The sequence below is a fragment of the Anas platyrhynchos genome, chromosome 7 (genome assembly GCF_047663525.1).
Source record: "Anas platyrhynchos isolate ZD024472 breed Pekin duck chromosome 7, IASCAAS_PekinDuck_T2T, whole genome shotgun sequence".
Lineage (NCBI taxonomy): Eukaryota > Metazoa > Chordata > Aves > Anseriformes > Anatidae > Anas > Anas platyrhynchos.
The window spans coordinates 23,637,004-24,777,444 of record NC_092593.1 but is presented as its reverse complement, the minus strand read 5'-3'; the positions used below and the strand labels follow the sequence as shown (position 1 = coordinate 24,777,444).

The following is a 1,140,441-nucleotide window of genomic DNA, read 5'->3' as shown; positions in this document are numbered from 1 at the left end:
CAGATCACATACATATTGAATGTTATATTCGGTTTTGAAAATTACTCATAATGCTAATTAGATAAAGTGCATTCTTTTAACCTAAGAGTATGATGTTTATTTAATTTACTTAAGGCTGCAATAACATAACTTTTCTTAACGTTTTAATGCAGGAAATAATCTAAAATAGCTTAGCACGTCAGCCACCTAATAAATAAGGAAGCTAGGGTGGACTCTTTTGTTAAGCTCTGGGTGCAATTTAAGAGCCTCCCTATCATTATATTTTTACAGTGTTATGAAAATGAAGAAAGATGCTATTTCATCTTCATTGACTATTCTTAAACTACTTTGAATTATACTTCAATATTAAGGAAATGTGCCTAAGCAGAAGGCTAATTTTCTTGGAGAATTTAAAAAAGCAGGAATCCATTATGTCAACAGAGACAATTGACTTCAGTTACTCTAATAACGTGCAGCGAACAGGGAGGCTTGTCCTTCAATATATTTTCAATTAGAGAAACTAGTATTACTTTTAAAAACTTTTTATTAGTCAAAATATTTTTCTAAGAAATGGAGTCAAAATGCAAAACAAGGGACCATTTTAATTAAAACCACATAACGCATGTATTACAAGGTTAAAAGTGGCATAAGCAAAATATTGCTTTATACATTGGAAAAACAAGGTCACTTGGAGATGCTTTGGTTTTTATATTTAGTTTTCTCTTGCATATTTTCCTCAAGCAAGTCTATAATTTGGCTGTGACTGGAGTTAGAAATATTCTTTTCTACTCCTTATAACTATCATTAAGCACTTTCTTCTAACTTCTTTTAACAAAAAAAAAAGGGGGGGGAAGGGAAAGACAAATTAAAACCTTGCACTGTGTTGGCAAACCGGTTTGTTAAACTGTAAACAGACAAGTCCATTAAGAAAAAAAAAAAATAACTTGCCACATGTTGACTCTATTTTTAAACTCTGTCCTTTGTATGTTCTCTTTTTTTTTTTTTTTCCACTCTTCTATAAAATAAAGTGGGGACTGTAACTTTTTGTCATGAGGAAAATAAGCTGCACCATTTCTATGAAGTAGGGGCTGGGAGAGGAGGCTCCAGTTCCCTGGAGAAGTGGTGATCAATGGCAGTGTGCTGGTGGCAGAGTAAGGCCTGTGCTGTGCTCACTGGGGGTGCTGCTGCCATAGAGGTGTGGGTGCAATGCTGATGGGCCTTGGCTTGTTGGTTCTTCAGTGGCCCCAAAGGAACAAGATGTAAGGTTGTCTTCTGGGTGGTTCTGGCCACCAGAGCAGCACCTCAGAGGCCATGTCTGTCAGCACACCCATAACCACCTCAGGGCAGACAGAGGCTATGTTACCTCATGTTTCGGTTTCAGAAGACAGTATGTGTTACCTTGGCAGGGGTGGATCTGTGTTCAACCCAAGAGAGGTCCTTAGGGAAGTGCAATGGCTGGCTGAAAAGGCCTATGGTTGGCCAAGTGGCATGGCTAACTTTTTGTGTAGCATAAAGTGAGACGCTGTGCCAAGGACATGGACCTGTTAGAACTAGTCCAGAGGAGAGCCCCAAGGATGATCAGAGGCCTGGAGCACCCTCTCCTATGAAGACAGGGTGAGGGAGCCGGGGTTGTTCAGCCTGGAGAATGGAAGGCTCTGTGGAGATCATATTGTGGCCTTCCAGTACATAGTGGGGGCCTACAGGAAAGCTGGACAGGGACTCTTCGTCATGGAGTGTAGTGATAGGGCAGGGGGCAGTGGCTTTAAACTGAAAGAGGGTGGATTTAGACTAGATACTGGGAAGATACTTTTTACTGTGAAGATGGTAAGGCACTAGAACAGAGAAGCTGTGGATGTCCCATTCTTGGAAGTGTTCAACGCCAGGCTGGATGGGCCTTTGAGCAACGTGGTCTAGTGGGAGGTGGCCAGGGGAGTTGGAACTTTAAGGTCCCTTCCAACCCAAACCATTCTATGGTTCTACGTGTCCCTGCACCCTGCTCTCCTCTGCTAGCCTGTGTGAATGCTTGTCAGTGTCAGGGGACTTGGATGGTGGACAGAAAGTTGCATTAATCTTGGCAAAGAAATAGCCAGTTGAAAGATTTCTTAACATTTTATCTCATTATGCAGGGGTGCAGTCAGCTTTTGTGGCTCCGTGGGAGGAAAGAATACTGAAGAGAGGACTACCTCAAAGGGGACACGTACTTGTAATGAATGTGCTTCCTTTGTTCAGGCATTGAGGTTGGGTGTCTGGTCTGCAGGCTGCCGCTCTTTGAGGTTCACAGGGCACCTTCTTCTGGTGCTGCACACTCTATTGTGAGTCACCAGAGGTGAGACACAAAAGTGCTTAAGAAAAATTGGAGCCAAATGACTTACTTGATCAGTAATTGAAATGAGAGACTGAAAAAGTGCATTTAGAAAAGAAAAAAAAAATGCCCATTTTGCAGCTCTGTTCCTTCCTGTCCTCTCTTCCACTCACAGGAAAAAAAAATAAAAAAATAAAAAGTGTTATAATTCTTTGTAGAAGAAAGGTGGTGCATCAGCCTGTTTTGATCATTGTACCTGTTTGAAACAGCAATTCTTTGAGATGCCATCCAGAAGTGCTTCACAGCCCATCATTTCCTCCTCTCTTGCTGAGCCCATTTATATGATTATGGCTATGTAGAGAAAGTGGGAGGATCAGTCAGCTACTATGCCCATTGCAGGGAAGGACCCAGCCGCAGTGTTCCTCAGGCTAAATTCATCCCTGGTTACACCAAGTCAGTTTGTTTCATTTTAGCAAAGTGATTCTTTCCTCTCATTTCATTTTTAGTGCTCTATTTACGGAGAGGCAAATAAAAAAATACTGGAAAAATGTGTTTTGGTTTTTAGTTTTGTATGTATGCATAAATACACACAGGTGCATACCAAGTCTTCTATTTTCATTCTCTTTTTATATAAGAGCTTAAGATGAGTTGTATGTGTCAATTAAGACAGTTCACTGCAATAAATTTCACCTATTTATAAAGAGCTTCATCGCCATACTATCTGAATAGATCCCAAATGGTATTTTTTATCTATACTGTGTTAGTGCAAAATATTCATAATTTTTAATATTGCAAAGTCCACCTGGGGAAAACAAAGTGCATGTGGTACATTAGCTATGGTTTTTCTGTGATGTATGATATAACATAATGCTGCTAAATTGGAAAGTTGTTTATTTTTATTGTACTTAATGACAGACATTTCAACAGGTGGGATTACAGATACCAGCAATGTTAGTGTATGTTTTAGTCATGTTCTGACATTGTATGTGTGTGTGTGTGTGTATATATATATGCAATTATACTTTCCTTTCCAGGAGTTATTTAAGTTTAAGCTTAACCAGAACAGCATGCTCAAGACAAGGCTGCTGGGGAGAGGCGATGGCTGACGGGTGGCGCATCCTGTGGTCTGCATGGCTGGGACCGCAGATGTGGTAAGCAGCTCTGCCTGTTTTTAGTGCAGAGGGCAGAAACCTATGGCTCAAGGTCTGCCTTGCAGGCGCATACGTAATCAAACACTTTCTTCATTTCACAGTATTTATAGGAAGGCTTTATTTCCATAATTACAGTTTTACTGTAGTTTATGAAGAAAATACAGTGAAGACCAATCATTTTAATGATCCATATATCAGTTGAAGGAGACCTTTTCAAGGTTACTTGCATGGCAGCTGTCATCAGTCTGAAATTCTCATTTTGCATGACAAATTTAATTTGCACTTGAACCCTATCGTTGGCTTTTACTCCATCTTCTTCCTTGTTCCTAATGACTCCAGTCTCTCCTTGTTCTTTTAAGGCCATTATAATCTTCTTCTATGAAAATAAAGGGGGAAGGAAGGATGTCTCCCATTGCTAGCAGGACCCTTTTATTTATATTAACGCACTTTCTGCTCCACCCTGTTTTGAATTACTTCTGAAATATTTAGTTCATTATGGGCCAGTGTTTCAGAAGAAGATGCCACAAATCTCTCAGACTATTATTATGGGATCATCCACAACATTAAGAGAAAAAAAGCTGCAATCTGTTTTAAATGTGTTTTCATTTTCATTGAGTGTTTCTCCTGTTAAGAAATAGGGTAAGAAGTGCTCATTTTTTCTTCTGTATAATATTCATTATTGTAGATGTCCAGTGCTAAGTGCATTTCTATTCATCTGTTCTATAAACACTTCTTCACAGCTCCCTTCCCTTCAGAGGGAAAGCCTCTACAGCCTATTATCAGTTTTATTTCTTCTCCTTTCTTTCACTCTGGCCTTTGTGATTCTGCTGCATTCTCTAGGGTCATCAAACGTGGCATTCCAGTTGACGGGACCATACCACTAATTTTCAAAATGACATTGTATTTTCAGTCTTTTTTTTTTTCCTTGTACTTTGTGGCAGTCTGTGTATTTGCTTGCTGCCAGTCACTGCATGTTGGCCAGGGACGTTCACTGAGCTGTCCACAGTGAAACTCTGGTATTTCTTCCACAGTTGCTACCCAGAAATGTGTATGACTAATTCACCAGATTGCTTCTAATGTTCATTACTATGTTGTTGTCAACAAAGACTTTCAGCTGTCAATGTGGTCTCCTTTCAACTAATTCAGGCTCTTTCGTTTCCTATCACTTTCTCTTGTCAGTAATCTGAATGGTCGCACATGGTGTGAGGAAACACATTTATAATTGCTCAAAATACAGCCTGATTTCACATGGAGAGGGGGACATGTCCACCAGTAAGGAACAGTTTTCTCTTATAGGAGGAGGCAGAACAATGATTATGCTTTGAAATGCTTTGCCTTTGCGAAGTTCTAAAGAGATTGGGGTAGGAGGTTATTTTGTTAAGGACCTATATTATTCAATGGGAAGGGAGCACATGGTGCTAGGTTCACACACAGACACCCCTCACTTCCATAACCACCAACCCACGCAGCAAGAGCTGCCAGTGGGCAGCTACAAAGAGCTCTTGATAAAATTGCTTTTTACTTGCTCATTTAGTATTCCTCATTCTACTGCAGAGGCAGACTAAAGGCAGGCTATCGTGGTGAGCCACTCTCCACACTGAGTCTGCTGACTAGATTTAAAGTTTCAAAAGGAATGAGTGAGGGTTGTGCAGTTTTATGGCATGATAGCTGACAGTTGAGACAGCCGTGTCATACATCATTTCATTTGCTGAGACAAAACAGCCTGTCTGTGCCATGCAGTTGCTAGATTGCCATGTATTTCCAAAACAGTCTATTTCCTGTGACTGTTGGGAAAAGAAATATGGAAAGTTGTCCCTAATGATCTAAAATTGTGTGAGAGGGACTTTGTGTAGGTGTAGCTCAAAGTAGAACACATTGTCTTCCTCTCAGTCTGAGATGAATATTCATTCATTCTTCTCTGCATTTGTTTCAAATACGGATTTCTTGTTACTAGGAAATGGGACTACACAGTATTTTCCTTCTTTCCTAGTTGTCTGTGCTGTACAAATGTCAGAAATCCTACTCATAATATATTTGGACTGTTTGTGCAAGGAAGGCTGTTTTTCATTTCTGCTGAGCACTGCTGCAGCTGCAATTGCTGGTATCCTGATCAACTTAATCATTCATTTCACCTTTACAATGAAGTGGAGAGGGGAAGCATGAGTGCATGTGAATCATCTGATAAAATAGCCTGTAAGTTAATAGCTCATTTCCCTGAAGTCATTCACATTCCATTCAATTTATTTCTTAATATAATGACCAACTTTGATAAAACCTCCTTATTATGTAAACTGTATTTATAGTTTTGTAGTTTTACCTATGTGGAAAGCAGAATATTAGTTCGTGTCCCCTCAGAGTTTCCATGGAATGGGCATGGCAGGAGCTCAGGGAGAATTTATTCCCCCCTTTCTAGCACAAGCAGTAAATCTGTTACCGAAATCTCTGAATCGTGTAATAGGTCTTGAAAAGCCACCAGAGATCCCTGTGACCCATTATTATACCTGGGAATACTGCTGTGTTTCCTTATAGCCTGACACTGGCTCACACAGCACCCAGGAGAGAGATTTACTCTACAGTCCACAGAGGCCTCATGAGATAGAAACACCACCATGTATTTTTTTACTAGCTGTGAAGTGAAACAGTATCTGGCACATGGCATATGCAAGTGCCTCAGGCCCCTGTGCCCTGCAGCAAGCCTTGACCACAGGGAGGGCTGGGACAGGGATGGGAAGGATGTCACAGAGTCCTCCCTGCTCCAGCCGTGGCACTGCTATACGAGGAGCTTGGAGCGCAGAAGTCCACCAGAACAAAATGAGGTATGACTTTTTTTGCAGCTGTAATCCAAGCACTTCCCTTCTGAGAGCTGAGAGTGCCCTTTCTGTGTTTTCTTCTGACTGTGCTGAAGCTGTGCTTTTTTGGGGGCACATTAAGCCTCCCTCTTAAAGAGAAGGAAGATCTCGTGGTAGTGCAGATTGTACCATACACATGAGGTTTGATGTGCTCCTCTGTGGTTACAGCTGATGTAGTTTGGTTTGGTGGCTACTATTTTGGTGACTGTTCTTTTTTTGAACTGTGTAATCATAGAGAGGCAGCTTTTGATCTGTTAAGCATATAATTAAGCAGTATCTATTGCTGCCTTTTTATACAGAATGAATGAGTAAGTGAATGAAAGAAAATGTGCTGGGAAAAAATAAAACTATCAACTTTTTTTTTTTTTTTTTCAGCTGGGTTAGAAACCATGGGAAAATCAGATGCAAAATTGGAGTGTTGCTCCAATTTCTAGACGGAATTAATCTCCTCTTAACATCATAATGCACAGGACCCATACAGACATCCTAAGGAAAGACTTATTATTTAAAAATTATTGTGGGATTTAGTGGCAAATAAGGTAGTTATAAGGGTATAATTTTGTAAATCTGTGGGGCTGTGCATTTAATAGTTAATTACTTAATTATACATTACATTTTTTTCTTTTTTTTTTTCTTTCTTTTAAATATACAATGTAATTACAAGGCTGTGTATTAAAATTAATCGTTAAAATACCGAACTCATTCAAGTTTCCCAAACTTATTTTCTGTATTATCTGCCAAGTAAAATTCAGTAATTGCAGTATTAGTCGTTAACCAATAACATAACCCAGACTCAATGCTTCATGAAATCCCTGTGTATTTCAAAAATTGTTTGTCCACATAATATATCCATTCCTTCTACTAGTTAAGCGCAAATAACTTTCTGGGACTCAACTGAATACATATGTGCAGGCCAAAAAAAATAAAAAAAAAATCTATGAAAATGGTAAATCCAAATAAACAAAGTCTTGTTCTTGGTCACCCTAATTTCTCATCCCATGCCATTCTTATGGCACAAGCATTCCCTTGCAGGTGTCCAAGTACTGTGCCCTGCAGACTGAACCATATGAATCATGCAGAGGCTCTATGAGACATCCACCCCACTGATATAATTTGTCACATCTTTGCTGAAATTAGAGGAGCACAGCTGCAGCTTGTCCTTTAAATATTCTTAGGCCTGGTTTGCATTCAGATTTTGTGTGGAGGAAGCTATTTAAGTTAAGTTCAGGTTTTGTCCTGTATTTTAAAAAAGGTTTAGTGTGGAAACAGAGAAGTTTCTACATGAGAAAGAAGTCTCAATATGCAACCCCTTGTTGGTGTGGGGGGAAAAAACCAACAAACCAGCAGTCAAATACTCACAATTTTTCAGACAGAAGAGCATGTCTAAAAGAGTATGTCATCAGAGACAGTGTCAGTATGTCATAAAAGACACAGCTGGTGCAAACTTCCAGAGTTTGCTGGCAAAAGCTTCCAGTGTGTACCTTTTATGGCATGCTATACCAGTTTAGTTTAGTATCACCTGTGCTGCCAAGGGTGCACTGCTAGGCTTGTTGAAGATACCGACAGAGCTATAGTTAGAGTCAAATCCTGTTATTCATGTTGAAGTCACTAGAGAAGTTTTCTCCAGAGATTAAGTAGAAGGCCTGTTATTTACTTTGTGATTCTGGATGGTGCACTGAGATTTCATATTGAGTAGTACTAATTCAGGTATTTGCAATCAGGGTTTGTAATGCATTTTCATATCACTTTCTTTTATTCTCATCTTTCAGAGAAGGTCCTGAGGCTGTTGTAAAGAAAGGAGCCTGTCACTCACCATCACTCTTACTGTTTTATGCCAGACTATCTCTTCCAATGAAAGCTTTAGCTATGTAAAGAATAAAAGATTACTCTTATTCTTTGTACTTTTTTCAGTCCACAGCACAAGATGGAAGATGACTAGTTTCTAAACTACTGGCATTTACACTGTATTTTGTATCTTGTACTTTTTCTTCATGGGACAAGAGGCAAAGTGGCAAAGCTATGCTATATATGCTTGGCTTATTGCCTGTCCTTGAACTGGCAGATCTCCTAGAGAGGAGACTGCCCTTTAGCTGAAGAATGATCTTTTTAAATTCAGAGTTTCTTGGAATCATAGTTCATTGCACTATTTTTATACTAATAAAAAACTTCCAATACATGAGCATGCATGATATATCCTTTTTTTTTTAAAAAAAATATTATTATTATTTACTGACACAGAAGAAAAAACATACTAACTCAAGTTTCTTTTGCTGTCTTTCTCACAGCTTCTAATCTCTTACTTGTATGCTGTGCAGGTAGTATTATTTTTAAAAACAGATGGGAACTCAGGAGGTGATTCTGATCTTTCACCTGTACTTTAAAAGAGAAACTGCATAGCTCTTATCTGTAAATCCCTGGTGATTTTTAATGGAGGCTGCTTTAGGAACACTGAGGGAAAGAAATATTCTAATTGGTTTTGTTTTTCAGCTGAAGAACAGTTTGTCTCCATGTTAAATGAAGTAGTGAAAACAAATAATATGCCATCTGGCTAGCCTACCTGGATACTTTACCAGGAGATTTTCAGATGTTCCCTCTGCTGGTTTTCAACTCCTTAAGTCCTATGTCACTAGTGTACTTTCTTTACCCAATTGTTCTTCCTTGTCTAGGAGTTTTCTTATTCCCTGAACTGAAATAGAATTTAAAGCATCTGAAACTCTTTTGCAAATATTTTTCCTGTGTATTACTGGAATTATTCTCTAAATTATGAACTCTCTAGGTTTCCAGCATTCACAGTAAATCACTTATTCAGAGGAATAAGTTTCCATGTTATCTGTGAAGCTGATATTCTCTGGGGACAGGATAACATTGAATAGTCTTAATATGTATCACTGAGCCCTTATTCTTAGAACAGATTGTGACTGAAAGGAAGGGTTTAGTTGTTTTCAAGTGCTTGGTAAGATGTCATATGTTTTTGTTTAGATCACTTTTTTTCTACTTCATTTTCTCAAAGGAAGAATGTACTGCAAAAAGATAAAAACATTTCACATAGCTGGGAAAGTAATGAAGTACAGATGCAACTTTCAGTAAAGCAAAATATTTATTGCTGATTTGTAACTTTTATACTGTTTTGACGTAGTACAAAACATGAATGTTTGTTCACAAGTGATTTTGAAAAGAATTGTGAATATGTAAATGAAGCCAGAAAGTTCTGTGAAGAAGCATTTACAACTGTCCTGAGATGTGTGTTATTTATTATTGATATTGAATGTGTGCAGACAACTCTAAAAATAGCTCATTTTTCTAAGCAGTATGTAGACAGATAATAAACAATTCCTTGTGCCAAACACCTTACAGTCTAAATCCATGTAATTTTACTCAATATGCAACAAGAAAATAGAAATAGTATCATAGGAACTAACTGATCTCTGACACTGTATGAACAGCATAGTTATGTATGATTGAATAATTTGCAGGTAATTCATGGACTAAAGTATAATCATATAAGCAATTTATCACTCACATAATTTTGAATAACGCAGATAATTTGAAAGCACCCTCCCAAAGCTAAATTAATCAGATACTGGAGTCCCTAGAGCTAGCAGACACAAGTTGAAAAAAGGGGTATCTTTGAGAAGCTAAGTGTACAATTGGGAGCTTTAAACATACTTTTAAGACACCAGGAATTTGGAATTCTGTGAGGAAAATAAAGAAGACAGAGCAGTAAAGAGTTAATAGTGAGTTGCAGAAAGAATCAAGTAACAAGGACTGCATCAAATATGGATGTGTATCAATATGGTAGAAAAGAATAACAAACTAAATCATTGCCCTACTTAAAAAACAAAGATAGATTGGTGAGGAAGTAGGAAGGTGGCTAAGTAGTTGCTTTGTCTGTTTTACAGGAGAAGCAGATGGAGATCTGACTAAATCTGGGATTGTATCCCCAGAGGCAGTAACAGGGAAGCTACAGAATAGCCATATAAGATATCTAGTTATAAAATGTCAGCTTCGCTTAGAGGAACCTACCTCAAGACGTATATACAGCTGTGCTCTTTAAATTGAGTAAGGAAATCAAGGAAGTTCCGAAAGTCTTAAAAAAATAAAAACAAAAAATGCTTGATCCAGAACCAACTAAAACAAAAACAAAAACTTAAATGAGAAACAAATAATCAGGAGACAAACAAGGAACTGCATGCCAGTAGGGAAAAATCTTAGTCTTTTGAAGCAACATTGTGAGAAAAAACACCAGAAGACCTCAGTGTGATTAGCAACAGAGGCATGGATTCAGGCACAGCAGTTCATGTTTGTCATCAGAGGGTCTTTCTTCACCATACTTTTCCAAGCAGGGAAGATGGTGGTCATACTTTTCACTATGTTTTCATAAAACTCCAATAAACATTAATTTTGGAGATCACAGGAACGAGGTGGAAATCATCAGGAAAAAATATATATTTTTTTTTAAATTAAAGATGGGTATAAATAAGAAGCTTTACAATATCATTACAATTATTTTCTGGTTTTGCCAAATTCTAGAGTTATTGTGGTAGATGTTTTAAAATAATGACTAAAGACATATGATAACCATGAAAATTAACATAGTTGTTGCATTCCAACAAATAAAAAATTTGGATGAAAGGCTCAAAGACAAGTAATAAACATTCACACTGTTAAAAAGTGTAAAACTAAAATAATTAAGGGAAGACAGTGCTTATTTCAAATTTGCATTGTGTTGTTTCCTAGGGAAGTATGCATACACACCAATAAATGGCAGGTATGTTGCTTAACATAGGCACACATACCATCCACCATCTTGAAGAACTTGGTGAAGAAATAAGGTTTAAAAATAACAATCCAGTATCTTGATTTTGAATATGCTGTTGAGACCATTAATATGGCAAACACAAGCAAAACCAAGCAATAAACAGGGCTAACATGTTGCAGCACAACAATCCGAAAGTGAAGAGCAAACTCGCAGTTAAGTTTTTCTTCACCTCTACGTGGCAACAAGGCTAGTGCTGTCTTGGAACTGGAGAGTGCAAAGCAAACACTGAAGGCTGCTCATCATCAGTTACAGTCAAGAGAAAATGAATTTGGAGAGCTTAGGCCAATTAGCCTGGAAAAGATGATGTTGAGGTAAACACTTAGAAACTTTTCTCATTATACATGTATGAAAAGTTAGTACTTAACAGAGAAGAAATACCAAACTGACTCTGTGTTCTTTGTTTCTACGGTTAGTCTCCCTGTTTCTGAAATCTCTTTTACTCAAACAGTTCCCACAAAGGCTAACGTTGATTAGGTTATTGGAAAGGGCACTTGAAAAGGAGAATTGGAAACACTTGGGTGTATTTCTGAAGAGGGAGACTTATAGAATGTGGAAAATTTTCTTCTTCCTTTCATTGGCCTTATGAAAGACCAAAGAGGCAAATCCCCATCTGGAGAATTAGGACACTAATTTCATATTTTGCCAAGACTGCCAATAACATAAAGCCTACGTTCATACTTAAAATGCCCTGTGGTACTTAGATGCAACTTATTTGCAAAATGGATGAGAATAAAAAATTATTGAACCTTAATTCTCACAAAAAAAAGTACAATGGTCAAATAAAGGAAGGTTTGCTCATAATAATTAGCAGGTCTTTAATATATGCAAAATGGCTTAGGGTAGAGAGCTCAGCAGCTGTCTTTTTATTTTTGTGTTTGTTTGTTTGTTTTCTGGAGAAAAGAGAAAATGTTACTTGGATTTCTTACACTATAGTTTTTGCAGGGTATATCATGCCTGTAAGGGTTGCTCTAAATTTCCCAGTGGTGACCTCTCCCTGTAATCTGCTACAGATTGGTGTTGGCCTTTAATATTACTGTTTGGTTTGGCAGGAAATATTTTCCAGCTTTTGGGATTTCCCTAGCCAATTTTGTGTTGAAGGCATCCCTAAGAGGTTTGTTTGCATGCACCATTCTGCATGGATCCAGTCCCTTAAGCGACACACTCATGTTGTATCAAATCTATTCTGAATGATAAATGATTTTTAAAAAACCAGCAGATTTTCAGTTTGTTTTGGTAGAACAGCAATTTTATGTTCTGAATAAATTGAAATGATAAAATGTAATTCTAATTCCACTCACAAATGTCCTCTTCCTCCTCTGCACATTCTCATGCTACTCAGGATAGGAGCCCACCCTCTTTTTCCCCCTGGCCTCCTTCTGTAGTTGGGTCATGCAGCTCTTCAGTGGGAATGGAGCAACACTTGCCTCCTCCTTCTTGGGGGGCTCCTCTGGCTTCAGGCCAGGTACCTCCACACCAGCTCTCCTGTGTTAAAGAGTCTTTTTGCTGCTCATAACACTTTTACAACTGGTTGGTGTTCTTCAACTCCTAAGAAATACTAATTGTGCAACAGTTCTGTCATTTCATAACTTCTAGCATGATTTCAGCATTTGACAAAGGTGACACTTCGATACTACAGATCACATAGAGTTTAAAACTTTCCATCCTTACCTCTTTGCCATCTTCTAAAGTAGAGCATTTGATAGGAAGCTGGAGTCTACTTCAAACAACTGGGGAAAGGCTTAAACAAAATGCTTTATAAAGGGCCTTACAATCATGGGTTAAATGATGCTGTTTCTGAAGAGAGCTGTTCATTCAAAGAGATCCAAGATATACTTTCACATAAACTGTTCAAAGCTATATACAATTATCTATCTGCCATTACATCTCTCTGTAGGTGGTTGATGGCTAGCTTTCTCTGAAATGTCATTTAAAAAAAAAATAAAAATAAAAAACCGCAGGGCTACTAAATGGAAGTACATTTGTTCTGAAGAATGTTACAGAATTCACACAGGTTCTTAAACATTTTCGTCTTAACAGGGAATATGATGCATGGCCATTGTAGACCACCTTCCAATTTGAGATTGAATAACATCTCTATGGCAACCACAACAGCTGCTTATATAGAAAAATAATATTTCATGAACATAATATTCCTTGTTCTTTACAATAGGATTTAACAGTTGGATATGAAGGGAAATTTTCTGATTTTTACAGTTTGATAGATATTTGGAGCTTTCTGAAAACATTTTGGAGACTCTTGCTCTAGATTACAGCGAATTTGTCTTGAAAAGGGCAAAAAGATAGATAAAAATTAAACAAATATTAAAATGTTGCATATTGCTAGTGCGTGATCATATGTAGATGTTCCTTTCGTGGATCATCTGTGATGGATAATCAGTTTAGCATTTGATTTATCCCAAATCCTGCCAGCCTGGATCTTTTTGTCTGTTAGCTGAGCTACTGAAGGGGTTGCATACACTGGCAGTTCCTCTCTAAGCAGTCCAGTGTTCCCAGTTTCAGAACTGGGTTCTTCCCACTGTGTCATCTGTTCTTCCATTAGAGATTCAGACAAACTCAGAATTTCTGGAGTATTTAAAAAAAAAAAAAAAAAGTATGTGTCCTGGTCTCAGCTTCTGTTCCTCTCTGTAGGAGATACCAGCAAACGTTCAAAAACACCTAGTGATGCTTAGTGTTCAGATCTCTTCTAAGCCAGAAATTCAAACTCTGAACATTTCCTGAATTATGAAGTAATTTATTGAATATGGGACCGTAAACAAGGTATGATGCAATTCTTAACAGTATCGAGTGGCACTGCTGTTCTCCAAAAGCTGAAATTAAGATACAGCAAGCAAGTTTTCTCTAATCAATGTTAAATGTTTTTGTTTTCCTTTCTGAAGAGAAACAAACAGATTAAGTATTGAGGATTTCCCTCGCCATTTGGATCACGTTCTCCTGAAGGGATATATAAAAGGCACAATTATAGAAGTACTTATACTGAAGTCTGTGTTTATTTTCATGTGTCTGTCATTTGTTGTGATTTGTGTTAGATACTTGCAAAAGGGGTGCTTTCTAAGGTAATTTAAGACACGGCTTTGCACGGTTTATGAACCACAAGTTACTGCTCACGTTAGCCGCTTTGCACAGCCCACAGGTGGGCTTCCGGCTCCTAAGATCTGTCAGAATTTAGGAAGCAAACGCACAGCCCTGACGGGCAGGAGCCGGAGGGCGGCAGGAGGAGCGGGCGGCACGGTGTTTCCGCGGGTTTTATGGACAGCTGGTGCTGCCGGGGCACAGCCGTGGGCCCTTCCGACAGGAGAAGCCCCGACTCGGGGCGCTTCGCCCCTCAGCAGAGCCGCGGGGCCGGGTCTCCTCCCTCAGCGCCGCCGCGGGCCGTGGCCAGCCCTTCCCCTCACCGCACCTGAGCCCGCTGAGGCGGGGCGGCGGGGCCGGGCCGGACGCATGCGCTGGGGCGGCGGCAGCGGGCGAGCCGCCGGGGTCCGGCGGAGTTGGGACGAGCTCGGCTCAGCCCGGGCGGAGCGGGGCTGCCCCGCCGCATCCCTCTCGTCGGCGGCGGAGGTAAGGGCCGGGCGCGGCGGGGCAGGGACCTTGCTCAATGTCACCGCTGGGGCTGGGGCTGGGGCGGGCGGAGCCGCAGGTGAGGGGCGGCGGCTGCGGCTCCCCGCAGCCCCAAATCCGCCGCTAGCAAATGCCGGGCGCGCCGCGAAACGGGTCGGGGTGTGAGCGGGGCGAGTATTTTCGCCTTTGGGACCGGGGCGTTTCTTTAGCGAAGGCGGAATCAGCCCGCAGCCAGGAGTCACCCTGGATGAGCTCGCTGCCCGCGGTCAGTTTCCAGGTGTCTTCTCCGCAAGCCCCTGCGGGGTGGCGGCGTGCTTGCAGCGCGAAGTCCGGGGTCCTGCGCGCTCCGTCCCGCGGCACGGACGGGAGGGGGGCGCGGGGCTGTGCCCGGAGTAGGGTCGCTGTGAACGGTCCTGTGCTGCGTGCTGGCCCCGAAAGAAGCGAGGGAGCTCTGCTGGCGGGGTTTAAGGGTAGGTCTTTGCAGCTGAGCTAGAGAAGGAAAGTGTAAATAGGAAAGTTTGGATGCTAGGAAAGTCTGGTGCTTCTAAAGCTGGGAGCACTCGTAACTTTAAATCTTCAAAGCAAAAGTTTAGCTGCAGCAAACCACTGAATGTACAGGGAGAAGATAGCAAATAGTTTTGTTTCCATCCTCTTTGCTGCTATGTCAGCGATGTCTTTCACAGAGTATAAAAACGAGGTGCAAAACAAGCCCTCTGCTACTGTCAGGAGCCCGCACGTTTTCATGCCCAAATGAAAAGTAGCTGGACGCGGTGCAGCATCCTCGCAGCAGGCAGGTGGGACGTGTCGCTGGGTTGCTGCTTAAGGCCCACGCTGGGTGCTGTGGCCAGAGCCCGTAGGGAGCGCGGGCAGCTGAGGACAGGCAGGGCGTGCTCGTCGCTGCTCTCAGGGCAGCAGCCCTGCTGGCCTTCCCTTCCCAAACGGGGGCAGCTGAGGAGGAGAACGAGCTGCCTCTCTGTGCAGTTCGGAGCTAGCACTAGGCTGGTGTGAATGGGTTATGCAGCTTCTCCTTTCCCAAGTAAGTCATTTTGCTGCTCTTTCCGGCTCACCGGGTCAGTAGACTGCTTAGATAGAGGAGCGAGGGGATGTGTTTTTTTCCTCTTCTGCTTTTTGGATGCTAGAGTGTCCTTCCATGAACACAGACTTGTTCCTAACCCTTCTGGTGTTCAGTTTCTTTGAATGGCTTTTCTGTATCTTACACCTTCTCCAGTGAGTGGGGTTTGGTGTGATTCTTTTCAGGCAGGCAGAAGTGAAATTGGGAATTGTGAAATTGGCGATGCTAACGTTTTCTTTCTGTTGTTTTGTTAAATAATCCATAAAGTGGTAAGGAATCAGAAAAGAAACAATCTTCTTACATATCTTCATTAAGCTATCTAGGTCCTCTGCTTTTTTTTTTTTTTTTTCCCCTCCCCCGATGAATAATATAATGGATGCGCAGTCAAACTTTAAAGTATTACCAAAAACCAGACAGTGTCAAGAGACTTTGTCATCCTGCCTACTTACGCCATGGCGGGAGCTGTCCCTTGCCGCTCTGTTCTGTCTGCACTGGGCTTTGCGCTGGTGGCAATGGCTATGATCGCTCCAATGGGAGCCTCTCCTGAGCAACTGCTCTTAGCTGTTCCTATCATTTTCCTCTCTTGGATTTCTTCAGTGAAGTTTTAATTGAGAGGATGTCTTCCTACTTGACTACATTTGCTAAGGGATAAGATGGTATAAAAGCAGGAAAAAGCCTAGTGGAAGATAATCTTCTGGGGGAGTGTAGGTTTCTTAGCTAATTAGCTTGGAAGTCCTTAGTTTTCGAACAGCAGTGAGGATTGCTGCATAAAACATAACAGATGCTTAAGCGTCACTGCAGTCTTTGCTCTTCAGGTTATCACAAGGGACTGTGGCTTGAGAATATTTGCTCAAAGAGGTTGAGAATCTATGAAATGAGACATTAGTGTTATTTTAAAAATGAACATATGGAACAGCTGTGGTAGCCTTGAATTCTGAAACATCTGACAGGCTGTGCTGGGATGTAACAGAGACAAAAGTTAAGTGCAAGGTTGGCTCTAGTGTGCTGAAATACATTGCAAAACTTAAGTCATTTGTAGTTAATACAAAGAAGAGATGACTTTGCAATCTGAATAGCTTGCGTTCTGAAATCCTGTTGTCACTTTTGTTACATGGTTTAAACCTGATAACTTTCCTTGAATATGAACTTGTAGCAGATAAATAGTTCTGTAACTTTTGTATTTGCTTTAGAAAGTCAGTACTTAACGTCTGTCATCCATCATGATACAAATGGGAATATCTTATCAGATGTGAGCCTATATTGCCTCTGATGCAATGAAGGCAGAGGCAGATGCTAAGTGCTACCATATTACAGCTACTGAAAGGGGAATTTGTACAGTGAGCTGAAAGAATTGCAGGAACTTCACTCTCCTGTGTGATTGCAACGTCCCACTAGCTGGTTGGTGGATTTTCACCAGAAGCTCTGCTTGCCTAGCTTTACAGAAGCAATTTGGGTATTAGTTGAAGGGCTGTTTTCTTTCTTTATTTTCTTTGCAAGTGTAAAATGCCCTGAGTCTCCTCAGAGGTGAAATTTATCTTTGTACTGCAGCTCCAGAGACTATGCTTAATCTTCCTATGGGAAGTTTGTTTTTGTATTTACTTAACACATGAAAATGTTTTTAAATAAAAATCTTTGGAGAAAGGAAAAAACAAACAAACATCTAGAACACCTTGAAAAACTGTATTGTCTTTTTTTTTTAATGTAATGTACAGAGCAAACTAGGAAATTATGGCAAAATCACATCTCACAGTGCAGTCATTTGACTGCATTCCACATTGTTGGAGAAAGAACGCCAGCTACTGTTTTGCAGCACGAATACTGTTGCACACAGTGGAAGTCAGTGTTATTAAGTAAACAGTGCTTAATTCTTGGCATCAACAGTAAGTTTATGAACTATGGGATAACACAACACTTAGTGTTTTGTTTCAGTATAATGTGTTGTTTTTTAACGACAGGACATTGGGGGGGGGGGATGCCCTTCCCTCTCCCAAACCACCACTCCCTCCCCCCCCCCCAAAAACAAACAAACAAACAAAAAAAAAAAAAAACACTTTTTTTAATGCCCTGCAACATGTCATATTTCTTGATGCTGACATATTGGCAAGAGTGATGAATCATGCCCATTAACTTCCACAACTTTATTGTTCCTTTTCTAGATACATTCTCTCAGATTGTCTGCAATAATTCTTTTCAGTATCTCTGTCTAGTGAAATGTAGCCTCTTAACACGTATGTTGTACATTCTGCATGCAACTGTGATTTTTCTTGTGTATGAGTTAAAGCTGACGTTGCTTTGTATAAACATATTAATTGACATGTTAAAAATTCATTAGAGAACCTGAGCTGCCAAGGCTTGTAAATATAGAAGACTTGTAAACTAATCTAACTATATCAGTGCAGTTCCAATCCTTCACTTATCAATATTGGCACCTTCCTGTTTTGCTGCTGTTGGACTGCCAGGCAAGATCTTGGAAGGACAGGTGATGCTAATGCACATCTAGTTAAACTGCACTGTTTACTTTATTGATGATTATTTGGGTATGAGTAAGGTAAGCTGTTATGGAAGCATTGATAATTGCTTAATTCCTCAGTCAAATCACCCTATAATGCTTTCTTTATTGGCAACAACATTTTTTGGTGTTAAATGTTTATAATATGGGAATGTAAGGGGAGGAGGTTAGCAAAAATATATTTCTTTTTTGCCTTTGCTTGTACTAATGCTAGACACACAAAGTCCTTTTCACCTTATGTTACAACCTGAAGTCTTCTCATTTAAGCTACATTTTGTAGGTTTTAAAATGTTGCAGTTCTATCTTGAGCAGGGAGTAAACAGGTTTCAATTTTCAAACAAGTGCAATGTGTGTTCAGTGATGAAATGCAGGATCTGCATTTACCCATCTTGGTTCATTTTTCTCAAGACCTTCTTCCAGGTTATTTTACCTCATGACAGGATGATAGGTTGTGTTTTGGTAAAATTCTCTAGTTCTAGAATACACTGGAGAGTGTTTCATTACTCTTGGCTTTCTATTGGAGAACTGTTTGGTGCAGAGATGCCAGTGCTGAAAATGGGGGGGCTTGAGGCATATCTGCAACCAAGTCATTCATTCTGCATGTGAAGCAGTGTGACTGCATCTCCTACAGCTGGGTGAATTGTACTCACAGAGACATCTCACAGTTTCCTCTTGCAAATAAACCACAAATCCCAAAGCCAGCCCACTCTGTGATAATACGACGATGACATTCACCCCATCACTTGCAGCTGTGTGGCAGGGAAGGTGATCTTGATAAGGCTAAGGTAATCCTTGAGTGTAAAGGAAGGCAACATAACTGCTTAGGGCAGGTACCAAGGAACAATTCTCTATCTGATAGAAATGACAGGGGAAGGTCAGGAAAGCAAGGTAAAATTATGTAAAGCTTGAATTATAATATAACATTAAATCTTTTTTTTCTTTTTTTTTTTTAAGGTACCGTGGTATTTTTTCTTATTTGTGTGGTTTTTGGTGTGGCATGGCAGCCAAAATGCTGCCGGTGTAGAACCAGTCTTGTAATACTGAGTGCTTTATAGTTGTTTTACTTAATGGTGGCTGGTGGTGTGCTTATTCCCAGCAGAGGATGCCACCTACTGAATCTTTAACACTGCTCACCATTACCAAACTTGTATGATCGCGTGAGTTTATAGCATGTGTGATTATGGCTGTAGGCCACGTTGTTCTTTGTGTATGTACTTGCACAGGTACTGGGAAGTTCAGTGTATGGTCAGAGACTTTGCTTAACAGTTCATGGTGTTGAGTTTTAATTTCACACTTCTCAGTACATCCTATTTGAATACTGTAGGCTATCAGGTCTCTTTAGTCTTATAATCTGATACGATTTCAAACATTAATTAGTTCAAGGACAAATGATGTGACAGACAGCATTACCATGGTATGCTTCAAAATGGGAAAAAAGAAAAATACTATAATGCGATTTTTATGTAACTTGGCTTACTTTTTTGCAGTGTTCATTTGTTTCTACCACAATTATGAGCTTTGAAAATGAGCTTGTTTTCCAAAGTCAGGGGAAAAACAATAATTTTGAGCATAGAGACTCATTACCAGGACTTATTACAGAGAAGATGAGTTTGAGGAGGATATTAAGTAAACACTCTTAAAGTGCCTGTACTCTGCCCTGGTCAGCAAGACTTCCAAGGAATGTATAGGATCCTCCTAATGGGCTTTTATAATGGAAATGCTAATATAAGACAGCAGAAGAATATAAGCCACCTAGTCTCCATCTTTGCATGACTGCATATGACAAAGAAAAAAATTGCTTAATTTTTCTTCCTTTGGCCACCTGCTAATAATTGGATGGTGAATCTTTGACTTGAAATTGCAGGTGCATGTGAGTGCCTAGATGCACTTCATTTTTCTTTTAAAATGAGATTATTTAATGGATGTTACTAAGTAAGAAAATCCCTTATAAATCAATGTCAAAGCTTTATGTAAGAAGATACTACCTCTGTCCATTACTGCAGTCTTTTCAGCAGTGCTAGTGCACTGTGTGCCAGAACTTCATGCTGGGTAGACTGGGGGGGTTTCTGCATCGTCAGAACCATGTCTGATGCTTCACCCACTCCCTTGCTAATCAGTGAAATGAGCATACCTGTATTTTAGACATAAAACATCATTAACAGAATTTAGAAGTTGCTAAGTTAGCTATTTGAAAATAAGGAAATACCAGAAATGTATGTACAACCTTAACTGAGCCTGTTGGTGCATATACTCAAGAATCATTTTTGCTTTTTTCTGTGGGGCTCTCACCAGGCTTTGTGAGCAGGATAGCTAATACTGGATTACTGACAAATGGCTGGGTCTCTTGGTGTGTGGTTTGTCAATCAAATGTCATTTTTGAAATGTGTTATTTTCACTGATGTAGTAGTAGTTGTGTGCTTTGCAAAGAGTAAAAATAAATAAATAATATTTGCAACACTTTGATGATGTAAATGGGTGGCCTTCCCCCTGTGTGGACAGGGAGTTTTGGCACAGAGAGGTCTTCAGGCAGCATTAGATGCTCTGTTGGAGAATTGTGGGAGCTGGTATGTCAACGCTTGGAGTGATGTAGTGCGTGTTCATGGCAGCACTTCTGTTGCCTTGCATTGAAGTGCAAACATAGAGCTCTTAGGAAGTTTGGCTTGTAGGAAAGGCATGCACAATTAGTGATGGTGGAAGGCTTGATTTAAATGACTTGCTTAGCATTGCTAGCAGCTCTGTGGTAGAGGCCAGGCTACAGACAGATTCTGCACTGCAGCGTTCAGGTGCCTTAACCTTGGGAGAATCTCTTCTCTTGTGATCCCCTGCTTCCACCACCACCAAAACGAGGCAGTTTACACCAAATGAGGCAGTTTTTTTTTTTTTTTTTTTTTTTTGTTGTTGTTGTTTTTGTTTGTTTTTGTTTTTTGGGGAGTAGCTGTTCTCATGACTTAAGTTGATTGTCTTGATTCATCTCTGGTCTGTAAGAGGAGGAAAGATGTGGTCTTGTAATTTAAAAAGCCTATTTGATGCTTTTTATTTTTATTTTTTATTTTTTTTTTGAGCAAATTACACAATCCCTAAATTCAGTCCTAAGGATTCTTGGTAAGTCTTGCATTGTTCAGTGCATTTCAAATGGTTGAGAGTGTAGCTTCTGGATGTTTTGGAATGACTGAAGCAATGGAGAAATCAACTTCATGCTACTGTATGGAGAAGCATTAAAGGCTAGGCTTGACATGCTTTGTCTGATTGCTGGTATTTTCTCCTATTTCATTAGATCCCAGCATGGAAAACTTCAGCATGTTCTTTTAGACAAAATGTTTTTTTCAGAAGTAGCAGAATCTTATTAGAGATAAAAAGTTTGGGGCAGTCAAAGTGAGATGATGACATTCCCAGTCCCATAGGTAATACAGAAGAACATGGAATGCTTTAACAATAGAGGTAGTGACATTTGGTGGTGTTGTCTTATTTTATATTGCATTAAACTGCTCAAAGTTAATGTTTTCTGCAAACAAATAACTTTTTTTTTAGATAGAAATTGCTCTTCTCATAGAAGTATTTGAGCCTGCTGTAATTTTACTGATCTAGTTTGAGCAAGTCTAATACCACTGTACATGGAGCCTATTCACAGCAGGCAGGTGGCAGATGCTCTTGAGCAGAGATGTTCTTGAAAGGCTAGACAACAGCCGCCCACACTAGCATTTTCTTTCCCTTTCAACCAGATTTGAGAAAACATTTCAAGTCAAATTCTGCTGTCTCTCCTCAGTGTGTAGGTTAGTCTACTAGTCAAGAGTAGTACAAAAATAGCTTAAGAAACCAGAAAAATAAAGCTTTTTGAACTTTGGCAAACATTAAAGAAAGTTGCACTGATCAGTAATAAATGTTGACAGAATTAATGTCATAATTTGATTATATATTTAACTTCATAGTTTGGTTATATTTTCAACACTATTGTAATGCTGTGTGTTAACTCTGTAAATGTGATGAGTGCCACTTGTCCCCTCATAATTACAGTTTATTGTGTTGCACATAGGATGGGGAAGAAGAGTGAGACAAAACAGGAATGCTGTAACTATTGTTTTTAACTCTTTAAGTGAGTTCACATCAGCCAGTATTTGTTCATATAACCTAGTGGTGGTTTGTTGCAGTTTAAAAGCCTGAAAAGCCTCTGCCCTTGGAGGAACACTGTGGATCTTTATTATGTGTTGTCTGTAGCTCTCAAAAGCTTTTCATTTTTCTTCCCTAACTGTAAATTAGAATATTGATCAAGTTTCTGTATAGTAGTTTTTTAGAAAGGAATTGATTTTTTTTCCCCTCCATGTTTAAAATGGATATCTAGGTATGGATAGGGACAGGAAAACTTTGACCTTGTTCAGAGGAAAGCTTTATCCTAATCTGATTTAGAATTTTTTTGTTGTTTTGTTTTTTAAAAAAAGTCTAGCACAAAAACCTGCATGCTGGTCTTAAGCACTAGATGACATGACACAGAAGAAGTCTGTGGCCGAAAGGAACGTGTGGGGTTTGTAATCTCTGCATGCAGCACTGCGGCCGCTTCCTGCTCCATGTGCTGTACGCAGTTAATCAGAGGCTTATTTTACCATGTGGTTATGATAACTGTGGGAACTGTAATGAGGAATTTGGAGTCAACAGCTTGTTTCATGCTGAGCGTTGGGGGTCTTGGCAGATTTGCTTTCATGCACTACTACTGTATAAATATGCTTGTAATATTAATGTGGTTTTCTATGGAGTGGCTCCTGTCTTCGCAGAGTTTGAGATCATGTTTTGTGTGATGCTGCATCAAAGTTTTGCGTTTCTGATTATGTACGTTTGACTATATGTGTTGAATCCACTGGTGTTGTGTATTATTATGCTGCTGTCATTCTTATTCTTCCATCTTGACAGGTTGTGCAAACCCTCAAATTCTTTTCATGACAATGACTTATTGCAACAAATAGCATCTTCAACCTTTAAAGATATTTTAAAGTATATCTGGCATTGGACCAAAGGATTATTTTATGCTATTTAAGCTGATCACTTCAGCTTGCATTTCTGAATGGGCTAGTTTTCAAAAAAGGACAGTAACTTATTTTTAAGCAGTGTCACACTCTTGCCTCCAGGATGTTTGTTACTGGGATTTGTATTTCATGGTATTTCCAAAAAGCTTTCAGTGGAACTCAGTTCACTTACCAGAGTACTGTCAAACACATGCTAGAGCTATTAGGATAGTGTGAATCTGAGAAACTTCCTCGAGGATGCTTGGGATCCTGAAGACTTGAAGGTCACCCTTGGCCTGTAATCAATTGGAGCAGAAGGACAGAGTTGCTCCATTCTGCTGGGTGGGGAAGCTAGGGAGGGGAGCAGGGCATCTGTGAGATCCTTAGCTTCCATGAGGTCTTCCTGTTGGGGAATGTTGTCTTTGAGGAAACATCACACCTGCCAAGCCTTTTCTGGATGAACTTGTTGCAGTCAGGCATGGGGAATTAGGCCTGGGAAAAACAAGGTGAAGGCCTGTGACTGGGTGTTTTGTTCTACCTGTCAGGCACGGGAGTCGGGTCCCATGAGTTCTTGAAGACTGTGCAGCAGTCTCCAGGCTGTTGGGGTAGCCTAGACTCATGTTTCCTGGGGCAGAGGCAAGGCAGGATGGGTTGGGCTGGAGATGGGGCTGGATTTGCCCTCCTTTTGGCTCAGGCTGGGGTCAGAGTGGGCAGCAAGAAGAGGGGTGCCAACAGACATCAACAGCAGGAGATGCGAGAGGTGCTGGGGCAGGCACTAAGGAGCATGGGAGAGCAAGTGGTGGCTTGGCAGCCTGGTTCGGCCTGGGGGCACTGCTGCTGCAGCCTGTGCCCTCCTCGGTCCCTTTCCCTTCCATTCCTGGTCCTGGCCACCCTCCAAGCTTGCCTCTTTGTCATCCCACCACACAGCTTAATGCATTGGTCTGTGGCCTTTCCTTCAGTTGTTGTATTTCTTGACTTTTCTAATTTCCTCCCACCTGTGATGGCTTGTTGACCTTAGCATTTGGCCTAGTTGTGTATCTGATACATGTCACCCTTCCTCGTTGAAACCCATCTCTAAAAATTAGAAGAGTGGCCAGACAGTCACTAGGATATTAGGGTAAAATGCAAATATTCAGATGGATGCTGCCCCATATTTAATAAAAATGTCTGTGAGCCCCATTTCCAGTCATTTAAACCTGAAATAAAACTATTTCTGAAACATTTCTAATACATGGTTTTTATTCAGTCGAATAAAAGAATGGCCTTTATTTTTTAGTTGCAAATCCTGTGTACATATTCAGAGTGGAAAAATATTTGATCTTCCTTATTTTAAAGTATTTGATGGGAAAGCAAATTTATGAAAACAGATAAGATTGCTATATAAGCACTTGACTATGCCTTGCAGTTATGCATTATTGTGATTGATGAATATATTTATTTTGAAAACCTGTGAAATGAATTTTCTTGCATTTGATGATGATGAATTTCTTCAGTAGCTGCAATTATTATATCATTAAAGAGAAAATGGAGAAGGAATAAAAATAAAACATATATCCATACCTATATAAAAATCCCCTGAGGAAAATGCTTTCTGGTTTGGAGGATCATCCTCATGCTCTATTTTTATGTGACCCTGGTATAATGAGTTTCTTACCCACTAACAGAGGCTCTAGGTGCTACAGTAATATTATGCATACTTAAAAGCCCTCTTGGGTTGTTACTTTTTTCTTTCAGTTAACATGTCTCCAATAGATTTACCTCTAACCTTCAAAGAAAATGTTGTATCACGTACTTGTATTGACTTAGAAATCTGGTCTCAGGAAATAGACTGTTTTTCTGAAATAAACCATAGCTTGTAGGCAAAGGAATTCTGTAAATAGCCTGAAGTGTTCACAGTTAAGTTTAACTGCTAGATTTAGGTGCGTTTGATTAATGCTTTGCATTAGTACATGTATAGATTTCTTGGATTTTGAATTTCTCTTTTCAAAAGCAGAAGAGCTTGGTCTAACAGGAAAAAAAAAGACTGCATTCAAACACTGTTTTCAAGACTTACCACTACACGTGTGTGAGGCAGAGTTAAGTCTGTTATTAAAAAAGGAGCAAAAGGTTGACTTGGAGTTTCATGGTGCTTCCATGCTAGGAAATTAAATATTGATGTTTTTTATATAGTAGTGCCCATTTATTAGGGGGAGGGAAGGAAAAAAAAAAAAAACTATCTGCTTGAAATGTCTTGTAATATTTGATAATATTTTACAGAAAATATGGCCAATTTTAAAGCTCTCTGATGTGCAACACTGCAAAATTATATGCTTAGCTGATCCTTGAATTAGTTCTCATTCTGTCTCACATGATTTATAGCTCTCTGACTCCTATGTAAAAATGGTATATGACTTAATGAACTGGAAGACCAGGCTGGGTTCACACCTCCAATTGTTTAATGCCTTCCCTAGCTAGGTGACTAGTATGTTGGGGAGGAGGAGAAAGCAACTGTAAGCATTTTCTCATTTATTATGACAAGGATGTAAAAGTCCATGTCGCTGTGACTTACGGTTGTTTGCTTCCTTGTCACATATCCAATTCATTGGAGTGAGGAGGGAATGTGGCCCTTCCATAAAGCACAAAAATAGCCAATAGGAATAGAAACGAACATGTAGTCTTGCTTGCTCAAACTTAGTTTAATGTAGTTGTTACATGTATTCTCAATCTAGCTCTAACTTTTTCTTAATCTGAGAGAAATAATATTCTAGCATGACTTGTGATATTGTGACTGGAATAGTATTCTAGTATGGCTTGTATATTGTGAATTCCAGTAATAGGGTGGAATACCCTTAACAGACCAACAGCTTTTGTTAGCTGAGGGCTTTTGAGGAGTTTTTTTTTTCTTTTTTTTTTTTTTTTTTTCCCCTCCATTCGCCAGGTGGCTGCTTTGTCTACTTCAGTAACTTTTGTGACAAAAGAAGTTGTGTGCTCTGTTACCCTTATGCCAGAAGTTTCTCTAATTATGTTTCTATTAGTTTTGGAATATTTGCCTTTACAACATCTTTGTTATGGTGTTTCTGATGTTCTTAACTACAATTCTGTAAATTCAAATCAGTTAATTCTGGATTTTTTTTTATAGTTTTAATGGTTTTGGTAATTCTAAAAATGAATTACAGAATTTCAGAGGCTTTCCCAGCACTTGTGAATTTGTTACTTCACATGGGAAATCTCTAACAAGCTGTAATATTTGCTAGGCCTTTTCCAGAAGGCAGTTGCATGATATCTAATAGGGATCTTGTCCCAAGTAAAAGATATGTCAAAAGGGCCATTTCCAAAGTAGAATAAGGTATGCACCATTTGCAGAGTAATCCTGTAAGTACTCTTTGCTGAATGGCAAATTTCATGCTGCAGTCTGTCTCGTGCTCTACATTTTGCTGTACAAGATTTGCATCACTCCTTTCAAATGTGGATGGAGGTTTTTTAAAGGTTTACTTGTCAGGCTCACATCTTGGCAGTAAAATTTTGACAGTGGTGGTAATTCCTACTTCTCTGCATGTATTTGTTTACTCTTTGCTACAGGGTAGGCTGAAGTTACTGCTGAGAACCAATTTGCTTATGAGTGGGATATCAGAAGAAACTTGTCTTTCTCTTCTTAGTTTAGTCCATCAACTAGGAAACAGTATTTAGCTGAAATGAAATAAAAGTAACCTGTGTTGAGGTATTATAAGTAATCATGTTTAGATTTATGTAAGGTACTAGCTATGATGCTGTACACATCTTCCAGCATTTTAATTTTTTATTGGGAAATTTTTATCCAATTCTCAGGTACACTTATCCCTGCCTAATTTGGCAATCAATTATTTTAGAAAATGATTTTCTCTAGTAACCCATTTTTCTATGTTAAAAAAAAATAAAATAAAATGTTAGCGGTTGTGTGAATATGATAGGGTAACACTGATAATCTTTATATACTGAGGTGTTTGCATACTTGCTGTCCCCAGGAGGCTATTACTGAACTGTTGTATTTTTCTTACCAACTCTGGCATTTTTTGAGGTTACAGATACACTGATGTACCTGGTTCCAATCATGGAAAAGTATTTGCATCTGTGGGTTCCACCTTTTCTAGGAAGTTTGTCACATGTTCGTTGATCCACCTGCATGAGATCAGAGCCTAAGCGTATTACTGGCAAATATAATTGGATGTTAGACTCTCATTGTAGTGCAATTTATTTCAAGCGTCACTCAAGATTAACTGAAGAACACAAATGATAGGGGACATTTTAACTGCTGAATCCTCAGAAAAGTGTTCTGGAGAAGGAGGGCTTTTTAAATTGAGAGCTGGGGGCTGTGGGCAGCACATGTAATGTCTTTGCTCAGCAAGAAGTTCTAAAATATTTCTCATTGCTTAGTCTACTTTTAAAGAATAAATTTTTTTGTGTGTGTGAAATGACTTGATCAAAACGTAGTGCCTCAGTATCAGTATAATGATTATTTGCTGGTGATTTTGTAAATTTGAGTGTTCTTTTTTGCTGATAATTCTTCTTTGTCTGTAAAAGAAAGCTGGAACAAACATCTAAAATGCAAGGTCAGTACAATCAAATCAAACATTTTCCAATTTGAATGAAACACTCCATTAAAACTGCAGACACTGAATGTCATACTGGCAATGTTTAGGCTTGCAATGTTTTAGGAACCTTGGGATTAGTGTTTATCTGTCCCATAAAGGACACAAATCATTTAGATTAGAAGTAATCTGATTGTATTGAAGTACAAATTATAGCACAAAGGCCATTCAAGTGGGTTAAGTGACCAGGGTTGGTAAACACCATATGACTGCTGATTGGTTGGTGAAAGAGTATTAACTGAAAGATAATGATGGATTTTAATCCAAATCTCTAAAGCACAACAGCTGTACTTCCCAAATGAGTTCACTCTCTGACAGAGTTTTAGGACATTGATTTATTTGTTCCCAACTATTTTTCTTGCACAAGAATTAATTTGGAATATAATTCATTACTTCTATGTAGAATATAGTTCTTCCATATGGTTTTCTTTGATTAGATTTCTATCCTACTTTCAGTAAATGAGTTCACTATGATTTTTATGGGCATAGGAGAAATTGCTATGTTTTTCTTTCAGTGTTCTGCAGTAAATTGTTAGTATGAATTGGCTTAGGAAAGTCAGCTGATGATTACACAGTTCCAGGTTCTCTGTTAAGTCTTCCCTGCAGAATTTGTGCAAACCCTGAAATAAGCATGTTCATTAAAGGAATCACATGAATGACCGCAGAAGGAAAGTAATCTGGCTTTGTTGTTCTCTGGTCCATCTGTCTGTTTGGTTTGGGAAGGTCAACAACAGAAAGGATCAAATGGTCATAAATGACTGTTTACATTGCAAGTACTCAGACATAGGAAGAAGAGTTTAGGTCCTTTAAAATGATAGTTACATACCTAATTTTGTATCTAAAAAAATCTGCATGGTTAAACCATTTCTCTAGTGTTCAGGATTCATCCAGATAATCTAGATAACCTATGCCCTCAGGGCAGGAGCTGGCAGTATGCTACAGGTTGTTTTGAGAGTAAAAATGCAGTTGTTAGTACCTGAGCCTTTTGATGTAGTCTTAAATCCAGAAGCATGCTTAATGGTGTAGCAAGTTTAAGTAGGTATGGACCTTGTCCCTTGGATTTACAGTGTAATTCAAAATATAGTCTGGAAACCTTTAGCTGGTGCTTTTGCAGAACCATGAAGATATTGTTTGCTGCACATTTAAAGGAGACCTTGAACACCGCTGTTATAGCAGTCTGAAATGTCTTTAGAAAATCATGACAAAGAACTTATGAGTTACCTCTTCTTGGGTCTGGACCCTGTGAAGTCTCTTACTTCAGTTTATTCTCATATAAATGTAGAAGTCACTGCTTAGTGTTTGAAATGCAAGGTGGTTTTTTTTGTTGTTTTTGGTTTTGTTTTGTTTTTTATCTACTGAAAGTCTGGATAAAACAGGTTCCTAGTAAATGGTAACTAAACTGCAGATGCCATCTTCACAGATGAAACTATATGAGTATTATTTAAGGATTAGTTTGTGCATTAGGGTAACTTTTATGGGAAGGGTAGAGTGAGAGAATCTGACAAGGTGCCTGTATGTTGTTTATATATTATATATGCGCGTGCTTGTATATGCTTTGTCCAGCTGTAGCAATGTGCTGTAATGGTGTGTTGTGCTTGCTCAGGAGTTCTGCAAGAACTTTGTTTCTGTGTCAAGACAGGGTAGACTAATCTGCTATATTCTGTTTCTTGTGTTGACCAAGTTGAACATATGTTATGGCTTTTGACATCTTGACTGCGATTAATCTATAGGTGATTAGGTGTGTAAATTGTTTGGTCATTGGCATTTATAAAGCTGAGCAAACACAAAGGTGGACTTGAGCCTGCTGCCATTCTTCACACACTGATTATCTTTGAGAATTTTTGCAGTGTTAGGAATGTAAAATTGGGCAACAATTACACAATGGAAAACTTAATAGCATGCAAATGGTGTCTGTTCTGTGATTTTCTCCTGCAAATTTGTCATGGTCCAATGTGAACCTTGAATATTTTTAATGGCCAAGACCTCACGGTTGATCAGTGTCAGGATATAGTTGTACTGTATCTGAAGGCTCTGCTATAGTTTCTACAACTGTGTTGAGTTAGCTCTTAGCGTGCTTCTTTCTCCCTATTGCTTGGTGTCTTTTTCTTTGTTGTCATTGTTGTTTTACGTTTCCTTTGTTATTCTTGGGGAAGGGATTTTTCATATATCAAAGAGAGAGAGCAAGGTTTAGGGTACAGTCCCATTTCCTGAAAAGGACCTGTTGATCATCGCCAGCACAGCTAGCTAGAACTGTTGCTGGAGCCAATGACCCAGCTTAAAATTTTAACAGGATTGAGGAGACTTTGGCAATATCAGCCTAGTTCAAGAATGATCTCTGAATGACAGACCTTGTTGGTTAAAAGTATTGAGAAACCAAAACTGCCATCTCGCTTAACTTCTCAGTGTCAGTTTCGTTTCTTACTTTAAATTTGTGCGAAAGTCTTTAAAAGCAAATGGGAAAACAAACAACAACAACAACAAAAAGCTCAAAAGTTACTTCTGTAAAATTTAGAGTTATTTCTCATCTTTGCATTTGTGATGCTTGTTTGAAAATATTGAAGCAGGTTGTCAGGATGCCATTTAATGGCTGTGTAATTTCTGAAAAATAAATATGTTGACTAAATGGATTCACTTCTAGAGAAAACTGGCTACAAACCAGGATTTTCAGGGGAGGTATTTGGATTATTTTTTTTCCTCTGGAAGCTACATCTGCAATATCCTTTCCTTTGCAAGGATATTTTGTTGAGTCTTAGAACTCGAGTTGCTTTCCCATGTGGTTTCCTGTGAAAAATGGCAGTCTTTTTCTGCTGATGGTTGAATTGGACTTTGTTTGTGCATCTTAGCTAAAGGACTGATAAATATTTAAAACCAAAGTGTCATTTAATTGACAGTTTGGTTACTGATTGAATCAGCCATTTAGCATAAGCTGAATGAATTACAATAGCTGAGAACTCTCACTGATACTTGACAATTATTTAATTGCTACACCTAATGAATTGTGATTAAACAAATCAAAAGTTGATTTGTGTATTGTTTACAACTATGTTGGTAAATGAACTGATGATGCTTGAACTTCCTGCTTTTTAGGGATAAGGAAGCACTAATTTGGAATTGCAGTATTGATGAGCCCTTATCTGGAATTTAGGGAGCAGATGTGATTGCTGCTGTTAATGAGTTTAGGTGGGTGCAGAGAGTGATTCTGGTCAGGGAAAGTGAGATCGTATTTTTTTTATGGGGAGATTTCCTTAGCTTTAGAGTAAAGGCTAAGAGAATGGGGAGGTTGTGGTAACATGAGGGAAGAGGAAACACGTGCTTTTTTTTTTTTTTTTTTTTTAATAAAGTACATCAGAGAATATTATTTATTTTCCTGCACATAGCAGGGTAGGAGGAACCTTAAACCAGCAATCATTGCTGGCCCAGAACAAGCATCAGGGGATGACCCATGAAAACCTTGTATGACCAGACTGATCTGATTGTCAGAGCTTTGCCAATTTGGAGCAGTTTACTAGTGGGAATAAGGGAAGCTAACATCCCAGTACAGGAGAATTGGCTTTATACATGATGCTAAATGATAAAGGCTGAGGTTTAAGAGGACTGGACTTGAAGGTATTTTTTAAGTCTTGTGTGTTTGACAGCAATAAAATACAGCAACAATAGGGGACCTGATCAAGTGCATGGCTAAGAGGACAGCAAAACTTCTGCTTAACTGCAAGAAACATTGTCACTTCTGAACACTCAAATCTTGTGTCTGGTCCTAGGAGAAAACTAAAATTGGTTTCTCTTTAATTCCCTTCTAGTTTTTGAGCCTTTAGGGTTTATGTTTCCAGTCTTCTCTGCAAGGATTAGAGGGATATTTAAAAAAAAAAAAAAAAAAAAAAGAGTTCCCAGGGGTTTTTATGACTGCCTGAGCCAGGCTTAAGAAAAATTGCTAATGCTGCAGTTTTGAGAATTTTTGAATAATGAGAATTTTGAGAGCTAGCAGCCATGGACTGGCTAGTGTAGTGTCAGAAGTAAGAGAGGCATCAGACTGATGAATTAGTTTTTCTTAAGTGAACCTTTCCAAATGTCTGGTGTTTCAAAATACCGTATTGGTGATGTCAGCACAGGAGGTGTATTTACTCCACTGGATCTTTTAAGGCAATAAAACTATGTTTAAAGATTTTTTTTTCCAGAAATTGTGTTCAGTTCCTTATTATCAGTTATTTATCGAAGTGCACCTGCAGTACAGGTGAATTAGGTAAGCTAGTGTGAGAGCAAGGTCTTCATCAGTTGCGTGATCTATAGGAGGAATTCTTTATCATAAGGATGTATTGTAAGTCTACTGTCTATACATCACAAAAAGAGTATTCTCTTTATTTCTTAATTAAGTGTTGAGGAAACTGAAAAAACACCAAATGTCTCCAAGGAATGAAACAGATTGGATGAGGGAGAAAAAGCTACTGAAACGGTATAAAAGTCAGCTTTACTGCAATCTTAAAGTTGCAAAAGGCTTTGAAAAGTGAATGACTGGAGAGAAATATCTCATGAGAGTAAAATGGGCTTTTGAAGGATAACTTCAGCTGTAAGCGCTAAAGTGAAAGCTTCTTATTGCGCACCTCAGCATTTTCAAGTGTAAAAAATATATATTCTGCTCACACTTCCATCTTTCTGGGGGTTATATTTATTTAGAGGAGATTAACGGCCAATTTCCAGTGTGACTGCCCTCATCAAAAGTTTATCCCCTTTCAAAATGACATTTTTACTTTTTATGGGAGCAGTATGCATGAATTTCTGGAGACTTCGGATACATAGTGGTAATGTGATAGGTGGAAAAATATTTATATCCCTAAGGAGATGACAGAATTTTGTTCTTGGCAGGATGTATAAAACTAACTGTAAATTGTGTAATTTTATTTGTCAGATTTTTTTGTTAGATAACTTTATTGTGGAATTGAGTTTTAATCACACTATGATTACGCGGCAACTTTATTAAGTCGTGTGTTGCACGTTCATCCACAATAGGATGCATAAATGGGTGTTTGAGGTCCCTGAAGTGGAGGAAGCAGTCTGATTCAAAGGTGTGATTTCAGGTGGTGCCGGACTGACACCTATGCAAACAGTAATTTCAAGGAGTTAAGCAAAGTTTCTGGTGGGGGCATGGAGAAATTCCACCCTGTGCCCCCTTTGCATTTGGTTGCTTGCGTGGGGGGAGAGGAGTGACATGACCTTCTCTTTACATGTACTAGTCCAGATTTTATGTCTTCAGAGGGCCTCTACTTAAGAGCTAAGCTGCAACTTGAAGGTGACCATTTGGTGCGTTTTCTTCTGTCCTGCCTTTGCCCTGTGTGATGTGGATGCTGGAGGCAGTGATGTGCTTGTGCTGGCTGGAGGCACCTGCCTGCAGTACCTGCTGCTGGGCTTCCTGAAGCATCCCTGCTGATGCTGGCGTGGGCTGTAGCGCAAGGGGGTCTCACAGCCTTGGGCTCCCGCAGAGACCTCTGCAACCCGTAGTTCTCATTACTGTGCAGTACTGACCTTTATTTTCCATCTCCTTTGTGTCCCGTTTTTCTGATTTTAACGACTTACAGGCAATTTGGCTGTGTTTTGAAATTCTTGCTCCTAAGGGGTGAGCTGAGGCACTGCTTTCTTCTCCATCTGTACAGACGGTGATATAACCTGTACGCTGCAGAATTCCCTGCCACAGTGAAAGGTTTTCATGTACCTAGTGGCTTCAATATGTTACAAAAAATGCACTGGTTGATGTTGTTTTTCCCCATTTGCTTTACTTTCTTTAGGTCTTGATTATTTATTAGTGTGAAATGAGACTTAATGAGGTGATTGAAGGAGAATGTGTAGCATTATTTTATGTAGTTTGAATGTTTAATGGTCCCAGATTGGGGAAATTGCTGTGTTCTCTGTTAACCATCCATAAATAGATGTGACAGATGACGGGAGTAAGAGGAAGTTTGTAAAGCAGGCAGAAGATGTCACAATGGTTCTGCTTTTTAATTAACTTTTCTTTCTACTATGTGTATATAGTGTGACAGCACATGAGCAGGAGGATGAGACGAGTCTACAGAGATATGAGGGTAAGAGAAGAATAGGAAAGAAATCGTAAGGTGGAGAACAGCTGTCAAAATGACAGCAGTAGAGAGATGCAAGGAAACATCCTGTCAGCAAGAATGAGAATATCTAAAAATTTCTTGAGGCAAAAGACGTCTAAGTTCTGCAGAACTTAATCTTGTTTTTTGGTCTCAGTTTCTCTCCAATTCCCTCTGAGCTCGTGGGCTGTCTGAGCCTTTTGCCACTGAGGACAGTGAGAATCCATTGCTGCTCAGCTCCACAACACCTTGTAACTTGTTCTTGAGATTTACTGCATGTCTGTTACAGCACAGCTCACCCTTCTTTTACGGGGCATTTGGAGAGCGATAGCCTCCTGACCTGTCTGATCTAAAATAAACTAACCTAGCAGGTCACAAAAAGTCTTACAAACTTGGCAGCAGATGGCACTTGCTTTTGTTTAGCCCTGCATATACTGTCTTGGTGGGTGGTAACTGCCTCAGGACAAAATCAGCATCCCACCAGTCACCATCTGGGATGGCAGATGATATGTGGGACTGTCGTGAATAAGCATTCTGATGTTTGTAAATGTCCGAAGGAAGACACTGCTTGTTAGTACAGTAGTTAGTATGCAGTCAGCACTGCAAAAACCTTATGTTATGCTGTATTCAGCAAAAAACAAATTTGTGTGTCCTGGGTTTCTCTCTGGTGTATGGGTGGGTGTGAGGTGGTTCTTCCGTAGTTTGTTAGTTTTGATGGTGAACTTGCACGGCACTTTTGGTAGGTCTTTAGTGTTTATTGGTTCTTCTGAGATTAGACTAATTCTTCTCACTCTTAGCCACTCTGTCAGAGGAGGTATTTAGATGCCTCTTGTCGGATCATACCTGATGCTTTAATAAGCGTAAATTTTCAGAATAAAACGTGTCCTTGCTTTGACAGTATAATTTGTGTGGACGGGTGAAGGAAGGGGATGACTTCATTCAATCATAGAATTTGGACCCAAAGGTGTAAAATTATTTGAGAAAGAGCCTGCTTTGCTGCTGCAGATGCAAGAGTGGAGTTGCACACATCTGGTGCTCGTGTCTGTGCATCCCCCTCTGTGAGAAGGGGAAACTGTGAGTAGACAAAGGCAAACTATGAAGATGCACACATTTCAACTTTTCCTCATTCAGCTTCTTCCTGCCTCTATGTATTAAACCTCTTTGTCCTGACATGCATGCTTTGAGAAATACTATTTAGACCAGTTTTGGTTGGAAGGGTCCCCTGTCACTTATGTGACAAGTTCTTTACTTGGACTTCGATAGTGAAGCCAGTAGGAAGCTCTGGGTTGCATTGAGTATAAACATCTTTGAAAAGAAGAAACCTGCATCTGCTGTGTAACTTGCTTTATACTGCAGTTAAGATGTGTGTGGTGTTTTTTTTTTTTTGTGTGTGTGTGTTAAAGCATGTTTTATTCACACTTCACCAGTCTATGTATTTGCTGAAGTGAGTATGAAGTTCAACAGAATGGCATTTTCTGTGCTGATTCAAATAGCTGACCTGACTATTCTTGTTTTTCAGTACTTCCAGGATACTTGGTGTACCTAATCTAATTAGATCTTGGAGTATCTAATGAATTCACACTAATGAATAATAAAAGGGAAGAAAACCAAACAAAAACTCACATGAACACTAAATTCAAGTAGTACCTTTCAGCTTAAAAATAAAAAGTAAAGGTTAGAGTTACGCAAAAAAGATTATAAACTGCTGATTAAACTAATGCAACAGTTTTGTTACGCTTGCAGATATGTAAAAAAAATAAGGAGGGCTTGTCTTTCAAATTTGTATGAGCAAATGCACGCAAACAGGTGGTTCAAAGAATTGAAGGGAGAGCACAGTGGCTTATCTGAAGCATGGAAGTGCGCACACATGCTAATTCAGCAAAACCAGTAGAAGGCTGTCTCATTCCTTATAAATTGAAGCATGTATTTTAGTGTGGACTAGGATAGGTAGTGAGAATAGATGTTGCAAGCAGCAGTTGCTAAGCCCGAGGTGACCGACAGTTCAAGTTTAGGAGATGCTTGTTCAAGCCTCTTCCTGCCCAGCAGGCGGAATTAGGGAGCGATCCGTATCTGCAGCACTGCCGGGGGCCTCTCTGTGCTGGATGAACCACATGTGCTTAGCTGTGGTTCATTCAAACACAGAAAATGGAAAGTGCAGGGGTACATTCAAGGCAGAGCCAACCTGAACCTTGCCATGCCCTGCAGATGGCTTCAAACTAGGTAAGACCTCAGCTTTTTTACAGGCTGTCACTTTCCTGGCTGGGTGGTTCTCTTATAACTTGATCATAACTCTTAAGTAGTTTAAGACAAAACATGTCATGTCCCTTTGTCATTACATTGCTTCTAATATCTCTTCCGTTCCAAAAGAGAATCAATGGTTTACATGGAAGTTGACAGTCTCTTCAGGGTGACTCAGTTGGGACCATCCCTTGAGGAGTGCATTGGGACAGGCCTTCACTGCCACAGGTCACGCTTCCTGTTCTGAGCAGGGTTTTCTCTTGCTCATCGTCTTAGTACAGTCAGACAAATTGACGTGTCTCAGTCTCACGCTATTTTTGAATGTTGCTTGTTCTCTGTTCATGCACAGCTATTCTTTCCACACAGGCCTCAAAGTTCTTGCATTTGTGTCCAGGAGCCCTTTTGCAGCATTGCTGGGCTTTATGTGGAATTAATGGTTTTCAGTACAAATTACACTCAGCTCCTGCCATTGCCAGATTTCTGCTATATGAACACAAAGGCAGCCTACTCTTCCTGGCTTTCTGTTGTGTCTTCCTTATATGCTCAGGTGAATTCTTGATATTTTTAAGAAAGGTAGGAAATAATTTGCTTTCTGTGACCAAAGTTTTGCGTATGCCTCAAATGTGATTATGCTCTAGCAAGATAAAGTAACAGCCAGGTACAAACACCCAGTGGGAATCCCATTATGTCACTGGGTTTTGATCTTTATTCCCACAAGTTCTTGCCTAAAATTAACTTTAAAATAGAAATACGCTTCACCAGAAGTACTGTGTATCTTGTAGCAACTCTCCAATTAATTAACTTGTTAAGTTGGGGGTATTAAGTTATCTTTGTGTTAAGATATGATTCTAAAACATCTTAAAGCAATTTGTTCTTAATTTTTGTGGTCCTTCTGATTACTGCTGAGGGCAGATTCAAACTATATATTCTTTATTTTTCTTTAAGCTTATTTTTGGGTCTTTTGAGTTGTAAAATCTGTATCTAACGTTTTATGCTATTCAGTGTAGATGCTTTATATGTGGGATATATCTGTTTAGGAATACAAGAGGAGTCCTTTGATTTAAAAGAGTATTTGGATGCAATACTTGTTAACATGCAAGCAAACGCTTCAAACCAGCAATTTCATAAAATTCTAAAGATATAGGAAATGATCTTAGAAAATCTGTGGAGACAATATGATACAATTTATCAATTACCAATTTAATAAAATAAGATGTTCCCTAGTTTCATGTAAGCAGACCGTGAAAACAGGCAAAACTGGGGAGTACATTTAAGAAAATCATTTCTGCTTGGGGAAAAATAAGCAATTTTGTTACTTTGATCTACTTTTGAGGAAGCAGCATTGTTATTAAAATGACTTGTACTTTTCAGATGTTTACCCTTTTAAGAGCATCCTATTTTTTTTATTATTTTTCTTGGCTGCTGAGCATTTTGGTATGCAAGATCCTGGCTTAGGCCAACGAGGAAGTGATTTCATTTAATTTTATTGAGTCTTATTTATTTTTTTCCCCTCCTTCCTGGGTGTTGCATCACAATTTCAGAGTATTTATGTTTTGGATAGAAAAAAAAAAAAAGATAAAAACTTAGAATTCTTAGATGAAATATGACCTGATACTGACAACCAGTGTTGTTTGGTAAAGAAATCTAAAGGAGCTGAGTAGCCTTTTTACTAGTAGGTCTACCCTCTGTAGTGGATTTATGCACTTGGAAGGGGAGGATAAAAGCCTAGGATACAACCACAGGTTAGACTCTTTGAGTATTTACATATTCTTGTACAATTAGGTAAAGGTACTTAATACAGATGTAGTAAAAACATCACTGTTTAATAACAGGGTTCCAACAAGGAGATATCAACTTGTCAAATGGTTCATCGAGCAAAATCGTGATACAGTGAGCTGGAAAACTATCTGTTCTTCATGAAGCGTAATCCAAGATAGCTGCCTAGACTTAAAACTTGATTAACCTTCTTGGCAGCAGTCAGCTATATCATTTCAGGGCAGGATACATCTCTTTGGCAAATAAATCCATATGTAAATCTATTATAGTTAATGTCAAGAAGGCCAGAAATCTGTTGAGTATGGGTGCTGAAGAGGAACCCTTGTAATTAGAGGTAGCTACAGACATGGATACATGCAACTGCAGTCTGTGATAATCTAAATCCAGAGTGATTTTATTTCCAGTTTAGCGAAGCTCCCAGTCTAGTACAGCAGGTCTAATTTTAGGCTTCCTTGAAGTGGACAATTTCAGGGCTGGTAAAGCAGAGCAAAATACTAGCTACTTGAATGTTTTCAATTTTATGAATTACCTTGTACTGAACAGCTAATGTTTGTGTTGAGAAACAACCATCTGTTTTTGTACTTTAAAGAGATTCTTGTTCAAATGTTAAATATTCTGAAATGTGTTAGTGAGGAGGCTGTCAGCCATTTGTCATACTACACCATTCAAAACTTTTCATGTACAGGAATAGCAAGCTGACTTCCTATCCCCATTGATAAACAAGTACCAAAATACGTGCAGGCTAAAACCTTATTTAACTGTGCTTGGGCGATGTGCATGATTAACTGGTTACTCTTTATCTTGCACAAGGAATAAAACATTACTTCCTTTCCTGACCCATTCAGTTGTTATTGTAACTTTGAAACCAAGCATTGTATGCTTTGTGAGCAGATGAAGGAAGTAGGGAAGAGTTGATAGGTTGTATATGATGGGGTAATAAATAGCTTGACAGGTGGCGACATCGCAGAATACGATGCCTCCTTGAGGAATTTCAGAGCAAGACAAAGATTAAACATGGCAGTTCTCTGTTTTGATTTGTACCAAAAGAAAAAGGAACATATTCTTAAAGGAAACTGGTCCCTTAAACATATGGGGATTTTTCAAGGTTGGCTTCAAAATAGTCTCTAGTGCTTTTTTAACACTGTAGGATACTGAGCACAAGGCACTATGCATATGCTGTTCACCACAGTATCCCAATAGAACTTGTTGCCCAGATGGTGCAAACCATATGCCTCTTGATAGTTTATCTATGTTTGGGAAATACTGTCTAAAAATGTAAGAGAGGTCATAAGACTTCTCAAAAGCAGCTCTAGTGAATTTCTTTTAGACAGTGCTTTGGAGGTATTTGAACATTTTGTTTTTGAGTGTTATATGGCAGATTTGAGGAGCTATTATGGAATCATACTTGCTCCACTATGAGATAGCAGCTCCTTAGGCACACAGGCTTCATCGGTCCATCTGCATGCACAGTTTTTTCTCCATAGGAAGTGCCTAAGAGGTGTACAGCACAAGACTGTCTTAGGTCTCTCCTTTTTTCTCTTTTCCTTTTTTTTTTTCCCTTCCCAGTTGTCTGAATGAACCTTTTTGGAAAAGTAGCAATATAAAAAGCCAATTAATTTTTGTATTTGTTCCTGAATCTTCCATAACTCATTTGACTATTTGCAAAGGGTAATAAAGAAAATTTTCTCTGCCTGTATGCAAGTTGTTAAAGTACGTTTTCTGTTTTGCTTACCTGGCATAGATCCACAGACAAATGGCATTCTCATTACATTTCCAGCATAGTGGTTCTTTGAAGTATGAGCTAATTAGGAATAGGCATTGCAAAAGTTTAGACCAGCACTCAGGAAAAGAATGCTTCATGTAACCATCACTAATTCATTAGGATAACCAAAAGCTTATTTCCTTTGAGTAAAGATTTGCACATTCTCACCTACAGCAGTGTACTATATTTAATACTTCTTTGTAGCTCCTCTGAAAGCACAACTCTGCTTAAAAAGTAAATTAGCTAAATTGAAAGGCTAATTGCCTTGAGCTTCAAATACAAAGGATGTCCATGCTTAGATTTCTTTGCCAGCTGCAAGAGGCTGAGAAGATGTGGTTTCAGAAATCCAAACAGGGTATCTCATGACACCTAAGAATTTTAATGTGGTGTCATAAGTCACTAATTTATTCTTGCTGTGGTATTGCTTGCAGAATCTATTGGATGGATCTGTACACAGAGGATGAAATGTGAGGGGAAGGACTTCAGTCTGGCAACAATGTACTTCAAGTACCTAAAAGCTCTTATACTCACATTTCTTCCTTGCGTGACCTCAATCAGAGTAAAAATTAATCCAGTTTGAGATTGTACTTAGATTCATAGAATATCCTAAGTTGGAGGACACCAAAAACCCTTAGTTTTGCAAGAGAAAGAAGCAGACTTTGAAGGAAATGTGAAAAATGAGTATGCCTTGCAGTCCATTTATGGACTTAAGATTTTTTTTTTTTTGGATTTCAGCTGGATGTTTCCTAACATACATAGGTGTTCTTTGTTTCTTCTTCTTTTTTTTTTTTTTCTCCTGTTTTCCGGCTATTGCTTTTCAATTTTTACTTGGGTCTAGTCATCTAAGTAACTGAGTAAATACAGCTACAGTGCTATGACACTGCCTCTGCAATACGTGTGCCACTCCAGTGTGCTTTTTGTATGGAACATTTTAATTTGTGGTTGTAATCCATTGGTTGCTGCTGAGACTTGGCCTATACCGTGCTATATCCAGGTTACACAAATGTGGGACCTCACAGAAGCAAATTAAATTTGTTAGCCTTAAACAGGTAGCATTAACGGCTTGTTCAGTAAATAATAAAGGCCAAAAATATATGTCTACGACTGAGCTATAGCCCTTTGCTTCTAAAACGAAGGTACTCCATTGCCTTACACAGAGCAAAGAATTTAAGACCCAGTTACAGGCAAAAGGAGGGCTTGGTAAGTAAGGGGTTGAGGCAAGTAGCAGGTATTGTGGCAACAATAACGGAGCAAAAGGTGCCTTCTGCTGTGTTTGGGGCCAAAACCCTTTTGTTTCTTTTTCATCTAGGAAAAGTACCCAAAATGCTGGCCTCTTTGAGGGCAGGAATAAATATGTCTCCTGATCTACAGTCTTGATGTAAATTATTACAGTGGTGGTGGTTGTTGTTTTTTTCTTTTGTGCATGTATACTTCAGGTTTAGAAGCTCACTACTTTGATGTGTTTTTGTCCGAATTGTGGAGTTGTGCAGATCTGTCTTCATGTGTGTTCAGAAAGAACAGTGATTTCTGTGGCTTCTAAGTGAAGATTATGCATACATATTGCAAGTTACACATGGAAATTGGTGATCTTTCACATGTAGTAGGAACAACATATTTGCATTACAGAAGAGTTTTTCTCACTTAAATTACTGTTAAATTAATTTTATGTTCAGCTCTAATAAAACCCATTAGTATGAAAACATTTATAGATATATCCTGTCTTAATTATGGGCTTACTCTTTTTTTAATCACAGGTTCACCAAGTATCTATAGAATCTTTTCTATAAAACTTGAATTTTCAATAGCTATTTATGTTGAATTAAATGTGAACATAAGCAACTGTGTTGGTTTAAGTCTAGCCAGATTTACTAGAAGTCCTGATCTATTGTTGTATTTTCCCCATATGATAATTTCCATCCTTCACTACATAATTTCCTATGTAGTGATATCATAGTTTTCTGTTTAGTCTTAAAGCTGCTTCTAAAAACATCACAATCTCATATATAGCAATTACTCTAAATGGACTTTTTTGATTTCACAGAGTATAAAGATCATGTAACTTCTCGTAATTCTCAGTTCACTGACTGCAGTCTCAAGTAGCTGTTCCTGTTACATGATAATGTTAGTGAGCTGTGTGTTAGTGTGCTGAGTTCCTCAGCTTAGCCTGAGGAACTAGTTGGCCCCATTTCATATCTGACTCCTGCTGAGTGAGAACAAATACTATCCAGAACTCCTCAAAGTCTGTCTGCAGTAAAAGGCTTTTTTTTTTTTTTCTCTTTTTTTTTTTTTTAAGGAAAATAAAACTTGCCGATGCTTGCTTGCATAAATTCAAGTGACTAGGAAATTTAGAGGGTAGAAAGAATACTCAAGTCTTATGTTTGTGCATTTTGTTTTGTGTGTTTTTTTTTTTTTTTTTTTTTTAATGTACAAGTTTATTTCAGAGAAGTGCAAAACATTCAGGTGACCTTTATCTAGAAGGCTATCTCTTGGGAAATACATCTGCATTCATGCTGAGATTCTTATGCTGACCCAATGCAGAACTGTACATGTGCTACGTACTCAAGAGCCAGGGTGTTTCAGCAGAGATTTTTAAAGGTGTTTTTCCAACCCTCAATTTAAAGAAGAAAGGAGACAGACTCTTAAAGACAGGACCTTTCATGTGATAACTTTTTCTAGGCAAATATATACACCATAGAAACTGTTTAGTTATGAACAGTTTCAGTAGAAACTTTATTACTGCAGTAAAATCCTAGTGGATGTTTGTCACCAACAATTTCTTCTTATCCCATCACTTCAAGTGTTCAAGGTTTTTCAAGTACAGATCATCCCTGTCTGTATTTTAAATGTAATTGTAAGTGGCCTTTTACAAATGCCAACTACTTGATGGGACCTACAGAAATGGGCAAGACCTCAGCAGTTCTCTCTGATAAGAGCAATTTGAGAGAGGAAGGGAAGGTGTTTTGTGACTGTGCCTGCATGTTCATAGTGTGTTGAACCACCCTTGGCTGTAGGACAGGTTGGGAAGATGGCTGCATCAGTTTCTGGAGGTGCAGTGTTTCCCCAGTTAGTCATTGAAGCCAGCTGTCCAGTGGGGCAGCAACCTGTCTGCTCATTCAGGGCATGCATGGGGTCCCCTAAGCTCATTGCAGCAGGCAGGAGCACAGCTTTGCCTCTGCCTATGTAATACCTTATTTGAAGTGCTTTGCTGTGACAAATGTTCAGGTCTCAAATCCCAGGAAAACAAAGGCTGGGATTTCTGCGTGAGAACAGACCGACTTCTGAGGGCTGGCAGGGTTTAGTATCTGGCTGCACATATGGGTCCTCTCCAGGATCGGACCCAAGCATGCAGCTGCTTGCCCTTCTGAAGCTGAGGCTGGAGATGCTTGGTGCAGGTATTGGTTCTGAAGTGCTCTGCATCTGCTGCGCCCAGCAGCTGTTGGGAGGCCAGTACTACCTGCAGTCAAGTCACATTTTAACTTACACATGTAGCTCTAGGCAGCCCAGGTTATTTTAAAACTTCAGCTTGTAGTTTTTAATTCTTAAATTAGTAGAAATGTATTGCTTCCAGTATAACTTGTTTGTCCTGTGTTAATGTAGCTATGACAGTAGTCTGTAGAAGAAAAAAAAAAAAGTGAGTTTATAACCTTTTTTTAAAAAAGAAAATACAGATAGAATAAAATTGGACAGTGGCTGGTTTTTTTTTTTTTTTTTTTTGTTTGTTTGTTTGGTCTGAAGATTATTTTTCTTGCTTGTCTGGCAGCTGGGGTGCTGCCCTAGGGTGTAGGTGCGGTGTTCAAGTCCTTGCTGCTCTTGGTTGTTCTTCCTGGGTGTGTCTACATGAAAAACAGTTTGGGTCACGTCAGGAGTGCACTTTTAAGGGAAGACTTCAAATCTTCCCCACTTGCTTTGCTTTGGTTATATTGCAGAGCAGTCTCAGATTTTACCAACTGAAAGGCTTCATTGTTCTGTGTGAAATTAAACCAAAACATACAGTCCGGGAGTGTGTGCATCCCCTGCTCCAGTGACTGTGGGCTAGTTCAGTGCCAGGCTGCTGCTTTCCAAAATAACCTCCTTGAAAGGTGGTGCTGCTGCTGCAGGCACCTCGCACCAGCTGTCTGCTCTGTGAATCTGTCCTCCAGTCCCTGCCGCTTCCTAATGCAGACATTAGCCTCTGCCAGTTTTAAATGCAACCCCACTAATGGAGTTTCATAAAGAGCTTAAACTTCACTGAATTACCAAGATAATTACTGAATTACATATTGAATTACCATTTGCTTTCTGCAATCAAACTTATGAGAAATCTGACAAGCTGAGAGCTGAGATTTTTGTTATCTATTTTATTAAATCATTGTCTGTATGTTAGTAGCATCTAAAAATATACATATAAGCTTTTTTTTTTTTCCAGAACCATTTTCTCCAGAGAGAGAAACTACAGCAGTGCTTTAGAAATAATATTAATTAAAAAAAAAAAAAGAAAACAGAACAAAGGGAGTAGGGGGAAAGTTATTTATGGTTTAAAAATACATTGAAAAGTAACAAATAACAAAGCTCTGAGCAGATTAAATTTTCAGATGAAAATGTCATTTAAGCTCAGCTGAGTTGAGGATCTTGGTTGCTTGCCTTGAAATATGATACTTATGCTTAAATGATTTAGTGTGACAGCATCTAGCCTAGGTTTTCAGGATCCACTCGTATTTGTTTTAAAAAGCAATTAGGTACCTGGAACCTGCAATAATGGTTCTTGGTTTTAATATTTGATGTACATCTTAATGAATGTATTGTTTATATTTTATTTGTTTAATGGCAGAACTGTGAGCTGTATGAAACAGATACGTGACTATGAGCTCTGTTTACTTGGAATACTGGATGAGTGACTCATGCCTGGGGAGGAGTTAGTACAAATACTAACATTTTAAGCATGGACTAGAGTAAGGAATGTGATGAAATACTCCATCCCTCCATAGAAATGATCCTTTAAATGACCATAAAGAAATAAACCTGCTGCACCCCCCCACCCCCACTCCTCTACTGGTTTAGTATAAACTATATATAAACTTTATATAAACTATTATTTGTGCAACTTGGTTAATTTATCATGATGAGGATTTACTCTCTAGGGACAAGTGAATATTCCAGGCTCTTGGGTTGTTGTCCAGGGACTGTCACTTACTGTGCATTTGTTTAGCTTCCACAGAACAACCTTTGAGCTGGCATTTCTTTGTGTAACAGCTTTAGTAGCAAAGGAGTTGAAAGTGTGTAACAGGCATCTTAAGTGGCCTATTATAGACATCTTAATGTTCATATGAAGGCTGAAGATTTGGGTGTAGGTAACAGTGGAAAGTATGCATTAGTCTTACTTAACAATATGCTGTCTTCCAAACAATGTTTCAAGAAAATCTATTGTTGGCATTGCTTTGGTCGAATGACTGTATTCGGGCAGCAGTTACAGGCACTGGCAAGTGAAAATCTCTGGAACCAGTTTGTAGTGAGGCAGTTGAAATAAATTTGAAGATGATCTTAACCTCTTCTAGGGAGGCAGTAATAAACCTGTTTTAAAATAGCTTACAGAACAGAGTACATGAATTGTCATTGGCACAGTGTGAGATACTGCTCACCTTCTTATTTCTGAGCTCTGAGGTGTCACGATGCATGCTTTTCTCTCTGAAGAGATACTTTTGTAACATGGAACCTTGTTTGTTGGAACTGGTCTTTGGTTCATGCATTTTGAAAACAGAAATGCTAATTTTTGGTATTAAGCATTACTAGTCGGTTTCCAGTAACAATGTTGTCTATTTTGTAGGAATGAAGCGTCCGTTAAGTCCTGACCATGTCTTTGAAGATGGGATTATGAATCAGCCAGCTGTTCTGTGGGGCTTTGAAGAAAAGGGACTGAGGAACGACAGACAGGACTATCAGTTAAACAAAGAAAAGAAGAAGATACTATTTTCATTCTGTGAAGTGTGCAATATACAGCTGAACTCTGCAGCACAAGCTCAAGTTCATTACAATGGGAAGTCTCACCTGAAAAGAGTGAAGCAGTTAAATAATGGAAAACTCCCTACAAGTACAGCTCCTGGCACCTTGTTTGCAAGTACAAGCACAGGTAAATGATCAGTAGGAGATGCTGGGTGTTTCGGTCAAGAAATTTGAAGAAGCTTTTAAGCTTGATTTTTCCCAACCCAGAATAACCGTTATGCTTAATACAGATTAACACTAGTAATTAATATTTTGTCATGTTCAGCATTACTACTATTATTTTTTCTTGTGAAGCCAATTTTGCTTAGGCAGTATTACATCACTGCATGATTGATGACTGGGTTGGGCCATATGTAGTTGAGATTATAGCCTATTTAAAAGTAGCTCTCCTGGCTTCTAATAGTCAAGCATTTGTCATCTATCTTTGTTCAAAAAACAAATTTCTGGAAGGATGCTATATGTGCAGGAGAAACGTTTAAAGGAATATAGTGGTGGGAAGAGGAGGGGAAAGCTATATCTTGGCCTGGTCCTTTCATCATTTTTGCTTCTACTGTCCTGAATTTTAATTGCTCTCATTCAAGTAAAAAAGTAATATGAAATAGTATTTATCTTCTGGGCAAAGCAAAGGTCCCAAATGCTTGGCAAAATACACCTAGTGTGTAGTATGTAAAGGTGTACATAACATCTTAAAAGTTTTTTTTAAGTGTTAGACTTAGCTGTTATCACTGTTATCTATTCTGATAAAAATGTAGTATTTCCATGCTTCTCTAGGCATGTAGGAGTTTGAACACATCAAACAAATAACTTGAAGTTGTACAGTTGTAAGGGAAAGGGTGCTGGAACTCTCCTTCGCTTTTTATAAAGGGTCCTGGTATGCCAGATGGTCAGTTGCTTTGATGTTCTGTGTTTAAGGATTTTGTTGCAGGATTATCCTTTTTCTGCGATGCTCTAAAAACACTGAAGAAAATTTGTTAGAGCATTTTAAGGATGCTTTTCTTACTGATAGTTGAAGTAGATATTTTTTCCCTTTCTGTTATTCTGTTAAACAAATATCAAGTGTGTTTTTTCTTTTTTTTCTTTAAAATCCCAAAGTGCCAAAGTTGATCTTAAAAAGCATTCCTTACATGTCACATTAAAAGAGGTATAGCAAATCATACTGTTTCTGAGACAAGAAAACGCTGCCGCTCTAAGGAATTGTTGTCTCGAAGAAGCAAATGCTGCTGCATATTAACTGTTAGTACATTAGTTTTGATAAGTAACAGACCTCAAATATTCACGAAAAGTTGTATTTTTTTTAATTAGTGAGATTTACTTTGATTTTTTTTGTGTGTGTATTGATACAATCAAACTTCAGTACAGGGTAAGAAAAAAAGAAAATGCAAAATGTCTCATTTTCCTTTATTTTGATTTTTTAAGTGGGTTTTTGTTTACACTTTCTTTTTTTGCTTTGTTTAGAACCAAGTAGTGTAAGGGTATCACTTATACAAATCCCGTGGCCCCCAAAATGTCTACTGAAAAACACCTAAATGATGTAGTTCTGTGCATTCTTAAAGTATCTTAATTTTGAATGAGACATTCTCAATTAATTTATTTTGTGTTGACAGAAAACAAAATGTTTGGACTGTATATTTTCTGTTGCTTTTTTGTTAGTTTGACACCTGTACCTGATGTCTTTCCAGTCATTCCTGGGGATTGTAGCTGATTTTCTTGCACTGCTGCCCAGAGAACGCTCTGAAGCTGAGAACATTTTAAGTTTGCTGGAACACACGTTTTGGGGTTACCATATGGCATAGGAGTTAAACTCGTGTGTTTTTTGTTTTTTTTTTTTTTTTTTTTTTTTAGCAGTGTGCTTTGTTTCCTGATCTGTATATTTGACTGCATCCCACTTACTTTCTAGCTATGCTGTTTTGCCCAGTGCATGTTGAAATAGGCATGCTGTTTTCATAGCTGAGGGATGTTAGTTCCGTAAGTGTTTAGAGGAAAAAAAATGCCTTGCATAGGCAGTTTTCTATAATTGCATAGACAGTTTAATATAATGCTTAAGAGACATTAGGGGAACGATGTTTACCAAAATGTCATTCTCAAAGAACACTTCTCAAAAAAAAAAAAAAGTAAGAAATTTATTTTCTTATAAATTTATGTTATCCAGGCTTAGTTTTAATCCATGTCCTCTGGAGTGTTATTAGCCCTTGTAATGGGAGTCTGCCTCTCCCATTTCTTTGGCTAACACTGTAAACAATTAATTGTGCAGATGGTAAGAGAACAATTCTGTTCATCTCACTTCACCAATGAACAGACTTTATTACTTGTGTGAAGAAAGCAAATAGCCCTTCTCATACCTCACTGTTACAACTAAGTATCCTTCTAATGAACCAGTTGGTGAGCAGTTCTGCAAGCCGCAGGAAGCTTTCTGCAAAGGTTCCTACTAATCTATGGGGAGGGGAGGGGGGTTCTTTTGTCTTCACAAAATGAAAGTGAAATGAATAATATTTCTGTTGAAAATAAAGTACTTCTGAATATGTGCCTGTAAATGTATGCTGACAATACAGAGACCAGGATTATAGACCTGCCAGAACTGGTTTGAACATATGCAACAGAACTGATCTCTGCCATGTGCAACAGAACTGATCTCTGCACCACTGCTGCCCTCCAGCCTCCCTGGCTCCTGGTGGGCTTCCTTCCAAACAGGGATGGACATGAAGGAGTCATGCAGCATGTTTTCATATTCCTCCTCTTCAAAGGTCCTCTCTGTGATGGGTGGCCTCAGGATGTTATAAAGCATCCTTTTAATTGTTGACCTCCACTGTGTTTCATGGATTTAATCCCAATTCACTGCTTTTAACTTTCAGTAACAGGTAATGGTCCTTGTGGAAAAACTTACTAACTGGAATTCCAGGTCCTGGCAATAATACTGTACAGTGTATAAATGATGGGGTCTATATACTTAAAGTCCAAATATCTCTTTAGAGAGAACTTAAGTTACTCTCTATAATAAGGGTAAAATTGTCATAAAAAATCAAAAGGTATTTAGTAACATGTATTTACAAAAAGTATGATCTGTTTCTGTAGCCCGTTTACTTTGACTCTGTCTCTCCCCATTACTGAATCTAGAAATAGCTTCACTACCCTGCCTGTACAAGTCAATAACTCCACAGCATTTTAAAATTAAAACAATCAAAAGCAAGTTCAACAGTTACTTTTCTTTATGTTGCACACAAATTAAAGTTTACCATTTCCTTGATTTGACCAAATCAAGAACTTCATTGACTAAATTAAAGGTTTGGGTGACTTGATGCACTAATCTAGCTACTCATTTTCATTAGCTTGGTGATAGAAGTGAGGGGCTAGGCTACCACAATGTCACTTTGCTGGGGATTAGAACCTCTGCTGCTCTCCTTGCCACTGACAATTCCTACCCATTTGTAAAGAATGGTGTTAAATCCATCTTGTGACCGGGCACAAGTGGTGTTCCCCTGGGTATCGATGCCTACCCTTTTTACTATATTTATCGATGCCTACCCTTTTTACTATATTTATCGATGCCTACCCTTTTTACTATATTTATCGATGATTTGGATGAGCGAATTGAGTGCATCTTAAGTGTGCATACAACACCAAGTTGGGGGGAAACATTGACCTGCCAGACAGTAGGAAGGCCCTGCAGAGGGACCTGGACAGGTTGGACCGATGGGCAGAGGCCAGTGGGTGAGGTTCAATATGGTGAAGGGCTGGGTCCTGCACTTTGGCCACAACAACCCCAAGCAGTGCTACAGGCTATGGGCAGAGTGGCTTGAAGGCTGTGCAAAAGACAAGGATCTAGGGGTGTTGGTTGACGCTTGCCTGAATATGAGCCAGCAGCGTGCCCAGGTGGCCAAGAAGGCCAACGGCATCCTGGCTTGTATCAGGAATAGTGTGGCCAGCAGGACCAGGGAGGTGATTGTTCCCCTGTACTCTCTGCTGTGGGTAGGCCTCACCTCGAGTACTGCGTTCAGTTTTGGGTGTCTCAGTACAAGAAAGGCATCGAGGCCCTGGAGTGTGTCTGGAGAAGGGCTACAAAGCTGGTGAAAGGCCTGGAACACAAGTTCTTACGTATAACTAGTAATAGGACTAGAGGCAATGCCCTCCGGTTGTGCCAGGGGAGGTTCAGATTGGAAAGGAGGAGACATTTCTTCTCAAGAAGAGTAGCCAAGCATTGGGACAGGTTGCTCAAGGAAGTGGTGGAGTCACCATCCGTGGGGCTGTTTAGGGAAAGGCTCAGTGTCGTATTTGGGATGTGTTTTGGTGGGTCATGTTCGTGGTAGGGGTATGGTTGGACCAGATGATCTTGCAAGTCTTTTCCAACCTGAATAATTCTGATACCCCTCCTGTCTTGCCTGAGCAGGGGCAGTACCCTGCAGTACCATGCCAAAGGCCTTTCTCTGTCCTCTGACACCCTGCCAGCTTTCTGCCAGAAGGCAATAAATCAAGCGTCCACCTGCTGGTGCAGCTTGGACCTGGAGTCCCTTCACTGATTTCCTACGGGCGGAGAAGGAAGCGCTGTGTTTTTGGGGCAGCCTCGGGCTACGGCCCGCTGCTGCCGCGCAGCTGGCCCCGGCGGCAGCCCCGCGGTGGACGGGGGAGCCCTCAGGGGTCGCGGCGCGGCCTCGGCCGCTTCGGGTCACCCCCTCCAGGCCACGGCGGGCCGGCTGCAGGGCTCGGGGGGGGGCTGGATGCCGGGCCGGGTCTTCTCCCTCCGCCGGCGGCGGCCGGGCCCGCGGCCAGCAGGGGGGGCTGCAGCCTGCGCCATACTCGGCGCCTGTCCTTAACATCAGCCGCTGTTTGTAAGGGAGAGAGATCCGCTTAAGAGCGGCGAGCTGCCGGCAGTGCCCGCTTTGTGGGGGGGCACCTCTGTGTTCCTGAGCGCTGCTTTTGCTCCCCCAGCGCCGCTCCTGACCCCCGTAGGTCGGACCCCTGGGCTTCTCCCAGCTGCAGCCGTGGCACGGGAGGAGAATAGTGGAGAGGTCGGGTGTTGGGTCCCCCCCACCACACACATACACGCTTTTGGCAATAGAGAATAGATCTGCTTTGCCTCCTTGTGTAGTGCCGTGTTAAGTGGGAAGTCTGGGCATCGTTTCCGTTTAATGGAGGCAGCGAGGCTCACAGCTAAAGTACTCTGAATTATCCTTTAAAGGATCCATGGGCTATACAGGTAACTTGCAGGAAGCGCCCTCAGCTACTTCAAATGAAAAGCACCTTCTTAAAGAGCTCGTTTAAATTAATAACTAATTTTCTAAGCATCTGACTCTTTTTATCTGAAAATAAATAAATAAATAAATAATAAAATTGGCTATTGGTGAACCTCAAGAAATGGCTCTTAAATATTCTAGGTAGCCATACATCCACATACTCATATTTGCACAGATGCCTGTGAGAAAGACTCTGCTTTATGAAACTGTAGAGAAATCACTTTGACCATGTCAATGCAACTTCGTGATCAGTGATGAGTATCAGAAATCAAAGATTAAACTCTGGGATGTTACAACCGAATGAACCTGCATTGGGTTCTCTTATCTCAGTGAAATTTTTCATTGATTTTAATTGTCAGTGGAACCTGATCTTAAAGGTCTGCCTTTTTATGTAGATTTGAATCCTGAGCTGAGCCCAGACTAGCTTTTTGCCGTGTAGATTATTTGCCGTATAAAATTTGTGTGAACTTAACAGAGAACAAAATTTTTGTTTGCTTTAAGCCTCTTGATCTAGGTTCTCAAATTCCTTGTCAGCATTTACCTGTCCTTTTTCCTAAATAAAATAAAATAAAATAATAATAATCTGATTTTTATTACACAATATTTTTATTAATTATTCTAGTGAGTACTCAGAAGAATGCTAAGCAGCAACCAAAGTAACTTGAAAAAGTTGGTGAGCTGAGTCCTCCTAAATTTCTTCATATATAGCTATATAGTTAGTGTGTAGAGGAGGATATTAGTGTGTAGAAGAGGAAGCACTGTGAGTTTACTCTTTCTTGTTTTATTCACAAACCTGTTTTAGACTTGTCTAAGGCCAGCCTTGTTCTGCATTCTCTGTCTGCTGCCAACAGCCCAATCTGTTGGGAAGGAGTGTGAAGAAAGCTGCTGAGAGACTGCTCAGCTGCTGGAGACACAAAATGGGGTGGCATCTGGGGGCTTTGTACCTATGCTTCCTCTGTGAAAGAGAGGTGCCCTCCGGAGCTCCTTCCCCTCTTTGCTGTCCTACTCTGGGCAAAATCTGTCTGTTTGGAAAATATTAGGGTCTCAATAGAAAGCAAGACTATTTCCTCCCTCTGCTTTTTTTTTTAATAAAAAAAAAAGGGGTGGGGGGGTAGAATGTCTCTTGTAATGTTAACTTAGATTCGTGAGCTGTTGAGAAACTGTTAGTATTCCCTTTCTCACTGCCATGTGTATTGACTTCTTTACCTATTCAGTGTTCCAAATAGATTGCATTTGGTAGACGGTATCTCCCACCTTGAGTATCTCCCACAATTTCCTTAGGAAATATGTGTTATTATGCAAGTTATCATTTTTCTTACAGTATGAAATACATTTATGGTATCTGACTGATATTTTTCTTTCATAACTGTTCTAATTAGTTGCTCTGAAACTAGGGGCCTTTACTGTATTGTTTTGATGCTCTTGATACTTCTTAGAAAATGATGATGGGACTGAGTACCAAGGGACAGAGCTGATGTGAAAGATAGTCTCTTGTTTGCTAATAGCTGGAAACTGTATCTATGATACTTTGTTCTGTGTTTGAATAGTTGCGCTGTGACAAGTACAGGTAAAGGTAATAAAAAAAGACTAGTACCACTGTCATCAAGAAAATTCTATTTTTTCATTGAGGTATTTCTTTTTTTTTTTTTTAAGTAATTGGTAAATTGATTTAAAGTGAGATATTCAAAAATGCTCTAATAAAGGAAAAAAAAATCTTTTTTTAAGTTGTTAATGGGTATCAGACCAATTATCCATCTGTAGTCTCTACATTATTCTCTTGGAGGCAGTAAGCACATAATTGACCCTCGTAAGCAAGCTGGTTATATGACTAGTATAGACCAAAAATGGTTTGGGGGGCGGGGGGGATTTGTTTTGGGTGGAATGGGTAGTGAAGTGTTTCAAAATAAAATTGGCTACTATAGTCATCACTTGTTGCTCTAGTCCCTGATACATGAGTGTGCATAAATGTATTAAAATTCTCTGCAGAATTCCTTTCTGGATAGTTTAACCTCTCTTCAGGAAGTAATTACGTTGTAGTAAAGAAACAGCTTTTAGATGTTTGATAATCAGATGTTCTAGAGTTTAGGACTTAAAAAAAAAAAAAAAAAAAGATTGGTCACTTGTCATGGTTTCTTTATGTGTGGAGTTGTCATTTTTGTTCAGTGTGTATATCCAACAGTGATTTTATACAAGCATGACTGAAACAATAAAATGAAGTCAGAGGCGTGTGTGTATTTTTTAATTAATATATATATATTTTTTTACTGGTTTTATCTTGGAAAAGTAAATCAGATACTCTGTACGGTAAGTATCTCAATCTGGGAACAGGTCCTGCCAAAATTTCTCTCATAGTTGTCTCATGACACAGTAGTATATTTGGATAACTATACAGGTATTGTAATAAAAACTCCTGTGTCTTTCTATTTCTTTGTAAACTTAACCTCTTCATGGTTACATCTGATTCTTATTACAATGTGCATTTAAAATCTTTGTGGGTGGGAGCGTGTACATTGGTACATGCCCTCTTACCTTTTTTGGAAAAGAAAATGCATGAAGTACCTGAAAAGACAAGGATTTACACTCTGGGAGGGCTCTGTGGGAGTAGGAAGAACATTAATTTAATAAGCCATGGAGATTTTTCATAGTAAGTAATTAAAAAATATTGTTGTTTTTCAAAAGCAAAGGCAATGTTCATGTAATGCTTTTAGTTGCTGATTTTTTTGTACAAATACTTGATCTGCCAGATTGTATGGATGGGTCGGTATTCTGAAATTCTTCATCTAGGTATATGTGCTTCTCCTTAGATATAAACAAATATGATATTTGCTAATAGACTTTGTCAGTTACATGGTTAAAAAGTACTTGTTTGTTCATCTGTGTAATTGTAAATTAATCTTACTTACAGAAGCTGTAAGGAATCATTAATTTTTACTGCTAGATTTTTTCCCAGTAATGAAGCTCACCACAATACAGGCTACTGCTTCTCCTCTGTCTCCTGTTCATTGTAGAAAAGACAGAGCTATTTTTAACATTTACACAGGCTAGATAGATGATTCTGCTTTCTGTATGGTTCAGAGCTGAATCTGTAGAGCCTTTCATAATCATGCCTCTTTTTATGGTTTGTTTGAATTTGATCACTAGCTGATTTCATGCATTGATAATGACGGCTTAGGTTGCCTGTTTCTCAGCATAAATTCACCTCAGACTTCTACTTTGACAGTGCTCTGTGTTTCTGTACGCGTGAAGATACAGAACTGAAATTGCTTTGCTTTCTTTACAAAATGACTCAGAGTGTGCTTGTCCTTCCCTAAAATGTTGCCAGCGTGTGAAGGATTTTCAATGAGCAATGCAATAAGCCAGCATCTGGGAAGGTTTGGAGCAGCACTGGTGTACCGGTGCACTGTCACAGAGGAGCAGAGCTGGAGCAAAGGCTCTGTAGCACCGTAGATCATATTGGTCACATATTGGAAGTTCTGTTTACGTAACTTGGTTGCTATTTGAGCTGGTTAAATAGTATTGCCATAATGTGGAGTGGACTTCCCAGTAGAGGTGAGCATGATTTTTATTATTAAACTTCACTGAATTGCTTTGTGATGTGATATTAGTAGTGGATGATTACATGTTTGGCAGTATTTCTGTGTGCATGTCATTTGTATTTTAGTTACTCCAATGGAAAGGATAAGAAAAATGGCAAAATATACAAAAATATACATAGTTTAGTTCTCTTCTTATTTCAGTATTCAAAGTAACTCTAAATATGTGGCAAGCTCCCTTTCCTTGCTTGCTGTTTGCAGAGGGCATCTTTCCAGTAGGTGACTTCCTATGCATTTTAAATGTTTTTGGAACACGTCAGTGATGCTGTATTATTGTTACAGAAAGAAGCTAATTAACAGTGTGACTAACTGCCTGTTACGAGAGCTTGCTTTCTGGCTTGTTAAATATCAAATTATAGTTATAACGATATGTAAAGCATAAGAGCTGCTGAATTCTCCCAGATAAACTATGGAAGTGAAGAAGGAAATAAATTGTATACTGGATTCAAAGTGTTGTATATGTCTGTCACTGTTAATATTAAAAGTTATGACTTGTCATGCCCAGGATAGCTTCCAATAATTCATTCACTGACAGCTTGCTTTGAGAAGGGTATAAAATTACTGTCACTTCTCCCTAACCAGTTAAATTTGAGATTTAGTGCAGTAAGTTTTATTTAAGGGAACAGATAGTGTGCTAAAGGTAGCCTGTGAAGTTCTAGTAGTAAATCTTTTAAGTTTTAAAGAAGCATTATCAAAATCTAAATGGACTTCATACCTGTTTAATTTTATTTTTTTAAAATTTCATCTGTAGAACACACATAATTATTAAACTCATTTTCTTGTTAAGCATTATTGTTCTGTTAATGTTTTTAGTTTGTCATGAGACCAGCTATGATTATATTTGCATCTGCTGATAGTAATTATTTTAATAAAAGTAGGGAAGATGCTAAAAAATATTTTATTTCCTTGCTAAAAATGTCTATGCTTACTGTGTAAAGACTGCTGTGTTTTTTAGTTGTTTTCCTTTTTTTTTTTTTTTTGAGGAACTAGGACAGCTCATGCATTTTCCTGCTAAATATATTTATGAGGCAGCTGTTTTATAGCTTTCAGCTCTAAAGTTATAGATAAGTGTGTATTTGTTTGACAGAAGATTCGAGAATTTCCATTTACTGCCAGTACATGTAAAGCTTGGCTAAGCAGACTGCATCAGGAGCACACACCATTTGTATTAGCCAATCTGTCTTTGCAAGTCCCAGGGCCACTATCTTGCTAGAAGCCACTGTGTGCTTTTGAAAGCATGAAATTAGTTTTATACTGAGCACATGGTTTCTCATTTAGCAGTTCTTTTTATGGTAATGGTCAATTTATGGTTCACTGCCAGAATTTTGGTGTTCTGTCAAAGCTGATAGCTCCTGCTAAGGTGTTCTTTGGAGATTAAGAAAATTTAAAACTACCCCACACTCCCCTGCCCTCTAAAAAAAAAGACAAAACAAAAACCAACAAAAGTGGGTCGTGATGGAGATCTAGAGAGACTTTAATAAAGGGTAACTGTCCCTAGTGACCTAAACTACTCACATTCCTGTTAGCATTTTGGACTTTATAGTTTTATAGATAACATTCCTAAGCATATGCTTGTCAACCGTGACATAAAGATATTAAATTGTCACCTTCTTACACTTCATACAGTGGTTTTTAATCATTTTGCAATAAACTTTTTCATGATATGGAAAATTTATTATCCCTTAATGTTGTTTTGCTCTGTGTGCTTATTCAGTTATCAGGGACAAAATACAGTTGTCAAAAGTGTATGAAACACCCTAAACATTCAGGAGAGACTTTTTTTTTTTTTTTTTTACAATGCATGTGTAGAACATGTTAGTTTATTTGGAAACTTGTAGGAGTCTCAAGAAGTTGTTAGTAAACACTTTTAAAAAATGTTCCTTAATACATGTAATTTGTAAACTGATGAGGTAAAATTTTTAGCCATATTCCATTCTTGGGAGAGTCTAACCCTGTGAGATTACAGACTATTCTCTCAATAGCAGCTACCCACAGTAAAAGATTAAGGTGATTAACATTGTACAATGTTAGACTTCACTTGGGTTGCTTTGTCCAGTTTACATTAATCTCTGCTGCATATCAGGTAACTTTAGACTGCGCTGCTTTTATATGGATTTACATAATTTTGATTTCCTGTACTTTTATCCTGTAATGAGCATTTTTTTACGATACAATATTGCTTTTGTGCCAATTTGTTGACCCTGGGTAAAATCTGACTGCACTTTGTATGGAAGGTCCCGTGGGCTCTAGAAGTGGTAGACTTCTTCTCTAAGTGCTGAGGAAAGATTATGACTTATCACTTACTGATACAACTTTCTGGGAAAGGAGGAGCTGGAAGCTGTACCTGATAAAAAGTGAATTTAAGTGGGTGTAGCAGTTTTTGATCCTTCCATCATCATGGAGAAAGAAGAAAAGCGGAAACTATGGAGACTACTTCTCTTTGCAGAAGTCACTTGGAAGGTGCAGCAGAGTATCAGCTCAACAGAGCTCCTCCTTTCTCAAAGCCGTGTTGACTTGGAGCATCCTGCAGTCATGAAATAGAGGCAGACTGACAGTTTCTTTTTTATACAGCTTTAAAAAATATGGTTGCTGTCATTTTAGGACCTTTGAATAAATTTGCTTGCTATTCTCTAGCACGTGTTTCGAGGCTAGAGGCATCAAATATTGTTATGAACATTTCGAAAACGATGTGTGACATGTCACTACCATGACATATAAAACTTGTTTTATTTAAGTACTTCAGCTAGAATGCCTTTCCTTGTCCTTTTATTTTTTGTGGAATTCTTTTATCCATGCTTTTTTCACTATAAATATATGCTTGTCACATTTCAAGCTGGCTAGTTCTGTTCCAAGACTTTGTTGCATGTAAGGTGCTTTTAGCTTCAGAGATCTTGCATCCTCTTCCAAGTGCCTTTATTGGTGCACATTTCCTCTCCTGACATTTCACATTGGTAAGTAATGAGAGAAGTGAGATCCAGAGTGCTGGTTACACTGGATGAAGCTACTTAACTTCTTGGTAGGGTGCCCTACTGCTTAAAGGGAGCATTTCTGTATCAGATTGCCAATTTTCTCATGGCACCATAGCTTCAATTTCTTCTCCTTTGGAAGACATGAATGTTAATGTATGGGATCCTTTACAGTTTGAGACAGTTTAGGGGATAGCAGCTTCACTACTGCATTTTTACTTACAAGGAAACTGAAGGAGAAGAGGATACTGTCAAAATGACTGGGGAAGTGGTTTGGAGTTGTAAGCAATACCATGTTTTGACTTGACTTTGGGACTTGAAACTAGGCAAGCACATTGTGGAAATCTTGATTTTGCCTTTTTTTTAGTGAAGGTCATCAATGATGCCGGCCAGAGGAGAAGAGTAAACTGAGAACTGTAGCTCACTGTGTCAGCCCTGTTGAAGCCTACTGCTGAAGCTGGAGTTTATGAATGTTGTTCCCTGCCGATAGGCTGGGGAGCCAGGTGGGAGTTGAGATGTTCTGGAGGTCTCATCCAGAATGTTCAGCCAAGAAACTGTGTGCTTTTTTCACATGCTTTCTGAGCTGCTGGATTCTGGGCAGTGCTCATAACATGTCTTTCATGGGAAAATGAACTGAATAACTTTCCTTTCATGTATGTCTTTTGTTCCTGTAAGGATTTTGTTTTCTTTTCTGAAGTGAGGAAAGCAGGGTACTTTTTGATCTGTAAGGGTTTAAGAAGGGTGCTTTTGTATTGACACCAGCAGTTGGGACAGATAAAAGGCAAAATTCCTTAGCTTTGGGTAGGTCTTGGACCTACCCCAAGGAAAGTTTTTGACAGCGAATGATCAGTGCAGATGTTCAGAGGGGATGATAAAGGTGGTGGTTTTTTTTGTTTTTTTTTTGTTTTGTTTTGTTTATTATTTTTTTTTTTGGAGTGGGAGGGGGATTGAGGAGAGGAGGAGATTGTTTTTATCTCTGAATAGAGAAATATATTTTCTTCAAATTAAGGACTCAGATTTTTCAGATCCATACAGTGTGTTTTAGGAGGTAGGTGAGTGAAAAGATATGACTGAAAGCATATCGGTGGGTAAACTTTTCTTGCTAAGCAACGTGAGAATGTCAGACTTCTGGCTGGATAAGAATTCTTGGCACGATGCATTTGGTGATACCACTTGCTCATTTCTGCAGTTGCTTTGGACAGCATATGAAATCTGTGTTTGGCTCAATATGTGTGAGCTTGAACTCCTGCTCTTGAGAGACTGGTGGTTAAAAGGTGTTTACAGGTCCAGGGAATTCTGAGCTGTTCTTGTCTGTGGGTGTTGGTTGTGTGTTTTTTTTTGTTGTTTTTTTTTTTTTTTTTTTGTTTTTTTTTTTTTGTTTTTGTTTTTGTTTTTCTTCTGGTATGGTAGAGCTGTTCCGTTGGGTGATATTTGTACTCTTACTGAGTTAGAGGAAGAGACATAAGACAAGTCCCTAGTGTACTGGCTAGAACCTGTTCTTGAGCCAAGAACCTACCCAGGAGCTCTTCCCTGCCTTCATTTTTATTTATTTATTTATACATAAAATTTAGCTTATGTAGTTCTCTGTAGTGGGATTTAATACAAGACAACATTACTGTTGTTTCTCCTCTGCTTTTGTCAAGCATTCTGTAAGAACATGATTCAGAAGTCAGAACTTATCATATGGAAGCTTGTGATTTCCACCCAGGGGCCTCCATTTCCTTTCTTTAGGATATTTCATACGAGGGGAAACAGAGAGGAAGGCAAGGGTAGAAATCAATGAAGGTTGTTCTAAAAATTTTTTTCATTTTGTTCAAACTGGATTCTAAATTTTCACATATGTGCAGTCTCTTCTCACTCAGTGTAGAGTGTTCCCAATGATGATATACTGAAACATTTTGTTTCATAATATGTAGAATTAAATCATATTTCTCGGACTGAGTAGAAAAGGCGGCATTTATTTATTTATTTATTTATTTATTAATCAGCAGAGAATGCTTAAATAGACCATGGAGAAAATAAAGAGGTGAGGAAGATTTCTAGGCTTTAGAGTGGCACATCTGGATAAAGAGTCACAGAAATCACTTCATCAAGAAAAAGCAGACTAGTTGGAAAGCACTGAAGTTTATTGTTAGGAATTGCAATTAGTGTATTGTGGCCAGCTTTGTTAGTGGTACCACTGAAGCCTGATACGTCTCTGGTAAGGTCCTGAATAGTAAAAATTAATCCTATATTAAGTGATCATTGTAGCAATTTCTTTAAGGAAAAAAAAAAAAAGTAAACTGGGCACCTACATGCCCGGTTTACTTCTGAAATATTCAAGCTTTTCAGTCACTCTAGCTGGTGAGCAGGGTGCAGACTTTCAGAAAAGCCAAAACTTGAGCACCAGAAGTTTGTAATACCGGATTTTTTGTTCAGAACTATTGATAGAAACAAGTTATGATTTGGCAGAAACAAGCAAAAATATTGTAGTCCCTTTTTCATTCTGTTTAAGATATGCTAGCATTTGCTCATTTTAATAATTTATCTTCTCTATCAAGCATTTCTCTTTCCAGGGAAGAAATTTCTTTCTTTCTTCCTCAAGACAAACAAGTCAAATGACTTTCCTTTAGAGATTCCTTCAGATTACTTTTGTTGGGGAAAAAAAAAAAAGATTTCAGTTGATATTGTTCTCTTAATTACATAGCAGACTTCTACACTGAAACCATTGTTACAGCATGGTATTTGTGCTGTTAGAATCATTCTGTGGGTAATGTTTCTGAATTGGATAATCAATGAAGTTTAAAATCCAAATCAAAGAAGTAATAATTTAGCAACTACTAATGAATGGACTGTTAGCTAGTTATGCTTTGTAAGAGAATATTCACCCAGGACTATTTGCGTAACAGTTATTTATCTAAATGTTTTATAAATTCCCAAAGTCTACAAGATTTTTGTTGCAAATTGGCAGTGTTTGGAATTTAGGATTTTTCATATTATTCATTAGTGGTTACTCAGTTGAGGCAGAGACATCCTGTTGCTCTCAAGTGTATCAAGATACCCACTGGCAAAGAAGTGAAGTGATAAAATGAGTAAAAATTAACTTGGAGAACAATTCGTTTGAAAGTATGTATTCAAACTATTAGGTAATTATTAAAAAACCTTTAAATTGATATAATTTATTAAGTGATTTATTATATGATTGTGTTTTCTAGTTTATGAACAGGTATCAATTCAGAAGAATTTTACAAATGGTTTGATCAGATTTTACTCAAAACTATTGTGATCACAGAATCACACAGAATTGTCTAGGTTGGAAGAGACCTCAAGATCATAGAGTCCAACCTCTGACCTAACACTAACAAGTCCTCCACTAAACCATATCGCGAAGTTCAACATCTAAACGTCTTTTAAAGACCTCCAGGGATGGTGGCTCCACCACTTCCCTGGGCAGCCCATTCCAATGCCTAACAACCCTCTTGGTAAGAAGTTCTTCCTAATATCCAACCTAAAACACCCCTGGTGCAACTTTAGCCCATTCCCCCTCGTCCTGTCTCCAGGCATGTGGGAGAACAGACCAACCCCCACCTCTCTACAGACTCCTTTAAGGTACTTATAAAGAGCGATAAGGTCGCCCCTGAGCCTCCTTTTCTCCAGGCTGAACTAACCCAGCTCCCTCAGCTGCTCCTTGTCAGACTTTTATTCCAGACCCCTCACCAGCTTCATCGCCCTTCTCTGGACTCACTCGAGCACCTCCATGTCCTTCTTGTAGCCAGAGGCCCAAAACTGAACACAGTACTCGAGGTGCGGCCTCACCAGAGCCGAGTACAGGGGGACAATCACCTCCCTAGCCCTGCTGGCCACACTGCTTCTTATGCAAGCCAGGATGCTGTTGGCCTTCTTGGCCACCTGAGCACACTGCTGGCTCATATTCAGCCGACTATCCACCAATACTCCCAGGTCCTTCTCCGCCAGGCAGCTTTCCAACCATTCCTCTCCCAGCCTGTAGCTCTGCTTGGGGTTATTGCGCCCCAGGTGCAGGACCCGGCACTCAGCCTTGTTGAACTTCATACAGTTAATGTATGAATATATCAATGTTCAGAGAAATATTCAATGATCAGGTCCAAGTTTATGAGAGTCTTCTGAGAAGGGACCGAATGATCTATGGCAAGAATGGATTATAAACAGTAGGGCTTTCTGTGCTCTTGTGCTCTGCAATCTGAACGCGTGGCTCCTCATGTTTTTGATACTTATGCTCACTTGTTGGAAAGATGTTAATGTGCATGGTGGTGAAGAGGGAGAAATTTAGAGTAGAGCTTTTCCTTATAATGTAGCAGTTAAGAAGTAAATTAAAATAAGAAGACACTTGTGAGAGCAGAAGGCATTGCTGCATCCTGATGCATGAAATGAAACAGCAGCTCCACTTGAGTCAGGGTGCTCCAAACTTCTAAAGCCACCTACACTCCCACTCATGCTTGACCTGAGACATTAGTGGTGAGTATTCTTGCTTTTAACATTATATATTTGTGTTAGTGTTCACAGAATGTTGGGTATTTTTCATGAATAGGAGTTTGAATTAGGTCAGAAGAAGATACAGCTTCTGGTCACTGATAATTCCACCTTTGAATTTTTACATGATATCAAGATGCAAAGTAACATGGTATTTGGGGGGATAGGTGTAAAGAAATACTAAAGAGATATGCACTGTTGTTTTGTTTGTTTTTTTTCTTCACTTCCTGGCTGCTAGCTTGATCTGGTCTCTCATCTTTCTGTCTGCAGAAAGTGAAGCTAATGTGAGGGGTGCAACAGTGCAGCATTCTACCCCATGAGGTGAGGGATGCATCCTCACGTTTTGTCTCCATTCACTGTGTTTGTAAGCTAGAAATGAAGTTGATCACAGCTGACTAGGCAAATGGCTGGAAAACATGAATTTTGCAGTGTATTTTTTGTTTTGGTTAGATTTAAATACATATTTTTAAGAAATCTGGGAAACTTCTTTGTAGAGAAAGTTAAAATTTGTTTTGAGGAAGTGTACAACTTAACAGAAAAATAATTCTAAAGAAAAACAAGTGTTTTGATTTTAAGTATTTTGTATTGTTTTATATTTGTACAGCAAAAGACTAGTATTTGAATAAACATGATGTACTTCACATTCTTATCTGTGTTATGAAATGCAATTTAATGTACTAAATTGATCTGTTTTCTTTAGAAGTCCATTTTGTGCCTAATAGGTATGTTTTTAAATAGAACAATATTCAAAAGGTTAAGAATAGCTTACTAAATAATAATTTTGTCAGATGATTTAACTTTTATTATTATTGTTTCAAGTAGAACTTCAAGCCACCTTCACTGAAAAATTGTATACTTTCAGAGAGAAGCTTTGTGGAGTTCTCTGATTGTTAGTATAGGTTTTTCTAGGTGGTAGTCTTTTATATACAGGAAATACATTTAAACGACTGTTAATTTATTGAAAACTGAGCATCACTGTGAAATTCATGGACCTATATGAAGCTAAAATTATAGATTTCACTCACACTTCATGTCGAGACTCCAATGGCAAAAGGAAAGAGCAGGTTTTAGTAGATAATGATCCTGTCTTTTGCACTTAATTGCACTGGGCTATCTACTCTGGCAAAGACAAGCCGTGTTTATGATCATAATATTCATCCCTTTTGCATAAATACCTAACAGAACGCATATATCTATCATTCCATAACCTGTCTTAGACTAACTACAGTCATTTTTTGTTTATTTTTGTTGTTGTTGTTGTTTTGCTTTGGTTATGTTATGATTTTCCAGGCTTGAAGTGGCTAAACTGTGCAAATAAAGTTCAATTCTAGTATTTGTACTTCTACTACTCTCCCCGTTTGAAAACCTGGGGTTACATTGATAGTGAGCACATTACCCGGGTTGCTTCAAGTATTCCTTTTGCAATATTGATGCAATGCATCAAAGTTACTTTAACTGTTTTAAATATACTAAGATAGGAATGCAAATCACAAGAATTGTCATGAATTAATTGAATAACTACAGAGTGGAGAGCAGCAGGAGCGTGTTCTTTCTGCTGGTTACTGATTAGCAGCCTGTTCGACTGCTCTAAGCCTGATCCCTCCTGCACCAGGGGTTTTCATTCTCACGACTGACAGCTGTGTACTGTGTGGAAGGGAACTGATTCAGCCCCTCTGAAAGAGGATATGCCTCATTTATTCAGTGCTGATCTCTCTGTGGCAAAGACACGCTGCTGGAAAAATGTCAGGGGTTTGGAAAGACTGGGCGAGGTGCCTATGTATAAGATAGAGAGCATGTGTGGAACATGGGTGAAAAAATAGCAATTTTTATCTTGAATGGTCACAAAATGTAGCTAGAAATGATGCATCATAAAATATATCAAAATAGCAACTTGGTGAGTGGTGATAATCTGCAAGAAACTAATGTCCTATTGGAAATATGCTACCTATCCTGAAACTGAAATCTCTTTACCTCACTATGTTGTTTTCTAGACCATTTGCATGAACACATTGTTTATTACCTACCTTTAATAGAGTTCTGGGGTCAGTAGAAATTGTTTTGCAAACTCAAGTTTCAGGTGTTGGAGCAAAACCAAGTAACAGCGCAGACACACAGTACCATTTGTAGAACCACTGTCTTCAAGAAACAGGACAATCTTTTTTTGTCCTTGTTGCTGAATGCTTGTGGAGCAATTTTCTGCCAGAGCCAAGTGAAGTCTGAAGGGACATATACCAATTAACTGAGAATAATGAGGAAAAGATTCCTGTTACACGGATCAAAGTGAGCTTGTTACAAAGATATTTGGAAGTCAAAGAATTTGTATCCCATGTACGGTCTAGCCTGGTTCTTCTGGTATAAGTAAAATCAGAACCAAATGCATAATGGGGCTGGAAGATTTTGAGGATCAAAGGAATCACCTAGCCATACCTCTCGTACAGTAACAGACAAAATAATCGCAAACATTAATTTCTTCAATTGAAGAAATTGCTTTCCCTAGTATGTGAATGCTTGGTGTTAAGTCCAATAACTCTGCAACTGAAGTAGAACGTATTGAACTTGAATGTGTCTCTAAATAACTTGAGGACTTTAGGACTTGATGAATTTATCTGTTACACTGCTAAATTGTTTAAAGAATCCTTTACCCTTGTAGCTGAGAATTTAATTTTAATTCTAATTCAAATTTTCTAATTATAAGGTGTGAAGTGCCTTTTCTTCCCTACTATTAAATCGCTTATTAGATACATTCTCCTTTTAAAATGCCCAGGTAGCTTGATTTAAAGTCCAGCACTGTTTATATTAAGTATACAATTACAAACACGAATCATGCAACATCTGGAAAGAGTATCTATTACCTTTTTTTTTTTTTTAATAACATGGTTTTCATCTGTGGTCTCAGGGACTCTCCAGTGAATCAAAATGACAGTTTTGCCTCCACAATAGCAGGATGGTGGGTCCTGATTTTTGAAGTCTTCACATTGTACTCTTACCCATAATATTCTTTCAGTCAGAACTGCGTGCATAAAGCTCTTTTTCTTAGTATCAAGTTAGTGGCATGTTACCAGTTTTTCGTAAGATTTTTCTGGACTTCTGCTATTCTTTCCTCTCCTGCAGTTAATTTTCAGCTGGTAGGCTCAAGCTTTTCTCAGAGAGCACTTGTGAAAGGACAGTTGTTTTCCAGGTTGAATCCCCCACCTGTGGTATACCCAGTCTATTTTGCTCTTCTGTAGAGGTTAGCCTCCATTCTAGCCCTGTATATTAAGTAGGGAATGACAACTATGCAGCAGTTGTACGACCATTTCTTGATACCACCTAGGATGGTGTTTATGCATGATTATGCAGTGACTTTTGTCACCTAAACTTATGCTAACCATTGTTTCATCTTTGTGTTTTTTGGTTTGTTTTTTTTTTAGACACATGAAGCTTAATATCAAAAAAGGGATTTCAGTTTTAGTTGGATTTCCATTATATCACATTTAATATTTCACATAATTTTATCAGTATTAATTTAAAAGACTTTTATCTAAAGCATATCTTCAGTAAAGACACAGAAAATAGGGAGTATAGAATCTTCTGCCTATTTCCTAGGCAGTTTGTAAAGACACAGCATGTGATTCACCTGACAGAAGTTTTGCGTATATTTTTACCTGAAGTTTTGAAACCAAGAATATCCACAATCCAACCATGTAAACAGCTTCATAGAGTCTGTCTTTTTCAGTACACCAGTACTAGTATCTGGCCTGTTATCTTGTCTTTTCCTGTTTCATCTGTATTGTTTAGGAACAATACCATGCTGTGTGATATTCAGACTATTATCCTTGCGATGTCTTCAACTTGTTTGGAGTGTGTCCACAGCACCCGCATCCATCCATCTACAAAGCTTTCTTTCTGTAGTTTTTGGGAGGAGTGGAGGCACAGCGTAAGCATACTAATTTATTTGGATGACTAATTCCTTCCTGTTTCACTTAAAGTAGTGCTTACAGTTTAATTGCAAAAAACTGCCTGGACAACATGTCCCCGTTAACAGGCTTACTCTTAAGCCTATGACTGTAATGTGTAATGCTAATCTCTCTGTACCTTACAAATTGTTGTTCAGGATTTTTGACTCCAAAGGGCCTGCTGACAGAATATGGCCTTTTTCTGTTACCAAATTTTCTCCCACAGAAGTAGAAGTGAAAAGGCTCTGTAAATTTAAACATTGCTAGGAATTTATTTCTGTGAATTCTGTATTGCTTGCAAACTTCACCTTTTAATGTAATAAGCTGCTGTTTATCTAAGCCCATGCTTTGGTGTCAGGATGACCCCTGATCCCTGATCCATATGTGTTCCTCTATTCATTCAGGGTGGAAGGATTTTGAGACTACAGGCCATGAATAGATCCAAAATGATGTTGCAATTTGTTGTTTTAAAAGAAAAAATCACAGTTAGTTTTTTTTTTTTTTTTTTTTTTTTTTTTTTTTTTTTTTAAAAAAGGAAGTTGCTTTATAGCATTCTCTAGTGTGGAGCCACTCAAACTAAAATAGAAGCAGAGTTCTCTCTTCTGCATGTCATTGACTGGTAAAAATTGGTCACTTCTGAATTGCTTCCTTTTTTCCTGCCATAGGAGCACTCCCTCTGGTTCCCCCTGCTGTGGTTAAGTAGTTACCCAAGGCCAGTTTTTTTCTGAAACATCTTCTTATGCTTTTATAGTCTAAACTGAGAACTAAATGTTTTCTTTTTGTGATCACTTGCTAGTATCTCCTCCCCTTTTCTTATATTTTATTTTGCGTCAAATTTTAGAACTGTTTTTTCTCTACAATGAAGTCAAAATGTGGAATGTTTTCCTGTGATGTACATTCCTTTAGCTGTAGAATTAACTCAAGTTTAGCATGTATAAAACTTTTTGTAAATAGCTACTTACTTTATTATTATTATTATTATTGTTATTATTTTTAATGGCAAAGATAATGACCTAATTTTACCTGTTATGCTTTCATGTTTCAGCTCTGAGATTATCTGAGTATTTTGAAATACACAGTTTTGGAAGTTGCTAGTAACTGCTGAACAAAAAGACTTGTTTTATTTACAAAAAAAAAAAAAATAATGATAATAAATAAAATAAACTATAGAACGTGAGAAGTTGGAAAGAAAATATTTTCATCTCAGGTAGTGAGATTGGCTTGCTTTCTCTAAAATGACAACACACAGAAGTGTTTTTCCTCTTTGTCATCCATCAGCCAGAAGTACATCTGAGGTTTCTGGTCTTTGGTTTAAAATATTGTTAAGTTTTCATTATAAATGTGCCACCTACTACAGCAAAAGGCCCGTCAGCAAATATTTATTAATGTTATCTTTTCCCAGACACATTTGCATAGTAATTTCTTGCTAGATTTCTGTGCTTCTGGTTGTCACATCAACAGTGCTTCTTGTCAGCTTCACCATAGGGTATCAAAATGGTAATAAGAATTGGTGAGGATGTGGAGCATGGAGGCTTAATAAAATGCCTTTAAATTGAAACAAAACAAAACCAACCAGAACAGATATTATAAATGATAACGCAAAATACCTGTGAGTGAATGTCAATTAAGGGAATCTTACATATGGAGGTACTGTATATCTTGATTTCAAGATGGAAAAAAAAAATATAATTCTTCATATAGCCTTGTGGCAAAAATAACAACAACAACAAAAACACTTTACAAAAGATTTTATACTTCTTTGTGATATTCGTATTTCTTAAAATGTGTTCAGGATTGTCTTGGCATAGGACCAGTCATGATCATCATTATGAGATGCATTTTACTCAGAGCTTGTTGTCTTTTATGCCATAAGAATCAAGTGAATGGTTATTTATATTGCAAGCGTGTCTTAAAATCAACAGTTTTGTTATGCTAGACTTGTACAAAATTATGGGAAAGACTTTTATCCCCCAAACTTTAAAATCTACTTTGAAATATAATGCATGAAGACACTATAGCAAGTAGGAGAAAAAATAAATCTAAAAACGATCACTCTGCTAAAGTCAAGTGATTTTCTTGCTATGAAGAATGTAAGAGGAAAAAATCGGAGACCTTCTAACTCCCTGTCTTGGGTTGTGGTGTCTGGGCTATGTTGCTCATGCCCAGGTTTTCAGCATCTTGATTCCAGTTCCTCAGAGATAAATGCACAGAGTCCAAATTTTATGCTTCCTGAATCTTAATTTTCTGTACTTCAGTTGAAATATAAACATAAAATTGCATATATTTTAAGGGTTTTTAAAACATGTCTGTAAGCTGATCATTGCAATCAGTGTCCTTGTACACTGTCTGTTCGTTCTTTTCATCTGTCAAATGCTGTTAAAGTGCTTTTTGACCATGAGATGTTGGGATGGTGTTAAATATTTTGTCCATATGTCTTAGAATGTAAGTACCTACAAGAGTATCAAGAAAGTTGGAGTGACTGCTGATAGGTCTACACAGTCTGTCTGTGAAGCCACAGTAATTGGAAGGAGCTAGCAGCAGGATAGTTTCCCTCAGGTTTGTCACCTCTTTCTCATTGCTTAAGGGAAGAATCAAATTTCTTAGTCACAGGTATTTGTTGCATGAATTTTCATTTCTGTTGTTTATTCATTGATGATTCAATGGCCAGTTTTATATTGCTGGACAAAGGAAATTTAGCATTGTTAGGGTGTTTTACAATGTGTGCAACTGAACCATTTCCAAAACATGCATTTTTTTAATCTTTTTTTTCTTGGTTTTATGCATGTCAGATTTGTGAGCAAAGGCTTGCATATTGATTTTTTTCATTGCTATGTGAACAAAGAAATGATGTGTTAGAAGGCTAAGTGAATTAATGTCTTTACATGACTTGGGGATCCTTAAATGAAAGGCTTCATGGAAATACTCTTTCAGATTTTTATTTTAATGTTACTGAACTGTCTTTGCCTTTAGCCACTTGCTTGGAGACAATAAGCCTTTTTTTTTTCCTTCTGACATCTCTCCTGGTTTTATGTTGAATAGTCCTGCTCATGGAAAATATAAATGACTTCTCTTTCTTTGTTAGGTGACTGAGTATAGTCTTTTACAGTCTTGTGAAACAGGCCAGGGTATATATTTGGTGTTGCTCCAGGTAGTGAGCACTTGGAGTGAGCTGGGGCAGTGCTTCAGGAAACATGCCGCTTGCAGGAGCAGGGCTCACATTTCCATTGGCTGGAAAAGTAGAAACATCAGCTGGAGTCATTAACATCGTTGTCTTTAGGGGTGCATGTAGCTGATCTGCCTACTTTCCCAGAATGGGCCACTGAAGCCAGTAAATAAGGCAATAAAATATGTCGCAGGTAGTAAATCTTAAACACCAAAAGAAAATAAGATCTAAACAGTTTGAAGAAGAACACGGTTCTTTCAAACATTAGGAGATTGAGGTTGTGTGGAAAGGGTAAGGATAAAGAAAAACTGTGCTATTTTTATAGGAGTCGGCAAAGATTGTATCACAGGAAACTTCTGAAATGCTTTTAAACATTTCAATAATGAAAAAAACAGAAAAGGGAAGCAAGTCCTGAGTAATTTCTGAAAGTGAAAACACTTAAAGTACGTGAATGTAACTCAAGGAAATACCTGAGTGCAAGAACATATCCCAAGGAGATATTGGAAATAAGCAGAGTACAGTATTACAGAACTTAAAAATAAGAAATCAAGTTCTGCACGCAGTTTTATGGGCATGTGGAATTGATTCGAAGTGTATTTCTTCATAACTGGGCTTTCAAGGATAAAGGCATGACCTAATCTATTACTGAAGCCATTGTTCAAAGCATGATTTGATTTTCAGAATGATTTGGTTATTAGTCTTTTGTCCAATGGGTTAAAACAGCAGTGTTTCAATTTATACTTTTATAGGCATATATATACTTGTGTGTAATATACACACATGTAGAATTCAAAAATAACTAAAGTTAATTCCAGACTACGAAACGGAGGCTGGCAGAGAAGTACTGTGCTAGTCATCTAAGCAATGATAGATGACTTCAGTGAATTGCAATTAGTTCAGAGTTGTGCATATTCATAATGAGGGCATAAATTATTTGGCTCTCATTTCAATTTATTTCCTTTTATATGCTTGGGAATTCAGGACTACAGCATCTAGCAAAAGTGGAAAAGACATACTAGTTCAAGTCACTGAGAGATATGTATTACTTAAATGTCTTTCATAATGTAATTGCAGCGCTTTAATTACAGCTGTTCAAAAATATGGCAAGCTTATTGTGGCATTGACATAAATTACTAAAATCTTACTGGAGAAACATCTGGAAGTATTCGGAAGTCCATAGCTTGGGTTTTCAGCTAACTCAAATCTTGATGCTTTTCTAGGGTAACCTCAGAATAATCATTTTTCTCAGTTGTTTGTTGTAACCATAAATAAGACTAAAATTGTTTTTGTCTGCTTTTTTAGAATTGTTTGCTATTTACCTTTGGGTTGTTAATATGTAAGGTAAACAACTGTGCATAAAATTATAATATGTTGTATTTATTATATTATACACTTATCACTGTCATACTGAATGCCCTCAGAATTACTTTGAGTTGTGTTGACCTTATGTTGCATGCAGTTCTTCCTTTCTGCAAACAGAAGGAAATTGCAAGGAAGGAAGGTTTTATGAACTAAATACATAGTGGTGTATGTATTGGGGTACGTATGTAGTGGTGTATTCTGGGGTGCCTGGCAAGAGGAATCACAGGCTTTAGGAATAACAAGTTTAAGTATCTGTGTCTTGTACTTGTGACACTGGGGTTGAGTTGTGTTGTTGTTTGCTTGGTTGGTTTTGTCCTTTTGTTATTTTTTAGCCCAGTAAACTTTATGGCTTTTTTTTTTTTTTTTTTTTTTTTTTTTTCCAACTACTGTGTTTACTCTTATTTTTGTCAGTTGAGAATGATGAAATGGCCATGGTTGTCAGCATCTTGGAGGAGAACAGTTCAGATCTGTATATGCCATTAGGAAAACTCCTTCCAGACAGTATCCCTTGTGAATGAAGATGTCTTCAGTGGAGGGAGTGGATATTCACTGGCAGTTTTGGGGTGTATTATTGATCCAAAGGACAGAGATGATTCTCAACTGTATTTGTAAAGGCAGTTACTGCCTTCATTGTTTAGTTTATTAGATAAAGACCTTTCTCCTTCTACAAAGAGCAAGAGATAGAAGCAACACTGCATAGTTCAAAAAAAGAAAGTTTGATTTATTTTTTCCTTTTGTCTTTTTCAGATGTTGAAAACAGAAGCTAGATAGGCTAATTTGGCATCCATAGTAGGTATTACTGTCTATTCCTCACATTCTTTTTCTGGCATGTCATTAAGCTTAGCCTGTCAATGGCTGTGCAAGGATATTCATGATTAGCACACCATGATGGTATTGCCCCTAATGTGAGGGCATTGATCATTTGTAGTCCATTTATGGGGAATACTGCTATACTGAGTCTGTTAAAGAAGATGGGTTGCTCTTGTTGTCATAGCTTATTTGTATTTTTAATGTGTCCTATGTAGTTGATTTCAGATATTCTCTGTCCTTCAATTATCTTCTCAACTTAGCAACCGATCAAAGGAGAATTATCACTTACAAAATTAGATCTGTGAAAAAATGTACTGTTGTAGCTGCAATCAAGTCGCACTTCATGAAACTCAAGCTGAATCACAGTGTGTTTGTCATCGAAAAGTATTGTGCGCAGTTTAGCTATTGCACAAGAATAAACAAAAAGTTTTACCAACTACTACTATTAATTAGTTTCTAAAATATGTCTCTGAAGCAGTTACAGATTGTTGTGCCACAAATCTAGAATTGTGCATTTGATCCTCTGAGATTTGAAAGGTTTGTGAAGTTTTATGTTGCCAAACTGCTTTCTACTGAGCACTCTTCAGGGAAGGTTTCTGCGGCTCACTTACTTTATCCAGTAGGAGTCTTGAAACAATTTCCATTCCAGAAATGTGTTCCTGATTTCCCTGTTCAAGGTGGTAGTGTACAAAGAATTGAGTTGAGGATCTTGAAACTTCTGCTTTTAGACAGGTCATACTGTCTTCAAACACCTGTGGAAAACATTAAACTATCTTAGTATATGAATATTAAATTGGCAGAAACCTATGTAATAATGCAAAATTATGGTTCATGGCTGAATTAAGTCCTGATTTTTCAATTACTAGCTACATTTATTTGTGATAGACCCCAGGAATGACTAATATGATAATATTATCAGAAAAAAATAAAATAAAATAAAATGATACCACAGGGCAAGTTGGCTTACAATTTATGCTAAAAAAAAAAAAAAATAATAAACCCACCATCGCTTCTTGCATAATAATGTGAGCCTCTATTCATCTACTAATGTGAAGTGCTCTTGTTGCTACTTTTTTTTTTATTTTTTTCCTCTGAAAACTCTGCTTTGGGCTATTGTTGAGGAAAAAAAACAGTATTATTATTATTTTTTTAAATATCAATATTGCTGATACGAAGCAAAATTAGCAAAGCTAGGAAAACTCAAGGCAAACTTGTATTCTACTTCATCCTGTGCATATCAGCTTAATGGTTAAACTAAATGGCATACGTTTTGGTGTCAGCAAGGTGTTGAGTTTGCAGTCCAACAGAGCACTTGAGTATGTGCTTAAGTTTTTAAGTAACTGTCTTGAAGCTTTGTAATTAAACACAAGTTTCTCTTCAGTGGCTCAGTAAAACCAATGCAACCTCTGAAACCCTGGAGTTTCACCACTGATACGGAATACCACTCAGATGGTATATTACAGCAAGGTCAAACAGTCAGGAGCATTCTGTGAGATGAGTCAAGTACTCCAGCTGTTTTTTTGGCAAATCTTGAGCTACATGTGGAAAATTTGAGGTCCAGTGTGCCATAATTGGAGACTTCTTGGAATTTGTTTAATTTTATTTGAATTCAGATGATATCACCCACATCCTTTTATTTGTGAGCTTTTTTTCTTTCTTTTTTTTTTTTTTATTACTTTGGTAGATTATTTTCATTTTAAAGTAAACTTCCAATGTGATTTTATTGAAATGTGCTGTCTTCAAAAATTATAAAAAGCAGTATTGATGTTACAAAACTCTACACAATTGATGGAGAACTACTTTTAATGTGTTTCTAGACTTTGTCTATTTTTAATCTGTAAGAGTTGCTTAATTAAATAAAACAGATTGTGTTTCTACAGTAAAGTAGAAAAGTTTGTATATTTAACACCTAATAAACCTCAACTTGTATTACTGTGCCTAAACATATTAGCAGTACTACTCAAATTCAGTCAGTATATTCTCTTCTTTAGTTACATTCAAATTTCAAATGTAGCTGATAAAAAGAAAGATTTATCTAATTTTATTCTTTAGTGACAGACTTGTGGTTGTACCTGATCTTAATGTTGAATAATTTCAAAAAAAATAATGGAACTTCAGAGCTAAATTTTTCATGTTGAACTAACAAGTCTTATGTCTGCACTGCTGCGTGCTTTGTTTATCATTGCACATACAGTAAGATACACCAAAATTACATTGTGTGAGAAATTGTGTCTGCACCCTTCCTAGAATATTTCTTAGTAATTCTCTTTTCTCCATAAATAATATTCACAAGTATACCTTTCTTAGATTAACTGCTTTTTTTTTTTTTTTTTTTTTTTGAATCAAGAGCATTCATAAGGCTGCAAATCCTCACAATATTAGATGTGCAGTTATTTTGGAAATTTCATATTGTTTATGAACATTTTCAGACTTTATGATTATGGCACTGAAATTTAACTCATTACCTCTGTAAGATTTATGTAGTCAGTGAATATGTGGCTGATCAGTTTTATAACATTTAGAAATTCTTTGCTCTTATTCCTAAAATAAATAAATCTACAACACATTAATCCAGGTAAACTAAAGGGGAGTGGCTGAAAAGTTCTGTATAGTACTAATTTACTTAAATATTTTTAAGTAAATTTTTAATATTTTCATTTTTGAGTTATAAATATGGGTAGGGTATTTTCATTATTTAACCATATTTATGACTCTGAGCTTTAGAGTTTTACATATCATAGGTTTGTCATTTTTCCAGCCACATGTGTGATATGTGCCTGTCACTGAATTGGAACAAATAGCTAAATTTAATCCGTAATTACGAAATAAATTTTGAATACATATTGTCTTTTAATATGATTTCAGTGGTATCCAAATACCTATTTTTATTTTTTTCCATTGCAGTTGTTGCTGTTGAAAAACAGTTTATTCGTTGATAAACCAGCTGGGTTTTTTTATCATGCTATATACTTTCCCATATAAGTTAAATGTGAATTTATTCATATGCATTATGCTTTGTTTCATTTGAATTTCCATAGTTTATTAGTATACACTTTTAGCATACTTTCTTAACTCTTTTAGAAGCACTCAAGTAAATGAGATTAAATTAAGTAAGCACTACATTGTTACAGGCTATGCCCATTTAAAAAGTTAGAAGAACGCTGAGGGTAAAGATAACAACTTGGAGTTAAATAATGTAAAGTTTTACACCTGACTATTAAGTCTTCCTCATTTTTTCCCCAAAATTCTTGCTTTGGTTTATTATGTTTGTAACAGTAACTCCAGTATCCTGATGAAAATGTATATATTTTTGCATGTGTCCCCTCTGTGCATATTGGTGGTGTTTTGGTAGGCTCCCCAAGGTAAAGTGCCCAAGATGATACTGATTTCCAGATCTGCAGGGTACTGCACAACCAGACGTGGGAAGCATGGGTTTACAGATAAAGGCAATGAACAAGGTTATAGGCCAAAATAAACAAGTTGATGTAGAAAATAGCTGATATATAACCCAGAAATGTATCGCTGTTGCTATTTCAAAAGCTGTACAATATAAATAGGTTAAATATTAATTCTCTCCCAAACTATCTACTTAGCTACTAGAAGATGACAGTTTGTTTAAAATAATCCTTTATAAAGTTCATGATGGTGAACAGGGTGGCCATTGGACAGGAATTTCCAAGGTAAGGGGTGGCATAAGGTATTATCTGCTTGCAAGACAAATTAGTTGATGCTCACATTATTTGTGGAAGGATTGGTGGGAGAGAGACCTAATTGCAAAGGGCCTTAGAAGTTTCTGTTCAACACCTAAACATACATGTAAGCTATGCTGATACTCCTTGTTGCCTGATGAGAGCTCTTCCACTAGCAGCTGATGCAAGCGAGCTGTGGTGGCTCTGGTCAGCCATATGGAGTCCAGTCCCTGCCTCATGCTGGAGTTGTTGTCTGTTGAGTTTCAAGATAGTTTTGTTTCTGCTACTACGTTCAATGAATAACATCAAATTTAACATAGACTTTCATTTCAGCTTATAATGGTGGTCATAAATAACTTCAATATCCGAGTACTATCTTCTGTTAGCGTGAAGATCATGTTTTTCATTCTCTTCAGCAAGCTGCGGGTTACCTCGGCTCAATTTAGTTTGTGATGTGTATAGGCCATACAGCAGTTCAGTCCCCCTTGATGTGAGAAATTGTGCTAGAGACAAAACCAGAACACTGACACCTTACAAAACAAACTATAGGTTAAATTACAACCAAGGTAAATATTTGAATAAAAAGGAACCAGTGTGGAGAAGAAAGTGCTGTAGGGACTTCCTAGCCATATCTGAAATGAGCCCAGAAGGACAATCCCATTGATTTTGTTCTTATCCTGATGACCTTGTAGCTTAAGTTAATGGTTTCTAAACTTGACTGAAGAGTTTTCAGGACAGTCCTGTTTGTCTCTGTTCAAGGAGAAAGAAGAGTAAAGTGGAGCTGAAATACAAGACTAAGATTTTTTTTGTTCTCTAAGTATTTAATATGTATTTTAATTTGCATGGGTGTAGAATCAATGAAACTGTATTCTTGCGATCTGATCAAGACTGAAATGCAGTTCATTTGTGTTAAGTTATATATTTTCTTTTTAAAGATCTGGAAGTCATCTGCAACTATAATAAGCTTACCTAACACAAATTCTTGGTGAAAGTGCATTTTGGGGAGGAGCAGGGGAAAGCAGAGTGGCCTCATAATGATATAAAACCCAGGCTATTTCACACTGAGGTATGCATCGTGTGGCTTCTGAGCCTGAACACGTTTAAGCATATCTGCAGATACATCTATCTGGCAAGGAACCCGTTCCACTTTTCGGAAACTAGGGTTGCAGAGTCATCTGAGGAAATGATCTTTGTGACAGATCCTTAATTGATTTCAAAATTGTCACAGCTTATGTGACTTCAGACATAAAAATGAATATGCTGTATTTCCTGTAGTTAATGTTAAGATACATTTCAGTTTTTCAGTTCCCATGTGGAATGCTGAACTTCACCTTCGTACACAATGCTGTTAATAGAAGTTGGATACTGGGCATTTTACAGCTGAAAACACTGTTGTGCTCTCTTAAATGTTAACTGTCATAGTAATCTGTAAAATCAAGAAGCACCAAGGGATAATGTAATTGCAATTCTCAAACAATTGTATCTGTTTTATAATGAAGAATTGTGATAAAAACAAACAAACAAACAAAAAAACTCACAATTATGATAAAAATGTGGACTTTGCCAGTGGCTGCTATGTGAAAAGTTTTTTAAATTTTACTCTTAGCATTTCAAAATATTTGATGTTAAATGAGCAGAATTGTTATTCAGCTGTTCCGTTATTTAGTGAAAGCAGCTCTGATTCTCGAACATATAGCTGACAAAAAGGACCAGACCAGGAATTACCCATTTTGGGAGGGTTTTCTCAAGGAATGCTTTTCAAAACAAGGGGGAAATTATGTTAAAGCACAAACTGTTTTGTTCTTGTTAAAAAGTTGAGAAAAAACAGAAATTACATAATACATAATAACAATTTGAAAATAAATATATATAATGTGGTTTGAGCTTTCTCCTTTAATTTTAATGAATTTAAGTTATGAAAATGTCTGCTCTTGGGATCTTAAGCATTAATGTCCTTTTGAGTAAGGTAGCTGTGCATGCTTAAACATATCCTCTATTGTGCATGCAAGGAAGAGAAATGAAAAAAATATATAAAAAAAAAAATAAAAATATTTATAGAAGGTAGAAAGGAGGAAAAAAAAAAGCATGTTTTCTTTATAATTTGTTTCTCTTTAGTCCAAGTGAATTTAATGATCTAATTACAATATGAGATGGCTTCTTTTAAAAAACAAATCCATTTATTATGAGCAATATTAAAGCTCATAAATATTAACATCTGGTCAATGTATTTAAAACAGTAAATGCTTCACCCTTAGTACATGCGTGTCATTTGTGCAAAGATGTTTGAAAGGATCTTATCAACATCCAACTAGTTTATTTCTTGAAGATGTCTGAGATGTCTGAATTTTAAGTTAGTTTCTTGTATTGATCAGCCAGTCTCTCATTTCCTGAACAAATGTTTAGCAGAACTTATTTTTCTGTTTTTAATTTGAGTGTTAGTGATGTTAAGCAGAGGTGAAGTGGCAGGTGTGATTAAAGTGAATACTCACTTTAATAAATAAATATGTAAATAATAAACTGTTTTTTCTTCAATATTCTTTATCCAGGGACTTGTGAGTTGATGCATATTTCAGGTTTTTCTTGATAGGTCCAATGCTTGCTTTGCTTATGAACTCCTAACATAAAATTGTTCATTTGAGGTTCAGCTGCAATTTTCTTCTGGTCTGTCTTATGTGTTGCTTTATCTTAACATGTAAAAAAGGGAAAATTATTTAAGTTAAAATGGTAACTAAAATTGCAGTAATAAAGTTCCTTTCCAGTAAGGTAGGGAGGAGGAAAAATTGTGGCATAGTGATACCAAAAATTGATATGACTTCTTTCTAGAGAGTTAAATTTTCACTGGATGACACAGAAGTAGGAGGTACAAGATGAGTAAAGGATTTAGGATTTTACCTAATTGTAAATCTAATGAGTAAGTTTCATAATAAGACACTAGTCTTATGTGAGGTGGTAATGATCCCATTTCAAGATCAGTGTGAACAGGTTATTGTTATCTGCTACAGCAAATGCTTTGTCTGAAGAAGAGGAGCAGAGGGTATGTAGTCTGAGGTGCTATTTCAGGGGTTTACAGTCTACAAGCACTTTTTTTTCCATGTTATAAGAAGAGGAGAGAAAATAAAACATGACAAGCCATAGTGTTTTTTGTTGTTGTTTTTTGATTCCCTTCCTGTTTCACCAACTGAAGAAGACTAGACGTTTTTCATATTTACCTTTCCAAAGCATTATGTTACACATCTTATTTCTATAATTTGAAAATAGAAGTGGATTTCCTATAATTTTCAAACTAGAGCATCAAGAAATACTTGAAAGAGTAAAGGTCTTTAAAAGGCCTCTTAACTGGATCATTCTCAGATTTTGTTTATTTATTTATTTATTTATTTTCTGGAAAGTTTTAAGTCACAATGTTTCAAATTTTGATTAGTTAGTCATAAGAACCAATAGTTTTAATGTCTCAGAGATCTGTACCAAAAATGGACTCTTAATCATTTCACATGGTCTGCAGCTGTTAGCAACATAGGAGGCAACTTTGTCTTCTAGGTTGATACTTACAAATTTCATGAGATATCTTGATCTTGTTTTTATGTTATCGAATGTTATGTTTAGGTCTTCCATACATTGCTAGGCAAAATGTCTCTTTTCCTATGGACTATATATGGACTATATGGATATATAGTGGGAGTGACTTGGAATTTAAGCAAGAAACTCTGTACACGCTGAACTGTGGAAGTCATTGCAGAGTTCCAATAGCTGTTTTGAAAAAGGGTGAACAGGAGATAAGGTCTTTGATCTGGTTAATTTACTGTTCTTGTGACTTTTTAGCACATTTTTCTCATGATCAGCAGATGTATGTATACTTATAAACTTTATTATATGTTGTTGCAAAACTGGTTAAGATTAAGCATGTTTTTGCTTCATACTGAAATTTCAGAAAGTAGTTGAAATGACCAGGGCTGGTTATGCGGTTCTTCAGTCTTTGTGTTTGGATTCACGGCCGGTCTTTTCAGACATGGTTGCTGTTTTCTCTTCCTTTATGCATATGTTCTTGTTGGGAAAAATAATAATTAAAAAAAAAAAAAAGTCCATTTATCTGTGAGGAAAAAGTAGGATAAGAGTCTACCTCAAAATGGAGATGTGAGGTTGGAAAATAAATTTTGATGCCAGTCTTTATTTAACTATATAGTCTGGTCAGCCTTTCCAATGAAAATAAAAGGCTACATGAAGGATTGAGATAAAGCTGCTCTGGCATTTCTTTGCATCTCAAGTTTCCGTACAGATCTAAATCTGACTCTGGTATAGATGCAACGCTTGTCTCATTAGTCAGTTTTTGTCTTGTCAAGGGCCAGTAATGCTGACTGATACAAATGGATGTGAACTGTCCAGGAGGTACAGACAGGAGTTTACTTGTGTTATTCTGTTCAGAGTAGTCCAGAAATAAAATACATTTTTGTTTAGCTGATTTCTTAGTGTTGAAATATTTGTATTTCACAGTTCCATTATTGTTATTCTTTGCTTACAATGATGGGAGAAAGTTGCTTGGCTGCAGGTCCAATTCATTTCTGAAGAGCACAAAGATTTTATGTAAGGGTCCATTCTGATTTTCAGGAGAGACCTATCTCTGTCTCGTGATATGTTCGAGAATGGCGACAGTTGCAAGCTAACCCACTGCAGAGAGAATATGCTCTGTGACAAGATGGATATTGGTCTGTCTTCTCTCTGATTTTGAAGGACTAGAAGTTCTAGACTTGTAGGATTTTAAGAACAATCTGAGTAATTACACAAACTTTATTTTTTTGCACCACTTTTTGTATAGATTATTTTTGCCTTGTATACATCTTTTATCCTATACATCTTCCTGAGATAATTATTTTCTTGTATACAAAATATAACTACTTGTAATGACTCAAGATAAAAAATGAAATGCTTGTTTACCTGTATGCCCTTCTTTAGACTTTCTCTAGAGGTCCCATTTTTTTTTTTTTAAGTATGAAACCAAAGTCAGTCTTTCGATTATTGAGTTTCTCTCTTAAGAAGTGAATTTTTGGAAGAACATTGTAAAGAAAGATGTTATTTTTACCTACAGAATGTGAAACTGAGAAGAGAAAATCTTAGTCTGAGTTACCCTAAGGTAACTCAACCATTTCTGCTCATCTCTCATAAAGTCTGCTTAACTACTGTGTACCAGTTAAATTTTCCTTAGAAACTGATAAAATGAAAGAAGGTATGACATGCTCAGTAGAGCAACAGGCATGGACAAAAATGCAGGAATAGTAAAATTATATCCTTCTTCTTAAATAAGTGCAGATCAGTCAGGAGCGAGGAAGCTCCTTTCTCCCACTGCCCTTCGCTGAGTGCAGGCACTTCTTAAAGCACTTACTTTAACTGGCACTACTGCAGTCAGCAAGCCTGAACCACTTAGCTAATCCATTCCCAGCAAAACATACTTTTGTATATTGCAAGAGGAAGTGAAAATGAGATTTAAAAGTACAGACCACCATTATTCATCTACCTTTGAAAGGAGACAGGGTGCCCTAGCCTTGCAGGCTGCTCTGTGCAGCCCTATTGCTAGATGCTCATGTCTTCCTTGGATCTGAAAGAGAACATCCCAGGTAACGTACAAATCCACTGAAGTAGTGACCTGGAGTTGCCATGAAATAGTGTAAAGCCCAGAATAGCAGGGCTGAGGTACAGAGAGTCACTACACCAGTCAGAAAGTCTGGGGAGATGAGAAGCAGGTGACTTTTCAGGCCCAAATTCATATGCTGGAAGCGCTCTTAACTACTTTGCCAGCCTGACTCACAGGGCAAATTTAGACAAGTGAATGTAGGGCTTTAATGTTCCTCTGTTAGGCTTGTAGGTAGGTGCTGGCTCCATCTGCTGCCTGATACAGCATTTAACAGGTCCCGTAGACTTGTTTATCTAGCATCATGGTCTTGGTGCAAGAACTGATTTGCATTTGATGGATGGGGGTGTGCATAAAAGAAGAACCCTCCACTGTGATCCTATCAGATGCTTGATGCTGGACCAAAGAATTTTGAAGCAGTTAGGAAGAATGATATGGAAGTTTTTTTGATATAAATAAAGAGGGGTAGGGCATTTTGTCATCATTATTTGATTGCTAGAGTAGACATGGAAGGTAATTTACTGTTACCTCAGAAATAATAATAACAATAATTACGGTGCAAGTTATCTTTTTAAGGTGCAGTTTTACAGCTGTCAAGATGAGCAGGCTTTAAACACTGACTCAGGCACAGAAAGTGGTCCTCTGCTTAAGACAAAATTTACTTCTCTAAAATTAAGCTTTATATTAAAAAAAAAAAAAAAAAGGAAAAATATTGAGTAATATCAATTTTTTACGGAGCCCATGAGGCCAGATGTTACTGGAGAAAGCAACCTGGGAATAATTGGGTGTGTTTGGAAAGAGAGGACTGATGACAAGCCTTCCTCTGAAGGTTTGATTTATCTTGAGTACTTCAAGGAAAGTGTCCAAAACTGCTTCACATGCTTTAAAGAAAATGTATTTGTCTCTAATTTCCATTAAACTGTCTTTATCCTGTTAGGTGCCTAAATGCTGTCTGGCTAAAGGAGGTAATGGACTGTAGTGTGGAGTCCATGTCGATCAGCTCTTCTTAGTTCCTCTGTTCCTATACAGTTATTATCTGTGTTTCATTCTGTGTAGGGAAGTATAATGCTTCCCTAGGGAACTGACTAGCTAAACAAAATCTGTCTTGTAGTATCATTTCAAGTAGGACATATGAAATCCTCATCCATATTAGAAGGTTTTGCCCATATTTTGTTTAGGACTGGACTATCACGGTACGTGGAATTAGTACTGGATAAGCAGGCAAAACTGCAATTGCACTGCTTCAGTAACATTTGCTTAAAGAAGCTTGAGTAGTTATTATTTATTTTATTTTATTTTTATTTTTATTTTTATTTTTATTTTTATTTTTATTTTTATTTTTATTTTTATTTTTATTTTTATTTTTATTTTTATTTTTATTTTTATTTTTAAGGGTTCAAGTCCCAGACAGATATGACCCAGTTATCCAAGGACACAGTATCTGCAATTTCTCTCTGCTTCTGTGTAGCTTCAGAGCCTTTTTGAAACTGGTCTGAATGGTAGATAATATTGAAATAGCCCTCAGGAATGATCACCAGATTAGGAAAAAATTAGTCAGCCTTACAGTTCTATTTTTATTTAGATAACAACACTACTGAACTAAGGGAATTTGAATGAGATATAGATGGAAAAAATGAATATTCATGCTTGTTGCATTAAAAAAAAAAATGTGGTGCTTATCTGTTTTTCTCTATGACAATTAAAAACTCAATTATATTTTTATGGGCATAAATTTGTCCTGTCATGGATTGCAATATGCTGGTACTTTGCCAAAGAGGTGGCAGACTGCAGTGCTAATCTGTTGAAGAACACAGCAATTCATTTTAAGAAATTGGTGAAAATGTATGCCATTCCAATTGAGCAAACTCAGATGACTAATTAAATTAGATTGCTCAGAAATTCTTAACAGGTATCTGGAATGACCTTACTGCTATCAGTGCTTTAAATGTCTTTGGAGAACTTGGATTAGCCGAGTAAATACTCTGATGAAGGAAGGGCGTCTTCTGTGAGCAGGTTGTCCCAAACGGATAAAGCAAGTATGTCTCCTATTCCCTGGAGGAAATAATCATACCTAAATGCATGCAGGAAAAGGCAGCTAAGGTATCAATAAGAAGCTCAGATGTTAGCATTGTAAGATTAGTGTTTTATCCAGACTGGAAAGAGAGGACGTCATCGATATATTGCAAATAACCTTCTGGGCAAAAAGCTTACTGAATATAACGTGATTCAGAGAGAAGGCAATTACTTCATTTTGAAATACTGAGCTTTTGGGCTGGTAGCAACATACCTTACACAAAAATCATGTGATGCTTTTAGAAGTGTAAGCTTTGGATGCCAAAGTGCAAACTGATGGAATTTTCCATCAGAAGTGCAGGGGTGGAGGTCTGATAGTGAGTCCAGGTCTGTGGTGCTGTTTTCTGTTCCCATCCAAAGCCTGGAAATTTTCAGCCAACCTTCTGTACATCTCACACTTGTTCATACACAGCCTTAGGAGCATATGTTTGTATTCGTATTAGATATAAATACTTATGGAGTCTCACAGACATTCAAATAACCATGTGCATCTGTGAACCTGCAAACCTTTGGGGATGGATTTTAACAGGTGTAAATCTGCTTCTAGTTCTGATGCGTCTGTACAGATGCCATCTCTGGAAAGCTCATGCACAATTTGATGGCTTTGTAGAAAGAGAAGGCTGGCTGCCAAGAAAAATTAACTCAGTGTCTTGTGTCAGTTAAGCAGTTTAATTGGCTTTCACACCTAAGGCTGAAATAAAAACGAGCTACTACTTGTCACCATGCTCTGGGGGAGACTGTTCTTTTTGTAGAGTAGCACACATCTGTCTGTTTCAGAGGGAACTCATTACAACAGACCCTGTCCTATCATACTGGCATTCAGCTGCCTAAGCCCAGAAACTTTCCCCCACCTTGCAGTGCAGAGCCCTTGGTCTACTTCTCAGTCACATCTTCCACTTCCAAAATACACTGACATAGATTTTCATGTGCTGGATGTCTCCGTTCCTTGCAGCTTTCTCCCTTCCCATGACCTGCAAAGCACCTGTGCCGGGACAGGAGTGTGCTTTCACTCCAGCCAGCTCTGCAGTAGGTATCACTGCTCTGGTGGACTGCAGAAATACTTTAAGGTTTCAGTATGAGATCCAGTGCAAACCCAGAAAAAATAGCTGCTAACTTGAGCATCACCAAAGAGGAAAAGGATTCATTGTACAAGAAGAGCAAACAAAGAGGCCAGTATCATCATAGCTGCACATAATGCAATTAAGTGCTAATTAAGTAGAGAAATGATAGATGGAAAGACAAAGAACAGGAAAACAGAGAAAGTGGCAAATGGAGAGGAAGGATTGAAGGGAAGGGAGTTTGGGGAATATGCAGTTCTCTTTTAATTTGGAGAGGCTGTGTGGGAGAAGATTGGAGCCAATACACAGTCCACGGAAGAACAGACATCTTGCTTCACATTTACAGAGCAGGGGTGGAAATTGTGCTGCTCAGATTGTGCCAGTTAAGCAACTCAGCCCCTGAAAGCAGGAGACTTTTCTCAGCATCTGTTTTACAACTATAGCTTAACACAAATTCTGAGTGAGTTGCACTCTGTCATACTTGAATCCTTTTGAAACACCCGGATTAGGATGAGACTGCATAGCCTTCCAGCCCTGTATTTTATCAGAAGTGTTTTCATGTGTGGAAATTTCCTGTTGTGCCCTGTCATTAAATGAGAATGTCCATTTGGGGAGGGCTTGGGAGGGGGAGTGGAGTAAAATCTGAGCAGAAACAGACATTAATGTCTCAGATAAGTCTGTCAATAAATTCCCCTAATGAGTGAACCTGTGAATTAGGGATGGTAGTTCCTTACATGGTTTCATTTATCTTCTGTTCCTTCTTGCATCAGGATGTTGTTTTCATAACCCAGCACTCAAACATCACAAAGTAATTTTGAGTCATTACTAGTACAAATTTGAACAAGTCATTGGCTTGCTCTATCCACTCTGAGTGTTATTTATGAAAAAGGCCAGTTCTGCCAAAAATATGAACTTTAAACTGATCAATATGCCATTATCTGCTTAAAAAATGTAAATATAAAATAAAATAAATCAGTGCCTCAGCTGTTTTTATTTATTTATTTTTTACATTTGCTATGCTGTTGCTTCTAATTTAAAATTTTGTTTTGAAATGCTACAGAGAGGTGAAAAAAGGGCAAATGAGCAGCTTTTATGAGATTGTCTTTAAAATGGGATTAATGGAGTTTAAACTATTAGCCCTGAGTATAGTACACCTGGATGTGTCATTCATTTTTTTTATGACTTCATAAGAAACTGCCTTTTGATACTTCTTCTCTATGTTAAACTTTTTGGCATATTTGTACTGAGAAACAATATGTTTTTTTCTTTTCTTTTCTTTTCTTTTTTTTTTTTTTTTTAATTCCTAAGCTGCTTACAGTCATTGGAAGGATTTGAATGTATTTTCAAACTAAATAATTACTCAGAAGGCTGTATTAAACTTACATTTTCATGTCAGTATAAATGTCTTTCTCATTTTTTATCATCAATCTGACATTTCTGTGACTGCAACCTACTCTGCTTCCATTTATGCCATGAATTGATGATTGGTTTGCTAAAGTCCATTATCCCTTAACAACAGAGAGAAGCATGCTGATTAAAAAAAATCATGAGCATACTCATCTCCCAGAGCCTTTACCATATTTTCATATTTCTGGTGTCAAATGAAAGGGGGGCTCTCAAGATAGAGTTCCTTTCAAGGTATTCTTGATAGCAGAGTCAAATACTTTCAGTACAAATGAGACAGTATCTCTTTCTGGTATCACTATATGCCACAATATGCCTGCCCTTGTACAAGTTGTAGGAGGTACTTTCAGTAGTCTGAATCCCTGTCCCCTATTGCCTTTTCCTATTTTCTTTTGCCCTGAAAGCACTCGTGCTTTCATTCAAGCGCAAAAATATTCCCCAACTTGACCATGAAATTCTTTGCACCACAATTTGAAATCTCTAGGGCATGAGAGTTGCTTCTTCCTCAGCAACAAAGTGCTTTGCAAATGGCATAGGAATGGTTAAGCCTTTGGTGGTGGTTGTGTATTTTTTCTTTCTTTAAATGTTGTGTGATCACTTTCTAAAAAAGCTGATTATGTTTAAGGAACAATGTCACTGGCATTTATCTGTTGTGATGGGATAACTGCTTTCTAGCTCTAGTAAAGATGTCTGAACAGGTCATTTAAAATAAAATCAGAATAAAACATAGCAAAGAAGATTTGGTATTATATAGCAGGGCATATCAAGCACTTTCTTTTTGATTTTGGGAAAGTCACAGATGCTTTAATTCACTACATAGAAAACCTGATGTACTTGTCATCTGTATCCTTTTTGGTACTGCTTACTTACATTGAAATCTCTTAGGTCAGGAATTCTTGTATGCAGAGCTCTTAGTACTGTGAAGCTTAATGTCACTTGACACCTCTCAGCATCACTGTAATACATAAAATTAAAAATCATCAAGGGATGTTTTACAGAATTTTGTATAGACTAGCTTGCAGCTAGTTAAGCTCTGTGATTCTCCTCTATTCACATTATTTATGAACTCTTTTTATCATTAACATTATGATGAATATATATCTATTTGAATTTTAGAAGCAAAAGCTGGGGAAGATATATGTACGACTTAAAATTTTGCTGTTTTTAAGTATAACCTTTTTTTCTATTCTAAACCTTTCTGAAGGTTATAGAGGAATCCAGTGCAAACTGAGTTGGAGAACTGGAAGGCTACAAGTCTTTCAGAATCTGTGCTTATTGCAATAAGGAGGGGGTAAGAGGATCTGATGTACTGCACGTGAAAGTTTGTTTTCCAGTGGTGCCTGGTAGCACAAGATCCAAAGCAGAAAATAAATTTGTTATTCTTGTTTTCTGATTGCAGTGAAGTACTTACTTATTGGAATGACTCTGAAATGTCTGCTGTCATCTGGACCTTATAATGACAAATATTTATCTTAGGTCAAAATTTCATCTGTACTTGACAGTGTCTCCTGCATGTTCCTGTGTGTCTGTACAGTAGGATCATGTTATTCTACCAGTCTCCTGACTTCTGTTTTGCTCCTTCAAATTGAGATGATTCTTAGGGATTGCATAAAATGCATTGGACAAAAATGGTGCTTGAATGTGACCTTCAGAAACCCATGCATGTGTGACAGGTTTGCACTGTTGCCTGGTGAAGCTACCTTCCTTGCTTTTGTTTTGAATCCTGCCTTGAATTTTAAAAACAAAATGTGCGTGATTTGGTACTTCCTGTATTTAGCAGAATTTGGAGCATGGGTGTGAATCCTTTATTACAAGAGGTAGGATAGCTGTGTTTTTCATTGAACAAAGGTCTTTTATTCATATACTAGCTGCTGGTTTAAGTCAGTCTCTCTGGAGAGTACTTGCAGTTCATTGGTGTGCATTGCAATATTCCATCTATCTGTCTTCATTATGAATTCATCAAGATCTTAACACTAACATTCTTCTATTCAACATATATATATGAAAATATTCGGTGGACAGAAATGAAGGTTAAGAATCATTATGGGGAGTACAATAATAATATGGTCAAAAACTTAGCATAAAACCAGAACTTACTAGCTATTACAAGATGTAGTAGTTATAGTCAATTTTTTTTTTTGTGAAAAACTTCTGCAACACTTCTATATGCAATTAGTAGATGTTGCACTGAAGATACAACCCTGAGAACAAGTACAACAAACCTGAAGAATTATTCGTGCACAGAAAGCAAAGGACTAAACCTAAAGGATCTAAGCACAGTCATGCAGAGAAGCCTCTTACGGGTTTGACAGCAGGATGCCATTATTACTGTTTGACACTAATCTCTATGGAAGTCCCGAGTGCTAAATTTTGGAATTCTGGAAGGATGACTTTCTCTGTGCTCAAGCTGAAAATAAAGTACATCTACATATACTGTTCATTTTGCTTCAGTCACATCCTGACAGTACAATTCTCCAGGTTTCTAAGAATCAGCCAAAATATAAGCCTGTTATATCACAGCCTGCTAGGGAGACTTGTCTGTATCAAAGCAGCAGGAAGAATGGAAGTCCAAACACCATGTTTTATGTAGATATTGTTGGATTCTAAGTTACTTTTATTATTAAAACTTGTTAGCCAAAGATAATAAATGACATTACAAATGCTCAAGTATCACTTCTCTAGCCTTGACACATGAGAGATGGCAGAAAAACACAGGGTGTGTATGGAAATTTAAAGCATTAACTTTGGTAAAAAGATACCACCCGAGGATCTTACCAGTTGAGCTGTCTGTCAGCTTTTCATTCTTGGCTATGGGAGCTGCTTGTGAGCAAGTCCTGAGTGTACTGGCCCTCAGATAAGCGGCTCAACAACTGCTTATCTTCTTGCTGCTCTGCAGTCCCAGCGTGCATGCTCTTGTGCATGCTTTATTTCCTTTAATTAGGTTTGTGGTGGTAGGTACCAGGCTTGCAGTGAATGTTGTACCACCTTATCTTCTGGAATGTCGGCACCTGATAGCTAGCTGGGAAAAAATGCATTCATTTTTGTCATATTTCATTTACTGTTGTTCTTTGCCTTTTTTATTTTGATTTCTCCCTAATGTTTTTAGTTTCTTTTCAGTTCTCCCTATCTGCCTTTCGATATCTTAAAACAGCATTTTGCCTTGCCTTTTATTCCATTCTTCTCTCACATACTATGCTGTGCGTTTTTTTTTTGTAAGCCCTTTTCCCCTCATCTTTATCCTCTGTATTCCACTGTTTCTCTCTCTAGTTTCTTTTCCAGCACCTTCCCTAACCTTTATTCCTTCTTTAGCTCTTTAGCACCATCTATAATGCAGTAGCTGCATGACAACTTCAGTCTGGTGCTTGAATGGAGTGTTGTCCTCTGGCTTCCCTCCTCACCCCCGTCCTCTCAGTTGGGCCTGCACATGCATTTGGTGAGCCCTCGTGGCCCAGCAGGCCAACGCGCTCACAGGGTGGAGGAGCCATGGCAGTACTGGCACTGTCTGGGTATCTCCAAAGGGGCCTCATCAGGCCCAAAAATAATCAAGGGACCTCCACAATCGTGGGACAGTGGGCCCTGGTAGAAGTAGATGGGAGTTAATGTGTTTTAAATGGGAGGGAAGGGAGATTTGGAGTTAAAACTTGGACTGTCTAGTCCCAGAAATCACATTTTTAATGTGAGCCAAAACCCTGAAACTGTGTTTAGTGAGTCCTGAAAGCATGCCTGCAACTGAAGGCTAGTCTCTGTGAGACCAGCTGCTGTGTGCTGTTGAGGGAAATAGAAGGGAGCTACAGTGCATTGAAGCAGCTACATGGTTGGACCAGAGCATGCCAGTGCATTGTAATGGCTTTAACAAGAAGCTATCAAGCATTGCCAAAAAGGAGATGTTACAGATATTGAACAAATGGAGGGAGTCAGGGAAGCATGCCTGCTGGTTCAGGGGCATATAGTCCTTGCCATTTCATCGTCTTATAATGCACAAATATACAACATGCTTATGGAACGTATGAAACACTTTTGCAGTTTACAGTGTACTTAAAAAAAAAAACAACTTTCAGACTTCACAGAAAATACAAGTAGTAGTATAATTGTCAGCATGAGAGAATGTAGTTTTTACTTGGGAATACTGGTCATCTTGCTAAGTCATCTGAGTCTATATAAAACCCACATAAAGTTTCATAGTGTTTTGGTGCTGCCAATACCAAGTGCGCAATAAGAATGAGTCACATCTTCCAAGATCACAAGATTTACTTAGAATCAGAGGGGTTTATTTTTAATTGGGTTTCATTTTTATTTGCCTTTTTATGTCAGAACTGATTCATTTTTTCCACTTTTTTTTTTTTTTTTCTTCTGAGATTGTTACTACTAGCAATGTCCCTCCTTTTAAATAAAAATAAAAATAAAAATTGAGGGGACTCTTAAGAGTACCGAATAGTTCAGGACATGTAACAAAATCAAGTAATTGCTGCCAATTCATATTGGCAGGTAATTATTGAAGTAAACTGCTTTTTAGTAGAGAGGATGAGGAGTGGTAGGCTCTAGAATACAATAAGAAGATTAGGCTGAAGTTTCATGTGTGCTGCTTTGAGTAACCAATAGTCACACCCTAAAGAAGGGTGTTGTCACTGGAACAATGTTTTATGAAGGACTGAATACAAAATTAATCTGTTCAGAAACATTTTGTCTATTATTTCTAGGTTTGAGGAAATTTGTTTCAAGTAGTTTGCTTTTAAAAATACTATTCTCCCCCTCCTCCCATCCTCTTATTTTTATAAAAGCAAACAGGGAAATTAAGTAGTTCTTATCTCTGTACATCTAAGGCAAAGCACTGAAGTTGGAGGGTTCTACACAAAGTTTGTTTCATAATCCTCAGTTTGACTATGAGGGATTGTCTGACTTTACTACAACTGCACAAATTTGCATCAGATAAAGAACTGTCCCTAATGCTCTTGGACTTCCTGGTGATGCATGAGTGTGTATGTTTGTTTTGATAAACTTTTTTTTTTTCAAGCATCCTGATTTAGTTGTTCTTGGAAGCATTCTTCTGAGGCGTCAGAAGTTCTGTACAGACTGTATGTGCTGCAACAGCACATCCCAAAGCAAGGTGATCCAGGGCATGGACACCTCTTTCCTTTAGCAATTTATTGTTCCAGTCCCAGCTTTCATGTGTCTTGTCTTTTGCTTTTGCAATAAGGGGTTAACTGTGATTGCACAGAACCAGTCTGACATGGGGTTTAATGGACTTGCGGTACTTACCATGTAGCATTCTAAACATTTCTATTCCATGTTCAGATTAGGGTTGGAGGTGATTTTTGAGCCATGCTATTCCAGGTTTAAAAAATCTCAAACCAGCTCACTGCTGATATTTCTTTAAAAGAAGTATCTTGTATCTAATGAGACAAATTCAGCTGTGAGGTAATCAAGCACTGTGGTAACATCAGACATTCTCTTTTACAGAACCTGAATTTAGCCTACTGTTGAGACACTTAGTTTTGTGTAAATAAACACCCTGTGTAACACAGGAGTTCTGCAAGGAGTCTTTGCCTTGCTCAAAGATTAGGCAACTAAAAGCAGTTTCAGGGCAGCTTTATTAAAATATACCACTTTAAAACTTTAGAGTAGTGTCTACTTGCTTTTTTCTTTCTCTTGTGGTTTTGTTTCCTCAAATTAAAGTGGCACCAGCTACTGACTGTCTGCATCACTTCGGTGTAGTCTGAAGAGGTGTCATTCACCAATGAGAGTGAAGTAAAGTATCCCTGTGGCTTTATGGGGCAAGGCATATTTCTCAGCAGCTCGAGTTCAAACCCTGCTCAAAACTCAACCCGAGTCAAAAAAGGAGTTTGTGGGAACATTCCCTTTGCTAGATCTATTGTGCAGAGCTTCATATTCTGCTGAACTAACTGTAGATGAGAAACATGCTTCTGGGTAAGTAATACCATGTGGAGGTTGAAAGCTGTCTCACCTAGCTGCATAATACAACACTGTATGCTTGCTCCGGTTGAACGGAAGCAAAAACGCACGCAGTGTTTCTGCTGATTTATTTTTTAATAGCAACCCATTAGTGAAAGCTGTAATTGTGTGCTATAGTTTAGGAGCTGAGTAGTTGAATTAGGAAATATTAACTTTGTGAGTGTCTATGATCTATTTTTCTAGATACTTTTTCATCTTTAGGTAAACTACATCAGAGAAATACAAATGCCAAAATCAGCATTTGAACTTTCTTTCTCTTTTTTTCCCTTGTTAAGATGGTAATCATGACATTTTCTGAAGGAAAGATATAAATGAAAATTCTTGTTAGTAAGCCCATTGGAAGAATATATTAAATATTAAAATAAATTTGTTTCTTACTTGTGAACATGCTGATAGTTGAGCGTAAAAATTTAATGCCTGATTATTGAATGTATTTAATTTCCTTTTAGTATTATGCTGCTAAATCCTGTTGACTGATACAGTGTTATATGAGAGTTCCAACAACCATAAATAGTAATAACATTTGAAATAGGGAATGCCTTCTTTTAAAGAACAACTTCAAATTATTGAGCTTATGAAATGTTAATATGTTGCAGATTTCATAGTACTGCTTAACACCAATGTTAAATATCTGCATGATGCTTTCAGAAAGTTCCTCTTAGGATGTCTTGTTAGGTTGAAAACAGATAAATTCTCTCCTTCTATCCTCAAAGTCCTGCTTGTAGTTAAAAGATTACCTTGTAGAAAACATTTTTATGTCATACAAGGCAACCTTATTGGGAGGAATGCAGTTGGAATTTTTTTCTGATATCAAAATAAATACTGATGAAATGCTCATTTGCAGTGAATTGAACATTATAAAACTCTCTCTGCTCTGTGTATCATCATCTCTGGGCTGTGGAAAATTTAGCTTCATAGGCTTTCATTGTTTTTAAAACATTTTTTTTTCTTTTAGTTTACCGAGAAAGACATGTATCCATTGACCATCATTTTTGGTTACCATCTCCTTGTTTTAATATTCTAAAGGCAAGAAAATGCCCTAGGGAGATGATTTTGTTGAGAGTTTAGGATTCGTGTAGTTTTTAGATTGGTCAGATTTAAGCAAAGTAAGTTGCATATTTGTAGGTGCTTCAGGATTGCAAGTACAGCTATTTTGTAAGCCTTGCCCGGTCTCTCTCCGTATGTGCCCGAGACATTGTGCTCGTGTTTCATTTGATGACCACAGTATTGCAGGTTGGGTGCTGAAGTGTTTGTGGTAGGTAAATGCCCTCTGATTTTTCTAGACCTTTGCTTCCCTGTCTCATGTTTTGTATTCAGTCACAGTCATGATGATAATTTGCTGTGTTGTGAAGAAATGTGTGCTATGGAAGGTTTTAACAGCAAAGTCTGAGAGAAATCTGCCTCTTTGGTTGTTCTTACTGCTTGCTCAGTGATTTCAGCATTCTGTATTAGAAATGTATTTGTTCTCTCTGAACTTGGAGCCTCCCATGCCTTCTTCAGGATGCTTATCTAAGATCACTGGTCAGAACTTCCCTGCTTACTACCAGACAGCAAGGTAACAGCAAGATTCATGTTTACCTGCAGTTTCTCACTGGCTCAAGTGACGAGCAAGACGAGCAAGGCTGCTGCGTGTCACTTGCAGCAAAGGGCTGCTGGGCAGTGTAGACAGCCCCAAATCTCAGTTCTGCCTGCTCCCAGGAGATAAGGTCTAGGTGCTGGGTGGTCTGTGTTTCGGCCAGGCAGTGGCTGTCTGTTGCTCTTGGCCGAGAGCTGGTGAGCCCAAGGTGACACTGTCCTGGCAACGTGGCTTGCAAGCAGAGGGAGAGAAGTGAGAGTCCCAGAGTTGGTATCAAGCCTTAGGGGACAGTTACAATGTAATGAAAACTGCAGAGAAAATTCTGTCTGTGCAGAAAGTTTAAAGAACAAACAAACAAACAGAGCAAAAGGGTTGTTTTAACTTATCAAAACTGCTTTATACAGAACATACAGCTCTATTAAACTGAGACCCAAATGAAAGAGGAAACCCAATAGAATGTGGAAACTTGTGAATGGAAGATAATGTGAGTTTTAGCAAGGGTAGGAGCACGAAGCAGCAGTGAGAGCAGAAAAGGGTGTGTTTGAACAGGACCCTGGGCTTATGGTGGGTGTCTGGATAGCAAGAGCAATCCAGAAGTACAGAAGTACTCCACTGTCACTTTGCCAATGATATTTCTTAATAACAATAACTTTAAAAAGCTCTCTCTATAGGAAAGATGAAGCCAGCTTTACTGTTAAGCAGGATGTTCAGTGATGGGAAGTGAAGGACAGCGTGCATATAAAATTTGTGTCATATGTTTGTGTTTAGATAGGTGAATATTCCAGGTGCACCTACAGATTTCTTGTTTTCTGCAAGTAGATAGTTGGCTTTGTTTAATACTTGAGAATTTGGCCTTTGGGGAAAAGATGATTTTGTATGCTCTACTACTAAAGTGCTTCCAGCAAACTTTAAAATCATCATGTTCTGGAGTTGCAGAGAACATTGAGATCTTTTGGATTGACTTATTCAAATATCCTTATAGCTGATGGTGTGCTCTCTTTTGAATAAATTCAGGAGATTCATCCTAAGCTGTTTCTATCCAGTACTGCTTTAAAGAAACAGGAAAATATAATCATTTCGTCACTTAAAGCAGCTTAAACCTTCAGGGGAAATAGGGTTACTACTTAAATTTCAGATGAAAGGAGCGTTTTGTGAATTCATCTGTGTCATGTATTCATACCTGAATTAAAATGAGCCGTGATGTACTGCTGTTTCTCTGGAACATTACATAAACTTCCCTGTTCTGAACCACGCACACGTTTGAAATGTGCAAACAGAACTGAAAGAAACTTTGCAGTAGTTTCTCCACAAGCAGGAAGCCTAATATTTACACTACAATCAATAGGGTAGTAGACACAAAGACAAGCAGTACTCTCTCCTACAAAACTTGGTTTAGCTGGTAAAAGAAGGTAGGATCCCTGTGAACAACAACTTTCTTTATAGTTCAAGATGGGTACGGTTGCGGATGGGTTTGGCTTGAATTCTGTAGAACCTTTTGGCTGAGATTTGGAGTTGTGCAATTAAAGCAAGGGATTGTTTAAAAATGTATTTGAAACAGATTTCTCCTGGCTTAATTCCTGGGATTTTGATCAGGTCTTTCACTTGCATTTTTGTGAGACTCCATATATTAGTTATGGAACAATCTGGTTCTGATATGGCTTAGCATAATTTCTTTCTGTATGATATACAGAATATAAATCTTCCTGCAATCTTTGTTGTGATATTTATTTCTGTTTGTGCTGGGTGCCTTCAGGGGCATGTTCTCAGGCTTGTAGGCAAGGGAAGCAAGAACACAGCCTACCTCAGTGCAACCAGAAAGGGGCAAGAGGGGACAGCATACTTAATACTTGTAATTGTCTCAACTGTAGGGCTGATTATATTAACTGACAATTAAGATGAAATTTTTCAATTCTAGAGGAAGGTTGCTGCATCCAGGAACTTTTCTGAAGTCAAACCTGTCTTGGTTCCTTTTCTTTCCAATATACTTATTGTGAGGACTCTGAAAAATTTTGTTCCCTAAATTCTGTGGCTAAGAATGATTGTGAACGGCATGTGCTATGTGCAAAGAATTATTGAGAGAAAGACCTGCCTGCCCCCTTACTCCTTGTGGAGAACTGCTTATTGGAGGGAGGGCAGGTAGCTGAAGTATTGAGACACTTTGCTAAATTTCAGTTTTGAGAGTGGATATTTTGTTCACTACCCTGGTGTTCTTTTTTACTGCTCCAACTGTTGTAGGGGAACAAGTGTGTGGAGGTTGAAGGTATGACACGAGCTTTTATATAACAGGATTGTTTCTGAGATTAGTTGGAGTTCTTGGAAAGTCGTTGAAGTCTCTGTGGGATAATGGTGAGGGTAAGAACTGATGATTTTTAACTCTTCAGAAGTTTTGTCAATAGATAAAAGATCAGGCGGACAGACACAAGAGATTCTTCAAATATCTGTAGTCAATAGAAGTGTGAGTAGTCCTCCGCAAAAGGTTTAAGAATTCTAAACAATGGAGATTATCAGGTAATCATAACTGGATGATATCTATCATTTTTTCTCTCTCTCTCTTTTTTTTTTTTTTTTTTTTAAGCATATATGCCCTCTAGTTTATTTTTATTGTGTTCTCAGAAGAGAGTTAAAATTTAAAATGATAACAGAAATTTAAACTAGACAAGGAAAATTTCAGCTGTCAGACTGACAGATTATAGGCTACTGAAAAAACATGGTCTTAATAATAAAAAGTATCCTGCAACCCCCCTAGTTATTCTAAGTGTGTTACCTATTGTAATAATACAAGCCAGTAAGTGAAGTTCAGCTCACATTACGAAACCCAATTTAATTGTCTAGTCTTTGCGATTGAAGTTTTTGTTTGGTGATTTCATTAAACATTGTTACCAATGAGAAATGAAGCTCAGATATATATTTCAAAGGGCAATGTTACCCAGAGAACTGTTATATATGTTCTTTGGGCACAGATCCAAATTGGTGTCCAGGGTTACCTGATAAAGCAAGTTCCTTCACTTAAAGAGATAATAATTGTTATAACATTGATAAATGCAATTATCCACAAGAGATGAAGCATCTCAGCAGCATTTACAAGGTACTTGTTAATGTTATTTTCAAAAAAAAACCACAACAACAGTGTTTGGCCAACTCAGATCTTCATGTCTCTATCTGGTATTGCTTTCTTGCTTAGCATACTGCTTATATGGTTGTGCTTGTGTGGTACTAGGAAAAAAAGGAAAAAAGGAAAAACTAGGAAGGAAAAAGGAAAACTAGGAAAAAAGAGAGAGAGAATGTACATTGAGGTTTTCATGTTTAGCTAAATTAGATTCTAAGCATTTTTTCCCTCTACTTTTACAAGTATTTAGACTAAAATACATGTCCTCAGAGAAGCTGTGCTTTGTACTAAACTGAAGGTTATGGCTAAAGAATTAGATGGTTCCTTCCAAATTTTATTGGGAACCTGAAGAAAGAGAGTTCTCATAATGGAGTAAAGAAAATTTCTTTTTGAACTCTTACTCTTCGTAATTCTTCAACAATACATGTATTGTTAAACGTCAAGGCATTTGCTCAACACAAACGAATGCTCAAGTTCATCCTACTATATTTTGCTCCTTCTTACCAGCATTTCTTGTTCTTGCTCATGAAAGCATTCAGTCATACACTTTACGATATTACACTAAAACACCATATTGCTTAATAACTTGGATGGTGTCTGTTTTAATCTTATAGAATAAAATATTGAATAATCTGTTTTAATCTTATACAATAACCTATCCTGATTGAGAAAAGCCTAAGCAAAACCACTTTTCTTACTGCTCAAATTTCAATTTATACTTGTCATAATAATCAGATTGGCTTCTTATGTGAGATTTCATAGTAATATTAAACAGGTATTAGAAGTTGTTTTAAACCATACCTTAGTAAGGGTGTGGTCATTTCCAAACATTTCACGAATATTATCATAGAAGGCTGGAGGTTCTGGAGTGGTCAGCATCATTTTCATCTATCTCTGTCATCTGCATTTAGGAAGTATCATGGTAATTTGGTAAATGAAAAGATGGCTTCATATATAGACTACCTGAAGCTTTAGTAATACAAGTTTTGTCAGTGTCTGACATGGTGAGACACCATGCTAGATGAAAAGGAATACTCTCATGTTACCTCTGTCTCTCTGTTGTGGTAATAGCACAACATAACATTGTGGCTGCCCGTGTGTTTGTGAAATGCCTTTGCATTAGCAGCTGACTTCAGGAGAAAAAAAAAAAAAAAGAGGTGGTGAAATTGGCTGCTTAGTGTTGTTTTAGAGAGTGGACCGAAAGTAAAGACCGGCATATGCAAGGAGGTGTGAAAGGCTTAGGCATTTAATTGGCACAAATCAGCCAATAGGTTTCTTGCACTTTTTTTCCTCAGACTTAATTAAATTCTAAATGGAAGATTAAACCACAGTGGGGATCATTAATAATTTAGCTGCTATACTTGTTATATACAGTCTTGAAGGAAAAATATCTTGCAACTTTCATAAGGACACTAAATACCAGTCAACTCTGGTGATTGTATTTCTGAAAACAAAAAATTTTATCAAAGACTAAACAGTAAGAAGTATTTGACCAAGCTGCTGGATATAACAAACACTTTCAAATTTCTCTTCTGGAATTTAATAGTAAACATTCAATTTCATAACTTGCATTTGGATACAGGCTGATAATGATTTCTGTGGAAAAAGTAGTTCCCTGATACAAAGTTGTACTGCTGAAGATGAAATATTAGCTGTAGTTCAAAGATTAAGAATATATTTTCAGAATCAATTATCAAACATACTTGTAATGATAGACCAGGACCCTCATTTTTGCTTGTTGTACTTGAATTGAAAGGCTCTTTCTTTTCACCACCACTGGGGATGCACAAGGGCTGACCTTTCAATCTTATGTGGTTCAGGTTTCTTGTTTAGCAGTCTGTTTGGTGGGTCTTTCCAAAATGAGGTGCTTCATGAAACCAGACTTAGACTAAATGATATAATTATGTCAAGAGGCTAATGAGTTAGCCCTGGAAAATGTGATATAAAATACAACATCCAAAGTTACCTTAAAAGAAAGATAGGAAAACATATGCAGTTCTATGTTTCTTGATTTTTTGTAGCATAAATCTTAGATGCTTAATCCAATATTAGAATTATGAATAGACATCTAATTCTTAATCCCAGAAAAATAGCTAAAATATCAAAAGAATTATGCTTTTCCCAGAAATCTTAAAGCATTTTTTCCCATCTATTTTGGAAGTTCTGTGCTATTTAAGAATAAATATTAAATCTTTTTATTTCTGTTTTACTTGAATTTAGGAGAATTATATAGATTATAGAGGTTGTTTGATGATAACTTCCAGGCCTTTTCTTTGGTTGATTCACGTGCTTTGTCCTGTGATTAAAAATTAATCAGTTTGTTGACATCAACAGCTGCTCTTTAGTGACTTGAGTTACAGTATATTAATGACTGTCAGCATGTCATGGTGGCACAGCTGAAACTTAGGTAGAGATGTCAGTAATAGATCTAAAAATAGTTCTGAAAAGTTCTTTGAAAAGTTACTGTCAGCTTTCTTGCATGACAGATAGTAGCACAATAGGACAAGAAAGCAGCCCTGTGATATTGGTGAGTTTATCTCCTGACAGAGAGCCAAAGAACTGTGTGTATGAGTAAATCATAGAAAAATTGGCCCTGACTAGAAATCAGGTTTTGTCTGCTTTGATGTATGAATATTAATTTAACTATAAGACATTAATTTAGGAACTTAGATTTATTCACTTATTAAAAAAGAAAAAAAGCTGTAAGTCCTAAAGAAATAATAATAATAATAATAATAATTAAAAACTCATAGGAATTCATTAATTTGTCCTGAAAGAAAACATCCAGAGCTAAAGCTCTCCATAAATCCCTGTTGTCTCCCATCCCATGTTCTGGCAAAGCAAAGAAACTTCATTTAGTTTAATACAAATGCCAGACTATTTTCTTTCAGGTAGCCCAAAGTTCTAGAATTAAGGGAAACTTAGTAAAATGCTGCTTTATAAATAGGGGATTTGTTAGTTACAGTGTTTGGAATATGCCTTTTAAAACTTAGCTTTCAAGATGCCGATGAGAGTGAATCAATGGCTGGGGCTGATAAGAAACTCTGTATGGGTGAAGTGTGTGTTTTGTAAGAATCATCCCTTTGCAACTCCTGTTTTTTATTTATTTATTTGTTCACTTTTGTTGGTTTTGCTTTTTAACTGTGCTGTCAAAAACTGAAGAACAGAAGAGACATCAGAACAAGTATCAACAGTATTATGGTAGAGAGAATTACAGAAGCAGTGAGGCTGCTGAACTGAAAACAAAATACAGTCAAGAGCAGAGTAAGGATATCACTGAAGGTGGGAAGTGAGATTTGACTCCAGGTGTGTTTAGAGCTATAGGAAACTAAGGGCACTATAGACATAAAAGGAGACTAATTCAAATTGTTTAAAGGTTTTGAAAAGATTGAGGAATAAGGATAGAGATTCAATCTTATAGTTTTACTGAAAAAGTAATTTCTGTGCCTGTGGGATTTTGATGGCACTGACAGGGTAGCTGTTCAAACAATAAAAGATACAGGGAATATTTGGAGACAGAGTGAAGTGGTGAAGTGTCCCTTTTTACCAGTGTCCTTATAATTTGTGCTGTGACAGGCTATGAAGTAGAAGCACTGTGTATTCTATTTTCCTGTAAATGTTATTCCTAAGCATTGAATTGTTAGCTTCTAATTATGGTTTTGCTGGCATTTTTGCCACTTATTACAGTGGAATGAGGAGTTGGTTCCTGAAATTATGTATTGCAGCTCTGATGTGCTGATTAGCATGTCCGTGGGGTATCAGGTGCCTTATGTAGTGCAGATCAGTGTGGTGTGGGACACAGACTTCACTTGAAACTGTCTTCTGACTGGCTTGTTCTGTCTCTTTCTCTCGTGTATTTTTTTGTTTTATTTTGCTTTATTTTGTTTTGTTTTAATTAATTAGTTTTTTTTTTTTTTTTTTTATTGTTGGGCATCCTGTGAGGTTAATGAAATTAATCTCATTGATGTGAGCATATGTGAGAACAGAAATAGGCTCAGAAATCTTTAAGATCTGGTATTTATCTGATTTAAATGAGAGAGAAGTAAAATCTTAGAAGGGAGGTCATTTTCCATTTGGTTCCGCATCTTGAGTGCAGTCATCCACCAGGAGTGATGTGTAGTTTCTGATGAAGTTCAACTCCAGCTGTAGAACAAAATCAATCAGCTTTTCACTGAATGCACTCAATAGTGAAATATATACTTCAAAATCAGCAATTTTAGAGACTACAAGATTACTCCATGGCTCTGTGCTCTTAAAATTTTAAAATTACAGTAATTATCACATTGAAAACTCATCTGATAGTTGAATACTAAAAATAAAATTGGAACATTAGTGAAATTGATATTAAAATATCTGAAAATCGGCTACACTCACCATCTTCATTATTTTCTGAGCTTCTTGCAGAGGTACTATGCCATTTGGCTTTCCCACCTTTCTCATGGGATGCTCTCCTTTTGCTTTATTGGTCAAGTTGCCCTGCTGGTTTTCCCAGTATTCATCCTTAGGAATACCATTCATTTCCTTCTTCAATCTTATCACTCATGGTTATGTCCCAGTGCATCAAGTTAAGGAATATTCTTTGCTTACAATATTTACTCCTCAAACATTTGTGCTACAGTGAGGAATACATATACTATTTCCTTCTAAACTAATCATAGTAGCAGCATTAGAAATGGTGTTCTCTGCTTGTGTTTAAGGATCTCACATCATTAAAATATTTTATTTCAAAATTGTCTTTATTTAGAGAACTTGTAAATACTTTTTGAATATCACTTTCCCTGTGATCATGTTAGTCTGTGGTTCCTATCCTGGGTGCCGGGTTCATAAAGGTGATGTTTGGTGTTCTGTCACTTGATTATTGATGTTTCTTTTGTATGCAGTAATCTTGCAGTTACTTTTAGTGGCATACTCTGTATATATGGTGTTTGAAATATTTTTTTAGATCACATAGAAGTTCTTTAAGCCAAATACTTACTTCCAACAGCTGTAAATGGTGTCAACTTACTTTTTTTAGCTGTCTGCTGTTGGGATATTTATAACAGTATCATTTTACTTTTTGAGTCCCTGTTCAAGTTTGGCCATTGAGAAATGGTATGAGATAATGAAAGGGATGGAATTCTATTAAGACTTAATAATAGTGAAAGAAACAAGCAAACAAAAAAAAAATTCATCTGGATTCCTGGATAGGAATAAGAAGATTTAAATAAAAGTAAAAGCTGTTACTAGCTTCCCCAGTATCACTACAGTATAGTAATAGTCTTTATTTCAAAGATAGGTTACAAGATCTGAATAGATCTTAGAGTTTAAAAGAATTAGCAGCATTTGTGGAAGAAGAGAGTGGGCTGTTTACAGGAAAACTAACCACAGAACAAAAAAAAAAAAAAAAAAACAAAACAAAACAAAAAAAAAACTTTCTAATTCTTGGTCTACATAGAAAACGTTCATCCATATACATTTAACATGCTGAGTCTATAAAGCACAGGGATTTATTTTGCTCTTAGAGGACTAGCTGTAAGATTTGGGAAATCCTTCTGTTACAGATATTTGAGAAGTGCTTTGAGAGGTAGTTATGCAAGTTTAACAAAAATGAGGATTTCAGCACTGTCTTTGCTTTTTAAAATTAAACAAAGGAAAGACTTCTACATGAAAGAGAGGAATTATTAGTTGTAAATCCAAACATCAGGGATTGAAATCTTAGACCCTTAGAGCAAGGAAAGTGTAAGAAATATTAAGAAGCATAACAAAGTTGCTATAAAGTCAGTGTTTCATATCCAATTCTGAGTCATTCTGTACTTAAAAATTATATAATACTGCCAATTATGAATACAATTCCAGGTGGAATTTTAAAACCTTTCATAAGAATTTTGAAAATCCTCTTGATGCTGTCATACCCTAAGGAACCAGAAACATAAATAACCCAGTACCTGATGCTGACCTCTGAAGAAATATGCAAACTCCCATTAAACTGCATCTGGAATGATTGCACCATGAGAAACAAAGGTGGACTTACTGGAAAGGCAGCAGTTTCTTAACGTGAGGTGCTACAAGGTCATTGCATGGATGTTCTAATCACCTTACCAGCTTCTTCCCAGAGCCCCTTGCTGTGAGTAGCAGTGTGGCTCCTCTCTGCCAAACCTCTAGACAGAAAGGCTTCCCAGGTCTATACCTGAACACCAAGGAGTCACTCATTTCATTGACTAAGGCCTAGATAGAAAGTACTAAACTAATATGGCAAGAAAACTGTTAATTCCTTTTTGTCTTTATTGCTAGAAGTTTCCCAATGATCTTTGTTAGTTTGCCAATTTCTTCACTGTTCTTCATTCTCATAATTTGATTGGATCCTTTCTAATACTATATGCATTTGCCCTCCACTTGTTTTGTTTTAAACATTTTTCTTCCTCTGCACTTGAGTAGTCTGAGTACCCTTCTCCCACACCCCTAGCTAGCCCAGTCATTGTCCTTCTTTAAGATATTTAAAATACAAATATAGGAGCTGAAATCTTAGGCAAACCTTTACCACTACAAGGTAACTGTCTATAATTTATCTCAGGGCACTGATTTTATTTTTTCATACATAGTTGTCATGCCTGAGGTGAAAGAACACCTCTCACTTTGAGTAAGTTATGTCCCCCCCATGTCCCCAGTTTCCTTAAACAAAGTGAATTAAGCTAGACTTCACATAGATGCTACACCAGCATGTCTCACAAATTATGTGAATAGCTATTATACTTTAAATGCTCATTCTCTCATATTCCTCATAATTTCTGAATATATGTCAGTCCTCAAATAAAGTGTAACCCTAAAGTTATCAGTTTCCTCTTTTATTTCTTTTTGAATTCCATATGGATTTTTTTCACAGAACAAACTTTTCTGAAAGTCTTCCTCATATAGCATGGTCTTTCCATATAACCTTTTAAATTGAAGCCCTTCTATTTTGTGCACTGTCACACATTTCTTTAAATTGTGTTTCAGAGAATATCTTCTTCCAAGATGGGAACAATTCCAAATATTTTTGATAAAAATGCTAATAGGATTAAGCTGACGCTGCCAGTCTTTCCTCTTCTCTTTGAATTTTACCTTGTTTCATGGTGAGTGAACTTCCTTCCCTTCCATCAGATCAGAAACCACATTATTTTGTTAGCAGATTTATTTTCTGCCTCCATCTCTGAGAGGTGTGGGATTGGTCCTGTCAGACGTGATGTGCTGGGCTCTATTTTTCTGCCTGGAGCCCAAGACCAGTGGGATCGCTCAGGCCCCTTGGGAATCAGCAGCTGCTGCAGTGTTGGTGGGGTGATTGATGCCCAGGTCCTGCTCCCCTGGGAGCTCTCCCAGAGTGGATCTGCACTCTGTCCTTGGGCTGTTGATGCCTATGAACTGCTTGTTGTAAGAACAGAGTTCCTTTCTCACTGGATGTCTGTAAATATGTACTGTGTAGGCTGTGTTTAGAACAAGGATCTGCTTAAGAAAAACTGAGGCTGGAATAATGAAACTCTGAGGAGTGGGCCAGGAGTGTATGTGAAGTGTGGTTTCGCTCTCTTTTTGATGAAGTTGCTCTTAATGTTTTCATTCCTCTTTGTTGTTTTGATCATTTGCATCATGTCCCTTAGGTCTTAGCATTACAGGCAAGTGTCTGAGATGTTAAACAACTGTGAGAATTTATTTCCTCATTGTCTCCCCTCTTCCCTCTAAAGTAATAAAAAAGTATTGGCTCAAAAGAACTAAACAAGTGCTACTTCAGAATTTTATTTCCACTTTAAACACCTTTGCTATGGATCACAGAATTTGTAAAACCAGAATCAACCTGTGTTTAATTCAGTTTATCAATAGAAGGTTCTCACTCAGCTGGAAATTCCCAAGCTAGAGAAACAACCCCCTGCTCTCAGAGCCTGCATGTTCTTTCATGTATTAACATTTAATGCTTTTGCTTCCCTGAGCTCCAGAGTCAATTCAAGGCTTCTTAGCTAAAGCAGTTTTTGTCCAACCCAAGTAAAAGATCATAATCCTCGGTGTGAAGAGATCTTCCAGATGTCAGCAGAATGCATCTTGACATAGAGATGGCATTGTTGAAAGCTGTGGGTTTTTACAGGAAGGTTTCTGTAAAAGCTAGAGGAGCAACAAGTGTGGAGTCAGGGCTGTGGGCAGCAAAGGCAGAGATGATTCAGTGACTGGGAAAGGGAGTGCAGCCATCTTTCTGCCGGGATGTCTGGTGAAGAAAGATAAACATTTTTCATCTCAGTCTTCCTCATCGTCTCCTCTAGCACTTGCTCCCCTGCTAGAATATTTCTTCCTGACTATTATCCTGTACATCATGGGAAAGGGAAAGTCAGTCCTCAGTCTTCACGGGGCCAAAGCTTGAGGAGCCAAAGCTGCTTCTGCTACTGGGAGAGGATCACCCTGCAGTCCCTGGGGGCAGGGTTTGCATTCTTGTTGCCATTGAGGTCTTGGGAGAGGGGCAGCAGTGCCAAGTGCTAGCTGTCAGCAGGGTGAGGGGAAAGCTCTTGTGTAGGAAAATATTCATTCAGCTGTCTCTGACAGCTGCACGTTGCCTACTGGTTGGCTTTGCAGAGCAAGACTCTGCTGTATTGCATGTTGTCTCTGTACCAAACCAGTCATATTCTGCTGCTTATAATCACCTCTAGAAATTCTCTGACTGATTAACAACAGGATTTAAGGTAGAAGAGGCTTCAGGTGATACTCATGTTGATCCCTTATGTTCTGTCTGCTCAGCAGCTGTGGGGAGATGAGAGGAATTGGGCGTCTAGGACAGGAATCTGAAATGTGCCAAGTATCCATGGGCTGAGTGCGCTCAGTTCCCATCAGTGGCAAGTTGTACAGTTATGTGAGTTCGTGGATTATGGGCAGATAGCAGCAGGACTCAGCTGTTAGTCTGAGCTTCCTACTCTGTGTAGGAAGGATTGCGCTAGAGAAAGAAGAGAACTGTGTGGCTAAGAGAATTAATTCAAGGAGACGATCCTTGATATTTTCATAGCTTGTGTTGTGTTTCTGTGGATGTAGCAGCAATTTACCTGAGTTGGTGAGGAAGATGAAATACGGAATTTTCTTATTCTTTTCCATTTTGAGATTACTTGCAACATAGAGACACTTGGAGAGAAAAGGTAAGCACTGTTTCTCTGTGCAGCAACTGTTGTCTACTTCAGAATACGGGGCAGGACTCTCCTGTGTTGATGCATTGTGTCACAGCAGGGAGATCTCTGCATCAGTTCATTATTAGTAGAACTAAGGCGGGTAGGAAGAAACACAAGTCTCTTTTTTTGGCTTTTGCCTTTTTTTTTTTTTTTTTGAGTAAGGCTTTGATTCAAAAGTTACTATTTATAATAGCTTCCATTAAACCCTGAGAGTCCATACTGGCAAGTAGCATCCTATTACTAAAGAATAAGCATTTCTCAAGCATTAAAATTGCTATTCAACTGTTCTTTTGTTTCCATGGCAACTTAAAGAGTAACAACAAAGAAGTAGGTGATGTTATCCGCCAAATAAATAAATAAATAAATAAATAAAAATCTGTAATGCTCAAGTGATTGTTGATAACAACAAAATGGATGCCAGTGCAGGGTCACATACAGTCAGTAATAGATATTGCACCTATGACAGAAGTATTGCATGTGACATTTTAAAGCAGAAAGCATATTACAAAGTAAGGTTGATGCAATCAGCAGATTTTATAAATTATGCATGAGGTACTGTTTCAAAATTCAACAGAAAGCTGTGGTTTGCCTTCTGTAATGGCATGAGTTGCATGCTCATTGTATATACATTATATGCCACCTCAAGAGGAGAACTCAAGGTTTCTGCTTGGTTTGTCAATGGAATAGAGAACAAAGCTCCTAAATAGGGTAAAAGTTAAAGGTTAATGTTCTCATCTAGTTTCAGTGTTGATCTGAAAAAGGAAGCATGTAAAAAAAAAGTCAATGCTTTTCTTACAGATAAATAAAAGGGGGCTATTGCCACTTTTGATCTCAATCCCATGGTCCCAGGGGCTTGGATATTTTACTGACATGTAGAATTGAAAATCATTCTTGGAGAAAAAGCCTTGAGTAAATCAGACTGAGACTAGTGCTGGAAACCAGCTGTGAGAGGCGAATGATTTTAAGAAAGATGCTTGGTGTTAGAGCTGGGAGAATTGGAATTAAAGTAGTTTTTATGTAGTTGAGAGGTAATGAATGAGGAAATCTGTTCATAAACAAAAGTAATGATGGATGAGTCAATGAAAATAAAACTGTATTCTTTTAAGTAATTTTTGTCCAATATTTGACAATTCTCTTTAAACTATTGGCAATGAGATGTACTGTGGAAATTCTGCCTCTTAATATATATGTATCCTATCAATACAGCATGTACCAAAATATCTTCTGGAGTATTAAATTAGCTGAATTCAAATGCTACTTTCTCCAATAAATGTGTTGTTAGTGCTCTGTATTTTGTAAAGGTGTCACTTCATTTCTTGAATCCAAGGCTCCTGATTTGAGCTGTCTGTTATCAAAGAAGGCTTTTCTACTCTACAGGAAAGATGGAAGGTGGAGATTGCAACCAGGTGTTTTTCAGACTTGACAGCATCACACAAGCCCTCATTTGACACAGATAAACAGAACAACTTCGTTCAGTAACAAAAGTACAAGACACCATCTGATGTCTGTTCTAGACTTCAGAGAACTGGACAGATATTCATGTGGTCCTTGGTTACTCATGGCTTCAGTTACACCTGTTTCTACCCCTCCTGAATAAAGGCAACAGTGTTTTTTTTTTTTTTTTTTTTAGTTTTCTTTTATTCAGATACTTGTTTGCATTAAGAAATATGTCCAGCTCTCACTGTCTCCTTGCCTTATGCGTAGAAAAAAATATTCTTGCCTTTTGTTTGTTTGTTTTGTTTTTATTTTTTTGGAGGGTGTGGTGGGGGTAATAGAGGGGATATTCATAAAACAAAACTTCAAAGCTTTCAGGGCTGCTAGTGCCTCATCTCCCACTCAAGAAGCTCAGTTTCCTTATTTGTTTTCATTTGTCTCTATTCCAAAAGCTTTCTGAACCGACCTCTGGTTTTCAAGGTCTGTAGATAAACCTGAATCATATATGTAATATGTAAAAGAAGCATATATGTAATATATGCTAATATATGTAATATATAAAAGAAACAAGACAGAATGGAGGGAATCTAAATGAAACTGAAATAAATGTAGGCAAATGTACTCGGGTGTTTTTGATGAGATTAATTGGTATGAGTTGATGGAATTGCAGGACTGTAGTCAATTAGAAAAATTAACTTTATTTTTATGAGAGACAAGAGAGCAGCAACACTTGAGATTGACAGGCTCCATTTGCAATAACTTGAGTAATAGAGGCTTCTTTATACCTGTTTTGTTTCCTGAGAAAGACAACTACATATGTAACAATGCCAAATATGCCTGCATGTCTGTCTTGTGTACACCAGGAGGAACTGAAGGCCACCAGCTGACTCCAGACTGGCCCCAAGCCGAGCAGTGCCTGCTTTAAATCATTATCACTTCAGGCTTAGTTCTGTACCTTGTCTTACGGTGACATTTTTTATCCTGTTGCCATCCTATCCCCTCTTTGAATCTTCCAGGGAGTATTTCCCTTCTGATATGTTCTCTGTTAAATCTAACAACGTTGCTTAACCTATAAAACAAAGTTGCTATTTTTCTAAATCCATCTCTATAAACACTTTTGAAAACTAAAGGTTGCATACAATTTGTTTTTGTGTGATCTATCACCAGTGGAATATTTTTGCAAGTCAAAAATGTATTTATACTTTTGAAACTAACTTTTTCAGTGTGAGAAAAACTTTGAGAAGTGGGATTCCAGAGTCTCAAGGAAAGGTGGACCACATGTCTAAATTGCTTTCACTGGTATTAGAACAGATCTCTCAATATCTAGAATCACAGAAACATTATTAAGTTTGGAAAAGGCCTCCAAGATCATCCGGTCCAACTGTCCCCCAGATGCCAACATTACCCACTAAACCATATCCCCAATCTCAACGTCCAACCTTTCCTTAAACACCACCAGGGACAGTGCCTCCGCCACCTCCCTCAGCAACCTGTTCCAGTGCCTGACTACATTGTTAATCTAGTTGCTATCAAAGGATGAACATTGAAATGCCTAAACAGTTGTTATAACTCCATCAATTAATCTGTATAATTAATAAAAATAATCACTCTGATAATTTTCCTCCAAATTTTCTATCAAGAAATTGAAGTTCCAGTCTTTAAGCAAGATCTTGATGCTTCTCATTATGTAATATATGCAAAGTAAGTAGCAAGTAATCTTGCTGACCATTCTTTTAAATGTGAGACATCTTACAGATAGTTGTAGTTTTTAATGGATATCTCTTTAGAGTTCACTAAGATCTGTCTCAAAGATCTGATTTTAACTTTTTGAGCTATGCACGTGCACAGGAATCTCACTAAATACCATGAAGCCAGTAGCAGACTTTTTCTTCTGCCAGCTTTTTTCTTACCTTTACTTATTTTCCCTGTGTTTTGAGTCCTTTTTATAGTAAAGGGATTTTCAAATAGCATAGAGCTAGACAGATGCCATAGATTTAAAAGTAGAATTCTTTCCAGATTATCAAGAGGTTTCATTTTATGTAGATGGATTGGATGACTTCTTTAGATTCTGTGTAGTCCTATTTTGCAGTGATTGTTGATGCATCTAGTAATAATGGATGAAAGTCGTTAGTCACCCTAGAAAATAAAAATAAAATAAAGAAAATAAATGCTTTAATAAATATCTTTCTTTGTAACTTGCACAAACCCTAATGTCCCTAAATGCAAGCTGTCTGTCCTTTTCACTGATTGAGCTCTCAGCAACTTGCGTGCAAACAAATTGTTACAGTGGGTATAAGGCAATGAGCAGCAGTGCTTACGATGTGTTATCATGAACTTTTCTAGAAATGTCTTATAGAAAAATAACATTTAAAAACAGATGCAAATTATATTTGTGAATAAAACTGTAATTTTTATATATTTATTGCACAGATACGAAACCCTGTTCTTGACTACGATATGTTAGTCCTTAATGAAAATATGAAAATAAAAGTGTTCCATGAACAAAAGTTCCCAGTTTCATTACAGCTATGGAACTTTCCATTTCATGTATGGTGGTAGCAGGACTCTGTACAAATTGCTTTGACAAAAATAGTATTATATAAAGTGGAAAATTCCACCTTCGGAGTGAGAGGGAATTTTAGCAACCTTCTTTTCCCAGAATTTGCAAGTAGTGTGTTGGGCACTATAAACTATTCAGTTGTCAACAATCATATTTGACAGAAGTCTAGATGTGAAATTTTTTTTGTTCGCTTTAATTTTCTGCAGGAATTGATATATAACTCTAAGAGTGATTCTGTTACTGTTTATACTGTTCTCTCAAATTAAAATGCAAGAACGTGCAAGTACAACAGGAAAACAAAAACGCAAATTTCAGATACAAAATAAGTGAATTACTTTAAACATTACATGAAAGTTTCTTATTTCTTTATACAACAAAAAAGTAGATGTTTCTATATGCTTTCATGTTATGATGTTAAGATTTTGACAATCCTGTTTGTGCAGGAAGGCTGTGGTCTGCACAGGATAAAATCCACTGCACTTGTGACGTCACTGATGCAAATTGTAGGATATGTTTGTGTTTTTGTTTTCTTCTGTTAAATTTTGTTGTATCTATCTATTACCTAGAATTTGTGATAAAACTATCTCTGAAAGACACGGTCTCCTTGAAATCAAGAAAGGCCATGTTTATACTACAAAAAAAGAAAAGTATATGACACTGGCTGTAAATATCTTTATTGTAATTTGTCTTTAATGTCTGCAGTGACTGTATCCATTGGTGATCATTTAATTCTTTAGTTGCCCATATAGCTTTGCTTCTGCTGTATGTATAACACTATTTTATTGTCTTGATACTGATGTGTGTGCTGCTGAGACTCCAAAATTCTCTTGGGAGGTTATTTCCACAGTCTGGTTCAGCTCAGAGAGTGCCACCATGAACATTAAATGTCACTGAGCGTAATCTTGGTGTTGAGAAACTTTCCCCAATGTTCAGACCCATGTGTATGTGTGTCTTTTTATTTATTTTATTTTTATTTATTTTTATTTTTATTTCAAAATATTTGAAAAATATTTTTATTTTTCAAACCTTTCCACAATTCTTTACTAGTCTTATACCCAGTCTACTCCCTTGCCTCTCTGTCTGTTGTGTATTGTTACTAGCACATACATATGTAACTCTTTATATATGCTAGACTTTCCACAGCTTGCTTCTTATATCAGTCTCTTCAATTTGTAAATCCTTTTCAATTTGAAAGGTACCCACTGCTTAACACAGTAAGCATTGTCAGTAAGGGACCAATAATTCCTTGCTTCATGGAAAATGTATATTGATTCTTTGAGCTTTGTCCCTCATGCTGTGGTCAGGTTATTGGCTTCAAACATGGTAGTTTTATGTGGAAGAGGGAACTGGGCTTTTCCCTCATTAACCTTAATTGCTACTCTGGCAGGTTAGTCCCTCACTCTTGCAACTCAAGTATTATTTGGAAACATATCAGATGTTTTTATTGTGTGTACCTTTTCATATTTCTTGCTATGTAACCAAGGTTATCTTTAGAAGGATAAACAAACAAATAATAATAATAAACGTTTCAGATAGAACATCCAGATATTTTTCTTTTCTGTAACTTTTTGTCTGCCTTATTTTTGCTATACAGCTGCCTAATAGATTGATTTGTCAATCTATGATCTGTACCTGTCCCTCCATATGAAGACCGCATGGTCTTATATTGATTTACAGATTTACTCTACTGTTATGATTGAATATGCACATACAGAAATGGAAATATTGGACAAAGCTCATCAGGTTCATACCCCTGTTAATGTAGACATAGTGGTTTACAATCTCAAATCTTGTTGAAGTTTCCTTCTTCTGACCACAGTGGAGTCCAGCTGCGCTTAGAAATTCTTATTTCCAGCTTGAGTTCATTCTCCCTTTACTTCATCATGGATGCTAAGACTTCAATACTGTGAGATCCTACCCCATAAGATGAACATTTCGCAGTAAATATTGGAAAATAATTTAAAATATGCCAGAAGACATTTTTCCTTAAGTTTTGTTGTAAAATGATGGTTATGTTCATTGTTGAAATCAATGCTGTTAAATCTGGGGGAAAAAAATGGTGAGATTTATTTTATTTTATTTTATTTTATTTTATTTTATTTTATTTTATTTTATTTTATTTTATTTTATTTTATCTCCCTATTCTGGCTGCATTGTGGTTTAAAAACAAGGGGTTTTTGTTTCTTTTTTTTTTTAATTGAGGTATCGGTCACTGATCTGTATTCAAATGTGTGTTTCAGTTTTAAAATATGCTACATACATTTCTGTTTTTCTGTTATAGAAAAGACATCTGAGGATTAAGTTTCACTTTGCATGACTCATTTTTGTTTTGTGTAATTTTCAGAAGTGTGTAATAGAAGATGTTTGAGATTCTTGTCCAGGGAAAAAGTGTCGTAGAGGTAGGCATTTCTGTGTTGGAAGTAAGCTGTAAGATAGAAACTGTCTTTGCAAAACAAAACTAGTGAAATAGACATTCAATTAAAACAAAAAAGGCAAAATAAGCAAAAATCTTAATATGTGTAACTTAAAGGGTAGATGTAGATTACTTCTCTCTATTGTAAATATTCTACTACTGGAAAAAAAAATAAAAAAATAAAAAAAAGATTTATTCTTCTCTTTCCAGTTCTCTTCTGCACTCTGGCTATAATTAAATACCTAAGGACGTTTTTTCCATTTTGAAGCAACTTAGGCCATCCCGATCTTTCTGATTAGAGTACATAAAAGCAGATTAATGGTAAGTTCAGTTGCCTGATTTCTTCCTGTGCTTAAAGGCATATACTATAGTTATGGATGAGTTTCAAGCAGACTCTAATATCAAATCCTTCCAGAGAATGGTTTTGAAAATTCTGGAAAAAGAGACAAATTATAAGGGTGTACTTACTACCAGTGGAGGCAGAGGGAGATTACTCATGTTATCTGTTGGGGATGACCATGTTAAAAGTACGGGCTCTTCCTGTAGGTGGTTGACCTCCAGGGAATACCTCTGAAAATGCAAGTTCAGAGCCTAGTTCTTAATTACCTTAATCAACCCTGGCTCCTGAATTAGTGACTCTGTTTAGATTGGTTAGCTTCCCTAGATTATACAGCAGTGAGCGTATTCTGGAGTATGCTTTCACTCTGAAAGGCTGTTCTATTGCAGAAATATATGGCATATTTTAAACCCATTCTGGAATGTAGGCGACTGTGAAAACATGATTGCTGTATCCACAGGAATATATAAACCTGGGCCTTAACTAAGGAACCAGTCTTTCATCTCTATCTTTGCAAACTTCTCTTGCCCAATTTAGCATGCTACTGTGGCAATAATTAGTGCAAGGAGATGTGATTCAGGATGTTTGCAAAGCAATGGAAAGAGAGTGTTTGTGATGAGGAAGCTGCAGCATGTGGTACAGAATATGTGGTGGTAGATAGAGGGGTATAAGCTGTGATCACCTCCTCAGGCTACAGGTCGTTCTGCATGGCTTGTTGCTCTGGTCCTCCTGATGCAGATGCTGTGATCTCTGTGGTATCATAGTTGTTTCCCTTTTTCCATTCAGCGTTCGTGTATCCCACGCATTTACTGGGTGTCTTTGTGCAGCAGCTTAGGAAGTATTAGCCAATGAATAGCATGCAGCAGTTTTTGTTAATGTATAAGTGCGTTAACAAATGCCCTAGTACCTCCTCTTGTTACTCCTTTGCACTGCAAAATGCTAGCTATAGCATCTGGCCTGTCAGCTGGTGTGTCTACACAGAGCTCCTTCTGCTCAAGTTAACTGGCCAAATTTCACTCTTGTACTGCTGCTAATTCCAGTGAGTCTGGGGACTTAAAAGGAACTATGGATTCACACCAGGGTAACGCGTGCAGGTTTGGACCATTTGCTGGAGTTTTGTACATTGCACATTATACCTCCAGGTACACAAGTAGTTTTACTTCCCTCAGTATTTCTCAATAGCAAATATATGTAATTAAAAGGAAAAGAGCAGAACTATGTTATAGATTTTTTTCCTGTGTCTAATGTGTATTGCCTTTCAGTCAGCTAAGCCTCCATTACTTCAGTCTTGCCAAGAACTAAGTATGAAGCAATAGCAAATGTGCATGGCACTCAAGAGAGTTAAGGAAAAGGTTCAAACAAGAATTTAAAGACCAGTGATTGGAAACATGGTCTATTTCTTAATACAGGAGAAGTAAAGTTCAGAGCAGAGAAAAATGCATGGAAGATTGTGCATTGCTTCATTCTTACTTCTCAAAATCATAGGCTTAATCTTTACTTCGGTAAATAGTCAGGGGGTTAAAAAGAGAATGGACAAGGCAAATATTTCTACCCATTCCAGGATGCAGGCCAAAGCCTGTATGCTGCTTAGATCTGTCCAGTTTATTAGCACTGAGGAAACTAAATGTTAAATAAAGATTACTGCTTTTAAAAACAGAGTAAAATATTACATTTTAAGATAGTGAAAATATGTTTTAGAGATAAGAGGGAGTTATATTCTTAATAGGCATAAGTACAGGATAGGCATCTTACCTAATTTTCTTTCCTGTTAAGTTATGCACCAAAATGCTACTATTTGTTAATAGAAAAAATGTAGCACCTGAAATGACCAGTAGTGAAAGGACTTCTGCACAGAGGATTGAGTGTTATTTTTCTTCAAGACTCACTTATCTGACTACTTCTTTTATCAAACTTACTGTGAGAGTTTGCAAGTTCCTTTAAAGACATCTAATAAGAGCACAAGTGCAAATTGTCAGGAAGTGCAGCAAGGATAATTTGACTAAAATATAAGCTCTTTGTGTACTAAAGCACAAAGACTGTACGTATAGATAGGAAATGGAAAGTAGTTCAAATTACAAAGGATAATAAAGAAAGAGTAATATAAATATATAGGACAAAATTAAAACAGAAACAACAAACAAAAAAAGAGCAAGAAATGAAACTGGAATAAGCATCAAACTTTAAGAAGTTTTTCTGTAAATGCACTTACAATGCTTACAAAACACCAGGGAAAAAGCTGGATTGTTATTATATGGATGTCAGGAAGTCAAGAAGCTGGGATTGTGTGGTGCCATTTTTGCATTATTGGTGTTAGATCAATTGTTTTAACATGATGATCATCTTAATAAGTGAAGAGGGGAAGTTAAGTGAAAGGGGGAGATTGCAATGTAAGAACGAGTTAGTGTTTTGCTGAACTGGGATCTTCAAAATGCTGGATCTGACAAATGCTGTACAGGGACATTTGTGCTAGTGGAATTCTGGAGCTCTTACCACTTGTGAGGAGAAGAGGAAGTCCCAGAGCATTAAAAGAGACCAGATGGGTCACAGTGTTTGTGAAAGCAGAGAAGGACCAAACTGAGTTTAAGAACTAATGTGTTATCTTCCCTTTGAAAAAGCAGACAAATGAATTTGTGCCAAAGCATACGAAGGAGAACAGGATCTGAGTAAAAAGCACTAGGGTACACAAGCAGGGATCGCTGCTCTGTGAATGCAGAAAAGGATTGCTGCATATCACAAGCTGATTTTGAGTTAACATTGACACATTCGACAGATGCTGTCGAATGAGAGAGAGAAAACCAGAAACACTTTGGCAGGCATTAAATTTGTCTGCTATGTTGCCAGGAAGCTGAGGGATGGTTCAGGTGAGTCTGGGTAGGAGTGAGAAACAGCACTGGTCACAACACTTCTCATTTTTCGTACACCCCCATCTCAGTACTCTCCATTGCATTATCGTGGATTCAGTTTAATCAGCTCATGGGTCTGGTTGAAAGGAAATTTCTCTTCTGTTGTTTTGTTGCTGGTTTGTTTCCAGGTGGCCTGACTCACTGTGCTAGCTCAAGGGAAGAGTTGGGAATGGAGGGGTAGTGGGGCTGCCCAGTCTGCTCAAGTGTGGTCATGGAAAGTAGATTAGATGCATGCTGCATGGAAGTTTTCATAAAACTCCTTTCATGCTGTTTTCACATCGACTATTACCTTCTGTTTATTTCCATATTATTTGATTAATTAGATTTAATTTATGAAATGTGATATTAAAGTGATACTAACTATTCTTTGAGAAATTAGGGGTGACTTTTTTTTCCAAGAGTTACACTATCTGAAGTTCTGTTGAAAGTCAATGAATATATTAAAGTGGTTTTTTTTGTTGTTTATTTGTTTGTTTGTTTGTTTTGGTCCAATTTCAATTTAATTTTACAGAAACTTTCTGTTAAGTACATTTTTTTATATTTGTTTTTTGACTGTGAATGCAAGTAAGGGTAGGGTTGCCCAAGTTCTTGTCATGCAGTCTGAAAACATAACAGCATTGAAACTCTTTATGATATATCCCTGGTAGAGCTGGTGCACTGCTGCTTCCATAAGCGAAAATGTTTCTAGTTCAATGCCAGTCATTAATCAATGTTCAATAACACTACTAATGTGGTGATCTGTGCTACCAGATCAATTAGTTTTAAATCTATTTATTCATTCCTTCCCATGTAAGAGAGGGTACATACCATGTATTATAATTTTATAGATTTTTAATTTTTTACTTATTCATCAATCCCAACATTGAGAATACATAAATCACTACTCCTTAATTCGCATTTGAGGACTTGAGGACTCTGTTCTTCTGAATCTCATGACCCTGAAGTGTCTCTGTAACCCTGCACTCCAAGGTCCCCTTTTATTAACTTTTTCAAAAATTCAGACACCATCCCTTTTGAAAATAAAAATATAAAATAAAGTATAAAATAAAGTATAAAATAAAAAGAACCTATTTAAAAGATACAGCTCTGTAGCAGCGAGCTAGCCATCTAAAACAGTAACCTCTAACTTTAATTACAAGAATAATAATGGGAAAGGTGCCACTGTGTGGTGATGTCAAATAGTAGGCTGCCCTCCCTCTGGAGTCATGTTGCAAACACTGTCCTCAAGGGTAATTAAAGTAAAGCACACAATTACAGAAGCCCTGATTTGTTTGGACTTGTTGGTTGCCCACTGTCTCATAGCACCTAACATCACAAATGCACTATGTTGAAATGAAAGGATTATTTATTTCTGAGTCTCACACTGTGCGTATGTTTAAATGCTGTGGTGGAGGTGGACTGTAGCCCTGGGTACTAAGGTAAGCATCATGACACCGATTAGCAGTGGGAACTGGGACTGCATGGTCTGTTTTATGCTTTTGTTTTGCTAAAATGTTTCACGGTTGTGTGATCTTAGCTAACCTCTGCAGCTTCTGAATACTCTAAGGCACTGGTGATCTATAGCACTTCTATTTTCTGAAACATTGACAATTTTTTATTAGACAGAAAGCTAAACTTTATTAATCAGTGAACCTGGTTTCCATGGCAGACAGTTTCAGTAGAGCACTTTCAAAAACCTGTATTGCCTGTTGATACAATCTTTTTATCTGATGGACATTTAGGGAGTAATGCCAAAAGAAGATCTTAGAAAAGGAAAATGAGAAACAACTTGTGTAACCGAGTTTTCCAGAGGTGACTGTGTAGAAAGTGGGAAAAGCAAATGAAGCATGAAATTATCTGAGCCATGACGACTTTTAAGAGAGTTGATAATTGTCTAATTGGTTAAATGGTTAGACACATCTGTGAGGTTGTGTCTGGGTCTAGACTCACTTTTAACTTTGTGTACACTGCTGCCAAGCTGCTGTGTTGGGGTATTGAAGTGGAATAAGGAGAAAGAAGCCAAGTGCAGACATAAATGCTCCAAATGTAAAAGATAAGGTGTGATGGCTTTATGTGAGAATTAACAAAATGGTAACCCATCAGCATTCTCTTTGATATACTTGTTTGTTGTTAGTGGATAGCAACTCAGGACGTCCTGAAGGAAAGGCTGTGTTGAGCTTCACTAAAAATTAGATGATGAGCTCAGTTGTGTCAGAATTTGGGATAAAAGGACTAGATATTGAGAAACATCTTATCATATGAGAAGTGTAGGGGAAATTCACTCTCTAGAAAGCAAAGTGCAACCAGGTTCTATCCCCAGTATTATGGAACTTTTAAGGTGGTGTAAATTGAGTCTTTTTTTTTTTTTTACAGCTGTTCCTTAGTAGGGACACTTCAGTTTGTAAGGAAACACTATGTTAAATCAAAGGATACTTTTATACTCTCCCCTAATAATTTTTCCATTTTCTAGATAAAGGTACTTATTTTAAGAAGTTGCTCATCACTATACAGCAGTTCCCTAAAGGGGAAAAAGCGCTTGCGCTTGTACTGGCATGGTAATAAACTGTTGGCACAGTTACTGTGTTGAGATCCTGAGATAGTTACTGTGCTTCATCCTGGGACGCTAACTGTTTCAATGTCCAGGACCCAAGAACACGCATTTAAGACAAAACAAAACAAAAAACAATAAAAACAAACATGGGATGTAAGTTGTCCTATGCTCTGGACAAGATTGTGGCTTCAGTAGGCTGGTGGTGATATTTTTTCTTTTCATTAGAGATGACAGCATAAAAGCAAATAGTGCTTTCTCATTGCACCTTTGCATTGGGAGAGTGGAAAACACAAGGGGGGGGGGGGCAGATGATTTGAGTAAAACAACAAAAGAGATCCTTAGGATTTCAGAAAGATCTCTGTATAAATGGCAAGAGAGCTGAAAAAGAAACAGCTGTTTTCGCTGTGTTTTATATATTATTTTTTTTCTGTCATATTTGGACAACTTCAAAAGAGAAAACCACTCCAAAGCAGCATTTCCCAGAACCAGGTGGGAACAGAGGAGAGGGCAGAGTTGCTCAGGCTGTGGGTACCAGAGGAAGAGGTCTGAACAAGCCAGGAGTTTCCAAGAAAAAGAAGCTGGAGTGGACTGCAAAACTAGCTGACCTCAATGCAGGCAGGAGTATTGCATTTATTAATAGTTGTCACTGTTTGTTTAGATTAAAATCCAACTTACTGAACTAGATGGTGTTAAGATGTAACAAGCCGCTCTGCTTTTCAGTCAACCAAATCATCTTGTTTAGTTTAGAAAATTATAAGAAAATTAGCTCTTTAAATTACTAATGACAAATATTTCCATACTGCCTATACATAATAAGAAATTGTGGTTCTGCTGCAGCCAGAATGTTTCTTCTGAATACATGTATTAGTGAAGAATGGTCCTCATTTTACCTAATTGCTTAAGCTTGAGAAGGAGCCAGTACCAACAGATATGTATTAATACTAGTATAATACTTCTAGAGTTTGTTTGACTTGGGAATATAAATATTGCAAAAAGTGTGTGGAGCAATGTAGCATGATTGCTGTAAAATTCAATCTGGGTATTGCACTAGTGTGCACTGGATTCTCTGCTGCAAGAATCCAGGCAAGACTGGAGGCAAAAGGAGAAAGAATGCTGATGTGGGTCACATTCTGTAAACCTGGGAAGGGATGGAGCTCTCCCAAAAGTTAGGAGCAGATAATTGTAAGTTATTTAAGGAAAATGTAAGGTTGTCTGTTCAATTTCTAATTATTGGACTATTCTGCATATTCCATCTTTGTGCTATCTTATATATAAAACCTACAGCGATTCTAGTTATTTCAAACTACTAGAAATGCAGTACAACTGCAAGGAGAGTAAGAATTTCTTGATCAATGTTTTGATCTACGTGTCTCTAGAATAATGAAATTACAGTTTTCTGTAGTTATCCATCTATGCTCCCACCCCCTACTATTGATAGACATCGCTATTTGTTCTCCATGATTTTGGTGTACAAAGTGTTGAGATTAGGAGAAGAAATATTATTGTATTTCTCTCTATATATTATTATTATTACAGTAAAGATTTTCTGATTGCCTTCATATCAAATGTATGTATGGTATTTACAATATTTAGTCTGCATAAAACATTGGAGAAAGAATATTAAAAAATCATAGAAATTAGCGATTCCAAGTCAGTCAGATTTATGTTTTTATTTCAGAATCCTTTTAAGAAATACATGCAATATATAGCTATACTTCTCTATACTTCTTTTCTTTCTGATTGTAAATAAGCTATATATAATCATCAACACTAGGTAAGTAAGTAATGGTCGACTTTTTGGATTGATGAAATGGCAGAAATTCCATTAATTTCAGCAGCATCAAGTTTCAATTAATTTTTGGTATTGACTTAGTCAGTGGAATCCTACATGTATTTGAAAAGTAGAAATACTTCATTTCATGGTATCTGATTTTATACAAAAAGAGAATATGGAATTCTGTTAACATGTCTTAATAATACATTTATTTCTAGATGATAATGGAAATAGTAACTTAAAGCATACTGTAAATCACATTTTAATTTGCAGGGACAGAATTATTTTCATCATCTGACGTGTTTTTTAGATAGTTCATACTTGAGCACAAAGATCTTAAACTGCACATTATATAGGTTATTTGTACATTGCAGTGAAGTTACATCAAATGCCTCTGGCTTTTTTGAAACAACCACTGAAAAAATAAATACAAAATAAATTTTGTATGCGTATGTTGCTTTGCAACATAGGCCTGGGCTAATGCTTTCTCATAACTTGTGTTAAGATGCTTATGCAGAGTGCTTCTTGCTCAAGAATGCTGTTGAATAGTTGTAAGCTCTGTAACAGTTCTTGCTGTCTCTCCTTGTGGCTTCTGAAAGAAAAACAAAACAAAACAAAACAAAAAAAAACACACAAAAAAACATCTTTGAGGATTGTATCCATTTTTAGTTGTCAGACTGATGAGGGTGTACATGTATGATTTGTGCTGTTTAAGTCAGTTAACATCTCAGTGGAAGGTCTGATTGGTCCTTTGGTTTCTGAATAACATTTGAAGAATGAATTCAGTGCATCCCAAGTTTTAAAAGACGTGTAAGTTACTAGCTCTGGTGATAACCATATTAACCCTCAAAGGACCTGCATCCTCGTTCATTAATGAATTAGTTTGCATGGTGCCCTGGGGACACAGAAGTTCTTAGTATTTTTCCTATTGTCAACTGGGGGCTGTGTCATATCTCACACATACTGAGGTTTTGTTTCAAGGTATTTTTAAAAACAAGTTACATTGTCTGGATAGAGAATATATTTTCGGATCATGTTAATTTGCTGTTAGGGAAGCTGCTGAAGGAATGGCCTTCTCTCTTCTTTACTACTTTACTTTCAACACAATGCAATTTATGGATATCATAAATCTCATTTATCATAATTTTATATTATAAGGAATCAATGTTTTGCTGATTGAATTCTAAAAAAAAAAAAATGCTTTATTTCTTCACATTGTTTTGTATTTAAGAGGCGAGAATGTCTTAAACTTCATGAATATTAATGAATATCCTTGAATAGCTTTTACCTTAAGCATTTTGATATCAGCACCTGCTTTTCAGAAACTCAGAAGTATTTTACTTGGAATCCACTTTTTTTTTTTTTAGCAGATTATCTTATGTGTGAAAAGGAGCACATGACATTCTGTAATGCCCATGTATAGCAATATACAACAAGCAATATTAGAAGATTCTTAAATCATGTAAGCTTTGAGAAAGAAAAAAGACTAGTATTCTATTGCTCAATATAGAGAGATATGGTAGGTGCTCTGGTGACAGATGTCATATGAATACCAAAATTAAAAAATTTAGTAACATTCAAGTGACTAATTTTGCCTCTAATTTATGGTGAAAAAAATCATGCTATTGAGTGTAGCTAGGTCTGCGACATGATGAAATGGAGGTATTGGAACCTTGGCAAGATACCTATTGATTTTTATTTATTTTTTTTTAATGGGGTGCTTTTCTGTAGTTAGGTGTTGATTTCTTTTTTTAAACATAATGTAATTATACCAATTTTCCCATAAAGGTGCATAAAAGCAAGTGTAGGCTTGTCTGTGTTTTTCTTTTTTTCTTTTTTTTTTTTTTTTTCCTGTGTTTGTTTTGTTTTACGTCACAGGCAATAGAGCTGAAGATAGTTTTATAGTTATGAAAGCCTAGGTACTACCTCTGGCTCTAACCTGTTTATAGAACAGTTTTTGAGGCACATGCTGAAATAAATGTTTCTGACAACATTCAAAGCTTCCACTGACAAAATTAATAAATTTAACTGAAAGCCGTGGAGACTCAGATAAAGGTTATGGGTGAATGCATGCAGAATTCTTTCAGAATCGTTCCATGAAACATTTCAAACATGTTCTGCCTGGTCTTAAGGCTGCTTGAACTTTGAAGGAAAAAGCTGTAAATTGAAATGACAGTGTGAAGTGTAAAGGCAGGGTGACTGTGCATACTGTGGTTGCAATCCGTAACAAATTCAGCCAACGTGCAAAACAAAAGGGACAAGTTGTCACCCCCTGTCCCTTGAAGGGATACTTTTGGTTCAAGCAGTGTCTGAAAAATGCCTCACTAAAAAGGTCAAGGGAGGAGAAAACCCAGGATTCACCCATCCCATCAGTTGTTCACATGTTGCTACGGTTCCCTGACTGGGTGAGACAACTAAACGTTGCTCTAGAGAGTGATGGCTCCTTATAGCCAGAAATGGTCAGACAATTCAAGGATGAGAAAGCCAGCATGTCCTCTCCCTAAACTGAAACTTTGATGTAACTGGTGGTGGGTGTCGATAACTCAGATGAGGCCCCTTTAATGTTTTACCCAATACTGTGTTGGGCACAAGTTAAACAAAGATGACCACATGCAGTGTGAAGTGGATGCAGATTATCCAGTCCATAGAAATTTTTTTACAGGATACTTTAATTCAGTCCTGATAGCACTTCAGTTACTCTTCCACTTACTCCTGGCTTGACTGTGGACTTCTTCCTTGGATGTGAAGACCGTCGTGTTGTGTTAACATCTTTAAGTAATTAAAAATGGGAAGGAATTGAATATGGCTCTAGATTTCTCTACAGTGACCTTTAGTGAAAGCTTTCCAAGACCATGCTCTCAACTTTGAAAAGAGTAATTTGTTTCTTTAAATATGCTGAAATTTTTCACAAAATGTCTTAGATGAGTAATTTATGATTTTGTATGTGTGCATATGTGTAATATGCACACATACAAAAATACTGACACAAATTAGAGGAATTAACGTGCAGGCATTACATGTTTTTGTGTGTTTGTATGTGATAGAAAATGGTCTTCAAGAGAAAATCAGAGGTAATATTTTCACAAGTAGTTTTCAGAGGGGTGCAAAGGGAGCAGCTGTGTGCTTGGATTTCACTGGACTTGACACCTCTCTTGAGCTAGCTGTGTTTGCCTCTGCCTCGACTGTGATCTTGCCAGTTGTGCCTTCTGCAGTTCTGTGGAGGAGGAAAAGAAGAGCAGGGGAGTTGCTGGAGACTTGTGGAGTCCCTTTGCCACCTGCCAGGCTGTCTGTAACACATCTTTCACTGGTACTGCCATGGGAGAGACTGGTACAAAACTTTCCAAATGCTCCCTCCAAAATATTGCTTTAATTGCTTAATTATGTGCCTTTATTGTTAGACACAGATCAAGTTTGGATAAAGACAACAAAGTCTGATCTTTGTAAAGCCTTCAGTGGCCCAATGAGTTTCAGAGTGCATGAAGCCATGTGTACATGGTAAAGACAAGCAGAACACATTACACAGGGACTTGCTTTTGAGATGTGTAGGAGGAAGAAAAGTTTTTTTTTTTTTAAATGAGACATTCTGTTGCTTTCATCCCCTGTGCTTAGGTAGCTCCCACAGTGGTAGACACAAATGAAGTTTTTGTTTGTTTGTTTGTTTGTTTGTTTTTAAGGTTAGAAATTACAAATTTGAAATGAGCAAATGAATTTACAAGAAAGATCAGTTATATTTATGCCAAAGACTAGTAGTTTAAAACAATCTGTGTTTGACATGGTAAATTGTCTTTATCATTAAAATGCTAATGAAATGGTAAACATCTGTTAAATTTATGATAATGAAGCTTGTCAGCTACATCTTTCTTATGCCAGTATTCCTGCTTAGCTCAGGTCTGCATACAGACCTGGTGTAGTGATGGCAAAAATCTATTTGACTTTTTGAAGAAATGCCAGTGGAAAAGTATGCCCTGTTCTGTTGGATCAGATCATTGTCCTGAAGTGCTTCCTCCTCTAGTTTGGGTCATCCTTGCCTGATCATTCTTCCAGAGGCTTTCAGACGTGAGTCTGAAAATCGAACTTCAGTCAAACAGGACCACTGGTATATGGTCGGCAACAGTAGGAGTAGTAAACAGCAAAACAGAAGTGAACAAATTTATTATTAATGCCTACACTAATCAATCTGGTAGGTGTGTATGTTTTCTATTCCACAGGGGCTCTGAATGTATCCTAATCTAGTGATCATGCATTATGCTGGCAGCAGAAACACCATGGGCTGCTAAACTGTGGGCAGATTTCAGATGTATTTTAAATGATCTGTACTCAGTTGAGGCATACAATGAAGATTGCATTGTTTAGCAGAGGATGCTAATAGATTTTTAATTTTTTAAATTTTTAGGCCAAATGTTTTCTATACCTCGGTTATATATAGCATCACAAACCTCGCTTAGTTCTGATTTTAAATACAAGTCACAATTTAACTCTATTCTGTTGTCTTTTTTTCTGTAAAATTTAGTTAAAAGATGTAACCATATTTAGCTTCATTGCTTCATATTTAGCTTCATAGCTTAATTGAAGTGTGTATATGCAAAGAGAGGACAGATCTTTTTTAACTCCGTGCATCTTTAATTGCTTCTGAACTTCAAAGAGAAACTTGTAGAAGTTTGATGATGATGGCACTTTATGGAGTTTGGGTAATTGAATACAGTGTAGCTGCTGTTGGAGTACAACTCTGAAATCTAAATTATGTAAAGCTACTGTTTCAGAACCAGCGAGTAGAAATAATCATCATTTTTGCAGTCAAAGATATTTTCTTTGGTTAAATCCTCTGAGATGTTGCTTTCCTGTTGATGCATTATGTTTTTTTCCATTATGGATATGAAGTAGAAACTATGGGCATGTTAGACAGCCTTTAGTTTTTTGACATTTGTGACTCCACTTGAATAAGCTTTGACTTAAATAAGCACAAGTGTCAATGAGTTACAGGGGCTCATGCAGAATGCAGGGTTTAACTGACTTAAAGATCTGAAAAAAACTTGCATCTATGAAAGTATTGGGGTAGGAGAAGAGATAAAATATTCTGGAATATTTTCTCAATATCTCAAGCATATTTTTCCTTTCAAGTTGTGCAGCTCAGTTGGGATGGAGTCCTAATAGTTTTCTCTCTGTAGTTGTCAATGACCCATCTTTCTGCTATCCTCACCCTTTGCCTGTAGAAGGAACAGAGAATAGATTATAGCCTGTTACTCATCTGCTAGGCCATAATACAATGTTTACTATGCTGCAGCTGTGATCAAATTGACTGTGTCTCCAACATCTACAAAATTTGAGCTCAGGGCTAGTTTCAAGTGTTTGGCCATCCAATAAATTCAGGCAGCCCCATCTGGCTTCTGAACTCTGCTTTCCTCTCAGATACTATAGAATGAAGAAACTACAGGTTTGAAGTCATGTCTGTGGATGCAAAGCGAAGAGATGAAGAAGGAGTAAAATTTCTCTGCCTGGAATTTTGCATGTCCCTAATAGGGAGATGCAAATTATTTGATTTTGTGGGAGAAGAGAGGGAAAACTGCTTGGTTTACTTTTCTCCTTTTTTCCCCTCCTGAGTTTAAAAAGCTCTGACAACTTCGATGAGAGAGAGAGGAAAAAAAAAAAGTTTAGTTACTGTGTCAGCTCTGTTTGAGACCAAAGAAGCTCCCTAGAGAACTGTTACACTCCTGGCTGATGTGCTGGCCTCTGGTGAGCAGGAGAGGGAAGTAATGATGGAGAAATTCTGGCAGAAGGGACCTAGAAGAGAGGCAGAGAATGACTCACCCTCCTGTAAAGACATGGGACACTTGTGGCTTGACATAAGGAGGGGGTTCTTCACAGAGAGGGTGGTTGCACACTGGAACAGGCTCCCCAGGGAAGTGGTCACTGCACCGAGCCTGTCTGAATTTAAGAAGAGATTGGACTGTGCACTTAGTCACATGGTCTGAACTTTTGGGTAGACCTGTGCGGTGTCAAGAGTTGGACTTGATGATCCTTAAGGGTCCCTTCCAACTCAGGATATTCTATGATTCTATGATGGTATGATTCTATGATTGTGTTCCAGTGCCTGCTCAAGTCTGTGTTGAATTATTTATTCAACCCAGGAAGGAGCATCTGAATTTTGTTGTTTATTTTTTAGTTAATTTTTGATTTCAGTGAATGGAAATATTGTTTGAAATCTATTTTGTATGATTTCAGGGGGGAAAAATTACTCCCACAGGCATAGCTGGAAGCAGTGTGCTAGGCATGCTGTCGTGTGGGTAGGGCAAACAGTTAGTTACAAATGAATGTTTGGACATCTGTGCCTTCACATTCCTTTGGGGTCTTGTTGGGGAGTGATTCTCAAGTGTATACAGCAACAATTCCAGTATGTGCATTTCTGGAAAGCCCACTTTTGGGGAGAAAGATTTGTGCTCCAATTAAGAAAATGTTGATTTGCATTGCATGTAGAGAGTTTGTGTATGTGCAAGCTGATTATCTGTTGTCCATTTTCTAATATTTGCATTGCACTGTAAAACAGAAGGAATTAAATATATATATATATATATATATACATATATATATAAAATATGAAATGATGTTTGTACAGCACCTAATAGTTACAGAAGCTGCTGGAAGAAGAAAAAACAAACACACAGCTCACTGTTTGGAAACAGACCTCTGGATTTCAGCTTGCATGTACTGCCTGTGCTAGCTGATCTAATACGCAACCATGAATTGCAAAAGCATCTGACTTCCATGGGCGCCCATCCTGGCCTTTTTGGCACAGAAGATTTTTTCAGCTTTAGGAGGATTTATTCTACCTGCCAGGGTGATTTATATACCATATGTCTCCTCTTCAGCTTCCGAGTATGCATGGCCATAGGGAAGTGTTCTGCCTCATCGCTAGTGTGTGGAAATAGGTTTCTTTTAATGATATTAACTCCTGCAGAGCCACTTCATTACCTCCATGCATTATTTGTTCTTGGCGGTTGTGTCAGCAAGAGATAGCTATGCTGTGTGTAACGTGAAAAGGAGAATACTATGAATTCCTGGTTTTGTTTGCTCTTGGCAGGCACTACTACACTTCCCACCCTTGTGCGCACACCTGCCTTGATGATGCAGCCTTCCCTGGATATCAAACCCTTTATGCCCTTCCCCGTGGACAGCAGTTCTGCTGTTGGATTCTTCCCAAATTTTAACACAGTAAGTAAAGGTGCTTCTGCATTTAGTTTCACTGTAATGTTTTCCAAGCCAGTTAAAATATGCAGTATTGAAACAAGCCTAGTTTTAGTAGAACCCTGTTTTTTGTCTGTGCTGTGATTGTTACTGTTCCCTCGTGTGAAAGTCTCAGGCTGTTACCCAACCTTCTTACTGCAAATGGGCCCCATCTTTTTTTTTTTTTTTTTTAAACTTGGTATGTGAGGGCATTGTTTGCACACAGAAAAGGCCCATGGTAGAGCTTTAATGAGTAATGGCATAATTTTGAGTGTTTACCTGAGTGTATATGTTTCCATGAGTTGGGAAAAAAAAAATAATAAAAAAGAAAAAGAACAAGAAAGAGAAAAAGCTAACGGAAAAACCAGACTGGCAGGTAAGGCCTAGATCCTCCACTGACTTAAACATGTTGAGTGCACTGAAACTAGTATTTTGCATGCTGCCACTCAGTTTTGCTTGTGGAGCTAATTCAGCATAGAACAAATCGGCAAACAGTAAGTTAATAGCAACAGGAAGAAACTGCTCCAGGTAATTTCTGCTGAGTCAGCAAATATGCTTTGCTCATCCATGACCGTTGCCTCACGGTTGTCACTGTTGCTGTGGAGGGACGGGAAGGGGAGCACTGTCACTGCCAGCAGGCAGGGATCAACTGAGCCACCACCAAACATTTCCTTTGCAAATTTTCCTTCTGTCTGAAGTTAATACAGCAAGAGGATTTATTCTTCTTCCTGACTTGCAAATAAATCTTGCTGACAGGCCTTGTGTTTGAGCACACAGTACTGTGGGATGGTTATAAGGTAACATATATCCAGCTTCTTTCAAATGTTTGCAGCCCAACTTATTTTATAAACTGTAGCAAATATTATTAATTCATTACAAAACAGGCATGTAAAGTTTGTGTGTTTGTGGGAGATGTGAGGTTATTCATGTGTACCGATCTGGAGGGTACACACACATACTTGTGTACAAAGAGAGAAAAGATGAAAATTCAGGTATTTTTAAAGTGCAGGAGTCAAAACTTAATACAATTTAAGATAGCAGTATGTCATGCTCATCTCCGGGGCATGATGCAATTCATATTCATTTTCATTCGTCTAATACATTTGAGAATTTTGTTATTGATTTTTCTGTTTTCCAGTTGCACTGGTATTATAGCTGAGCTTTGTCACAGAAGTGTACATAAGTCTTAGAGAACCTTTTCTTTAGGGCTGCTCTGGTTGTAGTCAACCATTATTTGCTTGCCAGTGTTTTTATTGAATTTCTGAGCTGCTGTAGCCTCTAGAGGCAGATTAATTTGTATATTTAGACTGTTTTTGCCTATGTACACTAGCTTACATTTATCTAGGTTACATTCTATTTGCCTAATTGCCAGAGTGTTTATCCTTCACACCTGCCATTTCTCTCCAAACTTCTATGAGTTTTATTAAAAGAGAAGCCTGGGGTCATCAGCAAATATCTTCTATTCCTCCCTTGGAATTCTTGATAATTATCTAAAATCACACTGTCATGCACCACAGACACCACATTCTTAAATGTTCCTTTTGGAGGATCAGTATTTCAGCACTACACTATTTCTAATTCATAGACTTTGCCATTTATCTTGTATGTATTGATTTTCCTTAATAGCCTTTTATAATGGACTTTAAAGCTCATTGGAAAACTAAATCATTCATAGTTATCTTCTGACAGGCACAGTGAACACCAGTTGTCATACATTTCCCTTCTTTTTAACTTAGCACAACCTTTGCAAATGTACATTTCTATGCTTTTTTTTCTTCTTTTTATCAAAGTAAATACAAATGGGGGGAGCGGGGAGAGGGAAGATGTGTAAATAAATAAATATAATAAAGTCTAAATCCTTTTTCCAGAAGATCAAATTTGAGTAAACATAACCAAAATTCAGTTCACTCATGATGTATGCATCTTCAAAAGTTCCTTAATTTTTCTTCTCATGCAGTACCAGAGTATTGGAAGAGCTTTTGCCACATACATGCACATACGCACCATCATTTGCCTTACAAATTAATCACTCACAAGAGGACTTGTCAAAGGCTGTGGTCAGTGACACCTCTGGCATGCAACTCTGAATCTCTTTGCATTTGGTAGGACTGAGGGAACCGCCAGCACATGCCAGGGCCACTGTTCATCCTTTCATATGTTCACTGAAGGTAGGAAAAAGAAATGTGGTCTCGAGAGAAAACTTCTCTGCATCAACCTGTTTATTTTTCAGTGGCAGACAGATACAGAAGTGTTTTTTCTAAATCCTGTCAGGAGGTGATTTCTAACTTAATTTCAGTGGCCTGAAAAATAAAAGTTTCTTGTTTCTTCTCTTTGAAGAGCTTGATACTGCCACTACCAGGTCACAAAGAATAAGGTAAATTATATTAAATAGAAACATGTTTAAAGGAATACCCCCTACCGTGTTTCCAAAATAACTTCCTTTATTTATGGAAATATATTTAAAATCTGAGGTAAATCCTCTTTTTATATAGGTAACTTTGACAGTTTTCAATTCTGAAAACATCTGTGGTGCTACAGATGAAACATCAGTGTTCCCATTTCCTTTGTGAACATTTTCTGATCACATGCTTCTCTCCACATGGGGTACTTTCAGACAAAATGCTGAGCAGACCCTGATTTTTTAAAAGGAAAGAATACCCTATGTATATCTTATTTTCTTGACAGAATTGTGTGATTTAGTTTAAGATACCTCTCTGCTGTTTCTCATAAATCAGCAGTAGTTCTAAAAATAATGTGGGTGTGTGCATAGTACTTAGCAATTCATGCTCCAAATGGTTTTTTCTTTGTTCCTTAGGACTTGGCCTTATTATGTAGGCCAAATTAGTTGGGGATGCTGGTACTGACTCTTTTGGATACATGCCTTTATTCCTCAGCTAGGGAGCTTTTTTTTTATTATTTATTTCAATGCATCAGCCAGAAAGGGATCTTCTGAGTGCAGAATAAAGGACTCCAAGCAGCAAGGTGTTGCAGAACAGGTGCACTGTTCTTTCCTGGACTTCTCGGAGCAGTGGCAACTAGTTTTGTCATTTTAGGACAAGTGTGATCAGGTTGTCACAGCCTGAACATGGGCTGGTGCATGGAAGGACAGGAGTGCTCTCAGAAGTGCTGCAGCAACAGGGGACAGCATGTTAGTCCTGGCATCAAGTTCTGTAAACTCTTACTCAGTTACTTGTACCCCTCTGTATGAAATGCATAACTTGAATCAAATTTTTGGCTAGTATGACTTAGAATATTTTTTATTTATAGTAGAATGGCATCCAGGAGGTTCCCAAATTGGTACCTCCAGTTTGGAACAGAAGCTGTGCAAAAAGGTATTGTTTAAATACAGATGCTCTTAAAAAGACTAATGATTCCTTAACATGTAAGATCTTGCATGTTGATTACATTTTAAGATCTGAGAGACTTCAAAGTATATAATGTTAGTGAAAATCAAAAGTAAGATTATCACAAGTTTTAATTATGTCCCCTTTGTGCATCTATTATAATGCAATCTTTGGATTTTATCTCACCAGCTTTCACCACAAAGCTTCATCTTCCGTACCAGTCTTTCTCTGCACATTCTTGATGCATTTTATTATGTCATCTGTTCTGTGGACTGTATGAGGAAAATATGCTTTGTGGTCACATCACAGAAGGTTATATCTATGCATGAGCTAAAATGGATGAAAGCAAAGTTTTATCTTACAAAGCAAACTGAATGATCACCGCCTGCATCTCCCTGTAAGGGATGTATAGTCCCCAGGAAAAAAAAAAAAAAAAAAAAACACTGAAAACTCCAGCGCATTCTACCTTGTCCTGAAATGAGAGCAGCACTGCTTGATTCAAATTTAGTTGAAGTGGTGTAGCCAGGGACCTGTCGATCTGCACAAAAGCAGTATCAAAAGCAGTATCAGCAATTTCTGAGATTCCATCATCATAGAAAATAATCAGCAATTCATATGCTTCCTTCCAAGTTTGTTATGGCCTCAGGGGTAATCAACAATTATAGTATCTCTTGTAGCATTCACATTAGTGAGATATTTTCCATCTAACTATACGACAATTGGTTTCTAAATGCTGGTTTGTGCCTTCATAGTTTAGAGGACTCAGGGGTTAATGTGGCCTGGTTGCTGCCTCAGAGTCTATTTCTCTTCCAGTAGGTTATGCTGAGTCTTTGCATTAGAGTTCAGATCTCCCCTTGCAAAGCAGACCAGAAGTATTTTACATTTGCCAGGGAAGGTGAGCCAGCTGGAATAGGCTACAGGAAGGGAAAGAGGAGCTGACTGGTAACGTAGTCAGATATCTCTATCTTTTCTCCATCATTAGCCTTGCCTGGACTAAGTATCTCTGGCCTGTACCCAACAAGACTACCGGCAGGGACTAATTTGCTCTTTCCTCTTCTGCATTTTCAATTATGTTCCTCATTTTTAGATGCTACTTCTCTGGTTCTCGTTTGCTCTCCCTCAAAATTGAAGGGCCCCCTAATCAAGCAGATCAGAGCGCTGTGCCTCGTATCGCCGGCTACTCACCCTGCGTGCCAAGAGCCTCTCCTGCTTTTGGCACTGCTCTGCAGTGCAGGAGCTTTCTGTTTCCTTCGCAGAATCTGAATTTCAGCCACTTAGCTCTGCTGCCATGCCAAAGTACACACTGGAGCTCAGGCTTGTATACAGGAGGAGTGGATTCCAGATGCAGCCAACTGGATGGTGCCAGGCTATTACCTACTGTCCCCTGTCCCATGCAGCCTGTCCTTGTGCTCTCATTTCCCCTTCTCCCTTCTGCACAGTGCCAAGGGAACAGAACCTGCTCTGTTCGTCTCCCTCAGAAATATTCTGCTCCTGAGAACAGGTGAAGTTTCATAAGGGCATACCTTGATCTCATTACCTAACAACACAGGAAAAAAAAATGAAGCAAATAATTTAAAAGCAGTGTTTTGTAGAGTAGCTGGATATTTGGTTTGGCCTGGTTTGATTATGCTTTGATTTTTTTTGTCTTAAAAAAAAAAAAAAAGCAAGTTTTTTGTTTTTTGTTTTTTGCTTTTTTTGTTGTTTTTTTTTTGTTTGTTTGTTTGTTTGTTTGTTTTTTTACAGGCCTCTTATGTGCCCTTTTTTATAGTTAGTGCAGGCACACAGATCTCCTCAGGTTTTCCTCTGGTGCACTTCATGGAGCACTTCAAAGTTACCCTCCTTTACCTTTAGTTATTCTGCAGTTTTCCAGAGCATAGCCAAAATCATCCAAACTACAATATGAGGAATTGAGGGATACCTTTTATGAATGACAGAGGGGAAAAAAAAAGAGAGAGAGAGCATAATGCATATTTTCCCAGTTGTTTACAAAAGAGAAAAGATGTTCAGGAACCCCATAATAAAGCCTGAACTGTGGAAGCACAGGCTGCTGCTGCTGTGTTCATAGGCTAATTCTTGCTGCTGTGACACAGTTTTCCTCTGGCAGTGTCTGTCCCTTCCCTTTGTGTCCTTAGTCTTTTCACACCAAGCCAGGGAATCCTCCTTGTCCTTCTATGGCTCTGATGCAAATCATCAGAAACCTCTTTCAAACGTGGCATGAATTTCTGGAAAGATTCTTAGTCTTTGGAGGCCCTGAAAAATGTTTATTCAAAGCATTGTATTTTTCCCACAAAGTACTTGAGCTATTTCTGTTGAAACTTTCAAAAAAGATTGAGCTTGAAGCACACACCTGGTAAGATGCACTGAGTCTGTGGAAAGGGAGGTGGAAAGGGAACACTGGAGGGAGAAGTGCTGCCAAAAGCAGGGAGTTGTCACTCACTCTTTGACAGGTTTTACAGTTGTGGTATTTCAGTTTAAAGATGTAGGTTCCTTAGCTCCTGTCAGAAATCTCTTCAAAGAACAACTCTCTGTTAAATAAGAGTCTAAATAAATATTTTTCTGACTTGTTTCTAGTCTCTAACGCATTTTATTCTTGGGGGGGTGGGAGAAGGGGGGGTGGGGAAACAACTCTAAAATAATAGACTGTCTTTACAGGTGATTCTCCTCAAACAATAATTGTTTGAAGATTCCCATTATCTTACATTTTCTCTAGCAGGATCTGGATGGATAAGCCTGGTTCTTTAACTTCCCAGTTTCAGCAGCCAGATAGGAAGCCCTGTCTCTAAGGAGCAAATGCATTGCCACACGCCAGCAAGAAGCAGATGTCTCCCAGCACACTGGCTTTCTACTGCCTTAACAGAATTCAGTGTTGATGGTGTGGTTTTTGAAAAATGGTTCCTGAATTGTTCCACTGTTTCTGTTATTGTCCATACAAGTAATTAGGTCACCAGCCTAATTCCTTAAAGAACTACAGTTTCTGCATACAAATTCTAACATTTCCTGAGTCCTTCAGAAGATCAATTCCTTGGCTGCCTGTTTCATCTGTCTTTACAGAAAGCTGGGAATCAGTCTCCCTGACACTTCCACAGTACATATTCCTTCTCCTTGTCAGCACACGGAGTAGCCGAAAAGCTTTTATCTTCATTGAATTGCTTTCTTAAGTTAGTAGTGTCTTCATGACAAGGAAGATATTTAAAGGAAGAAGATTATTAACCATAAATATTTCAGACATTAGACCACAGAAAGATGGACTATGAGGCAAATGTCTCCTCTCACAGCAGGCAGTTGCAAAATTGCAGTCTAAGACAAACAGGGAGCGTGTGTTTCACCACTGAGCTTATAGAGATTTCAGTAGTTTCTAATTACAAGATCTCTTGTCCTAAGAAAGAATCCAGAGCACCTTTAGAAAAGTCTCAATTAGTGATGTGTCAGCTGAATGCAGAAGCACCTGCTTGTGTGGCATGCTGCCTGTACCTGCTCAGCATTCCTGCCCTCACTTACAGCTTGCTTGCATCCCACCATGAGAAAGTAAAAATTACTGAAGTGATTAATTAATAAATGACAAGAATTAGCCAAGAATTAATGGCTGTTGTACTCTCTCTTTTTGAATGTGGATATAGCTGCTGGTCTTTTAATTTAAATGCACTCAGTTTTACAGGAATTTAAGAATAGCATATGGCAATTTATAGTCATAGTGTGGAAGCTGTCTTTTGTTGGCGTTCCTGAAAACTGATGGTACACAGGTCTGAGGTCCTGACCAGCCCATTTCAACTACCTGAGCGGGGCTCATTTCAAGATCTGTAGTTTTCAACCTGGTCTTCTCTGTACACAATCTGTCTGATCCCACAGTGGATATGTACAAACTTCATATGCTACCCCAAGTTAATGCTATGGAAAGAGAATGAGATGTGTTAGAAAAGACCAGTTTTTCCCTTTGCCTACTCTGTATCTCATTTACTTAGATTTACAAACAAATACAAACAATCAGATTTTGATTATGCATTAATTTTCAGGGCAGGTTTGATTAGAAATGGAATTCTCTTTTAGAGATTCTTATACGAATATAGTGTTTTTCTTTTATTTTAATCACAAGCATTTTAAAAACTGCTTGTGTAGTGTGTGGTACTGATAAGAAAACAAACAGAAACATTATCATGTTGTTTGTGTGAAGAAAGCCTTATCCATTACTGGGGAGAGTAGATGATGGTTGTCAGCTAACATAAGAAATTTTCAGTTCTGACTTGATTCTAATTTATATTCATCTATTTTATACAATTATGCTAAAATGCATATATACATATAATTTATCAATTTTTAGATACATATTTTTAGTATGTGAAAGGTAACAAAGCTAATTAATTTCAGAAGACTAGGTTTCCCGCGTCCTTATTCTTTCCTTTTCAAAGAATTGATTTGAGGCCATGAATTTGGCTCTAACTTCTCTTAACATGGTTCAGAAATGTGGAAGAAATTCATATCTACCTAAGAGGATACCTCTTATGTGCATGTGATATTGGTGTTCTGGAACAGGCTGGGAGCAAGAGAACTGCCAGCAAAACTTAAAGCAGACCCTCAAAAATAAAATTGTGAGGTCTAAAGGCATCCTTAAAGAGGAAAGCAAGAATTAGGAATCTTCCTCACCCCACACATTATCTAAGTTTTTCTGACTAGTACCTCCTCGGCTTGAGTCTTCTGTCAGGATTCTACTGAAAGGTAATTTTTCATATTAGTTTACCCATTAGTATTTTTTTTATTGTCAGATGGTAATAGACAGTGTAAAAAGAAGAGCTGTGCTCTCGGCATATGCTATTGGTTTGATTTCCAGCTTGTCTCATACAGTAGTATGTTTTTATTTTTTTCTTCATCTGAAGGGAAGATATTACTGGTAGTGTTTTTCATTTAACTTAACACAGCCAAGTGTTCTGAATAACAGCAGCCTTAATAATAAATAGCAGCTATATAGCATTTTCCATCAGAGGATTTTGAAGAGTTGTAAACATGTTATTTAGACCTTTCAACTTTTTTTTTTTTTTCCCAAGATTGCAAATATATTTTTCCACATTTTTGAGATGAATAATACAAGTACAGTTAAACTTTGGAGCCACTAGAATCACAAATGGAAGGGAAATTTTAATATCACTTAAGTATTGCTTTAGCCTTTGGGGTTTTACTTTGTTTTTCTCAATTTTAGTCTGTCATGGTCCTCAAAACTCATCATACAGATGCAAAGTCTTGTATGGTAGTAAAGGAGTAATCTGCATGCTTTGAAAATGAAGCTGCTGATTTCTTTTAGCTGGTTCAGTTTAGTATAAAACAAAGCATTAAACCTTCGGTATTTACTTTTTTCCTTGTTTTCCATTTGCAAAGGGGGGGGGAATTCTCCTTTGTCCCAGCTTTTGTCCCAAAACATTTTGAGCAGCTTTCTGTTTATTTATTTTAACTACAAGAATCTCCACTCCTGTCAAGAGCAGAAAATTTAACCTTTCTTTTTTTTTTTTTTCCTCCGTAAGTTTAACCTATTTTAAATGGAGGCATCCTCTGTTTAAATGATACCAGCAGCATAATTTGGTGTTCACATTTGCAAACTCGGTCCTTTTATGTACCTGTATCCTCACTTGTGGATAAGCCTTATATGAAACTGAGACCAAATTCAGAAGTTTTTACTGTGGTGCCTTGCCAATTCTTTGTTTTGTTGGGTTGTCTTTCTATAGACATCAAATATTATAATATATATATATATATATATTTAATTACTACAATTTCTAAAACAGCAGTGGAATTTAATTTTTAGAACAGTTTTTTTTTTTTTTAAGGCTCTCCTAATGATTTTCTAAACCAGTATTTATTTTTAATGTACAATAAATATATCCATGGGTGAAAGGAAGGGAGGGCAGAGGGAATAAGAGGGAATAGTCTTAGCAATGGAAAAAAAAAAAAAAAAAAAAGAGAGAGATAATAAAAAAAAAGCATTAAAAGATGTTTTTTTCATTTCTCTTTTGATCTCTATGCTTAATCATACCCTATTATATAGGGAGAAAGGAAGGGAGAGATTAAAATAATTACATTTTTACATTATTTATTTAATATTTGATTTTCTTGATTTAAGTCAAATGCAAAGATAGGGTTAACAGAAGAGCAAAAGATCGGGAAATCCCTGGTTTTAATTCAGTCAGACAGTGTAGAACATTTTTACTTTCGTTTATGTTATTCTAAGCAACTATTTTGCACTGGTTTAGGAGAGAAAAAGTTTTGCTGAGAAGACCAGGATTCACACTTGGCCTCCTGAGCTCAGTCAGACAAGTTCTTGTGAATTAGACTTTCTAAATGAAACCCCAACTGAAAGCAGCCTCTGCTCCGACAGAAGACTCCCAGGCTGGTGGTGTTTCAGCCAGCTCTGTTCCTCTGACTAGGTCAAAATACAGCAAAATTGTTTGTGCTAGACTACAAGATGAATAAATGGGCCTGTCAGTAAAGATGTAGGGCTATGCTTCCCAAGTTGAGAAAAGAAGATGAGTGCATTTCTTGTTAAAAGAAATAAGATTTAATTAAGTAGGTAAAGAGAGAGTGTATTTGAGCATACTGTTGTCACTTCTAGTACCTATAGTTCAATGGCATATTGAAAATCTGAAGAGGAGTCAGAGGAAAAACTATTGAATGGATCAAGGCTTTTATAACGAGAGGCTTAAGGAATTCAGCTTATTTAATTTACCCAAGAGACGGTTAAGAGCTGATCTGATTGCAGTGTATACAAGTGTCTACACATTCAGACATTAGGGTGCCCTTTAATCTAATTGAGTGAGGCACAACTAGATTGAGTGGTTTGTAACAGACACAGTGTGGATGTTAGCTGTGGGAATAGTTGATCATTAGCATTGCCTCCCCAGTGATGGTGTAAATTTATCTTAGTTGGAAACTTTTAAATCAAGGTCACGTTCCCTCCTTCCCCCCCAAAAAAAATAAATTAGATTCTGGTTGACCACACATTATTAGACTTTGTAATAGGAAGGACTGAAGCTCTCCAGTGTATGAGAAACTGTCATGCATTTTTCAGGAAATCAGAGGTAATGGTTTCTTCTAACTTAAAACAAATCTGTAAATTGCTGTAGATGTTGCTTTCAGTATTCTGTGTGATTGCAGATACAGGTACAAAGAGAGAATCACCCTTTTTCATTTTCCTGTGCAGGCTGGACTTCAAAAGGGGAACAAGCAAGATGATAGTACACTAAGGGACTCTGCATTATGCTGTAGGAGTGGACATAAAGCAGGGAGGGGAGCCTAACTGCCGCTGGCAGGAGACAGAAAATCAATGTCCCGAGCCCAGGGTTCCAGCCCTGCAGCTATTTTGGCAGAAATAATGTAGAATTTTCAAAAATGAAATTAGCTCAACACTAACCTCTAAAAGGAAAATGATGAAGCTGAATTTATTAATATTTCATCTCTTTTAACACATAAAAGGTTGTTCCCAGCTCTGGGTGTGCTTGTGGTTGTCTTGTACTAAAAATGATGTCGAAATGTAAACTCCAAAGCTTTCTCTTTCCTTTTTATTTATTTTTTATTTTTAAGTACTCACTGTTATTTCAAGAACTCTTTCTGGGTATCTGTAGTGTCTGACATGTTAGCAACTGAATTACAGCAAGATTTTTGTTTTGCTTTAAAATGTCTTCAGGCTGATTTCCCTTACTAGTAGTAGTGTGCGGAGGTCACAGCTATCACAGCCACTGTTTTCCTTGGGGAAGCTAGAGCTTGCTGCCAAATTGATCAAGAGGGGAAGAGGCAAACACAGTGAGGAGTTGTACTCGGGGACATTTGTGTTCAGAGCACAATGCTGTTCCTGTATTTTGGGAACCATGTGGGAGGGAAGGGAGATATTAGTCCCTGCAGCCTGCCTTGCCTCAGTGAATGCAAGAATGCTTACGTATTTCTGAACTTGGGAAAATGCACTTACTCAGACTTTTAAAAAGAACAAAATGGAGAGATGCTGCTCCAAAGACACTCATGGTAAAGTTATGGACTTAATGCAGCCTGAATATGGTCCGGTTTGACTCAGTAAGATCCAAATTTCATGCTATATGTGAATACATGATGTGCAAGTACAAAGAGATGTAATTAAACAACAAAATATGATAAGAGCAATCCTCAGTTAGACCATAGGATTATGGCAAAAAACTATAATGTCACAAGTTCATTACTCTTTCTATTCTAATTAAATATTTGCACGAATCTTTGAATCAGCTGCAGACAATCTGGAAGGACTTCTCCCCTGGCTCACCTACTAGCCATTTACGTCTGCTGGCTCACCTACTAGCCATTTACATGTCTGATTTTTTGAACCCCAAAACATTGCAATGAGCATTGAGATAGAAATGTGGGGAGGTTGGGTTGGAGACCTGCATGTTTACTGTGTAGAAGCACTTCTCTGGGGATGTGCTCTGTGCTAGCCGAGCAGGGCCAATACATGGGCATTGATGACAGAGCTGCCTCAAAAAAAGTGAGAGGTGTGCCTTAGTAGATGTTCCTGGTATTGTAAAATAACCAAGGAAATGTGAAATGGTGTAGTGTCCACTTGAACAGTATATTATTCCTAGCATTAGCCCAATGAGAAATATGTTCTCTCTTGTGACAAAAGCATCACGAACATGGAGAGAACAGATTATTGACAGTCTGGGCTTGCTAATCATGTCAAATGTTGCATCACAGTGATGAATTTTTTGATTTTGTGCAAGACATTTTAAATGTTTTGATTTTGTGCAAGACATTTTAACTATGTGCTCTGTTGAGTATGGCTATTCACTTCCATAACTGATTTGGCCATTGTTATATGTACGGTTGTGGTAGAAGGCTGTGTGTATCTGGCAGAATTAACAATAAACTTCAGCATATCACCACTTTCCATGATAGCAGCATGCTCAGCTTTCTTGACACTTCGAGCTCAAGCACAGAATGAGCCCATGTCAGCACACAGCTTCATGATCAAGAAGGATGTTGAGAAGATCTGATCTGCAGGATGTTTGTTGCTGTTTGCGTTGGTACTTGCTTATAATATTTTTTAAAAGGCACACTCGTAAAGAGGGTAGCCCAGCAGTTTAGAAAATACGAGGATTTATTTTAGATGCTGCCCTGCATTGGTAATTTATATATGTCACCTTTTGCTCCCCTTGATTGCCGGAGGTAAGCACTGGATTGTATTATCAGTTTGTTCCATATACGGTTAAAAATTTTATTTTATCAGAGTAAAACAGCACAGTATGCCTTAGAGCCACTGTCAGTGTTTGTACAGAAGTTTCTTAAGTGATACTTCATTAAATTTCTCATAGCCACCTATCAATATTCTGTTTACAAATATTTTTCTGACAGACAATTTTAGATTTGACCTGAGAGTTGTCATGATAGAAAGTAACTGAGTGGAGGGCATAAATTACCAGTCACAATTTTAAACTTTGATTTGGAGATCCTTGGTTCCACTGACATGAAGCAGAGGCTTTATTGCTGCTGTTATGAGAAGATAGCTTTTGGGTGTAGATTTTCATTGAAGTGGTGGCAATAGTATGTATGACACTTGCTTACCATGTATTGATAGATAAATAGATCAGGAACAGAATGAAAGTTTAGAGTACGTCATTAGGTAGAAATGGCAAATATAGATCAATGCACCATCACAAGTGTAGATGTCTAATGAGCAATTTAGCCTTGCTACTTTATCAGCAGCTTGCGTTGTTATTAACTAGATACTAGGCAAGCACCAAAAGCTTCAGTTCAGATAAATATCTACGTTTATCCAAACTTTTAAATTGAGGATCACACCTGAGCAAAAAATAATGAAAGTATTCTGGGTTTCCAATATCACAAAAAGCAGCTCTTCTTGCAGTGTAGGTTCAATTTATTCAATCAAAAGGCTTAGAAATGTTATCCAGCCTTTTTGTTTGTTTGTTTGCAGCAGCTTACGTCTTAACAGGATCACTACAGTTATTTCTGAGGCCTACAAGCTGTTGTTTGTGCTGTCTGCCATGTGTAGAGACATGCTAAAATAACAAGAACTTCAGTTTAATGGAAGAAGTTCTCCTGATGCCCTTGCTCAATTTTTTCCCCTCCTTCTTGTACCTATTTTGATGTCTCTTAGTATACATGTAGTCTGGATTGCTTCCTAAAGGGCACAAAAGAAGAATCTGTGGTACCGTGAAAAAAAAAAAAAATAGGGCAGGGAGAGTTTCTGTTAGCAAGTGTTATAACAGAACTCAAGGATAAAATGAATTACTGATGATAGTGTGTAACAGGTCATATAAACTACTTTTGTACCTGAGGGCTGAATTGTGTGAAATGTAATGCAAGTTCTTAAAATGCATTCTGTGGAAAATGTAAGCTATTAGATGACATATTTTTGCCAAGCAAATTAATAGGAACCTTAGTAAGAATAGTATGAGGGGACACATCATACTGTAAACTGTTTGGAAATTGTCATCATAAATTACTTTTTAAAGGGAAACTTTCTTTACAAGCATGTTCAAAAGGGATCAACAAATATGTAAGGATGTTTTGACTGAGATATTTTGAATTATCATAAGATTTTTTACAAAGCCCCTTAGCAAAGATTTTGAAGAAACCTGGCATAAGAGGATTACTGCAAGCCAAAAAGGTACTTGAGCGGTGAGTTGAGGAAGTTTTCTAATGGGGAAATTGTTTTTCAAGGTAGTAAGAACAAAGATAAGACAAAAAAAAAAAAAAGTGAAAGATTGTAACAAGACTGAGAGTGTACACAAGACAAATGGCTGGTGAAATTCCATCGAGATAAATATAAAGTGATGTACAGGAAATGATGAAGGAAAGTTCACAAAACTTCACATGCAACATAATGTGCTATGAGTTGGCCATTCTCACTTGGGAGTGGAAACTTGGGTTTATGATATAGAATTCTGTGAAAAACATCTGCTCAGAGTTCAGCTCTGATCCACCCTGAGTAATATATGAAGCATTTTGAGAAGTTAGATAGAATTTGTACCAATTTCTTAGAATTGAGAAGGGCAGCAAGGATGGTCCAAGGACGGGACAACTTCTAAGTGCAGAATGATCAAGCAATGCAGATACAATTTTGTATGGGGTACAGACCTTAGAAAAATGAGTTGTATGGAGTCAGGCTTAAAGAAGAAAAATTGTTTCTTGACACAGCAGGTTGTAGGGAATGGAGCTCAGTTCTGCAAAATTTCAGATAGGAAAAAATACATAGATCAAATGCAAATATATCTGGGGGAAATGCCATGTATGTTTGTGCTGCTCTTGTTTTTCTCTTGATGACTGCATATGGCTGTTTGCAGGGGGCAAAATGAGGTGGAGGTGCAGTAGAGTTTAGCTCCTGTGTTCTTCTATGCTTTTTGATTGTCTGTTGCTGCATTAACATTTCAGAAGTGCTTCAAAAGTCACTGTCACCAACCTCAGTGGTTGTAGATGTCTCTTATATTTACATATTCTGAAACAGGAGAAAAAGAAGTACTAGTGGGAGATTACTGCTGAAACCAGTACAGATTCCTTGCTCACTGTAATAATAATCCTTGCACATTGTAATAGTTCAGATGGGTTTAGGAAGACTCATTGCAAAACAATAGTATATCCAACTTTGTTAGAAAGATGGTTTTTAATTTAACTTTTTATTAAATGAACTGAAATAAGAGAGCAAGACTAAAAGGTTGTTAAACTTGTTTATGGCTACCAGAATCAATTATTTATTCACTTATTCTGTAGCATAAACAGCATAGTGCAAGTTTTTATTTGAATTTGTGGTAGCTATGTAGTTACTATTTTTTTTTAATATAGAACTGTTTTTTAAATACTGGTGCTCCCAACTGCGCGAACTGCGCTGCGTCGTTTCCTAATATATACCTCAATAAATAATTTGCTCCCTCTTCCCCACGCCCTTCCTCCCTGCAATGAAGAGGATAATTTTGTTTAGTAATCTGAGATCAGTTTACCCTGCAGCATTAATCTTCCAACAGAGAGATACTATTTTATTTTTTTTCCAGGATGCTGTAATCTACCCCGGTTTCTGATATGTGTAAAACCTGTTAATTGTTAATAGGTTGTGCTTCTTGAATTCTAATTGTGACTACATGTGGGGCTCTGGTTTGGGGAAGGATCAGTGACTGCTCCCAGGGGAGCCCGAGTGGTACTTTCTGGAGGCAGCACAGGCTCTGCTATTTGTGAGAGTTTGTCCTTGTGCTGCTGCATCTGTCTGAAACTGGGACTCTGTGCATAGTCTGCCTTGTATGTTTTTGGACTGATGACTGCTAATGTTAGCACTGTGGATTGCTATCTGGAACACACAGAGGGATCATTGAGCAATGCTTCTTTTTCCTTTTTTTTTTTTTTTTAATGGGACTGCAGACACTAGTGGGTATTTTTGCTATTACTTCTCTCTGAACTCAGACGCTTCAAATGGTTGAGGTACTTTTCAGCATTACTTTTTAGTTGTAGATTACCAGATCTATTAGTTAAGTTGAAAAGTAAAACATATGCGCCATTAAAAATAATAAATAAATAAATGCTGTTCCCTAATGATACAGCAATCTTTTAATATATTATAAATGTGATAATGTGTATCAAGTAGCATATATATTATAAAATGAATGTTAAAAAAAACTTTTAATCTGCATGTATAATTGTGGTATATTATGTGGGGGGATGCAAAAAGTGGAACAAGACAGAAACAGGGTTTTTGTTTTATTTTAAACTATTAAACTTTAAACTGTTATTGTAGTCCATAAGGAAACACGAAATAAGGATGTTTATTTCAATTTTTATTTTAGACTTTATCACATTTGTTGTAGCAACACTATAGTGTCATTTAATAATCCGCTATTTCATTCTAAATGATGTTTTTACTTTTGTAGCTGTTTGTATTAACATAGAACCGCCGTGGCAATGAAATCCAGAATTTAATAGCAAAAGCTGATTAAAAATGGTATTATCTCCAGAAAATTAGATAGCAATAACATCTACAAAACCATGCATTTGGTTTAAGAGGAATCTAGCAAGAAACCACTGTAGCTTTAGTCCCAAAAATGAAAATAAAATTGCTTAGTAGGAGTTGAATGTTAGGTAATGGATTATTAGAGAATCTATTTTTAGGCAAATATGATGCAAAAGGTTTTTCTTACATTTTTGAGTTTGTAGATGTGCATATATGCAGAGCAAATCCTTGTTAATGCAGGTTTCTCTGGAAGCATGGTTTTGTTCTAAGGAAAAATTACAATCTTTATTCTCAGGTTTGGAAACTCTGGAAACAGCTAACTTGAAATTATAATTCTTTAATTAATAAATCATTAACTTCAACTTCCTTTTTTCCTTTTATAAGTCAGTTTACTATCTGATATGTGATGTGTATCATCCAAGATTAAACAGCCAGGTTTCATTTCTTAAAATAGTACTGTAAAGGAAAAATCATCACTGTGACTGCAAAACAAGCTTCAGAAAAATGTAACTTTCAAGCAAATTGAACTATTTTCTCCTGTGCTGGTTTAAAGACAAGGTTGGGAAATGAGCATTTATCTTTTCTTGTAGATCACCGTTTTCTTCCTCTCCTTTTCAGAATCTATTTCATATCTTAATTTAAAAATTGAGACCATGCATGTACAAGTGCTCATAGGATGATGGAGGTTGGAAGGGGCCTCAGAGGTCATCTGGTCCAACCTCCTGCTCAGAGCAGTGTCAGCTGTGAGATCACTCCAAATATACTATTTTATACGAATTGATAAAATGACTGAATCTTTGAATCAATAAATTCATTTTAATCTGTATCTATACTGCATTATGAACAAGACATTATGCTTAACTGAGACCTTAATGCAGTAGCAGTTATTACCCTTTAACTTCCAGTGCTGTTCCCCCATGCCGGTAGAGTTAACAACAGAGCTCTCTGCAGACTTCTCAACTAGATATTCTCAACTAGTGTTCAGCAGTGGTCCTGGAATTTAGCATAGATGTAATCATTTCCAAATCGTGAAAATGATCAAATTTAGGATTATTATAGTCAGTGCTTTACTTATCTCCAATTTTCAGAGTGTCAAAATGTTTTTTGAACTGTGTTAACTTTGGTTACTTTTTCCTGGTGCAAACATACCCTGCCTGCTCCTCTGAACCTGAGTCTTACCACAGGCTCTGTCACTCACCAGTTCTACATAGAAATGTTTGGAGATTGCGACCATTTTCTAAGCAAATGATGTTTCTAATGGAGCCTGCAAAGGCTTTCTCTGACAAAGAAATCTCCAGGAGATAATATATTCCAAATAACTGATGATATCTATCACTGAACAGAAAAACAAATAGAGACAAATGTCATGGATTTGTTAGGGGGCAAAACTGATTTTCACAATGCCTGCTGAATAACATGGGGAGGCTTTTGGGGCCTCTTTGCAATTTAGATGTGACTGTCAGGTGCTGAGAATGTGGAGGATGTGTAGGGTTTGGGGAGAGGTTATTTGGTAGCCTGGGGGTGGCAGCAGTGATGGAGCTGCCAGTTGTTTTTATAAGCTCTGGCAGGCTACAAAATCCCCAAACTGTGTTAAATCTAATTATTATGAGGTTATGAGGACTGAAATATTATTTCCCTTTGTTTATCTCAAAAAAAAAAAAGAATAGACTTCCAGTAGAAAGCTACTTTTTATTTATTTTTCTTTACTGTATATTGCCCGGAGAAGTTGTAAATGGATCGTTGTTTGTTCTCCAGATGGATCCTGTGCAAAAAGCAGTCATAAACCATACCTTTGGAGTGTCCATTCCCCCAAAGAAGAAACAAGTCATTTCCTGTAATGTCTGCCAGCTTCGCTTTAACTCTGATGTGAGTATTGGTTGTTTTCATCCCTTCCACCCCACCCCTTGTCTATTTCATTTGGTAACAATTTCAATAATTAATCCAAGGCTCTTTTTTTTTTTTTTTTTTTTTTTTTTTTTTTTTTCTTCCCAAAGTCAGTCATAGTTCTGCATACATGTTGCTCAACCTGCTGGGCTGTTGCCTTGCCCACTCAGAGTGGAAGTCTGTAGTGGTACATTGTTCTTCATTTTTCTTGAAAGTATCTGGAAAGTAGTGGTCTTCACACATAACCTTAACTAACTGATTGAGAGTGATACTGCCAAGGCAAACAGACCAGCTGAGTGACTGGTGCTGATTGCTACCATGCACCTTTGTTCTTGGATTTGAGGACTACACTATACTTTTTTTCTCAAGTTCCAGACAGTAAATCTTTAGGCATGATTTTCAGTAAAAACATACAATGAAACAGCACCTCTGTATTTCTCTGTACTTGCTCTCAAGTGTAAGAACTATTACTTAAGTGATGCATGATTAAATATTTTGCTATCATAATTTCAGTCTATAATAGTTTGAAGACAGCTCCTCAAGGCTATTGAGTGGTTGGAACTACTGGAGTTTCACAATAAAGTATTGGTACCTTTTGCTCTGCTTTTCTTGCTCTTGCCTCTACCATTCTATTTTGAAGTGACTTTGTAATGTGATTTTCCCAGTTTGACTTTCTTGTCTACGCTGGCGAGGATTTTGAAGCATTGCAGTCTTACCTTCAAATTGATTTCTGAATCAAAAATCTGTCATCGTTTCACAAGCTTATTAAACTTTCTTTGAAGTGGTTAATATCTACTTAACAGATTTCAAAAGTATTTTTTTCTTTTTTTTTTTTTCTTTTTTTTTTTTAAACTTAGTTCACTTGTCATTTCTCTTTAAGGTTAAGGTTTAAGTTTAAAAAATCTTTTTGCTCTGATTATTGGTCCAAATACCTACTTCTACTGATTAGAACAAGGAACCAATAAAGTTCTGCTTCTGAGTTCAACCTTCTTTTGTCACAGGCTGGCTCAGCCTGTTCCTTCTCTTCCCTCTCTTTCTGAGGTCAGGGTCCTGCCTGCTCATGGGTCAGGCCCCTAGAGGAGTTGTTCCTTTTGTCTACAGTGACATTTGGATGGACAAACAGTACTTCAAGGCAGATAGCTTATATCGCAACTCAGTGGCACAAAACAAAAAAAGAGATGAAATAGTGTATCATTTTGTACATCTGCCAACTGAGCAATTTTTCCTATCTAGACTTGCTGACAAGGTAGAACAAACAATGCATATTGTATTCTGCTTTAAATGGTGACATCAGAAGAGCATGTCAGATTACAGCCTTGTTCCCTCTTCTGGGGTGGCTGTATTCGTACTCTGTCATACTCCTTTCTTTCTCAACATGCTCAAAATGCTCTGTTCTAGCTACTAGGAGATAAAATCCTTTTGTAATGGATGGTTTTAAGAATGGATGAGGCATCAAGACCATGTTGCTGGTAGTGATAAAAAGCAGTTCCTTACTTTCTACAGCAGCTTGTTTTAACAGGGCTTTCAAAAGCAACCTGGAAATTTGATTTTAGAATGTGCTGAGACTCTAGTAGTGTTATTAATACTAGAAAATTCTTAAAGTTTCAAAAACATTTCATAACCAGAGCATACAAAAATATTTGGAAAACAAGTTTTCATAGAATAGCACTACTACTGTAAAATCTGTGTAGCCTTTCATCACATTATTCAGCTTCTCCTGGGAAGCTTACATAAGATTTTAAACCTTTTCTCCAGGTTCAGTCTTCTAACCTTGAGAGTTATTCATCTGTGTGTGTGTTGCCTTTTTTTTTTTTCCTTGTGTGTGATTTTATTTTATTTAAATATTATTCCTTCCCCACAGCCTGTGGTAATCTGCATTATCATAATTTCAGAGATAATGCCCTTTCCAATCAGCTCTGCAGACTCCTTTGTAATCTCTTGATTATTATTTTTTTTTTTTTTTACATGCATGCATACAAGGATTTTCTTGTGTCTGTTACTCCTTGAAATGATGATGCATAGTTCCTTCTTAGCTTGTAACCTCCTTCATAAAAATAAAAACCTGGTCTCTTTGCTTGTATTTTTCTTTTTGGACCTTTATAATGTGAAATTTTATTTGGGGTGCGGAACAGTCTTTATATCTGTTGAATCTTTCAGTGGATCTGTTCTACTGTGCAACATTCGAAGGATGTTTTGAAACCCTTTCTGGCGGCATCAAATTATAACTTTCATCAAACTCTTGAGTGTAGCACATTGCAGAATGAAATTTGCAGTTCATCCACTTCATAGTTACAATTCCTTCTTCTAGCTCTACAAGGCTGACATGCTCCTTGTAGTTGATGGGCATTTTGTTCCTTTGAACTTCCTTTGACCTAAATTATGCAAGCAAATGAAATAAAAATGACAAAAAATAGCTATTAAGTAGTTTTCTTACTTTTTTTTTCCTCCTAAATGAATTTCAGCTGCATAGTGTTTGAAGCTTCTGACCTGATTCCGGTAGTGCTCTATCTACTGCCTGAGTATTGGATATTTGTCTGTGAGAAGAAAATTGGTTTCCTTGCCTGTAATCTTTTTTTCACACTGTGGGTACTCACTGGTCTGGATCAATAGACCAAAATATTTCTGACTTAGTCAATTTATTGTTTTCCAGCCTCCCATTAAATTAACGCAGTAAATTGCAAAGGTTTCAGATTTCTTTTCATCCGTTAGTGTGTTTGTTGGTTTAGCTTTGTTAAGAGTGTCCTGACATCAGATACAGAAGCAGGGATCTGCAGCTATCTGCAGGAGGATAAAGTCTAATATCAGGGATGGAACACTTTTTAAAATAATTTGTCTTCACTCCAGGAGTAAACATACCTAATGTTGAAGTGATGGTTTCTTTATTTTGAGAAGCAAAATTTTCTGGGAGTTTTTAGTTTCCTAAAGAGTTTCTAACTGAATTCTTTAGGATCTTTCAATCTTCTGTAATTTTAAAACATTTTTTAAAAGCAAAACCGAGGAAAGATCCGCATGCAAACTTAGTCTAGTTTTAGTCTGACCAGTTTATCCTCCTTCAAGACAGAAATTAATTTTGACTCATACTCTTCAAACTATACTCTTTTTAAGCATTGGAGTCTGATCTGTCAATACATGTGGGAAATAAATATGTCTCTTCAAGATGTTCTCTTCCTTATCTTGTCTCTGCTTTGTAAATCTCAAAAGGTAATTTAGGGAACAACCATATGGAGTTTGGAGGGGGGAGTGAGGGGTGAGGTTATTCTTTCCCTGTTCTTTTCTGAAACAGGATAATAATTTGGTTAGCAAAGAAAATATCTATGATCTTTAAAACTCTTCAGGACATAATATTTTGACTTTGGAATAGCAGATTTCAGAGGTCAAAAGTGACCTCTGTCAGTAGTACTTCTGTCCTTCATCTTGTTTCTTCTTCACAGTCATATTGGATTTCTTTTTGTTGTTAATCATGCGTTGTTTTTCAAACATGCATTGTTTTTCATGCAAAACAATCATGCATTGTTTTTCTTTGTGTTTCAAAGAAGCAAAGCCTAAATAGCAAAAATAGGAAAATAGGTTGCAAGGAAAAATAGGAAAAAGGTTGCAAGGTGGTCAGCATTATTTTTTTAATTAAGCTCTGTTACAAATCATTTGTATAACAGGGCATTGATAATAAGAACCAAGATACCAAGAACCTGACTCCAGTTTCTACTACTTATGCCTATTATAATGTATCAAGTATGCAGGAACAATATATGCAATTTTTATTTGTCATACAGTATATGGTTGAAAGGGTACTTATGAAAAGATTGAGGTGAGTCCAAACTGTTAACTGTTTGCCTACAGAGTTGAAAACCAAAGAGTTTAGTTCCAATGATTTATAAATAAAATAATTTATAGGTTTTAGACTTAGAGAGGGAACAAAAGGGTATATTACACTGTAAGACTGGTTTAGTAAAAGCAGAATAAGGAGAAATCCTTAGTTGCTCACTACTTATGCTGTTTTGCTTGTGTAAGCTCATGAAGAAAATGTGAATGAAATGTGAAATAGTATGAAGAGACTTGGTAGGCAAGGTTTGTGTAGAAAATATGAAAAACAAATGTAGTTCATCTTTTCTAGAAAGATGCTATAGCTTGAATATATAATTAATTTAAGGAAGATTCTATATGTTACCAATGACTGTCAGTGCAACTCTATGTCCCCTTTGTCCTTTTTTCCATCATCCCTGCTATGTACCATTACTAGAAGGCACAGGGTATACGTTTTACTTGTACAACACTTATGCAAATGCACTAATACTAATCACGAACATTTCCGAAATGAACCTTTAGAAATGAATGCAGTTAACTTTGCCAGTAGGCAGACCATTGAGTTAAGGAACACCATGTTTTTCTCAATTAAAGAGAATCAAATTTACATACCTGTTTTTCTGTTGGTATACATTCAGGCACTCAGTATTATTCCTTCAGAGAACAGAAGTTGTTTGCAGATGCAGTTTTTGTAGAGAGATGCTCAGGTATTTGTCACACAGTATAAAAGTACTACTTAAAGTTCTTTTGTTAATACCAGACAGTTAAAACTATACTGCAGCACAAGACACTCGCATGGCACAGTGGGCCTAACAGTGTGTCTGATAGTTCAGCTTTATTCTAATATATTGTAAAGAAAATTTGCAAAAGTAAAATACAAGAACACATACATTTTTCTGAATGAATTATGATTTTTTCTTCATGAATTATTTAATCATTTGTATAGAGCAACATTTGTAGATATGTTTTGAACTACTTTAACTGGGGACTGTGGCTAATATATTTGGGTTTGGTATGATTTTCATAAAAGTGAAAATAAGGAAACTAAAATAGAATGGAATGGTATTTTACAAAATCAAATATTTTGTTTGAATATTTTTTATTTATTTTATTTTATAAAAACGGAGCTGATGTGGAAAGAGAGACCTGCAATTATAGGAGAAATGTAAATAATTCCACACGGATGAGGGGGCAGCAGAGTTCCACACTTTGAGTGTAGAGAGCTTTTTTTTGTTAGAAACTTTAAAATCTGTTCTAAGATTTTCAGCTTGTTAACTGTGCTTATTTATTTTTCCTTTTTCAGTGGAGGTGGGGAGCAGAATTTAGTTATGAGAGAAGCATTTAAAGAAATAGCAGAAAGTTAATTGACCTAAAGAATATGATTCCAGGGGAGAAGAAGAAGAAAAAAAAAGTAAAGGAAGTTAGTAGGGTTGTCTACCATGAAGTGAAGTGAAATGAGAAAAAAAAGGAGGACAAAATAGAGCAAGAAGCTTTTTCCTAAACAAACTCTTATGATGGTCAGTACTGGAAGTCAAATAGCATTGGATTAAGTTAAATATCAATTTAAAAGGGATATCAATGTCAGGATTAGTAGTTGATGAGACTGATTAATCAGAGTAGTCAGAATTGAGATATAGATTTCTTCCTGCATAAACTTTATTCTGTTATGCCTTTTTTAGAAAACTGCTTAAAATAAAATAATATTTATTAATTGTTGCTGTTGTATTCACTTCAGTATGTTATAATAGACATAGGTGTTTCCATCTTTGCATTAAAACCTTTGTTACCACCATTTTTATTGTTTAATTTCTACACGATGATGAAACAGTATGTGTTCCAACACAGCAAAATCTAGTATTTGAGTAAAGTTCAAGTTCTGGTTTTGTGTTAATAATCTAGCTCAGAAAAATTGTGAAATATCTCAGTTACATTTGCTACCAGCAGACACTATCCAGCAGAAGAGAAAGAGTCCTCTTCATGGAACAGATTGTAGTGGTGAGTCAGATCTTACTCGTATGTAAAGGCCAGCAGAGCAAGGGATGAAATTAGTCCACCAAGAGCAAGCAGATGTATCTTAACCTTTGAAAAATGGTGATTTTTTTTTTCACTTTTTTTGTTTGTGTGTTTGTTTGTTTTGTTTAGTTTTCCTTCCCTTTTAAGAATTCTGGGATTCTTTCCAAACCTGTGGTGTATCTATATAGGCTATAGATAAGCTTTGCTAAATAAGTTTTCATATTAACCTTATAGGTCTGGTTTGTAGATATTAATTATTTATATTGCAGACATTCTAGCAGAAACAAAAAGCAGTTCAAATAAGGTTTGCTGTATCTTTATGGTATCTATAAAAGGTCCAGAGGCAACAGGGCAAGGGAAAGATGGCTGTTTACTATCCCCATAGATTTCTTCTCTGCCTACACTTGGCTCATTCTTCCTCTTCCCTTTGGCCACCAGGCAAGTCTGCAGCATCTCCTGTAGCTGCTGTGTGGCAGTAAGTCCCTTCAGCAGCTGTGGAGCTTTGGCCAGACTGTACCCAAGTTTTCTGTTATGCTCTTTTCTAGTGTCTGGCACTGCAAATTGCAGCAGTAAGAGAAAAGTAAGTCATGCTTGCAAGGGTACTTGTTAGGCTTTGGCAAAATTGTTTTTCTTTGTGCATAGAAATCAAGAAGCTTTCCTCTGCTCTATTCTCGTTATTTGCATTGATATTCCCCAGAGTCTCAGGAGCCTGGGCACTAGCTGATACTGTCAGTGCTAATCCAGTCCCTTTCCTCACCATCTGTACTCCAAATTCACAAATATTACACCAGCAGTCCACATGGTTTGTTTGTTTGCTGTTTTGGTTGTTGTTTTCCTTTTGAAAAAGTTTTAACATCTGTTGATCACATCTAAAAGAAGTATGTGCTTCCCTCAATGCACACTTTCCCTTTCTTGTAGAAAGGTCCCTGGCTGTGATGCAGCCAGTTAGGTAACACCTTGTTGATAAGATATCATTTCATTGACATAAACATGTGTTTGTATAACATGTTGTGCTCTCTGATTTATGACTCTAAATCAGTGCTGCTGTTTGTTATTGCCTGCAAAGGCTCAGAAACCAAGGAAAAAAACACCTTGTGGGCAGATCAGAAAAAGCAGATGTAACAGTTGGGCATTAAGAGATGCTGACAGACAACTTATTGAATGCTTTTATAGCTAATAAAAATGATGTGATGACTGTGATCTTCTTTTAAAAAAACAAACAAAAACAGAAGGAAAGTTTTTGAAATTTAGGCTACTGTTACCAAACGTTAACTTTGCAAATTTGAATGGATTACTTGTACTATCAAAAAGATAACACACAAAATAATCAATAGCATCAAATAAAAATCTGCATAATTGTTATAATCTTTTGTCAAATGTTTTATATTTTTCCTATAAATAAACTATTTATATCGATTCTTTGGGTTTGAAGAGTAGTGAAGCAAAAAGGAGGTAATTAAAAGCATAAATCTTAGGAACTTGTGAAGGTAATTTTCTGTTTTGAAGGCAGAAATGACAAAATGATGAAAGTTGTTAGCTTCAACATGACAGAAATATTGCATGATTACAGAGTGCAGGGTTATAATGTGCTGAAAGTTCTGTTCAAAAACAGCTGTTTAACAGAGCTTTAAACTAAGTTTGACTAGTTGCTTTCTTATGACATAACTGATTTTCACAGCTTTTGCATTTTCTCCATGTCTGTTTCAATAGTAACTTACCTTACTATTTGGAGCAATTAGATTTTGGAGATATATTGAAAACAAAATTTTAAAAATAACACACAGCTTTGGTGTAACAAAAGCATGAATACTTCGGTGTTACAGGTTTCTTCAATTACATCTATTCTTAATATCAGATGAGATAAAATTTTTCAACACCGTTTCAGGTGCATCAGGTTGTCATTGAAGAGATCTGATAGGTTAATATTCCTTCTCTATGTAGTAATAAATTCACTTAATTAGTCATTCACACAGCAAATAGATTCTCAAACTCACTCAGTTGTGAACTGTCAAAATGAATAGCGCTGATTTCAAATATACTGTCAGTCACTGCTCCAGACAGGTAATTTTCTGTCATCTTTTGTACTGCATTTTGTACTTTTGTACTTAGCAGAATTTTAATAGGTTCTTGAAGGTAATATGGCTTTCAATGAATCTATATGATCTGTGTTCTCCCTGGTTATCTTTATACATCTTTATATTTCTATATACATCTCTCTATATATGCATACATTTAAGTTTATGCAAAGTAAAGCTACTTGTGATATTACTTGCTAATGATAGTCACACTTTCTTAGGAAGCATGTTTATGTGTAGAAGATGAAGATTTGCATTGTTGATGTTCTATTAGATTCTATTAGAATCTAGTATATAAGGCAATACATCATAGCAAATGTATTGCATGTAGTCTTGAAGATGAATGTCCTGATGTTTAGATTTTAAACTTAAGAACTGACAGCTGAAAGCAGCAATTTACAAGTAACTTCAGATTCTGAGTAAAATGTGACATTTGGATGATTTGTATGTCTCAAATGGAATATATTTTTATATATTTTTGAGAGGAAGAGCTTGTCCATACAACCAAGTCATTAACCTTTATAGCTAGTGTTTTAGCCTTGTAAGCCTGTTTTTTTGTTTGTTTGTTTGTTTGTTTTAAAAAAGGCTTAACAGTCTGTTTGTTTTTGCATACTATTTAATGGGTTTGAATGGAGATAATCAATATTGCTTAAAGAGTGGACAGGCAAATATTTTAAGGTACAGAAATTTGAAAAAAAAAAAAGCAAAAACTGCGTATTTTTGTCTTTGTTGAGTATATTCTAAGCTATTTGCAAAGGATCTCAAAACATGTCTTTTTCACTACACAATGATATTCTAAAAACAGACATTTGTTTAGTGTCTTATAATAGGCATTCTGTTGATCAAATACTAATGCCAGACAAATGCATGAACAATTTTGTGGAATTTGGCCTATATCAGTACAAAGACATATTTTGCATTCTCTTATTTAATTCCACATTTATTGTAGCTTGACACTCCTCTTGTTCATTAAACTTCCTAACCAGTACCCAGTGGGTTCCTATAATTTCTAATAACGAGGAGGATTCCATTTTAAAATGGAGAAATGTGTATATATCAAGCTAGTAGACCACATTCAGCTTTAGAAACAAGTGAAAATTAGATTTTCATTTTAGATAGGGAGCTCTTTCATAAGAAATATTTTATTCCAGTTTTTCAAAACACAAAAACCAAGCAGACAAAACCCAAAACTGAACAAACAAAAACCCCTGCCCTTCTTGACCTAGCAAGCATTTCATTTAAAATGATAATAGTAATGCAAGTTCAATGATGACATTTAGTTTTGATAATATAAGGAACAGAAGTAATGATCTTTTTAAATGAAAAAATAAATATTCCAATAATATTGAATTGTGGCACAATGACATCAACAAAATTATTCTCCTTCATTGATTCATCTCTATAGTAAATGCAGGCCTATATACAGTAATAAATTATTATGCAGTTAAAAAGCATCATAGTACGTGAGTACAGTGAGATCCATTAAAGTTATGGTATTTTGACTTTTCCTAATTTTAGAGCTCTCGTTTTCAGAAACTAAATAACACTTCTGTTGTTTTCAACATTTTTTGTTTCACAGATAGATATAGTTTTGATTATAAAGAATTTTCATGAGTTAGTTACTAATATAGTGTTAATATTTATAAAAAATGTACATTCACTATCTATTTAAAATATTATATTCCAAAGATAGTAATTTATAATTTTGCTCTTTTTGTATCATTAAAATTTTTAAGTTACCTTTCTTTTATACAGCACGTGTCTTTTAAAACTTATGTGTCCTAAACTTCTGGACTGTCAAATAAATTAAAAATAAAAGTTCAGCTTCTTGTCTTAACTGAAAATAAATAAATAAATGTCATGGCTTGTTTCAAAGATACATTTAATATTTCAGTCACATGTTACAGAAGCTTGTTGCCTGTAATATATTGCTGTATTGTGCCAGAAACAAGTTTTAAATGGGACGTTGAGCAAATAAGTTTGCCTATAATGTGGTAGCTGTGTAAATATGTTACAAAACTAGGATTAGTAATGCCCAGGACATTAATAATCAGTATGATTGATACCAGAAATAATTAGAACTTGCTTTCCAACTTCAGATTCCCATGTCTGTCCTTTTCTTTTGTTTACTATGACTCCAGAAAACTCTGAAGAGCAATAAAGTCTGTAATTCAGTAACAGGAAACACCATTAATGTTGATTCTGCATTTTAGTTACCAGAAAGCAATGGAATACAATGATTCATCTCACAGTGGATAATAAGCAAGTTCTGAACTTCAGGTGCCTCTGGAGGGGTTAGAAAATGTTGCTTCAGTACCTCAAGGGATGCTCTTCTAACTTCACGTTTGAAAAGAGTATCTGTGTGTTACCATGCACAGTGCCATGGAAATACACATGCATTTAAAAAGCCTAAAACCCAAAGGTTTAACAAAATCTAATTTGTTAGATTTTAGAATCTTACAAATTCTAAATACACAACTTTTGTTGTGTATTTACAACAAAAGAATACACAACTTCAGTGTAAAAATAAATAGCATGTACTTAACTGATGAGATGAACTATTGAAACAATTTAGCTGAGGTAGTTATTTCATCCCTAGCAACTTTAAAACAGAGATGGACTCCCTGCTCCACTCTGGAGGATGATTGGCTTGTTTAAAAAGTTCTGGGAAAGGCAGGTGTTTTCAGAAGCTAGATTTAGATGGTCACTGCTCTACCTTCGGTCCTTATAATAAACAACTATGAAACTGATAATGTAAATATCATAATTATGAAATTTAAATCAAAAGTGAAGCCAATCACCACATTCCATGAGGCTTCATTTGTGTTTGTGAAAATCTAAATTTTAATCCTGCTTGGGCTTGCTTGTTTTCAACAGGTCTCATGTACACTATATGAGGATTGAATGAAAGGAATCAAAGACTGTAGTAGGTTCTAACTGATATTGCTGGCACTATTATTGCAAATATCAGCAGAAAGGCTTATTATCAAGAATTTGACTTACTAAGCCTTTCTCTTGAGTGCACCTATGTCTTCTATGTTGTAGCTTTGGTCTCAGGGAGTACAACAGCACACATATGCACAAAGCATAGAGTTTGGGTATTTAAAGGGACATCATCAACTTGAGAGCACTGGAGTGGAAAATCTTGTACGTACTGTTTTTTTTCTAAAGTTGAAAGTATCAGAATGAAAAGGGTATACATACACCTCAATTTTTAGCTTCAATTTCTGTACATATGTACAAGCATGTGCATATGTGCAAAACATGAATAGTTGATGTAATTTTTTTGGTGGTTGACACTCCTAGTGCATCATGTGTCAACAGCAAAATGAAGAGAAATGAACAAAGCTCAGCAAGGGTGGAGAGAGACAGGGTGATGGTACTTTGCTCCTGTTCATGCTTAAGGCACATGGATGTAACAGGATGCGAACAATTTGTACTTCTCTACCTCATCAGGAGCCAAGAAGCTCCAACCCAGAAGTTGACAAGTGTCCCTTTAAGTAGTGCACGTAGTAGTAGTGGTATAGCCATGTAGTTTTTCTTTATACTACATTGTGTTTGTACATGTATTAATAGTTCAAAGACTTTTAAATCATGATATAGTTCAATAGCGACTGATGAGTAGAACCTTTACTGTTTTTTAACGAAGATTAGAAATCCCAATTTCAAAGGAAATCAAAGTAAAACTTACATATGAGCTTTTCTTACTCAATGCTTGCTTTCTGAAACCTACTGGGAAAAAAAATGCAGCCACAACGTCCTTTTGAGTTAGAAAGCACTGTGTTCCACAGGGTATATAATCACAAAGGTTCAGTATGTAAGAACTTAACTCCTATGTTTTAACAGCAGTTCTCCATCACTTTTAATGGTGCATATAATTTTTGTGAAGACTCTACGAAATTGTCTATCCTATTGTCTGGTCTATTCCAGCTGTTTCTGCTGTTCGCTCACTCCTTTGTATAAAATATATATATATATATATATATATATTACATGCTGTCCCAAGGTGACTGTACTGTAATGCCTATTTCTGCGGACCTTACGACAATTTCCTCATTATGACAGCACTCTTTATAACCTCTAAGAAGTCTGGATTCCATAGTTGCTTTTTATAAAGCATGTAATTTGTTTCATTTAACACAATGAACTAAATAACATAGTGAGAATGTGGTTTTGCATGAACATAGTAAAAGTTTCCTTGCACTGATGTTGTTATATGCCAGGTGCCAAGGTGTGGTCATCTTACATGAAGCATGCTTTCTCTGACCATTTTACATTGAAATGAACTACAATATTAACTTTTATAGTTAATATGTAACCTTCAATAGAGGCACATAGTAGTATGTCTCAAATCATTAAATAAACCTTGTTTGGTAATAGTAAAAATACAAACCTATTGCTAAATAGTAGTATGAAAACGTTATAGCAATATATAAAATGTTATGAAAATATATTAGGCTTTGTATGAAACTGTGTTCTTTATCCATTTTTAGTGAATTGATTTCTTAGCAAATGAGAAAAGTGTTGAAAAGTCATTTGCAAATATTTCCAAACTTTTGGGTTTGGCTTAAGCATGCAGTTCATTAGTTTGCACCTAGTGATGTGGCCTGACTTGTCAAAGTAGCTGGTAATATGCACTCAGGAAGAATAATAGGGAACTAAAATCACTGAAAAAACAGGCATTTATTTATGTGTCTAGTTTTAGCTGTGCAGTTTCAAAAACACTGACCTAGTTTCTACAGATAGTTTGATGACAAAGGAGAAGTAAACATTGCATCTTAGTACATATTTCTGCTGTTCTGTTTCGTCAGCCTGTAAATATACATATACAACACTTCGCTAGAGAGAAAATAATAAATATCAGCTTACCTACTTCATGTCCTTCTGGTTCCAATTTTCTTAGTGTTTGGAAAAAACTATGGAAGGCAATTTATAAAACAATCAAGACTGATAAATATTTCTTATGTTTTACTTGGGCCTATTGAAGTTTAGAAGTACGGTGTTTCTTCTTTTTACCCCTTTCTGCTTGATCTAATAGTGAAGTCATTTTTATTAATGCCTGTTTCAATTGGTGTTGGTGTAATGATGAAAATACTTTGACTTTTGTACTAGATCAAACAGAAGAAAAAAATGGATTATTTAATCGTGTTACAGCATGGTACATCTACACACTACAAGCTATTAAGACTAGGGAACGGTACATGAAAATTGAGGAGCATCTTTCTCAATTGGTCTTGTTTACATTTGTATAGTTATGTAAATCTTCAAGCAGCATAGAAACAAAGAATTACATTAGAAGTGGCAGAGCTTTATCTAATCCTGAGGCCTCTTTTTCCTAGTTAGTGAAAACACAAACTGTTCATTAAAATCCTGTCATCTGAATATATGAGAAAATACATCTAGGAAAACTACTAATATAAAGATGCTAAAACTTTCTAAGTGGAATAATATGGTGCCTACTATTGAAAGTGTCACTTTTCTGCCTTGTTGTCCACTGTGTTATACAGAAGTACAGAAAAAAAAGTGAGCCTGATTTGTTCTCCTTTGTAGAGCCAGGCCGAGGCCCACTACAAAGGAAGTAAACATGCCAAGAAGGTCAAAGCACTAGAGGCAACGAAAAATAAACCAAAAGTTGGGTCTTCCAAGGACAGCGCAAAGGCTAACACAAGCTGCTCTACGCCAGTCACAGCCAACATCTCTGACAAATCAGGTCAATGAAAACTTTTTGTCCTATACATTGTTTATTTTCTACTTTTTGGTGTTTGTATGAGAATCTGATTGCATGATACTGATCCATGACTTGTCTTTTCTAAACTATTTGCTATGTTTTCTTGTACAGAATTGATTGTTTTTGATGCCATCAAAGCTTTTTTTTTCCCCACATCTGTGATATATGGTGTCTCTGAATGCTGATGTCTGGTGTTTCTTATTAACTGTGAAGACCCTCTTATCAAATTTATTCATATAAGCTTTGTTCATGTGAGAATAGTAATAGATGGACATGGGTGGGGAATCCATCTGAGATGTACATTTCTTGCTGAAGTACAAAAAATCTCTCCCCATTTTTTTTCCTTTCTGAGTAGAATAGTACTACTCCAATCAGAAACACACCCATGGAAATGTAGTGAAGCCTTATGGCACAGATGTTGCCTGACTTCCACAGTTCATTATCTCTTTGACATCACGATTTTTTTCCCCCCATGCCAGTAATTTGAGGAAGGTCAGTAACACTAATTGCAGTAGAGTTGAGTCACTTTCTGCACTGTCAGTGTTGTGTTACTGAGTGAAACAGGAGAATTTCCTGAACTTGCTGACAGTCTGAAATACTGTACTTGTCATCCAGAAGAAAGCACCTACTGTGGGTTACCCAAATGTTGGTCTGATATCTGGTTGTGATAGACTTGCTGCTGCCTTGATATCCATTTATCTTCAGCAGAGCTGAGCTTGATTTGGATGCCATAGGATGATTGGCACAGACAGTTTTCTGACCAAAAAAAATAAAAAAAAAAAGAGAGAGAGAGAAAGAAGGGACCAAAACTATTTCCACACCCATGGGTATTTGTTGTCCTGTTCTCCCCACAGCAACAAAACTGCATTTGGTTCCTTAACAATGAGCTAAATTTTGCATTGAATCACCTAGAAAATCACATGTTAGATTTGAGTGAGATAGTGTGAATGCAATGATATGTGTTCAGGGAAACATGCCAATTTACTATAAAACAGTTGCAAGGTACCATTTGCTCTAAATAAAATGTGCATTATCGAATAGGAAGAGATTTAAAACATTTGGTAAATAATTTACACTGTGAAACACCGAAAATAGCTTTAGTTAAAACAACTTACCACTCCAGATGTACACTAAAACCTCAGACAATTGTTTAATAAGATTTTAGTTAAAACTTCAGAGGAATTAACTGTTGTGTAGGAATGCCTGCTATGCAGTTGTGTTATGCGCTGCCTGCCCTGCTTGTGCCAAAGGCTGATGGCCAAGTAACACAAGTTGCAGCATCTTTACCAACTCTATTATTTTCCTTTTCAATGTTTTCTCTAAGTCTAGAGCTGTCTCATGTGTTTCTTAGTCCAGCCTGTAAGATCTGTCTGTGACTTAATTTTCTTCTTCTCTGTGCAATATATCTAAAATCATTTACTCCTCTACTTCCAGTTTTTGAGAGAGGATAAAATAATCTAAGCAACAAGAGAAACCTGCTCCTGATATTGTTATAATGCCCCTGTTTTGACAGTATGTTGTTACATGTTATTAATTACTCAACACAAATTAGACAGATTGCCATCTGTGTCTGTTGGACTACACCACTAAAAGTGTTTCTACATTCAAAATAAATTTCTGTGGTGATTTAGTTATATGCTTTCTTCCAGTCTGGGGAACAGCAGAGTTGCCTGTGAAGAGCAGGCTGCTCAAAGCCTGTTGCTGCTCTTTGTAAGACTGAAGGTGAGATGTTTAGGAGGACAAAACTCTAAACTTGGAGTGACAAACTCTCCACATCCAAATGGAGTGCTGCTAGCAGAGACAGGAAATGTCTTGGAGACAGGAATTTTTAGTGAACTAGACAAGAAACAAACAAACAAAAAAAAATGGACAAGAAACCAAACCATAATTTTGTTTAGCTGCACATGAACAATAGCCTCTGTAAGGGAAAGCGTTCTTGAACATGTTTAGCTCTTTAACATAATGCTTATTTCAGCAAGAAGAATCACTGTGTTGCTGCTGGGAATCAATGCTATGGTGGATGTTTTTTTGTCCTTGTCAGTGGTGTTTTTGTTTTGTTTTGTGTGTGTGTTTTTCCATTAATTTATTTCTGAATATTCTAACACAGCTTTCGTTCTTTGAGAAATGGATTACCAAATATTCACTGTATAGGTATATTTCATTTTTCCTTAAAAACAAAAATAATATCTAATACTAAGAGTTTAATTTCTGTTTGTGGCCGTGACATTTTCATCCTGATTTCCTAAGGAAATGAAACTTAGTCATATCATCTATTCTTATCTTTGTCATGCTCTGCAGAGTTTTCACAACTATTGCCTCATGTAAAAAAGTTAATGAGATGAATGTGTGTTAAAGAAGTAGAAGTATGTTAAATAGAAGTATGGTGAAAATTGGCAACTTGGTAGAATAGAAGATTTAACATATACTCCATCCTGAGAGAAGCTGCAGAGAGCTCTGTTTTGTTTGGCCTACTGGCTGGCCTGGCACTGTTTGCCTTAAACTGGGTGATTTCAGTTTGGATTATTTGGGTGTGGCGTAGGCCTGAAAAAAATGCATTATAAGTATAGGAAGAAGATGGGGGCTAAATGGAATCAAGGAAAGGAATTAAATCCCACCACTTGTGAAACTGTTTTAACTGTTGTATTTTGAAGCATTGCTATGTTCCTCAGAAATGTTCATCAAGAAATGTTGTTCCTGGTGTCCATTCACTGAGTATGGAAGAGGAGAATAAGAAGCTAAGAAGAGAAGAGACTTAAGTTCCAGTGTTCCTTTGTTGCCTATTGTACTTCTACTGGTATTAATGCAGAATGGGTAGAGAGTGTCATGGTACCCTGATAAACTGAATTTACTGTTACGTTACATAGGTCTGCTAATAAAAGGGCACTAACAGCTTTTTTGATTTGCTATCATTTTGAGTGACTTGTTGGCATCTGACCCAAAGCTCTCCAGACAGAACAGATACTATATACTGAAATAAAATGTCAAATTTGCTAAAGAGCCACCTCTTCTGTAGGACAGACGTAACTATTTTAGATGTCATGCTATTTTTCAGAAGCAGTAGTAATCAGAAAAATAATTTCAGTGTTAGCTCATCTTGTGTGATGGATCTATCACAGGCAAGACCCCAATTCATCCAGTTCTTATTTTTCACATCTTATGATGCAGTGGTCTCTCTACAACTGTTCCTTTCAACTTGAGAAGTGTGGCTGCTGTTAGAGCTACAACGATTAAACTAATTTTTAAGGTATTTTGAGGAGTTTTCAGGAAAATGTGGGCTCCTGCAGAGACATGGACAGGGGCAACTCTGGAACTTGGTCTCAGTGTGATGATTCCTAATGTGTGTGAAAGAGATGTTTGCCACTGTTATTAATACAATACGATTCAGAAATAACTTCTGTAAACTGATCATCAGCAAATGTAGTGATAAAGCCATAGTATTTGAATGCAGAATCTGCTGCATCTTCAGGTAAGTGGATATATTGATGGGTTGGATTGCACGAGTTTTGCATTCTGGTGCGATCAGACTGTTATGTGATCTAATTTTCTAAGCACAAAACTCTTCACCATTTAGAAAATACTTGTTTACTACTAGTTTGGAGTACCACTGTTTTATCCTTTTCATTGTTTCAGCAGAGAAAAATAAAAAGTCATAAATGATGGGTGCAATGTGGTTGTTCCCACACCTCTTATTAGGCTATACCTACTTGTCCTGATGGGTACTTTCAAACAGGAGCTGTCCATAGGGTATCCTTTCTGAACTTGTCTCCCAATTTCTCTAAACACCCCAAGAAAGTATAGTAACAGCTATGGAACAGCTTCATATGCTAGAAGATGAGTGCTGTGATACTGCAAGCTTTTTTGTGGCTGCTTTGAGAGAGAGTTACAGGATGGCAGCATTAACAAGCCTGTGAACTGCTCTTTCATGTGGGGCAAAGATCACCTTCCCTCCCTGTGGGACCCCATGATTTTCAGGATGGCTTCCAACAGAAATATATGTGTATAAGGGAGAAACTTTATAAAAAGTCTGCACTGTTCAGTAGTTTGTCAAGCCCTTTAGGCTGAAAGATGTTGTGTTAATGTAATGTACAACGTGTGCGCATAGGTATTTCCAGTGAAATGCATCCCTTTAGAAAGGGGCAGGGGTAGCTACAAGTACATAGAATATGTTTAGAATATGCAGAGTGCATTTTAAATATAGCTCTGAGAATGCAACAGAAGATGGGTGTCTGTGATTCCAGTCTAGCATATTCTAGATGCTTATAGTGATGAGTCCTTCAGGAATGCTTATGATAATAAATGGACTAAAATGCCACTATTTACTTATCAAATGAAGAGGAATTCTTTGATTACACTTCTAAATTGAAATAAATTGTTCAAAATGAAGGAGACATGATGCAGAATCACTTTCTTAAAAATCTGCTTTGATATACAAATCAAGAATTAAATGCAATGGTTATAACCTATTAAAAAGTCAAAAACAGGTTTCAGAATTAAAAAATAAAGCCTTTTTTTTTTTTTCTTTGAGCCATTCTGTATATGAACTCTCTCCTCTTCAGTGAGAGCTGTTTGTGAATTATACATATATGTGTCTGTGTATCTGTATATATATACAGATATATATGGGCATTTCAAGTTCAGTTCTTGTTCAAATAAGATCAGCAGGCTCTGCTACCTGGGACTTGTTACAGATGCACCCTTTGGATGTTTTATGAAAAGTCCTTTTTGTTCAGCTGGTACATCTGCAATACCAGGCACCTAACCAGGCCAAATTCTGGATCCTGTTTCAAATTCTGGCCCCTCTTACTACCATTTTGTTCTGTAACTGCATCTCAGAGCAGCTAAATGTTCAGTGTCATGCTGATTATATTCCATCATATAAGCAGTCCTGTGCTGGTCTGTTGTGTATGGCGAGGAAAGCAGGAAAAAGATGTGACTGGAAACCTCTTTTGCCAGTTTCTTGATCCAGCTGGGTCTTTTAGGAGTTAGTCCAGTTATTACAGCATGCTAAAACATGGTATAGTGTCTGCTGCCCAAGTGGGCTAGCTCAGATTTTCAAAACAGCCCAGACAGACCGATAGACGTAAGTGCTACTTTGTCATGTAGACATATGGTAATAAGTTAGTCCATTAAGTAGCACCAGTAACTACAAGCTTCATTAGACCAAAAAACAAACAAAAAAAAAGTTGAGCTTGAGGTCTTGTCAGTGATTTTAGTTCATTGAGGGCTTTCTGTGGGCACTTTGAAAATAAACCTGTATATTTTATTCCTTTTATTCCGTAGTAGAGTGCTACATATTGAATCACACTTACTCAGGCACGTTACGACGGGTTGGATTTCTTCAGTGTCCTGATTACCAGTGCTATTTATTCATCAACTATGAATGAGACATGATGTCCCATGGGATGGCTTAGTTCATATTTCACAAGCCAACCATCAGGACACTCCCTTGGTCATGTTGCTTGAGTTGCCAAACTAAACTTTTCCATATGCATCTCTGTGCTTAGAGTATCCTAAAAATGATATCCAATTCTGAAAAACCCTCTTAATATTTATTTTTAATTCATCACTTTATTTTAAAGGAATAAACTTTTTCTTTGTTTGTTTTAAATCACAATAATCTCATCGAAAGAACAAGGAGATAAGGCAGCTTCCACAGCTATCTGTAGTATATCTGTTCTGGGGGATTCTAGGCTATTGTCATGGAGATGTCATTATAAGAACTTCAAAGTTTAGGATGTTTCTAGGGTATTTATTCTTAAATCCTTTGTAAAGTTTCCAAGTCATCCAGACCTCAAAGTCTATGCTGCTTATATTGTGATGAAGTTGAATTTTGTGGAAAAGAGGCTGTAGAAGCAGAGGAACATGACAATGATTTCTTTGGCTTGCTGTACATCAACGTTAACAAGTCATATTTAGAGGGTTTTTTTTGTATGCCGGTCTGAGATGATTGTCATTATGTCTAGTCTCCATCAAAAGCTACTGAAAAACCTCATCAGTTTTTCACATTTATGCTTATATAAAGAATTCTACTGAAATTATATGCTACAAAATAATAATGCATCTGTGTTTATGTGTATTCAGATAGTGCCTGCTAAGCACAGACGTATTTATGTTAAAGAAGTTAGTTTATGGTCAGCTCTAAGAGGTAAATTCAATCAGATTCATCCACCAAGGAGAGTCATTCCAGTGGTATTTTTCTGTGAAGGTCTCTGAGGATGGTAGGGTTTGTCCTCTTTTCATTAAGCATTTTACAGCCCTCAGAAAAATGCTCTATATTGCTCTATACTGCCACCTGTTGAAACTCCATCCCTAAAATAGATATAAAGGCACTATATGGAATCTGCTGCTTGACCACAGTGCTTTTTTGGTGGATAATCTAAAACAGAATTCAGGAATTCTCATAAATTCATCACATGTATGCTTTTGTTTCATGTGCAAGTACCATGCATGCATTTACATGAACATTTTATTATCAGTATTGATATGTAAAATATGCTGTCAGTAATGCAATGTTGATATTGGATTTAGTAGCAAATAGTCTCTGGGCATGTACTGGTGGGTTATTTCAGCACCTACATTAGGATGTTGCTCTTTGGTTTATGCCCTTAGGATGAAAGTTTAATCAGAAAGATTATTAGCAAATCAAAGTCTATTAACAAGAAATCATTTTATTAGGTTTGAACTTTTGAAACACTTTCTTCCCTGTCATTCTTACTGGTCATACTTTTTCAAAATGGGATTTTCAAGCCTCATCTTTCCCACATGTGTCTTCTAACAAGCTAAATGGGAAAGCAGTTGTTCTGCATGGTTTGGTGTTGATGACTTCCAGGAGCTCCAAGGAATTCTTCAGGTGTTTCCTCAGCCTGCCTATAATATTAACTAGCACAGATCAAATTCTGCACCTCTACTGCAAACCGATTATAGGAAATTAACTGAAAAAAAATATGTTCTGTGACTGACACAATTACATTGTTAAGCTTTTCCAATTCCTGTTCAAATTGGAAAAGGTCAATCTTTTCTTTCTCCAGTCATTATATAAATCAGAAGTACATGTAAGCACAAGATTGTTTTGAAGAAATGGTAACCTTTTTCTCCTGTATTTATTTAAAAGCAGAAGCTCTGCATTAAAAATATACTGTCGTGGTTTAACCCGGCCGGCAGCTAAACACCACGCAGCCGTTCGCTCACCCTCCCCCCTCCCTCTCTGGGACGGGGGAGAGAAATGGAAAATGAAGCCCGTGAGTTGAGATAAAGACAGTTTAATAAGACAGGAAAATAATAATAACAAAAATAATAATAACAATAATAATAATACAATGGTGATAATAGGAAAGTAATAATAATATGTACAAACAAGTGATGCACAATGCAATTGCTCACCACTCGCTGACTGATGCCCAGCCTAACCCCGAGCAGTCCGGCCCCCTTCTCCCGGCTAGCCACCCCTATATATTGTTTAGCATGACGTCAGATGGTATGGAATACCCCTTTGGCTAGTTTGGGTCACCTGTCCTGGGTCTGTCCCCTCCCAGCTCTTACTGCACCCCCAGCCTGCCCGTTGGCAGGACAGAGCAAAAGGCTGAGATGTCCTTGGCTTAGTTTAAGCACTGCTCTGCAACAATTAAAGCATCGGGGTGTTATCAGCACTCTTCTCATCCTAAGCCAAAACACAGCATTTCATCAGCTACTAGGAAGAAAATTAATTCTAACTGAAACCAGGACAAAGATTAAATACTACTCTGTGCTTTGCTGTGTGCCAGAACATTCATGTGCCCTAGATCACTAAAGCAGTATACTACTATAAATTATTCCAGTTGTAAAAACTGGAAATTTGTTGCATATTTTTTCACTAGCATCTTTAAAATTATGCACTTTTTTCTTACTTTGGGTAGAGGTAAAGATAGGCATTGGGCTAAGCAAGAGTGACTACAGATATAGCTGGTCATTGGAGCAGAGCCCAGGGATGTTCTCAGCTACTTTTTTGTTTATTTCTTTTTATCTATATGTATACAGTCATTTAAAGAATCCACTTACATACATTGAATCTCTTGGCAACTCTTTTCTTGTTATATTGGGCATCTGTTTTTCTTGCTTGTTCTGCTAATGATGTGCCTGTTGAATATCCAATTTTTTTTGGATGATAACTGAATGAAAAAATAAATATGGAATGTCACAATATACTAGCAAATGATTAAATACATATTTCCATAGAGGAAGCCAGAGGTGGCACAATGTCCCTAACCTAGCAGAACTAGTATGTATGACATCATTCTTTATTCATAATTGGTTATGCAACGTATTACAAGAGTTCTCAAGTCTTCAGGTATGGAAGTGGAGAAGGAGGGAAAATGAGAATAAAAGAAGCAGCTAGCAAAAAATGAGTGTAACATTGAGATACCAATGTCACTCATCTGCTTTGCAATTTTCTAGTAGGAAGAAAGAAGATCCAGAAGAATCTTAAAAAGTGAAGGTTTTTGAATGAGATTTTGTAAAAATTTCAAAAGAGAGAAATGATATATCCTTTTTTGTCACCTCAAGATAGTTATTCTGATGGCAAATGACAGTATTATTTGCATAAGAAAAAAATTCATTTGTGATCCAAGAATGAGGTTTGTTTTTAGATGACTAAGAAATTCAAATCAGTGGATGTTCTCATATTCTCAGCAGGACTTAAATTAGACCTTTAAATTCATTAGAATGGATAATTCCCAATAAAGATATCTGCAGGTTTTTTGTTTGTTTGTTTGTTTGTTGTTTTGTTTTTATAACAAGTCTGGGATGGAGTTGCTTTATCTGTATCTATAATTCCCCAAAGCTTATTGAAGATATTGCTGAAGAAGTAAGACTGTTCATCTGATGCCAGACATTTAGCTTTCCCACATAATCAGAGAATAAATAACAGAGTGCTTATGATAACTCGTGCAATTAGTAGTTGAATGGAGTTTCGTCTGTGTCTAGTTGTGCCAAAGTTGGAGGTTGTGTCAAATCTCTAAAATTTGAGAATTAAAGGTCTTTCTTTTTCTCAGGCTTTGAGTGATCTTAGTCTCCACATGTAAAACAATGGGTAAGACCCAATACTGTTTCTTCAGGATGCTTTGGTTTGGCCTCTAAATGAAGTAAATGTTCTATTTTTGAACCTTTTTTTCCTGGAAAACATGCACTTACAAGTGAGAAAAATAGTTTTGCTGGTGGCCTTTTTTTCCCCCCTGTATTTTTTCACCAACTATTTAAGTAAAGGAAAAGACTTCAAAGAGTACAAGCCAGTCTAGTCCAGTAGCAACTTCCATACATCAATACTGTGTCTAGATTTTTTTTTTGGTAAATGTTGTTTTTACTCATCTTTATATTCGTCATATTTATTTTTTTATGCAGCATAAAAGTAGGCAACATTTCGAATACAATGCTCAAGAAAAAATGCTTGTTGCTAGGGCCTGACAGACAACTGAGACCATGAAGTTTGTGAGTCGGTTTTGATACAAAATAGTTCATAAATCCAGAATTGAAAACAAAAGCAAAAATATCCCTGGCTGGTACATCAGACATTTAAATAGGTCTTTTGAAAATTTACTTTATTATCCTTTCAGCCTTAATTCTACAGCTTCTGCATTACTGAATTGGTGTGAGAAACATGCTACATTTCCTATAGCATAAATATGTATATATGGTCAATAGGTTGTGTTTTATTTCTTTTTTTTTTTTTTTTTTTTTCTTTCAAGGCGAGTAAGTCAACTTGCATGTCTGTTAGGCAAGTTATATGCAATTTATTGGTCAAATCTTGAGGACGTGACTACATACTTGCAGTCTTCAGGCAAACCTGCCACTGAAATCAGTAAGAATGCACAATTACAGATGTCATTTAACTGAAATGAAGATGAGTGTTTCATAGTCAGCTTCAATGGCAGATCTGCTCAGGCAAGTACTGAGTCAGTAGTTCAGACACAGGACTGTGAAAATGTACTTGCATGTACGTACTTGAATGTCCATTCTTCTTGATTAATTTATTTAGACGCCCATAAATTTTGTATTGTGTTCCAAATCACTTTAGAAGCTGTGGGTAGAATTTTAAGATTATTTAAGCACAAACTGCAAGTAAAATGTGTTTCTAGTAATGTATTTCAGATTCATAGATGGAGGACATAACATTAATTTTATGGTTGAGGAGAGGACCCAAAGCATTTTTAAGAAGTTGAAGGATGTCTGGATAGAATACGCTGTTATAATTTTTGAATAATATTTTTCTAAATATTCCTATATTATTAAAATGTTTAAAAGACAATAAAATACTGTGGAAAACTTGCATTCCTGTATTAGTGAAATAAATGTGGCAGTCTGTAATAGGAGTATAAAATATTTACAAAACACAATAGTGTCTGGTGTTAGAGAAAGATAAGTCTTACCAGTAAAACTTTTTTTCTTTATCCTGGGTGTCACTTTTTTATTATTATTATTATCATGTCATGTACTATATTTCAAACTTTTCCCAAACTATATAATAGTTCTCCAAGTCTGTTTTAATTTTTTACATTCCAGCCAGTATAGACTGGCATACCTTAGAAAACATGAAAGATTAAGATAGTTTTAAAATAAATTTACCAAGTCATAGAGCAACAGTACTGAAGAATGCAAAGTGTGGGATATTCTCACTTAAGAATACTGCTGTAACTGAGGAATGTTTGAAATGTGAGTCTTCCTTGTTGATCCATAACTTTTACACAGTTACTTCAATATAAGCTTTTATGTATGGAAAAATGTCTGCAAGTATGCAAATAATTGACTAAAAACTGTAGGTGACGCTGTAGGGTTATCTCAAAGGCACCAAGTAGTTGGAACAGCAGGCGTTCTCTGTTGAAGAAGTTGTACAAGTAGGTGCAGAAATAAATATTTCAGGTCAAGATTTTGCAGTGGCAGAACTATGTGGACTTCTGAGTATTTTCTGATTGTCAGCAATCTACTTTCATAAGAATTAGGAGCATCCAAATTTTCTAAAACAAACCTTTATAACATTTAATCCAATTAGTTGCAAATTTATTTCATACTCTGAAAAAGAGACAGGTTCCTTTGTAAAAGAATTCCCTAGAGTCTTTGCTATGCCAATTCAGAAATAAAATATCTAAGAAATTAAGTATCAACATCACTGTTGTACCATAGCCAAGCAAGCAATACTTCTGAAATGAAAATGATCCTTCAGTTAAGCCAATTGGAGAGTAGTGATGCAGTTAATCAAATAATCAGTCTAGCTAAGGAGCTCACCCAATATTGCAGAGCCATCCAAACGTTTCCTGATGTAGCTTCAGTATCTTGACAAAATGTGTTGTAGCTTATTTCAGTGCACATATGTGCTTGAGATGAAAAGCTTCATATTTATAGCTTCCATTTGTTTCTCATCTTTGTATGGAAACAAAATTGGTTTTCTTTAGAATGTGTCAACCATTTATTTCATGTAAGTACCTTTCATTATATAACACCTAGCCATTTTTTTTTTTCAGACAGGCCTGAGGTACAAGGAAGAGCGTTTTACAAAAGCTAAAGGTAACCAGAGGGTTAATGGATACTCTGTGCTGCCTGATTTGCATGTAGGTTTGCAGTGGAATTTTTCTAGAACAGAGCCCTACGGGTTTTTCAGCCTCATTTCTCAGTAGACTGCACAACTAGTGAGAAAGTAGATATTTTGTCTGACAGCCATTAGAGTCTCATTAGTCAGCAAATGTGGAGATAAAACAAAAAAGATTTCAAAATCCCTTATCAAAGTTAGCTAACTCTGTCTTAATGAGTGTCAAGAAATAATCTAATGCTCTTTTTATTTTTTTTATTTTTTTTTTTTGGGTGATGATGAGATGCAGGATGGAGTGCTTACAAATGCTGTAAAGGTTGTGACCACCAGTGACTTAATTGCTTTCCTTCTATTGGCTTCATGGCATATATTACTCAGTGTTCATCTTTTTGTTCATGAAAAGGATAATTAATTGTTTAAATGCATCCTTTATTCCTTTGTAACAGTGTGAGCCAGCAGAAGATAAGACTTTCTGTGAAGAACAATGGTTTGATGCTTTTCTTTTTTTTTTTTTTTTTATTTTTATTTTTTTTTTTTACTGGAACTATTGTCTGCATTTCTATTCAGTTATTCAGTAGAGTTTTTCTTCTGATAGATTGAGAAAGGCCCTTTTTGTCCTCCTATTAATTCAGTCATTGATCCTCTTCTCCCTCTGTATCTTGTTTCAGGGCAAACAGAACTAAACTAAATATTTCAGCTAAAATATCTATTTATATTTATATAAATATAAAATATTTATATATGTATAAATATATAATTATTTATATTTATATATTATATATATAAGCTAAATATTTAAGCTAAAAATTTCAGACAGCCTTGCAACCTCTTTGGTTATCTCTCTACTACTGTATTTTTGACTTAAATACTGTGAATTTTGTTATGGTATTTCTATGTGCAGCTTTTAATATCCAGTTCTTTCTTCCCTGTACTATTTCTTATTACTATTTTTCACAGTTTTCCTTTTTCATAATGGCATTATTGTCTTTGACAAATGCAGCTAGGTCAAAGCCAGGTATGTTCAGAAGCAATGCTGCAGGGATACTCCTGGACTCTCAGTGGGAGGAGAGCAGTAGCTTTTCTATGTTATTTCACCGTTTTATGGTGAAATGAACTAAAGCAGCTGATTTTCTCTCTCCAAATTCTTCAAATCCGTCACTTTCAAAGCTCTCTGTGCATTGTTTCCCTGTTATAGTGTGCTTTTAAGGTGCTGACTTGCACTTACCACCCCTCAGCCATTGTGACCACCTTCACACCTTTTCTGGTTCTTCTGTTTGTGAAGATCTTCCTACAAACAGCTGCCACACTTACTTTTGTTACCATCACCTGAGATATATTTTTTTTCCGTGATGGAGTGAAAAACAGAAGAAAGCTTATGAAAAGTTTGGCTGCCACACCAATGCGTATGTTGGTGACCTGTTCTGTCTCCTGTGATTTCATATATGTCTGTCTGCAGCTGTGATCTCTGCTTTTAAACTGTTGATCATTTGGTCTGGTGACCGTCTTGCTGTTATGTGCAGAAAGCTCAGAATGGCAAGGTCAAATGAAAAGCTGCAGTAATACCAACTAACTGGCCTCTTTTCAGCATTGTCAGTGGCTTTATAAAGGAGAGTAGGAAGAAACTAAGTTTCACTTAGTTTTGTGTCAGACATGCCAACAATCTAAAATACCGAGTTTTAACTGAGTTAGAATTTTATCTTTCAATAAATACATTTTTACTCTGCCTTTAGTGAGACCAATTTAACAACAATTATTAGTTTTTCAGCAAAATTTCTTGGATTCTATATGGATGTAATTAATATAATTTAGTTTACCTTTGCTATGCACTTGATAAGGTTGTATAACTTGTTGTATAAATATTTATACAACAGTCTAACAACGTGATTGATCTCCTTGTCTCATTCTGCAGTCACTGAATGCTTTAAAGGTTGTTTAATGCAGCCCAATTGTCATAATCATATTTGGAGCTGTTGAAATTACAGGGAGAACCTGAAAGCTGGTTTCCCTCAGTACAGCTCTGCTTGTTTGGGAGATATGCCTGCTTTACCTCAGAGTCTCAAATAGTCTAAAAAATAAGCACTTCAGGTTAATACTGGTGCCCAGTCACACAGTCCATGTGAACTCAGGGCTGTCATACCTCTTTGCACTTCATTTCTAGTGACAACCTAAAGCTATTCAAAGTTGTAAAACCCATAAATAAAACAGAAACTCTTCCTTTCAGAAATCACTTTCGTTATTGTTGTTACCATAGGAAACTCCATAGTCAGAAATTAATATGAGGTGGTCAGAATCATCAAGCTATCCAAGTTCTTAAAAGCTGTTCCATCAGCAGTGATGTGGTGTAGCACAGAGCTGTAAATAAGGCTGATACTGCCAGACGCTTTGCACTTAACCATGCATCATCTGTTCTCTGGTAGCATGGCACTGATAACTATTCAGTGATCAAGCTGTGCTTTAGTTTGTTCCTTGTGGGTCTCCTAACATAGCTTGAGGCTGGAAGTTACACTGGAAATTGCACAACTGTTTCTTTTAGGTTCTTCAAGATGAAAGGGACCATAAGTATTTCAGGTATTTACTGTTTTCTTACTTTTATAAAAGAGAATCAAAAATATCTAGACTACCAGAAACAGTTTTTCCATTATGCTCTTTTCCAGGCTGGAAGTACGTTTTGTTCTTTGAGAAGGTGAAAACTATATAATAATAATATAATCTTTCATAAAATCTAATCTCAATTTGTGGGATGAGAAATTAGCAAATTCCTCAAAAGAGCTCTGGTGCAGGGCCGTGTAGAGCAGCAGTGGCCACTTTACAACTGGTGTACTGTGTTTTGGTTGTAAGTAGTTTGTGTAAGGCTACTGCTCAGCTGGGTGATGCGAGGTATGACCAAGTAACAAAGATAAGTGTGAAGCATACATACACACACACGCAGAAATGTATTCTCAGTAAATAGTACATTGTTACTTCTGAGCAGATTTATTTAAGTATAGGTAGAAAATGTACATGACAGTTCTGTAAGGGTTATTAGGATTGTAGCAGTACTCTCTACCTAAAAGCTTTTGGTATATGTGATGGAAAGGGCTTCTGCAGGTGTATCCCATACATAATCTAAATCTTGGATAACCTGTAAATTTTATTTCGGTTGCTATTTGAACAAGCTTGTGAAGCAGAAGTTTATTGCAAAGATATGTTATGTACATCTTCAGTGATAAAAACTGTAGGTAGGCATGTTGTAGGATGTAAGTAGAAATAGCTATTATTGATACATAAAACTGGTATCATTTGAATTTCTAGGTTTATACACGAGTTTTATAATTCTGCTTGTTTTTATTTTTATTAGGAATCTGGATTAAGAAACATGAATTTTAATTTATTTCTCCATTAAAAACAGCACGTATATTTTCATCATAAATTCCAAGTGAAAACTTCTATCTATTGTGTATGGAAATCATCACTCACACTCTAGAGAAAAAAATAAAATTATATATACATACATATATATATATGTGTACATATATATATATATATATATATATATATATATATAGTGATTTCCTGGCTGTAAAAAGCAAGACCTATTCAGTACATTTTCATATGGTAAGAGACCATTTTAAAATATAAAAATCTAAGGTACAGATATATATATATTATAAAATTATAAACACTTGACACAAATTACAAAGTAAGCAAAGTGATTTCTCTTAAAAGTACCTTGTTAACTAAACTGCTTAATTAAATGATGAAATGGTTAGGGGAAAAAAATTGTGTTGTTTGCTGTATGGCCTGCACTGATGGTCAGTCTGTGCATGGGGATGGAGCATTGACATGCCATTATTAGGAACCAGGAGAGGATACAACTGCACAAAGGAAATGCAGGTTGAGTGTCACAGGGAAGAAGTTGTATGGTAGTGGCTTTGCCCCTTCTTGAGCTCTGTAACAGCAACAGTAGTGAGAGAAACATGAACTACACAGGGCGGGCGGTACGTCACTTGGACTGGCAGGGAGCTAGAACCGGTTAGATTTAAGGCTGTCAGATGTTATCCTATGCTGTTTTCTAACTTGGATACATAAAGCCAAAATGAGGTACTACTAATTAAATAAATAAGTCTTGAATTCTAACGGTGCTGACGCAGACATGAGGCAAACAACCACGAATATATGAAAACAACTTCAAAGCAGAATTGAAACAATGTAAGTAGGCAACAAGAGCATTGGTATTACTAAGCCCAAAGCAATACTTAATTAGCTTGCTTTATTTTTTCCTTGGGCTCTATTTCAAAATAAATTCAGGCTTCAGTAAGAGCTCAAAATGAAACACTGATTTATTTCTCTGGAGTCCTGAGGAAAAGGCAGACTTAATTAAAAGACAGAAATTTAACACAGATGAAGTATGGCCTTCTGTGTGGAAAACAAACATAGTCCAGTACAGTGCAACAGTACAAATTAGATTTTCGATGGACTCCTTGCATGTGAGTTGTGATGTGGGCATTTCAAGTTAACCCTGGGTCAGACTGAGTCACAGCTGCAGCTTGCTGGGAGGAGACTGTCACCGTCTGGGTCTTCTGATTCCAGTTCCCTTCTGAGGAGCTGTAGGATGGTGATCTTCCTGCTTTCTATATGTATATGATCTGCGTTTCCTGTGCTTTGCATAGTTGAATACTTGGTAGGCATTTGTCTCAAACAAAACTGTAGGTAATGGTGTTTTGAATTCTGTAGACTGAAAACAATAAGTTAGTATCCAAAGCCCATTTGGGGAAGTGCAATTTTCTGATTTAGAAGGCAGGAAAAAAAAATCTTGTCCCACTGCAGTGATAAATATGTACTTAGCTCACTGAACTTTCTGTGTGAGTTAAACTGTCTAATAACCTTCCAATTACGACTTTTGAAGATGTTCTGCATTAAACACTTAAAACGGTGGAAGGAAACATCAACTTATATAGAGGCATGTATCTCTCCACATAAACACACAGGCACATGGAGCTGATCAGTGTGAGGAAGCTCTCCAAATGATACAATTACTATGTGAACTGTAGTTCTTTCCAAAAGCCCAGACAGTGGCAGAATTTTGCCCAGCTGGATGCTGCTAACTTCTCTCTAGCTTTCCAGAAGTTTTCTTGTCATCGCGTTACGCATTATATACTCTAGAATTGCTTTGTATTATGAAGAGTGAAAACGCTGTAAACCTTGGGAATATTTTAAATATTGACATACTACATCTGCTGGCATTTGAGCCTCGGAACTAAATATCCCTTAATGGTGGCTGGCGAAGTGAGGAGAAATGGGAAATGAAATCTAGCATTTTTCAATCAGCTTTTAAATTCAGCAATGGAAAGCTGTCATTCTCTGATGGTGATTGGTGACCTGTGTAAAATGGATCTTTCTCCATTGTTTAGGATCCTACTTTACAGGTGCTTAATGGCAAAATCCACAACTGGAAATCTGTTCCTCTATGTAACAGAGGGGTTGGAGAACAGACCTGTGCAGTGCCTGCACGTGGGGCAGTGAGGGCCACCCCTCTCTGCTGGGCTCCTCTGTCCAGAGCAAGCCCATCTCAGTCTCCAGGGAGTGTTTCAAAACCACCAAGCACCAAGCTTACATCAATAAATAAATAAATAAATAAATAAATAATGGGAAACAATATAAGACAGACCAAGTAGAAGTATAGTTTATATATACACTAACATAAGACTTGCAGTTCTGTAGGTGTATTTTTCTTTTATGGCCTGAAAGGCAAAATACCAAAGAACCTTCCTCTGCTCGAGCCAGGCCCCCACACATTTGGACATGATGCCTCTTGCAGTCTGGCAGTTTATCACATAGAACAACAACAAGAAGTCTATTATCCTGTAATGTGAACTCACAAATGGCAGCAGTTCAGAACACTTTCCCTGTAGATATTAGCACTGCTGAGAACTTTCCATACTGAAAACTCTTTAATTTAGCATGTTAGCAGATGTAATTTATCAAAACCCTTTATTTTATGTATGCTCACAAGTCATATGCTGTTTGAGGTTTTTGCAGATGTAACTGATTACTACAGTGACATTAAAATTGAATAGTCTATGAACTGTGATTTAACATCGCTTTCTTTTGTCATACATTATCAATCAAAATACTTTCAGAATCTGGCTTTATCATATATTCAGTCCTAATAGCAGGCTTCATACTTGATCATTTTATGTCCTGTATATTTCATATTGTGTAATTTCAAAGTATTTTTATAGCTATTTTAAAAAATAATCAATTCTTTTATTAGAATTTCCTTTCTGCTGTTTTTTAACAATTTAAAATTGATGTACTGCAATGCACTTCTGGGAAATATGCCAAAACCCATGCAGTTTGAGTATCAAAATGCCTGTTCACAGTTCACACGTGCTCTCAATTTCTTGTAGGGGGTACAATCCTGTTTTCAGAATTCTTGGTAATGCAGCATTGGGAGGATGCGCAGAGTGATGTTACAACAGAGTGTAGTAGCTGTAAACATATTTCAAGGAGCAGTATTTAAAAATAACTGAGTGTTCAAAATAGAACCTAGCTTTTAAATTGGTTCAACACATTTTAAACTATGCCATAGGTTTCATATGGGATATAAGTAATTTTGAAGAGGTTGCTGTTAAGTGATTGTACTTAGACATTGGTTCCTGTTGCAGTTACTTAATACTTTAGCTTTCTTTTGAATCTGAAGGACATCAAAACGTCACATCTTAACCAGAAAAAACTGTCATGAAAGTCAAGACAGAATCTAGCAGTGGTCATAAAGAATGACTAAGGACATTATTTATACAAGCCATTTAAATATTAATTGCAGTGGGTGAATGAATAAGAAATGCTCTTCTCATCCCTTTCCAGATTTTCTTCTCTGAAGTAGAGGGAACAGTCATCTTGTGGACTTAAAGAAATGACAGTACTAATAAATTTGTGGTATTCCTCACTAGAGATTAAGTGTTTTGAAGTATAAAGTATAAATGATGTGCATGGAAAAAAAAAAATACAATGTAAAAGTAGCTATATGAGTTTCTAATTTGTTCTGATAAAACAAGAAAGAAACATTAATTTTGAGAAGATGCTAATCTGCATCATCATATACATATTACTTTATGCACTTTATCCCATATGTTTTGTATCATGTCCTATTTGGGCTTGTGCTGCAAGTGATGGAACTATGATTAATCCTAAATGTAGAGCTGGCCTTTGATACTGCATAAATCTCAGAGATATAGAAATGTCTAGGCTGATATTGGTTGGTCTTTAATAAAATTAGATCTATAGTCCTTTTCTATATATTTAAAAAATAAAAAAAAAAAAAAAAAAATCTTAAAATGCAAACTGGCAGATGCCACCGTTATTTAATAGAATTGAAGCTTTGTGATCTTTTGTTCCACTGATGGTGGCATTTTTTTCAGTGACAACAGGTCTCAGTCTGAGGCTTTCATTTCATGTGTCCATTTTGTCAGGGCTGCTCATACCAGCAACACTGCACTTTTTCCCCCTCTCATCACTTGTACTTTATAGGTGAGCTGGTACCAGTATAGCTTGTGGTCAGGAGGACTGCAACTGAATAACTTAAAATGCAATGAGTTCTTGTAGACAACACGTACGCAAGGACAATTTGAATATTGGCTCTGGTTCAAAGTTCCTCTTTAGACACATTTAAGACATTTAATCTCTCTGCCTTGTGATTACCATCTGTAAAATGAAGTAATACCTGCCTACCTGTCTCATAAGAGCACAGATTATTGATTCATGGTTGTGAAGTGATAAAGGAATATGCTGAATGCACATCAGAGCCATCAAATCTCCGGATGTGTGGGGAATAGTTCTTGGAAAAATCTAAAAATATTAACAGCTGTGCTCATGTGTATAGTATAGCACCATACTCTAGCTGAATGGAGGGATATCATGTGTCAAGACAGTGCTGGAGCCTTTGAGTGTCCTCCCAGTGACTTTGAGAAATTCGAGCCATTCCAAAGACAATATATTGCTTTTTGGGAGTATTTTTGTAATCCCCAGTACAAAGCCTCATGAGTTTCTAAGCACTCTTCACTCTTTAACCCTGGCTGCCTTTGAGGTTTCTTGGGCTCCTTTCAGCTGGCCAGAGCTGCAGCATGACAGCAACAGCAGCTGGCATGACTTTGTTGAAGTCATTGGTAATGGTAAACTTAAAAGCAGGAAAGTCATTACACACATTTTGTGGTTGGATTTTAACAAGATTTCAAGGATGCTGCTGGCCTGTATAAAATTGGATGACTTAGGCGCCTGTTGTGTTAGCTTCACTAAAACCACAGGACTATTGCTGTATGATTGTTTGTGCGCAGCATATTTGACAGATATTTTGCTTCTTTTAGAAGACAAAGGGAAAGCAAAAACCAATAGTGCAAGTCAGAATTCCAGTACAGAAGCGGGTGCTTTTCTTCCAAAGCCTGGAGCAGCAGCAGCAGCACCTGTAACACCTGCATCATCCTCCAAGAGCACAAATGGGGCTCCTAGCACAGCGTCTGAGTCAGAAGAGGAAAAAGCCAAAAAACTACTTTACTGTTCATTATGCAAAGTGGCTGTAAATTCTCTGTCACAACTAGAAGCGCACAATACAGGTGAGTAGGTTAACAACGTGAGTTTTGTGTTAATTTCCAAAAATTCAAGGTAAAAACTGGCTTTCTGATACCATGGTAGCCAGAATTCACTGAAGAGTCTTTTAGTTAAAACTTACAATGGCAAGTTGCTAAAACTTTTGTGTTAATGGCAATTTGATGTGTGATGTTTGATATTTTATTAAAGCTCTCTATAAATTTTGGAACTGTCTGTCAAGTACTCTATAAGCTTTTAGCTGACAATATCCCTACAGTTCATGTTACTTTGTCATATTCCATGATATCTCCATTGTGGTTTCTGTAGCACCAAGGTTTCTAAAATGTCAGTTCTGTGTCTCTTTCATATTTGAGCTGTCTGTCTCTGGTGTCTGCTTTTTGCTGGCACAATTTTTAGTAACTTTTGTTATTTGATATTTTTGCTATTTTTAGTGTGGACTCCTTAAATTTCCTAGATGTCCTAGAATCTTTGGATTATTGAGAATCAGATATGCTCTCCTCATTCCCCTCATAAATCTTTTAAAAGGCCACAAGCAGCAATCTCTAATGTACTCTGGCTGCTCTGTGATGTGCTGGTGATGTAAAGCTTGTTAACAAACCATTGAAGCTGGTTTTACAGCTGTAATCCATTTTTGAAATGGCAAAAGCAGCCACTTCTTCCAAATCAGGGATACTTATTGCAGTCTCCATCACCGCCACCACCTCTGATGACAAGCTGTGGTAATAACTGTGTGCCTGTACAGTCTCTCATTTTACACCTTCCTGGATGGTCCCACAGTCACCATTCTGTTTTAATTATTAAAATTCTTAGAAATATGTGCTGCTCTTAAATCTGCCTTCCTCCACTTCAGCAGAAGTCAGTATAGATTTATTTCTGAGGCACCTGTACTAGAGAAATTGCTATGATGGCCTGTGCATAAAAGTTTTCTCAAAGAGATTAATCCAGAAAACTCCTGTCTCTGGTTAGTATAGTCTTTCTTTACACCTCAAGTTTCAGGGTGACCAGGACCTCCAAAATCATCTAGATTCAGGGGAAATCTTTAAGTATTTCCTCATTGACCGTTTATCAGTTCCCACATTTAAAGCCAAAGGTTGAATTCTGGCCCTGGGTAAATCCTTGGAAAAAAAATGAATCCAAGTAACAGAGACAATATACCATGCAGTCTCTTTTCTTCCACATATCATCCATCTGTATTGTGGCTGCTGGCTTAGTCACAAATTCACAGATTTTGAATGATCCCTCTGGTTTTTCTCTTGGCTAATGCCCTTTTCATGCTGTGATCCACTAGCTTCTGGATTTTGTTCAAAGGGTTTTGGCAAACCAGGTCATGCAGCCACACACTGCCCCCACACAGGAGCCAGCAGCCCAGCATCCCTGCAACTCCTTTCTGTACAAATGCTTCTTCTGTTGTGCTTCCCCTTGGACTGAGGAAGTGGGAACAATGCTGACCAAAAGCAAGGTCTTTGTTAATCCTGACCTGTGGTAGTTCTGACTATTCTGTCTTGAAAATAAATGTGTTACAAGAAGTGCCATGGCTAATGGACAAGGATGTATGATGCTGGTCATTAATTCATCTTCAATCTGTGTGTCCATTAGGCTCCAAGCACAAGACAATGGTCGAGGCTCGAAATGGTGCTGGCCCCATTAAGTCTTACCCTAGACCTGGATCCCGGCTGAAGGTTCAGAATGGCAATAAAGGCTCAGGACTGCAGAACAAGACATTTCATTGTGAAATCTGCGATGTCCATGTTAATTCAGAAATTCAACTTAAACAGGTAGTTTGTGTGTGTCTGAGGCTTAAATCTCTTGTTGTTAGTTATGTTGCAATATTATAGGTGGGATATAGATCTGTGTGAAGATGTTTTGCCATAAAATGAACTTCTACAAAGTATTTCTTTTCCATCACCCCACAAATATGTCTAAATATCCATTGAATTCACCTAATTGTTACAACTGAGAAAAAAAAAAGTGTGTGTGTGTGTGGGGGGGGGGGGGGGGGGAAGGTGACTCGAGAGTTGTAAAGCAGAGGTGGACAAAATGTCAGTATCAATTAATAGCACAGTAGATCTAGTTTAAAAGTTTTCTGTGGCTCAATAAATTTGAACTTAGGTCCCCCAACAACCAGAAATCCTGGGCCAAGGTTCTCTGAATTCCTGTTTTGGTTCTGTTTTAATCTGTTGGGATATTTTTTAATAATCTTTGAATCCAAGAGGGAGAATGTGACTTGAATCTATTGGTTTAGGACAATCAGTGGGAGGGTAATACCGGGGATATGTCTCAACTGTGTGGAGCACTCCTATCATTAGCACTGCAATATCAGCATAGCTGCATGAAGATGCAGCTCTGCCCTGACCAAGCCAATGAGCCCTGGGTTCAGAGCAATGCAATACAAATTTGTTGTTTCTGATACCCAAACTGGAATCTCCAACTGGATGGTGCTGTGCTGTGTGAACCTGTGCTCTCCTTCACAGTTACTTCAGTTATCTCTAAGACAGTATTAAATTGCATGGTGTACACATACCCCTGGGTACTGGTTCTTCCTTCAGTTAATATTGAATTATTTATGCAACTGAACAGTATTAGAGAGACGGAAGTTCGCCTCCTATGTCTGAATATCCTTATGACCTAGTGATTACCACTCGGCCTGGTTCAAAGCTTCTCAAGTAGAAAACGGAAGTACTAACCAAAATACCAATAATTTGCAGAGCCTTTCTTGGATCACAGAATTCACTGTATTTGATTAGTTTCTCATTTTCTGTTTGATGTGCTCCAAATGGTTATGTTTAATTTAGCAAAACTCATCTTTGCTCTCTCTAAAGAACCTACTGTATGTTACAAACAGGGGCTTAGGCATACCCTGCCGATAAATCAGTCTGAAACTCAAAGTTGAGAAATGTTTAACCAGTTAATTAAATGTGAGAATATTTATTTCAGCACATTTCCAGCCGAAGGCATAAGGACAGAGTTGCAGGAAAGCCTATGAAACCTAAATATAGTCCTTACAACAAACTGCAGCGCAGCCCAAGTATTTTAGCAGTAAGTATTTTTTTTTTCTCATCATTGTCTGTATGAATTTGTGACCTTGGGAACTCCCGCCACACAGAGACAGGAGCATGACAGACCTGACACTTGCACAGAGCTTCTCCCCCTGCAGGCTCGCTCTGTGCTGGGATCAGATTTGAAGATAGTTATGTATGCTGTCTGCCCCATCAAAAGCATGCAGATGACTCTGGGAGTGTTATTTACCTCTAGGAAGGAGGGAATTATCAGTGGGATGTGGAATGTGAACCACATGCCCTGTGGAAAGGTATCAGCTCTGTTGCATTGGTGCACTTCTTGAAGTCTGAAACATATATTCTGTCTTTCCAGGCACCTGAGATAACTCTCAGTTATGATGGATGCAATCAGGGAAAAGGACGTATGATGTTAAGATATAAAAATACTAATGCTCATTCTCTCTATGTAGCAAAGCAGAGGGCTGAGCAGATGTATTATGTTGCTGAAAAAGAGTTATCAGTTCTTTAGGAGAATCGATTGCCTATCAGCATGCTTGGGCAGTGTCTATCACTATCAAAACACCTTGCCTCCCTCTGTGCCCCCTGCTGTTCCCCTCTCACACCCACCTGCATTTCCAAGAATTCCCCAAGCTGGCTCTGCCAGTCCAATGCAGCCTAAGTTCAGGCTGTCTGCAGCACAACACAGATTGTATGTTTATTTGCTCGTTCATGACTCAGCCTGTATTTTATTCATTAAGGGAAAGTGCATGTCATCTATGGTGCAAAAACAAGTCATAGGCTGGAAAGAGAGACATGCAAATGTGTGTGCGCAAGAGTAAGCATTGAAAAGCCTTTAAAAGCTAAACTACTAATGGGTCTCTCTAATTGTATAGAGGCAAATGAAAATGCTGAGGGCTTTTTGTGAGTCTCCCTATTCAATAACCTTCCCCATTTGTGTGCACTGTTTTATAATGTATCAGGTATGCAGAGGCCTCCACTAACAAAGGAAAGATTTGAGCATCTTTGCCCCACAAACATGTATGTGTTGTGATACCTGCCATTTTCAGTGAAACTGTATTGTATGTGTTTCTGGTTAGCTTTTTCACCACAAGATAGTTCTGAGTGATAAGTTTCACCACAAGCTAAGCTGAGTGATAATTTTTTTCAGAAAAATTTATGGTATTGATCTTAAAATATGTGTGTGTGTGTGTGTGTGTGTTGATAAGAACAGCTCTGCATCAGCAGGTAAAAAGATGGCTGAACTAGTATCAGCTTTCCAATCTGACCACTGGACATTTCTACAATTTATTTTTGCAAGTGAAAAACTTGACTTTTTACATTGATGTCTTAGTTGTGGTTTATATATATATATATATTTTTTTTTTTTTTCAAACAATAATGATTTATATAATTTACTCTTGCTCACTTGCAAATGGCGCTCCCTTCTAAACCTGCCTGACTGCCCTACTCTTGAGATTTGTGTGTTGTGGAATATAGTTTAGTTGCTTTAATTGCCTCAAGAGCAAGAGGGTAATGTGGGTGTTACCCCTGAGCAGCCAACACCAGGCTCTGTGCATCAGGGTTTGTTCTTCCCCTATGAATGAATGGTCGTGGGGAGAAATGTACTTCACTGCCCTTTTTGTTTGCTTTATTCCAGGCAAAACTTGCATTCCAGAAGGATATGATCAAGCCTCTGGCACCTGCATTTCTCTCCTCTCCGCTGGCGGCGGCTGCAGCAGTGTCATCTGCTCTGTCCCTCCCTCCTCGTCCCTCTGCTTCCCTCTTCCAGGCACCAGCGATACCCCCAGCTCTCCTCCGGCCGGGCCACGGGCCCATCCGTGCAACACCCGCCTCGATACTTTTTGCACCGTACTGATTTGATCAATGTAAACAAGAGATAGCTATGGCCAGTAGAAAGGGTGAAAGAAAAGCAAGCAAGGGGTCTTTCTCTTTTGAAATGCCATTTGGTGTGACACCTCAACCCACTGCACCATAAAAGTCATCACTGATGGTACTGCATTTGGAGTCTAGACAGCTCTCTTTCTCAGTCTCTCTCTCTCTCTCTTTTAATCCAAATAGACAGTGATTTACTAAAAATTTAAACGCTCATAAAATTATATCATTAAAGATTCATGTATCTATTAATTATTATTTTTTGCAATGTGTATGACACACCTTGGAAACAAGGAACATAAAGTATTTTCCTGGCAGACTTGAAAACTAGGGTCTTCCTCGCTCACACTTATGTAAATAGCTCTCTGGAAACCAATGGGTTACAATCTAGCATGGAAAAAGATAGATGAGCCAAGTGCTTGATTGTGGGTAACATCTCAAAAATGAACTGTGTCCTTTTCTTTTCAATGTGCTCTTGTTGACAGGGATTGTATACTGTCCTAGGCCCCAGTACTGGTGTATCTTGTGTAGTACTGAAGATGTATCACATGTCTGATTTTAAGGTTTTTAGTTTCTGTGCAGATGTTTGAACGCAATGCAGCGCTAAAGTTTTTTTTGTTTTTTTTTTGTTTGTTTGTTTGTTTTAATTCTTTTGTGTCACACTTTATTTAGAGAGATTAAAACTAGAAAGCCATATAACATATAGTTAAGATTACTACTTGTTTGCTACTTTTATTTAACTTATTTTTGTTGTTTCCTCACTGGTGTTGCTAAGCAATGTTTAAAGAGAAAAAAAAAAAAAAAAAAAGCTTTTCAATTGCACATTACCAGAGCTCACATGCATTGTTCAAGAAGACAATGGATCCATGTATTTGTACGTAAATATCCTTTTTCTTCATTTCTAACTAGTTTCCTTTGTAACGATGCTGCATAACGTTGTGGCTCCCTAATGCAATAATGTACAGAACATGAAATATTTATAATTGACTGTCTTATCTGTTTACTTATTATATTGCAGTAATGCCCCTCCTCTCTTCTTACCTCCCCAACCCTTTTATAAAGGTGATATCAATATGCAGTACTCAGACTGAAGTCATTATGTGACAATAGGGGAAAACATGGAAGAAAGGAACAAAAAAATATATAGAGAATTAACTTTTAGAGCATCTTTATCTGCAATCCATAATAGTAAAATGTCTGTGTATTTTTTTAAATGTATCTTTTCAATAAAATAATAAGGAAAATATACATGCTTCTTGTGTTTATTTGTTGGTACAGAAGAAAACACTTGGAACAAACAAATTTAGCTTAAGGAGTCTTTAGGAGCAAGCAAAGCATTCAAGTTGCAATAAAGTATAATTACAGAACCTGTATTTACTTCCCTAATATCTTAATTTCTTTGCCTTGCTACATCCTGTTACATCCTTTTCTGGGGCTTTTTTGCAGTAAGACTGTAAACATTCAGTATATCTGAGAGTTGGAGAAAGAGGCAGGAGAGCCAGGTGGGCGGTAATGGTTTTTATTATTGCACCACCAATGTACTGTGACATGGTAATGCCTTCTCTTGATGAGGTTAAGGATTAACTTTAAAGCCAGCCTGGGCATACCTGAGGCTGCAAGCAGGTTGCTTTGCAGCCAGAACTTGCTCTGAAGCATGGGCAGAGCTTGCCACAGCAGGCTGTTGAAGACAGGTGTTTGGGGAAGCTTTGAAATGATCCTTTTCCCTGCTGAAAAGCTTCATCTGCCCTGTAAAAATCCTTTCTTCATAACAACAAAGTGAAAAGTAAGGAGTTCAAGAGTAAAAAGACTTAACTATTGGTCCGACAGTACCACTGCAACTCCACAAAGGCCAAGGAGTAAAAATGTCAGGTACTTTGCAATACAGAGTTTACAACCAATATATACCTCATAGTTGCAACATATTAGAGAGCATTTTCTGCAAATGTAATTCTGCCCAGTTTCCATTATTCAGTGGAGCAGTCAACTGTGGTGTGAGAGGATAACTGGCTGGAGAACAACCTACAAATGGATAGGAAAGGGAGCCCAGGCTTTTACCATCCTCTGGGGAAGCAGCCATGGCTGTATTAATCTTGTAGTCAGTGAGAATTACAAGGTGGTACAGAGACACTCCTCCTTGTGCACCTGTTTGTGTCTGATTTTGTAACTCATGCTCGGATGGAGTCAGGTTCAACCACTTGGCACTTCCAGAGGAGTGCCTTGCATGAGGAGCTGACTTCTGTTCAACATGAGGTACATTTACAGCAGCATGCATTTTAGTTGGATGTTCAGGAAACAGATGTTGTCCATGAATTAAAACATTATTTTGTCTGCTTTTTATAGCTTACTATTGTTCATAAGAAATCAAAAATAATTACTAGTTTCTGCCATTGGAATTGTTACCATATGAAATACAGAAAACCTGTGCTAAGGAGGGGACTGGTCAGTGATATGCAGATTTGTTGTAAAATTGATTTTTTCCAAGAATATGTTTCATGGGAGGAATATTTAGGTCACTGGGAATGAAACGCTCTGTCACATCATCCAGCAATGAGTGGAATTATTTAACCTGTGCAACACAAGGAGCTAAAAGACTGCAACTGTGACCCAAGGAGGACTGGTGTTCAGAGCCATATTCAAAGCCCTTTGTACTCTTTGCTGTGTTAACTTACATTTTGTGCACTGTAGCTCCTTTTGCCACTAAAGTGTTGTCCATGACACACAGGATTGAGCATTTGAGATAATAATTAGACGATAAATGGCAAAGCCTCCCCTTATGCCTGCTGAGGTCTTTAATTTTGGAAATGAGCTCTAAATGAAGATTTTGTGTCATACTTGTACAAAGGCCATCATCTGCTTTTTTGATCCATTAGGATGTTTTTTCCTGAGGTGAAATTTCACAGGTAGCTGGCTATGTTTATTTATTTATTTATTTTAGCCAAGAACAGTTCTGAAATGTGTATTTACAGTGCAGTTGCCATTTTGAATAAATACACTGAATGCACAAACCACGAGCTGATTGTTTCAGTAACAGGGTCTGATCCCCTCATAGGTCTGTTACTTCAGGTCTGTTCACCGCAGGAATGGTCACAGTGTGAAGGGACACTAATGCTGGGTGCTTGCTCTACCTCTGCCTTGCAAATTGTTCCTGTGCACGAAGCCAAGTTTGTGCCACCAGAAGAAGGCTTACAGTGAGCACTGTGTCAGCCAGGGATTGTCACCTAGCACTGCCATCTTCCTGCAACAGAAGGAGGATCCAGACTAGGCACAGGCACATCAGATGGGTTTCTTTGCTGCTGATGCATGTGGCTGGACCACAGTCCCTGTATTGCAAAAGATTTCTAGAAAGGCTATCAAATAGAGGATACAGATAAATGCTTTTAGGACAAATAAATAAGATTGTTTATGACTGCTGCAGGATACTTGTGTGCCTCTCGTTGCTGCAGTTCAGAAAACTAACAAAAATCTTTCCTTCTCAGTTTGGTCAGATGGCAGAAGAAAGAAGACAGAAGCTAGTGTACACACTACTCTGACCATATCACCACCTGAACCCCTATGATAACATTACACTGGGAATTAATTTCCATGTTCTGATGACCTAATAAACATTTCCTGTAAGAAGAAATTATTTTATTAAAAACAAAATTATCTTATTTTTACACCTTTACTCTTGACCTATAAATTTTATGCTCAGAAGTTTTTCAAAGGATTTGTCACCTTTGTGTCTAAAAAGGACATGGCTGTTTTAAGCTCTCCAGAAAGTATTTCACTATCTTTATGCACCTGGCAGCAACCCAGTGGGCCCCACTGGATGTTTTTGTACATCACCTTGAATAAGTGAGGTACTGTCCTGTTTATTCATGCTTGGTTGGAGAGTAAATCTCCACAGCTGTCACCTTCTGGTCACAGTGATCGTGATGATTTTCTTATGATGCCTAGTATATTTTTTAACTGTTTTTCTTTCTTTTTTTTTTCTTTCTTCTTCTTATTGTTGTTTCAAGTGGCATCCTAAATATTCCCAAGTATTTATTGAAAAGAGCAGCATTTCAGGTGAAAGTGTATATTTTTAAGTATTTCAAATTCTTATATATAATGTTTGGGGATTAAAGTAAGATTGAGATACAAATGTTTCTCTTTGGTTTAGCATCCTAGTTATATTTATCTGTATTGCTGCAGTGTGGTGCTAGGCACTGTGCAGACCCAGTGAACCTGCACGTGCTGCAGAATGCTGACAGTGAACTGGTGCTGAACATGAGGCATGGAGGAGGCTGTATCCAGCCTGTCACCTTTGACAGGTTGCCATTGAGGGAGGTCCCCAGTGACCACAAAATGTTATACCCATCTTCAATAAAGTCAACAAGGAGGATCCAAGGATCTAGGCCTATGAAGACAAATAGTTTGGGACTAGCTGACATAGGTTTACCAAAGGCAAAATCATGCCAGGGCAGTCTGATGTTGTCCGTGATGAGATGACCGTTGAGGGGAGAGCTGGGGATGCCACTACTTTGCCTTCAGGAAGGCACAACATGCTCATCAGCGACCTGTGCAATGGGATGGAGACCACCCTCAACAAATGTGTGGGTCATACCGTACAGGGGAGCCTGCTCTCCCAGGCAGAGGGCTGGGAGGGAAGACTGCCGTCCAGAGGGATCTGTGCAAGCTGTAGGAACAGTTGGACAAAAGCCAGGTCCTACATCAGAGAAAGCTTCACCCCTGCAATACAGCAGCCCAGGGACCCCTCACCACAGCAGCTTTGCAGGACAGGGCCGGGGGTGGGGGTACACCCAAATTTTATGGTGGACAACTTGAACACAAGTCTGCACTGCACCCTTGTGGCAGTAGGGCTTAACTGAAAACTGTGCTGCGTTAGCAAAACCATGGCCGGCTGGTTAAGGGACATGGTAACTCTCGTGTTGGTTACTTTTGAAGCTGCGCCTGGTTTCATTGTCCAGTTTGGGGCCCCTGACACAAGAGAGATGTTGCCAAATAGGAGCAAGTATAAGAGGTTAGGACAATGGTTAGGATATGCACGCGTGGCTTACAAGAGAGTGAGGTGAGATGGGTTTGCTGGGGATGGCAGTTCTCACTGCTGTCCCCAGGTGTCCAGTTGGTGGTTGTAGAGAAGAGAGACAGATTTCTCAGAGCAGCCCATAAAGGGTGAGAGGTGATGGTCACAAGCAGCAGGAAGGGATGTTCTGGCTGTACAGAGGTAACAAGTTTTCACAGTAGAAGTGGAGCATGATGTCCAGGCAGGTTATTGCCGTGTCCAACCCTGGGGAAGCTCAGAGTGCAGCAGGTCACAAACCCTTGTACTTTGTGGTGCTGAATATACTGAGCATTCACAGCACAGTGGGACTGGCTATGAAACGTTGACAAAATTAAGACAAGCATCTTATCTCTAATGGGATGAAAAAGGGGAGATGAAAAGCGGGTGCATATGGAAAGGTAAGAGTGAAAGTTACAGGGTTGGGAAATTATTTTTACTACAGGTTTGTGGCTACGTTCTGGAGGTTCTGAGGTTGTATTTTTCAATCTAGAAGAAGGGATATTGCAGTAATTGCAGTGTGGTGTTTTTTGGGGCCTGGTGAGTTTTGCTAAAACAAATATGTTTTCACAGAGCTTAATTTGTTTAGGTGATATGAAACACTTTAACCTGAAATATTTTTTGCTGAAAAATTTCTTGCCAGTCTTGGCCACTTCATGTGTTTGCAGCCAAGCGACTTCCATTATTGCATCAAGTACCAGGACTAACACTGGTTCTGTGTTTATTTCTCAGTAAGTGTGTTCTGGAGCAATTGTCTGTTTTGTTTTTGAATTGTGTATTTATTTCTCGTTCTATCAGACCTAATAATAAAAGATTTATATAAAAATTAGTCACTTTTCTTTTAGGCATGGTCTATTAAAGGATGTGTTGGCAATGTAGCCAAGTAGAAGCAAGAGGATGGATTATAATAGGACACTGCAACAGGCAGTAAGGCCACAGCTAGCTGAACCTGATGAATATGCACTGGTTTATGCAGGTAATATTTTGAATTATGCAGATAAGATTCTGAATTGCAACAGAAGGGCTACAGAAGCTAGAGACAGCTTTCTGTGTCTGGAGTTTCTGGTCAGCAATATCTGCAGGACATAGATGTTCTTTTTAATGTAAATGTACTTCTCAGAAATGTTCTCTCTGAAAACAAATCCAGAGCTGTATAACCATATAAACAGAAATGATTCTTTTCTTCCCCCTGAAATAAATGTAGGCATATATTGTGATTTTATTGTGCAAAACAGATGAAAATGGAACAAAAATGGAAGTTGGCGTTCACACCTTAGCCACCTAGTTATACTTGTCTAAGTTACATGCAATGTAATGGCAAAGGTGATGTGTTAACATCGCAGCTTAGGTTGGAGGTACAGCGATTCCTATGAAATTGAAATAAACAGTAGTAAAAGAAATCCCATCAACCAAATCATATGTTGTTTGAAGAGGCAGAATCAGTCTATCCCCTTTACTTGAGGCTGGGTATGTGCAGGGCTCTGCTGTGTCTTTGTTAAATGAGAAAGCAGTGAGAAACCAGATACCACTTCCACTTGCACAGAAGCCCTTCTCCACCAGCTGTACTGAGGAGAGGAACAGGCATAGACAGGCTTGCAGCTGCACAACACGGGCAGCACAAGCGGCAGGATGGCCACGTCTAGCTTGATGAAGTCTCTTGCAACAGGAAGGGTGCTGCCAAGTTTAGATCAGTCTTACATAAAATTGTTTGTCTGCAGTGGTGTTGGAAGATGCATTGGTAAGGAGGTGTTAACTGCTGTTATCTCCTTCCCTGGGCTAGGTGCAGCCAGTGTTACCAGGGCACACAGACTTCTTCAGAGACTGCAGTTTATACTTTAGCTATACAATGTAATTTTGGCAGATTTAAATGCTCAACAGGGACATCAGCCTGTTGGTACTGTCAGACCACTAAATCTGATCCTTGTTTTTCAGGATATTTCTGGCAATGAGCCCCCCTCCTGTGTTGCAGACCCCAAAATAGTTCTTCTTAAGCAAGAAATATTTACATTTCTTTTCCTTGGGATTTTGTGTTTCCTTCAGTAACTCTCATGCTCATAAGAAGATGCCATTTTTGGTTAAGCTTTCTCCACTGAGCAATCCATCCAAGTTATTTTTCTGTTCAGACACTTCCTCCACTCCAGCTGTAAAAGGGAGGTTTTTCCCACTGTTCAAGGACCGGTTTCTGCTAGCCAAGATCTCACCATCTTACGTCACAAGCTATTGCAGCAGCATCCTGCTTAGCCTTCTGATTGCATCAGATGACTCTGATCCTCTCTCCAGCTCCTTTCTTGACCACATCAAACCGCGTCACTTGTTTCTCCTGAGTATCAGCTCTCTTGTCTCCCAACAAAGCTCCATCCTCCATTTTGTGACTGAAACCCATCTTCATTTTCTAGCAAGTTGTGAGGTTTTGTTCCATTCTGCATTTGAACTTGAAAGTCGGTCCCTAAATAACAAAGTAACCAAAGAGTCAATCTTCAAAATCCTCCCTACAGCCCACTTACAGAAGCAAAAACCCACCTCCCATCTCTCCCTTAGCTCCCTGTATGCACACACACACACACACACACACACACACACACCAATAATAAATAAAGAACCACCACAACTTTAGGGAGATTTTGTGATGTCAATTTTAGTACATAAGAACACCTAAGAATAGGGGACAATACAGCCATGACCCTTCTCTTTTCATCTAAGCTCTGTCAGCCTTGACTGCATTAAGCACATTTTCTGCCAGATCTGATGCTTGCTTTAGAGGTCCAGTGATGCCTGCAAACCCTTCCTTTTTGGGATATATTATCTCCTCAGGAAGGCAGGTGGCAGCTTCATTCAAAGTTAATTCTTGGTTTCAACTGTGCCAGATCAGGTTTTCACAAGCAATTCAAATTTTAAAATCTTCTCTAACATCTTCTGCAGAGGCTGAGTGAAAAATGGGTCTTCACTGCCTGACTTCACGGGAGCTGCTTAGAGGGCTGACATGATTGAACAGCATGAGCCTACCTCTTGCCAAACAGGGCAAAGAAAATGGTAGGGGTTTGGATGATGTAAGAGGGACAAGAGGTCTGTCTCCTCTTGCCTGTCTGCCACCAAGACAAGACTACAGCAATCCCCTTTCGTATCTTGAAAAGTTGATTCTTTGGAGCACCTGAGTCTAGGCCTTGCTTCTTCCCTAGGGCAGAAGTGCCCTTCTTGTGTCTGGGCTTCCTGCCTCCTTCCCCAAGCAAAGAGGCAACCAGAGTTCCTTGTAAAAATGAGAGTGGGCAGGGTGGGCCACAAAAGGAAAGGGAGCTCTCATAACACTGGTGTGGTTTGTGAGCTGCTAGGAGGTACAACGCGCTCACATAGTTAAGGAGGAAAATGTGCTTGTGAAGGTGTGTTTTCACATTGCTAATATTTGTTTTACATTCTGAGTAATCAAGATTTCAGCTGTGATTTGCAGTGCACTTCTGTGTTGTGACTTAAAGAATATCTAAAGAAATAAAACAAAAAGTTGTTTGATAGATCTTATTAAGTGGGCCATCAAGGAGAGGACTTTACTCAGCTCTAGCCTACCTGTCTGTAGGCTTCCAACAAGCAATTCTTACAACAATGCATTTCAACAGATGACCCACTTTCTTTCTAATTTCATTTAAAATAAAAAAAAAAAAATCAGCTCTGTGAGCATCTCATTTGTATATAATTGTGATACAGGGAGTTTTTATTATTGTCTGCTGATTAAAAGAAAGACCACAGCCTTAAAAACAGCTGATGATTCTTTGCAAAGGGGAAACCATGGGCATTTCTACTAGGACTGAATCAAAACAGCCTGTGAAACCAGTTGCCAAGCCACTCTGCTGATGGGAAATTAGCCTCACCCACTGTTTGTTATTAAATGGAAGAGCTAGAAGAGCAAAATGGTGATCACATCACTTTTTAAAATTATGATGATGTTTGGAGGTGGCTTTACAATGACAATAAGGAAAGGGTGAAACCTCTAACCAGCTGAGTCATGATTCCTAGAAACCTCGAATGTTTGTTGTTTTTTTTTTGAGCTTTGGAAATGATCCCAAAATTTGTGACTCTTCAGCTGGCCTGCATGGGGCTGTTTCCTTCTGGTGAAGAACCTGGAGCCATGCAGAAGCTGATCTCTGGGAAGTATGTGCAGGTATTGTAAAGAGAAAAATCCACTTTTCAAAGTTATTTGTATCTCGACAAAACAGAAGACCAGAGTGATTCATGTGCTTGTTTCTGTATACTGTTAAGAAGGCATGATACTTGGCTTGTATACGTTACTGATGGTGATATTATCTATTTATTAATTCTGAATTAATAAGAAGAATCTTCTTCTTTCTAGCAGCATTAAAACAATAAGTAACCAAAACACTTTTTTTACTTTGTTTTACTGTTGCAAGTCAATAGAATTGTTTGCCACAGAACTTAACAAGACACTTCGAAAATACAGTATAGAGTAAAAAGTTGCATCTTGTAACAGCATCTTGTAAAGACCTTAAAAACTGCTATACTTTATTAGTCATAGACTGGAAACTTAAAAAAAAGAATCCTAAAATCCTTAACTTTTTAATTATATATCTTAATCTGGATCCAAACTACACTGGGATAAAGTCTCTGAACAATGGAGATACATATATATATAATGATGAAAATAGGAAATATTTATACTTCACAATACTAAGAATTTCTGTTGAAAATGTTCTGAGCTGAATGTAATCACTGTAATTTGGAAAAAAAAAAAAGGGGGGGGAGGTGCAAACCTAGAGAACCTCTAACTGGAGAATTAGTTAGATGTAAGATTAAAACCTATAATAATCTAATTAGGGATGCTATTTCAACATGAATTCAAAACATAACTCATAGAGTTGATGACTAAAGGGGAATAAAATTTGAAGCAGCCTGTACAATGTTTGTTACATCCCAGTTGTTTGTTTGTTTGTTTGTTTGTTTTTCTTGAAGAAAGCACCCTAGAGAGATGCAACACAGCAGAAATGGAACCGCTGCGATTGCAAAAGTTGATCACCCATTGCAGAGCACATCTAACATAGCAGCAAACATATCTTTTGGAAACAGCCCAATGATCCCTCTGCCAAATCCAGGCTTTGAGTGTTTGCCCAAGTAAGAAAGAAGCAGGTATGTGTCCACTGAGCCGCAATCTTTTGAGCTATCCATAACATCTGGTAGTACTTCCTGCCCATTGTGTTCTTGAGCCTCAAAGAGGATGTAAATGTGTTCATCTCTCTCAATATGTTTGCTATATGCCAATTTAGACTCATCAGCCAGTACCCAATTATGCCTAATTTCACAACACTTCTGAACTTGGTCCATTAAGAAAACTTAAAGTAGTATAACTCATGTTCTCTAAGGCAGCAAGAATCTGACTTTAAATGAACTGAATAGGAAATTGCCTGGTGACTTATTCTTCAATTTAATTATTTTTTACTTTAGAAGTTAAATGTAGCACTTTGCAGGCTACTGAATCTAGGTCAAATATATGTGATGTTAATAATAACCAGTTCTGTGTGAAATCTATGGGTTATATTTAACAGAAAGTTCATTCTGTAGAATCCTGCAATGCCTGATTTTTTTTATTTTATTTTTTTGTAAGTCTGGCATAGGTCAAAGCCAGAATTGCCTGGAATTCTGTAGATTTTGGAAACTTCCCCCAAATCATCCTTCTCTGGTGTGCTTGCCTCCTCTATGAGCAATTCTGGGCATCACAGGCACAGAAAGGAGAGGGTCTCTAGGTTGCAATTTTCCTTATCCTTTTGTAATTTATTTTCTTTCTACCTATTATTTAATAAGTGAAATTACCTATTATTTAATAAGTTAAAAAGACCCTGCAAACTGCCTCACAGAAAAATAACCACAAGTGAAGACATGAGTGCTTCCCTCAGATCCAGGAAGAAAACAGAATCTTTGCTGACCTGGGCAGGAGGCAGCTGAGCTGAACGGCACTGGGTAACATCCAGTCCAGCCTAGCTCCCTCAAAAGGTATGGAGAAAAAAAAAAAAGGCCTTTCCAGAAAGGCAGATCAATGAAAAGGTTTTGTCTTGTGTGAGCTGAAACAAAGTAACAGACTGGGAAATACATAACTTATTTACTTACTGGATCTGATTTGCTTTTTGGAAAGATACTGGAAGCTTTGGTGGCACAATTTTTTGTTGCAATGTGTAATTTGCTGTATTTGCTGATAAATGATGTGCACACTTTGGGCTGGGTTTGTTCTCCCCCAAGTACACAGCAAGTACTACCATCCCTGTGGGATTTCAGGGTACGTTTATTTCTACATTTGACAGGTAATGATTTTGTACCAGGGATCTGATTAACAGCCCTGGTGACTGCCTGTAATTTATTCAAGCTTCTGGTCCAGATGGCTTAAAAAATAAAATAAAATCGCCTGCATCTCAAATGAGTATAGAAATGAAGAACTGGACAAATGACAGAAAGGGACGTTTAGACTGTGACTCGTAGAAACAGCACTTAAAATTTTTGTTGAAAATGCAAAGATTTGGGGAGGTAGAGGTGGAGGACATAAACAAAGAGTTGTGGGGTTTTAATTTTTGTTTGTTTTGTTTTCTTTTTAAGTGAAACCTGAATAAATATGTTCCTTCTGGTGCCTCTTCAATTCACACCTTTTTCCACCCCGTAGATGCAGTGTAATTGGGAACTCTGACACCTTGTTGAAACGTGAGGACAGCTGGACACAAAGAAAACTTTTTCTAGGCTTGATGGTGAGCACTGTGTGTCCAGACAGGCTTTGGAGAAAATCGTAACAAATGCCAGGTGAGCTGATGCTAACTACTCAAGGGTGCATGTTTGGAGGGTGCTGTTTGCATCTTGTTGCTCTGATACAAACATTAGCAAAACAGAGAACGGTGTGGGGAAATCTGAAAAATGGCCCTCTTACTGTTGTGTGAATTTGTTGGCAGCTAACGAGGATTTCACTTCCCCACCCCCCCCCAAAAAAAAAAATGGGGGGGGGGGGGGAATCCCAAATCCTGCAGTAAGCAGAGCCACGTTGCTGGTGGGAGGTTTGATGACACCTGGTGGCAAACGGGGATAATGCGGCAGGGAGGACACATGGGTGACATGGGGGTCACTGACACTAAAGGAAAACGAGGTCCAGGGGGAGTATAATATGAGCTGGAGCCTGACAGCAAGAAGTAGAAAATAATATGTTGTGAATGGGGTAGAGAAGCTTAACGACATTATTTTTAGTAGCAAAACCAGTTCTAATAAATGTGTTGCGTATCTTTATAAAATATTCTGTATAAAGAAACTGTAATGGGCTCTCTGGGATCAGTTACTGTCGATTTAGAAGCAAGTGCAGATAGCAATAAGATATGACCAATTAGCTTAGCTGTGTAAAGTTGCATCCTTGGATACCATTCAAGTGACTTCAAGCATTGCTCATGCAATATAACCGGGAATATGAGCTTCAGGGTAATAAATAGGGTGTTCTAGATAATGCTTCATGAAGTGAATCTGGCGAGGAAAAAACCCTGTTCAGAGCAGAAGTTGCAAGGCTTACCAGTGCTGGTGCATGCCTTGCAGAAGGGGAGGGAGCCAGCCCCAAACCTGCAGTGCAGCGCTGGGGAGGAGACCACAGCCTCCGCGGGCAGCCCTAGTGAGCTGGGGGAGGCTCTTGGAGGATGCTCCCCTTCGCTTCTTGTATTGCCAGGCTGCATCTGTCAGGCTGCTAGGGCAGTATGTCAGCAGTTCCGTTCTCAGGCATGATCCCCAAGAAAGTCCTTTTACTGAAGACATGTGTTAATGGTTTTTTTAGTTTCTTTATTCTTCAAAAATAATTGTTGTGTTTTGTGAATGAATTCTGTAGAGAAGTCTGCCACCATTGTTACACACCTGCCAAACACTCTAGTTTTCTATCCTACCTCACAAAGAACAATTTCTTTCACTATAAAGGGTTTTGGCACCTTTCAGTAGCTTGTCTGTTTTGCACACTGCATTTGTATGCTATTTTCTGTTGGCTTGATAGAAACAGCCCTGAAATCACCTCAGAAGTTTCACTTCAGCTCCTAGTTCCCATGTGATGTCTGCTAATAGATTGTATAAATAGGGAGATGTTTACACAGAAATGGAGGCTGTTGTAACCCTGCCATGAGTATCATCCTCTCCATCTCTTGTCATGTATCTTGTAATGGAAACACTGGGGTTGCATTCAGCCTGCTATCCTTAGGGCTAAGGGCACAACTGAGCTATCAGTTTGAGATTCCTCAGTTGATTGAACATTCATTTAAAAAATGTAATGGCTTATACTTCATGGAGAGGTGAAATTTAAGTTGTTTTTCTCTTTTATATCTCTGAAATTTTCATCTTTCCCCATTCCATACTTTCTATTACCTTAAATTGTGTGATAGTGTTGGTTTTTTTTTTTGTCTATTTGTTCTTGTTCAACTTGTTTGTTTTAAGAAGTTAGACTCTTCATCTAAATTATGGGTCTCTAAATTTAAATATCTAGTAATTTGAGGGCACTGGTAATAATACAACTTGCACACAGTGGCACACACAGCTCCATTTTTCTGTCAGAATGTCCTCATTTTCACTTTGCAGTATCACAGTTAGAGGTCAGCATTTGCTCCACTTTCAGGACTCGCTAGAAAAGAAAGCAAGCAGAAAACTTTCACTTTCTGCCCCCAGCAACTTCTCAGTATTTTTTCTCCTGTTAGAGCAATAATCCCAATCTTTAAAAGCCAGATATGAGATGTTCTTTTGTGTTATTTAAAATTTGTCTTGATAATGTTTGTGGGTTTGTTTTTCCAAATTGTGTAATTTAAATAGGTCAAACAAATTTGTGAAGAAGAAATAAAATATCAATATACTCACAATATGCAAGTGAAGACTGTACACGAAAGTGGCCAAGCTCTAGCTTAGGCAGGTTGGACAAGCTCTAGCCAAAGCAAGAGTTATTTTTGCTTACAAGGAGAGAATTAAGCATGTATTTCCAACTTAGAGTCATATTTAAGCCCAATACATTATCAAGCCTCAACAACAGCAATTCTGGTTTCCAGTGCTCTCATCTATGGAAATAAACAAGAGTCCCTGCGGAGGCTTGGGTAGCAGGGATGGGATTTACAATGATTTGTGGCTCCAGGGCTGATTTAGCTCTTTACATCACTGGACGTGGTACGGATCCCACACAGACCTGCTGACACTTGCAGTGGGAGCTGTGTGCACCACACAGGAAGGGGGTCCCTTCACTCCAGCCCCTGCACACTCTGCGCTTACAGGTAGAGTCTGTAGCAGGCTGCAACAGAAAGGGAGGGAAGAAAGTGCTCTTCATATTGACTGAGGCTAGCAGGACAGGTAACAAGCTTAAATTTGAGGAAGGAAGATTTAAATTAGACATTAGGGGAAAAAAATCTCATAGTTCAGGTGAATAAGCATTGGCATTGATTGCTTAGGCTTTGTTCTGAAAACCTACATCAGAGATTTCATAACCTCTCAGCAAACTTTTGCCAAAAATGACTCACTGAAGAGTAATGTGTTGACTGGTACTTTAAGATCCCTTGCCACCACAGATTTTAAGTCTGTATATGCACAGTTCATTGATTTGCTGGTTTGTTCAATCATTTGACATCTTAGGCCCAGTAATTAAATCAAAAGTCCCATATCAGCCACTAGTACGGTTGTATTACAGAGAGCTTTGATGCACTTTTACTAATTGGCTGCTTCTATATTATTATTTAGTGTGGGTTAACTTGTAGCCTGACTCATAGAGAACACTTCAAGTGCAAACAATAATTAATGCTGTTAAAAATACTCTGCAGCAAAAAGCAGAAACTGAGAGCACTGAGTCAAATATCTGTTCCCTTTTCCCCTCAAAGGCTCTAGAATTAAAGATTTTCCAATGTCAACTGCTTGCATAATGACAAGGGCTTGTGGCCTTCCTAGTAGATGAATGCATTTCCATCAAGGATACACTTTTTCTTGGAAAATCTTAGTTATTCAAGATTTCAGAGAACTAAACTTAACATTACCTCTTGAAGTCTTTCTGTTGCTTTTCTTGCCACATACCCGGCAGTGCAGAATGGATGTGGGCTTGTGGGCAGCAACTGCTGAGAGCGGCTCTTCACTTGTGGGGGTGGCTCTCTGACAGAGACAGAAGTCACACTGATATCAAAAGCTATGTTCATTTTGTCTCCAGAGGCAATTTGAACATCTGGCTAGCTCGTGTTGTGCAATGTGTCAGGAAAGCCACTGGGACACAGTTTTAAGAAACTTGGTCCCACTTTCCCACTACCTCTAAATTAATAAAGACCATGAGATGTCCCCACTGCTCGTTTTGCAGCTGCTACAAGTGTTAATCACAAATACATTTTCAGCCTCAGCCACAGGTCTGTCTGATGGATAGGGAAACATAAACTGGGAAATAAATATTTATGATGTATAGTCTCCCACATTCCTTTATTTATAGATTGTTCAGTGCAGATGCCTATCACAACAGTAAAACTAAAGCTGAGCTAGATTTCAGCATTTATGATTCATTTGCCATGGAAGGCTTAAATCACCAGTCTACTAAATGGAATGGCTCTGAACTAAATTGTGAAGTCTTTATAAATGTCAGCTTTGGAAAGAAAATAAATTTGTTACATAGTTTTTTGCACTGACTGAAAAGGCTATCTGGAATGCAGGGAACTTAACTATCCCTTGAACGCTAACAGCAAAACTGAGAACAACACTAGAAGAGTAGCTGCTGAAGCTGATGTTTTTCCAAGAAGACCATAGGGTTCATCAGCAATCCCATCTGGCTGTATACCAAAGAGTTTCCAAAAGTCACTTTTGCTTTGAGAAATGCAGTATCTGTTCCAGATACAGTGAAATGTTGTTATGCTAAGTAAGAGGAATGGACAGTCAATTAAAAGCATACTCCTCCAGACATTTTACTTCTTTGAAACCCTAGGTATGTATTTTTCATGCAGTTTAACATTGCTGAGAGAAACGTTCATGTCTGGAGCTCAGAACTTCCTTATGAGTCCACAGTTCTCACCTTTACAGGCACTGATGGCAGCTAAAACACCATCAAGGAGATGTTTCTCTGTGCCTGTGAAAAAGCATCTGAGCCTAGCAGGGACAAGGGCCTTCATCAGCCTCTCAAGTGAAAGGGTGAATGCTTTGGATCTAGCCAATCTTAAACAGATAAGAAATGTGGTTTAAGTTAAGCAAAACATATAAAATGGTTGAAAATAGGTTCAGTGTTAACTTAGTCTTGTTTTTATTGTATAACACTGGGTAAGCAGAACTTCCGTGCAAGACTCAAGCACCCATTGTCATCTTTTATGTGCTGATAGGTAACCCTTCATCTACCCCAGCATTTCTTGTTGGGTATTTATATTGTAAGTCACATTAGCCAGCAATCAGGCATCCACTGTGCTTGTTACTGCTCATGCATATCAGAAATGATGATCTTGCTCCAGAAAACCTACAGCTTAGGTATATAGCAAGACAAAAAGAAAAAAAAAAGGGAGGGGGAATAGGACAAACAGAGAATAATAGTAATAGAAGTGGCATTCTCGTTCCATTCTGTTGTTAGCATGTAGCTATTATGCTATGACTGCATCTCTCTTCCAGAGAAAGATCAGTCTGCTTTTGCCCATCCAGCTTTTGGGGATAAGTGTTCTTTTTGTGGCTTCTATAGTGATCAGATCTTGTCATCTTTACCCCTTAGTTCATATTGGTGCCACTTGCTTTTAGGTGTCATTCACTCTAGGACTTTTTCTGCTCAGGTTACTTTAAGAGATGCTGGTCCTTAGCCTGGGTAGGTGTTTTCTCTGACTCAGCACCTTGCTCTCACTTGTTTAGAAAGCCCACTAAGCCCACTCACTAAGCTTTCCAGCACTGTGCTTTTAAAGAAAAAAAAAAAAAGGCAAAGGATTGTATTTCCCACATGATGCCTTCCTTTGAACCCTCACTCACTTGTCTCAAGATGTATCTTCCTCACTGAAACTGTGAACCATTTTTTAGCATTTACCTTTTTTTTTTTTTTTTTTTTTCTTTCAGTTCTAAAGAGGATCTCTTACCTTTCAAGGCTGGTGTTAGGTTTCAAAATCAGATTTATTTCAATACTTGATTTTTTGAAGAACAGATCCTCTGTTGCTCCCTTGCTACCTTTCCAAACAGGACTTCATTTGCAGGTATGGACTGTCACTTACAGGTAACAGGAACAATCTTCTATCAAGAGCTTTATTACCTCTAAAGATGGATATTTACTAAGCAAGGTAGAGCTTCTGCATTTTTGTAACGCATATTTAAAGAGTAGTTAAGCAAGTCATGTTTCTTTGAGTTGAACTGACATGAGATCTCTAACACTTCACCCAGGCACAGTGCCTATTGCAGAAAGCAGTTTGATCAGTACAATGTCTTTCATAGATAGCATTCTATGTTGTCAGTACTGATTCTACTGTTTTGGTGCCTAGTCAATCTAAAGAGTGATTCTTGTTCTAAAGACTTTGAAAACTAAAACTTAAGATAGCCAGTCCTGTGGATAGACCTCTGCCTGAACACCTGCAAGCCTTTGTGCTATACAAAAAGTTGGTTCTTGAAGCCTGTTCTGGTTTGAAGTGCAGTCAGTGCTGGTTAAAAATTAAACAGCACATCTGATAACAAAGCTCAAGAGTTGTCCTTCTGCTGATTCTTTGGTAAATAGTCTACTTTGTTACTTGTTTGGGTTTTGGTCCAAATCAATCTGTTTGGACACATCTCTCACTGTGATAATTCACATGTGATTTCAGGTTTCTTGACTTAATGAAGCTGAAATCGCATCATTTGTCTTTGAATGTACATGTATATACTTCTTGGGTAGCAAAGCTCTACCAAATTTTTATACATTTAGTTGGTAACTTACACTAACAGGCTGCAATATCATGCTTATCTTGTGTGTTTCTTTGTTTTGATTTTTTTTTTTTTTTTTTTTTTTATTTTTATTCAGAAGCAAATAGCACAGAAATAGATTGGCTTGACTGAAGGAGACAAGCCTGTTCTGGTGCCTAGAAACTAGCTTTGGCTGCTGCTTGAATACAGATATTTGTCTAGGTGATAGGCTTAAAGTTCTGTGTCTTCCTACTTAAGGCCTCACAGAGAATTTTTTTTTTTCCCTAAGGAGACAAAGTAAGCCTGTCTTGGTCTGTTTTCTTGCCATCTTTCTGTTTTGAACACTTAGTGGGGTTTAGAAGCAATAAGCTTCCCAAAAAGCAGGAGTTAATACGGACAGTCCCTCCACCCACACAGTTCAAAGAGGAGCCGTGTTTTGTCCTGCATTCCCTGCAGCATGGTGCAGCCACCTCAGTATGGCCACAGGTAACTATGAACCTGGTCCCATGCTTCAAAAGGTCACTTTAATCCATTCCTGATGACAGACGCCAGCCTGTTTAGCTAATTTAGCTGTTCTCAGAGTTACTTCCTCTATAAGCAAGTCTCCCTAATGTGGTGAATCACTGAAAGTGAAGAAGCAAGTCTAAAATAGGGGAGTTTAAAAAACTATTGTATCCTTCTCTTAATTAAAGGTTTGGAGTGAGGCATGTAGATGGAAAGAAGAGATAATGAACTTCTCATTTTAAAGGGGGAAGGAAAATCAGCTACATGTAATCTTGGGTTTAAACATGTCTGGCAGAATCCCAGCCTGGAACTGCAAGCCTCCTGTGTGCTCCATGAGCCCAGGGAGGGCACCTGGTCCACACCAGGATGCTGATATTCATTTATCTGTTTACATGGATGTCTATTTCTATTTTCTTTTGAATTGCATACAGTTGAATTTCAGGCTTTCCAGGATTCATATAGAAAACTTAATTTAGCTGCAAGTAACAAAACAAGAAACTAGAAATTCTTCAAAATAGTCCTGTGACTATCCTACTGGAAGGACATTGAAGGTGTAATATGAATAAAGAAACAATCATAAGAAAGATCTCTCTCTCAAGTGTCAAGAGGTCTATAGGACTACGATCACCACGGAAATTCAATCTGCCTGCTGCTGCTTCTGCAGTGGAGGAGTCGAGCTGTCTCGTTCAGGCTGGTAGCAACAATATCACATTTGCCATGGCCATAGAGAATGTGCAGTAGCTTTTCAGATCTATGCTAACAGAGTGGCAATTCTTGCAGTGTTTGAAAGGCTGAAAAAAAGAGAAGGCTATGCATTGATACCCATTTGAGCCTCTTAAAATTCTTGTGTCTTCAGTTAAGCTTTCGCAGCCCTGTTTGACTCTGCTGTAAGTCAGAACTTCCCACTTCACCACAGGTTTTTATGGCTTACCTTGCCTTCTTGGACAAGCTGCAGAGAAATCTGTGACTTATCACATTGAGAAGCAAGGAGAGCCTCTTTTGGCAGTGACAGACTAGGCTAAAAGCAGCAAGAAGACACTGATACTGGTACTTCCTTGTTGAGAAGATCCTTCTACCAAGCACGGGTGAAAATGAAAATGTACATCAGGCTGGTTGCACAGAGCCAAAACGAAGCCAGCTCTTATACTGCTCATCATTAAACAATAAAATACGTCCTTGCTTGGGAATGTTTGGAAACAGCAAGAGGGGAATCTTACCCTGCAGAAACTGGAGATGTGGTGTGTCATGGGTGTTCTGCACTGAGATCCCAAAAACCCCATTGATGAATTTGTTGTTCAGGAAGAAGCTCATAGGCAAGGTGAGGTAGCATCCTGCAAGTGCACAAAATGCTTGAATTGCAGAAATTGCCCAGCATGCTGAAAGCTGAGTTACTGTAGGGTAGGTTTCCTTTGGATCAGTTGTCTCACTTAGTGCTCAGAGCAAAGAAGCTCCGGTGTCTTATCTGCTCCTCATGGCACCTTCATGCCCTTCACAAAGCCTACAGTCATCTCAGGTCTGCTGAAACTGGTGTACCTACCTCTGACAGCCACAACTCCACTTGTGCTGTAAAAGAAAGTGGCCTGCATAAGAAAGGTCAAACACTGTGCAAAACAAACAAAATAAAATATTTGTTGTACAAGGAAGGGATACCAAATACAAGAAATCAGTGAGAAACAGGCTTCAGTAAAGAGATGCTGCAATTGTGGTCCTGGTGGCCACCACTCACCATAGCCTTTCCCTTAGGCCTTTTACAAAAGTGGATACTTAACTGAAAATTCAGATTAACAAGGCCCAAGTGCACAACCCCTTCTCTTTCTTTGATGCTTTGCAAAAAATTCTTTAATTTCTCCTGAGTTTGACTTGTTTTATAGAAATATAAAATATTATGGTGGCAGACCTGTGCCACCTCTAACGCTGTGGAAGAACAGGTTGGATTTTTTTTCTAGTGTTTTCAGTGGGGAAAAAAAAATAATATATATATATATATATGTATACACACACACATATTAACAGAGTTTGGAGGGATTTCATCCTGAAATGATTTTACCTGCAAGTAAATAAGAAAACAAAAGCCCACTGAGTTTTTAGTTTTTATTGGCAAAAAGTATTTCAGTGGGAAACACCAGGTAAAATACTATTGTATTTTGATCAACACTTTCCATAGAAAATGTTCAATAAATGCTAACTGCTAATATCTTTGCTCAAATGTACCATAAAAAAACAATGTAATAATTAAGTACTGAATGGAATGTTGGTCTCTGGTATTTTATACTTAAGACTCTTATTGCCTTGGAAGGTAATATATATATATATATAATAGCATCCTGATGAAACCCTGCTGTGTTATAGAGAAAGCTGCAGTGTTAAATTTTCAAAACTATCATAAATGTAATTACCTCCTGCTGAGAATCTAAATGCTTATTCATAGCACCATTACTTTCAGTAATTAAGTCTGTAATTTCCTTCAGACTATGATTCGTTCCTTCCTAAATCATAAAAGCCAGGCAAAAAAAAAAAATTATATTTGATCAGTTAATGTATAGAAATTTCATTAAGTTTGCTCCATGCCAGAATGTACATTAAATCTTCACTGTTTGAAGTGAATCAAAGCAACTTTTAAATTCTGCCTGAGGTGGTAGGGAGCAGTGAGGAAGGAGGATGACCCACTCAAGGGAGGGGTGTGTGTGTGTATTTCTGTCTGTCTATCTGTCCCAGTGGTTTTTAACACCTGCTAGCCAGCTAGGGCAGGGTGCACAGACATGCTTTTCCTCTTCCTTATGCAACAGCCAGTTTCCAGCTCAGCAAAAGGCACAGGCAGGTTCCTGGTGGTTCTTGCTGCCCGCAGAACTCTGCTCCAGGTGAGGCTGCCTTCCCTGGGCAGTGCAAGGAACCGTGCTTGCCGATGGAAATTTCAGTCATCATGACACTTGTCTTTTTTCTGCCTCTTTCGGCGTGTAATATGATACAGGTAAAAGAATGTAGTCAGAAGATGGTAGATAATGCTTCTTAATGATAGAAAAACATAAACTAGATTGGACCTTGATTTTAAACGTGTAGGTTGAGTTAATGCTGTGCAGCAATTGCTGGTTCAAACAGCAGAAACATACCCAGATCATTATGCCTGCTGAATGTTAATACAGTATTTCCTTTTTTTTTTTTTTTTTATTCAACTCAATTTGTTTCCAATTTTTCTCTTCCTTTACATGATATCATTTTTTTTTCCCTGTCCTGTCAGGAAAGAAAAATCTTACTGGTTGCTAAGTAACTGTTGCAGTATTGCTGCAGATGTGCAGTAGGCATATCTGTTACTACAACGCTGTTTAGTTTTTGAGTAAAAAATATTTTTCAATAACATCAATGTAATTTTGAAAATAATGATGGCCTGATAAAAGAGGATGCTTCTTATCCCAGATGTTTCCAGCCACATATTTATTATATCAGCTGACTGTAGAAAAAGGCTTTTGGAGGGAACTGGATTAGCCTACAGTGTTATTCTCCGAAGTTTTATGGGAATGCAGTGTAGGTGGCTAACATGGCAAAATGAACTCCCACCAACTCATTTGCACAGCTCCTTGTAGGAAGCCCATCTGCTATTTGAGTAAATCATTTCTCTGAGCACTGCAGTCCTGTTTGAGCTCCAGGAGGCCCCACACTAAGCAAAATTCCCCCATTCACCACCAGCACTTCAATCTGTGGCCCATGGGATGGAAAGGGTTTGTTTCCCAACTGGTCCATGTGGAGGACAGCAACCACCTCTGCCATCTTTTGCTCCTCTGCATCAGAGCACTGTGCTGATGCACACAAAGAATAAAAGCTAAAATCACATTGATCATTTATTTGGGAGGAAAATACCAGAATGCATGCATAATAGAGAATGATTGCACTACTGATAGATTTCATTTTAGCATTTACTAATTCTGGCATGTTTGACTTTGTACCTACAGCAAGCATTCAGTGTAGATTCTTTTTAGCAGTAATTATGTATATATAGACTCTCCTCTTAGTGTGGGAGGAACAAAATAGTTGTAATAGCTGACATTATTCAACATTAATGCATGGTATTTTAAAGACGTGTGTATTGTGTTAATATTTCATTTATTGTAGCTGGGTTAGGAGGTTTCCATGTATGTATGTATTTATTTATTGTATTCATTTTAATCAGATATGTCCATTAAATGTAGGATGTGGCATTTGGATTTTTTTAGCGTACGCTTTCAGGAGATTGATTTTTGCCTGTGTTTGCAGAGAGTGAAGGAGTTTGCCCATGTAATCTCCAAAAAGGTCAAATCTTGACTTAATAAATGTATGATTCAGGAACATAATGCTTGTTCTTTAGGACATCACATTAATATTTATTGGGGTCTGGATTCTACAAAGACCTGCTAATTAGTTACAGAGTCTTTTGTGTATTGGTTAAACTGGCTTAAATCCAGTTTTGCTCAAGAGGGATTAAAATTGCTCCTGTTATGATAACTCTGCTAAGCAGAGGACTCATTCCCATTAATTCCTATGGCTCAGATTAGTGTATTGGTACATCTTTCTGCCCCAATTAATAGCTAGTGGTAGCCAACATTTTTAATAAACTCAGTGAAGAATATTTCCAAGGAAAAGTACCCCATAATGCTGATCTTGGAGTGAGAACCAGGTGGCCTTCCAGATATATTAGTTCAAATGTTAATAGAATAATAAATAAATAAATGAAGATGGTTACCCTATTGAGACAACTACAGAAAAGCAGAGACCAGGGTCTGCTGTCCAAGTAAAGGACTTCAAGGCACAGCTATCATTGCAGTATTGCATGGGCAAGGGAGGACTTACCTATATATCATGCAAGATGGTGTGGCACAAACTTCAGCAGGCTGAACTGAGCCTGTAAATCCCCCAGACTTGCTCTGGATGAGTCAGCTATATCTGCATAGCACTAACTAATCAAATATACCCTGCTTCTGGAGTCAGATAGTTGTTTCTCAGACACCTTTGATTATAGAGCTGAGTGAGTAGGAAAAGGTAAGATTAGACAAAGCAACTAGTAATCTCAGTGTGTTTGTGGAGAAGGAAAGAGAACGTACATAATGTAACATCTGAAAAAGTGTGTGCCCTGGTAGAAAAATCCCTACAATTACTGAATTTAAGACAGGCTTACAACATAAAACTTATGCCTTATGTTGAGGGAAGAAGCTACAGAGTCAAAATTGGTTTGAAAAAATAAGAGTGGAAAAGATCTAAAAAAGAATCGTGTGGCACAGGACACTAAATAGAATCCCTAGAATCATCTAGGTGTTTTTTGTTTACTTGTGTTTTGTTTTCGTTTAAAAACAAAACAAAGAACTGTCCACAGTTACACCTCTAAAAGGAGCAAAGCAATGGGGGAATAAGAGTATCTTTCGTCAGCCCAGGATGCCCCAGGTGATTCTGCTTCTTGACACTGAAAGCTGGTGATATGGACCTATGTGGGGTGAATTTTGAGGAGCAGGTTCATGTCTCTTGGAGATGCTGAAGCAGGGGAAGGAAATTAGGTACATATTCCAGAGGAAATTAGGTACATATTCCAAGAGGAAACTGAAGAAAGTGTGCTCAGTCATAAGTAACTTCAGTAGACCAGTGCAAATCTTAAAGGCACTTTCTGGACCAAAGGTAGGTACAGTGGGACTTGCCTGACCTTGAATCAACAGAAACTTCTTTGTTTTCATAGTGAGCATAACATCTGATAACAGTGACTCAGCTGAAGAACTTTGCACCTCTGTGAAGTATCACCAACACTGTGGTAAGTCTGGAATGATAATGAGATAAAAAAAAAAAAAAAAAAAAAAAAAACCACCACTGGGATATGCCTGTGGTAATCTTAACTCCTGTAATTGTTTTGGTTTTTGTTTTTTTTCTCCTTATGACAGGTATTATTCTAGAATAGAAAAATATTATTTCATAAAACCTCATTTAAGCCCCACGGCCTGAATCTTTAGGAATTTCATCTCTAGGTGAATGGGAAAATAATGGGCAGGGAGCTAACCCATCTGCATAAACTATTTACCCAAGCTCCTAATGGGGTAAAACCACAGAAAATATTGGCACACAGGGAAAAGTCAGCCATCAGAAAGCTTCATTTGCATCAGCTTTGAGATCAGCACTCCCCCACTGATGATTTTGAGCCAACGTAAGAGGAAGCAAATTAAAACTTAGTCTGGATAGTTAAGCTGAACTTAAATGTAGGGTTCAGTTCAGAGTCCTCCCTCTTTGTGAGCCCTTGTGGAGTGTCCCACACTAAGAGCACCTCACCTCTGCTCCAAAGTGGTGGCTGGCTGCTTGTATTCCTGCTGTAAGAGAGGTATCAAAATAATGACCTACCTCTAATACTAGCTTAAGGGAATATATTATGTATCATCTGAAACACATTGCCAACGACAGTGTTCACGCTGAAGCTGTGTTTCTCTAATAATAATCTCTCTCTTGCTCATCCTCCCCACTGTTCAAGAATCCAGTGCTTGGAAGAGGGGAATAATTTTTAAGGGCTCTCAGAGAATATATAAGTGGTTCCAGAAATTCTGGCTGAGAGCTTAAAGATACATGCTAAAGACGCTGAAATGCGCTGAACTGGTCTTTTTCTGGTTATTTCAATCAGCTAAGAGAGGGCTTATATACTGTGAAGCTTCTGGTCTTTGCTAACACATGCTCACACACACAATGGCATTCTGTTGAATTGTATCCAGAAAGTTAATTATTCTTCAGAAGGATTTTGGCTTTCTCTGAGGACAATCTGCATCCACTCCCCGCCTCTTTTTTTTTTTTTTTTTTTTTTTTTTTTTCATTGGAGTAATCTTTTGCCTTTGTTAAACAAATAGATGCAGTGGGGAAATACTTGCCTGGGAAATTTCTGCAGGGAATGAGACGCACAAAGATTTTGATGCTGCAGTCCAAGATAAATAAGACATTTTAATACTCTTAGCAAATGAAAATGCAAATCACAGAAAAGTAGAGGCAAAAATGTATTCCCTGGCCTGAATGTTCAGAGAAAGGGAGCAGGACTGGGAGGTGTCTGACAAGCACATTATTTGCAGTCTCCTACTAATTGAGTGTTATCTGCATTGCTTGCAGCTGTCATTCCATGACCAAATGTATTTGTAAAAATGCCAGTAGATTCAGAGAGATGATGCATTTACCAGAGAAAATTCTGAGCACTGTAAGGAGACTGCAAGCCAATTGATGGATTGAAGGGATGTCCAGAAGGATTCTTTGCACTGTTCAGGAACCAGTCCTTAAAACCTAATTAGTGTGGTGTTAAATTATCTGTTACAACCAAAGACTGTAATTGTAGTTTTCTTTGTTTGTATACATGAGTTCAACTTACCAGCATGCAGTACCTCTCTACCACCTAAGAAAGAACTGCTGCCTAAGCAGTGAGATTTAGGTGAGGCCCAAAGGTAGCTAGCAAAGAAGGAAATATTGTTAAAGGGATTTGAGAAAGAGGTGACAACTCTGAGGTTTGGGAAGCAGAGAAATAAAGGAGAAAAAAATGTAGTGTCAGGGAAGAATAGATGTGATAATGATGACAGCAGATACTTGAGAAAAGATGTGAAAAAAAAAAAAAAGAGGAATAGGAGTGAAAGAAGGAAGAATTGTGCAACAGTGGGAAAGACTGGATCGTAGAGGAATAGAAATTAGGCAGAGGAGAAAGAGAGAGTATCTTGATTTAACAGATATAACAAGTATAATTTAACAAGTCTTCTGACGCATGTTAATATACTCTTTGCAAATTATAGAAATTATTATGTACATTTTTAATCCTTTCAATTGTAATACAATATATGTTAATGTTCACTTTCAACTAGAGATCAGAACACATTTCATTTCCACTGTTTCAACTTTGGGGGAAAATGTGTTTTTATGGAGATGGAGCAATACAAATGACTGCATCTAACAAATTCTCTAATTTCTGTTGTGCAGATACCTAATAGAGGCTTTGAAAAATAAATCTCCAAACATTCCAAAGTTTCTAAAATCAGATCTGCATCAAGGCATCCCACTGCTAGCAATGCCACTTGCCAGCTGTCAAATCCCCTGATATATTGTATAGGTTGTGACATTTTTTGCCATGGATTATTGACTGGACCCTGCGGTCAGCACAGCATTGGTGATGCTGCTCCTGCCTGCAGGCATGCAGTAGGCACCTGCCTGCTCTAGCCGTACCAGTGCCTCTCTGTTTTCAACAGCATTCATCATTGCAGAAGAGCAAGAGGGATAACTGAAGTCCTGTGGGCATTTGAAATAGTTCAGCACCACTCTATTCTGTGAAGTATGCCAAGCTTTATATGTTAGAAGACAAGTCAAAATTGCTGTTTGAACTAAGTGTGCAGGGAGAAACAGATTAAAAGCACATAGCACCTCTTTCAAAGTTCTGACCAGCAATTCATGTTTAGACAGTATTTTGGGTCTGAGAGGATAATTTCAGAGCTATTCCTACCTGTCTCTGGCCAGTGTGAGGGTGTACAGAAAGGAGATTTTGCTACCAACTGCCTTCATGGCTCTCCTGCTTTCCAGTGGTGCTAAGGCCTGAGGATATTCAGGGACACATATGCCAAGTTTAAGATAAAGAGCCAAAACAAGATTGGACTCAAAAGGGTTATTTTTCTCCAAATTACGTTTGTTTGTTTGTTTGTTTTTCCCTTTTTACGCTCTTGTAAATGAGGTACATTTTAGGACATTATCTCACTCTCAAGGACTACTGGCATGTACTGTTGGTGAGGACTTGTTTGGAAGATGGCTTCTAGCATAGGCTTACACAGATAAATTCAATAATGTAAAAACCCCAGCAGGGACTGCTGCATACAGCTCTGTGTGCTTTAGATGATCCCAGAACAGTGCTGCTTACTAGCTGCTATGGATGTACAGTGTCTCCCAGATAAGATGCTAATAAAAATGGTAAAGTACTCCCATTCTAATGATGCCGTATCTCAAAACCAACCAACCAAATGAAGTCCCACAAAAAGTAAAAACAAACAAAAAAAATCCTACAGGGGAGAATGATTTCTAAAGGGAAAAATAGAATTTTTTTTGAGTGCTAGCAAGAATGAGGGAAAGAGCTGTTTATATCTTCAGAGTTGATGAACATTGAGAAGAAGGAGAGAACTGAAAAAGTATCTGTCAGAGATTTGAGAAATTTTGCTTTAGTTAACATATTTGTCCTTTTGAAACAAGGAGACGTTCTATAATCACACTGGAAACAGTTATAGATCACAATTTGGTCACTGCAGGAATGAAAACAACAGAAGTGGAAGGGTATGGTGCAGTTCAGATATATATACCCTGAAGCTATGACCGGTTTAAATCACGCTGGAATACATGCACAATTCAGCTTAGAAAGAATTGCCCTGTTCCTGTAAATACAGCAGAAAATGTCCATTAAAAGAAATGAAATGTAATGATAAGCTCTTCCTACTATTATGACCAAACTGACTTTTTAATCTACGCTGCAATTTATGTTCTTATAGGGTTTCAGTCAAGCCATTTATTTTATCTCTTATTTTGCTGTTTCAAGAGAGAGCAGGAAGATCAGCTGTAATCTTCTCTCATTTTAGACAAATGAAATCCTGATGGCTGTGGCCTTAAGGGCAGAGCTGCCCTCATTGTGGAGGTGAAGGAGGAAGACATCGACATCTGGTGGTAAGACAAGAACAAAGGGTGGGCTCCAAGACCTGCAGTTTGCTGCTGATGGTACAGGTGAGATACTTTGTGTAATAAACGGGTATAGAATAATGCAAGATAAATTGTGTAGCTGCAATACTGAGCATAAGTCCAGACAACTTAGCTCACATAAATGTGCCTTAGTGAACAAAAGGTATGGACTCACAAGGCAGGACAGGAAGTCTGTTTAATGACTCCTTTGGTTAGCCAAGCCCTGTGCACAGTCCAGCTGGAGAGCAGAAGGGGCTGAGGAGCAGGAGCCATTAGCAGAGCTACAGTGACTACGTACATGAATTTGGAACTGCAAAGGCCTTTTGGGGCCATGGGTAGCTGAGGTAAGCACCAGCACAATCAGTACAGGACAATGTGTTTGAACCCACAGAGCTTCAGGAGCTGTGGCCTTGCTCCCCAGCAGTGTGGGCAACACCATCCCCTCTCCTGATAACTATAATGTGACCAAGGTGTTACTATAAAATGACAGAAAGAGCTGCAGGACCCAGCGCCAGAAACAAAAGAAAAGGACTTTATATTCTCTGCTTGCACTTCTGGAAAGGAGTGGCTACAGGTTGTGTTACACCATCACCCAGTTCCTACTTCTTCCTTCCCCCTTCCATGACTTCCGTGGAATACTGTTCTAATACTTGAGTTCATCTGTCAATTACACCTGGGAATATTTAGCTCCCTTTGTTTTATATATGTTTTATATAGGTTTCAGGGTATATCTTATATGGTCTTTATTTGAAACTCCTAAAATATCAATCTATTCTTTTTTTTTTTCTTTTTTTGTCAGGAAAAATCTGACAGGGGGCTGTATTCCCCCATCTTTGTAAGTATAGTATTTCCTGAAATATTCTGTGGTTCATATTTGGATATTAAGCACTAGTAAATGCTCAGAAAAGTGGGAGAAGTTCCTTATGCCGCTATGTACTTCCATAGACTGCAGGGTATCACTGAATCTTCAAATTTGTTCTTGTTTAAATTATATATGTCAACACCACTCTTTTTATTACAGCCTGAACAAGTGCTCTAGCTATTTATAATAAACAGGAGGTCATCAATTGCCTAGCAGTTGTTTACAGCACCCACCATTACATTAAACGTCTCTGCAGTCCTTAAAACTGTTTTGTTTTTTAGTGATGACTTCATACTGTCTACTGTGAGGCACCAGGAGGATAACAAGTGACTCGTGGCCAAAGACCAGTTTGTGTGAGGAGGCAGCATCCTCTCCCTCCCTCCTTCCTCATTTCTCCCTCCACGCAGTGAGGGGTGGAAATGGCAGAGATGTTCATGCTGTGCCCTCCTTGGGCCAAGCATGGGGGCGTGGCAGGATATTCTTCACTGGGACCTCTAATATCTTTTACATGCTTTCTTGCTCTTGTTCTGAAATGCTCTGGAGTTACTCAATTTATGGATGTAAGGCCTTGCTCATTTGTTTCAAATTTCCTTTAAAGAAGGGAAGGAAGCATGAAATGTAGGTCCCTGTATCTACCCTGGATATCAGTAACTGCTTGTAGGAGAAATAAAATAGATTGTGTTTTCATTTTTGTAACTTGAAATGGCTGACTGGTGAGGTATTTGTATATCATAGTTAAGTTCCTGAACTACACTAAACTTCAAAAAACAAACAAACAAACAAACAAACAAAAAAAAAAACAGGAGAAAAACCTGTAGCTTAATGTAGCTTAATGTAAGTTACTGGTAGTTTGGTTATGATTTTGAAGTCAATCTGTAGTCTCTGCATACTTTAGATTTAGACTTTGCCAGAGAACAATGAACCTCACTTTGCAAAGCTCCTGATGACCTTCATAACAAGTAAAGTTGTACTTCTGTAATGGCCTCTTCTGTGTGCTAATTTCACATCAGAGAATGCTTGTCTGTTATTTAGATCACTATACTTTTCTAGCCCATTTTCCAGTGTCGAAGTTACTAAGTAATCATCTGTTACTTCAAATAATATAAAAATAGCATGTCATTACCATTAAGCACTAACTGCAAGGATTTAATTTTAAACCATTTCTCCTTTCCCTGACTGAAGAAATGGCTCTGCGATCATTTTTAACCTTTCATCAGCATAATTGCCAAATAATTAACAATAGTTAAATGATGAGAACCTGAGAGAATTGAAAATTATTATTGAAATATATATTTCACTGGAGCAATGACCTACATGAATGTTTCAAAATAAAAGCAATGTATATTTGGCAGCAGAGGCAACACACACTCTATATGTGCTAGATGTTCTTTATATGTGCTTATGCCTTAGTAACCTATAGCCATATAGGCACAAAGACACATCTCACTGAAGAAAACTGCTCCTCCAAGGTTATTTTACCATGCTTTGCAATGTCTTCATTTCCACTAACACAAATTACTTATTCCACAGAATAAGCAGTGGAAACCAGCATAAAGACTCTATAATCCCTTTCTAATTTTTGTATCAGATACTGCTTCCGTGCTTCTGCTAGCAGAGCAGATTAGTCTGCTGAGTTTTTCCTGCAGTTTCTTCATTTTCCTCAACGAGCTCCATGTGTTGACTTTATTTTTTTTTCTATACACCCTTTAGGAGCTGACAGTTGTCAGCCTCTCCGTCCTGTCCCATCTCTGTGAGTCATCAGGATTTACTCACTCCCCTTTGCCTTCTAACTTGTTTAGAAGCTGCTTGGATCCTGAAGAGCTGCTCATCTAGGTACTACCAGCACATCCTTTCCTGCTCTTTGTTCCAGGCACTCCTATCTATGATCCACTTACACAAATCTTAACATTTCTACTCCAACTGTCTGCATAGAAAGGTAGGAAGATGTGAAGGTACTGGTGGTATTTACTGGTGTCTGGAGGAGATCACAGGTAGGAGAAACCAAGGGGGCACAAATGTGTCAGAAGCTTGGCTGCTCCCAAAAGGAATAATTTTTCCCTCATCCCCTCCCCCCCCCCCCCCCCCCATTTTTTTCAAAAGTTCGGGCACTTATCAGTGCACAATGCTATGATGGCACTATTAGAAATCCTAAATAAAACCTCTCTCTGGATTTTCATCAGCTCCTTCTTAAGTTCATCCTTCTTGTAGACAAGTTTGTCTTTCCAATAGTTTTTTGGTAAAATCATGGAAATTTCTCTGCGGCTTTCACTCCCCTTTTTAAGGGTGTGGATATATTGTATATGTAATCATACTTTCTGCAATATTCTTCTCTTCAGTTGCATCATGTACTTTTAGTGGTGGATGTGATCCTGCAGCCAGTGGCTGATGCAACTACCCTTTTAATTGCAGTTCCTTCTGGGTTCACTCAAGCCTCTCATAGCCACTTCTTTCTCTCTGCTTGCTTTCATCTATTGCCACACCATTTATATTGAGTCCAAGTTTATTTAATTTTCTGACTGAGGTTTTGGGGAAGTAGTGGTAGAAAGCATGTTATATTTTGTTTTTCTGCTAGTGGTTCCAAGGTACATTGCTGAAGTACCAGTAGTGCCTATACAACCCTAGTGATCCTTCAACTCCTGTCCTGTATTTATGCCCTTGAGCTGTTTAAATCCAGAGCACCTGGCTGGAAACAAAGGCAAGGGGTTGTCTGAGTGTTCTCACAAATAAAAGTAATGTGTCTCCTGCTTCAGCTACATCCCCGCCACTTCCTCATGGACTATTTAGCACAAGGGTGTTCAGCAGGCTTTGCTTTTGTTTGACACCTGCTCAGAAAAGCTTGTTGAGTACCAGAGTCCATTGGAGTATGCAGCCCATTAATGCTTGCTTTTGAAAATGCAGGTCTAACACTAGCACAGCAGTTGTGGGAAAGTGCTCCAAATGCAAATTTTAATCAATGCTATTTCCTTATAAAATCAGTCCCTCCAGCTCCCTAATTATCAGTGCCAGGCTATGAATTGCCATTATACCTCTCATATTGAGGTCCAGATTGAAAATGATATCTTCCTGTGCTGCACAGGAAAAGATTATCACCCTGCTGCTCTACCAGGGATGGGAGCATACGTCAAGCTGATTAGAACATTTTCCTCTTTCCTGTGCATAAGGTTCCACCATTGCAGCTCTCTTACTGTAAAGCTACTTATCTTTATTCTTCTTATAAAAAAATAAAATAATAAAAAACCCTACATGATGCTTCTGTGTATTGTCATTTATAGCTATTTTTAAGAAATAGGAAAATCAAGGTTGAGCCAACATTAAGCTTATTTTTTTATGCAGTTCATAAGTACTGTGACCACACCTGCTGTTTCCCTTTCCTCCTATGCTAACATTTTTGCAGCCTTCTGCTTTCTCTGAACAACCAAAAGCCTCTAGATCAATAAAAGAAAGTAAATGTTCAACAGAATGGCTTACGGATACCTGAACTTTCAAAACCACTGTGAAATAATTTCCCTCCCATTAAAATAAATGTGAAACTCTTTGGCAAGCGAGTGCATGTTCTGCTTTGTTATGTGTAAATAGAATAAAAAAGAAAGCATGATTCCTACATTTGAATTGTTTGGAAAATAATTGTATGCTACCTGTTTCTATTACCAACAAGAAGAGCTACTTTTTTCATTTAATAATATAAAAATCATCATATGCTTTTATTAGGTTGCTTAGTTTCCTTGTGGTTGGATATAACGTTGTTATACTTTACTATATATATAATTTATTATTGGTAATATTTATTGCTAATAAAATAGTCCATGAAAATACAAATGCTATATTAAAAAAAAAAAAAGTTGAATCCTTTTGCTGCAACAAACTGTTTTTGCACATTTTAGAACTTCTTTGTAGATTCTTTAAATGGAGAGTCTTAAGAGATTTTTGCAAAGCTTTGAGGAAAGTCTTTCTTTTTGCAATTAAACCTGAAATTATAAATGCAGATTATATTTTTACAAGATTTTGCAGCAGCTCAGAACTTGGGATATTGTAGTTTATTGATGACTTCTGGGGACATGCTCTGTCAGGGAAGCCTGAAAATGTAATTGAAAAAAAAAAAAAAAAAGCATAGTGGTCACAGATAAAAATAAGGATAATAACGAATATACAGAATAGAAAAAAAAATTGAAGGGTGAAAATTTTGAGGCATAATCTAGATTAAACCCAAATGCAATGTTTTATTTACCAACTACAACAAAGACAGTAGGCTTTTGTTTGCTTCTTATTTTGCTGTGCTGCAGATTAGCTGCTGCAAACGTTTAAAACTGTGTACCTGTGTCCTGCTCTGAGAGGGAAACAAAGGGATGCTGTGTGTTTGCAGTTGTGATCTGGGAAGTATCCAGTACATTCCAGCTCTGGGAGGGAAGCAGTGTTTGTGAGGAGTAACTTGGGTCTGGCCTCTAATGGCTGCTTTACAGAACAGAGGAATCCAAAGGTTTGTCAGTTTGACTATTATTTTCTGCAGCTAAACACTCTCTGTGTGCTTATTCCAAAGGATTTCTGGTAATTAGAAATCTGATTTTGTATCTTATATCATCCATATACTTAAATGGTTTATAGGTGATCTAAAGTCTAATCCACAGCCCTGCAAACAGAGCTACAGAAACGTCTGAAATGAACAGGGCTTCTTGTTGGCAGTGGCTGCCTATATGGATCCAAGCATGAGATGTGCACTCTGGTGCTAAATACTTAATTCTGCAGATATTTTACTCACATAAGCAACTTTATATGTGTGAGTAGTCACCTTGAATTATAAATATATTGAACTAATTACATTTCTGAGGCCTAGCAAGACTGGAACAGGAATTATTAAAGTTTTTTCTTCCTATTCTATCAAAACTGGTTTAATTTCTTACAATGAATGGAAATTTAAAAAAGAATGAAGGAAGAAGTCATACATGACAGCCTGAGGAATTGTTGTGCAGTATACAAATACTGACTGATTTCAAAGCTTCTCTGTATTACCAAACATCTCAGCGTCTGTGTGATCTGCCACAGGGTGTGATGTTCATTCAAAACCAGTAAGCTTGGAAGACACCAAACTTGGGCTGGTTCCACTCAACCTTCATTGCAAAAATGAAGCTTAGAAAAGCCTGACAATTCAAATCAGTTGGACAAGAGAAAAGTCTTTGAAGAGGAGGCTGGCAAAGTCAAGGACTGATACTAGGCAAAGGACTCAGAGTACTCACATGCATCACTGAACAGGAGGCAATTGCTTTATACCTTCAGATGGAGTTTGTCGAGTGTGTCCTTGGTGAAGGCGCTGGCTGAATCAGCTGCAGGGGGCAGAAAAGGAGCTATTTCTGACTTTGGTCTCCATCCTGGCTCACCATGCAGCTGCACAAACCAAAATACTCCATGAAAAGGAAGGGGCAAGAGGGGCAGCTGCAAATGAAGCAAGGGCACATCAAATCTGGCCTGACATGAACACCTGCAGAGGAGAGACTGCTAGAGAAAGCCGTGCCATCCTTCAAGTTCCAGAGATACGGGTGGGCAGGTAGCTTGGGCACAGCGAGAAGAGTTTAACCTAAATCCAAAATGTGTTTAGAGCAGGGAGAAAATCAGAGAAATACACAACCAGGTTTCTACTGTTAGCTAAGGCAAAGCTGAGAAGGCCATTTATTTCTGCTGTGGCATGGTACTGATGGGGTAATCGCTGGGCACTGAACAGGCCAGTGAGCCCAGAGAAGGGTTTTGTGTGAGCTGGTGAGGAAGGTGAAGGGGAAGAGTTGCCACTAGTGTTAGTGCTGGTAACAGCAACCAGCAGGCATAAGAACATGTTTCTGGGAAGAGTAATAGGTGGCCTGGGTAGCAAGGAAGCCAGTGAAAACAGATGGGCCCTGTTTAGCCTAAGGAAGGTTTAAATCCATGCTGCCTCTGATGACACAACCTCGGTATGCTCGTGAATTTTAAGTGGGAAGGTTCATTAGGACAATTTGCTGCAATACAGACAACTCAAATGCTTTTTGCCAGTCCTGAGAACTATATTTTTTTTATTTTTTTCCTACAAGCTTCATAGTTTTTATTATTTACTTATTATTTATTATAAAATTATTATTTGTTATATATTTACTTATTTATTATGTTATTATTTACATAATATTTATTAATTTACATAATATGGTAAAAGAAATATAAACAAAATATTTGCATTTAGGATAAAAGGCAAATAGCAGTCTGGATCCAGTCACTGATTATTGCTAGAGGACACAGGTGTTCTTAATGATAAAGCATGGAAGATATCCACAGCCAGTTAAAAGAGAGGGTTTAGAAGAATGAAAAACAATTACTTCATAAAATAAGGTGAATTCAGCAGAGTCCTTGTAAAATTTTTAAGCAAAAGAATCCCACATCCCTGCCTTTATTGTGTTACTTCAAATCCATCTGTATTTGAAAAGTACTTCTGATTCAGTTAAAGCAAGCATTTCAGAAAACCTCAAATACAAGGCCATGTAGAGATAACCAATAAATGTCAGTAACAGTTTCAAACTCTGAGAAAGCAATGCATCTGTTGAAGAAACACAGAGCCTGAGAAGCCAGATTTCATTCAGTATAAATTCTGCTTCCCTCTCCATCTCAAACCTTGCAATACCTGAAAAGGAATAGAACTACCACAGTTTTGTTGAAAAGCTTAAGTGTACGATGTTGCAAATAGCTTTTCTGTGCAGTCTGAGGACAAACACAGCAGCCTGGATAGCTCACCCTAAAAGGATATAGAAGCCAGGCAGATCAGCGGGCCAGATCTGTTGGGTGGGCACAGGCAGGCTGGCAGGAGCGCTGTGAGTCAGCTGCTGCACGCCCTGCACCAGGAGGGGGAGGAAGGTGTCTAGCCAGCTCCCTGAAGCCAAACCAGCTACATGTAAGAAATAACAAGACCTTAGCTCTTATTCCTGAAACATGAAACGGATTTAAATGCCTTTATTCACAAGAAAGATGCTATTGAAGCAATAAGGTACCCATAGATATTTGTTACTGTGTAAGGAATCTGTTCGTACACATGCAAAAGGACAAATTTAAAATTTCTTGCTTAATGAAAGAACAGAAATGTTTTCTCACAGTGCCATGCCTTAGAGGCGGAGTTGTGTACGTGTACATGAGCTGTCTCTGGCTGTGCTCCCTGAGAATCCTTTTCCTTTATCTGCATGCACATGGTAAATTTCCTTAGAATTTATAAAACCAAAAGTTATTGGGAAGATATAATTCATGGTACATTGGGTTTTCAACCTGCTCACTGACTCACAGGAAGAATACGAGGACTTTCAATGGTCTTATCTTTAGAAAGGATCATTTGGTGAAGTAATATATGCTATGAGTCTGTAAGATTTTTTTTTATTCTTTTTTTCCTTTACACACAGAAATGCACATTTTATACGTTTTGTGAAATTTTGTTATGTACTGTTTTATACTATATATACATATATGTGCAGTGATTCAGTGCAGGATAACATTCTTTGATAACCTTTCTTTTTATGGAAATTTTTATGTGTTACCTTATTAAGTAAAAATTGTTGCATGACTTCGTTCATCTCTGCCCTATTTTTCCCATCTCTCAGTATGAGCTGTTCTGAAATTATGTTCATGTACTAGAAGACAAAGTGCCAAGTACCTAATTTAGTACTCAACAGTTCCATCCAAATTTCAGTTGTTGTTTAACACCAAATACTGTAAAGCCAAAAAGCTCAAGAAATCCTTGCCTCAGACTTGAAAATTATCAGCACTTTGGTTTAGACAGTACTACTGATACTCTGCTTAAATAGTACCTTATTACCAAAGTGGCCTGAGTGACTTTAACAACCTACTTGTAATGCCTGTGACCTCCTTGAATGACGTCAGCATTGCCACCTGATTTGCATGACTTCTGATGCATGTGTGCAGAGAAGTGACACAGGAAGCCCTAGGGTTACAAAATACTTGGAAACAGTGCAAAACAACGACCAATGAGTGGGATTTTAAAACACTTATGTGGATTAGAAACAAGTCCTGTGATTAGCTTCCAAGAGTTTTGGATGTGTTTGAAAATCCTGGCCATTCTGACTAAGCTTACAGAAACATTTTAAGGTTAAAGATCAAAACAATGAATTATATTTGAGACCACTTTTTCAAAAAGTATTAAGTTTGCACACAACAATGTTGATAAAGCAATGAGAAATTACTTCCACACGTTCCAAAATAATTTACTTCTCAATTATAATTACAGATGTAATTCCTTTCTTTGGTGAAATTGTTATTTTTTTAGCCATGAAATTCTGTCCTTCTTGAAGAGGATTTCTGACACATGGGGTGAACACCATATACTGAGTAACGGAACACCAAGTAACACCTTATTGCTGTAAAATGACCACTCTTCTACACCAAAGGTTGCACTGGTTGCATTTAAGACTCATAAATGCTTAATAAATATAATAAACTATGAAGCAAGGAAGCTTTAAGACTATCCATAGACTAGCAGACACAGTGATGAATTTTAAACAGCCTAGGCATTTACTCTTAAGAATGGCTTTTTTTTTTTTTTTTAAGAGAGAGAGAAAGAAAGAGAGCAAGAGCAAGACAGCAAGGAGTTCTGAGTTATTGCCTCTAAAAATAATTCATATTTTTTATCCTCTTTCGATTCACTGTGTCTCACAATGATTGTGATTAGTGTTAGTATACACCCTGGAAGCCAATTGCTGTTTATAAAGTTAGAAATCCAGCCTGTAAGAAGATGAAACTATTTAAAAATATGTATCTAAACTCTGTAACTGACCAGTTCTTAGATCATAGGTAGATCTGCTATTTTTACACTACAGAAAAAAAACTGTTATTGAGACTCTCCTTTCAATATATTCCCTTTCCAAATGATCCCAGTTTGATCCACATAGGAAAAGCAAAGATTTGTGGTTTTTTTTTGTTGTTTTTTTTTTTTTTTTTTTTTTTTTTTGTTTGTTTTTGTTTTTTCTCAGGAACACACTTGTTAACTCTTCCTGGTGAGAACTGTGCCAGACTCCAGAATCACCCAATATGGGGAATGTGCCCAAAAGTGTAAAGCCATCTAAGACTACACTGCAAAAATCCTGTTCCTTGATTTTTGACTTTTGTCATCATCTAACCACCTTTATCCTGTCAACATTTTGCTATACTTGCTAGCAGTTCATTTTGAAGCTGGAAATTATATGTAAATCTAATGTAAACAAAAGAAAAGTTGGTGGTACTGCATATAGTTTTTTCAATAGGCAAATGCTAATAAACCCCATGGCCAAAGAGTGAGCAAGCTGCAGGGAGTCAGTAAGTAATCAAGCTTCCTGAGAAAAGTCTTTATTTCTTTATTTATTATTCTTGTATGCAAGCAGAAGAAGCAAGCAGTGCGGTTCTGGCACTGCTTGAGAGAGCATTAGGCACTTCGTCTAAGAGTCATTCAAAAGCATCACTGATGACCAGTGCTCTCTCTACTACTTCCAGAGTTAGCACTTCAGAGTCCTGTTTTTATTCAGAACTGTTATGCCTTGTATGATAACCGGTATGGTGAGCACAGTAGTTTCTCTTCTTCAGCAAGCACCACAGCAGTAATCCCTGATCATCCTGAGCCATCCATCACCAGAGTAAGCTGTAGACAACCCACCAAACCTGCTCTGTGGGATGGCACAAGCACCTAACAGGACAGGTAGGTTGGTGCTCATCTCCTTCCCCAGCAGGCACAAAGGTGACCTGAGGCATGCCCATCTCTGTTCTGCTGTCAGGTGCCTTCCCACTGAACCTACAGAGACCAGCTCAAGATCCATACCGTTGTTATGTCACATGGAGACTCAAGCCAGAGCTGGTAGACCATTTTTCTGCATAGAAAGGAGCATGTTCCCCTTGTACTATGGGGGCTCAGGGTCTGTTGACAGGCAGAAACTATTTCTTCTTTGCAAGCTGTAATAAATTCCCGAGGAAACTGTGTTGAAGGAATGTGTGCAGCAGGACACTGACCACAGATAGCTTTTCTTCCCATGAAACATTTCTGACATTTCTCAGGTAGCTAACCCAAGTAATGCAGCTTTTAGGCTTCTATTTTATTTTTCTCAAGAAAGACCTTACTTCCTCAGTAGAAAGGAAAGGACAAGTTATGAAGTATTTTTAGAAGATAAAAAGTAATTAAACAAAGTAATAAGTCACTGCAGAGCTTGCTGTGGGACGTGCAATCCAACAGCTGATAATAGTACTTAGAAGGATACAATGAGATCAATGTCTTATTGTTTCCACCTGAGCACAAAGCATATGAAAAAAAGACACAAAATACAGTTTCTTCGGAACCTTGCAAAGATTCATACTACTGTCTCATTACAGATATGTCACTCATGCAAAGACCTTTGTAAAACAAAGGTTTTATCTTTAAAAACAAAATAATTTTAAGTGATGAACTTCAAAGTTATTGCCAACATGAGATAGCTATTTACAACATTGTTTTATACACTCTTTGTGAAGTATGATCATAATGAAATTTAGGTGCTTCAAAGCCTGTTGCCCCCACAGAGTGCCAGCCTGTGTTGGTCATTAAATGCAATCTCACTAGTTTGGGCTACCTGGGAACTTGAGTGTGGTTTCCATTATGAGTGTGATTTAAGGCTTTGTTGCAATTGTTTCAGAAGATCCAATCTCTCCTTGGTTCACGATTAAAAACTATCATTTGTGTTTAAAAGAACATTGCAAATTTTTATGCTAATAGCAGGTGAATGTGCTACCTTCAGAATTCATTGAGTGGTAGTTCACGTATTGAATACTGTAGCAGATCTTTTGTTTGTTTCTGTGATGTTTTGAATGTGTTCTGAATGCTTATGTTTCTGTCAGTTTCACTTACGAAGCCTTCTAATATTTATCAACATAGGAGGGACTTTTCCCACTGTTTTGCCAACATGAATCTGCCCGTATGACAAACATGTAAGGCTTTAAAGTAGTAGATAACTTTGCTGCTTACCCGTGAATACAACGATACCATCTTGTTATGATCATAAAATGCCACATAGAAAACATTCACCGTTTTTTATTTACAATTCATCATTGCCAGCCTACACTAACTGTAGTGCCTAAGGTTATTTACTGACTTACAATATGTACAATTTATGAAATGCAATGGTCTGCAACGTATATCTCTGGTTACTTATGCTAGATAGTGCTAGCTTGTGCTAATTAACTCTTCACAGTCATTTTTGACCTGCAGGTAAAAACAATTGTCTATCTACTGCATGGAGATGTAGAAGCAAATAGCAAGCAAGGCAGCAGAGTAAATCATTGCAGCTGGAGGATTTCCAGCCTGCCTGGTGCAAGGCTGTGCCCAGCAACACTAAGTGGAGCAAGAGAAAGCTGTGGGAGGCTCCTCTGAGTGTGGCATGGGGTGCTGCGCAGGATGGCCACCATCACACCTGGTGGCACCTGGGACCAGTGTCATGGTGAGGAGCTGCTGCCCACTAGAAGTGTGTGTGGGGGTTGGTTTGGTTTTCTTTGATGACTGATTTTTCTGGAAGTGCAGCAGCTGAAGCTGGAAGCAGTAACTCCATTGTGAGAGCACGGCTCTGCCTGTAACAAAGGCTCTGTTGTGCTGGCACACAGCACAGCTCCCAAGGCTCAGGATGTTTTCAGCCTATTTACTTCTATTCATAGTTGAGTAAATCTGGCATGGCTGCTGGAAAATTATAACATATATGCAGGCTTGTTTTGATCAGATTGATCCTTGATACAAAAATACACTGTGAGTTCTTTTTACTGGCAGTTTGCATGGCACAGGCCACTAACTACAACTCTGAACTTCCAGTATAACTTCAAACAAAATTATTCATCTCAGAGTCTATCCTAGCAAATCCCTCAGTGGAGGAGACATGGACAATTCTTTATCTTCAGCTCTCATACGTCCGATGGGTTGTGTTCTCTGAGAGAGGGACAGCTTTGTGACTCAGCGGAGGCCAGGGATGAGGTCAGTACCACAGATGTGCTCCAACTGGGACGCTGAGGGCAAGTCCTACAGCAGATGTTGACTGGCAGCTACAGGGAAAGCAGTGGTGCTTTTGCAAACTGTTTTAAAGGGAGAAACCAAGCAGTTGGAGCCTCTGTTAGATACAGTTCTCATACTTGGATTGAGATATAGTAATAGTCAATCATTCTGCAAATAACAAGAGCAAGATTATTGTTAGGATGAAGTTTGTAGATACTATTTTTTATTATGAGCAATTACGTTGCCCAAAAATGATGTCTTCAGCAGGAGATTTAAGACTGACAGCAACTTGACCTAGGGCAGTTAGACTGAAAGCAAGACGAGTCCCGGCTGGTTTTCTTCGGATTCCTTTCCAGCTTGCACATTTGTGCTTGAATTATTTTAGTCTTGGCATCATGTAGTTTCAGGATGTGCATCCAGGATTGGGTCAAGATGAGAGGTTATCAGCTGCAGTCCGGGGAAACAGATCATTAGCTGTGTGGTGATGGAAACACCGCTGTCAAAAGGTCACAACAGGTGGAGGTAGCAGATAACGGCTCTGCCCACGCCTTTATCAAAGACCACTTCTCACCTGCGATCACCCCGATCAGCTGGCGTCCAACACCCCGCCCGCAGGCTGGCTCCTTACAGGGGCCCTCAGTAATTAACGAGAAAGGGGCAGCACCCCTGGCGGCACCTCGTTTACCGCAGGGTGCCGGGCCCCCTCAGCCGGCCGCGAAGGGCCGGGGCCAGCGCTCGGCACCCCCTAGCGGGGCGGCGGCCGCGCATTGTCTGCCGCCGGGGCGGGGTGGGGCTTCTCCTCGCCGGCTCGCGGCCGGGCCGGGACCCGCGCAGCGGCTCGGAGGGAGGGAAAGAAGGAGGCAGGGAAAGAAGGAGGCAGGGGCGGGCGGCTCCGCGCCCCGCAGGCGGGGGCTGCAGCGGCGCGGGGGCGGCCCCGGCAAGCCGCCGTCTCCTTGCTGGCAGGGGAGGGGTCGGAGCCGCCCGCCCCTCGCCGGGGGCCGCCGCCGGGCCAGCGAGGCGCTGCGAGCCCGGCCGGAGCGGGCGGGTGGGTCCCGGCTCCGCCCCGCGTCCGCCCTGCCGCCGGCCTCCAGCCTCCAGCCCGGCCGGGCCCCCGGAGCGCCGCAGCCCGGTGAGTAGGCGCCCGGGCGGAGGCTCTTCCCCCGCCGCAGCCCCGAGCGCGGCGCAGGCCCCGCGGCCAGGCCGCGCTTTGTTCCCTGGGCGGCGGCGGAGCTGCACGGGGCGGCGGCGGCGGCGGCTGGCCGGCTGCCTCGCGGCCCTGCCGGGCACCGAGCGGCGGCGGCCGGGCCCGGCGGCGGTGGCCGGGGGCAGTGCGCGCCCGGCCTCCCCGCGCGGCGCCGCCTCCTCGCCCGCCGCGGGCGGGCTGCCGGCTGCCTGGCCGCTCGCTGCCCTGGCCCCTCGCGGGTCTCCGGCCGGGGGAACCGCAACAGGTCCGGGCATTGTTCGCCCCGGCGGCGGGGTGGGGGTGCGTGGGGATGGGGGGGCTCCTGGGGGACCACCGCCTTTGTGTGGGCGCCGCAGGGCGGCGGCTCCCTGCCGGCCCCGGGCTCCGGGGAGCTCCGTCGGGGCTCGCCCCGGGAGCCGCGGCCCGGGCGCTGCCTCGGCGTGGAAGCGCTGCCTGGTCGGGAGAGGTGATTCACGGCCAAAGCAGGGGCTGCTCAGAGCCGTGGCTGCCGTTTCTTTGGGTTTTTGGCAAGTCTATTGTCTAGCGATTTTGCCTTTTCTCCCTCCGTAACCGTAGCGTCTCTTGATACCCGCTAACAGAGCCTTTCAGGCAGATGGTTGTGGGCAGGAGATGCTCTGAAGTGCTCTTAAACAGTGTGTCACTGCGTGGATGCAACTGTTTAAGACGTGTGGATTGCTGCAGTGTGGCACTGTGCTTCATGAATTTCTTTCTTCCTCTCAGTAAGCAAAACTGGCAGTACTTACACAGATTGGTGTTAATAGATGCTCTCGTCATTTGGTCTTTCATCTTCATCCCAAAGGAAATACTGGTCTGCTGCCTTCTTAGCACTGCGGTGCCTGCATTGTCCTAACGATTGGATGCTGACTCTGTTCCCTCATTAAAATTCACTGTCACAAGGAAGCACTGCTTTTTCCCCTTCCCTGTTCCGTGATATCTGATAAGGTTCAGTGCATAGTAAATAACAAATACCATGATTACATTACGGGACAGCTATGGGGATGAACTTGTGTGCTAGTAAGTGCTCTAATTTTTCTGAATGTATGTCTCTTTATAGTCCTAGTGACATTGTCCGTGCCAAGCACAAACTTAATAATGATGGAAGGGGGAAGGTGGACCACAGAGTAGAACTGAAGCTTGGTCAGAGAGGCCTGCTGCTTGTGCTTTGTTTTGTGAGGAAGAGCAAAACAAACAGAACTAGAGACAATTACAGTGTTGCTTCTAGTGATGGCTCTGGGGGGTTTGCACAATTCTTTATAGCATAAAATGTTGCATCTTGAAGAATCCGGTGAAATCATCCTAGCCAACTGTTTTTCTTAAAGTAACACGGTTGATGTTTTATTCAGTTTAGATTATCTGTAACATTGCTTTTCCGAGAAATGGAAATTAAGAAAACTTCGAGTGTCTTATAGGAAACAGTACCCTGATGTCTCCTTGCATCATAAGCTCTAATTCTCAATTAGCTTTGGAATCATATTGCTCAGTAAAGCTTACAGTAAGAAGGGAAATGCACATGTTTTTGGTGTTGATTGCTGTTTTCCAGCAGCAGGGGTAAGGTAAATTTCAGGTCAGTGTCAGTTTGCTGCTGCTGGAGAGGGAGGGGAATGGGAGGTACTTGTGGAAGATACTAAATCTGTCAGTGGTGAGCTTACTCATGATGATGATGCTATATGACTGGCAAAGTTTTTAGGAGTAGAGCGTGAAGAGGAATAATTTTATCCCCTGAGTGATAATGACTCCTTGGGGAAATAAGGCACACTTATAGTAGGCAGCTCCTGATAAAGTAGGCAAAGCCTGCACAAGGATCTAGCAGTGGCACAGGTCTTCCCCAGCATCTTTGCTCAAGTTGTCTTGGGCACTTACTATTGATATTATTGTTCCTGATCTATGGGTGTGTACTATTGCTTTCTGTCTATCTTTCTGGTGTATTTGCCTGACTGGCAAATTTCTGGTAATATCTCTCTTTATGAACTTAAAACTTGTTTTGAGAGAGTGCTGTAATAGCTGCTGCTGCTGAATAAATACCTGTGAAATGTGTTCAATGTATTGGCTTCACCTGTGATACAATAAACACAGATCTGCGTTGTTGGATTTTATTGTTGGGTGGAGTTTGATCATGGCTGCAAAATTTCATGCAAGTCTTGAAGCATTTGCTAAGGTTTTTCATTTAATGCTGATCTCTTAATTCTGCATTTTCTAATACATAGAGGGATTATATCGAGTTCAATTTCTAATTTACTTTTTTAGTATTAGTTAACTTAATTTGTCGGAATACATTCATCTTCTTTTCACAAAAAAAAAAAAACAACAAGCAAACAACAACAACAACAGTGTTTTCATTTTGGCTAAAACATTGTGTAGATTACCTCCGCTAGAAAGCGTGCTGCAGGGATTCTGGTTCTTGTTGCTTTCCCACTGCTTCTGGTGCTGCCTCAGGAGCATTGCCTGCTAATTATAAACAATGTTGATGTCTACCATATGTTTTGGTAGAAAATATGGGATTCCTGCTGTCCTACTCAAGTTGGATGCATATAAGTATTTGTGAATGTGTAGTGGAGAAGTTGTTTTCCTTATCACATAACTTTCTAATAAACCCTTGTTTTCAGTCCCAAAGGAAATAAAATTTTAGTTTCAGGATTCGTGTTGAAAAATATGGTCAAATAAAAATGTATTTTTTAAATTTAAACTTGCAGTATCCAGGATCTGGAGCTCAAACTTTAACGCCTACAGAAAGTGGTGTATTCCAGTACCAATGGTAAGAAAGATCAATCTGTTCTGAAAAGTAGATTGTTAAAAACTTCATGTGACTTACTTGGGTCTTATGAAGCTGATGAATATGCTGTGTTGAAAACTCTTTGCAGCTGGTGTTACACGAACTTCTTTTTAAGCTGTTACTTTTGTGTTTAACTTACCTACTTGTTTTTTCATCTTGTGATGTTTTAAAATCTTTAAAACCTGATATAACTAAACTGAAACTTGAGATACTGAAGTTATGCTCGCAGTTTGTCTTTGGCATTATAAAGTAGTGCAATTATTGTCTCATAGTGTTAGTGTTTCTGAGCAGTGCTCTCAAATGTAGAGGATGCTTACTCAAGAGAATGGAGACACCTGCATTCTAAAGAGAGCTGTGATTGTGGGTGAGAATAAGGACAGGAGTTCTAAAAGCATCAAGGTAAATTGTTTCTGCTCTGCTAATGATAAGCCTGTGTACAGAAGAAAAATAAGAGACTTGAGCAAGTAGAATAACCCTCTGGCAAGACTTCTTAGTCTTAGACTAAATGAGAATGAGAGATCTTGAAGTGAAGATATCCTTATGGGAGACACTAAACTCAACAGGAAACAAATAAAAATGAATATGGAGTGTTGTTTTCCTGTTTCGAAGAGAGAAGACAAGCTGCAGCGTTTTTGGACAAGCTGAAGTTTGGAATGCTAGGACATAACGTGTTAAGGAAATTACAATAGTTAAGAGGTGTTGAAGGTGTGACTTAGGGCTTTGCAGCAGCAATGATTCCAGGGAGATAGATGTAGTAGGCACATGAGAATGCAGAGACAAACTCTGCGTTCTCATGTGTTGGCAGAGTTGACTTTGAGATGTGTTCTTAGAAAGGTATCATTAAAGGATAAATATATACCAGACAAAATAAGGTAAAAAAAGGGAATCATAGGATAAATGGATTTGATGTTAACATACTGTTTTGGTCATTAAATTGCCTATATGGCTGAACGAAAATAAATGGACATTCTTAAGGGAGCGGGTCAGAAATAACATCAAATACATAGATGAATGGTGCTGTGGCTTATACGGTATTGTGTATTGATGAAAACAATAGTTTCTAATCAGTATAAACTTAATGTATACTCATACTCTTGTCAGTTTTTCCCTATGCTAGCATAGTATTCGCAAATTCTTTCATGATATGTTCTAATTCAGCCCTAGTTCATGTGTTTTACACAGATACTTGTTACATCTATGCTTCAGGTAGCAGTTTTGAGCTTGGTTTTCATGTTCTCTGAAATGTGTGACCATCTGTTTATGATGGTGGAATACTGTATGTTTTATTGTGAAGGAATGGAAGAGAGGTGCTGCGGTTACTGCAGGTGGTTGCTGTGGCCAGGTTCTCTTGTGGTTTGGAGCTGGAACATTCAGGATTTTTCATATGAGAACAAAATTGAAGATAACTGTTCAACTTAAGGAAAGATTTAAGATTTATTTCTTTCACACAGTAACTTAAGGCCAGCACAGTTATTTTGTATAGCAATGAATCTGTAGTTCTGAAATATTTTGAAACTTACAAATGTGCATGGAAGCTATTTATGGCCCAGCTCTGGAATATTTCAATCATCTATTTTACTTTCATGTTTGGTTAAGATTAGCAAAGTTCTCAAATTATTTATTCCTTCTGTAGGGATTTTAATTGTCTTCATTGTGTCTACCTTCTGTGCTGTGCAGTGGGGCTTGAGGAAGGAGGCCACTCCCATATATATTATTTGTAAATACAGAGGAAATTATTCATGGTGCTTTGAGGCCCACATGCAGATTTATTTTGGAGCTAGTAACTTTGTTTGTCAGATATCAAACATGAAGTTTTAGAGATGCATAAACAGTCTCTTTGTTAGCCTCTCATTTCTTTCTGTTTAGGCTTAGTTTTCTCCACCTAAAAAGGCTAACTGCTTTTGTCTGCTCTGCTTATGTCTGTGTTCCCCACTCGACTTCCCTCTCAAACAACCCCTTGGCCCCTGCCCCAGACTCTATCTGGCTTTCAGTTTAGAAGAGCATTTCTTTTTGCTTCCATGTAATTGCAGTGACATTATACTGGGCTGAGAAGTGATTCTGAGGGCCTGAGCTGCACGTACTTGTAACCAATGCCAAGTATGTGTATTGTTATGAAGTTGTAGAACTAGATTGTTTTCTTGCACAAATGTGATAAAAGGAACAAGAAGTTCTAATCTGGCACCCCCAGAGAAAAGTTATTTTTCATTTGCTCTAGACTGCCAACAGTTGCACTCATCGGTGCAGCTGTTTGTCTTTTGACTTTGTCTTTTGATACAGCTGTTTATGGTATTGTCCAACCCCTTTCCTCCTACTGTCTATTTAGTTAGCTTTATAAAGTACTGAAGGCATAAGAGCTCTCTGATCTTTCATCACTAACTGGTTTTGGCCAGTTATTTAAAGAACTAGTGATAAGGGATTTGTTTTGGCCAGCTCTTTCATGCAAGCTTTTATGGTGGTTGGTTTGTTTTTCTCTTTTTCAGTAGAGGGAGCTAGAGGAGTCTGTCAGTTTATTCTATTATTCTATGATTTATTTTTTTACAACCTGAAATTCAAACCATCTCTGTGTGGGAGTTTACAATCTACATGATTTCTGTTATGTTTCCACGTGGTTTCCAACTAAGTAACATTTTAAGAGCTGAACCTGTGTTTTTTATGGTAATTAGCGAAGTGTCATGAGGGAGGAAAAAAATGTTTGTGCTATGCTTTGAACATAACATTTCAACTGACCTATTGGGAAGTAGGAAGGAATGGAAGAAGCCATCCCCCAAACTGCCTCGCTTCGCTTATTCTATGGTGCTCTGAAGTGAGTTGGGACTGTTGCAGATGACTGCAGCTTCTACTGCATTGGCTGCCTGTTGCAAGGGAGGGAATAAGGTAGACCAGAGTCTTTTGCTGCTTGGGGAAACATCCTAAAAGAGCCAACTATGGAGTTCTACAGAAAGGTGAACACCAGGCTGCATAGTCCTGTGCTTGCCCTTATTCTGTGAGATGATTGAGGTATAGGTACCCTGTGTCCTAACTGTGGGTTGCTTGTTAAATTGTTTGTGCTCTTCCTCTTCTTTCTCTCTGACACTTCCTCCAAGTCTGAGGAAAAGCTCTCATTCTGTGAAATGAATGGGTGACAGAGATCAAAGTTAAAACTTAGGAGCACCTCTTCTCAGATTGCATAGTTGCTCTTACTCACTTGTTCTCCATTTGCTTGCTCACCATTCATTAAATTGCTCATCACTTCGTTTTGCCACTCATCGTTCATTTCACTGCTCACAGAATGTTGAGGGGGAGGAAGAGGGTGGGAAACGAATATTGAAGATGGATTAAATAGAGGAAGTAGTTGTTAGATGCAGCTCTTCTAAATTTTGTTGCTAGCTGTAGTTAATTGACGAAGTGTGTAAGTTAGGACTTCAATGTCCAGATGAAAATGGGGCAGGAGAAATTGAGTACTCGTTCCCAGTACATTTGATATGTCTGCGACAATGTGCTTTTTGATGGCTTGGCAAACTGTTAACACAAATTTAAACAAAAGTTGGGCATGTTTTCCAATTGGCATTCATCTGCTGTCACGAGTTGCTGAGTTAAAGTACTAATTGCGTGTCTGTAATGTAACTGGCATTGTATGATTGTGTTTTGCTTTCAAAGTAAATACATTTAAATACTGATGAAATCTGAGTCTATAGTTTTTATTTTTTAACCCCTTAGTGTGAATTAACAGTTTGTGGAAGATCGGGAGTATTTTCTTTCGGTACAATTTGAAAATCGGGCACAATGTAAAATTTTAGTATGCCTTCTCTTTTCCTCTGATTTGGTCAAGAAGAATAATCATTTTATGACTGAACAAAATGGTTGGAAACAAAAATTATCTCAAAATGCAGGTTTTTTCTTTTTCTGATATCTTAAAAGACTCTGACACTTAAAAATAAATGAATAAGTAGTTGCTCCTAATATGCTAGTTATCTGCATTTGAGTACCTAAGCTGATGTTCATCTACCAGGTTTTATGGTGAATTTGAAACTGTCCAGCTGAGTGACCCAGTTCTGTGTGCTCTTTAATTAGAGACAAAGGTAACGAATGTTTACAGTCTTCTCTAACTCTTTGGGTAGGTTTAGTGTTCTCAAATTTCCCTGAGGTATCAGTGCTGGAGATACTGTGTCCTTCTCGACTTTTTGCCACTTATGATGTTGTCTCGCCCATAGCTTTAAAGGAAGGTGGAATAATAATCTATGTAGATGATTGTGATATTCAGTTTTCTCTCTCGCACATGAGGTTTGTGTTGAATGTATGAACTTTCTTTTAAAATCTTATCCAGGTTGTTTGGGCTAATACTTTGTGGGTTGAAGTTAATGTCTGAAAGAACTTGCATGCTGGTTTCAGGGAATGAAGCTGTTAATTTTGAAGGCCTGCAATTCTGAAGTTGATTTAAAAAAAAAAAAAAAAAAAACACACCTTCGCCCTATACGATTGAGGCTTTTTTTTTTTTTTTGCAGTACTTCAGAATATCTATTGTTATTTGTGCTATTGTTTGTGCCTGGACTTGCAAGCTGCTACAGTTTTGAATGTAGCTGCCCATCTGCTCCTTGGTTATTTATAGGCAAATCTATGGAACTCCTTATAATCTCCCAAGTCTGCAAAATGTTAATGAATTAAACATCACAATACTCCTGTAAAAAGGGAACTAATGTATAACATCTCCATTTTACAGATGGGGAGATTAAATGAAGACTAAAAAGGATAAATGACTTGCTGAAAGCCATATGTATATTTCATAGCAGAACAAGGAATGGGAACCAGATTTTTTTCTGAGTTTTGGTCCTGTTTAGCAGACCAGCCATGTTGCATTGTCTGATACGTGAAGAGAAAATGATGAAATTACCTGTTCTTTGAAACTTGCAGTAGATACTCATGAACAGACTAATCCATTTAAGGATCTTGCTCTGTGTACTATGCTGAACATTTCAATTCTAACAACTCTGAGTAATTGTGTGTGTATTAATTCTCTGTGATCCTGAATTCATCTTGATTGTTGATGTTTTTACCAGTGGTTCCCATTGGATTGCTTAGAAAGAAAATATGTTAATTGCAGAGTCAGGTTTGCTGTAGCATCCTCAAGGCATCTTACTTCCAGTCATCAGGTTGGTGCAAGACCTTCAGCGTCATCTGCCCTCTCTCTTCAGCAGACTTTTTTAAAATCATTTTAAACGGTGTCTGATTATTGGTTCTTATTTGATTAGTTTTATTGTAGAAGATTGAAGATATATGCAGAGCAAACAATATTCTTCATCAGAATTACACACTTTAACTGTATTTGTAGGCCCTTTTTGTGAATTTGTTTCAATTTTTTAAAAGAATTTTTAGAATTTCAAACTGCTTTAAATTTACAAAAAAAAAAAAGTAATTTACAGTCTTTCCAGAGCTTAGCTTTCCAGAGCTTAGAAATGACAGGAAATGCAGTCTGCCTAGTCGTGATTTGATTTCACATTGGAGTACAGCCTAAAATAGTTTGCATTTTTTATGTTCTATATTTTTTTTGACAACTTAGTGTCTCTCCAGTCCTTCTTCCTACCCCTAAACTATATCTATTTAATTCAAGTATGTCTTCAAGAGAATTTTATTCTCAGGTAGAATTAGTTTATGCTTTGTGGTGTGACGGGAAGAGATTTCTTTTCTTCTTTTTCTCTGGAACACCTTTCAAATGTTTAGGTCTTAAATACAGATATTGTCCGGATTTAATCTTGCTGTATTTCCATAGAAATCTAAAAATGAACAAATATGTTGTTGGAGGTGAACATTCATGTATTGATTTAAAAACCTGAAAGCCCAGGTCATTCTAAACAAGTTCAGTGAGATTCTTTGGTGTGTTTCTTTTATTTTTAGCATGTTTCCTGTGTACACAAGTTTTATAACTTAGCCAATTAAAATACCATATGCCACGTAGAAGGGAGGTAGGCATACAGCACTCTAGATTGTTTCTGACCTTGAGCAAATGGATTTAATCTCTTTAACTCGTTTCATATCTGTATAACGAAGGATTATAAAAGTTAGTCTTTGTTTTGGAATGGTAAAATGCAGCCTCTTGAAGCACTTATCTTTTTGCAAGTGAAATCTGTTCTCTTCACTGTACTTGTTTTTCCTCTAGCTTTTTTCCCTGAGTCCAAATCCCTTTTTAATTATTTCTTTTTAATTTTCTTCTAATTTTTAAAGTAGGCAGGGGGTCTGCAGCTTTCAGCTAGACAGTGTTACAATACTGAGCATCACATCATTCATTCCTCATACTAAATAAAAAGCGTGATGGTCAGTTTAAGACTGCCATTTTGTCTTCTTCCAAACAAGTTAAAGACTTTTTTTTTAATAGTACTAAATATACTTTTTTTTTTAACATCATACTTTAAAAAAAATAATACCTTTGACAGCTGCCAGTGGAAAGTAGATGACAACTCTCTTGAAACTGTTTCACTTTCCAGTAGAAAAATATCATTTAGTTTTAATTCAACCTGAGATTCTCTCGTGGGCTAAGAATAGTGAGAGACAGTAAACATTAGTTCTGGAGGTTTTTATCTGGCTTGTTGTGGTAGTCTTCTGTTGCAAGAGCTCTCTTCTAGATAGAACAAATCAGAGCTCTCACAGAAGAGAGGTAATTGATAACTTCCAGAGGTTCTGGAACAAAGGCTAGGTGTTTGAAATTATCATAGCTCTGACTCACCTCCCTCCACTCTCAGTGAACAAAATGCTTCCGTTGGTTCCAGGAAATGCTGAACAAATGAGCTATTTTAATCTGTGGACAGTACCACTATTGTGGCAGAAAACCAAGCAGCACTTGAATATGAAATAAATCTGTGTTTTTACAACAGCAAAGTAATGTGTTCCCTAAAGTCACTAAGCTGATGCAAGCTTTTGTTCATATGTGAAAGTATGGAAATTCTGAAGTGTGAGTGTGCAAATTTGCCTTCTTTGTTGATTATAATACAGAGCCATTTGTAATAAGTTTGAAATCCCTCTTGGGGAAAAAAAAAAGGAAAAATCATTACCAGGTGTGTGTTCCACATGTTAAGAAAGAAAAATGAATAGTGTCAAAGCTAAATCACTCACACAGCATGGTTTGAGCATGGTTGTAGTGGAGAGGCAAAAATGTCTGCTTGAGTCATTCTTGAGTTTGCTATTTTATGCAACAAATAGCCCACAATTTTTTGCCTGAATCATGCAGGAAGCTTTAATAGGATGCTTATCTGAGTAATTGTTTAAAGTGCAAGCTGTCTTGAGACTCAGTTTCCTGAAAGAGCCAGAACTTGTTTTTTTTTTCTTTCTGTAATGTGTGAAATGTTTTATATAATTGATGAAAAAGACAATTAAATATGGAGATTTTGAATTAAGGGATGGAATGAACATTGTGAATCTTTACACATTAAAATAGGGAAGTAGAGTAAAAAGTTATTGAGTTATTTTTGTTTCCTGATAAAAAACAGTCATTTGGCTTCTTTCTGTTTGCAACGAAGCTTATTGCTTTAACAAAAAAGAACTAATGTATTTTGCCTTGGGTGTTCAGTTTGAGGCTTTTTTTCCCCCCTTCCACTAGATTACTTAGTCTTGATTCTCTTACCTGTTCCTTTTCCAAGGAAAAATGTTATTTGTATACATAAATACAGTATTGCCCAGCAAGCTTCAGGTCTCAGTCTGAAGCCCTGTGCCTGGACATGGTTTGGTGTATGTTTCTTTTCCTTCTGGTTTGAGATGGAAATGAACTTAATCACGTAAGGATTGAGTTAATTTTGTATGTTGTTTGAAATCAGAAATGCTTAGGAGCTCTGGGTCTTGCTTTATCCTTTCAGCTATAGCAAAAAGACAATCTTCCCCACTGGGGTGGTGATCGTGAGCTACACAGTAGGAGTTAATGTAAAATAACAGTCACACTATCTCAGTGGGAACATCATGAGAAATGTATGGAAATAAAGTATTAGTGAAGTTTTCTCCTTGATCAGCATTGTGTTTCTTTTCTTAGGTCTCTCTTCCATGGCTTTCATGTTTCCTTAAAAAGCTAGGGAAGAAAGTCAGCATGCTGTTTGTCAACTGCTGCCGAGATGAATGTCTGTAGTTCTTATTCTCTGTAGGGCTGGGGTGGAATTCAGGTGCAAGATAATTGCATTGTGCTACTGTGCACTATGAGATGGTAAATATTTTTTCTTTATTTGTGTTATAAGGAGTGGGTGGTCATTCTTTCAGGATGGAAGTCGTGTGATAAAGATGTGCAGTGACAGTCATTTGTTGTTGTGCTTGCATGTTACTGTAGGAGTGCTGTTTTGCTTGGGGTTGAGTGAAACTAAGTGCATGGCACAAGTACAGAAAGAAAAGAGTCTGACAAAATATATGGCAGCAATTTTAATCTTCAAATAGAGATATATACGTAGAAACATATAAAGTAGTAAATTGACAGGGTTGTCAAATACTGGGAAAGTGTAAATTGACAAAATAATGGACAGTTTTTCTTGGCATAGTGAATGCCACCTGAAATATTTTTGGCACCATTTTATCCAAGAAGCACTATGGCCCCCCAGTTTGAATGTTAGCAACAAAAAGCTAATCTGATGCTAAATCTTGGTGATCATATCCTAGCCTTTTGTCTGTTTTGACTGGTGGACTGGAGTGTACCTTCCCAGACATAGATCCAGACTTAGAGGAGGTTGGTGGAGCTGCCATGGAGTCCGTGATCTGTGGAGCCCATATATCATTCATCCAAGGTGATTAAAAGCCACTCAGTCAAGAGTCCTGTCTAAAACATACATGTATCTTTTTGGGTACTCGTCACCATCTCTGGCATGTTTGGAAAAAATGCAGATTTAGATTTTTTTTTAAAGTTGTTTCTCATTTACCATTTGTATTCTTAAAGATACTTTTTTTTCTTCATCATCTTCTTTTTCCTAAAAGTTTCTGCTCTTTTGCAGCTTGTCATTTACTAGTGTTCAGGCTGCAGTTTTTGGCATGGCGATGACCCTAGTCAGTCTGTGTCAAAATTTATCCTTCTATTTCTGTGAACTTACTCTACCTAGTTTGTCTAAGTTAATACTGTATCCTGATGTTCAGAGTTCGCTCCTGCTCTACTTCCTTCAGCTGCTTAGCTTACTCAATATATATCATGACCTGTATTGGGTTATTGATAGTTTCAGTTGTCTCTGTGTCACTGAAACTTAACATTTCATGCAACTGCTTAGCAAACAATCATCAGTAGGAGTCACTTGTAATATAGTTATTCTATATAATTTTGGTTATATGTTGCCACAAGAAAATGTATCTGTTTACTTCAGCACTGAGATTTTTATGAAAACCAGTAAACTTAATACACTAGTAACTAGTTTATGCCTAGTAAATGAAATGTTTCTCTGTGCTTTTAACTACAAATAAATTTCATGAACTTGCATGCCATTTTTGTGACACTTAAAATAGAGGGGGGGTGGAAAGTAGTGTTTGAGCATCAAACCAATTTCTAAAGAAACAGTGTGCTTTAGTGATTTTCTTGGGAATGTGAGCAAGTTGTCTTAATTATTTCACAACTGGATTTTCAGTTGTGTCAGGAAGAGTTGTCTTTACATGCTTCTCTGAAGAAAGTTTGTCTATTTGGGAAGAACAAATGAATCTGAAAATTGTGATGCTGATCTTGGTGCAGGGGTAATGGGAGGGTATGAATGATGAAAGCTGGATGAAGTAAATTTGTTACCAGGAAAGCACTGTACGTGGTGCTGCATAGTACAATAGGACATACATGTAGTAAAAACAAGCATGAACTCAGAGATACTTAGGGGAAGATGGCAGTTGATGTTTTGTGTGGGCTAGAAGAGGAGCTTGTAGTTCTAGCATGCTGCTGATAGCCAATAAAACACTGAGGAATAATCACAATGAAAAGTGATTTATAACACAATGGAAATGAGATGAAGGTAAGAAGGGAGTTGGAGACAAAAAGAGCAGAAGCGTTTCCATTTGTAGGCTAGACTTGCTCATTTTGGCTGTTGGTTGTTTTTTCTTTAATTGAAGACTTTCTAATGGCATGCTAGTGACAGTGGCATAAGGTGTTTAATGATAATATACATGGTAATTTAAGGTAGACTACCCAAAAGTGGGTGAGAGTACCAATCTTATTCACACTTTCTATATCTGAATGATAGAGCAAAAAGATGATTTATGTGTAAATTAATTGTACTTTAGTGGACTTGGGGAAATAAGGCTTTTATGTGAATTATTTCTGTATCCTTGGTTGAGATTTCATTTTGATTTCTTTATTTTTTTATGAGGAGGAGGAAGATATACTTGTTTATCATCTTATGCATTTTTCATGTAGATATTTATTTTTTCCTTGTTTTTTACAGTGCTTTGAATTTATTATGTGTAATGACCTGATTTGTGATTTTGGCGTTCTGTACTTTCTAAAAGTGCTTTGGCCAGTGTGCTTTCTAGTGAAATGTTGCAATTGATTTTCCCTGCTTGGTGACTTCAATTTCTTGTGTTTCAGAGCTGTGGAAATTAGCTGCAGTAGAATGGAAGCGTCAGTAATATTACCCATTCTGAAGAAAAAATTGGCATTTCTTTCAGGTACAGTTTGTTTTCCTCAATCTGTTCCTTTCTGCATTATATGGATGGGATTTTTAGTTTGCTTTCTTCTATTTATTGGATGTTTGTAATGGAAATGAATTATAGGCCAGCATATTATCATATTTCAAAAGCATCTGTGTACATTTATTATCTAGTAGCCAAGCTATTGTAGTTGGCATTTAGCACTTGTTTACACTGTAGCCCGTAACTCAACTCCATGAAGCTGATGTCATGAAGTTGCAGCACATAAGTAAAAGAATGATAATTTAGCAGATGTCCAAGAATAACACTTTTTGTTTTGTAAGTGGTATTAAAAATGCAGGTGGTTAGTTTCAGGATTTCCTTTAGAAAATTTTTCCTTCCTTGTCATCCTTGTCTTTTTTCCAGTGTAGATGGAAGCAGAATTAGCCAGGCATTGCGACACTTGGATTTTTTTTTTTTTTTTACTACCTAGTTAATTCAGGCAAGGTTGAAATGACTGTTCTTTTATGTATTCTAACTTCTTGAGTCTTGAATTAAATGTAACTTTCTCATCTCCACAAGCAAAATAAAAACAAAAGGGAATGCTTGAAATGATGAATGATACTCTTTTCCTGATTTCTATGCTGTTACAGATAACTGTCTTAGTTGTTGGTGTTTGAATGTCTGCTTTAGGGAAGGTAGTTAATTTGTAGAAAACACCTCAACTTTACAAATTGACAAGTATTGCAATAACTAAATCTTCTGTTTTATTTTAGCCAGTCTATTTTAACCTGCCAATTCACTTGAGAAGGGAAGGGTATTCCTTTTTAAGTAGTTTTTAATTGAATTTGCTCACTGTCCGAAGGAACTTGAAATCAAACAACTAATTTAAAAAAAAAAAATCAGCATATATTTGCAGTCTGGAATAGCAGGTAACTTCTTCAATAGTATCAGTAGATGCATAGTATGGTTGGTTGTTCAGCATTGTACTACAAGGAAATTCTCATTAACTAGAGTGCCTTTGCAGCTTGGCCATTAAAGCTGCCTGATCCACCTTGAAATATAGATATACTTAGGTGAAAAGTAATTTATTGAGTACCAGGTAAATGCTAGCAACCTTTCTGAACTTATGTAATAGGCTTGACCTCTTTGGAATTGCATAGTATTAATGAATGTTTTAATTTAATAAATGGTAAAGATTCATGCATTAGTTCTTTTAAGCATTCTGTAGTGTAAGTAAAGGAACACAGCAGACAAACCAGTTTATTGTGTCTCTAAAGCAATATTATTCACTATAGTTTCATAAATAAAGCCATGATTTAAAATCAAAAAAATTATACTTTAGGGAAAAGTTCTCCGGTGTTTGTATGTTGAAGCCTCTTATTTTTAAATTATGTGGATACAAATGTTGGCACTGACTTCTTTTTCTGGAAGCAGAACACAGTTTCTAGTGGAACAGTGTCTCATCAGGTTTGGAATTCATGATGATGTGCAGACAAAAACAACAAAACAAAAAACACCACCAACAAAAAGAACCACTTCGGTGCAAACTAAATTATGGAATTTCACTTTTCTCTTTCTTTAGCTTACATGTATTTTTTTTTTTCAGTTTTCAGTTTGTAAACTGTACCACTTCTAAGTTAAGACGCACGTCATGGTGATTTGCCATGGTGGTTTTTTTTGGTTTTAGTTCTAAGCCTAAGGACTTAGCCTGAGAGTAGTGCTTCTTTGTAAGACAAATTCCAAGTTTATTATGACTAAAATCATAATTGGATTTTGTGTTTCTCTCTTAGCGTTGTATTCTGAATGTGGTAGTGAATGCTTATGGAATCAAATATTTAGAAGGATGTTAAATGTCATACAGCTAAGATAAAAGAGCAATTTACTTTTATTCAATTTAATAGTTTGTGTTAATATGGGCAAATGTAGACTGTATGATAACCATAATTTCTTAACTGGTACTTTTAGGGTAATATTTCTTTAAATCCTCAGTTTTTCAGTATTTCTTTTAAAACTAAAATTTTGAGTCAAAATGATTTTTATATGGGTAAAAATGAGTTAGCTTTTATATAAATCACTGGCTATCCTACACTGAACAAAAGAAGTGTTTTTTCTGGGCTCATCAAATGCTGTTTTAATCTAGGTATAAGAGTAAAAATTTCTGGGTGGCTAATATTTTACACAAGTAGACTTCATGTGATAATTCTAAATTTTGATTTGTAAGGCCTTTTTCAACACTGGAGTCTTTCAAGTCTGTAAACTAAATATGAACTACTATTAATTGTTAACTTTCTTTGCGTGGGTTGGTGCTAGTCTCGTGAATCCAGAAATAGCATGGAGAAGAGCAAGTCTTTCAGCTGTGAATCAGCAATGACAAGACTAACTTTGCATAAATGCAAGAACATGTTTCTGCAAACCATCCCAGTCCCCACTGCATATAACTTCAATGAAATGAACATCTTTAGGCCTCCACCTCAAGATCACTCATAAGTTCATGGGAGGTGGTGAAGAGGGAGCATTAGATACCATACCTACAAATCCAGAGCTGCTGCCATGGCATGCATTGCTCAGCGTGTAGTTTCTGACTCTGGAGGTCAGATCAAGGCCAACTTTCAGTTGTTCCTTACGGAAATGCCTTCATAACTTCTGGTGTTATTACTTTTCTTATCATGAGCTCATTCAGTTTGATCACCAGCTTCTGTCCATTCTGTGTTTTTAATCTTTATGGTTATTTGTGAAGTTTTTCTTTACTGTGTTAGTTTTTCATATTTTTCCATCTTGATGCACCTGAGCTGTTTATGAAATTAGCTGTTGCAATTTACAGCTTTTAGTTTCAACCATTTTTTTCCAATTTCTTAAAAATTGCTGTCCTCCTGCCTTTCAGAACTTTAAAAAAAAAAAAAAAAATCACAGCTTTTTGGATAAGGAGAGACCAAACGATGCCCAACCACACAGGGCAAGGCTTCATTCTTCATTTTAATGTTCTGTTTTTTTTTCTTGTTGTTGAAATAGCTATCAAGCTATTGTTGAATCAGTATGGCTTCTGAGGTATTGTTTTACATCCACATAGCATTTTCCTCTAATTTGTTGGATTTAATGTGGGTTCACTGACCAGTGTAGGCAATGAGGAGAAATCATTTTTTCCACTCCAAGTGTGCAGATGAGAACAAATCTCCATTTTCTTTTAAGGATTGAGTTACTTTTCCTTCCTTTTTTTCTTCCCCTCCCCCTATCCTTTTTTCAGGCTTTCTGACTGAAAAGGCTTTTGGCCTGAAACAGACGAGGATGAACAGTCTGTAAACAACTGTTCCTTTAAACTTTGAACTCCTTCATGGATTCTGGAGAAAGGATCTGCCTGTTTATCCTGTCTAATGTAGTACTACTCTTTAACTCTTATGTTTAGAAATACTTATTAAAATCTGTGTTATTGGTTTGCCAACAATTCCTCCCCTCCCTTGATTTCCCCATTTTCCCCCACCCTCCCCCCCCCCCCCCACACACGCACAAAAGAAGGGGAGGGGGAAAGGACACAACTGTTGGAATAGACCACCTATAAAGCAGTAATTTTGAAGATGTGGAATATACTCACCTGAATAGCAGTAGATCTTCAATACTCTTTGTGGAGCTCGGGCAGCTTTGGAAGCAACGAAAACATTGCAATTAAGATGCCAACGTATATTGTGCAAACAAACTTTTCATTATCACACTTGCATCTCTAACATTTTGGGGGGAATTCTCAAATTACACCAATTTAGATATATACATATGCAGGCATTACTGTGCTGTACTTGTGTGCTTTGTCTTATTTCTCCACAGCTGTTGCTCTTTTTTTTAAAAAGTTCTGCTTTTTTAAAAAAAAGTCCTGATTTTGGGGGGAGAGGGGAAGGCAAAACCATGATTTAATGGCTTTAACAACATAAACAGCACATTCATAATTTGAGAATAAAATTTTGCCCCCCCTCAGGACACAGGAAAAATTACTTTTCTTTGTCATCCCTGATGAAGCTGAGATTGTAACAAGGTCATGACAATTACATATTTAAAATCTGAAGTTACTAGCTGCCTCCTTGTATGTACTGAAACGGTTCCATGCTTTTGGACTGATTTTTTAATATACGTTAATTTTTTTTAAAGTTTTGAATAAAATGGAAAAGCCTTTAAAATGATCCAGACTGTGAGAAACTTACTTTGAAGCTGGTTTAATCTAGAGATGGGTATTAGTGTTTAAGTACAAACACCTGGTAATTAAAGCAAAACTGTAGTAAGCTATGGAGTCAAGCAGTAGGCCCTTCTGAAGTCTGTTCACATTCATTCGTGTTTTTTATTTCATGTGTGAGTTCCCTTCTCCACTTCTCCTTTACTTTTTATCCTGTTTCCCTTTGAACAACAAATTTAATAAAAATAGTTGGAGTCTGAAATGACGTTTTTTTTAGCTGATTATAGACATTAAAAGATTTAAGGCTAGAGAGAAAAAAGTAGATAAGCTGATTTGCTCAAACTAGCAAATACATAAACTAGATAGGAGCTGCTCCAGATTATGTGGAAAGATATAGCGCAGCTACCTCTGGCCCATTACTGAATTTAATTCTTTAACTTAACAGCTATTTACGACAAATTTTTTGATCCCAAGGCCTTGTGCATTCAGAAGATCACCAGCCCAATCCCTGTACGTGGAGATGCAGTGAATATGGAAGAGTCTGCTGCATACCTGACTGGTTCCCTTCACACTACAAGATTTTCTGGCTGACTTTTCTGATAGAATAGAAGCACATAGCAGGGAGCTGTGTCAGTATTTATTTTTCATGTGATCTTGTTCTATTAAGTATTTTTGGCTTAACTTCCACTTTAAACTATGATAAAACCGAGTCCAAATCAATTTTGGTTGCTGGTTTATAGACATGTGACTCAAAAGTCAGTTTTTTAGAGCAATCACAGAATATCGGAGTTGGAATGGACCCACAAGGATCATTGAGTCCGATTTCTGTCTCTCCAAAGGACCATCACAAAAAAAAAGAAAGGAGAGGACCAAAGAGAAAATTTCAGCTCTTTGAAAACAAAAACAAACAAACAAAAAAAAACCCCACAACTCTTTTTCCATTTAAACTATACTTTCCAGAGACTTTCTGGATCCTGTGTAATCAAAAATGACCCAACCCACAGCTGTAGAACATTCTACTTAATCTACTTAAATGTAGTACTTCAGCATCATTTAACAATTGATCTTACTAGATCTTGTCATAGAAGTAAAAATGTGAGGCTAGCACTTTCCCTGCTGTTTTCCTGTATTTTTGTGGCTGTTACTGCCTGTATAACTTCTATTAGAAGGGTTTAAAACACACAAAGATTAAAGCAACTGGCTTGAAGTATTTATCTTAATTGTGAGGTGATTGTTACATGTTTGTAAGTAGGTATGGAAATCTTACAAGTTTGATGCTTGAATTATCAAATCAGAATATATTCCAGGGGCAGCCTGTGTGGTAAAAAGATCCACATATTTGTATAATGGGTGTTCCAGGAGGTCCTATGTTACATTTAGAGCTGCAGTGTGCTCACTCATCTTAGAAGCTTACCATGTCTCTGTCAGGCTGGTAGTGTAGACAGTTTAGGAAATGCTTTTTGGAAAAAGGAATCTAGATATGAAAAAATAATGCTTCTATAAAACTTGATGTAGGCTGCTGTTTATGTTGAAAGCACTAGATGAAAGACTAACCGGTATGAATGGGATCTATGCTCTGAAGCTTTGGTGATGCATTAAATGTTAGTGAGGTGAATGAATCGTCAAGTCTGAGGAGAAACTTCACTTGTGATTTTCACAGCAACTTGAAATACTAGATTTATGGTGTGTTTTGAGACCGTATAGCTACTAAGTTTTTTGGTTTTGTTGTTTTTGTTTTTAAATTAACTTTTTAATGACTTTTTCATCCCCCAAATAGGAGGGAAGGACAGAAGAAGTGGCCTCATTCTGACAATTCCATTATGCCTTGAGCAGACGAGTATGGATGAGCTGAGTGTCACGCTAGACTACCTGCTAAGCATTCCAAGGTGATTTCAAAGGTGTTTGGCTCAGGGCTACGTGCTTTTCCAGTGATAGGAGGGGTCTCTTGTTGTTTTTCGTTTTTTTTTTTTTCGATGTGACTTTCAATACAAAATAAATTTTATGTAAGTGTTTAAAATGTGATACAATTTGATTTAATTAGAAACATATGTTTGAAAAAAACATCTATTAAGGCTTGTCAAAGTTCTTTCATTCTGCATATCTGGCTTTGGTTGTATTGTTTTTTTGGTTTGTTTTCCTTATGTATTTCCTCACTCCTTTCTTTGTATATCTTTGGTTATCTATTTCTAATGACAGTACATTTGAATTGTGTTCTAAATTGAGCCACCATTGAAATTCTTAAGCTTACAAAGGTAGCATTGCAGTTGCTGAATTTACCCACAGTAAATTTTCTCCTCTTTTTTTATTTTGCTATATGCATACTCTCGCTAATCTCTAGAGCTTAACCATGCGCTGAGTTTAAAAATAGATGAAATCTCACTGAAGTTAATGAGTTTATGGAAATGTTTAAAGTTAATACCGCTTAAATGTGCTGAATTATGACTTGAGTGTTGTTCAGTCCTCACTGTAAAATAATTATGTTCTGCTTATATAACTCTGTAAATTTATGACAGTTTTTGGCCCTAGCTTAGCTGCATTTTGTTTTTTAAAATGTAGAGACTGGTCTTTACAGTTGCTTTGTATTTATCTAAAAGGAAAGAAGCCCGTCAACTAAATATTTGTATCCCTTTAAGTATGTTTTTTTTTGGAAATAAGAATAACTGAAGAATGTTTAGTGCACTTTGCTTATTGGAATCTACAAATGTGTTAAAAACATGGTTAAATAATCCAACTTCTTTTTGTATTTAAGGCTGTTGGGGAAAAATAAAAAAGCTCTGGTTAGGTAGAGAGTGTCAAAGAATAAGTTCAGTGTGTTTACAGGTAAAACATCAAAACGTGTATGTTGAACAGCGTTTTAGCTGTGGAAGCCTTAGGGTTTTTCAAACAGCTGGTCTTTTTTTTAAAGTCATGAAAATCCCAAGTTGTCATCCATGCAAGTCATCTCATTGACTTAAGGACTTGGCCACGTTTATGGAACAGATGCAGGCATTGTTGTTCTCACAAGCATTAATTATTCTGCAGTCTCATCCTGCTATATGTTTTTACATATATTAGCGTAAAAATAACTGTCTGAAAATTCAACCAAAGCACTCTTTGTACAAACTTGGAAATCTGTTTGAAAGAAAGGTTCAGTGTTGCCACTTTGAATGTTCTGTTTTTCAGTCATGTGGAAAAAATGACCTCTCTTTTATGGTGGCAGTATGGAAAGATTGTTGTCATTTTTGTTTGCATTTTGTTTGTTTAGTGGGAAGTGTGTACTTTTTGGCCAAAGCTCATGCCTTTTGTGTTCTGGAAAGAGTTGTTGAACAGTGTTTGAAAAGGAGGAATGTTGTCCCAACCCTGGATAGCTGTCCAAGAAACATTAATGATACTTTTTTCCCCAAAGTTCTATCTATAAAGTAACCTAATGTGTTCAACTTTGAATTTAGTTGTGCATTCTATATATTATAATTGTAACTGTTTTGTAAGGCAGTTTCTTTTTTTAGCATTAGTGGTTAGTTGCTTCCAAATTTAAGAGGCGTAACTGTTTAGTGTCTCGGGTAACATTCTGTGTGTGAGTAACACACCTAGATCTTCAGAAATCACTTTTCTAAAGTTTCAAGTCAACTGTTATACTTTGCTTTGACGGAATTGAAAATTAGAGCCCTATTAAGAATATAAGAAAAGCAAAAGCAGCAGTGTTATTCTATTGTCTGTGCTGGTAAAAGGTTGCTTGCTTTGTTGTGTTCTTTGTACTGTAGTTCAAATCACTGAATTTTATTTTTTTCTTAAGTTTTCCTGTAAACATTTGTTTGGTTGCTGAATATTTCATAAGTAGTAGCTTACTTCTGGATTTGATTTTTATTTTTTTTTTATGGGGGGGAATGGATTTAGTAGTTGTAGAGAACAGGTATGGATACCTGCAATACCTCAAGATGTTATAGTGCCACTATTCATCTTGTTCTTGAAAGTACTGGTAGTCAGTCTTTGAGTTCATTCTGAACAAATATTGCATGCACAAGGTATGATTATTTTTTTTTCAGAGTGCTTCCAGGAAAATCACATTTGATTTTACAGGTTCCTTAAGCAAAATCAAAAGGACTTAAGGATTGGCAGCCAACTTTGTAATTAATGTTCTCCTAAATAGACATGTGAAACTTAATGCTTACTGTTAAAAGCAAGGTATGTTGCTTTTTGTAAGCTAAGGAGAAATGGCTTTGTTTTATAATCACAGGTTTGAGAACCTGGTCTCTAAAGAGACTGCACAATGCTTTTCTATCTTGTGTAAATGTCATGTTTTTTTAGTTACTTATAACTTTGCCAGATATCATTTCTCAGGTTGAAATTTTTCTATCTTATGTGGTAACTTATGTCAAAAAATACAAACACCTTTCCCTGACCTCTTCTGGCTGCTGCTGTGCTGATGGTCATATCCAGGGGTTGCTGCCACCTTTGAACTCTGAGCTGTTCTTGTTGGGCACCTTGCTGCCTGCTTCAGTTAGGAATGAGCTGGCCATCAGCTTGTGTTAATGTACTGAGAGCAAGGAAAGTTTTCACTGTTTTTTTCTCATTCAGTACTTAAAAATTCAAAAGCTATTACCACTTGTCTTTGCAACTGGTTTTTAAGCAGAGCTTTTGTATGTAGTATGCCCAGACTCAAACCTTCTTATTAGAAAATATGTTTGTTTAAAATATTGTTTTCTAGATCTGTAGGCAAAGCCTCTGTCCTTGTAGAGATTTTTTTGTCTCTTCCCTGAACATTTAGACAATTTGTTCAGGGAAGAAATTCAAGGACGCTTAGATGACTTCCTGCTTCGACATGCATCAAATGATATATAGCTCTGTCCTCAAATCTGCACCAATTCACAGTGACCTCGTGAAAACTGGCATCCCTTTGCCTTTCATAGGAAAGTTTGATTTACAGTTTCATGTCTTTCTGAGGATTTTGTGAAGCTTATAGCAAAGTGGTGAAGTTTATGGTGTAGTTACGAAACCTTTTCAGAGATGCTAAAGTTTAAACAAATACTTTTTTTGTCATATCTATTATAATTTTTAATAATTATTGTGCATCAATATTGAAAATTACTCCTAAGTGAGCAAACCTAAGTTTTGTAAATAGTATTTTCAGAAGTAAACTATATAGCTGTATTTTTCAGTATATTTAAATCCAAAGTCATTGTGGTCTGACACTTGATGATGATTTTTTTTAACTTTTTCCTAAGCATTTTTCTTCTTTTTAGTGAAAAATGCAAAGCTAGAGGATTTACTGTGATTGTGGATGGTAGAAAATCTCAGTGGAACGTGGTGAAGACGGTTGTGTTAATGCTGCAGGTAAATCAATTTTTATACATTCATAGTTGACAGATTAGGTCTGTAGATGTAAACCTAGTAACAGTTTTACTGTAGAGGTAATAATTTCTTAATAGAGAAAGACAATTTATGGCCTTTTACAGTCACAGAATATGTGCTCTGTACAGGAAGAAACAATCTGAAAAGGGAATGATTTCTTCACTCAAGTGAATGTCAAGTTCATTACCAGCTCAAAACATGAGTTTGTAGATCTTTTTCTAAAACAGAGTTTTAGTTTAAAGAATACAGAAGTATGCTCCTCTCAACAGCTATGAGTGGTAGGAATGTCTGCAGGGGACAGTTGGCACTGATAGTGTATCTAAGTAGGCTTTGATGCAATATGCTGTACTAATTGGCTTCCATTGGAATTGACTGTAGTAGTTGATTTTGTTGTATGTAATAGTTTCAGTCAAATTATATCCTGGATGCTATTCAAAATAGAGAGGGGAAAAAGTGCAAATTCCTAGATAGAGAAGTTCATAATATATTATTTTATCTCTTCAGAATGGTGGGTTAATGAAAAAGTCTTATTTCTGCTAAACAGTGTAGGTTATTTTCTGGTCTCAGTGGTCGAAGAAAATGTAAGATACAGCACACTGAAACAGAGTAGAGAACTTGGACTTTCATACTGCAATTTTAGTTAAGCCAATCATTCATGTTTTTCTGTATTAGTACGGCATGGTGTAGTGGTTGGACTTCAGGACTGGGAGTAAAGAGGTTAGATTTGCTTTTCAGTTCTGACACTTTTGCTATGCAGTTTAATGAAATCTAACATGGGACATAGATGCAGAAAATTTTGTTTAATTTCTATCTGCAAATGTGAGTTTTTGAATAGATGGTGACACTTGAATGGAATTCAGTTCTGTGGAACAAGAAAGCTAAATCTTGAATGTTTTACTGGTTTCTTCCCCCTATCACCCCAATTTTTTTTTACAGAATGTTGTTCCAGCTGAAGTATCGCTTGTTTGTGTAGTAAAGCCAGATGAGTTTTGGGATAAGAAGGTTACACACTTCTGTTTTTGGAAAGAGAAAGATAGACTTGGCTTTGAGGTATGTAGAGTTTTGTTTTCTTCAGTCAGAAATACTATTTTTGGAATACTAGATAAATGGATGCAAATGAATGTCATCTTAAAATAGTTTTATTTTAGATGCTCAGTGTATATTCTTAATAAACCACTGTTTTCTTGTTTTCTACTTGAAAAGAATATTAAATATAGTAATTTCAAATTAGAAATCTTTTCCTCAGCAAGAGGATAAAACTGTATGATACATTTGGCTGATGTTTTGACGGAGAAATTGCTACAGTGTTTAGTGTGAATTTTGTTCACGACTTTTGTACGAGATTGTATAGTGTTACCATTTTGCAGAACATCTTATTGCTGCTGAATACCTCTCTCACCTTTGATTTTTTTCTGACATTAGCAACAAAGGTTACAGGGTCTTTCAGCTTTCCAAAAATAAGCTGATAGTATTACCTCATGAGGCAGAGTGTGTACAAGAGATTACAGCCTAATGTTATCAGTTCCATTTTTTATCTTTTTGGGAAGTTAATGGAAACTTCAGTTTTCCCTATTTTTAGGAAATTACCCGTATCATCAATCTTTCCAACTGTTTTTGAAGCTAATTTGTTTGAACTATGACAGGTTTGCTGTGTTTGCCAAATACTAAAATGCCTGCTTGTTTTGTACAAGGCACTATGAAAGCATTTTTTTTTTTTTTTTATGACAGAGGTTGAAAAGAAAAGATTTTTTGCAGCCTTATCTTACACTGGTAAATTCTCTCAGATTGTAAGATTATAATGTTCTTGAATACTCCTGTTGAAAAGTTATTCAGGGAAAATGAGACTTGGAAATTGGCAGCTAAAGGTTATGTAACTAATAAGTAATATAGTCCTATATTAGGAAAGAGACTATAATCCAGATAAAACACTATTAAGTTGTATGATTTTTGTTCTCTTAAGTCTTTTATTATCAGACTTTACATAGAATAAGTGGCTTTGTTTCATTTTTTAGAAACATTTCCTGCATGTCAAAGTGGTGTGCAGCAGTGGAACAGATGGCATGGGTTCCTATTTTCAGTCAAGTGGCCAATCCCTTTTTTTTTTTTCATTTTTTTTTTCATTGCATTACTTCATTTTCATTCTTGTAATGTGCTTTAGAGCCTTATAAGTAAGGAAGTCCTACATCTTTGTCTTCAGGATGTTTACCTTACAGAATAAGGTCGTATTTTCAAATAGTTCGTTAAAGACACTTTGAAAAGTAGCCCAAATACAGTAGAGCAATGCAAAGAACCTTGGAAGACCTGTCTATGTTTCAGATAGCTAGGTGTTTGTTAATAAAGGTAATAAGGTAATAAAGGTAATTAAGTGCCTGAAGTTAAGGGCTGGAAGTGGTTCCAACTGTGATAATATTGTGACTTAGGTACAGTTGCGTTCTCCTGGGTTTCACAGATAGACTTGGCTTTGAGGTATGTAGAGTTTTGTTTTTGGGTTTTTGTTTTGGGTTTTTTTGTTTTAGAGTTTTTGGGTTTCTGTTTACCTTCACCTAAATCCCTTGAGGGGACTGACAAGGGGGTGTAGTCAAGGTTTCTGTCTTGAAGTTCAGCAATTAGCAGCTCAGCATAGTCACAAACAAGATTACCAGAGCAAAAAGAGATGAGTAGGTGATATCCACCTATTACATGCTAGTCAATTGTTCGTGGCACATCCAAGATGAGCATTAAAAAAGCAACTGAAGCAACCATCTGTACTAAGAAGTTTATTATTTTAATGCTAGGGCACCAGAATTCATATTTTTCATGCATTTTACCAAAAACGGATATAGCAGTTATACATTTTTTAAATAATCAAAATGGCATTTATTTAAATGCATCTTTCTTCCTCTGCACATATCTTTTTTTTTTTTTTTTTTTTTAATTTAAACTGGAGCTGATGGGTCCTATGCTTTAAAAACCCGTGCCAAATCAGAGAATTGTCCCTGTGGAGCTAGGGTACATAAGCCTGTGTTTAGTTCACTTTCTGAATTCAGTTCTAAAGGAAGGTATGTTGAAAAATACCAGGTTTTGTGTGTCTATTAGTCTCTTCTCTAGGATGCAAAAAAGGTAATGTGTTATTGCCATGAGCCCAGAAGGGCAATGAGTAGGCAAAACTGTTTGTGCTGGAAAGCGAAGGAGAGGGTTATTGGGAGTGGAGCTGACATTCTGGTGGGTATCTAGGTTCTGCTTTCTGCTATTGGGTTTCTAGTATTCCAGATTTTCTGTATGATACTGACCAGATAAATATTTAACTTGTATTTCTTTACCTTAATGCTTAATCAAATAGTGTTTCAAACAATGTTTATCATGAAACAGTAGGAATTTTGTTCTTAAGAGGAGAAGTCTTTTTCTTTACAATTGTGGCAATGAATTGCCACAGACCTGGTAGGTGGGTAGTTATGTTTAGTCTGTTTAAAGTGCCATAGTTATTCTTGAAAAACCACCAGGAGAATAGTTGAATCCTTATTTCATTTTTCTGCAGGAGCTGAATTTGCTGAGGAATGAGCACAGCTAACTTGGGGGTGAGGGGGCAAAGATGAATCGGATTATTTGGAAAACAAGTAGGATTCATATTTGCTTTTCAAACAACAACAACAAAAAAAGAAAAACAAGAAACGCATTACTGCTTTTTACACAAAGGCTGCCTTCAGCATATTGTGAAAAATGAAAATAGGAGTTCTTTGGTTTAGATTTTTCCACGGGTTGAAGTGCAAAGTTATGCTCGCAATCTCTGCCTTGTTCATTGAAGATTCCTCTGTGTTTTCCAAAGCTGTTTGGGTATGTAAGCTGTTGGCATAATAGATCATCAAGAATCCATCCACTAATGGTGAATCACAGAATCCTAGAATATCCTGGGTTGGAATAGATTCACAAGGATCATCAAGTCCAACTCATAAGTGCATAGGACGTTACCAATGCTTGGCGATAATCAAACAGGCTGTGACAGGGGATGAGCTTTCTGGTCTTCTGAGTGTTTCCTGGCAGAATTCTTGAAACATGGACAAAAACCCCTCTACTTAGGCCTCTTTGAATGGAATATGTCCAAAATTACCAACCTGTGGCCAGATAAATATGACCAGCTTTTTGCATGCATTAATAATGTTCTTTTAAAATGAAATCATACGTTTTAAGAATGATAGATTATTTTGATGTGCATTTATATACCTTCATATACTTTTGGAGAAGCTACATTTGTAGTCAGCTTCCTTGTAATATAACAAATTGGAACAAAGAAACGTTACCATACATATTTAAAATTCTGTGCATAAGTGTTCTGGCTGTTGCATTTCTATCGCTTTCACATAACACCAAATCGCTATGTCTATTCTCTGTGAAATTCAGCGTGTTTTTAGATTTACGGTTTTATATAAATGTCTTTTAGTAATAAGAATACTTTTTTTAAGGGATGACACCAACTATTCTTTTAAACTAAATCTAATTTTTAAGAACTCTTAACTTTTAAGAACTGAGATTAAAAGGGGTTAATCCCTTTACAGTGCTTCTATATCTATTCCTCAGTATAATTTTTTTGCCCTGATGATAGGTATAGAATATTATTATTCAATTTGTTTAGATAATTTTCTTAATTTATCCCAGAACTGGAAAGTATTATTCATTGATATGAAGCTATGAAGATCAATACAGATACTTACTCCATTCAGAATATCATATCCTTGGATCACATTAGTTTAAATATTGTATTCTCAAGGAATATGTTTATGTTTTTTGAAATGTCACCATTTCATTTTAGATTCAGTAGCATAGCTGTTGTGATGTCATATGCTTCAGTTGCAAGTAACTTGTAACTGAAATACTACACCAGCTTGTCTTCCAGTAGTTTTTGGTTTTGACTCTGTAAATGGCATTTGTATTAAGGAGCTTTTTTATTCCCTAAAGGAAGCTTACATGGATGTTTCTATCATTTGGGGGGATCCTTTTGCACGTCCTATTGAATATTCAGAAGTTTCCGTTGCTGATTTTGACATCTGCCTCCATCTGGTTGCAGACAATTGATGAAAACAGTTGGAAAAAAAAAAAAAGGAAATGACGTAGAGGGAGAGGTCAGCTTTGTACAAACAGTATTCAGAGCTCTTGCATTATTAGAGATTAGTGTTAATGGCACTGTTGCATCAATCAAAATCATGCTACTAGAAAAAAGTTACTGTAGTGTCCAGAGGAATAAAATACAGCACTTCTACTTTTCCCCAAACAATTGTCTATATTATTTCTGAAAAGGCTTTAACAATGTTTTGGCAGGCCAATATTGTCGATTAGAGTAGAACAATGATGAGAGGTGTCACCACTCTTACAGATTATAAAAAGAAGCGAGTACAGATGGTGATCAGTACCAAACAGGACACACTTGAAACCTGTTACCAGTCACCTTACTAGCTGTCACTTTGTCAGAAAGGGTGGGCCGAGTGGGAAAGGAAACAAAGACTTAAGGATTCAATAGGTAGTACTTTTCCCAGTCTTTGAAAGATCTTGTCTTACCATCTGTACAGACGTATTCATTTTTCCCTTAGGAGATTTAAGCTGTTCACATTATAGTCTGCTGTCCAAAGGTTTTTGCTTGAGATTGAAAAAAAAATTTCTAAAGCCAACATAATAAGATCATTTTGGAAAAGGAAAATCAGTCAAGTTGCAAGCAAATAGTGGGATACTTCTATTTTTATAAATGTAAATTGTCTTCGTTTATACCTGTGTCTTAATCAGTATTCAGAGCTGGCAATAGAGATGATAGCAATGAGAAGTCATCACAGAGAATGGCAGTCTTCACAGAGGAAAGAAATTAATGAAGATGTTCTTTGTGTTCTTTATGTTAAATCGTGAAATACAGATGCAAAGAGGATAGAATGCTAATTCATAAAGAAAAATAGTCAGAATGTGGTGATCTGCTATTAATTTTCACAGAAGGCCAAAGACAATTACTGTGATCAGATTTTGAAAAAGTTTTAGGGATCTGACAGCAACAGTTTGTATGCTCTAAGTGCTGGCCTTACAGTAGAATTATCTAGAATAATAAGTAAAGATAGTCTAAGACAATATTCTATTAGTGTGTCTTTGAGAAGGGTCTTATCTGTTCTACAACATCACACCTTCCAGTTTTTAACTTTTTTTTTTTTTCTTCCCTCTTAGCCCATGTTCAAGTAGAGGTCTGTGGTAGCTAACTAAAAGAGTAATTCAGAGAAAGTTACTAATGTAAAGCAAATGGAGGGAGTTAACATTAACACTGTCACTAGTCTAATTCAGTACAAGAGCTAAATTCTGTTGAGGAACCTCCCTTCCATTTCTACTTCATTAAAATTTCAAATGATTGCTTTCCTTTTTTTGAAGTTTTCAAACAGGCTTACTGCAGTTGTCTGAAATAAGCCAATAACTCCGTTAGCTCAAAGTTTTTGAACTGTAGAGAATAAATGTTTTTTGGAGCAACAACATAAGTTACAACAAGACTTCTTATTGGAAATTTTGTCATCTTCAAAATTTTGCTAATAAGATGCACGTGAAGTTTGTGTTCTTTGATCAAATCCTACTTGTGGGGGGTGGATGGGGAGAAAGATTTTTATCTCATGTTGCTAATATTTGTTACATGGAGGTTTTGCTTTGCTAGAAAAGATTTTTTTTAATGTCTCCATGGAACAAGTTTGTAAAGTGTATCCCCTGGTCTTACCCCTCCTTTGAAGTATTTCAATAAAATACTCAGACATAAGCAGTCTCAGTGCAGTCCATCCTTTTATTGAGGCAGTTTTCTTTTTTTAGAAGTGATATTTCAGTGGTATGAACCAGCCACTTTATTTACATTTGTTTCACTTCTGAGATGTCCTGAATGAGTAAATTAATTTTATTTTTTTATTAACTGAGAGGCATGGAAACAGAATGTAAAAATTACTTAAACTATATGTTCAGCACATTTGCACAGTAAATAGTGGTGCTTAACTTGTGTGGCATAAAGGACTGCAAGAGTGTGCTGCAAATACTTTTACTGCAAGAGAATACTGCAAACACTTCTAAGTACTTTGCAGCGTAATATCCTGCTACTAAGTTCACTAAAAATAGATCATGTGAAGTATGGCTTAAGATGCATCAGTTACCACAAAGAAAACAGCCAGGAACTATGTTGATTTCTCCTGCTGTACATAAACAAGCTGGTACAGGTGATTCTGGTAAAGGATTATGCATGAGATGTAAGCTGCATATAAAAACTACATGCCTGGTTTAGGTCCCAGTTAAATGCAAGCAGTCATAATTGATATAAGTGTTTAGCAGTAAGAGGGTCCCTTCTTGTGAATCACAGAGAAGTTCTGTTCAGTACCTCTGGACACTTAGCACAACTTGTCAAGTACTTAAGTATAAACATTGCCTACACCTGTACCCAAAATTTCTTCTGTTGTTGCAGGTTATTCTGGTATCTGCTAACAAACTGACTCGTTATATTGAACCATGCCAACTAACAGAAGATTTTGGAGGAACTCTCACCTATGATCACATGGATTGGTTGAATAAGAGGCTGGTTAGTTTTCTCTTTCTTTCAAATGTCTCATTCTTGATCTATGAATTTTTATTTGTGTAGGAACTGTTCAGCACATAGATTTTTCCTATGCATAGAATTGCAGTTCAAATGGATGAATGTATGTAATTACTAACACTGGATTTTACTCAAGGGTAATTAAGCTAAAGTAATCAATTTATTGAATTAGCTTGTTCCTTATTGAAGCTCTCTTACACCATCAGAGCCTGAATGTATGGTATAGTGGCTGCAAAGGGAAACTTTCTGCCTACTCATAGGAGAAATCCCAAGCGAGGAGGAAATATTTGGACTCTGCAGGTGTTTTAAAGTTTTCTTATTCCTCAGTTACTGCGGACTGAGAGCCTGTCTATATGCTGCCCTACACTGAAATCTTTGTCAGTGCTGTGGATACAGGGATGCAATAAACGTCTAGGAGCAAATACGCACCTAAATCATTAATATACACAAATTGTTACAGCGACTGTAGGTGCACATAGCACTGCAGAACGTTTCTAATCAGTTCTCCACTGTTACTTGTTTTCCAGTTACTTGAATCTTCAATACAACATTTAATCTTGAAAGAAACTGTTCTCCTGTGCAATGTGTTCTTCAAATGTGTATCCCCCTCTAGGATCTATAGGTGGGATTCTGGACACAAATTCTCCACAATGCTTTCCAACTCCAACTGCCCAAAGCCTTCAAAAGTACCATGCAGCCAATCTCATAGCAGAACTTCCCCTGAAAAAGTCTGAGGGCTATACCTTTTTCCCCATCTGGATCTTAGTAAATTGAAATGTAAGTGTTCAGACCCAAGGGCAGAAGGACAATCTACTGTGCCGCTGTTTTCTGTTAGTCTTTCATGAGGAGCAGTATGTGTGCATAGACTAGGGCAAGGCAGCTTGTTTCTGCTCTTCCTGAAACCAAGAGAGTCTGGACACATGTTGGGGCAGAGGGAGGGGAAGGGATATTGAATATCTTCGTGGTCTTTCATTTTTTTTGTCTGGTATCTACAAATGTGGCTTCTACTTACTTCTGACGTTCACAGAGTTGATAAGCACAGTATTTTCACTGTAGCTGGGACTTCTGTTTTAGTTCTGTGGATTTTTGTTTTATAAACCACTATCTTATAAATAAGCTTTTAAGAGCTGTCCACCTCTTGTCCTTCTTGTTTTTTCCTAAAATTTAACTGGTCTTACATCAGTTAAGGAAACTTCAGCTCTAGACCATGAATTAATAAATTATGAACATGAGAAAGACCTGAAAGTTACTGCCTATGTCAGTTCTGGTACCAGATCGTGTCTGGTTCTGTTAAAGCTCTGTTCTAGAGGAGTCATGTGAGCAGTACCCAATGTCTTACTAAACAGGTCCTGCTATCTATACGTACTCCTACACGTGAAGCAACTGATTAGGAGCATTTTTTAATTCATAACTACTCCTTCTTTTATATCAGTTATTTATTACACTATAGCTCCTATTTGTAGCAGTGAAAAACTGTCATCTTCACAAAGGTGGTTATTTTAATCCGTTCAAGCGAACTGTCAGATGTTTTTGTAACATTCATTCAGAATTATTCTTAAGATTTACTTAAAGATTGAGGCTTAAATCAAATGGTGGAATATATATGTCCATAAGGGCTTCCAGGTTTTGCAAAAATTAAAGATTTGTCAGTGTTTCAGAATTTAGCCCTTTTTCATTATATTCAGTGTTCTATTTCTTATTTTCTTAAGGAATCTTAGCGCTCCTAAGTGTTCCATGAACAAATCTTTTTATTTTCAGCCATTTTTACTGTGCCATCTGAATGCTGGGCAATAATATAAAGGTTGAAGTATATTATCAGAACTAGCAGATAAATTTGTAGTGATGCCTTCAAATACTGTCACTTAAAATTGTTTTTCTAAATGTAAAACATGTTTTATTTAGGTATTTGAAAAATTCACAAAAGAATCAACATCCTTACTAGATGAGCTTGCTCTAATTAACAATGGAAGTGATAAAGGAACTCAAGAAAAAGAGAGGTGTGTGGTTAGCTTCTTGAAATTAATGTTTTTGATATAAAATTTCATTGGAATTCAAAATGATATTGAAAATGTAATGTCTTAAATGTCATACAAAATATGTAAGGAAATTTTCAAAGTTTAAAATACAGACTACAAAATTTGTGATGTATGGATGCTCGCTTGGCTATTGATTGCATATAGCTGCACTTCTGATTTGATAAAAATGAGTACAAAAAGTGAGAATTTTGACTGGCTGTTTTTGCTGATACTTAGAATCAAGATGGGGGAGAGGGATTTACTCCCAGTACTTTGCTTTCTAATAAGTAGTTGTGTACCAGATGTAAACAGGCTCCAAAAGAAACTAAAGGACTATAAGATTTTTTTAACATGTGTGTTACAAAACATATCTATACAATGTCAAAGGCAAGCTGATGTTTTCAGTTATTTCCTATGACTTTGATAAATGATAGCTCTTTCTATAGATTTACAAAGAGCTTGTTTAGTTAAGGAATTAGGCTGGGATGCAGGATATTTGTATTTCATTTTATACTTTGTTGGAAGTCTCTTACGACAGACAGTGCACAAGCCGGTGGGGCTATGGTCTTGTTCAGTTATCCTTGCTGGCAGGCCACATTTAAGTACAAAGCTGCTGCCTCTGTTACGCAGTTCTGTAAACTATGAATGCAGCTGTTTATCACTTGATCTGTTCTTTACCTATTTTGTAGTATATGATGTATTAGTTCTTTGGGGTATGAAGGAAGGAGAGGTGTGGAGGAAAGTAACATACAGTCTCTTAATGCTTTGTGGTAGCTCCAGTGTTGGTTGAAGCCTTGTAGTGCTACTGTATTAGAAATGAATGATTAATAACGTGTTTATTACTTTATTCAAGATCAGTAGATTTGAACTTCCTTCCATCAGTTGATCCTGAGATGGTACTGCAGACAGGTAAGTTGAAAAATGATCATGTTGGTTAATAAAGTTCATTATTCATTTTCATGCCCCACATGAAAGCACAGAGGGCGTGATAACTATCTTAACAAACATCTCAATGTAATGAGTTTATCAATTAATGTAATCTTTAGATTAAAAAAGAAATCTTAGCAAATACATGGAAGAACTCCAAATGATTTGTCTGTTTAAAATAGGTTTTAGTAGTGCTGATACCATCTTCATGGTGTTACCATAAATTAATAGGTTTAATTTGAGAATACATTGCTTCTAGATGAATCTAGTATGTTGACCTTATGTAATGAATTAATCTCAGTAGCTACCAAATGGCTACAACACACATAGCATATTACACAACTCAGATAATTTGCATCAGCCTTGTTCTGAGTTGGCGATCTGTAGAAGTGAAACATAGTCTTCTGACTCTTCACTGCTTGGAATCTCCCCTGAACCTTAAACAATTACTTTTGTTCCTTTCTGGAGTCTTTAAAGCTTTTAAAATACAACGTGTCTATAGACAATGTCAGTATATTTTAGTCTGATTATATATTCTCCTCTAATGGTAAGATGTTTGGACAAAGCATTTCAATTTGTTGAATAGGTGGCTCCTAAGGAAGTTTGGAAACACTGTCTATTTTCTTAATTATTGCATAAAAAATTGTTGGAGCTTTTAAAATTTAGTAACTTTTGTCAAGTCATGGGAGTTCCCCACAGATAACTGTACTTTCTTTTTTTTTTTTTGTCAGTTCCACTATATTGAAAGTTAGATAATATATTTTTTTCCGATTAGTTTTCTGTCTCATAAATGCAAATATGAACAAACCAAATGAAAAGAAGGAAAAATTGTAAGATTTGTTGGGGTGATGTTCTAAGGTTTTAAATAAAAGCCTTGCCTTCCATAATGTTAAGAACTGTTGCTTTCGCAGGCTCCAAATCAAAATAAAAACTGCAGTTCTTAGTTTGATAAGAATCTAGTTTAAAAAAAAACAACAACAAAAAAACTTTTTACCTTGAAAATATTATTTACTGCTGAAAAAATACAGTAGAAATCAAAATTATCCTAGTATAACTGACTTGTAAAAACCTTATACTGCTTGCACTGCAGCTATCTGTGCCTTGTAGTGTTTTATAAGATGGAATAAAGGATGTTTATTTCCATAGCATGGCAAAATGTATTTGAATTCTTAAAGCTACGTTCATCTCACAATCAGAAATGCAGAGTAATTTATAGTTGCATGCTGCAATCTCCAAAGCCTTTGGCATTTTGATTGTCTAGATGATACTAGTTGAATTTAGAGTCTATTTTTCTGCATTTTTCTTGAGGTACTGTAATTACTATTCCAGTGTCAATTTTTTTATTTGTTTGCTTGTTTTGGTGAACTGGCATGTTACCATTTTAAGTTCTGAATGGCTGATGTAGGTTTGGCAGATTTTTACTTGTATGCCAATACTTCTTTACTGACCACTGTTTTATTTGTTAACTTGTTCATCGAGCTTTTGGGAGTACAAATAGGTTATCTGAGTTGAGTAGTACATGTAGTATAGTATTTATATGCAGAAATTTTTACCACAACTTAGCAATAACTTACATTCATTAAACAGTTTAATTGGAAGAATAAATAGCCAACCATGCTATTTTCATATATATGACAGTCTTTACACTGCTGGGATTCTGTACCATAATATGGTGTTTAAAAGCACAAATTAAAACGTGAGGACAGCAAGAAAATACTTTTGATCAAAATACTTTGGATTCTTTTACGCGCTTTCGTAGAAACTTACGAGCATTTTATAAAATCTTGTCAGCTAACAGAATTGATATGTTTAATTTGTTAGTGCTTTTACATTGTTCATTTATTCTAAGAATACAAATGGTATGAGAGAAATACTTTGGATGCTACACGATATTTTGAAGTAAAAAAGAATACTTACAGTTGTTTCTGACTCAGCATTGTGCTTTGCAAGTGTTTTCTTATGTTAATATTATTGTCAGTGAATGTTAAATTCATGGTATCTCTGTTATATGTCTTATATATACCACCTTTCTGCCCTATTTTATGACTAGTACAGCGCCACAGACTGCCCTGTGCTCTGCATGTTAATAAAATTACATCATTAAATGTGCACAATGTATGAAAGATTAGCTACAGAAATGTACTGCTGGGCGGTCTAAAAATACATTTGCTGACTCGTCATTGTGTGCTTTTTTTGTATCCAAATTAACCATACCATTATACATTCTTTTAAAGGCCATGAGTTGCTATCTGAGCTACAACAGCGTCGATTTAATGGTTCAGATGGAGGAGTATCATGGTCTCCAATGGATGATGAACTACTTGCTCAGCCACAAGTCATGAAGCTACTAGACTCACTCCGAGAGCAATATACCCGCTACCAGGAAGTTTGTAGACAACGTAGCAAGAGAACTCAACTAGAGGAGATTCAGCAGAAGGTAATGCAGGTAAGGACGAAGTTGTTCTTGAATAAGATGGGGAAGAAGGCTTGAGCTCAAATCCCAGACTGTGTTCTCTGCAAAACTAAGAATCAAATGAGGAGCTTCTTGCTATTCTTCGTGATTTTTTTCACTCCAGAAACTGCAGCATGCTAGTTTGACCGGATGCTTTATATTTTGGCTACTAGGAGGGACTTTCTAAAGATTCCTCTGATACATGGAGGGGGTAAGAATGCAGAGCTCAGCTCAACCTGCTTTCACCCCCACACTGAATAACCTTCACATTGTCCCGTTGTTGTCTACTATGGCAATGTACTCTTACGTTGTTAGAGGGTAGAAACCTGACATGTTAGCAAAAGAAAGAACGTTAACAAATGAGACAGTTGACTGTAGTTTTGCTTAAGAGTTGGAAAACTTCCCTGACACATTGGCTGTTACTGTTACCTAAAGTTACTGAAAGTTCCAGTTACTGAAGGTAAGCCATGATTCCTTTACTTGTCTAACACTGTATTTTGAGGTTACTCTGACCAGAATGAACAGAAATCATCCTAATCAATTGTGTTAAAGGTCATAATGAATTGATCTGGTCCTTTGGAAACAGGCTTGTAATTGGCACTTCCAATATTTTATCATCATAGTCTTAGTAGAGATAAATTAATTCAATTTCTTTGATTATTTCTCAAGTGTTCGTTACTTGAAATTAGATTTATATGTTTTTAAGTTTCTGTGAAGCTTGACTATGGAGAAAATTGAATAATGCTTTTAACCTTTACACACTGACATTTCTAAAGCACGGCGAGTGCAAATCAAGTGCTGACACTTCAGTGTTCCAGGTATGGGAAGATAAAAACTAATCAATCTTGTTTTTATTTCTAGGAGTAAAAATATTAACCTACTGAGAGGAATCTTTTTCACTTGTGTAGTCATTCAGATAATAAAAAATTTTTTAAAAAAAGCGAACTTCTGATATTTTTGCGTTGGAAATTCAAAAAATATATGCAAAGGTTTCACCCTTCGTACTGTATAGAACACATTAGCATGGCAGTGTATGCATGTATAATGGGGTGATGAGAATTTTATTCCCTGTGGTAAAGTTATAGTGGCTGAACAAGATGTGCTGATTGAAAAAAGAAATTTATAACTAGCTTGGCCAACTGCCATTGTTAATGCATTTAAATAACTTGTTTACTGTGGCATCAGCCTCATTTTGCAATATTTTTATTAGAAATAGTCTTTTCTTTGCTCTGTCTACAGTACGGATGCTGCATAATAAGTGAACTGAGTCTCAGCAAGAATGTGCTTTAATATTTTACTGAATTAATCTATTTTATAAAGTGCATTTTAAAGCTTTCTAAATGCTATACAAACAAAAAATTACTAAATCTATAAACTGATGCAGTTTCTTTTTGGCTTGTGGGGAAAAATTGATCTAATGGAGAAAAGTAAAGAAGGTAATGATGGACTGTTGGAGATAAACTGAAGTGGAATTTATTTTGTCAAAACAAACAACTTATGGTATAACATGCAGTATTTTCAGTTGGAATGAGTGTGTGCAGAGAAAAGTTACTTGCTGTGTTGCTAATTTTTTCTGTTTTGATTTCCTGTTATTTTCATTGCAATTGCATCTCTAGTCATTAACATATGTTTTACAAAAATAACATTGCTGCCTTCCTCCAGCTCCTTTGGTGACTTTTCTCAGATCAAATATTTTTCACACAAGGAAAAATCAAGAACAGTAGGGGCTTAATATGACAACCGAGGGTTACTAGAAGTGATAAAAGTAGGGAAACCCCAGGATGCTTTTGGAACAAATATGGTGTGTTCTGAAATGGTGCTGCTTATAGGAAGGAGGCTGGGGGGGAAACCACAGACATAATGACTAAACATGAAGTGAATTGAGTTACCTTCGGTATGGATAATGGCATTTCTTTCCTACTGTTACAAAGTGGCCTAGCAGCACTAGAAAAATTGCCCGGTTGTCTCCTGAGTGTGTTTCATTTTTCTTTATAGTTACAGTGTTGCACTGTTACTGTATTTTTCCTGAAAAACTTTGGAGCTGTTCTGTTGTCTTTGTTTAAACAAAAGATGCAGTAAAAATTCATAGAATCATGGAATCATTAAAGCTGGAAAAGACCACCAAGGTCATCTGGTCCAACCATCCTCCTTCCACTAACATTACCCACTAAACCATGTCCCTAAATGCCACATCCAACCTTTGCTTAAAGACCCCCAGGGACGGTGACTCCAACACCTCCCTGGGCAACCCATTCCAAAGCCTAACCAAAGAAGCTGGCTTCCGATGTTCTTTCATTAAAGTTCAAAATATGAGGGTATTCATAGATTTCAGTAGGATAGAGGACTCAGTAAGAGTCCTGAAGTAAGTCTCTGTAAGAGATTTTCTTTAGGTTTCATTATGGCTGTATACATCCTGGAAATTTAAAGCTTTATTTTCCCTTAAGGTATAATCTGGTAATTCAGATGTGTATAAATTGAGATGCTCTGCTTTAATTTAAATAATAGCAAAAATGAGAATAGTTTTTAATAATAATAAAATCTCATGTCATAATCCAAAACTATCACCAGGACCCTGCAGAGTTCTGCCAGGGCAGATCCAATAAGATGATGCCATTAAAACTCTGTAAGAGGCTTCTGTAGTTTGAATGGAGCAAGTTGAACAAAATAAACATATAAAATACTAAAGGTATAAATTTTAATTTTGGAATAAATACATATAATGTACTTGTGTGTTAAGATATTCAACAAAACAGAGAGAAAACTCTCAGATGTGAGGTTGAATACAGCTGTACATTGTAATTCAGTTAAAAAAAAAAAAAAAGTCTTGTTTAAGTGTCCTTATCAAAAGAATCATGTTTTAACTTGTTATAGACAGATACAAAGTGACACCAATCTTTGCTAGATCCCACCTGCATTTATGGAGATGACAGGCTAAGGTTAATGAAAAGTAACTCCTACATAATGCTTTTGAAGATATGAATGGATTGAACAAGATAACTTCCATAGATTATATATTTCTGCTTATGTTAGAATTATTTTTATCCCAGTTTTCATGTAATTGATCTGCTGTTTTATTCTTTGTCATCTTTATCTTGTTTACAGGTAGTCAATTGGCTTGAAGGACCTGGATCAGAACAGCTAAGGACCCAGTGGGGAATAGGTGACTCAATTAGAGCTTCACAAGCATTGCAACAGAAGCATGAAGAGATTGAGAGTCAGCACAGTGTGAGAATTCCACTGTCCTTTTCAAGTAGCAAAACAGTTTTAAGTGCTTGTCGTTACATGCAATGTTTTTTGGTTAGAGTACCTAGAAATTTAGTGAATGATCTTATGGTTTACTATCTAAGCAATGTAGGAACTTATGTTCACTGTATGTAGATGTTATTTATTTTCTTTTCCAGTGTGGAAAAATAATGATTTCTATTCATGTTTTTATTTTATTTTATTTTATTATGGTAGAGCATTTTTTTAAGGTTTCATATAGAACAGGTGGAGTGAATTTTTTTTTTCCTCCCTGCCTCTGGTTGGGCAGGCAAGGGTTGAAAAATCCTATACTTCTTGGGTGAATAAGTTAACAATTTTCTTTATTAAACTACGTTTACCAGAAGCTGAAACTGGCTTAATGCTTTCATTGATCAAGATTTAAAATATACCTTTTGCTCATCATGAAATATTTAAGAGACTGTTTTGTAGGTGTACTGAATGTCTTTGCTTCTAAGTTCCAAGGCTGCCTAAGGTTCAGTGATTTTTTTCCATATATTATTAATAATTATAATTTATTATTAAACTTTAATAATTTAATAATAATAATTTATTATTGAACCAGGATGTGAATTTTCAGTGTTCTCAAAAGGCAACTCACCCACAGTGGATTTCCTCTTGTCTGACTTTTTGAATGTAGCCACTGAAAACTAAGCCCACTTTTCCGAAGTTCCCTTTACAGCTGTGGAATAAAAAATCACGGTTGGACTACAGCTTTTCCAATTTAGAGGAGAATAAAAAAAGCACACAGTAGTCTGAGAAACTGTGCCCTAGACTACATTGCTTCTGTTGGCTACGTCCTTTACTATGCTTTTGTTGCTCAGATGAAGGTGCATTGTAGGTATTCGTCTGTTTTGGTCAAGTGATCTCATCTCCTTTGTGTTTTCAGTGCTTTAAGCTCTTTGAGCAATGTTCTATGTTGAAAAACAGTATCTTCTGAAGTTTAAACCATCTTATACTTAGAATCCTAATTTGAAAAAAAAAAATCCACTGCATTCTTTATTGACAAAAGTAATTGTGAAAACCTTTTAAACATACTAGCACTTCAGACTAACAAGTTAGTGTAGACTTTGTTCTCACTGTCTGTAGCATAGAGAACTATGCTTTAGCTGTGGCTAAATACAGTCTTTGAAGTCAGTGAAATCCCAGTGAAGTTTACAGTATGACCTACAGCTTGCTCATCACTGTAAGGCACAGAAAATGCCAAATATTTCCTGGTTCTCTTGTTGTGGCAGGATTTTGTAGAAACAGAAAAGTTATTTTCCATTTTTATACCAACAGTAATTATTAGGATTTCCGTTTATAAATTCAAACAATTTTTTGAAAACAGCAATGGAATGTGGTTGGCCTTTTTCTCTCATTTCTAAGCATCTCACAATAGCTGAGTATTTTCTCTCCTAAAATTGATTTGACAGCTTGTTTTCTTTTTCGTTCATCTCTCTCATTTATTGCTGATTATATTGCTTGTATGTTAAAGACAATTCCAAAGATGCAAACAAGATTTGTTATCTTGTTAGACTTGTTATCAAAGTAGCCTTTTTTGCTTCAGTTTACTTTGAAAGTGGGAAAAAAAAAAAGGTATTTGTTTGTTATGTTTGGGGGTATCCCCATTTCCTGCCTGTTTTATTGATGGGCTCTATACTTGAGCTGTTATTTTTGTATGAGTGATGGCCTTTTTTTACATGGTTGAGGTGTCATGAACATCTTCGATATGTCCCTAGTGGAAAATAGGAGAAATACACATTTTATGTTTATTTTATATTATATTTTATTTTGTATCCATTTTAATTATATTATAAATATTATATAATTATAAGTATTTTATAATTATTAATTATTATAAACCATATTGTATGGTTTACCAGTCTCTTAATTGCACTGATAGCTTACTGAAAATCAATTACTGCAAACATTTTACTTTCTTTAATGATGAAAATAAATTGTTGACCTAGATTTTTTGTTTGACTTGCAATGCTATGTTTGATTTGTCATGCTTGGTAAGCTTGATTTGTACGTTCAATATCTAAAGGTAATAACAGGTGTTGTGTAAACTGAGTTAATGAGCTTGTGTATCTATGTATCTATAGCACAAGTGTGATGATGGAAGATTTTTCACTAGCTGGCTCTTTTGGGGTAGATGAAAGATTTATTCTGCTCTTAAAATTTTGGTTGATTGCTAATTTAACTTTTTTGTGACTTTTTTTTTCCTAATTGCATCTTATATTCTTTCTTCCTGTGAGCAGATGGTAGAGAAAGCTTTGGGTAAAAAAAAAAAAAAAAAAAAACAACAAGAACATGAATATTTATATTCTGTATTTTACATGCTTTGTAAATAAATGAAGCAAAAGCTGAAGGCATAACTTTAAAAAAAAAAAAAAAAAAAAGACAAACATCCTCACTGGAGATTGACAAGAATACTAATTCATTCAGATATTTTAGGCCAATAGATGGTGCTGTTCAATGTTGTTAGAAATACATAGGGCATTTGAATGTCATTTTACTGTTGGCTAAAATAAAAGCTTCCAGGCAAATGTTTTATTTTTCAGGCATCTAAATAATGCAAGATGCATTATAATTATTATAATGCATGTGATCTTGACATATCAAGTGATTTTTAAATCTCCCGGAATTGTTAAATATTTGAAGTACTTTCTTTTGCAAATATACCACCATGACAACATTAACTCCTGTATATGCATTCAGTAATCATAGCACTTGAAAATGAAGTTTTCAAGTTTTCTGCGCATTTTGAATTGAGTAGTATAAAGCTTTCCTTAAATAAGGAAGAAGGGTCATTTGGAAGTTCCAATATACAGAAAGCCCAATATATTTAAAAGATGATGATTACTTTCACTTTGTGAACAGTAGTAGTTTTTTTTCTAAAGGTTTAGGAAAATTACTGCTGGTTTCAGTTGTGTCACTGAAAGTAACATCTAGATAGTCTTTTGAACACCCTTTGGAATGCTTTACTACTTGTCAAAAATTGCTTTATTCAATAAAGCACTATAGACATGTAAGTATTAGAAGTTTGTTTAAAAATGGTGGAATTCTTCTGTTGGTTCAGTAAAGTAGTTCGAGTGGGAGTTTGTGCTGGGAGATAGTAATTATGCTGCTTATGGTTTGTTATCTTCCCATCTTTCTACACCATTTTTTTTATATTGCAGTATATGTGTTATTTAAAATGTGCTAAGCACTTTTTGAGTTGATTTAAAACTACAAAAGTTCTCCTCTCCTGTGAGATTTCATAATTATAGTGTAAGCTGTAATAAAATCATTTTAAAATCTGATTATTTATTAATCTGGAGTTAAGATGCATGCCATATTAAGAGAAAAATGTTTGGTATTATTTTAATAGTATTTTTTGTGTCTGTAGGAGTGGTTTGCTGTTTATGTTGAGCTTAATCAGCAGATTGCAGCTCTTCTAAATGCAGGGGATGAGGAGGACCTTGTGGAATTAAAAGCATTACAGCAACAGCTGAGTGATGTGTGTTACCGGCAGGCCAGTCAGCTGGAATTCAGGCAGAATCTATTACAAGCAGCACTTGAATTTCACAGTGTTGCCCAAGATGTAAGTTGTTCTTCCTAACTTTTCACGGGTTCACCTGCCAATGTGTTATTACTGTATTATTGTAAGCTTTCAGTTCATTGGAAAAGATTTAAGGAGGGAAGACAGAATGTCACTTGGAAAATGCCCTCAGTCTTCATTTACTGATTGAAACACTGGGAAGATGAATTTTTGGGAGAAAAGTTCATTGCAATATATCTTACATTTCAATAGCATTTGAAACGGAATGGCTAGTAAATAAAAAAAATCACAGAATCACAGAATTTCTAGGTTGGAAGAGACCTCAAGATCATCGAGTCCAACCTCTAACCTAACACTAACAGTCGCCACTAAACCATATCCCTAAGCTCTACATCTAAACGTCTTTTGAAGACTTCCAGGGATGGTGACTCCACCACCCACAAAAAATATATAGTTTTGCTCTTGCTTTTTTATTAGAATCATGTGCGTTACCCATACCACGATGATATCTTTTTATTTTAAAGATTATTGGATATACACTTCTTAGTTCCTTTTAAGAATTGTTTATTCCTTTTCTGTATTTGTTTAAAGAATCTTGGCTTTTTTTCCCCCACCTAGGGATGTATGCTTATAAGCAGGTGGGACATTTATCTCTCATCTTGAATTGATTTCCTAAAGATGTGAAAAGACACATATGAAATTACAGATTCCTAAACATTTAGGAAATAGATTGCAGACCCAAGCATCTCAAGCTCCAAACTTCTTTTTAAACAGCGATACTTGTTTTTTGTTTTAGTTGTCTCAGCAATTGGATGGCTTACTAGGAATGTTGTGTGTAGATGTAGCACCAGCAGATGGAGCATCGATTCAACAAACTTTAAAACTACTGGAAGAGAAATTGAAAAGCGTTGGTAAGCATAATATTTCTGCATTTCAGACTGATGCATTCTAATGAATGCATTATAGGAAAAAAGTGTCCTTGCTCCCCAAATGCCGTTTGAAAAGGACAGCAGATAAAGGAGTATCTGTCTCTTCAGATTTCTAGCTAAGTAAAGTTCCACCTAACTACCTTTGACTTGCTGGTGCTATCTAGTCTGGGGAAGTGTTCTGGAGTTGTCTTTTAAATGTTTTACTAATTAATTTACCGATTTACTAATTAATTTACTAATTTAATAATTAATTTACTAATTTACTAATTTATGTATTGGTTATATACCATTACTATGCATTTCATCTGTTAACAGACTTTTTCCCACTAATCATTCTTAATACCTTGAGAATATAGTGCTTAAATTGTTCCCTTCTTTTTGTTCCAAGAACTGACCTTTAATGACTAAGATTGTCTTTCACTTGGTTTTAGAATGTTTGTTTCTAACAAGTGTTTTGGAATGTGTATGTTAATAAACGCAACGCTTAAGCTTGTTACACTGTCAAGCTTATGTGGAAGAAGAATTGTAAAGCAAAATTGCATGTGGTAGAAATAATCATTCTTAGACTGTAACAGTGACTTATACGTGAAACAGATATTCCTTTAGGAGAATGAAGAGTAGACCTGCCAAATATAAATGCGATAGCAGATTGTAACTGTTAGCATATTTCAGTATTGAGAAATGTATCAACCATATCAGATGCATTATAAAATACTAACTTCTGCCATGGTGGAGCGTTTAGGTTACAACTGCCTAGCAGTGATGAACATTAGAGGTATTCTGAAACTGTGTGGATGAAAGATGTTAATTAGCTTTTTGTGTGCTGAAAATTTAACACTCACTGTCAGCTTTTATTCCTTTTCTTTTTATCTGCTAGATCATAAAATAGCAAAGACTTAGCTCTTTGTTCATCTGGAAGAATACTTGTGCAAACTTAGAAATTGGAAAGGGTAGAGAAATAGATGTAGTAACGTCCTTTTCACTTTCCAGCCACCCATCTCAGAGTTTCTATTTAATTTCTTCTCTTGACTTGAGGAAAAAAAAGCACAAATGAGAAAGTTAAATTTTTGTTTTTTACTTTTTCTGTTTTCTTTTTTTTTCTTTAGACTTAGGCCTGCAAGGCTTGCGTGAGAAAGGTCAAAGTCTTCTTGATCAGATATCTAATCAGGCATCCTGGGCGTATGGAAAAGATGTGACTATTGAAAACAAAGAAAATGTGGACCACATCCAAGGAGTGATGGAAGATATGCAACTTAGAAAACAAAGGTAATAACAGTCATAGTCACTAAGATTTTCATAAGCCATCTTAAAATACCTCTTTTTAAAAAGTCATCCTTAAAAAATCTCTTTTTAGAGAGACCATTTTGCTTTTTTTTCAGTGAAGAGATCTATTACAATTCATAATTCATAATATATTCATAATATATTTTTTAAAAAGACAAGTTTCCATGTCTGGTCTACTGGAGCGTATTCCTAAATCCAGGCACCTTGGCATTTCAGTATTTGTTGGGAGAATTTGAATACTTTCCTATGCTTGTTCCTTTTATATGCAGTTATGGAACAGATGCAGGAGATCTTCTAAACATTATCTGTTTGAGATAATAACACCAATATACCAATACTACAGTAGTGATCGTGGCTCTAAAAGTATGCACTGGTAATGTTCCAAATTTTCTACTTTCCTTCTCCAACCTCTACCCTTTTAGCTCTGTCCCCCCTGACCAGCAAAAGGGGAGGCACAGAGTTCAGCTTTGAAAACATGTTCGGTGTTTTATGTAAGTTTAAAAAAAAAAAAAAAAAAAAAAAACTTACATAAAAAGTTTTTTTAAAAAAAACTTACATAAAAACTTATGTAAGTTTTGGAAAAACTTACATAGGGTGGGGGATGAAATTTTAGCAGAGGAAAATACTGGGGAGAACTGTGAGAAGGATGGATTTTTCCACCCCTCACTTCATCCAAACTTTCCATTGATATATAATAATACTGTGGATTGGCTATATTACTGCCTTCTGCTCTATCTCCAGTCTGAGAGAATCAGATGATGATGCTCATCATTTCTGTTGTAACATCTGAGACAATGAAGTACTCTCCATAGAAAGTGCCTGAACTTTGTGGATGATGGTTGAACAAAAAGGGGCAGCTAGGGAGCAATAAGGTTTAATGCATGTCAAGTTGCTCATTTTAGGAATGACTTCTAAATACAAATTGTTTTCTTAGGGAACTCAGTGTAAGGAACCACATAGTTTGATATCACTTAAAGAACATCCTGTCTTAAGTATGTCCCCTGAATCCTGTTTACTTGCGTAGTACTGTTGTTTAGAGGGCCAACTGCACAAAGTTTTAGAGGACCATGCGTCACTGCAGTAAAACAGCACTTGGAATTCAGAAGTAAGAAAAGAAAAGTACATAGGAAAGGGAAAAACTTGATATATGTAGTGATGAACTCTGAACTAGCTGCTACTTCCAAAGATCAAAGTTGGAGAAGTTTTTTCAAAGAAGTGTTTTGTCATACTGTGAGAAGCAAGTAGAATGCTAAGTATTATTAGGAAAGGAGTTGAAAACTAAAAAGAAAACATCTTGGTGCCGCTGTATAGGTGTGTGGTGCATTTGTGTTTGAAGCATTCCATAATTCTTGTCCCTCTCCTCAGAAGGGATATAGAAATGTAGCAAGTCAGAGGACAAAAAAAAAAAAGGCAATAAAATGCTCAGACAAAGGTATGAAACGGTTTTCAGATAATAAATGATTAAACTGAGTATCTTCAGCCTGGAAGGGAGACAAAAAGTAAGATAAAGGTCTGCAAGAAAGAGTGAGCCAAGGAAAAGATAGGGATAGGTTTTGTTTTTTTTTTTCATTGCCTCTTTCTGTACAAAAGCTGAAGACATCAAATGGAACTGGCTTAAACACTGAAAATTAAAGCTGGTAATTAGGTATGTAAATAAGGTGTGGAACTCTTTGCCACAAGATTGTTTAAGCTTAACTAGTTTCAGGAAGAGTTTGGACAAATTGTGGGAGGATACACATATCAAAGATCTTTAAATACAGATGCAACCTGTGCCTCAAAGTCAGTGGACTAGAATTGCTGGAAGCAAGCACATTTGCATTACTGTAAAATATTGCTGTATACTTAATCTGTTTGGATGCTCTTTCCTAAGCATCTGTTATGCCTATATGCTTAAATAGGTCTTTAAATGCTGCCTCAGCTCTCTAAGTCAGTTAAAGTCAGACATTACATGCCTGTAATTCTTACAGTTGTATGAAGTGATTTGTGAATCCCTAGGTTGAGAAGAAAGTCCTGTGCATTGATATTTATGAGAGAGCAGATAAAGGCAGCAACTATTTAGATGATGTACTTCTTGATTAAAACGTTGAAGGACACTGTTTTAGCTCACATTTTCTCTGTTTCAGTCTTTCTACTTTAGCTTCAGCAAAGATCTTATAACCTCATGAATGTGTTCAACTTGACAAGGTTTCTAAACTAGCAGGAACTTTCATTCTGGCACATTCTGAATCTGACTTAATTGTCAGTATCCATAATCGTAACCCAGTTGCCCTAGATTAACCATAGCTTCTTGCACCTGTTGTAGTGATTGTTGGAACTTTTCTTGGTTTTGTGTTCAGTTTGTGAACTAGATTTTTTTATGTAATATTCCAGTATATCAAGTGAAACTAAATGAAATTCAAATCAAGACTGAATAGAATCTGTATATTTTATTAGTTTTATTAGTGTAGTATCCTTCAGATGGTGAAAAGAAATGGGAGTTAGAATTTTAGAATGGGAAATTAAGTTTTTATTAGGTTTATGTAACTAAACAGCATAGCTTATTCCAGCTAACAAGATAAGCTTAACCAGGCGTGTAATACATCTTATCACAACACCAGAGGTTTCTTGGTTAAGTACATACAAGAGAGCAGGGTTTAGCAGTAGTCTTTTCTCATCAAAAAGATGTTTGTAGAGAGAAATAGAAAATAAGTGGTTGGGAAATTAATGTAATTTATTTCTGCCTTCTGACATTTGTTTGCAAAAGAATCAGACTTAACTTAGACTGAAAATAAAATTCTTTTTTTTATAACTTTTATTAATTTAATTACCAAATTGTCATTGTCCGATGAAAAATACAGAAGGGTACTTTTAGAAAGTACAGAATACATAGTGTTCAGCGGTATTTTTTTGATGTTTAATTTTCCTCAAATTCAGTGGAATGTTTCTTGCTTACATATACATACAAGTAGTGTAATGTGTATTTCTAGGGACATTTTTCTGCCTTATTTATGCTTTCAGAACACACAAACTCTTTCCTTGCATTATTAGAGCAATAAATTTCCTTTCTGTAAGCATTACAGCACTGCAAAGCACTTAACAAAAACACAGGATTATAAGGAACTGTTCTTTGGAAGTGCTTATGTGTTTGCAACCAGTTTGAAAAAGAGATGTGCATGCGGTCTTTAGCATTTGCTTATAGTGCTAACTGTTGTTGACACTAGTCATTTGGCTTGCTGTGTGAGACAGGAGTCTGAATTTTGCTGTTTACTTAGGCTCTGAAATTGAAGCAGAAAGGTCATTCTGCTAAATGTTTTAACGTTTAGCTCTCACAGTTAAAGGAAAATGGGTTTCAATACTTGTTAATTCTGGCTACACAAAACTGCAAAATGTTCTTAATTCAGAGCAAGAGAATTGGAATTAGTTTTTATATGAATTAGAATCGTAAGGGTTCAACTGCTGCAATCTTTAGCTTAAAAAAAAAAGTATACTGTGATTTTAAACAGTTTACGTTTTATTCACCAATAAAGCTTTGTCACCAGCTGACAGAACGAATCGCAATTATGGCAGGTTCAAGACAGCTTTTGCCTAAATATTTCAGCAGAAAAAGTCTGTCTTAGCCATGAAAGCCTCTGGCCTGCAAATCACACCAGTGCAACAGCGTAAGGAATCTGAAATGCAGCTGGAAGGTCATCTATCTACTACTGGCACTACTTTCTGTAGCATAACCATGTCTAGACTCTTTAAGATTATGATGTCTGTGGGTTGTAGTGCTCAGTTCTTTTTATTGCTTACTTGTTTCTTCTTATTATGGCAGGCAGTATTAATTTTGATCATTCTAAGCAGCACAAGAATGCTTTGGTCACCTTTCCATGGACACTTGCATTTTAATGTTGCTCCTTGAAAACATTATTGTCAAACTCAGAGTGTATTTTGTCTACTATGTATGTATGTGCTACTGTTAAAGGTGTGAGGATATGGTAGATGTGCGACGACTGAAGATGCTTCAGATGGTACAATTATTTAAATGTGAAGAAGATGCCGCTCAGGTATGGAAATGGCTACAGAATTTCATCATTCTGGTCTTTGTAATCCTCTAGCTAAATTTAGGGGGGATTGATAGTTGTACAGCATTATTTTTTGTCGCTTTCAGATGCTTTATCTAATGAATTTCTACGGTGAAAATAAAGGATATGGCAGTGACTGAAAATAGTGGTTTGAGGGATTTCATGCACCGTCTACTAGTTTAACTGATACCTTAACTTTTTCCAAATCAAAAGTATACACTAGTGTTGTAGTTAATTCACCCTGCTGGATGAATGTCATTTTAATTTCCTAGCTTTTATTCTTCTAATTTTTTTATATGTATTTTTAAGGCAGTAGAATGGTTAAGTGAACTGTTGGATGCTCTGCTGAAGACACATATCCGACTGGGAGATGATTCACAAGAAACAAAAGTTTTGCTGGAGAAACATCGAAAATTTGTTGATGTTGCACAGGTAAAATGAACTACCTGTAGCAGTAGTATGGGTTTGGTACAGTTTCAGAAAATGTCTTAAATAGGATTGCCATCTATATGTGCAGTAATAGAAGAGCTGTTCCTCGTTTTCATGTTTTGTCTTAATGCTTGAACAAATAAATCATGATTCCTGAAATAGTTATGAATCTAATGAGATTTTGAAGTGAAGATTTTGGTGATCCATCACCAGTAGTGATGCTGCAGTTCTACTACAGCAGTTTACTGGCTATGCACAGGCAGTACAAACCACAGAACTTGAATTTCACATTGACCTTTTAAAAGTGTGTATTTTAAACAGCTTTGTAATGATTTTTGAAGGACTCCTAACAAAATAATGAAATGTTGGTGAGCAACATAATTTCAGTCTATTTTGTGCTGTACTTCATGAAATGGAGACTGATTTTCCAGGTAGTTTATTATTGGTTTATGATAGTCCTGCTCAAGGAATATCTGTTTGGTAAGTTTAGATCAGCTGTCCTGGTAATGTTCCCTCCCCAACTCTTGCCAGCCTCTAGCCTACTGGCTTTGGGGGGCTTTGGAGGGAATCCTGGTGCTGTGCCAGCACCAGACAGCAATAGACAAAATAGCTAGCAATAGACAAAACACTGGTGTGATACCAGTGTTGCAGCTCCAAGTGCAGAGCACAGCACTGTATGGGCTGCTGCAGGAAAAATGAATTCCATCCCAGCCAGACCCAGTACCCAGGTACATGTGAATTTCACCTAAAAGTAGAATATGTAAAAGCTATGCCTTTTTTATGTGCCATTTTAGATATATACTGTTTTCAGGAATGTCTAAATCACTGTTGCTAATTAACAGATGTAATATTTTGCAGTTACACCAGTTACACTAGAACTGATACTCTCTTTTGGTGAATGGAGACTATGTAAGGAGGAACTAGAGGAATTAGAACTAGAGGAATTAGAACTGACCATGACAAGGGGATAGCTTGTTGTCATAATTGTGTGCTACAAAGCACCTCGATGCTGTGTGACCAGAAACATGGTGATGGTGGTATCAGTGAGACGGTCATCTTGGCAGTAGATACCAAGCATACAGTGCAAAATACAAGCAGCTATTCTCTGTTTTCCAGAAGGTCTGCCCTTTTGCCTAGACACTGATATTTTTTCATTATTTTCTGGGGAGCATATTTTTATAGAACAAAGAACTGTTTGTGGTCATGACAATTTTATGCATGCTTCAGCAGCATTTTCTAGTAGACCGGATTTGTTCAATGTACTCCGTGGATCTAAGTTGAGGTTTCACAAATGTGTCTGCTGTCATTTTAAGATAACTTGCTCTTAAGTTAAATGCAGAGTTCTTATGTGTATCTTCCTGTCCTCCAACTTTTAGAGTACTTATGATTATGGAAGACAGTTACTACAGGCAACTGTTGTGCTGTGCCAGTCCCTACGATGCACTTCAAGGTCCTCAGGGGACACACTTCCAAGATTGAACAGAGTGTGGAAACAGTTTACATTAACTTCTGAAGAAAGAGTACAGAGGCTGGAAACGGCTGTTGCATTTCATTCAAGTGCTGAAAAGGTGAGTTGTTTTTGAGAAAAAAATCTATCTGAATTTAAGGAAAAATATAAGAAAAATGAAGTTCTCAGCATTTAAAACAACTTTTTTTTTTTTTAACTCCCTAAATATAAAAATAAAAGATTTAGAATCTTTTATTAGTTAACTTCAGTACTTAAGGAAAAAAAAAAAAAGCCAACCTAAGACATGGTAAAAGAAAAAAATTCAGTCTGTCATTGAAGGAAGGCATGGGCTACAAAGCAGGTTGGTATGCTCCTTGCTTGTATTCATTTCTTGTTTGTATAAATGGAAGATGTTTTGGATCCATAGGCATTGGGAGTTGCTGGTGATTCATGAAAGCAGAAGTATATCATCTGTGCTGCCACAGATGGCTGGAAAAAGTTTTACCTGATATCAAATTAGAATTCAGTGGTTCGTAAACTTAAAGTTATCTCAGCCCATATTATGGATGTTCTTTCATTATTTCAATAGTTTAATTGCCTGACAATATAGCAATTAAAGTAAAAGCAAGTAAGTGGATGGCTGAAAAAAAATAATCTGTTCATAAGCATGATTTTTCTAGCATTGTTGTGGCATTATTAATGAGACTGATGAAATTAAGCTGCTAATGCCTATGCTTCATAGGAAAAAATAGGAAGTGTCAGAGGGAAAAGTGGAAGAAAATATAGAATTAAGTACAAATATTGGGTTCCAATACAGTCTAGAGACTTATATTCATATTTTATAAACCAGTCTGAGTTTTCTGCCAGATACAGGTTTTTGTTTTGAAGCAGCTTGTAGCAGGCCCTTCAAAATTGTTTTTTTCCATTTTATGTGACTGTCTTGCAAGTCGCTTGATGCGGGCTACCATACCCACGCATTTTGAATTTGTTGTTGGAATGTTAGCTAGCAAGACTTACTTTTTTAGTTCTTTGTTCTCACTTAACAGTACCATAAAACATACCAGTACAGAATATTGGTAGCCCCAACCTATCTTCTTGCTCAGTGGTAGCTTAACTGATGTTTTTGTTCTGGAATTTTATAAATATTTTCATTGAGCTCATTTAAATGTGGCAGTGAAGATGCTGAAAGAACATTCACTCTGCCCTGTAATGGCACTTAATAAATAAATAAATTACATTCTATGCCTTGTCTACCTTATTATATTTTGGGGGCGGTTGTTTTTTATTACAGATACTGCAAGAATGTCCAGAGCAGCCTGAAGCTTTTAATGAAATGGAGCAATTTGATGAAATTGAAGCAGTTGGGAAATCGTTGTTGGACAGATTAACAGTGCCTGTAGTTTATCCCGACGGGTATGGAAAATATTATTGTAATGCCTTTTGAATATGTTTTCGGTAAATTTTCATAATGCTTTCAATATGCAGAAGAATCCTGAATGCTTATTGCTGAAAATAAAAAGATAATGCACTTATCCTCATTAATTTTTCCCATCTTTTCACAGAAAGCAGGCAGATCTGATTTCAGACTTTCCAAAGACATGTCCACTATTCTCACACAGTAATTGTTAGATATACGCAGTCATTATACCAGCAAAGTATTATGTAGAAGCAACAAAAGTGACCAGTCCCAGTGTCTTTCCCTGAAAAAAAAAACACATTTGAATTATGATATTTGATTTATTCAGACTTCTAGCCATCTAAAGACTTAAGCCAATACATTGAAGATATATTTACATTTGATTTATTCAGCTAATAAAACATTACTTCCCTCATGATCTACTCATACTAATTTAAAATTGGTGGTTGTATCAGGCTACAAAACAAAACTGAATTTGGAATTTCAACCACAATAACTATTCTGTTCAGCAAACTACAGTTGTCTGTTGCAATGCTGAGCTTGTGGTTAATTTCTTCCACCTTAGTGGAAGAAATTCCTCTAGTCCTGGAACTAGTCTCTGGGTATGTAAGAGCACACCGTAATGAATGGGATTTGAAATCTGTGTTTTGAGTACTTTGAAATGATATCAAGCAACTTCATTATAGGCTACTTGAAGTTGATCTGAAAAATAGTTAAAAGAAGGTGGTCATGAAAATTCGTTTTGTCATATTGCCAAAATATTGTGTTCCCTGTGTGCTGTAGTTTTCTTTGGCAAGGACTATTTAAAGGCAGACCAGCAGCTGAACTAGTAGTAGTTTGAATTCCTTTCCAGTAGTGTATTTGAACAAGTGGAGTATTTAACAGCTGTGAGAAAAGAAAAGCAAAGAAATGTGTTGTTTGAAGCATTTTGGTTTAACTTTCATATAGCAGTTGTAGATGTATGATAAATGACCTGGTAAATACAGTAACTTAAAACTGCTGTAATTTGCAGATAGACTACTCAAGTGTAAATGGTAATGTTACTGTTTCATTAAATTTGCATGGCACATGTTAGAACCTGGGAAAGCTCTCCATGAAAGAAGGCACTTACTGCACTTTGTGATTTGAGTTATAACAGAGTGCTCTTATAATTCTAGATGTATACAACTATGTATTAGTTTGACTAATCCTGAATATTACTTATGTCCTCTCTGGCATTTCAGATGGGTTCTGCTTGTCCCCCTTTTCAAAGATGGGTGGTATCTTAGCTGTCCCAGATCCCAAGATACCCTGCTGATCTGCCCACAGCATTCTATTTTTAAAGCTAAATATAAACGATTGCAAAGGGTTCAGCCATTAGTACAAATAGTTTTTAAAATGTAGGTATAATAAAAATGTCATAAAATGCCTGCAGGCATACTTCTTTAGTCATCAGCTTCCTCACCATTTTGGACTTAGGTCAGTGTCTTCTTGCAAGTCCAGGTCACTGTTCCCTGTCCTATTCATGGCTTTTAATCTGCATCAGACAAAATGTCTGCCCTCATTTGTGATCACATTTGCAGCTGTGCAGTCTGTTGTATTTGTGGATATCCCAAGTCAAACTAGTCAGCTTCCATATGAAATAACTTTTCTGTCTGCTTATGTCCATACCTCATTCAATCCCAAGTCCTTTGTCCTGCCACCATTTCCTCTATGCTTCATAATATTAGATTTGATACCTACTCTTCTGAAAGATTTCTTCTGTTCAAACCCTGGCTTTGCTGACAGCTCAGTTAGTGGTTTCCCTAACATTTCAGCTCTCTTTTGTTATATTTAAATAGGAGAAATCTGATTTAACAGCCGTATGTTCTTTACAATTTGAGAGAGAGATGATATGACTGTCAGCATGTGGCTGACTTTATATACAGAGTCCATCAATAAAGCAGCAATTGAATGACCTCAGTCAGAATTCATGTATAGACAGATTTCCTTGATTGTCATAGTATTCAAAATTGCAAGACTGGTTTGGAGAATGGAGGTGAAAATAGTGTTGGGAAGTCTCTAGTTGAGCTTACAGAACAGTGCCCTGCTGTTTAGAGAATATTTTGGATGTAAGAGGGTCATTTGCTATTTATAATAATTTCATCAGGATTGCCAGACAAGTCTCATCACTGCATTTACAAAACTTTTTAAAGGTGGCTTTTAAATTTCAAGACAAAAAGTGCCTATTTTTCTTATGTTTCTTGTTATATAGATTGTCATTCACATGTATATTTGCACAGTCTAACTTGTCACTGATTTTCTTTTTTGTCTTTTTTTTTTTTTTTTTTTTAGTTCTGAGCAGTATTTCGGGAGCCCAAGTGATATGGCTTCTGCAGCAGAACACATTAGAGAGAAGATGAAGCTAGTTAGCCTGAAAAAGCAGCAACTGAGACAACCAGAAGTCGCTACCCCAGAGAGCTAATACTGACCCTTGTCTGTCAATTCGTAATAGGACTTCAGTTTGTAATCCAGCATGTTGTTTGCATATTACAGATTTTGGCATAATATATTAAAATGCATCTCACAGCCATTACGTCTCATCTTTTTTTTCAAAGTAAATGTTCTCAGCATCTTAACACTGTGCATCTATCAAGCCATAATTATTTAACATGCTATGAAACCATAGATTCCAAGTATCTTATGAAAAGGAACTGTAAACTTTGCACTGAAATTTGCTGTAAAGCTTTACCTGACCTGTCAGCTGCTTCTTAGTTAAACAGCTGATGCAAGCTTTGAATGGTGCTAATGAAAGTGTTAGGAGTTCCATATTACAAAATTGTAGTTCTTTGCTTCCCCCTATGCCCAGTTGATGTGGTAATTTTAGACTGTAGGTAAGGTACCTGCAGTGTAGACAGTGGTGACCCTATAATTTTAATTTGAAATACTTTAAAATAAGAGATTGTTTTTTTTATTGTGCCAGTATGCAACCTACCCATAAAATCTTTGATATATCAGATTCATTAAACAGATGTTTTCCTATTTGTATTGATAATGTATTAAAAGCTGTTTGTGCTTAATAAAAATCATCTTTTTAAAATCTAATAGAAATCTGTTCTGGCCTGTGTTTCCAAATGTTATTGCTATATTTTGTGATAAGTGGCAGTAAACACCCTCACTTCCCTAATATATTTATGCCTTGTTTTTGTTATAAACCACACTCTTTAACACTGTAGCTGTAAGAGGAACTGCTCTAAACGATTATTATACAGGAGTGAGACGCTGTGTCTTTTTTTTTCTGATAGTATCTTACCTTTGTATGAGTTCTTCTATGTGCCTAAGTCAGTGTTTTATTAACAATAGTTGTCTTCCCAGGTAAGACTGATATACATCTGTTGTGCTTTATTTTTAGGTCTTGTTTCTTTTTGAATTGGGAACCTTGAATAATGTAAATGTGAATAATGTGAATGCCCTTGGTAGTACCTTTGTCTAATATGAAATTGTTGACATGAAGTTTGTAAACATTGTGAAACCATGAGATTAAGTGAAATTTATTAAGGAAAGGGAACTGGGTTGAAACAAAATCAGCCATGTGCTTAATTTAGCTAACTTCTTACTCTTCGCGACTTAATTAGCATAAATTGAATATTACATGTATATTTGCTGGAAGGTGGTGTGGCATCTGACCATTTTAGAATACCGTGAGGAACAAAGAACTAGATCTAAGTGTTCTGTGTTGTCATCTAACTATATTGTGCTCACAGTAAAGATCAGTGCCTGCAGGAAAAGAACATTTTATTGCTCACTAGGTTTTCTTGATGCATCTGTCATTCAATGTTATATTTACTTCTCTCAGTTTTTTCCATATTTTCTCCACAGGAAAGTGATGCATCAAATAAAGCAATTTCTCTTCAAACACAAAAAGAAAACATTAAAAATCAATGGTTTCTCTTTGATAAAGTGATAAAGGTATTTTTTTTCCCCTCTCAGGGTATTTTGGCAGAGGAAATCCAATTATTCTTTTGATGCATTTGATGTAGTGCTGCAGTATTACATTAATACTAGCTTAAAATCAACTGAAGTTTCACAGACCTTTTTTATATAGACTTTTTCAATGTAATAATTTAAAATTGGATTTGGTTGCTCAATTCTCTTTGAGAAAGCTGCTGACACTATTGCTAATATTTGGATGAGATAACTTTATTTTGAAACATCCAAAACAAGAAAAATCTGATATTTAATACAAAATGCAAAGACAAAAGTAAACTAAGACAATAGTCATTAATAAGCACTATGTCTCCAATTCTGCATCACTTGTTTATAAACTGAATTAGTTAAATTTAATTAATGGTCTGCAGTATGAAATCTTGTTGAAATAGTAGCTTATAATGAGTACGTATTACAAATTATATTTGCAAGGTTTTTATCTTTATTCTGTCAAGGGGCATAACATATGCAAAAGGAGAGCAATATCAGGGGCTTCTGACTCATTCATGTGACTGCTGTGCTTAAAATGTCTGAGTAGACCTAATGTAAATATCCTTGGCTTCTAACGCTTGATATGTAATAGTGTTTCTCTGGCAAGGCTGATTTAGCTTCAGATCATCTCTAAGTCTTCTATAGTAAACCATACCACTATCTTGATATGACCGAAATGATCTGTATGACTGCTTTGCACAGCTAGCTAACATAGTTTCTTCTATGGAAGTGCAAATATACTGAGCTCCACTGAGGATCCAGACATCACATATCCCAATCTTGTTCTGTCTGTTCTGCTGCAATTACTGTCAGTATTGGAAAGCAACATGTATGTTAAGCAAATTAAAAAAAAAAATAATCAAAAAGTGGTCTCATGGTAGCTGTGGGTCCTGGAACAGGCACAGTAAGCAGATGCTTGGGCAGTTCACTATTGGTATATATCACATGTTAAAATAAGGCTGTGACAGCTCAGTGCAGAAGAGGCTCAAGGCTTTGTGAAGTACTGAGAACCACTGGCTCCATATGAATGGATATAAATGCTCACTAAGAGTGTACCTATAGGTTGGGCCTTAAAAACTTTCAGTTCGTTCCCACATCTTAAACCAAACATTAATTCTAATTATCTATGCCCAAGATGTTTATAGGAAAAGAGAGAGTGAATAATCAGTGCAACAGATTATCTTCCAATTCTATTTTCTTTTCCTAATGGAATTCAATAAGGGTAAGTAGAGATCTCAGATACACACATGAGCAAATAGTGCAAGACCTGAGGTGATTCAGGCTAACGGAAAGGTTTTGATGTCATGGAGATATGTAACAGCATATGTAGAAAGATGTTGCCCAGGGAAAAATAATGATCTTGGTGGTGATGATGATTAGGAATGGGATTGACATGGAAGATTCTCAAACAGCAGTAATTATTAAGTTCTGGATTCAATAGTCTGGAAACACGGGGATCTCCATTGCTAGCAATCTTGAAGAACAGTTAGGACTTAAATATGCCAAGAAAATTGCAGGGTTGGTGTAGTTGGGTCCCTCCTGAATCTAGCCCTGTTTGTGACTTTGATTCTGTACTGAAGGAACTAACTGGTAGATCATTCTTGCATTAATTAAAAGTGCAATTTCTACTCTGATTTGTAAATGATAGCATCAGTTTTAGATGCTCTCACCAACCCCAAGTTTTATGTTCAAAAACAGCTAACAACTCAACTTCCAGCTACACAGAACCCAAAAGGAAGTGTCACTCAGCTGTTTCACTGGTATGATGGTAAAAATTAAATTATAGAAATGAGTGAAATTTATCTTAACTGTAAGAACAGCTTCTTACAGACACTGATGGGAGACCCATTACTCAAGACACTTTACATCAGAACAAAGTATGAACAAATACTTCACCTCTTTGTTACTGTTATCTTTTTTTTTTCAGAATTAGTCAATGCATTAATTTCAGTGGTGTCACTTTTAGACATATTTCACTTATGCAAGTTTTGTAATGTATGGTTTATGATCTCATTTGACGGGATTTACTTTCCATGTTCACTGTTCATTTTCTAAATAACAGTTGCAGATGCTGGGCAAGTGACAGCACATTCCCATGTCATTGTTGACTTTCCAAGCATGCATGGATTGCTGATGTTCCCTATGCCTCACGGGACTGGAGGTTGCAGAGCTCTGGTAGGTTGGAGAGCTCCATTAAGACATTTTTCTAAAGTATAATGCCAGGATTTATTTTTATTAAAGCCATTGGCGAGTGGTAAGTAACACTTGATGTTCCATTCTCTTAAGGATTTTTGGACTGCTAGGAAAAAGAGTAGCTTTCATGGTGTTTTGAGCATTTTCGCAGACATACACAGCATGGTTACTGGATATTTATTATGTTTGTGTGGTGGTGTGGGCCTGACTCAGAGAGACTTGGGGACAAGCCATGTTCTAAAACTGGTACTAAGTGCAGACTGTTCTTTCTGAACACTTGTATGCAGCTCTGCATGCCTCTATTGGATGATAGATATGTGCAAGCTAGGCTCAGCAGGGTGAAGATTGCACAATGTATTCAACACATCTGACTGCTACTCCACTTATCTGTGGTGATGATGTGAATGTGATGCCCCACTGTCTGTTTTATATCGCTTGCTGCCTCTTGGAGCACGGCCTTCCTCTCCAAAACAAATGTATAGAAAGACACACAGTAAGGCGGTCAGCTGTAGCCAGGGTTTTTATTACTGCTTTTCTTGAAATGGCATAAAAAGGCTGCTGTGAGCTATGTGCTCAATGAGCCTTGTAAGGTTTTCATTTTCCCCCATCATATATGGCCAATTTGTTGGGTGGCAGCCATTTGCAGACATCATTTCATGCTGTGTTACCTCTGCAGGACCAATCATTTCTGAAGAAGCCGTGGCTTTTGCTCCTGCAGGTAACAGAAATGTGAATTTCTGGGGTTCATCTTGGTATTGTTGGTTGTGGCCCCTTCTCTAAGTATTGCTTTGTTTCCTGGGCCTGATCAGAGAGATGTCCACATTTCTACCACTAAACTTTCTTCTCTGCTAACGGTTTTGCAAAAGACCTTGCAAGTGATCCAATGTGTATTTCAAAGTGTTCCTTCATTGTTCCCAAGGAAGAATTGGTTGCTACTTCCAGTGAGTGTGCGCGTGCGCATGCCTGTGTTGGGAGGGGGTGACAGCTGAGTTCCGTGCTTTACAGGGGTGCTAGAAAGGAAGTCTCATTAATGTTTGGTAGTGGGTGAGATGATATAGTTATGGAAGTCACGTATGTGCACACAGGATATAAAAACTACAGCTGGAATCATTTTCATCTTAGAGCAATGAAGTGATGGGTTTTTTATCCTTTATATGGTAGTGAGACCTGAGGAGCAGTAGTTAGCAAAAAGAAAGGAGGGAAAAAACATGCACATGTAATAAAACCAATTATCGAAATGAAGGGCTTTATCTGCAATGAAAACATTTGTACAAAACATACGGTGTCAAACAGGTGGGCTGTAAGGATGTTTGGGAAGATCAAGCTTCTCCCTTAAATGCGGTTAATCAAATATCCTGCAAATAGAACAGATCTAGCACAGCAAGAAAGAGTAACTCAGAGAAAGGGATTTAATTACAGAATATTTAGTAAATATCGAATCAAGTGTTCAAAAAAATTATGAAGCTTATTAAGTAGTCCTGCATGCCGTTTTCGTGCCTGGAACACATCAGGCAAAGTTCTGCAGTTCTGCAGTAAAACATGCAGTTCCTGCAGATCCTGCTGCGTTGACTAGGTACGTCATCTAGCTCTGCCTTCTGAAAAGACTTCCATATAATGAAAGGATGACAGAGGAATTTTCAAGTGTTCAAATTAATTTAGGCTAAGTTCTGGGTTTCTTCACTGAAGTGAGGCTTTTAATCTTTTGATTCCTGGGACTGCTTATGTTTGATGAAAGCTCTGTCTTGGAGTTCAAAAATGAAGACAGTGAAATTTATTTTTTAACTTCCTCTTGATTTAGCTAAGAAGTAGAAAGCTCACAGTAGTTGTATAGCTGGAAAGAAAATAAATCTTTCTAAATGTGATATTCTATCTTGCCATTTTGGCTATGAGGATGATTACTTTTTTTTTTTTTTTGTCAAATCAGAAGTATAACTCATTGCATGATTTTCAAGACACTGCAAAAATAGACAAATATGAAACATTAGGAATTCGCAAATACATTAGCATTATTACTATTTTAAATTTACTTAGCATAAATCTCTTTTACCTCAGGGCCTGACAAGATGTCTCTTAAGAGTAAAAGCCTGTTTTATGGCCATTTGCAGAGTAGAGAATAGAAACAGACCAGAGCAAAACCTGCTGCACAGACGGTGGTATCTACTATAAGCCCTGTAGATATTCTTGATATCTCCTAAAAACCCTCTGTAAAATGTCAGTGGAGTTTTAATGCAACCAGTCAAAACCTTGATATAAAAGTTATTTTGCATGATGTGAACTTTACCTCAGCACTCTGGCAATGCTGTTGTTGCCAGTGGGGACACAGTACTGTTCTCAGGCCGTAACATTCAAGTAAATTAATGTGTCATCTGAGATTGTATTCCCCAGTATTCTGTCTCAAACGGTCTAATATTGAAAATGGGTTAAGGTTAAAAACAAATCAATCACCTCTGTGCAAATTTAAACATGCAAGGCTTTTTTACATTTGTACTTGATTTGACACTTCCTTCCTGCCCCCAACCCTACCACATATAGAGGATATCCAGTGCTGCTTTGTGTCAGGCTGCAAATTCTGTTTCATGTATAGAGCCTTGCATATACATTGCCTGCCTTTTGTCACCATACTGTGAGGAAGATCACAGGAGGTTACGCCAGAAAATCTTGCAACTACCATATCTTTAAACTTCAGTTTGTATCCTTTTTCAAACACAGCGATTATTGTCCTGTGCAAACCTGTTTTCAGGGTTGAAATTCAAGGTAATTAAGCAATTCTTGATCAAGGCAGCTGACTGCAGAGCTCATTAGTGGACTGTCAATTCAGAAGATACTTGTTTGAGAAACTGGAAAAAGTAGACAAAAATAAAATATTCAGTGATTCATGGGACAAGACTTTTATCAGGACAAAAGGATCCTGGTGACATTACTGGATGCTGTAAGAAGATTAAAGCTCTTGGAAAAGATACTCTCGAGTAAATGATTTGTTTGATCAATGCTGATGACCTAAGGTGAAAAGGGTCATAGCTAGAACTTCTGTCTCACAGGTCTAACACCAACAGAAGGGTCAGAGTAAATTTACTGATCTGGTTTGCAGCAATAGTGTAGTTTTGTAGTGAATTTCTGACTCCTTTCACTGCATGTTAGGCTATCAGAGCACTGTTACGATGTATACAATTTATTTTTCAGAAGGAAATCTGGAAGCTGAAATCCAAATATGATCTAAATTGTTCCAACAATTAGGTGTTTGACTAACCTGTGTGTCACCTCCCCACAAAGTCCTTCAGATTATTTCTGACATGGTTCTCTTGCTACAAAGGGCAAAGTGCTGTGTACGCCCTTGCACTTACTGTTGGTTATCAACCTCTAATTCATTCCTGAAGTTCTCAGCTTCTCCTTTGAAACAGCCTTCTCCTGTTTCAAAATGTTTTCCAGTCTTTTCTGTTTCCCATCCCTGCTTATGTTCCTTCTTCTCATCACTTTTATTCTTTAAATTGTTCTTTTTTTTCCTGGTTTTAAACTATTTTACCATGGTGAGAACTATGACTTCTGTCTCCTGCTGAATTCCAAGAGGAGAAACCTGAGATCCAAAGGTGGCTAATCATTTATTTGTGTGTGTTGAGAGATGAAGTCTTTTAGAAACACAATTAGCTGACTCCTACTGCTTTCCAAACTATTGTCAATTTATCTTTTTACAGCTGTGGCTGCTCCTTAAACAACTATTCCCAAGCTTGCTTTCCCCTACCCTGTCTCACAGAAGCTTTTATCAGATCAAGTGAGCTAACTCCTTTTAATCTTCCCTTTCTTCAGTCAGTTTCTACCTGAGCAGGAAACGGTCACAGGCTCTCATCTCCACCCTCTCCACTCCAGTGGCAGAGGGCAGGCAGAGATGACATCTTCCAGTAGCCAAGACCTATGGAGCCATTGGACACCCCTCAGGAGAAAGGAGAGGAAAAAATATTCTTGAGGTTCTGGAGGAAGATATCAAAACCACTAGCTAAGATACAGGAAAGGTGATGCTGTCCTAAGGATCATACAATCTCACCAGCTAGCCCTCAGTTTTCCAGGCCCAGAGCCTTTGGTAGACCACAGGCAAAAATAACAATAATAATAAATAAAAAAAATAATAAAATTGTTGCCATGCGGACAGCTTGGTTGCTGTAGTATCATTTGGCACCAACATGAAGAGCTGAGAAGAGGGTTGGGAAGAGAGAGAGAAAAGGAGTCTTGTTACCAAGTTTGTCTATTGAACCAATCTTTTTGCACTGGCCCACCTGCTACTGCATCCAGCAGCGTTCATATTCAATGAACTCTGAGCACACAGTCCCAGAACAAGGAACAAATCACCTTCTTCTACTGGCATACTACAGTAGTTTTTGCTATGGATGGCACACAGTGATTCTGTAGTGTGATAATCCACCTTAACTTTAGTTAGCACTGAAAGGGGGGGGGGGTATTATAGGCAATGCTTCCTAATTTTATGTGGGACTTAAATTACGCAGTGTAACGTGCCACCCTTTGTAGGGCATAGGGCATGAAGGGTCACTTGGATAACCTGGGAAGAAAGGGGGCTGATTCTCATGTACTGTAGTCACACCCCAGCTACATTAGGTGTCAGCAGTGAGCGCACATTTGTTTAACAACCTAGTGTCAGGCAAAGAAGCAGGGGGTGGGGGAAGGAGAGCTCAATTCTTCCTGCTGTTTTACCTCAAGTAGATCGCACAATTCAGCACTTAAGTGATAGGGACAACAAGGACCTGTTATGTGCTTGCTGTATGAGGTAATGATTTGGAAGATGGAAATGTATGACTAGAACATATAGAGGAATGCTCAGCAGCATGAACCTTCAAGTAGCAGAGTTGCGCTATATGGAGTTACCACATTAAAACAAAACAAAGTGCTCCTATTTATAACTTCACTGATAAATGACTTTTTAAAAAGCCTTCTAAAGTCTCATGGTTCTTAACACTTGAAATTCAGCTACCCCGTTGAATCTAGCTTTTCTAGATAAATTCTTCCTAATATTAGACGTCTAAAGCAATGTGTTATTAGAAGTGGGGCTGTGTAACATATTTTGCTTTTTGCTCTAAATTGAGCTTTCTGAAATTTGTGCCTATTTAAATCAACTCTTCCAAACAATAGAAACAACATGGTTTGACTTTTTTCTTTGTGTGTGTGTGTGGTTAGTATGTTTATTATCTATTTAATTAGTCTTGTTAAATGAATGACTCACACAAATCTTTTTGGTATCATTGCTCACTGACTACTTTTGAAGAGGTTAAACAGATGTCTCACTCTTAAATGGTAGACCCCAGACCTAGTTACCCTGATGGTATATTTTCAAGCAGTCCATGTGTGTTTTTAACAGCTGGTTTTATTTTGAGCGTAATATATGCATCTATGTGTATAAACATTGAAAAATAAAGGGAAATAGTTTTTTAATACAGTTAAATTATAAATATAAACCAGAAATTGGCAACATGGAGCAAAACTGTTATTTACTGTTATTGTGTAATTACCTTATTAGCTGGACAGTTTGTAGCTGCCTTCAGACCAGACCTAGGATACAATCTGCATCTTAATTTTTTTATTTATTTATTTTTTTCAGGGAGAAAGCGTAGCCTGGCTGACATCTATATTTGGTGCAGGATGCATACTCCTCTGCACTAACACACCACATCAGGAAGGAATTTCAAATGCTCCCAAGGAATTTAGTAACAAAAGTCCTGCTGACTACATGCATGGATGAGGGAAAACACTAATAATGTTTAATAAACTGTTCTTTTTCTCCTGCTGTTCGTGAAGGACAAACAACAGATTAATGAGCTATCTAATATCTTTGTTCTCCTGATAGAATTGAATGCACTGGGCCACAGTTTAATTGTGCTTTTTTTTTTCTTTTTTTTTTCTTTTTTTCTTTTGACAGGCTTGTACCTGTGAGCTAACTGTTAAAACTGCTGCATTTCTGTATTCTACAGAGTATGGGTGTTTTGGACAACTCCTGGTGAGATACATATGTTGAGCTTCCCCTCTGGTGCTGTTGTAGAAAGCCTAGTTTCCTCAGAATCACATGGAGAGTGAAGGTGGTCTCTACTATTTCTTCAGTAAACTTAAGAGGACACACAGGTTGCTCTCTCCCACATCCCAGGTGGAATGAGATGTGATTGTTTCATGTTTCACACGTGGTAGGTTTTTTTTTGTTTAATCTTGTCACCCTATTCAACAGTTAACATTTTCCTTATTTATGTTTTGCCATTACATTGACATCTGAGAAGTCATCAAGTCACTCTTTTCTTTCAGTCTTTCCTGTAGCTGTTATTTTAAGGAAAGTTATAAATCCAGATTGTGTTTATTATTTTTTTTCTATTGGCTGTGACAGTAGAAATAAAATTAAGCTTTCAAAGAAAGATGATACTGAGTAATTAATGTGTTTGGATTTGGAGACATCTGTTCAGATGAGTTAGTTTAGAGATGCATCTGTTAATCAGTCACAGCTGCCAATGTCCTCAGAATTATTGCAGAGACCTGTGTTGCTTGTCTCCCACCCCCTCTGTGATGCCTAGTGAATAAAAATGTAATCGGTCCTTATTTGTCAGTATTCCTTTTTACCCTGTATATGAGTCAAGTAAAGAACAGCAAGACCGCCCTTTTTAAAAAAATAAAAAAAATAAAAATGTTAGCAATAATGGTCTATTACACAAAATTTAGGAGCTGGACTTTTAAATATAAAGGTTATAGAGCTTCCTTAAAATAAGCATGGAGGCTGAAGTGATATAACGTGGCTGTAAGCCCTAGTTAAATTTGGTGGATCTTTTCTATCATTGAGGAAATAGTGAGGACTTAGGTACTATTTTGACAAATGCCAAGTACAAATAGTATGTATACTTTGTGGAAGTCAACTAGGGTCCAGTAAGAGGGTAACAAGGAAGAGAGTGCTGTGGGATGAAAGAGGAGCATGAAAAATTAATGACTAATGGATTGAAAAGCATCAGCTGTCACTGCTTTCCAGGTCTGTTTACTCTATGGGTTGTTTTAAATGTTGTTCTTGGAAGAACATAAATAAAGATTGTGCTCATATACACAGAATTAGCTTAAACTGTTTGCCAGTTTCTTGATCTCTGGTACACTCTGATTTTACACAGCAGATTGTTTTTCTTTCACAGAGACATTCAGTACATCAGGGATCAACCAGGATAACTCGTTTTTGGTCTTTTCTCTGCTTCATGTGACAGTGCTTTTCAAGTAGCTTTTTCTCAATGTGCTGCTTTTTCTGGGTGGCATGAAGCATCCTCGGGACTGGTGATAATCTAGCACGAGTAGAAGGGTTTTCATTAGGGTGATGACTAGGATGAGTGGAAAGATACAAGCTATAATGCTTAAATATGCTAATATGATTTTAAATAAGATAAATCTGTGAAGTGTAAAACATTAATTCATACATGGATGATGGTTCTTTCTCTACACTTTTTGCTGGGGGTTGTCTTTTACTCCTTGGGCACTCTTTCACAGTCATTTCCTAGTCCTTTACTGGGATTTCTGTGCCTTCTCTTTTTGTAGTATGCAAGTATGGCAAAAAAAAAATAAATAAATAAAATAAATAAAATAAAATAAAAATGGGGGAGCCACTGGGGTCACTATTTTACACATGCCTTTCCTTAAGCTGGTGGACTCATCACTGACAGGGAAATGGCTTCTGCCCATACTTCAACCATTATCCACCTAAAATTAATCTCATTTACCTGGGCTGGCTCTTCAACTCCCTTACTCATAATAGTAACCCTGTTTTGGGTGTGGGGAGGTAATGCTCATTTGCTTGTTCCCCCCCTCCCCCCCCCCCCCCGCCTTGGTGTAGGGCACCTGCCCTTTCTCAGGAGTTCTGACAGCAGTCTGGGTGCCCTGAGGTACCTGTGGGTCTGCAGCTGCTGTGGTAATATGGGATGGGTGTCCCTCTCCCACCAGTTCTGCTGAGGGGAGCAAGGCCACACCAGGCTGAGCTGCCCTTCACCTGGGCCATGGTCTGTGTCATAATCATACAGCCCTTGTGGTAGCATTGGGGTAACTTGTTCTCCTCATTGCTCTGCCTTCTGGGCACTGGGGCGACATTTTATGCCCAGCACCCTCTTGTCCTGTCTCTCTGGCCCTGAGTAACAGCTGAGGGTAATGTCTGCAAGTGCTTCCATTTCCTTCTGTTTTCTTGCAGCCTTCATAGCACGGGTCTCTCCAAGAAGCACTTATTTCAGCGTTTTCCCTATACGCATGTCAATATGACTTATGACATGACTTATTATAAAGGTTTAAATGCTCTGAGTCAGTGGAAGAATTATGTTAAACAGATGTATTCAGTAACTAGCAAACAAGTTTGTTTGTTTGTTTGTTTGTTTGTTTTTTAACCTGTAGAATGTGAAAATTTAGATTGTATAGTTGCATGCTTTGAAACCTCAGAACACCATATTTGTCTGTAGAGCCTCAGTAGTAAAATTGCTTCTAGCTCTTTTAATTTAAGAAACTTTTTTTCTTTGGTTAGTCAGTGCCAGATGAGGTTCATGGTTGCTGCACTTGACACTTCAGATGGTGACAAAAAAGAACAGACAGCTTAATGCTACCAAACTAGGGGTGTGTCAAATCTCTCTCTCAAGAATGATAAACTCAATGGAGTTGTCTATTTTTAACCTCCTGTTCTTTCCTTTTGGCAGAGTAATCAGTGTTAGCTGAGCTCTTTCACTGAATGAATCCAAGAAGCCCTGTTTGTTGCTTTCTGAAATGAGCAGCGGACCTTGTAAGAGCATTTCCAAGACTGCTTTAATGTATGAAGTCCCATTTTGAAACACAATGTCAAATGAAGCCAGTTCGGGGCAGAAGCTTTCTACAACAACTGTCAGTTCGGTTGCTGTTCATGCCGGGAATGCCAGTATCGTTATAGCTGTACTTAAGGTAAGGCAGCAACTGCTAGCACTTTGTTAAATATTCTGCACAAATGAATAGTTAGTACAAAATGACAAGGCAAGGTAATTTAGTTAATATCTGATAGAGATTCCTTGGACATAAACACTGTTTCTGTCCCTATTTTTTATTTTTAAATAGAATAAATCATTTGCCCAAAATATGTAGGCTCCTGGAAGCAAGTAATTCCTTTTTTTTTTTTTTTTTTTTTTTCATTTTAAAAGTAAGAGTGCCTTGAAAACGTGTTTATAAACATATATTACTTCTTGAGGAGACTCAGCTACAATAGTTGTAATTTTTAAGTAAGGCTGCTTGTTATGTAAAATTATTGCTACCAACTCTGTAAATGCAGATTGCATTTATCTGTTTTGGAGTGTTTGCTGGAAATAACTACTCATTATCAATTATAGTACTTTTTTATTTTTGAAAACTGTGAATTCATATTCACCCATGTACTTACAGAAGTCCTGATGTGTGTATATAATTTTACTTATGAGAACCTAAAGGCCTGTTTATGAGCTGGAATCTGCACCTTCATCTCACACAAAATTTTGGTACATGGCATAAAGTAAACCTGGAGGTCTATGTACTGCATCCAAGCTGAAGTTTTTTGGCAGTTTAATTATTCATTTTCCAGGCAACTTGGAAAGCACCCTATCCTCAGCCACTGGAGTTTGTCTATAATGCAGAATAAGGTGATAATGTGTTAAGGCTGTCACCAAATTCGGGTGATTATTCAGTATGGGGTTACTTCAGTTGTGCCAGTGGCAATGTTCCATCTTCAGTTCTGACCCTTTCTGGGAGACTCCATTTGCTGTCACAGGGCAGTGATTTTGTTTCAAAGATGCTTAAGTGTAGGATGAAGACACTAATTTTTCCTTTGAGTGCTGTGGGTTCCTTGTGTGCTAGCTTTCAGTGGCAACACCGCTTCATTCCTGGTCATCATCCTCTATGACTTGTATTTCTCAGACTGTAGCAGTTCTGCAGCACAGGGAGGAAAGAATTAGTTATGCTTTGGGTTGCTGTCATGCATCCTTTCTTTGTATATCCTCCAGGACAGTGTGAGAGATAGCTGTTGGAATAGGAACCCAAACAGCTATTAATTGTCCCTGCTGCTTTGTGGAATCTCTGTATACCCAGTATTCAGGTATGTTGGATTTGTGTGCTAGAAATAAAATGTGGTATTAGAACTACTATATCTGCAGAAAAATATTTGTTCCTTCCCAATCTGAGTTTCCTTAACTGCACAGTCTTCAGCTGAAAGGGGAGATGAGTTGGTGGTAAGTTTTTGATTCATTGTGATAATCCTACTCTTCATAGGCAAAAGCAAAATCCCATGAGAGACTGGATAACTGGAGTCCATCATTTTGATAGCTGCTTCAAATAAAGCTAGGTTTATATTGTAACCTCTGTCTTTGTTCTACAACTGAGGACGTCTATGTGTCCCTGTGATCCTATTACCATGGAAAGTATGTGTGAACTGAGAGTCTGTGTGAGTAAATAAATAAAGAAAATCCTGTGTTTTCTGAAGCCCGTAATTTTAATTTATTACAGTGTGGAAAATGGGTGAAGCTTCAGCTGGCTGAATCAACACCAAATTTATTAGAAATTGGCAGCAACCAAGATGAGACTAAAAAACTACTACAAGATCACGAACTCCTCCTAACTAAACTTAAGGTAAGATCTGATAAGGCAACACAAAAGTATATTGAATCGTTATGTTTCAGATTCAGTTGACATAGTTGCTCAGGCCTCCTGTTGTGATGTGTTTGTTAGGTAACTCCACATAGAAAAAATATTTCAACAGTTGTCAGTATAGCAGATCGATCTTAGGTCTCTGCATTGAAAAAATATGATCAATGATAATTAATATTCTGACAACAGAAGTAAAGGTGCATTGTTTTTTTCTGCTTTATGCATTACTGTCAAGTGAAAAATTCCTGCAGTCTTCAGTAACTGCTAAATATAAAATAATGTCATTATTATTATTATCGCTCCAATAGTGTGAAAAGTTTGGTTGTGTTTGCAACTTACTAGAAATTAATCAAGCTCTTCACAAGTGTGAAGTGGATATTCCAGGCACATTTTTATTGAATATTAATTGCTGTAAATTATGGTAAGAATGGTACTGTAACATTGAGTATTGCTTGTCTTGAGATAGGAAAATTTTAGCTAAGTAACAGAACTGAAATTAAATTTTAGCAGTCTTGAGAGCAGGATATAACAATTACATTTGGACACAGTGACATGCTTGCATGAAAAAGCTGATGTATCTTAAATATGAATGCTTGATATGGAGAAGAATGTAAGTCTTACAAGAAGGAAATACATTTTCCTGATTTAAAAAGGCAGATTGCTTTTATATGTGTAGACAAATTCATTTAAATTCTTAGAGCTATGCACAGTAAATTATCTGTAGACAAATAAATTCCTCTAAAATTTTTGATCTGTGTGCAGTGATTTATCTAACTGGGTTCTATCTATTTTATTTATTAACTTATTTATTGAGATTAGATAAAAAATCAGAGCTGACTGAGCAAACATGATCTGGATAGGTGTTCACTTGATTTAATATTAGTGACCACAGTCACATGTAAAACACATTTAAGGTAATTTAATATGGTATACAGAGAATGTAATATAATATAGTGTATAGTATAGAATTTGAACAACATGAATAGCATTAAAAAACAAAGAGTGGTTCTGCTGTCTTTGCTTGTGGAAGTGTCTCATCTTTATTGCCATCAGTGTTAGACTTGGGCATTTTTGGAACAAAATGCTGTATCCTGTTTGAACAATTCAGAATTAGCTGAGTTCTTTACACACCGACAACATGAAGCTGAATTTTGTCTTCTAATACTCAGAAATTGTAAAGTGTGGAAAAAGAAAACATAATAAAAATCTTTAAAAGAAAAACAGATGTTCAAATAACATTTTACTGATGAGTCAAACCTTAAAACTTTATATATTCCTATTAAATATTGTTTGCTGAGGGGAAAAACTACTGTAAATATTGTTCTAAGAGATCTTGTGGTGTTACTGAAACTTATAAGGACATGAACAATGACAGTAAACAATAGAATCCTCCCTCTGGACTTCAACTTGAAATTACTGTATTATAGAAAACAGAAAACTTTTTTTTTTTTTTCCCTAAAGTATGTTTTGATTGGTCCCTAGATGCATCCCCAAGTTATACTTTTTTCTATTTTTTTTTTTTTAATCTTGAAACTAAAGTTAAGTTTTGGATGTTTCTTTTCATTACAATTTGCTTAAATACTGAGAATCAAATAATTCAAAAGCATTTCATGCTCTCTGATGCTAATTCAGATGTTTGACTAGTATAATCTTTCTATTCCAGTTAGTTTAGATGCATGGAGCCTTAAGTTCATTTTTAATTTAGCAGCACTTACTTTTCCTACTCACATCAAGCAGTAGGATAATAATAAAAAAAAAAAAATCACAGATATTTTAGTTAATATTAATGAAAATACTAACATTTTTCACTCCCATTTTTGAATCCTTATGACTGGCTGTTTGAACCCAGATGACCCATCTTTATATGGGTTTGAAAAGCATGGTAGATTGGATCAGAAAGGGTATTGTGCATAAACAGTTAAAGAATCCTAATTGGTAAAAACCTAATAAACACAACAAAACAACAACAACAAAAACTCATGATTTCATATTTTATACCTGTTATCCTATCAAAATTCAGGATTGATTAATGAACATTCTACAAAAAGATTAAACGTAAAATGAGTGTTTTTCTCTGTAATTTAAGAGCTGCAGTAAAACAAAACTACAATGTCATTATAATTCTTACTGACTGTGCATTATCAGAGATGACTCTGTCTTACAATAATCTGTTAACTCTTGCCAGTACTTATTGAGCCATGAGTTACTAAATCCACTCATCAAAAGTTTCATAAGAATGATTCTTAGTCTTGGAAGTATTGACAACTTTTTCCCCTGAACATTTGTTCATGATTTATGCATAAGTTATGTGAAGAAGGATAAAGAGGTATTAATGTTTCAGTCTTCAAAATCTATGAACATAAAGTTTTGATTTATGAAAGGATGAAAAAGAATTTAGAAATGTTAGTAGGAAAGAGGTTAAAAAGATGATATATTAGGAAAGAGGTTAAAAAGACACAAAATTGCAGTTGTCAGATGACACATTTCGATGTAGTCCAGTAATTCTGTTTGGTCTTTTACCTTTAGTGAGAAACACAATTTTATGAAACTTAACAATAAAGAATTATGCATAAACAAGGCTTTAGCTGCGATCGTATCCAATGTAGCTTTTAATGCTTTCCTTTGGACTACAAGTTGTTACAGTAATTCACTGTCTTGTTCCAGCTGACTCTATCAATGTGGTCTACAGCAGTTTGTAACTTTTGCTCTTAATTAAATCTTGTAATTCGGAATGTATTATAATTAATCTAAAAAAGATAAAGTTAAGGTCTTGTGCTCGGGTACAGCTAGCCTTACTACATTTTCATATAGTAAATCATAAATATCTTGTTAGAACAGCATGTTTATGAAAATGAAAGGTTTCCAAGAAATAACTCATGAATATCTTCCAAAAAGTTTTAGTTAAAAACAGTAAATTTATTGCACTTGCTATTATATTGATTATGATTAGAATTGCATCAAATATTAAACTTAATTGAATATGAAAATTTGGTAGGGAACTTATTAGCTTCAATGCTTTTCATGATCCTTAAACTTTTTAAAAATATATTAGAAAGTTACAGTATAGCAAGAGTGGAAAAAAGTTTTTTCTACCATACTTCATTAAAAAGAAGGATGCAATCCTATTTTTGAATTCTGGAGCTGGAAATAGTTTACAATGTAAACTATGTCAAAAAAAAAAACAAAAACAAACAAACAAAAAAACACTATAAAAATAGTGTAATTAAAAATGTCTCCATTTAGATCCTGAGGAAATAGTTGCAATTCTGTAAGTTGTACAATTTTTCAGTCACTGGAATTTAAAGTACAACACTGAGTCATCTTTGATTTTTTTTTTCTTTCAGTTTCTCTTTTATGTTGTATTAAAAAAGATTGTGAAATGATCTGGGTTTTGATTCATCCTTTTGATTTTTAGTTTTATTAGTCTCATCCCAATATAAAAGTATTGTAAGTTATAATCAAAATATTCTGTCCAAATTCTTTTGTCAGCTTTAAAAGTTGAGCTTTTGCAGGTATAAGGAAGGATAAAATTTGGCATGGTAGTCTGTAATCAGTTTATAGTAAGCCTGATGGTACAGGAAAAGGAATATAATCCAGCTTGCCATTACAGGGAACTGACTCAGCAATGCCAACATGTTAAATAAATAAGAAAATAAGTAACCAGTTCAACATACAGGCATAGAGAATGGGGTACATTAAACTATGTTAGGAGAAGACCTGATGACTGAGAAGTAATTTCTGGAAAATTTATTTTCTGCTTTTGATTATCAGAATTAATGCGATAAAAATTGTGTGTGCCTTAGGATATTAGGAATTAAAAAACACCATATATAGTATAAACACCATAAATAGTATACTTTGGGAGAAAGTACTCAGTTACACTCATTACTGATTTAAACTTCTTCCATTTAATTTGGGAGTGGAAACACTCTACTTTTCATGAAAAGTAAAATAAAACTTTTCAAAAGGTCCACATTTCAAATGCTTATGGATTAGGAAAGACATATATTGCTAATAATGTGAAAGAAAAAATGCTGAGCAGGAAATATGTACATGGTCTTTACAGTATCTACTTAAAATTTCTTTATGTTCTACAGATCTCATTTTACTTGTGTGATGAGGATGTCCTTTAGAGTGCAATTATTCTGTTTTGCTAAATTGTCGTATTTACTAATAGCGTCCCAGAAGGTTAATGAAACTTGTTTAGCAACAGACATCTAAAAGATAAACTATAGTTCAGTTGCCTTATTTTGTTCATTGATGCCTAACTGATCAGGAAAACCTATATATACTCATCCTTTTCCCTTCTTTTTAGACAAACATTGTTTGTTTGTTTGTTTTGTGGACATAAATTTACTGTTTGTATGTGTTAAAGAACTGAAATAAAATGTCTCTTATGAACAAGGTTAAGAATAATCATAAATGTTTTTAGATTTGGAACCAGAGCCTTTTCTTTGTGATTTGACCATTCAGTATTGTGATCTTATATATTCTGATTTAAAACTAGTATGTTCTATTGTTTTTTGGTAAATTAGACCATATCAGAAAAAGCAGTTTTGTAGGAAACATCAATTTCTGTATACCTCATTTTTGACAGTTTCAAAAATGTGAGCAGAATCAACCCCCCAAAAGCTTGGGAGACCAAAATTCTGGGGGTAAAATAATATCAATTACAGTGCATATACCTACTTTCTTCCATTCTCCATAATTCAGTTGTTTCTAACAGAAGCTCTACTGGGAGCTTCTCAGCTGTCTCAGTGGATGCTGTCTCAGTGTTTAAATCTCTCAATACTAATGTTTTCTGGATCATTAAAAAAGTGTGTGCACATGTATTGCCATGCTTTTGGCTATGACAATGTTAAAATCCCCAATAAAACAAACAGCAGCATTCTTGATTTGTCTCCAAAGTTCTGGTTTTTATTATGAAGCAGACTTGCAGAAGTGCTACAAAACACAAACAAATCAATTCTATAAACTTTAGCATCATCTCAGGGAGGAGGGCAGTTTACAACACTGCAAATTTTAAGTTACAATATTCACTGTAAGAATCTGAAGCTAGGCTTCTTTGTATGATTTTGACCTTTTGTACTATCTGATGCATTAAAAGGACTGCCTGAAATTACTGTTTCTAGGATGCAGGCACCTGATTTTTGTGACCCAGGTGTTGTTGTAATCTTAACACAGGATGAAAATTCAAGGACCTATGTTTTATTTGAGTTCACCTTCACTTCTGAGATCCTAATTATACTATAACTAATAATACCTATTGTTCGCATTGGCATAAACTACTGCAAATTGTAATTTCATTGTTGTTAGTTTGTTTTTTGTTTGTTATACCTTAGATTGGATCAAGAACTGAGTTAGGAGCTGTTACCTGTCTAAAAATAAATATCAGGTAGTATTTAAGGGCAAAGCATATTTTATGATAATCCTGTTGCACAGATGAATGGCTTCGGGAAACAAAAGGTAAATGTTTTACTGACATACAATTTTAGATTTTTTGAGATGCAAAGCAGTAAGGAATTTTAAGAAGAATGGGAGTAGTCCTACTTAAATTCTAACTGTACCTGACTGCGAACACTGCCATTCAGTGACTAATTTCAAATTACATGCCATGCTTGCATTACCAAAGCATAAATTCATATCTGATATTAGCAGCCTTCTGGCGTAGGCCAAAGTGTCAGGAACACTGTTAAATCCCTTTTATTCAGGAAATTTTAGTAATCCAAATTGTTGGTAATGCCTGGAGGCCCCAGTCATAACATAACTGAACCTGTGGGATTGATTCACTTTTTTTTTTTTCACTGGTTAAACAAATAAAAAGATATTTTCATGCAATGGAAACTTGTATTCATTTTTTAAATAATTTGAGCCATTTTTTAACATAAACTGGGTTATGTTCTTTTTGTAATGGGATGGGTAGAACAAAGTTTCACAAATGTCTGCCACTCATGAATAGTAAGAGTGAAAACACTGAATTTGACCTATTTTTAATTTATTTTCTATTGCTCTGTTTGTTTCAGTTGTATGGTACGTTAATTATGATTCTGTGGTATGCTACATCTGCATTCTTAATTTTAGCTAGACGTGGAATATAAACTTATTCTAATAATAATAATAATAATTCATCAATAACATTATTAATAATAATTATTTGAATTATTAATTTATAATAATATTATTTTCAATTATATATAATATATGAGGTGTTAATAAATTATAATCATATAATACATTATAATATATATAATATATATGAAGAGAACAATATTATTAATAATATTAATTATTCATAATAATATTAAACTTTGTACTGAAATAAAGTGGCTCCATCATGCTTTAGTACTGCAGTAAGTAAACAATTGCTAAATTATACATATTATCCATTACTGTTACACCTTGTATTGCAGTACAGAAAACACAAGGACTGCAAAGCATTTAGTGTTGACTTCCAAAGCACTCAGAACTGAAAAAAGTAGTTTTAATCCTGTGCTCCATCAGTCTTACAGGGTCCTCCAGCCTCTGAAGCCCATTCATACGCCTCATGCTAGAGCTCCTCAGCAAAGTATACTGTAATGTTGGATTTTTCCTTCCTCTTCTTTTTAGAAATGATCTACTGTTTGTTTTAGTTGAAACTTTCCAGAAAAAAAAAAACAAAAACAAAAACAAACAAACAAAAAAGCTTGGCTCAGATCCTGTTACATGAAATTTGATTCTGAACACTTACTTTTTTAAATTCACAAGCAACAAGAGTCTTAAAATGACGGTGTCATAATTACAAGCATTAGTCTGTCTTAGGACTCCATGACCATAAAGCTTCAGAATGCTTAAACACCATGACATTGAACTTTTCTTCAAATGAACATACCAACAGAAAGGTTCTATAGAACTCTCTTCTGTTGTAAATTTATTGGCCTTCTAAATCAATCTTACTCCAACTTGTCCTCATAAATACTGTCTTTTCCTTTAGTTTTGCCCTGAGGTCAACAGCTCCATGCATCTTTTTGGATTGCAACATACTCTATGCTATCCACTCTGGGTCCCTGGGATGTTAAAGGCATATCTAGAATCTAGTCCTTATTTTAATCAGGAGTTTGCCAGTTTCTGACAGTACTTCAAGCTCCATAATAATTAGTTATCTTGCTCTGTCTGCTCTGCTTCCCAATCAAGAAGCTTTCTCAATGCACAGTAAGGGTGTTCTGAAATGTTCACTCAGGAAGGCAGAATTTTGCATCCCTCCAGAGAGGGACAATTTTCTCATTTCTTCAAAAAAATACAAAAGCTGTACTATCCTATCCATCACAGCTTGCATAAAAAAAATGTTAACACAAGTTACTAGACCTTCAGCTATTTTCTTGTATTTCCTTGGTATGGTATCAGGCTAAATGGAATGCCCTGAGAATGAGAGGGGTGAGCGCTGTGTGGTTGCACAACTGCTGCATTTTGTGACAATGGTCATATATACCACAAGCCTGGGTTTGTGGTAAATCTTAATCAGAACATTGTTCCTTTCAAGCAACCAGTGTTCCTTTTATAGTATGGTGAATACAACAGTGTGGAAATGGAGAGGAAAAATAGCACTTCACAATTAAATTGAATTTGCCCTGTAGTTTTTAAAACAATGTTTTTCTGATGTGGTTTTATTGAGAACAGCAGAAGCTGCATGTTTGTACAAACTCCATTTTGATTACATGCCAGGCATTGCTTATATTGGCGAGCTTCATGCCAGCTTATCTGAGTTCAGAGAAACAGTTCTATTTTGGGGGCTTTAAAGTGCAAGATCACAAAAGGAAAAAAATAGTATATGAAGTGAAAAGTACTCTAGATGTGTTCATATCCCATAATTGTTAATCTGAGAAATAACAACATCACGTAATCAGAGCTGTGTTTCTTTTCTTTCCCCCAACATTAATTGTTAAAAAAAACAAACAAACAAAAAAAACTTTTCCAGGAAATAAAATCTTCACAGATTTGTTTCATTGAAACAATAAGTATATCAAAATGTATGGTTCTGATTTTTCTTTCTGTTATTTTAGAGATAGAAAACCAAACCAAACCAGAAAATTAAAACATCTGATTCCAAAATAATTGAAATAAATTTAAGGCTTCATTGGAATGCTCTGTAAAGTTAAATCAATTAAAATGACAAAAAATACCTCCCCCAAACAAACAAAAATAAAACAACTCCATCAAAATTCAGGTTACTGTGAAATATTTTGCTTTCCATGAGTCAATTTTTTGAATGGAAAAAAATCTGGAAATTGGGGGGAAAACAAAACAAAGTGAAAGTGGTTTAACTGATATTACTTGAGTGTGGAAAAAACTCATGTGATTAAATTCAGTTTAGAGTCATAGCTACTCCTGATGAAGGAAATTCAGATCCTGGGTCTTAAATAGTTGTAAGTCTGATGGGAGAAGGTCTGATGTCAAGTCTGATGTCCTTCCTAAAGGACATCACCTTTCCAAGGATGTGTGGAAATATTCTGAATTTCCTCAGCAGGGCCTAACAATATGTTTTTTCTATGGCCCAGACACAATAAAATGTTGCCTTTTTTCCTGTTTTTTTTTTTTTTTTTTTTTTTTTTCAAAATAGCCTGTCAAAAGACACCATAAATTCCATCTGCCTGTTGCTGTTTTGCCTTTTTTTTTTTTTTTGGCGCAGGTTCTAGTCTGAAAATTTTCAATAAAATTAATAAACCTAATGAACAGAGCAGATCACAATGCTTCAAGGCATTAGATTATTCTAGGTTCTGTAGAAAAAAGTGGAAAAGTAGGAGCTGATTTCCTTACACTGTAAGGGTCAATGCAAATATTGGGAGGTAGAGGAAGAAGAGTGAATTTTCATATGTTTCTAATCATTGTTAATTGGCTATGTTCTGTAAAATAAAAATACTACTTGTAAGGCTGAAAAAAGCATGTATGGACCATAAAGCTATACATACAAACAGTGATTTTTCAGCTATCATGATCAAATTCCAAATCATACATTTCTGCAAATAGTCACAGTAACTATGATGGGATTAAAAAAAAAGTTTTATTTTTATTCATCAATTGATTTAGCTCACATAAGCAATACTGAATTGAAAGTATTTGTTGATATAGCATTCCAAATTGTTGCTCGGTTTGAGAGATTCACAGACTATCCTCCTAACAAAAGCCACCACATTTGTGCTGGAAAAATGATTATTTGTGTGGATTCTACTACAGCAGTTTATATCCGAAAAAGAGATGCCCAGGAGCAACCGTCCATGGGTTATCCAAATGACTCTGCCATTGCTGTTTTAACAGTGTTCTGGAGTTGTCGGTATAGGAATGGAGTGCTTCATTCTGCCTGCTCATCCAACCCTCGATGCTTTTTTAATCTAGCATGAAGTTCTGCTGTCTCAAGAAAAACAGAAATGAACAATGTATGTTTTTGGTTAGGAAGGTGAAGATGCGATTCACTGCACAACTTCTATTATTATTATTAATTATTATTATTATTCAGAACATTTTTGGCTTGGGAAAAGCTGTTGGATATTTTTAAAGAGCTATTTAAGTTAAACTCTGAGTGAATTGAACATTGGAAGACTTAACTGTAGGCCATTTTACCTGCAAAATGTATTGTTCCTCCTTATCCCACACTCATTGCTGTACTGTCTTTGACAGTTTTCAAATATTTCTTAAACATGCTATACAAAGGTTAAAGCAAAGCACTTCCTTGGCCCCAGAGCCAAGTAAACATTTTTCTTCACTTCTCTTCTCTTAATAATATATATTGTCTGAAAAACATTTTGTCTGCTGTGCAGGGAGCATGGAGCTGGCAACACCTGACATATAACACTATTTCACGCACTATTTTTTTAAGACTAAATTTAATTTTAGTTTATGAATTAAAATTCAAATTGTACTGAAAGTATAAAGAGATCCAATTACCCTGTATTATATGTTATATACCCTTTATTATATATTATATACTTAAATATGGGATTTGGCATTTGGGGGATTTATATATATATCATTCATTATATTTATTATTATATATTTATTATTTTAAATATTTGTATATATTGTTATATATACTATATATTATTTTATATAATATATATTGCATACTTAAATATGGGATCTGGTGGATTTGATCTTTTTCTATACTATGAGGCTATTGGGAAAGGGATTCAGCAGAACAAAAAGAGCTAGTTTTACTGAGACATTAGAAAACAGTATTCTCCCTTCCTGGTATTCAGAAAATAAAATTGAATGTTTGTATTTTTCTCTAAAACACTGGGTTTTTATTAGGTGCTCTTTATCACGGGTTTCTCACTAAACATTAAGTGTATTTCATTAGCGTAATTCGAGCTGCTGCTAATAATGACTTTTCCATGTACTTCAGGAAAAAGAAGGTTTGTTTGGTGCCTTTTTGCCACTTATAGTATGACAGATGCATCTTTCATACATCACATTTTGGGTAAAGCCAACAAAAATTATTTTTTTTTTTTCTGAGTTAATCAGTATGTGAAGGTTAGTTAATTTCTTTCTTTTTTTTTTCAGTAAAAGAATAAAAAATCCATATTTTTATACCACTCTTACAGTACTGCTTTTAGAAGCAGCTGATGAGCCTCTTCAAGCTGACAGTTTGAACTGTCAAGAGATTTTTGAGTTTTCCAATTTCTTAGTCTTCATCAGTTTGTGTCATGAGGATGATTTATCATGGACTTTAATTTGCCTAATATAGATCTCTTTTACCATTACAAATTCATGTGATAGCACTTGTAATAACAGCAGAAATTGATACTTTTAGTCATGCATATGATGAAGACCTGAGATAGGAAAAAACAAACAAAAAGGCCAACAAACACTAATCAATTTTCTTGATACTAAACATTTAAATATAAGCTGGAAATGGCCCAGCTTATACCTCTTTAACAAAGTTACCTTTGTTGTGCTGAAATTACTAAAGGGAATGAAACACAATAGAATGGTTGTTTTGACCAGAGAATATTTATTATTTGGTGGCCAGCCTTGGCAATATGCAGTAAGTTGATCCTTGAAACATTGCATGTATTTGGTGTTTTCTGGAGAATGCATGCTGTGTTCAAACTACTCTTTTCTGGATAGCATTGAACTAATCACAGATTTATTAGAAAGTTACAAGATAAAAAAATGACCAAAGCTTTAAAAATGTTCTTTCTCATTTAATATCAATAGAGCATGACAGCATGTGGAAGAAGATCCAAAATATTTGTATTGCTACTACTTCCAGGAATGTTCCTGTGCTTAAACTGATGTAAAAGTAAATGAGTCTAAATTTTAGAGAGAGGATGATAAATACCCTTAACACTTGTTTTCATATGAATTTTCATAAAAATGTTTCCTCTTAAGAACAGAAGAAAATCAGAATTTCACAATGAAACAAGCATTAACAGCTACACTCATATCTTTAGGAGCTGGAAATAGAGCATGAGTGAGAGATTTGTGGGTAGTTTCAGACCGACTGAAAAAGTATCCTGGTGCCAGTATTAGCACTGCATTTTGGGTTCTGTTTACAGAATTCGTTATCTTTTTCTTCCCAGGCTTTGGAAGACCAAGTATGGAACCTGCTGCATGAGGCAGACAAGGCTGCAGATGAGAACAAAGACAAGAGTCAGGTGTATGATGCCATGGCAGAGACACTCGGAGATGCATGGGATGCTCTCATCATTATGTTAGAGAAGCGACAGGCACTTCTGGAACTTACTTCAGTGTTCTTTGAAAATGCTCTGGAGGTTTGTTTTTAAATCAAATGTCTCTTAACTGGAAGCATTTCATGTCTTACAGAAACTCTTTCCATTGTATTTTTACTCTGTTATACATGTTAATGTTAATTATACATGTTAATACATGTTAATGAACAATGTTATGCATGTTAATGTTTTATGTTACATTAACATGTTACATGTTAACATGTTAACGGTTTATTGCATTCCTAAGGGTTGAAGTGATCAAGAGATTATTATTTTCTTAATGTATCCTTTCTTTTCCTCCTACTCTGTAGTTCAGGATGAAATGGAACAAAAATTAAAAAAAAAAAAAAAAAGATCTTAGTCATGATTTCTCCAAGATTTGTACTTGATAGAAAAGTAACAGTGAAAAATGGAACTGGAGCAAAACCTAAAATGCATAATTCGGTGAATGTGGACATTCTCCAGAGTTTGTTTCATTCATTGTGATTCAAATTATTTGGCACTGGAAGAGCTGAATTCTCAGATGTCTTCACTAATGATTATTGATGATTGGCCACAGAAGGTTTTACACTATAATATACATACAGTTATTGTAATTATGGTTGCAAACAGTAGTCTAACTTGCCAGTCCTTTACTCAAGACTTCCATGTCCTTTGCTCAAGACTTCCATTTGCATAAATACACAAAAAGGTATTTGTGTGAGTCCAGAAGACAGATTTTAGAATGTTGTTCTTTCCCCTGCTAATTAATTTCTGTGTCTCTCACCCTTGTCAAAGTGGTGATAATTTCTGTAGCTCCCTGCCTTCAATTTTCCTATCATCTCTGGAACTTATAATAATTGTTTAATAATTTAACTTGATAAATTTCCTTCTACAATGGCTAAGGTTTACATATAAATTACCAAAGCAACCATTCAAATGCTAACTGTCCCAAGAGCTCCAAATGAAGGATCTGTAAGATCAACAGACTACTACTAATTGTTGTGTCCTGACCGTGTGTATTATATGAAGAAATGAGTACAAAGTTGGTAAATAAATTCTGATATGATTCTATCATATTGATATGATTCTGATCATATTCCGTATGATAAATTCTGTACCACAAAATGTTGACCTAGTGCAAATTAAATCCTTTAAGGGGTAGTTGAATTTTTCAAGCAACAGGTTTATATCATTAAAGCACAGGGCAGCAGCTGAATCGTAGCACAAATCATATCTGTTATGTACAGATGGAAATTAAAAAACAAACAACAAAACACAATATTTATTTAAATAGGAATAACTGAAAATTCTTAGGGAAAGGCTTTTCTTTATATGACAACCAGTGATTATGGAAATCTTTGTTTTATTGTGATAGAACACAAACATTACCTCAAGAATTCTCTTTAACGAAAATCAGAAATCAAATCCCAAATGTTGATAAATAATACATTTCTTTTAGAGCAAAAGGGAAGGAAATCTGGAAAAATAGAAAAGGGAGAATAAGCAGACAGGTTTTCATCTTCCTTAATTTCATCATAGGTTTCAACATCTTTTATTACAGTGAAATGCAAATATGAACTCTATTGGTTTCTTCATTCTTGAAATGAAGCAATAGAATTATAAAGGTTAACTAAGATACATTATATGTGCCTAGGCTCTGAGGTACTCATACTTGGAGTTGTGCCTACACACTTTGAGTTGTGCCTACAAAGGTGCAAGCTGAAGAATTTCAATCCTATTTTTAACAATCTTAGCAGATTACCAGACCTGTTCCAAGAAACCTAGCATGTTACAATATTTAATATATGAAACCTACGGCAGAATGATTTGTAAGGAGTAACCTAACTTTAGGCTTCATTACAGAGATGCTGCTTCCCAATACAGGCAATCAATATGTTTACCATAATATAGCTTAAATTTTCTACTTATTACTACCTTCAAAATATTGCTTTGAAGATTGTATCTGTCTGATGTTTCCCTCAAATGTTTCTTTCCATCAACACATTAACGTGGGAAATAATTTCTGGGTAACATGGGAAATAATTTCTGGGAAGGAGATCTAAGTTAAATGTTTAATTCCTGTTAAATGAGATTTTACTGAAAGTTTTAAAATTAACAGATATTTCCGTTAAGACTATCTTTGCAGTGTGTTTGAAGTCTATATTGAAAAGATGATTGACATCAACTGAAACTGTAGTTTCAGAGTGTTACAACTGAATTTTGGGTCCTCTTAGTCAATGCAAACCTCAAAAGAAGATACACTGAAAAACTGTATCAGTCATTAAGAATGCTTTTTTTCAAGAACTTACAAATTCTAATGATTTTGCCCTATAATACGGAAATGAGGATTGAGTTCTGTAAAATACAGTTATATTGTATTTCCTCCCACTCTTTGTTTTCCTAATGCAGTTTGCTGTTAAAATTGACCAAGTTGAAGATTTCTTAAAAAATACTCAAGAATTTGACAATATTGACACTTTGAAAGAACTCCTTCTGCAACAAGAGCATCACACAAAAGGTACAAACAATATTCTGCTCCTGGCGGTGTGAGTGTGTGCTGACTCCTTGGATAGTTTTTGTTTTCCCCTGAATAATTTTTTGAAAAATATCTCAGAACAAATATGATATTTTTTTCTAATATGCTGTTGAAAGAATTTAACTCTAGCAGTTTTTTCTTGTGTTAAATGAAAATGTATTATGCTTGTGTATGTTAATAGGTATACCATTTTAAAAATATTTGAGTAACATTTGAAAAATGGTATTAGATTTATAAATTATTATTTTTTCCTTGTGAAATTCTTTTCTTACAGAGCTCTTGGAAAAGTCGCTTACACTTCTAAACAAAAGCCAAGAACTAACTGAATTTATAGAAGGATTCAAATGTGAAGGGCCAAATGCAAATCCTGAGCTAATTCAGGGAGCCCATAGCAGCTGCTTGAAAATTGACAATCTCCTTGAACTGCTACAAGACAGGCGGCGGCAACTGGACAGATTTCTTAAACATCAGCGTCAAGGACTGGAGCAGGTTCTGCAAATTTTTTTGTGGCATCAACAAGAGAACAAGGTAAGACATAACAGTAAGGAAAACCACAGTTTAAAAAAAAATAAAATAAAACAATAAAAAAAAATCATGGACTGTTTCACAGTAAACTATGGTAGAAAAGGAGCTTAAGTATATTTATTAGGGTAACATCCCTGGCTCGTTTTTTTTTTTTTTTCTGTGAGATCCTAACTTGAATATTTGACTTTATATATAACATCTTCATAATTTATTTTAATATGTTTAATGCCTTCAAAGCAATATTTACATAGTGTAAGTTTCTTCTGTATTATTTCTGAAAAATATATCCTTCTCTAAGTTATCAAATGTGGTGCTTCAAAACAAACCAGATTCCCTTCAAATCAGATTCCCAGAACACTAACTAAATGAGCTATAGCAGCAACTGATAGCTGCAGAACGCTGTTTTTGGACCAGTCAGTTAAAGAGAAGATATAGCATAGTTAGCAAATTCGTGTGACTAAAAGTCTGACTGATTATTGTGTTCTTGGAGTCAAATCAAAAGTTTTTTCTGTATTGTTCTGTATTGTAAGGTTTCTGTATAGTTTAAAGGTTTTACATGCCTGCAATCTCTTTTTCTTCTTTCTCCCAGCTTAGCTCCCATCTCTTATTGAATCTCTCAAATACATCTTGCTTTTGTACCTTCCTTTCAAAGCCTAGGTATATCTGAATCTTACTCTTTCTTTTCCTCTTTCCAGTCCTACTGCCCTTTTCACTCTTCATCTCCCAGTGTTCAGATCAGATAACTTTTCTCTGTTTGTGGTGTGCATTATCTGATGAACTTCTGCAATAGCAGACTCTTGTGTGTCATTTTTATGGAGAGACACCACAGACTTTACCAGAGAAAAGATACAGGGAGAGTCCTGCTCTGCCGCCATGTCTTTGGATAGAAAGCGTGCTCTGAGAAGGGGGAACATATGCAAATTTAACCGCCGAAGTCTAATAAGATTAAAGCTGAGTTATTTTAAGTGTTTTGTTAATAGGTTAAATTTTTGTATGGACCACAAACAGTACAGTTCTGATTGTAATGCCTCTGTATTCATTCCTTGCCTCCAAAATAGTTCCCCATTATATCAGTGGAAAATGCCAACCTATGAACCATAATCCATTCTGTAGGCACCTGCTCTGCACGTGAGGTTGCTTAAACTGAGAAGCACCTTACTCAACAAACAAAACTACTTGCAGTTTTGCATAGAGACAACATAATTGTTAAGGTACACAAGCAAACTGACAGCCTTATTTCTGGAGCACTCAACAGCAGTAGCTGCAAGAAACAGAGCAAGAATTATTTATTGATTAGATAGAACAGATAAAAATAGTGTTGTCTTTATGCAAATGCCCTAATCTCAATATCTAATTATAAAATAGCTGAAAAAAAAGCCCTTGATCTTATATGCTTACATGGAAATAATGAAAAATGAATGACAGTATTAGAAGGCTTTATCAATTTCTACACAAACGATTAAAAAAATATCTAGTGCCTGCTTAGAGATGCATATTGCTGTTACTGTTTTTCATGGCACTTTTTTTTTTTTTCCAGTACTACCACATAGCTATCGCATAAAAGAAAGATCTTAAGTTTAGTGAATTCTAATAAATTTACAACAGCAAGAATTGAACTGTCAGTATCAGTCTAACTCAGTAGATTGGAACTGTGTTGTTTTTCATCTAGAATTAAAAAAAAAATCCTTTTTTAAAAAAGGATTAGATATAACTACAATTACTTCATTATCCCTGTGTTGTCACATAGTATTCAAATATACACGAACGCTCAAATGGAAGCATTTTTGCTATTGAAGAGTAAGAGAGAAATATGTGTTTGTTTGTTTGTTTTGACTCAAGCACACTTTTCAAAAACAATTCACATTACCTGAGATGGTAAAGGCCACACAATTTCATAAATTTTGCCAAAGATTTCTACCTGTCCTCATTGTGCAAGGGCTAAATACTTGGGAGTAACCAAACAGCAGGTAGATAACCAGATAGGTATTTGGGAGCAACCAGACTGACCCTAATTTAAGCATAATTGAAAGAGGGGCTAGTATTTAACTACCTGTTAGCTCATACCTGCATCCAGTTTGAAGCTCGTATACACAAGGAATGACAAATTCAAATAGTTTTTAGAATCATGCTTTTTAGAATATACTTGTGCTTAGCCATTCAATCATGATTCATTACCAATCAAGCCTGGTGTAATGTCTGCATCATTTACAAGTAATATATTCATATTTAAATACAAACACTGGAAAATTAACTTTTAGAGACTTTATGTAAAATGTCTCCCTCTGGTCTCTAAGACATTATGCATATATTTCTGTGCTGACAAATTCAATTCTTAAAGCCTCTCAGCAGATCTGAAATCTAATATTTTAGTCTCTGTACAGGACTGAACTCCGACTGATGTCAAATGTTGCTACATATGTAAGAAGAGCATATTGAACTCCCATTGATGTTAATGAGAGTTCAGGGGATACAGAGGAAGTGGTGTACTGGAGATGAGCTCTGCTGTGCAAGATACGAGTGGGTTTTTGCTCCTCTGTTTTGCTATGCACAATTACTAATGCAGATTTGTTTGTTTGTTTTTTTAAAAAAGCTGTAAAGTTTAAGTTTAAAGTTTAAAAATGCAGCACCTTCCTTTGATCTCCAATTGGAATGTGATGATAAGATGATTGCAACATGTTTCTTTATCAGTATTTTCATATGTGTAAGTGTACTTGTTATACCTTTAGAGAAGGGTGTCTAGCCTTCCTTTTTGGAAGTGTCAGCATACTATTTTCTGATAATCTCATTAATGAAAATCAAAGTCAGATTAGACTATTTTGTGCATAATTAATTATCTTTGGAAGTAGATTTATGAATGTTTTTTTTTTTTCAATCATGCATATATGAGACAATTAAAATTATTTCTGGTCCTTGGTAGCATCAAGGGCAGACATAAGAACTGAGTAAAATTCAGAGTACAGGTTAGTACACCCATATCAACTATCCAGACAGATATATAGGAAACAAACTATCTTGGTGTAAGTCACAACTTCTTAAGGTATCTTTATCTTGGTGAATTATTCAGGGTGTTCTTCCCTTTTAATCTTTGCATAATAAATAGGTTTATGATCTTGACTAAAAGTATTTATATATGTCAGGATATAGAAAGGTTCTGCCGTTTCTTTACTTGAAATCAAATTTCCATTATGATAAATTGATATTTGCATTCTAACATCTAGTAAATATGATCTGGAAATACATACATGAACGTGCACATACATGAGAAGAAATCTGAAGCGGTATTTAATGCACCAACACTGCTGTAGAGAATCATCTAAACATGGCCTACATCTGCTGGCAGTGTGCTCTTTGCTGATTTTTTCTGATAGCTGTGCCCAGCATTGTGGTGCTTCAATAGCTAGAATGAAAGCATCAAGTTTAGCTTGGACAATTTGGAGGCAAATATAACCATTGTCTTTTAATGTTTAGAACTATTTGAATCATTAAGATGTTGTATGAAGTTCATCTGTGAACTTTAGAGTTCACATATGATTCCAGCACATTCTGCAAAAACCATTTTTCATAAATATCAAAAATTATGTTTTACAATGAGTGCTGTCATGTAGACCTGAATATAGTTAAGTTATTCCAAATTCTATAATCAAATCAAATTAAGGCTACTCCTCTGCTAGCTGCTAGTGGTGAAATCATGGCACCAGTGAATTTAGCTGTAGTTTTTCCATTGCCTTTGTTATGGTCAAGACTTCTCCCCTTTTGTATTTCCAAATGTCTGATCCCCAGTGCTGTTTTTTCTTAAAGTGGTAATTTAGTTCCTCTTACTATTTTTATATATGTGTGCCAACTTCATATGGTTCCTAGACTTTCATTCTACAAAGAACCAAAAAAAACCAACACCTCTAAACAAAATGAATTTCTGACATCCTACCAAATGAATCCCATTGTTGGTGAGACATCTTTCCAGAGAATATAGGCATTCCTAGTAAAGTATCATGCACCTACATGGGTTATTTGGTCTTAATATTTCACAGTTGCAAACACCTGTTGGAAAATCACCTGTTGGTAGAGAAATGCACACAACTGGCACTGCAAGTAAAAAATACATTAAAAAAAAAAAAAGGTATAAAAAGTTATTTAACAGTAGTCAATTAATTGTGAATATAGTAGAGAAATTAATTTGAGAATAGCTCATCCACATGAAAACATGATGCTTGCAGTTCAGCATTACTATGTCAGAATATATTTTACAAGCTGCTCAAGTTCAAACTTCCTGAATTAAGCTGTCAGACTTAATTTATGTTGTGTATACATGTGTACTTTAATACATACTGGAAGAAAGGGAGTGAAAAACAAAGTTTTTCCAGATGTGAATAATTTTTAGAAAGAAAAGTGTGTTACTTAATTTACGTTCACTAGTGTATTTGCAATCTCACACAGTGTCTGACTGTACAAGAGCTTCAGCATGGCATGGGACAGTATATGTGTGTATAGGCTTTGAATTAACACGTGTAAGAATTCCCCTCCTTAAAATACCCCCAGTTTCACAAGTGTACTGGGTCTGGAAGCCAGTGGCTGCAGAGCAGCCACTGTGCGGAGAGCCTGGGGTGTTTCAGCAAGTTCCAAGGGTGCCGTGACAGAACTTGGCTGAGCTCTCTTTTAGTGAAGCTGTTGGTGCCTCAGTGAAAGTACAGTTGAGAAAGGAAAAAGGGCTGCACCAGCTGTGTGAAGAGTGAGGGTGGGGCAAAAACCTGTGAGGAACAGCCCTGTGAACACCAAGGTCAGTGAAGAAGGAGGAGGTAGTCCCGCAGGTGTCTCAGAAGGACACCTGCAGCCCATGAAGAGAAGCAATATAGGAGTAGCTACCCAAACTGTGGAGAAGGTGTGTCAATTGAGTAATCCCTGACAGAAGTGTAGCCACAGAGAGCCCATTTTGGAGCAGGGTATCCTGACAGGAACTGCAGCCCCTGGAGATCCCATGCTGGAGGAGGATAAAAGTGTGAGGAGGAAGCTGCAGCACAGAAAAGCTGTTATGTACAGACTGTAACGCCCTGGCCCCCCTGTGCTGCTTTGTGAGGGGAGAGATGTAGAAGAATTGGGACTGAAGGAATGTGGTTGAGCCTGGAGAAATCCAAATCCACCATCTAAATCTGCAACTGGCAACAAATTAAATGAATTTTTCTGATATAGAGTCTGTTTTGCCAGTGATGGTAACTGTTAAGTTGATACCTTTATTTCATTTGAAGAGCTTTTTTATCCTGTTTTCTCCCCCTGTTCTGTGAAAAATTGCTTCCAGAAAAAAAAAAAAAAAAGTCAGTAAATACACATCTGGAGGATATGCTCAAGAAATTGAAGGCTTAGCAGCAACATAAATTGTTTACCTTCCAGGCTCTGTTGAGTAATTTGATAATTTGCTCTATCCTTTGTTTTTTATTTTTTAGATGTGTTGGAAACATTTTCAGTTTTAAGGTTCTTTCATTCTTAGAATCCTTTCTTTTTATTTAAAATAGCTTCTACATGAACAGGTAGGAAAAAAATCTGGAGCATGCTTTAAAAATACATAGTACCTGCAGTACAAAGTAATTCTGAGTATGCTATTAATTATTTAATTATGGTGGTGATTTTCCAGACTTTGAAAAGGTTGAAAGAAGTCTACTTGATAATACTATTTTAAAATACAAAGCTTCACTCAGGAATTCCTGCCATGTGCAGTTTACAATGAAAGTGAGAGGTACATAAAATTAATCAAGTAGAAATAAATGCAAGTCATTCTGTGCAGTTTACAACAGTTTGACTAATGAAAGTGTTTGTTATTTGGACTTTAGCAAATGTCAATCTGTGAGATGTAGGATTTTTTTCATTTTGAAAGCTATTAAAGCTGTCTTGTTATATATATATTCCAGTATGTGTTTATTTTGATCACAATCCTTTTATTCTGTATTTATTAACTTTAAAATAGTACTAATGCAAACATTTGAATAAAAGTATCAACATTAGGAATGAAAAATTAAAAGAATGAAAATTAGGGCTGCTTTTTTAGATGAAACCATCTTGTACGTATTCAAAGAACGGACAGGCATTTTTTAAGTTTTCATTGACTGAGAATTCTTTATATTATTTATGTAGGTAACATCTTGGTACAAGAAGAACATCAGAGATTATGTACACAAGCAAAACCTAGGCTCGTCTTTATTGGAAAATGAAGAGTTACTTCAAGAGCATAAAGAAATGGAAGTCAAAGTGAAAGTAAGAAATATGATAACTGAATAGTGAAATAACTTTAAAAATAAATATCAAAACATGAACTTATGAGTTTAATATATGAGTTTAATACACTCGGTATGTGTGGTATATATTTGTCTGAATTAGTGTGTTGTTTTTTTTTTTTCATTTTACTTCTTTTAACAAAAACTTTCATGTTTGACAGTATTTTTCACGTTTAAAACTTTAAAAGCTATTTACAAGGCAAAGGAAAAGTAATCCGTTATGCTGTTTAATTTGTTTTTCAATGTAGTGGCAATTTTCTATATTGGTAGTTTATGTATTAAACAACATTGCAAATACTAAAGAAAAACAATTTAATAAAATGTATCAAAATTAAAATTTTGATAGAGCATAAAAAGCCCGCCACTACTACCATAATCCATTCTTACTGAACTGCATATGTGATTGAAACAGGTGCATATCAATTTATTTATTAGGTACAAAAGTAATTGAAATTTTATTTTCAATGTGAATAGCAGTTTTCTAGAGAATAATCTTTTACCATGGCTCATAAAAGCAAGATGGTATCTAAGAAAATGTTGATATCAAAAAAAATTTTTTAATGTAAATTGCATATAATTTAGAACATTTCTTTAGGTGCTCAATTGTGCTCTCATCAGGTAAGTGCTGTTGCTGGGTCAAGATAAATCATCATGATATCATTTCTAACAGTTGTGTTTGGAGAACTCATGTGACCACACAGCCTGTTTTCATCCAAAGACCATTCCTATAGGAACAAATACAGCATGTCAGAAAACAGATTTTCTTAATTTAGAGAAGTTTGTGTATGAAAAACTAAATTCTTCTGCAGTGCTTGCACAAGCAAAGCAGGAGAAAAAAAAAAAAAAGCACACAAAAAAATACATGAGTATGGTACGATTCCATATCGTTTGGAAAATCTAGGAGCAGAAACTAAAAGTTTCTTTATAAAACTATTACAATAATGAACTGAATTAGTGCTTTAAAATTCCTCTTCTACAATTTTACTGTGTAATTTTATTACCTCTGATTCTTCAACATCTTGTCAAGGTAAAAGCAGACAACTTTTGCTGTATATATATTGAAAGAAGAGCTTAGGAGAGCTTAGGGATATGGTTTAGTGGGGACTGTTAGCGTTAGGTCAGAAGTTGGACTCGATGATCTTGAGGTTTCTTCCAACCTAGAAATTCTGTGATTCTGTGAAAGCAATCTCTTGAGTAATAGCAAAAATACAGTATCAGATTTTTCTGGTAACACAAAAACTACAGTTAGAGTTGTCCTCCCTTCAGGAATCCCTTTAGCATCTTATATGCTAATTAAGAAGTAAATTGTTAATATTCTACATTAATTTCATAGAATCATAGAATCATAGAATATCCTGAGTTGGAAGGGACCCTTAAGGATCATCAAGTCCAACTCTTGACACCGCACAGGTCTACCCAAGTTTAGACCATGTGACTAAGTGCACAGTCCAATCTCTTCTTAAATTCAGTCAGGCTCGGTGCAGTGACCACTTCCCTGGGGAGCCTGTTCCAGTGTGCAACCACTCTCTCTGTGAAGAACCCCTTCCTGATGTCCAGCCTAAACTTCCCCTGCCTCAGCTTAACTCCATTCCCACGGGTCCTGTCGCTGGTGTTAATGGAGAAAAGGTCTCCTGCCTCTCGACACCCCCTTACGAGGAAGTTGTAGACTGCGATGAGGTCTCCCCTCAGCCTCCTCTTCTCCAGGCTGAACAGGCCCAGTGCCCTCAGCCGTTCCTCGTACGTCTTCCCCTCCAGGCCTTTCACCATCTTCGTAGCCCTCCTCTGGACACTCTCCAACAGTTTCATGTCCTTTTTATACTGTGGTGCCCAGAACTGCACACAGTACTCGAGGTGAGGCCGCACCAGCGCAGAGTAGAGCGGGACAATCACCTCCCTCGACCTACTAGCGATGCCGTGCTTGATGCACCCCAGGACACGGTTGGCCCTTATTGAACTTCATGCGGTTGGCGATCGCCCAGCTCTCTAACCTATCCAGATCCCTCTGCAAGGCCTTTCCACCCTCATTTGAGTCCACAACTCCTCCAAGTTTGGTGTCATCAGCAAACTTGCTCAAAATGCCTTCTATTCCTACATCCAGATCGTTTATAAAAATATTGAAAAGTACCGGCCCTAAAATGGAGCCTTGAGGGACCCCACTGGTGACCGCCCGCCAGCCTGACGCAGCCCCATTCACCATAACCCTTTGGGCCCTGCCCGTTAGCCAATTGCTCACCCATCGTATGATGTTTTTATTTAGCTGTATGCTGGACATTTTGTCCAGTAGGATCCTATGGGAAACCGTGTCAAAAGCCTTGCTGAAGTCCAAAAAAATCACATCAGCTGGTTTCCCTTGGTCCACCATACGGGTGATCTTATCATAAAAGGAAATCAGGTTAGTTAGGCAGGACCTACCCTTCACAAACCCATGCTGGCTGGGACCAATGACTGCTTTGTCCCCCAGGTGCGCCTCAATACGTTCGAGAACCATCTTCTCCATGATTTTACCAGGCACTGATGTGAGACTGACAGGCCTGTAATTGCTAGGGTCTTCTTTCTGACCCTTCTTGAAAATCGGCACAACATTTGCCAGCTTCCAGTCTACCGGGACCTCTCCAGACTCCCAGGATCGTTGAAAAATAATTGAGAGAGGTTCCGCGATGACGTCCGCCAGCTCCTTCAGCACCCGGGGATGAATCCCATCCGGACCCATGGACTTGTAGGGATCCAGGTGGAGTAGCAGATCCCGCACACGTTCAGGGTCGGTCGGGAGTTTGTCATCCCCACCGTCCCGGTCCTCCAGCTCGGGGCACCCTGGGTCCCGAAGCCCATCATCGGCATTGAAGACAGAGGCAAAGAAGGCGTTAAGCGTCTCTGCTTTGCCTATGTCATCGTCTGTGAGAAGACCTTCCCTGTCAAGGAGCGGCCCTATGTATTCTTTAGTTCTCCTTTTTCCATTCACATATCTAAAAAAACCCTTTTTATTTTCTCTCACAGACACAGCCAGCTTCAACTCTAGGTGTGCTTTAGCCACACGAATTTTCTTCCTACAGACACGAGCAGCATCCCTGTATTCTTTCCATGTCACCCGGCCCTCCTTCCAGTAGCGAAACACTCTCTGTTTCCGCCTAATCTCCATTAGAATGTTCCTGGTCAGCCACACCGGCCTCCTGCCCCGCCTGCCTGACTTGCGATATTTAGGAATCGCCTGATCTTGTGCTTCTAGGAGGCATCGCTTAAAGAGTGACCAGCACTGGTGGACATCAAGGCCTTCAAGAGCAGCTTCCCAGGGGACCTTGCTGACTAGTTCCCCGAGCAGCCTGAAGTCCGCCTTCCCCATATCTAGGGATGAGGTTTTGGTGGCACTTTTCCTTCTGTCACCGTAAATTTTGAACTCAACCACTTCATGGTCGCTATGACCGAGGCGGCCACCAATCACCACATCTCCCACCAGACCCTCTCTGTTTTCTAGCAACAGGTCTAGGAGGGCACCTTTCCTAGTTGGCTCCGTTAGCACCTGCACCAAAAAGTTATCATCTAGGTGCTTCATGAACCTCCTGGACTTGCTCGTGTCAGCCGTGTGGCACTCCCAGTTAACGTCTGGCAAGTTGAAGTCCCCCATAAGGACAAGGGGAGTTAATCTCGAGGCCTCTCTTAGTTCTGTAAAGAATAAGTTATCGGCGCTATCGTCCTGGCCAGGCGGTCTGTAATAGACTCCCACAACGACATCCCCTTTATTCGTTCGTCCCTTGATCCTTACCCAGAGGCTCTCAACTTTGCCATCGCCGACCTGAAGTTCCACACAGTCCAGCCCCTGCTTTCTGAGTGAAATGTAGTTTCCAGAAGGCTTCAGAAGTTTTATTAGATCAAACAGCTAACTGTTTTATCAGTTCATGTGAGCAAATATGAAAACAGTTGTGAAGAACTTCTCAGTTTATTTGCAGGCATAACTCCGAGGAGGACCTTACACAAAACTTGGCCAATTAATTAATTACATGGTTTCTGTGGCTTGGTGATTGCTTAGAGCATAGCTGATGTCTGTTGTAATTTATGGCTAGTTCCCTGATTCCATAAACTGTGAATGTTTCCAAAAAGCAATTAGTAGCTTTAAAATATTTTATTTACCCCACTGCAATAATCTTGATTAGTGTCTTTCCCATACTGTCTGAATGGCCACTACGATTTCTAATAACATTCTATCAGAAATAATAAGGACTGATAAAATAAATTTTCAGATTTCTGTATTAGGTCTTACAGTGGTATAAATGCATCTTTTCAAGTAACATTTCATATGTATATTGTAGTTTTGAGAGTGTGGTGAAAAGTTGCTGTCATACAGACAAGTGTTAAGTGTTCCCATAGGGAGTAAGATAATGGAAAGAATTGAAACTGTGTTGTGAACAGTTTCAAACAGAAAATACGCTTTCGTTTACTTGCATGTATTTTTGCATTAAGATTGTCAGGGCACATGATTTGTTTAAATTGCTCAGAGGCAAGACTAAAAAGGATTTAGACCTTTATTTGTGTGACTGGGCTGACAGAAGATAGGAGAATGGTTTATTACGTTCTTAAGTTGGTATCTTCTCTTGACCTTGTTGAGAGGTGAAACGATTGAACATTAGTTCTATCTTGTGCAATAACCAAGAGCAAAAACAATGATTCATAAAAAGAGGAAAAACAAAACAATACAAACATTAAATGGGCCCCCTACACACTCCCACACCAGGTAAGATTTGAGAATAGAGGAGAGACAGATTGAAGGAAGAGTGATTCTAGTTCTTTCTGAGTTCATGCCTGGAATTCATATTTCAGTGGGACTATGCTGGCACTAATTAACAACTTTCTGTCACAGTTCTGTGGGTTGCTTGACATGGTAGGAAAGAACCACTAGCAGTGCTTTGTGGCCAAATAGCGTTAGAGATAAAGGAGTAAAGGGTGCTGGAATCAGTCCCCCTTTTAATAAGGATTATTTGGAGAGCACGTCTTTCCTGTATCTGCATGGTTATTGAGTCTGTCATAGCTATCATAGGTATTAACATGCTCTATCCTGAAACCAGTGTTTCAGAATAGTTCTTAATGGCAAAATTCAGTATCACCATCACTGTTATCAACCATGTTTTTTGACATTTCATCCATCAGTTATAACCCTCTTGAAAAATACCTGATCAATCAAATAACCTAGGAAGAGCGGAAGAGCTCTTTTTTTTTTTTTTTCTGAGATGGAATAGTGAAACCAAATGTTTAAAAGGCTTACTACTGTGAGGAAAAAAAGGGAATAGTGATATAAGCTAAGGAGACACATTGAATATAGGCACATAATAGTGCTTTGCCGCCTCAGTAGGTCAGAGGAATTCACGCGCGTTTCTTGTCAAAAAAAAAAAAAAAAGTCAAAGTAATAGTAGCCTTTGTGTTCTTTACAGGGGATATGAGTAACAAATATTTTAGTGCTGACAAGCAGACTGTTACAAATTTAACATGTTGGGTGATAAAGTACAGAAAGAACAAAGATTTTTCTGCTGAGTTTGTATGTCCTTATTGACAGGAAGTATAGGCTTTTTATGTGTAGAAATCTTTCCTTGCAGATAGAAAGCTGGAAATACTAGAAATTCTCCAGCTATTTTATAGAAAGTTGAACTGGTTTTGAGTGGTGATGAAATAGCTTTTAGAGAGATCAAAATATTTTAAGAGTGTGCAAGGTTGTCATTTCCATACTTTAAAAAAAAAAAAAACAAAAAACAAACAAACAAAAAAAAACACTATAAATTATTGCAATAAATTATGTTGTTTTATTTTGTTTTTAATATGTGTGTGAGAAAGGTTATGAAAGAAGTTTGGCTGAGTATTAAAGAGACAGTTTAACCTTTGCTTCAAGATTATTTGAAAACTGCTATTGGGTAATATATACCCAATGGATTTGTGAATGTTTTTACAATGAAATCCTCTTGCAACTCTACAAGTTGAGTCAATTTCTTACAATTAGTCTTGCCTGCTGTAATGATGATTTACACATTGCAATACACTGAAACAATTCAGAACTTTTTTCTCTTTTTCTTTATCTGCTTCTAAGCTAACTCTAGAAAATTGCCCTTTTTGTTGCATTAAAATACTCTTTTTTCATTCTTGCATAAAATATTATTAATTATGATATGAATAGCATAAGAAATGAGGATGCACATATCCACCTGCACTTTCCTGGCCTTTTTTCAGTTTATTCATCCCAGTTAAAAGCTTCCAACTGTAATGTTTTCTAATTCTCATTATGTTTTAATGTAAACAAAGCTTTTTCTAATATGACCTCAGAATACATTTGGTACCACTCATTCCAGTCACATGTGCTGGAACGTGGTGCTGATATTGTGGTGCTGATACAGTTGTATGTCAGGGGTCCAATTTAGCATGATTTGCTCATAACTAGGTCAATTAAAGTTGTGTGTATGGAGAGAGATCCTGTGCTATTTCCAACATAGACACTTAAGGTAAACGGGAATAAACATAGCACATTAGACCATAATTAACCTCAAAAGCCTTATTCTTGCTCAACATTACTTAGAGCAGAGAGACAAAGAATTTTGTGAAAGGGGAGTTGTGCATTAAGGAATAGTGTATGATTTCACTTGATTAGAAGTGCAGACTGAAAATTTTTGCATCCAGAATTCATAAGTGGTCATTATTTTTTGTTTCAAATTAATATTAAAAAAAAAAAAAGGAGTTTGCTACAGCTGTTTGTCAGTAACAGACAAAATGAAAGTATTTCAAAAGTAACAATAATAATTTGCTTTTATCGTGTCCCCGATTAATCTCTCTTTATTTCTCTAGGAAAATGGAGGTGTTCAGTTCAGGTTCTTAAGGAATACTTATATAGAATTAGAGGGTTTTCTTGGAAAAAAATGCAATTTCTTTGTGCACATTTCAGAGAGTTTGCATGGAAAAAATGCTCTCATATCTTTTAGATTTTTTTCTGTCTGAGTTACCAGACATTTGATACAATTCTGTGGAAGGAAATGCTAAATGAATGTTTTAAAGTTTGTCTTATTTCAAAATACATTTAATTCATTACCAGAAAATGTGGAAGAAAGATGCTACCTAAGGCACTGGAAATTGCAGAATAGCAGATGCTCCTTTTGTTTTGAATAGCATGATAAGACACCAATTCTAAGTGCTGACAAACACAGCAGGGTCAAAGTACATAATGCAACTGTTACGGTAATTTATCATTTTCTCTATAAAAATGCAGCAAAATCAAATGACTAAAAACCAAAGCAGTAGTTGTAAGACAGGAAAAGGTGAAATTACTCTTAAAGTAAAACTCTTTTCCATTTGAGCTACCTAGTCTGATATGTCTATATGGTTAAGTCATAGCCTAGAAAAGATAATGGGACTGAATACTGTAATAGTATTTACCATAGGTTTAGGAAAAAAATAAAAAGTTTGGTGCATGAAGGCTTAACCCCTAAATTTTAGGGATTTAGGGTCAACGCACTAGAAACACAAGTCAGTTCAGTGTGAGTAACTGAAAAAAGAAGTAGGAGTAAACATAAACAATCAGTTCTGATTAGATGCATCCACCTGGTGCAATGTATACAAAGGGTATGTAAACTTGTACTGATTCAACTGAATCCATTTTAAAGCACCTCGGTTTTACAGGACCTACCTCAATTAAGTGTCAGTAATGCTTTTGATTCTGTGGCTTGAATTCCAAATTATGGTCTTCCTTTCTAAAGTACCTTTCCTTCTGTCTGTCACTGCTACTAGGAAGGTTCAAGATCAGGTAAGGCTTTGAATGGACTTGTATTTTGTCCATCAGGAAATCAGGGCAAATGTACAACTGATAGTTTTAGGGGTGATACCACAATTCACTGTAAAGGGTAGTCATCTGATTTAATTGATTACCAGACAGTTCTCAGCAAACGTTGTCTTAATGGAAGCAGCTGTTATCCAGGCAATATTTTAATTTGTTCTTTGATGAACAGTTGGTTTTAAGGGGATGTTTGTCATAAAAGTTTTTTTTTGTTGTTTTTATGTTGTCCAGGCCATCTTGCCTGTGAAACTCTGTAAAGGAATGTAGGATGCCACCACTGACAGCTGTTACAAAGAAGACATAATTTGCTGAGAATTCATCCTAAAAGAAATAGCTTCAAACAGTGATAAATTTCAGGCTTGTAAACAAAATGTATGTTTTCAAGTATGAATAAGATCTTTGTGTAGGTATATTGTTTTCCTCCTGGTAGTTGATTAAAACGGAATTTTTCCTATCAGGAATGGAACTCCACTGTGGAACAATTAGAGGCTGAAGCACTTAAGATTTTGCTTTCGGAGGACTATACAGAAAAAGAACATCTAAACCTCACAAATCAGAAAATCTGTTTGTTGCAAGAAGAAGTGTGCTGCCATATGGAAGAAAGGAAAGCCCTGCTACAAGAGGCCAATAACTTTTTTAATGCTGCTGGCAAGGTTGGTAAAAAGCCAAGCTTGTAATAATGTGATCATAACATTAGTGTACATTTGTGGGATGATAGGTGTGGGATTATGCAAACAGTTTTCTAAACAATTTTGAATGGAGAATTGCTAATCTGATTACCCTTTAATATGATCTCTTTTCTGAAACTTCTATCCAAAATGGCAGATGTATTTTTAAAAAGCATTAAAAATATGTATATATTGAGAAGAACACTCAGTTTCCCAAAAAAGTATTTGGGAAACATAGTTTGCGAAAATCTGAATTTAAAGGTCATTGTCTCTGCTATGATATCATTAAGCTGTATGAAGAGACAGAAGCTGTTATGTAATACTCAAACTATTACAGGCTAGTTTGGATACCAGAAATGGTATATGTTTACTTGCAGTGTTCTCCACAGGGGCTAATGTATAATCAGACATGAGGAAAATCAAGAACAACATACAATTCCTCATATAGGGCATACCATACAGTACATGCTCTATACATGACATAATAAAAAAGCAGTCAGTTAAGACACAGAACTCCCATAATCACAGTGCTAATGATGAGACAAGGCCCACACTTGGGGTCCTTGCTTGACGCTGAGGTCAGCAAGATAATGTGTAGGTAGTAATTTCCATCAAAGATGTCCTCATCTGCAGACAGTGATTCAGGTTTGTGGTGGTTTTACTCAGGTGGGCAGCCAAGCTCCACCACAGCCGCTCTCTCACCCCCCCTCCACTGACCAGTTGCTCTTGGTATAAGGAAAGTGGTTGTAATCCAGTTTCTAGTGGATGTGTGCTCATATAATAAAAATCAAAACTCTCTTTAAACGCTAATTTGACACTAGCTTGTACTGTCTTCTAGAAACTCATCAGAGGTGAAAATAAAGTTGAATAAGACAATTTTTCCCCTTTCAAGTACTACTTGAGAAGTCTTGATAACTTCCAGTTTCACCCCAAACTGTTAGAACACCAGTGTTGTTCTAGCATTTAAAATTCTGGGGAGGGGAGGATGGTGCAACGTGTCTGCCAAAAATACAACAAAACTATTTTCTAGTATTAATATGCAACAATTTGTTAAATGAACTCTGATTTAGAGTAGAAGGATTAAGCAAGGAACCCTCTATCAGATTGGTGAGCTCTCTTTTTAAAAACAGTTTGTCAATTTTGTTGCCTTGATTTGGGGCATTAAGCTTTTGAGACATAAGGTGTTTAGCCAGCAGTGCTGGACCAAGTGCATATTACACTGAAGTTACACAAAACAAGGACTTGTGTACCCTTTTTGTAGATACTAGGTGCTTAGAATCTGCTATCTGAAGATATCCCATAGTCCAATTGATTTTTAAGTCCTTCAGAGCCTTGAAAATCTATTGCTACCTTTGAAAATTTTCTACTGCAAAGCAGGACCTCAAAATTAATGACCAGACTTAAATTGTGAAAGCTCTTTATTTCTTTTTTACAATAAACCTGTTCTTCATGGGCACATACAGCAAGTAGTATTAGCTATGCATGTTTTTCCAAAACTTTTTAGTTAGAAACTAGTTAGAAAAGTTCCTAATTCAAGGTGGCCAAACACCAAGCGGTCTTCTGTAATTTTTAAGGCATGTTCTTTGTAGATCACTTAATGAAACTTTATAAGCAGATAACTTCCAGGGATAGCTCCAACAAACTTGATATATCTATTATACATGCTGAAAAAAATAAGCAACAGCTTGCACTGGTTTTTGTTTTGAGCACCAGGTGGGGCTCTAACCATGTGTCTTTTAACCTATGATATATTCCTTCAGTATTTTTTTATTAAACGACATGTAAACATCACTTAGTATTGAAATTAGTTGTAGACCCTTGAAGTGACAAAGATCTTTTCTTCCAGTAACTATGATCTTTCTTGATCTCATTTACAATACAGAAACAGAGAAGGTTAGGTGGAAAAAGTGCAAAAACTGTCCTTGATAGTGAATCCCCTTCTAATTTGAACAATGAGCTACATGAATTATAGGTCTGTTGCTTTGAGAGCAAAGGTAGCATCTTTTCATAATACAGGGCTGTGCTTTGTGAATGTACTTGATGAAAACAGGACTAGTTCTTGTGTCTGCTCAGCATGCCGCTGTTCCTGTTATGTGTAAGAGTGAATAAAACAGGATCTGCTACTCCTGTGGTGCACTGAAACTGAATCACTATAGTTCAGAAAAGACACATTTTCTATTTATTCTGAGGGCATATCTGAACCTTTGGACTATTTACATCTAATGAACAAATGAACAAAGTAGTTCAACAAAATTAGTTGTTTTGATGCTACTTTTCAGGTCACTGGAAAGCATAATACTTGCATTGTGTTTATGTTCATAATTTCCGGTGTGCATTTGACCATTTCTATTTTTACTGAAATTACTATTTACTAACTTTACTAATGGAGTATTTAAATGTTGCCTTCATTCAGCATTAAAAGGCAGTTGTTGTCACTTCTGTTGTTTGAATGAGAACCTTCTTGTGTTAAAGAAAAATGGAGAACAAGTATAAGAAAACAGAAGTGCATGTCTGCAAAATCAAAGAATGTTTATAATAAAAATAGATTTAATTATAATTTACTTGTTGAATATGTTTGATACATTTAAAACATTAAAATAATAATGGTGAAACTCCTTGGTTGTGCTTCAACAAACCTGCTAACGCTGTCAATTGTATTAATCGTATTAGTGTTGCTATTTTGGTTCTGCTTCAGTATCCAATTTGTTTGACTATTTCTGAAAATTGAATAGTTTTAAATTCAGAGTAATTATGATTTTGCATGCCCATACTTGCATAAACTTTTGTTGAATTATACCTCTTTTCTTCTGTGACCTGCAAAATCAGTATCAGACCCTAAATTAAAATGTTGTTGTTCTGAGAAATGGGGAAACTGAAGAAATGGGCAATGTTAATTGCCCGTTGGTCATCAGTTTATGTAAAAGAATTTATGCTTGCATTTTAAATAGAAATATTGACAACAGTGTTTTTTTTTTTTTTTTTTTTTTTTACAGGCACTTGATGCACTTGAAGATATTGAGAATTACTTTAGAATCCTTAATTCGGAAGGCTTAAGTCTGCCTATCTTGGCAATGAAGTACGAGGAATTAAAGGAAGAAATTAAAAGCTGCACAGCAAGTACTTTGCAAAAAGGACAAACTTTAGTTAATAAAGCAGATTCTCACAGGTATTCCCTCTATTTTTCATATTTGCTGTGTTTCTCCATATCTACCTGTAGCTTTACTGCTGTACTAGTTAACTAAGTGTGGTTCTAAATGACCATTTCAGCCATGCTTACCTTTCGTATCTCACTGCTGGCATTAATACAAACCTGTCTATTTAACAAAAATGTTTAGGAACACTACATTCTACTTTCAAGAGTGGTGTCAAATAGGGCATGGTTCAGAAATGGTGGTTTAGTTAACACTTTGGGAAAAAAACATGTAAAAGAAAATGTAAACAGCTGCAAACTCTTCCTGCAGCCCTTTTAGACCTTTTTTTCTGCTTCTAAAGGTATATATATATATATTTATATATATTATATAAATATATATATATATATATATATATATATATATATATAAATGTCTGCTTGCATCATAAAAATAAGTCCTGTTGTAAGAAAACAAACATAATATGACTTTTCAATGCTTCCTTGCTGTCATTAGACCTCATGTGGAACACTTTACATGCCTAGGTATGGGCAATAGTTAAGGATTACAATCATGGAATAATTTATATTGGCAAGGAACTTTGGAGATCATTTAGTGCAATTTCTTGTTCAAAACGTTCAACTTAGATCAGGTTACTCTGGGCCAGGGTTTGAATATCTCCAAGGACAGACTTCACAGCCTCTTGGGCATCCTGTTTTAGTGCTTATGCCTTTTCCTTATGAAAAGTGTTTTCCTTTTATCTAGCCAAAATTTTCCTTGCTGTAATTTGTGAGCATTGCCTCTTGACCTTTTGCTGTACACCTGTGAAAAGACTCTGATCCTGCCTTTTGTGTAACCCCACTTCCTCATAGATAATGGAAAACAACATTTAGATCACCTCTCTACCTTCTTGTCTTTACTCTACACAGTTTTGTCAGCTTGCCAATGTACATCATGTGCTCCAACCCCCAACCATCTTGGTGGCCTCTGTTGAGTTCAGCTCAGTTCTGCTCCAGGTTGTCTATGTCTTTCTTGTACTGTGGGGACTCAAACTGGCCTCCAGATGCAGCTTCTTAAGCCCTTAATGGAAGGGAGTGACCTGCTGGCTAGGCTCTCCCCAGTGCTAGTTTTCAATGCCACAATGATCCTGACTCACAGTCAATTTTTTGTACACGAAGACTAGTTTCTTTTTTTTTGTTGTTTTTTTTTTTTTTTTTTCCCAATCCACAGCTTTTGGAGATATCGCAAATATTTCCAGCCAACTCATAAGCCTTCATTGCTTCATTGCTTTATGGCTGAAGCGATGAGTTCTGTCTGCAAATGTGCTAAAGTGTTTATATTGCAGAACAGTAATTTTCCCCAGAAACATTCATGTTTTGAAAGAGGGAAAACAGAGACCTTTGTCATGTATAAACTAGTATGCTGTCCATTAATACTGGCCAGTATTTAGCTCAGTGATTAACCCAATGGGACAACAAGATTTGTATAAACAGTTAAGGCCAAAGGAGGAAGATTTGTACAGGAAACAGGACTCCTATGAAGACTAAATCCTGATACTGTTCTGTTCCCATTATTGTACAGTTCACTGATAGCCTTAACTGCCTTCACAAACTTCCCTTTTCCTACTTCCCTGGGACTGGAAATCCTGACAAATATTGGCAGATGCCATTTGAAGGCAGAGAAATGGGTGAATCTGAAAAAATTATTTTATTCACTGTAATTACTTTTACAAAAAAAGAAAACAAAACACTGTTATTCCATAGGACAGATGTTTATAGTAGCTGGACTGTGTTTTAGGATGGTGCATTGACTTCAGTGGCATAATTGTAAAGCCAAATCACAGTATAAATGAAGACATAAGATTTTATTTCTGTATTATTTTCAAATCTTCTTAAAGCACATTACAACCCTATGCTAAAGTTGGAATTAGATGATCTTCAACATCCCTTGCAACTCAAACCATTCTATGATTCTAAAAGATAATACCAAGTAAGCTAAAACACTGAAAATATTCACATTGCAAGAGGAACGGAAAAGGACAGAATTCCTCCTGATATTAAATGTTATAAATTACATAACAAGCAATTGTTTTGTCATCTTTTCTTCTGTTAAAACATCATCCTTTAAAAAAATGTTGACTTAGAATGTATGAGACATTCATTGTCTACCTAATGTAATGACACTGAAGTACTTGAAAGTCCAAAGAAAACATTCTTTTTTAAAGTAGAAATTATGTTGTATAATTTTGCTCTTTTTATGGCCATTCTGCTTGTGGTCTCAGTCTTTAGATTAACTAAGGTCGTCAGTACTATTTGTAAAATTAAATATTTCTCAGTGGATATGGATATACGACAAGTGAATCTGATTTATGAAACTGGCAATAAATGATTTTTTTTTGAAATGTCTTGTCTGAGTGCTACTTGTTGTCAGTTTTGTTGGCATTCAGGTTAATATTTTTCTTGATTAATTTTCTTGTAAGTGTCACAGCTTAAAGTTCTTGTGAAATTACTTATAAAAATAATCATAAATGTTGTTTTGTTTTTTAAGTCATTAAAAGCCTGATTGCTGAGCAAAACTGAGAAATGCTAATAGTTGCACTTTTCCATTTTAGCTCTTGGGTAACAGGAATTCAGAAAATCATAGAGTATGTTCAAAAAAAAGTGGATCAATTACTGAGGCAGTGTCCAGATTATAAAGAACTTACTTTGAAGAAACAACAATGGAGTACCTCACTTGAAGAACATCTAAATATGGTACATCGTAACATGCCTTCTTGTTAATATGTTAGCAATGCACTGCATATCCATAGTTTAACTATGTGAATATTAAGCTTAACTCAAATAACACAAATTACAAATAACACTGATTTGTTAGAGAGCACACAGTTTTAGTTAGAATGCTGAATGTTATCAGAACCAGTGAACCTAAAACTGTTCTGAGAAATGTTTCCATGAGAACATTTTACCAACCATCTTTTAATAAAGCAATGCTTTGCTTAGATAATGAGCTATTATGTAAGTTATTCTTTGGGAAATGAAGTGAATAATTAGTATTGTGACCCTCATACATGTTTGCTATACTGTTTCTGTCTTCTGTTTCATCGTGCTGCAGATAAAAGTAGAATTATGGCAAAGTTGGGGGTTAATAAGCATGGTGGCTGAACTGCAGTAAATTTTTCAGTTAGGCTGAAGAAGAGTGGATTCTCTTCACTGAAATAATTCCTTTAATTCAATAAGATATGCTTTAAGGAAATCACAGCTTTTTTAAAGTGTTTGAATGTTCTGTAATAGTGCGGACTTTTTAATAATTTGTCAGAGATGAAGTAGACCCATGACTCCTAATTAAGGTTCCATATGTGAATTAAAAACAAATTAAAAAACTTACAATCTTTTAACAAAGTTCATACTAAGGAAATCCCAGAGTGTAGAAAAAAAGAAAAAGAAGTACTCAAACTTGATGACTGAATAATTAAGAATGTAATCTGATATTTCATATTTCTATGATGTTTATAATGAACTACTTTGAATCAAATGGCAAGGCAATTTGCAATACATTGGTCCCATAGCACGTTTTCAACGGAAGAGGCCTTAATAATATTAGAATACAATGCAAATATTGTTGAGTTTGGTTGAAAGTATATTTGCTGATAGCTCCTCTTGGTATTGTAGCAATGATGTCACTAGCATACCATCGATCTTAAGCTAAAGCTACAATAATGAAGGTAATTTTTACTCAAAAGGTAGACCCTAATATTTACATGGTTTCATTCTGCACAGTTTGTTCTAATAACTTTATTCCCAGTCTTCCATTAGACAACATTTTGGAGATTTAAGTCATAATACATGATCATTCATACAAGGAACAGTGCTCGTTGTTATATTCCTACCAAGCAAAGCATTTCTAATCTTCTGCTAATACAAAGTATCCCAAAGAACATGGTGCTAAATTCAGCTGCCCTGAGATTTACTTCATGTCACATCTTACAGTGACAATGAAATTGGAAAATGGAATTGTGTATGTGTATTGAAAAATGAAAATAGGTCTTCCATCTTGGCAGAGAAGCCTTAAATGAACTTTCTGAAAAAAAGAATGTGTAGTCTTTTCATAGAATGGAGCATCACAAAAGTACTTATGCCAATATTACCATACCTAGATATTAATATAGCTGTGCCTTATTGAAATAACAAGCATGGAGTACTTAGCATAAAGGAAAAGCATTTCAGCAAAATGAGAGCAGACAGGAGTTTTTTCTTCAGTTTCTGACTGTACCTGTTAAATGTGCAATAGTAGAAATTTATTCTTTGGTCTTCTCATTTCTTAATTTCTCTGATTATAAAAAGTAAATATTTTAAACAGTGACAGCCAAGTGTTACTTCCTTTTTTTCTCTGCAAAATGATTTATTATACTGTCTACTCATTTAAATTAACTATATAAATAATGCTTTCAAATAAAGGTATCACAGTTGATTAAAAAAATCACCCCGAAGATTGCAGTTGCTTTGGAGATTGATTCCTGTTTGTCTGAGTCAGAAAGAATTTTGAACGAACACCTGGAACTGGCTAATCAAATAAAGGTAAAAAAACAAACAAACAAAAACCCACAATAATGTTAATTAGTCTTAAAGACAAATGCATACTGTATGTACTTCTAAGTAGGGTGAGGGCCTGAACATTTTCTTGTATATTCTTGGAAAGAAAATAGGTCTATAGTTCTGTTTAAACACACAGATAACGTTGCAAGTGAGTCCTTGCCCATGTTGTCTCTTCATCTCTTGTTGTTTGTTTCTGCGTCAAGACTCTAATGCTGATAGGATCCAAGTGTCACTACCTCAAGATCCTAGTGTCAGCCCTTGAAAGAACAGCTCCAGATGTATATTCCTGCTCCCTCCTGAGGCACAAAATTTAAATATCGTGTATATAGAGGCACAGTAAACTATTCCTTTGTATTGTGGTGGTTGTGCCAAATAAAGGAGATGAATAAGGAAAAAAAAAAAGGGGGGGGGGGGGAGGAGGGGATTTTCCTCCTGAAAAAGTAGTTGCCAGGTAGAGGAACAGCAAAGAGGGCTGTAAAGCTACCATCTGATGTATCCATTGGTCATGTAGGGAATGCAGGCACTACATGAAAGCACTGCAGTACTCAGATCTGTACAAAGATAAGTTTGTTTTCAAGTTACATCTAGGGCCTTTCCAGTTCCTCTAGCAATGCTGCAGTATCTAGAAGTGGGTTAAAGCCACTCCACATTTCGTTCCCTCTGTGCTCTTGACAAAGGTGCTTTTATTGTGGTTAAGCTGAACAGCATTGCGGTGTATATTTTAGCTGTATCCCATGTTTTAGGAGCTCTTAAAAAACGCGTTACTCCTATGGAGGTGTCTTTTGTTTCAGGCAACTTTTCAGTAGATCAGCAAGAGCCCATTTTTGTAGCACATGACGGTATAATAGTTTTTACTGTCTTTGTCAAATTGTTATTTGGAGGTAAGTCTAGGGTATTATCTCTTTTGCAGTGTACTATCTGCCTTGACAGCAGTAACCCATCACCTACCTATTCCTTCTATGGATTGTGATATGCTAGAGTTTGTGCACTTGGCTGAGTGACAGAAACAGATATGCTAAGTGGTTTGAGTTAAATATATAGAAGTAGATAAGCAAATCATTATAGATATGCAGTGATTCTTATTATCAAGAGGTGAGACAACATTGTTAAAGGATCTTACAAGACAGTGTCTTACAATTTATGAGGTAATAATTCTGTAAAAATCTATTTTAAATAGGTATTGAATATCTTGGTTTCCGAAGTGATTTCCTGTTTCCCAGTTTTCTCATGTTTGACTGAAACCTGTTTACTTTGGCCTAAGCTGGATGTCATTCTTTCTTTATGTTCTTCATACGCAGTTGAGAACAAATGTTTTCTAGAAGTTCTATTTTGGTGTACGATTTCAAGGTAATGTTCAATAAGGGAAAATGTACATGTGCTTTATGTATGGTTAGGTTAGTATGATGCAATGGAAAAAGTTGCAAGTAAAATGAAGCCTTCATTCCTTGAATGAAGCTATGAGTTAAAACAAAGCAGCTGAAAACTATAATCCCAGCTGAACCATGGAAAATATTAGTAATTCCCAGTGTATCTGCATGACCACATACTGTGACTTTCTTCCGGGTTTGAGCAGTTGATGCTGTACAGATATGACCTACTTTTTGATCCCAATCTGATTTCAACAGGTTTGCCCCATGCAAGAAAATGTAGCTTGGCAGGTAAGGACTAATCTGGAGCAAGGAAACAATTATTGATTCAACAGTGAAATCAGGGGTGGAAGTCAATTAATAAACCAAAGGGCTACAGGGACAGACCTTGAAACAATTACAGCAGTAGACTTCTGAAGACCCATAGTCACACTCTAGAGTGTGATTAGAGAAAGAGGAGAAAAAAAAAAAAAGGAATGAGTTAGAAACATCTAAGGGGCATTTAGCCATAAGGAATCAGTTCAGATGATTGGGCTGTGTACCATTTATTCAAGGTAGCATATCAATTCTGGATGGCTGTGTTCGCATATTCTTGCACTGTGAAGTGGTTTACTTGATCTGAATATGGAGATTCCTATTTTTTGTCCATTTAAAATGGCTATTTTGATAACTAAATGGATAGTTTTTAGGTTTAAAATGTTGCAGGAAAGAAATGGTGTATTTCAGCACACAATGGACGTTACGAGCTCTTCAAATAAGTAATTGAATTATACAGAATAAAGTAATACTACTGAGAATTACAAATGTGTTATCAATATTCACAAGTTCATTGTGGTCATTATACATTTTGTTCTGTGTTTATGCCCTAAAAGGAAGCTTCACATGAACTGGAAGCAGCTAATGGAATCATCAAAGATATAGAAGAGTTTGAACCCAAGCAAATGGCAGCTTTTTCTAGCAAAACTGACTTTCTGAATGAAGAACTGAAAAAAATTGAAAGAAATATTAATTCAAAACTGGAAATCCTAACAACTTATGTGAACTTTTTAAAGTCAACAGTGGAGGTACAGATTTTTTACCTATTCTCTGACTAAGCAGTGCAAAAATCTTAGAAGGGAAAACATGTTTTAATTAGCTAAGACAAGTATCCTGTATACCATGAGATCCTCTATGAGAAGTATGCCTTGGAAGCTCCAAAAGTCTTGGTAAGCTTCTTTCTGCATTAAAGGAGAACTGTTCCATCAGGACAAACAGCCCTGATCATTGAACTTGCATCACCATAATGATTAGCCTACGTACAGATTTTCTACTGATCTATATCACCATAATAAGAAGTAATATCACTGGATTTTTGCTTTTCTCTTGTGTGTGTGTTCTCTCTTGTTCTCTCATTCTACATATAATAAAAATGCTTACATGTATGTACTCTGGCTTATAAATTTACCGGTTTTGTTTCATATATTTAAAAAAATATTTCTCATAACATATTTCTGCAATATGTTGATATGGATATTTATCACAGTCTTGCACTTCCACTGAAGGACTGATATTTCTGAATGGACTTAAAAATGAAATATAAACTAGTTCTAGCTGAGATCATAATCCATTAATACCATTAAAATTTTATCTGTGCTAATGATGCCCAGCGAAATTATTTTTCATTTTGATGTAATGTTTGTTTTAATATTTTACAGCACTGTTCTTGTTCTTTTATATCTATAAAGAAATTGATGATGGAATGGAACCTATCAGATAAAATTAGGCATAAGATTTATTTGGTACCTTGAGTTTAAAAAAAGTCAAAAAATTGGATCACATCTACTTCTGATTCTTTCTAATACCATTTACTTGATATTAAACAGATCTGTGAAAATAATTGCATGGGTATCATGTTATATAATATTTATGTAATGATATGTGACAAATTGAATTAATTACTGTTCTCTGCTTGCCATCTACTGGTATACAGGTTATTTGAAACATTGTTTATTGTTTAGTGTTTGTATAGGTCTTAGGGAGGAAGATAGATTTAAAAACCTGTAAAAGATTCAGTATAACATTAATTTTACCTTCAATTTTATAATGTCTATATACCTTCTGATTATAGCTATTCATTTTTTTTAATGTTTATTTTATATCTTTCATAGGTGAATGACCATATTCAAAATCTGAAGGATTTTTTTCAAGCAGAACCACTACAAACAAGCAGAGAGGTTGAAAATAGAAGTGCAATAGAGTCAGCTAATACCAAGTGGCAAAAGACTATAAAGATGATTTTTTCCACTGAAAATTTGGGTCACAATTTCCTTAATTTAGCAAGTATGGTGAGTTTTTTTTTCATGGAGTTATCACTTTTCTCAAGGAACAAACTGAAATGATGACAGATAGGTGTAGTGGTTCTGCTACCCTTCATCAAAGAACTTGTCTAAGGCAAAGTGTATTTGTTCTTTGTTTCAGTAAGGAGGGTAGGGAGTTGAGAAGATAAAATGACTGTGATGTTTCTATGGAATCACAGTTAAAACAGAATAATTCTGTAAATTTCGCATTCCTAGTTCATGAGAAATTTTTCAGAATGAGAAACTTAATATCCATACTTTCACAGTATGGAGTTGTTAAAAAAAAAAAAAACACTTTGATTTGAAAATGTCAAAATGTTTACAAAATCAAAGTGAGGTAAAGTTTTAACCTGAAATAAGGTGATCAAACATTTTATACCACCATTTATACACAAGTATGTATAATATATGGCATGACTTTGCAGGTAGAACTTATCTCCCAAAGTTCTGAAGTATAAATTTCTCTTGCTCTGCACAGAATTGTTAGCTGTATCATGGTATTATTCACTGTTCTTTTGCATTTATGAAGTGCCCTTTGCAGGCTTGGTACTTACAGAAAGGGCAAAAATGTGGAGATGTAGACCAGGAAGCCAAGTTGTAAGTCTGAATAAGCCAATCCTATGCAGTTTAGGCAACAAAGGTTATACAGCTAGCAATGCTATTTGTTTTGATGCTGAAAACCTGAAATTTCACTGAAATCAGAGCCTGCAAATTTTTTGTAATGGAAATTTGCCTTTTGTTAGTATTAGCTGCACTGTACAAAATCTGTATAGATAAACGACCCCTGTGTAGAAATTCTGCAGCAAATGGTCAAATGCATGGGTTAATTGAGCATCCTATCCTGGTTGATGTGTAGGAAAGCTCATATTAAAAGTGTAAAAATCAAAGGAAGAATTCTGGAGGTTTTCATCAAGAAAATCTGCTGTGTGCCTTTTCGCTAGCAGGAGAGAATTGGCTTCTTGTTTTCTGTGTAAATTATCATAATCTGATAAACTGTAATGAGTATTTGATGTTTGCCTGTGATGAGGTTTAATCCTAATTCTGTGGCTGATGGTTTGTGACTTCTCCAGTACCTGTCCTTAAAGGGAGTAATTCTGCTATATATTTGTAAGATATGAAAGTGTAAGTGCTAATGGCATTATAACTAATATAAAAAAAAAAATCTTGATTGGCAATGAAGTAATCCTTAATAAGTGACCCTGTACATACACATAAATATAATCCATGGACATATCAATTTTGCTCATATTGGAAAGAAGCATATATGTAAGTGCAGGATTTGGTTTATTTTACTTCCACTGAGAGTTATTCTTTACCAATGTAGTGTATGAAGTTCTAAGAAAATGGATGCTAGAGCTGCTTCCTTATAGATAATCTTTCCTGGTGTTACATTCTTTCTTGGGCTCAGCTGGATTGCCTGGGCATCCTTATCTAATTTTCCAACACCTCTTCATGATTGATTGGTTGAGATTTGCATACAATCATTCCCTAAACCATGCCTCCTGAACTGATTTCAGTTAATGTGGATAGCTTAGATACCCAGCTGTTATTTCTGTTTTCATTGGAGACATTAGAGAGCAATTACAATGAGCTGAGAGGGTGAGAAGGGGGAGATGGTCATGATAACATACAGGAGCAAGTAAGATGAGCTGGAAAAACCTACTCAGGGAAGGTATTCAGGCAGTTAGTGTGGGCTAAAGTGTGTGCTGTCACAACTGGATACAGGCAGGCACAGATAGTGTAAAGTCAAGCTGAATATGTCTCAATGTGCCACTTAAAATCTAAATGTGTATTCGGATGTTTTCTCTCTAAAGACCTTGAAGTGTGTTACCACCACAGAAAATACTGCTACTCTCTTCTCATGATACTCTTAGGTTGTAGATTTAAGTGTCTGGAAGGATACAGATCATACTAGTAATCTACAAACACTTTTCTTAAAAGAGAAACTCTGAAATGAGAAAAGCAGAAAGGGCATTACTAGATTTCCTACAGTGTTTCTGATATATGCTGTGCTAAAAAGAGGAAAACTCACCAATATTCAAATGCTGAACATGTTATCTCTCCCATGCTCCAGCGCTGCTTTGGTTATCAGCACAGAGTGGTCTGTTCTTCATACCCTTCACTTTCCAGCTGCTACTCCCCAGAAGTAGGTTTTTGGGTAGTTCTGTGTATTCAGAAATTATTTAAAGACACCTGGAGTATCAGAAATTTTCAATGAAAGTATTCTAGAATAATTGCTTTTTATTAAGTTCTGTTGGGACTTTAATGATTTTTTATTGTATTTTTTTGTTTAATTCAAATGTGGGAAAATGTGTGTTTATTTTCCAGGCAAATGAGAGCTTAATATTGAAAGCAGAAAATAGTGTACAAGTAACAGAAGATACCATTATTAATCTGAGTAAAGGAAAGAAAGAGCTGACCGATCTTTGGGCAGTCTGGAATTTTAAAATTAATCAAGTAAAACCTATCAAGCAACAGTGCTTGATATTTGAAGAACAACTAACTAAGGTAAGTAAAAAAGCAAGAAAACAACTGCGACAAGCATTTCTAGATTGTTACTGGTTTGTCTGTGACTCTCTCATCAACTGTTATAGGTATCATTTAAGAAAGAGAAATCATCAGTAAGATAATTCTCCATAGTCTATTCCACCACACAGTCACTGAAGCACGAACAGTTTTTGATTTTTTTTTTTGCCTTTATTCAAATACATACAAGTACTCATTTCAAATTTTCAGTTTTAGTCAGTTTTCTGTACTATAGCAAAAGTGCTTTTTTATATGTTTTTCCTTTTTTTTTGTAGCAACATCTTGTTCTAATTTAAGTTACCAAATTAATCTGTGTCCTATTAGTTACTGAAGTCAAGTCCAACAACCTCTATGGCAGATGTGCAGTGTGCAGTGTTCCTTAAAAGCAATGCTAGCTGTGTTAGTAGCAGAACCAGAGGCTTATGGGCACTGTGTCCAGTGTGACTTAACACTAAACCACCACAACCACCACCACATCATCTGTTTTCACAAAGAATGCACTGTGTGCATGGGTCCTCCCATCTCAGTGTGTGAATCATTTTTGTGCACTATCAAGATCTCTTGTCACCCTTTTCAAAGTCAGAGGGTTTGAGGCAGAGGTTTATAGCTGGGGAAAAAAAAAGTTAGACTACATTAAAAATACAACAATCAACTTCAGAATATCCTCCTCATTATCCCTCCCCCCCCCCCCTTTTCCTCCTAAACTGTTTAAGGAAATTTACTGACAGCTTTTATATCTGGCTTGGGAAAGGTTCTTGTTACAAATTTAGATTGGGTTTAACTATTTTTTTATTTACTAAAGAAATACTGAAATGTCTGATTATCTTTTAGACTACTCATGGGCTAAAGATTCTTCAAGAGGCTCTTAGGCTTATATCAACAATTGATCTTGGAAGTGACCTTTGTATTGGCTTAGAACTGCAAAAGCTTAACAAAATGAAACCACAGTTTCAGGTGAGAAACTGGAATAGTGGAGTGTATGGTGGGTCAAAACCTTTTCTTTTTTTTTTTTTCTTTTTTTTTAAATCTCGAGTAAATAATAACTCACATTGCTTTTAGACAGTGCCTGGGGTCTGTTCTACACTGTATATTGATTTTCCAGAAGGCAGGTTTTGTCTGTGTTGATGAGATAAGGGAGAAGATGTTTTACCTTCAGCATCCACAGAATATCTTGTGGAATGCTAACTGTGTATTGAAGTGACGCACAGGCATTGTAGGTGAGGAGAGTACAAGGAGATCATCAGCTTTACTCTTTGGAGTCAGAGATGGTCAGAGGCTGAGGTATATCATACTGAGTGTCCTGCATCCTCTGAATACTGTTACTAAGTTTTAGCAAGTAGGACAGTCTCTTGTTCCCCTAAGCATCAGAGCTTGACACTATTGTTTTGATTAAGGACTGTATCTGGGTAATAGTTGATAATTCAACCTAGCAAAAGAGTAAAGAATATGGAGAGTGTTTTAAAGAGGCATTTATTTTTCCCTAAGATCATTTACTTTTCATAGGTTGTTTTATTTCATAAAATGTAAGGGAAATCGTGGAAACATATTTCTGTAATTTCTGCTCCTTTTTGCTAGCAACTGAATGCTGAAATGGAGTACATGATAAAAGTATTAGAATCGCCAAGTCAGAAAGGATTTCCTGTGAAAGAGAATTCTGAGAGAATGAGTGAGCTTATACATCTATATCAAATGGTAAAGAACACGATGACAGAATATGATGAAATTTTCAACAAAACAGTTAAATTCCATCACGTTAAAAAAGAAGTGAGTATAATCTTTTAAAATTCATCTTCCTTTTGTAGCCAGCCTCTTTTTTTATGTTGGTGTCTGTCATCTTTCCTTTTTCACCCAAATAAACAACATTCCCCTGCCTGGTGATCAGAAATTTTGGATCTAAAACTGCATGAAATTTGGAGAATTTAAAATAAAAATCTGAAATTTAATTACTCAAAATTTAGGTTAACAAGTTATGAATATGAAAGGAATAGTAAGCTTCCGCTCACATTCAAAACACACGCTGATTTTCAGTTTAATATATTGTAGCTGGAATGTCTATCAAAATCAGGAGAACTGGGTATTCCTGAAATAACTGAGGGCCCTGAAGATGTGCACCATGCTAAAGCCTACCTTTTGAATGCTCAGAAGAAACATGCGCATATCAGACAGCTTTATAAACTGTTTATTACCCGGGGAGTGGATATCTTGTCTGCAGTGCAGCAAACTGTGAGTAAAATTAGAATGATCTGTGAAAACAGGGATAAATATGAAATAAGATTATAGAGCTATCTTACTGGCTTTTAAATGTACAAAAATGTATTAATACAGTGAAAAAAATAAATACAGAGCTTTGAGAATACTTTCAAAAGAAAACAAAACATAGAATCCATAGTAGTTAATAATTTGAAGATTTATGCTTTTAGAGTTTGCTGATATACAGCCAACAAATTAAACAAAACATCTCGGAATTATATTTATTCTTCATTAGTTACTCTCACATTATAAACTGGTTTTGCTAAGAAGAAAAAAAAATGGCATTTTTCAAACCTTGTTTTAATTTTTTAATGATCTAATGAACAGATCTTACATTGGAAAGCCTCAAAATAGGTTTGAGATCAGGAGGAAATTTTAAAAATATAAGCATTGGGGCAGGGAGAGAGAAAGCACGACTTTCTGTTCTCTAGTAATTTTTGTGCAGGTCAAGGCCCTGTTGGTTGTTTCTTGAATGCCACACCTATGTATGAGACTCCTGATACTTTTTAAAGGTTATTTTGCATATTTATTCTCCTATTAGCAAAGGATAACAAAAGAACAAAAAGGAAATATAACGCATTACCTTATTAGTGGATTCCAGACTTGCTTGTATTGTGAAATGGATATAATTTAGAAAGGAGTTATATATTTAGGGCAGGATCGTTATTGCTCTGTATTCATTTACTATGCAGAAAACAAGACATTCCCTTCTGACCTGCTTAGGTTATCCATATTGCCAGCCTGTTCTTCATGCTCCATGGCCTGGTTGGCAGCAGAAATGAGCTAACATCCAAATGATAAAGACTTAGAGTATTCTCATTTCTCTCGGCTCAGAGAAGATACCATATGTGAGTTGTGATTTCGTTTCCTGGAAATAACCCCCCAGAATACCAGTGAATGAAATGCCTGTGTACTTGCTTTTGTTACAGGGGAGGTATAATAGTTTAATCTAACCCATTGTTACTATTTATGCATGCTTTGCCTCAAAACAATTTCCATTTTAGATTGATTGAATTAGTGTATGCCCTGAATTTCATTTGTTCTTTTTCAGAATTGCTTGAATGTTTCTGTAAAGAATCTGAAGCAAGAACTTGCTAGACTTGAGTGCGACAGCATTAACTGGAGTTCCAAAGCAGATAAATATGAGGAAGAACTGTCACAGCATTTCCAATACTGTACCAATCAAGAGGAGATAAATGAGGTAAATGATATAAATACACATTAAAAAGGCTATTGTATTCTATATGTATATATTACATATATATACATTACTGTTTACTGTTACAGGCTCTGGCAGCTTCATCTGAAATGTAAGGATCTTCAGATGTCTTCCTTCTAAAGTTTGAAACAAAAGTAGAATTTACATCTCTTGCAGTTGTTAAGGCTGTTTCTTGTACTATTAAGAAGTTTCAGTCTTTTAATGAGTTCACAATAATTTACTGCTTGACGTTTTGTCAGAAATCCAAGATGTGATGCTCAGAAAAATTGTTAGAGGAGAAATTTCCATGACATAATATTTTTTTATTATTTATTTATTATTTATAGAACATAGAACATAGAATATAGAATAAATTTATAGAATTTATTATTGTAGAACATAGATTAGGAAAAAATGCTTAGTTAATATGATCATTAATTTAACATCTTAGTAGGCCAAATATAAATCCACTCACAACTTAGCAAGTAAAATGTAAAGACATTTATCTGCAAAAATCAGTTCAGGAGAAATATCCTATAGAATTAATCTTCCTAAAGTGATCTATTAAAATGAGAGGTTGAAGGCATTAGCAACTGCACTTGATGTTCTGTAGATGGCACGTCTGGGCGTCCAAAAAGTACAGAAACTCTTATCTGGAGATTCTTACCTGGAAAGATTTCATAGAATCATTTCATAGAATCATAGAATTATTCAGGTTGGAAAAGACCTCTAAGGTCATCTAGTCCAACTTTTAACGTCGTGCTGAAGTCCACCACTGAATTTCACACTAATGTTCCCAGAAGTGTGAAACATATGTAGAAGATACACAGGAGGTGGTGTTTTTTGGAAACAAAGGCATTGAAAGTTGTTTTTTCTTACTTTATCTTTCAGCAAGTAAATCCATACCTGAATAAAGCAAGACTATATTTTCTCAGAATCACCAACAATGAGGTGACTGAGATTTCTATCCCAATTATTTTAGTGAGAAAAATGTTTTTATTTTCTTTTACAAAACGTTTGTGAAAAAAATGTAAAAGGTGAGAGAACATATGCAACGATATATATATTATACGATTACGTATCGATTAAATATATATATTTAATCTCAGTGGCTGTTCTACTCCATTGTCAGTTATAATCTGAACGTGTTGCACCCTGTGATGATCTGTGCTTCAGTCTCCTGTGATGTAAATTCTTGGGTGATGGTATAAGGTGAATGTCAGGTGATAAAGTAGAAGCACTCAGGCTGAGGAGCCATGCTGTAGAAATGAATGGAAGCATGAATTACCTAAAAAATAGGTCCCATTATGCTTTGCAGTGACAGAGCAGATTGAGAATATTTGAAATTTGAATTTAACTATTCTCATTTTGTTGTTGTTGTTGTTGTTTTTTGTATAGGTTAATAGGCTGTATAGGTTAATACATGTTACATCCAGACCTACATGAATGTTGAGTGTAATCTAACAGAAATACAACTTGCCCTGTGAATATCTTTTTATGTAATTATATTCCATTTCTACTGAAAGTTAGCATAGAAGATATTTCCTAAACAAAGCTAAGCTAGTATACCTGTATATACTTTAATCTGCTGCTATTATGCTTCATTTTTCATTAATTATTTATAACTAAGTCTGTTTAGAGATAAAGAGCAAAGACATTGCAACAAACTAAAAGTTATGCGTATTCACTTAATTTATATTGTTAATTTTAACATCAGAAGTTAGCCTGAATATTGCTAGTATCTGATAGAATTATTTAAAATAATTATTTCTTTACCCTCTACTACATCGAAGAAAATAAATATTTCATTTTATGTGCCAGCAGCAAGCAGCAGCTGCTCATAGCTGTCACAGAGTAAACAGACAGCCAGATAACTTAGTTGTGATTTACCAGTATACAGAAACTTTAAAATTGACAGAAAATATTTAAAATTGTGATGTAAATATATAAATTCACATACATTTAATGTGTTGAATTTCAGTACATCCAAATAAGACATTTGGCGATTGGGACTCACCGGTGTTTGAAAATACCATACTTAAGTCAGACTACTTTACTAGCTCTGTGTGTTTGTAACATATTAGTACTTTCATGAGAAACACAGAAACAAAAAAAATTATAGCATAGGATATATAGAGTTGATTTAAAAAAAGTCTAGGAGGACAGAACAGTAAAATGTACATCTTTTGTGTGCTTTTGCTAACTTAAAGAAAATTTATAAAGGCCAAAAATGGATTTATGCCTTCTACATCCTGGTAAATATAAAGAAAGCTCGTATGACCTTTGAGATCTGCATTTGTAAATTTGGGCTTCCTGCTTCACTAACTAGCTTGAGTAGCAGCCTCTGAAGAGCCACAACTCTACACAACATTACACAGCAATGATTGGTGAAAAAGATGAATCAAGCATGTAGTTTAATACTGCATTGAATCTGCTAATAAGATTAACAGTTTCTTATAACCCTTTTATAACATCTTATAACCTTTTAATACGGTAACCCTCAAACTTCAAAACCCTTTTCACAAAAAACATTTATGTGTGGCTGCACAAAACTTGTAACAGAAGAGTGACGGATCCTGAAATAGGTTCTCTGCTCTCCCCAGCCATCTCAATTTTTTCCTTTCCACTTCTTTATAAACTTATGGAAAGGTATGACTGAAGATATGAATTTTAACCATGGAGAGTAGTAAGCTATCTTAGTTCATTAGGCAGTAGGAGCTGATATTTCTTAGAGTAGTTCACCACTTGTAATTTATAAATGCTTGTGGTCCCAGAATTAAATAGACATTAATTAGACTTAATTAGACTTGAACAGCACTTTTTTTCTTACTTTCCACCTCCTGGCTGGCTTTACTTCAGCCTGTTAATCTTTGCCGTGTTGAAAATCTGTTTTTAGCAACTTACTTTCATGGGCTATTTTGATTCCTAGTGCTATTAAAAGTTCTGTGTGTAAATAAAAAGGGAAGAATAACTGGTTAATGACAGTGAAATACCTTCTGGAAAGACTTACACAGAAATCAAAATGTTTTAGTGGAATTTTACTATTAACGAAAATGAAAACATTTAAAGCAGTTTTATAGCTTGCTTTTTCATTTATTTCATGATCGTGTGATAAATCTTAGCAATTGGCATCTAAACCCCTCTCCACCCGTGTTAGTCCAACTATAGTTAGGAACAGCTGCTGGATTAATGACTATGACACAATGGAGAAGTCACAAAGTTCCATTAAACTTGGCTGAAGTCACTGAAGCATATTAGTATGTATATAGACTTAAGTTACTCTCATTGTATTTTTCAGGAAATAGTGAAAAATTAAGATATGATCAGGTTTCTGTTTTCTAAAAATTGAGCTATATCGCCTTGGTACAGTTGCCGCTGTTAACAGGCATTAGGTACACGCACTCAGAGGATAATATACAAGTCTGAGCTGAAACTGGTTTTCCACTGAGGCTAAAAGAGAAAAGTGACAGCAGCTGCAGACCTTTGACACATGAGCTATCATATCTGAAACAAGGCGATCTGATTTCACATACTTCTTTGAGGAGAGCTTCTGTCCTTATAACCAGTCGCTAGCTTATGTATGTGCTTAAGCCAGTGAATAATCTAAAATAAACTCTCACTCATCTCTTGTTTTCCTCAAAATTAAATCAGCAAATAAGGCATTTGTGCTCTGAATACAAAATACTGTTCTATAGAGGTGGTTTTATTAACAGATTACTGTTAGGTAGATTTTATTATTCTGCATACTTAGGTGGGATAAAGAGTTTAAACGAATTGGAGACCACAGTGTAGGTGATAGAATTCCCTTCCTTTCCATTACACTGAGTGAATACCATCTGTCTGTTCAGTGCTGAAATAATATGAGAGAATCCCACTAGATGAAATGAAAATGAAAAGAATATCCCTTGATGGATTAACATTAGTATGTAATGATAATGATGAATTGCTAGCTCTCCCAATAACAGCAACTGCAAAATGAGCATTCATTACTCTCTGGAGGGGGGGAAAAGGAGGGTAGGGGAAGAGAGATCTTTATATTGTGCTTCAAATATTTTAACTAAATATCAAATTGTGGGTGTCACCTAAACTTTTTAACATTAATCAAGTAAGTGAAGTTATTTTAATTAATTTTTATCTGGAAGAAAAAATCCTAAAGTAATAGAACTGCTGCATTTCTTTTATATTGGTTCCTTTGGATAAATACCACTTTACAGAGTTTATTCTACGTTCTTCTAAATGCAAAAGATTGTCAATCTGAAAGAAGTGAAAATCTCAAAAAACAAACAAACAAAACCAAACAAACAAAAAAACGAAAAACAACTTTCAGTCCTTTTTATATTCTTCCATTTCAAATGCTATAAATTAACACTTCCAAATTTTTTGTAATTATGGAATTGAAAAGTAATTAAAATAGTACCTTTTCTAAGGTATCAGCACCATATTTTAAGCAGGTATGTTTTTTTTTGCTGTTTGTTTTGTCTGGTTCTTTTCCTTGCTCATTAAAGGCATTTAAAAATAACTGTAATATATAAAAATGCATTTTACAGACGTAAATGAAATTAAAATTATATAACTTCTAAAGAAAAATAATTCTGAAAAAAAACTTTTATACTTAAAGATATGTATGTATAGTGCTATAAAGATATTTTACCTGAGTATGTTTGATATCGTTCTTTGTAGATCATTACTAATACATAGAATAAGATATGGTTGTATGGTTTATTAAGTGTATATGGTGTACACACCCATACAATGACAATTAAGCAAACAGATACTTAGAGTTTGGAGAAAAAAAAAAAAAAAAGGAAATAAAAGAAAATGCAAATATGCTGTGTGTTATGGTAAAGAAATAGAGTTAAAGCTCCCATGGTAAATAATACTGTCTTTACAAGTACTGATCGTGTATAACCCTTCTTTTTGGTGTGTTTTAAAATAATCCTGGTAAATTGTCTAGCAAAGAAAGTGTAGTTTCCTAGAACTTCATCAGTATTATTTCTATCAATCTGAATTTTTAAAATATTTCATAGATTGAAGAAAATATAGAAAACAGAAAAGTTCTTCAGAAAAAATAGCAGAACTATATGTAATATTAATTATCTCATAGACTTATAGAATGGTTTGGGTTGGAAGGGACCTTAAAGATCATTTAATTCCAACCCCCCTGCCATGGGCAAGGATAGCTCCCACTAGATCAGGTTACTCAAAACCCCATCCAACCTGGTCTTAAACACTCCTAGGGGTGGGGCATCCACAGTTTCTCTGAGGAAGTCTCAGCTGATAGGTCCCCCTGAAAAGTCTAGAAAGGCACTAGTAGTTCATTATCAGAGCTACTAGTTCATAATTTATATTATTACAGTAATCATTTCCACTTATGTTGAATTTGCTTTACCAAGCCAGTGCTAACTGGTAAAAATACTGTCATAGTACCATGTTTATGTAGTGGTAATAGATTTTATTTGGGTGTCTGTTAGGTGGAGTCACTCTGCTACCATACGGAACAGTTACTTAAAATGTAGGTGCTCATATAATCTACATTCTGATTCTGCAAAGAACCAGATTCATCTTTGTATGCTGTGAATAATTGTGCTGAAATGTTTGGACATTGTAAAATTGAGCACCTGTGTAACCTCTTCAGAAGCAAGGTTTCCAGTCTTATTCATTGCTAATAACTGTTATTTATTTCCATCTTATTTCCCCACAAATTTTATTACATATTTGTCCATAGTTGCTGTAGTATAAGGATTATAGAATCACTGAACAATTTATTTTGGGAGAGACTTCATCTAGTCTTTAAATAAGTCCTAATAAATATATCAACTTTTCTGACTACTGAATATTAGTTCCCAGTATAGTGATAAATTCCTATTTGGGGAAAAAGAAAAAAAAAAAAAAGACATAAATGAAATATTGTACTGCAGGAGAAAGATACTATTTGTAAATACAAATATACTTGCCCAAACCCAGTAAAATGATATTTTTCTGCAAACTAAATGTGTGTATACATTTACACAGCTACCATTTCCACCAAATGTACTACTGTTTGTATAAGTCACCTGTCTGTAGTTGAAGTCATTGAAAGCTCTAGAACAGGATTGTCTGAGCAAGGATCTCAACCTTTGAGTCAAACCTTTTTAACTCAGACAGTCTGGAAACAATACTCAGTAGTCAGACTGCAAAAATTTTGATGTAGCAAGATTGAGTTTCCACTACTAGAAAAAAAATCTGAGGAAATAAGGATGTTTTATGAGATGGCACAGTGTTAATAATTTCTGTATTAAATTCTCAGTGTTCAGATTGTGGACAAGAAGCTCATGGAAAAAATACATGGAAGTGTGCTGATTTCTTTTTTTACTGACAAATATGCTTACTTTTTCAGCTCAGAGAATCATTTAAGGATCTCAAAAAGAAATTCAACAATTTGAAGTTTAACTATACCAAGAAAACTGAAAAAGCTCGAAATTTGAAATCCCTTAAAATACATATTCAGCAAGTTGATACATATGCTGATAAAATACAGGTAATACTAGAAATATCAGTCTTGATAAAGGCTTGACTGGTTGAATTGAAATGGCTTGTGCTCTGCAGTAAGAGATAACACAAAATGTATTGAGTTTCCCTTTCACTGTTTGGTATCATCCCCCTGTCTCAGTCACTGACATATTTCATTGTTCTGTTCCTTTAATTCTTCAGTATAATGATCTCATCCCAATTGCTAACTTCCTAAAGTTCAGTCCTTTTAAATCCTGTTTATCCTGTTGTTTTTTTCTGCATAAGTTTTTATTCTTCCTGCCTCTGTTCCATCACAGTGTGTGACCTCGTTTTCCTTCTCCTTAAAATAAATAACCAAATCATACATCCTATCAAAATTCTGAACAAATTAGCACATTCCCTTTTGTATCCGTTTTCCTTTCTCATTTCATCATGTAAACTTTCAGAGCCCTTCTCTGAATCCATTGCCTAGAGTTGATCATGCTTATGGCACCTAAGAGCCCTTCTCACTGGAAACTCCTCTTCCAAATCCTCCAGTGACCATTTTAGTAACCAAATTATCCTTTTAGTATCCGGAGCTAGCACTGCCAGTGTCCTCCTTCATAGTTTTTCTCAAGGTTTCAGTAGCTTCTATGATTCTATTCTTGCTATTTATTTTGTTATTACTTTTAAAAACTTTTCTTTCTCCTTTCTTGGTGATTTTATCTACAAATGTAAATTCAGATCACAGAATCAGTGGGGTTGAAATGGACTTCTGGAGATCATTTAGTCCAAACTCCTTGGACAGAACAGGATCAACCACAGCACATTGCTCTGTATAATGTCCAATATCAGATTCTTGTGCAATATGCTAATATTGTGGGGCAAAAAATGACTTGGTTTAAATTGACTTGTATTCAGTTGAAGTAAGTCTGAAGGATTCGTAATATTTTTTTTTTTTTACTTTGCAGATTCAGTCAGTGTTATTTTATTCAAGATCCCATGTTTTATTACCAGAGATATTTGTCTATAAACTGAAAATTCAATTCAATTCCATATTTAACAAATAATTATATTGATTTCAATCACATTGTAGATTTGCTTTGCTTTTGGAAATGCACATTATACTTGTCATTTTAAAACTTGGAAAGAGAATTAGATTTGTATATTTTTCGTACTCTTTTAACTTATTTCTAAAAATAGAAATATTTTTTTGTGGTGTTTAACATTGCTACATCTTTAAACAGGTTCTTAAAAAGAAGATGGATAATTTAGAGAAGAAATTCATTGACTCTGCAGGAAATGATGGTAGAGTCCTCTTGGGGTCAATTAGTGAGTTACAAAAACAGCTGAGTGACTTTGGCAGAGTTGTGGAGGATTACAGTCAAAATCTGAATCTCATGGAACAACTGCAACAGATAATGGAAGAGGTACTAGTAAACCTGACATCCTCACTATGGCTGTAATAGCGATCCAGGACTGGGGTAAATAAGTACTTATAAATACAGGTAGAATTTGTGACTTCCAAAGGTTTGGAAAGTTCCAAAGTATTGCTAAAAATCTAGATTTTCTTTTTTTTTTTTTTTTTTGTAACTTTGTAGAAAAAAAGGAAAAACATGTAACTTGACTATATTCTTGCACTGCTGCGCATAAGACCAGGTTGTGGTCTTAGCTGTGATCATACTTTTGAGCTCATTTACTGTAGGTGTATTGTGGGGCATTCTTTGATAGCAGCCAAATGACAAGAGACAGGTTATCACAATATCCAGTTGTCAGGAAGAGCTGTCTGTGAAGTGTGCAATTTTGGAATTGAAATTTAAAATATTCAATCAATTAACAAAAATGTAAAATGTTCAAAATCTTAACACCCTTTTTTTTTAATACTCATGCTTGGTAAACATATATTTATTTATTTATTTATTTTTGACATGTAGCACAGTCTAAGTCTTTGAGGGGAATTCTCTAACTTAATATTGCCATATATTTTTTTAAAGTTTGTAACAGCATTTTCCCTTGCACCACACTGCATTGGTGCATCTGTTGTGAGTCGAGCACATTCCTGTCATCACTGTTTATATTTAGAAATAACACTGGTCAAATCTCCAAATTCATCAAAATGGCTGATGAATAAAATCCCTTAATTATGGGTCACAACACTAAAGTACGTTTTAAAACATGTTTTCATTGTCTAGTGATCACATAAGTGTGTCAGCTGTTGTTAGCAAAGAAATTTAAGTTATGCATTTTCATTGTTTAACATATGCCTTGCCCAGTCTTAAATTTGGAGAGCAGAACTTACTTTCCAGAGATAAACTTCAAGATTTTTTTTACTCATTGTGAAGTAGCACCTTTTACTTGTTTTCTTTCAGATGATAGGCACAGTCTTAAATGATTTTAATGGTAATTAAGTATACTGATAGCTGCTTGCCATAATGGTGTAATGCAGGTGATACTGAGTGAGTACCAGATTCAATTCTCTTGGTATTGTTAACCAAAACTTGTTAACCAAACTTGTTATTGTTAACCAAATTGTTTATTAGGGGTACATTCTAAAGACCTTTATTGTAAATAGAAAGATTCTCAGCATCTTTAATGGCTGCTGAAAGTAACTTTGTTTGCCAGCAGGCTAAATCTAAGCAATCTTGCTGCCCTTACACAGGTATAACTGTGGCCATGATATGAAGTCTGTGAAATTAGACAGTAGATGCACAAAATAGAAAGAACTCAGAAATAAAACGTGTTGCAAAAGCTTTAACTAATAACTTCATGGATCTAATGATTAAAGAAAATGTAGCAGCTATTAATACTTACAACAGTATTTGTATTGAAAAAAATGTTTTCCAGGTTAAATTGTAATCACAGTATTTAAGGCATAGTATATGCCACTGAAAACAAAAAAAGTCTAAAAATAGTCCACTCTATTCTACAAAAGCTTGAACTGCTGATAATTATTCATTATAATAGTGTTTTATCCTTCTCAATCTACTTTAGTGTCAATTTTGCTTTGAAGATGTGAGTGCAACAGTCATTAGAGTTGGCAAGTATTCTGCAGAATGCAAAACAAGAGAAGCAATAGAGACTCTCTACAAGCAATTCATTAAGTTTATTGAGTCTACAGTGCCTCAGCAAGAAGAAAAAGTTCAGCAGATTATAGACCTGGCTAAACAGTTATATGGTGAGGAGCTGTCTGCAAATGTTGAAAAAATAAAAATAGAAACAGTAGCTTAGGACAGAAGGAAGAGGATTCCTGGATTTGTTATTTAAGAAGAAAAGGTGTTTTAAAGTATTGACTAGAAGAGGTGAAAGACTTCAAAACAAACACCTAAAATATAGAAATATGGAAGTACTAAATAGTCTGGTAGCTATTTGTGTTTCCATATACAGACTGAGTTCGCCCTGAAATTTAAATGTGGATGTCCATGTAATATTTTGGGGCTTGGAATCAAGGCTTCGTGGCTTATGGTAATCCATAATAGACCAACCCTTTGAAGTCAAAATATATGAGAGAGTTATACTTCAATGTTGGGTGAATTTTTACATGAATATTGTAAATAGCTAGTGGAATGTGATTGCCAACTTTATTAGCAAAAAAAAAAAAAAAAGTGGATTTTTCTGTAAATATTGAATTTGCAATTGTATTGATTTGTAATGTTGACTTGATTGAAAAGAATGAAGGTCAGCCAGCTTCAGTTTCCTTTTTTTTTTTTTTTTTCCCCAGCTCAAAATCTTTTTACACTGTTGAAGTTAACTTTATCCAAAAATAAGGTATCCATCCAGATGTGAAAGGATGGATAGCTACACATTAGTGTAGCCTAGAAAGTCAAGTAGTAAATATAATATATTTTCAATGCTGTGTTTTTAAATTCCTCTATTTTTATGTCAAAAAGACTATTTAGAGAACTGATCACCTTTTCTCCTTCCTTCCCTCCTTCCTTCCCTCCCCTACTCTTACCTTCCCTCCTCTCATACTCTCTTCTCCATTCTATCTTTTGTTATAGCAGGGATCTAGGTGTCTTCTGGCTATATAATTGGTCTAATAGTTTAGGAGATGCTTTGAGGGCAGTGGGTTTTTTAAACAATGTCACTTATCAGACAGTAGTAAGATCAAGGAGAAGCCCAACAGAAGGCATGCGGATACTGTGAGGTCCAATCTCAAGTAATAGGTAGGAAAACACATTGTTCTGCATCATAGAACTCCAGCAAAAATAAGCACAGAGAAAAATAAAATTATTGCATTATATGGAGGATATAATGTATATTGACTGTTATACTTGTGTTTGAGGCATTTGGGGTTTTGTTTTTCATAAAAGAACTTTTATGTTATTTTGCCTTTTCAGGTTTTGAAGAAGGAAAGAAGTATGTTGAAAAAGCTGTATCAAAGTACAAAGAAATTCTTAATTCTGTTGATGAGTTGTGTAGATCTCTGAGAGAATTTAAGCAGATTCAGGTATTTTTCTTTTATGTGGAGAATATATTCCATCTGCATGAACATACCAGGTTTATTGTCATCTATTATGGGAGTGTGAGACATTTCTTGGTTCACTTTTCCATTACCTGAAGTAATGATTATAACTCAATGAAATAATACTTCTTTGGACACTAAATACTCATTGTGTGCCTTTTTTCATTTGTGGTTGTTGTTGTTTGTTCTGTTTTGTTTTGTTTCCTGGACTTCTTTCAGACCTGTTACTGCTTTCAAGTAACCTTTAGGGGAAAGTGTCACAATTTCTTTCTTTCAATACCTAGACAAATACTTTCTTCATATTTCTTTTCCCTTGGTACTGAAATACAGATAACTGCCAGATCTATAGAATGCAAAATGATGTATTTTATTACATAATAGGAAAAAGTATCATGTTAATATATTGCAAATACAAATCATGTTAAAACCAAAGTCATTTAAATTTAAAAAGCCTGACTTATAAAGACAACAACAAATGTATTAGTTTGTATTCTGCTATGCTTCTTTAAGCATATCTAGGTAAAATGTATCAGCTAAGCCAGAATTATGGAAGACAGTTGGAGGGATAGATTTCTGAAATAATGACTCAGTCTACTCCATCCCGCAGTCTCAAAGTAATGCGTCAAACCACATTCAGCAATAGATGTTGGGGTAACTGTGTGAAGTTAGAAGAGTTAGAGGCTTAAATATCCTTGTTTTGTTTATGTTGAATGCTGTTTCACTTTTATTTTGTGGAATTTTTCATTATTTCTTATAATATAAAAACCGATCAACATTCGAATTATCCTTTAATACACTTAAAAGCAGTAAGAGATGCCAAAAGTACAAATGAGTTTCAAAAATCATTAAATGAATGGAAAGAAACTTTGCCCTTCATTACTAGCATAAAGAAAAATGAATATAAATAACAATTAGCTTCTTTGAGGTTCTCCTTCTGGTTCACATATACATAATGGTACAAAATGGTATCTTGTGCAGAGCAGTAGCACCTGGTTCTGTCAGAACAGGGCTTCATCTTTTGATCTGTTTTGTTAGCTGAATACAATGTAATACTTCAATTGATTTTGATAAATGTAAAGTTATCCCTTTAACAGAGGTTTTTGGAGAACATTTTCTTTTTCCTCACACACAATCATTCATAAACTATTTACTGACTGCTTTAACCTTTCATTTATGTGATACTTGGAGATGAATAAAAAATACTTATTGAATATTATCAAAAGGGAATTTTCTGCAATAGAGAGTAGTTATGCAACTTATTTCAGATGAAAGATTTTTTTGTACTATGTAGAGTATTCTGAGATTCTAAAACTAATATTTTTTTATTGTTTTCCACTGCATCTCAATAATTGATGTCTGAATCTTATGAGAAATCATTCAGCAAATTATCCAGACAAATTGACACCATGAGTATGCAATGCCATGGTTAGTAATTCAATTTCCTGTCATTTTTAAACTAACAAATTGAAAGAAAAATGTCATATTGCCTATCCCTTATTATCCTTTCCTTATATCAGGTACAAATGGGTTCCTCAGATTCTTGGCTATGTACTTGAGTTCCTCAGTCTTTAGTGTCCTATGCTTTCCCTACCTTGAAAAAGATCCCCTCAGCTTTGAAAAATGCTTTTTTTTTTTTTTTTTTTCTTATGCAGGAATGAATAAATCAGGTTTTGTGGCATATTTTTCCATAAGCCATATACAGCTGCCCTGATGAAAGGACAGGTCTATTTTTATTGTTTAACTACACCACTGTACAGAGCATGAGTACTAAGTACTTTCTTCTGTTGTGTATAACCTTAATTTTCTTTTCACATGGCAGAAAGATGAGTGTGTTGAAGAGTTGGTTACCGTGCAAAAAGAAGAAAGAAATAGCCAAGATGCATGTAAGACTGTTATAGATGAAGCAGAGGAAAAAAAGCAGCAGGTCAGTTCGATTTTTTTTTTTTAATTATTGTTGTATTTGTTTTTACCAGAACTATATTTCTTCAAAGATTTTGTGTATTACTGGAAACTTTACTACTTATCAGGCTTGAGCTTCCCTGAAATTGAATGCTGTCAGTGTACTCTTGGTATTTTAATTTCTATTTCAATTTTTTTTAGATGCCCCTTTGCCTTCCATCCAATGCATATATTCTTCCTTACTCACTTTATTATTTTTTTTAGCCTTTTTACTCATCTATGCATCTTCTCATCCTCCTCTAACAGAAGAAACAGTTTTATTTTTTTGAAAATCTTCTTTTCATACTCTTTTACCAGTTTTCCAATGTGGTACTATTGCCACAGTATTCATAACAAAGACATCTTATGTTTGACCATTCTCTTGAGGAAGGAGGAATGCACTCCCCTTAAGGGAAACTTAAGGGAGTATAGGAAGTAATAAAGGAGACTGTTGTTAGCATTTCTCAGAAACCTAACAGGCTTATAACCTCTATTAACAAGGTATGGAAGTATTTGAATTATAAGTAATATGCTATAATAGAAGACTCATAGCTTAGAACTTGAGCAAATAATGGTGGGAATTAAGATACTTTGAATCACTGAGGTCTTCATCAGAAAAAAAAAAAAATTAAACATTTTCATTTCAGACGGGATCAGATATATTGCTTACAACTTCAAAAAACATTACTGAGAAGAGAAACATGACTCCTACCAACACTAAGCAGGTATCTGCTTTTCATGTTGAGATTTATTTATTTTAAAATCATATTGATGGGCATTCTTGTGCATTCTCAAAGGAATTTTACTCCTCGTTTCATTGCTTGTCAGAAATAACACATTTTTACAGACATTAATGAGCTTAGATTCTCTTAATTACAGTATTAGAAATCCAATACAAAGCCAGAATTGCCTCACTTTTTCAGCAGTCTGAATAATAGAAAAGCAGTCATAGCAAAAACATGATGGGACAAAACTACAGCTGTCAGTAGTTCAGTATGATGACATCATACAATCTGCTGTATTCTTAGTATGACATTATACCTCAACTAAACAGCAGAAATCAACATCAAATAGTTTACTTCACTCTCACATCAAAACACTTTAGTTACATTTCAGTTGCCAAAATTCCATGCAACAGAGATCATAAGTTCTGAAGTATGAATTGCATGTTGAAGATCATGCAGAAAAACAAATTAGGTATGTATTAGAATGGTAAAAGTTCTAGAAGACAAATGTCTTATTTACAAATACATGGTAAATGAATGTGAAAGATTTCAGATTGTCAATGAATAAATGTAGTCTTAGGCTTTACAAAAATAAAAATAAAAAATATAATTGACTTTAATTCCTTTATCTTATAGAACATTTTGATGCCTTGGGGTCTTGGTCTGCAAAAGTAAATAATTCACTATGTGAAATCTTTCATGAGCATATGAATGGATGGTAGTGTATATATAAGTCTTTTCAAAGGTAGGATGCATTAGCAATTGATTTAGAGCCCTAAAATTTCTATTTTGCAAGCTGATAATGTAGACCAATATTACAAGACATTAAACTATGTATAATAGAGATTCAACTAACATTAGCATTCCCTTCAGTTCAATACAGAATACCCTCTGCTGATGAGACAAAACTGAGTTTAATTAACTTTGTCACCTCTGTTTCAAGCCAATGAGAGTTTCACCTTTGACTTGTAACCTAGATTTTACTCAGAATTTTGTGTCTGTTTCAAAAAAGCCACCCTCCGGAAAATCACCTCACCCAGCAGATGGCCATAGCTCTATTTCCTATTTTGCAAGGCCACAACCCTGTCAGTCCTTGTCAGACTGTGCATCAGCTGTCAATGGAAGAAGTGAAGGGTATGCAGAACAGCAAATATCAGATGTGAAGTATGGCAACTACGATACCTCCGATCTTTTCATCACTCCATACTTCACTTAAAGAAGTAGTAGCTTCTTCTTACTAGAGCTTTTCTGTCTTCCATTTTCATCCCTTCTGAGAAAAGACCTGGCCCACTCTCAGCCTCTCCTCCAGTGAGACAACAGTATATACTTTTGTCTGCACTTCTGCAAGCTATTTTTGCAGTATTATTTTGCTTCAGTAATAAGTAGCACCCTCTAGAAAGTGGGTGCTTCTCGTGCTTATTTAATTGCAGGTATCACACAAGGACTGAAAGACCTCATGCTGCCTGTCTGACAGTTGGCTCACTGCCCACCTGCAATTTTTTTCATCAGCACAAAAGCAGTTTCCCTAGGGTCATTTTGCAGCAGTGTTTCGAATAACTCTGCTCTATTCTGTAGTCCGCCCCCTAGGTGTGTTGACCATGAAACTGGCAGCACAGCCCTGCACTAGGATACTAGATTAGTTAGTGGAGGACTCCAACATTGTTTTGGCTTTCCCATAGTTGCCCAAACATATGCCAATGTGTGCACATATGCATATGCTCTTCAATAGGATGGATCTGGATCATTAACTTCATTCAGACAATAGAAACTGTCAATTCGGACATTTTGACCCATGCTTTTTACTTATACCTGCTCAGAATGTAATATTCTTGAGACTCCTAACTTAATATTTAATTAGGTTTGGTTTATTAAACTTGTTACTGCAATTCAAACTATAATAGCCTGATTTTTGCTGCCGAAGTGTCTATTAAAACTTAATTTAAGAAAGACTTGCAAATCTGGTCAGGCTTATGACTGACATGGTTACTTAGAACAATACTGGTAAGGATAAAAGAGCTGGGTGACAAATTTGCAAACCCAAGAAATTTTTATAAGCAAAATGAAATCTATTTCTAAAAATAACTACTTCCTAGGAATAGTTGACAATTATTTAGAAACCCGGTAAAAATTTTGAATACATACCAAGTGAAGAAGCAACTCAAGTGTTTATATTTTTTTCTTAGTAATTGGAAAGGTGAAAAAATGACATATTTCGCTAAACTGGAAAGAGAATTATTATGTTTATGTCCATGATGTATTCCTTTTCAGAGATATTTTGGGAGTTGGTGCTCATCAGAGCATGCATGTGGAAAGCATTTAATACACAAACTTGAGTTTCATCTTATAAGTGAAATGAATGTTTTAGATAAAATAGACACTGTAAAAAAAAAAAAAAACAACTTTCTTCAATTCATTCATTTGCATATTTGGCAAGGGTCACCTGGGTTTTAAATAATTATTTTATTAACTTAGAAAAAAATCTGTATTAATTTTACCATATCTACAGATATGGGTGCATACATACAGATCAAGTGTGCATGTAAGGTTCTGCTTCTTTTTTCTTTTACTGTGGTAATTAGTGCTCCAATGATTAGGTTCTATTATAAAGCAATAAAACAAAACAAAAGTCCAAAGAACTGTGCTGCTGCAGTTGTGTACTGGGTACTGCCAAAGAGGTCTGGTTTGGAGAGCAAAGACACCTGGTGTACCACACCATACCTTTGACTGAACAGTTTATAGGTGACAGAAATATTGCTTATTGGATTAAATATGTTTTTAAGAGAACAACAAGAGTACATAAGAAACATTGTGAACAACTTTGCTGTGAGCCATGACACAAACGAAGCCTGATAGGCCAGACTATGTGGTTACACACTAAACAAAACTCAAGAGGCAGGCAGTAATTAATCAAATGTCTTTGATGTTTTGCAATTGAAGTGAATGCACTCATGATAAATCCAATTACTTGTAAAATATGATGGGTTCAAGGAAATAAAAAAATAATTTTACAATTAATTTTGTGTTAATATCTGAACAAGGTCTTGTAACAACTGTCACAAAATAAGGAAAAGATAAAATGCTTGAAAAAAATGTCTTAAAGATTTAATTTTAAATTTTGAATATGACCAATGACTCAAATAACAGAAGTCCAGTTACTTAGCTGTTAATCTATTTTTGTTATGTAACCGTTTTCCATTGAGACGTCATTGTGCCATCTCCTTTCACACTCACACACTACAAATGCTCTTGTAAAAAGAGCAGGAAATCCACGTTGTCATTTGTTTACAGGAAGAGGTACTTTTATTGTTACTGCTGTATTAAGTTCTTCTACTATGTTTTCTGCTAGTCCATCCAAACAGAAATTCCAGTTAACTTCTGCAAACTTTTCTAATGACTATCCTTTCCTCGTGTTTCTTCCTGTTTCTCAGAATAATTAAGCTTAATTAGAGGAAATATTCCAAATATTGTTGATAGCTTCTACATGAAAAGGTGATGCTTAGTAACTCATTCTTTCTCTCTGTTTTTCTTCTTTCGCTTCTCTTCTGTCCACTCCTAATTTAAGGAGAGGAATAAATTGGCTGATATTCCAATTATCTGCCCAGCTGGTAAGGATCTTGTTTCACAGGATACAGAGCTGTTATCTTCGGCCAAAGAGAAGAGCTTACAGACTGAGTTCCTGGCAGAAGAAATACCCTCTGGAGATGAATATGAGTGTATATCACCTGATGATATCTCTTTGCCACTGCTTTCTGAGACACCAGAATCAAATGTCTTATTTTCTGAAACGGAGCTAGAAGAGCAGTGCTATTGTAGTTCGCACAATCTGCATGCCAGTTCCTATAGCTTGCAAATACAAAAAAAACACTATTGGTAAAAAGTTGATGGAAGCATCTGATCTCTTAACAAATTCTACTTATGCTGATGCTACAAAAATTAGAATGGAAATTCCATCTGATCAGTTTGAGAAGTTTTATATCTCTTCAGCAGATTCTGATCCAAAAGTCAGAGTAGAAGCTCCTTTAGCTTATAGTTTACAAGCAATATCTGAGGCTAGCACTGCTTCCTGCACAGTGAATGCCAAACCAGTATATAGCATGAGAAGTGTGCAAAACACATTTGCAACACCTTGAACTTCGTAAAAGCATGGCAGAAGCACAAGAACAATTGCATGACTTGAATAACTGTAATAAAACCCAGGACAGGCTGCATGCTTTGCCTGATGCATTCTCAGGTTTCATGTTTCAATCAGACGCCACCAGAAGCTGTCAGAGGCAGATGGTTACCCGAGAAGAGATTAAAAGTGCATCAGAAAAGAACAGCATGGCCAGCCTAACTGGACAGGCGCCTAACTTCTCCCAGCTTCTGTCTAATGTAACCGTCATGGAAGGTTCTCCAGTAACCTTGGAAGTAGAAGTAACAGGATTCCCAGAGCCTACACTGACATGGTGGGTAGCTTATAACAAGAAAAACTAAATATACCTATTAGTGAAGCACATTGAATCACTTATATCTATATTCATTAATCTATAGACTAGAATAAATGGCTTGTATCCTTACCACTCCACAGTTCTGCATGTTTCCCACTTTAAAAATTGTTTTGACAATTAACCTACTTGAAATAATCTCTCTGTACTTAATTATATGAATAATGAGAGTTTCAAACACATGCAAGCATATCCAACATTCTTAAGTAATTCATCTTCGTTGTTTCAGGAACTTGCCACAATATACAGACAGACACAAATATTTATAGTCACTGTGTATAGGTGTGCACAAATTTATACAGAAGTGAAAGAGTTGTCAAAACCAGGAGAGGTTACAGGTTAAAAAAACAAAACCCTAGTGTCTACGCTGTGAGTAACCATTTTATATGAAATACTTGCTCTCTCTGTTTCTCACTTTGAATTGCTACATGTCTAATTAGATTTCTTTATACTCTATTGTGAGAAATACAGATATTGTTATACAAACATTTTTTAATATGACTTTTTAAAAGTTCCATGCAAAGATAGACAGGGACTGAAAGAGGAGGCAGGATTGCAAGACTTCAGTGTTAGTCCTGTATTTGCTGGCCTATTTTTCATAAACTTTTACCTTGTTTGCCGTTCTGTCACTTATTCCATTAGACTTTCACAGTGGAGGCCTTCCTTTAATGAATTAAAGTAAGGTATGCCTCTTAATAATCTTAACTTGAAGACATTTCTAATAGTACACATGTAAAATATATATATTGCGTAGAGGGCAAAACAAGTAAACTATAAGCTCTTAGTAAGCAGAATTTTATTCTATAGCACTGAGAAAAATACTGGACTGTGCAGCCTTGGCAGTATACTCTCTTGGTATCAATAAATTTAATTTAAATCCAATTATTCTACACTTTGAGGAGTATTGCTGGTGAAACAAGGTACCTTCAATTTTGTTTTATCATAAGAAAGCATTAATTTAGCTCAAAAGTATGTATACCGATGACACATGGTCTTTTTAAGAATAACATTCAACTGAAAGCATTTTGCAAACAATAAAGTTATGAAAATAGAAAATTAATCTTTGTGAGAAAAAAATAAGTATGGTAACACCAATACCATGTATGTTGTACTGATGTACACACTGTTGGATATATAGTTGGAAAATCACGTTTGCATTTGAATTAGGTTAAAAGCAGCATATACTGAAACACTATCAGGCAAGAAGAGCCAGAAGTTTCTCTCACTTCCAATTCGTAAATCAGGAGTCAATACCAATACTTGGTGACTGATTCTCAAGTGATCACCAATTTTCTGAAATAAATCAGGTTATGTTGTTCTATCCTGTCTATTATGTGAACTAAGTAAACGTAAGTGGGCTCAGGTGGAGGAATAAGTCCCTGACTGTTCTTTATGTAGTTCTTTGTAAGACAGAAAGTTTGTATGTTGCTTGTGCATTTAAGATGCTATTTCCCCTGATTTGAATATGGATTGACTGAACACTTTATTGGCAACAATGTTTCAGCACAAAATTGAGGGGACAGGTCTTCGTGCTACTCTCCTTGATAACTGCAGTGCGATAACTGGGTGACTTGTCCATGGAAAAACATTTTCAGAGCCACATTTTCTAGTGTTAAGATTGTCTTTTCCAACAATTTGAGTAATTTAAATATGCATCTATATTCATATATAACTTGGAAAAATGAGGATTGAGAGCATGACAGTGAACTCTCTCTTGCTGCCAACTTTGTGTTGTAGAGGTTTTCTTAATTTGGAAGTTTCTGCTTGACATACATGATACAAATCTGACGTGAAAACTGACTCTCTGCTTCAGGTACAAGAAGGGCCAGAAAGTGACTGCAGATGAGCACTTAAAGCTTTTACAAAAGGAGAAAAAGCATACTTTACTCATTCAGAAGGTGTGTGATAAAGATGCTGGGCTCTATGTTGTTCGGGCTAAAAATTCTAGTGGCACCATATCATCAAGTGCCATTCTCCACGTGAAAGGTAACAGGCCACCTATTACAAGAATAGACTGGATAATGCTGTGTGTCATCTATATTAGCATATCACTAATGTACTGGCTGTTCACAAAAGTACAATATTGACTGCACTGTACTTAATTCTCACATGCTAAAGCAACATGAAATTTATTGTCCTACACTGAATCTTTCGCCATCTGTACCAAACTACTTTTGTGTCACACTTGATATATTGCTTGTTTCTCAATACCAGTATTATAGGATTGTTTTTCTTTCTCATAGTGATGTTGAGATAAAAATAAGTTACAAAGATTTTCTAAAATTTAAGACCCTGTTTTGTATTCTAAATATGTTGGCAATATGAAGTGTTGAAAACAGTTTTAATGGCTATTACATGTCAAAATACACCCAGATAGTGCACTCAGATCAACATACTTTCTATGATACAATTTTTGTTGGGGATGGAGGAGGGCATATAATTTTATTTTAAACATAAGATTTATTATTTCCAATGATGTTTTTCTCATTTACCTTTTATTTATTTATTTATTTATTTATTATTTATCTGTAAGGTAAAGCTTAGTATAAAATGGTAATATTCATGATTGTACTGCCATAGATCAGATTTAGATTTCAGTTTTATTCCAAAGAGTCATCTCCACAAATAAAAGCTGCAGTAGTTCCAACAGAGATGTGATAATCTGCACTACAGAGATTTGACCCAGAATTGTCAGGATTTGTGTAAGCAATGCTTAGCATAAAGTAGAACAAAACCTGCAGATGTTTACAAAATGAGACCTTCCAACATATCCATCTGCTTAGAGAGATGCTTGTGATCATTCTCTGCCTTCTTATAAAATTAAAATTATAAATATTTATGATAGTTTTCTATACTGTTAATATAGAGAAAAAGAAAATTAATAGTTTATGAAATTAGCTTTTATGCACATTTAAAAATTTTAATGCATTTATTTCAAACAATCACATTGTAGAAATACTCAAAAGTACACTCACACCAAAAAATAAAGTAATTTAAAAAATCAGTCAAATAGAATTCTTCTGTAACTTGAAAGTAGTTAATCCAGAACAGAAATTTATCAACATATTGCATTTCATTCTTGACTAGGACAGCCGTAGATCTTATTTATTAAGTACTTTGCTTAAATATTTGATAAAAGCAACATAACTGCTAGTGGAAAAATTAATTCATAAATCCTTAAATGTCATTTGAATCCTTCTTTACTCCTAGTATTTGTTTAAGTATGATAAAACCAATTGAGAGAAAGACACATGATTTTTCCTGCATCTTTGATTTTCGTCTTTCATATTATGATTATGGTGGTGTGGAAAATTTAGAGGAAATATTTACTTTCTCTTCCACATATTGCTGAAAGAAAATAAGCCTTCTACTGTGAAGCATGCTGTGAGCAGAATACATATTGCAAATTGCAGGGCGTCAATGAAATTGAACACTGACATTTAGATATGTGAGTGTAACTTTATTAAAATTCCTGTACCCTTGAAGCAGGAGAAGTTCTTAAGGGAGTACAACCGCACAATTATAAGAGGGAGCTGGAGGAAGAGGAGAGGAGGTAGTGAGCAAATGATAAAACAAAATATTTAACTAAACCCTGAACGAGCAATTTTCTGAGTTCAGTCATCTCCTGAAAAGGTCGGTCCATTCTCCCAGCTATAAAAATCACCTCTTCTGTAAAAGTTTGTTACATTAAGTAGTATTATGGTAAGAACAAACTCCACATGACTCTCCTACACACTATAAAGCTTTGTCTGCTACACAGCTGCCAGTATAACTGTATCCTGTTTATAACACTTATTTTGTGTTTGGAAAAAAAAAAAAAAATCTTAGGTAATGGCTGCCTTCGGTGCTCTGTTTTTACTGAGAATTGTGACTCTTCCTGAAGCCCATCATTCAAAAATTAAAAGTACTCATGGATGTTTTGATTTGCTTTCTAGTTAACTTTATAGGACACTCAGATCACTTTCCCAGGCATTTTTGCCTTCAATCTTGAGGCTAAGTTTATGTACCAAGGAAGGAAAAAAAAAAAAGGGGGGGGGGGGGGGAGCAAAAAAACAGGAGAGAAAGCAAAGATGTTCTCTTCTGCCTTGCCACTTCCTGAATCAGGCCTTTAAATTAATCATTAACTGTCCTAAAGCTAGTACCAGAGTCAGTTCTGTAGAGGCTGCACTCAAAGCTGCATCATTTAACGTGTGGATGCTTCATCTTGAAAACCACAGAAAGTTCAATGCTAGAATAATCATTGTTCTGTCATCTTTATATGGTGAGTGGGTGAGTTCAGCACAAAGTTGACCTTTTGGTTGGAGGAAAGCCACTTGTGGATCAAAACAGCAATGCAGGGTGAGCTTCTGTCCTTCAGGAGTCAAGGATTCTAATTCTGTTCAGAAAATCTTGTCACAACCCCACTTGTAGTTCTATCAAAATGAAAAACTTGAACATTTCATCTTGTAATGGAGCAGAAACCAGAGGTAGCTTGGATATAGACTGGTAGTCAGATCCAGTTGCTTGATAGCACTTCAAGAAAGACTATTTACTATTTACAATAATCAGCCCTATGAGTTGAAAAGGCAACAGAAAACTCCTAGAGGGGTGTTCTTTCTCATTCCTCATGTACATCCAGACTGAGGAATTACAAGGGAGCTGCTATGTAGACCTTATCTCTCATACACATTTACATTAAATCTGTATCTGCTCTTGTTCTTAATGTTACTTAAAAGGCTTTAGAACAAGCAGAAGAGATCTCAGTTACTTGGTTCATGTGAGATTTGACAGACAATATCTGAAGCTAGTTTGCAAAATTGGGTGAGAGTAAGCTTTGAACCCAAGTGGGATTTATTCAGTCTTTTCACTATTATTATTATTAGAAACTAACCAGTAATGTTATCTGCTGTTGGAGTTTGGGTTACACACACACTCTCAAGCATAGCAAGGAAGACTGTAATCTTTGCTCTAAGAGAAGAAGAGATTAAAAGATGCTTCAGAGCAGGAGAGTAGATTTTGTTCAAACTGTTGAAAATCTATGTTCTATATGCTTATGAAGTATATTCTACCCTTTACAGTAAAACTCTGCATATGTATCATGCTTCATATTTCTAGTCTTGTATGCTTAACTTTTTGTACCCCTTTGCAGAAATACAATTAAAATCTGATTTTGTTCTTCTGAGTTATAGTTTAAATAATTCATGAAATGAGGATTGTTGCTAAAGATTGTATTTTCCTTATTTATTTTTATCTTTTTATAATAATATTTTGAAAGTCTTATTGGTAGTTCATATACTGAACAAGATATGGAAAAGTAGTTTATCTTAATGGACTTTTTTAAGGCATTGCTGTTTGAGTCTTGATTTAGGATGATAGTCCGGAAGACGTTGTAGAAGAGGAAGCTGCATTGATGAAATGTTCCTGTAGATGATCACTGCTACAATATGGTGTTGAAACACCATCCATGCTCAATTTTGTTGGCTAGAGAAGGACATTCTTAATCTACTTCTGTCTAAGAAGTCACTAAAGAAAAGCTGCCCTCTGACTGCAAAACTACCAAGGAAGAATGGTAGTGAAAGTCCACGCTTGGTGAGGTTAACACTCCTTTTCCAACTTGAACCATAAATGCCAGTTCTAACTGAAAAAATCCATACCTCAGATTTCAACAGATCCTCATCAAAGGAAAAAAACAAAAAGTCAATGTCTTGTCTCCAGCTACATCGAGCAAAGCCAAAACAAAAATTATTCCCATGGGGATCACTAGAATGCTGATATAACAGTCTTTGAACACTGAGTAAAATTATATGCATCCAAAGATTATATGGAAGACCCCAGTAGATTACCTGTCACCCAGGGAAGCCAGCTGCCTTTCTAAAGAAAGTAAGCATTAGTTTTACTGTTCAGTTCAAAAGCAGATGAAGTGGCTTATAATCTGTGCTCTTGCCAGCACATCCACTCTCATTTTTACTCAAACATGTTTTTTGTGAAAGAATAAGTTTTCTACCATTGGATTAAGTCCAAGAATTAAGCTTCTATTTAAATATTAAATGACATCTTTCAAGTTGTGAAAAGAGATTGAGATGCAAAGGAATCTAACTTTCAATATCTAAGTATACAATTGTATTTAAGGGTGCACAAAAGTATTACATTCATGCTGTTACTATGTTGACACACTGAAATAGTAAACATAGACCAACTCTGTACAAGTACCTTAAAGGAGGCTGTAGCGAGGTGGGGGTGCCTGGTGACAGGACGTGCCTGGTGACTGGTGACAGGACGAGGGGGAACGGACAAAGTTGCATCAGGGGAGTTTTAGGTTGGATGTTAGGAAGAACTTCTTTACCGAAAGGGTTGTTAGGCATTGGAATGGGCTGCCCAGGGAAGTGGTTGAGTCACCATCCCTGGAGGTCTGAAAAAGATGTTTAGATGTAGAGCTTAGTGATATGGTTTAGTGGAGGACTTGTTAGTGTTAGGTCAGAGGTTGGACTCGATGGTCTTGAGGTCTCTTCCAACCTAGAAATTCTGTGATTCTGTAAATCAGTGCAGAAGTTTTTAATCTCATTTTTCATTAAAACATTCCTCAGAGAATTTGGAAATTTCTGTGAATTTTAGATTAACTAAACTTGGTTTTCACTTGTCTCAGAGTGAGTACCGTATTGCATTGAACTTTAATCAGAAATATTTTTAATAGTTATGTGGATATCAGACACATTTTTAATAGCTGCAAGAATTAAATTTAAAAAGGAAGAGGTTAGAGATACTGACTACACAGCGAGATACTTGAAAGCGTCCTGGTTTTTAATGCTTCACTTTCTAAACAACAGTGTAGTCAATACTGAGTACTGCTTTGTTGGTAGTCTGGTTTAAATACTCTTGTTTTGATGACTCCGATGAGTTCCACAAAAAAATTGCTGGAAAATTCCTGCCAGGCTTCCTTCCCCCTCCTCTCTCCCCACCCCTATTTTTTTTCTCTTTGTAGTTCGTGTTGTGTATACCTTGCTTCCTTCTTTTAACTATTCTGTACAAGCAGAGTAGTACACATGGGTGTTTTGAATTCCATTTTTTCTGCATTCTTGTTTTACCATACTGAGCTCCCACGGCCACAGTTTTGAACCTACAATTAATGTAAGATCCAAGAATATTTATATCTTACTGACCGCTCTTTTAAGGAGCAGTTTTAGATATCTCTTCAGACTCACAACAAAAATATTCTGCTTAGGTACTTTACTAACCTAACTTCTCTTCCTCCTTCCCCGTATACAGGCACCCGTTTAAAAAGAAAGTGGTGAACGAGATTGCATGACTAGAAGAAGTGGAATTATGTGAAAGGGTGCTTACACAAGGTGTACAAATTTGGAGGGGAAAGGGGAAATTCTTTTTATTTTTCAAAAGAAGCAGCTGATTGTGGGTCTAGGTGTGAGTCAATAAGCAAAGGGAGGCTGAGGCATTCCTCTGGTTGGCTTTGGATCAAACGTGGATGGAGCTGCAGTGGAGAAGGTGGCTTCCTCTCAAATGACTGGTAAGGTATGCCTATTTCTGCTCCTTTTTCTGGAGACTTTGGTAGACTAAGGTAGTATTATTTTGTGTGTGCGGGGGAGTCTTTAAAAATTACAGCTCAGTTTCCTTTTTTGAGGCATGTTATTCAATGAGACTTGAGCTCTGGATATGGTTATTTCTGATCAGCTGGGATCATTGGCCCACTTGATTTTTCTTAATAAAATTCCTTCTGAGTGTGTTAGTAGCTTGACTAAAACAAAAATCGCCAAACAATAAAATACAGTTTCAAGTAAGAGTAATGCTGAGAGTAATCCAAATTCTCTGAGCAGCATGGTATGAATCTCAGTCTAGTCTAAATTTTTGTAGACAATACAGTTAGACGTTGGTAAAATTTCCTAACATCGCATTTCAAGACATTCAGAGGTTTGAAAATTACATGCGCAGAGTAAACAGATTAAGAATAACCATGAATCATAGTAATAAAAACTGGCTGCTGAAAACAATTTGGCTTGATCTGGTACCACCTGTGTTTGAGCATCAGTGGGGGTGGTAAAAAACACGTGATGAAGTCAAACCCAGGTTTCTCCCCACCTGCAGTTTTTGCAGACCTCTGAGTTTTCCTTTTCATGCTTGCCAGTTCCCCAGTTTACAGCAGAATTGTACTGTTTCCAACATATATATAACATTTAATATTATGAATTGAATAGGCAAATTTCTTGGATGAAGTTGACAGAGTGGGTTTTCAGTAGCCCTGACAACCTGAAATTTGGTTTCTTCCATAAGGCAGGGAAAAAAATCTGTTCCTGCTAAACTTTGTGGTTCATACGATGTCTATCCTAGGAATCATTTTTAATTGGCAAGTTGTTTTAGCTTATTCTAGCATTTCATTATGTTATCATGGGCAAATCATTGGTGAAATATAATCATATATTTCCTTTTGAAGGTTGCTGTCAGAGGAAGATCTCTCCTTTTTACATCAGAATGTTCCTTTGTTGGGTACTGTAGCATGTTCCTCAAAGAGTTACTGCCACTTCATGTTGTGTTTTTTTTTTTTTTTGTTGTTGTTGGTTTTTTTTTTCTTCCACATACTTTTCACTTTGCTGTCTAGAAACTGGTCATCTTAGTTTCCGTGTTCTGCTGATTTAATGATCCAAAATCAAGATGTGATCTGATTGATCATTGTCACAGTTCCATTCAAATCTTTTATTCTTTGGTTGCTTGGTTGTTTCTCCTGTTGAAGTGAAGCTGCAAGTGAAGCTGCAGATTCCAAATCTCTGCAATGTAACAATGGTGGCAGCTTGTGTATGCTAGCTTTCAACAGCTGAGAGCTCAGCTGTTGATCTACTGAGCTATCTTAGGTTAGCAAGAGTATGAGAGTAAAAGTCACATACTTCTGCTTTGTGTTGTGGCCTCAGACCTACAGGATGGGAAGAATGTTATGCAGCTAAGACTTTATTGAAAGCTTCTTTTGAGTAATAGCTTACCTAAGCAAAGAATGTATTAATACAGGAGGTGAAAATGTCTGCCTCACCATGTTGACAGTCCCACGTTAGGCAAATACATCCAAAGGAGAGTGGCTAGTAATCCATATATTATGGATTTAAATGTTGCTGGCAACGTTTGTGACATATGCTGGTTTTTGTTTCACAATAACATAAAGCAAAAGTATTTATTGTAATACAATGGGGTGATGCTGGCATAGTTCGTAGTACATTTCAGTAACCTTCAATTTCTGAAAAGACTGATTAGTTTTGCTCAATATTACAGAGATATATTATAGTTTATCATAAAGAGGAATAAGAAATAGGGAAGCAAAATGTTTATATTTGTTACAGTATTTATCTTTCTGTGTATTCTGTGTGTTAGCATCAGAGCTGCTCTGAATTCCCTGTGTCATAAATACTTATTCTGAATTCTGAAGTCTTATTCTTCTTTTAATGTGGCCATGGAGGTAGAATTTAAGTGGAACTTTGGGTAGAAGTATGATGCTTCAGTACATCCAGCTTTACAGCTCATTAAAGTTATTGTCACATAAAGCAAAGCTCTGATTCAGTACAAACTGACTCAGATGACTGAAATTTCTTCAAATATTTCTGATGAGTTAATTTGTATTGGCCAGACTTTGTGCTCTGGTATTGGCTCAGGTATCATCTGTCCTCCTACAGTTGGCACGAAACCAATACAAACTCTACCTCATGTGCTCTGGTTATTGCAAAATAAATGCAATTATGTGTCCATGCTTCATCTAAATCAAATATGTACTGCATAATCTCATAGTGTGTGGCCTCAGTGTTAATGATGGCCAAAATATTGGTCTTGATGATAGTAGTACAGAGGCCGTGTTCTGGCTGTAATCATTGCTGTAAATATAGAACAATATATTTTTTTTTCAACAACATTTTAGACTGGAACATTGGAATAAAAAGAAGTAAAGTGTGATGTATGACAGTACACTAAATGCAAGTTAGCTGTCTTAACTTTTTTCCTTTAAACTTGTGTGAGATATTTATTTACTCTTCACTGAAACACAGTAATCCACATATATTTACCTATTACTACACAAAGAATGTGATTCGCTATCATTACGTGAATCTAATATCACTCCTGATGCATGAAATTCTTGGATGCTTTATATCTACGTGTTTCAGCAAACTTTATATTATGTAGATAAATGATGTCTGCCTACTCCTGTCTTGCAAACAAGTTATCCTGAGTTCCAGGTATCAGTGAAGGCTCTCTTTGTCATGGAATGTGGTAACGTTCTAACTATGAGAATGGATTTTTGCTTCAGTTGCTTTAGTTGTGCCATCTAAAGTAGAGTGAATAATTTTTTTTTTTTTTTTTTTCAGTACAGGGAAAACAGCCAAGCTTCATACAAAAATTTGGACATACAACTTTACAGGAAGGAGAAGATTTAATCCTACATTGCACTATACATGGAAAGCCCAAACCCCATGTCTGCTGGACTAAGGATGATATCCAAGTGGTAGCTGGAGATATCAGTGTATGTTCTAAAGTTCTTAAAATATTTCTTGGAGAGAGATAATACATTTTGCTTTATGCTCCTTATAATTTCCTATGTGTGTTCTATTGTTTTACAGGTTGAGAAATTAGGAGATACCTATTACCTCTTAAAAAGAAATGTAGTCCTTGCTGATACTGGGAAATATATCTGTGTTGCCAGCAATGAAGTTGGAAAGGCACACTGTTCTGCTGTTGTAACAGTGATAGGTGACTCACCCTGGCCAGCTGCATGCTTTAAGGCACATTGCCATATTACTTGAGAACCTAATTTCCACTTACTGATGTACATGTCTTGTTTCAGAGAAAAATAAAACCCCAGAAATTTCCACTGTAACTCAGACTAAATCAGAATGGAAAGATGGATATTTTTCAGAAAAAGTGCATGTCACCACAGGTGAACTACTACAAACCCAGGACACATTTTATGTGAGAGATCAAAGGCCAGTCACTAAACATCTCCCATTAAGGTAATTTGCAGCTTACTCTGTGCTACATCTTGTAATACTCAAATAGCTCTAAAAACTAATTTATGAAGCACCCATCAAACACTCTTTCTGTTCCTATGAATTTTTGCATAATGTAAACGAAGCACATACTGTGACCGCCTTTTGCATTTAATCCTGCATTAAAAGGTATTAAATTTTATTAGTTTAAAGACCTTGTAATACAATAGAAAAGTGAATTTATGTGGAACAAGATATTTAGTTTGGTGATTTATTTTTTATATCTAGCTATATTAATCTACGTATTAACCTACAACTGAAAAACTCAAAGGTAAAAAGTATTCCAGAAATTAAGGTTGATATGACTTAAGTATTTGTCCTTTGTTGTGCAGATGGGCTTTTGACATGGCATTAGAGTATACCAATTTTTAGCCCATTAGCATTTCCTTTTTAAAGGAGAAAGTAGTTGCTAAATCTAACTTTTGTATTTAACATTTGCAGAACACCATTGGATATCTTGCAAAAGCCTTGAATCGTTTTCTTTGCAAGAGCATGTTGCCCAAGTAGAGCAGTTCACATTTTCTATATGTGCATACATATATGCATAGACACTAATTCTCTTGTTTTACTGCAGTATATTCATTATTATTGTTGTTTATTAAAATGCTAAAAGCAACATGCACAAAAACCTCTAGTAGCAATTATTTCTTATTATATGAAAGATCATCCAAATATTAACCAACTATTGAATCTGTAAGTAATTGTAATACACAGGTAACATTTGACTGTACTGAAGGAGTATTTGTCTGCAAAATAATCCCATGATATGTGGTCTACATTTAAAAATTGTGATGTATTAATTAATAAAATAGTTGCAGCCTCCAGGACAAAGTTGATATAGGAGCTCCTTGTCTGCTGTGCCATGCAGAAATTTGTAATATTTTGGACCTTTAATAAGCAAAAGGAAAATGATCCTTATGAGAGTAGACCTCATTTTAATGTCATACATCTAGAACATGAAGTCTCAATAAACGAATATGCAAGCAAAGTTTTCTACTAGGTAAGCATCTTTGTAGAAGTATTAGTAACAATCCTACTAGCACAGGAGCAATCATTACTTGTTAACTGATTTAAGATGCCAAAGCCTTCCATTATGCACCTTGAAGAGATTAAGTGAGGTATTTAAAGTCAATAGTCTTTGTGTTGACTTCCTGCACAAGGTTATATCTTGCCTTCTGAATTTAGGCTCTGATAGCCAACTGTAGCTTATAATGCTAGAACTTCATGTGCTTTGTTGTAACGTGTTCAGGGGTGAGTTTTTATATCTTGGGACTGTTACTAATCTGGTTTACTCCATTGTCAGTTCATTGTTTCATTGCAAGCATCAGGTAAGATGACATAAGATTGGGACTTGAGTGTTGGGAAAAGATTTATATTCACAGTTTTGCTGTCAGAGGTTTTCAACAGAAAATAACTGAACAATTCTACTAATAATGTATATTACATGACTGAAACTAGTAAGAGTTTCACTGTTTTACAGTGAAAAGATGTTTTCACTAGGTATGGTAAAATAGCTTTCTTTCTTGAAGTTATTTGGAGCAATATAATGGAAAAGAGGCCCGGTGGGTCTCAAGAAGTAATGGTTAACATAACTTTGAAAAGTGGTTGACAACCTGTGGGACTGCTGTCAGGCTTCTCCTTCATGGTCTTCTCAAAATATTAATTTTACACTGGTCATGTAAAAATGCATTTGCTTCCTGAAAATATCTAAATATATATATTTCTTTTCATACATAGTGAGTATTATGCCAAAAGGTCATAGAAAAGAGCAACATTTTTTTTTTCTTTCATCAGTTCTTGAGGCTTGCCTTATCTAGTTGTAGAGCACCATGCAAATGGAAAGTTATTCTATATGCTGATTGAAAAAGCTGTTCACATTTCATCAGAAGCTGCCTGCATGCTTTCTCTCATGGACGGCAGATCAAGCACTGGTCCCTTGTGTTTTGATCTGTGTTTTCTATATCACTGTATCACGGTGAGGTGACGGGTATTCCAAAGCAATGAAATCAAATGCAAGATCGTGTTAATTTTATGTGGTGCTAATATAGAATTCAATATGATTAAAACATGTAGATCATGCAGAAAGATTGAAATTCTTCTTTAAAAGATAATAATAATAATAATCTCTTATGTTTGTTATACCTAAAGTACTCTCTGATTATTTATCGTCAGTAAGATAGTGTTAGGATAACTTATGTTCTGTCTTGTCACTCTGCTTTTGCTCTTTGATCTCTTAGTGCCTTAAGACCAACAACTTATGTTACCTACTATGGTGCTGATTATGAAAGGAAATGATGCAACAGCCACCATTTTAAAATATAGGCAATATTAACTGACTTTTTTTTTTTTTTTAATAGGTTTAAAGAGAAACTCTGGCTTCAAGGAGTGTATGTTGAACTTGTGAGGCCAACAGAGGTTAGCTTCAGTTTGGAACATGATCCTGTTCTTCTGCGTGCTTCAGAGGATCAGATGGACTGAACTACAAAATACCTGATTCATGAGAGCGTTCGTTTTGTTTGCTGTGTCCATTATTGGGTGTTGACCATGTGTGAGGAGAAAATGAGTCTTTGAGTGCTATTTGGTTTATATGTAGGTTACAATTTGTATTTTGGTTTCTCTGTAACTCATCATTAATAAAAATCCATCTGTGCACAGCATTTATTAGACTGGGATTTCTATTTCTTTTGTTTTTCTTTGTGGTTTGTTAGACAAATCTAATAGAAAAAAATGATGGGAAAAGGGAAACATTATAAACAATGCGTACCTCCTTGCTGATTCAGCAGTACCAACTGTTTTGTACTAATTCAGTCAATGACAATCAATTCCATCAACAGTTCTTCCTACTACCTTATATAGAGAATTCAGATGTAAACTCAGCTTGCAGAATGAGGAATTATGAGTTTATACTGTTTAAAGTAAAAAGCTCATAAACTGTATTACAGTTTATAATGTACTACTTTACTGTTTATATCTATTCCTGTATATTAAATACTGTGTTACCGTATTTCTAACAGTATTGAGACATTTCCAGAAGGGGCTGGGCTTCTAAAGAACTGGTAGCTAATTATTGCAAACGTTGTCTAATGCCTACTTAGTACCAATAATGTCCTCAGGGAACAAGGAATCTCTTTAAGGCAGCATAACGGAGAATTACATAGCTTCTGTTTTCAGGATTGGATTGCTGTGACAAAGCAGTCCATTTCCAGTTGATGTATGTCATTGTGATCCAAAGGAGTGCATTTATGAAGCAATACCCTAGCTAGTTTGTAAGCTCATCCTTAGTTTAGCCAAGGGGATTCTTCCCCAGTGGTAAAATTGCTAAAGACATGCAGCATCCATTCAGGATACAGACAAAACCTGAACTGAAAAGTCATTTGGATAGTAGGGCAATCATTGGCAAGATGAAATTTTTGTTTTCATCTCTTGAATTCAGAGACTAGGTGTCTTTTTGAGTTGGAAAGCTCCCTGCAGAGAAAGAGGAGGACATTTGGAGTGTCATCCACTTGCAGCATTAAAACAATTGGCTGAGGAAAAGACCTGTTTTGGCTGGCTGTTTGACTGGCACAGAACATCTAGTTAGACTTGGGGCTATCTGTTCTTCACCTTGGTCCTTCTGATTCACATTTTCAAAGTCATAGTTAGCAAATGATTCCTGTTACTCATTTATCTATTTAGTGTACTGCATGTGGCTTGTATAATACAACAGATGCATGTGTTTTTTCTCCAACTGCCTATTGTGCAACAATTTGTCATTCTTTTTATAAACATTGATTAGTCCTACACTGGATTTATATATGACAACAATGCACTCACACTTCCCAGAGGGAGCATACAAGAGTTTAAGAAGCACAACATCTTTGTGCTACATCCAAGTAGATGTCATCTGTGCAAAATAAAGAATAAAATATTTTGACAGTTGCTTCAATCATAATGCCAAAACATTAAACATGTTTCCAACAGTGTGCAAGTTGGCTGGTAGTAACCTAGATTTCTCTCCAAATAAAAGCACAGGCCTAGAGAGGAAATGAGCTGAAAAAATATCATGTACATGTCTTCACCTGATCACATAAATCACTTGTTTGAAATTATAGAAAAGTCAATGGCATTCTGCCCATGAAAGAGTCACAAGGCTGTGTATGTGTGCATGTAAATATAGTAACTAAGGACTGATGTTCTTGCTCTTTTTAATTACACTGTATCTTTCACCAAAAGGAGTTTTTTCCAAGATGGAATGGAGACAAATATTAAACAACCAGTGGATCCCATACAACTATGTTTCTGCTAACCGTTTCTTCCTCTGCATATGTTGTTTAAAGATTTCAAAGGATATATTGTTTCTAACTGTAATAGCATGCAGAGGACTGAGAATATGTATCAGATATCTCAAAAAAATGAAATCAACTCACCCTATAATAAATGTCCTTTTATCAGTGGAACTTTTAAGTATGGCTTATAAGATTTCCTGTTTAAAAAGCCATTCTGTAAAAATGAAAGTAGAATTCAGTGCCTTCTGATCTTAATATCTCAGCAAAGTTGCCTAATGTGTTGGGTGGTTCTTGCTTTCCTTCTTGATTGTCAGCCTGTAGAAATAAATTGAACTTTGTTATATGTGAGATGGGCTTTTTTTCCCTGATGCATATAGCATGACTTAATAAATACATAATTTTCTTAAAACTTTTCTAAATAATACACAAGGCAGAACAGAAATCTGTGCATCTGTTCTGTCATATGGTTTTCTTACAAAACAGTAGAAACCTTTGTTTACAAACAGATAAAGAAAAGAACTGCCAACATTTTGTCAATGAGTAGCACAGATATTGCTCCAAATGATCCCATGGAATTTATCAGTTATGAAACACGTTAATTTTGTCTTTGTTTCTTGGTTTGTTTGCTTTTTTGCTTATCTTTTTATAAATTGTTGATGCCCAAGCTGCTGATAAAAGGTATGAAAAACTTGATGGGGCACATGCATCTATTAAATTCTAAGGAGTGTCTCTGTGCAAGTTAATATTTGTCCCCACTATTAAGATTTTAATTGTTATTTTGTGAAAAGAAATAGAATAGTTAGACATCAGTAAATATATTCTTGGTGTCTCAGGCATTGTTGGTAGGACGTTTTCTCAGGTGAAGAGCTAAGTATTTTTTTATATGCCTTCCTTGCATATATGCCTTACATATGTAAACATGTGTATGAAATTGAAAAAAAAAAAAGGGAAAACTTGGTAAGTATGAGCTCTAAAGTGATGTCTGTAAATCTTGTTCTTAGATATTTCCAAGGATATGATAAGTGACAACTATCAACATGAAGTTATTGTATATGGATCCTGATAACTATTCCACACCCTTTCAAATCTAGTCACAGTTCTCAGTAAGTTGTTCACGCATTAAATAAATAGAGTAGTTTGAAAAGTTGCTTAGTGCCTTAGTTATCTTTTCTATGGTGGGAGCAACTGACAGTACCTTTTTCACTAGTAAGTAAAGCTATTTTCTTCAAGCAAAATTAGTTCATGTTGAAAAGGATTAATAGATCTTGCATAAACATGTAAAATATCTCGGATAAGAGATGTTAGCATTTGAAAATGTAGCAGCTTTTGAGAAGCCAGCTGCAGTACACAAACATGGTTCTTAATATTATGCAGTTTATAGTGTGTATTTAAGGTTCCCTACGTTTCATTACAAAGCACTGGGTAAAGGGGGTTGATGAGGGTAGTGGAATTTTTGTGAGTTGATTTCAGGTAAGAATTTAATGGTTTAATGGTTATGAATTTTTTAGTCATTTCTAAGATTAAAGAAGGAAGGACTGTGAGGGGGAGGAACTGAAACCAATAGTTTTTTCAGAAGTAGGCTTTAGAAAATGGGAAATTCAGCAAGGATATAAGATATAACTACATTTCTAGTTGTGTTTTACCAGTCCTGTAAGGATTTAGGACAGCTTCTTATAGGTGAGAAATTTTATTTAAAATAACCAAATGATTTTTTTCATGGCACATTTGGTTTTGTATATTCAGTTTGGAGGCAGAATGACATGAAAATAGTATACAGAAGGAGGTATAAAACGCATCGTGTAGGAAAGGACAAAAATTATGAAAGAACCAAGGGAAAACAGAAGTAGAGAAGGAAATGAGAGAGATACTGGTTCTTTCCATGCAGTTTGCAAATTAACCTGTAGACAAATGAACAGAACCCTAGGAAAGAAAGCAGGGTTTATGTCATATTGGCTTTGCAGCTACAGCACATAGCAAACCACTGCTGATTAAGAAATTATGAAGAAAAGTTTGTGGTTTTTTTTTTTTTGTTGTTGTTGTTGTTTTAAAGCAAATTATGAATTTTCATTTCATTAAAACTGAAGTACATTGAAAACTTGCCCAAGCAGCTGTTTGAAGCTTTCAATATTTTAGAAAGAAAGATTTTGTTTCTAAGTGCTATTATTATTATTTCTAGTACTGAGCTTTCAAGCTATCTTCATGTGGGCCTACTCAAGTAATTGTTTCTTTTGAGTAGCTACGCTCATCAAGTCAATGGCATTGTTAGAGCTGAACAAGGTGAATCACATACAAAGTGGTTGTTGGTATCGATGCCACAATGTTTCATTATTATGTTACATTACCTGCTATTTCTCAAGTGTATTGCTGGCTTACAGTATAATATATATCCTGTAGTAACATTGACAATAGATAGTTTCTACTTAAAGTAATAGCAGCTTGAAGCAAATGCTGAAACTTGAATAATAATCCCCAGTTTTTCTGTCTGCCTGAAAAAAAATATCTTTGTTGTTATCTTGATCTATTTTTTCCTTGATCCTGAAGCAAAGAAATAATGTCATGTTTTTGCTAGCAATGTCTTTGCTACACAGTGTGAACACTGAACTTGTCCTTCTCCTTTGTATTGTAGATACACTATGTGACACTAAGCATGCAGAAATCACACTGGGCTGACCGTCTGTTAAAGCATGGGATGTAAATTATTCCTATTTCCTTAAGAGCATGAAAGAAATATTTCACTGATTTCATTTCTGAATCCACCAGCAAAAGAAAAAGTTGAGGAAGTACAAACTTTTATTCAGATGCAGGTAGATATAGTAGTGATCAAAGGCAATGTAAACCTTCTGGGAAAAAAAAAGGGGGTGGGGGGGGAGGACTTGTATTAAAAATCTAGAATATTCTGTTTATATATTTGAATACAGCAGAATGTTTTTTCTTGTAAATTTCTATTTTTAGCAATTGTTGAATTGTTGCTGACTTGACTGAAATTGCAAAAATTGAACTTCTGGCTATCTCATCTTCAAAAGTGACAGTTTTCACGTTTCTCTCATTTAGAAATTATCACAATTTCATAAAAGTTTTCATTGTTTATTTGACTTAGACATCATCAATAAGCTGCCTTTTTTCTTTTTTTAATTGCTAAATTTGCAGATTTTAGACAGTGCGTTTTCTCCAAGTTGATTTTTTCACTGAATATTTGAGTGTTCAAGTACAGAAAAAATTGCCATTTGCTATTTTAGCAAGTCTCTATTTAGAATCAGACCTTTACACAGATTTCTTCAGACATTCTGTATCCTTTAGTAGAAGATAAGTTTTCCTCTCTGCTAATAAGGTGCATTTGTTACCGTGCTAAGTCTTATGCAGAAAAATTAGGTTCTCTGACATCTACTTGCACCAGAAGTCAAATATGAAGCATAGTACTCTGACTTTCAACTTCTGCAAGACTCTAGATGGTACCAGTATAAGAGACTATTCCAGTTTCTGTTGCTGTTGTTACTGCTGCATGCTAGGTGTAGCGGTAAAGTTGATGTTATGGGATGGATAATTTAAAGGGCAGAGACCACCATAGTACAGATGGATAAACTGAAGTACAGAGTACTTCAGTACAGGCAGCAGTATGACCTTTCTTGTTTAGTTCAGATCTGTTAGCCATAGTGTAACAACCCTCACAAGAACTATAGTAGTGGTGGTCTCTCTTGGCAGTTTCCGGAGCTCTTGCTGAAAGTTCCTTCAGATCGTTTTCAAACACAACTTCAGCTGGTATTACAAAACTCCAACCTGTGTTTAATTTTCTAAGTATTCTTTTTAAACTGCCTTTCCCAGTTGTACTTTTCTTAATGTTTGGCGTTTGGCACTACTAGAGCCTTTTGGTTGAGATGGAATTGGTACTATGAAGCTGTTGGTCTCCTTCCTCCCTTAGTGGGAGCAAACCTATTATAAGGACAGCTCTCAGGGATGTGCTCAGGGGATCATTTTCAGTGCAGATCTTGGTAACAGCACACAGCCCCTTACCAAAAAGGCTAAGCACAAGCTTGACTTTAACCACATAAATAGTCTTATGAGACAATTATGTGCTTAAAGAGTTTGCCACATATGAGTTTTTAAGCAATTACAGTAGTTATCTATGTTAAATTATGCTCACCAAGTTTATACTTCTGCACTCTGCATACTAGTGTTTAAGCTCAACTGCTTGGAATATCCAACAGAAAAAACCATAAAGGAAACAAAAAGAATCAGTAGTCAAATCTATACATCCACAAATACAATTTTACAATTTACTGCTATGGGGAAAAAACAAACATACATACATTTTAACAGTATATTCTAATAGCATGTCTGAGATCAGTATACTTATTTAGTCTGGTGATTGACAGATGCATTTGGTAGCTTCTTGTACATTTTATAAGGCAAGAAAGTAAGGCTAAATCTCACTGATGACTACTGCTGACTTGCCTATGTCCTCTGCTAAAGTTCTTACTAATTTTTCCTCTTTTGCTTCTAACTTAGGAAATCTGCAATGGCTTCTAAATTGTATATTATAAACCAAACTGAATTATAAACCAAAATCTTTGGAACAGATGCTGTTTCCTCGGTGAATCCCTTCTGTGCTTCTAAAATTAGTATTGTCAATCAAACCAACAGGTGGTGTATGGTTACATAGAGTGGGTCCTCTCTCACAGGATACTTTCTTTTAGGAAACCAATCAGAATTGTCACTGGTATGGTGATGTAGACCTGTCAGCAGAGCTGGGGTATATAAAGTAAAACAACCATGTTAGCACTTCTGAGCAGTCGTGCATTCCCCGCCTCGCCTCGGGTGTAGGGATTGCAAAAACAAAACTACACTGTCAAGACTGTGTAGTTTTGTTTTTATGGTTAGAGGCTCTAAAATTCTCATGCTGGGATTGTCTAAAAAACCCTTACTCTGGATAAGGACGTCGTTCAAGAAGATTTCGTTGGGCTTAGCCCACTCCTACAGGCACTTTGAGAGATCAGGTTAGTAACACATTTCTCCTAATGTAACAAATATTTTATCAGTCAATAAGCCTAATGTGGTCTATTATCTATGTTTGCTCTTATGGGGTATAGACTTCAGACTATGGACATGGATCAAATAAATTGTCTAAAAAGATTATGTTTTAAATTTCAGGGGGTAAATTTTGATAATGCTCAGTAAAAAGGTTTTTACAGTATATTGTTAAAGTTGATTTAAATTAAGGTTTGAAAAGTGCATGGAAACATCTGCTTAAATTAAAAACTCCTTTCTGGTCTGAGTATTCAAGGTTATGCCATCAAGAGATAAACTGAGAAGCTCCAAGAATAGCTCTGATAAAATGCATATGGTATCAGCTAAGCACTGATGACTTTTTAAGGGAATCAACTGCTAAGGTATCAATTACATGGCAGCTCTGGAACACTTGTCTGTTGTCATTCATATCTGGGAAGGTTATTTCTGGAACATGACATTTCAGATGCATACTTTCAATCCTAATTGTATGAAAAGCCTTATAAGATCAGATCTTCATCACCAAAATTTGCCTAGACAATGAAATACATAAATTTTATGTGAACTCAATGACAATTATACTTAAATGATTTCTAATCTATTCTAATGTCTTCAAATTTATGTATAAGCTTTCATAATGTTTATTTATATTGTAAGCTAATTTCCATGTATTTTAGCTGAGGTTCAAAACCTACAGTTGTAACTGAAGTAGATCTCAGTTAATTACATGTGAGAGGTATTTTTTTTTCACCTTCCTTTCAGAAAACTGCTGTTGTGCTAGGACAAACTGTTGGCCATTTCTGTCTAATTTGAACACATTTTCTCCCATGAAGCTGAGAAGTTTGATAGGAGTCTGTTTTCTGTCAAGCTTGAACAAGCATCCAGATAACTAGCAGGGGCAATAAAAAGCAGGTCTAAATCCTAAAATTATATCCATTGATTTCAATGAGAGAACTTGTCATGAAGAATTTTCACCCCTTTGAAAAGCTGCATAAATGTGGCTTGTTGTGAACTTCACCTTCTCGTTAATCTTGAAGTGTGGAACTGTCACAGAATCAGGCAGAAAAGTCAAAGTAAACACCAGTAAATGTGTGGGATTAATTTGAAAAGATAATGAGGTTAATCCTTTTTAGTAAAACATGATATGCTCAGAGGAGTATTTTTTTTAATGAGAAAAATGTAACTTAGATACATGATATTATTAAGATAAGTTTTAAAAAACTGAAAATTTAAAACCTTGAGTTTAACGTCACTGAATAAATATATTCATGCAAATGTAAAATACTTCTGATAGAAACTTTTTCAGTAGCAGTATGCTATTTCAAAGTAGGATCTAGTGGCATAAGAGAAGGCAAACTATTTTTCTTTCAGATTTCACATAGGTCTGCAGTTGTCCAAACCATCAGTGTCAGTGGCTACCTTATACCCTAGCTCACATTTCGAAGGTGGTTGTCTCCCCATATTCAAAATTCCACTGAGATACTCTCTAAGAAAGAACAGTTTTATCTGTATCTGTAATGCCAGTATGGTTCTGTGTAAAATGAAATTATTAATTCCTTACAGGCTGCATTTCAAAGAGAGCCTGCTGGCAACTTTTTAATTATTAAAAGCCAAAATAGATTTTAGACCTTCACATGTTAAGTTGCTGCTTACTGACCTAGTTCTCTTCCCACTGCAGAATGCAAATAATTTACACTAACAAAATATTTTCAGATCATATCAAAGAACTTTTACATAGAGATTGTTTTCTCTTTAGATAAAGGAGAATAATGGAGAAATAGAGACTAGATGACCTTCACAAGGTCACACAATGATTCAGGCAGAACTTCTGCAACACATTTGTAATGCCAATTCACAGCTTTACTAAATATAAGTTTCACATCCAGCTCAGCTAAACGTGCCCTAAGATTAACTTGTTATACAACTTTTCAAAACCTACATTTTCCCCTTTCACCAGGTCAATGTGATTTAAAACTCTTAAGTGTGAATTATTATGAGTACAGACACTCCTAATATCTAGCAAGAAGAATGTGTGCATAGTAGTAATATGACCAGTGATATCTAATTATGTTTTTGTTGCTTTCAGAGTGCCTGTAAAGATGACGACAAAAGCACCAACATTTACGCAGCCGTTACAAAGTGTTGTGGCACTGGAGGGTAGTGCCGCAACCTTTGAGGCTCATATTAGTGGTAAGGTTTTGCTTCATTCTTGCAAGATTAATTTTTATTATTATTGTGATTGATAACATTTATGCTGTGGAAGACAAATGAAAACACTTATCATAGCTCATAATCTGAATGGGTAAAGATCAGTTGAAATATGTTGAAATATGAATGCATCCCCTCAGAGGTTGTGAGGTGCTGTCAGGTTTCCACAAACATACTGTACAAAATTACAATGGTTTCCAGTCAATAGCCAATCATCCTGCCAATGAGACTGGTATTGCAAGTTCTCATGTATGTTACAGTTGTCAAAACTGGGGGAAAATAGCATAAAAAATATATATACAGAAAAATGGATACTGTTCAAATCAGGGCCATTCATATCAGTGCAGAGAGTACTCTTATTTGGGTGATAATGAGAAACCAGGGTGCAAAAGTGAGGGCAAGTGCCAGTTCTTCATTGACCTAGTGCTAAGCCTCATTTTGGTTAAGGCATGCTTCTCCTTCTGTGTCCTTAAGTTTAGTTATAGAAGCACAAAATCTAGGTTCACATGGCCAATGAAGAGAGTAGCAAACTCTAATTTGCTAGGCAGTAGAGTTTTATATTGATCATGATAGTACAATGCTGAATTAATATAATCTAAGTTGTTATCGCAATTTGAAGATGCATCATCACTTTATAGGATAATTCTTTTTGCCAATCCCCACAAAATGAAAACACCTTAGCATGTGGAAAAAACAAACAAACATGCAAACCCTGAGACAACGTTACCAGATAACCAACATGGTGTTCTAAGTGTGTCTCTGACCTCAGCAATGACTAAGTAAAAAAGGCACATGTTCTTGCTGGGGAATTATACTGTCTTACAGGCATTAGCAATGTGATGATCCACATACCATAAAACACTCTTCTGAGTCTGGAACTACACAGATGCTCTGTGACAGGTGCAAACACATGATCTGTCCAAACTATAAACCACTGACATCTATGGTCCACTATGATTCATCACTTGGACCCTTTGGCCAGCACTGGTTCGCACAAGGTGTTTGAACACCTTCATTTTCTGAAGACTAAATCTGTGATATTTTTTCATGTCATTTTTTGCTGTTTGGTCCTCTATACTTCAGTTAATTGTCTCTCTTGTTGTCTGTACATTTATGTGAAAAAGTTTTATCAAATAAATCCATTGTCCATTACAAAAAAATATATAAATATGCCATCAGAAACAGTTAGGATGCTAATATTATGGCTCAATGTGTGATTTCAGCTCTTTTCATTTGTGTAATATCATGGAGTACTTAGGGAGCTTGATTTTCCTACAGAAGATACTGTATTTTTTCTAACTGTATATACCATATTTACCATATTTTTATTTTAGTTCCAAATCTCATGTGAGGATATCTCTTATTAGCTCTTACACACACTGTGGGATTTTGGAATACTTCTGCACAAACAGCATTTACCAAGATTGACGAATTTGACAGTGGTTTAGTTTCTAATGCATAAGAAGTGTCAGTTTTCTTTCTTTAACTAATTGCATTAATAATGGGCTACACAACTTTATTTCTGCTGCATTATTCTGTCCTTCCCCCAAGTCATGAATTATTATGAACTTGAAATTCAAACTTTTGGTTTATCTCTGATGACTCATATATAACGGGCAATGTTAAGTATTAATACAGAGCTGCCGTTTGAATGTGGAAAGCCCGGTTAATCTAGGAGTACCATGAAGAGTTTAGCAACTGCCTGAGATGCAGTTTTATAGTCTGTAAGGTGAAACTGTACTGTATTGTATCAGACTGTGCATTAAGTACCATATTGTAGAATATTGATACCTGATAAAAATACCCAGTCTTTCTCTGTGCACTCAAAAAGTACATCACCCTCAAGCCCCATGATTCAGAAGCAGTAAATGCTGGAGCAGCTGGTGCATAATCATAGGGATAGCTCTACTAGGTGAGTAGTGGCTGAGGGGAAACGAGACAGCATGTCACTGTCAAGAAGGTCTGCAGTGCAGCAGGTGTTAGAACTGTGCCCATCCTCATGTCTTCATAGTACTGATCAAGAAGTTCTGCTTATTTGTTTGTTTTGTTTTTGCTGTTTAAAGAATTAATGAGTACTTTTCTTGACTTTCTTTGAACCAATATATTGTTGTATTACCCAATGCAAGCAATCTTTACATTCGACATATTGTTGAAAGCAGTACATATATATGTAGGTTATAGGTTGGCAATTCCCATCACTTACATCATTGTCAGGACAATTTAATAGAATTAAACTTCTTAAACAGTAAAGCTGAGACACTTCATGCTCATATTCTTCTCTTTATCAATAAATCTCAAAAAACTTAAGTCGTAGTGTAATATGGTATGTACAAAAGTAAATCCCTACTCCATATAAACCAGGCAAAAATAGCAATAATCTGAAGTTGATTGTATCTTTTAGTACCCAAGCTTTGTGGCATTGAACTCAGGTTCAGAGTTTCATAATAGCTTCTTACTTTGGATCCCTTGAATATGACACTTTGAGAAATCAAAATTGCCTCGTTTTTAAAAAATATTTCCCTTGTTTGATTTACCACACAAACCCTTGTGTTCACTAATCATGATGTCACATAAAGAAAATAAAAGTATTGGCAATATTTCAAGAAATTCACTACCTTAATTTCTAATCTCCTCTAATATTAGCTGCATTTTCTCATTCAGTGTATGTGAATTTATATTTTACATGTGTGTAAAAATGTTTTTTTACACAAGTAGAACTTTCATCAAGTAAAACTAATCATCTAGTGTGACTACAGTCCTTCCTCAACAGGATTGCCAGAAACTGCAGTCCACTCTATTCAAGCAGTTCCCTGAATGCAGTTGCCAGTGCCCTTATCCTAATGTTCTATGTATTTTAAAGTCTTTCCTAAAAAAGAATTTCCTTTACTATTGTGTCACTGGAGGTATAATCATAGATCTGTGCCTATGCCATTGCTGTAACTGTGTATGCATGATCAAGTATTTTGGTGGGTTTGGATGTACAGTATTTCATAGAATCTTAATCTCATTTTCTCTTAGGTTTCCCAGTTCCTGAGGTGAGCTGGTATCGGGATGGCCAGGTTCTCTCTTCTGCAACTCTGCCTGGTGTGCAGATCTCGTTTAGTGATGGCCGCGCTAAACTGGTGATCCCCACCGTGACAGAAGCAAACAGTGGAAGATACACCATACAAGCCACCAATGGATCTGGGCAAGCCACTAGTACTGCTGAGCTACTTGTAACAGGTATCAGGCAGCTAAAAAAAAAGATGTTTGTCTCTGCTAGTAATGTGAGAAAGGGAGCAATAGCAGAAGTGTCACAGATGATGAAAAAGGTTGGATAATCAGCAAAGAAATAAAGATTTTTTTCCTCAAGCAGCCTAGACTTCAGCATATATCCTCAACAAAAATTTATAATAGCATCCTTCACATGTTGACCGTATAATCTTCATTTTGTAAACTCTTAATCAGAATAACAAACATCTGTCCTACCCTACTCATCTGACCTGTCATATTGGTTACATTCAAACCAGTCATAGAAGAAGGATGAAGTTCTGCAGAATGGAGCCCTCAATGATATTTAGAAGAGTAACTCACTTACAGAGTCAGACACCCTCTGTGGTTATAATCAATGTACTTCTAATTCTGCAAACATTTCTAATCATGGACATAATCAAAAATGACAGAAATGTAAAACATATGGAAAAAAGGGTGCTTGTGCTTTGGAAAATCAACTTCTAATGTTTTGAATATTTGAGAAGGTCTCTGTCAGTACCACATGAAGGAGAAATAGACCGTGTATGCGTATAGTAAAGTAAATACCTAGCCCTTATAATTCTTTTAAATTTAAACTATTATTTTCTACTTATTTCTTCAATAAAACTGCAGCTGCAACAGCACCACCAAACTTCTCACAACGACTACAGAGCATGACTGCAAGGCAGGGAAGTCAAGTCCGTCTTGACGTGAGAGTGACTGGAATCCCTACACCTGTGGTGAAGTTTTATCGGGATGGAGTAGAAATTCAAAGCTCCCCCGATTTTCAAATTTTACAAGAAGGAGACCTTTACAGCCTAATAATTGCAGAAGCATATCCTGAAGACTCCGGTACCTATTCAGTAAATGCCACAAATAACGTGGGACGTGCTACTTCAACAGCTGAATTGCTGATTCAAGGTAATTAAACTGAGATTACAAGCCATAAAAATAAGAGTATTTGTTGTTTTAATGGTACAATATGCACCACTACATCAAAGTTAATTTATAACTTCTTTCTCAAGAGTTACTAATTTCTAATAAAAAAGCATTCTCTGGTGAAATTTGCCAAAGGTTGCTGTCTGAGAATTTAAAAGGATCCTTTATCCAACGTAGGTCTTCTATAATCTGAGGGATATAGACAGTAGAGAGAATCAAGTGTAGAATAGTTTCTGTTGTTCTTGCTTTCTTCAGCATATTTATCAAGGTTATATTTTTAATCTGGCTTTGGTAAAATAGACATATTACCCTACATAACTGTACATGGTCTTGTAAGTAAGCTAGGTAAAATTGACAAATGTTCTTAGAGGAGAATTATAACACTGAATCATTCTACCCAGAGAAGCCTCTCTTGGATTTCATCTTTGTTAGACTTCCAAATTGCCTGTGTAGTCATTTGGGGTCCAGAACTGATTCTGAAGAATCTGCAATAAATGTATTTTCATTTATGTATGTTCTAATGACATAGTAATGCAGAAAGACAAATATTTTGACTCTTATCACAATTATCATTATATGGCTATTGCAGGAAAAACAGATGACTGCTTTATTCTTTCTCCATTGTTTATATACATTTTTATATAAGTTAAACTGACCGTTCATTTATTTTTGCAAATATTTATTGTTGCCATATGCAATTCTCCTGACCATATTTTCTCTTCCAAAAGGTGAGGAAGAAGCCGTTCCTGCTAAAAAGACAAAGACAATCGTTTCGACTGCTCAGATTTCACAAACAAGACAAGCCAGAATTGAAAAGGTATACTTTTTAAAAACAAAGGAGGTAAAGCTTAAATATGAATGATTATGTCTGCAGTATCTCAGACTTTTTTCTTGGTTTCATTGCAGAAGATTGAAACCCACTTTGATGCCAGATCACTTACAAGTGTTGAAATGGTCATAGAAGGTGCAACAGCCCAACAGCTCCCACACAAAGCACCTCCACGAATGCCTCCCAGACCTACATCAAAATCACCAACCCCACCAATAATTGCTGCAAAAGCTCAAATGGCACGACAGCAATCACCGTCACCTGTAAGACAATCACCGTCACCTGTAAGACATGTCAGAGCACCAACACCCTCACCAGTAAGGTAAACCTCATTAATCTTTCAAATAATATTAGGTTTTGAATCAGTTCTACCTATAGCAGAAATGCAGATTGAGAGAAATGAAAATGCACTGACTTAATATCAACTATGAGTTTATTCTGACTGTGAGATATAAAATGCTGTATTTGACACTGCTACAAAAGAAGTATGTACCTCCCTTCTGTAAATTTTCAGTCACATATGGAAGAAGAAATTTGTTTAGAGAATAAATCCCTTTTGACTATTTTACATACAACTGAAGTAGCGCACACAGCTCCAGGCTCATGATGAAAGAAGAAAACAGTTGGTCAGTTGTCCCTTGATGATTATTTTATACAAACAGAGAAAAGAGCAATAACACTGAGTGGCAAACAGAATGGAAGAATATACTTAAAATGTTATATGTACGTGCTCATAATGACTGCAGAAATCATGTTTGGAATGTAGGCAGGGTGAATGTGGTTATGGAAAATGAAATCTAGCTCTGCTGTATAAAGGGTCTTGAGGAGGAAGGTGAGTGATTTGAAGAGCAGGACCTGTGATCTGGGAGACCTGGGTAGGTCTATGCTGAGAGACAGGTAAAGAGATAATTGTTTCAGAAGTCCTGTAGTCCCAGCATCCCAAAGCAATATCTCCAAGCTCAGCAGAACCCCATCTAAATTGCCAATACTAGATGTGCTGATGAATTTTGCCCCAGCGAGAATAACTTGCAAGTACAGACAAAAATGAATTGATGCTAACAAGGACTAAAACGCTAGGTGAAAGAATAACTCAATAGTGCCATCTAGAGTGCATGTGTAACTAGAAGTCCCGTTCTGCTATGCTAGTCAAACCACTCGTAGATCAACATTACATTCGAAAATGAATCTAAAAGTTAATGTGATGCTGCTGCCCCCTACTGCTGTAATAGTGCAACATTAATGAACGTTATTTGGGAAATGAGACATACATGTATCTCCAAAAAAATGTAAGCTAGACAGCCTGTGAAAGCATTTTGTAAAGGCCTTTTATATCATTCCTATTAGGAAAACAAAGACAGAGGACATAGAGACTAATTATATATTTAGATATTTAAATATATATGCTTGTGCAAAATGCACTTTGACATTTGCCCTTATTTCAACTTGGAAATCTAAGCTACTGAAATGATGTGTTACAGTGATGAGTAGGAAAAGAATACACATTAAGTATAATTTTAAAAATAGATGTATGTAATTTTCAAGTGTAACACCCCAAAAGCTTAATTTATTACACTACATTAATACTACATCTTGTCATTAGGTCCGTTTCTCCTGCTGGAAGAATCTCCACCTCTCCTATTAGACCAGTGAAATCTCCATCTCCAATCCGTAAAACACAGGTAGTGACAACAGCTGGGGCTGAAGTCCTTCCTCCTTGGAAGCAGGAAGGATACAGTGCAACTACTGAAGCCCAGGTGAAGGAAACCAGATTATCTACAAGTGCTACCCAAATAAGAACAGAAGAAAGATGGGAGGGGAGATATGGGGTCCAAGAACAAGTTACCTTTAGTGGTGCCACCGCTGGTGAGGTTGCAACTGGTGCTAAAGAGGTAAAGTCTATTTTTGGAAAGAACATTGTTTTTGCTCTGTGTGTGGACTCACTACTGCTGAATCTGAGAGGCTGTGCATAAAGACTTGGGTGTAACTGCTGTTGAGAGATTCCTGCTGCAAACCTTTGTTTAATTGCAAAGTTCTTTCTATGTATTTGTCTTGTGCTTCTTTTGAGTGTATGCAAAACACAAAGAAATGTCTTTTGATGTGACTAATTTAGGTAAGAAAGGACAGTGAAAAAACAGCAGCTGTTGCTACAGTTGTTGCTGCTGTGGATCAAGCCATGGTGAGAGAGCCAGCTCCAAGTATTGTAGAACAAACTGCTAAAAGGACAGCAGCGACTGCAGTACATGTTCAGGCTGTTCAGGAGCAGGTAGAAGTAGAGCACAGACATTTGATGATTTCCCCTTTATCCCTTCATCCAACATGCAAATAAAGCATGTGAAGAATTAACAAGCCATTACCATAAAAGCATGCATACTCATATAGAGCATCTGGACTGTAAAGGAATGCTTATGGATCACTTATTCCATCACTTCCCTTCATAGCAGGATTGAACTAATTATTCTTAAACTTTTTCTAAGTTTAAGAATGCCTTCTATGAAAGTGATCCTGTATTTTCCCTTATCAGTTATTTTCTAACATTTTTCATACCCTGATGAAGTCTTTCCTCTAATGTCTTATTTATACTTTCCCCACTAGAAATAAAATAATTCTCCCTTAGTATTTTCCCTTCACTTGCATTCCTATCTTCTTTTTCCTTCTTTTCATGATCAATTTGTTAAAATTAATTTTAAGGCTTTGGTTTTTTGTTTGTCTGTTACTACAAAAATCAGATGAGAAAGGAGGCAACGGTAGTACTTACCAGTGATAGAGCTACAAAACAAACAGTAATATCAAGATCTAGAGAAGGAATTGTTACTTCACAAGAACAAAGGCACATCTCTCATGAAAAGGTGAATACAGATGTTATCCACAATTCTTATACCCTATCTTATTTGAAAAAATCAAATCTGAAGAAGACAAGCCTATGAACAATGAAAATGACATCCAGTGAAATTATTTTCTCCTTTGATATTTTTCCATTCTTCTAGTTTACATTGCTATCGTTCTCTTGCCCCTCCTTGGTGATGCCTTTCTTTTTTTTTTTTTCTTTTCTAAATTTTATTTCCACAGTTAATATTTAAGAATGTGATATATAACTTTCTGAAAATTTAACTTAGAAAAAAAAAGCTATTGTTTATGTTAAATTTTCATACGTTTCTGTTTCTAAGCTTGTAGCCTGCTTTGTTTATTGGCAGCACAAAGGGTCAAAATAAAGAGGAAAAACTCATTCTGCATTGAAATCTGTTTTGACAATATTAGCAAGTAATTTGGGATTCAGGTTATTTTAGCATGTGTTTTATAAGATAAATTGATTTGATGGAATAGCAGCTTTTGCAGAGAAATGTTACATTTGCATTCTGAAATGCTGAAATGTGAGGAAGGAACTGTAATCCATGAGTACTGAAACAAAAACCCACCTGGACAGAAAATTACATGCTTGTGTTCAGGTTACATCTGGACTTCTTTGCAAAATGAAACTTACCTAAAACTTACTTTAAATATCCTACACTTTTTAAAGTGACTATGATGCAGAACAGTTTTTCTCTGATCCACTTTCTTTTATTACTGCTTTCAGTAGCAAAACAAGCATTTTTTCAATGTTTTATGATTTTTATGTTAAATGCATATACGTTTTATAAAAAGGTTGTTTATGTTGTTGGCATTGTTTCCAGACTAGATGACTTTGAAATCCAGATTTGGACATTTTTCCTGTCTTTTTTTTTTTTTTTGTGCTTTTTTGTTTGTTTGTTTGTTTTTTCTTTTGTATCCTTTTCCACTTTTACAGAAAATCACATACCTTATATTTTGAACAATATATAATTTTGAATTCCATATTTGTAAACATCCAGGTAAGAAAAGAACCAGAGAAAACTCCAGTGCCCACAGTAATAATTGCCACAGACAAAGCCAAAGAACAAGAAAGAATATCAAGAGCTAGAGAAGAAGTATCTTCCAGACATGAGCAAGTGCACATTGCTCATGAAAAGGTGAGTAAAGATGTTATAGATTTTTATACTCTAACAAGATTATAATACATCATTCCTCATCAGATGTCCCCTGCTTCTTTATGAAGATGAAGAGGAAATTACAAAGTGAAAACTTATAAAACAACCTATCCAGTATTGCTGCTGCAGATCTACTGAATTCATATCAGCTCTGTCTACAGAGGAAGAATGTAGCTGTAGGTCCTGTGAGGATTATAGCTTTTATTGCCAATTTCATTTGATGATTAATGACCTTTGCTTTTCATCTGAAGGCAGATTTATGAAGATAATTGTAAAGGTCATCCTATCATGATAGGATAATCCTTATTTATATGTGCAGATTGTTTTAATGAAGTTCATATTTGTGTGAGGACTGAATGCACCTGCTAGATCATATTCTGGAACTATTGTTCATTGAAGTAACCAATGAAATAGTTCCATCTACTGATGGAAATAAATTAAGTCAATAATACTCATTTTTATTCAAACTTTTTCTGCAAAACATAGTAATAATATAGTACAATTGACTAAGAAGTGGGAAGATTCTTCTGTAATTCACACACAGATTAATGCAATATATTAATGGTTTTGAATAGAGTTGGTTCAGCTAGCATGTAAGATAGGCTACAACTGGGACTGTACAAAGGAATTATTCCATTTCAGCAGTAATGTTTTCTTATTGATATACATTCTGAAATCTTGTCCCAATTTCATGAAAAACTGTAATTTTGATGACAGACATTATTGATTACTATTATTTTTCTTTACCATAAAAACTAGATAAGAAAGGAAGATGTGAAACCTTCTGTACCTAAGGTAGTAATTACCACTGATAAACCTAAAACACCGGCCATAATATCGAAAAGTAAAGAAGGAATTGCTACCAAACAAGAACAAGTGAGCATAACCCATGAAAAGGTGAATAGCACTATAAAAACCTTATTTGTTTTGTTATCCTCTAGTCTTTGCAAATAGTTTCTTTCCCTGAACAAATACTAACTATACATTTACATCTCATTTTTTTCTAAGATTTATTCCACTTACAAACTTTTGGGATTGCCGTTAATTAGATTATATAATTCCACCTCCCATGCTCTCCTAAATGTCTTCATTAATAGGATGCCCATAATTATTTTTGACTGACTTGTGGAATGGACTGACTGACTCCTGAATTTTAACTTCTTTTTTTTTTTTTTTTTTTTTTTAAATCATGACTTTTACTTAAATAGGTGTCAGGGAGTAACAATACTTATCAGTATACATTTAATACAGAGCTATCTGCACTGCACAAGGTTATAACCCCTTAATTCACCTTCCCTGTTCCCATACCAAAAATGTTTTCCATTGTTCAAGTATCTTCCAAGATAACTGAAACTTTTATTTCTGCTGTAATAATTAGATTAAAAAGGAAGCTAAGAAAACTACTGTAGTTCCGAAAATAATTGCCACTGATAAAACCAGTGCACCAGTCACAGTGTCCAGAACTAGAGAAGAAATTACAGCCAAGAAAGAACAAATTCATCTAGCTTATGATCAGGTGAATACAGCTGTTGCAGATGTGAAATGCGCTGTTACAACTTGTCTTATCTGCAAAACTCACCTTTTAAGATCTACTTGAGTACAATAGAATGTATTTAAATTAATTCTTGTTAATATGCCTGTTAAGTGGGTTGATGTCAAGTAATAGAACCAGTGTGATTAAATAAGTTTCTAGTGATACCAAGATTGATGCCTCACCTACATTCAGGTGAGGCATCATTCATGACTACATTCAGATATCTCTGTGAAAGCTTACTGACTACCAAAGTCTTTCAAGTAGTGTTTACTTGTCCAAATTTCTGACTCAGCAATCTTTTTTTCTACAAGCAGATTCCTTGCAAATTTATAGTTGTCAGATGAAACAACTTATCTATATTAAGGCTGGGATTATGTTGTTCTTTGTACAATGAAAACTTTAACATCAATTCAGTTCTGTTCAGTTGATTATTTCTGACAGTAAGACACTTGTTGACACTGTTTTATTCCAGTAGGATTACCATAGTAGAAAAGCTTTGCTATTGTAGTATAGCTAGGAACTCTTATCTATGGCAGAAACTACAGCTGCAAATAGCTTTTACTTAAAGTCTATCTACTTTGTTAGAAACAGTATGGCACATTCATGCAGTATTGTTATAAAATACAATTTAAAGATCATGGCATTTGAAAATGACTAAAAGGAATCAGAATGCAAAGAGATCACAACTAATTGGTAGAAGATGTTTATACCAGCTTAAATTTGGTCCTCAATTCACAACAATTTTGAAATTGGCAGCAAACTGAACTGAGGTCTCTGTTACCTTAACACTAATTAAATAATTAAACAACATGTTTGTAAACAATCATATTTTGGCCTTGTTTAAGTCAATTTATTTTAATGCAATAATAATTTTGAAATCAACATTAGATTATAAATTAGTTTTGGAGGGTTTTTTTTGTCACCCAAAAGGCATATGTTTCATATGCTGTGTTGCTGCAGAGGACATCTGGATCAGTTACAGCAATAATACAGTAGGACCAATCATCCTAATATCTACTGTTCAATGACTGGACAGAAGTTTGGACCCTGATAACATTGAAGCTGACGTTATCCATCGGTTATTAGAAAAAAAAAGGTCCCGATAAAAGTACATTATTTCCAATTTCTCAGAAAGCATAGATTTCATTCTTTAGTAAAGTATTTTAAAATAGATTAGCATCTGAATTTACATATATGCTTGCAGTAGCTATTTCTATGGATATATTCCTTTGTAAATACATTTGCATCAGATGCCAGACATTTCACACATTTTTAGTAGCATCTAACAGTAGTATGGTGTTGATGAGCATACTGACTTGAAAATTGTGTATACAATTATATAGCTGTTGTACTCACAGACAAGTAATCATAAATTTGACTAAAGTATTAAAAATGCAATTGCATAGAAATATTGATATGCATAAAGCATTCAAGCATAGTTATGTTCTAAATTTCTGTAGACAGAGCTTGGAAAAAAATATGTCTATATTTGAATCTACTGATTCTGAAGTGTATGGGTGAACATATTTGATGTTTGTTATTACTTTTGCACATCTATGTATGGAATGCACTATCTCTGTTTTGAATATACTTTACTGAGCAGTGTGTGCCCAGTAAAATACAAGTATTTGCCAAATATGCTAGCTGTTAGTATAATGATGAGTATCTGTATAAATTCTGTCCATGTTATTTGTAGATTGAAGCTGGAAAAAGGGCTGAAGCTGTAGCTACAGTTGTTGCAGCTGTTGATCAGGCACGTGTTAGATCACCCTGGGAACCAGAGCAAGCAGATGAAGCTTATGTCAAGCAGAAAGGTTTGGAATACAGCTATAAAGAGCATGCTGTAAGAGAACATGTTTCTGAGGTGCCAGCAGAACATCATGTTGTCACTAAAGAAGTTAAAACTGTCTATGTTCCTCCTGAGAAACATATTTCAGCTGCTGAAAAGAAGGAAGTTCATGTATCAACAGAGGTTAGATTCTTTTTATGTTGTATTCTTTTCCAAAAACTATGTCCTGATTAAATCTGTTTCAGTTTGGAGAACAGCATCACATTCTCAACATTTTCTTTGCTTCATGTAGATTAAAAGAGACACAGAAACCAAGATAGAGAAAACAATTCATATAGAACACCCGCGACCCCGCACAGCAAGTCCTCACTTCACAGTCTCCAAAATTGCTGTTCCGAAACCAGATCATACATATGAGGTAAGAAGTGAAAACAGGAGAACAGCATGCTCGTTTATAATAACCACTAGCCACCCATTTTGTTCTTCCTCCAAGTCGAGTATGGTACTTTCTCAAGAAGGGTTGTATGTTCTCTACAGTTGTTTTTGTCGTCATCTTTGACTAATAAAGAGTAATGCTGTAAACAAACACACAAACCGCTAAAATGCGATGTGTAACTATTACTGGTTTAAACAAGATTATAGCATATTTAAGGATTCTGCCTCAATATTTTGCCTTGCAGTGAAACCATAAACACTTTTCATACAACTTACATTTTTTAGAGCAGAAATATACCTTTTCAAGATTACTATTTGCATCACTTCACTAGCATATTGATAACAGTGCTTTCTTCTTTGCAGATTACCATGTTCTAAGCTATTTAAAAAAAAAAAAAAACAGACTGCATTATATGACACTGTTTTTAGTGTTGTGTTTTCCATTCTTCTGACTCCTTCACATAATATTAAAAGTTCACAATTAATTCTCTCATTCAAACAAACCTTTTCTCCTCATCTTGACTTTGAGAATGAGCTTTTTTTTTTTTTTCTCAAACATAATTAAAGACTAGAAACTTAATAAATACTTATCTATAGATTTATGCGTGTTTTCCAAATTCATTACACCTGCAATAACATTCAAAAATCTCTTTAGGTATTTTAATGCATGCCATTTATATAATTAGAGGTATAGTTGGATGTAGAATCTATCAAACTGATAAAATGAAAAGCTAAGGCCTAAAGTGAATAAATCTAGAGGACTTTTTACAAGTTTCACTTAAGAGTTTCTTGACTGTTCAAAGATCAAATTCTAAAGTAAAAACTGAGAAAATATTTGAATATTAGCCAAATAGTAATAGTAATGCAGGCATTTTACATCTCCATTACTCTACTGCTGCAATCCAAACCTTCAAGTTGTTTCTATAGATATAGCTTTTGCAGCATCGACAAAGTAACAAGGGGAGCGACCATTACATATACAACCTGCTGAAGAAATACACTATGCTTTCGCTGGAAATAAGAAAACTACTAACTGCAACCCTTTTTCTTCTATTCTGTAGGTTTCAATAGCAGGGTCTGCCATGGCTACTCTGGAAAAAGAGCTATCAGCTACTTCTGCTGTGCAAAAGATCACCAAGCCTGTGAAACCACCTCAGCTAAAGCCACATGAAGTCAGGATGAAAGTAGAGCCAGTTGCTCCTCCACAGTTCCCCTTTGCAGAGGCTACTGAGGCCTATAAGAGTCATTATGATGTTGAGACTAAAAAAGAGACAGGTGTAAGCATTAAAGGTGAAGCAGCGCGGGAAGATCACTTGGTGTTGCGGAAAGAAGGAGAAGCAAAGGTATGTCATTAAGCAAATTTCAATCACTCTGACTTAAATCTTTAAAAATGAAGTATTGCTTATTTTCTATTTCCTCCTTGCAGTTTTCTCACTTTTACAAGATTTGACTGACTTTTATTCCTTTGCTGTTTAGCTCAAAATCTTCTAAAGACCTAATATTTACCTTTCTAATTTATTTTCTTACCTAATTCTGCTGTTTACTTCCTTGGCCTTATTAATTATGTTTTAAAAAACCTAGGTGACAGAAACTGCCAGAGTTCCTGTGCCTACAGAAACCCCCGCTACTCCACCCACCTTAGTCTGGGTAAGGAATTTTTATGTAGATAAGGGTGTTATACTATGTTTACAATCATTTTGTACTGTGATTTTCTATTTTAATCTTTGAAAACTTGACTGTGAAAATTTGGTTTTATTTAATCTTTTTACCCTGTATTAGACTTACTCAACCATATACTTAATCTCTTATACAAACTATCCTGAATGAGTGTTATGTGGGTGAGTGTTCACAATCACGTAACACAGTAGGTTGACCTTTGCTGTTCTGAAAAAATTCTCACCATCATCTGGAATAAATATCAAGCTACTTTTTCATTTTCTTTTTAATGATAATAATGTTCAAAGATCCCAAATCCAGTTTCAAATACTTCCCTTTTAAAAATGCCTTTTTTTTTTTTTTTTTTTTTATGGATACACTGCTGAACAGAACACTTTTTTGTAGTAGTCATTAAATTTTCCATTTAAAGAGGTTTTAGTTGTTTAAATGTCTGTTTTCTAGTGAAAATGTGTATTGACTGTGATACTTATTTTTTGTTATACAGGGTCTCAAAAATAAGACTGTGACTGAAGGCGAGTCTGTCACTCTGGAGTGCCATATCTCTGGTCATCCTCCACCTACTGTGACATGGTACAGGGAAGACTACAAGATTGAGAGCTCAATGGACTTCCAGATCACTTTCAAAGCAGGACTTGCTCGCCTTGTGATTCGTGAAGCCTTTGCAGAAGACAGTGGAAGATTTACCTGCACTGCTACCAACAAGGCTGGGAGCGTCAGCACATCTTGCCACTTACATGTGAAGGGTAAGTATATGTATCACTTTAGAATGATTATTATTTTATTAACATTTATTGTTTTATTAATTTACTTATAATGTAACTTTGATATTTTGTCAGTTGTCAAGTAGAACACGTGCCTTGATTTATACTCCAGGGTAGTTAGGAAACAGAACTGGAAGAATATAAGAAGAAGAAAAAAAAAAAAAAAGGCTGACACTATTAATTTGTACTCTGTACAAGTTCATGGTCCTCTGACCAACTAACCAACTAGCTACTTAGCCTTCTTCTTTCTCTTTGTGTTAGCTAAACTCATTTCTTAAGCATTATTCTAAAGTATTCTACCATTCACTATATCATATTTGCCTTGCAGTTTCAGAAGAAACTGAAGCTCGAGAAACCGTATTTGAGAAGGCTGTTACAGAAGAGAAACGGTAAAGTTACTTCCTAAACAGATTGGTCCTACTGTGCTCATTAGTTTCCTGCACTATATTTATGAGAGCCTCAGACATCAGATCACTTACCTGCACTTTAATCTTGTTTCAGCTATGTGGAGACAAAGGATGTTGTAATGGAAGATGTCTCTGCTGCAGCAGAGGAAGTATCGGGAGAACCCATACCTCCTTTCTTCATAAGAAAACCTGTAGTACACAAATTAATTGAAGGTGGGAGCATTATTTTTGAGTGCCAAGTAGGGGGCAACCCAAAGCCACATGTCTACTGGAAAAAAGGTGGAGTTCCTCTTACGACTGGCTACAGGTATCTTAAATACAATGCACAAAAACTCTTTAAACACATTTTTAATACATGTTTAATTGGCAACTGAGCTGAATTAACCTGTCTTTTCACTCATTTCTGTGAAAATGATAGGATCTTGATGTGTAACTTGAGGTCTGCTGATTTTAGAAATATAAATATTCAAAAGATCATAAAATGAGAAATGCTACATAACTTTAAAAAAAATCTGGAAGAAATTTTGCATTTGTTATACTGTCTGTGCAATGTTTTCATTCTGTCTATGCAAGTGTCTGTAGAAAGCAATACACTTTCTAGCAGAAAAAATATGCTTCTGTAGTATTGACTTATATATTGACTCATTTAATGACCCGTATTAGAACAAACTATATGCACACTGCATGTAATGTTTTACCATGTCTAATAAGTAGATCTCTGATACTTCAATTCTGCTTTTGTATTTCATTTTTTAGTGACAACAAAAAGAAAATAGGCCTGTGCTCTAGTTTCAGTATGGTTACTTTTCCTGTGCTTTTTCTGCCGATTCATTCAGTTAGAATTGTCTGCAAAAGTTTCTCTTTAGTTGTACAACTAATCAGAATCACTGTTAAAATGAATTCATGAAAAATTCTGCTCAGAAGAATTATGGAGATACTGTACTTTTATGTTTTCTATAGATACAAAGTGAGTTACAAACGAGAAACTGGGGAATGCAAACTTGAAATTTCCATGACTTTTGCCGACGATGCCGGAGAATATACTATTATTGTTCGTAATAAATACGGAGAAGCTTCTGCAACGGTCTCCTTACTAGAAGAAGGTACATTGTAAATTAAAGGAATGAGGAAAATACTTTTTACAATTAATTTTAAAAAGAGAAAAACATTCTAAACTGTGCTGCAAATTCTTTGCAGTTTAGTTTGTTCAGTTCAAGAAACATAATGAAAATGTGCTGATACCTGTACTAACTGCTGGCTCTATTTCTGCTAGGTAGTGTTTGACATCAGTTTCTTGATGGATTTATGTTCTTTTCTAGAATGTGTAGCTATAGAAACGTTCTGTATGTTATAAGTGTATGTAACACATTTGCAGAGTTATGTGGGGAAAGGAGGTTAAAAAAGTATCAGGCTTTTCTATTACAGGAAAAGAAGTTAGCTTAGATCCACACAATATCCTTTTCTCTAAATTGAAGAGAGATGGGTTTGAAAGGTGGACTGTCTGGTGGATAAGGGTTTGGCTGGATGGCTGCAGCCAGAGAGTTGTGGTCAACAACTCTATGCCCAGTTGGAGGCCAGTGAAAAGTGGTGTCCCTCAGGGCTCTGTCTTAGGACTGGTGCTGTTTGGTATCTTTATCAATGACATAGACAGTGGGATCCAGTGAACCCTCAGCAAGTTTGTAAATGACACCAAGCTGAGTAGGTGCAGTTGATAGAACAGAAGAAAGGGATGCCACCCAAAGGGAGATGGACAGGCTTGAAAAGTGGGCCCATGTGAACATAATGAGGTTCAGGTGCAAGGTGTTGCACCTGGGTTGGTGCAATCCCAGACATGAGTAGAGACAGAATGGGAGAACTCATTGAGAGCAGCCCTGCAAAGAAGAACTTAGGGGCTCTGGTGAACAAAAAGCTTGACATGAGCCAGCAATGTGCACTTGCAGCCCAGAAGGCCCTTTGCATCCTGGGCTGCATCAACAGAGGAATGGCCAACAGGTTGAGGGAGGTGATAGTCCCCTTCTACTCTGTCCTCATGAGGCCACACTTCTTGGAGTACTACATCCAGGTCTGGGACCCCCAACATAAGAAGGACGTGAACCCATTGGAGCAAGTCCAGAGGAAGTCCTTGAAGATGGTCAGAGAGCTTAAGCACCCTTTCTATGAAGAAAGACTGAGAGAGATGGGGATGTTCAGCCAGGAGTTAGAGTAGGCTCTGGGAAGACCTCACTGTGGGCTTTCAGTACATAAAAGGGGCTTATAAAAAGAGGTGGAGATTGACATTTTACATGGGCAGATGATGATAGGAGAAGGGGGAATAGTTTTATATTAAAAGAGGGGAGATTTAGATTAGGTGTTAGGAGGAAATTCTTCACCCAGAGGGTAGTGAAGCACTAGAACAGGTTGCCCAGAGAAGTAGTGGATGCCTCATTCCTGAAAGTGATCAGTTCTATGTTGGATGGGTCTGTGGGCAACCTGATCTAGCAGGTGTCATCCCTACACATTGCATTGGGGTTGAAATTAAGTGATCTTTAAGGTCCCTTACAACCCAAGCCATTCTATGATAAAATTTGATGGTTATTTTCAGTTGTCCATGTAAAAAGCATGAGACCCAGTTAGGTTGGAAAAGACCTCTAAGATCATCAAATCCAAACATTAACCCAGCAGTGTCATATCTACCACTAAAAGAGGTTGCAGGAGACAGAGCTGTGGGTAAAGAAGTAAATATAGTCACTTAAAGTGCTTCCACTTAAAGAACTAGAATACCTATAATGCAGAATAAAACTTTTACCTGTTTATAAAACTAGAGGGCACTAGTCTACATTTTATTAGTAGTTTCATTTTATTGCCTAGGCAGACAGAATCTCTGCTCAAATCACAAACCTTTCCCCTCCCCACACCCCATTGTACAAAATAACATTAGTTTTACTATTGCACAAAAGCAACAATAAATTAAGTTTGTACTTCTTTTTTATTTCAATCCAGTGAAAATCACAAACACTTAATGTTTTGTTAATTCTTAGCTGATTACGAGGCCTACATAAAATCGCAACAAGAATTAATGTACCAAACTCAAGCGGCTGCATATGTACAGGAACCTAAAGTGGCTGAGGTAGCCCCACCTATTTCATATGGTGACTTTGAAAAAGAATATGAAAAAGAACAAGCCCTAATTAGGAAGAAAATGGCAAAAGATACAGTGGTGGTCAGAACTTTTGTGGAAGATGAGGTATGTCTACCACTCCATGCTCATTTTGTATCCTGATGAAAGAAACTGTTTAAAATCTTTTTTAATTTTACCAGTACAAGTCATTTCTTCTCAAGGTCATTACCTGGTATATGGAACTAATGGTCTTGCTTTTCTGTACAGGAATTCCATATTTCTTCTTTTGAAGAAAGACTTATCAAGGAAATTGAACTCAGAATTATTAAGACCACCTTAGATGAACTCCTCGAGGAAGATGGAGAGGAGATGATGGTTGATATTTCTGAATCTGAAGCTATTGAGGCAGGATTTGATTTAAGATTAAAGAATTACAGATCCTTTGAAGGCACAGGAGTTACTTTCCATTGCAAGACAACTGGATATCCATTGCCAAAGGTACTCCAAACCTGTATGACATTTTTGTATTTAAAAAAACCTCTGGTGCTCTACTTGAAAACACCCTTAACCATCTCACTGTCATAAATTCTACATTCTACACAGAAAATGGCAAATCTCAAAAGAAATGCCATCTTTTGTTTTGATATCAGCCTGAATTTTTCATTTGTCCCTTAATACAGCAGTGTTAGATTGGTTAGCTATTTCAAAGGTAGGTTAGGTTTAACTGTTAAGTAGGTCTTGCTTCTGAGTTTCTATGAATTAGCACTCACAAGTGGGGAGCACAGCAACAAGTCTGGTCTAGGTCACTTTGCTCTCCCTCAAAAAAAAAAAAAAAAGACTTAAAAGACTTTGTTTCTAGCTCAAGAATATCAAAATTTATGTTTCAGGCTACTGTGGAAACATATTATTTTAGTCTAACATTTTAAACTAAGAAAATGTTAATACCTCTAGAGCAACAATGCATCAGCTGAAAAAACAGAAAGTTGTAATTGTTGTATGTACAGGCCATTACTGGATATTTGTCTTTAGCAGGGTTCACTTAGCATTCCTGTTTCTTTCCATGCAGATTGCATGGTACAAAGATGGTAAGCGCATAAGGCACGGAGAGCGCTACCACATGGAAGTTCTGCAAGATGGCAGTGCCAGTCTGCGTTTGCCTGTTGTTTTACCTGAAGATGAAGGAATTTATACTGTCTTTGCCAGTAATATGAAAGGAAATGCCATTTGCTCAGCAAAGCTCTATGTTGAGCCAGTTGCACCCACGGCAACTCCAGGTTATATGCCAGGACCAGAAATTATGAGAAGATATAGGTAGGTACACACTAATACACATTTCTTGAGACTTCACTCCTCTGCAATAGACTGTCCAAAACCTCATTATACAGAGGCTAAACCACTTAGGTTGTCAAAGCTTTCATGCTTCTGAAGTTCTTAATGCTGTTTCCATGGCTTGCACTGATTTATATGCCAACTTAATGTCTGATTTGCCTTTTTAGTGAGCACTGCATTTCTCAGAGTACTATCTTTCACATGCATATCCATCCACAGTGTCAGATTTACAACCTCAATAGCCATATCTTTCTTAAAGTGGTTATATTTCACCAAAAATAAATAAATAAATAAATAAAATAAAATATTTATTTGGAAGTTTAGTACTGTATGCAACTCTTATTTCTACTCTTGAAATAGCTGTATTTCTATAACAGAAAAAAAAATCCAATGTTGCCATATTCTATGTAAATATACATATATGCACACGCATGCAAAAAGCATACACTGGATTACATTTGTGTCTGTACAGTGTCTGAAAAAAAATAAATTTCACTGACTGTGTTGTATCCTAATATGATTTGTCAATACAAATTGCTGTCAAAAAGAAAGAAAACTGACTACACAATTTCTCACATAGACAAATTTAAACTCTTTAAAAAATATCTTGTTAAAGGCAAAATTTGAGCTTTGATTATCACGTCAGCCCACAGCTGCATGACATTGCCATATCTTTTCGTATCCTTCCAGATCTATTTCTCCACGCTCTCCAAGCCGTTCTCCTGCCCGCAGCTCTCCTTCTCGTTCTCCTGCCCGCAGATTAGAAGAAACTGATGAAGGACAATTAGAGAGACTATATAAGCCAGTTTTTGTGCTGAAACCTACATCATTCAAATGTTCACAGGGGCAGACAGCAAGATTTGACTTAAAAGTTGTTGGCAGACCTATGCCGGAGACATACTGGTTCCATAATGGTACATCAGTTTCATTTTCTTCAAAGAATAATTAAAAAAATAATATTTTACATCTTGTTTGGACACATTCTGAGTGCATTCTTTTTTGTTCATTTATTTCTGCAGGTCAACAAGTGGTTAATGATTACACCCACAAAATAGTGATAAAAGAAGATGGCACCCAGTCATTGATCATTGTTCCTGCTATGCCCGAAGACTCTGGTGAATGGGCTGTAATTGCTCAGAACAGGGCAGGCAAAGCTTCAGTATCAATGACGTTGACTGTGGAAGGTATCTATTGTGCATGCTATTTTTAGGTGGCTGGGCAATGTTTTCTATTAAAAAATGTAGTTATATCAATTCCTCTTGTGGTAACCTTCCTTTGCTCTTTCAGCTAAGGAAGACCTAGTCAGACCACACTTTGTGGAAAGGCTGAAAAATGTTAGTGTAAAAGAGGGCTCTAGACTGGAGATGGCTGTGAAAGCTACTGGTAACCCTAATCCTGACATTGTTTGGCTGAAGAACAGTGACATCATTGTACCTCATAAATATCCCAAAATAAAGTAAGCAGTTGTGTTTTTTATTTGTTTGTTGGTTGGTTGGTTTTGTTTGTAATAGTAAATGAGTTAATAATCACAGTCTTGTAAAGCACTGATTTCTCAATACTCTGCAGGCAAAACTGACATTGAATTAAAGGCTTCGTATTACCTTCATTATCTGCTTGATTTGAAGGCATTGCATTCATAAACATGAATAAATGTAAGCAGCATGTCTAATTGCTCCAGTGAATTTCCTTTGGAGGCTTTGATCTCATTTTGGAGGAGTGCAAAAATAAGTAACAAGAAAGTGCAAAAATGGATAACAATGAAGTACTAAAACATTTTTTTACAAATTGTTTTAATATTTCAGGATTGAAGGAACAAAAGGGGCCGCTGCCCTTAAAATTGAATCTACTGCCAGGCAAGATGCTGCATGGTATACAGCTACTGCTATCAATAAAGCTGGGCGGGACACTACTCGGTGCAAAGTGAATGTTGAAGTTGAACATGCTGAACCAGAACCAGAAAGGAGGTTAATCATTCCAAAAGGGACTTACAAAGCCAAGGAAATTGCTGCACCAGAGTTAGAACCTCTCCATTTGCGTTATGGTCAAGAGCAATGGGAGGAGGGAGATCTTTATGACAAAGAAAAACAACAAAAACCTTTTTTTAAGAAGAAGCTCACATCATTAAGACTCAAGCAATTTGGACCAGCACACTTTGAGTGCAGGCTTACACCAATTGGTGATCCAACCATGGTGGTGGAATGGTTGCATGATGGCAAACCCTTGGAAGCAGCTAACAGGCTCCGCATGATCAATGAGTTTGGGTACTGTAGCCTGGACTATGGAGTAGCCTATTCTAGAGATAGTGGTGTGATCACTTGCAGGGCAACTAACAAATATGGTACAGACCATACATCTGCTACCCTTATTGTGAAGGATGAGAAAAGCCTTGTGGAAGAATCCCAATTGCCAGAAGGCAGAAGAGGACTGCAGCGAATTGAAGAGTTAGAAAGAATGGCACATGAAGGTGCTCTTCCTACAGTTGCAGTGGATCAAAAGGAAAAACAAAAACCAGAACTTGTTTTGGTTCCTGAGCCTGCAAGAGTCCTGGAAGGTGAAACAGCTCGATTCCGCTGCCGTGTGACTGGTTATCCTCTACCCAAGGTCAACTGGTACCTCAATGGACAGCTCATTCGTAAGAGCAAAAGGTTTAGACTCCGTTATGATGGGATTTACTACCTGGATATTGTAGACTGCAAATCATATGACACAGGAGAGGTGAAAGTCACTGCAGAGAATCCAGAAGGCTTTATTGAGCATAAGGTGAGAGTTGAGATCCAGCAGAGGGAAGACTTTAGATCAGTTCTTCGTCGGGCTCCTGAACCCAAACATGAACCTGTAGTGACAGAGCCTGGAAAACTTCTATTTGAGGTACAGAAGGTAGACAAACCTGCAGAGACAACAACCAAAGAGGTGGTGAAGCTTAAAAGGGCTGAAAGAATCACTCATGAGAAACTTTCAGAGGAATCTGAGGAGCTGCGCAGTAAATTCAAGAGAAGGACAGAAGAGGGCTATTATGAAGCCATTACTGCTGTGGAACTTAAGTCTCGCAAAAAAGATGAATCATATGAGGAAATGTTAAAAAAGACAAAAGAAGAACTTCTTCACTGGACCAAAGAGATCCCAGAGGAAGAAAAGAAAGCACTTCCTCCTGAAGGCAAAGTCACCATTCCAACATTCAAACCAGAGAAGGTTGAGCTTAGTCCAAGCATGGAGGCTCCCAAGATATTTGAACGGATTCAAAGCCAGACTGTAGCCCAGGGGTCAGATGCCCACTTCCGTGTGAGAGTGGTGGGGAAACCAGACCCTGAGTGCCAGTGGTTCAAAAATGGTGTGCAGATTGAAAGGACTGATCGTGTATATTGGTACTGGCCTGAAGATAATGTTTGTGAACTGGTCATCAGAGATGTGACTTCTGATGATTCTGCCAGCATCATGGTGAAAGCAGTCAATATAGCTGGCGAAACTTCTAGCCACGCTTTCCTGTTAGTACAAGGTAATTTTAAATCTCTTACTTTTATTCTGCTGCCTCTCATATTTCCTATTATATTTAAGTGTATATGGCCAGTGCACTGTTGATTCATTGCATATTGTTTTGCAGCCAAACAGTTAATAAGCTTCACCCAGAAGTTACAAGATATTGTTGCTAAAGAGAGGGACTCCATGGCAACATTTGAATGTGAGACATCAGAACCCTTTGTCAAAGTGAAATGGTTTAAGGATGGAATTGAGATTCATTCTGGAGACAAATACAGGATGCACTCAGACAGAAAGGCTCACTTTCTTTCTGTACTAGCTATTGAAATGTCTGATGCTGATGACTACAGCTGTGCACTGGTAGAAGATGAATCCATAAAAACTACTGCTAAGCTTAATGTTGAAGGTAAGAAGCACACAGCTCCATACCATGGAGTACTTTTAACGTGAAATTTGCTTCAGGAAGAAATAAAACAATTTAGACTACTGTCTGATGCACGAAGAAGTGTTCAAGCTACTTTCATAGTTTAGAAATCCACTATGAAAGTTTATGTTTACAAGTGGTTACATTTTGTGTATATTTTTGTGTATATATTTCCTTAGGCTCGGTTTCATAAGAAATGGTTTCATCATGGGTGTTTAATCAACCTCATTCAGGAATGTAATTGTTTTTACCTGTAGGTGCTGTGGTTGAGTTTATTAAAGAACTTGAAGATGTTGAAGTCCCAGAATCCTTCTCAGGTGAACTTGAATGTGAGGTTTCCCCAGAAGATGTTGAGGGAAAATGGTATCATGGTGATATCGAACTCACTTCTAATCATAAATATGTGATTGCATCCCGCCGTGGTCGTCAAATCCTCACTATTAAAGATGTTAATAAAGATGATCAGGGAGAGTATAGCTTTGTTGTTGATGGGAAAAGAACTCACTGCAAGCTAAAGATGAAGCGTAAGTATTTCTAATATTTATATCATCTATATTAATATGTTTTATATTATGTATTGTTATATCTCACACTCTCTTAATATTCAATATTCTGATTATCTGTTTTGAGGATTAATTAACCATTTCATTCCATAGCTCGTCCCATGATTATTCTTCAAGGACTTACTGATCAAAAAGTATGTGAGGGAGATATTGTGCAACTTGAAGTAAAAGTCTCTCTAGAAAATGCAGAAGGTGTCTGGATGAAAGATGGACATGAAATTCAATCAAGTGATCGCATTCATATTGTGTTGGATAAACAGTCACACATGTTATTGATAGAAGATGCAACAAAGGAAGATAGTGGAACTTACTCTTTTAGTGTTCCTGGTCTTGGTCTATCCACCACTGGACAGGTCACTGTGTACAGTAAGTCATTTTGTGCTTGATTTTTTGGGTTCTTTATGATAACTCTTTAAAAGTATAGCTTTTTCATGATGTTTATGTTTGTGACTTGGCAGGTGTGGAGATAATAGTGCCCCTCAAAGATGTTCATGTAGTTGAAGGAACAAAAGCTGTCCTTGAATGCAAAGTTTCAGCCCCTGATGTATCTTCATCCAAATGGTACCTAAATGATCATCAGATAAAGCCTGATGAACGTGTACAAGCTGTGTGTAAAGGCACTAAACAGAGGCTAGTGGTTACCAGAACCCATGCATCAGATGAAGGGCATTACAAGTTGATGGTTGGCAAAGTTGAAACAAGTTGCAATGTCACCGTTGAAAGTAGGTTTTGTTTATGGTGCAGTTATTTTTGAAATAATTTCTTTAAATACAAAGTAGTGGAAGCAACTAATATATTTGTAATGTGCTCTTTTCTGTAGAAATTCAGATTATCAGAGGTCTTCGTGACATTACCTGCACTGAAACACAGAATGTATCTTTCGAGGTTGAGCTTTCCCATTCGGGGATTGATGTAATTTGGCATTTCAAAGGGCAAGAGATCAAGGCTGGTCCTAAATATAAAATTGAAGCACATGGCAAAATATACAAACTGACAGTGGTGAAAATGATGAAAGATGATGAAGGAGAATATGTATTCTATGCTGGAGAGAAGAAAACATCTGGAAAGCTGATAGTAGCAGGTTAGTAGGCTTTAAGTCCAAGATTATTTTACTGTGATTTAGAAACAATGCTCAGTGTACTGTAGTTTGTACATGTAGCAATTGTGTTGTTTCTATACTTTCTTTGCCTTTATTTTATCTTTTATTCTATGTTTTCCTTGATCTTCCCCTTATCATTTCTAATCCATAAAATATGAATTCAACAGAGCTTTTAAATAAGTGCTTATACATTTTGCTAAATTAGAGTCATAGTAACAAACACTATAGTATGCTTTTGATAAAATTAATGTAAGAAAGAAGTTTGTTGTTTGTTTGTTTGTTTGTTTTCTTAAATGTTGTGCCTGTGTTGATAGCAAAAATAATAAATTAGAATAACTAGAATAGAAGTAAGAAACATTTTTTATGATGTTTAGGTCAGATTCTATTCTTGATTTTTCACAGAACTCAGAATGACTAAGGGCACGCTGAAAACTAGGGCAGAGAATTTTATTCAGCACCTGCTTTTCATGTGGTTGCATTTCCATATAGGGGCAAGTTGAACAGATGTGCAACAGCAACAAATGTGCTTTTGCTTTCCAACAGGTGGTGCCATTTCAAAACCTCTCACTGACTTGACAGTGGCTGAGTCCCAGAGAGCTATTTTTGAATGTGAGGTAGCAAATCCTGAATCAGACGGCCAGTGGCTAAAAAATGGTAAACCATTACCTATGACAGATCAGTACCGTGCTGAATCTGATGGTATAAAGAGGAGGCTTAATATCCCTGCCACAAAACTGGATGATATGGGTGAATATACCTATGAAATAGCAAGTTCAAAGACGTCTGCTAAACTCAAAGTCGAAGGTCAGTATTTAGTGGTTTTATTTGTAAAACTATCTGATGCCTTTAAGACAGTCTAACATCACTCACTGTGTCTTAGATCAGGTCCTGAGTTACAAACATATTTTATTTCATATTTTGAAAATAATTTTGTATTACGACATGCTTTGTGAGGTAGTGAAATTTTCTGTATTTCAGGCTGTCCATATTTGGAATTTAGCATATTTTAATAAAAACATTTTATTTGTGGTACTGGCAGATAGAAATAATTGCTAGTTGTGTAGTAAACATATCAAATAAATAAAATCTGTTTCTCATGGATAGTACAAGTAAATGTTCTTTTTTTGTGTTCCAAGCACATTGCTTTGGTGGAAACTATATAAATTAATATATACATAATAGATTTTAAAATGAAGTGCCATAATTCCATTTTATTATTCTATTTACTACAATTTTAAATTTTGGTCTCTTTTATCAATATTTTATTTTCTTCCCAGCTGTTAAGATAAAGAAAACTCTAAAGAACTTGACTGTGACAGAAACACAAGAGGCAGTTTTCAGTGTAGAACTGACTCACCCTGATGTGAAAGGAGCTCTGTGGATTAAAAACGGTGTTGAACTTGAATCAAATGACAAATACGAAATTTCAGTGAAAGGAACTGTTCACACACTGAAAATCAAACACTGTGTTGTCACTGATGAGTCTGTTTATAGCTTTAAGCTTGGAAAAATAGGAGCAAATGCCAGACTTCATGTGGAAAGTAAGTCAATCTATTTTGAAAATTTCCTTTAATGTGTGGTTTGAAATACAATTCAAGCACATTGATGAAATCTTGCTAACTTTCTTCCTTAAGCTGTCAAGATCATCAAAAAACCAAAGGATGTGACTGCTTTGGAAAATGCTGTTGTCTCCTTTGAACTAAGTGTATCCCATGATACTGTACCAGTTCGGTGGTTCCACAAAAATGTTGAGCTTAAACAAAGTGATAAATACAAGATGATCTCTCAAAGGAAAGTTCACAAGCTGATGCTGCATAACATATCTCCTGATGATGCTGGAGAATATACAGCTCTTGTCGGACAACTTGAGTGTAAAGCTAAACTGTTTGTGGAAAGTAAGTGTTTTAAGTTTGTGAGAAAGTAATTATATGAGTTGCTATGCCAACTCATATAGAACAACTTGATCTCACACTTCATAGTCTTTACTCTTGTTTTGTGCTGTCTTGCACACATACTCACTTAATTTTTTTTTTCTTTTTTTTAACTTACAGCTATACATATCACAAAGACCATGAAAAATATTGAAATCCCTGAGACCAAAACTGCCTCTTTTCAATGTGAAGTTTCTCATTTCAATGTACCTGCTGTCTGGTTGAAAAATGGCGTGGAGATTGAAATGAGTGAAAAGTTCAAAATAGTGGTCCAGGGGAAACTTCATCAGCTGAACATCATGAACACAAGCAGTGAAGATTCTGCAGAATACACATTTGTCTGTGGAAATGACAGAGTCAGTGCAACGCTGACTGTAAAACGTATGTAAATATTAAGTTAACCAGAATATTTTACAGTTAGCAATAAGAATTTATTTTAATACAGATACTTGGTACAATTCAGACAAAAACAGCAGTCTTGTGGAGATATTTTCAAATAACTGTGTGCTACATAAGTCACATTTTAAAAAGAGATATAGAAGCTGTGCGCTTGAAAGTCAGGTCCTTGACCCTTCTGTTTATACCAACATCCCTAAGCACCAGGTCACTATAGGAGACAGATTTGGGATTCCTATGTAATACAGAAGTTTTAGGAAATTTAACTGTAGTATTGATTCTGGACACAGAGACCCAGGCTTTCATTTTCATATTTCCAAAAATCAGGATCTGTCTAAAAGAATTTTAAACATCTCTAAGTTAAAGTGTGTTTAAAACAAAACAAAACAAAACCCCAAACCCTAAACCAGGTTCATTTATTTTCTTTTAGCTATCCTAATTACCTCCATGCTAAAGGACATCAATGCTGAAGAGAAAGATACAATAACATTTGAAGTTACTGTTAACTATGAAGGTATCTCATATAAATGGCTCAAGAATGGGGTAGAAATAAAATCAACTGACAAATGCCAGATACGAACAAAGAAGCTCACACACTCCCTCTCAATAAGGAACGTGCATTTCGGTGACGCTGCAGAATACACTTTTGTTGCTGGAAAAGCAGCTTCATCAGCCACTTTATATGTGGAAGGTATTTGCTCTCTTGATTTGTATATTTAGTGACTTACAGTGGCTTAAATAGAAGTATGGCTCTCATTCTATTCCACCTTTCCACAGCTCGTCACATTGAATTTAGGAAGCATATTAAAGACATTAAGGTTGTGGAGAAGAAGAGGGCTATTTTTGAATGTGAGATTTCAGAACCTGACATCCAGGTTCAGTGGATGAAGGATGGACAAGAACTTCAGATTGGTGACAGGTAAATGATTACTTCTACACCATATTGCCTTTTGTTATATATTTTCTCCCAGGAAATAACTTGTTCACTTTTTTTTTCCTGATTTCATTAGGATGAAAATTCAGCGTGAGAGATATGTCCACCGTCTCATCATTCCTTCCACAAGAATGTCTGATGCTGGTCAATACACTGTAGTAGCAGGTGGAAACACATCCAGTGCCAATTTGCTAGTGGAAGGTCGTGACATTCGTATCAGAAGCATCCGTAAAGACATTCAGGTACAGCACACACAGGAGAATAAATATTTCATAACTTTATCATTCTACTCAAATAATCATGCAAAGGAAGAGCAACAATATCTAACCTGCAAAAGTCCTAGGAGGACAAACTGTAAATGTAAGGTCAGAGCATTCCTCTAGGAAGGTTTAGTGAAGTGTGAGAGCATCTGTAAATACAAATGTTATTTGTAATATTTCTAATACTTGTTCTTAGGTCATTGAGAGACAAAGAGCTGAAATAGAATTTGAAGTTAATGAAGATGACATTGAACCACAGTGGTACAAGGATGGTATTGAGATCAACTTCCAGTATGAGGAAAGATACAGTTACGTGGTGGAACGGAGAGTTCATCGAATGAGCATCTTTGAAACCACTTACTCTGATGCTGGAGAATATACTTTTGTTGCAGGACGTAATAGGAGTTCTGTTATTCTCTATGTGAATGGTACGTATATCCAAAACCAATATTTTGACTTCATTTACTACCCTTTATTTTTCTGATATTTATATAGCTTTTCTCAAATTCTAACCTTGGAAATAAAAAATAAATCCAAAGGGAATCTTGTCTACGGAACGCTGCCAAAATCCTCATGTACCTGGATGTTTCTTGCTCTACTGAAATAGCTGTTTAGCTGCTGAAATGCAGTGACAGTTCTTTTTCCCTCTGTATTTGTTTAGACCAGGAAAGTCTGAGGTCCAAATAAAACTAATTTGCTCATATGGACAAATACACCTTGACAGAGGGACCAAACAAGCAATCATTGGAAGCATTTTGCCAAAAAAAAAAAAAAAAAAAAAGATTAAAAAAAACCAATAAGATTAAAATTGGGGATTTCCTTGCTAATATTTTTGAAGCCTCAGTAAATATAATTAATAAGATTTTTCTGTCTTTTTCTCCCTCTCTCACCTCCCCTTCCCCTTGCCTCCCAATTTGCAGCTCCAGAGCCACCCCGGATTATTCAGGAGCTAGAGCCAACCACTGTGGAGTCTGGTAAACCTGCTCGCTTCAGTGCTATGATATCAGGCAAACCCCAGCCAAAAATTTCCTGGTACAAAGACGATCAACAGCTTTCTCCAGGTTTCAAATGCAAATTTCTTCATGATGCACAAGAATATACTCTATTGCTGATCGAGACTTTCCCTGAAGATTCAGCAGTGTACACCTGTGAAGCAAAAAATGACTATGGAGTTGCTACAACTTCAGCTTCGCTTTCAGTGGAAAGTGAGTTTCCTATGCTCACAATGAGCATGTCTATGAAATGACATTGTCAGTAATTAGTTGTATCTGATCTTCATCTTGAAAAATGGCTTCTTTTTCTTATCCTTTAGTCCCAGAAGTTGTTTCTCCTGAGCTAGAGGTGCCAGTGTATCCACCTGCTGTCATAATACCACTTCGTGATGCTGTTACATCTGAGGGACAATCTGCTCGTTTTCAGTGCAGAGTTACAGGGACAGGTGGGCTTAATGAAATACTGTACAACTTTTCATCTCAGAATTTTTTGTCTTCTTCTCAGAAGAGATGCTGTGCTATATATGCTGAAATCAGTCTTTCCCTAGAGGTACAGTTGTCTGATAAATACACACTGCAAATTGTTACTCATTGACGACTAGCTGTTAAGCAAGTTATACATCATAGGTGGTAGCAAGCATGGAAATTATATTCTGTCTTAAAAAATAAGTATTTCTAAAAAGAATATCTAGCACATCTGATTAAAAAAATAAATGTGTCTTGGAAACTTCGGTGTTTCAAATGCTACCTGAAGTTGCAAAACTTTGTCACTGCAATAACATGCAGACTTTCTAAACAGAATATCAAGAGAGAAAGCCATTATCCTGTTACATGAACATGGCAAAGTTTCTGATGTCACACAGCATCACATCAATTATCTAAAGAAACAGACCAAAATTGTACTTTGATCATCCTATTATTGCTGAGTACTTTTACAAACTCTAAACTGCCATTGCATTATTTTCCTAGCTTTAAAAGGATTTCTAAATCTTTATTCATTGTCTTCTTAAGTGTAGAATTTTCCTTAAATAAGTTTTCTACTTTTAAGTAAATAGGATATCATCTTAAAATTTAAATAATTCCAAGATAATTAAAAAACAAATCAAACTACATTCCTTCACTTCAACAAATGGTCTTGAGTATGATTAGTAATAAAATTTTCACATGGCAAAGTGTAGAATAAGATCTAGGTCCAATCCCAAAGAATTTGCAATGATTTTACTATTTTAAAGATAAATAAAATTCCAAGTTAAGAAATAATATTGAGTGATATCTGCATAAAAATCCACAATAAATTGTTAGCACATGTGTATGTATATATACATACATATATACATATATATATATACAGGCAAATATATAAAAGTTGCATTTCCATCACTTAAAGTCAAAATTCAGTTTTGATTTGTTTCTCCTTTTAAAAAGGCTGGAAAAATCTGTTTCTGCCATAAAAGTGATGATAAACTCAGAAAATACATATTCAAAAGACTGATCTGCCCTCTATGCTAAGCATGCTGGTTTAACTTTTTTTGAAAGAACTATATTTATGTGAAAGTTGTAGCACAGAGCATAAGGAACCTTTCATCTAACTCCCCTTTATTGAATACCCAAATGGATTTGCATACTGCTCACTTGTGTTATGAAAAATATTTCTATTACCTTTAGTAATACACTATTAAGAAACATTGTTTAATGGTGCATGCTGCAGCTGGCTATTGAAAACACTGCCTTTTTCTTCTAATGACAGTAATCACACTATTTGTGTGGAAAAAAAAAAAAAAAGAGAAAAAGAAAAAAAAAAGATTCATAATGTAATATAGTGCCAGGTAAAGAAGCAAACTTCAAAGTCTGTTTCATTCCTTTTCTTTTCCAAGTCTATGAAATCTATAGAAGTAACACTTCTTATTTAGGACTGTTACAAAGAATCAAAGACAGGATATTTCTGGAGAGGTATGATATGTAAAACTTACAATATTTGCAATAAAAAAGGCAATATATTATTCTTCTTAGTAAAAACAAATACATAAATAAATAAAACAGTTTTAATTTCTTCAAACAGTTCAGCATAACCTACTGATTTTATAACCTGTTTAATCAGGCAATTGTAGCATGATCCCTTTTAAAAAATGTGACTCACTAATTTTAGCAGTAGAAAAATATTTTTAAATGTATACTTTAAGAGAGGAAAGAGAAAACATGACTTTTATTCAGGACTATAGCCACACTAGAATAAGTTTTCCCATACAAATATTTTCAGGGTAGAAATCAAAACTTAAAAACCACATAGGCCATTTTCCAGTGACCGTATGTTATCAGTATAATGCAAGGCATATTCAAACTGATACTTGAGATTGAGACTTCTCTTACAAATAGAAATATAAAAATAGTATTTATTTACAAGTCTCTCATCATAACTTACAGATTTTTTTTTTCTTTCTGTTGGTTGAGCAGATCTGAAAGTCTCTTGGTATAGCAAAGACAAAGAGATCAAGCCATCACGTTTCTTTAGGATGACTCAGTTTGAAGACACTTACCAGCTGGAGATTGCTGAAGCTTATCCAGAGGATGAAGGAATCTATACTTTTGTGGCTAGTAATTCTGTAGGCCAAGTGACAAGCACTGCCACATTGAAGTTAGAAGGTACAGTGTACAATTAAAGATGTCTTGTTTAGGTCATGTTCCAATACTAATCTTAATATACACTGATGATATTTGAGTCAGTCTGTTGTCTTTTAACTCAACTAATTGCTACCTTTTACAGTATCCACAATATATGCATTATGCAAAGGAAAAAGTATTTCACAATTTTGCAATGTTCCATTCACATGACCTTTTCTTTCTCTCCAGTATTGTAATCTGGCATGCACCAAACATGGTAGTAATCTTATCTCTAATGGAAGTGCGTTGTTTACACATTCCTGCTTTTGATTGTGAGGAGGACCTAAGAAGAGATTTTGTGTAAAATACATTACTTCAAAAATTTTGAAAAGGATGTGTACCAGCCTTGGGAAGCTGAAAAGATGTAGTTTGCATTGATACATAGAATGGTTTGGGTTGGAAGGGACCTTAAAATCATCTAGAAATACAAATTGATAAAACATTCATCAAAGTTTTAGAGCAGAAATATTGTTGGGAGAATCTGATATTTAAATTTTATATTGTCCTTGATATTACTTAACCATAAGCATTTTCTATGTTTTTGTTTTTTGTTTTTGACAGATTTTTTAAATGATGCATTAGAATAATTAATGTTGTTAAGTTGCAAGTTAGAAAACAAAAAATCTTGAATGAAAGAGAAAACATAGCATAGAGTAAGAAATTAAAAGTTGGCATGCTTCTTTTCAGGATTTAAAAGGGTTGAAGAACTTACAACAAAGTCCCATTGGCATGTTTCTTCATCTATTTCACTTAAGGAGGAATTTATTGGCCAAAGGCCCACCTTTATCCAGCCTATTTCAAGCTGCAGGGTATGCAGTGGGGAAACAGTCAGATTTCAAGCTAGAGTCTCTGGCATGCCCAAACCAGAAATCCAGTGGTTTCATAATCAACACCTCATGTTACCAACAAAAGACTTAGTTTTCCACTTTGATGAGTCTACAGGTGCAGCTATGCTCATAATAGTAGATGCTTTCTTAGAGCATTCTGGCCAATACTCTTGCAAGGCAAGAAATAGTGCTGGAGAAACAACTTGTACAGCTACACTTACAGTGACTGAAGAAGGTAAAGCCCCATTTTTATTTCAGAGAGAATCAGTTTGTTGTATACCACACTTCTACACTGTTACTAACGTTCTTTCTTCATTTCACAACTTTTCTTTAGCAGCTAATGTTATTAGTACCTACTACCTGTAACCCAGACACTCTTATTTCTTCTGTTTAAACTATAACATATTTGAAGATTTTCAAATTTCTATCTTGATGTAGATCAAGAAATAGAATCATTTTGCTGAAAGGGTTCAGATTTTTTAAAATGGAATTATGTAATGGCTATAGCATTGACTGAGGTATTTTGCATTATCCTGTAGAAAATAAAAAAAAAAAAAAGGAAAGAAAGAAAAAGAAAATACCTCCTTTAAAAGTTCCATACTAAGTTATCTAATACTGAAATTCACAAGTGAAAGAAGAAACAAGCATCAACTGTGTATCAACTGCATGACTAGACTAGTCATCATTTGTCATTCACATCTGTGAATAGATATTCTTTCTGTCAAGAGCATAGTACATCTGGCATGCTGAGTTTTCAAGTGAAGATCATTCATTTTCATCCTCCGTGCTGTATGATTTTGTTCACATCATGGCCCAGAAGTTCTTTAGATACTAATATTGTTATTTTTTGTTACTTGATTACACAGTGCAAGCCCTAGATAGGAAAAGTTCTGGGAAAGATGTAAAAGAGTCTATGCGGTCGCAGGCTATATCAGAACATCATGTTGCTCCTTTCACAAAGAAGAACGTTAAAGCTTTTCAAAAAGAATTTAAATCAGTGCAACAACCATCACAGGAATTGAGTGTACAGGTTTATGAAAGCATATCTGAAAGTTTGACCATGAAATCTACATCACTTGAAGAAACAGAAGCTATGCACAAAACAATCTTTTCCCAAACATCTCAGGACACCCGAATCGCTATGGCCACTGCTCAGGAATTGAAAGATGTTCCTCCAAAGATTCTTCTGCAACTCAAAGACTTAACAGTGAAATCTGGTGACATTGCTCAGTTCATATGTGCCTTAGAAAATGAATTCTTCTCCGAGTTTCTTTGGGCTCATGAAGGTGAAAGGATAGAAGTGTCTGAAAAACTGAAGATATCACAAAATGGAAGTGTCCTACTGCTCACGATCTTAAATGCCCAGCTGACGGATCAAGGACTGTACAGTTGTACTGTATATAATAATCACGGAGGGACAACAACTACTGCAATACTAACAGTCAAAGGTGGTTATTTGACTTTAAAAATTATGACTTACCTTTTGCAACTTCATTGTCACAGCCTATAGGTCACTAATATTTCTTTAATTATCAGCATTTAATTGAGAAAGCTCTAGTAATAATTCTTTGGGTTCCCAAACGCACATACATTTATGGCTCTATTCATAAGTGTTGTAACTTCACACTTCTTCCCAGTATGTAACAGAAGTCTGTGGCTTTTCATTCCTCATATCCTTCATGATGTGCAATGAGACGTAAGGTAGAACAGGCTGGTAGGAAATTTTCTATTTTGAGAATTCCTGAAGATGGAGTTTAAGGGAGATAGGGATGTCAGGTAAGCAATATTAAACTACTGACCATCATTTCAGATTGTAGGGGTCCAACTTGTTTCACATGAATCAGGATTGTAATTTGCTTGAAAGGATTAGTGGGTGCAGGTTCTCTATGACTGCACTAATGGATTGTCTTTTTCCTTTCACTTGCTCTGATCTAAGTATTTATTTTTGCCAAGGTTCCTTTCACTTCTTCCTGACATCAGCATATTAAAGTGTTAGTTATTAGCAAAAACTCAAAAATGTGTTATTACTACAATAGACAGGTTATAGTATTTCTGAGCTTGAAGGAATCAAGAGCAGAAAAATAATGAGGAAATTATTGATGCAGTAACATTGATTTGGCTCTTACATACTGACATTTCTTTAATCATTGCTGAACTGTGTGTAGTAGTTTACGTAATTTTCTGCTGCTACTTTTCTGCAGCTACATCTGCTGCTACATTGAAGCTCTAAAAAAGTGAAGATAGGTGTGTATTAGGCCTTATGGACCCAATCTTGGTCCCATGAAAGTCACATAGACTCAAGTGGGACCTCAGCTTAGCAGGAAAAGAGCTCTTAAATGTGTAATCAGTCATATTTAATAGCCTTGTGACACTAATATGTTAGACATTCTTTTCAGTACTAATTAATGCTTGTTTTTCTTCCCCACCTAAATATAAGGATGCTTTTTATTCCTGCAAAACATCTGACCTAATCCTTTTCCTAACTTTATTCTTACCTAGCTAAAGAAGCACAAGCCAAAGCAGTAACAAAAATTACCCTTGAATCAGATACTAAAAGCTTTAAAGCAGCCAAAGATTGTCAGTTTAAAGCATCTGAAGTTAAGCAAGAATCATCCAAGAAAACCTCAAGCTTATTTGTATCTACCTCCCAAAGACTACATGAAGCTGAGAAGCAAAGAAGCAGAGTCTACTATCCTGATGTTGTGCCATGTGAAGACATTGCAGAAACTGATGCTAGAGCACCAAAGTTTCTTGAAACTCTTCCTTCAGAAACCATTGTAAAAGAAGGAGATGATGTTTTACTCTTTTGTATAATGAAGGGTGTGCCTACACCTTGTGTGGTCTGGCTGTTCAATCAGCTAATAGTTGAGGAGTCTGCATTGTGTTCCTTAAAACATGATGGGCCACTGTGCAGTTTAAGATTGTTGAAAGTTGGTCAGAACCACAAGGGTATATACAAGTGCAGAATAGTTAATCCTGCAGGACAAGCCGAGTGCAGCACCCATCTGAGAGTGACAGGTTGGCAACTGCATGCTCCTTCCAAGTATCATTTCCTCTTTCATAACATCATTGCATTACAGTACATTCATTCCCTGGGAGATGATAAAGAACGAGAAACATCTCATAAGCCTGTGGGTTGCTGAATGTTTTCTTCAGGAATTTAAGGCATGACAAAGGCATGTTACATTAGAAACCTTCTCCCACCCTTCCAAAAAACAAGCAAATCTTGTAGAGAAGTATACATTGCAAACAAATTTGAAAGCATTCAATTACTCTGTTCTCAAAGTTTATCAAATATTTGAGTTGTTTGGCATGCATTTATGTGTATTCGTGTGTGAATTTCTGTATCGTTGCAAGAGAGAGTGAATGTTTTTACTTCCTAAAATGTTGGCTCGTACATTCAGCAATTTTAGCTCAAAAAAAAAATTTTTTTTTCCTAGCTCCTGAAAAAATTATTCATGAGAAGCTAGAGGAAGAGATTGAAATGGAAGTGAAAGGTACAGTCACTAATAATGTTACACTGAATAAGTAGTTACCAGTATTTAGTAACACTCTGAAAAGCGTTTATCTGCTTCTGTGTAGTGTCTGATGGGGAAAAACAGACACATTTTAAAGCATATTGGAACATGTTGCATGTTTGTTTTGATATGCAAAGATTACCTGCATTATAAAGTTATTTAAGTTTTAAATTGTTTAAAACTTCAAATTTATAATTTTGCAGCTATATTCTGAACTTTTACTTCATGCTTTGCAGCTATTCACAGAGCTTTTATTTGTTCAATTTCCTTTTGAACGCATGGAATAGTTTACTTCAGAAGGAAGCTATATAAATTTTAATCATATTATTTTTAAGCAAGTTATCAACCTAATCTTAATCAGTTCAGTGGACATTATCAGATGGATGAATTCTACTAGAAAGCATTTGTTTAGGATATGTGAAAGCTATACGTTCCCATTGATTCCTTGCACTTCATCTACGTACATTAATTCATCATTATACATCTCTTACCCTGGCTTGCAGATAGCATATGTGGTTCATGTTGCTTGCCTTTTTTTTTTTTTTCTTCCCTGTGCATAACACTGTGAAGTTAGTGGCTGTATTAGTTCGAATAAACGCCTTCTCATTTCATGTTAGCTAATTACTTATGTTTTTTGTATATCTTTCAAAATATTTTTTCTCAATTGTTTGAACATTTAATCTATAAACAGAAGGGTCAGAAAGGGCGTTTATTCTACTGTCTGCAAGTCAGGTAAGATTTTCTTCTTTGCTACCCAAAGACACACAGCTTTTCCAGGCAGCAAAAACATACACACAGAAGAACGTGTTATTTTGAAATTCATTTTTGCTTGTTCAAGAAGAAATTTCCACAGTCTGAAGAAAGAAAAGACAACGAACGATTTTCGTGTCAATCTTTTAAACAGAGCAAGGCATTGCGTTTATTCGAACAAATATGGTGAGTGAATTACTTTTTTTTTCCTGGGTGTGTGATGAAATGTTGCATGCCCATTTTTTAATTCAATATATTGCTATTTAATTTTTTCAATCAGATAGCAGGCAGAGTGGGGCATGCTATAATCCAATCTCATTTTCTTGCAGGGCAGCACAGCAAGTTGAACCTCGAGGAACCTGAGGCAGCGGCAGTGTTGGACTGTCCCCAGAACTGCAAACCCACCTTCATGCAGGGCCTCAAGTGTAGGTCTGTTTTGGAGGGGGACCCTGCTGTCTTCCAGTGCAAGCTGGTGGCCTGCCCGCCACCCCATATGGCATGGTTTCACAACAACAGGCCAGTCCGCCAGGACTGCCGCAAAGTGATTCGCACTGAGAGTGAGGAGCACATGCATAGTGCCAGCCTGGAGGTGCGGGACGTGCGAGAACATGATGCTGGCAGCTACAGGGTATTTGCCATTAACAGTGAGGGCTCAGCTGAATCCACTGCCTCACTGCTAGTGGCACGTAGTGGTGAGCTTCAGGGCTTGGGTTGCAGGGGGAAAGTGGAGTTGATGCAGGAGAGCTGGGAGTGTCTGCTACAGCAGCGGCAGCAGGACCGGCTGCGGGTAGTGCTTCGTTGCACTGGTTCACCCTTTGACAAGGGGCAGGAGGCTGAGCAGCTGCTCCAGAACCTCTCCCCAGCCCAGGGCAGGGTACGAACCATCCGTTTCCAGAGGTTGCCACTAGTGGGATCTCATCGTCTGAGGCCAGCATGTGGTGGAGAGCAGAGAGACACAGTGGTGAATGCTGATGAGCTGTTGGATGAGGAAATCCGCTGGAAGCTGCAGCGGCTGCGGGAGGCAAAAAGGGCAGCACTGAAAAAGAAGCAGGAATCCTTTGTGTCTGTGCCCCAGGAGGTCCCTCCTGGGAAGCTCAGCCCACCTGAGGCACCTGGCAAGATGGATGGCTCTGAGTCCTTCAAGGTACAGGTGATGGAAGGGTATGGTAGGCCCAAGGCAGCAGGGAAGCAATGGCAGGCACCAGGTGGGCTCCTGGAGCCCTGCCCACCTCTCTTCGTCCAGGAGGTCAAACCCCAGGAGGCTGTTGAGGGGCACAGTGTTACCTTCTCCTGCCTCTTCCATGGCCGCCCGCAGCCAACAGTCACTTGGTACAACAATGCTGAGCCTGTGGGGCGCATCCGGGGTACTGCAGTTCACACCACGGGATGCCGTTCTACACTGACCTTCCCATCTCTGCTCCCACAGCATGGTGGCACAGTCACCTGCGTGATCTTCAACCCACTGGGCACAGTCAGCACCTCAGCTGCACTTCATGTGAGGCGGCGGATGCCAGCCTATGAGGCCATTAAGGAGAGGGAGAAAGAGGAAGAGAAGAAAGAGGAGGAGGAAAAAGAAAAAGAAGAAGAGGAGGAGGAAAAAGAAGAGGAAGAAGAGGAGGAGAAGGAGAAAGAAGGGGAGAAAGAGAATGAGGAGGAGGAAGAACAAGAAGAGGAGGAAGTCAGCCTGGCTTTTGCAGTGGAGCAGGGATTGCCAAATACCATTCCAGACTCAGACCTACTGTCACTGCCTGTGGAAATCAAAATCACTGCCCCCACTCCAACACCAGAGCAAGACACAGACACGAGGGAGACCACACAGCCCTCTCCAAATCAGGCTGCACCTGCCATAAAGCACAAGTTCAAGTTTTCATTTGATGTGGGAAATGAGCCACCCCAAATTGTGGCAGAAGCCCCAGCACACATCCATTGCTACGAAGGGGAGGCAGTTGTGCTGGAGTGTACTGTGTCTGGGCAGCCTCCACCTGCTGTGGCCTGGTCCCAGAACAGCCAGCATCTCTCTGCAAGTGAGAGGTTTATGTTTGAGGAGGGTGACAACGGCACTCATCGCTTACACATCCGAGGGGTCTCTGTCTCAGATGCTGGGCTGTATTGTTGTGTAGCCAAGAATGTGGCTGGAACAGCCCAGACTGTCTCTGAGCTGACAGTGCAGCCTAGTGCACACAAGTTGTATAGCAAGAATGGAGGTACTGAGGAACTGCCTGGCATGAACCATACCCTGCAACTCCAAGGCCTCAACAAACTTGGGAAGGAGGAAGAGGAACAAATCACATGCTCTAAGGAGGAAGAATCCCATCTGCTCTGGCCCTTGCAGTGGTCTCCATCTTCTCGTGAACAGGTGGAAAAGGATTTCAGGGAAAGTAAGATGGAGGAAACAGTGGTGCTGGATATCATGGAGGTTTGTTCGAGGCAGGAAATGGGTTATACAGAAGAGTGTGTGAGGGATACAGATGATATTTCTAAGATGAGGCAGCATAGGGGAAAAGCAGTCTCTGAGGAACATGGCTTTGGAATTGATGCCACTGTCCTGCACCCAAGTATGTCCAGGGAAGAGCATGAACTTGTGGCCAAGGATTCAGGTCACTTTTCAGAGGAGCTGGAGGTTGAAGGAGACAAGCTGGCACAACATACAGACAGTCTGTCCTGGGAATTCTTGAAGTCACCATTTATAGAAGTGAAAGGGCAAATGCCTGCCTCTGAGCAGTCTGCTCTGACAAGTGAGTGTGAGGATCCACAGTTTTTCATTCCTGTATCACCACTGGTGCAAGAGGAGAGTGACAGCTACTTGGAGGAGAGCAATGCACCTGCCTGGGAGGCAATACCTTCTGATGGATCTCCTGTAGATGCGCCAAGTGTGCCCAACCTACAGGACAATATTTCAAGCACACCCACAAAAGAGCCATTAGGCTTTTATAACTTCTGTGCAGAAGAGCAGCAGGAGGAAAAGGCTAAGCAGCAGGAGAGATCAGTAGATATTGAACAGAACATTGAGGTTGATGACCGTCTTCATAAAGAAGAAATGATTGGTGTTGGGGATGCTGCACACTGGGAAATATACAATGATAGACAAGTGCTGCAGGAAACAGAGCCTGACACAGGCAACTACTCTTTGGATCTAATTCTTACTCCTCCTGGCATAGAAAACACTGGTCAGGATTTTACTGAGGAAGCTGAAGTTCAACCAGAAACTCATTTCAAAGAGCAATTACTGTCATCTGAGACCAATGATACCAGTACCATATTTGATTTGAAGAAGTTTGTGGAGCCTTTGCCAGATAAAGAATCTGTGGACACAGAACAGGCACAACCCCCTGCAGGTTTGGAGAGTGTGCAGCTGGGAGAAACTGGGCCCATCTCTCCTGTGCACAAACATGAAGTGCTTGTGGAAGAGATTTCTCTAAGTGAGGAGCTGTGTCAGAGCTATAGGATGCAGCAGGAGGAGGTCAGTGCCCAGGAAGAAGAGCAGCCAACAGAAATTAGGCAGCCTCATTTGCGAATCCCCAGTGGGAACCTTGGCAGCATTGCAGTATTTGCTGAAGAGAGGACTTCTGCTGAAGAAATTAATGAGTCAGAGGCAAATGTCTGTGAAGAGGATTCACTTGAGGGACAAAATCATAGTTTTCTGGTGCAGCCCACAACAGGGTTCCAAAGGACAGTACAGAAAACACATGTGAGAGAGACTGGGGAGAGGCTGGAGTCAACAGACACTCAGACTGACAGCTTCATCAGTGACTTGAAAAAAGCTGCACTTGAGAGGAAACCCCAACCTGGGCATAAAATAGATGAGGAAGATGGCTCTGGGGTAGAAAAGATCTTTGAGAAAGTAGTCAGCAGTTCCAATTGTGAAATAGAAAGCGCAAGTTACCCTGAGGAAACAGTCAGAGACATCCATCTAGAACCAAACACAACTAAGGGTTTCTCATTTGGGCAACTCCAACTTGGTTCAATAATGGATGATTCTGTGTCACGGAAGGAGCAAAGGAAGGAGTGTGGGGACAAGAAGAGGACTCCAACTAAGAAAACCTCTGAGAACAGCTTGGATGGTGAAGGACTATGGGAAGATGTTTCTGCAGGTCCAGAGCCCAGTGCTGTTCAAGCCATAGAGTTGCAGCCTGACTTCTCCCTGGCCAAGTATTTAAGGTCAGCAGGGATGCAGGAAGTGCCAGATGTCAAAGGCACAGCTCAAAAGAAACAGCGAGAAACCATCACTTCCCTGGAAGTAGAGGAGGTTACCTTCAGCATGGTTTATGACTATTACAACAACCAGCAGGAGCAGGCCCGGCCCTTCTCTCCTGAGTCAGAAATGTCCATAGAGCTAGAGAGTGGGAACGGAGAGGAGTCACCTGATTCAGACCACTTCTACACACCTCCCTCTTCAGTGGAGATCTTCGAAACTGCTTCATCAGCATCCTACCACACACCACTCAGCACACCTGAGCGCTACTCCACTCCATCTGAGGGCTCAGAGTATGGCACACCACCCGAGCAGTACTCTACACCATCTGAGGGATCAGAGTACAGCATGCCACCTGAGCACTACTCCACACCATCTGAGGGATCAGAGTACAGCACACCACCTGAGCGCTACTCCACACCCTCTGAGGGTTCAAAGTGCAACACACCCTCTGAGCGCTACTTCACACCCTTCGAGGGACCCAGCTCTGCGTTAGGGGACAGAACACCACCAGAGCATTACCGGACACCCACTGGAGAGTATATGGATGCCCTGGCAATGTTTACTCCCTGTGAGGAAAGCTGTCAGACTCCAGACCACTCATGGGCTGAGGTGTTTAGGACCCCCCGTGAAGCCCTAGAGCCATCAGGCAATGAGATGCCACCTGCATTCCTCAAGGCATTGAGCAGGAGGAGGCTGTACAAGGGCAGCACGCTTAGTTTTGTGGCTGAGGTGGTGGGTGTGCCTGAGCCAGGGGTGAAGTGGTATCATAATAAATCTCTTCTGGAGATGGATAAGAGAGTGCGGATAGAGAAGGATGGGAACAAGTGCATTCTGGAGATCATGAACATCCAGAAAGACAATGAAGGACAGTATCTGTGCCATGCAGTGAACATTGTTGGGGAAGCTAAAAGCATTGCCCAGGTGGAAGTTTTGTCTGAAGATGGGCGATCACTAGCACTGCCACCCCCTGTCACTCACCAGCATGTTATACACTTTGACCTGGACCAAAACACATCCTCACGGTCACCTTCACCACAGGAAATCCTTCTGGAGGTGGAGCTGGATGAAAATGAGGTGAAGGAGTTTGAGAAGCAGGTCAAAATCATAACTAATCCTGAGTTTAGCCCAGATAAGAAGAGCATGGTGGTTTCCCTGGATGTTCTTCCACTTGCCCTGTTGGAGCAAGTTTCAGGCTTGGCTTCAGAGGAGAGTGAGGATGTGAAAATTGATTTCCAAGTGACAGAAATGCCTCCCCGCTTTGTTGTGCCCTTTGCAGATGTGGAAGTTACAGAAGGTTCGGAGGTAGTCTTTGAGTGTGTGGTTACTGGTACTCCTGTCCCAGTAGTGCAGTGGTTTAAAGGTGACACCTGTGTGACAACCACCTCAGGGAAGTATGTTGTAAGTCAGAAAGAGGGACTTCACAGTTTGAAGGTCCTTAATGTAGATTCTTCTGATGGTGGCTCGTATCACTGCCAAGCGATCAATAGGCTGGGAGAAGCAATGTGTAAAGGCTCCCTCATAGTCAGAGCTCAGCAGGGAGCAAGTGCTAAGTTAAGCAGTGAGGCAGACATGAGCAGTGAAACAGAGAGGCCCCAGAAGTGTGATTTGCTTATGAGTAAGACTGTGTCCCCAGGAAACTGGTCAGAAGTAGAGCTGGAATTTAAACCACACATGGAGAACTCTGAGAGAGCAATACAGCTGCTTGCAGTGACTGAACAGGAGCAAGAGGTGGAAGGGCAGAAACGTGTCGATACTAGTTTTGATGTGTTTGGAGAGACATCCCAAGAAGAACAGATTGATTTTAAAGCAGAGGACTCAGAGAGCTGCAGTTTTGAGTTCCAGGCCACAGAAACCCCTCCCAAATTTCTGAGGCTCATTTCTGACTACAGTACATTTGTAGGTGCCTCAGTTTGTTTCCAGTGTCTTGTGACTGGTTCCCCTTACCCAAGTGTTCATTGGTACAAGGATGAGATATTGCTGGAAGGAGACAGGTACTATGTGCAGGAAGAGCAGGGGGGTTCTCATAGCCTTACTATTGAAAATTTGATGCAAAGTGACAGTGGGAAGTACAAGTGTATAGCTATTAACAGGGCAGGAACTGCTGAGACTTGTGCAGTGTTAACACTATACTAAATGTCCGTAACTTAGAGTCTATTCTGAAACACGAAATGTTGTACACTGTTGTTCGCTACAGGTAAAAATGCAACAATCATTTTAGGGGCATTGATTTTTGTCTCTTTAGGGGTGAAATTCACTCCACATGGGCATGTTTCTATCTCACTTAAATTTACTTTCACTGGGGAATTTAAGTGAGATTTATGGTGTGCATAAGTTTTACACACACTTTCTGTACTGAGGTGCATTTCAGATTCCTCCCAAGCTCCTTACTCATTCTTGTAAAGATATTTTAATTGACATTCATATATATAGGAATCATTTGTATAGTGTACATACCCCTGTGTGTCTGTAGCCATGCAATTATTATTTTACGTAGGCTAGAAATCACCTAAAAATGCTGGATTTACTTTTATCTTGTAATCTAACAGTATAGAATACTGACTTAGGCTTACTTTTTAGTTTGGACATAATTCCATGAAATAACTCCTTAAACTGGTATTTCCCCTTCTCACAATGTTGTGTCAGAAAATGTGAGTCTCTCTGATTCAAATCCTGTGTCTACAGTTTCTGTCATTGCAAAACTCTTATATCCATTTGTCTCACTCTGTTGACTCATGGAATCCTATGATTTTTTATTTATTTTTTTAATTCAGTCAAAGAAATTATTCTGTTGCAAAGAAAAGTGATACAATGGGAAGAGAATAAAAGTTTTGCTTTAGTAGAGACTGGACAGGATTTTTACTCTATTACCAAGTAATAAACATAAAAATCTATTTTGTACTGTATCTTTAAAAGTTAAAGAGAAAGGAGAGGGAGCTTAATAAATCCATGATGTAACTGTAAATTCATTAATATAATTTTTTTGGCCCCATATGCCAGTGTCATTCATAGGAAATACATAGTAGTAAAAAATAAATAAATAATTTAAAAAAATGCAGTATTCTTGTTTCACATTAGAACTAAATCTCTACAAATTCTTTTTTTTCCATTTCTTTTTTTTTTTTTTTATTAGTAAAAGTTATGTGTGCTGTTTCAATATGACCAGAAGTAAATAGAATACATTCAATTGTTACCTGTGGCATTTTCTCAGCATAAAACATTTTTACATTAATGTTCTTGGTGTGAGGATATAATTTTGTATTTAAAAATAATATTTAGGAGGAGGAATCAGCTGTAGCTGACATAATTAAATCAAAGCTAAATTAATCTGTCTTACATAAACAATGATAATTTGATTAAGCATGTTAAAAGTATAAGTTATTAATATTTATCAGAAGTTAAATAACTGTAATGCATGTGCCAGCTTTCCAGTTGCAAATGTTCCAAAGTGAAACCCTAAACAACCCTTAGCAAAAATTACTTTTACTTTAATTATTTGTTTATGATGTTCACCACATTATTTACAAATTGCTATCTGTTGCCTTGCAAACTTCTTTAAGGAGAATGGTGATTTTAAGTGTGAGGGAACTATTACTACAGTACAGCCAGCTATGTTCATGCATGTTCTTGTTTCTGAGTTTGACATATCCTCACAATGAGGTCAGTATGCCTCAAAAACTCGATCTTTTAAGATAATCTCATCACTTACTTTGAATAGTCATTTTTGTTCAAAAGATACACATTCCCCAATTCTGCTGCCCAGTATAAACTCAAATTGTAGGAGAGGCAACTTCTAGTGACCCAGTATGTGGGCAAAATGACTGGAGTGGTTAGGTTAATGCCATTATGTCACTTTGGTTTCTTCCCAGTCATGACCCCATAAAGAATATTTAAGTATATTGTTAATAGGTGGAGAAAATTTTAATTTTTTTTAGGTAACAGTGGTAGGAAAGAGAAGTGGGAGTGTCTGACCCAACATTGTGATGGGAGTTAATTGCTTCTTCATCTGTCCTTATCCATTCCTTGTGCAGATGTGTAACACTAACTGATTCATTAGGCAGCAGAGGTCCCTAGGGAAGTTGAAAAGAATCGTTCTATGCTATGCATTAGCTGTGACATGAGTCTTTTAGGTACAAAGTCAATGAGGCCAGAAAGCCTTTGGTTCGGCCCTAAGCAGTTATGACCTGGGTTTAATTTGCACATAAATTAACTGATTTTTTTTAGTAGAAATATGTCTACTTCAAAGCCTTGTATCCAAACAGGTCCAAGTTCATAATCACACCTGAAATATATGGCCAGGCATATTTATCTATATCTGTGCAGCAGTGTTTGTGTTTTTCTGTAAGCTTAAAAGTCTGATTTTAAGTTTCATACGTTAGCCAGGAGCACTATGTTGTGCGTGTAAAGATAGAAAGCCTTACCTAAGATACAACAGTATAAATCTGGAATAATTCTAGTTTAAATAAACTTCCTCTGGGGCAACTGGTATAGCGTTAAGCCATGTTTGATCATCTCCCTTCAAAATGTTTTGCTTTCAAAGGAATTTAAAATATCACAATTTTATTCTCAGGTTTAATGTCTTCAATTTTACAAGTCATGTATCTTTAAAAAAAAAAAAAAGGTGAATTATGTTTGTCACCAATGTGTACATGTTAGCATGTATGGATAATTTGTGAAATAAATATGTAAAATATTTAAGTCCATCGCTTCTTGTACTTTATTCATTTCACAGACATAGCTACAATATAAAATAATCTGTATTTTTTGTCATAAATATGACAAACATGAACACAAAAAAGTGCATTAATTTGTACTCCATGCCTGTATAATGTCTTCCCATGTCTGTTATCATAAGTTCCTTTCTGCAATTTTTATACCTTCTTATGGGCCCTATTTCAATTGATCATCCTCAAGTTCACTAGCACATTATATTTCTGAGGAAGTTGCTCTACTGGTTTAATGAGGCTGTTAGTTAATACTAAGGGACAGATGTAATTTATTTTTTTTTCCCTAAGTGTCTCTTCTGTGCAGGTGATCACTGTACGCACTGTGCTATGTCAAGTACACTATGATGTTTGTTTTTAGCAATTACGAATCTTTCTACAATGAGAAATAATTACGTATGGCATATTCTGTTCTTCTCCATAGCTGTGAGGACAACAGGATTTGATTTCCAAAAGTTTTATTTGTGTTGTGCTTTTTCTGGATAGCTTGTTTTGTTCTGGGAAATCTCAGAATTCACTGATGTTTCTAGTGTCCAGGATCTGCAGAGGACAGACAACATGTTCTTTCCATGATGTCTGTTTCCTCACATTTCAAAATCACCATTAGAACAAAGTGGTTCATCATATAACTGTCCAAGTTCACAAAGGCAAGAAGAAAAACTTTGAAGTGCTCTAATGTATTTTTCTTGGGTATAATACTGGTTTTAATATGCAGGATAGTGCTAGGGAGGGGTTTAAAAGCAGAAAGGAAAATCAATGACATTAAATCAAGAATGTAAACTCATGGTTTTAGTAATAATGGTGTTGTAACTGCAAGGGTCTACTGTTAAAAAAAAAAGGGGGGGGGGGAGAGGGGCAGGATAAAGGTGGTAAGGGAGTGGAAATATCTTGTGTTAGACAAAAAATAGAGATGAAAGTAGTGAAGTAACTGCACCAGAAGAAAGTCTGGTGTGCTGTAAATTTTGTCATATTTTTCCAGAACTAAATCTAACAATCTGCTTTTTTCTTGGTGTTTTAAATTAAAACAGCCTTAGCACTGTTCTCCTGTACTTGTTTGTATGACTGCACATATAAGTATCTACGGTGCATACCACTTTAATTATATTTTTGAAATGTACCAATGTTGTGTAACTGTTACTTGTAGCATACATTGAATACTACAAGAGGTTATGACTAACCCATACTGTGATGTTAGTTTTAAAGAGAAGCCCATGTTGATCAAGATGGCAAGTTCATAAGTAACCTAACAGCACAATGTGTGTGGTTATTTATGGTAAGTGTGTATTTAACAGAAGGAGGACCTCATGTTCATTGCTACCTACTGCACAGTATTAAGAAAACCTCCACATATACCAAAATAGTTGCACTAACAGAGTTGTATTTTACTCTTTGCAGTTTATTGCTACCTTCAAGTGGTCACTTCAACATTCCAGTAAAACTAAACTAATTTTTTTCCCATACAGACTTCTCTAGTTCTCTTACTGTGTCTTCTGAGGAGGGAAGAAGTGAAGGCTACAGCAGCAGCTTTCAGTTGCCTGATAGAGAAAAAACACTTGAATTTGAGCCTGAAAAAACAGTTTATTCCAGTCAAACAAAGATGAAAATGGAGGAGGGGGGCAGTGCACCAGTTTTCCTCAAACAGGTCTCAGATGTTGAAGTCTGGCAGGGAGATGTAGCTAGGCTTTCTGTTACTGTTACTGGAAGTCCCACACCCAAAATCTTGTGGTTTTTCAATGGTGTCAAACTAACCCCATCCGCAGACCGTAAGTTAGTGTTTGCTGGAAATGACCACAGTCTCATCCTCCCATATGTGAGCATGCAGGATGAAGGCAAGTACACATGTATGGCCAGCAATGTACATGGTGAGGCTGAATGCAGTGCCCACCTCCATGTGCAGCAGCGGGTACCTGGGGCTCCTTGTTTTGCCAGGACACCAGACAGTGTGCAGTGTGCTCCAGGTTTCACCGCTGTCTTTGAGTATATCGTGGCTGGGGAGCCATGCCCTAATGTGGAATGGTTCAAGGGGACCAAGCAACTTTTCTCTGATGCACGTCATTCTGTGGCTCACCACCCTGATGGCTCGGGCTCCCTGACGGTGTGGGAGTGCATGGAGGAAGACACTGGTCTGTACACATGCAGGGCAGTGAGCACCTTGGGTGAGGCTGCATGCTCTGTTGAGCTCCTTGTGCTGCCCAAGGAACGTGCTGTGTGTAGGCAGAGCCCAGCCTTGCAGCACTCTGCAGTGGCAGAGGACCAAAGCCCCCTCTCCTACGAGGAGGCCAGCGAGCTTCCCACTGTGAAAGAAGCACTCAGTCTTGAGGCCATGAGGGAGCCCAGGGCTTTCTTCCAGCTCCAAGTAAGCCAGGTGGAGCACATGCTGCCCAAGGAGAACATCTTGCCTAGCCTGCCACCAGCCTGCCTCGCTGTGCAGAGTGTTGAAGAGATGCTGGCCCAAGCAGCCACAACACAAGAGAACAGCAGACTCCTGGCAGAGTCACTGCAAAACCTTCCTACTGGCCCCCAAGGTGCAGTGCCTGGAGCAGCAATTGAAACACAACTGCCAGGCTGCCTTGGGACTGTGGCTGCACAGATGCTCTTGCCCAAAGAGCGAGTCATCCCTGAGGAGGAGGAGCAGATAGCTGTCCTGGAGACAGAAGTTTCCCAAGCCCTTCTGCAGGTGTCAAGCACCACCGAGAGTTGCGCTATAGATGGTGACCACTTAAAAGTCCTAGAGGGCTTCCAGGCAATGAAAGGTGAGCTAAAGGCTGAACCCGGATTTCCCTCTGAATTGGCCTGCACTGGGAGTCAAGCTGTCCCCTTGGAGAACGTTTCTGCCCTGGAAACAGCAGAGGAAGATTTTGCTTCAAGAATTTGTGAGGGACAAGCTATAAGATTTCCCTTACTGCTAGAAGAAAAACAGTCATTGGAGGAAGAACATGTTGTCGATCTTGCCAGCCCACTTAGGCAGTGTCCAAGGGTAGAGAGACAACCCCGTGAAACAATGTACACTCACCAGCTCCAGGCAAGCCAAGTCCTTACCAAAGAGAGCCAGCTCACTGATCAGGTTCCCAAGAGCTGCAACCTCGACATAAAGTCCCAAATTAGGGATGCACTAAAAGCTGCAGTTGTAAGTGAGCAAAATGTCTTGTTTACAGAATGGTTGGCTGATAAAGTAAGCATTGAAGTACAGACAATTAATATCACCAAGGAACATAAACACACTTTGTGCACCTATGTTGTGACCACAGGAGGACTCACTCCCATAGAAGTCCCAATCTCCCTGGCAGAAGTCAGCATTGAGACAGCTGACCAGAAAAAAGTCTTGAAGGAGGCTTTCTATTCTCTTATTTATGAAGAAAAACATCTCTTAACAGATGAAAAATTCAAAGCATTGCCAGTCCATCTCCATTCACTTAACTCAGGAAAATCCTGTGATGTAACCTCTGAGCTGGAGCAACAGCAGGCCGAGAGAACTATGGAGGCAGAAATACCCCTGGAGCAGCCTTTGCATGCAAAAGTAATCAATACTGTGACTGAACACAATCAAATCAAGGATGTAGGGGCAGCTGCAGCCACTGCTGATGTAGCCTCTGCAGGTGTTCCTGTTGAGAAACCCACAGAAATACTGAAAAGGAAGGAGAAAAGGGAAGAAATATGTGAGGAAGAGGGCAGAGGGGGTCTGGAAAACAAAGGTGGGAGTCTAGAGGATGAGTTGGGCAAAGAGAATTTCCCTATTATACACAGCACACTGGTCGATACTACTGTGGAGGAAGGGGAGAGTGTCAATCTAGTGTCTGTCATAACAAATGTCAGAGAGGTGAATTGGTACTTTGAGGGTAAACTGGTGTCTTCAGGCAACAAATTCAAGTGTTTGCAGGATCAAGATACATACACGCTAGTAATCAGCCAAGTGTGTGGGGACATCCACCAAGGAGAATACACATGTGAGGCACTGAATCAAGGTGGAAAAAGAGCAACAACAGCAAAAGTCACAGTTGTTAAAAGAGGTTGGATGATGGGGATAAAATTCTGCCTTTCTAATACACTGTTGTGCTAATGAAACTGCCCTACTCTGTCTGTCTGAATACAGATACAATACTAATATAATCACAACACTAATCAGAGGGTCCCCTTTCTCTCTGGATTTATGGTCTCCTTTTATCACATTGCAGTCTCTTAGTCTTGCATCACACAAGCAAGGTCAGGACAAGTTATACTGCAGTCCTGACTGCTTCATCCCATGATGAAGTTCACCTATACTTGCCACTTTTCTCACTTCTGCATCCAGTCTTCAGAGTCATTGCACTGTTTCAGCACAATTTCTTATCCACACCACCATTTCTTGCAGCTCTAAGATAATGTGTATATGTTTATATTGTAATATTACCACATTGCTATTAAACATTGTTTTCCAGTTTCATCACTGTGTTTTCTGATGTCATTATGCACCATGACACTGTCTGTCCACAGTTGTTTTTTGCCTTTACAATCACTTAATGTGGATTGCAAATAAATAATGTTTTGTTTCAATTAGTCACTTCACTGTTACTTTCTAGAATGCCAGTATGCATTGCTTTGAATTACTCTCTGCTTCTGATTTCAGTTGCACCAATCCTGAGAAGGCGGCTTGAACCTCTGGAGGTGGCCGTAAACCATGTGGCCAAGTTTACCTGTGAGGTAGAGACTGCTCCCAATGTCAGATTCCAGTGGTACAAAGCTGGCCGAGAGATATACGATGGGGACAAATATTCTATTCACACCTCCAACTACCTTTCTACACTGGAGATTCCGAGGCCTCAGGTTGTTGACTGTGGAGAATATAGCTGCAAAGCCTCCAACCAGCATGGCAGTGTAAGCTCTACAGCCCTTTTAACAGTAACTGGTAAGTACAGAGTCAAAAGCACTTCAAAAAATGTCTTGGTATATTGTAATGCTTTCTGTGGGTTACCTACAAACATTTCTGGTAGTGCTATTGTCATTGTTATACATAACGCATACCTAATTTTGATGAGCACAAGCACAGAGAAGGAATAATTTTTGAAAATGCTGCTTCTAGGCATTTTCTGTACCTAGTATGAAAAGTTTCAGGAGGAAAGAAAAATAGGAAAAGACTGGGAAGAACTATGTTGTCTATAGAATGGGATTGCTTTGTGAAAACATTCTTGAAGAGAGTTTATTTTACTTCCAGACAACAAGCAAATGTACAGTTTTAAATCTGATTTATTTGGTGTAGTAATCACTGTGCAATTACCCGACCATCTTACATTTATTCTTCAGTTATACTTCTGCGGCAGGCTGTGTGGCTATGCTTACCTAAACATCTGTGTACCAGAGGAAACTCTGTGTGATGGGGGAATAGATCATCTCAAGCAAACAAAAGACAGTTCAAAAGTTATTTCATTTTACAAAACTTTTTTTTGGTCTATTGATAACTATGCAATTATCTTCTTTTTTTCTTCCTTTTTTTTTTTTTTTTTTTTTTTTCTTTTAAATATCTTTTGGACCTTTGTGGGTGCATTTTTATTTTTTTCATTCCTATTTTTCGTTCTGTGGGAAGAGTCTTTATGTAGTCTTTGCTAAATGCCAGATGCTAGAGACTAAAGAAGGATACTCAAACTGTGCAGCATATGCAAACCTGTCTATCTTAAGGGAATCCTACACAAACATGTCACTCTTGGGAAAGGAAATTCTGTCTTTTGGTTTATTTTCCTTTGGTTTGTACATTGTTCCAGAGTCAACATGCCTTCAAGCTCTAGAGCAATATACAGACTCAAGAAGTACAAAACAAAAAGCCAAAATTCATAATCTTTTAACATCTCTTTTCTCCGTCACTGCTCTGGCCTCTTTTGCTTAAAAGTGTCTGCACCCTCCTGCTCTCTGTCCTTGGGAAACTTGGAGAAACAGCATAAGCTCTATTCTCCACCTCCAGATAACAATGAACCCCTTTATTTTGCAGAAGCACTTCCACCAACATTTCTTACCAGACCTGAATCTATCACCACTTTTGTGGGCAAAAGCGCCAAGTTCCTGTGTACTGTTTCGGGCACTCCAGTCATTGACGTCGCCTGGCAGAAAGATGGCACGACCATTTCACCTTCGGACCACTACAAGATCTCCAAAGTGGAAAATAAACATGTGTTAGAAATTTCCCTTCTCACCACCAGTGACAGAGGGGTTTATACTTGCAAAGCTTCCAACAAGTTTGGGGCTGACATTTGCCAGGCTGAAATGGTCATTATAGACAAGCCCCACTTTATTAAAGTTTTGCAGTCAGTGCAGTCAGCAGTCAATAAAAAAATACGTCTTGAATGCCAGGTAGATGAAGACAGGAAAGTTACAGTAGGCTGGACGAAAGATGGAAACAAAATCCCTCCAGGCAAAGATTATAAGATTTTCTTTGAAGACAAAATAGCCTCGCTTGAGATTCCTCTGGCTAAACTCAAGGATTCAGGCCATTATGTATGCACTATCTCAAATGAGGCAGGAAGCAGCTCCTCTTCTGCCAGTGTCACAGTCAGAGGTAAGATTGTCCTAGGTACTGTTTACCTTTGCTCTTCTTCGGTTTCTGCTTTTTTCTTTTGCAGGTGAAGTCTTCTCTGGGGTGAAATCACACTGTGAAGTCTTCTGAGATCTTCCATCAGCTCCATTCACCTCTTGCTTTTTACCCAACTGTCTTCCAAAGCACTGTGTATTGCTTCAATATTTCTTCTGTTAGCCACATCCAAGAGTCACTCCTGCGTGTAGGGGAGATGGTGGGAGAGGGCAAGAGAGACCACAAGAACTGCAGCTCAGCGAATATTATGCTGATCTTTTCTAAAGTCATGTTTTGTTTTTGCACTAGGAACCATTGTCTTAAAACTTTGTATTTCAGACTGCTTTTCTTTCCCTCTCCTTTTTACCCTTTTCCCTTCCCTTCCCTTCCCTTCCCTTCCCTTCCCTTCCCTTCCCTTCCCTTCCCTTCCCTTCCCTTCCCTTCCCTTCCCTTCCCTTCCCTTCCCTTTTTTCCTTTTCTTCTGTTTTCTTCCCATTTTTAGAACCACCATCTTTTGTGAAGAAGGTCGATCCGTCTTACTTACTGACCCCAGGTGACTCTGCACGCCTTCAGTGCAAAGTCAAAGGGTCTCCTGAAATCCAAGTTACTTGGTTCAAGGACAATAAGGAAATCCGTGAAACCAAGACACACAAGATGTCTTTTATCAATTCTGTGGCTGTGTTAGATATTTTGGAGATGAAAGTTGATGACAGTGGAAGCTACTCATGTGAAGCTGTAAATGAGGTTGGAAGTGACAGCTGCACCACAGAAGTAGTTGTCAAAGGTCTGTTCTTCTTGCTACTGCCAGTCACACTTTTGAGGAAAAACCTTTTTTTTTTTTTTTTCCTGGGCAATTAATTCTTTCTTGCTGCTTTTATAGAGCCTCCATCTTTCATCCGAACACTCGAACCAGCAGAGGTAGTGAAGGGAACAAACACCATTCTTCAGTGTGAGGTTGCTGGCACTGGACCGTTTGAGATTAGTTGGTACAAAGACAAGAAACAGATTCGCAGTAGTAAAAAATACAGGCTGACCTCTCAGAAAACTGTTATTTCCCTGGAGGTGTCATCATTTAATAGCGCGGATGTTGGTGAATATGAGTGTGTGGTAGCTAACGAAGTTGGAAAGTGCATTTGCAGTGCAACATACGTCTTGAAAGGTCAGTGGGAGAGAGAACACTCCACTTACTGCAGGGAACCTCTTATTTCTTATAATGTATTTTCTCTGAATTTCTGTGTAGCTAGGGTGGTTGGGGATGGAGGGTATCTTCTTCTCTTAAAAAATTTGTATGTATCTTAACTCTTACCTGTCATCAAACCCATGAATTTGAAGAACATTGGGCTTAAAGGACTATTACTCTTATGCTTAAAAGCATTACTCTTTTAGCTGGATAATGAAGCTCTTCCCTTTTCCTGCTCTTTAGCTGAATTGTGCCATGTACTGTGTATGTTGTCTCATATAACTATCTTTGAGCATTAGCATGAAAAGGTGTTACAGCAGATGCGTATTTCTTTATGTCTCTTTTCTTTGAACTAGAACCACCATCTTTCATTAAAAAAATCGAAAATGTGACAGCTCTGGCTGGAGACAATATTACATTACAAGCTGTGGTGAAAGGGTCAGAACCTATTTCTGTGACGTGGATGAAAGGCAAAGACATTATTCAAGATGATAACAAAGTGAGAGTGACATTTGAACATGGGCTAGCAACACTGCAAATTATTGGTGTCCAGCTGAGCTCTGGTGGCAAATACACCTGTGTAGCTGAGAATGATGCAGGAAGTCAGTCCTGCTTTGGTGAACTAGCAGTTAAAGGTCAGTGGAGGAGTGCTGCGACTTCTGCATTGTCTCCCACCTAAGAAGAGCAATTTACTTTTGTTCTTAACACTGATTGTTTAATTTTGTTGTAGAACCTGCCAAAATCATTGAAAAATCTGAAGTGATTCAGGTGACAGCAGGGGATCCGGCCATTTTGGAGTACACTGTCACAGGCACTCCAGAGTTGAAAACCAAATGGTTCAAAGATGGAAGGCCACTACCTGCCAGCAAAAAATACAGGATCAGCTTTAAAAATAACATTGCCCAGCTCAAGTTTTATGCCACTGAAATGCAGGACAGTGGAGAGTACACCTTTGAGATATCCAATGATGTGGGGACCAGTTCTTTTACTACCAGCTTTACTGTGCTAGGTTGGTACTGACCCTTGGCAAAGAGGCCTGTTATTCTGCTCTGAGCCCAGCAAAGCCAGAAGCAGAACTGTATTCTCTTTTGTTCATGTGTTGGTTTATTTTATTTTTTTTTCATACCCAACAGATCGCACTCTCCCTCCCTTCTTTACCAAACCACTGAAGAATATTGACAGCATCATTAACACCTCATGCCATCTAGACTGCAAAATTTCTGGCTCTCTTCCAATGACCGTCTCTTGGTTTAAGCAGGACACTGAAATCACTTCAAGTGCCAAGTACACAATACACTTTGCAGAAGGCTCTGCATCTTTGGAAATAAAACACCTAGACGCAAGTGATGCTGGAGTTTACATTTGCAGAGCCACAAACTCTGCTGGTAGCAAGGACAGCAGTAGTACTTTGTTTATAAAAGGTTTGGCAATTTGTTTCAAAATTCTTGTCTTTTTTTTTTTTTTTTTTTTCGTGTGATAATACTTTTCTTCCCCACAGTGCAAGCTGTGTGTCTTATTCTTGGCAATTGTTTCCTTTCAATGCAATCTAGAACCACCCAGCTTCATTGTAGAACCAGAGTCTCAAGATGTGCTGCCAGCATCAACTGTACGTTTCAAGGGCACATTTAAAGGCACAACACCACTGACAGTGAAATGGTTTAAAGAAGATACTGAGATGGTGACAGGAGGAGCTTGCTACATTATGACAGAGGCACTAGCAAGTTACTTGGAGCTTTATGCAGTCAAACCAAACGACTCGGGAAAATATATCTGCAAAGTCTCCAATGTTGCTGGTTCAGTAACATGCAGTGCAAACTTGTTTGTAAAAGGTTTGCATTCTTACTCTCTTTTCAACTTTCAGCTACTGGATTGACCCAGTGGCACTTTTTGCTGCCTTGTTGATACTGAAAGCTTTTCTTAAATCCACAGAACCTGCTGCCTTTAAGGAGAAGCTAGAGCCAACTCACCTGGTCAAGAAAGGTGGATATGCTGAGCTGACCTGTAAAGTCACTGGCACTCCTGAGATTAAAATCACGTGGTTCAAGGATGACAGGGAACTGAAGGAGAGTGACAAATACAGGATGTCTTTTACAAAATCTTTGGCAGTACTCCATCTTTCAGAGGTTGAGACTGAAGACAGTGGGGAATATATTTGTGAGGCCAAAAATGATGCTGGGAAAGATACTTGCAGTAGTGTTGTTACAATCAAAGGTGTGTGTGCCATCCAAGCACTCAACCAGTTTTTCTCTTTAAATGCAGTGCAACTTTCCAGGCTTCCAAAGTGTGATTAATAAAAACTACACTCTCTCTTTTGCACTGTAGAGTCACCTTATTTTAGCAAGGAGTTTCAATCGATGGAAGTCTTGAAGGATTCTGACGTGGTTTTGGAGTGTGAGGTGCTTGGCACACCTCCCTTTGAAGTGTTTTGGGTGAAGGATGATAAGCCTGTGCGGAGCAGTAAGAAGCACAGAATAAGCACTGAGAAATCTTTAATTAGCCTCCATGTCTTCAGATTTGATGCTTCTGATGTTGGCGAGTATCAGTGTAGAGTAACAAATGATGTTGGAAGCTGCCTCTGCAGTTCGGAGGTCACACTGAAAGGTTAGTACAAGGTGGAGAATGCCACTAGCATGATCTTATGCTGATGTGGGTTTCATGCCACATGGTCATGTACCAAACCTGTACTTACTTAGCCACTTTCTTCCTGCTAGAACCCCCACAGTTTTTGAAGAGGATAGAAAACATTAGCTCCCTTCGAGGGGGCACAGTCGTGTTTCAGGCTGCTGTTAAAGGCTCTTTGCCCATCACTGTATCCTGGCTGAAAGACAATGATGAAGTGATTGAAGACAATAATATCAAAATGACCTTTGTGAACAACATTGCCACTCTTCTGGTGAGGTCTATTGAGTTGAAACATGGTGGAAAATATTTCTGTCAAGCTAAAAATGAGGCAGGAATTCAGAGGTGCTCTGCTCTGCTGACTGTCAAAGGTTGGTCTTACACTGAGTGCTGGCAGTGATCTCAGACAGTTCTCTTGTTTTGGTTTGGTTTGTTTGTTTGGTTTGGTTTGGTTTTACAGATGCTCCTAACTCCCTTCTCTATATCTCTGTTTAAAACAGAGCCTGCTACAATCACAGACAAGGCTGTGTCCATAGATGTGACTGAGGGAGACCCAGCAACCTTGCAATGTAAATTTTCAGGAACAAAAGACATTACAGCCAAATGGTTCAAAGATGGCAATGAACTGACTTTAGGCCCAAAATATAAGATCAGTGTTACAGATACCGTCTCAGTCCTAAAGGTGCTCCATGCGGAAAAGAAAGATAGTGGGGAGTACGTCTTTGAGGTTCACAATGATGTTGGGAGCAGTAGATGTTCTGCCAGCATCAATGTCCTAGGTGTGTATGAGCTATCTTTTAGTATTTGTTTTTACTTACAAAATCTCTTCTCTTGACTTTGCGTCTACTACAATCATGGTTGAATTTCATATTTTATCTTTTCACTCTGTCTTGGATAGATCTCATTATACCACCTAAATTCACCAAAAAGCTCAAGAAAATGGACAGCATTAAGGGGTCTTTTGTTCACCTGGAATGCATAGTGTCTGGTTCACATCCTATAAGTATCCAGTGGTACAAGGATGGACAAGAAATAACAGCGAGTGAAAAGCACAAATACTCTTTCCATGATAACACTGCCTTTCTGGAAATCAATAAACTGGAAGGCACAGACAGTGGCTCTTACACCTGTGAAGCAACAAATAAGGCAGGAAGCAACCAATGCAGTGGGTTCTTAACAGTCAAAGGTTTGAAATTCTTCTTCTTCTCTTGTGTTAGGTCGCTTATTCATAATTTGGAAATTCACCTATCCTTGAGTAATCCTCTTTCTTCTTTTTAACATGTTATAGAACCGCCATATTTTGTGGAAAAGCCCCAGTCCCAAGAGGTTGTGCCCCATGCTAGGGTTCAGTTCAAAGCAATGGTGAAAGGCTCTACTCCTCTGCAGATAAAGTGGTTTAAAGACAGCCAAGAGCTCCTTTCTGGTGCCAATCGCTCTGTTTGGAAGGATGACACATCTAGTGTGCTGGAGCTCTTCTCAGCAAGGATGTCTGACTCTGGGAACTACACTTGTCAGATAAGCAATGATGTGGGGACTGCCACTTGCAAAGCAGCTCTGTTTGTAAAAGGTGTGAAGCCCAGTGTTCTTCGCATTGTTGTGTTTCTGATTTTTCTGTGCAATTTGGGGGGAGGAGTTAAGAAATGCTTGTATTTCCACAAACTACCATGAATATTATAAAGCCTCACCTTTTTTGTCTATCTTCTAGAGCCTCCAAGGTTTGTTCAGATGCCAACTCCTATAGTAGCTTTGCGTGAAGGACAGTCCACCACTTTTGAGTGCCAGATAGTAGGCACACCAGAGATCCATGTAACATGGTACCTTGATGGGAATGAAGTGACTGATGGAGCTAAGTATGGCATCTCTTTCATAGATGGTCTAGCCACTTTGAAAGTCACTCAAGCCAGAGTATCGGATAGTGGGATTTATGTTTGTGAAGCCCACAATGATGCAGGTAGTGAGAGCTGCAGCATCGAGTTGAAAGTAAAAGGTTGGTCTTGAACATTTGTCACCACCCAGCTATGCCATGAAGCTGGGGTAATGCAATAAAGGAGACCTCTTCTTCCCTAATAACCATCAAGGTTACTATCTACTTTTCCCTTCTTTTTTGTAGAGCCTCCAACATTTGTTCGGGAGTTGAGACCTACAGAGGTAGTAAAGGGATTGGAGGCCACACTTGAGTGTGAGGTGACTGGTACTCCTCCATTTGAGGTGAAGTGGCTGAAGAACAATAAGGAGATGTTCAGCAGCAAGAAATATGCCATCTCCACCAAAGAATCAATATTTACCCTTAATGTGACCAACTGTGATGTCTCAGATGTTGGTGAATATCAGTGCATTATATCAAATGAAGGTGGGAGTTGTTCTTGTAGTACAAGGCTGAGCTTGAAAGGTCAGTCACTAAGAAGTGTATCCCAAACATTGTATCCCCCAGATGAAATGTAGTGACTAGGATGACCTTATATGATCTCTTCTCCTTCTTCCCTTTCCTTCTCTTCTGTGACTTCTAAACAAACAAAACCTCACACCACAGAACCACCATCTTTTGTCAAGAAGCTGGAGAATGTCACTAGCATTTTGAAAGGCACCGCATTATTCCAGTGTGTTGTAGCAGGTGCTCAACCCTTATCTGTGTCATGGATAAAAGATGAGAAAATACTGGAAGATGATGATTACCACCATATTACCTTTGAGAACAATGTGGCTGCACTGAAACTTACGAGTGTTGACCTCAGCCACAGAGGGAGATACACCTGCCAGGCAAAGAATGAGTCTGGAGTGGAGAAGTGCTTTGCTTTGCTTTTTGTGCAAGGTGTGTAGAAGTCCCTTCATCCTGGATGAGTGCTTGGGAATTCAGTCACCTCTCTGTAGCTAACAACCATTTTTATACACTTTGTACCCCAGAACCAGCACGGATCACAGAAAAGGCTAAATCACTTAAAGTCACTGAAAGAGACCCCGTAACTTTGGAGTGTACTGTGGAGGGGACACCAGAACTCCGAATAAGATGGTACAAAGACGGCAAACAGCTTCTGCCCAGTAGATACTACACGATGAGCTTTGAAAACAATGTGGCCAGTTTCAGGATTGAACCTGTATCAAAGGAGGATAGTGGTACATACAGTTTTAAGGTTGAAAATGACTTTGGAAGTAGCACCTGCGAAGCTGTCCTGACTGTGTTAGGTTTGTATTTGGCAAACTCATGAAGCCAGCAGGGAGGGATTAAAAACAAACTAACAAACAAAACAAAGAAACAACTAAAAATAAAAAGTGTTTCTGGAAGATAAGGTAACCATTATGTTTTTGCCATGTTTTGTGTTGGGCAGATCAATCAATTCCACCCACATTTATCAAAAGGCTAACCAAAAAGGATACTGTTCTGGGATCTTCTATCAGAATGGAGTGCAAAGTCTCTGGATCACTTCCCATTACTGCAAAATGGTTTAAGGATGGAAAGGAGATAACTGACAGTGCCAAATGTAGAAGCCTGTGCCATGAGAACACCATGTCACTCGAGATTGCTAATCTAGAGCTGTCAGACAGTGCAAATTACACATGCAATATCTCTAACATTGCCGGAAATGATTCTTGCAGTGCTGTCCTGACAGTGAAAGGTTTGAAACTCTTTGCTACTTCTTATTGGTGATGAATGCTGGGAGAATATATTATATCTTGTGCTAACATAACCCTCTTATACTTCTTAATACTAATGCTGAAAGTCTGGTCTCCCTTTTCTTACTGTGTATCTTGAACCTCTTACATATTCATTGCCTCTGCTTGCCTCACTAACTTTCTTCATTCTTAGGCATTCATGATGTAACTGAACATTTCTTTTTCTTAAAAACTGCAGAGCCTCCAAGCTTCTTAGTAAAACCTGAAAGCCAGCAAGCCATCCCAGATTCCACGGTGGAGTTTAAGGCCACACTAAAAGGAACGCTGCCATTTACAGTAAAGTGGTTCAAAGAGGACTTAGAACTTGTATCTGGTCCAACTTGTTTCATTGGGATTGAAGGGTCAACTGTGTTCTTAACCCTCTATTCAGTGGATGCTTCTAGGAGTGGGCACTACACTTGCCATGTTTCAAATGATGTTGGCAGTGACTCTTGCACTACAATGTTGATGGTAACAGGTGTGCACACTTTCTAGATGTTTGGCAGTCTTTTTATCTATTTGTTTTCTTTCCTTTCTAACAAGCCTCCCTTAGTGATCTTTGATACCCTGTCAAGTGAATTCCCTGCCCTATATTTGCAACCAACTCTTGCTTGTTTTGCTCTTTTCCCTCCTTTCCTTTCTAGTATTAATTCAGACCTTCTGATACCACTTTTCTGGTTTTTTAGAACCACCCAAGTTTGCTAAGAAGCTAGAGATGGCAAGAGTAGTCAAGCAGGGTGATTCAGCCCGACTTGAGTGCAAAGTCAGTGGTTCTCCAGAAATGAAAATAGTGTGGTTCAGAAATGACCATGAAATTATTGCCAGTGAAAAATTCCGGACCTCATTCATCGACTCTGTGGCTGTGCTTGAAATGAATCATCTGAGTACTGATGAGAGTGGTGACTATATCTGTGAAGCTCACAACCCCGCTGGCAAGGCCAGTTGCAGCACCAAAGTCACAGTGAAAGGTCAGCTGTTCTCTTGTTCTCCAGTTACACCTTTTTTTTTTTTTTTGTGGTTTTCTTCCTTGGAAATCCATAGGAACATGAAATTAATTCCTTATTTCAGGGAATGCCTTTTTCTTCACATTCTGTTTGTTTTTTGATGACCCCTTACCCCCTTTGCTAGGGTCTGAACAAGGCAGTTGTTGTTCTTAATACAAACATGTCCTAGGTTAGGTGTTCCCCAGTTCTGTGATTGCAGGGTCCAAGACAGGTAGATCTGATATACCATGAAGCCAAAATATGAAGTAAAATAATAGACCCTAACTGGTCAGTGCCAGCTTTACACCCTGAATGTGAGACTACTGACAGCTAAATGGGACCTATATCCTCTCTATCAATCTTCTGTTTACCTTTTATACAGAGGAGCTCAGAGCTCCTCTGTATAAAAGGTGTATGTTCACCTGCCTGTTTGATCATTTCATTATATGTGCAGAAAACAAGGAAAAACGTCCCATTCAGTTAGTTTTCCCAGCAATCTTGTGGAATAGCTGATATCAGTAAACTGTTGGTCAAATGCCTCAAGACTCCTTTCTAAAAATGCTCCTTTCTTCCCTTGGTAGAACCTCCCGTCTTTAGCAGGAAGCCCTCTCCGGTAGACATGCTCAGAGGAACTGAGGTTAGCCTGGAATGTGAGATTTCAGGAACACCACCATTTGATGTTACCTGGTACAAAGACAGGAGACAAATCCGCAGTAGTAAGAAGTATAAGGTTACAGCCAAAAACTACCATACAAGCATTCACATTCTTAACGTTGAAGCTGCAGATGTTGGTGAATATCAGTGCAAAGCTCAGAACGACGTAGGAAGTGACACTTGTTTTTGCACTGTTAAGCTGAAAGGTAAGGTATTGGCACATATGCCTTCTTTAGTGCTCCCCGTGGCACTGCATTGCTCTTAATTTACGTGGATACCATAAGAATTTACTACAACTGCATGTTTCCTATCCAGAACCACCAAAATTTCTGACAAAAATAAACAGTGTGACTGTTGTGGTTGGCGAACCAGTAGAGTTACAAGCAAGAGTGGAAGGCTCACAGCCAATTTCTGTACAGTGGCTTAAAGACAAGGAGGAAGTTATTAGAGAAAGTGAAAACACAAAGATCACATTTATGGAAAACACTGCAACTTTACAACTTGTACACACAGAAACAAGCAGTGCTGGAAAATACATCTGTCAGATCAGAAATGATGCTGGAAGTCGGGAATGCATGGCTACCTTAACTATTCTAGGTTGGTAAAAAGCATATATTTTTTATGTTTTTTGTTTGTTTTTTTTTTTTTTTTTAAGTTAGGAACTTGTTAATTTAGTATCAGCTGCATGCTTTGCTTATACCCCTAAGTTCAAATAATCAAAACAGAATCCTTGTTTCTCCTTTAAATCTTATTTGGTTTCCTTTTTTTCCAATTGTGTAGGGGTTGTAGTGGAAAAAAATAATACAGGCCTTTACATTACGATGGAATTCAGTTGACTGTATTCACAGTCACATCTTCTGCTTGGAGGAGGACAGATAGTTGTATTTCACTCCTAGTAATTCCAAAATATTTTTACTTTATTTTGGAGAGCATCTGAAATCTCCAGATTAGGGTGGAATAAAAGGTGGAAAAAGCAGAGCTGAAAAAATTCCCAAACCCAATGAACTGAGATATCCTTAGTATCAAATGTATAAACCCCATCTTATAATGCAATAATACTTACAGCTAGTAGTAATCAAATCCAGTTTTCACCATCCTTGTTACTTGTCTCTTCTTCCAGAGCCTGCAGTCATTGTAGAGAAGGCAGAACCAATGAGGGTTACTATAGGAGATGCCTGTACTTTGGAATGCAAAGTGTCAGGTACACCAGAGCTTTCCACTGGGTGGTTTAAAGATGGCAAAGAGCTGACCAGCAGCCAAAAATACAGAATTACTTTCCTCAACAAAGTATCTACACTTAAAATTATGGATGCAGAGAAGGAAGATGGTGGATTGTACACTTTTGCAGTGCAGAACGACGTGGGCAAAAGCAGTTGCACAGCATCGGTTGATGTTTTAGGTTGGTTGGGTAGTTTTTCTTCCATCTTTTATCAGAACTTTCTTTTGGCCATGTTCTCTTTCTTTCCTTCCATTCCTTTACTCCTTTTCTCTCTAACAATGGATGTATTATATTTTCTTATGCAGATCGAATCATTCCTCCTTCTTTCACAAGAAAACTAAAGGAAACACCTGGTGTACTGGGTTCCTCAGCACTGCTGGAATGCAAAGTGTTGGGTTCACCTCCTATTTCTATTGCCTGGTTCCAGAATGGACTTAAGTTAGTTAGTGGGGAAAAACATCATATCACCTTTTCGGATAACCTATGTATTTTAGAAGTGAATTCACTGAGCAACTCAGATACTGGAACGTATACCTGCAAAGCTACCAACATAGCTGGTTCAGATGAATGCAGTGCTGTATTGACCGTACAAGGTCAGTATATGATGGTCAGCAACTTCTCTGAGCTACTCTTTTTCTCTTTCCCTCTTGAAATTCCCTGTGGTCTTTTGTAAGTATACTGAGGAAAATGTACTGACTAGAAAGTAAAGGCTTTGTTCTTTATCTTTGGTAGGTGTGTGGAAATGCCAGAGATATGCTGTATTGGTCTGTCTTATCTCTCCTTTTCTCTTGTGTGTTTAGAACCACCTTCTTTTGAGAGAACACCTGAACCTTTGGATGTTTTGCCAGGCACAAGCATAACTTTCACAGGTGTTATCAGAGGAACCCCTCCTTTTAAGGTGAACTGGTTTAGAGGGGCCAATGAGCTTGTGCCAGGGGACAAATGTAATATCTACTTGGAGGACTCTGTTGTGGAGCTTGAGTTATTTGATGTAACCCCTCTCCAAAGTGGAGAGTATACTTGTCTAGTGACTAATGAAGCTGGCAGGGCAAATTGTACGACACACCTTACAGTAAAAGGTTTGTAAAAATTGCATCCCTATATTTACCCTAAAATGTTGTTGCCTTCCCTCCATTTGTACTGCTGTGCTCAACATTTGTGACTTCTCACCCTTCATTAGAGCCGGCTGTCTTTGTGAAGAAACTGAGTGATCAGTATGTGGAACCTGGCAAGCCCATCGTCCTGGAGGGCACTTACTCAGGCAGCTTGCCCATTTCTGTGACATGGAAGAAGAATGGCCACATACTTGCTCAGTCTCAGAAATGTAGCATCACCACCACAGAGAAATCCTGCATCCTGGAGATCCTTGACAGCACCAAAGAGGATGCAGGAGAATACACTTGCCATGTTGAAAATGAGGCAGGAAGAGATGTTTGTGAGGCTGTAGTCTCTACTCTAGGTGTGTGCTCCCTTTGCTTCTATTTTTTTCTTGCCTGTTCTTTTGAATGTATGCTTTCCAAGGCCTGGCACTATGATGAGCCTTTCTAATTTCTTCCTTTTTTAGAACCTCCATATTTTGTTACACACTTGGAACCTCTTGAGGTGTCAGTTGGGGATTATACAACATTGCAATGCCACGTTGCTGGAACACCAGAAATTACTGTGTCTTGGTACAAAGGTGATACAAAACTCAGGTCTACTCCTGAGTACAAAGTGTTCTTTAAAGACAACGTTGCTACGCTCATTTTCAACAAAGTGGTTAGCAATGACAGCGGCGAGTATATCTGCAAGGCAGAAAACAGTGTAGGAACTGCATCTACAAAGGCTCTCCTAACAGTTCAAGGTGATGATTTATATTGTTGCAAATTCTTCTTTACAGTACTTTTTCTCTTGAAAAAATATATTTAAAAAAATCTTCCTGGTGCATATTTATCCTTCACTTGTTTTCTTCCAGAGCGCAAACGACCACCTTCCTTTGCAAGAAAATTAAGGGACATCGAACACCCTGCTGGCTTACCCCTAAAATTTATGTGTCGACTCAATGGTTCAGAGCCCATTACTGTGACTTGGCATAAAGATGGTGTGCTGCTTAGTGATGACCACAATGTGCACACATCCTTTGTAGATAATGTAGCAGTGCTACAACTGGCACGAACTGAGATGAATCACACTGGACAGTACACCTGCACAGCCACCAATGCTGTGGGCACTGCCACCTCAAGTGCTAAACTCACAGTGGCAGGTGTGTTGGCTTACAGAACTTTTGCCCAGATCATAGGCACCCCCATCCCTTTCTATGTGTGCAATGGTATTTGTATGCTGGATTAAATTATTTTTATTATTATTATTATTTTGAGATATGAGTATTATTTTGTTTTCTTGTGTTTCTAGAACCCAAGCAGGCACCTATCTTTGATGCCAAACCAGAATCTATTGATGTGCCTTTGGGAGAAAGTGCTGACCTTGAATGCCATGTTACTGGAGCCCAGCCAATACACATCACCTGGTCCAAGGATGGTCGGGAGATACGAACTGGAGGAAACTACAATATTACATTTGTAGCTAACACAGCTCACCTTCGAGTGCTCAGAGTGGGTAAAGGAGACTCTGGCCAATATACTTGCCAAGCTAGTAATGAAGCTGGGAAAGACTTTTGCTCAGCCCAACTCAGTGTCAAAGGTATTGAGATTAAGTCACCTTCATTTCTTGTTTTTCTTTCTCTTGGATAAAAAAGGCCTCTTTGTTACTGAGCTTTGTCTTCCACCCATTCCAGCTTGGACATATACAGAAAGTAGCTTTTCAAAAAGCAGACATACCATGAGGTAACTCTCTGCTCCTATAATACTGCATGACAGTAGAAGCCTTGTGTACCTGCAAACTCTACAAGGGGACAGGTCTTCTTGCTAAGCTGTTTGTTGGTATGGATAAATGCACACAACACTTTCCTGCTTTTTACTTTATCATTAGTGCTTAAACTACAATTGCAGGGGTATTGATACGTATCATTACTATATGGAACAAGAGTAATAGGGTAAATACAATCACTTTGCATTTGTAGGCCAGCATTGGTGTCTCTTTCAACTTTTCTGAATGTTTCAGTTGGAGTAATGAAATGCTGATTTAATCTAGGCTCTAAATCATTTAAGTTCTTCAAGTAGAAATACTCATTAACGATGTGCAAACAAGTGAAACTGTACATACCATGTTTCTGCTGCTCCTGGGATAAGATCTTGGGGGTGATGGGATTATGGATGCTTTCATGCTGGCTTGGGGACATTTTTGCCCCCCAAACGAAACCGCAAAAAAAAAAGTCTCCTGGGTGGAGCAATCATCCTTCATGTGTCTTTTACAACCACAGATGCCTCAAGCAGCAGGCTCCAGAGTTGATAGAACCTAGTTGTAGTTGTTTTTGCTGTTTCCTCCTTGCATCTTTTCTTGAGAGGAAGCTCTTGGAGATACAGCCAGCTGCTGTAGCAAATTCACCTTGTTGCAGCCCAATATTCTTGCGCTCTCTATGACTCTTGCTCAGCACTGTAGATTTCACATGGCAAACGTGTGTTGTCACATGCTTATTTGTTCTGCAGAACCTCCTAAGTTCATCAAGAAACCTGAAGCTTTGCGATTCGTGAAGCACGGAGATGCAGTTCAACTTGAATGTAAAATCAGTGGCACGCCAGAGATCAGGACTGTGTGGTACAAGAACGATCAGGCACTCCAAGCAAGCAACAGGCTCCACATGTCTTTTGTAGACTCCATAGCGGTGCTAACTATCTTGGATGCCAGCACTGAGGATGGTGGTGATTACATATGTGAAGCCCAAAATTCTGCCGGCACTGCCAGCTGTAGCACTTCAGTAGCAGTGAAAGGTTAGCAGCACAGCTCTGCACACAACTAGAATCCCTGGCTCCTGGTCCTGGTCCTGCTCTCAGCTACACAGCCCCCATGCCCCCCCCCAAACAGGAAGCTGCTGCTGTGGCAGTCAGTGGCTGCTGGTGCAGTTTCTTTCCAGCTGCTCTCAGATTAATATGCTGATGCGTTGTAGACATCAGAGAGACTAGGCAGGAACTGGTAGTGGGTGTTGAGTGCTGTGCAGCCACTCCCTTGCCTTCCTATTTAAGCCAATTGTAAGCTGAATAAGGCAAGGTTGTTGGGTTACACAGGATGTGTGAACTAGATGAAGCACCAGCTGTGGTGAGAGAGATGGACACACTTTGTAGACATCCCTCTGCCTGTTTTTTTATATACAGTGATTCTGTCAGGAGTGAAATTTAAGAAGCAAGAGAGGGCTGTTGTACTGAGCCTCACTGGTGGTAGCTTTCATGATTGGAAAGAGGTGGGGAAAATTGGAATATGGTCCTGAAGAAAGGGGAGGGTGGCTTTTGGGAGGGGCACTAAGTACTAACTCCAAACAGGTGCAGAAATGTCATATTTTCTGCCCTTGGGAGTGCTTGGGATGGCTTTCTGGAAGGTGCCGGAGGCTCAGCATTTTTTAGAGATGAGACCACATATGATGAGGATGCTAAATATAGGTTTACAAGAAGAAGTGTAGGCCCCCTTCCTGAGTATGTTGTGTCTTGCTACTATCCAGAAACCTACTCAGGGAAGCAGTCTCAAATGTATGATGTGATTCTTTTTTTTATAGAACCACCTGTTTTTAGCAAGGTGCCGAGTCCTGTGGACACACTTAAAGGCTCGGATATTATTCTCCAGTGTGAGATAGCAGGGACTCCACCCTTTGAGGTGGCTTGGTTCAAGGACCGGAGGCAGGTCCGGAGCAGCAAGAAGTTCAAGGTGACAGCAAAGCACTCCATTGCCAGTCTTCACATCCTCAATCTGGAATCTCAGGATACTGGAGAATATCAGTGCAAAGCAATGAATGAGGTGGGAAGTGACACTTGCACCTGCCCAGTAAAATTCAAAGGTTTGTATGGTAGAAGACCAACAGCATCAGTGCCTTCTTCTCTTGATCTTCTGGCTGTACCTCTTCCAAGCAGGCATGCATCATTAACCTTCCTCTGCCACCTTGTTTTTGCCATCAGAGCCCCCACGCTTTGTCAAGAAGCTGAGTGACACTGCAATCTTCGTTGGAGAGCCAACAGCTCTACAGGCAGTGGTGGAAGGATCCCCACCGATTTCTGTTGTCTGGCTGAAGGACAAGGGTGAAATTATTAGGGAGAGTGAAAATGTCCAAATGTGGTTTATGGACAACATTGCAACTCTTGAGATTGCCAGTGCAGAAGGAGCTGATATTGGAAAGTATATCTGCCAGATCAAAAATGATGCTGGCATGCGGGAGTGCTCTGCTTTTCTACAAGTCCTAGGTGGGTATAGCCTGTTCCACAAGTATTCTATCTTGCGGCTCTCACAGTTGTCTCTGCCACCCCTTGTTTGCTGCTTGTATCCTATGCTCACTGGTTTGCAGGTGGATTTCCTGGTGACACACTGTCCCCTCCGTTCCTATTTCAGAACCAGCAGTAATATTAGAGAAGACTGAGCCAATCACAGTGATGGCTGGAAACCCTTTTACCTTGGAGTGCAAAGTAGGAGGAACACCTGAACTTATCACCAAGTGGTACAAAGATGGCAGAGAACTAAGGAGTGATCGCAAATACCAAATTACCTTTTTCAACAATATCTCCACTCTGAAAGTCTTTTCTGCAGAGAGGGGAGACAGGGGCTTATATACTTTTGAGGTGCACAATGAGGTGGGGGACAGCAGCTGCACTTCTTCAGTTGATGTTTCAGGTCAGCTCTATACCTTGTCTTTAAAAGCAGTGTTGTTGTTGTTTTTTGCTTTGTATTTGTTTTCCTTTGCACTGGAAACAAACAAACAAAACATTTTTCTTATTCTTCTTCTGCCTTGTCTTACTTAGATCGCCTTGTTCCTCCTTCATTCTCAAGAAAATTAAAGGAAACAAATGGGGTGCTGGGATCTTCAGTGCTGCTGGAATGCAAAGTGTCCGGCACATCCCCCATATCAGTGGCCTGGTTTCAGGATGGGAATGAGATTGTTAGTGGGGAAAAATATGAAATTTCATTCTTGGATAACATTTGTGCTTTGAGGCTCAATGCCCTGGATGTCACAGATACCGGGCCATATACATGTGTAGCAGCAAATGTGGCTGGATCTGATGAATGTAGTGCCTTCTTGACTGTACGAGGTCAGTGGAAAGATATAACAGCCCCTTCTACAGAACACTTCTTCCCTCTTTCTTTCTTATCTTTGATTTCCCATGGCTTCTTTTTCATAGTTTCTTTTTCTGTTTTCTGCCGTGTTATTTTTATTTCTAACCTGCTTCAGTTTTCATCCCCAACAGGAACTCTCCTATTAACATCTTTCTCCTTCCTCACTTCTTTGTGTGACACTTAGAACCACCTTCTTTTGTGAAGACACCTGATCCCCAGGAAGTTTTGCCCGGATCAAGTGTGACATTCACCAGCTACATCAAGGGCAGCACCCCCTTCAAAGTCACCTGGTTCCGAGGCATCAGGGAGCTGGTGCCAGACAGTACCTGCTCCATTTCTCTGGATGAGTCTGTGGCACAGCTGCAGCTGCACAACGTGGAGCTGGGCCACAGTGGAGATTATGCTTGTGTGGTCACAAATGATGCTGGCAGCATCTCGTGCACAACTCAACTCTTTGTGAAAGGTGTGTGTGTGTGTGTATGTGTAGGTATCTCTCTCTTCATGGTCTGCCTGCAGCCCTGCCACATTTGTCCCTCTCAATTTGACCTTTGCCTCCACACAGAGCCTGCAGTCTTCGTGAAGAAATTAAGTGATTTCAGTGTGGAGCAGGGGAAGTCCATTGTTCTGGAAAGCACCTACATGGGCACCCCTCCCATTTCTGTCACCTGGAAAAGACATGGAATGCCTATTGCTCAGTCTCCACGCTGCAGTGTTACAACTACTGACAGATCTGGCATTCTCGAAATCTTCAACAGCACTAAGAGTGATGAAGGCGAATACACCTGTGAGGTGGCAAATGAGGCGGGTGGGGATGTTTGCCACAGCCTTGTATCCATCTTAGGTATGCATCACCCCTGATCCCCAAGGGGACCCCAGTGATGCTCTGTCTCTGCTCACTATGCTCTTTCCTCCCCTAGAACCACCCTATTTTGTCACGCACCTGGACCGTGTGGAGGTGAAGGTTGGCGAGCCTTTGATTTTAAAATGCCAGATAGGTGGTGCACCAGAAATCAAGGTGTCTTGGTACAAAGAAGACACCAAGCTCAGATCAACACAAGCTTACAAAATGCACTTCAAGAATAACGTGGCAACACTGGCATTCTCTACTGTGGAGGACAGTGACATTGGAGAATATATCTGCAAAGCAGAAAATAGTGTTGGCTTTGCTACCACCACAGCTTTGCTTGTCATTAAAGGTGATGGTCGTGGGGCCACTCTTTCCTGGGGTAGTTTGTAGGCACTCTTTGTTGTCTACAGAAAGGGGTTCTTATTAAGTTCCGTGTCAATTAAATCTAGGTTGACAAGGTAGCTTTCTACTTATGGTGATGATTATTATTATTTTGCAGAACGTCAGCTTCCCCCTACATTTGCCAGGAAACTGAAAGATATTCAAGAGACAGTTGGTGCTCCAGTGACTTTTGATTGTCGCATAAATGGCTCAGAGCCTATCCAGGTCTCCTGGTATAAGGATGGGGTTCTTTTAAGAGACAGTGATAACGTGCAGACAACCTTCTTAAATAATGTTGCAGCTCTTCAGATCTTGCAAACTAGCATGGCTTACTGTGGCCAATATACTTGCTCAGCGCAAAATGCTCTGGGGACTGCATCTTCCAGTGCCAAGCTTCTCCTCACAGGTTTGTAGCTCACACTTAGAGATATTTTGTACCTATTTGCTGTCTTATTCTTTTACTCTTTCTCCTATTCTACCCATTACATGGTGGCAAGGGAGTGTGGGCATGACATGGTCAGGTGTGTGTTTAAAGGGAGCTTAGTGGTGAGCTCTGCCGTGCTTTCCTCTTTGCAGAACATCTACAACCTCCTTTCTTTGATGTCAAGCCAGTATCTATTGATGTGGCACTAGGCGAAAGTGCAACCTTTAAGTGCCATGTGACTGGCTCTGTACCTATGAGAATTACATGGACCAGAGACAACAGAGAAATCCGCCCAGGTGGCAACTACAAGATGACACTGGTGGAAAACACGGCCAGCTTGATGGTCCTAAAAGTGGGTAAAGGAGATGCTGGACTCTACACATGTACTGCTAGCAACAGCATTGGAAAGGATGCATGTGCAGCTCAGCTGGCTGTGCAAGGTATTGCTGGGATCTTTACTGTTCATCAGGCATTTCTTTGCAAGGCAGACACCCACAAAAAGCCCTAAATAGTTCAGACACATGAGACTAACAATCTTTACAAGAGGTCATGTTGAGATCTTTCATTTAATGTAAATGTTATTTTAAAACTTAAATGCTTGTCCATCTTTCTTCTGGTCTGGTATAGTGAGTCTTATCAAGGGAATTCTGTCACTGAAATATTAACTCTGACGTAGTACCCCGTTGTGCTTTTATTAATAACTGTTGGCCAGCAAAATCTGTCTGCCTTAAACTCTTTCTCTAGTAGTGTCATTTGCTAAATTGTCCAGGAGAGAGAAAGGTAGCTGAAAAAAGCAAGTCCACTTACAAGGCTTAAATGTATTTTTAACAGGTGTGCAGTTCCAGAAAATATTTGAAAACTCCTGTTGTTGAATAGGAAGAATTGAAGGATCTGAGGGCAGACTTGGTGACAAATATCTGCTCTGCCAACACTTTACTTCTCTACATAGTGTGTGAATCTTATGATTTTCAAAGGTCTAAATTTATAACTGGATTAAACTGTCCTGGTACAAGTGACACTTGTACCTTACTGTAATTTCCTTAATGTAGGTGGGAACCTTGGATTTATAAATAGCTGTTCCGGATACTTTATTCCTACTGATTTTATTAAAGGACAAATGTGAAATACACTACTGAAATGATGCATGAGTTTAAATGTCCTTGTTGTTTCAGGGCATTCTTCTTTTCTCTCTCTGTCTTTTTTTTTCTTTTTTTTTTTTTCCCTCTGTATAAGTTTGGAGGGGAAATCAAACATGTTACAAGAATATAATTGAATTATAATCGAGTCTTGTGGACTCAATGGCAAATAGGGATGCTGTTATTACACAGTTTGACTTTAAAAATAAATAAAAAAAAAAATTGAAATACTGTAAGAAGAAATCTAAGCTCTTTTAAAGATTTCAAGCTTATTTCCACAACAATCATAATTCTGTTTATTATTAACGATAAAAGTACTAATAGGTTAATTTGACTGGAATTATTCTACATAAAATGATCCTAACTGACCTTATTCCTTTTCTTACTCTTCAACTCTTTAGTCTTCAACTCTTTATTCATAAAATTGTAAATTATTCTTTTATTATTTTTTCAAGGATTATTTTTCCTTTAATTCTTCAGATTTTGTACAGCTTTCCCAACGATGTAAAATTAATTTTGCTCATTGCTTGTCAGCCTATTCCTACAAAACTTGGAAGTGCAAGCTCATATGTGCATCGATTTGCATGTTTTTAATTTCAGAAGATGCTGTCTTATCTCTGATATAGTCTTTTGTTTGTAGAATCAAGATCTTATGTCCAATTGACTTTCAACACCTCCCTACTTCCCACTTTTTTTTTTTTTTTTTTTTAATCTAGTGTTCCCAATCTGGTTTTTAACACCTGCCTTAGGTTCTAGAAACTACCTAACATTCTAAGTACTTTACTAACATATACTCACATTTTTGGAAAGGAATGGAATTAGTGTGTGACTAGTCAGCAACTGTTAGTATGCAGATAGGAAATCAACTGTTTATCAAAATGAAATCTGATAACAAAGTAATGAGATTCCAAGAGTTGTTGTGTTAACAAGACGTAACTTTTATTTTTAGAAACTCTAAGGAAGTTTTGTTACTAACAACATAGGATGTTCTGCAAATGTCCCACAGATTGAAGTGACCCACAGTAAAATAGATATTCTTCCTACAAGTTACAGATACACAAAAAGGCAATTCATCCTGTTCTGTAGAGAGATTTGTTACTTGTTCCCACATTACCACCTCTTGGTTTTACTGCTTTTATCTTTGATCCATGAACATTCAGTCTTGTGAATCTGAATTGTCTGCATGGTACTTGTGATGTAAAGTGTCAAACCTCCCTTTCTTTCTCTCCTTACAGAGTAAAATGTAACCATCTGGTTTACTTTCCAGTCATATGACCTTTAAACCCAATTTCACTAATACCAACCATCTCATAATTCTTCCCAGCATGACTGTTTTGAACTTCTCCTATTTGCTACCTGTGATCCTTGACTTTTAGTCCTTATATGCACCTTTATGTTTGGCTTTGCAATAAACGTGCAGAGGATTATAACTCAAATACACTTATCAACTGTATCAATTCTTAATGACATATTAAGTTATAAAGCAGTTGCTATAAGTTATTAAGTTATAGAGCAGTTGCTCAGCCTAAATTATCTAAACAATAGCTCTTAGATGAACAGTTTGGATTCTTGAATTTCCATCAGGCATTTTTATTACCCATGTACAGCAAGAGGATATTACTTAAAGAAAACCACACGTGTCAGCTGAACATAGAGAAGTAGAATGAGAAAACAAAATAAGGAGAAACTATCTAAAATGCAAATAGAGAACTTGTTTGCTGCCTATTTTGGACAAATTTCAAATCTAAATAAAAAAGAAAAAAAAGCAACAACAAAAAAAAACAGCAATTACAAAATTAGAATGTTTGCATAAGTCCTCAAAGTTTATATTTTCTGTTAGATATTTACCTGTTTATTCAAAGAATCTGTGCAGTTAAAAACATCATTTTCCATTTTTGGCTTTCCAGAACCGCCAAGGTTTATTAAGAAACTAGACTCCTCAAGACTTGTGAAAGAGCATGAGTCCACTAGGTACGAATGCAAAGTAGGGGGATCTCCAGAAATCAAAGTCATGTGGTACAAAGGTGAAACTGAGATCCACCCCAGTGAAAAGTACCGAATGTCATTTGTGGATTCAGTGGCAATCATTGAAATGCACAACCTCAGAGTTGAAGACAGCGGTGACTACAGTTGTGAAGCTCAGAATCCAGCTGGTAGTGCTAGTACCAGTACCTCACTGAAAGTTAAAGGTCAGAATCCCAGCTCTTCCCTTGCCTTTCTATCTGTATGAGTACTCTTGTGTGGAAAAGCTGTTAAATCCCACTTTCTTTAATCAGACAGACCAAAGCCTGTCTGAAAAGATGGCAAGCCTGCTTGTTATATCGTGGGAGATCTCTCACTTACAGTGTTCCTTTGCTGCTCACTATCAGTTTGGCTACTTGAATACTCTCCTCTTTAATATCATCAGCTCAAATAACACAAAATTTAACTCCTTTGTTTCAGCACCCCCTATTTTTATCAAGAGGCCCCATCCAGTCCAGACCTTGAAAGGGTCTGATATTCGTCTGGAATGTGAGCTTCAGGGCACTCCTCCGTTCCAGATTTCATGGTATAAAGACAAACGAGAAATTCGGAGCAGCAAGAAGTACAAGGTCATGTCTGAGAACTACCTTGCTAGCATTCACATTCTCAGTGTGGATACTGCAGATGTTGGTGAATATCACTGTAAAGCTGTAAATGATGTGGGAAGTGACTCCTGTGTTGGCTCTGTAACACTGAGAGGTTTGTATAAGGACTGTCGCCTTCTTGGAATTTCATTTTTCCAGTTAATATCCTCCTACATTTCCTCTCCTGGAGTGTTTTTTACTGTTAAATATCTTCTCTTAAATAGCACCACCAACCTTTGTGAAGAAGCTGAGTGATCTCACTGTTGTAGCTGGGGAGTCGATTGAACTGCAGGCTGCAGTTGAAGGATCACAGCCCATTTCTGTTCTGTGGTTAAAAGAGAAAGGGGAGATCATTAGAGAAAGTGAAAATCTTTGGATTTCCTATTCAGAAAACATTGCAACTATGCGGATTGGAAACACAGAACCAGCCAATGCTGGGAAATATGTTTGTCAGATAAAAAATGATGCTGGAGTTCAGGAGTGCTTTGCCACACTTACAGTGCTTGGTGGGTAACGTCGTATAAAAAATATAATATGTTTTTATGGTGCTAATTACTATTGCATTGTTGTTTTTAAAAATGTTGTGACTTGCGTCTCATTGCAGAACCTGCAATCATTGTAGAGAAGCCAGGCCCCGTGAAAGTTACAGCTGGAGACTCTTGTACTCTGGAATGCGCAGTAGACGGCACACCAGAGCTTACTGCTAGATGGTTTAAAGATGGGAATGAATTGTCTACTGACCATAAATATAAAATCAGCTTCTTCAACAAAGTATCTGGGCTTAAGATCCTCAATACAGGACTAGAAGATAGTGGAGAATATACTTTTGAGGTGAAAAACAGTGTTGGTAAAAGCAGCTGCACAGCTTCAGTGCATGTTTCAGGTTAGTTGACTACTCGTTTTGAGTCACATCTGATCCAAATTTCTTTTATAATGCCTTTAGATAGCATACTGTTTCCCATGATTAGCAGTCTGGGGGACTCACTGCTTGTATAATCTTTGACTGCTTGGCACTCCATTGTCACAAGCATCAGGAACAGATGCCTACCTAGCATCTGAGGGGCAGGAGTTATAGCAAGGGTTTGATTTCTTCAACTTTAATCCATTTGTCTTTTCCATACAACTGGTGCAATATTGTTTCATATGAAAAAGAACTGCAAAAAGCAAAGGTATTCCTGAAGTTGATTCCTTAACCATCAACTATTTTTCAGTGTTTTACACAAGCAGGAGCAGATTGCTAATGCAGATACATCAAAATAAATGGGTTTCATTACACACTGAGAACCCTCTGTATTTTAAACTCCTGTACTGAAAGGTTTTTGTTGTTGTTGTTGTTGTTTGTTTTATGTTTAAACAACTGCAGATCGTATTATACCTCCTTCTTTCACAAGAAAACTGAAAGAAACGTATGGTCAGCTGGGTTCTTCTGCTGTACTGGAGTGCAAAGTTTATGGGTCACCACCTATTCTTGTTTCCTGGTTTCATGATGGACAGGAGATTACCAGTGGAGACAAGTATCAGGCTACCCTTACAGACAACACCTGTTCTCTGAAAGTGAATCTACTTCAGGAATCTGATATGGGAACTTATCTGTGCACAGCTACTAATGTAGCTGGATCTGATGAATGCAGTGCATTTTTGAGTGTTAGAGGTCAGTATCAATAAGAAGCCAGAGCTGGATGACTCAAATTTGTTTTCAAAAAGACTTAATTCTTGGTTTTGTTATATATTTCTGATTATTATGCTCTTCATCAGAAGCTGAATGTACTTCTTCTCTGTTTTATTTATATGCTTAGAACCACCATCTTTCATGAAGAAACCTGAACCGCTGAATGTTTTCTCTGGGACAAACATAACATTTACGAGTATCATCAAAGGCTCCCCTCCACTGGAAGTTAAATGGTTTAGAGGTAGTGTTGAGCTAGTACCAGGGCACAAATGTAGTATAACCTTGCAAGACTCACTTGCAGAGCTGGAGCTGTTTGATGTACACCCACTTCAGAGTGGGGACTACACCTGCCAAGTCTCTAATGAGGCAGGGAAGATTTCTTGCACAACACATCTTTTTGTCAAAGGTTTGTCCAGACTACTGTTTCTTATGCTTCTTTAAAAAAAAAAAATATATATATATATATATCCTGGCTTTATTTAATTTATCTTTTTGTATTGTTCATTATAGAACCAGCAAAATTTGTGAAGAAGGTGAATGATTTAAGTGTAGAGAAAGGGAAAAATTTACTCCTGGAATGCACATATACAGGTACTCCACCAATTTCAGTAACATGGAAGAAAAATGGAGTAATATTAAAACACTCTGAGAAGTGTAGCATCACCACTACAGAAACATCTGCCATACTGGAAATCCCTAGTAGCAAACTAGAAGATCAAGGGCAATATTCTTGTCATATCGAAAATGACTCTGGACAAGATAATTGTCACGGTGCAATCACAATACTAGGTGCGTCATCAAGCCACCATTATTTCATCAAGTGTTATTTCAACTACTTGTGGTCATTGTGCAATACCTTTTTTGTGCTGTTTGTTCTTCAGAACCACCTTATTTCATTACACCCTTGGAGCCAGTGCAGGTGACTGTTGGGGATTCAGCATCCTTACAGTGCCGGGTTGCTGGAACACCAGAAATGATTGTGTCATGGTACAAAGGCGATACAAAGCTGAGGGGAACGGCTACTGTGAAAATGCACTTTAAGAACCAAGTTGCCACTCTGGTTTTCAGTCAGGTGGACAGTAGTGACAGTGGGGAGTACATCTGCAAAGTAGAAAACAGTGTTGGAGAGGCTGCTTCATCATCTTTGCTCACAGTTCAAGGTGAATCATTCTTTCCTAAAAATTAGGAAAATGGCCTATGTTTGTTCTTTCAAATACAAAGATTGTCTTTTAATTTTTAAAAGCTCTATTCTTTTCTGACCAGTAAGATAACCTGTGGTAATGTGTTCTATTAACAAAGGTCTAACAGTAAATCTAACTTAAATATATCTCTTACTGACCACATTTCTTCTGTAGTGATAGAAGCTTCTGCATGTTCATTCCCCGTTTAGGATATTGCTTTGACTGTTTCTGCAGTTCAAGAGTCCTGAGATCATAAGCTAGCTAGTCAGTCCTGAGGGTTAAATAGTCTCACTGGGTGTAAACAAGGGCAGAATGGTTATATATTTTCTTGCATCCATATGCACCGTGTTCTTTTCACTTGAGCTCCCAAATTAAATGATGTACATTTAAATGTAACATTTTTTAATAAGTTAAAAGCAAAAATCCATCATACTCTACAGTATTGATGAGTACAACAATAGGTGCATAGCTTTTGAAAGACCTCATGGTACAATACCTGTTTTCTTACAGAGCGTAAACTTCCTCCTTCTTTTACCCAAAAAGTAAGAGATGTTCATGAAACCATTGGCTTACCAGTTACGTTTGATTGTGGCATTGCTGGTTCAGAACCTATTGAAGTATCTTGGTTTAAAGACGGTGTACATGTAAAAGAGGACTACAATGTTCACACAACCTTCATAGATAATGTAGCAACTCTGCGGATTTTGAAGACGGACAGGAGCCTTATTGGGCAATATACCTGCACAGCAACCAATGCTATTGGAACTGCTTCTTCTAGTGGCAGGCTTGTCCTTACAGGTTGGTGGGCTGTGAAACATTCAATTGAAGTATCTTAAAACTTGCTTTTACTTTATATGTGTATTAAATATTGTACAAATAATATTTATTTTGAAAAGATTTAAAGCAAATTGTGATGTTAAAGTGATGCTTTTTAATTTCTTTCACTCTTTAGAAGGGAAGACTCCTCCATTCTTTGATACTCCAATTACATCTTTGGATGGTATCATTGGAGAAAGTGCTGACTTTGAGTGTCACATTTCTGGAACACAGCCTATTAGAGTCACATGGGCAAAAGATAACCAGGAGATTAGAACAGGAGGAAACTATCAAGTCAGTTATGTAGAAAATACAGCCCATTTGACCATCTTGAGAGTTGACAGGGAAGATTCTGGAAAGTATACATGCTATGCTAGCAATGAAGTTGGAAAGGATTCTTGCACAGCTCAACTGAATGTTAAAGGTACTGAACAAATAATACATTGTGTGTAATTTTTCTTTTCATTGTAAAGGAAGTTGGCATTATTGCTGCAAGAAAAGTTTGAGAAAAAACTTTAAACATAACTTTTGAGGTATAGCTCAAAAATATCTATCTGGATGGTATAATACACATGGATCTTTAAAGAGAAATTGAAAGGACCATTAACAATGAAAGAAAGGATATTTTCTTCAGCCTAATTTCTTTATAGCCTTTGTGCTATAAAGAAAAAAAAAATTTCTTTATAGCCTTTGTGCTTATACAGGCCTATTTCTTCCTTGATAACTCATCAAAAAATCTTGTGTTTTTAAAGGCATTTGACTTAGATCAATCATCAATTAATCAAATAAGTGTGTTTTTTTTCCTGTCGTTTTTCACAAATAAGAAAATCCACTAACACAGTGACTGTACAAGTAAGACACTTGCCATTGATCTTGGAGTATTTTCACTAAAACAAACAAACAAACAAAAATCCTATGTAAATGACAGCAACTATTGATTCCCCAATGTTTTTTTTTTTTTTCTTCAAACACTTTCCTTAGAATTTTTTATTTCAGTTTTGGTGCATATGTTCTTTTTTCACAGAACGAAAAACTCCACCTACTTTTACTAAGAAATTGTCTGAAGCAGTAGAAGAAACAGAAGGGAATGAACTTAAACTTGAGGGCCGTGTTGCTGGCTCTCAACCTTTGACTGCTGCTTGGTATAAAAACAATCAGGAAGTTCACTCAAGTCCTCATTGTGAAATATCATTCAAAAACAATACCTTACTTTTGCATATTAAGAGTGTAGAGCAATCAGATGCTGGTTTATATACCTGTAAAGTGTCCAATGAAGCAGGAAGCGTGTTGTGTACATCTTCTGTTGTTATCAGAGGTTAGTAGAAATCATGCTTTTCTTTACTTCTTGATTTTCTTTCTGTGTTAGCTGCAAATAGCTTCTGTCTTATGACTTCGTACAGCCAGTAAACTAATTGTGTTGTGCTTAATTGTTTTTGTTTGCCTTAATATTAATAATTTGTACTGAGATGGACATGATAAAACTGGGTTAAACCACAAAATCAATAAATTATTTTGATTTTGTGATTTAAATTTGTGTGTGTGTAGGAGCTTCTTTTTCAGTATGTGCTATGACTGATCTAGAGTAAACACTGAAATCTGAAATCTTTAATGTGATGTTTTTTTCTTCTTTTTTTATTTTGCCTTTTTTAATTTTATTTATTTGTTTATTGAAAAACAGTTTTTCTGTGCAATTACAACTAAGCTTGTGCAGCTTTGATGATGTGTTGTGGCAGCATGGCACATCATCCTAATACTATTGTAGGAGATTGCATATTTGATTCTGTACAGGTGTCTATGTAGTTTTGCAGCCTAATAAGTGTTTTAGTTATTCTAATATTTTTGCATGCTACTGTCCTTATTTTGTGGAGAAAACGTATTATATAAAACATTTCTTGCATGTTTGCATACAAAACATATACTGTCTTGTTATTAATTCTATTTTCTAAAACTGACTCATATTCTCAGACTTATGCTTATCCTTGTTCATTGCTTTCCTATGTCTTAAGAACTGCGTGTGTTTCTTTTTCTCCGATGTTCTTCATATTTTCCTTCCTTGAATCATAGAATTATTAAGGTTGGAAAAGACCTCCAAGACCATCTGATCCAACCATCCCCGTACCACCAATATTACCCACTAAACGATGTCCATAAGCACCAGATCCAACCTTTCCCTAAACACCCCTTGGGACGGTGACTCCACCACCTCCCTAGGCAATCCATTCCAATACCTGACTACTCTTTCTGAGAAGAAATTTCTTATTTCCAACCAACCTGAACCTCCCATGGTGCAACTTGAGTCCATTCCCTATAGTCCTATCGCCAGTTATCTATGAGAAGAGGCTGACCTCCAGCTCCGCACACCTTCCTTTCAGGTAGTACATAGAGAGCAATAAGGTCTCCCCTGAGCCTCTTCTTCTCCAGACTAAACAATGCCAGTTTCCTCAGCCACTCCTCAGAGGACTCATGTTCCAGGCCCTTCACCAGCTTCATAGCCCTTTCTCTGGACATGCTCTAGAGCCTCAATATCTTTCTTGTAGTGAGAGGCCCAAAACTGAATGCAGTTCTCAAGGTGTAGCCTCACCAGAGCTGACTACAGAGGGATGATCACCTCCCTGGTCCTCCTGGTCACACTATCCCTGATACAAGACAGGACCCCATTGGCCTTCTTGGCCACCTGGGCACACCACCGGCTCATGTTCAGTCAAGCATCGACCAGCACCTCCAGGTCCTTTTCCTCCGCACAGCTTTCCAGCCACTCTGGACCCAGCCTGTAGAGTTGCATGGGGTTGTTGTGACCAAAGTGCAGGACCTGAGACTTAGGCATATTGAACCTCTTCCCATTGGCCTCTGTCCATCAATCCAACTTGTCCAGGTCCCTCTGCAGGGCCTTTCTACCCTCTGGCAGATCAACACTTCCCCGTAACTTGGTGTTGTCTGCAAACTTACTGAGAGTACACTCAATTACCTCATCCAAATCATCAATAAAGATATTAAAGAGGATAAAGAGAATTCACTGAAGCACTTTCACCTTCCAGAACCTAAAAAGCCTCCACGTTTTGACCAGCCCCTTCAGCCAGCAACAGCAGAGGAAGGTGGTAACATACAGCTCAGCTGCCATGTCCAAGGATCACAGCCAATCCGGATTCAGTGGCTGAAGGCAGGAAGAGAAATAAGAGCTTCAGACAGATGCAACTTCAGCTTTGCTAATGGAGTAGCTCTTCTGGAACTTGCTGCAGTTACCAAATCTGATTCAGGAGAATATGTGTGCAAAGCTTCAAATATGGCTGGCACTGACACTTGCAGATCTAAAGTGACTGTTAAAGGTACAGTAACATGAACAAAATCAAGGATTGTGGTGGAGATTTAAAACTCCTTCCTACTTCATTTTGTGTGGAACAAAGACACTAACATTGTAATAGCAAGCAATTAGTATCTTTTAGTTCTTTTCAAAACTGTAGAAAACAGTACATTTAACAATAATTTATATATAAATAGAAACATAAACAATGGAATATCACTGTCAAATCAATAGCATATTCTTACCAACAAGATTAAGAATTTAGTTCCTATAGCTAATCACAGAATTTAAGAAAAATGCAATTAAGTGAAAATTACTTGTGTCTGCATATTTTATGGGAATAGTGGTGTTTATTTAAGAAAGTACAAAAATAATTTTATTGATAGTGTGGCCTTAGAGGTTAGCTGTTTCAAAATTATTACAGCTTCAACACGTTTTGGACTTTTAGCTAGAAGTAAATGTTGCTGAAGCATGAGAGCTTCCATGTAGAGTCTTGTATTTTTGCATTCAAGATATGCAGGTTCAGTAATATGTAGAAGCAGCATCTTTTTCACTACATGGGTGGCAGCAGAGCTAAGAACTAGTCAAAGGAAAAAAAAAAGGGGGAGGGGGGGAAATAACAGATCAGTGTTACAAAAAGTTCAAATAACTCTGAGGGTGAGATTTCCAGAAGCAGAAAAGAGAACACCTCACTAGAAAAAATGACTAATTTTAGAAAATTCTTATTTTTATGAATTTGCATATCTATGCAGAATAAAAATGACCTGACTGATGTTAGTGGAAAGCATAACATGTCCTACAATGCTCAGTTTCATTTGCAATGTAAAATACAAGTTACTTAAAATATGAAAATATTTTACATTTTTTTGTATTTCACATAATATTTTGTTTCATCTTGTAACTCATTCCTTTTCACACAGGTAATTTTGGAGATTTTCAAAAGCCATCTAGACATGGTCCTGGGCAAACAGCTTTAGGTGTCTCTGCTTGATTGGTTGGAAAATATGACCTTCAGAGGTCCCTTCCAACCTCATCCATTCTGTGATTCTGATAAAACAGTCTGTTTAATTATTTGACTCTTTTTACTTATTTATTTTAGAAAAAACAACAGCTGCACCAGCAGCTAAGAAAGCAGAAGTGGAGGGAAAACTTTATTTTGTGTCAGAGCCTCAGAGTATCAAAGTCATGGAAAGTAAGAACTCTTTTTCAAAAAATTATATGTCTTCTATTTGTCTATACCTGTTGCTTGAGATTATGTCCTGTTGTCATAGAAACATCTGCAAAGACTTATCTTCCTCATTTGCATCTTTCCGTAGAGACTGTTGCAACATTTATTGCAAAAGTTGGAGGAGAGCCAATTCCAAATGTTAAATGGATGAAAGGGAAATGGAGACAACTCAACCAGGGAGGTCGTATTTTCATCCAGCAGAGAGGAGATGAAGCCAAACTAGAAATAAAGGACACAACAAAAACGGATTCTGGCATGTACAAATGTGTAGCTTTTAACCAACATGGGGAAATTGAGAGGAGTGTCAACCTACAAGTTGAAGAAAGGAAGCAAGAAGTCATAGAAGGGGATGTCAGGGGGAAACTAAAAAGGTATATGCAAAGATTTTATAATTACTTTGCAATCAACACAGAAAAACTTTCTGATTAAACCTCTCAGATCAAGATATAATATTTTGATATTCATGATAAAAGTATAACTGTGTACTTAAAATAGAAGCACCTAACTAGGTTACACTAAAGGAGTGCACTACAGTAGTTCTGTGTTGATTCATTTTTTCATTGACCATCTTTCTAGAAATGAAGTATTGTATATTTAACTTATGTCATTGATTTGAATAGAACTCCAACAAAAAGAAAGGAAGATGAGGAAGATCAAACTATTGATATCTTGGAACTTCTCAAAAATGTTGATCCTAAAGAATATGAGAAATACGCTCGCATGTATGGAATTACTGATTTCCGTGGCCTCCTGCAAGCCTTTGAGTTACTAAAGCAAACCCGAGAGGAAGAAAGCCATAGATTGGTAAGATACAGTGTGACTACAGCATTGGCTTTAAGAGTAACACAGCCCCTGTGAACAGACTTGGTGTCCATGATGTGATATTACTGTGTGAACAGGATTTTCTGGTATCTGTTTAGATCTTTTAGTTCTCAAATTCTTGCATGCTCAAACTGAAAAAGAAGGAATGGCCCTTCTGGCCAGGTATGTTGTCTTGACAAATTGGTTGCTATTTTTTAAGATGAGAAGATAGGCTAGATACAGTATGGCTACAGCAAGCGTAAGAACTAGTTTTATGTTGGATAAAAATGACAGCTTGACATTTAGGATCCTTTAATCTTTAAGTACATTCTGTCTTATTACAGGAAATTGAGCTTACAGAAAAGGCTCAAAGAGAAGAACAGGAGTTCGATGAACTTGTATCATTTATTCAGCAACGACTATCACAGACAGAGGTAACTTATTTTTGTCCTGATTTGTGAAATATTCAAACCCATAACAGGGAACTTGAAACTAATTTAAATTAATATTTTTCAGCCTATTACTCTGGTCAGAGACATTGAAAATCAGACGGTTTTAACAGATGAGGATGCTATCTTTGAATGTGAAATTAAAATTAACTATCCAGAAATTAAACTTTCATGGTACAAAGGAACACAGAAACTGGACTCCAGTGACAAATATGAAATTAGAATTGAAGGTGATCGCCACATACTTAGGATCAAGAACTGCCAGCTTGAAGATCAGGGAAATTTCAGAATAGTGTGTGGACCACACATTGCCAGTGCTAGGCTAACTGTGATTGGTAAGCCTACTTTTGAACTAAGTATTTGAATTCTTTGATTATTTTATTGTCTGATGTCTGCTAAAAATATATATATATTTTAACATGCTAATAGAACCTGCAGTTGAACGGCATCTTCATGACACTACTTTCAAGGAAGGAAACATATGCACGCTCTCTTGTCAGTTTTCTATCCCAAATGCCAAGTCTCAGTGGTATAGAAACGGGAGGCCCATTAAGATAGGAGGGAGATACTCAACACAAGTCTCCGACAAAGTACACAAACTCATCATCAAGGATGTTAGAACAGAAGACCAGGGACAGTATACCTGCAAGCTTGAGAATCTAGAAACAACTGCAGATCTGGCCATTGAAGGTTTGTAAAAAGATGTAGAATCTCTTTATTACATTAGTGGTAAAGAGTTGCTGGATGTTCCATTAACAGAACAAATGAAAATAAAATGGATTTCTTAAAGAAATATCCTTGAACTTGGAAATGGATTAAACAAGAAATTTTGTTGTTCTTTCTCTTTGAACATTATGTGACATATTCATGTAAGTTAGTATTTTTAACTAAATTATCATTACTAATGGCCCCTTGCTCTCAAATTGTTTGTCATACTTTCTTTTAACTTCTTTTATCCTATTACTCTCCTGTTTTCCTCATATTTCCTCTTTTTCCATAATTATTCTTTACCTTCGCTTGATTTCCCTAATGGCTTCTCTTGTATATTTTCTGTACAACAATCTTATGTTTTTATTCTTACATCTTCTAATCTTCATTCTTATGTATAATACTTCATAGTAGATGGAATTCCTTTTCTCTTATTTGTTATTACATCTCATTATAGTGTAGCTATTTTTATGAAAACAGTGAGAAGGAATTAGTTAAACTAAATGACCTGGTCTTAGTTAATAACAGATTTTTTTTTTTGTTGTCCCTGAAACAGCTGAACCAATTCAGTTCACAAAGAGCATACAGAACATTGTCGTGAGTGAACACCAATCTGCAACCTTCGAGTGTGAGGTATCTTTTGATGATGCAGTTGTGACTTGGTATAAAGGCCCCATTGAACTGAAAGAGAGTCCTAAGTACAGCTTCAGAAGTGAAGGTCGTTGTCATTATATGACTATTCACAATGTTACTGCAGAAGATGAAGGTAAAAAATCATGGCGTATTTTGGCCAATGTCATTCTTTTCCGTGATTTTATGTTCTTTTTTTTCTAATGATACAAGCATATAAATATGAAAATTTGTGCCTGCTGCAGGTGTATATTCTGTAATTGCTCGTCTTGAACCAAGGGGAGAAGCAAGAAGCACTGCAGAGCTCTATCTGGTAACCAAAGGTTAGTGAATTTTCTAAACAAATTTATGATCCTAGCTACATATAAATTTGTGAGTTTGAAACATGATTCTGGAAAAACAAATAGTTCTAAAAGAAATGTATTACTCTTTTGCAGAAATCAAACTGGAGTTGAAGCCACCAGGTAAAGATAATGCACAAGATTACCACAAGATCATGTCTGTTATCTGTCATAGATATATTGCATTGTTCTGCTTTATCCTTTTCCCCTGGCTATAGAAAGTGAAACCTACAGTCTGAAAAAATATTCCTCAGCCATGCATATGAGGAACTATTTATTCTTATACATAGTGGCAATGACTACTTTGATAACTCTGAAAGCAGTGATTATTTTTGGGTCTGGGTCTTATTTTGTTCTGGTTGTGTCTGGTCTTATTTTGTACAATATGGGAAGCCACATTCTATTAAAACAAACAAGTATATTTTTATTTAAATGACTGAGGAACAATGAAGAGGTACCAATGAATACATTCAACATCACCTGCACAGCTGAACAGTTAAACAAGGAAGAAAAATGGGTAGCAATCATCTCCTTATGATATATAATGACCTTCCTTTCTGAATGTTCTTAAGAAAGAGCCTACTCCAAAATGACGCAAATCTATCTATCTATCTATCTATCTATCTATCTATCTATCTATCTATAAATAAAATGAAACGGTGCAAAGTTGGCCAGATAAAAAGATTAATTAAAGTAATTATCTATACATGGGATTGCTTATGCTTGAGGAGCAAGTTACAATAATTGTGTGCTAAAATATAAACAAATAAAGGCCCATGAACTAATCTTGGGGATAGAAAATTCAGATCTGTATTTTGATTCAGTTAAACATTTTGACTTTCCAGATGTTCCTGATGCCAAGGTTGCAGTTCCACCTCAAAAAACAGCTGAAGGTAGGATAAAAAACAAGCAAAAAAATACTTGTTGCATAGTGCTTTTTTATATCATCACTGAAGCAGCAGAGTCATGGGTACCTCAGAGAAAAATCTTAGACAGCTCCAGTGATAAAATCTAGTTGATTCTCCCTGTAGAAATGTTATAAGAGAAAGCATTGGTGTGAATAGACTTCTTTTGCAGCATCAAAGATAAAAATTATACACAGAAAAGAATGAAGCTATGTCTCTTAAAAAGAAAAAAAAAATGCCCATCATTCCAGCTTGTTTTTCTGTCAGTCTGCTGTTAACTCCACTTTCCCTTTATTTCTGTTTTCCTGTTATAATCATTCTTCATTTTTACCATATAAATACCTTTTAAACAAACTCTCTGAACTGTGATTTTGAAAAATAAAATAAAATCTAGCAATAATAATAATTGGAAAATAAACAACAAAGTCTTTTGAAGACAGAATAAACAGTTTGCATGTGTATTGTCAGTGGACTTCTCTACCCAGGCTCTGTTATTCTTCTACAGACTACAAACATTACAAATGTTTCTGCTAGATTCAATCATTTAGTATAGATTGAGAAATGCAGTCTTCTAAGTTACATTTCCATGCCAATTTTGTAAATGCTTGGAGTGACAGCAGGAGGGAAAAGATTGATATTTAGATGAATTACTATCAGAAAAGATAGGAGAATGATGGCAGGAAAGAAAACAAAGCTGTGAAGGGTTGGGGTTCAAATAACAGTAGACTGGAGATTCGCATTCAAAATATATTGTTCCAGATACAGTGGATGGTCAGAATGAGCACCATTTTTCCTTTTATTCATAGTTGCAATAAAATAATCTCCTCTGCCTGTTTTCCAAATGCACTAAGATATTTCTTCAAGAAGACTTGAAGAAATACTTCCACGGCTTTATTCTAAATATTTTGTTTTTCTCATAAGCTACCCCTATTCCTATTCTTCTGCCTCTTGTTCCAACACCAGAGGAGAAGAAGCCAGGTAAGAATATTTAAAGTACTTGGATAGCATGTATATGTTTAATTATAACTGCATTGTTTTGGTTTGTTTTAATTAAAATTTTACTTTTTTTTTTTTTTTTTTTTTTTTTTTTTAAGCAGAAAAGAAGGTTTCAGTAAAGAAAGTCACCAAAAAGGTGGTTAAAAAGGGTCCTGAAGACGTCCAACAACCTAAAGGTAAATTCAAAAAACAAACAACAAAAAAAGTATCTTAAGAATAGTAAATTTACCTTCTGGAACAGACGTCTGTTTGATTTCTTTCTATATGTTAAACACATACGCATTTAAAATCCAAGCTGATTAGGACTGCTGGGGGAAAAAAAAAAAGGGGCGAAGAGGCACTTAAACTGTCTGTAAGGGAGAAATCATTTCATTAACTGTGATCATCCAATACACCTTGCAGATTCCAAGCTATATTTTATTTATTTGTTTATTTGTTAAGTTCCTGAGGTTCTGCCAGAGAAGCCCAAAGAGGTCAAAATAACATCTATGGCAAGGAAAGAAGAGATTCATGAAGAAAAAAAGGAAATATATGAAAAGTCCAAAGAGCCTTATGAAGAATGGGAAGAAGATTATGGAGAAGAGCATGATTATTATTTCAAGGAAGAAGGTTATGATGAAGGGGAAGAGGAATGGGAAGAAGCTTATGAGAAAAGAGAAGTGGCTTATGAAGAAACACGAGTCATTCATGAAGAAGGTATAAAAGAGTTTTTATTATCTTACAGTTTGAACTTTAATATGCTGCCAAGTTGTGATTGCTACTTGACAATACAAGGAGCGTGGTATGGCAAGATATAGGTGCAGATAGAAAGTGATACATTATAATATGATTACCAGTGGACTTCGCAGATTGGAGCATCTTTAAAACTTAATGTGAATTTCTAGTTTGTAAGGTTATGTGTTATTTTTAGTTATTTCTCCTATCATTTTCATGCATTCTACATATACTTGATTTAGGTTACATGTTTCAGATATCAATTTTTTGATGTTAATAACTGGATAATTTTGCAAATCCTTGTATGCTTTAACTGTCTAAGGTGGTAGTAGGTGACAGGACGAGGGGGAATGGGCTAAAGTTACGCCAGGGGAGTTTTAGGTTAGATGTTAGGAAGAATTTCTTTACTGAAAGGGTTGTGAGGCACTGGAACGGGCTGCCCAGGGAGGTGGTGGAGTCACCATCCCTGGAAGTCTTCAAAAGACGTTTAGATGTAGAGCTTAGGGATATGGTTTAGTGGGGACTGTTAGTGTTAGGTTAGAGGTTGGACTCGATGATCTTGAGGTCTCTTCCAACCTAGAAATTCTGTGTGATTCTGTGTGAATGTGTATGCCTCTAGGACCAGAAAATGGTTCTGATGAGAAAATGTCAAACACAGAAATGAACGAAAAATTTTACTGCTACAGTTAGATCTTCAAAACTCAGTGTATGTTTCAACTTCATAATCATATAATTGCATAACTAATTACTTCTGTCCTTAGTAAGCCCTTAGACAATGCATTTTGCATCATTAAGAATTGTTTTTATTTTTAAAGTGGTTGAAGTTCCTAAGATGCCTGTTCCTGAGCAGAAGCCTCCAGCAATTACAGCAGAAAAGAAAGAAAAGAAAGAAGTAACAGTTCATAAAGGTATGACTTTCCTGCAAAACTAACAGCAACATTCAAATTTCTCTCTCTAATGCATTCCCTTCAAGCTGAACTGTGATTGCTATTCAGATTTCCTTGAATAGAAATTTTCCTCATGTTGGACAGTTACATGACCAAGGGGCATGGCAAACCTTCCTCTTCTTCCACCTCAGATTTTCCAGCAGAGAGAGAATACTGGCAAGGGTGGTTGAAGCAAACCAAGAATTGCTAGCAAAATCAATCTAAGCTTCGGTTGTCTTTCCTCCTCACTATATATTAGCCTTGGCCCTGGGTGGTGCTTTCTAGCCAGTGAAAGCTGCACTTCTGAGAAGCATCCTCCAATCACTGCATATCTCTCAGGGAAAGTGGGCCATATCACCTGTTTCACATGTACCTTTACCATTATTGTAGCAAACAAAGCAAACAATACCCTAAGTAATGTATTGGATACACAAAGTTTATCACATCTTAAGCAGAGGAGGGAGAAGGGGGAGATATCCAGTTCTACCTGTTTTATGCTATGCCTAGAAAATAATTTGCAAGATGATTTAAATGATAAATATATATTAATCACTTACAGTTGTCAAGAAACCTGTTGAAGAAAAAGTTGAGATTACCACTCAGAGGGTTGCAGAAGAAAAAGTCAAACGGGCTGAGGGTAACTACTGTTTAACTGTGATACTGTTTAGTGTCATCTTTACATGAAAGTTGCAGTTGTTGTTACTTAGGTGATCTGCATATGCTTTGTCTTCAGTTAACATGGATCTGAACAATTTTTCAGCCTGAAACAGCTCTAGTAAAAGCTTCTGCTGAATTGTGTAAAAGGAAGACACACAAAAAAAAAAGGGGGGGGGGGGGGTGGAATAGAAAATGTAGATATTAACATTGAATGCTTTAAAACAGGAAGGGAGTGTAGATTTACATCAAGTGACAAAATACGTTCCACTCTGAGCTCAAGATGTGAAATCCCCGTCTTCCTCAGCTTTCCACCTTGACTTGTCTGTCAGGGTGTCTTGAATAAATGTTTGAAATAAGGATGCATCCTTATTCTCTTTGTAACTCACTCTTCTTGTATAGCATTTACCATTCTGCAGCTGGAGTCTGTTGAATAGAATTCAGAATATATCAGAATATGACCTTGTGTCATAACCTGAGCTACCCACCCCCTTTAGAAGGCAGCAATAAAATCAGTGAAGCAAACACATTCATTCTGTTGCTTTGCACAGTTCTGAAGAGCCTGGCTTAGGTGCTGAGCTTGATTATGTTTGTCAAGTGTTTTTTTTTTGTTTGTTTGTTTTTGTTTTGTTTTGTATTTTCAGCATTATTCCTAAATAGCTGTAGATTTATTTTTATCTTGTTGACAAATATATGACTGATTAACCAAATCTAATGTCAACAGTAACAAAGAAAATTCCACCACCAAAACCTTCAATGATCATTGAAGAAAAAGTTATGAAAAAGGAAGGTACAGATCAACATCTTTCAACTGCTTTGTTTTCATCAGCACCTTGAGTATTCTTGCATCTCTTGTGATTTTGTATGGCTGTTTATGTACCTGAATTTTTTGTACTGGTCATGCTGTGACTAGTTGCATTGTTTAAAGCATTTGTGATTGTGATTGTGATTCATCTTTAAATAACTGGCAGGATATTGCAGTGTGACTTAGTTTTTTCTCTTCGTATTCTCTGCCTGCTGACATATGCTTACATAGTAATGGCCCTGTGTCCCAACACTTCTTTGAAGAAACGCCTTTGGTGTTATTCTGATACACCAGTTCTGAAAGTCTGTGCATGCATATATTTTAAATTCTGGGGATAAAAGCGTCTGTTTCTTTACACTTAATAGATACTACATTTTTACTTGTTATGCTTGTTTTGTGTTCAGTATTTTAGAATGTGAATACTGACTGTCTAAATATGTCTAAGATTTAAGTACATAATACAGATAGAGATTTTGTAAAAACTCAAATGCTCTCTACCACTACTGTGGATCTAGGATATAAAATACTAAACCAAAATCCTATCTTTAAAGTACCGACAGTAGAAACATGGACTGTTTCAGAAGAAAAGATGTCGGTTTCTGTCCACAGAGAAGAAGAGTACTCATTTGTCACAGGTACGTACAAAACCAAAAAGCTGTACACCCCCCAATAAATAAATAAAATTAAATACAATGAAAAATAACACTAAACAAAAAAATCTACCTTGCTATACTTTCTTTAAATCTATTTTTATATGTGGCAAATTACATATTTAGACATATTGTACATTTACATTTCAATATGCATTGCTTCTTTTTGTTTGTTGTGTTATGTAGCCTGTTTTCTTTAGATTAACAGACGTTAACATCTAAGCTATTTTACCTTGTTAAAATGCTTTTCTTTGAAGAGCCAACAGAACATGAGAAGACAGTTGAAGAAAGATTCTTTGAAGCTGTTTACCCAACTGAAGGTAGATAATGAGAAGTTAATATTTAAGATTTTAAAAACATTTTGAATTCATTTGACAATCAAAACTCACTGTCAGATTTGCACATGCTGTTAATTTTCTGGCTGCCTTTTTTTAAACATATTAATGTATGTGTTTCAGTGGACCTTGGAATACTGGATACACATAGTATCTTCCTAAAATATTTCAGATTTACTACAGATGTTGACATTTCATATCTCCAAATTTAACATCTTTCAAATTCCTATTGCAGCACGTAAGGAAGTCACAGAGGAGGAAGAAGAAGAAGAGATCATTTCTGCAGAACCAGAGATCCCTCATGATGAAGGTGAACAATATCATCATCACGTGGCTAATTTTTTGGAGCTTTCATCTTATTTGGCTGTACTACTCTTTACCAAAGAACAGCATATTAGAATTCAGATCATTCCATTTCACTATGGGTCTACTCCCAAAAGTTCTATACCTACTGTATTTCTAACCTCTGCTTCTTCATGACTGCTTTAATTAATTGTTTGAATTTTTTTTTTTACATGAGACTGTTGCATCTGTCTGATAAAACAACATATTTTTTGACATACTGTGTTTGCTTACCCAGCATGTTGAAGGCAGCCTACAGTGATTTACTAAATATTTTCAGTCTTCTAAATGTTCACCACTTCTCTCTTCAAAGTGCCTGAGATACCAGAGAGGCATGTCCCAGAAGAAAGAAAGCCTGTTCCTGTCCCAAAAGAAGTTTCACCAGCTAAAGGTATTTCTACTGCCCTAGACACAAACAAACAAAAGAAAAAAAAAAAGTTATTTTCTTTCATTATATGTGTTTTAAGTTGTCTTGAATGTATTTATGAATTTAATGTTTATGTGGTTTTGGCTCTGCACTATCTCCTTTCTCTTTTTTTTGCTTTGTTCTATAACGTTATTTACAGTGCTTAGGTGTCTCAGTATCCTTTCCTAACAATTTTGTGCTTGTTTGTATTTAGATTGTGTGGCTTTTGCAAATAAGTGTAGAGTGTTTTTCCTTCAATACAGTGCCATGAAAGATGATAGTACATTAATATTAATGTTGATATTTTATACTGTATTTTATTGTCTCTCCTAAGTAAAGACAATACATGCTGCATGTCCAAAAGGTTGTACAATGTATTGTGCTGTGGTGCTCAGCTGCTTGTCCAGATATTATGCTTTATAAAGCAATTTCGTCACTGAAATCTGGATAAGTGTTACAAAAACTAAAGTTCTCTCACTTTGACAATGCTTTCTAAAGTGCCTGAGGTACCTAAGAAACACGTTCCAGAAAAGAAAGTTGCTGTTACTAGAAAGGAAGTGTCTCCCCCAGCAAAAGGTACAGCATCTTTTGAAAGTGGACTTTTACCAGTCCTGTACTATTGTTCTAACTTCTAAATATAAGTGTATGTAGACTTTGTGTGCTATGTTATATGTCTGTTCTTACCTAAGACAAACGCAAAAACATTGGAAAGATTACTGAAACACATTTTAATATCTTTAAAGTGCCTGAAGTGCCTAAAATACCTGTTCCTGAAGAAAAAGTACATGTTCCTGCTCCTAGAGAAGAACTTCCACCTGCGAAAGGTATACTTGGTGATGGACTATACTTAAATATCTGTTTCTGTTGTTGTTTTTGTCGCTGTTCTTAACCTACCTGTGTCAGAAAAGTATATATATATATATATATATTTAAACTATAATTGTTTGTACATATATAACACTTTTTAAGGTCAGGTAACATACTTGAACAGCTCTTTCTTCAGTTAATAAATCTGTTTCAAAACACTTTCCAGTGAATAGTTTAATATTTTTTTTCAAATATTTGTTGATCATCTTATATCTTTCCATGTTAAGTGTATTATTTATGTGTTCTGTGGTGTTTCTTGGTATCCTTCTAAACAAATGCCTTTCTATAAGGCATCTTTCAAAAGCAGAATCTTTCAAAAGCAGTAGATCTTTCAAAAAGTAGATCTTTCAAAAGCAGAATTCAGTTGTCTTATATTTTATCTTTTTTAAGTGCCAGAGGTGCCCAAGAGAGCTCCCCCAGAGAAAAAAATTGCTGTTCCAAAAAGAGAAGAAGCTCCACCACCTAAAGGTATACCTAAATAAAATATCACTCTTTTCTTGTTATCTTAAACATCTTGATTGTGTGGGTTAAATTTCATTTTGATTGTTAAGTAAATCTGGTTTTGGTTGTACTTCAGTTATATTAGCTATGTACCTTTTGTGTCAGTTTTGTCAGTCCTTTAGATGTAGTCTTAAAACACCTGTAATTTGATTTATTTAATATTATTTTAATTAATATACCTGAAGTGCCAGAAGTACCCAAGAAAACAGCTCCAGAAGAAAAACTACCATATGCTCCCAAAGTAGAAAAGGCTCCACCTGCAAAAGGTACAATATTGTTTATTGTAGTCTTCAGAACTTCAATATTTCCTTCAATTTGCTCAGATGTTGTGTTTTATAAACAGAATATGTCCATGTGCAATCTTCTTTTTCAATAATACATTTCTGTTATATGTTTCCTTTGCCAGTTTTGCACTTTCTAAATCCTAAAACTGAACGCTTTTTTTTTTTTTTTTAAGTGCCTGCAGTTCCTAAAAAACCTGTCCCTAAAGAAAAAGTACTTCCTGCTGTTCCTAAGAAAGTTGAAGCTCCTCAAGCTAAAGGTATGCTTTCCAGTAGAATGAAAGAATATGCTGTTTCTCAACTTCTCTGTGGTGTATGTTCTGTGTTGTTTTCAGTCATTGATTTGTGCTTGCTCTGTGAATTGTGCTGTACTGATTTTGTGACAATTCATCAATGGATTATTTTGTATGTGTTGTTCAGTACTTACAAAAATATTATTTGTAAATGTTGAATCTCTGTTATATGTTATTTGCTCGATGTCCTGAAACAATTCTTTGGAAACTTAGATTTAGCATCTTGCAACATTGCTTCCACACTGGGATTAGAAATTCATCCATTTAATGTTATTGTCTTTCAAAGTGCCTGAAGTGCAGAAGAAAGCAACTTTTGAAGAAAGAATATTCACAACAGAAGAAAGAATATCTGTAGCCATTCCAGAGGAAATTCCACCACCTGAAGGTATTCTATAAACAAACACTAGTGAGAAACTTGTACTAGAAGTCTGTTGTTCTAAAACCAAGATCAAAATAAAAAAATAATAAAAAAAAGGATTTGTTACTTACCTTGAATAAGTTTTCTAGTGAAATACTTTATGGACTTGCAGGCAGTTAAGATCCTCTGAGTGCCACTTACCATTTCAGTCCTGAATGCCAGGATCCCACCCCACTGACATGAATGGAAACTCTACCACCAAACACAATGATCTTAGGATCAAGTTCTCATGAAATCATAGTAAGATGTATGTGTAGGTGTATAGTGTTGAGGTTAGACTCCACTACTTAGGACTGTACCTATGAATTTCTTATAATCCCTACAATGTTCTCTGGAGCCCTGCAGATAGGTAGCAGTACTATGCTCTCTTCAGCTTTAGCTTCTCACTAGCTCTTTTAGGTCAGATTCTCATATGCAAAGGAGGTTGAGATCACTTATTTTAAGTTGGCATAATTCCAACAAAGATCTGTTCCAAGATATCCAATATCAACATTGTGACTGTTTTCCTATCCCATTAATGACTTGCCAGTCAATACAATTTACATATTCTCTTGAAAAATAAAAATAATTTTTAAAAAGAGTTACGGAAGTTTAGTGGAGGACTTAGTGTTAAGTCAGAGGTTGGACTTGGTGATCTTGGAGGTCTCTTTCAACCTAGATGATTATCTGATTCTGTGAAGTTATCCCTGTCAAATATGAACATGCAAGTACATATATTCATATGGATAGATATACTGTTAATTTCTGTTCCCTGCTTGTCAACCTTTTACACTCAAACAAGTTGATGTTTTCCCCCATACAGTCATATTTGTAGATATATGTATGCCAGGTTTTCCTTTCAATATTTTACCTATCCTTATGATCTTGGTTTTGTCCCTCTTACTTTTATGTAGCAGGGTCAATCTAATTCTTTGGCCCTTGTCTCCCCACATCAGTTGTTGTGATGGAGAGGTTTGGGTAGTTAAGGCATTCTGATGTACTGACCATTGACCAGTGAAAGATATTTGAGACAGATAACACCACACAATAGGGTACACGGGGCATGCATAACAGACATCATTTAGTGCAAGTCATACTTATGTGTGTGCATGGCAGTTTCATAGAATGAATCATAGAATGGCCTAGGTTGAAACGGACCTTAAAGATCATCTAATTTCAACCCACCTGCTCTGGTCAGGGTTGCCAGCCACTAGAGCAGGCTGCCCAGAGCCGCATCAAGCCTGGCCTTGAATGAGAGTGAGCTTCTGTATAGTATGCATAGTTTTTGTATAGTTTCTGAAACTTCTGCAAGTTTCTGTATAGTATGCATATCTGCCAGTGTCATGCAGAACTTGTCTTGATCTTCTTGCCCATCCACTGATACATCCACCAAAAACCCTAAAACTAAGTATTTTCTTTAAAGAACCAACAGTTGAAGAATGGGCTGAAGAAGAAATAGAGGAAGTATCTATTTCCATTCACAGAGAGGAGATCTCTGAAGGTATGACCACAATTCAAGAATACTAGGCAGAAGCAAACAGAGATTTTTATTTTTTATCAAAAATATCATAGATTCTAATTTAGTCTAATTAGAAGGAAAATGTACTACTGAATAAATACGCCTTAAGTTTCATATCTTACAAACTTTAACACTATGAATGTCTACAATTTCTTTGACTTGCTTCTGAAAACTGTGGTTAATCCTGTTTTAATATGGTGAAAATAATAAGTTATCTCTTGGGTGTTGAGAATTATCAGCCTTTCGCTATTTTTTACAAGAAAAATCTCTATTGAAAATTACTTTTTCACCTTGTTTCTCAAATGAAGTAAAGTCTCTTCAGAATATCATGATGTACTGTTTCCTCAGGCTGTTTCATGGCAAAATGACTAAATTGTTTCCACCTGTAAATTTATTGGTGGTAACATATACTGATTGTCTCAATTACCTTTACAGGTGACACCATAGAAAGTATTTGCAAAGGATGGCTTTAGCCAAAAAAATTTCTCAATATCTGGGAGAGAGAGTTTCTCAAAATAGACAAATTCTAATATTAGTGAACTAGTGAGCAGAGGAATGGAAAGTGCTGATCTGGCATTTTAAATGCTGAACATTTTCAAATTCCACAGAAATACAAGATAGGAGCTCAGTCTCAGTTGTGTTTAAATTGCTTGGACTTGTTTCATTGGCTTCAGAGGAAGCAGGAGGGTTTGAATCTAGTTTTTGTAACCTAGTAATTCCAGGGGTGTCTTTTAGTAATGCACACTGCTTATTCTTGTCTTATCAAATATTTTATTACTTACAAAGGCTATAAAGACAGTAATAAATGTCAAATACTGAAATTCAAGTATCTTTATTTTACTATTTTCAAGTGACCGAAGAAGAGTCTTACTACATAGAGGAGAAGGTAACTCTTCCTAAAAGAGAGGAGGTCCCACCCACTAAAGGTACACATTAATTTCATTTACAAAATACTGATTGTTTCAGTGTTCCTTGTTTCATCAGTCTGAGTGTTGTCACTACATGTTTCTCTAGTTGTTTTTTTGTGTGTGTGTGTGTATTGTTTTTAATATATTAAGGAAAGCATGCATGTTTAAGTGGTACTATTCCTCTTTGTAAAACTATGTATTGTAATCTCTTAAAGTGACTGAGAAGCCTAGGAGAGTGGTCCCTGAACCAAAAATTCCAGCTGCCCCTCAGGAAGCTCCAGCAGTTAAAGGTATAAAACAGTTCCTCATCTGGGTCATGTATTCTTGTTTCCTCCAAGGGGGTATTGTTTGCCTTACTGTCTTTCTGCGTTGACATGTGCAATGTCTGCTTTCAGTGATGAATGGTTGTCTCAAATTCCATCTTGTACTATGAAAAGTTTGTGATAACTCAGTAAAATTTTACTAGTTTAAAAAAAGAAAAAGGTAATAGACAATTACAAATAAAGCAGTTTAATATTATTTCTCAACTTTCCATCTTACTTATTTTTCTGAAGTACCTGAAGTTCATAAGAAAGCAGCTCCTAAAGAGAAAGTACTGATCCCTGTTCCTAAGAAAGTGGAGGCTCCACCAGCAAGAGGTATATCAGTGGTTTGCTCCTGTTGGAAAAAAAAAAAATAATAATAATAATGACTTTACTGCTGCATTCTTTCTTTGACATATATCATGATATATATCTATAAATAGATATATCATACCAATTTTCTTCAACATCAATATCAAATTTCTTCAACATTAAACATGTACTTATGTCTGTTTGTCTACAATGTGGACTGTGTTCTCTGTCTTGCTAATGGAATTTATAAGCTATTTCATCTTTTATGTTATGCCTTTTGGTGAGATCAATCCAATTTTCTAAAGTTGCACAATCTTTTTTAAGAACCTCCAGAAGAACAAGTGTCCATTTTCGAGAGAGATTTTGAAGTAACTCCCTCAACCAAAGGTAAACAGAGAATGACATCATGGAGTATTTTTGGTCAGTCTTGTAGTACTTGTATTTAGGCATTTTACATAGATAAATTTGTTTTTATTAGTATCTGAAATCTGTCTGCATCTTCCAGTTCTTTTGGTTATTTACTGTGCTTTGTTTGCACTGTGCCTGTAAAGTACGCTCTTTTTCAGTGTCTTATTTTTGTTATTGAAGTTTCTTTAGCATTTTCTTTTACAAAAAAAAAAAAAAAAGGCAGATGAAGTAGAAAAATCAAATATATCTGCATTTAAAATACTACAATTAAATATTCTTATTCTTTTTAAGTGACTGAAGTGCACAAGAAAATTATCACAGAAGAAAAAGTTGCAGTTGCTAAAAAAGATGAGGCTCCACCCAAAAGAGGTATATAATTTTTCAGAGCTACACAAGAGAAGTCTTGTTTCAGAATACTGATTTATATTTGTAATGTCTGATTGTAACAAAACAAATTGTTTCAATGTTTGCTGTCATTTCTTTATTTGACTTAAAGAATTGTCACGTCTCTGGTTTTGTGTTTTGTCATCTGATCATGTTAGCAAACTGTGATTAATTCAAAATCTTTTAAAATAAACATTTGTTTAATAAATAAATTTAATGCCAGCAGTGCCCAAGAAGACTCTGCCAGAAGAGAAAGTTCGTGTTCCAGTTTCACAGAAAGTGGCAGTTCCACCAGCTAAAGGTATATAAGTTCTTTTGAATGTAGAGAAGGCTTCTAAATATCAGATGTATGCATGCATCATATTCAACATCTGCCTGGTAATACAAGGCTCTCCCCAGGCTCTCCCAACTTGATTTTAAATTAAACACAGTTTTGTCATCTCCCTTGCAAAAAAAAATGCAGAAGGTAATAGAGAACAGTCACACACCTGCATTCCTTGCATTTTCTAAGCTACTAGTAACTTAATTGATTACACTATCTGCTTAAGAGCTTTGGAAAGCTGAATGAAGACATTTGCTCAGCGAAGACAATTTATTCAATAAATATCAACACATCCTAGGAAAAAACAATCAATATTTTATAACATTTTCAATATTCAAAGTGGAGGGTTTCAGACTTAGAAATACGTCTTCTGCTTCTGTGATTTTCTTGTATTTGAAAAGCTATTTTGTAATGTATACTTTATATGTTGTCTTTTGTGATTAAATAATGTTTCTGACGAGCCTGGAGACATCTCACCTTCATCTCCATCTTTGTATCTTCATGTTGTGTCAATATGCTGTTTGCTTTATGATGCGATTTGCATTTCTATTCTGTCTCTGTATTTCTTATTCTAATATTTTATGTATTATTTTAGTATCTTATAATATTAACACTTGATGATATTTTTGCTGTTACTAAACTTGCAAGGTCTTTCAAAGCATCAAATTTACCTAGGGAATTTTTTCTTGGAAAAAAAAAACAAACTAATCCTATACAAAATACTTAATGCATATATAGCTACTATGCATTAAAATTTCAGCTGATCATTTTCTCTGTGAATTAAATGTCTTTATCTTTGTATGTTCAGTGTAATTGTTGTGTTTATTGTAAGAGAAGTATCCTTGATATGTAAACATGCGCTATTTCCCCATAATTGTTTGCCCTTAATTCTTTTATATGAACTTTGTATGGAAGCGTGTTACTCCTTTTAGAATTTAGTATTCTTACAACTACTCTTTCTTAAAGTGCCAGAAGAGCCAAAGAAAATTATCAGAGAAGAAAGAGTATCCATTGCAGTTCCAAAAAGAAAAGTGTCACCACCACCAGAAGGTATTCCTGCCTATGGATTAATCTATGAACTAAAAGCTCAGAGCTTTAAACCTGCCACTGGCACGTTACTTAGAGTTCTACTGCCTCAGTATCGTCCCAAATGAACCTTAACAGTGCCTTTGAAAAACACTAGATTTTCCCCAATTACCCTGGGTGTGGGAGGTGTCATGAAATAATAATTAGTTTTCTAAGAAACACTTAATGGGGTATTTATTATTGTACACAATATTGCACCAGAGAAAAAAATGTTAAAGTTGGACTCTGTCTTTGAAGTACCAACAGAAGAAGAACACTGGGCTATGTCAGAGGAAGTATCCATTTCTCTTCACACAGAAGAGGAGATTTCATACACAGGTATGAACAGACTAAAAAGATTCTGTGTCCAAATTTACAAATTTTCAACTACTTAGCAAAACATCCCCCCAACCCCCCCAAAAAAAGAAAAAAAATAAAATAAAAACAGCCAATCATAAATTTTTGTCCTATGCAGATCACCAGTAACTGGTTTATCCCAAAGGTGTATCGTGTAGAGTACTAAAGGTACCCAAGGGATTCCAGAATAGCATTCCATTCTCACAAAAGTCTGAAATTTTCCCTCTTGGCTTATTGCTTTTGTCATAGTTGAAGACCAACCCTTTCACTAGCCCATCCTTTGCAAATCTTGCCACCTCTCAGACCTTTGAGGAAAAACAGGGCAGCCTTTTTCTTATTTAAATTAACATGCTTTCCTCTTCTGAAAAGAAAGTGTGTGTTTTCCTCTTCTGTGACAGCAATTTCCAACCTAAATCTGAAAGTCAAAGCAGCAGCCTTTACCTTTGCTCTGTTTACCAACTGGCTAAGACACTTAGCACAATCCCATGTATTGGACATACCAGTTCAATGGCTTTGAAGAAAGTCTCTTAATTCATTATCCTATTACTTTGGGTAACAGTCTATTGATTTATGGAAAATGAGTCACAAGATTCCTCATATTTACTACTTTCAGTCCTGTTGTTGGTGGTAAACATTATCAATCACTCTGAACATCGTCACACCAATGTGAAGTTAAATAATTTATTTAGTCTCTCTGTTGGAGATTTATGAAGGTAAAGGCAGATCATGATTATTATAAGGATAAAAGGGGAACTTTGTCTATAAGGCAGGAATAATATTCTAGTTCCTCTTGGAATAGAAGGATCAAAGCAAAAGGACATCAGATTCAACAGTTCTCCCATGGGATGCCAAAGAGAGGTGGTGTAGCAGGGACAAAACAATCAAAAAAATACATGACTTTCCTGACAAGGATACTGATGCACAATGCAGGTTTTGTAATCAAATCAACTGAAGTTACCAGGTCCAATCAGTTTTAGTTTAAGATTTCAAATGCACAAGTACCTGACCTTTACAATTATACATCAAGAGGGATTTTGCAAGAAAATCTTTAAGGTGGTGGTCAGTGTTCACATTGCCTTTAAAACTAACACCTTTTCTTCTGTTAAGAAAAGGCCAAAGTTATTATCTTAGCAAGCCCAGCTGTCTCCCAGATATTAAAATGCTAGAGTCATTTTTTTGTTCAGTTTCCTTTGATATTGGTCACAAAATCCCATGAGACCTGCCTCAGAAGACAAAACCTATGCACTGCTGCTCTAAAAAAAAAAGAATATGCTGCTTGAATATAGTGTGCATTCTTTCCTGAATAAATCTTACAAACTAAACATATTTGTATCAATCTTTTGGAAATTTTTCTGCCATTATAGGCAATGGTTGCTTGTCATGCCTGAATAAAGAGTCATTGTATAAAGCAATTGACAGAAGACAAACAATGCCTTCCCCATTGAACAATGAATTCTTTTGCCTTTAATTAGGTCAGAGCTCTTATCCATTGTCATCAACTCACACAGCATTTTTTTTCTATATGCTCCTTTTTCTTCATTTGGAGTTTCCTTTGCAAATTTTTTGTTGGCAGTGATTGAGACCTTGCTCTATTGCTGAGGGTAGTATAAGATGTCACTGTTGTGGATAATGGCAGCCACAGAGGACACACATGGAATTTAGTGATTTTGTAGCTGTTTGAATTTGGATTTTGAGTTCTGCACATCAGGAACCTTAAATCCACTGCTGGCAGCAGAGGATGAACAGGAATCATCTCTGATACTTACGTTGGAACCTTGAAATGTTTGCTGTTGTTTTATTGAATAGCAGTCTAATTGATTCCATAATTACAAGTCCAGTGTCAATATATGTGGTTGTCTTCTATGTATCAGCCATGTATTTGTAAGATATTTTTAATGTGTTTTGACAATAATATTTTTGCTCTTAAACACCACTTTTTCAAGTTATTAAATATAAATGTACTGTATTTTTTAAGTGCCTGATGTACCAGAGAGGGCTATCATTGAAGAAAGAGTACCAATTTCTCCTCCTAAAAAAATGCCAAGAGCACCAACCAAAGGTATACTGGATAGAGTACTGAAATATGATTTAAATGTTTTTTTGTGTCTTATATGTTCCATGTACAGAGAATAATACTGATTTGTTTTCTAAGGAATGTTTGTCCTTTAGTGTAATTCTTACTTGACAATGCTTGTGATCCTTAGCGTCAGTAAGATCTACATGCTAAATTTTAAGATTCTTTTCATTAATGTCTTTTTAAGTGCCTGAAGCACGCAAGACAGTTGTCCGAAAAGAAAAAGTGTATGTTGAAGTTCCTCAGGATGAAGAGGAAGAAGTTCCACAATATGAAGAAGTAACCAGATACGAGAAGGAAGTAATCCATTACAAGGAGGAAGTCCACCATTATGAAGAAGTTAGTCCCTATGAAGAAGTTCCTCAGTATGAAGTTTCTCAATATGAAGGGGAAGAAGTCACTCATTACGAAGAAGAAGCTGCTTTTTATGAAGAGGAAGTTCCTCCATATGAAGAGGAGGAGGTGGAAGCTCCCCAGTATGAACAGGAGGCTCCCCCACCAGTTAGAGGTATACTTTAATTTTAGAACTGTGTGAAGAAAAAATAGTATCTGTTCCTTCAGTTAATGTATCCAAGTTTTGTTTCATATGTTCCAGTTTGTTTACATCTTACTTTTTCCAAGGCATTTTATGAATAGAATATACTGTAGAAAACAAGCTGGGCTGCTATATGCCTACTCTTCACTTCTACATATTTAAATGTTCTATGTCATAAATGTTAGTTCCTCTTTACATAAATTCTGTATAATCCACTAAGAAAAAATAATTTAAATTTATCTTTTCCTTGTCTGAGATCAAATTTTGCTATCAGCCTCTGAAATATTTAGAATTGTGTATAAGAACTGTGTGCCATGAACAAAATTATTTGTATTGAGAAAATATGTGGGGTATTTGAAAATAAGTGATTTTGGAACACTAGTCTTTTTTACTTGCTCTCAGAAATGTTTGAGAAAATCTATAGTTGTTAGTATATTTATTTTTGAAAGGGAACAATATATTGTCATGGAACACAATAAAAGTTCTATTAAATCTAGTTTAAATCTCTTACATTTAGATGTTTTCCTTAAGGTTAATGTATATAGTGATGGTGTTAATTTTCACTACTTAGAGAGGACAACTAGCTTTGGTCTAGGTCTTGCTAATAAAGTTTTGCTTCATAAAGAGATAGGCTAACTATATCTATTTTTCCAAAATTATATAATCATCTAAGAGTACATAAAAGAGTATATTTTCCAGTCCTGATTCAAATCACATAGTGCTTCTTCTCCAAAGGGAAGTTCAGGATTTCTTTTGACTAACTAATGAATTTCAAAACTATTTTTAACATTGTTTGTACTAGAATTTTGATACATTGATTAGCACATTTTCATAGTAAAGAACAGGCCATGCTGCACACAGCAAAAGTGAAGTTTATCCCAAACAGGAAATATTAGGATTGGCTAAAGTTTTCTTGACTTTATTCTAGCAGTTAAGTTTAATTCGTACGTGCATCAATCTCTCTCCAGTATGCTCAGATCAAATGATTACTCTCCTATCATCATAAAACTTGTATGGATATTTGGGCATTTTGGAGGACAAAAACTGTTAAGATAAAGTTTAGTTGAAATTTTTGCCTCACTGTAATTAAAGGGAAAAAATCTACTTATTTCAGCATTCAGGATTTTATTTTATTTTATTTTAATTGAAGTACACCACTCATATACAATGTCCGTACCCACCAAATTGTGGTATAAACTGCTGGGTACTTGTCATATATTTATAGTTGTGTGTTAGAGTTAAATCAATTGATAAACTTGATCTGCTTGCTTTTTATATGTAGATAGCACTTGGAAAAATCTGAAAAATAAAATGTAATCAGCAATATATATTCAATATATACACAAAACCAGCTTATTCAACCTGATCAGATTAGCACATTACATGCCTGAGAAGTGCTAGGATCATAGCTCTGGGGGAAAATAAGGAGAAAAATAGTGAAACCATAAAGTATTTAATAAAATAAAGTATTTAATATAATTCAAGTAGGCTTTTATTGCAATCTTTGTTTTCATCCACTGTTAGCATTTTAATTTGCTCCAAAAATTAGAGGAAAAAATTAAATTTGTATTTTTGCAAGTTTCCCTGCTATAATTCTTCCTGATCTTCTTTAATAGCTGGTTCTAAAAAGTCACTCTCTGTCTTCTTACTCTAAGCAACAGATAAACCCTTGAAATTAAAACTTTTTTTTTTTTTTTTTTTTTTTTATGGTATTAGTGGCTGAGCAGGAAGAATGGGGTTACAAGCAGTAACCTGTTTTCTGTTTTATTTTGTCTTAGGGCTCAAACCATTTTAAATCATAACTGTATGTTTTGGTTATGTACTTGGGATTTGTGCTAGGGGTGCTTGCTTGCATTTATGTTCCTGTTGTTTTCCAAGTAAATACCTAAGATATTAATGGTATCTTTCAAGTGCCTGACGTGCCCAAGAAGGCTGTTCCAGAGGAAAAAATACCAATTCTGAAGAAAAAAGAAGCTCCTCCAGCAAAAGGTATATAATCTCTTGATGTTAGCAGACATTCTCTGAATTTGTAATTCACACTATATCTTAGATGCATTACTTTTTCTGTTCTTTTTGGAGGGGGCTCCGCATATGAAATATTTGTTCTGCTGTCTTTTTTGTTTTATTTCTGTTTTGAATAGTTTGTGGATTATGTTTTAATTAAAATAATGTTTTTGAAGTGACTGAGGTGCCGAAGAAACCTGCACCTGAAAAGAAGGTCCAAGTGCCAAAGAAAAAGGAAGCTCCCCCAGCTAAAGGTATAGCAACTTGTATTAGCTGTGATCAAAAAGGTCTTCTAGACTTTATTTATCTTCACTTATGTTAAACAATATGAAAGCAAAAGGATTATTGATCTTAAGAATGGTGGTCCTATGTGTTTGTGTTAAATTGTTTTGTGTCACTGGCTTTTATGTAAAGGTGTTTTAGCTGCTTATTCTAAACTCATTTTACAATAATATCTTTAAAGTTCCTGAAGTGTCAAAGAAACCTATGCAAGAAGAGCAGGTTCCTGTCCTTGTAAAGAAAAAGAAGGATATACCACCAGCTAAAGGTATATCAGCTCTTGCCTAAATGTTTGAAAAAAACAAAATGTTCTTTGTTCACCCTTCCTCTTTAATGTAATATGAAGAGTCTATTCTTGTTAGTTCATTTTGTCATTCCATTATATTGATTCGTGCCATTCATATTGATTCATTCAATTTTTATCAATTCTTTACACTGTGGTTCAAAAATGAAATTCTTAAACTGCAACTCTATTTTTAAAGTGCCTGAAGTACCAAAGAAACCTGTGCCAGAAGAGAAGGTACTTGTCCCAGTAACAAAAAAAGTGCAAGAGCCTCCACCAGCCAAAGGTATACCAATTTCTGATTCAACCAAGTCATTCTAATTTTATTTCTTTGGCTTTAGAAGACAGCAAGTAACAAACCCATTCCTCTTCACTGTATTGTGACTGTTATGAGCATTTCTTTTTGTCATGGGTGATGCACACTTATTCTGTGCTTTGAAAATGTCTGTATCTGTGTCTTACTATTGTCTGTCTTTTTTTGGAGAGGAACAAAAGATAATTGTTATTTACATATCTGAATTATTTAAATGTACATGCTGTTTCAAAAACAGCTGCTCCAGAAGATAAACAATATTTATCTTCCAGAGATAAACATTAAACAGCTATTCTCTTCTCATAAGTGAACCCGTGGACAATGTTTCTTGTTGTTTCTGTATGATTGTTATTAGAATTTCACTGAAGTATCATAGCAGTTTGTGATGAATGTACTTGATAATTTAAACTCTTCATCTTCTGTGTAAATCATCCGTCTGCTTAATCTTCTTACAACTAAATACTATCTTTGAAATGACAGAAGTATCGAGACCTCCCCCTGAAGAGGTACCTGTTTTTGTTCCTGAGGAGGAGGAAGAAGAGGAAGCTATTCCAGAGATACCAGCAAAAGGTATAGCATTTCTTCCTGAAAATTACCAAAGAGCTCTGTCCAGTTTATTAAAAGACCTTCATCTCTGTTAGTTGTTTTAAGATGGATGTAAATCTTAATTATCTTTTTGAAGTGAGTTTTCTTCGTCTTACGGGTTTTTGTGATCATTTTCCACTTTTTTAGTAGTTTTGATGCTCTAAATATAATTGAAATTTTCTTATCAAAACAATATCTTTAAAGTGCCAGAGGTGCCCAAGACAGCTGTCCCTGAAGAAAAAGTGCATGTTGCAGTTCCCAAAGTAAAGAAAATTCCTCCAGCTAAAGGTATATCACTTTACAGTGTGTACAGATAATTCTGCTTCCTTATATTTTCATATTTCAAAGAAATCTCCTTTTAAAGATCAATTTATAGTCATTCAAAGTCAGATCCTTGGTTCTAGCACAGTTTTGCTTCCCAGCAAGCAGTACTAGATTGCAGATAGGGCTTGATTTTTCATTTTGTTCTAGACTTTAATCAGAACTCATGTTCCCAAGGAACAATGATTAAATGACGTTCCTGGAATAATGTCCTATGGTACTTTATCTCAAAATTCTTCAATTCAGAGAGATCTTTCCGACATGCACCTTGAGAATGCATGTTAAAATTTCAAGCCTATTAGCTAAATTTATACAAAATAAAATGAAAGCACATTGGACTCTGTAAATAACCAGAAAATGGACCCTGTCAGCAAACACTGACAAGTTTTTACGTTAAAAAATTAGACTAAAAATCTTCAACAACCTCTCATTTGTAGTATATGTTGGTTATACAGTTGCCAATGATTATATGTAATTAAGAATTGGGCAAAAGAGCTAACCCTCATGTAATTCTTATAACCCAATCGCATTTTGCTATTCTTAAGGAAAGAATGAAAAATAATGAATTTAGTTTGCCTCATGTTTATTAGTGTTGTTAGTTTAAAGTTGGTGTCCTTGTGTTTTGTGTTGTGATGTTTTCTTTGGGATGTTGCACGAGTAAGTTTTTTAATATCTTTAAAGTGCATGAGGTGCCACAGAAAGTTGTGCCTGAAGAAGAGGAAGCTTTTCCAGAGGAAACTGTACCAGGAAAAGGTACAACATCTCTTCCAAGTTACCCATGTAATCTTTTGAGTTGATTAAAATGCTTCTTTATTTCTTTTTCTGTGTAAACCTTGATGATCTTATCAGGGTGTTTGTGATCTTGTTTCATGTTTTTTAATGTTTTTGGTGCTCTGAAGTTTTAAAATTTGTTTGCAAAATAATATCTTTAAAGAGCTGGAGATTCCTAAGAAACCAGTCCCAAAAGAAAAAATACCTGTACCCACTCCTGAGAAGCTGGAGCTTCCTCCATCAAAAGGTACATAAATTAATAACTAAGAAAACAATCTGTGCTGTTAGTCTCATTCTCTAGCTATATTTATTTTATATTGTTTGTTAATGTTATTTTTGTGTCCCTGCTGTCTTTCTGTATTGATGTCTCAGAATACCTGTCTGATTCCTGGCAAAAATTAATTTCTGAAATGCTTTGACTTGCTCATGAAGTCTCACATTGATATAAAATGTCTTTTTATTTCAATTTCTTTTTAAAATACTTTAAATACGTTCTTCAAATCAGTTGTTTCATTATGTATGTATGTATGTTGTCTTCTGTTGTCTTTCTAATATTACTGGTAAAGGACATTCTAAAAAGAAAATAATATCTTTAAAGTGCCTGAGATGCCTAAGAAACCTGTTTCTGAAGAGAAAGTACCTGTTCCTAAAAAGGTGCCAGCTCCACCAGCCAAAGGTATTTCAGTTTGTAAATGCTGTGTCATTAATAGATAATACTCTTCATACAAGTTGACCTTAGCACGAGCCTTAGTATGTCTGTCTTGCATTATATTTGTCACAACACTGTAAGTTTTTGTTCTGCTGTTGGTAAGCTTCTTGGTTTGTGTTTATTTAAAAACTATGCAACAAGTACACTGAAGTCAGTCATATCTTTAAAGTATCCAAGGTGCCTAAGAAAGTTGTTCCTGAAGAGAAGGTAACTGTTGCTCCCCCTAAAAAAGTGGAAGTTCCTGCTGCAAAAGGTACATATGTTCCATAATGTTGTTAATATATATGCTAAAATACTTTTAACCTTCTTCGTTCTGACTTTTGTCATTGTTATATAAGATTTCTGCTCTAATTTATGTCAAAAATCTTCAGTATCAATGTTTGCATTGTAAAACCATAACACTGCTTATTGTGTTTGTTTTTGTTTTTACTTATACTGCTTTAAGTTTTCATTTTAATTGCTAAAAGAAAACCATATCTTTAAGTCCCTGAGGTGCATAAAAGAGCTGTTGCAGAAGATAAAGTACCTGCTGTTGTCCCAAAACCCAAAGAACCAGCACTAAGTAAAGGTACAAATATTTTTCTTAATCACATTTTTTTTTTCCTCTTCACTCCTCAAATCTTTTAGAATATATATACTGTTTCAGTAGCACGTTCTTATATTTTAAAGTAACTTATGCTTGTGGTTATCAATCACATTTTCTGTTCTCTGTGGATGGTCTTGAACAACTGTAAAGAATATTATTGTAAAGTTATTAACAATAATACTGTCTCTAAAGTGCCTGAAATATCCAAGAAACTCATCCAGAAAGTCCCTGCTCCTGCAGTGGAGAAGTATGAATATACATATGAGGAGTATGAGAAGTATGAGACATACGAAAGTATTGAAGAGTTTGAGAAGGTTGAGGAATATGAAGAAATTGAAGCATATGAGGAACCTGAAGAACCTGAGGGATATAAGGAGATTCAGGAACAGGAGTATGAAGAGGAAGCTGAGGAGAAGGAAGATATCTATGAGAAGTATGAGTTTAAGGAGAAGGAAGAGATCTATGAGAAACATGAGGAGGTTTACGAGGAGACTTACAAAATCCCACCAGCTATAGGTACATCATGTCATGATTTCTTTATTCTTATCATTGTTTGTTGAGTTTCCAGATGCTGCTTAAGCCTCCGTCTTTATATATTTCCCCATTTATACACCCACGTATGTCTGCTGCTGGTGATGATACATCCATTCAAAAGTTGTTTCCTACGCTTTCCTAAGGAATTCTTCCCTTCAAAGTGGAATAGAAAGATTCCCCATCTGACTGACAGAGCTAGTGTAGATATGATACAAGCAAAGTAAGTTATAATTTTCTGGTGCAGTTGAGATTCAGTCTGGATTCAACACTTTCACGTGTCAATGTGTTTCTTTTTCCCAGTTTAGCTCCAATGAGTTACAGAGATGTTAAAACTCATGTAGGGCCTTCCTTCTTATCATTTTTACGATTACAGCATCATAGGATCCCTCATGCCAAACAGAAATTGCATCCAAAATGCACCAGAAATATGTACACTGAAATTTCTTAGCTTTTGTTGCTCAAGATCTGAGTCAAATGTCTGTTCTTCTGGCTCTGCATATATTAGTTGATTCTTCTAAAATGAGTGATTGCTCTGCTTGATGTCTTTGCGTCTGTTGTAATTCCTCATAAATAACTTAAAATCCATAATTAAATATTTCTTAAAGTGCCTGAGGCGCCTAAAAGACCTCTGCCAGAAGAAAAAGTACCTGTTCCAGTTGCTAAAAAAGAAGCTCCTCCAGCTAAAGGTATGCAAGCTATAAGATAAATTTGAAAACACAGCCCTCTGTCTTCTCAGAACACTCAATCTAGTAGTCAAATCAAAATAGATTTGACTACTAGACCCTTAACTTTCTTTTCCAATGCAGTGAAAGACTGGGATTAACATACTAAAAAGAGAAGTAAATACTTCTTAAATGAATCAAAATTTGGACAAATTACATGCATTGTGATGGCAAAGGAATTGTGAGAAGGACCTCCACTATTTAGTAGTTTACATGAGAATGTAAATTACATTTTTTATCTAATGATTGAAAACAAGCAGATGTAAAAATTAATAAAAGTCCATTGAGTTCAAAGTCTATGTCAGTTAAAATCTAGTTTCCCATCAAATCCCCAAAACCAAGGACTTTCTTCACCCTAATTACAGGCTGGAGCATGCAATTAGGGTGAAGAAAGAACACATATAATGTTAATATGTGTTCACTGTATCAGTCTTTATAAAAGCTAAGGGTCATGAATATAAATTGTCAGTGTATGTTAGTAGAGTTCCTGTACTAGTCCAGAGTTCTGTAGTTTTCTTTTCAGAGCACTTAATTTGCCAGAAACTCATCTTGCACTCATTTTTTTTAGCTGTTTCTCATTCGAATTGACAGAATGAAATCAGTGGGAAGGGGCTTAATTTTTACATGATGACTTCGAGTTAATTTATAGGAAATGATAACTTTACCATATTCCCAGATGGTATTAATACAGCTGACAGTCCATAAAGCCTGATTATTAAGGCGTATCCTGCTCAAATGTTCGCCAAACAATGAGTGTGAATCCAAGCAAAATAGCTGAGATGTGTGGCCTTCAAGGTCACCACCCAATAGCAATGGCAATACAGCGTATTTTGTATTTTTCTAACTTCTGTGGCTCTTTGCATTGCTTGCTTCTTGTTTACCTTTTATTCTTACCTAATATTAATACTGCAAAAATTCTTAAAAACACAACAATATTTTTAAAGTGCCAGCAGTGGTGAAGAAGCCTGTTCCAAAGGAAAAAGTACTACCTGCTGTTCCTAAAAAGGAAATGATTCCACCAGCTAAAGGTATATACTTCCTCTGCGTTGTCCTCACAAATCATGAACTCTGATTTCAGTCTTTTGTCCTCATTATTTGTTGAGAAACATGTGTCTGTTTTATGTCTTCATGGTGCTTTTTCAGCTGTTTGTGATTGAGTCTTTTTTGCCTGTTTATGTCATTTTTTGAAAATATGTAAGTTGGGTTGAAAAATGTGTGTTCTGTCTTTAAGATACATATGAAAGAAGTTCAGAAAGAAAGAATATCTTTGGTCATTGTGAAAAGGAAGCAGTTTCCATCATCCAAGACTATGGCTGTCTTTCACTAAAATGTTTTTAATGTAATTCTTCAGTCTAATCTTCAAAATTAACATAGATATTCTTTCAGGAAGCATTTAATCCGTTGTTGCTTCATCAATCTGTCTTAGATTTGTTAGATTTGTTCTTCTTTCTAACTTCTTCCAAGAGATTTAAAAGCCCTAAAAGCAAACAATGTCTTAAAGGGCTGGCTGTTCTCAAAAGACCTGTTCCTGAAGAAAAGAAACCTACGCATGCAGCTGAAATAGAAGTTCCACCAAAGAAAGGTAGAACCTTTGATATGAGATTTTACAGAAAGGAAATATTTGCATTGTTTACCCCAACTAACACCTTCTAAAAGAATCCTAAAATTCTTTAGGCCATGACAAGGATATAATCTAGTCTCTAACTGCAGATTCAGCTCTGAGTGATAAATTGAATGCTCTTAGGCAAACATTTCATACATGTGCTATACATGTGCTAGATGGTAAATACACTGATTTATGAAAGAAAATGTGATGAGAACGTATTGCTACTTACACCATCTGTACATAAAAGCTTCAGTGCTTTTATTTTTGTGATGTAGTTGTAAATTCAATTTAAACTGGGAGTTGGAAGCAAGTATAATGGTCATGATATTCTGAGAATTAATACAGCAAGAGCAAGTAAGTTTAAACCAAAAAAGCTGTTATAAATACCAGAAGGAAATATCAGCATGAAAATGCAGAGAGAAAAGCAAATGGCTTATTCTCTTTTAGAGCAAAAACAATGAATTTTCTACATAATTCATTGTTCTAGACTGTATATCTTTCATCAAAATGCACAGTATTTGGGCCATTAAAAAACCTTAGTTTTCTAGGTTTATTTCTGTTTGAGATTTTAGAAGTTGAAAAATATTTTGAGGTTACTAAAAAAGGGATAATATCTTTTCAAGTTCCTGAGGTTCATAAGAGAGCTGTCCTTGAAGATAAAGTATCCACCTTTATCGTTGAAGATGAACCTACTTTGTATGAAGGTACATCAGTGAAATACCTACCAAGAAGTAAACTGCAGAGATTCATGTTCTAGGTTGTTTTTTAAAACATGAGACGTTTTCAGTGTGTGTATTTTTTTTAGTTATTTAAAAGTAATTTCTATGCATGTTTTTGAGACCTTCTAACCCCAACATTTATAGTTTAACATTTTTTTAGATGTTCATTTCTTTCTTCTTGTTGGGTGAAAAAAGCATAAGAGAGAAACTAAATTTCTGATCCAGGAAAACACTTCAGCCATATTAGAACAAAAAAATGGACTAAAGTAGATGTTGGCTTAAAAACCATCCTGAGTATGTCTTAGTTCTCCATGTTACATGGGACATTGTATTTGAATTGAGATTCCCATTTCCCCATCTGGAGTTAATTATCTATATCCCAACTCAAAATTAATTAAGACAACTAACTAGAAAATTAAATGAAATATTTTTGAAAAATTGTATTATACTAATTGAGAATGATCACTTCTAGCAATAGTAGGTAAATGATCAGGCTGAAATGAGATATTTATGTTCAAACAGGTCTTTGTCCATATACATGTCTGTGCATTATAAGTTGTCTTTCTAATTTTGTCTTGTAAATAATATTAAAATCTGTAAAATAAACTAATATCTTTAAAGAGCCTGAAGTTTATGAAGATCTTCCAACAGAAGAAAAACTCCCTGTTGTTATTCCTTGTAAACCAGAAGCTCCAGCAGCTAAAGGTACAGCAACTATTCAAACAATATATAAAGTGATGTGTACCCTACAAATCAGTTATTCATTGTCATCATTCCATCTGTGCTCCAGTCAGCTATTTAATGTGTTCATTCTAATGTTTCCTTAGATACTATGTGCTTATCATTGCTTCTTTGTTTTGTTACTTACATTTTGTTATATGATAATGTTCTTAAAAATGTAATATCTTTGAAGAACCTGCAGTGACAAAGAAAACTGTCCCATTTAAGAAAATACCTGCTGCTGTCCCTAAAGAAGCTCCTCCAACTAAAGGTAGATGATCTCCAAATGATTTTTTTTCTATTCTCACAAAATTGAGGTACTAAGAGGTACCTCATGCTTGATTTTTCTGAACAGCATTATAAAGTGCTTTATACATACTGTTTTCTCCCCTTTGATTTCCTATTATAAAAGTAATTTATTTGTCTGAGGAGAGAGCATGTATACAGGGAGGTCAGAGATGAAAAACGTATAATCATTTTGCAAATACAAAGAAATCCAAATATTTCATCAGCTTTCTTCGTATGTTAAACTAATGAATGAGCATCATTCAGTAAAACAAATGAATGTTTGTGTAAATTCTTATTTTTGGCTTGTGTGAGGGACTGCTCAAACATTAATACATTTTGCATCAAGAATTTAAAATTTAAACAGACAAATTTATGCAACTACTCCCCCCTCTCAATAAATAAATAAATAAATAAATGAAAATTAGTAGACAGGTAATTCATTACAGGCCCAGGGATTAACCTTATATTTTTTAACTTCTTGTCATATTCCATTTCCCAAACTACATTCTCTGTTGCTATTAAAAAAAAAAAAAAAAGCCATTACAGAGCTTGTTCCTGAAGCACTTTTTCCAGTCATGTCAGGGGTTCTGATAAAGATTAGGTTAAGACTTCAATTCAAAAAAAAAAAAAAAAAATTCAAAAACCCCACAAAATAATTTTATAGAAACATAATTTTGTAATATACAATTCCAGTGTTGAAAAACTATGACAAAATATTTGATTAACTTCACTGGAGTTTTGCTTTGCCTTTTTTAGGTAATTTTGAATTTTCAAAAAAATAAAAACATTTTAATTGACAAAATTCCTAAAGGTTATTTGATAACAACAACAACAAAAATTATTATCCTTTCAGAGAAGAGAAAATTCAGACCTGTAAATGTTAGGAGTTCCAAAAACAGAGAAATGCATGAAGTTAAGTTGCCAAGTTGTATTCACAGTTTAATAACATATATTTTAATATTTTTCTAGTAGCATTTTTTATGGTTTTACAAAACTGTAATACTTATTTCCTACTGCAAATTTGTAAAATAAACCAATGTTTTTAAGTTCCTGAAGTACCAAAGAAAGATGTCCGCAAAGAAAAAATACCTCCTGCTCTATCAAAAGAAGCTACGCACCTTAAAGGTACAAGACATTCTGACTGGGGTTTGAATGATAAAAGATATGTTTTCATGTGTATATCTTTAATGATTTTGAGAAAATTCTACGTATCATAACCTAAAGTGTAGTTAGCAGCCACTGTATAAAATTAATAAATAAATTATAAAATATAATATAATTTAAAATATAATATAAAATATATAATTATATATATTATATTATATATATTATATATATAATTATATATTTTATTATATAATTTATATAATAAAATATAATTTAAAATATATCACCTGGAGTTGTCCTTGAGGGGAAAAATTTGTTTAGATTTAGGGTCAAAAAGCAAGGGACCCTGCTGTATGAGATCAGTCCAAGGAAACAGACAAATTGAAAAACTGATAGAGAGTAGTTAGAGAAGTCCATTTCTCAGCACTCAAGAAGTAGCTCAGTTTAGAACATAACAAAAATCTTTCTTCTCGCAACCTGCAGAGGTCAGATCATACAAGCTTATTTCTTCCCTCATTTATAACAAGACTAAATTTTAGGGTTGATACAAAACAGACCTGTGTGTCTTAAGCGGCGCCTGAACATTTGATTTTCTCTGTTATTTTCATATCGTCTTGTTGTATGAAGATATTACTCTGAGTTAATTTAAATATTTAAACTAATATCTTTCAAGTACATGAAGTTTATGAGGAAGTGTACATAGAAGAAGAAATTTCTACTGTTCATAGAGAAGAGGAGGCACCACCACATAAAGGTATATGATCTTCTTGATCATCTTTCCTGAAACTTGCAAAGTAATGACCTCCAAAAAATTAAATTAATACTGTTCATACTTTATGTATTGTTCAGTATAACTAATATTTGTGTGCATTCTTTTTGTTCTTTACTTACATTTCTTTTTTTTTTTATGTATGACTTGTCTTTCTGTTCTATATAAATTCTTAAAATGAACTAATATCTTTAAAGTGCCTACAGTAGTTAAGAAAGATGCTTCAGAAGAAAAAGTGCCTATTGCTGTGCCTAAAACAACAGAACCTACACCAATGTCTAAAAGGCCAGAACCTCCACTATCTAAAGGTACTTTAGTAGCCCAATAAATCTGAGGTTGTCTTCTTTTGATGATAATATATATTTTGTGTTTCTTACGTCACTACTCATTTAATAGTTTATAATCCATGTCAGTTTTGTGATACTCATGTTACACATGCCTGTTCCTCTGTTTCTTTACTAGTCTTATTTGTATGTTTACTTTAAATAATAAAATTTAAAATCAATAAATATCTTTATAGTGAAGGAAGTGCCCACAAAAGGTATCCCTGAAGAAACACCTGTTCTTCAAACTTCAATTTGTTTTTTGCTGAGACTTTTTTGAACATGTAACTGTTGTCAGACTGTCTTTTAACATCTACTTGTTTTGTCTTACTTCTCTGTATTCCATGTTTTATATTTCTATTTCTAAAAAGTACATATCTTTAAAATTTCCAAGCTACCTAAGGAATCTGTCTCAGAAGAGAAAGTACCTTTTGCTGTACTTAAAAAGACAGGAGTACCACCTGAAGGTTATATGTCAATAAAGGTGACACTCTTTCTCTTGGGCAGAAGGGTTAACATTAAAATAAAAAAATACCCTTCATTTCTCATTTATAAAAATTCCTAGTGCTGTGTAGTACTATACAAACCTTTTGCATTACATATTTCTTTTCATGTCTGATCTTATGAATCTTGACAATATTCTTCTTGTGACACTCTTTCTTCTTAATATCACACATCTTTAAATGCCTTACATATAACAAAAACTAATGTTGTTTTCTTTAAAGTGCCAGAAGTGCCCAAGAAAATTCCAGAAGAGAAACTACCTACTACTGTGCCTAAAAAACTGGAACCAACGCCAGCCAAAGGTATGTTTCATTACATATAACTAAAACTTGGAAGAGAAAAAAAAACTCTACCCTGATTTGGTGAATTAGTTTTTGATTGCTTGTACGTGTTGTACTATTATATTCATTTTCTGTGGCCACAGTTTGTATATGTTACTGCTTTAGAAACTCTCTTAGAAACTCTCTTTCTTGAGCGATAGCTGTAAATAGCATATCAGTGAGTTAGAAATACTCATGAAACTGGTCAGAGATGAGACCAATACTCAAGGACTACTGAAGAAATCTTACAGTAAAAAATTAGCTGCAAAAGAGCATTTAAGAATCTCAAAATACACAGTGATACAGTCGTCTAACACAGGGGAAAAGCCTCCATGAAGAGACAAATTGATAGAGATGACATCATCATGCACAGAAGGATGTGACAAGGAAGGCAGAACGGACAACGGCAGCCTTTAGTTGAATGCAGGAGGTCATTGACTTAAATGGAAAAATAATTTGATAGGGATTAAATAGAAGGATGTGTTTAAGTCAGCCACCTTGTTGATCTGCATGTGACTAAGGCTTTAAAAGGCTCTGAGGTTTTACCTCAGACTTTACAGGGGCATAAAGGAATGTAAAGTCAATAAACATATTAGATCAATGGTTGCATTAATTTTCAGTTTGTACTCCAAAGTTTTGAATATAGCTGTAAAATCCTACATACTGATTGAAAATATTTTTTGTCCTCAAAGAGCCTGAAGTACCCAAGGAAGTAGTTCTAGAAGAGAAAATCAAAGTTCCTGTGCCTAAAAAGCCAGAAGTACCACCAGCTAAAGGTACTTGTCGTTAATAAATCTATAACAATAATTTGTTTTCCTTCACTGATAAAATGTTTTGATACTATTTCCCCATCTTTTCTATCTCCTAAACTGTGATTTATATACTTCATTTTTGAAGCAGACTCTTTTTCCCCTTGATACTCTCAAATGTCTATCAATCTTGATTGAGAGCAAAACGCATATTTGGTAAAGGATATTATCTCTAATTCATCCTACTTGGTGTCCTTTTGTTTGTTTCTTTTTCTAATTTAATGCTATTTAAATTTCTTTATATTCTTTGTATTAACATAAGTATTAATTTTAAAGTGCAAGAAGAGCCCAGGAAAGTCCCAGACAAGAAAATACCAGTCATGGAGCCTAAAAAACCAGAAGTTCCACCACCTAAAGGTATTTGTCATTATGGAGAAAAATAAAATAATAAAAAACAAAATGGAAAATATTACTCTATTGTTTTGACACCGTAGAAGACAATACCCAAGTCCCTTGTGGAGATTTTCTTCTGTTGTCTGAGGTTTTTCAAGTGAACAAACGTGTTGTTTTCCAACGTGGAAAAAGATAATCCTTGTAACTGGAGTACTCACTAACACTATTCTGCTGTTGTTCTTTAATGCTGCTCATGAAATTCTTATAGTAAAAGTTATTAATATTTTTCAAGTGCCTGAGGTACCAAAGAAAGTGGTCACAGAAGAGATTTCAGTCAAAGTACCGAAGAAGCCAGAACCTCCACCAGCTAAAGGTAACTGCTGTAAACAATGAATGACAGAAAACCCTTTGTGTATAATTTTAATAAATTAGTGTATTATTTTAATAAATGGTTATTTTCTTGTATTATAATGTTCTATATTTGTTGTTGTTTAAATTGTACCTTTTATATGTGTGAGAGAGAGAAACAGAGAAGCTAACCTATTTGTAGCCCGTAAAAGACCATTACCTCAGAGAATATTTTCTGTAGGAATACAAAAAAAGTCGATATTACATCCAAAACCACTGATGTTGTTATGTCCCTGAGTTTTACTTTTTATGTCCCAAGTGCTAAAGACACTCTGTTTGAATTTCATACAAATAACAGAAATTACTTTTTTTAAAGTGCCTGAAGTGCCCAAGAAAGTGGTTCCGGAAGAAAAAGTACACACTGAAGTTCCTAAAAAAACAGAACCTCCACCACCTAAAGGTACATTTTCAGTACTGATAAAATCACACAACATTTTAATTGGTTTATCTGAATATAATCTTTTTTTTAATTCTGTGTTATCCTCTTTGTTATATTCTAATATTTGTAGGTGTTACAGTTTGAGTTGCCATTCCTTGTGAATAACTTATTTAGCAACAACGGCTATTATTGGTGCATGTTGCGCAATATTAAAAACAAATAGACTATTTATGAGGGGCATTTTTTTTTGATGTTGTCTGATAATTTTCTCTTTGGAGCCCCTTTTTAAGTCCAATTCTTCAAATTCCTGAAAGTAAAACAAATAAATATTTTTAAAGAACCTGAAGTGTCAAGGAAGCTTGTTCCAGAGAAGAAATTACCTGTTCCTAAAACACCAGAACCTGAGATTTTGCCTAAAGAACCAGAACCTGTGGTTGTCCCAGAACCAGAGGCTGTACCTGAAGAACCGAAACCTCTACTAGAGAAAGGTAAATGTCAACATTAACAAAGTAATAAGAGCAATATTTTCCTCTTTTCTTAAACACTGTGGTTTTCCAGGTCTTCTGTCTTCTGAGAGACTGGACTGTATTTGTTCTATGTATCTGCATATCTGTGTGAAATAGGCATACATGGGTCTTTTTGACGAATAGCAACAAATTCAGCATGTCTGAATTACCTGCATTTTTCACTTCAATTCTTCTTACTGTTTTAGATTATTCTTACCATTCTACTATTCTTACCATTACTACATGCTTTGGTTCATGAAAACGACCATAACTAATATTTTTCAAGCTACAGTAGTAAAAGAGGAGAAACTCTCCATTATAATAGCTAGGAACAGAACATACCAATATACTTGAAATATCAGAAGCTCCACCAAGAAAAGCTGGATGCCATCACTGATAATTCTTGAGTCTTCAGCTTATTACCTGCAAAATTATTAATATCTTTTGTCCTGTCTACTTTGTTTGTAAATGTTGTGAATTCTACATAGAGCTTAAGATATACTGTCAGTGCACGTGCATGCTTACATGTGTGGGGGCATGAGGTATGTATGTGTGTGTATTTGAAGTAAGAAAAGCCAAAATGTGTAGTCTCCATCCTTAAAAAGGCTAACATAAATGCTTGGTACCTCATACGTTTTTAATGTTTCCATTCCAATTGTCTTTTTATGTTTTATGATTTACTTAAAGTAGGTATATGTGTCTGAGCAACTGTTAATTTAGAACTAATATCTTTTATGTACATGAAGTGGTCAAGACAACTGTTCTAGAAAAGAAACTACCTGTTGCAGTTTCACGAAAACCAAAGGACATTGCAGGACCCCCCAAAATAAAACACTTTGTGGAACCTCAAGAACCAGAACCTGTGACAGTGGCCCAAAAAACAGTGCATGCTGTGTCACGTGAGGTTACAAAGTCTGTTGTGGCACCCCAAGAAACAGAGAGTTCTGTGGCATCTGAGGAGCCTAAGACTGTCTTGGCACACCGAAAAGCAGAAACTGTTGCAGCACCTGAGGAAACAGAGCCAGTTGTGGCAGCCCAAAAAACATTACGTGTTGTGGTGCCTGAGAAAACAGACCTTGCTGTGGTACCTGAGGAACCTAAGCATGATATGGCACCCCAAGAACTAAAGCATGGTGTGATATCCCCAAAACAAAAGCCTGTTATGGTAGCCAAAAAAACAGAGCATGTTGATTTACCTGAGAAACGAGACCTTGCTGTGGTACCTGAGAAACCCATTCCTGATGTGGCACCCCAAAAAATAAAGCATGGTGTGATGCACTCAAAACAAAAGGCTACTGTGGAACCCCCCAAACTGGAGCCATTCATGGTCCCTGAGGAACCTGAGATCACTGTGGTACCTGATGACTCAGAGGCAGCTGCAGCACCCCCAAAAACAGAGCACATTGTGATGCTCCCCAAAACAAAATTTCTTGTGGCACCCCAAAAAGCAGAGCTTGTTGTGGCAGCTGAAGAAACAGAGTTTGTTGGAGATTTCCAAAAATCAAAGCCTACTGCAGTGTCACAAAAATCAAAGCCTGTTGCAGTGCAAGACAAGCCAGAACCTGCTATGGTGCCTAAGGAATCAGAACAAATTTTGGCACCCAGAAAACCAAAGAATTTTATAGCACTTCAAAAACCGAAGCCTGAAGTGGCACCTGAGAAGCCAGAGCCTGTTTTGTCACCTGAACCACCACTGGCCAAGACGGCTGAAAAGCCGGAGATTGTTGCCATACATAAAAAACAAGCAGCTCCACAAGCTAAAGGTACATTTTATGAATAGGATGTCTATTCTTTCTCTCAAGTATAGTATGTTTCACTGCTCACACGAAAGCTTAATACGAATAACTAAAATATACTAATATCTTTAAAGAGCCAGTAATGCCTGAGAAGGCTGTCCCAGAAGAGAAAATTCCTGTAGCTGTTCCTGAAAAATCAGAACCTCCATCAGCCAGAGGTACATATTATCATGAATATATGGTAGACACATCTAATCTTCTTAAATATGATTTTAACCTCTTTTGTCATTTTGAACCTTAGATTTTAAGTTGTGCTTGCCGCTACAAATCACAATGAGCATGTTTGTGACAGATTGTTATTTCACAAGATTTCACATCTTCTATGTTTCAGTCTGTGTACTTATGGTTAAATGTATTTGAATTGTAAAATGAATTACACTAATATCTTTGAAGTGTCTGAGAGGGCTGTCCCAAAGGAGAAATTTTCCAATGGTGTACCTAAAAAACCAGGAGCTCCACTTGCTAAAGGTACATGTCATCATGAGCACCATCATAGGGATGGTGTTTTTTTTGTTACTGTCTGTCTGTTTGTGTATTTGTCTTATTTATTTTTATTTTTTTTTAATGAATCCCATTTTAAATTGATCTTTTATTGTCATACTCTAGCACTGAAAATGTGTGAGAGATGTACCGGATATGAATTAATATGCAAGGTTGTCAAATGAGGACTTTATTTTCTCAGAATACTAAGCTGAAAGATGTTAGAGTTGAAATACTCAAAACCTGTATGCATAACAAACTGATGCACTGCTTCACTATTTCATTACATTTAGAAAGTCCCAAATATTGTCTAGAAAAGTAAACATTTTCTCAGGCACCAGATTCCGTCCATCCAAAACACAAGGATATAATTCAAGTGAAGTGCTATTTGCCTCTGATGATGTTGAGAGTATTTAAATATTATAAATATTTTAAAAGAATATTACATGAAATAGCTATAAGCAGCATATAGTGTATACTGAAAAAAGAAATGAAAAGATGACAATGAAAGCATACCAAGCCAATAGCAAACAGTCATGAATGCTATGCAACAGACCTTCAAAGTACAGTTGTATTCCATAAATGAGTTTCTGACCAGCTGTTAGAAAGATGGGGTGTGTTTTCTGCATTTTCACCTTGCCTCAAAAACTGAAACTAAACAAAGACTTCCCACCTCCTGCATGACATCTTTGACACCCTTGGCATTCCATGTGTGTGAAGCAAAGCATAACTGGTGACTGAGTGTAAGCACAGCGCTTTCTCAGGGAAGACTGTGTGCGCATATTATTGATTGTCTTATTGTTTCATATACATCTGTACAGCCCACAAAACTAAAATATACTGATATCTTTGAAGTGCCCAAGGTACCCAAGAAGGCTGTTCTGGAAGAACCCATACCTGTAGCTGTGCCAAAAAAGCCAGAACCTGCACCAGCTCGAGGTACTTGTTACCCTGCACATAGACCCAAACAAGACTGTTTCTTACTATCAAAACAAGACTGTTTCTTACTATGTTTCTTACTGTTACAACTTCCTCGTAAGGGGGTGTCGAGAGGCAGGAGACCTTTTCTCCATTAACACCAGTGACAGGACCCGCGGGAATGGAGTTAAGCTGAGGCAGGGGAAGGGGACATCAGGAAGGGGTTCTTCACAGAGAGAGTGGTTGCACACTGGAACAGGCTCCCCAGGGAAGTGGTCACTGCACCGAGCCTGACTGAATTTAAGAAGAGATTGGACTGTGCACTTAGTCACATGGTCTGAACTTGGGTAGACGTGTGCGGTGTCAAGAGTTGGACTTGATGATCCTTAAGGGTCCCTTCCAACTCAGGATATTCTATGATTCTATGATTCTATGATTCTATCTGAAATGTTACTTCTGAAATCTGATATCCTGTCCATTTATGATTACCTGAAATTTCCAAGTTCTGTGTGTGAATTGGGAATTCAATCTATTTAGTATTTTTTATGAACAACCCAAAAGATATTTTGAATGCACTGTTTCACTTTCATATTCTAAATCTTCAGACACAAAAATTTGATTTTAAAAATTTGGTTTTTTTTTTTTTTTTTTAGAGTATTGCCTAACAATATCTAAAATTGACAACGCAAATGTCCCCATGGCTATTTTGACAGCCTCAGTGACTGTGTATTATAAGCATGAGTCTTTCAGAATTTAAAAAACAAAACAAGTTACTCAGAAACGCACATACGAAGGGAGTTATAAGAACTGATAGCATATTAGTGCTTAAAGAAATATCTGATCTTTTCAGAGAACGTAGTGAAGAAGGAATGGTTATAAAATCCAGTGACCCATGTTAGCTGTGGGAGTTGCCACAGTGAGAGGAGAACTGAGGGATGAGAACTACTCAAGATAAGAAAATAAACCAGTGAAGTGGAAAGCATAAACAAAGAATGGAAACAGAGAAGGGCAGGAATAGAGATGAAGGAAAACCAGTGGGATTTCTGTTCCTCTCTTTATCAATGACTGTATGAGGAATGACAATAGATAAGGTATGGGCTGAGGTTGTTCCCAGAGAACCATCAGATCCCAGCAGGGCTGAGAATGACAGTGTCTCTGCTGGAGGGAAAGCTGCTGAGTACATGGAGGGGTACCCTTATTCTCACCTTGCCCTTGAGTTGTACATAAATACAGGCACTCCGTATCTGTTTGTGTTTTTGTGAGCAAGTGAGGGAGAGATGAGGTTGATACCATGAGACCAGTTTGGTTATTTTCTTGAGGGCACCTTTCATTTACGTTTCACCGTTCATCATTCTTTTCAGTGTATAAAACTGACTGTTACTAATATCTTTAAAGCGCCTGAAGTGCCCAGGAAGGCTATTCGTGAGGAAAAAATACCTGTGGCCATTGCCAAAGCTCCAGAGCCTCCAGCACCAAGAGGTACCTGACTTCATGGATAGCTTGACAAAGAAGATACTTTATCTCCTTCTCTTAAGTGTTGTCCTACCCTCTCTTGGCCTGTCTTTGTCTTAAATCTGAGACTTGCAAAATTATGCATGCTGGGCATACTGTGCAGTGCGTGTCAGGTTTTGAACAGGCTTTTGTGGTGTTCAGCGTCTGCGCTGCCCTGTTTTTTGTTCCTACTTGGCATGTCTTTTCAGCAATGTAAAATGAAACACACTAATATCTTTGAAGTGCATGAGATGCCGGAGGCAGAGGTCTCAGAAGAGGAAGAGGTGGAAGAAGTACCAGAGGAAGCGGTAGCAGTTGCTGAGCCTGGAGAGCCGGAAGCTCCTCCAGCTGAAGGTATATGGTGGTGTCCCAAAGCGCCTGCCGTGCTCTCGGTGTTGACACAGTACTGACTGCTCTTTGCCCCTCTGCCCCCTAGGGAGGGGTGTGAGCAGCATTTAGCCATGCTGTGTTTGGATGAGCCTGTATGGGCCTGTGGCAGAGGGTGGGGCTGGTTGGCAAACGCTCTGTCATAAGCCCCCACTCGTGCTCTTTGTTGCAAGTAGTCTACCTGAAGGAAGTGGTGGTGTCTGAAAAGGACTCTTCCTTTCCTGCTTCATTGCTTGCCATTAAGCTGTTTGCTGATCTTTGTCCCTGTCAAGTAAAACGAACTAATATCTTTAAAGTGCCTGATGTGGTTGAGGAGGAAGAGCCAGAAGAGGAGGTGTCGGTGGTTGTTCCCCAAAAGCCTGTGGCTGTGCCTAAGAAGCCTGTGGCTGTGCCAAAGAAACCAGATGTTCCAGAAGCTAAAGGTACATTTTTGAGAAGAGCTGCTTTATATTTTAGTCTCTTGATTGGTACTTTATAATTTCTTATTACCCTCTATTTTTGTGTAAGATTTCTTATGCGTGTCCATCCCCAGCTTCTACTGTGCATAAAGCTGCATATGTAATTAACCAACCAGTCACTAGATGAAACTCAATTTTTAGAAATAGCTAATCTCTTTGATTCTGTCATCAGTTTTATGATTTTTGTATTTTTTCTAAACTGCGAATTTAAGAGAAAATATCTTTAAAGTGCTTAAGGTGCCCAAGAAAGCTGTCCCACAAGAAAAAACACCTGTTGCTGAACCCAAAAAACCAGAACTACTGCCAGCCAAAGGTATATATCATCATTATAGTATCATCATTAGAAATAAACATAATGCTCTTCTGCAGTTAAATTGAACTAACTTTATGAATTATGTTCTGAGATACATGCTTAATTAATATGAAGTGGAGGGGCAAAAATGTGGCATGCATTACAGATAAATCTAGTTCATTTAAGAATATCATCAGCTTTCTGATCTTCTTGTAAACTTTAAAAATGAAGATTTTCAGAATGATTACTTTAAAGAGTATAAAATGTTGTTCTGAAAAACAGTCTGAAAATGTGGCTTCAGTTTAAAATACATAATTTAGCACCCCAGAATCTCTCAATAATCATTACTAATGGATGAGAGCAGCTGTATCAGTTCTCTATCTCTTTAAGGGTGAGTAAATTCCACTAAACTGGAGGTAGACTTGCTACTGAAAGAATGGGTATATCTGCTGATTATTCTGTTAGCACATGAAAGGGCCATTCATTAATATCAGCCAACAGAGAGGAGAGAAAGTACACATTTCTGTAGGAAGAGGGATCTGCAAAGACAGAACTGTGGAAAACAGAAAATGAAAAGGAGATAAAACTAATGGAAGTAACAGAGGAAAAAGGAGATTAATAGTTAAAACAAATGAAAGTTTTGTTAACAGTTGAAACAGTTGACAAAGCAGTCATGAATGCTATGCAACAGACCTTCAAAGTACATTTGGATTCCATAAATGAGTTTCTGACCAGCTGTTAGAAAGATGGGGTGTGTTTTCTGCATTTTCACCTTGCCTCAAAAACTGAAACTAAACAAAGACTTCCCACCTCCTGCATGACATCTTTGACACCCTTGGCATTCCATGTGTGTGAAGCAAAGCATAACTGGTGACTGAGTGTAAGCACAGCGCTTTCTCAGGGAAGACTGTGTGCGCATATTATTGATTGTCTTATTGTTTCATATACATCTGTACAGCCCACAAAACTAAAATATACTGATATCTTTGAAGTGCCCAAGGTACCCAAGAAGGCTGTTCTGGAAGAACCCATACCTGTAGCTGTGCCAAAAAAGCCAGAACCTGCACCAGCTCGAGGTACTTGTTACCCTGCACATAGACCCAAACAAGACTGTTTCTTACTATCTGAAATGTTACTTCTGAAATCTGATATCCTGTCCATTTATGATTACCTGAAATTTCCAAGTTCTGTGTGTGAATTGGGAATTCAATCTATTTAGTATTTTTTATGAACAACCCAAAAGATATTTTGAATGCACTGTTTCACTTTCATATTCTAAATCTTCAGACACAAAAATTTGATTTTAAAAATTTGTTTTTTTTTTTTTTTTTTTTTAGAGTATTGCCTAACAATATCTAAAATTGACAACGCAAATGTCCCCATGACTATTTTGACAGCCTCAGTGACTGTGTATTATAAGCATGAGTCTTTCAGAATTTAAAAAACAAAACAAGTTACTCAGAAACGCACATACGAAGGAAGTTATAAGAACTGATAGTATATTAGTGCTTAAAGAAATATCTGATCTTTTCAGAGAACGTAGTGAAGAAGGAATGGTTATAAAATCCAGTGACCCATGTTAGCTGTGGGAGTTGCCACAGTGAGAGGAGAACTGAGGGATGAGAACTACTCAAGATAAGAAAATAAACCAGTGAAGTGGAAAGCATAAACAAAGAATGGAAACAGAGAAGGGCAGGAATAGAGATGAAGGAAAACCAGTGGGATTTCTGTTCCTCTCTTTATCAATGACTGTATGAGGAATGACAATAGATAAGGTATGGGCTGAGGTTGTTCCCAGAGAACCATCAGATCCCAGCAGGGCTGAGAATGACAGTGTCTCTGCTGGAGGGAAAGCTGCTGAGTACATGGAGGGGTACCCTTATTCTCACCTTGCCCTTGAGTTGTACATAAATACAGGCACTCCGTATCTGTTTGTGTTTTTGTGAGCAAGTGAGGGAGAGATGAGGTTGATACCATGAGACCAGTTTGGTTATTTTCTTGAGGGCACCTTTCATTTACGTTTCACCGTTCATCATTCTTTTCAGTGTATAAAACTGACTGTTACTAATATCTTTAAAGCGCCTGAAGTGCCCAGGAAGGCTATTCGTGAGGAAAAAATACCTGTGGCCATTGCCAAAGCTCCAGAGCCTCCAGCACCAAGAGGTACCTGACTTCATGGATAGCTTGACAAAGAAGATACTTTATCTCCTTCTCTTAAGTGTTGTCCTACCCTCTCTTGGCCTGTCTTTGTCTTAAATCTGAGACTTGCAAAATTATGCATGCTGGGCATACTGTGCAGTGCGTGTCAGGTTTTGAACAGGCTTTTGTGGTGTTCAGCGTCTGCGCTGCCCTGTTTTTTGTTCCTACTTGGCATGTCTTTTCAGCAATGTAAAATGAAACACACTAATATCTTTGAAGTGCATGAGATGCCGGAGGCAGAGGTCTCAGAAGAGGAAGAGGTGGAAGAAGTACCAGAGGAAGCGGTAGCAGTTGCTGAGCCTGGAGAGCCGGAAGCTCCTCCAGCTGAAGGTATATGGTGGTGTCCCAAAGCGCCTGCCGTGCTCTCGGTGTTGACACAGTACTGACTGCTCTTTGCCCCTCTGCCCCCTAGGGAGGGGTGTGAGCAGCATTTAGCCATGCTGTGTTTGGATGAGCCTGTATGGGCCTGTGGCAGAGGGTGGGGCTGGTTGGCAAACGCTCTGTCATAAGCCCCCACTCGTGCTCTTTGTTGCAAGTAGTCTACCTGAAGGAAGTGGTGGTGTCTGAAAAGGACTCTTCCTTTCCTGCTTCATTGCTTGCCATTAAGCTGTTTGCTGATCTTTGTCCCTGTCAAGTAAAACGAACTAATATCTTTAAAGTGCCTGATGTGGTTGAGGAGGAAGAGCCAGAAGAGGAGGTGTCGGTGGTTGTTCCCCAAAAGCCTGTGGCTGTGCCTAAGCCGCCTGTGGCTGTGCCCAAGAAGCCTGTGGCTGTGCCCAAGAAGCCTGTGGCTGTGCCTAAGAAGCCTTTTGCTGTGCCAAAAGTAACGGAACCTATGCCTGTTCTTAAAAAACATGAAGTTCTTCCAGTTAAAGGTACATATATCAGTGACTGAGGCCATCCTTTTCTCTATTCTCTCCATTCAACTTTATAGGCAGTACATAAATATCTGAGTGTGTAATGTTACTGAAGCTTTTATTCTTCATATGTTGAATCTCTTCCTCATCATTGAACTTTTCATCATTGTGCATATATATGCATTTTATATTCACAAAAATGAAAATTAACTAATGTTTTTAAAGCCCCTGAAGTGACACAGAAAACTGTCCCAGAAGAGAAGGTGATTCTTGCAACACCTAAAAAGCCAGAATTTAAACAACCAGAGCCTCCTGCAACCAAAGGTACATATTGCTGGGAGATGCCTCCTGAAAATACATCCTTTCTTTTCTATTCCCTTTTCTTTGCTTATAACTCAGTATATAAAATGTGTCAGTTATATTACCTTGTTGACTACCCAGGGAAAGATCTTCTGTAGCATAAACACTCCTTAATTTTTATGGACTCTTATTCATTGTGATTTTCTGTGTTCTAGTTATCTTTGTCTTTCTAATGTTTCGTACATATCTTTGTATACATGCATGTAAAACAACCTAATATTTTTTAAAGTGCCTGTGGTGCCCAAGAAAGCTGTCCCAGAGGAGGAAATACCCATCACTGTTCCTAAAATACCTGAACCACTACCAAGTGAAGGTATAGGCCATCAAGGCTATTATCATAAAGATAATCATTTTTCCAGTTCTTCCAAACATAAGCTTTAAAAATAATTTGTCCTCTTTTTTGCCATTCTAGTGTTTGTAAGTTTTGTAAGTTTTTCACTTCATGTTTTAGATTATATCAGTCTGTTTCTTACATCTAATATTATATTCTCATATATGAGAGTAAAATATAGTTTTTTAAATTAAGTATTTTCACATGATTCTACATGGGATATTCTTAAGAATGAGTATCCTATATTATTCTCTTTTATACAATAATCAATTCTCACTAAATTCAAGTCTCTTGCAACCTACTGTTTGGTATTTTATTCATGTTATAATCTAGAATGAACTGAGAACATATACCATTTTTATTCTTTCCAGTAACAAATACTCATCCACAAATTTAATATTTAATTTATGTTGTACGCATAAAAAGCACTATTCTTCACACAACATTTAGTTAAACTTACATATAAATAGTTTTCTCAAGGCATGCACTAACTGCAGAGGTAACAGTATGAACAGATTCTGAGTGAAGGAATCCTAATGTGTTATTTGTCTGTGTATATTGAAGTAGCGTTCTTTTTAGTGATATTTGCATGTTCGTGTGAAATGATCTTATCATTGGAAACTTACACCAGTTATCAATGTTCTTTAAAGAATATGAAATCTCAAAGGAAGTTGAACTTGAAGAAACAGAAGAAATTTCAGTTGCAGAAGTAGAGGCTTTGCCAGTTGAAGGTATACAAAGTACCTAGAGGCTTTCAGACACCTTTTATTTTTGTGCATTATTATTTTTTTCTTGCTGTGTTGTATGTGTACCTGTATGCTCTTATTTTAGTTGCTTTCTCTTTGTTTCCTGTCAACTGGAGTCTTATCATTTTGTTTCCCATGTTTGTTCTCATGTTATTAATGTGGGGTTTTTTTATATCAACTTGAATATTTGTGTTGTGTGCAAGCTACAAAGCAATAGCTCTTTTATACTCCAATTAATTCTGTGTGATTTTTTCATTAACCTAATTGGAAATGGAAAATTACCATCTTTATATTTGCACTCTTCACACACCTACTGTGGTAGTGAGTTTATATTAAATCTACCTAATATTACTTAAAGCGCCGGAACCTGAAAAGAAGCTTCCTGAAAAGCGAAAACCAGCAGCACCTACTCCACCAACAGAAGATATTAAATTGGCAAAAGAACTACTTAAAGGTATAAGCATCTGAATCCACCATTAACAATGGGAATTCAAGCATATAATCCTTTTTTAATTATACTGATGAATCTTGAAAAGCGTGCTTTAAAACATATCACCGTGGTTCATTTTTTTTAATTTTTTATTATTCTAATGGTTCGTCTTACTAATGCTAAAGCCTGTATGAATTTTCACCATATTTTGCATATATATTTTTTACTTCACCAGTGTCATGCCAAGTCAGTTTGCGTGGGTTCTTTTCAAAACTTATTGATTAAATCCATGTATTTTAAAAAAATATATTTTGAAAGTTAACACATTCTTCTATTCTTAACATAATTCTGCTATCTATAACACAGTCTTGCAAATGAAAAGAACTACCAGCAATAATTTACTGGTGCTACTTTGTGAACATGGTTTTCAGATCAACTGTGATTCATCATACTTCTTCTAAACAGTTAATCAGCCAGAATCTTAACTTTGTAGTTCTTGTCTTTCTACTAGGTCAACAGTATTAATCAGTTGTTTGAATTTTTTGGAAAGTTTGAGGTTCTTTTGTTTTTTGTTTTTTGTTTTTTTTAATCTAATGATGTATATGATAAAATTCAAATAATTTTCTTTAAAGCTCCTGAATCAAAGAAGAAAGTTGTCACTGCAAAACCTGTTGAGTCTCCAAAACTGGAACCCCCACCTGCTAAAGGTACCTACCTAATAGAAGCATCTTACTTCATTGAAGCCTCTTTTGAGCCCAGAGTTGTAGTTTTCAGTATCCTCTTCAATTTGCTTAGAAATACCAAATGTTGTCTTTATTAGGTTGTAATTCGAGTGGACTCCAGTCTTGAATATATATGTTCATGTTATTGTATTTATGTTCACTTTAATTTCCCATCTTGATATTAACAAACTGCAAAAAAAATGGTAATCACAGAAGAGTAAGAAAGAGAGTGGTTTTATGAGTTTGTCTCTTGTGTAGATGTTCATTTCAGTTCTCTGCTTAAGGAGAAATAAAAAGTACTATACTATTTAAATGTGTATGGCATAGTTCAACCATTTGTCTGAAATGTAACTTAATTTTGTGAGAAGACAAATTAGAGTTGGCAATGAATTATGAATTGACCAAGCAGCTTTACAAGTATTCCCTTATATTTTTCATATGTACTGGACCTTTAGACAAGCTGCTAAGCAGCACAGTAAACATATCTTTTTAATGCTGCTCAAAGTTTAGCAATTAAACTGACTATATCTTTATGAGTATCGTAGATAGTGCAGATGAGTTACATAAACATGTAATTCAAGAGAAAAAGGTGATTAAAATGTAACTATAACTCTTTGAATACATAACTTTTCTAGTCTTGTTAAACCATATTTCTCTTTTGTTGTTTTGTATGAAAATTTACCTTTATGTATAAGTCTGTAAGGCAACTGAAAACAAATAATATGGAAAAAGGATTAAAAATAATCCTTTTATTAAAAATAATCCAGTTTTACCTTTGCTTTGAATGTTCAGTAGTTGACCATCATTTTCTTTGTGTGTGTTTGGAGTGGTTAGTTGTTGATTAGCTCTCACTACTGTTATGAACCTGTAATAAAATCTGGAATAATATTCTTTTAAGTTCCTGGACTTGTAAAGAAACCTCGCAAAGTAATTCCTGAAGTTACCCCACCACCAAAAGAAGAAGTTGTTTTGAAAAGAGGTATAGTAGCTTGTAGTGGTATAAAAGCCCAGCATATTAACATCGCTCAGTGTATTCCCCTAAATAACTTTGTATGGTGTGAAAAATTACATGAACAAAGTACTACTTCATGTATGTGTATTGGGGAAAGAGTTTATAGCTGCAGAGATGAAGCAAGAGTATCCCAAAGTCTAACAAATCCAAAGGATGTATGCTGAAAACAGGCAAGACACTGAAAACTGCTTCCCTATTATAGTTTTCTTCTGTTTTCCTGTTCCATGTAAAGCTTATGGAAAATTTCCACTGTCTTCAGCTTGTGGACACTTAAATATTTTCCAGCAATAGTGTAAATGTTCTTAAAAATCACATAAGCAAAACTGTATTCTCTTTTATGGTTTTCTTAAAAGTACTGCACCATTCCCAAGGGTTAGTTGGACTGTTGGACATCAGTGCTGTTTTCTGCAAAGTCTGGGGTCTTATGAATTACTTTGTGCTCAGTTACTGCTTAAAAAATAGGTAGCACTAATTCCCATTCTCTTTGAAACATGGGCAGGGATCATTATTCATGCCCATGCACCTTGCAGCTCACCTTCTAATTTCAGACAGTCTAGTAAAACATAATGTTCATTTTTCTGACATGTCTCATCAGATGCCCAAAATGAATATCTGAGAGGACAATTATAAGTAAAATGAAAAACAGCCACAATAAAAATTTTTCTCCAAACACAACAAATTATTTAGCCTTCTTCCATCACTGATGTCAATAGGAGTTTAATCCATAATCCTGTGTTTTGTCCCCTAAAATTGCCTGTAACTTCAATTATTAAGGCATGATTATGTACACTAATTCATCATTCAAATGTACTACATGACATTTTTGGCAGAAGAAGGCAAGGGACTGACAAGTCATTCAAGTATTCTATACAGGCACTTGTCTGCTAACCAGAGCTTCAAAGAATAAATCCAATATTTACTCAACGTAGATGCAAAAATACATTAAGAACAGTTCCTAAAATGTATTGAAAAGCAAGCATTAGGAAACTGAAGTGATGTTATTTAATCTAACACAGTTTTAATCTCATACTGGTTATGAGTTTGTAGATTAAAAATAACTTGACATGAAATGTCATTATTAACTAACCTACTTTACGCATATACGTGTGAATAGATCATGTTATTTTTTAAATCTCAGTATTATAATAATATCTTTTACTATTTTTCCAAAATATATACACACCATATCTTTTCCATGAAGGTTCTACAATAAGAAATTTTATTCTATCATTGGCAGTTAACACTCACATCTTTTCTCTCAGAGGGATTGGTCTTAAATAAGCATCTTTTTGCTCTAGATGACTTTGAATTTTAAAATGCTTTCATAACAGTATCTTACTAAGTATTTTATGTGCTTAGTTCTTTATTGTTGTTTACATATGTTTAGTCTTCTGTCCTGCTCACTATACTATTATTTTGTTTATCTGTGCTTTACAAACTGAAATTCCTTTTCTTTTAAAGTTCTTAAAAAGAAGCCAGAAGAGGAAGAAATTAAACCAGAGAAAGAACCTAAGCCTGAAGTTAAACCAGTACCTACACCAGTAGAAAAAATTAAGAAACCTGAAGGTATTAGTTTTCATTCAAATCTATCTGCTAAAACATAATGCCAAAAATAAATAAAAAATAAATAAATCCCACAATATTCTCTGAAATTCAGAGTTCAAAATTCTCTGATTTTTTAAATTCGTATTTTAATGGGTGGCTGTTATAAACCTAATTGTGTGAATTAAAGCTTTGCTGGAAGCATATTCAAATTTGTCATCCACATTTCCATATTTGGATCTGGTTTCTGCATCATGTGATTACTTCTCATCTTCACTGTGTATAGTAGAGAACTTTACAAGTAATTTATAACACTGATAAAAATATAACTATGGTGAAATAGTTAATCCAAATATTCTTTGGTTAAGGTCTTGCAAATATTTGTCCTTTTGCCCCCTTAGCGTTTCTATTCAAGTCCTTGTCTTAAAGATAGATTACAAAAATCTAAAACTCAAAGTCTAAAAAGAATGAAAACTTTTAAATATATTAGAGAAATTTGTATTTGGGGATGCAAGATGTTTCAAAATATCTTACAAAATAATATTTTAAAGTCCCAGAAGTTCCTAAGAAGAAAATTGAGATACCTGTCATAAAAAAGGAGGAGAAACATGTGCCTGAACCACCAAAAGGTACAGATGCGTGGTGCTATATACCTTATTGCAGCAACTAAATTATATTCCTTGCTGTATTTCATGCTATATTATACATATGCATAATATGCATTACTGTCATCCAGTCTGTCTGTGACATATACTGATTAACCACTTTGTGTTCTTCTGGATTTCTTTTTGTCTTTGATTCTTCAGTGCTTGAAAAATTCATCTTTTTTTCTCTCCCCCCCTCCCCCTCCCATTGTATCTGGCATTACAAGAATTCATCCCAAGTAAATTTCTTGCTTTTTGGCTAAATAAGATACAAATTCTGTCTTCTATTAACTTTCTCTGTAGTGTTGCTTCTAACTTTAATATTCAATGAGATTTTAAAACATGTACATTAACCTATTTGTAATCATTGTGTTTGAAATGCCAGAACCTAAGCAAGCAGCTATCCCAGTTCCTGGGCCTGAATCTAAGCCTGCAGTAGGTAAGTCGTCTTTAGTCATGAATACCAGTGTAGCCTTTCCTGTGTATCTTTTTTATTTTCCATTCAGAACTTTAAATTCAGAGATTTCTGGTTAAAAGGACATTAAAAATACATCTTAGCTTTAGTACTATAAAGACTGGAACATTCGTACATTCTGCAGACCATCTTAGAGAACACGGTGTCTAAACCAATATTATTTATTGAAATAAATAAATGAAAATAAATAAATGAGAACTCCTTTTTTTTTTCCCCCTACAGCTTTAAAATCTCCAAAACCAGTAGCAGAACCAACGCCAGCTATTACTACTCCAGTGACAGTCCCTGTGGTTGGAAAGAAAGCAGGTATTTATGTTAGTTCTATTCTATTTATAGGGATTTTCTCTGTTAGATACATAAATACCTTCAAGATAAAGAGAATTACAAGCTGTACAATCATACAACTCATTCATTACAAGGAGATTTGAGATCCTATCCCAGTATCGTGTTATTCTTGATACTGCCACCTAATGTAAAAGAAGCTTGTGTCTGTGAGAAACCATTGAGATAAATCTGTACTCTTGTTTCTGGATAGTTAAATGTTTGTTTTTATTAATTGTCAAAAATTAATATGAAACTATGAAATTTGTGTTTTCTGTTGATTCCTTTATGCAGTTCTGTGTTTTGATGTATGTCTTACGACTCACATCTTAAGTTTTCTGTGTAGCAAATGGAGGTTTACACATAATTCTAAACAATTCCTGCATTATTTGGATTTCTGTTTTATAAATTGTTATTGAAATCATGAGGAACAGTAGCAGTAGTCTTGAAAAACTAGAGTATTGCTAGTTTCCTATTATATGCTTAGGATCCTAGGTTGTATCCACTGTGGAAAAAAGAGTCCTTTCTCCTGGAAGCACTCCAAGTCTGAAGTCTGTCAATAGAGCTGATGTACATGCTGCTTGCCCATCATTCAGAGAGCCTTATCTTAAAGCACAGCTCAGACCTTGGGCACTTGAGAAGCCCTCTCATGAATGTCTCATGGTCATTGATTTGGTGATGTAGCCAGACCTGCAGTGGCACCACTGAACCATTTTATATAGAAGGCCATGTCTTAGAGAACCATTATTTTCTGGTACTTTCAACTTAGATTGGATTTGGATTGGCATACTAGTGGGATGATGCTCTGCACCATAACAGAGGTTTACTTAGGTCTGTTTGTCTGTGCCTTTCTTATCTTTTCTGTGTGTGTGTTGCGTTATAAATTTTGTGTTATATGAAGATAGTGTTCTATGTTCACTTTATTTCAGGTATAGCTGGAAATTTTGTCTTAAAATTTATGATGCTTATTCTTATGGATTTTAACTCTCTAAATTACCTGTGAAACCTTTGTAGCTGCAGAAAAGCCTGATGCACCATCTGTACTAAAGCATAAAGGTAAAATGCCCCCAGTGGAAGAAGACAAGAGTGAGTCAATTGTGTTAAAGAAGATTTCAGTTGAGAAACACATACATGTCAAAGAGAGAGTAAGTCCTAAGGAGACAGTTCTGGATGTTCAAATGGTAGAGCCACTTGAGTTGAAAATCTCACTGGAAACAGCTGATGGAATACTGAAGCTAGAGAGAGATGATCAAGCGGCCCTTAAATATTTTGTGCTGGCTCCTGAAGGAGGGGAGCCAGAAATGACACAAACAGGTTCAAGAAAAACTCCTACCCCTACAGGTGAGAAAAGAGAAGTTACAATAGATCACATTATTTATGAAAAAGATGAACCACTACTACCTGATGGGGAATTAAAGTTGATCTATATGTCATCTGAATATGAGGAAAGTGATTCCAGAGAAGAAAAGGGGGGTGGAACTAAATTGGCTGTTCATAAGAAACGTGCTATAGAGAGAGTCTCTGACAAGTCTAGGGTTCTTCAGGAAAGAAAGATTCCTGTGCATGAAAAAGGAGAGGAAACTGAGTCAGCTTCTGTACCTAAACGTATACTCAGAGAGCCTTATGAGCCCGGAGACCAGAAAATACTAAGAAAAGGGAGAAAATCAAAAATAAGTTTGCAGCCCGAGGAATCTCCCATTATGGATGAAACTTTGTTTGTAAAGAGTATCACAGAAACAAAAATAACTGAAATTCCTCTGATTAGAAGTGAGGATAGAGAAGGATTTACTCTAGAGAAATCTGAAGTTCCTCTTCAAGAATCCATGAAAGACAGTGACATACAGAAGAAAACTCAACAGATGAAATATGGTACTACAGTAGCTGAAATTCCTATTGATGAGATTCTTAGTAAAGAAGCAAATAAAATGAAAACTATTCAAGATGATGAGAAAATGGACCTTACATCAGCAGAACCATATTCCTTAGAACTATATTCCTTAGAACTGTTGAATAAGACTACTGAGCCAGCATTGAAAAAAGGTGTTGATCTAGAATACCCCACTGAAGAAGAGGAGATTCCCAGAGAAAAATTTTACAGAATCTTTGAACAGTCTATTCCTAAGCCACAAGTAGTGGAAATGAAACCAGGAGCTAAATATTCTGCACAGGAAGGAGAACCCACTGAAGTTCATTATGCAGAGGGTTCAGAAATATTGACTGAGAAAGCACTACTAAGTGATAGAAAAATCAGCAAGAAGATAACATCAGGGAATGAAGACAAAACTACTTCCAGCACCCACTTAAAAGACAAATTTAGACAGTCAAATGCCCCTGAAAAGTTGCCTGTGGAGAAAGAATTTGATACAGTGATTACAGGAGGAGGAATAGAAGGTGAAGTTTCCATAGGAGAACATGAAAAAGGAGTCACAGATGAAATAGCTGACAGAACTGACTCCATAAAGAAAGCTCTTATTCAGCCACCAAAAAGCCAAGATAAAAACCAATTCCATAAACTTCATACCTCTCCAGATGAAAGTGAAGAAGCTCCAGCCCTTAAAGGCAGCAAAGCTAAAACTGAAGAAGAGAAAGACTCTTTGACTGTGGAAGAAGTGAAGATTTCTAGAAGACAGCTTCAAGGTACAGAACCTACTTCAGATGAAAAAACAGCAGCTAAAAATGGCATTAGAAAAAGCACATCTCTTAGCAAGAAAAAACAGAAGGAAAACCTTCCAGACAAAATACCATCAAGCAAAGGAATATCTGCAAGTGAAACAATCACTCACTCCTCAAGCATAGGTAAGATAATCACTCCGAAGAATGTAGGAAAGAAGGAGTACTGGAAATCAGAACCCACTCACATGAATGAGCAGGCCGGTAGCCTTTTAAGTGAGGGCAGGAATTTGGATGCACCTGGAGAATCACATCAATTTCTGGACGTTCCTGCAAAGTCTCATGCAAAGCGAGGTGAGGAAGACTGCTGCCAAATTCTTCCACAAAGTGCTCTTACTATTTGCTTCAAGAGAAAATACCGTTTTCCATTGTGATGTTTGTTTCTCTTCTTTAACACCATTCACATTTCCATCCAGTGTATTAGCTGGCTGCATTGGCATTCAGCCACTCTTGATATGTTTGTCTTACTCTATGTATGTATATCCATGTAGTTTATGTTCGTTGTCTGAGCTTTACATTTTTGTAAGACAGCATAAATCATGTTACATGCCATTATCGCCTCAGAAAAACTAAACCATTTCTTCTAGTATTCATTTTTCCATCCACTGCAATAAAATCTGTCCTGCATTTCATTCACATCATTCTGGCATTAAAAGTATATTTTATATTTCCTTTCACAAAATGATGATGAGAAGCAGTATAGTGGGTGAAATATTTTCAAAAGTTTTAGATGTGTCATCACAATTTGGGCAACTGATGGAAATTATAAGAATGTCACATTGTACCAAAACATATATTTAATTTTTACAACTTATATTTTTGTTGTCTTCATTAGTAAAAGTGTGTGTTTTTCTCAATTAACATGTATTTTTTAATAGATACTTGAACTATTGTGGTTGATGGGTGAGTATTGATCAAGAGTTTAATTGTGAGAAAAGTGTCAGGGAATGGCAGAATTTTACAAAATAAGGGACAAGACTGAGGAACTAGGAGTTCCTAAGCTGCCTTTCAGTCCCCATTGCTGAATATATGGCTTTTCCACCCTTGAAGATACTGAACTTACCATTCAGATATAGACTGTATAAGCTGTATAGACATATATGTATGTCTATATCTTCCTTCCCTTGTATGTGTATATAACTAAAAAAAGAGAAAATCTCATTTATAAAAAAAAAAAAAAAAAAAAAAAAAAAAAAACGCTTGTCTTAATTTTCATATGTAAGTCTATTAAACTCCATTCCTAATGCTATTGCTGTTCTGCTTCAGAGGCCAAGCCATCAAAAGAAGAAACTCCGAAGGGTATCAGCCCAGTCAAAGGTAAAAGTTGTTATGTGATGGAGAATGGCTGTTAACCTTCTGTGCTTGTTTCAATAGCTAGACATTATGAGAATATTAGATAGGTCCAGAGTCAGATATAGTATGTATGTAGTTAGAGGTTGTGCTGGAGAATGGCTGTTAACCTTCTGTGCTTGTTTCAATAGCTAGACATTATGAGAATATTAGATAGGTCCAGAGTCAGATATAGTATGTATGTAGTTAGAGGTTGTGCAGCCTCCCAGCACAGCTTCATCATGTAAGCAAGGCAATGCATTCCCCTTCAGGGCACGACTAGTCCACTCGGGGCAAAGAAAAGACAGTGGGAGAACTACTCCACCTCCTTTGAAATATATAAAAATCAAATAGTTTTTATGTTTAAGTTTAAACACAGTTTAAACACAGTTTCCATCAAAATACTTATCCCTTCAGATTCAAGACATAAATGCATGATTCTGTTCTCCCATGTTTTGATCTCAGTAGATGAGATTTGGTAATCAGGCATAAATTTTTGAAAGATTACATAGTAAAACGTGGTCAGCACAATTGTACTGAGACCCAGTTATTTCAGTTCAGGTAATATAACTCAAAAATTTAATATTACTCGCTAGCTCTGTTGAAATTCTATTAAAGGGTCCAGCAACACTCTGAAATGCATCAGTGAAATAGGTGGGTCACAAACCCATTCCAGTTTGGCTCTGCAGAATACTTACAATAAAAGCAGTAAATCAGGGTTAGATTATTAATTTCTGCATCTGAATTACAGCCAAGAAGACACCTTCACCAGCAGATGCAGAAAGAAGGAAACTCAGGCCCGGCAGTGGTGGTGAAAAACCTCCTGAAGAGCCTCCATTCACTTATCAACTTAAGGCTGTGCCACTGAAGTTTGTCAAGGAGATGAAAGATATAGTCCTGACAGAAGCAGAGTCTGTTGGGTCTTCTGCAATCTTTGAAGTTCTTATTTCACCATCCACTGCAATTACCAGCTGGATGAAAGATGGAAGTAACATCCGAGAGAGCCCAAAGCACAAGTTTATCGCAGATGGAAAAGATAGGAAGCTGCATATTATTGATGTCCAGCTATCAGATGCTGGTGAATATACTTGTGTGTTACGATTGGGTAACAAAGAGAAGACCTCTACAGCCAAACTCATTGTTGAAGGTAATCCCTGTTTCAGATCTGTCAATAATTTAAAGGTTAGCTACTCCTAAAGCTAGTAATACTGTTACATTCTGAATTTACAGTGATTGTTAGATGCATTCTTTAATTTTCATTGATCACTACACAATTTGATATGTAAGATATTCTGCATGACACATTCTGTGTACAAATGAGACAAATCAAAACGTGTTTCCCACAGAACTCCCAGTGCGGTTTGTGAAAACACTTGAAGAAGAAGTCACTGTGATTAAAGGCCAGCCACTGTACTTGACCTGTGAGCTTAATAAAGAAAGAAGTGTGGTTTGGAGAAAGGATGGGAAGATCATCAAAGACAAGCCTGGGAAATTTGCTCTGGGTATTATTGGTTTGTCGCATTCCCTCACCATCACTGATTCAGATGATGCTGATACTGGCACCTATACTGTTACTGTGGAAGACTCTGAGTTGTCGTGCTCATCTTGTGTTAAAGTAGTAGGTAAGAAATCAAAATCAGGTTCTCCTTTCTCTGTGGGATATTGGGGCTGGTTTAAAATTAGTATTTTCCACATAGCATTACAGTATAAACTGGCAGATAACATTTTACAGATATTAAAAGCTTGTTTTAATATAAAATCTCTAAGTTCTGTTTCTTCTATTTTATTTATGTTAAAAGTCCATTAATCTGTATCTTGTGTAACTTTTTATGCAGAAGTGATAAGAGACTGGTTAGTAAAGCCTATAAGAGACCAGCATGTGAAACCAAAAGGAACAGCTACTTTCACCTGTGATATTGTCAAGGATACACCAAACATTAAGTGGTTTAAAGGAGATGAGGAAATTCCTGCTGAACCAACCGATAAGACAGAAATCTTGAAAGAAGGAAATAAAATTTTCCTGAAAATCAAGAATGCTGGCCCTGCTGATATTGGAGAATATTCAGTGGAAGTTGAAGGTCGCAGATACCCAGCTAAACTAACCCTTGGGGGTAAGGAACCTTTTATTTGCTTTATATTCAAAAATGAAAAGTCAAAATTCAAAAATCTCTAAACAAACAGGAAAAAAAAAAAAAGGGTAACGACTTCCTATAAAGTTCTATCAAAACTTGCCTAATTATTTATGTGCTAATTTGTATATTCTAGAACGTGAAGTTGAACTTCTGAAGCCATTAGAGGATGTCACAGTTTATGAGAAAGAAACAGCAAACTTTGATACAGAAATATCTGAGGAAGATATTCCTGGTGAATGGAAGTTGAAAGGTGAAACCCTGAGACCCTCACCTGTAAGCATCCTTGATTTAACATAGTTTACTTAAAATTAAACACTGTGATCAGGTTCGCTTCAGTCATTGTGGTATGATCTTTGCAGGCATGCCAATTTTACTCAGCCCAGAATGTAGAAAGTTTACATATTTTTGTTATTAAAAAAAATGTTTATTGAAATAAGAGTTATGTACCTTAAAGGCAATTTTTTTGAACTGTTTTGTTTTCTCACAGAATTACAGCATTTTATTATGACAATAATAAAAACATCTTACGTAGATTGCAGAGGACCATACTGACATTTAAAAAAACTCTGGAAGGCTGAAGAAATGTGCTCTTTTTTATTGTTATTATAATTTTTGAGTTAAATGTGTTACTTTTAACCTTTGAATAAGTTTGGTCTTCTTTCTGACTGACTCATTACTGTGTATCAAATATTTACAGAATTCCTTTATTAAAAATGTATAGCAGCAAGGAATCTGCATTTATTTACCAAAGTTTGTCATCCCTGCAGACATGTGAAATCAAAGCTGAAGGAGGGAAACGCTTCCTAACCTTGCACAAAGTCAAGTTAGACCAAGCTGGTGAAGTCCTTTACCAAGCTCTTAATGCAGTTACTACAGCTATCCTGACAGTGAAAGGTACAATGCAGCATGAAATGGAGTACAACAACAACTTAAAAAGTGTTCACTTTGAGTATGTTACAAACTACATGTTCCATTTTGTTTTCAGAAATTGAACTGGACTTTGCTGTTCCCCTAAAAGATGTCACTGTCCCTGAGAGACGCCAAGCAAGGTTTGAATGTGTCCTTACCAGGGAAGCCAATGTTATATGGTCTAAGGGCACTGATATACTGAAAATTGGAGAAAAATTCGACATCATTGCAGATGGAAAGAAACATATTCTTGTAATCAATGATTCTCAGTTTGATGATGAGGGAGAATACACTGCTGAAGTTGATGGCAAGAAGAGCACAGCAAGATTGTTTGTGGAAGGCAAGTATCTTATTACGTACAAATTAACAGATAATAAATATGTAAATAAGTATCTTTTAAAATCACATTAGCCTTTTTTCCAGTGGTACTTACATATGCCTTCTTTCTATGCTATAGGTGTGAGGCTGAAGTTCATTTCACCTCTACAGGATCAAACAGTGAAAGAAGGAGAAACAGCTCACTTTCAGTTTGAGCTTTCTCATGAAGACATGCCAGTGAAATGGTACAAAAATGATAAGAGACTCCACACAAGCAGAACAGTCGTAATTACTTCAGAAGGCAAAGTTCATAAACTAGAAATGAGAGAAGTAACACTTGATGATATCTCTGAAATAAAGGCTGTAGTCAAGGACTTGAACACACAAGCAAACCTCAAAGTCTTAGGTAATTATGGAAACAATATAAAACACACTATAGCATAAGTATAAGCAATGTTAATAAGTGGAGCGTGACAAAATATTGATCTTTTAGTAAATTTATATTACTAACTTAATGTTTCATATCCAATATGCCTTTTGTAGAGGCTGATCCATACTTCACTGTGAAATTACAAGACTACAGTGCTGTGGAGAAAGATGATATTACACTGGAGTGTGAGCTTAGCAAAGATGTTCCAGTAAAATGGTACAAAGATGGTGAAGAACTAGTTGCTTCAAACAGAATTTCCATAAAAACAGATGGTTTGCGCCGTATCCTAACGATTAAGAAGGCTACAGAGAGTGATAAGGGTGTTTATGAGTGTGACTGTGGAACAGACAAGACAAATGCTAATGTTGGCGTTGAGCGTAAGTCATCATGCCTTGGCTAAGGGAAAGTACTGCAACCTTTGTAAAACATTGTAGGCAAACAGACACTCTATAGAGTACAGCAGCAAAAAAATGTGCCTTTAGAAAACATGTTGTTATGATGAGTAGTTGAAATATCTAAATTTACAATTGTCAAATATATTTATGAGAAGAGACAATATATCTTAAGATATATAAATGGCTGTTTTAATGATAACAATGGTCATTTTTTTCCCTATGTCCATTTACAGTCAAGAAAACAAAATCAATTTATTTAACTGTAACATATAAGTGAATTACATGGAAAAATATTCTTACTGAAGCTAACTGAACTTTCAGACATATTACAGAAGGAGGTTATATACTGCCCAAACTTGAACTTTTTAAAAAAGAAGTTAGATACTTATTGGTGACAGTATATGAATTTCCTAAAGAAGGGATAATAAGAGAGCTGAAATCCTTTCCAGTCATGCATTTCTGTGTTACAGAATGAATAAATAGATGTGAACTTTTTTTTTTTTCTTTTAGCTCGCTTAATTAAAGTGGAACGCCCACTGTATGGAGTGGAAGTATTTGTTGGTGAAACAGCACGTTTTGAAATTGAAATTTCTGAGCCTGATGTCCATCCTATATGGAAGTTGAAGGGGGAGACCCTAACACCTTCACCTGTGAGACTGCTGCTCTATTTTTAGATCATAATTCACACTAGAAAAACATATTTGATAATAATGTTTGCTGAGTAGTTTCCTAGAATACTCATATTTTGATGGGTTCTTTTTTCTTTATCACCAGGAGTGTGAAATCATTGAGGATGGGAAGAAGCATATTCTTGTCCTTCATAACTGCAAACTGGATATGACTGGAGAAGTGTCTTTCCAAGCTGCTAATGCTAAAAGCGCTGCCAATCTGAAAGTGAAAGGTACAGTATGCACTTTGCCAACATTTCCATGTGTGTCTCAGGGCACTAGAACAAATCTAAGAGCAGAATGATCTATATAAACCTATTACTGAACTGAAAGTGCTCTTCTTTGATTTCAGAATTGCCTCTCATATTTATCACTCCACTAAGTGATGTGAAGGTCTTTGAGAAGGATGAGGCCAAGTTTGAATGTGAAGTGTCTAGAGAACCCAAGACTTTCCGTTGGTTAAAAGGAACACAAGAGATCACTCCTGATGAAAGATTTGAAATTATTTCAGATGGAACAAAACATGCTCTGATTATTAAATCTGTTGTGTTTGACGATGAAGCTAAATATATGTTTGAAGCTGAAGATAAGAGAACAAGCGCAAAACTAATTATTGAAGGTTTGTCTGACTTTGCCTTTCTAGGAAAGAGTTACACCAAAGTTGTCCTTGAACAGTTTTTATTGGTAGCATTATTATTAATGAAATGTGTTGTTAATATAGGTATTCGCCTGAAATTCATTACTCCTCTCAAGGATATAACAAAAAAGGAGCGAGAAACTGCAGTGTTCACAGTGGAACTCTCACATGAAAATATTCCTGTTGTCTGGTTCAAGAATGACCAGCGACTACATACCAGTAAAGTGGTTTCAATGACAGATGATGGAAAATTTCATACACTCACAATCAAAGATCTTACTATTGATGATACTTCTCAGATTAGAGTGGAAGCTATGGGCAAATCCTCAGAAGCTAAACTCACTGTTCTTGGTAAGCATACCCAAAAGAATTCACATGAAGTATATTATCAGAAGTATTAATGAAAAATGAATAGATCATCAGAAAGTCTTGGGATTTGATTTGTTTTTTTTGTTTGTTTGGTTGGTTTGGTTCGGTTTGGGGGTTTGGCCTAAACCTCCTTGGTGATTTTTGACAATTTGACAATTTGCTTGTCTTCCTTGGGGCTCCACTTTCCAGAAGGATAATTAAAATCACTTCAAAATTTCATCCAAGTGTGGTGAAAATAGCTATAAAATACTTATATGTTGCTCTGAATATCCTAGAACAGCAAAATCATGTCGTCAATAGCATTAGTAGTACACTGAATTTTTTCTTAGCTATTTGTTGTTTTCTCTTTTTGCAACATAACTATGCAATAATTATAAGGACTGTATTTAATCCCCCTTGCAGGGCATAAGCATGAAATGTATCTTATGGTAAGAACCCTTTTCCTTTCTGAAAGACGTAATCTTCATATTAAAAGATGTCTTAACTTTTACTTGCAGAGGGAGACCCTTACTTCACTGGGAAGCTTCAGGATTATACTGCTGTAGAGAAAGATGAAGTGATTTTACAATGTGAAATCAGCAAAGCAGATGCCCCAGTGAAATGGATGAAGGATGGAAAACCAATTACTCCATCAAAGAATGTTGTTATTAAGGCTGATGGTAAAAAGAGAATACTTATCCTCAAGAAAGCCTTGAAGAAAGACATTGGAAAATATATTTGTGATTGTGGTACTGATCAAACCTCTGCTAACCTCAATATTGAAGGTATGGTTATTTTACTGGGTTGCTATGTCAAAGAGAACTTTTGGAGGTTCATTAGCAACTAAGGTAATCAATCATTTTTTTCCCACCTGCCTCCCCAGACAGGGATATTGAAATTATACGTCCGCTATACAGTGTGGAGGTGATTGAGACAGAGACTGCCCGTTTTGATATTGAAATCTCTGAGGAAGGTGTCCATGGCAATTGGAAACTAAAAGGAGAACCCCTGACTGAATCACCTGTAAGCAGATATTTTAAGATGTTTCTTATGTGTGGCTTAACAGATTGCATGGAACTGGGATGTGAAGGAGAAGCAGACAGCTGCAGAAATTAAGTGAAAATTCTTTCTGCTTTCTATTATCATGTGTCTGAAGTGCTAAGGCCACATAGAATTCTCTTAAACGTAATGGCATTTAAGAATTGAAACTTTGGATTTGGTGCATTTACCTTTTGTTTTTTTGTTATGTTTGTTTTAGATATATGTGGATGACATTTTCAAACTCTTCACTATTGCTGTAGTAGCTAAAATTTGTTTAAAATGGCATAATGCTTAGTTAAATATTCTTAAGTCCTAGCTGGTAGGATGTGGAAATTAAAAAAATGCTACAATCATGACTAACTGTAATTTGGCAATGCTTTGATGTTACAGTACTGATGTGAAAAATACACAAAGATAAAAAGTTCCATGAAAATCAGTGTAAGGGTAAAAGAAAAAGACCCTTCTCAAGGAAAAGGGACAACAAAAGCTTAGTATTTCCTATTTCTTCTCAGCCTTCTGACTGGTCTGTATCTGCATATATTGGCTAGCCAATCAGCTAATGCATGCTACCCTCATTAATGCATTGCTTCTTGCCATTTCTTTTTAAGAGGAAGTAGATTGTATTAGAACAGAGGAGACTGAAAGAAAAGGGCCTAAACTATGGATGAAAATTTAGAGGGCATATTAGGGAGTTTGGGTCTGAGTTTTGTGGAGGAAATAACAGATCCGTAGTATGAAGCTCTTATGCTGAGCATGGAAAAGATACTGAAAAAATTTGCTTCACTTTTCTTTTTGAAGGACTGTGAAATCAAAGAAGAAGGCAAAAAACACTTCCTTACACTGTATAATGTACGCTTAGATCAAGCTGGTGGAGTAGATTTCCAAGCAGCAAATGCTAAATCTGGTGCTCACCTTCGAGTGAAACGTAAGTGTCTTTGAAATTACCTAAATGAAAACAAGGTGGAAAAATCTCTATACTATACTCAACCCAGAGCAATTATTTCTAGAACAGCAACTCAAATATTAATTACTCAAGCTGTCTTCTCTTTAAGTTAAGGAATGTTCTCTCTTTCTCCATTTACTTATTTATTTATAATTTATGTAATTTATTCATATGGGAAAAGAAAAAGTAAGGAGATGGCGTTGAATGCTTCTTCATGGTCTGGCATCATATGCACTTATGAAATCAAAGTATCATAAGCAGAGGCTTTACAGCATTGAAATATCATGTTAACCTGAGAGGATGGGATCACAGTGATATTTGGGGATAGGGTTAAGAATGTGATGGACAGGGACAGACCACATGGTTGAAGACCACTTGTTTCTCACTCCAATCCTAGCCCTCGCTATTTTGGAAAACACATGCCTTATCTAGGCATGCAGGGCTTGGCTGAGAGACAGATGCACAGCAACTTTCCTGCTGACCTTGTTCAATTTAAAGAAACGCGCTCTGCAAATAGGAAATTTTCGGTCACTAGCCCTCCCCCTAAAACCCCAGGGTGGCCCCTTCTATTTAGGGAATTAAACAAGCAGCACTGCGATGTCTGTTTCTCTTGAGGGAAGCCACCATGGAGATTAGTACATAAGGACAGTGGTTCTCTCTTGGGTAGAAGTGACTAATCTGAAAATAATGTTGTCTTCTTACCAAGCTCGAGTAATAGGCTTGCTGAGACCCCTCAAGGATGTAACAGTGACAGCTGGAGAATCAGCAACCTTTGACTGCGAACTCTCTTATGAAGGAATCCCAGTAGAGTGGTTCTTGCAAGGAAAGAAACTGGAGCCCAGTGATAAGGTAAGGAGACTAACCTTTATCTTCCCTCATATTTGTGCCTCCTTCCTCTCTTTCGCTTTTCTTCTCCGTATTATTTCTCATTTACTTTCTGCCAGTAAAATTACTAAGTCACAAGAATATAATAGTGCTACTGTGTTGAATGGTAAAAATGGTAAATCCTCACTGAATCAGACGTCTTTTTTTTTTTTTTTTTTTTTCCTGGAGAAGTTGGAGGATCTGGAATGCTATAAGTTTTTATTGTACAAAGGGAAACTATGACTTAAGTGCCTGATAACTGTGGGAGACTGAGCTACAGAGATACTGAAAGATTTTTTTTTTTTTTCTCAGATTAATTGCAGTAACAGTGAGGGGGGTTTGAAAGGTGCTATCAGGAAATGCTTTTTTTCTACTGAATGCTGAGTTGCAGTCCAATTCTGCGTATAAGGGGATTAAGAGGATTCAAATTCCATTTCAGGCATTTGTTCTGGCTCTCCAGATAACTTTCTAAACAGATTTGCTTGTCAAGCACTTCTCACTAACTATTTTTAACCCTTCATCAAGTGCTGGCTCTTAGCTTTGAGATCTGGGTAGTCTGGAATGCAGCCAACTTAATATTTAAAGTTAATGGAAGAGGAGATACTATAAAAAGATAAAATTAAAAAAAGAAAAAAAGAAAAAAAAGATTTTAAGACTGGTTTTAAGACTTCTTTTTTCTTTTTCTTTTTTTTTTTAATATTAGCCCTAAGAGAAGTAATGCAAATTAAAGTATCAGTTGTAAACCTCATACAAAGTAAACTTTAAAGGCATTATATGACGTAGCAAAGTTTAAGAACCTGTAATAATGTGGCTGACAATACTTCAGTCCATATTTTTTACCTTAAGATATAATTTTAACAGTTTGTTTTCAATATTGGAAAATAGATCTTTCAAAGCTTCACCAGATTTGCTTAAATTAAAACTATTTCCTACAAAAAATAGAATATAGAAATCAGAAAAAAAAATCATCAAAGAAGTAGCAACTCTATTACTATGTTTAAAGATTGATAGGCAAAACTGAAAATCAACAGAAGAGACATTTAATAAATCAAGGTAATCACTTCTCAGCCTAGCTATAAAAATATGGAAAGGTATTAATCACTACAGTGATTTGTTGGTTATTACTGCCTCACAAGATACTACAAGTTCTATAGTTCTGTATGATGGAGCATAATTTTTTTCTTGTCTTTGCTGTCATTTGAATTACATGGAAAAAAAAAAAAATTCCTTCAGCTTACATATACACTCAAAACTGTCATTTGTCTTCACCTGAAATTTTGTGAAGTGGTGTTTATGTAGGAGTACCATGTTAAAATGCATCGTTGCAAAGAATCATGTATTTTAATCATGCAAAGAAAACAAACAAACAAAACAGAAATGTTCCTTTACACAGAACCTTCTACCAAAACTTAATAATAGAAAGCGAATTTAGTATTTGAAAAAGGGTATATGGGGAGGGTGCCAAACCCCTTTAAATTTCTCTAAAAGTTTTTACTTTGATGTAGACAGGAATAACACATTTTCCCATAAAGTTATAAACTAATTAATTGGTGTTTATTAGTATATGTTCAAAATGAACATGATCTCAAGGTTCATTCTGAATTTGATAGTAAACTCAGGTTTTCTAATATAAAGACACAAGTAAAATGTGTGGGAACATGAAATTCCAGCTTCTCATGAGTGAAAGAACAAAACAGAAATGATTCTCAAAATCCTCACAACATTTGTATCTTGAGATATATCTAGTGTATACAAAAGGAAATAATCCAAACTTCATATAAAAGTAAACAAAAAACTCCACAGGTAACAATTAACAATTTCAGTAAATATTCCTCAAATATTTATTCTAGATATTTACACAGGTATTTTTTTATGTACTTTTTAAGGTTGTCACACGTGCTGAAGGGAGAGTTCACTCACTCACTCTTAGAGATGTCAAGTTAACTGATGCAGGAGAAGTTTCACTGACTGCAAAGGATTTCAGAACTCAAGCAAATCTTTTTGTGAAAGGTAAGTCAGTCATTTTAATTATACCATAGTCTCTATTAATAGTCTGTTCATGATTCACCCTGCAAAAGGACATAATATGTGTATATTATATGTACACCATATATCGGATTAGGAGGTTCATACATGCAATAGTGGACTGGTAGACAACTTTCATGATTAAAATATCCACTTAGTTAAAATGTTTATGCTTCACAGAAGATCTGGGGAAACAAAGAAATACTGGAAACATGTCAGATACGGGAGTTGAATTAAGGTTTCCAGGGCTTCACTGCAGATTTGAACATTCAGCTGGCCTCAACATGACCCATGAATGCTGGCCACTATATCTCCTCACAGCTTGCTTCTGATTCTTGCATTAGAGTATCTAGAAACCTGAGAGTACAACTATGACACCAGTCAAGTGACATAATATTGGCTAGATTTCTTAGCTGTGTGAAGCTAAGTCAAAAAAACTGCACACGCTTTTAATTTAGCTATTAATAAAAAAAAAAAAGTTCCTAAAGTTCAGGATAGAACTTCAGAGTTGCTGAGCTCACATGGCTGTAGTGTGGCTAAAGAAGCTGAGTTGCAATAATGTGATAATGGCTTTGTGGTAATGATTTGCGAGTAAAATCTTCTTGGACAAGGAGATCATTGAAACTATTTTTACAGTAAGCTGAAAATGAGTAAATTGGCTGAATTAACTGAGTATTATTAGGGATTAAAATAATAAAAAACTTCAGTAGAGAAGTCTAAGAACATTGTTAATTATTCAGTCAAAAAAAAAAAAAAAAAAAAAAAAAGGGTTAGTAAACCACATGGGAGAGTTCTGTATTAGTAAAAGGCCAGAAAAAATTTGCATCTTTTCTATCGAAAATCTATCTCCCCCTTTCAGAACCTCCAGTTGAATTTACTAAACCACTCGAGGACCAGACTGTTGAAGAGGAGGCCACTGCAGTACTGGAATGTGAAGTTTCCAGGGAAAATGCAAAAGTGAAATGGTTCAAAAATGGAGAAGAAATTCACAAAACAAAGAAGTATGAAATAATTTCTGATGGCAGGGTCAGAAAACTCATTATCCATGGCTGCACACTGGATGACGCAAAAACATACACCTGTGATGCTAAAGATTTTAAGACATCATGTTTTCTCAATGTAGAACGTGAGTCATTTATGAATTTCTAGAAAATATCTAAGTACTACAGACACTATGTACATTGTCTATGTATATAGATACTATGTACTATATAGATACTATGTACTAGTATCTATGAATAGCAATAAATAATAATATCAGGTGCAGCAATTTATCTTTTTTTTGTTGTTTGTTTGTTTTTGTAGCAATTCGTGTTGAGTTCCTGAAACCACTAACTGACCTTGAAGTAAAAGAAAAAGAATCTGCTCGGTTTGAATGTGAAATTTCTCGTCCAGGTGTTAAGGTCAATAATAATAATTCTTAATCTGAGTAATTTTTTTTACTACACATTGTTGTGTTTTTTGTTTTGTTTTGTTTTTAATTCACAAGTTCATAGTGTTGTTGCAAAACAACACACAACTGAAATCTATTGTAAGTATATTAACGTTAATAAGCATGTCAATTTGTTCTAAAACAGGTGAAGTGGTTTAAGGATGGCATTGAAATTAGAAAAGGCAAGAAATACGACATAATTTCCAGAGGCACAGAACACATTCTTGTTATCAGTAAATGTGTCCTTGATGATGAAGCTGAATATGCCTGTGAAGCAAAAACAGCTCGAACTTCTGGCCTACTTACAGTGTTAGGTGAACACAGCTTTTTAATAACCTAATATATGAAGAAGAAAGAAATTTATTTTGATGAAAGTTTTTAATTGTTTTTCCAAATTCTTGTTGCAGAGGAAGAGGCTGTTTTCACAAAAAATCTTCCTGATCTTGAAGTAAATGAAAATGACACTGTAAAATTGATCTGTGAAATCTCAAAGCCTAATGCTGAAGTTACTTGGTTTAAAGGAGATGAGGAAGTGCCTGATGGTGGTAGATTTGAATACATTTCTGATGGTAGAAAGCGAATTCTTGTCATACGTAATGCTCATCCTGAGGATGCTAGCAAATACACTTGCAAGCTCCCAAGCTCTAGTACAACAGGAAAACTTACTGTACATGGTAAGAGAGTTACTTTTGTGTCTTTGTTTTCTGAAAAAAAAAAAAGTTCAATAAGAATACACTATTTGATTTATTCTCTTCATAAATAGAAAGTAAAATGTTTACCTAAAAAAATATTTTCTTTCAGAACTTGCAGCCGAATTTCTTACCAGACCACAAAATCTTGAGGTTCTTGAAGGAGACAAAGCTGAATTTGTGTGTTCAGTATCCAAAGAGGCAATTACAGTACAGTGGCTTTGGGGTGACACAGTTCTGGAGTCTGGTGATAAGTATGACATAATTTCAGATGGCAAAAAGAGGACGCTTGTGATAAAAGACTCTACTCTAGGAGATGCAGGAAAGTACATTGTCATGGTTGGTGAAGCTAAAGCTACAGCACGCTTAACAGTGATTGGTAAGCTTTATTTTATCAACATACAGGTACATATTTTACTGTATTCCTTCTACTACATGATGTCATATTTCTTCTGTTTTCTGAATTTCAGAAAAACTCAGGATTATAACTCCACTTAAGGACCAAGAAGTTAACGAGGGTCAAGAAATTATCTTCAATTGTGAAGTCAATAAAGAAGGTGCCAAAGAGAAATGGTACAAAAATGATGAGGCAATATTTGATAGTGCAAAATATATTATTGTCCAGAAGAATTTAGTTTACACTCTCAGAATCAGGGATGCACAGTTGAAAGATCAAGCTACCTATACTATCTCACTATCAAACCAGAGAGGAGAACAAGTCAAGAGCTCAGCTGCATTAACAGTATTAGGTAAATAGCTTCCACTGTATTAAAGCTGTTTAATCATCCTGTATTCAATTTCATGTAAGGATAATGAGGATATAAATTAATCACATTTTATTTTTTGTCCTAACAGAGGAGGATCTCAGAATTGTTGAGCCCCTTGAAGATATTGAGACCATGGAAAAGAAAACTGTCACATTCTGGTGCAAAGTCAATCGCCTTAATGCAACTCTCAAATGGACAAAGAATGGTGAAGAGATCACTTTCAACAAGCGCATTTTGTATAAAATTGATAAATACAAACACTCTCTCATCATTAAAGATTGTGGCTTTATAGATGAAGGTGAATACACTGTAACTGCTGGACAAGACAAATCTGTTGCAGAGCTTCTCATCACAGAAGCACCAGCAGACTTCATTGAACATCTCCGGGACCAGACTGTCACTGAATTTGATGATGCTGTCTTCACCTGCCAACTTTCCAAGGAGAAAGCTAGTGTGAGATGGTACAGAAATGGCAGAGAAATCAAAGAAGGCAAAAAGTATGCATGTTTTATTATGCTTGTTAATATGCTAAACACACTTGCTTTACTTTGTATCTTTATCTGGGTGTTATAATGCTGCTTACTTATTTTCTCCCCATAAAGATATCAGTTTGAAAAGGATGGAAACCTGCACAGATTAATCATAAAAGACTGTAGACTAGATGATGAGTGTGAATATTCCTGTGGAGTGGATGACAGGAAGTCTAGGGCAAGACTTTTTGTTGAAGGTATGTATAAAATTAAATAGGATTAATTTCTTCATTATTTAGTGATAGTAGAAATGATACACTAATACCGTCAAATGAATTGATGTTTATTTCAGAAATCCCTGTTGAGATTATCCGACCGCCACAAGATATCTATGAAGCTCCTGGTGCAGATGTCATCTTCATGGCTGAGTTGAACAAAGACGGTGTGGAAGTCAAGTGGCTGAGAAACAACATGATTATTGTTCAAGGTGACAAACATCAGATGATGAGTGAAGGAAAGGTCCATAGGCTGCAGGTGTGCGATATAAAGCCCCGTGACCAAGGGGAATACAGATTTATTGCTAAAGATAAAGAAGCTAGAGCTAAACTTGAATTAGCAGGTAAGTTGCTTTCTATTTATTTCATAAAGTTTGAGATCGGAGAATTAACTCTTCAAGTAAAGTTTTTAAAATGAATATGAAATCAGGCTGAGACTAGTGCAAGTCTGTTAAACTGTATGAATTACAATTCAGACAACAAATATTTTTTATTATACCATGCTTGTCCAGCTGTCAAGGAAATTATAGGTCGCTTTTCAGTGTCTACAGTAAAGAGCATAAATTGAGCTTACAGGATAAAAAATCTTTTCATTACATCACTGCAGATGAAAATTATTGCATTTCATTAGGTCATTGCAGATGCAATGCAGTATGCAAATTATTTGACCTACTAATTTCAGTCATATAAGACAATTAGTTCTTCATTTGTCATTTACGGTATCAGACCAATAAAATTAATGGTCAAAAAGCAGCTTCCTCTTCCCTCATTTTATAGGAGAGCACGGTACATAATGTCTGAGTTTCTTGCTCTCTGGAGCAATCCAATAAATATATAAAGGAATTTGTTTAGAATTGACACAACAGTTCCTTTTACTTTTCTGTGTGTGCTTCTTAGATGACTTCGCACATATATCATTCTTATAATTTGTAAGCACTCACTTGTTATATTGATCTTCCTTAGCTGCTCCTAGAATCAAGACTGGTGATCAAAACCTTGTTGTTGATGTTGGGAAGCCTTTAACTATGACTGTTCCATACGATGCCTACCCAAGAGCAGAAGCAGAATGGTTGAAAGGGGAGGAAGGTCTGCCAACAACAACTGTTGATACAACAACTGACTGTACTACCTTCAAAATTTATGAAGCAAAGAAATCAGATAAGGGAAGGTACAAGATTATACTTCGAAACAAACATGGCCAGGCAGAAGCATTCATCAATGTAGAGGTCATTGGTAAGTGCTCCCATTGTTAAAACCTTGAATACCTTTTTTTAGGCCAAAACAAATAAAAGATGCAATGCTCTAAATTATTGTTGTATGTTTCTTAGATGTTCCAGGTCCAGTTAGAAACTTGGAAGTCACTGAAACTTATGATGGTGAAGTTGGCCTTGCCTGGCAGGAACCAGAAAGTGATGGTGGAAGCAAAATCATTGGCTATGTCATTGAAAGACGTGATATCAAACGTAAGACCTGGATTATGGTCACTGATCGTGCGGAAAATTGTGAATACACAGTTACTGGACTTCAAAAGGGAGGGGTTGAGTACCTCTTTCGTGTTAGTGCACGGAACCGAGTGGGTACCGGTGAGCCAGTGGAAACAGAGAGACCAGTGGAAGCTAAGAGCAAATTTGGTGAGTAGAAGTTATGAAAAACTCACTGTTTTATGACTGTGAAAAAAAAATATAACTAACTCTAGAGAACAGATAGAGAAACACATACCTTGTTTTTCCTTTTTCTTTTTAAAATAAAATTTAGAAGTTCCTGGTCCTCCTCAAAATGTAGAAGTTACTGATGTGAACAGGTTTGGTGCTACACTTACCTGGGAAGTACCTGAGTATGATGGAGGAACTCCAATTACTGGCTACATAATTGAACTGCGTAACAGAGCTTCCATCAAATGGGAGCCAGCTATGACCACTGGAGCTGATGAACTGTCAGCTGTCCTGACTGATGTTGTGGAAAATGAAGAATATTTTTTCAGAGTAAGAGCTCAAAATATGGTTGGAGTTGGCAAACCAAGTCCTGCTACACGTGCAGTAAAAATTATGGACCCAGTTGGTAAGTTCTATTGTGATTGCATTACAACTTAAGGACATTTTGGCTATTTAAATACTAAGTGTACAGGAATGTTCCCAAAAGCAATCAGAGAAATGGGTGCTGAAAATAATGGGTATAGCTAAACTTCTCCTGACTTTAGTATTTCACAGAATTTCACAGAATTTCTAGGTTGGAAGAGACCTCAAGATCATCGAGTCCAACCTCTGACCTAACACTAACAAGTCCTCCACTAAACCATATCACTAAGCTCTACATCTAAACGTCTTTTAAAGACCTCCAGGGATGGTGACTGAACCACTTCCCTGGGCAGCCCATTCCAATGCCTAACAACCCTTTCAATAAAGAAGTTCTTCCTAACATCCAGCCTAAAACTCCCCTGGTGCAACTTAAGCCCATTCCCCCTCGTCCTGTCACCAGGCACGTGGGAGAACAGACCAACCCCCACCTTGCTACAGCCTCTTTAAGGTACCTGTAGAGAGCAATAAGGTCAACCCCGAGCCTCCTCTTCTCCAGGCTGAACAAGCCCAGCTCCCTCAGCCGCTCCGTGTAGGACTTGTTCTCCAGACCCCTCACCAGCTTCGTCGCCCTTCTCTGGACTCACTCAAGCACCTCCATGTCCTTCTTGTAGCCGGGGGCCCAAAACTGAACACAGTACTCGAGGTGCGGCCTCACCAGAGCCGAGTACAGGGGGACAATCACTTCCCTAGCCCTGCTGGCCATACTGCTTCTTATACAATCCAGGATGCTGTTGGCCTTCTTGGCCACCTGTGCACACTGCTGGCTCATATTCAGCCGACTGTCCACCATCACTCCCAGGTCCTTCTCTGCCTGGCAGCTTTCCAACCACTCATCTCCCAGCCTGTAGCTCTGCTTGGGGTTATTGCGCCCCAGGTGCAGGACCTGGCACTTGGCCTTATTGAACGTCATGCAGTTGACCTCAGCCCATCGGTGCAGCCTATCCAGATCCTCCTGCAGAGCCTTCCTACCCTCAAGCAGATCGACACACACACCTAACTTGGTGTCATCTTCAAACTTACTGAGGGTGCAGTCAATGCCCTCATCCAGATCATCGATAAAGATATTAAAGAGGACTGGCCCCAGTACCGGCCAGTACTTAAACAGTCTTTAAACATAGAAGAAGTACCTTACTATTATTTGACACAATAAGAACTTCCAATATTTCTGCTCTGAAATTAGGACCAAACCCCAATTTAAAAAAACAGTTTGGAAAAATCTCTGCATAGGCTTTAAAACTAGTACTTAAATATACAGACAGCTGATATGCAGAGATACAGTCCTCTACCAGTTGCCAATATTTGTTTCTCTCAAATTATTTTCAGAGAGACCAAGTCCTCCCATTAACCTTGATCATTCAGATCAAACTAAGACATCAGTGCAGCTCACATGGGAACCTCCCCTCAAAGACGGTGGAAGCCCAATCTTAGGGTATATTATTGAAAGGCAGGAAGAAGGAACAGACAAATGGATCCGCTGTAACCCAAAGCTAGTACCAGCTCTTACTTTTAAGGTAAGATGTTTGATTTATCAACAAAGTACTCAAAATGTGTAGATCATCTTTAATATGAGTTAATAAATAATTATATGTGCTTTTTAGGTAACTGGATTGAAACCAGGATCCCGCTATTACTACAGAGTCTCAGCAGAAAATGCAGCTGGTGTGTCTGACCCAGCTGAGGCTATTGGGCCATTAACTGCAGATGATACTTTTGGTAAGCCATATGCTATGTATCAAAGATATTTTATCAGAAAAAGATGCACAATGAAAGTGCATCACGTGGCTAAGATGCATATCTTTCACCATCGGTGATGCCAACTAGCAAAAACAGCCTTAGACCTTTGAGATTCCGAGTTATTTCTCCTTCGTCTCCTTTGTTTCTTCCTGAAGGAGGAAAAGGCAGAGAAGACTAAAAAAATAAAAAACAAACAAACAAACAAACAAACAAAAAAAGCCATAAAGTTTTTATATTAAAGGATAGATTAATCTCCTATCTATTGATATATTGGTATCTCCTACCTATGATCTATTTCTTAAAAAAAAAAATAAAAAAAAAATTAGCTAAAAAACTAGCTGGGAGAGCTAATTAGCTGGGAGAGCTACAGCTGCAACCTGCTGGCAGAGATACAGTCAGAATAAGCCAGAAATCGTTAGCCATATTCAGAACATCTGAAAATATTTCATGGAATCAATTTTTCACTTTTTCAGTTGGACCTACAATGGACCTTAGTGCATTTAAAGATGGATTGGAAGTTATTGTTCCAGAGCCAATCAAGATCCGTGTTCCTATCACTGGCTACCCTGTGCCAACTGCCACATGGTGTTTTGGTGATCAAGTCTTAGAAGAGGGTGATCGTGTAACAATAAAGACCACTGCCTCCTTTGCAGAACTTGTAATTACTCCAAGTGAACGTCCAGACAAGGGAATTTATACCTTAACATTAGAAAACCCTGTGTCGTCTGTTTCAGGAGAAATTAATGTTAACGTTATTGGTAAGTGGATGGATACATATATTCCAACAGTAACATTTTTAGATTAATAATGTGAAATCACACAACTTCCAGTAAACCAAGAATATTAAGACATAACTAAAAACTAGAAATCCATCCCATAAAAGATTTTTCTTGTTTTCAACATCCAGCTGTTTGTTGTTTTAGGAAGAATAACTAAGTACAGTAAGTCTTTTGATGGGTAAATGAAATAGAGATGATCTGACAAGTTCTGATTACAGAATTAATATATTTTTTTTATTTCTAGCTCGCCCAAGTGCACCAAGAGAACTTAAAGTTTTAGACATAATCAGGAACACAGTACAGCTGTCATGGGAACCACCAGAAGATGATGGTGGAAGTCCGGTTACTGGCTATATCATTGAAAAACGTGAAGTAAGCCGGAAAACATGGATCAAAGTAAGTTCATTTTTTCTCACTTCTGCTTCTGTTTGCTATATTGTTTCCACACATGCTACTGAATTTTATGTCATACTTTTGTGATTGTTCTTTGGAAATAAATTTTAGAAGCACAGTGGATTCTTCCTTCTCTTTAGGTTATGGATCAGGTCGTTGACCAAGAATTCACTGTTCCTGATCTCATCCAAGGAAAAGAATATTTATTTAGAGTTTCTGCATGCAATAAATGTGGCCCAGGAGAACCTGCATATATTGATGAACCTGTAAATATGTCAGCACCAGCAAGTGAGTCACCTTTATCATACTGTTGGTGATTTTCTTGCTGTTTCTAAAAACATTGCTGATTTTCTTTATGATAAGACAGGAAAAAAATCTCCCTTACATGGTATCTTAGAAACCGGTCTGTATTTAATTTTCAATAGCGGTGCCTGATCCACCAGAGAATCTTAAATGGAGAAATCCAACATCAAAAGGAATCTTCCTAACATGGGAACCTCCCAAATATGATGGTGGTGCCCGCATCAAGGGCTATCTGGTAGAAAAATCACAACGTGGCACAGATAAGTGGGAGACATGCGGGGAGCCTGTTATTGAAACAAAGTAAGTAAATTAACATCCTGTCTTATCACTATTTATCTGAAAGAAGAGGCTGACCCCCAGCTTGCCACAACTTCATGAGTTGTAGAGAGCAGTAAGGTTTCCCCTGAGTCTCCTCTCCTCCACACTAAACCCCAGTTGCTCCTCATAAGACTTGTGTTCCAGGCCCTTCAACAGATTCAGAGTCCTTCTCTGAACACACTCCAAGGACCTCGATGTCTTTCTTGTAATAAGGGTCCCAAAACTGAACACAGTATTTGAGGCGCTGCCTCACCAGAGCTGAGCACAGGGGGACAATCACCTCCCTGGTCCTGCTGGCCACATTGTTCCCAATACAAGACAGGATGCCATTGGCCTTCTTGGCCACCTGGGCACACTGCTGGCTCATGTTCAGGCGAGTATTCATGGTGGAAATTAGAAGAAATTTCTTCTCATTTCTTCTCTTTCGAGTGGTCAGCCATTGGAACAGATTGCCCAGGGAGGTGGTGGAGTCACCATCACTGGGGTGTTTAAAGAAAGACTGGATGTGGTACTCAGGGACATGGTTTAGTGGGTAACATTGTTGGTAGGCAGACATTTGGACTAGATAGTCTTGGAGGCCTTTTCCAACCTTAAGGGTTCTATGATTCTATGATATCCCTTCAATTAACTGTATCATCTGCAACGCTTTAAATATTTGTTTGTTGTTCTTTTTAACAACCAGAATGGAAGTAACAAAACTGAAGGAAGGAGAGTGGTATGCATATCGGGTTAAGGCTTTGAACAGAATAGGAGCTAGTAAGCCAAGCAAGCCAACAGATGATATTCAGGCCATTGATGCAAAAGGTAATTGCATATATCACTGAATTACAATAGACACTATTTTTACTTTTATCACTTTATGATGTGATATATGGTTTCTATAACAATGGCTTACTTTTCTCCTAAATCAGAGGCTCCAGAAATTTTCTTAGATGTGAAACTGCTTGCTGGACTCACTGTGAAAGCTGGAACTAAAATTGAGCTGCCAGCTAAAGTAACTGGAAAGCCAGAGCCCCAGATTACTTGGACAAAGGCTGACAAAATTCTAAGACCTGATGACAGAATCACCATTGAAACCAAACCTAATCATTCTACAGTCACTATTACAGACAGCAAAAGGAGTGACAGTGGAACCTATATTATAGAAGCTGTAAATTCCAGTGGACGTGCTACTGCTGTTGTTGAAGTCAATGTTCTCGGTATGCCTGTATTTCATATTGTTTATAAAAATCATCAGTAACATACTGAGGTATGCAAGCAGAAGATTAACATCTGAATCTTGTCCACTACAGATAAACCTGGTCCACCTGCTGCATTTGATGTATCAGAAATCACAAATGAATCCTGCCTTCTGACATGGAATCCTCCCCGGGATGATGGGGGTTCTAAAATTACAAACTATGTCCTTGAGAAAAGAGCTACAGACAGCGAAATATGGCATAAGTTGTCATCAACTATCAAAGACACAAAATTCAGAGCTACAAATTTAACTCCTCATAAAGAATATGTTTTCCGAGTCAGTGCTGAGAACATGTATGGTATCGGGGAGCCAGCACAGTGTAGCCCCATCATTGCAAAATATTCATTTGGTTAGTGAATTAAATTAATGTTTACTTTTGACAGTATTTTAACAGAGATAAAAACACTTGTGATGGTTTTGATTTTGTTGTTTTTAATTTGTTAATTTATACAGACCCACCAGGGCCTCCAACAGGTCTCAAGCCTATAGAGGTCACTAAAGATTCAGTGACCCTAACGTGGAATGAACCAGATGAAGATGGTGGCAGTCCCATAACTGGCTACTGGGTTGAACGATATGATCCTGAACAGGATAAATGGATAAAATGCAATAAAATGCCAGTGAAAGATACAACATTCAAGTAAGATATAGTCACTTTAGACTGAAATAGGTAACAGAGACATATGAAAGTAGCCTTTTAAGCAGTTCTTACATTATTCTTTTTTTCTTGCTTCAGTAAGTTGAGATCCAACTAGCATCCAGTGACATGCTTCATTTCATAGTTAGTTTTTAAAAAGAAGAATGTCTTTACAGAAGACTGAATCATTCTTTTTTAAAAAAAAAAAAAAAAATTAAATAAAAAACTAACTAACTTTAAAAAAAGAAACTTTAAAATTTAAAAACTTTTTAAAAACTTTTTAAACTATTTTTAGAAAACTTATTAAACTTTTTTTTTATTTTTTTAAAAACTTTTTAAAATATCCAACTAAACTTTTAAAAGATCCAGCATCTAATGATATGCTTCATTTCATAATTAGTTTTAAGAAGAGTGTGTTTACAGAAGACTGAATCATTCTTTTTTTTTTTAACTGATATGCTTAATAACTTCTGCGCTTTGTGATTACTCATTCTAAACATTCTAAACACAGACATTCTAAGATCTCAGACGTAACTACCTAATGCATCCGTTTGCTAACATCCCTTTCTTTTTTCCTCCTGAAACATATAAGCTAACAATAATGCAACAAGCAGAAATGCAAGATGGCTCTCAACACATTGATTTCTCCATCACAGCACTCCATTCTACTGTTGGCATTTTACCTATTCTGAATGTTCACATTTTCATATAACATTAACAGTAACCTGGGTAATCTCAGATTGTCAAAGAAAATTATAATATGAAGAATATGGAGGATAATGTTTTAGGCAAGAGTTAACGTGTAGATTTTGTTTAATCAAATTTAATTTTGATTTCCAGAGTTAAAGGTCTTACAAATAAGAAGAAATATAAGTTCCGTGTCTTGGCAGAGAATCTTGCAGGACCTGGAAAACCAAGCAAGGAAACAGAGCCAATCTTAGTGAAAGACCCAATTGGTATAATAAATGCATTTTTTTCCTGGTTTAATTTAACAATATATAAATATGTATGTTTGTTTTCAATCATGTAATTAATATTGGGCTCCTGCCTAGATCCACCATGGCCCCCTGGAAAGCCGACAGTGAAAGATGTTGGCAAGACATCATTATTCCTGAACTGGACAAAGCCAGAACATGATGGAGGGGCAAAGATCGAATCTTATGTCATTGAACTATTAAAGACTGGAACAGATGAGTGGGTGAGAGTGGCTGAAGGTGTTCCCACAACTGAACACTTCCTCAAAGGGCTTATGGAGAAACAAGAATACTCATTCCGTGTAAGAGCTGTGAACAAGGCTGGAGAGAGTGAGCCCAGTGAACCCAGTGACCCTGTGCTGTGCAAAGAAAGGCTGTGTAAGTACCGTTTCAGAGAGTGTTGCTACTGCAAGTACACTCTCACTATATTTTTAAAAAGCGCTATGTCTGCCTACCTGTGTAGGTACTAAGTGAACTCTTCCAGGCTTATGAAATACTAAAATCTCCCCTACTTCATCTAGGAAAATACAAAGTTTTTATAGTTTCAGTATTATTCTGTGTCTTCCAAGATCTTTTTCTATCAACCTTTTCCTTGTATTGATATTTTACAGATCCTCCTTCACCACCTCGGTGGCTTGAGGTTATTAATATTACTAAAAACACAGCGGATCTTAAATGGACAGTACCAGAAAAAGATGGGGGTTCTCCAATTACCAACTACATTGTTGAAAAGAGAGACGTAAGGAGAAAAGGCTGGCAGACAGTTGATACAACAGTAAAAGATACCAAGTATACAGTGAGCCCACTGACTGAAGGCTCACTGTATGTTTTCCGTGTGGCTGCTGAAAATGCCATTGGTCAAAGTGACTACTGTGAAATTGAAGATTCAGTTCTTGCTAAAGATACTTTCAGTAAGTATGAGATTTGCTAGCCGAGTGGTCAGTAGAACAGCTCACTTGTCATGGGTTCCTCTTCTTTTCATGTGTGTATGTTTTTTTCTTTAGCAACCCCTGGGCCTCCATATGCTCTTACAATAGTTGAAGTGACAAAAGGTCATGTTGATTTAAAATGGGAACCACCTAAGAATGATGGTGGCAGACCAATTCAAAGGTAAGATCATTTTATGTTTCTGTAGTGTTTCCTGTAGATTAAGATTATTTTTTTTTATAAATGAAGATATTTTAGTCAACATTTTTAAATTTTAAATGGACACATTTTATATGAAAAAGAGGTGAATTTATGAAAAAAAAAAAAAACAGCTATCACAGAATCACAGAATTTCTAGGTTGGAAGAGACCTCAAGATCATCGAGTCCAACCTCTAACCTAACACTAACAGTCCCCACTAAACCATATCCCTAAGCTCTACATCTAAACGTCTTTTGAAGACTTCCAGGGATGGTGACTCCACCACCTCCCTGGGCAGCCCGTTCCAGTGCCTAACAACCCTTTCAGTAAAGAAATTCTTCCTAACATCTAACCTAAAACTCCCCTGGCATAACTTTAGCCCATTCCCCCTCGTCCTGTCACCAGGCACATGGGAGAACAGGCTATATGATTACAGCAATTAAGAATTTAAAGTGGAAGTTATACAAATAGATATGACTTGATGTGCATAAACAATGAATGTGTCTAAACATCATCAAAAGAGCATCTAATCAAATCAGATTAAATTGAATTGTAAACAAAACCAAACTTTAATGCAGCTGTAGTCTCCATCTCCAGCTGGAGCTCTAGCCACTTGGCTGGTCTACCAAATAACATTGTTACATTTTCCTTTTGCCTGAGTTTCTCATTCAAACTACATATACTCTGCTAGTGCAAAGCCTCATTGTTTTATGTTTATTCTCCTTGTTAAATTTTTCAAGCAGACATTTTTCCTCCTTTGGGTTTCTTCTAGATTCTCCTTTTCTGTGACTTCTCAAATATCTGAGCTCTGAAATTTACCTTGAATACTAGTTAGATTTTTCTCTTCATATTTTCACCTTTCCTCTTCTTCCCAATCACAGCAAGCATATTTTAGACAAACTGACAACTACAGAGATCTGCCTGAAGCAACATAAATCACTCAATTTGCATTACTTTCCCATAGCCTGTCATAGACAAAATTTTGACAGCTGAACAACTAATAGATAATATCTACAGATGTTCTCAGTGGAACTTACCCACTGATGACTGAATTAGTGAATATTTAAGTTTAGCATGGAGGTTCTTTTCTTCACTTCTGCAACTCTCCAAAACCTGATAACACAGCAGAAGTTCAGGAATAGTTTTTCGAAATTGGCTCTGTCATTAATGTCAACCTCATTATATCCAAGACCTACTAGGGCAATCAGGAATATGTCGCTGATATATGAAATAAAGCCTACTGAGTCTGTCACCCATGACTGTCTTTACCTTTCAATTGGCCACATCATTCCAGTCTCTCACTATTTATTTTATTGAGCATGAAGTCCAAAATGTTCGTATTTCACATGCCTGATATTATTTACTCCTTCAGATATGTTATTGAAAAGAAGGAAAAACTTGCTACCCGCTGGGTAAAAGCTGGCAAGACATCTGGTCCAGATTGCAATTTCAGAGTGACTGATGTCATTGAAGGTACAGATGTGCAGTTTCAGGTTCGTGCAGAAAATGAAGCTGGCTGTGGTCATCCCAGTGAACCAACTGACCTCATTCATATTGAAGATCCAACAAGTAAGTAGTGTAGTAACGTACAGTATATGAGTTACGGAAACAGGGTGTTTATCTAGAACAGATATTCTGGGGGAAAAAATCAAACAATTCTTTTTGATTTTTGCAGGCCCTCCTTCACCTCCTCAGGATTTACATGTCACAGATGCAGGTCGAAAGCATATTTGCATCTCATGGAAACCACCAGAGAAGAATGGTGGAAGTCCTATTATTGGGTACAATGTTGAGATGTGTGAAGCAGGAACAGAAAAATGGATGCGAATCAATTCTCGGCCAATAAAAGATCTAAAATGCAAAGTGGAGGAAGGTGTTGTTCCAGACAAAGAATATGTGCTGAGAGTCAGAGCAGTCAATGCTGTTGGAGCTAGTGAGCCATCAGACATCTCAGAAAAAGTTGTTACCAAAGACCCAGACTGTAAGAATAGATCTCCTTTTTCAAATCCGCATAACTGATAACTGAAAAAAGACTTCACTGTATGGCAACTTTCTAATAATTTTATACTTACTTTTACAGGTAATCCAACAATTGATCTAAAAACTCACGACATTGTTGTTGTTAAAGGACAGAAATTAAGTATCCCTGTGCCCTTCAGAGCTGTTCCATCCCCAACTATAACATGGCACAAAGATGGCAAAGAGTTGAAAGCTGGTGACAGAACAACAATGAAGAGTGATTACACTTCTGCACTGCTTGAAGTCACAGACAGTGTTCATGCTGATGCTGGTGTTTATACAATCACATTGGAGAACAAGCTGGCATCAACAACTGGCTCAGTCAATGTCAAAGTCATAGGTAACTAGATTTCTTTAATTCTGTGAGAGAGATTTATCTCCACCTGAACCCACCAACTGATGGGAGAAAAGACTAGTAAAATCTCTTTTCCATGATGTAGAGGAATCACTTCAACTCAGACGCCATGCAAATTGCTGTGAATACCTTAATGTTACAAAAATCCCACCAAAAAAACATGTTAACCCCAAATTGTTATGACTGCTATTTACTGGGTGTGGTGGCTACTCAAAGTCCAATTACTAAGAATATTCATCATATAAATATAAAAAAATCTTTTAAGAATTATGGTTTTCTTCACCTTTAAGAACATAAATTCATACATATGCTGTATGGCCAACATTTGTGTGTTGGTCTGCTTTCTGCAGAGCAAAGAAATGCAGTATAATTGTATATTTGTAATAATATATATCCCATCTATTTAGTTAATTCTTAATTAATTTTATTATTTTTATTACAGGTCCACCTGGACAGTGTAAAGACATTAAGGCAAGCGAAGTAACTAAGAATTCTTGCAAGGTAACCTGGGAACCTCCAGACTTTGATGGTGGTACTCCTATTCTGCATTATGTTCTGGAACGCAGAGAAGCTGGTCGTAGAACATATATCCCAGTTATGTCTGGTGAAAATAAACTTTCATGGCAAGTCAAAGATCTTATTCCAAACAGTGAATATTACTTCCGTGTTAAAGCTGTCAATAAAATTGGAGGAGGTGAATATCTTGAACTAAGAAACCCAATTATTGCAGAAGATCCAAAACGTAAGTTTGATACTAAGTGACCTATCAAGTTGAATTTTAATTAAAATCTTCTTTTTTTTTTAATTTATTTTTTTTTCTCATATGATCCCTTTTTTGTTACTATTCCACAGAGCCACCAGATCCTCCTGTTGACCTTGAGGTCCACAATCCAACATCAAAATCAGTAACGCTTACATGGAAACCACCTTTGTTTGACGGTGGAAGCAAGATTATGGGCTATATAATAGAAAAGCTTGCTAAGGGCAAGGAGAGGTGGGAGAGATGCAATGACTATCTAGTACCTCTGTTAACCTATCCAGTGAAAGGTCTTGAGGAGGGGAAGGAATACCAGTTTCGTGTTCGTGCTGAGAATGCTGCTGGCATCAGTGAGCCTTCTCGTATTACTCCTTTTGTGAAAGCTGTGGATCCTATTGGTATGAATTGTTTTTTTGATTGTTTTTTTTTTGTAATTGCCATTCATCCTCAAACACGTGGGTAGATTCTACTCTCCATTTGTCATTCTGTATTATTACAGAGGCTCCAAAAGTTTTCCTTGCTGCAAACCTGCAGTCTGGCCTTGAAGTGAAGAGAGGTGATGAGATCATACTTGAGGCACATATTTCAGGGTCACCTTATCCATCTATCACTTGGCTGAGGAATGATGAAGTTGTCAGACCAGAGGAAATCAAAAAGAGAGTAACGACATACACTAGAAAGAAGAAGGGTGAAGCTGAAGAAGAAGAACCTTTTCAGCTTTCACTGCCAGAACGTATGAGTATTGACAACCATAAAGAAGGAGAGTCTGTGCTATCAATTCGTGACTCCATCAGAGCTGACCATGGCACATTTACAATTAAAGTGGAAAATGATCATGGTGTTGCAAAAGCCTCCTGTGAAGTCAATGTGTTAGGTGTGTAGTGAATATGCTTGTAAACAGCTACTTGTTCAGAGAGTTGTGTGACAAGTACACCAAATGAGTACTCATCATTTTTCCTTGCTTTACTAACAGATACTCCTGGACCTCCAATCAACTTTGTATTTGAAGATGTGAGGAAAAATTCTGTCATTTGCAAGTGGGAACCTCCTCTTGATGATGGTGGAAGTGAAATCCTGAACTATGTACTCGAAAAGAAAGACAATACAAAAGCTGAAATGGGTTGGGTCACTGTCAGTTCTACACTCAGGCAGTGTAAATTCCATGTATCAAAACTGATTGAAGGGAAAGAATATCTCTTCCGTGTATTTGCTGAAAATAGAGTTGGATCAGGGCCACCGTGTGTTTCAAAACCACTGACAGCAAAAGACCCTTTCTGTAAGTTTCCATTTTGAAATACAGTCTTTTCAGAAAACCACTGTAAATCTGCATAGGCTCTTAGAAAATTCAACTTCATCCTTGTGAAAGTTTTCCAGAAGAAAATTGAGCAACATGATTATTGAACACCGTGGAAAACCATTATTGAAATCCGTGGAAATAAAGGGAAAAAGCATTCTAATTTCAATAGTGAAGAAATAAAAATAAAATTCGCTGTCATAAAACTTTACATTTACAATGCTTAACATCTTAACCTTGATATTCTGTGTTCCATAGACTAATATTCTTACTGAAAGAGAGAACCAGTGCAAGCTTGATGACTGATTGCAGTTAGGAATCAAAGTTACTATGAAAGAGAGTAAAATAATTAAGGATTACTTAAAATCAGTCATTTCTCATATCTTTGTTCTATCTTAGCTCTGAATAAGACAGCCGTGATGACAAAATTATAACTTTTTTTTCAGCTCCACCAGATCCTCCTAATAAGCCTGATGTGGAAGATGTTACCAGCAACAGTATGTTGGTTAAATGGAATGAACCAAAAGACAATGGCAGCCCAATCATAGGATATTGGATTGAAAAACGTGAAATTAATAGTACTCACTGGGCTCGGGTCAACAGGAACCTTGTGAATGCTCTAGAAATCAAAGTTGAAGGACTGTTGGAAGGGTTAACCTATATCTTCAGAGTATGTGCTGAAAATGCAGCTGGCCCTGGTAAATTTAGTCCACCATCAGATCCAAAAACTGCACAGGACCCAATAAGTAAGTAGCTTACCTATGGTAAGATGGTAGCAAACTGATGACAGAATAGGATTCATAAACTTTAACTTCAATTTACTTTTTTTTTTTTTTATAGTGCCACCTGGCCCACCCATTCCAAGGGTTGCTGATACTAGCTCAACTTCTATAGATTTAGAATGGGAACCTCCTATGTATAATGGTGGTGGAGATATCACTGGTTACCATGTATACAAACAACTAATGGGAACAAAAGAGTGGTCACGCTGCACAGAGAAACCCATTAAGGTTCGGCAGTATACTGTTAAAGAAGTCAGAGAAGGTGCAGACTATAAACTCCGTGTCACTGCACTTAATGCAGCTGGTGAAGGACCACCTGGTGAAACGGAACCTGTAACAGTTGCAGAACCTCAAGGTATTGCAATTATAATATTTTCAAGAAATGTCCAGCTCCTTAAGGTGTATATGAATCTCTGTTTTGAACTAATGAATTACCCATTTCTCTGTCTTCTGCAGAACCTCCCACTGTTGAGCTGGATGTTTCTGTCAAAGCTGGCATTCAGATCATGGCTGGGCAAACTATTAAAATTCCTGCTACTGTGACAGGGCGTCCTACTCCCACCATTGCATGGACTGTCGAGGAGGGTGAATTAGACAAAGATAGAGTTGTTATTGAAAATGTTGGTACAAAATCGGAGTTAACTATTAAGAATGCACTGAGAAAAGACCATGGAAGATACGTAATTACTGCTACCAACAGTAGTGGTTCCAAATCTGCAGGAACAAGAGTAGAAGTATTTGGTGAGAAAAATATTTTCTGAAATCAACTAAGCATTTCTTTTGGTAAAATAATCTTTACACTTTATCCTACTTGTTTGATTTTTATTTTCAGATGTTCCTGGGCCAGTCCTTGACCTAAAGCCAGTGGTCACAAACAGAAAGATGTGTTTGCTCAACTGGTCTGATCCTGAAGATGATGGAGGAAGCGATATCATAGGCTTTATTGTTGAACGGAAGGATGCCAAAATGCATACATGGAGACTAGCTATAGACACAGAAAGATCTAAATGCGATATTACGGGTCTAGTTGAAGGGCAGGAATATAAATTCCGTGTCAGTGCCAAGAACAAGTTTGGTACTGGTCCACCTGTTGAAATAGGACCCATTCTTGCAGTTGATCCGTTAGGTAAGATAATTAATTATGCTTTTGTTGTTGTTTTTACATAATTTAAATCTCTAGGGATACAGGTTAATAAAACAATAATGCTGTGTGGGTTGCTTTCTGTACAGTTAGTGTTATTTTCTTTCTCACTACCTGGATAAGACATCTACCTTTACAGATCATTTACTTAACTCAGACCTGTAAAACAGTTCTGTAAAATTACTATGTCTTTTTATGTAGTGAAATACCAGTGTCTACTGAAGCGCTTCTTGTTGCCTTTTTATCCGTATACATTAGAAACTTTCTAGTATCCATAACCATACGCAGATATTTTGCATATGAAAGATGCAGATTTAAAAAGCCAGAGCTATTGTAGCTACTGTATTCGTATAATTTAAAATTATTTAATATTGTCAATGTTTTTTCCATATGATTTATCTGTGTTAATAGGTCCTCCAACAGCACCTGAGAGGTTCATGTATACAGAGAGGACAAAGTCAACCATTACACTTGATTGGAAGCCTCCACGTAGCGACGGTGGTAGTCCTATCTTGGGATACATTGTTGAGAAGAGGAGACATGATGCAAAAGACTATGAAAGAGTTAACACAAGGCTCTGTCCTACCACATCACTTCTTGTTGAAAAACTTGATGAGCTCCATATGTATGAGTTTCGTGTCAAAGCTGTTAATGCCATTGGAGAGAGTGAACCATCATTGCCTCTCAATGTAGTTATACAGGATGATGAAGGTATACCTGCTTTAAAAAGATCTATACAAATATCTCCAAAAACTGCAATACATCTTCTGTTTCATCTCAATCTTCTCTGTCCCTTTGTGTGTGTGTTTGTGCTTTTCAGTGCCTCCAACTGTAACATTACGCTTGTCTGTGAGAGGAGATACTATCAAAGTGAAGGCAGGAGAACCAGTTAATATTCCTGCTGATGTGACAGGACTGCCAATGCCAAAGATTGAATGGGACAAGAACGAAGTTTTAATTGACCAAACATCCAGTGCACTTAAGATAACCAAGGAAGAAGTATCTAGAAGTGAGGCAAAAACTGAACTTATTCTGCCTGCAGCAGTGAGAGATGATAAAGGCACTTACACTGTGCGAGCTTCCAATCGTCTTGGTACTGCATTTCGCAACGTGCATGTTGAAGTGTATGGTAAGGATATGACATTTAAATAAAATGACAGCTAATAAAATGTTTTTATCTTTTTCTTAATGTAATTCTGTGTTCTTTTGCTTTCATGCAGATCGTCCTTCTCCACCAAGAAACCTTGCTGTTTCTGATATTAAAGCAGAATCATGCTATTTAACATGGGATGCACCTCTTGATAATGGTGGTAGTGAAATTACCCATTATATTATTGAGAAACGTGATGCTAGTAGAAAGAAATCTGAGTGGGAAGAAGTCTCCAAAAGTGCTGTTGAGAGAAGATTTGGGGTAATTTATAAAATATTTTTATTATGTACGTCAGTTTGCTTTAAAAAATGACAATAATTCACACTAAATGAAAACTGCTACTTGCATAGATACGTATGTTAGAGTCCATAATTACTGGATGCATGTTGCCTATCTATGTGGATGTATTTTCCTCATGTGGCAAAACAAAATAAGTTGTTCCTTTTTGCTGTTTAATCTTAGCTGAGTTTGAATGACATCTTCTTTTCAGTTTTTCAGTCTTACTTGCAGCTTTACCAAATGCAAAGAGAAACCTGGTGATGTTTTTATTTATATTTGGTCCTATGAACGCGAATAAAAATATACCCAGGGCATGGCATGCGGCTACATAGCTACATATGCAAAAGTATATCAATAGTATTACAAGATATAATGTAAAGCCAAACCCCCTAAATAACTACAAATAAACTTATTCTGAATATAGACGCATATTGACTTAAATCTTATTTTTCAGGTGTGGAATCTTGCAACAAATGAAAAGTATCAATTTAGAGTCCGGGCTGTAAACAAATATGGAATAAGTGATGAATGCCTCTCAGAAAAAGTTGTTATTAAGGATCCTTACGGCCTTCCTGGACCTCCCGGAAAGCCAAAAATTTTAGATCGCACTAGATCATCAATGCTGGTGACATGGGAGCCTCCTTTGGACAACGGTGGCAGCCCAATAACTGGTTATTGGCTGGAAAAGAGAGAGGTGGGAGGTGTTTACTGGTCACGTGTTAACAGGGCTCCAGTAACAAAACCATCAGTAAAAGGTCTAGAGTACAACGTGCTTCGTCTGGCTGAAGGTGTGGAATACCAGTTCAGAGTTATGGCTGAAAACCTTGCTGGAATTGGCCCTCCCAGTGAACCATCAGATCCTGCTTTAGCAGCAGATCCCATATGTAAGTCTATAATTTGTATGTCTACTTTTAACAACTGTATCACACTAGAACCACAATGTGCTAAATGTTGAATTTAGTGCAGTTAATCAAATGCATTGTTTTCCTTAAACCAAAAAGATGTTGTTGATGCAAAATAGTTGCCTGTTTTGCTGTTTTTCACTGTTTTAAAGATAATTAGCTAATTTTACTTTCTTACATGTCTTTTACGTACATTAAACTGTGATTATATCTGTGCAAATATTGCCAAATATACCTGAATTCAGAATCAGATTTTTACATAATTATTTTCCTTTGTTGTTAGAGTTCAACATTTGTGCCTCTTACCTTAAATATTCTTCAATAATATATGTACGTATGTAATTACTAATTATTATGTATGTATGTAATTACTAATTACATATTAGTAATACGTATGTAATTACTAATTATTACACAGTGTACAGAATTATACACTTTACATATGACTGGGGAAAAAAAAAAAAAAAAAGGTGCTTGCGTTCTGCTAGAAACTATTCAGGAATACATAGGTAAATGCTAACTCTCAGGTAACTTTTGCTTCCTTGCTCTTATTTTACAAGTTGTGCCTGGCCCACCATCTTGCCCTGAGGTCAAAGACAAAACCAAATCATCTGTGGCTCTAGCATGGAAGCCTCCACAGAAGGATGGTGGCAGCCCAATAAAAGGATATATTGTTGAAATGCAAGATGAAGGTAGTACTGATTGGAAAAAGGTGAATGAAGGAGACAAACTCTTCCCCACTTGTGAATGTGTCATTCCCAATTTGAAAGAGCTCAGAAAATACCGATTTAGGGTGAAAGCTGTAAATGCTGCTGGAGAATCAGAACCAAGTCCTGCAACATCTGAAATACCTGTCCAAGATATTCTTGGTAAGTGTTTGGGGAATTATTTTAGGTATTTATGAAAAAATGCCACCCACTGCTGAGAATTGTTGAGTGCCAATCAAGCAGAGTCAAAACCAATCAAATAATTATGCAAGAGTGTAATACAAGACTGACCTTTTGGAAAGTGTCATGATGGTCCTTATGAGAGTATGATACATTAGAACACAGATGAGCACCAGCAGCTATGTTACGGAAGTACTTTGTATTTTATGAAGAAATTACTACCCAGAAAAAATGCTTTCTTTATATACTTCCCAGGTTTTTGCACTCAGCTTTTTCACATAAACATGCATTCTGCATGTGTGACTATGAGTTTAGACAAGTGCTGACAGAAATTTACTCAGTAGCTCTGAAAATTTATGTACTAAAATATTTTTGCAGAGGAGCCAGAAATCTTCCTTGATATTGGAGCACAGGATTTTCTCTCTTGTCGTGCTGGCACAACAATTAAAATCCCAGCTGTTATCAAGGGTCGTCCAGTTCCAAAATCATTTTGGGAGTTTGAAGGAAAAGCAAAGACAGCAGCAAAGGTTAGTAAAAGAAAAATCTTTCTTTTTCATCTATTGCTAGACATGTAAGTATATCCTCTTCATATTTGCTTTTTCCCTTTATTTATAGGAGGGAGGTCATAATGTACCTGAAGAAGCTCAGGTAAAGTAAATGATTTTTGTAACTTCAGTATTGCAACATCTTTCAAATATAAATATTTAAAGTTGGTCTATAACTTCTCTTTCTTTCTGTGATGCATAGGTGGAAGCAACTGATACACGTTCAGTGATTATCATTCCTGAGTGCAACAGAAGTCATTCTGGACGATACAGTATTACAGCAAAAAACAAAGCAGGACAAAAAACTGCACATATCAGAGTCAATGTGCTTGGTATGGTTCACACACACTGAAATGTTCAGATAGTAGGTTTTAGATTTTTGGTGGTTGTTTTTTTCTGCGTAGTTATGTGACGTTGTTTCTATTGTGGTTTTACTTTAACAGATGTCCCAGGTCCACCCAAAGACCTAAAAGTAAGTGATATCACAAGAGGTAGTTGCAAACTTTCATGGAAGATGCCAGACGATGATGGTGGAGATAGAATCAGAGGATATGTTATAGAAAAAAGAACTATTGATGGAAAAGCCTGGACAAAAGTCAATGCAAACTGTGGAAGCACTTCCTTTGTTGTACCTGATCTCATAGCTGGCCAAGAATATTTCTTCCGGGTACGTGCAGAAAACCGTTTTGGTGTTGGCCCTCCTGCAGAAACTATTCAACGGACCACAGCCAGGGATCCAATTCGTAAGTTAAATCAAGGTGAATAGTATTCTTTGAAACCAAATGGTACTGTACAGTGTATTTATTCACATTTCTGTTTCCTTTGTGAAGATCCTCCTGATCCACCTATTAAATTAAAGATTGGCCTTGTAACCAAGAACACAGTGAGCTTGACATGGAAGCCACCAAAGAATGATGGTGGAGCTCCTGTTACTCATTATAATGTTGAATGTCTGCGCTGGGATCGTACTGGAGAAGTAAAAGAGACTTGGAAACAATGCAACAGACGTGATGTAGAGGAAACAAAGTTTACTGTTGAGGATCTTGTAGAAGGTGGAGAATATGAATTCAGAGTCAAGGCTGTAAATATAGCAGGTCCTAGTAGGCCGTCAGCCACTGTTGGCCCTCTCATTGTCAAAGATCAGACATGTAAGTAGTAGCTAATACCAGTAAATACTGATTCCACTCCACAGTTGTGAAGCATTTTTGTATGTTAATTTTTTCCAACATTTTATCATAGGCCCACCATCTATTGAACTCAAAGAATTTATGGAGGTTGAAGAAGGAACAGATGTTAACATTGTGGCTAAGATAAAGGGTGTACCCTTCCCTACATTAACATGGCTAAAAGCTTCTACAAAGAAGCCAGATGACAAAACACCAGTGCTGTATGACCAACATGTCAACAAGATTGTTGGTGAAGATTCTTGCACTTTATTGATTCAACAATCTCGCAGAAGTGATACAGGCTTATATACTATAACAGCTGTAAATAATCTAGGAACTGCTTCAAAAGAGATGAGACTAAATGTTCTAGGTAGGTATCAAGAACTCATATGTTACACAAATTGATAACATTCATGTGATGCTTTATTTGAATCACATTTGACATTAATTCTTCTTTATAAAAATTCATCTTTTAGGTCGTCCTGGACCTCCAGTGGGACCTATTAAATTTGAATCCATTTTGGCTGACAAAATGACAATATCATGGCTTCCACCATTAGATGATGGTGGTTCTAAGATTACAAATTATGTTATTGAGAAAAAAGAAGCAAATAGGAGGACATGGGTACCGGTTACCAATGAGCCTAAGGAATGCTTATTCACTATTCCCAAGTTGATGGAAGGCCATGAATACGTGTTCCGCATTATGGCACAAAATAAATATGGTATTGGAGAACCTTTGGACAGTGAACCAGAAACAGCAAGAAACCTTTTCAGTAAGTAGGAATTTCAAATTATGTCAGTTGTCTTCATACACTGGTCTGTGTGCAGCGTCTGCAAAATACTACTACTACTACTTTTCTCTCTTCACTTAAATAAATTTTCTAGAGAAGATTAAAGAGGTTTATCATTAGTATTTGGTTCTTAAAAGCATGTGTAATATTGGAAAAACACTTTTTTTCCTCTTTCTATAAATTAAAATGATTTCTATTTTTTTTAAGGTGTAAACATACAAATAAGGTTTTATCTTAAAGATTTACGTCAGATTCTGTTGTATTTGAGATATTATTGATCTTACAGATTGAAAAATTTCCTCCTTGAATATTGAAAGAGAAATTAAACTAAGTAGCTCTGATGTAAAAGGAATGTTAGACTGACAAGATAAATCAATTTTTAAAAAAATCAAGATCAGGCCAGACATTGAAACAAGGTACTGGTCAAGGAAGACAAGGAAAACTCATTCTTCACTATTGTTATTAGAAAGAAAGATACTTTTTCACAGAAGTGTACATACATGAAAAGGGATAGGAAGATGAATAAAGGGAGGCATCTTGTGCAGATGAGTAACTACTTAATGCAATTACTATCATGTGACTGCACAATTGTTTTGTACCTTAGTCGTCTTCATTCTCCTGTAGTATTTTTTTCCAAGCTATGTATACTTTTTTTTTTCCCCAGCTGTTCCTGGACCATGTGAGAAGCCAACAGTTAGCAGTATAACACGTGACTCTATGACTGTAAACTGGGAAGAACCAGAACATGATGGTGGCTCACCTATTACTGGTTACTGGTTGGAGCGCAAAGAGACTACTGGAAAGCGATGGACCAGGGTTAACCGTGATCCAATCAAGCCTATGACACTGGGTGTTTCATACAAAGTTACGGGTCTCATTGAAGGCTCTGAATATCAATTCCGTGTATCAGCTATTAATGCAGCTGGTGTTGGTCCACCAAGCATGCCATCTGATCCAGCAATTGCTAGAGATCCAATTGGTAATGTTTTTAGGTTCCTATTTTTGAATTTGAAAATAATAAAATGAGAACATATAGTATATTGTTATGCTCTAACTGTGTAATGATATCTTTCAGCCCCACCTGGCCCTCCTATCCCAAAAGTTACTGACTGGACAAAATCTTCTGTAGACTTGGAATGGACACCACCATTAAAGGATGGTGGCTCTAGGATCACTGGCTACATCGTTGAGTTTAAAGAGGAAGGAAAGGAAGAATGGGAAAGGGTAGGTGGAAAAATATGGCGGAATCTGAATTTCTTCTCTCAGTGTGTTTATCAAATGAAATCCCTCCATAAAATAAATTTTCACAAATTTTCATTATGCAAGTTATTTTCTAAAACTTCATATTTTTGCACCATAATTATTTTCATATGTTTAAAATATAAGACCAAGTAAGTGCCATTGTAGTTTCCTAAACTTAGATTTTAATTCTGTATTTAAAGATGTGACAAAATAGGTAGGTAATCTGTGATTCGTTTTTAAATTCCGTGTTTAAATATTTTACAAAAGTATGTAAAGGTATTTATCTTTGATAAAAACAAACCAAAACCAAATCAATACAAAAAAAAAAAAAAGAAGAAAAAAACAAGTTATCACTGGCTTAATCTGTGCCCAATTATTTATAACTACTATGTCCATACATTTTCCTACTTTTTTGAGCAATGCATTTCTGACAACTTAAGTGATGGCCATTTTTTTGTATCTCCATAGACACTGGGCTGCATTTAAAGTAATACCTAAATTTTCTACACTGTGTCCTTGAAAACAGGCTTCATATTGGGGTTTATAAAAGAACAAAGGATTCCCTTTTTCCACCATAGTCACTTAGATAAAATTATTTGACAAATAATTCTTCTGAGACTACAGACTATTGTAATTTCTGTACCAAAAGTGTCAGTCTTCAGAACAATAGTTTGTATGTCCTGTATTTCTTTGCAGTTTCTGAAGACTTACATATGAGCTAGATCACTGTATGCTTAATACTGTCTTGTGCTTATAAATGAAAAAAAAAATCTCATCTGTTTCAAACATCACAAAGAATTTGATGATACTTTGATGGTGGCTGATTTTATAATATTTCTTCCAGGTAAAAGATAAAGAAGTTAGAGGAACCAAGTTTGTTGTGGCAGGATTAAAAGAAGGATGTTTTTACAAATTTAGAGTTAGGGCAGTGAATGCTGCTGGCATCGGGGAGCCTGGAGAAGTTACAGACATTATTGAAATGAAGGACAGAATTGGTATTACATTTACATTTTTATCATTTACGTTTACATTTTTAGTTACATTTTCTCAAAATGAGAATAAAAACCACTGATTTTTTTTTCTTGCCTCCTGCAGTGGCTCCTGATATTAATTTGGATGCAAGTGTCAGGGACAGAATTGTTGTTCATGCTGGAGGTGTAATTCGGATTATAGCATATGTCTCAGGAAAACCAGCCCCAACAGTGACTTGGAGCAGAGATGACCAAGCTTTACCTGAAGAAGCTAAAATTGAAGAAACAGCTATTAGTTCTTCTTTAGTCATCAAGAATTGCAAAAGGAGCCATCAGGGTGTATACACTCTTCTGGCTAAAAATGCAGGTGGTGAGCGGAAGAAGACCATTATTGTTGATGTGCTAGGTAAAGAGCAATTCCACTTCTTGTGAACAAGTTAAATTTCATAACATTCAGTATGTATACTTAAATACTTCATTTCTTCTTTGCTTTCAGATGTGCCAGGCCCTGTTGGCATGCCATTCCTTACTGAGAACCTAACCAATGATTCTTGTAAATTGACATGGTTTACTCCAGAAGATGACGGTGGTTCTCCTATTACCAACTATATAATTGAAAAACGTGAATCTGACCATAGAGCTTGGACTCCTGTAAGCTATACAGTTACAAGACAGAATGCTACTGTTCAGGGGCTGACTGAAGGGAAAGCCTACTTTTTCCGAATTGCAGCTGAGAATATAATTGGCATGGGTCCATTCACGGAGACAACAAAAGAGATTGTCATTAGAGATCCAATAAGTAAGTACATTTGACAGTATAGATTATTGTCATATGAGACAAATCTGCAGAAAAAAATGTATTTAACGTATCTTTATATTTGTTCACAGCTGTTCCTGACCGTCCAGAAGACCTGGAGGTAAAAGCAGTTACCAAGAACTCTGTTACATTAACTTGGAACCCTCCAAAATATAATGGAGGATCAGATATCACCATGTATGTTTTAGAGAGTCGTCTCATTGGAAAAGAGAAATTCCACAAAGTTACAAAAGAGAAAATGCTTGATAGGAAATATACTATAGAAGGCTTAAAAGAGGGTGACACCTATGAATATCGTGTGAGTGCTTGCAATATTGTGGGGCAAGGCAAGCCATCATTTTGCACAAAACCAATCACATGCAAAGATGAAATCGGTATGTATATTTCCTTTTTTTTTTTTTTTGAAAGCAGTTATCATGCTTAATGATTTCTTATTTTGTTCTTATTAATATTGTTGACAATTGTGGAAACTGTGTTTTTTTAATTTCATTTTTCAGCTCCCCCATCACTTGACCTTGACTTCAGAGACAAGCTTATCGTTCGGGTTGGTGAAGCATTCAGCCTGACTGGACGTTACTCAGGAAAGCCTACACCAAAAGTTACTTGGCTAAAGGATGATACTGTTGTGAAGGAAGATGACCGTACAAAGATCAAGACAACTCCTACAACTCTTTGCTTGGGGATACTAAAATCTGTCCGTGAAGACTCAGGCAAATATTGTGTTACTGTAGAGAACAGCACAGGATCAAGAAAAGGATTTTGTCAAGTTAATGTTGTTGGTAGGTTTTCCTGATCAATAGTATTGTCTTTGATGTTTTATAGTGATTAGAATTCATTGAATTTGTAAAATGTTAATGCATCCTTTATTACAATATTTTGATGTATTGCAACCTTATTTTACTGAAATACTATTTACTGATTTTGAGTTCATAGTTAACTCTTAGTTTATTCAATATGAATAAGTTAATATTTTTACATGCACTTAAAGAATGTCAGTAGAAAATGATAGTCATCAAATACCTTTATACGCATTGAGGAATAAGGTCCAGTGAGTCAAACAAGTTTTAAAGAAAAGTAGTCTTGAGGGTTTGACTTCTTATTAAGAATATGATCCCAGGTTTCTGTTTTCATTTTATATTTACTATATTGACACTATTTTAATCTACATCATTATTTGAAGTCCTTATAAAAGCATAGGTATGATTTATTTATTTTTTTTCTTAAACAGATCGACCATCACCTCCAGTGGGCCCAGTTATATTTGATGAAGTTCATAAAGATCATATGATAGTTTCCTGGAAACCTCCACTAGATGATGGAGGTAGTGAAATTACAAATTACATTGTTGAGAAGAAGGATGCACACAGGGATCTGTGGATGCCAGTTACATCTGCCATGGTTAAGACAACATGCAAAATTCCTAAGCTGCTTGAAGGAAGAGAATATCAAATTCGAATTTATGCTGAAAATCTATATGGCATAAGTGATCCTCTCATCTCTGATGAGATGAAAGCCAAAGACCGTTTCAGTATGTCACTCATTTGCTATCTTAATTTGATACTTTAATCTTTAACCTGTTTGTTGTGCTCATGAATTCTTATTTGGTTGTTTATTTCTAGATGTTCCAGATGCACCTGAGCAACCAATCATTAAGGATGTTACAAAAGACTCTGCAGTGGTGGTTTGGAACAAACCATATGATGGAGGCAAGCCAATAACAAACTATATTGTAGAAAAGAAGGAAACAATGGCAACTAGATGGGTCAGAGTTACCAAAGACCCAATTTTCCCCAGTACTCAGTTCAAAGTACCTGACCTCCTTGAAGGCTGTGAATATGAATTCCGTGTTTCAGCAGAAAATGAAATTGGCATTGGTGATCCTAGTCCACCATCAAAGCCAATTTTCGCTAGAGATCCAATTGGTAAAGTATTAAATCTTATTTCTCATTGAATTTTTAATACATCTTGATTTTAGTTAGAAATCTATATTAACGGTTTTCTTTTTTCCTTTTTTTTTTGTTAATTTTTTAACAGTTAAACCAAGTCCACCTGTTAATCCAGAAGCAGTAGATAAAACTAAGAATACAGTTGATTTATCTTGGCAACCACCACGCCATGATGGTAATGGCAAGATAATTGGCTATCTTGTTGAATATCAGAAAGTTGGAGATGAAGAATGGAAAAAGGCCAATCTTACAGCAGATTCTTGTCCTGAAACAAAATACAAAGTCACGGGACTTACTGAAGGTTTGACCTATAAATTCAGGGTCAAGGCAGTCAATGCAGCAGGTGAATCTGAACCAGCCTATGTTCCTGATCCAGTAGAAGTAAAGGACAGACTTGGTGAGTATAATAAAATCTCACATAAGTTTACTTAAGAATTTTTTTTTCTCGTTTTATAAAAAAATATAATTTTGATTCCAGAACCTCCCGAGCTGATACTGGATGCTAATATGGCCCGAGAACAGCATGTAAAAGCTGGAGATACCCTGAGACTTAGTGCTGTTATTAAAGGTGTTCCATTCCCAAAAGTTTCTTGGAAGAAAGAAGATCGTGAGGTCTCACCGAAAGCTGATATTGAGATTACAGGAGTTGGCAGTAAACTTGAAATTCGTAACACTGTCCATGAAGATGGTGGAATTTACTCCCTGACAGTTGAGAATCCAGCTGGCTCAAAGACCGTTTCAGTAAAAGTTGTTGTCTTAGGTAATATTTTTGATGTTCCTTTTGTACTGCCTCTTTTTATTCTTTACTTAGAGATTAAGAAAGGAATGTCAGGAAAATATCAGTAAATTAAGATATAAGAAATTACAAAATACTCAGTAGGGAGGAAAACTGAAGCTTATAGGAAATACTTTTTCTCTTGAGGTTTACTAGTTGTTTGTTGTCTATTTTTTTAATGCTTTGATTATCAAATAAGTAACAGATTTGTTTTTGGCAATATTAGATAAGCCTGGTCCACCTAGAAATCTTCAAATCAGTGAAGTTAGAAGTGATTCTTGCTACCTCACTTGGAAGGAACCAGAAGATGATGGTGGTTCTGTCATTACCAACTATGTGGTGGAAAGGAAAGATGTAGCTTCTGCACAGTGGGTACCCATCTCATCATCCTCCAAGAAACGTAGTCACATGGCTAAATATCTGATGGAAGGCACTCAATATCTCTTCCGAGTTGCTGCTGAGAATCAGTTTGGTAGAGGACCATACGTGGAAACGCTCAAGCCAATTAAAGCTATAGATCCATTGCGTAAGTGTTATTCAGCTGTGTTATTCATCTGTTCATATTGCTCTTGGTAATTTTTGAAATGATTTTGTTGGTACTAATATGAACATGGTATGCTGTTACTATATATTGGCCATCTAGTAACTTGTTTGTTTTTTGTATTTTAAAAGATCCTCCAGGGCCACCAAAGAATCTACATCATGTAGATGTTGACAAGACTGAAGTTTCCCTTGTTTGGAATCGACCAGATCGTGATGGTGGTGCTGAGATAACTGGATATTTGGTGGAATATCAGGAAGATGGTGCAGATGAGTGGACAAAGTTCCAGACAGTCCCCATGCTAGACTGTGTTGTTACAGGCTTACAAAAAGGAAAAATATACAAATTCCGTGTGAAGGCTCAGAATATTATTGGTCTTAGCCTTCCAGATACAACTATACCAATAGAATGTCAAGAAAAACTAGGTAATTTTTAGTTTTTCATGTTGTTTCACCGATTCTTTCTCTCCTTTAAGTATTCTCTCTGAAAAGCATAACGTAATTTCTGTGTTTGTTTGTTTGTTTGTATTTCTAATTTCAGTACCGCCATCTGTGGAACTAGATGTGAAGTTAATTGAAGGTCTTGTTGTTAAAGCTGGTACCACAGTGAGACTTCCTGCAATTATGAGAGGTGTTCCAGTTCCTACTGCAAAATGGGTTACTGATGACATTGAAATTAAAACAGAAGGCAGACATAAGATTGAGACCGATAATTATTCAACTGTGCTTACCATCAAAGACTGTGTAAGAAAAGACACAGGAGAATATCTACTCACAGTATCTAATTCAGCTGGCAGCAAAACTGTTGCTCTACATCTTACAGTTTTGGATGTCCCTGGCCCACCAACGGGTCCTATTAATATTCTTGAAGTAACACCAGAACATATGGTTATTTCTTGGCGTCCTCCTAAAGATGACGGTGGAAGCCCTATAATAAACTATATTGTTGAGAAGCGTCAATCAAAGAAAGAAACTTGGGGAGTGGTTAGCTCTGGAACAAGTCACACAAAAATTAAGATTCCACGACTACAGAAAGGCTGTGAATATATTTTCCGTGTTCGGGCAGAAAATAAGATAGGCATAGGTGCACCTCTTGATTCAGAACCAACAGTTGCTAAACATATGTTTGATCCACCATCCCCACCTGGTAAACCTACGGTTTATGATATTACAGAAAATGCTGCAACAGTGTCTTGGACCCTACCAAAGTCTGATGGTGGAACTCCAATAACTGGTTACGTACTCGAACGTCGGGAAGCATCTGGTAAATGGGTGCGTGTCAATAAGACTCCAATACTTGATATGAAATACAGAGTCACTGGTCTCTTTGAAGGCAACACATATGAATTCAGAGTTTTTGCAGAAAACATGGTGGGCTTAAGTAAACCATCCCCAAGCTCTGATCCAATAAAAGCATCACGTCCTATCACTCCTCCTGGACCACCCATTAACCCAAAATTAAAAGACAAAACCAAAGAAACAGCTGATCTTGTATGGACAAAGCCCCTCAAAGATGGTGGCAGCCCAATTCTGGGATATATTGTGGAATGTCAGAAAACTGGAACTACACAGTGGAATAGGATTAACAAAGATGAACTCATTCGACAATGTGCCTTTAGAGTACCTGGATTAATAGAAGGAAATGAATATAAATTCCGAATAAAAGCTGTCAATATTGTGGGAGAGGGAGAACCACGAGAACTGGCAGAAACTGTACTTGCAAAGGATATTCTTTCTCCTCCAGAGGTAAACCTAGATGTGACTTGTCGAGACTTAATTACTGTCCGAGTAGGTCAAACAATCCGTATTACTGGTAAAGTAAAAGGCAGGCCAGATCCTGAAATAACATGGTCTAAGGATGGAAAAGTACTGGTCCAAGAAAAGCGTGTTGAAATAGCCCATGATCTACCTAATGTTGAACTGCAAGTGAAAGAAGCCAAAAGATCTGATCATGGCAAATATATAATAGCAGCTAAGAACAGCTGTGGCCATGCTCAAGCTTTTGCTATTGTTAATGTACTTGACAGACCTGGACCATGTCAGAACCTGAAAATAAGCTATGTCACAAAAGATTCTTGCATGATTGCTTGGGAAAGTCCAGTGGATAATGGTGGCTCAGAAATTACAAATTATATAGTAGAGTACCGTCAACCAAACCAGAGGGGATGGTCAATTGTGTCTTCTGATATCACTAAACGGTTAGTGAAGGCAAATCTCATAGAGAACCGTGAATATTTCTTCAGAGTTTGTGCAGAAAACAAAATAGGTCCAGGTCCTTGCATTGAGACCAAAACTCCCATCCTTGCCATAAATCCTATTGACAAGCCCGGAGAGCCAGAAAATCTTCACATTGCAGAGAAAGGAAAGACGTTTGTATATCTGAAATGGAGAAGGCCTGATTATGATGGTGGAAGCCCTAACTTAAGTTATCATGTGGAGAGAAAACTGAAAGATTCAGATGAATGGGAAAGGGTTCACAAAGGCAGCATTAAGGAAACACACTACATGGTAGATAAATGTGTTGAAAATAAGATCTACCAATTCAGAGTTCAAACCAAGAATGAGGCAGGTGAAAGTGACTGGGTAAAAACCGAAGAAGTCACTGTGAAGGAAGATCTGCAGAAACCAGTGTTAGACTTGAAGTTAAGTGGGGTGTTAACTGTGAAAGCAGGTGATCCAATTAGAATTGAGGCTGGAGTCAGAGGAAAACCACAGCCTGAAGTTGTATGGACAAAAGACAAAGATGCTACAGACCTTACCAGATCTCCAAGAATCAGTATTGAAACAACTTCTGACACATCTAAGTTTGTTCTCACAAAATCCAGGCGCAGTGATGGTGGGAAGTATGTGATTACTGCGTCTAACACAGCTGGTAGTTTTGTGGCATATGCTACTGTTATTGTTTTGGATAAACCAGGTCCTGTAAGAAATTTGAAAGTCACTGACATTTCGAGTGATAGATGTACTGTTACCTGGGAACCTCCAGAGGACGATGGCGGTTGTGAAATACAAAACTACATCCTAGAAAAATGTGAAAGCAAGCGTATGGTTTGGTCTACATACTCTTCCTCTGTCCTAACAAACTATGCAAATGTGACACGTCTCATTGAAGGTAATGAATATATATTCAGAGTTCGTGCAGAGAATAAGATGGGCACTGGTCCACCAACAGAAACACAGCCAATTATTGCAAAAACTAAATACGATAGACCTGGACGCCCTGACCCTCCAGAGGTCACAAGATTTAATAAAGAAGAGATGACTGTAGTTTGGAATCCACCAGAATATGATGGTGGCAAGTCAATTACAGGATACATCTTAGAGAAGAAAGAGAAACGATCATTAAGATGGGTTCCCGTTACTAAAACTGCAATCCCTGAGAGGCGAAAGAAGGTTACTAATCTCATCCCTGGTCATGAATATCAGTTCCGCGTCAGTGCTGAAAATGAGGTTGGACTTGGAGAACCAAGCTTACCATCAAGACCAGTAGTAGCGAAAGACCCAATAGGTATCGTAGTACTGTATACTACTGTTGCTTGTTTGATTGATTTTAATGTTAACAGATTGTTAAATTGCATAACTATATTCTTATCTGTAACTTCTATTGTCTTTCAGAACCACCTGGTCCTCCCACAAACCTGAGGGTGGTTGATAGCACAAAGAGTTCCATAACCCTTGGCTGGGGAAAACCAGTGTATGATGGTGGTGCTCCAATTATTGGATATGTTGTGGAAATTAGACCAAAAGTGGAAGGTGCTGATCCTGAAGCAGGATGGAAACGATGCAATGTTGCTGCCCAAGTTATTCATACAGAATTCACAGCCACTAGCCTGGATGAGAACCAATTATATGAGTTCAGAGTTTCTGCCCAAAACCAGGTTGGCCTTGGCCGGCCAGCTGAGCTGAAAGAAGCTGTGTCTCCCAAAGAAATACTTGGTAATTTTTCCCATCTTCTTCATGAGTACTTGCACATAAACTTTATTTGCTCTGTTTTTCCTTTATTTCATGTACTAAACTTTGCATTTTATTTCTGTGAAATTGTCTTTCAGAACCTCCTGAAATTGAATTGGATGCAAGCATGAGAAAGTTGGTCACAGTCAGGGCAGGTTGCCCTATTAGACTTTTTGCTATTATTAGGGGTCGCCCAGCACCAAAAGTCACCTGGCGGAGAATGGGTGTTGATAACGTTATCAGAAAAGGACAAGTTGATCTAGTTGACACTATGGCCTTCTGTGTCATCCCTAATTCAACACGTGATGACTCAGGCAAATATTCATTGACACTTGTTAATGCAGCTGGGGAAAAGGCTGTGTTTGTGAACGTCAGAGTTCTGGGTGAGTATCTGAGAGAACTACATGTAGACATTGTTTTAACTTTTCACATTGTTTTAATTATGTTGTATGTTCTACACAAAAATCTTTATTCCCCCTAATGCTATAATTTTAGAGTACAAATGTATCAACTAGTGCTACCTCCCCCTGTCTAAGAGCCTATTAACTCCCTTTAATTTTAATTTATTAAAGAAGAAAAGACTAACATAAATTGAAATTCCTTTATAGATACTCCTGGACCTGTAGCAGACTTCAAGGCTTCAGATGTCACCAAGATGTCATGCCATCTTTCATGGGCACCTCCAGAGAATGATGGTGGTAGCCCAGTGACTCATTACATCCTGCAGAAACGTGAGGCTGACAGGAAGACCTGGGGAACAGTCACTGCAGAACTAAAGAAAACTAGTTTCCAAATTGCTAATCTTGTACCTGGAAATGAATATTTCTTTAGAGTAACAGCAGTAAATGAATACGGGTCAGGGGTTCCAAGTGACATACCAAAACCAGTCTTAGCAACAGATCCCCTATGTAAGTATGCCTTTATGCACATTTTATCATTTTCTCAAATTTAAGTAAGATTTTGCATTTATGAAAGCAATTGTTTCTAAACAGGACTTTGCAACAAGCATAAGTATTTGTGTCAGTTACTTTCATATAACACAATCTGTGAATATAGTACCTTTGCAGTCATTCAAATTTTTCCTCTTTTCTGTATTGTCGTTGTTGACTTAGCATAGATAGTATCCAGTATTTCAGAAATTCATGGTAATTCAGTGTTTAATGTTTCCTTTCCTTCTCCCCATCCACAAAAGGTGAACCTGATCCACCAAGAAAACTTGAAGTTACTGAAATTACAAAGAACAGTGCCACTTTAGGCTGGCTGCCACCACTGCGTGATGGAGGCTCTAAAGTTGATGGGTACATTGTAAGCTACAAAGAAGATGACCAACCAGCAGATCGCTGGACAGAATATTCAGTTGTCAAAGATCTCTCCATTGTTGTAGCTGGTCTGAAAGAAGGAAAGAAGTACAAGTTTAGAGTGGCAGCTCGAAATGCTGTAGGAGTAAGTTTGCCAAGAGAAACTGAAGGAATATTTGAAATTAAGGAACAACTCAGTAAGTACTTAAATACTACCCATGTTGCAATATTCTCTTTAATAATGAAATGAACAACCATTCTTGTTCTTACACTGAGACCCAGAAAGTCAAATACTTTATGAAGTCATCTGGAGGATTATGGTTAACTGTACTGAATATTTTGACAGCTCAGAAAAGATGATGCTTGAATACTAATTGAGAATTGTTAAAGAATTTTGTGGGTATGGTTTCAGTTTGAACCAGAAGATGAGAAATAAGGAGAAATAATCAATACATCTAATTAACTAAAAATGAAAGAGAAAAACAGAACAGTAGTTTGAGAGATAAGTGGGCTCAGAAGTGGGCGTTGTTTTAAGACAAGAGAAAATAAAGTGCTTATATTGTAGAGTCAGTTGAGGATATAAAGCTAAAGGTACCAAGGATGAAGTGGGGAGGCCCTGAGGCACAGGAAGATGCAGGAGTCTGGGACAGGTAAGAACAGCCTTCTTCGTCCGTGACGTGGAAATAGGTACAGGAGCAAGAGACTGAAACATAGCCAGTGGCAGGAAGAAAAGTACGCTAAGCATATAGCCAGGCATCTTTTGCTATAAATTGGAAAAAAATTGTGCAGAAGTGGGAGAAGGGGCTCTAGTTGAATAATTCAAAGGTAGTAAAAAGAGGTTGCAGAAATGGGTTTAATTCAGTGAGAATTCCAGTCTTTCTTTTCTCTTCTTTCATGTCTCTCTTGTAGAAAGTCAGCAGGAACCTGTATGTCCAGTAGGTTAGCAATGACAAATTCCACATACACATGGAAATTATGTGTGCAGGAAGGTGATCCAAACTTAAAAATATTCTCTTATAATCTGGATGAGAATGTGAAAGTAAGACTGGAGTGGGTATTGCACACTGCAGAATCTCTAGTTGTTCATAAGTGGAACCTAAATTAAAAATTACCAAGACATTCTTACTGGTGATTCCACTTAAGGAACAGGAAGAGAACTTTCACGTGAAAACATAAGAAAAAGTGAATTAATACATCAAAGTAGTTGAATTTATATGTCTCTGTGTATTTTTCTACAGTCCCACCTAAGATCCTGATGCCTGATCATGTTCACATTAAAGCTGGGAAGAAACTGAGAATTGAAGCACATGTTTATGGGAAGCCTCAGCCAGTCTGCAAATGGCTGAAAGGAGATCAAGATGTAATTCCATCCAGTCGCCTTGCTGTCCATAAAGCAGAAAAGTCTTCTGTTCTTATCATTAAGGATGTGACTAGAAAAGATTCTGATTTTTACACTCTTACTGCAGAAAATAGCTCTGGTAGTGATAGTCAGAAAATCAGAGTGATAGTCATGGGTATGTTTCATTTAATTATTTTAAATCCAGATTTATACAAAACTAGTTTTAGTGTATTCCAATGGTTGCCATTTTCCCTTATACCTTTTTCTTAATGTGTTTCTTTGTGTAGATAAGCCAGGTCCACCACAGCCCCCATTTGACATTTCTGAAATAGATGCTGATGCTTGCACTCTTGCATGGCATATACCTCTTGAAGATGGTGGCAGTAACATTACAAACTACATCGTTGAAAAATGTGATGTAAGCCGAGGAGATTGGGTAACAGCTTTAGCTTCGGTCACAAAGACAACCTGTAGAATTGGAAAACTGATTCCTGGAGAAGAGTACATGTTTCGTGTTCGTGCTGAAAATCGTTTTGGGATTTCTGAGCCACTTAATTCTGGCAAGATGATTGCAAGGTTCCCATTTGGTATGTCAGCTTTTAGTAGCAGCATTTCTCTTTTTAGTCCTCCTAATAAGACATGTGATTGATATCCAATTTTGTGTTTCTTTATAGATGTTCCCAGTGAACCAAAGAATGCACGTATTACCAAGGTTAATAAGGACTGCATTTTTGTTGCCTGGGATAGACCAGATAGTGATGGAGGCAGTCCAATCACTGGTTATCTCATTGAGCGAAAAGAAAGGAACAGTTTACTGTGGGTGAAAGCTAATGACACAGCTGTTCGCTCCACGGAGTACCCTTGTGTGGGGCTCATTGAAGGTCTTGAGTATACTTTCAGAATTTATGCGCTGAACAGAGCTGGAGCAAGTAAACCTAGTAAACCAACTGAGTTTGTCACAGCAAGAGCACCAGTCGGTAAGCCAAATGTATCAATGATTTGCAGCAGGCTGTTGTTTTTATGGTTATTTTCAGTATATCTGCAACTCTATAATCTTCAGTTTGCATTTACATTTATGTTTTCACATTTGCTGTAAGTGCACTGTGTGGTTGTACTGTAAACAGGATCCACCACAATTAAAGCCACTTTTTAATATGTTAACCCTTTTGGCAAAACAGACTATAACATGATCTTACTTGCCTTAGATCCCCCTGGAAAACCTGAAGTTATTGATGTCACTAAGAGTACTGTGTCACTGGTATGGACAAGACCAAAGCATGATGGTGGTAGCAAGCTTATTGGCTACTTTGTTGAAGCTTGCAAATTACCTGGTGATAAGTGGGTCCGGTGCAATACAACTCCACATCAAATACCCCTAGAAGAGTACACTGCTACTGATTTGGAAGAAAATGCTCAATATCAATTCAGAGCAATTGCTAAGACAGCAGTTAATATTAGCAGACCTTCAGAACCTTCTGATCCAGTGACCATTCATCCAGAAAATGGTAAGAAATGCAGAAGCATTTAAAAACTCTGATGAGAGTCTCTCCATGCTGAATTCATGTGAAGAATGAGGTGTTTACCTCGTACTAGATTGATTTACTCTTTTGCTTTTTCCCTTCAGTTCCTCCCAGAATAGAGTTGGATCTATCTATGCAATCACAGCTTACAGTAAAAGCTGGAACTAATGTGCGTCTGGAGGCAAATGTATATGGAAAGCCTATGCCAAGCATCACCTGGAAGAAAGAAGGAGAAGTTTTAAAGCCATCAGAAGGTGTTAAGATCACCACTAAAAGAAATCTTGCTACTGTTGAACTGTTCAGTGTTAACAGGAAGCAGACAGGAGATTATACTATTACTGCTGAAAATGCAAGTGGATCAAAGTCAGCAACCATTAAGCTTAAAGTACTTGGTAAGCTAAAGACTGTCTGTTAATAAATACATTTATGGTTAAATGATATAACAAGAACTATAGCTGTAATAATGGGATGTTAATTCTTCCAGATAAGCCTGGTCCTCCAGCCTCTGTAAAAATCAAGCATATGTATGCAGATCGTGCAATGCTTTCTTGGGAGCCTCCCCTAGAAGATGGAGGTTCAGAAATTACTAACTACATTGTTGACAAACGTGAAACAAGCAGACCAAACTGGGCCCAAGTCAGTGCCAATGTACCCATTACAAGTTGCACAGTGGAGAAATTAATAGAAGGACATGAGTACCAGTTCCGCATATGTGCTGAAAACAAATATGGTGTTGGAGACCCTATCTTGACTGAACCAGCAGTTGCTAAGAATCCATATGGTAAGTGTTTTGTAGGATAGTTTTGTGAGTCACTCTTTTTTATGTACACTTACAGATATGAAAATAACTTTCAAATAAATCTTCACAGATGTACCTGGACCTTGTGATCCACCAATTATCAGTAATGTAACGAAAGACTTTATGACTGTTAGCTGGAAGCCACCAGCTAGTGATGGTGGATCCCCAATAACTGGTTATATACTTGAGAAGCGTGAAACTAAAGCCCTTAACTGGACTAAGGTAAACAGAAAGCCTGTCATTGAAAGAACTGTTAAGGCTACAGGACTCCAAGAAGGAACAGAGTATGAATTCCGGGTGATAGCATTGAATAAGGCCGGACCTGGCAAGCCTAGTGCACCATCCAAAGCCGTGTATGCTCGTGATCCTCAATGTAAGCTAAAAGTCTCAGACATTTTCTATGGTATTTCCAAATACTTTTGTACAACATTCAGTATGATTAACTTTCTGCTCTTTTAATTCTCAGATCCTCCTGGCCCACCTGCCTTCCCGAAGGTGGTTGATAGTACTCGTAATTCAATAAGCCTGTCATGGAGCAAACCAGCATATGATGGTGGAAGCCCTATTATTGGTTATCTAGTAGAAGCAAAAAGAGTTGACACAGACAATTGGGTCAGATGCAATCTACCTAAGAATTTACAGGCTACACGATTTGTCGTAACGGGGCTGATAGAAGATACAGAGTACCAGTTCCGCGTTTATGCTGTCAATAAGATTGGATACAGTGATCCAAGTGATGTACCTGATACACATACTGCCAAAGATATTTTGAGTATGTTCACTGGAAACATATTGTGACATTAACTTTTGTTTTAATTCATGGGATGGCTTCTAAATGAAGGGTTTGTCGTAGATCAACAACAAACAAACAAACAAAAAAAAAGAGAGATTAATTTGGAATGTGTCCTTTCTCAAATAAATGTAGTTTAAAAATGGCTAATTTGGAAGAGAATGGGGCAGTTAGGAAATGAGAAGAATCTTCCCAGTGTCTGCATTTTTAATTTGTATCCCAGATACTCTTCCACCTCCTGTTGTATTATTTTTTTTTCTATCTGATCCTAAAATTGGACTTTTCATGCCTCTCTTCTGTCTGAAAACTTTAGTCTTCTTCGTGTCTTCTAAATAGTTTGAAGCCAGATTATAATCCAAAAAATCCACTGACATACACTTTAATTGTATGACACATATTCCTTAATGCTGGCTTCTGTATACACTTTGCTATCTGTAGAAAAGCTTCAGAGAATTGCCTCAGTTCAAGTAAAGCAGTGCAGTTTTTGAAAATCCTTTGAATTATAGAAGAAATGGGAGTCCTTTTCATATGATAAGTAATGTAAATGGTGAAAAAGACAGAAGAAAAGCAAGTGAAATAATTGGGGGAAAGAAAGAAAAACAGATTTATAAATGAGCTTGAAATGGGAGTCAGGAAATTAACTCATTGATATCATCATGACGTAAGAACAAGCTAATTAATCTAGTGAAATGCCTGTAAAAAGGTACAAGTCACAGAATCTTTAGTGATAGTCTTAAAGATAATGTTTTAATCACATATTTTTTGTTAAACACAGTTCCTCCTGAAGGAGAACTTGATGCAGAATTAAGGAAAGTCCTTGTGTTGCGTGCCGGAGTCACAATGAGGCTTTACGTGCCAGTAAGAGGACGTCCACCTCCCAAGATTACATGGTCTAAAGTGGGTGCTAACCTAAGAGATAGACAAGGATTAGACATCAAGTCAACTGACTTTGATACCTTCCTACGTTGTGAAAATGTAAATAAATATGATGCTGGAAAATACGTTCTCAGTCTGGAGAACAGTTGTGGCAAAAAGGCATACACCATTGTTGTAAAAGTACTTGGTAAGTGCCAGTTTTCCCCAGTATATTTGTTCATTTTTTAACTGATTTTTTTTTTTTTGTATTTTTGTTTACTAAATCAAATTGTGGTGGGGGATTGTGTTCTTCCAGATACACCAGGCCCTCCTGTTAACCTTATTGTAAAAGAAGCATCTAAGGATTCTGCCTTCATTACATGGGAACCTCCACTAATAGATGGTGGCAGTCCAATCACAAATTATGTCGTTGAAAAACGTGATGCAGAGAGAAAATCATGGTCCACAGTAACAACAGAATGTCCAAAGACAAGCTGCAGGATAACTAACTTAGAAGAAGGCAAATCCTACTTCTTCAGGGTTTTTGCTGAAAATGAATATGGTATCGGTGACCCCTGTGAAACTCGCGATGCTGTTAAAGCCTCTGGTAAGAAAAATGAATCCATTTATCCTATTTCAGTATTCAAATCATTTTTATTTTTAGTTTGAAAGGACACTTATTATGCTTTTCTTCCTCTTCTAGAAACACCTGGGCCAGTTGTGGATCTAAAGGCTTCCGCTGTAACAAAATCATCCTGCAATTTAGTATGGAAAAAACCTATCAGTGATGGTGGAAGCCGTATTTTTGCATATGTTGTGGAGGTTCTCATTGGTGAAGATAAATGGCAAGAAGTCATGCGAGCAAAGAACCTCCATTTTTCAATGAGAGATCTAAAAGAAGGACAAGAATATACTTTCAGAGTAAGAGCCCAAAATGATGCTGGATATGGAACTCCAACAGAGCTCACAATTGTGGCAAGAGATGATGTTGGTAAGAAACAACTTCAGATAATTAATTATTTTATCCAAACCACATTTATTTCATGCTTAACATCATTGCTATGCATGTGTACAAATCAGATGCCTTTAAAAGAACATCTGAATTTTATCAGAGTTTATGCATAGTTGAATAATTGGTCCCTTGATTTTTTACAGTGGCACCTGATCTTGATTTAAGAGATCTACCTGATTTGTGCTATGTAGCTAAAGAGGGTAGCAATTTCCGTCTTAAAATCCCAATTAAAGGCAAGCCTGTCCCAACTGTAACTTGGAAGAAAGATGAAGACCAGGCCCTTACCGAGAGTGGAAGAGTTGCATTTGAATCTACAGCAGTTAACACCACCCTTGTAGTACGTGACTGCCAGAAAGCTGATGCTGGAAAATACACAATCACTCTGAAGAATGTCATTGGCAGCAAGGAAGGCACTATTTCTGTGAAAGTTGTTGGAAAACCTGGCATACCAACAGGTCCAGTAAAATTTGAAGAAGTCACAGCTGATGCCATAACCTTAAAGTGGGGTCCTCCAAAAGATGATGGTGGTTCAGAAATCACTAACTATGTCCTAGAGAAGAGAGATAATGTAAACAATAAGTGGGTGACTTGTGCCTCTGCAGTCCAGAAAACTACATTTAGGGTTACAAGACTTCATGAAGGGAATGAATATACATTCAGGATCAGGGCTGAAAATAAATATGGAGTAGGTGAAGGTCTTAAATCTGACCCTGTCATTGCAAAACATCCATTTGGTAAGTATACATTATAATTTAAAAAAAAAAAAAAAAAAGCTTTACAGATGATACATATTTTTAATGCTTCTGCATTTTTTTATACTGTTTAGATGTGCCAGATGCTCCTCCACCTCCCAACATTGTTGACGTTCGGCATGACTCTGTAGCTTTAACTTGGACTGATCCCAGAAGAACTGGAGGCTCACCAATCACAGGTATATCCCCAAAAGTCTCCTTAATATTTCAGTTCTTCATACTTCTTTCTCTTTGCCAAAGGGTAAGATAAGGTGTTTATTATTTTGAGTGAGTGTGTGATTTCACTGTTCTTCTTCCTACTTTTTCTTGATGATGAAACCTTCAAAGGCTTACCTTAAAAATCAGGGAGACTAACAGAAACAGTATTTTGGCAGAGAGACAAAACATCTGAAGAACAAATAACAAACTCAACTACATGTTACATCACTCAAGGCTGTAAAATCAGAAATTTGCATTTGCAAGCATCTCATTCTTGCAATTACATACATATTCAATGTATGTTCATATCCACTTCTTAATCTGTTTTTCAGTGTTGTTCCTGCACAATTCTTATTTGGCATGCCATACATACATTACAATATTTTGCAAAGCTAGGTTAAATGAAGATTTATAGAAAATTCATCATTTTCACCTCATCATTTATCTTTTAGGTTATCACATTGAAGTCAAAGAAAGAAATAGTCTTCTGTGGAAGAGAGCCAATAAAACTCCAATAAGAATGAAAGATTTTAGAGTGACAGGATTAACTGAAGGACTGGAATATGAATTCAGAGTAATGGCAATCAATATGGCTGGAGTAGGTAAACCAAGTCTGCCATCTGAACCAATTGTTGCACTTGATCCTATTGGTAAGTCATCAGAAGAATAAAAATAAAAATTCTGAAAGTTGAAATCACTCTTGTTTGACCATGGTTTATTGTTTTTTCTTTTAGATCCTCCTGGGAAACCTGAAGTTATCAATGTAACTAGGAACTCAGTAACACTCATTTGGACAGAACCAAAATATGATGGTGGACATAAGTTAACTGGCTATATAGTTGAAAAGCGTGATTTGCCCTCAAAAACTTGGACGAAAGCTAATCATGTGAATGTTCCAGACTGCGCATTTACTGTAACTGACCTTACTGAAGGCTCCAAGTATGAGTTCAGAATTAGAGCTAAGAACACTGCTGGAGCTATCAGTCCACCATCTGAATCCACAGGAACCATAATATGCAAGGATGAGTACGGTATGTAGAAGATATCAAAATAATTTATTTAACTCATTAAAAACTTTTTTTTTTTTTACTTTCTTTTTGTTATGACAACCTGGTTTGGTTTTGTTCTGTTTTACAGAGGCACCAACAATTGTTATTGATCCTACTTTGAAGGAAGGTTTAACAGTGAAAGCAGGAGACACAATTACAGTGTCTGCTATTAGTATCCGTGGCAAACCACCTCCAACTTCAGCGTGGTCAAAAGCTGGAAAAGATTTTAGACCTTCAGAGCTTGTGCACATTGAAACCACACCAACTTCCTCTACTCTAAGCATCAAATATGCAACTAGAAAGGATTCTGGAGAATACATGATCACTGCAACCAATCCTTTTGGCACTAAGCAGGAGAGTGTACATGTGAAAGTTTTAGATGTTCCAGGACCTCCAGGACCTATTGAGATCAGCAATGTTTCAGCAGAAAAAGCCACTCTTACATGGTCACCTCCTGCAGAAGATGGTGGATCACCAATCAAATCATATGTTCTTGAAAAGAGAGAGACTAGTCGACTGCTCTGGACATTAGTTGCTGAAAATATTGAGAGTTGTAGGCATGTTGTTAGCAAGCTCATTCAAGGAAATGAATATGTTTTCCGTGTATCAGCAGTAAATCAATATGGCAAGGGTGAACCAGTACAATCAGAACCAGTCAAGATGGTGGACAGATTTGGTAAGTAGAACAAGCTAAAAGGTTCAAGTGTGCTTTTATTAATCTCTGAAGACTTGATTTTTGTTTAAACTTTGTACTTTTTTCTTTCTTACCAGGTCCCCCAGGTCCTCCTGGAAAACCAGAAGTAACAAATGTGACTAAAAATACTGTGACAGTTACCTGGAAAAGGCCAGTAGATGATGGTGGAAGTGAAATCACAGGTTACTATGTGGAGAGGAGAGAGAAGAAAGGTTTAAGATGGGTCAGAGCAACAAAGAAACCAGTTTCAGATCTCAGGTGCAAAGTAACTGGTCTCCTGGAAGGAAATGAATATGAATTCCGTGTCAGTGCAGAAAATAGAGCAGGAGTTGGACCACCAAGTGATGCTTCAAACTCAGTCATATGCAAGGATGTTGCATGTTAGTATCATGCCTTTTGTTTTTCAAATGGTGGGTGGAGGATAAGTTCAGACAGTGTAAGAGTGACTTCCTCTGTAATGTAATGATGTTGTATAATGTGGTACTTTATCTTTTGCTCACTTTTCAGACCCACCAGGTCCACCTGCAAATCCAAGAGTGACTGACACTACAAAGACAAGTGCATCTTTAGCCTGGGGCAAGCCTCATTATGATGGTGGTCTTGACATCATTGGCTATATAGTGGAGCATCAAAAGGAAGGAGAAGAAGAATGGGTAAAAGATACAACAGGCACTGCTTTAAGAATCACGCAGTTTGTTGTTGCTCATCTGCAGCCAGGAGCCAAATACAATTTCAGAATCTCTGCCATGAATGCTGTAGGTGTTGGAGAACCAGCAGTAATTCCAAGTGTGGAAATTAAAGACCGGGAAGAGATTCCTGACTTTGAATTAGATGCTGAGCTAAGAAGAACACTTGTTGTTAGAGCTGGGTTAACTATTCGGATTTTTGTGCCAATTAGAGGACGTCCAACTCCAGAAGTTACGTGGACAAAAGATGATGTTTCACTCAAAGGACGTGCCAGTATTGAAAATACAGACTCTTTTACCCTCTTGATTGTCACTGAGTGCACCAGATACGATGCAGGAAAATACGTAATGACTCTTGAAAATGCTGCTGGTAAGAAGACTGGCTTTGTAAATGTAAAAGTCTTGGATACACCAGGTCCACCAATAAACCTTAAGCCTAGAGAAATAACAAAGGACAGCATCACCCTCCAATGGGATATGCCTCTGATAGATGGCGGTTCACGTATAACCAACTATATTGTTGAGAAACGTGAATCAACTCGGAAAGCATATTCAACGGTCACAACCAACTGCCAGAAGTGTTCTTTCAGGATTCCTAATTTGGCGGAGGGATGTGAATACTATTTCAGAGTGCTGGCTGAAAATGAGTTTGGTATTGGTGAACCAGCTGAAACTGCAGAACCAGTAAGAGCTTCTGAGGCACCATCCCCACCTGAGAGCCTTAATATTATGGATGTGACACGAAACTCAGTTAGCCTGGCTTGGCCAAAACCAGAACATGATGGTGGTAGTAAGATCACTGGGTATGTAATTGAAGCACAAAGAAAAGGAACCAACCAATGGGCACATATCACAACTGTAAAAACACTGGACTGTGTAGTGAAGAATCTAACTGAAAATGAAGAGTATACTTTCCAGGTTATGGCAGTTAACAGTGCTGGAAGAAGTGCCCCAAGAGAAAGCAGACCAGTTATTATCAAGGAGCAAATGATGCTTCCAGAGTTTGACCTCCGTGGTATCTACCAGAAAACAGTCATTGCCAAAGCTGGTGACAATATCAAGATTGAAATCCCTGTGCTTGGTCGTCCAAGGCCAACTGTGACTTGGAAGAAAGAAGACCAGATACTTAAGCAAACACAAAGAGTAAATTATGAAAATACTGCAACTGCAACCATACTAACCATTAATGAATGTACACGAAGTGATAGTGGTCAATATCCACTGACAGCTAAAAATATTGTTGGAGAAGTTAGTGAAGTTATTACAGTTCAAGTTCATGACATACCTGGACCTCCTACTGGACCAATCAAATTTGATGAAATTTCATCTGACTTTGTTACATTTTCATGGCAGCCTCCTTTGAATGATGGAGGTGTACCAATAAGTAATTATGTTGTGGAGATGCGTCAAACTGACAGTACCACATGGACTGAATTGGCAACTACAGTAATACGTACTATATTTAAAGCTACTCGTCTTAGTACTGGAGTAGAGTATCAGTTCCGAGTTAAAGCTCAAAATAGATATGGAATTGGTCCAGCCATTACTTCAGAATCTATCGTTGCAAACTATCCATTTAAGGTACCTGGGCCTCCTGGTACTCCTCAGGTGATTGCAGTCACCAAAGAAACCATGACCATTAGTTGGAATGAGCCAGTTACTGATGGTGGAAGCCCCATTTTGGGCTATCATGTTGAAAGAAAAGAACGAAATAGCATTCTTTGGCAGACTGTAAGTAAAATGCTGGTATCAGGCAATATCTTTAAATCAACTGGACTTACTGATGGCATTGCATATGAATTCCGTGTTATAGCAGAAAATCTGGCTGGCAAGAGTAAGCCAAGCAAGCCATCTGAGCCTGTATTTGCTCTAGACCCAATAGATCCACCTGGTAAGCCAATACCTCTGAACATTACCAGACATGCAGTGACATTGAAGTGGACTAAACCAGAATATAATGGTGGTTTTAAGATAACTGGCTACACTGTTGAAAAACGAGACCTTCCTAACGGCCGTTGGCTGAAGGCTAATTTCAGCAATATACTAGAAACTGAATTCACTGTAAGTGGTCTGACAGAAGATGCTGCCTATGAATTCCGTGTGATTGCTAGGAATGCTGGTGGGGCTGTCAGTCAGCCCTCTGAGCCATCAGATGCAATAACTTGTAGAGATGACATTGAAGCACCAAAGATAAGGGTGGATGCTAAATACAAAGACACCTTAGTGCTGAAAGCAGGTGAAGTTTTCCGACTTGAGGCTGATGTTTCAGGTCGCCCTCCACCATCAATGACATGGACAAAAGGAGAAAAAGAGCTTGAAGACACAGCAAAATTAGAAATAAAAATAGCAGATTTCTCTACTGTTCTTATCAATAAAGATTCTTCAAGAAGAGATGGCGGTGCCTATACACTTACTGCAACAAATCCTGGTGGCTTTGCCAAACATATCTTCAATGTTAAGGTTCTTGATAGACCTGGTCCCCCGGAAGGACCTTTGGCTGTGTCTGAAGTCACTGCAGAAAAATGTGTGCTGTCATGGTTACCTCCACTGGATGATGGAGGTGCAAAGATTGACCATTATGTGGTTGAAAAACGTGAAACCAGTAGATTGGCATGGACAGCTGTAGCCACAGAAGTTCCATTAACTAAACTTAAGGTTACTAAGCTGTTGAAGGGCAATGAATATGTGTTCCGTGTTATGGCTGTTAACAAATATGGAGTTGGCGAGCCTCTGGAATCAGAGCCCATTCTTGCAGTAAATCCATATGTGCCACCTGATCCACCTAAAACACCTGAAGTAACAGCAATTACAAAAGATTCTATGGTTGTCTGTTGGGGCCATCCTGATTCTGATGGTGGGAGCCCAATAACTAATTACATTGTGGAACGTCGTGACAGAGCTGGTCTTCGCTGGGTAAAATGTAACAAACGGGTTGTTACTGACTTACGTTATAAGGTGTCGGGACTAACAGAAGGCCATGAATATGAATACAGAGTCATGGCTGAAAATGCTGCTGGAGTCAGTGAGCCAAGCCCAACCAGTCCGTTCTACAAAGCTTGTGATACTGTGTTTAAGCCTGGTCCTCCAGGTAATCCTCGTGTTCTGGATAGCAGCAGGTCCTCTATTACAATAGCATGGAACAAACCAATATATGATGGTGGTTCAGAGATCACAGGTTACATGGTTGAGATTGCACTGCCAGAGGAAGATGAATGGAAGATTGTAACTCCACCAGTAGGTCTAAAGGCCACTTCTTTTACCATCACTGACCTAAAAGAAAACCAAGAGTATAAGATCCGGATATATGCTATGAACTCTGAAGGTCTTGGAGAACCTGCTCTTGTTCCTGGGACTCCAAAAGCTGAAGAAAGACTGCTACCTCCAGAGATCGAACTTGATGCAGAACTACGTAAAGTTGTAACTATTAGGGCCTGCTGTACTCTAAGACTCTTTGTCCCAATTAAAGGAAGACCAGCACCTGAAGTAAAATGGACAAGAGAACAGGGGGAATCTTTGGATAGAGCAAGCATTGAATCAACAAGCTCTTATACTCTGCTTATTGTTGAAAATGTAAATAGATTTGATAGTGGCAAATACATGCTGACAATTGAAAACAGCTCAGGTAGTAAGTCAGCATTTGTGAATGTCAGAGTTCTTGATACCCCAGGGGCACCTCAAGATTTGAAAATAAAAGAAGTTACAAAATCATCTGTTACACTCACATGGGAGCCTCCTCTCATAGATGGTGGCTCTAAAATTAAAAACTATATTGTTGAAAAGCGTGAATCAACAAGAAAAGCTTATTCAACTGTTAATGCCAATTGCCACAAGACTAGCTGGAAAGTCGATTCATTACAAGAAGGCTGCAACTACTACTTCAGAGTCCTAGCTGAAAATGAGTATGGAATAGGCCTTCCAGTTGAAACTTCAGAATCAGTAAAAGTATCAGAAAGACCACTTCCCCCAGGGAAGATAACCTTGTTGGATGTGACAAGAAATAGTGTGTCCTTATCTTGGGAAAAACCTGAACATGATGGCGGTAGCAGAATTCTGGGCTACATTGTAGAAATGCAAAGCAAAGGCAGTGAAAAGTGGTCAACTTGTGCTACTGTAAAAGTTACTGAAGCCACTATCACAGGATTGATCCAAGGTGAAGAATACACCTTCCGTGTTTCAGCTCAGAATGAAAAAGGTATCAGTGATCCTCGCCAGCTGGGTATACCTGTTGTTGCAAAAGATCTTGTGATTCCACCAGCTTTCAAACTACTATTTACCACTTTCAGTGTTCTAGCAGGAGAGGACTTAAAGGTTGATGTTCCTTTTGTTGGTCGGCCCAAACCAGCAGTGTTTTGGCATAAAGATAATGTGGCATTGAAGCAGACTACCAGAGTAAATGCTGAAAGTTCAGAAAATATCACAGTGTTAACAATAAAAGAAGCATGCAAAGAAGATGTGGGAGCATATTTAGTTAAACTTACAAACTCTGCAGGTGAAGCAACTGAGACCCTAAATATTGTTGTCCTTGACAAACCAGGACCTCCAACTGGCCCAGTTAAAGTAGATGAAGTAACAGCAGATAGTATTACCATTTCCTGGGAGCCACCCAAGTATGATGGCGGTAGCTCTATCAATAATTATATCGTTGAAAAAAGAGACACATCCACCACCACTTGGCAGATTGTGTCAGCTACTGTTGCAAGAACAACCATAAAAGCATGTCGGTTAAAGACTGGTTGTGAATACCAGTTCAGAATCACAGCTGAGAACAGATATGGGAAGAGTACATATCTTACTTCAGAGCCGATTGTAGCCCAATACCCATTTAAAGTTCCTGGTCCACCTGGAACACCTTTTGTAACAAGTGTTTCAAAGGACAGTATGGTGGTACAGTGGCATGAACCAGTCAATGACGGTGGTAGCAAGATCATTGGTTATCACTTGGAGCGCAAAGAAAGAAATAGCATTTTGTGGGCTAAACTGAATAAAACACCTATTCCAGATACCAAATTTAAGACAACTGGCCTTGAGGAAGGTCTTGAATATGAATTCAGAGTTTATGCAGAAAACATAGTGGGCATTGGAAAAGCAAGTAGAGCATCTGAATGCTATACCGCACATGACCCATGTGACCCTCCTGGTCGCCCAGAACCTATAATTGTCACAAGAAGCTCAATAACACTTCAGTGGAAGAAACCTGTATACGATGGTGGAAGTAAGATCACAGGCTATGTTGTTGAAAAGAAGGAGCTACCTGATGGTCGCTGGATGAAAGCAAGTTTCACAAATGTCATTGATACCCACTTTGAAGTAACTGGTCTGGTTGAAAACCAGAGGTATGAGTTCCGTGTTATAGCACGAAATGCTGCAGGTATTTTCAGTGAACCATCTGAGAGTTCAGGTGCCATTACAGCAAGAGATGAAGTAGAACCACCTCACATAAGTATGGATCCAAAATACAAAGACACAATTGTAGTACACGCTGGTGAGTCATTCAAGCTTGAAGCTGATGTACATGGGAAACCAATACCTTCCATTCAGTGGCTAAAAGGTGATCGTGAACTGACAAATACTGCTCGTATGGAAATTAAAAGTACCGATTTTGCAACAAGTCTTAGTGTGAAGGAAGCCATTAGAGTTGACAGTGGTCAGTATATACTGTTGGCAAAGAATGTTGCAGGTGAAAAGAAAGTTCCTGTTAATGTCAAAGTTCTTGATAGACCTGGACCACCAGAGGGACCTGTTGAGATTACAGGTGTTACTGCTGAAAAATGCATGCTGTCATGGAAACCTCCACTACAAGATGGTGGTAGTGATATTTCACACTATGTTGTGGAAAAAAGGGAAACCAGTCGCCTGGTTTGGACTGTTGTTGATTCAAATGTGCAGACCCTTAACTGCAAAGTTACTAAACTTTTAGAAGGAAATGAGTATGTTTTCCGCATCATGGCAGTAAATAAATATGGTGTTGGTGAACCTCTTGAGTCTGAACCAGTACTTGCAAAGAACCCATTTGTAGTGCCACTTCCACCGAAGGCACCAGAAGTCACCGCAATTACCAAGGATTCTATGATAGTTGTATGGGAAAGGCCAGCTTCAGATGGAGGTAGTGAAATCCTGGGCTACATCCTTGAAAAACGAGATAAGGAAGGTATTCGCTGGACGAGATGTAACAAACGCCTGATAAGTGAACTGCGATATAGAGTGACTGGACTGATAGAAAATCATGATTATGAATACAGAGTTTCAGCTGAAAATGCTGCTGGTCTTAGTGAACCAAGCCTGCCTTCCACTTACTATAAGGCATGTGATCCTATTTACAAGCCAGGACCACCCAATAATCCTAAAGTCACGGATGTTACAAGATCATCAGTTTTCCTCTCATGGGGCAAACCTATCTATGATGGTGGCTCTGAAATTCAGGGATACATTGTGGAAAAATGTGATGTAAGTGATGGTGAATGGGCAATTTGTACTCCTCCAACTGGAATTAAGAATACCCATATGGAAGTAGAAAAACTAGTGGAAAAACGCGAATACAAATTCCGCATCTGTGCAGTTAATAAAGTAGGAGTTGGAGAGCATGCAGATGTTCCTGGTTCTGTTATTGTGGAAGAGAAGATGGAGGCACCAGACCTTGACCTTGACATGGAATTAAGGAAGATTGTAAATGTGCGTGCAGGAGGTTCCTTAAGACTGTTTGTTCCCATCAGAGGTCGTCCAACACCCGAAGTAAAATGGGGTAAAATGGATGGTGAGATCAGAGAAGCAGCTATTATAGACACCACTAGCAGCTTTACTTCCCTTGTTCTAGACAATGTTAACAGATTTGATACTGGAAAATATACTCTGACTTTAGAAAACAGCAGTGGAACAAAGTCTGCCTTTGTCAGTGTAAGAGTACTGGATACCCCAAGTGCACCTGTTAATTTAAAAATTAGAGAGATCACTAAAGACTCTGTCACACTTTCATGGGAGCCTCCTCTCTTGGATGGTGGAGCAAAAATAAAGAATTACATTATTGAAAAACGTGAAGCGACAAGAAAGGCATATGCAGCTGTTGTAACAAACTGCCACAAGACTTCATGGAAAGTAGATCAACTTCAGGAGGGCTGCTATTACTTCTTTAGAATCTCTGCTGAGAATGAATATGGAATTGGCCTCCCTGCAGAAACCAGTGACCCAGTTAAAGTTGCTGAAGTTCCACAGCCTCCTGGGAAAATAACAGTGGATGATGTCACAAGAAACAGTGTTTCACTAAGCTGGGCAAAACCTGAACATGATGGTGGCAGCAAAATCATACAATATATTGTTGAAATGCAGGCAAAGGGTAGTGAGAAGTGGTCAGAGTGTGCTCGTGTGAAAACACTTGAAGCAGTTATTACTAACCTAACTCAAGGGGAAGAATATCTTTTTAGAGTAATGGCTGTAAACGAAAAGGGTAAGAGTGATCCTAGAGCCCTTGCTGTTCCAATAGTTGCCAAAGATCTGGTGATTGAACCAGATGTAAGACCTGCTTTTCACAGTTATAGTATCCAAGTGGGACAAGATCTGAAAGTAGAAGTACCAATTACAGGTCGACCTAAACCAACTGTTACTTGGCTAAAAGATGGCCAGAAATTAAGGCAGACAACAAGAGTCAATGTTAGTGATTCAACTGATCTCACTATACTTAATATTAAAGAAACTAGCAAAGAGGACAGTGGCACTTATGAAATCACTGTGGCTAATGTTGTTGGGCAAAAGTCTGCCTCTGTTGAAATTATAACTCTAGACAAACCTGACCCTCCAGTAGGACCTGTGAAGTTTGATGAAATAAGTGCAGAAAGTATCACTCTGTCATGGAATCCTCCAGTGTACACGGGCGGTTGCCAAATCACCAACTATGTTGTTCATAAGAGAGATACCACAACCACAGTTTGGGAAACAGTTTCAGCTACTGTTGCAAGAACTACGCTGAAAGTGACTAAACTAAAAACTGGTTCAGAATATCAGTTCAGAATATTTGCTGAGAACAGGTATGGGCAAAGCTTTGCTTTGGAATCTAAACCAGTTGTAGCACAGTACCCCTACAAAGAACCAGGACCTCCTGGCACACCATTTGTGACAATGATTACAAAAGACTCCATGGTCATACAATGGCACGAACCGATAAATGATGGTGGCAGTAGAGTATTGGGCTACCATCTTGAGAGAAAAGAGAAAAACAGCATTTTGTGGACTAAAGTTAATAAGACTATTATTCAGGATACAAGTTTCAAGACAACTAACCTTGAAGAAGGAATTGAATATGAATTTAGAGTTTCTGCAGAAAATATTGTTGGTGTAGGCAAAACAAGTAAAGTTTCTGAGTGCTATGTAGCTCGTGACCCATGTGATCCTCCAGGTCGCCCAGAAGCTATAATAATAAAAAGAAGTTCTATTACTCTACAGTGGACCAAACCAGAATATGATGGTGGAAGTAAAATTATAGGTTATATTGTAGAGAAACGTGACTTACCTGATGGTCGCTGGATGAAAGCTAGCTTCACAAATGTCATTGAAACTCAATTCACTGTAACAGGGCTTACTGAAGACCAAAGGTATGAATTTAGAGTAATTGCAAGGAATGCTGTAGGTGCAATAAGTAAACCTTCTGACAGTACAGGGCCAATAACAGCAAGGGATGAAGTTGAGCTTCCACGAATTTCAATGGATCCAAAATACAAAGACACAATTGTTGTAAATGCTGGTGATACATTCAGACTTGAGGCTGATGTTCATGGAAAGCCACTACCAACTATTAAGTGGTACAAAGGAGATAAAGAGCTTGAGGAAACTGCTAGATGTGAAATAAAGAACACAGATTTCAGTGCATTAATAATTGTAAAAGATGCTATTAGAGTTGATGGTGGACAGTATATTTTAGAAGCTTCTAATGTTGCAGGAACAAAGACAGTACCAGTGAACGTAAAAGTCCTGGACAGGCCAGGCCCTCCTGAGGGGCCTGTCCAGGTGACAGGAGTTACAGCTGAAAAATGTTCGTTGGCATGGGCTCCTCCTCTTCATGATGGTGGCAGTGATATTTCTCATTACATTGTAGAGAAGAGAGAAACTAGTCGCCTAGCATGGACTGTTGTTGCTTCAGAGGTTTTACCTACAATGCTCAAAGTAACAAAACTCTTGGAAGGAAATGAATATATTTTCCGTATTATGGCAGTTAACAAGTATGGGGTTGGTGAGCCATTAGAATCTGTGCCAGTAATGATGAAAAATCCATTTGTCGTTCCTGGTCCACCAAAGGCCTTGGAAATTACCAACATCACAAAGGATTCTATGACTGTCTGCTGGAGCCGACCAGATAGTGATGGAGGTAGTGAAATCATAGGTTACATTGTAGAAAAGAGAGACCGAGCAGGCATCAGATGGATAAAATGCAATAAACGGCGAATTACAGATTTGCGATTAAGAGTTACAGGATTAGCAGAGGATCATGAGTATGAATTCAGAGTTTCAGCTGAAAATGCTGCTGGAGTGGGTGAGCCAAGCCAAGCTTCCCCTTACTTTAAAGCTTGTGACCCCATATTCAAGCCTGGTCCACCTACAAATGCCCATGTCGTAGATACCACCAAAAGTTCAGTTACACTTGGTTGGAGTAAACCTATTTATGATGGTGGTTGTGAAATCCAAGGATACCTTGTAGAAATCTGTAAAGCAGATGAAGATGAATGGTCACTTGTTACTCCACAGACAGGTGTACGTGCTACTCGATTTGAAATCACAAAGCTTGTTGAACATCAGGAGTATAAACTACGAGTGTGTGCTCTCAATAAGGTTGGTGTAGGAGAGGCTGCATCAGTTCCTGGTACTATTAAACCAGAAGACAAACTTGAAGCTCCGGAACTTGATATTGATTCGGAGCTAAGGAAAGGGATAGTGGTTAGAGCTGGTGGGTCTGCAAGGATTCATATACCATTCAGGGGACGACCAACACCTGATATCACGTGGTGTCGAGAAGAAGGTGAATTCACGGATAAAGTTCAAATTGATAAAGGCATAAACTACACACAACTCTCAATTGACAACTGTGATAGAAATGATGCTGGAAAGTACATTCTTAAGTTGGAGAACAGCAGTGGTTCTAAATCTGCATTTGTTACCGTAAAAGTCTTAGACACACCAGGGCCACCACAAAACTTAGTAGTAAAAGATATAAAGAAGGATTCTGCTGTATTATCTTGGGAACCACCCATTATTGATGGTGGTGCAAAGGTGAAGAACTATGTAATAGACAAGCGTGAGTCAACCAGGAAGGCATTTGCAAATGTCAGTGCTAAGTGTGGCAAGACAAGCTTTAAAGTTGAAAATCTTACAGAAGGAGCAATCTATTACTTCAGAGTCATGGCTGAAAATGAATTTGGAATTGGTGTTCCAGCTGAAACCACAGATGCTGTGAAAGCCTCAGAGCCACCTCTGCCTCCTGGAAAAGTAATTCTCACTGATGTGACTCAGAGAAGTGCATCACTCGCATGGGAAAAACCTGAACATGATGGAGGTAGCAGAATTTTGGGATACATTGTTGAAATGCTCCTTAAAGGAACAGAAAAATGGAGTGTTGTTAGTGAGACCAAAACATGCAGCGCAGTTGTGTCTGGTCTGAGTCCAGGACAGGAATATCAATTCCACGTGATTGCCTACAATGAAAAAGGCAAAAGTGATCCCCGAGCACTTGGAGTTCCTGTGATAGCTGAAGACTTGACAATTGCACCAAGTTTCAAGTTGATGTTTAATACATATAGCGTACAGGCTGGAGAAGATCTAAAGGTAGAAGTACCATTTATAGGTAGACCAAAACCTACTATTACTTGGACAAAAGATGAGCAGCCACTGAAACAGACAACCAGGTTAAATATTCAGGATACATCAACATCAACTATCTTACATATTAAGGAAAGCAACAAAGAGGACTTTGGTAAATATACAGTAACAGCATCAAATACAGCAGGAACTGCAACAGAGCACCTGAGCATCATTGTACTGGAGAAGCCTGGCCCACCACAAGGACCTGTGCGCTTTGATGAAGTTAGTGCAGACTTTGTTGTTTTATCATGGGATCCACCTGATTATACTGGTGGCTGTCAGATAAGCAACTATATAGTAGAAAAGCGTGACACAAGCACTACCACATGGAGTATTGTGTCAGCAACTGTTGCAAGAACAACTATCAAATCAACAAAGCTTAAAACAGGTTCTGAATACCAGTTCAGGATTTCTGCTGAAAATAGATATGGAAAGAGCTCTCCTTTGGACTCTAAGCCAGTTGTTGTGCAATACCCCTACAAGGTGCCTGGGCCACCTGGAACACCATTTGTAACAGCAGCTTCCAAGGACCATATGATTGTACAATGGAATGAACCAGTTAATGATGGAGGAAGCAAAGTGCTTGGCTACCATCTTGAACGTAAAGATAAGAACAGCATTCTTTGGACAAAACAGAACAAGTCACTAATTACAGACACCAAATATAAAACAGATGGCCTTGAAGAAGGTCTTGAATATGAGTTCAGAGTTTCTGCTGAAAACATTGTTGGCATTGGCAAAGTCAGCAAAGTATCAGAATTGTTTGTTGCCCGAGATCCATGTGACCCACCTGGCCGCCCTGAGGCCATTGTTGTTACAAGAAATAATATCACACTGAAGTGGAAGAAACCAGAATATGATGGTGGAAGCAAAATAACTGGATATATTGTAGAAAAGAAAGAACTACCAGATGGTCGGTGGATGAAAGCTAGCTTTACAAATGTGTTAGAAACGGAATTTACAGTAAGTGGTCTTGTTGAAGACCAACGATATGAATTTAGAGTAATTGCAAGAAATGCAGCAGGTTGCTTGAGTGAACCATCTGAAAGTACAGGGCCCATTACTGCCAGAGATGAAATTGAAGCACCGGGGGCTTCACTGGATCCTAAATACAAAGATGTCATTGTTGTTCATGCTGGAGAAACCTTTGCTCTTGAAGCTGATATCCACGGCAAACCTATTCCTGACATTACATGGTCAAAAGATGGTAAAGACCTTGAAGAAGCAACTGCAAGAATGGAAATTAAAACTACCATTCAAAAAACAACTCTTACTGTCAAGGACTGTGTAAGAGTAGATGGAGGTCACTATACTCTTAACCTCAGGAATGTGGGTGGCACAAAATCTATACCTATCACTGTAAAAGTTCTTGACAGACCAGGACCTCCAGAAGGACCTTTGAAGGTTACTGGTGTCACAGCAGAAAAATGCTACTTGGCATGGTCTCCACCTTTACATGATGGTGGTTCTAGTATCTCACATTATATCATTGAGAAGAGAGAGACAAGCAGGCTTTCATGGACACAAGTAGCTACAGATGTGCAGGCTCTTAACCACAAAGTAACCAGACTCCTTGCTGGCAATGAGTACATTTTCCGTGTAATGGCAGTGAACAAATATGGAACTGGAGAACCCTTGGAGTCTGAGCCAGTTGTGGCTCGTAATCCATACAAACCACCTGGTCCTCCTTCAACACCTGAAGTTTCAGCAATCACAAAAGATTCTATGGTTGTAACATGGGGTCGTCCAGAAGACAACGGGGGTGCTGAAATCGAAGGTTATATACTTGAAAAACGAGACAAAGATGGTGTCCGGTGGACAAAATGTAATAAGAAAAGGCTGACAGACTTGCGATTCAGAGTAACAGGTCTTAGTGATGGGCATTTCTATGAATTTAGGGTTTCTGCTGAAAATGCTGCAGGTATAGGGGAACCCAGTGAGCCATCCATTTTCTATCGTGCTTGTGATATATTATATCCACCAGGTCCACCAAGCAATCCAAAGGTTACAGATACTTCCAGATCATCAGTTTCCCTTGCCTGGAGTAAGCCCATTTATGATGGTGGTGCTCCAGTTAAGGGATATGTAGTAGAAGCAAAAGAAGCAGCTGCTGATGAATGGACTACCTGCACTCCACCAACAGGACTACAAGCAAAACAGTTCACTGTAACAAAACTTAAAGAGAACCAGGAGTATAACTTCCGCATCTGTGCTATCAATTCAGAAGGAGTAGGAGAACCTGCTACTATACCTGGTGCAGTTATAGCAGCAGACAAGATTGAACCTCCTGAAATTGAACTTGATGCAGATCTCAGAAAAGTAGTTACTGTACGTGCCAGTGGTACATTACGTCTGTTTGTCACCATCAAAGGAAGACCAGAACCTGAAGTTAAATGGGAGAAAGCAGAAGGAACAATTAGTGATCGAGCTCAGATTGAAGTCACCAGTTCCTACACAATGCTGGTAATTGACAATGTGAATAGATTTGATAGTGGTAGATACAACCTAACTTTAGAGAACAGCAGTGGCAAAAAATCAGCTTTTGTTAATGTCAGAGTGCTTGATACGCCCAGTGCACCCATAAATCTGACGATCAGAGAAGTGAAAAAAGATTGTGTAACACTAGCCTGGGAAGCACCACTTATTGATGGTGGAGCTAAAATTACCAACTATGTAGTTGAAAAGCGAGAGTCCACAAGAAAAGCATATGCCTCAGTTACAAGCAACTGCACTAAGAATTCCTTCAAAATTACTCAACTGCAAGAAGGATGTAGTTATTACTTCCGTGTTCTAGCTGTAAATGAATATGGGGTTGGCCTACCAGCAGAAACACCTGACCCAATTAAGGTTTCTGAACCACCTTCTCCACCTGCAAAGGTCATTCTTGTTGATGTGACTCGCAACTCTGCTTCAATTAAATGGGAAAAGCCAGAGAGTGACGGTGGCAGTAAAATTACTGGTTATATAGTAGAAATGCAAACCAAAGGAAGTATAAAATGGAGTGCATGTACCCAAGTGAAAACGTTAGAAGCAACAATAACAGGCTTAAGCCTGGGAGAAGAGTATAGTTTCAGAGTGATTGCTATTAATGAAAAAGGAAAAAGTGATCCAAGAGAACTTGGTGTCCCAGTCGTTGCAAAAGATATTGAAATCCAGCCATCTGCTGAGCTCCTTTTCAACACATACACTGTGAAAGCTGGAGATGATCTTAAGATTGAAGTGCCATTCAGAGGGCGACCTCTTCCATCCATTAGCTGGAAGAAGGATGGGAATCCCTTAAAAGAGACAACCAGGGTAAATGTTCAGACATCAAAGACTTCAACTTCACTATTTATTAAGGAAGCTTCAAATGAAGATTTGGGACATTATGAATTACATCTTTCAAATACTGCTGGATCATCAACAGCTTCATTAACTGTAGTTGTCCTTGACAGACCAGGACCACCAATTGATGTTCATATTGATGAAGTTAGTGCTGATAGTGTAACTCTGTCTTGGAAACCTCCAGAATATGATGGTGGGTGCCATATTAGCAATTACATTGTAGAGAAGCGAGAAACTACCACAACAACATGGGATGTAGTATCTGCAGCAGTTGCAAGAACATCAATTAAAGTAGCTCGACTTACCACTGGTTCTGAATATCAATTCCGTATTTGTGCAGAAAATCGGTATGGGAAAAGCACTTACACTAATTCTCCATCTGTTGTGGCAGAGTATCCATTTAAGCCTCCAGGACCACCTGGAACTCCTCATGTGGTACATGCAACTAAAACTTCCATGATTGTAACATGGCAGGTACCAGTTAATGATGGAGGTAGCAGAGTACTAGGGTATCACTTGGAGCGTAAAGAAAGAAGCAGCATTCTTTGGGCAAAAGTCAACAAAAGCCTTATACCGGACACACAAATGAAAGTTACAGGTCTTGATGAAGGACTGCTATATGAATATCGTGTATATGCTGAAAACATTGCAGGCATAGGCAAATGCAGTAAATCATGTGAACCAGTTGCTGCAAGAGATCCATGTGATCCTCCTGGTCAACCAGAAGTTACCAATATTACAAGAACATGTGTCTCACTGAAATGGACTAAACCAGAATATGATGGTGGAGCTAAAGTAACAGGATATATTATTGAACGCAGAGAGATGCCAGACGGTCGCTGGCTAAAGTGTAATTTTACTAATGTGCAAGAAACATATTTTGATGTAGGTGGACTTACAGAAGACCAGCGATATGAATTCCGTGTGATTGCAAAGAATGCGGCTGGACTTTTCAGTCAGCCGTCTGAAACAACTGGACCTGTGACTGTAAAAGATGATGTAGAGGCTCCAAGAATTATGATGGATGTCAAATTCAGAGATGTTGTAGTTGTGAAAGCTGGAGAAGTGTTTAAAGTCAATGCTGATTTTGCAGGACGGCCAATTCCAGTGATTTCATGGACAAAGGATGGCAAAGAGCTTGAGGGAAAAGCTAGAGTTGAAATAGCCTCAACAGACCACACTACTGCAGTAACAGTTAAGGACTGTATCCGAGGTGATTCAGGACAGTATGTACTAACATTACAAAATATTGCAGGAACAAGATCTTTGGCAATTAATTGCAAAGTACTTGATAGACCTGGCCCACCTGCAGGCCCATTAGAAATAAATGGCCTTACTGCTGAAAAGTGTCATTTATCATGGGGACCCCCTCAAGAAAATGGAGGTGCAGATATTGATTATTATATTGTAGAAAAACGTGAGACCAGTAGAATTGCATGGACTCTTTGTGAAGGAGAGCTTAGAACAACATCCTGTAAAGTGACAAAACTGCTGAAGGGTAATGAGTATATTTTTAGAGTGATGGGAGTTAACAAGTATGGTGTTGGTGAGCCTCTAGAAAGTGTTGCTGTCAAAGCCCTAGACCCATTTACAGTTCCCAGTCCACCTACATCTTTAGAGATAACCAGTGTGAGCAAAGATTCAATCACTTTGTGCTGGGCAAGACCTGAGACTGATGGAGGCAATGAGATCTCTGGCTATGTAATTGAAAGACGTGAGAAAACTAGCCTAAGATGGATCCGTGTAAACAAAAAGCCAGTTTATGATTTAAGAGTGAAATCATCTGGTCTCCGTGAAGGATGTGAATATGAATTCCGAGTTTATGCAGAAAATGCTGCTGGCCTCAGTCTTCCGAGTCAAAACACACCATTGATTCGGGCAGAAGATCCAATTTTCCTGCCGTCTCCCCCATCTAAACCTAAGATTATGGATTCCACAAGGTCAAGTATCACAATTGGGTGGACAAAACCACTATTTGATGGAGGTGCTCCGGTAACTGCATACACAGTTGAATACAAGAAAATTGATGAAACTGACTGGACAACTGCTATTCAGAACTTAAGAGGTACAGAGTACACAATAACTGGGTTAGCATCAGGCTCTGAGTATGTCTTTAGGGTGAGATCCATCAATAAAATTGGTGTCAGTGAACCAAGTGATATCTCAGAACCTCAGGTGGCAAAAGAAAGAGAGGAGGAACCTACTTTTGATATTGATAGTGAAATGCGGAAGACACTAATTGTAAAGGCTGGTGAATCATTCACAATGTCAGTTCCTTTCAGAGGCAAACCAGTGCCAAATGTAACATGGAATAAACCAGATACTGATCTCCGTACACGAGCAAGCATCGATATTTCAGATAATCGCACATCTCTTACTATTGAAAAAGCAACAAGAAATGATTCTGGAAAATATACATTGACATTACAAAACATCCTCAATACTGCTACCTTGACTTTAGTTGTCAAAGTTCTTGATACTCCTGGCCCACCATCTCATATTGCAGCAAAAGATGTAACTAAAGAATCTGCTGTGTTATCATGGGATGTTCCTGAAAATGATGGTGGGGCACCTGTGAAGAACTACATTATTGAAAAACGAGAAGCTAGCAAAAAAGCATGGGTCACTGTGACCAATAATTGTCATCGTCTGTCATATAAAGTGACTGATTTACAAGAAGGTGCCATTTACTACTTCCGAGTTTCTGGAGAAAATGAGTATGGTGTTGGAATGCCTTGTGAGACCAAGGAGGGAACTAAAATAACAGGTATGTTTCACTAATAAAAATAATTTAATATTATGTAGCAATACATATTCTAAAATGTTTACTTCAAAATAATATAAAAACATGTTAAATCTATTAACTGTAAGAAAGGTAAATATGTGGGGGTTATGTCTGTGGTTTTACAAAAGGAAATGCTAAGTAGTAGCTTGAATGTTAAGTTTTGCTTGCATTTTACTTAAAATGTTTTTAAAATGTTTCTAATATACAAATTCATTAAAAATATTTTTCCCAATCCAGGTGGCATTCCTATGTAATTGTAACATAAAAAGGAAATACTTCCTATATTGCTTAAGCTGTTAAACTTTTTTTGTTGTTGTTGTCAGAAAAACCCAGCCCACCAGAAAAACTGGGAGTAACAAATGTCACAAAGGACAGTGTTTCTCTTTCATGGCTAAAACCAGAACATGATGGTGGAAGCAGAATTGTGAGCTACCTCATTGAAGCTCTTGAGAAAGGACAGCAAAAATGGGTTAAGTGTGCAGTTGTAAAGACAACTCATCACGTTGTACATGGTCTTAAGGAGAACGTTGACTATTTCTTCAGAGTGTCTGCAGAAAACCAAGCAGGTTTAAGTGATCCTAAGGAACTACTGCTCCCTGTTACAGTTAAAGAACAATTAGGTAAGCTTCCTGACATGAGACAAAAGTTGATATACAATAAATTGGGTTCATACTTCAAAAGAGATAATATTTTTAATGATTTGAAAATATTTTCTTTTTCAGAATCTCCTGAAATTGACATGAAGGGCTTCCCTCATAATACTGTGTATATTCGAGCGGGTTCAAACCTGAAAGTTGAAATTCCAGTTTCTGGAAAACCATTGCCAAAGGTGACATTGTCAAGAGATGGTGTCCCAATCAAACCCACCATGAGATTTCACACTGAAACTACAGCAGAAAGTTTCATTATTAACCTTAAAGAAAGCGTAGCTGCTGATGCTGGCAGATATGACATTACTGCTGCCAACTCGAGTGGCACCACAAAGTCATTCGTTAATATTGTTGTGTTGGATAGACCAGGTCCTCCTGTTGGTCCTGTTGTCCTTAGTGATATCACTGAAGAGAGTGTAACACTCAGATGGCAGCCACCAACTTATGATGGTGGAAGTCAAGTTACCAACTATATTGTACTGAAAAGAGAAACAAGCACTGCTGCCTGGTCTGAAGTGTCTGCAACCGTGGCTAGAACTGTTATTAAAGTCATGAAGCTTACAACAGGAGAAGAATACCAATTCCGCATCAAAGCTGAGAACCGTTTTGGCATTAGCGATCACATTGACTCACAATGTGTGGTTGTCAAGCTTCCTTACAGTAAGTAATACATTTCTCACACTGTACATCAACATTTTAATGTTCAGATGTTTGAAGTCTCATTTTGTTAACAATTAATCAATTCTTTTGATATCGTCAGCTACCCCTGGTCCTCCTTCCACACCATGGGTCACTAATGTCACTCGAGAGAGTATTACTGTTGGATGGCATGAACCAGTCACTAATGGTGGCAGTGCAGTCATTGGATACCACCTGGAAATGAAGGACAGAAATAGTATATTATGGCAGAAGGCTAACAAGACCCTTATTCGTACAACTCACTTTAAAGTCACCACCATCAGTGCTGGCCTTATCTATGAATTTAGAGTTTATGCAGAAAATGCAGCTGGCATTGGAAAAGCAAGTCATCCATCTGATCCAGTCCTTGCAATTGATGCTTGTGGTATGTATTCTCTAGAAGATAAAGAAGCCCAACTACTGAAGGAATGTTTACCCAACCCCCATGATACACTGTCTTGTACAGGAAGCCAAAACAGCTGTTATTTATTACAAATACTCTGTTATTTATTACAAATACTTTCATGTTTCCTACTGCAGAACCACCAAGAAATGTTCGTGTCTCAGATATCTCGAAGACTGCTATTACTCTGTCATGGAAGAAGCCAGCATTTGATGGTGGTAGCAAGATCACTGGATACATCGTAGAAAAACGTGATCTTCCAGATGGCAGATGGACAAAAGCTAGCTTCACCAATGTTATTGAGACTCAGTTCACAGTATCTGGTCTGACACAGAATTCTCGTTATGAATTCCGTGTCTTTGCTAAGAATGCTGTTGGTTCCATTAGTAATCCGTCAGATGTAGTGGGTCCTATTACATGTGTTGATACATATGGTAAGTGTTTTGTAATGATATAATGGTATCATTTTATGTTACTAGAAAGCTTAATGGCAGCACTATTTTGCAGAACCAGAGCCTTTTTAATATGGAAAGCTAATTTACCTTGATTGATTTACTAAGTTTGAATGATTTTGAGCTATTTGGGCATGGTTGTAATGAGCATCTTTGGCTGTATCTGCATTTTTACAGTCTTATGATATTTTTATTATTTTGACAATGGAAGTCAGCCCATGGCCAAAGTGATAATATTTATACATTTGGTTGCCTTTTCGGTAGTGTTAGTTCTAACTTGTTCCAGGATTCTGATTTAAGTTATGCATGCTAGCTTTACTTTAACCAATATTTATAAAATGCCTGTAACTGACTGCTTAGAAAAATAATTATTATTTTATTTTCATTAAATACAAGTTTAAAATCACTATGTTTGTTTGTTTTTTTCCTTATTTTTTTCTTCAGGTGCACCTGAAATCGATGTGCCACCAGAATATACAGAAGTGGTAAAATATAAAGCAGGAACTTCAGTTACATTAAAACTAGGCATCTCAGGAAAGCCTGTACCTACAATTGAATGGTTCAAAAATGGCAATGAGGTACAAACCAGTGCACTACTCTCAATGGAAAACACAACAGAATTTGCTTCTATACTCATCAAGGATGCAACCCGACTCAACAGTGGAACTTATGAATTAAAACTGAAGAATGCCATGGGTTCAGCATCAGCCCATGTTAGAGTACAAATACTTGGTATGTCTTGAGATATGACTGTACTACATTATTAAACAGTAATCTACTAATAAATACTTACATCTGATTTCTTGCACCTTCCACAGACAAGCCAGGACCCCCAAGTGGACCTATACAGTTTAAGACAGTCACTGCTGAAAAGATTACAGTAATGTGGGACCCTCCAGCAGATGATGGTGGTGCACCTGTAACACACTATGTTGTTGAAAAGCGGGAGACAAGTCGGGTTGTATGGTCTTTAATTTCTGAAAAACTGGAGGGGTGTATTGTAACTACAACAAAACTCATCAAAGGAAATGAGTATGTGTTCCGTGTCCGTGGTGTGAACAAGTTTGGAGTTGGTGATTCACTGGAGTCTGAACCAGTTATAGCCAAAAATTCATTTGGTAAGAAACATTTAAAATAGCTAATAGAACTGAATCATCTTGTGTATTATTTGTACATGGTATTGATCAACTAACATATATGTATTTTTATTTCAGTTGCACCTGGACCACCTAGTGTACCAGAAGTCACAATGATAACCAAGAATTCTATGACTGTTGTCTGGAATAGGCCCACTGTTGATGGAGGCAATGAAATATCAGGATATTTTCTTGAGAAACGTGACAAGAAAAGTCTTAGTTGGTTCAAGGTTACTAAAGAAACCATTCGTGACACCAGACAGAAAGTAACAGGTCTGACTGAAAATAGCGAATATCATTTCAGAGTTTGTGCTGTCAATGCAGCTGGACAAGGCCCATTCTCTGAAGCTTCTGACTTCTACAAAGCTGCAGATCCTGTTGGTAAGAGACAATCTGCAATATGTCTAATTGGTTAGAGATCAATGGACAGCGAGCAATTAGGGTGGCTTGCATAAACGTAACTGAAACAGATTTTTTTTTTTTCCTTTTTATTATTAATATGTCTTTTGATATTTTTTTTCTTAAACTATAACTTACAGATAAACCAGGCTCACCAACAAAGTTGAAGGTTGTGGATACAACGAAGACATCTGTCACCCTTGGCTGGATTAAACCTGCCTATGATGGAGGAAGTCCAGTTACAAGCTATGTGGTTGAGAAAAGGGAAGGTGAAGAGCAAGAATGGACTGTAGTCAGCACTAAAGGAGAAGTGAGAACAACTGAGTATGTTGTATCCCACCTTCAGCCAAGTGTTAATTATTATTTCCGCGTGTCTGCTATAAATTCTGCTGGACAAGGAGAGCCTATTGAAATGACAGAACCTGTTCAAGCTAAAGATATTCTTGGTACTGTACCTTTTAGTGACTTACCACTTTTCTGTGTTTTGATTTTTCAAAGCACTTTTTATTTTATATTCCAAATATGCATTATTCATTTTTTATTTATTTCCACAGTGGCACCAGAAATCGATCTGGATGTTGCCCTCCGGACCTCTATCGTTGCTAAAGCAGGTGAAGATGTGCAAATAACAATTCCATTCAAAGGAAGACCTCCTCCAACTGTCACATGGAGAAAAGGTGACAAGAATCTTGGGACTGATGAAAGATATATCATCCAGAACACAGAATCGTCTACGTTACTTACTATTCCTCAAGTTACTCGAAATGATACAGGAAAATATGTTCTTACAATTGAAAATGGAGTTGGAGAACCGAAATCGTCATTTGTGAATGTAAAAGTACTTGACACACCATCTGCCTGCCAGAAGCTGCAGCTTAAGCATGTTTCTCGTGGAACAGTTACACTAGTATGGGAGCCACCTCTCATTAATGGTGGTTCTGAAATAACAAATTATGTTGTGGAAAAAAGAGATGCTACAAAGAGGGCCTGGTCAACTGTAACAACAAAGTGTTCTCATACCACTTTTAAGCTAACTAACCTGTCAGAAAAGACTGCATTCTTCTTCCGTGTTCTTGCTGAAAACGAAATTGGACTGGGTGAACCTTGTGAGACGTCTGAACCAGTGAAAGCTGCAGACGTACCTGGACCTATAAAAGACCTAGCCATGAAAGATTCTACAAAGACATCTGTTAAACTGCAGTGGAGCAAACCTGACTATGACGGTGGTAGCATTATATCAGATTATGTTATTGAAAAGAAGCTGCAGGAAGAAAAAGAATGGACATATGCAGGCACAAGCAAGAGCTGTGAATTTGAAGTTGAAAAACTTAAAGAACTTTCTGTCATGGAATTCAGAGTTTTTGCAAAAAATGAAAAGGGCATGAGTGATAGTGTTATGGTTGGACCCATTACAGTGAAAGAATATACAATAACACCGGAAGCTGACCTTTCTGACATTCCTGGAGGTCAAATTGCTGTAAGAATTGGACATAACCTGCATATTGAATTGCCCTATAAAGGTAAACCTAAGCCATCAATGAGCTGGCTCAAGGACAACCTCCCTCTTAAAGAAACTGAACAGCTTCGTTTCAAGAAAACTGAAAACAAGATAACCTTAAGTATCAAGAATGTGAAAAAGGAACACGGTGGCAAATATACTTTGATTCTTGATAATGTCATCTGCAGAAAATCATTTCCAATCACTGTCATCACTCTTGGTCCTCCATCTAAGCCAAAAGGACCTTTAAGACTAGATGAAATCAAAGCAGATAGTGTAGTTTTGTCATGGGAAGCTCCTGAAGATGATGGTGGAGGAGAAATTACTGGCTACAGTATTGAGAAAAGAGAAACTTCACAAATGAACTGGAAGTTGGTGTGCTCGAGTGCAGCTAGAACAACTTTCAAAGTACCAAACCTTGTTAAAGACACTGAATATCAGTTTAGAGTTCGTGCGGAAAACAGATACGGAGTAAGCCCACCTCTTGTCTCAGCAGACGTTGTGGCAAAGCATCAATTTAGACCACCAGGTGCCCCAGGCAAGCCTGTTGTATACAATGTAACTGCTGATGGAATGACCATAGCTTGGGATGCTCCTGTTTATGATGGCGGCTCGGAGATTATTGGATACCATGTTGAAAAGAAGGAAAGAAACAGTATTTTGTGGCAGAAGGTTAATGTTGCATTAATATCTAACAGAGAATACAGAATTACTGGACTGCTTGAAGGCCTGGATTACCAGTTCCAAGTATATGCAGAAAACACTGCTGGTCTAAGCCGAGCTAGTGAGCCGAGCAAGTTTACTTTGGCAGTTTCTCCAGTAGGTGAGTGAATGACCAGTCACACTTCACCCAAGAAAATTCTGGTTCTGTAGACTATGGTGAACAGTAATAGAAATAAATTATTTTATTTTATTTTTCCAGACCCACCTGGTACTCCTGATTACATTGATGTCACCAGGGAAACAGTCACTCTTAAATGGACCCCCCCACTGCGTGATGGAGGCAGTAAGATTGTGGCCTACAGTATTGAGAAGCGGCAAGGAAGTGAAGACCGTTGGCTCCGATGCAACTTTACTGATGTCAGTGAATGCCAATATACAGTTACAGGACTCAGTCCAGGTGACCGATATGAATTCAGAGTTCTTGCAAGAAATGCTGTTGGCACAATTAGCCCACCTTCACAGTCTTCAGGCTATATCATGACCAGAGATGAAAATGGTAAGATTTCTTAATATGATTGTATTTGGGTACTGAAGCCAACTAGAGCTTCTGGAAGATGTGGGCCAAAGTGGGAGGAAACCATGACTGCCCTTCCAGCCAACTCAGAATCACTTCTGTTTGAGTGCAAGATGGGAGGAGCTAAATTTAAGACCTAAATCTTGTAGACATAGGTAATCAATTGCTGTATTAGAGTAAAGCAGTAATTTTTTATTCAATGTACTAATAGACTTCTTTTTGTCTTATAAATAGAATTTTGCTGGGATTTATTTGAAAATGAAATATCATCCTACAATATGTTTTTGATGTAGTTATGGTTTTGTTACTCTGTGGCAACTTTAACAGTTCATATCATGTACTCTCGGACTTGGCAGAGATAGTTATTCTGGATGGTGGCCCTGTAGTTTTCCTTTCCAAAGTTTCTGATGATTGTGACCTTCAGGAAGGTATCCAGAGTAATTTAAACCTGTCCAGGGAAATCAGAGTTTCTAGATACTTTTGCTTAAAGTCATGGCACTCTACATGTGTTTGATAAGAAGCAACAGAAAAGTTGGAAAGGAATAATAGACTAATAATCTGATGCACTGAGTAATTTAGAAATGAAAATTTGACTCAGCTTGACATGCTGTAACAACAAACATTAATGTATTTCACCTATGGTAATCCGCTGCACGGATTGCTAACAGGAAAAATAAGTTTACAGGTCATAATTCTTTATACAAGAATCGTTTGTAATTACTGTGTTTAAATTAGTATCAGGAAAAATTACTTAGCTGTATGAGAATTGATTTATGTTTTCCTTTTTTAGTTGCTCCAACAATTGAATTTGGCCCTGAGCACTTTGAAGGCCTTACTGTTAAAGCTGGAGAGAGCATTAGACTTAAAGCTTTAATCAAAGGACGTCCAGTACCTAAGGTGACATGGTTTAAAGATGGTAAGGAGATTGAAAAAACAATGAGTATAGAAATAACTACAGCTATTGGATATAGCACAATTTTCATTAGAGATGCAACTCGGGATCATCGTGGAGTGTACACAGTAGAAGCCAAAAATGCATCAGGAACTAAACGAGAAGATATTACATTCAGAATACAAGGTACTGCACCAAACACTTTCAGCCTCTATTTTTTTTAATAGAATTTTAATCTAAGTGCCAGCAAATTTTAATTCTGAACCTTTAATTTTGCAGACACACCAGGAAAAGTTGGTGGACCAATACGATTTACAAACATTACTGGAGAAAAAGTGACATTATGGTGGGAACCTCCAGCTAATGATGGTTGTGCTTCTATTTCCCACTACATAATTGAAAAACGTGAAACCAGCAGGATTGCTTGGGCATTAGTTGAAGACAAGTGTGAAGCTTGCAGCTACACTGCACTTAAATTAATAAAGGGCAATGAGTATCAGTTCCGTGTCTCTGCAGTAAACAAATTTGGAGTTGGCAGACCACTGGAGTCTGATCCAGTTACAGCACAAATACCTTACAGTAAGTTTCTGTCTCATTCTGTAGAAGTAACTGTTGAGTTAACATTTTGTATTTCTAATGATGTTTTTATTTTTATTTTTATTTTTATTTTTATTTTTATTTTTATTTTTATTTTTATTTTTATTTTTATTTTTATTTTTATTTTTATTTTTATTTTTATTTTTATTTTAGCTCTTCCTGATGCCCCAGGAACTCCAGAGCCCACGAATGTAACAGGAGACAGTATCACACTCACGTGGGCAAGACCAAATTCAGATGGTGGAAGTGAGATAAATGAGTATATTCTAGAAAGGAGAGAAAAGAAGAGCATGCGCTGGGTTAAAGTATCCAGTAAGAGGCCCATTGCTGAGAACAGATACAGAGTAACTGGCCTTATTGAAGGCAACGAGTATGAATTTCGTGTCATGGCTGAAAATGCTGCAGGAGTTGGACCTCCAAGTGATGCTTCAAAGCTGATTAAATGTAGAGAACCCGTGAGCCCACCAAGTGCTCCTAATGTTGTAAAGGTGACAGATACATCAAAGACTAGCGTAAGCTTAGAGTGGACCAAGCCAGTTTTTGATGGAGGCATGGAAATAATTGGGTACATTATTGAGATGTGCAAAGCTGACCTAGAAGCATGGCAGAAAGTCAATGCAGAGACCGTTCTTGCTACTAAATATACTGTTGTTGATTTGGAGGCAGGAGAACACTATAAATTCAGAGTTAGTGCTGTCAATGGTGCTGGAAAAGGAGAAAGCTGTGAAGTTCCTGCTTCAGTCCAAACTGTGGACAGGCTTTCTGCACCTGAAATTGATATCGATGCAAACTTCAAGCAGACTCATATTGTACGAGCAGGTGCAAGCATTCGTCTGTTTATTGCCTTCTCTGGAAAGCCTGTTCCTACTGCTGTGTGGTCCAAAGCAGATGCAAATCTTAGCTTGCGTGCTGACATTCAAACAACTGATTCATTCAGCACATTGACTGTGGAGGAATGCAATAGAAATGATGCTGGCAAGTATGTCTTTACTGTGGAAAACAACAGTGGAAGTAAGTCAATTACATTTACTGTCAAAGTTTTGGACACTCCTGGTCCACCTGGTCCTATTACATTTAAGGATGTGACTAGAGGATCTATTACTTTAATGTGGGATGCTCCTGTTTTGGATGGAGGTTCACGTATCCATCACTACATCGTGGAAAAACGGGAAGCAAGCCGTCGTAGCTGGCAAGTGGTGAGTTCAAAATGCACTCGACAAATCTTTAAGGTCACTGATCTGGCAGAAGGTGTCCCATATTACTACCGAGTGTCAGCAGAAAATGAATATGGTGTAGGTGAACCGTGTGAACTGACGGAACCAATTATAGCCACTGAAGAACCTGCTCCACCTAAGAGACTAGATATTGTTGATACAACTAAATCTTCTGTAGTTTTAGCATGGCTTAAACCTGACCATGATGGTGGTAGTCGTGTTACTGGATACCTTCTTGAAATGAAACAAAAAGGATCTGACTACTGGATTGAAGCTGGTCAAACAAAACAACTTACTTTCACTGTTGAAGGCCTGGTGGAGAACACTGAATATGAGTTCCGGGTCAAGGCAAGGAATGATGCTGGCTACAGTGAGCCAAGAGAAGCTTTCTCTTCTGTTATCATTAAGGAGCCACAGATTGAACCAACAGCAGATCTCAGTGAAATAAGCAGACAGCTCATAACATGCAAGGCTGGAAGCACCTTTACTATTGATATACCTATTAGTGGCCGCCCAGCTCCAAAAGTGACATGGAAACTTGAGGAGATGAGGCTGAAGGAAACTGAGAGAGTGACCATCAAGACAACAAAAGACAGAACAACACTTACTGTAAAGGACAGTATGAGAGGTGACTCTGGGAAATACTACCTCACACTTGAAAATACCGCTGGTGTGAAAACATTTACTGTCACAGTGGTAGTCATAGGAAGGCCAGGTCCAGTCACTGGCCCAATTGAAATATCATCTGTCTCTTCTGAATCCTGTGTGCTGACCTGGAAAGAACCTGAAGATGATGGTGGCAGTGACATTACAAACTACATTGTAGAGAAACGTGAATCTGGAACAACAGCATGGCAACTGGTAAATTCCAGTGTAAAACGTACACAGATCAAAGTCACTCATCTTACAAAATACCAGGAGTACAGTTTTCGAATAAGCTCAGAAAATAGATTTGGTGTCAGCAAACCCCTTGAATCAAAAACTGTGGTAGCTGAGCATCCATTTGGTAAGTGAAACTTATTTAAAATCTGTTGTTTTCCTCAGACTACTGTAAGTATTTGTAACAACTAACGTTTTCCTCACCTCCAATTTGTGTTTAGTCCCACCAAGCCCACCCTCAAGGCCAGAAGTCTATTCTGTGTCTGCAACTGCCATGGCAATTCGCTGGGAGGAACCCTATCATGATGGTGGCAGCAAAGTCATTGGATACTGGGTTGAAAAGAAGGAGCGCAACACTATTCTTTGGGTGAAGGAAAACAAAGTGCCGTGCTGTGAATGCAACTACAAAGTCACAGGATTGGTGGAAGGCCTAGAATATCAATTCAGAACGTATGCTCTAAATGCTGCAGGTGTTAGCAAAGCTAGTGAAGCTTCCAGACCTGTAGTGGCTCAAAATCCAGTTGGTAAGTATTACTTTCAATAGTTGTTTTGTTAATTAAGTTCAAAGAGAATTACACTTCTCATTTTTTGTTTTGTTTCTCCAGATCCACCAGGAAGACCAGAAGTAACAGATGTCACCAGATCTACAGTTTCCCTGAGCTGGTCAGCACCACTTTATGATGGTGGAAGTAAAATTATTGGATATATTATAGAGCGTAAACCATATAATGAATCTGGTGATGGACGCTGGCTGAAATGCAATTATACCATTGTCTCGGAAAACTTTTTTACCGTGACAGCTCTTAGTGAAGATGAAGCATATGAATTCCGTGTACTAGCAAAGAATGCTGCTGGTGTGATTAGCAAAGGATCTGAATCAACTGGTGCTGTCATTTGCAAAGATGAATACTGTAAGAAATACTCATTTGGAACAATTAAAAAAATAATGTTCAATTTTTAATACTGTCATGTAATTTGTTTTTAATCTCTTTTTTTTTAATTTATGACAGCACCACCAAAGGCTGAACTCGATGCTAGATTGCAGGGAGAAGTTGTGACCATTAGGGCTGGATCTGATCTTGTTCTTGATGCAGCTGTTGGAGGGAAACCAGAACCAAAAGTCTTCTGGTCCAAAGGTGACAGGGAACTGGACCTATGTGAAAAGATCTCTCTGCAATACACCAGCAAACGAGCCATTGCAATTATCAAGTTCTGTGACAGAAGTGATAGTGGAAAATATACTCTAACAGTTAAAAATGCCAGTGGGACAAAACAAATTTCTGTTCTTGTCAAAGTGCTTGGTATGTATTCCATGATTAATATTCTTATATAATATAAAAAAAAAAAAAAAGCATTATTTTAAATAAGAGTGAGAATTTTTTCTTAGCTGCTAATAACAATACCTATTTTCACCTCTACTCAGATTCACCAGGTCCTTGCTCAGGCAAAATCACAGTTAGCAGAGTAACAGAAGAGAAATGTACTCTGGCATGGAACATTCCTGAGGAAGACGGAGGTGCACAAATCACTCACTACATTGTAGAAAGGCGTGAAACCAGCAGACTTCACTGGGTTATTGTTGAGGCTGAATGCCAGACATTATCATGTGTGGTAACAAAACTTATTAAAAATAATGAGTACATCTTCCGTGTCAGAGCTGTCAACAAATATGGGCCAGGTGTTCCAATTGAAACAGAACCCGTCATTGCCAGGAATGCTTTCAGTGAGTGTTAATACCTTCCATCCTGTGTCAGAATGTGTGGAATGTTTCTCATAGATTTAAAAAAAAATGGTAAAACTTCTTTTTTTTTTTTCACATTTTAAAAAAAAAAAAGCTATCCCAACGCAGCCTGGTGCTCCTGAAGAAGTGAGTGTTGGCAAGGAACACATCATTATTCAGTGGACAAAACCAGAATCAGATGGTGGCAGTGAGATTAAGGACTATCTTGTAGACAAACGCGAAAGGAAAAGTCTGCGCTGGACACGAGTGAACAGAGATTACACAATTTATGATACCAGACTGAAAGTCACTGGTCTTATGGAAGGCAGCCAGTACCAGTTCCGTGTCACTGCAGTGAATGCTGCTGGAAACAGTGAGCCTAGTGAAGCTTCACAATACATGTTATGCAAAGAGCCATCATGTAAGTTGCCACATTTAAAATATATTTTTATAAATATATTTAATATAAAATATATAAAAAATATTTTAATATAAAATACATAAACTGTGAAATGTTCCCTGCATCAATATGAAATATATTTTCTTTTTCAAAGATACTCCTGCACCACCTTCAGCTCCAAGAGTTGTGGATACTACCATGCACAGCATAAGTTTAGCGTGGTCAAAGCCCACATATGATGGTGGTGCTGACATCTTAGGCTATGTTCTTGAAATGAAAGAAGAAGGTACTGAACAGTGGTACCGACCACATACAACTCCCACTCTGAGGAATGCTGAGTTCACCGTAACTGGCCTTAAAACAAACCAGAAATACCAATTCAGAGTTGCTGCTACAAACGTGAATGGTATGAGTGAATTTAGTGAATCTTCAGCAGAAATAGAACCTGTGGAAAGAATAGGTAATTTGAAAACTCAGTGTGTATTTTAAGGAATAATTATGTTTTCCTTCAAAACTACTAAAAGATTAATTTGTTTTGTTTCTTACACCCCTTCATCAGAAATACCTGAGCTTGAGCTTGCTGATGATCTGAGGAGAACAGTAACAGTGAGAGCTGGTGGCTCCCTGCGCCTAATGGTCTCTGTGTCTGGCAGACCTGCTCCTGTAATCACATGGAGCAAGCAGGGTGTTGACCTTGTAAGTCGAGCTATTATTGATACTACCGACAGTTACACTCTACTTATTGTGGATAAAGTTAATCGGTATGATGCTGGAAAATACATCATTGAGGCTGAAAATCAATCAGGAAAAAAATCAGCGACTATTTCTGTAAAAGTGTATGGTAAGTACTGCTACAGTTATGTAGAGGTATGACACCACTCATAGTGCATGTTGCGTGGGAGTAAAAAACTAAGTTATTTCCAAATGAATTTTGCAGTTTAAATAACATGAGAATGTTTGGGAATTCAAAGAAACAATAATAAGGAAAATAAGTAGTTTTAAAAAGCTCTGCTAGTTTATAAATCAAATCCAAATGTTGTTTTTCCTCTTTTTTTTTATTCAGAACTGAATCATTGACCAGAAGAGGAAGGGATCCAGAAGAAAAAAAATAATTTGTTGTTGTTGTTGTTGTTTTAGATACACCTGGTCCACCAGCTGCAGTGAGAATTAAGGAAGTATCAAAAGATTCTGTGACACTTACTTGGGATATTCCAACCATTGATGGTGGAGCCCCGGTCAGCAATTATATAATTGAAAAACGTGAAGCTTCCATGAGAGCTTACAAGACTGTCACTACCAAATGCAGCAAGACATTTTATAGAGTTACTGGACTTCTAGAAGGAGCTTTGTATTATTTCAGGGTACTGCCAGAAAATATTTATGGCATTGGTGAAGCTTGTGAGACATCTGACGCAATACTAGTATCTGATGTACCCATGGTACCACAAAAACTTGAAGTGATTGATACCACTAAGTCAACTGTGACTCTTGCATGGGAGAAACCACCACATGATGGTGGAAGCAGACTGACTGGCTATGTTATTGAGGCCAGCAAAGCTGGAACAGAAAGATGGTTGAAGGTAGTGACAGTGAAGCCTACTATTTATGAACATACAATTATCTCTCTCAATGAAGGTGAACAGTACTTGTTCAGGGTCAGAGCACAGAATCAGAAGGGTGTGTCAGAACCACGAGAAATTGTCACAGCAGTGACTGTACAGGACCAAAAAGGTAGGTATCTACGATTAAAAATAACAGCTGACACCAAATGAATGCGGTATTTATAAAATGGATACCAAAAATATCAATGCTTTTCTTTTCTTAGTTCTGCCAACAATTGACCTTGCTGGAATACCTCAGAAAACAATTCATGTACCTGCTGGAAAGCCCATTGAGTTAGCTATTCCAATTGAAGGACGGCCACCTCCAGCTGCATCTTGGTTCTTGGCTGGTTCTAAACTAAAAGAATCAGAACGTATCAAAATGGAGACTGTTGCCAAAATGGCTAAATTAACTGTCCGTGAGACCACTATACATGACACTGGCGAGTATACACTTGAACTGAAGAACACAACTGGAACAGTTACTGATACAATAAAAGTTATAATCCTTGGTAAGAACTTTTGAAAGTAATTGTCCATGATCTTTAACTGTCTGAACTTTGTCACCAGTTATATGATTCCTTTTCTCAACATTATTTTTTGGCCTTTAAATTTATTTATTTTTCCATAGACAAACCTGGACCACCTGTTGGACCTATCCGAATTGATGAAATTGATTCAAATTATGTTACCATCTCCTGGGAGCCACCTGAGCTGGATGGTGGAGCTACACTTAGTGGCTATGTGGTAGAACAGCGTGATGCTCACCGTCCTGGATGGCTGCCAGTCTCGGAGTCAGTAACCAGGACAACATACAAGTTCACCAGGCTTGTTGAAGGTGCAGAATATGTATTCCGTGTGGCTGCTACAAACCGCTTTGGAATTGGATCTTATCTGCAGTCTGAAATTATAGAATGCAAGAGTAGAATTCGTAAGTCTACCTTTAAAAATATAAAAACATATATGTACATGGGCTTATGTAGCCACACAAAAATACAATTTTCTAGATGTAACTACCTCTTTTTTCAAATAGTATACATCATCATGCACAGTAGTCTTGTTATACTTCCAGGGAGCAATGCCATACACAAGCCTGTGCAGGTATTATAGATGCGTTGCACAGAACCTGGACAGTAAACTTGGATTTTATACTCAGGTCTACAGTTGACCTTGAAAAATTGCTTTCCCCCATTATAAAAGCAGGATTATTTCACTGATCTAGTTTCTAAACTACTTTGATATCTGCTGATAAAAAGAATTTGATAAGACATTGATATTTTCTTGTTCTACATACTATGTTGCATATTTCTGTGTGTAGAACCATCAGGTGCTTTCTTCACTAATTCTGTGTTTTCTTTTTACAGGTATTCCTGGCCCTCCTGGCACTCCAGAAGTGTTTGATGTCTCTCGAGATGGCATGACATTAACTTGGTATCCTCCAGAAGATGATGGTGATTCACAGATTACTGGTTATATTGTGGAACGCAAAGAAGTTAGAGCAGATAGATGGATCCGTGTAAATAAAGTTCCAGTTACCATGACTCGTTACCGTTCCACTGGGTTGGTTGAAGGATTAGAATATGAACACCGGGTCACAGCAATCAATGCCAGAGGTGCTGGGAAACCCAGCCGTCCTTCCAAGACTGCCATTGCCAGGGATCCAATTGGTAAGTAATTTCCTATATAGATTAAGCACATGATAGCAGAATGGAAATGATCCTACTAGAAGTCACTCTTTTTTGTAATTTGGAAATTTATCTGGCTATGAAAATGAATGACTGGAGGAAACCAAGGAAGGAAAACATTAGTGAAAATCTTTCATTCCAAGTTGCCCTATCTAAATCCTATTATGACTTAATACAGATCATATGCTAGAAGTTAGCATTTGTTATGTTTTTTAAATGTTCATTAAAAAAATTCTCACTGAGCCTCTCCCCCCAACCCCCCAATCTCATCTTCTCTTCCAGCTCCTCCAGGTAAACCTCAGAATCCAAGAGTCACTGATACTACAAGAACATCTGTCTCCCTGGCTTGGAGTCCACCAGAAGATGAAGGTGGTTCTAAAGTTACTGGCTACTTAATTGAGATGCAGAAGGTTGATCAATTTGAATGGACCAAATGCAATACTACTCCAACCAAGATTCGTGAATATACCTTGACACATCTCCCCCAAGGCGCAGAGTACAGATTCCGTGTGCTAGCCTGTAATGCTGGTGGGCCAGGAGAACCTGCTGAAGTGCCAGGAACAGTCAAAATAACAGAAATGCTTGGTAAGACACTTGTCTTAACTCCCATTGAAAGCTGTCCTAAAGACCTATTTGCCTAAAGGAGGCATATTATCTGTAAAACAGACATAGCATGACATGTTAATTTTCTTTCAGAATATCCTGACTATGAACTTGATGAAAAATACCAGGAAGGTCTTATGGTGAGACAAGGTGGAGTTATCAGGCTTACAATACCCATTAAGGGTAAGCCCATCCCAATATGCAAATGGACAAAAGAAGGACATGACATCAGCAAGAGGGCCATGATTGCAACTTCTGACACTCACACAGAACTCGTGATCAAAGATGCAGAAAGAGAAGATTCCGGCACCTATGATCTGGCACTTGAAAATAAGTGTGGCAAAAAAGCTGTGTATATTAAAGTCAGAGTGATTGGCATACCAAATCCACCAGAAGGACCACTTGAGTATGATGATATACAAGCTCGTTCTGTCAGAGTAAGCTGGAGACCTCCTACAGATGATGGTGGTGCAGATATACTAGGTTATATTGTTGAGAGACGAGAAGTACCAAAGACTGCCTGGTACACTGTTGACTCTAGAGTAAAAGGGACGTCTTTAGTAGTGAAAGGGCTGAAAGAAAATGTGGAGTATCATTTCCGTGTTTCTGCAGAAAACCATTTTGGTATTAGCAAATCTCTCAAATCTGAAGAACCAGCCATACCAAAGACACCTCTAAGTAAGTCCCCATTTTATATTTTTAGAATATATTTTTTACTACTGTTTGCTTATTACAGTATGGTTCTAAAAGTGCCATAGTCTATGCAAATGTTTTAATGCTATCATTATTATTATATATATATATTATAATGCTATCATTACTTATGTTGTTATCGTTATTAACAGATCCTCCAGAGCCTCCAAACAACCCACCTGAGGTACTTGATGTCACAAAGAGTTCTGTTAACTTGTCCTGGTCCAGACCTAAAGATGACGGTGGTTCTCGTGTAACCGGCTACTACATTGAACGTAAAGAGACATCTACAGAAAAATGGGTCCGGCATAACAAAACACAGATCACCACTACAATGTACACGGTCACAGGACTTGTTCCAGATGCAGAATATCAGTTCCGTGTCATTGCTCAAAATGATATTGGTGAAAGTGAAGCAAGTCCTGCTTCTGAACCAGTAGTTTGCAAGGATCCATTTGGTAAGAAAATGTTTGCATTAACAATTAATTGCTTGTGTATAGCAATTTAGTGACATTCAAAAAGGAATTTAACTTCTGTATATACTGCAATTTTCAGATAAACCAAGCCAACCTGGAGAAATTGAGATCACTTCTATATTTAAAGACAGCATTACATTAGAATGGGAACGACCTGAAAGTGATGGTGGCAAAGAAATCCTTGGCTATTGGGTTGAGTATCGACAGTCCGGAGAAAGCACCTGGAAAAAATGCAATAAAGAACGGATCAAGGACAGACAGTTTACAGTAGGAGGTTTACTAGAGGCTACAGAATATGAATTCCGTGTTTTTGCAGAAAACCAGACTGGGCTCAGTAGACCTCGAAGAACTGCTATGGCCGTGAAAACTAAACTAACATGTAAGCAAAAAAAAAAAAAAAAAAAAAAAAAAAAAAAAAAAAGTAATATTTACTGTGATATTGCCATGTTATGTTTCATAAACCATGGTGCTGCATTTAATATGCTGTTTGCTTTACATGTTATTTGCCAACATGACTGTCCTACAGCACAGCCCAGTCATTCAGATATAAGAGGCACAGTTTTAAATAAAGGTTAAATTCCAGTACCATAGTAATAGAGGAACATTTCATCTTCATTATTTTTTTACTTTTCTTTCTTTTAGCTGGAGAAGCACCTGCCATAAGAAAAGAAATGCAGGATGTTACAACTAAACTGGGTGAAGCAGCTCAACTGACATGCCAGATTGTTGGGAGACCTCTTCCTGATATTAAATGGTATCGCTTTGGCAAAGAGCTGCTGCAAAGCCGAAAATATAAAATGTCATCTGATGGACGCAACCATACGCTAACAGTAATAACAGATGAACAAGAGGATGAAGGTCTCTACACTTGTATGGCTACCAATGATGTCGGAGAAATTGAAACTAGTGGCAAGCTATTATTGCAGGCTCCTCCTCAGTTCCACCCAGGCTTTCCATTGAAAGAGAAATACTATGCAGGTGCAGGTGGCACCCTCCGCCTTCACGTTGTGTATATTGGCCGACCAGTACCAGCAATAACTTGGTTCCATGGCAACAAACCTCTGAGAGGATCAGAAACAGTTACTATTGAGAACACAGAACATTATACTCATCTTGCTATTAAGAATGTTCAACACAAGACTCATGCTGGGAAGTACAAAGTGCAACTCAGTAACACGTTTGGAACAGTTGATACTGTACTTAATGTGGAAATACAAGGTAATTTTATGTTCAGTATTTTTCTGGAATATTTTATGAAATATTAACTGGCAAAAGAACTGAAAATATGCTGCTTTTTTCTTTTACAGATAAGCCAGATAAACCAGTAGGACCTATCGTTATAGAGTCTATACTGAAGAACTCTGTGGTGATTAGCTGGCAACCACCAGAGGATGATGGAGGTGCTATGATAACAAACTACATCATAGAGAAACGTGAAGCCAAGGAAGGAACTGAATGGCAACTTGTTTCTTCAAGCATTTCAGGCACAACCTGTAGAATTGTTAACCTAACTGAAAATGCAGGCTATTATTTCCGTGTTTCTGCTCAGAATACATACGGCATTAGTGAAGCACTGGAGGTCTCATCAGTTGTTGTTATGAAGCCTCCATTTGGTAAGTGAACACCAAAATATCCAGTTGTGTATGTCCCTATAATTACTAAGGCAAGCTCACTTAATCTTTGAATTGTTTTATTCTTTATAGAAAAACCAGGACAACCCGGTCAGCCAGTAGCAAGTGCTGTCACAAAGGATTCTTGTGTTGTCTCATGGAAGCCACCTGCAAGTGATGGAGGGGCAAAGATTAGAACTTACTATCTCGAGAAGCGTGAGAAAAAACAAAACAAGTGGATTTCTGTCACAACAGATGAAATTCGTGAAACTGTCTATTCTGTGAAAGATCTTATTGAAGGTCTTGAGTATGAGTTCCGTGTAAAATGTGAAAATCTAGGTGGTGAAAGTGAGTGGAGTGAGGTATCACAACCAGTCATTCCAAAATCTGATGTACCAATTCAAGCACCACATTTCAAAGAAGAACTAAGAAATCTGAATGTGAAATTTCAAGCTAATGCCACGTTTGTCTGCAAAGTCACTGGTCATCCTAAACCAATTGTCAAGTGGTACAGGCAGGGCAAGGAAATCATGCCAGATGGTGAAAAGATCAAAATACAGGAATTCAAGGGTGGATATTACCAGCTGGTCATAACAAATGTAACGGATGATGATGCCACAGTATATCAAGTTAGAGCTACCAACCAAGGAGGATCTGTGTCTGGCACTGCCTCTTTAGATGTTGAAGGTAATGAAGGATCTTGATTCCCAAGATAAATTATTTTTAAGTTTTGAATATTTAGATTATTGGTGCTCTTTTCAGGTGTTTTTGCTCAAGTGTTGTTTTTTCCTTCCTCTTTCCTTTCCAGTTCCTGCAAAGATTCACTTGCCCAAGAACCTGGAAGGCATGGGAGCTGTTCATGCCCTCCGAGGAGAAATAGTGAGCATCAAGATTCCATTCAGTGGCAAGCCACACCCCGTGATCACATGGCAGAAGGGACAAGATCTCATTGACACTAATGGACATTACCAAGTTATTGTTACACGATCATTCACATCTCTTGTTTTCCCAAATGGTGTTGACAGAAAAGATGCAGGGTTTTACATTGTTTGTGCCAAAAACAGATTTGGAATTGATCAAAAAACAGTTGAATTAGATGTGGCTGATGTGCCTGACCCACCTAGAGGTCTGAAGGTAACTGACATCTCAAGGGATTCAGTTAACTTAACCTGGAATGAACCAGCTACAGATGGAGGAAGCAGAATCATAAACTACATTATTGAGAAACGTGCTACAACAGCAGAGAGATGGATTCGTGTTGCACAAGCTCGTGATACAAGATACACAGTGGTGAACCTGTTTGGCAAGACCACCTACCAGTTCCGTGTAATTGCAGAAAACAAGTTTGGCCAAAGCCAGCCCTCTGAACCTACTGAACCAATTATAACAAAGGAAGATAAGACCAGAATAATGAACTATGATGAAGAAGTTGATGAAACCAGAGAAGTCACCACAGTTAAAGCAGCTCACTATTCTACAAAGGAACTCTATGACAAATACATGATTGCAGAAGAGCTTGGACGTGGGCAGTTTGGCATTACACACCGCTGTGTTGAGGCAGTTTCAAAAAAGACTTACCTGGCTAAGTTTGTCAAAGTAAAAGGTGCTGACCAAGTTTTGGTAAAGAAAGAAATTTCCATTCTAAACATTTCTAGGCACCGAAATATCCTATATCTTCATGAATCATTTGAGAGCCTGGAAGAATTGGTCATGATCTTTGAATTTATTTCTGGAGTTGACATCTTTGAAAGAATCAGCACTGCCTCATTTGAACTGAATGAAAGAGAAATAGTGAGTTATGTACGGCAGGTCTGTGATGCACTAGAATTTTTACATCGCCACAGCATTGGACATTTTGATATCAGACCAGACAATATTATTTACTTCACAAGAAGAAGCTCAGTAATTAAAATTGTTGAATTTGGTCAAGCCAGACAATTGAAGCCTGGAGACAGCTTTAGACTTCAGTTCACTTCTCCTGAATATTATGCACCTGAAGTACATCATCATGATTTGGTCAGCACAGCAACTGACATGTGGTCAGTTGGTGCTCTAACATATATACTTCTCAGTGGCATTAATCCTTTCATTGCTGAAACAAACCAACAAGTTATTGAAAATATTCTAAATGCTGAATACAGCTTTGATGATGAAGCATTCAAAGATATAAGCATTGAGGCCATGGACTTCATTGATCGCCTACTAGTAAAGGAAAGAAAAGCTCGGATGACAGCTGCTGAAGCACTTAACCACGTGTGGCTAAAACAGCAAACAGAAAAGACCAGTACTAAAGCCATCAAGACCTTAAGACACAGGCGTTACTACCAAACTCTAGTAAAGAAGGAGTGGAACACAGTTGTGTCAGTAGCCCGCATTTCCTGTGGAGGTGCAATTAGATCTCAGAAAGGTGTAACAGTGGCTAAAGTTAAAGTTGCGCCAATAGACATTGGTCCTATTGCTGGGCAGATAAACCATAATGTTGCAGAAGAAGGAGGGCATGCCAAATATGTATGTAGGATTGAAAACTATGATCAGTCCACACAAGTCACCTGGTACTTTGGTATGAGGCAATTAGAAAGCAATGAGAAATATGAAATCAAATATGAAGAAGGTGTGGCAACCATGTATGTCAAAGATGTTTCTAAATCAGATGATGGAACCTACAGATGCAAGGTTGTAAATGACTATGGTGAAGACAGCTCTTATGCAGAACTTTTTGTTAAAGGTGTGAGAGAAATTTCTGAGCACTACAGATGTAGAACTATTAGGAAAGTGAAACGCCGGGTTGATACAATGAGACTACTAGAGCGTCCACCAGAATTTACTCTGCCTTTGTATAATCGCACCGCATACATTGGAGAAAATGTCAGGTTTGGTGTAACTATAACAGTCCATCCAGAACCTCGTGTAACATGGTTCAAATCAGGCCAGAAAATCAAACCTGGTGATGATGATAAGAAGTATACTTTTGAATCAGACAAGGGTCTTTACCAACTTGTCATCAATAAAGTCACTGAAGAGGATGATGCTGAATATAGTATTGTGGCACGCAATAAATATGGGGAAGACAGCTGCAAAGCTAAGCTGACTGTAATTCCACATCCACCTCCAGCAGATGCTACACTAAGGCCGATGTTTAAAAGACTGCTGGCAAATGCTGAATGTCAAGAAGGCCAAAATGTCAGTTTTGAGATCAGGGTATCTGGTGTACCAAAACCAACACTGACATGGGAAAAAGATGGTCAACCTCTATCCTTTGGCCCTAACTTCGATATAATTCATGAAGGTTTAGATTACTATGCTTTGCATATCAGAGATACTTTACCAGAAGACAGCGGTTATTACAGAGTTACTGCTACAAACAGTGCTGGATCTACAAGCTGTCAAGCTTATCTAAAAGTTGAACGCTTGAAATATGTCAAACGTGAGTACAAGACTGAAGAAGAGCGGGAGAAGCATGTACAGAGGCAAATTGACAAAACCTTAAGAATGGCAGAAATCCTTTCTGGGGTTGAACCTGTTCCATTGACACAAACAGCACAAGAGGCTCTCAGAGAAGCTGCTATCTTATACAAACCAGCTGTCAGCACTAAGACTGTCAAAGGTGAATATGAAATTAAGAAAGAGGAGAAGAAGGAAGAAAGAAAGCTTCGTATGCCATACGAGGTCCCAGAGCCTCGCAAACATGTGCGCACTACTATTGAAGAAGATCAGAACATTAAACACTTTGTGCCTCTGTCAGATATGAAGTGGTACAAGAGGCTGCGAGACCAGTATGAAATGCCAGGAAAACTTGAGAGAACTGTTCAGAAACGCCAGAAACGCATACGTCTTTCCAGGTGGGAACAGTTCTACGTGATGCCACTGCCACGCATTTCTGATCAGTATAAACCTAAATGGCGCATACCAAAGCTAACACAAGATGATCTTGAAACTGTGAGACCAGCACGTAGGCGTACCCCATCTCCAGATTATGAATTTTACTATAGACCAAGGAGGCGATCACTTGGTGACTTGTCTGATGAGGAATTACTCCTGCCAATTGATGACTATTTAGCCATGAAGAGAACTGAAGAGGAAAGACTGCGCCTTGAAGAAGAGCTTGAGTTAGGCTTTTCTGCTTCCCCACCAAGTAGGAGCCCCCCACGCTTTGAATTGTCTGCACTTCGGTATTCTACTGCGGGAGCACAGGTCAGTTCAGAGGAAGAAAGAAAAAGAGAGATGAGGTACTCAAGCTATCACATTCCAATTAAAGCTGAAACCAGCGCAAGCTATGCAGAGCTTCGTCAGCGGCATGACAGGGCTGCCTACAGACCACCAAAACAAAAACAAAGAATAATGGATGAAAGAGAGGATGAAGAACTGCTTCGTCCAGTTGGCACTGCTCAACGACTGTCTGAGTACAAGAGTGAGTTGCAATATATGGCAGAAGAGGAAAAGAGCAGACTTAGGAGAAGGAGGGAAAGAGAAATAACTGAGATCACATCAGAAGAAGAAGAAGAAATAGAAATGGTGCAACATGTTCACAGGGAATTTTCACCTCCCTCTAGATTACTACGACGAAGAAGATCTCTTTCTCCAACTTACATTGAGTTGATGCGCCCTGTATCTGAATTAATTAGACCCCGCTCACGGCCTCCTGAAGAAAGTGAGAGAAGATCCCCAACACCAGAGAGAACTCGACCTCGCTCACCTAGCCCAGTTTCTAGTGAAAGATCACTCTCTCGGTTTGAGAGGATGGCAAGATTTGATATATTTTCTCGATATGAGTCCATGAAATCTGCTTTGAAAACTCAGAAAACTATGGAAAGGAAATATGAAGTTCTAACTCAACAGCCTTTCACACTTGACCATGCTCCCCGCATCACCCTGAGAATGCGCTCACATCGGGTACCATGTGGCCATAATACCCGGTTCATTCTGAATGTCCAGTCAAAACCAACTGCTGAAGTGAAGTGGTACCACAATGGTATTGAGCTGCAAGAGAGCAGCAAGATACATTTCACTAATACCAGTGGGGTATTAACTCTGGAGATTCTTGACTGCCATATTGACGATAGTGGAACATACCGGGCTGTATGCACAAACTACAAAGGAGAATGTTCTGATTATGCAACATTAGATGTTACTGGAGGAGACTACACTACATACTCTTCCCAGCGGAGAGATGAAGAAGTACCAAGATCAATTTTACCTGACCTGACAAAAACAGAGGCATATGCAGTCTCCTCATTCAAGAAAGCATCTGCTACAGAAGCAAGTTCTTCAGTAAGAGAGGTCAAATCAGAGATATCAGCAACAAGAGAATCACTTTCATCATATGAACACTATGCTTCTTCTGAAGAAAAAATCACTGCAGCAGAAGAAAAATCACTGGAAGAAAGGACTGTACACAAAGCATTTAAAAGCACTCTGCCAGCAACAATCCTTACAAAACCACGATCAATCACAGTTTCTGAAGGGGAGACTGCAAGATTTTCCTGTGACGTTGATGGTGAACCAGCACCAACAATAACATGGTTACGTGCAGGTCAACCTATTGTTTCTTCAAGGCGCTTCCAAGTAACACGCACACAGTACAAGTCTACTTTTGAAATTTCCTTGGTCCAGATGTCAGATGAGGGGAGTTACACTGTTGTGGTGGAAAACTCAGAAGGAAGACAGGAAGCACACTTTACTTTGACCATTCAAAGAGCAAAAGTTCCTGAAAAAACAATTACATCACCTCCAAGAATCAAATCTCCTGAGCCCCGTGTAAAGTCTCCGGAACCAGTTAAGTCTCCAAAACGAGTGAAATCTCCCGAACCCATCAGTAGCCCTCCAAAAGCAAAGTCACCACCTGCAGACAAAACAGTACCAACAGAGAAAGTACAATTACCAACTGCTTCTCCTCCAAAGATAAAACAGCAGCTGAAAGCAGAAACTCTTGGAGATAAGGTAAAGTTATCCTGTGCAGTTGAAAGCAGTGTTTTAACTGTGAGAGAAGTGGCTTGGTATAAGGATGGCAAAAAACTGAAAGAAGACCATCATTTCAAGTTTCATTACGCAGCAGATGGCACCTATGAGCTCAAAATCCATGACCTCATGGAATCTGATAAAGGAGAATACACCTGTGAAATTACTGGGGAAGGAGGCGTTTCAAAAACTAACTTCCAGTTTACTGGACAAGTATTTAAAAATATCCATTCCCAGATAAGAGGGGTATCATCTGAAACTCGTAAATCAGTTCAGAAAGAAGATGAAGTACTTACACTTTCTACCCAGAAGAAATCATCAGTGGCAACTGAAGAAAAAGCAGCAGTTCAAGAAGTCATTAAAAAGTCAATTGTTACTGAAGATGTCAAAGAATTGAAAGCAGAAATTAGAGCTTCTTCAACTCAAATGACAGTGTCTGAAGGACAAAAAGTGACTTTGAAAGCCAGCATTCCTGGTGCCTGTGAAGTAAAATGGGTGCTGAATGGAATGGAGCTAAGAAATTCAGATGATTACAGATACGGCGTTTCTGGAAGTGATCACACACTAACTATCAAGAAGGCTAGCAATAAAGACGAAGGTATACTCACCTGTGAAGGTAAAACTGACGAGGGAATTATTAAATGCCAGTATGTTCTTACCTTTTCTAAAGAGCGCTCAAATGAACCAGCATTTATCATGCAACCTAAGTCTCAAAATGTCAATGAAGGACAAGATGTATTGTTCACCTGTGAAGTTTCTGGGGATCCTTCTCCTGAAATTGAGTGGTTTAAGAATAATCAACCTGTAAGTATTTGCTTAAGGTATTTACTTGAAAAATTAGAATTCTTCATAAATCTGATCTTAATGAGACATTTTTTTCCCTCCTCAGATTGCTGTTTCATCACACATCAGAGTAACTCGCTCTAAAAACATATATTCTCTTCAGATTCAAAATGCTGCAGTGAGTGACACTGGAAAATACACAGTCAAAGCTAAAAATTACCATGGGCAGTGCTCTGCTACAGCATCTTTGACTGTACTCCGTAAGTTTGTTCTCTGGGTCTTGTGTTCAGCCTAATCAGGACTTTTTGCTGTGGTGCATCTACTAAAACAATTTTTGATTAAAAAAAAAACTCCAATAAAGTTGATACAGGTAGTTTAACAAGTTTCTATTTATTTTATATATTTATATGTCTACAAAACTAAAACAGCATTAGAAATCTTCCCACAGAGCACACAGATGCTCCATTACATCAGTAGGTGAATGTTAACAGAAAGCTGTGAACATTCCTTCTAGGAATTACCCTGTTACTAAGACCTTGGTCTGGCAAGTACTCTTTTCTCAATTGCTAACCAGAATCTGTTTTGATAAAGTAATTCTGCATTTAAAAACTGTTACAGTAACTTATCCATAATTGAACATGGTTTAGGATTTTACTGGCTGTACAGGGACATCTCCATTCCAACAGGTTACTATAGTTTGCTTGGATGAATGTGCTTGTGCTTAAAGGAAAGCTGCAGTGACCGATCTCTTCTGCTTTCTTTGATAGTTACAAAACAGTGCAGTGAAGTATAGAACTCACAATACCATACTTGTGAGAACTTGAAAATGTTTCACAACTTCTACAAATATGAACTGAACACACAATTTCTCAATGTCAAATTCTAATAATAGCTCTAATAGGAAATGCTATATGATGACCTATTTCTTCTTAAGTATGTTTTTCCTTCAAGCTCATACATACTAGTAACAGTTCTGTTTCCTACTTGTTTCATTTACAAATTAGCGTTTGTAACTTGGACATCTTGAATCAAATGATTGTAAAGCATTTTACTCTCCACTGCAGTTTTCTATTGAAAGCAAACAATGCACTTTTCATTTCTCTGAAATTAACCATATAGACTGCATGACTTCTTTAGTTAATGCGATGTTATTGGTTTTTCTTCTATGTTTGCGATGCTCCCAGCTCTAATTGAAGAACCTCCAAAAGAGGTAGTATTGAAGACAAGTGGCGACGCAAGCATGCACGAAAGTTTTTCTTCTCAGTCCTTTCAAATGGCTTCTTCTAAACAAGAGGCTTCATTCAGCAGTTTCAGCAGTAGCAGCATGACTGAAATGAAATTTGCGAGCATGTCTGCCAAAAGCATGTCCTCCATGAAAGAATCCTTTGTAGAGATGAGCTCCAGCAGTATTATGGGGAAATCTAGTGTGGCTCAACTGGAAAGTTCAACTAGTAAGATGCTTAAATCAGGTCTGAGAGGTGAGCAATACAATTATTGGTAGAGTTAGTGCTTTGAATATCCTGAAGTAGTCCTTAGAGTAAACCTGCTACATGTCAAAAGGGCTTAGTAGAAACAGACTAACTTGATATTTCTTCTCCTGTTTTGTAAAGGAATACCACCCAAAATTGAAGCTCTCCCATCTGATATCAGTATTGATGAAGGAAAAGTTCTCACAGTATCTTGTGCCTTTTCGGGTGAACCGGCTCCTGAAATAACATGGTACTGCAGAGGGAGAAAAATTACCAGTCAGGACCAGCAAGGCAGATTCCACATTGAAACCAGCGAAGATCTAACCACCTTGATCATCATGGACGTCCAGAAGAATGATGGTGGACTTTATACCTTAAATTTAGGAAATGAATTTGGTACCGATTCTGCCACTGTGAATATAAATATTCGATCAATTTAGAGAGCTTGATCTGTATTATTTACACTTGTCTTTTTACAAGTGATTAATATATGGACTGAAATACCTGATCTGTAAATATTAAAAAAAAAAATATTTTTGTACCTACCTGAATGAGACAAAGTCCAGAGCTATACATTATGACTTATAGTCATTATTGACCTAAGAATTTTAAACACTTTTTTTCACTGACATGTACATACTGTATATAGCCGAAGTTAACGGTTATGAAGTTTTGTACCATTTATTTTATGACATTTTGAAATGTAACTTTTGGAATTAACAGTTGGTAGGAGAAAGTTTCCTAGCAAACGACTACCCTGCTGAACATTTAACTAATTTTTGTGCCTCAACTCATTGTTGATGTCTAAGAATGCCTCAACAGGTAGAGAGGCTCCCTGTTGAAGATTATCTACACCTAAGAGACGATACTGTGCATTGTATTTCATATGTGCACAAATATTTATGTTGAATCAGAAATGTAAGGCATTAGTGATGTTTGCAATTACCCTCCTGTAAGCATTGCTTTAATGTTTTACGTTTTATCTGATTATGTCATACTTTCCATGCCTGACTGACAATTTCTGGACAAAGTGCAAGCGGCCAACACTTTGTTCACCCACTGTTTGGGTACTGTTTCTGACACACTGACTGCCTGAATAGCTTTAAAAAGTAACATCACCTGGCCATCCCCTTAATCAACAAAGCTATTGAGGTACTCAAGTGCAGCAGCAGTACCAACACTCGGAGGTTCATAGGGTGCAGTGATTGTGTGGTAGTATTAGATACCTAGTAGTCACTTCCAGGCAACTAAGCAATGAGCCACAGTTTGAAAACAAACTGTTGTTACAACATCAAATACCGCCCTGCACTTCAATTTGCTTTAGTTCTCCTAATGTAGTAATAAATTTGTTAGTTGTTGAGCCTCCTTGAGATAGAATTGTTAATTTGAAATAAAGCATGCTATCTGCACCTTAAAATGTGTGATTCCTTGTTATTTATTTATTGTGCTCTGCTTTTATAGTTCATATACTATACTACAGAAAGAGAGTCATTGAAAGAAAAGTCTGGGTAGAACTGCGATTCCCTACTGTAAGCTGGGTAACTGTTGAAAATCTACCCATCTACCAGAAACACACTGGCCATCAGACTACTAACAAAAATAAATAAATAAATAAATAAATAAATAATTTTTCATAGGTTCTTCACTAAGGATAAATTCTAGCAATTGCCTAAGCATTATGCTGTTTTTATGTCTCTGAGTGCATTTCCAGGCCTTCCACTATGCCCTGTATGGAAACATTAGTAATCTCTTTTCTTAATAGCTGGTCTCTGCTGGAAGCAGTTTAAAAACTGCCTCCAGGAAACCCAGCTATTGGCTCCTCTTTTTGCCAGCTGCAGCTAGTGTAGACTAGTTGACCATTGACTAATTGCTTGGACCTGAAAGTTCTCACCTGCTGTGGGTCATTAAGGGTCTGTACCCTATCAGTTCTTCACCCTTCAAATCAGCTGACGCACCCTATGGGGAGAAAAGCTTTTACATTCTGGGGCAGGGGGAGAAAATCACAAATCCCATACAGGCAGGTCACAGTTTTGGTTATGGGAAAAGACTATCAAGTTCAAAAGAGCAATTCTGCTTCTACAATTCACTCTGATCAGCAGAAAGTGCTTGAGAGCAAAAACTCAGAGTGATGCAACACTGCTTCAGAGCCTGTAGAAGTCTCGTAAGTGGTGCAGAAGAGTTGTTTGGCAACACCGCGTATTATGACTCCCAGCATACTACTGCTAAAAAGAAAGATCCCAAGTTTGTCAAAAGCAGTAAACACAGGTCGTATGTTTAAAAGCTTATCCTAAAAAGACACACTAGAGAAACAGACCGATTCTTTTTTCTTTCGTATAAGCCTATATGCTATCAACCATTAGCTATCCAAATAATACATTTTTTTTTATGTATCATGTAACAGACAACAAATAACAGAAAACCTTAATTACTTCATCAAGCACCAATGTAAAGCAGTTTTAAACTTAGATGAGACAAACCCTGTATTGAGAACAAAGTAGCAAGCTGTTACTAAAGCCACCACCTCTCCTCCCTGATCCTTGCTACTCTACACTCTTACCAGGCAGGGCAGTTCCACCCCTAGGGCTAGGATGGGGGGGGGGGGAGGGCAGCATTCACCTGACATTTATCTTCCTTGATGTTAACGCATTTCAAATGGCCACCACAGAGAAGCTAGTAGGGTTATAAATCAATTCTGAAGAAAATTTTATAGTAATAGAATTTGAGAGGGCAATTTAAACATAAAGCTGCTTGTATTTAATAATTTTAAGGTACTTAAAAATAAATAAATAAAATCACTATTTGAAGCCACAGCTTAAGTTAAAATGCCCTCAAAACCATCTACTGCAGCACTCATACCACTGTAAATCTCCAAGAGCAAGAGAACATGTTTTAGCCAAAGTATGAAACGTTCCTAGATATGTTGTCAGAGCTGGGGACTTATACTGTGCAGTGTACAGTGAGAGGCTTAACCCCCCCAAGCCCCATGTTAATCAGCCTACCTAGGTTAACAGAAACACAAGATCTAGCACCATTCACCAGCTGGGAAAACAGACTTGCTTCTCAAGAGGGTATCGTAGCTTAATGCAATACAGCACTAACAGGGCTGAAATCGTCCATGGTGCAAGCTCGGCATCACGTGGATAGTGTTAAAGTCACAAGTGTTAAAGACAAAGTGAGCTGCTCTCTGGCTAATAAATGGAGATGAAACAAGATCTAACGTCAAAATACGGATTTCAGAAGCTAAGTTTTGTGTCAGGACAAGATCCAGACATTTTCAAGTTCAAGAAGCCATCTCATTCTAATTCCCTTACAGGTATTAAAAAATAATTTTCAAAACAACGCACAAAGATAACACAGGTACAGCCAACCAGCCTTGTTTCAGCAACTTGTATATACCTATATCTGACAATATTACCACTAGAAATGAACTAAGCCAGTAGTCTTAGCAGAAAGTAATAGTCACACACGCACACAAAAACAAACAAACAAGAAAAAAAAACAAAAAACACTCCAGACTTAAGCATGGATTCTATTCCACAAATGCTATTGAAAATTCAGTCTTCAATGTCCTCTACTGAATCTAGACACATTTCCATGATCAAATGGAAAACATTCTGGTGTGGCAGCATAAGCAAGTTTCTTGTCTGTAATGCTGCCTCAACTCTGCATGGTACTTAAACAAGCACACCTAACTTTAAGCTGATGAGTCACTCCTGTGCCTAAAAATAGGATTTAAAGCACTTACAGGATTTACTGGAGTACAATTTTAATAGATAATTCTACATGCCAACCTGCTGAGCCATTGTTTTTTTACATGACTGCTAAATGAAAGCCAATGTAGAGGTGACATTGACAAAGTCACAACATAAAGCTTCATTCTTCTTCAGTTTCATAGAAGACATCCCAAAACAATTCTCAGACAAGAGATTAAGCAGTCTCTGAATAAAAATAAATACATAAAATGAAGCATGAATATTTGAAATTATTTGCCTACTCTATTCAGGTAGAATACTGGGATTTTTTTTCACTTTACAGGCTGACACTCTGTTTAAAGACAAAACCAATTGCACTACAGGACCAAGTTCACAAGAATATCCTAGCACTTATGTCTGAAGACATTTAGACAAAGAATGACATGTCACAATGATCGTGCATAGAAAAATGAGTCAGCCCCATGTAACAGCACCCTGCTTCTGCAACTGTCATCTAAACTTTGCAGAAAATGTCTAGGCAGCCAAGGTGAAGATAGATACAGAAATAGCCAAAGCAACATTTAGCTCAAGAGAATATGGAGGAAAGGATGTGACATTCTTAAATCCTGACTCACCCACCCCTGCTTTGAACTGAGAAGAATTACCTTTGGCATCCTTAATCAACACCCTTGGAGCCATGTATCTACCCTTTTCTTTAAACATAAAGTATTTGATTTACTTGTTTTTTAAACAGAGTCATAAAATACAGTTGTGCTCTTACCTTTAGCTCTCTCTCCCATATGAGTACTATTTAAGAACAGTCAGGATATGGCTACGAACGTACCTACAGTATCCTGTCCTGAAGTAAAAGACGGTACCAGACAGCAATGCAGGGAAATGGTGAGACTACTTTCTTATGGCACTCACTTGCCAAACAATATTCTGAATTGCTCATGCAGGCTTAACGACTACTCAAATGGCAACTGAAGCAATTAAATTCCTAAACGGCACCTTCAAATCAGTATTGTACACAGTGGGAACAAAAATGGTAATGCATTTCTTTTAGCATGTTATAAAGTGGAGCCCAGTATGCTCACTTTCTAGTAAACTTGGTCATGCTTGTGACTTCCTCTACAAAATAACAAAGAACAGGTTGCTCTGCTGTATGGGTATAAGAACGCTTAGTTTCTGAATCTCTTACCATTTCATTGCTTAAACTAGCTGCTAAGCTGCTGAGTCCTTCTGAGACAGTGACATTTCTAAGGGTGTTACAATCATCTGATGAGCTTTGTAAGTGAAATAATAATCTGTATGATCCTTCAGTCTTCAGCGTAAAGCAGCAGATATTTTCAGGATAGCAGCTGTGGCTTTGGTCACTCAACGACACCCCCTCCCCTTTAATCAGTAACATTCCCTTCTAGAGGTTGATCTGAAATGCTTAGGTGGAAGTAGTCAGCAAAGAAATGTTAATGACAGGCATGTTTTACATTAACTCTTTTAAAGCTGAATAATGAGGATCACCTGACAAAAAAAAAAAAAAGAAAAAAAAAAAAAGATATCAGACAAAGAAGTTTCCTCCATTCGTGTATTATACCTCTGTAAAAAGTTGCTAAGTGCAGCACCAGCAGTAACAACAGCTACAATACCTATATTGATTGTGGTGTAACAAGCAAAATTTAAATTCACAGTTTGAGAAATTAACTGTAACACAAATACTTATGTCATTTTAAAAATAAATTAAATGCAAAAATTTTATGCATTGCAATGTATCTATATATGTTTTGGGATACAGTAATGCCTGCATTCCAAAATCTGACCACCACTCGGGGCGGGGGAGGAAGGAAATCAAGCTCACACTGTAAGCTTACTTACTATACTTCCATACAACAAATGAAAAGAAATACAAACATTAATTTTCAGTTTTAGACTCTGAACATTGTAATGTAAATATTCATGAATTTCTAAATTATTCTGAGTGCCTGATATTTAATTCTTTATAGAGTACAAGCTGGTATGCCATTTAAGTGCATTCCATTTCCAATCATCTAATGTTAGAAACTTCATAAATAAAAGTCAGTAACTAGAAATTAGCACTTTTAGCCTAAGTATATGTAGTATGCTTATATCCTTTAAGTGATAAATGCTTTAAAAAATGAATTTGGTTTCACTGGGAGCTCTTCAGAAGCAAGTGAGATCAAAACTGGAAGCATCAATTACATATCCTATGTTGACATTCAGCTCCTATTCTCCACCAGAAAGAGTAACAGTATAATTATCAATTACTGATTAGCTCTGCCCTAACTCTGAAAATGAAAAGGGCATATAGAGTTTTCTAATCTTATCATACATGGACCACTGTGGTTCTTCTACAGTATCATTTTCCAAAATTACTTCTTAGATCCTTGACACCAGAAGCATGATGGCATATCTTCACTGATTTCCTTTAAATAGATTTTAGGATTTTAGCCATAGAGTTTAGCAGAGGTAGATAAAAAGGATGATCTAACTTTAGCAAGAACATGTTGCATATATATTAAGACATCATTACAGCTTGAGTCACATAAAGAAACCCAACACGGTACTGAAGTAATTATATAACCATTGTGCTGGAATCTAAGCCTTACAACCTGTGTCTAACCAATCCTATTACAAATATTTTATCAGCAGTATTTAAAATGCTGATTTACAACTACATGCACAATCAGTCTCATCGATCTTTTTTCGCACAATGCGGAGTCCGAACTATTTTTTCTGTAGTAGCTGGAAGCCAGAAATAGATACCTGTTAATGTGGCATGGACTTAACTCTGTACAATCTGGAAGAAACTTCAGTGAAATTTCAGTAAGCAGCTAGAAAACAATGTATATGATTCAATGAAACACTCAGCAATATGTTGTTTACTTCTCTGAACATATCTTTAATACTTATTTTTACAATTGTCTTAAGTGTCATACAGAATACATTAAAGCAAAATTTCAGGAAAAATGTACAAGCATGTGTATGGCTGATATGCAAATGCTAGTTGCATGAAAACTGAGCACAAATAACAGCTCTGAGCTGGTATCCATAAATAACTTTACTCACACAAGACCTTCAACTCCATTTGACCCCTACATAATGGTTTAAAACCTGTTAGTCTAGACAGGCAACAGGTTGTATGATTTTCCTCAACACTTGGACCTATTTTGATTTAGATGAATCAACATACCAGAAGTTTATAATGAAAATTTCCATTCCAAGCCCATCTGTCTTTTCCACACTGCTTCAAAAACACCAAATTATTCATATACACCAAAGGAAGACAAGATAGACCAAATTAAAGACTTGTTTATAAAAACAGATTTTGGTATGTGCTTGAGTGCAAAAAACCCTGTGCATTTACTTAGGAACTGTGTAAATCAAAAACAGTAAATGGCTTGCTTAAAGTGCTCTACAGCTAAGACTTTATAGACCAAGTTTATCCCTAAATTAATACCAAAAACAAAATCCCCCAAAGTTTACAATGCTAACTCTAGCAACCTTATGGACCAAGGTGCTAATAGGCACTGTTATTATATATAACTCATGAATTATTCAGAGTCAGAATCCAATCTCACTTACAGTAAATGCAAATTTACATTGATGTAACTGAGAGCAGAATCCATCTCATGGTTTATACCACCTTGAAATGATATAAAGAAGTCACCAAATCACAAGCTTCCTCTTGTATAAATACATCATAAATAAAATATGTATAGACACAAATACCCATTTCAACAGCAGCTTCATGGTCTAATAGGTTCATCTCTTACTTCTATAATACTTTCCTGAAAATACATCTCAAGTGAGCAGAGTAAATCTTAGCCATGTTGCATTAGTTACTTGTGATGCTACACACCCCAGAAACAATTTATGGACATTTTGAAGCCTTTAGTAGATCCTCAGATCTTTAGTAGTGAAATTAGGTAAAAAAATTCTGATGCAAAAAAGAATAAATAAATAAAAATTATTAAATATCCAATGCTTGGTACAAATGCTTCATATTAAGTTATTTTCATATATTTGTTTAGAAAAATACACTAAATATTTCTACTTTCATTGGCTAAAAATAAGGACCGGATTATGTATATCCTTGTGTTTTTAAAGAAGGCAATGTCAATTACCATTAAGCCGCTAGAGTAGACCTATTAGTGGCCAGTCCCACAGCCCTTATACAGGCAAAAAAAGCCACTGCAGGGCTATCATAGCTCCAGGCAGATTGCTTGTACAAATGACCAGCAGGCCCATGGCACAAGTTACATTTTCTCCAAAAAAAAGAAACCTTTTTGCTAAAGTTTTTAACCTGTACATTTACTAATGTATCAGTAAGACCTTCACACTTTAAAAAGAGCAACATTTACAAATGTAGATGCTTATCTGTTAAACCATCATTTGTTCCAAAAAATGCACATTCAAACTGTGAAATATTAGGAAAATACTCTTGCAAATAAACTATATAAAGATAAAATACACTTCAAAGATAGTTTTTATGTTATTCTATAAAGTGCAGAGAAATCCTTCTAAAAAGGGAAATGACTACTTTCTATAACAACAGTATAATTACAGCAGCCTTTGCATAGCATTATTTATAGAAAATTGAATACTTTCAATTTCTTCATGAAGAAAAGGATGAGAAAGTCTCTTCCAGTTCAGATCTTTCCTTTGATACTGATCTATTTTCTTCAGGAATGGTTGATGATACCACCAGATCTCCATTGACAGCACTTCTAGAACAGTGAGCAGATCCTATGAAGATATCAAAAAGTATTTAAATTTCAGTGAAAAAACCCTCATCCAATCTGTCAGTTATTCTATTTGCTATTTCCTATTGGACTTCTCCAAAAATACTTCAATTAATAATATAAGAGCAATAAAAATAAAATAAAAATAAAATAAAAATAAAATAAAAAATTAATAATATAAGAGCAAGTGCCGGGTCCTGCACCTGGGACGGGGAAACCCTGGCTGCACGTACAGACTGGGCGATGAGACGCTGGAGAGCAGCCTAGAAGAGAGGGATCTGGGGGTCGTGGCAGACAGCAAGTTGAATATGAGCCCTGTGTGCCCTGGCAGTCAGGAGGGCCAACCACGTCCTGGGGTGCATCAAGCACGGCATCGCTAGTAGGTCAAGGGAGGTGATTGTCCCGCTCTACTCTGCGCTGGTGCGGCCTCACCTTGAGTACTGTGTGCAGTTCTGGGCACCACAGTATAAAAAGGACATGAAACTGTTGGAGAGTGTCCAGAGGAGGGCTACGAAGATGGTGAAAGGCCTGGAGGGGAAGACGTACGAGGAACGGCTGAGGGCACTGGGCCTGTTCAGCCTGGGGAAGGGGAGGCTGAGGGGAGACCTCATTGCAGTCTACAACTTCATCGTAAGGGGGTGTCGAGAGGCAGGAGACCTTTTCTCCATTAACACCAGTGACAGGACCCGCGGGAACGGGGTTAAGCTGAGGCAGGGGAAATTTAGGCTTGACATCAGGAGGGGGCTCTTCACAGAGAGGGTGGTTGCACACTGGAACAGGCTCCCCAGGGAAGTGGTCACTGCACCGAGCCTGTCTGAATTTAAGAAGAGATTGGACTGTGCACTTAGTCACATAGTCTGAACTTTTGGGTAGACCTGTGCGGTGTCAAGAGTTGGACTTGATGATCCTTAAGGGTCCCTTCCAACTCAGGATATTCTATGATTCTATGATTCTAATACCATGGCCAAGGATGACGGACACAATGAATTTTCAGTTAGTATAAATGTGGTAACTTTTTTCTTTTAAACAATGATTTTTGAAGAAGAAAAACTGATAAATCAATAAGCATTTGATTAAAATATTTTCTATTATCAAAATGAGATGGATGACTTCCTGCAAGTTCAGTATTGCTAGGCTACCTGGCACGAAAGAGAATGAACTAAGATAACTAAAAAGGTAGTAGAGGGAGTTTCTAACAAAGGAAAAAAAAAAAAGAAAAAAAAAAAAAAGAGGGGTGGGGGGGAGAAAGTGAGTTAGAAGCTAGGGCTAGTAAGGAACCAAAAAAGTCGGGTATTAGCAGAAACACACAGGACTTCTCAGCAATTCTGAAAAGAATCAGACTGGGTGACCAACCCCAGGAGAAGGTCCAGATGTTAACAACAGACCTAGGTTACAGAAAGCAAGACTGATCTGCAACTACCTAGGCAGTGAGATGCAGACTGGGGTCTAAACTAAGTTTATTAGCTTGGGATAGATGCTAGCAGACCCTAAACAGGTGGCAGGTGAGTAAGATCAAAGTGGTGGTTGTCTTGCGGTACATGAGCATCAGAGAACCAAGAAGATGGTGCGGCAGTGCAAATACTTGCACTGTGATAGTGTAAAGCATTAGTACCTCTTTGGACTCGCACGGACTTTCAGCACGGCACAGGCCCCAGATTTTTTGTGGTTTTTTTTTTTTTTTCAATCTAAATGAGGCACTAGGAACTCCAGAAGGAAGCAAGACTAAACCAGAACTAGCCAAGAAGAATTAGTCATGTTAAAGTCTCCCTGAGAGAAATTAGGATGGAATCAAAAGGAGAGTAAGATACAAGATTTAATAAGACAGAACTGTATACTAACTCACTCAGTAGGCCCCTCTAACCAGTAGGGTCTAATATTCTGAACATGACATCATTTCATCATTTTTTTGGTTGTTTTTACTTATTATTACCAGGGCTGCACTATTTCAGAACAGTGCTGCTCTCCACAACAGGCAAGCAGACACTGAAATGAATGATCTTTCAGCAATGCACTGTGGGGAAATTAACCACCACACACCCCTATTCAGACAGACCAAAGAAAGGAGAATTTTTTTAGTAATAACAAGCAGATAGCAAGTAACAGTATACCACATCACATACCAAAATAATGTTCATGCAAGGTCCTTAGTACAAACACTCCTGTTCTGGTTGGGTCTCTGTTTTAGATTACAAGCAGTCCTACTGATTTCAGTACAACTACTCCAGGTGTAAGATCCTCTTCAACAGGAGTGAAAGCTAGAAAAAGTCAGCTACATAAAAATCTACACAAGTGATTTGGTTTATAATGTTGCAACCTTACAACCAACTCTTTTTTCTTATACTGATATCAGCACTAAAACAGATGCTGTAAACAGGGTAATAAATTCTACAGAAAGATAGAAAAGAAAATCATCCTTTTTCCAAACTCACTCTGAGAATCTTCCAGGGGACTATCACTGTAAGATTCTGTATCTGAGTATGTTCTTCTGCGTCGCTGTGATAATCGGTGAAGGGATGAAATTGGTTCTTTTACAGAGTGATTATTCCTACAAATGAAACAAGATATATTAGTAAGTAAATTCTGTAACAACCCACACAAACTTAATACTTTAAAATAATTCTGTTTTTTAGTTTGTTAATATCAATAATGTTTTTCATTAAGAAAAAAAAATAACACAGCCAACAGAACATTTTGATTTGCATAATTTCAATGCCTGAAAATTGAAATAAAAATCTAATACAGCATTTGCAAGCAGAAAACAGTAATTCAAAAACTCTGAAAGACTGACCCAGAAAGAATACAGCATTTTAAGTCATATGTCTAATTTTATGAAGTCAGCAGAAGAAGTCATTTGCATAAAGTTTCTAGCAGGAAGAAATATTTACAGGGCAAGTATGAGAGACATTGTGACACAATGAGCTCCATTATTTGCCACTGACACCAATAATCCGCTCCTGTTTTCAAAATTAGATCAATTTATGCCATTTTATTATTTTCCCAAGTGAAAAATTTCTCTCATACTTTATTTTTATAATGCCAGCATGGTCAGGGAGGTGTTTTAAGAAATTAAGAAAATAAAATGAAAAATAAAATTACCTTTCTGAATAACAAGGACCAGGGTGGCTAATGGAACGCTTCATCTAGAAAGAAAAAAAAATGCCACAAGCTACTTTCAAGAATAGTATACATACTTACACTAATTTATACTCTATTTACAGCCTCTACAAAGATGGTGGGTAATCTCTCTCTTTTTTATATATATATAAATTAAAAATAACTGTTCTTAATGGGAAGTCTGCTCTAACTATATGGAAATGGATGGATTGCTACCAATATTAAAAGTTTTAAAGCGTTCACACAGGACATGCAATTTACTACATGGAATACTATCTAGTTAGAGAGCCATTTGTCAATTGACATGATATAGAAATGCTGAAGTATTTTCCCCCACCAAAAGCCAGTTTAATTCTCCATTACACAATAAAGCCAAAAGTCTGCCTCTTGATTCTTTGCAGTTTTTCTGGTATCACTGCCAAATCTCTATGTGTGAAAGTTATTAAGTTATACAAATGACATACAGAAATGTATGTCATTTGATGGGATGGAAGATAAAAGGATAATATCCAAGTACAAAGAAAGGGACTCCCACAAGAGAATCCTACAACACAGCCTATCTTAGAAACTATGTATGTTATCAGTACGACATTTAAGATGATTTCACGTACACTGCCCTCCTAAAAGAAATAATTAGTAATGACGAGTTATGCGAGTATCTTTACCATTATTGGCCTTTTTGAAAAAAAAGGGCATGTTATATTAATATGAACATTTTTGAATTATATACATTGAAAAATAACCTATGTTGCTGAAGTGCTTCAAGTCACAAGGCAGTTGTCTGTTTAACTGAGGAAAAATTAAATCGCATTTATTTATGAGATATCTCAGAACAGGGTCTTGACACATGTGACAAATTACCCTGATAATGTGAATGCTAGCAAATGAAGACTGGTAACAGAGAAGTATTGATTTATAAAATATTTAGGACCTGCACTGATCACAGTAGTGTAAAGATTTCATTTGCTGATGTAATAGCACATAGCAATACTATAGTCTTTTGCCATTCTTCCCCACATCTAACCAACTACATGACACTTAGAAAAAATAGTATTTTAAAATGTCTGAACCATTTGGACAGGTGATGGTGACACAGGAGAAACCAAGGGATCAGGGTGAGGCAGCTGGAACATCTCTGGCTTAAATTTGGCATTAGCAATCTTCACACATTCTTCAAGCGTTGTGATAAATGTATTACAGGTGGCACTAAGCAAGGAAGAGGCTTCATTCATGTTCTGAAAATAAATGAAAGCACAAGCATAAGCAAGAATTCCCCCCCCCCAATACCCACTTATTTTTATCACTCTTTACTACTAAGAACTAGGGATAACTTCCATTTCCCACTTAATCAAATGTACACTTACATTGAGGTCGATTAAGCAACTAAATGTGATAGCACTCTAATTTCTTTCTGACATATGAATTTTTTAGGGTATCAGCCAATGACGCTATAATGTTTTCACTGTAAATACAAGAAGTTTGTCTCAGAATAGCTATCTGGTATCAGAAGGTCAGTGAAATAAAAGAATGGCATGTGAACAGCTTTATCGCTTCAGCGCAACAATTCTGCAGGCCAATTTCACCTTGCTGTTGCAAACTGACAGCCATTTTCTCTGTTGTGACAAAGTGTCGACACCTTGCTTTACTTTGCTCTAAGTCACAGAATCATAAAATAGTTTGGATTGGAAAGGACCTTAAAGATCACCTAATTCCAACCCCCTGCCATGGACCCTCCTAGACCAGGTTGCTCAAAGCCCCATCCAACCTGGCTTTAAGAACTTCTAGGCATAGGACATCCACAGCTTCTCTGAGCAACCTGTTCCTGTGCCTCACCACCCTCATATGAAAGAGTTTCTTCCAAATATCTAATCTAAATCTAGTCTAGTTTAAAACCATTAGTTTTAAACCCTTTAGGTTAAAACCATTACTTCTTGTCCTACCAGTACACTCCCTGATTAGGAATCCCTCTTCTGCTTTCTTGTAGGCCCCCTTTAGGTACTGGAAGGCCACTATAAGGTAACCCCAGGGAAGAACAGCCCTATCCATGGGTGGGCTTCAACCACCAACCTTTTAGTGACGTGGACAACAGTATTTTCCACACACTATTCAAGAGTATAAAGAATGAGGACCAGCATTAACTCTCATTCAAAAACAGAAATACTAGAATACTTTTATTTGTGTATATTTAGAGAAACTTTGCAGGTTTCCGATACCTGTAACACTAGCTCTCACTAACAACAAAATGGAATACTCTCCTAAAGGAAGTAAAGAATGGACAAGCAAGATAGTTTCAACCACCCTGCACGTAACAGAGATCTGAAACAAGATATATGTATAGCAGATGTGACTACTCTTCTGGCCTTTTAACCAAATGACTCAATAACACAATTAATTCCTAATACATTTTATGGTTAAAATTAAATCATACAGGTTCTTTGTGCACTTATAATCAATGACAGCATTATGTACACACAACCACTCAAAATCTGACTTAAATCTGAGTCAAAACTCCCAACATTCAGAAGAAAGGAAAAAAGCATAAGATATCAGCAGAAACTTTAGTTGAACTATGTAATCAGGTTCTCCAATGCCATTCTAGAAATTCAATACCTCAATGCTGGGAGGAGAACGAGTCTCATCATGGTGAACAAATTCTTGTATTGTATGAACTTGCTGCATTAAAAGATCACAGTAGAGACGAAGTTCAGACATTTTGGTTTTAAGAGATTCATTGGTCTCACTTATTTCTATAAGAAATAAAGGAAATGTCAATTTATGGCATATCATTTATTACATATTCTATTTTTTTAAGTGCACTTCTCATTTAAATTTAAATATTGATTTAAAAATTTGCTTAAGCTATCACTTGAATTTGAGAAAAAATGGATTCTGCAATGAATCAAGCACTATACTTGAAGCAGACACCAGAGTTCGTACTTTTTGGTAACTGATGCAACTTTAATGACCACAATGACAGAGGCATATAACAAGAAAAGATAAAGTTGCAATCTTTCTTAGCTACAGCCTAATGTAGGAAAAAAATCAGTAGATGAAATTTATCCCTGTTAGAGTGGGTAAATGGTTACATCAAGACATTCAAAAAATATATATATTCTCATGTTATATTGACTTCCTTCAGTGGAGGTAATGTCATCCAGTGTGTTTTAGTGTTCTTTTCCTCCAGTAAAAGGAAACTTGTACAATGCCCATATACTGAAATTCTAGATGCCTTACTGTCAAGGAAGACAGGGCTGAATACATTTAGGAATTTTAACAATGAAGCATGTGATTGGTTTTACATACAAGTGATTTTTTATAACGTGGACAGAATAAAGACTCAGAATATCACCGCCAGAATGTTTGTAAAAATATATTAGGCATATAACTAAGATGCATGTATTTTCTCAAAAAGGGTCCAGGGAATTAGACATCTAAACCCCATGGACTTTGAGTTTAAACTCCCTGTCCTTCTAACTGTTAGACTCCTAGTAAGACATGCATATCTGTAGAAGAGAAAGGAGTCTGAACTGATAGCAACTGATACAGGTTTCTTTGAAATAAACAGAACTCATATTCATGGCAGCTGTGAATTTGATACTTCATATGGTCACAGCAACATTCCTAGAATGCCACACAGATATGAAGTGCAGGACAAATCTGAAGACAGCACAGAAATCCAAAATGGAAAGGCAATACAGAAAACACAGAAGTGATAACGCCTATGATCAGCAAAATAAAGTCAAAAACAGACTATGTAACACGGTGATTTGCATCATTTGCTAGCACAGTTCATACATCATGGGGAAATTTACATTACAGATGACTAGGAATAATTACAGTTCATATTTTAAAGACAATAGTACTCAATTTCTAACACAACATTTGCGCTATCGTTACCCGAAAACAAACATTTGAAAAAGTGGTTAGCTTGTGCATGCTCAAGGTAACACACATACCTTTTTCTTTTTTTGTTCTAGTATCTGCTAAACAGGCTTTTGCACTCCCCAGTGCTACCAGCCACCTCTGCCTTTCAGCTGCATTAACTGCTTTCATATAGAAATGCTGTTCCCCTGGGATGATTAGCTCCATTCTGGTGTTGTCTGTTGCATGAACTTATGATAGAGAAGAATAAAAGAACAACTTTGAAAAAAAACAAACAAACAAACAAACAACATACAATCTGGTAACAATTATTTATTAAAAACAAATCAAAGTATTTAGCAATACAGTACACCACAGTAATACAGTAAATCACAATGTGCTGCTGCCAAATAACAGAAAGCCCATGCCCTCAAGTGAAAAGGCAGGAATAACAGACACTAAACAAACAATGGCTACACTCAAGTAAAATGGGGTTCCCTTACTGCATCAAGAATTCACTGCATGAATCTGTAGTAACTTTTATACTCCAACCCCAATCTAAATACGGGAAACTGAAGAGTTTTGTTACAAGGACAATATTTAGAGAGTCCTAGAAACAAGAACTGAGGTGGACTCCATTTACAGTCCATTATATTCATATAATATGATGAGTTTTAAATCTCAAAAAAAGAGCTCCAAGTGTCAAAAACATTTTTCTTTGTCTCCAATTCCTAATTCACTTTCATTATTATCTGTAAACTATGAAGCGATGACATTGGACTATGAAAACACAAATACAGAGAGAGAAGTTTGTGATGCAAAATTGGTGATCTTGTCTCCCTGACAGCTAAAATTTCTTCTAGCAGAAACATAATTCTTACCTTTTATTTCACACACAGCCATCTTTATACTTCCTTTGCTGCCTTTGCAAACATCATCTTGTGAATCATAGTACGACAATATCCCATTGTCTAAAACAAACCACCGAGGCTGCCAACCTAGCAAGATCAAAAACAGGAAAAAGAACGTTTAGTCTAATTACTGAATTTCAAATTAAATTCAGCTCTTTGGCTGCTAAAACTTTTACAAAAGATGCAAACATTACACTACTCCCATGACACACCAGGAAGTAAAGAATCTGAGTACCGAAGACCAGAGCTGCTCTACAATCAAACCAGTATTATACAGCTATTTTATTCCCATTCATTTTAAATGAAAGGTTGGCAGTATTTCAGTGTTCACTATATTCCATTCTACCGCAAAATAAAATTTTAATTTAGCCTCTACGGAATCCCATTTTGAAGACTGATAAATCGCATAGCTCTGAAGAAAAATCCTTTTTTAAATATATTTTTCAGGCAGACTTCCTTTAGATTGTAGTCCCAGAAATAAATGACTGTCGTCACAAACTGCTCTGTTCATTCGCCTCTCTCTGCCTCCTGTATTTCAGTGAAAATGTCTATATTTTACACTTAACTACTGACATACTGTTTTCTCTGAAAGTAGCCCAGCTCCACTGTCAACAATTTAACAGCAGGAGTTGTGCTGGGAACTGAGACATGGCTTACATTACTAAGAGTCCACTTGTGAGGACCAGCTCCCCTACTACTGTTTTCACCAGCTTTACATCAGCAAAACTGTTTAATGATCTCTGACTTCATTATGTCTACAAAAGAGAGCAGCTTACACATGCACATGCAACTCTCTTTGAGAGCTCTATGCAGCATTACACCAAGTAGAAATGCTGATTTATTTTAATTAGAGAGGGCCTTGACAATCATTTATCTCTTAATTTATTTTACAGCTATTTCATAAAGCTTAACACTCAGTGGATGGGTACTCTATTTTTTAATACTACCAGATATTAATGTTTTTGCCTAGCAAAGCACCTTGGTTTCTAAAAACAACCTAGAACTAAAACATTCCAGTAGAAGATAGCAAGCGCTCAGGCCTATTACAGCCTGGGTCAGCTAGACGATGGGAGCAGACTCTCCCTCTATTTTACAACTGGAGACCAAGTGTATACTTTCCTGCTTGGCTTATGGCTCAGAACAGCAGTAGCTGTGCAGCCAAGAACTCGACACATCTGGCGATATGACAGTGTGGTCCGCGGTGTTCACCATCCTGTCATCCCGAGAGAGCAAGCAGCAGCCACCCAGCAGCACCGCGCTCTAACACCGGAGGCTTCCTCAGGCATCCACTAGAGGCTTCACACTGCTCACGTGCAGTCATTACCAATTTTAACACTAATTCAGAAAGTGCAGGACCAGACCACATCACATCATGTCAGAGTTCCAGGATAAGGAAATTATAATGCATAACTTTATTTTTTTAATTATTATTATATATTATTTTTTAGCTATAATGGTAAACATCTTTATCATTCAAAATGCAGATGAGTAATTAATAAGTAGATCCACATTCTCACAAAAAAAAAAAAAAAGAAAAAAAAAAAGTAAAAACACCAAGGAACCCCAGTTCCCATGGGAAAGATTTTAAGTTATATGTACAACTTACAATAAAGTAATATGCAAACTGCCATAAAATGACTGTATGGAAGACACCGTCGTGTAAAAGGCAGCTCAGAAACGTGCTCATGTTTATTTTAAGCTATGTTGTGTTGCAAAACATTGACTCTGCACTGTCCTTATCTCCTAAGTGCATGCCCATGTCAATGCCTTTCTAAACAGGGTTATTCTGATAAAAAGGGACCCTATGTGGATGATTAATTCAGCCTCATATTATGCTAGCTTTGAAAAAAAACATCCACAAGGGATTTAAAAGACCTCGGTGCCTCACAGAAGCAAGTAAAAGAATAAAGCCACTTCTTACTTGAATTTGGGCAAATAGGGTTTCCTGTGTTCAACAAAATATTTAATAAATTCCTTCACAAGTCCTTAGATGAACATCTATTATTTAAGTAAGAAGGAGGAAACTAAATAATGTTTTCCACAAGCAACAATAACAAGCTCCTTTGCTGCTTGGCTTCTACTGTAAATAGTACCACAAATACCACAGCCTATTTTTGGCTACAAAAACATGTACGAGAGTAACAAGAAAGTTGATAACAACTTTAAAAAAATTCACTGATATGCTTTTTTTTAAAAAAAAAAAAAGTTTCCCTCATATTCAGAAAGTTCTTGGGTATTTCTGACACTATAATTTCCAAATGCAACTGGAGCAGATGCTGTCAGCTGGGCAACACACATGGAAGGAAGGGCTCTGCAGTTCAGTATATTGGAGGGCTGCTGACTTTTAGTAGAAGTTAGCTGCATATAAGTTTTTACCAAACACCACAAAGGTTCATTACCCATGACCTTTTACCTTTCACTGAAGCACTTCTGGTCACAAAAAAATGGAAGTGAAAAACACCATTCTATTTTGAAAAGAAATTTGCAGTCATTTTCATACTTAGCCACTTTTTTTTCCACTATGTTATTTCCCCGCATTCACTGTGAAGTGACCAAAACATCTAATCTAACAGCTATTTAATTCCAGCACAAGAATGGAATCCTTTCACTGGAAGGCCAGTATACCTGGATGTGGATTTCCTCTGAAAAATACAAAACTACGTACATTTCAATTCCAAGCAAGCACACAATCCTTCTAGTGTGAGGCCTGCACTTTATAAATGCTCAGAACTGAGTTTTACACCACTCCGCATTCAACACCTGAATTCACCAAACTTAAAAAAACAGCGCAGACGAAGACCAAGAGGGCAAAGAAGGCACGGACGGACTGCCAAAACCACCGAAGAGGCCTGGTGAGGCACAGTATGTGATCCGGCTCTGATCTGCTCTACAGCCACAAGTACAGCATCAAAGAGGAATCTTCTTCCCCTTGGAAGTACAGCCTGTCCACTGCTGTCTCCGGGGGGAGGTGACGGCTCTGCTATGACAGAGGGAGAACCAAACACTTCTGACAGCAAACGCAGGCCTTTAGTGCGCTTCTGCCCACAGCACTTCACAAAACACATTTACCCAGAACGTGTCCTCCAGAACCAAACTTTGTTTGCGTATTTCACAGGTTAGGATACAGTCGCAGAAAGTCCAAAAAACGACCATCCCAGGCCGAACCAAGAGAACCCAGGCTCGGCAAGCCTTTAGCACCCAATATTTAAAGACCGAGCCCTGCCTGACGCCTCAGCCGCACGTGGGGACACCGGCCGGGCTGCGCGCCGCAAGCATAAGATGGAGGGGAAGGATGCGACAGCCGCAACGAGCCGCACGGGGCAGCGGCCGCCCGCGGGCCGCCCGGCAGAGCCCCCGACCCGGCTGTCAGCCCGCAGCCCGCAGCCCCCGCCGGCCCCGGCTGCCCGGAGCCCGGCGCCCCTCACGCAGGCTCCGCCGCGCCGCAGGCCCGGCCGCCCCGAGCCGCCCCCGGCCCCGGCCCCGGCCCGGCCCCGGCCCCGGCCGCGGCGCCTACCCGCCAGGTAGTTGGTCCACTTGTACAGGGCCCCCTCCATCGCTCACAGCCCCGCGCCGCCCCGCATCCTCCTGCGCCGCCGCGGGGAAAGCGCGGCCGCCGCCGCCGCCGCCGCTGCGGGGATGGGCGCTCCCCTCCCGTTCCCGCCGCTGCTCCCTGCGCGGAGGCGGAGCCGCTCGGCCCGGCCCGGCCCGGCCCGGCCCGGCTCGGCCCGGCTCGGTTCAACCCAGCCCCGGCACGGCGGCGGCCCCGGCGGCGCCACCCGGCCGGCGGGGCGCTCCGCGCCTCCCATGCGCGCCCCCCCCCGGGCGCTCCCAGCCGTCCCCCTCGCTTCCTGGGGCCGGCCCCGGGAGCCGGCCCGGCCCGCCCACAGCCAGCCGGCCCTGCTGCAGCAGTGCCACGCCGGCGGCCTGCGCGGAGCGAGATGGGCCGCGACATGATCCTGGTCCCCATCCTGCTGCTGCGCCTCCTCGCCATGGCCCCGGCCCCGGCGCGGGCCGAGGGCGTCGCGGCGGCGGCGGAGGAGGTTAAAATAGAGGTGCTGCACCTCCCCGAGAGCTGCAGCCCCAAGAGCAAGAAGGGGGACCTGCTGAACGCGCACTACGACGGCTTCCTGGCCAGCGACGGCTCCAAGTTCTACTGCAGGTGGGCGGCGGGGCAGCTGGGGCAGCGTCTGCTGACATTAATACCCTCCCTAACCCCCCCCCCCCCGCCCCACAAAGCCTTTTTTATTTTCTATTTTTTACCCCTAAGCTGAGCGCTGAAGGATTTCTGAAACCAGCGCGTGGCGGTTTGCTGGAAATAAGTCGTTTTGGACAGAAATGTCAGTGCAGGCTTCTGCCTGGTTGGCATGGCGGCTGTCGGGCTCTCCTCCTCGCACCCATCTTGCTGTTTGAGCGTGCACGTCCCGTCCATCCCTCAGCAGGCTGCCTCTGCGCGTTTTGCTGAAGCCGTTGTGCAAAAGCTTCGTTTTATTTTTAGTCTTAGTTTTAACAGTGCCTTGCTTTTCTTGTTGGTGCATCCTGCCGAGAGTGGCAGGACTCGCTGTGCAGAGCTGCAGAGGGGAAGTCCTCCTGCATCAGGCTCGTTGCTTGCCCATATATCACAGATCTGGCTGGCATTGATGGGCCTAGTTTATTACCCAACCTTGATTCATCCCCTCCCTTGCATTATTTAAGAAAAAATCCATAGAGGATAATGCTACATTTAACTGCCATTTTACTGACACTTTTTTCCTGTTGGAGTGTCTAATTTTGACACATTTAGTGCTGCCCTTTGACTTTTGAGCTGCTCATTCACAGCTCAGTGTAGCTCCCATAGGAGGGACGCCTTTGAGCGGAAGCTGGCTCAGACACTGCTGTAAGTGAACAGAGCAGCGGGTGAGCACACAGCACTGTAGCCAAGGTTTCCACATTCCCCCAACACTCAGTAGCGTGCTCCGTCCCGTCCCATCCCATCCCATCCCATCCCATCCCATCGTGAGCAGCTGAAGTTGTTCTCAGTTCACAGCAGTGAATTCATCCCAACTCTCCTCTCACAGACTTCCTGAAGTAACACTTTGCATGCAGCCTATCTCATCAGGAGGATTGAATGGTTTTAGTAAGAAGTTAGTTTTTTACATGTCCTGTGATTTCAAATGGAGGTTACCATTTACACATATCAAGATTTGACCTTAAATAAATTGTGAGTGTAGCAGAAAAATAGCGTTAATACTTAGGATATTCTTGCATTCTAAATGTTCTTGCGTTTAAATAATTTAATGCATGCTTTTACCAACTGCTAATTTAAAGTCATTTAAAAAATACAAATGCTAAATTAATTGTTATCCACTCACAATTGTTTTAATAGTCGGACGCAAAATGAAGGTCATCCAAAATGGTTCGTTCTGGGTGTTGGACAAGTCATAAAAGGTTTAGATATCGCTATGATGAATATGTGTCCTGGAGAAAAACGGAAAGTGATCATTCCTCCATCATTAGCATATGGACAGCAAGGATACGGTAAAAAAAAAAAAAAGATTTTAAATACTAAACTTTGTCTTTGCTTTGTTTTATTGCTCTGAAATCAGGTATGAACTTATGATGCTTAAGTGTGCAGTCCATTTAAAAAAAATGTTCAAGTAAGAGCATTATGCAGTGTCAGTACTCAGTTGCAGATAAATTAAATTCAGCTCTGGCTTGGGTGTAGTAGTTTCTCTGAAAAGGTAGCTCCTGCTGTGTAGTAATTATTTGGCAATGGTATTGTGTTAGAATCACGTGCACTGGTTCTGTCTTTGATACAATTCTGTTCTAGCCAATGAAGTTTAGTAGGAATAATTTGTTGTCCCTTGAGTGTAATGTTTTAATAAAAAAGTCTTGTAACAATAAGGAAAAACACTGATACAAAAATACATTCTTTAAATCTAATACTAGCATTGTTTGTTCTAGGTAGCACTTCAAGAAAATACTGCTTTCCTACAGTATACTTGTCCTCTGTCTCAGCGTATTCCTGCATGTTGGGGAAGATGCCTGCCTAATCTTGAATTAGAAAAGATGCATGTGGCTTTCTAAATCTTTACATGTCTTTCTTTTGTTGGTATGTATATTTGTAAACTACAGGCACTGAATTCTAGTACTGTATCTTTATTTAGTAGATAATATATAAACCATGACATATGTTCAGATATATTTAAAACTTCTACACATTCAAGCTTGTAAGATTAAAATCTTTTGAACTCTGAAGCATGTCATTTTTTATACAGATATTTTAGATGAGAAGTGCAAGTAATAGTTTTGTTTGCCTTGTGCTTATAAACAAGTTTATGAAAGATGGTCACAAGCTCAAAATTCTGTCAAAATTCTGAGGTTACAATGTCATGCTCACTAGCTTTGGCTACGAATAGAAACAGCTTGCATGTTTACATTTTAATTTTACACTGCACAATTTCTAGATGCTTTTTTGGCTTTACTTTCAGACCTCATTAATTTATTCTTGTCTCTTCCAGTTCCTGTTTTAGCCAGATGCATGATGCAATGATCTATGCTTACAGGCAAATGCTCTGACACAGGAATAACAGTGTCTAACATGTTTCGGTATCTTTTTACTAGAGACCAGATAAAATATTCAAGTAGTTCTCTTTGTTGTTGTTGTTGTTTTGGTTTGGTTTGGTGAATCAGTTCAATTACACATTATTGCTTCTTTCTAGTGAGATGCATATTCAAATCACCATTTTGCATAATGTCCTTTTAACCATAGATATAATTCATAGTAAGTTTGTAAAACCTGATATTACCTGCTTGTTTCTTCAGAAAGAAAATACATACGAGTGTCAGCCTAGTACAGTAATCATTTAAATCACATTACAAATATTAAATAAAGTTAAACATCATAGAATTTATCTCTCAATAAGCCCCATCATAAGACAGTATGTGAAATAGTGAGAAGTTCAGAAATAGCTATTTTTCACAACACACAAACTCTTCTCAAAATGATATACATCTTCATTTTTAAAAGTACCTGAATTGATATGATCAATATAATTTTGTTTTGGGGACGTATATTGTTTGTAAATCTCTCTTGAAGTCATTTGTGTAACACAGTTACCTGCTCAATGCATGCCACTCCTGTTTTTTCAGAACATGAACAATCGTCCTGTCTAGCTGTGTAATATTTAAATCCAGAGTTTAATCTGAATATTAACAGTCTTTTGTAGTAGGAAAAATAAGACAATTTACATGTGCATTTACCATATGTGTGATCACTGAACATTTTTTTTGATCTCTTAAATGTGTTCTTTCTTTTATTCATAGCACAGGGCAAGATTCCACCAAATGCAACATTGATCTTTGAGATTGAACTTTATGCAGTAAATAAGGGACCTCGCAGTGTTGAAGCATTTAATCAAATAGACAAGGACAGTGACAGGAAACTCTCTGAACTCGAGGTAATGTGGCATAACGAATTTGGAATAGATTATACAATTATGGATATACTTTATCAGCATTAACAGTAGTTACCTCTCTTTCAGTTCATCATGTAAAGCTTCTGTATACTTACACAAACTGTACAGTGAGATGTACATATTTGCTTTAATATATTAATAGTCCCAAACTTGGTAGGAGAGAAACTTCAGAAATCTGCACAGCAGTCACAGTAACTCACACATATATGATAATGCTCTTAAAGATAGATAGCTGCTGAGGACTGATATAAAAGCCACAACAGTTGATTTTTTATTTCTTCTCTTCTAGATAAGCCAGTATTTGAAAGAAGAATTTGCAAGAGATGGCAAAAAACGTCACCCCTCAGCACATGATGAAATCTTAGCTGATATATTTAAGAAGAATGACCATGATGGCGATGGTTTCATATCAGCAAAGGAGTACAATGTCTACCAGCATGATGAACTCTAAGCACTCATAAAATCTTTGGCTGTTTTCTGGACACTGAATTAAAAAAAAAAAATCCTAAATAATATTTCATCGCAAAATCTTTTGTATTTTTTTATAGTGGCATCTTTTTATATCTAAGGTGACTGTAAAAATCTTATTTTTAACACTCAACTAATAAAATGTGTTAGGTGTTGCAAAAGAAATAAATACAATTGGAACACAACAAGAGCTATTGTTACTAATTTGTCATTTCCTAATCTACACTATTGCTCAGTTGTCTTCCTTAATGTGTAAATTACTGATCAAAATAATTGTTTCTGTTCTGTCAGTCACCAAAAAAAAAAAAAAGTTCTAGTAGTTGTTGACAAAATGAGAAAATAACTGGATGAATACTTATAAGGTCCCTTTAAAATAAAAGGAAAAAACAATTCCAGGAAGGTAACTCCATTAAAACGCTGCATAGGCCATTGGCCATTGCAGCAAATTTATCTATAAAAAGCCTTAAAACAAATGAATCTTGTCTGTGGAATTTCAACATAAAAACACAAATGTTTTTAAATCAACTTAAAATACCCTCTTTGTAATATTAAGTTGAAGTTTGGTGTTTATGAAAATACAGTATTTTCAAGGAAATTTTTAAACTTTGTAATAAAATTACTAATGCAGTTAGCCAGATTGTTCAGCAGCACAATGTTGAAAATCTACAATATCATATTTTATTTGAATGAGGTGGAAGATGATAGGAGATATTCTATATAAGGTAATTATCTGGGCATGAATCTGTTTTCCCTCACTTTGGAAAAATGCAAAGTAACACTGACAGTTAATACACAGCACTTGCGCTTAATGAGCTGTTCTGCGTATGTAGCTGCCATCACAACACTTGCGTAACGTACCTTTCTATTGAGAAAAATGGTCGTTTATTTCATTTATTTCAACATGGAATAAGGAGATATACACAGTCAAAATGGCAGCCTAGGTAAAAAGATTTCTATATATGACTGACTTATCTTAAAACCATGATAAAACATACATATAAAATTTAATTGTCTTTTAACATACCATGGGGAAGGTTTGAACAGCACTCCCAATCTCTGTATTGGGTGCTAGTCTCTAGTGCCCCCTGGAGTATATTTTCTTAACATCACAAACTTAATTTCTCATAGATGAGGTCTATAGATTGAAGACCTTCAGGCAGAAGTCTGGTTGGAAGGATTTAGTTCTGTTATCTTTGTAACTTTCATAAATGTTTCTGGCTAAACACTTTTTTTCTGAACACATAAATGGTATGAAAGTCATGAGCAGCTATGACCTTAAAAACAAACTCAAAAAAGGTAGACTGGCTTGTACCTCGTACGTAAAGACACTCAACTATGAAACTCTCATCACCAGTTTTAGTTCCCTTTTGTGAATGAAACATTAGACAGAGCTAAGCTTTAGCATGTTTTTTAATCTGATACTTCAATGAAAGATTCATGAGAACACTAAATTATTAACAAATATTCTCATTTTACCATTCTATTCCAGTGTAGATAAAGGCAACGTTTGGGGGTTTAACAACAAATTTATGTAAACAACTTATTTATAGGTAGGTCCTAGCATATATTTTGACATTATGAAAATACAGTTTAAAAGCACATTTTTAATTATGATAATACAATGAGAAAGTACTAGAAAAAAGAAAATCAAAATGTCAGGGAATGCATACATTTTCAAGTAATTAAGGTCATTGTGAAGCAAATTATTTGAAAATAATAGTGTTATAAAAAGTTTTGCACTTTCAGTATTTTGCATTTAAACAAAATGAGTCACATTTGCTAATTGTGTAAAGTTTGTGGCACAGTTATTTATGCCCATGTCTACAACAGGCACTTACCTACATCAGTTACTTCACTCTCTTATGCCAGAGGTCAAAACAGGGCACAGCATGCAGTCGTACATACTTTTGTCCATTAAAAGAACACTCTAGGCATCCATAGACTGTCTCCCTTTTAGAACTTCCCATTCCACAAAGGACGCAGGGACCTTTCGTGATGTTATTATGAAGTAAATTAATCCGGATATGAGCCCCTTCTCTGAGATAGCTTGTAGAGAGATTGGTCAGGCTTGCAGATTTTTCATAGTAGTCTGTAAAAAGGTCCTCCAAGTAACCATCAGAGTTAGCGATGGTATCCACTACTCTTTTATCTGAAAAAGAAGGCACACAAAAAAAAGAGCAGTGTTTTGTCATTACATGATGAACTGTTCACAAAACAATCTGTAAATCTACTGATGGAAATGACAACTGATTCATGAAACCGTTCTAAACATGTCACCAGAGATGACTTCTTATCAAAAGCCCTGCATGATGAAAGTTTTCCTTTATTTTCACAAAAGACATTGGCAGAAGCTGGAATTATTTTTACAAATGACCAGTATAGTATAATTGTAATTTATTTTTTTTAGAAATGCACCTAATCAATCACAAATCACAAATCGCCAAATCACAGCTGTGTACTTTCCTGTTTAAACATTTTCATTTTAGTTTTTCAAATTTTGTTTTCTAAAAATTGTTAATTCTGTTTATTTAATGAAAAAGAAGAAAAAAAAAAAAAAAAAAAACGCTTAAAGGATTTAGAAAATTTGGAGGACTCTATGCTGAGTCCTAGTCTTAGAAGACTTCTGAGCATCCAAACACCCCAGGGAGAAGTCACTCTCAGACTGACCCACTTTTCTCCTCTTTCTTCATTTCTTCTTAGTTTAGATAAGATGACCAACTTTTAAACAGCCAAAACTAGCAATACATAGCATACCCACAGATTTGCTCTCTTAGCATAATACTGGAGCAGAACTGAAGGCTTGGTCCATAAATGTCCTTTGATCAAGAATGGGATACGGTGGAGCAAGGACACATGGACAGAACAGCCTTTAGAAGGATGTCTTTGGTTCTTAAGGTTTATCTTCACTTTCAGATTTGCGGCTTTCCACAACAATTAGACTAAGAAATCTTAAATAAATAAACAGGCTACATTCACTAGAACAAATCCCCAGATTTGAGTAATATAGTCAGAGATATCCCAAAGAAGACATAGCTACCTACATAAAGTGACACTTAGCGTTGTTGGCTGTTGTGTTCGTATCAGAATGAGAAAGAGAACTATGATGCTATCATGCCGATATCCCTGCTACATGAAGATATAGCCTAAAGAGTACATTCTAATATTTAAATTGTTTGATACTTAAAATTAGTCATAAAAAGTATGCCCTGCAATACTATTTATAACTTGTATTGCATAATGCTCTATGTAAATTGCAAACATATGAAATAAGGTTAATATTAACTGATTAGTTGTGTAATTACTCAATACCACTTTATCATCAGCCATGGACTATTATATATTTTAAGATATTTAGTTTTAATGAACAGTAACACCATAAATTTGTTATTGTGAAAAAGATTCTGTCATAACTTGACAATCAGTACATAAGAAATTGGAGTACATTTTACACTGAAGTTTTCTCATTTTAACGTTCATCTTGCACACAAACTAAAGAAACAAATAACTACTCTTCATGCGTTAACTAAGACATTTGTGTATAAATATCAAAAACCGTACTTCGATGAAATAGATTACTCTTTAACATCCTTAATTTGTTCATTGAGGATGATGTGGATTTCTCTTTTTCAAATCCTCCTTTTGAAATTGGAGTCACACATAGTTCTGTAAAAATGAAACATAAGCTATTAGAAAAATGCAACATAAAAGCAATAGCTGTTCAACACAATTTAATATGCTTTTCTAACCTATAATAGGTTGATGAAGCTAGCAGTTATTAAATTCAGCTTTGCTAAAAATTGTAAAGGCTAGTACCACTGTCTAATACAAGTCTGCACACAGCAATAACACACAGAATCAAATGAAACATTCAATAGGATTTTTTAAACATTCATGGTTTCCAACATACATCATCAGTTTGTTTATAGTTTTTTTTTTCATGCAATTCCTGCCCACGTTAAAGGTTAATTCCTTAAATCATATTGATGGAGCTCCTGCTTCTGAATATCTCCATAATCTCTGTAGACTCATTTGAAACTAAAAATAAGAACTTATAAGCAAGGGTGCAAGATCTATAGTCCTCTCTTCCAATGGAGATTCAACTGCCAAAAGTTATTTTTTTGAAATGAAAATAAATATCACATTAGTTTCTATCCATAACTTGAAAGAAAAACTTGAAAGCAAAATATATGGATAATCAATTACAAGGAACTGAAAAAGCAGGACTTCAATTGATAATTATTTTTAATTGAGTTAGATAGACATCAGCTTCATTGATGATTTCAATGACTTAGCTAAAACGTTATTCTTGTGCTTGTACCTACCACTACATACAGGTAAAATAAAATCAAAGCACTTCAGAATTTGAAGTTAATGTTTTATGGAATTGAATATAAAGAACTACTGTACTGTATTCTCTCTTCTACTTTTAATCCAGTAATTAAGCCTGATTGGGAGTGTATTTAAAGTTTTTACAGTGAAGTTCTTTCACTGCTCAGTAAAAAGGTGCTTTAAAACACAAAGTTCCTGTCATAGAATTTGAATACTGCATGTGCCAAAGAATACAGAGCTATTTGCAAATTCTAAAACTGGTACTGCTGTAGAGATCTGCAGAGGTACCTGCAGAGGTACAGAACTTCCCTAATCTTTTGTCTTGCTATTTTAAAAAGGCCACAATGATAATCAGAGTTAAGAAGCTCCTGAAACAATTTAGCAACTCTCACAAAAGTCCCTGTATTTAAGTACATGTAAATTTGGTGGTTGAAACACAATCTAACATTATTTGGTTTTACCAAGTTCTAGATCAAATCCTAAAATTGAATTTCTGCTTTATTGCAAACAACACCAATAACATTACAGGCTACACATTAATTAGTGTAAATAATGTAAAAATATAAACTCTATCCTTTCTCCAAAAGGAGACAAATTTACAGGAGCTTCATAATGTTTTCCATATTTGATTTCAGTAATTCTATTTCTTTGTAAATCTTCAGATAGCTATACATGTAATGATATATCAGAATGAAATTACAGCCACAACAACAAAAATTCTTAGCTTTGCTTAAAAGTTCTGCACACTTTCTTCTTTACTTAGGTCTTTTTACTTTCCCATTTTATGAAAGTGTTCAGATGGTCATAAAAGTCTCGATATATAAATAAATGATTTTTTGTTCCTTGCAAGTGGAACATGGGGGATGTAAAAAAACAAACCAAACCAAACCAAACCAAAACAAAACAGTAAAACTTAAGTTTTAAAACTATTTCCATGGCAAAGTATTTTCCACTACCTGCTTTGTTAATCTTTTCAGTAATAACCATTTTCCCCAGAAATTCAGACTACTTATGTTCATAAAATTAAGGCATGCCCATTTTATGGGATTGAGGCTTATGTAAATGAAGAACAAGAAAACTGTTGAAAAACCTCAAACCACTTTAAAAAATGACAGTAATGACAATAATGCACAACTTACCAAAATTACCATCCAAATGAATATAAAGCTCAAACACACTAAAAGCAATTGTTGTATGTGCAGGAAAAACAATGGCTTTGTCCCGTCCTTTATAATTTTGGTCTTCAATAATGTGAAACTATAATTTGGAAAATCATCAAAAGAAAAAAAAAGAAATAAAAAATAAACAACATCTTAATTGTATATATTGAGAACTATTATACCAGGAGGAAGCTCTGAAACTGAAGATCAAATTTCATCAGTAAAGAATTTCATACTATCAGTGTTGCATTTATACAGAGACAGTAACTTAACTTGCATCAGTCACCAAAAATTGTGTGAATGTTATAAACGCTAGCAATGGACAAACCTCAGAAGATTCAAAGTTTCAATTATTCAAACATATTGATGACAGCAAGGGGGGGGAGCAGAAATGGGACAGGGAGTGAGATGCCAATCTTTGAAATAATAACAACCTGAAGTTGTAATGAGTTATAGAAGATGTATATAGTAATAAAAGATTTATGATTATCAGAGTTTCAAACTGAAAAGAAGGAATTTCCACATTTTTGCCGAGACTTCACCCAAAACAATGTCTCATTGTCTAGCCATCCTTTTATGCATTTTCCTTAGCTTACTCACATAAACAATACAAATAAAGAAGTTATTCAGTTTTACATCAGTGTGATAACATAAATTCACTTTAGAATTTTTCTAAGCTTACTTCTGTAAAAATACAATTAAATCCAGCCATAAAATCTATAATAATGAGCTTATTGTTTGCCTGTTCGAGTTACAGAACTTTATTTATCCTAAAACATATTTACCCTCATGGTTTCTCCACGCATTCCAGTATGGACAGTCAATGAGCACTGCCTTGTAGTCCTAATACTTTCCATGACCACGCACAGAATCTCCATCCTACTTTTTCTTGATTGATGTACTAGACAGTGATCAAAGTTTATTTTTCTAAAATCAAGAAGGAGACAAGGAGGACATTCAGAGATTATTAGCAAATTGCAAAGCTTCTTGTATAATCAATAAATTTTATATTATATATATCTTGTATATTAGTAATACAGTTATGAATTTTATAAGTAATAACTTTAATACTCTACCTTTGGGCTTCCATAAAGCTTATAATTGTGGAAAGTTTTGGTTAGAAATCTAAAATGATAACTATAGAAGCTGGCATACCCTGAATGGATTAAAAACTAGCTGATGTGTATGAACTATAACTGCAATATACTATATGAAGTATGAACATGAAATGATCATCAAACAAATGTGTTTCTAGGAGAATCTCTACAGGCACTGGCTCTTAGTCATATAACACAGAATTTTTGTTTGTTTGTTTGTTTTTATCAGCAGATGAGGATCTCTTCTTCCTAATGTTATTTGAAGTAAATTTCAAATTTGCAGTAGTAGGGAATTTAATACATAGGATCTTTGATGGACTCGTCCTCTCTAGACTTTTTTTCTTTTTTTCTTGGAAGATGCACTATAATTAAAACAAGAATTAATTCTGATAAATTCTATAGCCCCTGTTATACTGGAGGTCATGTGTCTAATTGCAGTGATTTAATCTGAGACTTGTTAGTCATACGAGAAACCTGGAAAATATCTGATGGTGAGTGCTATTTATTGCCTAAAATAACCAAAACCTAACCCTTTTTTGTATTAATAGATTTTTTTCAGAGATTCAACCTAACTGTATGAAATATAACTATGGAACTAGAAAAATATATATATATATTTATAATATAACCTTGTAGTGAGTTCTTTAAGTAATGTCGGTACTTCAACTTCATGTTTGGTCACTATGCCAAAAGAAGCTTTAAAGGCAACAGAATCTGATCCAGCAACATCAAAACCAACATCGTTCATTATCTGATTTCCTCTTCTACCATTGAGTGTAACATCCGATTTGTCTTCATAATTGAGCAACTGGTAAGATGAGACACCTGAGTAAAAGAAGATAACCATTGTGTGATGAAGATCTGAACATAGTACTTTTACATAATGTTATATACTTTTAACAGGACACTTTAATTATTTTAAATTTGTATAGAATAAATGTAAAGAAAATAATAAAGTGCACTGTTCTTACTATACTTCACAATTTTGATATAAAATTCACAGCTCCATTATGTGCTTATTTGTCAGTGCTACTACTGATGATTAACGCAAAGAGAATGCGTGGGGTCTGAGGGATCTCTGTACCTCTCACTGGCAGAGTTTTGCTCAGAGTCCCACATGGAATATATCTTAAGAATGAAATGGTGATTAGGAGTATTTCTGCATTTCTGTGCTTAGCGCTATTCTCCTTTATCAGGAGATATAGAACAAAAAGATATGCAATGTGTTTAAAGGTTTATTGAAACACATTACTCTGAAACACAAACAAAATGATTTAATGAAGACTGCACAGAATATGAAAACTAGGAATAAAGAGAAAGCCAACATGGTGGATACACGTCATGTCCATTTACTAATAACTTCAGCGCAGCTCTGGTGCATAACAAGTCATTGTGAAGACTTACTATACAGTAATATATATACATATAAACATTACCTGTGTATAAAATACACAGGTAATTTTTCCTTTTTTCTAATTTTTTGAAGAACTAAATTATTTTTTTAAAGTTGCATTTACATATTTTCCTTGTAAAATAATGTTAGGAAATTCTAAAAATTTCTGGATGTAGTACAAATGAACCTTACATTGTTTTCCATTTTTGCAATACATGTTTAAAGTGCAGATCTGCCAGTAATATTACCTTTGCCTTTTTCCCTGATAGGTCACAATCAGAATGTCTTGCCACACTTTCAGTGTGTCCCTAGTCATTCTAAAGTGTGTCAATTTAATCTGAAGGAAAACAGATTAATTCTGATTTACGCAAAAAAAAAAAATAATAATAAAAAAAAAAAAAATTGCTCTATTGTACAATAGAAGGGTGGGTTCCAAAACATTTTTTAATGCTATAACATCTTATTATATATAATATATGTTATAATGTAACATTTTCTTCATAACTTTAAATACCATTACACTACCAGAAAAAATATTAGAACACATTGCTTGAAAACTTAATATGAACAGAGCAGGTAGATAAGGGAATTAGGCATCCAACTACATTGAAGAATCCAGGTTTTATTAATTTTTGTCTTATTCTTTGAAGCGTTTAGGATAAAGTGACACTAGAAAGCCACCCAGTGTTAATCCTGTTTGTCTTTATTTCTAACAACAACAAAAAAATTCACATATTTTTTCATAACGTTAAAAAGATTTCAAATGTTTATATTTGTGACATTAAAAAAAAAAAAAAAAAAAAGGAAATTCAATTAGAAATGTCTTTGCTTACACTAAAGGACAAAACCTTCCACACATGACGTCTAACCTTTACAGAAAAGACTAAAGGCTTTGTGAGATTTTTAATGAGATTTTGACTCAGACTTTTCCTCTGACTTCTTAAATGAGATTTTTCAACTTTTTCAGCTGGCTTGTCCTGAATGCAAGACTAGTAGGATTGGTAGGATTCCAATTTTGTTTCATATTGCTTTCATCCTGAAATCACCTCTTTGTGGAGTCAGGTGGCATCTCTGTCTTCCTGTGCACAAACTGGCTGTCTTAGAGTTTCTAGTTACTGCATTTGTTTTGTAATTAATACCTTTTTAAAAATATATTTTAAAAAATAAAACAAAGTGACAAAACTGTTTTGAGAAAACATATGCTGTTATAAATTGCATAGACTTTTCAAAGGAAGGTACAAGAAAATATAGTTCAATTTTGCACCTCTTAATTCTCATAGGATCTTCTCAAAGCTTTCTGACATTGCATAGCAAAAGCAATTTAAATAGTGCTACTTCTTTAGATATGTGAAAAAGATTACAAACATGGAAAAAATTTACAGAAATCCTATTACTTCAGTCAGATATCTGCTGTCAAATGTTTCTGCCTATGCAGAGCTTAGTTCAAGACATGAGATCACAAGCATGAAACAGATACCAAACTGAGTTCATTGTTACATATTTAAAAGTGAGAATATAAAGAAAGGTGCAAAATAAAAGCAAATATTAAGTAGCAATTAATCATACATGCATAAATAAATATGCATTAGTACATCTTCCAGAAACTTGTGATTTGGAAAAAAACACAAAGCTTAACTAAATCTGTTGTGTATTAGTTCCTATCAAGGTTTTGAAATATAACTGACTTTTTTATACTTCTTCCAGAAGTTGTGTTTTTTTGTTGTTGTTTGTTTGTTTGTTTTACCAATCTAACTTATACTTTTTTCCTAAATATTTATTATATGATGAAGCAAGATACATTATATTACACATATACTAAAGAACCATCATACTATCAGTACAGACTAAGCCGTAACTACTGGTCTGTATTTAGGGGAAAGCATGCATTATTCTGCTTTCAAGAAAGATCAAAAACTTACCTGCAGAAATTTCTTTCTCCCCTTGAAGAATGTCTTTTAATGTGAAAGGTGTTGATGCAAATTTAGATTTTTTTGAAAGCAAACACTTTCTTTTCTTAATCACAAGGCTCAGAGGCTGGTATTTATCAGCCTCACTGAGACTGGGCACTGGAACTAGTCTTCCTCCATCACCAACCTGTTTAACAAAGTTTTTGGTTGCAGCAGCAAACATATTACAACATTAGTGATGATAATAATAAAACCCTCTGCATCAAGTGTAACTTCCAGACCTCAAATCCATGTTCAATTTCTCTTTACAATGTTCTTTGAAGCAAATTAATATAAAAAAAAAAAAAAGCCAAACTTTTTTTCCTTTTTTTTTTTTTTAAAAAAAAAGCAAGTTATATTTTACTTGGAAAGGCTTGAAAGCATCTTAACTATCCAGCTTCTAGGTGTGTTGCTGAAGACCTCTCCCAAAGACCTTCAGCTAAGCTCTCTAGTTCTGCATCATGAATAATGAATTACCAATGTAAACTGATATGGAAATGCTTGTCCTTTCCTCTGCAGTTTAACACCACTGTTTGGAAACCAAAATTAAAATCTTAAAATGAGAAGACAGCAACTTCTGCAATCCTTAGCTTCCTGACAGGGGTTATTGATTTATTGCTGTTCATTACAACCTTGCTGCAGCCGAATCCTAGCATGTTTTGCCACCAGCATCAGGGAGAGCACCTCAATTACACATTTGTGGAAGCAAACAGACCTGCTGAGGTAGTGTTTCCTTTCAGCAGCAGCTGCACAACAGAACCTGCTCAAGCTCAGCGAGGGAGTCAGTGGCATGGGGCTCTGTGGAAGCACAAAGGCCAAGCAAAGGCTGGAAATTGCTGGAAGACAGCAGTGGGCTCTCACTCAGTGCATGGTACTCTCCTCCCATGGAACACAGGGCTGGTTTTGAGACAGACCAGCTGCATATATTTGGCTCCGAATTTGAAATTTCCAAATTTTCAGTAAGAGCTCTCAGAAAGTGCATAGAGTGTACTTCTGGAAAATAATAAATGTAAAATTACAGACAGAAGTAAGATTATTGATATTAAGGAGCAGCTCAAGAATCCTAGAGGAAAAACATTAGTACAAAAAGATAAATTGTAAAGGGAAGGAAGAGGACCCTCTTAGTAGGCATCACTGTGGTGGACGCTGCAGGAACTGAGATGTCCCCACGTAATCATGATGGTCCAGCTGGCAGGGACTTGAACTTCTTACTTCTTGGAAGAGTGGTGAGCACACAGCTGCTTGGTGTTGGAGCACTTCTTTTTGGTGCTCCTTCTGCAGTTACAGAAGATAAAATATCAGCCACAGCCCTGTGAAGTTACACTTCAATATGAATATTATCAGTTGGTGCTGGGTGAAAAGGTTATTTGGTTGGCTTTTTTTCCCAAAGTACAATTTCCATGTGAAAACATTTTTAAAACTGTTTTAATAATAATGACATTTATTTAATAATAGAAAACATTTCAATATCTGTTCTTTCCAATACTTTCATAATTATTTTTTAAATGGTTAGAGTATCAGGAAGTCCAACACAAAGGGAAAAAGAGAGTTTCTCATCTGCCTGAGATGGAGGCAAAGGCTGTCAAAGCTTCCTGCTTACTCTAGAGGGTGCTAAAAAATCGAAGCTGGCTATACAGACTTTGAACTGAACTTGAGAAATGCTGCTGCTCAGTCTGACTGTCATTCACATTACACCACACTAACAACAACAAAAAACCTGTACATATTTACTCAATCAAAACAAATCAGCAAAACTTCAAAAAGCTATAAAGAGAAGGAAATGCTAACAAAATACTTAAAATTGATTATGATTCAGATTCATCTCATGTTTGTCTTGTAATAACTGTTTGACAGGAGACTATTTTTTCTACAAGCTATTAAGCTCTGCTGCCTCTGTTTATTCAACATATTTTTGGTAGAAGACCATACTCATTCTGATTCTAGCACTATTTCTGTAACTAGTGGTTTCATTGGATATGTTTATGTGGTACTCATGTTACTCCAACACCCAGAACGTCCACCAGAAATGCCACAGCAGCTGCTTGTTATTCTCATGCTACAAGTCAGAGAACTGGAGTGCAACTATGTTAACTTTGCCATTTCAGAAAACATTTACTAATTATGCACATCCAAGTGAAAACTAAATTAAACTGAGATGGTGTATGTCTTGAAAGAGTTAAGTTCACATAAACAGTACCAAATTATGCCAGTAAATTGCATCATATCTTAGCATACAAAAGGGTGCTAAGACCTCCTGACGTAAGTGCCTTTGAACTATATTACATTTACCCCTTCCCCCCCCCCAAAAAAAAGGTGCAAGAATTTAACACCTAAAAAATAAAATATGAAAAAAATGAAAAAATGCTACTGAAAAATTACTTGCTGAATTCCATAACTTCCCAGCAGATGGCATGAGTATTTCCCTAAAAAGCAAGGGTCTCAGCAATATAGATCCTGTTATACATGTACTTCAGAAGCTGACAAAAATAACATCTTATGGGACTTATTCCATATATGCGTCGTTTTATACTATACCCATATTTGTAAGATGATTTAAAAGTTACATTCATTCAAATAACTAGGTAGAATCTAGTTCTTAGAATAGAGCTGGAGGTGGCATTCAGCAGCCTGGAAGTCCTTGAAGCTGAGAGGAGATGAGCCTCATGTGAGGAGAAGGGGACACTAAAGCAACAGAGGTTGGGAGACAGAGAGCTTGTCACCAAAGCTCAACAGATAAGGAAAAAGTGTCTTAGTGTCCACCACTGGCACTAGGAGAAACCCAGAGGGAAGAGTGGGCTTCTCCCTGGGACCATGAGAGGGTGCTCTGTCAGCAATACTGCTTTCTGTGCTTCGTAGGTATGTTGTGACATAATGTATTCCAACATAGCTATCAAACATTTTGGAGAGATCATGTTCATATTGTGGTATTATTAGTCACTGGTACACTTCTCTTTTGTGATCTGGGTGGCATTTCAATCTATCTAGATGCAAAAGAAAGTAGTCTGTATGTCGTGGTAACTGTGATGCTGTGAGCAGAGTTAGGATTGAACTGCTGTACACCAGAGCTGGCCAACCTTAGATTTTCTTTCTGTTTATGCCTGTCCCAGAGATGGCTGAAGACTGACAGTTCTACTCACCGTGGTCTGACCAAGCCTGCTAGACTGTTAACATTTTTCCCCTTTCATTTTGCTGTCTCTCAGTTTTCTCTTACGTACACAGTTCTTCTCTCCCTTCTTAAAGTGCCTTTATTTGAGATGCAGTATGACATTCTAAAGGTAAGAAAGAGATATTCTCCTTGCTAGATGGGACTACCAGTACCAAAGTGAGCAAAGATTTTTGGCTTCAAGCTGAGATGCTGTTACCACTATAAAATACTGTCCTCCAAATACAGATGTCACAACAAATGCTTTTACACCCTCATATACGTATATTCTGACAATGCTTGCCAGGAAACTCATAGTTCAGTTATTAGGAGATTATTAAAAACATCTAAAGCCTGGTATACAGGCACTTTATTCATGTGCTGGACAGGAAAATAACACACTGTAATTTTGTTTTCCACATTGCTGACAGTTGCTCTAACCAAAGCTCCTGCAGAATGCCTACAAAACACACGAGGGGCAGGGAATAAGACAGACACTGCAGGCTCATAGGACTGCAGCGTGTGTTCTACTGTTCCTCTTGGATTTCCCATCCACATGGGAATGCTGTCAAAGTAGTATAGTACACAATTCAGACTCTTTTGCTGTTCTAAGCAGTTTTCAAATCAGTTGATTAATTTATTCCCCCTCCCCCCCCCCCCCCCCCCCCAAGTGGTGCTTGTCTAGCAATTATCTTCTATAAGCAAAAACAGTTTAATATGGTGACTTACATTCCTCTGGAACTCAGCACTGATGTCATGATGAACTCCTGGTCCAGCAGTTTGCCAGGACACTGGCATCTCTTGGCACGATGTTCACACTGACTGATGCTCCCAAAACTGTGTGGTATTTAGATACTGTTGTGGGAAGAACAGCAAATTAAGAACAGATAAAAGCTTTCAGCAGACTTGGCTTCAGCATGCATATACCTGCATGTTGGATTTCTTTATTATCTAATTCAAATGCAGTGAAACTTTAAATCAGTTCACAAATTTCAATTATGCAGTATAGTCGAACAATTAAATTAGCTATGGCAGTATTTTAGTTTTGTGTAGACTTACTTTATTAAACTCTCAGTTTGGTAAAGTTACTGCCTGCGTATCTGAAATTTAATTAGTTCATTATGGAAACTTCTCTAGGCAGCATGATAAATATGCCATATTATTAGAGAGCTCAGAAATTAAAGGATGCAACTTATAGGAAGCCCAGTTTTAAGTCCCCACATTTAAAGTATGTTCTACTTGTGGGGTCAGATCTTTTTGAATATTCCACTACTATCTATGTTCACAGGGAAAAAAAATAATAATGATGAAAAGCTTCAACAGATAGGTTTAACAGACTTTCATGTTTTATGTATATGGGAACTTTGTGATCATTTTCTTCACCACTTAGAAAGGATCTGAAAAGAAAAAAATTAAAAGTTGTGGGAAACACTGTTGTCCAGTTCTATTATAGTGTTCTATCACTCTTCCAACAGATATCTAATATGTATCATTAGGGCTGTTCTATAGTGGAATATATGTCATCTTTAAATGTATTTATCTGATATAACCATGAAGGGAAATCTCTCTTACAGCTCTTACAGTAATTGTCTCTTGTTCTGCTCCTTACTTCATTCTAGTTACTCAAGAGAGTAAGTACACATTTCTCTAGATAAGCACACCTTTAAATACTTTGATGTCACAGGAATGTTAGCTGAGTAGTACTGTTTAAGTCAGTGATCAGGATAATCTAAGTTGCATTTAACAGTTCGTTTGGAAGACAGGCGCACACATACTCACTGTAACTAATGTTTCTTCTATAATACTCCTCAGGTTGACAGTGCAAGTAAACTGCTGGAGCCTCCTTGTATGCTGTGTCACAGAACAGACTGTGGTAACGCATATTCATAGCCCATCCTACAGTACATACAAAAGGCAGATTTTGTGTCAGGAGGTGCAGTATTACAGCACAGCACTTGCCCAGCAATCAATGTATTAAAAGCTGACCTTGACGGTAAGTGTTACACAAATGAAAGGCTGCAAGATGTGGAGTTACCTCGCTCCTTTATGGCTTCTGGTTGGCATCATCCCCTGCTCACCTTTACACAAGCACCTTCTGTTGATGAAAAGGGAATGTGTTGCACAGCTGGGTCCTTTGTACTACCTTGCTGCCTTCCCGTGAAAGCCACATTAATGATGAGGGAACACAAAAGAGATCAGGGAGCAAACATTTTGGTGGTAGCTTCATCGTCTCTTCCACAGACTCACCTTTCAGGTCACAGAGCTTTGTTCGTGGCTGTGGATGCAAAGATTATTTGATCCGTGCTTCAAGCACACATATTGCAATAACACAATATTAAATGACCACTTATAGTTGATATGTACAAAATATACCAGCTTTAGCTTCTAATTGCCCTAACTTTATTGGCAGTGTTTAGAATGGGCAGATGGATGTGTTAGCTGTAAAGCATTTACTAGTAAGAAATGCAAAAGTAGTACTCTAGGGAGAGATTTGCTGAGACAGCATGCTTGCATTTAAACTTATCAACTACGAGGAGAGGGCACGTATTTCAGCCAAAAGAAATGGTCTGTCATTTGTTACATAAACAATACTGCACATAATGAGGCTATTTTCATCATCTAGTATTATTAGGTTAGTGAAGACAGATCTCCTGGAAACAAACATCCCAGTGTGATTTATTGTGGGTTTATCACTGCCTTTCCTTTAGAGGATGCTGCCCTACAGGCTCAGGCCTTCTACTAGCATATGTGATCCGGCATCTCTGTGTTGGAGGACAGCACTGTGGGCTTGAGCATTTACCTGCAGAACTGTAGCTGCTGTGTCACAATGTCTGAAGAAAAACTACAAAACAAAGGACTTGTTTACTGTTATATAATTCAAACTGTCCATGCTGGTCTGTCTGATGGGCACTGGTAAAGGTAGCTCTATACAGTACATCCTTCAGCATAGACATTGTGCTCCTTGCTTCTTGTTACATTTTCATCCGAGCAGCAGACTTAACTGTATTTATTTTTGGCATTGTCACTGGCCACTGTGTGATACTGGGCAATTAACCTCAGCCTATGAAACCTACTGTATGCGGCTGTGGTAAGACATCACTTCCCTGAGTAGGATCCTGCAAGAACTGACTAGTATTTTAAAGTACTCTCAGATCTTTGGATGGAGACTATTTATAAACAGATTAAATGACGTAGGTGTTTGTAGGGCGTGCAAGAATTCAGCATCCTCTTTCATAACCATCCCTAGTCTTATTTAGGTTGTTTCTTTTCATGCTACAGGAACACTTCCTCATCTAGTTTCCTTCCCTCTCCCCCCCCACATACACACATATAAGCATAAAATAATATACTTGAGCAGTTTCCAGATACTAAACATATTAATAGACAGATCACATAAAAAAATCTTGTCACCAAACATAAAAAGCAGGCTGACTAATACTGTTGTACTGTGCTAGCTGATCAGCATTTAAGTGAAATTAGCTCCTTAACTAGAACTGAAGAATGCATGTGCCCCTGTGCTGCATCACTTCAGTTTCTTTGACAGCTAAGTGTCATGCTTAGCACTCAAAAATAATGTACTTAAAAAACAATCCATACCTTAAATTTTAACATTTTAAAAATAAAAAAGCTGGAATGTCCTTATCAGAATTTGCTATACACTTACAGTAGAAAAAGGGTAACCTCTTGGAAATGTGATTTATATTTTTTCCTCTACCTACTCACCAGAAAACCCAGTCAAGAAAACCGGGGTAGCTGTGAAATTTGAGCTACTAATTAGTCTAATTTATTTGCTAAAGAAAGACATATACCCAGACAGATAGCAATAAGAAAAGCAATTAAGTATCTGACTTTACTTTGGAAGATTTCCATGTGAACAGGCATTGATTACAAATGTAATCTAATCACAGGTAAAACTGTTTTCATATCAGATTCGTGCCTGTAACACTCTTTTATCTATCCTGTATTAACTTTCCCTCAACACTTGTTAAATTTACCCTTAAAAAAAGGCACTTGAGATATAGATATGGATACAGAACCTAGCCTCCCTCTTCACTACTTAGCTTAACAGTTACAACTTGCACATAACTTTCAGAAATAAAAAGCACAATCTAAATGTATGACATTTTATTTACTGGCCTTAAGTAAAATTAGACTCACCACTTAGTCTAAATAAAATATAGGGTACTTTCTCAGTTAGCCCATTGCACCTTATTAGTTTTGAATAACATTTCAAGTTAGTGTCTTTTAATCTTATTTAGTAATTATTACTTAATGGGAAAAAAAAAAAGTTGCATATTCAGGTGCAGGAACAGTCAACATTGCATATTTGTGGGTTTTAACATTTAGGCTATTTTTAATATTTAATAAGCTAATAGGGACTTGGAGAGCCATGCATCTTGATATGTTGGCTAGGCAAAAAATGCTGTGCATCATCCTATCAGAACAGATTTTTGTACCGGCAGTGCCACTGGGAGCAGCTTTCTGTGGGCAACTCCTTTAGCTGAGTCAGGATGAAATCCTGTCAATAGCTTCCTACACTGTCTCACTTCAACCACACCACCGTGCCTACATGTTTGTGGTGAAGAAGAAGTATCATCTGTCTCTTGGTTAGATTAAATTTAAATATGAAATTGATTCCCATGCTCAAGGAATAGTTTTTCTGCTACTTTAGATGTCAAGAGAGAGGCAGAACAGCAGTGCTGCCTTACAGGCCTCTTGCACTCTCATCTCTTCCCAAAGGTTTAGCAGTTGTTTTTTCAATTAAGTAATGACATTTTACTTTTCCCTCTTTATCTATGCACACCGATTTTGCTGAGCAACTGTCACTGAAGAAAGTTAGACTGGTTTTGCCAAACACTGAGAGGCAAAGTACAGGTCCAAACTACAGAAATGTGAAACCCAAGCTGAATTCCACTGAAGTAACTGTTTAACAGAAAATTAGCTCAGAGCCTACATCCATGCTCAGAGCATCTGTTTGGATGACATCAGACATATACTCTGCCACCACACACAAAATTAATAATAATAAAAAATTTAAAATTGCCATTCATGAAAAAGGTGTTTTTACTCCATTGCTATTGCTTCCAGGCAAGCAGCCTTCCAGACTGCTTGAACACTTGTTCTTCTATAATGCCAAGAAACAACACAAACTTTAATTTCTGCCCCCAAACATTCTTTTTTTACTGTGCTTTCATTTTAAATAAAATATAATTGATTTAAGGGTTGAACAACAGACAAGAACACATAACGGAAAAATCCCACATACTGTTGTTTTTTCAAAGATATCAGAATGGGTGGGTGTCTAGTAACTTTTTTCCCCTCTATTTCCACACCTCCTTTTTTCAATTCTATTAGAGAACATCAGGAACCCATTTCCCCCACTCTCTCACATACAACTTGAGAAACATACCACAAGCTCCCTTTAATCACAAAATGCAAGCTGACATGGGAAAAGAAAAAAAAAAAAAAAGGCAAAAGGTTCTGACCAGCTGTAGCACGAAGATAAAAGTAGGAACTGCCAAAAAGAAAATTATCTTCTTTGAGGCCGCAGTTGGTAGCTCCTGCCAGATTTAAAGGAACTGCACAGAGAGTCACATGGCACAAGTATTATAAAATAATCCTGCGGTGGAAACAGGTTAGAAAGGAACAGGATGAAGCTTCTGAGAAGTAGCTTTTTCAGTGTTACTGCTGCCACTATCACCCACCTCTACAAAATCAATCTGCATCAGAATTATACGATTAATAGCCAGTCCACTTATCTAGTTACAAACAAGTCATTCAAGACTCATATTCTGAGGCATTTCTCATGTTAATAAATCAGAACACAGATGACAGCAGATTAAACAGTGTACATTGAGTTTTATTAGAACAAGCACTAATAGCAGCAGTGTACAGAGTGATGGAGACAATGTACTGTATGCACTGAACAATAATAATTATACAATTGCACTTCTTCAGAGATCTATTAGAAAATGCTTTTCAGTAAACAGTTTCCCAAATCTAGCATTGTTTGGATTTGCCTCTGAGGAAAAAAATACAAAAAATATGCTTTTTTTTTTTTTTTTTTTGGTAAGGCATTAGCAACATTCATTGGCAGGCTAAACAAGTCATTTGTACATGCATTATCCAATTACATTGCAACAGGTAAAAGAGCATCATGTTTCCTCAAAAACTAAAATTGTGTGTGTGTTTTTTGGACATAATGTCCTGATAAATCCGGCTCAGCTTGAAGGAAACAGATGACATCTTTTGTTACATTTTAGAGCAAAACAGAAACTATAGCATAGCCAAGATCACCTTTATTTCCTACTAGAAGCTGTAGGACCTTCCTCAGTTGGAGTTGGTATCGTGGGTATTGTCTATACCACAAGCATCACTGGATTAAACTCCTAATTAAAGTAATTTCTCTTGTTTACTACTACCTCCACTACCACCTCCCTGAATCACGTGGCCAACAGATGCTCCTGTTCCCAAAGGATCATCACCAACACCCACTGCTGCATGAGCTTATTATTTATTGCACGAGAGGTAGTCGGCATGAGGCCTCATCTGCATTCAGGGTTACTACAACAGCATGGTCAAAAACAACTCATGGGTGCAAAGACACAGAGTAAGTGCATTGCAGCTGTGCTACGTGAGAACTTGAAATTATTTTTTTCACTGCTGTTTCCCAGCTAGCGAGTGGGTTTGATCTCTGAAGTAGCCAGAGAACTCAATATCCCAAAAACAGTAATTCTACTGATGTGCTAAAGCCTAACAGGAGAGAGGGGAGGCACTTTCTCACATTCATGCTTTGTAGGCTGAGATTTGGAGCATGCTCTTAGTTAGCCATCCCTTCTTCACAAGTCAGCAAAAGTAGTCTCCTGCTCCCCTTGGCATATGGCACTAGCAGCCTTTGCTCTGGCTCACACTGGCTTGAGGAGCGCACAGGGAAACAGGGACAGGAATTGCAAATATTCTCACAATTAAGCTTGCCAGAGTGAGATAGTATGATTAATTGTCAATGATCTGTTCTCCTGCATTTTCTTCCAAATGTCATACATAATTGATCTTTGCAGAGATGTAACGTTAACAGATTCTTAAACACTGCAAGCCGCAGAATAAGGTCCCAAAATGCAAGAGTCAAAGTTGAATAAATTGCTCTGACTGGCAAGCAGTGAATACAGCTGCATTTCACGCATTGATCTTCCATGAGACTGTGCACATGGTCAAAAATAAGCTTAAGTGTAAGTAGCTGAATATCTATGCTTGACTGTATGATAAGCCTGAAACTGAAATATGATTTGGGCAGCCAGACCATCCACTCCCCTGCAAGTTCACTGAGTTCAATGGAGTATCAACAGGAGCTGCTCAGCCTCATCTGCATTGATGTTCATTTGTTTAAGCTCATAGGGATTAAAAATCAAGTGTTACAAAGCCTGGTGCAACCAGGTACATTGTTTTGATTTCTTAAAACTATCAACATTGAGCCTTTTCATTTAAACATGAATATCTCCATCTTTTTAACTGAATTCAATGAGACAACTTGCAATAGGTATCCTAAGGATGTACTGGTGCCTGTGCAAGATCAGAGTCCAAGCAGAAAAAAATCTGGGGTGTACATTGCTGATTAGCTATTGCATTTGAATTAAAATTCTAATACAAATTATATCCTACCTATGTTTTTCATCAACTGTTGATGCTTAGTAACTGTAAGCAGTAGAAGTGCTTTTTACAGGCACATTTACAGTCAGTATTTGGAGCATAGGATCAAAAAGATGTAAAGAATCATCATCCTGAAAGATCCCTCAAAATGGCAGTCAAGCAAAAATGAGTGAGCATTTGCAGGAAAGCAATCAAGATGAAGATTTTTTTATTATTTTAAATTACTCAATGTACTATGAATCACTAAATTTAAACCTTTAAGAATTGCAATACTTTAAGTAGTTTATACAGCTTTTAACACAAAGATTTGCACATCAATTTTCAATTGAGTCATTTAAAAATTATTGTACTGACTTTTTTTCCCCAGTATCTTTTTCACCTTCATCTTATGGAAGTCCATGCTGAACTTTTGAGCATAAAATGAAGGGTGCTGCAGGTGCAGTTTAATATTGCAGTGTTCAAAAATAATGCTTTCGACAATGTTTCTGTATCTGGATACATAAATGCTTCTTCTTTTCTTTTTTTTTTTTTTTTTTTTTTTTTTCCTTTGGTGACAGTTTCCTATTCCTTTTAAACAACATAAAAATTTTTGTCTGGTGCATCAATGTACATAGACCCATTGCAGTTACAGTGTTACTGCCCTCCAGAACAATCACTGTCTATCTGCTACTCACAAAAGCAGCACTGACTCTTTATGTTGGGCTTCTTAGAAAGCAACTATTTGCTTTTAAAATTCATCTATAAAAAAAAAAAAAAAATGAAGCAAGTTTCTATATACCTTTCTAGTTAACACAATTGTATAATCACAGTGGAAAGACTCTGAGGACCTCCTTTTACAAGGATGCTATATAAAGGTGCACAAGAAATCAACAGATTTGTTGGTGTGGGTGGGTTTTTTTTGTTTGTTTCTTTCTTTGTTTGTTTTTGTCAAATAAGCACAGAGGTATGGAAAATCAGCAAATAATGCCCATTTAGCTATTTATGTTTTGACATTTTTACGTAGTAAAGAAATGGTGCAAGGTTGTTTCCCATCTGAAAGTAAATGCTGATAAAAGTGATGAAGCTCAGTAAGCAAAGTAAAACTGACAGCTAATCTAAACCTTACTCTTATAATGGCATTTTCAGCATGTGAGCAATCTATAAATACTGGAATTTACCACGTCACATGTGTGTATATGGGAACTAATCTCACCAAAAAGTGTGACATTGCTCCCAGTTTGTATTAACTTTGTGCAAAAGGAGAGAAAATACAGAATTCTCTGCTGTTGAAATGCTCAGAAATTGCAATTCACCAAAAAGATATTTATACAAAGGGAAGTAGATACAGACTGAAAGAAGAAAGCTTGCTACTGGTTTCAACAAAACGAATATACCTAATCTCCTAATACGAAACTATCTTAATGATCTCTCTGGATGCCACAGTAGTTCAATTTTATGATGTCTTCTTATACACTAAATAAAGCATCTGCATCAGAAAACCTGCTGCAACAGTTAATGAACAAGCAGTTTGGTGAAGGAAAATATTTCAAACATAAGATGCTAACAGCTTGATTTCTCAATTATTATATAGTAAATTTCAGACACGAATCAATATACAAAAAGGAATCCCATCCAGAAAAAAAAAAAAAGAAAAAAAAAAAAAGTTTACAAGTATTTATTTTGGGTCCACACAAAATTTTAGTGAATGATTATTCTAGGTCTACCTTAATCTGGAAAGTGGAGGTTTAGCAAGATCTGAGCATTAATTGCATGACAGGAGAACCATCCTCCGTGCCTGTCAAGTTCCAAACACTGTTTAATTTTTAAAACTCACACTTGACATGTAATTAATTCTTAGTGGGGAATGAATGTTTGAAAATAATTAGTCTATAAATAATTTTAAAGAAACAAGAACACCGCTTTTACTAATTATAGCAAAAGCTTAACTAAGCTATTAGTTGCTATCTTTGCATATATGCCTGCATCCCAATATATATTCATCAACATCTATTCTCAGTTCATAGTCACATCTTGTTTGAAACCCAGCTAAATATAAAATTTATTGTGATCTGAATTTGTTATGCTACCTTTAAACCACCAAAGAATATCAGTCACACTTATTTTAAGAACTAAATAGACCTCAATTCTATCCTCATATTAGAATGGTAAGTTTCAACACTGACTTCAAGATAGGTGAAAAATGCATGTTTAACATTTTTATGTATTATTTCATTATTGCTGGTCTGATCTCAAATATTTTTTATAAAATATTATGCAAATACAATGATAGTTTCACATCATATCTCTATTTATTCAACACAGTTAAAGAAGAAATCCTGAATTCTCCTCTGCCCAGAAAATACTGAAGGTTAAACTAAAATTAACTTTTTAAATGCTACTGTAATATTCCTGGTTGAGGTGAATTTACCAAAGGAAGAGGACTATGAGACAAAGGAACGCAGGATTAAAAGAAAAGAAATCTGATCTTGCAATCTTTTCTACTGCTGACTGTCCTTGGTGGGCATGAGAATTGTCACAAATGCAATCATAAACAGCAATACAGTTCCGGGGGGGGGGGGGGGGGGGGGAAGGAAAAATATTTATTTGTGGCTGAACTGACTGGCACAAGGAAGAATTCAAGGAAGAATTGTTCTGGTTGAATATTTATCACTCTAAGTGCTGCTTTTTTTTATGATGACTTTCATCATAAGGATGCCCAGAGTAAAACAATTAAGTTACCCAATTCTGCATTTTTGCAGGAATCTGCTCACCTTTTCCCATTTTGCATCCATAATAGTTTATGGCAGGAAGATTATAACTTATCGTAAGATACCCCTCATTCACTAATGCAGACTATTACAAGTAGCACTAAATATGGAAATATGTTTTAGTGTTTCATGGGAGACAACATCTGGATCACTGCTCTAAGGGTACGTATAGGTAGCTTTGCCACTGAACTGTTCAAAGGTCATGACAATATATTACATGCTGCTGACTGGAATATATGTTCCAACTTTATGTTTTCCATATTTATAAAATCTGTAACTCTCTTTGTCCACATTACCAATATACTTTTACCAAAACGTTGTCTACAGCAGTTTTTATTTATAAATGGAATAAAACTTTCCCTCACCTTCAGAATTCATTCAGAACAAATGTCACCAGTCCTCCCTTTTCTCATGCTGTCATGGATCAGTGGAAAGATAAATGGTATTAACATAACCTGCCTGGAACAGATTTAACAGCTGCTCTGACATTTTAATTCATGCAAGTTTGAAATTTTCCTATTTTTTTCTATTTTGTTACAATGGTGTCACTGACAGAATTGCTGTCATTAGTTTCACTGTTCTCTTGCAGTCTTTCTCTCCCTTCTCTGAGGTACGTTAGAGAACACAAGGGAAAAAGAATTAAAGACGTGATGGGTTTAGTAATACCACAAAACTCGACAAAGGAGGAGATGGGTATATAAAGCAGCTACAAGTACATTGCTGTCACTTTTTAACTTACAAGATACTGTATAAAAATCTTCCAAAGGAGGTTTTAGAAAGAGGCTTTCAAATTTAGTGGAAGGAAGATGGAATATGTACCAAAGCTCATCAATGAAGGGGTTTATACATTCAAATTTAAAGAGCGAAGAATGTTTGCTTTTGTAAGTAGACCCCTTTACGGTATATAACACAAAAATAAAATAAACTGCTGTAAATAGGCCATTTCTTTGAGCTTACTGAGATTCTTAACATTCTTATGGATGCCATTCACTTTTCCAAGGTAGCTTAGGGAGATATCCTCCCCAGGAATAATTAAACCTTTATTCACACACTTAGTCTAGATTCTTCTGTTAAAAGCAACTATGACAAAAAAAAAAAAAAAAAAAAAAAAAAAAAAAAAAAAAAAAACCTTTCTCCATGAAACTTATCTTTTGAGTGATGCAAAATTATAATAGAAGTAACCAGGCATTCCCTTGCAAGTTTAGTAGATGAACACAAAAATGTAGTTGTAATTGTATCCTTGACCACCTCTACTTTTAACAATATATGCTCAAAAGAACAAATTAAAGTTTTATACTATTTTGATGACTGTTACTTAATGCCAGCCAAGAAGAAAATGCTAGATAGCAGCTCCAGTAGCCACTGAGATAAGCAGTTACGACGTAACACATTTGTTAGCTTTCTCCAAAGTCTGTTTGTAACACAGGCTGACTGGTGAGGACATTCCAGTGTTTCTTACACAATTTTGTTAACGCTGATCATTTTTCCCCTAGCCACACGAAACTCTCTTTAACATAACCCTTCGATTTTAGTGCATGATCAAAAATAACTACCTTTCAGGTATATTTAAGCTAAAAAACTCTTCTTTTTTTCATTATGCAGCTCCAGTATTAATCCTGACAACCGAAATAGAGGTAATTCCTCAACTGCAGCCAACGACATTTTAAACAGCTAGTGTTGATCTCTGTCTCTGATCTCACCAGTGCTGGCAACATGCATCTCCCGCAATACTTAAAATCAGCCTGGTATCTGTTGTTCAAACAGAACTCACGAATAACATAAAAGTTCATTCAGAGTCAGAAGATCAAAATGAGGAGAAAAAAGGGTAATAGTATTTGTAAGATGACCAGAGTATTACAGTGGGATTACATTTTTAAAGCCAAATAGAAAAATAGTTTATTTCATGCAACCTACATCAGTCTAGAAGTAGAATGGGTGTTGAGATGACTTTTTAATCACAGTAAAAATATGAAAATCAACTCATATTCAAATTTTATCTCCTGCTGAGGTAATGGTTTCTAATACACAGAAAATTCTGCCATTTTGTTAATATGGATCCTAAATAGGAATGAAGTTAAGTAAGATGACATGACTTTTGATGAAAATAGCTATTGTTAATGAATCATATCCGGAACAAAGTACACTTTTAAATATTAATTGAAGGTACATTTCACTATTGTGGAAATAAGGTATAAGGGCTGTGTATTTTATACACAAATATGTAGTTTGAGAAAACAGGAAAAAGCGAAAATGTCTTTGTAATAAAAGTCAGAACTTCTTAAATTGTTTAAGAGTTTTTAAATACGCTAATATTCACTGTATACTAAACCTGTAGCAATTAAATCTACTGAGTAAGTATCTTTTGTGCCTTACCAAAGGAAATACTGCCTGGCTGAATGGAGGAGTTTTCAGTGGGCTGAAAACTGACTGAAGCCCCAGGCTCGAAGGGCACTGACCAATGGCTTACACCCCAATGGCATCCAGCAAGGAGGGGTTAATTTTGTGGCCTTTATTGATGGCTATCTCACCAGTGACCTGGGCAAGGACACAGATTACACCCTAACAAGTTGGCATTAAATGAGGATTCAATGGCACACCAAACGGCAGAGGTTCTGTCGGGAGGACCTTGCTCAGCCTGAGCCCTGTGCCATAAGACACTTTGTGAAGTTCAACAGAAATGGAAAGGTCTCCACCTGGGGCACAAAAATCCCACAAGCTGGCATGGACGGTCAGGCAGCAGCAACATTGCCAAAAAGCAGCAAGTGCTTACAGCAGGTGCCAGGCTGCAAAATAGACTTCCCACCACACTGCAGGAAATCTGACTGCACTGCACTGGCAGAAGGGTGGGCAGCCTGCCATCCCCCTCACCTCAGAGATGGTGAAATCTCATAGGATGTCTGCAAATCATAGTTTGGGCACGAGCCCCAGGACCTGTCTTTTAGTAATCCATTCTCTAGAAACAGCACAAAATATGTCCCAGTGTCTCCCCAAGGTTGCAGGAAAAAAGTAATCGATTTTACACAGAAAATTGTGAGAGAATTCTGTACTATAGGAAACTGCCCTATGGCACACCTGCTGGCACTGTTAGAATTCTGGTAAAGACAACAATATCTTGCAACACTTTGCTTTGCAAATCCTCTAACTAATAATTAACTAATTTAACAATCAGTTAATTTAATATCCAGTACGTTTAAACAGTTCCTTCGATAAAAGATTAAGCACATCACATTTTTTTTAATTCTAAAAATTTGAAAGCTATTTTTCTTTCAATGAGTATGAGATAAATAATTGTAAAAGAATAATTCAAGCAGTAATAACATCCTCAGTGTTCGCCAAGTTTCAGTTTGCATTGGAAAGAATGGCATTCAGAGAACACTAGAACACTAAAACTAAATACCTTATTTCTATATTTAAACTAAAAGTCAACTTAAAAAAATATAAAAGAAAGAGAACATGCAGTTTCTGTCCCTCAAATGTACTTGCAATCACACACTTTCTAATACTTTCTAATATCACAGTGAACTGCACACAGGCTGGAGTGTAATGTGGGTAAATAATAATGTTGCATTTAAGGGAAGTGACAAAAAATAATTGCTATTTTGGACACAATGTGCCGATTTGATTCATAGTGTAACACCATTAAAGCAAGTATGATGAAGTCAACCAAGTATGATTAAAACAAACAAACCATTATATATTTTCATTTTCTTATAATAACAGCTGCAGAAAAAAATGGGTTCAAGTAGGAAAGAAAACTATATCATTATTCAAATAATTCACAATTTTCTTTGGAAGAAATCCTGGTAATCTGCACACAACTTTTTATACCAAGCATTCATAAGCAATGTTTACTATTCAAAATTCTTTAAAATTCTATCTAATATTTTCTTTAGGTTTTCATACTTGTTCCTGATAACATAACTGTGTGAAGAAGCTGGAATACATCAGTAGCTAGTTGCTCTGCCTTACAAACAAGGTTGAGAACTAAATGGGTATTAAATAACCACAGTAATCTCAGCTCTGTAGGGACCTGACTGCAAAAGGAAGAGGCAGGTAGAGGGATGGGTACATGTGGTATTCCACTGAGAGCTGTTCACACAACTCTACTGGCAGGATCACATAGCTATCCAATCATTCTTTTAGGTCTCATTACTGGAATCAATCTTAAAAAAAAAAAAAAAAAAAGTGCATTATGTATGCTGTGTATATGTAGAAAGAAATACAGATACAGTGCATATACATCAGTGTCTGGAGGATGTATTATGTGTGTGCAAATGGAAGACTAGGTCATACCATATGAAATGCAATTTTTACCTAATAAAGTTATTTTTTTATTTTATTAAAACCTGTCTTTCTACTCTTTAGTGTTTCCAAGATTTTCACACAGAAAATGCCAAGACTTCTCCCACATATATTAACTGAGGCTTAGCAACACATATGAGACTTGGTTCCTAACCAAAACATATAGGATCACTTTATGAAAAATTGTAAAATATAATTTTGCACAAAAGTTATTTTGGCAACACAAGTAGTAGTAGCTATCTACAGTGCATGGGAACCTCTTCCCTACTCTCAACTATAAATTTAGATAAGAAGAGTGGATGGGGAAAGAATGGAGCCAGTAAACAGCATGTATGGCAGAAAACATTAGTTGCATTTAAAGTACTATTCAACCTCTAGAGAGAAGCCAGAGACCTTCCCATGAAATCTTTCTGTGCTTTAACACTGTTGCAAAGCTTTAGGGAATCCTAATTGTATAAGCAGTTATAGAGAAATGAGATTCGCTGTAAGACCATGTCCAGTCTGTGGTAAGAGATGATCACATCTCAGAATCAGTCATTTAGAATATGATTTTTCTGACTAGCTATTCATATGCATTTACCAAAATTACCTCAAATTTAACCAGTTAGCAGCTTCTTTTCAGTCTGATTATACAACCAGCTTCCCAAAGCTAAAGCATGTACAGTAGACCTCATCCCTCTGAAATACAGTTGTTTGGTTGTTTTCTGATTTTAAATAATACAGGTTCTCTAATATTTATAGCATGATAAAATCCTAGTGCTTTAAAAATCTGCCCTTCACACAAGCCTAAGCATACATATTTTAAAATGACTTACTGTACATCTTCATATTTTGTTTAAGGCATGAACAATGGCATATGAATGGGAACAGCTTCCAGAAAAGCCTCTTTTTGACAAGGTCAGTCCAAGCACATCACACCAAAGGACTAACCTGAAGCCAGAAATGACAGTGTGGTGACGCAAGAGTTTTTAACAAAAATAGTTGAAACAAAATGGATTTTTTTCTGTTTTTCTTCCTCTTTTTTTTTTTTTTTTAAATTTAAATTACATTACTCGTAATGTCTGTTTAAAGCACCGGTTGCAGTTTTGTGTTTACCACCTCTTCAGAGTGACTTTGGATAACTGCTTCTCTTGTTCTGAATTTTCAGTGTATGAAACGTTAAAAGGTTTCTGTTTGTTCCTTTTTCTTTCTTTCTTTCCTTTTTTTTTATTTTTTATTTTTTTTAATGGCTGCTGCAAAATTAAAAAGATCCAGAAGTGGTCAGGGGCCTGGTCTAATGCACTTTCAAAAGTCTGTTATAAAGATGAATATAAATGCAAATGATAGGTTTTTCCATAGACCCACAAACCACGCTTAGCTATAAGAAACATATTGTGCATAGTTATTTTTTCTTCGGAGAGTGATATGTTTACTAGATCTACATTCTCAGTTTACCAGAGCACGGGAATTTCTACTTTACTAAATCCAGGATCCTTTCGCAGTTCCCAGTAGGTTTCATTGGTAACCCAGGCTTCTCTTTGATTAGCATCGATAACTTTTCTGTAGAAGAAAAAGGAAAGATAAAGATCTGACCATAGATCTCTGCTCCTATACAATATGCAATCAAATTCCATACCTCTCTGATCTATCCCCAACATTAAATCTGATTTAATATTTCAAAAGGAGGTAAGACCAGTCAGGGATTTAAAAACAAAAATCAATCTCTGTCTGTGCCAGAAGTAGAAAGTTCAGAAAACAATCAAACCTACAAATCCATTGTCTGATCTTGGTAAGCAGGTTTTAAAGCTACAAAAAGCCTCTTTGGTCATAACAGATTCAGGTTCTGTGCAGGGGATCAAAAAAGAGATCTAGCTTGCAGAATACTTGATTGTTTGCTCTGGATTATGTTCATTTTCCACTAAAAAAAACACATTAATCACTTTCAATCTGTTCACTTCTGATTCCCCAAGCTATCACACTATTTGATATGATTCAATATTTCTTGATTCAGAAGAATGATTAATTTAAAAAAAAAAACAAAACACTCTCAAAAATAAATCAACTGCAATTTAAATGCATATATATACATTATATGTATGTGTGTGTATGTATGCTTTTTTTTTGTTCAGGTCCCTATTTATTACTTTGTTTATGCAATGGCTTAAAACAATAGCCTCCTAAGAGCTAGCAATGATCTAAGCTAACAGCTCCTAGAACGTTATACTTCTATTCCATTTCAAAGTTCAAAAACCATTGGCCATGGGGTGCAGCAGAATTATTAGCTGTTGCCCACTGTGAGAAAATGATCAGATACTCTCCATTACAAAGCTTTAAACTACATAAAAATTGCTTCAGACTGAGCCTAGGTATCTGATCATTACAATTGCCATTTTCCAGGCTTTCATGATTAAACAGATTATGCTGGTGGTAATTGATGTAGTTCTTTGTCCAGTTACACAAATAAAAACAGAGAGAATTCTACTGAAATGAAAAGACTCACTTAAAAAATTTGGGTACATATTCAATGCTGTTTTCTTCCATGTACCGCCTCCGACTTCTCTGGAGTTCTTCTATTCTTTGTTTCTCTGATGCTGCTGCTTCTACATTTCCTTCTTCCAGAAGCCTGTATGGATAACAGCAGGTCCTATAGCAATCATACAGTATCCAGAAGAAGGGATTTTCCAGCACCAGTCAACACAAAAGACGAGCAGAAACCAAGCCTGTTGTCTGTGTTGTACTTTAAGATCTAGTCATAACCCCATAAAATGAGAATAACTGATATTTGACTCCCCAGTTCCATGTACCTGACCTTCAGCCTTAGGCATACAACTTCTTTAGCTACTTCAATGCATCACAGATGCTGAAGTAGTGTGAACTGAGAATTAGGAGGGAATTAATATTGCCTCAATTCATAGCTGGAGGGCATGACATTACAGAGCATGTCTTTCCAGCTTGTCATGAAGAATCCTACCTCTGCTAAAAGACTTGTGTTATAGCTTTACAAACAGGATACTTTCTACTCTCCCTCAACTGGGTAAAGCAGAAATTTGATTGCAGTACTGAGTACCTTCTCTGCTAGCAGAATCCTCCAAGTTCAGACTGCAGTGAAGACATAAACAAAATTCAATACTCAGCTAATCCCAGCCTTAAAATGACCAAAAAATTAAGTGTTTAAACAAGCATTCTTGCCTTTGATCTGGCCTGAATCGTGCATCTGTTGTAGGAAGAAGATCTTTCAGCACAGGATCTAACTCATTGAGCTCAATAGCAAACCTCGTGAAGCCATAATAACGTTCATAATTGGTTGGCATGGAGCCTGTATGCATATGCATGAGAAACAAAAACGTTTTTACTATTACTATTACTCTGAATATGTAAGAGACTCATTTATTTATTAAATTATAAAAGAAAAAAATACTAATATATTTACCCTTATATACAGTTATTAAGCATCAAGAGCTATTCTCCAGAGAGAAAAATGTTCACTCAGTATTAATTTCAACTGCTTGTTTTTCATAGGTTATAATTATATGATAATAGATTCAAAACATTTATGATCTTTCATTTTTAAATAAAAATTACTGTTTTTAAGATTTTTAAGCTAAACAGTTTCCCATTCCTAGGAAAACAGGTTTATCAGATATACATATACAAGCTAACCCTAGCTAATCTTCAGTGTTGATTTTGGAACATACACTTGCTTGAAGACAGATTGGGCACTGTTCTGAACCTTCAGCACTAAAAGTAGTCAGAGCAGAGTGGGTGCAAAGCATTAGCAATAATGACAATTCCTGGATAATCACTCTGAACATATGAAAAATACTGTATGTGCAAAGGAAGAGTAATTTAACGCCAAAGTCTCTAAGCAAGCAATAATGAAGCTGAATTCAACTACTGAAATTACAGGAGCTCACCATCTCTGAAGACCAGTCCTTCAGTTTAATAAAGGACTAAGACAGCAAACTTGGTAAAATTGGTAAAATGATATTTCCTATTCTATTGAATCCAAACAAGTTACCCTCTCTCTGTGAGAAAGCAGTCAGGCAGACCCAGACACCTGATTATTTTCTTAACTTTATTCTTAGGTTGTCCCCCAGAATATATGACCAGGAGCCATATATTCAGAACAAGATGTAAAAGTCTAGGCCCTGTAGGAGCATTTCCACTTATCATTATTATAAACTGTTGTAAATTCTTATTTATATATCTAGTAAAAAAAAAATATTTCCCCCATAGTATTTTGTGTATTTAAAATGATGGCTCAAACCGTTTTACAAAGTTTAGAGTTATACCATGGTGCCCGCCAGAGTTTACCACAAGCTTCTTACCTGGCCTCCATACACATTTGGCTGAAGGTGCAACCCCACAGTAAAGACCTTCATGCCACTTTCCAAACAAGCGATGCACCACCTTCCCTTCTTGATCAATCACAACACCTTGGACTTCATTTACATTTGAATTCCAGTAGTTTACCTGCAAATTTAATGAAGAATTCTGAGTTAACTATCATGTTACTCTGTACCAAAACAGTTACTGCATGAATCTTAACTGTCCAAATTTTGTATCAGAAATGTTCACCTGAAACCAAGAATATCAGTATTCAAAATTCAGATGATTTGATTATTAATTGCTTTAGTTTAAGAAACCTTGAATGACTTGATATGTGGTTTCAGCATAAGGTATTCAAGTACAGTTAATTACCAGAACATATGGGAAATATATTGTTGTTCATTAACCCAAATCCCCAAAAATAGAGCAGTAAAATGAGACTTTGAAAGCTGCAAGATCACAAGCACCTAACTCTCTTCTTTCCAGATGGGGAGGTATTGAATATATATATAAAGGAAAACTTTGATGGGTCCAGCACACTGCTGTTTGTAGCAGGGAAGACTCTCAGCCACTATTACTTGGTATTTGCTTTCTCTTTCTCTTCTCTGTTTTGCTTTTCTTAGACACATTTAACACCTTCATCTACTGTCGGTCACTCATCAGAACATCCAACAAGACACGAACTTCAGATTTGCAGTGATACACCATTGCTCACACTGCAATGGTATCAATATATTTTGTCATAATACAAAGGGCAAACATGTTTTTAGGGAAAATAATTGATACTAACAGATCTATATATTGATCTGTTTTTATATATGGTTCCTGCCTGGATATTAAAATAGTGTGAGCTATTGAAGCCAAAGAGATAAAATATCAATGGCCAAATTCTAGCAAAAGTAGAAGTAATATGGCACAAACGTCTATACAGTTACTTTGCATTTTTATAGTATTAATAGATAAGAAATTTTGTCATTTTATTTTTAACCTAAAAACAACAACAGTATAGCACACAAGTGTATAGCAATGTAAGACATTGATATCAAATGTACCAGTTCAATGGAAAAGTCACACTACTTGACATTGCACTCTTATTTGATGATTTAGATATTCTCAAATGTTGGTAAGGCAAAATGTGGAATGTGGATTTCCGGAATACTGAAGAAACACCTCTATGCATACTTTAACTGTGTATTTTTATAAATAGGTGACATGCATTAGAATACATACACTACCTTGACAAATGTGAGTTTACAAATACAAACGCTGCTTTTTGTGTTTCTGATAGTTATCTCTCCATAGTGTTCTATCCACCTCCTTCCACTAAGGATGTTATGTATGCACGTAGTGACTTTGTTCCAGACATAGTAATCTCCATACCTAAGAATAGATTAACAAGTAGCTGGTAATATAAATTAATCAAGATCATAAACGAGAAAAAAAGTAAGCCATTATACAATTTCACATTTCTCAAAAATGTTTGAAACAATAGCTTACTTTATTAAAATAATAGGTTCTGGGCACATTACTGATCCTACATGGAGGAAGTCACCTATGGTCTAGTGCAGAGAACTGAGGAATAATGCTATGAACCACAAATCAAGATGGCATGAATCACTTAAGTCCTGCACGGCAAATTCACTTTCCCCAGAGCATTAAGGTGCTTTGACCTCAATTCCAGGAGTGCTGGATGCAAAGATTAACATAAGGCTGGATTTAGGCCACAGGCAGACAATGCAATTGAATTACAAATAGAGCAAAATAAATGTGGAAGGAAAGAACAGAAAGGAAGTAGGCAGGAGCTAACTGGCACACCTTTTCCTCTGTAACAACTACTCATATTCAGAGTACCTCTGTTGTCAAACAAGGGACTAAAATGAGAGAATGTGCAAAGCACATTCTCCTTCAAAGACTAAGGTACAAATATGGAGACAGAAAACAAAGCTGCTCACGAGTGCATTTACCTCTATTTCAAGAGACAGATAAAAAGGTGATATGGAATCCCAAAGAATGTCATACTGTTAGATTCAGAAAGATGGCTGCAACATATAGGAGCAGGAATAGTACTGCAAAACCTGCAGATGTACTTAAAATATCCTCTCCTTGCATATTTTTGACTTACAACCAGCTTTGTTTGTATTGAAACTTCTTCCTCTCACTACTCAGTCAACATCTGAAGAACATTTTTGGGCTTTGACATTTTGAAAAACGACGTTGCATTATCAGTTCTTCTGAGGAAACAGCACTACTGAGAGCTTTAGTAAGGACAGTGCTAGCTGCTGACAGTCCTATATTGAAGCCTTGTTTTGAACAGTTGATCACTACTGTATGTGTAGAACTTGTGTTTTCTCTCCTAAAACATTTCCATTCTCCTCTGTCTGTCAGTTTCTAGAGAGTTCATACATGAACATTTTTCCTCCCAAAACCCAAATAAATCTTCAGGCATAGCAATGCTTCCGTATCTCCATCTGCAGACTCGGGAGAAATTTGAGCTAGCCGCTGTCACCCATACAATTCATGCAATCTCTGCATACACTTTACCCAATCCAGTCACAAAGCAGCTTAGATTAGACTACATCAAAGACCAAACCAAAAGGAAATAAAAACGAGCTTACTTTGGAAGTGTCACATTCAAAGTTCCAACTGGCAGAATTTCCATTGATTTTCCCCAAAACTTGTTTTTCCACCTGATATCTGAATATAATAGTGAAAGATAGTGAAAGATTTACAAAACCAAGAAGACCAAAGTCTTCCATTAGTAGTGATCTGTGGTAGATGAGATGATTTATACTACACCATCCAGTTTAAAACAGGACAGTATGAGGTTCTCATGAAAATACAAATAAATAAATAAATATAAAACAACCTAGAAAATGGCATGAGGTCAGAAAAAAAAAAAAAAGAGAATTTTGATTTTCTTCTAGGAGTTATGCCTGTGTTACATTCCTGTCAAATCTCTCATGAGAGCGTTCCATATAAATTAAATGCAAATGCCAGTAGAGACAAGAAAAGAAACAGCTGCTTGTTCAACTGTGTAAAAAGAACTGCTTGTGTTTATAAGAAATAACAATTTTCTTGGTAAAAATCTTTTAAGCGGAAAAGTATAAACAGACTGCAAGTGACAAGGAAAGTTGTAACACATCTACTCACTCTTCAAATTGAGAATTTGGAGTGAAGTAATTCAGAGCATCAGTTTGTAACATGTTACTACAAAAATTGTAAGTATAAAAATTTGGGGTAAGTTCCAAACAAAAGCTCAGCTTGTACAGACAGAGTTTTTATGTGCTAATAAAACAGGTTTTATGCTTTTGAATTAAAAAGGTATACCTTGCCAAAACACAAAGTTCTTCGATTCACAGTGACAGGCCGAAATGGGAGGATGGTGGCTAACCTGAAAAACAGTTTGGCTGAGTTAAAAGCAATTAATTTTCATTTCTAAGACAAAACAACTATTACTGCAATATAACAATATTAAATAGCCCACACTATCTATTAGCTTATGTTGCTACGAAAACAGATGAAACTTATGCTTCAGTTTTACACTATGTACTTAAATCAACACTACTACAGTGATTAATATGAAAACATACCTTCCAGTATTTAATGAGGTTCACTCATACTTACCACCTTTTTTTTTTTTTTTTTACTATCAAGAAAATAAACCTTTTTTAACCAGAAAATAAAAACAAGGTCAATCTACTAAACAAAGAAACCAAAGTGTAAACTTTACCATCGGTGTCCATCTAGAAATAAGCCTCACCTGCTCTGAGAAAAATCGAAATCCTTTGTCTTCTCTAATACATTCATAAGTTTCACCGAGCACTGGGTTAAATGGCTTGCTTCCCGCTCTAAAGTATGTAGAGGCATAACCTGACGCTGCAAAAGCAGCTATGAGAACCTGTTGAAATGCAGACAAGAATATAAGATAAAATAGGCAAAGATTCCTGTGCATGTACCATCACTGTAGGGTATCACACATTTTCTGTGAACAGGTAGAGTGAGAGAGGACTCTGCACAGACCTCCACACAACAGCTCCCTTTTTAATATAGGCATAAGAAGTGCTACGCTAAATTTATTACCATGCGTTCATAAGGATCATCTGTTTCTGCAGCCTTATCCAGGAGTTCACTGTATTCCAGTTCTTCACAGAGGTGTTGCAAGGTATTCAGAGGTTCATTTAGCTCAACTGGCATGGATACTTTGGAAAGATCTTTGCCAATGTTATTTCTCAAAATATTCCACAGATTGATGTTACTGGTGTCAGGACTGGGAGCTGGGAGACAAGTTCGCCGTCCATTCCTGAATGCACCTCCTGTTAGCTCACCATTGAGAACTGAGAATAGAAAAAAATGTTATCACAACAAAGCACCACCTTAAGAAAAAAAGATTTATTCCTTGAACCAAATTCACCACCAGAACAAGCAAGCAGCAGAGTTGGTCTTGTATAGAGAAGCAGTTAAGTCTGGTATATGAACAAAACCAACATTATTTCCCGAAGTTCAAAACATAGCAATATACTTTGCCGAGAAATGTTGTCTGCAACACTGGTGTTGTCCTCTGATATATTATCACTCACATCGCTGATATAAGATTCATCATCAGAAGCCTAAAAAATAAAATATCAATTAAGTCAAGTATATATAAAGCATACTGACAAATTAGACAAAAATAATTACTTGAAACACAAATACTCAAAGAAATCATCTGTACCCAATTAGATATATTTTAACTAAATCAACTAGATGTTTCAATCAGTCCATACTGCCAATTTGCTAACATTGTCAAAACAAATGCTATGCTCTCCTTATGTTTTTGAATTGCTATTATGAAGCCAAATGTAGGCATTAAATTTGCAAAAGGGTGACTTCAAATGAGATCATGGATCAACAAAAAATTGACAATACAACACACTGGGGTTGGAGGTGAGAAGAGACAGTCAGGCTCCTGGTCTTTATACAGAATCCAACATTAAAATGTAGCTTGTATGTCAGCAAAAAAATACATAGACATTGACCTATCATTTTGCAAAACAAGAACTACATTAGCATTAAGACTACTTTTAAGATTTTTTTTAAACATATGAGAAGCCCGAGCTCTCAAACTCTATAAATGACTTATTCTTTTACATTTATTAGACAAATTTAATTGTAAAAGAAAGGATTTTCAGTTTAAGAAAAAAAGTTTTATTGGAGTCTGATGGAGTGCCTGCCATTCAGATTAGCTGAAGTGAGCCAAAAACAGAATCTAGTTTTGGGGAATCAAAGGCTTCTACTGCAATCCAGAGAAACTGATATTGAGAAAAAAAATAATAGTTTATCACAAGCCCAAAATTGGATGAAATTGCTCATTTTAAAATTTGCTTTAGAAGGGCAGCACAATTGTATAGCTAAGGAAAATAAACCACTCTTTTCTGTCTTTCCTGAAGAGTTTAGCACCTTATCATCATCTTGACACAAGCAACAAAAAAAGTATAGAAGACTTTTGCACACTTTACTTTCTAGATACTTATACTCTTTGTCAAAAGGGAAAACTCTGGATTTTCCATAATCTGGAAGGACTGAGAATGTTCCCATTTTGTTTATTTTTGAAATGACACTTTTACTCTCAACTGCTTTCAGCCTTGAATATATCTCTTCCCTATCCTGTTTCTGTCAACACTGCTTCACATTGCTTACTTCTAATGCCACAGGCTCCTCTCTGTGCTATGAGAGCAAGCTATGGCTGAGGCTGAAATTGAAACTAAAACTGTCAGCTTCAGGTAGACACCCTGACAACAGGCAACAGCACTCTCAATTTAACATAAAAGAATTCAACACTGTAATTGTTTCCCATTATAAGGCAGCAGCTCTGGACAAACCCACCCTTTTGGAAAACTCTTTTTCTGCATGAAACTGCTATGGTCACAAGCCAGTTGAACTGGCAATTTGTAACATGAAACTGGATTTTCAGGACAAAAAAAAAAAAAAAAGCCATTTGTTCCTAAAAAAAAAACACACACTGGACAGTGACAATTTAGAAACAGGATGTTCTCCACTGTCTGAAACTATGGCTTGCTTTTAGTTTGCATGCTTAGAAAAATAAAGCTTGAGAAACTCTAAACCCATGAAATTTTGACAGAGCTCATCAGATAGCAAGTTAAAGAGATCAATGCTCTTAATGAAGGTGGAAGCAAATTATAACAGTCTGCTCTGCAGACAATCATTTTATTTAGAATCATGGTAGTTTGTGATTGAGTTTAGCAGTTTTGTAAACAGCTTTCTTAGAATTAATTATAATTAATCACAGATGATTTTCCAAAACACACATAGAGAAAACAGTTAAGTATGAACAACAGAAAAGACAAATTGGTAATCTCCGCTTGTCTGATGCACAACTGATAGGATGCTGAAGTGCCGACCCACAATATACCAGGTCACTTAACAAGATAAATTGCATGGGAAAGGTGGGGACACCCATGTGACAGAGGGCTCCAAAGTATCCAACTGTTTCCCCTTTGAGCTTCAATGAGGCAGTTTTTTATGCTTGTCTACTTCTCTGATTACACAGAATAACCTTATATGTATGATAGAATACTTTTTCTTTGTTTTTAATGAGTATTTTAAAATAAAAATCTGCATAGACAGACCTATTTGGTCCTCTCTGTCGTCCATATCTGAAACTGCCATAGTCTATCAAGGACATGTACTGAACACGGTAATTATACAACTTTCAGCTCAGTTTTATACTTCAGGAAACCTCTGCAGCCCATCGTGAGTGAGTCTCATGTGAATTTATCTACATCTTATGCGTTCTGACACTTTTTTACGCTAAGCAGCATTAAAAATAATCATCCACTAGAGGCAGCAATACCTGAATCCATCTGACAGCAAAGCTGCAGCGTGCCATCATAGCCTACCTCATTTTCTGATGAGCTGGCAGACAGAAGCACCTCCTGTGCATCAAAGAACTCTGACACTGATTCAGACATAGAGAGCCTGCTCTCATTAGAAACTTGCTGGGACAATGGCAAACTGACATGAATTTGTTCACCTGTCTGCAAATAAAGCACAGAAAAATAAAAGTATTATTTACAATAATAATAAAGAAATATGTAAAAAAGGAGTAAATCATCTGAATATTTTTCTATGTCAAATATAATAAAGACAGCATTTTAGCAGAATTTTTGTGTACCAAACGTGAAACTCAAACAAGTACAAAATGAAGTGTTATCTGAGCAGTGACATACATGTCTTCATTTGAGGCCCGCTCAGCATCAACTGCTAAGCTTTAGCAGCATGAGTAATCACAGAGCTAGTTCTGTATCCAGAGGAGTGATTTTGTGGACAATAACTGGACTGTGTCAGACAAGTTCAACCACAAAATTCAGATGAAAAAGACACCTCATTGTTACAATTAATATTATTGGGACCTAGGCTTGATACAACCAAAAACCAGAAAGACCAGGAAGTTATAAATTACTCTCAAAATAAATGGCCTTGCTAACCAGTTCAGTAATGTTTGAAAAGTTTGAATATTCAAGAGGATAGCTATAATAAACATTTATTTGCCTTTATTCCATATTTGTATTCCAAATTTCATCTGAATTAATCAATTTGTTCTGACTTACTACTACTAGTGGGAATGTATACTTTATGGCTTATTATAAAGGGAATTTAACAGCAAAGGTAAGAAATCCCAAACTGTGACGTGTATGTGAATATGGGGACAAGCTAATTTAAATAGCTTGACATATCTTCCTCTTCTTGCTATTTATGGGAAGAACACCACCTTTCAAAAAGTTACCCAACAAGCTTTAAGAAGGGAGAAAAAAAAAAATTAAGATTCTCTCCCTTTACCGTTCCACCAAAGTAGCTGCAGCTCTGGAAGCAAACAGGCTTCTGACTTAATCCCCCAATTTATACAGCATAATGCTTCAGGGATAATACAGACAAAACTACTGAAGCCCTTTTAAACACCATTATTCTTCAGATGGGAATGCCACTCACATTCATCTTACTACAGAAATCCTGCAAGTGATTTTGTTGACATCTTAATCTTGTTTCTATATAGTTGCCTCAAAATGAACTAACAATAAGAAAATCACAAATAAGCCAAGAGGTCAAAAAACTTTCATTTTTCCCTGGGGTTTTACTTGGGCTTGTGGATAGGTTTCAATTTTTGATGAATTATAATGGAAACAGCAGCTCATTTCAGTATTACCTTTACAGAAGTGATTAAAATTTTATTTTTTTGTACAAGCTGGAGGGACTAGGAAAAATACACATGCCCCTACCTGAAAAGGATGCTTGCTCATGCATATATCAACAAACTGTAACATTATATTTATAAAACAATCAAGAGAGGTGAGAGGGAGACCTGGGATCCTCTTTGAAATACTCCTTCAGTCAGATAAACTTGTACCAAGATAACTATGAATATAATAAAAGGAAACAGCTAACCAACAACAAATACGAAAGAAGAGATGGTCATTGCTCAGATCCTCACTGTCAGATATTCTGAACACATGTTGCTGTGCTGTGGCACTGCATCACCTCTATCTTCTGTTACCAGTGTCCAACATCTGGGCTTTTGGAAAAATTGTATGGACATTTTCAAAAATCCAATAAACAAAAGTAACCAGAAACAGATTTTCACCTGCCTTTCTTGTTGGAAAAAATTATTAGGAGACAACATTATGTTAATTGGAACAATGTATGCATAGAAAATAATGAGTGGAAATGACAAATGTAAAGTATTTTGGTAAAATGCAAGCAGAATGGTTGTCAAAATGACAGTACTTATTAATTGCAACATACAACTCACAAATTCAGATCTGTCCTTCTTGTGAGGGAGACTGATTTGTAATTAATATAAATGTTTGGTAATCTGTTTACTCAAGAAAGCAAAACAAGATAGACTATATGTTGCAAATGTGCTATTAATATAGTGCTTGCTTCATAGACTGAACTGTTTGAATGCCACTTAAGAAATTAAACATCAAGCAAGCCCTTAAGCACTTGCAAGATCAGGCTATTAAATGCTACACTGTTCTGTTGATTTGGCAAGAAACTAAGATACAGAAGTGGTTACCTACTGTGTGTTATTGTGTGCTACATTCAAATACAGTATAACCTCACTAATTCCCACACTCAAGAATTAATATTTCATAGTTGCAGTACTTCCCTATTTCTCTGCAGAGGCCAGAGTTATTTTGTTAGCTTTGACATACACAAAAGACAGAAGTTTAATTTTGTATAGAAAAAATAAAATCAGAAAATTTCTATAAAAATCTACTTTCTGATCTTTAAGATTTGATAATTTGCTAGGTGTGTTTCACTATGAGTGAGAATTAGCAAGGTTTGATTGTACTCTAAATCCATTAAAGGCTGAAATCTTACCTCATCAGGACTAGGGATAATATTTACACTGACAACCTGATCACAAATAACAGATTCTGAATGTATTCTGTTCAAGCGACTCCTTAGTTCAGCATTCTGGTTGAGAGCCTTAAAATAAAAATTGCACATTTCATTTAAAATTAAAAAGCCAGTGTTAAACAGGAAAAAAAGGAAAAGAAAAAAAAAAAAGAAAAAAAGGTTATTCTCAGAAATTTCCTAAGAAATCACAGAACTTCCTTTCTTCCGTTTATAGATAAATACCCATTTTGAGATCCTCTCTAATATGGCTTAACTTTTTCGTTGGCTTGTTTTCAGTAATCTTCCAGGGTCAAGGGGAACAGATATTCTCCCCTAATATTACAGTTGCATTCTACCTTGATTCTTCAGATAGCTCCTTGGCAGCTATACCAGTGTGTTATGTACATTACAGAAATGGAGAGTGAATGCAGCAAGAAAGAATGAAACTGCAAAACAGCTAACAGGAACCACTGGCAAAATTCTTGATTTACAACTCTACAGCACTTTCTGAACGAATGTTATCAATGCTAAGAGCCCACAAAAGGAAATGGCTTGCTTTCCAGTGGGGAAAAATAAAAATAATAATTAAAAAAAACATAACCACTAGCATCACTAGGTGCCTGTCTATTGAGATCAAGCTGATAAATTTGCATGTATGTGTCCAATTCAAATTACTGAACCATTTGGTATCTGCTATTTTTTCTCCTTTGTTAAAGCCCAAGCTAGATAATACATTTGGGTGCACATACACATGACCTGATGTCTAGAAGCACCTGTTTGTTGAAATCCAGAAAAATACAATGTGTTACCCAGAACATGAATTGACTTAAACCTAATATACCCTCAGTGCTTGGGATCATAGAAGCAAACAGCAGACAGACATACTGATTTAGTGGACAGTAATAATAATACTGTAATAATCTATTTACTGTAATAAACACAGTAAATAATACAGTAATAATCTGCTCCTCCCTCCTCCAAGAGCAAACTCTGAAATAGGTCCCATGATTGCACTGAAACAAAGTAGGACCAAAGTAAAATAGGTTAGCTTAAACTTTCTCTGAAAACATTTTAAATTATGCCATTTTGCTTTGTTCTGAAATGATCTGGGTACGTTCATAGCTGTCATCTACCAGGCGAACAGACACATGGCTAGACCACTAACAACAGCTGGGCTGTAGTGTCTTAAACTTCTCAAATCTGGTCACAAGACTGGTTGAACCCATCTGTCTGACTGTGCTAAATTTCCACTTATTCACCATTGAGACAACTAAATATATTTGAAAATGATTTTTAAATTAACACTGGAGGCCAGGAACTATAAGAACATGACCACCTATTTTATACAAGTTACTAGTGAGTCTCGACAGGTCCTCGTTAAATTTTTATCAATAACCAGAAATGGTTACCCTCACCTTTATTACAATATACAGCAATCAAGCTGCATAATATGTTACACACCTATGTCTACAGAAACATTATGCATCAATTTTAATCTCACAGCAATAAAAGAAACAACCACAGTAACAATAATAGTGTTGGAAATTTTCTTCACATTTAGGTGAAGTTCTGTTTGCCTTTAAGTCTCTGCTTTCATTTCTTGCAGATGCAAAGTTCCAAAGAAATCCACTTTTTATAGTAAAATCTTTCTCTTTTCCTTGTCTATGAAATCAAATGTTCGAGTTATTTTGCAACCCAAAGATGCATCTCATGGAATGGTGTAGGGTAGGAGCTCACCAGAGCACTTACTGTTGCTTCATCTGTTCTTCCCAACTAAAGCCAATGACAATTTTCCTTTTGGCTTAAGCGGGAGAGACACCAGCCAGTAACAAGTTAGTATCTGAAAGTCCACTTTATTCATGATTATTCTGTCATCGTGTAATAACCCATGATTCCTTTTGCAGTTGGAGACATGGACATACAAAACAAATCAGAAAATATACACTCAAAATGTAAAACTTAAGAAAATGAGACTATCTCCTTGACTGTGGTGGAAATAGCTCCAATAAAAATATATATCATTTGCATAAAAATCTTTGATACCCTTACTTTACCTTGGAAAACCATAATACATGCATGCTTACACAAGCAAATGATATTCTCCACATGCACTGAGGTTAGGCTTATGTTCTCATGTCCATAACAGAACATATGCCATAGTTCTGGTTAAGAACCTGGCTATTTTCTTGGCGCCCTTTACCTCAGGGAATGGCCAAAATACAAAAGAAATAGTGCATTTGGCAAATTAGATGTGCCTGGAATCAAATCAAGAACATACCTGAGAGAGGGACTGTCTGAGGTGTGCTATTTGAGCATTGTGACCTGTAAGATCCTGTTCTGAAACAATCTGCTTAAGCTTCTCCTTCTCTATAGCTATGCTGTTAAAGGCAGACTTCAAAAGAGAATGCACTAAAGAAAAATGAAAAAAAAAAAAAAAAAAAAAAAAGAAAACAAGTGTTGTCTCAGCAAAGGATCTGGACATTTACATTTACTAAAATATTTCAGCAATAAAGACAGAGAGTGAGATTTCCATCCCACAGTTACATAAATTCGTAACAAAGAGCTGAACTTCCAGTAATCTGTGCCCAAATTAAGTACAAACACTTACAGCTTACAGGTTGTAATGTGCATACAATATGTTCACATATGTCATCTGAGCATATTCTTGATGCTGAGCATATGGAAAAGAATTTTTTTTTAAGTTTTCTAAAAAAAATATATATATATCCCTTATCAGACAGACTTTACCTATCTCCATATTCACAACATCCATGGAAAATATATTAAGGACAACACGTCGTCTTTATGTAAGCCACGTGTCCAGCTAAAAATTCTCATACAGTATCATCTAATACAGATGAATGTCTTGGTCATAACTAAGTGAAGGAAACAATGAAACACAACAGAGAAGCATAGTGAAGGAAAGGCTTGACATTTTCAGTTACCTTTTTGAGCCATCAGGCAGAATTCTTCTTGAAGCTTCATGTACTCGGTAGAGCACTCCAGAGGGTCTGTTACATGGCTTGGGGGAGTCTGAAACTCGATGTCTGCACAAAGGTTTGGATTGGATGAATGCAGCCGAACAGGGGACATCGTAGCACTGAAAGGGACCTACAGAGAGAAACAGTAAATAAATATAGTTTAAGGTGCAAACAACCATTTGATTCTGTTGAAGCAAAATATAAATTCCTTCTGAAAACAAAATACATGATTCACAATGTGAAGAACATAGTAAGAAAAAACATTTAACTTTTTACTGTCCAAAATCTCAGTACAGTTGACATAGAATTCCTTGTACGTCTTGAAAATTTTCACTGAAATAGACAAAAGAAAGCCTAAATACAGAGCTAACTGCTAACAGTGGAGTATTTAAATTCTAACATTTAGAAAAATGGACCATCTCCTAGTGCTTAAAAAGAAGATTGGAAAATTGAACCACCAAACATGCTGCTTTATATTTTGGCATTTGAGACTCCATATCGTATGAATCTGTCTTTACAATACCAACATCTGAAGTATGCAAGTTCCTCCACAGATCTAGAAATAGGACACAATATTCTCAAATATATTATTAAAGACTTTCTATATTCTTTCTAATGAAACAAACAAAAAATAAATCAAAACTCCATCTGACTTTCATTTAAAATGTATAAGCCATAAATTAATGCAAAGAGATGCAGTTTAGTAAAATGCAGCAAACATTTTAGATTATAATTTCAACTTCTCTTTTTCCTTCTACAGTTTTTATGTACAGCAATATATATATGCGTGCATACCTTACTTATAAGTAATATATATAAATGTATCATATGTACTGAACGGTTACCTGTATGCTCCATATGCAGTGTATGGATACTGCTGTGTACATCTGTGGTGTGTGTGAGAGTATATGTTTTATTTTAATTTCACCATTTACATACATTTGTATAAAAAACAGGCCGAGAACCTAATTTTCAAGTCTAAATGTAAAGGGAAGGCATGCAGAACTACATTTTCTTACTTCAATATTAAGCACTTTTAACCATATTCAACACATTCTACAGTCAACATCCAATGTATTTTATGATATTCATCAAATGTATAAATAATTTCCACACTGCAGCCCAATGTAATTATTCAAATATGAAAAATGGGGACAAAAAATAAAGTGTGTCTTCTGAGGCATGATAAAAGTGGCATATAATATAAAAAGTCATATTACTAAGATTATTTTTTTTTATCAACAGAAAAGCTATATACTGCCATCAGTATTTGAAATTGGTACCTTGTTATTTGATTAGATCAGAGAATGGTTCTATAAATTCCTTCCCATAACAATTGCCATCAACATATATTTTAGGTTTCTTATTCTCTGATGAAACTCTCAAAATCCTATTGGACCTAGTCATCATATCCCACTTGAACCTGGAGCACTTTCTGCAAAATGCCAATTTCCACCCTGCTCTTCAACTTACAGGTATGTACAGCACAAACTAATGGCCCTATGACACCTATCCAGTGTCAGCTTTGTCCTCTTCTCTCATGTGTTTTGATTTCTAACTATACCAACAAAGCAGTTATTTTTCATTAGACATAGTTTTTGACTCATATCAAGAAGGCTTTATTAACAAGAGATATAGAATAAATTCCTTCCATGCATGCTGGACATTTGTTCCATTATCTTCTTTGCCAGTACCAGACTGCCTCTCTAAGCAGCCAAACTTCCTTATATTTTTTACACAGCTTAATTTTGTTTCCTTTACAAAACCTTTTCTCTTCTTACATGAAAGAATACATTTCCAGAACTTTCTGCCTGGGCGCACTGCAAAGGTCTAGTTGCTCCAGGCAGCTCTAGGACAGCAAGGTAGGTGGCTACAGCATAGCACTGTGTGGGGAACATGTTCCCGGTCCTCAAACCCATCCTGAAGACAGGAAAGCAAGCTGCCCTGTTATAACACAGGAGCTGGAGGGAGCCCCGCAGCTCTGCATGCCCACGGTGACAGGGCAGGCTGTCCCAGCCCCGTGCAGACTGGAAGATCTGTGGCCCTGCTGCCTGCACGTGGGGGTTTCTTTGGACACTTCTTGATGAATCTGGCTGAAGAGACCTGCTCTAAAGTCATCACTTCTGCCTTGTACCTCAGCTCGCCAGGCTGAAAAGCAATATTCCTGCAGGTTTGTGGAAAAAAGAACATGTTCTCCAAATATTGTCACACTGTTCACAAGAAATGTACATTTACATGACAGAGACAAGGAGCTGTTTTGCTGATCGCTTTAGATACAAGAAACAGAAATTCTTCACTGTTGACTGATATGAATCTTCCCATTTCCTTTCACTGATGCGCTTTCTTTTATGGTGACTTCATACTGCCTTGAGTACTTTTTCATTTTTTTTCTGTTTTTAAAATATTTAACTCCTTGAGACATCCCTCTTTTTTTTTTCCTCCTCACTCTTCTAGACATAACCGCAGGTGTACCTTGTCCTGACTTTCTGCTTTACTCCAGAGGTTGAAATACCCACTCATCCATCAGCCTCTTCAGAATTAGATACCCATGTAGGAACAGACTGTTCTTGGTAGTGTGGTACAGGAACCAGTGGTACAGGAGTTATTTTGGTGCCTCCAGCTTTCCTCCCTCCTGCACTTTTTCTAGCTCTTCCAAGACCTCTGTCCTCAGCTCCTCACATCAGCTGCAGGTGACAACTCAGCAATCTCCTGGACATCTACCACCCCTTTTCAATGCTGGCTGCCTTGCAGTCCAGGACCAGCTGTATTTGGTCCACCTGAGCACTCCTTGGCACAGCCCTTGTCCAGGCTGTTTAACTCCTACTGAACATTCTGGTCGAGCCTCCCATTGACACCCAACACCCAGCATCAACTGATTACAGGAGATTAAATTTAGATGAGTTAATTTGGGAACTGGAGTAGCACTGACTTCTCTCATATTTTTTATGAGGACCTAAGAGTAAATGAGGTTTGTGGTTCATGCAGCTGGGCTTAAGCAGAAGGTGTGTCTGATCTAGCAGATTTTAGCTATGGGCTAAAGCTGCAGACTCTCGAAAACTTTAGCTTGATGTTCACTGCTTGATCTCAGTAAGGGTTTCTGTTTAAAGCTCACTTTATTCTTTAGTTACGCAGAGTTCTTTTTTCTTATTTGTTTTTGTCTTCCCTATCTAGCTGTTGCACTAATCAGCTAAGGGACTAGCCTAATGTCTGCATTGTGCATTCCCAATAATTTTTTCCTGACAAGGCAGAAGCTGAAGATATACTTATGATGCTAATTTGATTTCACAAATAGCATCTCCCCTCTCAATTAGAAGCCCCCAAGTTGATTTTAGAGCTCCAAATTTTGTTTCAAAGACTGGGAGAAGTAGCAAAATGAAATACAGACACTAGTGGTAGTAATATGACTTTTTGGGATAATGGAATGCAAACAGAAAGTGTCTTAAATGGAAAGGCTAACCTTGTATTACTAAAAAAAAATAATTAAAAAATCAAGGAATTTCATGATTTCATGTTTGTAGCAAATCTCCTTGGTTCCGCTGTCTTGCTATGGACTGTCACAAGAATCTTTTACTGAATTTGATAATTTCTTTCCATTTTAAATAATAAAGAGAGAGTATATCAAAACTATGTTCAAACAGTGCAGGGCCTGAGTCTAATCACCACCTGCACTTGCCTAAGGGAGGAGGGACATGTACCACAAAAACAAGCTCAGATCCACATCTGTGAAGTTCAGTTGTGTCAGGCCTGACCACTTCTACATGACTCAGCTGAGTGGGTAGCATGGACACCTCCATAAAGCGTACGATACATCTTCATAAACTTATTACACATTCAAGTTACACAGCTTCCCATCTTTAGAGCTATCCTTTGATTTTTAAATCCACTCACTGTTGTAGCCACTGCAGCTGCTAGTCTCTGCCGGCGTCGTGTTGTGCTGAACTGGCCCTTCGGTGCCGGCCCTTCCTGACAGTGAATGCGAGAAGAGAAGGAAGTAGAGAAAGAGAAGGGAAGGGGTGATGGGACACAGGAAGATGAAAGGTGATCAGAAAAGGGAGAGGGAAAGTCTTTAAGTGGATTTCAATTTTGTTAACTTGTATGGCCTACACATTCTGAGAACATACAGCATGTTCTCACCTGTGTATGCCAGAGACTTATATAGCTAGGTACTTTGCTAAAATTATCCCCATAAGGTGTGGACTGCAGTGCACTCACTAAGACTACAATAAATAAATAAATAAATAACATAAAAGTTAGCTCTGCATTTCAGAACTGTAAGAGTTATGGAATAAGAAAACAAAAAGGATGTTATGGCATGGCAGAAAACACAAAACCAAAACTCCTTCTTGGGGTCACTTGACCATCTAGAAAATGAATTCTGGAAGAGATCACTTTGCATTAGTGGAAGTGCATGAACTCCGTTTACTGGAGATGCATGCATCTCAATGGTAAAACTTGGGGTGTGTGTTACAGGGAGCTTGCTTATGTAAACATTCCTGTGCACAGCTCTAGAATTTCTGTGTCCATCCCTGGGCTTATTTGTTCATTTTTCCCACACACCAATCTTTGACTTCCATAGGATCAGATTTCTCCTTCTGTACATTACTAAAGGCAAGGCTTCCAAAGCAATGCAAAATCTCAGATTAAGCAATGCAAACAAAAACTAAGTATTCTAACAACTACTTCCTTTTCTGCATGCCTAACTTGTGTCCTTTTCCTGTCTAATTTCACTTATATTTTACTTTTAAGAAAATTCATCTTGGTACATCAAAGTCAAGTACATGGTACATCAAGTCTGCCTAATGAAGAAGAGCTCCACACCTATCATAAAGCCCTTCTATTTTATGTCTGATCAAAATGCCACTATTTTGAAGCCATTTAAGGAATTTGGAAGACTAGAAAAGCCACCTTTCTTCTTATAGAAAACAATTTTTAATTCCTTTACATTCTTCTTCCCCTATATCTTCATCTACAGCCACTTCAGTATTTGCGAATCTATATACATTTTTACTTTTTTTTCTGAAAGCTACATGGGCACCATGGAAATAACAATGGTATTGACTGGACACATGGACATCATGCTGAAGAACAGAATATTATAGTCCAATTATTAGCTGAAGTCTCCATACCCTCCACCCTCTGGTTGATGTTACTAGCAATGCTACAGACTGTGGAAGGTTTTTCTGATGATAGCAGTAAGAGAAGCCTTGCTTTGCACCTTTTTTCGTAAAACTGTTATATTAAAAACACATATAAAACCTCTGAAACAGAGAGTACCAACTTCATTAAATTAGATACTGCATCATATGCAGAATACAAAGCTCTCTGTACTACATAAGTATGTCTATCCTCTGAATAAGAATTTAGAAGAATATTACAGTTTAATAGGGACATATATGAGTTTATACATACATGTACAGAGAGAGAATCATGTGCAAATACATATATTAAGCACTCAAAATCTGCAAGATGTGGAATGCAAGTATACTTTACTAAACTTAGAACAATGAGCTCTGCAGAACCACTACCCTCAAACACAATATAACGTGAGGTAAAAATCTGAGTTATGATTAGTAACATTTATGTAAGTACTTATTTAAGGGAAAAGGTAGCAACCCAGTCTTAGGGTCTGGTTGTTTATGAGCTGAAAGCCTCAGTAGAGCAAGCTGACTTTTCAGGTCACTCTGTGCTAAATAGTTTTGTTAATCATATTCTCCTTCCACCTCCCTTTAAATCAGTCTTGGAACTTTACATCTTGGAGCACTGAAGGAAATCAAATCAATGATAGTTCATTTTGATCAGTAGTACTGTTCAGTAGTATTTTATTTTTTACTTCCTTTGAAGATCTCTAGAATGCCATGAGAATGACAAATTGGTCTTTTACCCAAAGTAATAAGAATGTCAGTTATTGTACAAAGGTATCATTTGTAAAATGAATGAATACAGATCAACTAACCTGTTGTTGTGGACTATTTTCTTAAGACATTTTTAAAAAAAGACTCTTTAAAAACAAAATAAACGTCCTTTATGTAAGCAATCCTTCTTTAGAGAAACACTCCAAGTACATGTATTTTTTCTTTTGAATTTAAGCCTGTAATTTAAGCTGTTTATTCAGAAATACTAAACCCCAAATCTTACAAAAGTATACACATATGCTGTTTTATATAGTCATATATATATATAGTCATATACATATATAGTCAATTTTACTTGGGGAAGTGACCCCACTTTTGTCAGGGGGCAAAGTCACTATGTGAGCAAAGTTAAACATATACAGAACTGGTATACCTAAATGGTAAATAGGTACTTGTAAAAAAACATAAAAAATAAAGTAGTCAAACTTATGTAAGTTGTGTTAAGTACAAAGTATTTAAAATATACTTTTTTAAATAGCAATATTTTTTTTTTAATAGCAACATGAGCAAATTATGAATAACACAACCAGTCAGAGTGAGGCCATCTTGCACAGATCACAGCTTTAGACCTTTCCTGGGACAGGACAGCCCTTAGAAGAAACGTATTCGAGCTCATAAAGCTAGTTAAGATACCAGAGCAGCCATAAAGGAGTAAACATCCTTGAACTTGCAATTTAGAATAATTTTATTTTTTCTGTTTCCATTCAAATTAATTTGTAAATCAGTCATCAATAATTTAATGCTTTGCTCTAATAAAATAAGCTTTACATTTCCACCACTAAACTTGCCATCAGTTAATCCCTGCCAAGACCTAACTTTGCTGTTAAGCAGATTTCTTTTTCTCCCCAGCAGTGACAAACCCAAGCAGAGCAGTCCATGTACACAAACTCTCTCAGGGGAATCTGCAAAGTCACCATACTTGAGATATTCAGGAGCAGGAGCACAAGACCTGTCAAGCCACCAACAGCAGTTTGAGAGTCAGATGCCAAAAGGACAGTCTGCCAGAGAAAGCCCAAGATGGTGTCACTTTGGCAAGGTGCAGGTGACACAAGGATGACTTGCAATTCCTCATGGAACACATTAGATAATCATACATTGACTGCTTTCATCATTTTTTCGTATTATTATTATTTATTTACTTTTATTTGTGGAGATGAATTTCTCCAAGACCACTGTGGTATGAACGAAGAACATACAGTATTGACTTTCTTTTCACAGGCACCAAGTACTTGCATCCATTTTCCTGGTATTTATTAGTAGCCTATATTATTCAGCAGCAGGAAAACACAGTGATCCTTCAAATGCTGAGGATAAGGTATGACATCAATCACCAAAATTCCTCCATTACAAAATGAATCTTTACAAACCTAACAAATAAAGCCTTTTAAGCCTAACAGATGCTTTATTGTACAACCTGTTATCATTTATCTAGTATAACTGTTAGAAGAAAAGTCACCTAAAACAGCTGCAATCAGAAAGCTGGCACAACTGCAATTTCTTCTTTCCTTAAGAATGTCAGTCTTAAATGAGCCACAGAGTACTCTATATTGTTCCTCTGAGTCACAGAAAAGTCCTTATTGTGTCTCCAGGGAACATATTAAAGGCTTTCAAAGTTTGCATGAATTTCAAGGAATTTAAATGGATTAGAAGTTGCTGACATTTATTCTGCAACAGACAGCACTGTGGTGATTGTTTGCTCCTGAAGTCAGTTGACCGTAGTCTTCATTAGAACTTGATGAGTTATGAAAAAAATATATTTTTTTCTGAATTAGGCTTCAAAACACACACTGACTTCTGGCAAAACACAGTAAGACATCCTGGATCGAGCAGTGATCTAAACTTCGTATGCTTATTTTTGTGCTTTTACTTTTAATCTCTAAGGCAGTAGGGATGACGTAAATTCTTTTTTCTTCATGAAATTTATTCTTTAGTTTACTCAATTTGTTCCCATAGTAGCCTTTTCCGTAAGAGAGGGCTTTTGAGAATACTTCTAATTGGTAACATTCCTAGTATAGGTCTTAACAAAAACAACTGGTATGTTTAGTATTTCACTCATGCTTTCTACTTCTAGCTTGATGTCACCTGTTCAAGTGCCCTTCTTGGCAAGTTTAAGATGGAACATCGGTATCACCATGTGCTGCATGCATATTGCCTTTTTTGCACCTTAATTGACTAGTGTTCAGCTTCTCCTCCTCTCCCTAGATGGCAATGTTTTCATATGCATGAAAGTAAAATCAATACATTTTTCACTATTTTATCTAGGTTTTAAACAACCAACCGAGATTTAATTTACATCATCAGAACCATAAGGGACAGTACATTGACTTCCTACTTTCAGTTAATATAACATTTCATGCTTAAAAATTAGTCTAAAAGTACAGTGAAAAAGAAAGCATTATGCATTCAGTACCTGAAGTTGAATTTTTGCATCTTTGCTGACACTTTTTGTTCTCCACCGTCTTGTGACCCGCTTGTCTTTCTTTGAAATATCTACACAGTTAGCCTACATTACACAAATAGTTAAAAGCGACAAAGTGCTATTACGTTGACACAAGCAACACAGACAAGTACACCAAGTTAGTAAAGAACTGTAGAGTTAGACATTGACAAATTAGAAAGTAAGGAAGAGAATGCTGCTGCCAGAGCCCGCAACTACAGCAGTGACCAGGTGTAGCTACCCATACACTTCTATAAACTAATAGTGTATTTAACTTATTTAGCAAAACTATTGGTATACCTTTTTCATAGTGCACAATATTTAGGACCAGATTATGAAACCCTCATATATTTCTATTCTGTTACTACTCCAAGCAATGCAGGGTTCACCTGTTCCTGAAACCAATGGTAAGCCTCATCTCATTGGACATGAGATATGGATGACTTTCCAATGAAGCAACACCACTGGGAGATTTGTGTACTCAAGGGGGCTGAGTGAAAAAAGGAAAATAGTATTTAGGATTTAGGATCTGCTGTTGCTTTCTTGTGGTCAGAAGGAAAACTCACGCTGAACTAGGAAATGGTGCAACCCCCTTGGGAACTCTGTGACTATGCCCTTTTTTCTAGAACATGCAGTGTGCTTCATCTTTGAGGGTTTGGGTTTCCACTCCTTAAAAACTTAAAACAGTTTCTTACTCAGCACGGTAACAATTCAATAAATATAATTTCAATGCATGCATCTATTTCTGTTGCAATAGTTCTGCTTTTGCAAATGACTTAATCATTTGATTTATCTTATTTAAATCAAATAACATTAAATGAATACACCTTATCTGTTTACACATTAAACACTATTACATACAATTAACACACAATTCAGATAAACTTTCCATCCAAGAGTTCCTATGATTTCAGAAAATCATTCTAAGTTAATAAACAATGTCTTTATACTTCCCTTAACACAAAGAACAAATGTTTCAACATGATTACTTATTCTCAAACATATTTACCTGCATGTCTGTGAAATTTGGTGCTGACTGAGTTCTCTGCAGTATTTCTAAATTTTGAAGAAGTTTACTGAGTTCCACAAGGTTTGACTGACAATGAGCAAGATCTAACATATATGAAACAAAAATAGATTAGGTGCTTCAGTTCAGACATATTTTTTTGCCATGATGTCCATCACCGGCATTGTATTGTATAAGAGTTAAATGCCCCAAACCCTACTAAGTAAGGCATCTAATAACCTTATTTTCAGAGATGCTGAGCACTTTTTATTTTTATTTGAGTCAGCAACAAGACCAAACCTCAAAAGTTGATTGCATTTTAACAATGATATCCATTAAGATAATATAGATTATTAAAATAAATTTAAAAACCATCATCCCACCACATGTAAAGAGGTAATTTCCCACCACAAGCATCTAAGTACCTGAAGAGCTCCCTCATGTGCATGTAAAGATGAAACTTAACCACTTTCATTGACCACATATTATTTTATATCAACAAGATGTTTTGCTGAAAGAGTAAGGCACAAAAAAAGTAAAGACTAACCTTCTGCACATCTGTCCATCTCTTCTGAATCCTGCAACCAGGCTGCTACTTTACTCTGACCAGTAGTGCAAGTTGCAGGAAGACTGTTACTGCAAGGTATAGGAGACTGCCATGGGAAGTTATTTTGTTGTACCTAAGACATAATAAAATGCTTACACTTGCTGTTGCATGTCTTGCTCAGTCAGTCATACCCTATCCCCATCATACTACTTTCAAATAAAGAAATAAAATAGGCGTTGTGATTTCAGTGGTATCTACGATTTGACTATATGCTTCCCCAAGATGCAGGGGTTTCTGTAGAGCATATTGAAGAAACAAACTAAACACAAACTCAGAAGCACACTGTGTTTGCTAACCACTATGAAATGGTGTTAGACAGATTTAGACAGAAAAATAGATTTATTTCCAATGCCAAATGCTAGAGAAAATTTTTTTTGGAGACGTTTAATTCTTTGCAGGATCTCTATAGTAGCCTGTTTATGAAGTCTATGGTACAGATAAATTAGACTGTCTTTCAGCTGTGTGCTCTCAGCTTTTTGCTAGCCATTGGATCCCCCAGCAGGTCTTCTCTATTGGCATTACCAGCAGAGCCCACTGAAACTGCCCTTAAGCAAGCCCAGAAGGCATGAGCTTCCAACAAAAGGACACTACATACCTTTCCATCAGATACATTAGCAGCTGGTGAAGACTCTGTAGTAGAGGCTGAAGGGAATATATGGAAGCTAGCATCTCTTGGAGATCTCACAATCTCATTCTGACGGTACAACCGGTGATGGCGTAATTTTGAAACCCATGCATCAAATGAATCCTGGGACTTCACCTAGAAAGAAACTCACTGTCAGGAAGGTATTCAAAATATTACTCTTTTCCCGTATCTTTTACTGTTGTTTTTTTTTGTTTGTTTTCTAATTATTATTTATTTTCACTGCAGATGAAAAGAGAATAAACATTTGCACCATTTTTTACCTTCAGATGATAGATATGTTCTTCTGTGTCAAGATCTATTCTGCGAGCCTTCTTCTTGATGGACATAACTGATAAACCTACATCAATGCTCCCATGTACTTTGCCTTTCTGTATCTGAAATCAAAAAGCAGGGTAAGAAATTAGTAGTACCATGCACTTCACTACAGTTAAGAAAAAACTATTTTGTGCTGATGTGTTTTCCCATTTTAGGAATATTTTAATATAATGCCACATAAAAATTAAAACCTCAATCAGACTAAGCATTTAGTGTTTTTATACATGAGAAAAACATCTCACAAGTGTTTCGTGCAGTCCCAACTCCAAATGAAAAATGTGTTAGTTCATAACCGCACACAACTACAGGTAAGTGAGAAGCTGAGAAAACTAGACAGCTCTTAGCTCCCTGCTGTTACAGCTTGATGGTTAGTGGTATTTAATCTACCTAATTTAATGCTACCCCCTATATCTCAAGTACATTGTATTACTTCTCTGTCCCATCCACATATCTCAGAATAATCAGCTCTCACTAACGTTAAAATTGAAAAAGCAAAATACATGGTTGGGCTAATCTCTCAAGCACCTTCACTGAATAAATTACTTTAAGAAATGTAGCTTGTATTCTCATAGAAGTGAGAAAAGCCAGAAACTGGGGGGATATAACTCAACCAAAACCTCACACACTTTATATAGCTCTCTCTCTGAATCCATCAACAACTTTCATGGGTGTGATGTCATAAATACGCCTAGTATGAGAATGAGGTTTAATCACTCTGGCAGGTTGAATTTGAACACAAATTTTAAAATAGTATGCAACTTTACTTACATCAATTGGTGACTTTGAATATTTTAACAGTCCATTATCAAGGACAAAAAATCTCTGAAAGTGAAAAAAAAAGAAAAAACACCTTACTTTATTCATGAGCAGATGAAATTTAAACTATGTACAATTATTTATCCGCTAGAGAAAATGATTACCCTGTAACAATTAAGAGTGTTTATGAGTTAGAAAGAATATAAATATGGTAGTGACATATTTTAATTCTTGTTCTACGATGACAGTGATCTTCTAAGGAAGAAAAAGTAGATTCTCTGTTTCCAGCAGTATATTCTAGGTTTAATTTAAGAAACCTCAAAAAGGAAGCTTGTTTGTTTTTTTTTTTGTTCGTTTTTCAGTCAATTCATTAATGTTGACAAGGAAGACACCATAGGCTGAAAGAGTTAAGTGTTTTTCTTTATTTTCTTCCTGGTTTTCTTCCCGAATTGGCTCTGTAAGCCATCTGACACAGTAGGGAATGACAATGTTTTCCTGATGGGATCCTATTAAGTTGACAATATGAGGAAGGTCAGTACTTGTATGGCAGAAAATATCTCCTGAAGATGCTTCTGGAAATTATGTCAGTTGCACAACAGATGGTACCAATATCTCACACATGTTGAGAAAACAGTGCTTTTCTGGAGACATAACTTTTTGAATAAGATGTCAAAATAACAGCATTGTTTTTTTGTTTGTTTGTTTTTTACTGGGTAAAAAAAAAAAAAAAAAAAGGTTCCACACACCAATGACCTTTCCTCATATTCCATTTCAAAGCATACTGCACCTCAGAAAATGGTGAGTTAATCTGAAAATTGTACACATTATACCTGATATGCTACTAAAGCACATTGTGAACCATCAGAATATGACATAAAGCATTCAGTAAACAGATGATGGTACAGCTTTGCTAGCAGGTACAGTTTTTGATGGTACAGCTTTTAGCACAGCACATGCTAAAAGTACTGTCTCTTGAACTCACTATGCTCTCAGCACAAGGTATTGTAACAGAAACTGCAGGATATCAAAGCAGTAGTTGAAAAGGAAAAACCTTATTAACAAGTCCACAGTTTCGAACCGTAAGTTCAGCATAAATCCCTAAATGAAATGTAAGGCAGAATGAAGGGGGATGCTGAACTGTGAAGCTCTTACTACAGTAAAAATTATTTACTGGTAACTGGTATTTTCACTGGTAACTACTCTAAAGTCAGCACAAAAAACAGATCACCAGTAGTAAACTCCGTTACAGAACTGTGAAAGTTAGATTCCCCTTGTTCTCTTGTTAAGCTCCTAAAACAGATATTTGTCTAAGAAACAACATATTAACATAACGTATTTTAAAAGAGTGGAAGCAGTGGGTTATCCCATAAGTTCTTACGTATTCGATTGTTTTTTGCTTGTTTGCTTTTAGTGTTTTATTTTTAAATAAGCTCTCCTTTTATGTTCTTTCAGTGTTTAAATATATCATTAGGCAGCACGGTCTGCAATGTTGAAGCCACAAACTGTGTGCAAACCAATTCTTTACACAATCTGAAGAAAAAGTCATACATTGAAATCCTGGGCATTTATTTGACAGCCATTCTATTTCCCCTAGACAAAACATCCCAACTCACAAAATGAAGTAATAATCATTTGACCGTTTTATGAGACCTTTACCTTGTGCCAACCTTTTAAGGGCCATTTTCTCTTTTTCAGCATGAAGCCTTCATGTTTGTCTGGCTTCTGGACATTGGTTTGGCCAATTTTCAGACCCTCTATGATTTCCCAGCTGTCAGGTTCCTGGTGAAAAAGTATGAAGACACATTGATTAATAACTGTGTGTACACATAATATAAAACTGCATTTATATGTAGGACAAATTCTCCAGTGCAAAACAAAGAGTATCTCTGCATTGTAAGAACTAAAAGGATTGGACAGGTGTTACAAGTGGAGCACAGGCAAAATCTGTATGCTAAAAATCTACCTTTACTTAGAGTATTCCTTCTCAAAAAAATAATGGGATCATGAAATAAGATGAGATGAGATGAGGAAGAAATCTTACTACTGACTATATGTAGTCTGCACTTTGTGGTATTCCCTGATCATAAAAATGTGTAACTTTTCTGATCTTTAAAGTACAATCTACATTGATTCTAAATACTCTGATTTTTCCTTAAAATCAGACTAACAAGCAGCAGAGGTTGGTTTGTTGTTGCTTTGAACATAGCCTAGCTCTTGTCTTCAATTACATTTTATGACACAGAGTTTCAGAGGCTAATTGCACCTTTAGGAATCTGTAAAAGGAAATTAATCTTTTAAAAATTTTCCTGTCATTCCTTTTCACTGCATTAAGAGAAAAGCATAGGGGAAGCTAGCTAATTTTCCCCCTAGAGAAAAGAATATGAACTGTATAGTTTCAGACACAACCAGCTGTACGCCTTTCTGAGAGCCAATTAAAGCACATTCCTTGCACACAACACTTATTCCTTGCACACACCACATTATGTATGAAGACTTGTATGACTTGAGCCTGACTTGTGATATACCATAATGAACAGATAAAGAACAAAGTTTTTAAAGAGAAAAAAGAGCCATGCCTTTATTCACATTCTCTTGCTACTATTGCAATCAACAAAATTATAAGAATACTAGATAGCTGTAAATTGGCATTTTCTCAACTGCCACAACTTCCAGTGATATTATCAAAAGTTATTGGGAGAGGAACGAGGTCATCCTGCATCAAACTTTTAAAGAAGAAAAAAGTTTTCCTCTATTTTCCACAAACCTGTCCGAAGACAAGCACTGTCAGCCTTTCCTAACTTTCCAAGTTACACAGCACTGATAACATGAACATTACTATTGTGGAAATACGATTTTATAAGTAACAACAAGCTGTACGTTTACAAACCTCGTTAAGGAGCTGCTAATCTGACAAGGATGAAAAGCTCTAATCCAAACAATACATATGCAAATTTCAATAAAAAGTTTAACTTTCCCTGCATAACTGCAAACTGGAACTATCATGGTGCTTGTAAACACTGTGCTCAAGAACCATCTTTTTGATTTCACTGTGTTTTGCTTGGACATTCTATTTTCATTACTGTAGAGGGAAGCACATATGCATTATTTTTTCCCTATGAAGAAGCACTTGGCTCTTGAGGGAGGAAATTAAACTACGAGTCCCCTGGGGCAAGCAGAGGATCTCTCTCCACTACTCTGCCAACTGACTCCTCACCATATTGATTTCTCTTTTAGAAGATCAGCTGCAGGCATAAGTCTTTTATCTACTAGATAACATCAGTATTGATTACTTCTCAACCAGAAATCACACAATCTCATACAGCTATTCATTTAAACAAAAGGCCAGATACAGGGGGACAAAATGAGCCATTATTCAGTGCAATACAGATACCTGCCTTCTGCTGCACCAGTGCCAGAAGCTGCTATAAAGCCACCCTGACAACCTTAACTGTGGCTCACCGCAGTCCAGGTTTGGTCTGAATGTGCCCAGTAAGAGGGACATTATGCCATGGACCCTTCTGCTGCAAGAACAGCAAGAAGCAAGGGAAAAACAAGGTGACGGTGATGTGCTTGAAGGGCCTCCATCTGATGTTGGCTCATCCAAAGCACACCTCTACTACTTCAGGACTTATGCAATTTAATACATATGCAAAACAGCTCTGCACAGAGCTGTAGGGCCAGGAAACACACACGTAACTTACAGAATCATGTTCTGCTTATGCCCCAGGTTCTGGCAATAAGGAAGCCACTACCAAACATTTTTTTTCTGAACCTTGTCTTTTTGTATACAAAGCTTCTTGTCTTTTTTTTTTTTTTTCAAACAAAACAGAACAAAACATTTCATTTTACCCAATGGAACAGAATCTTTCATGTGGGATTTGTTTTCCCAATGCTGTTTCAGAACTTATACATTATTTTTTTTCTTTCCTGACAAGTATTCCATAACAGCATCCTCACATTTTCAGTAACAATATTACTTTTTTATTTGAAGTATCTTAAAATTAAGTCTTCTTTATGAATCATTAGACTTATCTGGAATCAGCTATTCCAAAACTCAGGTATTCAGCCAGGAGGACATTGACTGCAAAGCACTGAACACTGCATCTTTCAGAAACCGGTGGTGTCATCTCTACAGTTCTATCAGCAACAGATTTCTTTTTTTAAGAAACTACCCACAAGAAATGCCATTAGGAGGACTGGCCTATATTTTTTTACATTAATATCATTATTGATTAACAGTTCTTTGGGACTTAGATATGATATGCTCTGCCTTTAGAGGATTGTACTGAACATTTTTCAAAGACACTGCTAGCTCCATATTGTGATACTATAAAACTTGGTCCTGGGAGCTATTCATGGGGGGAAAAAACAACCACTACTATCCAAATCCTTTGTTTTGCTAATACAGCATCTGCTAAGGATTACTGACTTCTCTGAGACCTCAGCTGGTAAACAGGAAGTTCCAGGGCAGGCACATAATGTATTAAATAACAGAACCATAAAAACCAATATCCCAAAGCTCTTAGTCAAATTAGGTTGTAACCACAGAAGGAAACACCACCTAGACCACAGCCTGTGATTTTGCTTACCTTGGATAGAGAGATAGGGTCAGTTTCAAGGAACTGCTTGCTAAAAGAAGGGTCTGTGCTCCCCGAAGAAGCCTTCCGCTCCAAAATATGTATGCTCTAAAAAAAAAAAAAAAGTTATTAAAGATGACCGCTTATCATTCAATGGTATTTTTTTAAATACATACTCAGTAATGAGTGACTGATCATTATACCCTTTATAGAATATAATTCAAAGTATTATAATAAAATATAAAACTTTCTATCAGCATCATGGCTCAAAACATATATAAAGTACTACCCATGCATAACTAAACTGCACAGTTTGTTTTCCAGGGCAACAGACATCCCTTTCCTTCCCCTCTTTCATTTCTTATCATTGGTTCTAAAATTAACTGATCTGTTCAATCTAGAAATGATTGGGAACTAATAAAATAAAATAAAAGCCGGAAAGGCAGGTAGTGCAGTTCTTTCCTATGGAGACTCAAAGTGCTCCCAACCAGATCAAGCACATTTTCTGTTGAGCTATAAGACACTGACCATACATATCATGCAGTGGGCACCACCACACATTCACTTCCAAAACAAAACATTACACCTAAGTTATTACTGCCCCGAACATATTCATAATCGTATCTTGGCTTTTTGCTGAAGTGAGGTGAAGTAACTCATTACTTGAGTGCTTGCAACAGACTACAAGTGTTCACAAGTTCATTTAATGGGTCTGTGCTGACAGGCTTATTGGTGAACATTTACAAGGCAAAACAACCTCCAACCACTACAGCTGTTTTTCTAGATATGACTACTTCAAAATTTTGTATCTTTAAGGACTGGTACAAATGTGAAGCATATAATCTCAAAACCAGCCTTGAAAAAACATTCCTTTAAAAATAAACTAACAAAAAATAAAAGACGTCTTCCCATTTTCCAGAAAAGTTTTTTTCATATTTTGTAAAAGAAAAAGCACTCTTGCTGTAGGTTGGGAAAAAATAACCTCATCCTGTCTGCTTGGGTTTGCATTTTGTTCTCTGGTGAAAATTCTGCTACATCTCATACTAATATTTGGTATTATACCACAGCACATCAGTAGCACCTCTGTGAAATGATAAAAAACTGCTTCATTTCCAGCACATGTAGCACAATGACAAACTATTGCAATTACAGTTCTCTTAAAAGGACAATTTTTCTTTTCAACTCAAACAACAATTACATTTTTGTTCACAATTAAGCTTCTTTACGTTCACTGAAGAAGAGATTACACAGGTACAAGTGAGAGCAGAAATAAGCAGGGAATATAAAAATACATATAAACAGAAGACTATTGTTTATACAGACAACTAAGTACACAAGGACCATAATCAAAGCAAATTATAATAAGCACAGCTATTCACATAAATGCACATATAACACAGGCTGTATCTTGCTGCAGAGAGACTCGTAGACCTTTCTTGTTCTCTTTCAGTTTGCAACTGTGAATGAATAGGAAAACATGGGGACTGACTCTGCTGTCAATGAAGATTAACAAGCATCCCTGCCACTTTGCAACAATAATTGGTATTTTTTTCAGTTACTTTTTATTTAATTTTACAGTGAAGAATGAGGAAAAGCGGCAGTGTTATTGTATCTGCCACATTCCCCAGGGCCAACAAGCAAGAGCTTTGTCATCTGTGCTTTGAAGTCTTTCTGTTTTATCAAAGAAAGGCCAACTTCATTATTTAGCCCAATGTCCACTACCAGGCAGATAAGAAAAGGGTTATGTTTATTTAGCACAAGTTCCTACATGTTGAATAAGTTAATACACTTGTTTGAGCTGAGCACCACATGGTTACTAATGAAAAACTATGGTAATTTTTTCTCACTGAACAGATGAAATGCTACATTTCCACACATAGCATCAGATTTGAACAATATGCAGTAAAACCTTAATCCATTCTTCCAAGGAAGATTAACATGCCTCTTGATTATCACAGTCAGGACGATTCCCAACTTTCTTGCCAGTTCTGTTTGGCAGGCAGGAGCCCCTCCATCTCGAAATGGAGCACTGCCCAACACAGATGTTCTGAAGGTCTCGCGTATAGCAGCCAATGCAGTTTGTTGTTACATAACTGCAATTTCATTTTGTAAAATATTTAGAGTGGAGCAACCCAGCAGCCCCTGGCTTGCCAGATTTCCAGTGACATTTTCAACCACATGATTCTAAGGCGAAGTTTTTGTGTGTGTTGTGTTATTTTTTTTTTAATCAGCTCTCTGTTATTACAGTTCCACTTCAGCTGAGAAACACATTATTAGCTAACAGCACTTTAATGAATGCTGACTTTTTCAACTATTTGTCTGGAAATCAGAAAATGAACACTTTTAAAATAAAATTGCCTTCTTTACATGCCTTACTTCAAGAAGCGTTATCTCATTTTCTGTAAAAATCTCCTTTCCAATTCTTTTCTGTCATAACCACTATTACATTGACACAAAATAATTCCTTTAAATTTATGACGTCTCTAGCATAATATTAAGACATATTATTTGGTGCAAAATGTTTTCCATTAATGTATGTTATATTTCTGCAAAATTACTGCTAGAAATTACACAATTATTTGACATTTTGAAAAGCTGCTATTTTTATAATGTAGGAGTTTCTTTACCTATTTAGCACCACAGAAAGAAGAATTATTTCAATCTAAAAGTTATTATCAACTTTTTTGGTTTTAACAAGAAAAAGTCAGTAAAACAAGCACTTAAGTCAGTGAAAGAAGCACTTTAAAAAAACTTATGGGAAGAAAGAGGCAGATCAATACAGCTTCTGGGTGTTGTTTATAAGAACTGACTAATCCATGAATCCAGGCATATTGGCCAGCCTGGAACACTCCCTCATCCCATCCCAGGAGCACAGGCAGACTATTTCATTGCTCAGTTCCAGGTTTCCTGCATGCTTCAGGATTACCTGTGTGCTATTTCTGTCCTGGTAGAAAATGCCAGCAGTTCTTGGAAATTAATTCAACAGAACTATGAGTTTGACTGAAATCGTTTCATAATCCCACTGCTAAATCTTAGTCCTAACTGTGACCCTTCCTTCAACTTTGAGATTATTCACAACATATGTTACAGACAAGACCACAAATCTACTCCAAAGTGTCCCTAGGAACCCTACACATGGTGAACACAAGTGTTGATTCTTTCCTGTGTTTATTTCATGTTGCTTCCCAAAGACATGTAATGGAGAAGAAAGCCAATGGACAGAATAATGATGTGATGATGTTTCATATTCTCACCTTTTCTGGAGGGCAAGAATGAAAAATGCATTTTACAGTATAAAGATATCTTTCTAGATAACTTGGCTCTACATAACTGGCTCTACATGCCAATTTTGTTTCTCAGTGAAGAGTTCAGTGACCCATCCACCTCATCCACCAGACTAAATGCTGGCATAGAGCATCTGGTCTCCATCAGGCCATAGAGGCTGAAGACTCTAATGTTTTTTAACTGAATGTGACTTCCCCTGTAGAGAAAAGATATTCAGGTGTGTTTTCAAAGGGAAGGCAAGGAAAGAATAGTGACATTGGGTAAGTAAAGACATGAAATCCAGTGAATGACAAGTCCAGCACTCAAGCCTCCCTTTCTGCTTTGCTTCTTAATTACTTAATGGAATTAATTATACTTAATAGAATGAATTCTCTCTTATTTGATTTATAATTTATTGATTTTTCAAAAAATAGACAATCTGGTGAGGAATTTATTGCTCACATCAGATTCAGACTCCCTTTAGTTAAAAATATGCATAATGTGGCTATCAATTAATGAAAATGGATTGGTGGGTCACTCTCCTTGCTCACAGCACTCATAACCAGAGCATGCATACAGACACTAAGAGAGCAATGCAAAACATAGTTTTTCTCTGTTTGTTGTTGTTGGGTTGGTTTTTTGTTTGTTTGAGTTTTATTTTTAATTCAAAGTACTGGTTAGTGCATCTTCGTCTGCTATTCACTGGAATTCTTTTCAGAACCTAGCTACCCCTGCACAGATGTGTGTTCTGTATTTGAATCCTGCCTCATATGAAGTGCAATGCTTAATAACATTGTCATCTAAAAACGTAGCATTCTACACTTATCTGAAAAACAGCAGTAGAAAAAGGTTAGATACAGATGTAAATGCAATTTTGCTATCTTTTAAATAACACTGCAATACATGCTTTCATCTGCAATATTATTTCCAAATGGAATAACCTTGAATTTGGTTTTATCTTAGGCTACATCTCAGTTTTCTCTGGCTTTCCTTCTGCTGATGTTGCAATAAAGACAGAGTCCTGAATATCACTGTGAGAGAAGGGTGCATACAAAACAAAGTAACCACATCTCCATCACTGTATTTCTCCTTTCTTTCTTGTAGCATGCTTTTTTCTTTGTATAAGACAATGACAGTCCTATTTTTATCCTCAGTCTCTCCTATCAACCCTGCACCATACCTGTCTTCCAACAATCTGAGCTATCAACTAACAAACAAAGGAAATTAATACTTCATGAATATCACCTGTAGTTCATCTTTTTTTCACCTTGTAACACATGCTCATCTTGTATAGAAATGTGCTTAAGAGCAGTTCATCCTTAAACATTGTCTCTTTGTAACCTTTTTACTGAAAGACAGATATATCTAAGCAGCAGTTCTGCACCATATTAATAATACACAGGTATGCAGGTATCCACTTCTTTCCCATGATGTAGAAAATAAACACTTCTTGTATTACAGAAATGTCAAGGATTTGTTTGCACAGGAGCTCTATATCAGCCCTTTTTGGAACTCCAGTTTTGCATTGCAGGCAGTATGTTACAGGCAGTATGCTTTTAGCTGCTGGAAACAAAGAATCCTTTGCTTTTAAAAGATTTTTTTTGACAAACTGAAAAGAAGTAAGCTCCTGCTCCTCTGAAGAGATTCTTGGAGGGAAGCACTAACAGAACTGGACAAAGCAGAGAAAAGCTGTCATTGTATCTGCAATCAGCTGGAGTGACAGTGAGCTTGGGATGACTACCAAGTTGCAGCCTAAGTCTTTAATGATAACTTTCTTCTTTCTCATTTTAGATTTTGACAGGCTTATCTCAAAACAGAGCAAACAGATAAACTGACAATATCTGACTGAGAGTATTTAAATGTTTGCTGATGATAGAAAGTGATATTATGACTATTGAAGAATCACAATTCAAAGGATTGAGATTTTTCTAAATCGTTCCAGGCTAGCAATTCTTTTTATTAATGCTAATATGGTAAAAGAAAATGAACGAAAATAAATCACACACATACAAGAAAATTTCCTTGCTCTGTTAATTTGTTAACTAATACAAGCATTCTAGACATGGTAAATGGCCTTCTTTAGAAAATATAAGCAGTTTCATTCTAATAAATGATTACAATCAAATTTAAGTTAACACAAATTAAAGGATGAAGTTGGATGCTCACCTAAAATTGTGTGTAGGTTCAGAAAAAGAAAGCCCTTTCTTCCTGGGGCTCTTTCACATCCTACTGTAAGCTACCCACTTAGACTCTTTCAATATAATCTAAGCTTTCATATACACAGCAGAATAATATGAGGTGTTACGGGGAAAAAAAAAAAAAAATATATATATATATATATATATATATAAAGAAAGAAAAGAAATTAAAACAGGATATTTGATTTTTTTTTATTTTATCTAAAATCTTTTTCTACTGAGAAAAAAAAAAGTTTCAATTTAACAGCTTTATTTTCAAGGCCAGTATTTAGTAAAAACAGTAAAGCTACTTCCTGTTCTGACACCTCTCTAAGGCACACATTTATTCTGCTCAATACATTTGTATGTCTTCAACATGGATCCTCCCTGTCTTGCACAAATGTCTTCAAAACGGAAGCCTTCATATCATGCCTGCCATTGCTCCCATCTTCTTTCCACTTTTGTGTCTTTGCCGTCCACTGAGGAAATGAAAAAAATCATGCCTCCTTTTCTTTCCAAAAAAACGTAAGTCACTTCGAAAGTGTTGCACTTCCCTCCTCAGAATTCCTGTATGAGTGTACATGCACGCATCAATCCTCAAAAGCCCATTTGGGACTGAGTTAGAAAACGAGTGCATATTACAGTAATCTCAATTCGTGTCTTAAGACACTGGAATCGTATGACTTTTTAAAAATTTCTTATTCATGTATTGAAGTCCAAGCCAACCATTTAAATTATGTTCTCAAGAAGAAGGAAGACATTCCCATATAGGTGGATGCATGGCAGAGGGGAAAAAATGGAACAAGAGGAAAGCAGGAGTGACCGTGTTCTAAAAATACCACTTTAAATTATCTATCTTAATTTGCATGGGTAATTAAGCTTTTATGTGAGCAATTTCCTGGGTTTTGTAACAGAAGATAGCTACATAGACCATGTCTAATTGAAATGACAGTTTAAAAAAGGGAAATCTCTCTTCATAGCAGACCTGTGAACCTCAGCGTCCCCCTTGTAGTGTCTGAAGTATTCCTAGAGCCAAGATAACTCCAACTGCCACATTTGCAAGGCTCAGGCATGCACACAGCCCCATGGGACAGCACTGCATGCACACTATCGCTGTCATGGATCAGACCCATTCTGCTGCTCAGCCTGCTTCCCACACTGTGCCAGAGTGCCTTCTAGACCAGCCGAGGCTGTCTTTCCTTCACTGCTCCAGCCCCTTTTATTTCTTCAGCGGCTTTAACACAAAATCTTTCTTAGAAACGGGCATCATCTCTCCACTATTAATTGCCAGGATTATACTCTGGGAGATCTTGTCTACAAATCTCTACAGGTATTACCTAGTGCAGGAGCACTCGTGATCCAAATATCTGCTGACTGGAGAGGGCCTACCCAGTGCACGTGAACATGGACACACATCTTCTGGCTGACATAAATCTGTCCTGCAAATTCTAGGCAGAAATAAAGGCACGAAGTGAGGATTTCTGGGTATGTGGTGCTGCCAATCTGTGCCAGCAGTCCTTGCCCTTGGGACGCCCAGTGCTGAAGCCAAATTTCCTCATGCTTTCACTGCACCCATCAGCATATGTTCTGGGGGATGCTTGCCTAACCTCCAGGGTCCATTTGCATCAGTTCAGTCTGAGTCTTATTTACACAAGTTCCTATTCCTGTCTCACACTCACAGTCCAAAGAGCTTCACTCTGGAAGTTCAGACTTTCTTCTGAAGGTCTGATTATAACACTCATAGACACTTACTTGTGGATTAAGTTCACTTTTAATCACTGAAATGATAAACAAGAAATCTAGCAGGCCTGAGAGTTATGACTTCCTTTAAGACAAGTGCTATGGCATTGAACATTCAGAGATGTCCTATAGCTTCCTGAAATTACTCTATTCATCATTTTGGGCATTTTCTCAGACACTGAAATAAAAGCCACTACCTTCTGAACATTTTCAGACTGTATTAAATGCAGAGGATTATCAAGACTTGTAGAGTAGCAGTAGTTAGCTGACTTAATGAATAATTGCATGTTTTTGTTACCAATTTTGCCACTTCATTCTTTGGCTTCCTCAGAAGATTTGCTTGCTCCAGTGAGTTACTGCCATTTAAAGTATTTATTTAACACTTCCTGCTCTAATGCTGCTTCATCTGTATTATCTGAAGAGAGTTAATTAGGAAAGAGAGGGCAAAAGAGAATTACATCACTGCAACAACAGTACTTGGCATTTAGCAGCATCTCCAGTTTGAAGCTCTCAAAGAGATTAGCAATTATTATTGAAATAATTCTCACAAACCATTGAGAAGTAAAAAGGCTCATAAAAGTCTACACTTTGTTACAGTGCAAGGCTGGGAATAAAGCTCCCTGTTCTCACATCTTAACTACTAGACAACCATCCATACTTGCCTTTCTTTCAAGACTTTTAAAGTCACAAAGAGATAAGAGCATATGAAATTTCCATCAGGAATTTTTTCACAGATGTCATACCAGGTTGTCAGCAGTGAGCAAGAGTATAGGTTTCTATAGGTTTCTACTCAATTAAAGAATAAAGAAGGAATATGCCCTCAGACTTCCTCATGGAATATATTATGTTATACTGTGTTGCAGCCTTGTATGAGCAACATTTTCTGAGGCACACTGAACAGATAGGCAGGCACAGTAAAAAGGCCCATCAACTATATTGTCATCATTTATGAGGCAGAAATCTATAACAGAGCGTCAAAAATGTCCTTGATAATGTGCCTGTGATCATAACTGGTCATAAGAAGAAAGTTGAGTTTGAAGTAACTCATCAACATACTAAAGACAAAAAAAATAAATTACACCAAGTATGAACACTCCTTTCACTAACTTTCCTGTCCTTCCACCAACTCTAGTGTCCAATTACTTCAAGTGCCTCAGGAAAAGTACCAAAAATGCTAAATGAAACAGGGCAATGAAAAGAGAGAGACTTTTTCAAATGACAAGTTTCCAGCAACCAAGATGGACCGGTGTACACGATGCGCCTCACCCTGCCACTCTAACATACCAAGAAAAATTGCTAGTAGCTGAAATCTCCATTAAAAATAAATATACTTAAAAGAAACTTTATATATATATATATATATATATATAAAATCACATACCAGTGACTCACAGAATCTGTTTCAGATAGGTGATTCATAAGTATCATCTTGATTACAGTGGCCTTCAGCTAAATTACATGATACATGAACCATTGCAAACTTCTGTCACAACAGCTCTTTATCCAATTGTACATCTACAACTGGCAAGCTCGCTCTTCTTCCACACCTACACCAAGGGGCTACAAAAAGAACTGCTTCAACATTTTAACTTCAATTTCCATGTTCTGGCTCCCTCCTCCTTTCTCCTTAGCAGAACATTCAGGAGCCAGTTAAGTACATGAGAGCATCAGCTACACTGCAGCTCAGTGAAACTAGCTCTGGGTTTCTACTAAGCTTCCTTTCCATGAAAACTACATCTAGACATAATAGAAACTTTCCCTCCAAAACCTTGATGGCATTTTTCTTTCCCAAGAGTCTTCCCTTCAGAACTTTCCTTTTACTCTTCTCAACATTAGCCAAACAGAGGAAGCTGGAATTGACATAGAGTCTATGGTACTCTCCTTTCATGTACATCTCTTATCATTATGTTTTCTCATTAGTTGATGAAACAGACAACAAGTCACCTCTGTATTTCCTTTTCTCCTTCTAATCTATGTTTGTCCCATCTAATCAGCATTTTATGCTAGCAACTGACTTTTATTACATGCTTAACATAGTGCCCAGCAGTGACATGCCTGGATTTATACTGTATTCCTATATCCAAATAACAATTATTAGTCCTTTTTTTTCCCACATACATTTTTCTTGGTATACATGCATTTTTCTTGGTATACATTTCACCTCCAGATTCGCCTATTGCAATAGCTTTTTTATAGTCTTCCAGTTACTCTATAAACTAAGGTTTGGTTAAGGGTTCTGCACACAAATTACTCTATCCTTCCATCATCATTAAAGCCTTTATTCCTATAAAATGGGGATATTTGCCTTAGGAAAAACTGTTTTCAGGAGACTACTTTGTCAACTAAAATACAGTGGCTACAAAAAGCTAACATTTCCCAGCACAGACCTCCAGGCAAGTCTTGACTTTGGAATCACGCTCTCTTCCTTCATTTCAAAGCCAGGTTAACATCTTCAGTCCAAACTCAGCCCTTTCTCCATCCCTTGAGTACACCCTCTTCTCCTATTAGTCATTATTACTCTTACAGAAAGATAAAAAAAAAATACATTAAAATCTAAAAAGCAGACAATTGCTGCTCTAGGAAATCTATTCTCTTTTTCCTTCAAAGACCCTTCTGTCTTTCAGTCTTCACATATGGCTGAAAGACAATATTCATTTGCAATATGAAAGCACTGCCAGCAGAAAGGTGACCATACAAGACTTAATGCAATAGGACTAAAAGCTATTCTACTTTTGTGTTTTCTGTGTGGAAAAAGAAACAAGGTTTTGTTGAAACAGCAATCTGACAGAGAGAAACAGAAAGATAAAGAGATAATAGATAATCATATCTCCTCCCTAAAGGACCAAAAAGAAAACTGAGACATTAGAAGAGAAATCCTCACATGTAAAATAGCAGACACTGCTAAATCTACTTTATATCATGTATTAGCTAACCTTTACAAGTGGTCAGAAAAGTCAAACTCTTGTCTTTGTTCACAGTTTCATTATTATTACTCTCCTCCTGTATTACTCCCTCTTTGTTCTGTGACTGCAGGCTTAATAGCCTGGGGTCAGGCCCTAATTTATGAAACTGCACAACATTAACCCTATAACCTACATGCTTCTTTCTGCCTTCTCAGCACATTGTTACTTCTTGTGCATTGCAGTGAATATATAACATATTACAGTCCACAGCATTACTTGCATGCTCAGTCAATAACTATAATATAGAATATTTATAAAGAGCTTACAATCATCTGATTGAATGCACAGCATATGATTTATGACATTCAACTGTACTTTCTAAAAACAGCACTAGTTTTCCTCCAATTTGTTAAGTGAAACAGTATGACTAGCCTTTTCAGAGTTTCACAAGGAATGGAGAACAAGAACCTCCCCTTCCAGCATGGCCCATAAAAAAGGTTGTTATAATTGCAGTTTTTACATTCAGTTTTGTAAGGGGACTCAGTTTTGCTCAGGAGCTTCAGTAGTCCTGACACTTGAAATGACAGGAGCTCTATGTTCTGCAACAGCTCCACTGAAGGAAAACCTGCTGCTGCTACTTGTCTCTGCAGTACTCCCATCAACACAGCACAACTGTCCTGCAGAGCTGCTCAGCTCAGAGGTTAATAACATGGGTTAGGCCTGGGCCTGTCCAATCAGCCTAATTAACCAAGATTTCAGTGAGAACAAATGATGCTAAAGTTCCTACGATGATAAAAATCTGAAACAATTTTTTTTTGGTCTATTACTGGCTTCAGTACACTCTGTTCATTTATCAATTACTTTAGTCATGGAGGCTGCAAATTGGCAATGTCAAAGCTTCTGCTGACTGTTAATTCTCTTAGGTGATATATATTGCACAAATAAGAAAGCTACATTAAAATGCCAGCATTATATACAGCACAACATTTTCCACTCTCTCTGAGATGATTTATCATAGTCATTCTGCCTCCTGCACTGTAATTTATTGGGAAACTGTTCCATAATTGCTGGTATGACTTTGACAAGAATTATATGATGAGAAGATTTCAGTCATTAACCATCTAGAAATATCAAGTGTTATCCTCACATATGACAATGAAAGCTACATGGACACTTTACCTAGTCATATCACTTCCCATATCCATAAAGATTACCCCTTCAGGGAGGGTGCTTTTCTCCCAGCTCATATGAAGAGTTCAAGGAGACAGTAAGACAGAATTTTCAAGCCTTCTCACAGCAAAAACCAAGAGCCCCCAAAAGAAAATCCTCCACAACCTCAACTATCACTATGTTTTGGGGAAATCCTATAAAAAGCAAAACATATACAAACAGTGCCATAAGTGAGGAAAGAAATCAGACATATAAACATTACAGCAGATGGCCCAAAGAAGCCAAATTATTTGCTGCATCTAAGAATATGCACAAAGAAAACATTCATATGTTTACTTCCTTAGGTATAGTACCATTGCATCTCATGCTGTATTGCTCGCTGTAGTTTATTCTCCTGGGTATTTGTCTGCCTGTGACACCAAGGTAAAAAAATGAATGCCTTGCTGTAGCCTTTCCAGTCCACATCTACTTGCTAAGCATCATCAGACATTACTAGGTCCAAGGTAGCTCCAGATGCACCATCACATCATCAACCTCTTCAAGATTATTTTAAAATTATGCTTTATGTTTCAGTGACCAAATACAGACTTAAAGCTAAGCATCAATTTTATTACAATGATGGCTATACCTTACACTACCCCATTGCCATGGTAACAAATACAGTAGCCACTAGATTTATGGTAAAATGTATTCCCAAAAGGTAATTTTTTTCGTTCTCTCTTGCATGATCCTACCAAACTACATAATAACAAAGAATATTCAGAGGATATGCTCTTAGCTGAGCTCAGCAGCTCAGTCACAAGTCCTGCATTCATTTTCTTTGGGTTTAATAAAATACACTGACACTACTTCAAACAAAACTGGATTTCAAACAGAACTACTGAAAAATTAAGAGGAACTAGGTGCTAAGACTTAACTGAGTACAGCTATCCCAAGTTCTGTACAACAGAAAAGGGGAAGTATTTATTATCTCTGAGGAAACCATTTCTGCCTTCATTGAAAGGCAACAGAAATTATTTTAAAAATTCCAGGCACATTTCTTGCCTGTTACTGAACACACATCAAAATTCTTTTGATTGTTTAACATTTTTTACATACCTCATGGTGAGACTATTTACATTCAAAGCCATAAATGTTATAGTTTTCATCAAAATTTTTACAAGTCAAGTCAGGTAAGAAAAAAAACTATTAGCAACTGAGGAAAAAGCATCCCAGCTGGAATACAAGTTGCTGGAAAACATTCCTAAGCTATTGCCATTCAAGTAAATGTATACCGCATAAACACTAATTTAAGTTCTTTTCCTGCCTCTTCTTCTTGTCAAACTGAAAAGAAGTCAGTATGGCATGAATAATAATATTTTTACATTATCTAAAATTATAAAGTTGTAAGATTCTTACATATAACAATTCTCTTTGGACAGAATTCTTTTTTTTTTTTAATTGTTAAATTAGCTCAGAATCTGATTTAGTGTTGAAGGTTTCCATAGATCCAGTCTTCAAAGTATGTTTTTGGTCTAATTAGATTTTCAGTATAAAACATTGCATTTGTAACAACTTATCTGAAATCTGATAGTAGATCTGATGCTTCTGAAGGGCTCCCACTGATGCTGGAGCCAGACTATACAGCCAGCTCTCAAAAAACAAATAAACAAAAACACATGAATGTGTAGATTGTTTTGAGACAAAATAATAGAGCCCTTATCTGAGGGGGATCCTGGAGAAAAGGTGTGATACATCCACATAAACAAGAGCTTCTTGATAATGGAAGTCTAACATAATTAGACCGGCACTGCATGATGTGGGGGCAACTGGTGTAAACTTGTAGTAAACCAAGTATTCAAAATGTTACGTGCTTCCATAAAGGATTAACAATGAAACATTTAAATGGAATTGAATTTTGCTGTGGAAATACAATACTTCTCTGTAGTTAGATTAACAAAAAGAGATACTCATTTAGGAGGAAAAACAGTTTGAAGCAATTGTAGGCTCATGCTGCCAAAGAACCCACTTCCCAAAAAATGTTAGAGCTCATCTCCTACTTGTCCACATGATTATATCCTTCCTGCTACAGTACTACAATTAGTGGTCATGTTGCTTCTGAATCTTTCTTCCAAACCCTGTGGGAAGTGGGGGAAAAACAAACAAACAAACAAACAAACACAAAAGCAATGGTTCTTGGCTGTAGTGATAACATCCAGTGCTGTGAGGAAGAGAATTTGGAGCCAGCAACAACAAACTGCCACTCTACAGGAATAAATGAATCCTTTCACCAGATGTTACAAACATTTAGATCTTTTCCTTACCTGCCTCCTATCCCTCTGAGATGATGACGAAGAGGAGGCACTTCTATGTGATGGAGTGGATGTTTTGTGAGCAGGAGATATACTCTTCTCCTCCGAACTCATCTTTGCAGCAAACTTGTAGTAATGGTCTTGTGCTCTTATCATTCATGTACAAAAAAGCAAGGGATACTCTTCTGCATCCTTCTGATTCACAGTTTACGGAGAGACGAAAAAGAGTTCAAACTCAGCTGAACTGCACCTTAATAATAATAAAAAAAAAAAAAATGTGAAAGAGTGAACGAAGACACCTTTGCTCCAAAATAGCTCTGCAGAAAAGAAATCTGTTGACAGTCATTATTTATTCCAACAGATCTTCTGATTTTTTACTTCCTTTCCTAACATTACTCAACACAAACACAAATGCATCGCTCTGCATTCTCACAGAAGACAAAAGTGATGTTGTGTTATTTAAAAAAAAAAAAAAAAAAAAAAAAAACATGGAAAGGCTTAGGAAATTCACAGCAATTCTCATGCAAAGTTTACAATCCATGACTGGGGATCAATATCTCAATCTTGCATGTTACCATAAAACTATCAACAAACTCCTTAGTAGCTGCACCAGAGGAGATGGATATTCATAAAGGAACTGCAGCCTGTGGGGAACCCACACCAGGGTGGGGAAAAGCATGAGGAGGAAGGAGTGGCAGGGAACTGTTCTGTACTGACCGTAACCCACCACCCACTGACACATCCTGTAAACGCATTGATTTAAATTGGTTTAATTTGGTCTTCGATTTCTCTCTACCCAGATCTATTTTATTTAGCAATAAATTAAATTGATTTTCTCCAAGTTGAGACTGCTCTGTCTGCAACAGTAATTGGTATGCAATCTCCCTGCCTTTATCTCACCCCAGGTACTTTCCCATCCTATCTTCTCCTCCCATGCCACCAAGAGGCTGGGTGGGCACCTGACTGCTGGCAAGGGCTAAGCTACCACAGCCACGTAGGCCATTCTCTCTCCTGCTTACTCAGCCCCTGCAGTGTGCCTTACCTCTTTACAACTTTTCTCTCACTGAATCCTCTTCACCCAAATCTTGAGTTTTGATCCAAGAACGGAAACTTAGATACATGTAGCAGCACAGAGGATATTTACGTTGAATATAAACACTACTACACATTTATCATCAGTACACTGCCACAGTTCAGGACAGTTCTCTGACCTTAACAGATAACTTCAGACTTGCTTCAGCTGATAGATTCTGTGTCTATTCTTCTACTAGCCTTGGATAAAACAGTTCTCTGAATGATGTCCTTTGCTTGAAACTATTATCCACCTCCTCCACCTCTCCCTAATTTTGAGCTGGCCTTCCCTTTGCTATGCATTCCTCCCTCCTGTCTGAGCTATCTTCTGCACTATGCTCAGCTACTCTGAAGCCTCGAAAGCCTAAACAAAACAAAACAAAAAACACCCCACCACAAGCAAAAAAACACCTCCAGAGCTATTGCAATTCTTCTTGTTTTGCCACTCCTGTTTAAAGACATTTGCATTTGGTTAAAGACAAGATATACATGATGGCATTACTGTGAATCTTGCATTTTTATAACACATTGTATACAGCAAGAAAAATACTTAACTTTTTTTAAACATCCAGCACCAAGTCAAATCAACTTTTCCTGAGAAAATACATCTCACTAAGAAGTACTGAACTTGTTCTTTCATCATAGGAATGAGCAGGAGAAAGCTGACATTTGTCTCTAAGGAATAAATGAACAGCATCTGGGAGGGCATTAACCAGCAGTGCTGTTTTTGAAAGAAAAAAGCCGCACAACACAGTTGTTTTAGAACTTCAGAGAGAAAACATAATGAAGTTGCATTCTGAGAGGCTTTTCCTTCCAGCCTAGCATACCAGGGACTGCTGATCTAGCTTAACAGCATTTTCATATCCTACAAATGCATCAGGCGAACTTCAGCCAAAGATGTGAACTGACAACAATGTCTCAAGACCTATGCAAATTTTCCTACAAATAATGACTCAAATTACAAAAATTAGAAATAGCAGAACACTGAAATAGTAATCTCAGTTCACAAAGATGTGCAAAACAGTTGAGTTATGAAATAGCTGCCAGGACAAATTTTCAGTAACTTCCAGCCATGAAATCACTGAAAAATTGTTAGCAGAGCAGCCTTTGGGCAAATGAAAATCAAGTGCTTTTTAAAACATCTGATCTTCACTCATTTGACTCATGTGGAAAAATTTATGTTTAGCATTGGCACAGGAGGACAGTGATCTGGCACTTCAAGTTTTTTAAGGCTTTCCGGAACCATAGGTGCTGTTGTAAGAATCAAACATAAAGCCAGCAAGAGGTTCCTCAGGAGGAACAGTTCACTGAGTCTGTTCTCACCGGGTTGGCAATTCTGTGAAGTATCTGCTTTTTCTTTTGAATAATATTAAAACCAAATAAAACAGTCACACCTGAGCCAAATTCCCCAGTGTTTCTGGGGTTTTTCCCAAGTCTGAAGCTTTCCAAAAACTTACTTAAAGCACACTAATTTGTCAATAGCAGGCTCTCAAAAAGGGCATATAAAACAAAATCTTACCCTTCACGCTACAAGAAGCAAACTGCTTCTTGCCCTATTTAACAGCAGCAAGAACTTCAGTACAAAATTTCAATTACTTATATGTAGAAATTTCTGATAGAAGAACAGTTCAGGGTTAAAACTTAAAAAACACAAGATATTTGAGAAAATGAGCACTGTAAACACAACAAAAATATTAACATAAACTAGCAAGAGCTAGCATTGAGCTTTTTGTTATTGCTCTTGCACATTAAGTTTGGATTCTGTTTCTCTACTTTGCTAAGAGCCTATCTTCCAATTCTGGCTTAAAATTTGGGTAATACATCTTTTTTAGAGCATGTTAGAAGGAATAAATGTAGTGAAACTGATGTTAAGAGGCGCCACTCTCTCTGTAACAAAGATTGAAGCAAACAATTATAAATCTAATTTTTTGGCCAACCAATTCAATTTACCAAAATGAAACCAATGCTTTTGAGGCATTTTTCATGCACTTTTTTTCCAACTGTCACTGGCAATTTTGCTATTGGCTTCAGTGGGAACAGAAGGAAGCCACACACTGTTTTAGAGTGTTTCTACACTACTTCTAGAAAATACAAGAAAATCTAAGAAGACAAACATTCAAAAACTGTGATGTTGGGATCGTGAGTGGGGAAATATTATTATTCTAGTAATTGTGACAAAGACCAAACTGTCTGATTCATTGTAGGAGGTCAGTTTTACCATCTCTATACCACAGGAAGTCATCTAAAACCTAGAATTATTTTCAGTGATTTCAGTTGGGCAATTCAAACAGAACAGCATTACCCTTCAGAAATCAGGGTGACAGAATTGGCCACTGGATACTAATTGCTTCTTATCCAATTATCATTGACCTGTAGGCTGCGGTTTGCACCACTACAGCTAAATCCCTCATGAACTGCTACAATCCACCATCAGTTTAGGACCATCACTTGATTCAGATGTGACTGGCTCACTTCAAAGCTACTTTGCCATGAGGTCCCAGGGTGGGAAATACATTAATTACTTACAAAGAGAAACAGACCTCCTGGAACATGTTAAACAGACACTGCACTGAGATTTTGGTCATCACAAGTGACAGTCACCTAGGTGGGAGTTCTGTCATCACCTTTTTATTTGGCATCTCAACTATTTTGAATGTAAATCATCATTTGTTATTTAGCAATGATTGAAAAAAAATACCCATTCTTCAGTATATTCTTTTCTCAATCATTTACTTATTTTCTAGGTAAAGCAATGGATATAGAAAGGTAAAATGCCCTGTCCAAAGGCCAAGAGAGCAGGCGAATCTTGTAACCAGAAAATGCAGTGAAGTGTTATAATTCCAATGCATAAATAAAAATAACATGTGCCATGACTGTAATATCCTCCACATAAGCCAAAACATCTGATGCTATTCATAAAGGAGTACACAATGACTGTATGGAAACAACAATAAGAAATTATTCACGGAATATACTTAAGATTATTGATTATACACTGAGTTATCAAGAAATTGTTTCTTCTTTCTTTTTATTCTGTTTAACCGCTGAACACTTAATACACTTAATTCTTACTGTTCACTCCTACTATGCTTGTTTTCAAGCTACCCTTTGAATTCAGCTTTTTTTTTTTCCAGTAATGTTTTTGTGTTTGATCTCAATTGTTACAGCTCTTCCAAGTCTGAAAAAAAAGGAGGTAGAAACATAGAGATTCCCTTATTCTACCTTTACTTCCAAAATATTTTAATACACAATAACTTTTTTCCATTTCCTTTTGGTTTATGGGGTTTTTGCCTTTTTTTTCTGGTGTCTTAAGTACTAAACAGGTCTTAAAAATAAAGCGATTATTCATTTTCTTTCCATCCACAAAGGGTTGTGGTTTCTTTTGCTCTCTTTCTAGCTAAATAAATAAAAGAAAACTGTGATGTTTTCTTTTCTTTATTTCTCTCTCTTTTTTTTTTTTTCTGACAATAGAATTATGTTAATCCAGAAGTTCTGCTTTCTACCATCAGAAACAATTGTTTCAGATGCATCAAAATAACCTATCTAATACCAAGAGGTAGTATGATTATTTTTTTATTACACAATGTTACACTAAATAGTTTGAAAGGCAAGAAAGCACTGAGAGCTACATACTGATTTCTCTTCACCTTCTATCCCAGTATACAATGGTATGTATTATTTATCACCTCTTAAAAGAAATTCTTGGGAATTTTGTAGACTGGACTGTTCAGAATTACAGAAATATTGAGAAGGCACTTGTTCTCAATATAAAAATTCATTACTTTGTAGCTTGTTCAGCAAATAAAATAAATTATATCTAGAGTTGCACATGATCCAAAATTTCATTTTAAAAGTAAGTATTTTTATGTCACTAGCTAAAATTAAAAATTAAAAACAAAAAAAAAAAAAAAAGAGAGAGAGAGAGATTAGAATGGGAAAAGGCTGTTTCTATTGGAAAATGTTTGTGTAAAAAATATTAATGGAAATGATGAAAACATACAAATACATGACTTGCATAAATCCGGAGTTATAAATAAATCTGCATCTCATATAAATAGAAGTTTTCAATGGGTAACTCCAAATGAAGTCTAGCTTCAAACAGCAGACTTCTGTGATTAATGCTGTATTATTTCTCACTGGCTATTTGTTTCCTCTGATTGATTCTTCTCTGCAAGAATGCCCAGAATGCTTTATAGTCTGTTTAATATCTTATGCAGTATTGGAATAATTTGAGAAGACAATTTAGGGTGCAGAATGGAGTGTCTGGACATAAATGAACTAAAAATATGCAACCATCACTGGCATTATTCCAACCAAAGCATCTTCACACTGATCTGTCAACATGGGGCTTTTTTTCACTGGGAGGGAAGAGGCTTAATGTGGTGCTCTGCAGCTGTATAGCCCACATATTCTGTATTCGGGCATCCAGTGGAGCCCACCCTCTGTTCTCATTTCACAAGGAATACACAACTGCATGTTCCCCCCCACCACCTGCTGACCTTTCATGCAGGGAAATCATAACCACACTTCTGCTGCAGATCCCAAATGTTGCAAACACAAGAATGTAATAGAAATAATACATCTCAATGCTGTGGCAACACTGCCGTGGTTTCATAGTCCATTTATGGGAAACAAACAATTTGCCTTTTTTTTTCTTCTCTCTCTCTCAATAAAGCAGTGAATCAATCACTTTACAGCCGCTATTTGAGAATCAGCCACATCAGCATTCAGCTGGGTGGGGCAAACTCTTTAACATGCTCTAGGTGTACAGAGACAAGAGAATTAAAAAACAGTGTGAAATCTGATCGACAATTAAACCCAAAGAAGCTGAAAGATGAGCAGAGACCACACAAGTAATCTAGCAAACAATTCTGGATTCAACAATTCAACAGCTGCATTTGGTAACTAACAGCCTCAATTGGTTACATGAGAATACCAGCTATGACGAACTTCATTAGTTGTACTTTCAACTGAGAGCACTGAGATGCTCTAACTTTAATGCCATCCTCTAGTGGGACTTGGTGCACCCCAACACATCACATCTGGTATGATTTCTTTAACACTGATTTTTTTTTTCCCCAGAGTTGTTAGTCCAGGTATGACTCAATAATAATAAATAAAAATAATATTTTAAAAAATTACTTGTGTGCATTTATGTCTGTAAAATGCACGGTTATGACAGACTTCATCAAATAGATGGATAAGGTCAAACAGCAGATAATCAGATTCAAATGAGAAGAGGTCAGTACAGCATCTGCCTTTCCCGTTTTCTGCTTGCCTACATGATTAAACAGAGTTTTCCGCCCTTCCAGAATCCCTGAAGCACACATGGCAATTAGTGGCATTCCAGCATGTCCAAACCTCCATCTTAGATGATAATTTCAAATTAAGCCCTCAGCTCATTTCCAGCCTCTGAGGATTGCTTCAATAGCTGAAGCGACTGTAGGATTTTCATTAGGATTCCTTTGTTGTTCCTCATTCCTCAGGCTGTCACAATAATAGAATACTATTGATTTGCATGGCATTGAAATTTTTACATACTATAGAGGCAGCGTTTTGACCTGTGGTGCATGCATTTGTAAAAGACTGGCTGCTGTGAATAGAGGATTATGCAGCGTATATACTTACAAATACACAAATACAAATATGCACTATAACCCAGTTAGATATAAAACAGGAAATATTAACTGCTAGACATCATAATCCTTTCTGGGATGACAAAAGACCATGAGACTCACACAGCCTTAGACAGGAAAACAAACAAACAAACAAAAACAACAAAAAACACTGTCATCACACACTGTCACATTCCTCCAACCCTTTTTCAAACACAAAACATTTTAGGGGAGGGGAGTTCTGTGAAAAATTTTTGAAGAATTACATTTTTCAGATTTTTAATATAAGTCATAAAGAGACTGTAAATTGTAATCAAAACTTAGAAAATTATTTAAAGGAAAAGAGAGTAAGTTTCATGCATCTTGATTTTTTTTTTTTATGGATAAAATAACCCAATTTTCATCAAGCTCTTTAAAAAAAAAAAAAAAAAGGCCTTTTTTTTCTCTTTCTGTGATATTTTTTTTAAATCACTGTGCAGTTTGGACAAAGAAAATAGTTTAGAAGCCTAAAGACTCAGGTTTCTTTCAAATAAGAGTTTCAGCTGGATAGTGATCTAAAGCACAGAACTTAATTTATCTTATAAAGGGGCTGCCTTTTACTGCCTTATTTATTATCCTGTGTCATTTCCCTGCATCCAGTATCCACTATTTCCACTATCTCATCACCTTTACATTTTTACTGTGTTTCAAACCTATCAAGTAAAATTTTTGATTCCTGGGTCTCAGAGAAAATTAAGAATTGCCTATTTTATTGATCTTGAATTTTGAACAGTGCATTATCAAATGCTTGTAAGGAGGATGCCACAAAAGTCACTGCTGTCCCAACATAAATGCTGCATTTTTATGGGAGTAAATCCAAACTAGTTGTTGATGGAATTTGCTCAGGTCACAGAGAATGGAGTGGGGATGCACAAAATTGGAGGATCAGTCAGAGCTTCCAGGAACCTAGTTTTTTGGGGTGCTAAATTGAAGGTCACATCCAGGAACAAAAAGACAGGGTGCAATTACATGATGGGAACTTCATTCTTGAAAGCAATTAGTTTCACAAACATTAAGTGTCACAGCAGTTTATGGCTGCACGGGATAATATAGTTAATGGCTTATATATAATCTGGGAAGAAGGAATAGGGAGGTTGTATTACCTCTGTGACTGCTACTAAATCACTTTGTCCAGCTCTGCCACCAACATTTCAAAGACATCCACAAATGGGTTCAAGAGAGAACCATAAGCATGACAACAGGATTGAATAACATCACTACTAATAGAGGTCTATATATTTAGTTTGTCAAAGAGAAGATTAAAGGGTCACTGCATAACAATCTATAGCCCACTATATGGGGGAGAAGGAATTTAGTATTAGAATTCTTCTCAAAGGATATAACAAAAACTAAAAGGCCGCCCCCCCCCCCGAAAAAAAAAAAAAAAAGTGAAGGGTAAGCTAAATGAATGCAGGTTAGAAATAAGACACCCAAATATAACAGCAACAATAATTGAACACTAATAAAATACACTGAGGCTTATTGTGGGTGTTTGTAGGGGATGGTTAGGCATTTTTTGATCAAAACTGGAATTCTTGTTTGTTTTGTTTTAAGTAAGTATGTTCCAAAGCTCAACCACTGCTACTAATTTAGAAGCAGGTATTCATACAGGGCAGTCTGATTGCCTGTTCCATCGTATAAGGTCAGGTTATGCCATATTGCAAACAAACCAAACAATGAAATGAAAAACAGAAAAAGAAGGATAAATTGAAAGGAATACAACTGCTTCTCCTTAACTCTGATCTTTGGTGTACCCCATTAATCTCCCACTTGAAGGACTACAATTTAATCCTCCTATATCTCTAGGCATTTATGAAGCCTTACACTTTGTATGAAACATTAAATGTTCATAAAGTCTAGAGGAATATATATTCCAATCTCCACTAATATTTGTTTTTCTTGCTACTTTAATGAAATCTGTCTGACACATATTTAAAGCATGTGACCATGAAAGAGCAGGCGCACATCATAAAGCCATTTTCTTATCTCATTTACAACTCATTCAGCGAATGAATTCATGAGAAAGACAGAAAAGAAAAATAAACTGTTATAGTTTGTGCCAAAGCAGCACCAAAAATGTCTTGAGCACTTTAGAAAAACATTAAGAATCACAGGAAAGGCTGAAAAGACCATAAGATGGATAATTGCTTCTGAAGCTCCTGCAAGGTCTCAGAAACATTAACTGGAATTAAACTGAGCACAAGAACAGGTGGATTGCTCACAAGTAGCTTCTTGACAGAGCAAATCAGTGACAAAACAAACAAACAAAACAAAACAACTTTCCTTGTAATACACAGATGGTTATCAAAGCCCTCCTCCATGAGGGCAATGCATAATACTTCCTAACATCAACACTTCCTATCATCAATAGTAAAATACACTTAGTTCATCCTACTTTTGAAATACTAATAACGCGGCATTCAGTTGCACTGACAGAGAACATAGTGTAAAAAAAATCAATAGTAACATTCATTTGTCATAGCAGGAATTCTCTGCCCCCAACGTTACTAGTAATTTCAGCTGAAATTACACAACATTAAATTTCTTCCACCTTTGTACAAAGCACAACCTAATATGAGAATGGAAATGTCCTCAGGCACTTTGCCCATAAAAAATACTTTTGCAGTCCTGGAGTATTCTCATCATGGGAAAGCTGTACGCTGTCCATCAGTTATTAATTTCCAAAATGTATTATAGACAGAAAACTACTCCTAATATATATTGATTTTTGTACATAAATAGATTATAAAACCAGAAGAGACTACTGTGGCCATCTAATATAAAAAGGGTCAAGGGAATTTTCAAGATTAGTTACTCTTAGAGATATACACTATAATTTAGCAAAACATCCAATACCAAGGAAATAGCATCCAATGGTAGGCAGTGACCATAAATCCTAACCAGTTCTTGCACAAAATATTTTTCTTGCATTATTAAGTATGCATACACCATTTCTGCTTTAAATATGTCTAACTAAAACTTAGCCAAGGGACCTTCTTAAACTTGCCAACTACATGGAACATCCCTCCTCAAACGCAAAATTTGCTTGTGCACAAATACACCATATTTAGTATTGACACAGGAATATAGTTTATATTTTATATAAAATATAATACACATATTATATTATTATATGTATTATACTATATATTATATAGTATATACTATATAATATATAATACATATATTATTATATGTATTATATATTATATTATATATTATATACTATATATAGTATATAAACTATATTCCTGTGTCTATATATTATATATTATATTATTATATTATTATTATTATATTATTATTATATATATTATATATTATATTACGTCTTACGTCTTATAATGTCAGTTTTCAGTTTTCTTTTTAATATTTTAAACAAGGTTGAGAAATTTTAGACAAGAATTGACATAGTTAAGGAATTGACAAACATTTTATAGTCAGAAAGGTACATGTTCTGTCCACAAGAAGCCAGGATGAAAGGTTACTTGGATGAAAGGTTACTTGGGTGCAGTGGTAACTTTCCCGGTTACCACAGCAATGCACTTGTTTGTGCATTTCTGGACTTCAGCATCCAGCTCAACAACATTGCACAGGCAGCTTACAGTCAAGTAATTGCCCTTCATCAGCTGTAAATCCCTTCAAAATAGTTCTTGTGGGCAGCGCTCCTCATCCTTGTCTGGATAAAGGGGGTCATGTGGTGTTTCCTATGCCTGTGTCCCTCTGGACCACCAAACCACCCGTAATTTCCTGTTTTAAGCCTTGGCCACCTATTTAAGTATTGTCAGACACCTGCTGTCTGTAAGATGCCATACCTGTCCCCCCTGCAGCCACCGGCTGAGGAGGTACCATTGCCGCAATGCCACAGGCAAGGAGAGGCTCCCACCAGGCAGAGGACAGCATGGGGACAGGCATGAAGCACAAGCAGCAGGCATGAGGTGCTTCGACAGTGTAACAGTTAGAGACATGCTTGAGCTATTACTCTAACCACAGGCACATTTCACAGTAGCCAGTTGCTCATATATTCATATTCACCTGCTCTACATCTCACATCACCTGCATGTAAAACTGGCATAGGCTGTGCAGGACACACTCCCAAAGACACTCCTTGAGAGGCCATGTAGACTTCACAAATTGTAACAAGAAGTCTGAATGGTAAAGGAAGAAAATGTAAATTAGAAAATGTAAAAAAGCACAAAAGACTTTGGCCACAATTAACAGCTGCACAACAATAACCTGGCAATACAGTAAAGGTGCCAGCTGGCAAGCAGTACTCTGCACGACTATTTTTCTGGGCTGGGAAACAACCATGCTTCCCTTCTAACACCAGACATTGCTATTCTCTTTGAACACCATATACAAAAATTCTACTTACACTTTCCCATAATTAAGGACGGGACTCTCACATTCAGTATCTTTTGGTGTCTTACAGAAAGCACCCAGGGTAGGAATGCCTCTCTAAAAACAACGTCTTTTAACACTTCAGTGAGTGATGACCATTGTTGCATGACCTGCTGCATTAGCATCACTTGCAAGACATGAAAATAGTTTTTGACTATGGCACATGATGAACCAGAACGCATGCAATGACTGCAAGGAATAAGATTGAGACTTAGATGGAGCTACACAATTGGGAAACGGGGTACATGGAGATCAGTCAATCAACTGAAAAATGCATTAATTTTACAGAGGCCATAGAGAAGTATTTTGTGTTAGTGATCAACAATCATATCTACCAACCTTGTAAGATACTTGCGATCTTTTTAATGCTTAGTAATGCCTCCATTCTCCAAATGCTATGTGAATATCCTGTGCTAGCCAGCACAGACTTGTAGGGATAGCAGAGAAGCAGAAACACAAATCCCTAACACACCAGTATGAATCGCCCACATCACAACTTTTCAGTAGATTCACTTTTTCCCTCTGCTGCCAACCTCATGAACACCCCAGATTCCCACAATACACCGTACCTCGCAGACCCATCCCTCTGTCCTCACTCCTGTATTTTTCATTCTTCCTCTGACTCATCCTTAGACCATGAAGCACACACTGTGAACCCTTTTGCTCCTTCATATTTCAGGACCATGCCAGGTCCCTTTTCCTCTTTCTTTCTTTATGCTCCTCTCATAAACTTACTGAAATTATGACCTCTGCACTTCATCTTTCCATTTCTCACCCAGGCTCTATACTTGCCCCACTTCATGTTACACAGCACATCCCAGATTGTCAGTTCAGAGCAACAAATTATTTTGAAACAATTTTAAACATATTCTGTATTTTCAAAAACCTCTCTTCACAGGAGAGGCCATGGCTGCAGAGTCAAGTCACAGGAAAAAACGAATAAGGGAAGAGAACTTACCGTTAGAATTAAAAAAACAAACTTCTGTGTCCTCCCACTTTGTAATACAGATGTCTATGCCCCAGACTCTCTCCCTCCAGGGACAAGATATGAGCAGGACTTTCTTCAGCCTGATCCAAACAAAATTTGAGTGGCTTTGAGTGGCTAACAACAAGCAAAGTATGTCTCCTTTCAATATTACTCAACCTGAAGTGCACTATCACTTTATCACAAACTATTTGTAATTTTCTTTGCAAAATAGTTTGTAATGAGGGGCTTACATTTACAGCAGCAACATCAGCACCTACACAATGCTTTTCATCTGTAGCTCTCAAAAGCGTTTTAAGAAGTTTAATTTTAGCATGAAGTCAGCCACAGCAGATGCAGTTTGCAAGTTGCCATCAATTCTCACAAAGTCCTCATTAATGATCTGAAATAACAGTTCCATTCAAGCTCTAAATGGAAAGTGGCTGCCAATTATGCACAACACTGTTTGTCATTGTGCTTTAGCTGAATATTTACTGAGAACTAATACATTTTTCTTTTGTGCCCAAATACAAGATTCCCAAACTGATATCAGGAGAAAAATCTGAAATGCCTAATTTCAATACCACTTTAAAGAGACATGGAGGAATTATTCAGTTTCACCAGTAAGAAACAAATTCATTTTTTTGACAACTAAATCATTTTTCAGGATTGCATCTAATTTGCTGATGTAGCCAACAAATAACTATTACCTAATGTTATCAACTAATATAAGGAAGTTGGCTTATTTATCGAAATTTAGTATACGTTCTTAACTAAAAACACCACACATATACAGTATTTCACATTCAGTTACTAATTTTTGAAAATTTGATTTATCAGTCTACTAACTGAGAAAAAGAAATATAATCTTTTCTTTTCTTTATGGAAACATTGTATTTTGAAAAACTCCATGTATATAGGAAACTAAATTTCTCAATTTTAATTTTCTGAACTTTCCAAATCATTATATTATTATCTATAAGGTATAGTTTGCATTCTAACTACACTGATAAGAACATTTGATAAAAAACAATTTTAAAAGCCCTGTGATTATTTAAGGTGAATTTAAACTTTTTAAAAATAGGTCACACATAAAATGATATATTGCTCTTCCTCTCTAAATGCCACAATTTCACACTTCACATTTGTAGAAGTAGACGTCATTAGGGACATTTTGGAGAGCTACTCTGAGTAACAGTGAGGTAGACCAACCACAAAACCCTCAGCAAGGTTAGACACGCATCACAGAACTTGGAAGGAGAAAGTTTGCTTCTTTTAAGGTACGATGAGAGAGAAGGTGATTGGATTATTATAGAAAAAAAAATATTTCCATCTTTTCCTGAGCACAGACAAGTGTCCTGAGTTGGTCAGCTGTTCACCAAACATGAGCAATCAAACATGGACTTAAATTGCCAAGGCCGCACTTAGAGCACTTTGCCCTATGGTAGGCGTTAACATCCCAGCAAACTGCAGCCAAAATGAACAGCCAAGAACCAGCACGTGGCCCTCAATGGCCAAAGGCAGGGATTCGGCCACAACAACAGCACATTGGAAGGGACGGAAGCAAAATCTTGTAGTCAACAGAAAACTAATGAAGTTAACATACAGTGCTGAAAGAGGGCTCTTCTGCAGTTCTGACCATTTCCACCCAGGTCAGATGGCCAGAATGAATCATCAGTCATGAGCCAAGTCACATCTTTTCATCAACCATGATCTTGCCTAATGCATAAAGGAAATTAAAGATTTTTTTCCAACACTTTCAAGGTTGAAGTAACATTAGTTAAGGATGAATTTAGATGAAATCTTTTCTGTCTATAACCCTACAAATGAAAACTTCATGTCATCTAAAATAACATCTTGCCCTCTGATGATCATGAACATCAGTCAAGTAACAGAGAAAGTTGACAGTTGAACCTCTTCTCTGTTTCCAATTTTATAAGACAGTTACTTTTATATCACATGCATGTGAGACGTGTAAAAAGCCATGTATTATGAACTACAAAGCTTTCTACTAACTCAGAAAATACAATCTTTTGTGTGTGTGAGGGTAACAGAGGACTGACCAATAACTGCAATGGAGGTCTAAAACTGTTGCCATTTTGGCTCATGGAACGATCAACATGGCAGGATTGAGCTTGAAAAAGGAATCAGAAAACCAGTTGGCATTGCTCTTGTCTACTACAGGAGCTACAGTGCTACTATAGTGCTACTGCAACTACTCAAAAAAGCTGATTTTTTTTTTTTTTTGGACTTTTGTGATGGAAGTACTACTATATCAAAAAAATAGTGGGAATTTAGAAGATATCAAAAGAAATCATCACTGGTAGAACAAGGATTATGTCTAATTTCTCATAATTAAGTTTTTATACACTTTACAGCAAGGAAAAAAAAGTATTGAAGTATTCCAAATGTTTGGTGGTGTTTTTGTTTGTTTGTTTGTTTTAATTTTTCATTAAAGTTGAATTGCAATTAAATATTTATTTAACTGAGCAATTATTAACTTACAGTCTCCTCATCTGCAAGGTAACTATCCAGACGACCACCCTAAAAAAGAAGCATTTCAGCAAAAGCATTGTCCTTGAATGACCACACCATCTTGAGTAAGATTTTAGGAACATTTCCACACATACTTCTTGGCTGACAGCATCACTTCCAGACACAATGGCATTATTTTTCCTCTCAGTGTAAATTCCCATATGTCCGTTTGCTATAAATGGCACGTAAAACAATTTTTCTATTTATCTTTCCATTACTAACACGTTTTACCATACTTGAAATAGAAAACATAATTGCAAAACAATTCTTACGTACTTTTAATTAAACAAAATAAACCTAAATACAGCCTGTTTCCCAAGCAGGATGAATAACCAAACAGGGAGCTGCTCCAGGTCTCCTGCAGTCCACGAATCCCAGACAGACTGCAGGATTAGGCACAGGTATCGTGTGTCTGTTGCTTCCTAGCTTCTTTAGGTTACCCCTGCCTCTGATGGCAATGTCACACATGATTTCTGCATTGCATCATACACATCAGCATGAGGGCTCACAGAAAGCATTCACCTGGAAATTTTTACTCTCATAGGTTATATGATGTCCACACTAAACAGACAGACTGGAAACACAACCTTTCTAATACTGAGAATAGTTTTCTGGAACGAGCCTATAAACTCACCATGAGAAGGAAGCAAAGTTCACTTCCAAAATGTAATTCAGAGGATTGCATTTTTAAAATGCAACTTAATGAGTAATTTAGAAAAAAAATGTGTTTCAAACACAAAGTGAATTGTATGATGCCTCACCTTTGTTTCACAATACAGGTAAGCAAAGCAGCCCAGTCTAAATTTATCAAGTAACAAACAACCATAAATTAGACCATTGCATTAGGGCCAGTATGTGACTGCAAACCAAGCTGCATCTGCAGATACAACAAAGGCAATATGACTTCGCAGTATTTTAACCTTGTTCAGCAGTTCCCAAGATTCGGGGCATTCTGCTTAAAGGGAGAATGGCTGGTTCTTTTGTAATTGTAATGAAAAGATATACTGAGATTCAGGGTGTACAATTTTTAAGTGCTGGAGAAAGTACCAAAGAAAATCACGGAATTAACATGTATCTGCTGTCTCAAATAGTTTGAGTGAAATGCTTGCTATACTGTATACACAGGATAGTTTGTACGCCGGTACCCAAAGACACGGCTATAAAAGTGCCAAGTACTCTCAGTGCAGCACCAAGCAGCTTCCAGCATTTTGTCCTAAACAAAACGTAATAGAATATGGCCCTAATTCATTTTCTCAGTTTTGCAGCAACCCATCATAAGCTTTTACAACCAGGAAGTGTTTGAGGGACAATATAAGGTAGCAGCTTTGCACTCAGGTACACAAATTCCTTGCAACAACGTGAAGCATTTCCAATTTGCGTTAAATAGAGACAGAAACAAAAAAAGCAATTTTCTACAGCTCTATAGCAACTGCTGAGAATGTGTTATTAAAAATACCCTTCTGTGTTTTTATCCAGTGCTGATACACATCTGATTTCAAAATGACCAAGTACATCACTAGCATTTGTGCTTCCATTACCTGAACAAAATCCCACTACCTATTTCCTCAAGTACACAGGGGCTCTATATCACATACATCTACCATTTGACAGCCCAATCTTCAAAAGTAGTCTCATTACTGACAAAACCCAACACATGTTTTTCTTTCTCAAGTTTCCTCTGCCTTCTCTTCTTCTAGTACCTTTTCTTCCCTGCCTTTTAAGTGTTGAGGTTGTGTTTTGTCAACCTGATCCATAAAACATGCTTCCCCCCACCTCATACTCCACAATAAACACTGTCCCACCTGAAATTCTGTTCCTGGCACAGAACATTAAGCTGAACTCTACCACCAACCTCCAGAGAACGTCTTAGCAGGAGTTAGACACCCAAACCATTTTTATGTAGAGGACAAGCTTGTTTTCCCAGACTATATTTTCACATAGAGGCTCAAATAAAAATCCTATTTCATTATTTATAATGATTATGCCCTATCATTTTCTAACTCATTATAATGAATATGAAAAGGAAGCTATAGAAAACTAAAGAGCTTTTATATTAATTAACAAAGTAATTATACGTTGTGGTTTTTTGCTTAAACAAGCCATTTCAGCCTACAGTGGTTACCCTTAGAAACCCAATCTTCCTGTGGCAGCTGAGTGCCAATACTACTGTTATTTGCTATAAACCACATTAATCTACATGCCAAAAATTCAAAGACTAAGAATGTCACAGAGATCACATCATTCATTTTACCTGCTGATGTTGATTGTCAACTTTGATAGTCATGTCCATTAGATTTAAAGTACAAATAAATGGAACAGAAAAAAGTTTGAGAGCTGCAGCAAGTATACAAGAGCATGCATATGGTAATGAACTGCTGTAATAAAATGAATCTGAGGGAAGTTTTCAATGGTCATTAATATTTTGGTAAGAGAACTTTACAAAATACACAGAAATTTTAATCCAGCACCATCAGGGATAGTAAATGCTCAAGGAAAGTCAATTTATGATCAAAGCCTGCAATACCCATAGGTTCGAATTTGTTTTGAGGCCTCCTTTACAGTCTCAGCATAGAAAAACTGAATGATGAAGTGCAAATAATAGAAGGATTACCAAGCAAGCGTAACATAAGATTAAGACTGCAATACCCACAATTGCAGGATGATTCAGCAGATAGTAAGAGAAGGATGCATTACAAACTACCTTTACATTGTCTTTGAAATTTGATTCAGCCAAATACAATTATTAATACAACCTATCCTCTAAATGGGGACATTGCATAGGAAAACATTAGTGAGAGAAACGTCAAGTAAAATATTCTGTTTACATTTTTCCATGTTTGTCTAGCAGATACTCAGTTATTTCCCTTGACTTCAAAATGCAAAGCTAAAGCAAATAGCTAGCAAACAATATAAAGTCTAATATTAATGTTTCATTTTCTTAAAATGTTTGCATGTTTTCTCAAAACCTTTATGAAACTACTTTATAGTTTGTCCACCACAAACATGTATCTTCTTACTTGTCTCTCATCCTGTTTCTCCTATTGCACTGACTTCATCAAGGTAGACCTGGCAGTTAAGAGGTTTTCTCTTTTCAAAGAGAAAAAGCACTGACTTGTGAATGGCTTGTTACTACATGCAAGACTAAATCAGCAGTAAATGCAGAACATAAACCTATCTAGCACACAAACAGTGACACAAGCACTGGGGTTTTTCTGTAAAAGCTCACTCAAAACATGATAGGGAGGGACAAGGACAGGAGAATGACCTTGTTCTGCCACTTCTACATCAAAAAGACAAGGACTGCATTTTTGTATGTTCCATGCATCAGAGCAAAAGCATTGTCACATTTCTGTTGCCTTTCTCTTTCCCTACCACCACCTTTATTCATTCACATGGTAACCAATTACCCCCTTATCATCCTGAGGAACATTAACTGAAAGCTAGCAGTTCACAGATTTTTAGTTCAGAAGAGTAACCTGCTATATGTAGGTTGACTTCATTAAGTCAACTACATTTGGTTGGTTATACAACAAGAATTATTTCAAGAACATTCAATTAAATCGCTTATTGTATTATCAGATCAACAGCAGTTTCTGGTAACTGGAGATATTTTTTGAGCAAGACTTTCTTCATGACTTCATCCACTAGACAAATAAAAGCATACAGAATGGAAACGCTAAGAGAATTTGATACTCGGATTTCCAACATTCTATATTTTTATTCTGTCCTGGCTGTCATTATCATTTCAAAGCCAGGCTTCTTCATAGATTTTTTTTTCCTTTGCCTGAGTCAGAAATGATTCATCACATAAGTTATGATGAAATGTTCAAAAAGATGGTACATTCAAGCGAATGGACTAGAGCCAAAGGCTTTTTGTACCCTTTCTTTCAAACATCTTCCAGTGACAAACACATTATCTGTTCCACATGGACATAAACTAAAGTTAGTACTCTTTCTCTTAAAAAACTTCTAATCATGACCCTACTAGATAAAATGGAGGAAGGGGAGAAAACCAACCTGCCTTCACTGAATGTTCTAGTCCTACCCCATCAGCTAAAACACTCCTAACTTTTTGCTGCATGACATCAGGATGCAATTATGATTTAGAAATCAAAAAGAGAATGCTACCTTGACTAAGGCCATGTAAAAGTCTGCTACAAATAGAAGCTCCAATGTATGATCAATTACCTGGATATTTCTTCCTACAATTTTGAAGCACCTATTAACATAAAACAAAGAGGGCTGCAAAAACTAATAATAAATAAATAAATAAATAAATAAATACAATTCCTTATGTTGTCCTGAGCACAATACACTCCAACAAACAGTATTCACAAACTTTAAGCAAAATTGATTGTACTTCACTCTGAAGAAGATAGGTTATAAACAGAATTATCCAGATAGTCCACACCTATTTGCATGTCAGTTCAACTCTTTTTGATCTAACTACTGTGCATGTCATACAGCATATACTTCATAACCCTTAACTATTCAGCCACCATAAAGACCTGTCTGAACAAGATGGCACAAGAAGTGGTATTTAAAATGCCTGTCATCAAAGAATCTCTCCTTTTTCTATGTGGTTGGGAACTGGAGAGTGCAACTACTACTTTCATTCAGAACGGGTTTCAGGAAATCAGGGAGCTCCAAGCAGCATGGAGAAATTAAAGAACAGAGAGCACAGGATAGCAGTCATCAAGCTAACACCTTCAAACAGTTCTCTGCAATTGAGAAATTAACTGAACAGTTGTCCCTTAAAGAAAACCACACTCCAAGATACTAACTGCTACTCCAAGGGAAATAAAAATTGCATGCAACTCTGCTGACAGAGTTACTGAACATGGAAGGTTATTAAAACATAAAATGTAAATACCACAATGACATTCTACAGCTTAAGGAAATGGACAGAAATAAATGATACCTACATTTTGCTGTATTTGCCCTACAGACCTGTGTCTATTTCATTGTCTTTTAATAGCAGGTGAATTTCAAGCTACCTCTCTTCCAACTGTTGTTTAGCCATATAAAGGCAGCTGTTTGTAAATCTGCAAATACTCAAACAGCACTTCTCTGTGATGTGGAGAAAATGGTACAATACTATGCATCTATGCATGGAATTTCTACCAAAAAAAAAAGCCCTTTTTTTCTTCATATGTTTAAAAATAAAAGAGAAATAAAAGGCAGAAATTAGAGGAATGAGGGATGTTTTATACAAATACCTAAATTTGTACATTTTACTGTGCTTCCGTATTAGAACAAACCCAAGATTCATCATTTTATTTATAAAAGGAATCCCAGTTATTTCCTATTCAGCTAAGCTGGCACACCCATCTCAAATCAGAGCTGTAATTCAAAGCTCAGGAAGAGTCAGAGACCAGTAAGTCAGAGGTAGTCACCAGCTACTGGTCTACTACATCCAAAAAAGTCACAGGAGTCACCAATACAATCAAGAAATGCTTTGCCATCATAAAACACACCAGAGCAATTGGCACAATCTTGCCTGAAGGCCCCTGGAGAGCAGCCAGAGCTGAGGAATGCAGGATTTGCATTATTCTCCCTCCTACGAAGTCAGCTAGGACAGTAACGTGTCTGTGACTCATGGCCCGTGCTCCACACTGCCGAAACCAGCAGTGCTCTGCAGTGCCCTAAGCACACATACAAATCAGACATTTTACTCACAATGGCACCATTCTACTTTGAAGTGTCTTGATTTATCCTGAAATATTAATGGTTTAGATTTTGACCGTTCACACATCTAGTGGGCTGAAAGAATTTAGCAAGAACCAATTATTAGAGAAATACCTTTGTTCAAATTTACCACGGCACCAGGCTTAAGACCTAGTAATATTAAAAGCAGCATCCTAGCTGAGATGATTTAATAAATACTTGAAAGTAGAAATGTTGACGGACAAAAATAAAATGTCTATGCATTGGTACAGCCAGTTCAAAGGTATGACACACATATTTGTCACCAGAACAGCATGAATGAAATTGACACTGTCATTTAACAGGCCTCATTTCTTACTCCAAGAGGTACATGTAAGGAACACAAATCCTTTTGTCACTGTGATCTGCCCCACAAAATAAACAGATCCATTCCTAAGGAACACATCACTTGCAAAGCAAACCCACCAAGAAAAAAACAGTGTCATTAAATACTTGCTCTTTGAAAGAGCTAACACGCTTGTGAAGATTGACAGCACTACAAAGCTGCTGCAAAGCAGCAGGTGCTGCTCATGCTGTCTTTCTTGAGCCAGAAGAACTGCTATGAGAGCCTCGGCAGATACAGCACACAATGGCCAAATATATCATCCTTAAAAACAATGGGACAAAAACAACCACCAATAACTTAAGATGAGCACAGTGTCTCATGCGGTGGTGTACATGTATATCCATCATTATCATTAGCAGCATGGTTGGGTCACCAGTGTTTACCTGCAGCTCCTTTACACCTGACAATGCCACCCACTCCTTGAAGCCACACAAGGTAAATGTGCACCAGTCCCTGACTAAGGAAAAGTACAAATCACTTATAAAAGAGTATCCTGAAACTTGTCACGCAAATAAAAATATCAAAAGAAAAAGAAGTCAAAACTGTGAGCCCAGTACTGTATTGAAAGCATTCCAATTAAATGTATGCATGTACCAGAATGAAAAACAGAATATATACATCTAAGAGATGGCTTTCCGTAAGTATAGATAATTAAGCATTCTTCAATATCTCATATTGTGCTCATATCTGTTGATAGACTTTGTTGCATTATTTACTGTCATTTGTCATTCAGAAAGAAACAAAGATTGTAAATTTTCAATTACAAAAAAATCAGTCCTTTAACAAGTAAATTTGCCTGCAGCATACAAACTGAAATGCAAAGATTTGAATAAGACACACATATCTTATTAGGCTATCAATACAACTAATACTCTAAAAATAAATTCTCTCAGAAATTAGATCAGCTGCAGTATTGTGAGAATCCACAGCTGAATCTTTAAAACAATTATTTTGAGTAGATTTTGTAAAGCATAAAATCCTCCCTTTGTTTTCTTCCTATTTGAACATAACTTTGCTTATTAATTACTGTTATCCCAGAAAATACAATGAGCTAAAATTATGACAAAATCAATTATCCATTGTATCATAAACAAGTGCTACAAAAAATAACAGCACAGGAAAGACAACAAACACTGCTGAAAGGTATGTTGAACAACAATGGATTTGCTCTTTCTTTTTCCTTAATTGAACAGGATCATGTTCCACCCTTGGTGCCAGCAGTCTGCGTACACAAGAAAGTGGCCTTTTTCTCCCCCCCACACACACATTTCTGGAGCAATTGTGAACCATCAGAAGATACAGGTCAGTTGTATCAAGAACTTGCACACTTTCAGGGCTGATCTGATTACCAGATCAAGACTGGTACAGTTTCCTAGGACCAAGCATAAGTTTTTCCTCTTGCTCAAATTGCCAGGACTTACACAGAGATTGCAAGAAAGAAAGCAGCATGGCATGTGACAGGTGAGTATGAACACTGCTGGAGATGTATCAACACTTCCAAGTCAGTGCAGTACCTCAAGACAACGAAGATAGTCTTGCTCTCTTGGTAGTGCATTGCACTTCCATTTCTAGGATTCTGATGCAAGAAGACTTACGATGATGGGCATATTTCTGACTTCTGGTAGAGCAAGGGCTTGTATAGATAGACCTTCTGGACTTAATGTCCACTACAAAACTGCATATGACACTGCAGGCTGAAATCAGCACCTCAGGTAGTTTCTTCTACTTCCATAGGGTTATGTTTCTAAATAAAGTTGGTAAAAACAAAGAGCAGAATTATTGCTGAAAATAAATATAGTGCAGCTCAATTGGATATCACAGGATTGTTGCAGGAAGTGAAGGTTTCTAACTTGTGTTATGTAGCAGCCGATCATCAGAAGACAGCTATCATCTCTTTCTATATTCTTAATTCCCTGACGTATATAAAAGTGCAGTTCTGTTCTGAAAGTTGCCTGATAAAAAAAAATGTTTTATACTACTTGGTCGGCTTCTGACATCAAAACTCACTATGTAGTTACTAAAAAACTAATTCTGGAAGTATCAATGCTAGCGACAGATCTTGAAGTGCATGCAAGAACTTTGTTACTGGCATTTAGTTTGCACCCTTTGCCTACCACCTGCGTGCCAGTAAATACTTCTCCTTATTCAGTTCTGTACATGTACTACATATGCCACAGTAATGTTTTAAGAAATAGTAAAAATGTATCAGTGAAGTCAAGAGATGATTCATTACCAATGACCATATACCTTTGAAGAGTTAAGTAAAATGAGGTGGTTTTTGACTCTAATCTAACTAACACCACAGTGACTCACCAATCCACTTGACTTGCATAACAATATACGACAATGCACTCTAGCGTATGGATACAAGCAAATAAATAAATAAATTAAACAGCCCAGAGAGTCCCTTCCCAATTACATTAATAGCGGACATACAGAAATGGTTTCAGGAATTCTATTTTAATCTAATAAAAATAATAATGCATAGAAATCTCCTGGGAAATATGGGATCGGAAGAATAGAAACTAAGAAGATTAATTATGCTGCAAGTGAAGGAGATAAATGGAAGAGGAAAGAAAAAATTTTATACAATTATAGAATGGTCTTTTTTTTTTAAAGGAAATTAAAACTATTTTGAATATTATAATGAATGTAGTGTTTAAAATAGGAGGTAATCTAGGTACACCAGGCAGAATTTACTGAACAAACTATGAAATACACAGCTTTGCAAAAGATAAAGTAACCTGCAGTAACAGTAAATAATTTTTTTCTCTATCTTCTTTATTTTCCTTCTAGTCAATGGACAAAAATAATGATTTTTTACATACACATAACAGAGAAGGTAGAAGGAAGAAACACTTCACAGAATGTATTCTAAGCACTGGGAAAATTAAGCTGGGCCTCTCTGTTTCTTATTTATAACACATAAGAAATGATAGGAAGAATGTTATCTACAGCCACACTGTAAAAACATATAATTCTTTATTCTCTAAAATAAATAAATAAAATCTCTTTTACATAGAGATGCTTTATACTGTGGACAGTGCATCCAAATGTATCATCTTTTCATTTTAGTTAGTTATGTTTTAGAGATTAAAGTCCATATTGGGAAAAAATTATATTTCCTAACAATAACCTCCTAAATCTGTATTTAGACCTGAAATCTAAACAAAACAGTAATTCCCAGCAGTAGACAGCCTGGCCAGAAAGCTGGCTGCACAAGGCTCTTGAGAAAAATCTGCTCCAATTCGTACAGCAGGATGAATAGTTTATATGCCTAGCTACTTCAATTGCTTCAGGTTTATAAACATGTTAGCAAAAATGGAAACAAAATCAAGCCCAGACTCTCCAAAAGATGAAAACAGATCCTTTGAAATGGGGCACTTTGAAGACTGAGTTGTATAGGGACAGGGCAAACTTCATCAGCACTTTTATGTAGCAGATTTGTTATGTTCTGCTACCGTGGCAATTGATGTTCTTGTAAGTAGATGAACAGGCAATCAAAACTTCACATTGATATCAAAACATCATGCAATAACACAGACACTAGTCAAATCATAATAAAACAGGACATGAACAGGAGTGCCCTATAAAAACATCAAATAAGTTCATACCACCTATTTAGCAGTCTGGAGAAGGGGGGTGATTTTTGCTGTAGCTTGCGCTAGAGCCCTGTCACTCGTAAGCCAGTGCACCCCAATTTCTAACCCCATTTCCATGGCTCCCATATGCATGGCTCCCCCATAAATACCTGTGATTGTCTGCAATGGCAGCCACACTAAAAGCAGCTGACAGAGCAGAATACTACAGAAGACCAGTGAAAATTAGATTTTAATAAATTAGGATGTACATCAATGTAACAGGTTTTGTCGATCACATCAAACCACACTACTGGAGCAAAAAGCCTTAAGATGACATCATCGGTAATGAAATTACACAGCAGAAAAGCAGTTAAAGGAGAATGCAGCCAGTTCTGGACTAATAAGCAGTGCCTCTGTACAAGAACTGAACTGGCATCCAAATGATAGAATGAAGTCACTCTTAGTGACACCTCAGGTGCTAAACTAAAAAAAAAAAAAATAAACATACCTTTCTCAGGAAAACCACTGAAAAAAGTTATTTCCTATTTAACTATTTTTCTGTTGTGCTCTTCTCATGGGTTCTTTTATTCTGAAGGACTTCCATGTTGTATAATTCTTTACTGGCTGAAGAAAACAGTCAATGGTGAATTGCTCAAAATGTATTAAAAAGTTCAAATGCTCTCAACAGATATATTCAACAAATACTTTGAACAACACATGAGCTATCCAAGCGGTCACAGACAGTTCGTGTATAAAACCAGGAAAATAAGCTGGGTTAGCAGCATTACAGCAGCTACAGCATCCCGCTCCAGATGCAGAGACGTGAGCCTTTGCCTGGCCTGATGCCAGGGCCTGCCTGCGGTTATCCTCGCTGTAAGTAGGCAGCTCTTCATTCAAGCTGGGAAGCAAAAAAGGCAGACAGATGTGGTACTAGCCATATTGCTCCCTTGTGTGCTGTTGGCTACAAAATACAAGAGTGCCTTAACCACACAGAACTGATAAGCCACCTGCACCCAGAAGGGATCTTTGGCAGGTTTTGTATTAGGGAAACAAAAGCAAATATCAAAGCACCGATAAGGCTGTTGATTTCTTTTTAATAACAAACAAAAGAAAACAAAACTGAAATAGAGATTTTTCAGCAATGACAAAAGACTCCTGTGAAGAAATGCAGTTTTAGCATAACAGTTGCAAGATGCTTGGAAAAAGATGCTTTTTTTTTTTTTTTTAAATCTATCTGTATTGCTCTTTAATATTTCCCATGTTTTTCTTATTCTCCTTTTCTAAATGGTTTTCTATGCTCTCCCGTTTGATTTTTTCCGCTGTTTTGCTCCTTCATCCACAATGAGGGGCATCTCCCCACTCCTTCCCAGGGGACTCCTTTCCTTCTTCATGTCACTTTTTACATTTTTTTCTACTCATCTGTTTACTCCATGCCTCTGATTATTTTCCACCGCTTCATCAGAGAAGAGTCCAAGCAAAGACAAAAAGCAAATGGGAAGCAACAACATTCCTTCGATGCTCCACTGTTTTGAGCATGGAAGCGTGCCACTTCTGATGAAAGGTTCCAACTGGCATCACAGCAATCCCTGTGGTATTCGACAAGGATGTTATGTTGCTCAGGCAACCACTCTTAATTGTCTTTTGGGATGCTGAGCAAACAAGACGTTTTTTCCTGGGCTGTGTGAAGGTCACCCTATCATGGTGGAACCGAACACAGGTCAGTGCTACAGCAAGTGAGGCACTGGAAAAAAATAGATGAGGCAGCCCTGAATGCAGGAACATGTCGATCATGTATAAAACTCAATCTATTCTGCCACTACAGCCATCTAAGATAATGTGTACAACACAGTTGTCATACAGGACTAAAACAACTACCATGCCAGAAACATTAATGCTATTCTAGACACAAGCTGAACACAAATCTGAATGTTTCTCATGGCTTGAAAAAAAAATAAATTAAAAACCTGTTTATATACAACAGCATCCTACAAGAAATAGATTGTCAACAACAGTTTGGCAGGGCACTATTAACATCTTTTAGAGATTAGGAAGATTTTTTTTTCAGAAAGTCAGTCTCTGTTGAAACATATAAAGACAGAAGCTTTGAGAGCAGTAGCTATTGCTTCAAAGTTCCTCCAGAAGGTTCATCTCAGTATATGAATATTTTGCATCTTAAAAGAAATGCACCATATGCTAGGATGGCTTTTCTTAACTAGAAAAGTCTGCCTTACATTTTTGGAACAGGCAAGTTTTTCCTCAGGCATGTTTATTAACATATTTCATAAACCTCAAACCCTTAACTGAAAAAAGAACCTACTTTGGCTGTATCAACAGTGCATATTTTTAGTTCAGGGACCAACAGAAGGAATAAAGATGAAGTTTCAAGTATCACGGAAGAGAAGTCCATTTCAACATTAAAACATACCAATGTGAGCATTCCATTGCAAACGTACTCAAATGAAACTTTTATTTTTTTCTCCATTTTTGCTTAGAAATAGAAACTGTTTGCTAAATTTAATCTGAATTTACTAACAAAGGTACAAAAAGGTACAAAACTTCAACTTTTTAAGGGGTTCAACACACTGAACCCATAAACTGCTTTTTAATCTAACAGAATTAAAGATCATATGTGGATGCGAGTCCTGCCTCTGCATTTTTTGCCTGATCCACAACAGGTTCAGATCTGCCTCTATGTCTCTGGTTCTCACTTACACTGGAGAACCGTGTGACAGATGCCAGGCAGAAACTTCCAATGGATACTTTTAGATGTTACCACAAATATAGAACACGTAATTATTTTTTTTTATCTGCACTTACTCCATTTTCACTTTAATCTCTGCTCTGTAACACACAGAGAATTCTCCAGCCCACATTCCTTTGTGTAATATCTATCTTCCCTGACTTTCTTCAAACATACACACACCGTAGCACTGTATAATAAGCACATATACATACGAAATATAAGGTCTAGGAAGTGATGGGACCACCTAGTGAGGGCAAGAGGTGCTTCAAGCTGAGACGCCTCCCAGTCCCACCCCGCCAGCAGCCGAAAGCCCCTGGGGAAGCACCACAAGAAGTGTGCTGTGCAGGGATGCCAGCGACACAGGGCTCAGCAGAATTAAGGTGCCACAGCCAGCATGTGCTCAACTTCCACATGGAAGAGAAAAATATTCTCAGAACCATTCACAGTACTTTTCTGAGGAAGCTGTCTTAAGTATAACTCAAGTTTTTTCCCATGGATCATTCCAGTTCCCAAAACCTAAGAATAGCTCTCACTCAATATAGTAAGAGGTACAAATTTAGTGATTTCTGATGGACTTATTTAAACAATAATGGTTGTGAAGCTCCTGTAAAACCTTTGCTTGGCTGGATTTGCAAGCACTTGCAACCATTTTTGGCCAAAATTTTCTTGACCTCTCTTACTCCAGAATGGGGATTGCTTCTTACAATAGTTTTACCTTTTCAGATAATTTTCACTGTCCAAGGAAAGCATACAGTTCTTTAAAATGAGAAAGAAGATTCTACCATTGAGAACACTTGAGCAAGACCCTCTAAAGAAGCCCATGTTGTAGAAAACTGACTATTGAGGTTTTGCGCATCCTGAAACGCTGACTCCAGTACTTACTACACCAACAAGGTCAGCGATATCACTCAGTGGCTTTCAACTTTCACAAAACATATGCAGAGGCATTTTCAATTTAATAATGACACTTTCACATACAGAATATAAACGGATAGGAAAAGACATTTTCTCATTTAAGTCTGGAGGAAGGGAAAAATGGAGCCATAATTCTCTATTACATATTATTGTGCATTCTGGAACGTTAATAAAACAAGTGACGGTGGTGAATGCATTCAGGAGATAAATAACAAGAAAATTAAAGTAAGAATTTTCCTTAAAATTACTACTACTGACAGTATATTAATTTTCTGAGGACCTGTATATGTAACTGAGGAGTTAAAACACTCCTTGCATTATTTGGCATTCTGAAAGGGAGGAGTGAAAAACAAACAAAAACATTAACAATGTTTTCATGCATTTTTATTTTGTTTTCAGTTCTGAGCTAATTTGGGGAAGACGTTTTTTGCTGGTACAGATATTTACATGCAGAGCATGGAGTTTCCAGCATACACAGCCCTTCATCTACTCCAGTGGGACTCCAAAGGGACAGTGTTCAAGTGCTTCCAATTGCAGGACAGAGACTCTACAGAATAACAGACTTGTGCTATTCTTGGGCATCCACACTCATCTTCACTTGAACCAAATCATTTTTAGGGACTTTGTATAATATTTAGAGGCAGGAAGACAGGACAACCCTCCCCAGTTCAAAATAAAATAAATCAAAACACAATATAAACTACCAAACAAATGCCATAGTGTTTTCATATCAAAGACTATATGTTGAAATTTAATAAAATACACTAGCAGCAAAATGAACAACATTCTGTTGACATTCTGTACTGACATACTGGCAAGAAAAGTAATATGTATGGTTTCTATCACTTAGATGAAAAAATGATCTAAATTACACTGCATTTAAGCCAACAAAAAGACCTCCAGCAGTAAACACCTGAATAAAAATCTGGTTGTTTCAGCTACTATTTTGATGAAGTATTAAATATACCTGCAATTCTAGCACGACTGAATCTCAACCTGAAGAGGAAGCCAGGATACTAAGCATTTTCTTCCATGACATCAGGCTTCTACACTCTTTTATCACTGAATTCCACAGCTGCCAGGATCCAACCCACACCTCCACCTCTGCTGGTAACAACCACTGCACGACTTCATTTGAGGTCTCCGACAGAGCCAAGACACCATGCTGGCCATCGCCTCCTCTGATCAAAGCAGGTCCAGCAAGTATTGCTCCTCTCCTTGTTCAATGATCTTGACAAATCACAGAGAGAGCTTCCTACTCTCACTTGAGATGGTGAGCAATTTAAATATTCCACCACAAGGTTCAACAAAATATTGACAGGATCTAATGATAAATTTGTATGAATAAAACTGGTGGCCAAAACACAAGCATCCTCTTCCCTGTTCCAGAGGAAGGGCACAGATTTATAAAACACAACAGAATAGAGTGTTTTATTTCACATTTTGTTTGCCATGAAGACTTAAACATCTTGAGTCTGAAATTTTAACTCAAACCATCAGTTTTTCCTGTACTTCTAGTGCCATACAACTCCTGGTTTGAAGTTCAGCATCTCGTTTTTAAGCTTCTCTTACTGCTGCCTACTGATTTCATAGCTACTGAGAAATCTTGTAATGTTACCTGACAGCAACATCCAGGCATAAGAATACTCCTGAAAAATATATTACACACAAGAGTAACACCAAAAGTATTAAATACACTACTACATTAAAAACACTAATATATTAAAAAACATAAAGGCACAGCAAAAATGGAAATACAGCTAAAATTTTCTCCCTTTGCTCCTTGTTTCCATTCACAAGTTACGACCTCTGGTTATAGGCAAGGCAACTCAGTATTTGTCAATTCACAAGAATAAAACTGTTTGGCTGCATTGACTGTGAGCTATCTACCATCTAAACAGTGAAAATACACTATGATATATCTATTTATACATAGATGTTATCTCAAAAAATTATTGTGCATTATTACATATTATGAAGTTATAATTCAGGCACATTTACAAATAAATATATTTGCATCAGAGGACTGAGTTGCAAAGAAGTATCCATGTTCTTCTCAAAATTAGGCCCTATTCCATGTTTTTCAGTTGAAGCTCTTCATGAATGTGCATATTTCCACTCAACAGACAGACAAAAATATTTCATTTATCCCCTTTTTTTTTTTCTAAAGAGCTCTTCAGGACAACTTCATACCCAAACATCATAAAATATTTTGTTAACCTCACCACTTATTTAATCTCAATATCAAATATCAAGTTCTGTTATAGAATTCTTTCTTCCTTTGAAGGAGAAATCACTCCAACTGTAAGTCATTCTTTTTAAGTAACTCAATTTATTTTTGCCACATTCCCTAGTCCTAAGTCAGCATGTATCCAGATATGTGTCAGAAACCTCAGCCAAGATGTCCATAGCCATTTGTACAGAAGAGAAACTCCCATGCTGTATGCAATACCTGTTCCAAAATTAGTCAACATCAGAAAATAGCAGTAAAATAATTCCTGAAACACCACCAAACAGACAGGCTAAAAAGAAGGGCTTGTAAAGCTAATTGTCTTAGTGCTACATAGCGACACCTGACAAGTAAGTGTTTTGGGACAGCTTCCTAAATATCCACATTCCAAAAGGAGAATTAATAAGAAGAGAGGAAAAAAAGAAAAATAATAAAAATAAAAAATAAAAAAAAATAAAAAAATAAAAAGCAGTTTAGATACTCAGTTGGAAACAGCAGTGTTCTCAAAAGAAAAATCTCATATTCATCCAGATGTATGAACTTTTTTTAAACTCTCTCTACAGCTAGGAAATGCACCAGTCTTCAGTTCCATGCAACTCCAAATAGAGCCTCAGCAAGTCAGTAGGCAACTGTGCCAAATGGCTGGTATGAATTTGAAGTCTGTTATTAATTCCTTTTAAATTTTTAGGTTTTAGTCTTTGAACTACTTGCAAAATGTTACGTTCTCTCTTTAATATAGTAATAGCACTGGGAATGATGTGCTTATTTTTTTCTTTGTCATTTACTTTATCCTTTATGCTCTTTTCTTTGAGAATGACTTTGTCCTTACAGCTAGACTGTTTAATAACAAAGATGGAAAAATGTTTTTGTGTGCAGAAAGAACTGGAACATGGTACTAACTGTACTGAAGCATGTACAATGTTTATTATAATGAAAAATACTGAAATATGTTCTCAACTTGCTGCAGCATTACTAACCAAAGTATACAACTACGGAGATTTGCAGATACAAGCACATTTCTTGGGGCCATAAATACTTCTGAGCTACTGCTGGGTGATGTTTCACTGCCCAGCACAATCCTGGGCTGCAGATGAACAAGGAAGGCAGCTTCATAAACTCATGCATGCCCTAAAGTGGAAAATATGCTCTCCCTGCTTAAATTTTCTGGTACTGCATTCCCAACAACAGAGCCACTTTGCTGAATACATGGAGTTCAGCTGTTGCCCACATAGCCTTTTTTTCAGAGATCCCACATTCTCCATCTACATTTATGTAGGTCTTTGTAGCTCATTGGGTGAAACTTCATACCACACAGTCCCTATAAGCCACTGCTACAATGTAATATTACTCTTACGTTCAGGCAAACATTGCAGCAAATATTACAGGAGAAACTTTAGCAATATTCTAGTATCATTGCAAAATCCATCTCCTCCTAGAATGGAGCACTGTTGACCTGAAGTATTTTGTTTCTCTACTTACATCTAGCAGAGCAAGATGCAAGCTGGTGCGTTCTGCTTATATGCATATATGCTCTTATTAGCAAAACAAAAATAACGAGCAAAATCCAAACATTGACATAATGCTATCTTTCACTTTTGACCTGCCATGCTACCTTTGATCATGCTGTTCCCTGCTACTCTTGATAAACCTATAGAAACAGAAATGCAAAGTGCATATTTGCTTCAGATAAGAGAAAAAGTATTTTCTCTAATTCAGACCTAAGGTATGTTCAAAATATGTTTATAGGGAGATCTAAAAGATCATTAAAGCAACAAAGAATGTAATAAAAATGAAATACATCTGGCTTGGTCATGGCTCAAATAAAACACGCTCCTAACTCGAAGTACTTGAACAAAGGCTTTAAAAACTTGCCACAATTCCATCACACCTTAAGTATTTAACTCTTAAACACAAGCTATGGTTGGCAAAGAGAATTAAATGACAAGCACTAAGTATGCATTATACAAAATATAAAGATAAATAAAGATTAGCTGTCTGGGAAATGCACAGAAGCCAGAGAAGACTGGAATCCTCACACTTCCTCATTTATCCTTTAATGGAAAAAATTGACATTAGCTGAAAAAGTATTGATTTTCTGTGCTGCAATCTGTGGGAAACTGAAAAATTGAAAGTCATTTTTTGCAGCATACTGAGATTGTTTAAAAAGAAAAACTTCAGAGAGGTCTGCTTGAACTACTTTCTGGATCTCACAATACAAATACATTTATTTCTGTTCAGACTTGTCCTTCCAAATAAAAAATATTTGGAAGTTGTACCATTGCTTTTAAATCTGCTTCTGAATTGTTTAAATGTACAGCCCACCTTGACAGAGTGACCAACATAAACTGAAAAAATATTTCACTCACTGTCATTAAGAAACAGCACCTGACACTGCTACTAGGTAAAAAGTCCATCAGGAAAAGAACTGATTTTCCTTGATATGCTCACACTGAAAATTTCAAAGCATTTTGTTTACACTTCATTTCACTTTTTCCCTAGAGAGTGAGCTGTGTTTCCATATTATCATAAATCAGTAGGTAAGAATGGAAAAAAAAATTGAACTGGTCAACTGGATTGTGGTTAAGATCCAACACATCATAAATCAGAGGACAAAAGCTGGAGAAGCACATCTTGGTGCTGGAAACCTGGATGACTAATGAAAGACAGGGCAAGAACACACTCCTGCTGCATTTAAAAAAAAAAAAAAAAAAAGTTTCAAAAAATAATTTGCATATTTCTGAGAAACTAAACAGATTTATCTAACGTTTGTGTTTTCTCCAGTGTTATATCACACAGCTATGACACATTTTTCACTCCCAACTATCCAAGAAGCAGCCAGGAAGGCAGAAGAACTGCATGTTCCCCAAGATATCTGTGGCCTAAGAGCAGTTTGTTTCGATCAGCTTTCAACATGGGAATATTGCCAGAGATGCTATTGCCAGAGATGCTAAAGTATAAAACGAATAAAGCTGCCATGCCCTTCTCAAGCATTTCTGCATTTCTCAGCACAGTACGTGGTGTCCACAGCCGGAAGAAACAGAAGAACAGAAGAAAGAAAAATAAACCCATACAGCTTGTCAATGAACACACGTGGTGGCATTGAGAAATGAAACTTCTTTGTCATGAGATGCTGCTCCTTTTCTCGAGAGTGCTGTGAGCCTACCTTGCATCAACCGGAACTTAAACATTGCTGCCTTACCAAGCTTACCAAGCTTTAAACCCCTTCAACTGTTGTAATATTACAGATTAATTCTGAACCTACTTCTATTCCTTAAACTCCCAGGCATTGCAAAAGCATGTTGAATTACTGAAGAGTCATGTAAAAGCTTAAGGGTTAGTCAGCTTGACTAATTCTAATCCTCAAATTCTGATCTGAGGCCTACCCTATTAATCCTGAACGCACATTTCGCAAAATACACAACCAGGATTGTGTCAATTAGAGGCAGAAACCACCCATTTGATTTTCTTTGTAAGTTCTGTCACACAGCAGTATTTATGGTGCCTGGGCAGGGACATATTTCTTCCTGAAACTGCAACATGCAGCTACTTTAAAAAAAAAAAATGCATTGCATGTCACTCTGCATTCTGTACTGCAAACTGACCACTGGCTTTATGTGTAGGGTGCACTGCCAGTCATAGAAGAGAACAAGAAGCCGGCTCAGTGGACCGGCTTTATATTTAGCTTCCCGTAGTATACATGCAAAAATACAAGTCACAGGGAAAGTTAAAGAACTTTTTTTTTTTTCCCCAGGTAATTGAATATTTTTGCTTGTGATTTTTTCATCCAAGAACATTAAGCCAGGTGCAACTATGACCTGGACATAGTTAACATGAGTTACATATACAAAAAGAAGAAAAAAAGCACAGTTGTCAAGTGTACATGAACTCAGAAAGATAAAATTCAATTAGCTGACAGGAAGAGAAAAAAAAAAAAAGGTTTTACGCATGAAGAATTATTACAAGGAAAGTCAGAGAATTTGTCTGGCTACAAAACTAACCTTCCAGTATCAGAGGCATGCTGACACTTCGTATCCGGACTCATTCTCTAAATAACATATACTCCATTTTATATCAATCCCATCCTGTTTTCTGCAACTATCTTCTGCACAAAGTTTGCTTTCCAGAAACATATTAAAACCGTGTTCATGCAAACATGAACTTTAAACACAGAAGAGGTAAAACCTCAAGTCAAATTACCAGCTTAAAATCATTCCTGTGATGCGTTCACAGAAACTTCTCTTGACCAAAATCCTCTTTATCATCACCTTACCCATGCTGGGATTGTCACAGGTGAATGGGGTGGGCTGGTTGCAAGAACACAAACTCTGCTCAGTGTCATGCAATCTAGTATTGCTTTATTAAACATGACATGTGACCAGAGATTTCTGTTCAGGATTGCCTACCCTGTGAAGCATGCACTCAAATCAAGGTCCAGGTGAGACTGGCACCAGAGAACCAGGGGAAAATGACACTCACCCCCTGTGACTTGATGTGTCCAAGTCCTGGCTGGTGGCCTGGGCCTTGTAACAGGCTGCTCTCCCTCCAGCTCAGTCTTCTAAGTGTCATGTGCTCATGTCCTGTGTCATGCTCCCTCCACCTCCCACCCTCAGTGTTAATGTTTTAATTATTTATTGCTTTCTCATTTAAACTGTCAGCATGAACCACCAAAGAGAGCTCCAACTCCATAGTCCGTCCAACTAGCAGTCACCACCACAGTTTCTACAACTGTTTGGTCTCCCACCCCAATTATGTTACAGAAAGTGTGAAGTAAAGTTCTTCTATTGATTTTTCCATTGGAATGGACTTAAATTTCATAAATGTGAAATATATAACTGAGGGACATAGAACCTTCAAGAGATGCTTAGGGACAGCACTCTGCTAGAAACAGAAATACCATCCCCCAAACAAGGATACATCAAGAAAACTAAGTTTCCCAGAAATAAAATGATTTTTTGCCAGAAAACTTACTCTTGGAACCTAATGCACCACGACACCTGTTACTTGAAGTCCCTGCAGCTCCATACAAAGCTCATAATCTACTAGAGATTCCTTTACACCCCAAGTTAATGAATCCATTATTTTCTTCAAGAAAAGCATTCTCAACTAGTATTAAACTATATTCACCTTTAAGGAACACACACAACAAAAATATTTAATTTTGTTCCAGAATGCAACTGTTCTCCCTGGTGCAGTGATGCATTTCAAAGGATCGCTGTACAAGCTCTTGTTAGGCCGTTACAGCTGTAATACATTCCCAGGGAAGCGGTTACAGCTCCAAGCCTGCCAGAGTTCAAGAAGCATTTGGAAAATGCTCTCAGACATGTGGATTAATTTTGGGATGGTACTGTACGAAGCCAGGTGTAGAACTCAATGATCCTTGACAGTCACTGCCACTCGGGTTGTTCTAGGATTCTGTAATTTTCCAGACCCTTCCTCTCAGTCTTTTTTTAATCTCCAGCTTCCTCCTCTTCCTCCTTCAAAGATTCACTTCTTAAAGCCGTGAATCCATACAAGAAATAAGACACAACATTCACCAGTTTCCAACCTGGTGATGGAGGCACTTGCATTGAAATCATTTGAACAACCAGTCTGCAGCTTTCTCAGAAAGACAGGCTTGGAAATTCTGCACCTTCTCAAAGACAGGCTTGGGAATGCAGCATCTCACTCCCTGCTGCCACCCTCCCTAACCATGTATACCTCTCAAGCACATACTGACACACTTTACTTGGAGCCAGCACCCAAACTAGTTGCGGGTTCTCTGGGGTTAATACGCAGAGAAAGTAATTCAGAGTTACTAAGGTCCATCTATTTTCCATTGTAAGGAGCAAGCAGTAGTGTCTGGGTTATGCCAAAGCAGTCAGAATAAGTCAGGTTGGAAGGAATCTCTGGATGCCACTCCATCCAGATCCCCTTTTAAAACAGACACACACGCACACGTACACACTTCAACTCTGTTTTCTTTCAGCAGTTGTCTCCACTATTTTAGCATTGTTCACCTTTTTTTTCCCTACCTCAATAACTAAACTGGTCTATTCAGCCTAAAAGTTTCCTTAAAAGACACTGGTTTGACTGCCTGTACATCATGACCCTCATGTTCTTCTCCTATCTACTATATTTCACGCTTTAGCTAACCTCACTGTGACCGACTTATCAGCTGCCTGCACTGAAAAGCTCTTCCATTATTTTTCAGCTCTTTTGAAAGGAACAACCCTGCAGAGGGAAGTGCTAAGAACACTGTTCAACAGGACAAACACAGCAGCATTTAAAGAAAGCTCTTAACTGCCCTTATGTCTACATTCTGCCTTTATGTGTATATACATGTATGTCTATTTACTTAGCAGAAACAGCTGAAAGCTACAGGTTTGTATTCACAGCTTGGAAAACCTAGGTATGCAAGCAGTTAAATTAATTACAAACATACGTAGATAACATTATTTATAGCACAAACACTACTATAGTTTAATATTCTTAATGTTTCATAATATTTCAGCCAAATTTGGCTAGCCTCAGCCACCCCCTCATTACACAACTTCCTCCCCATTACACCTCTTACAGTTGGAGTTTCCCCATCTATCACCACAGCTATGTTTTGAATCGGTCAAAAATCCAACACCCTTCACATGGCCTAGGTAAAATTACTCACATTTGTATATATTACCTGTTGCCACTTCCTTTGACATTTAGAACCTTGATGTTGCAAATTCAACCAAAAAAAAAAAAAAAAGAGTAAGCATTTACTTTATTATTCCACTGGGAAGGACTTTTTATTAATCTCATTAAAACCCATCTTAAGAAAAAAACACAAGCCTGAAGGAAATTCTTGAAGAAATTCCTTTTAAAAGTGCAATTGCCCAGAGTAACATTCCCCATGAAAATTATCTACAGAAACTGCTGCCTTTTCCCATGCCAGTATAGCCAAAAACTTCAAAAACATTTAGTTACCAGTCAAATAAATAAATAAATGAGCTTCACAGGTTTTAATCATCATATACACCAGAAATCTCTGGGAACTGTTTGAATTGTTCAGTGTTTAAAAAAATATGTTAGAAAAGACAGGAGAAACAGACAATTATTTTCTATCCTGTATATAAGACTTAAAAGTTAATTAAACCATCATCACAGACTTACTGTATATATGTGCACACAGTAAAAATGCAGACATACAACTTCAGTAGCCCTTCCTACCTCCCACTGCAATGCCAGGAGCAGTGACAGCAGGTTCTCCAGTGGGACATGGCAGGACTGACCTGCAGGGCTAACGTTCTTTGGGAAATACAGCTCTCCTGAGACAGAAACACGTGATACCAGAAGCCTAAACTCTCAGAAATCTTAAGAAATATGAAAAGTAAGCAAACAACAACAACAACAAAACACAGAGATAACCCATGGTAGTATCTCATGTATTAGGCAGCACAACAGCTAAGCCATTCACGTCTGTCACACTAAGAAATCTGGTGGCAGATCGTACTTCAGAAGAAACGCAAGGCACCACGGGGTAGATACACATGCGCATCCTATTCACACGCATGCCGAAGAAGTGAAGGAAAATGAAGCAGTAATATGAATATCCCCTGCCTCCATCTCCAGCCTGGGCTGAAGGAAGAAGTCACATCTCCAGCAGCACACACAAGAGAGCAAGAGGCGGGGATGGACCTGCTGAAGAAGCTGCAATGCTTTACCTTTCCACAGCCACAGTGCCTTTGCAGCAAGGCCCGAATGGGCTGCTCAGTTGCAGAGTAACACCTGCAAGCAATGTTACATTTTTGATGGTTGTATAAACAACACATCCAAACATCTAAATGTAAATATGGTACAGCCTCTCAACACCAGCACTTGGAAAAAACAAACAAACAACAACAACAAAAAAACTCAGTCATAGAGATACACAAATCAATGTTTGCTTATCCCTGGGTGGAACCAAAGCAAAATAAAGATTAGAAAAATGGCAACAGAAACTTGAAGCATCATGGACATGTGTGAGTAAGCTATGAATGGGCTAAGAACTAAGAAGGGCAAGTGACAAGAAAGGCTGCTGACAATAGCCCTAATGCTACAGGGCTCAAAAGCCCTGTGAAGCATCTGGGAGCATACAGGAAACCAAAAGGCAGTGGAAGAAGTGAGCTTGAGGAAAATTCACAAATCCTGCGATATTTTGTTTTTCCAGGTATACATCATATTACTTACTTGTACAGAAAAAGTAGTTCAAATATAAACATCATTTGGATATTTTAAATAATAAATGTTTAGGTTGTTTGCATCTCTTAATTTATCTGGAATGGAGAGAAAAGAGATGGTATCCCTCTTCTGCCAACTTCTTAACCCAAATTAAAAGAAAACCCTATATACTATATATACATAAAAATAAATGTCCTATTAAACTTTTAAGATCTTGTCATCCATACAACCAAATCTGCTTAACCTCTAGAGGTCAAGGTCATGTCATTCACACCAAGATAAAAAAAAGTCTAATTACAGTATCTCCAGCTACATGGACAAAGACCAGTTATTAGAAAAGATCTATTATAAACCAAACACAATTATATTATACAGAAACCATTAGATATTTGATGAGATTTTAATCTTTGAGCTGGTGTCATTCCGCAAGTTAATCATCTGGAGAACAGAAAATCTGTTAGGCATGCAATTAAACGTACTAGTTCCATTAAAATTGAGTTGATACAGTTGATTGTACTCCCAAAATAGCTATTTCCTCACACCTTCACCAAGGAGTTTTCTTCACCTACTCTGTGAGCGTCTGCTGCCGACGCTGCCTGTCCCTTCAGCCCTCGGCTAGGACCCGCGGACACTTTGCTCGGTTGGGCTCCCCTCGCAAGTTGCACTGCAGCTCGCGGTTCGACCTTGGACTCCCAGCTCGCCCCGAGAAGTGCAGCAAGGTCTTTTGTTTCACGTACTGTTATGTTAGTCCTTCGCATCTGCATTGCCGAAGCTTTGGGGAAGAGCATCAGCGATGTAGTCGTGCAGCACGCTAAAGCGGTTGCAGAATAAAATTAAGCGATGGGCCGAAACGACGGGCAAAGCCCACGTCAGATGCTCGCTGTAAGCATCAGCACTTCTGGGAAGAGGATGCTCTCCAAGCCGCTGCTTTAATGAATTCATACGTAGCCCGAGCGCTCGCACGGGTTTTGCAGCAATGCCAGGACAGCGGGAACGCCGGCCATCCCTGCCCCTATTTCTGACAGCGATTGGGAGAACGGGCACACGGCGGTACCCAGCGCCAGCACCGGCTCCGCGCAGCGCCCCGGCGGCGCACGGACCTGGCGGGGCCGCGTCCCACCGCCCGCCTCGGGGGGCCGGGGGCTGCCGGGGGGGGGGTCTCCAACGCGCGGGGGGAGCCGCGGGGCCGGGGGCTCTCGGCCGCCGGTTACGTAACGCCGGCTTCGCCCCGGCCCCGCCGCGGCGCCCGCTGCCGGATCAGGCCCCGGCTCCCGCACTGGGCCCCGCAGCCGCCGCCGCCGCCTCGCTCCCACCCTGATGGCGGCACCGCACCGCACCCCGCACCGCACCCCGCACCGCTCCGCACCCCGCCGGGCCCGGCGCCGCGCCCCCCCCCCTCCCACCACCGCCCAGCCGCTCGGCGCCCCCACCTCGTCGCTGGGATCCGCGGCGCATCCCCGCTGCGGCCCGGGCGGCTGCGCCCCGCCGCCGCCGCCGCTCTCGCTCCCGCTCCCGCCCGCCGCAGCTCCCCGCCCGTCTGACGGAGGGAGGGAGGGAGGCAGGCAGGGAAGCAGGGGGCGGGCAGCCGCTCCGCCGCTCCGCCACGCCGCCGCCGCAGCCCCGCCGCGCCGCCCCCCGCCCCGCCCGCACAAGGTGCCCTCGGCGCCGCATGGCACCCGCCGGCGACAGGCGGCGGGGACAGGGCAGGGCAGGGCAGGTAGCCGGGGGGCTCGGCGGGGCCGGGCGGAGGGCAGGGGACGGGAAGGGAAGGGACCGGAGGGGACCGGAGCCCGGAGCAGTGAGGGGGGCAGCGGCGTGGCTGAGCCCCGGTGCAGCCAGCGCCGTGCCCGGCCCCGCGCTCTTTGTCCCCTGATAGCGGCAGCTGCTAGGTGCTGTCGCTCAGCGCAGGAGAAATCGCTTCCTTAGTTTGATGAGCGTGCTTTATTATTATTATTTTTTAGCCCCTGTAGATGCTCCGTGACAGCTGCCGTGACAGCCCAGACACACCTCTGGAGGCTGCGCTGCTCCCGCGGGGCCGCCCCCGGCTGTCACGGGTAGCCGCGGGCAGGCTGCAGGCTCCGGCGCTGCCCCGAGGCCTCCTACGGCACCCGCTGGAGAGAGGGACCGAAAGGCCGGGAGGACAGGATGCCGCTGGGGGCAAGCTTCAGGGGTACAAGGTGGGGAAGAGTGGCGATGGCGAGTTCATGAAAGTAGCGAGAGTTACAGGAGCCCAGCGAGATAATGACAGGGCCTAGACAATTCAATAAGCTAAGATAGACAGGGTGCATGCCGCTGGGGTGTTTTCCCCCATTTCTCAAACTGGAGGTTCCACTGTACCATCGTTGTACAGCAGATCGTTTGGGGGACTGTGGCGGATGAAGAGCTCTGTCTGTTTTCCTGTTGAAGCAGAGACCATCAGAGGAGGTTCTCTTGACACAGCCCCCTTAGTCTACAACAAGCTTCTCAGAAAATAAAAAAAAAATCCATTATTCTCTCAGCTGATTTTGCAAGTCTCATTTTAAATGCCGTGAAAGTAAGTAAGGGAATTCATTAAGTAACATTGTGTGTGTGTGTGTGTTTTTCTTTCTAGATGCAGTTTCCAATAGTGTAAAAACATGAAGCAGGATTTTAGGAGGCATCAAAGTAAGCTAAGTCAGGTGGGCACTCAACATTACTAACCTAAAAAAGAGGACACAGACTGAAAGAAACTTCAGAAAACTGTACTTGGTAGTTAGCTGTCTTGTTTCAGAACAACACGTTCTTAAATATTCTCTGACCATCTCAATACCAAATTCTAAAGTTGCTGAACTACAAAGATTTTTTTCTAACTTGCCAATACTTAAACCAAAGAGAAACTAACATGTAGAAAGGCATATTAAACATTTTGTTTAAATGATACATAGGTCTTAATCTTACATAATTATTTTAGGCACATCTCCCAAAGGAAAGCTTTAAAACACACTTGAACTCTCCATCAAAGATAAAACTTTCACAGGTTAAATCAGATAATTTTTTCCATAATTCTTAGCAGGACACAAATGTCTTTCAAATATCCCATTCTTTAATGGGGGAAATTTACTAAGTATATTAAACACTTTTCTACCATCCCTATGATGAGGGTAAGTAGATCTATGGGCATTAAAATATTTACTTGAAGAAACCCTAAAGCAATATGTATCTTCTCCTGTAGTGAAAGTATTGTTCTTCTTTGTTGCTGTTTATTGTTAGGATTTGTACATGTGTTTGGAAAACCCGTACCTGCAGGCAAGGAACAGATCCCAGACATGTTTTTTTAAGATATTTGCAAGCTACACCTTGCCTTTCTGCAGATTAATTCGAATTATGCAAAACTGAGAGAGTACAGCAGCAGTAGCTAGTGAAATGGAAATGCTTTGAAGAATGAGCACAAAGCAGAGCACCAAAGAGCACTGAGGAGTGGCAGGCAATAAATTAGGCAGAACGAAAATTCAGGATGTGCTGGGAGGATCACAGCAGTGCAGTGAACAATGCAAAAGGCAAGCACCAGTGATGGAAAGGATGTGTCCTCGAGTTATAGGAGTGCACAAGGCTGAAAAATCATCTCCAAGTGTCAGAAAGCACAGCGGACATCACAACTGACATCAGGTACCTCTCTCCCAAGTAGAAAACCAGATCAACCTCCAGTTTCTTTCCCAGATACTGACTACCCAACACTACATTACTGACTTTCTTCTTTGAGTTCTCCTTAGGACTGAATGGATTAGAGTACTTCTGGCTGAAAAGCATTGTACTTGAATAGCCTAAAATTCCTTCTGCAAGGACCAGGAGTCTCTGAAGTTTCCTAATGACACAAAATTATTCATGACAAACAAAACTGAAGCTGACTGTGAGCAGTTGTAGAAGGATCTCACAATAGCAAGTGATCAGGCAGCAAGATGGCAGATGAAATTATACGACAGTAACTAATGTAAATAGCAATGAAAATAACCCTAACTAAACACACACAATAATGGACTCTAAATTAGCTTTTATCATTGGGAGTCATTGTGAATAGTTTTCTGCAAACATTAGCCTGCTACTCAGCAGCAGTCAAGAAGGCAAACAATGTTAGAAATGACTCCAAAAGCATCTGAGAACAAAGCAGAAGAGCTCATTACGCTGCTGTGTAAATCTCTTGTGTACTTGAATAGTGTTTACAGGTTTGTCTCCTTCATGGGAAAGGGGGGGATCTAGAAAACATACAAGGCTAAATGTTCTGTGTATGGAAATGTACAGAAATTTGTGTGATGAGATAACTTCTAACTGGGAAACGGAGGGAGTACGGATTGTCTTCAGATTCATGAAATCATGAGCGAGATGTAGGAGCCCAACAGGAAATAATCATTTGCTATTTTTCATTACACAATACCTAAGGGAGACGCAGTAAATGATCAGGCAGCAGGTTTAAAACAATGACTGGGAAGAACCTTTCCATACAAAGCATTATTAAATTGGATGGCTTGCTGTGACATGACAGTATGGAGCTGAAGACAGATACTTTTAAGCAGGGATTATATGACAGAATGAAGGATAGCTGTAGCTATTAAGCACAGTGGTTTCCTTTTCAGATCCTGCTTAAAAGTGCCTGCCTGTTGCCTCCAGAAAGTTGCCCAAGGAAGGACAGTCTCTGTGCCTTGTGTCGACACTCTCAGGCATCAGATTTGTTATTCTTTTCTTCCTGATCGGTTAGGTGTGAGAAAGGAAGGACAAACAGCATCTCTAGGTATGAAAACATTCTTCTACTTTTCCCCCATCCTCCCTGGGAGTAAAATCAGAATCTTAGTCCTTTATCTTCTTGTTTGTGTGTTTTTCTATTCCCCTAAAAAGAATTTGGAAAAAACATGTTTTCCCCAGTTCTTACCCATTTGCTCTCTGGTGGTTAGAGCCATTCAGTAGTGACAATCCACATGCACTGGCCTATCCATATCAGTACTATTTTTCTCTCTCCTTTACACAAAATGTACTACAGAGCATGAGAAATCATAAAGTGGAATAACATAAGACATGTATAGAATATATTAAAAATACTTTCTACAGTTGTCGATCAGCATAGGAATAAGACCTAAAGCATTCTTCAGCATTCTGGAAGAGAAAAGGATAGTAATTTCTTCTCATTGAAGAAGCTGGAAAGTGAAGTAGAAACACACAGAGATTCTTTAAAACTCAAACAATACGTAAATATCCTACAAATATAGTTTCTAAGAATTGTATTAAGGATACCCCTATTAAATACAAAAAACTAGAAATCTGAAAAGCAAATCTAAAATGACGTTTGGCAGAATTCCAAGAATCTTTGAAGACAAACATATGATAAATCATCTGGAGCGGTTAAATCTCCTATAAACAAAATCTGTACTGTAGATAATCTGTATAGCTAGTTATCTGCACCCAGAGATAAGGAAAAGAGTTTGTTTCATACTTGATTTCAGCAATGGATAGTAGTGCTTAATCTTCATAGGCTTCATCTTCAGCAGAATACATGATTTCTTTTACTGTTCAGACTACAAAACCAAAACAGTATAAAATCTTTAAGGAAAAAACCTAGGTACTTATGTGTATATAAGAAGCATAAGAAATCTTCACCTAAGTAAATCAAGTCTTACTTGGTAAAACTGAAAAGGTATTGACTGCAGAAGAAATCTGAGGAATATTTTTAAATTGATACAACTTATTAAAAGTGTTCTTACCATTTTGTAAAGCATGTGTATGCTTTTAGAAGTCTGTGGACTCGATTAAAAGCTTTAAAAAGTCACTTGTTCAAGATATACAGTGCATAATTTTTTGTTGGTGGTGGTTTTTTTGTTGTTGTTGTTTTGTTAATATGCCATTGCCTTTGATTTTGTTTCACTGGTTAAATATAACCACTCCACACTTGCTGTCCTTATATGTAACAGACACATTGGGAGAGAGATTTAGTGGGGGATTTAGTGTGCCCAGGATAAGGACAAAGTTCTGATACTTAAAGTAACTTCCAGTTTTCCTGCTTTGTGAAGTTGCTTATCATTTCACTTTCAGAAGATATTTCCAGTATATATTTGCATTTCCAAATAGAGTTTTTATGTCCCCATGACTAAATATGATCTGTTAACAATGTCCTGGATTTCTTAAAATGACAGCTGAAGAAGTTACTCATTTGCACTTCCAGAAAAGAGAACTCCACCAGAACAGCTGGAAGATTTCCCAGGATATCTGTATCTTCTTTACTCTCATGTCAAGATTTGTAAACGCTTTCTCTAAACATAGAGTAGTGTCTGGTTAGCAATTAACTCTTTCAGTCTTAGCAAGGTCCTGCAGATGTATTACCAAAAGGCTGCTCCTCTGCTATTGCATCTCTGGTCAAAGATCACTGGAGGTAATTTTAATAGAGCTCTCTTTCTCATTGTTCTAGATCTCCTCTTCAACAGCTACTTTTTATTTTTTCAAACTGCAGTCCTTTCATCTGTTACCTATAGTTTCCAGTTAGGTGACCAGTTAGCCTATTCAGACTCAGTTCATTTTCTTATTTTTACATTCTTCAGGTCTCACCTTGTATTTGAATACTTTACACTGTGGGTGGTACTAACTCCCATATGTCAGCAGGTAAGCCACATTTATTCTTAGCCTCATGCTATTTAGATCTGTTTTAAAGACTCACCAAAGAACTTGCTACAAAGAAAGAGCACAATGAGTCGACAAAACAACGAGAGAGTTTATCCCAGAGTTATATCCTAGGAAAGCTATCATTTGCAGTGGTTTAGTGGCATCACAGCTAAAAGAGCTGCTTCAAAGTATTACCCTATCTGCTTTCAGTCTTCTGCAAAATATTTACGGGTTGTTGGATCACCCCCTCTTACAACCTCAGGAAAGCTGAGAACCTAATCTAAGGCATCTTGAAATTGCCGCAAATAGCCTATGCAAAAATAAATAGATCTGTGTTTCTTATATTGTCTGGTGTGCCAAGGAAACAGACCCCAAGAAACGCTGGGGTCGTTATGCCATTATGCAAGATAGGAGCTAACAACTCAGCTAAGAAGTGAAATTCGTAGATTTCTTCCTAAGCCCAAGTCTGTAGACTTTAAAGAAAAAACGTCACAGTAAGAGAATTGAGTAGCCAGATGCATGGTGCTAAAGTAGATGACAATAGCCTCACATCAATATCTATTACCTTATATCTACTACCTTATTGCAGACCAATTTACCCTAGAGTACAAAGGAAGCAACTTATAAAAAAGTATCATAATGGCTCATTCACCATTTCAAATATATTCCCCTGTTAATGTTACTCTTAATTCCTTGCCTATGTCTAATAAGTTTTCATGAGAATTTTCTGCTGGCTGAATTTGACTTTGAGATCACGCTATGTTGATTTACTCCTCCATTAAGGTAGTATGTCAATATGCTGCACCAGGTTTGCATGCCAAGATTTTCTTTCATCCTCTATTTAGCATTTCAGAGGTGTTAAAAGGAAGTGATGGGGCTATTATGTGAAAAATTGCCAAGAACCACACGCATCAACAACAATCAGATAACAAACATCCTATTGACTTGGTAATCACTTGCAATCAAATCAGTGTGAGTACCTGCTGCATTCTTCCTGACTAACTACTACATAGAAAGAGGTACCTCAGCTACCACGTGACCCACGATAGATTTTAGCTCAGGAACTTCCAACCTACATGGATCCATGAGAGAGGATTGCTTTAGGGTATATGTATTCTACCCAATTTTGACAGACAAAAATCTCAGAAGATTCCAGCTATAAACATGCTTTGAATGAAACCATTGTTTAGCTTTGTTCCCTGAGCTAAAAGCCTTGTTGTACAGCAAGAATAGAGCAGGTTCCCTTCTTTTGCAACCAGTGATAGGGCCCAATATGAGCTAATACTCAGATTGCCATGTAAAGCATTATTGTAATAAGTAAATTGCATTTCTTATAAGCTGTATCTTCATTATGTGTCACATATGTCATTGATTTTCTGTTTAGAATTTATTAAATAAACTCTTCACAATTAGGATTTTTAAGCTCAATTTTAATATCAAAATGTAATTACGTTTCTTGAAAATCAATTTGAATTGCCAAAGAGAAGGGCTAAATAGTACAACTTTAAAAGAGACAATATATTTCAATTTTGTAACCATATTACTAGCCAGCATGAGAAGGTCTAAACTCTCCCATTCCTTTAAAACTGTTTTTTTCCCCTTAACCACAAATTGCACTGTTTCCATTATTATTTTTTTTTCTCCTCATTGACTTTTCTGTTTTCAGAGCAATCATTAAAAGTTTCTACATCTAGAAGCAGTATTTATCAGAATTTTACAGTACTACTGGTAGCAGACTACAATCTGTGCTATGCCATTTTGTCTCTTAACACCTTCCGTTATTTGTTTATGGCATTTCAGGTTTGTTTGTTTGTTTTTAAGTCTTCATCAATGTAAAGCTCCCGCTTCCATTTTAATGGAGACACAAATATAGGAAAGTTATCTGGTTTACAGTCATATGTGTAAACTGTGTAACTTTTTACCCTTCAGTTTAGCTGTTTCTATTCAAGAGAAAATCTGGCAGTGCCACGCATGGGTGGTAGGGCTGTGGATTTGAGCTCTGAGATACAGGGATTGTACAGTACTGAAAAGTTATTTAAAAGCTGTGATTTATGGTGTTTATAAGGCCCCAAGGCCATGAAGGCCATCATCCCTACAAGCAGCTGCTTCTTTCAGCTTCCTACAAAGGATTTGTAACCAAGCAGAGTGCACAGGTGAGCACTGCTCTTACAGCCACCCAGCACAGAGCTGTTTCATTTTTATCTTCCACAATTTCAGCTGGCAGAGCTGTCTGGAAACACCTTTACTGTTTCATGTGCAGTACAGAATCAGTCTGGCCCCAGGAGGCCTGATCCTGCCTAACTCAAGCTGCTGTTGTTGTATTTGTTCCTGCCAAAAGTACAGGCTGTGGATGAGCTGCCTGATGTGAATTTGTGCTGCAAGCTTTTCAATGAACTTAAAGCAACTACAGCCACAGGGCGGGCTGTGAATGCAAGAAGGAACAGAAGCACCACACAGGCAAAGAATGAGGTTACCCAACAAGATAAAAAGGCTCAAGAGAAAGCACATGTTTTGGAATAACAGATACAGCTTTAAAAGTAATCTTTGTGCGGTGGTATTATGTGCATATGAAAATACATGGTGCATGACATGGTGAGTACAGCTCTCATGCTGTGTATTTTAAAAGTAAGGTAAGACAAAAAAAAATAAAGCTACTACAAATCAACTTATGAGCTTATGTGGTTCATTCACGAGAGACAGCCACCCAAAAGACTTCCAGTCCTTAAACCCAACACCTGGTAGCGAATGGCTTCCAGATCACCACAGTTCTATCTTGTCTGTCTCATGACAGAAGTAGTTTATATTATCCTAATTTTCCCAGTATCAGATTTGACTTTCCCCTGGAAACCCTCCATGCCTTACCTCTTCAACTATTTTCTATTTTGTTGCCTCAAAATCAGAAACCCATTTTTTAATTATCTTTTTTTTTTTTTTCCCTCCATATTCTGTCTCTTTCTTCTGGTTCTCTTCCTAGTTCCTGCTCATTCTCTCACTCAACCTGTTACTGAAAAATGACAAAAATGTCAAGTAATGGTAGAAAGAAGCGTTCTGTATGTGTTGTTCTCAGGTGTCCACTAGAAAATTTTCATAATTGGTGTTATTTTAAAACTATTTGACTAATTCTGCTCTTGTGAAACTATAAAAAGCCTCTAGAACAGCAAGTAGAAACAAGTTACACAAGTGGGACTGTGCAAGCAAAACTAGATTATTTATATTTCAAAAATAAGAGGCTGTGTAGAAATAAGTGGTTAAAAAACAAATCAGGGAAAAGATAGAAAAAAAAAACTAGGATTCTGTCTTCTCTTAAGTACTTCAAAATACCAGAACAGTATTTTGAATTGTTTTTGCAGATGAGAATCATCATCTATCAATCTGAAAATAAATCCCAACATTTTTTAATTCTATATTCAGATTGATTATCTTAGAAGCAAGTTAGATATTTTAAAAAGCAGTATCAATTTTGAGTTACATCCTACACATATACATCCAGAAGACCAGTAACCTCTGCTGGAGTAGGGGGGATTACCTAGCAATACTGTAGGCTCCAGGATCACCCTTTGTGCCTTTGCTACAATGACTGTCAATGAACTTTGACCCTCCTTCATTTATTTGTAAGGTCTCCAGTTTGTTCTGGAGAAAAGCTTAGCAGTGCACCTGCAGTTCAAATATCACATTCTGTGAAGAACTCCCACAGAATCTTTGTCAAATATGTTTAATAAACACAGATAGAAAGTTTAGAAAAATGGTATGCTGAGAACATGAATTCCTGAACTGGACCTCTGCACAAAAATCACATGCTGTTTTCACCTTCAACTGCTTCCACTTCCATATGGTTATTCCTCCTGTCTCTCATGCATTGATAGAGTGATCAGAAGAGTGGAGGTGCCTGGCATTGCAGACATTAGATATCTCTGTAGACTGAGCAGATATAACAAGATGAAATACCTTGCGTCAGAAAATGGACTATTAACAGGAAGGGAGAGGAAGCATGCAAGGGAAACTGAACTCCACTGTGCATTACAAGCCTGGGCTCTGCCCCACTTCAGGTACTCCAGTAGCAGCTTGTACCACTAAAGGAAAAGGTCTCAACTAGGAGCCACGAGACCCATTGCGGACAGCTAATTGCAATCAGACTTGCAGATCACATTCTGGATACACAGCCCTCTTGAGAATGGCCTCGTTGCACTTAACGATCAGAAATACTTTAATGTAGACATTCAGGCAACATAAGCAAATTAGTATCTTTCTACAGTTACACTAACAAAAGGCTGTTCTGCTGACCATGCGGATATGATTCACTAAATGGATAAAATAATTTCTATGGGACATTATTTAGCATAATTTATGAAGTCTGTATTATCTCATTTTCAGAAGGTTCAAAAGCCCTGTTCAATGCCAACAGAAACTACAGCTGATGAACACAGCTGAAATCCAAATCACTTACAGATAAGCATACGAAATTCTACTTACAACCATTAAAGTGCTATTACTACAACAGAGCATGTGCGTGCACACAGAGTAATCTGTGCAGTTCTTGCCAGTTCACTAGCCACCAAAAAGAGCAATATAGATGATGATTTTTTTCTCCCCCAGTACAGGAACCTAATGCTCCTCCCCAGAGCAGACAGCGTTAGTACTTGCTCATGAAAAGACCTGGAAAAGCAGTGTGACAGCTACTTAGCTGTAGTGCTATAGTACAATTTAAGTGGTGGGATGAACACCACATCCAACCAGAATTGTTGTGTGAGTTTAAAGCAACTAACACAAACTAGCATTTAGCTGGGGAAGACCAGTACATCTAACTAATGCTCTCCTGAGTAGCTGTTCAAGTCATTCAGTTGATTCTTCTTTCACATCTTAGATGGGCAAACTCAGACACCCATCACTTAAGGTTTTTCAGAGCACTGACACTGCCAGGGACTGTTAATATCACCTAAACAAACAGGCAACTTCAGGGTCACATTAAAACTCCAGATCCTGACATAGGACAAAAAGGGCAATTAGAGGACACAAATTAACAGTTTTTTTTGCTTGTTTTGTTGTTTGTTTTTTTTTCCCCTCCCCAATTGACTGTGCAGACTCTCAGTATTTCACCTGGCACCTACATCACAAGCCCCATATTATCCCATACTTTAGAGCACCATCTTGAGCAAAGATAACTCTGCTCCAAACTGTCTGCTTTGAGCGAACACTTCTGCATTTTATGTCCAGGCCTTGTATTCAAGTAACAGAAAATAAGTACAAACACAAGTCCCCTGAACCTAAAGGAAAAGTTTACTTGAAGTGCTTGTGTAGCATGATGCATATAGTTGCCTCAGATTTGTAAAAAAAGAAAAACCATCAGATCTCCTACACATACACTGCAAAGATGTTTGCACTGGCACAGCATACCACCACTTGTAGGCTGTGTTTTAGCTTACTCCTGACATACAGATACACTGCATCATGCACACTCAGCAGCATGCCAGACCCACTATACAAGCAGGATGACTGTCACATTTGCACAGCAGAACCAAAGCTTTCTAAAAATATTGGACTCACTGCACACATGCGTGCATACATACACAATACAGTTAAGTCTGCAAAGATGCTGCTTGATGATTCTGGAGTTTTGGATCTATGGCACACTAGTCAGAACTGTTTCCCCTAATCAAACACAAGAAAGCCCCAGGTTTACCTAAAATTTATGGGGAAAAAGGGAAACAGTGATGGACAGACAGGATTTTTCCAGAGGAGCTTCAGAGAAATGGCAACAATCCTCACAAACTTCAGTGTTACAGTCAAAGATAAGATCCAATTCTCCAGGCTTAACCATAAAGCACTTTAGTTCACTATATAATTTCTAAAATGTGCAACAAGTTAAGCAGGAATTTTATAGTCTCCTTTAACCATGCAACCTCAATTCATTTTCAGTCTTTGTGCTGAATGAAACAATTGCTCTTGGGGAAAAAAGCTGATGGTGATTCATCAAGGACTGCATCATAACAGAAATGAGGGGAATGGAGAGGAGCAAGAGAGCTTTCTTAGGCAACCTTCATTCTGCAAGTTCCCAATGCTTGCGCATTTGAATTTTAATACTCTTTTAGCTTAAGAAATAATGCTGTTCTGCATTAAGTACAACTTCTGCCACTTCAAATCTAAACTTCTGAACCATTGCAACAGCAGCTCATTCTCACCTACCTTCTCTAATGTAAAAATACTCTTAGCAATGCCTCTCTATTAAAAAAGCTTGATGTGCCTGTATCTTGCATCAGAGAACAATTCACTAAATACTTTAAAATAATCGCAGCGCTAGAAGAGTTCTGCACTCTGCCTGTAACTATTATTCTAATTGTATGAATTCAGTAGTAGGTGCACTCACATTACATTGCTGAAAGGCTAGCCTAGGTTTTTTTTTTTTTATTACAGAAGTAGTTTGAGACAGCTGACTGTGAAGCACTGAATGGTAAAGGTGTAAGTTTTGAGTAAGCATGTTTTCCAGTTAAAAAGATTGTATCAAGCTCTGCTCTTCCGCTTGCTCCTCTTCCCTACCTTCCCCTCCCCTCCCTCCGCCAAGTTACTTTGATGGGTGCATGCCTTTTGACTCTGTAAAACACCACAGAAAAATTCTTAAATGGTTTCATCCTCAGTTCTTAGCTACTTACAGTTGGAAAATACCAAAACCTTATTTCCTCCTTCTCCTTGAAGAGTAAACAATGCAAGAAAAGGAGGTCATCTTTTGTACTTAAATGCATAGCTTAAATTAAGAGACAAGAGACAAATCACTAATTAAAAGGCATTGTGCTCCTGCACGTTGACCATTAGGACTGGGAAAGTCAAGAGCCTGGAACACTAGAAATGAGGCTGCAAAGATTCCCCCAATAAGAAATAGTTGTCTTGAAAAGAGTAAGGGGGCCTAAGAAGATGAAGAAGGCAAAGACTGTAACAAAGTAGTATGATTCTGCAGCACAGAGAGCTGCATAGAAACAAATGCCAAAGCCTTCCCAGGAATATTAGATAGTAGGACTGCATTCTCACCTATTTTCCTGTGGATTGGGGAATTTTTGGAGGGATATCTTTCCAAAGGTGCTCAAAAAGAGAGCAAGTTGTGGCTGCTCACTTGTCTCCCCCCATTTGATGATCAAGGGACTGCAAATGGAAAAATTGGAAACCAGGTACATGTTTCCAGGAGAGCATGCTTGTACACTAGTGTGCATACAACTAGAATTTATCAATTTTATCTGTAAGAATTATTTTAATAACAAGCATTTATTCAATTCAACAAATAGTACTCAGGGTACACAGGAAAGTATTTGGTGTTTGAAAGTTATCTGTGCTAATACTTATCCAAATTAAGTTTGTTTACTCTTCATCAATGCTCAATTCTCTTTGTCCTGTCAAAACACCGAATTGTTCGATTATCTGATTCTTAAACAACATATTCATTGAAAGATTCTGAAAAAAAAAAAAAAAAAAAAATAGCACTCAAGCACTCAAAAATGAAAGATGGGAAAAAAAAAGTCCCCGGACTCCATGTTTTCCCCATAGTTGTAATGAAAGTGACTCAAGATGGTAAAGGGCAACACAAGCAGCTCTGATAGTCTGACCCATAGTCAAATGTCCTTTGCACTAAACAGCACATAAAGCTTAATGAATAGTTTTGGCCCAAATCAATGAAATATTTAAGAGCATACTTGAATCATTTTTATGAGTACAGCTGTTCTCTTGAATTTGACTTAATACTGATAGACTTGCTAGTACATTTTGAAAGTTATTTAATTTTAATTTACTGATGTACTTCAATGAAATTCTGGCCACTGGAAGTGCCTTCTATTTTAGCAGTCATAATCTGAATCATTATCAAGTCAAGCCCCAAAATGCTGACTCCTTTATCCCCCCTCCCATCATTGTACTTTCCCTGTTAGAGAAGGAACTCAGTTAAGCACAAGAGATATATTTCCATAATACAGGATGACAGGCTACTACAAGAACAACCATCAACATACAATTTTAGATGGCTTAATAGGGTTTTTTTGTTTGTTTTTAAATAGGTGCATGGCTATGTTTTTGAAAACAAAGTACCATGTGTAAATATATAAAGATCAATTTTCTTAACAAAAAAGGAGTCACTGTCCACAGGAACCATGTCTAGTCACGTTTTCAGTCAGTCAGTCAGTCATCTGAGGGTCATGTCATTATTTAGTTTCTGTAGAAAAAAACACAAGTATAAAAATAGTATCAAAAAGCAACATACCTATTTGTGTTTTAAAACATAATTGTTACAATAACATAAGTGAAAGAAAAATTAACATATTTGGAGAATCATATTATCATATATGTGCTTCTTTATCTTTTAGAGAAGTACCTCTTTTTCTGAGCAGCGTGTGAAAGCCAGAATTTTTCTGCAGTACACTGTTGATAATAAAGTTATTTTTAAAATATATATATTATTTTTAATATCTATTTCAATGATGATACAACTGCTATTTAAGAGTATTTCTGCACAGTAATAAATCATTATAAATACATATTAAACTTGGTGCTTTTAATAAAGCCCTAACACACAAAAAATGCAAATCAAATCAGTGATGCAGGACTTTCAAACTTCTCAAAAGTCACTATGGAAAAATGTATGTATGGGTGCACACAGGGTAACTTCTAAAGTTCTTGCTATAATGGAAAAACATTTCTAAAATATTAGCAAATATTCCTTTTAGATATCTCAGTAACCGCTACCAGTACCCAAATCCTTACTGTGAATTTGGAAGTCCAACACAATCATTTTTTCCACTCTTTTGATGTTAGTGGTATTATGAAAATTAGAAGGTAAAAAAGACAATTTTAATAACAAAGAAAAAAAATCTAAACAGACACATAAGGCTAATCCTCTCCCGATTTTTTCGCATTAGTGTAATAGAAAAAGTAGTTTCTGCAGTCAATGGAAGTCTTCTGTTTTGGTATGCTAACCAATACCTTCCCTCCTATACCTGCTCTTCTGCTTATCCCATCTGCGTATATTCTCTATGGCATCTATGGCATCATCTATGACATTCCCAGTTGTTCATACTACATCTTAGAGCGCCATAATACACGTTTTTGAAATATTAAAACAGAAAGCACTATCACACATTCAGTTTAATTTCTTAAATATCTCAAGCCATAGGAAAAAAAAAAAAAAGTCTTAGTCTGGAATCAAGATACAATCTTAACTTATCTGTGCCTTGCAAAACACATTATTCTTCCAATGTAAAGTCATCAAATTGGTAATTATCATCTTAAAAAGCTTATTTGTTATGTCTACCTTGTGAATATGCCTGGCATCAGCTTCCTACCATAGGATCCTACAGTTTTAGGATCCTAAACTAGCCTTTGTTTAGTAAAAAAAAAAAAAAAGACCCACTGAACTCTTTGCTTACTTAAGCATATTTATAGATGAAGTTTAAGCCATCTCTTCAGTTTCCAAAGTTCTGAACTCAGTTTTTTGTCTCTGAATAATTGAATAATTTTTCTGTCATCTTAGCATCCTTCAGACTGTTAGACAACCCTTCCAGTATGGACAGTAATACTTTCTCTCCAGTGCCAATATTCCCTCATATTACATTCAGGAATTCCTCAATAAACCCAAGAATTCTCAACTCTTCCACTTACTTCATTACAAAGGGAATAGTTAATTATCTGTAAGCTCTAATACCTTTCGGAGTCACTCCATTTCTAGAAAGAAAATCTTGCAATTCATATGCAACATCATCCTCACTCAGGACATGACTGTAGCCTGTTACCAGTTTTGGAGAAATTAGTATTTTCCTGAGGTGTATTACAAAAGAGCAGAAGAATAAAAGCTTTATTTCTAAAAGATGGCTAGATAAGCAATTTGGGGGGAAAAAATCACTTCTAGCTTGACAATCAAAAAATGAAAGAAAAAGATGAGTGAGAAGATACAAGTACAGATTCTCTTACTAACTTTGGATGTGTATTATTTACTTTTCTAGTAAAAAGTAGTCTTTTCCTACTATGAAGACAGACCTGGTATTTCATTATACTTTACATCATCATTTTTCCACTAGTGACAAAGAGGTTGGTCCTCTATTATTGGAAGTTTAAAAAAGTACCTTTAATAACAAAAATTGGGTAGATAAAAGCATGGGTAAAAATTACTTGAAGTTACATTCACCAGAGCTACCGATTTAAAAAAAAAAAAAAAAATTTCTAAAGAGTGTTAGCACCAATTGCATGCAGAAAGAAAGCAAAAAATGTTTGTTTTCAAGTAAGTTGTATATAAAGACTAGGAAGGCTTTTAATAACTTCTGCTTAACAAAAGAAGAACATAGAAGTCCTTAGGAAAAAAAGGGAGAAGAACACTGCGGGTAAAGTTGCTCTTGGTCTTTATAACTCCTTGATCATAGGAAGTATCTACATAAAGACAGGTACAAGGAATGAAATCAAGTAAAATATTCATGTGAAGAGAGTTAAGATTTTAAGTAATGTTTTTTGACTGGGTCAAGGGGGGTGGAAACTTGTATCACACTACACTAATAATATAGCTACTGAAATTATCTGGGACTATAGTCCTATTCCAGTAGAGGCCTGAGTATAAAAAAATATATGTAAAATTTATATAGATTTTTATAATTTAATTCAAGTCAGTATTTTAAAAGAACAAGTGAATTTTGGCTCCCGAAGTCTATAAAACCTCTCTATATGAGCTTTGCCAGTTTTTATTGGACATAAACATAAAACATTCGAACTAATTAACTTAAACATACACCTCAACCCCACCACAACAGGCTCCACGGTATCTTCTTCACCATAACACATTCCAGCTACACCCAATTTCTGAGCGTCCAGATTAACCAAGTCAAGGCCTTTGGTTTCACCTGACAACATTCCCTGTTCTTCACATGTCCGCTTTATTTATCCCTTCCTTCATCTGTCTTTCAAGGTTAAACTCTGTACCCTTATCCAACACCATTCTCGGGGCATATGTTTGTAGTGAAAGAAAGACACGTACAAGCTGATCTTTGTTTATATTGTTTATTTTTCAATTCTCTTTTCAGTAAGATCTGATACTCACTTTATGTATATAAAATTATTTCTATTAATCAACTGGTTTGTATTTGTTCAAATGTTACAAAAATAAAGATTTCTTTACTAAAATAAGTGTGTATACATAAGCATACACACAGCCATATATATTAGATATAATTTGTGTGCGCATATATATTTCTAGCTAACAACTAAACTATAAATTTCAAATTAACATGACATGCACAACTAACTTGAAAATGCTTTGCCTCTATCTCACATAGATTAACTTGAACTTAAGTAACAGCTCAGAGTGGGTACTCACCTACTTAGTAAGTTCTCTGACGTTTGTTAGATTCCTCCGTAGGCGAGTCTGCCAACCTTACTTTAAGCCTGACACCATTCACAATCTTGCCGTGTAACGCAGTTATGGCATCACTGGCACTTGCTCTGTCTGCAAATTTCGCATAGCCCACATTTTTTCCAGACACAAGGTAAACTTTTATCAAGTGGCCAAAACGACTGAAAAAGTAGTAAGAAAGATAGTTAGGTCAGAGGTTTTGCTGCAGCACTGATACTTATTATCCAATCTCAACTATATGTGATTTCGTAGTTGTGAATTCAACATAGCATACATACGAGAATATAGTTTTGTGCCACCCTGCTTTAAAACCCCCCCAATTTTTTTTAAATTAAAACTAAAATTTGTTTATAAATGTTATGAAACTAGACATTCTCTTTCTGATTACATAAATCATTAATTAGCCAGTTGCACTGGTAATGTTACAATCTGTTTCCAGACAAATTCCATTACACGCCTGTTTCAAAAGCTATTAGTTATTTATCACTTGCTTTTGCTGTGCATGTTCTTTTCTGAAAAGAGTTTCCCTGACAGCAACCTTTTTTATTTTCAGGATTTATTTTAAATATCTCATGGTTAGAAAACACTTATTTGCTTATGGGCCTTACCAGAAAACATCCTCCAATACATTCACAGGTAAAGGATGGGGATGAAAAAGTATGAAAAGCCTTTCTTTTACAGAAGTGTCAGGTGGAACTTTTTTTTTGTGTGGTGGAAGTATGGCATCAGTTTGTGGTTGAAGTAATTGTGATCCAGAGTTTCCTCCAAAAGCCTGCTGAGACAGGAAGAAAAGAAAAAACACAAACATAAAATAATTGATAAAAACTGACACTTTGTTATTCAGTTTACAATTTTTGTTCTTACCACTGGGCATAGATAGACTCTAACAGCTAATTCTAATCTTAGTCCATTTATTTTGGTTATTTTGTTAAATTGGAAAACAAATACAAATAAAGCCAGACATTTAAAGAAAACAGAAATACACAAACCAACCAGAGGTATCTCTTTTAAAGATGTAGTATCTAAAGCAGTGAGCTACGTTCTGTACTGACATACTCTTATTATCTTTAAAAACTCCAGATATTAACAGTATCCATTATATTAACTTACAGGAGGTGTCCTATACTGCTGAACAATTGGATTGTTATTCCGCAACACTGAGGACACGTGTGCTGTTACCAGTTGTGTTGCCATTTTTCTGATGAGGCTGCAAGAAGTGATAATAAACTACTTTAGATAAAGAGCTAAGTAACAGTTAACTTCAGCAAGAGAAAAAGATTTTTTTTTAAGATGTCCATTAAAATTTGAAAAAAAAAATATCTGTAAACTCAAGTAGATAATGAAAAAGTCAGGCTTTCATACTAAGCATGATCTGAAAGTACATACACTACCTGGAACTCACTGACAACACTTGTATTTCTACATACAGAGATACAAAACTTTCCTCTACTTTTTCCAGTACTATCGTAAAAAAGAAAACTAACTACAGAGCCCACAACTTTTTGTGAAGGGTGCCTAGATGAACAAAGGGACAAATTTCACCTGTTTCTTTCAATAAAGAGCACAGAAAAACAATTCAGAAACCAGAACATTAATCACAGGAAGTTCATTTCCAGCTGTCATTCTCCAGTATTTTTTCCTTTGTTCTGTTGGGGAATAAGAAAAGCAATTGCACATTTGCATGAATTCATAGCCTATCATAGAATATCCCGAGCTGGAAGGGACCCATAAGGATCATCGAACCCAACTCCTGGCACCACACAGGTCTATCCAAAAATTCAGACCACATGACTGTCCAGACAGTCCAAATACTTCTTAAACTCCAGCAGGCTTGGTGCGATGACTACTTCCCCGGGGAGCCTGTTCCAGTGCGCAACAACCCTCTCAGTGAAGAACCGCTTCTTGATGTCTAGCCTAAACCTCCCCTGCCTCAGTTTGACACCATTCCCTCGCATCCTATCGCTGGTCACTAAAGAGAACAGATCAGAACCTGCCCTTCCACTCCCTCTTGTAAGGAAGCTGTAGGCTGCGATGGAGGTCTCCCCTTAGCCTCTTCTTTTCCAGGATGAACAGGCCAAGTTACCTCAGCCGTTCCTCATACATCTTCCCTTCTAAGCACTTCACCATCTTTGTAGCCCATTGCTACAAGACCATGATATAATAGGAAGTACCAAAGAGTAAAGAAAAACATTTGCAAGAAGCATGGTTACAATGAATTATTTTAGTTTAAAGCAGGCATGCACTTCTGAAGTGTATCTCCAAGTTGTCCCTCCGTACAGTCTTTTCATTCATATCCCGGAATAGCTTTGATGACAAACTAGATTCATTTAGGATGAAACTAAGCCGAAGTTTTCAATACTGGAATGCACCTAAGCCATGCCAATTTCTAATGAGCATTTGAATCACAGGAACAAACAAGAGATGATTTAAAGTAAAACCTGACAATCCTCATACAATGCAGGTATCAGAGCCTCAGCTATAACAGTTTTATTCTACCTACATGATCTATTGGCAGTGTTTGTATATTGCTAACACTGCCAAGAGATCAAGTAGGTGATACGTGTTTTTAAATAGAAAAAGACTAAAATACATATTTCTAGGGTATGTTAGAAAAACTTGAATTTATTGAGAATCTTTGTAAGGGTCCCCGTGTTGTGTAACAAGGCCAGATGAGGTTTTAGATGAGGTTTTCTTTTTCTACCAGGCTAAGAAGTGTCAAGAGATTCATTCTAAACTATTTAAAAAAAAAAAACACACCTAGATTTCAGAAAATATTACGTCCAAATACGAAACTAGATTAGTGACATGGCTCTTCCTTTTCATATTTAAATAAGAGTAATAATAGTTTTGCTCTCTAGAAAACAGGTTACATGCTTCTCTATGTATTAGTACTTACTCTGAACTATCGTTCCCATCTTCCAGAAAAATGACAGTTAATCGGTTTCCAGGAGGATACTCAAAACCATGTAGTTTATACTTGGCATATATAGCTGATGCTGCAGTACTGTACTGAATCACAGCGTACCCTACAAATACAGTGCACATGGTTTAAGCACAATACAAGTACATCCTAACAAACTACACTCACTTAAAGCAAGCAGTAGGATCAAGCTACACATTAGTCTGTCATTGATGCTACAAAATTCCTAGGTCTCTTTACCAAACAGTACATTCCTTACTAGCAACATTAGTGTTTGGGAATAGAACTTCTGTGAAATTAACTAGTGACAAATCACCTTTATTCGTATTAATTTGAAAATCTAGTAATAAAGCAACATAACAAAACATGTCTTCTTCTCCAAGACAAAACTAGAAGAAAAAGTTACATATTTCAGCTTAAAATGCAATTATTCCATAAACAAATGAATCTCAAGTACTGTAAAGTTACAACATAACACTCTGAATTGTTTCCATTTCAAGCTTCACTCTCATGCTTTACTCACCTATAGCAAAACAACAAGACTGAAACAAAAACAATCCTTCTGATACAAAACAAATTTTGTTTGGAACTATTTCATCCTGTTTACTCATATCTGCTCTCAGACAAATACACACAGTTATTTCAAGATGAAAACTCAAATTATCTGTTTGCAGAACATTCAAGATAGATGTTTAATTTTCAAAAATTTTCGTCTTCTATTATACCCCAAACTATTAACTTCACTTGACCAAAAAGTTAATTCTCACGGTTTTGATTCTGCCCTTCTTGAGATTTTATTAACCTTATTTATATTTATTGTTAGTTATCTGTAAACAGGTGTTCAAACAAAACTGAATTTTTGGGCTTATGCATCAGTAATAGCAGCCAGCATTGGTACGTAAGACCATTAATTATTTCCCACAACTACTTGATTTTGCAATCTGAATGTACTGAAATACAACTAAAAGGTGGTGTTCTCTTCATAGGAAAAAAAAAAAAAAAAGTGAAGATTTTTTTTTGTACTTCTACTTACCATTATTAGTATGAGGATCTCGCTGAACATCACAATACTCTAGTCCTGGGACTAGATCAAAGAGGGCAAACAGCTGCTCTTGGACAAAAGGAAGTCGTGATACCACTGACAGACGTTTGGAGACTGACTCCTGAATTCGGCTCTCGTTTTTTTCAAAACTACAAAACTCTGGCTGCCCACCTCAAGAATCAACATGAAAATAAATAAACCAAAGTCATCGCACTAGCAAGCCTTCATTTCAAACATTTTTCATTCAACTTTTTAAATTATTCTAAGTGAATTAAACACTAAAGGTAACATGTTTATTTCATCAGTGCAGGTCTTGAAATAATCAGGCAACAAGAGCAAAGCAAACCATGAAAATATTGAGATGAAATGCCTGACTCATTTTCTAACTCAATCTATTAGTAGTCAAACTAAACCTCCATTAGCCTCCCTTCTACCAAACCACACTCTTACATTGCGATTGAGACTACAAATCATTTTTACTATGAAAAGCTGTGACTTACAAAATGGAAATGCATTTCCTCTTGGTTCTTGTCTTGTGTTATTACTGTAGTATTCATGTTCAAAAGACTCTGATGACTTATTTTTAGGTTCAGCCAAAATGGCCCGGTAGCCTAGAAGAAACGATCACATATAAGAACACCTCTATGTACCCCAAATTTCCATGATCAGATCTGCATTCTCCAAGTACTGTATTTAGCAATATATTATTCAGAAAACCCATTTAAGTGCTATCTTTTAATGTGTAACCCTTGAATGTTGACATAATCAATGACATGAAAGTTAACATACTCCACGTAAAACATATTCACATGTTAAGTGCAACAGAGCCTACTTATTCTAGGGGTGACCAAGCATTGGAACAAGTTACCCATGAAAGCTGTGGCATCTCCATCCTTAGAGATATTCAAAGCTGCCCGGATATGGTTCCTTACAGCCTACCCTAGGCAGCCCTGCTTAAGCAGCAGGGAAGACAAGACCTCCAGAGGTCCCTTCCTGTCTCAGTCATCCTGAGATATTTTGCAGGACCCAGAGATGTTGCAGAGGCAGTCAGATGCCACAGAACTGTAACTGCTCATTCATGTTTTGTACTGATCTAGGTTCTGCTTATCAATAATTTACGTATTACTAACTAAGAAATAAGATTTAACAGTTAAGCAATCTCAGGCTCATATTTGTGACAATTCCTGCAGAGGCATAAAACATTCATGTAGAACTACTTCTGATATACCAGGTATACTACTTAAACCAGAAACAAGCAAACAACAACAAAAAAAAACACACCTACATGCCAAGGTGCTTAAAATTTGTGATTAAGTGAACACTGAACAGGAGGCTAGACCGGAAGGCTGCTGCTAAGATTTGGTGCTAGGGTGTAAATGACAATTGTTGATTATGAAACGGGGCAAAGTCTTACTTTCTGTAAAAGATTAATCCTTGAATTAAGTTTAAAAAATAAATTAAAACTTCAATTAGCCTAATTTTGTTCTTAAGTAAATGTAATCACAACAGAATCCCTAAGGATTATCAAATAAAGTTTTATGTCAAATATAGCAATATGTATTAGCTGGAAAACAAATTCTCAGGGATACATAAAAATCAGATTCTCCCGTGTATGGAGGCTACATTACAGACCAATGATACTTCATGTAAGAAAAGCACTGCACTCATTTCCAAACTCTTTTCACTGATCTTACTTACAAAGTTTGGTAATGCAAGAATGTAATCAGGTGAACAACAGTAATATTATTTTTACTTGCAAAATAATTTGCCTGCAAACAACACTGAAAATTAAAAGGTATACAAATGATGGTACACACTCATTGTGAGAAACTTTAAAGAATTCAGTAAGATTCTTACTTCGATCACACTCTTCAATTGCTCGGGCAGCTTGTGATGGTTTTAAGTATCTCACATAGCCCAACCCTTTACTTTCTCCAGTAGTCTTGTTTTTAATAATGCTGCAATATTCAATGTCTCCATACGTCTAGAACAAATAAAAAGTGCATTAATTAGAACAAATTGAAAAAGCCCTTCTGATAAATTAAGAAAAAAAGCTAGTTTAAAATAATAACTAATATTTTTTATTTTATTTTTTTTAACTAATTATTTTCTAATAGTAGCAAATTAGTACCTTAAACTTCTCTCTCAGATCTTCCTCTGTATAGGACTTTGGTATCATAACAAAGATACGTGTAAGCTCCTCATCTTCAACATCTCGGTGGCTTCCAGAAGCCCTTGACTGTGCAATAAATACCTAACAAGAAAATTACATAAACATTAATTAATGGAAAAAAAGGGCTTAGTAACATATCAAGTTTGTTTTTAAAACAAATCTTTATATTTATCTTTCACATGATGCAGCTTTCCTAATGTGAACAAGGACATCTCTGATCATAGATGCACCTGCAACAAGAGACCTACAACTATGGTACACCCACACTGGTTTCTCAAGCATGACAGTGGCCAGTAGAAGTTCTGACTTGAGATACCAAAGAACAGTCAGGAAAAGCAAAACTCTGTCCAGCACTATCAATGATACAGGGGGTATCTGAGGTAGCAACAAATGCATCTCTGCAACAGGCCAGCCCTGGTATACCAGTCTTAAAAACGACAAAAAATAATTAGTTAAACTTTGCTCCTGCAGTTCACCTGGAGGCGTTCAAGATCAGAATGGATGAGGCCCTGGATAAAATGATCTAGTAGGAAACACCCGTGCCCATGGCAGGGGGTCTTTAAGGTCCCTTCCAACCCAAGCCATTCTGATTCTATGTTTATCTGGGGACTATGAAAACAGTTCGAGAGACTGAAACCTACCAGCCACTGATCAAAAACAAACAAACAAAAAAGTTTCAATAAAACCAGTGCCTACGATTAAAAGCTCCCTGGTTTAAGCTCCCAGCGGCGCTTCGCTCTCGCACCTGGCTGCCCGCTTCCCCACAAGGAGAGCAGAGGGCGCTGGGGGGGCTGCTCCCGGCCGGCCCCCGCCTCAGGCGGCCCCACGGGGCGGCTTCACCTCTGTACGTGGAGGCCACCGCTCCTCGAAGCCGGCAAGCCCGGGCCCGGCGGCTGAGGCCTGCCGCCCTCCTGCCGCCGTGCTGGGAAGGGAGGGAGGGAGGGCGGCCGGGGGCGGCCGGGCAAGGGAAGCGGTGGCTGCTGCAGCCCCGATGCCAACAGGGAGGGGGAGGAGGCGCGGTACCTTGATGGGCTTGGTGTCGGGGACCAGGCTGCGGCCGTGCATCTCCTCCATGGCCCGGCAGGCCTGCGAGCTGCGGGCGAACTTGATGAAGGCGATGCCGCGGGACTCGTTGGTGCGCTTGTCCCGCAGCAGCCATATGTTCTGGATGTCCCCGAACGGGGAGAAGCGCTCCCGGATCAGCGCCTCCCCGGCGTCCTTGCCCAGCACCACGAACACGCGGCTGTTGGGCGGCTCGTCCAGGCACTCGGCCGACAGCCGAAAGCCGCCGCTCTCCTCCATGGCGTGGCCGCCGCCGCCGCCGCCGCCGCCGCCGCCGCCGCCGGGCTCCCGGGCCGCCGGGGCTCGCTTCTCGGGGGCCGGCGGGGAACGGCCGCAGCGCCCTTTCCGCCGCGGAGACAACATGTCCTCCGCCCGCCTCCCCGAACCACTCGGCGCACAGGCCCCGCCGCCGGCGGGCGGAGCTCGGCGCCCCGCACCGCCCCGACACCGGCACCGGCCGGGGGGCGCTGCCGCAGGGGCGGTGTCACAGCGGCACAGCGCCGCGGGGCGGGGGTCGGCGGGAGCCTGCGGGGGCACAGTGCGCGGCCCTGGTCCAGGCGGGCCGCCTAGGGCAGGCTGGCCGCCATCGCGACAGCTTTGAAGCGTCTCCAAGGAGGGAGGAGGCTCCGCAGCCTCTGCGGGCTGCCCGTGCCAGCGCTCGGTCACCCGAGCCTGTGGTGTCTGCCCCTTGTCCTGTCACAGGGCGCCATGGAAAAGGGCCTGGCTCCTCGGCACCTTCCCTTCAGACATATATATATATACACATACATACATACATATATATATATACACACATACATACATACATATATATATATGTATATGTATATATATGTATGTATGTATGTGTGTATATATATATATGTGTATATATATATATATACACACACATATATATATATATTTTATATATATAATGTATATATATTATATATATATATTATATATATATAATGTATTTATATATAAAAATAATATGCATAAAATAAATATAAATATATATTTAGTTTATATATAATATATATAAATGATTTTTTATATAATATATACATATATATATATAATGCATATATACTATGATATATATTATTTATATATATAAATAATGTGAAATGTGTTCATCTGATTCGTGTCAGTATGGAACGGTGCTAGGGCCGCATGGTATGATGAATGTGACCTTCTCTCTTACCCTTGTATAACCACAAGTCTAAGAAAAACAGAATGGTTAATGTATATAGTTCTTGTACCTTGCAAAGGCATATTTTAACAATTCGTGGCAATAGAGAGCAGTTCTGTCTGTCTCTGGGTCCTGCACTGGCAATTTAATTCTTCCACAGATGTGGTTTCTTCCCTTTCCTCCCAGTGTCCCAGTCTCCCCCTCATTATAGTCAAATTATCAAATCTTCAGAAATATTCCTCAAATCCATGAGCCTATTTTGCTTTTGTTATTCCGAACTCTTATTCCTAACAGTTGCAGCCTTTTTGCCTTTGTGGTTGATTTAGCACTGCTATAGATGTGACTGGAGTGTCCCTGTGAATGGCCTGTGAGGAATGTTTTAACAACACCTGAAGTGTCAATAGAGAGCTATTTGTATTTGTATGTTCTTTCTTTGAAGTCTCTGATGTCTGGGGGTTTCAGAACAACTGCTAACAACTAGTAACTGTTACGGCTTCTGAATGGGACACTATGCAAGCCCCTGATATCTGGCCAGGTGGCCAGGAGATTAAGGAGAAGAAAGAAAGAAGCTGAAGGACGGCTGGAAGACAAAACTTGCAGGGGACGCTGTGTAAGCTTTTGACATGCTGCCAAGGAGTACAAAGGGGAAGGACAAGAAAAAAAAAAATGAGAGGAAGACTACGAGCCTTCAGCATGAAAGACCCCCAGAGACCCCTAGGGGGACCACCAGAGACTGATGAGCATGCTCCAGTAGGAGGGTTTGGATCCCAGAAGCTAATTATAATAACCCGTTTTTTTAAAAAAGTAGTAATGAATATGTATTAGCCTAGGAGCATAAAAATCAGCTACTTGAGGTAACTGGTGTGTGTCTAGGTGGAGCGGAGACTCGCGACGCACCCTGCGCTGTTTGCTTACCTCTATTCTTTTAATAAATTGTAAACTTTGATTATAATCCTATTTTAGGACTGAGCGAATTTATAACACATAATATATATAAAGTAAAAAAAATATAAATATATGATATCAAATATATATATTACATTAAATAATATATATATATATATATTTATTTATATTATATTATATATAATACATATAAAAGTCCCGAGGCAGCCTTCTCCAGGCTGATCAGCCCCAGCTGCTCTCAGACGTGCCCCTGTCCCATAACCATCTCCGTAGCCCTTCCCGGACTCCCTCCAGCCGCTCCATGTCTCCCGCTCCCCGGGGAGCCCCGACCTGGGCGCAGCAGTGCAGGCGCTCCGAGGCAGGACCCCTCCCTCGTCCTGCAGTCACCCTTCTCCCAGCGCAGCCCAAGGTGCCATCCACTTTCTCCACAGCCAGGGCACTGGCTCATGGTCAGTTTCAGCGTCCACCAGGTCGTGGCAGTGACCCGAGGACGCCATTTGCTGGCGGCTCCCAGCCCTCTGCCTTGCCGCACACGGGGCCTCCGGCTGCCGGCCGGCCCCAGCCTGCTGCTGCCTGCTGCGGAGCCCGGGGGCAGCCCCAGCCCTGCCGTTGGGACCGTTGGGAGCGTTGGGACCGTTGCCATATCGCGCGACGCCCACCCCTGCCCGCTCCCGCCAGAACAAGCGGGAGAGGCGGCTGCCGGGGGCGGCCTGCGGCCCTTGGGCGCTGGGCGGCTGGCAGGCGACAGAGTAAGAGGGGGTCTCTGAAGGGACGCGGCCTGAGCACAACTCTTCTTTTTTATTTTTTCTGAAGTTTCAAGTTGAAAACCTGTTTGGGGATAACTTAAAAACCTGTTTGGGGATAATGAAAAAATTTTCTTCCTCATTCTTGATAAGGCACTAGAAGAAGCACAGTCCATGGGCTGTAATAGCGCACTGGGCACTTCCCTTTCTAATTGTACATCGAATTTATTTTTATTTTTTTAAAGGGTGATTCGTGCATAGTAACTGAAGTAGGGAAGCACGATCCTGTGGCTGGCTGTGGCTAGTTCTGTGCTGTGCTGTTGTCCCACTGAGGCTTCTGCCCTCCCTGGCGCGGCCTCGCTTCGAGTGACGTGGAGTTTGGACGTGGAGTTTGGATCCAGTGTAACTGCTCACCCTGGCCTATGTGGCTGATGCAATTTGACTTTTTATGAGTAAAAACACAGCCTTTTTTTTTTTTTTTTTTTTTTTCCCCTGGTTATGTGAAAAACTTCTGCAAACAGGCTGTGGAATTCTGTGTTGTTTCCTTAACTATGCCAGTTCCTGGCTGGTTCACACTGCGTGCTGAAGCACTGCTTTATCTGCTAGTCAACCCTGCAGACTGCATGCGGAAGAAAAACACAACCAACCTAAAATAAAACACTTCAGTGTTTCTAGATAATCAGTGCCTGTTCACCACCAGCAGTTCTATCAAGTGAATTCTAGCTGCTGTTTTATGAATGGATGAGGAAAACTGCTTTTGTTTGCACTTCAGCGATTCTAATGCACAGCATGGTTATCATCGGTAACTATTCTAGAAAAATGAGGAAAGGAAGGGTCTCCTGTGATACGGACCGGACCGTGCTGGTTCTTAAATAGTTCTGTTCTTTATCTAGATCTCAAATAGCTTTCTAAAGGTCCAGATTGCTTTTGCAGAGATGGAAACTGACATATGAGTAATAGTATGTCAGTTTCCATCTCTGCAACATAGTACCTGACCAAAACTGCATATAAAGCTCAGGTTCTCTGAGCTTCTGTCCAGTACTTTTTTTTTCAGAAAGAAACATTCACCCCAGAAGAGATTTTTTAAAAGGCTAACTTACTAGAATAAATGTCAAAACCCTGTAGTGGTTGATGAAGGCTGTTTTTGAATATATTGTGTAGACTATTAAATTTTTTAAAAGTTAGAACTGAATGCTAAAAAGTAAACCTAACATTGTTCTGTAAGTCAAGTGCAGTGTGAAGCATGAATATCTTCTTGGGCAAATACAAAGAATCGACAGCTCCCTTTTATATATAATTAATCACTTTATATTAGCTATTTATTACACATTGTTGGTTTAGTTAACATTGTCTAACATGCATCTGTTGAGTGATTGTTAATTGGCTGATCATTGTATCTGTACTGCAGTGAATTTCTGTCATTGTTTGATCAGGTTGATTATATGTCTTTGAATACTGTGTTTGAACATTTCCCAATTGGCATCTCATCATCAATACAATACTAAGTTGTCTTGGATACAGCAAACATTGTTCCATACTTGCTTTATTAGACTACAGATAGCTTGCCTCTGATTGCATTGTTTAGCAGTTTTATTGATTGCATTCTCAAGTGCCCCATTACTGAAGTGGTATATCTACAATGACCAGACTTCATTTTTCAGGCCTTTATACATTGAAGTCATCCTTTTAATTCCTTCTATTTGGATTTGTTTGGAAAAGGTGTTACAACACATTTTATACTTGTGCACAAAAGTGTCCCTTCTAGTAAAGACCAAGTTCTTGTATAATAACACATTGAAACTCTTGTTTGTCATTGTTTGTTATTGCTTGCATTCAGTTTTGCTTTTTTTTTTTTTTTCTTCTTTTAATTTATCAGCTTTCCTGTCCAGCCCTCTGATTTTGAATTCATACTGTCTACAGATGTTATTTATAGGATCTGTAAGGGAACATATTTAAAACAAGTATTTGTGAAAACACTCTTCAACAAGTTCTGAATTTTTCATTACAATGCTTTCCTGTCTAAATCACAATTTCAGCATATTGCGGTATTTGGTTCTCAAGAGTACTCTTTGTATTGTTTAACTGAAAACATGCTTATATTCAGATTGTTATAAAATAATTGCATCGTTTTAATAAATCCTAACAAAACTTATTCCTAAGTAAAGGGAAAGTAATTACAACTTTTCATTTTCCTATACTAGAAAAGCAAATGCTTGGTTATTTTGATGTCAGATTAGGGAACATTTTTGAAAAGTCCTTCTACATAAATTATCATAGAAAATAACATTTAATCAATAAATATTAAGGTTATTCATCAAATATATTAATGGTTACATTAATATGTTGTATTAGAAAACATTAAGCTTTGCATCTCCCTGTGGCTTTTTCCTGTGAGGTCAGGGTGAGGTGCTCCTAGAGGCACCTGGAAGGGCTCCTAGAAGTTTGGTTTCTAGCCAGGAATAATCCTTGTGAATCTTCACATCTCTACTGTGGTGGCAGCTTCCCTCCTGCTTTCAAGAGATTTCCTGGGTACAGGAGGATAGACCAGAGTGAGGGATGTTTTGGATAGGTGATGGGAGTTGAATTCTACAGTTCTGGAGACATTCTAAGTATCACTGTAACCCACAGGGAAATCCTGAGGTGCTGCTGTGTTTTAAATAGGTCTTCTAGACAGAAGTACATTGACCTTTACTCTTACCATGGAAGTAACTCAAAGCTACCATAACTTCCAAAGATGTGAGTGGAAAATTCAGTCTCCCTCTGAGATGCTGCAAAAAACTCATGATGCTTTTCTCTAATTGTAAGTTAGATCACTTAAAAAAATAAATAATAATGACCATCAACAACCAGATCATGTTAAGAAACTTTGCACCTTAACAAAGCCTTATTGAAACTTACATCCGTAAGTAAGTCAGGTCATATTTTCATTAGTTTGAGGCATGTTATCTTTTATTACTGTGCAAGAAGAAGATATTCTCTAAAACTGTAGAAGATGACAAATATAACAACAGCAAACATTTCTATAACATCGTGCATTATTTTTTTTTCGGCAGAGCTCAAAATGGGTGATGTTGAAAAAGGCAAGAAGATCTTTATTCAGAAATGTTCTCAGTGCCACACAGTTGAAAAAAGTGGAAAGCACAAGACAGGACCAAATCTTTGGGGTTTATTTGGCCGCAGAACAGGACAAGCTGCAGGATTTTCTTACTCAGATGCAAACAAGAACAAAGGTAAAACTAACAGATGACATGGATGAGGTGCAGTGCTGGAGAGAACATAGATGGGAAAGAAAAAATTAGAGGTACGATACCAAGGCTTAATCACATTGAGTTACTCTCACAACCATCTACTTTACATTACTATACATGAGTCTGAACTATAGTTTCAGAAACAAAACTATTCATCCCCTGAATTAAAAAGAAATTCTTGCAACATTTAGCATGCCAAGTCAGAATGTATATAGCTTCCCGGAGCTCTGTAGTGTCAATGGGCAGATTTTCATTTCTGTTCCTTAAGAATGCTGCTAGATTTTGTTTGCTGGTCACTACCCTCTACTGGCATTGTGGCGTGCTGCAGTTGTTTCATTCAGCAACGCTTTACTAAATACCATCACCTACTAGTAAGCAATGACTTGCCTTGTGTATTTAGTACAGTCAGTCTTGAAAGGCAATGGAGCACCAAAAAGTGGAAAATAAGTCTGTGTATTAATTTTGAGGGGTTGTTGTTTTATAGATACTGTTTGAATATATATTATATTTGAATCAAGCTATTAATTACAAATGCAGTCTTGTTGGTTTTTTTTTTTTTTTCTGGTTACTATGGTATTGTAGAATTTACTCACTTTTTATTTTCTTTGATTTCTGGGAGCTATTTTTTGACATTCACTTTATAATGGTAATTCCTTGGTGCAAAACATCATGTACTTCAACATGTTAATTATGTTTTTTCATTGAAAAATTAGTAAACAAATAATACAGATGTTAGTAGTAATTTTTGAAAGAAAGCTAACAAAGTGATACCTAAATCCACTTGAGGTAATGGGAAAAGTCAACTTTGGAGGACAGAAGATAAAACTGAACATGTCATTACGATGAGGTATTTTGATAGTCTCAGCACAACAGTAGGCTTCAGTTGACAGAGACAGAATTTAGCCATGCTGGAAGAAAACACTAATGCTTTTTTAGCTTCTGTGAAGATATTCCAGGAAGTTGCCATTGATTACTCTTTTTCTAATGCCCTTCAGTGGAACACAACTACAATGAATTTAATGTTGATCTGCAGACACTCATTTTCAACAGTTAAATAAAATGACAGTTGTATCTTCTGGATACTGGAATTACAAAGATACATACTTTAAAAGCAGTAAGTAGTTTTATGCTAATTGGCTCAATAACTTGCAACTCCTGATGATGCTAAAAAATATTTGAGTTACTTAAAGTGACTCAAACACGATCTATACCTTGTGCATTTTATATTATGCTACACTCACGTTCACATTTCTCTTGGATTGTGGGTACGTTATGTTCAGGAGCACCACCACACCTTAGACTTGAGACCCTTGGTAATTGTTGTAAACATATGATGTTGGGCTAGCCTTGCAGTTTACTGTGGTTTTTTTTGTTTGTTTTTCAGGAGTTACCTGGAATGAGAGTACACTGATGGAGTATTTGGAAAACCCTAAGAAATACATTCCTGGTACAAAAATGATTTTTGCTGGAATTAAAAAGCAGAATGAAAGAGCTGATCTTATTGCATACTTGAAAAAAGCAACTTCTTCATGAAACATGGCTGCAGCAGCTGTAGTAAAAGTGAAAATGCTTTTAATTTTGAGTAGCTGCTATGTCCGGTTTTAGCATTTTGATGTTTATTGTTCATTAGGGACTGGCCTTAGCAAAACCAAAGAAATGTATGTTTTAAGATGCTGCATCCTAATAAATAACACTGAGAGGTGAGCATTACTTATATTGTGTCATTTAGTAGTTCATAGACCTTTGTGGACTGCACTACAGGAAAATACTGTTCTTTTCTCTACGGAGGTCTGGGAGCCCAATTCTGCAACTAGTTATTCAAACGCTCACTAAAACTATTATTATCTGGTTGTGGCGACATAAATAGGAAAACTCCTCTAAGTATTAGAACTGATGACTAAATTAAGTTTTTCTTTTGGAGAAAAGCCCTCAGCATTACCATCTGGGAAGAAAGGTACTGTATGCAATAGACAGGAGAATATGATCTTACATTAAAAGAACACTGTATGTATATGTATATCTTCTTGTTTTTAAAATATAACCCTGTTCACTGTGTTGTTAGTGTTCCTTCAAATATTAAAACAGCAAAATCATCTACCAGTCTTCTGCAGAGATGTGGATTTTTTTTCTCCGCTTGATGCTAATATATGAAGATATGCTCAAACATATAGAATGAATGAGGGCTGACTAGCTCAAGCAATTGAGATTAGTGATAGGTATTTTCACGAACTGGAGGATTGATGAAGGTGATTACAGTCCTCCTAAAACCTCCTCCTGAATCTCTTCTCTATGACTTGAATTGGGATTTACAATGTAATTAATTATTTGTTTATGCAAATGTTTTTTAAATGATTAAAACAAACTCCACTCAAGCAAGGTTTCCTTATGTGATCACAGGAGGGAGCATTATTACAAAACTAATCGTATCTGTTCCCAGGTACTCATTTTACCAGTATTGTTCCAATGCTTGCCAACTACAGGTTTTAACTAGTTGCCTTACAGTGCTCCATAGAGGTGAATTCTGTTTTTAACTAAGGGAGTAAGTGAGAGTGGGGTAAAAAGTTCTGTGACACAAGTGAATGAGTACCTGCTTTTCTTTTCTTCTGTACTCTAGCTATAAGATACCTTCCACTTTCAATTTAATAGTTAGGACTTGTTCTATTGACTGTTTAGACAATTAAAGTAAAGCACCTGCCTGAATGACAAAAGTTTTCTCAAGTGCTTTCCTCAATTGCATTTTGAAGAGTGCTGTGCCCCTGCCTTTCTCAACAGAGAAACAGACTCTGCCTGAGAAATGCACTGACACCTCTGCTTGTCCTTCGTTTAGAGCATCTGTATGCCTTGTGCCTTAGCAGACCGGGTGAGGCTGGCTAAAGCCTGCCTTGCTGTCAGAGTTGGCGTTACACATCCACACCGATAATAGGTGGGTGCATCATGCGTAAGGCGCATCGAATACACACCGCCCGGACCTCACTGCAGCATACCTGCAGAACTACGACAGCAGCACAGCGAAATTGTGGAGCCAACAAAATCCATTTGTTTTTTGTCCCTCCCACAAAAAAGCTGTAGCTCATCTATCCCAGGCCCACACATGAAGCTGCAGCCCAGAATACAGTGAGCTTGGTGTACTCATCCTGCAAAGGGAGGCATGCTTTGATGTGTGCCAGGATGCAGAGACATGGGTTCTCTCCTACAGTCACTAAAGCACACCAGGCCAGGTGTGTTTCAGTGACAGGTTTTAGAGTGACAGCATGAAGCCTGCTCAGTTTACAGAACAGGCAAACCACCGTGATAATATTTGTCACATTTTGTCTTTAAAAGAGATGAGTATAATTTGTACACAAATTTGGGGTTGCAGAGTTCTATACAATTAAGGTATTACAGTAAATTGTTGTCTGTATTCTTCATTCATTATTTCCTGCAGTCTTGATTCTTTTTGAGAAATTGCCAACATGCAGATTTTTGCTTTAATCAAAGCACACAATAAAAAAATAAAAATAAATACAGAAGTAAACTAAAGACACCACAAGACTGTGTGAAGAATTAAGGAAAAGGCTTGTCTATCCCTAACCTCACAGAAACACTGAATTGATTCAAGTGTCTGCGTGCAGCACTGCTGCACGGTAACCATTTTGTACTAAAACCCTGGTGTGAGCACTCAAGCCAAACCTCACTACACTGAGATGGTAAAAATTATTTACGCACAATTATTTCAACTGTACGTAGCTGCCAGAGGGCCTTGCTTGAGAGACGGAGGTGTGCCTGCCAGGCAGCTCGAGCTATTTCTTTGTGCGAGCGGCGCGTCTGTGCCAGCGCTGCCACAAAGCAAATGCCACAGGAAAGGCCAGGCAGGGGCCGGCGGTGCCCTGCGCGGGCGGCGTTTCCCCAAGCGGCGTCCCCACTCTTTCTCCCCCAAAAAACAGCGGCGGGGGGTGCTCGGAGGGGGGCGCCCCCCAACCCGGCGCGCCTGCGCGCCCCCGCCTCGCCGCGGGCCGGTAGCGGGGCGGCGGCCGCCTGCTGCAGCCGCCCCTGCGCGGGGGGAGCCGGGCGCGGAGCGGGGCCGGGGGACGGCCGAAGCCGGCGAGCTGCAGCGGGAGGCGGCCGCCTTTGTCCGCCGCTCCCCGAGCAGCCTCCGAGCCGCGGTGCCTGCGCACGGAGCCCCCCGGCACGCGTGTGCCCCCCAGCCCCGCTGCTCCTGCCTCGGAGGGGCTGCAGCAGGGCAAGGACCCCGGCAGCTCGGGATCCCCGCTGATCGCGGGTTTGCCCGTGCGTTTCCCCGGCCGCCCGAGCTCCCATTCATGAATTTCTGTGAAGCCGCCTTCATTCAGTCTGTGCTTAGCGCATGAAAGACATTTTTCACGTGTTAGGATCCATGACTCCGCGGTGTGTTGGTTGTGTTTTTTTTTCAATCGCCTGTGCGTAGGCATCGATTTAACACTGAAACGTGCTCCACGTGCGCATAAAAATAACCCCGCTCCGGCTGCTCGGTGCATGGGGCCGCTCTCCGTCTGGCAGCCGCTGCCGCAGAGCCCCCGGCCCCGACGGGGGGCGGCTTCCCCGCGGGACCCCGCTGCCGGCCCCCCGGCACTCAGCCCCGCACGGAGCGGGATCCGAGCGGGGGAATTCAGCCGGTCTCTCCCCAAGGGCTCCGCTCGTTCCGCCCGTCCTTTGAAGTGCTCAAGTGGCGCAAACGCTGCCATAAATTAACCCGCTGTAACGGGAGCACCCGCGCCGCCTCTCCCGCAACCCCGCGGGAGGCTGCCCCTTCCCCGCACACGCGTGGGCAGACAAAAGCTCGCCCCCCCCCGTTCCCCGCTCCCGAATTCACGAACGAGCTGCGGAGCCTCCCCCCCCCCGCTCCCCTTTCCACCTCGCTCCGTGTCCCCCCGGTGCAGCCCCGCCTCGCCCCGCGGTGCCTCCCTCGGCAGCCGGGCTCCGCGTCGCCCCCTCCGCCCGCCGCCCCCCCGCGTCCTCCCCCCGCCCTCCCCAGCCTCCCTCCCCGGCGCTCCGCCGGCTGGGTTACGCAGCAGCCGCCGCCAGCGCTGGCAGCACTTGGCAGGAGGGCTTCGCCCCGCCGCTCCCGGAGCATCTCCGGAGGCAGCGCCCGCCGGGGAGCCGGCCCCGGACGGAGGGGGCAGAAGCGGAGGGCCGGGAGCCGGGCAGCAGGAGAAGCGCCCAGGCTGATACGCACGATACTACCACTAGTAAAGAGGGGGGCGAGGAGGAGGCGCGCCCCCGAGGAGGAGCCCTCGCCCCCGGGCAAGAGCCAGGGGCGGCGCTCGCCGGCAGCCTCCGTCCCTCCCTCCCTCCATCCCCCCTTCCCTTCCCTTCCCATCCCCGCGCCCGGGCGCCCGTCGGGGCATGGCCTGAGCCGCCCCCGCCGCCGGCACCATGGCGGCGGACGCCGGCCTCGACGTGGCGGCGGTGGAAAGTTTCCTCGACAGGCACCCGGAGCTGGTGGAGAAGTGGCTGAAGAGGAGAAACTCGGTGCCCAAGGCGCCCGCGGGCGGCCCGTCGGAGGAGCGGCAGGGAGGCGGCGGCGGCGGCGGCTGGGGCAGCGCGGGCGGCCCCGGCGGCGGGGGGCTGCAGCGGCGGGCGTCCCACAAGGAGCTGCGGAAGAGCTTCGCCCGCTCCAAGGCCATCCACGTCAACCTCACCTACGACGAGCATGTGCACGCCCGGGCGCAGGAGCCGCTGAGCAGCGTGCGGCGGCGGGCCCTGCTGCGGAAGGCCAGCTCCTTGCCCCCCACCACCGCGCACATCCTCAGCGCCCTGCTCGAGTCCCGCGTCAGCCTGCCCCAGTACCCCCCGCCCGCCCTGGACTACAAGCGCTACCTCAAGGAGCACAACGAGCGGCAGTTCTTCCTGGAGCTGGTCAAGGACATCTCCAACGACCTGGACCTCACCAGCCTCAGCTACAAGATCCTCATCTTCGTCTGCCTCATGGTGGACGCCGACCGGGGGTCCCTCTTCCTCGTGGAGGGGGCGGCCGCCGGCAAGAAGAGCCTGGTCTCCAAGTTCTTCGACGTGCACGCCGGCACCCCGCTGCTGCCCTGCGGCTCCACCGAGAACAGCAACGAGGTGCAGGTGCCCTGGGGCAAGGGCATCATCGGCTACGTGGCGGAGCACGGAGAGACCGTCAACATCCCCGACGCCTACCAGGTAGGAGCCGGGCGGGTCCCCGGCTCCCCGCGGCCCCTCCTGCCCCGTCGGGGCCCCTCGGGGTCCCTCCTGCCGCCCCACGGTCTCCTTCCCTCCCTCCTTGCCTGCCTCGGGGCGGCAGGGGTCGCGTTTAGCCGCCCGCTGGGTTCCCCGGGAGCGCTCGGCGGCTTCACGCCTTTTCAGAAAGTCCTCTGGGATCCGCTGGAGAAAAGTTTAAAAAGATGCTCGCGACACTGCCGATGTTTGTAGCCGTAAGGCTCGGTGTCGCCTACCGTTCCCTGCCTGCTCGCTGCCGAAGTCATCTCCACGGCTTCCTAAAGAGCGTATGTTTTCACCGGTGCATGTGCCCACTCAGACCGCATGGCGTGTATTTTCAAACCGCTTTCTTGGAGTGATAAAACCATCCCCGTTAATCCCATTGCGAGGAGTTCCCCCACCTTGTATTTTTACAGAGGCTTCAGCTTGAGTTGTGAAAATGCAGTCCTGGCTTCAGGGCAAAAATTCTGGCAGGGACAGAAGTGCCCTGTCCCGAGAGTGTTAATGCAAAACAGTGCATTCAGTTTACTAGCGTCAGATTTACCACCTTCTGTCTCAGTTCTAGGGATTGTTTCTGCTAGGTACTAGCGTGAGACACTACCAGCAATTTAAGATTCTGTAGAAAATTAAGAAACACAGAACCACCCATTTTATAAATGAGGATCTTGGAAAATCTTAGAAAGGTGGGAGATGCGTGTCCTTAATAATTCAGGTAAAAAACATTCGATGTCTAACTTTGCTCTAGAATAATTCCAAACACAAACATTTAAAAAAATGGGATGATGCTTAATAACAAACCATACAAGGAAGAAACTTGAAAATAAGATTGGATACTTTTTGTTTGAAATACAGAAGAGCTGGGCTGTTTTTTTTTTGGCTGAATATTTATGTATTTATCAACCAGTGAAAAATACTAAGCTCATCACAGATATGGACTGAGAGGTTTCCAGCCCACAGAAAAAGGAAAGACTAGAGCTTGGCAAAAAGGCTGTAATAGTCAGCCTAAAATGACTGACTGTTGGATCGCCTTTGAAAAAATCTAAGCTTGCTTTCTTAGTTTCTTTTTTCCTTTTTACCCATTATCCACTTTCTCTTACCATTTGATTTTTTTTTTTTTTTGTAACTTTCTAAAACTGTACACTTCCCAAAATTTCTGCTCTTGGGGGCCAAGCAGAAGATATTCTCAATAGTCTCAGGTGAATAAACAGATTAAGGATATCTGAGTTTGGCTGGGAAAGAGCTCTGTGTCTCTTAACTCTGGATAGATCCAGACACCTTTTCTTTTGGAGGTGAGAAAGCCACTGGAAAGGTAGGGTGTTTTTCTAGTCCTAAGGGACTGTTACTTTCCTTAAGTGTGTGTTCATTTTGTATTCCCTTCCCTATGAAGAAGCCCAGCAGCTTGTCTATTTGGCTGGTTCGCAGAGAACAGTGGAAAACAATCCACGCAGTTGCCATTCCCAGTACTATTTATATTGTACTTTTGCCTGGCTTGTATTCTTTATAATCAATTATAATAAATAATACACTTTGTTGTATGTCTAAGCCCTATGTACATTAGTTACTGTAGAAGGGAAAGTTCTGAGCCAAGTTTCTCCTGTAATTATCAGTTGCAACTTCACCACTTCCCATGGAGTTACTTCTGAACAATTCTAGTACATCAGAAACTTCAGACCTTGTAACATTAATGAAAGTTTTTCTTGCTAATAAAATGAGGGATATGCTTTCTGTTATGTTCCCTAGTTAGTACAGTTTATCTTCTCTTACCTGGCGTGTATATAACCATTGTGCATCATTAAAAGGAGACCTTTCTAATTTAATAGCATAAAGAGCCCTAAGGAAGGCTAGTTATGTGTACGCAAAGAGGCTGTTCCACCTCAGATCATTGTAGTGCTCACAATACAGCTCTTTAAAAATTAACAGATGTGATTATATGATTTTTGTCAGCATTGCCACTGATGATGGAAGTTTTTAATCAACCATCAGGTAAAAAAAAAAAAAAGCACTACCAGGAAACTTTGTCAGGCTGACAGATGAAGTTGGAGAAAAAGAAGCAAGAGAGCAACACCATTTTGTCCACTGAAGAGAATGTTTATGTTGACGATACTTATTTGGTAAGAAAAGGTCTTTTTTGTAATAGGTCAGACTAGCACCTCTAGAGTAAAGTCTCTTTGCTTCTTTTTTAAATAAAAAAAAAAAAGGTAAAAATACTTCCATATCATTAATTACCTCATTTACAATATTGGGAAATTTGTCTTATTATTGTGTAGACATCTTTATTTTCTCAGAGTCTGATCAGATACTAGTTGAAGTGACTGGAAGTCCTATCAACTAGTATGGACTGGGTGGCCAGTTTGTGCACAGATTATTGCCAGCTACTACTGGCATTAATGAGACTTCATGGGAATAACATACACATTTAAATCCTGTCATTTCCTACAGTGTGCTTCATGCAGGCAGTTACCTGTACCCCCATACAGAGTTCAATAGGCTTAGGAAGTTTGTAAATGATTTGCAGTGTCATTTTCAAAGATAGCATAAGATTTTCAATTACACATTTTTCAAAAAAGAAAACATATTTGAAATAATAGGCTGGGGCTTTTCTGTGATTATTACTGTCAGTGGGTCTGTCTTTACAACCCTGCTCACGTAAACTGAATTAATTGAATGTGCATAGCTAGATACAAGATTTGGAATCAATATTATGTATTGAGGACTGTATCACAATCCGGATTTTTTTTAATAATATACAACTTTGGATGCCTCATGGTAATTTGATCTATGAAGTTTATGTGAAGTAATTGACCAAACGTTTTGGTGGTCCACAGCATCAGATAATTTGACAAATATTTAATTTATGGAAAAGTTTAGGTGAATGTTAAACACCTGGTTCAGAAATTGCCGGATTCATTCATGACTCAAAGTTTTATTGACCACAGTGCAAAGTCATGTGCTGAAGGTGAGGTTTTATAACTGTATAACAACTTGTAATATATTTTATTTAATCTGTAAGAGTTAGTACTATGGAATTTGTTGGAACAGAAATGGAGATATGTACTCTCTTTGCATTTTGGAGTCAGTCTAAAACTTTTTATCCTGGAAGTAATCTAGTTGTAGATTGGATTCCTAGTAAATTTAAGCTTTAAAATATGGCCTTGGATCCTTCCCTTGTATTAATTTTGGGAAGCGTTACTGAACCCTTACTCTTATGCAAATAATGCGGTATGTCTTGAGCATATGTGTTTGAAGAATCAAACACCATTATACTGTCAAGGAAATTAGGACCCAAGTGTCCTTTTGAGACTTCCTTTAACAGAGCATAGATACAGCTTTTGCACTTGGGTATGAAATGTATTAAATATATTGTAAGTATGTAGGCAGAGGCAATATTAAACCTTTATCTGCAGGTCTTATGAGTTGTTCAAAAATTTAACTTTTTTTTTTTTCTAATTAAATCTGTGTATTTTTCATGTCATCCCTTCGTACAGATCTTCTGTGACATTCAGCTGAGGCTCCTGATCGCTTCTATTTTGTTCCATCTTTTAGAGTATCACATAAATAAAAAAATAAATCTTAAGGAATGTTTGGCTATTGTTATAACTTAACCTGTGTAAAAGTTTAGAGATAATAGCGTCCCACATCTTTCTAACTAGTGAAAAAATCCTACTCTTTAGTAAGATTAGTAAGCATACATCAGGAAGCATTGAAAAATGTTTGGCCGTTTGCCAATGTCAGCTAAAAAAAGTTTTCAATATACCTTATGTTAAATTTAGAATTTAAAATATAGCTTTAAATAAAGATAAAATGGCTTACCTGATGGATGTCTTAATGAAGTGGGGAAAAAAAAGAGAAGTATTAAAAGGATTTACACTAAGGCATGGGTTCTTGGAGGCTAGAGAAGGGTCAGTAAAAATAATCAGAAATGATTTTCAGAACAGCTCAAGTCTTTAACAAGAATAATAGCTAATTATTCTAAAACATTTAACTATAAAAACTAAAATAAAGCAAAACAGAAAACATTGATCTCACTGTTTTCTCTGTCAAGTTTAGGCCAAATGGCATGCAACTATTGCAAACACACTCTGTTAGAAGAAATCTTAAAAAATTCCTGATCACCTGGGCACAGGTGTTAAGATTGTGTCATTTTTCTAGGAACTTTGTAGGAGCTAGGTACCTAGGAGCATTCATTTTCTTCTGCTTGTGTTGGATGGTATTACAATTATACAGAGTTACTGCTTACAGGTGCAAACTCTTTAGCCTGGCTTTTCCCAAGTAAGAGGTGTTGGCATAGGTGGTGATGAGCAGATGGGAGCCACATCTTATCACACAGGTTAACTGCTTCTTACTATCAGAATTATCAGTGCATCTCTTTCCATTCTAAAGAGCATCTACGAAATTCCTGTGAGGGTTTGGTCCTGTGGGTCAGAAGCACTTAGGAGCTGCCTTGATCAGCAGTGCTGGAGCAGCTGGCGCTAGCCCTTACTGCATGTATTTCCACACCGGCTCTCAGCAAGGACAGAGGTTGCCCCTCAGAGACCACAAAACATGGCAAGCAGACAATCTCCATGTAATACACAAAAAAATGAGTTAGAACAACTTTTACTGTGCATTAAACATTACTAGGAAGCACCACAGGGAACAGAAGAGATAATTACAACAGTAAAGAACTAAATTGCTCAAACATGCTCTCCAGGAAAGGGCACCTCAGTCCACCATGCAAAATTTAGGAAACATTAAAGTTATGAGTCTCTAGGAAGTGGCCTTGTGCCATCCACATCTGAGAGCCACAGCGGCAGCCGCAGAGGTAGGGAGGCATAGCTGCTGCCTATGTGAGGCTCTCTGAGGCCCCTGCACCTTATTTCATCTCCCATGGCCTGTGAGCCTTCTCAGGGAGCAGTTTCTGACTGAAATGTAAAACTTCCTGGGCCACACAACATGCTGTGTGCTGCTGGTGACAGGCTGCAGGTGCCGTGGTGGAGCAAACCCACCTCTCACCTGTCTGTGTGGAGCAGGCCAAGTTACCTCACAGGCCAGGATGGCGGTTGCCTGTTCACTATGACAGGGCCAGCTGCTCCCACCTAGGCCATCACTTCATGGCTGCTCAGCACCTGGGCATGCATCCCTTGCTGGTTAGAGACAAAAATCAGGGGGTTGGCAGCAACTGGGTGCAAGGTGCCTAGGTGGAGCCTGTTTAATGCAAGTCCACACAGTCCTGAGGCAAAAGCTAGGACTGGAACCTGCTCCCCACTCATGTGTAAAGAGTTTTGCAATAATTTGCTGTTGCTGGGAAGTTACAAGCGGTGGTGTGGGTCTTATGCACTTAAAGTCAGTGCTGAAGCATGTTGTGCTGCCTGATTTTGGTGCTGGTATGAGGAGGTGCGAGGATGCAGGTGGTGAGGGGTGCAGGCTCCCAGGCAACCCTACGTGTGGAAGACTTCAAGGTATCAGCATGCTGGTATTTTTTGTTCACTTTTTTTATCTTTTTCGTTTGTTATTAAATGTGTGGCCTGTTTTCTTACTGACAGAGTAAGTACTTAGTGCCCTGATACCCTTGGCTACCAAAAGAAGTGTGGTAGTCATAACAGCCTTTTAGCTCTCCTTTCCACGGAATGTCTGTGGGCTAGTTCTGTCTAGTTCTGTGAGGCTTTTTTTTTTTTTTTTTCCTGTCAAACTTACATACTTCATTAGCATATCAGTTAGTTAGCTTGTTTATCTGAAGACATAAACATTTTTAGGTTTATTTTCCTCAGCTCCTGGTAAAATTTCCTCACAGCATAAGCAGGAAACTGGTCCCTCCCTGGCCTGTGACTCCTCAGGAGTGCAGGCATGCCATGAGGTAAAGAGGCTGTGAGTTGTATGACGGTGTACTTTCAGGGCAAGAAGGGGTATGGTTTTGAATACAGGTCTGGAGCCTTTTGATCCGCTTGTATTACCTCACTATAAAAACCTCACAGATTTTAATAGTGGAAAAATAAGAATAGGGAGGCTCCAGGAAAAACCTCTGAATGCTCATCTGGCTTCACATCTTGCTAGAGTCTGTGGTGACTTAAAGGAGCAGAGACAGTTGCCTCTTGCTTTCCTTCTGTTCCAAGTAGCTTGCATTAGACACTTGGTACAGGCTTCATTACTTTTTAAGGAATATATTCTGGAAGCCAGCAGCTACAAAAAGGGTTACCTCAGGCTGTGGTTTCTGCATGACAAGTACAAGTCTTCTTGAGTGGTGCAGTAGAGATACTGGTATGATGCAGAGGGAATAGTAATCCAGATTACTCCTATCTGTGGCTTTTTGTGTCCTCTCCTGTGATGTTGCCTTCTCCTCAGGGAAGTTCACTGTCTCAGCTGGAGGTGAGTTCTGAATCCCTTCAGTGAGTGGTTCTTTTTCCTTGTGTGGTAAATCTGTTTTAGTAGGGAGGAGGTAACACTTGTGTGGGGAGCGCTTTTGGAATCCCTACTCCTGGAAGGGCTGACCTGGATTTGTCTCATTGCCATTCTGTATTCTGCTCTGCAAATTAACTGCAAGGTCTGCTTCTACCTGGCTGCAGCTGATACATCTTTTGGTGGTTCTCTCCTGGTTCTGCTTAAACTGTGGAAAAGGCAGGGCCTATGAAAGGGGGAAGGAGAATGTATCCCTCTGTTTCTGTTCTCCCTGGTGAAACTGATGGCACAGGTGAGGCTGTGCTTCTCATCACTTAATTTAGAGTTGCTGTCCTTTAAACAGTGTGGTGGTTTGGGATGCTTTTTTATAGATAGGCTGCAGGAAATTTAACTAAGTTTAAAACACTGAAACAGTAGAATGTATGGAAATGCAGTCTAAGCAGTTAATAGCCTCAACTTTATGCTACGGTGTAATATATGATACAGTATACATATGATACTTAAAGACATTATAGATTTTTAATGTTTTTCCACTTTTCTGGTGTTGCTCTTAGTAACTTCATTACAGGTCTTCATATCTCATTTTAGAAGCAATGAGCAAGAACTCCAGCCAAAGGAAAAAGTAGACTTAATTTCTTTCCTGTTAATACAGCTCACTTATTAATTAAATGCTTCATTTTCTACACACACACGCACCACCCTGTAATTCTTACATTCTTGTGCTGTGGAGTTGTTTAAATATGTAAAACAAAAAATAAAAATAAAAATATGTATATGACTACATGTAAAAGGAGAAGATAACATCTCAGTAGAAGAGTTGGAGTAGAAAAAGAACTAAAAAGAATGAGTATATACATAAACTAAATGTTAAATGGCAATCACTTTTTTAAAATAAGTGAGAATAACTATGAAATGGGAGTTTAGAGGATAAGTCAGCACTGCTACACCACCAGTCAAGTACAGAAACAATTTAAGATTGTTGCTTAGAGCCTTGTGAGAATTCAAACACAGCTTCCTATTGCTGTCACTGATAAAACTAGCTGAAAGACAAATTTATGTCAATACTTCAGTCATTTAGCTGGCTTCACTACCCCCCCCCCCCCCTCCATTAGACAGATCTGACTTTAGTTGCACTCATGCTTTATTGCTCATTTGTCTAGGTAAATTCTGTACTTATCTTATTTAGAAAAATGAGTATCTAATGTATATTTGGTGCGTGGCTGTCTTCTGCATACACTGTTATTGTTTGTTACTTTGTTAATTTTATACATGTACCTAACTAGAAAGATGTTCTGAATGATGTGTGTGTGTGTCTCTAAGAACACTATTTGGGGAAAAAAAAAAAATCATAATCTGTCAGGACAGAGGAGAAATATTTTCCACCTATAGGGCATGCTGCATTGTGGCAGTGCAGCATAATACAGTTCAATTATCTATTTGATTACAGTACGTCAGTGATGGTGAAAATGAAGGGTCTGATTCTGCAGTTCTAATTTTAGCAGAAATCCCATTACAAGAACAAGACTGAATTAAGCCTTAGTTTTGCTTGGTAAAGGATTTTGCTATTCTATTCGATTGGTTTTCAGTTTTCCAAAACAAATGGATATTACTTTGAATTATTTACATTTGTATGTCATTGTGCCATTTTTCTATAGAATAGCAGAATTAAAACAAGCAAGCATACATACATTGTTACACAAGTTAACTTGTTTTACTTTTCTGCAACAGCCCTATTGACAAACTGAAATATAGACAGCTTGAGCTCATGGATCAGCAGAGTTGTGTTAGGAGGATAACAGCAACTGCGTACAATCTGTGTTTAATGTCTAATGTCCCTACAATACACCTTTAAAAATGAGTGTGGCTAAGGTTAATAAAACTACTGTTTTGTCACAATAACACTTTAAATTTATTATTCAAAGATCTTATTTTACTAGTTTAAATTTTAATATATATATATCTATATAAAAATATAAAATAAAATATAAATAAATATAATATAATAAATATAAAATAAAATATAAAATTCAAAAAATCATCCTGTATGTTGGGGAGAATGGCACTAAATGGCTGACAGTGAGGCTGGCATGATGTGGGAACTTGTATGGTGGTGTGGCTGGTTCCCAGCAGGGCTTCAGCATGCCCATTACATACAAGGGCATGGAGAGCCACTGTGATAGAGCAAGCAGTAGTGAGTGTGATCTCTAAATATTTAAAATTAGAGGAAAAAAATATTCTCTTTTCAAGTTTCTTCTTTGGTAAAAATGCAGACAGAGCAGGAATGCACAGCTGTTGTACAGGATCAGACTACAACTTAAGTTTCTGCAGTGCTATCAGCAATCTAATGTTGGTTTGTCTTGAAGGAAGAACAGAATTGTATTGGACCTGGGTAATGTTGTCCTGCAGAGGAATCTTTTCTTATTCCTGCTGTTGATCAGCTCAGACTAGGAAGCATAAAATGTGATTATGTTTATTAACTTGATATTCATGTCTACAAACTTGATAATGCTTATGAAGATAGTATATGTAATTTTTTTTCTGAGAAAGGAAAAACTATTTTCTCTGTTAATTTTGTGCCAGTGCTTGTATAAGTAGTCAATGTGTACTGTTACTTGTCTGTTGTCTAACTAGTAGATGAAACTGTGGTCAGGACAGGATGCAGATGGGGATGCAGATAATGCATCCCCACCAACCAAATTAAAAAAAAAAAAAAAAAAAAAGGCCCAAACTGATGCATTTAACAATAAAACATGAACTTTAACATTGCAAGTGAACTTCTTTTTTGCCCCCAAGAAGGTCAATAAGTCTTGTGTATTTTTCAGCTTAAATTATATATGGACTTAGTTTTATATCTGGAAGTTAAGAACCTTAAGGGCCAATGTTCCCTACTCTTTTGGGGAATTGTTTTGGGAGTGAAGAAATGGTTTGCTGAGCTGTTACGTGCTTTCTTATCTGTTTTACTCATTTTATCTTATAAGAAATATTGCTGTCATATAAATAGTAGATAACTGGACTATGTGCTTATTTACTTGGGAGAATTAGGTTTTAGGTGCTGGAGAATGACACTTCTGTTCTCCCGCTGCCTTTGTCTCTGGGGCCTTAGGGATTTGGGGGGAGATGGCAGGAATGGTTGCAGCAGTCCTTACAAGGAAGTCTCTTCAGAGATTGGTTTACTTAGTTTTTGCCCCCAAAAACAAGTAACTATTTTCAACAAGGTTTTGCCCATATCCACCGCAGTGTTTTATTGCTTGGTTTCTGTTCCTTATGTATTACAGACCTTGCACCTTTTGTGATTTTTATTTTTTTTACCTTAAAGAGAAGATTATCTAGAGCAGATGCCTTCATTTATTTACTTTTAATTTGTATTTTGACTTTGTTATGCTTTAAGTCTGGATAATATGCTGTCTTTTGGGTTGTTCTTTTCCTATTATGCTCATAGGAAACATGATCAAGAAATTGAACCAGTCTTTCAACTTCAGTTTTTCTACTTCTACAAGTGACAATGCTGCTGCAGCCTGGCTTCCTGTAAAGTCAAGGAATAAGGACATAAAGATTCATTTTCTTTTCCAAGTTCCAAGGGCTATGTTTAGAACTGTACTTCTGCTAATAATTTGTGAACCTCCTACTTAGACTGAAAATCAAACTGAAATCCAGTTCTTTAACCTTTGCTCAGAAATTAAAACATTCTTTATTGCTACCATAACTTATTCCATAGCTTTAAATCCCCCCCAACATTGGAGTTAGATTACGAACAAGAACACGGCAGTCAGTTTGATTCATGGGAGTTATGGAGGCTCCCAGTGGCCTTCAGTGGAAGGGTGCTGCTTGCTAGCTTTTTTGAAGAGTTTATTTTAAGTTGGGAATCATGAGAAAATGTCTAGATGCTTTTAGTGAGTGATAAAAAAAAAATATGACTTGTTAATGAGATTTTCACCTCTTTGTGGTCAGCATTTAATTTTTATGTAGAGTTCCTCTAAGCATAGCAGTTCAGTTCTCATAATGATCAAAGACTGTTATTTGGCGATTACAGTTCCATGGCCAATTTGTCATTGCTCTCTAACTAAAGAGGATTGGGCCTTACTAGATTTCTTTGCACTTCCAATCCTATCAATGATACAGCTGATCAACTTTTTTCAGTCCTTGCCCAATATTTTTATAGCTCTCAGTCAGATTTACAAATTAACCTTATGAGAGTACAGAGGTCTGACCAAAGGACTCGAGATAGCTCATGGGGATGGGCAGTATTATGATTTTTCAGCTGGTATGATGAAGGGTAAGGGATCTAGAAAGGTGAATTTGAATGTCCTACATCACTAAGATGTCCTGCTGATCCAGGCCCTTGCATTTCTGATGCTTATGTTCTTGATCACTTTCAGGCTACCCTTTAATGTTACTCACACAGTTACAGGAACTAGAAACTTAATGTTTCTTAACAAATGTTGATAACACTTATGATTCGAGAATGTAACTGTCTGTACCCTAGTTTAGCCTTTTACAGAATAAAAACATGAGACTTTTCAGCTAGTGAGGAAAGAAACATCTTTAGTGTAAAAGAAGAACTGAGACTGCAGTATTACAGCTCCTACAGCTGAAACACAAGTGCTTGAACTGATGAATCAATCCTGCGCTCATCTTTCCTTGACTGACCATTGCATTTTACAGGGCAGTATTTCCCCACAGAAGAATGACAATCAATAAACAGCTTTAGACAAGGTGAGATTTATCCTCCAGAATAAACATTCCTTTTTGGAATTTCCAAAATTCTAGTTCAAAGTGCCTCAGTCATTGTGCTTTGAATGTGTCTAGCATCTAGAAATCTCATTATATAGAACAGATATTAAAAAAAAAAAAAAAAGCCCGTGAATTTTAGCAGTTTTTTTTTTTAATAGCCAGTGGAAAACTTGACTTTATAATTCTTGGGTGTTCTTGCATGAAAATACTGCCAGTACAATTATAGTTACAGCGAAGGCTTTTGAAAAATATGTATATTTTGTATCTGGTCTGCCCCTGATTTCTGAATAAGCCTTGATCATAAAAAAAACTTAAAAGCAAATGTTTCATTAGTATCATCAACATTAATATTCCTTAGCAGCCAGAAGCCCAGCACGGATGAAGACCTTGTTGTGCCATGGGCTGGTCTAACAAATGGGATAATAGTTTGTATCACAAAACGTTTGCAGCCTAACAGAGGGCTTCTCTCTGATTTAGCAGCTTTGTTATCAGCTGCTAAACAGGCCTCCTTGCTCAAGGTTACTACCCTGTAAGTAGGGATGGATGTAAATTTTGTACAAGCTCGTCAGCCTTCACAGGTCACACTTGAGTTTTTATTGATGCTGTTAAATCCAGCTAAACCTCTCAGCTAGATCCTACCATGTACATCCTATTACAATATAATAAGCTATGGAAGAAAGCTGAGGGGGGAGCATGGGGTGTAAAAGGAAGGTTTGGGACATAATGCAGGTCATCTAGTCATTCAGCTTTCTTATATGTGTATTGCTTACTTCAACAATATTAATGCTGGCAGAAGTAGTATTTTTGTTCATGTCTCCTTCCTCATTACTCTTTCCCAAAAGTCACTAAAATGAAATTCCTGGCTGCTCTTCCACAAAAGTTTAGGGACGAAGTTTCACCTGACATCTTGATTACTCCCATCTACTTACTACCAAGTTCTTGATGAGGCTTGTCTCAATCTCTTCCTTTTTCTAACTAAACGCATTAGCTTTTCTATAGCATGCTTACTGTACCTTTACTCTCTGTTCCAGAGATGTAATGTCCTTCTGCAAAAGGTAGTCCAGTTCTCTAGCATAAGTGAGCAATTTGATATCAATGAGAATATCACCAGAGCAGGTCACTGCATATCTGGGACTGAGGCTGTCTGCTCCAGGATCCCCGTGCCTCAATTCTTCATTGTAGGTGTCCCAGCAAAAGACAGAAACAGGAGGCTTCAAAAATCCACTTGAAAGAAAATGCAGTATAGGAGGAACAAAAAAGACCTTGCCTTGATTTGAGTCATTAAAAATAAACTTGCTATCCCAGGAGGCTTACCACAGCTGACAGACTTGTTCTGATTGTGATGGCGAGAGGACCAATGGGGATTTTTTACAGAGAAATTAGAATGTTGGTGTTTCTTGTTGTGTGCAGTGAAAAGTTTTCTCATACTATGCGGTACTGCTGAGGGAGACAACTTCTGTATTTAGGGTGACTGTTGTTGGGGAGAAGCCCATTATGTAGTGAAATGCTTTTAATGTGTGGGTTTGCCCCTTTTGTGAAAGCGCATCAAGTGCCTTACACTCACTGTATGTGCCTGAAAGGTGATTGCTAGTCTTCGTAAATGCAGAACTGAACCTGAATGCTTCCTTGTTTTACAGGACAAGGACCACAGGTGTGACAAACTTTGTGGACAAATGCAGCATCCAGAATAAGGATGGAATGTGACTTCCTACGTACCTATGAAAAAGCATAACTTGTCACTCTAGTCTAGTTTTATTGTAAACATAAATTATTCTAGTTATAGAACTTGTAAGCAAGGGAGAAGCTTTTGACAGTGCCCTTTCCTGAGTAAATAACAGATTGTAAATTACAATTGGATTAAAATCCTCATTGTAGTGAACCTTGTTACTTAAACTTTTAGTTAAACATAAATTTGCTCAATTTTTAATCTGACCTCTTGTCTTACAGTATTTTTGTGTGCTCAGATAAAACAAATCCCAACTCACTCTTCGGTTTAACTCTTCCTTGAAGATTTCTTTTTTATAAGGCTTACAATTAATGCTATTACTAGCCAAGGCTGCTTTTCAGTTCAGTTGTTCTCTATGTGCTCTTCTGAGTTTGTAGAAAGTAAAACGGAGCAGGGTCTGTGTCTCTTCAGTAACACTAAGCATATCGATACTTCAGGCACAATAACTAATTCTAAATATTAGTTCAGACATTACCAAGAAGCAGTTGAAAAAAAGCTTAATTTATTCATTGGTGAAGCCTACTGTGTGATAATTGCACTGCAGTTCACTTCTGGTGTATAAGTAGCGTGCCTTTCTAGGCAGGTTTCTGTACAGTGCAGAACAGTTCAGCCCCTATTGAAGTTGATATCAAAGCGCACAAGCAGCATGCAGAAAGATCACAAGATCAGCCAGGTCTGGGCCCCTGATGTCGTTATTAAAAACCATTCATCATGGGGGTTCTGGTTCTCCTAAGGAAACTGTTAGGCACAAATAATTCAAGGGAATCTCATTGTCTTATCAAAGACTGCAGATTAGTAATCTGCTCTTCTTGGAAGCAAAGGCTGTTAATATGCTCTAGAGGCAGAAATAGGTCTAAGGAAGAACAACAGACCCTAATGAAATTATAGAATTAAAACAGGGAAAAAAGAATGGTATAATAAAACAGAATCAAGAGCTTGGTGTTCTGTGGCAAAAATGTTATATATGAATATCATGGTTGGTATTAATCCCTTACGCTTAAAGGGTCTGAAAATTTGCACAAAGGTATAAACTAAACAAATGTGTATATTACGTTGAGTGAGTGCAGATTATAGGTTACTTCTAAATCATGTCACTTCTAAGGTGGCTAAAACAATGTTTCTATAGCATCTGCAAAGAACAGATAGAAACAGATGTTTCTATAACATCAACAATCAGGGAAATAAAAGTAGGAATAAGATCGCCAGGAAAAGTCTGACAACTTTTAGTGTCAGTAAAGATATAATGAATTCTCTCCCTCATCTCAATCAAGTTTTATCTTAGATCAAGGACTATATGGATAGTTCTTTCACCAGTGGATGCAAATGTACATGAATATTTCGAAGACAATATTGCCTAAATCTTTGGAAACAAAGCTCTTGCTTCATGTAGAAGAGCTCAGTTTTCTCATGTTAGGGGAGCCAGAACTGTCTGCAATATGAATGCTAACTTCACCCAAGAGGAACGGAGCTGCTGCCTGGAAATGGCAGAAATTCCCTCCCTGGCTGATGGTTATTGAAGATGATCCCCTCCCATGTGGACTGGAGATGCTGTTAGCACTACCTCTTCTGAACTTCACAGGCTTCTTTGAGACACTGATTTGCAGTTTGAGTGGTACAGTTGCAGAGCAGAATGGATTTCTGTATACCACCATGTTTTTAAAGGAAGTTTAGTTCAGTTTCCCTTTGCTTTTGTCAATCTATAATGAAAGTCATTTTCTCTTAAGATTTGAGTCTTGCTCTGAGCCTTTTTTTTTTCTTACTTTAAACATTATTGTGGTTAAGAAAAACAGACTGTTTAATGGTCGAAAGTACTATAATTTCCCCTTACTCTTCTGGTAAGCATAGAAAGTTGTATGAAAAGATATTTAATACATCTTTTAAACACTTCTTTTTTTTGTTGTTTACATGGTAATATTTCTCCAGTGGCAACTAGCTGCGTGGGTCCTGCAGAGGAAGCTTAAACTGTAAATCCAAGGAATATGCATAGCCATGTCTTCAGCTACGCAATACACTGAGAAATATACTGGTGTGAGGGGGCTTTTTAAAGTTGAATGTTCCTATACTTAGATTTCCAGAAAAAAAATGAGGTTTTTATTGCATTTCTGTGAAAAAGCATTTTTACCCAATTGTAATATTAGCCATCATAGCAAGCCTCGTCTGTTTTACTAAATTTAAAGTGCAGCAGGCAGAGAAGTAGGGCCACCAAGTGTCTCCATCTGCTTGATGGAGAAATCACAGGCATCTACAAAATACAGATGTGAAATGGCAGCGTGGACTAACATGTATGTGTATATACGATCACATTACTAATTCTAGATACCAGTCTTGGCTGGATGTCATTCATCACAATAAGTGTTCCGAAAAGTAATGGCACTTCTTTGAAGTGATAAAATTTATTTGTTCTAAAGATGTCATGTTGTTGCCCTACATGTATATTTTCCATTTCTAACTGGTTATAAAGATGGTAGTTTGTCATCCTTGTTTACAATTTACTACATTCTGAAATTCCTACAAGTATTAAAGCACCTGTTTGAGGCATGAGGCACTACTTCTAGTGTTTTAGGGTAAAATGACTTTTTTAAAATGTCAGTTGCTCCATATCAGTGTGTTAAACCTGAAGCAAGGACTATCTATGTGCAACTTATTTTTTTAATATATTTTTTATGTATTAGACTTAGTCTTAATAGCAAGAACTACTACATCTAACCCCAAAGCCATTCAGATATTGTACAATATGTGCAACGCTCTGATCCCACATGATAGAGGAGTGGCAACAAAAAGTATGAACCAGTGCTAGTTTTGATAGATTTGATTGTGCTGAAATTTAATGTCTCATTTTAATGAGAGGCAAGCATTTATTTAATTCTTATTAAGGTAGAAATGTGAGACTACATAATTGCACTCACAATGCGTTGTACTGATCCTTTTAGAAAGAAGTGCTGATTCTTTTATATATTTATATATATATATACATATATATAGTATCTTAACTGAAGAAAAACAGCTAAAAGAGGATAAGGTAAAAACACAGATGCAACAGCATAACTTTACTATATAAGACATTGAGGAAAATAAAGTACTTTGCTATTTGAAGAAAACTCAGATGTATGATGTGCACATTAATACTTCCTTATTTTCTTTTGAAGGATCGACGCTTTAATGATGAAATTGACAAGCTCACTGGATACAAGACCAAATCACTCTTATGCATGCCCATAAGAAACAGTGATGGAGAAATTATTGGTGTTGCCCAAGCAATAAATAAGACTCCTGGAGGTGCCCCCTTTTCTGAAGATGATGAAAAAGTAAGACTGCCTTTTTTTGTTTCTATCTTTAATATTAATAGCTTGGCAGGGAGACTCTTCCAGAGGTACTTATTGCAGGTGTTAGGAGTATAACGAGTACATCTTCTAGGCTTCGTAACTGGGTTGTAATTAGTTAATTTCTCAGCTATGATGTCACCACAGCATTTTATTGATGTACAATTTTTCTTTCTTTTTGTCCCTATTAAAGGGGAGGGAAGGGCTGATGTTAGTACTTATTCTCTATGTCCAGCTTGTGTCTTTATGTTTTTATCATTCCAGGTTACCTGTCTTTACTTAAACCTGCTACTGATCTGTTTTTAATGCTTTTTCAACTCTCAAAAAAAAAAAAAAAAAAAAAAAAGTAGACCTAATGTCTTAAGATGTTATTGCAGCTGTAAAGCAGAAAAGCAGATTCTTGTTTCAGGAGACCTGAACTTGGTGTTGTACTATTATTGCTTTTTTTCCTGATCTCTTGTTTAAAAATAATGTCGGCTTCCATGTTAGCTGAATCACTTTAGATGCACTGCTAACCTCAGATTAAGCTAGATCTGACACTGAAGAAGCGCTTTGCATCCCTCTTAAATTAAATCTTAATCATTCCAAATATTAGCTTCCTTATGTGTCTTGGAGTTTGTTACTTATCTGTGTTTGAAAACATGTATTTGCATGGGTGTCTTTCTTTATCAGCCAGCCCTTCACTATGTACCCTGTTTCATGTAGGTTAAGTTTTTGTAGATAGTATCTTGCTGTGTAGAAGCTAGAGTTTCAAAGACCTATCCTCTAGTATACTTAGAAGTTATTAATTAAGTTTAAGGGCTCAGGGAAAATATATGGTCATTCTGGAATAGTTCAGAAAACTAAGATTTTAAGTTATATTTAGAAGGAAAGACTAAGAACTTTAGTACAGAGGCATTCTATATAGATGTTAATGCATATACATCCCCTATAAGAATAATACATTGTATGCTTTCTGTCTTAAGTAGTTTCACTTCATAAAGAAATGAAACATGAAGAGAGCAATTGACATAAGGAAGAACTTGTACCTCCAATAAATGAGATATTAGGTGCTGATTCATAATTAAATTGTTAGAAGTTCTTGCTTTAGGTTCAGATTACTTTTTTGTCATCCTATAACTATTTTATGAAGATCAGGTACACTGAGGAGTTGTAATAGATAGGGGGTAGTAGTCCTCGTGTTAAAGTGCTTAACATAAAAAGTACAGGTCTTAACATAAAACATGCATCTGTTCAATAAATGCAGGGGATCTTGCATCTGAAACTTCAGTTTACCATTTAATACGTTTCATGTGGACTTTCCATGAAGTAAGCTTTAATAGGAAAACTTCAGAATTGACTCTGAGTTCAGAGTTGTCAAGGAATTAATTTTTGTTTAAGCAATAGTTTCTCTTTTTATATAGGTACTCTTTCAATAGAGTATTTGGTGAAAAAAATTAGTAGAACAAATACAATTTTCTGTTTGTAAAGAAAACCACAGCATGTTTATCATCACTGAATATTTACTTTTCTTTTTTGTAAAACTACCTGTAAGAATGAGTTTATAGGGAAAACTATTATAAAGAAAATTCTAAGGTTGCTGACTTAAAATCATCACCTTCTCTTTGTGTTCTCCATGGGATAAATGCCTGTAGCATTTACTAAAACTTTAATGGAGATCATATGTTTACCCTGTTGTTATCACAGAACACAGAAGGCTTCCAAGTGCCTATGAAAGGATAAAGAGGACAGAAAAGGGAAAATAAGTGTTCATAAAGTTAGAACTGGCGAGTAAAGGGAGCTCAAGTATCAGAATAGAGGGAACAGCAAGGATGGAATTTAAAGGTAGGGAAAATAGGAAATGGTGCTGCTGAATGCAGAGAGGAGGGAGGAGAAAATGAGAACAAAGGGTTTTTTTTTGTTTTGTTTTTAAGAAGACTACGGAAAAGGAAGGTAGGTCAGCAAGCTGTGGAGAAACAGAATAGCAATTCCATCAGACCAGGAAAGAGAAATAAATTACCTTTCAAGCTTGTAATGGGAAACCACACACTTCTGTTTATATTAACATTGTATTGAATCTTATTTTTGTGGAAGTTTAGGTAGAGGCAGACTTGGCCCCGAAAGCTTCTTATGTTGATTCAAAAACAGTTAATACTTGATAGAGAGACCTTGTTGGTGTATTTTGTATGTGCTGACATTTCTGTGCTATGACGTGAAGAGGTGTTCTGTAATGCCTCTTGGAAAGGAAAATCCTACCTCACTGTTTCATCTAAGCAGATGATCCTTAGAATCAAGATTGTATGACATTAATGAAAAGCATTATAAAGCTAAACTAACAGTTTATGAAATTTTAAACAGCTTGCAAAATATTACACAAATCAAACTTGTCTTCCATAGAAAATGTTAATTATATTTTAAGTACTTCTTGAAGTTGCTATTACATCTCCATTTTTACCTGTTATATCTACAGTGATAAATTTAGGGTATAGTCCAGAGCCATTTAATTGTTGTTGGAAACAAAGGTTTGGTGAGAATAGTCATACAAAGATTCATATTCTTAATGTCGGTTAATAGCATCTGGTTTGTGTAGTGGGAATAATTCAAAATTGATTGTCTTTTTTGAAATTTCATTACATGAAGGAACTTTTTTGCAGTCCTGGTGGGAAAATCCTTGCCAAGTGAAGTATTAAGTGTGTACACTAAAGTTGAGAGAGTGGAGGACTAATGATTATTTTATACCTCCTATTACTTATCAGGTTTCTTCCAATAGAAACAGTTATGAGCAAATTTCTTTATATTACTTAGATTATTTAACATAGCACATACCTGCTATCAAGTGGAGATCTTCAAGCAGTTGTTCTTAGCAATACCTACTTATGTGTGAAGAGCGAGCTTGCTTGCTGTGTATCCTCATATGCTTTTGGTGTCTTTCCTAAATCTTTCATTGTTATATTATGATCTGTTGTGTTCATGAGCTGTCTGTTAACTTCTTGTTAAGCTTCAGATTCTTGTTGACCTAGCTATTTGAATTGGAGGTAAAAGATTAGACTTGTAACTGATTTATCATGTTCTTATTTAAAGCACATTCAACAAATAGAAGGAGTGAAGTATAAGTTAGGCAAAGGGCAAGAATGCATGTGGTATGACAGACTAATAATTCAGACAACTCACTCCCCAATTACTCCGAGGTATTATATATAATCTTTAAAAAATATTTTGTTAAAGCCAAGTAACTGGGGTTACCATTGACACAAATATTAATATCTTAAAACTGAAAAATATGGGCAATATTAATTGCAGTATGTGTATTTGACATCCTCCTTTGGTTAATACTTTCTTCTAACTCTATGTATTGAGTAAACAAGGAAGAAATTCAGTTCTGTCTCTGGCAGTATCAACTATTGAGGTACCGTATTAAAGGTAACTTCTCTTACAAGATTTTTCTTCTGTCAAGATAACTCTTCCTGTTTCTACGAAGTGTCTGTGTAATTGATGGTGCATCGTACAAATAACTTCACAATATAACTGTCAATTTTCAGTTGCTACTTCAGACATCTGAAAAGACCCGTACTTTTAAAATATTTGGTTTTGATTCTTGAAAATATTAATGTGGAATATTGATGTATTAACATACAAATCTGGCAGTGCATGCTACAATAACTAGTCAAATGCAAATTAAAGAAATGAGTCCCTCTCTAAATATACCCTTTATATATAGAGGCATGAGGTATACTAATAAAGTGCAGAAAAAAAGTATCTTGTTCAAAGTGTTGCTTTTATCTTCTATACATATCATCTTTGATAATACATTTGATTATCATATATTCAACAAGCAAAACAATTGTAAAAGTGAGTTGTGTATTACATAAACATGTTTATGTAAATATTTGATGATAGTTCAGAGGTGGTGGTGTTTGCTTCCATTCACTGGCTACTGAGAATATGCAAAATCAGCAAGTTTTCCATACCTTGATTGCATCTTTATTCTTGACTAGTCACTTATACCATTGTTATAATTAGAAACCAGTGCATTAAAACTCTTCAAGAATATATTAAATGAGCTCTTACATGTAGAGTTTATGGAAAAATAAATTAGAATGTAAACACTATTGTGCCCTGTAACAGATTTCAGAGTTAATGAGGCTCAGCAGTCTGTGCTGTTCTTTTTAAACCTGTGCTTTTAAGCTTCTTCCCTCCCTGTTAAGAGGGAAGAACACATGCTAGAAATGCATGGTTTATCTCTGGGAAGACAAAGGAAGCATTTCCAGGAGAATGCCTAGCAGAATGAGCACTCCAATTTAATGATGATATCAGCAAAGGTGGTTGTAAGGAAAGGGGACAAGTGAAAACTAGAAGGAAAAAAAAAAAAGGAAATTCCTTCCAAAACAATGAAGGAAAAATCTGCCTGGGTGATGAGGTGGTTCATGCAAAAAAGTGTGATAACTTAGCTAGCAAATGAAAGAATCCCAGCTTTATATTGATATTATTTCTGACAAGTAGCATGCATCAGTTAGAAAATGAAAAAATAATAAACTGCCCTTACTCTCCCTACCCCCAAGCCATCTCAAACAAATCTCAATATTAAATAAGTATGTCTTCTGCTTGAAGTGTATTTCTATACTCAGTATTATGTGAAGCAATTAAAATAATTTGTTGTTTGTTTTTTACAAAGCTACAAGACTATTGTATAATGAAATGTCACTTGGGGGCACTAGTGTCTTGAGTCAATAGGAAACAAAGAATTATGTTTTCAATTAGAATTCAGTAGATACAAGCATCACTTTATGTATTCTTTTTAGTTATTTTCTGGAAGTTAAGAGCAAATAAAATATTTAAGGTTTGAGGAGATTTTAATGCTCCCAAGCTGTAACCAAGTTTGTATTTTGCAATATGTAGAATGGTAGAGTATTAGATTTCAAAGCTTTTGTAGTTTTGTTTTTCATGGCAAACTTTCAGGGTTTCTTATATCTTTGACCACAGTGTTAATAACATAGCACTACTAAGTTAATTTCCTGCATGTAATGATTGGTTTTCAATTGCCAAATAAACTCTTCTCCCTTTTGGTATAAGGGATACTCCAGCCATTTCCTTGTTTAAGAACAAAAGTAGACCTGACAGGCACTGGCATGAGAGAAACTGCTGTCTCACCATGAGTTTTGCCTCCCTAGTGTCAGTGGCTTGGTTAACTAGACTGATGTAGAGATTTCTGCTTTGAGACAGACAGTAATAGAATAGAAGCTATTTCCTTATTACATTATGTTACGCAACTAGTAACTCTTCAAAAAAAAAAAATATATATATATATGTATATTTTACAAATGGGGACACCTGATTCATCTGCATATAGGAAGATTGGGGGGAGAAAAAAAAAAAAAAAAAACAACTTGAAAAGAACTGTGCAGCCTGTATCTGTTCTCAGTGCTGTCCTGAAGAGTCATTAAGTATTTGTGCTGTTTGCTGGTGAGTCATACTTGTTCCAGGACTGGTGAGAAACTCGACCTAGCAAGATCTTGACAGTCTGTGGTTTAGATTATTGTATGCCCTTTAGAGCCCTCTGAGATGTGGTGCCAAAACAAATCTAATCCTCCATCAGAGGTTTAACAAGCAGCAGCTCCACCATCCCTTAAAACTGGTGTCCTTTTTCTCTCTGGCTCTGGCATCCTCATAGCCTGAAAGAAATGAATCAACTGCAGGGAAATTACACAGGGGCAGCCATTCTGAATTAAATACTGCTTGACTTAATGAAAGGCAGTAGTTTGAATGCAGCAAGATCCTTCCTAGGAGGGAGAAGAACAACTAGATTGGCTGTCTGTGCTCTGTGGGTAGTTTTCGTAAGAGCTATATAACCAAACTCCACGATTCAGCTAGTGAACTTTGTGGTTTGGGGGGCCTTGAAGATACTGTTCTTGCATGCTCCGACATTTTCAGTTCTTACATTCCTAATAACAGCCCAGTGAGTCTAAATTACCCAATTTAATGTGCTGTTCTTGGTTAGTATTAGCTAAGGCCAAAATATATTCTATGCGGGGGTTACTATAATGATGAGTGACTTGCAGAAATTTTGCTCCACCTGCTAATTTGCCTTCTATGAATTTTTACATGATGGGCTTAAAGTCATGCTGGGAGGTAGTTATCTCTAAGTCAGTTAGGACTGCTTCTTTACCTTATGGAAGTAATCAACTGTAAATAAAAATGCCAGGAGAGGGAGTGATTCAGAGCATGCTGACATCTGACTTGTGAAAATGGTGCATCCAACTCTGAATATGAAGAATATTACTGAAAAATTATTTTGAATGCACTATAAAGGAATGTAAGAAACAAATTGGCTGAAGAATCTTTTTGCTTGTTTTGTACATTCAGTGTGTGATGATCTTGGCCTTGAGTGCTCCTGCTAACCTCTGCCTTGGTTCTCTGATAAATCTGCATGGCAGTGAGACTCCAGAGTCTATTACTTAAAATTGGCATAATTCTCAAAGGCATCACGTGGACTGCATCTCATTGTATGACATGAATTTGCTGAAAGAAGGCAGAAAATAACAAAGACATTTGAAGGATGAAGGTGCTGGAGCGCTACAACTATCTGGGAAAACTCTAATGGTCTATTAGGCACAGTTCTTGAAAGTACTTTCTACACAAATCTAAATTAAAATAAATCACAGTAACTGAATTCTCTTGCTGGGGGAGTTTAAAACAATTTGTCACTAGAATATTGATTTTTATCAGGGCAGCTTCACATCACTGGTTTGCAACCAACAGCACCAAGTGACTGCAGTCACTTTGAATGGACTTCTCTGTCTTGTGTACATTACCATACCTTCAGGTTAATGGAGAGTGCTTTTTTTTCTTTTTAATTATATATATATATATATATATATATATATATATATATATAAAAAACTCTGTGCTTTAACTTATGTCTCAATGTCTTTGTTTTGAGACTGGCAGTTAATATTTGGACATCTTCATTTCTGAGGAAGGAAACATTTACTGATAATTTAGTGAAATATTTAATTTTCAAATATAAATGTGTATCCCTAAGCTTGGGCTACTTTGCTGTATGTGTTTATGGTAAGTAGTACACTAAATCCTTAACACCTAAAGACCTTTAGATGCTGTCATCAAACAAATATGCTGTCAGATTTGGCTTCAGGAAGGATTTTTCTACAGAATAGCTCAGTGAATCTTGTCTTGCTCCATAGTGAGAGTGGGGAAGGTTTCTAGATTTTTTCCCTGCAATTGCCATCAGGAATTTGAACCTGTTGGCTTTTCCTGTATTTCCTGTGCTTGTATCTTAATACAGAGACTTGGACAAGAGTCTGAAGATGCCTCTGAATTTAAAAGTATATATATCAGATTTAGAAATGGCTGTCACTCCTGGAAACTGAGCCACACAGAGAGCAGTAAGACAGAATGTTTTGACATTGACATGTGTTTCTTTCCACATTGGACCTCAGCTCTGCAAAAACCATGCCAAACATCAAGATAGTACAGGAACTGCTGATTTTCTTTGGAAGTTGTATGCGAGTTATGTTAAATCCATCCAGTGGATGTGTTGGTTCATCTTCAGATCTCTCCTAGAACAATTGTTTCAAGCTGATTAGAAAACTACCAAGGCAGCGTTGTACTGGTTATGTTAACAGCATTCACAACTGTGTAAGGACTGACGATCAAGCATTTATCTTAAAATGCAGAGCCGTAGGGAGCCCTGAGTCACCTACAGGCTGGTGGTGGTAGTAGGCAGTGTATATGGCCTGGTCTAAGGTTCTTTTCCTTATTCTGTTTGGCAGGTTGTGGAAGCAGCCTAGCTGATTTCCTAGAAAATCCACACTTTTCTTCAGATGAGATTAAATATTTGAGTCTACCACCACATTTAATAATATAAACAGATTATTGCTTTCATTCATTCTTAGGTCAGTATAGGTCACTAGATCAAAAATAACACTTGGCAAAGATTTTGATTCACCATGTCCCTGTTTGGCAAAACTTCAGAGAATTTATGAGGATACAAGATCTATTAGAGACATTACATTTCTTCAGTTGTGAAATATTCAGTTGTATCTTGGTTCTAAATCATACTAAGACTTCCTATAGATTTTGAAGCATAAAATTGCCCTGGAGCTTGTGCCATTCCCCCTTTCTTTGATACTTGCAGGGAATTGCAGCAGACATGGAGAAAGGGGTCCAGATTTCCTGTGAAGTCTGTTTACAAGTGGAAGACTAGTAACGTAACTAAATGCAGTGACTATAGACTCTTCTTCCTTACCTTTGTACATCTGTACTGCACTCTTCAAATGAGTGGCAGAATGACCTAACGTTTTTAACAGCAAACCCCAAAGCCAAGAGTTGTGTGGTTCTGATGGTAACCTTCAGACACTTCAGTAACCAGGATTTGTAATGTTTTAGTTATTGTATTTACAGACTGTTGCCTTTCTTAACAAATAGTATACTAATAGAATTTTAACTGATAAAATGTCTTCAATGCCAAAGCAGCAATAATACAGGTTAGAATTTAGCCTGGTTCATCCCTCAGCCTGCCACCAAACAATGTGAGAGCTATGGTGTGTTACAGTGTAACTCCTAGATACTTCCTACTTAATGAATTGACTAGAAGCAGTTTCCTTCAGTCGTGTTCTTTCTGGCTGGCAAAACTCCCTTAAACCAGCTAAATTATTTTTGATCAAGCAACTCATTAGAAAAACCTTGTTTGCTTGAAGTTGAACTTGTGTTGGGACACAATTATGGAAGCGTGTCGAAGCGAACCTTTCTGGTCTGCGGCTGGTACATCCTTCATTTCTTACAATTACTTGAGATGTGCCCTGTGGGCCAAATGGGAGGACCTTGTCCCTGGTGAGGTGCTTTTTCTGAACTTCTGTCAGTCTATTCAGTTCCCCATAATAGCTTTTCTTCATGATAACTTTAAAGGTTGATATACTTCTAGAAAATAGCATTTCACATCTCCTGTGAATTGCTTATCTTTCCTGAAGCAGAATGAAATGTTCATACAGCACTTCCTGCCATCAAACGTATTTCCCCCTGGAATAGTGATGCTGGGCCTGTCTGTAGCTATAGGTTACATGATGAGATATTGAAAACTGCTTAGCAAATCCTTTTGCTAAAAATTAAATCAACCTCTGACCTTCAGCATGTTCTGACAAGCTTCATAAGAAACTGTAATTATAACAGTGTTCTGTCATTCTGGCACTGACTCATGGTATGGCCTTGGGCAAATCACTTAGGCTCTCTTCTGAGACCTAATGCTAAAAATGGCATTAGGTGGTTCCATACTTAATATCTATCTTTTTTTTTTTCTTTTTCCCTTTTTATGAAGAAAGAATACTTAAAATTAAATGATTTTCCCCTCTCATTAAACTTTGCCACAGCTTTTGAAGTCTTGCTGAATGCTTTTCTTATGCAAAGACACTAATCTGGATAGATCTGATCAGAAAACAAAAAAGCAAAAAGTAAGCACTGCAGCTGCTTAATAGTCTCAGCTTTACATACATGTATTCCCATCTCTGTGCAAATTGTGCAGCCCTATTGTCCATGACTTGTTTGTGAAAGTGTAACTAGCCTAAAGTTGGTGAACTCTTGATTGCATGTGAGAGGGTACTCTGTGCTCCTCCACTCTTTGTTATTGCTAGCCAGAAAAACTACTGCTTGCAGACCCAGCAGTTGGAGTATTTAAGCAACAACATGGAGTATACAGCAATGTGTTGTATCTATTTGGAAATTTGCTTTATTTCTGTCACTACAAGTGAATAAAACTTGTGTCCCCTTCCTTCATAGGAACATAAGGAAAGATTTGCCTCATGTGAAAGGACACTAACCCAGTGACCTTTCTGTCAGCTGTCCAAAGGAGATGCATTGGATGAGGCAAGCATGGGTGGTATTTCTCTGTTACTCCACTGGTTTCCTGTGATTTGCACCTCTTGGACAGGTGTGGTATCTTCTGTGTTTATTACTACCCAAGGCATTTTCCACTCAGGAGTATAGTTGGGTATTTCTTGAAGCAAGTTAAACTTTTAGCTTTCAGAACACCTTGCATATCATGTGAGGAACCCCTACCTGACACTCATTAAGTTCACATTATTCCTTCTTGCTTTGCTTTAGTTAACACAGTGAAGAGTTGTTCCCTATTCATTTTCATGCCAATTGTTTTGCCCTAAGAATCTTCAGCCTTGAAAAGCTGTGAAGTTTCCACCTGGAGCAGCAGTTGTCCCTGCAGTGGGTTGTTTGCTTTGGCAGGAGCAGTATCTGCTCCTCCAAGGCCTTGGCAGTGCCTTCAGTCTGCTGTGACAGCACTTCCCCTGGCTGGAGAAGCAGGAAAGATTTAAACCACTTCTGTGCATGCTCTAGCCTGAAAAAAAAGTGCCATATTTTTCCATGATGTTCTGGGCATTCTTATCAGTCTTCAATGCATACTGGCATTTTGATGCCACTGCATCACAAACATAAAATACGGTTTTGTTCATCATCCAGCCTGGTTGGTCTGCTTTGCTCTGACTGTTAATTTTGGCAAAAACTGTTGTTGTTCTTATGAAAGATTCCACAGCTCTCTGAATCGTGGTGGATGTTGGGAAGTATGTTATTAATAAAAGACCTTAGAACAAAGCATAATAAACGTGTCAGGTCACCAGTGAAAGTTAGTCAACAAGGATAACAATAATTATGCAGCAAGAGTATGTGTTGCAGAGTGGAGCTGACTAGAAATATGAAAGTTGAAGTAGTTTAACCAATTAATATAATGATTTCACTGCTCTTACCTAGCTGCCAAAGGCTACAATGGAGTTAATATTACGATAACTTTTTCAGTCAGACCATTGTTGCACGTGTCACAGATAACTAAGCTGCATTGTTTGAAATCACGAGCGGTGGTCAGATCTCAGCAGGACAATTATGCAGTACAGTTGGGTAACCCCTAACAGAGTAAGCAAACTGTGTTTAGAACGGTATTTTCTGTGAACAGCACAGTGACACTGGCAGGGGCACCAGGGACACTCAATTTAACACTGCTTTGTGGAAGTTGTGAGCAAGCACCTTGTCAAGTCAGCCTGTGGAGAAGCCTTTTACTTAAAGTATTTATCCCTCTACATTTTTAGCAAAGCAAAAAGTGTTGATCCTGGCAGCTCTCAAGCCTTATGGTCTTTGGGCTGAACTTGACATGAATTTAACCTCTGTTAATTTGCTGGCAATTTTCTGTCTGTGTGGTAGCACCGAATGAATAAAAACAAATCTTGTTTTTTCTTTCTTGTTGGGAGAAGAAAAGTCTTTTGCTGTGTAAAAATGGACTAGCAGAATTTTCAATGCTGGTGTCATGGTTACAAGACAAATTTGATGATAATAGCTTTCTGGCATGATAATAGCTCTCCAGTGTTGTGGCATGCATTCCCACCAAGAGATGAGTGGAAACACCCTGGAGCTGTGGCAGATAGGGCCCATGTGTAGGGCAGTGAGGTGGGGACCAAATAGGAAGCAAGTGCAGAGCAGTGACACTTGCAGAGGTCTGAGACCTGAGGGTGTCCTAGCTGCCAATTCCTCAGTGTAATGGTTTCAATGAATTTGTGGTGGTGGTGGTGTAACGTGGTGAAGGGACAAAGGGCAGAGTGTAAGTTGTCCATCTTTATCAGTGTTGTGATGATATGTTACCTTTTTTATTCTTTTTGCTGATGTAAGCGAAGACCGATGAATGCATTTTCATTGGTGTATGAATGTATGATGAATGCATATTCCTTGGCGTCAGCAGGATGTCCTGCAGGACAGCAGGTCTGGGTGTTGCAGTCAGGGCTGGAGTAGCCCTACAGCTTATCCAACAGAGCAGAAGTGTTGTAGATATGATGCTTCCTTCCTCTAAGGGAAAGAGGCTTTGAAAGATGGAAGACTGCCAAGATATCACCATAAACACAATCTGAATTTTCATTTTCTATCACACACTAGAAAACATGTTTAGTGGTTAGTGGGGAGGTTATGTGTGTGCTTTCATGCCTGAATCACAAGGATTTATAATCTGCAATAGGCAGGGTTTGCAGGGCTTCTCCTTCAACTCAAGAAGTAAAGTTGTGAGCATTTGGTCCTATATGTCCAGAAGTTCGCGTTCTCAGTAATGGCTGAGACTGTTGCTACTCAACTGGGTGGACACAGCAGCTGAAATGTAGCTGCAGTCTTGGTGCAGTCGCAAGCTGAGTGAACTCTGATCTCTCTGCTTGTAAGCAGCATTGAATAATGCTGTGAATCAGGGAGTTCTCAAAACTTGACAAAGCAGCAGGCGATGTAGATGGCTTGTAACAGCTGAAGTCTGCCTGCAGAAGTGTTAAACCAGCAGGCTGGCAAGAAGTTTCTCACTAACAAATTGAAGAACTGAATATTCTATCTAATTGAAGTTTTGGAACAATATGCAATGTGGAGACTGTAATTTTCCTTAAAAGCAGAAAGATGTTCTCTGTTTCTGTGTGATCCCATAAATATCTGACAAAACCCAACCGCTGAGTGGTAAACTCTATGAACTGCTTGGGCTGGCAGCAACTGTTTACAGTTGAAAGCATTTTATCTCTCTGAAGTGGGCTTTGGAAAATCACTGTAAGCAGGGAGCAGAGGCCATTCCAGTGAGATGTGAAAAGGTGTCCAGCATCATCACAGTTTCTAGAAGTGGGGGCTGGAGCTCATTCCACATGCTCAGTTGTTAGTGTTATGAGATTTTTGGAACAATGAAGAAAAGGTTTGTGTTTTTTGTTTCTTAAGCTATTACAGCTTCTCACGTTCTATAAAAATTAAGGTTTGTTTCTAGAGAAGACATAGTGGAAAAGAATATTAGGAAACTTATTTCATAAGCCTGTATACTGTTTGTTTAGATAGGATTTGGTGTGTGTTAAAAGAAATTTTTCCACTTACAAATTACTTAGTAATTGTCTTAGTTGATGTAATACTGAATTAGTACATCCTGAACATAAAGAGAAAATATTTCAATTAGTGTTTCATCAGGTACTTAGAGTTTTTATTTTAATGATAACTGAACTAGAGATGAATAACTTGGACTGTTGATTCTAATTCAATTAGTTAATTTGCATGGCCTTCTGTTTTGCTTCTGCTGTCAACTTTGTGGATTTTATGAGAATAGATATGTCAAGTCATACTAAGGTCTATTTTTGCTTATATAAAAAGATTAATTTAGATGTGAGATGCTTTAGTAGCATGTGATACTGAAGCTGGAAATATCTAACTGCTTAAAAATATCAATGAGATGCCGTTTTAAACACAACCTGCTTTTCTGGGATTGTTGCTGTAGTTCTGCAGTGAAGTTGATCAGTGCGATTTTTATGTGAGTGACTATTAAAGGCATGAAAGTCAGTACCAGGAGCAATAAACAGAATTGGGTATCCAGATGCATCTTCCACAGCAGCAAAGTTATAGCAGGAGGACTATTAGGTTATGTTGTGTTTTGCTTTTAATGGAATTACTTTGCATAAACTTTTCTCTTGACACTTTGAGTTTTGAATCAACACTTTGAATTTTTTGAGTTGATCTGGTGTTCTGCTTCATCTGGATGACAGAGCCCTGTGCCTGCTGGGTGGCTGCTGCTGGGAGCGGCTGTTGCTGTGTCCAATGGATGGCACAGCTCTTGCATCCCCACTAGGCTGGCCCTGGGACTGCTGAGTTAGCACTTGCTTGGATTTACTCTTCTGATTAGTATTGTTGCATTAGAGCTGCAAATTGCTGCCGAGTCACTTTCACTTGCAGTTATTTCTATCATCAAGAGCACAAACAGCCCGACTGCAGAAGTGCAGATATGAAGAGCTTGTGCCTCTCCTTCCTGTGCCATCGTGACTGTGATATTGAGTAAAAGAAAAGGAACATGTAACTAACTACACAGCCTTCCAAAGGTGTGCTGTGCTCTTTCCTTAGCTTGGTATTTCTGGCATATTCAGCACTTCCCTAGCCCGCTCTCACTGCCACCACATGGCTGCCAGCCTCTGGGTGCTCCAGTGGTTTCTCCTTGCTGTTGGGTTGCACTGATGCCCTGGTAAACTTTGTAGTGCTGACATGCATGTCTAGTTTCGATGACAACTGCACAGGGATCTCCTTTCCTCCCACAATACTGAAGAAGCAGAGGTAGTTCTCTAAAACCGTGCACTTCTCTGACACAGGAAGGCAAATGAGAATTTTTATACCCTTATGTGTGATTTACTGAGATGTCAGCTAATGTAGACCGAGATACTCAAAACATAAGGAACTGCCAGAACTGGGCACCTTTACCAGCTGCATTCAGAGCTTTCCACAGGCAGTGCTTGCTTAGAGCAATATTTTGCAGTTTGATCTCCTGTGATTTTGTTGCATTGCCTCAGACCTTATTTGCTTCCCACTTTTCAATCTTCCGAAGATGACAAGATGAGGATGTGATCAGATCCAAAAATGGACTCAGAGACCCCAAGCAGTAAGACTTCTGTGTACTTCAGGCATCTTCATTGAAAATAACCTTATGGCTGTCTGATTCAAGAAATGCTTTAAATTCAATAGCTACCTCACTGTTCATCTAGTTATCCAGTGTGTCTGCATGAGTGAGGCTCCAGTCTGGCAATGTTATCAATTTTAAAAAATTGAACAATTTTTCCCTTATTAGACACTAAAAATAACTAAACATTTTCCAACAAGATAATTGTTCAATTACTTATGCATCTAAAATATGATAAATCTGTAAGATGAAATTTTCCATGCTAGATTTTCTCCTTGGCCAGAAACTTTTGTATTCTGCCTTTTTTCTTTTAACCTAGATAAAGCACGTTTTTCTCTTTAAACTATTTTTAAAAGCCTATCCCTTGTCAAGCTCTTGCGCACCAAAGTTCTGGAACTTGATATTTGGCTGGGAGCTGGGGTGTGAATGGCTGCATATCTGTATGTCATAGCTACTGCAAGGAGTCCAGCACTGTCTGTGGGGTTTGGGAGGAGGGAGGAACTTTGCTATTCAGACCAGTGAAAACTACTACTGGGGGTTATTGTAAGTTGGCACTGTTTGTCATATAGTACTGTATGTGACATGGTGTGTGTGTGTGTGTGTCCAATTTCTAGTATTACTGGAAATGCATATAAGGGTTTATATATAATATACTATGCTCCTAATGCATTATTTGCAGACAGGAACAACTGCATTAATTTGATCTGTATTTGGTTTATTGTATAAAATATACAATAAATAGAATATACTGTTTCTTTTGAGCCTTTTTAAAGCATTTTAATCATTTTATTTTAGCATTGTTTATAATTTTCCTTTGTGTTGCTGTTGTATCTCTGCTTGAATTTGATTCTTATTCATGTAGTACTACTTTATTTTTAATTTAGCTCTACAGTACAAAGGGATCTTCCTACTCATTGTTTTTCTAGTTTCACTGATTGTAGTCATACTAAAACCCAAAAGAAGCAATGCAAATGGAAGGTATGGTACATTAAAAACAAAACAAAACAAAACAACACTTTAGGCATAATATCTAATGAAATAAAGGAAAAACAAATAAAAAGAAAAATCAAGAGTATGTGGGAAGCATGGAAGTAGTGACTTTGTAAGACAGATCAGCAGAAGGACAGCTCACTTATTAAAAGCAGAAACCAGAGAAGAGGATCCACCAGACACCAAGAACAGAAATGGTCTTGATTATAGTAGCAGTTGTGCAAAGTGTATATGACAGCATCTGGGATACAGGTTGGCAGCACAGGACAGCAGTCTTCTGCTTGCTGGTCTAAATAATAGCATAGCTGAAGGGCTGGTCATATATTCTATAATGTGCAGGGGGAAGGAATGTAATGGGTAGAGTCCAGAGAGCAACCATGATATGAGTTGACTCATATATAGGGAAATTTCAGTTAGAGAAAAACTGTCTTGAAATCACAGGCAAAGCCATAGGAGTTTTAGTAAGATATAATGTTTTGCTTTCACACATTTTAAGTACTAACATTAATCCACTTATATCTTCTTGGAATCATTTAGAAGAAATATTTAGAAATGTGGTTAGGATCAAATGTAACTTAATCACTTTTTTCCTTGTTGTGTTGTGGTCAGGACTAATGCTTTCAGAAGATATTTGTTATGACACTGAGTGAGAAAATCCTTCAGGGTCGTTGATTTTTGAACTCAAGTATTAACAAACTTATTTCTAACACATTCTGGTATCTGACCTTTCATCACTCAGCACAAGTTATCTGTAACAGTTAATGTTCAGACAAGTGGCAAAAATGTCTCATGTAAGTTTATGAAATTCTGCAGGAAGTCACCTTTTCATTCTATCATTTTGTATGTGTTTGACAGCTTTGGTTACCAGAATGCTAATGCTTTCTCCAGGGCCCAAGTTTATTTTCTTTGTAGAGATGAGAACACTTCCTGTCCTAGGTTAAATTAGACTTAAAAACAAACAAACAAAAGAAAAACGAACAAAAATACTTATGCGCATATGAGGAGAGGGAGATAAAGTAGTAGTCAAAAAGAGCCAATTAATAAGTCAAAGAGATGCTTAACTAGGTTGTCCATGTGTTCCTGTATGTTATATCATGTTTAAAGGAGCAAAATAAAAGGCTATAGTTCTGATATGGAAGCTAACATTTTTAAGACCCTTGAAGGTGTTTTTTTGTTGTTGTTTAAACAGGTAAAACTGTTTAGGAAATACTACTGATGGTATACTTGTTTTTCAGGCAGAAATGGGAAGACTGATGTTTATTTCTTAGAGTCCCCAGCTTCTCTTGTGTTGCTTTTTAGCTTTGACCTATTGCTTTTAGTCCCACCAGATTTTCTCCTGCCAAAGATTGCTGCAAAGAGATCCTGAAGGTAATGCTGTGCTTAGACATAATCATTGTGTCCATACAGGATTCTTCACCTACACCTGAATGCCAGGAAGTGCTCCATGTTACTCCAGATATGCTCTAGTCAAAATTCCCTAGTCAACCACAAATACAGAATCTAGGTTTTAAACCCTGGCATTAGTTTAACCATGGTGACACTTGAACTGGGTCTGGCATGGGTTGGTGAGGCTTCATTTCAGGGCATCACAGCTCCTCCTTGGGTACTCACTGTGTGTAAGTAAGTTCCAAGCCAAACCCATAAATAAAGATATGGTGTGCTTCGAGTTATCATTAATGTGCACTGCTCTCAAACAGTACTAAATGAAATTCGGGGAATGAAATTGAATGTTATGACTTCTCTTTAGGAAATCATATGCAATACACTGACTGAATTAAGTAAATATTTATCTTTACTTAAGAAGCTAACAGAAGTAGTGATCCTAATGAGAAAAAACTTCAAGTGTTATGGGGATGAGAGCCTCAACATTTTTAGGCACACTAGTTTATCTTTTCTTTGAAGAGTATATCCTTTATTTCATGTCTGTATACTTTCACCTAGAAGCCCCACTGATGAGCACTGTAGGTGCTGTACAAGTGATGAGCAGAAGGCAGCTGCTTATGCAAAGAGAAAGTAGGAAGTATTACAAAAATGATAGATGCGATGTCATGAATAAGTGTCTGCTGACCTTTTAGTAGGCTTCAGAAGACCTTTTGGACACTTCGTGGGAATTTAATTTTTGTGCTGTATAAATTTTTCAGCTGAAAGGAGGCCACATAAATGTCAAGGGAAGAAGGAAAAAAATCATGTAATAGGAGTCATAACTGAGAAATTGTAGAGGTGTCAAGCTCTTCACCTCCAAGAACGAGACCAGGGTTTTGGATTGGGATGGCACAGGTAATTGCAGGATAGTACCATTAGGCCACAGGGTGGATCTAGTTTCACCAGGGACAGAATGACAAATAGGTCATTGAATTTGTCAAGAATGACAAATTTGCATTAATGCAGTTGTATATTAGTATATTAGTTTAAAATACAAAGAAGGGTCTGATGCAGTGTTTGAGATTCTTTCTCAGATCTATCCAAAGCATGCTATATGTTTTCCATATGTTTTAATGTGGCAAAAAAAATATTTTTTTGGTGGATTTCCTGTATTAGACAGTTAATGTTTTCAAGACAGACTCTTTAAAAGTGGATGTTTGAAATTCTTTTTTTTTTCTCTTGGAGCAGGTTCTGTAAACTTGTTCTCAGTTCATATTGTTGGATCAGCATACTATAATATTACTGCAATCTTGTTGCCATACCATATAGTTATTTGTGATCGGCATTTACGTATGCTGGAGTGTGGATGTAGGAAAAAGTTTTTCCTTTCTTTTGTGGAAGCACGGGGATTCTTTTGGCAGGAGTTTTTCTGAGACTCCAGAAAAAAATAACTGGTCTTTTGTAAAAAGAAAAAATGGCACTCTTGATTAATATAACCTTGTTATCAGTATTATTAAAGTGTAATAATAATAATAATATATGCCTGTGCTGTACTGAGGAATAGAAATACAAACCCTACTGATGCTAATGAGAACTCGGGATTAAATCTATTTACACTGTGAATTAGACTTTACTATAATATCTCAGTATCATTTCTTATCCTTTCTTATAGTATGTGTTTTGAGTGAAAGATTTTAATGTTTTTAAATTAGTGAGGGGAATGAATAGGTCTTCCTCTATAAGGTTGTTAATAAAGCCATAATAAGTAATTAAAATTGTATTCAGGGTATCATGCAACCAAGAGTTACAAAATAACCAGATTTATGGTGGAGGGAGTACAAGTGGTTTTAGTGCTTGTAAACCTTATTAACAAATGGTCTATTTACTTGTAATTTCCACCAACTTCTGAGCATACCAACTATTGCATTTGGTTCAAATCTGTAGTCTTTAGCAGAGAATCAATTGTACCAGGCAAAATCCTTATACCTAGAGGTTGTTTTAAACTTTCAAGATTCTTTGGTAATCTGGAGGTCATCATAATCTTTAGTAGACATTAGAACAGTCAAACTCAGAAAGTCTAACTTATTGCAGCTTCTCTGGGCTATCTCTGCAGTCTGGAACAACTCCAAATGCCACCTTACACTCTGTCCTACCTGCTTATATGCATACAGTTCTCACCCATGCATGTCTGCTTTCCACCTGCATGCGTCCTCTATGACTTATGGGGAAGAAGAGATGTGGTTCCCTGAGTTGGGACCAGAGGAGAAAAGGTCAGGATTTTCACTCTTTCACTAAAAATCCATCACTTTAATTTGCAGGGAGCACTCCATTACTGAGAAATACAATTTATTTTCCACATGAGATTTTAAGTCTGTGTCTTTAATGCTGTTGAATTTGGACCCCAACTGTATTTTGTATTATACAATATAAAAACAATAATTGGGTTCAATACCATTAGCCAGTTGTATTAGCAGCTGTCAGAATGGGCAGCAGCCCACATTCAAAGAGCTCTCAGACACTCAGATTATAGACTTTCACGCAGCTGGAAGTAAATGAATGTGTTGTTCTGCAGTGTAGCTGAAATCAAGGGACTTTTTATGCAAGATGACTCACACCATAAAACAATCACAACACTGTTCTTATCTAAAACAAGGAAAATGCTTTTCCTTTCATTGGTTAATGGAATAGTAAGTGCATTATAAATGTGCATATTGATATTGTCAAGTATTGGGCTGAGCCTTCTTAAAGTTGGTAGCTTTGATCACAAGACTTTTCATTTTTGATAGCCATTTGAAGCAATTAAGCTCCTTTATGGAACAGAAGAGACAATCAGCAGATGTACTCAAGCTGATGTGCACTTGTTGCAGTGCAAAACGTGAGTGCTCACGTGGAACATGCTCTGAGAAGCTCTCTGTGACTTACAGAAATAAGATTTGTGGGCACATGCTAGTGAGAAGAAATGTGGCCCTGAGTAAGACAAGAAGAAAGTTGTGTTTTTTGTCTGAAGGCTAACTCAGGGTTTGTACTTGGAGCAAAAAAGCACTTACTTATGCCTTAATTTAAAGTGATGAGACCTAATACATTGTTTATATAAAATATTGTTTTGAAGCAACTAGTTCTATTTTTAACTGAAACCACTTGCAGTCACAGTTCTGCTAAATGGGTGAAAAACATAATCAATGTTCAAAAATTCAAAATTCAGTGCTTCTGTCAAAAGAAACTTGTACCTTCTATCTCAGTGTTTAATTTTCTCCTGGTGAGGAATACCTCCTCAATGAAACAAGTCCTCTCCAAGGTCCTGTGTTTGAAAAAAACTCCCCAAACACATGTTCCTAGAAGCTGCAGAAGTGTCTGTGGTAGCTGTTCATGTGTTAGCTGTAGTAGCTGTTTGTGTCTTTTAGTTTCAGAAAGCCAAAAACATGAGATGACTGGCTGCTGCCCCTTCACATTTCTTCTGCACTTAGGGAACACATCAAATAAGCACAAAGTATCAGCTTGCTACTTGTATTATTAGCGTAATGCTGTTCCCATTTTCCGTCTTCATACAGTGTGTGGGAAGGGAAAGATATTTTTTTTTCCTGTAGCTAGGAATTACTTACAAATGTAAGCATAGCCTTTTTTTTTTTTTTTTTCCCAAGAATGTCAGTGCAGGCTGAACACATCAGTAGGAAATTGATTTTATATTCAAAATGAAGCTTCATGGGTAGTTATGTTTATTGCAGTTAGTCTCCTAGCTCTAGCGTAGCTGCTGGTAATATGTTAAGAGGATGTTTAGTTAAGGAAGGAAGTGTAAAACTTGTCATCTCAAACACATTAGTGCAGGAGGACTGTGAAATTCTGCTTTCGGTGCACATGTCCACATACTGGGCAAAGTTCTGGCACAGAAACTCATGGTTTCAGTTTTCTTTGAGTTTCTGGTACTTTAGCAGTTGTTATCATCTGAGCATAGCATGCTTCTCCCGATGCTCCTGATGAGACCTTAGAGCCATGCCACAGCTACTCAGAGTCCCAGAGAAGGGAAATGTTACTGTTCCTCATCTGCAAGTGGATAGGTCTAGCACTTCTAAGGCTGGAGACCGTAATCCACAGTGGTAACTAACAGTGAAAACAGACAATAATTGTCCAGTGACTTGGCAGTTCCTCTGTATAGAACAACTGGAGGAGAAAAGAAATAGCTTACTGGGGCAATGGAGAAAAAAAATGCATCATTCTTACTGATGGCTTTATCAATGTGGAAGTTTATAAGTTTGTCAGAGAGATGGGAACAGAGGCAAAATCTATTCTTCAATGAAGATTGTTTGGGAAATGAAAATGTTTTGTTCACTGTCCTCTTGTGGTGCTTTAACAGTACTTCAAAAATCTTGTAGTGACTTTCACTTAGATGCAGTGACTCTCAGTAACCTTCCAGGTCAGCGGTAGAGCCAAGAAAGAAACCACAACTCTGTTTACTTCTTTGTATCCTGACCACTGGAACTAATCCTCTCTCCTATTAATAAGAGTAATTGTATGATGTTCACAATGTGAACTGGTAACTTGGACTCATAAGTACAGTTCATATGAATAAAAGTGAATTGTAGAATTCATTTAAAAGAAATGCACCAAACTGATTTTAATTCACTGAGGATCTGGGACAGGAGCTTTATGAGGTATAAATTTGCTCTTAGCTTTCTCAAAAAAAAAAAGTTAATTTAGCACATGAGTGGTTGGTCTAGTTCAGCTTGTGATACTTGCATTTCATCTTCTGTGTGTGTGTATTTGAACAGCCAGACACCGAAATAAAAATGTTCATTGAACCTGAAGGTAGCACCTTTAAAGGCAGGAAAACAGTGGTTCTAGGAAAACAAATGAGTACAGTAGAACTTGAAAAAATTAGTTACTACTGGGAGTGTGTGTCCATATTCCTTATGGAAGGAATAACCCTGAGTTTCTGCTGTTTGCTGCTGCCAAATTATTTGAGCCACCTAACACCCAAGCTAATGTCTTTTAACATGTTTTCTTGTGATACCATACAGCCAAGATGACTTTTTTTTTTTACTGCAGCCTACATAATGCTTTCTGCTGTTCAGGTGTGAATGCTGAAGGATTTAGAAGATGCAACAGAACTGTTTCAACACTTTTTTGATTTATCTTTGTATGCAGTGTAAAGTTTTACTTTAAAGCACATTTTTTTCTTCATTCATATAATCACTATAAAATACGGGTGACAAAAATTTACCCATACCTGAAATAACACGTTTGAATGCAGCAGCCAGATATTCTTTCCAATGCTGTTGATGATCCTGTGATAAACGTGGAGGTGTCCATCAAATGATGCACTGTATTGCTCTTGCTCTCTCCTGCTTGAGAGGCTACAAAATCTCCTTGTTCTTGGTTCAACCTGTCCGGTTTTCTGAAACACAGTATTCCCATGAGGTGAGGATGCAGAATCTCTTTCCTATTCAGGTGTTTTATTAAAAAAAAAATAATAATAATAATAATAAAAAAATCTAGTATAAGCCACTGGAAACCTGTAACATCAGGCAGATCTCAAGAATAATGTACAAGGAAGATTTCTCAACACTGTGGAAGTGGAACTGTTGAATGATATAAAATAGCAAATGTTACATCCTTCTCATCTGTGAACTCTGTGAAATGCATAGATATACTGAAATTGAAAACTGTAAAAGTTAAAATTACTGTTTACTCCTGTTTTTCTTCTTTATTTTGATGTAATACTATTGAAATCATCGCTAATATATTTTTGCTGTGAGGTAGCTGTGAGGAACATAGTTACAATATGAAAATAGGTGTTATTTATTCACTTCATAATTATTTTGTTTAATTATGGCACCTGCTGTGTGCTAGTTGTCTCTGACACAACCACAGGTTTTCCTCAGTGAGCTGGGAGTGAGACTATTTAATCACAGTAACTGTAAATTTCAATGCTATCCTTTTTATTACTGATGAGCTGAAATAGCGTCTTAGGACTCAAAATTCATCCAGAGATGCTATTTGTGACATCAAAATACCTTTTATTTGAACTTTGCATAAAATTTTAACTAGAGGTCAGTGTAGAACTTGATGTATTTGAACTTGTTTATTGGGGAAACAACATGTATTGATCTTCATAATAATCAAAAAACATATGTGCACTGAGGAGGAAGCACAGTGCATCAATATGTAATGTTTTGTGTGCATATTAATATCTGAAATCTAGTTTTCTTTTGGTGTTCTATTCTTAAAGTGCAGTGGTCTGGCTTATGAGGAGGCAGCTATGTTTGCTAGTATTAGCATATAACTTGAAGTGAGATCCTATTTTGAATTATTTCAAAACAAAACGTATCATATGTCTTGCAAAATGAGCTCTTAGCTAATGTGCTCATTGATAGCATTTTTTGCTAGCAAGGTGAGAATAGGAGGGTTTAAAGATTTGTGTTATTATATAAAAGTACTTTTACATATTCCCCTGACTCTCTTTAATATAAAACGGGCTTGGTAAAAATAAAAGCAAGAATATGGACTAGTGAAAGGGCCAAATTTAAGAGCTTCGTCTATTGCGTGCCAGCCATGTGGATGGCAGCAGGGAAAGCTGGAACCAGCCTTTCTCCTATTGGTGTGGGTGCAGTCTTTAACTTTCAGCAAGTCTGTGTGGGGGTAATGATGGGAAGGAAAGTGTGGTGATGCCAGTAGTAAAATGGATAATGGTTTCCATGACAGGCCAGCAGCTCTTAGAAATGAGTTTGATGAAGTAGTTTTTTGTTTTCTTCTTTACTTCACAGTAGCTGAAGTCTGATTTGTAGTTGCTAATTAAAAACGAACTGTTTTCAGGTGCAAGAATCTCTCTGTACACACAAAAAAAAAAGGGGGGGGGAGAGGTAGGAGTAAGCTCCTTATTCAAATGCCTCAGGCAATTTGTATAAGGATATGGAGTTCTTTAGTCCTTTGGATTTGGTTGTACTGGCACCATCTATTGGTCTTTTTCGGTGAAATCAATTTATGCTTTGAATTTAGTTTCTCAAATATGAAGTCCACAATCATGTAGGTATCGGTAAAAATAAATAAACTTGTTGCTTCCAGTGGAAAAAAATAATAAGAATAAATCTTATTTACCTGTCTGTATAGTTTTTCAGGACAGATGAGGCTAGTGTGCAGAATTTGCTGCCCTTTCTTGGGCTTTTCCAGTTCCATAGATAAAGTCTGTCTTTTTTGCAGTAGCAAATCTTACCTTGTAAAAAAAAAAAAATAATAAATAATAATAATAATAATAATCATGAAACCAGGAGAATTAAAACAAAGCAATATAAACTTTTTTTTTTTCCTGAGAAGCAGTAGCTAAATGAAAATTGGTTGTTCCATAAGCAGAAAGGGAGTTGGAATTGAGAGTTTTGAGGAAAAGAGAAATAAATCAGTATTAGAGTACAGAAAACATAGGAAATGGGTGTAAGGGCTGCAACAAGATTGAATGCATGTTGAAAGCTAAACCGAGACTGATATTTTCCTAGGCAGATAAAGTTGAGATAAAATTCCTGGACACTGGGAAAATCATTAAAATTATATGGAAAAGGAATAAAACCAGAAGGAGAGCAATCTTGTACACATGTGCAGTGAGCTGTATTTAGATTTCTCTTCATATGTCTGCAGTTCTGTTAAGCCATACAAAGCAAAGGTGTACAATGCAGGGCACATCCCTGATTGTTCAGGCTCTCCTTGGTTTGCATTCCTTGTTTAACAGCAGCTTTTATAGCCCAAAACCATGGCAGGGAGAGAGAGAATGAACAGTCCTACTCGAATTCTAATCAAATTAAAGACTGCTACTCTTTTTCTGTATTTTCTATCCTCTTGGATATTTAATTTAAATAGCCTGTACAATGGCAGGACAGGCTCTGTTTCTGTTATTTCTATAGCTCAAAGACCAGACAATACTGGTTTGTATGCTGTTTCCTCCTTGGTACTGTGGAGTACCAGGGCACATTCAGCCTTAGCTCAGCTACTTAAAGGTTGTAGCTGGAAGTGAAGTCTTGTTTTGCTGGGTGCTGTGTAAATGTTTAACGTAATTTGGCTCTAGATTGAACAGTAATGTAGGTACAAGTAAGCCCTTAACATCAGTAATTGCACACCAAAAATGACACTGGCATAATGCCTTCTGAACACAATTCACCTGCCTGAATCAAATGCCCTCTGGTCTGCAGTTCAACAGCCACGTTAATATTAATTTTCTACTGTTTTTCTCGAGGCATGCAATGAGGTATATGTAAATATGTTTGCAAGAACCTTGTGTTGCTGGAAGCAAAATGCATGTCTGTATAAATAACTGTTACAGGCTTGCTTATACACCCAATTTTCTATATAAAGGCTTCCCACCTTCCCCTCTGTTTATCCAGAGCTTTTTTTAGATACACAGTCACCTTAATCTGAGATTCAAAACACCATATGATTTTTCAGCATTAAGGTGCAGGATTCTGGTTACTTACTAGGTGTAAGAATAACATCTTTCAGAGCTTAAACTGTAACAAATCATTGCTTTATTTCCCTGAGGATGTAACTCACTTGTATGGTTCATAATGCTGCTTTCACAGAGAGGTCGTTTAGTCAATTGGTTTGAACTGTTTCTTCTGTGCCCTTCACCAAATTACACCAAAGAAAGAAAGGAAGACAAATGGCATCTGCATTTTACTACATCATCTGAAGATGTAGTACATGTAAAAACACTTTGTGGCCAGTTGCAGAGGAAGGAGAAAAAGATATGTAATTGCTACTGGAGGCTGATGCTTCTGCAGCCTTAACAAGGAGCAGTCTCTGAGCACTGGGGAAGAATTTCTGAAAGACTGTAGTGACAATGTTTGAATACTTCACTGGACCAGCAAGTGAGATGCTTTAGGCAAGACTGTAATCATGAACTTGGGGCAACAGTATTTTTGCTTGAATAAAACCTCTTTTTGAAAAATCTCTGTTTGAAATCTTTGTCTGCAGTGGCCTGCAACAGATAAGTCTCTGGGTATAAACAGCTTATATGACAAACAACTACTGTACCTGCTGTGAGAGAAGATAGTGTGATATTTTCTGTGTCCAGTGGACCTCACAGATCTGTGATCATGTTTCTCATGCAGCAAGGTAGTACTTTACCACATCAGATTGGTAGCAGTCTGCAATATCGCGCTGTGGATTTTATCAGAAGAGAAAATGCACCCAGTTTTCCTGGCACCTGAAAGGAGTGAATTCAGTGTCACCAGCTTCTTCTACGCTGTACAGACAGGTGCTTTAGGTAAATCATGATCTGTATAATTACACCACCAGGATTTGGCCCCACAGTCCCAATTTATAAGTATCTTTGCCTAGAAATTGGATAGCATTTGCAGGTGTGAGTCATTAGTGCAGGAGACACAATGATGTGTGGAAAAAGCTTGGCTCATATCCAAACCAGCCCACATGCTTTCATCAGCACCTTGAAGTCTGCAGCACAGACAAAAATTGATTTTTTTATTTTTTTTTTCAAGTAAGGCTGCTATAGCCTACCCAGTCCTAAAGCTCAAAGGTGCAGCAATGTGCAGTGCTTCTCCTGGTACTCTGTCAATCAGTGGTGCTCAAAAGGCAGTTTTGGAAGATGCTAATTTACTGTCTGAGTTAATTACCACAATTTCAGCTGAATGGAATAATGTTCCCCCTCCCCAAAAATGTGTATTCTCACTTAGCTTAAAAAAATAAAAATAAATAAAATCTATATTATATTTTTCAATAACAAAGGTGTTTGAAACTTCTTCAGCTTATCAGTGCCAGATAATACCTTTTGAATTAGTAACATGAGGAGGTTTACAGTGCAAACATATCATTTGGTGTCAGAGATGTTACCTCTCCTTACAAATCTTACTCATACCATTCATTAGACCTTTCATGTTTGTAGCATCTGGATTGTTGCTACAGTCTTTTTGTATTTGCAATATGTAGGTACTTATAACCAAAGGAAAGTATTTTAACTATAAAAAACACCTCAGTCTGATCAATGAGATGCATAACTTATTTTTCAGTATGTTAATTAAACAAATGTTATTAGTTTCTGAGAAATCTTTCACAGATTCTGACCTCAGCTGACTTTCAGGCATGTCTCTGCTGGTCATGTTGCAGCAGTGATCAGAAACCTTGGAACAGCTCACTTAGAGATGAGTTCTTCCATTGTGATAATGATCCAATGGAGGATCCAGAAAAGAATCTGAGATAGACTTGAATGAGTGGTAATGTGTCTGGAGCATTTTTCAAGACAAAAGAATCTGTCAAATGTCAAAGCTGTGTTCTGTAAATCAGTATTTTAGAACATGAATTTGGAAGTTCTAAAGAATTAGGGAAATACCCAAACTATTACTTTTGTTTTATTTTTAAAATTTCATGAGCTGAAACTGAAAGCAGTTAATGATATTGACCTCCCTGACTGCAGAGTTAATGGAGGCTGTAAGAAAGTAATCAGCAAGTACTAGTAACGGCACCTTATGACAAGTGCTGTTCTAAAGAGAATTTCAGATGTCCTTGGGTAGAAAAAAGGACGTTTTAGTTCAGGAAAACAGCTGGCTTACCTCTTACTGCTCTGGCAGACTTTATTCTTCTAAGGCCTAACATCAACTGAAAGGGGATTCCTGACTAGAGAAGGTCAAGGCTCTCATCCATCCAAACTCTGATTCTTTCTTACTGATGTCTTGTGAAGATTCTGGGCAAAACAGTAGAATTCAAAGTTATTTTTTTTAAGCAAAGATTAAAGACAGAAGTGTATTTGTATATACAAATTTACTTTCTCTAGCTGGTATGTTTTCAATATTACAGATTGAATCATTTTTTTTCTTTATAAATTGCACATTTTACTATGTGCTGCATAATCTTTTTTCCCCATATATGTTCTTTTCCTATTTTTGCAGTGAAGATAGAAAATCAAAGCACAGCTTTTACACTTTCTTTTACAATTCGTTCTTTTACAACTGTATCTCTAAATCTTACCAATATATAGCATATATTTTTCTTACTTGCGGTTACTGAAATCATGGTTAGGATTCCAAGTTCTGTGCAGAAATGCTTGCTTCCTTTCCTGTTTTTATTCAGATGTTCTTGTGCATGGACAAACCAGTAAGATGTGAGATTTAGGCACTCTTGTAGTTATAGAGCGGAGGTACGGAGAAAGCAGGAAATGTCAAACCAGTCCGGCTGTCTTGCAGATTACATGGCTTCACAGAAACTTTGTAAATATTTATGCTCAGCTTCTTCTGACTGGCATCTGTCTGGAAAGGGTAAAATACATTTTAATGTCAATCTGTCTTCTGTGAAATTGATACAACCAGAGCTGATGAAAATGTCCTTGAGGCATCAACCACCTTTCCAGACCTTTAAAGAAGACAAAGTTCTGTAAATTACAACCACGTAAATACAAATTAAAATGTCAGAGGTATTACTGAAAGCTCACGCTGACGTAGATGAGGGTAGTATTTGGTTCATATCCTTTTCTTCTGTTGTTCCTTTAAATAAACTGTGTTCATAGTGAGGAAAATGAGAAAGGATAGAATATAATTGCTCAATGCTCTCTTCAAGTAGCTATAATAAGAAAACAGTTAAAGAATTTTTCTGTACTTTGTGATGGTCTTTCAGAAGTTCCATTCATTTGAAACTGCATTTTTGTGTGTTCTTTTTTTTTTTTTTTTTAAATCTTGTTGTTTAAGAAATTGCTCCATTGTATTACTATTGTATTGGTACTGCATCAGTTTTCATCTGTCCCTAATTGGGTAGTTACTAACTTCAGACCACTAAGAATGGCACTGTCTAGATTTTATAGATGTGTCCCTCCAGGAAGTTCTCTGTCACTTCGGATAGAGACAGTTCTGAAAATGCTATTATTGATATATACTTGTCTGTTCATATACAAGCTCAACGTGGGGGTTTGTGCTTTTAAAAAATAAAGGTTTGTAGGGTTTATTTCCCCCCCCCCCCCCCCCTTCATGTGACAAGTAGAACACTCATAATATGGAAGGTAGAAATGAGAATGCATGTTATAAGCATTACAGAAATTCTTAATTGGGTCTGAAAAAGCTGTAATAGAAACTAATTCAGATTATCTAATTGGTATAGTTGGATTGAAATTACAATATTGTCAATTCTGATAGTATAAAAAATATATACTTTATGACAAAATGCAGAAACATTACATTAAAAAAAAAAAAGAAAAAATATATATACTGGAAATGCATTGTATTCTTTACAGAAATGAAAGGAGAACAGAAACAGCTTTCTCTGGATAAATATATGAAGAGCTGGCAGGAGAAACTCAACAAAATAACATAAGAATTTGTGTCAAAAATATGCTGTAATTATGTGGTAGTAGTGATGCTTCTGTGTATTATGAAAGAAATGGTCGATAAGGTAAATAGGTACAGGAGCATCAAAGTAGGAAAAGAGGCATAAAATAGTGTGATATAAGGAACAGTCCATTATGCTCTATGTTGTCCTCTGTGGACTATTTCTATTCCAACAAAGGCTTTATTCATTTGGGCATAAAGTTTCTGTAGCCTATGAAATACTAAAAATGCTTTGACACGGAGTAACATAAGGGAATACAGACAGATGTAGTTGTTGTCATGAGTCTGGCTGTCTTTTAAACTATCACCCAGACTCTATCTCACTTGCATAAGAAAACTTGCTTCAGATTTTCTTCTGGGAGAACAGAGAAGCTAAATTTATTCCTACCTGCTAAAATTTAACCGAAGAGATCTGTTTGGTTTGTGCATTAGACTCAGGCTTTTGTATTCCCATTGGGGTTTCAGCTAGGAGAATGGGCTCTTAGCAAGAACACCTGCCTTGCTGGAGGACCTCAGCATGGCAAAGCATTGGGCCTCTGCAGTAAGCTCCTCCAGAAACAGTCTCTCTACATTTAAACAAATCCAATATGAAAAAATATATGAAAAAAGAACCTGAATAGAAACATAGTAATATCACTGTGATCTCATCAAGGACTGTTATATACAGATGAGCTAAATTCTTTTTTGGTTAAACTGCACACAGTATTTATGCAATGGCAGGATTGTTTCATTCACAACTCGCAGTAACACATGTCTGTGCTCTGGCTTAAAAGACAATTTAATTTGTAAGAAAAGTGAAAGAAGACATCTTTATTCAGTAAAATGCAACAATTAGTAGAAGTGTTTTTTTGCTTTGCCTGTGTACTCTAATATTTTAAGATTGCAGCAAGAAGTATACAAATGTATCTTGTTCTCATTTTTGACAAGAGTTGGGAGTTCGTAACTGAATTGTAAGTAGAATTGTGTGGCTTAAACATTACTTTCTCAACGGGTGCATGTGGAATTTATTCTTGTTTTCAGTACAATTTAGTTATCATGATAACAGGTATTGATATCATGATTGATATCATGATTACAAGTAGCACCCATAAAAGTAAAACCACAGATGTGTGATGCAATCTAGCAGGGTAAAACAGAAATCTGCAATTGTGTTAATGGAAAAATCAACTTTAAAATGGTATTTGTTAATCTTTCTATGCAGGTCTAAAGTTCTGATCTGTAGTTCTGTTTTATCAGTAGCAGTATCACTTTTTTTCTCCTCTTATTCTGCAGAACTAATACCAATATCTTAGTCTCACGCAACAGCAGTTATGAAACTTTTATAAGTGTCTTTGGGCAGGCTGGGTACAGCGTTTCAGGTGTGGTGGGAACCAGAAGCTTTTCCCTAATTTTGACAAAGTCTTTATCTGTGACCTTCTTCCTTCCCTGAGATAAATCATCTCATCTTTCTTTGGCTCAGTTTTCCTGTCTCCATAAGAAAATTACGACGTGATATTGCTGCTGTAAAACTTCACCCTGGTCTGCCAAAGTGCTTTGATATACTGAGATTTAAGGCACTGCAGAACTGCCTACCAGTGCACAATGGCTGTGGGCTCCTGTGCCTGGGGACAAGCCTCTAGTGGCTCATCTTCCAACAGGAGATAGCAGACAGGCAGTAACAGGCTCTCTTGTCTCTTTGGAAAATGTTATGCAGGTAAAATGTCCTCTGTGAACCCTGTCAACTTGACTTTTTTTAAGGTGATGATATAATTTGACTGCGTCAAAGACTGAACAACGGTCATCTTTGAAGGACAGAAAGTTAATTGGTAAGCAGGAGCTGTGGTTCTGAGGACACTTGTCTGTCTCACGATGCTGCTCATTCATGTTATTTCAGATGAACTAATAAAAGCTGCCTAGCATTTTTCTGTCAGGTCTTGCCACAAAGGACAGCGCCCTGCCAGCTTTCAAAACCAATAGATGGAAACACTAGACCTGACAAAGAAACAATGGTTATGTTGATTGTAACTGAACTGTGTGTCATCACACAGACATGGTGCATACCTCCACAATCCAGACTTGGTGGAGACTCTGAAGCCCTTGTAGTGAGGCATCTCCATGGCTTTCAACTTGCCCATAATATAGAAGTATACCAGCTTACTGGTTTGATCATATTAGGTTAGCTTCACAGTTCTCATGTGGTCTGCTTGCAGGATGACTTTTTTCCTTGCTTTCAAGCTTGATGTGCTTTGCTGAACCCTCAGGACTAAGTGCTACACGCCAGGCATAAGGCTTATAGGTGCTTATGCTGTGACTGATGCTCCTTGTGGCAATGCTTTTTTCTTTGCCACCCCCTACTCTTCCTCACTTCATTCATGTTTCATTTTAATCCTTCATATCTCATTTTAATAGAACCAATATTCTTCCTTGTCCAACTCTTCTCCTTCCCTTTTCCCTGCTTTTCCTGCTGCAAATCCTGATTGATTTCACATGTTAAATAACTGAGTGATAACCTGAAGTGTTTGCTGGGACAGGGCTTGTTATTGGGCATCACTCACAGAGTATGAGTCAAACAGGGAAAAGCTTCCAATGCAGATAGAAGGATCTCTGCATGTATGAGACCATGGGATTTGATCCTAGATTAGTAGCCATTTTACATATGTTTAAATTTGGAGGGGGGAAGGGTGGGAGGAAATTCTAGTCTAGAAGAAATGCTGTCATATTTCAGATTTATCTGGATTAAAACAGTATTTGAAATGAGCTACTCTAGAAATTTGCCCTACAATTTATTATCCTTTCCACTTTATACCAAATGCTAAATTCACTGCAATGTTAAAGTTAAGACAGAATAACTCAGTGTGGCTTGTTTAGATTTTTTGAACTTCATCTCCTGCTGGTGGTGGCAGGTATGAATAATGTTTAGCTGCAAAATGACTGGGGCAAGAAACCTCCAGATATCTGCCAGAAAAATGAAATCAGATTAGTAGGTGTGTATAGTTCTGACTGTATAAACAGCCTTACAAGGGTCTTACTGTAAATCAAATTAGATGTCTTCACTTCAGACATCTGTGGTGCATAGGGGGAGAGAGAGGAGATGGGGTTTGTGCTGTAGGGCCTCGATAATGGCTGGAAAGGGGCAGGGGCTGAGGCTGAACCTGTCCATGCTGCGCTTATGCCCTCTCCTGCCCCTTGGTCCTGTGCGCAACACTCTCCCAGCACCATGGCTTGTGAGGACAGTGACCTACATAGGAGTCAGGTTTTTAAAACTGCAATAAGTCTGTTCCTGCAGGCGATGAGCGTTGTAATCTGTCTGGTGACGCAGTTATCTCGTTTGAATGTGTGCCAGTAATTATATGAGGCAGCCAAGCACAGAGTCAGGGCTGAAGAAATGCTCCCGTGCTCCTTTTCAGGCTGTTTACAGCAATCAAAAGCTTCCACAGTTAGTCAGCTTTATAGGACAGAGACACAGTCATCTGTTTGTGAATATTAGGACATTTTTATGGCACCATGTAAATAACCACAGGTAAAATTAAAAATAATAATAATAAAAAATAAGCCCAGGGCAATAGAAAATTGCTCCAGCCTCTGTTGGTTCACTGATGTGAGCAGGAGCTTACAGGCTGGGTTGAGTTGGTATGCCCCATAATTCATGGGGTGTCTCTATCTAGGGGATGACTCTACTAAGCAATGGTTCTGTCCATGCTTGGAGTGGAAAAATAATTTTGGAAAACATTTCTGGGAACTGCAAATCTAGGTGATGATCAGATTTTATCAGAGGTATGGACAGCTGGCAGAAGGTGATGGAGTTTGGATGAGTGCTTGTGCTTAATGATTTTGCAATTTATTTTGGTTTCTCATTTTCTGATTTATTTAAAATATTTCATTTGCTGAACCTATTTTTAATACTTCAGGAAGTGTTTCAAGGGGCAGCTGGCTTCCCTGACTTGTTTTTAAGTATGTTCATAAAACACTTTAAGCTACTGTAAAAATATTTGCTTTATGAAGATATTTTTTTTTTTCTCTTTCTAGGAAGCCTGTACTACCTCGCTTCCTGGACAGAATTACCAAGCAAACTGTATAAAAAGAAATGATTGTTGCGGCCCCTAAAGACAACAGTTGAACCAGATAAGTGTTTGCTGAGGGTATATCCCGAAGTTTGTGCCAGATTAGGCACTCCAGTCTTCCTGAGAGGCATCTTACCTCCATCAGACATCCAAACTGTTGTCTTTTGTGACCACAGGCAAGGGGATGCTTGGAGCGTGTTGGAAGCCATGAGTTAGCCTATATCCATCAGATAGTTGTGGCACTGAGTGCTCTCAGAGAATGCTTAGTGCGGGGAAAACTGCATGTGCAGGAGGCAGGGTAAATGTCACTGCACTTAGCTGAAGCTGAGTTCAGGGCTTCTTTCCAGCCAGCAGCATGAAGCTAGCATTTTACCTCTGCAGTGTGCTGCCATTGCAGCACTGGCTCTTTTTCACGATTAGCAAATAACTTTCTGCATTGCAGGTCTGCATGCGTGCAGCTAGCTTTGTTGTCTATACCATTAGATGTCATTTTAAAAAAAAAAAAAAAGGCAAAACACATGGAGATCTGCAGATACCAAAAACTGCATCCCTATATGGGGTAAGAAAAATAATTCCTGTTATTTCATACTGCTTTGTGGTTGATGTGGAGCTTGTATTATTTGAGAGAGGGAAACAACAGTGAGGTTAGGAAATTAAAGATCTTATATACCTTTTGTGAGGTGAAAATTGCAAAACTTCAGCTATTTCTCATGAGACACTCAATTCTAGAAAATAGGCTTTTTTTGAACTTTGGAAGTAAGAGCCAGCAGTGGGGTTTTCATGGGCAGCAGAAAGAGAAGGGTTTGCAAGTTCTGTGAAGCACCGTTGTCCCCAGGCTGTGTGATGAGGAGAATGTTGGTGTCACCTGTGGCCAGGCATTGTCAGAAAGAGCTTGATCAGAGGTCTGGTACTACCTGTTTCTCATGATAAAAAGGTTTATAGCATGTATAAATTACTATGAGACTCAAGCCCAGATCACTAGAGAAACTCTTCTTTTTTAGCAGTTAAGAGGAACATTGTTAGGCAACTCTTATAACCCATGTTCTGACTACGTCCCAGTATCTATGAAAAGGCAAGTGAGTGCTATATCCCAAGATGCCGGGATGCTCTAGTATAGATGTCCCAACACTGCAGCCAGGTATAGAACTGTTGGTCTATAAAATTGTGCTTATGAACAGAGGAACCATATGGAAGGCTGCCCTCTGAAATTTTGAAGGACTGTTGTGCTTCATCTGGACTTCAGAACTGATGTCATACAAACCAATGAAACAAGGGAAGGTTTATTTGTAGCTTTCGTGTCCTAGCAGTTAATACAGTGGAATTTGGGAATGCTTAGTACTTCTAAATATGAAGCTACAGCTTCAGTGCTTATCTGCAGATTTAAAGGTCTAACTTTGCTTGTAACAGTTGGAAAAATTTGGAGATGTGTGGAGGTGATAAAGCAATGAGAATCTATCCTTCTGCAGGAAGGAAAAAGTAACAGTGGGCAGGACAGCCATTTGATATCACTGCTTTAGTTTTGCAGAAAAGATGCATCATCATCAGACCTCAGCTGAAAATTAAGTGAGTGTATATTGCAGCTTCTAGTACTTATCCTGTTAATTCCTTTGGTATACGTGTTTTGGTACTCCTAATATAAAATGATCCCATAACAAAATAGAATTCAGAAATGAAGAGGATGAAATATTGAATTGGTCCCTATCACTTCACCATTTTTCCATAGATGGTTTCCTCCCCTGATAAAATATGGAATACTTTGTATGTGAATACAGCTTTTTAGCTTTTGTATGCCATTCTGAATTTGAGGTGCCTGTAGTTGCTACCCGAGGATGCTGCACTTGTTGGACTGTTAGGTATGAGAAATGTGTCAGGTTACCTGGACCCTGTATGCTCAAGTAATTCACAATATAATCTTGTTAACCTGCAATTATCTGAATGCCTTATAGCTGGCACCAGAACAAATGGTTGTCTCTTCCAGCATCTTAGTAGGTTCATTAGATTAGCTTATTATTCAGACTGAACATTATTTTAATAAAATATACTATTACAAATTTACTGATTTGTTTGTTAATATGCCTCAAGGTACTGTGATGAATCATTGCAACTAATCTTATTTTCCAAAATAAATGAACAAAGTATATCTAGTAAAGCTATATTTTTGATGTTTTAGTATTCTGCCTATTCTCTTTCTTAGCAATTTGCTTGTTTAATAAATCTGCAAGCTTTTTTCCCTGTCATTAGTTCAAATTAGATATGGAAGGAAATTTCCTTTCAGGAACACTCTGTTTTCCTTCAAAAATATTTTTAAAAATCTCCTTTAGGCAAGGGAAGATAATTTTATGCCTTTTGGAAGGGTATGTCAGCTGTTTTTCCATGAATTTCATGCACATATTGTGCATTGGTGTAATGAAAACATGCAGTGTACTCCAGCTTTGAACTGGGTGCCAGTGATCCCTTAAGTTCCAGCATCACGTAGGCTTCACCATGTAATAAAACAATTTGGTAGAACCTGTACAGACCTTGGCTGGTGGTAGAGGCAAGCCGGCCTGACTCGTCCAGTGCTGTAGGAAGAACAGCAGATGGGGAAGAAAACAGCTCCTTCTTGACAAGATCACCTCACTGAAACAAATGAAAACAAGCATGTGTTATCTGGGTCTGCTCCTGTGACGTGCTGAGTAACAGTGTATCTATGACCAGCCATAATCTCTGTCCTTTCTCTAAAATTTAGACTTCTGCCTAATTTATTTGCTATAATCAAAAATCAATATTATATTACCAAACCATATCTGTGCTGGAGATTTAAGACATTAAGATATGGACTGTGTTTTTATGCTTATTTTAAGTAAAATGCTTTTATTTAAGAAGCAATTGTAATAATCAGCAGGAATGGAAATAGAATTGCACTGCATTACGATTCTGTATTGCAAAGTATTGGAGCACCCGAGGATCTGTAATTATATACCTGTAACTTAAAGGGTTGTCTCCAGTTTATGGTGTTATATGCTATTTCCTCAACTCTTTCTTTGTGTTCCCCTCAGAGGAAAAATACTTGAAGGGAATCTGCACAACAATACCAGCTCATTATAATGTGTGGCTTGGTCAGAAATGAGCTGAGTATGTAACATCAGTAGGTTGGAGGTGCTTGTAAAGACATCTTTTCTCTTAAAACATGACAAAATAAACCAGAAAGCAGCATCAGACACTGCAGACTTAATTTTGTAATTTGAAGTCAAAATGTGATAACTCCATTCAGTAATTTTTGATGAAAAAAATCTTATTTAAAATTCAGATACCATTAGCAATGTCTATTCTTTATTGGTACTATATTACAACTTGCCAAAGAACTGTTTTACGCAGCAGTTGCCCTTACAGCTCAGAAAGTACAGAAGAGGAAAGACAGTAGGGTTTTGCTCTTACGCTTGCTCTTCTGTAAACAGCGATAATTGATTTACATCTTATTACAGCTTACTACGGGATGGTTTCTCTCTAACTTATGGTTGATTTTATCTATTTTTTTCTTAATACTTGTCGACATTTATTAATTTTTTTCTACTGATTATATTAAACAGCTTGGTACTTGATGTCTGTTTTAGTTGCACTAAACCTTGCACAATTAGTTTGAGTGGTGGAAAAAAATGACGTAAGTCAGCTTTTTCTAGACCCTTGACATTTCATGAACCAGTGTTTTATTGATGTTGCTTCTGTATAGAAATTGGAATTTGTATGCTGGAGAGTGGTGTTTTTCAGTATTGAAAAACTGTATTTTCTTCTTGCTAAATAGATGTTCTTGCTAGCTGCTTCTGTGATGGCTGAAGGTTGATAAACTGCTTTCCATTGCCATGGTGTCACGTCATATTTGGGAAAATAGGTTCCAGTGTGGGACCAGTGAATACTTATTTATATTAAATAAAAATTGTATATAGCCTCACTATGATGTAAATAATTACTCCAATGTCAGATTTTTCTCAATTAAATTTTTCTGCTCTACATACATCTTACTTGTCTGTGGCATTTAATATTATTGCAAAGGAATAATTACAAGGGAATACAGATAGGTTTTTGCTTCATTTGGAAGTAAAATCTACAAATATGCAAAATTCTCTCAGAAGTTCTTAAACAATGATGAACCCCTCAGGGATTGTATTTCAGTCCTTGCTTTTCATTTCTTGTGCTCTTTCCTACAGGTCTGTTGTGATAGATGACCAGCTTAATTACTGCTGTTGTACAATGATAAGGTTTTGACAAGTCTGAAGTGCCTCACTTTCCTTTACAGGGAACCATGGTGGAAGTGAACTAAAGTAAAGTGTTTGCAAACTAGCAGTATAGATGTGTTTGTGTGGATTCATGACATCCGCAGTTACTCTGACAAAATGGCAGCTGCAAAGGTGCAAAATTCAGAGGATTTGAAGATCCTTTTAGAGGACTCATCTTTACCCCAACACAAATGAACTAGTTCTGTAGCCTATGGAGTGTTTAAGGAAGATGAAGCAGAACAGCAATTGCTGCTGAGTGTTCTGGTTCTTCTGAGAGATCACAACTCTTAATTTTTTTCTCAAATAGTCTTAATAGTCCACTTCCCTGGGTTAGCAGTAATTTTCTAATGAAATGGAGTTCCAAAGACAAATGCCAGTTTCTCTTTGCCAGAATTTCTCACAGGAGAGGATTGCTTGCAGTGCATCTCCCAGTTGACAAAGACTGGGGAGAAGAATGGTTAGTTGCTGTAGCATTACTTTTTTTTTTCTTTTTTTTTTTTCAATTGGAAATGCTCTTTCACTTACAAATCACACTTTGTTACCAAAAAGGAGAATATCATATACCTACCATGTGAAATTAATGATGGTGCTACAGAAATGATTACGTATAGTTAGTTTAAAAATCACAGTGATATGCTTCAGTGCACCTCACTGGAACTATTTTCAGGTTATACACTCTATTTTCAATATTCACTCAGTTCAGGATGGGAAGCCCACATGTGACTTTTATGTCACTCCCTGTAGTGATGCTTCCTGCCAACCTGAGTTGTGCCCTGGTCCCTCCTCAGCCGTGCCTGGGTGTTTCACAAGTAGAGGTATCTTTCAGAATAGGTCCAATGGAGCAAAGCCAAGTAACCCTTCTGAATCAGGCTCCCTTCCCTTGTTGGTGAAGTTTATTTCAGTGCTCAGACCATTTTGTGCAAAGACATCAAGGTGGACTGAAGCTCTCTCTATCAACCTTTTCATATATTCCACCAACCATCTGGCGAACTTCTGTATCTCTTCAGGTACACAGAGGGGCTGACTCTGTAAAACACAGAATACTCCATTTCCTGCTGGCTTCACAAATGTTGAGACCATTCAGCACCTATAAAATCTACTTAGTATCTCAGACCCAAGTTTGGAACTGCTTTGCAATGACAGTGTGTTACAGACTTGTTATCAGTATGTGGCTTAAAAAAATGTTATTATTGGACTTTGTTCCACTGTCATCCTTGTGAAAGTGCAGGTCTTAGAGCTATTCAAATATTTGACCAGAATGGTTTACTCATGTCAAACAGAACTAGCCTAAAGTATGGTCAGCTTGTGCCTCAATATTTTCCCAGTCCTTCTTGTCTAGTCTCTCTTTCTTAATGGATGGTGATGTATTAAGCCCTAGCTTGCTCCCCTTAAAGGTTTAAATATGAAGGTTCTTGCAGGTCTAAGTCTTGTTATTTTTTTCATTTTTAAATTAACTTCCATATCCTTTCTCTTCCCTTGTGCTTTCTCAAGCATATCTGTAACCCTTTCCCCACCCCTTTTTCCCCCTCACTGAGAAGACAATCAGCTTTCTGACTAAGAGTTTTGGATGGATGTGTTATGTTCCACAGTGTTGGTATTCTGCAAAATCTGTGTCCTCTAGAAATCAGCAGGAATGTGACTCAAGCTGGCTGTTTTCAGTTTTTACCTACTTTAGATCTTAGAACAAAAGCAGTCCAGAAAAAAAATAAAGAATACTTCTGCTGGGGAAGCTGCTGTGCCTACAGTATTTTAATATAGTCTTTGGCAAACAATTGCTAGACTTGAGAATCTGCAATTTTCTAGATAAGTCATAGAGGAAACTCACTGTTGGGACCTATGAAACCAAATACATTCATTCTTTACTTCCAATTGGTCTTTGTTCCATCCATTTTCTGTTCCTTGTCTATAATGATTTCACTTTTTTTTTTTTTAGTGTTCTGCTGAAGAGTGAGCGGGTCAAGACCTTCCTGGGAAATGCAACCTAAGTTTAGGTCTCTTTGCTAATAACGTGTCTAATTGCAGTTGTTTTTAATTTCTTCTGATCCTAGGTGATGCAGATGTATCTCCCATTCTGCGGAATTGCCATATCTAACGCCCAGCTGTTTGCAGCCTCAAGGAAAGAGTACGACAGAAGCAGGGTGGGTAACAAAACACGTATTGGACATTCTTTTGTTCCTTCAGATTCCAGTTACGCATATGCGTTTGCTAAATAGTTTTGACTATATTTTATTTCAGAAAATTGCATTTCCAACAGGTAGTGAACTTTACTGAGGCAGCAAACAGAGAACATGGGAGGGAAACACTCTTGTTGGTGGCTATTGTTTCCTGGTGTCAGTTTCTTGTTTTGTAGCACTGAGACAATTGTGCTGGTGACACAAGACAGTACAGTAGAAAGTTACCCTGGCAGCAATTCAAACTCTTGTAAAACTCCAGAAATAACCCTTTTGGTATGCTGGATTTGTAATATTCAGTTCATGTACAAATAATGTGGATGTATCCTTATAAAAGTAAGCAAGCAAGAAGACCTCTATGTGAAGGATTTTGACAGCATATGTTTGCATAGATATGTTACATTACTCATTGCTGATGCCATGCATGAGTTGGGGCAGGAGGCTCCAAAGAAGTGAAAATAGTACTGAGCTCACATGCCAGTTGCTTCTTGGAGAGGCCTTTATTTTTTAAGAAACAAAGTTGTCATTTGGAGTTTTTTTCCTAATTGTTGAATTTCTTTCACATCACCTTTCCTTCAATGACAGATAATACTTTTGTGATCGTGGATTGAACCTCATCAAAGCTTCAATAGAAATGCCATCTGTGGTGTTGAACTACTCTTGCTTCACAAATTTGGGGAAACTATAGTGGGGTGGGTCCTTATATCAAGTGCTAACATTTTCATATCCATGATTTTAGTACTTTCCACTACTCTGAAAACCAAAATTAGCCCTTTATAATAGTTTGTAGATTTAAGGGTCATTAAGTATTTGAGCTTGCCTTCTGTCTGGGTCCGACTACAGATTACTATATTTTGGGGTGGAGGCATGGAACAAACAGGAAAAAAAAGCCTGTCTGCCAAAGTTTTTGTTTTTTGTTTTTTGTTTTTTTTTTTGCTTTGTTTGATGTTCAAACAAAATAATTTTTTGATTACTTGAAGACTTAAAATTAGCTACAGATTCCCAGCATGCAGGGAACAATGACAGACTTTTGAAGAATTGGCATTTATTCTTCTAAGGGAGGCATTCAGCAGAAAAATATTATGGACATTCTCATTCTTCATAAGAAAGTGGTAAATTCTGGTGGGTGGACACATTAGGAAATTGGATTAGAGATGTGAATTTTTGTTTCTTGTTGCTTTAGCTATGGGAGGAATAGCAAGTAATTGTTGCCATTTGACAAGTACACAGTAGCCTGTACTTGTGTTTTTAACTTGTTGTTGGTCTTCAGCTTTGGCTAGTCTGTGGTTGAAAATAGTTGAGTAAAACATGATAGATAGGTCCATAATTTGCTCCCTTTTCACCCTCCTGCCCCCATTAACCTGCGTACTGGTGGTGGCAATTTCCAGTGACTGTGATCAGCATTTTGATGACCACTGCTCTTGGGAGAGCTAAGCCCACTAACATTGTTATGCTTACCTATATGGGTGTCCTTTAGTTTCAGTGGCCTAAATCAGAATAAAAGGAAAAGTTTTGGACTTTAGCTGTGATTTAGCTCTGGCAGGCAACTAAGTACTACATAGCTGCTTGTTCTCTCTCCCCAGGTGGGATGAGGGAGAGAACTGGAAAGATAAAAGTTCAAGAACTCATGGGGTTGAGATGAAGACAATTTGCTAGGTAAAGCAAAAGATACACACATATATAAGCAAAGCAAAACAAGGAATTCATTCACCACTTCCTATCGGCAGCCACATCCAGGGAAGCAGGACTCATCACATGTAACATTTGCTTGGGAAGATGACCGCCATCACTCTGAATATGTCTCCCCTCCCATCCACGCCCCCGTCCCTCTTTGCCCCAGCTTTTATTGTTGAGCATGTCACCATGTGGTATGGAATCTCTTTGGCCAGCCTGGATCAGCTGTCCTAGCCATATCCCCTCCCAAATTCTTACGTATCCCCAGCCTCCTCTCTGGGAAGGCAGCAAGAGAAGCAGGAAAATCCTTGGCTCTGTGTAAGCACTGCTTTATAGCAAGTAAAAACATTGGTGTTTTGTCACCAATATTTTCATCAAAAGTCCAAAACACAGCATTATGTGAGCCTCTAAAAAGAAAATAAACTCTATCCCAGACAAAACTATGAAAACTTACTTTGGTCTCATAATAAGAAAGAACATAGCCTATTATTTTTATAGGTAATGAAATGAGAAGCTCTTCATTTTAAATCATCATATTTTACAGACAAAGTTGTTAGTGGTTAATTTGGGATCAGAGTGTTACTGGAATATAGAAGTCTCGATGTCATCTTTTCTCTCCAACTTTGAACATGCAGAATGGGAAATAAATGAACAAAATGAGTATAAATGCATCAGCAAATTCAATACAGCAAATCAAGTAACTCAATCCATACTGCGTACTTGGAGAGTTGCATTACAGCCATTGTTTCATTTTTGGATCAAAATGTTTGAAAGATTCTCACTGTTTGCTGTGAGTGGTATTGTGCCCAGTGTTGAGCTTAGAAATGAATACTTGTTTTTCTCTTCAGATACCCCCATCCCTCCACACACTGATTCTGTTGAAATGATTAAGAACTTTATGTGAAGGTTTCGTTGTATTACTTGTATTAAAATGAAGACCAGAGATCGACTCCTTGTGATGCTCCATGTATCTATTTATTCTGCAACTAAAACAAAAGGTTTCTATCCTTATATATAGGCTTTGCTGGAAGTAGTGAATGACCTCTTCGAAGAACAGACTGACTTAGAGAAAATTGTCAAGAAAATTATGCATCGGGCCCAAACCCTACTAAAGTGTGAAAGATGCTCAGTATTACTTCTAGAAGATATTGAATCACCAGTAAGTATGTCTGCATGTTCTGAAGAAGGGTTAACATATGAGTACTGTAGCAGCTTTTTTTTCAGGGAAACTGAAAGGTACATTTATTTATTTCAAGTTAACTAAAGAAATTTAATGGAATGCCTGTAAGTTTTTGGTGGATCCAACTGTGGTGTGATCCAGCAGATAACTTATGATTTGCAGTTTTCTATGTCATGGAATTTGTCTGTATTGCAGAGCAGCTAGGACAGCTTAACTGAGAAGCAAGGCACTTCTCTGGTCTGCTTAAAAAATAAAAATGACCTGATTTGTTATCTCTCTTTTATTTTTATTTTTATTTTTTATTCTTATTTTATCTTATTTTATTTTTTTTTTTTTTTGTAGTTGAAGAAAAGAGAAGCCTTGTCTGTAGATTCATTTACTTTTACCTGGAATTTATCATCTTGATGTTTTCAGGCTAAAGCCTCGTTAAATAGGTGGTATTTCCAAACAGTTTTAGAACTATACTTGTTCTTGTGATAGAAGGAAGATTTTACATTGAGCAGGTGAAGTGAAAACATGACTTTCAACATTACTGAAGTATTCTTTTTTTTTTTTTCCAATTGCTCTTTCCAATTGATCAGGGAATAATTATTTTGTTGTACAGTTAAGTTGAACATATGGAGGTAAACTATATGAAAGTATATGTCAAGAGCTGGATTTCATGCATCACTTTGACACGGACTTTTGCTGGGACACTGTAGATACTGCTATTCGCAGGGTATGAGATCTTCTTTTAAGAATGTTTAACATTGCTATGATTATTGCAATCAGTAGTAAAATAAGTGGCTGCCTTTATATTGGTAGCTTCATTCCGTGTTTTGCAGCTATTCAGCACAATCTATCCTTCTTTCTACTGATTTGAGAAGTAGCTGACAGATAAAAATGTTTGTAATAGCATTTTTTCTATCCAAATTTTTTCTTTGGATTCACTGACTCTGTAATTGATATGTTGCAAGGCTATGACAAGTGTAAATGATTATCAGAGAATCACAAGACTGTATATATTAGCAGAAAACATTTGATTTCCTGGAGGAAAGATATGGTTCTCATTTCATTTAAACTAATAGAAATTAAGTACTTTCAATGGGGTATCCCTAAATTACACTAGCATTCATAAAAGCAAGATCAAGCTATGTATTTCATGTATATATTCTGTTACAGAATTTTAATGTTTCTAGTTTTTCTCTTTCTAGACCCCCCACACAGCTTTTATAATTACAAAATTATAAAAAATTACATTCCTATCTTTGCAAGTATAAAATGATTTTTATTTTTCATAGAGCAGTACACTGTGTTTGTAGCAAGTAGGCTGTGGGTGGCATTTCATTTTTTTTCTGCTCTTAGTACTATTTCTACCTTTGAACATAGAGGGTTTTTTCCAAACCATACACAATGAGTTCTTATTCCTCTGGAGCAAATCCTGAAATGTGGACAGACAAGGTATTCAGATAAGCCTAAAAAGGGTCAAGGCTTTCTTTTTCTAAATAATCATAAATCTTAGGTTAAGTTGGAATAGGAGAATAGCATCTTGCTGCACAACTGAGCATTTTTACAAGTGGCAAAACAGTTATCTTCCTGATTCTGCCTGTTTTGGGGTGGTTATATATATAAATATATATTTATATATATACACACACACATATATATACACACACACACACATAGAAGTGTGTGTCTTTAAGGAGTAACTCAATGCAAATCCATGTCTAAAATATCACATATATCACACGAAAGATGTTTACAATACAGAACTGAAGTAGAAGGTGGGTATTCATTAGCATCCAAAAATATTATCTGTGTCAAATCAGCTACTCTTAAAATGTTTCATTTGTGTGCTGTTGGCACGTTATGTTCAAGGAAAATAGGTTACAATTAGTACTAATAAAAAACAAACCTCTGTTTATTTTCCTATATATAAAAAGCAATGAAGTTTGGGTAAACCTCTGTAATTCATGTTCCAAAGTTTTTTGAAGGGGACCATACTGTTGCAAAAATAACTTATGAAGGAATATCAAACTATTTTGTTTAGTTTTGTTTGTTTATGAGCAATGCATAGCATGTTTGAACATGATTGGGAATATAGAGGTATTTTTTATTTTACAATCACCAGATTAAAATATTATTTAAATATAGGAACTTTATGTTAATGTTTTCTTGATATATCTATAATTTTAATAACAATTTTATTTCCTTTTTGATGTGACAGGTGGTGAAATTTACAAAATCCTTTGAGTTGTTATCTCCAAAATGCAGTGCTGATACTGAAAACAGGTTAGTACTCATTTCTTATATGGTTAATGGATTACTTCATTTTTCACAGTTTTAAATTGCTTCATCTTAGTTTTATTTTACTACAGAGCTTTGGGTAGATTTGGTTGAGGAATGTGAGCTTACTGTTTTTACCAGGACAAGACTCCTGTACACTTCAAAGGAAAAATTGCTTGTGTCAATATTGTTATATACATACTAAAATTATCTGAACTATCTCAGAGGAGAAATCAGGAAATAACTAATGCCTTTTTATAGTTGAACTTGTGGAGAATACACAAATGTCATTTTGATTGGTTAATACTGAAGTAAAAATTACAAAATTGTTTTAAAATTGTTTGTTGATCTCTTACAAAATGCCTCCTTTCAGTTGCATTGAAAGACTTCCAGTAAGATTTGATTTTTGTTCTCGTCAAGTTGGAAAATCTAAAAACCACAGAGAACATGAATTTGCTAGAAATTGTGTTCCTGTTACCGAATCTGGTGTGGAACCCCAGTCAAAATAAATGTGTATGTTTTGCTTGGCAGGAGCTGTATTTAAACATTAACAAAAAGCTAACTGTAAGAAATAATCGAGATTTTTGTGGGGTTATTGTATTAATTCCTACAAGATAATGAAAACCAGTAACAAAAGTTCACTTAAAAGCTCCTACATACCAAAGGAGTGGATGAAGATTCAGGGTTATTGTGAGAAGGTTTCTCCCATCTTTTAGAGCTCAAACTCAGTGATTATCTCATATGTGAAAAAAAAAATATATGTAGAAAAATATGTACACAGAAAAATCATACTTATTTCCCATGCAGAATGATTGTCATAATGGGGTAAGCCTAACCTTCTGTCCATCCTGCTTTCTGTAACTTAGCAGGCTGGAAGATTACTTTGTGCTTTGCCATATGTAAGCCCTTTAAACAACATTCAAAACATATTTATGGATTTATTCTGCTTTTAGTGCTTTACTTCTTTACCTCCAGTGTGGTAAGAAGTTACCACTTACAAAGTGCACATTCACCTTAGCCAAGGACTCCAAATTGTGCCAGTTCCTAATTATTTATGTTTTTCATGGACTGATCTCAGCATTACAAAAATAGTAGCTTTATTTTATTGTTTTTATTTTAGTATATTGTCTGTATAGGCTGATGGCAGAGTCTGGGTCCACAAAGAAAGACAGTGGTAGAAACTAGATCTCTTCCATGCCCTATCCATCACTGAAGAGTGATGGATTGGTGAGGTAAAATTGGGAAAGAAAAGCAAGTGATTAAAAATATCACTTTAAGGTTAAATATGAATAAAAATTCTGAGAATCATAAGTTACTTCTTTTGACAAAAAGCTTCAGATTGTTCTTTTCCTTGGTCAATTAAAAGGGTGAAAATAAATCCCTTTTGTTAAGGGACAAGGGATGTGGTTGTTCTTGTTTTTCTCAAAATTGATCGGTAGCCAGATTAGTCAACACAATGTAGAGTAGTGTCAAGATAACCAAGCTGGCTCATTTCTTGTTACCATAGTTATGCTAGCATGTTACCAAAAAACAATTTGTAGTAGCCTGCTCTGCATGCAGTCAAGTAAAGATTATTTTAACTTTGGTCTGAGGCACATGAATAAACAAACTGGTAGTCAGTGTAATAAGACTTATAAAGGTGTATTTCTGTGCATCTTAATGTAGAGGCTTACTGGTTTTCTTTCGTTTTTCATCTAGTGGAGAGTGAAGTTGGTTTTACAAAGATCAAGTTTAGACTGACAGATATGATGTCACATTTGGATCTAGCACAGGCACAGCTTGAGTTGTTGGCACTATAGTGGGAAAATAAAGGTTATTTAGGGTACAGAACAATGCCAGGAGCCCTTGACATTTGAGCATTTCTTCTAGTGAGTTTTGCCCTTTCTATTCCACATTCTACATCCCTAACTGATGGTAACATCATGAGATATTTTATGAAGGGAAAAATGGCAAGGTGACTTTCTTCATCACTACTCTAGTGAAGATAAATACAATTTATATGAAATCTTAGTGGAAATCCAAAGATTATAGGCTGAGAATCATTCTAGTTATAAACTTTATCTGAAGGAGAGAAGGTCCAAGGACAATGTATCTTATGTGCTAACACATTTTCTTTGGTTTTAGAAGAAATTAGCTTTTCTTTTGCCTTTCTTATCTGTGCCTAATAACAGCTCACCTGTTTAGACCTTGAATATTATAATGAATACTCACATCTTATCTTATTTTCCATTGGTTGTAAAGAAATACCTTACAAGGCCACGCTTGAATTATTCTGTTCAATTCAGCAGATGCCAACACACACCAGGATTGAGTTCAATTCTTATTCATAAAATGCTCTCCTTTTTGTCAATTACATTGTTCTTGAAGCACAGTTTTGCCAAATCTCTTGTTTTTTTTTTTTTTTTTTTTTTTTTCTCTTTGGAAAAAAATATAAATAAAATAAAGCTACATGAATTGTAGAAGCCTTGAGGGTTCAGTTTGGTTGTACTAGTGAGAAGATGCTGTGGGCTATATCCTTCCTGCACAGAAGTCATTTTAGTGGCTGATGTAGCTGAGATTACTGTTCTGCAACCGAAGTATCAGAGGTAGAGGAAAGGTGAGCAGGCTGAGCCAGGGGGTGGGTTGCTTGCTGAGGAAAATATTTGTGCTCCCTCCCAGATGGACAGGTACAAAGAAAGTTCTGAAATCCCTGCTACTGCTGTTTCACTGTCACCATCCCTGGGGATGACACTCACTTGTGTATTGCCTGATTCCTTGCAGTGTTTTTATGCTGTTTAAGACATCTGTTCACTCTCTTAGTCCTAGGAGTTTGTGGGTTCACAAGAACTCCTTCACATGAAAGGGTTCATGTTACATTAGAGAGGATTGAAGGTACTCATGACTCTGGCAGTACAACCTCCCTGCTGTCCCATGTATGTTCTGTCATCCCTATCAAGGAATATCACTTTGGGGAGAGTCCACGAGGATGCACCTGTGTGAGGGAAGCCTGCAGCACTGCTTGGTGCTTGAGCTGGGTTTTCTTTTCTGGCTGGCACATGGTGCTGCTACTTGTGTGTGGGCAAGACACGGGGGCAGTGGTGCGCAGCTGCCTGCATCAGTCCAGCAGCACTCACTCATGGCTTTCCACAGTATGGAGAAAATTGTTGCTTGTAATTTTTAGAGGAGCTTTTGATTGTTCTGAGTTGCTGAGGATGGAGAGGGAGCCAGCTGTCTGTGATTTGCATCAGAATTAAGCATTGATATTTCCTCCTGGTGAAAGTTGAGTGCCTCCCTCCAGAGAGCAGTTGTAAAGTACTTGCTAGAATTGGGGGAAACATAGTAGAACATGCTTCTAAAACTTCTTCCTGAAATATGTCATTTCTTTTACTTGAATTTATTTGCCATTTAAAATGTGTGACACTCATAATCCAGTCCTCATTTAAACTGTCTTACATTATAATGATAATATCATCCAGATTTTTAAGGTATGAATTGGGAGCTACATGTTTGAAATTAGATTTTTATCTTTAAAGATTTTTCCTTCCTCTCAAGTATATTGATGTCCTGAAATAAATCTTAAATTATACAAATATAAAATTTATTACTTAGCTTAAAAACATTTTACTACAGTAAAGGTTCTTGTCAAAGTGTAACATTTATTATAGTCACTCAAAATCCTTATCCCAACTTAAAGCTGATACACTTAGATTTCTTTGTGTAAATCATTATTATTATCTTTATTTATAGCCTTTTAGGACTATTGAGTTTTCTTTCAAATAAATGAGTTGAATTAGTCTCCAGAAAATTAATGCGGCCAACAAAAATCAATCCTTTCACTTTGATTGAGTCTTCCACACATTCTACTGTGCATCCTTCATCCCTATCCATTATTTTGAGGTTTCAAGCCATAGCAGTCTTTTCCATAGCCACTCAGTGTCACTTTTTTTTCTAAGTAATGTTTCTCAGGTGCTGAAAATTCATCAGTTTTCTTCTCAAAGCTAAGATAATATGCATTTATTTATTCACGCAGAAATAGGTACCCCTTGCCAATGTCAAAAACCTGTTTACAGTAAGTCAATGAGAATTTTCCTGTGGATTGGATGAGGACTTGAAAACTCTGTGTCTACAGAGATCTTAAGCATAAGCTGTGGTGGAGTCTGGTGTGTCAAGCCCCTAATTCTGGTGTCTTATGCTTGTTTACTGACATTCGTAGCTCGTATATCTACCAGAATCCACCTACTGTAACACACTTGCTTTATTGATTTCAAAACTTATTTCATAATCTTTTCATCAGCCACTCTGATCCAGCACTCTAGACTAAATAAAAAATAAACAAGGCCTTTCAGATGACAAAAAAAAAATAAATGGAAGTATGGATTTTAAATAACTCAAGTTATTAGTCTAATTTGAAAAATTAAAGTCTGAAATTTTGCTTTCAGCTAGCTTTACAGAAAATATTTAGAACTGTTTTCTTTTGATGAGCAGAAATGTGGAACATAATCCTGCTATTGATTCATATATCAATGCATTTTATTATTAAATGTATTTATTTTACATAAGAGGTCAATGCTATTTTCAGTAGAAAGAATTGTGTAAAGGAAATAATATTTTGGTGTACTGTTCAAATAGATACCAAGTTATTGTTTCATAGGTAATGCTCAGTAACCATTAATAACTGAATAATTCTGCTGTTCCTATGAATATGCCTATAAGACATTCTCAACTTTCAAGCAATGTTGACCATTATTTTCTTCTCTTCCTATGCCTTTTGGTAGTTTCAAAGACAGTGTGGAAAAATCATCGTCTTACTCTGACTGGCTAATAAATAATAGCATTGCTGAACTAGTAGCTTCCACAGGTCTCCCAGTGAATATCAGCGACGCTTATCAGGATCCCCGCTTTGATGCTGAAGTAAGAGAGTTTTGGAAATGTAAATATACTTGGTATTTTTGGCATTGCTATTAATATAGTCAAGTTTTATAGTTATATCCAAGTGGCTGTAAAGTGTGCATATTGTTTTTGAATTATTTTTCCTTGCTGTATGTCCTCCTTCTAGTCTGCTGGTGTTGAAATAGCTTTATACAGTAAAAACAGGTCATAGAATTAATGTATGAATATAGGCAGTTACTAGTCTGCTCGTGATTTTTTTTTGTTTGTTTTTTTTTAATTTAAGCAATGCTTTCCACTGCCAAAGTGCTTTGAGATTGAGGCAAACTGATTTTATATTGCTGAAAATTCTTCTGTTGTAGTTTGGTGTCAGCAATATCATCATTGTTAGCTGTTGGGGTGACTGGAACTATACACAGAGTATGAACAGAACCAGTATCTAAAGAGATAAATGTTGTTTGTGATCTAACTTAGGCAACTGCCCTTTTAATTTCATAATTTGCACAAACCAAATACACACAATGAACTTGTGAAAAGAATGAGATGAATTTGTGAAAAGAATGAGATGCTTATCACTCCGAATAAATGCTCCATGTGTATCCTAACGTGTTTGTTCCAGTCACAGTTTGGAAGGTACAGATGCAGATTAAAATGTGTGTGTGCATGCCCCTAAGTAAATGTTAGAGGCATAGGGAAGGACAGTCGTCACTGCATTCTGCCCAGTGAAGCAGTATTACTGTGGGAGACTTGGCCAGCAGTTGGGCAGCTCATTAATCAATGGACAGTCTTGGTCAGCAAGCTTGCCACAGTAAGCGTGCTTGGAAGTGTTTCATGCAAGAGTTTCCTTGGCTCCAGTTTTATTGCGTATGTCATTATGGGTAATAGATCTCACACCAGCAGAATTTCTCAAAACAAAAAAATAAAAGGGGCTAGCTGTAAAAATGTATGGGAAAAAATGTGTTGATGTTAATTTATTCAGAATTTCAAAAAGTACAATTAATGCCTGGGGTCAATCTCTTGCCAGAGAGATATGCTGAAATAAAGCACATCGATCCTTGATATGTTTGTGGTTGTACTTTTAATGTTATGTCCTGAATAATTCACCCATCTCATATCTGTTTCACAGTCTGTTCAAAGTTAGAAGTGCTACCCAATTTGTATACAGAATATAATAACTTAATAAAAAGGGCAGCAATTTTTTCCTGTTAGAGAATTCATGTAAAAATTTTATTCTTAAACTCAGTTATTGCAATCAATTATTTCAACAGAAAGTCAAGTGTAGTAAAGGAGGAGCATAATGGAAGCTCTCATTTCTACATTTTAGGCTGACCAGATTTCTGGCTTTCACATAAGGTCTGTTCTGTGTGTTCCTATATGGAATAGCAACCACCAAATAATTGGTAAGGCCTTCTGAAGAGCTTCTCCAGTTTTTGTGCTAATGTGAATTTAATTCTGTCTTTTTAATTCTGTGTTCCTTTTTCTTCTTTTTCCCAGCTGAATATTGTTAAGAAGTTACGGTACCTAGGATGCATGCTAAGTATCCAAGAAGGGATGTTTTGACTTGGATACTGTATGGACTTTTTCAGCTTTCCCACTGTGTTATTGTTAAGTTATATATTGTATTGAAACTTGAATACAAAATGAGATGAAAATTGAAATGCTAACACTGTTACTGAAAAAAATGTTCCATAAGTTTTGATACTTTTTGACAGTCTGCCTTTTTTTTGTGTACAACTCAGGCAACTGTTTCTTCAGTCCAGCAAGGTGGTCATTTCCCTCTTTAATGATAAAATACATGGTCAGGGCCAACCTACTGGAGAGACTGTGGCAGCTGTCAGGGTTGCCTGTGGCGGTGGTGTGTGCTGGATCAGGACATGACAAGGTTTTATTGCTTGTTTGATAGGATGCTTCTCAGCTATGATGCACCTGCAATTGGCCCTGCATTATTTCTGGCTTTTGCCACAAAAAGGAGTGCCATTTATAAATAAGTGCCAGGTTTCCTCTATAACTTTCCACAGAAGAATTCAAGTCAAAACCATAGGAATTGAAATCTGCAAGAACAAGACCTGTGTGTTGTGGCTGTTGGTGAGAGCTGAAATCGGTAGTGCTTTGCTGGAGGTGCTCAGTGCCATGCAGGATCAGGATCTTTGAGCTTAATCAGCAGAGGTGACATGGGAAAAAATCCTTTTAAAAATATGGCTCATTGTGAAGTGCATATTACCTTAAAGAAGTAGAAAAACTCAACCCTCTATTATTGATAGCTTTTAGTGTTTTTCTAAGGGCATACTGTAGCTAAATGAAACAGAAATGGTCTGTTGCAGTATAACTCAGTTCAACTAGAGCCAAGAGTTTTGACCACTTTTTCAAGTGGTTTAAGGAATGACATTTTTCTCATTATTAAATAAATTCGTGGACGGGTCATGAAAAAATATTTTTTTTAAAAATGACATATACCCAGGTGATGCCAAATTAGCTAGTATTTAGGAATGAAGATACTACTCTGGCAAATTATATAAGTAACTTCAAATTGCTAGAACAAGTTACCTGGTTCTGTTTGCCAAGTCCTTAAGTTCTTTCTCAAAGAGATATTTAACCTTTTGTGAAAGGCATCGTCAGTCACTTTCTTTAGATCTCCAGTATTATAGTTACAGGGCAAAGAGTAACAGTTGAAAATAATAAATTGAGTCCTGGTAACAGAAGTCAGACTTTCACATATCAATGTCTGCTTAATGTTTTTCGTAATAAATATTTTCAATTTTGCTTTTCAGTTTGAAAACAATGTGTTAGAAAATATGTTAGTAATGAATAGAATATTCTGCCTTATGAATTAATGAATAAAGATTGTAATTCATATTTATGCTTTCTAAAGGGGTAGCTCAAGTGCTGAACAGGCTTGATGGGAAACCCTTTGATGATGCTGACCAGCGACTGTTTGAGGTAAGAGACGTTCTGTTTTGTAGCAATAACAGTTCTTCAGCAGAATTTGGTATTTCTGGGTAGTGCTACTTCAACCTACTTTAGGGAGGTGGGAATAAGTTGTCTGTATTTGCGGTTTACCATCAGTTCTCAGAAGCTCTCAATAAGATTGCATCCTAATCAAAACATTTCTCACATCTGATCGTTTTCATCTTCTTGAGAATAGTGACTTGCATGCATTCTCAAGGTAACCTGTCTAAACATAATTATTGTTAATATTTCCATGTAATTCCTTTTCAGTTGTTAAGTATTCATCTTTGTGTTTGTATTATAACAGAATGTAAGTTGATTTCTTTTTCTCCCCTTTCCCTTCTCCCCTTCTCTCATTTTAGGCTTTTGTTATTTTTTGTGGCCTCGGCATCAACAATACAATTATGTATGACCAAGTGAAGAAATCCTGGGCAAAACAGTCTGTGGCTCTTGATGTACGTGTACATCTTACTGAAGCTTTTCACTCACAAGTGTCATATGTAAAGAAAGCTACTGCTTCTGAATTTCTTGTAGTTAGAAAAATTTTCTATATATCTACCTCTGCACCTGAGAGCATTTTCTTACAGTAATACTGAAGCAAAATTTCCTCAGAGTACACTTAGCTGGGAAACTCATGCAAAACTCTAAGTAATTTTGAACCTATCTATAACATTTGATTTCACACCCCTGCTTTTTGTATTTAATTTTTTTATTATTTGTTAATGTTAGGAGGGGATAGTGATAAGAAACTAATTTCTTACAGGTATAGATGTAGGAACGATTTTAGGTGTTACTTTTATTTTCCTGTTCTTCAGTAACTGAAAATTTCTTAAATTTGATATTTTACATAGCCTGCTGTCATTTTTTTTTTTTTTTTTTTTTTACTTTTATAGTGCTGTAAAGTGTAAATGAATAGTACTGTGAACAGTGAAAAAAATTGATCATCAGGTTTTTCAAAAGCAGCACCTGCTGAACCCTTATCAGATATGGCTTGCTAGAATAAAGTCAGAGCAGGATCTCTAGCAGCTCAGTAAGCTCTGCAGTGGGTCAAAGCAAATACATAATGCAAGGTACCTGGCATTCCAGCACACTTCCTGTCTATATAAAATGCATATAGAGTAGCAAAATGGATAAAAAGGTTTCTCTCTCTCTCTCTTTTTTTTTTTTTAATCCCCTATCTTTGTAGGAGTTACTTTCCCTGTGTTTATTCCCTATTCATAAAGAACAAACCCTACAAGCTCCAGTAAAACAAACTCTAAAATTTCAAAAAAAATGGCTATTTAAAGTCCTATAAGCTAATTCAACAATAAAGTATTATTCTCTATTATATTCTGAATATTTTATACATAAGTATATTGAAAATAATCTTGGTGAGAACAAAGCTTTGAACTTTGAGGATAGATTTGCAGATTTACATTATCCCTTCTAAATCAATAATGGAGGATGGATTGAATTAAATTTAAGATCTTTTCAAAGGCATTATGCAAGACTGATATTTTTTTAAAACATTCTTTTAATGAAATGGTAACATTGCTAAGATCTTAGTATTGTTATAAATTTCACATCTGATAACAGAAGAAAATGATCTAGATATCCCTCATGCGTGCACACTAACTGTAGAACTCCTTTGAATTTACACAGTACCCACCATTGTGATAAGAACCACTAAAACAGTGTTAGTCTGAATGACATATGAATTTCTCTCTATATTAAATCAAAAATCAAACCAAACTGGATTTCTATGAAGACAGCATAATATTTTTCCTCTCCTTTAGGGTTGAAGATGTTTGTCTATGTATTGGGAATCAATCCTGTAAAGCATATAGATGTGAATTATTTTTAAATCAATAGGACTACTCATGTTAGAAAACATTCTAATCATAAGTAGCACTTTGATTATTCCTATTTATTTATTCACCTTGGAGGAAAAATGAAAAACTTTCCTTTTTGGTCCTTCAGCAAGATTCCTTATTCTTTACATATCACAGTCTTGAATTACTGTAAGCCTTCATACGCTGCAGTTATTTGTGCAATATTATAGCTTAGACTGAATGTTCTCCCTGGTAAGAAAAACAAGCAATGCCAGCTTTCACACTTAGATACATAGGTATGAAAGTTAACATAGAAATGTATTTACTACTGAAACCAAGGATATTTAAATTTCTTGCTTTAGAATACAGCTTCTTTCTTAGATCTAAAAAAGACTAATAGTCATATAGCTTGAATGTAGATTATACATTTGATAAATGGCCACTGTGCTTCAGTGAAGAGTAATTCTATCTATAAATGAGCAACGACTCACAATAATATTTGTGTAAAGTGATTGAAGACATAGCAGAGAAATACTGAACAAAGAATGGTATATGCTGAAGGGCTGTGAATCCATTTTTCAGTAATAGATTACTTTATTACTATTTATGTTCTTAGCTAGGCTGACAGAGTGGCATTTCAAGATGACATTGAGATCAGACATAAAGTAAATCAATTTGATTTGTACTATGAAAAGATTCTTATCCAAATATACAGATTAGAATTCTTGTAAGACTGACTAATAAGTAGAAAACCTAAACGTAAATAAATGATGGGTACAGGTTGACAGTAGGATGCCATATGGTTCTAAACAGGTTGCTGTCTTACACATTAAGGATTCAAACTTAAAAGTTAGAGTAATGAAAATTAGGAAGGACTATACAAATCTATAGGAATATGAGTGCAGATAAAGGAGAAGCTTGACAAGAATGTTGGTATTAAGTGCAATCTGTCATAGCAGAAAACAATTTTTACTTAACTTAGATTTCTGAAAAACTACAATAGGGTTGGATAGAAAACTAGATGCTTTTTGAGAAAAGATGATATATACATATTGAAAGTAAAATGTGGGACAGAAGTAAATTGGCATTTGTTATGTATTCTTCCATGGTGTGGGGGTGATTTCCAGTTGGTAAAAGAGAACGCCTTTATAACTGATAGAGTAAATGCATCTTGGACTTATTGTTACAAGATATTGCAAGCCAAGGGCATTTGAAATAGAGTAGAATTTAAGATGAAAAAATGATGAAAAATATTTTTAATTTTGAAATTAATAACAAAGCTTTAGTACACAAGCAGACCACGTGCTGCTGTGGGGTGAGGAGGGCCTGTCCTTGCTAGGAATGCTCTGGGTATGCAAGCCTGCTTGTGGACCAACACCTTGTCCCATGCAGTCAGACCTCTGTGGATCCAGCATATAGGATATAGCTTTTGCACCTTCTGGAATTATTGTTCAGTGCTAGTATCTTCATAAAAGGATATAATGTATTCAGCTTAAATGTATGCATACTTTTAGGTAATAACGCTAGGTGTGCATTACTTTGTGTGTTATATCTGATGTTTCTGTCTCCAGAACAGCAATGGAGAGAATGTCAGGCATAGCTTAGAGGTGCTAATTTGCATGTGCTGACATGCCACTAGCAGAGGCATTACAGCTCTACAGTATAGCAAAAGGTGTTATTTAAAGTCTATATACCTACTTTTTTTTTTTTTTTTTTAAATTAAGTTCTTTCTCTTTTAATTGTAGAATTCCAGGAAAACAATGTAAGAGCAGTTATAATATTCAATTACTGGCTGTGGTTCCCTTTAAAACTACCTGCAACATAAGTACCAAACGATAACGTGTAACTAGTTATTATAAAGTGGCATTCAGAACTGAATTATCATGCATAAATATTAATTAAATTTGTTTTAAAAATCATTGATTAGACTGCAGTACAGAGACCTATTAATTCTACATGTCAGGTCTGAATTTTTTTTTTTTTTTCCCCTGGGACAGGTGTTATCTTATCATGCAACTTGTTCAAAGGCAGAAGTGGATAAATTTAAGGTAAGGATTTATGTTTTGGGTTATTTCTGAGAATATAACAGTAAATTAAAATGCATGTGGATTAAAGTTTTACTTTACAGTAAGTAGAAAATAATTAGCAATGTTTTATGGAGAGTGTACTACGTGTTAGGCTGTTACGCAAGGTAGGTAGAAAAAAAATCTTTGAAAAAGATGAAAGCTGCAATGATGGGTTTGAAAGCAGCAAAATACTATGGCCCCATCACCAGCTGCTGGAACTGCATATCAGCATGGGTTTGGAGGCCTCCTCAGCAAGAACAACCATAGTGGAGTTGAGGAAGAGGCTAAAGAAAATGAGAAAAACTTGAGACTTTGTATGCTTATAGTGTAGAAGCTTGCGTTTACTAACAAAGCAGAACAGTCACAGTCAAGACTGTGCAGAGGCTCAGAAGGTTGGATGTTGAAGGCAAGAAATCCTCTTTCAACTTCTTGAAGCGCCCTGGGCAGAAATGTAAAGCAATGTATGCTGAGCATAGCACTGCTAAGGACCAATAATTACATTTTCATGCAAAATCCTGCCTTGCCATGGGGCAGAGGATAGGGGGAATGATGACCTTGCTCTTTCATTGTTGCCAATGAAAGAGCTGCTTTTGTGATAGACTTTGTCCTTTTCTTCTTGAGATAACACTAGGGAAATTCGGTCTTTCGTTGGCTGTGAGGAGTCTGTGTAGTAGAGGGCTTCTCAGAGCTGTATGAGAAGCTCCCATGGTCTCCCGTACACAAAGTACACCAGAAGCTGTCGTGAGGTCTGGGAAGGAGGTCTGGGTGTGGGTAGTTGTGAACCCACACCAATGGCCTCCCCACTGTCTGTCTGATAGGTGCTTGGTGATTGCTTTGAAACCTGTCTGGCTAGGTGCAATCTCTCAGCATCATAAAGGTGGATGTGGTGAAAGTTCAAAGCTGTTGGTGACCTAGCAGAACCGGTACTGATGAGTTACATGGGCTGAAGAAGGGCAGCTATTGCTAGTTAATCAGCTTGTAGTTTATTGCCTAAACAATAGCTGTGCCTTAGAACTCTGCATTAATAATGGGTGAGAAGGGTATAATAATCTCTTCTCATAATATTCTAGCTTTTTGGATTCAGATACTAGTGTGAGGAGGGGCTATGCTACTTATTTTCCCAGGTGTCCTCATTAATAGATATGTCAGTCTCCAAGTAAAGAATGTCTTGTCGTTATCCATTTACCACAAAGACGTGCAACTACCTATTTAACTGTAAATGATAAGGTAAAAGGAAACAAAAAGCACTTATTCATTAGAAACCACAATAGATATACACTTTTATAAAGGATATAGATGAGAAAATGATGACTATAACCTAGCACTGCTTAAACTAAACTGAGATATTTTTTCAGAAGAATATTTATCTCCTATATCTAGGTGTCTTGCTTTCAGTTCCTGGCAAAATGAGTGCCAGGTAGTCTTTGTTCATGCTTTACACCAATGATTGCTTTTTTGTTATAAAAAAATAAAAATAAAATAAAAATAATAAATAATAATAATAATAAAAAAAAAAAAAAAAAACAGCTTGTCTTATGGGCCATCAACAGAGGGCTTATCCCCAGAGAGGGCAATCTATCAATGGGATGAAATTGCTCCCATCTTCCCCTTTGCAGGGCTCTGGCAGCTGATCTGCCTGCCAAGGTCTCCTGGGGCATCCTGCCCTGAAATCTCTGTTCTTTTTCACTGTTTATTGTATTGTTATATTTTGTGTAAGCTCTATGTTATATTAGGGTCATCTTGCAGACTTGACTGGCTAGTAAACAATTTTTCCCTTTGGAGGTGTTTGGGGCTAAAGTGTCCCCTTTTCTTTCAGTGATTTATTGTCACGTGCCAGTGGAAATGCCTGTTACAATTTACCTACGTTCTGGTTCAGTCAGAATAGGAATAAATACCCTTTATAGAAACATCTAAATGAGAGTAATGCCAGTAGTTCACTACTGGCTTAACTGACATGGGACCTAACAGTAATTAGTGACTTTGGAGTGACAATACATTTCAGATGACAGCGTTTCAACATTTTATCTCTAAGCATGCAGGCAGGAACTGCACACCAAGAGCTTAGAAATAATTACATATTATTCCTGCTAGTTCAAGCTGTTTATTTCTGTTTTTGCCATCTTATTTCATTATAGCTTTAATAAAGTGGCTTTCCATAATTTTTATTTGCCCAAAGTCTCGGGAATATTCCGATATGAAGCAAAAAATTGTAAGTATATTTGTACTTGCTCTATCTTTTAGCAACAAGTTAATTGTATTGAATTACAGAAAGCCTGTCAAGATTAAAGTTCCTTTTTACTTGAAATTTTGTCAGTAACTTCCTACTCTTATTGGATGAATTCACAAATTCTTATTATATACCTGGTGTGCTTTTAAGAATTAAAGCTCATTACCATGAGCAAGTTCCATGAAGTAAATAAAATTTATTTCAGTTGCTACTAATCCTGCTTGAGAATTAATAGAACAACAACAAAAAGTAAGAAAACGGTAAGAAAATTTGCAGTAAAGCTTTTGGTAATCATTAACATTTACACTAGCAGGAGCACCTTTATCTGGAGGCCAGCGTGGGCAGGTGAAGCGCTGCTGGCCCAGAGGGGCCACCCACTGGGTCTGCTGCCAGCACCCAGGCAAGTGGGGATGGAAGGTGCACACTTCCAACACCCAGAGAGCTCGTTTTTGCAGTGAGGGAGAGGGCTTAGCCCTCCAGGCAGACACAAGCAGTATAGCAGAGATCTGGATTCAGAGTCTGAGCAAATCCCTTACTCTTTGCAGGTAATAGTCTGGCCCTAGGGAAGGTAAGGCCCTAGGGAGGTTTGCCATTGATTTTAGTAAGCCAGGGATGTCTGTGGCTTCATTTGGCATCTGTAAAATTGCATAGTGGTGTTCCCCATCACACCCTCTATCCATTTACTCATGGTAGTCAGTCTTTTGCACTGTGTTTTGATAGAACGAGATCTCTTGGAAAAAAAAATAAAATAAAATAAAATTTAAGCTCCTGTCCTCTTTTTATGCCAGTTTAAAATGTATTTTAAGTTTGTATCAACTTTAAGTTGGTATGCAGTACAAAACAGGCCCTTTTTCCTGAAAAGTTCAGTTTTTAAAATGAGGAAAGACATGTGGAAGCTTAATTGATGGAGTTTCAACAACAGGCAATTGAATCAGAATTATTAATCAGAACTAATTGTGGCATGCCACCATCATTCCTCTAACGGGGTTATGCACTGTACTTCCAGGTTATAAGAGGATGTTTTTTGGGATGTATGGAATTAAAATAAGAGTAATGAATAGATACAATTTATAGTATTCTATGTAGACTTTCCATTGCTAGATTATATTGCTACCAAATATTTTTCAACCTTGATTTTAAATTTAAATTATGATAGATTCCTTAAAAAAATAAAAATAATATCAGATATGCTGCTATATTCTTCTAAACTGCATAATATTTTAATTTTTCTGGCATTTTGCTGCATTACTGTGATAGGTGGATTTCTGATACCATTGCTGTAGATCTGGGAAGATTTTTTTTTTTTTGTGAGCATTTGCAAGTAAAACAACAAAAAACAAAAAACTACCTTGAATGCAAACATTTATTATGTATCTGATAGTGACTGTCTGAAGTCTAAGCCTGATTTATCACTGTACTTCTTGCTTGCATCTACACAACTGCATTAAACTGGCACTGAATTTTGGCAGGATAAACCAAAGTAACGCACCAATGAATCATACCCACATCAATATTGTTTTTTTGGAAAAGTTAGAAATATGTATGATTTTTAAAAACTGGCAACTCAGTCCTCTCTTGTATTTTAGACTTGGAAATGACAGAATATTTTATTATCTACTAGTGCTACTATTTAGCTATAAGCATTTCTAGTATTGGAATAGAAAGATCTATGATAGTGAAGTCTGACTGATGCTATCCTATAGCATTGTCCTGCAGTGCCAGGTTTCTTCTCATTGAAATGCAGACTCTCCAAGCCTAAAAATAGTCATCCTTTAGGCAAATATAGAAAGCCAAGATACATGAGTAAAGAATGCAGAATTGTGTAGGACAGGATATTTATAGCAAGAGTTACTGGCTTCTGAGACAGTAATGAACAAGTCCTGTGACTTAAACAGCAAGCAGTCCCACAAACACGCATCACCTTTAAATTTAATGTAGTTTCCAAAGAGAATATGTAAACACTGTCCTATTATGGGTAATATACAAGAAGCTATTTTTAAAAACCTAACCTAATTGTGCAGCTGTGAATGGTATAAGCCAGATCAATATTTAATGACTATGATGCATTATTTATAGCCCTGTGAGAGATTCCCTTTTTTAGGTCAAACAGTACACAGGAGAGCTACACAACAGAAAATAATGTATCACCTGCTTTACAGAGGCTTCAATTCAAAAAGTATCATTAATAACAATCCCCATGTTTCTCAATTGCATCACCTGAGGTGTGGCTAGTTAAGGCTTACCTTCGCATGGGGAGGCTTTTTTATGTCTCTCAAAAATACAGAGATTAACTGAGTAAAGATGAAGAGATGAACCGAAAAGAGAAACCACCTTGAAGACTGCTACTGTATATGACAATGTAAACAGTTGAATACATGAACAATGATAGATTTAAGTGAATTTGATACCAAGAGTGCACTACATGTATGAGATGTAAGTGAATCTGCATTTGTGTTGTACATTGTGTCACTACAAGTTTTACACCCACTATTAAAAGTAGAACAGTGGCAGCACAATGAGAAATATAATTTTATGTATTAATTTTACCTCCAATCTCTGTAAGGAGGGGGAAAGCAGTCCTAGACTATATTATTCTCTGTTGTGTCATCATCTTTCAATTTAGAACTATTTTAGTTACTTTTATGTTGTGGTAATTAAATCATTTGTAGTGGTTTATAATAATTGCATTATAGTCTTACTTGGTAATTAAATTTCAGAAAGACAAGTTGCCCTCTGTTTTGGACCACTTATGAACTATTACCAGTGTTTAAAAATGTATCACTGGAAGATGAGATTTTTCGCACTTGGCTGTGTAGGTGACACTGTTTTGAACTGTTGGGCAGCACAGATTTAACGAGGACCGCAGACATGCAGTCGCACTGCAAAGTCAGTATGGCAAACTATGGTCTGAGCCATGCATATGGTGAAGCACATACAGTTCTTTGAGCCCCAAACCCCTCTGTAAGTGCATGAAGGTATTCACACATTTAAGTAGTTTTAAGGTTGTCCCTAAGACCAGTCACACAGACTCTTTCACTCCTCCTTGCTGTCACAGGAGGGACTGTGCTGACACCAAGCTGTTCATTAGTGCTATTCCAGCAGTTCAGGTTCCCCTAAGCATAGTGGTAATGGGGAAAATAAAGGGAAATCTAGAGGGCAAACAAGGCTGCAGTGTTAATATCAAGCTGTGTTCCCCTTCCCTTTTGAGAAACGCTCCTGCACAAGATGTAAAGCACAGCTTATATTTCTCTGCTTTTCCACATGCACTGCCTACGTAAGACAAGACCTAGAGCATCGTGTTGAGAGCTTCATAATTCATGAAACTGAGATCTTTATTGTATTACATGATTTCATACCCTTCTACATGTGCCTATGTCTTCAGTTGTCATGGAAACAAGAAGTCAGATATGCATTGCATACACTGAAAATGATTACACAAAAAATAATGATTAAAAATAAAATACTGCTATTTTATATTAGTTTCTGAAATGTGAGGCTCTCATCTGGTGACATCAGGCTCTCTAGTTCAAAGACACGTAAAACTGGAAAATTGTTTTAAATTTCACTGAAGAGAAGGAATGGCAAGGCATGGTGAAGAGGAAGAGTAAAAGACTGCTCAATCTTTTCTCATACAGTGTATTTAGGTTTGTGAGCATCTAATGAAATTATATGGAGTACAGATTTTAATCTGACCAAAGACCTCCCTTCTGTAAATGTTTAGTTAAACTATGTGACCTATCACTGTAGATCTTAATGAGTTAAAAAGAAATACAAATAAAAAAATTAACAGAAGCAAAAGGCAAATGAGGACTGTTGCACAAAGACAGTTGCCTCTGGCTCAGGCAATCTCTGAGGTGCAGCTCACCAAAGCTGGGAGGAGTGCACCATGTCCATCATTCTCAGAGTTAAGGTGCAGAGCTTAGGAAGGACCTTTGGTCTGACAGAATACAGCCATTTAACCAGTGTTATTAACCAGTGCCTTCCAACAGTGTTGTTTGGAGAGGAAAAAAAAAAAAAAAAAAAAACAACCTACATTCTTTGCATCACTTTGTCACCCAGAAAAGAGACTATGCCCTTTATGCTTAAGTTGCAGAAGAATGCTCTTTGACTTCTGTGTTACTGTCATAAATCTCAGAAATTGCAGATACGGAGTCTGATGAAAACCCCTGAGTTTGCTGAATTGTTTGTTTTAATAAGAGCTGTTTCCCTTCCTTTCTCAACCACCTGCTTCTAGAAGTGTTTCCCAATCTCCCTACAAAGCTGTTCTTCAGCTCTTTTATGCAGTGCTGGGACCTGGGACTATCAGGTGCATTTCTTCCAATACAACAGCCCCTCTCCCAGCATGAAATCTGATCCAGTGTGACCACTTCCACTTCCCTGGGGAGCCTGTTCCAGTGTGCAACCACCCTCTCTGTGAAGAACCCCCTCCTGATGTCAAGCCTAAATTTCCCCTGCCTCAGCTTAAGCCCGTTCCCGCGGGTCCTGTCACTGGTGTTAATGGAGAAAAGGTCTCCTGCCTCTTGACACCCCCTTACGAGGAAGTTGTAGACTGCGATGAGGTCTCCCCTCAGCCTCCCCCTCCCCAGGCCGAACAGGCCCAGTGCCCTCAGCCGTTCCTCGTTCCTCGTACGTCTTCCACTCCAGACCTTTCACCATCTTCGCAGCCCTCCCCCGGACACCCCCCAACAGCCCCATGTCCCTTTTATACTGTGGTGCCCAGAACTGCACACAGTACTTGAGGTGAGGCCGCACCAGAGCAGATGTACCCTTGTGGCCAAGAAGGCTGGTGTGATAGGATTTACTGAGAATAAGGCATATGAAAGAACACTATGACAGTTTATTGAGGGAAACTAATCTATTTTTGCTTCAATTTGTTCCATGAGGGATTTTATCAGAAATAAGGAAAGTGGGACGACTTCACTGTGTCAGAGGCTTGAGAGGCACCTGCTTGTGAACTATTGTTAGAGCAGTACTATCATACATCAGTGCCTACCCTAATGTTAGGGATGCTTGACAGGAAACAATGGAACTTCTGAAATTGCTTTCTGAATTTTAAACATTTGGCTTGATTGCATTTTTGGCATTTTAATTTTATAGTAGCATTGTAGATACACAAAAACACCCATTAGATATTTCACCATTTCTGCTTTATAATTACAAAGGACTGTGTTGTGTTTCTGTTATAAGCCTGCATAAAACCAGTTTATTTTGAAGAGCAGGAGATAAGTAAGTCCTGGTTTTGAAAAATTTTCTCTTGAGGAAAAATCATATTACGAGAGTTGAGGAGAAAGTGAGAAACCCGTGGCCTGGAAGCTAGATAAAGCCCACAGTTTGATCATATGCCTATGCCCAGACTTTTTTTTTTCCTGTTTGAGATAGCACAGGTCATTAAATAAACTTTGGAAAGAATGGTCTTCCTTCAACAAGGAAGAAGTTCCAGTCTACAGATTAAGTCAGGGTAAGGGAGTCATGTGGATGTTAATAAGAAACTTTCTGTGGTAATGTTTTACACAAGCAAACGAACAATGTATTTATTTGTGTCTACCATACGGAATAATCTCTGCACATATTTGCACCACATGTTAAAAAAGGGGGGTTAAGGGGTTACGATTGAAAATGTGAAAAATCTATATTGATATTCTGACTGCAGAGTAAAGACATGGTAACTAGAAATATTAAGTAATGAGTACATCTAAGATCAATTTCTTCATAGTTATACTACAGCTTAATTACTCCTGCTAAACACCTTGACAAGTAATACATTTCTATTACTGAAAATAACAAAATTAAAATTACTTTCATGCTTAGAATGGGTCTTCATACTACTTTGTTAAAAAAGAAAAAGTCTTCTGAAAAGCTGAAATATATTTCAATTGGTTTAGATTATAATAGAATTCTAGGAATTTCTGCCATATTTCATTATTATTTACAGTACTAAAAAAACATTTGAAGCATTTAAAATGACTGCCTTAGATAGTGGCTGCTTTTCAGTTTTTTAGTAATTACACATACTAGTACAGTAATAGTTCAACAACAGAAATTTTCATCAGAGGAGCGAGTAATAAACTTGGTTATTAATTTACCTGTACTGAAAAAAAAAAAAAAAAAAAAAGTGTGCTACTACTTTGCTACTTTGCTGCTCTCAACTAGTATATTTGTTATTGAAATGGGAAGTTTCTTATTTGTTGCATATGTTTTCCTATCCAAAACCATGGTTGGTCCAGGACTGGAGAATGCTTAGATAAGCAAATCAGAAACAGCAGCTGGGGACATAGCATTGTTCTAACTGAAGGTGAAATGATTCATTCTCCAACAGACCTGTTGTCTGTCCTTCAATCTGATCAGCCATCAAACCCTACAAGATTCTCTTGTCAAGTGGAAAACACTGAGGAATAAATACAGTTCAACATTGCTACAGCGTTTAGCCAACAACCATGCAAAAAGCGATAAGGCATAGAATACGTTTAAAATGTCATGCAAGGCTGAGGAATATCTGAAGAATGTTTTATAAAAAATCAACACTTGTGAAATGATAAAGTAGTAAGCTTTGGTCCATGACAGATGTGGGAATTTTTATTTGGAAAGGTTTTCAGTCAGGAAGAAAAATCTATCTAGCAAAGACTTGTGCACTTAAATAGCAACAGAATGATTAAAAACTGGGATACTTCATTGAAAGATACTACTTTAGGAGGTCTTCACGGTGGGTTTGTAATGGTTCTTTCATTGTCTACAAGGGGTGAGTTATTCCCACACAGTTAATATATATCCCTGTGGAGGAAAGAATTCTTCAAAGAAATGAAGGGGAAAAAAAAGTATAAAATTTCAATAATATTTTTGAGTGATAATTTCATTTAACTGAGCTTAGATTCCTTTTGTAGCTTAGATTCCTTTTTGAAGTTATAGCTGGGAATTTTCTGATTAAAAAAACAAGTTGTTTTTCACCAAGCTTTATTTGGATAGAAATTTAATACTTTGCATTAATATTATAAAAATTGATTTTAAAATGAAACAAGTTCCCTAATAACAGTACTGATTTTTGAAACGAGGATGGAATCATTCATTTTCCCCCCAGCATGTACCCTACAAAAAGACAGAACACTTTTCTTTATTTCAGCCTGGATACTGTGTTCTGGCTGCAAACAGCTGTTTGTCATAAATGTTTGCTGGTATTGATTTTAAATTATTAATGGTAACATTTCTGTAGGCATTTTTAAAAAAATATTTTACAGAAGAAAAAATAAATGTCCTTTAAAAAAAGAAGACAGCACCCTTAAAAGGCCTTTTACATTGCCAACTGGTTCACATTTAGAGTTAGAACCCTTTTATAATTAAAGCCCTAGAAAGCGAGGGATGAGAGCTGAGAAACATTTTTCTGAGATGAGTCTGTTTGGCCACTGGGTGCCATCCTTGCTCCACTTTAAGTCTGAGCATTTAGTGTTTTTGTTGGGCTGTAAAATCCTGGAAAAGGTAATACCCATGCAATTTCACACCATCATAACGTTTGTGCGTGTGCATGTAGTGGAATATGTTAGCAGCACGGACAGCATGTCCTTCCTGAATGAGTCACGGAGAAAATTGGGAGAAATATCCTGACAGGTTCAGCCATGTTATGTTGATAGCAATATCCAACAATTATTTTTTTTTTGCCATCCTCTTTCAGCTAGTATAGAGCAAGGCAGTGCTGGAAGACCTGATCCTGCACACAAGCATGTGAGCGGCTGTGTTCTGTGCAGTATTAATTTAGGCTCTGGGACTATTTGAAAAGAAAAAATGCATGGATGCACAGTTGTTTCCTAAATAGGTTCATATTTGGGGTGTGTGTGTCTGTGTCATCCAAGCAAAACTATATCTAGCATATATTATGTGTAAAAACAAACAAACAAAAAAAATTCTGTTCATTATTTATTCTATTGCTTCATTATCTCTGGGGGATTCCTGAATTGTTTTAGTCTCAAAAATCTCTTGTTTTAGTCTGAGAAAAATCCCAGGCAGTGTACATGTATTTTCTACCAGAGAAGTTAAGACAGTAGTTCTGCATTTTTATTTTTTAAAATTAAAAATATAAACACTTAAAATATGTGAGAAATAAGATCTAGCACTTCTTTTTTGCTCTAACTGTATGGAAAATGCACAGATTGTACCCTGGGCAAAAACAGAAACCTGAATATTTTATGAGGCCATTTCTGTGAAGTGTTCCGTCATCTTTTGCGTTGCAACAAGCTATGCCCAGGGCTGAATGTGCACAAAAGAGCTGAGAACATCAGATATCAGTGTTTTCCAGCACCTTTGTGATCGCCCTGTACATATTGCTTTCTGTTTGGGGTACTTAAACTTATTATAACAAACCCTGCTTTCTGTGCTGCTGTGCCGTAGTGTGTTTTATCCTAGGGCATACACCAAAAAAAAAAAAAAAAAAAAAAAAAAAGGCTATTTCTATTTTAGAAATTATGCATATAGACTGATTGCAAATATCTGCTCATGTGTCTGCATTTTACCTGTGGTGGTGCTGGTAAGAGAAGGCTGTACGTGGCATAACTAACGCAGTATCATGGCAGGACCTAGTCTGTGGGTAACGCCTGTCCCAGGGATGCGTGGCACTTACCTGGAGGAGACCCTGGTGACTATCTCTCAGTGTAGCCCAGCAAAGCAGCCTTGGGTAGGGATCCACATCCAGCTCCTTCCCCAGTCCGTTTATCACTTGTCTACTCATTAACTGCATCTCTGAGTTGGTGGTGGCTCAGGTATTGGTGCAGCTCTGTACCAGGCATGGACAATCCAGTGTCCCTGAAAGAGTCATACAGACAGACCTTGTCACTGAGATTCACACCTCCACATCTCCGCACCTGATGATACGGCCTTTCCATAGCACCCTCTAAGTGTACAATGAGAGGATTTCTTCAAAACATTTGACAGGCCCAAGGTATCTAGGAGAAAAGGAGCAATAATATCAGTCAGATATCATAGTATTGTGATAGGGGCCAGTTAATGTGTATGTGTAAGATCTTCATTAAGAACTCAATCAACAACACAAAATAAGTATTTAAGGCTGTGTTGCAGCCTTCTACCTCAAAATAGCAATAGATAAAGGGCAACTTTTGTTTAAAGAAAATTTATAAAGCTAGTAAGAGCTAGGTAGTAAGTAAGGACCTGAAAAAATACAAGATTTAAGTGCCTATTTATTTGTGTTGAAAGAGCAGGATTTGTACATTTTGTATTTTATCAGCAATGGTGTTGTGATGAGGCTGTGGGCTGTGTGTGAAGCAGAGCTTCCTGCTGCTCTGCAGGCTGGGGGCCTGGACTTGCTCTGCTGGTGGGCTCCATGGGGCCAAAGGATGCTGTGGAGAATGTACCTTGGTTCCAGTGAGGGAAATTGGGCTAATCCTCCTGGCTTGTTAAAGCTGTAGCAAGATGAAACTGATTTTTGTTGTTGTTGTTGTCTGTTTTTGTTTGTTTGTTTGTTTTTGGAGGATGCTGTGTTAAGCACTCCTGAGGGTGCCTGGGGATTGGTAGAGTAGGAAAGGTGGATTTATTTATTTATTTTTTTAAACCTGATGAGAACTAAGGAGAAAAAGACAAAGATGAAACATTTTAAAGACAATTACTGCAAGGTTCTCTATAGCTTTTCTGTAAATGTATGTTGAAAGTTTGAAGGCATTTTCAGCATTATTTACTGTCTGCCTAGCACTAGTCTGTTACGGCTGTCACTCTAGCAGATTTGAAATAGGACTTTCTCTCCAGCTGAGTAGTAGCCCACTCACACTTACATAACTTTCCCCACCAGTCACCAATTCTGCCAGTCTGATTTGTCACAGGTGCTTAACAAGAAAACCTCAGTGGCCGGCAGGAATGCCATCCAGTGCCACTGCTGAGTGCTTTGGCAGCACTGCCATGGCCCCATTGTGGTGGCCCATGAGCAGCGCTCCTGTGGGTGGTGACAAAGTGCGGGTGTTTCGTGCTGCCTGAGTAGGCTGGGACAGGAGAACTAGTGTAATACCAGTTCACACGCTATTGTGGCACTAGTGTTTTTGTTTGTTTTATTGTTTTGTTTTCTTGGGGTTTTTTACTCTCTTCTTGGCAATGCATTAACTTCTCCCTCGTGTCCTCATACTGCGCGTGTTCCGCTGGGAATTTCAGGGCATGAATTGGGCTGTTTGCCACCAAAAACCTGGCTCCTCCCTGCTTCTTCATGTCCTTTGTGAAGAGAACCCTGACCCTGTTCCTTCCACTCTTAGTCAGGCTTTTTCCTCTTCTGAGTCTTCAAGGAAACAACTAGAGCCTTCCTTCCTGTTCCTAGGTTGTCTTGTGGAGGAGAAGTCTGGCTTGTATCCCTCAGCACTTGCCCTCCCAAATTTATAGGCACAAGGAGATCGGTGCTCATTACCCATTCTGCTCTTCATGGAGCAACAAAGCTGAATCTGCCTACCAAAACCAAGTAGGGCTGTTGTGGGAAATGGCAGCCTTGCATGCCTGACACTTATTCTGTATCACAGAGAAATATTTGCCCTAGGTTTGGTGCTAGTGTTTGTTTAAAATTCTGGGACAGAGACTGAATAGACCCTTTTGTATGAGCTTCTCATCTGCACCAATGGTCATAAAAAGTCGACAGTTGCTAGCCTGTAGTATGTGACACACTGGCTATTTTCTAATCACCATACGCCAAAAGGACGTGAACACTCCCCTGCGCGCCTCGGGAGATCATTGTGTACAATGTGCATGCCCTGTAAAACTCCAGTCCTGGGCTGCTGTGGTTATGTACTTTGGCCTTAAGAATAATAGATACTCAGACCATTAATTGCTTTTATTTTATGTGTCTGTTCTTTTAAAACAGAATTTCTTGTTGCTTTTATAGGCTGTCATATATTTTGTTTCTATGTGCTAAGAAACAACTGTAATGCTGTGGATCAATTTTAGCAACATAAATAATGTGTTTTGTATATTTTCTATTATGGTTTATGAGAAAATTTTAAGTGTAATATTTTTATCTTCATCAAATTTATTATTCTTTTTGATGGGTTCCAATTTGAGAAAGTGGCATGTTCAGGATTGATTGATCATAAATACGCTTTTCAGCTATAGTTCTGGGCTTACGTTTGGAAACTGCATATGAAATGCTGTGATGACATATCTTCCCTTCTCCTTTTAAAAATAAAAGTATAAAAATACATTCTTTTCTCAGGTACATGTAGCTTTATACCAAAAACATAAATAGCATATTTTTGTCCTGAGCTCACAGTGAAGTAGATATATTTGATTTGACCATTTGCCAAACATAACTTTTTGAAAAAAGACTAAATGCAGCTTGCTTTCTCCTACAATTTTTCTAAATTGCATCCTGTGCTGCTGATTTGCTAGTTGAGGACGTGGCAGCACATAGCAGTATACACTGCATGCACATGCTTCATCTGCAGGTTTCAAAGCTGAATGCAAGAGCAGCATTATTCTCAGTTTACAGATGTGGAATTCTTGACATTGAACAATGACCTCTCCAGTAAAGGGCTCAGACACCCACTGTGGGACTTGGGGCAGAGTTTGGTCATTTGCTTTTGCGATTGTAATCAGCCGCTTATCTGCAGGATTACTCTGGAAGAGCTCAACATTTATAAGCCCTGTTCTAGGGACTGCTGATATCTTCCACATCTGAACAGTTGTTGGATAAAACATTCCATAGTGTCCAACACAGAAACTGGGAGTTTGGTAGATCTGGCAGTGCAAAGCAAGTGTGTATGGGAGGGTCAGGTCTCCACATCTCATGCTTTCATCCAGCTGCCTTCAGAGGGGGCCAAAGCCCTGTTCCTGTTCCACTGCAGTTTCCAGTTCCGGTTATTTGAGTATCCCTTTGTACAGGGACCATGTTCAGGGAATCAAAATTTGGCAAAAGTTGTTGAAGGGCAAATAAAGTATTATTTTTTGGACCTTGTTTGAGCAGGGGGCTGGACTGGCTGGTGTCGAGGGGTCCTCTCCAACCTAATGGTTCTTTGACTTCGTGTGATCTCGCTCCAGAAGGCAGCAGCGATAGTCATGTTAAAAGCTCATTAGAATTGAAGTCCACAGAGGAGCACATACACACACACACTTTGAATCTGTTCCACAGCCACTTCTCTTTACTGTAAATATTACAAGCTTTCATTTAAATGCTGCTGTCCTGCTCCTGCTGGGGTTGGTCACTGGAACAGAGGTGCTGACTCAGCGCTCTGAAGGCAGAGAGGCGCCAGCCGCAGCCTGCAGTAACAGATGGAGGCCTTTAAAACCCGGGTTGCTCTGGGCATTAAAACATCCCTAAGCTGAAACATTTGATTCTTGCCCTTTGGAGAGAGTAAGAAACGTGTCAGACTGGAACATAACAGGCTTTGGTCTTCCATGGCCGGGAATATGTGTGGAATTTGTCCACTACTGCTATCAACTGACTATAAAAGATACGTTGTAAAAAATGTCTGCAGATATAAATCTAAGCAAGTATTTTTAGAGGCCTTTATACATGAAAAGAACCCTTTACAAATCAAAATCTATGCCATCAGAAGTTACTGTCTCCAGTATGGTTTGGTAGATGATAAAGATGAAGGCATCACATTTAAATATCTGCTTTGATGATTTCTTTGCAGTTTTTGATGATCAGTCTTTAAGATTTTTTCAGGTCCTGATCTTCTGAGAGCTACAGAAGTACTCAAAGAAGTACTTCTGAGAAGCTACAGAGGTACTTAAAAGGGCCTCAAGTCTGACTTCATCTCATTATTAAATATGGAATAGGTAAGATTGCTAAGAACATACTGTTGCAAGAATTAGTGCAAAATTATTTAGCCTTCCCTGCAAAATATAGTTTGTCCTGTGTTCTTAGTATCATATGGGATCAAAAGCTGTGTTTTCATATTTTATATGTAATGCTGAATGGAATTATTAAAACCAGCTCCTTCAGCTGTAGGTATCTTCTGCGTAAGAAACTTCTTAAGCTGACTATCAGTGTGTGATGACTGGTGGGAAATATGGATGGAATAAGAGGAATTTGGCGAGATTGGAGAAAATTTAATCACCACCAAATTGCCCTCTCTCCACTACTCAACGAGAATGGTCTCATAACCAAATCCTGCTACAGGAGATTGCTAATTGTCCAAATTGTTATTTCATATTAGTTCCTGGGATGATACAGTTGTCCCCCTACATAAAGAGCTATCTCTCTCTGAGCATTTTTTGCACTGGCAACGTGGACTGGCCTGCTGGTCTCTGCTGAAGGTAAATCTGAGTAGCTGGAATGAGAAGAGTTTAGCTTGGGTATAGTTTTCGAATGCTGAAAACTAGACTTCCATCTCACGCAGAATATGTGTGGTTTGTAAAACCTTGTGGATCGTTAGGGAAACACATAAGACTGGTAATGATTCCAGATCCTAAAATGGAAAGACACCTATCACAAGCTCATGGCAGCTATCAGGCTATTCAGGAACTTTGTCCCCTTTTCATTTACCCAATTCAAGGGATTGTTCTTGTACTATTTATAACTATACATTGATTTAAAGTTAGTTTGTTTTTCTCAGTGGCATTAATGAGTGTAAGAGGTCATTTAATGGTTTGTTTTGCATGCGCTTTCTTAATGGCAGTATTGGCCATTATGAAGGTGTTAGGGTAGTATATGGCAGAAATTGAAAGTAGGATTAAAAGGACAGCGATTTGTAGTATTGTTAATCAAGCTGAATGTAAAACCTATATCTCATTCAGGAAATGTGCTCAAAACAGCAGCAGAAGTCTCTCCTTTTTCTTGTGTTGATTGATTGGTGTTTATCATGAGCGCCTCATTCAGCCCTTACAGAAAGAACCTTGTAAAATGCTCTGCATGCGTGTATTACACTGCGCTTTTCTGACGTGTATATACACATACACATACTGTCCACAAGAATGAAAGAGCATGAATGAATACTTTATTCTTGTCTAGTTCTATGCTACCGATATAAAGAAAACATTTTATACCACATTTTATATGTGCTTCTAAAACTGTGAAACGCTTGTTCTCAGCAGCACTAAGGTGTAAGCATCAAACAGTAGGTTTTATATGAAGTATTTCACTTCTTAGTGTTTCCATAAAAACTTTGACTCCTTGGTTTCCTAAAGTTCTCCTTTTTAAGTTCTACTCAACCACAGTAGCCCAGAGGCTTACTAACACAGAACCAGAACCACAAGTTTTCTATTCCATAGGCTCTCTTTGACAGTGGCCGGAATTTTGGGACTCAAAAGTTGATAGAGTTGCTCTATGCGTTTGGAAGTATGATGGTCATTAATGACATTCAGCTCTTTGGTGACCGCTGACGTAGGTTTGGTTAAGGTTCAACCAGTCACTTGTCTCCCAGCTGTTCACATGTGCCAAGCAGGCTGTGAAGCAATTGACATGATAGTGAAGAGCAACGAGGAAAGGGAAATCTGCCTCCAACTCTGAACTGATTACAAAGGCACTGTTCCCCCCTCCTGTACCCATCCCATCCCCAGCCCGTGCACACGTGAGTATTGGGCAGACACAGACCTCATCCCTGTGCACTCTTCCAGGGGCATGGCACCATTTCTCAAGTTCCTACAAGTGGTGAGAGTTTCCCAGCCTGGGAACTGCCAAGTTTGTACTTACTAGGCAAGACCAGATGCCTTCCATGAGTTAATCCCAACTTGTGTTCATGGCTCCTTTCAATATGTATTTTTTCTCTGATTCTAAGGAGTACTGGGATGTGACCAGAGGAGTCACATCCGGCTTTAATTTACTATAAGCTGATAGGAGAGTCATGTGAATCTTTCTCAAGGATGAAGAGCCTTGAAATTACTTGGTCCGCAGGGTAAAAAGACTTCAGTGTATAATGTTCTTAATTGTTTTTAGAAAGAGGAAATTGAACTTCAAAACATTCCAAAGGAAGCAAGCCTTTTAAGTGATCCTAAATCACTGGGGTGCTTTAGAAAATAATTTCACTGTAAGTTGAATTTTAATTGCCTGCCCCTTCCTCTTATTGTCGTGGTACTTTCATCCCCTCTGTTTTCCTGGAAGAGAATGTTATTATTGCTGTTTATTTTAAGAAATCCACTGGAATTTCTCCTGCAGTGCAGCAAAATGTCAGGGCTGTATATGTTTTAATATTCAGTATTATGAATATTTTTTATATCTTTGTAATTAAAAAAATGAAGTTTTAATGACTGCTCTCCTATAAACCCTGGACTGCTGCATTTCCAACATAAGAAGCACAGGACAGACAATGCCAGGTGCAGCCTGAATATTGCTTCAGCCCCACAACATATCATTTTTTTTAACATTATTCAAATTAGTCTCAACACTCATAATTCTGTTGTTTCCTTTATTGCTGTTGTAAAGCAAATGGTTCTTTTATACAAATGTTATCTCCTGGCTATTAATTCAGCAGTTATTTTGGATTATGGCACTCCTGTTAAATTTAGGAATGTAAAATCTCATAAATATTTAAAAGTTTCAGACTGACGTGGGAAGAAATTGTTTTTGACTTGCTTTGTTAAGCTCTTGTTCAGGTTGTAATAGATTTGGAATATGTTGTTAATTCTCTACTGTTTGAAAAAGGGAAAAACTGTTGTAGTTGAGCAACTGCTTTGCAACTGCTTCAGTTGTACTCCCTTGAATTGTAACAGGTTGGTAAATGTGTTTGTTTTCATTGAAAAATAGCAAGGGAAATATCCGTTTTCTTTTAAGGAGGCAGAAAACATGTGAAAATGTTAATCAGAACCCACTTCAGAGTTCTGAGTTGATGAAAATGCAGCAGTATGCTTGTAAAGATAGTTTCAATGAATCAATTTCAAGCAGGTCTGCTTACAGTCAGATACTTCTGTTTCAGCATCTATGTTCTTTAAACTTCTTTCTAAGAAACAAGTAAAATTAACAAAAGTTTTTCTTCCATCAAAGACTTTCTGTATAGAGTACATTTAAAATGCAGTGAGTGTATCCATAGAATAAATATTATAAATGACTGACAAAAAGCCACAATTTTTGTAAGACTGATGAAGGTCTAGGTGTCAGCATTTGGGCCAGCATTCCTGTTTCACATCTAACAGCATCTTCTTTTTCATTACCTCAGAAGTAAATGTGTAGTTTTGCAGCCAGATCTTAAGGAGTATTAAGGCATAAGTTGTGTTGGTGTCATTTAGAACTATTTCAAATGTTTCAACTATTATTCAAATAAGATTTAGAAAAAAATATTGAATTGATTCAACCTGAATCATTAGGCTAGTGGACAAAGTATGCATATGATTAACCAAGATTGCTTCTCTCCTGCATGCTCCTGAGGTTCTTCAGTGGTGTCCTGGAATGTCACGTGATGGGTTGTTTTATTTCCCATGTCAATTAACCTCACTGGCATAACAACGTGACTTTTTGTGGTATTGGCATGCAGCACTGGGCACTGAAGTGAAAAGGCAGTTTTATTCTAGTTAGCAGATGGGTCTGTACCATAATGTTAATACTGTTCCATGACAGGTTTGCACTATCTGCTCGTACATGGTATGGCTGAACCAGCTTAATCTTTGTGTAAAGTAACTATTGAGGTGGTACTTTTCCTTTGCCTAGAAAAACTTTTTACTTGTCAGTAACTTGTCATAGTTACGGTGCAGTATTTTGAAATACAAGTTCTTAAAAAGGAAGCCATAAGGTCGCCATGTAGAAACCTGTAACTGTGAAGGTGAACTTAAAACTGCATGAATGGGTATTTTTATATGCCAGTGAGTACCTGGATGTGCCATGCCAGCTGAGTCCGCACAAGTTTAACAAATTCATCATGGTCCAGCCTATGGGCCAGACCCAGCCCCTTTGTGAGATTTCTACCTGACCTGTCACCTTCTCGCTGCAGAAGAGTGAGAAGAGATGCTATTTCAGCAAGACAGGCTCCTCCACCTGCCCTCTCTGGGGAGATGAGTGGCAAGTCTGAAAGAGCATGAGGAAGGGCAAACAAGCCCTTGAGGGTTGACAGCTCCTCTGCCTGGCTCCTGCAGATGCTGCTACTGGGCCACCCAGAACATGTCTATGTGCACAGCTGTATTCATCAGCCAGTCCTGCACAACCACTTCGTATGACTTTGTGTGCATGAAAAGCCCATTCCTCTATTACAAATGGAACATGAATCTGCTGTCATATGGGAGGAGAAAGATATAAGGCTTTTGCTATAGCTTATTAACTTACTGCATGATCAGAATGTTGAAAATTATTTTTATGTTCCTTTGGAAAGTATATCTTTCCAAACATTTCTTTTTATTACTGTTTTGGTTCTGTGAATGTGTAGTGAACAGTATAAAGTGAAGGGCACTTGTATGCTCATGAACATGAAGACATTTGGATGAAGAAATCCTGCAGAGCAGTATATTTACTTTGCATTTCTGAATGGTAGCGATTAAAATTCACAGCTGCTGGCTGTCCAGATGTTTCTTGCATTACACCATTGTAATTTGCATTGGAATATATTGTGTTACTGCAGTAGCTGTAAAGTGGACAGCTCCTCCAGTCTAAATGCTGTATACAGGTTCCAGTTGGGATGGTGAGCGCATTTCCTGATTGTATCTGGTTCTTCTTCCCATTGTTCTCCTTCTCTGTTACCTTGCCCTGTTGGTATTTCTCATGTGAAGACTTGTATTGGTTGGCATTCCAATCAAGCAGGGTTGATTTGAATTGGCAGGTCAGAACAGCTGTATGGGTGGTTTCTTGTAAGAGTGACATGGAAAAAAGGATTTGAATCAGAAGTTTCCCTTTCCCCTTGGCATTTTCAGGCAGCAAACATCCCTCTGGTGTCAGAGCTTGGCATTGATGACATCCATTTTGATGACTTCTCACTTGATGTGGATGCTATGATTACTGCAGCCCTGCGGATGTTCATGGAACTTGGAATGGTTCAGAAATTTAAAATTGACTACGAGGTAACCATCTGCTCTGCGGAGATGTCTGCTGCTTCTGTCTTGGCACTGCTCTGTCCATTTGCACGCGTTTAGTAGCCCTGGTAAAATTTGTACTTTTCATTTCAGACACTGTGTAGGTGGCTTTTGACGGTTAGGAAGAATTATCGAATGGTTTTGTACCACAACTGGAGGCACGCTTTCAACGTGTGCCAGCTAATGTTTGCCATGTTAACTGTAAGTATCCAGCTAAAGACACAATCCTCTAAGAGCTTTTATTGCCACATTGCTTTACCTGTTTAAACATTTTCTAACGTTTATTTTCTTTTCTAGTTATTATGATATTCATTCATCTGCAATGGATATGCATGCAGAATTAGGTTATTCAACTTAAGGCAGCACATATTTGGCAAAACCTTATAGTGTTTTAGTGACAGTGATACCATAGGCACATTAAGTGACTGAAAACAGATGGCAGTCTTGGAGTGAGCTTGTTATTATGGATCTTGATCTTACAATAATGTTTTCCTTTTGGAACACTTTGAGTTGACATTTATTTTAGACTCTTAAATTGGAATGTACTAAAACGTGGAAGATTAGAATCCTAAAAGAAGTATTTATTATGATGATATTAAATATTGTCTTCTCCAGCTTCATCTAGATTGTCGTGGATTGCCTCAAAACATTCTAAGATCATCTTCTAACTCAGTGAATGAACTGAACCTTGTACATTGGATGCTGTAACACTGCTGCGTTTTATTAACCTTTATCTCCATTGGTAGCCATAGCTTCTCTCAATATATAAGTTAATTCTTTGAAAGTACCCATGTTTCTACTCTCCATCCTCCTACCCCACAGCAACATCACCACATGAAATAATGCATATTTAACTTGTTAATTCTTGCAAAAGTAACAGTAAAAAGACTGGTGGTTCTGGATTTTTAAGAATCTGATTAATATAGCAAAAGAGAAGCAGCCTGACATTGTGTGATGCAGGACTTTCACTGTGCTTTCATTTTATTTTTTTTTGTCATATCTCCAGATACAAATAAGAATTCAAATTAAATGAATTTTTAATGATATAGTAAATCTCTAATATTCATAAGATCCATTGTTAACCATCTTTTCTTATTGAAGATGGTTGACACATAAGCTTATGTTATATAATTAGAAGCGTATTTGTCCATTTAATCTTAGAATATTTTAATGAGGAACCAACAAACAGGCTGCACTTGCAAGTACAGGAATATTTTCTTTCCCAGGGACAAAGGAACATTTGACAGAACTAGAAATAAAATTCAAATCTTCTGACTTGTTAGCGTAGTCTCTGGTGAACAGTGCTAAACTGCTCACATCTTAAAAAAGGAGAAACAAGTTTTTCTGTAAATCTGGGAGATGACATTTTGTAGACAATAAAAATACCTCTGACCTACCACTATCACCTGGCTGGGGAGCTGTATTTTGAAGACATTCTAATCAGTAGGTGTTACAGAAGTGCCTTTGCTGAGGCCAGGGATATGATGTGCTTGTTCCCTAATTTTTAATCACTGAATTTTTACACTCTTGTTGCTGACCAGCCTCTGCATTGAGGCTAGTGTTCATGTGCCATCAGTCAGTGCTTTATCAGTGGAGACTGCACAGTCTGTGCTGTTCATATGGCAGTGCAGATCACCAGATCAGTCTGTTCCCTGCTGAAATGTTTCCGCTGTGTTAAATGGACATTGGGTGGGCCATGGCATGTTACCTGCATGTGGGGCACAGCTGTCTCTGGTGTGGATTCCAAACTATCCTCCTCAGTTTGGCACGGTCTCTGTGGCACAGCTGAATACCCTGGTCAAGAGAAAAAAAAAAAAAAAAAAAAAAAAACAGAGCATGAAGTCCCCTAGCAGGTAAATGTCATTGGTTTAGTGCTAGGTCTGTCTTGCTAGCTAAAGCTACAGGGGCTAATTTCTGTGAGCATTTACAAACATGTAACAAGTTGTTATACACCACGAGACAAAGCAAACAGTTCTTAAATTAGAGAGAAGAATTAAAGTTGTTTGTGTTTTCTAGCAGATGCTTTATATTGATTTTAAGCAAAATCTCATGGTGACGTGGGCATTGGAAGTTTTTGAAGTACTATAAACTTGACATGCTCTTTTTTTTTTTTAATTTATCTGAAGATGAAAAGCTTTTCATCTTTTCATTCCGAGCAATAAGTGGGAAGTCAGCGACGCAATTTGAATGGGAATTACATTAATTTCTGTTGAATACTCCCGTAGATGCGAGGAAGCTGCAGCTCCCATCTTCACAAACCTCCTCTGTGAGGAGAAGCGTCCTCTAGATGGAGCTCCGAGGCCAGGTTTGCGGCCGGTTGTTGTTTTGGGTGGGAAAAGCTCTTTCCTACCAGGCACCTCCATCTCAGCTGGGAGTGACTAAATCGGCAGCCAGCAGGGAGGAGGAAGATCTCAGTTTCTTGAGCAGCCAGCAGCAGGCCTGCGAGGCTGAAATCTGAATCTGCTTTGTAGTTCTCAAAGCAGAATTGCAGGATGCTTTTAGCAATCAGCATGGAGACACAAATATCTGTGGGAGGTAATCTAGGATTTTCAGGCCAAACTCATTTCATTACCCACACTTCTGGTGAACTGAACAAGCGATTACAAGTGAGTAGCTGGGCACATACACTAGGCATTTGACTTTCCAAGTCTCACCCCACTTTTCTGCTCCTTTGATAGAGATCATAAGTCTCTGTAGTGTGGCACCCACCTTGGCTGCTCTTGCTTCCAGAGATAGGAAGACTGATCTTGTGAAAAAAGACATGAAAGTGATAGCCAAAAGACATAATAGCACAGGGCTGGCTCATACTGCATTTGTCTTGTTAGGCAACATCCTGGATAACATGCCTTGGTATTTCATCTGCCAAAAAGGGAAAATTCTCTGCTTTGCAGAGGGGCTCTGGTGATCAGAAAGGTGCTAATTTGTGTAGGATACAATGTGGATGTGTATATGAATGTATGTCTACATGCAAGACTCTTTTCTACAGTTATTGTAGCCTATTCCGGATTTCTCTATGAAAGTCAGCAATATTAGCTGCGGCACGAGTATAAATAAACAGGTCTATTTTAGGGAGTTTTCAAGAACTCCTTACCGTAGCAGAGTAATTTCTAAACTGTCATGTGGTAGTCTGACCACACTCCCACTGAAAGCAGGAGCAAAATTCAGCTGGGCAGAACAAGCCAACCAACAGAAATTCAGCAAAGCTTAAACCAGTCGTTTCACTCCCGTGTCAGCCTTCGATGTGTCTACTGTATATTCCTGCATGTCTAAATGTATATGTTCTCTCTCTCCAGTCAGACACTGGAGAAATACAAGCCCAGTCCTACGAGTCATACTCTTGTACTTTAGACTCAGTCAAGCACTGAAACAAGGCTGCTCCTGTGAGGTAAGAACATCACACAAGAGTAAAACATAGGATCAAGCCCAGCCTTCATTATCACTCCCTTTGCCTAACCCAGTTCATAGTGATACTTACTTTTTCATTTTTACTTTTTGAAGTAAGTAATACAAAATTAAAATCCCATCTGGTGTGCTAATAACAAAACATATAAATGTGGAGCAAGGTATAATGAATGCAATTCATTTCCTCACATGAAAGAATGACCTCCATAACTCACTGGAGGCTCTGCCACTCATGAGTTATGGGTCATTCCTTTTCTGGTGAAAATAAATTTTACTGCACCATCATCTACAGCTATGTATTTTTTCTCTCTGTGTAAATTCAAAAAATGGAGAAATGTAATCCTTTGCTGTGAATACAATGCAAGAAAACAGATATCCTCTTACCATAACGTTGTTTTATTTTAAATATTCTTATTAAGTGAAATATGCTATATTTCTCCCATACATTCAATGACAAGATTTTTGATTGAATATTGAATTTATTTTTGAGGTATTGCTACTGTTAATAAATTCCTTAATCAGTTTTTCTGCATTTATAATGCAGGTTGAATCCTGGAGTTCAATCAAAGCTTCTGTTATGCTAAAGGCTATTTATTGCAGCATCAATTTTCTGTTATGAAACATCTATTTTAAGTTGCTTTAACTCAGCATTTGAACATTTTTTCTAGATTGAAACTTGACACACAGTATGTTGTCAGTTATAAGCTTATTTTTATTTTTCTAAATAAACCTTGCATATTCTTTGTTATATAAGAGCAGTATTTAAAAAGTAAAAAGAGAAAACACTATTTTAAAAATTATTTTCTCTGCCTGGATAGCTAAATTTTAAAAAGCAGTACTACTAGGAAGCAGGAGAAGCCCTTTCATAAATATTCAAGTTAATCTGAACACCAGTGGATACTGCATGAATGGAATCTTTTTTCCTCACATTTGATCTTTTTGATATATAAACTGTGATGCACAGTTATAAAGCTTTTGTAGCAAATCCTGCACTTTTTCAGTTCACATTAAAATGTATTCCTGAGCACTCGGGGAAAGTTGGTTCTCTGTACTGCCTAAGAATTAACTGGAACTGCCTTTCAGACTATGAAAACAGAGAATATTGGGGTTTGAATAAGCATTTATTTAAGTAGAATTTATAGTCTTAAGGGTGAATAGCAGAGTTTTCACATGGTAGTGCAGCTATGACTGGCATCTAGGCAGTATGTTCCTACAGAAGTGTGAGGACATCAAATGCCACAGTTATTCATTGTCTTTGTATTGCTTAACACTCTTCTTGCCAGTGGGTGAGAATATGCCCCACTCGGAACTGGTGGAATTAAGGATTTCTTATGTGGTATTAGTGTTCAGCCTAGCTTTGATCTTCCAATATAAATGTATTTTATATTTCTGCATTTAATCTCCTCTCATGCTAACTAGAATATATGGCTAGTCAGAGAGTGTGGGTGGAGTGTGGCACTATGGTAAGACAAGTGTTAATGATTTCCCAGCTTAGTCAGTCCTTTTTACAGGCAATGTGCCCTTGTGCTTCTGAAGAGCTGAAGTTGTTTCTGCTGAGGGTGAGGTGCATGGCACCAGACAGGGGGTGTCCCACACAGCCTCCAGCACCTCCTCAGACAGGACCTGTTCAGGATGCCTGAGGTTAGCAACAGCAGCAGTGTTTCTTCTCTGGCATGAGGCTGTTCAGGGAGAAAAACTGCTATAGCAGGTCTCCTCTATGAGTAGAGGTATAGTGGCAAAAAAAATGTTGGTAGGTCAGCTCTCCATTCACACAGGTGTATCTGCTCTGAGGTGGTGATGGGGAATTTTGGTACATAAATTTTAAAGATTTTTTCTCAAATTCAAGAGGGTACCTTCAGCAGAATTATGCATTTTGAGATATTTCCCCTTTAAATCATGTAATTTCATTTCGTATGTCCCAGATAACAAATCACTTAATAGTTCATGATAGTTCCATCCATAGACTATATTTTAGCTGGTTTCTTTTATACTTCTTTTGATTTAACATCTTAGATATCTCTGACAGTAGGGATTAACTAAAATGATCACCTCAGGATTGAAGAAATCTGTGTTAAAGTACTTCTCTGAACAATAATTTCAAAACAAAATCAATTTGGTATTTCTATGGTATGAAATTTCAGTTGCTATCTTAGTGTGTAGTTATTGGTGTTTTTTTCCATCTCTTTTTGCCTTAAGTGCCTTCTGGGTCGTGGGGAAATGGCATGCTGGAAATGCAACAGAGAGATAATAACAGATCACTCCAAGAATGTTATCTATTCTGCTAACCATCTAACATACAGCAGGGAACATAATATGACAATAAAGCATTTATCTTCTCCTTACTGAAATGTTCATGATGTCAAAACAAAGTTGACTGTTGTTCAATGGACTATCATTACTTATCCTTTTTGTTACAGATAGTTACAGATGCTATTTTTTTCTGCTTTCAGACAGCAGGATTTCAGGAGATTTTGACTGAAATTGAAATTTTAGCTTTGATCGTGGGATGCTTATGTCACGACCTTGACCACAGGGGAACCAACAATGCCTTCCAAGCCAAGTAAGTTTTCTAATTCTTATTACTTTAATTTGTTTTTCTTCCACAGAGGAGCAAAAGGTGACCAGGATAAAGAATGTAGCATTAATTTCAGGCCTCATAGGCCAAGGCCAAGTATTCCTATTCCTGTATGTAGTAAGGGACTATCCATCTTTATAATTCTCTGTTCTTTGTGGTAACTGTTGGCTTGTCCTTTGTATCAGGCTGTTGATTGGGTTACTCCTTGGGAACAGACACCAAATATTGAAACAAGGTACCAAAACCTGATGTTCCTCTCAAGCTCAGGTATCTCACAGGCAGATTCTTACATCACCTATATGACATCTTGCTCTCTGGATCATTTGCAATTCTAAGAATGATTTTTATTCTATTCAAAATGCGTAGGACCCAATCTGGCAACCCTGACTCATACTTATTTATACTGTCCAGGCTGTTGCCCTCAGACATGTTACTGAAATAGCCACAGGTTAATGGAAAGTTTGTGGGTACTTCGGACTGTGGTGGTAAGGGAACTGTTGACCAAGGTCAGATTGTTTCCAAAATCTGTGTTTGAAAGACAGTAGGAAATGTCCCCTGACAACATCCTGGCCAAACTGTGAAATGAAGCAGTCAGACATAGAGATTCCTTCTCCAAATCCTTTGTGGTTTTCTTCACTCCCTGGGCCCTCTACAGTCAGAAAATGAGACCCTGAGGTTCTCTCGTCCTGCAGAACTCAGAATGTCTTTGCAGATTTGTCTGTTTTGCACTACTACTAATCATATGGTGTGACAAGAAGTGGTTAAATGGTTGTCCAAAGTATTTGAAAGACAGGGTGAAATTGTATTAGCCTATTGTCATACCCTTTTATGTGCAAAGATAGCCTGTTTGTTGCAGTGTGTATGTGCACTCGCTGCGGCATTCTGGGGGTGAGTAGCCTCAGTGAACATCACTCAAATTGATGTTTCTGATATTCGCTAAGCCACCATTTCCTGAGCTATTGCTGCTGCTGTACAGTCTCAATGAAACAATGACACTGTCTGGATCTTCAATCACCATAGCAAGAAAAATCAATTGCAGTGCTCAAGACAGAGCTCATGGTGCAAAGGTTACCAAGCACCGCCAGATGCATGTTTGCAGCTGAATCTTGAAGAGAATCAAAAAAGACGAGACAAATGGGAAGTTCAGCTGATTGATGTTTATGTTCCTAATTTACCAACGCAAGACCTAAGATTTACATCCAGACCATTTTAGGCTCTGATTAAGTTAACCACTTCTCTACTGTAATATTACCCAACCGTATCTCCTGTGCAGAGGGATGGCTGAGTTAAAGGTAAAGGTTTCAGTGTTAGACTGCTATCACTTATACTTCTTTGACAACTGAGTACAAAGAGGAGACTACCATTTTATTACTCCATAAAGAAATTGCTGAAGACATTTAACAAAAGACAAACATTACTACACATATAAAATATCCCTGAAAATAGAAGCTGCAGTTTTCATACAGCAGCTATGATTTATTCCTCTAACTTGACTTACAAATTTAAGCATCACATTTTCCTATTTTATCTTCAGTGTTCAATGTTACTGTTCTGTGTGATGAAAGTTCAAGAGGTATACGATGAAGGCAATATCACAGCTGTCTGAAATGGCTCTGTTATATATCTCAACACTGTGTTCTCTAGGGATGATGTTTCCTGGACATCCTTCTCTCTAATATAGCTGCTTCTGATAATTAAATATCAGTATGGTGCAGTTTTATAGTATATGCTCCTAGGAGACTCTTTCTGTTTGTCTGTAGCATAATCTCTTATTCTCATTTCTTTGGAAAGAAAACCCATCTTGTCAGTCAAGGCTGGGTCCCAGGAGTGAAGTAATGGTGAACAGTAACTGTTCTGACAGTCCAGTCCAATTCTCTGCACCTCCCAACTGTTTTCAGTGCTACAATTGGTCATACAGTTTCAATTGCATTGTCTAAGTTTTTGCTATTTAAACTTGAAAAATCCACCTGCTCTGGGCATTTTGAAGCTTAATTTTGTTTTAGACAGTAAACATGATCAGAAAATATTTTCTAAACAGAGGCTAAACTTTTATATTTACTCTCTCACTTCTGGTTTTATGTCTACCTTAATTTTTTAAGTGCATGGTTTCACATATAGACAGGACTTCACAGCATTTGCAGTTGTTTTGTTTGTTTTTAAAGCATTTGTAGCCACCCTTTGTAAGCTGTTGTTTTTACATATATTAAAATCTGAAAATAAAAGGTAATAATAGAAGAGCTAGTCCCTTGGCTCCTGCTCAAGGATGTTACTGCCTGTTTTTACTGCACAGTGATATGTGCCTGTGCCAAAGTACCTCAAAGCATTGTTGAGGTGCTTTGGAAGTTGCATTCCAAAACTTCATGTAGTTCCTAGTCAGCTGATGGTCTTTAGCAAGGTCTGAAACATAAATGCCTTGTATTTGGCTTTAAGTGACTGTTTCGCTCTGGCCAGCTCTCTCAAGTATGTTTGCTGACGTGGAGAGGGCAAGCGTGGCTACATGCTTTCATTACTGAATTGTCTCTGAAACCTGCTTCATAAGCAGACGAACAGTATTTGTTGACTTCCTGTGTTCTGTTTCAGGAGTGGATCAGCCTTAGCTCAGCTCTATGGCACCTCTGCTACCTTGGAGCACCACCATTTCAATCATGCTGTCATGATTCTCCAAAGTGAGGTACAAAAGCATTACTATTAATCTCACTGTAAGCTGTTGGGCAGTTTCAGCCAGGGAAAGGAAATACCACACACAGTACCTTTTTAATGCCCTCTCCTTGAGGAATTATTTATTGGTTACCTCAAAGGTCACAACTAGCACAAAATTAAACTACAAATGCTGATCATAGATCCCAGAGATTATATCTGTCTCAATCAGCTAGGGGCAAGGAGAACATATCCTAATCATATTGTCAGTTTTTCTCAGTCTTCTAACATCCTGCTCAGTGCCATATAGATAGACAAAATGAGCTCTTCCCCATAGGTCTTGTGTTCGTTATATCTCAGTCATCCTTTACTGGACCAATTTAATTTCTTTGATTTCTTTATGTAATTGCTATTTTTGTGGTGGATTTGCATTATTTTCCTTAATGACTTTTTTATCCTTTTTTTTAAATATCACCAATATTGTGCTGTCCATGTACACTAGCTGTTTTGCAGATTCATATCAGGACACAGTTCCTGCCCCGAACACCTTACGCACAACAGTATGCAGCATATAGGACCCTAGAGATGTCATAAGTGGGAGAAGTGGAAAGATGCATAATCCTTATGAAACAATGGATGTATTTTGTTAATATACAGAGATAGCTTGTTACAAAATCCATTCAGTATATACAAACATGAAAGTGTTGTTCATACAGCACAATCAGAGACTGTATGCTGATCTGCAGTAACTTTTGAAGAGCATCTGGGGATGTCCCGTGATCACAGGCAAATGGGAACAGGGTGATGGCTTTATTCTGTGTGCAGTGTCACAGAAACCAGTCATGGGATGCTGACTGTGGTTTTAGTGTTCAGATGCTCAACCTTATATTTAAAATATAGATATGGGAAAGGAGAACCCCACCATGAGATTTAAACAACTCAATCTGCTCAGTTTAGCCTAGCTTGTCTAAATGGTGATACCCAACTAAGTGGCTCCTTATATTAGCAGAGGAAGGCCTAACAAAAAGCAGCATTTAAAGGTTAAACAGACTAGTTCAGAAAGGGAAAAAGGAAGATTTGTTTTAAAACAATGAGGCTGTTCGACTGCTGGAACAAGGTTTCCCACTTCTTAGTTAGCATGACTGAGTGTCCTTCCAGATAGGCTTAATACATGGATGACTTTATGCGAGTTTGTAGCTCATGTCAGACTACATGCTTTAAAAGAAAATACAGTTTAGAAATAATAGTGAAAAAAAAAAAAAATAATAATGTTTTGTCTTGGAATCTACTTCTTTTCTGGATTCTTTCTGGAATCTATCTGCTTTTGTAGATGTAAAATATTACTTGAACCAAAAGTCTGCTTTGGTCATTCAAGCAGCTTCTTCTCTAGGTCCTTGTTTGTGGACCAGAGAATTAATCACAGAGAATTTTTATCCAGTAGATACTGTCTGTTAATGGGAACACAACACCACTTTGTTTGGAATAAATACACGTTTGGATCCTCCAAAGCTCTTACATACATGTAGATGCACCAACTTTCACCAGCTGTGCAGTCAATCTCTTCCCTCAAATAAGTTGAAACTAGATTATATCCTGTGCACTAATGCTGACATTCTAGTCTGTCTTTACTAGCTAGAATGAAACACAGAATATTGCATTATTTCTTTAGATTCTTATCATGGTGGACAAAAGAGGTACTTATCCTTTTCTCTTGACATACTAGCCTCAGTATAAGTAATACTGAGATTTGTAGTGGTATGGTTTTATACATGATGAAACAGGTCAGCAAGGCAAACAATGTTATAGATTAACAGACAATTTAGTAAATCACTCCCGTTGTAACAGCTGCTGTTTTCCTGATACATTTTTTTGATTACTCTTGTTATAAGCTTGATTTTCATAAATAAAATTCAGATTTTCAAATTTTTCTCATCGCTTAGTTAAAAATATTTAAAAAAATCACTGTCACAGATCATCTTTTATGTACAACAAATTATTTTTTAGACCAACAAATAGCTGATTTATTTAAATTAATAAATTATTATCATCTCTACCTTCAGACCTTATCTTGTCTATGTCCCCACACCATCCTGGTTATAAAAATTCTGTTGCTGGAAAAGTCCCACTTTTAAGTGCATTTTAATATTCCTAAGCAGTAGATGGCAGTGTATACCGAATTCATGCATTACAGTGCAAAATGTCACCAAAATAAGACTCTGTTTAGCAAGAATATTGTTTCTATGGGTCATTAAAAAAAAAAAAAAAGTATAGGACTTTTATTTATGTGAATTTAATCCTGTGTGACTAGTGCCACAGAAACCACTTCTGTAAAACCACTGTTAGAATTTTTCATTAATTTTGTTTCTTTCAGCTTATTTTCTCCAGGATTTCACAGAGAAATTGTAGGATCTCTATCCCTATTATTTTTTTCAGAATTTGTTACAAAAGCACCTCTCTGTTCTTGAATAACAGTATTAAATAGTTCTCTTCCCTTCATTCTGGCTATGGAGCACCTTTCAAATTCTCAGCCCATGACCCATAGGAAGTAGCCTATTGGGCCTTTAAACCACATAAAGTTGCAGTTTTTCAGCCTGTGTAGGAAAAGCTTGTATATGCTGTAAGAATACAGTAATGGTCAGAGTGAGCAAACAGGCTGTTTTGAATGAAAAAAAAAACAAAACTGATTTAGTGTCTTTGGCTGCTCTACCAGCAGTTTGTGTGCCTGCAAGCTGCAGCACAGATAAATCTATTAGGAGCACAACTCAAAAGCTGCAAAGCACAGCTCCCAAAAACATTTAATAAGAGGGAAGATTGAGATGTATACATAGTTTTTCGCCATAAACTGAGACTGTGCAGGGTCAGAGCAAAGAGTAAATCTTTTCTCAAGAGGCTATAATTTCAGTAGAATTTAGAAAAACATCCCAGACGCTTGATTACAATCGCCAACTCTTCCTCCCCAAAGTAATCTCCACAGTATTAACATTATTATTTTGTCATAGTTTTGCCATGAATCAGAACAAGCTTCTGTTAGAGAGAAACAGTAGGCTAAAGAGTTAGAAAACCTTTTAAAAACCTATATTGATTGCTAGTCCTTTACCTCCTTTATCTCTTTCATTATAGGGTCACAACATCTTTGCTAACTTGTCCTCTAAGGACTACAGTGACCTTATGCAGCTTCTAAAGCAATCGATATTGGCAACAGACCTCACTCTGTATTTTGAGTAAGTATTGGCATTTCTTGTATTTGACAAATGAAAATTCGAAGAACATACTCTAATGACCTATTAAATACCAATGAGGATATATAATATGAGAAATTAGTCCTTAGCTGTGGTTGAAGAGATTTAGTCTAATACTTAGTATATTTTAGGCTAATAGAAATATCTCATGTGTCCAAGTAAGTTTTGATTTAATGTGTAACATCTATATCAACAAAAAGCAAACGAAGTCCCAGGCTTATACTTCAAAGCGATCCCAGGAATCGGCTACAGTTTGGTCCCATAATTCACTCATCCCTTCTGTGATCGTTTTTTCAGGCATGTAGAAAATCAATGACATTTTAGAATTATTTTCCACCGTTTCAGACTTTCTAACCACCTCTACTAAAATTACTGTATTTAATAAAAGAGCTGGATGCTGAGGTAATGAAAGCATACATGTTACTTATTGAAGACAAATTATGCCAATTTGCATCAGATGGGAAATAAGATTGACTGTAGAGAAGTGTAATAGGATCTCTTTCATCCAGTTTTCTCTCTCTCTTTTTTTTTTTTTCTCATCTGGATATCAAATCTCTAAGTAGACTTCAAGTTGTTGGTTCTATTTTATGTTTTTCAAACAGTGCTAATTATTACCAAGTTATATTTGCAGTGAGACTGTGGGAGTGTGCGTGTCATGGTGTCACCAGCACTTAATGCTTCTGGATTCCCCCCCTCTGGCACATGTCTGTGGCTGGCTTACAGGGAGAGTGTTGGCAGGTGTGCAGCTTTACATGCTGCCTTCTCAGCCTTGACAATGCTCCATCCTTAGGGATTCTTGTTTAGCATTCTATCTCATACAACTCTGGGTAGCATTTGGTAATGTTTTTCTCAACATTCAGAGGAGGGATATACATGTATTCCCCTCTTTGTGTGTGCTGATGGTTGATACCAAACCAGCTTTCTAGATAACTTCAGGCATCTATTCAATTCTCTATATCAACAACGTATCTTTAACTGTTAATTACAAATATACTAAAATACTAATTGGGATGCTGTGATGTTTGTCCTGTCTTTTTTTTTTTCCTTCTTCTCCTCCCAGTATTGTGTTACTATGTTAAGGGCTACTGCTGAACAATACTGGCAGTAAAGATGCATTTCTTTGTTTCCTGCAAGTCTGTTCTCAGAGCAGCTATGTTAAGAAAGGGCTTTTATGAATAGTTTTATTGTAAATAACTTGTGAAATTAGCCCATGAAGAGGTTTCTACTAAGAATCAGTCTGTGAAGAAATTTCTGTTGGTTGACATGAAGGTCCACAGGAAGACAAATAAACCCTTTAAAACACGTTATTTTTGAAGCTGTTAGGCTAGCTGGTGATCTGGAGGGCGGGTATGACAGTAGAATTTGCTGACAGCTTTAAGTGAGATACAAGGACCACAGGGATGTGACAGTAGAGGTTCTACTGCCTACCTGCAAATAACTTGGACTGCAGAATTGGTTTGTGCTGTAAAGAGAGGATGAGGGTTAGGGGGTTGAGAGGGCAGCTGTCCCAGCATGGCTCCATGCGCTCCCCCTGGCCCTGCAGCCCCTGAAAGAGCCAGAGGCTGTGCTCTGGAGAGCGCCTTAGGAGGCAACCCAGGCATGATGCCTGGCTTATGCTGAAAAACTCTTTTTCCTTCCTGCCTTATGCTGAAAAACTACACGGTCAAGTTGTCTTTCTACTTTTAATACAAAGAAATAATGTCCAAAGAGGGACATCAGATGAATTTCAAGATTATTCTTCCCCGCTTGCATAACTGATTTTTAGTTGCTATATGAATCAGAAAAGTTTTAGTAAATGAGACCTCTTTACTCAGTAGTCTGCAAATAAGTTATCTTGTCCTCTTATGTTGTTATGATTCATTAATCAGGTAGTGGTTATGCTACTCTACTTCTATGAGTGCCTGAAAATGATTCCCTGATATCACTGTTGGTTTACACTTCTAAAAGCCACCCAATGTGAACAGGTATTTCCGCACAAGTACCTTGCTATTCTAACTTTTTTCAGTTTGCCATGTCTTCAATATTTTTGTAGGGAAGGAAATTATCATATCAGTATTCTTAAAATGCCTAAATCTAATGAACAGAAAATCCAATTAGCAAAATAGCAACAAAATTTCAGGCAGATCAAGGCTTTATGACCCTCTGAAGGCACTGCTTTTCTACAAACAAACAAAAAGATGACTTTCAGCAAAAGATTAGATGGAAAATATACTTGATTTTAGCAGATAACTTTAAACGATGTTCATAGATAATACAGCAAGCAAAAGAAATGAAGGTTATGGAAATTAGCTGAAATGATGTCTTGAGCTACTGAACTGTAAAGCAACTGCATTTGCTATATGTAGCAAATTTAGCCTTTCAGGTTAAATACAAGAGTCAATGTTACTCAAAAACATTCCCAAATTGTTATCATTCTCTTTATTTCTTAAATCCTATCATGTTATGTTTGCTTAATAGCAACAAACCTCGTCCTGTTGGATACCATGCCTGAGCAACCAGTAGGAAACACTAAATTGTTTCCTTATACTTGGCTGCTTTCCTCAGGTTGACTCTTTGCTATACTAGAAATTCCCTGTGGAATTAGACTAATACATCTACATCTATTCCAATGGATATCAAAGCAAATTCCTAATTTAAAACTTTCATCTTAATGTATGGCCCTAAGACTCACAATGTTTTCAGTTACTGTTTATGAATCTCTGTACTTTAAAAGAGAATGTTTGAGGTTTCTGAGATGTCATCTTCCTGACATCTTTCAATCCCTTCAGCCTTAAAAACGGTTGCCCATTTTGTGTCCAGTAACGTATGAATTATGCAGAATAACCAATACTACAAAATTGAAAGAATTACCACATTTTATACTTACATTGGTGGGCACTGAAATACAGGATGCAAAAATCTACCACTCTCCCTCTTAACGAAGTACATAGTTATTGAACCTCAGGATTTGGTTGATTTAAGGTTTAAGCGCCAAGTAGTCTTGGCCATTAAAATGTTCATTATTGTAATGTTTATTCCCAGTGGGGCCACAATGCTATGAATTTGTACATGAACTGAATTTTGTTTTCTGCATGTATGACTTTGCATTGTACTCACAAATATTCTAATGCAAAATTATTTTACATCTCATTTCAAGAAGCATAAGTGGTTAGATATCATCATGTAGCCCTCTCTCTCCCTGTTCTAGTTGCTGTTATCATACCCATTACAGAAGGGCCCTCAAGCAGGAGAGACTGGTCATTTAATGCATGACACCTGGGGACCAGAGCAACACAACTTGTTCCCTGTAAAATTCTGTTCATTTGTCAAAGGCAATGTTCCCAAAAGCCTGCATCTCCCTGTGTATAAAACCTGAACTCACTGCCATTGGATGGTGCTTTCAATAATTACTGTTCAAAATTTCAGTCCAGCTGACATAAATGTGGAAAATAAAAAACCTTTAAGCTTTCTCCAGTGAGGAATCTAGTAACGATGTTCCCACACGGCAAGAAGATAGCAGTCTCCCATGAGCTGGGGCACTGGACTGGCACCCAAAACATAAAGATTTTGTTTTCAGCTTTAGTGCTAATATGTTGTGTCACTCTAAGCAAGTTGTTCCATATTTTTGTACCTCAACTTCTGTTGCATCTGTGGCAGGATCTGCCTCACACTGCATGTGTAGTCACACTGTGTGCAGTAAGAGCCCATTGAAGTTTGAGTGTGAGTTGTGATAAAAATTACAGACTATGATGACTCCGAATTTTGGTACCTTAAAGGCACCAAGTGAGCATTAACATGTCCTGATTTGTGTTTTGTCCATCTTTGAGGAGATTGGCAAGTTCTTCCAGAAGACAAAGCATGGGGTAAAGCAGAGAGACCTAATTTAAAGTCAGTGAGGACTACTGACTCAGGACGTCCACAGCATCTTGATGTTTTGTGTGTTGGAAATAACTGTGATTACAAGGGTCTGAAAAATCCTTCAGGATCCAGAAGTAAAAAAACATTTTGCAAGGACAAGTGAAGTGAAGTGTGTGTATAATTCCAGAGTATTTCTATTGTCTGTCTGTCCACTGCTGTAGTCAAACATTTCATGCTTACATGGAAGACTGAACATTTTGGTATCATTTATTTCCTTATCTTCAGAGGCCATAAATACGGTATTGCTTTTACTAGGCAGCTCTGACATTGATAACAGACATTTATAGAACATGTTCAGAAATTAGTATGTTTCGCTTAAATGGACTGTCAGTGTAACATCTTTAACAATAATACATGAGGTTCAGTGGTTTCATATCACTCAGAGAACCATGTTTCTACTGCAGTGCTGTCCATTTGCCTCTCTGATAATCTGTTTTGTTGCAGGAGAAGGACTGAGTTTTTTGAACTTGTCAGTAAAGGTGGTTATGATTGGAATATAAAGAAACATCGAGAAATATTTCGGTGAGCACTAACATTTCTTGCTTTCTGGTTATTTCAAAGTGTAGACTTTGTTTAAGGAATTTCTTATGTTGTGGAAAGAAGACTACAGTAACAAGAGAAGGCAGCTTGGTTTAAAATTAAAAGATGATATATATGATATGATTTCTAAATATTACCAAACTTAGCAGGGATGTAACCTCACCTTCTCCATTCCTATTTCTGCCTCTGCCACATGTTTTTCCCCTTCTCCCAGCCTTACCAGTTACTGCTCAGCCCTTCTGATCTTTCTCCAGAAAGCATCAATATTGTGCCTCTGAACCCAAAGGCCTTTCTTTCCCATTTCCTGTTTCCTCCTCCTCCCAGCTCTTTTCTTTTGTGGGCTTTTGTGCTCCTGTAGTTTGTAACTGGGAATTTGCAGATACAGTACTCTTCTAGCCCTCAAGAATGCACCCTACAGACATTGTGGCTGGTTTGGGTACATGCCACTGTTGAGCCATGCGTGTGCGTATTTGCATATGCATATCTGATTATGTCTCAATTTATCTGAAATTTCATTAAAATTCTATTTCCTTTTGGCTGTTTTTTTTTTTTTTTTTTTTTTTTTTTTTTTTTTTTTACTGAAAAAATGGCCATTTTCTATTTTCCATACCATTTCACTCATTCCTGATTTTAGATTCAAGCAATATATTTGATGCTTCATTTTCAGTGCCCTTGTTCTTCGTTTAAACTTTCTTAGACTTTTATCTGCATCATGTACTGTACATAAACGCTTTCTCCAGCTGAATGGTTTCTTTCTTCTAATGCATATAAAACATGGTTGTAGCTAGGTATTAAACTACAGTGGAACAGTACAGCTCATTGTAAATCTTAAATTTTTATTGTAGATAAGCAGTAGAAACTGCTTAAGCAGTGTCTGTGTTGCCTCCTGTCATTATAGGTTCTCTTGCTACAGCAGTCACTTACAAATAGGCATATAAATTAATCCAGTTTGCAGGTATTATTGTATAATAATACCTTTGCTCGTATCATGTGATGTACATGCTTTCGGGTATATTATATGTATTTATATAAGTGGTGTCAGGAGTACTGCAAAATTAGCAGTTACTCCTGTGCAATACCATTTCTTTTCTAGTGTTCAGTGCACAATACCAAAAATTCATTGTCTGATGACCTGCAATACATTAGCCTTCCTGGGCACAATTGTGATGTAAAAGCCATGCTGATGGCTGAGATTTCAAACATGTCATTCTTTTCTGGAGGAAAAGAAGGTGCCATGGCTGACATTTTATATACGTATTATTTATTTATGCACCGAGAGCAGAGTTGTTTAGAAATCCAACAAAGGTTGATTCAGCTTGTATTGTTCATTTCTGTTTTTCAGATCAATGCTAATGACAGCCTGTGACCTTGGAGCTGTGACCAAACCGTGGGAGATTTCAAGACAGGCAAGTCATGATTAATAGCAGGGCTGGGAGAAGGCGGGACTGGTGGGACAATATTCCCAGGGCCCTGGTTTACAAGGGACCAAAACTGGAATCAATTTACAGCAGTATTAATGCTATAAAAAATAGCAGGGGGGTTCTGCAAGAAATAGTTTATTGCTTAATCTTTCCATGTGTGCATGCTGGTGAACAGTATGTAGGTACCTGAGAGATCCAGCTTTACAACCTCTCCTCTTACTAACCTTTTAGATCTATATTAAAATAAATAAATAAATAAATGAACAAAAAAAGCATGAGCCACATGTAGTTGCACTTCCTTGGTTTGTCCCAAAGTTCTTTTTGGCAGAGACAGAATCTTTCCTAAATCAGCAGATGATCTGCAAACTTAGATTAACATCAGATTGTTCTGTTAGAAGTACGTTCGTTGATGGGAAAAAAATGCAGGTGTTTTGTAGAGCTTTGTTTAGCATCCTGTACTTAGAAACAAAGAAAAACTCAGTCTTCTGCTGCTGAGAAGGCCTTTTAGAAGCATATACATAAAACTTGGATCCAAGCGTTGACTACAGGAAATAATTACAATGTGGGAAAGTAAGCATCTGGCTTACTGGATCAAGACTTGTCCCAAGAGTCTTGTCCTTTACCACACAATTTTCCCACTTCTAGGCATTTTTCCTTACTCAGCACCCATCATTAATACTTCCTGTTTCCCATGCTAGCAATTCTCTGTCCTTCACTGAGGTCCAGAACCACTTAGTAGAAGGCAGGCTGCATAGGGAAATAGGGGTTTGGTGGAATATACACCATGAAGAAGCAAATAGGAAATACACTAGTACAGCTGAGTGTAGGTGAGCAGCTGAAGTGAGGCTGATTGGCTTAATGACAAAATGACAGTTAAGATGGGTCGAAGATAGATGACAGACAGGCTAGACGAGAGCTAGTGAGGTACGAGCAGCCAGAGTTCTTGGAGAAAGACAAGGAATGTGGCAACTAAGAGACTTGCACTCTTTTGCAGCACAACTACATGCACGTTAACTCAGTAAAAACACAGTCATGTGCTCAGGGCTTCAGCTCCACTTGCAGTTTTGTCAGATGAACCTTTTTTGCTTTTATAAACAGACTAGAAAAATAGTCCATCCAAAGCTATTACTCGGCCTGAATGCAATCACCTCACAGAAAAGAAATCAGGGAAGTTGCTCTTATCCTGCAGTGAGAAAATGAGTTTCAAGACTTTCCAGTGCCACCCAGCCATGGCTGAGGTCCAGGCCATCCCTCCTCATTTCTCCTCTTTAACCCAGTTAGCTTCTACATTTTCTTTGACAGCTAAATTGTCAGGTAGAGTCTGTTTTCCATGTTATGGCTCTGTGTTACGGTGCTGAATTAGTGATGAAGTCTCTGGCAAACTGTTATTTATTCTTCCCATTTTTGAGGTCTGCAGGTGAAAATTCCCCTGCAGCCTAGTGTACAGGTTTACTTTATATTGAAAAATCCCATCTGGGATTGATTGAAACATTACCTGGTTGAGCAGAGAAGCTAAATGGTCCACAGAGGGAAAGTAGAGGCAATAGTTGGACATCAGCTGTGCCTAAAGAAAAGGAACATAAAAAGTGAGCTAAAAACAAAACAAAACAAAACAAAACAAAACAAATATATGAATCAAAAGGAATAAAGATTAAAAATGAGAAGAAAAAATTCAGGACAAGAAGATAGATGAAAGAGTGAAAGGGACACAGTTAGAACAGGATCAGAATAGCAGTGAGATGGGGTGAGCTTATATCTAGATTATTTTCATACAATACACTTGGCAAACAATTGCTGCTAAGTTGTTAAATTATTCCTCTATATGGAGTATTGATCCAGAATGTTATTAGTGCACTGGGATTACATTATAAAGTTCCAAACAGTGTGATAGCCAGGCTCAAGCTTTAAGAATACTTTATAACATCACTTCACCTATTTCTAATGTATTTTGATATTCCCTGCATCAGTTTTAGTAAGTTTAGGATTTGTGAATGTTAGCTACTGTGCAGCTGCTAGACCAAGACATTTTGAGATTTTATGAAGTTTTTTTATGAAGTGCAGGTTCTCTCAGTTCACCCTCATGTCTTGGTGTTACAAAATCATTTCCTATCTTGAAAACACTTGAAACCAATAAGCAGGCATGACAGGAGCTTTAGGAACTAAATGCCGTCTTCAGTAGGTAAGTTTCCTTTTTTTATATGTGAAGTGTCATGTGTGCCTGCCATCTAAGCCCTGCACTTCAGGAAAGCACAGTTCATAAGGCTACCATATCATGATTGCTTAGTTTGGTTTCTTAAAATTCCTGCTCTTTCCATAACTAATTTTGTTATTAAATCTCATATTCTTCTGAGGACCACAACCGTCTGCTGAGTAGAATAACATCTTCATTCACAAAAATCAGAAAGACATCTTCCAACCTACCAGTTCTTGCTTATCATTAGATTAAATATGATAATAACAGTCTGAGTTTATATTTGATATTCAGGTCCTATAGGGATGACAGTCATGGGGAAAAAAATGAAGTCTAGTGGGGAAAAAACCTTTATGATTTCACATTAAATTAAGACAAGAGGTTACTGGTTAATTAAGTTTCTTTGACAAGTGAAGTTGTTTATACAAGGCAACAGCCTGTAAATACCCAGAGAGCTCTTGCACATTTTACAAAGCATTTTTATAAATGTAATTATGCATACCAACAAGTTACCATTTTCTATTCTGTTCTCAATACTTGAATAAATTGCATATAAGTGCTACCTGTACATTGCACTGTAATTCCCCAGTCAGTTTCCTACCAAAAGGTGATAAATTTGCCTATTGGTGATCATGGCTATTTATACCCACTTGTATGCCCAGCTCTGAAATGTATACAAATATGCCTTGACATCAGTCACATAACTGGGGCTATTAACTTCTTTACAGTTAAGCACAGGTTGAAGTCATGGTCTAAGCAAGAACTTAGTACCCGAAAAATTATGGTACAAGAACTCTAATCTTTATCACAACTTATGTTTTAGGCAGCTGAGCTGGTAACCAGTGAGTTCTTTGAACAAGGAGACAGAGAAAGATCTGAACTGAAACTCACCCCGTCAGTAAGTTTTTGTCACTTCTGAAATAGTTATCCACTTGAAAAGGATAAGAAAATATCATTGAGTTCATTCAGAAAAGATAACTGTTTGTTATAAAAAGAAGCATCTTGAAATAAATAAGAGTTCTGTTGAATAAGGAGATTCATTGAGAACCATATATTAAAAGCTCTCCAGTCAACTTGGTCACTTTTGCTTGGGCTCAATGGGATGAGCTCAATTTTCTTTACCTAACCCCAAGGTTATTCTGTCGTTTAATTTTCTAAGAGATGGGTATTTGAATTCTGTGTATTAAAAATTAAAAAAACACCAGATACTTAGGGACATTTAAACTTTATGCTGCAGTTGTCTGATACCTATGTTATTTGATATATCAAATGCTGAAAAGCATTTCTGTAGATATGCAACTAAATACAACACTTTGAAAGGATAAATTGGCATTAACTGGAATATAGGCAGATGGGTATAAAGTTTCAAACACGAACTAAGAAAAAAAATCATAAAGATTTTCAGTGAGTGATTTGAAGAGAAAGCCTCATCCAGGTTAAATACTTCAAAATGTTTACAAACTTGTCTGGAGGAAATGGGAAAAGAGAAACTAGACAGTCTTCTAAGGAATTTAACTTACAAGCTATTTACAAATATGCTTATGCTTCCAAAAATAAAAAAGACCATTCTAGTGGCTCAGATTTGTTCTAATTTGGTAACTGGCACATGAGCATACTACCTGTGGGGATGTAATGACGTCAAAAAATTTAAAAAGCTTGTAGAAAATGTTCAGATAGAGAGTTGCTAGTCAGCAAGATAATTTGATGATATCTTAACTTAGAACTCATGGAATTTTTTCTTGCATCATCCTTATGAAAATCTGAAAATTATTTTTGAAAAATACTGTCCTTTTAATAGGAAACACAGAAGTATCCTAACTGACATGCAAGAGTCGAGTCTCATTTAGGATTGAATCCTCGAATCTTAGCTCCATGTCTTATTTAGATAAACTGTGTGATAACTGTGTATGTCAGAGCAGGCCACAACTAGAAGACTTCAACCATGCATTTACTACAAGGTAGTTTGTATAGTTTGGAGTTTCTGGAATGTTGAGTTTCCTCGGGAGACGTCAGCTCAGAGGAAATGGGCCCATAGTAAAAACAGATTTTCCGCATAAGACAGGAAGGTTTAAAACTTAGCATATTCAGAGAATAAAAGAAGAAATTTAGTGATGGACCACTAGAAGGAGGATTAAGATCCCATAGAAAGAAAACTGATGGACCAAGTAATCTCAGGGAAGATATGGAGGAAACTTATGTTTGAACTCTTCAGAACTAAGTTTCTTCCATCTTCTTCCACAAGGCAGTAAAGCCAATAATTGAGCCTCTTAAACATCAACTTAGGTCTCTCTAATTTCCTCTTTAGAGAATGCAGCAGGCAGTGAAGTAGGCTGTATCCAGAAGAACAAATTGATAACTACTCCCCAGACTGCTCTGTTGTTTCCCCATGCTTTGGATTCACAGACATAGCTGGTTCTGCAAAAACGGTCTGTAATTGGGAGGGAGGGAGGAAGGGAGTCAGGCCAGATCCATCACTGTTCATTTTGCTGAGCTGGAAGACCCTGTGCAAGGAAAAGAAAATTTCTCCTCAGAAGGTATCTACATTTCTACAGGAGTTTGGTTTTTTTGTTTGTTTGTTTTTGTTTTGTTTTGTTTTTGTTTTTTAAAAAACTCAACTCCAACTGCAGAGCATTTATTTTATATTACAGAATTATAAAATTTAAATACATTCAGCCTACAAATTTTGAAACAGAAATGAAAATAAACAGTTTATTTTTCATGCCAGACAAAGCAGTAGGAAGACTGCTGCAAAGATTGATTATGGTTTACAAAGTGTTCTGGTTTTGAGAATTTGATCATAGCTCCGAAGTGCTGGATGATGTATCTGTAAAATACTCCAGTGTAATAAAGCATGACAGTTTTGTTCCCTTCTCAATTCAGGCCATTTTTGATCGGAACAGGAAAGATGAACTACCCAGGTTGCAGCTCGAGTGGATTGATAGCATCTGCATGCCATTGTATGAGGTAATTTTTACTTACTGCTCCTTGTAGAGTCCAGAGAAGATTGTTCTTGCCTCTCTAGGGAAAGAGAGTTAGCTTACTGTGCAGCCTTGAAGGCCTTTGGAAGGAATGCTTTTATCTCTCTTTGACTTTACCAAAAGTCTGAATTCTATGCAGAAATCTTCAGTTTCCCTGAAGGCCAGTAATATCTGCAAATATAATTTCTCTCCAAGTTATAAAAGTTGTTTAGGCAACTATTTATTTTATGTTTGACACAAACCGATTCTCGTCATAGCAAGGTGTGGGGTGTGCTGTGGAGTGGTGCCGGTGAGCTGGATTCATTAGGTGCTGCTGTCAGACTTGTGCATGGGCACACATCCAAATACCTGTGAATCAGGAGACCCAAAGGGAGACTTTGTGCTCCCTTCTGCTTCCTTTCCAAACTGTTAAGGGGCACTCTAGGCTACGCCTTTAAGGTCAGTGGCAAATGATTTGTGATATATGTTGTGTGCTGCTTAACTTGGAGTTTAGTCTTTTAACAATGCTTCTGCACAGGCTGCTTGGGTGTTTGGTGTAAGGTGTAAACTCTCAAGTACTACTTAACTAGGGCTTTGATTGACCAGAATAATGCTTCCCTCTTTTTGGATTAGACCAGCTTCAGAATTTGATTCCTGTGTAACATGAACTTCAAATTTTAACTTTTATCTGTATAGGAAGCAGAGCTACACAGGCAGAATGATAAATGGAAAATAAGGCTAAAGCAACTTAACCATTGATAACAGTGTCTGCCAGTTTTCCTCCTATACACTGAAACCCCACAGACCACCTTATGTCACTAAAGACTGCCAGTTAGGTCATTGCTATCTGTAAAAACACAGGGCTGGCCATTTTGGGGAACCGCAAAAATATTCTCCCTGCACCCCAAACTGCCTCATATAGCAATAGCAAAAAAGGTAAGAAGGATGATCTGCTTACCCTGCCCTCCGTACCTCGTGGCATCTGAGGCTGCCACTGCTACTAGTGAAGGGGCTGCCCAGTAGCAAAGGCAACTCCTGTTGTGTTACAAGGAGAATACATGCTGGTGTAAACAGCAGGGTGGACTAATGCTTTGCTTTGCCTGTAGATCCTGTCCCTTCCTCAGGTCAGAATTTGTCATGATAAAATAAACTGTAAATCCATGGACTTCAAACAACGAAGACAAAGCAAGCACAGAAGATCCATAGAAACACACTTTTTATTTTAATAATAAGCTCATCTTGGATACCAACAGGGGAGAGGGAGAGAATGACACTGGAGGAAAACTCTTAAAAACAATGTTCCATTCAATATAATAGTTCATATTACATTATAATGCATATTATACCAGAATTCATGATTTGTAATCCAAAAAAGTACAATAAAGCAGGAAGAGCTGATCATCAGACCATCCTCTGCAGGAGAAGACTAGATCTGAGCACTAATGCTCTGGTTAGTTAGCTCCATCTTAGCAGGAGATCTCTGGGGAATATATTCACATCTGATTTCCCTGCTTTCTGCTGTCTTTGCATCATGCTGTGCAGCTATTAGCCTGCTGCTCAACAACTTAAAAAAGAGACACCATCAAACCTGGAAGTCATTGCAGCACCAGCCTTAGGGGTAAACAGAAAACTTCATGTCATAGTATCACGCTGCGGGAGATTCTCTCTTGAATGTGAAGCCAAGTTTTAATTTTCATATCCAGCTTAATCAAACCTCAATGCACATATCACATCAGCAGTGTATTCAGGCATTGTAAATCCTCTGGTTAGGGCTGGCTGAACACACTACAACTATGGGCAAGTCTTAGATTTTTAATTATTTTTTTTTCAGTCTGAATATATTCCTTAAAATTCTAGCCTTTATGATGTGTTGTAGGGACTGCATGTGGGGACAGAATGGGTTACATCATTACAAATACAACATAAAGAGGCAGAGTGGCAGCTGACAAATTAGTAAAATCTTAGCAGTGCTCATAGAGCTCACTAACATAGTGCTTATAAAAACCTTATATTTGACAAACAGTTGACGCTCATTTTGATACCAAAATTACAACATTAAGCCATAGAGAACAAACTCAAGGCTTTTGCATATAGTTATTTCCATGCAAGTGATTAGAAGTCCTGAATCTGTATGGGCAGATCCTGGCGTCCAGAGGCCTGAAGGGAACTCTTCAGGGGAACACGTGCTTCCATACCAACCCAGCTGCTGTGGCGGGACCCCAACGCTGTGCTCCATTTTACTTGACACCCAGACTGTAGAGATGGTCCCAGCAATCAGTGAATGCTGGCAACTACCATTACAGTGAGAGAGAAGTTTTGCTATAAAAAGACCAGCAGAGCCCCCCAAAGTTTTCTTTACCCAAAGTAGTCCTGAGGACAGGCTATCCTTGGCAGCTGCACATTTCTTAAGTAACAGCATGGAAGGAACTTCATAGTGCACACTTGCAGGAGTGATCTGACACCACCCTGGTGCCACTGACTATGCTGTAACAAACCCATACCTTCTCCAGAGTCCAGAGCTAAGTCATGTGTCAGAGTGCCCACAAGGAATATTTGATAATTAAAACACTTGGTATATAGACTTTGCAGAGCTTTCTAGAGAGTTCTGGCCTTCCTTGCCTTAAGCGGGTTTTTTTCCCCCACTTTTTTTTTTTTTTTTCTCCTTCATTTTGAAACATTCTTTGGGATTTAATCAGTCTTCTGGGGAGATTTGTCTCTACCTCCTCCATATGCGTCTGCTCTCCTCAAGGTAGCTTATGACAACCCACCCTGAGATGTAGTTTTTGTCCCAAGTAAAGGATAACCTAAATCTCCTTTATTAGGCAGATGTGTATCATGGCAATGTGATAAAGCAAACACATGGCAGGAGATGTGTACCTCTGCTCATCTGGCTGGAACCATTTTCTGAGTGTGGCCCATTTCGGTTCCTGTAAGGAGGTTTACAAATGACTAGTAAATTCTCAAGATCCATGCACCTTCTGCTAGCCATCCTGTTTGACTGCTGTTTGGAATGCCAGTCCAACCCTGAAGGAGGTTACAGCTGTATAAAATGTGCTATATAAGCTAATGTGAAGCTGAATATAAATACATAATAACTGGGATAAAAAAATAAGAATAATTATACACAGATTTCCCATATCCAATTGACTAAATCAAAACCTTTTTGTTTTTACTCTGTAAGCCTGACTCTTGGCACAAGGTAAGTTGTGGCTCTGCTCCCTCAATCTGTCCCACATTTGCTGCTCGATGTGGGAATTAAGCCACCTCCAATTTCAAAATACTGTAGTAATCAAATCTATTTCCTTCACACCGTGTATCAAAGGATTGTGAAGATAAAAGCTTCCCTATTTTTTGTTCATTTCTTTTTATTACACTTGGGACATTATAATTTTATTGAATTTACTTTTTTGTTACCGTAGTGATCACTGATCAGAGTATTTTTATGTGACAGTGAAGTTTTTGCCTTGAGTAGCATAACAGCCACCCATTTACTCTGAAGTTCTGATTTTAGGGGCTTTAGTTACGCTTTACTGCATCACATTTGCTCTTTATTCAAAAATGCTAGCAAGAAAAGCATTCATCAGTAGACAGATGAGAAACAAGCTTATTAGAATAATCATTTATAAGGAAAAAATGCATTTTTTTGATCTGTAGAGCATTTAAAATCTACTAATGTAGCTTCAGTACGGAGTAATCATCCCCTTTTTTTGGTACACTATGTAAAGGAGAATCACATGCAACTAAAGCAGAAAATCTGACATCCTGCTGAAAATAAAGCACTATGGCTACACTGGCAGCTGCGTTCACCATGCAGGGAAAGTATTATGTACTTAGTTGAACATAAATGTTCGTGTTGTATAACGGGAGCACCATTTCAATCATTAAGACAAATTACTGCTCTGAACCTCCTGTAAAGAGATGCTAGGAGTTTCAACACCAATAGATTCCCCTCCTGGACTCTGTGGTGTGTGCGTACCTAAAACAGGATCAGCCACAGATTTTTCCTAACTCAGATCAGATTTCTCTGTAGGGAGCAGACAGAGCAGGAGAGCGAAGATCTTATTCTTTTTAATCATTATTTTTCTCACAAACAACATCAAAGCGTTAGTGATTCACTTCAAACAAAAGATGCTAACAGAAGCCCAGCTCTGTTCACAGCATTGTTAGGCAGAGACAGTAACACTATGAATAGCAGGGCCAAAGGCCATGCACTCTGCTTCTGGGCAGATAAATACATAGTCAGGTAGTCAGTGAGAATGACAGCAGCTATTTAAATTTAAGGGAGATGTCTTTGTGGAAGATAAAGAAGCTCACGGCATATACAACTTATGCGTGCCTGAGATTGCCCTGCTCACCTCTACCTTGGTGCTCCATTGAACTGCTCTGTTTTAGTGCTATTCAAGATTTTCTTGGGAAGTAGGAGCTTTAAACGCAGAATGGTATACAGAGTGAAGCTGTATTATTCCTTCCAAGATTCTAGGGAGAATCTGGGAAGAGCAGAAACATTTATTTTTAATTCTAGCAAATACTTTAAACGTTTTAGACTTGAATGAAACATTGAAGGACAGAGCCCTTCTTTATAACAGTTTGACAGACTTAGAAAGAAATCTAATCACTCCAAGTGCTCTGATATGCCTGTCTTCCTACAGCCAATAACGTCCTGCCTTGTAATTAAATCCTCTTTAGAGTAATTCCTCTATGGTGATGTAGCTGCAGAAACATCTATCCTACTTGTTAGCAGATATTAAAGGAACAGGGTATAATAAGTGGCAGAGCTTCTACAAAGTGTAGGAAAAAAAAAAAAAAAAAAAAAGACAGTCTCCAGCTATTATGGCTACATCTTTGCTTTAATTTCTCCAGTTCAAGAATTGACTTAGACCCTGAAATAGAACTTCATATTCACACACAGTGATTTTTTCCAAAAGTTTATACTCTAGCTACAATTATAAGGTGGGAGATTAACCTTTTAATAGTCCCTTGCAGAAAAGAGGAAAAGATATGCTTTAAGAATCATGCTTACACTGCCATGTCCTGATACAGCCCTTCTTCAAATACCAAATCTATCCTTTTCCCTCGGTCCCTCAATGACAATTTTGCATAAGGAAATATCGCATAAGAAAGTCAGGGTTTAGACCACTCCTCTGGAAGTCCAGAATGGGCTGTATGGTATGGCTTAGTACTTATCCAGGCAAGAATCACTGGATGTAACCAAAACAATTTATTGGTTCAAAAGTCTCTGTCCTCGATATAGTAATAACTAAAATAATAATAATAACAATAATAATAATAATAATAATAATGATTTAAAGTACAAAGATCTTATCTGTATGTACATTTTGACAATGGCTTGCTGTACCCAGTATTCACCCAAAACTGGGGTTGCTGGCACAAAATTCAGAGCGCTGCTGTTCTATTTTGTTTGCACTTAGTTAGGGGGCAGGGCTAGCACTATGTAGCGAGCTGTTCACTACGAACAATACACAGCCATTCACTGAAACATGTACGCACGTTCTTGAGAAGTATTTCAACAGAAAAAAAAAAAAAAAAAAAAGTGGGTCGGTTTGGGGAATCAGGACTAAACTGGAAGAATGTGTTTACAGGGAGGAATTTCATCAGCTCTGTGTGATTCTCATTGAAATCAGCTTTTCCCTTATAGTATGCTGAGGGAAGAGAAGGATAGCTTTTGGTAGATCCTAACGAACACCAAAAAGATGTTAGCAAGGGTTACTTCTGATATATGGCTTGGACACAAAGAGTGAGAGAGAATGCGTCTATGCTTCCTGGGACTGCCTGGCTGACAAGGATTAGTAAAGCAGATAGGTTTAGGATGCAGTTTGTGATACACCATGGACTGAGGCTGCACACACATTGGCAGATTAAATTAGTCTCACTTTCTGTTGAAATCCAGGGGGTAATATTATCCGAGGAAGAGCAGGTGCAGCATATTCTGCTGTGTTTGTAAGAAATCTGGTTCAGAGGAAATTTAATCAGGCAAATTATGCCACATGCCAGCGCTGGAGGGGAGTTGGTAGCTAAAGATTATGTTAGGGATGAGGGTTTGTCACAGAGAAAAGAGACTTTGCACTGCAGAAGGATCTCTCTGTAGCCTTGAAATAGCAATGTGGCTGGGTTCAGCACATTTGTTGCCCTTGCTGCTTGTCTACCAATGATGAACATAAGCGAGGCTACCTGGAATAAATGCTCTTGAACTCTCAGAAAACTCAGGTACTCTGACTGTATTACAGCTTACAGTAATGGGATAAATCATCAGCAGACTGTTTTTGTTACCTCTTTATTCTTAACCTAAGAGTCTATTTTTTGTGCTACTCATATACTAATGGAGAGAAAAGGTGAAGAGCTATACAATAAAAGAAAACCAGAAAAAGAAGAAGGAATGCTTTTACTTGTAATTTTGAAAGTCAGTCACTAAGTGTGATATGGAAAGGCACAATTTTGCTGGTTTTGGAACAAGGATTTTTGTGCCAGTAAGTATCACAAACAGCTTTTTACAAGAGACACAAAGATCTTCATCCTCTTTTTCATTTCCTGAGAGCAGGCAGGGCTTCTTTTTGGCTTTGGAAATTATTTTTGTTAGGATTTTTGTAACTTGGTGAGATTACTGATGAAACATTGTATTAGTGTTGACAACTTCAGGAATGTACCAGTTTTCCCAAATTGGTTGAAAGAAGGGACAGAAGAAACATTTTTCCCTTCAGACAAGTGTACTTCTTCAAATTACTTCTCAGTTATCTAATGCCAGAAAGATCTCAACTGAAAGGGCAGGTCAACAACCGAGATATTTGAGAGAATACAGAATAATGAACATTTGCCATCAACTTCATTGAAGCTTGGCTTCAATGAGGCTTTCACCATGATCTGAGAGAAGTGAATAATTCATAATACTACAGTTTCTGTTGCTGTTTTATTTAGGATTATCTGCTCAATGTGTTGCGAAGGACATGCAGTCGCGTATGGAAATGCATATAAAGATCTGAGGAAGTAGATTGAAAAGTTGGCAGATAAGGTAGAAGAGACAGCCAATAGCGGGAACTCAAATTGTACAGCAAATCTGAAGGAAGATAAATGGATAATTTAACAGCCATTCAGTTTTCAAGAAAGACAAAGCACAAACTACATTGCATCAGAAAAGGACTAGAAATGATGATGAATGAAACACTTCAAGTGTTTAACACAACAGAATCACAGTTGCCTGCAGAATTCCCAGCTGAGGGCAAATTCGAAGAACTAAATAAGGATATGAGGCTGATACGGTTTGAAGAGTTTTTCAAAATCCATTTAATAGTATGGCAGAAGACATTGATCGGCTGCTTGGCGAAAATGTTGAAAGGAGAAGGGGTAGAAACATTTTATATTTCCACACTTCAGATGTAGAATCAAAACCATAAACAGTAGAGACAAATAAGTTGTTTATGAAACACTAACTCTTCTGAGCAAACCCTCAGTTTCATGAAATTATTATGAACGGATGAATCATTTACAACTCTAGCAAGACATCAGTTGAGCTACTTCAGTAGGTACCACTCCTATATTACTCTTTCCCTTTGACAGCAAAGCAACATTGATATTGGTCAGAACACACTTTGCTACCAGGAACTCTGTACACATTCCTTCCCCCCCGAAGTACTTGGCTACCAAGTACTTTGTCTTTACTACCAGAGAATCTTATAATCACCCTTCCATAGTAGGTACGTTTAGTTACAAAGTAGTGCAGCATTATTCTTGCTACTGTACCATCACCAGAAATATAACACTGATTCACAGCAGAAGAGCTGAACGCTCATATGTGTATTAGATCCCTTCCTGTTCACAAATAGCTCTCTTCCCCACCACTAATGACTTCTATATGGAACATAAAGGAAACTCCCATTTTTTATCAGGAAAGTTAGTAGTGTATTCATTTCACCTAATTACAGTTTTAGGCATTAAAAGAAAAATCACTGGCAAAAATGCAAAAACAATCCACATCTGCACTGTGTATTTGACGCCCTGGAAATGCCCTCAGCTAGCCCTAGAAAGAATAAACAAAGTCTCCATCAACAATGAAATCCCAGTCTTTCCCCCCCCCCCCCCATGAACTCAGCCATCTCCCAAATACAGTAATTTCTTCTGGAACCTAATGGTTACATATGACCATAAATCAGTAGGGCAAATAATTAAGTCACACGTGCACACAGTCAAAACTTCATATACATTAATCCCTGCATCTTCTCTATATCACTGTATTTTATGTATTCTACCTACAGAAGGTAAAATTTTATCTGTTTCTTTGGTTTTAGTACACAGGCATGCATGCAGAAATGCTTTTGTTTTTTCTTAACATCTTGCATCAAATATTTGTATTATGAGGTTCAAATCTGTGGATGACTGCAGTACAGATCCCTTTTATCTGAACTAATCTGAAGTTCAAGGATTTTCAGATAGATGGCTCACCTTTGGCCTATGTATTCTTACATGAAAGCCACTTCAGCAAAACTCAGGAGTCCAATTCAGCTTTGCTGTAACTGGTCACGACTCTCTTGACTTCAGCAATGCTTCATATGCTTACACCAGGTCTGAATTTATCCCCATGGCTTCTCGGTCACTAGTCCTCCCTTCCAACTCAGAAACTGCCTGCATAATAAAAGTGATTCATTAAAAACCACTGGGTTCCAAAGCAGAGTGAACACTGCGACCTATAACTTTTTGATATGTGTTCAGTCATAAAACTGAATTTATATGGTCTTATTCCATAAACTCGCTTTACAAATATTAGACCCACAACCATACTTCCGTGAGCCATAATCTTGTCAAGGCGCGTAAGTTAAACAAGGTCACAACTGGGCAATATTTGGATGAGAACCTTTTAAAAAAAAAAAAAAAAAAAAAAAAGACACCCTCTGGAGGTCCTGCAGTGTTCATAAGCTAGGGCATGCAATGCGCCCCTTAAAATGATTTGGTGTTAAGTCTCAGAATACAACAAAATGTTGTCTTTGTTTTAGCAGTAGATTAGATTCTGGCCACATCTGTGCTGCACCTTGGCTGGTGCAGATAACATCCTTTCCCTGAGATAATGGTGATGTAGCAGCCACAGCCCTCTACCCCCCCACCACTGCTCTTCCACCCAGGAGGCAGATCTACCAACAAATGCCCCTTCTGTTATCCATCAATCCCACCCTGAAAGTTCTGTTTGGTGGTTGTTTGTTTGTTTTTGGTACTTCTACAATTTCTGCATTCTCTATGCTTTAGTTACAGTGTCAGTTGGGTGCTGTAGTGCTGAAGTGCCAGTAACCTTCTGTTGTAGTGGAGGAGCACATCCATAAGAAGAGCTTGCCTTGTGAAAGGATATCATGGGCAGAGCATGTCACAGTCACAAAAGAGACCTAAATCATTGAAGGTGACAGGAAAAATTCAGAGCTGTACAGTAACTTTCTGAGAAACAGCTTAGCCACGTGCCTGAGGTAACACATGGATGCAGAAGAGAATTGCAAACCTATCTGGCCTTTCCTAATGTTGGAGCACAAGCCACCAGCACAACCGCTCTCCCGGCATGCTTTATCACTCTGTGAAGATGAGCAGCTATTACAGGAAAGGGGGTAAACCTGTGTCAGCTGTTGAACACCAAGCCTCTTCCTATTGAAGCAAAGAATAAATTGGCCCTTAAGAAGCTGGGTAGCAAATTAGACAGCAAAGCAGTTTGTACAAGGCATGTATCAAAAATAGTGGCATGGAGGAGCAGTACATCAAGGGGGCTTCATGCAGTAAAATGGAAAGTAAAAGTGCAGCCAGGAGGCAAAAAAGCCTGACTAGGCTACAGCCAAATAAACCTAAATAGCTTTAGGAATAAATTGGTGGTTTAATCCGAATCAGGAACAGGTGCTATGCATGTAATTCAGTAAATGGTAGAGAACCTGCCAGAAGGGAGAGAAATGTGTTGCTTTTGAGATAATTTCCCAGAAGCTTCATAAAAGAAAATTGATTACCGGAGTTTAATAATTAAAACAGAGCCAGAAATATAGTAATCAAATGAGTTTTTAATTACATCTCAAGCAGAAGTAAAATCCAATTTGTGTACTTTGTATCAGAAAAGTCCTACTTAAATGCTTTGGTAGCTGGAAAAAAAATAAAATAAAAGCTAATTTCCATAGGAATTATAGTAGTTGGTTTAATTAAAAGGCTAGATCAGAATGAAAGAGTCCCAAAGTGAAAGGATACTAAATACAGAAGCAGTGGTTTAAACATCAGATCAATGTCTGAATAAAGACATTTTATAGATTAAGTGCAAAATCTGCGCTGTCGAGATCCCTAATCTAAATTAATGTATAACAGAATAAAGTTTCTTAAAATTACACTATATATTTTGTCAGCTTTCCATAGAATTAATTGCTTGTGCTATGGTAAAACTGAATATCGAAGACACGGTTTATTCTTTCTTAAATATTCCCTTTAATTTATTTTCATTACAGTTAATGTTATTAGTTAATCATTCTTGTTATTTACCTACTGACCTCTGTTGTGTCTGGGCTCTCAAAGACTCCATAATATGCAGTTAGGGATACATTTCTGGGAAAGCTGTGTATTTCCTTTTGGATTTAATAACGTTTACAGTTCCTGAGATGTGGTGATTACAGGGTGTGGGTGCTTCCTGATTCTATTACTGATCAACTGGGGCTTCTGCTGTAGCCAACACAAAGGTAGTTGACCTCGGCAGCTCAAGTACCCACTGTCCTCCCGGCACCTTTGGACCCAGGTGAGATGCAGGATGCCTGTCAGAGGCAGGTCACCTACCGTAAGAGCATGGTACATGCCTAAGCGTGGAGGGACAGGCAGTTGGTCATGCCCTGATCCCTGTTTGCTCCCTGGCTCTAGGATTGAAAACGTGGTTTTGTGCTAAGTCTTGGCAACAAAATGGTACGGAAAGGATGCAGCCATAGCCTCGAGTGGAGCAGACACGCTGAGACAGAGCCTACTGTCCAGTGACCTCCTCCTCTATTCTGCTTGTAGGCAGATACAGGTTGTTGATATGTTTGTGATGGAAACAAACTGCACAGCATTTTGTGCTTGTAGATCCTGGGGCTGATGGGGTGTGAGTACAGAATGCCGTGTTTGTGCAGAGAGATGTTTGAAATATTTTCAAAGGCAGGATAAAAATCTTAAGCAGATACTGAAAAAATACTTCATGAGAACTTTTTGAAGATTCAAGAAATGCCATCAAGCTTAACTCTGGATGGATACTGGCTTCGTACAGAACGGATCTGCTAAGTTGCTGTCAAGATCTGAATGTCTGAAGTGCTACTTCCAGACACTTGGTTTGGCAGAGGCCATGCAGGTGCTAAGGACATCAGCAGTAAGCTTGTCAGACAGGTGCTTTTATTGCATTGCTGTCCCTGTTTTTTAGATTCCACCAAACTGGTTTGGAGAATACAAAATGGTATGAAATAAGGAGCTAAAACAGGGAGCTGTGAGGTATGGTGCCAGGAGTGTTACAACCCACAGCCACTCTAAAAACAGCACAAATGCCACCAGGGAGTAATACTGTCCATGGCAGAGATTGCAGTAAGCTCTACTCCTTACTCCAGTTACAAAGCTGCAAAATTATCTGCCCAGTTTGTGCCATATTCTCAGGAAATAATTTCAAACAGATTAGCTTCAACTTCCACACAAATCAGCTACTTACTCATGGCATGATTTTTCAGAAGTGCTGAGCATTCATATTTGCTACTGAAGTCAACTGAAATTGCAAGTTTTCAGCACATCTTAAAATCAGGCCATTAACCCTTAATTATCATATAATAGCTCAATTAAAAATTTACCGAGACTTACTTCAGTAGCTAGCCAAGCTCCATGGCTTACAGGCTGGCTATAAAAAATCCAGTTCTTTAGTCGTGTCTGGGCTCTGGGGACCATTTAAAGTGGTTGCTGTTAGGCCTGCTATTTAAAGCGCGCACACACACACACAAAGAAAAAAATAAAAAGAAAATAATCAACTGCAAAGGTACCTTCTTCCCTGCTCCTTTTCCGTTCTCCCTTCTTTTCATTATAATTTTCTACACTTTTAGAAGATAACCCTTTGCTGCCTTCTCCATTTTTTTTCCTCACACCAATCCTTTATTTCAAATGGCAAGTATGTAGTTTCCATGCTATCAGAGAAAGTGCAATACCCAACTTTCATCAAAACCCATTTCTTCCCAATGAAAAAAACTGCAAAAGAAAAATACGTCTTCTGTCCTGAACCAGCACAGCACATGGCCACTTTGGGGGCAGCTGTTAACCCTCTCTTTGCATCATGTGCTGCTGTTGATGGGGTTCTGTCTATCTTCAATGTAGGGACAAAGCCATGTGAAACACTTACTGTCTTTCTACAGAAACATTTGATATTAAAGTTGAAATAAACTTCTAGTAAAAGAGCACAGGGATTATATCATTTGGGGGGATAATTCAAATCCAGCTGAAAACAGATAAAAGACTCTTAGTGACTTCTGTGGGCTTTGGACTGGGTATGTAGAAAAGAGGCAATTTCAGTGGATTTTAAAAAGAAACCTTTCTTTTTTTTTTTCTTTGAGGACACAGAAAGGGATTTTTTTGCCACCTTTGGAAAGCCTGGTATTGTTGTGGTTTACTCATCTATAGCAGGGAATAAGAAGGTAGCATGTGGGAGAATCTGAAGCTTATTTCAGCTTTGTCCAGCTAGCCATCCAACTAGTTCATAGCTACCAGTAATCAAGAAGCCCCAGTCACTTGAAGGATGCCTCAGAAGGACTATCTGTAAGGATTACAAGAAAGCTCTAGTAGTTGTGCGGCAATTCTGCCACCTTAGGCGCTTTTTTTGACATTTTTGGTGGCTTACTTAAAGCCTCAAGTCAAATCATAAATGATAAAGAAATCTCAAAGGGAATGAAAAATTTTACCTACATGGGAATTTACAGCCAGGGGTGAGGAGGGTGAGGAGGGTGAGGGGCATGGTGCACTTCAGGCTCCTTTTACCATGTTACTCCCTAGTCTGTCCATCAGCAGACTGGAAATACCATCAATATTTTTCTCTCTCCCCCTCCCTTTTTTTTTTATTTTCTTCCAGTCTCTAGTGAAGCTGAATGCGAAACTGAAGCCTATGCTGGACTCTGTGGCAGTAAACAGAGGTAAATGGGAGGAGCTGCACCAAAAAAGACTTCCTTCTCAGGCAGCATCCTCGACCTCCTTTTCCTCTAGCTTTACTGTGTCTCTCAAAGACATAAATTAAGCCTGCAAATGTCAATGTCTATTTATGATAAAAGCTGTCTGAAAGGCTTCCGTAAGCTTTGGCACACCACTTTTTTTAAGAAATGCTTTCAGAGACATGCTTAATTGATCGGATATTATCTTGATGGCAGCCTAGTTTGTTTTTACTTGGAGGTTTAGTCAGTCTGAAGGGAAGGCCTGCGGTGAGATTGCGCTGTTTTCTGAAATGACATGGAAGACAGCACAAGAAGCATTCATTCAGCTCCGCTCCATTTCAACTGCTGCTGTAAAAATCTGTAAAGCTGACAACAGACTGAAATATAAGAACTTACAGCTTAATAAAATTAATAATACAGAGCAGAACTGGGATGCAAGCTGGTCAATTCACATGCAAGGAGCTGCAGGAAAACAGAATAGTATGTAATTACATTGTTGTTTTGCATCTCTTCAGTACATGTTATGAATCAATTATGCCTGCTTTTGTGATGTTCCTCTCTCACTCTTCCCTCCTCTTTTATGCCTGGATGTTCTGAAAAGCCTGCTTTGTATTCTAAAGAAGTATTTTTTTACAACAAAGCTTCTTAGTGATTGATCAGGGCCTTTAGAATTGCCTACCTTTGCTACATTTAACAACAAACTTTATTATCTTTAAAAATACCAATCTGTCCCTGCTTCCCTGAGAAATTCATATTAACAATGCAGTAAATTTCTCAGCAAGGGGAAGCTTGCATAAAAGCAAAATATTGCATGGTAATTTTAGAGGGTTGTTGTTTGTTTGTTTGTTTTTAAATACTCCTTTAACACATTTTTTTAAATTACAGTGTCCCCTAAGGAAAAAAATAATGGGCTTCAATGAAAATAGAATAAAAATAAAAAAGGAAATCTGCTGCCTTATGCTTCAGGTTTATATTATATTGAAAACTGGACCATGGATAAGCCTTTCTAGTATAATCTGCAGCTGAAATGAGTATTTTGAAATGACGGAGAGAAAGAATATCATTGGACTGACTACCTCTTCTCTTGCAGTTCTTTCAGGACAATTTAAGATGGTTATTATTACGGCTAGTGCAGTCCTAGAGTCACATGTAGACATCTGCGGTAGCGGGGTTCATTAAAGTTTAATCAAACACGATAGGTCACAAAACCAAACGTGTCCAGTTCTATGTGGTGATGCCGGTATTACGTGAAAGTTGGTCTCCTTTCATTAGTACAGGGATCACTAGGGTAGCAAAACTGTGTTCTATGAACTGAGGGTGCTTTCTTTGCTGCGTGATAGGGCACAAGAGGAGATGTGTTGCAGTGCTTACGAGTTCCCATTCATGGGAGAATAAAAGCCTTTGTACTCCATGAAAAATGCGATGCTAAATATACCATTGTCTGGCAGCAGAAATTAAAGCTGAATTCAGCTTAACTTTACACCTGTGACAAAGTCCACTTACTTCATGGAGGTACCTTGAACTGACACCAGCCTCATGAAAATCAGAACCTAGCCCAGCAAACCAGATGCTATAAGGAGCCTTCCTGCTTTCCAAGGAAAGTGAGTCGTTAGCACCTTTGAAAAGCTGACTACGTCTGTCTGGCAATCAAACAGAAACACCAAATCTGCTGATCACGTTGTTCTGTGTGATACTTCCTTAAAAAAAAAAAAAAAAAAAAAAAAAAAAAGAAAACAGACCAACAACAAAACAAAACCCTCTGTGCAATTAATTATATGTATAGGGGAATAGCTGGAAATTTCAGTACCGTTGCAAGCCAATATGTCACCATGCAACTGAACCACATCATTTTCTCTATCAGAAAGAAGCAGGGAAGGAGCAGAGATCCAGATTGCACAGCAGTGAATACACGCACCAAATAGAAATGTTTCTGCTATTATTTTACCACTTCTTTCTTCCCTGAATAAAGATAGATGCAGGATAGTAAGCAGCAAGCCATATAAAACTTGTAACACATGCTTTATGGGAGAAACAGGTACTAGGAATTGACATAGTACTGCTGGCAGGTACACATAGCTTTTCTGAATTTTGATATTGCATATTGCTAAGTGTAACATAATTTATAGCGCGTGCCCTCCAGCTCCCCCCAAGGTTGAGTTTCCCCTCATTTCCTCTCCTTTTTATTGGCTTCAGTGCGCTGTTGCCCATGGCAACACCCACCGGCAGTGATGGGAATTCAGCACCACCGCAACCTGACATACAGTTGAAGCTCTAACAATGTCAACCATCAATCAAGTGACTGTTTGTAATTGCCTCCATCTATTTCTCCTGTCTTTCGGTATCTTTGCTATTGTGGGTCAAAATTCAGAAAGTGCTGACTAATGTTATGGTTCCGTTCCTCCATCACAAGGAAGAAAATGAGAGCGCACAGTTAGATCTTTATCAAATTGTTCTCAGGAAAAACGAAGCAACCCTGCTGAAATCAGGGAGTCACAGTGGTGTATCGCAGAACAGAATTTGATGTCTGAAAGTGATACAGCTCAGTCTTAAAAAATATATCTTAAAACATGCTAAATGTTTTTTAACACAGTTTAGGCATCAACGAAAGACTCATGTATTTGAGAGAAAAATAAAATCCTTTATGGAATTCTTTGTTGGGTAAAAAAGCAAGTTTCTCATATTTAAGATGCTGGGAAACATTTTTTTAACTAGTGCTTACTATCCCAAGACATACTCAGCACAGATGAGATGACTATGGGTTAGGAAATCAGAATTCTCCTTCTGTGGCTTGTTTCCCTGCTGACTGCACAAGCACAGATGAAAACCCATTGAAATCACATTAGTTCTGTGGCTGCGTACAAAACACAGGACCAGCAGAGGCAAGGACAAAGGACACAAGGCAAAGAGGATGGAGAACCCACTGTTACCCAGCACAGTGCTAGTAGGGTGCTTCCCACATGGCCTCGCCTTAGAGATGCCCACCACAGGCTCTTCTGGCTCAGCAACAGAAGAATCCTCCCTTCCTTGCCCCTGCTGTTAGTGGAAATTTTGCCTTGAATGGGGACTCAAGTATTTGCAACTCCAGTGCTAAAATGCAGTGAGCATGAGCCACATCCATAGGGTCACAGGGCCTGTGTTCTCCACCTGAGGTGCTTTGAGCCAGTCCAGCTGCAATGCGGTCCTCAAAACTACTTCTGGACAGGCAGCAATTCCACTCAGGATTCCTACCTGTGAGACCACTGACCAAAATCAACCCTTGCTCACCAAAGAAAACAGGTCTAAATGCTACAGCATCACTTAGGGCCATCAGGAGGGAGCCTGGTGTCCAAGCCCTGTTTGGTTTAGAGCAGGCTTCAAACTGCAGGTGTGCCTCTTTCCCCACCGGCCGGGAGAGAGCCATGAGGGCTTCCCATGGAAGTCCTTTACAGGCACCCACCAAGGAGACAGAAGGCCCACTGGGTGCTGCCACCACGTGCACCCTGCTCCTGGGGAGCTGCACGGAGTCGAAGGGCTTTGGTGGCACAGGAGGTGTCCTGGGTGCATCCTCCTGGGTTAAAGCACGCCCCTACAACACAACACTGTGACCCCAGCAGGAAACCCAGCACTGTTTGAGGCAAAGAGCACGTGGGCTGGAGGCTCTTCTACACATCGGGCAGGAGGGTTTCTCACCTCCCACAAACAAGATGGACAAGAGGTAGGTGTCTTTGGCCATAGGACAACCAGACAATTTGCCCTGAAAGTGGACCATCACTTTGCCTTTCTCCCAGCCTGAGACCTACAGGCAAAAGAGAACTTCGTAACTTGATCAAGACCTTGACATCTGCTTCTGGCAGGACACAGTTTAGTGCCACACACACAAGGTTAGGCAGCAGAAGCTCACAAAAGTTTAATTTGGATGCCTAATGTGGCAGTTAGGCATGTAACTCCCCATGTAGCTCTGTCATAGCTCTTACTTCTTTGCCAGACCAGGGATCTTGCTGAGAAGGTATGTTTTGTGCCCTGCAGAAAATGCCTATAGAGTAGAGGAGCGCGTTTCTTTTTAGCTCAGGTATTCATTCAGATGGTGTCCTTGGTACAGCAGCTGCATTTTCCGGACTGTTGTCCTTGCTAATTGCTCCTTCTTATAGTGCACTGCAATTTCATAACGTGCCTGTAGTTATCAGCAAAGCCAATACTAGTACTCACAAACTGTTTTTGAAAACTGCAACCAGCAGTGCCTAAGATAATTTTTAATATTTAGACTAATTAATCCTAGTAGAAAATTTGAGTGTTTCAGCCTGCAGGCCAAATATTTATTTTCCCTCCATGTGATTAAACGAATTATAGACAGTTTATGCACTGAGCACAGATTAGAACAGGTTTATTTCAAGGCTAAGTAAAACATGTTAACAGACACTTCCAATGCTGAGAACATTCTGGGCAAGAAAATGAAGAATGTAACATTTTTTTTATTGGCTTTTCCAAGAAACTGGCGATTTTAATAGTAAAATCATGTGAATGTTTTCTAAAAAAAAAAAAAAAAAAAAAAAAAAAACAAAAAACAATGAAATTTGAGGTATAAATCAGCTGAGAGTCTCCAGAGATTTTCATGACTTGAATGTGACAGTATTGGAATATGTACTGTGTATCGCTTGTTACCTTTTCTTTCTTGGATCACCTTGTACTTAATTACCAGTTTATAAGCGTGTTGGACACTGCGTCTTACAGTTGTGTGGGGAATACCATTGTATGCTTTGAACCTTTGTGTATGGGAAACAACTGACATGCACAGAAATAGTGTGTGTATTTTCTAATGCAAGTGTACCCTACATACTTTCAAAAATGAATACTGAGAAAGACTTCTGCCTCCTTTTCCTTTTTGCATTTTAAGATAATTACCCTCATTGTTTTGCTTTAGTAGATCAACCAATGCTGATTCAGCTTTTTAAAGCATGTTTTTGAAATTAACAACTTGGTTTTACTGGTCTCTCTAAAAAAAAAAATAATAAATCACTTTAATGGTTTCCCGTGATTTATTTTTTTATTTATTTTTCATTGAAACTACCTTGTCAGAATGAATCAGAGCTGTATGTATTGATTTCTGAACTATGCAAATAGAAGAGCAGTGAAAACACATGTGACTGAGCAGCTCAAATACAATTTTTGAAGCATGACCTTGCAGCGTTCATTCCTGGGAGTAAACCTAACTCTACCAGCTGCACTTGGCATTATTCTGGAATGACCAGAAACCAAATCTGGCCTATGACTTCAACAGGACAATTTACTCCTATAAAAAAATGTACAGATGAGTACAAGTCTGTGATACTGGATATGTCATTATTCTGTAAAAATAGCATGTATCCCTGGGGAAAACACCACCACCACCACCAAGAAAAAAACACTAGTTCCGTCCAAGAAAAAAGGACACTGTTGAAATAAGCAATTTCAGAAAGGAGGAAAATACTTGATCTAAGTTTTTAAAGCAGTAGGAGAGCTGTCAGATTCTGTTAGGATACCAGCATTGTTCCTTCCATCAGCCTTTACAAACTTAAGCTCTTGACACCTTGTAAAGCTTTCATATTCAAAAAGCACAAGACATCAATAAAATACTTATTGTCCTGTGTTCCAGGGCTACATGTTTAGCTTAGGGCGTTCTCTTACAGTATCACTGCTTAGGAGTACTTAAAGTCAATTACTCAAGATTTAGAAATAAAGGATTTGAAAAACATCAGTAAATTTTAACTTTGTTCCTGTCAGCTGCAGGAAATACTGAAATGAGAAAAATATTCAAGTCTAGGTAGCGTTTTAAGGAAACAATTTCTCTTTTAGCTGCTGTGGAACTGTTATTAAACTCTCCAGTTTACTACTTGGAAGATAAAAGCACAAAGGGGAACAGAAAATGATAGACGGATATAGAAAATGCAATTTCTTTCTAAGGCATTAGGTCTCATTTGCATCGTGGCTGCTAGAAAAACAAGGACTCAGCCACTGTAAACCCATCTTGTTCCAGCATTAGGCCCTTAGAGTGGCTTTTCCGATGTGGCAGAGCTGACGTGGGCACACGGCAGGCTTGGCCTGCTCAATTGCCCATCTCCAGCTGCGCTTCTCTACTGCTGGGCACGAGGCCTGTCGGGTTAGGGAGCCTGGTGGAGGCCAGCGAGGGCAGCAGATGCCAGGGCAGCGGGCGCGTTGCTGACGCACCCATTGCCCGGCTCTGGGTGGCAGCAGCACCTTCGGCCTTCTCGTGCAGGCAGACAGGGGGCCTCATTTTCCCCAGTTTATACATTTTGGTGATTTTGGGTGACTTCGGGCAGCTGCTGGATTAAGCACAGAGAGCTGAGTTCGGCCACTGCCGCAGTGGCGAGCAGAGCACCCAGGCCGTGCCGTGCAGCGCCCCTTCCCTCCCGGGCCGTGCAGCAGCAGCAGCAGCAGCGGGGCGGGGTCCCCGCCCCGGGTGGCGGCGCCTACAGCTCCCGGCACTCCCCGCTGCCGCCTGCCGGAGCCGTTCCGGGGCGCGGGGCCGTCGCCGGGGCAGCGGCGATGGAGGCGGCGGTGGCGGAGGGGCAGTACACGGCGGCGGTGTACGGGCTGATCCGCGGCGGGCGCTGCGCCGAGGCGGCGGCGCTGCTGAGCCGCGAGCTGCAGAGGGGCGGCCGCTCGCGGGGCGGCCTCTCGCTGCTGGGCTACTGCCACTACCAGCTGCAGGACTTCGCGGCGGCGGCGGAGTGCTACGAGCAGCTCTCGGCGCTGCACCCCGAGCTCGACGCCTACCGCCTGTACCGGGCGCAGGCCCTGCACAAGGCCGGGCTGTACGGCGAGGCCCTGCGAGCCGCCGGGCCGCTGCTGGAGCAGCCGGCGTACCAGGGCCGCGTGCTGCGGCTGCAGGCTGCCGTCCGCTACGCGCAGGGCGACCTGGCCGCAGCCGAGAGCCTGGTGGAGGAGGCGCTGGCCGCCGCCACCGAGGGCGGTGGTCCCGGGGCGGCCCAGGACCCCTCGGAGCGGGCTGATGCCGAGGTGAACCTGGGCTGCCTGCTGTACCGGCAGGGCCGGCACGAGGAGGCCGGCGTGAAGTTTGCCGGTGCCATGCAGGTGCTGGGCTGCTGCCCCGAGCTGTCCTACAACATGGCGCTGTGCTGCTACGCCGCCAAGCAGTACGCCCCCGCCCTCAAGCACATCTCCGACATAATAGAGCGCGGCATCCACCAGCACCCCGAGCTCAGCGTGGGCATGAGCACTGAGGGCATCGACGTCCGCAGCGTGGGCAACACACTGCTCCTGCACCGCACGGCCCTGGTGGAGGCCTTCAACCTGAAGGCTGCCATCGAGTACCAGCTGCACAACCTGAAGGCCGCCCAGGAGGCGCTCACCGACATGCCGCCCCGGGCGGAGGAGGAGCTGGACCCGGTCACGCTGCACAACCAAGCGCTGATGAACATGGACAGCCAGCCCACCGAAGGGTTTGAAAAACTGCAGTTTCTCCTGCTGCAGAACCCCTTTCCGCCAGAAACTTTCGGAAACTTGCTGCTCCTCTACTGCAAGCATCAGTACTATGACCTGGCGGCCGATGTGTTGGCAGAGAATGCCCATTTGACCTACAAACTGCTCACGCCTTATTTGTACAATTTCCTAGATGCCATTATTACTTGTCAGACCGCCCCCGAGGAGGCTTTCCACAAACTAGATGACTCGGCAGGGATGCTGACCGAGCAGCTGAGAAAACTCACGAAGCAGGTGCAGGAAGCTAGGCAAAACTGGGATGATGAAGCTGTAAAAAAGGCCGTTAATGAGTATGATGAGACTCTGGATAAATATATACCTGTCTTGATGGCCCAGGCAAAGATTTACTGGGACATGAAGAACTACACGATGGTAGAAAAGATATTCCGCAAATCAGTTGAATTCTGTAATGAATACGAGGTATGGAAGCTCAATGTGGCTCACGTGCTCTTCATGCAAGAAAACAAGTATAAAGAGGCTATTAGCTTCTACGAGCCGATAGTTAAAAAGCACTATGACAACATTCTCCACGTTAGTGCCATTGTGTTGGCAAATCTCTGTGTTTCCTACATCCTCACAAGTCAGAATGAAGATGCTGAGGAGCTGATGAGGAAGATTGAGAAGGGGGAAGAACAGCTGTCCTATGGTGATCCTGAGAAAAACACCTACCATCTCTGCATTGTTAATCTAGTCATTGGTACCCTTTACTGCGTGAAAGGAAACTACGACTTCGGGATTTCAAGGGTCATTAAAAGCCTGGAGCCATATAACAAAAAACTAAGCACCGATACGTGGTACTATGCCAAAAGGTGTTTCCTGTCCCTGCTGGAGAACATGTCCAAGCACATGATCATGCTACGTGACAGCGTTATTCAAGAGTGCATTCAGTTTCTGAAGCAATGTGAACTGTATGGAAGAAACATCCCAGCTGTCATTGAGCAGCCACTCGAAGACAAGAGGATGCACAGTGGGAAAAATACGGTTACATACGAAGCCAGGCTTTTGAGGGCACTGATGTATAAGATCGTTGGATGGACTCCATAAATGACATTCCTGTGCAGTAGAAATGCGTATCTTGTGTCTGATCTTTTCTTAGATTGTGGGGTGATGCTTACCCTGGTAGTACTTAGTGGTCTGTTTTGTGGTTGTTGTTTTTTTTGTTGTTGTTTTTGGTTTTTTTGTTTGTTTGTTTTTTGTTTTGTTTTGTTGTTGTTTTTGTTTTGGTTGCTTGCATTTAAATATTTTGTCCTGTATTTTAACAACATTCAGTGGAAAATAAAATACTTGCTTGAAATTAACATGCACCAAATAACTAGGGGCATTCTCAGTCATGTCAGAAACACCTTAAGATGCACTGACCAAGCACTACAGAAATACCATAGAGTTATCACCTGTAAAATATTTTATCCCTGTGAAATTTTCGCCAAGTTTCTTTACATTGTTCACAGTTGAAAATAATTTGCTCTCCATTTCTCCTAGCACAGATATTGAAGAAACAGAGTTATTTCACTTCTCTTATTTGTTCCTGTGTGTGAAATACTTCTTTCTTTTGCTTCTTCCAAGCTATTTTTAATATATCACAGACTATGTTCATAGTATATTCAAACACTAAAAGTGGCTTTATAATAAAAAATCACTCCTACAAAAATTAACATTGTCTTTTGTTGTAAACTCAGTAATCATGCATGAGTATTCTGGCAAGTTGTAGACGTAATACAGAGACCAAAAATATATTCCAAGGAGAGTACCATGAGTGGGCATAAGGAGCTATAGAAACACTGCCTGGTGCTTCCCCTTCCCCTGCTGCGATCCCCAGCGTCCCCTTGCCAGCACCATCCACATAGCACCTGTTGCCTGCAGACCTGTGTGGCAGCACGGGCTTGCTATATGTGCAGTCTTTCATTTGTGGCCTGGCCTGCCCCTTTGCTCGAAGTACACCAGCATCTGGTACAAGACCTTGCAAACGTAAAATTACATTATTTTCCATATTGCTCAAAAAGCGTATAACTACTATTTGAAGTGGAACTTACCACTTCTGACCTTAGATGGAAGGAATCCACTTCTCAGTTTCCTCCTTGTATTACTTACTGTTCCTGCTTCACCAATAGCTTTCTGAAACCCTGTTTATTTACTTAATTCCTTTACATATCATTTCCATCACACTGGTATCAGACACTTTTTTCAGAGACTTCCCATACCTTTTCAGACATATTACACGTTCTACACAGAAGTGAAATCAAAATGTCCTTCACTCTTTTTTGCAATCTCATTCTGTGCCTCTTTTTGTGTATTATTCCTTCTGAAGTAATGTGCAGCCTGAAGTTTTTTAAAAAGGATCAAGTACCTGCAGCTTTAGCTCCTTTGCTTACCTTTGACCCTGGCTCCCTGAAGAGCTGTCATGTGAATTTCAGAATCAGGCTGCATGTCTCTCAAAATCCAGTTTCTGTGCCACTGTTTACCTGGAAAGGAAGAGGACAGCATTTTTATTTTTTTTTGAAAGTCGTTCTACTATCAAGCAATGAAATACTTAATCCTTGCAGGGAATTGGTGCATCTGGAGACTATGCCTGTGACTATTTCAACACATAGGAAATTGACTCTGCTTTATCCCAAGAGAAACTCATCAAGGCTGCACATCTCCTCCATAGCTAAAGTAGATGGCTGTGGGTTAGGAATGTTACCGTTTACCCAAAAAAATCCTCTAACAGCAAAGTAAAATCACCTTCATCACAGTTGTCTTTAGTGTCAACAATGGGATAATGTTCTACTGTAGGCAGACCAGCAGGTAGGCAGCAGTATGTCGCAAGGTGTCCTGGAACAGCCTGTGTAGCTCGTTACTAGTCCATAATTCATCCAGGGCCCCCCATTACGATGATATTGAAATATTTTCCACTACTGCTTCCACATGAGGAAGAGACCTGTGATTTCAAATCTTGTTCACCTTCATGAATCACAGCAGCAGGCTGGAAAGTGTGTTTCTAATTTACAGTGGAATTGTATTACATATTATGCAGCATAAACAGCATGACCTTTAAAAAAAAAGTTTTTAAAAGTCACACCACATAATGGAGTATGAAGTGCAGGCTGTGGGCAATGACTTAGGGAACATCAGAGATTTTTTTCATATTCACTGTGCGTAGTCTGTAAAAGTCAGTGGACATTTAAAAATAAAAAATAAAAATAAAAAAATCCCTCTGCAGATTGGTGCTTGTGAGAATGTCCTATGCTCTTTGAGAAATTTTAAAGGGAACTGAGAGCAGGACAGAGACTTGTCCACAGCCAGCTCTGGCACACAGCTCCTGCTTCCATCAGCTGCTGGGGAAGGAGCAGGGTCCTCAGCCACAGTGTGGGGAGGGACAGCAGGGAGAGATGCTCCCTGCGCTGCGTGTCTGCCTTTCCTGTTCCCTCCCAGTGCAGGGGACAAATACCCCAACACCTGCAGCACTGCTGTCCACAAAGCAATGCCTCCTCTTCTGTAAGAGGGACACTGCTCTGGCAAGGGGCTCAAACACACTCTGCCCGCATCTAGTGACCACACAGCATTTCTGAAACGCTGGTGTACAGCATGGAAACAAATACATGCAGCAAGTAGAAGGCTGTGCCTACAGAAAGCTCTTTGGAGCCAACATCAGCTTTGGTGGATTTACTGAAGAAAGTGGCTGAGCAGCCACCTTCCTAATTGGAGAAAACATCCCCATGAAAGGAAAAGGAGCTCCTCGGTTATGCAAGATGAGGCTGTTTCAGAAAGTGTGGCTAGAGGGCAGTCAGCATCTCTGGAATATGCTTCATCCTGCTGCAACAAATCATATGTACAAAAACCAAACCAAAACAAAAACTAACCATCAAAAAACCCCAAAGAAAACATCAATAGAAATACTTTCCCTGTTCTTCTCTTACATCACGTTTTTATCTTCTTTTCCTCTCAAAGTACACTGTGCAGCCAGGACTGGCCTAGACCTAACCCACGATTTCTTAGCAAGTTAGGTGGTGCTGAGTGTTACGACCCCAATGCCAAGTGGCCTCTGATGCAGAAAGGAGAGAGGGAAGAGGCAGGGCTGAGATGTGCCAGGAGGAGACCTGGGAGACGCTTCCTCCTCTGCTGCTGTGTAAGGACTCCAAGTGATTCTTCTCATCTGGGTCTCCTCCCTTCCCAGCAGCATTTTCCACCCCAACCACCAAAGCCTGTTCCTCAGCAGCCTCTCCACGGCCAGGATGGACGCCACGGCCCCCATTTTGTCCTAGGTAGCTGCCCACCCTCTGGGTCCAGCCACTGTGGGTTTTTGCAGTGTATTGCTGCTTGCTGTGCAAAACTGCAAAACATGCAGTTATGGCATCTCCAACTGCAAAGCACTTTGGTCATGAAAAATATATAAATGTTACAACCACTTTTATTACTGTCTTTATACGGCATTTAATGTTTCACTATGTGACTTACACACAAAATACATTTTTAAAGGAAAACGCATACGGTTTTATGTGGGGGAAAGGGAGGACACAAAATAATGTTTTATGCTTCTTAGAAATACAGTAAAATCTGTCTAAATGAATGCCCTAAGCCAGTACAGCCCTTCTTTTGTTCGTAACCAAAAATCATTATTTTCATTTAAAAGAATGCAAACAAACCCCGCCACCTACGAGCAGCTGGCCCTATTCCTGGGGGGCTGCTGGGGGCAAACACCTGGAGCTGAGCAGCGCGGAGCAGAGGGAATGGATGCCGGGGCCGCTTGTGGTCAGCCCTGCAGTCAGAGCTGATCAAAAAATGTCAGTAATCAAGGGGTGGCTGACTTTACACTGAGACATACAAAAGCCGAGACAAAAGAGTCTTCTTATTGTGTAACTGGGGGCGGAGCGTGGCCAGAGACTTCCTCAGGGAAGATGTGGGAATTTCTGCAGGGTAAGCAAGCCCCATTAGGAGGTGGAAGAGAAGAATGCTGTTTCTCTAAAAATGGTGACATTTACAAGAATAGCAGCTGAGCTGAGCATCCCGCTTCACAATATCTTACAGCATGCTATTTTAGATGCCTGAGTTCAGAACTGTATCCCCCAGCAATGGCAGCAGAGCCCAGCCCTGACGAATGGTTTGCAGATTTGGGGCACGGGTGTGATAACGCGGCTGTGTGGGCTGAAAGATAAGCACTGAAAGATCCATCTTCTCTCCCCCCACACTTCTCTTCCTTCATCTCCCTTTGGACTTCCAGCAAATAAAACCTCCAAATTTTGTGCCTCTGCTAAATCCTGCCTGTCTCTTCAAGTAAGGAGTGGCTGCTCCTGGGACAATATGCTCCTTCACATCGTGGTGAGTTGTTGATATAGAAAGACAAACACATGAATACCATCTGGCTTACCAGGAACCAGGACACAAAAACAACTGCCTGCAAAAATACCTTTTAGCACAAAGAGCTAAGCGAGGCTGGCAAAATACCACCTTTTTTTTTTTTTTTTACAACTAAAGAACTGTGAGGGGCAGCTCTAGGCTTGCCTTGCACACCCACGACATCTAAGCAGGCTCCAGCAAGGTGCCCCCTGCGCCTGTGGGTGCTGGTGCATGGCTCATGGGATGTACACCTTTTCCTGTGACTGCACGAGGTGCTGCATTGACCTTCAGGAGCCACAGCCTGGCCATGCTCCGTGGGCATGCGTGGCTCGGTTGCTCTGTGCTGGTGCAGGGAACCCAGGAAGCATTGGAAATCTCCCAGCTTCAGTCAAGCTTTCACAAGTGAGTGAGGAAGGAGTGCCCAGTGGGCACACGTTAGGCTGCAGGGAAGTTTTCAGACTGAAGTGCTACAACAACAGCTGGTTTTCAGGCCTCTGCACCTTGTTTGCCACCTAGCCTAAGCTCTCGAAGAAACAGGGTCTAAATGAAGTAAAGAGGCACTGGGTCCTGACAAACTTCTAGGGTTCACTTTCACCAAAACAACTCTTCTTTTTTTTGGCTGGCCCTTTTCCATTAAGTAGAAAAAATGAGACACTTGGACTCATTTTACAAAGAACCTCTTGATTAGCATCGTTTTCCTTAACCTCACCTGAATTTTAGCTAACAAAGCCCCATTACAGAGCAGACCCTGCCAAATCCAACAGCTTCAGTCCAGAATGTTTCTATTCTAGGGTTCTTAAAACTGAGTGGAGTTTATAGCCCAAACTGAAGCTCAGTGAAGCCAATAAAAAAGTTCCCTTTGACTTCAACAACCTTTAAATTGACACCTTAGAAAATATCCATTTTCATAGGCTGCTATTTGGGGCTATCCAGGAGCAGGGTCTTGTAGGTACTGACATGCTAGAACCCCAACCAAATCCAGTGAAAAAACAAAATATAACAGACCTTGTTTCCACCCACGTAAAACACTGCTCAGAGCACCCCTTTCCCTGCGTTCCTCATGGTGCAGCCCCTGCACGTTAGGAAAACATCGCTGCTGCTGCTGCAAAACACAAGGCATGGGGCTGCGGTGTGGAGCCAGGCGCCTCAGCTTGGGATCGCCCCAGCCACAACCAGAGCGTGAGCTCCGGATTCTCTCCTGCAACACAGGAATCATCAGGGGGCATTGCGAACTTTTAAACTTTCAGGAGTGAATTTACACACTTTCATTCTCTGTTGCACGTAATCATCCCCTTCTCCAAATTTCAGGCTTTTTTGCTGCTTACCTTCCCCTCTCCCCCCACCTGCTATGCCTCTAGAACCCTTGCCATCCTGTGTCACAAGCGGGGAGCAGGTTGACTAACAGCTTTTTATGAGTCGGTTTTATTTTATAGCCCTCTTTCCCGTGGGAGAGGGCGAAAGGAGTTGGCTAACAGTCAGACCCTGTTGGGGTCTAACAGTTGCCTTCCGAATTAAAATTAACGCGGCTCGGATTCTTCTTAAACGTGTTTACCGGATGCCTCACAGGGCTCTTTGTGTCTGCGTTCACTGATTCACAGCTGCTCAAACAGCAAACAGAAATGCAGGAGCTCTGACATGGCGTATCTGATTTTCTTGCGGTGCCAGCGGTATTTATCACTGCAGCTCCTGCGTGCGGCTGGAGGGCCTGCTCCTCCATCAGGGCTGAGGGACGGGGTTTGCAGAGCACACATAAATCCTCCGTGCTTCCACACACCTTCAGATGGCTGTCACCCAAGCGCCAGCTCTGCCATCCCGATAGCAAGGAGATAACAACCATGCTACTGGAGCCACGCGGCACCCCGTGGGCAGGAGGCAGGCATGGGGCAGCTCTGCTAGGAAAACGCCTGTGCGTGACCCCCAGGCACAAGGCAGCAGGAGGCCGAGCGAGCAAGTGACCCCCAGGGCAGACAGCTTGCTGGCAGAGGGACATGAGCAAGTGCTGGCAGCTATAGCAGTCGCTCCAGACACAGAAAGGAAACACGGCCTCTTTTATTGTTTTTTTTTGTTTTGTTTTCCTAGCCCACGCTAGAGTTCGCTACTCCTCCTGTTTGGAGAGAAGGGAGGAAAAAAGGGATGCCAAAATGCCTTCAGAGTCATGGAAGGCAGTCCTCTCTGCCCCGAAGAGATGGCTGCTCCCCCAAGCCCAGCTGTCCCTTTCTCTGGCTCCGCAGGAGCTCCCTGCTGCTGCTCTCCCCATACTTATGGGGCCAGGCTACCTGTGGGCAGGCAGCGTGCTCCTTCTGCAGCTGCTGGGCACCGCTGCCAGCATGCTGGGGGAGCAGCCTCATCATCCCCAGCAATGTAGGTGAGGCTGCACAGCCCCTGCATCCAACATCCCTCACAAGCCCCTGTCATGCTCCCAAAGGAGCAGGCGCAGGCCTGAGCCAGACGTGTTTTAGGGGTCCCCAGCACAACACAGGCTTCATCAGAGCTTCTCCAGGAGCTCTTATTTGGGACACCCCCCAACAGCCTCTAATGAACCCTCCACACTCATGTGAGGGTGCAGAGGGGTGGGGAGTGGTCACAGCTCTACCCAGTGTATCAAGTGGCAGCTTCTTTTATGCTGCACTTAAAAGCCTCTTGGCCTGCTCCTGCCCAAGAATGAAATCACAACATGAAATGCCAGTAACGAGAGTTAATAGCAATGAAACAGTCAACAAAATATAAAGCTGTTAGAGAGGGGCTGGAGTCCCTGGGAACGGAGGTGCTGGAGCCCTGCCCTCAGCCTTTGTGCTCAGTCCAGAGCAGAAAATGCAGCGACGCCTCCCTGATCTTGTGAAATGCCCGCGAGTGAGCATGTGTAATGTACTGTGAAATTTTTGTCACTTGCTAGGTTATAAAGCTGGTTATAGAAGAATTTAATAAAAAAGGAAACCAGTTTATCTCTTTCTGATAATTTCTCTGTGGCCTCAGGGTCTCATTCTGGCTTCCTCCCCATGCCTGGAGAGGTGATCCTAATATTCAGTGTAAAACGTACCGATTCCCTAAAGGGAACTTTAGAGAAATTCTCTGCTTCAAATTCAAACCTGACAGTACATATCACATCAGGGGATCCCTTTTATCAGCAGGATATTCAGAAGGGATGAATGATTTACTCCCATAATCTCTTAAACCTTTCACTTGCAGAGTCTAAGATAGAATTTATAGCATTTTTATCATTTGGACCTAAAAAAAAATAAAAATATAAAAATAAAATAAAATAAAATAAAATAAAATAAAATAAAATAAAATAAAATAAAATAAAACAGTAAAATTCCTCTATGAAATCCAAAACCCTACTCATTGATTTTCTAGCTGATGAAATTTCAAAGGAACGTGTTCTTCCGTGATGGGGGAACAACAAGCCTCTGCCTTGGCTCCAGTGGTTTCTCATGTCAGAAATCAGGTAATTCCTCCCTTGGGAGGCACCTTGAACAGATACCTCCTATCTCTGCATTTGAAAAGACTGAGGATTTGGATTAACCTCCCATAATTTAAGACTGTACCAAGTGCTGTGAAATTTATTTCTCTAAGTTCCATTTGCCAAACAGACATAAATTCGCACAAAAAAAAAAAAAAAAAAAAAATGCCTTTCATTTTTAGTTTTAACCTAAGAGATCAGCTTTGTGTTCAGGATAGTGGGCAAGGCAATCTACGTGACAACATATGCTTAATATTTCTGCCATGTAACTACTGCAGAAAAATAAACCACAAGTGGGCTCTGATGTGTTTTTTTTTCCCTTCATAAAATCCTTTTGCCCATCTAATATGTTCTCCCTTTATCTGGTGAAAATATAAGCTGGCCTAATTCTGGGTGTTGCTTAAGCTGTCATAATAATAGAGTGGTATCACATTTTTTATTCTTCTAAATTTTATCCTTGAATTAAACTGGGGAAAATGAACCCAGAATGAGAATGCAAAACAGATCCTCGCCTAATTTCCCATCACTGTCTTTTGTCTGCTGCTCCAACCTCGAACCATTGGGTGTTAATGGCAGGTGCTGCCTAGTACAAGGAAATAATAGCTGTAAAATAACCTTCTCTTCATTTGACCTTAAGGAGGTGTCAGATGCAGGAGGCAAACAAGCACGACTAGATTGGTAATAAACACGTCAGAAATATTCAGAAATATTCAGAAGTACCAAGTGGAGCTAAGGAAAGTGAGATTCCTTTCTAGCCGTCAGTGTGCACGCGCTCAGCCCATCAGAAAGCATCTGTGCGTGAATTATCCCGGCAGTGTCTGTAAACAGTGACAAGACGCAGGTTAGAACTTGCCGTGCCAAACTGTCCCCTCAGAAAACATCTACAGCAAACCCCATGCTTGCTGAGGGGCAGAAAGCTAACTTTGTGGCTTGCAACTACTTTTTGTTTGTTTGTTTGTTTCACAGTGCTCCTGAGCAGACTCCACGTAATCTATCCATTTGCTCAGCCAGGATCCCAGTGACCTCTCCTTTGCACGAGGCAGCGCTCCTCAACAGCTGCTAAATTATGCTTGCATTTGGTCCCTTCAAGCCCCAGTTCCTCCATCCAATTCAGCAAAACACACTCTGATTTACACCAGCGTAGTGACGGCAGGATCTGGCCCTGTGGAGCAGGCTCTGTGAAGCTGGTAAAAGTTCCTGTGGCTCAGTTTGCATTTCTAGTGCCACATTTACTTCTTTCCATTTAGTACGTGGCCCAAGGTTATTTTAAGAAAATATTTCACTGTCATAATTATTCCCATGAAATGGGAATGCGCTTTGCATTTGGCAGCCAATGTCACTTCCCATGCCTTGAGAAGCTGGCATTAGTTTCCTGATGCTGAACAGCCAAAATCCCTCACAGGTTTTCCTCGCTGCCATTTTCTTCTGCTCCTGCCTTTGAACCCTCACAACCTGAGCCAGTCCTGGAGGAGCCTTCCCAGGCACCACCACAGCACCAATAATACCCACATCTGCTTTTGGAGATTAAGGAGCAGCCGCCCTCTGGAAAACTACAGACTTCCAGAAACAGGGAAGGCCAAACGTGACCCAGACCCAGATTTTGCATGAGTACCAGCTATATTGCACTCCCCTCCACTCCCTCGGCACTGCATGCAGGGACAGGAAGGGGGATCTGAGCCACACAGGTGCTGAGACAAAGCCCTGGGTGCAGAAGTGGCACATAAAGATCTTTGTGCCCCGCTGCCATTTGCTTCTCTACCCCAAGGACACGGATGGGATAACCATGGGTGAAGCAAGGGAGCAGCCCCCCTGCCCCTCCCGGCAGCAAAGCGTCGCCTCCTGCTCAGGGCCTCAGAAACAGGACGCTCGGCCAGCCAGGCAGAGGGAAGGACCAGGGGAGATCAAGGCTTGCAAACCCGTGGGATGAAATCTGCAGGTTACAGCTGCTCCTGGCGGACACCAGAGCGCTGGGATTTCCCTCAGCTTCGGCAGTGGCTGTACAGCTTGCTGTGTCAGGAGAGGCCCCCATGCACACCTAGCCTCAGCAACTTTTGGAGGGCTCATCTCCTCAGCTGGGATAGCTGTCATCACGCACAAGTGTCTCCCACCTCAGGTTTTGTAAGGGTGTTAGAGCAGAGGTTGACAGGTATTGGGAAACCTGATGGTTTTAACAGAGTTCAGCAAGTTTCATATCCCAGCACAGGTTTTACGTATTCCATGCTCATTGGCAGTAAATAAATTTGTTTTTCCTTGCCCACCTCTTTCCTGTGGTGTTCCCTTTGAAGCTGCCCTGTACACATCCCTGGCAGGTGTGTGTCCCCAGGGAGGAAAGGCCCAGCTGGAGACCGGCCGTGACTTGCTTCAGATGGGAAACGTGGGTGCGCAGAGCGCCTCGCACCTCTGCACCCGCTGTCATCAGGAGTTAGAGAGGAGATCTATCGACACGTGTGAGCATTCAGGAGTTAAAACCACATTGTAGGGGCTGTCTGCTGATTTTACAGAGCTGCTGGCAGGAGCTGGGGCAAGGGGAATCCCACCGGTGATTTGTAGTTTGGAAACAGGAGGAGCGGAGTTGCTGAGCTGCCAGGAATTTGATTTCTGGCCGCAGCTGTTTCTTCCATCGTGGTCCTGCCCCTCCTCGCACCGCAGCCCACGCCTCCTGAAGAGGTGCACCGTGCACTGCTCATTTTTATCACATCCCAGAAATGCCTGATTTTGCTCGCTCTTTTTCCTTATGTTTAATGCCTGCCAATTCTCACACCTCAGACAGAAAACATTCAGACCATCCTCTGCTCAGCTTTTGCGTTTTATTTTTTTATTTTTTTTCCCTAGCAACAGGACGTGCCCTGAAGTATTCCTGATGAGAACAACTCTCATCTCAACAAAGGAGAAGACCTTGGCTCTGTATGATATATGCCCTAGTTAAAGTAAACACTAACATTCATATTTTCCTGTAGGCTGCACCAGAGCACTGGTCAACCATTCAGCAAGTAGCCCATATTTCTTATTTCAATTTACATCCTTGAGATGGACAGGAGCTAATGTAAATGTCCCAAGTGCTTGTGAGGGATGGTGCAGGGCACATAATGTCTTTGCAGTTACCTATGCTGAGCAGATACACAGTTCACTGATCTGTTAAGCACTTCTGAGATCATGCAGTGTGTAAAAAAATACTACGCACTTGTAAATGTCAAGAGGAGTTAGTGGTATTTATAGAAAAGAAACTGTTTTACTATTTCCAGTTCTGTGGAGCAAATACGCTGTATACTTTAGGGTTCAGCTCCAGCAGCTCAGTAGTTTCCATGGGATCAGATTTTTAAGGTCATAAATAGATGGAGATGACCCGGGCAATTCAGCACCGTGCCTGAGCCATTTAAAGCCCAAGGAAAGGCAAGTGACATTTAATGGTGGGAAGGAAAGCAAAGCCAAGCAAAGGCAACGAGCAGGTTTGTATGTGATGATAAAAGCAAGGCATGCACTTTTCACCAGCTGCGTTTCAGAAGGAGGTGGATCTTCCTCTCCTCTGCAAAATGTGCCAGGGCCTACGAATTCCTACGGTAGTCCTGAACACAGACACCTTGCTAACAGACCTGGCTAAACCCAGAACCAAGTCAAACAGGAAGATGAGGGATCCAGCCTGACAATAAGCACACATTCTGGTGATCATGACTCCCTGATTTAATGCGCCACATGGAAGGCTTTGCATTTTAATTTATCAGTTTCTTTTTAATTGACCAGATTAATTATTTCCACCTTGCCACTTGGCAGGTAGGTCACTGCTCCTTTTCACAGCATTAATGAACTAATTCCGTTTTTCCCTTTGTAATTAAAAGCATTGAGTTACAGAGATCACATTTATGAATTAGCCGGGTGCACAATAAAATGTACTCTTTGTGAAATTAAATATAACATCAGATATTTCTTGTACCAAAAGCGATTTCTTTTCTTTGCATTTCTCCACTGGCAAAAACATGACAAGAAAAGAAAAAAAGAAAAAAAAAAAAAAAAAAGAAAAAAAAAACACCACCCTGCACTTTTCAATCAATAAAAATGGGTAAAATAGAATTACCCACTGACTCCTGAACACCCCCGTATTTCCCTTGGGGATACCAAGCTCAACTACAAACGTGAAAGCAATCCACATCACTGATGTTTTATGCTCTAATCAAGGTCTCTGGTGATCAGGTCAAAAGGAAAGACTTGCAAGCATCCTGCTACGTTAGTTGAGAACGGCACACAGCAACCAGCCCATTAGCTTTATCTGCCTGCTTTAAGAGAGGCTGGAGGAACATCAGGGCTGCTGGCTGCCATCAACACAGCAGTCAGACTCACTGGGGTGGCTGGCTTGGGGTCTGCAGCACTTTGAAAAGCTTGTTTTAGTTCTTCAATTGGCCTCTCAAATCTGTGTGCTTAAATGCCAGCTTTTCCTGCCTTTTGATATTGTTGTCCAGCGAGCTCCATGTAGTGGCAGCTGATTCATGTGGAAGCTAGATCCCTTTTCTGCTGGTTGTACTGGACTGGCTGGAGATACTCCGTGTGCCAAACATGTTTCAGGAACGAGCAATAACATTAAGTCTACTTGTGGATTCTTGTAGATGTAGAGCAAAAACCGTCCTTTAAACAGGCTTTCTCACTGAATCCCTTGCGCCTCTGCATGGGATCAGAGCAGCTCTCATGGGGCACAGGCAGGAGGTACAGAGTGAAGGCAAATTGCTAGGATGGCAGAGAAAAGAGAAGGGAAACAGAAGGGATATGAGAAGGTCAGGGGACGCTGGAGAGAGTTAAAAATGAGGGTACAAATGCAGGCCTGGGAAAGCAACTATCCCGGTCACCAGAATTACAGCTGCCTGAGCACAAATGTGGCTGACAGCCCTCTGCCCTTTCTGCTCCGTGTGTGCATCTGAAGCCCAGCTGTTTCAAAACATTGGTTTTGTCTCCATAGATTGCATTCTTTTTTCCCCACAAGGAAAGAATAGGCAAATAGTTAAACATATAAAACAGCCTTTGGACTAGTTCTCAGTCCATCTGTGAGACCGAGATGAATTCAACAAGGTTGTGAATAAAAATACAGTGACTGGTATTTCTAATTCCATTTCTCAGTGGAAAGCTTCTAGTAACAGCTAATAACTAAGTCATACTAATCAACTCAGTGACAGAACCTCTAAAGTATGTAATATAACATAGTTTCAGATTTTTTTTAATGGAACCTACATGTTGCAATCTCCTACTCTACAGTCATAAAACTTTATAGTGTTCTCTTTTGTCTACTGAGATTTCAGGTGTTTAACCACTGACTTCTACCCAAACAAAGTCTCCAGCAACGCTAATGCTATCCATGTGCTCCAGTAAATGAGCGGTTCAGCTTGGCCAGCAGTTCTGGCTGTTACACACGCACGCGGCCACAGCAGCCCACCTTCTGCTGCGAGCTGGTGTAACTTCACTGTGACCTTCACGGTTGTCAGCAGAATTACTTCTGATTTACTTCAGCATGACTGAGGGAAGAGTTTGGCCCCATTTGTGCCCCTTTATGGAGAGAAACCTGGAGGACAGTGTCTGTTCTCGTTGAAAGTGCAGCAGGAGTTGCAGTGTTGGTGAAGAAAAGCATACAAGCCACAGCCACAGCCAGCAGCAGTGTTGCTATGGCATGCCATCCTCAAGCTGTTCTTAAAAGCACTGCAAGTTTGGTACTTTGCCTGCTGCCCGTGGGACCAAGGCATGCTAAAGTACTGATGTTAAGTGACTTTTCCATTTGACTTTGGCCCAGAGACACCTCTGGAGAGACAGTGGTGGAGGAGAGGAGGGACAGTGCGCAGAGATCTGAAACAATTGAAGCTGTTCTGTGCACTCCCAGCACACCTCTCCCCATACACTGCCTGGTATTACATTGAAGCCTGGAAAGTTTGGTAATAAAAACACAGCAGTTCAATTAAATAAACTCTCCAGGCATAGGAGTGTAACAGAACTAGGGAGTCACCTAAACTCGTTATCAGTCCTCACTGGCATTAGTTCTTCTGCAACAATAAAGAGTCATTACAAATACCTATAATTTATTTTCTGTGCCTTACCTTGTTAGAAAGGTCAAGGGACCCTTCTAGCAAGTGCAGTCCCATTGGCCACGGGGAAATCTTCACTTGGTGAAGTTCCCCTTTTTTCCTACAACCTGGATTTCCTTTGGGTAGGAAAAGAGAGCAGCCACAGCACTTGCTGTGCTGCTATGCCTTAGTGCTGCCCCTGCTAGCACAGCTCTGGTTAAAAGCCTAAGTACATTCAGTAAAATAACTTGCATCAGGGTTTCGGAACTTGGTTATAAAGATTTGTTTGTGGCTGAAACTTTGCGCTCCAGTGCTATGTCACTAGAGAATGGCAAAAAATAAATTAATAACTAAAAATATAGCTTGACAGTTTCACAGTAACAACACAGAGAGAAGGAAAACAAAGCCAAGCTGGAATGGCACAACTCTTACTCAGTTCTGCAAAGTTCAGATTTTTGTTCCATTCATCCAGCCCTCAATAGGAAAGATTTAAACTCTAGAGAAGAACTGCCTTAAAGCCCAAAGAACTTGTATCCATTTTGATTTTATTACCACTCTCCCAAGTATCCCAAATTTCCTGGAGTTATGCCACTGAAATTAGAGACTGGCTTCTCCATTCTACAGAGAGTGGCTGAGTGTTTCAGGTAGTGCCAGCGTCCTCCTCCCACTGCACTGCAGTCACGTATTCCACCTCAGCACGCTGCTTCCTGATGTCCACTAAACACCAGCAACATGGAAAAGAAAGGCATCCTAATCTGAAAGGAGCAGCCTAAAACTCCTCCACCTGGACACACCTGCTCCAAAGTGGCTTTTCACAGTCTGTTCATCCCTATTGACTTGGATGCTAGTGAGGACCAGCCAAAGTCTGCAGCACATCAATAACTCAACATAGGTGACCCTGCCTGATTTCTTACCTACCCACACGCCTTCCTGGAGCATGGCTGAACTAATCCTAGACAGCTACAAAAACCACCTGCTGCTTTCCGCAAAAAATGTTTGGTCCCGACACTAGTCATGCGCTCCTCAGCTGCCACCACATTCATCCCATTGGTGCCAGACGGAGTCACCAAGCTTCATGACAGAACAGAAATGCCTGCTCCTGAGCAGTAAGGCAGGTTTCCCTGTGTGCCCCAGGTATCGATGCCTGAGTCTTCATGCTGCTAGCTATACAACGGGAAACAGCTTGTGTTGGGTTGAGCTCCCACGTGGGAAGCAGGTGAAGGGAGATGGGACACTGCACGAGGCACCTGCTAGGACAAGCTGCATCTCTGGCTCTCAGCAACCCGGTGCCAGAGGCAGCAGTCCCACAAGCACACGGGGTCACTGCAAGGCTGGTTTGGTGCTAGCAGGGCACACTTCTATGGTATCAGTGAACTCTGTAAAAACAGGTTGCAGGAACTCATTAAACTGGTGCAAACTGCCTGGTACCTGCGTTATTTTGATTTAGAGGGAGTTTATTTCAGCTCAATGGGAGCATAACCCTGATCCAGATAAAAGAAAAAGAAAAAAAAAGGCTAGGGTGTAATACTAATATGAAAGGAGATTTAAAATGCACACTTAGCTTTCCCCTGGAGGGTAATCACTTACAATATAGCACTAACTAAAATTAGACAGCACTGATGGAAAAGAGAAATAAAAACAAAAAGCCAGCCCAAGCCACCAATTGCTGTTGTTTCCAGATCTTCTGATCCCAATTAGTCTGTCTGCAAATCTATAGAGAGCCCTTATGATTTTATTAGCCATAGCTGTCCTCACAACTGGCTCGCCGTGCCCCCATAAAAGAGCAGTATGGTCTGGGCATATCTCTGGTAATTAGCAGCAGGATCCCTGAAGACAGGCATGAAGCCGCTTCTGCCAGCTTGCAGTTTTTCACACAATTTCCTATCAAAAGACCTTCTGGTTTTCTTCAAACCATCCGTCAGAGCATTGCTCTTAAAGAGGAATAAAGATTTGGGGTAAACAGGCTTCAGCCTGCTCCTAGGTACATCAGATGATCCCACGCCTTTCACTTTTCTGCCATGTCTGTGAACCCACTGCCCGAGTGGGAGCTGGGGGGAGAGGTGACAGCAGTGCCTGGGGGGACCTGGCCCTTGGCATCCTGGGGACAAGCTCACCGCATCGAGGGGCAGCATGGAAAGGAAGCTTCGTGTTTAAGCATGGTAGCTATTAGAAGGACTTTAAATTCAAAAGTAAGGAAATTAAAATCTTTAGACTCAGCATGGAAGCTATTTAAGAAGCTTTAACGTAATCATGGAAAGCACAAAAAAGAGGTGTGCGGGGGTGAGGGAGGCAGGAAAGTATGGGAGAAAGCAATAAAATGGTCAAATGGCAAGATATTGTTCTAGCCAAACAGGTGCCTTTCAAAAAAAAAAAAAAAAAAAGGAAAAAAAAGGAAAGGCAGCCCAACTGAAGTCAATCGAAAGGGAATATGAACTAGAACAAATAAAATGTCAGAGCAAGAGAGGTAGGAAGGCTGAGAGTGATTATGAACAGCCACTAATGATAGACATAAAAGTAAATAACTAGAAAGTCTTTCAGCAGATCAGCTGCTGAAGCAGGGCTCAGAAGCCTTTCATAGTAGGGACAAAGCAGAGGAGCTGCGCGATCCCTCAGCATCGGGCTTAATTTCAAAGGCACCTCCTGCAGCTACCTCTTACCCGTTATTAAAGCTGAGAAACTGTCAGAAGAGTGGTTAATGAAACTGTCGGAAATGCTAAACCGGCCGGGCGCTGCGGAGAGACACATCCTCTGTAACACTACCATCAGGCACAAAAGGCTGGCTTTCCCCTGCGGTTGCTAGCGTTGCCATAGTAAGTATGAGCGTGTTTATTGGTGTGAACTGGAAATGTCGGAGTGATAACATCAAGGGAGGTGACTCATATTAGCACTCTCTCAATAGCACTTCTCTCCAGGAAAGAATAATTGTCATCCAATATTGCTTTGGTGGTCCAGAAGCACACAAGTCTCCTTTCAAGAATGAACGCGGGGTCCTTCAGTGAGCCACCCACTGCATCCCCTAAAAAGTGTCCAGAATAGCATCGCAACTCATGTCTTAACACCACTCACCTTTCTTCTCACCTGCTATAAATAACAAATAAATACCTGATCTCAACATCCAGCCCAGAGAACAAACCTGGTTACACTTTAAATTTTGGCTTTTACTAACTGACTGCATACATCTGGCAACATTAGCTCACCGGTGAATTCACATCACAGCAAGCTCAGCCACTGCGTTTATTACAGGGTATAAGGCCTAATGCCTCTTCTGCATGCCCTGCATGCCCTAGAAATAAAGCTACCACTTATCAATATTGAAAAAGCAATATGAATTCATAGATGAACTAAATCCTGCCAGACATATGCAGACAGGCATGCTCTATATCCATTGTCACTCTGATTTCAAATAAGGTGAAATGAAGAAAAGGTGAAACAGACGCAGAACATTTGGTCCACATATTTGAAGAAAATAAGGGTTTCTGCATAATAACTTAAGGTCCTCATGCTTGCAGCATTTAGATTGAGTTGTGGTGGCCACAAGGCGTGATTCAATTTGTTTTTAAATTCTGTTTTGCCACACTGTAAATGCAGTCACTGCTACAGGTCTCCGTAAAATCAAAAGGTGGGGTGGGTAGGCAGGCATGTGGGTAAGATATTCCCCTGGGATCTATAAATGCAGGGACTGGATCCAAAAAGCACTAACCGAGAAAGCCATCAAAAAAAGAAATAGGGGGGAGGGGAGAGAGGGAGAAAAAACCTGCCCTTAAAAATAACAAATATTTAAGAGTAGGCAGCTTGTAACTTCCATCTAATTTCACAGAAATTGAAGGTCCAAAATCTGTGTAGGTGGAGAACATGGTCAGATCCATAGCATTTAACTCTGAGAAGCAGCTGATCAGGGTTCAGCTGTTTGTCCACAACTGAGCTCTCACGCCCTTCTCTGTAGCTAAGCCAGCCAGTAAAAACAGCAATCACAAGGGTGATGTTTTTTTGTTTTTGTTTGTTTTTTTATTAATAACATTAACTTCATTCATCTATTCAGGTGTTTCAATCTCCTGGGAATGGGCCAAGCAGAAAAGGGGTCATAATAAAGGTGCTGTGAATGGCAGCAACCCTCGCCAAGGGAGTGGAGAGGAAAGTACCAGGTAGAATTTTCCATTTTTGGATCATTTGTCTGGGAAGAGTCAGAAGAAAAATGAGTGGCTGTGCACTTAGAACTAACCCACACATTAAAGGATTTTACCTTGTGTTAAAGAATGATGAGATTATTGTTAGCAGGAATATTTTAAACTCAGTGGTTGAGGTCTCCCCCTAATCTTGTGTTAGGCTGGGGTCTCCCCCTAAACTTGTGTTAGCTATAAGTACCTCTTGGACAACTCAAAAGCATTGCCAAGAATGACCCCAACCAGTTTTTGAAGCAGCAGTGTCCTCAGGAACTCAGTTTTTCTCTGTGATATGCATTCATCAGCTTACACAGAGTAAGTCAGATGTTTGCTGTGATGTAAAAATTCATTATATCTTGATATAAGGAGAGAACTGAATTTAATCACAGATCTGTCAAAACATAACCCTATTTTGAGACTGCTGCCAGTTTTCCATGCTGATCCTGTGGGAGAGGAAAGCACACCCATCCAGTAACAGGAACAGAAGCTTCAGGGGAGCAATCCACTGCAGAAAGACTAAGTCCAAACACAAAGCCTGTTCTGATGCAGTGTGTGCGCTTTATGGGTAGGGCACGCCCGAGAGGGCCCAGCACTCAGCACTCAGGCTGTAAATGGCCTTGAATGGATTACCCAGGCCAGTCAAACTACAGGCTGGCATGGGACCAAAGGTGACACAAGTCCTCACCTTTATTGTCATACTGCGTGCAGGGTACAGCTTAGGAGCAAATGCTCTGCTCTAGGAAATCTTTCATAATGTGGTCGCATAAACTATATGAGAAAAATAGGCTTAGCTGTGCCAGTCGCTCATTCTGACATTATTTTAGCTCGTTTCATATGGTGCTTCAGAATCAAATGAAAAACAATCAGAGGAAAGTTACTCATTGAGCAGCCTTTGAGCCCAGATTATGTCTGGTTACTTAGAGAAATTAAGACAGAGCATTTGTTCAACACATATGGAAAATATGAAAACCCTGAGGCAGCCTGAAGGTATGCCTGAGGTTTTAGCATGTTACTACTTCTGAAATACCAATGCATCAAGGATTGAAGGCAGGTCACGCTAGCTGTTGAAGAACTGGTTGCAAACAGCATAAGAAGTTGTTCATGGAAGAGCAGTCCTTCTCATTTGCAAGATGCAGTTACCACCATGGGAGACAGGGCCAAAAGGGTGATAGAAAAATTATAGTTGATGGGTCACCCCAAACCACAGACCACTGTCATTGCTATGGTCACTATGAAGACAGTGACATTTCTGGAATATCCAACTCCACGCTGCTGTTCCCAGGCCCGGTGTTCTCAGCAGAAATTGCTGCTGCTAAAGCTAGACATGCTATTGAGGGGAAAAATAATGTTTTACATAGAGACTTCATGAATAACGTTAACTATGAGTCCTGCTGATTTGTTGAGCAATGCTGCGTTTCCATCAGCTAATCTAATTACGCAAAGCCTTCTGTATTAGAATCAGCCAAATCACAACAATCACATTTCAAATGCACACGATGTGTTTATAACTCTCGTGAGACATGCTGTCCACTCCATTAAAAATAACAACCTTTGTAGTTATGCATGCTAAAGTATCAGTAATCAAATCTCATGCTTCATGGTGTAAGATGATCACTAGAAGTGTCAGGAAGAAATTATTCCCCTAAGAGATAGCACAGCAAAATATGTTTGTTGCCTTTGAATCATCCCATGTTGTCAGTAACAGCATACTTGCGTGTTAGATCATCAATCCAACAATTTGTTATAGCAAATTCTATAATCTGATGTTCTGCAAATCAATCAATTCAAGACAACCAAGATATAAATCTGCTTTCCTCACAAAGTAACCAGCCCTAAACTTTAAAGCAGTGAGGAATGCACATCTGGCTCCAGAACAGGTTTTGAAGGATGTACTTATAGCAATGGCTAAATCAAAACTCCTGATCTAAAATCTCCGCTAGTTTGTGGGCACCAAGATTTGGCTCTGAAATATGCTGCTTGCAGCTGATCTCTCTCCATGCAATCTAAGTTTTCTGTAACACTTTAAAGCTGCCCAAGATAAGCACAAAACCCTCCAGGGCAACTATATTGGAGCAATTTGAACTTGTATGGATGAATTAATTTGTGTCCACTGCTCTTGTGATGGTTTCTAGGGAAATTAAATGCAGCAGAACCGACCGGCCCCGTACAGCAGCTGGAACTGGCGAGGGGAAGGACTGCTGGCCCCGTGGCGTACTTCACACCTCACATTAGCCTCGTTTGCCACCGATGGGCTTTTGGTAACTGCAAGAGGGGAGAGATGATCTGTAGTTGATGGGATCCTTCCCAACAGATGAAGACAGCAATAACAAAGATGCATGATTTTTGTCGCCCAAACACGGATGCTAGTTTCTGGTGCCATCTGTGCATTAATCCTACTGTAAGTCTGGTATCTTAAATTACTCAAAGAATATTTCTGGAAGAAGAGGTACAGAGCATTAGTTCTTTGGTAGATCCATCCCAGAGCTTTAGAAATTACCCTCACATAACTGTCAAATGTCTTAAAATTAAAATAAATTGCTTATTCCTGGAAATGCCTTCAGAAGCAGCATTTTATCATCAAACTGGCACTTCTTGCTCACGCTGGCTGCTGTTCAAAATTGCCTTGGCACCAGAGCCCTGGCCAGGCTGCAGTTTCAAATCACCTGGCACCAGCAACCTAGAAAGTGTCCTTTGAGATAAATGACCTCCGTGCAAAATAGTGGCATAAAACTGGACGATAAAATGTTTTCCCTTAGAGAAATAACTCTGATACTGTGAAGTGTCACAGTTTCTCCCCCTCCCCTCCTGCCGACTCCCCACAACCTGCCTGAGACCCCTCTCCTCACAGGAGAGACCTCTTGTGGGGCCGAAGGCTCCCTGCCCTCAGGACAAAGGTACCAAAGGTGCTGGCCCCCTGGCGCTGTCCTTCTCACGTGTGGCAGAGAAGCCCTGGGACATGGCTGTCAGAAGATGGCAGAGGGGCTTCCTGCCCAGCACCAATGTCCCACCAGCCATCCAACAAAACGCACCCTGCACTTGGCTCTCGTCAACCCGCCCAGCCCTGCAGCAAGGGGAAATCCTCTCATCCCTTCTAGATTCCGGCTCTGGAGTGTGGGCTAACGTGTATTCTGCTGTCTTGCCTGCAGTTTTAAATTCTTTGGCTGCAACGAAGAGGAGAAAAATCACAGGTTTTGTATCCCAACCAAATGAGCAGATACCACCCGGATTATAAAGCATTAAGAAGCAGTTATGCAGGGGCCTGTCGCATTGGCTCATTTTCACTCTTTTTAAGATCTCACAAAGACTAAGCTTGTTCTCAGGAGCTCTTTGGAAACCCAGAAAAGCCAGCTAGGGCTGGAAACAAACGACAACAACAACAAAAAAGGACAGGTGCAGGAGGGTTTGTCTATTCTGAGACACCGGTGTCCTCAGTTCTGGCTGCTGGCACACGAACTGATGCTGTGGGCACTTGCAGGCTCTGCAGGGGCCGTGGAGCAGCCAGCACATTTTACACACAGCTCTCAAAGAAGCCTTGTACAATAGGTGACAATAAATAACATCATCCTTCAGGAGGAACAACCAACAAAAGCCAGGGCTTCCACATTCAATTCCCAAGTACAGGTACGGGTGCCAGACACGCAATTGCTCCCGGGAGCTGTGGGCATGCAGGGTTTCTGGAAGCACAGCCACTCGGGTCACTGCAGCATGGCTTCACACCCCCAGCCCAGAGCCCTGCTCCGCTGGCACCGCCACTGCCATCCCGGGGCTGGGCACGGCAGGGGGGACCGCAGAGCCTTCGTCAGCCCACCCATGCTGGCCAGAGCTAGCAGTTATGTTGTTGATACAAAATACCTTTTGATTAATGGTTAGAGAAAGGAAAACTGTAACATATGTTGTTCTCTGTATAAATTCCTGAGTGTGTCAGGTTTATGGTGCATCTGGCCAGGACAGGGGGTACAAAGATGTATTCCTTCTGCTATGCCCTGTCCCCTCCCCATTTCAGCCTGAGGCCTCCCAGTCATTCTGCCTATAACACTCATCAGACTCAGAAGACATCTAAGCCTGTTTTGCCCCTCAGACGCAGCCAGGACATCAGAAAGCCCTGCGACAAAGGCAGGCTCAGCAGACCAAGCAGTGCATCTGCAGCAGAGCCAGGGGCTGCCCGGCCAAGGCCCCGCAGGCAGCAGCGGGTGGGGATGTCAGAAGTTCTGGTTTCCCTCCTCCTCCGTTCCACTGGGGAGGGCTGGAAAAGGCCCACCCTGCACGTGGGACTGGGCACACAAGTGATGCAAGGTGCTGCCACCCTCTGTTCTGCGGGCACCTGTCCCAAGTGAATCTTGTGGGAAGACACAGGGAGACTGCCACACGTGGATGGAGGCGACTAGAGGTCTTCTCGTCCCTGGTTAAGACAGCTCAGACAACAGGGAGGGCTCAGCACCAGGAAGAGCTCAGCACCCAGAAGAGGAAGCTCAGCTCCTCACCAGTACTCATACTTTTCTCTCAGACATTTTCCAAAAGTCTTTTATTGTAACACCAACTCCCGTGGCATTCTCACAGAGGTACTTCTCCCTGGAAAGGGGCTTACAAACCAAAAAGCTTCTAATAAATCAGGGGGTCTAATAAAAGCTATTACCCCTCTCTGGAAATTTTATCTCCGTTATAAATAAGACATTGGGCCAGATTCTCAGCTGGTATAAATTTTGGGTTGCTGAAGCAAAGCCCAGTGGAGTTGCACCAATCTGGGCTATTGTCTGTAATGCAGATGAATAGAGGAACAGGACTCTGAACCACCTAGCTGTAGCCAAACCACAACTTCAGGCACTTCCTTGCCAGCTCCTTGTGCCTGGAGCCATAGATCACAAAGTCACAATACAGATCAGAAAAAAAAAGCCTGAATCTACAGACAGCCCACACATTTTAAGTTTTGAACAAATCTGTATAATAATGAACAGAAGCAGCCTGAGGAGGAACAAAGAACGAGCAATATCCATTAGCAGTGAAAAATTCAAATACACAAAAAAGTTAGGACCAGAAAGATCCTGCCCATTCCCTGGGGAAACAGCATTTATCAGCAAACTTCCAGAAATGGTGCTTCAGAGATCCACATGCCCTTATTTCTGTGAGGCAGAAGCCCTGTTAAACTGCTCAGCCTAAGAGAATAGAAACAAAAGCCAGTGAAAATGATGGGATAGAAGTAAAGCCAAACAGCAAACACACACATACTCAAGCTACAGCCTAGAGAGAATAAAATAAAGGCCTGTATCAACCCCTAACATGTTCCACTATGCATGATTGCTCTGCCAGGGCCCATTAACAACTCATAACAGTAAGCCAGCACCCACAGAAAGAATTATATTTTCATATCAAACAACACAACCAACCCATAAGAGGAAGTCTCCTCTCTGGGGCTGCATGCCTTGTTGACCATGGGACTGCAGCAGGGGGTGAGACCAGAACAGACCTAGAAGCAACTACAGCGAAGCTCAAGGGCTCATTGAGAGAGGTAGGAGCCTCTACCAGCATGCTAATTCTGACCCAGCAGGCTAATTCTTCAGTTAACTAAAGCTTTTTCCTGGGTGTTTTCTAGAACCATCCTTTCTGATGGTGCAGTTTAGCATCTTGTTCAGCATCTCTAGTTCTTGTCCAGAGGGGTCCTGAACTGCAGTGTTTGTACAGAGGTTTGAATGCCTCCGAGTTTGGGATCCTTGCAGCAGATGCTCTCTCTTGAGGACTGAGCCAGGGTAAGATCTCTGTCAGAAGAGAAGCCAGTGAATTCATGTTTATAGTGAATTGCCCTGTGCAGGCTGAATTCACATGAGCTTGTCACAGACACTTCATTACTCATGGCTGGGCTAGGGGCCCACCAAACAGTTGAGGAGTTGCTGGCCTTTAGTAAGGCCGTTAAAAAGGAACAGCACTAATAAATTCTCCTGTTTTTATGCTTCGAGAGAGCCCAAAGGTTAAATGTACTGGGAATCTTCCTCCTTCTCTGACCAAGGGTCCTCCAGATCATGATGGACACTGGAAAAGAACTGATGGAAGGAGCCTGCCAACTAGGCGGTGCTGACAAAAGTAATGATCAATTTACTCAGCTTTTCTATGAAATGTTAAGATTGTTGTAGAGTATAAAAGCAATGGGACAATGAAGGCAGTGACTTTGAAAGGCATTTACTTAAAAAAATCTTGTTACTTCTAGAAAAAAATTGGTTTTATTCACACCACCTAAGCTCATTGCAAAAAACCAAGGCACTACCATCAGACTGATCTCTGGCTCAGTGGTGGCAGTAACAAACACATTTTAAGAACAGGAAGTCCAGCAGCCCCAGGCAAATGCTCTAGTACCCTGGCTACTTTCATTTGTTTAACATCATCTCAGCATTCAAACCTCCTCCATCTGGCTTTAAAGTGGGAGCTACCTGTGTAGTCACGAGGCCTTTGATCTAGAGGTAAATGAAAATTTGCTTTATTCTCAGACCACTTCTGGCCAGTGCTGCAGAAGATAGAGGTCTCCCCAGGCAGCACGGCTGGTAGGAGAGGGGCAGCTGTAATGGTCAGCAAGAGCTGAGCTCAAATGCTAAGAAGCAGGGTTACTCTGCCAGGGAGCACGTAGACAGCTTTTATTGTAGCACCAAATTATAAAAAGGTCAGTCTTCCTGAAAGTGGCTGGGGATGGAAGCAGGCCAGCCTGCAGACTTGTGCAGTAATGGGCATGCCTGGAAAAGGGCCAGAAACACCCACTGTGGCCACTCAAACCACGACACATGCGTTAGAAGCACAGGGGACCAAGAGGTTCCCATGCTCCTCCGAATGCCGATCGTAGTGATTTATAAACTGGCCTCTGCTGTGGTGGTCACTGCTTACTGACTGCACTGATTCAACATCACAGAATGGCCTGTGTATCTTGTTGCATCTCAGTTTTTTTTCTCCCCTTTCTTTCTTTCAAGGAAAGAGGTAAAAAATAGAGATAAGACCATAGGCACTACTAGCCATTTCACCATAGATTTGTATCACCTAACAGAGCTCACATCTTTTATTCTCAGAGCTCTGATCTGCACTCCTCTCCGAAAGCAGTCATTTTGTGTAGCAGTTAATCTTTATCACACTCATTGCTGCTCATACATTTTAAAATCTGATTCAAAAAAAAAAAAAAAAAGCCAATTACAGATATCCCGTGGGCAAGAATACTCCAGACAATTTCTGCACATTGTTTTTACAAGCTAGTCTGCAGGTCTACATTAAAATAAACAACCTATGGGAAAAAATATCTTAGAAGTACATTGATTTATGAAAAACTCATCCCAGATATAAGCCAGATAGAGGGGTCTCTCTAATCTAGACCTAAGACAGAGAGAAGAGGTGTGGAGCTGAGATACACTTCTTTGCAAGCACACTGCTCAGAGGAGCCAAGCGCTTTCAAAGTTTGAACTCAGCCCCAGATCAGTATGCCCTAAGTTTCTCAGTGGTACTGAGATCACAGCTCTCTCACCACGAATCCCACCCCACCTGCTGCAGTTTCCCAGACTCTTTCACAATGCCCAGGCCACATTCCCTCCCATTTTTGAACTTTGCACATCATTTACTGACTTTGTTGGGAGACCAAGTTCAAGGAAAAAAAGCAAACATCTTTAAATAGCCTCTTACTGTACATCAATTTGTTGTTTAGAGAAAAAAAAAAAAAAAAAAAAAAAAGAGCTACCAGTCTGGACTGTGTTATTAGAGGATGGAAATCACAGCAGAAGTACAGCTCTGTGCCAGAAGTAATTCCTGTCTAAAAAATGCAAACACAACCAAAAGTAGCAATTTCTGGCAAGCAGCATGGACTTTGCAAATACTGTACGAGGCAGAGAATTTGCTCTAGGCAAATTTCTAGGCATTTACACATCCTGGGTATAGCACTTAGGAACACTTGACCACAAATGTGCCTATACTCACTGTAGCATTCAGCTTAATTCAGCTGGGTTCACACACTTGCTTTGCGAATGCCCTGTGTTTTGGTGCACAGAGCCTCGTTTTGACAGCTGCAGGTGTATCAGGTACATCAGATGCATCTTTAGAAATATAACTGCACCAACTGGAATAGCCTAATTTCAAGCTTAGTTGCATTCCTAAACTGCATATTTTGATCCAAAGTCTTACCCAATATACATTTGTACCGTTTTTCGTCAACTACCACTAAGGGCTTGCCAAGTCTATAGCAAAACCTGCTTAGTCTTAGAAGAGAAACAAGCACACATTGCAACAGACAGTGATGAGCTTAAATTGGATTTGGCGAGCTTAAATTTGAGATAATTGTATTTCCTTTTTTTTTTTTTTTCATATGCAAAGTGATCAGTATGGACGTTGGCATCTGTCTTCATTTTTAATCTGTTTAAAACTTTATTGGCACGTTCATATGAGGTAAGTAAATATTTTTTTCATGAGCCTATAAAACATCATTAGTTTATTTTTTCATCCTGTCAGCTTGGATAAGTATCTCATGGTGCCTGTACATCTTCATGAGGATTTTATTATTTATTTTGATTTAGACTAAACTAAAACGAAGACCTGTCCCAAAGCCCTGGGCTTCTCTGACAGTCTTTAAAATATACAGCAATAAAAGTGAATTAGCAGGCTCTCAGTGGCTTCCAGATGGCAATGCACTGGTAACAGCAGAGAAGTCACCAGAGCATTAGCCCGCCCCATTCTGCCCCGGCACTGCAGCAGACATCGTCTGCATCTCTCCCGCCCCAGCGCCGAAGGGCTGGAGGGCAGCGGGCATGGGGTGGCACAAATGGCACCCTGCTGTCAGCACAGTACCCTGCCCACACTCAAATGCCAGAAGGGAACATTGCCTTTGCAGACTACTGCTCAACTGTGCAATTTTTGAGAAACAATAGCTCCAGGACAGTTCATTTTGCATTTTAACCGCATAGAGGTGTTAGCACAGTAAGCTGGACAATGAATTAGCAACACAGTGATTGCCTTACTCTAGCTAAACTACATTAATTCTCCCCGTGGATTATGTTGGTGTGAATTAAAACCACCAAGTACACAGCTTATCCCAGATTTGAGGAGAGAAGGGTCTGCACTAGGAGAATCAGGAAACATGAGCACAGATCTGTCGTAGGTTCATTCTCCATTCTCCAGCTGATGAAGCACGAATGCTTCTACAGAGGACAGTCCTGGCTCGGGACGCTTCATTGTAAATCTCATCTTCCATACAACTGAAATAACCTAAACCATTTCCTTTCAGCTTTGTAAACTGGGCAAAAGGGATAAATTGTTTTCTTTGAATTAATCAAATGCCAGGAGAACCAGTGATAGAGGAGAATGTTGTATGCATGAGAAAGTGACACAACTTTACCAGTGCGGACCCAATTAATGTCTCTGTCATCCAAAAAGAAATCTGCCAACAGGCACCCAGAAATTGTTTCTGCTGCTGTAACCTACATGAAAAACTCAGAATACAGTACTAGTTGCCACAGTATAAAAATAAAGCAATTTTCATTTGCAAACAGGTGAAAAATTTATTTTTGTGCTTGAAAGCAACCATAGTGTCTATGACTGAGGTGACTAGCCTCGCTAGCCACATGTAGATGGCAGTGCTATGGATTAGAGCAGCATGATGCTGAGACGCAGGTTTGATCTATTACAATTCGTAGCTAAATAAGTTTTCTAAAGTCAGGTTTCCATTCCACCCAGGTGATTTGTTCTTTTGCATCTATGGCAAACACATTATTCATCCCTTTTGGGTATAAGATTTACCTCACCTACTTAAACACTTCCCTGCCCTGCCATAGCCTTTATGTCCTTCCTCACGCAGCACACTGGAAAATGCTCCTTTACAGGAACTACTGCTCCCTCTGTGCAAAGAAAAGTCATGCAGAAGAATCCAGAAAAGAAAAAAGGGTTCTCCCTCCTCACCCTAGGAGGTCCTGAAGTGAAAGGGAAGACACTCTATTTTACCTTCTGAGAAGTCAAGCAATATGCATCAATGAGATTAACAGGTAACGTAACTCAGTATAATCTAAAAGGTTCACTCCTGCTGCCATGTTACTGAAGCAGGGAGAAGTCTGCTCTGAACGTTAAGCCTGGCTAGTTAAATAGTTTTCCATGTTTGGTTTCCTTCCCTAAAGAATCTCACTTCTCAAGAAAAAGCATCTCCGCCTCCTTTTCTGCCCACAAAAGCAACTTGCTGATGTCCCAAGTCCACTGCCCAGCCAGGCCCATTCCCCCAGCACCTGCACGCAGCACCCTCCCCTGCATTCATCCCCTCTCCCTGTGCCCCAGCTGCCTGCTGCTGATTGCAGCACATCACAGGTGTGAGTGCCCATATGGCTGCCGAGTGGGACACAAGGGGGTTGCTGCAGGGAAGGTTTCCATTTTGATGCACTGTGACCTGCAGCCCTCACCCTGGTGCTGTGTGCAGCGTGCCCCGAGGGACCGGCTCTCTGCCAACATCCATGCCCAGGATGGTGGGGGGGGGGGTCCCCACCTTGTGCAGCTGCCTCCCTGCCAGGGCTAGGGAGGCTCAGCAGCTGCAGGGGGACAGCCTCACACCAGGGCAGGGGCCTGAGGCTTCCTCCCCTGCAGTGGAGTGAGGAGACCTCTGGGCAGCCCCATGAGGTGCTGGTGCCAGATGGTGGTGAAGCAGGGAGCTATAACAAGCTCTGCGGTTTCCTTTTACCACTCTATTCACCCTGATTTCTCCACAGCATCCTGGAATCTAAGAGCATCAAACGCGTAAACCACCACTGCAGTTTGGAAAAGCATAGGTATGCAACTTAAGTAAATATAACTCAGTTGTACCAATAAAATTGAAAACAGAGAAATGACATAAAAGAATGTACATTATTTTAAATTGCAATTTTTTTATATGTTCACTTTTATTGCCTCAGCCTTTAAAATAAATCCAGGACCTGGTTTACTTTAATAAAAGTTTAATTTTGCATCTTGGTTTCAGTTCTGTACTCTTAATTTACTCTATGACCAGCCTTCCGACAGGAAAGGAGCTCGAGCAGCTGGGAAGTTTTACAGGCAGGTTCTACACAAGTCACAGTAATACTGTGGTTAAGAGCAAATTCAATTGCAGCTTCCACTATATAGGAATTTTTGTTGGTGTTGTTTTTGGTTATTGTTTTGTATTTCCATACATATTGTTTTCAAAAAGCAGCAAAGGCTGAAATGGAGCAGTCTTTCAGATCCACGTGAGCATGTGCCACCAGAATTTCACAATCACACATTTCAAAGTCAACAGAAGTAGACTACAAAAGAGGTATATTAAAAACCAAAGCAGAAATACATCACACACAAACAACATAGCACGGCAGGAGCCTCCTGCTTTCAGTAGACCAGGCAAAATTTAGATTCTTTTATTAAAAAAAAAAAAAAAAAAAAAAAAAAAAAAAAAAAAAAAAAGAAAGAAAAAAGTAACTTCTTCCAAAAATCACCAAGCCATTTCAGAGCACAAGTAGTAATTTCTCCACAGCAGAGAAACTGCTTTCCTCAAGCTCATCACCAACCTAAAGGCAAGTGCCAGGAACACAACAGCAGCCCTCTTCCTCGCCCAGCAGCCTGTGGCTGGGCACTGCCATGCACCCTGCCTGGGCCCACAGCACCACCCCACCATCAGGCACCAGATTTGGGGCACCCTTGTGGTGCCAGGGGGACATTTTGGCAGGGACCCCCTGCCACGCTCAGTCCCCTCAGCCCTCTGCTGCATGGGAACAGGGATTTCATGCTTGTCTGGAGCCACGTGTGAAACAAGAGCCAGAGCTGGGAAACAACCACCAACGTGCAGATACACCACAGGGGAAGGCACCGGGCACCCACGCTTTCTGAATCCACATTTCCTCACACACTGCCGCTGCCCCAAGGGGACACCTGGCTCTGCCAAGCAGGGCAGGGGCTCCCCAGCCTCCACAGGCCAGTCCCTGGGGAGCACAGCTCGTGTAGGGACCCGCTGTGCCTGCCCCCTGCCCCCAGCCCCCTCGCCCCAAGGCTCTCCTCAGGCCACTATGTTTGGCCATGGCAGCCATTACGCGTCTCTCCCTTCACGCCTCCCCCTCTCTGCAGCCCACACTGGGCACCCGCTCCAAGCCCTCACCTTTGTAACAGCAAACATTTAAAAAACTTTTTTTTTTTTTTTTTTTTTTTTAAAAAAAAGACATTAAAATAACTTTTGTCGTCACAAGCGCAGCTTTCTTACCGTGAGGGAGCCCCTGCCCGCTCTGCTGTGCCACGCTGCTCTGGAGAGTGCCTCAGGACTGCAGCCCCTCCACAGGCCTGGCACCTGGCGTGGGGCTGTGATGGAGCAATGGGTGCAGGTGTGCAGGGCCTGGCCTGCAGCCCCCTCCCGCCCTGTGAGGAGGGCAGGTGAGGCTTGCTTGGGCAAGCCTGTGAGGGAAGCACCAAAATACGACTAGACAGAGCAAAGAGGGTCCACTTGGAATAAAGCTGACAAACATTTTCAGCTGTAGGGAATGAAAGCAGCCCTCATGAGGTGTTTCACTAAGCTCTCTCTGTTAAATGTCCGCCACAGTCCAGCCTGTGTCCTATGTTTCAAAAACCCTGGGCTGTCTCTTCATGTTCTCTTCATGGGATGCCCTAGCCAGCCTCACAAGGCTACACAGTGCCATTTTGTTTCTGAGGAGTTTGTTTGCAAGGCCATAAGCAAAGCGTGTCCCTCACACTTGGGGCAGAAGTGTACCCCAGAAGATTGGTTCACCTCACACAGCACCCACACCATATACACAGCTCTCCTCACAGGGGTTGGTGGATGTAGGCAATGTTGTTTCTGGACAGTGTTTCCTGCTCTAGCTTGTTGTTAAGGAAATTTGCTTTTAATTTCAACAGTGAAAATTCAGGCTGAAGATCTTGCTGATTGCAAGTGTCTCTGCAATTGTGCTACTCATTACCAATGCATTATTCATCACAAGGTTTGCTACCCCATCACTCACAGCTGTTTCAACTTTACTTTGGGCTGCCTGGCCTACAGCTGTAGCTTATCAGCATGTGTTTTTAAAACAAACAGAACAACAACAAAAATCTAAAGCAAAGCTTTTGCTCTTCTATTTTTTGGAGGAGTAGATAAAAATCAGTCTCTGTTCTGTGACAGGTATAAGGATAGATTTGGGCATAGCAAAGGAAAAATTGTGCTTAGAGATGAGTTGGAAGGACCCAAAGCACTGTAGGAGGCTGTCCTGCTCAGCTATGCAAGCACTGAGCTGTGAACACCTGAGTGCTGACTGCTCAAGCCCAGATACGTAGCGGTGTTTTACAAGAGCTACCAGAAAGAACAGGAAATAATGTCGTGTTTTATGCATGTCCACAGAGCAGCGCACAGTTCTATGAATGAAGAGATAGTGATTTCTTCTCATCAGGCTCAAAAAACTACTAAGTTGTAACTAAGTCAGCAGATTTGTTACCATCCTAAATTTATTGTTTCTCTATAGCAACCAGGTCCCTACTGCTTGGCTGTTGCTGCCAGATGTTCATTTCAAGGCAATTTAGCCATAGACACAAGACACTGGCTTTGCAATGCCTTCATTCTGTTTTCTCCGTTAGTAATTCTCTTGCTTCCTGGTCACTATTTCATGAGTAATAAGTCCTGCAACAGACAGGCAAAGCTGTACAAAGAAGTTTTTATTAAGCGTGCTGATGGACTGTGCTGCCTGCTGAAACTTTACAGATGGAAAGCCTTTGTGCTCCAGGTTGCAATGCTAACCTTCATACCACACAAAAGCTCTTCTCGAAAACCTTTCTCCACCTCCTCTGGTGCAGCAGTCACTCATCTCCTCCACCTAAAACTGTAAACCCTGCTTCCTTAACCACATGCTGGGTAACAACATGGAAGATCTCCACACCTGTAAAGCTTGCGTAACTTTTCATCATAATGGCTAGGACTCTATTAACACACATACAGAATCAGCTTATTGCTGTCTTCTTCCAGTGTCTTTTCTCTCTCCCCACCCTCTTTTCACAGCTTGTTCTTGTCCCCTGTAGTCTGCGTTAATGCTATGCTAAAGGGATCTGCCCTCTGAAAGAGAAGACTTTCAACTAAGATCCTTCCAAAGCACTTCTGCACATTTAAACCAAGCTCTAATACAGCTTCAAGGAAACCAGTTAGCTTCCGCATTAGTCCTATGCAGAACTAAAATTGAGGACTTCGTCATAGTATAGTTACAAGCATAAACAAAGACAGGCAAAATGACTATTTATTGAAAATATCCTGGAACAAAAAAGCTAACTGGAAGAACAGTGCTGTTCTGTACCTCCTGAAACAGCAGTAAAGAACAGATTGCACTGTGGCTGACTCACTCATTAAAGTATTTTAAGGGTTCAAGAAGAACCGCATAGCAGAGCACACTGACCTTCTGAAGGGATGTATAACAACTAACATTCATTTTTCTACCAGACAGATTTTCTTGTATTACCAAAGGCTGAGCTAACATTTCAGCTTTTATCTTGCCAGCACAAAATAAAAGTTGCTGTTTTTCACAAAAGCATCTAGGAACTTAATACATTGAGACTTCTACCCTATTCAAGTTTTGCTGAAGCCTTTCCTTTCACAAGGCTCAAAATCTTTGGTTGGGAACGAAAGTAGACAAAAGAGGAGTAAACTAAGCAGTAAAAAGATTGTATTTACTTTACTTTCTTAGGAAACTTGGCTAAACACAGATTTCTGTCATAAGCAAGTAAAGGAAAAAAAAGCTTTGAATATATTTAGGACTATGCTCTAGGTCTGTAACATGGTCAGTATCACACACAATTCTTGTCAACAAATGTCATTCTAAACCTGAGGTTTTCATGCAGCATTCAGCTCACCCATGTCTTCCTTACATTTGCTTCCTAACATTAGCCAGATTTACTCCCCTTAATGACTGGCTTTTATTGCCTCATCTCCACATGTATTTACCCAGCTGCTATGTATTTGCTAGGTGAGCATGTGTATCACTTCATGTTTCAGAAGGGCTTTTAACCCTTGCCTCTGGGCAGCCAGGATTTCCTGTTCAGCAGCAGTAATAGAGTGAAACAGGAAATACTCATGGCTGCTGCCACTGGGTGGAAGGAAAAAAGGTCAACTGCTGTATTTGTACCTTCTCATTACTCCCATATCCTCAGACCTGTGGCTATTCAGGATTGCTGTTCAACCATTTATCAATGCCACAATCAATAATCAATTTATGACTAATTAAATTAGTCCAATTGTCCTGCCTGTGCACAGATCTATCCAAGTCAACTTTTCATCTTTTCAATATTTGCAGAACTTCACTTGAGTACGTTACATCAATGCCATTCATTGTCTTTAAACTGCTTTGAACATTTACTTTACTGAACAAGCACTGAGTGGTACGATAGCAACACCCAATGCCCACACACTCAGTGTCTGTGTTATCCATGGGAATAGAGCCAAGCCCTTACAGTAGCCTGAAATAGGAATACTTTTATCAAGACCTTGTCTTGAGTCTGTGTCCATTTTGTATTTTCCTCTGTAGTAGTAAGCCAAGTGATATTGAAATGAAGTGCAAAATTTGGAAAGTCATTTGTCATTCTTCATCATTAGAAAAATAAGGTATTTTAAATGATTTTTTAAAGGAATTTTAAACTTTTTTTTTTCTAATTTGAAGTCCTAGAAGCAGCAGCAGCTTATATCTCACATGATAAGGTACATCATGGGGTTTTGTCCATAATCTTCTTGCATACATGTAACTTCATTGCTGTGACCAGCACTTCCATTTTTATCCTTTAGAAGGCTACCAAGAGATATTTTACAGTACTACAATAAATACATTCATTTAAAAGCTGTTAAATCCCAACACTTTCACCATTAAAATAGAAATAGACGGGATGCTCCTCAAATAGGAATATCATACTGGAGTTTCTGAACCGTCAATTGAAATAAATTTTGCTTTATTCTGAATCAAAATTAAACATTTATAAAGCTTCCCATAAAAAAAGTTCAATACTTTTTTTTTTTCACACACACCTCCAAACAACTCCATAAGTGAGACATTTCTCAGCATTTCAGTAAAGGTACCTCTTATTGCAACTTGCACTAGTAAATACAATACTTTAAATCTTACTTGCAGGATTCATATATTTTTGAAACCAAGTTGTTAATTTCAAACTGACAGCACTGATATTTTTCAGAAACAGTATTGCAAATATTTTTAAATTATCTCTGACCACCATGTCAGACCTTAAAGCTGAATGTGAACAGAGCAAACATTTGACAATTCTGCTCTGCATGAAGAGCCTAAAAGTAATTGATGGCTTTCCCTAAAGGTAACGTGAACTGAGAATCAGTAGTGGGACTACAAAACCCCATAAACAGCAAGCCTTTAATATCTACACAGCTGCCAGTTCAGGTCCAACTTTTATAAAACTTAAATGAAGAGAACACCAATGGGATCTGAATGTCATCCTGAGACAAGTATATCAGCATCTAAGATCTCCTTCGTATTAAGTCTGTCTAGACCAAAATATCAAATGCTGCATTTTATGCTGCTAATAAGAGGAAAACATGTCATGAAAGCATTTAATTTTTTTTTTTTTTTTCCTTCCTGTGAGCAAGGACACTGGAAATTTCAGATAATATTGAGAAATTTTTATAGTTCTACAAACGTCTGTCATTAAGACTCCTGTCCCCTGCATACTATGTCTTACAGATTTTGAATAATGTGCATTGAATAAACTGCATTAACACAAAACAACTCAACTGATCTTTCAAGCAAGATGTAACTCCACCCATTTTAGCTCAAAGGGCATAAAAACTTTATAGCAACAATGCAGATAACTGAGAAATCTCTCTTCTGCATTTGTAGACACAGCACTTTCAAACAGATTCCAGGACCTTTACCAAGTAGTTTTTAAATCATTTGTGCACACAACAGAAGGAAACCTAATAACCTTTCAATAGTTTAACACAACAGGTAGGGTAAGATGAGGTATGCTCCCGTATTGTATTGACAGAGCATTGGAAGGTGGCTTTGTTGCTCAAACAAGAAAAAACAAGGAAGAGAAATTTCTGAACTGAGTAGGCTAAAGTGTTCAAGTGTTGTTTTACCCTTTCTTCACTGAAATCTTCTCACATGCCTATTTTGGAACAAAAAAGTAGTGCTTCTATTAGCATATATTTAAAAATTCATCCTCCTTTCTCTCAAAAGGTGCCCAAACCTTCCTAATATTATTCCTTAGGAAATAGTTTACCACCAAATTAAAACAAACCAAACATGACAAGCTCAGTGAATATACTTGTTCAGCTTCAGCACAGAAACACATACTGGTTTAGGCCCATTTTCCTTTTATTAATAATATAAGGTTCTATAATCTCTTAACATTACAACTGAAAGTTTTACAGTTAATCTCACACTAAAGTGACAAACACTGTTTGGCTTTATTTGCAGAAAGTTGAATTACAACCTTGATAAACATACATTTCCAAGATTGAGAAATGACTTGTGTTTTCTGGATTTCAGTGCTCATGTATCCCTGCCTTTGAAGCTGGTTTCAGTTAATTAAAATTGATATGGAAGAACTATTTGGCCTGGCCTCTGTTCACAGCTGTAAGGCAAAGATGACATCTCTAATGCAACCACTATACTTTAAGTCAAGTCAAGAAGAGACAAGTTTTTCTTAGACTAAGATGTAGACCCTGTGGCAATTTTTAATGGATTTTCTTCTACGATACCCCCCTCAAAACTTTTAGAAAGCTCTCTCCAGTAAAAATACATTTCGTGGTCACACTATACTCACTCTGCACTTTCTTCCTTCCAAGGGAACAGACGCTGTGTAATAGAAAGTCATGATAATCTTAATTAAAACTGCTTGTAACTTACATATAGCCAAAATAGTCAACCAATCGAAGAAGTGTTATGCCAAGATACCCTTCTGATCTGCACAGATCAAGCTCCATCTCTGAACAGGCTGTAGCTAAGGGAAACTAAGTCTTTATAAACAAAGAGAGGATTAAGAAAGAAATAGTGGAAGACTACTAGTACTAGAAGAGGGAAGATTTCTTTTAAACGGGCTCTCGAACTTGCATTACACTTCCTTGTTTTCATTAGAAATTTAAATGTGAAAGAATTGAAGACCATCAGTAATACATGCATTTCAATCATGATTTCACTAAACTCAGACTAGTTTCTAAGATAGAAAAAAATATTTAGGAAGACAACTATCAGGTGGCCATTAGAAAAAAAAAAAAAGTGTCTGTTACACTCATAGTTAATCTTTCCTCAGAGCTATGCAGTGACATAGCTTTGGGACCCTTATAACCTGTTATTTCACCTTCCCGTAGGACAATTGATGTGCAGTAAAAATCTTTACTGCATTTTAAATCACTTCAGCAGCCAGTGGCTATTTAAGGATTGGAAATAGAAAGCATAAAGAGGTTTTGCCTGTGTAACTTCAATAAAACAAGGGATGGGGAAGCCATAGTCAAAGTTAAGAGTCAGGGAGGAAGCTGTAGAGCTGTGTAGTACTTCAAGTCAAAATCTAAAGACAGGTATTACTGCGCTATATGGACTTGTTCTAATTATATTTGTGCTGTCATTCTGCAAAAAGGCTTCACACACTTTCCTTCAAAATTGATTCTTCATAGTTAAACAAACACTTTCATTGAGGCACATAATAAAACACCCTTCATATTTACCAGCTCCTTGAAAGGTTTCTATTTGAGAGTGATACTAGTCATCTGCAAGAGTCCAGCTGTGGCCAAGTAGCCACCACTGTGCAGCACGTGAGATGAGGAATTCCCCTGCATAAACATGTACAGATTCACTTCGCTGAGACACTTTGAGTATGAAACAATTAAGGAACACTTAACCACAGTGCGAAAAGTCAGTTTTCTAAAACAGACTACACCCATTGTTTTGGTTGCTGCTGAAATATGAACTCTATGGGCCAAGAACAAAAATACAAAAGACTAGATCATGTTGAAATGTTGTGAAACAGCATTAGAAATAAAGCTAGCCGCATTACTAACATCACACTAACATCTCATTTTATGACCTGCAGATTATAAAAAGAAAGTTTCCTTTAGTATGTTGACAGCATACATTTTGAAGTGATGTTTTGCATATTCATCAGCTTTTGATCATTTTAACTACAGAATTGAAATTGATCTTCAAACAAGTCCAAAGTTTTTTCTGATATGCAGTACTTTGAGCATTTTATACTCTTTTTGGTGTACTACCAAGTTTGAGAGCTAATTAGACAGTATCTTGAAGTAGTTTAAAAATAAATGTGCAATTTCATCTTTTTCTTCTTGTTAAGGGCAGTACTAAAAAAAAAGTGTCCAAACTGACACTACAGAGCTGTGAAGCAGTTGGCTAGAGAGACCTAGTGTCCTCAAAGGATAGTCCTTATTTTTTTCTATCCTATGCAGTCATATGCATTAATTATCAAAAAGTTTGATAACTTGCTTTAAGAAAAGAACCCACCTTAAAAATGGATCATGAGTATTGACAAATACTTTGTTTGTTTTACCGATTAAGACTCAAGTTTCAATGTAAAAATGCTTACATACCGTACTGAGCAAGAAAATATCTCATTTTCGTAGTTAAATGGACAATTATAGTTGTTGCTACTAGTGAAGTAGATATATGATTCATCAAGGCCATAGGAAATTGTACAAAACTAAAAAGGGAAACCTCACTTTTAGGATGACAGTATGTTGTCCACTTTAGTTTTATTAAACGGTTGAGACTGTTTCAAAAGACAGTGCTGGGCAGTTTCACTTGAATAGCCAAAATTATTATTATAATTTTTTTTACTGAAAAAGATATTTTGCATCTCTGCAAAACAAACAAAAACAGAAGCAAACCCATACACACTAGGACTGTAGTACAGATGAAAGCAAAGTTTTGTTACAAACCTGTTTTCAACATACAGTGAGAAATGTCCTTTGTACAAAACTTACAGTGACTACCCTACGATTAATTTAAGATTATCCCAGCAATGCAAATACAACTCAGAACAGCTCAATTGTTTATGATTTTCCCATAATATTAAGGTGGGAAACTACTGAGTTTTCAGAAGTGTTTTGACTTGCATTGTTTTTTTTTTGATCAAAATCTACATTTGTGCTTTAAGTTTTTGCTGGTTACAGGTCTGTTACATACCTAATCCTTCAGCACAGAGAAGTACTCCTTGGTGTAATCTCATCTGTCTCCTAGCAGCTTTCCTGTAGCAAGAGGCTGGGCTGAGCAGCTGCTTCTGTAGAAAACACTGTTGTCAGTCTTTGTTCTTGCAGGGGATGCTTTAGTAAGAAACAGCTGGCTGTATCCAGCATTGAAAATACCATCAGCTGTGTTGCCTAAACCAAACTTGGAAAACCAAATTTGCATTTCCTGGTTGGTAACATAATTTGTGCCCACCGGGTTGTTTAAGACCATTGTAAGTAAAAATCCATAAACATTAACAGTGATGTTTACACTTTATTGGGGGGAGGGGGTGGCAAAATCAGTGTAAGATACTAGTTTTAAAGTTTAGGCTATGTTATATTTGATTACTGGGATATCAGTACAATGAAAGTTGCGGAATTTCAACAGTAATTTTGAAGAAGTTTTAGTACATCATATTGTGCAGGGTTTTATAAAAGATTCTTGTTTCCAAAGATGTTATTGGGGTCCACATATTCTTTAACAGATCTCAGCATTCCCAGGCCAACATCAGAGATGCTCTCCTTCATCCAGCGCTTCCGCAATTTGCCTACTGGAAAAACAAAAACAAAGCGTTTCAATATATGGCAGGATTCTAGGAGCCAATCAATCTTGTGACCATGAATGAATAAACACTGTGTGATAAATGCTTTTATTCAAAAATGAGAAATGTTTTGCTTTATTTGATTTATTGAGCCCACCAGACTATCAAGCTCATTAAGCTCAGCATACTCCCAGAGGAAGACTGTGTTCCACACTGTCTACTTTCTTTAGAAACTATGAAATTTAGATGAAGCTTAGGCTGAAATTACATGTTCTATTAAAATAGCAACTTGGCAGTAAGTCTTGAAAAGCTACCAAACTAATCTTTTGAAGTAGAAAAACCAAAGATGAGATTGCTAAAAAGAAGAACCCCCATGCCTCTCAACTGCTTTATAAAGAAAGAATGTTCTCAAAAATCAGGAACAACCTTAAAACAGCATTGGTTTAAATAATCAAAATTTATTTTCTGAAGAGAAGGCCTAAAGTCTAGTTTTCAGACAACAGAATATCTTATTTTATTCCAAAACTTCTACACGGGCTGGCACTCACACATGCTATCACACAAAAGCTTACTTTCCATGTTAAAAATGTATATTCACAACACACAGCAATTATAAAGCAAAGCTGAAGCACTAGCCATTTAAGAACTCATTTCACTAAATTCCCACAATAGTTCTGTTAAATGGCCAAGTGTTCATATACTAATTAACCAAGTCATCAACTCTGATTTAACAGATCATGCAAAATAAAGGCCATTCTTTCATTAAACACAGTATAGCATTTAGCTTGTCAGCCTAAACCACAATCCATTTGTCAGTATGATGTGATATAGTAAAGGTTTGAGAGGCAGATGCTTTAAGAATATCTGAAGCTAAATTCAAGCCATCTTTTGTGCCCTGTTCTCAGGGTAACCATCAAACTGTCATCAGAATAATAAATTACAGGGACACCTCTGGAGAGCAGAGTATATTTGTTTATACCTTAAGGGATGAGCTAGTTACAATGCCAACTGAAAAAGCAAATAACGTGAGAAAGAATGAAATTTGCAGTTTAGTAAGAAAACAACTATTACCAGCATACATGTCAAGAGCAAAGATCATAACTGAAGGACAAAAGCATTTTTCATGCAATAGGAACTGTGGCTGTATTTTGAAGCTTGGCTCAGAAAATATCCCCATCTGTAGAAAAAACATCTCTACAATTAGACTGACCAAGTTGATGCAGTTGCATTTTATCTGGGAATACTCTGATTCTAATACTACCAACACACACAAAAAAAAACACCACACCCATACATATACAAACAACCAGAGATAGATGGATGGGGTCTGACCATCACCTCAAGTCACTTACACTGGCTCGTACACAGGCAGCTGAAGAACAGTCATTACCATTCTCAACTGTTATCTGTAATATAGTTTCAGTGAATGTGTCCTGTGGTTATGGATGTAATTGTCCTGAAAAGACTGCAAACAACTGCTCCAACAAGATGGAGCACATTAGAATCACAGCAGGATGCCCAACAGCTAGCATGCCTGCCTCTTTTACACCTCCAGTAATAATGCAATTCCACAAGGAACTGAACTACTGTCTGAGCAGCACCAAACAGTCGTTGCATATTTAATGAAGTCGCTCACCAAGTGCTGGAAAACAGAAGGTGCTTGGAGTGCATCATTAGTTCTGTCAAAGTGATAATTTACACATCTATCTTGTCAAATTTTCTATGGTTTATACTTTTGCAATAATAAATCTAACATACATTTGATTAGTGAACTGGAAAGAAAAAAAAAAGCTGTACTACAGTTACCAGTGGTCCTTCACAAACATGTTCAATGAGAAGAAGATTTTAACCCCTTGATAACAGCAGGTTGAGCCCCTGCTCCTAATATTCTTGCCACTAAGACATACGTAGATTTTTCAGCTACTCCAAGTTCTTGTACCAGAATTAAAAAATAAGCTGAAGCAATTTTGCTTTTCAAATTTTATGTAATTGGATGGACCTGCTTAGAAAACAGACTGAATGAAAGAAAAGATTTGTGCAGATGACAGTAATACAAAGAAAAACAACATAGCTTGTTTCACTTCAGGTTCGTTCTGCCTTTTGAATATTCTTTTCCTCCTCCATTGAAGGATAGATACAGTTAAGTTCAAGGATGATAAAGGAAAAGAAAACACCCCAACAGTAAAAGATATCACCATGAATGTAAAGTAATTCTAAGAAGCAAAATCACTTAACTCCACTCTGAGCCTTGCCAGAGAATGGCTTTGGGCTCAAGGAAGACACAACCTCTCCAATAATAAAAGGTCTCAGTTAAGCCTGATTTTTCCATGAACTAGATAAAACCTTTCAGTTTCTACCTACAGAGAGCAGACCATTTAGTTTTAAGGCCTGGACGATGCCATTTATCTAGAACTGACAGGAGACAAAATTCACATGATTTTATATGCTACATCACAACGGAATTAATAAGGTTCTCAAATCAGCATAACATTGTGCAGGCACTGTAAACTGAGCATACAAGTTACTCAGCTATATACACCATTATACACACAATATTTGTCAAAGCAACTGGCAACATATAGTCTTACATACTTCCATCTTTTTCTTCTGAAGACACCTAATTTGGCATCTTAATTATCCAAAATGAATTATGACAAAGTTAGTTTTCAAGTTTTAAACCTATCAAGTACTCTATTCCTGAGGTGTGCTACACAGACAGCCACCCCATAAAACATTCATTGCTAGGAAGCCAGAAAGTGTGTTAAGCAGGCAACAGGACTGAGACAAGCCAAATTCAATGTAAAGCCTAGCTTATATTACATAGAGTGCAAACACCCTAGCATGACAAAGAATCCACTTCAAACAAATCAAGTACCTCGGACCAGAAAGTCAACAAGTTTGTTCAGTAGAAGCTTGAAAAAGACAGTCCACGACCTATTTTTGCAGTTGATTTTCAGGTTTTATTATCGTTATGGTCCACGTATGAAACAAACATGTAATCTGAAAAAAAATAATTATTGTCCAGCCCATAGCTGGTTTTATTATAGAAGTTGTTCGTGCTTTTAGGAAATAAAATGCCCCTTGGTGAAGCGAAGCCACATACTGCTCCCGTAGAAGCACTAACATTACATTCTCTGCCAAAAATGAGTTTCCTATGTGCGTGAGTTTTTAAAGAGAAGTGCATTAGATGGACAGCACATACCTGCTGGCCACAAAGGAAGCTAAAATGGGAGAAAAGCTCTACTGGCTCATAAAGGCTATGCTTGCTTGTCTTTGAAGATGCATCTGGATGGCTGCAAAAAATCTGGCTATGAGTGGAGCTAGCAAACAGCAGGCAGCAATCAGTTTTCTCACTTTAGGAAAATCAAGTACATGAACACACAAATGGTCTTCTAAGGGAAGTTTTAGTGTAGCTGATGGATCCCAGGAATAACTCTACCCCTCGTGCAGATGAAATTTATAGCAGTGTGTGGTCCCAGAGGAAATAGGCTCTAGGGCCATGTGCAGTGCCACTAGGCTTCCTCTGCTCCAGTCCTTCCAACTTAAAGAGGCTGTTAGTGGAGAACAATAGCTCCGCAGAAGGAGAAACAGTAACATAGGTCATAAGAAGGACGAGGCTCTTCCAGCTGTTGAATACTCTTCCTGAAGCTGGTTGTCTCTATGGGAAGCATCTTTCCTCTCCTAGAAGTTGCTTAACAGGTTATTACTCTTCCAGAGAGAGCTCTGGAAGAGAGCTGAGAAAGGTCAGTGCATTAATCTAATACTTCAGTAGAAATGGAGTACATTGCACCAGCATACTTGGAGTATGCTACATAATTAACACTTCCCATCACTGTCCAACATCTGGCACACTTTCACATGATGCCTGAACAACTCAAGTTTTTTCAAGTTCTGTGCTGAAGAATCAGAAAGCCTTTGTGTTTATTTGGTGAAAAAGGAGCACTGAAAATAACAATACCATTTAGACTTTCTACAGAATACGGAAGAAAATACAACTGATTATACTATTTCATGATAGCGTTACTTCCGGTCTGACAACTGTCAAAATTTAAGCTTCTCACTCTAATTAACAAGTAAGCTCTTAATTTATAAAATGACGTTATGGTCAGTCTCCAGAGCTTAACTTAAAGCTAAGAGGATATTTTTCATGTGTAAAGAAAAGAAGGCTGTGTCCAATTCCACCCTCCTGCCCCCCAAGGAAATTTCATAATTGCAGATTTTTTAGTTTGTGTGGATTACTGTGCTATACGGCTTCAGCCATGGCCTCTTAATGATACCAAAGAATTGCAATGTCAAACATGCAACTGAAGGCACATCAGTTTTACCACTTTTTTTTCCGCCTAAATTTTTCTACATAAACTGCCAGGAAATTGATAGTATACCTAAACCTGTGGAGCCTGAGCTATATTAACCTCTATTCTAGTCAATCTGTCTAGAAAGTGGAAGAAAATTAGTTCTATTATGTTAAGTATCTAAATGGAGTCATTTTGCTCAAACCCACAAACTGATAATTGTTTCCTTAAGTAACCAGTTGTTAGTTAGAACATTCCCCTCAATGGAAACAATCTATTTTTATTTTTACAGAAGTGCTTAGATTGGTAATACAGAAGGAATCAAGCCCAAATCCAGACAGCTCCCTTCAGATGGCATACTCCAAAGCAAATACTATATATATATATAAATATTATCTATATAGTATTTATAAACCAGTCCTACCTAGTTATTATTTCCTCAACATGTTATTTTATATGTACAAAAAAACATACATTTTATTAAAACAGGGATTCAAGAATGCAAGGAGTGACATCGTATGGGCAGTCTTAGGACTTGCCATTAGAAAAATTGTTTACCTAAACTTAAACTTGTATCTACATTAGGTTGTCATTTCTAATGCTGCATTGAAAATGCTGAGTTTTAGGTGCTAACTGACTCTAGCAACCTGTACATACAGGACTTTCAAGTCTAAGGACACTCATTGGCTAGAAAAATGAAAGGATTAAAGCTGTGTTCAACGATGTACATAATCACTTCCTAAAATGCATGGCATAGTAAAGGCAAGGTGAAAACCACAGTCAAGACTGTAAAAACTTATGTGGGAAAAGAAAATAAGAAATGCTACAACTTGTACATCTAATACCTTTCAAAAACGTTTTAGTTAATGGCATATTATGCCATAGCATTGGCTAAAAGAGACAAAGAAAGCATAAGAAACCACTTCAAAGTCACATTAAAAACTCCTTTAAAACCTGTAAAAAAATTTCAGCAGTTTGTTCACAAAAAACTAGCAAGAAACAGACCTACAACATTTAGACAAGATTGCTGGGATCGTGAAAAATCTGATATCCTGCTCTACAAGGGATCAATTCCTGATGCACTGGAGTATGGCTAAGTTCCCCCAGCATAAGAAATGCTTGCTTGGTCAGCTACTTATTTTGGGTGCATTTTTATAGCAACGCATGCGCCATAGATTGTTCATAAATGCAAGTTCTGTACATTACATAATCCAGAAACACTAAGTGGAAAAAAACAATTCTGACATTTAGTGATTAGATGTAAATATTTGAAAGTCAAGAGTGAGGAAGTTAATCAAGTCATTGTTTCTTTTTTGAAAAGAAAAAGGTCATTTTTAAATTGCAGCATAATAGAAATAATATTCAGATATTATCCAGAAGTCTGGATTCTCCACCCCAAAATACAAGTTATTGTTATATTGAAAGGGCAAGTTCATTACACTAATGTGTATGTCTGGCTTCACTAGAGTGACTTGTGTCCATAAGATGCTTGCTTTAAGAGGCTAGTATGGATACACTTCTGCGATTTCTTTACAGGAATGTTCTCCCACTTACATATTGCGAAGTGTGATCTGAAGTGTAATCCATTAACAAATTGCAGTTATGCTTCTTTTAAGTTTTAAACCTCAAAAGGTGTCATGGAGGGGATCAGGAAATACTCTCACAGTATTGCTAACTGAGTCCTGCCTAGAAGTTAGGATATTTTTCATTAGCTTGGGGGAGGAGGGGAAGAGAAGAGCTATTGGGATTAATTTTCTGAAGTTAATCCTTATAAAATTAAGAGCATCCCTATTTTAGTTTTCATTACACAACAGCTACCATGGGTATCCTGCAGTTAGTACTTTTCCAGATGTAAAGTAATTTAGAGCTTTACACATCTCAAGCTGTCATATATGACCACTTCTTCACTCAGAGTGGATGAAGATTGACTTAAGCAGGCTTTGTATTTCCTATAGCCTCAAGTCCCAGACTACATCTGTTTTCTTTGATACACAAAACCAGAGTTAAAATAGCTCCATTTATCACAGCATGATTGTAGGCAGACAAACCAGCCTGTCTGTTTCCAGATAGTGAAAACAACTGTTATTAATCACAATTACAAGACAAATACTAAAAGAAATTGCACCACTATTTTCTTTTACCCCACACAATAGACTGGCCTTAGCAGTGCTAGGAATGACAAGGCCTGAAGGTCAGTAAATAAAATTGATACTATTAGGCTAATTTTCAGCAGCACATCTATTAAGAACAGGGTAAAAAATGGATCTTGTGTATCATACACAATCTCGCACTGCCAGACAAAAGACACTTAAAGCAGAAAATATTTATCAAGAATTAGGCAGTCATGTATCCAACACAAGTATGAGAAGTCTGATAGAAACCAAATTTTCTGAATCTGTGGAGCCAAAAAGTAAGTATGTAAGTGTGTGAAAATGCTACAGAAGTATTTTTTTTGTTGTTGCTCGACATGCTGTAAACAAGATTTCATATGGTGAGGGCAAATACATCCAATCGTGACAAGCTACAGCTGCTTCTGAGTTAATGGATGAAATGCTAGTCACAGTAAATCATGGCTGCCACAGCAGGAGAGAGCACACTAGTAGATCATGAGGGCAATTCCACACCCATGTGTGAGAACTGACCAGACCACCAGAATAACATTTAAAAAAAAAAAAAAAAAATCAGTGGACAATAAAAGCATATTAGAAAAAATATTGAAACCATTTCCACTCATGTTACCACTTATCTGCATGTTTTCCAATATCCTGATATTGCTGAAGCAGAGACAATTGCAATTTGTATCACAAAGATGTATGCCTGAACACAGACCTAGATTTAAGTTTCAAGCCCAGGAAATCAGCAACATGTTTTAAAACATTGCTTCTACAAAATTTTGATTTAAATTTTACACCATTAGAATTCTTCCCTCTGCTCTTATTTCTGTGGCCAGGCAATGCCGAGATAGTTGAGAGAAAATAAATGTATTTTAAGCTGAATAATTTGAAGAAGTTAGCTACACAAATCAAACCAAATTTCATAGAATCGTAGAATATCCTGAGTTGGAAGGGACCCTTAAGGATCATCAAGTCCAACTCTTGACACTGCACAGGTCTACCCAAAAGTTCAGACCATGTGACTAAGTGCACAGTCCAATCTCTTCTTAAATTCAGTCAGGCTCGGTGCAGTGACCACTTCCCTGGGGAGCCTGTTCCAGTGTGCAACCACTCTCTCTGTGAAGAACCCCCTCCTGATGTCAAGCCTAAACTTCCCCTGCCTCAGCTTAACCCCGTTCCCGCGGGTCCTGTCGCTGGTGTTAATGGAGAAAAGGTCTCCTGCCTCTCGACACCCCCTTATGAGGAAGTTGTAGACTGAATTTAAAACAAATCTTCCTGACACTTGAGTTTATATCATTATATAGGGCACATGCAATCAAAATGATTAGGCTACCTGAATATGTGGAAGAAACCTATTTAAATTATCAGGGTAACACTTATATGTGGCATTGGTTCTTAACATTATTATTGGTTCTTAACGTTTAACTATTTAAAGTGCAAAAATAGTTCGCAAAGAGACTAACTTATGACAAATTGTTTCCAAACCACAAGAGAAGAAACTAAATAATCAGAAGTTAGCAGACAGGAAGACAGTACTGTCAATACTTGCATAACATCGATTATGCAACAGATAGTAACCTACAACATAGTCCAGTTAAAGTCTCTAACTCTTTTAGGCAGATACTTTCACTAAATGCTCTGGAAATAGGGCTACCAGTGTTCATCTAGCCACAGGGGACATTAATTTGCTTCTCTTAGAATTATGAAACTGGTATTCTAGTCTACACAAGTGAATGTGCCTTTGTTTGCACAAGGTTCAGTAGAAGCTTATGACTACCGTTTTAGGTTCTCAGACAGCCTGTAGACTTCATATCAAAGGTTGGCATTCATATATATACACCATATTGTGTGACTGGACATCAAGCAAACTGGGTCTAGTGACATTTCCCCTAAAAGTCTGTTAAAGGAATAGGAAGTTCCTTGAAAGACTTACAAAATATTTTTCCAGTAATTTCAATTCATATCTGTGACATATTTTTCAAAATTCTATTGAAAAGTATTTGATGTACTCGTGAATATTTACCAGTATAAAAAAAATTAACATTAGACTGAAAACAAGAACAATACCTCCATGGTGATGTGACAAACTTCCTCCATTGGCAAGTATTTCTTCTCTAGCAGCCCTCTAGATGTGAAAGACAAGGTATTCAACATTAAACACACAAGACATTTGGTTTTAGTGAAATGCTTGCTACGGTACTCATTTGAACAGGTATATGAAAAAAATCAGAAACAATTAGGGTACACACTAAAGGTGAACACTTTAGTTTAAGTCTGCATATATTAATATAAGTAGGGATTTTCAAAACAAATATTACTAAAACCAAGACATTTCAAAGCACATCTGTTAGAATAAAGCTATTTTTCCAGAATGGAATCACTTTCCCCTTGCCAAAATGAAAATAATCTAGTGGGCTGGGGAGCTCATCCAGAAGACAGGTATGTGCCTACTGAAAAGAAACCTAAAAAAGAGAAAAGTTTGAAAACAAAAATCCCCAGAGTGACTGAAGTTCTTTATTCAGGCTAGAGTTTAGACCAAGATTTTCAAGATTTTGAGTTCACAACTGACTACTCTTCTGCGTGTAAAGCTTTTGGCAGAAAGCAAAATTTAAATTTTTATGTTGATGAAGAAATATTCAAACACTTTCAAGCTAAAACACTCATCTTGCAGTCTTTCTACTACTTGGTGCACTGTTGAGGTGTACCTCTTTTCCTAACTAATGATCAAAGCTTTATTAACAGACTTTTGTGATCTTTCCCGCAAAATTCAGTTAACTTGGCCAAAGGGTCTGGCATATGCTAGAGAAGATAAGCTTCAACCCTCCCCCTTGACTGTTGTTCTTGTATACATTACCTCAATTTCTTCATAGACATGAATAGGATCACTAATTCCTCTGTAGTTAAAGGCAAAGTAGAAGTAGACACATGCACCCGCATCATAAGTCTGTGTGACCCTGTTGAAGAGAACTGTATTACAAACAGAACTTTATGGTATTAATCCAACCACTATGTCATTCTACACAATCCATATTGTTACTCATTTTATTTTAAAAGGTAGCTTTTTTTGTTTGTTTGTTTTAAGAGTTTTGTTTCCTTTTTGCTCCTACCTCACAGAAGCAAATCTGAATCAAGGCTATCACTTTCAAAGAGCTGAAGCTCTTAAATTAATCCTGGTTTGCTTGTAGGCACCAGAGAGTAAAGTGTGTCAAGACTAATAAAGTGCCACTATTCCCTTGAAATAAGTACTCTTATATGTAACCTACTTGCAGGTTAAAGAGAAAGGTCAGGATCAGTAGTGTTTCTACTATCACTAATAGATGCACTTTAAAATATCTACTAAGTAGCAAGTTTAACAACTTCTTCTGTAGTTCTGTTACTAATAAAAGATCCAGAAAAAGTGAATATTTAGGTTGTTGAATAGCTTACCTGCAGGTGGAAAAGGGAGCAAACTGAACACCCTTCTCTTTGCATTCTCTTACTATCCTTTCCTTTACATTCCTACAGAGGTCTAAAACTCTGCAAAAGAAAACACATTAAAATATAAAATCTTAGTACATGATTTTATACCACTTTCTAAAGAAAAATGTAACTTCAACATTGGTAAACCTTATACCTTTAAAAAAATCTAACAAAAAGAAAACTGCCACATTCTAAACTAGTTTTAACCACTTCATATTTTATTCTAAGAATAAAACAGTCCTCCATCAAGACTTCACCAGCATACCCCTTCTGAACAGCAAATCTGCTCTGAAGTACAGCAAGGAATGAAGGCTCTTTTCCATAAGGAATAGAAGGCAAAAAGAATTCAGCAGGAAATACAGTTTGCCCATTTCTGTCTTTATTTTCTCAGCAAAATAGCCTCAAATGTAGCTCACAAACACAACAACCCATAGGAGAAAGCTTGCAAAGTGTAAGACCTTGTATACTTTGCTAACACCATAGCTTTAAAATGTTGCAAGGCAAGAACTAGAGACTCCAGCTATACCCTGCCAGCTTGAAACATTATAGTCTTAATATGGTAGTGAGACATTAAAGCTTGTCATAAGCCATATTTATTTTGCTTTTAGTGATTTGTCTTTCCGTCCCCACCTCAGCAGACCTGCCAGGTACATTCAAAGCACTAGAACAATTTGAAGAAAGCATTTTTCAAATTGCTATTTCTTTAGTATTGTATTCTCCCACAAAGGTCTGCAACACTATCCATCCTGTGCAGTTCAGATTTTTAAACATTTATTGCAGATTTAAAGCTACTTTTCCAGCTGACAGGAATAATATATATGAGAAATTTACCCATTTAGTGGATGAGCAAGTCAAGCTAAATATTTTATTCAAGTATCTTCCACCAGTCAGGCAGAGTAACTGACTGATTTGTGGAAAACTGCATAGCTCTTATGAGTCAAAGTAGAAAAAAGTTTTGAAAGCAGTTGCTTTGGTAAGCACAATTTAAGAAAAGTATTTGAAATTTTTACATAAAAACTCATTCTCTCAGGTAAAACCAAAATAAACTGGTAACTAACCAGTTAACATACTTCAAGATCTATAAAGCTAAACCAAAATAAACAGCAATTTTGCTTTAAAAATCACCCTCTTCAAATCTCTCCCACCTACTGGCTTACCAGCTTACATCACGCTTTCCATAAATTCTACTTTGCATCAAAAAATGTCAAGTTTAACTTAAAATCAGTTCAGATCCTGATTTAAGAGGTTTCTGGTTTACCAAATGGACAGAAGCAACCAAAATCATTTTGTATGTTAAATTTTGCTATGGTCAAGAGTTTCTCAGCTACATGTAACAGATAAAGTAACTTTTGCTCAGGATTAAGATATTTATACCAAGCTTATCTTTTTTGTTCTTTCATTTCCGTGCATTACTGGGTTGAAAAACAACTTTTAAACATATCTAAATATTCTTGTGAGCTTCATTATAAACTTTTCTGCTTGAAATACACTGCTGATCCCATACATGCGGCTGCTTACCCCACAATACTGCTATTGAAACCATTACCCGACTTAGAAAGCTGGGCAATTTCAAGTCCTGGATTTGTTACAGTAAGTTAACCTAAACAAAAATATTACTGAATGCTTTCCTACATTGCATTTAGAAAACTGAGACATAATTTACCAGCAGCTTTAGCAAAAGCACAGCTGCAAGATTTGAGGCACATCAGGGAGCCTCCAATACACATAAGGCCTAAATTAAATTAAGTTTCCTCATGAGCAAGCATGAGTTAGGAATAATTTGAATGAAATCAGGTACAAGGTTTTAAGCAACTCTGAAGAATAGTCAGTTTACCTATCCCAAGGAACAGATGTCTCAAATGATTCTCCTATTACATAGTAATCCAGGCCCAGGTCCTAATAAATACAGAAAGGAAATTATCAGTAACATTCAGCACCAACATCTGGGATTCCAGTGTAGGCTACACAGCTAGCAGTTGAGCAACTTGAGATAGAATTGAATGAGAACAACACAGAAAGACGATTTAGCAAAAACAGCCATCTGTCCTAGTGACATTAGTTTACAGTTATGGATGTAGAGCAGATCTTCCAAGACACAGACAACAAACATTTTGATGTCATGGCTATAAGAAGACAGCTTGCCATAGTGTACTTGCAAGTACACTTGCACTAATCAAATATTTGCACCACTAGCATCAATCCAAGGGCTGCACTGTTCTAACCAGCAACATAACTAAATTTCAAATAAATATTTTCTATTAAGTTCTAGGTATGAAGAAAAAAGACAAGAAATAGTCTGCCCATTTTACCTATAGCCTGCTGAAATAAAAAGAAATTAAGTGATTTGTCCCAAACTATACAAGCCAAGTAAAAAGTAGCACTCAGGATATATATAGCATTCTGAAAAAAATCTCTTAAATCCACTAAGACTGAAGTTCATAAAAACAGCTGCAGCAGCTCAGACTAAGATCCATTTGTCCTGGAATTCTGATTCAAACCATGGCCATAAGTGGATGTCCAAAGAGAAAAAACTGAGAGTATGTGCATATTTTGAGTATTCTCCCAGGCTCAGATTACTTTCAACCTGTAGATTTTTAAGTCTGATCTGGTTTATTTAGCAGCTGCCAGTAGATCCTCCTTCAAACTCATTTTTTTTCTAACCTGTATTGGTAACTATTTTCTTAAGTGTTCAAATTAATGTTTTTAAGGTATTTTGCCAACAAAATTCTATGACATGGAAAAGATACAATCCTCTGGTGACAAATTTAAGAGATCATTCAAGGCAACCTAACTACAGAATTCAGAGAGGATCTTCAAAAAGACATGATTGGGTGTGTTTTTGTTTGTTTTGTGTTTGTTGTTTTTTTTTTTTTTTAATTAATTAATATAAGTTTCAGCAGGAAGGCAAGAGGTGACCTACCCGAATGTAAGCGATGACAAATGTCAGCATATATCCTCTCTGTCCATTATCTTCTCCAGCTGCCAAGCCACTGCAATTAAAGAATTTAATTAAACTTTCCAGCAGAGTATACACAGGTTTCCAAAAATAATTAGAAAAACCTATACTTTGATTATAAAAAATATGTGCAAGTTTAGCTGTTTCTAAGTTGTGTTACAATAGCCAATAGTCATAGCATCTCTGTAAATAAAACCATGTTTTCCACACTTTGAGATGTTCATAAAGAAGAAAGTTGGGCAGAACAAGAAACAAATCAGTGAAAAAAGTCAATTCTCATAGGAATAACTTCGTAGTTTAGTCATTCATTAGGCAACATCCTCCAGACTGTTTCTTTCTACCAGCTCAGCTAAGATGTCAAAACTAAGCTGAGGTCTTCAAACATCACAAAAAAAAAAAAGGAAACAGAATTAGACATAGTACATCCCAGATGTTCCTGTAAATGAACATTTGTTCAAACTGTTTCTAAGTGCATGTTGAATTTGTGCACCTGTGTTCTTACAGGTCATAATAGCAAGACTACTGGCTTAAGATCCCAAAAGTTTCTGTGATGGGTGGATGAAAAGGATTGAGCCCTAAAAAGAAAAAGGAAGCCCTATTTTCACTAACCTACCAAATTAAAAGCATTATGAAAGTCTTTTTCGTTTGCTTTTAAGTACTGGCTTTTTAGAACAAGAAAGGGCAGTCTATCTAAACTGTCTTCCTAGAAGTTCCTATAAATCTGACGTGTAGGGACAACCAGACAACTTTAAGGAAGACAAAACATATGCCTTTTAGACACAAAACTGGAAAGTTAAACCATTAAACAACTAATAGCCTGAAATAGTGTAGCACAGACACCACCCTCTAACAAGCCTTTAACAGCCAAATTTCCATCCCTTACCAGTACTTTGTCTTGAATTACCCAAATACAAGAGAACTTGTAGTTGAAGCCTCTTCTTGCACACATTGAAATTGAAGTGCCCTTTAAGATGAAGGGCAATGTTTTGTCACTGAAAGGTGACAAAACAGGCTCACATTTCATGTGAGCAAGCAAGCTGCTCACATGAAATCCCATTTTTTTTTAAAGTGGAAAATTCAAAGCACAAATTTCAGAAGTTATAGCCTTGAAATGGATTTGACATATTTTTGAGTAGCTGAGACTAATACAAGCAATAACTTTCTTAAAAAGAAAATAGTGCATTTTTGATATATCACCTTTAATGACAGTTTTCGTCACTGTTGTAATCAAAGCAGATAAGCAGAAACTCAGCCTACTGCTACAGCGAAGTATTTTCTGTTCCTTTGTAAGAACAGAAAACAGCCTGTAGGACACAGAAAATCAGCACATTCCTGTAACTACATGAATGCCTCTTTTAAACAAGCTTTGTGTATTCATTTGCTCACATCAGCCATGCAAAGACTTAAGTCCTAATACCCTTATGATTTTGTCTTTCCATCCTCCATTTAAAAATGTATAATCTAGTTGTGCAAAGCATATAGCCTCCAGGCCCGTAAGCAATTACAAGGGGTAGTTTCCATTCTAGTTACATCAATTCTGTACTTAGTCAAATACTCATTTTGATGTAGTATATAGACAGCTGAAGTTTTTCTTTAAAGCTACCTATTAAGAATTAACCCAAGACTTATTTATCAAAGTGAACACTCAGTACCTCATCAATTATTCCCACTTCAAACTAGTAAATTGAGAACAGATCTACACAGTAATTGCAACAAAAATGGTAACCTTGTTTTCTCCTGGACAGTTAACTCTCAGTTTCATATAAAAAAAAATATCTTTGAAAAGCATACCCAAACTTGGTGGCAATGTCATAGACTTGTTTTTCATGCTGAAGAACCTTCTCTCTGTCACCCTCGAAGAGCAAGGTAGCTACACACAGTATGTTGGGATCAAATCCTTTAAACTGCAAAGAAAAAATCATTGCATTATGTCATAGCTTATGTGGTAGAATGCAATCAACAAGTTTTTGCTTTTCAAATACACAGTGTACCCTCTGGTTAGTAGGTGTAACTAAGAGGAAAGATTAGGGAAAAACATCTTTCAAAAAATCACCCTAAAAGCAAGTAAGTTTTTTCTTTACAGGACAAATATTTACAAGCCCACTGAAGTAATCGATCACATTTTTTTCCTCCTGTCAAAAAAAAAAAAAAAAAAAAAAGGCAAGATAGACAACAGCTGTCTATCTACTCCTGAAGAAAGAACAGCTCATAAATGATTTCAGCAATAAGGAGACATTTATATTCTATCAACTATTCCTTTATTAAAGCATGCGGATGACCATGACAACAATGTCACTGCTCTCAAAACAGTTGTATTAGCAGTGTACCACAGAAAATCTCTAAGCTTGGGCAAGTGCTACGGAGTGAAAATAGCTTTTAAACTCACGGCAGGGAGCATAGCCCAGTGGAAATTAGAAAACAAAAGTTGTAACAGTAATGTAGTCAGGATGCCTGTTTAGCTTTCTTTCAGTAAAAAGTTGAAAAAGCAAGAGCCAAATCTGGAGGTGACACTAGTTAAAAGCATCCAAGTTAGAATTTCTAAAAATGATCCTACCACCCCAGGAAAACACCATGAACATGAATATGAAACTACACATCTTCCTAGGCAAAGAATCTGTCTCATTCATTAGTCCTACAAAGCCAGCATAGCTAACATAATTAGAAAGAAATACTGCTACTACAGTGATAAACTCAAATCCCCGGAACAGAAGTCTATTCAAATGCCATTCACTGTCCCTTCTCATTCTAGAACTATTTGTATTTCATCTAGAGTGAATCCTTCCTTCTGTTCTACTGTCTTGACTTTAATGCTCAGGAAGCACCTTACAGTTCTCTCGAAGAGGCACCAGAGGAACTAGCTACAGCATGATCTAGTAAACACAAACAATACCTAAAGCATTTGTTTATCAGTGAGGAGTTGCCAGCAATACGAAGGAATAAACTGGAAAGACTCTGTCCCTATTCTTGTACGTGGTATCTGTTAAACAACTCTTCCATTCAATAAAAAGAATAGTGTTAGTTTAATGCGTTCTGTATTCTGATGTTTACTTTTCTTTAAGCTTAACTTAAAGTACTAGAGCCAAGGTAATCAATGGTATATTCAAGCAAGAAACCAAGACACATGACAGAATCTTCATGTGGCAAGAGATCTCAGAGGTTGCCACTATCCATGAATCACAACGTGAATTAGGAGGAGCAATTCATAGATGAAGTGTATACGTGAAAATTTGAGTACCTTGGTCCCAGTACACCTGCCATATCAATCTCACAGTCACTAAAAATGCTTTCTCTATTCCCAGCTGGGAGTATCACTGTGCTGTATAGTACTATATAATACTGTTCCCAACTGGGAGAATCTCTGAAGTGCAAGCTGCTTACACACATCAGGAGACTGAGCCCTAGCATAAGAGCTCCAGATGTGTCACCAGCTTGGAGCCTCTGTCAGTATTACATAACATTTCTCTCATTTCTTGAAATGTTCTTTTCTATTTGCAGAGCTGGAAGGACTGGAATTGCAGTGGACTGCAAGCTGGGTAAACTGGTTCCAGTCTCACTCTGTCACTGCCTTACTGTTAAGGCAAGACACACTAACCTCATCTACAGATGTGAAAGGTGAAAACATCTGTGAGAATCTCTCTCATGGAGTAACTCCTCAAACAGAATATTATTTTGGATTAAACCACCCTGAGATTCTCTAACTAATCCTACAATCTGTTAGACAAACTCAGAGCTGCATGAGACAAAATACCCACAGTCTTGAATTCTAAGGATAGCATACAAAGTTCCAAGCAGTATTAAACCCTAAAACAGTTACCTTTGTGATGTAGAATTTTTTCAGTCCATCCAAAAATGATGTAAAAATGGAAGCAACTTGTGGTTTAAGAGCATGACCTTTGGCAAGAAGTAGAAAAAAATGTGTTAAGATTATCAGTGCTCTTAAAATCCTAACTTCAAGGAACCAAAAAAATAGCTTGACACATAAAATTGCAAGAATTATTTGGAGCACTATCATAATCAAAGGGACCTTTCTCTTTAGAAGATTTGGGAAAAGGTTTTTTTATTAATTTTTGAGAGGCATACATACAACTGCACACAAATATTCCATTTGACACTTTAATTAAGGCTGTCGTAGTTTAGATCTTCACAAGTATATTGCACATGGAAAATTTTGAAAGAACACTTCATTAGTTTTATACTATAAAACTAAGCAAAACCACTGACCTTTTTAAAGTTATGCCAAAACCACTGAAACCAATAGCCAAAAAATGGTGCAAGTTAAAGAGTTAAGCAGTTTTTTCCTTAATGGTTATGTCACTTGCACAAAATTTTCTACATAAAGCTAGTAATTGCTTCCTTAATCACATACGGAGAACTAAAATTACCAGGATATATAAATGGTGTCTTGGAGTCTGTTAAATTAACATCTCTGCCTCAGGACTGGATTTAATTGAGATGAAAGCCTTTTACTGTTTGTTCCATTGTTTTCAGTCACAAGCAACTTCTGAACTCCCATTACTGCTTCATTTTTACAGTCTTGCATCTGGCCTACACGCTGTGAGCCCAATTCATAAAAAAAGTTATGCACCATTTACACGATACTTCCTTCTAAAATACTTCACGAAGTATTTCCTCCTGAATAAAGCATGAACTTCAGTAATTCATTTGCCTCCTTCCCTCTTCCGTAAAGAGGTACTCTCCTTGCAGATATGAGAAAACGCCAAGGAATAGGCCTCCAAGTACACTTAAGTGAGGATACAAAAGCAGCAGATAACACAAGGGTATTAATTTATTAAACTACAATCTGTAAAAACTAGTGGAGTTAAGCCTACTTAAGAAAACCACAAGAAAAACTCCTCTTTTTCACCTTTTGCAGATGATTGTATAAGCTGCAACATCAGATCAAAGACAAAGAAAAGATCTACTTATCTGGAGTTGGACTGAAAGCTTATAATTGGTCAAGCATTCTCCCAAATAAAAATAAAGAACTGCATCTGCCTTCTGTTGTACACGTTTGTGAAAGAGTACAACACAGTGATGACCAAAGCAAGATGCAATGCTTGCTGGGCTCTCAGGTGCTACAGATACTAACTTAGTTCAAAAAACAAAGCTCAGCTTTCTCATCTCCAGATTAATGCCATTTAAAGTCAAGATTCATTACTGAGGCTTTTCTTCAAACCAGGTATCAGAGTCTGACTTGTTCTCGTAGTATTAACATATAGGTTTTCAAGGTCAATCCCAATTCATTTTTTCATCTTCTGCGAATAATCAAAATCGCATGGTCTTAGCAAGTGCTTCAAGTCCTATGAAGTACTAGTTGTGTGTTGTGGAACTTTAGGTTCTCTTGAAGAGTGCCCTGAGCCAGAACACATCTCTTGCCAAAGTTTCTACTCTTAAAATGACAGCTTTCCATAAGAAGGGTTCAAAAATGATTGATTTTCATATCTGACGTTGTCCTATTTATGTAATGTCTAGGTTTAGTAATACTCCAGTAGCTTTACTGACTTTCTATACTTTCTATATTTAAAAAGTAAAAAAAGCCAACAGCTTAATTCTGTTTGCATACAGTTATGGTATTTACCACATCTGAACTTTTTTAAAAACAAAAGCCAGACAGCTCATTTTTGACGTGTCATTGCCTCGCCCCCACCCAAAACAATCACTACCACATTAGAATATTTTCAAAATAAACTGCTGCTTCTCAGGAATCTGTACACAGACTGTGATGCTCTTAGGAAATTTACATCAACCAATTTACCTTCAAAGTAAGATGCCTGCATTCTGAATCTCCCCTGCGCTCTGATACCTGACTACTTGTTAATATTCTTCACAAATGTTTCAAGAAGTATATTTACAAAACTATCATTTCCACGCCTTCAATAGCAAAAGAGAAGCAGTGCCTCCAGTTTTTCAAAATTCCCAGAAGACTACATGCTGTTAAATGGAAAGGTTGCAAAAAATCTTACACATCTATATACAGAGCAAAGCTCTTTACTGACTATTGTAGTTGACAGCGTTTTTCCAGAGGCAAAGACAGATTTCTGTTTCTGAAAGTACATATTACAGTACTACCTGGAATTTGAACGTAGGGATCGTTGCCTTTGTTGTCTGGTTTTGAGCAAAAGAATTCCCAGATGATACAAATTTCAAATACTAAGATAATCAAAGCTCTTGGGAACAGGTATCCATCTGAGAAAATCTACCTACTTACCAAACTGGAACTGTGCATTGTCAACAAGGCGAATTGATGCAGGAGCACATCTCTTGGAGGCAGAGTTAGGGGAGTGAGAGGAAGGAAGAATAAAAGATTTATGAACAGGTATGCCAAAAATCATGACAGTGACATTTTCATTTAAAAAGAGCATAGAAGAAGCAAACTTAACATCAGAGACCTATGGCCATTATCATCATTGAAAATTGGTGATGATAAACTTGTTTTCATTTGAGAAGCAACATCTATTAGGCATGTCTAAACATAACGCATAGGGAATTTTCAGTTTGCACTCAAGGCAACACAGGCATAGTCCCATGATCTTTAACCTTCAAGTACTGAATGTTTTTCTATAAAGTAGCCATATTGCCATAATGCACTAAAGATACCATATTTGATAAGAGTATTGAGTTTAAAAATCCATTGAAAAGAGACTAACTGTTGTGCCTTAGCCCCAGTAGGCAGGTAAGCACTACACAGCTGCTCACTCACTTTCCTCCAGTGGGGTGGAGGAAGAGAACCAGAAAGGCAGAAGTGAGAAAACTTACAGGTTGAGATAAAGGCAGATGAACAGGTAAAAGGGAAAAAAATAAAAATGAAAACAAGTAATGCAAAAGCAATTGCTCACCACCAACCAACCGATGCCCAGCTAGTTCCCAAGCAATGGTAACTCCTGAGAAAATTCCCTCAGCTTTATTGCTGAACTTGACATCATTTGGTATGGAATCTCTCTTTGGTTGATTTGGACCAACCATACCAGTTGCATTACGTACAAACTTTTTGCCCACCCCCTAACTACTAGGGGAACAGAGTAGTAAATGTAGAAAGCCTTGTCACTGCATAAACACTGTTCAGCAACAGCTAAAACCTTAGCATGTATCAACACTGTTTTGGTCACAAATCCAAACGGAGCATCATATGGGCTGCTATGACAAAAATAACCACCCAGACCTGGTACACTAACATTCTGTCATCAGGTCACAATTAAAATCCATGCCTGGGTCCAATCTAGGCTATGCACTACATAGAAGTCTGAAAAACAGTTAGTATAGCTGTCTTCTGCTAAGTACGCTTCTAGGTCATACATATGCTTATAACATGCCATCTGTGATGGCTGTGTCCAGTCATGTAGTGAAATATATAGCTAGAGGAATACAACAAAGCATGGGTTTTAGGCTAGCCTCAACCTAATCACAAAGATATAGAAGTATTCTTCTATCACTTAAAATGATGCATGTTCACCCTCATCATCACTGATGATGTACATTTTGTCACACAACAGGAAAAGGGCAGAAGGAAAAAATAAAATAATATCTCACCAGGCAGGTTGACATAAAAAGGCTGAATGAGTGGTTTTAATGACACCAACCCAATCTACAACCTACAGGTAGCTTTTTCTTACATAAAAGTAGAGTAATAAATAAAAAAAATAGCTTTTCTGTTAGAGATCTTTGTAATTGCTAAAAAGATTGATGTAAGCAGCACCAAAAGAAAAGAATAAGTAGTTCAGGCTTTAGAAAACAGTGAAACAGAAGTAGCAACAGAAGCTTAGAAATGGAACAATGTAAGTGGCTAATATTGTGGGGTTTTTTCCTCTTCTAAACCCATAGCTAGGGAATAGACACTAGTTCCCTAATTGACTTAAAATGTTGATCAGCCATTCAATTAAGCATTCCCAAACAGTCTGCTTAGATACCTTTAATAGGAAGAACAAGCACTAGCAGTAGAAGCATGTGACAGAAGAACTGGCAAGTGCTGCTGACTAGCATATACATGTCATTCACATACCGGTTTGAACATCTGGCTTGGAACATTAAGTCATTAATTTAGACCCATCACTGGAAAAATGTAAAGCTGTATTTAGTTTGGCATTAATTAAAACATTTCTGAAATTACTTCCCCAATTCAGGATATATAGTCCTCCTTTCACAGAAGTGATTTGGTATGTTTTGCACAGTGCCAAGGAAAGTTAGCCTAGGATGATAAAGAAAGAAGCTAGCCAGTGTAAGATTTGCTTGGAAGCAGAGCCATCAGGAAAAACATTACAATTTGAATACCCGTGTCCAAGTTCTGTTACTTGAAATCCACTTCCCTGTTGTCTGATCATGTTACTCAGAAGGCTCTACTTAAATACTAAGACATAAGTACAATTCCACCTTAAAACATCCAGCTCACCCAAATACATTTCTGTGCTTCAGGTAGTGCTTTCTACCCCCTGCAAACACAGGTCACATCCTTCCACTGCATGACTTTTGTTCCTTTTCACTTTAGAACCATGAATTCAACTGTCCTTTACTTGTATGCTGCAGCTGAATTCCTCTAAATACTGGTCACTTTCTACATAGCCTTAAATGACTCTCAGGATAAAACTCTCCTTTGAAGGAGATAAAGAGCCAAAATCTCTGTGCTGAGATATGCTAACAACTCCCACTTTTTTAAAAGAAGTCATCAGAAGGCGTATCCACAATTTGGCTAAGAATGCCAAGCAAATGATGGTCACGATCAATCATCCATCACATCATTTCCAAAAGCCTCATTGGCCATATACATTTATGAGGTTCATATCCTCTTAACTCCTTTCCAGTAATTGATAATTAAGACTAGAGCATCAGCATACTCCTAGCCCTAGATCCTGGACTAGGTTAGAACCAGCATTCTTGCATGAATTCAGCATAAAGCTTCACCTTACCTGCTTTGCCACTTCCCTCAAGCAGGCCACCCCTCGTTCAAAGTTGGGGAAGACTACAGAGCCATACTTCTGGTATTCAGGGAGTGGGCGAATCTTTATTGTAACTTCAGTGACCACTCCCAACGTTCCTTCAGAAAAAAAGGAAAACTCAGTAGTAAAGTCCTGCAAGATGGAATTCTTGCAAATCACACAACTCAACTAGTGTTTACCATAGTGTTATAAAGTACCGTTAAGTCAGAAAAATTCAAAATTTCAGTATTCAAAAAATATTCAAGAAGTATTGAAAAATTCAAAATTTAAAAATTCAGTACTGCAGTAGTAAGCAATTTATTCCTGACAATTTACATGTACATGGTGAATTCTTACAAACCCCCTCTAACTCATGATGTGTACAGTAGATGTGTACAGTAACTCCACAGATCTGTTTTAAGTACTTTTCAGAGTTGCATAACTTCAGTCCTAAAAAAAGTCTCAATGTATCATCCTAACACAAAAATTCATGCCTGCAGAATGCCACCCATAGACACACCAGAAGCAACAGCATTACATATATTAAAACCATCAAGCCATTACAGAAAATGAATTCAGATGCACTTATGTGAAGTTACTGAGCTTATACCTTCAGATCCCATAATGAAGTGATGGATATCAGGTCCTGTTGACATGCGAGGTACTTGACAGTTTTTTTCAACTATTCCTCTGGGAGTTACCATTTTTATATGAATCACCTGTTTAAACAATATACAATAACTATACATACTAGCATTAAGTACAGTATTTTCTGTATAATATTTATTTTCTATCAAGCATGACATGCATTTTATACAGTTCAGCTCTGCAGACTTCATACTTTCCGCAGGCAGCCCCAAAAGAACTTTCGGAATAACCTCAGGACTGTTACAAACAATTATCTCTAATGCAGCATGGTTTGCCCACACAACAGATTGCTCCAAGTTCTATGCCAAATCCAATCAATTGTTGGCCACAAGCAGACAGTACCAGTTAAGGCTGTTTTGTTTCTCAGTGTAGACAGTGCTCACCATGAATACTAGCGTTTAAATTCAGAACACGCACAATACTTCACAGAGGAAAAAAGAGATGGCTTGCAGCAGAAGAAATGTTATTTCTTGCTTAAGTTTTGCTTTAGAACTGTTGGTTGATAAAGCTAATTTAATTTAGTCATCAGCTGATACAGAAATACTTCTACTAGGAAGAAATAAAACAGTGAAATACTCTGTCAATATTAAGTCTTCAGTAAGACTGATACATATTTAAGATTTTGTTTTTATTCTGTACTAATTTATTTCAAAAAAAATCCTTCCTTGGTGCAGGTGAAGCTTTCAACTACAGTAAAATTACTGCATTTCAAACAGTGGCTCTAAAAATTTCAGGCACACGTACCTAAGTAATTTTCATCCTGTTCTGTTCAAGAATTTTGTTATATGCATTTTATGAACTGGTAATTCTGTAACAAGTGGATTTTAGGCAGCTTATATAACACACTATTTCTAGATGTAAGATTTTCTCAGAAAGTAAACACCTCCCTAAAACTTCTCACTGTGACATCAGGAAACTCCTGAACGTTTCTGAATCAACTTTCAAACCTATTTCCTCCTAATGAAAATTTCAGAAGCTACATTTTAGTCTGAAGTTATGCTCTTGTGATAGAAAAGCCTTCTGCTTCACATCTCCCAGTCCAAGAAAAACAACACCAGACAGCAACACTTCAGGCAGTAGGGTACAGATGATACTTTACAAGTGCTAGCAGTTTTAGTTCAACAAGACCTACTGAATAAAAACTACTTATTTGCTGCCAAGCTCATTCGCTGATAGTCAAGTGTTTGTTCTGTGCACAGAACAGACGTGTTTGTGAACTACAAGATGATGAAAAAGCCTGAGGTGATAAAGATACAACTCAAAAAAGTGTGCTGCAGGAAAGGGAAGGGAGAAAGAGGTAAGAAAGGGCTGTTATGAGAAGAGCTAGAAGTTCAAAGCAAGGAGGCAGGATTTGACTTCGATATACTCACTAAAAAGTATGTTTTTAATTCAAAATGCTTTAGGAAATAATTTACCTGGGTTAATATGAAGATGAACCATTTTAATGCTTAAAACAGATTTAAGAGTAGAATACTGCCATTCCCAGTCCCTTGCTTCCTTCCTCATTGCCCCCATATACTGTGCAGTGGGATTACAATTCACTGTTGTGTGCACACAGGATCAATTAGATCAGTGTGCTGGTTTGAAGAAAAACAATCTACAAGCCTATGGAAGTGGGAAGGCAGATCGAACTAGCTTGCTGTCAACATGTAGTGATCCCACCAGACAACTTCAAGAAAGCAGAACAGGTAGGAGAGAGCATGCACCTTTTGAAACAACCCTACAAATTTAGCAGAATTATTACACTGGATTAATAGAGAGCATCAAAAAAGTGGAAGAAGGCCACAAGGACAGGATAAGACAACACAATTCCTGAAGCTAGTCAGTGAGTACCAAAATGAAAACCGTATCACTTGTTAACAGACTTGCAGTTTATTCTTCCTTCTCCCTCTCACTTCATGTCATTACATAAATTAAACCACCAATCAAAAGAATAATTAATTAGAACAAGTATTAAAAATATTTACCAGATCTTCAATGTTTCCATAGATGTTTTTTTTCATGCCTGATGCTCGTGTTGCTACCCATCCTCCTAGTGAACTGAACTCCATGGAGTCTGGTTCATGGCCTGTACAGAAGCCACTTTCACCAAGCTAAAGAAAGTAAAAATACGTTCTCAGAGCTTGCATTAGCTTAATATTGAATATTTTAGGTTTATTTTATTTAAAAAAGCAAATATCCTGATAACACACACAATTATTCTGGCACAAATTTTGCATTTCATTTATATATCAAAGACAAATTGATTCTGCTTCTCCTGTGTATATGTTGTGCTATATATCAACCTATAATACTCCTCCCCCATATTTTAAAACTAAGACCTCTATTGTTTGTAAGAAGGTGAGAATTCAGATACATACAGAAAAAAATTATAACTAAGTAACTGCCAACTTTGCACAAATGCTGCCAATAAATAAGGCACTTAATCTCTTGTTCTTTCCATTCTAATGTGATATGCAGCAGGTCTGCAGAAAATGTGAGCAAATTGCCTGTACTTAATTCTCTCAAGGAGTGATGTGTTTTAATATACAGCCATCTGGTTGGGCTTCCTGTATGCAATGCTGTCAACTATTTGTGAGGCAGATCATGCATTCCTGTACATTAAGTAGTCACTTGTTTCTCATTTTTCTGTATTAGCTTGGCTTTGCCATCTGCACAGCACCTGAGGTTGATTGGATGCCCTTCGAATTGCAATACCAAAGCTGTTGGACAGAAAGAATTAAAGACCCAGCACTTTCACGTTAAGTGATAACTGTGTTAGTGTTTGAGATGATCAATTTGCAGTGGGCAACTGAAATACCCACATCCAACTAGATACCACATAATGTGGGTTATTAACTATGTTCTGTAGCACAATGTGATTCTAACTTTAGTGACTGTTTATGTCTATGTAATGGCTACGTGACTCATCTAGCTCATGCTCCTTTCTCTTACTGGAAGAGCTTGTGACTTTAAGTGCTTCCTGATGACATTAGGGAAGTGCTGAAGCCTTGTCATACCCGCAGAGGACAAGAAATTTTCTTCAGTCACAGCTTACAGATTTCTACAAGTTGTACAAACATAAGCACAGCAAGAGACCATGTTTTTGAATACTTGTAACTGACTGGGCATGCACAAAGCAGTAGATCCAAACACTGTGAATAGCGTTGTATAAAATAGGACATGCTACAGACAGAATAGAGCAGAGATTGTGTTATATACTTTTCAGATGGAAGAGACAGCCAGCATGGCCTGCTTATCCACAATTTGTATATACTAGCCTTTCCTATAGAATCACAATAGGATTCATACTACTCCTTAACAAAATAAATAAAAAGAATATATTGTTCTATCTTTATTATCCTTTTGTCACCTTTGATTCTTTCCTGTTGGCTATTAATCCACGTCCTATTATTCTGAGAAAAGCAAGCAATTCAAGGCTCCTCAATAGAGTCCACTACAATATCTGGAATTAATGAATCTATCTTCTCATCTCACATAAAATGGTGTCTTAATCACATGACTATCACATGTAATTTTAGCTAGTGTAATGATCGTTTATTTTGAATGCCCCATTCAAAAACAGCCTAATTTTTCATCAGGTTCTGTTATTTGTTTAGAATCCAGCTCTTGATTTTAGTTAGTGTTGTAAGGTTCAAAATAACTGTTAGTGAGGAAGCCTACTAAGGAAGATCAGCACCCAAAAAAAAGGTGTGGTGGCTTTTAACCTGTGTGATTTTCACAGCACAGTTTCTAGACAATGCCGGTAAATTCAGTTATGAAAACTGAAGTTGGATTATTTTTTTTCCTTGTATGCTCACCAAAATTTCATGTCAGTACTATCTCCTAGAAGACAAGGAGGAACAGAACTAATATGCTTTACTCCTGCTGCTAATACAGTCCAACCTTAAAGTAAAATTCATTTTACTCTTGCATTTACTGTTACTCCAGCAGGGACTCATGAGAATTACACATTCCACCTACCTGCCACCAGAACACAATTTCTTCCCTCCAAGCCTTGCCTGTTTCATATACCTGTACTTACCACATGTTCATAGTATTGACCTTTGAGGTTTTTTTGTTTGTTTGTTTTTTGTTGTCGTTTTGTGTTTTTTTTTTACCCTACTCATCTCTATCTTGCTTATGCTGCCCTCATGTGAAAATCCCTCTGTACTCTAGTTAACACTAGCAAGATGCAAAACGGTCTTTCAAGCAGTTCCCTTTGCTGCACTATCCAAATGCATACCTGCATTCTGTCTATATTTCAGTGGAAGTCTGCACTGGCATAATCACAGTACTCAAATTGTACTACACAAAACAAGCACAACGTGTCACGCCTGGCAACCACAAGAGTGTATCCAAGGTCTGAAGTAGAAAGCATAGTGACAATTCATAGGATGTAACAACTTAGTGTACATGTATTTTACAGCTATATCTAAAAGAAAAATTGTTATTTAAAAATGTGTATCAAACAGCATCCGATGTGGCCCTTAACTATGCACATAATGTTCATAACCATGTATGTAATGCAGCAATTTAGACAAGATATGAGGAACAACAAAGAATGTTATGGAGAAATACTAAATGCTTGACAAGTTAAAAAAATACCTGTTTTTCCAAATCTTGTCCAACAATGCCAGCTTCCACACACGCTGTTAAGTTTTTCTCATCTATCCAGAGAATCCGATTCTGTTGGAAAGCCAATCAAAAGTAAGAATATATTAACATGACAACATAGAAATGAAAATAATAGTATGCATACTATGTACTATGTCTGTCTTCCTGAATAAAGCTAATATCACTCATTTTCAACAAGAATTACTATCTGAAGGACCACAAGAGCCACATGTTTACATTTATATATACTTAGTGTATATATATATATATATATACACACACACTAAGTGTAGATACTTAGTATATATATACGTTGTGCTACTAAGTATATATATACACTAAGTGTAGATATTACACATTCACACAGTGACTTGGTAGGAAAACTGCTGGCGGTTTGGTTATTCAACTTCAGTATCTTTCAGAAGCCTTAATTATTATACAGAACTTAAGCCTTGACTTGTTGACAAAAAAATACATCAAGCTTCATTAGCCAAAACAACACTGTCCAACCTTCTTCAGATTTCTGGATACAGTTCTTCTACAGTCATTTATGCAGTTTCCATTTATTACAGCTAAAAATCACTATTTCTTAATGCTTATAGTATTTATGCTCTGAACTACATGCTGCGTGTTGCATTAGAACTGTCTACTACAGCAGAAGACTGATGATTCACCTTTTACTCAAAGACAGATTTTGTTTTTATATGTATGCCCAAATTGACGTCAGATGAGAAGTTTATTATTGAAATCAACAAATTTCATGACAATGAAAAGATATAGGGAGCTCCTGCAAGTGCTCCAAATCACTTCTACGGCACTTGTATAATTTTGCATTATTATATTGCATAGAAGGAGAACAGCTCTAGCTTCAGTTTGCCTTGCTTCCTGAAGTGGCAAATTTTGTAGTCCAGCTTAAACTATGAACAATTAACTTTAAAACAATTATTTCCCCTCAATAGCCAGCTGTTTTTACTCAGAAAACACTTTCGGTTTCAACATGGACTACTTAACTGATCTGAGATGCTATATAAATGAGTTTTTATGCAACACAGACCCTACATGTAATACAAAGATAACCATTAACTGCGTATTAAAACAGTAAAACTTGTCTGATCAACTTAATTGCCCTGGGAGTGCTTTCCACCCTAGTTTCTTTATTTTCACTCCACATCAATGACCACAAAAATTGCTTGGCAGCATTATTCAAGAAGCATTCAAAAAAGCAGTCTGTTTCCTGACCTGATATATATAATTACATGTCTAGCCAACACAAAAGGATGATAGCAGGAGTTTAGTGCATTCCTTTCCCACCCCCAAACCAGACATTAGTCAAAGCTGTGGGCGATGAGTCAGTAAGTTCAAACAAAGGCCTGAACCAATATTGTACTCTGGATTTCACCCCATAGGCGCATGAAGAGTTTCCTTCAATGCACAACTGCCTTGTAGAAGAAAAGTCACTTTGTAGCCAGAAACACTCAGAAGCTACTAACTTAACCCAACCATCATGGAATAAGCAGAGAAAAGGGAGGCAAAACCCAGGTACTACCTTCAAGGATAAAGGAGTTAATAAGCATTGCAGGTGCTAGGAAACAGTACAGAATTACATTAAAAGATACAGAGCTGCTTCTGAAGCATCTCATTACTATGTAACCACGAAATAACCACAAAATGGTCATTTTATAACTACAAAGGTTCTTTATAAAGGAAAGCTGAGTACTAAGACTAAATTTTACAAAACTTAATTTCTGGAATGCCATAAAACTTCACGTTCTCGCGATGCTATCTACACAAAACCCACATTTTTATTTTATTTCTTAAAAAAGTTTATACTGCAGGTTGACTTATAGATATTACACCATCTTATCAGCCTTCACTGTTGAAGTATATCTTTAGGTCTGTAAAAAACAGTATAATTTTCAAGAACAAACAGCTTCCTCCTAGACTTTCACTTAATTCAGACAATTCCAATATAGAAGAATAGCACCTTCTTCTGATTTTGATTTAAAGAAAGCTGCCGGAAGAAGCTTCAACAGCAGGATGTTTTTTTTTCTTACTCTAAGTACACGGGTCATATAAAGTACAGGGCTAGCTTAAACAAAGTATCACTGTAACTGAAGGAGCACTAATTTAATCATACATGGTACAAGTTAATACTTCCATCTCATATTTGTTCTTCAACAAAGAAAGAAATTTCAACTATTTTTTTCCCCCTAGAAAAGAGACATACCATTTGTGATGTATCCAGTGAGATAATTGTTCTTTTTTCTTCTTCAGGGCATTCAAGGGCACTAGAGACACTTGTTCCCCCTGAAAATATGCAAGGGATATTGCAATTGAAAAATTCACAGGTAACCTTTTCCCCACATACCCATCCTTCTCTCCCTCATTTGTAACATTGAGCTTAATAAAATACGATCACTGAAATTACCCGTTTGAAGCTAATGATTAATATTCTAAAGCTATCCTGGTCAATTGAGAGTTTCACAAAATCAAGGCAACACTGTAGCAAACAGAAGGCTTTAACAGCACTTGATAACAAGCCATGAAATTGTGACCATCTCATCTGCTGCTCTAAAGCCTGGAGCAGAATTTACAAGCAGGGAGGGATAAGAAATGAAACCACCCAAGAAAGAGATAGCCATTTCTATGTATTCTTCTGAGAGCACTACAAAGGGCACTACAGCCCACTTTCTAGGTGGAAGTGAAGAGGTCTACTTAATTTAGGAATGCAAGACTTACCTGAAAGCAAGAAACAAACTGGAAGAGTGTAACTATAAATATGGATGAATAAAAACAAATACCAAACTTTTCTGGCGGTTTCTAGTGCATCTTCATTGCATGTTGCAGAACAGCGTCCAAGAAGCCTTTGGCTTCTCAAAGACTCCAAAAGCCATAAGAAAAAAGAGACTACAGAGAAGAACAAGCAGTGGCAAGTACAGAGATGATGCCAGCTAATAAAACACCAGTACTCTTCAGGTGCAGCATCTTTGTTTCCAGTAATAGGAAAGACGATATTTTAATACCAACCCCTACAATAGCTTCAGAAGTTGACCGTAGTTAAATATACCAGATTGGACAAAACCTGAAGATCTTCCTGTATCCCGGTCAGTGAACATGAGCTAGTCAATGTTGCTGCTCTCACCTATACTCATTTACTGGTACCAAAGATGATTTGTAGCAGTCATACAGCTCTCCAAGTGTATCTGGCAAGCGTTTTAGGGAGAAACAAGCATCATATCAAACTAATGGAGCTGAAATGACATGTTTATATTCTCAAATAGTAAACATCCTTCCTAAATGGGCCTGCAGCACAAGCACAAAGGCACGGACTTATCACACAGAATTCTTAACAAAACACTTCTTACAGAAATAAGCTTGTGAGAGCCAACATCCCATGTTACCTGCTGTCCAAATCAAAAACAGGTAACTCACACTACCTCTGCAGGTTTAGAGGAAAAACCATGCACAATTAATAAAGTGAACTTCCTCAGAAATTATTTAGACTGAGAAGGACCCAGATTATACAGGTTTTTGCTTATGTTCTACAAAACCCGGAACGTTTCCTGAAAACTCTTTACAAGAGAAACATCTACTCTAACTTCCAAGTTGGTCAGTGTCTAAAAGGAAATTAGAATTATGGTTCACAATTTTGCAAAATCGCATCTGACAACTATCCTCCATGGACTTATGAGATTCAACAATACACTGCACTCTGATGAACAAACTAATTTACAGTTGTGGGAACAGAGCACAAGAAATGTATCCAAAAAATACCTTCAACATAAAAGACTTCCAAGCACAGAGGTAGATTTTAACCTCTTATAATCTCTCCTCTTGCACCCCTAATATTCATGATTTTTACACTTCTACTAACTTTTGCTAAACTAAATAGATCAGCTTTTAATACTGCAAGATAAGAAAATTGACAGCACTCAATGTACTAATAGATCTAACTTTTGAACTATAGATACAATATATTAAAAAAAACACAGATTTAATTGAACTGCAGTAGAATACTTTTGCACTGGTGATGTTAAACAGATCTGAGATTTAATAATACTTACCACCAAATGGTATTATGCAGAGATTATGTTTACATGCTAATTCCACAATTTTAACAACGTCTTCATGGCAAACTAAAAACAAATAACAAACAGTTAAAAAGAGGATTTGTGCTTCTTACTGTTGCTTAAAAATCAGAGTCTAGATACTTAGCAGCTCCTTTTCTGACACCAGAAAGGAAAACATTTCAAAGATTTAGACACTAAAGGGCTGGACCGAAAATTAGCAAAGCTCTACAGTAAATGTAGAATTGTTTCACATCTAAACTATAAAGAAATTACTATAGACTTGGTCACTGCTCACAGACTGAGACCTTCTGGCAATTCTCATGGTAAGACAGGCTACCACACAGTTAACAATTGAGGTATCTTGGAGAACAAGTTAAGTTCAAAGCTTTATTGAAAATAGGTTGTCCAATCTCTTTTAAGTGAAATTAATCTTTTTTGAGAGCTGAACAAATATTTTTTTTCCTGGCTGACGTTCCATTTCAAAAGTAGACCTACTGGTCAAATTTACTTTTTCAGCATGTATTGTACATCAGGTCAAGGGTGGAAGCAGACACACATGTGCACAGGGAAGGAGAAGGACCATCAAATAAAGATCAGCTGCTACATGCACCTGAATTTTTGCAAACAGCAGAGAATAAGCAGACCTGACTACATAGGCTTACAAACTCTGGCCATACAGATCAGCTATAAACCAATATAGTCATTTTACTTCATTTGCTTTCAGAGCTGCACAAAATAAAGTGGAGTGGTAATGAACACTGTTCATAGTCACCAATGCTGTCATATCAGTAACTGTCCTCAAATATTCAGAAGCATCTTACAGCGTCTCTTTTTATCCTTCCCATGCAATTTTGTTTTCCTAAATAAAGTGATCTTGGGGTTTCTAATACAGTGCAGCTATTGAAATTTCAGAAAGTAATAAAAGGAAAAAAAAAAAAAGTTGGATTCATACAGCTTAGGTACTTAGACCTGATGCCTTTTTCATTAGCTACTGAAGAACAGCACATGGAAAGTAGGTCCCAGTGACCTGAGAAATATGACTTGCAAATAGAAAATTCACACAAGTGAGCACAAAGTTTTACCAGTTTAAATATTTGTCTTCTACTAGATAAAATCAAGCATTATTTTCTGCTACATGTTCTTACCTACAACAGCATTAGTGATTATTCTATTTAAAATGGGTCTAGCCAGTACTCAGATTGCACTGCCATTTCTTCGAGTCAATGCTCCTTTGTAAAGTGTTCTGATTGGAGTTACAGGTGTCATACTTTTTAAACTACTTCTGAAGAACTGCATGTCATAAGACCAAATTCTTTACTACAAACATTTCACTACCTTCATATCATCACGTTCTCCTTTAAAAACAAGATTTAGGCTGTCATTTAGACAACTATTCTTGCTGCACATACAAGTTCTCAATATGCTGAGGTTACTCAAGTCAAAAATTCAGCCTTCATCTGAAACTTCAACTATATTTAATAACGAATTCAACTTCCTCATGAAGTGAATCCTTTAGGCTCTCTAAAGACGAGTGAAGTCAATGAACAAAAGATAGCTTCCCCATGACAAGAAAGCACAAGAATTCATAAACAGTTGAGAAGCAAGAAGAAAAAAATAGTTAAGCTTACCAGGCCATACAACTATATCAGGAATTCGCTTAAACATTCCTTCCCTGAGAACAAATATCTCATGGAGGCAGTGACCTGAAATACAAACAATAAGTTAACAAGTTGAAACAGGAAGCATCTAAAGTACACTTATATAAATGAAGTTCTCTTACCATGAGCTCTGAATACCCTATCTTCTGCATCCTGTGAGTATGAGATATTAGTGGCTCTAAGATCCTGAAGAAATTCTTCATTTACAATGGATGGAGGTACATCATTAACATTTAAGGATGCCTATGATACAAGAAAACATGTTCATTAAGGGTAGGCTCCCTATTACCACATTTCTGTACAAAATAAAAAAATTAAAACAGTTTGCCACTAACTGATACCAAAATGTAGCTATTTAAGATTAGAAATACAGAAGTTCTTTTCCTCGTCTTCAGCCATTGATCCCATTTGTCCTGCTTGGTATTCAGCTGACTAGATGCACACAAAGTTTTATTCCAGTAGTGCATTCTTACCCTTTTTCTTCCTAACAGATTTGGGGAAATGAACTAGCATATGAGGGCATTTTAGACAAAATACTTTGTTTTACAGAATTCAAGAAAAACAACTGCCTGAATAGGACTAAAGACTCTCCTGTTGAGAAAGGATAAGGTCAAAATTCCTTTTTGAACATAAATTCCTCCTACAATACAGAGAAATACATACGAAGGCCACCATATACTATTCAGATTCCAGCACTTCCAGTTCTGTTTCTACCAACCTACTTCCCCTCCTTTTGTCACATACCAGAAATTTAAGTGTGATTGATCTAATATAACAGGAATGCTTTAAGCAGACCTCACACATCAGCAAGACTTCATAAAATACTAGTGCAATCATTAACATGCAGGTGTTTTCAGAAAACCTCTAGATAGAGGTCCTGATCAGCTCCTTGGAAAAAAAAAGTTTTTCAGCCTTTCACATATAAAAATATATATTATTATTATATATAAATATATCCACACATCCAAGTTTCCTTTCCTGGAATAGGGAGTTTCACTCCTCTTTGTTCTGCATATAGCCTCCAGAAGTGCTCACACTTTTTGCCAACATGTAACTGGTGGTTTGCTAAAATAAAAGCTTAGAAGATAGCACCAGCTACCAAGCTAACAGTGAGAGGGGAAAAAAAAAGATTATAGTCTCACATCTGCCACTATGGCAGTCTGTTCTGAACGGGATGGGCCAGAGAGCAGTGAGATCTGAAGAAAAGACGATTTAACCTTCACAAGGAGAATTTTCAAGTAATGAGATGAATAGGTTGCCTACCAGGGTCCACCTCAGAAGAAAGTACATAAGGTTACACAGAAATTAAGAGTACTTATAGGGATCACTTAGGAAAGAATATTTGCATTAGTTAGGTTCATGTCTCATGAGGCTCATGAAGCCTCAGGGGCACAAAATGATAGCCAAGTCTTTGTTTTAACATTCTTCATACGGGGCACATGACCTAATGAAAATACAGTTTTAATAATGATTTACTTCTGGGAAAAGGGAGATATGCTGTTTTGAGCAGCTTTTTAAGGGTGATACTATACTTGAATTAAGGTGTCAGACATCTGAGGAAAGGGCTTTATCTGAGAAAAAGGCTTCTCCCTCCAACATATTCACGCTGTCACCTACAAATATAGAAGCTAGTGATTGTGCTGTTCAGGTGAGAGGCATGCTGCTCTTAAGAGATCATGATTTTAGGGGCCAGTCAGAATAAACAGAGGGGAAGTCAGGTCTTGGATTGCTGCTCTTAGCTCCTGCTAGTCTGCTATTAATGCAGATTCACACAGCACTGCTTGCTAACCCAAGGAGCAGAACTCTTAACAAACTTGGAAAACATGAGAAACAAAGCAATATGAAATGAACAAAGACCTTTAAACCGCTTTGGTAAAGAAAATCCCTGCTAGCTCTGCTTACGTTCTCTAGTTTAAACTTGTTTCTTCATGGATTTTTGTAGACAGAACCATTTTGTTTCATTTCAAGTTGAACATCAAATGCTGGAATATCTCGGTTTTCAACAGGAGGAAGATGAACTACTTAAAGCTATTGCATTTCCCCATGGATAACTAGGTACCTTGATTTTTCTTTTTTTTTGCAAGCATTCTAGTCCTCTAATTTTTCACCTTCAAGACTGAAAATTTAATATTCATATAAATCCTATGCAGAATGCCAGGCAAAAATAATTTTATTTATTCTTATGGGACTGAGATATTTTAAAGATTTATACACTTAACGGCTTGACAGGAAACCTACATGAACCAGGTCTAAACTGCTGTATGTAATAAGTCTAGACTGAAAAGGAAAAAATGTCATCTGGCCTTGAGCATCAGAAAAGCAACTACATTTACTACTGTTAATTACAACAGAAAGATTGCATGCAACAGGGAACCCTGCAGTCCTACTGCACAGAGGCAGGAAGAGTTGAGACAGAAGGACATATGGGCCAAGAGCTCCTTTATGCTCTGATGACAATACAGTTCTGAGAACCAATACAGTATGACAACCTGAAATATAAACCAGGAGCTATCAGAAAGACATGAAAATGGGACCTGCAGTAGTACCTGAGCATAGCTATGAGAAGTTAGATATGAGAAGTCCAGATACACACTGCTGGCAGATATCCTGTGAACTAGCTCTTCAGGATGTGTTGTAGAATCAAGATAATATTCAAGAATCTGCCCTAGTCCCCCAGTTCTGCTTATTCTGTACCTTCTATACATGTAGGAAGGGAACAACTGCGCTCAGGACCACTGGTCACAGTGAATTAAAGCAATTTTGCTCTGAGCACCTGCCAGTCAAGACCAACCTCAGTCAAGGAAAACAAACCCATCAAGACAAAGATTTCTGAAATATATTGTCACATGGGAAGACTTCAAGTCATAGCAGATGAAAGAATGGCTTGACTAGCAGAAGACTGAAGTGCTCAAGTTTTCAGGCCCAATGAGATGACCTGCTTCAGGGAAAACAAAATCTTGAACTCAAGTTACTCAAGTAATGGCTAAAAAACTGTTACCGAAGCAGTGTCACTGCAGTCACTGTGCAGTCATCATACAAGCATACAGCACAGCCTGCTTCCCGTGCTGCTTAGGCAGTTACTGAGTCAGAATCCTGCAGCCTCAAAGGAATTCTTCCTAAAATGACCTCACTCCAAGTTGAGTTATTCTTTTTGAAAAGCATAATATGTATACTTCAGAAAACCCAGAATATTCAGTTTTGGTTTTTTTAAACATTCAGTTCAATCTTAGGTATTCTGGTAGTCAGTCTTCAGCATCCAGGTGTGGAAAAATACTACTGTCAAATAAGAACGTGGATAACATCAAATACACTAAAAACACCGTGCAATTGAATGTTACTGTATCTTCCACCTTTGTCATCACAAAGGGTGATTACAGTTGCATAAACAATAATTCCATCTAGGCTAACAGTTTCTACAATCTTAAAAAGCAGCCTACAAACAAGAACTAAAACCTCTCTGTGTAGGAGACATTTAGTCCAATTAAAGTACTACCAGTTGATGTAGAATGACAAGTCAAGCTAAATCACTGAAAGTTTCATGTAATATTTCTACACCAAACAGCAACTCTGAAGTGTTACAATACACTATTTAAATCAATTATATAGGAGGCAATCTTCAGGACGAACAGCTGAATCATCTTTAACAATCTGTTTTTGACAATCACCACGACTAACGTTCAAAGGAACTGGTTCAGCTATTTACTTACTCTAGAGGTAGTTTTGTGCTCCAGACTTGCTCCAAAGGTTTTTTCTATCCATTCCTTAAAAGTAGGTAATACCATACCACCTAATCTGTACCTGAAAAGTCAATATTACACAGGGTCATTTTCAATTAAAAGAATGTATGTCAGATACACTTCTTTTGATTCTACATAAGCACAAATACTAAGTTAGATGAAAAAATGGATTTAAAGAAGTCTGCAAAGCTTCTGTTCATTTAGTTTTCATGCAACTGCGTATTTTTATTTACGTCCTATACTTCACACAAAAATCAAAGAAAATGTCAACAACTTAGAAATTGTGTTCCTTTGTGATATTTGGGAATTGTAGCATGTGGCTTTTCAGACATTCCACCCCGCCCATCTTCATTTTTAAGAAAGATCTCCCAGTAATGTAGAAAGTGTCATAGTTTACAAGTCAGTTACAGACAGAGGGCATGTATGTACAGACACATTGCAATGTAAACCAAAGCAACCTCAGACACACAAACCCAGCTCAATATACCTTAGAATGGTTTCAAGAAAAACAGTCAAAGGTTTCTCTCTCATCCTCAAAATGCATCAAAACCCATCAAGTGCCACGAATGTGTCTGTCACAACCCCTTGGCAAGAGCTTAGCCATGTGACAGATGAAGAGTTAGTTACAAGACAAGGGACAGAGGAGCTGTTTATACTCATGCATATCAAATGAAAGAACAAGTGAGGCTGGTCCCATACTCAAACCCTAGTGAGGTAGCAACTTAATTGCATACATCTGCACACCTTGTACATGTTTATGATATATGCACAAGCACTCTCTGAAAAAAGGAAAACAAAGCCCCTCCTTTTGTATGAAGAGTTTTCAGCAGTTGACTATCCTATAGTATATAACGTCACTGCATTAGGCCCCATGGATCTTTCCTCCAGGATTATTTAATTACCATGACTATCCAGTTATGACCTTGTCCTTCTCAGCTACAATTAAGTCACCAATTGTGCAAAGAGAACAATTCCTTTTATTTCCTCATCTTAACTACCTTCCAGCTCACCTCATTGGGATAAACAAACAAACAAAAAAGTATCACTAGAGATGAAAGGCTACAACTATATCTTAATTCAGCTGGACTCTTCAGCTTGGAAGACTATTTTCTGTGATCCCTCCTGTGACTGCTGTTATGTATCATCATATCCATACAGAACAGGTAAGTGAATTCTGTAGACAGGAAAGCACAACAAGCAACAAATGTATACAACAAAAGTTTAACGTAAATTGTGAGTCTGCAGTGGTACAGAGCACCTTGTCTCAGCTTGGCATTTCTTCTCTAGACATAGTTTTTGGTGTTGCCTACCTATTGCTACAGCTAGCTTACAAAGGTAATCTTACCTTTAATTTGTCCTTGAATAAGTTCAAACAGAAATCTAACAACTAACTCAAGACAGACAAAAGTCCCAGGAGAGAGAGAGTTAGTGAATTTACTGCACAAAACACAATTACAATTAGTTACTCAGGGGTAAGCTTTGTACATATGTTGATTGTGCAAGAAGTCCCTGAAAACACTAAACAAAAAAAACACCTTACTTTCCTCCCTGGAAAAACGGGTTTGTTTGCTCAGACAAGCATCTTCTACCTCTGCTGAGATAGTAGAGCCAGTAATAAAGATCATTTGACAGGTAGATAAGCATGGTCTATTGGGACAGTCAGCACAACTTCCATAAAGAGAATTCCTGTTTCACTAACCCCTCGAGCTCTACGACCGTGTGAAAAGAAAGTGAATAATGGGGATGCAGTGAACACACTCCTCTGGATTTCCACAGGGGTTCTACCTCAATTGCTACTAAAGAAAATACATTGCTACAGTACTGAAGGAAAGGTTCTTCTTCAGGCTGAAAGGTCAGGGCTTATTGAGCCCTGAGTCCAAGAGAGACTCAGGAGTGCAACTGGCCACACACTGGTCACACACTGGTCCAGTTTACCTAATTCCTGCATCAGTGATCTGGAACAAACAGTGGACTCTCCAAACAGGTGAATGATACTAAGGTCTTTCAGGCAGACATAGCACACTGATAGTATTTTTAAGGTTCCAAGCTCCTTCCTAACTGAGCAGACAAATGAAGAATGATGAGCTGTGATGTAACCACAAGAACAAACAAATAAACAAATAAAGTGTTACATGCATATTTTGCTGAACTAGACTAGTAGTCAGTACAGGAAAAAAAAAATCAAGGCATCTTCATTTATGCATCATCAAGGCAGGTATGAGAAACAAGACAGATTATTTTTTTACACTGATCTGCAGAACCCTGGTGCATCCCCATCTTGAGTGTTGTGCACATTTTTGGCTCTGCATTTCCAAAAATATGTCAAAGAGCTGGAGAGGTTTCAGAGAACAGCCGCTGTAAAGACCAAGGGGCCTTACAAGCACAGACTAGAAAGGGCCCAGGACTCCTCACAGCATGGAAGGAAAGTAGAGGAGGGGATACAACTGAGTCTTGTGCAAACAGCAAGAGTAGATGCTAAAAGGCATCTCCAACGTAATCTTCACAGATGCTACTGGATTAAAATCGCAAATGATCAACAGAAGCCAGGCTCCCATTCTTTCTTTAAACAGCCCCACCTTTCTTTCATCACTGAGAGGAACTACTCCATGAAAACTACACTGGTGGGGGCCAGCAAGGCCTTTCTAATACTTTCTCATACAGTTAGAGAAAATGCAGGTGAGGGGAAAAAACACCATTCTCCCCTACACCTAGCCCTACACCTTTACCTCTTTCAAATTACCCTGCATAAATCCTTCCTGTGCAGCGTAACCTACCCCAGATAAACTAAAGATATCAGATGAAAGCATGACTGACAGAGTAACAAGGGCTAGAATCCTGGCAAAAGCAGAGATCGCCACGATCTCCCTGAATAGCATACAGTGAACTCATGCCTTAGTTAAGGCTTTGCATTTTAACCTGGGCCTGAAAATTAAGAGATTCAGCATTAGTATTCAACACCAGAGATAGATTTTTGCAGCAATTCAAACTAGCTAATGCTAGTTTACAGAAACTCAAAGAACAAGGAGGAACTTTTCTGAAGGACAGTACCCTAGCAAACTTATTGATCTTCCTTATCATTATCATCATTATTTTTACTCTTACTGAAAGCATATTTATTATTTTTTTAAACTAAAAAGACTGCAAGACTCCTTTCCTTTCAGGCAAAAGGGAACAATAAGATACCAGGTGACAGACTTAAAATACACTGGAATAAAGTAAAGAGATCTTGAAGTAGAATTAATGCTGTATTTACTGAAATGGATATTTCTCAGAAAAACAAACCTGCTCTATAAAGGGATGGCAGGCAATAGATCAAAAATGTATGCTGCCACCACAAAACACACAGCTGTAGAGGAATTTTTGTTTTTAAAACTAGGAGGATAGAGTAGCTCCATGCACAAAGTTTAAAAAAACTAAAACAAATCAAAAGTTAAAGAAAAGTAACTTGCTGACTTTCATGAGATTCTCAAAACTGGCACAACTCCACAGAACTGCTGCATGTTTTCCTAAATCTTTAGGTGGTGGTGCAGATTCTTGGTCTGATTCCACTCCTCCAGGGGAAGTTTCACTGCTGTGTGTAAAATTCAGTAAACCTGTTAAGTGCAGAACTAATGACCTATTCTATGAGATAGAGGAAGCTTTCTGTTGCTTTCAGCTTAACTGAACAGTGCAGTTTTTAACCTCTTTTCAAAAAAAAAATAATTTACTACATTAAATATTTTACTCCAGTGATATAAGTTTCCAGCTTACCTTTTCCCTGTAAATTCTGCTTGACCCTTCTTATTGAATATGAATTTTGAGTCATTATATCCCCATCCATTCCACTTCAGAAGTTCTTGCCTTAAAGGAGAAAAAATATTTATATAAATAAGAGTGTTAGCATACTGACAATGATCAGTGATGACTATTTCAAAAAACAAACAAACAAAAAAACCCCTGCAACTCAAAGAAACCTCTGCCTCAAGGCAGTTAATTCCAGCTTTACATGCAAGGTAACTCGGTGCTGATCAATTACCAAGGGCATTCATTACAGAGATAACACTAACGTGCTGCTGACATACTACAGGTGCTGTAATTAGACTTGCCTTAATCAAAGCCCATTTTCTTCAAACTGCCTGTACACATGACCTTTAAGGAATCAAATGGAAGAAAACACGGACACTTAGTACAGCTGTTTGAAACCGACATTTCAACAAGCCTTTGACAAGCTTAGCACTTCTTAAGCAAGCTTTACAGGGAACTTCAAGTACTTGGTAACTGATACGTTTTTGTCAAACAGCCAGTGCACGTTGCTCCTACACGCTGAGGAATTGACTAAAATTGCAGCCAAATTAAACTGTTTGATGAAACAGTGTCTAGGACTGCAGTCTTTGTCAAGGCAAGATTTCTCCCTCTGGTGACTGAATGGAGTATTTCTATACACCCGATCTCTTTGGTTTATCAAATTACGTAAAATCAGAATAGACTTGATATTAATAAACCAAATTTGAGAAAGGCTTAAGCAACTTCCCCCTATTTTTGAAGGGTGGCTCCTTCAAGGCAGTGCTGCTAAGCTGCTAAGTGTGATACATGGAACAGGGCAGAGAAAGCAGCAACAAAGCTAAAGATGATCAGACAGATCAAGACACAAAGGACCAGGCTCTAAAGGAACTGCCGACATATGAAGCAAGTAAGTGCAGCTTTGAAACTACCACCAGTCCTCATGTCTGTAGGGACAGACACCTCTCCCCAAATTCAGGGGAGGCACTATTAGGGCCCTGAGCAGAGATCCACATAGGAGCTCTTTCTGCTAAGCTGACTTTGTTCCCTGTTCCTTGCCCTTCCTGCAGCCCTGCTTTCCTAGGTTGGTGTTAAAGCACCTGGTGCTTTCATCAGGTTTTAAAATACCAAACGGAGGTTAAGAAGTCAAATTTTATAAGTTTTCAGGATCAACTATTCCTGAATGAAAAAAGCATATAATGGTTTTCTCTGAAAGACAACACAACTCGTTAGTGGTGTGTTGAGAGTAATTACATAAAACTAAGACAACAGTTAACATGTTTGCAGAACAGCAGGTTCTGAAACATCTCAGCTACCTCCTACCACAAGGTCGGGCATTCTCCCCGGCATAATGGACAGCTTTGTACCACCTGACAGGTAAATACAATAGGAAGTTCATTGCAAACATCTAATTTTTACATTCAGTGCTATACCAAGCAATTCCGAGGTTTCCGTTTGGAGGCAGCAAGGGCTGTTTTGTACTGAGTCATCTGACATTTATTTCCTCCTTTGATCCATCACACCAGGGAGCACTGCCAATCTGGGAACCGCTATCTGATTTACGTACAGTGGTTCCTAGCACCTCACGCCTACGCTGCACGGAGTTAGAGGAAATACTGCATGTGGCTTCCTAAAGAAAAAGCCTACAAAACCAGAATATAAAAGGAAAGTGTCTGATTACTCAGCTCCAATTTATAAATGACAGGGCCTCTGGTAAGCAACATGGCCTCTCTCTAAAACAAGAATAATGACAAGTGTTAAACTCCGTGCTGCTAAGCTTTATATCGTGCCCAAGCTGTCTCATTTAAAGATGACAGCTTTCCTGTTCAGGTACACTGACTTCAACAAAAAGTCAAGCTCATTAACCCTACTTTTGTCTTTGACATATATGGACTATTTTAGCCAGAAGTGTTAGAAAGTGACCGGTTCTTCCTTGTCATCTAACTTTGAAATGCTAATTTCAGTACAGAAATGGATGAAGTGCTCAACACGTCAAAAGCAAGCTTTGGTTTACATTTCTGGTATTGTGTATACACACATATACACACACATAATATATGTGTAAAATAAGTAATGATATTGCCTGAAAGGAAAAAACCTGAAAGAAAAAAGTTACCATGGAAACAGTGACAACAGGAGCAAGTGTTGCGGAAACAGCGTGCTTAGGTTAACTGAATTTAAACATTTCACTTTCATTACAATGGGCAGCATTGAAATACTAGTTTGACTCGATGTAATAAGAATTTATATATATTTACATTTTAACAGCAAAGTCTTTTCAACAAATAAAATATCTCTTCGCTTTTCTGAAGAACTGCCTATTGAATAGCCACAGAGACGCGAGGCAGGAAGCTGTGCAGACCACAGCACACACAATAAATAAAATAAAGGCGTTGAAAAATCGCACAGAAGCCCACGAGGTGGCAGCCTTCCCCCAGCCGGGGCAGGCTGAGTCCTCCAGACCCAAGCATTTGAACTAAAACATCTGCCAGCCCTCTCCAAATCTCATGTTTTAGTGACAGGCAGTATGACTGCTTGAAAATGTTTTCCTTTCCCTAGAAAGCTGAAGCAGCAGCACAGGGCCTCCAGCAGGTACAGAAGCTGAGCGTCCAAAAGTTTAATTCCCATGGAAATTACAACATTGATGAGATTTTTCAGTAGTTCCAAATTCATGTCATAACTATACACCAAATAACTACACACACAATACAGAGAACTGACAGTCGAGGAGTTTTTACTTTTAAAAGAAAAAATATCACCAACAGTTATTATAGCCTTTTATCTTCCAGGGTGGGTTTAAAACACATTGATAACATCAGAAGCAGGCATTTTTTCCACTTATGGTGAAGTTACAAAATTATGTTCAGTGAAATACTGGAACCAAGTTAAAGTAATCATTGAATTTTACTTCAGTAGCAGCAGGTGATTTAACGAAGAATGCCAATGCTGAACTCCTTGCCTTATACAGATACACTGTCCAAGCACACAAACCTCAACAGAACTCCCTCGGCCTTCTACCAAAGAACTTGAAGATCTAGTGCTTTCTGTTTCAAACTGAAACAGACTACTTTGCTAAATGGACAATGATCATTTCTCTTACTTTCTTCAGTGCAGCCACCCTACAGCAGTATGGAAGACGGTGCCGTCCAACCCATCAATGCGACTCAGGGGGAGCAGAGCCAAAACGCCCACAGTGATTTCCCCACAATACCCACCAGGGTTTTCAATTCAATCATTAGGTGACGCCTTGCCTTTAAGCACCACACACACCACTCCTGTTGTGCTGCCCAAGAGCCAGCAGATCTTGGGAACGGGACTGAAGCAGCAGCCGGAAGGGCTCGCACGGGCTGCTTGCCTCACGTCGCCACACGAACGCACACGTCCTCCTGGCTGTGGTGCTCTTGCGAGGCCGGGAGCAGGTGTGTGGTGTTACAGTGCTGTGTAAGGAGTTGCAAGGCAGGACATTACCCAAACAGCAACTCAAGGCTCACCTCAGCTGGACTTTTGGCTACCAACTCGGAACACCTACAGGAGAGGGTTCTGAACCTCCTGAGGTGACCGCATAAGGTTGCCCTCCCTCTGCTGTGGGGCACGGGCCTGTGTGGGTCACACAGGCACACCTCTCAACCACTACGCCGGCAAACCGCTCCAGAGAGCTTCTGGAGACAGCAGTAAATTAGGATTAGGTGTCTGGAAATTATGAAAGGGAACGTGGCCCAAGGAACCACTTCAAGAACTGCTTTGTGAAAGCATTATTTATCCAGAGAAGAATGACAGGCTGCAGGCAGGGAATATCTGCTGTGCTCGTCATACTTCTGCCCTCTCACCGAGCCTTCCCCTGCAGCAAACCAGAAGTAACCGCTCTCAAGTCAAATAAAATGCCTGTTTTTATAAATTGAGAAACACTGAGGTTCTGCAGCCTGCCCTCCAGATAAACCCCTGCACTTGCACATACACCTAATACAGCTGCTATTCTGTTTGCTAAATACCTGGCACAGCAACATGAATCTGGGTTCACATTTACAGTAGTTTACATCTACCATAAGCTGAAACTGTAGACAAAATTTTAGGCATAAAAGACTTGAAGGAACCAGGTACTCCAGAGTAGTGTTGTGTGTTTTTTTTTATTTGTTTAAAACTGTTCTGACCAAAAAAAAGGAGATACTAGCCTCAACTACTTCATTACTCCACATTTCACCATGTTTTAATTAGCAAAGCCCCAAGGAACAAGGAAATTGGTGTTTCTCCACTGTTCTCTTGTAGAAAGCTTATGTCATTTAGTGAATTAAGTGAATTAAAGATTAAACACTATAATCAGTATGAAGAAAGTCAAGATATTATGTCTATACTACTCAGTACACACTTAGCCAAATGATGATTCTTATGCAAGGGACTACCTTAAAGGAGCTATTTCTATTCCATATACATGTCAATTCAGTCAATACCAGTTTCATTTTTATCTTTCAAGGGACTGCTCTACTGCAAAAAGACGTGCACATGGCTACTTCCAGGCAGTAAAGGAATAAGCACTTAAACACTTTTCAAACAAATGAACAGTATGCTGTTTATTTTTTCAAGTAAAACAAGCTCAGATCCTGGACAAGACTGTTTTACCCATCACATAGAGGATTTTTAGCATGCTCTATACCAAATGCATCAGATAACCACTAAAGAATACTTTTTAGCCTATACAATCAACCCAGAAGGCTTGCATACAAGAACAACTTTTGGATGTAACAAGGCGATGGAGACATCCATCAAGCTTGTCCATCACATTGAACTGACAACTGATTTTTAATATTTCACATTATTTATTCTCTACTAAGATGTATAGCAACATTACAGTAAATTCCTGTTGACTGCAACTCTTACACACACGGCAGATGTCTTTAGTTTACTCCGGGTCAAAGTAGTTTCTAGGAAGTCAAAGTAATTATTGTTGTCTATTGTGTGAGCAAAGATTGTTCTATTCAACTTACGCAAATCTTAGGTTTAACTACATAGCTATGTACATTCAATTTCTTGTACAGGAGTTCAGACCTCAGTAGATATCAAGAAATTGATCTACAAAATTCTGCTTTTCAGAAGTAGCTACTTATTTTCCCATAATAATCTATATATTGTACTTTAATACGTTGAGCATGTTTTACACTTTTATTTGCACATTTTTTCTAGTAAAATTTAACCAATTAATACATTCACTTTGGTTTACTTGATATAATAACTATTCTGTTAGATCTTTTGATTTTTAAATTAATTCAATTCTGACATTTCTTACATGCCATCTGCTCAAAGACATGACTACTTAGATAACAGCAGTTGAAGGCAAATGCAACTTCATATGCAACAGCAAATGACATCTTTAATCAGGCTAGTGTTTCCGTGAGAGAATCAGATTACCTTATCTGTTCCTATACTTCAAGCAATAACCTTAACAAGCAATTACCTGCTTTGATGTAATCACAAAAGCCTCCTGTGAACTGCCACACCTTCCTCGATGCAACAGGCTCATGCACTTTGATTTAAGACTCTTGATTTAAGACTCTAGAGGGACCAGCCCTTTCCTTCTTTGCCTAAAGTTTCCACTACCTTAAGCTCAGAAGCCAGCTATGCTAGGATTTAGCTTAATGTCAAGTTTTGCTTAAAAAACACTGTTTCCTAAAAAGCTAGTGCCATTATGAACACTTAACAAGTCACATATGGAATCTAACCTTTCAAACAAAATTTTGATGCTGCTTACTGAACTTCAGATACCTACAGAAGAAAAGCTGAATCTATGAAACATTCCCTCGACTCCCCAGACTTCCTTCAACCTCTGTTGCTAACCTTACACTTTGGTGTTATCATCCTTCAGTCTCCAATCTAAACAGATCATGAATTTAGCTCAGAATAAAAATTGTTACACAAGAAGTCTTAAGAAGTTTTAAAGTACTCATAAGAGCATAGATGTGTATTCCTGTGAATACCAGGAATTCCTCTTTACCAACTGCAGTGAACTATCCTAAGGAATGCAGTAACCATGAAATCACAAATCAAGCCCTTCATTCAGGGTAGGTTTCATAGAACAGCACTTACAGATGAACTAGAATAATGCACGTTTACCTCATCAATTATAAACTAGCATTTGCACTAGACATCATTTAAATTTACATGACACAAAAAGCATACTGCAAAGAAGTGTCTCAGTATTGTTGATGATATGATCCCTCTTTGAAGTTACTTGTTAAGAAGCATCTTTATACATCGATTCACGTTCTGCTTGGCATTGTCATCATTGTTATCAGCAAGAATTGCAAAAGTCTAGATAAAGGCATGTTGATGTTAACAAGTTACCTTGAGCAGCCTGGGTTTTAACTTGCTAAAGGGCAGACGGCTGGCTGTACGTTCACCCCTTGGCTTATTCTAGTTAACAGTGTGCCTGTAACAACCATAAGAGAGCCACAAACCTCTCTGCATCCCACCGGAGAAAAGCTTCCCCACAAAGAGATGGGAAAGTCAGTGTTTTTTTTGCTCCATTTGCTAAATTTTTAGCGTAAGTCTCACCAGGAAAATGGACTTACCAGTCACCGAAAGTCACCAGTATAACGTAAAGTTTTGAAAAAACACTTAAGGAAGAATTCTTTTCCAATTCAAGATTTTAGTAAGTTTTTTAGCAGGCCCATCAACTTTTTAAAGCTTAGACACACAGCAATTTATAACTGTGACCCCCACTTTTCACTGCAGCATTGAATTAATAAAATTCAAACCTGGAATGGTACCAAGAAGTACCATCTCTCCACTCTTGTTGTGCATAAGGCTCTCCACTCATACAGCACACTTACAGTGCATCCTTCCTTCAAGAGGATGCTCCTCTAAGCATAATGTAGCTTATATTTTCTGATTTTTTTTCCTTTTGATAATAGTAATTTTATAAAATAAGAAGCGTGCTGTAATCTTTAAACACATCAACTTGCAAACATACTGGTTTGCCTTCACTGGCATTTTTATTTTGAAGCAGGGACAATTAGGTGAACACCCACAGAAACTCAGATACTCTCCTTCCTATCCTCACTGGTGATGAAAAATGGCTGGGTAAGGTCCTTACCAGCATCGTCTTCAGACTGTCAACAAGAAAGCAGTGTTTCTACAGGTCAGTGTCTAGTGACTACAGGATAAGTATTAGAACAGGTTTTTTTTAGTCATAGCAAGTCTTCTACTTTGCAGAAGAAATACAACACAAGGAGAGTGTTGTATATAGATCTGGTGTAAGCGTCTGTCAAAAGCTTTGACTATTTCGAACACTACAGGAAAGATGCAACCGGCCTAAAGAACACCTAGGTACCTAGGCTGAAGCTTTGCTAGGAAAAATTAAACTGATAGCTCAAAAGAGGTAGAAAAGCTGAAGCATCATAGACAGATTTAATAGGAGACCGCAGGAAGAAAGCATCTGGGTTTGGATTGTCGTAATATTGCTTAAAGACACACAGCATCACTGTACCATCTCCAGGTCAATTACGCTTACCAGATTTTTCAGTCGAGCTTTTCAGTAACTTATGAAAACATTGTCTCCAGGATATTCCTAACACAGGATGTCACATTAGTTTCTGAAATTCTCATTATTCTTCCCCTGAGAGGTAGGAAAAATAGCTGCCAAGTTCAATATTGTGTCTCTCTCAAGTTGCAATTATGCAAAGATACACACTTAAGCCCTATTAAACTGAATAGACTGCAAAAAAAAATATATTAACTCGTTATTGATATAAAATTTGGTACATATTAACTTGTTTCAAGCCTAAAGGTAACTTATGACTTGGTGCAATAATTGCACACTTGGGAAGTGTAAATATCTATACAGACCAAGTATTTTCCAGAAGCAGTTCACAAGTTTCAAGCTTTATTTTAAGCATTTTCAGGACCTTTTAAACTGCTTGAAGACCTAAAGACACAACTCTTACAAAGTTAAAGTACTTAGGTGTCTTCTGTTATTTGAAAGATCAGCTTCACTGGGGTCTAGACACCTTTGAATTGAAATAAAGAAGCGTTTCCAGAGCAGATCAAGCACAGAACATGGCACAATCCCTTTTCAGTAAAATATAATTAACCAAAGAATCCAACCTCCTTAGACTTGGTTTTACACTTCAGAGACCTATTGTATTTAACTGGCTTATCTTCTGCATGCTCCATTGCTCAGTACTCACAGCCTGAAATGCAAGTTCAGCTATTAACCTTTCAGGTCTAACACATTTTCTACAGCTTGTATACACTCAAACAAGTGCTCTAGCACTCAAGTTTCTTTATGCCTGATCACCACCTCAAAACCCCCACAGGAGCTCCAGGCCTAGCCTCTTACACCCGACACATGACCTCAGAGGTCAGGCTGTCTCCCTGCCTGATTCTCCAAGCTTTCATTTAAGAGGTGCTTTTTTGTGTTGTTATCAGTTTTGCTTAGGGACTTATATCAGTGTATATTCAAAGAAGGACTGTTAATTATACTTTTGCCAAATATTTCTGTCCATACAAAGAACTCTGGGAAAACTTTCATTGCATCCATCATAGCCCCTAGCCTTATACAAGTGTCTTTGCACTACCCAAGTAAAACTACCACACAGGTAAAAGTGAGCTTAACTAAATGCTGAGAGAGTCCAGTACTAAACCTCTCACTGACTGAACAAAGCTAATAAGCTGATTTTTAAAAATTCCTTACTTTCAGCAAGCTTCAGATATTTGTTATAGTCAGTCTGTAGCATTCTTCAATTCCATCCCAGTAATTTCTTTACCTTCTCATTCAAGCAAGAGCACCTTTGTTAGAATTTAATGTTTTCAAGGTGAACAACTTCAGAAACCATGTTATTTTTTCAACATAGTTGAACTTCCATCTTGAAATCTTACCCTATCCCTCCCACGTCCTCTCAACTCCCGTATCAGCCTTCAATTTATAAGGCCTCACAGCCCTTCCCACCTGTCCATGGATATTCCAGACCCCCTAGACCTTCTCCATCTTCACCAAGTAATCTCAGCCACCAAGACAGCCACTCAGACCCACCTATAACTGACAAGAATTCTGGCCCAGTACGTTCCCAATCTTCTGAATGGGTCAGCCAGCTCCGGATCAGCTGGAAGTCGCTGGAACAGGACTCTGGCATTCATCACTTACCACCTCCAAATCACTACAGGCAACAGAATCATCTCCACCCTATCCCTACCCTCCCATCACTCACTTCAAAACTCATTATCTTGAAATAAAAACTCTACCTAGATCCTCATACCCAAGCTAATATTTAAGTATCACAGACTTTTTAACACCTACCACCTGAAATACGTTTCAGCTAGATCTCACATTCAGAGTGAACACCTAAAAATAAGAGGTACAGATCCTGTAAGGTTCTATTTCCATACATACAAAAAATGCTGGGCTCTAGATACATCAAGACAGCTGCACCTATGATGGGCATCAAACTTTCTAGCAGCTCCTTTACACCCTCACAACAAAGCATCCTGCAGTTGTTTCACTTTGATCATAAATTCCTTGAAGCAACATAACATTATTAATCTAGAACAAGTTGTATGGTGCAGAAATATCAGTTCTTCACGTTCCTACAGCGAATAGCAGTATGGGAGGCCAACGTCCTTAACTTGTAGAAGAAGTACAGGCGTTAAGGTCACCATGCCTGCGTTTCCACAAAAGAAGCTATCTTTAGGGTCATACGCATCTTCACAAAAGCATGTTTCTGCCGCTTTTCAAGGATGCAGGAACTGGCTGTAGAAATTACATGAGAATTCATTTAAAGGAAATCCATTAGAACTAGCTAAACTGGTATTTTTCAGAAACAATGATTTCTTCCTAAGCTCAAACCAAAGAAAAACTCAACCTGGAATCCAACGATTTTGGAACAACCCATTTCTCTTGGTGAGCAGTGCTCTTGATGCATCTCCTGCAAGAACATCAAATCCCCTCAGCGGGAGGGGATATCAAAGGCTTTCAAACTTTGTCATAGGCATGAAGTCAAACGTTACATCCCAGTCCTCTCAAAGCAGCAAGCTCAGCTTGGGCCACTAATGATCTGTTAAAATAATTCAGACCATCCCTTGATCTTTCATCCCTTGCTTGAGAAAAGAGGTTCATAGCAAATCATGGGCTGAAGGGATTTTCCTCAAAGGAACATCAACTCTCTTACCCGCTGCTTGCCCTGCCTGCCTCCTGACCACCTCCATAGGCTACCGGAGCAGACCAGTGCCTGCGCACAGCCTGATGGACAGGAACAGGTTGGCTACAACCCAGACCGTAAGATGCTCCTGTGGGACTGCAAGCTAACGCGTGCATTGGAAATCCACATCTGAAAACGGGGAAATCGTGAAATAAACACGGGACCATCCTACCTGAGAGGCGAGCCTCACCATGGCAAGTTACACGCACCAGTACCACAACTTACCAGTGAAATGAACCCCAGAGCTGCCGCTCGCCCTGCCGTGAGCTGAGCTGCTGGGCTCCCAGGTGCCACCGGGCACGCAAGGCGCTCGCAGCCCAAACTTCGGGCAGGGCAGGGCAGGGCCGGCACACGCCGGGTGTCCAGCCGGGCTCACAGGGCCCCTTCGCCGCCCGCCCCCCGCGGAGCCCCCCGCGCCCCCGCCCCGCCGCCCGCAGCGGGCAGCCCGCGGCTCGCCGCCCGCACCCACCGCTTCTTGGGGATGGAGCCGGCGGCCGGCCCGGCGGGGCCACCCTGCGCCTTGCAGGGGCTGGGGGACAGCGCGGCGCGGCCCGAGCCCCGCAGGTGCCCGGAGATGATGCGCAGCCGCCGCCGGGCGGAGGACGGGGACCCGCCGCCGCTTCCCGCCGCCTCCGCCGCCATGGCGCTTCCGTGTTGTGCCGCCGAGCGCTGCCGGGTGAGGGGTCAGGCGGGCGGAAGGCGCCGAGCCCCGCTCCCCGCCGAGCCCGGGGGCAGGGGGCGGCCCGCGGGGTCCCCGCCAGGCTCCTCCCGGCAGGGCAGCCCCGTGCCGAGTGCCCGCTCCCCGCAGCGGGGATCGCCTCAGCTCGTTACGAAACGCTCCGTGGTGGCGTGGGCGTGGGTGGGGTGCTGAAGGCGCTGGTTAGTGGGGTGACAGAGTGCTCCCTCCTGCTTACTCCCCTCAGCTTACAGGTGCCTTGCTGACAGGGGCAGGGAGCCTGCGCCTCAGCACCTCTATCTGCACTGAGCACCAACAGCTAAAACTGCAAGATAGGGCTTCAGTATGTGTATGTGTCAGGCTGCTTTCCTATAGCGGTGAAAATGAAGAGCAGAATGAAGTCAACCCCACAGAATCACAGAATTTCTAGGTTGGAAGAGACCTCAAGATCATCGAGTCCAACCTCTGACCTAACACTAACAGTCCCCACTAAACCATATCCCTAAGCTCTTCATCTAAACGTCTTTTGAAGACTTCCAGGGATGGTGACTCCACCACCTCCTTGGGCAGCCTGTTCCAGAGCCTAACAACCCTTTCAGTAAAGAAATTCTTCCTAAGATCGAACCTAAAACTCCCCTGGCACAACTTTAGCCCATTCCCCCTCGTCCTGTCACCAGGCACGTGGGAGAACAGGCCAACTCCTACCTTGCTACAACCTCCTTTAATGTTCTTATCAAGAGCAATAAGGTCGCCCCTGAGCCTCCTCTTCTCCAGGCTGAACAAGCCCAGCTCCTTCAGCCGCTCCTCGTAGGACTTGTTCTTCAGGCCCCTCACCAGCTTCGTTGCCCTTCTCTGGACCCACTCAAGCACCTCTATGTCCTTCTTGTAGCGAGGGGCCCAACAGACAACACACCTGCTACCAGAGACGGCACCAGTGTGACCGGATTTGCGCAGGGCAATGCAGTGGTGGGCTGGCGACCTGCTCAGAGTAACTCCAACTTCGTGAACTGCAATACCTTGCACAGTTGAGGCCTACTTTGTTATCACACACAATCTACTTTCGTGATTAGCTTTTGCAGGTTGATGGCACCAGTCAGCTTTATGGAAATCTTGAAGTGGAACACTGCTATCTGTGTGATTATTAATACTTTCATAATGATCTTTTGCCTATCACTGCTGGTTTATTTGCTCATTCCTTCCTCGTGCACCCCTATGCTTGTTCTGTCGTGTATATGAAATAAAATCACATGAAAATTCGTGAAACTCTTACCTTATCCTCTTTCAAATCCCTTTCAAGGACCTATTTCTCCCTTGATACTTCGGTGTGATACCTTTCCATTAGCTAAGTAACTAGCAGAAAGTTCTCTAGGGAGCAGCAACTAGCAGAAAGTTCTCTGGGGAGCAGTATGTAGTGCACAAGCAGAGAGACTTTGGTTCAGTTCCCTACTTCACATGCAATATCTGTGTCTCTTTGAGTCATAGCTCTCCATAAAGAAACCAGGGATAACAGTATCTCCCTGCAGAAATTGACCAGAAGATAAATACACTAAGGTCTGTGTGACAATATAGGATCAACCACCCTAAGACCTTCTGATTGAAAGCTGTACATAAAAGCCAGGTATTGTTACTATTTGTTTTGCTTTTATTCTCACCATGGCTAATTCATCTCATGCCTTTTGTGTACTTTGACTGGAAAATGGCCTGTAATTTTCCTGGGGCAGGAATTGCACTAGTTGCAATGTGGTCTCAGCTTTAGGTTAGGTTTCTGGTATTACTGCGATATAAACAGCTGTTCCGGCAGTTTGATAGTTTGGTTATGAAGTTAAATTTCCCCCTGTGAGTAATTTGTATACTACTTTCTGAATTAACTCATGCATATCTGCATTTAACTATCTGCTGCTGTGGAGGCAGTCTTTAGGGAACAAACACGGATCTCTCGACTGAGTTTTCATTCACATTGTTTACTGAAGTGCTGGATATAGCTGGAGGGATTTTAAGTCACTGTTATCTAAACTGTTCCACATTGTGGAAGGCTGGCAGACAGATACTACGTTCATTGCAGTAGGCTTCAGATTTTGCTAGACTTTCTCTGCATTGCACTCAGTGGTAAGGAACAATCCTTTGTAACGGGCTCATTTATTTGATCCTAATCATAGGAGGTTGCAAGTCAAAAATAGAATCTAATATCTGATGAGAAACATTTATCACTACCTCAGAACCTGATTCTCCAAAAAGTTCCCTATTAGTTTTCAATGTGCGCACCTGGAGATTTAACTGAGGGCGGTAAGGGCATGATGCTGTGGTTCTTAAGCCAGAGACAATGCTTCCAGGGAATGGAGGTATAGCTAAAGGACACCTCAGTTCTGTGCAAGAGATGGGTCTTTTCTTACTGTGAGAATGGAGAGTTCCTGGCAGCACTGTGAGTGCATTCCTCAGCTCCCTTTTGGAGGGCGGCAATCTTCATGAAAAGGAGTAGGAACATAATGTGTTGGCAGATCATGAGCCTGTTCTTTCTCACCATTTGCCTGAAGTGAACCACTGACGTATTTTCAAAACAAAAAAAAAAAGTCTAATTGGTTCGTATAAAGTCTAACTGATCAGTAGAAGTGTTAAAAAGAAAACTTAGCAAGCACAACAATGTTGAAAGTAATATAATTGAGACAACAAAGTGAAATACAATTTCAGTAAAAAATCCAGCAGATCTACAAGGTGGAAGTTTGAAGCATGCTGATTGTTGCCAAGCCAAAGCAGCAGGGTTTACTGTTCCGTGAGCTTTCTTTCCCACACACCTGAGTGAATCTAAAAGTGTGAGTGGGATGCAAACTGCATTGCAAAAGCAATGAGAAAAGCAAACTAAAGAATCCTCTGTTTTCTAGAAAACACGCTGAGCTTTAACTTTTAATTGCCAAGATTTCAGCAGGTGAAGAGCAAAAATCATGGAGCAGTTTACAAACAGATTACAAACAGTAACTTCTGTTTACAAACTTCAGTTTACAAACAGATAAACTTTAATTTAAAAGACTTGAATGACCAAGAAAAATGTTGACAATACCCAAGGAAAAGGCTATGAGAGTACAAGGGGTGCCACCAGGGGCCTGGTGGCACTAACAGACCTCACTGGCCCTAACCAGCCTCACTTTGCCTGTTTAGGAAAATCCCTAAAATGAAAATGATTAGATGATGGCAGAATATCAGGGGGAAATATCACACATGCTTTATCTGTTCTGATTCTTCCAGATGTCTGTTTGTGGCCTGCATCAGAGACACAATACTCTGCAGGATGGACTGTGGTCTGAAGCAGCACGGGGATTCTTCAGTCCTTATCCCTGACAGGTTTTTAAATGTTAGCTTAAATATTTCATGTAATGCCATCAGTAAAATGCCATCTTTCTCCTAGATACACTAACTGAAAAACACCATTTTGAATCAACTTCCAAAGGAACACCGCTACATTTTTCTGTACGTTGTTTGGAATGACTATACCTTAATTAAAATGGTCTTTCTCAGTTCTTTAGTGTACGGCAAAAGTAAGGGATCTCTTCATAACAGATAAGCAGGACATGAACAGAGCAAAAGAACTTTTTCTTTTTTTTTTTTTCTTTTCAAGATTCTTCATTTTGTGGAGCTACTTGCAAAGTTAAAACAGAAAAAAACGCCTACTGGAATAAGGTGTGTTTTAGAGGTTTCTTTCTCCAGTCCAATTCAGATGTGATTGACACTAATGTATAAGGAACACCTTTTTGTTCTGTATTTCTACAACCTTGTACAATAAGCCAGCACCTACAGAAAAGGTGGGGTTTTGGCTGTCCTAGGAACAGGATGGGTGTGGAACATCCACAACTGAATCATGAGCTCAAAAGAGGCTTATGAGGCAAGAGATGGGGTAAAAGGGCATAAGCCTTTGAGCTCCCCTCTAGATTAGTCATTTTATTCACCAGAAATGAAGAAAGTTTACACCTGTTGATGAACATGTCATTCAACACCAAGTCATTCATGCCCTGGGAGGAGCATTGTTAATATTTTAATGAGCCCATAAGTTTTTCTGAAAGGAAACAATTTGTCCAAGATTTATTTGGTTTTGTGCCATTTTTACAGTCAACAGAGAGCCTGAGGGAAAGGCAAAGTATCCATCTACCCATCCATCCACCCATCCATCTACTACCAGCTTATGGCAAGAGGAGGCTCAGGCGGCTGAGCAGCCTAGAAACATGTCTGTATTTGAACAAGAGCTGATCGTTGAGAAGCAAGTGCTAAGTCCTTATCAGTGATATATTAAAAAATGCATATTGTGAAACTGCTGCAACTTCACTAAGTCCTCCCTTATGACCCAGGGCAGAGTTAGTAACAGTATACTGTTGTTATACATATTTGAATAATATATCTGGATCTATTTTGTGTATATTGTATTTTGCACACAAGAAAAATCCTTGCTAAATAATTAAATATATGCATGGATGAGTTCATGCATCAATTGTTTCAAGGCAGGCCATTGCAAACTGAATAAGAGACATTTCTACTCTGTTAGCTTCTGGTAGTAAATCCAGCTAAACACCACTGGTAACAAGAGTGGCAGATAAGTTTGTAAGTTTACATGCGTTGGAAGTTCCCAAGGAACAAGGGAATAAGGGCAAACTTCCTAGAAAACTGTGTGGAGATGTGTATCCCTGCCCTGTCTCAACCCTTCCACAATGCATGTCAAAAGCCTGTCAAAAGAAAATGCATTTGTATTTGTTTACTGAGGCAATTCAGTAAAACCAAACATAGTTACCATGTACAGCTTCCTGTGGCTTTGTTGGTAAAAGTAAGCATAATTTGACATTTACAGACATTTAGCTTTCAAGGTGTACATCCCAAAGAAGCTCAAGTGTGGTTTCCACGCTCTTTTTTATTGCCCCAAGACTTTCTCTCCTTCTCCTTCCTTAACAGAGCTGTCAATTAAAGTGAAATGCAACTGCCCAGCATGACGAGGGAGCCTCTATGGAAACTATTTGCCTCCTCTATGCTTTCTTGGCTGCTGCAGCTCTCGTACACCTGCATTTTATCTTGGTGACTTCATTTAGTAACTATTCTCAGTTTCCTTTATTTGCTTCCAGAACATCCATTTTTCATTCCAGCTTTATGCCCTCTTTTGGAAGAGTCTGACAGGAAGTGTGCAAATCCATTTTTGAGAATGAGCATTTCATAGCTTATGAATTTCTCCTGAATAGAGTTGGCATTAATTCATAAAATGATGAGTCTCTCCTCATTCGAGTAGTTATGTGTGTTTGGAAAGGAAATACGCCTTCCTTCCTATGTTTTCCTAAAATGTATTGCTTTGTTAGCAGACAGTTGAGAAATGTTCCAGAGAAATGTAGAATTGATGCAGGAGAAACTGGACATAGTGCACACTAACCATGTTCAACAACGTGCCCTGACCATCCTGTATCCTGGCACTCTCCTGTCACCTACGTTTTGAAGAGTATGGGCTGTGAGATAACTCAGGATACAGCTGGGATCTCCACGTACATCACACCTTTAGGGGAGACACTGGAAGCTAGGTTGCGTTATAGCACTTTGTTAAATAATCCACACTAAGTATGCAGTTGGATGCACTAAAATTCTCTCAATCTGCCACAATTTCTCAGAACTTCCAAAAAAGAGAAATTGCCTAATAATGGCACATACTTAATTCCGTATCTCCTTTGCTTATATCCCTAAGCATACTGTTTTTGCTAAAAAACATTGTTTTACCTCCTCAGGCTATACAGCATACAAACTGTACTGTGGAAGGAAATGTTGTGTATGTTTTAAATAGAAAGTCAATTCTCATGTATCTTTTTGAGAAGTCTGTAGGTACGACAAAAGCTCTGCTATGCCTAGGTGAGAAATAACACCTCAGGAGGAGGAGAAATACAAGGGTATAGAAAGGGCTGATGGTGCTGGAATGCAATTTAAGTCTGTTGGATTTTTACTTGTTTAATTAAAATACAAAAAAAAGTGCTGATGGAAAGTCTAGTATATTTGTGCAGCTCTTGACTGAGTTTTAGCACAGAATTCGGTACTGTAGAAAATTAACATTTGCCAGATAACTGTAAAAATTTTTGACATATTTCAGTTAAAGATACAACACTTAACTGTTGTGGCTAACTCAAAAAAAAAAAAAAAAGGCAATGAAAACACTTCCTAGATCAGATAGTAAGGGAGCTAAACAAACAAGTCAGCTACTGCAAATCCAAATTCAGAGTTTAATGAGAAGGAACAATTTCTTCTAGTGTCTATTACATTTTAAGACAATTACCTGAGTGTGCTCTAGGGAATACCAAGGTATACAACATCAGACACACAATTAAGCAGTGTAATTGCGTAAACACCATATTTGGGACAGGAGAAGTGTTTGAATACACCATGCAAAAACTACTCCCAAATGGAGGCTGACGAGTAATCATTTGAGTCTTTAAAATAAAATAAAATAAAATAAAATAAAATAAAATAAAATAAAATAAAATAAAATAAAATAAAATAAAATAAAATAAAATAAATGATGTTAGCTATATTTGAATTAAGTGTTTGATTTTGTCAGGGTTCCCTTCACGTAATTCACAAAAAGCTTTAGCCACTTTCCACTTTTTATGTGAGACAATTGATATTTTCTCCCTCTGCTTAAAATCCAAGTTTTTTCCATGATCTTTATGGAAAGAGATGTCAAAGGAGAATTAAGCATCTGCAGCTTAGAATAAGAGAAAACTGTTAACATCGTCTCAATATAATCTATATTCTTCTCATATGCTCCTGTATTTCTCTATAATTATCTCCCATGCAATAGTACAATTGTCCTATAAAGGTAGTTACTAATGGAAAGTTAAGCTTTTATAACTTATAAAAAATAATGTTATTAAACATGTGAATTTCACAGTGCACCTTGTGAAAATTGTAAGGACAGAATACAACTACCCTGAAGCCTCTGCATTTGTTCTTACAGATGTAAGCACCCATATCCTTTTATACTTCGGATCCATAGTCTTTCAACACACAGCTGGGAGCGAATATAATCCCTGCCATTAAGGTCTGCTGCAGTGCTAGGGGCATGGGTAAAGCTGTGTCCTAACATCCTACAGTAGATTTGCAGTTTATGCCGTGAGCTATGTGCACTCTTATCCATACAGCCACAATTATCCTAACCCACTGTAGCTGTACACATATATATACATATATATATACTGCAAAGTATCCTGCAATGTCATATCTTCCCTCAGTGTTCATGCAGTAATTTCCTGTTCAGCCTTCTTTCTAGATTAACCCAGTTTATTTTTGCATTGCTACATCAGAGATGTAGAACGCAAATTTCTCTTATTCTATTTTCCTGGCAAATCAAGGATGCTTTCCCAGCATGCACTAACTAGATATAGGGGAATAATACATTTTCTGTTCATTTTTAGAGACATACTTCAGGACTATAATTTTAAAAACATATTCCAGTATATATGCAAAGGATGATGAGAGTCAATCAGGAAAGTCAGGAAGAATGTCCATGGAAACAGGTGGTAGCATTGGGCATCTAATGGCCTCTTTATGTGCTGTTCCAAGAGTGGATCAAGAGGACCTGGAGGCACAAAGTGAACAAGGAACCTAACCACAGCTGGTGAGTGCAGTCCACAGCATGGTGTTGCATTTGTGGCAAACCACAGCAGAGTGAGGGAATTTCCTGGTTTACATCATTCAGATACATTATCTTTATACCAGAAGTGTACCATTTGACTTTTGCTTTGAGCAGAAATACACAGCATTCACACCTTATTTTCATCCTCCTTTTCCTGGACTTGTATCCAAGCTCTTCAGTTTTGCCCTATCTAAGGAACAAAAACAAGGAGGAGGAGACAAGCTGAAGTAGTAATAATGAGATCAAGAAGTAAATCAAGTTCCTCCTATGAAACAAAACAGATGTTGATTCAACCATAATTTAGGCTGGGGAGTGAAGGGCAGCTGAACAGAACATTTGTATGAGTGAAAGCAACATTGCTGCTCAGAGGCAAATCTGCTGCAGTTTTTAAAATACACTTTTAGCATCAGAGATGCTAGTGAAAAGAGATGATTTTAGGGATTTTGCAAATTACAGCACAGTATATTAAGAGGAATGAGTGGCAATTTATCTGAATATGCTAGGCTATAAACTGAAGCTGTTCAGCAGCTGCTCCACAGGCAGCGAAACTGTCTTTGTGATGACAGTGAGAGCCTCCTGGAGAAGGGCAGGGTGGACATTCATGGGTAGGAACCATTAAAAAGCATCATTACCTATAAGTAAGCAAGCGCTGCTAAAGCATACTGAACCATATGAGCCACTAAGGCAATCTGGAAGGCCATCTCCCTTTCACTTTAGGAATTATTGAGTATTTGTTGGTTTTAACTTAAAAATTTTTTATTTAGTTCCTTACTATAATGTGATTTTAATTCTTCTGCATATTGTAGAAGTTTAACTAAGTATATAAAATTAAAGCATAGCTTCAACTTGTACTGCTGAATGTGCACCAGCAGGACACCTTAAACGCTCTTACTGCTGCTGCTTTGCCAGACCTGAGGACTCCAGTCTCAGGCACTGTCAAGCCAATGCTGTTCACCAGTGCTTTGTTTCAACAGAGAAATGTGGTGCATACAAGGGATAACAAAGGCAGCTCCTTTTTTTGAAGAACACAAAATAGATTAAGCTGGTCTCAGCTGAAAAGGATGCCATCAATTTAGACAGCAGCCTGCTCTTTCAGCTGAAAACATGGGAAATGGAGCAGCACAAATGGGTGAACTGCTTGATTCTCCAAAATATTTGTGAGATAATTAATCTCTACTGCTTTCTCTGTGTGATAGGGGACCAGCTTACTGCTCCATTACATGCAATGATATCGTTGAAGAAGGTAGGCACTTTCAAACGAGTGAGAGAAAACAGAATTTATTTTCTCTGTAACACAACGCTCTTTGTATGTTGAGAAGTTGAAAAACAAACTGTCCTTGTGTGCATGGCTCCGCAGCGCAGGAAGCTTAGGGGCAAAGGAACAACTGGAAAACAGAAAGTGGGGGTAAAGAAAGCAGTGCCAAACTTAGAGGGAGAAAGTACTACTGTAAATATACCTAATGACTAGGCATAAAAAGAAGTACTGAGTGACTCCTCGTGTTCTTGTGAGCTGGAAGCAGCTTGGTGAGAAACCTCAGGGCAATCATTCCCAAGCCTGCTGGAACAGGGCCTGTTAAGACTCCAGGATAATAGTGTTGGCTCCCCTACTGGAGCACTCCCTCCTGGCTAATGTATGGATTAGTTGGAAGAGGGCAGTTAAGGATAATGGTACAGCCCTGAGACTGAGGGAAGAATAAAATCGTGATAATAAATTCAGCCGAGGGAGAGTTAGAAAACTGAAACATTTATCAAGACGATTGTCGTGCTGTGACAATAGCAGGACTTGCCCTGGATATCATGACATGAAGCAGCTTGGGCAAGAGCATTAAAACTGCCCTAAAACATCAAATTTTAGCTAGAGTGGAGAGAGAGACTTCTGGTACACAGGACAGCAAGACACCACTGATATGCCTATTCTTGAGTCACTAATCTGAATTTTTCTTATGTGCTTATGGCTAGAGAACATTTCAGTCATTCCTCCAATAAGATGTTTAAATTTCCTCATGTACTGCTCAGTACGTCACTCAAACTCTCCAACAAAAGGATCCCTGCTGAAAGCACTGCTTTGTCATGCTGGATCTTCAATGCAGGCCTCGCTGATCTCAGAGCTGGAATGCACAGACATAGCATGTTTCTTCTGTAGAAAGCTTTTTAGCAATTGTTTGTTAATTAACTGAAGTGTGTGTTTGTTTATTAGTATTTTAAAACTTTGTAACTTTAAGCCATTTTTTTTTACTTTAAACTTTTGTTATAATGTCAAAAGATATTTTAATGTAGCTTCTAACCAGTTTCTAAATGTTGTTAAAAAATTATAAAGGAAAAACTAAAGGCCTCAGGATTGTTTTCCTGGTCATAATATGTATCCCATAATGTATCCTGCAATTCCTAAGCATCCCTGGACACAAACATCTCCCAGGCTTCTGGAGTGCTGAACTGATTTGAATTAACGTTCAATCAATGCTGTGAACTACTGATGCCCTCTCCTCAGCCCTGCAAATCCCTGCAGCAGGATCAGTGGTTCTGGCAGACTTTGCTGCCTTCAAATCCAGTACCAGAATGCCCTCTGAGGACTACAGATGCTTGCTTGCAGATGTGCCCACCTTGAGTAGCTGACGGATTCTGTCAGCCACGTGCACTAACAGCCAGCTTCTGGCTGCGGAAGACAAATGGTCCCAGGACCTGGGACCCCCCGGTAGTGTGGGCGTCCCTGCCTCATGCACCAGCATGCAGGGCCTGAAGCTGTACCCCAAAATCTCAGCTTTTCATATCTCCAACTGCATCTAAGGGCAGCAATAATCTTACATAGGCAGCATCTCTATGGGAACAGCATTTCAAATGGCACAATACTGAATTCTGACCTAAGGAGATCTGGTAAACTCAGCAGGGTGTTTTTTTTTTTTTCTTTTTATCATTTATATGTCATAATCAGTAAGTCATTTTCTTATCAGAAAGAAATTACATGGCCCAAATTTATCATTTTCAAGGACTGTGTGGTATTTGTAACCTTTGCTTCCAAAAGCAACAAGGCACAGATTCTTTTTACCCAGCAGATGGCCAACTGCTCTTGGTTAGAGAAAATAAAACCTAAGCAGAAGCTTTCTCACTAACATTTATAGCCCTGCAGATGGACACATTGCAGGAAAGGCAGCTTTGTTAATAAATCAAAAAAACTATAATAACTTTAAGTTCAAGGCCTAATCATTTTTTTTTTTCTTTTGACGACTTTTCTTGAGCAGTAAAATACATGCAAGGCCTCAGGGAGCTCAGGGCCTTGTTGTGTGCTCCAGGGATGTGTGGTATTTTACTGCCCTAAGGAGTATGAAAGGCTGAAGTAACAGACATGATAGCCTTTGTACCACTGAAAAAACCTCAGAAATATAAACCTTAATTACAGGAGAAAATATAAGTAAATGCTTTGAAGTTTTGCTCAATACAACTCTATCCACCATGCCCTGATCTTGTTCCCTGAAAGTTCCCTTTATTCACCAGGGCATTGAAGATTTGGGTAGTCCCACCTGCATTTGGTGACTGCAGTTCTGTACAACGCCTGTGACTCTAGATGAAGTCAGAGGGTATTCCTAGAAAGGAACTTAGAAATCTAAACTTGATCTAGTATTTTCTCCAAAATTCACATTCTGGATTAACCCAGCAGTTCAGAGATGGTATTAGTATGTACGAACACTCATCCTTAGGTGACAAGCTCATCTTGCATACTGAGAGTTACCCCTAATGTTTAGTCTCTCACTATCAACTTTTAGGCAGTAGGTAGTTACCAGCATAGGCAGACTGGCAGGCACCTACCAGCGTCAGTAAAGGTCTCACAATGACAAAACAGACTAGTTAATGGAAGAACAAACTTTCATCCACACCCAGGACACCACACAGTCTAATCTAGCATAGCAACCACTAGCAGACACTCAAAACCCTGGGCACGGGATGCTCAAAAGGCTTAAACTGACCCCAGTCACAGCCCTTGTCCACCCACATCTCCAGGAACTGAGGACAGAGTAGATACCTGTTCTCTTCCCAGAGGAGTTGCTCTACTCGCAGTAGTTTTCCCCCTGCTTTTCCCTTGACCACAGAGCTGTTACAGTGATATTTGATCACCAGGGAGGTGTATGTATGCCCCATCAGAGATTACTGCACTAATCGCTGTAGTGCAGAGATTACAGATAAATTTCCTGCTTTAGTAGATATAATTTTCAGCAAAATTTGAGTTACTGTTTTATTATTCTTATGTACAGCCAATTATTTTTTTCTGTCTAAGAGTCTTTCAGATGGCAACACAGTGAAGAATACAGAGTGAGACAGTATGACTGTATGTTAGGAAACTAAGAAAATTAGCAGGACTCGTACAGGCAGATAAAGTAAATAAAATAGCATTAACACTCTTAGCGAAGCATTACAGACTTTGAAATGACAAAGTCCTTTTCAACAAGCTTTGTATTACTTACACACCAATGCAACGTGTTGTGCAAACAGTTTTAACTCTAATCTTACTGAAACAGGAGATTAGGTAACCAGGCCACAATGCGCACATGGCCTTTTGAAGGGAAGTGTAAAAGGCAGTAAAGTATTATGAAAGTGTTGTTACAGGAGTAAAAGCTCTTTAGAATCATTCTAACTCCTCCTTTCACAAGAGAAGGAGGTTGTTTAAACTCTGTGCTGTGGTATATTATGCATTTAAGCCATAAAAATAAACTTTGGGAGATAGATATTGCACGCACAAGTCATAAAGGGTGCCATAATCATTTGCCTTTCAGAGGTGGAAAATTATATTGGAAGTTATACAAAAGTATGTGCAAATGGGATAAGAAATGCCAAACAGGAAGAATGAAAGGTTTCTGGAAAGCAACTAACCTGATGGGAACTTCTGCACAAGTAAGGTCAAGCGTGCTTCCCTACTCTGCCTCCTGCTAATGTTCTCTGCCATTCTGCCCTTCTACCACAGCATCTGTTACCATGATAGGATTTTACTGTTTCTAGCCCTGCCCCTCGTCTCTAAACTTAGTTATTGATTTTTGGCACCCTTTTTCCTTTCGTGCTTATATTTGTTTCAGGCAACAGCAGCTGCATAGAATAAATCCTTTGGGTTTTATAGAGCCATTGTTCAAAGCTGTTTTAAGAGTGTTACTACATGTTTGCAATAGTAAACAACAATATAAAGAAACTGGAATTAATAAAAAACATCATAAAAAAGCAGAGCTATATATTGCTATACAGTCAAAACAATTAGAAGTATGCATGTACAAATCTTATTCTTCGATTAGCATGTCATGAAGGAATCATCATTTTTAGAGGAAGCATGCAACACTTATTTCATCCACCAGGATGTGTCATTGCTTTTTAAGATTTGGAACCATTTTTGAATAAGCACCACAGGGCAGAGATGTTAGATTCTCTTTCTTCATTTTGTAAGTAAATGTCACCTTAGGTCCTCTTTCAACCAATTAGCCAGTACTCTGTTGCATACTGGAACAACCACTGGGATGATCTAGCTATGTTCAGAAGACAATTGTTCTGAAGGGAGAGATATTCCAGCTAAGAATACAATCTACCCTCCTTTCTATTATATACCCTTCCTGCAGAAGAGAAGTGTTTGGCAGACAACTACTTGGGGATCACTATACCAGCTCAAAGGCTGCCTTACAACACAGTTATACCTGGAAGTCCATATTGAACCTCACTGCTGGAAAAGGAGAATGGCTTGGCTGTACCAGAATTTTCTCTGTGGTCTTTTTTTTTTTTTTTTTTTGACTGGGTTAGCCAAAAATTACTAGTTAAAAGAAATGTATGCTTAGAATTGATGAATTCAGAGTTATCAGTGAGATTTGCTATTTTAAGGACTGTTCACCATTTTACAAGAAAGAAAAGAAAATGACAATAAATATCTTTTGATAACCTTGCATATTCCACTAACATAGCCAATTCCTATTTTGAGAAAAGCTGCAGTATATTGTGCATTTTTGTATTAGCTAGAACTTCAGAACACAAGATGGCAGTGTACATTGCAGTGAATTCAGGCTTCTAGCTGCTCCTGTTACTCAAATAGAACATATAACATTTTATTCAGTCATATATTAATCTGATCGTGTAATTGCAGTATTAGAAATAAACCTAAAAGTATTTATCAATGGTAGAAACAAATGCAATTTGCCAATAAATGAATATTGCATGAACAAGTGTTAGGTAAAGCTTAATTCAAGCTTTTATCGTACATAACAATGCTCTGGAGACATTAAAGCCTCTTATGGAACTCCTCAATTGCAATAACAAGAGAGTATCCCTTTATGAAGGAATGGAAGCTGGCTCAGTCATAAGAGCTTCAGAGCAAAATTGGCTGCTGGGGAAAAGAACATAAGAGAGCTGGCAGTCTAAAATATGTAAAAAGCTCAGGGCTCTCTGAGGAGCACTGCAGACCACTGAAATGGAACAGACTGAACAGTATCTAAAATTGAACAGGTGCCTTTCCATGCAAAAAAGAAAAAAAAAAAAAAAAAAAAAAAAAAAGTGGTCAACTGTTTGGCATGACAATTCAGAAAAAAAAATCCACTGAGGAACACTGAATTAGAGGAATAAGTCTCTGTCTGAGGACAAAATTTCTTAAACAGATACAAGGAGTCAGACCTCTCTGTACACAATTTCAGTTATGCAAAGTCTCCCTGAGTACAAGTGGCCAAACAGAACTGCAAAAAGAAACTTTCTCTGTAACTACTCACTACTCTCTCTTCTGAGGTTGAGTTGAATGTCAGAGTCAGCAGGTATAGCTTGAAAGTTGTCTTAGCTGTCTTTCTGAACTGAATTACTAGCATTTGGTTATACACATGTCAACGTATTAGAAAGGCTTGCTACATAGTAAAAAAAGCCCTAAGGAAAAATAGCAGCATTTCAGAGTATAAAATCATCACAGAAGGCATTATCCCGGGCAGATGTGTAACACTGACAAAATTCCAGGCAGCCCTGCTCTCTCCATAGGTGCTGCTCAGGTTACCTTACCTCCCTACATCTGAACTCACAGTGCTAGTGACAAGTGAAACCGACCTGGATCATCAAAACTCAACACTATTGGTTTTATTTCAAGACTTTTTTTCCTCTCTCTTTCTGAATTTGTATAAGATTGCATTTGGCATTGATTCAGGTCAAATAATTCAAACATCATTTTTTGCCTGGTATTTAAACTAAGGCTGGGTGTGGGCTCATGACTAAAATAAAGTGTCTAACCTAGCTGTTTCAGTCACTTGGTCTATTTATCACAGTAGATTACAGTATGTGTGGTATGCACAGAATTATGCGTGTATTTCTCAGCCATCTAAAAGGGAGGATAAATTGAATGTGTCATGGTTTTAGGGCAGTAATTTATATTGAGTACAGGGCCGAGAATGGACCTGAGCCAAAACCTCAGATCTAAATTACCTTGAGTTCCAGGGAAATTTTAATCCAAATAAAAACTTCACAGCTGCTCATTATATAATTAAGTGAACCAACAAAGACCATTTCTCAGCACTCTCAAACATTTACATCCACATTTAAACTCTGTGGCTTCATCCATGGATGCCCTATACTGACCCTCATCATGGAAGTTCTTGTATGTAATTAGTGCCTCTCAGATTCTGCTGTCTGATACAACCATTCTGAATGTTTCTGCTGGCTTTGAGAAGTTACGCCATTATGTATAGTAGTCTTTAACCTAATGGTATTTCCTCTCTGAGCGTATGTTACAATGATTCACAAATTAAATATTTTTCATGTATAAACTATTGAAGTTGGTCTCACGGCCTCCTTTTCATTTCAGGTTCTTATTCAAGATTTGATTTTCAAGAGTACATCTTCCTTTAGCAACCATGGGAATTAACTTCTGAGTTTCTGCGAATGCACTTGGGTTGTCCAGTCTGGAGAAAAGGAGGCTGAGAGCCATCTTCACTGCTGTCTGCAGCTTCCTGAGGACAGGAAGCAGAGAGGGAGGTGCAGCTTCTGCTCCTTGGGAACAGATGGCAGGATGCACAGCAAAGGCACGAAGCTGAGCCAGGGAAGAGTATTCCACCGCATCCCATCCCATCCCATCCCATCCCATCCCATCCCATCCCATCCCATCCCATCCCATCCCATCCCATCCCATCCCACTCCACTCCATTCCATTTTATGTTATTTGTCAGCCCACATAGACATACAGTGAAATTTCTTCTTTAGGTAAAATAGTTCTTATTTTTCTATTCAGAACTAATCCTAAGCTAACCTTCTTGTGCGAGGTATAACCAATTTTGATTTCTGATTATAGGGAACTATAATCAGAGATAACTTCCACTCCCCTCACAATAAAATTTTGCTCTAAGAGCCCACCCCATGAATGATCCATTCCTCCCTGGACTTTCACAAAATCATCTCTTTGACGTAGCCCTACATAAATCAAAATTAATTTATTTCCTGGAGTCCAAAACAACTTCTTCCCTCCAAAATAAATACTTCTCTGAACATTAAATCCTGATTACACTTGCGAATTCAGGAAGCTGTGGTGCAGCAGAATGATAGCAGTCCTAGAGGCACTGTAACCTGTTCATTTACTGAAAGCATCATCTCTCTGCCTTTCATCAACTCATAATGTGAAAGACTACGTCTGGTCTATGAGGGCGTGGAGCAGGAAATGTGAGTGGGCAGAAGACTGCTACCTTTTGGTCCAGCAAGAGGCACCCAGGCTCCAGCTGGGGCTGCAGAATTTAGAGCTGTCAGGGCAGGGGGTGGATGGAAGAAAGGATGCTGGGGGTTAGTGCTGCCCCAACATTCCCCAGGTAAGCACTGATTATAATAATTGTTAAAAGTAAAAGGCAATACATTTAAAATTGGCAAAAGTAATATGCCTATGAAACATGCTGGCAAATGGTATCGCTGAGGCCAAGTGCTTAGCAGGATTTAGTAAAAGGTTATACATACATATTCATACATTTATGTGGGGAATTAGATTGGACCCGATAAAAATTCATAATGGATATAAATGTTCACAGTTCAGGGCATAAATCAGCCACCAGCCTGAGGTTAGAAAATAACTTCCCCTATAGTCAGGTTGTTATATAATTATCCATTATAGTGGTGGAGGGGGGGGGGAAGAGGTTGAAGAATAGGGCAATTTCCTCAGCGACATCTGGGAATTACTATTGTCAGACAACTAATTTAGATTTGATCTGGTATGGAAGTTCTTATTACATCAAATAATGTAATTTAGAATTAAAGAATATGATTTATTTTTTATTTCTTACTCTTTATGTAATCAAGTTCATGCCTGAGGGTAACTGCAAGCCTTTCCCATATAGCAGGCCAAAGTTAGTGAAATGTACTCTGCTGTGTTTTCTCACAGAACCTCCTTAAAAACAGCTTCAAATTTTCCAAGGAAGTCAGGCAGAGTCCCAGGAATTCAGTTTGCTGAGATGCTAGCCAACTAATATAGCCAACTTACTGGCTATATTAGAAGAGACAAATTTCTGTGCTTGAGCTACAGTAAAAATCTCACATCCTGAAAAGTTATTTTTGTTAAATTTGTTAAATTCACAAAATAACATAAAAAGACTGGCAGAGATCCCGAACATCAAAAGTTATAGCACTTAGGCTACTTTGTGCCTGTTTTTTCTACTTGGTATTGTCAGCACACCTAAGTAAATCATACGTGTTCCTATGGACTTGTTTACATGAAGCAACGTCTCTTCAGCTTTCTTGTTGAACTTACAAACTGTGAAAGCTAACATAACACACACTACACTCTAATAGAAACATCCTTTGTGACCTTGAAAACAGATGGTTTGATTGAAGATGGTTTGATTAAGAATTTACAAATGAATACAGGAAAACATTCCTGTGCAGGAATTCAGTGGAAGAGTCAAGGAATATTGGCTGCATTCTGCTATGGTTTCTAGAATGTATGTGCTACACCTACTGCAATTGTAGCATAAATTAGCAACACAATAGATGTGTGAAACTAAGGGACATTTATTAACAGAACATCTCACAAATTTTCAGAGAAAAAAAGTGTGATACTTGGCATCAGTCTCTTAGAGTTTCTGTTCCTAGTGAAGTAATACTAGAAACACTAGACAGCACTCACACTCTGGAAGGTTTAGGACCACAAGCAAGAAACATTTTGGTTTTATGAAATAAAAATCTTTCTGTGCAAACTTGTGATCTGTTCAGAGAGATTTATAGAAGGAATAGCTGAAGAGAAGGCAGCAGATGTAGCATAGCAGATTTTTTTTTAGTTTCCGTGTTCCATAAAAATTTTAGTTGAAAAATTAATTCAAACTGGCTTTGATAAGAAAGCCGTAACTTGGCTTGCTGCTACAGACCACCTGTCCCCTGAATGCAGGCAAGCAGGCGTCTCCTATCAGCCGGGGTCCCCCCAGCTCCGTGCCAAGCGCTGTAGGTGTTGCTGGCACGGCACTTTGCAGGCTCTAGTTACCAGGGTGTCCTCATTTAACACACAGGGTCTGCAGAAGCAATGTGGCTGCTTTATGGCTTTCTCAGAACAAATAGGGCAGCTCCCTTAAGCACAATTAACTCGTAACAGTGGCAGCATTACCAGCCCTGCAAATGAAACCCAAATGAGGGTTATGACAGTATTGGGTGGGTCTTGTTGGGGCCGTTTGACACCAGCCCTCTGCCAGTCCCATATGCAGTTTTGTGTCTCCTGCCTCCTTATGTCCTCCTGCTGCCACTAATGACACCCTGCCAGCAGCAAGCTATTTCCCCGTGAAGCTCCCAGGCTGTTTATAACCCAGCTGCCTCATCCTGCCAGCCACCAAACTGCTGCTTCTGCTCTCGTGTAGGGTTCTCCCTCTGGAACTTGGCTCACAGTACACTGGAAACCCCAGCACAGACTGGGAACCTCAATACAGTGTGGCTAAGACATAGGATATGTTGAACTGTGAGGAGGTGTTTGTGGTGTGACAGATATGGGTGTGAGGTCTAATTTTCTTAAATGTCTTTGCTGGGAAAATAAAGCAAACTCTAGTTTCAAACACCGGTGAAGAGAGAATTATAGATGAGGTGTAAAGAAATTAACACCCAAAAAGTAATAGTTTTGATCTACAATAAGGCAAACTGAAAATATTGTACAAAAAATCCAAATAGTATTCTAGTGGAAGAAATAACCTCAAAAAAGCATGAATTGGAAAGAGAACGATGGGAAACTCTCCTTTTTCTCCCCCAGCAACTACAAGCAAGTTTGCACAGGATATGGCACGGCAAAAGAACAATGTAATTTTGGCTCCATATGAGAAGCTGTAACAGCAGAAGGTTAAGTCATTTTCCTTATGATTTTGGCCTTAAATATTCAGTTCCATCCACAGCACTATCAAAGAGACAAAGATAAATGAGAAAGAGTTCTGAAAAAAGCCAGGAAAATAATCAGTGGCTAGAGGGCCAGATTTACTTGGAAATGTGTGCATATGTTTAACTTGTCCAAGCTTTTAAGGGTGGTTAAGGCGAACTCGTATTGGACATCTTCTTCTGGAACAGAGCACTTAGAAATACAAAGTTAAAAAAAAAAAAAAAAGGTTAGCCGATAGTGGACTGCCAGAGATCCCAATACTGCTTTATTAGCTGCTGCTTCTGAGCAGCCACCAAATCACTCTAGTAGCAAATCCCAAAACAATGCATAAAAATAAGGGTTGCATTTGTATTCTGAGAAACGAGTTTAGTTTTTATTTCCTCAGAAACTCACTTTCAGAGACAAACCTCCCTGTCTCTACCTTATGCTTAAATAAGTAGTAGGCGCGCACACACACTCCAGTATAGTGCTGAGGATCACATTGACGGCTTGATATTCCTTGGCATTCAAAACACAGTCCTCACTCATACCAAGGCCTATGTGTTACACTCTCCATATAGCACACTAACAGAAGATGCTGATGAGTAGCAACACCACCTACGTAATAACATATTTAGGCCAGGACAAAAAGATGTACCTTAAGATAAAGAAAGGTTTAAAAAAAAAAGAGAGAGAGAGATAACTATGCAAAACACGTCATGAAAACGTCAAGAAACGTCATGACTCCAAGTATTCTGCATTTCTAACCACTTTTTTCAGACAAAGGCATAGAGAATACCCTGATGCTGGAAGCAAGTCTATGCAACTTGTTCAGGCTATTACCTATTACCTACACTGCCTAGCTCAGAGTGAGACTGGAAAAGCATTCTTGGGCAGAACAGCAGTCTGCTCTCCTGTCTGTGCCAACCTTCACAAATATGAGCATGTAGAAGTCTGTACTCCACCAGATCCATCAGGATAGTCTTGCCATAGACAGCTGCTGATAGTTAACAGGCTGTCTGCATAACGGTCCTGTGGACAAGAAGCAGAGCATCCTGTGCATGTGGCTGCTCCAAGAGCAGCTCTTTCAGAACAGCGTGAATAGTCAGCAGGCTGCTTTTATTTGAAACGTAGTAGGTAAGGATTGCTTGCTGGGTTAGCAGAACACATGGGGCATGACAAGAGCGTGCAGTAGTAAACAACACATCATATTCCCACATAGTACGACTATCAGGAGGAAAAAAAAAGGGGGCTACAGAACACCCAGATTCTCCCTTTCCATCTGAAAATTGGAACAGTAAGTAATTTGGATTTTGCCCTATTTAGCAAACACTTCTGTTACAGCAGGGGATATACTGAGTTTAGAGAATAAGATCTTATCTAGGAAAGGATTATGAATATTATCACAGATTAAACACTGTTTGAGTTATTAATGCTATTTCTATTGACACATCCAGTATACTAAAATACTTTGATAGGGCAGATATTCTAACCAATGCTTATCTTGTCTTTGGCATCACAAAATGCAAGTCAAAGAGAACTCAGTACTGTTCTTACTTTCACATTTTCTATTTTTGGGGAGTGGAAGGTGTCACAAAAAAATCATGAACAAGTATAGTGTGCATTTGTGAGATGCCTAGGCTCTCTGAGTTCCTGAGAACACGTGAAAATTGAAAGGGAAAGATGGGCAGCAGCTGGGTCAGCACACTTATGACATAAAGGTATTCAAACTTTGAGGATGGTGGCAAGTTCAATAACTTACCAAACATGTGAGTCCTACTACAAAGCACGTGCTACCCTTCAAACTCTTTGTAATATGTTTATTTATAGTTAGGTCAGTTTCAGTGGTTGATGTTGCAAAACCTAGCCTTTCAAAACTATTTGGAATACATTCATTGAAATGCAGGTTGAAAAAGTTCCTATTCATGAAAGTTAATTTGGATTTTAAGTTGCTATATATACAAGGTTATTCATTCTGGAATAAGTTCCTTCACCTATTTTAGCTTACTTCAGTAGTTAATTCTGGGACAGTTATTCTGTTCTGGATTTATTCCAGAATCGTCTTGGCTCCAGAAAGTCATGGAAGCATCTTTCATCAGACACACCTATAAAGCAGTATGCTCTGGGTAAAACAAGAATTAGGATTCTAGTTGAGTTAGGAGTGCAGATCACATAATTTATCATCTACAGATGCCAGGACGCTAAAACTTTCAATTGTTTTCCCACCAAACTGAATGAGGCAGTTCGTTAATACAACTACATCTGTGTAATTGGAAAATAAATCAATGACGACTGCATGATTTGAATATTACTTTAAATAATTCCACTTTTATTATGCTATTTTGTTGTACATTGTATCACCAAATAGCTTATTCATTTTCCTGCCGCCTGTGATCTGAGCTTGTGCTTTTCTTTAAGGAAGAAGCAGCACATTTTCAAGCTTTCTAATTTTCTGGGATACACTACACATTGCTTTTAATTATTTAGTCTGATACATATTAACACTAAAAGTTCATAGTGCACAGTGAGATAAGCAGGCAAGAAGAACTGGGTGGACTGTAACTGACCCAAGAAGCAGAGTGAGTACCAGCAGTCTCAGGCAACACCCTTGCAGGAAAACAGGAATTTGGGGTAGACAACCAATGCAGAGCTTTAGTACTGGGAAGGAGCTCCCGTACTCCTTTCAGAGGAGTGGCCCTAATCACTGCCTGTTAATTCTTTTGGAAAGACACAGCTTTAAAGTATTTGGACAGATAACAGGAAGAAAGGCCACAGGCTACTTATTCTGCCACACTGGGTCTTCTAGGAGAGCTTTGATGGTTTGTTTGTCTTCTCCCACAAATTCAATGTTCAGTTCCTGACTGTAGATTTTCCCTGATCTGTAGAGGAGTTAGAGAGCAATGCAAGATAGCTGAACAATTTTTAGCCTGACTAGGCTAAAAGTACCATGGAAATTAAATTAAAAAAAAAAAAAAGTTTCATTGACCTTTCCCAAAATATGTTTTTCACTGTATAAAAGACATAATAAGCCCAAAGTCTAAGAAATGTCCTTTATTTTGCTTTTTATCAAGCTAACTTAAAACTTTTATGGTATAACATTGTTAAAACGTGCACCCAGAACTGCATGTCCATAAGCATTACAAAAAAGTCTTCTGAGTATTGTTATCTGCTGAGTAGGTCTGCCTGATGTAGCAAAATTAAGTACGTTTATCTGTTTTAAACACATTATTTTCAAGAATTTCTCAACCTGAAAGGAATTTAATTTCTAAGTTTAAGCCATCAAGCCTTAATAAGATAGAAATTCTGACCGTCATGAATTCAAAGCATTACAGTGTCAGTTTATTCTACAGTACAGACAAGTACTACTACAGACAAGTACCAGCAGAAGGTAAAACATTTCTGACTCCTTGAACCTGAATTGTAAATTGAGCCTTCCTCAGGAAGAAAAAGCAAAGGTCTGTACTCTGCTTGTTCATGCTCATGTACAAAGTCCTATGATTTCTCTTATTACCATGGCTGCAGGGAATGAAATCATAGCCAAAACTTAAAATTTAGGGCACAGAAAAAGGTTATAGGTATACAGTTACTTTTCTGGTAACCACGGAGATAGAGTCTTCTTTGAGAAGTGAAGAAAGAACCAGATACTGTACATTGAACAGGACATTAACTTCATCTAACTTTTAAATGGTAAGGGTTAGGGAGGATGAATTCCAGCCACCGTGGCTGGGGACATACCAGCTCTTCTGTCAACAACCAAGCACCGATCCATGGTCCATCTTATGGCTTTGTAATCTAAGACAGGAATGGAGCTTGTGGCACATATGCTCATTCCAGGTCCTCGGTTTACATCTCATGCAGACCTCTATATAACAGAGAGGATGTGTCCCTATCACTGAAAGATGAAAGTTCACTCTCGGTTGAAAATAAATTTTGTTTCACTGAATCCTTCCATCAGTGTTTTTCTAGTGTCATCATGGGTACTAATATTAAAATGAAAGTCCTTGTTAAGAATATCAGAAAAAGTTCTAGCACAAAATCCCAGATCCTGAAAGTCATTTCTCAGTGCAGCCTCAGTCAGAATAGTCACCGATTCAAAGCTCAGAAATTTAGTGTGACTGAAATTCACTCAGCAAATCAGCGTCTCCAACATTTTCTGGATGTTTGAAATATAACAACAGAATACAACTTTCCTCCAGTGCCCTTCTACTTGAAGATACCCAAACTAGCAAGGTTTTAAAAATTTCAACGGTAGGTGGCACTGTGAAGTTTCTAGCTTCATAATTATTCTAATATAAAATTATATAAAATGTTATACAGATATGTTAGAAAGAGCTTCATCAAAATGTTAATAGTCCTCCATCTAAAAACACTGCCCAAACTTTCGTTTTTCCTTTCATTTTAAAAAGAACAGGAAGACATTTTAAATTCTGATAACAAAATAAATGCTTTTCTGAATATTGACAGAAATTCTAAAACAAGAATAGGAATAACAAGAATGTCACATATAAAAACAGGCAACTAATAAAATTTAAAATGTCGTAAAAATATCCTCTATGCTCTTTGTTACTCTTCGGTAAAGTACCACTATGGTTTGCTTTTAAATACAATTAGCTCATGTACTGAGCTACTTCAAATTTCCTGGAAATTATATGTATCTTAGTGTATGAACTATAATATCACAATAATGAGTGTCAAGGTAGATGAACATAGAGTAACAGGAACATCTCAAATGGAGACCAAAGCATTATATGTAGGCCCATAATCCTCTCTATATATGTGACGATGTTACTATATGCCAAAACAACTCCCGGATCAGAAACATGCAATATTAATTGACAATATTTTTTTTCAAAACCTTACCATGCTAAAAGCTATGAAGGGCAACTAACAAACAAGCATGTGTTTTCAGGTATTTTAGATCGTCTAAACAAATGAAAATAACAATACTGTAAATGTATTGCTTACATTGATTCAGAAAGCTCTGAATGCCATACACCCAGCTCAGTGGTGGTGTAGGGGAGGAACAGTGCAGCAAGACACAGCATTTTCATTAAGCTGAGTTTTGGATGGCTGCCTTGCTCATCAGAAATGATACACTGGTCTGCCTAAGCTCAGGGTATGAAGATAAGGAAAGGAGAAAAGAAATTAAGCAAGGAACACAAATGAAATATATAGTCAATACTCTTTTATCTGGCCTGGCCAGCAAGAGTCCTTGCTTTTTTTTTCACTCCAGGCTCCAAGCAAGCTGCTTAGCTTTGCATGGAATTTCTGCACTGTGATACAATCTACACCAGCGCCTAAGATTCCTGTTTGTTTTTATTTTGTTTTCTATTAAATAAAACATGTAGAAAAGACACCTTTATAGCTTCAGGGCAATTTTTCATTAACTGACATTGTGTATTACTTGTTTTATATGAATTCGTTCTGTCTTCTGATTGCTGTTTCTTTTATAATACTGAAAAAAATCAAAAGACATCATTTGCAAGGAGCCCTGAGCTGGGAGCAGCTCTACCCAAAAGGTTTTTTTAAACTGTGACAGCCAAACTGTGTTTTAGAGGCCTGTTTCTCCAGAGTCTCCAATATGTTTTTTTCAGTTGGATTCCGTAGGGTTCACTTACAGACCATATAATAAATTGGTAGTACGGTAATAGTAAACAGAAATATACTTAAATTTTTGCTGCTGGTTCTCCATTATAGATGATTTACTGTTGCCATGCATTATCCCTCCATGGAATTGAGGACACAGTATCAGAAGAGCTACTTCACTATGCCTAGTCCATTCAGCCATGCAGCACGTGTTTTGCTTGGACCTCCACAAGATATTTAGTGGCTCTATGTATGTGTTTTAGCTAAACTTTCATCGTAAAGCAAGTGTTTCCACTGTATCTGGTACAGTTATCAAACATGCATCTTATAAATCTACCGATATCATGGGTTCTTTCTACAAATGGATATTAATTTTGCATAATTGCAGCAAGCACCTTCTATATTTTTGGGTAAACACCCACCTTCAACATGCTGGTGCTAAGAATTTTTTAAAAATTATTACAGATTTATCAAATGTATATATATATTTTAATACTAGCCCTGTTTTACATTGGCAAGCTGAACTAACGCAGCTCAAGCATTGTGAATACCCAATGCAGGAGTTTTGCACCAGTGTGAAGTAACACCCAGGCTTCAAGCCACAGAAGCTAAATAATTGCCTGTAGTGGAATAGTTAGATTTTTTATTAAAGATTGTAAGCATCCCAATTTCATCTTATTTGGTTATGTTAGATCACTGAAAGGAACCTCAAAAATGGGCACAAAGGATGATCCAAGGATCATTTGAAAGCTGTACACGTAAAACTTTGGGAAGCCATTTTTTCAAAATGTTCTTTGGAATGAAAAATTGCTGACACTTTATTTATTACTCCCAAATTAATACTTCCTGAGAAAATACTCCCTGGGGAACCTGCTGCAGGTGTTGTAACATCTTGAGCAGGGCACTGGACCAGACAACCTTCAGAGGTCCCTGCCAACCTCACCCTTCGTGCAGCGTACTGCGGGGCAGCCTGCAAACACAATGGCAGCGGCTGTGCCCTTTCAGATCCATATTGAGAGCACTGAACTGATCAAGCATTTGACTGCCACTTGAATTTCCAGGAAGAATTCAGCTTGCGTTCTGATGCATGTCATTTGTCAAGCATAGCAGGTTATTTAAGATAAAACACTCCAATAATTTGGTAACTACGACACAGCAGGGATGGAAGCCTGTGGCCCACCAGCTCTAAAGCATCCCCCCCCACACTTTTAGGTGTGTCGCTCCTCCCAAGATATACTATACGCTCTTGAATGTTCATTAAACAGCTGTAGAAGTCAAATCCTTGACATGTTTGACAGGGACGTTATCAGCACCGCTGACATTACTGCAGTGTGGGGGACAGAGTCTAAAGGTATCAATTCAAAACAATTTCTGTGTATCAAATCCTTGATTTCTTATCTCTCTTTTGGCTGGTTTGCAAGTGTGGTCACTTGTTTGGAATTCTCCTACCATGAGGAAGGAGGCTGATATGTAAGCAGGTCTGCAATGCCGTTAGTGTTGTTCCAGCTTTGTGATTCTTAACAAACCTCCCCACAGTTAAACACCAGCAGCTGTAGGTTACGCCTGGGTTGCACGGGGCTTTAATGTGACTTCCATCTTGTTGTACAACTGGACACTGAGGGCACTTGGCAAGTGCTACACGAAGCGAACATAGAGGTGTATCCACAGGTACACAGCTGTGCTAAGGCCAAGAACCTGCTCATGAAAGACTGAGTAGGGTATATAGTGATGAAGTTTTCTCCTAATCAGATCCATGCCAATTGAACACCTGGCTGATGATCACTGGAATGGGATGCCATGAGCATTCCTATTACATTTATCCGGAAAATACTATGTGGGAGATTCAAGTGTGTAAGCCAACCCACTGTAACAGTTACACCACACCTGTAGCATTGGCCGGGGCCGTAATACAAGCACCAGGGGAGACGAGGGAGTGGGGGCACCCTCGGAGGAGACATTACCTCGACACACCAGGGCAGGGCGCGCAGACAGCCGGAGCAGCCCCCAAGCCGTGAGCCTGGAGCCCCTCCTTCCTGCCGGGCCCCCCGGGGCCGGGCCGGGCCGCGTTCCCGTCAGGGCCGGCGCTGCCGGGAAGGAGCCGCCCCCTGGGCTCCCGCCGCCGCTGAGTGGCCAGGCCGAGGCGGGGCGGGGAGGGGGGCGGCCCCCGGCTGGGCTCGGCCCGGCCCGGCTCTGCCCTGCCCTGCCCGGCCCGGGCCGCCCCCGTCCCCGAAGGGCGCCGCAGCGATCGGGCGGGCGGTGCCGGCCGAGCCGCGATCGCACCGCACCGGCTTCCTCCTCCTCCTCCTCCTTCTCCCCGTGCCCGCGCCGCCGCCGCCGCTGCTTCCCCCCGCGCGATGGAGATCGAGCGGCCGCCCGCCGCCCAGGTGAGGCGGGAGCGGGGCCGCGCCGGGGGCCGGGGGGAACCGGGGGCAGCGGGGGGGCCGGGGCGGGGCGGTCACGCGGGCGGCGGAGCACATGGCACCGCCCCGCCCCGGGCCGCTGAGTCACGGCGGGGGCGGGACCGCGGCGCTTGCAGCCCCCCCTTCGCCCCCCCGAGGTCTGTCTGTCCGTCCGTCCGTCTGTCCGTCCGTCCGACCTGCGTGGGCGGCCCCGCCCGCCCGCCCGTTCCCCCCGGGATGCCCGGTAAGGAGCCCGAAGCGGCGCGGCCGAGGGGCTGCCCTCGTGGGTGTGACCCCACGCGTGCCCGGTGCCTCCTCGGGGCGCTTTGGGGTCGGAAGGGGGCTGAGAGGTCGCCTAGTCAGGCCGGGGGCAGCACCGCGTGGCACCAGAGGGGGCTGAGAGGTCAGCTCGTGTGACCTCTTGCGTGTCCATTCGGGCTTGGGGCCGGGCAGCGGACCCCATCAGCGGGTGCCAGGTCTAGCGATGGGTGCTGGCAGCCGCAGTGTGAGCGGTGTCTCTGTAGTACTGCAAAGCTGGAGAGCTCTGAGGTGCCTTCAGCGCGTACCTGTGCAGTAGGTGCCATGCCGTGCTTTGTAACACCAAGGGTACTTCCAGCATACTGGCTGCCCTGCCTTTAGGGTAACGTGAGTGGTTCCCACAGGCGGTGTCAAGTCCTTAACAGTGCCATGTGAGCCCCGTGCAGCTCGCTGAATACCACTGCCTGCCCTAGGCCCGAGGCCGTGGCGCTGCCACCTGCCAGCAGGTTTCTCTGCCCCAGGTGGTGCAGTCCGGGCCTGCGCCTTCCCTCAGTGGCTTCTGGGAATCTACAACAGCAAAAGTCAAACCCATGGGCTGGATTCTCCATTGATTTCTTCTTGCCCATGCCATCCAGCCACAGCAAGTTTGTTCTCACTTCTGACCTAATCTTGATGCTGCTGATTGCCATGTACCTGCTTTTGTACCACCTTGCCCCGTCTACCAGGAGTTCTCTGCCAGCACACCTAGACTTTGTCACTCATTTGCCTGGTTTATCAAACTCTTTACAGAGCCACCCGTTACGACTTTCCTCCCTGAGTTCAAGAGTTGGTGGCTTCTCCTCAAATGCATTCTGAAAAGGCAGTGTGTTTTTTGGGTGGTAAATGGGTTAACTTCTTTTAGATGTAACTTAAAATGTATCTGTTAAATGGGGAATTCAAATATATTTTATCATAAATTGTTCCCTTAGAATGAAAGACAGGGAACACTGTGTTTAGTCCTTCAGATGTGGCGAGGCAGTGACTGGGGGGTGTGCGCTACTACAAACACCGTGCCGGCCCTTCGTCTTTGGTGTGCGTGGCAGCAGTTGTCATAGCAGTGAAGGTGAACGTGGAGGACTGGGACTGCTCTAGCTCTGTAACCAGAATGTAATATTGCTGTTTTTTTGCTACATGCCTCGGTGGGAGTTAGCACAACTGCAATACCCTTGGGTGAGAATACTCCTTTGTTGTAGCGCTTTTCCTGTAAATAGGACACATCTCTGTGTGCTGAGCTGAAATGGGATGTTGCCTAGTACACACTAGTAATGCAGGTGTTGAAACACCTAAGAAAAAACGCACAGGAACGTGTGTCAAGATGTTTCAAACCAAGTTTGTAAAACCATTGTGTTCTCATAGTAGTTGTTTCCCTCTTCAGTAAACTTGAAGTTACTGAAATTGCTATGTGTGCTGCTTTTAACCTTGTAAGACAGAGCAATGAGCTCATCAGTTATAATTCAGTGCTGAGCCTTGTCAGAAGAACAGACCAAAAAGAACTTACTTTCCAACACAAAGAATGAAGCTATGAGCTGCGTTTACACTGAAGTAACACCAAATGTATGACATAACCAAGCAAGCGAGTAATTGAGTATATATACTTAGGGTTTTCCTACCTACAGAACTGCCCAAAGAGTCTCTAGTGCAATTAGTGATCTGTTCAGTCTAGAGGGCTTTAAGCAGATATTACACACGTGTTTTTATGATGTGCTACATTAAGTTGTCAAGTGAATGGGTTTATTTTTGACTCCCTAATGGCCTATCGTTTCCACATGACACAGATTATGTAGGCAATGACAAACAAGTGTGCTGCTCAGGCCTGGCAACAAGCCTTTGATTTTTTTGTTGTTTCTTAATAACGAGATTGAATAGAAGCATCGATTGATAGATGATGGTATCTGTAGAAATATCTATTATCATAGATATTATCTATTATCATAGATAATAATCTATTTTTGTAGACACATTTCAGTATGGAAAAATACCTCAATTTTTTTATTGTTATCTCTGAAAGAACTGATGGCACGGGGGCTGTTTAGTCTGAAGAAAAGGAGTCTGAGGGGAGACCTTATTGCTCTCTACTGAAAGGAGGTTGTGATTGAGAGGAGGGTGTTGGCCTCTTTTCCCAGGTGACAAGTGATAGGATGTGAGGCAAAGGCCTCAAGTTACACCAGGGGAGGTTTAGATTGGGTATCAGCAAATTCAGGGAAAAAGGGTGGTTAGGCCTCGGAGTGGGCTGCCAAGGGAGGTGCTGGGAGTCACCCCCCTGGACGTATTTGAGAGAGGTGGACATGGTGCTTAGGGACATAGTTTAGTGATGGACTTGTTGGGTGGATGGTGGGAGTTGATGGTTTTAAAGGTCTTTTCCAAGATAAATGATTCTGTGATTCTTAAAATTACAGACAAGTGTGGCTGAGGAGGTAGATAAGAGTATCACAAGCTCTGTCCTAACTATGAATGCATTTATTCAGACCCTCTCAGTTCTTACGTGATTAACCTTGGCGTGATGCTGCACCAAAAAAGGTTTCAGCAAAACCCACAAAACAATGCCTTTCAGTTAAACTAGTGGTAGATGTAATGCAATGCAGTATGTTCAGCTGAAACAAATGTAGAATAATAGGAGATGACCATGGCAATTCTTTCAGGAGAACAACTAATTGGGTATTTTTTGTAACTGTAATAAACGTCCATCATATGGACACTCTTCTGCACGCTCTCTTTGAAATGAGCTAAGAATTTACAGTTATATTGGAAATTGGTGGTAGTGCAAGAAGTTAGCTGAGTCAGAAAATGAGACATGAAGAAGCTTGTGGTTAGAACCCAAAGTTGGAGAAGACTTTGGCTTTGGAAGTTTGCTTGAAAAATATGTGAAAGAGACCAAACTGGAACGAAAAAGAACATGCAGTATAAGCAGAGAGCAGCTGGATGATTTTGTGTGCTTTAAAGAACTTTAGACGTTTTTATAGGACTATGTGGGTGGTTAGGAAGGTTTGTGTACATTTCCCACCAGCATTCATGGGCAAAAATAAATTTTGTCTCTCTGTCCATAACTTTTTTTTTAATTGAGAAAATAAAGATGGTACAACATTTATCCTAAGTAAGAATGCAGCAGGCTATATATACTCCTGAAAGCCAAGGATATTGTGAAAATCGTGTTAGATTATTATAGGTGTCGTTGCCCTTGAATACCCTTTTGATTTCTCCTAGTTCTTTTTTCCTCAAGTTCTATATCTTAAATTTGCAAAGCAAAATACTACTTGGTTGATAGGCAGTGCTACTTCTGTGATCCTGACTAAAATTAGTGTAGCAACAGTGCATTGAATGTACTTTGTTAAAGAAGTCTCTGATACCTTTGTGGAATATGCTGGGGTTTGTGAGATGATGAGGAGCACTAGTCCAATTTCAGGAGTTGGACTTGATGATCCTTACGGGTCCCTTCCAACTCGGGATATTCTATGATTCTATCCTAGAAATGGAAGGAGCTAAATGAAATACTTCTTAATTCAATTTCTCAGTCAAAGCAATTTGTATTCTTGGTTAATATCATTTTTTTTCCTATATATAGTACTCAAATTTTGTTAGATTTGGTCCTTCAAAGGAAACAACCCCCAAAACAGCAAATCCTGCCACAACTTGTTATTGAAAAATGTTTGCAGTGCATTGATTTTTTTTTTATTTTATTTTTTTTTTGAAGGAGGGTGAAAGAAGTTGATTGCAGGTCCAGAAAAGGGTGAGCTTACACAGGGGAGCAGGAAATCTTGTAGAAAATTCAGAAGAGTAGAGGATACCGTGTGCATGTTTATAGCGCTATATGCATCCTTCATTGAAAAGGAGGAGTTTGTTTTTTGTATCTAGAACATTGCTTCTTTCCCTTTTTCTTTGAAATTAATAAAGATAAGCTCTATGGTGACTAAACCATTCACTAAAATTAGGCCAATTTGTGAAAGTGTGTTGTATTTACAGTAATTGTGCTGGCTGAGGCTAGTGCAGAACAAGTCTAGGCAGTAACCTGTTGGCATGGATTAAATATTAATCCCCTGATGCTGTGGTTGAATTCCAGCCAGCAAAAAGCCCTCCAGAGTCTCCAGGTTAATCACCTAGTTAAAGTTTGTTTTGGCCTCCATCTCACTCCAACCCTAAGTAACCTGTTACTCTAATACAACACATTCCTAGAGAACTTAACTGAACTGACAGCAAACTGCTTTTTCTGCTACAGGATATTATATCCAAGTTGGACTTTGTGCTATGGAATTCAACTTATGGTGAAGGGAAAATACAACACATTGGTCAGCTTAGTTGTTTTTCTGCAATAATCTAGTTTAACTGGTTTTGGAAACAATTCATCTGCTACTTGCGCAAGTCTTTTTCCATAAACCAATGAGAAGTCTGGTGGGAGTAGTTGGAAGTCATGACTTTAATGCTGTGTTATCCAGAGATGACTGATATACAGTGGTAAACTGAAATCCTGTTCAGTGTTGCTCAACAATAATAGCTTTATGGCATATTTGTTGATGAAGGTAAACAATTAAAGCATCCAATAAGAAATGAAGCCAGCAAAATTATCTGTAGTGTATAAAACTGTTAAAACATGAAAGGCTTATTTGAAACAGATATGGGCAATTGCAATTCAAGTAAAGACAGTCGTTTACTTTTTTGCTTTCCTACCCAGTACCTGCTTTCTGCACAGGAAAAGCAGTAGTAGTAGTACTTGCTAACTAATAGGATAGTGTGCGAGCTTTTCTATTGTGTAAGAACAGTGCTGGTACTCTGTGTAGCACAGTACTCAGGCAAGCACAGAGGCAGTTCTGTCCCTGGATTTCTTTGCTGTGGAGGTTTTTAGATATAAATTTCAAGTTTTTTCTTTACCACCTTTAGAAAAAGAAAAAAAAAAAAGAAACATTTCCCAGCAGAGTATGCCATTTTAATATTAATTTAGTTTTACCATGATATGCATAGCCCATCAGTGCGCGTTTCAAATAGAAGCAAACTCTCTCAATCTAAATTGGCACCGTATATTTAAATATTAATTTGGATAACCAAGAAATGTATAACAATGTCAAGTAAGGAGAAAAATGTTTAGTGTATTTGACTCCTTCAGCGAAGAGGATTTGTCTTCATGTTATCACAGAGAATCACACAGAATGAAACGTGTTCTGTTCTCTGTCCTTAGCCCTTTTGAATTCTTGGTAAAATGTTTGGTCAGTTTTCTGTAGCAGATCCTGCCTTTTGCATCAAGTGTTGTGTTTATGCATGAGCTTTGTGTTCAGCTGCTAATTTCTACTTTAATATTCAGTTTAAAAGAGTTAAAATATTTCAGTATGTTGACCATAGAAATGTTGGAAAGCTTACAGGAGCTATTAAGAGTATTAAGAGCTCTTAAAGTTAAGTTAGCATTGTTTTATCAGCAGAGTATAACTGCTCCTCCATGGTGTATTGGTAATCCCCAGTGCAAATACGGATTGGCAAGATGGTATTTGAGAAAAATAGTTAGTGGGTACAATTTATATACTACAGATATGTTTGAAGAATTACCTTAGCTTAGATTTCTGATTTTGGCCTGATTTTTGGGAAGAAGGAATATATAACAACCTTTATTTTTAGTAAAGTAATTGGAAAAGCAGTATAAGTGACTGTTAATGTCTCCTATCTTTCCAGCTAAACTAAATCACTTCAATAATTATGTCTTTGTTTTTGATGATATTACAGTAGTGAGGGAGTTGAGGCCACCCAACTTTGCACTTGTTTTGCAGAGTATTAAGACTTTTAGTCCCACTTCTGCAGTATTACTATAAGCAGTGAAATTAAAAAAGATGAGAAAGGAAAAACTTCTCTTAAGTTTGATGTTTTAGGAACAAGTTGTGTACGATCAGTTTGAAATGATCGCTTTCAAACCTTTTAAGGAAGTATCTTCTGTATGGCTATGAAACATAAAAATAACAAACTTTTCTCCCTTGGCCTCACCTCTGTCTTGTAGTTTCAAAGTTTTATTGCTGTTTGCTGTATTAGTATTACATGCTGTCTCTTGTAAGTATGAAAAAACCCACTCATGGAGACCGCTTGCAAAACAAAGTTTGCATACTTGAGAAATTGACTCAGAAGGAGCTTGGTTGATAGCCTGCCTTTGAGAAGTTTGTTTTGTGTTTAAGGGTGTGCCTATTTGCTGTGTTTGAAATTAATTCCCATTAAATACTGAAGCAGCTACTTTTCTACAACTGAGTTACATGAAAAGTTGCCGTGACTTCGATTTGCTTCCTGCTCAGGTTATCACTGTGTGAAGCCATAAAGAGCTATGATAAAAAGATCCCCAGGAGGGTTGCTTGTTTGAACTCTTAGGGTAAAATTAGTATCTCCCTACTTACTGCTATAATTAGAGTGGAGCAATTCCTGTACTGCTTTGGCTGTTTGAAGATCCCTGCCGTGAATTCACAGGCAGCACGTGGCTGATGCAGGTCTGCTGGTCCCACGTAAAATGGCGGCCTTTGCTTCACAGCTGGTATTTGCTTCTGTGCCACCCGGGCACTCGGCCATTTCTTCTTTCTGTCTTCAGGAATTGTGTCCTTGAGTTGTGCCCTGTTGGGTAAGAAGGGTGAATTCTGTCCTAAAACAGGGTATTTCCAGTTAGATCGTGTGCAGTTGTATGACCAGACACAAGTTCCCCAGTCAGTTGGGTAACAAAGTGAGGGGCAAACGTGGGTGGTGGGGTTGGGCAGGCAGCTTTGCGGGTTGATGCAGCTCTGCTGGGTAAGATTTCCAGGAGCTTCAATAGGAGAACATGGGAACTTTAGAGGCAGAGGCCATGGTGTCAAGGTGAGTGCACCTCACCCTAGCTTCTTACACTAATACTCATCTTCAGCAGTATCACAGAAGTAGTGACAGATACATCTCAGTGCAGATAATGCAGCCATTAAGTGTACTGTAGGTCCTGGTGCAGTCATCTGTGACTTATTTAATGTGAGGTGCATGGGCACATTTGCTTCAAGCTGTTTTATAATGCTGAGTTTTTATTGGCACATTATTTTTTTTCTGCTATAGGTGGGCTTCAAGCAGGTCTGGGTGTCAACTGTGGAATTTCTGGGAGATTGTCCTGCTGATACTTTTTAAAACAAAACTTGTTTCAGAAGTTTCAATTTTTTTTTTGTATGATTTAAGATACCTAAACATCCTTATTCTTAAGTATCTCATACCTGCATGTGCTGAAACACAGTAACTTCTGATACTATGCTTTGTAATTTGTTTTGGCTATTTGAACTAGAATATAATACAGTATTATTGGATTAATTCTTCAGCTTGTATAAGGTGTTGTGACTCTGGACTTCTGTGGTTCTGTGGAATGTTTTCCAGCTTGATTTGTGATACTTTGCAATCTGCCACGTTAAAAATATAGGCTGCACAAATTCCACTTGGGAATCCTTGCTCATCTGATAACCAGTGCAAACATCTCTAGATATCTCTCATCATCTCTGTTTCTTTTTGCTGGTAAACTGAAGAATGAAATCTAATTAAATAATGAAACTGTTAAGGGAGATACAAGAAATCACTGAAGTACTTTAAATTATTCTGAAAAATGGTGTGCTGCTAGGATTAGAGCCATAGAATTATTTTAAATTCAAAATGAAGTTTGGGATGAGAGTTTTTGATAAATTGTGCATGTATGTGGCAGAGATGATGAACAAGGTCTTATAAAATGCAAGTAGTAATGACAGAATTAACACTTAATATCCGACTTTGTGAGTAATGATTTACCCTAACAAGATAGCAGTCTCTCATTGTCTGAATTAATTCTGGTGTAGAGAAATTATGGTCTTGCTTTTTTTTTTTTTTTTTTTTTTTTTTTTACAGGCAGTTTGCTGCAATCTGGTTTTCCCAGTAGTTACTGAGGCATAAAGAAGTAAAGTGCTTTGGTCAAAGACTGAAAACTGTTTGAGATCCAAACCTGACACTTTCTTTGAATTCCATGTTTTCATGTGTTTGAAGTGATCTGCATTTTTCCTTTTTGCTTAACAAATGGATTTCAATTATATCTGGAAAGCAATTAAATCTTCCGTAATTTTTACCAAAAAAAGTCACCTGTAAATGCTGATTTTAGAAACAGGGTGCTAAATAAACTTATTTTGTTTAACTGGGGGACTTGGCATGAAAATTCCGGTTTGGCGGCAGATATGCAGGACAGTTACTTATTTTCTATTTGACACACCAACCGGTTGCTGCCCTTCAGCTGCTGATAGATACGCCTGCAGTGTGCAGGGATGTTTCACCCTGCCTTTAGAGATTAGACACTTTCTTCAGAGGCAGCAAGGTAAGTCGGTTTCTTCAAAACCTCTTCTGCATTCCAAATGGGATTGTTGTTAAGGATTTCCTTCTCATTTTATTATGCTGGTTAGAGTGACTCTTACAACAAAAAACATGTCTTACTCGAATGGCGTTAGTGTAGTTTACCCCAAAGCCCAGCTGCAGAAGATGGCATGCAGAAACTTAGAGGCAAAAATAGGTAAGATACCTCCTTGGACCCACAGCTCCAAGGAAGAAAGTCCTTCTTCTACAAAGCTAGGAAAACAGAAGGAACACATGGAATGAATTAAGAACTTTGAACATTGTCTCTGGGGTTGGTCTGCTGTTGGGACGGCTCTGCCTTGACTCGCCACCACCTCCTTCTGTGCCGATCTGGGAATACCTTGAGGGCAGAGTAGAGGAACAGAGAGCAAAGGTATATTCGGTTCATGTTACAGGAGACGTTAAAGAATTCACGAGGGCATTTGATCTAAACTTCAGTAATTTTTGCTGTGATGATGCAGGTGGAGGGGAAAGGACACAGGTAGTTTGGATGCTTAAGCCAAGGATATGAAAATAGTTTGTTTTCAACTATTTGCTTTTGTTCCAGGATAAAAGATTTACTATGCTGTTTCATTGGATACAGAGTAATTGAAAGTGTAGAACTTTTCTGAAGGAAAAAGGAAGTTTAGCTCTCTCCCTAATACTCTTGGCAACCTGTTTTCTTTATCAGAGTTCAACATTCTCCTTTCAGAAGCTGCAGTGGAATGCCTTATCAGGCTGCAGCTTGTGGGCATGGGAGATAAAACTTTGCAGCTCTAGAAAATATCTAAAATGCTCTGTGTTGCCCTCCAAACTGTTTGTATAGAGCACCCCACCAGCACATGCTTAAGGTTTTAACTAAGATAACGTTTATTATGTAAATATATTGCTTTATAAATGTTCAAAAGATCAGTTCTTTTTTTTTTTTTTCAGATAACAAACCCAGTTATCAACTAAAAATAAATGTTTAACAGGCAGCACTGAATGGCTTTGAATTTAAAAGTTCTTGGTTTTCTTGCAAGCTGAATAGCTATCTCCTCTGCCCTTCATCCTCCCAAATATTTAATGTTTGTTAATCAGGAGCATGTTTGCTAATAGGTGGTAGAGGTGTATCGATGTTTATTATTCAAGACAAACAGTCTTGTTTTGGTCATTGTAGCTGCTGGTAGAGGGTATGAGGCAAAATGTGTCAGGGATTGGTACCCACGTTGGTTTCTCAGGTACATCTATTTGATCAGAAGGCTGAAGGAGGCAGCCCTGTTAAAGCTTGCTGTATGGGCTGAGAGCCAGTGAGCTGTTGGTCTGGGTGGAAGGACAGAATTATCGATGGCTGTGTTTGGGGGGGGCGGGTAGGAGGGGGTGTTCTTCGACGGCATGAAGAATTATTGTGTTTATGGTGTTTGGTAAGAGCTTTAAAACCGTTTACCTTTTCTGGTTCATGTCCTGGAAGATGAATTAGCTCCTCTTGCTTTCAGAGTTTATAATGTGAGGACTACACAGGAATTTAAGAAGTGAGGGGTGGATTGCACAGCACAGATAGCTTTACTTTCTTGTACAGTGTTCAGTTCCTCGGTGTTTACCTTGTTTAAGCAAAAGCCATCTTTGTGTTCAAAAATAATAAATCGTCACATGGACGTGTGGCATGGTGGCCCTTCTTGGCATTTCTTGTTTTAGTTTAACTGTGTAAGACCTTCAGTTTGGAAGAGTTTTCAGAAACCTTCATAGGAATTAGTGATTTTTAGAGGATTGCTTTTTGTTGAGAGATACCAATGACAGTGCTTAAGAAAATGAGCAAATAAACACATCCTTGCCTCATTCTGTAGGAAAACAGTTCCCGTCATGCATCTCTGTGGCTGAAGGAATGGGAAAAGCTGTGCTAATTCTTCATGCAAATTTAATCATGATTTCTATGATGTCTTGTAAATTTGGAGAAGGCATTTTTGGTCATCAGCATGAAGTTGAGCTATATGGTTATTTACTGAAACTTCAGTGTGTCATTAATGGAGGTTGTGCATGGTGTCAAATACACCATTTAACCGTGAATTACTTTGTTGGAAAGGTAAAGTGTTACCACAGGAAAAACTTGCCATGCTGGGCTCCCTTTCTCAAACCTGTCGTGATCCTGTTGTTCCCAGTGGTGAGCAGTTGCATAGCAATGTATTCTGGCCTTTTCTGTCTTTTTGTTCCCTCACAGAAACTAAATTGCCTTTCCAAGTATATTTGACCCACAAAGGTGTTTTGTACCCGTGTGCCCCGCAGAGTTCGGTGGGAGGCAGGCATTGAAGCACCGCCAGATTTGGGGTGCTGTGTGTGGTGTGGAGCACGGTGTAGCTCAACGCCTCTGCAGCAGCGTAACCGTGTGGGTGCTGAGTGTTGCTGTCTGCTGTGCGTGGGCACGCTGGGCATTACTGTGTGCTGATTGACACATTTTCTGGAACTGTAACTTAAATATAAAAAGGAAGAAGCAACAAGACAAGGACAATGTAGAGCTTTGAACTGGGAAGGCAATACAGAGAGTGGGTCTGGTCAGGCTTGGGTGCTGTTGGGCAGTACTGTTGTACAAGTCGTCTGAGATCACAGAGAACATCTTGGTAACTTGCAAAGCAGTGAATTTACTTGGGAGTTACCAATCTCAACAGAACAGCAAAAGCTCTTGCTTTGTGTCCAGGCTACTCCTGCAGGCTGCTCTGAGGATGAGGGTGACAGACCAGTCCTGCCTCAGAAATAGGGGACTGGGATCCTGTGAGATGTGGCAGGCTTCTTTCTGTCCAGTTAATGTTTTTGTTACTTAGTCCTTAAAAGAGTACAGTGCCTCATTAATATTCTCTTAATGGAGTATTTTTAACATAAAACAGTCTCTGATTTTTTGTGTACCTTTGCATTATTACTTTTTATTCTCAGGCTCATATTCTTAAGGCATGACTTCTAGGTTGATGAGCTGTTTGTGTGGTGAGTTCTCTGTGTTTGAAGGCATCCTTGCTCTTTCCTCGTTGGCTGGGTTTGGAAGCATGGAGGAGTTTTTGTGATGCAGCCCTACAGGGTCAATTTCTGAAGGAGGGCTGATGGATGCGTGCCGGCACTGCAGTTAGTGAACCTCCTTGCTTTTCTAACCCACACATATCCCAGTTGTTTTCCCTTCTAGTTTGGCCCATAAACAACAATGACAAAGTTGCTTATGAGATCAGTGGAGGGAAACTTGGTGAGACAAGCTTCTTGTAATACTAGAGCATACAGTTTCCATATCCAGGCTGTTGTGTAGCTGTAAAAACCCATCTGGTGCCTGTCCCCATAACTTGCCCAGCCATCAGCAAAATGACAGCTTAGTGTGGGCCTAACAGTAAGATTGCTTTTGAGTAAAAACTTACAGCTCAAGAAAGAGTATAAGTAATCCTTGAGAGTATTTTGACCCATAACAGATACTGTGTTCTCATGTTTGGCTTGAAACACACTTTTCCAAAAAATTTAATCCTAGTGAAAGCAAAATAGTGGCTAATAGTGGCTAATAGTTTATAACCTGAGGTTAATACAACCTTATAAATGTTATTTACAGTTTAATTAGGTTCTTTTCTCTGTTTCTGTGTCCATGTTTTCTTACTTCCCGATTAGTTTCATTGGACATAAGAGCATGTTATAATTTGACTGGGTTGGGTTTCCCAGATGACTGAGCCATTATTATAAGCAAATCCTCTACTAGATAAACTAATGAGTACCCTGTGGCAGTGTCCGCTCACAGTACATGCCTGGCTGGGAACAGCAGGATAGCTTGAAGATAATCGTTTAACAGGTAATTGTTTTCCAAGTACTGTAGGTTCCATATACAAAATGAATCGGGACACAAAGACTTCTCTGTTACTATGGTTGAAAGATCAGCAGTACTTTCAGATGCTGTTTATTTATTTTTTTTTTACATTATTTGTTACTTTTGTTTACCTGTTAAGGATATTTTTGCTGTATGAATGAGAAAATCCAACAAATGCCTTTTTTTTTTTTTTTTTTTTTTTTTACAGTAAAGTTTTTAACTTGTGGGAAAAAAAACAAAGCTATTAGGACCAGCTTTTCCTGAAATGAAATAGACTTCTGGCTGGCTGCTATTTGAATGTCTTTCAAAATGGGGTTACGTGGTGCAGTACATGGTGATTAGACAGCAGCTAGAAATTAAGCCACAACAGAATCACTCATTTTACTTGCTGGGGCAGCAGAGCAGAGTTTTGTTGATGGATCAAGCATGTAAAAACAAATACACAGCCTAACCCACTCTTTTATAAAACAATCCAATTTTTTTCCCAGCCTCATTATGCAACTTGTGCAATGGATTGTAACTTGTATACATACTTTGTGTGCTTATTGACTTAATCATTTTGTAATGCTGCTGGTGAAAGAGTAAAGAAATTGCAAGTAAATGGCTCTATTAAGTTGAAAGGGATTCACAATTTGAGTAGAGGGGGCAACAACACTAGTATACCAGCCAAATACAATGCAGAAAAGTGAAATTTAGATGAACACAATGTAATTATGATCTAAAGGGGGAAAAGGGAAGAATGGAAACCATCTGACTGAAACAGCAGAGCAAAGAGAACATGTCAGATTCATTGCTTTAGACACTCATGTTCCAGAAAGCAGAGTGGGACTCCAAGAGATTTAGGATGAAGTTTGAAGAAGCTGGATGACACCCATAACCACTTCTGGCTTTTGCTTCGTACCCAGGGTAGTACTTATAAATATGGGCATAGTTAGAGTTAGTAAGAAAAGTTTACTGTCATCAGCTTACAACATTAGACCTCACTCTGTCATTTCCTTTAGGCTAGGCAGAAATAAGGGGATAGAATGCAAGACAGATTTGGCTATGAATACTAGAGAATAACTTTGATATCACTCCTTATTTTGTTTGTATAATATCTGATTTTTCAGATTAAGACTCCGTGTGCTGCAAGCCATGGAAATGAGTGTGCTTGGACAATATTTTTTCTTGAAATTTTTAAGATTTTGAGGGATGATCAGTAGTGGGATAATTCAGCCCCTGGAAATCACATCCTCTATATTAAACTCAATTAATGTAAAGCTACTTTCTAAAAATTGACTAGACAAGTTAGAAAAACACAGACGCTTCTGGAGCGTGCAAGAAAGAGTACCAAATATCTCCAGCAAGGAGATCTGCAGTGCTGAGGAAGAATCCCCTCAGCTGTTGTACCAGAGATGGCCACCTCAAGGTGGACCAGGCATGGGGGGCAAAGGATGCGTGTGTGTTTGTGACCATGGAGGTGGATGAGCTGGAGAGGAGGATGCCACCACTCCTCCTGCTGCTGGGCACTGGACTGTGAAGGGGTGCCAGCGGCCTTCTGTGTGTGTTCAGTGTTTTAAGGAGGGGCATGGAGGTGGGGGTGGATGGATTTTGCAGAAGAGAAAGCTATTGTTGAAGTAAACTGCTATGTATGTCCCTTCTCCTTCTCTTTGCTGTCTTTGTGATGTGATTTTCATCACTGGTGGGCTTACTCTACTGCTTGCGTTAGGAGTTTGCAGTTTTTGGGGTTAGAATGAAGGTAGACCTGGCCTATGCATTAATGACCATAAACATCCTAAAACAGTTATTCTTTATGGCAGTTGCATTCTCGCTTGTTTTACATTCGTCAGGCTTAAAGAAAGCTAGCTGTATTTTCACAACTGTTAGAGAATATATAAGGTATGTTTTGTTCCTGGCAGTTTGGAAAACTTGCTTGCCATAGCATGTATCATATGGGAAAACCATCACGTTGACAGCTGTAAGCAAAACCAGGTCTTACAATCATTGCCTTTGTTGATACCATTCCTGAAAGAAGGCACATCAGGTGAAATATATAAATCATCCACTTCTCAGAGGAGTTATTTCTGGAGCAGGGGTTGGTAGGGTAGCAGGGCCAGGGGTGGTACAGGGGCAGTGGCCGAGTATCGCTTGCGGAGGCAGATTGTCCTGCCTGCCTGTCTGAACCTCTCCTGGTCCGTGTCAGAAGAATCCCAAGACAACACTCACTGAAGCTTTCTTAAGAACGCTGGGCAGTCTAGCAGAGTAGTTTTTCAAGTGATTTAATTTATAAGAGTATATTCTGCTGATTTGGCATTTATTAGGAAAGCTTGCTCGAGTACAGTGGGAGCTACAGTCTGAAATACGAGATGTATGTTAGGAGAAGACAGAGGCTAAACACTTCTAGCTAATGAAATACCAGAACTTCTTGTGTTCCTGGCCTGGCAAAGCACACTAGAGCTTTCTTCGGTAAGAAAATGAAATTTGTGTACAAACATTTATGTTTCAGGGACTGAGCTTATTTCATCTGTCTCTGTTGGGGCAGAAGAATGTCACAAGAAACATGGCCAGCATTTTTCAATGGGCTTGCTTATATAGACATGGAATGGAAATTCTCTTATAGCACTTGTTCTTTGAAGCTGTGGCTTTCCAATCCTTTTAGAGTAATTTTTTTTTCTTCCAGGTAAGCCAGCCTTCTGGGGCGTAGATCTTGGTCAGCAAACTCTTTTTAAGGCAGCCAAAGATTAATGAGGGCTAGGAAGACAAATAGGCATCAAGAAGCTGATGCAGGCAATGCCTGAGATGTACTGGTTTAGTGTTGGGCATACTAGTAGTGCTAGCGGCACAGGTATGGACAGAAGAAGGACCACTCCTACCCAAGCATGCGGTTTGCCCCTACGCTGCCTGGAAAAAGGTCTTGGTGAAGAATGTGGGACAGCAGGCAGTTCCACAGGGTGGTCAGGGACTTGACCTTGTGGATTCACGAATCACAGGTTGCTGTCATGTGGCATTCTTTGGCAGCTGTCTGTCCTGTCATGTTCCCAAATCCTAAATCTAGACATCTAAAATTGATATTGTCCCTCTGCCCTCCAGCATAAATAGCTTCTGCCACTCTTTTCCCCATTTTTAAGTGCTGTTTTTTCATGTCTCAAATTAACTTCTGTTCTTCATGTTTCCAGTTGTAAGGCATTGAAAATTTTGGGTTAGCTTTCAAAACTTATTGTTTGTAAAAACTGAAAGTGTTGGGGTAGCTTTATCTGCTTTCTGTGTTTTCTCTGAGTCATGGGGCTTGTGTGTACAGGGTTTTTTTCTGTAATTGACTTGCAATTAACTAAGTAGTTTAACTCAGTGAAGAACTGCCAGACTGGAAGATCTGGAATATAGAAAAACAAATTGGTAATTATAGTGATTTTGGAGGTCATATGAAAACATCAAATGATTTATAAACCATCCTTAAAACCTACTTGAGCAAAATCAGTTCCTCTTGAGGATAATGAAAGGAAGATGTTCAGCCATTGCTCCCACTGCTTTTTTTGAGTGAATGCTCAAGAAGAATGCTTCCAGTTCTGTCTCTTGGACTTGCATTGTTACCTAATCCCCTCCCTTTCATTCTTGTCTTGAAGTATTTCAGGACTTTGATCTTTACTTCCTCAACAGTGTTTTGAATACAGCAAAAATTTAACATGCTTTCTGTTTGTTCCTTTCCCTTTCTGGAAAGCAAATGGAAAATGGGTTATATGTTGCCAAGCTCTTTCTGTGAATAAGCTGTAGGAGTGTTTTCTTGCTTCTTCTGGGATCTTCTGAGCTCCCTGCTGGATGCAATATCCATCAATTCTATTGCTCTTTCTATTTATTCATGCTGGTATGTGAATTTTTCTCTTAAAGTTAGGTGCTAGTGGATCATGGGAAAGAAAAAAAACATCTTTGTCTGTTGAGAGCTGTTGCTAATGTCCCAGTTTATATTGTAAAAGGCATGACTTCAAAAAGTAAATGTGCCAAACCCATGGATGTGCTCTGTATTAAGGGGATAGTGAACAGATTGAAAGCTCTGTCAGAGATAGCAGATTTTCTCTACTGACACTTGGGCCGCTGGATGTTTCTGCCTTGATGACTACCTGTAAGTGGCTTATAGTCCAAACAAAAATGAAACCAGCCAGATAAAACAAACAGGCATGAAATGGAAAGATTAGCATTTTATTTTAAACCACAAAAGTAAATCTAAGAAAAAAAAATAAAATAACACAGGGTCCCTTTGTTTTTGTTTACTCATACTGCAAGTATGTTTTCTTAGGAGCAATAAGAGTTAATTGTCAAACTTTACAATGTAGTCAGAGATTTTCTCATAAAATGTATAACAGACTCTGCCCAGATGGCAAATGCTGATATGTAAATCTAAAACATGAAAATTTCCATTGGGGGCCAGATGGTGGCTTAATGTGAATTGTTTAACATTTATGTTTATCTTATTAAAACTGCCTTTATAAGTCCAAACTAAGCTATCAATGTGGTGGGAAGAGCATATCACTAAATGAACAAAAAAGCAAACCATGAGTTCGAGGCACCTCTTATGTGGATCACAGGAAAGCAACGCGTGTCCTCCTCTGCTGGGAGGCGGTCGTCTTCCGTTTACAAAAATGTGAAGAAAACACTAGAAATAAAATCACTGCTCGTCTGCACAGGAAAAATATTAAGCACATGTTATTCTCCCAGAAGATTGGAATAGTGGGCAGCAGTAAGTGCATTAAATACCCTTGTGTGTTTCCCCTCAGAACCCGGGGCTCAGGGGGAAGGAGCCGAGCTGTGGTGCAGGGGGAAGCAGTGCAGCCGAACCCCTGCTCCTCGTGCTGGGGAGGGCCGGCTGTTCCTGGGCCTCCTTTGGCTCCTGCCAAAACAACCACTTCCTCTGATGCAATTCAAGAAATTACACAACGGAGGAAAGAACAAACGGGCACTTGTGGACTAAGTCACATGAGGGGCTGCTGGCGCCTTTACAGTAAATACGTGGGATATTCAGGGAAGTGGTGAGCGGGGCTTTGCAGTACAGTAGCCAGCAGCTGTTCAGGTAAATCCTCCAGAGTTCCTCGTGCACACGCTGAGCTGAGCTACAAACCTCTGCTGGGGTTTCCCTCCCTGTGAATCTTCTTGAGCCCAGCGCCTCGTGTCCAGTCATCCAAAAATCAGAAGGCAGCTGTTGCACAGGCAAGAACTAAAACACCTCTTACTGGCTTTAGTTACACACTAAATACAGTAACGGGCATCGAATACACGGTCACTTCTGTGACGCTTTCACGGTGAAAGGCTACAAATGCTTCAGTGATAACCTAAAACAGGGTGCCTGCATAACGTGGATACATGTGTGTGTGTGAGTTCTCAACAAGGGTGAGAAATAACTGGAAGTGGAAGGCTGTGGGAGGCCAAAGGAACAAAATTGCAAAATATTTTCTTCAGACTGCAATTTCTTTTTTAGTTCTTTGCCATCACCTCATGCTGGGGGTGGTGAGTCACCCATCAGTGAATCACTGGTCAACGTTGACTCCATTAACCTTGACCTGGGGCTTTGGCCTAGTGCCCAGAATTTTTTATTTTCTTGAAAGGGCTAAAATCATTGGCTGAAATTATAGATAAGTGTTAGATGACAGGTTATATTTAAATCAATTTGATGATTTTAAATATTAACTTTCTGAGCAGTAGAACACTTCCTCCATGCAACCCATTCATGTGAAGAGTACTGACTCGCACTGTTACTAGAATTCAAGGCCAGTGTTGCTGTATCTGTGTAGAATTCTCCAAGCTGGAAACAGCAGGACTTGTTTCCAGTTATAAGGTCATCATTAAAAGCAAACAAACCTTTTTGGTCTAAGTGCCACAAGAAGAAATACATTAAAAAAAAATAAAATAAAATGCTTCTGACAGTCATCTTTCTGAAGTACAGAGGCACGGTGCTGCTTAGCAAAGCTCTGAGATTAGCCAGAGGTTTGATACTGAGCTTCATACGGGGCCCTGAAGGGCGGCCATACAAGTTGGTCAGTGCTGTGACATTCCTCAGGCAACAACCCTGGGTCCTGAAGAGAGACAAGTGTGCTTGCTTCCTTCCCTCGATTCTAGGACAGTGCTGAGCACGGTGCTGCAGCTTTCCAGGGGCGGCGTGCAGCTGCACCATTCCGCTTGTCCAGCTGCCGTCTGCGGAGTGCTCTCACCCCCCGACAAGGCAGCCCCCAGAGCTCCTTATTTTGCTAATGAATGCATCCAGTAGCTCCTAAATCCTTCAGCCATGCTGTGCCTTAAGGTTTTGTATTAAGGCAATGTGGTTTTCTTAAGGAAAACATGCTATGCCTTCTGTACCTCTTTTTTGATCGCTTGTGTGTTTTGTGATTTAAAGTGAAACTGCACAGCAGTTCTGCTATTTTTGTGCAGTAGTCTGTTGCAACTCGGAGAAAAACAGCTCCTTTAATTCACAACCTCATGCATTATACACGCACACACGCACAAATCTTTTGAGTCACATTTGTAATGGTGCCTTGTAAATGAATAATTCAGAAGTGAGCTCTAAAATCCAGATCCTGCAGTTTTATCCAGAACATATTGCAAATGCTCTGAGCCTAGGAAACAGTTTTGAATCTGCTGCAGAAGGAGACAGTGAGCAGCTGGTAAACTACTGGCCCTTAATGAAGCTATACCATATTGCAGCATCTCCAATTACTGCAGAACTTAATTAGTTCATTTTACCCTGCCAATCTGGAGAGACCAAACGTTGTCTTGGGCAGCCACTGCAATTATTTCAGCTTCTTCATGGCTGGCCATTAAGTTTGGTCTCTCCCAGCAAGGTATATTTAATATGTCTTAGACTTGATAATTGCATTGTTTCATAGATACTCTACATAACTGCCTGATTTTAGAGAAAAGTCATTTTTTAATAACTGATGGAATAATTCATGTGACGTGTACATACGAGTGTTAGTGGTACAGACTTTGTAACGAAGAGAAGACTGCCTTGGTTTGTAACTCTTGTATAGAAGTGGTCATTTCGGATGGCAGCATGGTGTGACACTTAAGTCGCTTGGCTTCTCTACTTGAAAATACTCTTGAGAGAAGAGAATGTTTTAGTTTGATATGGTGGCAAAATTAAATCTCTTGTTAGTATAGAACTGTTAACTGGGTCAGTAAAGTTCTGTTCAAATGAAATGTGCAAGGAGGGTGTTGGTCCCTCTTCTCTGGTGACAAGTGATAGGATGCAAGGAATTGGCCTCAAGTCGCACCAGGGGAGGTGTAGATTGGACATTAAGAAGAATTTCTTCACTGAGAGGGTGGCCAAGTGTTGGAATAGGCTTGGCTGCTGTCATGGTTTTGGCTGGAATCGAGTTAATTTTCTTTGTAGCTGCTGTGTTTTGGATTTTTGATGAAAGTTGCAGTGATAACAGCGATGTTTTTCGTTGTTGCAGAGCAGTGCTTACACAGAACTGAGGACTTTCCTGCTTCTCGTGGAAGGGAAGTGGAGGAGTCCACTGGAGGTGTTTAAGAGACACGTGGTCGTGGCACTAAGGGACGTGGTTTAGTGATAGGACTTGATAGGTCAGGTTCATGGTTGGATTTGATGATCATGAGGGTCTTTTCTGACATAGATGATTCTGTATTATTTGTAGTATACTAACCCGGTAAAGATGCCTGAGACTAAACATTTTTGTGCGTTGCTGCTAAAGGATAATTTTAAGAATAACAAATTATGCCAAAAAATCAATGTTGCAGGCACCAGCTAGATTTTCTTGTCATTTACCTAAATGACAAATGTGTCTACCAAGTATTAAAATTTTCTATCAGCTAACATCCAGATTAATGATTTCTGAATGTTGTTTTTACCTTGCAGAAGAAAGTAGTCCAAACGTCAGCCCTTAAAAATACTGAGCTCTTAAACAGTTCAAGAAAAAAAAAAAAAATAAATTGGACAGAGCCCAGTTGATTAACAAAATTTGACACCAAGTTTATACTCAGCTCCAAACCAACCACACTTAGAATGTCAATTTAGACTAAGCTTTAAACTACAAAGTTTTAGTAACAGTGTTATTAATGGTGTTTAATTTTACTGTGATAGTATGTCAAGTGGTGACTTTGAAACCAGGTTATTCTCCAACTTTGTAGCCCTGTTCTTTTGATCTTTGAGATTAATACTTAATACCAGCATCAAACATAAATATTTTAAAATGTGTTTTGCAGTATGGTTATTACAGCTACTTCAGACAGCCCCCTATAATGTTTTTAATCAGTTTTACTATTTCATTAGATAGTGCTGAAAAAAAATTACACGGGCAAACTTTTTAATTTATATTTCTTTGTCTTTTTTTTTTTTTTTTAACTTTGTCAATGTGACATAATTCCTCCTATAGTTTCATGTTTCCTATAAGATAATGTATTAAAGAAGAATGTATTTATCCTCTGGCTAGTTTGTGTATCACCTTATCTGTTTTAACAAATTGCTTAGTTTCTGTGAGCCTGTGTGGGGGCCACCGCAACCAAATCATCATCAGTTCACACACTTAAGGTCGTATAGAGACATCTTTTATTTAGATAAATTTTTCGGATTAAGAGAATAAATCTCGAATACATGAGTCTACATGTTTAATACAGAATTTAAAAGCTTTCTTATTGTTCTAAATGAGTTCTTCTGGGGAGGAGGCTTGCTTCAAAAAAGCATTTCTATTACAGGACATGAACTTGATTGACATCCTTTGGAGGCAAGATATAGACCTTGGGGCAAGGCGTGAAGTTTTTGATTTTAGTCAACGACAGAAGGAGTATGAACTCGAGAAACAGAAGAAACTTGAAAAGGAAAGAGAAGAGCAGCTCCAGAAGGAGCAGGAGAAAGCCTTGCTGGCTCAGCTGGAGTTAGACGAGGAGACAGGTGAATTTGTTCCAGTTCAGCCAGCTCAGCGCATTCAGTCAGAAAACACTGAGCCACCAATCACTTTTTCACAGGTAAACTCTAATTGTGTTTGTGAGTGTGTTTCAATCTCTTTCCATCCACAGGAAGACGTAATGGTAATGGTTACCTAAAATGAATTTGCATTCGTTGGTGTAATGGAAGATTCTTCAGTTATTCAAAGATAGTGACATGTTTTTTCATAACTTTCCTATTTAGAGCACGCATACTTCAAAACCAGAAGCAGAGGCCTTGTCCTTTGATGACTGCATGCAGCTCTTGGCAGAAGCGTTCCCGTTTATAGATGATAATGAGGTAAATGCTCACTACAGCGGTTTCATGGGTGGTCTTCCAGGGGATCAGTTTCACATTTTGTCTTCACTGTAATATTATTTTTTGATATGATTTGTTTTGTCCCCAGTCAACTCCGACTAGAATAAAGCAGTGAAGTAGGCTTAAACTAGGGCTGTATCAGGCGCGGGTGGCATGGTGCTGTTGTGCTCGCTGAGTCCTACTGCCAGGATTCAGTGTATAGTACCAGCTGATGGCAGTCATGCCAGTTACTGCAAATAACAATAGCAGTTTTGCAGCTTGTTGCAGCGAGCTTAGTTCAGCTCTTTGAAGTTAGTGTATTTGGGTTGCTGTATTTTGATGTACTGACCCAGACTATATGATGTGTAAAGATAAGTTCTTCATTGGTCAGTTTGTACTTTTTTCCCGTTTCTGTCTTTAATATAAAATCTTTCACAGAAACACTTTTATATTACCCCATTATTTACAATAAATGCTTTTGTTAAGAAACACCTGTCTATTCTGCAGAAATAGCTGAACAGCAAAACCAGATTTTTGTTTGGGAAATTCTAAATGTATGTGTGTTTGTTCAATGCTCCAGGCTTCTTCAGCTGCATTTCAGTCAATGGTTCCTGCTCAGATTGATAGTGACCCAGAGTTTATTTCCTCTAATCAAACTCAGCCACCTGAATCACCTGGTATAGTTCCACTTACTGATGCGGAGAATATGCAGAACATAGAGCAAGTCTGGGAAGAATTATTGTCCCTTCCAGAGTTACAGGTAAAAGTTTAGTATGATATGCATCTGAAAAAAATTGCAGGTTATTGCAATAGAGTATGGTATGTCAGATAATACAGTAAAATAGCATCTTAAGCTGTGGTGGTTATGGCTAACTTGTTGCACCCTATACTTGTAGTGTGTCTGTAACTGAATATGAGCTTTAATTTTAAAAAATAAATTGAAGAATTTATAGGGCAAAGGAAATAATGTTTCATCAGAAGGCCTTAATAAAACACAATATATCTTCCCAGCCAGAACTTCCCCATATTTGACAAACCCTTGTTTGCATCTATAAGCAAGCTGTTATTGCACAATCATAATTGAAATTTCAGCTGCTTAAAAAGGAACATTTCTGAATTATAGAATGTGAATTGTTTCTGCAAGCATTACTGTAAATGTCTTTTTTTTCCAGTGTTTAAGTAGATTGAATGCAGAAATAACCGTAAATGATTTACACAACCTTTATCTAAGGAAAAGATTTTGTGAAAATAATAGAACATATAGTTAGACGTATAATTATACTTGACTCTTAACACATGTAAGCAATAGCTATATGTAATGCTAAATATAATATATATATAAGCTATATAATATAAAAGCTATGTATAACACACATGAACTGAATATTTCAGAGGAACAATAGACAGCTAGAAAATCACTGACATTACTAAATTGTGCATTACAGAGGGCATCTAGTCTGATTATTTTCAGTATTTTCTATTTCTCTTTTATTTAGATTTGACTATAAAGTTGAGCAAATTTATTTTCATGTATATTATTGTAGAATATTGCCATTCTTTGGCATAATGTTGCCCTATGTTATGCTGTTATCATGAGGTGAATGCTTGGTGGAATGCCTGTGAACCCAAATCGTATTTAAATTTAGAGGAAAAAGTGATTACAGGAACTGCATTCTTCCTGCCATCCTACATTTTCCTGTTAGTCTTTTCATGTATTTCAGAAATTTCCTAGTTTTCTAATCTGCGGTAGGTTTAAAAGCCCCAGATAAGTTGCAAGAAGGAACTGGCTCTGAAGAGGAAGATGAAAATATTGTAACAAACCAAATTAAAATTGTCTGTTGTATTAATTCTGAATAGTAGTTCAATAATCGTCTGAAAGTAAGATAATTAAATTGAGGGTGTTGCCTTTATGAGCTGTGTTTGAAGGGAAAAAAAGCTCTCATTCAAAACCTTAGCTTAAGCCTTGTATGATCTCTGGTTAAATAGTTGGTGTGTGGTCTCTTCTTAAAAGAAACAAACATTTGGTAGTTGCCCAATTCTTTGGGGACAGCAGGCGCACTCACTTCAGCTTCAGTTAAGAAACTGCCACGTTGTTGGAAAGAACATTGGTCTTGTAGCCAGTAAAAGCCCATTAATGTAACAGCCTTAGACACTTGCACTGATGTTAGCCAACTTAACTAAGAGTATGTGGGGTGAGTTAATGTTTGTAAGGTTTCATACTTTTTTTTTTTTTTTACTTCATGGAGAATGACATTTCTCTGCACTGAACAGCTGCTTCATTCAGTAAATCCTAAAAGAATCTTGTCTATCAAGAAAAAGGGATCATCACATAAAATTAAGTTAAAGATTGCTAAAAATACTTTGCTACGAATGCTGAGTAAGTCTCATTCAATTATTTTACATTTGCTTTACTGAGGCCATTACTGCAGTGGTGCTTGTGAGAAGTTCAAACCTGACTGCCCCACAATCCCCACTGGCATCTTGCCATGACAGGAGGGCTCTGTGCAGTTTCCATACAGCAGAGTGTGTTGGGATAGATGTCTGGATGGAGGCTTTGATGTTTTATTCTAAATAGTGTTGTCCAGAATAAGTTGATTCATACTCTGCTTAGGTATCTATTCTTCCTAGATTATCTCCCCACAGTACAAATACGTTCTAGTCATCTAGGTTACAGCAGTGTTACAGTACCCCATGTGCACGTTGATGGCTAAAATATTTAATGGTTGTGGATTCTGTAAAAAGATTTTATCATCAATCGGTGATGTGTTGCTCAATTCCTCTCTTACATTTCCCATGCAGTGTCTTAACATTGAAAATGATAACCTGGCTGAGGTAAGCACAATCACAAGCCCTGAAACCAAGTCAACAGAGATGCACAACGGCTATAATTACTACAACTCATTACCTATCATGAGAAAAGATGTTAACTGTGGTCCGGATTTCCTGGAGACTGTTGAGAGCCCTTTTCCCAGCATTTTGCAAACAGAAGACAGCAGCCAGCTGGTGGTGAACTCTTTAAATAACACATCCACCTCAAACCCCGATTTTTGTGAGGATTTCTATACCACCTTTTTGTATTCAAAGGGGGACAGTGACGTAGCAACGACAAACACTATCAGTCAATCACTTGCAGAAATTTTAAGTGAACCTATTGATCTTTCTGATTTCTCACTGTGGAGAGCTTTTAATGATGAACACTCAGGAACTGTACCAGAATGCAATGATTCTGACTCCGGTATTTCACTGAATGCAAATTCTAGGGTAGCATCACCTGAACACTCTGTTGAATCATCTGCCTGTGGAGATAAGACTTTTGGTTGTAGTGATTCTGAAATGGAAGACGTGGATAGTTCTCCTGGAAGTGTGCCACAGAGCAATGCTAGTGTGTACCCACTGCAATTCCAGGATCAAGTACTTTCTTCCGTGGAGCCAAGCACTCGACCACCTAGCTTACAATGTACAAACACACCAAAGAAAGACCCTCCTGCTGGTCCAGGCCACCCCAAAGCACCGTTCACAAAAGATAAGCCTTCAGGCCGCCTTGAAGCTCATCTCACAAGAGATGAGCAAAGAGCAAAAGCTCTGCAGATCCCTTTTCCTGTAGAAAAAATCATCAATCTCCCTGTTGATGACTTCAATGAAATGATGTCTAAGGAGCAGTTCAGTGAAGCTCAGCTTGCTCTTATTCGAGATATACGCAGGAGAGGCAAGAATAAAGTGGCTGCTCAAAATTGCCGTAAAAGAAAACTGGAAAATATAGTGGAACTGGAGCAAGATTTGAGTAACCTAAAAGATGAGAGAGAGAAGCTGCTTAAAGAAAAAGGGGAGAATGACAAAAGCCTTCGTCAAATGAAAAAGCAACTAACCACCTTATACCTTGAAGTTTTCAGCATGCTACGTGATGAAGATGGAAAATCTTACTCTCCTAGTGAATATTCACTGCAGCAAACTAGAGACGGCAATGTCTTTCTTGTTCCTAAAAGCAAGAAGTCAGAGACTAAACTTTGAAGGGCAGCACAGCTGGCTAGTGTTCTCCGAGTTACTATTTTTGTACCATTATCCTGATAGCTTTTACTGTGAGGTGGAATGCAGAATTAGGTAATATTTTTCAAGTAATTTCTATGCAATGATGATTCTAAAATTAAAAATTAAGTTTAAGGAAGATGCAAGTTTAATAGTGTAATGCAGATGTATGTATGCAAAATTTGTAATCTCACTTTTTTAACAGGCATTTCTTCCTTTTAGCACCACTTTGAGTAGTTTCCATATATGTGTAAATATTTAAAGATACCATATTTATATACTGTTTCTATCTCTTGTTATAGATTTGATATATATATATATATAAAATGATTTTAGCCTCTAAATATAATTTCTTGCAAGACAAACAGTATGGCTCCTGACACTTTTAAAAAAAATAAATATGCAATAGTGTTTCCCCTTTTTCTTACGCATTTATATTTAATATGATTTTAATTTAGTATAAAAGTTGATACTTAAGTGTTTGATTTTGGTTTGTCTTACCAGTTCATTAAACATTTTTTCCACTCTACTTTGTATGCATTTATTTCCCTTATGTAGATTATTTGCTGATTCAGATACTCTCACTTGTTTTCCAAGGATAAGTCTTCTTGCAGCAAATATGCTTAATAACCAGAGATGTATCACACGACATTGTCATTGTTGTTAGTGCTTAATCATAATTTTAACTCCTGTTTGGAAGGACTGTGAAATCTAAGTTTCAAGTGTATGCTAAGTTTACATAACTTGTTTTGCTCTTTGAACACTACCTAAAAGCTCACGATGAGATCTTTCCTCCAAAGGCATTAGAAGTCATTAGAATCTGTGAAATAAACCTTGTCAGCATTATGCATTTTTCCAACTAAAAAATTCTGTATGTTTTTCAGTAATTGTTCTAGAAATACATTATGCATCTCTGATCAGCAAGCATTGTTTGTCACTGCTAGTACATTTGAGGTCATGCAAAGAGACATACTAACTTTGAGGCAACTGCACTATTTGGAACATGTTCTCAGTTAATTGAAAAAATGTTGTGGAGTTTGAAATTGAAATAAGATTAAAAATTGGTCAAATAAATATTGATTCTTTTACCCTTCAAATAGACTCACTGTAGTTGATCATTGTGGAATTTTTTAATACAGAAAATGTGCAATTTTTAATTTAAAATACACATTGATTTGAACAATAAAAATGTATCTTCATCTTTTCTGTGAAACATCTAAAAGGAACGTCTACTCTGAAATGTTTTTCTGCCACAGGTGCTCTGTATCATCTTAAGTATATTTTATATCTTAAATATTTTGCAAAATTTCATTCAATAAACCTTGACCTAATGTACATTTTCTTAAAATGAAGATCATTTTTTATTTTTTTTTAAGTTAAAGAGCTTTTTGAAATCAGCCAGCCTTGTTTTTCATTTGAACTTAATCTGTAACTTAAAATGAGCAACTTCAAATGCACTTGAAAGGGCTTAAGTTTTCAAAAAAGAGGAAGGATGGGGGCTAGTACAGAAAGCTAGTTTCGATGAGTATTATTGTATCACGGGATGCTATGGAAGTTCTCCTTTTTTCTACTGTTCTCTGCTGGTTTTATACAACTCTATCCAGTGACTCCAAGCCCTCTTGCCCAAATATTATGTTAATATTTATTTTATTTATTATATTATTATATTTTATGTATTATATTATTAATATTTATTTTATTTATTATATTATATTAATATTATAACCAGTTTTGTTTTTCCCTTTATGCACTGAATGGTGGAGCATGGTATTTTGTCTAGTTGGTCACAATAATATCAGTGTAACTCTTCATAGTCAGCTTTTATTTTTATTACAAATAATTAGTCACCCGGTCATTTACCTTCCTGTTCTCATTTACAGATTCTGCCTAAGAGGCCTTTCTGCTACACACGGTCTCTGTTGTGCTTCATCTTCAGTGCAACTTTTAGCTAACCAGAGAAGAGCCAGGAGTAGGAAAGCAGATCAGTTACAGCAGCTTTACCAATAAGGTAGTTACGCGATGGCTGGAACCATGATCCTGTTGACTGTGTCCTCTTTAAAAGACAAGGTAATGGCATAGTGCCAGTACCAGGAGACAGTCCTCCTCACTTCAGCATGCAGCTGTCAGAGGCTCCAGTCCACCCTGTCCTTAAAGATCCAGAGCACAGGTAACAGTTTCACACAACTTTTTGTACTGTGTTAGTTCAGGACTTTTAAAGTAAGGTCCTGCATCTAAATGTATGTATCTGAGACGACAGACACAGGAGTCATGAAGGGGTCAATAGATATACAAGAAAAACTGTGTTCCTTGAAACTTTATTTTACAAATTCTTTAAAAATCTGGAAATTCAACTTAATGCTATGAAAACAGGTAGTGCCATTTTATCAAACTAACCTAAATTCTGCTTTGGTGTTGTAACAGCAGCAGATGAATCCAAACACATCAACTGCGTTAGTACTTTATCATGTTAGTCAAAACTTCTGCTAGAAAACAATGATTTCACTTGTTACATCCATGATCTTTACCATTGTGACTGCAGGCAGTGGGAAGGGTAGTCCTTGAGCAAAAACAATGGTAGTTTCACTCTGCATTATTTATAAAAAGGGGAAGAATAACTAATTCTCAAAAGCACCTCTGGAAAGTTCAAAACTGGAGGGAAGAAAAACACTATCCTAAGTCTTAATCTCATGTAACACAGCTAAAGAATAGCACAGAGTATCCCAACAGGTATGTCTCTTTTTTCATCCTACAGAACAGAAGCTATTAAGCCCTGAATAACTGTACTGGCAAAATGCTCTCGTTCAGTTGAGTCTCCAAGCAAAGCAGCTTTGGAGAGGCCTGGCTGCTCTAATCAGGCACTCCAGGCTTACCCAACTGCAGAGATTCCCTGCAGTACTTAGCAAACCTTTGCAACACTGCAGTTCCCTGAAATGGCACTTGATATAACAGCTCACTGCTACCAAAAGGGGAAGAACTGGCTTCCATCCCTCTCCTCAGTGATGGCCGCACATTCCCAATCTCATGCTAACTGTAATTTGTTAGATGCCGAGTTGGGTTACTAACTCTCCAGAAGGCTACACTGGTGGAGCAAAGCAGACAGTCCTTACACATACTGCAACAATTGCAAGCTCATACAACCATACATAGAAAGCAGGAAAGACAAGACTTCTCTTGTAGTAATGTGAGGGCACTGAGACAGTTCAGTCATGTGCAAAAACAAGGGAAATCTCGGTGACCTAACTGGCACTTTGAGGCTACTTACCTTTACCAACCTTCTTCCTTGTTAATAGCATGTCAGTCCATCCCACTGCACAGTCCTTGACATACTCCAAACACAAGACTCCTCTTTTTGGAGCAAATGGTTAACTACCAATGGTTGAAAACAAAACAGCATTTAGATTTAATAGATGAAGCAGCTTTATTAGCTCCAGATAGCACAGCCAGTCACCAGATTAAATCAAAGATACTGCAGCAGTAAGGGGTGTTTTTCTTGCTCTTGTTTAAGTGCGTCTGTGTTTGCTTTGCACTCAACACTGCCTAGGAAAGCAGGAAGAAACTGCTAGCAGTTACCAAGCCTGTCTGAAACACGAGGAATGTGAGATTCCAGTGCCATTTAAAGTAAGACAATCTAAAATTGTCATTCTTAACGTGTTAGAGCATAAGCATTGAGGAAAAAGCATGCTGAGCTATGGCCCTGAACCATCTTTCAATAGTGATACACAGCAGCTCTAACACACAGGTACGTTTGACAGCCTAAAAAGGAAAATATTCCACACACACAGCCATTAACTAAGCTATGTCTTCATCTTGTAAAGAAAATGTTTTCCTTACATACCATATAAATATTCTAATCACAAATTAGGTATAAACCAGCCCTTGGTAAAACCTTGCCCCCCATTTTAATTTGGTATTTATTTTAGCACTAACACAGAAGCCTATAGCAAACATACTTGCAGCCTTTGCGGAGGCTGCTGTATTTGTACTACACACATTTATAAAACAATGTAGGGATACTTACTCCATTACCAACATGAAAAGAGCAATAAATATATATATATATATCCCCAAACTGCTGCTAATGCAGAAGACTTGTTTGAATTCCACCTGGTAAAGAATCAGTCTTAACTCAAGACTGCAACAACATGCATGCAGTTGAAAGCAGTACTTTTCATATGAACACAAAGTTGGTTGTACTTTTATCCAAACATCCAACATCATTAAAGAAGTATTCCACATTAATCATTTTGGTATACGTGACAATATCAGTTTGTGAACTGTAGCCTTCATTTTATTACTACAACTAATGTACAATGTATTCCCAAACCTGGGGAAGACCAGTGACATTGCCAAGTCCTGTAAGTTGTAATGCACCCCGATGCTGCCCTCATACACTGACATGTACAAACCATTTATTTCTTTATTAAATCATTCAGTTGTGAAGCGGCTAGAACTAAAGTTCAGGAGCTGGGTTGAATCAAGGTTAACTTCTGACTTGCAGTTCCCAGTTGGAAAGATGATCCTGCCACTGTGTTGCAATTTAAGATCAATTTGTGCTCTTCACAGCACTAAACAAAAAAAAGGTGATGGCAACACATTTTAGATTTTAAGTCATTTGACAATGTACACTTTATTTTGATACAAAAGTGAAATAGTTTTAAACAAATTCCAATCCATTATGGACTATATTGAATTTTTTAAATTCCATATTTTTAAACTTGTTTAACCACAAGTTGTAAGATTTCACCATACTAGCACCATTGCTCTTCAAGTCTTTGCCAGTTATTAAAATGTTATTCTGTTTCCAATCTTGCGATATTATCTTCTACATGGAGGTCATTTGTCTTCTACGGAGATACTTGGATTACTTTAGTTGAGGAAAAAGCTAATCTTAGATAGAGATGTCAACCTGTAGTACCCACAGCAGAAAAAGAATCATCCATCAGATATCTGAATTTTAGTGATACTCAAGATCTTTCATGCTCCACACAAGATACACACATTTGTCAGATCACAGATTGATATGTAAGTGAATATTCCATTGCAGTATAGACAGTATATGAATAAAAGTTAATGTTAAAAAAAAGTTAATACAGGAACCAAAGACAGCAGCAAGTCAGTACATCACACAAGCAATACTTGAAAGACCAGGAGCATTCCCCTTCCCACACCTTAAAATATTTGAAGGATATCCAAGTTAAGATACTATGATTAATTTGTTATCTAGTAACAAAACGTTTATCGAATCTGCATCAGCCTAGTAGCCCTAGGTATTAAATAGGGTCATGTAGAACTCTAGTCTGAGGACCAATGCTTTGTAATTTTATTCGCATCTCCATTTACAGCTGCTATTTTCAGTAGCAACTACTACAGAAAAACCTAGTCATTAAATAATATTCTTAACTCTTGGAAGTGCCTCTTGGACAAAGATATACTTGACCAAATATTCCTCAGTATTAAGAATTAATGCTTAAGTATTCATCTTTGACAAGGTTTATTTCTGAGAGAGAAAAAAAATGATATAATTGAAATGAAGCAAATAAATCAGTAAGAGCTGTAAAGCCTAGCATGAAAGTAACTCTAAAAGTGAGTATCTAGTTACACACTTAGTGCAAAAAGAACCCTCAAGAGCACAGTATGTAAAGGAAATTTACACACAGGCCTCATAATGGGATGCAAACCAGAAAATTTTGCTTTACTTTAAGAAAAAAAGTAACATTCCTCCTTCCCTGCAGTACAAAAAGCATTTGCCTGTAACTGAGTAAGCATTAGCCACATAAATGCCTTTCCCTGTTACATATTTTTACCTGTACATGACTAGATGAGTTCACAAGAGCACCTCTGCATAGCAAAGAAGTATTTCACCTCTGGGTGAGGAAGCAAGCTAGTCATCTAAGCAACAAGTTACCTAGTATACTACACAAAGGAGAGACTGGGACCTCACTGCAGCAGGTTTGAATTTTAGCTCAACTTTGGCTAAGTAAAAGTACTTGCCAACATTTTTATTTAAGTTGGTTGTCTGTGAGATTTCCGTTTAGTAAGTAGCTCCTAATTATATGGAAATTGCACATTACTATTGTAAAATACTTCAAGTTAACTTCTGATTGTACATGTTACAATGTGAAGTTTGCTTTCTAGATACTCACAGCCAGCCAGTAGTAACAAGTTTCACTAGTGGAGTCAGTCTGCCAATTTTCCTCAGGCCTAAGTTAAACTGAAATGCATGTATTCAATTTACCTTTTTCTGAGTAACTTAAGCATAACCAACACTAAAATAGAAGCAGATTTTTGCAGGAATACTGCACAGATGTGAATATATGCTGGTAAGTTAAAATAGGTAACTACTATCCCAAAAGGAATGAAAATACCCCATACCTGTAATAGTCTATGATACAGAAGAACAGGAAATACACATTCCAAGAGTTAAGAACCCATATGCATATAAAGCAGATTCCATGAAAAGTTATTTTATTGCCATTCATCCATATACACTTGTGCTTTCAGCTGGGTATCACTTGTCAGTATTAGCCTCCACTAAACTACCCTGAAAGCATCAAACATCTGAATGGGAACTAGATATTTACATTTGAATACAAACTCATTTGGCAAGCTAAAATTCATTTATCAGGAGGGAAACCTGTTTTAATAAATGCAAAACATGCTTATGGAATCAATACAATCTGTGAATTGTGATGAGCTGCTTAAGAGTGTCATAACCTTTTCATGTCACACTGGGTAAGGCTTCCATTTGTTACATTTTTTTCAAAAGCAGACTGCACACTCTTCATGGTGACTAAGAGAATGTATTTCAAAACATTTATCGTTCCTTTTTGTTGATCTCTGACACACAGCAATTTTGTACCTGCCAGGAAAGGAAAATTCTTGAACAGCAGTTATGTCAGCAGACACCCCTAATCCAGAACAAGAAACACTGGATGACATACACGGGAATACTTCTTCCTTTATACTTAAGGCTTTCCCTACTATCAAAAGGCTGGTAAAGGAAAGCCTAAGAAGGAAATGAGCATTAAACGTGTTTTACTATGCACTACAAATCTTACCCAGTCAGAAACCTTCAATTGAAGAGGATGTGCAAGACATTCCCCATTTTGTCAAGCAGCAGCTTCTCATTCAACCTGAAAATTAAAGAAATTACTCTTACCTTGTTAAAAAACCTCCCAGTACTCTTTTTAATTCATGAAAAATTTAAAGGCAAACCTTACCTATTCTCATTGCCCTTCCTTTCAGGTCTAAATGCTAGACCTATTGATTTTGAGTCAACTCAAGTAGCTATCACTCAAGGAGGTTCCAAAAGGTGAAGAACTCTTCCTAGACTTTCTTCTCGACATTTCAGCTGTGATAAGCGGATTTAACTAGCCTTTGGAAAGCTGCTCACTATCAGCACAGTATCTTATGCCTTCACTTTTCTGGAAGTTGAAGCTGTTGCTCCTGCTGCCTTGTCATTCTTTAATTATGCTGACTTCTCCATACTCAATAGGCTGCTGAAGTCCTGTCTTACGAGTCTCCTTAGCAAAGTATGGATCAAAGAAGTACATCCTAGGTTCTTTAAAACTGGTTAATCACTGTCCTCACAGCTTACACTTTTTCCACATCACAAACAACAGCTAAGCTACCCCACCCACCTACAAAGCGGTCACTTACACACTCCATCTCTTAAAAGGTTGCATACAGATCTTGTTCATAAAGTTTATTATGACACTATTTTTCAAAGTTAACATTGTTGTCACAGTACAGCTACAAGAGGCCCTGTTAAAAAGAACACTGTCAATACATTCTAAAAAATTTTAGAAATACCAGATCAATTTTCAGAAGGGACATCAAACCCAACCTCCAGTTGTCCCTGCAATCAGATGCAGGCCCCAGTTACAAGTCTACACATCTTCTAAGTGTAGTAGTATACAGAGCAGGTCAGTAGTTAGGTGTCTCACTCCCTAGTGAGATGTGTTTTGGTTTTGAATGTGTTTTCAAACTCCAAAGGGGTCATTTAAAAAAATGCCTTTATTGACATACAACCTCCCCACCCCCACCCCCACCCCAACCCAATCCCAAATTATGTACAACAACAGAAGTGTTCACTGAATCAGCAATTCTTGCTTTAAGTTATAGTTTAAAACTCCACAGAAAAGAATAAGCAGACTTTGAAATCCAGTTTGGAGGCTACCATCTTGACAGCGGTTCCTTGTTTTAGTGTACTGCAGTCTAAATACACTCCAATAACATTGTTTAAATAACATTGTTTAATTTTTTCAAACAACACACTCATTTTTCTAATACTTCTTAAAATTATAATTCATAATTAATATGACTGATTATGCCTTGAGTCATTTCATACATCTTTGCAGATTCATTCCTACACTGGAATTGCATTTACCTTATACTGCACATTGACCCAGAAGTGAAACAGGTGTGAGTAATTCCAATATCAATCACATATTGTCAAGTGTCTGAATATTTCTTCTATTGACTGTGTCCCTACTCTTCTGATTCTGAATTGTCAGAAAGCACTGTCCTGGCAATAGTTGAGAGAAGTCACATCAGCTGACAAAAGCACGGACTGTAGTGCCTTAATTTGGAGGTCAGAAGTGAGAATCAAGTACAATTTCTAGCCATATGTGCTGATAAGATTTGCTACTCCAGTGCATCAAATCAAATTGTAAAACACTATCATTCTGTCTATGGAAACTTAAGACTGTACCATTCTATGTTGTGGGAAGTGTTTCTGGTCAGTAAAATACAACTAGATCATGTTTTGTTTCATCTTCAGGCTCTTACCTGAGCTTAGATATTCATAAGGGAAAAAGCTTGAGGACTATGCTACTTAGAGAGCCCATTGAAAATGGGCTTTTGGAACGCATTACCTGGGACTGTCAGTGATTACACCTGTGCTACCCTTGGCTCCCAGTCAGAAGAATGTGTCCAGAAAATTGCCTAGGGTGCATGCAAGAAAGTATATAGCCATTAAGTTATTTAGGAACATACCTATTACTCTCACTATGACGCCTTGTTTAATTGAAACAGTACAATCTGGTGTGAGGGAGAGGGAAATGGGGAGAAAGGAAGGGGATGAAAATTCCAAGCCACCCTCCCCAAAATATCGTTTTATTGAAACAGAGTCATTGTATATCCCAAGGAAACAGGCACTTGATTCCCACCCCACCTTAACTTCTCGGGAATTACAATAAATAAAAAGGTAAAAAGCAAGGTTCTTTTTCTCTTCACCCAGAACTTGAGCAACTGCAGTTATCCCTTACACATCTCAAAGGAGACGGGAGACAGCTTGAATGTGACTAAAGTTGGTCTTGTTAAAATATTTATCATGCCTTATTTTCTTGAAGCGCTAGTACTAATACAGAACTACAAATTAAAAAAATATGCACAAACCAAAAAGTAATTTGAAATTTTCATTTGAAGGTAAAGCTTAGTTCTATAATTCACAAACACTAATTTGAGTAACTCAATCCTAGTTATACATCTAAACAAACTATAATGCAACATACAGATGTTTTCCCTCTGTATGCCTATGTAACTCATATCAATGACAGTTACATATATACACTGAGACTAGACCCCTTTAAGACTGTAAATCAATAGGTGTTTCTATTGTTAACTTTAAATTAATACAAAATAGTAATTGAGAAATGCATTAATCCTCTCTATTAACTAACAAGGAAACACCCTAAACTACATTTTATTTCTGTTATAGAGTTCTCTGTACTAAATGTGGAAAAACTGAACTACACAAATATTGAAAAGTTAAAAATTCCTTAATTTGTTTATTCCTGGTACCACTACCACAATTTACAGGGCAATATACCTGATGTAATGGGAAAATAAAAAGAAAAAAGAAAGACAAAGCTACAACAGATAAAGACCTCAGGAATGTACATCTAATTGACACTACATTGCATTAATCAATAGCTGCACTTTTTGCAAACTGTGGCTATGACAGTCCTGAACAAGAAGGGTTTCCTGTTTAAGCTGCAGTAACTTTTCTGACTATGGATCATCGTTCCTTCTGTGGCAGATTTTACAGTTCCTCTAATGCATTTGGGACGACTGTCTCAAAGTAACCTGCAGCTTTCCTGACAACTCCTCGCTCTCTCTCCTGCTAAGAACTGTAGCCTGTTGAATACAGGATAAGAAAATTATTACTCTCAGTGAACAGTTGTACATTATTCATCATCATCATAAATATGAATTACACCTACCCTTTTTCTGGTAGCATTTTTAGAATCTTCTACCACCATAGCCCCCACTTCCACTTCCAGATCCATAACCACCTACAAAGAAAACAGGGTACATATTGAAACTTAAAGATTAATAACAAGTAATATTAAACAAAAGAAGTATTTTCTGTACAGAATTTCATTTACCACCATAGGGACTGCCTGAACTTCTACCACCAAAGCTGCCACCACCTTTCATGGGACCATAGTTAGACTGCTGCTGTCCACTGTAATTGCCAAAATCATTGTAGTTTCCACTGCCACCATAATTACCTAAAACAAAAGCAAGTGTGTGAATTTAGTAAGTCTGTAAGATTATGAAATTTCAGTGTAATTAACAGTATTTTACATCATTTTAAAATAGAACTGTGGATGCTAGCTCTACTCACAATGTGCAAGTTACACAAAACCCTTAGCATTTTTAGGATTAGAAACTGGTATTTCACTGAAAATGAGAAGTAGCAGGCTATATTAGAAAGTTCATACAGGTTTGACCGGCAGTTTGAAGTTACCCCAAGAGGACAAATGTAATGCCTCCAAACTCAGGAAAGCACAGTAGTTTCACTGCCATTCTACTAACATTGCTCAGTGCTTTGCAGGTAACCATGCAAACTACAAGCCAAACATTCAATTTATTTGCTGTAAAACGTGACAGAGCTGTATATGCACTGCATACCCACTACATCAAAGAGTATTAATAAAATACGCAGCAGATTTTGCAGCTAAACTGCCCGAACTTCCACTAGGTCCATGGAAGTTCTTTTCTAGAATTCTTGGGGAAGCAGCAGTAAGAATCTTGTATGTTTTAGTATTTGTGGTACATTCTAATCGGAAACATCTGCCATTAAAGGTCTCTAAAGAAGTTACAACAGGTCTAAAAAAATAACCTTAGCATTCAGAAACTCCTGTAAGGAAATTAACACTGATAACACAAAACAGGAACATGGCTAAACCGATCGTTTAGCAGCACACAGCTAGATTTATTTTGATTTTGTTTAATGTCTTCCTTGATAGTATCTACTCATTGAGGGTTTACACTAATTAACACTGTAAAAGAGTACTGTAATGAAATGGCATACAGTCACTCCAATTAGAATGTGTAACTGGCAAAAGAACCACTCTTATGAAAAAAATTAACCAGAGTACCTTGTTTAACAATCAAACAATAAAAAGCGTAACTTTAGACATCTAATCCTCATGAAGGACATGACCTACGCGGTGTGAACAGATACCCAACAACACCACCATATTTCAAGTGGTCAAAATTTAAATTCTTCTACTCTACTTCCACACAGGTTTACAGCAGCTGCTTTTAGAAAAATAAGTTACAGGCAAAGTAATATTCTATAGTTTAAGCAAAGCTGACCCAGATGGACGAGAATTTTCCTTGTTTAACACACTAATCTACATTAGCACCTAATTGTACAACTCATCTCATGCAGCACCATACTTCAGCCACTGTACTACTCAAACCTGACTAAAAGAGTTTTGGCTAATTACAGCTGTCATCTTACCACCTCCAAAATTTCCTCCTTCGTTGTAGCCATCATATCCTCCTCCTCCACCTCCATATCCACCACCTGGGTTTCCATATCCTGGTCCTCCACCACCACCATAACCTCCTCTGCTGCCATACCCAGGACCACCTCCATAGTTGCCACCTTTGAATATAAAAAAATTCAAACTAAGCACATCAAAGCTAAATACTGGTTAAAAAAAGACCATTAACACACACACATAACAAAAACACAAGCACACAAAAATGTCCCAGTGTTTCCCCTACTGTGTATCCATTGTGTTTGCACCATTTACCTAAACTGTTTAATCCAAACAAACAAAAAAGCATTAGCTTATGTCTACTCTCGAAGCATAATACTTGAAGTTTCCTAGCTCATGCACAGTACATAGATATACAACATGTAACAGCCACCTCTTCGTGCAAGTGGCTGTCACTACTGTGAACCATCCTCTTTAATCCTCTGAACTAAAATTACTCAGTAGACAAAGATCTCAAAATAATTCTGGTTTGTATTTTTTATCCAGACATACAATTTTATTTACACTTGTGTCTAAGCTACCAGATTGCTTTTTTTCCCAAGCCACCAAGAGTACCCAAGACTTAATATTCCAGATGTTGACTTTTTCTCAGATATATCAATGGAGTACTTGTGAACTAGGAAACAGTCCCAAAGAACTCAGGATGACTATGTGTATCTCCTTACAGAATCAGGACAAACAACTACTCGCTGCTTCCCTTATTTCCCCCCCCCCACACAAAAATGCTGCTATCACAGCTGTTTGGCAGTTTCCACACTTCTCTTCAGGTGGATTTTGAATACTCACATCAACTCGATCATGACAAGATAGTAATGAACAAGTCTTAGAGTTGACTGAAAAGACTTCTGGTATGCCAGGTGGTCACTGCTTTGTTTAGTTTTAGTAATCTCAGCTGACACCAGTATCTTCAATTTTCTCAATGCCAAACAATTGCTACATGACCTCATGACATGAAGTCAAAAGGTAAATATAGGGGAGTATTTTTTCCACCCATGATTTTGTAGGGAAAACAAAAACCTCAACTCTTCACAGCACTACAACGTATACTATCACTAAAGTAGAGTTGGTGTCCAAGGTGGAGGTAAGACTTCAGAGTTGGATATGCTGGCATGAAGCAGGGAGAAGGAGCAATACACTTACCATCACCAAATCCATTGTATCCGTCACCACCCCCAAAGCTTCCTCTGCTCCCACCACCGCCACCACCACCCCCATAGCCGCCTGGAACACAAAACAGATGAGATTGTTGGCTTAAACACTTAGCACGTGTTCAAGAAAAAAAGACTCAGCAAATGTGGAAGTTATGTTCTACAGAAACATTCTAGTCATTTACCTCTTCCACCAAAGTTTCCTCCTCGGCCAAAGTTTCCTCCACCGCCTCCAAAGTTTCCACGACCCATGAAATTGCCTGAGCCACCCCCGCGACCTACAAAATATTTTGCTTAAATTACATTAAATGAAAACCAGTTATGTAACATAACCCTGCCTAACTCTAAACTTACCTCTCTGAGAGCTAGCAGTCTGCATCTCTTGTTTTGAGAGTGCTTTTTTCACTTCACAGTTATGTCCATTTATAGTATGGTATTTCTGAACTAGAGAAAAATTGAGAAAAAGGACAGCATTAGAAATTCAAATAATTGAAAGCAATATGCTGTACAACTTTCATAGAAAGCTACTGTAAGGCATGACCCCAGTTTTCAAAGGAATATTAAAGCCACCCCATTCATTGCTCTTAACAGTCAAATAGCTCATCATGCCGACATCTTATATTGCTCGCATTACTTTTCTGAAAGCTCAAGTTACACTTTTATCCTACAAGTCATTTCTCATTAAAGAATTACATACCAACAATTTTATCAACTGTATCATGATCATCGAAAGTTACAAAAGCGAATCCTCTTTTCTTTCCACTTTGCCTGTCTTCCATGACTTCTATGGTTTCAATCTTCCCATATTTTTCAAAGTACTCCCTTAAGTTATATTCTTCTGTATCTTCTTTAATTCCACCAACAAATATTTTCTTTACTGTGAGATGCGCTCCAGGCTTTACAGAATCCTGCAACACCAAAAATTATATTCAGCATTTTAAATAATTAGGTAGAAATTAAGAAATAAGCTTAACTATAACCCTAACTTACCTCCCTTGAAACTGCTCTCTTTGGTTCAACCACGCGTCCATCAACCTTATGTGGTCGAGCACTCATGGCAGCATCCACCTCTTCCACACAAGAGTAAGTCACAAAGCCAAAGCCTCTGGAACGTTTTGTTTGTGGGTCTCTCATCACCTAAAAAAAAAATACACGGGGCACTCTGCATTTCTGTACTAGATTAAGTACCCATATCTTTTCAAAAGCACAAACTAATTTTGGACACTTTACCACACAGTCCGTGAGCGTGCCCCATTTTTCAAAGTGTTCTCTCAAGCTATCATCTGTTGTTTCAAAGCTCAGACCTCCAATGAACAGCTTTCTCAACTGCTCTGGCTCCTTAGGCTCATGGCCCTACAAAATCAAAAATCAAATACATATTTTGAATACAAACCACAGAATTAACATTTCACAGATTTACTAAAGCTTATCTGTGCACATAACTACAAATAGGTGGAACACATTTACATAAAAACAGTGTCTTCTAATGGTTGTAGACAGCAGCATAATAAGCTTAACAATTAATGAGGTGTGATTTTAATTAAACAGTAACTAACTAACAACTTAAGAATGCTCAAATGCAAACAACAGTAAAGAGATTTCAATATACTAAATAGTTTGGTTGCTTACTTTCCTCCTCTCCAAGAAGTGCATTTGTTTTATGCTCATTTTGTTCGAGTTGCATATTGCTCTGTAGGGATTAGCAATGAAGCACTGCTAGATAAAAGGAAGTTCTAACACTTCGCGAAGCACAATCATAAGGAACAATCAAAAAATTAGGAGCATAGTGTGCAAATAGCAAAAAAAAGGTTACTGACCAAATCAAGCACTTAAGTCTTTTGGACTATCTGATTTAAAACTATTTTAAAAGTTTATTTTTATGCATTTTAAAGAAAATGTATAAGTTCCAAATTATTTGATAATGCAAATTTGTACTTGGATAAATTTGTAAGTTAAGCACACATAATCAAGAAAGTAGAAGTACCAATCTGGTTTTCAGTGTTGTGGACAGTACCTCTTACATCTGAATTAAGAAGGATTTATGTCTTACAGAAAAAATATCTTGAATGATGACTAATCAATGACCAGGAATAGGGATAACTACTAGAATAAGACTTGTAACTTAACAAGCAAACTTAAAACTTCAGTTTAATTGAAGCTCTTCACAATATCAAAAAGGTATCTTTACAGAACAAATAAAGTGGGCTTAAAAATGCATTAGTGTTTCTACTCTGTTACATATTTTATTTAGTGTGCATGTGAAAGGACCTTGCCAAAAATCATTTTACAACATTCTCCCATCCCCAAGGGAGGGGAGTCTTCTTCTAACAAGCAATCATATTAAGATCTTATTTTACAATCTGGTACTTTTGTGAGTGTAAGACATCCTGCAACAAAGTGCTGGCCAGCTACGTCACATATGACTTCAATTCTGCTGCAGGAATGAACAGGCTTCACTGTTTCTGCTGTGCTGTGTTAAGAAGCACAAACCTTAGAGCTGAGCTACATAAAACCAGCTGCAGACTTCTACATATAGATGCCTTGCTTCAAGCCTGCAGGTGAAGTGCTTTAGGTTCTACAAGTTTAAATAAATGTGGTGGTAGTGCTAGTGTTGGTCAGGAAAGTGTATATCCCTTTGAGTACTACACAACCACCCTACAGAGCAATAAATACTGTGATGTGATACATGATAAAAGAAAATTTTGGAATTATATGCTGCTTTAGATACCCACTGATTTATAACTTCTGGGTTGAACTACAGGAAACAATGCCTAGGATTATGAAAAGTTGGCTGGGACAAATCCTCGCTCTTATTTATACCTTCTAAACTGAGCAAGAGCTAGCCCCAGCACTTCTAGTAACAATTTTTTATTTAAGGCACTAACTGCATTACTACAGGATTATCTGATAGTCAATGGCATGACTAAAATAAAACTTCTTTTCCGTGGTCTCCTAAATGGTCTGAACTACAGAAGTATTATTAAAAAATCTCCTTTTTAATTACATGTAAACTTAAAATTTTAAAGGGTTAATACACTTACTGTATATAGAAACTGCTTTAGGTTCAGTGAAATATTATTTTCTGTTGCTAACTTTTTTTTTTTGTTTTTAAATTTACTTACACTACTTACTTTTTAGCTGGTTATGTTAAAGCTGGGAATGCTGACTCTTTTAAACTCTCCTATTCTAAATCAAAGGAATCTATTCTGACTTTACTATTATTATTGAATTTAGACTTCTCCAAAACCAGAAACCAAAGAAAAAAAATCTTTTTATTGCTCTCTAACGCTCCTTAAGCCTGTGGCATTGTCAATTAGCAAGTCAGACTGAATTTCCATTTAAAGAATGACCCCAGAACTCTTCAGGTCACTCCTGAAAGGAAAAGAGAAGTCCTTCTGCACTTATTTTATTACACGCACACAAAGTTCAGTTCTCATATAAGAAAAACACTTAATGTTACAACTTCTCTCTTCCATCAGAAATGATTATCCTCAGAACACATCTATGTTACAGGAATTCTCCAGACAAACAGAAGGTGGTACTTTGTTAGGAACAAGTTATTTTTCAAGCATTTTGTTCTCGCTGGGGATAAGCATCTCTAGGGTTTTCAGAGTGCTCTTCTGTCACACAGGATGCTGTTTCTCAATCCTTCCGCTGCAAACTAGTTACAGCAACAGCCTTTCCTGTGCAGCAAGCCCTGCACAGCACGATGGCTTTTCCTTTCCCTAGCCTAACTACGACACTGCCTCAGCAGGATCAGCAGGCTCCCTCCCACTCGAGGCTGGGGGCCAGCACGCCATTTTGCAACGCTCCATCCGGGGCCGGGGGGGTAGGGAGGAGAAGCTAGTCAGTAATTCCCTGCCTGCTTGCAGCCAGCAAGCTGGAGGGAGACTACGTTCCTCCCCTCAAGCATTTTAAATGCTTTCCCAAATGTATTAATAGGTTCTGCGGAGGCGGGGAGCTTTTCTTCCTGCCGTGGCTAGCTACTTCCTTCTGAAGCCAAAGCCCCGCGCGGCACAGACCGCCTCCATTTTGTGAGCGATCCGATCTCGTCTCCTCCACACTCAATATGGAGCCGGAGGGGTGGGGCCACGGCAGAGCGGGATCGCGCACACCAGCAGCCCCTGGCCATGACCCAGCGCCGCAGTGGCGCCGCAGGAGCAGCCCTGCAGCCCCCGCCTGGCCTGATGGGGCGGGGTGGGGGGGGCCACATTACGGCCAGCTGCAAGGCCGGCATCTTGGGGCTGCGCCTCGTTCTCTCTGCACCACCCTTTCTCACAATCGAAATCAGACTACAGGCTTCTATATCCTACCTAAAACCCCGAATGCTCCGTTTAGTCTGCCTGTACCTCTCTTAGAAGAGGAGGAAAAAAAGGCAGCTAGCACTCGCATGTGATTCCCATAAAAATCACAGTCTGGGCAAAAATCAGGTCTTTTTGACAATACTGCTGCAGATACACACTGCCTTTATTCAGAGTTTGCAAGAAACTCCACCTTCATGTGGCAGGGGTTTTGCATGATCAGCATTTTGAAGTTGCAGCATTTCTCTCTGAAGGCCCTATTTTGACATGAAGTCCTGCCATGCACTGTATCTTTAGGAACAAGCTAATCCCAAAACGCCTGTCACTGTGGCTAAGTTTATGGGCAGCTAAACCCTAGACTGACTTCTGGAGCTCAAAAGCTTGCAGACAACTGGGGTTAATCAACTTTCTCTGTGAAATATTCTCTAGAAACTTAATAGCATTTATGTGGATTCCAGGCCAAGCTACTTCAGTAAACTACAAAAGCTCATTTTGCAGCAGCTGAGGAACCCCAGTTACATTCTAGCCGAAGTCCAAGGGCAGAGAAAGGGTTGAAACATTCGTTTTCAAGAGGACTTTACAGGCATTTCTTCGATACAAAGTAACCATAAGCTACTGGATACATGCAACTCAAGAAAAGGTTTGTTCTTAGCTCTAAGGCTCTGGCACTGCAGCTGTGTATGATCGCCAGAGAAAGATGGGCTTAAATAGCTAAAATATTCAGGCATCCTGGAAAAGTAACGTTAGATAGCAAATAAAGTATACAATAAGACAGTGTCTCAATTACAAGGCATACAAGCATAGTTAATACCCTCTTTGCTAATCTTAAAATTGAGTTTATACTCTGAAGGGTATCAAGACTTTTCCCCCCTCCCACTTCCACACCCTGCCCCAAAGTAACTAGCTCCCATCCTCCCAGAACAGCCCCACCATCTTCTCTATACTACGCACCTTATTCAGTCTACGGTATTTCTGCTAGAAGCAAAAGAAAACAGTTATTTTTACTTAGTACAGCCTCGCTTTCATTTGCAGTGACTATTAGGCAACCATTTTTTATTAAAAAAGAACCTGTCTTCATTCCCACTAAAAAAAAGATTGTGAAAATAGGAAAGAATCGAGTTCCTGCCAATATTCTGAGGATGCATCTATTTCTTTAAAAGAAAAATAATTACACCTTTAGTCACAAACATACATTTACACATTTAGTTATAACAGAAAACTATGCAAGCAAAGTTTCCCCACTATACTTAACATCCCACCCCTTAAAATTGTAACTACTATACAGCACTTTAAAGTTATTCTGCTACTATGGGGATGAAGAAGGTAGAAAAAAAAAGTTCTGAATTAATGCATCAGATAGAAACAATTAAGTATTACTATTTTTATTAATCTCTTCCCCTTAAAGCTACTTTTCATTAAAAAAAGCAATTATCTCACCTGTGAGGATCGTCTTCCTTTTCTCTTGTAGTCTTCCACCTCTCTCTCTTCCTTAATAGCAGCCATTTTGGAAGGGTACTCTAACTCGGCCTTTCTTTTAGATTTAGGAAACCTAGAAAACAGGTTGGATAAGTCAGTACTTACCCCAATTCCTATGAAGTAGGGCCTTTCTCTGGCTGCAATGCACAGGTGTGGCTTTACAGAAGGGGAAAGGAGCAATGAAAGTATTAAAAAAAAAAAAAAAAGTATTCCAAAGGGTAAAAATCCTCAGCCTATTTTGCCCAAGAGTTGCTGCACAAAAAGAACATCTGCTACCAGGTCAAAGTGTTGGAATAACTTGGTACAATCTTAAATTATAATCTGCAGAGCAACTTATTCCAAATATTGCCTGTCATGTAACTATCATGAATACGATCTGTACATAATAAGAAAAAAATCAAATTCTACTTCTCCAGATTTAAAATCCAAAATTTTTGCAAAAAAGGTAATTTTAATAAGCATTATTTGCAAAATGTTTATGTGTAACCTACTGAAACCAGTAATCCAGCAGCCTACAAACTGGAATATTATAGGATGTGAAATGTTTTCTGCACTGAAAAATATTTTTACTAACACCAGTGGAAGGACCCTTTAGTGATTCCGTTCTTGCCTAACTAGAAATTTTAACACTTGAACCCTAGCAATCTGTAGCACTGGTCATTTGTCTTACTTTTCCTTGCAAATTATTTATTCCATTACTACTTTGTACTCTATTTACGTGCCCAATTTTTATTAATGAATATTTATGAAGTTATAAGAAGTATTTCACAAGATAAACTCAGTCAATGCATCCATATATAAGCATTCAAACAAACAAAAAAAATATTTGCTTTCACTTCTTTTTTTTTTTAAATCAAGTTTCCTAAAAACATTGTTACGTGATTCCTTATTATGTTGTATTACTATCTATGGAAACAATTCACTATTAGTTCATGTGTTTCTTGAAAATCATTACAGTAGTGAAAGTAGTCAGCTAAATAATATGGTACTGTAAAATTGCATTTGTACTGCATTAAAATAATTGATATTTACAAGATTAAGTGTATTGTTTTTAATTTTTTGTTTTTGAAGTTTTATTGCATAGGCAAAGACAGGTAGTGTGACTCATTTATTCAAAGTTAAATAATATAATTCCATGTTTAAATTCAAATTAAGGTTCAAATTAAGACCTTCATATTAAAGAGCTGTGACATCATGAGTATCATGATTGAAGGTGTTAAGAATCTTAAAGGTTTTATGAACTAATGTTAAGGTATTTGTATTATCTTCAGTTCTTCTCTATGCCGTATTAACCTGCTCTTGAAATCCTTCAAATAAAACTTAGGTTGACTTAGCTGAAGGACTTAGTATCCTAATACCTCCTGAACTGCTCACTTCCTCAAATCACACAGCAGTCAAGGGCTTTAAAAAAAAATGTTGCTGTATGGTGAAATAAATCTTTTGGAATTATTAGGGGGGGAAGGGCTAGGCCTAGATACCCTTTTTTAAGTAATGAAAAGTATGCAAACACTCTCTGATTTCATCACCTGCTGCTTTCCCCAGTGGGGCTCCATACTGGCCACCATAAAGCTTGTAGGCATGGTCTCTGCCACGATGGCATCTGAAGGCCATGATGCACAAAAAAGAGCTGTTTCATTACTGGTGAGTACCATCAGCTAAAGCAGTACACAGCCCTGTGCAGCTTTGTTCCTACTTTGTTTCGCAGGAAGCTTAAACGACTGTAAATACCAGCATTTTTATGATTTTTATCCACAACATATTGTTTTTCGCTTTGATTTAAAATATTCAAATATCAATTGAAGTTAACTAGCATTGAAGCAGTTGTATATTGCAACTTAAATGACAGAAATGAAAGCAATCAGAAAAATTTGTTGGCTGTAATGGACAGAAAGTTCCCAGGAACTACCTAGTTACTACAATGCTACCCTGTCTCTTAGAGAGACAAGAAGTGCTGGTTGAGGGGAAACTGACATTCCCAAGATGGAAATTTACTTGTCCATTCAGAGAATACTCTGGAGATGTATTGATCTTTTCTGTAAAAAGACAAAGTTGGACCTAATGTGCATATAGCTTATCTTGCCAAATGTAAGATTTAAAGCGCCAAAATAATAGGTTTTCAGCTCTAAGTGCATTTGCAGTTTATTCCCAACACCAACAGGAACATTTCCTGGGAAGAAAAAACAATATATTAGCTTAGTAACTTATGTGATGGGTTACCAAACTTGACTGAAGCACGTTCAAATGCTTTGAATTCATCCTCCCTCCAGTTTGTCAGTGTTCAACAACCCTGAAGCAACTAAGACAATTGCTTACGTGGAAAACTGAGCTATTTTTAGCTGTTTTGCTCAGGGATCCAGTTTCTTCTCGACTTTTAATGGAACAGAAACTAGTGTGAGCGGTCACGTCTCTACTCTCAGTCCTACAAGGCCTGAGGACGGGTCACAAAACCCAGGAAGAACACCGCACCGTTTTTACTCACCAGACTTTGAGCATTTCAACTTACTTTGAAATGCTTAAAAAAAAAAAAAAAAAAAAAAAAAAAGAGGTTTTGAGAGGAGAGGGAAAGAAAGCAAGAGGGGGATGTGGCTGCAGCATTTCTCCCCGGGTAGGGCACAGCCGATTGCCCCGGCCTGGATCTGATTTTGGCTCGGTTCCCGCTGGGGAAGCTCTGAGGCGAGGCCTGCGCGCGGGGCCGCTCCTTTGTGCTTCCCCCCAGGGCCGCGGGGACATCGCCGAGCCCCCCGCGCGCGGTGCGGCTGCGGGCGTGGCAGCGGGAAGCCATCCGGGCTGCCTCGCCCCGCTGCCGGCCGTGAAGGGCCCCACAGGTGCTGGCGGCAGCGCCGCTACGTGCAGCGGGGCACGGCGCCCAGCGCCCCCCCCCCCCCTCCAGCTGCGCACGAAATGGCGGCCGCAGCCTCGGCGCCCGCGGGGCCTCGCGGCGGAAGCGCGGCCTCCCCCCCCCTTCCTGCCCGCGCCACGCCGCAGGGAGGCGGCGAGGAGCGCGGCGCGGCCGCCATTACGCGAGCCCGCTCTGCAGCGCGCCGTGCAGCAACCCCCCCACCCCCCAGCTCTCCCGCTCCCGCCTTCCCGCCCAGGCGCGGTGCTGCAGCCTCGGTGCACCGCCACCACCACCGCTGCTGCTGCAGAGCGGGCTGCGGCTGTGCGGCCCGCCTGCGGTTACCTCCATTTTGTGCACGCACCCGCCAGCGCCAATATGGAGCCGAGCGAAAGGGGGGGGTCACGTGGCGGGAAGGCGGGCTCGGGGCTCCGCGCCACCAGGGCGGAGAGGGGCTGAATGCACGGGGGGGGGAAGGAGGGGGGGGTGCAGGGCTGGCAGCAGCGCGCGCCGCGGCCGTTGCCGCTTCTTTTTTCCCGCCGCTCCTCCCCTCCCCCCGCCCGCGCCATTAGCCCCGTTCCCGCCGTAACGGCCGTGAGGAGAGCGCGTGAGGGGGGGAAAGCGGAGAGCGAGGATCAGCCGCGGAGGAAAGGTGGGGATGGGGGAGGAGAGGCGAGATAAGAAAAGCTATAACCGTGCCAGCGTCCGCCCGAGTGCCTGCCCGCCCTCTCCTCGGTCCCACGCCGGCAGCCGGCCTGGCGCACTCACCGCCGCCCGCTGAGGGGGTGGAGATGCCGGCGCGCAGCCGTTACTGGCGACGCCCGCCCGAGCACCGCCTCTTCCCCTCACGTAAGGGCGGCCCCGACAGCCTCCCCCCGGCCTTCCCCTGCCCCTCCCTCCCCCCGCCTCGGGAGAGAGGCGCCCGTGAGGGAGGGGCGTCGCGGCGTCGTCCCTGAGGGAGGGAGGGAGGGAGGCGGCTCGCAGAGCTTAACGCCAGGGAAAAGATTAAAAAAAGAAAAAAAAAAAAAAAAAAAAGAGGGGGGGGGCGCGGTGCTGACGGGGCGCCCCAGGCGTGCCTCCCCGCCAGACTCCGGGACGCCGTGAGGGGCCCCCAGCCCGCCGGGGGAGGCTTTGTGTCTCCTGGCGTCGCTTTTGTCCTGGGGGTGCTGTGGGAAGATGGCTGTGCAGAGCCCTTGGGAAGCGGGGCTAGGTTAGCGTGGGTTGTGTCGCATCGAGGACCGCAAGTAATCTCTGTAGCTCCGCGGGCAGGGGCATCGCCGGTATCTTTTAGTGGGTTTTGTCACCACAAACTAACGGAGGTGAAAAGAAGGGGATTTCTTCAACAATTTGATGGAGAATAAAACAAGAGTAAAGAGTTAAGCCCAAACATAAGCATTTTTTCCGTATCTGGAAAGTGACACGAGGAAAACAAAGGCATAAAAATGTACCCTCTTTGGTCTCGTTTGTGCCTATCCTCTCACGGTTTCAGCAACTGTTTCAGAACAATGACCTAACCCAGCTTTTGGCACTTAACCCATTAAAACACACACACATACCAAAAAAAAAAAAAAAAAAAAAAAAAAAAAAAGAATCTTTGTGCATCACAGATCAGTACACTAACTGATGTGGTTTCACGGAAAAGGCCCCTAGGTGGGTACCCCCATATGAAGCACTAGACTGAAAGGGTTATAAATCACTGGAAGTTCACTATTAGCTGCAGTTTCATGTCTCTGTGTCGTTAACCTGCATTTACTACAAAGAAAAATTGGAGAATGCAGTCTTGGAGTTTTCAAGTTAGCACCTTTATTTTGACTTATGCAACAGTGTTGAAACCTGTTTAACTTCTCTAAAAAGATTTTTTAAATATGTAGAGATATTTACAATAGGTTTAGAAATGTTCTTTCTACTATAGCATACCTCAGTTGCAATAAGTTTTTGAAGAATTAAATCTGTCGGAAGATGGGTGACTTCTTACAAAGTAACATTGCATGGAAATCTTAGCAACCTCCAGATCATCTTTGTGGTACAAGTAAAACCATCAATTTCTCATCCTCTTCTCTTCTTCCCAAGTGTAATGTGCAGTTTAACTTTTTATTTCAAATAAAATTATTCATGTATGTGTCACTTATGTTCCTTGTTCTCTTGGCCTTGATTACTGTGAGACAGACAACAGCGCTGGCAATATGTGTCTTAAAATACTTGTCAGTTGCAAAGATTCTTGTTAGTTTATACTCGACTTGCCTCACAATTTGAAGAAGACCTTCATTAGTCTGATGTTACTCGTTTACCGCTTACGTATCAGTCATGGAGGCTGACTGTCTTGTAGTCTGATTTGGTTGCACAGCCATAGGGAGATCCCATTTGAATTCTATAGTTTCGGTTCATGATCGTCCTTCCCCGTGTGTAATCAACTGTATATAATGTAATCATTTTATAATATTGTGCTAGCTACACTAGCATAAAAGGCAAACCAATACATGAAGGAGTTGCTTATTTTACAGAGTCACAGTTGCTTATGAAAATTGTCCACAAACAAGTCTGAGGTTTTAGACAAAAAATTGTACTTTTGATTTCAGGCGAACAATTTTATGCTGGTAAAGTGTTTTGAAGTTGGTTGGTACCCAAAATAATATTGCTTCATATCTTGGATCACACAATTCCTTCAGAGAAAATGTGGCATTTAATACACTGCTATCTATTCTGGCTGATGTAGTTTCATCATTATATATAGTTTCACATTATGTAGCAGACCTAGCGTTGGTTATCTGTGCAGATGATTGATGTGATTATTTATTTATTTATTTTCTAGCAGTGTTTGCGAATGTACTCTTTGTAATCTACTCTTTGTAAGCCATAGGAACAGTAGATTGTACCTGGTTCAAAAAATGTGACAAAGGCCTTTAACTTTCATACATTTTCATGGCTGAAATTTCAGTCTTCATCCTGCTCTTTTAATTGTTTGTTTAATTATTTATTTTTGTTTGGCTCTTACATGGTTTTAGATTGTGAAAAGATTCTTTGTGTAAAGAAATATTATTGGTGAAATTGTCCAAAGGTTTTCTTTTGTTTGTTTGTTTGTTTTTATTGTTACACAGAGATTATGAATGTGACTATGAAATTGATCTTGAGTTCTAGTCTCCAGAATAGTAATGTTAATAGAATCCATTCAGTGAACCAAGTATGTTTTTCATAAGCCTCTTAGATTGCAGAAACAAAGTGACTTATTATTAATTAAATTATTGTATTGTGATGGTGGTTTTGTAAATGTAGTTGGTCTAAATATATGTAAATTTCCTATGTTGAAAAGGACACAACTGCAATTTTGCTCAGAAGGCCTGCATGCTGTATACTAAAATGTTCAAGTGATTTTCAGGACAAAAGATCATTTATCATTCTATTCTATTCTATTCTATTCTATTCTATTCTATTCTATTCTATTCTATTCTATTCTATTCTATTCTATTCTATTCTATTCTATTCTATTCTATTCTATTCTATTCTATTCTATTCTATTCTTTTTTTCCATTTTTTTTCTGGGTTTTAGAAATACAGTATATTCAAACATAGGTGTTACTGTAGATGCGTGTAGTGTAGTAGTGTGCAAGCAACTGCAGCTTCTGTTACCTTCTTCATTTAGAAACAATTGTTTTCACCTCTGCGCTTCATTTAAATTGCTGAGCTTCACTGAACAAAGACGGGATAATATATTCATGTAAATTCTGATAACAGGTTGGCAGTTCCTGTGCTCGTATGCAGCACAGGCTACATGACATACATGACAGGCTATTGACATCATTTCTGAAGGAAAAACACACATGATGGTCCACCAGACTAATACAGGCTTAATAATCTCAAGCAAACAATTGGGGAAATAACACCGAACTCTTGCAACTAAATCCATTAGACTCCATCTGCCAGAGAACTTAGGTCGTTTTTGCATGACATATTCCTCAAGAGTTACACCTTAGAGCTGTGATCTAGGAATTGAGACAGATCGATTAGCAACAACCTCAATTAGAAATACTTCTAAACTGCTTTCCCTTTGTATATTTTGATTTTATTTAGGGACGTGGCATTAATTTTTTTCTACAAATTGTATCTTATTATAAAATGCTTGTTCTTTTGAATATTTTATATGTGGGCCAGATACGTAGCACGGAAAATAATCCTGCATTTGGGATTGCTGTAGAAATTAATACAGTCCTAAAGATTTTTTCCCCCAATTGTTTTTCCATTCTTTGGGTTCTAATTAAATCTGAATGTATTTAGATTCTTTCATTCCATAAACTGCTTTGTCTATTTTTTTATCTCAGTTCTTCTTAAAATTTTATTTGTTAGAAACCTTCTGACATAAATTAAATAAGAATTATTATTGGGAATGATAATGAGGACTAACCAAAACATAAAACTTCTAGCAGGGAAGGAAAGACCACTGAGATGCCATTTTAACATGGCCGGCTCTGTAACTTTGTGCACATTTCATTTACATTTATGGTCTGGATCTTAGGAATTTTGTTACTAGCACAATTATGCTCTAGACAAAGTGTAAGGGTGTTATGTTAAAGTGACAACGATCACATTTATGAAGCTTACTTGCAATAAAATAATGTATGTCTAACATCGTCTTGATGCTTGATTTACTCTAGGCTCTAGAGTAAATTTAGGGCTCTCTTAAAAGGAACATGCTTTGTTTATGCTAGGCTTCTTGTGTTAGCAAACATATTTTCTTTAAATCTAGATCAAACAGAAAGAAGCATATGTATTAGGGGAAAAAATGCCATTTTTTCAACAGCTTTAATCCTGTTGTAATAGCCACCTACATGTTGAAAACTCCAGTTAAAATAAAAATGAATATGCTGTGTTTGAGGTATAAATACATGTAATAAAATCACAGCATGCATAAACGTAAGAAATACAAGCTATCTAGAAAGAATTTTAATAAGAGTACATGCTTTCTTTACAGAAAGAAAAAGTCTTATAGAGGAAGGAGAAAAATGAAGAACATAGCAGGTAATATCCGCTGTTCTTGAGACCAAAATTCTTGAAAGTAGTATATAATTTTACTTGACCTTAGTGTTCATTCTTTGTTCCTATGATTTGGAAAACACTAGTTAGCAGTAGTTGTACTGCTAAACAATTATTATTGGACATGTTTTATTAAGGGGAGGAACTGCAGATGGATTTCCTGTTTGCCTATGTAGCTGTGCAAGAGAGTAAGGCAGGGGAAATAAATCTTGTTCTTTCCTTCACTGCAATGCAGATCTGGCTCTGGGAGGGGTTTTCAGATCTGCATGGCTCAAACACATGGTCAGTGTTCAGCCAATAGTTAGCCTTACATCTGGCAGTGGATTTGCGCAGCTCAAAATGTATTTTTTTCTGGCTGCTAAACATGAAAACCATTCTCTCTTTTATTTATTTATTTATTTTTCCCTAAATTGAATTTGCACACATTCTTCAGATCGTGATTTATATCAAACATAATTTTAACTGTTTATCTGGTATACACTGTGGCTACCCTAACAACTACATGGCCAAGGACTGTCACAGACAGTTTATTTCTTATTTTTTATTTTTTTAATAACAGCTACATAAAAGATTCCTTTCTTGTGCTTACTCTCCCAGCTATGCTTAGGATGCTAGGATCATGCTTTTTGACGGGTTGCTATGTTTTAATCTGTTTACATGTTGTACTCCAATTTTGACTATTACACCTCCCTGGGAAATCAGATATTTGAAAAGACACAGAATTGATTTTTTTTAACATAATTATTTACTGTTGCTGCTGAGAAACATTTATTTGTATTAGATTACTGTAATGTAAGAACATATGTACAGTCCTCTGCATACGGATAGCAAGAAACATGTGTGAATAAGATTATGCATTTCAAAAGTTGCCAAAATTAGTTTAAATTCCAAGGGGTATTACCACAAGCTCTAATGTTTGCATCTGGAACTTTAAGTCGTATCTGTTAAAAATAAATATATATATCTAAAGTCTACATAAATGTTTTTACAAGCTATGTATCTTCTTTATTTCCTAACAAAGAGATTTTGTATTAAGTTACAAATAGATATTGTTAAATACAAAATATTATCCCCTAAAATATGGGCGGTTGTAATTTAAACCAGTATCATAAGCATTGTTATAGTTTCTGCTACATATCTTTTAATTCTTTCTTGCTACATTTAAAATGATTGTACTGATCAGTACCAGGAGCTCAGTGAAGATGCTGGGTAAGTAGAATAAAACTCTACAGAATGTCGAGAAACAACCTACTCATTGTGGCTGATTAAATCACTTAATTAAGAAAAATACATTGAAACCACTGAAAGAATATAGCCTGAGGTGAGGAAACTGCAGCTGACAGTTAGTCATTTGTACATTCAGAGACCTCAGATGTATGAACTGATGTATTCCATGGAAAATTGTGATACAAATTTTAAAAATGCACTGTAATGCTAGAATATTCATCACAGAAACAGCTGTACACACTTGTTTACCAAATATTGTAGGTCATGTACAATAAACACAGTTGGAAAATGCTGAGTAGTAGAAATGTTTATGGCAATATATAACATGATGACATTCTGCCTTCGGGACACACATGGCTTGAGTTCATTGGACATATAATTAATCATTTTCTATGTGTTAGTAAGAGGATAGTAAATAATATAAGCAGATTATGCAAGAGAAGTCTAACATAAGGTAAACTGTCTAATACTTTAAAAGGTATTCATTTTTAAGGCTGTAACTTTTAAAGGAGTGATGTCATGTAAATGGGAGCAATTCACATTTTAAATGTTGCCATTTTACTTTGAGGAAAAAGACAGATGACTGTTTTTTTGTGGAGTATCATTTGACCTCTCCTGAAACCTGTTGAAATGTAATATAGACACTAACACCTTTTTAATGTTTGTAAACATAATTATGTTGTAGCTGTATCATCTGCATTTGACATGTATTGTATCGATCTATATTATCCAGATGTCAGAGGACTTGGTTACAATACCTTGTACCAGATATTTTTACAATATCTTGTAAAAGTTGAAGTTTGAATTTGTGGTCTTTAAGGGATTTAAACAAACCATGTCACAATGTCCCCAAAATGTATAAAAAAAATCTGGATGAAAGATTTAAAGTGATGGAATCAGATTCTTATCTGATGTACATTCCTTGGACTTTATGTTGACTAAGGATGAGGCCTACAATCTAAGCAGTCCTAAGGTACTTGCAGATATTATCCATTTCCATATTCTTTTTGGGTGCAATTTCAGAGACTTAGTATATAAAACATGCAGATAAATGGATCTGTTTGTTTCACTGTAGTGGGACCAACTTGAGGAAGGATCACCTTGGACTCTGTGACTCAGAAGTTTGTAGGTTTATTCAACAGAGGGCTATACTATTTCAAATACTAGATGTAGTTTTACTATAGATTTTCCAATGGTAAAAATGGTTTGTTTGCTTTATAGTATATATTTTGGTGTCTCCCAGGATACAATATTTTATTAAAAACTCAAGAAATGTGCTTATAGTATAATTATAGAAAACACACAGCTGACTATTTCTCTGAAACATGTTTAAAGCTGCTATTTTATCTGAGAATTAGCTAATTCTTGTGACCTTCCCATACAGACATATGCTAATCCTCCAGCACACCTGTTGTTTTTATTCCCTCCCCTTTGTTACAGAACCAATTGAAGTTACTTTTTCTTCCGTTCTGTAGTCCCATGCCCAAATAAAGACTTTGTCTTGCCCCCCCCTTTTTTTTTAATTTTATTTAATTTTTAAGCTTAATACCCTCCCAAGTGTTTAAGCAGACATGCAATTACATAACACATCCCAGTGGAAAAGTGGAAGTACTGTATCAGGCCTGGAGCAATGAGGCAGTGTTCCAGGATGGCTGCTGGAAACCGCAAATCTTGGCCATTACTGCAAAACTTGTGATAGGAGCACATAGGAGAGTGTTATTAGCCAGTCATGGGGTATTAAATTATACATGACTGCAGCACTGCTGAAACACCAACCTTTTTCTGTTTTGTTCACTTCAGTGAACACGAGGCGGATTTTTCTGTTTTGACCTTTGAAATAGATCTGTCAATATTGATTCTAAAATTTGCCTACACTCCATCTTCTGAATCCAACTCTTTCTGAGTGTGTGTGTGTGTGGAATACCTATCTGAGATCCTATCTACACTAAAACACAAGCATGTATGTTGCCAAGTGGTTTACATACACGGTCTTAGGATGCTGAGGGAATTTTGCAGTACATAAGGAGAAAAATAACTGTACATTTCACCCCATTGTTAGGGTTTTACTTCAGTGGTGTTCCAGTAAAAATAGAACATAAACTTTAGTCCATTCTACCAAGACCTGTGCCATGACTCTATATGTCTACAGTAGCAGTCTTCTTTACTGGAAGTAAATGATTGGACAAAACAACTGTTGCTGAATTACTCCTCTTTGAAGGGTAAATAGGAGAAGGAAACATTTTGGTATTATGCACAGTTTTGTTTGGAACAAGTGTGTCACTACTACATGCTGCCAGTTCTTATTTGTTCGATAACAGTCCCACAAACATTCAGTTTATAATATCAGGGATCATGTTCCTCTCTTGTCTGCCTTACATAAATGATATTAGTATGCCAGAACAACCAACATTATTAACCACTGTAGGAATGCCAGCGTGCAGAAGTCCCCTTAGACCTTGCTGAGGCCTTCCTGAGGGTATACCATTCACTGCTGTTCTTCCTAGAGCTCTGTGAGTATTCCTACTTCTGCTGAGGACAGTATAGGAAACTTGCAATCCACATGAGACTGTAGGACTGCCACCTTGTTACTTCTAAATCACAATTCAGTCTTATAAGGTTAAATCTAGTATGCTGATGTGGGAAGAGGAATAGGCTAGTGTTCTATCTTTGCTGTGACAACCAGCAGTGCTTTGACCATTTTAAGAGGAACTGGATCACAAATACACATGGAATTATGAGTACTATGAAAAATTAGAATAATACATAATTGCTATGTGTATTATATATATATATATGTATATATATATAATATATATATATTATATATATGTATATGCTATTCTATTATGTATAAATACATAATAGAATAATACATACTTCCTGGAAAACAACGACAAAAAAAACAACTGCCGCTTTCTAATAAAATCAGTCAAAACACTGTTTTCATAACACTGAATTTGAATACCTTTTTTGTTTGCTTATTTGTTTGTTTTTACTGACAGATTGGTTGTGACTTCAGCTATGGTAATTGAGGATGTTTTCCTACATCCCTAAATCTAATGTGTTCGATAGTGAAGTGGCTGACATGTAGGCCCACATTCCTCTCTTCTTACTATTTTCTGAAGATGATAAGTTCCAGCAGGGGAGGTGTCAGACAAAGGCAGTGCACAAATGACTTAAATCTCTGCAGCTGTTGGCTCATTTCTATTCTGGTGCCACATGTTGTTATCAGTAATTTGTGACATTCATCAAAAGGGGAAAGCAATATTTTCTCCATTAAAAAAAAAAAACAAAAACCAACCAAACAAAACACAACAAAACACTGTGATTTTTTAGTTGTTGTTGTAATGTGTGTGCTACTATTGCAATTAAGCTGAATGTTAAAATATTAATGCAGTTTGTTTGTCACTTTGGCAATACTGCCCAAGCAATTACTGCTCAACAGGCAGACTTTGTTCAGAAAAGAAAGTCAAGGTGATAGTAAGGAAAAAAAGTCATTAGCTGTTAGCTAATCAGAAAGAATACCTTACCTTTTTTTTTTCCTGTTCTTAATAATTATATATAGTAAAGGAAAATGATATTAAAAAAGGGGGCTTGATGAATTTAATGGGGGGGGGGGGGGGGGGGAGTTTACAGAAAGAAACAAAACCCCTTTGTTTTCTTTCCATAAGAATTCTTGGTGAATTTCAGACTCTGAACTTTACTGGGACTGTATTTACAGATAAGGTAGCTGATGATAATTCAAGTAGAATTAGAATCAACTTAGAGCGCATGACATCAGAATAAACTCTTTGAGTACTTTGCTGAAATATATTTATATAATAGTCTAAAACTTCTCCACAAAACCTTGTATCCATTATATTAGTGATATGTCCTGTTTCACAAAATTTAGATTCAGAGCTGCATTTTCCAGAATCTGGAGTAGTTTTGTTTGCAGGTTTGCTTTCTGATGTCTTGATAGAAATTGTCTATTACTTCATTTTTATTCATGGATGAACTGCAGCCCAGTTCTTTTTTTACCTTCCCTTTATTTTCAATTTTTGATTGTATCTCCAATTCTTATTGCTATCCTCTATATCCTGTTTAAAAAAAAAAAATCAAAAATTTTATTGTCAATCATACTTTTGTTTTTATATTTATCACTTATATTTTTCTTCATTCTCTTGATTTTAAAATCAGCTGATGTAGCTCTGAGTAAGCTTAATTAAATGTTAAAGGGTAAGAGTGTAATAAATATATTTTACTTGCAATGCCACATTAGTATTTTGTTCTGAGGTTTGAATCTGAGACTTTACTAATTGTATGCAGATTTCTAATCCTTGCACAGCATTCCATGGCAGTTGGTACTTCATAAAGAAGGATTCCTTCTTTCTAAAACTGATTGGATGACCAAGAATCCACATTATTGCTGAATGATGGATCTAATCTAAATTATCACAATTCCATAATCACAATGATGGTGTTTTAATATATCAGTTCCATTGCAAAGTAAAATATTTCAAGCCATAAATTCAGTCCTCTTTGTTAAAATAATCTGTTAATTTACGAGATGTACAAAAGATAGCTTACCTTGTGTGATTCTTTAGATACTACATTCCTAAACCCTGTAATGTTTCTGCTCATTTTGACAGAGATCTAATGGACTTGCAAACTTAAATGCTAGCTGTAGGAGTACAATTTGTCTTTTACTAATAAAGAAGGTGGTAGCATTAGTCTGTCCGTTTATGTGTGGCATAATATTCAAAGCTATTTCCTCATACCTAAATTAACTAATTAAATAGATTAAGCAGCATCAGATTTAAAATCTTGTATGTTTTGGCACACATCACAAATATGCTAGATTTGTACTATACTACACATTTTCTGTATTTCTTTGGGAAGATTCAGAACTGTGAATGCTAGATCTGAATCCCTTTTGCAAAGTAAAAGGAAGAAATTAAATATTTTTGACTCCACTACAACGGTATTATATGAAATAATGTTATCATCTTGAGTAGTAATGGTTTGGCTTTGTAGTACTAAGGCTCTCATCCAACCAACTTTGTTGCTGCTTAGATGTGAAGTTGTACTGTAGGTCACTTACCAGACTTAATGTATACTAGAACTGAAGAAAGGGTAACTACATTCCTAAAAAGAGGATGATACCTCAAAAGTATTAAGTTAAAAACAATGCATTTGTCAGATGAACCTTGGACAGTGATATATACATTTGTTTTATTCCCCAAAAGCCTTGTATACAATTTAAAGCAGTGAGAATTGCTGGTATCATGAAGCCTAGTCTAGCAGCGTGAATGACTTTTTTGGCGCTTTTTTTTTTTTTTTTTTTTTTTTTCCTTCTCACAATTCCACATATAAATACTGAGAAGCTTGGCATAAAGAACGCAGCCTGGGGCATACCCCATAAAACTTACAATGCAATTAAATGAGCAATTTCTACTGGAAATAAAATGGGTATGTTGAGTAGAATATGAATTAAGCCAAGCAAGAACAGAGTCAGACAACCTTTGATAGTACTCCAGGCTCTTCAAAAGAACCCCCAGGGTCAGCAGTACCAAATGCAGCTGACAGGTCAAGGCCAATCAGTAAAGAAAGATAACTGCAGTTTGCAATGAAAAGCAGGTCATTCCAAATTTTGATTAATGTAGTCTCAACGCTGTGGTGTCCACTTGAGTGGGTTAGCAAAATAAAGACAGATAGCAGTGGATTAACTCTAACACTTCTTTATTATTCTGCAGCCGTTACAAGCTTCTCTGCTGCATTTGCGAAGACTAGGTTTTCTCCAATTTATGATCCTCCGTCTCACATTGCTGTCTGTCCTGAATTCTATGGAATTAACTCAGTTACAAGGGGCTGCCCTGTTGACTATGTACAGAATTGCCAAAATGACCTCAAAACAACTTTGGAATAGGGCAAACCCACCATCTTCTTAAAATATTATGATAGGTTGATGTTGGCAATGTGTTTATGCTGTGGAGCACATGGCAAAAAGGTGTCTGCTCCCATGGCATTGGAAAAACACTAGAGACAACTAATTTGGTGTTTGTTTTCAGATTTTGTTACACAAAGTGAGGACTCAAAATCCCTGGTTACAGAGTGAACTTTGCAAAGATAACTTGCCAGTGGCAGGAATCTGAGAGGTTCAGATATAATGAAGAAGTGTTGTCACATAAACTTTCCTCTTATGAAAGAAGAAATGTGTTCCCTATCTGTGTTCCTTAGATGTTATTTTTTTGAAGTAGAAGAGAAACAAATATGGTCTCAGTTTTTCTTTTCTGTTCTAAAATAAAGTTAGCAAAGAAGCATTCATGTGCATACCAGCCAGTGTGGAATTGAAATATGTTTTTACAAAACACAAAATGCCTATGAGAGTGAAGGATAAAATTCACTAGCAAATGTGAAACTACTCCAAGGGATTTAAAATACCAAAATAATTTGACATAAATAGATTTCTTTCATTCCTTTTGGAAGGTAAGAATTTGTGCCATACCAGTTTGAATATATTTTATAATTTTGTTTAATTTTGTTTGTTAACCCAAATCCTGGTGTGCTTAGTTTTCCAAGTCAATTATATAGAAGGTGACCTGTGAGAATTATTATTATTATTATTATTATTATTATTATTATTATTATTAATTATTAATTATTACTATTATTATGTAACTGTGAGTAGCTCTTATTCTGTCTGTTTGTTGTCATTTTTATTTATTTATTTATTTATTTATTTTAATTGGGTAAAGAATACACCTATTAAATAGTAGAGAGTAGAGAGCAATCAGCTAGATATTTTAGATATTTCAACTGCAGAATTTGTAAATCTGCTGTTCAAAGTGTGTTATCTTCTCTCTGGCTGTATGGAACACTGTAAAAAAGAATATGTGTAACTTTATGAGCTATGCTGTTTAATGGTGCCAAGGCCAGAACAGCAGGGTTCTCTTGAGGTAACTGCCATTACAGACATAGAAATCTTCTCTCTATGTCCCAGTTTTCAGAGTCACTTTGGTTGGACAGCTGCAGAGAACCTGCCCTATGATTGGAGAAAACTTCATTTTTAGAGAGGATTTTCTTGCACTATAGAAGTATTTCATTGTCTATTCACACCACAGCTGACAGATCAACCACAAATATGATGTATTTGTACATGAACAGTGCTCTGTTATTGGTATTATGTGAGCATTTATGGGTTTCTTTCCCCAGCTTGTAAATAAATATACAATTCAGACAGTTGGCAACAGTTGCCTGAATTTTTGCTTGCTATCTTCTAAGGCAGAGGAGTAGATGACTAGCTTTCTGAATTCCTTTCTTTGAACTTTGTGTGCGTCTGGATTTGAGTGCATGTGCCAATGCACATGTGAGATCAGTATGCAGTGACAGCCTGAAAGAATCAGAGTAGAACGCAGCCATGAAGTCTATTGCAATGTCAGGACCACTGCAGTTAGGGAATGGAAACCTAGGACTTGCCTCTAAGGGCATCTGTGTCCTGCCAGCAGACAATGAAATCAGCAGTCTGGTCTGAGATAGGGAAGCCAGTAAAGGAGGCAGACTGCGTGCTATTTATTAGCTAGCGCAATAAAGCAGTTTCTCTACCAATGAACCTGAAGTGTCCATTGAGTTAATATAGGATAAAAAAGCCCGGTGAGGTAGGCTGTTTACTGGGGTTCATCCCCTTCATAATCCAACATAATGATTCTATGTTGTACTGAACTCCCAGCAAGTAGCAAAAATATCAGACTCTTCCGTCTGTGCACAGTACAGTTTATTTTCATTTAATAAAAACAAGCCCTGAGTCTGTTAACTATTATCCATTTCCCTTTACAGGATGTATCTTACCAGTCATCACTGAGAATATTGCTTTCAGACTCATTTTAGTTTATAGCTCCAAATATTGCTCATTTGCTTTGAATAATTGTTTTCTGTTGAAAATTATATAGCTGGCTTGTTAATTAGTAAGATATAAACAGGACACATCACTGCATTTTTAAAGCTATGGTGCCAGCTAGTGGTGAGAGATGACAGACAGCATTTCAACCTTGAAATTTATGTAAGTGTACAGTCTGTTTTTATTTGCATCGTGATAATGTGACATTAAATTTTATTTTTCAGTTATCACTACTTTGTGATACAAAAAAGGCAAAATAAAATCAGCAGCTGCTTCCATTTTCCAGTCAGATTTTAATTGGGTATTGTTTATTTGAAATCTTCCTGCCGTTATTGATGGAATGATTGCATCATTCATCAGGCCATTTGCCAGTGAAGTTTTTTAGTCTGTAGTTTCTCATTTTTGAGCATCAGTTATGTGTTATAGACCTGCAGGTGCTGTTTTAGTTTGCTAGAAAAATGGATTTAAAAAGAAAAAATGAAGTAGGGTTTAGTTTTGAGCAGCAAAAAAGATGCTTAGATAGTCTCTTGAAAAGACTGGGGAGAGCTCTAGTGTGGCTAATACAAGGTAAAACTCTTCATTGATTGTACTGACTTGTAACTGATGCACCATGTTAAGATGAAAATCCTGTTATTAACATATAAGGAAAATTCAAACAATTCATTATTCATACGCACTGTCTGTATCCAAATGAGATCACAACAGAAAAGGAAAACAAGCAAACCTTAAAACATTTGTAGAGAAATTGAAAAAATAATTAATATTTTTTATGTTTTTTGAACAAAGAGTCATTGACAGGCCATCTTTCCTAGTTTAATTAAGCAGTAACTGATCTCAGTGAGGATGTGGAAGGCTCTTGAATACTAATAAATAAAACCCAAAGATGAAGCATTTCTTTCATTAAATAGTGGGAGCTGTTTATAACTCTATTACTTACTGCTAAAATCAATTATTATTACTAATACTCTACAAGTAATTTATAACTGATGGCACACTGAAGGTTGTAAAGCAGAACTTTTCTTTTTAGATGTCAGACATAGCCATGAAGGTCAGCTGTTGTGAATAAGGACACCTCAGATGAACACACTTGTAATAATATTTGTGAAGATAGATCTAGTGTTAGTGACAGCTGCACACAGTAACCAGAGCTGTCACAGACTTACTTCCAGTCTAATGTGTATCACTACACTGGTGTAAAAATACGGTATTTAATCTAAAGAAATAAAGATTGTTTTTTTCCCCAGAAGATTTAATCAACCAATGTAAACACACAGGCAATTTATTTAAAAGAAGATGCTTGAAATATTAACCTATGGAAGAAATACTCTTCCATTATTAAAATAAATTGTAATCTAATAGGTATGAAAGAATTTCAGAGAGCCACTGTGCATTTTTTTTCCTTGTATGTAACCAGCTGAAATATACTGTCACATTTTCATCATACACTCCTTTTCATGCACCTTCCATGGGCAATATGTTTGTGATAGATGTGCACTTTTTTTTTTTTTTTTTTAAATGTGCTGTTGCAACATAATTGTTTCAATTTAATATTGTGGAGAATATCTAGAGGAAAAATCCTCTCTCTCTTAATGTATTAAAATGCAAGCATGACCATAACTGATTTCTGTTAACTGTGGGTTTTATAATACATCTTTCATGCACTTTCCTTATCTTTTACTTAAATACAAATCCTAGATTTGGGATATTCTGTGAGTTGGCACAGTGTCTTGAAATTTTCATGACTATTGATTCAATAAGATTTTAGCTTTTCAGAGAACTTATCATCAGTTGCCCAACCTTGAGAGTTGTAGAAAATGAGATGTGCACCTTTGACATCTTGTTGAATTTTGAGACCAACAAGTGGTATTCTCCAGCTTCATTTTATTTATTTATTTTTTCTTTTTTGGTGATTTAAATTGAGTAACTGTCCATAAATGTTGTATTGGAATGTAATTAGAATGACATATATATCTTCAGAACTGATGACTATAATCCTGTCAATACTGAGGTTAAATTTCTAAGATATTAGACTTTCAAACAATGTAAAGTGGAGTTCAGAGATCTAAACACAGTGACCAGTATTTGTAATGTTGAAGTGTCCATTTGGGTCAACAATTCTTTAGCTATCATGATGAAGTCACTCTAAATTCAGTTCCTGTCCAAAAGACATGGTTTATGCAGATGACAGGTACAATATTGAAAGATTCTTTTATGAACCATTTTTTAAGATCTTTTAAAGTTTGTCTTTCATATATTTACTGGATGAGGTGCAGATTTCACAGTTTACTTTCTTTGCTACTGTAGAACATCTTGTTATAAGCACTGAGATAATATATTTCTAGGGTATTCTAAATGGGACACCCTTGTGCGTCTAATAAAACCCTAAAGTTTATGAATGTAAAAAAAAAAACACAATGTAATAGTTTAAACTCAGCGTACTTAGAAGAATTCAGTTTTTAAGTACAAACTTTAATTTAGGAAAAAAAGAAAGAAAGGAAAAAAAAGCCCAGAGGATATTGAGTAATTCCTTTACATCCGCTGATGTTCTGTTGGAGCTGAAACTGATGCCATGATTGATGAAAAGGAAAAAAAGATTGGCAGTAGTTTGGGAGTCAAACGGAATGTGTTTGAAGGCTTCATGGCAAAAAAAAAAAAAAAAAAAAAAAAAGGTGCATCAAAATTCGCCCAGTATGGGAGTTGGCCACATCTGTCAGGAAACTTACAGATGGTTCAACTCATTAGCCGACAGAACTCCTAGCGGACATCAGCGAAGAATATGGGGACCTCACTTGGACTAAATGTTAAGCTTGCCTCCTGTTCAGTGCTGCTACATTTCTCCAAAATAAATTCCTTAACCATTTCTATTGGGCCCTGGGTACTCTTCTGAATGTAACCAGTCTGCAACCCTGTTTTACACAATTTGCAAATGTGAAAAATTTAAATTAATACTGGTTGCAACATTACAGGTCCACCAAAACAGTGTCTCAAGCATAGCTCAGCCTATCTTTTAAATGTTGGCAGTATCTGATATTAGTATGTCTTTATAATAATAGAAAAAGTGGGATGCATGAAGTCCACTGCATTTCTAATATAGATCTATAAAACCTTCACCTTAGTATCATTTTTATATTGTTACATGTGGTAGCCATGCATGCAGTACTTCTTATCCTACCTTTCTCTTGGTGTTTCTAGCAAGGTTGTAACATATTTATGTCAGCATAGTTAGCAGCAAAGCACTTAACAGCAGGTGTGTTTCACAGTTAACTTTGCAGCAGAGCCAGCAGGGGGAGCATACACTTCAGTGTTTTATGATAAGGATTTTGGCCATATTTTCCTGTTTTTGCAAAGATGTATTTTCATATATGTAGTTATTGTGGAGGACAATGTAGTCAAGTCTTTGTGCTCTGGAACTGCAGTAACTGTAGAGGGAAGCTGAGCTGTCTGTTGTTTAATGATTACAAAATTAGCTTTGATTTTGCAAAATCTTACATACATGTATATCACTCTGTGTGATGGGAGTAATTCTTTTTGGACCAAATCGTTTTGGACCCTGGACAGAAGAGACTTTCCTCCAAAAAAAAAAAAAAAAACAAAAGCCTTCCATTATACCCCAGAATACACTTTTTTTTTTTTTTTTTTTTTTTTAAGTGGCATAAATTTAAGGACAGGTTAATATGACTTCACACACTTGCAAGGTCAAGCCTTTAATAAATCACTGTACACAATGTGTACAGTTCACCTGTGTAAAACAGGTTTGAAAAGACTGTTATGGTTTTAGTTGATATTTGGAGATACTTCTTGTATGTATACAAAATACAGTGTGCAAAGATCTCTTTTTTGTTTATACAGATATTTGGAATGCAGAAATGGTCTGAAATCCTTCTCACATTCTCAGTCACTGTGTTTTGGGCCTACTTCTAAAGTTGACAGGACTTTTGCTAGGTGAAGTTTCAGGCCAGAAGGGTGGTTCTTTTTGCACAAACTTATGTGTGTTTAAACAATATAGTGAATCAAGTATTAACCTTGGAAATTATGTAGTTTGTGTCATGATTGAAACTTTATTTAAATACTTTTTTTTTTTTTTATTTAGCATTATTATACTATGTGCTTGGCTAAGCCAGGCAGGGTTGATTATCATTAAAGTGTTATTTATTTCTATTTTATTAAACCCCATTTTACATTCATGTTACAGGTTAATTTATACTTTTATTTCATGCACTACTTGGCTTTACTGATTAATATGCCCCATGGCATTCAATAAAGCCAGGCAGTGGAGGAAATAAGAGTGGTATTAATTTCTAACATTGCTATAAATTTGCCTTAATAAAACTAGCTCAATAACACTGCAGTAGTAATACAATGGATGCTCCCAAACTGTTAGCAAAGACACAACTGAGAGAACAACATTTTTTTTTCCCCCGAATTTAAGAATGCTGTGCTGTCTTTTTACTAGTCTTCAGATTAGACTACCTGTTAAAATACTTAGTGCTCTTACATTGTGTTCTAAAAATCATCATGCATTAAAAAAAAAAAAGTTTTTTTTTTTCCTTAATCAATCAATGCAATGAGATGTAGATAAATCCTTTGGATTATGCAATCCTTTCAAATGCCTTGCAGATTTTCCTGATCACTGTTACTTCACAGACTGCCTAAAATCAGCTTTTAAAATATCAAAGAAAAAAAAGAGAACATTCTAGAGTGTGAGGGCAAACAGCAAACAAGAAAAAATAGAATAATGGATTTTCTTTTTAGCAGTAAAATAACTGCTATTGATTTACAATTCCCACTATTTTCCATTGATTTACATGTTGTTTTGTGGCAGAGTGAAATTCTTAAGAAAGAAACACAGGTAGAATTGCTGAATGCTAGCTTTCGTTCTACAAAGTGTTCATTACAATGTAAATATTCTTGCTATATTTTATTTATTATTTACTATAACAGCTATAGTTTTTTCAGGTGTAGACTGTGACTTTTTTTTTTTGGAATGAAAATCTCAAGTAATCTTTGCCAGATAAAAACTAGCTGTGACAAACTTCTTACTCATGCCTGTATTCCTTTCTTGCTCAAACTCATATTAATTTAACTGATTTTTTTCTTTTCCTCAGTAAGAAAGTTTTGGATACAGCTTTTATTTGACCTCAGTGCAAAATGAAAGCATGACGAAGAAAGTTAGCATACAAAAATCTGAACACAAGTGTAGTCCAGGAGGACTGCCGAATCCTCAGAACTTGATCCTGGAAGGTGCATGGAAAAGCTCTTAATTGCTCCTGAAGCCAGTGGGATATGAGCCTTCTCTGCACTTTGCTGGGTCAGACCTTAATAAATCACTCGACACATTTTACAGGGAATCACCTATGGGGTGAAAGGCAGCAAATGTTTAAAAGGATTAATATAAACATTATATATCAAATGGAACTTATTTTTACATTCAGGCAGCTATGAAAATAATACTGTCACTTTGATAAGTGTATTGGTTAGTTAAAATCAGATGGTCAGCAGACTATATTCTATCTTTTGATTTCACTAAATAAATGCACTTATATACATGCACGCAGTCCAAAGGATGAGGATCTACCAATGTAGATTCAAATTCAAATTTTAGGCATTATGTAATAATCTTTACTTAATATATTTTCCAAATAGCTACAAAAACTGTAAAATAAATGCCATTACCTTACTTAATATAAAACTCATATATGTCCAAACATACCATTTAATTTTCTTAAATGCTGGTAGTGGAGTTTAATTCTGGTAAATGACTTCATTCAAGTGTTCTGTAGCCTTTCAATTGTAGAGTCACTGAAGTTGGAAATGGAAATGATCTCTTCACGTGCAGTGCACATGCAGTGTGTGAGACTCTTGCAGAGTTCCATTTTATCAACTGTTTTTTTTTTTTTTTTTTTTTTTTTTTTTTTTTTTTCTCAGAAGAATATTTAGTTTCTAACTGAAAACTAAATGTCTTCCTGGATCAAATTTTAAATGACATTAGCCAACAATAGGAATAATGACATTTACAGTAACATAAGATTCAATGTTTTAAATGGGGATATAATCCGTCATACTTTGCCAACTGCTGTGCCAAACTGGATAGCTTATTCTGGAATTGTACTTCATGGGAAGCTCCTCTGTATGCCACTGGAGTGATGGAAAATTAGGTTATGTAAATAGACCATCGATTAGATTGTTTGGCAGTTATTTAATTTGCCAGAATTGCTGAAAATCTTTACCACATAGTAGTATCGGTGAGATATGCAGCCACTTAATGCTTTCCATCTCTCACTGACAGTGCTAAAAATTTGGACTAGTCATTAGCTCTGGATAAGGCTGCAACCTTGTATGTGGGGTGTATGTAAAAGACACTCAAAACGTTCTGTTTTTAGCTACACAGCTAGGCAGTAGATATGATTATAAAGGAAAACACGCAAGAGTAATTTTTAGTGTTCAACCTCCCAATACAAAGCTATATATCTGTTTTCTTCTTGCATTGTTACTGCCGTGCAGAATAAGCTACAGTGCTTGCAAAACAGAAAAATGCGTGTTTGGGCTGTGAGGCATAACACTTACAGCTAAATATGAAAAGATCTCTTTATTTAACACTATGAGGAGCAGGGGGCGGAGTGAGACAGAATGCCTCATCAGCCTGGGTACTGCAAATAAAGCGTGAAGGGTTCAGGCAATGTCTTTTTCCTTTGAGAGGTTTTTTCAAAGCGGTCCATTTTAAAGGGATGCCTATAAATTAAGAGATTAAATGGAGGAAGGGTAAATAACCACCACCCCCATCGCTTGCACTGTACTTACCTACATGCAGATGCTGAAACAAGAATATTAATTTCTGCTTCGACTTTTCTTCAAGTGTTGTTTATTGGTAGTGACAGGATTAATATTTTGATTTCTTATGCTTTTTTTGTTTTCTCTCCACCCACACAACACACCTACGATTTTATAGAACGCAGAAAAAAAAAATCCACTTTTTGTAGAAGGAAATACTTACTGATTTGCTATTCTGCCTCTCCACAAAATGCTTCCCTCCCCATTGAATGTGTTTTTATGGAATTAAAAGGTGTTGCCTTTATTTATTGGTTGGCAATAAATATTACATGTTTTTACACCTCTTTCTTTACAGCACAATCCTGGAAGAGGAACTGTGGCCCAAGCATTGTTGTTAAGTTTTATATTTTCAGCCATGCATTTAAGTAACTTTTGTTTCAAAAGGAATAGATCACTTGTAGGGTGACATTTTCTGGGAACTAGAACCTGAATTGCGAAAACAACGCAGCCAAGTCCCTGCCTGTACCTAGAGCAGGAGCTAAGCCCAACGGAAGAAACAAACACGATGGTCATTAAAATATTTTCTGGCCAACTGAAGCAAAACTGCAGGTGACGACGCGGCAGCGTGACAGCCGGAGCCTCAGGACAGCCTGCTGACCGCCGCCGCCTGCTGATGCCTGCGGCCGGCACCGCTCCCGCTCAGCCCCGTGTCGTGGGCCCTGCCCGGTACCGGCCGCAGTCGGTTCACCCCGCAGCTGCCGCGGCCCCGCCGCCAGCCTCCGCCCCAGCCCCGCTTCGCCGCCGCGAGGTGGCGCCGCCAGCCCCGCTTCGCCGCCCGCCGGCCCCCTCCTCTGCGCCGGGGGAAGCTGCGGAGGCGCTGGGCGCTGCGGCTGCGGCCGTGGCCGTCGGGGTGATTGATGGGTAACAGTCACGCTGAGATAAAATATGCAATAAACTTAACGTCGCTCAGTACAACTCTTGGAATACGATCGTTTGCTAGGGGTCATTATGGTATCACTGTACTGAAAACGGTATTGCCGCCCGTTAATTCCGCGCAGCAGCGCTGCGCCCTGCAGCCTTAGTTCAATGGCAGCGTGCTAGGCGTGCCAGAGCCGTGCAGTGCGTCACTGCCTTTCAGCTTTGCATCAAAAATTATCTGCAAATAGTCACGGTCTTCCTAAGGAGATAGGAAAATAAAGGTGGGATGGGAGGCGAGGGGTGGGGAGAGATGTTGATATGTATGTAGCTGTAATTCTTTTCCTTCTTTGCTTTCACGTTTGTTTAAAGTCCTGGTTGAAAAGCAGGTGTGGAGAAATGTCCTGCCCTTTAAACTGTTGTAAATTAACCTCAGTTGATGGTTTCTGGAGTGAGAGTAGTGTAAATGCAATCCTGAACACACTGGATATAGAGATGAGTTTAGGAACGTTTTCAGAAACATCCATCTGGAGTTTATGGAAACTCCTTCCTCTTGCATGGGCTGGAGATGCAGATACATAAATGTGAACTTCAGTTTTGTGCTTATCACACTACTGCTGCTCCTTACATGATAGTAAATAGTGATAATGGTAATAACAACAATAACAGCAATCAGTGTGAAGAGCAGAGCAGGCAAAAGAACTTGCTGCTAGTGAAAAACATTAGACATCTTCTGGACAGCTCTTCCAATCTGTTTAACCCATAGAAATAAACTCTTCAAAATCTTTAAAATTCAAGCAAAACAAACACCTGTTTCTTTTTGTGTTGTCTTTTGAGGCCAAAAGCCTTGTCTAGTCAAGCCTGAAGTAGAAGGTTATTTGGAAGATCCTTAGGGAGTGTGAATGTGGTTTAGCATAGCTCAGCCCAGTTACAGAATCCTGTATGATGCAGGCACTCATTGATAGTTGCAAAGATAGGGCCTTTCTACTCAAAACTCAATAGGCCTCATTTTGCTGGGTTTTCCTGGGACTGATGCTGAGTAGCCACACCATTTCTTTGTATTTAATCAACCTTTTTTTTTTTTTATTCTTTTTTGAAATTTTTATGCACATATATATTTACATGTATGTATATAGATACATATACATATATACACTAAAACCAGATATTGCCTAAGAAACACGAGGAATATATGGGTGCTCTCAGCCTAGTGCTTTTAGTACAATGACACAATAGGTCTCACCAAACCTCTGATGTCAAGGTATCTGAGATAATATGGGCAACTTGTATCTACTATAATTCTATTGTATTATGATCCCAAGTCCTAAAATCCACCAACTTTTGTCTTTGGATCTTCAAGCTCTTATTATAATCCTGCACAATAAATTCAGCTAGTGAATTTAGGGAGGATACATGGTTTTGTGGCTTCAAAATTCTGTCCAAAGAGATGCATCTGAAAATATTCTCTTTTCCATGGTTATTTTTATCCTGTTCTTTGTTAGAGAAAATATGTAAGAAAGATGTGTTACTAAAATGTGTTCCCAACAGTAATAGTTGTTACAAAGCAGGGGCTTTCTTCTTTAAACTCTAGAGTATGTTCTTCCAAATTGCAGCTTTTTTTTTTTTTCTTTTTTTCTTTTTTTCTTTTTTCCTTTTTTTCTTTTTGGCATTTGTTACTTGGAAAAGAAAAGTTGGGAATGACAGAAGGAAAAGATGAGAAATAGATTACAATGAATGGAATAATTATTTAGGAGCAGTACACTTTTCACCTCTGGGTGCCACTGTTCAACTGTTTCTTGTTCAGTGACCATCTGCTTAGAAGTCCAGCTCTTATTGGAGACATATTCCTTGAAAAAACTATTAAAGAGATATTGCCTGTGTCTCTGGATAATCAAGAAATCAAGTTTCCAGTGCACAGATATTTGTTATGCTGTGTTCTGATATGCTATTTACATAGTGAGCAATGAAACAGTAAACAACCCATATTTGTCCAGTTTAATAAGTGGTCTCGTGGTTTATTTAGAACTTCTCTTTCCTCTTTTGTTAGAAGTTGAAAAGAAAATCTCATTTTATCATACATAAATGAGTCCTAATGCATATTTATTAAGTATACAGATTTACTGTAATCATTCCGTTGGTTTAAACAAGTTTTACAATATCAACAATAATTTGCTTTATTGCCCACAACCTGCTTAATTCAGAAGTCTATTGACTGATACCATTTCTTTTCAACTGCTGTGGAACTGTTAATATTCAGAGCAAAATTAATTGCAGTCTGTGTATCCAGCTGTTCCACCAGATTAATTATATTATGACTATTTCTCATAGAAACTCAGGCAGGGCAACTCATTGCTAAATGACACTAGACCTCATCCCTGAACTGTACTGTGATTTTAATTGTAGTCAAATAGAAATCTTCTATGAATGAAACCAAGTGTGGCATTTAACTCCTTCATTGCTATCAGGCTGTGTCTTGGGCAACATTTTTGAAATAATAATGATTACATTTTGGGTCATAGAGATCTGTATCTTATCTCACCTGGAGGGAAACACTGATGCTCTCTTGCTCATACCTCCAATCCAGAAGTGTTCTTCCTGCACACTACTAAGTACAGCAGTCTGTCAGTGAAAGCCAGAAAGCCTTTTCATATCTGCACACTGACAATGGAAAAGTTCATGATAGCCTTGTAAATAACAGATATGACCAGTATTTATTTCTGTTTAGTAGTTGTCCTTTGCAGAGGGAATTAAATTCCTTGTATTGGTTAGATCTGATGGTCTGTTATGTTCTTGCTCCCTAAGCATTTTGCTATCCTACTTACTATATGTACATTTGGTCAAAGTGTTAGAGGAAAAACTAGACTAAAACATCTGCTAAAAATTAATTTCAACTTTGTCCCAGATTTGTACATTTTTCTATCCAGTTTCATTGGAAAATCCCAAATAAATAGAACACTTCAAAATAAAAGAATTTAACTTTATCCTGGGAACACGAAGTTCAGGTTTTGGAAGGGGAAACATGTAATAAAATGCTGTTCAAATGAAACTGGTAAAGCTGTAAAATACGTAAGTGGAAATTTTGAGGAAACTGGCAATGAGAAACTGGAAATCAAGCAGTAATTTAAGTTTCACACAACCACCCTTTGCATGCGTGAGTACAAAGGAGAGACTGGGCACAAATGTGAGTCAGAACCCTCCTCTCAGGAACTGAAGGGACAGAGATTCCCAGCATCTGTTTCCTTAACTATCACCCAGAGGATACTGGTGGTAAATCACAGTGAGTAAAAATAGAATCAGAAAAGTAGCTCAAAACAAATGAGGTACTGTATTTTGCAGTACTTTTGCAGTAGATCTGTATCCAGCTTAGCTTTTATCTGTGTTCAAATTGGATGTGTCAGATCACATTTATATCTAAACAAATTGTTAATATCACAAGCACGGATAATTAGGATATCCCACAGAACAGCCAGCCAAATTTGGTGCATAAATGGGAGATTTATCCTGCTCACATGTTGTAATGACTGCATCAATGTCATTGTTGTAGAACAAAATGGCCAAACACTAGCGTTTATCACTACCCTTCTTTTGAAGTGAGTGGGCCTATGTTGAGTTGAATCTCTAGTCCCGCCAAGAGACTCCAACTGGAAGAGCTGGCTTGTTTGTGTGAATTATTTTAGACTGTACATTGATCAGTACAGATTTTCCATGTCATCAGTGAAAGCTGAGGTAATGATGACTTTCCCTTGAAGGACTCTAGTGAAATTTAATTAAATAGGGAGTTCTTCTGGAAGACACCACACAGTTGCAAGGAATTCTGATCCATTATAAGAGTTCTGAATTTATACTTGAACAGCAAACATTTTAGGTAGTGTTTTACCCATTTACTGCAATGATCATGCTTTAGAAAAATGTCAAATATGGAATCAACATGTCTTAATATATCCTATTTACTTGTTATTAGGTATGTAAATATAATGTGATTGTGGGACTTCTGAAGAAAACCCAACATTTTATTTTAGAAATAATGTGTAAATAGTGTGAGATATTCATGGACTCTATAATATTTTAGAAAATGACAGCCACAGATTTCAAGAAATACAGCAGGTTTAATGAATTAGATTTCCAGTTAAGAGAAGTTAACAATATTTAATGGAATTGATCCAGTAAGTTATCATGGACAACTGTTAGTGACTGGCATTTCAATATATACTGTTGTCAAGAGATTATAAAAATTTTATATCTGCTTTTAGTGTTTTTCCTCCTCGTATTTTGAGGATATACCTTTTTACCCATTTTACTCATCATAAAAGATCATTTAGTTTTATTTCCAACACAAGATGCTTTAAGAAAAGCCTTTTCTTCTAGAGGAGTTCATAATTCTACTAGCAGTAGCCCTAAAAATTCTTGTGGTCGAGGAATACTTGATAAACCAGTAAAAAACTGATGAGGGAGAGAGAGAGAGAAAGAGAGAGAGAGAACAATCCTATATGCAATAAATACTAAGAATAAGCCACCGTTGGTTAAAAACCCTCAAGCAGAAAATAAAAAGTTTTACAATGAGAATCACAGACAGTCATTCTGCTATTGCTGTTATTTTATGGAGATAATTTGATTTAAATCAGTATCAAATAATGCAGTGGCAAGTTAGCAATGCAGGTGTTAAAGATTATTTAAATGATCTGAATCTTTTAAAAAAATCTTATTTGAGTTTCAAATAGAAATCTAAATCTCTAATTATACACATTTTAAGATTTTGAAAAAATATATTCTTCCATGGTTCTGAAACTGACAAACTCACTAATGTGACTATCATCTAACCACAGGAATCTGTCATATATAACTCTTTTCTTCTCTGCAGTCCATTTAGTCTAGTTCATCATGGTTACTGTTTTAAGGCAGTTTTCTTTTTAGGCACTTATATAATTCAGAATCTGGACCTTGAGTTGAATAGTACATATTAAAAGAACGTATTTATTGCATTATTATTATTATTTTTTAAAATCCAGATTAACAGGTTTCTGTTTGGTACTTTGCTTAATTAGAGGCAGAGTTTCACAGCACTGTGTTCCTATGCTATATGATGTTATACAGACGTTAGCCCTGAGACAGAGGTCTCTCTCTTGAAGAGAGACTTTCTGAATATACTTTCTGAATAGGCTTTCAAAATTACTAGTTGCTGTTGCATCAGTGCTTGCAGTCCTGGTGCCCTTCGGCTTTACAAAGTATCACGTTGAGTAATCAGCTTACTTCAAGATAGGAAAACATAACTAAATAATATTCAGAAGTCCTGTTGACACAATTATGGTTCAGCTCCAGTGGTTCTCTTGTGCTTACTTTTGTTTGAGACATGATCATTTTTAGGGATTTTTTTTCCAGTAATATTTGAGTCATGCAGCGTGGTGAGTGTACCACCTCCTTCAGGTGCAGATAGCATTTCCATTGTATGCTTCTCTGCCATTTGGTATTTGTTTTCTGTTTTGTGTTTTGAATCATTTACTAAAGAGCTTTAGCAGCTGAAACACACCAGATTTCATTAACATCACACATGTTTTGTCCTCTGCTGCTGAGAAAAAGGCGTGAGAGATTGAGAGAAATGTGAGGCAAACAAGGCAACAAGTAAATTAAGTGTTCAGATTTTTTCTGCTCTATGTACCTCATTTTCTTGATAAAAAAATGAAGAACTTCACCTACATTATATGTATTTTCAGTAAAGTTAACATGTATTAATTACCCAAAGCAGCTTCCCCCCTCACCCTGCTTTATCCCCCACCCCCCCACCCCCCCCATTCTATGAATTCTTTTTATCAGCAAGGAGAAAACCTTAAGGGTTTAAGGCCGCTATGAGTTTGCAATGTACACATTTATATGTTTGTCAAAGGACTTCTATTAAACTAAATTGTTTTGCTATGCTTTATCCCACTGATTATACAGACAGCAACACATTTTTGTATTTATGCTGCTTGTTTTACTATTCTAGCTCTGTTACTGGAATAAAGGAATTTGCTGATTCATTCACTAATGTTTTGCAACATCCATTTTAACACTGTACTTGGTTAGCAAAACCATGTGGCTCAGCATGACTGGGAAGCTCTGCTCATAGCTCCAAAATCAAGAGCTATGAAATGACTGGACTTGTCTGCAGCTTGTTTAGTCACTGGAGGCAAGATTTAATGAAATTGTTGACTGTTGTTTTGTAGGAACTTTTGTAAGCAATGCTACTATTTTCTTGTCCTAAATGTGTGTCTAGGTTTTAGGCATAGTGTTAAGTATTTGTTGAACTAGATTTGTGTGTGTATATATATATATATATATATACAAACACACACATTACATAATGCATATCTAAAATATGTATAAAATACAATACAAACACATGTTAAATATGTGTATAAAATATGATATAAAAAATTCCAATAGTTTCTGAAAGATGTGTAGGTTAATGGAAATTAGATACAATCTCAATACAAAATAGAATGACTTCTGGAAATTGAGATTCACAAAAAAACAACCTATTGTTACGCTGTCTTAAAGAGGGCACTTTTAAATGAGTTGAGCAACAGGGTTAATATTGATGTTAAAGCACTGCTTTCTGATTGGGTCCTTTGCTACAGGTGAACAGGAAATGTGGTATCTTAAAGCTGTAGGAGGACTTTTATTTGCTTATTACTAAAGACTCTAACACATTTTTCTGTACAAAATCATAACCCATCCCAAGAAACAGGAGGTTTTCCTATGGACTTTCCTATAAAAAAAAAAAATCAAAAAAACAGAAGGCAAATTCTGCTCTGTAAAATTTCCTTTCTGTTGGAGTTTAGTTTAAAGCTTCTTTTAGTTTTAATCTGAATTATTAATGCATTTCATCATAAAGTGATTGTGTTTGTCTATCCATATCAAATTTAAGCTGTGCAGCCAAAATAGTAAGGGGTGACCACATACTTAACAGTTGGGCAGGTGGATAATGAAAAAGAAGCAAAATGAGGAGATACAGGACTTGATAGTTCACCACACTGTCAAAACAGAGATGTCCTGCTACTGTGCCCCATGACAGCTTCTTCTCTCCCTGCCTCAGTGTACTTCATTGCTTACTTTGTGGCAGCTGTCACGCTCATTCCTTCTCTGTTTGTAACTAAGGATTTGGTAGGGTGTTGCTGATAGTGAGTTAATGGTCTTGCCAAGGCATCAAGTAAGCACGAGAGCTGTTAGGAAGGAGGAGGCAGGGTGATGCAGCCAGATAAACTTGCTGAGGGAAGAAATCAGGGAGACATGCAGGGGAGGGCATGGGGGAAGACAAGATTTCCCTTTCTTGCATGATATATAGTAAAATATTCTAGATTCTCTCATATAAAACCTTAGCTTCACTGTCACATAAGAAGTTTTATAGAAGTTAATTATGTTTAGCAAGTTGATGCAAAGGGTGCTTAAATCTATTGGAGTTAGGCAACTGAAGATTTTCTCATGCATAACACCCAATCCTAAAGGCTGTATTTAGTTCTGAAGTAAATTTTCCCCTGGCTTCAATTTTCTGGCAAGTTTTCAAGAATAAGTAGAAATCTTATCCAAGTGTCAGATTTGGTCAGTAGCCAATATTTTATAGAAATATGCATGTAGAAAATGGGAAAGAGACCAGCATGAAAAAAGCGCAGCTGGTGGCTACATTTTTAAAACTTACCTCTCTACTGAAAGGTGAAGTGGACTTGTATGTGGTGTTTTCTCATTTGGAAAACTCTGCATGTGTATACTTCTAGTGTTTCTTTCAGTTTTCACTAAGGTTTTAATTGGCAGCCTTTGAAAAGAAGAACAGAAAGCCTGCAGTCTGTGATCCTTACATTCCCGAGGTGTGTCCTTTTATCTTCACAAAGAGATTTTGCACTATCATGCCAGCTTCTGGAGCTTTTCTTGGCCTTTTAACAGCCTAATCTAAATTACAGTCCATTTACCAATATTCTTGCTTCTCAGCTAATAAGCAATTTTAATTTTGTTCGCTGTTCCGTAGGCACATTTCTTTACAGCACGTTACTAGAATTTTTGGTATCAACATTGATTCTCTCCTGATTTTTACGCAGCACTCTTTGCTTGTCACGCTATTGTTCTTCAAAGCAATTAATATATTTTAACCAAAGTTTTGGGAGATAAACTGCCATTATTTCAATTTTACAGGGGCAAAACTGAGGTATGTAGAAACAACAATCAAAAGAATTACGAATTCTGGTAACACAGTTTGACACCACTGTGGTTTATGTTTTCAGAGTATCTAGTATTACAATACCACTGCATTATAATAGCACATACAGTTTCCATTGATTTCAATTACTCCTGTCATGCATGAAGAACACACATTTAGTGATCACTAACAAAAAATTTGCTTTGAGTGGCTTGCCATTGCATAAGAACTTTGTAAGTCAGTGATAGTATCTAATTCCTTAGAGCAGGTTTCAACTGCCTTAGACAAGAAATCATCCATTCTGTTTCTAGTAATGTTTAATTTTAACTACAGAGTTTAGCCCATATCATATAATGAATATGGTTGTGGTAAAAAGATCTGAAGTGGGAGATGCCAAACATTATAGGAAAGCTTTATGAGAAAGCAACCCAGGCATCATTAAAGCAGTTGTTTTATGCATGTATTTTAGGTAGGGAATCTGATCTGAATAGACTTACAAGGTTCTGGAGTAATTTCTGGAAATATTTGGCTGAATTCTGTCACATATAACAGACTCACTAAAAATACATACAGTGACAATCATAGCGGCTGGAATCCTAAGTGCCAACATTGCCCCACATGTGTGTTTTAACTGTCACTCCACACTGGGAATACACCTGCACCCTTTTGCCTTCTGCAGCAAATGAAAGACTTCTATAATAATTCTAGCACAGAGCAGTTCCAAAATGTGCAGCTTGATAGGGTTTCTAAAAGACCTGAATTTCTTTTTCTTTCAGTTCTCATCATCCACTCTCATTCCCACTTGCAGTTCTGTTTTTCTCTGCTCATCAGGATGCTTCTAGGTCTTACAAAGACTTCTGCTTTAGTTATGCTTATGGAGAACTTACAACTTCAAGTTCTTATTTTGATGTTGAAGGATCTTTTTCAGTGAGTCACAGTCAGCTGGATCTGTGCCTTGTGTACCAGGTTTTATCACCTTGGCTGCTACCTATAGACTCTCTTGTGAGAACTGTTCATTGTTGACAAAACTGATGTTGGTGGTGGTTTGGAACAGCCTGTAGATTTTTTGTCTTTGGCTTCTGTATAATTGGTTTTCTGGCTGCATACCGAAACTGTAAAAATCTATTTATTTCAAGCAATCACAAACAGAATGGGAGGAAATGTTTCTATCCAAAACTTTATTCACAAAGGACACTTGGGTTAAACATTTATTTTTATCTGGCTATTTATAGTGACTAAGTGTTATATGAATGTATCTTGCAGGAGCTGTTTATAGACTAATGGTTGAATCCAGTCCTGATGGAAATGTGTGGAACTCTGCTGGCCACATTCAGTTATAACAGGTCTGGAACTGGGCCATTCAACTCAGTAGATTAGTGCAGGATGTAAATTGGTGTGGAATTTGATTCACTGTGATTATTAGGTGTGTGAATATGAAGAAAATAGGGTCTTGTGGAAAAAATATTAACAGCTAAAATTCAAAAGCAATATTTCCAATGGGATTCCTCCAGTAGGTGTTCTATGAAGCGTTAATAATAAGCAATTAATTTTGTGAATGCAGCATGTGCACTTTTTTTTTATTTTATTAGGGTTTTGAATGTTTGTGAAAAAAGGCTCCTTAAAGCTCTTTACGAGACAGTGAATATTCTGTCTGCTTTTTAAGTCTTTTTTTTTTTTTTTTTTTTTTCTGTTCCTGGAAATTTGAAGGAGGACAGACTTCTGAGTTTACTGCATATACAGATGATTTGGACCAGCACTGCCTCTGATACACATTATAGAACCAGATTATACTATTTCAACACTCAATTATAATATAAAACAGAACATTTTTGTCAGGCACAAAGTATATGTGTATCAAATGTGTTTATATGTACATGCATTTCTTGAGACCTGAAGCCTCATTTCTTCATTGTTTCTAAATTGTGGAATAGTCTTTCATTTATTCTATCTGCAAACTTATGTACCTATAGTAAATTGGATTGATCATTAGCTAAGAAGGAATGTTTTGAGGACATGATAGAGATTTGTGAGCAAATGACTGAGCAACTTTTATTCTTGCTTTTGATTGAGCATGAATAAAAGGATATAACATTAAAATGAATGCCTACACAGTCAGTACCTTATAACTAGGATCATAATCTGTCCAATGGTATCCAAGGATATTTAAAAAATGATTATTACACCATTTTTAATGAAAGAACATAGAACATCTGTACAGATAAATATTAATGTTTTTGGTTTTGCTCTATTTTTAAATAAAATTGTCAACAGCTGTGATGTAAAATTGGTAATTTCCTGTTAGTTAACACTCAAGTTTCCCATAATAAGATTTGTTTTCCTAGCAAACTGATTCCTTGGTACCCTAGGATAAAACTTCTAAATTAATTCAATGAAATGCCTGTATTTCCATTTTTAATTGTTGAAGTCAGAAAGGGAGCAAAACCACTTAATTGCAATGGGTTTGGATTTCAATTTAAAGAGAAAACTGTTATGTTAAATAAGTCAAATAACTCCTGGGAGCTAAGATCATCTTCAAAAGATAATAACTTTGAACAACAACAGCAACAACAACAACAAAAAAAAAAACACAACCTCAAGTGATGTATATTTATAAACAGGAAAATCATTTTCAATTGAAGAATGGTCTCTAGAGATCACTACACTTCCACAGTAAAACAATTCTCAGCTTGAATCCAATCCAATTTCATTGCTTTCTACTGTCCTAGCATTGTACTCTTATCAGTTGAGATGCTAATTATTTCCCCTTTGACCATATCATCTGATTCTGATGATATCAAAGAAAACTTAAGTGATTAACCATACAATTATTGGACAATTGACGTCATCCAGTGGCAAGGTTCACTTTTCCCTCCTGTTCACTTATAATGCAATTGTTAAAGTACAGTATAAGTCCTTTTGTATTGTGACTTTAAACGGTACCTTTTCTATAAATGCTGTGCATGCTTATTCTTTTCAGGAAGCAAAGGAGAAAAAAACACTTCATGTTATGAATGTGGCTTTTTACACTCTGACTTAACCTTTAGCAAATGAAAAATACAAGGTCAGATGGTAGTTATGCTAGAAAATATTCACCTGGATTGCTGTATTGATTTTTTTAAAAGGCAAAGCCAATAGCATATACTTACAAAATGCATTCATTAGCCCTAGTGGCATGTTTCTAACACAAGCGCTCTAGCAGTTTTTTTCCCCCTCTTGCTTTCTTTTTTAATGGTTACAACACAACATTTACTGAGAAGCAAACTGTTACTTTTTGTTTTTGTTGTTGGTTTTGTTACATAAATGATAAATTTGGTGTTACATGAAGAGGTAATATTTATCTTACACTTCTATTGCTTTTTTTGTGAAAAAAAAAAAAAAAGAGAATGGGAAGCTTTAACTAATAGTTCATTCACTCTTAATAGATTCATGTGTTTGAGAAAAAAGGAGCATCTTTCTGGACCAACATGGTAGGTCAGATTCTCATTTTAGACTTATACCCATTAAAATCATGCTGGACAGTATAAGGAAAACCTAAGCAAAGAACAGTTTAAATTTATATTCACCTTTGAAATCTTTAGATTGACAGAGTAGTGAAGTCTGCAGGTACACCTAGTGACCAGCAAAAGCCAACAGTAAATGCCTACGAACACATTTTGAGCAGAGGTAAAACCATACATATATACATGTTGTAGTGTACACGCTGAGATCTTACAAAAGTTGGAATTATCATAGAACCTGATGGGAAGCCCTTAAAAACAATAATGTCTTTTCTTCGATTTTGAAAGGCTTTAGGTCAGCAACAACTTCAGTTATTTGTCTTATTCAAATCACAGTATCATCATCAGGCAAATGCTTTCCTAGCATTGATTAAACATTGTTTCAACACTGATTTTTAGGAGAAAAAAAACACTTGCTGAATCATTGAGACCACTTCCTGAACATTTTAATTTTACGGGAAAAAGAAAATAGTCATAGGATATTGAAAACAATAGGCTCAGCAGCTTTTTGCTGGGGGAAGTCTGACAATAATGGACTTTGATTTAAATACTGTTATGCAAAAGTAATTTTCTTTCTTTAGGAAATCTAAGAAAACCAGGAAAATGCTACTGAAGTTTCATCTACTATTTTATCCATTGTGCTCTATAAAGTCAGATTTATGATGTGAGTGTTCATATCAGATATATAACTGTGAATCTGAAAAGTGCTCTTCCTGAATATTGCCTTAAAATATTGAATATATACATATATTTTTTTATATATATTATATATATTATATATTTTTCTTTTTTCTTTCTTTCTGAAAAAGAAAACAACAAGAACCAGAAACAAGTTAATGCTAAGATTATTATTATTATTATTATTATTATTATTATTATTATTATTATTTTATTTTTTTACCCCACTTGAGATTTATTTTCTAGAAAATGTAAAATAAATTAATGGAAGAAATCCAGAACTATATTATACCTATATCAGTTTTTTCAAGAGCACTTGGCTTATTTCAGATGAGATGTTGACTATGAGAGACTGATTAAACGTTTTGATAATTTAGATAGAAATTAGCTATAAGTGTTTAAAATTGTGAATTATTTTACCACTGAATGTTATGTTATGTATTTGTGAGGAAAAAGGTAATATGGAAATGTTTGTAACAGGATCTGTTTCTCTGAATATAAATCAATTAGGTAATACAGAGGCTTATATTATGAAATATAGCTGGTCAGCTAAAGCAGGCACTGACTGAAGCAGTTTCCTTAGCTTTCACAAATCAGTGAAGAGTAAAAAAAAAGGGCTTAGTATTGATAAGTATTATCAAGTTGTGGTTGTTTCTTTGTTCACTTTGAGAATTGAGGTTCCAGAATTGGCATACTCAAATCTTGATACTTATATCTAACTTTGACTTAAGTTAAATAAGTCCAGTAATCTCTAAGAACATGAAAATTTTTCATGTAATGTCCTTGCCTATTTGTGGTGCTATGTATAACTTAAAGTTTGCCATTTATGTTAGCAAAAATGAAGTCACTTAGCAAAACAATTGCATGATATTGAGACTGGGCTATAAATTAAATGCTGATAAAAGGAAAGCAAATAGCATGGGAAGTAAACATTTCCAGCTTTATATATGCAGGAGTGATTTTTGAAATGACTGTGGTTTTTTTTTCATGAGAGAAATAACTCCATCAAACTAGAGTTATGATAGCTAGTTTTGAGAGGGCATCTGTTGAGTGCTGGGTAATGGTCAAACTGAATAAAATATTAGGAATTATTAGGAAAAGAATAGGAACCAACCATTGTTAAAAAACATCATGCAGCTATATCTTCAATACTATTTGCATTTCTGATCCCTTAATTTAAAATTAAAATAATAGAACTAGAAAATGTGTAGAATAAGACAAGAATGACAATATCAAGAAGAACTAAATAGATTGGGATTCTTCAGCTAAGGAAATAGACAATGAAGGGAAATAAGATAGAAGCCTGTAAAATCTCAAGTGGCACAAAGAAAATGAATAGAAGTTGATTGCTTCTTCTAATACAAAAGTGAGGTGATATACACTTAAGTTATAGGGAGACAGGCTTAAAACAGCAGTAGTTTTTCATGCAGTTTAATTTGACTATGAAAATTTTTGCCACTAGACGTTGTGAATGCTAAAAGTTTACCTTGGTTTAAACAGCAATTAGATAAATATGTCAAAGAAAAAATCTATCAAGAGCTATTGAACACAAATAATACCTGTAGTTCAGAAAGTCTCTCCTACAAATTGGTAGGAGGTAGAAGAGCATACAGGGAAGTATTGCTATATAATTGCTGTTTTTATACTCTTCTTACAAGGGCACTTTTTTATTATTATTATTTTATTTTATTTTATTTTTTTTCTGGAAACAGGATACCAAGCTGCCTTTGTTTTGACCTGTCATGTCTATTCTTATGATCTGCTCTGAAAATAGCAAGCATTTCTATTGAATATTTTCCACTGAAACTCAAAAATCAACATCTTACATTTGGAATAACAATTGGTCCATAGAGATATCCCAGTTCTAAATATTTTCAGCCAAGTGCTTTTGTGGCCTATAATGTATGCTTACATATATATAAATCTATGAGTATGTTTACCCACACGTCTTTGTGTGTATGCACACAAATACACCTACATATACAACATTATTGACATTGTCTTTACCTAAGATTGTATGTTCTTAAAAGTTTGTGATCCTTTAATACTGTTCATAAAGATGCACTTGAAATCAAAGTTTGAGTAGCTCAATTGACTTCAGGTAAGCTTTCGTATTTTGCTGAAACAAGGCATGAAAATGTATGGTGGGTATTATTATTACTAAGGGTAAACTGACCCACTATTAGTCAATGTTTCCATATCTTCTTAATGATTAGTTCTTTTTCTTAGAAATAAATAGATATCCAATTAATTTTCAGAGAATCAGATAATAATGTGACGCATGAATGAATGTGTATGCAGCTGTATGTTTTCTGATAACTGTGTCACTGCATATAGCATAATCTGATCCACTGGTGAATCAAAGCTGGTGGATGCAGTAGAAAGACTTTCAAGTGAGCTCACCAGTCCTGAAAGTCCTCATTCACATGCCTACTTCCTCCATGTTTGTACAAGACAAGGGCATACCATCATATTCATTCAGTCTGACTGTCTGTGCAAATCACAAAACTTTTATTCCACCTGTAAATGAAATCCATAATTTCACTGTTGAGCCCATAATGTCTTTTTAGAGGATACAGCCACACAGTAGACTAAAATAGTTGCACTTTATACAGAGAGAAACAAAATAAGATACTAAACCTTTTTTGGAGCAATGGAACAGATGTTGGCTGTATCCAACACTAGAATCCCCAGGGAAAAAAGTAATCTCTCAAGTAAGCATGCATCTGCCTGCTGCTTCTGCTGCTATGATGGATAGTTACAGGAAATAAACTGACTCAGCAATGATATTTAGAATGTCTCTCCTTTCTCTACTCATGCTACTTCCTTCTATTCAGAATTAGTAGATAGATACTCCGATTAAAACCTACTGTCTAGATACAAACTATAACACTGATTAAATGGATCATTTTGCCACGGGAGATGTAGCTGAATTGCCCATTTTTCATTCAAATGTTCAAGCTTAGAGAAGTAGCTTCCAGCTCTAAATATATTGAATCACCATTAACCCAATGAAGAGGGTAGGTACACAGATACACACTTCTTATGAGATGAACGGAGTTGCTTGTCTGATGATATGAATAATTAAATGGTGCTCTTTATTTAGATTCTTTTAAAATGAATTTGATATAATTCCACATGACAAGGTGTTGATTAAACACAAGAATTCAAGGTACCCTCTTAAAGTATTTGTATAAATATCTTAAGATTCCACTATGCAAAAGCTGTGAATATGTAATTGGATTAAAAAAAAAAAAAAAAAAAAAAAAGATGGAGAGGCTCACAAAAAAAACAGTTACTACTCATTCACAGTTGAATAGAAGCCACATCCCACAGGAATCAGTGATTGAACCATGTTCATTCCACTCTGTAAAATGTAAAAGTAAAAGTAAAGCAGAAATATTTAAGAACAAACAAAAATGTACACACAGTTTAAAAACACAGAGTTTTGCTCTGTGGAATACATTTTACATAGGAAGGAATTTCTTTGAAAAGGTAATGAAATATCTAAACATTTATTTGTTGTTCTGTTTATTTCAGATAGTATTCATTCTGGGTTTCTTTAATACATAACAATTTATAATGTGTTAAAAGAGAATTAAATGGACATATTTGTGTTTATTAGTCATGAGGTTTTAATGTGGCTCTCCAGATTTATAACGGCTTTAAATGGATTCATAGGGGTTTAAGGCCAAAAGATATGGTTATGATTATCTAGTTTGACCATAGACCATTTCCCCTGGTGATTCCTCTTTGACTCTGATGGCTTGTGGCTGAACTACAGTAAATTTGATAGAAAGATAGTAGTAACAATATCAATTAATTGCATATTTTGTATTTAGTACGATAATCTTAACGCACCTTACGTGTCTTTCCCATGCCTGAATATTTTCATAGTTTCCACTGCTGAATATATGAATGCATATGAGGGCTCAAGGTTTACTTCATAATTAGTTGTTTTGCCTATTTATGGGTGTTGCTATTCCTAGCACAGAGTAGTAAATTACTTGCCCAAACAGAAACAAATCTATGACTAAGTTAGTAACAAAACCCTTATGTATGTTGTTTCTGGTCCCACTCAGTCACTCTCCTCAAAATACTGCCTTGATCAAAGTATTTAAATAGATGGTGTATTTTCCAATAGTTTATATGAAATTGAATGAATGGGCAAACTACCTGAAAGGAAATCTATCTTAAAATAGCGTAATATGAAAAAATAAACATGCCTTCCTCATGTTAAAAAGGATGTGGCATAGGCACCTTTGCACTTTTAGGGTTAACAAAGAAAGAAAAGAATGTCAAAGCCAAACAGAACTGAGCTTACTTCTCCTTGATAATTGTGTGGCAGACACTTATCCAGCAGGCTTTCACTTTTGGTGGTTTTGTGGTAAGGATATTAAACAAGAGGTCTTAGAGATTAGTGCAGTTTTCATTGTCAAAGATATAGGAAATGAGGAAAATGGAATTTCATTTGACAAGATTTTGGTGGGAAAACATTCCATTAAAATTCTAATGTTCAGGCTATTGAAATCCTACTTATAGTGAAGAAAAGATATAACAACTGTTGAAAGTTCCCTTCAAGGATGAAGTTTATTTAAAAAAAAAATCACAGCCATGACAACATGTTATTGCTCTTCATGTAACTGAGAAGTAACATTTTGTGTGGCTTTGGAATCAACAAGTGGCAGCATTGTGTTATGCTTGAATTTGATTTTTTACTTGAGTCACTGTTAATTTTTTTTTTGTCATTTTTTATCACATGTATCAAAAAAAATAATAATCTGACATTAGTATTCTTAGTAATATCTAAAGCAATCAGTTTCATATGTAACTTCCTATTAACATGAAACACAAATGAATGCACTTTGTTTAATGAATGGAGTTCCCAGAAGTGCAGACATACTTGAAAGCAACTGTGGTGACAAACAGCTTTGGACTTACTATTTTTTTTATTTTTTTTTTGGCACTGGTTTTGGGCTCTTAAGAATGTCAGAAGTTAAAGATACGTTCCATTCAAGGAGAAAATTAACATATGTGTTGGAGTCATATTGTACTCTTAAGACTGGCTTAAAGATAAGGAACCTACCTCTACATGTGATTGAGTCTTCCTTCTGAAGTTCAGGCCTGTATTCCTTGACCTTAAAGATAAAGGCTGCAGTCTCAAATCTTTTTCAGGTGTATGTCCATATGTTCTTGTGTAAAGGATTTACAGAACAATGCCTCTGCACAGAATAGTTACATTAACTTAGTAGGGAAAGACATACTAAATGACCATTACTAGTTAAAGAGTAATCCACAACACTGGGGAGACAAAATGTTACTTGCATCTTAAAAAATGAATTTGCCATTTCTGCCTCACTAAGAAATCATTAAATGTTGTGATCCAATAGAACTAATTTATTTCCCCTCTGCTACAACCAGTGAAAAGTTTCCCTAAGTAATGATTTTTGTATCACCTCCTGATCTTAGCACTGTAGTTGCATACTGGACTGCGAGATGGTTCTTTTATTTATTGCTTGAAGCAATTGCAAAATGGTATTTCCTTCTGTGGGTAATTTCAAGTGAATAAATACAGAGATCCTTTTCCACTAGTATGAAAGGGAAGGAAATGCTTGGTTTAACTGTTTTCACAATATTATATTCTGGTGTTTTGGCTGATCATAATGATTATCATTTGGTTTCTTTTGACCAGGCAGATAATTAACTAAACCTCCCCAAAATGGAAATCTAGTTAATTAAATATTTATTGGCATGTGGGTTTGTGTTGGGTCTGTTACATGTGAAACTCAGCTCAATCCAAAGGTAAATCTTCAAACTGTGACTGCTTCAGGTTTTAGCTGTAAACTCAGAAACAGGGCTTAGGACACAGTGTGTGCTAATCCCACTCTGATTGGAAGTTGTAAATTTTCATTTCAGCACCACTGGGTGAGTTTGAGTTCAGTTACATTGCAGAATGAAGCAGTTTACATGTTAAATTACCATTGCATGCTAATTCATTCTTTCAGAACTGTAGATCTGATTACCAGATGTCATTTGTGGAGGTAGAATCTCATTGAATATGAGAGTACTGTTCTACTAACAAGATACAAATACCATTTGGGGAACTATTTGAGAACCTAAATTGAGATGCCTTTAATTATAAATATATTTATTTTTAGGAATTTTATTATTTTTTACTTTTTAATAATGAGCAATAAATACAAATTAATCGGCCACTTTATGAATGTGTGGCTGTTTTCACTTAATAAATGGCATGTATCACATTGGAATTCCTGGTAATATTTTATATATTGAAAAAGAGAGATTAAGAATTTTCAGCCAATACCTGTGGTGTCCTGAAGCGTTTGAACATATACAGAAAACAGCTCTATGTTATGTGTAATTAGAGCATGTTTTGTCATGTCAGTATTGTTTCAGAGTCCTACTCCACTTAAAACAATTAGTTGTTTTTTTCTTTAGAATAACACTGTAGTCGTTCTGTCTGTTGCCTAGAAGAGGGGCTAGTTTTTCACTCTTGCTTAAGATCCACCTTATAATTCCCAGATTCCACAGATTCTTTGCTATCCAGACCAAGGCAGAAGTTAGGAGGAAGCATGACAGACACATTTATAGCAATCTGATTCTGAGCTGGGAAGAAAGCTAACAACACTGCCCCTTTCTTGGGACTGACTGAGAAGGGAGCAGAATCTAGATTTAAAATGACTCTGTTAGGTCCTGACTGAGAAGCAAACTAGAAGCAAACTGTTGGTTTTGCTCTCTGTTAAGTTTAGGTCTGTACTTCACCATGGAGCTTTTCTGCTGTTTCATTTCAAGATACTTTTTAAGAGACAGTTTAAAATTCACCCCTCCGCCCCCCAAGGTTACTTATGTGTAACAGAAACTAGATTTTTAACTGATGTTTATTGTTTCAGAAGAGTGTCTATTAGAGTTTTTCCCAAAATACTATTTGAATTTTAGTGAAATGATCTGTAGCAAATTCAAAAATTCATGCAAGAAAGACAAATCACTTTCTCAGACAAAAAATAATGCATCAATGGTGATGCATCATTGTCTTTTATGCCTTCATCATCATATCTTGTTACAACACTATGCAAAGTTGTACAATACACAGAGGGTTTAGCAAAGTTTATTCTTTAGTGGTTTATGACTATTGATCTTTTTATTCATGATTCTGCAGAAGAAATATCTTGCCTGCCTCCAATATTATTTATGTCATGTCTTAGTAACAGGATCTGTTTCACATGTAAGTAGGAACTTAAGGCTGAGCTCAAAGGTAGTAATCAGTAGTATGAAGTCCATCTGGAGGCCAGTAATTAGTGGTGTACCCCAGGGGTCAGTCCTGGGTCCAATACACTTGAACATCTTCATTAATGATCTCAGTGATGGGGCAGAGAGTATGTCAGCATGGTTGCTGATGACACAAAACTGTGAGGAGTGGCTGATACGCTAGAGGGCTGTGCTGCCATCCAGAGGGAACTTGACAGACCAGAGAAATGGACTGACAAGAGCATCATGAAGCTCAGCAAGCAGTGCAGAGACTTGCACCAATGGAGAAATAACCTCAATTCACCAGTGTGTGCTGGGGACAACCAGCTAGAAAACAGCTTTGCAGAGAGGGACCTCGGGGTGCTGGTGGCCACCAAGGTGACGATGGTGGTATCCTAGTGGTATCCTGGGCTGCATTAGGTGTGTCACCAGCAGGACAAGGGAGATGATCCTACCCCGTCTACTCAGCACTGGTGAGATCAAATCTGGAGTGCTGTGTGCAGTTCTGGGCCCCCCAGTAAAAGAGACATGTGGAGCTACTAAGAGAGTCTAGTAATGGGCCACTAAGATAACTGTGGGACCAGAGCACTGTCATTTGAGGAAAGGCTGAGGGAGCTGAGACTGTTTAGCACAGAGAAGAGGATGCTTAGAGGTGATTTCAGCAATATATATAGCAATATCTGAAGGGGGGTGTGTGTAAAGAAGAAGAAGCCAGGATCTTTTCGGTGGTGTCCAATGACAGGAAAAGAGGCAGTGGGCATTAACAGGAGCCCAAGGCACAGGAGCTTCTCTCTAAGTACGTGGATGACTGAGCACTGGCCCAGGTTGCCCAGTGGGTTTATGGAATCTCCCTCCCTGGAGATACTCAAAAGCCTGGACATAGTCCTGGGCAAACTGCCCTCAGTGACACTGCTTGAGCAGAGGGTTGAAAAAAGTGATCTCCAGAGGAGGTCCCTTCTAATCTCAACCATTCTGTGAAGTCAGTACCTGTTAAAATTATTCGGTTAAAGTGACTACATAATTAAGCCTTCACTGCCAAAATGGTGTGTAACTGATAATTATTTGTTGTGTTGCTTCCACGTGTTTTGGCAGAACAGCGTGACATGGAAGGTTGAGTTCTAAATTCTCATTAATCTTACTTTCTCATTTGTGTATTTTCTTTTTCTCTTAAGCTGTCATGACACTGCCTAGTAGCAACAGAAAAGACAACAGACCTAGAAATTGTACTTCAGTAGAATTTCAGAAGTGTGATAGCAGTTGCCATCAGTTGAGAATTTGACACTAAGAGCATCAGGAAATATTTTTAGCAAGATAAATATTTACATAGCAATCTCCATTACTACAAACTATAAATAATGCCAGCCTAAAAACATGTGTATCCTTGATCTGTTTCATGGCTATGGTTAAACCTCTGTTTACCACTTTTTGAACTGTTTGAAGACAGCTAGCCACACCCACTCTCATTAAGAAAGAAATACACTGAAAAAAATGTTTCCAACTTTTTTTTTTTTTTTTTTCCTGTCATATTTGGAAGCTGGCAGAGGCAATCTTTTGCATGTACAGAAGAAGCTATACTTACATGCAGAGAACTTCATAAATATCACCCTTCTTATTTTAATTCTGCCTGTCTTGTTCTTGGTTTGGGGAACCTGGAAGCCAGATGCTGCAGGGAGGATTGACTTCCTGGCAGTAACCCAACTTCGTAAAAAAGAAAAATGCTTTGCAGAGAATGATGAAGAGCTGGCTTTCCAAAGTTTGAAATAATTTTATCAATTTACAACCAAAGCACAACCAGTGATCTTTACCATATACATCTATTATAGCAAATGAAATATATTACAGTAGGCAGCTGAAATATACATATTCTAAAGAGTTAAGAATTCACTGAATAACTGAAAGAATAAGAAGTCTGTGATCTCAAGGAGGAACTTGTAGGCAGGTAGGTGCTGCTAGATATTAGCTGACTCATTGATATGAAGGCCACTAAGAGGTCCCCTTTAATAACTTGTCTTGCTTTATAGTTATGAAGATCTATCATTTTATTAGAGTGAGTCATACTTCTGAGGACAAGAGGTCACTGTGAAACTGGTACCACAGTGCTGAGAGGTGGTAGAAGCAAAAATATACTAGTCATGATGGTTAGATATGACTAAATTTCTCCTTTTTTTTTTTTTTTTGTGACTACTACCTTAGGTATTCAAGAAAAATATTTGCTTTACATATGGTCCATGAAATAATCTGAAGAACTTTTACATTAAATTAAAATAGAGACCACATCAACTTATGCAAACCAAAGCAGATTGAACAGTTTCATTATTTTGAGCTATCTGCCATTTATATTAGGAAAAGTTACGAATTTCCAACTATTGCATACAAGTTCTTCTCAGATATCTTCTCTTTCACATTTATGGGTTTAGATGGAAATCTGTAATTTTAATCTAGTTCCATACTCTTTTAACTGTTTATTATTAAAATAATAATAAAGCAAGAATATTGTAATGATTAATTCCATAATCAAACAACTCAAAACAGGCTACAAGTAAATCTGATAACCTTCAAA

At 37.7% G+C, this 1,140,441-nt stretch overlaps 16 protein-coding genes and 5 long non-coding RNA genes across 85 annotated transcripts; 11 read left to right on the top strand and 10 right to left on the bottom strand.

The window, feature by feature from the left end:
• The first annotated feature begins 14,519 nt into the window (after positions 1-14,519).
• Positions 14,520-184,103, top strand: ZNF385B (zinc finger protein 385B). 15 transcript variants are annotated; one of them, XM_027461308.3, is made up of 10 exons: positions 104,417-104,838; positions 111,207-111,261; positions 111,486-111,596; positions 125,895-126,025; positions 144,089-144,199; positions 157,657-157,816; positions 177,728-177,973; positions 179,565-179,743; positions 180,903-181,004; positions 182,622-184,103. In XM_027461308.3, the coding sequence occupies exons 4-10, from the start codon at positions 125,936-125,938 to the stop codon at positions 182,838-182,840; spliced, it is 1,107 nt and encodes a 368-aa protein (XP_027317109.1). In that variant the 5' UTR covers positions 104,417-104,838; positions 111,207-111,261; positions 111,486-111,596; positions 125,895-125,935; the 3' UTR covers positions 182,841-184,103. The 15 variants fall into 15 exon arrangements, with proteins under 15 accessions (XP_027317101.1, XP_071897131.1, XP_071897132.1 ...); XM_027461300.3 differs by lacking the exons at positions 104,417-104,838; positions 111,207-111,261; positions 111,486-111,596 and adding exons at positions 14,520-14,676; positions 45,509-45,811; XM_072041030.1 differs by lacking the exons at positions 104,417-104,838; positions 111,207-111,261; positions 111,486-111,596 and adding exons at positions 14,825-14,941; positions 45,509-45,811.
• Positions 71,757-88,058, bottom strand: LOC140002945 (uncharacterized). The gene is made up of 3 exons (XR_011810688.1): positions 87,846-88,058; positions 85,941-86,025; positions 71,757-71,978 (listed from the first exon to the last, which is right to left on the bottom strand). It is a non-coding gene; the product is annotated as an uncharacterized lncRNA (long non-coding RNA).
• Positions 184,104-191,669: 7,566 nt separating the features above from the next.
• On the top strand, positions 191,670-213,084 carry LOC106015166 (uncharacterized). Of its 3 annotated transcripts, XR_003498593.3 has the most exons (6): positions 191,670-192,045; positions 192,852-193,025; positions 193,751-193,886; positions 194,545-194,678; positions 206,920-206,991; positions 210,797-213,084. It is a non-coding gene; the product is annotated as an uncharacterized lncRNA (long non-coding RNA). The 3 variants fall into 3 exon arrangements; XR_002399336.4 differs by lacking the exons at positions 206,920-206,991; positions 210,797-213,084 and adding an exon at positions 199,914-203,190 and having other exon boundaries at positions 193,790-193,886; XR_001186994.5 differs by lacking the exons at positions 206,920-206,991; positions 210,797-213,084 and adding an exon at positions 199,914-203,190.
• A 9,690-nt stretch (positions 213,085-222,774) lies between these two features.
• Positions 222,775-224,544, bottom strand: LOC119717450 (uncharacterized). 2 transcript variants are annotated; one of them, XR_005266991.2, is made up of 2 exons: positions 224,307-224,544; positions 222,775-224,209 (listed from the first exon to the last, which is right to left on the bottom strand). It is a non-coding gene; the product is annotated as an uncharacterized lncRNA (long non-coding RNA). The 2 variants fall into 2 exon arrangements; XR_005266992.2 differs by having other exon boundaries at positions 222,775-224,182.
• On the top strand, positions 224,539-280,077 carry SESTD1 (SEC14 and spectrin domain containing 1). 5 transcript variants are annotated; one of them, XM_038181966.2, is made up of 19 exons: positions 224,540-224,864; positions 227,630-227,691; positions 238,196-238,275; positions 244,170-244,278; positions 247,612-247,702; positions 248,657-248,770; positions 255,150-255,263; positions 257,181-257,275; positions 258,147-258,202; positions 260,455-260,666; positions 263,775-263,897; positions 267,307-267,501; positions 268,256-268,370; positions 269,495-269,654; positions 273,616-273,697; positions 274,025-274,147; positions 275,521-275,712; positions 276,883-277,004; positions 279,322-280,077. In XM_038181966.2, exons 3-19 carry the CDS (start codon positions 238,221-238,223, stop codon positions 279,449-279,451), a joined length of 2,088 nt encoding a protein of 695 aa, XP_038037894.1. In that variant the 5' UTR covers positions 224,540-224,864; positions 227,630-227,691; positions 238,196-238,220; the 3' UTR covers positions 279,452-280,077. The 5 variants fall into 5 exon arrangements, with proteins under 5 accessions (XP_027316892.1, XP_038037894.1, XP_027316890.1 ...); XM_027461091.3 differs by lacking the exon at positions 227,630-227,691 and having other exon boundaries at positions 224,539-224,864; positions 260,455-260,657; XM_027461089.3 differs by lacking the exon at positions 227,630-227,691 and having other exon boundaries at positions 224,565-224,864.
• A 9,099-nt stretch (positions 280,078-289,176) lies between these two features.
• Positions 289,177-372,368, top strand: CCDC141 (coiled-coil domain containing 141). Its single transcript, XM_072041028.1, is given in 32 exon segments — positions 289,177-289,313; positions 291,822-292,059; positions 293,623-293,745; positions 305,316-305,507; positions 307,857-307,965; positions 308,258-308,511; positions 314,629-314,748; positions 323,022-323,216; positions 326,225-326,397; positions 328,974-329,115; positions 330,817-330,936; positions 333,194-333,385; positions 334,469-334,645; positions 336,986-337,165; positions 338,015-338,137; positions 338,759-338,947; positions 339,227-339,406; positions 340,485-340,634; positions 347,008-347,148; positions 348,347-348,529; positions 350,091-350,274; positions 351,437-351,546; positions 353,381-353,485; positions 354,147-354,224; positions 357,787-358,080; positions 358,082-358,320; positions 358,322-358,669; positions 360,522-360,694; positions 369,034-369,188; positions 369,286-369,415; positions 369,510-369,675; positions 372,069-372,368. Coding segments are annotated over 31 exon segments (5,148 nt in total). The 5' UTR covers positions 289,177-289,313; positions 291,822-291,957; the 3' UTR covers positions 372,190-372,368.
• Positions 372,369-378,742: 6,374 nt separating this feature from the next.
• On the top strand, positions 378,743-622,728 carry TTN (titin). Of its 3 annotated transcripts, XM_038182073.2 has the most exons (323): positions 378,743-378,967; positions 381,064-381,167; positions 384,204-384,407; positions 385,050-385,337; positions 386,084-386,172; positions 386,262-386,506; positions 387,785-388,073; positions 388,295-388,447; positions 388,911-389,030; positions 390,030-390,167; positions 390,945-391,082; positions 391,564-391,701; positions 393,416-393,691; positions 393,801-393,926; positions 395,005-395,286; positions 395,525-395,590; positions 396,105-396,363; positions 396,710-396,770; positions 396,883-397,095; positions 397,749-397,891; positions 399,806-400,011; positions 400,153-400,383; positions 400,952-401,196; positions 401,905-402,128; positions 402,234-402,398; positions 402,502-402,670; positions 403,017-404,707; positions 404,813-405,094; positions 405,370-405,636; positions 405,769-406,041; positions 406,134-406,397; positions 406,496-406,756; positions 407,318-407,578; positions 408,052-408,315; positions 408,409-408,669; positions 408,826-409,086; positions 409,532-409,792; positions 409,879-410,020; positions 410,112-410,277; positions 410,492-410,723; positions 411,216-411,500; positions 411,608-411,733; positions 413,739-413,927; positions 414,633-415,007; positions 415,639-416,220; positions 417,272-417,790; positions 418,213-418,269; positions 432,560-432,838; positions 433,913-434,476; positions 434,991-435,272; positions 435,369-435,647; positions 436,025-436,303; positions 436,399-436,677; positions 436,802-437,089; positions 437,219-437,497; positions 437,598-437,879; positions 437,991-438,269; positions 438,380-438,658; positions 438,788-439,066; positions 439,186-439,473; positions 439,576-439,854; positions 439,993-440,274; positions 440,398-440,676; positions 440,818-441,096; positions 441,189-441,467; positions 441,611-441,898; positions 442,135-442,413; positions 442,622-442,903; positions 443,500-443,778; positions 443,888-444,169; positions 444,693-444,971; positions 445,097-445,384; positions 445,592-445,870; positions 445,972-446,250; positions 446,356-446,634; positions 446,746-447,033; positions 447,183-447,470; positions 448,376-448,657; positions 449,434-449,712; positions 449,831-450,112; positions 450,258-450,536; positions 450,665-450,952; positions 451,162-451,440; positions 451,540-451,818; positions 451,895-452,173; positions 452,324-452,611; positions 452,782-453,069; positions 455,673-455,954; positions 456,208-456,486; positions 456,596-456,877; positions 456,976-457,254; positions 457,735-458,022; positions 458,168-458,446; positions 458,551-458,829; positions 458,922-459,200; positions 459,732-460,019; positions 460,174-460,461; positions 461,062-461,352; positions 463,073-463,360; positions 464,435-464,527; positions 464,652-464,934; positions 465,184-465,367; positions 465,709-465,798; positions 465,881-466,148; positions 466,243-466,503; positions 467,078-467,287; positions 467,397-467,474; positions 467,589-467,615; positions 468,338-468,385; positions 469,319-469,375; positions 469,492-469,569; positions 469,835-470,089; positions 470,923-471,015; positions 471,593-471,670; positions 472,412-472,477; positions 473,044-473,127; positions 473,400-473,462; positions 473,713-473,787; positions 474,133-474,210; positions 474,724-474,801; positions 474,969-475,049; positions 475,483-475,560; positions 475,779-475,859; positions 476,051-476,134; positions 476,454-476,552; positions 477,988-478,065; positions 478,935-479,009; positions 479,207-479,281; positions 479,546-479,629; positions 479,930-479,992; positions 480,305-480,382; positions 480,621-480,698; positions 481,686-481,769; positions 482,043-482,123; positions 484,117-484,200; positions 484,403-484,723; positions 486,662-486,739; positions 486,931-487,008; positions 487,218-487,301; positions 487,516-487,602; positions 488,110-488,199; positions 488,419-488,502; positions 489,217-489,288; positions 489,470-489,553; positions 489,905-489,982; positions 490,185-490,268; positions 490,500-490,583; positions 490,794-491,117; positions 491,741-491,821; positions 492,802-492,885; positions 493,359-493,439; positions 494,087-494,167; positions 494,804-494,887; positions 495,096-495,173; positions 496,238-496,315; positions 496,971-497,051; positions 497,264-497,374; positions 498,115-498,195; positions 498,906-498,989; positions 499,299-499,379; positions 499,648-499,728; positions 500,080-500,163; positions 500,481-500,630; positions 501,395-502,411; positions 502,519-502,602; positions 502,838-502,912; positions 503,780-503,863; positions 505,238-505,321; positions 505,577-505,687; positions 506,017-506,142; positions 506,408-506,491; positions 507,463-507,546; positions 508,550-508,633; positions 508,889-508,999; positions 509,329-509,544; positions 509,752-509,850; positions 510,116-510,199; positions 510,868-510,948; positions 511,322-511,417; positions 512,026-512,100; positions 513,014-513,094; positions 514,589-514,693; positions 515,221-515,298; positions 515,699-515,752; positions 516,011-516,094; positions 520,046-520,096; positions 520,860-521,255; positions 521,455-521,730; positions 521,944-522,219; positions 522,374-522,513; positions 523,008-523,134; positions 523,226-523,489; positions 523,607-523,873; positions 524,011-524,274; positions 524,803-524,942; positions 525,067-525,193; positions 525,313-525,579; positions 525,682-525,948; positions 526,464-526,730; positions 526,829-526,968; positions 527,785-527,911; positions 528,636-528,778; positions 530,680-530,803; positions 531,678-531,944; positions 532,124-532,221; positions 532,396-532,564; positions 532,658-532,924; positions 533,052-533,318; positions 533,410-533,688; positions 533,795-534,203; positions 534,309-534,433; positions 534,529-534,795; positions 535,415-535,684; positions 535,780-536,082; positions 536,207-536,509; positions 537,850-538,037; positions 538,125-538,239; positions 538,734-539,018; positions 539,284-539,435; positions 539,573-539,720; positions 539,858-540,035; positions 540,736-540,857; positions 540,965-541,252; positions 541,346-541,642; positions 541,747-541,933; positions 542,771-542,886; positions 542,983-543,282; positions 543,516-543,815; positions 543,909-544,014; positions 545,404-545,600; positions 545,707-546,012; positions 546,112-546,390; positions 546,848-547,147; positions 547,258-547,560; positions 547,662-548,036; positions 548,136-548,438; positions 548,903-549,202; positions 549,297-549,593; positions 549,695-549,979; positions 550,071-550,364; positions 550,791-551,090; positions 551,200-551,508; positions 551,600-551,790; positions 552,263-552,692; positions 553,271-553,579; positions 553,976-554,124; positions 554,213-554,245; positions 554,345-554,474; positions 554,586-554,885; positions 554,973-555,290; positions 555,382-555,678; positions 555,785-556,084; positions 556,767-557,081; positions 557,178-557,326; positions 558,189-558,339; positions 558,440-558,721; positions 558,812-559,114; positions 559,204-559,506; positions 559,630-559,911; positions 560,361-560,660; positions 560,752-561,054; positions 561,167-561,475; positions 561,557-561,838; positions 562,080-562,379; positions 562,526-562,819; positions 562,935-565,901; positions 566,009-566,329; positions 566,443-566,727; positions 566,953-567,252; positions 567,537-567,839; positions 568,881-569,156; positions 569,269-569,568; positions 569,656-569,958; positions 570,187-570,486; positions 570,606-570,893; positions 570,986-571,282; positions 571,371-571,673; positions 571,767-572,072; positions 572,866-573,153; positions 573,262-573,552; positions 573,649-573,936; positions 574,101-574,691; positions 574,784-574,888; positions 575,360-575,557; positions 575,642-575,938; positions 576,045-576,632; positions 576,728-577,030; positions 577,158-594,263; positions 594,605-594,901; positions 595,004-595,591; positions 595,692-595,994; positions 596,150-596,446; positions 596,909-597,196; positions 597,283-597,582; positions 597,679-597,981; positions 598,140-598,445; positions 598,554-600,320; positions 600,420-600,716; positions 601,525-601,812; positions 601,906-602,205; positions 602,377-604,443; positions 604,538-604,840; positions 604,922-605,227; positions 605,327-605,617; positions 605,740-606,039; positions 606,152-606,457; positions 606,591-606,896; positions 606,996-607,277; positions 607,574-608,167; positions 608,262-608,549; positions 608,669-608,968; positions 609,402-609,704; positions 610,005-610,307; positions 610,419-611,003; positions 611,171-611,476; positions 611,574-611,873; positions 612,137-612,712; positions 612,802-613,107; positions 613,198-613,791; positions 613,913-619,863; positions 619,949-620,102; positions 621,027-621,320; positions 621,453-622,728. In XM_038182073.2, exons 2-323 carry the CDS (start codon positions 381,077-381,079, stop codon positions 621,749-621,751), a joined length of 102,741 nt encoding a protein of 34,246 aa, XP_038038001.1. In that variant the 5' UTR covers positions 378,743-378,967; positions 381,064-381,076; the 3' UTR covers positions 621,752-622,728. The 3 variants fall into 3 exon arrangements, with proteins under 3 accessions (XP_038038001.1, XP_071897125.1, XP_038038018.1); XM_072041024.1 differs by lacking the exons at positions 414,633-415,007; positions 415,639-416,220; positions 417,272-417,790 and adding exons at positions 429,420-431,963; positions 517,124-519,073; XM_038182090.2 differs by lacking the exons at positions 414,633-415,007; positions 415,639-416,220; positions 417,272-417,790.
• LOC110351652 (uncharacterized) lies at positions 419,138-427,930 on the top strand. The gene is made up of 2 exons (XM_072041025.1): positions 419,138-419,226; positions 419,370-427,930. The coding sequence occupies exon 2, from the start codon at positions 419,450-419,452 to the stop codon at positions 425,366-425,368; it is 5,919 nt and encodes a 1,972-aa protein (XP_071897126.1). The 5' UTR covers positions 419,138-419,226; positions 419,370-419,449; the 3' UTR covers positions 425,369-427,930.
• Positions 622,729-627,894: 5,166 nt separating the features above from the next.
• On the bottom strand, positions 627,895-641,466 carry PLEKHA3 (pleckstrin homology domain containing A3). The gene is made up of 8 exons (XM_027462065.3): positions 641,164-641,466; positions 637,620-637,736; positions 636,834-636,989; positions 635,488-635,624; positions 633,948-634,112; positions 632,860-632,903; positions 632,193-632,308; positions 627,895-629,767 (listed from the first exon to the last, which is right to left on the bottom strand). The coding sequence occupies exons 1-8, from the start codon at positions 641,201-641,203 to the stop codon at positions 629,637-629,639; spliced, it is 906 nt and encodes a 301-aa protein (XP_027317866.1). The 5' UTR covers positions 641,204-641,466; the 3' UTR covers positions 627,895-629,636.
• A 40-nt stretch (positions 641,467-641,506) lies between these two features.
• Positions 641,507-645,761, top strand: FKBP7 (FKBP prolyl isomerase 7). The gene is made up of 4 exons (XM_027462068.3): positions 641,507-641,808; positions 643,012-643,163; positions 644,952-645,085; positions 645,393-645,761. Exons 1-4 carry the CDS (start codon positions 641,588-641,590, stop codon positions 645,552-645,554), a joined length of 669 nt encoding a protein of 222 aa, XP_027317869.1. The 5' UTR covers positions 641,507-641,587; the 3' UTR covers positions 645,555-645,761.
• On the bottom strand, positions 644,951-664,358 carry PJVK (pejvakin). 2 transcript variants are annotated; one of them, XM_072041027.1, is made up of 9 exons: positions 659,368-664,358; positions 656,212-656,489; positions 655,470-655,644; positions 653,799-653,887; positions 652,787-652,982; positions 651,846-651,987; positions 651,040-651,157; positions 649,130-649,234; positions 644,951-647,720 (listed from the first exon to the last, which is right to left on the bottom strand). In XM_072041027.1, exons 5-9 carry the CDS (start codon positions 652,903-652,905, stop codon positions 647,419-647,421), a joined length of 786 nt encoding a protein of 261 aa, XP_071897128.1. In that variant the 5' UTR covers positions 652,906-652,982; positions 653,799-653,887; positions 655,470-655,644; positions 656,212-656,489; positions 659,368-664,358; the 3' UTR covers positions 644,951-647,418. The 2 variants fall into 2 exon arrangements, with proteins under 2 accessions (XP_071897128.1, XP_038038033.1); XM_038182105.2 differs by lacking the exon at positions 653,799-653,887 and having other exon boundaries at positions 655,470-656,489.
• A 119-nt stretch (positions 664,359-664,477) lies between these two features.
• Positions 664,478-759,711, bottom strand: OSBPL6 (oxysterol binding protein like 6). Of its 5 annotated transcripts, XM_038182098.2 has the most exons (25): positions 759,569-759,710; positions 719,830-720,067; positions 706,285-706,380; positions 703,352-703,474; positions 701,708-701,761; positions 700,885-700,998; positions 700,574-700,738; positions 699,919-700,051; positions 699,375-699,478; positions 698,339-698,431; positions 693,905-693,979; positions 689,981-690,146; positions 689,314-689,444; positions 687,018-687,125; positions 684,536-684,673; positions 682,159-682,246; positions 681,720-681,973; positions 681,400-681,537; positions 680,967-681,030; positions 680,255-680,333; positions 678,875-679,019; positions 677,639-677,783; positions 676,500-676,626; positions 675,811-675,933; positions 664,478-674,870 (listed from the first exon to the last, which is right to left on the bottom strand). In XM_038182098.2, exons 2-25 carry the CDS (start codon positions 719,971-719,973, stop codon positions 674,762-674,764), a joined length of 2,916 nt encoding a protein of 971 aa, XP_038038026.1. In that variant the 5' UTR covers positions 719,974-720,067; positions 759,569-759,710; the 3' UTR covers positions 664,478-674,761. The 5 variants fall into 5 exon arrangements, 4 of the variants coding, with proteins under 4 accessions (XP_038038026.1, XP_038038027.1, XP_038038028.1 ...); XR_005267037.2 differs by lacking the exon at positions 676,500-676,626 and having other exon boundaries at positions 759,569-759,711; XM_038182099.2 differs by lacking the exon at positions 693,905-693,979 and having other exon boundaries at positions 759,569-759,709.
• A 12,448-nt stretch (positions 759,712-772,159) lies between these two features.
• Positions 772,160-783,751, bottom strand: RBM45 (RNA binding motif protein 45). Its single transcript, XM_038182104.2, has 10 exons — positions 783,256-783,751; positions 782,191-782,313; positions 781,917-782,043; positions 780,560-780,670; positions 780,051-780,230; positions 778,994-779,123; positions 777,208-777,304; positions 776,706-776,872; positions 776,062-776,258; positions 772,160-772,920 (listed from the first exon to the last, which is right to left on the bottom strand). Exons 1-9 carry the CDS (start codon positions 783,655-783,657, stop codon positions 776,066-776,068), a joined length of 1,530 nt encoding a protein of 509 aa, XP_038038032.2. The 5' UTR covers positions 783,658-783,751; the 3' UTR covers positions 772,160-772,920; positions 776,062-776,065.
• Positions 783,752-785,663: 1,912 nt separating this feature from the next.
• Positions 785,664-791,465, top strand: LOC101803952 (cytochrome c, somatic). 3 transcript variants are annotated; one of them, XM_072041022.1, is made up of 3 exons: positions 785,664-785,826; positions 789,174-789,350; positions 790,753-791,465. In XM_072041022.1, exons 1-3 carry the CDS (start codon positions 785,679-785,681, stop codon positions 790,899-790,901), a joined length of 474 nt encoding a protein of 157 aa, XP_071897123.1. In that variant the 5' UTR covers positions 785,664-785,678; the 3' UTR covers positions 790,902-791,465. The 3 variants fall into 3 exon arrangements, with proteins under 3 accessions (XP_071897123.1, XP_071897124.1, XP_012949371.4); XM_072041023.1 differs by having other exon boundaries at positions 785,673-785,786; positions 790,753-791,078; XM_013093917.5 differs by lacking the exon at positions 785,664-785,826 and adding an exon at positions 785,844-786,126 and having other exon boundaries at positions 790,753-791,078.
• Positions 791,466-794,351: 2,886 nt separating this feature from the next.
• On the top strand, positions 794,352-929,195 carry PDE11A (phosphodiesterase 11A). 2 transcript variants are annotated; one of them, XM_072041009.1, is made up of 20 exons: positions 794,352-795,530; positions 811,542-811,700; positions 851,133-851,222; positions 853,948-854,088; positions 856,316-856,380; positions 861,129-861,264; positions 862,565-862,640; positions 864,110-864,177; positions 864,549-864,641; positions 867,995-868,045; positions 888,027-888,173; positions 888,279-888,386; positions 894,038-894,147; positions 896,743-896,833; positions 899,920-900,020; positions 904,380-904,457; positions 905,818-905,885; positions 908,915-908,985; positions 910,968-911,051; positions 924,117-929,195. In XM_072041009.1, exons 1-20 carry the CDS (start codon positions 794,760-794,762, stop codon positions 924,276-924,278), a joined length of 2,670 nt encoding a protein of 889 aa, XP_071897110.1. In that variant the 5' UTR covers positions 794,352-794,759; the 3' UTR covers positions 924,279-929,195. The 2 variants fall into 2 exon arrangements, with proteins under 2 accessions (XP_071897110.1, XP_071897111.1); XM_072041010.1 differs by lacking the exon at positions 794,352-795,530 and adding an exon at positions 801,420-801,908.
• Positions 916,912-963,890, bottom strand: LOC113844128 (uncharacterized). The gene is made up of 4 exons (XR_003498381.3): positions 962,821-963,890; positions 934,038-934,127; positions 919,496-919,675; positions 916,912-919,073 (listed from the first exon to the last, which is right to left on the bottom strand). It is a non-coding gene; the product is annotated as an uncharacterized lncRNA (long non-coding RNA).
• LOC101792428 (intraflagellar transport protein 70B) lies at positions 930,665-933,320 on the top strand. Its single transcript, XM_027461514.3, has one exon. The coding sequence runs from the start codon at positions 930,712-930,714 to the stop codon at positions 932,710-932,712; it is 2,001 nt and encodes a 666-aa protein (XP_027317315.3). The 5' UTR covers positions 930,665-930,711; the 3' UTR covers positions 932,713-933,320.
• Positions 963,891-971,040: 7,150 nt separating the features above from the next.
• AGPS (alkylglycerone phosphate synthase) lies at positions 971,041-1,022,485 on the bottom strand. 2 transcript variants are annotated; one of them, XM_072041011.1, is made up of 20 exons: positions 1,022,170-1,022,485; positions 1,011,508-1,011,597; positions 1,007,728-1,007,818; positions 1,004,143-1,004,263; positions 1,003,991-1,004,065; positions 1,002,357-1,002,428; positions 1,000,520-1,000,599; positions 998,284-998,364; positions 995,664-995,789; positions 993,659-993,767; positions 993,040-993,167; positions 990,351-990,402; positions 987,957-988,033; positions 985,934-986,046; positions 984,107-984,176; positions 983,021-983,082; positions 981,154-981,243; positions 980,582-980,681; positions 979,795-979,852; positions 971,041-971,330 (listed from the first exon to the last, which is right to left on the bottom strand). In XM_072041011.1, exons 1-20 carry the CDS (start codon positions 1,022,340-1,022,342, stop codon positions 971,209-971,211), a joined length of 1,890 nt encoding a protein of 629 aa, XP_071897112.1. In that variant the 5' UTR covers positions 1,022,343-1,022,485; the 3' UTR covers positions 971,041-971,208. The 2 variants fall into 2 exon arrangements, with proteins under 2 accessions (XP_071897112.1, XP_071897113.1); XM_072041012.1 differs by lacking the exon at positions 1,022,170-1,022,485 and adding an exon at positions 1,011,843-1,011,984.
• Positions 1,022,486-1,049,026: 26,541 nt separating this feature from the next.
• On the top strand, positions 1,049,027-1,076,007 carry NFE2L2 (NFE2 like bZIP transcription factor 2). 2 transcript variants are annotated; one of them, XM_027460922.3, is made up of 5 exons: positions 1,049,027-1,049,269; positions 1,070,358-1,070,627; positions 1,070,791-1,070,886; positions 1,071,464-1,071,643; positions 1,073,683-1,076,007. In XM_027460922.3, the coding sequence occupies exons 1-5, from the start codon at positions 1,049,240-1,049,242 to the stop codon at positions 1,074,889-1,074,891; spliced, it is 1,785 nt and encodes a 594-aa protein (XP_027316723.2). In that variant the 5' UTR covers positions 1,049,027-1,049,239; the 3' UTR covers positions 1,074,892-1,076,007.
• Positions 1,076,008-1,076,713: 706 nt separating this feature from the next.
• HNRNPA3 (heterogeneous nuclear ribonucleoprotein A3) lies at positions 1,076,714-1,097,380 on the bottom strand. 32 transcript variants are annotated; one of them, XR_011810683.1, is made up of 14 exons: positions 1,096,814-1,097,052; positions 1,093,594-1,093,705; positions 1,093,108-1,093,131; positions 1,089,086-1,089,208; positions 1,088,846-1,088,992; positions 1,088,553-1,088,763; positions 1,088,210-1,088,299; positions 1,088,041-1,088,148; positions 1,087,848-1,087,928; positions 1,086,665-1,086,811; positions 1,085,298-1,085,423; positions 1,085,133-1,085,204; positions 1,081,965-1,082,039; positions 1,076,714-1,079,471 (listed from the first exon to the last, which is right to left on the bottom strand). XR_011810683.1 is itself a non-coding variant. In XM_027461554.3 (13 exons), exons 1-12 carry the CDS (start codon positions 1,097,035-1,097,037, stop codon positions 1,085,152-1,085,154), a joined length of 1,446 nt encoding a protein of 481 aa, XP_027317355.2. In that variant the 5' UTR covers positions 1,097,038-1,097,052; the 3' UTR covers positions 1,079,501-1,082,039; positions 1,085,133-1,085,151. The 32 variants fall into 32 exon arrangements, 26 of the variants coding, with proteins under 26 accessions (XP_027317355.2, XP_027317365.1, XP_027317369.1 ...); XR_011810682.1 differs by lacking the exon at positions 1,076,714-1,079,471 and adding an exon at positions 1,079,501-1,079,812 and having other exon boundaries at positions 1,081,621-1,082,039; XR_011810681.1 differs by lacking the exon at positions 1,076,714-1,079,471 and adding an exon at positions 1,079,501-1,081,814.
• Positions 1,097,381-1,115,628: 18,248 nt separating this feature from the next.
• LOC140002906 (uncharacterized) lies at positions 1,115,629-1,119,501 on the bottom strand. The gene is made up of 3 exons (XR_011810537.1): positions 1,117,891-1,119,501; positions 1,117,395-1,117,528; positions 1,115,629-1,115,948 (listed from the first exon to the last, which is right to left on the bottom strand). It is a non-coding gene; the product is annotated as an uncharacterized lncRNA (long non-coding RNA).
• Positions 1,119,502-1,140,441: the final 20,940 nt, after the last annotated feature.

Excerpts from the sequence above, each read along its gene's own strand:
- ZNF385B (XM_005013575.6), top strand. The coding sequence starts at position 15,685 with ATGGGTTATGCAGCTTCTCCTTTCCCAA. Across the intron at positions 15,713-45,508 it reads TGCAGCTTCTCCTTTCCCAA|GAATGAAGCGTCCGTTAAGT; the intron begins GTAAGTCATTTT and ends TCTATTTTGTAG. Across the intron at positions 181,005-182,621 it reads GCAGCCCAAGTATTTTAGCA|GCAAAACTTGCATTCCAGAA; the intron begins GTAAGTATTTTT and ends GCTTTATTCCAG.
- SESTD1 (XM_038181966.2), top strand. The coding sequence starts at position 238,221 with ATGGAAGCGTCAGTAATATTACCCATTCTGAAGAAAAAATTGGCATTT. Across the intron at positions 248,771-255,149 it reads AAGATAGACTTGGCTTTGAG|GTTATTCTGGTATCTGCTAA; the intron begins GTATGTAGAGTT and ends CTGTTGTTGCAG. Across the intron at positions 258,203-260,454 it reads TGAGATGGTACTGCAGACAG|GCCATGAGTTGCTATCTGAG; the intron begins GTAAGTTGAAAA and ends ATTCTTTTAAAG.
- TTN (XM_072041024.1), top strand. The coding sequence starts at position 381,077 with ATGACGACAAAAGCACCAACATTTACGCAGCCGTTACAAAGTGTTGTG. Across the intron at positions 384,408-385,049 it reads TGCTGAGCTACTTGTAACAG|CTGCAACAGCACCACCAAAC; the intron begins GTATCAGGCAGC and ends ATAAAACTGCAG. Across the intron at positions 491,118-491,740 it reads CAAAATCCCACCAGCTATAG|TGCCTGAGGCGCCTAAAAGA; the intron begins GTACATCATGTC and ends TATTTCTTAAAG.
- LOC110351652 (XM_072041025.1), top strand. The coding sequence starts at position 419,450 with ATGCAGGGCCTCAAGTGTAGGTCTGTTTTGGAGGGGGACCCTGCTGTC.
- PLEKHA3 (XM_027462065.3), bottom strand. The coding sequence starts at position 641,203 with ATGGAGGGGGCCCTGTACAAGTGGACCAACTACCTGGCGG. Across the intron at positions 636,990-637,619 it reads GGCTGTGTGTGAAATAAAAG|TTCATGCAACAGACAACACC; the intron begins GTAAGAATTATG and ends CTCTATCATAAG. Across the intron at positions 635,625-636,833 it reads TAGAACAAAAAAAGAAAAAG|AAATAAGTGAGACCAATGAA; the intron begins GTATGTGTGTTA and ends TATTTCTTATAG.
- FKBP7 (XM_027462068.3), top strand. The coding sequence starts at position 641,588 with ATGGGCCGCGACATGATCCTGGTCCCCATCCTGCTGCTGCGCCTCCTC. Across the intron at positions 641,809-643,011 it reads GGCTCCAAGTTCTACTGCAG|TCGGACGCAAAATGAAGGTC; the intron begins GTGGGCGGCGGG and ends TTGTTTTAATAG. Across the intron at positions 643,164-644,951 it reads ATATGGACAGCAAGGATACG|CACAGGGCAAGATTCCACCA; the intron begins GTAAAAAAAAAA and ends TTTTATTCATAG.
- PJVK (XM_038182105.2), bottom strand. The coding sequence starts at position 655,680 with ATGTTTGCTGCTGCAACCAAAAACTTTGTTAAACAGGTTGGTGATGGA. Across the intron at positions 651,988-652,786 it reads CTTAAAGAACTCACTACAAG|AAAAATAAACTTTGATCACT; the intron begins GTTATATTATAA and ends TCTTGATTTTAG. Across the intron at positions 649,235-651,039 it reads TCATTTGGATGGTAATTTTG|AACTATGTGTGACTCCAATT; the intron begins GTAAGTTGTGCA and ends TCATTTTTACAG.
- OSBPL6 (XM_038182098.2), bottom strand. The coding sequence starts at position 719,973 with ATGATAAGAGCACAAGACCATTACTACAAGTTTGCTGCAAAGATGAGT. Across the intron at positions 680,334-680,966 it reads GAACTTTGTGTTTTGGCAAG|ATATCAGGTGGAAAAACAAG; the intron begins GTATACCTTTTT and ends TATTATATTCAG. Across the intron at positions 676,627-677,638 it reads CAAATGTGTATGGAGGCCAG|GCTCCATGCCAACCAATTAT; the intron begins GTAAGAAGCTTG and ends ATATGCATACAG.
- RBM45 (XM_038182104.2), bottom strand. The coding sequence starts at position 783,657 with ATGTTGTCTCCGCGGCGGAAAGGGCGCTGCGGCCGTTCCCCGCCGGCC. Across the intron at positions 780,671-781,916 it reads AATTGAAGAGTGTGATCGAA|GCTACCGGGCCATTTTGGCT; the intron begins GTAAGAATCTTA and ends CGTTTCTTCTAG. Across the intron at positions 780,231-780,559 it reads AGGAAATGCATTTCCATTTT|GTGGGCAGCCAGAGTTTTGT; the intron begins GTAAGTCACAGC and ends TTGATTCTTGAG.
- LOC101803952 (XM_072041022.1), top strand. The coding sequence starts at position 785,679 with ATGTCTCCCGCTCCCCGGGGAGCCCCGACCTGGGCGCAGCAGTGCAGG. Across the intron at positions 785,827-789,173 it reads AGCCAGGGCACTGGCTCATG|AGCTCAAAATGGGTGATGTT; the intron begins GTCAGTTTCAGC and ends TTTTTTCGGCAG. Across the intron at positions 789,351-790,752 it reads AGATGCAAACAAGAACAAAG|GAGTTACCTGGAATGAGAGT; the intron begins GTAAAACTAACA and ends TTTGTTTTTCAG.
- PDE11A (XM_072041009.1), top strand. The coding sequence starts at position 794,760 with ATGGCGGCGGACGCCGGCCTCGACGTGGCGGCGGTGGAAAGTTTCCTC. Across the intron at positions 861,265-862,564 it reads ATCCCCGCTTTGATGCTGAA|GCTGACCAGATTTCTGGCTT; the intron begins GTAAGAGAGTTT and ends TCTACATTTTAG. Across the intron at positions 862,641-864,109 it reads TAGCAACCACCAAATAATTG|GGGTAGCTCAAGTGCTGAAC; the intron begins GTAAGGCCTTCT and ends TGCTTTCTAAAG.
- LOC101792428 (XM_027461514.3), top strand. The coding sequence starts at position 930,712 with ATGGAGGCGGCGGTGGCGGAGGGGCAGTACACGGCGGCGGTGTACGGG.
- AGPS (XM_072041011.1), bottom strand. The coding sequence starts at position 1,022,342 with ATGGCGGCGGAGGCGGCGGGAAGCGGCGGCGGGTCCCCGTCCTCCGCC. Across the intron at positions 1,000,600-1,002,356 it reads CTGCATAATACCATTTGGTG|GGGGAACAAGTGTCTCTAGT; the intron begins GTAAGTATTATT and ends GCATATTTTCAG. Across the intron at positions 986,047-987,956 it reads AAAAATTCTACATCACAAAG|TTTAAAGGATTTGATCCCAA; the intron begins GTAACTGTTTTA and ends TTTTCTTTGCAG.
- NFE2L2 (XM_027460922.3), top strand. The coding sequence starts at position 1,049,240 with ATGGAGATCGAGCGGCCGCCCGCCGCCCAG. Across the intron at positions 1,049,270-1,070,357 it reads AGCGGCCGCCCGCCGCCCAG|GACATGAACTTGATTGACAT; the intron begins GTGAGGCGGGAG and ends TTTCTATTACAG. Across the intron at positions 1,070,887-1,071,463 it reads CGTTTATAGATGATAATGAG|GCTTCTTCAGCTGCATTTCA; the intron begins GTAAATGCTCAC and ends TCAATGCTCCAG.
- HNRNPA3 (XM_027461554.3), bottom strand. The coding sequence starts at position 1,097,037 with ATGGCGCGGGCGGGGGGAGGGGAGGAGCGGCGGGAAAAAAGAAGCGGC. Across the intron at positions 1,093,132-1,093,593 it reads AAGGAAGACGATCCTCACAG|CAGAAATACCGTAGACTGAA; the intron begins GTGAGATAATTG and ends TTTTGCTTCTAG. Across the intron at positions 1,087,929-1,088,040 it reads AGGAAACTTTGGTGGAAGAG|GCGGCTATGGGGGTGGTGGT; the intron begins GTAAATGACTAG and ends TTTGTGTTCCAG.